The sequence below is a fragment of the Pleurodeles waltl genome, chromosome 1_1 (genome assembly GCF_031143425.1).
Source record: "Pleurodeles waltl isolate 20211129_DDA chromosome 1_1, aPleWal1.hap1.20221129, whole genome shotgun sequence".
Taxonomy (NCBI): domain Eukaryota; kingdom Metazoa; phylum Chordata; class Amphibia; order Caudata; family Salamandridae; genus Pleurodeles; species Pleurodeles waltl.
This window is the reverse complement of record NC_090436.1, coordinates 241,581,903-242,735,335: the sequence shown is the minus strand read 5'-3', so window position 1 is coordinate 242,735,335 and position 1,153,433 is coordinate 241,581,903. Positions and strand designations below refer to the sequence as shown.

General features: G+C 45.6%; 1 protein-coding gene across 1 annotated transcript; it reads left to right on the top strand.

Moving 5' to 3' along the window:
• Positions 1-373,971: 373,971 nt before the first annotated feature.
• On the top strand, positions 373,972-1,036,885 carry LOC138283501 (complement component C6-like). Its single transcript, XM_069221442.1, has 18 exons — positions 373,972-374,173; positions 433,790-433,949; positions 518,623-518,779; positions 559,371-559,515; positions 596,052-596,193; positions 636,502-636,640; positions 732,926-733,126; positions 791,722-791,962; positions 819,922-820,044; positions 826,166-826,332; positions 837,219-837,444; positions 861,406-861,577; positions 865,172-865,283; positions 928,100-928,232; positions 956,604-956,795; positions 992,158-992,248; positions 1,016,218-1,016,453; positions 1,036,161-1,036,885. Exons 2-18 carry the CDS (start codon positions 433,807-433,809, stop codon positions 1,036,334-1,036,336), a joined length of 2,796 nt encoding a protein of 931 aa, XP_069077543.1. The 5' UTR covers positions 373,972-374,173; positions 433,790-433,806; the 3' UTR covers positions 1,036,337-1,036,885.
• The last annotated feature ends 116,548 nt before the right edge of the window (positions 1,036,886-1,153,433 follow it).

The window sequence follows — 1,153,433 nt, the reverse complement described above, 5'->3', positions numbered from 1 at the left end:
ACCAGGTGAGGCATTGGGCTCTTCTGCCGGCGAACAGAGCACTGATGGATAGGCCACTCACACCGTTTGAAAAATGGCTGTTGACAAAGAAGGATGACAGGCGAGTCCTTTCAGAATTATATAGACTCTTACAAGGAGGGGAACGCCTGGTTAAGTCTAAGGGGCAACTTAGATGGGAGAGGGAGCTGGAGCGGGAGCTCTCTGACGAGGAATGGGACAATATATACTATAGAGCACATCATACAGCTTTCAATGCGGCGGGGAAGGAGAGGGCGTATAAAGTGGCTTCCTATTGGTATTACACCCCAGCCAGGATACATTCATGGGACTCCACCAAGTCCAGTAGGTGCTGGATGGGGTGTGGTAATACAGGTACGCTGGTACATCTACTCTGGCATTGCCCCAAACTTCAGAGATATTGGACGAGCATCTTAGACGATATTGATAAAGTGTTCCAGACCAAGCTCCCTAGGTTTCCATTGTATATACTTCTAGGCCTGCCCAACCCCCTCACCTTCCCGCTACGATCCCTAAAAGGGCGACAGATGGCGCTGGCACTTAATGCGGCTGTCCAGTCAATACTAGCCTTATGGGGGACGGACAGGGTACCGACGTATGCGACCTGGCTTCAGAAGCTGTGGTTTATTCTTGCAATGGAGAAGCTTACTCTGGTTGCTCAGCAGAGAGTGGGTGACATAGCTATGTTATGGAAGCCGTTTCTCAAGATCCTATCAACAGAGTTCACAGAGCTGACATGCCCTGCTTATTTGAGGGTTCTGGGGCTGACAGATGCTTCTTAGAAGATGCTTGGTCTGTTGGATGGGGGTGACCTGTGGGGGAGGAGTGAAATATCGGACGGGGGAGGCACAGTTTTTCTGTTGTTAATTTTTTACATGTTTTGTTTGACTATGTACGAAGCTCTGAGGTCATTAGATCATTGTCTCTACCTACCTTGTTCTTCTAAATGTATGGAAGTGGGCGAAAAGCAAGATTTCTTTTGGCAATAAGACAGTAATCATGTGCATACTTTCTTGGATATCAGATTGAAACGCTGTAACTAGGTGGTTGACTTTCTGGTGACTCAAACAAAGTGCTTCGTACTTTTATATGTTAAAACCAATAAAAAGATTTGATCCATAAAGGGGATGCTGGGCCGAGGGAGAGGGTAGACAGATCGTGGCAAAGTATTCGTAAGGGATTTTTAGGATGCACCTATGATTAGAGAGATTATAGAGTGATGAGGTATTGCTTAAGTGTTTGAGAATCTTTCTGACGTTCAGGAGGAATGATCCCTGGTAGATGTTGCTGGGGATGGACTTGCAAAACAGGTCCTGGCCTCTAGTCTTATACTCCTTGCACTTTCTGGATTCCAGTTTGGCATTGCTGCTGCACTGTGCCTTGCAAAGCTTGATTTATATTGCCAGGTATGGTAGAGTGCTGTTGTTGATTGGCTTCTGGAGGATGCAGCAGGTACTAAAGGTGATTTATGGGGTAGATAGAAGCTATGGCATCCTCAGGTGCAGGTGGGATCATGTAACCACTGATTATGTCTGCCTCTGTTTGGCAAATGCTCTTCATAAATCTGAGGTAGGTCTCAGAGATGCTCGCAGTGGAGCCTTGCTGCCATCATGATGGGCTATGACCAGCACCTAGATGTCTATTCTGAATTCCTCACCTGGCTAGAATGGTTTCACTCTGCAAAGCAGGTTAAGGTCATGTCAGGTGATCGTAGTCTTTTGTATAACAAGCTTTATGAAGCTGAGGTTGGTATCAACCTAACAATTACTCATTGGTGATGTGTAATGGTTCAAAGTCATCCAGATGTATTCCATTAGAAAATGTTTGAACTTGATGTTGCTTGATGGAATTGGAGAGGAGAATACATTCTGGCTTTGCTGGATTCCACTTCAGATAGATTTAGATACTGCTGAGCAAAGGTAGCATTAGGAGTGACCCTCAGGAATGGGTGGGTATCATCGCATATTGAGGGATGCTGTGTGGATGCCATTGCATGGGACTACCAAGTCCTTTGGTCATCCTGGATCTGGTCTTATGACCCTTGTCACCACAGTCCTGGTGCTCTTGATAGTGGACCTCTGGGTCTCACTTCCTTGTATTTGTTACCTTGGCCCTCTTAGTTGTCATAGTGTGGCCTACGTAAATCCTTAAAATCCTGGTATAGAGTCATTCTGAGTCTGACCCTCTTGGACCGTTTAATTCAGAAGTGTCAGGGGACAGTTTTCACTATCTGGTCCGCCCTGACTTTTTTGGGGGGATCACCTGGTTTTTCACCTTTTACTGTGAGGGAGCCTCATAGATTGAGACTCACCCACAGTAAACTCATGGTAAAATGGACTGCACATGTTTACCACCTGTGCCACCTGGTCAAGCAAATGCTGCTGTGATGCAGCAAAGGTACGATGCCCACGGCTGGTTACACGTGATCACATGTGCACACATGTGCTTAGGTAACCTGGTGCAGAAGGGACCATGCGGAGTGGGTGTTGACCTGGAATAGGCCTTATGAGATGGTTGCACACATGTGAGGGGAGTCAGTGTGCTTTACTGTCTTGAATGTAATGACACTCCATTCTGTGTCAATGGGAAAGGATGGCCTAGGGTGCAACCAATGTCCACTGTAACCTATATGAAAAGAATAATGCAGTAGGTTGCAAAAGCATAATTGTGCAGCTAATGTGTCACCCAGGAATGTCATATTTCTCTGACTCAGCTCAGGATTAAGGCCAATTACTGCTCTGTCCAGCTGCAGGAACAGGGCCTTGCATCAATCAGTCAGCTGTCATTTCATGCCAGAAACCGGGCTGAGCTCAGGCCTTTCAGTGAGAAAGGGCTCCTTAGAGGAATTTCTGGTAGAGACTCTGGCAGGAATGTTGAGTCTCTCAGAGCACATGTGGCAAATGACTCCTGGACAACGCCATCTTTGAGCTATCCCTGAAGAATGCAGGAAGGTTAGGACAGGGACGAAGAAGTGATGTAGCACATCAGGATAGTCCAGAGGCGTAGCCCTGCTGGAAACTTCAACCTCCACTTAAAACGTCTTGCACATGGGAGGATTTTCTCTCCTGGCTGTGCTTTCAGCAGAACATGGGGACTGACGTCATGGACAACTGAAAAGAAAACCCCCTGAATGCTCACTGGGGCAATGACATTGCCCCTGAATGACCTGAGACTCAGTGGGGCACACTCCAGGACAATGTAAGCTGGTCTCCTTACACCCCTGAGGCCCAGGTGAGGGAAAGACTGGGCCTGGAACAAGGAGAGTGCACTGTAAAGAAGAAAAGAAGGCACCCAGAAGAAAGACTGGTGCAGGGAGTCAGTGGGACTGGCTTCAAATGGGGAACCTTTTAGGCCACAAAGCCTAAATAAAGTATTCCAGGTAGAAAGGGCTTGCCACCAAGAGCACAATGAGCCAAAGATCATCGAAAATGGGCCACTGGGGCCCTAAGATATGCTCTGGAGAAGCTGGGCAGTCTTTGGCTGGTCTGACAGTGAAGAGAATGGGCCTCCGCCGCTGTTTTCATTGAGGCCCTCAGGGTGGGCCAGGGCCCAGGTGACTCCCCCAATGAATAATGGAGGCGGCGAGCACTGTCATGCATCCCTACAGAAGAGGCTAAGTGGAAGGAGTGCTGTTGTGCTCCCATAAGTGTGAGGGGCCCAGGAACCCATCCCTGGGCCTCGGAACACATACGTTAAGGGAAAGTCAGAGAACACCATTGCACTCCCTGCAAATGTGAAGTAAGGGGCACAGGACCCTATTGATGGGCCCCAATGGTACTAAGGAGTTGGGGGGGGGGTGAGGACGCACTCCACCCTGCAGCCATCCCAGCCGCGCCTCCAGACACATCTGCCGACTGGAGCAGGCATACTCATCTGCAGGAGCCAGCTCTCGCTGCAGCACGGAAAGGTGCTGGCCATGCAGGGAGCAGGCGGGAGTGCCCAGGGATGGGTTCCCTGCAATGCACCCCAAAAAGGGACTCACCTGGATTGGGGCTGTCCATGTGGGAATGGACACCCCTGGATGCAGTGATCCCTACCCAGCAGCAACACAGCTCTTCCCAGCACAGCAGGTAGCTGCTAAACAAACATGCACACTCTGGTGAAGAACGCCCCATAATTTCTACTTCTCAGCTTGTGGTGGCCCCAGGAAGATGGGGACACCACCAATGGAAAGTAAATGGATAGGAGGAGCTGCAGGAGCATCTCAGCCTCCCCCCAACAGGAAATTTTGTGTCCCACCTTAGGTTGGGTAGGACTTGAAAATGATATCCCTCCAGGGTTCCAATGAGATTCTGAGCAAGTCCAAGCTGGAACTTTAGTTTCAGGGTGGTGAAACTGCACCCTCTAGGGGCAAGGATCATGCCTGCAGTTATTGTGGAGCCAGCTCTCGCTGCAGCACAGTAAGGTGCTGGCCGTGCAGGGAGCAGGTGGGAGTGGCCAGGGGTGGGCTCCCTGCTCCCCACCCTAATAAAGGATTCACCTGGAGTGGGGCTGTCTGGGTGGGACTGGACAGCTCTGAGGCAGTGATCCCTACCCAGCAGCAACGTGGCTCTCCCCAGCGCAGTGGGACAGCTGCTAATAAAATATGCACACTTCGGCAAGGAGCGCCCCATAATGCCTCTTTCTCAGCTTGTGGTGGCCCCAGGAAGATGGGGGCACCACCAATGTGAAGCAAATGAAACGTCTGTTACATCCACTTTGATCACTAGTAGCTGTCAGTCTCATTACTCAAATAAGCATCAACAATGAACATGTCTGGGCAGGTTGGAGTGGTTTGTGTTGCTAGGATTACTCTCAGCAGGATCTACCAGTCTACCCTCCTAAAGGGTGTGAGCAAAGTGTCACCATATTCCACATTCAAGCAGTCAACATAAAAATAATGCACAGTTGACACAGGTCCCTGAAGGACATCACTTAGGTGTTAGTCATGATGTAATACTATAGTTCACCCCTAGAGGATGCCTTTTCATATGACCCTACACAAGTCATATCATTAGCCACAACCCTGCAGCCATGCATGTTATAACACAATAAGCATAACACGCTACCATTTGAACCATAGTCCCTATAGGACTTCATTACTGTAAAAACACATGTACCTATAGCTTTTCACCATTATAACAATCCTGTTGTCAGGCCACAAGAACTGCAGAGGGAACAGTTCCACCACCCTGAAAAAAGTTTCAGCTGAAACTTGCTCAGAAGCATATCGGAACCCTGGAAGGGTTATCATTTTGAAGTCCTACCCGAACTTCCTGAAAGTTAGGCGGGTAACAAAAAGTACACACCTTTTCTCCTATTTGGCCACACAAGCCTGGAACCAAATCCTTGCTAAGCTTTACATCCTTAGATTTGAAATGCTATTTTGGAGAAGGTTGAAAACCTGATTGTTTCCCTCTGCTGGATGTAATGATAGCTTTTAGTTTCACTATTTTTGAGTGTCTGTATGCTCTTGGAGCAGCTGTGTGCTCATTCATTCATTCATAAGACATAATTGCCTTAAGCTAGCCCATAATTTACTTTGTTTACATTTATACCAACACCTCTGTGTGGTTTCCCCTCTTCCTGTTCCTTTATAAAATCATACTCTGCCCCCCCCCTTCCTGTTTTTTTCTCTCTTGGCCCAAGATGATTGCCTTTTTTTGGGTCAAATGTAAGTGCCTTCCGGCTTTCTGACTAGCTTTGCAGTTGTGCTCCAGCCATTGCAGGGTGTCCTTGACTTTCGGTTATCCTGCTTTGGCCATAGGTCCTGCCTTAGTGCACCTCTCTATCCTCCCTAGGACCATGCACACTAACATACCTGATTTAGATGAAAGACTGCAGATTTTTACAGCTAAAATGCCTTTACTTTAGTAGTCTGCCTAAAATGATGTCTGCCCTAATATAAAGCAATAGGGAAAATACTTTCCACCGATTTTGTTCAAAATCTCCCCATTTTATGTTCTAAAGTCTAGCATATATGCCTAGGACCCCTAGTTGTCTTTCAGTTACTCTGGATGTTCATAGCATGGGACTCAGGTAATAGTCTGATAGGGCATTGAAAACATGGGAGCAGAGGTCCACTGGAGCATCTTGTGAAGTTTCATTTGCAGGACCCTTCTGCGGAGCAGTGTTACATTGTGCAGTCTAATAAGGGCATGGACCCAGAAATAAGGGATGCACCTGGAGAGATGTTACTGTGACTTTATTGCATCTGCACAATAACTAAAACCCCTTCAATTGCACCTGTGCCCCAATGTATAGGCTCTGACCTCAGAAGAGGCTACACAATCAGTCCAGTAACTGCAGGGGGTACATACTGCTGTCCTTCGAAAATGTAGCCAACATTCCTCCAAAAACAAATCTTAACAATACAGTAGGTGGTGCAACTGGTGAATCAGAACGTAACAAAGTCTTGGTATCAGAACGATGTTCAAAGGTGCTTTCCCAGATTGTGGCAGAAGTTTACCCAACCTTTGGTCTCCCCGCTTTGGGCATTCAAGCTAGTCTCTGGGCTACTGTCTTCTGCCTGGGCTGTAATCACATGGTCATCCCCATTCACCGTCCGAGGTACAGAGCCCCCTTCTGAAGACAGACTTCCTGCTCGATCATCAGCATCAATCGCTGGCCTCCTCAGTGCGGGATCAAATGACCATTATTCCCGCAAATGTTTGAAAACGGCTCACATTCTGAGTCACCATGTCCTCTTTACAAATAGCAGTGACAATGGTGCCCTTGAACTGTACGATCCTCCATGGTTCGGACTCAAGAGGAAGCCTAACCTTGTTAAGAGGGTTGTGGTTTCTGACAATCACAGGGTCTCACACTCGAATGGCAACCACTCTGGCTTGATCTTTGGGACTGACTGCATCATTTTTTTGTCATTATTTCTCCATGACAGCTCTTTCATTCAGGGGCTCTGGTGCCCATGTTGGATGATGAAGCTCTGCATGATCCACCCAGAACACAATTGGGTCAGCGATCTCTTGAGGCATGAGTACTCACAGATGAATGAGTAAAGGAAGCATTCTAATTGATGGTGTTGAGTGTGAGCAATTCGGATAGTCTTGAGAAGATGCACATGGACCTCCCTGCCTCCCTGTTTAACCGAGGGCAATGACGGGTCATTCTGAAGCAGTGGACCCCAAAGGATTTCAAAAATCCCTGGAACATGGGTCCATTGCCGGTGCACAGTTCCTTGATAAACCCATAGTGTAGGAGGTTGACTCTTTATATACTATTTCAAAGTAAGAAATAGTGTGCAGAGAGTCCAAGGGTTCCCCTTAGAAGTAAGATAGTGGCAAAAGTAGATAATTCTAATGCTCTATTTTGTGGTAGCGTGGTTGAGCAGTAGGCTTATCAGAGGGTAGTGTTAAGCATTTGCTGTACACACACAGGCAATAAATGAGGAACACACACTCAAAGACTTACTCCAGGCCAATAGGTTTTTATATTGAAAAATATATTTTCTTAGTTTATTTTAAGAACCACAGGTTCAAGATTTACATTAAACACTTTAAATGTAAGGTACTTCACTTAGATACTTTAGGAACTTTGAATAAAAACAATACCATATACAGTCTTTGTAAAAATGGCAATAAGCTATTTTCAAAGTGTACACAGTGCAAAAATCAACAGTTCCTGGGGGAGGTAAGTAAAGGTTAGATTAGGAGGTAAGTAAAACACTAAGGGGGTTATTACAACTTTGGAGGAAGTGTTAATCCATCCCAAAAGTGACGGTAAAGTAACAGATTTACCACCAGCCGTATTACGAGTCCATTATATCCTATGGAACTCGTAATACGGCTGGTGGTATATCCGTCACATTTGGGACGGATTAACACCTCCTCCAAAGTTGTAATAACCCCCTAAGTCTCTGTTCTGGGGCATAGGCAGCCCACCGTTGGGGTTTCAAGGCAACCCCAAAGTTACCACACCAGCAGCTCAGGGCCGGTCAGGTGCAGAGGTCAAAGAGGTGCCCAAAACACATAGGCGCCTATGGAGAACAGGGGTGCTCCGGGTCCAGTCTGCCAGCAGATACGTACCCGTGTCCTCGGGGGCAGACCAGGGGAGTTTTGTAGAGCACTGGGGGGGAAACAAGTAACACAAAACACACCCTCAGCAGCACAGGGGCGGCCGGGTGCGGTGTGCAAAGCAGGCGTCGGGTTTCAGGTAGGAAACAATGGAGGGACCCGGGGGTCACTCTAGCGGTGCAGGCAGGTACAAGGGGGGCTTCTCGGGACAACCACCACCTGGGCAAGGCAGAGGGTCGCCTGGGGGTCACTCCTGCGCTGAGGTTCAGTTCTTCAGGTCCTGGGGGCTGCAGGTGCAGTGTTGGTCCCAGGCTTTGGGTCCCTTATAACAGGCAGTCGCGGTCAGGGGGAGCCTCTGGATTCTCTCTGCAGGCATCACTGTCGGGGCTCAGGGGGGTCATCTCTGGTTACTCACGGACTTGCAGTCACCGGAGAGTCCTTCCTGAGGTGTTTGTTCTCTGGATCTTGAGCCAGGGGCGTCGGGTGCAGAGTGTGAAGTCTCACGCTTCCGGCGGGAAACGTGCAGTCTTTGAAAGTTGCTTCTTTATTGCAAAGAAACTGGTCAGCCTACACTAGATGTCGGATTGGTATTCAGGGGGCATCTCTAAGATGCCCTCTGGGTATATGTTACAATAAATTGCACACTGGCATCAGTGTGCATTTATTGTGCTGAGTAGTTTGATACCAAACTTCCCAGTTTTCAGTTTAGCCATTATGGAACTGTGGAGTTCATGTTTGGCAAACTCCCAGACCATATACTCTTAGGGCTACCCAGCACTTACAATGTCTAAGGTTTTGCTTAGACACTGTAGGAGCATAGTTCTCATGCACATATGACCTCGCCTGTGGTATAGTGCACCCTGCCTTAGGGCTGTAAGGCCTGCTAGAGAGGTGACTTACCTATGCCACAGGCAGTGTGAGGTTGGCATGGCACTCTGAGGGGAGTGCCATGTCGACTTAGTCATTTTCTCCCGACCAGCACATATAGGCTGTGAGGCAGTGTGCAGGTGCTCTGTGAGGGGTCCCCAGGGTGTCATAAGACATGCTGCAGCCCTTAGAGACCTTCCCTGGCACCAGGGCCCTTGGTACCAGGGGTACCTGTTACAAGGGACTTACCTGAGTGCTAGGGTTGTGCCAATTGTGGAGACAAAGGTACAGTTTAGGGAAATAACACTGGTGTTGGGGCCTGGTTAGCAGGGTCCCAGCACACTTTCAAATCATAACTTAGCATCAGCAAAGGCAAAAAGTTAGAGGGTTACCATGCCAAGGAGGCATGTCCTTACACATGGACATACATAAGCTTTGCCAGCTTTGGCATGACATTGTCTGAAGCCATGCTATTCACAATCTTCATCTCAGGATGTTTGGAGAAAATGTCAATGACTGTAAACAGTTGCCAACCATGAGGAAGGCTGCCAAAACCGGTGCTTGCTTGGTCCCAGGGCTCCCAGTGAATGTCTTGGGTGATTACCGGTGGGGGCAGGTCAGCACCTCCAGCTGCTTGGAACATTAGACAGCCTCTTACAACATTCTCCATCCCTTCATCTAGTAGGGGGAACTACATTAGACAGTCTCTTACAACATTTTCCAACCCTTCATCTATTAACCGGTTCTGTGCCGAGGACGTAGTGGTTACGTCCTTCGGCACAGTGCTGCTGTGCTGAGGACGTAACCACTACGTCCTCGGCACACAGCCCAGAGGGAGCGCTCTCGCTCCCTCTGTGTGCTTCCCCCCAACCCCCAAGTCAGGGATGGAAGGCGAAGCCCTTCCCCTTCCACCCCGAACCCCCACCCCCACTGTGACGTCAGCCTGCGAGCGCATGCTGATTTGTCACAGGGTCTCCCCCATCGCGCTGGATTGAAAGAGAAATGCTCAGCATTTCTCTTTCAATCACGTGGGGGAGGCCCGGAGAGGCTTCAAAGGGAAGGAAATGTATTTCCTTCCCTTTGAAGTTTCTCCCAGGGTTTCAAAAGCCGGATTGCTTGCAATCCGGCTTTTGAAACCCCACTAGACACCAGGGATTTTTTTTTTGGGGGGGGGAAATTGACATAAGGGAGCGACCCCTTGGGCAAGGATCGCTCCCAGGGGGGGCATTTTTGGGGAAGGCCTTTTCTGCCCCCTTTGGGGCAGAAACCTCTAGGCACCAGGGATCATTTTTTTTGTTTTCTTTTTTTTTTTTTTTGGTTCTTTTTTAGGTGGGGTGCAACCCTTTAGGCAAGGGTCGTTCCCCTAGGGGGCAAATTATATTTAGGCCATTTCTGCCCCCCTTGGGGGCAGATTGGCCTATTTTGATGAGGCCAATCTGCCCCCAAGGGGGGCAGAAATCACTAGACACCAGGGATTTATTTAGTTTTTTGAAATGGACATAAGGAACGACCCCTTGGGCAAGGGTCGCTCCGAGGGGGGGCATTTTTTTGGAAGGCCTTTTCTGCCCCCCCTGGGGCAGATCGGCCTATTATTAGGCCGATCTGCCCCCATGGGGGGCAGAAAGGAGGGCAGCCAGAGGGGCCCCAGGGACATATATATTTTTTTCTTTTGTTTTTGTTTATGTTTTTGATTTAGGTGTGGGGAGTGACCCCTTAGGAAAGGGTCACTCCCCTAGGGGGCAAATTATATTTAGGCCATTTCTGCCCCCCTTGGGGGCAGATTGGCCTATTTTTATGAGGCCAATCTGCCCCCAAGGGGGACAGAAACCACTAGACACCAGGGAGTTTTTTTTTTTACGTGAATGTCACTCCCTGGGGGGGGGGGGAATTATTTTAGGCCATTTCTGCCCCCCTGGGGGGGTAGATCAGCCTATTTTGATTAGGCTGATCTGCCCACAAGGGGGGGAAAACCACTAGGCACCAGGGAAGTTTTGTTTTTTTTGTTTCACAGATGGGGAGCGAGCCCTTGGACAAGGGTCGCTCCCCTGGAGGGGAAAATTGTATTTAGGCCTTTGGGGGCAGTTCAGCCGTTTTTTGCTATACCAATCTGCCCCCAAGGGGGGCAGAAACCACTAGGCACCGGGGATTTTTTTTAGGGCGCCAATGTCACGCAGGGGGAGCGACCCCGTAGTCAAGGGTCGCTACCGGGGGGGTTGGGGTGTGATTTACTTTAGGCATTTCTGCCCCCCCTGGGGGCAGATCAGCCTATTATTTTTAGGCCGATCTGCCCCCAGTAACCTCTAGGCGCCAGGGCAATTGTTTTTTTTTGTGTTTTTTTTTTTGTTGCTTTTTCAGAGATGGGGAGCGACCCATTAGAATAGGGTCGCTCCCTCTGTGGGGCAAATTGTATTTAGACCATTTCTGCCCCCCTTGGGGGCAGATTGGCCGATTTTAGGTCAATCTGCCCCCAAGGGGGCAGAAACCACTAGGCACCGGGGATTTTTTTTTTTGGCGCCAATGTCACGCAGGGGGAGCGACCCCATAGGCAAGGGTCGCTCCCAGGGGTGTGGGGGGATTTACTTTAGGCCATTTCTGCCCCCCGGCGGCAGATCGGCCTATTGTTATTAGACCGATCTGACCCCAGGGGGGGCAGAAACCTCTAGGCGTCAGGGCAAATTTTTTGGGGGTGTTTTTTTTTTGTTTGTTTGTTTTTTCAGAGATGGGGAGCGACCCATTAGGCAAGGGTCGCTCCCCTGGGGGGCAAATTGTATTTAGACCATTTCTGCCCCCCTTGCCTACCCACACAAGTGAGGTATCATTTTTATCGGGAGACTTGGGGGAACGCTGGGTGGAAGGAAATTTGTGGCTCCTCTCAGATTCCTGAACTTTCTGTCACCGGAATGTGAGGAAAATGTGTTTTTTTGCCACATTTTGAGGTTTGCAAAGGATTCTGGGTAACAGAACCTGGTCAGAGCCCCACAAGTCACCCCATCTTGGATTCCCCTGGGTTTCTAGTTTTCAAAAATGCGCTGGTTTGCTAGGTTTCCCCAGGTGCCGGCTGAGCTAGAGGCCAAAATCCACAGGTAGGCACTGTTTTCTATGAAAAAATGTGAAGTGTCCACGTTGTGTTTTGGGCCATTTCCTGTGGCGGGCGCTAGGCCTAACCACACAAGTGAGGTATCATTTTTATCAGGAGACTTGGGGGAACGCTGGGTGGAAGGGAATTTGTGGCTCCTCTCAGATTCCAGAACTTTCTGTCACCGAAATGTGAGGAAAATATGTTTTTTTAGCCAAATTTTGAGGTTTGCAAAGGATTCTGGGTAACAGAACCTGGTCAGAGACCCACAAGTCACCACATCTTGGATTCCCCTACGTCTCTAGTTTTCAAAAATGCACAGGTTTGGTAGGTTTCCCTAGGTGCCGGCTGAGCTAGAGGCCAAAATCTACAGGTAGGCACTTTGCAAAAAACACCTCTGTTTTCTTTCAAAAAATGTGATGTGTCCACATTGCGTTTTGGGGCATTTCCTGTGGCGGGCGCTAGGCCTACCCACACAAGTGAGGTATCATTTTTATCGGGAGACTTGGGGGAACGCAGGGTGGAAGGAAATGTGTGGCTACTCTCTGATTCCAGAACTTTCTGTCACCAAAATGTGAGAAAAACATGTTTTTATAGCCAAATTTTGAGGTTTGCAAAGGATTCTGGGTAACAGAACCTGGTCAGAGCCCCACAAGTCACTCCATCTTGGATTCCCCTAGGTCTCTAGTTTTAAAAAATGCACAGGTTTGGTAGGTTTCCCTAGGTGCCGGCTGAGCTAGAGGCCAAAATCTACAGGTAGGCACTTTGCAAAAAACACCTCTGTTTTCTTTCAAAAAATGTGATGTGTTCACGTTGCGTTTTGGGGCATTTCCTGTCGCGGGCGCTAGGCCTACCCACACAAGTGAGGTATCATTTTTATCAGGAGACTTGGGGGAACGCTGGGTGGAAGGAAATTTGTGGCTCCTCTCTGATTCCAGAACTTTCTGTCACCAAAATTTGAGGAAAATGTTTTTTTTTAGCCAACGTTTGAGGTTTGCAAAGGATTCTGGGTAACAGAACCCCACAAGTCACCCCATCTTGGATTCCCCTAGGTCTCTAGTTTTCAAAAATGCACAGGTTTGGTAGGTTTCCCTAGGTGCCGGCTGAGCTAGAAGCCAACATCTACAGGTAGGCACTTTGCAAAAAACACCTCTGTTTTCTTTAAAAAAATGTGATGTGTCCACGTTGCGTTTTGGGGCATTTCCTGTCGCGGGCGCTAGGCTTACCCACACAAGTGAGGTATCATTTTTATCGGGAGACTTGGGGGAACACAGATTAGCAATACAAGTGTTATTGCTCCTTGTCTTTCTCTACATTGTTTCCTTCCAAATATAAGAGAGTGTGTAAAAAAGACATCTATTTGAGAAATGACCTGTAAATCACATGCTAGTATGGTCACCCTGGAATTCAGAGATGTGCAAATAACCACTGCTCCTCAACACCTTATCTTGTGCCCTTTTTAGTAATACAAAGGTTTTCTTGAGAGCTATTTTTCACTCTTTATATTTCAGCAAATGAATTGCTGTATACCCGGAGTGAAAACGCACTGCAGGGTGCAGCTCATTTATTGGCTCTGGGTACCTAGGGTTCTTGATGAACCTACAAGCCCTATATATCCCCGCAACCAGAGGAGTCCAGCAGAAGTAACGGTATATTGCTTTCGAAAATCTGACATTGCAGGAAAAAGTAACAGAGTAAAACGTAGAGAAAAAGTGATGTTTTTTTCACCTCAATTTCAATATTTTTCTTTTTCAGTTGTTATTGTCTGTAGGAAACCCTTGTAGGAGCTACACAAATGACTCCTTGCTGAATTCGGAATTTTGTCTACTTTTCATAAATGTTTAGGTTTCTGGGATCCAGCATTGGTTTCATGCCCATTTCTGTCACTGACTGGAAGGAGGCTGAACGCACAATAAATTGTAAAAATGGGGTATGTCCCAGTAAAATGCCAAATTTGTGTTGAAAAATTGGGTTTTCTGATTCAGGTCTGCCTGTTCCTGAAAGCTGGGAAGCTGGTGATGTTAGCACCGCAAACCCTTTGTTGATGCCATTTTCAGGGAAAAAACCACAAGCCTTCTTCTGCAGCCACTTTTTCCCATTTTAAAAAAAAAAACGAAATTTTCACTGTATTTTGGCTAATTTCTTGGCCTCCTTCAAGGGAACCCACAAAGTCTGGGTACCTCTAGAATCCCTAGGATGTTGGAAAAAAAAGGACGCAAATTTGGCTTGGCTAGCTTATGTGGACAAAACGTTATGAGGGCCTAAGCGCGAACTGCCCCAAATAGCCAAAAAAAGGCTCGGCACAGGTGGGGGAAAAGGCCTGGCAGCGAATGGTTTAAGGGGAACCATAGCTTGTTTTGAAGGTGGCTCTTTATGCTTACCATCCTTTGATGTCCTCCACGGGCCAGCTGAATGACTTTGCCAATGCTCGCTCAGCGAACAGCCATCACCTGACACATCTAGTTCTTCTTGCACATTCAGGATCTGTTGGGCCTCTGGGATCCTCGTGGAGAGGTTCAGTTTCAAACTATCCCATTTACCTGACTGGACAGCCTTGAGGGACATTGGAGACAGTTATCCTGCATCCACCATCTCTTCTAGGGACACTGACATGGGCTGTGACCTCTTGATTATCGGCTGTATGCATTGCATAATGTCTTGGGCTTCTCACTCATCAGTCAGAGTGGTGTCATGTGAATCATGGGAGATATTAGTCTGTGTGTTGAGGACCCCAGGCCAGTTGATAATATGGAACGGATACTTGTGTAGTTGCAGGGCACACTTCTAGATGAGAGAGGGATTTTGGGTGCAGATGCCTTTAATAGCGATATATGAGGCTTGTAGTCAGTGTGGAAGGTGAAAAGGTTGCCCTACACATATATGTGGAAGTGTTTACAATCCAAGTGCACTTCCAGGGCTTCTCCTTCAATTTATGAGCATCGCTGTTCAACATCAGTGAGCACTACACTGGCATAGGTGATTGGGGCCCACTCACCTTCCTTCTGTTGATGCAACAAAACATTCCCCAGTTCAGTCAGGCTGCCATCCTCAGAAATCTCAGTCCCTTTGGCTGGAAAAAAATAAGTGAGTGTTGTGTCTGCAGATAGTGACTCTTTGATTTGCTAGAAAGCCTCTTCCTGAGCTCCATGAGTTGGTAGACTTTAGTAGCTATCTTAGTGGGGTATTGAATATTGTGAGATTTTTCGATGAATCTTCTACAGTAATTAACCAACCCATAAAACTGCTTAAATCAGTGACAGAGGAAGGAGTCATCGTTGCTTTAATGTCTTGTACTTTTGCAGGCTCAGGAACAACTCTGTTAATGGAGAACTGGAAACTGAAAAAATTGATGGAAGTTTTCAAAAACTCACTGTAGAAATTTGGAATATTACGTCCACAATTTTCCCTTACGGGGAACCAAGCACATCACCGTAACACTTGACTTTCCAATGGTAGAGAAGCAGAGCAGTCCAAGACCTACTCAAGAGATGTGGTGTGGGCTAGTAATCACTACTCTCTGGCTTGCAATAATAATACTCAATAAGTGATTATCCAGTCAGTTACTTTTCTTTGAAAGAAAAATGTACATTTATTATGCACACACTACGTTACCACCCCCTACTAAAGTCTATGTATTAATATACAGATCAGGCAGTCTGAAAATACTTTTGATGACCTTTTGAAATCACATCTGACCCCTAAGGGGTCATGACCCCACAATCACTATTGGGCTTTCTCGAGTCACCACATCAATACATAAGGCAAGCCTTTTGGCTTTGTCAAAGGGACATCACAACACTAATATCTGGCAAGCCTACTGGCTTTGTCAAGGGATCACACCCAATAAAAGACAAATAACCACATGTTAAAAACAAGCATTTGCAATGCAATAGGTCTTGCATTAGCAAGAGTTAGAGTTGTTGGCGTTGTAAATGACAATCTCGCCTTTGGGATCCTAAAAGCAGCACCTGAAAACTGTATCAGAAATAAACTGTGTTTGTGCATTCTTTCATACACGTGGCATTAGACTGTAATGGTCAGAACATCCCCTAGAGAGCACCAGAATAAAAATAGCATTTGGAAGAAACATGGTCATGTAATTATTGCCAAAGGGCGTACATTTTAAAAAACATGCACACATTTCACAGCCTGTACAATGGTCTATGCACAATGTTCAAGGAAAGTCTTCTTGGATAAAGCGAGCAGGAATCGACAATGAAGGAAAGAAGGAGATCGAGGTCACATTGTTAGCTTGTAACAGAGGCTTGAGCACAGTATGGGAAGACCATGGTTAGTGCAACGGGTGTGCTGCCAGGTGAGCAGTACAGAGTGAGAAGTGCAGCTGGAGTGCTTTAGTGTAACTTTGTGATATGATCTAATATCAAAGCCAGTGTCCTGCAAATGATAACAACTACTCACAAATATTCCAAATTCACTTACTTTTGTTCACCATGATGTTTCCGCACATAGAGATGCTATAGTTTGTGGAATGCCAGTAGGAATCTTTAACCTAATGTAAATAGAATGTTTACGGCGTATTTAAAGTGTATATCTCCTAGTTCATATATATGTTATTGATGCCTTAAGCTATAATTAGGCATAAAAAAGAAAATAATTAACATAACTTCACCTTTTGAGTCACAGAACCAGGAGTGGTGGGATTCTATGTATGATATATTTACTAATGTGGCTGTTCATGTGCTGTGGTTTTTGGGTGACCCACACACACTCCCAGGTCTGTCAGTCGTGCCAATAGATTTGGAAATACATGCTGGATTACTCTTGTCTTTATAAGGTGGGAATGGGGAGGGGATGGATTACTCTTGTCTTTATAAGGTGGGAATGGGGAGGGAACATTCCCCTATTTATTTTGCGTGCAAAGGCAAGTGGATTCACCACAAAAAACAGGATTTTCCCTCTTTAGGTAATAATGCCCAGCGTTCAATGCATATTAACGCATCATTTTATGTTCAGATTTTTATCATGTGTGTAATTGTTTTGCAACATAGTATGGGAGGCCCAACTGTCCCGAATTTCAAAGAGAACTCGAGGGATCCCCGTTGGGTACTGTTCCAAAATAGGAGTAAGCCAATAGTCAATGGTAAAACGAATATGTTTTAATTATGCACTTGGATTTTTGTAAATCGGACCTTCCCCATTCTTAAGACAAAAATTATCTCCATTTCTCCGACCCTCTAGCCACACACAAGGTTGTGTTTTTAATTATATTTTGTTTTCATTGCAAGCGATCCAGTTACTAAAAATCGCCCTGGAGCCCAAGGCCATGTCTCAGTTCCCGTTCACTGCCGCTGCTTTTGTAACGCATTGAATATAATAATTACCCCTAAGTGGGTATTTGCTGTAAAGTACAGAAGACGGATATGGCACGTGATTGAATCTGCAGCAAAAAGTGAGGATGTCATTTTATTCAAAGTCAAATTTAATTACCATGGGAGGAAAAAAGATGAGCGTGACTCTGAAAGTTGTCCCTTGCTGCAGATGAAGCACGAGATTCCTGGTAATTCCTGGAGATTCCTGGTAACCACACCGCACATCGCCCAAATAGGATTAGAGTAAACATTGTGAAATATTCTCGGAAAAAACGCAGGTAATCTTCCCCGAGATGCTAATAGTTCTACGCACTCATTAAAACCGTAACATAAGAAAGGAAGAAGGTCAGATGGAGATTTTAGCTACTACTTTCCTACCTATATGAACTAATCTGCGGAGTGAAGTAAACTAACTGTAAAACTATCGATTCCGAGTTGAAGGAAGGGCCATAATTGTGTTCTATCCGCATTATTAGAACATTCTAAAAGCAAGAGGGGGCGAGTTTCCCAGTGAATTTTGCAGTATCAGCTCTCTCGCTGTGCAGGGAGAGCCACTTGAATTGATAAGGTTCATTCACAGGATGCGAACCTTTGTGGAAAAAGGAAAACCCCAAAAGCATTATGGGGTGAATTATCCAGTGAATATTGTAGTATCGGCTCTCCTGCTTTGCAGTGGAAAAAGGAATTTCCCACAATGCAATATGGGGTGAATTATCCAGTGACTATTGTAGTATCGGCTCTCCCGCTTTCAGGGAGAGCTGCAGTTAGGATTTAATAACTTCCAGTTATTTCACGCTACGAAAGCCATGAAAAAAGAAAATGAATTAAAAAAAACACACAAATAAGACACAACTATGCGGATTTTCTGATTGTGTATAGTAATGAACAAGAAAACGCAAACTCAGAAAACGAACCACGCGTGCGAACTTAGGGCCGGATGTAGCAACCCGTTTGCGAGTCGCAAACGGCGAAAATCGCCGTTTGCGAGTCGCAAACGTGGGTTTGCCATGCAGAAATGCATATTGCGAGTCGTTACCGACTCGCAATATGCATTTCCGACTCGCAAATAGGAAGGGGTGTTCCCTTCCTATTTGCGAGTCGCTGTGGGATGCAATACCATTTGCGACCGCGTATGCGGTCGCAAATGGCATCGCAGTTACCATCCACTTCAAGTGGATGGTAACCCACTCGCAAATTGGAAGGGGTCCCCATGGGACCCCTTCCAGTTTGTGACTGGACCCCAAATTATTTTTTCAGGGCAGGGAGTGGTCCAAGGGACCACTCCCTGCCCTGAAAAAAAACGAAACTAAAGGTTTCAGTTTTTTTGAAGTGCAGCTCGTTTTCCTGTTAGGAAAACGGGCTACACTTCAAAAAAAAAAAAACTGCTTTATTTAAAAGCAGGTCGCGAACATGGAGGTCTGCTGACGTCAGCAGGCCTCCATGTTAGCGAGTGCCTATACTCGCTATGGGGCCGCAATTTGCGACCCACCTCATGAATATTCATGAGGTGGGTCATTGCGACCCCATAGCGAGTTGCAGTCGGTGTCTGAGACACCGTACTGCATAGCACTTTGCGACTTGCAAATTGCGAGTCGCAGGGACTCGCAATTTGCAAGTCGCAAATTGCCGACTTGCTACATCTGGCCTTTACTCACAGAGCCCAGGCAGGAAACAATTAACAAAAAGAGTTCCCCCAAACAGCAGAAAAACATTCCAGGCGTCATTAAACTGTACTTGGCCTGGTGCTCCTAAGCCAAGTACAGGAAGTGAACGCTAGCGCAGGTCTTTTAATAAAGAATATTAATGCATGTTTATGTATTTTGAATAATAAGATCATGTAGAAAATGAAATAACGTAGAAAAATAATGCACGCATTTGTAAATGTAATCACAAATAATAGCCACCAATGTTAACGAAATGTACTAATCAATGATTAATACTTATGAAATATTGAATATATGTTTGACTAATGCAGTAATACGTTGTATCAAGAATTATGAAATAAGCTTTAGTTTTATTAATTGTAGGCCTTAACTTAGCGAGTGTCTTGGCCTATTTTGCCAGGCCTCATGTAGGGCTGTATTTCTTAGGGTTTAATAAAAATGCTGACCAAGTGAATTAACCCCTTAGCTGCTGGGCCTAGTAGTTCATTTGCTGTAATATAAAGAGTGAAAAATAGGTATCAGGAAAACCTTTGTATTTCCAAAATTGGCCCAAGATAAGGTTTTGAGAAGCAGTGGTTGTGTGCACATCTCTGAATTCCGGGGTGCCCATACTAGCATGTGAATTACAGGGCATTTCTCAAATAGACATCTTTTTTACACACTGGCTTACAATTGGAAGGACAAAATGTAGAGAAAGACAAGGGGCAATAACACTTGTTCTGCTATTCTCTGTTCTTCCAAGTCTCCCAATAAAAATGGTACCTCACTTGCGTGGGTAGGCCTAATGCCCGCGACAGGGAACGCAACATAGACACATAACATTTTTACATTGAACCCTGACGTGTTTTTTGCAAAGTGCATAGCTGTGGATTTTGGCCTCTAGCTCAGCCGGCACCTAAGGAAACCTACCAAACCTGTGCATTTTTGAAAACTTGACACCTAGGGGAATCCAAGATGGAGTGACTTGTGGGGCTCTCACCAGGTTCTGTTACACAGAATCCTTTGCAAACCTCAAAATTTGGCCAAAAAAACACTTTTTCCTACATTTCGATGACAGAAAGTTCTGGAATCTGAGAGGAGCCACAAATTTCCTTCCGCCCAGTATTCCTCCAAGTCTCCCGATAAACATGGTACCTCACTTGTGTGGGTAGGCATAGTGCCCACGAGAGGAAATGCCTCAAAACAAAATGTGGACACATAAAATTTTCCCAAAGAAAACAGAGCTGTTTTTTTCCAAAGTGCCTAGCTGTGGATTTTGACCTCTAGCTCAGCAGGCACCTAGGGAAACCTACCAAACCTGTGCATTTTTGAAAACTAGACACCTAGGGGAATCCAAGATGGGGTGACTTTTGGGGCTCTCATCAGGTTTTGTTACCCAGAATCCTTTGCAAACCTCAATATTTGGCAAAAAAACCAAACTTTTTCCTCTCATTTCGGTGATAGAAAGTTCTGGAATTTGAGAGGAGCCATAAATGTCCTTCCAACCATCATTCCTCCTAGTCTCCCGATAAAAATGGTACCTCACTTGTGTGGGTAGGCCTAGTGCCCGCAACAGGAATAGATCAAACAACGGTCAATGTTGGTCCTTACATGAGGGTAACTGTTGACCCTGGGATGATCCACTAGCCTACGTAGACAGTCACAAAATTGCTGGTGGGTGTGTGTGATACGTGCAACAGTAGTGGTCACCTTACCTTCGCTTCTTCCCTCAATCAGCACATTCTTTCAAGACACTCAAAAAAAGACACACTATTACTTCACCTTGTCACATACCAATCGTCACAGTCTTTAGCACCTCTAGTGCCCAGTTTAACAGTCATTATTGGTGCTCCCACTCTCATGACCTCCTCCTCGGATTCCCTCAACACCACCCAGCAAAAGGGCCCTTCATCTCTCCACAGCCACCCCGCACATACATTTAATTTGTATTATAGCACAGGTAATGGCTGACTTTACTAATGTACTCAGCTATTTACATAAAATACAGATTTGATCTTTGCAGTAGGCATATAAACCTTCTGCGCTACATTATGTCATCAAAACTCCCACTAGACAAAAGTCTGATCCTTTTGTAGCAGAAACATAATCACAAGACTTACTTGACTTTTTTATTGCTGTCTAAAAGCTACAGTTGAAACGCGTCAGTTGAAGTATGTGCATTGCTTTGAAGACGCAAGCTCCAACTGCAGGACAACTGATGGAGAATATATATGTATATATATATATATATATATATATATATATATATACATGTATATATCTACATACATGTATATATATATATATATATATATATATACACACACATACATATATCACTTATATATGTGGGTCCGCTTTTCCTGGGGGCTGATCGCAGCCCCCAGGGAAACTACACACGTATTGACAAATGTGATCTATATATACATATTTATCTATATAGATATATCTAGCTATACAGATATATCTATCTATCTATCTATCTATCTATCTATCTATCTATCTATCTATCTATCTATCTATATATATATTTATATATATATAGATCTATATATTTTTTTAGTAGCTGTATGGTTTCCTTGGGGGCCATAGTGCCCCCCAGGGAAACCATACAACTACTAAAAACAAATTATTGACCCCCTGTCAATGTAAAAAAAAAAACAATTGCCCCCTGGGGGGCGCTATCGGGCGCAATTGCATCCCCCCCCCCAAGGGACAACTACCTTTTAAAAAAAAAAAATGACCCCAGGGCAAGGCCGGCCAGTTTGTCGAGTGGGCCGACCCCCCAAGTGAAATCCCTGGGGGCATATTTATACTCCGTTTGCGCCGAATGTGCGTAAAACTTTTTGACGCACTTTCAGCGCAAACGTTGCCCCATATTTAAACCCTGACGCCCGATCCGGCGCACAAGGAAAATGGCGCTATGTGTGCCAGTTTTTGGAAGCGGCACCCCGCCCTGCGTTAATGACATGCAGGGTAGGCGTTCCCGTCCAAAAACCGACTCACACAGCGGTGCGTCGTATTTATGCTTCCAGGTAAAAATCACTCCCGCGCGGCAGGCGGCGCAAAAAAATCACGCAATGCACGAATATCGTGAAATTTTAACGCCTGGGTCAGGGCAGGCGTTAAAATGGTGCAAACACACCTGTACTTAATCAGAACACACAGAACAAACAACAGAGCAGCAGAGCAGCAGAGCAGCAACAGGGAGACATGGAGGTGCTTTTTCTTCAGCGTGCACGTAGACGCAGAGCCCTGCAGCAACAACAGCAGCTACAACAACAACAGCAGGGACCCCAAAGACAGCGCAGAAGGCAGGAGAGGATATTCCGCCCAAGAACAACCCTGCATGGCCTCAGGGAGCGAGACATCATCCAGAGGTACCGGTTGAACTGGCAGGCCATTCAGCAGCTGCTGACAAATATTGAACAGCAATTGGCCCCCACTTTAGTGACTCCACGTACTATCCCAACAGAAACAAAGCTGCTTGCCGTACTTCACATGCTGGCAAGTGGCTCCTGTCAGACAACTGGTGCCCTGGTTGGTGGAATATCACAACCATCTTTCTCCGCATTCCTGCCTAAAGTACTGGATGCCATCATTGGACTGAAACCCCGCCACATCTGCTTCCCTAACACACTGCAGAAGCAGCAGGAAACCAAACAGGGGTTCTACGCTATCAGTGGCTTCCCGCACGTCCTTGGTGCAATCGACTGCACACACGTACGCCTTGTGCCACCTGCTGCGACTGAACACCTCTACCGCAACAGGAAGCACACACATTCCATCAACGTGCAGGCCATAGTCGATCACCAAGGACTGATCAACAACATTGTGGCTAAATATCCTGGGAGTGTACATGACGCATTCATCTTCCGTCACTGCACTATCCTCCAACACTTCCAGGATGGACGGTATGGCAATGGACTACTTGTTGGTAAGGACAAAAATCTACTTATATACTCACTGCACAGAAACCCTCTAGGATAAACAACCCATACACCACAATAGCAATACCTAGACAGGAACACACTGAGGTACTCACATCACTAGCCATGTTTCACAAGTCACCATTGAACCTCTCACACATTGGAATTTACTCTACAGCTTAGTGTGAAGACATTAATGACTGTGGTTGCCTAAATGTCACCTTGCAAATTTGAAGGCTCACAATAACCTGTACAGTAATACAATGCATAAGTTTTAAGGGATGGGATGGCCTGGGTATGTTCATATGAACGTTTCTAATACACTTTCATGTTTCAACTCTGCATGGAACTATCATCACACCCCCAGTGAGGACACACGGACACCTGTGTCACAAGTCACAATGCAAGGGGGGGCACACTGTACTTGAGAAACCAATACATCCTGCTGACAAACAGTTAGCCAACAAACACTTGCTCAGCCAAGGAAAAAAAACAATGCCAAAGTTTTCACCAACAACCATAGGTTGTCACATTAGTACACAAAATAGTCACAGACAACACAACACAACTAGTGCCATCAAAGATACGTACAACAGTGCCTCCTACATCTAATTGATACCATTCTGTGTTTCTCTTTCAGCTGATCAGGGGTATGGCATCCAGCCTTGGATAATGACACCATATGGGAACCCAAATACTGCTGCTGAGCGGGCATACAATGACGCCCACAAGAGGACACGCAGCATTGTGGAGCGGACCTTTGGGATCCTAAAGTCAAGGTTCCGCTGCCTTGACATCACTGGCGGTAGCCTACTCTATTCCCCAGAGATGGTCTGTAAGATCATACTCACTTGTGCCATATTACACAATATTTGTGTGAAAAGGAACATTCCCCTCCTTGAACCGGACCCAGACATGCCTGAGGATGATGATGAGGAGGATGCTGGCCTGCAACAGGAGGGGGAACAACCTAACACGGCAGCAGGAGTGCGTAGGCGCCAACAGCTTGTCAACAATTTTTTTACTTAAGTTATTATAATCACTTGTATTCCACACTTGTAAATAAACACAGATAACAAACACCACATCATGCTTTGGCCTATTCATTTCTGACCACCTTTAGTTTGAAATTGCTGAAGATGAATGTCGTCTCATTGAGCAAGAATGCTATAACATTCATCACACCAAAAATAAACATCACAAATGTATGCACAGAGGGTAGGATGTGACATGATACATTACCATACACAGAGCCCAACAAGAGTACAAATGTGACAATTACAGATGCCGGATCCAAACAACTGAAACAGTCTCTCATCCAGCCCAAAATTGGAGATCATTTGAAAGTCACATCACACGTGTTCAGAGACAGGGTGGGACCATCCATGTGTACGTGACCATGTCATCAATGGCTTCTCTCAAGTGTGTGATATGAGCAATACACAATTGGTACAACATCAGCTGCCACTAACTCAGGAGGAGACCTTGAAGTTACAGTGACAACATACACCCAGACAGGTGATAGTGGATCCACATTCCCACACACATGTACACATATGTCATACAATCAACATAATATTTGAAAGTAGACCATCACAGTTGTGTCCCAGTTTGAACCTAGCAGGAAGATTGTAACATGACACTAAACCAGTTTATGCAGAAAGTGACACAGACAACCAAAACATTATTCTCATTATCACATCGGGAACGCTGAGAGTCTTGCAAACATAGTCATAGGAAAATGGTATGCAAGTTAGCTCCAATTCATCATTACTGCAAACGTCAAATGGGCTAATGAGATGAATGAATGGTCAACAGTCATTCATACCATATGGCCTTACATTAGCCTGCTGCTGCAGGTCTGCCATGATATAATAAATATACTCCATGGATACAGTAGCTATTCTGGATGGTCAAATCCTAGGGTGCTGGGGGCCTAAGTCCACCTCTACCGCCCCCAAAACATACAAGAATCATGTACTTGTGAACTAAACACATGCATAAGGCACATGTGTGGCCTCCATGTCATAAGTCCAACACAAATCTGAAACACAAAATCATAATGGGACATGGTTAGCCCCATTAAAACTGTAAGTGACTCTTCCACTCCCTGTTAGGACTACAGATAAAAGCATCACCATCATAAATGTGGACACATTTTGGAGACGGAATACATAATGGTATCCCATCCATCATTTCAAAATAGCCATCAGCAATTACACCAAATATGTCGTCAAATATGGTCAATACATTAGTTAACGTATCCCAAACATTACAGTGTGAATGCCTTCTATACATAAAACAACGGACATGTGTCATATCCAAACACAAATGTGTATCACATCGCACCGTTTGACCATGACAAATCACCTTTCCAAAGGTAAAAACATGAAGACATAAGGATAAATTTGCTCCATATTCTACGCATACAGCATGGGCGTCATAATTTGTTCACGTACATGAGTGCACACAATGCAGAGTCAAATACAAATGTATCCAAAAGTGTCTTAATATTTCGCCTTCAAAGTATAATTTACATCCACAATATTTTTGACTCTGCATCATGTGCACTACTGTACGTGTAAAAAAATTGACGCCCATGATGTATACGTGGTAAAATTGACGCTACATGGACAATATGTTGGTCATCTCATGTACATAAAAAATTATTAATATTCATATCATATTTTTTCACTCCGCATCATGTGCACTACTGTACGTGTAAAAAAATTGACGCCCATGATGTATGCGTGGTAAAATTGACGCTACATGGACAATATGTTGGTCATCTCATGTACATAAAAAATTATTAATATTCATATCATATTTTTTCACTCCGCATCATGTGCACTACTGTACGTGTAAAAAAATTGACGCCCATGATGTATGCGTGGTAAAATTGACGCTACATGGACAATATGTTGGTCATCTCATGTACATAAAAAATTATTAATATTCATATCATATTTTTTCACTCCGCATCATGTGCACTACTGTACGTGTAAAAAATTTGACGCCCATGATGTATGCGTGGTAAAATTGACGCTACATGGACAATATGTTGGTCATCTCATGTACATAAAAAATTATTAATATTCATATCATATTTTTCACTCCGCATCATGTGCACTACTGTACGTGTAAAAAAATTGACGCCCATGATGTATGCGTGGTAAAATTGACGCTACATGGACAATATGTTGGTCATCTCATGTACATAAAAAATTATTAATATTCATATCATATTTTTTCACTCCGCATCATGTGCACTACTGTACGTGTAAAAAAATTGACGCCCATGATGTATGCGTGGTAAAATTGACGCTACATGGACAATATGTTGGTCATCTCATGTACATAAAAAATTATTAATATTCATATCATATTTCTTCACTCCGCATATTTGTGCACTGTAATGCGTCAAAAAAAATGACGCACAACTGTGTATGCGTGAAAATATGACGCATAACGGGAAAATAAAAACGGCGGCCACTTTATGCAGGAAGTGATGTAATAGGATATCCTGTTTACCAAATCTGTACTGGGAGTTAACTTTCACTTTCACTTTGCAGTCTCAGATTTATCTAGACTGTGTGGTTGTGTGAAAGGTGTTGTCCTGTGTTTTACTGCTTTAGTGTCCTGTGTGCCTTGTATTTAGTCTTAGTGTCAATCTATTATTGTTGTATAACATTGTCTCAGTCTGTTTAGTCTTGTTTTGTCTACTGTATACCTGTGATAGTTTGTATTGTCTGTGGGAGTCTGTTGTGGGTAGCATAGTTTGGGGGGTTAGTTGGGCTATTTTTCTCCTTCTTCTTTTTCTTTCACACCTCTACCTTTCCCCATTTCCCACTTTTACTTTCATATTTCATTTGTCCATTTTTAGACCTCTCAATATGTCAGGTAGGCCGCGCCTGTCCAGGATGGGTGAAGACGAATTGGGGGGGTTCATATGTCTAGTAAGCCATTTCCTCCCACTGATGCTGGAGGCTGGGGGCCGTGTGATATAGGGGTATCACACGGAGGCGAGGAAAATCCGGTGGGAGAAGGTGCGCCATCACCTGGTCCGGGTCTACGGGAGTCTGCAAAATGTCCATCAACTCAAGCACCGCTGGGCAGATCTGATCACCAGGGAACAGGACCTGCTGGACCACCTGGGACTCCGGATTGGTGGCCATGTTGGTGAGTACAAATCAATTACATGGGAATAATAGAAATCTGTGTGTGAACATGTGATGATTGTTAGCCAATCTGCAAAATAAGTAGCTGACTGTGTGTAATGCTCGGGAAACCTTGGCCCATGGTTATACACATAAATCCCAATTTTTGCAACACATGTACACGCAATAACAGCAGTAAAATCCAACATCTATTTGTATTTTGCTAAGTAGCCCCCTCTCTGCGTCACAAAATGATGCAAGTGCTGCGCTACAAAGGTATACATATGTGTCCTAATGTGTATTTGTTGCAGAATGTGTATGAAGACCTATGCTACCAGTCCGATGGCTCATTTTTGCAACACATACCAGATGCCTGTAGCTGCATGTAATGTAGTGTTGCATTTGTGTCAGAAAAGCAACACGTGAACTGCTCTATTTGTACTCTACTGGTCATAATGGCCAGTGAGTACGTCATGTAGAAACAACATACCTACATATGTAGACGCCATAGCTAGACAGAAAATTGGAAACACGTGATGATGCTATACATGTGTGTTGCCTTCACGTCACATGAAGTTAGTCATGTTGTCCACACATATGTCACATGTGTGTCTGGTTGCTGTGTGTTGAACCTGTCCACATAGCCTGTTTGATTGTGAGTGGTCATGCAGTCCTCATGGAACCAGTTTTGGAATGTCTCTCTGGGATGCACATGCTGAGATGTATGGATAACATTATTGTTGGGGCATACTAATGGAGGATTGACTTGGACGACACATGACTGTCCTGGCCACTGCATGAGTGTAGTAGGGTGTGTCACTGGAGCAGGAGACTCATCCAATGATAATGTTGAATACAAAGTCATCCATGCAGGATGAGCATGTGTGAAAGTGTATCATTACCGTGTCATATTCACACAGTGTCGTTGTAACAGAAATTATTTGTCCGTTCATCCAGTCTGAGTATATTCTTCCTTTCATGCTTTACAGTTGGACCAGCCCCGTACACCGTGGGAGAGGTGGCCCATTTTGACGACCCCGATACCTACAGTGAGTGTTGCCTGAGTGCTATTTTCATTGTTTGGTAATGAAGCATGATGGATTACTGTGTGTTCAAGAGAATTCATGATTTGATGTGCTGGCCGTTCATTGGCTTTGTTGTTTTAGTGTGATATCAAATTGGAATAATGTTTCTGTAAAGCAATACCTAGTCATCTCTCAGATTGAGGGGCTGTAGGTCATTCAATTAGGGCGGCAATTGGGAATGGTATGACTCATTTGGAATACACTGGTCAATGTTAGACTTGGTCAGGGACTTGCCATTAACTGAGTCTGCATATCAGACTGACAGTCTCCCAGATAGCTTAGTGTTGTGGCTGCTTAAGAATGTTGGGTACAGTCTGGAATCTCTGTCATTGAGATTCTAACTGAGTGGTCTCGAGGACGGTCTGCGGAGTGGAGAGATACTGGACGGTTGAGGAAATGGGAGCTGACGCTGCTGTTGGGTTGGTGGTTTTTGAATAAAGCTCTTTACACTAAACTACCGTGTCAGAGCTTAACACTGGCGACGAGGACCACCAACCCAGAACCCACGGATTTCTACTCTTCTGTCGCGACGCTATTTCCCCAGGGACTTGCTGCGCTTTTCCTACCTGATCGAACGAAAGTGCCTGTTTTCCTGGTTGAACGGATGGTCTTCTCCGTGTTGTTGGCAGAGTAAGCGTCTCCGGTGACCTCCATCAAATTTTCCCTGTGTCAGCGGCAGCATGGACGTTTTTCGCGGTCTCCACTAGGTGGGGGTGAGAACACGTTCCAGGAACAATTTCTGTCTGCTCTAGACAGTGGATTTGTTTGTGTTTTTATCCTTTCTTGCCGGCTACAGTTTTTTTTCAGTTCAGCGCGAGCCTCCAACGGACCCAGCGCGCTCGAGTGGGCACGCACATTTGTTGCTACAGGAGCCTAGCAACGCGGCCCTGGCAACGAGAAGTATACGGAAGGCCTAATAACGCGAGCCTGCATTGCGTGCGCAGCCATAGCAACGCTGCCTAGCAACGCGCTTGCGTCTCAATCGTCCAAGCCAGATTTATATATATATTTTTTTCTTCTTTTTCTCCTCTTCGTTGTGCAGTGCTACATTGTGGAACAGTTTAAAGGGATTTTCTTCTACAGTGGACTTAAGACGCGTTACAAGTTATGGCTACTCCTGCAATGTCTCAGCCTCCTCCTTTTCTAACGGATAAAGGCGACCCGATTCTTCTGTGGAAGCGTTGGAAGAATCTTTTTGATTCCTATTTAATAGCGATAGGTGGGGAAAAGTTCTCTCCTGCAAGGAAACAAGCAGTCTTGTTGCACAATTTAGGAATTGAGGGCAGGAATATCTATGATAGTCTAGAGACCTTGTCCTTTGGAGGGGCAGAAGGTGAACCCAGAGACTGTTATGAGATGTCTGTGGCCATTTTAGCAGCACACTTTGAATCCAAACTCAATGTTGTTCTTGAGAGACACAAGTTTTTTGCACGCTCACAAGGGAAGTCTGAAAGTGTGGGTAATTACATTGCTGTTTTGCGCACGCTAGCACGCACTTGTGATTTTGGTGACATCACGGATTCCTTAATCCGTGACCAACTCGTCCGATGTACTAACAACAAGAGAGTTCAGGAGAAGCTACTGACGAAAAACCCAGGCTTAAGAGAGGCCATTGCAATTGTTGAAGGGATGGAGAGCACCAATAGTTGGATTAAGGAGATGAGTGGAGACAATGATTTGTGCACGGTTCAAGCACCGCATTTTCGCGAGGAGGTCTTGAGGGTTAGCTGTGACAGTGACAGTAAAACCCCAGGATTTACCCAAGAGAGGAAGAGAGAGCCTAGACTTCAGCGTTGTTTCCGTTGTGGTAATACAGGACATGCTGCGAACAGTCCTAATTGTTTCGCACGGAATTCTCAGTGTAGGAAGTGTGGGAAAAAAGGGCACTATGCTAGAGTCTGCAATAGTGACAAGAACAATATAGATGCTGTCACTGAGAATGTTAACAAGATGATCCTATGCATTGATTCGGATTCCGGCAACATTGTGAATGAGTCTGGAATGGTAGATGTAGGACCTGTAACCATGCCTGAGTGTGCTATTGAGCTTGATGGAAAAATAGTAACAGTATTAGCTGATTCGGGTTCTCCTTATACTATGGTGGGTGACAAGAATTACCGGGCAATTTTTGGGGAGGATTTCCATTCGTTAACAGCACCTGATATCAACCCTGTCAGTTATGGGGGGTCTAAAATAGAAGTGATAGGCTATAAGATCATGCGTATTCAATTCCAAAGTAAGGCCACTGTAGGGAAAGTTTATGTAGCAAAACGTGGGAACAATCTACTAGGTTGGCATCACCAACGTGATATGGGGATTAAATTGGACCCCAATGCCAAGAGTCAGGTTATGGTAGTGAATGATAGCAACTTGGATCTTGATATTCTGAAGGATTTCCCTACTGTGTTCAGAGAAGAATTAGGTTGTCTGTCCAATTTTGAACACAGAATTATTCTTAAGAAGAATGCCACTCCTTCTGTGCATAAAGTGAGAGGAGTTCCAAAATTAATGTTAGAACCTCTCAAAGTGGAGCTTAACAAGCTTTTGGATGCTGGTGTGATTGAGGAGATAGAGTCCTCTGAATGGTTGGCTCCCATTGTTCTAGCGCCGAAGGACAATGGGAGACGAATTTGCATGTGTGTGCACCTCAGAGACCTTAATAAGCATATTTGGGTTGATCGCCAACCCCTGCCCAATATTTCTGAGGAATTGTCAGGGCTTGGTGGTTCAAAAGTATTTAGTGTACTAGATTTGTCGTCAGCATATCACCAGGTTGTTTTACACCCAGACTCTAGACACCTCACGTCATTTGTAACTCCGCTAGGAGCTTATCAATTTCGTAGAATGCCTTTCGGGCTAGCCTCCGCTGCTGCCTGTTTTCAACGTATTATGAGGAAAGTTCTGGAGGGGGTTTTGGGTGTCCTAATCTTTCAAGACGACATTTTGGTTCATGGCAAAACGTTAGAGGAACATGATGAAATCCTTAGAGAAGTATTGTGTAGACTGGTTGGTTCTGGCCTCACGGTTAAGAAGGAAAAATGCAAGTTTAGAGTTTCTTCTGTGACCTACCTTGGTCATACTATTTCCAGTGAAGGGATTAAACCCAAGCTTGAGTTGGTTGATTCTATTGTCAGCGCCCCTGAACCCAAAGACAAGGAGGGTGTGAGATCCTTTTTAGGGCTGGCAGAGTATTATTCTAAATTTGTTGCCAACTTTGCGAGCGTGACACAACCTTTGAGATCCCTGTTGAAAAAGGGAAACACATTTGCATGGTCTAGAGACTGTGCAGCTGCTTTCACTTTTGTGAAAGACTGTATTGGGAAAATGCCCACATTAGGCCATTTCGACACACACGCTAAAACCTTCTTGTACACTGATGCTAGTGTAACTGGATTGGGGGCAGTGTTGATCCAAAGAGAAAATCAAGAGGAGAATGTCATTGCCTTTGCTTCCCGTTCCCTGAGGGGGTCAGAGCAACAGTATTCCGTTATTGAGAGGGAGGCTCTTGCGTGCTCATGGGCAGTCAAGCATTTCAGATTCTATCTGTGGGGTTTACCCTTTGTTGTGAGAACTGATCACAGACCCCTCGTACAAATTTTTTCTTCAAAGAAAAGTGAGGGATTGACACCTAGAATAAAGAGGTGGGTTGAAGGGTTAATGGAGTATAATTTTTCTGTTGAGTATGTGCCCGGGCCGAAGAATACGGTAGCTGATTTCTTGTCTAGGAGTTCGATTGATAGTCATGACGAAAGCGAGGATGAGGGTGTCATTAGTTGGGTGAATGAGTTGGCTATAAGTGAAGATGAGTGGAAGACTGCTGTGGATCAAGATTCCATTAGACATGATCTTGCTGGTTACATTGTAAGAGGGTGGCCGGATTATAAGGACATTCCTGAACCTTTGAAGAGTTACTGGAACATTAGGGATGAACTGTCTTTAAGTGGTCGTGAGGTATTAAGGGGTACTAAATGCATACCTCCCACTGGTTTAAGAAATAAGATCATCAATTTGGCTCATGAGGGTCATTTGGGCAGGAATCTCACCAAATCAAGGTTGAGATTGATATATTGGTGGCCAGGGTTGGATCGTGAGGTCGAAGCGACCGTTAAAGATTGTGTGACATGTGCACGAAGTGACAAGAGTAAAGTGGTATCGAAACCCCCACTTTCCCCAGTTGCTGTGCCAGAAAGGCCCTGGGTGAAGCTAGGTCTAGATTTCATGGGCCCTTTCCATCTTCTCCCTGCTAGTGAACGGTATGTCATTCTCATGGTGGACTATACTTCAAGATGGGTAGTGACCAAGTGTGTTAACTCCCTAGATACCAGGACGGTGATTGAGTTTTTAATGGAGGAGTTCTCACGAGAGGGTGTACCCAGCCATTTGGTTACAGATAACGGGGTACAGTTGACATCCGTGGAGATGAAGTCCTTCTTGGACTCTTTAGCTATTGTGCATTTGAGAACTGCCTTGTACTTACCCCAGGCCAATGGTCTTGCAGAACGTATGAATAGGATGGTGAAGTACTGTGTCCAGGAAGCAGTTGAGACGCGAGTTTCTCTTGGGAGTCTCCTGAGAGACCAATGGTGGGCATATCGTAATACTCCCAATAGCGTTACGGGAATCGCCCCTTTTGAGTACATGAGGGGAAGATTGGGTTGTAACAAGATGTTCCCAGCATGGTTCAGAGATAAGTTGGGATCATGTATTTCAGAGAAACTTGACCAGGAGAAACTTGGTAAAGCGTCCATGCGTAGGAGCGATCATCAACAAAAGTACAAATTGCGGTATGATTTCAAATCTTGTGTGTCCGATGTTGCATGGAAGGTTGATGACTTGGTATGGTTGAAAGACCCTAATTACAAAACTAAAGGGAGGTCAAGTTTCAAAGGCCCTTTCCGTATTAAGGAGGTGAGGGAAAATGTGGTTGTGCTGGATAATGGTGAAGTGTGGAGTATGTCCAGAATTGCAAAATGGAACTGTCCCAGGATTGATTCCGATAATCTGTCTAACCGAGGAGCGAACCACACCGCAAGGACAGAGTCCAAGGTAACACCATGCAAGACAACTCCTGTCAGACTCCGTTCTAAACCAGTGTGGTGGAAGGACTATGGTGGTCATTCTGACCCTGGCGGTCTTTGACTGCCAGGGCGGAGGACCGCGGGAGCACCGCCGACAGGCCGGCGGTGCTCCAATGGGGATTCCGACCGCGGCGGTAAATCCGCGGTCGGACCGGCACCACTGGCGGGGTCCCGCCAGTGTACCGCGGCCCCATTGAATCCTCCGCGGCGGCGCAGCTTGCTGCACCGCCGCGGGGATTCCGACCCCCCCTACCGCCATCCAGATCCCGGCGGTCGGACCGCCGAGATCCGGATGGCGGTAGGGGGGGGTCGCGGGGCCCCTGGGGGCCCCTGCAGTGCCCATGCCACTGGCATGGGCATTGCAGGGGCCCCCGTAAGAGGGCCCCTACATGTATTTCACTGTCTGCTGCGCAGACAGTGAAATACGCGACGGGTGCAACTGCACCCGTCGCACAGCTTCCACTCCGCCGGCTCGATTCCGAGCCGGCTTCATCGTGGAAGCCTCTTTCCCGCTGGGCTGGCTGGCGGTCTGAAGGCGACCGCCCGCCAGCCCAGCGGGAAAGTCAGAATTACCGCCGCGGTCTTTCGACCGCGGAACGGTAACCTGACGGCGGGACTTTGGCGGGCGGCCTCCGCCGCCCGCCAAGGTCAGAATGAGGGCCTATGTTTCTTGAATTCCGATGTTTTTCCTGCATACTTCTGTGCAATTTAAATATTCTGTATTATCCTGTTATTCCGGCCATTACATTGTCATATTGTTGCTTATTTGTTTTATCCACACACATATGTTATATTTTCTTTTTTTTTCCTTTTTTGTTGTTGTTCCTTTTATGTATTCCATCTCTAGTGTAATAAGGGGGATGTGTTGTGGCTGCTTAAGAATGTTGGGTACAGTCTGGAATCTCTGTCATTGAGATTCTAACTGAGTGGTCTCGAGGACGGTCTGCGGAGTGGAGAGATACTGGACGGTTGAGGAAATGGGAGCTGACGCTGCTGTTGGGTTGGTGGTTTTTGAATAAAGCTCTTTACACTAAACTACCGTGTCAGAGCTTAACACTTAGGCACATGGCTTTGATGACAAGTGCTTCTTCCTAGTTGAGGATGGACTGTATACACTGTAGGTCGGATCTTCCAGGGGCATGTACTTCCACAAGGTGAACTCGAAGTGTGTGTGACTTGAGTGCAGTGGCCTAGGTGTTCTGTTGAATCATGTGAATGGGTGTTCTACCTCCTCTGTGTGTGTTGTAAAACATGCCTCACTAATAGTATGTTATGTTGGGCTAAGTCATATCATTTTGACATGTGTGGACCTGGGATGTGACAAGGTTGGGCTGACTACAACGTGTTGCTAGCCCTTCATAGGTGTTGTGTGTGAAGGCACATACTTGTTGAACTTTCTGTACACTCCTGGGTGTGCATTGAACATGGGATTGTTGGTTGTTCTTCCCACACCACCCACAAAGACTGGGATGTTACTGTGAAACAGGGTACCTAGGACTGTAGCAACCAGTATGTTACACGTACTTAACACCTTTTGTGACTTGAGTTAGTACCTAGGGCCAGATGTAGCAAAATGTCTACACGTTGCAAATGGCATACATTTCTGTTTGTGAGTTGCAAACGTCTGTTTCCTATTCCAAAATGTATTTGGTGGTCATGTACATATTAGCAAAATGCTTTTCAAAATGCAAATAATAAAGGGGTTTACCAGACCTACTTGCAACTCACAGTGGGAGGCAATCCCATTTGCAACCGAGTACGTGGTTGCAAAGTGAGTAGCTGTTATCATCCCCTTGAAGTGGATGGTAACCAACTTGCTGACTGGAAGGGGTCCTCATTGTAAACCTTCACCTTTGTGAGTGGACCAAAATAATCCTGCGCAAAACAGCCAGTGGTCTAAGGGACCAATAATTACCGTGAAAATTTCCAAGTTGAATTGTTGTGATTTTTAACTAATTGCAGCTTATTTTCCTTTCAGGTAAACGGCCTACACTTGGGGAAAAATAACTTGCTTTATTTAAAAGCAGTCACGTCTATGGAGTTCTGCTATTCCCAGCAGGCCTCCATCCCTGTGAGTGCCCATAGTTGCTAAGGTGGGGCAACTTGGAACCCACATCATTGATGTTCATGAGGTGGGTTTTAGGGACACCATAGCGACTCACAGACGATGTCAGAGACACCGTTCTGCTTTGCAAATTGCTAGTTGATTTTTCAAAATTCCTACATCTGGCCCCTAGTGTGGACATATGATTCTGGGCCAGGGGTTCAATCTTAGCACACAACTAATTCCAAATGCCATTGAGTGAGGAGTGTGATTGTTATCACATAGAATGACATATGTAGTGAAGTCAGTATGCGGAAGAGCTGGTGCCATAATGTATAATGCCTTAGGTATGATTTGGATGAGTAGTTTAGGGTGATGTCATCCATCATGTTATGACATGGATATGCTATGTGTGATATGCCCTTATGTATGCATGATTCACATGTACTTCCTCTGAGCCTTTCCGTGAACTATGTTGTAACAATTGCTGCAACCAATACATTTCTAGTAATGGACAAATGACCCATTGTGGTATTCAACCCACTGTAAATTCAATGCTCAATATTTCCCTTTTCTCTTCACAGCTGCAAACCTGAGTGCCGCAGATCGCAACCATTTTGAGCGCCGTGCGATGAGGTACAGGCACATCCTGCAGGTGCAGTGTGGGTATCGGAGGATGGCCCGCAGATGTAATTCGGATCGGGCCTCCGGGGCGTGGTATGCCACACCACAGGCTCCCCCAACGGTGCCACCAACAACCACCGCCACTATATCCACCAGGTCTGCCCAAGTGGACCCAGCAACGGACCAGGCATCTTCCTCCAGACCTGGACCCAGCCGTGTGGTGGGAGCAGGGCTGTCCCGTGGCCACACAACTCCAGCAACAACATCCACCTCCACCGGCACGCAAACCAGCACTGACCCTCCTATCGACCCTGCGGCCTTCCAGGCATTGTCCCGAAAATTGGACAGGTTGATTTGAAAGGTTGACAACCTGACGGAGGACATGAATGAGGTCAAGAAGAAGGTGCGCTCCATCCGGCGCACACTACGGAGGGTAAATCTGTAGTCATTTTGCCCTCCTGAACTTTTACCCCTCCCCTCTCACCTCTTTCCTATTTCATACTGTTAGTTGGGTTTGGGGGGTTAGTTATAGGATAAGTATAGGAAATTAGCTTAGTTAGTGTTAGGTAAGAGGGTGGGGGGTCCTTATTCTTTCTATCTTATATTTTTGTGTGGGTGGGTGGGTGGGGGGCAATGTTGGGATTCCTGTTTAAAAAAAAAAAATATATATATATGTTTGTTTAGGATAGTATAGTATGTGTGTAGGTTAGTAAGTGTTGTCCTGCATGTGTCTTGTCTCATAATGGTGGGTGGGGGGTTGATGTTTAGATCGTTTAGTTACATGTGTAGAGTAAGTTTAGTTTAGGTTAGTTAGGGACAGTTGTGGGTTAGTAGTAGTCAGGTTAGATTAGTGTAGGTTTACCTTTCCCTTAGTTGCCTCTTTTATTACTACTTTGAAATAAAAAATTTGTTAACCCTTTACATGATGCGTTAGGTGCTACCTTTTCATGGCCTTGACATCAGTGTAGCAGAAAGTTTTAGTATGACATTTGTGTCCTATGCTCGCTATCCCCAGGCTATTGAGGTTTAACATGCCAGCTACCCGTGTGCTAACTTGGTAAGTATCCACCATGTGGGAGAGCCACCATTGGTAGTGTGCAGTGATCATCAAGGTTTGGGGTTGGTATGTATCCTACTTCACAAAGAGTGCTTCCAGACTTGTTATTGTAGGTAAATGGATAGGTCGGACAGCAGTGTGAAGTTCAGGGAGATCTTTGTAGATGAGGATTTGTTCTCACTCTTGTCTTGTTGCTGTCATTGCTGACCTACATCATGTGTGTACTGATTCAGCATGACATTCCTTCATGGAAGTATACGCCGTAAGGGTGATTGATGCAGTGTAATTTGTTTATCATTCCTTTCATTTTACAGCATAATTTCTAATTTTAGTATTGCATGGTGCCTACATTTCTCAGTCACCATTAGTTGTCTAGAATAGCTATAGATGGTGCATCATTCTGTCCAACACAGCATGATTGTGTGTGCTTAGTCCCTTCATCAGTTATTTTCCTCAGAATAGTAAAGCTATGATGCAATCCTGGCCACTGCACAGATGTTTCAGTATACATGAAATCAGGACAGTAGTATAGAGAATCGACATGGTTGCCACACAGCCACTTTGGAGTTATGTACTGCACAGTTGAAGTGTGAAATAACACAGAGACACAATAGGTGTGCAAGTGATATTTATTTTTAGGTGGTGTAGTGCAAAATGTCCATTCACAATGTTAGCTGAGTCCGTTCTGGTGCATTCTTACATGGTGATCCTACAGACGGGGTGTGGATGATGCTCCTGGCATGCTGGGGTGATGTCACAGACAGTGCAGAGGAACAGGAATTGCCAAATAGTAGGAGAGAAACATTCACTGCCAATGGGGACAAGTCATACAGTGGATTGCCGAACAGTCATTGAGGGTAGTGGTAGTGAGACTGGCATGTGTCAAAACGTAGGAGCTTGGTCAGAGTAGGCCATGGTGCAGGGACTAGGGCTTCTGGGTACTCTTGCGTGGGAATGTTATCTGTTCCATGTCTTCTTCTTCTGATGTGTGTGTTGCCTGGTGTATCCTTGTTGTTGTTGGTTGTGAAGGGACAACACACACCTCAGTGTTAGAAGACATGGAGGCAGACATCCCGGTGGCTGATCCCTGTCGAGTAATGAAGGGCAGTACTGCAGCAAGGAGGGCCTGCTGGTTTTTCAGAATGGCAGCCACATTCCGATGGTAGGCAGCCAGGTCGGCCCTGAGGGGTTCTATGTTGCATTCGTGCACACGTTGACTGGCTTGCAGTTGGAGTTGTTGTGTCAACTGGATGACAGCTGTGCAGATTTCCTTCGGTGTTTTTAAAAGTTCCTCCAAGAGCGATGTTCTGGCTTGCATTGCAGCTGCCTGATCAGCAGTTGACAACATGCACGAACGCACCCCCTCAAGGCTGGCTGCCATAGTTTGCATCCCCACCCGCACCTCCTTGGCCAGCTCCCGCTGGACCCCAACGACTGTTCTTTCGAAGCTGGTGCCAGTGTCGTCAGAGTCCTCAGCTGTGTTGGAGCTGGCAGGTCTTACAATTGGGGTGGCGGGTGGTTCTACTGTGGTGGCTGCTTCTTCTGTGCTCCTCCTTGTGACTGAAGGTGGGGTTTGGAGGCTTTCAAGGACCATGTCAATGGTCTCTTGTGGGAGGTTGATGGTCTCGTCATCCATGTCATCAGGGAACTCATGGACAGGCATATCGGCAGGAGATCCGTGTTCCTCTGCAATGAAACAGGGTACAATTAGTGTGTCTGTGTTGTGACAATTTTGCACTAAGATACAAGCCTTTGGATGCCTTAACTTTGTACTCTGTGTTTGTCTTGGTATCTGCTGTCCGTCATAGGGCATTGTTGTAGGCCTATGGCCCACCTGTGTGTCACATGTATGATATGGAGCTATCAGACATGTCTGCCAGGTCGCCTCTAGGTGTTGCTTTGTAATTATTTAGGAATAGGCGTGTTTTTGTCCTACTCCTCCCTCGGTGTTTCACTATTGTTTTGGAGGGACATTTTGTTGGGTGGGCTCTCATTATCCTACATGTGATTCTTGGCTTTCTAGGCAGCAGGATAGCTAATGGTGTGGGGGACTAAGTTTGACCCACTTGTAAATAACTCTGTCACCCAGATATTCAATTTAGCTCAGACAGACTAGCAGTGCCTCTGGTCTCCCACATCAAAGGAATGTTTAGACATCCGAGCGCATGACATCTTTGGAACTTCTCAGGGAAGTGGTGGTCACTCAGATCTTACACAATTCTATCTTTTCCGGTATGTTCCCATACACAAATGACAAAGACAGTATTTGTTTAATATGAAGTTTCATTGTACAACTGACTTGTAGAAATTTAGGTGTGAGTCCCAATAACCCAAACATTACACACTGTTAGAATTGAAATAGTCCGCAGGAGAGTAATACATTAGTACAAAGCTATCATGGTGCCTAACAGTTTCTACTCTCCCTCTGCTTGTTCTATGTATAGCACAGCATCTTAAGTTTGGAGCTTGCCTGTCTGAATCACAGGGGAGACATCATCCATCATATCAGAGGAATGGGCTGGGATCTGGTTGTGCATCAGCAGCAAGGCAGGCAGCATCTAGTTGTGATTTTCTGTTTGGAAACTCCCCCATGCGTGTCTTGGGACGAGGAAGTGAATTTAAAAGACATATGTCATGGTGATGACAAAGTTTCCCTACGCAGGAATGCCAAACCTTAACCCCTACCACATCTATCAGCAACGTACCAGACGGTATCCTTGACTGGGGCACAGAGTGAATATGTTCTGGCAAACTCCAGTGCAGAAGTAGGCAAAACAGTGTGATTTGACTAATTGACAACACCTTAGGACTGACTATTTGATACATTAACTGATAGGAAGGGCAATGAGATTGATTTAGTGCAAAGTGCTCTGAGGCTCTTAGATGTGAGCAAATGAGTATAAGTACAATCAGGGTAAGATGCACAAAGGCCTCCAGCCTGAGGCTAATGCGCAAAGTATACGTTTCACTTGCCACACTACACTTTGACTGACTGTGGGTGTTGTGACTGCCCTGCCAGCACACTTGCCTCTCAGGCCCTGCCCCATACACTTTTTATTCACATTGCATGATCTGTACATGTTACGTGGCATTACCTATGCATGTCAATGTTAGGATGTGGTATGGATGTAAACATTGTTGATGTTTGAATATGATGGGGTATCATGTGTGTCTTACTGGATTGGCCTGTTTATCGTATGAATGTCCTATTTGTTTGTCAGACTGTGCAGACGTGTTTCAGTGACCAGTTGCCTGTGTCCCCTCCTCAATGTTGTTGTCTGAGCAGTATGACATTAGTGATGTAGCCTTGTTAGCCAGGCACGTGAGGGACCCTGACGTATGCAGCATGTGTGTGTCGTTAGTGCTGTGCGGCTCCTATTGCTGTTTACTTAGGCTTATGTATGTGTCAGTTATGGACATTCGGCATTTGAGTGTACTGGTACCTTTGTCTTATTTCTAGGAGTAGTTGCAGATGTCATCCTCACCCCCTAATTTAGGTATGTATGTTCCAGGGTGGGGTTCCTGCCATTTGGTACTATAGCTGCACAGAGATGAGAGGTGTTATTGTCAACTGTTGTGGCAGTTAAGTTGCAGTTGTTGTATTTGCTACTGCATTACAGGTAGGGACCTAGTTGATGTAGAATAGATTTTGCAATACAAGTGCCTGGATGTGGATTTGAGGTAGTGTCCTTTCCACCTGTCACTGCTTTCCCTTGGCTCTCTTGTTGTAATTACAGGATGTCCCCGTGGGACTGTTGTTGTTGCTGTATTTTGTCGTGCCCCAGCTTCGGTCAGTACTGGGCATGCCCCCCTGCCGTGCCCCTTTCCCCATGCCACTTCATATATGTGCTAAGTTACATGCATTGTGTAGTGGGTATCCCCCCCCTGCTTACAGTCCCCATTATTGCATTTGAATTCCCCATGCGACTTACCCTGCATGTGCGTTGTGTCGTGGTAGTCTGCGCTGTCCAGTCCTTGAATCCCTGTGACGATCTCCTCCGGGATGACAGCTGCGACCATCTCCTCCATGTGGTCCAGGGCCTCCTGTTGTGCTGGACTACCCCCTCCAGTCTGCATTGCTGCCTTCCTGTTCCTGGCCATTTTCTCTTTGGTCCTACGTTTGCAGTCATGCCAGCGTTTCTTACACTTGTGACTGTCCGGCGTTCTTCAGCCACACTGTTAATCTTGTCCACAATTTGTTTCCAGATGGCCTCTCTCCTACTGAGTGGCAATTTTGAGGAGATGAAAAGTTGGTGCTGGTGTTCCGTCACCTCTTTCACCAGGATTTCCTGCTCCTCTGCACTGAAGCGACACTGTCTTTTTTTTTTTTTAAATGTCCTGGTTCCTGTATGGATCCTCCTGGCTGGTTCCTGGTCTGCTCTCATCCTCCTGGGGTCTGTTGGGGCATCTAGGATCCATTTTGGCTCTCCTCTGCTGAAAGGGCAGTTTTCGCGCAAAAATGTAACGCAATAGCGTGAAAAAAAACTGAGTTTTCACGATTGCGCTGTCGTAAATCGACCCACAGTGATGTGCGTCGCATTTACGTTGGTTTCCTTTACGACAGACCGACGCTGTGTGCGCCACGAAATAATGACTCCCACCTGTTGGTTGCGCCGCCGTACGTCAAAGTATACATTTGACGCCCGCATGGCGCTTCAAAATGGCGTTAGACGGCGCAATTTTTTTTGACGCAAAACTGCGTTAGCGCAGTTTTGCGTCAAAAAGTATAAATATGGCCCCTGGTGTCTAGTGGGGTTTCCTGGCCCTCGAGGGCCAGGAACCCAGTTCAGGAAGGCATCGTTTGCAAGGGGAGAGTCTCCCCTTTCAAACGTGGCCTTCCTGAACATCAGAAGGTCCTTTGGGGCTGTTTTCCCCATAGGAGCAGGGAGCGGCCGCAAGGCCGCTTACTTCTCCGAGGAAGAAAACAAAACAGTGACTTCAGCGTGCCTCGCAGCGCACTGACATCACAAAAAGGTGGGTGGGGGGCAGGGGGAGACACGGAGGGGAGACATGGAATTTCTTCAGTGTCTCCCGGGGTATTTTCAAATAAAAACAAATCCTTGAGTGCGATGCACCCGAGGATTTTTTAACGCACTCCCTGGTGTCGGCCACTGGTCGTGACCCGCACTAAACTGTGAAATGTCTATTGTATTGTTTAAATGTGCTAATAACTGAAGCTTTTCGTGTGAACCAACTACTAGGAGATGATGTTCTTGCTAATGCAACATTTTATGTGTAATGTGTGTGAGACTGACTTTCCCAGGACAATAACAATTAAGATACTGACTAGAGTAGAAGCTGCAACAATATTATTGCCTGACAAGCCGGATGATGAGGACATCGCAAGATGAACCAATCAACAATATGAGAACGGAGAAATATTAGAATTCATAGATTTGGGATAGTAGTTTTATTGGACAGAGTGTGAACATACGATTAACTGACCAATAGGGAATTAGAGGATAGTTTAGGTAACTTTAATATAACGACGCTGCAGAGAGAGAAGACAGTCCATTTGCCCATTTTCTTCCTGACCGAGAGGTTACTATTTTCTTGTGCATCTTTACCAGAGACGTACCTAACTTTAATGCTTAAATTACTCTCCCCTTTTAATTTCTGATGCTGAAGACTGATGCCTTGCTGATCAAGCTGATGTCCTGAGGAAGAAGACTGACTCTGCTTTGCTGTTCCATATCGAGGATAGGTTTATTCTAAAATGTGATTATTATGCATATTTGCTTTTTATTTCTAGGTACCAACTGCGTTGTTTTGATAGGGCCATAGTTAGATGTTTTCCAAATTTGTGTTACTAAATTGTTTTGCAAGCAACCCAACATGCTGATGCTAATCTGACGTTAGTTAAGGATCCTGATTTATGAAAACGGGGACTAATGCTTGATGAATTTCTCTGCTCAGCTTCATGTACTTTATTTCATTGATGCAGCTGACTTTGCCATTGATTTGCACCGTAACTCTAGAATGTGTTGTAGTTCAAGCTTTGATTAGATTGCGTTTCTTCCGCCGCTTCGGACAACCAGTGTTGTTTCTGTATGTGTTTCATTTGATTTTGAGATTAATTTATATGACCTTAGCATTGTTAATCTAGGGAAATAAACATTGTAAACCTTTACTAAAAGTGTGGCTATTTATGACTGAAAGGTCATGGTGCGTGACAATTACTGACTTGATTAATTATTGATGTCATTGATTACTAATTATTATTCATTATTGTATATTGATTATTCATTATGTACTGGAGCTATGGTAAGAACATCTTAAATGCAAGTCAAAATGTTCATCGACCTATTTGAGTCCCCTTTTCAGTTTATTTATTAAGGTCAGGCCCGCTAACAACGTATGGGCTGCCAAACCAGTTAGGAGGCAGCAAAACAAGAGCGACACTGCCTTCAACCTGTGGTGAGCGGCAGGCAGTGGCAGGCAGGAGCAAAGTCCTATACTCATCTTAACAGGTTTTGCAGACGGGCGCAGGCGCGCTGTCGAGGCTCGACCTACTTACCATTATGTTAATGAAACCAATAACCTTGCGTTTAAATGCAGATTTATTGTCAATTTTGGCAATAAAGCATTGCAGTATTTATCACAAATAAGTGTCAATAAAACATTTAAAATTAACATAATATGTGCCTGAGTCATTCTTATACAACTATAGGCCACATACACTGCAACTATAGAATCATCTTTGAGCGATCCCTGAACCCGTTGATGATAGAAAATAATGAAAAAATCTGTCCAGGCCATGCTTCCTTTGACCTGGGGCAAATAGGGTTCATTCTGATAGCGCCCCCCCAGAGACATTCTTAGCTCGTTGACAGTCCCCTGCCCTCCTGTGACCACACAAGAAGGAGAAACCTATGAAAATGAAGCCTGCAGGGCATTATAGGGTCTCCACCTGTAGAAAAATTAATATGCAATGAGCGTATTTCCTGCTACTGTTGAGGGAGCCTCATGTCTTTTATATTACCTTACTTTTTAATCTTTAGGATGGTCATGGTTGGTGGGGGCTGACGGGAGATCCCCAAGACCCACATGACCCCAGCCTGCTCCCTGCACTTATGCACATATCTCTGGTGTGATGTGTAGTGGCACACGTCTGAATCACAACATACAATGTAAAAATATATACATCAAGTATAGTCCAACATAATTTGTTCAATAAATCGAAGAAACGTTTATTCCATAAGGAAAGATTCCATCTCAAATGTTTTAAACAGAGTCAGTGTTCCAAACACAATCACATATCAAATTCCTAAAGCGTATTTTCATAGTTTGATAGATCCTCAAATGATAATCACAATTTTGTTTTCTGAGCCTACTGATTCGTCAACACGTGTTTCGTCAGGGGATTGCCCCTCGACATCCTCAGGACATCCTACAAAGATATTCCCATAATTAATACATCAATATAATACAATCCAACTATATTAACACCCTTCCTGGTGAAATAAGGTATATGTACATTAAAGTGGAAACCGCACTCAAATACATGATGTGTCCTAAACTGATAAAAGTGCCTGAATTACCCAATTGTGATATTATTCACCAAAAAAGTAAATAAATAATAGTAAAATTGAAATAATAGATAATAAAATAGGAGTAATAAAAGATTTATGCTCCCATGTGCATTAGTAATTCCTCACTAACGTGAGAGTCCTTTGTTTGTTTTACGGCAACCGCAGCCTTTTAAATATGGCGCAGCAGGAATATTCACGGTTTGACAGAGTCGGGCGTGTTGGACTTTTGACCTTACACAGGGTCATCCCCAGTCTTTTTGCCTCCTTCCTCTTGGTTTTTCTGACCTCTCACTGTTGGCTCTAGGACTCTGAGCACTTTATCACTGCTGACCAGTGCTAAAGTGCAGGTGCTCTCCCATCTAAAGTTGGTATGATTGGCTTATACCTAATTGGCATATTTAATTTACCTATAAGTCCCTTGTACAGTGGTATCTCTATACCCAGGGCCTGTAAATTAAATACTACTAATGGGCCTGCAGTGCTGCTTGCGCCACCCACTGAAGTAGACTTTCAAACCTGTCTCAGGCCTGCTAGCGCAGGGCCTGTGTGTGCAGTTTTCTGCCACAGGGACCTGGCATCTGAACTTACTTGCCAGGCCCAGAACTCCCCTTTTACTACATGTAAGTCACCCCTAAGGTACACCCTAACTAGTCCTTTGGGCAGGGTGCCATGTATGTAGAAAGGCAGGACATGTGCCATATTGCATGGCCTGTCCTGGTAGTGACAAACAGCCTAACTTGGTGTCTCACTGCTGTGAGTGCTGCCTTCTCATAGGATTGCATTAGAAATGCCCTGCCTTATGTGTAAAGGGTACTGTCTGATTTATGAGGGGTAGAGTAGGCGTGTTTGGTATGGTTGTGATGGTGATAAATACTGCTTACTGGTGTGGGTGTATTTTTTATTACTATCACAGAAATGCCACTTCTAGAAAGTGCGCATTTATCTGTACTTATGACTCTGGTGTTTTGCAGCTTGACTCCAATCCACATCTGGGCAGAGTGACAGTTGAGGCTTTGTGCATACTTTTCAGTCAGCCTATACACAGGGAGGGTGGAGGTGTCACAGAGGTGCATCTGCATAATGAATAGTATTCTTGGGCTGAGAGAAGGGAGAGGCGGGGCACACCTGCATTTGTAAAGACTGTGCCCTGGCCTCACACAATAGGGTCGTTAACCCCCCACTGATGTTTGGAGCCTATGCTGAAAGGAGAGAGGGGGCACTCCCAGAACCAGTTGTAACTGGCTGGAACCTCCTCTCCCTACCATTGTAAAACACTGTAAGAACTGACTATAAGTACAGGGGAATTTTCCCCACAATTTGGAGACTCTTGGAATCATCCTGGAACTGGACACCAAAGGCTGAAAGGACTCACAAGGAACCGCCATGGACTGCTGCTGCTGTACTGACCTGTGACCTGCCTGGTCACTGTGAAGGACTTGCCACTTGCTGCCTTTCCCTTGTGCTGGCCTGTAGCTGGGCCCTCCACCTGAGGACCTTGTCTTAAGATTCTGCTCCCCAGGGGCAGGGTGCTGTGGCCCCTGACCCCTGCATCCATTTCTTCACGAGGGGTGCTTCTCCGTGGTTGCGGCTGCCATTGCGCTGATTGCAGCGCGCTTATGGAGCCTTGGGAGCTCATAGGCTCCTTGCTGCATTGTGCCCCTTTAAATAAGATCAACGCAGCAGCCCGGGAAGCTGGAAGAACACTCGCGCACCGCATCGGGTGCAGGCGAGTGTCTGCTTGGGCCCCAGGAGGGTCTGATCTTCTTGTGGCTTCACGGCAGGACCAGGGGAAGGCGCGGGGAGTGCCCACTTCCCCCTGGCCTCTGAGTTAGGAGCAGGATGCTACTTTTCTGCTGTTAGGTAAAACGGGCATTATTGTGCCCCCCCAGCTTGGTGGAAGGGCCAGTGGAGGCCCGGGGGGGCCCCCAGAGATTGCGGGTCCCAGGAGGGGCCTGTCATTAAAACTGGAGGGGGTGCGTGGTGCCCCCCTCCTGCCCTAAGTTGTTTTTGCTGGCTTTGGCCCCCTCGTTAGGGCTGGTTGAGGCCCTGGGGGGCCCCCAGCAATCACGGTCCCCAGAGGGGCCTGTCTATAAAAGAGAGGAGTGCATGTTGCCCTCCTCTGACCCCAGAGTATAAGGGAGGCCCCCGTTTTGCGCATAGGAACGCCGGGGGCCCCATTGTTCGCCTCCTAGGCACTGGAGGTGTCTTCATCCAACCAGGTACTGTTTAAAGGACCAATATAGTTGCAATCCAAAGTTCTTTCTAACGACTTTTGTTTGATTCATATATTACCTACCTGCGTTTGATGTTTTTACATATGTGTATGCAAATGTTCCTTTTATGGACATTCTTGCTAATATGTTTTTCTAACTTGCCATATGTTTTCTAATGTTCCTACTATGGGCATTTTATGATATTCTTATGACAAGTGCTGTGATGTAATAACGTGTTTTCCTGACTACTGCTTATGTTGCAGAATACTGAGTAACCTGTGTGTTATGTGTGAAAACTGCTAGGTTGCAGAGTAACTAATGTGTAACGTTCTGACACCTGCTAAGGTAGCAGGATAGTACTGATATGTGATGTTGGGTCTGATAATTGCGTTGTGTACAATACAGTATATTTTCATATAATCTGGTGTTGTGTTTCTTTGGTGGTGGGGATATTGTGTCACATGTGTTGTGTGTGTTGTGCAAACGCTTTACACATTGCCTCCGGGTTAAGCCTGACTGCTCGTGCCAAGCTACCAAGGGGGGTGAGCAGGGGTTATCTTGGACGTGTAACTCCCTTGCCTCGACTAGAGTAGGTAAGTTCTCCCTGGCTGAGGTGCATACCCTAGCCAACCAGAAACCCCATTTCTAACAGGGCGTACTCGCTCTACTAGTGCTATTGTACTCAGACGAGATTGGAGAGAAGAGGTACAGGTACAGTGTATGAGAACTACTGGATTTTGGACTTTAAAGGGGGGAAGAAGGCACCTCTGAGATTGATTATTGTTGTTTCATGACTTTAGGAAACGTCGGTTAACTCGGGAATACAAGATATTTGAGGAGTTGAGTATTATTATGGTCAGGTGAGCGCTACGTATCGTGTCAATTACTGTTTCAAATACAAAACTCATGAGGCAACAAACAAATAAATTCTTGTTCTTTTTATACAGATATATGTTTCGACTAATAGGTGTGGGAATTTAACCTAACAATTGTAAGATATGTTGTCTTTCTATTTATTAGGGATATAAGGGTTGTCTAGCTTTGGGCTAGTACTTTGGTTGTGCACAAGGTCTGATGCACGTTAGTGGGGAATTACTAATACACATGGGAGTATAAATCTTTTATTACTCCTATTTTATTATCTATTATTTCAATTTTACTATTATTTATTTATTTATTTGGTGAATAATATCACAATTGGGTAATTCAGGCACTTTTATCAGTTTAGGACACATCATTTATTTGAGTGCGGTTTCCACTTTAAAGTACATATACCTTATTTCACCAGGAAGGGTGTTAATATAGTTGGATTGTATTATATTGATGTATTAATTATGGGAATATCTTTGTAGGATGTCCTGAGGAAGTCGAAGGGCAATCCCCTGACGAAACACGTGTTGACGAATCAGTAGGATCATAAAAGCGAAATTGTGATTATCATTTGAGGATCTATCAAACTATGAAAATACGCTTTAGGAATTTGATATGTGATTGTGTTTGGAACACTGACTCTGTTTAAAACATTCGAGATGGAATCTTTCCTTATGGAATAAACGTTTCTTCGATTTATTGAACAAATTATATTGGACTATACTTGATGTATATATTTTTACATTGTATGTTGTGATTCATACGTGTGCCACTACACATTGTTAGATTTGGATAACCCTTGGAAGTTATCAGTTGGGGCTCAGCGGGGGTGAAGCCCCCGTAAGTAGGCACCGTATATTACATTGGTCAGGAAAGATCTGTGAGGAAGAGTGCCTCTTTTACCTATTGCCATCACCCTCTGTTTGTTCTACCTACCATCTTCGTTTATGTGCTCCGGCCTGTAGTGGGAGCAGCAATCTGTGACTGGGCCTGCCCCACTTCCATCAGGCATGGGGCGCAGGGAGGTGCTCCTGTGTTCTGGGTCCCGGGACACTGCCTTTGTCTTTGGGGCCCTGGGATGGGGTCCCAGGTCCCATGGAAGTTACACCGGCTGGGAGAAGGGGTCCTCAGATGCAACAGAAGTCTGGGAGGGAGCAGTAGCTCTGTGGTGGGCCTCAGTCATTTCCCCTAGTCATGGGGAGTGGGTAGGAGCTCATGTGTTCTGGATCCCAGAAATGGGGTCCTGAGACCTTCTTTGTTCTCAGGGATAGGGCAGCATGGAGGTTGCATAGGCCCAGGGGATGGCCTCCTCAGGCGCAAAAGAAGTCTGGGGAGGAAGCCCCAGGCACGCCCCCTCACTGGGCAATAGAAATACATTATTCTTGCCATAGCCCCTGGGCGGACTGTACAGGTGGCTGATTTTATTGATTCCTGTGCCAGAATTCTCCTGTGCCTGTTTCCTAGTGCCCCTTTGCTCCTGCTGGGGCAGAGAAGTCCAAGCCTTCCCCCAACTAGTCCTCGGGAGGGTGTAAGTGGGAAAGCATAACTGGCCCTGAAGAGATCCACAAGTCCTGGGGTCAGCTGCAGGCAGTCCTTAATCCATCAGGGGGCTTATCCTTCCTGCTGTCTATAGTGTTGCCACTGTCGCAGTCCAGGTCCATAGTCTTGCTCTCTTTCATGTTCTGGGGTGCCACTTTTATGCTGAGTCCAAGTCATGGAAAGGGGATTACCCTTTGTCTAACCTATTCCCTTTCCTGGGTTTGTTTCTGATCCATCTGGTGATTCAAAATGCTGGTGTCAGGCCTTTTTGTGTGTGCTGCTGAAAGCTGCTTTGAATTGTAATCAGGGCATGGCCCAACACCTCCCAGCCATCCTCTCAATAAGACCCACTCCCTATATGTCCTCTATGCTGAGGCCCCTTTGCGCACTGTCCAGCTCCAATACACATTTCCCAGTGGGAAGGCCATCACCAGCACAGACAGCTGGAAACTCACAGAAACTTCACACAGAAAACTGCCAACTTTCTAAAATATTAATTTAAAATCTGACATCACCATTAAAGAGGATTTTAAATTACAAATTAACATAGTGCAAGAAATATTTTTCTTGCTGCTAACAATCCAATTTTAGCATTTAATAAATGTAACCATGTAGCCCAAAGATTCTCCATGACAGCAGCCAGACGTACTACAGTGAAAATCCGTTTTTGGAGATACTTCATTGTAAAGACTTTTAACATTAATTCCTACATGTCCTACCTTTAAATATCTGCACCCTGCCTTTATGTGCAATAAGACCTATCTATGGGTGATTTAATAATATTTAAAAGGCAGCTTTGGGCCTATCAAAAGGGGTATTTTGACAGGTCAAATTTGCAGTTTAAAACTGACACAGGCTGGTTACTTGTGTGCAGCTACCAGGCTGTGCACGACTGTAGTTTGTCACATGCCACCTGTACCCAGGCACACACGCATGTGCACATGTTCACATGTAACCAGCCCTAACCCAGTGCCCCTAAGCCTTGCAGCATCCTTATCTTAAAAGGTGGACACTGGCAGTAAACCTGGGCAGTCCAATTTACTATAAAATGACTGGGAGGAGAGTCATCCACAGTAAAGGTTCATAACTGGGTGATCAAAAACCAAAATAATATGGGCATACTAACTGGGTGGAACCCATTTACAACACTCACACTTATCTTTGTGCAGGGACCACCCTATGTTGATCTAGAAAGTGATGATGTGCCTTGACTCTGGGGCTAGGAGTATTTGATGGTAACCTGAGAAAGCTCTGGGAAGTTCTCTTATGATGCTCGCTACTGTCGGACTTAGGTGTCACTCTTTCTTAATACCAATGTTTGGCAACCTCATATAGACTTATTTATTGCAAAATAAAACAAGATTAAAAGTCCTAGACTTCAAAGAAAAGCATGCAGCTGAGCCCCTTCTCCTGTGCGGACGAGTCTCGTCAGTAAGAGTTACTTTTATTTTTCTGTATGAGGCTGCATTGGTATGTTATGTTTGTCAGCCTGTAAATGAATGCTCAGATTTTTGACTGCTGTGTTCATGTGGCTTTGATGCATAAAGTGCATGCCTAGTAAATACGTGATCTTCATATCAGATTTCAGGAGTGCCTCAGTTTTACTGCAGTTCTAATTCAAATATTTCCTTTAGTAGATCAAGGACTTTTGGGTGAGATAACAGGGAGCACAGCAGCAGCGAGTTCATTCGTCTTTTAGGAATTAGGTTTTGGGGTGCAGTAGACGGGAGGGAAGTCTATTACCCAAGAGCTTTGGGGTAACAAGGTGCAGTCTAGTTGACTTGGCTTTGTGAGCTACATCTATTAAAGCATGTTGCCCAAGAGTATTTAAGTAGTCATTTTAGGTCTGCCACCAACATTTTGTGGTTGGTGTACCTGGTGGCAGCTCTTATCATCAGGGAAAAGGTTCAAGTCAAGCAGTTAGCTGAACAAGTTCAGATATTTAGTGCCCCGTAGCGTTAAAAGCAAACATTTCAATCTTACCTTCACAGTATAATTGTTGCGTGGTGTAGGCTGTTGCTCGAGAGGGTTGACGATGGCAGATGCTAGGGTACACCAGACACTCAAACTTCTGGAAGAAGCTTAGTGCCTGGATCTGCTGATAGAAGGCGGTGCACTCACCCTGCTGCCTCGCCCGGTGAGGCAAGCATCTTGCAGAGTGCCTGCTGCGTGTTGGCGTGCTCCCTGCCCCGTCCAAGTGAGTCAGGCACAGGGAAGGCCCACATAGGTTCTCGGGCTGCCCTGAGTGTGCAGAACTCCTCTAATAAAATCGGGCCGGTATGGGTCAAGGGAGGGGCTGCTGGGCATAAGCAGCATCAACAACTTAGGCAGGGCATCACAGGGACTGCATCCTGCAAGCCCTTTATTGAGGGGAAGCAGGCAGAGCGCAGGAGGGTGAGGCGTCAAGATGGGAGTATCCAGCAAAGTGATGTGGTCCAGCTGGGACTGGGAGGGGCTTCCTGATTGCAAAGACTCATGCAGGGATTATGAGGATAAATAGGATGCAGTGGGTTCTCAGGCTCAAGAGCCTTTTATTGACTACAGCCAGATAGATGAGGACCTTACAGGTATCTCCAGACCCCTTGTGCATGGGTCTGACATACAGAAAAAGGGGTTGGCACAGCCATGACATAGTGAGGGGGGCCAGGGCCCACATATGCAAGTAAGACAGGCTTGGATATAACTACTAGCAGTGAGGCCAGCGGGGCTGGTTCTACATCCTGTGTGAGGCTGGGAGAGTGGGACTGGCTGGAGAGGGTGCCCAAGGGTATACAAGAGAGGTGGAAGACAGGAGTTCCTTGGAGTGGACAGGAGTATCAGAGTGAGGGAGGGCCCTAGAGAGGGCATAATAATTGTGTGACCTGCAAAATAACACCTGCACCTAAGATGGGCCAGGCATCAACGCTTGTTTCTACCATACTAGAATGGAGCAATGACAAGAGTCCGGGAGGGAATTTGAGGCTGAGATGGGCAAACCACAAAGGGTATATTCACAGGGATCAGGATTAGTGCAAGGTCAGACCCCCAAAAAATCCTTTAGAGCATAGGAAGCATTCCTTGACACGCCACAGTAACGATGAATTTATGGGTCAGGTTCAGATAGTAGGGGTTTCAGGGCACTGCACACCGGACCCCTCTTCTTCTATGCAGCTGTCAAGCCTATGGCAGGAAGCGGACTTGGGAGAGCACAGTGCAGCTCATCCACCCCAAGGTGAGGTCATGGTGCAGAACAGCCAGCCGGGCCGTGTTATGGTACCCGGCCCCAGTTGCCACAAGAAGGTCCAGTGAGGCTTCACCAGGGAGAATGGTGGATTGGCGCAGCACATTATTGGAAGGGAGAACATACGGGTCACAGGATAAGGTTGACGGTTGCCATGTGGTGGGGTGTCACATGCCTATGGATGTGGCTGGTCTGCTGTGACATGGGGCGCGGAAGTCGCTGCATGGCCTGATTATGTGCAACTGGATTATGAGGAGGACAGTCTCAAGGAGGGCGAGATTGTGAACTTTGAGGTGCCTAGTCTAATGGACCAGAGGCAGTGACACATGGATATGGGGCAAACGAGCAATGGGGTCAACTTAATCAGTTTTCCAGTAATGTCTTGCAGGCTACACGTGCAGCACCAGCAACTCCCATTGACATCCAGGTGACAGAGAGGAAACTTCATCTGGCAAGGTGGCCAGCTTCAAAGCCGGCATTGACTATAACACCAGGTAAGAGCAAAATGAAGTCCACAAGGGTGGGCCCAGTGATGGTGTGAATGGGAGTGGGTGCTGGGTGCATGCGGGAGCAGGATGAGGCAAGGTCACAAAGGGGCAAATATGTAAGGGGCACAGGGGTGGGGACAGAAGATGGGGGGGGTGTCAGACATCAGTCACAGCACAAAAGAAGGAGGTGAAGTGAGCAGATGGTGAGAAACGTACAGTGTCAGCTCCGGGGAGCGGTCGGGTGAATAGGGCACATCCCATGGTGCGCTTGACGAGGACACTACTGGAGAGAAGAGAAAGTCAGATGAGCCGGAGGGTAAAGAAAGTAAAGAGTTAAAGATACAGAAACTCCCTGACATGGGAGTAAATAAGCTGCTGGGGCACATCTTATGTTGTCCACTGAAGAGAAAATTTGGAAAGGGGAGTATGTAGAAATGTTTAAGCTCCTGCATAGAGATTTGAGGGCCAAGAAGGGTTCCAAGGAAGAGGAATACGAGTTGTCAAAACGACCAAGGGTGCCAATGACCATAGAAAACTGACGGCAGCATTTTTTATTTACACTATTGTACAGTGTGAAAAATATCCTGAGCAGAGTGAAATTTTATACAAATATATGTATGTCATACGTAATGCCTAAATTTAATTTGGTGGAAATACTTGGGCTCATTAAGATGACAAATTCCAGGCACAAATGGCCCTGGATCCAGAGGCAAAATGGGAGGAAATAGATCCTAACCTATGGCAAGATATGATGGGCCAGGCAAAATTTCGAAAGAGAACCTTCACAGTTATTGGCTTGTCCATAGTTTACTGACCCTTTATGGCCCATCCCACCCAGGGATTAGTGGGTACCGCAGCCAAAAGCCAAGGTGGAACCCACGGGGCTTATTGGAACTACAAGGGAATATTGCAAATTTAGGTACAAATGCTCAAAGTGCTCAGGGAAGCACGCCGTCACTGGGCAGAAAATCTAAAGTCACCTTGCCACCTTGACTTGGCATTTACAACTCCTTGCCAAGCCTTAAACTCCCCTTTTTCTACATATACATCACCCCTAAGGTAGGCCCTAGGTAACCTATCGGGCAGTGTGCTATGTAAGTTAAACACAGTACATGTACATATGTGTTTTGCAAGTCCTGGTGGTGACAAAGTCACACATTCGTTTTCCACTACTGTGAGGCATGCTCTTTTCATAGACTAGCCTTAAAACTGCCATCATATGCTTTTGGGTGGTAGATTCTGATCTGGAAGGAGTAGCCCTGTCATGTTTAGTATGGCCAGAATGGTAACAGAAAATCCTGCTTCCTTAATATTACTATTTTAGAAATGCCACTTTTAGAAGGTGGGCATTTCTCTGCACTTACTGGCATCTGTGCCTTACAGCCTGTCTCCAATCCATCTCTGGTCTGTACTGGCTGACAGCGCCTCTTGTGCATTCCACCCAGACAGCTATAAACACAGGACACTCAGGCCCATATTCATACTTTTTTAGCTCTGCATTTGTGTCATTTTTTGACGCAAAAGCAGGGCAAACTTTCAAACTACAATTGTATTTTATAAGTTTGTACGATGTTTGCATCAAAAAGCTGCTAAAATGCAGCGCTAAAAAAGTATAAATATGGGCCTCAGTCACATTTGCATTCATCTGCATACTGAATGGGTCCCTCTGGGCAGGAAGGTGATCTCTCTTACACTTCAAAGGCCAGTGGCCCGCCCTCACACAAAGGACTATTAACATCCCACAGGGATCCTGGCAGACAGGACTGGGCTAAAGTGGAACTTGTGCACTTTAGAACCACTTTTTGAAGATTCCGCCACTTCAAATGCACATTTCAGTATATATATACTGGGTCTCTGACCACACCAAATCAGACACTTCTGGATCTACACCTGAACTCTGTCAAAGGAACTGCCTGGCTGCCCAAAGTACTCATCTGGACTGCTTTGCTTAGATGGACTGCTCCCTGCTTGTTGCCCTGCTGCCTGCTGGCCTCTGAGTGCTCTCCAAGGGTTGGATTGAGCTTACCTCCTGTTCTGAAGTCTCAGAACCAACAGGCTTCAGCTTGAAGATTCTAGCTTCTAGTTAGTTCACCGGCTTCAGAAACTCCAGTACCGACTTCAACACTACCGCAGCTGCCCAACGCCACACCATTGCCTGCTCCGTGGTTCTCGCTGCACACAACAACCATAGCCTGCAACACAAGTCAGATGTTGCCACAATGCCGCTGACGTCCTGCAGTGCGACCGCGACACTGTGAAGTCAACACATCACATCTTGACTGACTGGTTCCATCAACCTGCCGGGTCACAAGGAGCCAACGCCTCGCCACAGACACCGCACCAGCTCCCACTGCAACCAGATGGAACCGATGCCTCGCCTCCCCTGCCTCACCTTGTGGAAGCGACGCCTCACCTCCCCAGACGCTGTAAGGGACTGCCACCGCACCAGCTCCAGCGACTCATATCCTCCACGACTCCATGCAACATCTTTATTTCTTCGTTTTCAAAGGTAGTCTGTCTTGGGATCCGTGACCAGTGTCTGTGGTGTCCGATTATTGGGAATGACTCCGTCAACAATGCCATGATAGCCCCATAACTTTGCCTTTGTAAATTGGATTTTTGTTGTTTTGACCTTATTTTATTCAGATAAATATTATCTATTTTTCTAAACCTGTGTGGTGTATTTTAGTCGTGTCTTCACTGTGTTACTGTATGAGTTATCGCACAAATACTTCACACATTGCCTTTTAAGTAAAGCCAGCCTGCTCTGCACCAAGCTACCAGAGAGTGAGCACAGAATAATTTGTGTTGTGTTGTGACTTTCCCTGACTAGGATTGTGGTCCCTACTTGGACTAGGGTGTATACCTCTGCCAACTAGAAACCCCAATCATGGCACCACAGGAGATTGACTGTGAGGTTCAGATTTACTCAGATGCTTCAAGGGGTGTATGTTTTAGCTTATACTGGCAGGGACATCGTGCAGAGAGAAAAGGTCAGACAGTTGGAAACAGGGAGGATGAAGCATCACTTTTCTCAAACTGTGTCCCCTGATGGTAGCGGTCACCTTGTGAGGAGATTTGTTGAAGCACAGGAAGGTGCTGTTTTTAGCAGACAATATTGCTGTGGTAAAGGTGATCAATAGGCAATCAGCAAAGGACACTCAGGTGCTAAAGTTGCTGTGGGTATTTGTGCTAGACTGCTTGGGGCATGATATTCTGATTAAGGTGAGGCATGTACCAGGTGTGAACAATGACATTTTGTATATTTTGTCTTGTACAGTGTGGCAGAGGTTCCATGGACTGGCCATGGAGGCGGACAGGGACAAGACTCTCATGCCATCAGAATTATGGATAGTAGGAGGCAGAGGATGTTCCAGGTAGTGGTATGGTCCCTGGCTGTGTCCATTCATAAGGCATACTCTCAGGCCTGGGCAAAATATCTAAGTACACGGGCTTGCCTGAGATTGGGGGACTAAAAGAGAGTGGAAGATGTGGTGCAGATTATTTTGTGGTAGACAGAGAAAGGCCTATCTCAGGTCACAATCACGGGGAAACTGGCGCACATTGCCTTTATGGGAAAGTTGTTCTGGGCTTACACACTGTCAGCTAGGGGGTTGGGCAAAAGGATGTTGGAAAGTTGGGTCAGGGACCAAGGTCATGCAGGACCGAAGAGGAGGCCCCTTACTTGGCAGGTTTGTTACAGAGTTGTAAGTGTTTCATGTAAAGTTTGTTCACCAGCAAGAGAAACCACTCTGTTTTCCACACTGATTATGTGGATTTTTTTGGTGCCTTTCAAGTGTCACAATTGTTGGGGGAATGGGGTAACAAGGGGCTGTTACGGGAGGATGTAAGTTTTAGTCCAGCTGGGGTGGAAAATTGTATGCATAGAACGAAGGCTAACCAGTTTTCGATGGGGAGAACAGTCCTGTTACCAGCATATCAACTAGAAGATTGTTGCCCAGTAACATGGGGTCAAAAACATAGGGATCACCTACCTAAGCCAAGGGGGGCAGTTTTCATTCATGTGCGGGGGGGATCCCGTCACTGATTTCAATTTTTGGCAGTTCTGAAAAATGCTCCTCCAGGGCAGGATTTAGTTGGTACAGACTTCGGCACACATTCTCTATGCATCGGGGTGGTGACAGAGGCAGGTATATAGGGTTGATCAAGGGAGTAAATCATGGTTCTGGGTAAATGGTTATCGGATCTCTTTTAGAGTTATGTCAGGTCCTGTGAAAGGGTATCATTGGACGTCTAATTTGTCACAATTATGCTGACCCCCTTTTCTCTTTCCAGGTTTGGTTCCAAACCCATTGACCACTGCCTTGGTGGTTTGGATCATTCGCCATTCCTTTGTGAAATGGGCAGTGGCAGTTCCTGCCTTAGGGCGCTAGGGCATTGCCCCCTGATATTTCAGCTGCGTACCCCGACTACCTCATGTGAAGATATTGTTGGAAATAAAAAAAGTTGAGAAAGCTCTCATGGCAGTCACCTTCAACAACAGGCGATTTCTATTTATTGGCACTTTGAAGGGGGTGGGGCTTCAAAATTGATAGACAGCCTGCCTGCCTAAGCCCATAATAATGCAGGCAGAAAGAGGCCTTAGCGCGCATGTCGGGCTGGCTGGAGAAAGGCAGCCGTCCAACCTGACATGCGTACTAAGGTCTCTCTCCGCCTGCGGGGGCTGATCAAAGCTGCAACCCCGTCTCCTGAATGATCGGCAAGTTGTCCTTCTCAAGCTAATCCTGGCGCTGCTCTGCACAGCATTTGGAGTGGCTGAGTCAGGGGTTGCTAGGCCTAGGTCAGGCCTCTGGTGCTGTGTGTGAGGTACTTCTCAAGCATGACCAATCACTGTAATGGCTTATTGAGAAGCCATGTAGTGATTGGCCATTTGTAGTTGCTGGGCTGGTAAGCCAGCTTGTCTCACCCCCCTCTTCTTGCATGGGTGTTGTCGTTTGCAGAAGGGAGCGGGGAAGAGACGGAGAGCACACCTAACCTCGTGCTGTGTGGCCACTGGCCTGGCCAGGCTTGAGTCATTTTTCCTGAGCGCTGTGTGTAATAATCAAATTATGATATCCCCTTATCTAATGGAGTCGAGTGGAGGAGTAATTTGTCACTAGTATACAGACACGTCTTTAAACCCTGAGAAGTAAAATGTAGGTGAGAAGGTGACTGTGTCTGGCACGCACAAACAATATAATGAAACTGCGGCATTTGAGAAGGTGCGGGTGGGTGGTTTTGGGGTGCCAGCGGGCAGTCTTGAATTGTTGATGTGGAATTGGAAATATATCCGGCAGGAGAGTCGACTCGTCACAGTGACAGTTGTTTTGCTCAGCTCTCTAATAATTCAATTTATATTGTCCAGTGCCTAATTTGTAACTAAAAACGAGCCGGTGCCCTAAGCCCTCATGTTAAACATGCGGCTGCTGCAATTAAATATGCGAACACGGAATACTGAGGCAGTGTAATCCTGAAGCCATCTCGGGCCACTTTAATCCATTTACAGCCACTCCGTATCTCTTCAATTTACTCTTGCAGTAGTTCCTTTGCTGATGGGAATGGGCATTAATGCAGGCTGGAGCTTCTGGTAACATCAAACAATATCTATGTGTGGCATTTTGCATTGTCAAGAGCAATGTGTAGTGATCAGGTTGGTGAGCTTAACCCCTTCCCCGCCACGGATGTCATGGTTACGTCCATGGCAGCGCCCGTGTGGCGCCATGGACGTAACCATTACGTCCGCAATGCTGCCCTCGGGAGAAGCGCTAGCGCTCCTCCCGAGGGCCGCCCCCCCACCCCCCTAGGTCAGGGCTGACCGGGGAATCCCTTCCCCTTCAACCCCCGACCCCCCCCACCCCCCCTGTGACGTCAGCGCGCGAGCGCGCGCTGACAATCACACAACCTCCCCCATCGCGCTGGAAGCAGAGCTTCCAGCGCGATCGAAAGAGAAATGCTCAGCATTTCTCTTTCGATCACGTGGGGGAGGCCCGGAGGGGCTTCAAAGGGAAGGAAATGTATTTCCTTCCCTTTGAAGTCTCTCCGAGCGTTTCAAAAGCCGGATTGCTTGCAATCCGGCTTTTGAAACCCCACTAGACACCAGGGATTTTTTTTTTTTTAGATGAAATTGACAGAAGGGAGCGACCCCTTGGGCAAGGGTCGCTCCCAGGGGGTCATTTTTTTTTAAGGCCTTTTCTGCCCCCCCTGGGAGCAGATTGGCCTAATAATAGGCCGATCTGCCCCCAGGGGGGGCAGAAACCTCTAGACACCAGGGATACTTTTTTTTTTTTTTTTTTTTAATTTGTTTTCTTTTGTGTTTTAGGTGTGGGATGCGACCCCTTAGGCAAGGGTCGCTCCCATAGGGGGGAAATTATATTTAGGCCATTTCTGCCCCCTTTGGGGGCAGATTGGCTTATTTTTATGAGGCCAATCTGCCCCCAAGGGGGGCAGAAACCACTAGACACCAGGGAGTTTTTTTTGTTTGTTTGTTTTTCACGTAAGGGGAGCGACCCCTTAGGCAAGGGTCGTTCCCATGGGGGGCAAATTTATTTTAGGCCATTTCTGCCCCCCATGGGGGCAGATCAGCCTATTTTTATTAGGCCCATCTGCCCCCACGGGGGGCAGAAACCACTAGGCACCAGGGATTTTTGTTGTTGTTGTGTTTTACAGATGGTGAGCGTCCCCTTAGGCAAGGGTCGCTCCCCTGGAGGGGCAAATTGTATTTAGGCCATTTCTTCCCGCTTTGGGGGCAGATCGGCCGATTTTAGGTCAATCTGCCCCCAAGGGGGGCAGAAACCACTAGGCACCAGGGATCTTTTTTTTGCGCCGTCACGCAAGGGGAGCGACCTTGTAGGCAAGGGTCGCTCCCCGGGGGGGGGGGGTGAGGGGGGCAAATTTATTTTAGGCCATTTCTGCCCCCCCTGGGGGCAGATCGGCCTATTGGTATTAGGCCGATCTGCCCACAGGGGCGCAGAAACCTCTAGGCGCCTGGGCAAATAGTTTTTTTGTGGTTTTTTTTTTGTTTGTTTGTTTTTTTAGAGATGGGGAGCGACGCATTAGGCAAGGGTCGCTCCCCTGGGGGGCAAATTGTATTTAGACCATTTCTGCCCCCTTTGGGGGCAGATTGGCCGATTGTAGGTCAATCTGCCCCCAATGGGGGCAGAAACCACTAGGCACCAGGGATCTTTTTTTTGCGCCGTCACGCAAGGGGAGCGACCTTGCAGGCAAGGGTCGCTCCCCGGGGGGGGTGGGGGGGCAAATTTATTTGAGGCCATTTCTGCCCCCCTGGGGGCAGATCGGCCTATTGGTATTAGGCCGATCTGCCCCCGGGGGGGGCAGAAACCTTTAGGCGCCAGGGCGAATTTTTTTTTGTGTGGGTTTTGTTTTTGTTTGTTTGTTTTTTTAGAGATGGGGAGCGACGCATTAGGCAAGGGTCGCTCCCCTGGGGGGCAAATTGTATTTAGACCATTTCTGCCCCCCTTGGAGGCAGATTGGCCGATTGTAGGTCAATCTGCCCCCAAGGGGGGCAGAAACCACTAGGCACCGGGGATTTTTTTTTTGGCACCAATGTCACGCAAGGGGGGGGGCGACCCCATAGGCAAGGGTCGCTCCCGGGGGGGCAGGGGGGTTGGGGGGTGGGGGACAAATTTATTTTAGGCCATTTCTGCCCCCCCTGGGCCCGGCTGAGCTAGAGGCCAAAATCCACAGGTAGGCACTGTTTTCTATGAAAAAATGTGATGTGTCCACGTTGTGTTTTGGGCCATTTCCTGTCGCGGGCGCTAGGCCTACCCACACCAGTGAGGTATCATTTTTATCGGGAGACTTGGGGGAACGCTAGGTGGAAGGAAATTTGTGGCTCCTCTCAGATTCCAGAACTTTCTGTCACTGAAATGTGAGGAAAACATGTTTTTTTAGCCAAAATTTGAGGTTTGCAAAGGATTCTGGGTAACAGAACCTGGTCAGAGCCCCACAATTCACCCCATCTTGGATTCCCCTGGGTTTCTAGTTTTCAAAAATGCGCTGGTTTGCTAGGTTTCCCCAGGTGCCGGCTGAGCTAGAGGCCAAAATCCACAGGTAGGCCCTGTTTTCTATTAAAAAATGTGATGTGTCCAGGTTGTGTTTTGGGCCATTTCCTGTCGCGGGCGCTAGGCCTACCCACACAAGTGAGGTATCATTTTTATCGGGAGACTTGGGGGAACGCTGGGTGGAAGGAAATTTGTGGCTCCTCTTAGATTCCAGAACTTTCTGTCACCGAAATGTGAGGAACATGTGTTTTATTAGCCAAATTTTGAGGTTTGCAAAGGATTCTGGGTAACAGAACCTGGTCTGAGCCCCGCAAGTCACCCCTCCTTGGATTCCCCTAGGTCTCTAGTTTTCAGAAATGCACAGGTTTGGTAGGTTTCCCTAGGTGCCGGCTGAGCTAGAGGCCAAAATCTACAGGTAGGCACTTCGCAAAAAACACCTCTGTTTTTTTCCAAAATTTAGGATGTGTCCACGCTGCGCTTTGGGGTGTTTCCTGTCGCCGGCGCTAGGCCTACCCACGCAAGTGAGGTATCATTTTTATCGGGAGACTTGGGGGAACGCTGGGTGGAAGGAAATTTGTAGCTCCTCTCAGATTCCAGAACTTTCTGCCACAGAAATGTGAGGAACATGTGTTTTTTTAGCCAAATTTTGAGGTTTGCAAAGGATTCTGGGGAACAGAACCTGGTCCGAGCCCCGCAAGTCACCCCTCCTTGGATTCCCCTAGGTCTCTAGTTTTCAGAAATGCACAGGTTTGGTAGGTTTCCCTAGGTGCCGGCTGAGCTAGAGGCCAAAATCTACAGGTAGGCACTTCGCAAAAAACACCTCTGTTTTTTTCCAAAATTTAGGATGTGTCCACGTTGCGCTTTGTAGTGTTTCCTGTCGCCGGCGCTAGGCCTACCCACGCAAGTGAGGTATCATTTTTATCGGGAGACTTGGGGGAACGCTGGGTGGAAGGAAATTTGTAGCTCCTCTCAGATTCCAGAACTTTCTGCCACAGAAATGTGAGGAACATGTGTTTTTTTAGCCAAATTTTGAGGTTTGCAAAGCATTCTGGGTAACAGAACCTGGTCCGAGCCCCGCAAGTCACCCCTCCTTGGATTCCCCTAGGTCTCTAGTTTTCAGAAATGCACAGGTTTGGTAGGTTTCCCTAGGTGCCGGCTGAGCTAGAGGCCAAAATCTACAGGTAGGCACTTCGCAAAAAACACCTCTGTTTTTTTCCAAAATTTAGGATGTGTCCACGTTGCGCTTTGGGGTGTTTCCTGTCGCCGGCGCTAGGCCTACCCACGCAAGTGAGGTATCATTTTTATCGGGAGACTTGGGGGAATGCTGGGTGGAAGGAAATTTGTAGCTCCTCTCAGATTCCAGAACTTTCTGCCACAGAAATGTGAGGAACATGTGTTTTTTTAGCCAAATTTTGAGGTTTGCAAAGGATTCTGGGTAACAGAACCTGGTCCGAGCCCCGCAAGTCACCCCTCCTTGGATTCCCCTAGGTCTCTAGTTTTCAGAAATGCACAGGTTTGGTAGGTTTCCCTAGGTGCCGGCTGAGCTAGAGGCCAAAATCTACAGGTAGGCACTTCGCAAAAAACACCTCTGTTTTTTTCCAAAATTTAGGATGTGTCCACGTTGCGCTTTGGGGTGTTTCCTGTCGCCGGCGCTAGGCCTACCCACGCAAGTGAGGTATCATTTTTATCGGGAGACTTGGGGGAACGCTGGGTGGAAGGAAATTTGTAGCTCCTCTCAGATTCCAGAACTTTCTGCCACAGAAATGTGAGGAACATGTGTTTTTTTAGCCAAATTTTGAGGTTTGCAAAGGATTCTGGGTAACAGAACCTGGTCCGAGCCCCGCAAGTCACCCCTCCTTGGATTCCCCTAGGTCTCTAGTTTTCAGAAATGCACAGGTTTGGTAGGTTTCCCTAGGTGCCGGCTGAGCTAGAGGCCAAAATCTACAGGTAGGCACTTCGCAAAAAACACCTCTGTTGTCTTCCAAAAATTTGGATGTGTCCACGTTGCGCTTTGGGGCGTTTCCTGTCGCGGGCGCTAGGCCTACCCACACAAGTGAGGTATCATTTTTATCGGGAGACTTGGGGGAACATAGATTAGCAAAACAAGTGTTATTGCCCCTTGTCTTTCTCTACATTTTTTCCTTCCAAATATAGGAGAGTGTTTAAAAAAGACATCTATTTGAGAAAAGCCCTGTAATTCACATGCTAGTATGGTCACCCCGGAATTCAGAGATGTGCAAATAACCACTGCTCCTCAACACCTTATCTTGTGCCCTTTTTGGAAATACAAAGGTTTTCTTGATAGCAATTTTTTACTCTTTATATTTCAGCAAATGAATGGCTGTATACCCGTTATAGAATGAAAACGCACGTCAGGGTGCAGCTCATTTATTGGCTCTGGGTTCCTCGGGTTCTTGATGAACCTACAAGCCCTATATATCCCCGCAACCAGAGGAGTCCAGCAGACGTAACGGTATATTGCTTTCGATAATCTGACATTGCAGGGAAAAGTTACAGAGTAAAACGTAGAGAAACATTTATGTTTTTTTCACCTAAATTTCAATATTTTTCTTTTTCAGTTGTTATTTTCTGAAGGAAACCCTTGTAGGATCTACACAAATGACCCCTTGCTGAATTCAGAATTTTGTCTAGGTTTCAGAAATGTTTAGGTTTCTGGGATCCAGCATTGGTTTCATGCCCATTTCTGTCACTGACTGGAAGGAGGCTGAAAGCACAAAAAATTGCAAAAATGGGGTATGTCCCAGAAAAATGCCAAAATTGTGTTGAAAAATTGGGTTTTCTGATTCAAGTCTGCCTGTTCCTGAAAGCTGGGAAGCTGCTGAGTTTAGCACTGCAAACCCTTTGTTGATGCCATTTTCAGGGGAAAAACCACAAGCCTTCTTCTGCAGCCACTTTTTCCAATTTTTTTGAAAAAAACAAAATTTTCCCTGTATTTTGGCCAATTTCTTGGCCTCTTACAGGGGAACCCACAAAGTCTGGGTACCTCCAGAATCCCTAGGATGTTGGAAAAAAAGGACGCAAATTTGGCTTGGTTAGCTTATGTGGACAAAAAGTTATGCGGGCCTAAGCGCGAACTGCCCCAAATAGGCAAAAAAAGGCCTGGCACAGGAGGGGGAAAAGGCCTGGCAGCGAAGTGGTTAAAAGAGTGTAGTTGCTTCAACATGTGGTACCGTATTTTGTTTGGGGCACACTGTTTGTTTTTCCCTGAAATCGTTTAGCAGGCACGCACTACCTGAGGCTGAATTTACTCTTCACTCACCAACGATCAAACACGGAGCTTTCGAGTCGAGACAGGCCGGAAGGCAAACACCTCATCTGAATATTCATTCCTGCATGGGCTTTCCTGACTATTCAGAAGAGGTGTTTGTCTTTCCTCTGAGATAGAGATGTTGCTCTTTAATAAAGACACATTAAAAACCCTTATGTGAGCACTGTGGCCCATATTTATCCTTTTTTTAGCGCCGCATTTGCGTCATTTTTGACACAAAAGCGGCACAAACTTACAAAATACAATTGTATTTTGTACGTTTGGGCCGCTTTTGCATTAAAAAGCGGCGCAAATGCAGCGCTAAAAAAGTATAAATAATGGCCTGTGTGTTTATTGCCTGACAAATGGCTAGAGGCCTACCAGCAGCCACCATAGGCACACTTTGAAATGCAAGTGTTAACATTCTCCAAAGACCAATAAACATTTACATGCATATTTAGTAACAAAAAAACAATTCTGTGATACCTATGTAATATATTCCATAAACTCAACATATTTATGTAATATGTTCACATAGAATAACATTCTAATGTCAGTGAACTTTATTGAAATTGTGATTAACGGAGAACTTTTGCGGGCATAATATTCTGAGGGGTGTTGTAGGAAGGTAGCCTCTTTCAAGCCTTGTTACCCCCACTTTTGGCCTGTTTGTGAGTATATGTCAGGATGTTTTTACTCTCACTGGGATCCTGCTAGCCAGGGCCCCAGTGCTCATAGTGGAAACCCTATGTTGTCAGTATGTTTGATATGTGTCACTGGGATCCTGCTAGCCAGGACCCCAGTGCTCATAAGTTTGTGGCCTATATGTGTTCCCCGTGTGGTGCCTAACTGTATGACTGAGGCTCTGCTAACCGGAAACTCAAGTGTTTATGCTCTTGCTACTTTTAAAATTGTCACTGCAGGCTAGTGACTAATTTTACAAATTCTGATTGGCACACTGGAACAACCTTATAATTCCCTTGTATATGGTACCTAGGTACCCAGGGTATTGGGGTTCCAGGAGATCCCTATGGGCTGCAGCATTTCTTTTGCCACGCATAGGGAGCTCAGACAATTTTTACACAGGACTGCCACTGCATCCAGAGTGAAATAACATCCACGTTATTTCACAGCCATTTTACACTGCCCTTAAGTAACTTATAAGTCATCTATGTGTCTAACCCTCACTTGGTGAAGGTTAGGTGCAAAGTTACTTAGTGTGTGGGCACCCTGGCACTAGCCAGGGTGCCCCCACATCGTTCAGGGCAAATTCCCTGGACTTTGTGAGTGCAGAGACACCATTAAACGCGTGCACTACATATAGGTCAACACCTATATGTAGCGTCACAATGGTAACTCCGAACTTGGCCATGTAACATGTCTAGGATCGCGGAACTGTCACCCCAATACCATTCTGATATTGGGGTGCTAATTCCATGCATCTCCGGGTCTCCAGCATAGAGCCCAGGTACTGCCAAACTAACTTTCTGGGGTCTCCTCTGCAGCTACCGCTGCTGCCAACCCCTCAGACAGGTTTCTGCCCCCCTGGGGCCTGGGCACCCTAGTCTCTGAGAGAGGGTGTTACTCCCTTTGGAAATAGGTGTGAAGGGCCTGGGAGGAATAGCCTCTCCTGACCTCTGGAAATGCTTTGAAGGGCACAGATGGTGCCATCCTTGCATAAGCCAGTGTACACCGGTTCAGGGATCCCCCCAGCCCTGCTCTGGCACGAAACTGGACAAAGAAAAGGGGAGTGACCACTCCCCTGACCAGCATCTCCCAGGGGAGGTGCTCAGAGCTCCTCTAGTGTGTCCCAGACCTCTGCCATATAGGATGCAGAGGCGTGAGGGCACAATGGACAGCTCTGAGTGTCCAGTGCCAGCAGGTAACGTCAGAGACCCCTCCTGATAGGTGCTTACCTTTCTCTGTAGCCAATCCTCCTCTGTGGGCTATTTAGGGTCTCTCCTGTGGGTATCTCACCAGATAATGAATGCAAGAGCTCACCAGAGTTCCTCTACACTTCCCTCTTCGACTTCTGCCACGGATCGACAGCTGACTGCTCCAGGACGCCTGCATAACCGTAACAAAGTAGCAAGAAGACCACCAGCAACATTGTAGAGCCTCATCCTGCCGGCTTTCTCGACTGTTTCCTGGTGGTGCATGTTCTGAGGACTGTCTGCCTACACCCTGCACTGGAAGCCAAGAAGAAATCTCCAGTGGGTCGACAGAATCTTCCCCCTGCCAATGCAGGGAATCTTCCCTCTGCATCACCGGTCCTCTGGGTCCCCTCTCATCCTGACGAGCGTGGCCCCTGGAATACAGGATCTGGGTCCAAGAGTCTTCGACAGTCCAGTGGCCCTTCTGTCCAAATATGGTGGAGGTAAGTCCTTGCCTCCCCACGCCAGACAGTAATCCTGTGTACTGTGTGAACTGCAGCTGCTCGGGCTTTGGTGCACTTTTGCAAGACTTCCTTTGTGCACAGCCTAGCCCAGATCCCCAGGACTCCATCCTGCATTGCCCAACTCGCTGAGTTGGACTCGGACATCGTGGGACCCTCTTTTGTGACTCTGAGTTGACCGCTGTCCTCAGATCTTCTAAGTGCCTGTTCAGGTGCTTCCGCGGGTGCTGCATATTTCTGCGTGGGCTCTCTTTGTTGCTGAACGCCCCCTCTGACTCCTCCTCCAAGTGGCAACCTCCTGGCCCTTCCTGGGCCCTGGCAGCACCCAAAATCCTCAACCATGACTCTTGCAGCTAGCAAGGCTTGTTTGCGGTCTTTCTTCATGGAAACAACTCTGCTTCCTCCAGCTCGCCGTGGGACATCTTCTAACCAAAGGAGAAGTTCCTGGCGCTTTCTGTTGTTGCAGAATCCTTGGCTTCTTCCACCCAGAGGCAGCCACTTTTCACCTTTATCCGTGGTTTAGTGGGCTCCTGCCCCCCTAGACACTTGCGTGACTCTTGGACTTAGTCCCCTTCCTTTACAGGTCCTCAGGTCCAGGAATCCATCTTCAATGTTTTGCAGTCAGTTGTTGTCCTTGCAGAATCCCTTATCTCGACTTTACTATCTTTCTGGGGTAATAGGGTAACTTTACTCCTACTTTTCAGGGTCTTGGTGTGGGGTATCTTGGACACCCTTAGTGTTTTCTTACACTCCCAGCAACCCGCTACACACTACACTAGGCCTGGGGTCCATTCGTGGTTCGCATTCCACTTTTGGAGTATATGGTTTGTGTTGCCCCTAGGCCTATTTCTCCCTACTGCATTCTATTGTGTTCTACATTGTTTGCACTGCGTTTATAACTGTTACTTACCTGATTTTGGATTGTGTCTATATATTTTGTGTATATTATTTACCTCCTAAGGGAGTATATCCTCTGAGATACTTTTGACATATTGTCACTAAAATAAATTACCTTTATTTTTAGTAACTCTGAGTATTGTGTTTTCTTATGATATAGTGCTATATGATATAAGTGGTATAGTAGGAGCTTTGCATGTCTCCTAGTTCAGCCTAAGCTGCTCTGCTATAGCTACCTCTATCAGCCTAAGCTGCTTGAACACATCTAATCTACTAATAAGGGATAACTGGACTTGGCACTAGGTGTAAGTACCACAAGGTACCCACTATAAGACAGGCCAGCCTCCTACAGGTGTATAATATTCTGAGGGGTGTAAGAAATTCTGCCTGTTACAGTGTTACCTCGCAAATCTAGCACAGTTCCACGAGCAGACCTTCTATTGTCAACAAAGCCCCTGGATGGTTTCCGTGCCTTGATCAGATAGCAGAAGGCTTCTGCTCCTCTTAAGTGGTATTACCTGGTTACAGTTAAACTCAATCCATAAGTGACACTATGGAGGCTCGAGCTGCAAGTTATTCATCTGCCCGAGACATTTTGTAATAAAATCCATAATACAGAAATCTCACTCCCAAAATCTCATGAAAAGCATGAGAGTAATGTCCTGCATTTCAGAGTCATTCTTACAAGAATACAATACATATTGAAAAGTAATGTAAAACCCAACCCCTTCCCAAAGCCTAAATGCTCACTTATTTCCTGCATGCAGGAACATCTCCTGCACACTACGATTTTGTGTAATAAATCAAATAATGCACCAAGTTGCCTTGAATTTGGAGATTGTGATTCTGCTGCAGGAGTAGTATAACATACTGTGCTGCTCACTTGTTGGGAGCCAAATTACCAGAAGGCATTTCAAAAACGAGAGAAGGAACGAATGTCTAAGACTGCACAAGTGCCTTGGACTTACAGGGACACCAGATCTCGGTGCCTGCCCCCGCCACCCAAGTCCCGAGACTTTGGTCTGGACAGTGCATGCATGCATTGTAGGGGTGAATTCTATATTCAAATAGGCAATGTAAGTTTGGTGAACTCCACAAAGAATTAGCACATGGTTGATTGTTACCAAAGGTCTCAATCTGCTTTGCTACAACTCTCTATCTGTTCAGCGCCTGGCAAGCAACCACCCTTGGTCTGAAAGGGCTTCGGGGCTTTCCCAACTATTCAAAATATTAAGATGAGGCAGTTCCACCCCGTAATGTATTTTCTGGTGGATAGTTGGGTATAGGTGCTTTCAGTCGGGCATGGTGAAGTGTGTGCCGGACTTCATCAAGAATTTTGATTTAAACACAGACCAAAAAACACACTTTCTTCCTCTGTTCTGAAAGTCGTCATAAATGTTGGTTATTTTACAAAATATTGTGTTTTGGCATACTTAGTACCCCAGCCAATCTCATTACGCTCCCTTTCCACTGCCCCTTGGGCCTCTCTCATGTGCTCTTTTGTTGGAAAATCTGAAGCTCACATCCCCCAATCTTACTAAGTGAGATACGCCTGTGAGAGAAGGTGTTGGCTTTCCGGTCTTTCTTTCCAAAGAGATACTCAATAAAATCCCAAACCCATTGCTGTGCTCGCTCTCAGTGACTTTATGGCATAACAAAGGGCTAGCAGCCTACACGCAGGTGTGCTTTGGTCGCAGGTATGTATACAGTCACAGCAGCTGTGAGTGTGCAGTGCAGCTACTATCCTAGTAGCTGCACTGCACATTCACAGCTGCTGTGACACAGCATACAGTACTAGCTAGTTTGAGTTGAAACACACAGTGACACTGACTGTAATGTGACAGAATACATACATTGCTGTCTGTATTACAAGGTATATCAATATAAGAATCTTATAATAAGATTGTTATGGTGAGGTGGTTGCCGCTACTAAATTATGTTTTATTTTTATTTTCAGCATCTAGGAAAGCTGGACAAACTTTACTTAATTTTTTGGCAAAGAAAAAGGGGGTAAACAACCCAACCTCCTTTGCTGCACTTGCATCCCCACAACACAGCAACCCTAGTGTTTAAGGTAAGGAAGCTGATGCTATATTATTTTTATGTTTGTAGTTAAGGGCTTTGGATGTGGTGTACATGGTGGGTACACATCAGTATCAATTTGAGGCATGAAACTGTCGTCCAATATTAAAAGATGGATTGGGATATTGGGAGTTCCATTGAAGACAATGAATTGGCTCAGGGACTATAATGGATGGTGTAAGTCTTCTGCTCCAACATTCCAATGTTTGTCTTTCTGTTTCTCTCTTTTTAATTTAGAGCATCCTATCTTCAGTGGATGCCATGAAATGTAATAATAGCTCTATGTCCCAGCTGCCTCTGGCTATACATGTTGTTAAAGGCCCTATCCTTTGCCTAGTTAAAGGCCCTCACCTGTAGCTCGAGATATATGTCTGCTTCAGGGCCTTCATCAACCAGTATGGCACACAGAGGCAGCAGGCCTTAAGGCTATATTTGTAACAGTCATGTTGTGCAAAGGGGAGCTCTTGGAGATGTATTGCGATAATGAACAAGATATGTTTTTATACAGAAATATGAGTGTCTGCACCAAACCTTAAACATTGTATTTGATTATTGACAGGTAACTTTAATATTGGTGTGACACCATGAATACAGTAGAACATCTACTTGTAAAGCCATTCTTTGGACTGAGACATGAAGACAAACTAATTGTAAAGCAATTAGGACCTGAAAGACCAGATCTAAAACTACAACAAAGTGCCCGAGACAGGGGGAAGACATACAGACGTACATTCTCAAACTCCTCGTATACAAAAGTTGATTGGCTGTTTTGCTTCCACTAATGACCGAGCTGACAAACATCTCTGGAATGCACTTCTCAGTTCAAAGAAGACATTTATTATTATTTCACAACAAGGTTCCTAAAAGGAGGATAGCATGTTGAAAGCACACGTTTAAAAACAGTCACAGCAATGAAAGGAAAACATACCAAAATTATGAAACTACAAGTGTGGAGTCTGTCAATTGATTGAACTATGTATTCGTTAAACAAGCTGTAAACATTGCAATTCAACTGTACAGTAATGCATACATTGGTATGACCTGTAGTTGGCTGCAGTCAGCACACCAGGAGCCAGAGTTGGGCACAGATATATGCAAATAGAGATCCCAAAGGGTTCAGTAATTGGCCATATTAGTGTGAAAAACAGCCTGCCATGTACAATGTCCAACACAAAACTGTCAATGGAAGGTGAAGTTACAGTGTCCTACTTGTGTGTCACTGGAAGTACTGTTGAATGATTGTTGTTCTGTTGTCCTCATCCTCTGCCTCCTCCTCATCACTGTCCACAGGGTCCACTGCTGCCACACCCCCATCTCCAGCCTCATCCTCCTGCAGAAAAGGCACCTGGCGTCTCAAGGCCAGGTTGTGCAACATACAGCATGCCACGATGATCTGGCACACCTTCTTGGGTGAGTAGTACAGGGATCAACCTGTTATATGGAGGCACCGAAACCTGGCCTTCAGGAGGCCGAATATCCTCTCGATTCTTCTTCTTGTTCGCCCATGTGCCTCATTGTAACGTTCCTCTACCCTTGTCCTGGGATTCCTCACAGGGGTCAGTAGCCATGAGAGGTTGGGGTAACCAGAGTCACCTGCAAATATCGAGGGATACCTGTTATCCAAACACTAACCCTTAGGGCCCACACCATACCCATACACCAACATATACTAGGTGGGAACCATGGGCTCACCTATTAGCCACACATGGTGCCTCTGGAGTTGAGCCATCACATATGGGATGCTGCTATTTCTCAGGATAAAGGCATCATGCACAGACCCAGGATACTTTGCATTGACATGGGAGATGTACTGGTCCGCCAGGCACACTATCTGCACATTCATCGAGTGAAAACTCTTTAGATTTCTGTACACCTGTTCATTTCTCTGGGGGGAGGGGGGACAAATGCAATATGTGTACAATCAATAGCCTCAATAATGTTGGGGATATGTCCCATAGCATAGAAGTCAGCTTTCACCTGGGGCAAATCCTCAACCTGGTGGAAAACAATGTAGCTGCACATTTGTTTAATCAGGGCAGACAACACTCTGGTCAGCACTATTGAGAACATTGGCTGTGACATTCCTGCTGCCAAGCCCACTGTCACTTGGAAAGAACCAGTTGCTAAGAAATGTAGCACAGATAGGACTTGCACAAGAGGGGGGATCCCAGTGGGGTGATGGATAGAAGATATCAGGTCTGGCTCCAACTGGGCACACAGCTCCGTGATTGTGGCCCTGACAAGTCTGTAGGTGAGGATAATGTGCCTGTCCTCCATTGTTGCCAAGTCCACCAGGGGCCTGTTCACGGGGGGATGTCTCCATCTCCTATTCATCCTCAGCGATTGTAATCTAGGGGGCAAAACGGGGAGCGGCTGGTCAGTATTCCACATTACCAAACTGTACACTGCATTGCATGTTGTGACTGAAACAGTATGTTGTTGGATAGGCCCAAATGGTGCCTGTGTGTACTGTGACATAATTAGGTGCCATGGCCTGCCCTCCACTAAAATGGCGTCCGTCTGTCCTGTGTGGATGGACAGGTGGAAATTAGATAATTCCGCTGACGTTGTGCGCCGTTGCGGGAGGTGGTCGAGTACGGCCGTGCAACTCCTCATTGGTCGTGATTGGGCCCTATGGGTTACAGTGGCCAATGGTGATGTATGCCAGCGGTGACAGTACACTGCAAGTTCTGCTGTGTCCTGTGTCTGGAACCGACCATGGCTCGAGTCACTGGGAAAAGGGCCCCTGCCTTCACCGCTGCAGAGTTGGAGAGATTGGTGGATGGGGTTCTACCCCAGTACTGAATGCTGTATGGGCCTCCAGACCAACAGGTGAGTACACTGTGAGCACGATGCATGGGGAATGAATGCATGGAGTGCAGTGTGTGAGGGCCTCCTGTAAGGGGGGGGTGGAAGGGTCCTGAGCAGCCGCAGACAATGACCCCGTTCAACTGCGAGAAAGAGATCTCCACCCTCACGGGACAGATACCAGGCATTCAACGTCTAAAACCCTGACTGAGATCACTCACCCTCTCACTGTTGCACTGGGTCTTTTTATATCTTAAAGAGAGGGAGAAGGGGCTTTCTGGAAAAAACCCTCCCATCAAGAAGAAATATAAAAAAATGCTGGCTAGTTTAGGTAAGCTTTGAAAGAAACACATTGGGAATTGGCAAAAATCCCAAGGCGTCCCTCCCAAAGTCAAACCATTTCCTGCTGTACTTATCATGCTGACTGACTAACTCCTCTATATTATGTACTAGCTCTTTAGTGATAATATGCCCTAGCTCTTCGGTGAGAAAGAGCACGTAAACAAGACAGTGACAATGTGGAAAATTGCAAGCAGCTTTAACATGGCAGTGTCTAATGCTACAATAAAGTCAATAGGCAGCTAAACTGAATACAAAATGTAGTCTGCAACTGGTGAACACTAGACAGCTAATCCAGGTGCAAAGTGGTACATCACAAAGTCAGTGGTCAAAAACACATATTTCACTACATTTGCTTACAGTGAGTACTTCAAAAAAATCTCTGTTCTGCTTCCCCTGCTTGCTGTTTGGTGGTGACATTCCTCAGACAAAAAAAGGAGTAACATACTTGAAGCACTTGTCAGATAAAATAAAAAGCATGCATACTCAATGTGACCATACTAGAAATGTTGGGAGTCACACCAATTCAGACCCACATAAGCGATGCATACCGCAAAACAATACAGAAACACAATGAAGCAGTTGATAGGAATAGACACATAGGGCTTGATTTATACTTTTTCAGCGCTGCATTTGCGTAATTTTTTTACTCAAAAGCGGCACAAACTTACAAAATTCATTTATATGTTGTAAGTTTGTGTCGCTTTTGCGTCAAAAAATGACGCAAATGCGGCGCTCCACAAGTATGTCAGGCCCATACTGTCAAAAATAATTGATTGTATTAATTTCTGTGGTGCTTTCGAACTGGCCTTACGAGGGCATGATGAATCTGAAAGTTTCTCTAATCCAGGCATATTTAGAGGCGTGGTAGATTTAATAGCAAATGTAGACACTGAAATGGAAGCACATTTAGCAAGTGCTAAGGTCTTTAAGGGCAGCTCTAAAACGATACAAAATGAACTCCTTGAGTGTATGCTTGAGATTATTAGAGGCTATATTGTCCAACAGTTGAAAGACACAGACTTTGTGGCTATTCAGGCTAATGATACCCCGATGTGGCCACTAAAACACAGTCCATATTATTATTTCAGTACTTTGATGATGACAGTCAAGTTGTGGAGAGGTTCTACTGTTTCACATGTCTAAGAGACTCTAGTGCAGAAACCATTACTTCAGCTATACTACGTTTTCCAGAGTATCTCAAAAACAAAAACGTATTGCACAAAGCTATGATGGTATTAAAGTAATGAGTGAAATTATTGGTGGAGCACAAAAAAGCATTAGAGATGTGTACCCTAATGCCCATTACGTACACTGTTATGCCCACCAGCTTAATGTTATAATGCAACAAGAAGTAGCAAAGATCTCTGAGGCACAAATTCTTTTTTTGGATGTAGGTGGCATGGCAGCATTCTTCTCACGTTCCCCCAAAAGAACGGAAGTACTTCACAAAATTGTGGCCAGAAGGCTTCCAAAGGGATCCCCAACTCGCTGGAACTTTCACATACGTGCAATCAACCTAATATTCCAGTATAAGGTTGATCTTGAGAAATGTTTTGACACCATAGAAGCAAATCCTGATTTTAAATCCAACAGTTTGAATGAGGCCCGTGGCTTTGCTAGAACACTAAAAGACAGAGAGTTTCCATTTTTTATGTTTTTATTTCATGAAATAATGCCTCATGTGGACATACTCTACAATCAGTTACAAAAACATGAAATAGATACTGTCTTTGTGCAAAGAGCTACTAGTCAGTTTGTCACTAGCATGAACAAAGTCAGAGAAGGGATTGGCAGTTTAGATAGCAGGTCGCCAAACGATTCTACTTTCTCAAACCGCAGTAGAAACATCGGCAGTCTGGTCCCAAGTACAAAGGAGATATGTGACACTATGGTTGTGCATGCAAAGGAACGTTTTTCTTTTACAAAGCATTTAGTGAGTGCCACATTACTACAAAGGGATCATTTTTCAAACTATGATAGTTCCTTCCCTGAGCAAGAAGTGAATGAGACTGTGGAAGCTTATCCTATGCTCAACAAAGAGGATCTAAGCACTGTGTTAGCTGTGCTGTACTCAATGCATGTGTATCTGGATGCCACCGGTGCCATTTCTTTGCTCAACTTAATTCAGAAACTTAATTTTGACAAAATATTTATAGAGATTGTGGTTTTACTAAAAATTGTCATTACTACTCCTATGACAACAGCATAGTCAGAATGATGTTTTTCAACTTTAGACCAAATCAAGACATTCCTCAGGGACACCATGATTGAGGAAAGACTGAATGCTTTAGCAATGCTCTCTTTAGAGAGAGACCTTGTTAAGAGAATCCCAGACTTTAATATTCAAGTCAGTGAGAAGTTTGCAGCTATTAAAGACAGGCCTGAATTTGTCTACAAAAAGTAAACTATATGTACTGTTAATCCTAACAGTTCTTGAATGCTGGTGGTGTGTGACCTGATCAGTTGCTCCTCATATACTGTACACATATCTGAGTCACTGAAATCACTGGTCTATGCTTGAACTCAATATGTCTAACATTTACATTTTATGTTTTAGCTGCACCACTCTCAATAAGTTGTGTGGGTTCATACAACCTTCATTTCAATTGCTATTGTTTCCAAAGTACAGCTTAATTTTTGAAAACATTGTTCTGTCTGTCAACTGCAGCAGGTCATGATGGCTTTGCTGGGCGACCACCACTACGTCATGAAACACAGCTGCATCATTTGCAATGTTTGTAAGTGGTGTAGCTGTTTTTGATGGTGTGGTGGACAAGCAAGAGGAGCTAATGGAGTTCCAGAATCAGGATGGGGGTGATGTGATCAGATTTCTTCACCCCCCCCAATGAGACGTACAGGGCATTGTAGGGTGCCCTATTGACTATCAATGTTTATTCCTTGTTGTCTCATTGTGTTCTGTCTAATAAATCACAGTAACTTGTGTTTCCTCAGTAGATTTCACTGTAAAGAAAAAATATAACAATAAATATTGAAATCTGTGTGGCACTCTGCATTGTTATCTGAAAGACTGTTCTGTGGTTTGGTTATAGTGAATAAACAGCTACCTACATCATTATCATATGAAATCTCTCTGTTGATGACAGAATTACACTTTCACAGTTGTCTTTTTAACCTTCTTGCGTTTTCAGATTTACTTAAAAATGCACCATTTGCCCACTCTTTTTTTCAAAATGTTCACGGGGGTGAACCCCCCTTCTGACAGTCAGGCTCGATTGCTACGCTCGCTCACGACAGATCACTTATGATTAACTTTTACACCTCACCACTTTCAAATCTCACCAGCCGCCAGTGGAAATGGGCGGACTGGGAAGCAGGGAAGAGTGCTGGGGCTGAAACCTCGGTTTTGGCACTAACACTTTTTCACTAGTGTGACATGGTAAAGGGGGTATGAGGTGTAAGGAGCTTTTGCCCAAATTGTATAAGTTAATACACAGAAAGGTTTGCCTGCATTTTGGAAGAAATTGACATGGTGGTGGAGAAAGGTTTGGCGCTACTGTGAGCTATGAAACAGGACTTGAAGGAACACAAAGCTCAGTGGTCAGGGTGTTTTGTGGCTTGGAATGAGTTTATTCTAAGGAGGTGTTGGAGATGCCCTAGCAAGCCAGTAGCTATAGATATGGCAAAGAGAAACGTGAGTAGAGAAATGAGCCATTTTTGCAAGATATTTGCGGGGCAGGAATTTAGGGGTGGAGATAGGAATTGTAAGTGACTAAATTGTACAGTGAGGTTTTAGTTTTGTAAGGCGGTATGCCTAGAGTAATTTTGTGATGCGCACCTGTAAGCAGCATTTTTTGCACATGTAAAATAGTCAGTGATCTGTACTGCGCCCAGCTTAATTCATGGTTTAAGTCTGGCCGTTACTGTTGTATTGTAGTAGAATGTGGCAACAAGTCGTTGCCTTGTGATGTGATGAAGGGGCCAGAACGTTGGGAGCGGTCGGTGGGCAGTTGGTGGAAGAGCCTGCCAGGGTTGGATGTATAACTTGAACTTGGAAATAAAAGTATATCTTGTTTGTACGAGCAACGACACCGGAGTGTCTTTTCAGTGGCGACGAGGATAAACCAACCCTGGTGGTGCAGATAAGCTTGCCGCAGAAGCGTCGTAGTGAAGAGGACCTTGTGTATGTGTACGACCAACTTGGACTCTGTTTGGGCAGTGGGCCAATGCGAACCGGTCGTGTTAAAGGACAGAATAAAAAATAAAAAAAACATTTTAATCGTCCCAAACGCCTTCTTAAAGCGTAAAACTCGGTCCTCTGAAGGTATGGTGAGGAGGATGTGGCTCGTTTACAAAAGAGAGCAGAGCAGTTTGGACAAACGGAGAAATGCCTAATCGCTGACAAGTACAGAGTACAGAAACGTGCAGGTAGAGAATAAGATTATATTTGTCTACCTTTTGTAATTCCGTTAAACTTTTGAATGACCGTTGGTTGGGTCGCACGGCTACGCTGTGCTGGTTGCGACCCCCACGAGAGTGTGCGCGGATGTTGTTGTTTTCACGTGCGTTGGGGTAGGCTCTGAGCGTACTCGTCCAGCGTCTCCTAGGGCAACGGAAGTACAAGATTGGCGTAGGCACGTGAGCGTACCGCGTCCAGCGTCTCCAAGGGCAACGGGAGTACAAGACGGCAAAGACACTTGCGTAGTCACACGCAAGCGGATTACGGGTCATGGAAAGAAGGAAGTAAACATCGTTCGGCACATCAAGTAATTACTTTCATACCAGCCCGTCAATGGACAAACCGACGGGTTGGGGGAAAGGGAAACTGTTGAACTAAAAAAAAAAATCTGAAGTGAGTGACTTTTAAATGCCTTTGGACATTGTTTTCCTGAGAGGGGGCAGAAGAAGGAAGGATTGGTGTATAACCATATACTATATATAGTCATATATTAGAGACAATGAACAGTATGTAACAAGAACAGAAACTTTGTTTTTTTTTCTCTCAGGAAAAAAGGTGTGGACTCATTTTAAACGTGTTAAAAAAGTAAATAAGGACTAATTTTAAACGTGTTAAAAAAGTAAATAAGTTAAAGAAGTGAGGTGAGAAACATGTAGTCGATAGTGCCACCCCCAACATTTTTTAGTATGCCGGGTGAGCCTAGTGTACCTTGGAAGGATTGGCGTGAGGCATTCGAAACATACTTGGAAGCGCTGGGTGGGGCCAATTTTTACTGCTAAAAGAAAATTAGCTTTACTTAAACATAATTTAAGTGTTTAGGGGAGAAAGGTATTGAAAGTACTACCCAGTAACGAGGTGTTGGAGGTAACTGGTGATGGCTCAGATGAAGAGGATGAGAATAATGACATTTATGTAAGAACCATGACGGCATTAGAAGAGCATTATTGCAGAAAATGGAGTATAGTTGTAGAACGTCATAGATTTTTTTCGAGAACCCAATCGCCAAGTGAAACAATTGATCAGTATGTATGTGCACTACGATCACTGGCCAACACGTGTAGATTTAAGGATTTGCACGAAGAGATAATACGTGATCAGTTAATAAGCCATACTAAGGATAGGAAAAAACAGGAAAAGTTATTATCACTAAGGGACCCATCGTTAGATGAGGCGTTGTCTGCAGCAAGACGTATAGAAGCAACGTCTAAATACATCAGGGAATTGGAGAAAAAAAATAGTGTGGATGAAAACAGCATAACTGTCCTGGAAGTAGACAAAATCAAGTGTGGAAGCAATAGTGCGAAGGCTGGAAAAAGAAAATGTTACAGATGTGGTAGCATAAAACATTTAGCATTTGCGACGAACTGTCCAGCCAGGAACACCAAGGCCCGTATTTATACTTTTTTAGCGCCGCATTTGCGTCCATACCATTGTATTTTGTAGGTTTGCGCCGTTTTGCGTCAAAAAGCGGCGCAAATGCGGCGCTAAAAAAAGTATAAATACGGGCCCAAATGTTTCAAATGTAACAAAATAGGACATTTTTCCAAAGTTTGTAGTCAAAAGAAAGAAGGTGATAAGAAGACTGTAAACTGTTTGTGTGACGGAACTTTGTTGTGGGGGTGGGGAGAGATGAACGAGTGGAGGTGCTGATGCTGCAAGGTGTAGCCTTAGATAGTACAGCTGAAGATGGTGATGTGTTGATGCTGGGAAACAATGACTACAGACCACCAAAATGTGTGGTGAGATTGAATGGAATACCGGTGAGTATGTGGGCGGATTCATGTTCCCTGCATACGTTAATTGATAAAGGGACATGGACAAGAATAGGTGAAGTGAAATTGGCTGAAGCTAAAGTGAATCTGATGGGTTATGGAGGAAACAAAATACCTGTAATTGGTTACTTCCGAGGAGAGATAGAATTCAAACGGAAAAGGATCTCAAGTGATATTTATGTGGTTGAAAGTGGAAAGTGTTTATTAGGTTGGGACGAACAGAAAACTTTGGGAGTCATACTAAATCTGAATGCGGAACAGCAAGTGTTAGCTGTGGAGGGTGAAGATGAGAAGTCAGACAAGTGGAAGCTGGAATTCCCTATGTTGTTTGGTGAGAAATTAGGGTGCTTGAGAAGATTCCAACCTAAAATCATACTGAAGAAAGGACCCAAGGTGCATAAAGTGAGGTGCGTTCCTGTAGTGTTAAACGAAGCTTTGAGAAGTGAGTTGAAAATGTTGTTGGAAATGGGAGTAATAGAAGAAGTAGAATCTTCGGAATGGCTGAGTCCTGTGGTTTTGGCACGCAAACCAAATGGCAAAATTCGTATGTGTGTGGACTTAAGGGATCTTAATGAAAACATTTGGATAAATAGGCACCCGATACCAAACATAAACGAATTGCTGGCTAGTATCGAGGGTGGCAAGATTTTTTCTACCCTTGACCTATCAAATGCATACCACCAAATCATGCTACATCCAGATTCAAGACATCTAACATCTTTCATAACTCCGGAAGGGGCATTCAGATTTATATGCATGCCGTTTGGATTGGCATCAGCTTCGGCGGTGTTCCAGAGAATTATGCAAAGTTTGTTAGGAGAAATTGTAAATGTAAAATTCTTCCAAGATGATGTGTTGGTGTGGGCAGGAAACGTGGAGGAACATAATGTGGTAATGAGGAAGGTGTGTTCCGTATTAGAGGAGGCAGGATTAACGGTAGAAATTAAGAAGTGTAAATTTGAATGCAGAAGTGTTGAGTATTTGGGTCATACGGTATCGGGGATGGTATAACACCAAAAACGAACTTACTGGAAGCGATTGAAAAAGCACCGAACCCTTCGAACAAAGAACAGCTAAGATCCTTTTTAGGTTTAGCAGAATATTATGCAAAATTTGTGAAGAATGTTGCTGATGTTGCTCAACTATTGCATTCCATGATGAAAAAAATATAAAATTTGAATGGTCTAAGGAGTGCCAACAAACGTATTCTGCTTTAAAGCAGTGTACCATCAATGCAGTAGAACTGAAACCTTTTGTAGCTGGTGATCATACTATTGTATCTACTGATGCGAGTATGCATGGTCTGGGAGCAGTGCTGATACAGTCACACAAAGGAAAGGAACGTGTAGTAGCATTTGCTTCAAGGACATTGAAGAGAGCAGAAGCGACATACTCCGCTATTGAAAAAGAAGCCCTTGCCTGTTGGTGGGGTGTTAAGTACTTTAGGAACTATGTATGGGGAAGGAAATTTGAACTGAGGACAGACCATAAACCGTTAATCGATATGTTTGCAACGAAGGGTGCATGTTGAGCATCTTCCAGAATAGCGAGAAGGGTATACAATCTGCAGGAATATGATTTTGTGATGAGTTATGTGCCGGGGGTGAAGAACGTGAACGCGGATTGCTTATCCAGGCTGCCAATTGAGAGTCATGTGGACGAAAATTAAGAAGAATGGATGGTCGTGAGCATCCAAGATGTAGGGACTATTGTGATTAATGAGGAACTGTGGCGAGAGTCAATGGGTGAGGATGCGGAGTTGCAAGCGTTGAAGGAAAATTTGGGAATGCATTGGTCCAAGTTGGAAGATCATACTAATCAGGCAGCGAACTTCAAGAGTGTATGGTCAGAATTGTCTAATCTGAATGGTTTGTTGAGGCGTGGTAACAGGTTGATTGTTCCGCACAAGTTGAGAGGGAGATTACTGGGAATATTGCATGAGGGTCACGGTGGCTTGTCGGGAATGAAAAGGAAGATGAGGGAAGATTTTTGGTGGCCGGGGATGGACCGAGATGTAGAGAGGTTTGTCAGGAACTGTGTGGAGTGTGCATGCAGTGATAAATCCCATGTGGGGGAAAAGACACCAGTGGTTCCATTTCCATTCCTGGACAAACCTTGGCAGAAGGTGGGGATGGACATATGTGTTCCTTTTTTTGTTAGGCACGGAGGGCAAGGTTTTTGTCGTAGTAATGGTAGATTATCATTGCAAGTGGCCTGAGGTAAGTGTTGTGAAGGACGTAAGGTCAAGTGTGATAATAGAGTTTTGCGAACAGGTGTGGAGGAGAGAGGGTTATCCAGAGGTGGTTGTGACGGACAATGGTCCACAGTTTACATCTAGTGAGTTTGGTGATTACGTGGAAGGGTGTGGGGTAAGACACATTAGAACAGCTGTAGCACATCCCAGGGAGAATGGATTGGTAGAAAGATTCAACAGGGTGCTGAGTGAGAATACACAATTGTCTGTGCAAAATGGTCTGAACTGGAGGAAGGAAATAAAGAATATTTTGTGGAGTTACCGCACTACCCCGCATTCCCTCACATTGAAGACCCCATTTATTTTGTTAAAAGGTAGGAAGCCATGTACCAAAGCAGTGCCAGGGTGGATGGGCAAAGCAGGAAGAGGTAAGGTGGATGAGAAAGAAGTGTTGAGGCGAGTGAGGGAAAAACAGGAAGCGTACGATTAGAGGAACAAGGAAGGTTGGAGGAGAGAAAAGTTGGAAATCGGTGATTGGGTGAGGACTAGGGTGTGGGAAAAAACAAAAAAAGGGTTTGTCTAAATGGTCGACACCTAAGCATGTGGTGAAGGTGAATGACTATAGTGTGGAGCTGGAGGATGGAAGAAGGTGGAATGCGAGTAAGATAACGAAATGCAATGAAGCAGAGTTGCGGAAATGGAGTGTTATGAGGAATGGTGGTAAGTGTGGAGAAGTGAACAAAGAGGAAGGTGGGGAAAGAAGATTGGTGAGAGGACCTGTGCGTTTGAATGACTATGTAACATGAGAAGTCTTATACAAAATAAAAATAAGGGGTGTATGTATTAGGGGATACATGTAGAGGATGATACATAATCATAATTAAGTAGGGTTAGTTTATTTATTTGTAGGTTATTAGTTTGTTAAGTTGTATTTTTTTTTTATTTCTCTTCCTTTTAAATGTGTATTGTAGTGTAATTCATTTAGGCACAGATGTAGGCTATATGTTATTTTGTTTTATGGGTAAAGGGGGAGATGTGTTGTATTGTAGTAGAATGTGGCAACAAGTCGTTGCCTAGTGATGTGATGAAGGGGCCAGAACGTTGGGAGCGGTCGGTGGGCAGTTGGTGGAAGAGCCTGCCAGGGTTGGATGTATAACTTGAACTTGGAAATAAAAGTATATCTTGTTTGTACGAGCAACAACACCGGAGTGTCTTTTCAGTTACCACTTGTAGACTATAAAGTAAAGTAAAAAAAAAAATGCTAGTTATTTTGACTATCCCTAAACACCTAGGGTTCAAGGGCCATGACTTTTCTAGGCATGAGTATATCTTTAAAATCCTTCTCCCCTCAGTTGATGGCTTTTAAAAATCAGAAAATGCAGTGGTCTCTGCGGGATCAAATTGTATAAACAGACAATTATGCAAAGAAGGAATAGTTTTATTTATTTATGTATTTATTTTTTTACCACTGCTGTTTTTGAGTGGTTTCCTCTCATCCACAGAACTCAGAGGAGCTGTAACCGAAATCATCCTTGTTAGAAATGAGGTTTCTGGTTGGCTAGGGTTGCACCTCAGCCAGGCAGAACTTACCTACTCTAGTCAGGGCTAGGGAGTTACACGTACAAGATAACCCCTGCTCACCCCCTTGGTAACTTGGCACGAGCAGTCAGGCTTAACCTGGAGGCAATGTGTAAAGCGTTTGTACAACACACACAACACACGTGACGCAAAATGTACACCACAAAGTAAACACAACACTGAGCTATGTAAAAGTAATCTGTATTGCACAAAACATAATTAGACCAACATTACACATGAATAATACCCTGCTACCTTAGCAGTTGTCAGAATGTTACACAAGTTACTAATACTCTGCAGGAATATGCTGTTGTCACATTAGAACATGTAAGTACTCAGGATTCTGCAACATAAGCAGTAGTAAGGAATTATAGTAAAAGATGTATGCACTTGTCATTAACAATTCCTAAATACCCCTAAAAGGAACATTAGAGAATATACCACAAGTCATATAAATACATATCAGCTAGACATGCCCATAAAAGAAACATTAGCACATATATGTAGAACCAATAAACAGGTAGGAAATAACAACATCCACAAGTCTGTATTAAGTTCCTAGAGCCTAGCTTTCCTAAAGAGTACCTGCTTGCTGGGGGAAGAGGCACTTCCAGTGCCTAGAAACGAGCACGAGCCCCCGGCGCTCCTGTGTGCAAAACGGGGGGCCTCCCTCGTGGTGGGGGCCTGCCTCGGCCTCCTCACACCCTGTCCGTGGGTTGGGGTCCGGGCGTGGCCAAGCAACAATTGCAGGTTGAAAATGGGAAGGGACCTCTGGCGAGGTCTTCCTTCCCGAAGTCGGCGTGGAGAAAAAGGAACGTCCTGCTCCTGGGGCAGAGACTGGAGAAGGGGTGCTCCCCGCGCCTACCCTGTGTCCTGCTGGTCGAGTCTGGTGAGCTTGGACCCCTCCGGGGGCCCGATGAGACACTCGCTCACACCGAAGCGGTGCACGAGTGCTGGAAGCTGTTCCAGGCCGCCGGGACGCTTCCACAGAAGGAGGAGGCGGCTGGTGCCCCGGGGACGCTCCTAGGAGCGGACCGTGCCCCGGGGGTGCCGTTAGGAGCACGCCTGCTCCAGTTAAGGTATCTTCGTGCACCGGGGGCACTTGGATTAGCGCGGATCTCGCGCTAAGTGGAGCCCAGCAATCCGGGCTGCGGCGGTGATTTAAAAAACGGCCGAGAAGTGTTCCTCCAAAGCACGAGGGCACTTCAGTAAGTCCGGGCTGCGGCGGTGATTTCTGGGGGCAGAAATAAAGCATTTTGAAAGCGCTAAGGCCAATCTGAGGCCCGGGCTGCGGTGATGATCTTCTGCAGCAATTTTTAGGGGTGAGCACTTTTACAAAGAGCTAAGAAAAAGCTGGAGAGATCGGTGCAGGGGTCAGGGGCACAGCACCCTGCCCCTGGGAGCAATCAGGAGCCAAAGGAGCACAGGGCTGGTGGGCCCCACTACAGACTAGCACAAGGGGTGCAGATGGTGGCAGTTCCTCCTAGTGACCAGGCAGGTCACAGGTCAGCACAACATCAGCAGTCCAAGGTGGTTTCCTGGTGAGTCCATTCATCAGCGTTCTGTGTCCAGTTTCCAGTTTCCAGTTCCAAGAATGTTCAAGTTGTGGGGAAAATTCCCCTGTACTTATAGTCAGTTCTTACAGTGTTTTACAATGGTAGGGAGAGGAGTTTCCAGCCAGTTACAACTGGTTCTGGGAGTGCCCCCTCTCTCCTTTCAGCACAGGCTCCAAACATCAGTGGGGGATTAACTACCCTATTGTGTGAGGCCAGGGCACAGTCTTTACAAAAGCAGGTGTGCCCCGCCTCTCCCTTCTCTCAGACCAGGAAGGCTTTACAATATGTAGATGCACCTCTGTGTCACCTCCACCCTCCCTGTGTTCAGGCTGTCTGAGAAGTATGCACAAAGCCCCAAATGTCAGTCTGCCCAGACGTTGATTTGAGACAAGCTGCAAAACACCAAAGTCATAACCACAGATAAATGCGCACTTTCTAGAAGTGGCATTTCTGTGATAGTAATAAAAAAATACACCTACCCCAGTAAGCAGCATTTCTCACCACTATCATGCCAAACATGCCTACGCTACCCCTCATAAATCAGACAATAACCCTTACACATAAGGCAGGGCATCTCCAATGCAATCCTATGAGGAGGCAGCACTCACAGCAGTGAGACACCAAGTTAGGCTGTTTGTCACTACCAGGACAGGCTACGCAACATGGCACATGTCCTTCCTTCTACATACATGGCACCCTGCCCAAAGGGCTAGCTAGGGCGTACCTTAGGGGTGACTTACATGTAGTAAAAGGGGAGTTCTGGGCATGGCAAGTAAATTTAGATGCCAGGTCCCTGTGGCAGGAAACTGCGCACACAGGCCCTGCGCTAGCAGGCCTTAGATAGGTTTGACAGGCTGCTTCAGTGGGTTGCGCAAGCAGCGCGGCAGGCCCCTTAGTAGCATTTAATTTACAGGCCCTGAGCATAGGGATATCACTTTACAAGGGACTTATAGATAAATTAAATATGCCAATCAGGTATAATCCAATCATACCAAATTTGTAAGAGATAGCACAAGCACTTTAGCACTGGTTAGCAGTAAAAAGTGCTCAGAGTCAAAACGTCAGCCAACAAAGGTCAGAAAAATAAGGAGGCAAAAAGCAAAAAGTCTGGGGAATGACCCTGTAAAAGGGCCAGGTCCAACAATCTTCGAGATCGATTTGATGTAAATTGGGTATCAATCACATAATTGCACCCAGAACTGAGTACTGTGTTTAACATCATGGACACAAATTTGAGTTCCAGCACATCTGTTTACTGTGTCATCCTTCATTCAGTCCAAGTTTTTGCAGAATAATTAAAGCACCTGGCTTCAGGGAGACCACTTTTCCATTCAGAGTAAGGAGTATTCCTTAGCAACTGAGCAGGTACAAGGTCATCTAATTGAGGTACAGTCATTCTGCATCATGAAATAAACCACCCTACATACCAGATAAGGTCATCAGTGGGTCCCCAGTAAGTGTGTCGCTTGTACCTTGGACTCTTGGATTACAAGGATAGTTTTTGATCTGCTAAGTGTATGTGCAGCAGTGGTCCTGATATGACAAGTCTTTTGTGGGTATATATCTATCGGTATACTGACACTTATATGCACTGTTAGAAATGTGGTCTCTATTTGGCAGTCAGTTTACACCCTATCCAAGTAGGGACCCTCACTCTAGTCAAAGTAAGGGAGATACACAGCTCAGATAAACTCTGCTCACCCCCTTGGTAGCTTGGCACAAGCAGTCAGGCTCATCTCAGAGGCAATGTGTAAAGTATTTGTACAAACACACACAGTAACACAGTGAAACCACCACAAAAGGACTCCATGCTGGTTTAGAAAAATAGCTAATATTTATCTAAATCAAACAAGACCAAAACGATAAAAATTCAACATACACAAGCAAAGATATACATTTTTAAAGTAAAAAGAGTCATAATCCATGGAAATCAATGGATGCATTGTTTTAGCACAAAGTACCTGGCATACGTCAAAAATAAAGCTGCACGGGTGAGCGTGCATTGGAAAAGCAAGCAATTTGTTGAGTCCTCACTCGCAAGTGAGGCTGTGCGTGGATTCTTTCTCTACCGGGTAAGCTATGCATTGATTCTTTCCTCGCAGGGAAGGGATGCATTGACTTTCGGAAATGCAGCCTCAGGTCCGTGCAGTGATGTTGAAGATTTTGAGGCCCAGGGTCGATGCATGGAAAATTCTGACACGCTGTGTGAAGGGTCTACATTGAGAACAGGGGCGGTGTTGATTCTCCAGCTGCGAGGCAGGCGCTGCGTCCAATTTTCAGCCATGGGACAGGCACTGCGTTGATTTTCTGACGCGCACATAGCGGTGCATGAATTTTCCCCTGCATGTTACCAACGTCCACTTCTAAGGGCCCAGTGACTGCGTTTGACACCACTTGGCAAGTCAGGACTCTCAGCGGAAGAGCCCAGGCACTGGAAGAGGAAGTCTTTGATGTCCCTGAGACTTCAGAACAGGAGGCAAGCTCAGCCCAAGCCCTGGGAGAAACTTCACAAGCAGGTTTTCAGAAAGCAAAGTCCAGTCCTTGCCCTCTTCAGGCAGAAGCAGCAGCAGCAGGCCAGCACAGCAAAGCAACAGGCAGAGTGGCAGGCTCCCCTCAAGCATCAAGCTCTTCTCCTGGCAGAGGTTCCTCTTGATCCAGAAGTAATCTAAAATTGTGTGGTCAGCAGTCCAATATTGATATGCATTTCTGCCTTTGAAGTAGGCAAACTTCAAAGGCAAGACCCTGCCTCTTCCTTGGCCTGCCCCAGACATACCCTAGCGGGTTAGAGTCTGTATTGTGTGAGGGCAGGCACAGCCCTTTCAAGTGCAGGTGACAGCTCCTCCCTCCTACTGTAGCCCAGGAAGAATCATCAGGATATGCAGCCTGCCCATGGAGCTACCTAGGGCCTATCTTACGGATGACTTGCATGTAGCAAAAGGGATGGTTTGGGCCTGGCAGGTGGGTACCCTTGCCAGGTCAAAATGGCAGTTTACAACTGCACACACAGGCACTGCAGTGGCAGGTCTGAGACATGTTTACAGGGCTACTGATGTGAGTGGCACAATCAGTGCTGCAGGCTCAATTGTAGCATTAGATTTACAGGCCCTGGGCACACATGGTGCACTATACTAGGGACTTACCAGTAAATCAAATGAGTCAATCATGGAAAACCAATTACCAATATCTTTTAGACAGAGAGCACTTGCACGTTAGCACTGGTTAGCAGTGGTAAAGTGTCCAAAGTATCAAAACCAGCAAAAATGAATTACAGCACAGGATCCAAAAAGAGGAGGTCAGAAGCAAAAAAAGTACAGGGAAACCACACCAAGAGCTGCCAGGTCCAACATAAACATACTGGTTGTTTGGTTCAGTCATTTAGTTTATGATTTAACCATGACAAACAGCAAGTTTGAAGTTTTCTCCAAGGCCCTAAACATGAACCAAAAGATTTTTTTTATAGTTCATAAGTATTTTTCAGTGACATCAAACTTTAATGAACTGTGAAATTAATGGTATCTCTCTCAATGGATGGGTCCCTTGTTTACCTATTACCAAGCAGAGCAGCTTCCTTCAGTCTTCAGTACAGGGGCCCTGGCGGCGATTCCTAGAACAAGTGTGCCACCTGCTTATAGAGATCTCCAAATCCCAACTTGAAGATGAAGGGGGCGCAAATTCTTTCAGGGATGGAGCCATTTGCAAGGTTGTGGTTCTTATTCTGCAAGATTCCTCTCGTATATCAACCAGCTGAATAAGAAAATCTTTCAAAGAAAATTATTTTAATTTACAAAGAATTTACAACAATTGGTAATTCTATACTCATTTTTTGCTTTAGCCACACAAGTTAGAGTTTCTCCAACCGGTCAGTCTTTCCTTCCACCAATACTACTCTTGGAGATTCAGTGGTGGCTCACAAACTGGGTCCAGCAGTCATTTATGTATATCATCCTTTCAAAGTGGATATAGCAAACTCCAATCTTGACAGGGTGATATGAATGTGTATATGGTATATTAACCATGAAACACTTTGTTTCAAAATGTCTCACAATTAATAAAATCTATTTTCTTTCTCACTAATCTTCCCCAAAATTCACATGACAGGGGTGGCAACTGGTGGCAAATTTGTCTCTTCTATGGCATTAACTTGTGGTCTAATGGTTGGGTTTTGACCCAGAGACTGAGGATTATGGGCCTGATTTAGATCTTGAGGCAGGACTACTCTGTCACAGACGTGACGGATATCCTGCCCACCGTATCACGATCCCATAATATGCTATGGAGATCATAATAAGGCCGCCGTGTTAATAATAAGGCCTCCTTGAGTTTTTGCAGTTTGTGAGCTAAGTACTTACACTTTTGTTCGGTTTTTACCGCCTCCATAACATTTGGGATAATGATTACTTGTTTAATTCCTCTTGCTGGACTCCTATCAGTTGAGTCAGTTGAGTACTCAGACTTGCTGCAAATGAGTTTGAGCCACTGGGTTATTATTTTTAGAATAGTTTTTATGCATTCATTCACCTACTGATCTGTAGAGTGATCCAGTCTAGAAATGTTTTAACTCCATCTTTTTGGGGCTCTACGATTAATGTTAATTAGCTTTCAATTTGTAGTTTATGTGCTCTTTCATCTGCAATGGGCATGCATTAAATTTCGAAGACAGCTTAGGCATTATCTTTAAAACATAGTGCTTGTGAGTGCTCTCACATGTGACGTACATTTGTTAACTTGTTAAGCCAGGTTAGCAATAACTTACTCTAGCATTACTTGAATTCGCTTTGCATTACACTACATTACTTGTCATTTCTGCGATGCACATGTTAATAAGACAGTGGTTCTAATATACCACAATAGTTAGGGCCTCATTGCAAGGCTACAAGTCCACAGACTGCTCATCTTGCAGTTGGACCGCCGCAACTGTGGTGGTCCGACTGCCACATTACAACCCTAGTGGGTGGACCTGCCAGGGGACCGCTGTCTCTGGTTGCTGACGTGGTTGCTGACGGTCTGACGACAGTCTGAGTTGTACTCAGCCAGGGCGGCGCTGAGTTCAGAGCCGGCCTGGCTTTTTACAACTCATCTTTCCACCAGCTTTCTCATGGTGGGGTCCCCTTGCCCAGCACCATCGGAATGAAGGCAGCGCACATTCTGAGGGTGCTGTGTGCTATGGTATTGGCCTCTGCTTCCTTAAGGGAACTGAGACCAATGTCATGTTCCCGCTGGGCAGCCAGGCAGAAACCATGTACTACGATATTCCTGCCAGTCAGCCTGGCGAGAACATTGTAATACGTTCGGGGGGACCACCAAGCTCATAGTAATTTCTGCAGTACACACAGATCAGCATTACCGAATGAAGGTATTAAACCGAGGTGCCTTATTTATGACTTTTATCTGGGAGTACACAATGTCTGCAATGCACACACATTAGTTTTCATGAATTCTCTGAAGTAGACATTGACATTATTGGCTTCACATTCTTATTTTCTGAATTTTGAATCGTACTCTATTATTTCTCACATTTCTATAGCTATGTAGGTTAAAGCCCCCCGAAACTACTTGCAGCATAAAAGTAACTTAACTTTTCCTTCGAAGAGATAGAAACATACATTTTTACCTTACCCTTTTGCCTTGGATACAGATAAGGTGCCCATGGAGTGCATGCAATATATTTGCCACATTGGGTCTGTCAAAATCCTTTTTTTGTTCTTTAACCTAAGCTGCTCCTGCAGAGGGTGAAGGGACTAAAGCGATCTACCTTGTGGAGATTTTAGCCATATTGGAGAAGTGCTTCGAGCCATGTATGAGTGCAGCCTGAGAAGAAACCATTTATATACCATGAACAAAAACATGAGAGTTTGATGAGGTTTTGATAGAACTGTGGCGCCTAGCAACTTGCAATTTTGGGGGCAGCCTCAGATGACCTGCTCAGAGATCAACTCGTGGTTAACACAAATAGTAAGTGAATCAAAGAATGTCTTTGGGTGATGGGTAATCCGCCCCTAGAAGAAACTATTGTATCAGCAATGGCTATTGAGCGCTCTGATTTATGGGTACTTGCTAGCAAAGACCTGAGTCAGTAGGTGAAATGCGCAGTGCAAGTAGTGAAAAAAGCAAACCAGATCCTGCCAGAAACAGTAAGCATAATTATAAAAATAAATTGCTACATTTTGCCAGTTTACTTCATTCAGCCTCCTTCAGGGGTCATATAAAGGCATGCAAGGCCTGTGTTAGGAAGGAAATGTCACTTCGCCATAGTGTTTCAGGCTGGTAAGCAGAGCCCTAAGTTCGAAGTGACTCAACTTACTGATTCCACAGCCAGTGAGTTGATTCCACAACCAGTGAGGTGAAGACAGCAATGCTAACATGAAGGGTAAAGTTCTAGTCATTCACAGTGTTAACAAATTAACTGACAGCGAGAAAGTGAATCCCCCTATGTGTTCATTACATATATTTGACTCTGGTTCACTACATTTTATTTTCACTTAAGAAGGGTTTGATGTTATTGCTGTTTTAATCCTAGGTCAACATCACAACATAGAGTTTGCCACAGGAGCCAAATTCAAGAGCAGATCAGCATGGTTTAAAGTTTATGTAGCGCACAGGAGATACATGATCTTTGCTGGTGTTGCGAAGTAATATCCTACATTGTCCCCCACCTCCATAGCTTCCCCAGGAAGGCAGAAAATCCACCAGACCACACAATATTTTTGCATTACAGTTTCGAGGCAGTATTCCCCTGGGCATAGGTCTGTGCTCACCCCCTCCCCAGGCACAAAAATCTTTCAGTGTCACCTGGGAGATGAATAAGGGAGTTTACCCCCAATTTACCCCCTCAGGAGCAGAAAGCTAGACAATACGGAAAAAAAGGGTGAAAGAAAGGGTAATAGCTGTCTACCCAGGCATCAGACTGTGCCATCACCCCAGAACAGGCCCAAAAGTATTTCTGTCTCCTGGGGATTGATTGGGGTGTTTGCCACAATTCTTCCCTCTGAGCTGGGTGGGCGAGCATGCAGAAAGCCAACTAGACATCATAGATCCATGGATGTATATATTTTTTGTTTTAGAAAATAAAAATATGGGGTGTGGGTGGGCTGCACGAGTGTTAAGCTTATGTCCACCCCTAAAGCTCCAACAATAGTACTGCCTGTCTGGGGTGCAGAGCACCCCCACAGCAATCAAGAGGAGAATTTGATTCTTTTTGGTGTAGTTTTGCATATGGATTAGCTGAGTGGGTGTGAAACGAGCAACTTTCTTCACATGTCCGTGAAAGAAAATTCCATAATCTGCACCGATACTAACATTTTTGTTTACCAATCAGCCTTTTGACACTTTTCATAATAAAAATACTTCCACTCTTGTGTAGCTATGCCTGATGCACGGAGTTTGTTTGTGACGATCCGCTGCTACCCTATTAAAATCCACGCTCTCCTCAAAGAACAATTGCTTGCCTCACTCCATACCTTCTCTTGCTTTTATTGCGCATTTGATTATCTTATCTGTTTGTATTCTTAAATATTGTATTGGTTGGCAAATGTGGTTTTACTGAATAGATACATGTCTTAGGGAATGAAGCAGTGAAACGACACAGAAGTACGGTATTTACATGGTTTTCGATGTCCTGCCCAATTTCAAAAGTAGTATTCACACTGATTCGTAAGCCCATCTATGTTAACATAGAAAATAATTAACAGCAACAATCTATATATCATACAAGTTGTCATCATTGCACTGGTCTCCATTCCTACTTGTCACAGGTATGTTCCTACCATCCAAGCTTCAGTTGTATTTTACACAGAATTCTAGATTAAACTTGGTGGGTTCGTGGAGCAAATTTTACCTTTATGTGTTTCCCCAACCCGAATGAGGGAACCAAAAGGAATTACTTGCAGGGGACAGACTCTTTTTTAAATACATTCACTATAGGAGGCAGCATCGGGTTGGGCAAAATATTGTGGTGAATTGTGGTGAATTTTGAGTCAAGCACCATTTGCTACAGAGCAGAACTGAGGTTGATTTTCTGATTAGTGGACCAAAAAAATACACAAAACCAAAAAAATGTTACTTTTAGAAGCATTATGAGGGGTCAGTCACCAATGCCCGATCCTCAGACGGTGCTCATCTAAGCAACTTTACCAGCAGGGAAGTGTGTGCACCGTGCTCGTCTGCAGGGTACTTCGCACACCCTAGCAGAACACCATCACACACAAGTTCTCTTGCTGAGAAAAATATGATTTAAATAGCACCATCGGGTGTCAGCTAGTGTAATTAACTTTAAGGAACTTTCGGTCCTGCATTTTGGTCAGCACCAGAATTCCTCATTCAGTGCATGGCTCACTGCACAGAACTAGGAATTTTTGTACAGCAGGGCAGTGCGTCTTTTTTAACCCGGGCAGGTGCATGTGAAACCAATGCAAATGGTGCAATTCCCCGCAGTTTTGCATTTACGTACTGTGAATTAAATATAAAGGATATCCTCCACCCATGTCAACTAGGTAATTATCTTAGGGGCGTAGGCCAACCTCATAGAATATTAAAAGGGAAGACTAGGACTCAAAGCTTGTAGCCTCTATTGAGAATATCAACATTGTGTGTTACCAATGTAACAAACAGAAATGGCACATGAGAACTGTCTAAAAAAATATCAGCACTGCATGTTCGCTCCTTTCTATAAATCCTCATACGCCTCTCAACTCACACACATTTGCTTTATGTCACCTCCTTTTACAGGTATTCACCCACCTAACAAATAAATGCCTCCAGGGGGGAAAGATCCGGAACAACACGTCTGGAACCACACCTGTGTTATTCACGCAAGTGGAACAACGCTTACCTGAACAACGCAGACCTTTATCTCTGCCTTAACCACGCGTGTGCTGAACAACGCACATGCGTGGTTAAGGCAGAGAATAAGGAAGATCCATCGGGAGAGGACGCAGTCAGGTAAGTGGGGCTGGGGCAGGGTTGGGGGTAGTTTTTAGGGGTGGGGCGGGGGGTTGAAGGGGTTGGGGTGGTTAGTTTATTTAATTTTTTTAAGGGGGGGGTTGGTACTATGGTTTTTAGGGCAGGGGTGGGTAGTCGGGTTATTTTGTTTTTAGGGGTGGAGGGTCGGAGTAATTTTGTATTTAGGACGGGTGGGTCAGGTTTTTGGGGGCAGGGTAATTTTGTATTTAGGGCAGGTGGGGGTCAGGTTTTTACGGGCAGGTTGGGGAGGTCAGAGTAATTTTGTATTCGGGGGCTTGGGTAATTATGTTTTGAGGGTGGGTTGGAGCTGGTTTTTAAGGGTGGAGGTTGGGGTAATTTTGTATTTAGGGCGGGTGGGGGGTCAGGTTTTTAGGGATAGGGGTGGGGGGTTGCGGAATTTTGTATTTAGGGTGGGGGTGGGTTTTTAGGAGTGGGAGTTGGAGGTAATTTTGTATTTAGGGCAGGTGGGGGGTCGTGTTTTTAGGGGCGGGTGGGGGGTTGGGGTAATTTTGTATTCAGGGAAGGTGGGGGGGTCGGTTTTTAGGGGTGGGTGTGGGGGGTAGGGGTAATTTTGTATTTAGAGGTAATTAGGATTGGGGTGGGGGGTCGGGGTAATGTATTTAGGGCAGGGGCAGGTATTTAGGAGTGGGGGTCTTAGTAATTGTGTGTTTAGGGTGGGTAGGGGGTCAGGTTTTTAGGGGCGGGTGGAGGTGTCGGTGTAATTTAGTTTTTATTTAATGGGTAGTTTTATTTTTTAGGGGTCGGGGTTGGTTTTAGGGCTTAGGGTGGGTGGGGGGTATCAGGGTAGTTTTTAAAGGTGGGGGGTCGGGTACTTGTGTTTTTAGGGGCAGGTTGACAGGGTTGGGGTAGTTTTGTTTTTAGGGGTTGGGTTGTTTTATTTTTGGGGGTGGGGGTCAGTTTTAGGGCTCAGGGTGGGTGGGGGTTATTGGAGTAGTTTTTAAGGGTGGGGGTCAGGGTACTTCTGTTTTCATGGTGGAGGTGGCATGCTACAAACATGCATTACATTTCCACACATGCCTTTACTAGGCATGCCTTTACAACGAAAAATGTCACTTTAATCTTTGGATTTTCTTCAATTTTCTGTGTTTTTTTTATCACATTCAAAGTTTAGCATACGCCCAAGACCTTTGGGAAGCCTGCGCCCAAACAACAGAGGAGCAGCCTACCTCTGCTATGTATGCCCAGCTCCCAGGAATGTCCAACCCCTGCTGTGCAGGGCCTTCAGCATGCCAGAACACCACCCAAACCCTCTTGTGCACAGCCTTCAGCAATGGGGTGACCATGCTCCCAACCTACCACAGGTGGCCAACCACCACTGTGCACATCCTATGGCCTCTACTATGTTATTTGGTGTCAGAGGGCAGCTTGTGACCAGGTCCCTGTCATTTTCTGAAAAAGTTTATGGTACTGCGATACCACAGGAGGTTTCACACTGAGACCACTGTAACGGGTGCTGGTATCTCAATACCAGCAACCCAGGCTATATATATTTTTTAATTAACTTTGAGATGCCCCCCAACCTCCAACAAGGCCCTTGTGGTTGGGGTGTGCCCACCCTGCCCCGATAAGTGGCCTTTCATTTTTTAAGCTCTTCATGTCCAACCCAAGCTCCTCTTTTAACACTAATTCTGTGAATGCTTGAACTGAATAACACCAAATTACAAAAAACACATTTCTGAGTAAAGTTTTAACTTTTTTACAAATTTGGTATAATTCCTTGCAGCCATTTTTTCTATATTGGAGGGCACATTTTCCAATGGGAAATAACATTAGAAGTCACACTTTTGAGGCCACCCCCTTTTGTCTGCCCCCCTCCTTGATGGATCAGTGCAGAATTTTCCATGACAAAGCCATGGTGGATGAAGTTTTTTTTTGGAAAGTTTCATTTACATTTGTAAAATGGTGCCAAAGTTATTAAGAAAATAAAAAATGCTCTTCCTGAGGAAACTCTGACTTAACTATATCTATGCAGCGGCAGTCGCCACTGTGTTATATGGATAGAGATTTATAGAAATAGATATAGATATATAGATATGTATATACGCCAATTAGCAACTGTAACAGTTAAGCAATTCAGTTTTGCTGAATGCTCCCACCAATGGTAAACACAATGGCTCAAAACACTTGGCTGCTGTTGGATCCCTGAAGAACACAATGTTCTTTAATTATGTCCTAGAAAGCAAAACAAAGCTGTGGGGCCAGATTTAAGAAAAGTGGCGCTGTACACAATTCAGCACCACTTTTCTTGCCACTTTTCTTGGCCCTCTAGCGCCCTCTCTAACCCCACCATATGTGTGACGTATCTAAGATAGGGCGCACCATGTCTGTAGTTAGAGTAGTGGCAAAACCTTTTACGCTAGTTTGGAGCTTTGCAGGATTAGTGTAAAAAATGTTGATGCTAATCCTGCAAAGCCCATTGAGGCCCATTATGAGTAATGGCGTGCCTCTTGTTAACGCCTGCTCTGAGCAGGCGCTAAAAGTCCCTAAAAAAATTACGCAAAGAAATCTTTTAGATTTCTTTGCGCCATTTGTTCGACCCCCCCCTAATGGGGTTACGCCCCCTTTGCATACATTATGCATGGCGCATGCATGCTATAGCGTTAAGGGTTTGAAGTGGTGCAATGCATGCTTTGTAAATCTTGTGCAGCGTTTTTCGCCATCTAATGCCACATTATTGTACAAAAAAATGACCTAATGTGTTGTTAGATGTTACAAGGGCCTCTTAAATCTGCCCTGTGGTTTGTCATGGTTGCTCGGTAGGCTTGCTCATGCCTGTAATGATTGCCCCCAAAACCCATCCAAATGGATACCAATATCAAAGATTTGTGAAATAGTGGTTCTGACACATGCAATGGGCATTTCACAGGTTCAGTTCAAAGCCTAATTGGGTACCGTAGATCTTCCAGGTTCAGATAAGCAATAATAGGAATGGGATAGAGAACACATATATTTTGCCTGGCACTGACCAGTGGTAATTCTGAGCTGACACGCCCCAAAGTGTATATGCTGGGACTTGTGCCTCACAGTTAGCAGTGAAAGATACACGTTAATTCACTAGCCCATATGTGTCAAGGAGGTTTAAATGACAGAAGGTATCTTTGCATATAGAGGAACACAATGTTTAGGGCCTGGAAGGCACTCAATCTTGAATGGACATTAACTTTGGAATTAAATTTCATAGGGACTTGGTTCCAATGAAACTGGATTCAAAGTAAACATGATGAGCATACGATATCCGTAGGCCTTAGCTGAGGGGTGACCTTGAGTTTTGAGTTTTATTGGACCACCTTTAGTCACTTATTGGATGCCAGGCATTTATCAGGGTTGTTCTCATCAACTAAGGAAGGGCGAGTTGTACCCCTCTCTCATGCTTCCACCTCAACGAGGGCCACCGTTTCAAGAGCAAAGCCATAGTGGGCAGAGCACTTTGGCCAAGGCCAGTGCAGAAGAGTAAACTCACCAGGCTCTGCAGGTACCACTGAGCCTCACCTGCATGCCCCATGCCCTTGTTGCAGTCCTTTGGTCCTGCTCAGCTGGATTGTGCTTGTTTTTAGATCTTGTAGTGCCTCTCCCATTGGGCTAGCATACACATTATCTTGGTCATGAAAGGTCAGCTCTTGGTTTCGCTGAGCTGGTGTCATTTTTGTGCATGGCCAGCTCCATTCTCTCAAAACATTCCATCTTCAATCAAGACACTGCAACCTCAGACAGTCTCCAGTATCACAATTTTTTTACTCATTTAGTGTGAGCACAGTGACATCGTATGTTCCTGGCCACCCTAGACAGTTACCCTATTGCGTAGGAAATAGCTTATTCTAGAGACTAGAGACCTTGTTCACTTTTTGGGGATGGCCTGGGAGAGGATGCCTTTGAGTTGGAAGCTACCAAACAACCAAGCCAGAGAATCTGATTTGCACGCTGCTTCTTCGTAGGATAGAACTTCAGTGATGGACCGCCCTTCTAGGGAGCAAAGAAAACATACAAAAGGTTCACCTTTGCTTAGGAGGATGGAAGGCCACTTAAAAGCTACACAGAGGGTGACTCAGACACATAACAAAAGAGGGTGCATGTTAACACTTATTGCACAAAAGCGACGCAAATTTGTTTACAACCATAATGCCTGCAGAGATAAAAAGGACACATTTCTTATTGCACATAAAATGTCAACTATTGATTGCATGCACGTCCTTCTCGAGCCCTCCATTTATTTCAGAATAAGGGTTTACAAAGCTTTATCCTCAGTATCAACTGTGATAACTTAATAAAACAGGTCCATCTGCGTACATAAATCCTGTTCCTATTTAAACAAAAAAAAAATTCAATCAGAAAAGCTGGCGTGCTTTAAATGAAATGCCAGTCCCCGGGCGTGCCACCGCTGCTCAAATAATTTCCCTACAGACTTCTCTACACATCTTGGATACAACATAATAACTTTACAAAAAGAAATTATCTTCCAACGTGAAGATAAATCAATACTTCGTCTCCTGGTCTAGACAGTAAAGAAGTCACTTAATACATCCTCTAACACATCCATCGAGTTGAATTGAGTCGTAAGTAATTATTAAACAACTTATAAAAAACATACAATTGTGGTAAAGCTGCTTCTCTTTTATTTTATCCTTAAAAGGAAATAGATTCCCTGAATAGGAGGAAGAATACTGTATATTGTGAACAAGCATTAACAAATCAAATATGCCAGATCTTTTAACAGGTGAAAATGATTTTTCATTGTTTGACAAGTGTATTTAGTGCTATTAAAAGGTGAGTGGGTCACTGTGACACTTGGACAACCGTTGAATGGATGGTTGCATGGAGGAATTAATAAGTAAACAACAGCCGGCATAGATGCATATAAAGAACGTGAGTTAGTAGACAAAAGAATGTTGAATGTGTGAGTACCTTGATGGGTGACTAGATTCAATTGTGATTGCTTGAAATGATTAATGTGTGAGTGCATAGATAGATGCACGCAGGGTTCAATGAACTTACTGACTTAAGTCTCAGAAGGCAGTAGAAATAGTGTTATAAAAATGTTAAGAGTTGCCAGTAATATAAACGTTAATCAAGAGTGGCCTTTGTCATGCTTAGGGAAACGCTTGCAACTCCACCATGAGCTAAGCCATCTCTTACTGTCTCACCCTTACAGTGAACATCCTTGTCTTGAGTAGTGAAGCATGATTTTCACTGAAGTCCCGCACCCAACTGCCCACAACTAATGAACCCCTACTTTACAATGTCTTTAGCCATAGTATTGGCTTTTGACTGTAAAACATGGCCACACACCCAGCCCTCCACAGGAGGGTAATCCTTGGCTCATGCAACCTTAAGCTTTATTCAGAGGTGGCTGGCTACAGCAGTATCATGGGCGATTTCAGCAGTGAAATTGTCAGTGATGTTGTATGAGATGGCATCAGTGTTGTCATCATTGTTGTCATTTAAGATGGCATAAGTGATGTAATATGTATGGTCATAAGCGTGTAGTCCTTTGCCAAAAGCTAATCAGCACTATGCACTTTCTTCCACTGTACTTGATGGGTGTAGATCACAGGCCCTCGCAGGCCAGGCCCTGAGCACCAACTGTGTTGAGCAGGCAGTAAAGAGCAGTGGGGGGACTCTTGCCAGTACATGCAACTTATCCTTCATAGGCATATAACATCCACAGTGTAAAGCTTTTGATTGTTTACACTGTGGGTGAGACCAATGGTCTCAATGTTGTACACTGCATGGGCGAAGTGCAGGAGCTCACCCTGCACACCAACCTCAGTGACCATTTCACTCCCACTGCAGACATCCTTTGGCCACAGACAGGAGGGGTAGACTTCAGGGCCTGGCATCTTGTATGGCCCTGAACCCCACCTTGGTAGGCATCCAATATCTTCATTTGCAGCCTTCAACCACATACAGCAAGGATCAGCAAGGATCAGCTGCAGGGCCATGTACAGTGAAATAAATACCCTTCAGTCCATAAAGGATATTCCCTCATGCTTGGTGGTGTACTTGTCAAGAAGTACTACCTGCTCTGTAGGAGGGTCCTTTGAGCCTCTGAAGCTTGCACTTGGTGGTGGTGTACCAACTGGGTGGTAGTAGTGCATCAACAGCTGGGCCTCTTTAGTTCATGGAGTTTGCACCCAGTGGTGGTGTGCTGGCTGGGTGGTATTGGTGCCTCCGCAGCCTGGCACCTTGAGCCCTTGAAGCTTTCATGCACCGGTGGTGCACAAGGCAGTACTAGCCCATTCACAGCAGGGCTCCTTGAGCCTGTGAAGCTTGACTGGTGATGTATCGGGCGGGTGCTACTATCACCTTTGCAACCAGGCCACATGAAGCTTGCACTCCATAGAGATGTACTTTGTCTGTGGTACTAATACCATCAAAGCTAGGCCACTTGAACCTGTGAAGTTTTTATCCCTCGGTTATGTACTTGGAAGGAAGTACTAACTCCTCTAAATCCAGCCCCTTGAGCCCATGTAGCTTACACCCCTTGGTGGTGTATCAGCAGGCAGTACTAGCACTTCCACATCCACGTCCCGGAGACCATGAAACTTGCCATCTTTGGTAGCGTACCAGGCAAGCACTTCTAACTCCTACTCAGGTGAGCCCTTTGAGCCAGTGAAACTTGTGCCCAGTAATGTACTTGGAGGGTGGGAGTAGCCTGTGGTAGTTTACCAGTCTGGTGATGCTAGCACCTCCATAGTAATGCTCCTTCAACTTTAATTTCTCAAAAACGACTGGATGGATGGATTTACACCAATAAAAACACAACCCCTGAGCAAAGTTTTAGCTTTGTGTCCGGTTTGGTGTAATTCCATTCAGCCAGTTATCTGTATCGTAGTGCAAAATGACTTTTGGGAAATAAGAAGGGAATTTACAGAGTTTGACCTCCCCACCTTTTTGTTTTGTGCTAATCCACAATACAGCACCAAAGTTATTAAGAAAACATCAAAATAATTCGGTCTGTTGGCATGTATGTATGAGCTCAGGTAACTTTGTCATGACCACAACTACTCAGGGGTTATCACTAACAGTCTAATAGAGGGAACGATAATATTACCAGCATTATCCAGTGCAAAAATTACACCAACGGTGGGTGCCATTTTTACAAGCGTGCATTCAGTTTGTAAATGCCAGTAATGCCCACCATATGCCAAGGGTGACTTTTACCACCACTTTGCATGTTGAGATTTACCACATAAATTAGCCTTTATTGCATGATCAGATTTTCAGCATCACTTTTTCTGCTAGGTTGCATGTTTAGATGTACTCCATTAATCAATAATTAGTGGTTATTTACATTTGCGGAAGTGCTTAGTAATCCTTATTGCATGTTTATGTTTGCACAATGACCTATTCATCTAGAAGGCTTGTTCAGATTTCTACTCCGAAATAGTGAGTATCACTCCAGATTTGCTAACTGTAAAAGTCTCAACATGCACAAATAACCAGCGTGCAAATCTGAGCGTGCATTTAGAATAAAGTTTGATAATTTAAATGTGCCCATTCATCCAAGTTTTCTATGTAATGGTGTACATCGGCCCCGATACTCTAGAGTTTCAGGGTGCAAATGTAAATGCATATTTAGATGTTCACTGTCACCTCAGAAGGCATTTGTGTATCGTTAACCTTTTAATGTCACTCAGTAATCTGGAGCCCATAGCCATATTTGTACCATCGCTCAGTAATACTGCCACATTTTATTTGTACATGGAGCAGCAAACGTCAAATTTTCTAATATTACAATCAGTTATTGTCACATGTTAACAACGTAGGGCCTCATTTTCAAGGTTTTAGCACATGGCAGCATTGCAAGAATTCATGCTGCTCTGCCCGCCGTCAAAAGATAAAAGGGCAGGAATGTGCCTATAAGATGTGGCACATTCCTGTCTTTTCTCACTGCGTTGGCGCACAGTTGGCTGCCATGCACCAACACAGGCAACCTTGCACCATGGATTGCATTGCAGGAATGATTGTATTTGTGCAGGAAGGGACACCTCCCGGAACAAAAACAATGACTGGAGGCAATTTCCTCTTACTACGTGTGCTGCAGAATGCAGCACACAGAAAGAGGAAAAATGAAGAGAAATAAGGATATTTCTCCTCTTTGCACCTCCCTTACGCCTCCCTTGCGGAGGCGTAGGCTTTTGACGCTTTCCCAGGTTTCCAAAATCTTGTAAATCTGGTAATGCTTCAAAATCCATGGGTGTTGCATGGGAACACCCATTGCAACACCCATGGACTGCCTTTTTGACGCAAAGTAAGGTAATGCAGTGACTTGCACTGTGTAGCCTTACTCCATATCTACAAGGCCATGAAAAGCCATGCAGAGTGGCTTTGTGAAGCCTTGTACATATGGGCCTGCAGCCTGTGCCACCAGAGCATCACAAAAAGTGACACAGTAGCAGTGCAAGCTGCTTGTAAATAAACCCCATGGAGTTTATGTTGATGATAATAGACCACTGCATATCCTTTCCTGACAGTGATTTGTTTATCTGCTCTATCCTATTTCTGCTGCCAAAGGCCATTTATTTGGGTCCCTCTAAAATGAGCAGAAAGGGTGCTGCACTTGAGGTCATTGCAAGAGGTCAGGGGCATAGCTTGGTTAGTAAGATTGAAGGGGTGAGAGCTTCAGATTTCCCCAAAATACATTATATGAGAAGCAGGGCATGACGGGGGCTTAAGGAGCAGTAGAAACGGAGAGGAATATGTGGATTGTGAGGGGTACTGAAAATGCAAGGGCAAATTTACAAGGAGTTTGTGCTACTGTAGTATCATGTTTTTGATGCATCTGCGGTGTGTGCCCTGCTATATGTTGCCCCATATTTACAAAACGACACATTGGACCCAATGCGTCAGCTTTTGATGGCATGCTTCAAAAAATGCTTGTGCTGGAATCGGCTGCCCCATGCAGTTTACAATGGATTCAGGATACGTGTTCCTTTGTAAAAGCTCACTTAGGACTGATGCAGTGATATTTACAAGTTTTCCAATGTGTGGTGCATCTTTGAGATGCATCACTTTCAGGCTGGAATGCATAAAAATTCCTACGCCTCTTTAACCCAGGCGTGAGAAATGGCGCAGTGACTTTTTGATAGCAGTCTCACCAGTCACTTTACACACAGTAGTAACTTAAAAAATGCATCCCCTCAACTAGTAGTAGGCCTATACATCTAACAATCATGTTGAAGGACCGCGTGACCAACCTGGCACCATGGCACCTGCAATATCAACATCCACTGCAGCAAATGCAATGTGACAATATGTACTCCATGGAAGATACAGGCCAGGTTTGTCACATCTCCTTATAGGAATGGGTCCCCAAGTCCAGTCAAGCGTATTCCAAAGCACAACAGGCAATTGCACCCATAAGATAGGTAACACATTAATTTCCACTTTACATTACTGTGCATACTTGCATCCACTCACATGACAGTGTCACTTAATATATCACACATACTTTACATTAGGAACCAATGTAATAGAGTAAAAGGTGAGTTTTCCACCATTTCATACTCTATGACATTGGTATCCACACATAAAGCTACTTGCGTCAAGTTAGAACTGACACATTGGCTATGTGTTTTTGATGCATTGCTGAAGTTGCGCTAGTTCTAAGCCCAACTTCAGCAATGCATCGCTTTTTTGGGAGGATGCGTTGCAGCATCCTTCCCTCTGATGTGTCAGTATTTCTAACACATCCTGGGACCTTGAGCCATGGTCAGCTATATTTTAAATATGGCGCATCCATGGTGTCGCAAGCTGTCTTCACGCAGCGCAAGTAATTTTGACTCACAGCTGCCACAACACAGCGATGCGTCAATCCTTGTAAATGAGGCCCTCAATATTTTGTAAAATACCATTTTGTGAGACCTTTAAACAGAGACCTGAGTGTGCTTGTATGTAAAAATCCCAATTAAAATCCGACATACACATCACTGTACCGGACTTAACCTTTGGGTGTCAAGGACGTAATGGTAACGTCCTAGGCTGCACAGCTCGGGTTCCAGCATAACCCAAATGTCCTGGACCAGGCCCACTCCCTTGGGCAGAGATCTAAGGGGAATCACTTCCCTTTCCACCCCCACACCCGTGCCCCTACCCCAGTGAGGTCTGATGACATCAGCGTGGAATTTCCCATCCAAGGAGAAACAGATTAGTTTCTCAGATTAGTTTCTCCTCGGTACAGGGGCGGGGAGGTCAGAGAAACATGAAAAGGAAAGGAAAGGCTTTTCCTTTCCTTTTCATATCTCTCTGAGCATTCCTGCAGCACAATCGCATAGCGAGTGTGCTGCAGGAACGCCACTAGACATCCAGGAGTTTTTTTTTTTTTAATTTGTATAAGGGGAGTGACCCCTTTGGCAATGGTTGCTCCGCAAGGGGGGGGGGATTTTTTATGAGGCCATTTCTGCCACTCCTGGGGCAGATCAGCCTATATCAATTAGGATGATCTGCCCCCGGGGGGGCAGAAACCATTAGACACCAGGGATGTTTTTTTGTTTGTTTATGTTTATAAGGGGATCAACCCCTTAGGCAAGGGTCACTCCCCAGGGGGCAATTTATTATTAGGCCTTTTCTGCCTCCCGGGGGCAGATCGGCCTATATTAATTAGGCCGATCTGCTCCCCAAGGGGGGCAGAAACCACCCAGCATTTGTTTTTGTTTTTTACAGATGAGGAGTGACCCCATAGGCAAGGGTCGCTCCTCTGGGGCGCAATTTTATATTTAGGCCATTTTGGGGGTAGATTGACCTATTTTCTTTTTTTGTGCCAATTTCACACAAGGAAGTGACACCTTAGGCAAGGGCCACTCCTCTGGGGGGTTATTTTTGTAAGGCCCATCAGCCCCCAAGGGGGGAAGAAAGCCCACCAGAGACCAGGGAAGTGGCCACTAGTGGGCAGATGGGGCAATTACCCCGATCCACTCCCTGGGGGCGGGAGGTGGGGCAGAAAGCCTGTTAGATGCCAGGGCATTAAAAAACAAATAGTGGAGTGGTGGCTACCAACCAGTATGGACATGGTTATGGCCCTGTCCTAACTGAAGGGGGTAACAGTCTTTCAGCTCTGTCCCGCACACTAAAACATCTTATCCCATGGAAAGCAAGAGGACATTTGATTAGTTTGGGTTTTGGTTTTACATGTGGGCCATGAGAGCTTGTCTAACTTTCAAAATCAACCCACTTGGAATGGTGAAGGCTGCACTTTTTGGACTTTGGAAAGTTATTATCTAAAAAAATCAACAAGACCTAGACACATCTGAAAACTAAACATCTGGGTGAGTCCAGGGTGGTGTGCTTCACATGCACCTGCATCATTTTCTTACCCACAATGCCCTGCAAACCTCCAACTTTGCTTGAAATCACACATTTTTCCCACATTTTTCTGATTAAATTTTCCGGAATCTGCAGGAATCCACAAAATTCCTACCACCCAGCACTATTGCATCTATACCAATAAAAATTATGTCCAACTTGTCAGCCTAAAAACGTTTTTTTTCAAACTGCACTTTTGGGCCCGTTTTGGTCCCTCCTCATTTTCGTCATGTTTTTGGCACTTCCCTGTCACAGGCACTTAGCCCACCTACACAAGTGAGGTCTAATTGTTACCGAGAGACTGAGGGGAACATTGGGTGGTAGGAAATTTGTGCTGATGTGGTGATCCCACACAGAAATGTGGGAAAAATTTGATTTTTAGCTAAATTGGAAGTTTGCTGAGGATTCTGAATAATAAAACACTGGGGGATCCACACAAGTCACACCTCCCTGGACTCCCTCGGGTGTCTAGTTTTCAGAAATGTTTGGGTTTGGTAGGTGTTGTGTCATTTTGTAGTGTTTTCATTAAGTTACTGTATGTGTTGGTACAAATACTTTACACCTAGCGCTCTGAAGTTAAGCCTACTGCTCTGCCAAGCTACCAAGGGGGTAAGCAGGGGTTAGCTGAGGGTGATTCTCTTTTACCCTGACTAGATTGAGGGTCCTTGCTTGAACAGGGGGTAACCTGACTGTCAACCAAAGACCCCATTTCTAACATTGGTGGCAGCGGTGGGATTCGGACTTGCATTTGTACTTGACATGCAGTGATTAAGTGTACACTACTATTTTGAGTGCAGACCACTACGTGACCACATACTACTTGTTTGGTGATCTTTTGCTTTTTCTCTTAAGAACTCCTTTTTGTTCTAATTCCATGATTTTGCTGATCACTTGACTGATTCTTTTTAATTCATTGGGAACTTATTTTCTGCCTTTGGAACTTTGTACTTGTGACCATCATGTCTCAATCTGGAGATGCAACAGCTGGAGCTGTGTTTTAAATAGAGAAACTGAAGGAGTACTCAGTTTCTCAATTGAAACAGTTCCTTAAAGATCTTGACTGTCCCACGGAGAGCTCCACCAGGGAGGGGGAGCTGCAAAAGGCACAGAGTGCCTGGGTGACAGTCAAGAAGGCTGGAGGGCACACAGAGGAGGAGAATGTGGTTGGGGAAGTGCAAAGGAAACACAGTGGTGTAGTGGAGGTACCTGTTACGCCTGGGGGGAGGGTCCCCAGAAGGGGTAGCAGGGTGTCATCCAAGGGTCTGACTCCTGAAGAGTTACAGGACAGACAGGCAGAGACGGCTCACTGGTTGAGGTTCAAGGAGTTGAGGATGCAAAGGGAGAAGGAGTTGGAAGAAAGGAGGAGGGACTTAGAGATCAAAAAGAGTATTTAGGCCTATAAGCTCAAAACGAAGGAGCTGGAAGTCATGAGGGCTGAGTCCAGCTGGAATGGTGGCAGCAACAATGTTATATTCAGTGCTGCTGAAGAAGTGCACATGCCCAGAGATGTGGTTCCCTACTTGAAGGTGGGAGTTAACACACACCTGGAGGTTCAGGGGTATGAGGTAGCTCCAGTAATGCACAGGGTCCCTAAGGTGGATTGGGGAACTGGCATGGGGAGTCAAGTTCCTACTGGTGGGAGGGACACTCTACTGACTTTAGGTGAGAGTGACAGGGAGAGGGGTTCCCCCCAGGGAGAAATCCTGGTTATGGAGTGTGAAGACATCCCAGAAGAGTGGGAGTTGAGTGTCAGGAACAGTCAGGTACTGTCTCACCAGTCTCAAGAGGGTGATGTGGGGTGCTTTTTCAAACCAGAGTCACTGGATGGTTGGGTGAAGGGTATTTTGGTTAATTCATGTGAGGGGCTGTGTGATGTAATTGCTGGAGAGCATATATCTAATCCTTATTTTCCAGAGCTACGCCAACACCAGTTGGAGTGTGAGTTCTCTGACCTAAGGGCGCTTACAATGGAGGCAGACTTCTGGGTGAGTATCAGAGAGTCTGGAGAGGCATTTGGGGGTGCTCCAGAGAGAAGTGGTCTAGGTATTTCCCAACCATGTGAGGTAGGGAAGGATTGTAGTGTCCCAGGTAGGTCCCAGTGTAGTGGGATGGGTGAGGGACCCCATGTCCAGTGTCAGGGGAGAGGGAATGGGGAATGGGGATGGGTTGAGGCCCAAGGTGCCCAAGATCTGGTCCCAGGTCCTGGAGGGTTCCATGAGGGACCACCAGGAGGGGAGCCTAGCCTGTACCATAGGGCCATCTGTTGAGGGAGACCCCACAGTGTCAAGAGAACTTGGGGGGGGGGGTGGCTGTAGCCAGCATCCCACCAGTTCTGGTGTCTGGCAGTACCACTCCTAGTGAGGGGGGGCAGAAGTCCAGACAGAGGGTTGAGAGGGGGTTGCGTATCCCAGTGGAGAACCTGGATGGTCAGGGGTCAGCTCTGAGAGCAGAGCCCCCAGGAATGACCTTGGTGAGACCATTTCTGGGTTGGGGGGAATCCAGGCTCTGTCAGATGGGCAGAGGTCAGGAGACCTGCGCCAGCCAGACTCTTGCATGGCCGTTGGGGATGGTGTGTCCCTTGAGGGGGGTAAGTGTGCCCCCCTGGAAGTCCTGGTGCGCCAGGCAATGGTTCAAACGCAGGGTGGTGACTCTGCGTTGAATGGTCAGGTTCAGGGGGGTAAACTCTGACCTGATGAGGGGTAGGTGTCCTCCCAAGGACGTCCTGGTGCGCCAGGCAGTGGTTCAACCGCAGGGTGGTGACTCTGGGTTGGATGACCAGGTTCAGAGGGTACACCCTGACCTGTTCGGGGGTAGGTATGCCCCCCAGGAAGTCCTGGGTTGCCAGGCAGTGGTCCAGTCTGAAGGTACAGGCCAGGGACTGGAGGATCAGGTGCAGGGGGTAAACCCTGACCTAAAGGGGTGGGCGGTTTGCCCAATCACCACCCCCTGGTGTGATTTCAAGGGGTACTCTCCCTGACGGGGGGGTGCAGAACCCTGAGAGTAGGGGCAGGGGAGAGAGAGACTCACCCCTTACCCCACTGCAATCTAAAGGTACAGACCCTGGATTGGAAGGCCAGGTTCAGGGTGTCCCCCCTGACCTGGAGGAAGGGGCTACTGCTAACATTGTCCCTACCATGTTGTCTTCTGGGGGAGCACTCCTAGTTGGGGGGTACAGGACCCCAGAAGGGAGGGCAGGGGGAGGGAAGCCTCACCCCTGGCCCTAATCCAACCTGAAGGTACAGACCCCAGGTTGGAGGACCAGTTGCAGGTTAACATCCCTGCACTGGTGAGAGAATTGTGCAGGACTGCTTCTACAACCACCCTGACAATTTTGGACTCTGGGGGTGCCGCTCCTGCAGGGAGGGTACAGAGCCCCAGAAGGGAGGACCAGGGTCAGGTTGTTATCCCTGACCTGGTGAAAGGGACAGTGGTCAAAGGGTGCCAAGCACCTGGGGCTACCGCCCCCCACTCTCCACAGTCACAGTTGTTGGAGAAGCCTGAGGTCGGGCTCTCATCCCTGACAGTTGTCATGGGTCACTGTGGCTTGCTGTCCTGGTCGACAGAGTTGCCCCTGGGAGGGGGACCGGAGTCACACCCCAGGGGTGGAGTGGGCAACACCACTGTGTTGGCCCTGGTGGTACTATCTGCCCATTGGGATACATCTGTGAGCAAAGTAAAGTTACGTGCTGCACAGATGGTATCTGCAGATGTGGAGAATGGTTCCCCATGGGTTAGCTTAGTGGGCCATGAGAGTATGGACAGCGGGATCTAACTGGAGTCAGGAAGGCGTAGAACTGGAACATGCCCCTGCCGTTGTGGGCCTGGGTCCTTGTTCTAGCGCCCCAATCAGGGAAGTACATCAAGGTATTGATTGTTCTTCCCTGGCTTTAGGCTGGTAGGGGGTTGTGTGGGACTTTTTTGCTCATGCAGGGTCATCCCCAGTCTTTTTGCCTCCTGTCTCCTATTTATTCTGACCTGTTGCTGTTGACTTTTGAACTCTGAACACTTTACCACTGCTAACCAGTGCTAAAGTGCATATGCTCTCTGTGTAAATTATATGTGATTGGTTTAACCATGATTGGCATATTTGATTTAGTAGTAAGTCCCTGGCAAAGTACACTAGAGGTGCCAGGGCCTGTAAATAAAATGCTACTGATGGGCTTGCAGCACTGGTTGTGCCACCCACATAAGTAGCTCTGTAATCTTGTCTCAAACCTGCCACTGCAGTGTCTGTGTGTGCAGTTTTAACTGTAAATTCGACTTGGCAAGTGTACCCACTTGCCAGGCCTAAACCTTCCCTTTTCTTACATGTAAGGCACCCCTAAGGTAGGCCCTAGGTAGCCCCAAGAGCAGGGTGCAGTGTATGGTTGTGGTAGGACATATAGGGGGTCATTCTGACCCCCGCGGGCGGCGGAAGCCGCCCGCTTAGCGGGAACCGCCAGAAGACCGTACCGCGGTGGCGGTCATTCTGACTTTCCCGCTGGGCTGGCGGGCGACCGCCAAAAGCCCGCCCGCCCAGCGGGAAAGCCCCAGCAACGAGGAAGCCGGCTCCGAATGGAGCCGGCGGAGTTGCTGGTGTGCGACGGGTGCAGATGCACCCGTCGCGATTTTCAGTGTCTGCCAAGCAGACACTGAAAATCTTAATGGGGCCCTGTTAGGGGGCCCCTGCAGTGCCCATGCCAGTGGCATGGGCACTGCAGGGGCCCCCAGGGGCCCCAGGACACCCGTTCCCGCCATCCTGTTTCTGGCGGTGAAAACCGCCAGAAACAGGATGTCGGGAAGGGGGTCGGAATCCCCATGGCGGCGCTGCTTGCAGCGCCGCCGTGGAGGATTCCCTGGGGCAGCGGGAAACCGGCGGGAAACCGGCGGGAAACCGCTGGTTTCCCTTTTCTGACCGTGGCTTTACCGCCGCGGTCAGAATGGCCCCAGAAGCACCGCCAGCCTGTTGGCGGTGCTTCCTCCGTCCCCTGCCCTGGCGGTCTATGACCGCCAGGGTAGGAATCACCCCCATAGTAATGTGTTTTATATGTCCTGATAGTGAAATATTGCTAAATTCCTTTTTCACTGTTGCAAGGCCTGTCCCTCTCATAGGTTAACATGGGGGCTACCTTTAAATCTGATTAAAGTGTAGATTCCCTTTAGGAGTGATGGACATGTGGAATTTGGGGTCTCTGAGCTTACAATTTAAAAATACATCTTTTAGTAAAGTTGATTTTAAGATTGTGTGTTTGAAAATGCCACTTTTAGAAAGTGAGCATTTTCTTGCTAATACCATTTCCGGGCCTCTGCCTGTTTGTGGATTCCCTGTCTCGGTCTGTTTGACAGTTGAGCTGGTTGCACCTCACACTAGACAGTGACACAAAAGGAGTTGGGGTGTATTCTGCATTTCCTGATGAGCAATCTGTGCTAGGAGGGAGGGGAGGGATGGTCACTTACACCTGAAAGGGCTGTGCCTGTCCTCACACAATACAGTCTCCGACCCCCTGGTGAGTGTCTGGGACCTGGCCTGGGCAAGGCAGGATTTCACATTCAAAAGAGACTTTACTTTGAAGTAGGCCTACTTCAAAGGGGAAATTGGGTATAAGAAGGGCACTCAAAACCACAGACTTTAGATCACTTCTGGACATCAAGAGGAACCTCTACCTGGTGAAGAGCTGATGAAGAAGAGCTGCCCCACCTGTGACTGTGCTTTGTGGAGCTATCCTGCAGTTGCTGCTTCTGCCAGAGTAAGAGGGCAAAGACTGGACTTTGTGTGCCTTCCATCTTGTGAAGAATTCTTCAAGGGCTTGATTTAGAGCTTGCCTCCTGTTGTTTGAAGTCTCAGGTACAGCAAAGACTTCTCTCTGCCAGCACTTGGAGTCTCTGGAGAGACTCCTGCTCTGACAAGTGATGCCCTATCCAGTCCCTGGGCCCTTGAAAGGAAAGCTGGTGGAAAACTAAGGAAATCGACTTCGGACGACTTCGGACCGACGCCGCTGCTGAATCCAGTGACGCCGCCTGCAACGGACTCCGTGATCTTCGCTGGAATGTGACGACCTTCGCAGGCCCAACGCCGCTGCAACCCCGTTAAAGTCCGTGACTCCGTGGAAGTTGCTGCACCACGTCGTGACCGTCGCCGCTCAAAGTGCACGTATTCAACGTTTCGCACAGACGCCACCATCCCTACTGCGCGCATCAGCTTGTTTTCACTCTTCACCAAAGGTACTGTACTTGGGGATCTACGCGACTCCGTATCCGGCGCCGCAGCTGTCGGATTGTTGGGAACGACTCCGTCATGATGCCGTGCTAACACCTCATCGAAGCATTTTGTGCTTCTAAGCGCTATTTTTTAGTTTAACCCCTTCGCTGCCAGGCCTTTTCCCCCTCCTGTGCCAGGCCTTCTTTTGGCTATTTGGGGCAGTTCGCGCTAAGGCCCTCATAACTTTTTGTCCACATAAGCTAGCCAAGCCAAATTTGCGTCCTTTTTTTCCAACATCCTAGGAATTCTAGAGGTACCCAGACTTTGCGGTTTGCCCTGAAGGAGGCCAAGAAATTAGCCAAAATACAGTGAAAATTTTGTTTTTTTCAAAAAAATGGGAAAAAGTGGCTGCAGAAGAAGGCTTGTGATTTTTGCCCTGAAAATGGCATCAACAAAGGGCTTATGGTGCTAAAATCACCAGCTTCCCAGCTTTCAGGAACAGGCAGACTTGAATCAGAAAACCCAATTTTTCAACACAAATTTGTCATTTTAATGGGACATTCCCCATTTTTACGATTTTTTGTGCTTTCAGCCTCCTTCCAGTCAGTGACAGAAATGGGCATGAAACCAAAGCTGGATCCCAGAAACCTAAACAGTTCTGAAAAGTAGACAAAATTCTGAATTCAGCAAGGGGTAATTTGTGTAGATCCTACAAGGGTTTCTTACAGAAAATAACAACTGAAAAAGAAAAATATTGAAATTTAGGTAAAAAAACAGCAATTTTTCTCTACGTTTTACTCTGTAACTTTTTTTCTGCAATGTCAGATTTTTTAAAGCAATATACCGTTACATCTGCTGGACTCTCCTGGTTGCGTGGATATATAGGGCTTGTAGGTTCATCAAGAACCCTAGGTACCCAGAGCAAATAAATGAGCTGCACCCTGCAGTGAGTTTTCATTCTATACCGGGTATGCAGCAATTCATTTGCTGAAATATAAAGAGTGAAAAATAGCTATCAAGAAAAACTTTGTATTTCCAAAATGGGCACAAGATAAGGTGATGAGGAGCAGTGGTTATTTGCACATCTCTGAATTCCGGGGTGACCATACTAGCATGTGAATTACAGGGCATTCCTTAAGGCTTTTTTACACACTCTCTTATATTTGGAAGGAAAAAATGTAGAGAAAGACAACTTGTTTTGCTATTCTATATTCCCCCAAGTCTCCCGATAAAAATGATACCTCACTTGTGTGGGTAGGCCTAGCGCCCGCGACAGGAAATGCCCCAAAACACAACGTGGACACATCACATTTTTTGACAGAAAACAGAGGTGTTTTTTGCAAAGTGCCTACCTGTAGATTTTGGCCTCTAGCTCAGAAACCTACCAAACCTGTGCATTTTTTAAAACTAGAGACCTAGGGGAATCCAAGATGGGGTGACTTGTGGGGCTCTGACCAGGTTCTGTTACCCAGAATCCTTTGCAAACCTCAAAATTTGGCTAAAAAAACACATTTTCCTCTCATTTCGGTGACAGAAAGTTCTGCAATCTGAGAGGAGCTACAAATTTCCTTCCACCAGGCGTTCCCCCAAGTCTCCAGATAAAAATGATACCTCACTTGTGTGGGTAGGCCTGGCGCCCGCGATAGGAAATGCCCCAAAACACAACGTGGACACATCACAATTTTTGACAGAAAACAAAGGTGTTTTTTGCAAAGTGCCTACCTGTAGATTTTGGCCTCTAGCTCAGCCGGCACCTAGGGAAACCTACCAAACCTGTGCATTTTCTAAAACTAGAGACCTAGGGGAATCACAGATGGGGTGACTTGTGGGGCTCTGACCAGGTTCTGATACCCAGAAACCTTTGCAAACCTCAAAATTTGGCTAAAAAAACAAGTTTTCCTCACATTTCGGTGACAGAAAGTTCTGGAATCTGAGAGGAGCCACAAATTTCCTTCCACCCAGCATTCCCCAAGTCTCCTAATAAAAATGATACCTCACTTGTGTGGATAGGCCTAGCGCTCGTGACAGGAAATGCCCCAAAACACAACATGGACACATCACATTTTCTTTAAAGAAAACAGAGGTGTTTTTTGCAAAGTGCCTACCTATAGATTTTGGCCTCTAGCTCAGCCGGCACCTAGGGAAACCTACCAAACCTGTGCATTTTTAAAAACTAGAGACCTAGGGGAATCGAAGATGGGTTGACTTGTGGGGCTCTGACCAGGTTCTGTTACCCAGAATCCTTTGCAAACCTCAAACTTTGGCTAAAAAAACTCGTTTTCCTCACATTCCGGTGACAGAAAGTTCTGGAATCTCAGAGGAGCCACAAATTTCCTTCTACCGAGCGTTCCCCCAAGTCTCCCGATAAAAATGATACCTCACTTGTGTGGGTAGGCCTAGCGCCCATGACAGGAAATGCCCCAAAACACAACGTGGACACATCACATTTTTTGAAAGAAAACAGAGGTGTTTTTTGCAAACGTGCCTACCTGTAGATTTTGGCTTCTAACTCAGCCGACACCTAGGGAAACCTACCAAACCTGTGCATTGTTGAAAACTAGAGACCTAGGGGAATCCAAGATGGGGTGACTTGTTGGATTCTGACCAGGTTCTGTTACCCAGAATCCTTTGCAAACCTCAAAATGTGGCTAAAAAAACACGTTTTCCTCACATTTCGGTGACAGAAAGTTCTGGAATCTCAGAGGAGCCACAAATTTCCTTCCACCCAGCTTTCCCCCAAGTCTCCCGATAAAAATGGTACCTCACTTGTGTGGGTAGGCCTAGCACCCACGAAAGGAAATGGCCCAAAACACAACGTGGACACAGCACATTTTTTCACAGAAAACAGTGCCTGTCTGTGGATTTTGGCCTCTACCTCAGCCGGCACCTGGGGAAACCTAGCAAACCAGCATATTTTTGAAAACTAGAGACCTAGGGGAATCCAAGATGGGGTGACTTGTGGGGCTCTGACCAGGTTCTGTTACCCAGAATCCTTTGCAAACCTCAAAATTTGGCCAAAAAATCACTTTTTCCTCTCATTTCGGTGACAGAAAGTTCTGGAATCTGAGAGCAGCCACAAATTTCCTTCCACCCAGTGTTCCCCCAAGTCTCCCGATAAAAATGGTACCTCACTTGTGTGGGTAGGCCTAGTGCCAATGAAAGGAAATGGCCTAAAACACAACGTGGACACATCACATTTTTTCACAGAAAACGGAGGTGTTTTTTGCAAAGTGCCTACCTGTGGATTTTGGCCTCTAGCTCAGCCGGCCCCAGGGGGGCAGAAATGGCCTAAAATAAATTTGCCCCCCCACCCCCTCCCTGGGAGCGACCCTTGCCTACGGAGTCGCTCCCCTTGCGTGACATTGGCGCAAAAAAAAATCCTCGGTGCCTAGTGGTTTCTGCCTCCTTGGGGGCAGATTGACCTAAAATCGGCTGATCTGCCCCCAAGGGGGCAGAAATGGTCTAAATACAATTTGCCCCTCCAGGGGAGCGACCCTTGCCTAATGGGTCGCTCCCCATCTCTAAAAAAACGAAACAAAAAAAAAAACACCCAAAAAAACATTTGCGCTAGTGCCTAGAGGTTTCTGCCCCCCCTGGGGGCAGATCGGCCTAATAACAATGGGCCGATCTGCGCCCAGGGGGGGCAGAAATGGCCTAAAATAAATTTGCCCCCCCAACCCTCCCCAGGAGCGACCCTTGCCTACGGGGTCGCTCCCCCTGCGTGACATTGGCGCAAAAGAAAAAAAAAATCCCCGGTGCCTAGTGGTTTCTGCCCCCTTTGGGGCAGATTGACCTAAAATCGGCCGATCTGCCCTCAAGGGGGGCAGAAACGGTCTAAATACAATTTGCCCCTCAGGGGAGCGACCCTTGTCCAAGGGGTTGCTCCCCATCTGTAAAACAAAAAAAACAAAAAATCCCCAGTGCCTAGTGGTTTCTGCCCCCCTTGGGGGCAGATTGGCCTAATCAAAATAGGTTGATCTGCCCCCCAGGGGGGCAGAATTGGCCTAAAATAAATGTGCCCCCCAGGAGAACGACCCTTGCCTAAGGGGTCGCTCCCCTTGCGTGAAATTCACTTAAAAAAAAAAAAACTCCCTGGTGTCTGGTGGTTTCTGTCCCCCTTGGGGGCAGATTGGCCTCATAAAAATAGGCCAATCTGCCCCCAGGGGGGGCAGAAATGGCCTAAATATAATTAGCTCCCCACCTCCTAAAAAACAAAACAAAACAAAAAGGGAAAAAAAATGATCCCTGGTGCCTGGATGTTTCTGCCCCCCCTGGGGGCAGATCGGCCTAATAATAGGCCGATCTGCCCCTAGGGGGGCAGAAAAGGCCTTCCAAAAAAATGCCCCCCCTGGGAGCGACCCTTGCCCAAGGGGTCGCTCCCTTATGCCACTTTCAGAAATAAAAAACAAAACCCCTGGTGTCTAGTGGGCGTTTTTGTCAGCCGGATTGCTTGCCTTTGAAGCCTCTCTCGGCCTCCCCCACGTGATCAGAAGAGAAAAGCAAAGCATTTCTCCAGCACGATGGGAGGAGGCCCTGTGACAAATCAGCGCATGCTCGAGTGCTGACGTCACAGGGGGGTGGTGGGGGTTGGGGGTGGAAGGGAAAGGGCTTCCCCTTCCATAACTGCCTTGGGGGATGGGTGGGGTGCACATGGGGGGAGCGCTCCCCACAGTTCCCGGGTGTAGGACGAGGTGACCTCGTCCAAGGCACCCTAGGGGTTAATCTTTAAAAATTCATAACTTGTCTTGTGTATGTCAGATTTTTTGTTGTTTTGGTCTTGTTTTGTTTAGATAAACATTTCCTATTTTTTAAACTGATGTTGTATAATTTTGTAGTGTTTTCATTAAGTTACTGTGTGTGTTGGTACAAATACTTTACACCTAGCACTCTGAAGTTAAGCCTACTGCTCTGCCAAGCTACCAAGGGGGTAAGCAGGGGTTAGCTGAGGGTGATTCTCTTTTACCATGACTAGAATGAGGGCCCTTGCTTGAACAGGGGGTAACCTGACTGTCAACCAAAGACCGTATTTCTAACATTTCCCTAGATGGCTGCTGAGCCCAGGACCAAAAACGCAGGTGCACCCTCCCCCCCAGCAAAAACAGGTAGTTTTGTCATTGATAATTTTGATCCACATAGTGTTTTGGGGCATTTCCTGTCGCGGGCACTAGGCCTACCCACACAAGTGAGGTACCATTTTTATCGGAAGACCGGGGAGAATGCTGGGTAGAGGCTTATGGCTCCCCTCAGATTCCAGAACTTTTCAGCACCGAAATTTGAAGAAAAAGTGTTTTTTTGCCAAATTTTGAGGTTTGTCTAGGATTCTGGGAAACAGATCCTGGTGAGACCAACACAAGTTAACCCATCCTGGGTTCCTCTAGGTGTCTAGTTTTCAGAAATTTCTAGGTATGATAGGTTTTCCTAGGTGCCACATGAGCTAGATGCCAAACTCCACTGCTAAGCACTTTGCAAAAAACAGGTCAGTTTTCTTTGGGAAAATGTGATGTGCCCACGTTGTGTTTTGGGGCATTTCCTGTCGCAGGCACTAGGCTTACCCATACAATTGAGGTACCATTTTTATTGGGAGACTTCGGGGAATGCTGGGTGGAAGAAAATTTGTGGTTCTTCTCAGATTCCAGAACAGTCTATCGTGAAATGTGAGGAAAAAGTGTTTTTTTTGCCAGATTTTGAGGTTTGCAAAGGATTCTGGGTAACAGAACGTGGTGAGAGCCCCACAAGTCACCCCATCCTGGATTCTCCTAGTTGTTTAGTTTTAAAAAATGCACAGATTTGGTAGATTTCTCTATGTGCTGGCTGAGCTAGAGGCCAAAATCCACAGCTAGACACTTTCCAAAAAAACCATCAGATTTCAATGTAAAAATGTGATGTGTCCATGTTGCGTTTCCTGTCACGGGCATTAGGCCTACCCACGCAAGTGAGGTACCATTTTTATCGGGAGACTTGGGGGAACACAGACTAGAAGAACAAAAGTTATTGCCCCTTCTCTACATTTTTCCTTCCAAATGTAATACAGTGTATGAAAAAGACATCTATTTGAGAAATGCCCTGTAATTCACATGCTAGTATGGGGACCGCGAATTCAGATATGTGCAAATAACCACTGCTTCCCAACACCTTATCTTGTGCCCATTTTGGAAATACAAAGGCTTCCTTGTTACCTATTTTTCACTCTTTATATTTAAGCAAATGAATTGCTGTACACCCGGTATACAATGAAAACCCATTGCAAGGTGCAGCTCATTTATTGGCTCTGGGTACCTAGGGTTCTTGATGAACCTACAAGCCCTATATATCCACAGACCCAGAAGAGTACAGCAAATGTATTCTGCTTTCAAAAATCTGCCATAGCTGGAAAAAGTTATAGAAGAAAATGTAGACAGAAATGGCTGTTTTTTTCAACTCAATTTCAATTTTATTTTTATTTCAGCTGTTAAATTCTGTAGGAAACCCTTGAAGGATATACACAAATGACCCCTTGCTGAATTCAGAATTTTGTCTACTTTTCAGAAATGTTTATCTGTCTGGGATCCAGCATTGATTTTACATCCATTTATGTCACTAACTGGAAGGAGGCTGAAAGCACAAATAATAGTAAAAATGGTGTATGTCCCAATAAAATGCCAAAAGTGTGTTGAAAAATGTGGTTTTCTGATTCAAGTCTGCATGTTCCTGAAAGCTGGGAATATGCTTATTTTAGCACTGCAAACCCTTTGGTGGTGCCATTTCAGGGGAATAAACCACATGATTTCTTCTGCAGCACCCTTTTCTCATTCTTTCCAAAAAAACAAAAACTTAAAAATCCACAACTCCGGTTGTGCAAAAGCTACAAAGTTCATTTTGATGTCTAAATTAAGAATAAAATCTAATCTGTTTTTCTAAATTGATGTCAGATTCCTGTCATGTCATTAGCGTTTATGTTGGTAATGTGAAATGCTTTACACATGTTCCTCTTTGTAGCCCGACTACTCTTTGCCCCACTACCAGGACTGAGCTAGGGTTTGCTGAGAGTGAATCTAAGGTCCGCTACTGGGTATTGTGTCAGTATTCCACTGTAAGACTACCTAGTCATAACATGTAACACCTTCACCTTGCTACACACCCTTTCACTGTTGGTCACTACTCCAGGTCATTGTAAGTGCCCTTTGTTGATGCTATTTTCAGGGAAAAACCCACAAGCTTTCTTCTGCAGCCCTTTTTTCCCAATTTAAGAAACCCTAAATTTGAGCTGTATTTTTGCTAATTTCTTGGTCTCCTCCAGGGGAACTCTGGGTATCTCTAGAATCCCTAGGATGTTGGAAAAAAAGGATGCAAATTTGGTGTGGGTAGCTTACGTAGAAAACAAGTTGTGAAGGCCTAAGCGCAACCTGCCCCAAATAGCAAAAACATGACCTGGCACCTGAGGTGGAAAAGGCCTGGCAGTGAAAGGGTTAAAGCATCTGTACCCAATTAGTTACTACAGAATATATTTATTAGTTGGGTGGAACACCCTAAACACCCCCTTGAAGCTGCGTCCTCGCAAGAAGTTTCTCTAAAGACGAGGAGCATTACCCCCTCATGGGGTTCTTCTTGTCCCAGTCCTAACAATTGAGGCTTGTTCTCCACCCGACAGTAGTAACACTGAAGTCCTTCTTCTATTTTCTTTATCCTCCCCACCTACCTCGTCCTGTATGTTACCAAGCAGAGTCAGACAAGGTGCAATAGGGAGGACTGGGATGGAGAGGACTCCTAATCGGGGTAATGAAGATTACTGGTAAGTAACAGAATAGTACTATCGCTCCCTCTATTGATCCCTCTGTTTGGAAATGAAGGGTGCAGTACTACAGGTTATTGCTAGAACTCCCTTTAAAAGCAGTAGAAACATGATTTTAATAAAGTCAGACATTTATACCCTGTTAGGTTAAATAATCAAGACATTTGAAAACATGTTTCAACAAATATGCTGTTTTTTTAAGGCATTTAAAAGCATTTCTAAATTAATACAATTTTCGCTGTGAGTGAAACAGGGCCTTTCATGAATTAATGTAGATTTTCTGTGTGTTACCCAAAATGCAAAACACACAACTAAGTAATGCAAAGGGTCACAGGATGGTGTACAGTGGTTGAAATTGACTCAAATAAGCCAATGATTGTACCGGGCTCCACCAAAGCCCACTTTTGGTTTATTTGTGCTTGTCGATAATAAGTTTAGAACAGGAATGTGGGAGGTATTGTCAAAATAATAGGAAGAATGCATTTTCCCTATTGATTTCTACTGAAGCAGAGGCAATTTCAGGTGGGAGACAGCTAAAATAAAGCTATTCTTGGCTTACAGAATCGTGAGTCTCTCGCCTGAATCGGGTTTGTTGGGATGCATGTATGAGATAAGCTTCGGCTGATGTCTGTAGTCAGACATAAAAATGTATCATGCTGTGCAGTAAGGGTTGGTCTTGAACATTTAGCATTAATGAATGTTGCATAGGAGATAGTTTCACTGAAACTCCAACTGATAAAATACAGCTATACCAATCAATTAAGGTTTTTGAATGGCTCATGTGAGGCAGGAATTACCAATCACTGGCAATGCCAATATGCCTAGGTTAATGTGCTGTATCCTACACTCATAGTAGTATACACAAAAGTGATTGATGGAATGCTTGAATTAAATCAGCTACAGATATTGACTTAGGGACTGCTTTTTAGTCTATTGTTAGTTTGCACACAATGCCACCTCAGATTGGGCCCACCCATATGCAAATCAGTTGTGGCTCTGCTCAAATAGGAACAGTTCAGCCCAGACTGCCAGGCAAGTTCCTATCTAAACCGGAGCACAAGCAACCCAAGGGCTCATCAGTTAAGTATGCTTGTATTCCCTTCTGGAGGGGGCCTCACCTGGCACATTGAGACACACTGTTCCCATGAGGAGCAGTATGTACTGATTTGCATGAGGCACGATGGGTGACAAATGATGGACTGGGTTGTGGCACGAACAATTACCAGTGGCTGAGATTATTTTAAGCATTCCATCAGCATTCCATCCATCAATTTGTTTTTGTTGCAGTTCATGCCCGAAGTATGATGGATATTCCCAGATGTGGTTCCCTTGCTCACTGTGCTGTTGGACTCAAACTGTACCTTACTGATGAGACCTAAGTTTGTCACAACCAAACTGTGTTGATTGTAGTCCCATCTGGAGGGTCTCTCTCCTGACTCTTCTGGACAGACTATTGCTCTTCGACCTTGCATTCTTGGCTTGGTATCACCAAACCTTTTGCCTTCAGACTTCCTGTTTCTGCTCACTTTGTTTTTGCTGGCCAAAGGATTATGCACACCTTACCACTGCTGACCAGTGCTAAAGTGCTTATGCTCTTTCCCTAAGAACATGGTAACAGCATATACCAAATTGGCATATTAAATGTACTTGTAAGTCCCTAGTAAAGTGCACTCCCTCTGCCAAGGGCCTGCAAATTAAATGCTACTACTGGGCCTGCAGCACTGATTATGCTATCCACTTATGTAGCTCTTTAAACATGTCTCAAGCCTGCCATTTCAGAGTCTGTGTGAGCAGTTTTGATCTGCCATTTCACCCTATCAAAATAAACCTTTTGCCAGGCCCAAACTTTAACTTTTAATACAAACAAATCACCCTTAGGATAGGCCCGTGACAGCTCAGAAGCTAGGGTGTAATGTATTTAGAGAGCAGGACATATACTTTTTAGTTTTACTTGATCTGTTGGTGAAAAACACTTACATTTGTTTTTCACCACTGCAAGACATATCTCTCCCATAGTTTCACATTGGAATTACCTTATTACACTTTATAGGCATAGTTTCCAAATGGGAAGAGATACCCTTTCAAGTTTGATGTCTTTGATCAACATTTAAAATCCTAACTTATGTTGAAGTTTGATTTAAAATTACAATTCCAAAAATGCCACTTTTAGAAAACTGCCACTGGTCACATGATTGGATGTAGTTGACAAGTGGGCTTTATGTTTTCCTCCTAGATAGCCACACACAATGGGAGCTTTGGTATGTTTTGATGGGCAATCGGTTACTTTATGGGCCACCCTGAGCTGGATGGGAGGGAGGAGCTGGACACTGCCTCACTTACATCTGAATAGTTTGTGCCCAGTCCCCACACAAAGGGCTGCATACCTCCTGTAGTTATTCTGGACCCAAGGCAGGGATGGCAGGATGGCTGTGCACTTCAAAGGCATTTCTTTGAAGTCTTCCCCACATTAAAGGCACCACTGGGTATAAGAACTAGACCTCAGACGCCACCTCTTCAGTACACTTCTAGACCTTGGATACTCTACCGGGGAGAAGGACTGCTGTGCTGCTGCAGGACTGCCACTCTGCGGGACCTCACTCTGCTGGACCGCTGCTTTGCTGTGCTGACCAACTGTCTGCTGTCCTCTTGCCTTGGAATGAGAAGTTCTGGACCTGCATCACTCCAACCCAGAACTCAGAGTGACTCCAAGGGCTGGTGGGCTGGCCTCCTGATTTGAAATCTAAGGGACATAACAGACACCCTCCTTACCTACCTTTCCTTACTTTCACTCTCTCAAGTATTACTCATCCAACTATGTTGAATACCCCTTAATCATGGGTGGATCCCCATCCTTAGCGATAGATCATCTTATTATCAACATTCTAATGCATACCGCAAATCGTCTCCCCACACATTAGAATAGCACAACACGAATATCTTCGATCAACTTTCCTTCAATGGAAATCACTCACATTTATTATCTCCATATCAGTACCCATTGAGTCTTTCTCACCCTCCCCGTAAAACTGCCCCCCTTGTGAATCCCTGAACTCATTAACGAAGGGCTACTACTAGAGATAGACACAAATAACCACACAATTACCCATCTCTGTTAGAGATTTAGACCATGTTACGGAGAGATTACTATACTAAACATTCGCTAATGGCACCCATTAACATACTAGTACTGTAATACAGTTAATCTATGACATAGGTATATTCAACACCTATGGCTGTATACCCTCTATTGATGAAGTTCAAGCACTCTCCGGGTTGATATATTTTGATTGTTATGTGACATGAGACCACTATGCTAATAATACTGGTTCTCAAATGTGAATATTAACGCTGGTACAAGGCACGTTTTTGTTTGATATATTTGCATACAACGATTGAAGACTGTAAAGATAGTGTATCCCCAAAAAAGGGAGGAATTTTGTTTATTTACTTTCTGTACATGACCTGTGCTACGAAATAATAATAATAATAATAATAATAATAATAAAAAAAAATTACAACACAAAAAAAAAGTGGGGTAAAAAAGTGGCGTGAGGCAATCTCATAGATTTCCTTACGCCATTTCTTCTGGCTCCCCTAACTGGGGAACGCCCCTTTTGCCTACATTATGCGTGCGTCACTCTGTAACCCTCTGTGCCACATTATGCATTATGCATTGCGCCACCCTGTAAATGAGGTGTGGGGATTTCAGCCTTGTTTGGCCACATTAACATAAAAAACAATGGCGTTAAAAGAAGAACAGATAGAAAGACTATGGCCCTCATTATGATATTGGTGGTCAGGTGACCGGCTAGTCGGCGATGGTGGTAGTACCGTCGCCAGGGTGGTGGTAATGACCGCCAAATTATGACCATGTCGATGATCCCTCCCATACACAGCCAATGTACCACCCCAACTGCCAGTGCAGTATGGCCCCTGACCACGGCGGTAGCCACCTACTGGCTGGCAGAAGACAAGGATCCACTTAACATATTATGACAAAGCAGACTGCCAAGATTTCCGGGGCATTTGCATCACCACCAAAAGCCTGGCGAAAACGCATCATATAAAAGGAGACATTCACCTCCAGGGACACAGAGGAGTCCGCGGCCATCATGGAACCCAAACTGGAAGTCTTTCCGATGCTGTACCACGTGATGGCTGTCCAGGAGCACCAACACCGACAAAGACGACGACGGTGAGTACAGCTGCCTAGCACACAAGGGAGAGAGGGGAGAGTGACACACACACACAAAGCACACACAAAGCACACCAAACACAAATGCCACACACCCAGAACAATCTGCAGAGTAAATCAACAGCAACATAACCCAGGAGCAAAGAAAGCCAGGACACATGCCTGTTGTCCAACCACTGTAATGAGGTGGGAACAGTGACCTCAATTGTAAAAAGAGATACATATAAATATATATATATATGTACAAAAAGGACCTCGGGGCAGGGGAGGTGAGGGGGTTTCTTCGGAGGGGGGTTGGGGCTAGGAGGGGGCAGGTCCTTGCCCTTCTGCGTAGGGGGTGGAGGTGTGGACTTGGGAGGGGGGGATCAGAGTGCCACTCTTGTTCCCCTTAGTGGCCTTCAGGATGCAGTATTGCCAAGACATTCTCCACCCATGCTGTTAACTGTGGGGGAGGAGATGGGAGTCCACCGCCAGTCCTCCTGATGGCGAGCTGATGCCTTGCTGCAATTGAATGCACCTCACTCTCGTAGGTTGTTCCACCTCTTCCTAATATCGTCCCTTGTGCGTGGATATTGTCCCATGGAGTTCACACTGTTCACGATCCTCCGCATTAGCTCCATCTTCCTGGCAATGGAGATGTGCTGTACTTGTGCTCCAAACAGCTGTTGCTCTACCTAGATTATTTCCTCCACCATCGCCCGCAACTCCTCATCAGTGAACTGGGGGTGCCTTTGTGTGGACATGGGTGTTGTGTGTTTGTGTGTTGTGCAGAGGGTGTTGTGTGATGTGGTGGGGTATGTGACATATGAATGGGTGGTTGTGGTGTGTGTGCAGTTATCTCTGGGATTGGCCAGGCAAGGTGTAGCTGTCTTCTTGTGTTTGCAAAGGATTGTGGGTGATGTGGGGGTGTTTTATAATGTTATTGGTGGGTGTGTGTATTTGTATCAGATGTGGGTTTTTTGGACTGGCCAATATTGGCTTGTTTTGGTTTTAGGTGGCCATTTTCGCCGCAGCGGTGTGCACCGCCATTGGTTTATCACCGTTGAATGTCTGCAGTGGTGATTCTTGGGTCATTATTATATCGGGGTGTTGTTTTGCTGGCGTAACAGTATGGGCACTCGTTTTTTGCGTTTGTTGGGTCTGGCGGATTTGTGGTTGTGGCTGGTTTCTGTTGCTTTTGTGTGTGTGTGTCATAATCTGGTAGGCGGATGTTCACCTCCACGGTGGTATGTTGGCGGCTGTCACCCCGGAAAATATTGCCAACGTCGTAATGAGGACCTATGTTTATCATTTGGAGGAAATGGATGACTGTATATATGTTTTGGTCTGAAGGAGTGGCAGGTGATTTGAGGAAGAGAACTGCAGGGAAAGTAGGCAGAGAAGGAAAGTGAGGGGTACGAGGGGTCAGAGCAGCTGGCCGAAAGAAGCAGCTGTAGGGGCAAGGGTAATATAGGACTTTATCACTGGAGCATGCTGTAGGATGAGCTTGGCTTGGATGATTGTCTCAGAAAGTAGGCCGTAGAGCTATGGTGTTGAAAGAAACCTCTAAGCTCTTCTGGAGCATTTCTTCCTTTGCATGTGTCAATGCCCGAAGAGGTCAACTGATCTTTGGACCCAGCATAGGTGTGTGGAGAACAAGACAACAAATTTCAACACAAGCAAATTCAATTACACAGTATGACCAATGTGGCCATAAAAGGAAAACTCCAGTCGAGAATAAAGTTTTATTACAAGCTAAGACTCAAAGTCATGTAGACAATCCTCAAGACAAAGTTATAAAGATACAGGGGCTTATTTATAAGCCCATGTGCAGTACCAGAATGTCAATTTTAGAGACAATTCAGTGGCAGACACTGCAGGGCCATATCTACAAGGCCACGTAAAGTCACCTTGCAGGATTTTTCATGGCCTTAAGATATGGACTGAGGCAACGAAGTGAAAGTCGCTGATTTGCCTCATCCTGCGATAGGGAGGCATGCCATGGGCATTACAGTGGGTGTTCCTACGTAACACCCATGGCTTTTGACAGATTCCCAGATTCATGACATTTTGTAAACCTGGGAATGTGTCAAAAGCCTATGCCTCCCCAGTGGAGGCGTAAGGGAGTCTCAGCGAGGAGAAACCTTTACTTCTGCATTCATCAGCACACAAAGAAAGAGGAAAATGCATCTCATGATTATTTATGTGCAGGAAGGTGTCTCTTGCTACACAAAACAATAATCCCTGCAACACAGACACATTTGCAGCATGGTGCAAGGTTGCCTGCTTTGGAGCATGGCAGCCCATTGTGCGCCAGCACATGGGAAAAGGACAGGAATGTGTTGCATCTTATAGATATGGCGCATTCCTGCCCTTTTCTTTTCACACAGGGCAGCGCAGAAAGAATCCTTGCGGCATTGCCCTGTGCCAAAACCTCATCAATGAGGCCCACAGTATCACCAAGGGTTGACCAAGGTGACGAAACAAGTTCAGGCAAAATAATATTAGCAGAACTAGGCATGCTACAAATACAATAGGAACATCAGCATAATTACCTGATGTACTCAAAACAAGCATTGCTCAGTTTTAATAAGCTGAAGGCATTTCAGATCATCAAGGTTCAGCTTAGTTTGGGCAAGCAAAACCCCCAGTTAAGCAATCAGGGATTAGCATGCAGGCAAAAGTCAAAAAGGATAAAAAAGATTTGGAAAAAATGTAATCTCGGGCAACAAGTCACTAACTAAAATGGGCAAAAAGTAAATGAAAAGGGAATGCATCAGCATTTCCGAAGCACCATTCAGAAGTCTTCTTCTTTGGGTCAGGAGAAATATCCCTAAGTCTCAGCAAGGGATTTCAAAAGGGGCAATACCTCTCAGAGAGAACAATACCTATCAGAGTCCAAGGGGTTCAGCAAGAAGAATGAGATGGGGCAGAGAGCTGGGAAAGGGCAGCTCCTCTACTGCATCTACTGTTCTTCTTCTGACAAAAGTCCAGCTGGTGATCAGTATATTGAGGCTCATAGGGCAGATAATTAGCCAGTCCAACAGTCCACAGGGGTAACATCCAATATAAAATAGATATTGCAACTCCGATTCGAAACATTGGTGTGGTATGTCAGGTTTCTCATGAGGACAGTGTCCATCTGTACTCTTCCTTCAACACTGCAACATTTGTATATGTCAGTCCAAAGTCCTAAATGTTCCATTCTCAAGTACGACTTCCAAGACTATGGGGGTCATATTGACCCTGGCGGTCCGAGACCGCCAGGGCTAAAATGCCGGAAGCACCGCCAACAGGCTGGAGGTGCTTCCTGGCCTATTCCGCTTCTGCCATGGTCGCACCGCCGGGGCCGGTGGTATTACGCCACTTTTGCCCCGGCGGTGATAATCTGCCTGGGGATTACGAGTCCCCGACCGCCAGCCTTTTTCTGACCGTATGAACCGCCAGGAAAAGGCTGGCAGTACAGGGAGTCGTGGGGCCCCCTGACAGGGCCCCATGTGGCTTTTCTCTGTCTGCTATGCAGACAGTGAAAAGCGCGACGGGTGCAACTGCGGGGACATCCCAGCGGGGATGTCCAAATGGGCACCACGGGAGTGCGGCTGCATTGGCGGCCGCCCGGCGGTTACGGCCGCCCGCCAAAGTTGTAATGACCCCCTATGTGTAAAACAACAGACAACTATTACCAAACTAGATTCTCATGGGAACGAAATCTGGAAGAAAGGTTCACATTAACAAGATGACTAGGCATTTTCTGCACAGTCATGAATACAGGGCCTAGCAAGCCTCACTTGCTAATGGAAGTGAATTAAGTGAATTAAAGCAGCACATTAATACATTCAAATAAAACACATTTTTACTATGCAAACTGTAAATTTAGCATCAATAAACTTTTGTTAGCATTCATGTTATAGTAATTTTATACATAATAATACATTGCCATTAATGTGGTGCAGAACTACATTTCACTAATTTAGCATACAAATGTAAAACACTTTTCATCAGAAATCTGATATCATTTTAATGCAGCCTATTATTTTGTTCTCTAAAATATAACATAATGACAGATTAATTCTTCAAACATGTAATTTAATCTTTATAATACATAGGTTTAGATAACTAGTCTAAGGTGAATGCACATTAATACGGCTTCTCAGTGTATCACCTTACAATGAAACTATTAGTACTTTGATTAACATAATGCATAAAATGTCATGCATAGATGATCACCGTGGCATGAGGGACAGTACTGAAATTTCTGTTGCATCACCTCTGGCAGCTATTGTGTGTTGCTATAGCCAAAAAGTCCTCATCTTGTGATTAAGCTGATGGCTCCTCTGCAGCTCAGGAGGTGCTTGGGCACCAGCCTGTTTAGGGGCAGTACAGAGAGTTGGCAGCATACTTCAATAGGTTCTCTTGAGGCCCTTTTTCCCACAGGCCAGAGAGGAGCAGTACTCAGATGTGCAGCCTTTGATCCAGTGTACCCCCCACTGGCTTCAGCCTGTGTATACCCTGGCCACAGCCCACCTTGAGCTCATTTAGGATATCACATTCCACCATCAAGGGAAGACAGATACACCATATATCTACCATAATGTGACCTTTTGCTCTTGTATGTAATCCAAGGCTTAGCCAAGGGCCAAACAGAAATAAAACAGGATTTCCTAGTGTGTCCTACAAAGACCTCGCGACCTCAAATTGTCTGCTACGGAGCCATAAACCTGGCAAGAAGGAATTTTAGAGGTAATCCTGCAGTGTACATAGGGGACCATTGAAAGTAATGGCATGCCTCCTTTCAATGCCTGCTCTATGCAGAAGTTAAAAATAGCCATGAAAAATGTTGCAGTGGAATCTGTAGCATTCCACTGTGCCATTTTTTAGGTCCCCCTAACGGGGGACACCCCCCCCTTGCAAACAGTATGCCTGGTGCAAGCATAATGCAGTGAAAGGGGTTACAATGTGGCACAATGCACGCATTGAGCAACTTTGCAAACATGGTGCAGTGAATTTGGCCTTGTTAGGCCACATTAGTGTCATAAACAATTACACAAATGTGGTGTGAGGAGGTGCTAGGCCCTCTTAAATCTGGGCCTTAACATGTTCCACAGACAGATGTAATTTGATCTTTCATGGAGAGAGTGTCATCAGTGACGATATCCAGATTCTTGGCAGCTTTCATCTCACTGTGGGCATTGCTAAATTGCCTGCCCACCAGTTGTTAGACAAGATGGAAGTAGCTTTACCAAAAGGAGAATGTATTTTCCTCATTTAACTTGAGACAGTTCTTCCTCATCTTAGTGGCAACATATTCAAACAGTCCACAAACCTCCATCTAGTTGTTTTTCCATTATCTGCAGTTTGAATTATCAGTTGCCATATACATAAGATACAATTTCAAAACCCTTTTCTCTGGCAATTCCTGCAAGAGGAGCCATGTAGATGTCAAATAAAGATGGACTAAGAGAGGAAATCTCAAAGACACTACAGGGGACAGCCACAGAGGTAAATTTAAATGGGGGAAGAATGACTGACTGAGTTCTGTCTGTGTGAAAGGGCTTTAGAGGCAAGGCCTAACTGGTACAAACTTTTGATCATAATAACATGAAAAATCATATCAAACACCGCTAATAAGTCAGTTAATATATCTTTCTTCAGTTTATCATAAACCATAAAAGAGTTATTAATAAAAACAATACTAATACTTATTATACATTATGTTCAGCTCTTTAGAATATTTAAAAGTCAATAAAATATACGTAATCGCTAATAAACTTTAAAATCTTAATGGATAATCAACATTTTCCTTATCCTTACTGGCTGCCATAAAAAGCTTGAAACAAGTAGAGTCCTCCACTGGGTGCAACTTTTCTAACAATAACTATGTAGTATATATTATTACTATACTATTACTTATTTACAATGATATAATAATATAGGCCCTCATTACTGCTGGCGGTATATCTGGCTCCCTATTTTGACTTTTCCGCTGGGCCAACGGACTGCAACAGTGTTTCCGTTTGCTGGCCCAGCGGAAAAGTCACATGAACATTGCAGCCGGCTCGTAAAAGAGCTGGCGGCAATGTGATGTGCAGCGGTTGCATGCTTTCCATGGCGGCTGGGGACTCATAATCCCCAGGGCAGCAGTGCTTGCACCGCTGCCTTGGGGATTATGACCACCAGGTGGAAGCCTGGCGGTATGTTGGAGGGGCCGGCAGTATGGCCGTGGCTAATGCGCCACGGTCATAATAGCTGGTGGAACACCGCCAGCCTGTTGGCGGTGTTACAGTCAGCTTACCGCCGGCCGACAGGGCCGTAATGAGGCCCATTGTATGGCTAAGCCCTTTTTGGATATTTGGGGTAGTTGTGCTTCAGCCTCCATAATGTTTCATCCACATAAGCTATACATGCCAAATTTGTGTGCTTTTTTCCAATGTCCTTGGGATTCGAAAGGTGCCCAGGTTTGTGGATTCTGTTGGAGAGGACATAGAAATTAGCCAAAATATGGATACATTTTGGTTTGTTTTGGGAAAAATGTGAAAAAAGTGCGGCAGAAGAAATTGTCTGCTTTTGTTGCGGAAATTTATCATCTTCCAAACTTTCAGGACGAGGCAGATGATTCAGAAAACCAAAATGTTTAACTTTTGCATTTTACTGGGTGATAGCCTGTTTTTCCTATTTTTTGTGCTTTCAACCTCCTTTCAGTTTGTGGTGTAAAAAGGTGTAAAAACCATTGTGGATCATGGAAAGCTATACATTTCTGAAAACTAGATAGAACTCTGAATCCCCCCAAGAGGGGCAGAAAGATTGTGTCACTTTTTGGGTGTGGCGGGGGCATGGTCATGGCCGTGCCCATGCTGAGCAGCTCCCATCCCTACAAATGAAAAAAAAAGTAATCTCTGGTGTCTAATGGTATTCTGCCCCCCAGGGTCAGATTGCCCTAACAATTAGGCCAATCTGCCCCCGGAGGCAGACAACAGCCAAAATAATCACCCCATAATGGGGAGAAGCCCTTGCCTCGGGCCACTCCCCAAAATATATTTTTTTAAATCCCTGGTGTCTAGGGGCATTTTTCCCTCCCTCCCAGGGGGACAGTTTGGTCTAAAAATAAGTCCAATATGCCCTCCAAGGGGACAGAAAAAGGCCAAAATAGTCACCCCACACGTGGGAGCAGCCCTTGCCTAAGGGACTGCTAACCGCTACACAATGAAATCCCTTGTGTCTAGTGGAGTAGATCCCGGCTTGAGGATCGCCCTTCTTGGGTGATTCCTAAGCATGGATCCATTTGGCAAAGGTACCATTGAAAAGGCACAGATCGGCATATAAATATGGCTGGTTTGTCTCCGTGGGGGGCAGAAAATGAGCACAATAATTCCCCCATAATGGGCAGCGTCTCTTGCCCCCAACTGCCCCACGGAGGGGCAGAAAGACTATTTCCCTTTTTGGCTGGGGGCGGGGGCATAGCTATGCTCATGCTGCGCAGTTCCCACCCCTACAAATAAAAGTAAGTAATCTGTGATGCCAAATGGTATTCTGCACCCTCAGGGGCAGATTGACCTACAAATAAGGCCACTCTGCCTGGGGGGGGGGGCAGAAAACAGTTAAAATAATCACCCCATAACGGGGAGCTGCCCTTGCCTCAGGGACTGCTCCCCGCTCCACAAAGAAATCTCTGGTGTCTAGTGAAGCGAATCTCTGCTTTGGGATCACCCTCCAAGCAGGGATCCACTTGGAAAAAGTACCATTGGAAAGGGGAGATTCTTCCTTTTCCAACAATACCTCTCCTGTGTGCTTTGGTGCTCGGGGGAGCTGAGATAGCCCTGCAAAATCGTCTCATTTCACTTTCAATGTTATGACATCAGCGTGACATGCACACAATTGTCATTACATTGAATAAAAAAATGCCTTGGGCAGCTGGGGAAGCTTTTCCACAGCTCCTGAGGCTGAAAAACAAAAAGGAAACTCCCATGCTGTATGTATGTATGTATGTATGTAAATATATTTATAAAGCGCATTCAGGCTCACAAAGAGCATCAAAGCTCTAACATAGGTAAAAACGTCACTACACTCATAAGAAAGCCCCAACCCAGAGAAGGACAAAAAAGAAAAGATTAGTTAGGAAAGAGCCAAGTTTTAATCAACTTCCTAAACCGTAAATAACAGGTTTCAGCCCTGATATTGAGAGGGAGGGAATTCCAGCACTTGGCTGCCGCAACAGTAAAGGCTGACAATGATTTAAGATGCCTCTTAGGTTTATACCAGCCTAATTTAGCGGACAGATATTTAGAACCTTGACAATGCACAGCTTTGAAAGACAAGCGAAGGGATTGAAAAATAATCGGCTGAGCCACCGGAAGCCAGTGCAGTTGTCTGAGACTACTTCTAACAGAGGTCCAACGTGAAAGATTAAGAACTGCTCTGGCGGCTGAATTCTGAATCAGCTGTAGCCTATTAAGAAGGCCTTTATCTAAATTGAGAAACAGAGCATTGCAATAATCCATTTTAGATATTACCAAAGCTAAAGTGGCGGCAACTCTCCATTTATGCCTGAGAAAAGGAAAAACTTTCCTTAACATTTTAATAAACCATAAACCACTTTTGACCATGTGGTTTACCTGATATTTGAAGGACAGTTGATTGTCAAACATAACACCCAGATTTTTGCTAACATTAGAAGGGGTAGGAAGAGAACCACAGTTTGATGGCCACCAACGTGGATTCCAGTATTTAACACCAGATCCAAAACAGAGAATTTCAGTCTTAGAAGCATTCAATTTCAACCAGCTAGACCCCATCCAGTTGCTAACCTCCTTCATACAAAGGTTAAAACGGTCTGCTACCTCCTCCCAGTTTTGATTAACTGGGATAATAAGCTGTGTGTCATCTGCATATGAAGAGGGGATAAAGCCAAAAGAACGAATCAAGTTGGCCAGCGGGGCAAAATAGATATTGAGCAAAGTAGGGCTCAATGAGGAACCCTGTGGAGTCCCACAAGGAAGGAGGTAAGGTGTGGAATCCAAGTTACCACATCTTACCGTAGTCCATCTGTTAGTTAAAAAAGATTCTAACAATTTCAAGGCCCTATCTCTGACGCCTACTTGATAGAGACGGGCTGTCAAAATCTGGGAAGAAATAGTATCAAAGACTGCAGATAAATCTAGTAAAACTAGAATGGCACCTTGTCCCTCATCCACAAGTCTACAAATAGAATCGGTGGAGGAGATCAGGGCCGTTTCAGTACTATGAGCTTTCCTGAAGCCATGCTGTGACGGATCTAAAGCTTCCACTTCCCCAAGAAAATCCGCTAGTGCCTTGTTCATGATTTTCACCAAGATCTTGGCAAAGAACTGAAGGAGCGACATTGGCCATAAATTCTCAAGGTCCTGCACGTCTCCAAGTGGTTTCTTCTTTACAGGAACTACTATGGTCTCCTTACATCTAGAAGGATAACATCCAGATTTAAGAATTTCCTGAAAAATCGGAATTAGAATCCGAGCTATATGGTCAGGGACCATCTGAATCACTGAAGGAGGACATGGATCTAAAGGGGAGCCAGACTTCATATTCAAGATTTGTTTGCTAAGATCATCAAGAGACGGACAAGGAAAATCAGACAGAGTTAATTCACTAGCTAACGGATCAGGAGAGGTGCAGGGAATTAACTCCCAACTGTCATCAAGAGGGGGAAAGTTAGCATAAGAGCAAAGGATCTTGTTCTCAAAAATGCTTTGCTACCTTGTCACAGTACTCTTGTGTATTTACTAGATCAGGTGGCTTAGAGGGAGTAGATAATTCCCTGATCACCTTAAATATCTCTCTCTGAACATTCAAAGCCTCCTGAACCTTAACCGTATAAAAGGCAGACTTGGCCTTAAAACGGGCCGCTCTATAAATTTTAAAGGTAGACTTGAGTAGCTCCCTTTCCTCTGGGCCAGGATTTAGTTTCCACCGTCCCTCCAATTGACAGCATTTCCTTTGGAGAGCCTTCAATTCACTAGTGAACCATGGTTGGTTCAACTTATTCCTACTAATGGGCCTAAGAATCTTGGGAGGTGCCAACTGAGACATAACAGTCTCCATGTGAACTATGCACCATATTGAGTGCCATAATAAAAGTAGTTAGTCTAATCAAATCCTTCAGGTAGGTTATACCTAGTTCACTGTGGCAAACCAGGATTGAGCAACTGTGAGGGACAGCTAGCCCTTAAATTTTGATATTTCCATTGAAGGCAGAGCACTTTGCAAACTCCACATATTCAATCACCCTCCTGGGAAGAACCAATCATTCACTGAGCAAATTATGAAAACAATTGCAATACACTCCTCTCAACACTCAAATTACATTTTCTTAGAAGACTTCAACCTGCACTGGAATGATCCTAACAACCCCCAGCTTAACTCTTAAAATGTTCCTATCCGATCTCAACCTCATAGAATCCTGCGATAGTCTCACACACAACAAAAGTACCATTCTAGAACTGATAATGGCAAGAGAGAAAGCATGAGTTTTAGATTCTACCAATCCACGTGACTAGCCCGACCACCACTACATCATCTTATACATATATAAATCACATCTTAAAAGGTAAGGCCAACTTGTGAAACCAAGACAACTGATCAGGGACTTCCCTCACATAAAGTGTGTGGCTCTATGAGAACTGTGAAAAATAGACCTCCCGCAGCCAACAGGTATGGTCAATGTACATGATCTCACAGAACACTACAATAGTGTGTCAGGCATTATTGACTCAATAGCAACTTAACAACTAAATAGAGTCACCTGCAAAAATGATAGACCTTGGTTCAATGAGCACCTGAATGATAAGAGGAGAAGACTGACAACAGCTGAAAGGATCTGGAGGCATGATCAGTCCTCTTTTCACCTCAAGCAACTGAGATTACTAAGGAGCTACTTGTGGTATCCTGGCTGTATAGAATATGACAGCCTGCCTCTTTAAATAGTAATGTTGGAAATATATAGTTCTTAGAACTATGAGACAGATGCTAGAAAAATGTAGAACTTAGTTACTCATTTGATGTTTTGCAGTTGACATGGATGGGACGTTTCTACTGCATTGAAGACCTAAAAAAACTCTGTTATTCAAACATCTCGGGAATTGTACCTTTTCACACTGGCGACAATTGTGGAAAAGAATCAGGGGGTTCCTGTACCATTGCTTATTTTATCTAGAAAGATTGATAGCTCACAACCCCTTCACTGGAAGAAATGTCTCAACATGGATTTAACCTCTGACTACTAGAACAGTCTGAATTTTTAATTACTAGCATATGGTGGGCTGTAATCCTTTTGCAAGGTATTGCAATCTTTATTTTTTTATTGTATCATTTTACAGTTGTGAGTGGCCGTTACCTGGCCTCGCTCTTGCCCGCTTATGACTTTATAAGTGGCCAGCCTTCCTCCTTATTCCCTTTGGATACCTCATGCTGCCTCTCAGTGACAGTTGCCAGCTCAAGTTCCCAACCTCACATCTCCTTGGTAAACCAGGCCACATTACATGAAATGCTTTGAGAACACTGCTGAAGCTATGGTGCCCAACCTGCCTCAAGACTTCTCCTTGTGCCTATCAGCCTCACATCTCCTTGGTAACGCAGTGCGCATTACGCGGGGCGCTCGGAAATCACTGCCTCAAGGTTTACGTCTCATTAGCAACTCATAATGCTTTATGCCACTTAACACTAAAAAGTCAAAGACTCCTTGGTTTAAACACTGGCACGATTGCAGTGACACGCACACCTCTCACTGTGTGTTTACTGCTCCACTATGGTGATGCGCACACCTTATATTAAATCGCATCAAACTAACACTCTGCAATGCTGCAACTTCGAGTAAATTATTACGGTGAAGCGCACACCTTAAATTGAAAGACTACTATTTAATTATAGATTCTGCAAAACGTTAAGCACTCCCATGATGATGCTGACACCTAAAATTGATGCGCTGCAACTTCAACTAAATAATTAAGGTGAAGCGCACATCTTATAATGAAGCACCACCTACTAGTTGTTTACTGCTATGGTGATGCGCACACCTAAAATTGAAGTGCATCACTCTTTTCACTTGTAAAACTTTGGGGAAAAAGAAACTTTTTCCTCAAATGTTTGAAGTCATTTTTATGCACAACAATACTACACAGGCTGTATGTCTTTTTCTTGGTGATGTGCACACTTTCAAAATTTTACAGTGTTTCCTGTTTTAACGACATACATCAAGTTAAATAGACTTTGTGTATGAATTTCTCTTCTATGTATACATATATATTTGGGTGTCAAAGTGAAAAGACAACACATTGCAATACACTTTTAGAGTTAGTTTGCTCACTTATGTTTCACCTTCTTCAAAACATGCAAACTGTTACGTCCCCACCTTTCTTTTTGTGAAATCCAGGAGACCTACCCATTAGGTGGGCTTAATGGAAAAAGGTATTTCTACATTATGCATGTGTGTGTGGTGTTTCACTGAATGCTAGGAGGAAAACATCTTTATTTCTTCATTATTTAGGATCGGAAGGCCAAGAAGTTTTTTAACACTTGCCAGACTTGAGTAACTGTGAGGGCGATAATTTAATTGATTTTGAAGTGTGTCTGGCCAGTTAGACAAACCTTATCTACTAAACGTGAGTACCATTTTGGAGCGCTATCACTTTGGTAGACGTATGCAAAGATCACGAGATTTGGTTGAATCTTACATCACAGACTTGCATAAGTGAGTTGTTACTTGTAAATTCAAGGGATTGCTAGAAGAGCAAATTAAGCTAGAAGATCAATTAATGTTACGGTGCAATATAGAGAAGATCAAAGATGATCTTTGGCAAAAAGACAACCTCACATTAAATGAAGTGCTTATGGTGGTAAAGCACATTGCACACTCTCTCGCCTCTGTAGAGGTGCTTAAAAAAGAAAATGGTGTAGATGCTTCAGACAAAGTACAAGATGTAACAGAAAACTCTACTAAAAGTTTGGGGAGCTATTTTATCAAATCAAACACTTCTACGCTTGTTGGAAAAAAAGAAGGGTGTCAGAGGGAAATGGTTAATCTTTAAGATGAAGATTAGAAAGATTTAAAAGGAATTAAAGACTTCTTCAGAGCTCTTGATCAGTTCAGATCACCTTCTTCCATCAGTTAATTCCATGGCTATTGCCTATAACTCTCTTAGCAAACCCAAAAATTAAGCCTGGGGTATGAATTCAAGATCCTTGATGAAGTTGACAGCATATTAACTCTATCTTCCTTAAAACCTTCCGTCCATTGCAGTGACCCTCTCCACTGTAGACTTCCCAAAGAAGTGATTCAATTCACACCTCTCCCTGTGGACCAAGATAGTGAACGCCTCGCTAACGCAAAGCTCCATTCCACACTGCCTAAAATCTGCTTAAGTTACTCCTAACCAAATGTTGATCATACCAACCCCAAAAACTTTCAACCGATTTCTAATACTTCCTTACTTACAAAGCTCTTTGAGAAATGTGTTCACATTAAAATAAGCCAACAAATCGAACAGTTCTACCTTCTTGATAATTATCAATCTGGGTTCAGACAAGGCCACAGTCTGAAAACAGCTATAGTCCACATTTTGGATGAAGACCTACAGACTCTAGACTAAAAATAAGTCCAATATGCCCTCCAAGGGGACAGAAAAAGGACAAAATAGTCACCCCACATGTGGGAGCAGCCCTTGCCTAAGGGACTGCTAACCGCTACACAATGAAATCCCTTGTGTCTAGTGGAGTAGATCCCGGCTTGAGGATCGCCCTTCTTGGGTGATTCCTAAGCATGGATCCATTTGGCAAAGGTACCATTGAAAAGGCACAGATCGGCATATAAATATGGCTGGTTTGTCTCCGTGGGGGGCAGAAAATGAGCACAATAATTCCCCCATAATGGGCAGCGTCTCTTGCCCCCAACTGCCCCACGGAGGGGCAGAAAGACTATTTCCCATTTTGGCTGGGGGCGGGGGCATAGCTATGCTCATGCTGCGCAGTTCCCACCCCTACAAATAAAAGTAAGTAATCTGTGATGCCAAATGGTATTCTGCACCCTCAGGGGCAGATTGACCTACAAATAAGGCCACTCTGCCTGGGGGGGGGGCAGAAAACAGTTAAAATAATCACCCCATAATGGGGAGCTGCCCTTGCCTCAGGGACTGCTCCCCGCTCCACAAAGAAATCTCTGGTGTCTAGTGAAGCGGATCTCTGCTTTGGGATCACCCTCCAAGCAGGGATCCACTTGGAAAAAGTACCATTGGAAAGGGGAGATTCTTCCTTTTCCAACAATACCTCCCCTGTGTGCTTTGGTGCTCGGGGGAGCAGAGATAGCCCTGCAAAATCGTCTCATTTCACTTTCAATGTTATGACATCAGCGTGACATGCACGCAATTGTCATTACATTGAATAAAAAAATGCCTTGGGCAGCTGGGGAAGCTTTTCCACAGCTCCTGAGGCTGAAAAACAAAAAGGAAACTCCCATGCTGTATGTATGTATGTATGTATGTAAATATATTTATAAAGCGCATTCAGGCTCACAAAGAGCATCAAAGCTCTAACATAGGTAAAAACGTCACTACACTCATAAGAAAGCCCCAACCCAGAGAAGGACAAAAAAGAAAAGATTAGTTAGGAAAGAGCCAAGTTTTAATCAACTTCCTAAACCGTAAATAACAGGTTTCAGCCCTGATATTGAGAGGGAGGGAATTCCAGCACTTGGCTGCCGCAACAGTAAAGGCTGACAATGATTTAAGATGCCTCTTAGGTTTATACCAGCCTAATTTAGCGGACAGATATTTAGAACCTTGACCATGCACAGCTTTGAAAGACAAGCGAAGGGATTTAAAAATAATCGGCTGAGCCACCGGAAGCCAGTGCAGTTGTCTGAGACTACTTCTAACAGAGGTCCAACGTGAAAGATTAAGAACTGCTCTGGCGGCTGAATTCTGAATCAGCTGTAGCCTATTAAGAAGGCCTTTATCTAAATTGAGAAACAGAGCATTGCAATAATCCATTTTAGATATTACCAAAGCTAAAGTGGCGGCAACTCTCCATTTATGCCTGAGAAAAGGAAAAACTTTCCTTAACATTTTAATAAACCATAAACCACTTTTGACCATGTGGTTTACCTGATATTTGAAGGACAGTTGATTGTCAAACATAACACCCAGATTTTTGCTAACATTAGAAGGGGTAGGAAGAGAACCACAGTTTGATGGCCACCAACGTGGATTCCAGTATTTAACACCAGATCCAAAACAGAGAATTTCAGTCTTAGAAGCATTCAATTTCAACCAGCTAGACCCCATCCAGTTGCTAACCTCCTTCATACAAAGGTTAAAACGGTCTGCTACCTCCTCCCAGTTTTGATTAACTGGGATAATAAGCTGTGTGTCATCTGCATATGAAGAGGGGATAAAGCCAAAAGAACGAATCAAGTTGGCCAGCGGGGCAAAATAGATATTGAGCAAAGTAGGGCTCAATGAGGAACCCTGTGGAGTCCCACAAGGAAGGAGGTAAGGTGTGGAATCCAAGTTACCACATCTTACCGTAGTCCATCTGTTAGTTAAAAAAGATTCTAACAATTTCAAGGCCCTATCTCTGACGCCTACTTGATAGAGACGGGCTGTCAAAATCTGGGAAGAAATAGTATCAAAGACTGCAGATAAATCTAGTAAAACTAGAGTGGCACCTTGTCCCTCATCCACAAGTCTACGAATAGAATCGGTGGAGGAGATCAGGGCCGTTTCAGTACTATGAGCTTTCCTGAAGCCATGCTGTGACGGATCTAAAGCTTCCACTTCCCCAAGAAAATCCGCTAGTGCCTTGTTCATGATTTTCACCAAGATCTTGGCAAAGAACTGAAGGAGCGACATTGGCCATAAATTCTCAAGGTCCTGCACGTCTCCAAGTGGTTTCTTCTTTACAGGAACTACTATGGTCTCCTTACATCTAGAAGGATAACATCCAGATTTAAGAATTTCCTGAAAAATCGGAATTAGAATCCGAGCTATATGGTCAGGGACCATCTGAATCACTGAAGGAGGACATGGATCTAAAGGGGAGCCAGACTTCATATTCAAGATTTGTTTGCTAAGATCATCAAGAGACGGACAAGGAAAATCAGACAGAGTTAATTCACTAGCTAACGGATCAGGAGAGGTGCAGGGAATTAACTCCCAACTGTCATCAAGAGGGGGAAAGTTAGCATAAGAGCAAAGGATCTTGTTCTCAAAAATGCTTTGCTACCTTGTCACAGTACTCTTGTGTATTTACTAGATCAGGTGGCCTAGAGGGAGTAGATAATTCCCTGATCACCTTAAATATCTCTCTCTGAACATTCAAAGCCTCCTGAACCTTAACCGTATAAAAGGCAGACTTGGCCTTAAAACGGGCCGCTCTATAAATTTTAAAGGTAGACTTGAGTAGCTCCCTTTCCTCTGGGCCAGGATTTAGTTTCCACCGTCCCTCCAATTGACAGCATTTCCTTTGGAGAGCCTTCAATTCACTAGTGAACCATGGTTGGTTCAACTTATTCCTACTAATGGGCCTAAGAATCTTGGGAGGTGCCAACTGAGACATAACAGTCTCCATGTGAACTATGCACCATATTGAGTGCCATAATAAAAGTAGTTAGTCTAATCAAATCCTTCAGGTAGGTTATACCTAGTTCACTGTGGCAAACCAGGATTGAGCAACTGTGAGGGACAGCTAGCCCTTAAATTTTTATATTTCCATTGAAGGCAGAGCACTTTGCAAACTCCACATATTCAATCACCCTCCTGGGAAGAACCAATCATTCACTGAGCAAATTATGAAAACAATTGCAATACACTCCTCTCAACACTCAAATTACATTTTCTTAGGAGACTTCAACCTGCACTGGAATGATCCTAACAACCCCCAGCTTAACTCTTAAAATGTTCCTATCCGATCTCAACCTCATAGAATCCTGCGATAGTCTCACACACAACAAAAGTACCATTCTAGAACTGATAATGGCAAGAGAGAAAGCATGAGTTTTAGATTCTACCAATCCACGTGACTAGCCCGACCACCACTACATCATCTTATACATATATAAATCACATCTTAAAAGGTAAGGCCAGCTTGTGAAACCAAGACAACTGATCAGGGACTTCCCTCACATAAAGTGTGTGGCTCTATGAGAACTGTGAAAAATAGACCTCCCGCAGCCAACAGGTATGGTCAATGTACATGATCTCACAGAACACTACAATAGTGTGTCAGGCATTATTGACTCAATAGCAACTTAACAACTAAATAGAGTCACCTGCAAAAATGATAGACCTTGGTTCAATGAGCACCTGAATGATAAGAGGAGAAGACTGACAACAGCTGAAAGGATCTGGAGGCATGATCAGTCCTCTTTTCACCTCAAGCAACTGAGATTACTAAGGAGCTACTTGTGGTATCCTGGCTGTATAGAATATGACAGCCTGCCTCTTTAAATAGTAATGTTGGAAATATATAGTTCTTAGAACTATGAGACAGATGCTAGAAAAATTTAGAACTTAGTTACTCATTTGATGTTTTGCAGTTGACATGGATGGGACGTTTCTACTGCATTGAAGACCTCAAAAAACTCTGTTATTCAAACATCTCGGGAATTGTACCTTTTCACACTGGCGACAATTGTGGAAAAGAATCAGGGGGTTCCTGTACCATTGCTTATTTTATCTAGAAAGATTGATAGCTCACAACCCCTTCACTGGAAGAAATGTCTCAACATGGATTTAACCTCTGACTACTAGAACAGTCTGAATTTTTAATTACTAGCATATGGTGGGCTGTAATCCTTTTGCAATGTATTGCAATCTTTATTTTTTTATTGTATCATTTTACAGTTGTGAGTGGCCGTTACCTGGCCTCGCTCTTGCCCGCTTATGACTTTATAAGTGGCCAGCCTTCCTCCTTATTCCCTTTGGATACCTCATGCTGCCTCTCAGTGACAGTTGCCAGCTCAAGTTCCCAACCTCACATCTCCTTGGTAAACCAGGCCACATTACATGAAATGCTTTGAGAACACTGCTGAAGCTATGGTGCCCAACCTGCCTCAAGACTTCTCCTTGTGCCTATCAGCCTCACATCTCCTTGGTAACGCAGTGCGCATTACGCGGGGCGCTCGGAAATCACTGCCTCAAGGTTTACGTCTCATTAGCAACTCATAATGCTTTATGCCACTTAACACTAAAAAGTCAAAGACTCCTTGGTTTAAACACTGGCACGATTGCGGTGACACGCACACCTCTCACTGTGTGTTTACTGCTCCACTATGGTGATGCGCACACCTTATATTAAATCGCATCAAACTAACACTCTGCAATGCTGCAACTTCGAGTAAATTATTACGGTGAAGCGCACACCTTAAATTGAAAGACTACTATTTAATTATAGATTCTGCAAAACGTTAAGCACTCCCATGATGATGCTGACACCTAAAATTGATGCGCTGCAACTTCAACTAAATAATTAAGGTGAAGCACACATCTTATAATGAAGCACCACCTACTAGTTGTTTACTGCTATGGTGATGCGCACACCTAAAATTGAAGTGCATCACTCTTTTCACTTGTAAAACTTTGGGAAAAAAGAAACTTTTTCCTCAAATGTTTGAAGTCATTTTTATGCACAACAATACTACACAGGCTGTATGTCTTTTTCTTGGTGATGTGCACACTTTCAAAATTTTACAGTGTTTCCTGTTTTAACGACATACATCAAGTTAAATAGACTTTGTGTATGAATTTCTCTTCTATGTATACATATATATTTGGGTGTCAAAGTGAAAAGACAACACATTGCAATACACTTTTAGAGTTAGTTTGCTCACTTATGTTTCACTTTCTTCCAAACATGCAAACTGTTACGTCCCCACCTTTCTTTTTGTGAAATCCAGGAGACCTACCCATTAGGTGGGCTTAATGGAAAAAGGTATTTCTACATTATGCATGTGTGTGTGGTGTTTCACTGAATGCTAGGAGGAAAACATCTTTATTTCTTCATTATTTAGGATCGGAAGGCCAAGAAGTTTTTTAACACTTGCCAGACTTGAGTAACTGTGAGGGCGATAATTTAATTGATTTTGAAGTGTGTCTGGCCAGTTAGACAAACCTTATCTACTAAACGTGAGTACCGTTTTGGAGCGCTATCACTTTGGTAGACGTATGCAAAGATCACGAGATTTGGTTGAATCTTACATCACAGACTTGCATAAGTGAGTTGTTACTTGTAAATTCAAGGGATTGCTAGAAGAGCAAATTAAGCTAGAAGATCAATTAATGTTACGGTGCAATATAGAGAAGATCAAAGATGATCTTTGGCAAAAAGACAACCTCACATTAAATGAAGTGCTTATGGTGGTAAAGCACATTGCACACTCTCTCGCCTCTGTAGAGGTGCTTAAAAAAGAAAATGGTGTAGATGCTTCAGACAAAGTACAAGATGTAACAGAAAACTCTACTAAAAGTTTGGGGAGCTATTTTATCAAATCAAACACTTCTACGCTTGTTGGAAAAAAAGAAGGGTGTCAGAGGGAAATGGTTAATCTTTAAGATGAAGATTAGAAAGATTTAAAAGGAATTAAAGACTTCTTCAGAGCTCTTGATCAGTTCAGATCACCTTCTTCCATCAGTTAATTCCATGGCTATTGCCTATAACTCTCTTAGCAAACCCAAAAATTAAGCCTGGGGTATGAATTCAAGATCCTTGATGAAGTTGACAGCATATTAACTCTATCTTCCTTAAAACCTTCCGTCCATTGCAGTGACCCTCTCCACTGTAGACTTCCCAAAGAAGTGATTCAATTCACACCTCTCCCTGTGGACCAAGATAGTGAACGCCTCGCTAACGCAAAGCTCCATTCCACACTGCCTAAAATCTGCTTAAGTTACTCCTAACCAAATGTTGATCATACCAACCCCAAAAACTTTCAACCGATTTCTAATACTTCCTTACTTACAAAGCTCTTTGAGAAATGTGTTCACATTAAAATAAGCCAACAAATCGAACAGTTCTACCTTCTTGATAATTATCAATCTGGGTTCAGACAAGGCCACAGTCTGAAAACAGCTATAGTCCACATTTTGGATGAAGACCTACAGACTCTAGACCGTAATTACTTGTGCCTGCTGATACCTCTTGATATCTCATCAGCATTTTCCCAGTGTGAACCACAGCCACCTGCTTGTTCTATTAGAAAGCCTGATGGGTCTTTGAGGAACACTGTTTAATTGGTTCTCTTCCTCTCTGCACAACAGAACACAAAGAATCAAAGTAAACCAGAACCTATCCAATTCAACCCCAGTTGCAATTTGGGTCCTGAAGTCTCCACTCTTTCTCTCACTTTATCCAATCTGTACATGGAACCACTGTCCGAAATCCTTAAGCTCTCTAACATCTCATATTACACATATGCTGATGATACTCAACTCCAAATGGAATTATCCTCTCTAGATGTCAAACACTCAGTGACGCTTTGTTGAAAACTCAGTACTGGCTGACCTTAAACCATCTCAAACTGAATGCACAGAAAAATTAATTTCTACTTATCTCTCCTCCTAAGTGTACCACTGTGGATACAGATTGGCTCAAACACCTGACCGCGTTAATCTAAACGTTCTTGGTCATTAACTACAAAATTCCTTGGGATCACCTTAGAAAAAATCAAAACATGCTGGCCCACATCAACGATATGACTAGAGGGAATCTCTTCCATAATAACTCCCTAAGAAAGGTAAAGCCTTTCCTCCATCTTGCTGACTTCAACATGACTTTTCAAGCCCTGGTGATCTCTAGACTGGAATATGGGAGTGCAAGCCTCACAGGGTTAGTTAAAATCAGGACCACTCCACTCAGGGCCTCTCTTAATGCTGCGGCTTGTCTCATCACAGGATCTAGGAAAAGGCACCATAGCACTTCCTCCTTTAAATATTTAGGCCCATATTGTAAGAGGCTTGCCTGGCTTATGGTGGGTACCTGATGGTACTTACACCTTCTGCCAGGTCCAGTTATCCCTTATTAGTAGACTAGTAGTGTTCTAGTAGCTTAGGCCGATAGAGGTAGCTATAGCAGAGCAGCTTAGGCTGAACTAGGAAACATGCAAAGCTCCTACTATACCACTTATATCATATTGTACTATATCACAAGAAACACAATACTCAGAGTTACTAAAAATAAAGGTACTTTATTTTAGTGACAATGTGCCAAAAATATCTCAGAGGATATACTCCCTTAGGAGGTAAGTAAAATACACAAAATATACACACAAACCAAAATCAGGTAAGAAAAACAGTCAGCAATGAGTGCAAACACTGTTGAATACAATAGGATGCAATAGGCCTAGGGGCAACACAAACCATACACTAAGAAAGTGGAATGCGAACCATGAATGGACCCCTAGACTAGTGTAGTGTGTAGAGGGTCACTGGGGGTGTAAGAAAACACTAAGGGTGTCCAAGATACCCCACCCCAAGACCCTGAAAAGTAGGAGTAAATTCTACTACTTCCCCAGAAACACACTAAACTCGTGATAGAGGATGCTGCAAAGACCACAGCAGACTGCAAAGCACTGCAGATGGATTCCTGGACCTGAGGACCTGAAAAGGAAGGGGACCAAGTCCAAGAGTCGTGAAAGTGTCCTGGGGGGGGCAGGAGTCCAATAAATCCCGGATGAAGGTGCAAAATGGCTGCCTCTGGGTGGAAGAAGCTGCAGATTCTGCAACAACAAAAGGTGCTAGGAACTTCTCCTTCATGCAGAAGATGTCCCATGGAGTGCTGGAGGAAGCAGAGTTGCTTCCTTGGAGAATGTCCGCAAACAAGCCTTGCTAGCTGCAAAGATTGCAGTGGAAGAAAAAGGGTGCTGCCCAGGCCCAGGAAAGACCAGGAGGTCACCAATTGGGAGAAGAGACAGAGGGGGCCCTCAGCAATACAGAGACCCCATGCACAAGAAGGTAACACCCACAGAAGTCCTTGAACACGGGTTCAAGAATACTGAACATGGTGGTCATCTCAACACTACAAAAGATGGTCCCACAAAGCCGGAGGTCAACTCAGAGAGTTGAGCAATGCAGGACGGAGTGCTGGGGACCTGGGCTTGGCTGTGCATAAAGGATTCCTTGCAAAAGTGCATAGAAGCCCTAGCAGCTGCAGTTCACGAGGTGCACAGGATTACTGTCCGGAGAGGGGAGGCAAGGACTTACCTCCTCCACATTTGGACAGATGGACCACTGGACAGTCTAGGTCACTTGGGTCCACCAGATGTGTCCCAGGGGCCATGCTCGTCAGGATGAGAGGAGTCCCAGAGTACCAGTGACGCTGAAGTTTGGTGCCTGCTGGAGCAGGGGGAAGATTCCGCCAACCCACAGTAGATTTCTTCATGGCTTCCAGTGCAGGGTGAAGGCAGACAGCCCTCAGAGCATGCACCACCAGGAAACAGTCAAGAAAGCCACCAGGATTAGGCACTACAATGTCCCTGGTAGTCTTCTTGATACTTTGTTGCAGTTTTACAGGCGTCCTTGAGCAGTCAGCGGTCGATCCTTGGCAGAAATTGAAGAGAGAGGTGCAGAGGAACTCTGGTGGATTCTTGCAAGTCATAATCTGAGGAAAAGCCCACAGGAGCGACCCTAAATAGCCCTCAGAGGAGGATTGGACACCTAGTGAGGTAAGCACCTACTATGAGGAGTCTCTGACGTCACCTGCTGGCACTGGCCACTCAGAGGCCTCCATTGTGCCCTCACACCTCTGGATTCAAGATGGCAGAGGCCTGGGACACACTGGAGGAGCTCTGGGCACCACCCCTGGGGTGGTGATGGACAGGGGACATGGACAGGGGAGTGGTCACTCCCCTTTCCTTTGTCCAGTTTCGCACCAGAGCAGGAACTGGGGGTTCCCTGAACCGGTGTAGACTGGCTTATTCAAGGAGGGCACCATCTGTGCCCTTCAAAGCATTTCCAGAGGCTGGGAGAGGCTACTCCTCCCCAGCCCTTAACACCTATTTCCAAAGGGAGAGGGTGTAACACCCTCTCTCAGAGGAAATCCTTTGTTCTGCCTTCCTGGGACTGGTCTGCCCAGACCCCAGGAGGGCAGAACCCTATCTATGGGGTGGCAGCAGCGGTAGCGGCAGAGAAAACCCCAGCAAGCTGGTTTGGCAGTACCCTGGGTCCATAGTGGAGCCCCAGGGATGCATGGGATTGGCATCCCAATACCAGATGTGGCATGGGGTGGAGAATTCCATGATCTTAGACACCTTACATGGGCATATTCGGAGTTACTATTGTGAAGCTACATATAGGTATTGACCTATATGTACTGCAAGCGTGTAATGGTGTTGCCCCGAACTATGTGGGGGCACCTTGGCTAGTGCCAGGGTGCCCTCATACTTAATAACTTTGCACCTAAACTTCACTTAGTGAAGGTTAGATATATAGGTGACTAATAAGTTACTTAAGTGCAGTGTAAAATGGCTGTGAAATAACATGTGCGTTATTTCACTCAAGCTGCAGCGGCAGTCCTGTGTAAGATTTGTCTGAGCTCCCTATGGGTGGCAAAGGAAATGCTGCAGCCCATAGTGATCTCCTGGAACCCCAACACCCTGGGTACCTAGGTACCATATACTAGGGAATTATAAGGGTGTTCTAGTGTGCCAATTAGAATTGGTGAAAATGATTAGTAGCCTATAGTGACAATTTTAAGGGCAGAGAGAGCATAAGCACTGAGGTTCTGGTTAGCAGAGCCTCAGTGACACAGTTAGTCACTACACAGATACACACATTCAGGCCACAAACTATGAGCACTGGAGTCCTGGCTAGCAGGATCCCAGTAAGACAGGCAAAAACAAACTTACATACATGTGAAAAATGGGGGTAACATGCCAGGAAAGATTGTACTTTCCTACACATATTTATACTTGGATTGAATTAGCGTCAATGTTTTTACGCTAATTCAGCGCAAACCTAACTCCATATTTATACTTAGGCATTAGACACGCCTAGCACCAAAGTAATGGAGTTTACGTTGTTTTCTGGAGTGGAATACCTACCTTGCGTCAATGACATGCAAGGTAGGCGTTCCGTCCAGAAAAGGACGATATGGCCTTTGCTCCATAGTTATTCCGTGCTAAAACCCAGCACGGGAGGATGGGGGCCTTAAATAATGGCATTAAGCTTGCTTAGTGCCATTATTTAATGCCTGGGTCTGGGCAGGCATAAGGGGACCTGTGGGCAGATTTCCATGGTCAGAGACCATGGAAATCTGCCCACAGGTACCCTTACATGTTCCCAGGGACACCCCCACCCACCCCTACCCACCGCAGGAGGTCACCTATGGATGGGGGACCCATCCGAAGGTAAGTACAGGGGAGTATTTTCTTTTTTTGGTCCAGTGCTGCTCGGGGGCCCTGACTTTGAGCCCCCTGCACGGCGCTGGCCACATTGGCCATGACCAGGGGACATTTGTCCCCTGGCATGGCCATTGGGGAGGTGGACATGGCTCCAGTCTTTACTAAGGCAGGAGCCATGTCCCTGGGGCTTGGGCACCAGAAAATGGCGCTACACTGCCTAGAGGCAACTTTTTTCCTCTAAACAGTGCAGCACCATAATTTGGCGCACAAGCCCCGGTTCCCCCTACGCCTCCCAGGTCCTGTTAGTGTCCTTTCAAAGGATGCTAACAGGGCCTTAGCACCAGCTAGTGCCATTTCTTGAATAGCGCTAGCTGGCGCTATACTAATAGCCGCAAACCTGCGCTAACGCAGGTTTGCGGACAAAAGTATAAATCTGCACCTTAAATTGGCTACTGCATGAGGATCGTATTCTGCTTAAAGTAGTCTGTATGACACACAAATCACTTCACCACAATACCCCTGCCTACCTCTCCCAGAAACTTCAGGTTTTGCTGGCAGTAGATCATCTCATAGTTCTCGTTCTCTGCTACTGAAGCCACTGAAATTCAAAAAGAAGCCTGCAAAAATCAAAAAGAAGAAAACCTACAACCACTCATTCACTGACACAGCTCAGTAAATTTGGAACTCTCTTCCTCCAGAGATCAGGCTAAGCCCCTCTATTGCCTCTTTCAAGAAAGAGGTGAAAGCCCTACTATAAAACACTTTTCTTTCTTAACTCACCCTTCAATATAATTTGCAGCTTTGCCCTCTTGACTTTTATTAGGCTTTTGTTCTCTGTTTCTTTTTGTATTTGTATACTTAAAATGCTTGTACAGCACTCAAATACCATTGGTTCATGTTTGTGCTTTAGAAATATCTCTAAAGAAGCAAAGTAAATAAATAAAATTAAACTAGAAACATTTCTTAATCATTAAGATATAAAATAAACAAGAAAGGAGCAATGATGCATCGCTTTCCCACCATTGTCCATATCCTAAATGAATCTGATAATTTGCCATTCAAGCCAGAATGCACGTTTGCCGAGGCATGCATGTATACTTTTCTTAAAAAGTGTACTAAGGTAGCTTCTACCCCCATTGTTAGCATAATGGAAAACTTAGAAAGATTAACTCAATCTAAAGTACGGCTAAGGTCCACAAACACAAAGTGCATGGCCCCAGCCTAGGCCATGGTATATTTAATATTTAGTAAATGCAAATATAAAAAATGATCCTATGTGCCCAGTCCTATCCAGAAGTCAAATTGCACATCAAATAGAATAGCATTATTATCTGTCCATGTCTGTAGTCTTGAAAGTTGGACTCTGCCTATCATCTTAATTAAAGAGTCTTGTAGGGAGAGATATTGAGAGATACATTTTGGGTCTAACCTACCTCCTTTTTAAGATGTCCGAATGATAATAGAGTCAGACCATGTTTTTAGTAAGTTATTCCCAACAGCCACAACAGCCACCATCAGAACGTTTGTTAGGATTGGCACCTAAACATCAATATTTATCTATATCGATATACAGTATATATTATATACAACGGTATCCCATTGCCTCCTCTCTGATGGCATCTTTCCTGGTTAAGATAACTCTTTTATAATTCCACCTATGTCTTTTTTTTGCAAGTGCCACCCTTGTGTTTTTATGTTTATGTGGACACACCTGATTGAAGCAGCCATTTTAATTGCCCCTTTTTATATGCATTGTGCATGATAACACCATTCTGATAGTTCTATGTATTCCATCAAATGCCTGTTTAATTACACTGCCATTTGCCATATCATCTAGGCAGATCATAACATCCTTCTGATTCTGTGATAATAAAGTCCCATTAAAAACTGGTTAGGAATTACTGTAGACCATCTGATGGTTGGTCCATTGGTTCTCTCAACCTCAGTGTCCCCAGTTGTGTCATATGATCTTTTCTTTAGTCATTTGCTCAATCAAATAGTATGTAGTAATGTATTATGATTGCTTGTGCAATTAGGACTTATACAGAAATTGAGAGCTAATGAATGCAAATTTTCAGTAAACAATCAAATATCAATACTGTTATATCTTTCCCTGTCCATAAATGTGGGTTTGGCGAGGGCTATCAGCTGTCCGTGCTGCTGATGGGAAAGTGTGCCCCCGCAAGCTGCCTGACTACCTTATCCCACCTTATCCCACCTGTCTCTCAGGAGACATTCTCCATCCTGGTGGCCATCTTGGATTTGGAAACATCTCATATTTCTGTTCCATCCATCTGGCCCAATGAATATGGCTTCAGCTACTGCACCTCCTGTGACACATCTACTTATCTAGCAAACCTCCTCCTTGTACAGCCACCTGGCAACTCCCGCTCTACTTACTCCCTTTTTTGTGGGAAGGAGGCCCATTCACTGTACCAGTTGCCATTTTGGATTTGGCTAGGCGTCCCTGTTTACTGCCTCTCACTGTTTGGCCCTTTCACAGCACTGCCCGCACTCCACAGACCTGTAGCTTACCATTTAATATACAGAGGTGGCCCTCTCACATTGACATAGCCCTCTTTAGCACAGGGAGGGTAGCAAAGCCCACTACAAAAGCTCTTCGACAACTTCTCTTTTTGAAGGCAGTAGCAAAACAACCACCAGTTCCTTTTTCAGCAATGGAATCAACTACCCTGAAGGAACTAAAATCCATCAAGACAGCTGTGAAGACTGTAGAGCAGACCATGAGAATGGTAGCCATGGAGCTCAAAAGTCTTCACTCAAATTTTACCTCTTTCCAGTTGAAACTAATTCATACTGATGCAAGGGTAACTGACTTGGAGGTAATGAAGCATTTTATGTGCTCTAATTCGAGGCCAATGACCTTGCAGTCTGTGCAAAGGGGGTAGCTAGGGAATCAAAACAAAATCAATCAATATTTAATTGACAGTGCAACCTATTTGACCACACACAGAAAACCCAAATCGGAAATAAAGTGAAAGGGTTGTGTTACAAATTAACACTTTGGTTAATGTAAACAATTCTCAAGAATACACAAAGACACAAAATTACTATAGGATAGTCAAATCTTCTGAAGAAATTTAGTTGAGTTAACATGAGACAAACCTCAGTAACCACAATACAAAATGTCAATCATAAGATCTGATGTTCTGAAAATGGAAGCTGGTCAATTCTCTTACACATTAGTGCAAGTGAAATCATCTGACTAAAATAGACTAAGTGCATTTGAATACGTTTTCTAAAACCTAAACTATCAAAAATGAGAACTTAACCAAAAAACAAAAGGGCAAAAGTGAGGAGCAAATCTGGACAAAACGAATTTGGAAAAATGAAAATGTAATTAGGAAAGGGGAACAAATGGAAAGGGGCAGCATTTCAGAAACTCGGTCAAGAGTATTCTTAGAGATTTAAGTGTAAGGTTAGGCCACACTCAACACAACATTGGAAATTAAAGGGGAAAGTCAGAGGTCTGTACCTCTCAAAGTCCAAAAGAATCTGCCCTACTAATAATTGGTGAAAGTCCTAGTTAATACTGCACATCTTGATCAGGTAACACCTTTTGGATCATGCCATCACATTCTTTATTCTTCTCCCATCACACTGTGTAACTTGCAACACAGGGTTTAGGTCCCACAGAAACTCTGGGAAGTATGCTGTCCTTGGTCTCCTGAACATTATTTACAACATGTGTAATTAAGGGACAGTCTTCAGATTCCTGATCTCTCCACGTAGCTTCTCCAAAGTTGTTTTCCCAGACTCTCTATGAATGAGAAAATAGCACATGGCATAATAACTGAAAGGCACTTAGGTGGCTCATATCTGCATGACAAAAAAGCAACTTCCCTCTCCAACCCTCCAAATTGCTAAACCTGTGCCCTGTAGTAGAGATATACCACGATCACAAGCCTACAACATTCCCATAGCATCTGTGCTAACATTTCCACAGGTAAGGGTCCCCCTGCTCTTCTTGTTAGTTGCACATTTTGCCTGATCTAACAGAATTCATCTGCCTAATACACTTGCAGAGGACTCACAGCCACAGAAGAACTTTCTATAACATGCAATACTAGTCAATTTCCCTGTTATCCTCACGCTGACATCTTGTCATCAATCAATCCCATTATAAATGTAACAATGTCTTACGTCCTAGCTTCAAGTTTGCACTTCAATGAATCCCTCTGAACAGCCTCTCTGTCTATAAAATCTGTCCACACTTGTCTGTAATCCTTTATTGCTGATGCAGTTAAATAATTCTCTACCAGCTATAAGAATCTCTCTCTCCCAGGGCCTAAACCTAGTTGTACTGTGTATCTGCTAAGGACCACAAACGTGCAAAAAGTAACAGGACTCATCCTAGGGGCAGCAGCCGGCCTAACAGCTCTCCACCCAGAACATTCTAGGGAAGAGGGGCCCTTGGGCCAAGCAGCAAACTATACATCAGGCGAACCGTACACGGAGCAGACCCGCGCACACCTGCAGCCCCAAACAGTACTTTATGCCATACAAAGCCGGTTAGTCATTGTCACTTAGGGTGGCGTCCCCCGCACCCGGCCCCCCAGATCCCGCAGCCCCCAACTGTCTTGGTAATCGTCTGGCAAACTTGGCCGCCTGCTTTGGGTCCGCGGAATACAGCACCTTGCCCTCGTGCACCCTCAGTCTGGCCGGATATAGCAGGGCAAACCCAACTCCAGCCTGGCTCAGCAAACGTTTAGACGGCAGAAAGGCCCGCCTCTGGGCCTGCACACCAGTGTATAATCAGGAAAAAAGTTTATTTCAAAATTCTTGTATACTAGAGGCCTTCTCTCCCTTGCCAGTCGAAGGACAGCATCCCGATCTCTATAGTTCAATAGACTCGCAATAATTGGACGCAGAGGTGTTCCCGGCGGGGGCCGAGGCCCCAAGGAACAATGCGCCCTCTCAACCACCAGCATCCGTGAGAGCTCGCCAGCAAACAGCTCCTGCAACATACTCTCCACAAAGTCTTCCATACGACCCATATCGGTTGCCTCCGGCAGCCCCACGATGCATATGTTATTACGGCGGGACTGCGCCTCCAAGTCCTCATTTTTATTCCGTATCACCTCTAGGAGACGTTCCATTTGTGCAATCTGTTCTCTGTCACCCCTGCGCGCATCTTCCATTTCTGACGTGCGTGACTCCAGAACCTCAAACCTGGTGTCATGGTTATCAACCCGGGCTCTAATGCGGTCAAGCCGCTCTGTCACATGGTCCAGCTTGGCATCAATGCCAGCCAAGCTGGTCTTAAGCTCTAAGAACATGGACCGCACAGTCATCTCTGGATTTCTCTTCTCCAATCTCGGCATCTCCAGGCTGGGAGGCGGGAACAGCACTCCTCTTTTTCCCCCCCTCGAAGGTGAGTTTTGCTTGCCGTTGGTCTGCCTTGCCCATCGTTCAATATAACACGTGCAGTCTCAGCTTGCGCCGACGCTGGGATAAAGACCAAAGACAGCGGGCCCCCATCTCCGATAATCACTCTACTAGCAGCCCGGCTCACCCTGTAGGGCCACCAGACAGCTTCCAGGTGACCCGGCCCACCTCACAGCACCTCTCAGATCAGGCCAGACTACGCCACAGGGTACTCCGCCGGCACCACCAACATCATGGGGATACGCGCAGCATGGGGGGGCCAGGCCCCCAGTCAAACCCTGCGTCCCAAGAAACAGGGTATTCCACTGCCCCAAACCTCCAGGAGACCTCCACAATCATGATCCGCAGCACCAACCCCGGGCCTTCTTCCTCCCTGTCCAGCCACCTGCACTAGAGTCCAATCAGGCCTTCCAGACGGTGTAGTTCAGGACTTCCAATATAGTATGGCGGTCTCCCCAGGAGCAACCTCAGGGGAGCACCGCAAATCCGAGCCGCAGTCTTCTCCAGCCGTCCACTCACCAAAACTGGGTGCCCCAGGTCGTCACCCTCCTCCAGCTAATCTCCTCCTCACAGGGCTGGGCAGCTCTCCACAGCAGGTATGCTCTCCGCGCGCCTCCAGGCCGTCCAGGCCCAGTCCCCGCCAGCTGCACAGGCCAGCCGGAAGTCCTGAGGGCCGCGAGGCCCAGCCAAGTCCCTCAGCCACAGGGCAACAGGAGCCCAGGGGGGCCCAGGGAGCAGGAGCCGTGATATCCACCGGGGGGGGGCCCGCAGCCCGATATAGCCGCCGAACAGGCCCCCAGTCACTCTCTCGCTCCCGGCACTGCACTCTTGCCTGGAGCGGCCTCAGCTCTCCCCCTCTCCTCGCACGCAAGCAGCGCGCGCGGGCAAAAGTCGGCGTCGGGCCTGCCCGCGCGGCCCCAGTCTTCCACGTCAGCCTCAGCCGCTCCCCGGCGGCCAGGCCACGCCCCCACCAATGAGAGAGATTCTAGGGGGGAATTGTGTTCATGTCCCATGGAGCAGAAGTGACATTCTGTCATTTACAAATGATTATCCAAAATTGAATGAAAAGCCAGTAGAGTGGTATCAGCAGACAGACTATGGGAGGACTTAAACACATTACTAGAGTTCCAACTGATCTATGGATCGAGTGTAAGAGGAGTGTAGATTGGCCAACAAATGAACCGGACAGAGACAAGAATACAGGTGCACCATCTCCTGAGGAAATGAAATATTACTATTAGGTGATTGAGTTTTTGAAAACAAGAATTTCGGCCAAGCATATTGATTGGCAGAGGATTGACAAGACAGCTCAGGAAGCAAAGGAGTCGATACATGTGTATTATGAGAGATTGTTGCAGGCATTCAAACATTACAGTGGTACAGAGACAATTGAAGAGAAAGACATGCTCCAATTTGTGTTCAGATTTGTAGAGGGATTGAGACCTGAAATTAGCCAGTTGATTAAGAGCCATTTGATTTGTTGGCAAGCAAAGCAGATTGATGAGGTGTTGCAGTATGCAAAATACTGTAGTGATGAGACTAAGTTGAAGCAGAAAAAGCTGAAAGAGAAGGCAATGGTGATGCAGATTAAAGCAGCTCAAACAGGAGTGCAAGGGAATTTTCCACAGCAGTTCCCGCAGCAGCAGGAAAACATGATGTTTCAGCCCCAGATAAGAGGTAGAGGTCATGGAGAAAATATGAATCGTGGCCCAGACTTAAGTCCTGTAGTGGTTCAGAATGATGTGCAGGGAATTAAGAAGTTATTGGAATGTCATATTTGCGGAGCCATTGGACATTGGAAACAGGAGTGTCCCATGATGGTGCAGGAAGGTGTCGTTCAGCAGAGTAATGACATCAATTCATTCCAGAATGTGAGAGGACCGAGAGTGAGAGGTCCTAATCCAAATTTTCAGAACAATGTGAATCAAGTGCAAAATATTCAGCCCATGCAGCAGGTGCAAATGCCACGTGCACAAATGTCGCAGTTGCACCTGATGCAACAGCAGGTTCCCATGGTACCTAGACAGCAAATCCAAATACCTCAAGCGCCGATGGAACAGTAACAGATGATGCTTTTTCAACAGGTCGCAGGTCAGAGGCATAAACAAAGTAGTGACACAGTGCACCAATTCCCATTACACAGTGAGAATGGAATAAATGATGAGTGGACGAGAGACAATTCAGATGAGGAGCTGTGTGCGCTTGCAACTTCCTTAGAAGTAGATCAAATAAGTCCCTAATTGAAGGGAAAGGTTATGGGTCACAGAGTCTCATTCTTGGTTGACATGGGAGCTACACGCTCTACAGTGAGAAGTGCCAAAGTTCCAAATTTTCCCCTTTCAGGTAGAACAGTTTAGGTTGTGGGTGTAGCAAACCAGTATATGACAAACCCGATTACAGATCCAGTTCAAGTTGAGATTGGCAACTTTCAGAGATTGCACAAATTTGTAGTCTGTGATTCAAGTCCGGTATCCCTACTGGGAAGAGACTTGCTGTGTAAAACGAGGTGTTTGATAACTTTGATAACTTGTTCAAATGAGGGAATTGAGATCCAGACGAACAGTGATTATGAAGATGGCCAAACCCCAGAGATAGAGTGTGAAACTACAAATGAGGAATACCCTCTGACTGAATTTTTCCCGAGCCTCATCCTGATTTGCAGGGAACGGTTAAGGAGAAAGTGTGGGATGAGTAGGTCTAATAAAGGAAGTTAAGCCAGTTAAAGTTACTGTGAAGCCGAATGCAGTTTTTCCTCAACTTATACAGTATTACATGCTACAAGATGTCCTTATGAAAGTAGCCCAGATAATTTCAGACTTTGCAAAGCAAGGGGTTCTGAAGGAAGTATTGAGCAGTCCATGTTATTCACCGATAATGGGTTTGAAAAAGCCCTGTGGGAAAGTTTGAATTGTTCAGGATTTGAGAAAAATAAATGAGATTGTGGTCAAATGCTGCCCCATGGTGCCAAATCCAGCTGTGATAATGTTTCAGATTCCATGTGATGCCGAATGGTTCACTGTCATCGATTTGTCACAAGCCTTCTTTTCTGTGCCTCCTTGTGAGAATAGTCAATTTCTCTTTTGTTTCAAATTCCTGGACCGAGCTTATTGCTGGTGCAGAATTCATCAAGGGTTTTCAGAGTCACCTTCCATATTCAATCAGATCTTGAAAAAGAATTTGGAGTCGTTGGAATTGCCTTCCCAATTGACCTTGATGCAGTACATTGATGACTTGCTGATTGCGTCCAAAACAAGGGACAAGTGCAAGTATGATGCAATTGCCCTGTTAAACCATTTGGGAAAGAATGGTCACAAAGTGTCTCCACTTAAATTGCAATATTGTCAGAAGGTAGTGAAATATTTGGGTTATCAGATTGAGAAAGGTTCAAGAAAGATATCCAGAGAAAGGATTACAACAATATTGCAGATAAATTCCCATACCACACAGAGAGATGTCAAGATGATTTTAGGGGTGGTAGGCTATTGTCGCCAATGGATTCTAAATTTTTAAGTCATTTTGAGACCATTGCAGAAGCTGACTCATAAAGAAGTCATGGATCCCATAGTGTTAGACCACGCTGAAATGAAAACGTTCACCATATTGAGAGAGAGTCTGTGCAGGGCTTCAGTTTTGGGTATGCCTGACTACACGAAACCTTTCACATTGTTCTGTCATGAGCATGATGCATGTTCTTTATCTGTCTTGACACAGGTCCATGGAGGTGTAAACCGCCCAGTAGCATATTTTTCAGCTACTTTGGACCCAGTTGCAGCAGCCTTGCCAGGTTGTTTGCGCGCAGTTGCAGCAGTTGGTCAAAGCCTTACAGAGTGTGAAGGCATTGTGATGGGACAGCCCCTGATTATAATGGTCCCTCACTCTATTGAGATTCTACTTACAAAAATGAATACCCAATATTTGACTGATGCAAAGTTGACCAGATATGAAACAAGTATTCTAGAGTCACCAAATGTGTCATTGAAAGATGTACAGTGCTGAACCCGGCAACCATACTTACAAATGAAAATGTCAAAATTGAAAAGATGGAAGATGTTGAGCATGATTGTCTTGCTGTAACTGACTTGTGCACAAAACTGAGACCTGACATTAGAGATACCCGACTGTAAGAAAATTAACAAATTATCTTTGTTGATGGTTCTTGCATGAGAGACAATACAGGGACACTGACAGCAGGATATGCTGTGTGCACAATTACTGGTACTTTGGAAGCTTCTTTGACTTTGAGGAGTGTATTCTGCCCAAGTAGCGAAACTGGTAGCCCTTACTAGAGCGTGCCATGTTTCTGCTCAGATGAAAGTAATAATCTATATGAATAGCCGGTTTGGATTTGGAATAGTGCATGATTTGGCCAGTTGTGGTCACAGAGAGGTTTCATGACCTCTTCTGGTTCACTAGTGAGAAAAAGTAAGCAAATTAAAGAATTGTTACATGCTATTCAAATGCCTGAAAAGATTCCTGTGGTGCAATGCAGTGCACATCTGAAATTGCAGGACTTTGTGCCATTGGGAAATGATGATGTGTATCAAGTCGCAAGGTTTTGCGCATTGAACTGTATATCGTTAAAAGACAAGTGGGAACTGTTATCTGAAGAAGATGAAACTTGTACAAGCTATGTATTGAAAATAATTGACACTTTAGAAGAATTCAAAACATTGCAGAATAATGTTGACAGGGAGGAAAAGCGTTCATGGAGCAAAATGAAATGTGTGCAAAGACAAGATGAATTGTGGGTTTCAGAAGAGGGTCAATTGGTTTTTCCAAATAGTCTGTTGTCTCAAATGGCGAGGTACTATCATGGTCAAGCACATATTGGGAGGGATGCAATGATTAGTTTGTTGAAACATGATTGGTTCAACCCAATTTTAGACAAGTTGCTGAAGCAGTGTGCCTTCGATGTGTCATTTGCCAACAACTAAACGCAGGGAAAGGGACAATGGTTAACTTGAGCCACACTGGAAGAGCGGGAGGTCCATTCAGCAGAATGCAGATAGATTTTATTGAGATGCCTGTGTGTGGAGGTTTGAGATATGTTTTGGTGATTGTTTGCATCTTTAGTAACTGGATTGAAGCTTACCCTACAAGGAGAAACAATAGTCTCACAGTAGTGAACTACTGCTTAGGGAACTGATACTGCATTTCCAATTTCCGATCTCTTTAGAATCAGATAGGGGAAGTCAGTTCAACAATTAAGTAATTAAATTACTGTGTGCAGCATTAAACATTGAGCAGAAGTTGCATTGTAGTTACCGCCCGGAAGCATCAGGACTAGTGGAACAGATGAATGGTACATTGAAGTGAAGAGTTTAAAAGATGTGTGCATCCACAAATTTGAAATGGCCTGATGCATTGCCTTTAGTGTTGATGTCAATGAGAAACACAGCCGACAGGAAAACAGGATTGTTGCCGCATGAGATATTCATGGGCAGAGCAATGAGTTTGCTAGCGGTGCCTGCAAATGCACTTGTCAACATTACAGATGATATGGTGTTGGATTACTACAAAGGTCTGGCTGATGTGGTTCGCTCTTTCTCTCACCATGTGGAAGCCACCAAACTGCCACTGATCAATTACTCAGGGCACAACCTGAGAGCTGGAGACTGGGGTGTGTCCAGAAACAGGAAAATGTGTTTGTAGCCTCGTTGGAAGGGATCTTATCAGGTAGTTCTGAAAACTACCACAGCTGTGAAGTGTGCTGGAATTCCGAACTTGATTCATGCAAGTCACACGAAGAAAGTGGCATGTCCACTGGATCATAAAGAAGAGTTGTTGAGAGTACCAACAACAGCGAGACAAGTCTCAGAACCGGAAAGAGAACAAAGGGGAACTGAGACCGGATCTGAGCCAGTTGAGGATGGTTCAGTCACTCCTGTAAGAGATGAAGGAGAAGACCTCTAGGAGGGTGATGTAGAGCCTATCTCAATTGAGGCAACAGGAGACCCTAGTCAGAGGAGGGCTTTCCCAGAAGCAGACGATCTTGAGAGACAAACAGAGCAATTGCTAGACCCAGAGGGGAATGGAGTTGAGGTGGATCAAAGTCATTGTGTTCTGACTTCTCCTGAACTGACTGCAGGCCCGTCAAGAGAGAACACCACAGAACAAGGAGAAGGTTCAAGTTCGACTCTGAAGAGAACACTGACAAAGGGTCCACTGAAGGGAGATAAGTGGCTGGAGTCGCAAGTTGAAAGAAGAAAATATGTGGTTGCTGAGACAACCATAGAAGAGGAAGTAGATACCACAAGGAGAGAAGATCTAAGTGAGGGAGAACTGAATGGTGATCAAAAATTGAAAAGAAAGAGAATAGCAAGTCGAAGTTACGCAGGTCCTGAATGGGTGTGTGCAACTACGAATGAATGGCAGCAAGATTTTTTGTCTTTTTGTTTTGATAGAGACATTCCGGGTCAGTATTTTGGCACTTGAAGGAAGCTGATGAACTGAACTGTTGAAACAATCTGAGAGAATCATTTTTGAGAAAGACATTTTGAAAGTAACCAGAAGAGAAATTGATAACCTGATTTGAATTTTGTTTGTGGTGTTGGTTGTGGGTATCTCTGTTCTTGATAAGAGTGAAGCCAACCATACTACTTTTGAGGTGACTACTGCACTAACGGTAATACAAAAGTTTAGGTTAGATGAGAAATATTTGCATAGCGATACTAATGCGCAAGGAGAACTTTCTTCTAACACTTGTTGAGTGAGTACATTGAAACGATGGATGTGAAAAATTGTTATGTGTGTACGCAGATTCCTTCATCAGTCGAGGAAGGAATTTCCTACCTTAGCTTGCCATTAACTTATGTAATAAGTTGTAGTCTGCTACTAACAAGATTTTATAACCAGGAGTACATTCAGTACTTTTACTCAAATTATGATGTTGTGTTTTTGTTTCTTCCTACAATTAGGTATTGGAGTAGAGTAGCTAGGAATAATGACATAGTAATAGTTAGAGGTTTCTCTTTACCTACATTGACGTTTGGCACAACTTTTGCACGGCAATAATCTGACATGCTTGCTTACACCTTTAGAGAAAAGCTTCTTAGATCACACAGATGACAGGAGAAAGGCAATAAAGGAGAAACTAGAAAAAGGCTTAGAGAAAAGGACTTACATGAATGATTATGCTTATAGTGCTATTAAAAGGCAAGGAAAATTTGCATTAGATGCGCAACACATAGGGAAACTTTGTATAAATAGGCCTAAATCGTGCACTGATAGTTTATTTGTGGGAACGAGTGAATGTAGGCATGTGTTTTTATTTCAGAGGAAATGGACGTTTATGTTGAATGGACAGGACACTGCAATTCCCGGGATTTACTATTTTTGTGGTCTTAATGCTTATTACCGTTTCCAGGAGGATGGTATGGGACATGTTATTTGGGGATAGTTTTCACAAAGATTTATCAAATGGAGGTTTTGAAAAAGTTTCAGAAAGTGACTGAATTGCATCATATGAGACAGAGGAGGGAGTCCTCTTCTGGTGTAGTGGGAGATGTATTTGGAGCAGTGATTCCTTCAGTCGGAGTAATTCTGAATTTGATAAAGATTCAAGAGTTGTCTACTATTGTGGATAACATGCTGACAAATGTTTCAGGGGCCATAGTCCTGAGAGAAATTGAGTTAGCTGCTGAAAGAGCTATGACTCTTCAAAATCGTCTTGCTTTAGACATTCTTTTAGCGAAGGTTGGTGGAGTCTGTAGAATGATTAATTCTAGGCATTGTTGTTTGTATATTCCTGATAACAGTAGAGAGATAAGGGACAAAGGGCCAGATGTAGGAACAAAAAGGTTAGCGAGTCGGAAATAGCAACTCTTTGCGAATCGATATTTCCGACTCACAAAATGAGATGAACGTAAAAATCGCTAAACCAAATAGCGATTCGGTGCGGAGTCGTACCGCAATTTGCGACCTCGCAATTTGGGAAGTCACTATTTGCGACTTCGCAATTTGCGAGGTTGCAAATTGCACAAGGGTGTGGTCCAGAGTCGCAAATTGCGACTGACTCGCAAATTGCACGCAGGTGCAAATAAAATGTTGAACAACCCACTTCCTGGTTCTGAGTGATGACATCAGAACCAGGAAGTACCCCCATGGGACAGGGAGGAGCCTACCCAGCCAAAACCCAGGTGAGAGGAGCTACTGCAAGAATGGCATCTCAGGACGAGGAGACACCCAGTGCTGGCAGGAAAAGAAAACTAAAGTTTTCAGAGAAGGAGTTGGAGGTGCCAACTGAGGAGTGCTGCCTGCACCATGATGTGTTGTTTGGAAAGGCAGCAATGAGTGTCCCTGACAGCCAAAAGAAAAAAATATGGCAAGACATCCTCACCAAAATTAATGCAATTGGAGTCAGCCACCGCACAATAGATGAGGTGCGCAAAAAGGTGGTACAACCTCCGCTCCAGGACCAAGGAAAGGGTGGCTGAGCGTATGAGGGAGATGAATGGCACTGGAGGAGGCCCATCTACAGTACCACCCCCTACAGCCATCGAAACCATGGTGGAGACCACTCTGGAGCCGAAGGCAGTACTTCGCATTGGAGACCTTGACAGTTCAGCTCCAGGAACATCCAAAAGTAAGTACCAAAATTAACGTATTTACACCATGCACACAACCACAGTACACATGAACATGCACCTTCAGATTAGCTCCATTCCAATTTTGCAACCTATAGAACAGTGGATTATGTAGTACAGTAGTCCAAATATACAGACATTTTTATTCTGAGGCATCAAACATATGTGAGGCACTGACAGAGTTTCCCCTGTGTCCCACAGGTCTCCCACAAGAAGCCACCAACAGCGCCACTGTGCAGGGAGATGAACCAGCCACACACACACAAGAGGAGGCTGCCACAGAAACTGCTGGGGAGTGCATGATAACACCACCCGTCCAACATGCACCAGAGGAAATGGATGATCCTGATCTGGGTTTAGAGGCAGCCAACGTGACACCGGGGCCAATGAATAGGAAGAGTCGACCACATAGGTCAGCTGGCTCTGTACGTAGACGGCAACGCCCAATGCAGTCAGCGAGTGAGGAGGATGTCACCAACGAACAATTGTTGGGACTGGAGGCATCCTTACTGCAAAGTCACCGGCTGCAAAACATGCGGTTGATGAATCGTAACCTGACCAGACTGCAGAACACACTCTCCCAGGGTTTTGCTCATGTGGACAACCAGTTCACTGCTACGAATGCAAACATGGCAAACCTCACCTCTTCCATAGACAACTTGGTCAGGGAAATGGTGGCATACAGGGCACATGCAAGGCGCAGGGAGTGCAACACTGCAGCCCATTTAGACAGACCAAGACGGTCATTACAACATTGGCGGTAAAAGCCGCTTACCGCCGTGCAGAAGACCGCCAACACACCGCTGCAGCAGCGGAAATCCGCCACAGCTATTATGACCCACAGCACGGAATCCGCCAAAATTCAGACACCCACACAAGTCCGCCACACCAAAGGTCAGTGATAAATTGGCGAAAAAAAACCTCCACCGTCACGCCAACAGAAATACGCCCACACTATCACAACCCACGAATCCATGTGGCGGTCTTTCAACCGCGGTATTCCATTGGCGGTATACACCGCTGCGCTCAAAATACAAACACATAAACAAAACACTACCACATTGGACAAGTCGAAATACACACACCTGATACACATACACACACCACTCCCACACACCCATTACAATATAAAACACACACCCACATCACCCATAAACCCCTACGACAACAATTACTGAGAGAAGGCCAGAGAGAGACACCACCATCAACAATACCAGCATCCACAGGCACACAACACCATCACCCACATAACATTTAAGCACCTCACACTACACACCAATACATATCAGCACACTTATCACCCCACACACCACCCCACACATCACCTACACCACCCCATGGCACGGCAAAGACACCCCAGGTTCTCGGAGGAGGAGCTCAGGGTCATGGTGGAGGAAATCGTCCGGGTAGAGCCACAGCTACTCGGAGCACAGGTGCAGTACACCTCCATAGCTAGGAAGATGGAGCTATGGTGAAGAATAGTGGACAGGGTCAACACAGTGGGACAGCACCCAAGAAATCGGGAGGACATCAGGAAGAGGTGGAACGACCTACAGGGGAAGGTGCGTTCCGTGGTCTCAAGACACCGCATGGCAGTTCAGCGGACTGGCGGCGGACACCCACCTCCTCCCCCACAACTAACAACATGGGAGGAGCAGGTCTTGGCGATTCTGTAGCCTGAGGGCCTCGCAGGAGTAGGTGGAGGAATGGACTCTGGTAAGTCAAATCTTAACTATTACATCCCCCACCCTACCTGCATGCCAGCACATACCCCCACCCTCACCCTCACCCTCATCCCCATCACTCTAACTCCTCACAAATGTTCCGACATCACAAACCACACATCCTAACACCAAGCCCTGCATGCAACAACAAAGCATGGACACCCATCACTAAAGCATGCCCACTGCACATACCCATACACCCCCCTAAACCACCATCACACAAGGTCCCACACAGGAATGCAAGCACGGGGGTACACGGTCACCCACCCATTGCACACCATGCCACACACAGATGTAACCCACCAGGATAACCCACCACCCCAACAACAACAGGGACCTGGGGGCAGTGGTAGTGGGCACACGGTCCAGGGGACGGAGGCCCAGGAACACAGGGGAACTGGGAGGGCTGCTGTGCAACAGGGTGCAGACAGGCCCAGGGAACCCACTCTCCATGAGACTCTCTCCAACATCATGGGAGCCTACCACCACTGCTAGGAGACGATGGCAGCGGTACTGGCCAAGTTTCAGGAGACGGGGTAGGTGTGACTGCTGGATCGAAGGAAGATGTCAATGAACTCTTCTTTGGTTTGAGGTTTACGTGTCCCTAGGATGCCCTTTCACCACGTGGGATGGGCGACTTACCGACCAACTGACAGTGACGAATAGTCTACGTCCAGTAAGTGACCTTTTTAGCACTTACTATTTGTTATTAATAGGAGAAGTTATAGTTCTTGGTCCTGATGAAGCGCCATAGGATCAATTTCTGACCACAGAGGCACGAAACATGTTGACCACGCTGTATTAGGATAGGGTACTCCACCTTTCCTTTTACTTTTTAGGAGTTGAGTGGGACATTATTCAGCTTTAATAACTCCTTCATTTGTTGTTAAATCTTGGCCTGATCTTCATTTTGAGTGATTAAATTATGATGCCGGGGGCTCAGAGCCAATTTTAACCTATCTTCCACTCTCCTCCCCTTTTTGTCAGTACGTACTGCAGACCCAATTGGATCTGCCATACCATCTCCGGTTGAGTGCCACCACTATGTGTGGGGTGGTCCGCCAGACATTGCAGTGCCGGTCTGACAAGGAGACAGCCCAATGATGATGCCTAGCATCCTAGTAGATGCTTGAGGGCTCTCCTGCTAAGTACTGACTCCTCTTGCCCCTGAGTGTAGATCTTTTGGAACAGTGTACTCAGTTTATCTAGAGGTTCATGTTCAGGGAGATCGTACACTGGACCACAATTCTCCCAGTCCCTCTCTTGTTTTCACAAGTTTCAGGAGACCCAGTGCCTGCAGGAGGAACAGTATTCGGGCTTCAGGGAGGAACTCAGAGCCATCATATCCACCCTGAGCACCATCGTAGGGGTGCTGAAGGAAGTACTCAACACCAGGAGGGACACTGTGGCACTACAAGGGGCCCCTGACACTAGCATGGACGATGAACTGCCCACCACCTCCGCCGGTGCTAGTGGACAGGAGGCACCGCCACAGGACCACCACACCAGCACTCCACCCCCTGCAGAGGGAGAACCACCTTGCAAACGGTCCCTGAGATCCAGGACAAAGACAGAGAACGATGCCCCCCGCCAAGAAATTAGACCACCCTGATTTGTCATCCTACTGTCCCACTTTGTCACCCTGTCCATCCTTAAACTGCCCCAGCTCCACTTCATATGCCCATTAGGGCAATGCACCTGTGTGACTAATAGACTGGACTCTGCCATGGACATTCCTCCACCATCAACCCTCACCATTTTGCTACCCCCTCCAATATTGAGCACTTAAATAAACACCCTTAAAGCACAAAACAATCTGGAGTCAGTCTGTGATTTTGGAATACTGTATTAGCAGTCACTGTGGCAAAAAGCTCTTTCATTTGTAATGTCAACATACCTATGTCACACAGCTCTAGTCCATGACGAATCAAAGCAGATGTCACACTATGGGACCCACATCTGTGAAATCGTAAGGGAAAGTGACAACTCAGTGACCATACATTGGGTGAAAACGACAGACAGTAGAGAGGTAGTAGTGTTTAAGTACATGTAGTAGGCAGGTTTGTATTCTTACCTGTGTTTCACTGGAAATATTGCTGAATCACTGAGTCCCTGTTGTCCATGTCTTCTTCTTCTGCTTCCTCGCCTTCACTGTCCACAGGCTCCACAGCTGCAACAACACCACCATCTGGACCATCCTCCTGCAAAAAAGGCACCTGTTGTCGCAAAGCCAAGTTGTGAAGCATACAGCAGGCCACGATCATCTGGCACACCTTCTTTAGTGAGTAGAATAGGGATCCACCTATCATATGGAGGCACCTGAACGTGTCCTTCAGGAGGCCGAAGGTCCGCTCAATAACCCTCCTAGTTCGCCCAGGGCCCTCATTGTAGTGTTCCTCTGCCCTTGTCCTGGGATTCCTCACTGGCGTCAGTAGCCATGACAGGTTGGGGTAACCAGAGTCACCTGCAAATGGCGAGGGACAACTGTTAGACACACACTAACCTGTAGGGATATCCCCAGACCCACACAACCATTCCCACTGACTTGCTTCCAGGTGCTCACCTAATAGCCACACACGGTGCCTCTGGAGTTGACCCATCACATAAGGGGTGCTGCTATTCCGCAGGATGTAGGCATCATGCACTGAGCCAGGGAACTTGGCATTCACATGGGAGATGTACTGGTCTGCCAAACATTCCATCTGTACATTCATCGAATGATAACTCTTTCGGTTTCTGTACACCTGTTCACTCCTGTGGTGGGGTACCAAAGCCACATGTGTCCCATCAATGGCACCTATGATGTTGAGGATATGTCCCAGGGCATAGAAATCACCTTTCACTGTAGGCAAATCCTCCACCTGAGGGAAAACGATGTAGCTCCACATGTGTTTCAGCAGGGCAGACAACACTCTGGACAACACGTTGGAAAACATAGGCTGGGACATCCCTGATGCTATGGCTACTGTTGTTTGAAATGGAGCACTGAGAGCACCTGCACTTGAGGGGGGATTCCTGTGGGATGGCGGATAGCTGACATCAGGTCTGGCTCCAACTGGGTACACAGTTCCTGGATTGTGTCACGGTCAAGCCTGTATGTGATTATCACATGTCTTTCCTCCATTGTCGACAGGTCCACCAATGGTGGGTACACCGGAGGATGCCACCATCTCCTCACATGTCCCAGCGGACGGTGCCTATGAAGGACAACAGCGAGCACAGAGTCAAACAACTCAGTGGTACGTACACACAGAACACCATTCATAATCTCAAAAGTGGCCTGTATGTGTGTTTAGTCTAGGCCTAGGTATGTGTGACGCAGTTGAAAATGAAGCCATGTGGGCCCCTGAAATGGCGGCTGCCTTACCTGTAAAGTGGGACAATGGGATGTGAGGTAACTGCGCTGGCTTTGTACACCGTTGCGGTAGGCGGTCGAAGACCGCAGTGCAATGCTGCATTGGTTAACATTGGACCCTATGGGTCCCAGGAGCCAATGACGATATACGCCGGCGGTGACTGTATGCACCGCCGCGGACATGACCACCATTTTCTATCTGTTCAATCACTCGATTCCTGATCTTCGACAGGAGAGGACTTAAACTGCAAGTGCTGCTGTCACCTCGGTCTGGAAGAGACAATGGCTCGAGTGTCTGGGGAAAGGGCCCCCGCCTTCACATCGGAGTAGTTGGAGAAAATCGTGGATGGGGTCCTCCCCCAGTACACGCTACTCTACGGTCCTCCAGACAAAAAGGTAAGTACACTGGGAGCATCCTGTATCGGCTATGCCTGTTGGAGAGGTGTGGATGTAAGAAAGAAGGGGAGATAGTGCAGCATGCATGAAACAACAGTGAGTGCATGTGCCACATGGCAAGGATAGGGATGGGGGCCAATCACTTTGACGGTGCAGTTGGTAATAACTTTCTCTTCCCCCTGTACAAATCATGTAGGTCAGCGCCCACCAGAAAAAAGATATTTGGCGTGCCATCGCCAAGGACGTCCGGACCCTGGGGGTCTACCACAGACGGAGCACCCACATGGGAGGACATTCACCGCTGGAGCAAGAAGACGGCAGAGGCTCAGCTGGGGATGACTTCCCTGATGTTCAGGATCCTGGCGGTGGCGTACCCGGAGTTGGATGGGCGCTTGAGGGCATCACAGCAGCCACAAGGGGGTGAGTACACTCTCATTCTGCTGATTTTGCGTGCAGTGGAGGTGTCTGGGTGGGGGAGGTGGGCTCTGGGTTTCCCTCGGCCAGGGCGAGTTCCGTAGGCAAGGTCCCTCCGTAAGGCAGGCCATGTGGCACCCCACAATACCTCTGTAGAGTGCCAAGTACACCTAGTCATGCCGCCACTGTTTCATCCATGTGTGCAGATGTCATCCATAGCCTAGTAGGTCATTTCCCAGGAATTGAACAGTGGAGCCCAAGAGCGCGGCGTAGTGCAGGGGGCTTGTGTGTCTGTCGTGACCGCCAACGGTAGCGGTAATGCATGCACTGAACATGTCTTTCTTCTGTCGTCGTCCCCTTTTTGTGGTCTCCCTGTTCTTGTGTGCACACAGGTCTCCCACAAGAAGCCACCAACAGCGCCACTGTGCAGGGAGATGAACCAGCCACACACACACAAGAGGAGGCTGCCACAGAAACTGCTGGGGAGTGCATGATAACACCACCCGTCCAACATGCACCAGAGGAAATGGATGATCCTGATCTGGGTTTAGAGGCAGCCAACGTGACACCGGGGCCAATGAATAGGAAGAGTCGACCACATAGGTCAGCTGGCTCTGTACGTAGACGGCAACGCCCAATGCAGTCAGCGAGTGAGGAGGATGTCACCAACGAACAATTGTTGGGACTGGAGGCATCCTTACTGCAAAGTCACCGGCTGCAAAACATGCGGTTGATGAATCGTAACCTGACCAGACTGCAGAACACACTCTCCCAGGGTTTTGCTCATGTGGACAACCAGTTCACTGCTACGAATGCAAACATGGCAAACCTCACCTCTTCCATAGACAACTTGGTCAGGGAAATGGTGGCATACAGGGCACATGCAAGGCGAGGGAGTGCAACACTGCAGCCCATTTAGACAGACTAAGACGGTCATTACAACATTGGCGGTAAAAGCCGCTTACCGCCGTGCAGAAGACCGCCAACACACCGCTGCCGCAGTGAAAATCCGCCACAGCTATTATGACCCACAGCACGGAATCCGCAAAAATTCAGACACCCACACAAGTCCGCCACACCAAAGGTCAGTGATAAATTGGCGAAAAAAAACCTCCACCGTCACGCCAACAGAAATACGCCCACACTATCACAACCCACGAATCCATGTGGCGGTCTTTCAACCGCGGTATTCCATTGGCGGTATACACCGCTGCGCTCAAAATACAAACACATAAACAAAACACTACCACATTGGACAAGTCGAAATACACACACCTGATACACATACACACACCACTCCCACACACCCATTACAATATAAAACACACACCCACATCACCCATAAACCCCTACGACAACAATTACTGAGAGAAGGCCAGAGAGAGACACCACCATCAACAATACCAGCATCCACAGGCACACAACACCATCACCCACATAACATTTAAGCACCTCACACTACACACCAATACATATCAGCACACTTATCACCCCACACACCACCCCACACATCACCTACACCACCCCATGGCACGGCAAAGACACCCCAGGTTCTCGGAGGAGGAGCTCAGGGTCATGGTGGAGGAAATCGTCCGGGTAGAGCCACAGCTACTCGGAGCACAGGTGCAGTACACCTCCATAGCTAGGAAGATGGAGCTATGGTGAAGAATAGTGGACAGGGTCAACACAGTGGGACAGCACCCAAGAAATCGGGAGGACATCAGGAAGAGGTGGAACGACCTACAGGGGAAGGTGCGTTCCGTGGTCTCAAGACACCGCATGGCAGTTCAGCGGACTGGCGGCGGACACCCACCTCCTCCCCCACAACTAACAACATGGGAGGAGCAGGTCTTGGCGATTCTGTAGCCTGAGGGCCTCGCAGGAGTAGGTGGAGGAATGGACTCTGGTAAGTCAAATCTTAACTATTACATCCCCCACCCTACCTGCATGCCAGCACATACCCCCACCCTCACCCTCACCCTCATCCCCATCACTCTAACTCCTCACAAATGTTCCGACATCACAAACCACACATCCTAACACCAAGCCCTGCATGCAACAACAAAGCATGGACACCCATCACTAAAGCATGCCCACTGCACATACCCATACACCCCCCTAAACCACCATCACACAAGGTCCCACACAGGAATGCAAGCACGGGGGTACACGGTCACCCACCCATTGCACACCATGCCACACACAGATGTAACCCACCAGGATAACCCACCACCCCAACAACAACAGGGACCTGGGGGCAGTGGTAGTGGGCACACGGTCCAGGGGACGGAGGCCCAGGAACACAGGGGAACTGGGAGGGCTGCTGTGCAACAGGGTGCAGACAGGCCCAGGGAACCCACTCTCCATGAGACTCTCTCCAACATCATGGGAGCCTACCACCACTGCTAGGAGACGATGGCAGCGGTACTGGCCAAGTTTCAGGAGACGGGGTAGGTGTGACTGCTGGATCGAAGGAAGATGTCAATGAACTCTTCTTTGGTTTGAGGTTTACGTGTCCCTAGGATGCCCTTTCACCACGTGGGATGGGCGACTTACCGACCAACTGACAGTGACGAATAGTCTACGTCCAGTAAGTGACCTTTTTAGCACTTACTATTTGTTATTAATAGGAGAAGTTATAGTTCTTGGTCCTGATGAAGCGCCATAGGATCAATTTCTGACCACAGAGGCACGAAACATGTTGACCACGCTGTATTAGGATAGGGTACTCCACCTTTCCTTTTACTTTTTAGGAGTTGAGTGGGACATTATTCAGCTTTAATAACTCCTTCATTTGTTGTTAAATCTTGGCCTGATCTTCATTTTGAGTGATTAAATTATGATGCCGGGGGCTCAGAGCCAATTTTAACCTATCTTCCACTCTCCTCCCCTTTTTGTCAGTACGTACTGCAGACCCAATTGGATCTGCCATACCATCTCCGGTTGAGTGCCACCACTATATGTGGGGTGGTCCGCCAGACATTGCAGTGCCGGTCTGACAAGGAGACAGCCCAATGATGATGCCTAGCATCCTAGTAGATGCTTGAGGGCTCTCCTGCTAAGTACTGACTCCTCTTGCCCCTGAGTGTAGATCTTTTGGAACAGTGTACCCAGTTTATCTAGAGGTTCATGTTCAGGGAGATCGTACACTGGACCACAATTCTCCCAGTCCCTCTCTTGTTTTCACAAGTTTCAGGAGACCCAGTGCCTGCAGGAGGAACAGTATTTGGGCTTCAGGGAGGAACTCAGAGCCATCATATCCACCCTGAGCACCATCGTAGGGGTGCTGAAGGAAGTACTCAACACCAGGAGGGACACTGTGGCACTACAAGGGGCCCCTGACACTAGCATGGACGATGAACTGCCCACCACCTCCGCCGGTGCTAGTGGACAGGAGGCACCGCCACAGGACCACCACACCAGCACTCCACCCCCTGCAGAGGGAGAACCACCTTGCAAACGGTCCCTGAGATCCAGGACAAAGACAGAGAACGATGCCCCCCGCCAAGAAATTAGACCACCCTGATTTGTCATCCTACTGTCCCACTTTGTCACCCTGTCCATCCTTAAACTGCCCCAGCTCCACTTCATATGCCCATTAGGGCAATGCACCTGTGTGACTAATAGACTGGACTCTGCCATGGACATTCCTCCACCATCAACCCTCACCATTTTGCTACCCCCTCCAATATTGAGCACTTAAATAAACACCCTTAAAGCACAAAACAATCTGGAGTCAGTCTGTGATTTTGGAATACTGTATTAGCAGTCACTGTGGCAAAAAGCTCTTTCATTTGTAATGTCAACATACCTATGTCACACAGCTCTAGTCCATGACGAATCAAAGCAGATGTCACACTATGGGACCCACATCTGTGAAATCGTAAGGGAAAGTGACAACTCAGTGACCATACATTGGGTGAAAACGACAGACAGTAGAGAGGTAGTAGTGTTTAAGTACATGTAGTAGGCAGGTTTGTATTCTTACCTGTGTTTCACTGGAAATATTGCTGAATCACTGAGTCCCTGTTGTCCATGTCTTCTTCTTCTGCTTCCTCGTCTTCACTGTCCACAGGCTCCACAGCTGCAACAACACCACCATCTGGACCATCCTCCTGCAAAAAAGGCACCTGTTGTCGCAAAGCCAAGTTGTGAAGCATACAGCAGGCCACGATCATCTGGCACACCTTCTTTAGTGAGTAGAATAGGGATCCACCTATCATATGGAGGCACCTGAACGTGTCCTTCAGGAGGCCGAAGGTCCGCTCAATAACCCTCCTAGTTCGCCCAGGGCCCTCATTGTAGTGTTCCTCTGCCCTTGTCCTGGGATTCCTCACTGGCGTCAGTAGCCATGACAGGTTGGGGTAACCAGAGTCACCTGCAAATGGCGAGGGACAACTGTTAGACACACACTAACCTGTAGGGATATCCCCAGACCCACACAACCATTCCCACTGACTTGCTTCCAGGTGCTCACCTAATAGCCACACACGGTGCCTCTGGAGTTGACCCATCACATAAGGGGTGCTGCTATTCCGCAGGATGTAGGCATCATGCACTGAGCCAGGGAACTTGGCATTCACATGGGAGATGTACTGGTCTGCCAAACATTCCATCTGTACATTCATCGAATGATAACTCTTTCGGTTTCTGTACACCTGTTCACTCCTGTGGTGGGGTACCAAAGCCACATGTGTCCCATCAATGGCACCTATGATGTTGAGGATATGTCCCAGGGCATAGAAATCACCTTTCACTGTAGGCAAATCCTCCACCTGAGGGAAAACGATGTAGCTCCACATGTGTTTCAGCGGGGCAGACAACACTCTGGACAACACGTTGGAAAACATAGGCTGGGACATCCCTGATGCTATGGCTACTGTTGTTTGAAATGGAGCACTGAGAGCACCTGCACTTGAGGGGGGATTCCTGTGGGATGGCGGATAGCTGACATCAGGTCTGGCTCCAACTGGGTACACAGTTCCTGGATTGTGTCACGGTCAAGCCTGTATGTGATTATCACATGTCTTTCCTCCATTGTCGACAGGTCCACCAATGGTGGGTACACCGGAGGATGCCACCATCTCCTCACATGTCCCAGCGGACGGTGCCTATGAAGGACAACAGCGAGCACAGAGTCAAACAACTCAGTGGTACGTACACACAGAACACCATTCATAATCTCAAAAGTGGCCTGTATGTGTGTTTAGTCTAGGCCTAGGTATGTGTGACGCAGTTGAAAATGAAGCCATGTGGGCCCCTGAAATGGCGGCTGCCTTACCTGTAAAGTGGGACAATGGGATGTGAGGTAACTGCGCTGGCTTTGTACACCGTTGCGGTAGGCGGTCGAAGACCGCAGTGCAATGCTGCATTGGTTAACATTGGACCCTATGGGTCCCAGGAGCCAATGACGATATACGCCGGCGGTGACTGTATGCACCGCCGCGGACATGACCACCATTTTCTATCTGTTCAATCACTCGATTCCTGATCTTCGACAGGAGAGGACTTAAACTGCAAGTGCTGCTGTCACCTCGGTCTGGAAGAGACAATGGCTCGAGTGTCTGGGGAAAGGGCCCCTGCCTTCACATCGGAGGAGTTGGAGAAAATCGTGGATGGGGTCCTCCCCCAGTACACGCTACTCTACGGTCCTCCAGACAAAAAGGTAAGTACACTGGGAGCATCCTGTATCGGCTATGCCTGTTGGAGAGGTGTGGATGTAAGAAAGAAGGGGAGATAGTGCAGCATGCATGAAACAACAGTGAGTGCATGTGCCACATGGCAAGGATAGGGATGGGGGCCAATCACTTTGACGGTGGAGTTGGTAATAACTTTCTCTTCCCCCTGTACAAATCATGTAGGTCAGCGCCCACCAGAAAAAAGATATTTGGCGTGCCATCGCCAAGGACGTCCGGACCCTGGGGGTCTACCACAGACGGAGCACCCACATGGGAGGACATTCACCGCTGGAGCAAGAAGACGGCAGAGGCTCAGCTGGGGATGACTTCCCTGATGTTCAGGATCCTGGCGGTGGCGTACCCGGAGTTGGATGGGCGCTTGAGGGCATCACAGCAGCCACAAGGGGGTGAGTACACTCTCATTCTGCTGATTTTGCGTGCAGTGGAGGTGTCTGGGTGGGGGAGGTGGGCTCTGGGTTTCCCTCGGCCAGGGCGAGTTCCGTAGGCAAGGTCCCTCCGTAAGGCAGGCCATGTGGCACCCCACAATACCTCTGTAGAGTGCCAAGTACACCTAGTCATGCCGCCACTGTTTCATCCATGTGTGCAGATGTCATCCATAGCCTAGTAGGTCATTTCCCAGGAATTGAACAGTGGAGCCCAAGAGCGCGGCGTAGTGCAGGGGGCTTGTGTGTCTGTCGTGACCGCCAACGGTAGCGGTAATGCATGCACTGAACATGTCTTTCTTCTGTCGTCGTCCCCTTTTTGTGGTCTCCCTGTTCTTGTGTGCATTAGCATCATCAGGCGGAGGAGCAGTGGCACCAGAGCACGAGGGGGCTGCATCCCACATGGCCATGGAGGGCCACACTACGGAATCGAACTTCACCAGTGGGACGGAGGGCAAGGGGAGCTCCACGGTGGGGACAGGAGCTGAGACCAGCGACACGGACTCGTCCTCTGATGGGAGCTCCCTTGTGGTGGCGGCAACATCTGTGCACCCCCCATCTACAGGTACAACCGCCACCCCCCCTTCTAGCACCGCCCTCCCAGCAGCCCCTCAGCCTTTGCCCTGTGCCCGTTCACCTGGGAGGGTGGGCATCAGCTTCGCCCCAGGCACCTCAGGCCCTGCCCCTCTCACCCCTGCTGCCCTCAGTGAGGAGACCATTGACCTCCTCAGGTCCCTCACTGTTGGGCAGTCTACCATTCTGAATGCCATCCAGGGTGTGGAAAGGCAATTGCAACAAACAAATGCATTCCTGGAGGGCATTCATTCTGGTCAGGCGGCCCTTCAGCAAACTTTTCAGACTCTGGCCTCAGCACTGATGGCAGCCATTGTCCCTGTGTCTAGCCTCCCCCCTCCAACTTCCTCCACCCAGACCCAATCCCCTGTACCCCAGCCTCTCCCAAGCACACCTCTAGACCAGCATGCACACACCTCTAGACCAGCATGCACACACGCTGGACACAGATAGGACCTCCAGCACAAGCCCCGCTGGGCTAGAGAGGACCGCCAGCACAAGCCCCGCTGGGCCAGAGAAGACCGCCAGCACAAGCCCCGCTGGGCTAGAGAGGACCGCCAGCACAAGCCCCGCAGGGACACAGAGGACCACCAGCAGCTGAGTCACTGCAAAGGAGCTCGCCGCTCCAAGCACCACTGAACAGGGCACCGCCGTCTCAAGCACAGCTGAACAGGGCACAGCCGTCTCATGCACCGCTGAACAGGGCACCGCCGTCTCAAGCACCGCTGAATAGGGCACCGCCGCCTCAAGCACCGCTGAACAGGGCACCGCCGTCTCAAGCACTGCTGAACAGGGCACCGCCGTCTCATGCACCGCTGAACAGGGCACCACCGTCTCAAGCACCGCTGAACAGGGCACCGCCGTCTCAAGCACCGCTGAACAGGGCACCGCCGTTTCAAGCAACACTGGCCCATGAGCACTAAGGGCATCGATGCTACTGAGTCCGTCACAGGCAGAATGAAGCACTCTGGGCACCATGCCCCCTCCAGAACCAGTGAAGATATCCATCCACTACCTCTGTCCTTAGCAGGATGAAGCACTCTGGGCACAATGCCCCCTCCAGAACCAGTGGAGAGATCCATCCACTACCTCTGTCCTTAGCAGGATGAAGCACTCTGGGCACAATGCCCCCTCCAGAACCAGTGGAGAGATCCATCCACTACCTCAGTCCTTAGCAGGATTAAGAACTCTGGGCACAATGCCCCCTCCAGAACCAGTGGAGACTGTTATCCACTTGAGAGACTGTGGCTTTGCACTCCCCAGGATTGAACAGTGGGCAAACCATCCACTGGAGAGACTTGTGAGACTGTGGCTTTGCACTCCCCAGGATTAAACAGTGGGCAACCCACCCACTGTATAGACTTGAAAGACTGTGGCTTTGCACTCCCCAGGATTGAACAGTGGGCAAACCACCCACTGTATAGACTTGAGAGACTGTGGCTTTGCACTCCCCAGGATGGAACAGTGGGCAACCAACCCACTGTATAGACTTGAAAGACTGTGGCTTTGCACTCCCCAGGATTGAACAGTGGACAAACCACCCAGTGTATAGACTTGAGAGACTGTGGCTTTGCACTCCCCAGGATGGAGCAGTGGGCAACCCACCCACTGTAGAGGCTTGAGAGACTGTGGCTTTGCATTCCCCAGGATGTAACAGTGGGCATGTGGCCCTCTTGTGGATTTGGCGTCGTTCACTCAACCAGCTGAGGTGCCCCCCCTTTCCCTCCCTCTGAGGTGCCTGTTTTCGTGCTCTCTGATGCCCCTGCAGTGTTCTCTCCGTCATGGTCGGGGATCTTGTGTGGGCCTCGCCCATACCGTGTGGGCCCAGTGTTCCACGGACTTAATTGGAGCACTCCCTGGACTACTATGCTTGGTGTATATTTTGTTAATGGTGTATATATATATATTTTTGCCTACTTGCTTTTATTATATTACAATGGTTACACTAATTTTCTTTTGTCTTTGCATTCTTCCGGGGGGGGGTTTGTGGGGCACGTAACTATAATGTATCATGATGTATTATTAGTGTGTGTGTTGTCTTGGGTGAGGGTGGGGGTGTTGCGTGTGTGTGTCCCTGTTTTTTCCCTCCCCCCTCCCCTCTGTTGTAGTGAGTGCTCCTGGTAGAGGAGCAGGAAGACTATTGCAGGGAGAATTTGCAGTTCCGGCTTCATGGTGTCCTGGTTCCTCGTGGGGTGTGTAGAGGTGAGCGTTTTCCCTTCGGAATCCTGTTTCCGCCGTGTTTTTATCCTCGGTGAATCCACCCCGGAAAAGGTGGCGGATTGGTATGTTGTGATACTGTGGGCGGTACTTTGTCCTCCGCCTGTCTGTTGGCGGTGACCGCCGCGCTGTTTGTTTGACCTGCCGTGGCGGTCAGAGTGTTAAAGTGGCTGTCTTTGTTGGCGGTTTCCGCCACGGTCGTAATTGCAAAATTTTTACCACCGGCCTGTTGGCGGTATTACCGCCTCTTTAACACCGACCGCCAGGGTTGTAATGACCACCTAAGTGTTTCAATTGGGCGCCTTGCTAGCAGAACAACCTGCCTGTCAAGGCTCACAGTGAAGCTGCAGGTCAAACTTGGCCATTTTGCAGGTGATGTGGCAAGAGGACTTGGGCGCAACAGCCATGCAGTGGGCCTGCTAGCGACCAGCTAGGCAGCAAGGGCCATTGGCGATAACCCTCAGGATAACGAGGAGACCTCCAGTGTCAGCAGTGTGTCTGCCACTGATGCACGAATCCTGCGGAGTAGCAGTGCCCCCCAAGGATCAGGGGACCAACCAGGATTGAGCCATGGTGGCCGTAGTCGCAGGAGGCTGTGAGCTACCACTATGTGTTGTGACAGAGGCACATGAACTAAATGTGTCAGACTATACCTTTTGCTTTCTTCATGCAGTTTAGTTGACTATAGTTTCCCCATTATATTCCTGAAATTAAAGGGATAATTTGTTGAACTACACAAATGGGCTATGTGTGTCTTACATTAGTGAGTGTTGTCACCGTTGCCACATACCTGCCAAAGTAGTGGGTTGCAATGTGATTCCGTCTCCGTCTGCCCTCCATTGTGATGCTTCCATCCCCAGGCTGTCGATGTGGTAGCTCTTGCTCCTCATCCTCCGAATCTGTATCATCAGGGGTGAGATATAGCCCACGTCTGGTGGCAATGTTGTGTAGGATGGCACAAGTAGCAATGATCTTGCATGCAATTTCCGGGGCATACTGGAGTGCCCCTCCACTTTTGTGCAGGCATCGGAATCGTGACTTCAACAAGCCGAACGTCCTCTCTATGACAGATCTGATCCGCCGATGTCCAATGTTGTATCGCCTCGCATTCTGATTGCCAGGTGTTAGGTATGGGGTGAGTTTCCATGGTCTTAGGACATATGCATTATCACCTGTGTGACAAAAGAGGCAAAACTTAGCAGGGCATCACAGGGTTACGCTGTAACATATATTTTAGGCAGCAGAGTGTACTCGCCAGTACCTAATAAATATCCTTCGACAAACTCCCCACGTTCTAGGTGTTGGTGTATCCCACTGTGCCTGAATATGTATACATCATGTGTACTCCCTGGATATTTAGCCACAATGTCAGTTATGACATTATGGGTGTCACATACCACCTGGATGTTTAGTGAGTGGGTACATTTCCTATTGCGGAACACATATTCCAAATTTGCAGGTGGGCAACTTGGTGTATGTGTCCCGTCCACACACCCTATTACATGGGGGAAGTTGGCAATTCTTTAGAAGTCCAACTTGGTGCTGTTAATTTCTGCCTCATTCCTGGGAATGTATATATATCTGGACATGTGTGTGAGTATGGTATCTAGGAAACGTCTGAAGAATCTTGAAAGGGCACTTTGGGATATCCCACCTGCCACTGCAATCACCCCCTGATAGCTACCCGAGGCCAAGAGGTGCAGTGAGCATAGCACTTGCACATGTGTGGGGATGGCGCAGCCGCGCATTGCCTGGTGTTCTAAATGAGGTTTCAGCAGTTCAATGATCTCTAGGATAACTGCGCTGCTCAGTCTGTATTTATCATATAGCTCATCCTCAGTTTGTTGAAATAGTGTCTGCTGGTTCGGTATATCCTCTCCTGTCTCTGCCTCCTCCTCCTCTGCTGGGCAGCCTGGACTCTCCTCCTCCATGCAATCACGTATAGTGCAGCCATTTTGAGAGATCCAGATGCCTTCTGGGTCTCCTTTTATACTTTAGTTCTGGTTACCACCTGTTCGGAATCAGTGCTAATCTGGGTGTGCAAAACGGGCTTTTTGTGATTAGTCACAATTTGCGACTGGCTTGTACATTTGGTTTGCGACTCGCAATTTGCGACTTCGTAATTGCGAGACGCAAAATCAGGTCGCAATTTGTGGGAGTTGGTAATAAGTTGCATCACTATTTGGTACTTCGAAATGGGATTTGTACATCCCATTTCGATTTTTGCAAGGTCACAAATAGTACTGCGACCCATTTGCAATTCACAAAAGTTTCCTACATCTGGCCCTTACTTACTAATCTGACTAATGCAAGTGCTGATTTGAAAGAATTCAAAGAACCAGGGCCCGTATTTATACTTTATACTTTTTTAGTGCTGCATTTGTGCCGCTTTTTGACGCAAAAGCGCAGCAAACTTACAAAATACAATTGCATTTTGTACGTTTGCGCCTCTTTTGTGTCAAGAAATGATGCAAATGAGGCGCTAAAAAAGTATAAATATGGGCCCAGGTGTTTGGGAAAAGGTTGGCAAAGGTTTTGCTTCAGTGGAAAATTGGCTTAGCAGCTTTTGGAATGGGATTTTACCAAAAATCGTGCAAGGGATATTCATTTTTGTTGTTTGTCTAATTGGAATATATCGATTGTGTAAATTATGAAAAAGAATTAAATTGAAAAAGTCAAAAAATAATCAGAGGAGGGAAGAAAAGAAAAGGGAAACGTTGTACAGAGAAAATTCTAAGAGGAAACAAAAGTATGAAGGGATTGAATTGACAGAATTTTTGCTGATGCAAAAATTTGTGGATATTAGTTAGTTTGATGACACATTTAGTCATCAGAGGAAGGATTGCTAGCGCGGGTGTTTTAATAAACATTATTAACGAGTATTCATTTATTCAGAATAAGGGATTTGTGTAGAAAATTTAATAATGTAGAAGATAATGCACACAGTTGAAAATGTGATCACGAAGAATGGCCACTAATGTTAACCAAATGTACTAATTAATGATTTAATAACAAGAAATATTGAGCATTTGTTAGACTAATGTAGTAATATGTCATATTGAGTGTTATGCTGTATGCTTTAGATTTATAAATTGTAGGCCTTAACTTAGCGAATGTCTTTACCTAGTTTGCCAGACTTATGTCAAAGTTGTACTTCTTAACGTTTAGTAAAATGGCGGTCCTAGAGAGTTAAACTGTGATTTCTATTGTATTGTTTAAATGTGCTCATAACAGAAGTTTCTCATGAGAACCGACTGCTAGAAGATACTATTCCTGCTAATGTAACATTTTGTGTGTAATGTGTGTGAGACTGACTTTCTCAGGAGGAGAACAATGGAGATACTGAATGGAGTGGAGGTTGCAACGATATTCTAACCTGACAAGCTGGATGATGAGGACATTGCAGGACAAACCAATCAATGACATATGAACGGAGTAAGAGTAGAATTCATAGATTTAGAGCTTTAGTTTTATTGGACAAACTGACCAATAGGGATTTGGGAAGTAGTTTTGGTAGTTTTGACTTAAAGGGACTGCACAGAGAGAAGAGAGGCCCATTCTTGTTCTTGTGCGTCTTGACAAGAGACGTGCTGAACTTAAATACTTAGGCCCATATTTATACTTGTTTAGCACCGCATTTTGATGCAAAAACGGCACAAACTCACAAAATACAATTGTATTCTGCAAGTTTGCGCCGCTTTTGCGTAAAAAAATTACACAAATGAGGCGCTAAAAAAGTATAAATATGGGCCTTAGAGACTTTGCATTTTCTGAACTTTGATGCTGAATCCTGATGCCTTGCTGGTCGACTGATGTCCTGAGGACAAAAACTGACTCTGCTTGCTGATCCACACTGAGTATAGGTATAACGCAATAGATTATTGATTATTATGCATTATTATGCATATTTGTTTTTTTCTTTCTAGGTACCAACTGCATTGTTTTGATAGAGCCATCGTTAGATGTTTTTCCAAATTTGTGTTACTAAATCTCTTTGCATGAAGCCCAACATGCTGATGCTAATTTGGTGTTAGCTAAGGATCCTCACTCATGAAATCATGCTAATAGGGATTAATGCTTGATGAATTTCTCTGCTAAACTTAATGTACGTAATTACTTTGACACAGTTGACTTTGTTACTGATTTGCACCATTACCTTGGAATGTGTTGTAGTTAAAGCTTTGATTAGATTATGTTTCTTCCGCCGCTTTTGACAGCCAGTGTTGTTTCTGTATGTGTTTGATTTGATTTTGAGATTAATCTACATGACCTTAGTATTGTTAATATAGGGAAATAAATATTCTAACTTTTACTAAAAGGTGTGGTTATTCATGACCGAAAGGTCATGGTGCGTGACAATTACTGACTCCATTGATTATTACTGTTATTGATTGCTATTATTTTGTATTGGTTATTGATTATGTACTGGAGCTATTGTAAGAACATCTTAATTGCACGTCAAAAGGTTTGTCAAACTATTTGCGTCCCCTTGTAAGTTTACTTATTAAGGTCAGACGTGCTAACACATGCTGGTAAGAACAATTACGCTTTCAAATCTTGCCAATAGCCCCAAAGTATTGAAAAATAATAATAACAGTACCTCAATGATGGCCCTGGGACGTTTCTGTAGGGATTCACCTCGCACACCACACCTGTCCCTTTCTTGCAGATATAATCTAAATTGTTCCTGTAACCTCTCTAATATTTCTGATTTACAATGTCCAATATAGGTGAAGGAACGTAGGTGAAAGAATCCAAGGTCACGTCCAGGTTCAAATCATCAGTCTCTACATTCTAATCTCAGTGTACATTCTACATTCTAATCTCACTAAACACATTTTATTCATAAAGCATTGCCATTATTAAGTAACCTTTATATACAAGAATACTACAATAGTCCTTTTAACACCTAAAGCCATCATGTCTTTTCCTAAGCATCAGTCATTTGAATGAATACGTGAGCATGTGAACAAGAAACCTATAATCAGAACATGCACTAAATGTAATACACATTGCTGCATGATAACAAAAATAAGTGCATCAGCTATTGTGAATGAATAATAAACTAGGGGCCTGAAGTTTCATTAAGCAACTAAGCAAATACAATGGATCCTACTAGAGAGAAAAAGGCATAATATATAAAACCATCTGCCATAAAGCCATTAAGAAAGAAGGCCCTACTTTTCATTAAAAACCTTCTCCGTCTAAGTAAACATTCCAGGCACCTACTGCAAAACATATACTACCTCTTAAAATGTATGCCATGTAAGTTGTTCATTGTCTGACTTAAGGAAAAAATTGTGGAATTCTCAACACCTTATATTCCACAAACCTCTGAACACCTAGATGTTTACCTAATGTCTTTCTTCCAGTATCCAGAGCCTGTAGAGCCAGGATGCTTCATAGGGAATTCCAAGCTTTGCAAACAGTACACATAAGTAACTTGTGAAGTATCCTTAACATTGAGATATGTAGGGCATGTTCACAATAAACAGAGGTCACGTTTCATACATAACTAACATTAGCGATAATATGCAATCGTCTCTCTTTTTCTAAAGATATAAACATTATTTTATGTCTCCCTTGAGCCTCCAACCTCTGATTTCATAGCATGGTCTCAATTATTGCTTGTGGCACGCTAGTCAATCGCTATATGAATTTAAGAATATCCTTCATCTCTCACATCCCCTTCTGTCTTCTTAGTCCTGCTGTACATCCAAAACTGAGTACAGGCAATAACTGTGCCTGATTGTCTTTTTTTAGTATTTGTTGCATGCAAATTGAGCTTGTATAGGGGGTGGTGGGTTCTTTGTGATGCAAATTCCTCCAGCTATCAAAGTAGAGGGACATGCAATTCTACTGGTCGGTAATACCAAAAGTGCAATTTTCCTATTCTGAAGTTAGAAAACTTGAAATAAGGTTGAAAACCCACTCTGCATAATACCATGATCTTGTGGTAATGGCACATCTCACAGCAATTTTACCGCCTAATTTTTAGGAGTGGGTGAAGAGTTCCGCTCCGCCAGCAGAGTTCATTGAGTTTTTCCCATTCTGCGCTTTGCGCAGAGCGTGGAGTTCTGAAAAACTAGGTGATACGCAGCAGAGTTTTTTCTCTTGAGCGGCTCAACTACGTTAAGTTGGCGAGCAAAAGAAATTAGCTCCCTTGGCGAGCGTGAGCTTTCAGGTAGGTACAGCTCACGTTGAGAAAGCTGCTGCTTGTGTTGAGAAAACCTACCTGAGTGCAGAAAGAAGTTAGCGCCCTCTTCTGCACCGCATGATGCCATTCTGCATACCAGAAACCTACGATGTCCGTCCAGTCCTACTAATTATTCAGGCTAATTTGGAATGATGGCTTTAGGGGCATACTTAATAAAAGTGACGCTGCACACAGGTTAGACGCTAATCCTGGAAAGCTCATTGAGGCCCAATGTAATCAATGGTGTGCCTCCTTTTAGCGCCTGATCTGAGCAAGGGTTAAAAGTGCAGAAAAAAAGATGCAAAGAAATCTGATATATTTCTTTGCGCCATTGTTTCAGCTCCCCCTAACAGGGGAATGCCCCCTTTGCATACATTATACTTGGAGCAGACATAATGTAGTACAAATGGCTATAAAGTGGTACAATGCATAGTTTTGCGCCACTTTGTAAATATGGCGTGGGGATTTTGGCCTTGTTGGGCCACACTAGCGTAAAAACAATGAGGCTAATGTGGCGCAAGGAGGCGCTAGGGGCTCCTAAATGTGTCCCATAGTGTTTTGAGGTTCTTTTCAAATGACTTATGGTTGTCCTTAAACATTTCGAAGGGAAATCACCATATTACTTTTGAACTACCTCTATGCTGCTGTGGAAAGAGATGTACGTGACACATATAATGCATAAGGTAAACTCTAATGAAAATATCCAGTATTAACACGACCTTTCAATTTATATTCTCTTCTGCCATGTATCTTTTTTTGACTGATGGTTCTTTCGCATTGTATAGCCATATAAAAGTCACCTCTTTATCTGCTTTTGGCCCTCATAACGTGTACTGTCCACTAGTATGTCTAGGCTCAGAATTATTGGCCTCTCTTTAACGCCTCCCTGGCCATAATTCTGTTTTTCTTTCATTAGGTCAACCTTACTAAAGAGCCTTGATTAACATATAAATAGGAATACCTTACCTCTGACTAAGAACTGCCTGAGCACTCAGCAGCTGTTACTTAACCAGTGCTATGATGTAAATAAAGCTCCATACGACCACAAAGACGGAAAGGAAGCTTTATTGAAGTTCAACTCCGACGCGGTGCTCTCTCTCTCCCAAGGTCAGCAAGTAACTGCCTCGGAAAGAACACCGCAAAGCACATACGTATTTAACATTCTATTCTGTTGTCTCGAGGCCTGCATCACGGAGGATCCTCGAGACAGATTACAACACATCTCTTCCCGTTAATATTACAAAGAGGAATAAAACATGAAAAAACATAAGCATTAAAAAAAATGAAACCAACAAACCAATTACAGTTATAATTGTAATGAACAAAAGAAAAAGAAACTCAAGACACAAAATCATTAAGAAAAACAGGTGGTCTCCTAGACTGAGTAGGCCTAAGACTGACCGGCCTTGTACTCACACCCCTGGAGTGTGCATTCCTAGTATCATCGTTCATAACGCCACTATCAGGCACAGAAAAACCATCACCACCACCATCATCCAAGACTTGATCTTCAAACTGATCTTTCACAACCTCTCCATCCCCCATCAACATGTAACCAGTACCACTTTCTCCATTCTCTCCATCGCCCCAATTCGATGAAAACTTAGCCACCCTCCTCTTATTCCATTGTTGGCCATTAGAGAGAACAACATGCCATTTATGCACTTCAAGAACCTTGAATGGCCCTAAAAATTTAGACATACCTCCCCTTACTCTTCCTGATTTAATCTTTACCCAATCACCTGGTTTGACTCTGACATCAACTCGCTCAGAATTGTCTTTACAATCAAACGTGTTTATAAGCTTGCCATGATGACATTGACACCTCAAAATGAACTCTTGCATCCACGATGGCTTAATCCTACCCACCGGTTTCCTGCCCCTCATGACCTCGAAAGGAATCCTTCCAGTACTCACATGTTCAGTGGTGCGATATGCCCAAATCAGTTCAGAAATGACACGCCCTACATCCACATTTTTTACTTTAGCTAATTGTATCCCTCCTTTAATCATACGATTGGCGCGCTCCACAATACCATTAGCACGAGGATTGTACAAAGCAGTGCGCGCATGTCTGATCCCAAGTATTCTCTCATTTCCCTGGAAGTCAACTGAGTACCATTGTCTGTGATTAACACCTTCGGAAAACCTTCCTCTGTGAAAATGTCACGCAATACACTAATGGCAGCTAAGGTGGTAACTTCAGCCATGAATTTTACAATCAACCATTTCGAATTAAACATCAACCAACACAAGCGCAAAACGTTTGCTCCTACCGACCCCTGACAAAGGTCCGATAAAGTCCAAACAGACCCTGCCATGGCCTTCCCGGATCACTTATACTACCACCCTGCAACTGTGCCCCAACTTTAAGGCGTTTTTCACTCTGAATACACTCGCTACACCTTTCTACCCAGCTTACCACATCACTGTCCATGCCTGGCCACCAAAACTCCATCCTGAGCCTTTTTTTTTGTAAAAGTCTGCCCCAGATGCCCTTCATGAGCTATATCAAAAAAAAAAATTCTGACACCCATGGGTAGAACTATCTTGTCTCCACGTAGAACCATTTTACCATTCACCTCTGAAAGTTCATCTAACACTTTGCCATATGGTCGCACCAAGGGAGGAACAGTACTTTCTCTTCTACCTCCTTTTCTAATAAGGTCAATTACACACAACAGCACATTGTCCTCGTCCATTACTGAATGCCACTCTTGCTCACTCACGATTCCGCCACTCCAATGAGTAACTTCACATACAGAGGCAACTGCACCTTCGCGCTCACTCTTCAAAACCTCATGCTCATCAACTATACGCCAATCAAGTGCCAGACGTGACAAGCAATCAGCCTGAGCATTCTTCCAACCAGGAATATACTCAATTTTATAGTTATATTCCTGCAGACGTGAAGCCAGTCTGGCTAATCTCGCTGAACCTTTACCAGTACCACCAGGCAACAAAATCTTCAGCAAAGGTTTATGATCTGTGCGTAGAGTGATCCTACTACCCCAAATGTATGTGCGAAAGTACTCCACACCCTACGCTGCAGCCAATGCCTCACGTTCAATAACCGCATAATGTCTTTCCGTGGTCGTCAAAGTTGGTGAAGCAAAAGCAATTGTCTTTTCAATTGAATCAAGCATTTGGGACATGACAGCGCCTATTCCTGTGGCACTGGCATCAACAGTAATGATGGTATCTTTCTTAGTATCGAACGGTGTCAAAATACAAGCACCACACACAGCTTGTTTTATAGAAAGAAAAGATTGTTGTTGTGCCTTGTCCCACACAAAACTCACTCCTTTGCGTAGTAAAGTCTTCAGATTTTCAGTTTTGCTTGCAAAACTTTTCACAAATTTAGAACAGTATTCCACTAAGCCTAAAAAAGATCTGAGCTGATCCTTATCTTTAGGTGCTGGTGCAGATCTAATGGCCTCCAAGAGATCTTTCTTAGGCTTGACTCCAAGTTCGGATAGAATGTGGCCCAAGTACTCAACTTCCTTCACAAGAATTTGACATTTCTCTTTCCGCAATGTCAAGCCACACTCTGACAGTCTGTCCAACAACATTTTCAGAGTGACATTATGGTTAGCAATGGAATCCCCGAAAACAAGTATATCATCTTGGAAGAATAAAACATTCCGCAATCCCTTGAAGACATTGCTCATCATCCTTTGAAAAACACTTGCAACCGATGCTAAACCAAAAGGCATCCGGGTAAATTGAAATGTCCCCTCCATGGTAACAAAAGCTGTGAGAGCTTTGGATGCTGGATGAAGTTTTATCTGATGATAAGCATGTTTTAGATCTAACTTAGAAAAATATCTAGCTCCTTTGCATAGCAAAACAAATTCACTAATATTGGGCAAAGGAAAGTTATCTGTCACAATATTTTGATTCAAACCCCTCAAGTCCTCACAAAATCTTAACTTTCCATCCTTTTTTTTTTAAATAACAATAGGCGAAAGCCATTCAGAGACCTCCACGGGTTCTATGACCCCACTGTCCAGCATTTCACTTAAAAGTGCTTCGACTTCACCTCTGACTGATACTGGCACCTTCCTGACTTTGTACTGCACAGGGACAGCTCCCTGCTTTAATATGATCTCATGAACATAACCTTTTAGTACTCCCATTTCTTCTTTGAACACATTCTTTGCACCAGACAAAATATTGTCCAGTGTAGTGTCACCAATAACCATAACTTGTCTGGGAGCACATGGATTAATCGTAATGCACAGATCAAACTGATGTTGCCAACCCAAAATAGGAGGACCTGAATCCGATATGTACACTTTGCCCATGACCATCCTCCCTTTAAAGGCTATTTCTGCAAGCATGTATCCTATAATATCAATTTGTTCTCCTTGGTACCCCCCCAGGTTAATGTCTTTGGGTAATAATCTAGTCGACGGCCACTTGAGAAGAAACAATTCCTTCGGAATAATGGTGTATAAAGAGCCAGAGTCCACCATTAATTCAACAGGCACATTCCTAATAATGAATGTAGCTTTGGGCCTTTGCATTCTTCTTACCCCTACTAGACTAGTGTCAGACCCAAATACGCATAGTATCCTGTCAACCACATCACACGCATACGGGTTTTCTCCCTCATCAACCACAACAGCTACTTTCCCTTTGGATATGTCCTTTCCCTTGCATACTCTGGCAAAATGCCTTTTACGTCCACATCATCTACACTCTTTCCCAATGGCGAAACAATTCTTAAAATCAGAAGAGTGATATCTACTAACACATTTAGAACACAATTTATTGCCAAAAGCACTACCACCTGTACTACCGCCTGGCATCCCTTTACCCGACTTTCCTCCCCACATTCTGGAGGTAACTGTAACCTCACTCTCCACACATGTCACATCATCAGAATATTTAACCTCCCTCTTATCCATCAACTTCATACCTGACTCAGACTCTTCAACCACTTTAGCGATCTCAATAGCATCTTTCAACTTTGGATCTCTTGCAGCCCACATCCTTTCTTGCATTTTCCTATTTCTACATTGCACTATAAGTTGATCCCTAATTAACTCTTCCGTCATGGGGCCAAACTTGCACTTAATAGACAACTCCCTCAAACGAGTAACAAACTTGTCTACAGATTCTCCCTCTTTTTGAGACTGCGTGTAGAATTTAAATCTACGCATAACCGCATTTTTCAGCCTTAGCAAATCTCAGTTCCAATCTATTTCTTGCCTCAACAAACACATCATCTATAGGTTGCCCAAATTGATCACATGCCTTAGGTAAATATTTAAACACTCGGTGACCCTCATTGCCCAAAAAACTGAGCAAAATCGCCTTTTTTCTGTTAGGAGAAAACCCTGACCCATCCAGCGCTTCCAGATAATTGTCAAATATTTCCACCCACTCCTCCCATTCAATTGGCGTCATCAAAAGTAGTGGAGGAGAGTTGATTGCTGCAGCTGAATTCTCCAGGTTTATAAGTAAGTATAAAGTACGTCAATCACCGTTGAAGACCAGATTCAATATGTGAAACAGCACGAAATTCCCATTGTTCAATTGAATGAATCAGTCTGTGTACAATATATACCCAGTATGACCAACAGGGGTATAGTGTAGTAAAGCTGGTATTGACTTCACTGGCCTTGCATCACCAAAGATGGCCGCCACGCAGGGACGTTGATGAAATACGTGCAGAATACTGAGGTTACAACGTAACCAGCGCATAAATAAGCTACGCATGTTGTAAGGAAAAGAGCACGCTCAGCGTTTGAGAGAAAAAAAACCATTCACAGCGTTCCCACGTTGCTAGGTAACACAGCTAGCACGTATGGGACGCAAACAGCCTCAGAAAAATCGAAGAAGATATCAATACCGGAGAGTACAAGGAAATGCTTTCTTGACATCAGGATCGTCGAATTGAAGTCGGACACACCTCCGATCTGGACTTGGAAGTCGCGACTCCGTGGTGCGTGAGTCCTGAGCATCCACAACGGGTTGTAACCAGGTGAGTAATCTTGCTGGCCAACTCCTCGCCAAAAATGATGTAAATAAAGCTCCGTACGACCACAAAGATGGAAAGGAAGCTTTGTTGAAGTACAACTCCGACGCGGTGCTCTCTCGCTCCCAAGGTCAGCAAGTAACTGCCTCGGAGAGAACACCGCAAAGCACATACGTATTTAACATTCTATTCTGTTGTGTCGAGGCCTGCATCACGTAGGATCCTCGAGACAGATTACAACATGCTACCACAGTCCCAAGGCTTCTCAACAAGGCATGAGTTTGCTTGATGTATTAGTATTCAGTCATGAGTTGACGTTCATTTACTTGACATCCACTAGTCAACCTCTCGTATCCAATTTCATTTTTATTTCAATGGTGTACATATTTTAGATAGCTTTCACTTTAAAGCAGCTGGGAGAAATCGTGCAAGCAATCTGCAATATAACATAATCAATACATCTAATTTTAAATTGCATAAATACATCTATTAATAATGTTGTTGGGCAACTTGGATCATGGATCATGTTCTATAGTTTCATCAAACAACCCATTACCAAACCATCAAGTTGTAGATGCCACATTGCAACAATACTTATAAGACCTAACCCCTTTCATTAATAATTTTAGTCTTTGTGTTAGAAATATTTGTTAACCCTACGACCCCTCAATACCAGCTATTGCAACACTATTTGTGACGTGGCCTCTACTATTAGGCACAAAACACCCAGGGAAGTCTTATCAACGACCTATTAAACTGTGGGTCCCTCTTAGACAGGTCAGACTTCTGTTTTGATGAAGTCACACCATTGTTTTCGCACATCCGCAACCCAACAAGCATAGATGAGAAGAACAAACACTCTTACAGCTAGCTTGAAGCGTTCCCCTTGAATCATGAAGGTAAACAAACAGCATCAGGTGGAGTGCTGCAATGTAACCAAGACTACAACTAGAGAACAAATGGCTGCTTCATTAGACCACGTTTGCAGCTAGAATTAAAACCTTACCATCAAAACAAACCTCACCTCACCTCACTCTTACATTACAATTATTATCCCCCACCCTTGAAATTCTCCCTAGCTATTAATTCACTCATAAAAACCCAAAATCTAAAACCATCCAACATCCTCTTCAACCACTGTCCTCTCAGCCCTACCCAAACTTTGCTTTCCAAGGGCCATATTAATAATTGTCCCCTGGTGACCTCACTAAACCCTTCACTCTAAATGTCTCAGACCTGTGGTTTCCTGCTATATGTCCTGATTGAATAAATAAATCCCAGTCCTATGTATTCTATCCCAATAAAGTGATCTCAGACCAACAACAAAAAGCAAATACTGAACCGTCCCCCAAGAACAACCAGAGCCAGGGCAAGGAAGGGGTGGAGAGTCACCAGGAAATACTATGCCCAGCACCACATCACTACAGGCAGGACCACAGCAGTAGAGGGAAGAAGCCAAATTGTCCTTGATCCCAGACCCTCACTGTGACCTAATTCCAGTCTCCCTAGAACCTCCTTTAGCTAAGCACCCTGCCCTAGCATGGACCATGGACTCTCCTCTGCCGCAGGTCTCCTATCAGGTAGGATGGCACAGAAGAACCATGGCTACGTATAAGAAAAGAAGTGTCTACTTTATTAGTACAGGTTTGCAGTTAGATTTCAAACATTACATTAAAAGCAACCCCCATCCCATGAATAAATTAAAAAACCTATGCCCCATCCTTAAACCTCTCTTCCCAATATGAGGTCACACAAATAATCTCATCATCCAATACCATCAACCCACCATCTTCTTAACCTGACACAAAATTGCCTTCCATGTGTGACATTTTCAACCCTTACAACCCTCCACCCGGAGACCTACCTACCCTTCCATCTTCGTGTCAGCAGCCCTGTGCTATCCTGTCAATCAGGATCAGGAATTTTTTCCATTAGCCACCCCCCCAACAAAACCGATTCACAAGGCTGGCGCTACAACAGCCTATTTCCAATATTGGCTGCAGCTGTACCAGCTGTTCCTTTCCATCATTTCGACTCTATAAACGAACCGTATGCCCTGTAACTCTAGCAAATAATATTCCTTACCTAACATAGGAAGATTTACCCGGTAAAAAGTAGCTGTTATGCTGAAACAAATCTATATATTTGCCAACATAAAGACATTGTCTCTCCTATCCACCCTTCTTCCGGTCTTTTCAACTATGTTACACCTTAACCCTGTGCCAAACTCTCTTCTGCACTAGTTCTGTTCAAATCATACAAATCCCCAACCATACACTAACCATCTTGCTCAAACCGCCTTATATTGCTTTTAGCAATCCTAACCCCAAGAGTTGAACTAGGTCATTCTCTTCCAAGTAGATCAGCAGCACATCTGAAGCAAACCAAAAATATGATTACTTCTGCCAACCGGGCAAAAACTGACCCCACTACATACCACTATTACCCCACCATTCGACCAGCCAGGTATCTGTTATGCTACTTAATTATTTCCCAAAAGGTCTCTTCTCTGACTGCTTCACTGACAATTAGACAAAAGAATAATAAATAATCTATTGTAAACACTGCTGTTAATGGTCCTAGTACACATCCTATAAAAAAAAAAAACATTAGCATTCCTTACTTAAATGTGTTACTCCATCTGTTGAATACATTGCATGCAGCAGTTCAATCAATCAATAATAACTTTATTTCGGCTGAAAGCCATAAAAGTATGCAATAAAACACCATATCATAGTTATACAGTGAATCAATTATAAAAGGAAATAAACGAGAAGTGCCACATTATACATTAAGAAGCCCTGAATGAGTTATAAAATCACATAATTGTTAAAACAGTACAAAACAGACATTGATCTTAAAATCTTAAAATCCTAGAGTATTAAATATTAGGATATAAAAATATAATGGACCATTATATCTTAACTCCAATCAATTATCAGCTGCTACATTAAATAATTCAAATCTAAAATCAATTTGTTAAAATACACAATTATAACAATTCTTTGGTTCTTCCAGCCCATGCACTTTGCAGATATCTCGCAACTGAAAAAACTATCTTGTCAGTTGTGTTAGTTGTCAAAAGGCGTAATGATGTGTTACATTCCCTTATCCCCATTGACCTGCATAACGGGACAATCCACTTCTTCCTAGGGGCCAGATATCTAGGACAAAAAAACATAAAATGTGCGAGTGACTCTGGTATCTCTTGACAATGATGACAAGAAGACATATTACAGTCCTCCACTCTCCACCTCGTGGGAAATGTCTTGAGCGGAAGGATCCCTAATCTGAACTTAATAAAAAGGGGTTTGGTGTAGGGAGGATTTACATTGTCCATATAGGCCTCAAATTTGGGGCTACGTTTGTGGTCCAAAAACTGTAGGGTCCGGCTACCTTGGTTTTTAGACCAAATCTGAACCCGAATATTCTCCCAATAGCACCTGTTTATGCGCTCTTTTACTTCCTTAGTCAAGTTATGAGGGTCTCGCCACACCTCCTCCATTTTAAGGAGTTTACACATGTCTCTAATGTGTCTGAACCAGGGGATTTTTAATGCACAGTCACCCACAAGAAACTCATCTATTGCTATTTGGAAGGTGGACAGATACTCAGAAGTCCAGGGGTGGACCCAGTACATGAGTGGTCTTAAAGCAATTTCATTATGGATCTCATTTAAGGCTAGATCAAATCTAAGAGGTGTGAGGGGGGTACTCATCGGCAGCCGTAAAAAATTACATAGAAAATGATTTTCTACCTTGAATTAGTGTGCCCCCAAAGCTCAGCACCATAAGTTGAAGCTGCCGCTGCTTTATAGACAGTAATGGCGGGTGAGATCTCCCCTTCCGAAATATTAGCAATTTACCTCCCTATCACTGTTGACCTCTGTCTAAGAACTGACAAACTCTTCCCAATCTGTGCCGACCACTGTTGATCATCTCTTAGCCTAAGCCCCAGATAATCGAATTGACTAACTCTCTCTACCGGATGGCCTGCTATGGTCATTGTCCCCCTGAACAATTTATGTAGATTAAAAGCCGTGAACTTTGATTTGGTTGGATTTATTTCAAGTCCTCTACTGGAGCAAAAATTATAGAAAGCATCCAGTTCATTTTGTAGGCCGATTGGCGTTCTCGAAATTAATAAAGTATCATAGGCGAACATTAAAATGGGGACAGAGGCTCCAGCTAACTTTGGAGCATCATGGTTGCAATGTAACCGCTGGTCTGCCGCACCATTGATGAAGAGATTAAACAATGTTGGGGCCAGAACACACCCCTGCCTGACCCCCCTATTGACAGGTATAGCTTCTGTTAGATCACCACTTTGAGACCAACGTACCTGAGCGTAAGTCCCCTCATGTAAGTACCCAATCAGTCTTAATAATTCTCCGTCAAGTTGGTAGCTCTCCAAAACATTCCACAATAAATCCCGTGGTACCATGTCAAAGGCATCTTTTAGATCAATAAAAGCTATGTACAAGTGGCTCTTGTTAAATGACAGGTATTTCCAGCAAAGAAGATTGAACCTGAACGCCTGATCTATTGTGCTCATTCCTTTCCTAAATCCTGCCTGGAAGTCGGAAAGGATGTACGAATCCTCTATCCATGCCTGTAATCTATTCAGTACCTGCTTGAAGAATATTTTTTTGGCTGACATCAATTAGGCTTATTGGCCTATAGTTAGTAGGTTCTTTCCTTGACCCTTTCTTAAAGATAGGGACTATAATTGCTCCTTGCCACGTGGGGGGAAGTCCTCCACCCCTCAGTATCTCATTGCTGAGCGCATTTAAATATAGGGACCAAGTTGTCGGTCGGGACAGATATAGATCGCCTGGGATACCATCTAACACAGGGGCCTTCCCTTTACGTACTGATTGGAGAGCCAAAGTTGATTCTTTTAGAGAAAAAAGATCCAGGGCAAATTTAGGTAGTGTAACTGTCCCAACAGTTGATATATTGGCAATAAAAGGCCCATTAGATTTTAATAAAGGGGCAGTAATGCTACTAATTTGAGGCTCTCTAAATAAAATTTTTAAAATGTGACACCCAAGTTTCTTGCTGGATTACGGGATAGTTCTCCACGGTTTGGGAGCTGCCTTTGCCTGACACTAGTTTCCAAAACAGTTTAAGATCCTTCTCATGGAGTGCATCTACCAGCCCATTCCAATATTTGGTTTCCCACTCTTTTTTAGCATTTTTTAGTACTGATTTGTACGCAGCCCTGGATTCTCTTATCTCTCGACAGTTCCCTGCCTTCAGTGCTCCCAATAGCTGTGTTTTGGCCTGATGACAGGAGTTAGAAAACCACCTCAATGTTCTAGCCCCAATCTCTGCCCGCCTCCTTATTACCTGGAAGTGTCATTTTAACCGATTGGTCAAAATACTATGCAGATTAATCCGATCCACCGATGCAAAATCAGTGTGTTTCAAGGGTAAAAGCGTTGATGTAACTATTCTATAAATTAATAACTGGAAATTTACATCATCTTTCACCAGTTCCCATTTCACATTTTTGTAATCATTCGTCATAGCTATGGCATTGCCTTTGACCCACTTTGTCAGTGTTTTACAACTAAATAGAGTAGTAGAAAAGGAGGTACTCAGAGCTTGGTTGTCACTATCATTACGAGGAAGAACAACCATATCGATAAGAGATTTCCAGAGGATGTAGTCTACTAAAACATAATCTAAACAACTTGAATATGGACCTCTCCTATATGTAGGCAACGCCAGGGTGTCTGACTTCGTGTTCCCATTTACTATTCTTAGCCCCTTTGTTTTTATTAGATCTTCTAATAGATCTAGTGCTCCCCCTGCTTTCTTAGTTGTGACTCGGACCGGCCCAGATCTGACCCATGGATCTGCAAACTGGGTTCCTTCTTGCTGATTGTCGTCTCTGCAATTCGGTTGCATATTAAGATCTCCTGCAGCGATTAAACCCTGTCCCCCCGGTAAACAGTTCAAGAGATCTGTTAGCATACTTATAAGAACGATCTGAGACCTTTGGGTGCCAGGTCTAACATATATGTTTGCAATTACTATACGAACGGGCCCTCTTAGGCTGCTGAGTTTGACCTCGGGGGCTAGTACATCCCTTGTAGGGGTTGTTAGCTCCTTCACCTTTGAGAACAAGTCATGTTTTAGCCAGATTATCAAACCCCCTGATGCCCTGCCAGATGGTGATGGAAGCGCAATCTTCTGAAAGGTCCAATAGCCTACTCTATTAATCGCAGAAGAGGCCCATGTCTCCTGCAATAAGATAATATGGTGTTGATCTATGAGACTGCACCAATCATGGTTAGCTATTTTCTGACGCAGACCTGCCACATTCCAAGATAGAAGCTTGATCAGTGAGTCAGATCCATCCCCCATATCTTGCAGCTTCTCTCTGTACTAATTCAATTGAGGCGTTACTCCACGATCCATCTCCTCTGCTAGGTCACTACAATGTGCTCTTGTCTCCACCCCCAGGGTGCACAATATCTGGTTGCTTGGTATAAAGGGGTCCAAAGCCATTTTACTGGGTATGCCGTTCCTCCCAACCTTCACTATGGGGGCTTCACATCAATCTATGATTGAAGTTGGGCTGCTCCTATGATCCCTTCTTAAAATACATGTGTTCAGGGGCGTTGGCATGTTATATCTCTCTTTAAAAAAACAGATTTGCCAATGATTGAGGTTTTTTTTGGGCAAGTGACACTTGGGATGAAGTACCGGGTCTCAATCTTAAATCAAGTGCCAAAAGGCCCTTTACTAGGCTCTGGCTGCTCAGTTTCAGCCCTATAAGGTCTGTAAGCAGTTAGATGACCAGAAGCACACAAGTCTATATCAGTTTTAATGGAGTGAGTCCCAAAATTGCCCAGATTACTGCTCTGCATCAGCACCACCTTACACAGCTCTAGCAGTTGGAAAACCAATTAGTGCCTGCCATTTGCATGACAGGATAACAAACCCCCTTTCCTTCACCCTCTTTAAGAAACGTACACCATGTCTCCACAGGGCACAACCCACCGTCAATTGTTTTCAGCATTACCTATGTGCCTTTCCCTGCTGATCTGTTTTTTGACTGACGCAACCAAAAACACAGTTCTCCACTCTGCAACCGTACCTTTCCCTTATGAATACCTTCAACCCTCTTGTTCACCAATATGTCTGATATTCTGTAAGGCTCACGAATCAACATGCAAATTCTAAGGAGTCAAAGTTCAAACAAACCTTTTACCAGTAATTCAACTGTCAAAACTCTTTCTTTCACTTATCTTTACAATATTCGCCTACCCAGTTCTTCCGTCAAGGTTTAATATTCCCTGACAAACGTCCACAGAGCATGATTCCCAACAGCTTAACTGTCATTGTGATCACAGATATGACCGTGTAAGTCACAGACATTATGAATGTGACCGTATTCTCCCTTCTAGCCATCACCTCTGCTACAGTCTGCCGTCTATATTTGACCCTGCTGGCCAAGAAATCCCCATGCCTGTCTGTACTTTCATCTGGTGGAAGTGGCCAACACATTCTCCAGCTGCAAAACTTTCAATCTCCCAAAGCCCAGACCTCTTGTTTAATCATCATCTTCTGTGCATCTGCTCCAGGTGCCAGTCTATGAAATCTCTGCCACTGTGAACAAGACAAAGCATCAACAATATTGTTGTTCACATTTGGCACATGTCTGACTCTGGCATAAAGTGCTGCTGTAGTTTTCACAATCATGACTTTTGCTTTCTTGCCATTGTGGTAACAAAACAACCATCTGGTTATTACATTAAATATGACCTTTTTATTTGCCAGCTCTTCACCCCACAAAGCCATCAGCAAATGGAAGAACTTGTAGTGCCACCCCTGGGGTTAACGCCCTGTACCATCCTCCAAGCCAGAAAAAGCCAAATCTGAATTTGCCAAAGTAATTCATTGTCCATTGACCACATAATTGGAATTCCATTGAATTTCATTATGAAACCCAACCATACCTTTAAATACGTCAGATTTTCCACTGAAATGATAACCCTATGGTGAGAATGGTCACTCCTGACATAGTAAAACCAAGACATCTTCAAAAGGATTTACTGACTCCTACCACTCTGCAGGCAAAGCTCAGATGGCCCAGTAACTTCTGAACCTTCTTCAAATCCAACTTCCTGACCATCACTTCTTCCAGCAATCCCACCAACTCTGCCACTTTTCTGTCCAAAAGCCTTGCTTCTATAGTCACTGTATCCAACTCAATCCCTCCAAAAACAAAGTGCTATTTATGAACTACCATAATTGTTTGTGTTACCGAAACAATGAATGATCCCGTAGAAAGATTATCATTAGTATTGAGTCTACAGTCTGGAGATCTATGCCTCCACAGTTTGGCTTTTCCCATAAAAATCAAGTTTGTGAGACTGACCATTGTAGTTGGAATGGACTTTGAATGCCAGACACCACTATCAGTTTACATAAAGCTGTGAACAAGGGCAAAGAACACTTGAGTCTCCGCTTTATATGTCGTTAAAGTAAATGCTTGGTCCAGAGACGTCCTGGTTTACTGTTTCCTGCAAAACACACTTTTTAGTTTTGGATTATATTGCCTTTTGTTTCACTTGCAGTTTATGTGACAATTGAATATCTGCCATTTTTACAGAAATGGCAGTCAGTAACACATTTATTTTACCTGGACAGCTATATCATTATTTTGTGAACTGATATTTGTGAATGACCGACCAGGGAAATGTTTTCTTTTTTTAAATTTTATTTAGAGGATATATGTCTCCATTTAAAAGGTAGTAACAGGACTTTTGCCAACTATCATATTTATTTATTTTTTGAAGTTAGACGCTGTAGCCCATTTTCAAAGCACTTTTGAAGGGCAAGTGGTCTAGAACAAAGCGAATATACACTGGAAGACAATTCCACAAAAGGGAAGCGGCTACAGAGACTGATCCTCTAGGGAAAGAGGAAGAAGAAACATAGGGAACTTGAAAGAAAGTTAAGCAGCTCATGTCTGCCTTTCTTGGAATGGCTTACAATTGTTCCTGGTATAGAGGGAGAAATGTATGCTTGTACTCTTGGTAACAGCAATTTATCCCCATTTTGGGAGCGCATTTTCAGTAGCTGTTAGTAATTGTGGCAATTCCTCTATGCTGTATTGGCATTGTAGATGTCCCATGTCAGGCTATCTTTCCATGAGATAACTCTTACCATGGTGGGGGAAGGTGCAAGGAGTAAAAACCATCTGGCATCATGATGTCAATATTGGAATTCTGTGGATGTTCTTCTGTTAATGTGACAAAGGTGGTACTTCCATCACACCTACAGATGAAATGCCGCCCGAATAAAATCACCAGAGGAGACTTAGGCCCATATTTATACTTTTTTTGCGCCGCATCTGCGCCGTTTTTTGGCACAAAAGCGGTGCAAACTTACAAAATACAATTGTATTTTGTAAGTTTGCGCCGCTTATGCGTCAAGCACCGCTGAACAGGGCACCGGCACTACAAGCACCGCTGAACAGGGCACCACCACTCCACTCACCGCGGAACAGGGCACCGCCGCTACAAGCACAGCTGAACAGGGCACCGCCGCCTGAAGCACCGCTGAACAGGGCACCGCCGCTCCAAGCACCGCTGAACAGGGCACCGCCGCTACAAGCACCGCTAAACAGGGCACCGCCGCCTGAGGCACCGCTGGCCCATGAGCGCCAAGGGCACTGACACTACTGAGTTCGTCATGAGCAGGATGAAGCACTCTGGGCACAATGCCCCCTCCAGAACCAGTGGAGAGATACATCCACTACCTCTGTCCTTAGCAAGATGAAGCACTCTGGGCACAATGCCCCATCCAGAACCAGTGGAGAGATACATCCACTACCTCTGTCCGTAGCAGGATGAAGCACTCTGGGCACAATGCCCCTGTAGTAATTTGGACTCTTGCTCTGAGCAAGACTGCTGGTCTCAGGATGACAGTACTTTTGTTTGTAGGTGACTAAGTTCCTTCCTACAACTAGTTGTAACTGTTGTCCAAACCTTACCGGTTTACTAGCAGTACCTCACCAGAAACACAATAGAAAAAGGTGATTTGTAGCAGTCGCTTACACATGGACTCAAAGTAAGATCTCTCAGGGTTGTCGTGGTTGAACGGAAATTACCCTTTTCTCACAGAGTTATTATGTCTCATACAAACAAAGGCAATAACACAGATGCAGTGAAGTTATAATATTTTTTATTCAACATAACTGCAATTTGCGATAAGTTGCATGAACTGCAATGATTAGGATAATGAATATACCAAGCAACAGTATTGTGAAGAGGAGAGTCATTGTTATAAAGACCCCCACCATTATGCAATATATGAAAGAAATATATGTATATTCAAAAGAAATGGAATAAGCCCTAATACCCTAAGGAGAGTAAGTCTAACCTCCTACCTATAAAAGGAGAGCTGGGTTCTTCAAACCTAATCTGCCAAAGCCGTGTCCATGAGAGGAGCCCCCAACCCTCGTTACCTTGGAATGAGGTCTCTATCTCAGACTCCGCAGGGACACGAAGACTGGGTCAGCGTCAAGATGACTATCATCGGTATCAGCGATGGTGGCGATGCCCTCTGGTCGGAATCCCTCTGATTATCTGTCTAAAAGTGTGTTGTATTTATACAGATTTACAAGGTCCCCTGACATAAGTGTTATTCATAACAATAGATAACAGGCATGCTTGGGACGGCAATTAATATCAACAATCCCTCGAAAGTATAGAGAGGGAAAATCCCTAAGTGTGAAATGCCTACTGTATGTTTGTCTTACGTGCTTGATCTTGACGCCTTGGCGCAGTGACACTGATAATAGAACCCATAACAAGTGGCCTAACTATAAACAAGCCTGCCATTTTAAAGGAAATAAATAATTAAATGGACTAAGACAGAGCAAGCTAAGTAGGTTAAAAGTCACTGGGTGACGGGGGCACGAGTTTACAAGCCTACGGCTAAGCTAACTCCTGTTATCCCGCTAAAACAAACTAGGATTCACCACACCCTCCCATTGCCGTATCAGGTATGATGAAGGGAAAGAAATCCAAAATGCTAAAAAAGCTGCTACTGAACTAAAAAAGCCAACTAACAAACAGATATTTTAATATCAACCATGACAAGGAAATCAAACGTTTAATATAATCGCAAATTTTGGAACCGGGAACTGGTAAGCAAATTTGATCAAATTATGTGCTATACGCAGGATCTTGAAGAATGTCATCGAAGTCACCACTGAACGATCTTAAAAAAGAGTCAACATCGTCTGATGTGAAATTGAGAACTGGACGGACAAACGGATCCACAGAGCAAAAGTGAGCCATATTCATCGGTGTATCGACACTTGCTGCAGTGTCCTCATCCATGTTAGATTGTATAACAGATGGCTCATAGGTGGCCTCGCAGAGCAACCGTAACTCAAGGGGCATGACCGTGTATGAACCCTCATCGGGGACATCAGCAGTTCTTGGTCCACAGGAGATGTAGGTGCAACAGCAAGACAGACCATAGGCAGATGTTCAAAGAGACACCATATGCAGCGGAACACCGGTTGTACACACCATAGTAGAGGCCGAAATGACAATGACCAGTCAAATTCTAGTTCCACCAGCAAAGGTGTACCGAAGATCCGAACCATTCGTTCACGGCACAGCGGTGTTGACGGGAGTGGCTCCATTGCTCTGTGTCGCTGGAAAAAAACAACCACCGCAAATAAGAAAAAATAGCAGTAGTAGTCCGCCAATTAAAGCCAAAATAATTGGAAAGCCACCAAACACACTGGAAAAGAGAGAATGGATGGCTGATGTGATGACTCCGAAGACAGTCCGGAAGATGGACACAAAACCAGACCCGACAGCCTTAAAGAAATGAACAATCCCAGTAGTGCTCGAAGCATTGAATATTCTGGATACCAACTCTCCAAAGTGTTTGGGGAAACCGGTATTTAAAAGGGATTGTATCTCGGCTGATGATCTCGCAATCTGGAGAGCATATGTCTCTTTTGCGGATGTCAAGGCGACCTGTTTTTGAAACAATAGCGCCTTCAGTCTGCTCAACTTGTCATAGTTCACATTAATAGTATCAATGTGGGGCCACATTTCTGATACTTGTATCTCTCGTGTGGGGGGAAACAAAACATGGCCACAACACGTAACGGCCTTCGTGACTGAGATTGCGTAGGCAATTCCAGGTCGCAAGCCGCAACAGCTGTCATCACTCAGTAGAACATAACTTCCATTGGAAAGTACATGAAACACTGAACGAATCAAGGGGACGGGAGTACCCTTCAGAAAACAGGCCAAATTCGCGACCCCCGCATTGCAAAGACCGTGAAGAGACACCTATTTGCATATCATGGAATGACGAACAGTAGTCTCACATTCACTTCCGCTAAGAAAGACCTCTTGTTCACCGTTCAGACATCGATACTCAAAGGGCAACTCCCACTCTTCCTTAATAAAGCTATCTCCTAGCCGTTCATACCGTCCCACTGCAAGATGTTTTAGGCAGCTTGTGAAACGAAAGGTCGAAAACGGTAAATTAATTATGCCGTGTAAGAGCCAAATAGTTGAAGGACTTTCCGCAACCGTGAAGGGCAACTTATCTAATTTCTCCACTTGAAGCAAGGTGAAACGAGCCTCCCTTTTAGCCATCGTCTCTTGTTCCCTGGAAAAATTAAAAGCAGCGAACAGTTCACTTCCATTAATATATTTCCATGGAATGTGGCCACTTCTCAGTGTCTGTAATGCCCAACCCAGCTGCATGATGGAACGTAGCTGTGTTTGCCCATGATATAACCAAGATAAATCAGTCTGAGTGATATCAATAGCAGATGACACTATATTCGACAGTGAATAAATCCGATTCGATAGCGTGTTCATGCCATTGTCGACAACAGCCAATGTTTTTTCCAAATTTTCCTTATCAAGTTGCCTTAAACGTGCAGCAGCCTCAATTTGAGAAAGCTTCCAAATTTCATTATACATAGCATATAAAACCAAAAACCATTTTGAACGTTGTTTCTTAGGACCTAATAGGAAATCTTGTAGATCTATGCTGTCAGAAAGAGTGTTCAAGTGTTGTTTTACCGCTGTTAAAGTGTTTGTCTGCACCCATTGCTGGCACAGCTTACCCACACTGTATGTTGTTATTATACCACTATGTTGACCCGATAGAAAGCGAGGGTCAGGCCTATGAATGGAAAAAACCCCCAACGAGTTAAAAAAACGCTTCTGACATTCATCAGTGTCGGTGGGCCATACCAACCATCCCCCGGGACGGGAAAGTGAAGAATTATAAGCACCAGCCTTAACCAATGCATCTAGCCTATCCTCTGAAATATTAAGAAATTGTTGCCAATCTCTAAATTTTGTCGGAGTAGCGATATTGGGCGTGTTTAGATCTTTAATTTTTGCTAACCCCAGACATGATGTCTGCTCTACAGTATCATTTAAAAAAATCATTTGCACAGAAATTAAGCAAGCACGAAACAAAGCCTCCCTACCCCGTATTTGCCAATCTTGTGTTCCCCATACACTCTTCAAATCGACAGTGTTCTTCCAATATTCGTAACCCTCAATCGACAGTCGGGAAACAAAGGGATCTGAATAAATCAATTTTGTATCTGTTAGCAAAAGTTTCCTAAATTGTGCTGGAGGTAATTTAAAATAATACGATTCAGCATTCTTTGTATCATGCCCAGAAAAGTATGTGAATTTGTCACTGTAAAACTTTGGACTCCCCACCTGCGGTGTAGAACAGTGTTCCCATTGGGTGTAGTTAAATAGAGTCCTATATCTAGTTGCACGGTGTAGGTAGTGATGTCCCCAATTGTTAAAGCAGAACATTTCCCCATAATTCATTGAGAAATCATATACATCATTACTTCCAAAAGCGGAGTAGTCCTTCATTTCAGTCAGCATTGAATCAACTGTTTGGACATCCCAATCATCAGAAACAACATTAGGTGTAATACCATCAGACATAGAAATCTTGAACACGTATGGTATTTGAATTATCTCTGTGGGCCCGTATATATCGAACGGAACTTTGTCCCATACAATTCCATCAGGAATTGGAATAGCTGTAATATTGACAGGGGACAAATCACGTTGGACCTTATGTGATGAATGGTGTGGTGTCAAAATTACATCAACAGGCTCCACAGAGGAGCGGTCAGCGATATAGTGACCATTAATAAGTAAAAATAAAATAGTCACAAAACCAATCCAAAAAAATAATGCAATAAATGTCAAACAGAACCAGAGATAGTTCCAAGGATATTTCAAATAGTTCTTTTGAAGCCATCGATAGAATTTGCTACCTCTCGAAAGTGTGTCAGTCACAGTTGAGGATGAATCTGAAGAAAAATCATCAATGTCTACAAAATAGCCAGAGGAAGTCTCCGCAAATACAGGACCCATCGAATTCCCATCCACTGTTGTTGGAAGTTCTTGATAGACAACGTTATTAGTGGTGGAAGTGTTCGTGTAAAATACAGCCAAATCCTGAATCGCGGAGTTCTCAGAAGTTGTTACTAGAACCAACAAAAGTTCATTTTCTGCCCTCCCCATGGTCGTGGAAGAGTCCGGAACAGCAGCTGACATAGTTGCATAGTCAGTAGTAGCGATAGTCATCCTATCATGTAGAGTGATGTCCTGTTGGGTAGTGAGAGGGGATCGGGAACTACCCAAGGGACCTCCTGGTCTACTGTGAAGAATTGGCCACATGGTGTAATTTGATGTCATCAATGGAGATGAACCTGTTTGATTTAGAACCAGACAATGGTGGAAGGATGACAGTCCTGGTGCCTTTTATTCCCAAGACCGGTACAGGTGCTCTGTATGATGGACCAAACTCTTTTTTCACAGCGATCTTCTCACGAACCAGATCTTCAACGTTAGGAATCCAGCCAGTTGAAGTTTTCGCCAAGTCCCTTATTTCCAAGGTGGCAGCACTTGCAGATGATTTATCATCACGGAATTGTTGAAGCTCCTGTAAAACAGCGAGACGTTCTTTTATGTCAAATGGCGTTTCTGCTGCCACCATACCAGGGGCATCAAGATTGGGGCCATACATAGGTGTCCCAAAGAGAACCTCATATGGAGACTTACCCCCCAAGGACCGTCTTGGCAGATTATTCAGTGCTCTCTGGACCCCATATAGGTGATGTAATCAACTGTGGCCTGAACCTAAAACTCGAGCTGTTAAGGACTGCTTTAGATCACGATTCCGCCTCTCCACGACCGAATTTCCCTCGGGATGGTATGGTGAGGAGTAATGGAGTTCAACACCCATCGTCCTCATGGTGTCCCTGAAAGCCTTAGAGGCAAATGCAGGGCCCTGGTCCGAATGGAATGCTGCAACCGCATATGTACCGATAAAGATCAGCAAATCTTTTATAACAGTCCGGGCGTCAGCCGACCGCTGTGGCCATACCCACAGGAATCTAGAACAGGAATCAACAGCCACTAAAATGTATTTGTATGCACCATCACGTTGTAAGGGACCACAATGATCCAGGTACACACAATGAAATGGCTTGTCTGACACTAAGAGAGATGTCTGCGGAGGGCGTTTGATATGTGAACCCTTAATTTGCTGACAAATGTCACAGCAAAGGACATACTGTTTAGTCCGTCTGCATAGACCAGGCCACCAGTATCGTTGTTGTAAAATGGTGATAGTGGCCTGTATACCAGCATGTGCAGAAGCGACACCCTCATGTGCAGCTGTAATCAGCTCCAATCTTTGGTCTTCATTTGGGATCACTCGATCACCAACATCAGGAATTGTTGCAAAAGCAACATTCTGTACACTGATATGATAGGTATAGTTTGTAGGGTATCCTTTCGGAAGGGTCTTGCCTGCAGCCGATGCTTTAACGGCAAGAAATATTTCATTATCCAACCTCGTCCGAGAACGAGTCACTGCAGCTACAGAAGCCGTAGCCACTGTTGCTTTGGCCGCCTCATTAGCCAATGTATAACCGGCAACATGTATTCCTACACGCTGGTGCCCCAATGTATGAACTACATGGACACATGGCAGCTTATCCTTAAGATCAGCCACCCTTCCCCACAACATTTTGTGTTTAATGGTGTTCCCTTTAGAATCTCTAAACTCGTTCAGTTTCCAATGATTTGAGGTATTCATTGTACGACTGGACGCAGTAATATGAATCACAGACAATTAATGTCAGTGTTCCTGGCTCTGAATGTTCGAGCGCTAGAAGTAGAGCCTTAAGTTCGGCCAATTGGGCTGTGCAGTCCCCTAAGGTCTGAGTGTAGGTATTATGAGGATGGAAAACGCCGTCTTCCATTGTTCCGCACACAGCCGCGCAAGCTGCTGAGTATTGATGTTTAGTACCCACAGCCGGTTGTGCCGAACCGTCAGTATAAATGATCGTATCATAACTGTCAATTGGCAATATGTGTATGGGAGCGGGGTACTCCTGTTCATACTGGAGAAATTCTTGTGTCTGAAGTCTTGGATCAAACACATAATCAACATCAGTGGCGGTCAGAGACGTTGCCCATTGAATCCAACGCGGATGTAATGCTTTAGCGTTTGGAACGCTTGCTTTTGTGACAGCCTCTAAGGCTGGCACTGGGGAGACAACAATAATGCGTTTCCCCTGGGCAAGCGGTCTCTCCTTTATGACGGCCATCTGAACTGCTGTCAGAATTTTTTCAGTGGGAGCAAAACGTTTCTCTGCATTGGAGTATAAATGTGATTTGTATGCTATAGGCACTGTGTCACCCTCATTAAAGGTGACATATGTAAACCCAAGGGCACCAGCTATTATTCTGATGACCAAGTTCGTTTTGTTATCACGTGTGTATAAGTGCCTAGCTTCCAGCATGTCACGTTGAATATCCCTAAGGATGTGTGTGTGTTCAATTGTCCATCGCCTGCTAGAAAAATTTGGTTGTATTAGGTCATATAGTGGTTTGATGCGTTCAGCATAATCTGGAATGTAGGTTCTGCCAAAATTAAAGAAATCCAGTAATGACTGCAATTTCTTAAGCGTGTTTGGAGGCTGTAGCTGAGCAAATTTTTCTAGAAAGTGCGGGGCCAGGCTCTTTCCCTCATTTGATAGTTCATATCCCAGGAACAATACACTAAGATAAGCTATCTTGCTTTTCCTAAAATTAAATTTATATCCGAAGGCAGCAAATCCCACAATTATCCGATCGACCCTTGCAAGATGAATGTCAAGGGTATCATCTGTGAGATAGATATCGTCTACATACGACAATGCCTCGGGATCTAGCTCCTGTAATATTGATGTTACACAGGCCGAAAACAGCCCTGGGCTGTTTTTATAGCCTTATGGTAAATGACAAAAACGTTTCTGGGAGCCAAAGGAGAATGCACTTAAGTCCCTACTTTCATGTGCTAAATTCTGGCAGAAAAATCCATTAGAGATATCTAAAGTAGTTTTGTATTTTTTACGCACTATATTATTAATCAGCGCTGTGCTGTGCGAATTTTGTATAGCAAATGTACGTGTATGACTATTCAAGTGTCTGTAATCCACCACTATTCTATATGAATGATCAGGTTTCGCAACGGGAAATAGCGGATTATTCATTGCCGATGTACAGGGCTCTATTACTCCCTGGTATTCAAGTTGTGACAGTATCTCCGTCACCGGAGCTTTCGCTTCATGTTTAACAGGGTATTGCGGCTGTGGGTGAGGTGTAGATCGGACGGGAATAACATGGCAAGGAGAGTCCTTGTCCCAACCCACATGATTGCGGTATAATGCAGGTGCCTGCGCTAAAGCCCATTCAGCAACATAAACTTTTTTGTCAGCCTCTGGAACAAGATCGGAGAAAGAAGGCAAAATGACATCTTCCCCATGCGGGAGCTTGCGGACATGTTCAGGTGGCCAATCTCTCTCGGCCAACAGGATATCACTTGTTAGTTCATCCCAGAATATTACACTAATAATTAGTTCCACGTCTCCCTCTATCTGAATTGTTAAATCATAAACCCGATCGGGCGGGAGAACGCGGCCATCCGCCGTTTCAACTGCGATGTAATCGCTAGTTGCTGTCGCATCCAGATGATCTTTCAGACTCTGGCAACATATCGTGACCTCTGCCGCGCTGTCCAACAGAGTCACTGCCCACCTCTTGTTCTTCAACAGCGTTCTCAATATTACTGGCATTTTTAATAGTCAATGCTGCCACTTTCTTCTTTTTAAATTGTGGCTTTTACTGAGCAGTCTTTTCCTCTTTCTTAGTGGTAGACTGCGGTGAGTCTTTCTTTTCTTTCACGTATTCCGGACGTCGATCTTGACGGCCCCCTCTCTCGCTACGTCTATCCGGTGCGTCCTGAAAGGAACGAGAAGGACCTGAATCAGTATATCTGTCTGGAGTTCTAATGTTATCCCTATTTCTGAGATTATACCTCCTGTCGGAGTACTCCGGATGTGGAGAATCAGCTCTTTTATTTCTCCTGTCTTTGAAATCTTTTTGTTTGTCCCAGCGCTTCTTAGAGCCCTCTTGTGCTTGCTTTGTACCTTCCTTATGGGTAGTACTTGGTATGTCCAATTTTTTAGGCTTGGCCCCCAATCCATCCCGTCCTATACTAGTATAGGTATCTGATATTATTTTCGGAAGCTGCCTCTCCTGTTCCACATGTGGAGTTTCTCGGAGACGTTGGCGTATTGCCAGTGCTACTGCTTCCCCTTTAATATTACTCAATATTATCGAGGAGACAGCGTCAAAGTTACGCATTAATTTCATCCCCAGATCCAGGGCCGGTGCAGCCCCATGCTCATTTTGTATTTGTTTTAACACTTCCGGTAAATTGGCAAGTGTAGGGGTCCCATGTGTGGTGGTATAAACGGCAGCGAAGACTGTACCCCAAGTGGCACAATCATCCACTGAGGGAACCATCCCAAATGGCAAGCACATAGTGAGCAATCTATGTTTGTCCTGTGGCCCCGTATGGGGGAACACAGCTTCGAGCTGATTTGTTTTCTGAGCAATCCAGAACGGTATTTTTTCCCGTTCCAAGGGCACTTTACCCATGATGGTATGTACTGTTTGTGGATTAATCCCGGTAGCCAATTGATATCCTCCAGCAACTGGCGGTGCCGGACGCGCTGGTGTAGTGTTCAATGTTCGCATTACGAACTGAACTAGTCGTCTATATAATGCCACTAATTCATTATATAATATTCTTAAATCCGCAACCGGCATATTCTGTATGCCCGGGTGAGGTGTATATGTGGCAAACATGGGCCATGTAGGCCCTTCATTACTTAAAGGACCTAGCCTCACTCGTCGTAGTACATGTGGTAGGGCGCCTTCAAACCAGTTCTGATGCTCTTGATATGTGAGATATATTTCATGATACTGGTATGCTTCATATCGTACTGGAACGTCCGCAATGTCATATGTGTGAAATGTGTGCGTTCTTTGGTCAACCTCAGGAAAGGTGACCCAACAGTGAAATGTTTCTGTTTGGTATGCTTCAGTTGCTTCTATAATCAAAGTAACCTTCCCGCCCTCTTCTGTAAGGCCATGCGCTAATAAGTGCATGTCTAGCATTTGCAGGAATGTCTATGGTATTAGCCATGGTTATTTAGAGAAACAGAACACCAAAAACAGGGGAAGTTTTTCCTTTTTTATGAGTTCGAGCTCGAACAACCTTCAGCCTAATTAGGTGTTACCCGTTCGGCTGAGGAGGATTCTCCCAAAGACCACGGACGTCTCCGTATAATGGTACTGAGGGTACCTGTTGTTTGTGAGACAGTGAAAGTCAGGGTATCCGTAAATTAGTGCCTAAACGCCATCGTTGGTGGCGCCATGTAGTAGTTTGGACTCTTGCTCTGAGCAAGACTGCTGGTCTCAGGATGACAGTACTTTGATTTGTAGGTGACTATGGGCCTCATTATGACCCTGGCGGGCGGCGGAAGCCGCCCGCCAGGATCCCGCCCTCCAAATTACCGCGCCGCGGTCAAAAGACCGCGGCGGGTATTACGAGTTTTCCCCTGGGCTGGCGGGCGGTTCCAGTTAAACCGCCCGCCAGCCCAGGGGAAAACGACCTTCCCACGAGGATGCCGGCTCGTAATCGAGCCGGCGGAGTGGGAAGGTGCGACGGGTGCTACTGCACCCGTCGCGTATTTCACTGTCTGCAAGGCAGACAGTGAAATACATTTTGGGGCCCTCTTACGGGGGCCCCTGCCGTGCCCATGCCATTGGCATGGGCACGGCAGGGGCCCCCAGGGGCCCCGCGACCCCCCCTACCGCCATCCTGTTCATGGCGGCTTTCCCGCCATGAACTGGATGGCGGTAGGGGGGGTCAGAATCCTCATGGCTGCGGAGCGCGCTCCGCAGCCATGGAGGATTCCAATGAGCAGCGGAAAGTCAGCGGGAGACCGCTGACTTTCCGCTTCTGACCGCGGCTGAACCGCCGCGGTCAGAATGCTCATTGGAGCACCGCCAGCCTGTCGGCGGTGCTCCCGTGGTCGGTGGCCCTGGCGGCCACCGGCCGCCAGGGTCAGAATGACCCTCTAAGTTCCTTCCTACAACTAGTTGTAACTGTTGTCCAAACCTTACCGGTTTACTAGCAGTACCTCACCAGAAACACAATAGAAAAAGGTGATTTGTAGCAGTCGCTTACACATGGACTCAAAGTAAGATCTCTCAGGGTTGTCGTGGTTGAACGGAAATTACCCTTTTCTCACAGAGTTATTATGTCTCATACAAACAAAGGCAATAACACAGATGCAGTGAAGTTATAATATTTTTTATTCAACATAACTGCAATTTGCGATAAGTTGCATGAACTGCAATGATTAGGATAATGAATATACCAAGCAACAGTATTGTGAAGAGGAGAGTCATTGTTATAAAGACCCCCACCATTATGCAATATATGAAAGAAATATATGTATATTCAAAAGAAATGGAATAAGCCCTAATACCCTAAGGAGAGTAAGTCTAACCTCCTACCTATAAAAGGAGAGCTGGGTTCTTCAAACCTAATCTGCCAAAGCTGTGTCCATGAGAGGAGCCCCCCAACCCTCGTTACCTTGGAATGAGGTCTCTATCTCAGACTCCGCAGGGACACGAAGACTGGGTCAGCGTCAAGATGACTTTATCATCGGTATCAGCGATGGTGGCGATGCCCTCTGGTCGGAATCCCTCTGATTATCTGTCTAAAAGTGTGTTGTATTTATACAGATTTACAAGGTCCCCTGACATAAGTGTTATTCATAACAATAGATAACAGGCATGCTTGGGACGGCAATTAATATCAACAATCCCTCGAAAGTATAGAGAGGGAAAATCCCTAAGTGTGAAATGCCTACTGTATGTTTGTCTTACGTGCTTGATCTTGACGCCTTGGCGCAGTGACACTGATAATAGAACCCATAACAAGTGGCCTAACTATAAACAAGCCCGCCATTTTAAAGGAAATAAATAATTAAATGGACTAAGACAGAGCAAGCTAAGTAGGTTAAAAGTCACTGGGTGACGGGGGCACGAGTTTACAAGCCTACGGCTAAGCTAACTCCAGTTATCCCGCTAAAACAAACTAGGATTCACCACACCCCCTCCAGAACCAGTGGAGACTGTTATCCACTTGAGAGACGGTGGCTTTGCACTCCCCAGGATTGAACAGTGGGCAACCCACCCACTTGTGAGACTTGAGAGACTGTGGCTTTGCACTCCCCAGGATGGAACAGTGGGCAATCCACCCACTTGTGAGACTTGAGAGACTGTGCCTTTACACTCCCCAGGATGGAACAGTGGGCAACTCACCCACTGTAGAGACATGAGAGACTGTGGCTTTGCACTCCCCAGGATGGAACAGTGGGCAACCCACCCACTGTAGAGACTTGAGAGACTGTGGCTTTGCACTCCCCAGGATTGAGCAGTGGGCAACCTATCCACTGTAGAGACTTGAGAGACTGTGGCTTTGCACTCCCCAGGATGGAACAGTGGGCAACCCATCCACTGTATAGACTTGAGAGACTGTGGCTTTGCACTCCCCTGGATTGAACAGTGGGCAACCCACCCACTTGTTAGACTTGAGAGACTGTGGCTTTGCACTCCCTAGGATGGAACAGTGGGCAACCCACCCACTGTAGAGGCTTGAGAGGCTGTGGCTTTGCACTCCCCAGGATGGAACAGTGGGCAACCCACCCACAGTAGAGACTTGAGAGACTGTGGCTTTGCACTACGCAGGATTGAACAGTGGGCATGTGGCCCCCTTGTGTATTTGGCGTCGTGCACTCAACAGGCTGAGGTGCCCCCCCTTTCTCTCCCCCTGAGGTGCCTGTTTTCCTGCTCTCTGATGCCCCTGCAGTGTTCTCTCCGTCATGGTCGGGGATCATGTGTGGGCCTCGCCCATACCGTGTGGGCCAGTGTTCCACAGACTTAATTGGAGCACTATCTGGACTACTATGCTTGGTGTATATTTTGTTTATGGTGTATATATATATTTTTGCCTACTTGATTTTAATATATTACATTGGTTACACTCATTTTCTTTTGTCTTTGCATTCTTCTAGGGGGTTGGGTGGTGTAACTATCATTTATAAATATGTATTAGTGTGTGTGTTGGCGTGGGTGAGGGTGGGGGTGTTGCGTGTGTGTGTCCCTGTTTTTTCCCTCCCCCCTCCCCTGTGTCGTAGGTGCAGTACTCACCTGGTCTTCGCTGCCGGCGTTCGTGCTCCTCGTAGAGGAGCATGAAGTCTATCGCAGGGAGAATTTGGAGTTCCGGCTCCATGGTGTCCTGGTTCCTCGTGGGGTGTGTAGAGGTGAGCGTTTTCCCTTCGAAATCCTGTTTCCGCTGTGATTTTATCTGGGTGAATCCGCCCCGGAAAAGGTGGCGGATTGGTAGGTTGTGATACTGTGGGCATTACTTTGTCCTCCGCCTATCTGTTGGCGGTGACCGCCAAGCTGTTTGTTTGTACCGCCGTGGCGGTCGGAGTGTTAAAGTGGCTGTCTTTGTTGGCGGTTTCCGCCACGGTCGTAATTGCAAATTTTTTACCGCCGGCCTGTTGCCGCTCTTACCGCCGCTTTAACACCGACCGCCAGGGTTGTAATGACCACCTATGTCTTTTGATGAAATTGAACGATTAACTCAAATGGTGATTAACTCTTTATCTGCAACTCAACGTACCCAGAAAAGTGATGAATAAACAGATACCTGTAAAGCGAATAGAGTGAAAGGTATAAAGGGGTCCAAAGCCATTTTACTGGGTATGCCCAGTAAAATGGAAGGAATTCCACTGTTGAGAGTTATGACCTGCTCATCAAATATGTTGTGCAACACTATGGCCAGCAGCACTACCTGATTTCATACTTTTTTTAATTTGGGTAAATGTAGGGCCAGTGCTTAATTTGTAAATCAGTAAGGCCCTCATTCTGATTCTGGCGGGCGGCGGAGGCCGCCCGCCAGAATTCAGCCCTCCATAATACCGCTCCGCGGTCAAAAGACCGCGGAGGGTATTATGAGTTTTTCCCTGGGCTGGCGGGCGGTCTCCAAAAGACCGCCCGCCAGCCCAGGGAAAAACTCCCTTCCCACGAGGATGCCGGCTCGTAATCGAGCCGGCGGAGTGGGAAGGTGCGACGGGTGCTACTGCACCCGTCGCGTATTTCACTGTCTGCTACGCAGACAGTGAAATACTAGCGGGGCCCTCTTACGGGGGCCCCTGCAGTGCCCATGCCATTGGCATGGGCACTGCAGGGGCCCCCAGGGGCCCCACGACAATCCTTACCGCCATCCTGTTCCTGGCGGGCGAGCCGCCAGGAACAGGATGGTGGTAAGGATTGTCAGAATCCCCTCGGCGGCGCAGGAGGATTCTTAGGGGCAGTGGAAAACCGGCGGGAGACCGCCGGTTTTCCCTTTCTGACCGCGGCCAAAGCGCCGCGGTCAGAATGCCCAAGGGAGCACCGCCGGCCTGTCGGCGGTGCTCCCGCCCCCATTGGCCCTGGCGGTTCTCTACCGCCAGGGTCATAATGAGGCCCTAAGTGTTGGGCCCCCAATGTATGCTCCGAAGTCGGTGGCCGGCACATAAAGTTTTGGAGATGTTGAATACCAAGTGTTAGAAATTGAGTTTCTGGTTGCCAGAGGTATGCACTCTGAGCAAGCAGGGACCACAATCCTAGTCAGAGTAAGCCACAAACACACCCTAAATTAACCTGTGCTCACCCTCTGTTAGTTTGGCACAGAGCAGGCAGGCTTAATTTAAGAGGCAATGTTTAAAGTATTTTTGCAGCACTTCAAACAGTCATACAGTGAAAACACCACACATAAAAATTCCACACCAGGCTAGAAAAAATGAACTTAATTTATCTAATAACACAAGAGCAAAATGAAGACAATCCAATACGTAAAACTTGAGTTATGAATTTTTTAAGATTAAATTGTAAAAAAGCATTAGAAGCAAAAAGCACCATCCAGGACTATCTGGTTGTGCTGGACTAGGACAAAGTCAAAAGTTCAGGTCGACCACAATGGAGCATGGGTCAGGTAGAGAGACCCAGTAAGGGCCGCTAAACCAAAGTACCTTAAATCCTAGTGAGGGAGTGCTGAGATGGTTCCGAACCATGCCGTCAAGAAGCTGTGTTGATTTTCCCCCTCACAGTCGAGGAGATGCGTTGAAGTTCCCCATGCAGCAGTGGTTAGGCGTCAGAGCTGAGGTACAATGGAATTCTGGTGCAGGTGCAGGCTGCATCGATGTGGAGGTGATGCAGTGGTCCTGATTGTTGCAGTGGTTGCAATGCAGACTTTTGAGTCATCGTCAAGGCTGTTGTGATGGGGAAGCAGGAGTCTTGAACTAAAGAAAGTGTTGCAGTGCTGGTTCCAAAAGCGATGTGCCAGGTTTATCCATGCTGTGGAAACAGTGGAAATGCTCTATTTCTGTCTGTCCATGAAACAGCAGAGATGCAGTGGTTTTGCTGGAGCAGCACCTGAAGATCTACTTCCAAGGGCCCAGAACTGGGGAAGCACCACTTGGCAGATCAGGCTCACAGCTGGCAGAGTCCAGTTGGGTTGGTTGGACGTCTTCTATGTCCCTGAGACTTCAGATCAGGAGACCAGTCAGATGACCCTTGGAGTCACTCTGGGTTCTGGGTTGGGGAGATGCAGGTCCTATCCTTCTCACCCAGCCATGAAGGGCAGCTGGTCAGCACAGACAGGCAGCAGTTCTTCCAGAGCATCAGTCCACCAGAGTGGCAGTCCTTGTAGCAGCACAGCAGTCATTCTTCCTGGGAGGGTATCCACAGGTCCAGAAGTGTACTGAAGTACTAAGTTCTGAGAATTCAAAGAAGGCTTTGAAGTGCACAGAGGTCCTCCCTTCTTGCCCTGACTCCAGACTCACTACAGGGAGGTATGCAGCCCTTTGAGTGGGGACAAGACACAGCCTATTCAGGTGTAAAGTGAAGTTGTGGCCAGTGCCTCCCTCCCCTCTTGTCAGGATAGCCTATCAGGGCCCATCAAGTCATACCTATGTTCCCATTGTGTGTGGCTGTTCAGAGGGAATACACAAAGCCCAGCTGCCACCCTCCCCAGGCAAGTGATCAGAAACAGGCTGTAGGCACACAGGACTAAAAGCAGAAAAATGCCAAATTTCTAAAAGTGGCATTTTCAAAATGGTAACAATAAAACTGACTTTGTCATTGAAGAGGATTTGTCATTACAATTCTATAGGTTCTAAGCATGACACATCTACCTCCTCTCAATTAGGAATTACAGCTAATTAAGTGTAATGAGGAATCCCCAATGTTATCCTATTGGAGGGGTAGGTCTCACAGTAGTGAAAAACGAATTTGGGAATTGTTCACTATCAGGGCATGTGAAACTGAACATGTCCTACCATTTACATCTATTGCACCTTGACACCTGGGCTCTCCAGGGCCTACCCTAGTGGTGACTTGCATGTATGAAAAAGAATGGTTTAGGCCTGGCAAAAGTTTTATTTTGCCAGGTCGCCATGGCACCTAAAACTGCATATAAATGCAGGCCTGAACTATGGTTAGGGAGTTTCTTAAGTGAGTGGCACAATCAGTGCTGCCGGTCCACTAGTAGCATTTATTTACAGGCCTGGGCACATGCAGTGCACTCTACTAGGGACTTATAAATAAATTAAATTTGCAAATGGGGCTAAACCAATTTGACCATGTTTTAGGGAGAGAGCACAAGCACTTTAACCTTGGTTAGCAGTGGTAAAGAGTCCATAGGCCAACAAAAAAGAATTCGAAAAAGCAGGAGGAGGGAGGTAAAACATTTGGGGGTGACCTTGCAGAGAGGGCTATTTCCAACACTAACGCTGAATTGAATTGATTCCAGTTCATAGCTCTTTCATCTACCACAAGACACTCGTTGCTCATCCTGCTTTCTCTCTTTGTCATTGTCTCACAGCCTTTCTCTTGACTTTCCCTTTTGTGTTTACCTCTCTCGTGATCTGGGCAAAAGTCTGATGAGGAACAATAAGTGCTGGCCCACATAAATAAATGCTGGTGCATGACTGTGAGCCCTACCTCTCACGGGCTTTTAATAAAAACTGCATATGGCATGTCATCAAACCACAAATGCTGCATAGATTGCATATGACCCTTTCAATCAATAGCATACAATATTATGGCTTTGTTTATAAAGGCTTTTATATCATAGCTAAACTTTTACGCCTCAAACCACACATCCCAAGAGAATCATTGTTTAGAGTGGCCTTAGCATCCTTCATGCATATGTAACCTCAGGTTGGGAAAACAGGGTAACACAATAACACCAGAAACATATCAGCATGTGTGCAGCAGTAACACAGTGACTAAACTTTTGAGCACCACTGATCATGTATGGCTGACTAAAAATCCAGTGATTTACTCCCCAGCACAAAAAGCAATTGTTAGTCATTATAGAGGCTAATGATCAATTTGGCAATCTGCATTCAAGGTTATACTCCTCTGGTATTCCTTAAATGTCACCTATCAAGTAAATAGAAGGGTGTGTGTAGGGGGTGGTTTATGACAATCATTATCAAAAAGTGGAATATTAATGTGACAGCAATACACACCTAGCTTAATAGATGGTTAGGTCATGATTCAGTTTCATGTAAATCTCTAAAACCCTAGTAGTGATGACACAAGCACTAGGCAGTTCTCCTTAGAAATGTGTGATGCATTGAATCACTGACAAACAGAAGTTAAGTTAGGAATACAACACAATGCAATCCAATGCATTTCTCACACCAATTTAGAGGAGCAACAATAAATTAATAAGTAAAATGTCCCACAAATAGTTATGATCAGGTGATGTGACAGGAGATAAAGATTTTATTTTAATTGTTAACGTAAAAAGCACCAAGGAATAAAGTGCCACTGAATGTCAGTTCCTAGTAGACCGGGACATAGCATTTTCCTTGCTACTTTGTTACTTTTCTAGTTCCTAAAATCCTCTTGCATGGCAAGGCAGGATGCTGAAACTAGTGAGGTAAAATACATCCTTGTCAGCTGCAGCTGAATCATTCAGCTTTTTCTCAAAAAGGGTAGAGTGCAACACATCAGGTTTTTCATCCATCGAGGCAGCTTTGTCACTGGAGTAACTATGATGTCTCACCCCTGTCCCAAGCTTTATGTAGTCGGTGTTCTGATTCTCAAAATCCTCCAGCATGAAAAGCCTTTACTAAGAGGTCCTGTTGAATCCTTCTTCAGGGCTTTATATTTCTAGAGGAAGAAACATTGGAGTCTTGTCTGCTGAGGGTGCACCATCCCTTGGGGGCTTCAGCACTTTGTCCAAATCCTCTGGAGTTTTAGAAGAATGACTAAGACACAAAAGTTTATTGATGCTGGAAAAGTCACTCTCGGACTTTCCAGGCCCCTGGCTCCAGGTCCTCAGGACGGACGTTTAGGCATCAGGTCTCCTTCTAGACAGGGCTCTCTCTGGGTCCAATACCAAATGATTATGTAGGCCTTGTTCAAAACATAGAGCTCTTCTAACTTTTGCATCCCTCAAGGAGGAAACCAATTGACCCTTGGAGAACAGTTTCACCCCAGGGTGTAAGCAGGAGTCAGGGACCCTTCAACTTCTTTCTGAATCAGACAGGCAGAATTTTTTCTTCTTCTTAATGCTCTTTCAGGCCCAGCTATGTTTTGATGAGATGGTGGTGAGGTTCTGTCTTACTGTGTGAACTAGCCATTGAATAAAGAAAACCTTACACCAAAGCCTGGTACTTTTCCCATGGAAAAGCCAAACTCTTTTACAGAACTTATTTTCCTAATCTATTACCAACCTTCCCAGGGTACCTTATTCAAAACAGGCCTAGCCTTCTTTTTTAGGCACATTTCTATTGAAATGAAGGTACATTCTCTCTCAGTGTTTTTGGACCAGTTTTTAATCCATCTGGGAGCATAGAAGAAGTGCTGAGGAGAAAGTTTTCAGGTGATTAGTATCAGCTCCTTGGGCCTCCATTTGAGGTAATTAGTTTCAGGTCCTGGAACCTCCATTTGAGATTTACTCTTAAAAGCAGGACCTTTTGTGCAAACATTTGTGTTGCCTGCCCTCCTCTCAGTTGACACATACCTGTTATGTGGCCACTGTCATCACCACTTCTACGTTCCTGCTCCCAGAAGCAGCTTCATTGTCCACCAGAGAGCCAGTTGCTAACACCTGTTCTGGAATGTTGATTAGTATCTGGAGTGTGTCTACCAAACAAACTAGTTTTGATTCCATTTGTTCCCATGCAGCACAATCTAGACATTTTAGAAATTGCTTTCCTACTACACATATAAAGCTAGTTCATTGAAGAAGGAAGATTGTTAATAAAAACAAATAAAAAAATGAAATCATTTTCCTACTCTTTTCCCAGACTAAGGTATGAGATTCATTTTTTTATTTAAAATTAGGCAAGTTCATGGTAAATGCAGTTTGGTATGCTCTGTGTTACACAACTTCTGCTGCATGGTCAATGTGGAGGGGTATACATTTCCTTTTTACTAAGTGTGTCCTACTTTAAATTTTTAATATCCTGTCATGTGGGATTAGAGCATACGTAAAGGTGACCTAGCTAATATATAAAAATGGGTTTCTTTTATGGTAACACACTTTAGCAGAGGTTTTATAACTACAGCCCAGCCAGTTAAACACTTTAGTCAATGTCATATATATGTACATATACATGTGGAATTTGTAGAGTGCAAACTTAGCCAAATGTCATCATGGCACTTTACAGACAGATTAAGCATACAGTCAACAAAAGATAGGAGGGGAGGAGAAGTGTACTGTTGCAACATTGTGGAGTAGTTGTCTTTAATGATGTGCCCCTCAATTATTTCCTAAATTGGAGCTTTGTTCTGGCAGCCCTGATAAACATAGGGATGTTGTTCATATCCTGGATGTAAAGTTGGAAAAAGGCCTTCTGCCATATGTTTCCCTTTTTTACACTTAGGTTCTCATTATAACGATGGCAGTACAAAACGCCTACCGCTGCGGTGACAGCCGCCAAAATACAGTCACCGTGGCTACCATCCGTCCGCCATATTATGATCACTGCCAGACTTCCGCCACATGAAGGGCAGAAATCCGGCAGTGATCATACTGGCGTACGGTGGTAAACTGGCGCTGCTACCACCAGCACCGCCACACCAGTTGAACACCGCCAACCGTATCATGACCTGTGATACGGCCTGGCGGTGTTCTGTTGGCAGGGCGCTGCCCCTTCCCATTCCCTGCCAGAAGACCTCCTCTACCAAGGTAAGTCAGGCTTCGGGCAGGGGAGTGGGGGTGTTGTGTGTCAGGTTGTGTCCATGAATGTGTGAGTGTGTGTGTGAATGCGTCTGGGTGTGTTGTGTTGTTTGAATGGTTGTATGCGTGTGAGTGAATTTGTGTAAGAATGGTGAAGTGAGTGTGTGTCTGCATGTCAGTGTGATTGTGTGTAAGAATGTGTGCGAGCATGTCTGGAAGTATGTGTGTATGAATGCGTGTATGCCAGTGTGAGTGATTGGGTGTATGCGTGGTGCGTGTCTGCATGTATCAGGGGTCGGGGGAGTGTGAGGATCGGAGGGGTGGAGGGGGAGTTTGGATGGAGGGAGGGTGTCAGGTGTGTGTTGGGGCTTGGGGGAGCCGCCTACCGGTGACAGGGAAGGAATTCCCTGTCACCAGTTGGGCTTACCACCATGGTTTTCGTGGCGTTGCTAATGCCAGATAGGTGCTAGACATCTAGATCTGGATAAGGCGCCGGCAGTGTTTAATATGTAGAATGTCTGGAGAAAAGGAGACCTTCAAGTAGAGTTATGTATTGTTTGTATATCTCCGAATTGCGATACTGTTGTCTGTGAATTAAGCGCCAACGGGTGTGTGTATAAACACTGCAGGCCACTTATTATATATAACTTACATGCCACTGATGCACATCCAGGTCAAAATACCATGACCTTATAGGAAAGTTGAATAAGACAATTGGATGCTAATATAAATGTACATGTTTAGGGGAAAAGCACACATTTAGACACACTGATTTGAAGGATCACAGCACACACACACACACACACCGAGATATGAAGCTAACAAAACCAATCAGGAAAATGTATGTGTGTGTGTGTGGGGGGGGCACTAACATATGATAAAACTATGCTCATAATAGCTTAATTCTACCATGAGAAGGCCACTGATTTACCATCCTCTCATAGGCTCAAGCGGGATTCAAAAGTTGTAGGAGGCTGGCCTGGCTTGTAGTGGGTACCAAGGGGTACTTACACTCTGTGCCAGGTCCAGTTATCCCTTATTAGTGTAGAAGAGGTGTTTCTAGCAGCTTAGGCTGATAGAAGGTAGGTATAGCAGAGCAGCTTAGGCTGAACTAGGAGACATGCAAAGCTCCTACTATACCACTGGTGGCATATGCACAATATCATCAGAAAACACAATACACAGATATACTAAAAATAAAGGTACTTTATTTTTATGACAATATGCCAAAAGTATCTCAGTGAGTACCCATAGTATGAGGATGCCAAATATACACAAGATATATGTATACAATACCAAAAATATGCAGTAATAGCAAAAGGAAATAATGCAAGCAATGTAAGCAGTAGATTGCAATAGGAGCACATAGGTATCGGGGCAACACAAACCATATACTCCAAAAGTGGAATGCAAACCACGAATGGACCCCAAACGTATGTGAGCGTGTAGAGGGTCGCTGGGACTGTAAGAAAACAGTGAGGGTTAGAAAAATAGCCCACCCCAAGACCCTGAAAAGTAGGTGTAAAGTGCACCTATATTCCCCAGAGAGCACAGAAGTCGTGGTAGGGGAATTCTGCAAGGAAGACCAACACCAGCAATGCAACCAAAGTGGATTTCCAGACCTGAGTACCTGTGGAACAAGGGGACCAAGTCCAAGAGTCGCGACAATGTCGAGAGAGGGCAGATGCCCAGGAAATGCCAGCTGAGGGTGCAAAGAAGCTGCTATCGGATGGAAGAAGCTGTGGATTCTGCAAGTACGAAGAGGACTAGGAACTTCCCCTTTGGAGGATGGATGTCCCACGTCGTGAAGAAGCTTGCAGAGGTGTTCCTATGCAGAAAGACCGCAAACAAGCCTTGCTAGCTGCAAGGGTTGCGGTTAGGGTTTTTGGATGCTGCTGTGGCCCAGGAGGGACCAGGATCTCGCCACTTGGATGAGGAGACAGAGGGGGCGCCCACCAAGTCAGGGAGCCCTCACAGAAGCAGGCAGCACCCAAAGAAGTACCGGAACAGGCACTTAGAAGAGGAGTGAACCAGAGTCCATGCGAAGTCACAAAAGGGAGTCCCACAACGCCAGAGGACAACTCAGAAGGTTGTGCACTGCAGGTTAGAGTGTCGGGGACCCAGGCTTGGCTGTGCACAAAGGAAATCCTGGAAGAGTGCACAGGAGCCGGAGCAGCTGCAAATCACGCAGTACCCAGCAATGCAATCTAGCGTGGGGAGGCAAGGACTTACCTCCACCAAGCTTGGACTGAAGAGTCACTGGACTGTGGGAGTCACTTGGACAGAGTTTCTGAGTTCCAGGGACCACGCTCATCGTGCTGAGAGGGGACCCAGAGGACCAGTGATTCAGTCTTTTGTTGCCTGCGGTTGCAGGGGGAGGGTTCCGTCGTCCCACGGGAGATTTCTTCGGAGCTCCTGGTGCAGAAAGGAGGCAGGCTACCCCCAGAGCATGCACCACCAGGAAATAGGCGAGAAAGCGGCAGGATCAGCGATACAAGGTTGCAGTAGTCGTCTTTGCTACTTTGTTGCAGTTTTGCAGGCGTCCTGAGCAGTCAGCGGTCGATCTTTTGGCAGAAGGTGAAGAGAGAGATGCAGAGGAACTCTGGTGAGCTCTTGCATTCGGTATCGGAAGAATTCCCCAAAGCAGAGACCCTAAATAGCCAGAAAAAGAGGTTTGGCCAGCTAAGAAGGAGGATAGGCTAGTAACACAGGTAAGAGCCTATCAGAAAGAGTCTCTGACGTTACCTTCTGGCACTGGCCACTCAGAGCAGTCCAGTGTGCCAGCACACCTCTGAATCCAAGATGGCAGAGGTCTGGGGCACGCTGGAGGAGCTCTGGGCACCTCCCCTGGGAGGTGCAGGTCAGGAGAGTAGTCACTCCCCTTTCCTTTGTCCAGTTTCACGCCAGAGCAGGGCTGGGAGATCCCTGAACTGGTGTAGACTGGCTTATGCAGAGATGGGCACCATCTGTGCCCATCAAAGCATTTCCAGAGGCTGGGGGAGGCTACTCCTCCACAGCCCTGACACTTTTTCCAAAGGGAGAGGGTGTAACACCCTCTCTCTGAGGAAGTTCTTTGTTCTGCCTTCCTGGGCCAGGCCTGGCTGGACCCCAGGGGGGCATAAACCTGTCTGAGGGGTTGGCAGCAGCAGCAGCTGCAGTGAAACCCCGGGAAAGGTAGTTTGGCAGTACCCGGGTCTGTGCTAGAGACTCGGGGGATCATGGAATTGTCTCTCCAATGCCAGAATGGCATTGGGGTGACAATTCCATGATCTTAGACATGTTACATGGCCATGTTCGGAGTTACCATTGTGACCTATGTATAGTGCACGCGTGTAATGGTAGCCCCGCACTCACAAAGTCCGGGGAATTTGCCCTGAACAATGTGGGGGCACCTTGGCTAGTGCCAGGGTGCCCCACACACTAAGGGCAAGATGTAGCAAAGGGTTTGCGCCTCGCAATTGGCGAAAAACGCTGTTTGCGAGGCGCAAAAGCCTCTCTGCTATGCAGTAATGCATTTTGCGAGTCGGATCCGACTCGCAAAATGCATTTCCGACTCGCAAATAGGAAGGGGTGTTCCCTTCCTATTTGCGACTCGCAATGCTATGCAATTTCATTTGCGCCCGCGAAAGCGGTCGCAAATGAAATCGCTGTTACCATCCACTTGAAGTGGATGGTAACCCATTCGCAAACGGGACCCCTTCCTCTTTGTGAATGATCACAAAAACACATTTTCAGAGCAGGTGGTGGTCCTATGGACCACTGCCTGCTCTGAAAAATACCGAAACAAAAGGTTTCGGGTTTTTTTCTAAGTGCAGCTCGTTTTCCTTTAAGGAAAACGGGCTGCAGATAGAAAAAAAAAAAACTGCTTTATTAAAAAGCAGTCACGGACATGGTGGTCTGCTGTCTCCAGCAGGCCACCATCCCCGTGAGTGCCCATACTCGCAATGGGGTCGCAAACTGCGACCCACCTCATAAATATTTATGAGGTGGGTCTTTGCGACCCCATTGCGAGTTGCAGAAGGTGTCTGAGACACCTTTCTGCATAGCAAATTGCGATTTGCAATTTGCGAGTCGCACGGACTCGCAAATTGCAAGTCGCAATTTGCTTTATTCCTACATCTGGCCCTAAGTAACTTAGCACCCAACCTTCACCAGGTGAAGGTTAGACATATAGGTGACTTATAAGTTACTTAAGTGCAGTGGTAAATGGCTGTGAAAGAACGTGGATGTTATTTCACTCAGGCTGCAGTGGCAGGCCTGTGTAAGAATTGTCAGAGCTCCCTATGGGTGGCAAAAGAAATGCTGCAGCCCATAGGGATCTCCTGGAACCCCAATACCCTGGGTACCTCAGTACCATATACTAGGGAATTATAAGAGTGTTCCAGTATGCCAATGTGAATTGGTGAAATTGGTCACTAGCCTGTTAGTGACAATTTAGAAAGCAGAGAGAGCATAACCACTGAGGTTCTGGTTAGCAGAGCCTCAGTGAGACAGTTAGTCATCACACAGGGAACACATACAGGGCACACTTATGAGCACTGGGGCCCTGGCTGGCAGGGTAACAGTGACACATACACTAAAACAACATATATACAGTGAAATATGGGGGTAACATGCCAGGCAAGATGGTACTTTCCTACAAAGGTTGAATGCAGGTTTTATATTAATTTCTTTATTTTGCTCAGTAGATCCAGGAAAGGGGCCAACCTCTTTTGGAAGTGTCCATTATCCCACCGGGTAAAACACCTCGCTACAGATTCTGGGTGTTTGTGGACTTTGAGGAACGGGAGGTTTGGGGGTTTTAGGACCGCTTCCTACCCAAAATCAAATTTGTGGTTAGCCCTACCCAACTCAGTCCAACACAGAGCAAAGTCCCTTTTACTTGCCAAACAGGCATGACCCAGGGCTTTTTAAGGAAAGTTCTGGCATAGTAAATGTCGCCTCCTACATGCTTGATACTAGTAGTGTAGACTACTCCTAACAACTCCTGCAAGGACTGGGACAGATCTTCTAGCTCCAGATCAACCAGATTTACGAGTGACTAAGGCTTACACTTTTGAGGGTACCCAACATTCAATTCAGTTTCCCACTTGCACATCATTCACCAGCTATCCTGAAATGACAGCAGAGAGACATTTAGCACTCTACAAAACCTCACAATTAAATGATTAAATAGAACCTGGAAGCTCTTTAGCTGACCTGGAGAATTGACAGAGGCCATTGAACCACCTTTGTTTCCTAAAAACCTTGCTACTTCACTCAGGATGAGTGTGCACTTTCCTCTCTTCCAGATACTTCTCAATCTTCTTTCATCAAGCTGCTCCTGGTTTACTCACTTCACAGCAGGTCACGATCCTCCCTATTCTCACATCTCCTTTTTCACCAGTTCTGACAACTTCCCAATTGTTCTGCAACCTCCCCATTCTGTAACTGTCAAAGACTTTCCCATCTTATACTGTCTTCACTCAGTGATACACCCTTAGCTGCCTCCTTTTTGCTCCTATTGCCACTGCCGTTTACTGGGTTGTTTGGCATTGTGCCTTACACTCAGAGCTTAATTTGAGCTGTTGGTTGCCGATGGAGGCCACAGACACATTTTTGGGGGGACCAGCTGTTAGAAATGGGGTTTCTGGGTGGCAAGGGTAGGTACCTATGCCAGGCAGTAACCACCACTCTAGTTAGGGTAACGGAGTTACACACCCAAGATAACCCCTAGTTTCCCCCTTGTTAGCTTTGGCCAGAGCAGTCAGGCTTATCCCAGAGGCAATGTGTAAAGCCTTTGCACAACACACTCAACCCAGGGACACAATAAGTACACCCCAAAACAAGACCTTATAACCAGTTATATAAAAATAATCTGAATTGCACATAAAGCATTAGTCTGTAGACCAAAACTACATAAATTAGTAATACTTCTGCCAAACCAGCAGTTGTCAGATCATCATCAAGGAGAAGCATTCTCCTATTGCGTATGTTACATAAAACATTACCCACCCTCTCAGTGTATATAAGGCAGATCCTGCAAATATGTATGTCACCCCAACATGGCAGCACAACATATAAACTCATCCTGGTCTGAAAATAGAGTGTAAACACGTACAGTGAAAAGGAACACAGGGATGAAGAACAGCTTAGAGGGTTATCACAACAACGCACTCTATACGACGCCCATTGCGCCCCTGCGCTTCTTCTATATGATGGGTGGTAAACAGAGACACGCCCTGTCCAATCCAGGAGCTCTCATGCTCCTATTACTGCAAATGTGGTACTCTATGGAGAGACAACCCCGCCCCTCTTAAGGGAGCTTCCCCTGCGAACACAGGCCCCAGCAGGAGATGAATCATCCTCAGCAGGACGGGGCTTCCGTTGAGGTGCCCTTCCTGCCCTGCGAGGGATAGGACAACCAAGGGAAACTTCATTATAAGGAGGTGGGGGGAAACCCATGTGGCTTCCACAATGGCAGGCAACCTCTCAGGCCCCTCATGTATACAAACAATTGACCAGGCAGCCACCCACCACATAGTGCACACTGGTGAGCAGATTGCAGCCCAGCCGCCTTCGTGTGCAGTGTGGCTCTTACTGGGCACACAGGACCTCTACTGGGTCTAGATGCCACGTGCAGAGGTCCCTAATGCTGCCAGTTTGCGGCCGACGAGGTCTCCTTTCCTCTTGGAGCAGCCTAGAATCCCAGCCCAGAGCTCCCGCAGGGCATGCTGGAGAAAGCATGGCACTTCTCTCCCGGTGCCACGGCGGTGAACAGATTTCTCTTCCTCTTGTGGCTCGGGCCATGGTGGTGGTTGTTCTAGAGTAGGTGCCTGCTTGTGCTCGGGAGCCACCAATGACCATGAGTCTCGTTCGTGCTTGTCAGGGACTGTCTGCAGCACTGCCGTGCTTTTCTCCTCCTCAAGGTCCCCTTAAGGGAACGAGCCTGCAACGGGGAGCCCACAGCCATGGTGATCGCAGGGGCGCTCACCACGTGCTCCCTGTAGAAAATAGAGCTTCCACACAAAGGAGAAAGAAGAATGCAGCGCTCACCACCAAGCAGAAGGGATAACGGCAAGACACTGACTTTGCCCTGAAACTGTCCCAAGTGAAGTCACCAACCCAGCACCCTCCACACGCTGAGGGTCAACGAGTGCTGTGGTGGTAGGGCCAGAGGCAGCAATCCACACACTTTATGTGCTGGGCCTCCTCGAGAACACTTGTAGGGGAGCACAAAGCAGCAGTAGTAGTTAGGCAGACCAGCAACTCAGAGCTAACAGTCCTAATGGCAATCTATCCTTACAACACCCAGTGCCCTGGCAGAACAAAGTCAGGAAGCAGCTGGCATCATAGCAACACAGAAAATCATTCCAGATGAGTCCTTGGTGCCACCCAGCAGATACTAGGCAGCAGGACAACAAAAGAAAAGCAGTCCAGATGAGTCATTTTTACAGTCCAGCAGTCCTTCTGTTAGAGGTCAGTCCAAGTTCCAAAAGTGCTGTCTCTATCAGGGGGCTACAGCCCCTCTACGTATGCTCAGAAATGCCTTTGTTCAGGTGGTAAGTTCAAAAGAGCCCTCTCAAGTGAAGCACAACACTCTTTCAACCTAGTCCTGCCTCCAAACGTCAGTAGGGAGTAATCAGTCCATTATGTGAGGGCAGGACACAGCCTATACACATGTAAGGTGTAAACGACCCTCCCTCTCCCCATTTCAGGCACACTATCAATATGAGGATGCCGCTTCTGTCACACCCAGCTCTTCCTGTGTTATGGCTGTGTGGAAAGAATGCACCAGGCACTAGAGTTATACCCACAGACAAATGCCCACTTTCTAAAAGTGGCATTTCTAAAATAGTAATAAAAAATCCACCTACACCAGTAAGCAAGATTACTCACTACCATTCCAAACATACTAAACATGCCCATGCTACTCCACATAGATCACTCACAGTAGTGAAGAACTAAATAGGCTGTTTGTCACTACCAGGACATGTAGTACATAAAGACATATGTCCTACCTTTTATATACACGGCACCCTGACTACACGGCTATATAGGGCCTACCTTAGGGTGACTTAGATGTAGTAAAAAGGGTGTTTAGGCCTTGACAAGTAGTTTGACTTGCCAAGCCAATGTGGCAGTAAACTGCGCATGCAGGTCCTGCAGTGGCATGCCTGAGACATGTTCGAAAGGCTACTTCTATGGGTGGCCAATCTGCGTGGCAGGCCCACATATATCATTACATTTACATGCCCTGGGCATTGGTTATACCACTTTACAATGGACTTACATGTAAATTAAATAAGCCAAACAGGTAAGCCAATCATACCAAGTTTTAGAGGAGAGAGCACATACACTTTACCACTGGTTAGCAGTGGTATAGTGCCCAGAGTCCTTAAGCAAACAAAAAGAGGTTCAGACTATTAGGAGGAGAAAGGAAAAAAGTTTGGGGATAACCCTGAAGAAGGGGCCATTTCCAACACTGGTGTTTATATGTCAGTACTGAGAGCAAGAGAAGGAAAAACACACTATTTGGAAAGACTGAGGAAAAAAAAGATGGATAAACCTTCACAGTGGCAGAAAGCAGGAACCTGCTAGAGCGGGCTAAGGGGTCAGACCAGCTTTAGGGTGGCATGACTGAGGTAGCCGCACCTGGCTCTGACAGCGGGGAGCGCTGGGTTTAGTATTTACAGATACCTTTTGGGTTTAAAAGCACGTGTTGCAGAGTTCCTTGCATGTCCAGCAGTTTTAAGGTAACAATAAAAATGTTAAGATAACTGTAGTGATTTTTGTTACTGCTGGAGGGAGATTGAAGTTTTGTCTAGTGTTAGTTTTGACTCATAATAAATTAGCGCAGAGTGTTAATAAACCAACTACAAAGAACGTGTACCATTTAGATTACAGAAATGTATTTTATGTGAATAGCTCAGAGGGTTACCGTTTTTGTTACTTGCAGTTCCTTACAGTCCTAATATAGTGCAGTGAATATGAATTGTCAAAAAGCTGCATGCATACTGTCTAGGTTAGGAGTTATTTTTTCCCAGTCTTTCACTATCCTAATGTTGCTAAAAAATAGAGGTTGATTGGTTAGAAATAAATTCTTATTACTAAAGTCAACCATTGTGGTATGTTTTAAATCCTGGATTTGTGCTTCTCCAGACCAAACACACATAACATATGCTGTCTACTGGGAATGGATGCCATGTGATTCCTACACTTTGTAATCCTCATTGTTTTATGTAACATTTAGTATAGATTGATTTACACACGTACTATTTATTGTCTTTATAATGTGTGTGTGATTACCAATTTAGAAATACACCGTCACTCACGGAGTGATCATTCCCAGCTTTGTTACACTTGATCTTCATCCAACTATAAGGTGGGGGGCAAAAGTTTAAAGCCATGATATAAGATCTGACTCAGATCATGCTTACGTTTGTACGTTGTAACAGGTTTCGAAAAATACCATATCGAACTGGTTGAAGTATGGGTTAGAGGTTATGCCAACGACACTAATGTTACTGCTTGTGAAGTCATTTTACCCTCATTATGGGACACCTTTGCAATGAGTCTAAAGTCCCTATGGTATGGTTTTGAAGCAGTTATATAATTCCCAGTTACCTCGAGTTTCTAAATACTCTAAGTCGGAACAGAAATACCAAAAATACTCTAGAGGCAAAGCTTTGGTTCGATTTCTGAGTGCAGCAGGCATCAACTTTCTCTGACCTTCTTTGTCCAAGATAACTATTTTCTAATAAAGAATCTAGTTCTCCAGAATTTCCTGTGGGTGAAATTGCTTGTGTCATTTTATAATTAAATAATAGTTGAGCTCAGGGACTGGATGGAATATCCGCCTGTCTCGTTAAAGCTGATCCACATTTATGGGCAGGTATCCTAAAGCTGCTTTTTGATTATTGTTTAAAGGCCGACACAGTCCCCATGTCTTGGCAAGGTAGTAATATTATACCCTTTTATAAACAAGGGGATCGCAATCTTCCAAACAATATCATCCAATTACACTCTTAGACGTTACAGAGAATATTTTTGCCAGATGTTTATTAAATTATTTAGGGCCAGATCTATGTCAAAAGAGGTTTGCGATTCTCTGATAGCTAATCTTTGTGATGCGCTATTAGGAAATCGCAAACTGGGATGTAGTACAGTGTGTTTGACACTGTTTGCGATTCCCAAATGGGCCACAGGAGGCCTGCCTCATTAATATTCATAAGGAAGGTTGCAATTTGTGACGTATTTTGGAATGGCCACCATAACAGTGATGGTGGCATGCTGGGCTCAGCAGACCACCATGTCTGTGACTGTTTTTAAATAAAGCAGTCTTTTTAGGGTCGAGCCTGCGAGTGCATGCTCTTTAAATGCGTCTCACATGCAAGACGCTGTTGTAGTCAGTAAAGGGCTTGGAGCCCGTCTGTCGCTCACTATTTGCTAATTTGCATGGCACTCTGCTTTACAGCCTCGTAATTTGTCAAGGCATGTCTGGCATCATTTCCACTCTTTGCTGTGGAGCAGGGATCAAGCACTAATTGATTCAGCTTAATTAGTGACCGTCCGCTACTCCCGATGTGATCGAGGTACTATTTGTTTGTTTTAACTTGTAGCTCCCCATAAACAGAAAGCTTGTGACTAGTGATAACGCGTCCAGCCCTTATAAATTACCTGCATCTGGACACGTTGGAGGTCGGTGAATCTTTTAACCGAGTCGGGCTCTCCTCATTCGAGAATAGTCGAGTCGTTCAAATCAATAATCAATAACTATAGTAATCAGTAATCAATACTCAATATTAGATCGATATAGCACATCAGAAATCAATAACAGTTGGTATTTCGGCGCACCATGACCTTTCAGTCATGAATAACCACACCAGTTTATTAAAAGTTAGTGAATTTATTTCTCTATATTAACAAAGCCAACACGATATATATTTGTCTCAAAACCAAATGATACATGTATATGAACATTACTAGCTGTCCATTACGGTGGAAGAAACGCAATCTACGCAAGATCTGAACAATAATACATTCAGTTATAGCAATGCAAATCACTAATAAGACTAGTTGTATTTGACTGATTTCATACATTTGGTCAGCATAACAAGATTTCAATTTAACATGGTGCATCGAATGAAACCCTCAACTAACCTCTAATTAGCATTGGCATGTGGGACTTCATGCAAAACAAATTTAATCAACACCAATTTGGAAAACTCCTAGCTTGGGCTCTATCAAAATAGCAGTTGGTACCTAAAAGGAAAAACACAATGCATAATACATTTATCCTTTCATATTTACCAAATACAAACAGCATTCAAGAATGTCTTCGTCCTTCAGGTATCGGTTCGATCAGCATGGGCAAGTTAAAAGGGGCAAAGTTAAGGGCAAGTTTCCTTGCAGCGGCAAGGAGAATGGGGCAAAGTTATTGCATGGGCAAGAAGGGGCAAATCAAAGTTAAAGTCTCTAGGGTGAGAATTATCAAAGTCTCTTTCTCTCAGATAGAGAAGAGGGCATCAGGGTGTCGACCAAAATGGAGTCTGGCATCAGGCTTCAAGCTGGCATCGAGGAAAATGGCTGAATTCTCTTTGTTCAGTAGGTTTAAGTAAGAAACATTCCAAATTCTGCAGGTTCCTCCATTGGAGGGTTCATAGGTTGGCTTCAAATTGACCAATCAAAAATGTCTTTTTACTAGCTCTCATTTATGCATAGACTGTCCATGGAGCCTTGGAACACAAATCGTTACATGGTTTGCCAATTATTTAACTATCTGTACCTCCATTGTCCGCACCTGCTGAGACTGACCTTGTATCAAAGGGGAAGAAACCGGCCTGGTACAGAACCTTGAAGATAAGTGCATTACTCGTCTCTACTGGAAAAATACAACTTCAAGCAAGAATACATGTTTCATTAGTTCAGTGAAAACCACGCAGTTAGAATTTGAGGCCAGGCAACTAGGCCAAAGCCTCTACTAAATTTAAGCTAAGCCAAACAGTTTTAAACACGAAATCATGGCATACAGTTGCAATTATAACAGATTACTACGTTTTCAATACTTCGTGATTAATAAAGCTCGATTACAATGATGGCGAACTACTCCGAGGTCACATTTTCCCTCGTACATTATTTCATTTACTAACATCACACTAGGTTATATAGTTCGATTATGCAACACACGCGTGAATATATATAGGACCCTCTTTTTCTGCGTCATCAATCCCTTCTCTGATGACTAATTATGTCATCACATCAAATTTTCCCACAAATTTTATTCCATTAAAATTTTGTATATTAATTTGGCACGTCAGTCAATTCCCTTTTTCTTTTAGTCCCTTTTGATTTCTCCCTATATATCGCTACCATTTTAGCCAATTCTTTTTCTTCTCTTTTTCTTTCTCTTCTTGCTTTTAATAATTTTATAATTTTCCATATTCCCCATGGGCCTAATATACAAATTATTACTATCAATATTCCCTTTATTATTTTTAATAATAGTCCGCTCCAAACGTTGCTGAGCCAATTTCCCACTGAAGCAAATCCTTTTCCAACTTTCTCCCAAACTCCGGGTTCTTTCAGTTCCTTTAAATCTACGCTTTCCTTGGTTAAGTTTGTAAGCATTGTTCTAATCTTTCCACTACTGTCTGGTATATAGGTACAACAGTGACGCGTACCAAGCATTTTGCAAACGCCGCCATCCTTTGCTAAAAGGATGTCTAAGGCAAGCCGATTTTGAAGAGTCATAGCTCTTTCCGCAGCAAGTTCAGCATCCATCAGGATTATAGCTCCTGAAAATTTTGTCAGCATGTTATCCACAATAGTAGACAACTTTCGTATTTTGATTGAATTCAATATGACTCCCACTGAAGGAATCAATGCTCCAAATATATCTCCTACAACACCAGAAGCTGTCTCTCTTTTCTGAGCATGATGTGATTGTGACAGCTTAGGAAAGTTCTTTAAGTCGTCTAGTTGGTAAACTTTTGGGAACACTATTCCCAAATAACATCTCCCATACCATCCTCTAGGAAGACGATAATAGGCATTGAGTCCACAAATGTAATATATTCCAGGAATAACTGGGTCTTGTCCGTTCAGCATGAATGTCCATTTAGATTTAAATGCGTAAGTATGTTTGCATTCACTCGTTCCCACAAAAACTGTGTCATAATATGATTGAGCTCTATATATACAAAATTTCCCTACGTGCATTGTGTCTAAAGCTATTTTCCCTTGTGTCTTTATTGCAGCAAAAGCATAATTATCTACAGATGTTCTTTGGTGTAATTCCCTTTCTAATTTCTCTTTCATTTCACTTCTCCTATCATCAGTACGATCTAAGAAACTAACTTCTACTGGTGAAAGCAAGCATGTAAGATTTTCCCTATGAGCGTGAGCTGTGTGAAAAGGCGCCATTGGTTCGAAAAATTCTCTCATTAATTTAGCATTCCAATCTTTGGATATTTTACTCAGATGCAAAATTATGGGGACATACGCAAAAGTGACATCATAATTTGTGTAAAAATAGTGAATGTTCGTTTGATCATAAAATCTAGACGCTATAATACTACATGTAATTCCATATGTAAGCGGCATGCTGTGACACGTTACCCCTTCCACTACCGAGGTAGGTATCTGTGTACACACACAACAGTCTTTCGCATCCATGGTCTCAACATACTCACTCAGCAAGCGATAGAAAACGTTAGATGAAAGTTCTTTCTTATCATGCAAGTGTCTCTCGTCTTGTTCGAGTCTCTTTAAAGCTGTTAGTTCAGTGACAATAATAGGTTTAGAAGTAGGCGTAGCATTAGTCTCATTCTCACTGTTACCATGCATTCCCAGAATTACCACTACAATTATTAGTACACATGCAATTAATAGACCTATAAACATATATTTACAACACCTCATTCTATGGCCCTGTATAATGTAGCTAGTCATGATCGGTATAGAATCAGAAAGTTGAGGACACTCTATCAAAGCGTATTTGCAAATTTTTACAAAGCTGAACGAGTTCAATGTTCACGCAGTTTTCTTTAGCAGTTTAGTCTCTTATCGGTTAGCAGCGTTGTCTCAAAATCGGTTTCAAAGTCAATCAAGTTAACAATGTCTTAGCCGGGTTGAAAAGTCAATAATCAGGTTATCAATTGCCTCAATCGACAGAGTCCATGAAGTTTTTTACTTCCAAACTGAAGTTCTGTTTCTTCGTTTTCGAGACTGAGGGATACGAACTCGTCTGACCAATCGTTAGTGGCCAAATACGCCCACTCCGGACCAGAATACCTTTTGCTTGGTATTCTCCTTCGCTTAAATTTTGCATCTCTTTTCGACTCTCTTTCACTGGTACTTTCTTCTTTGGTCAAATCTCCCTCCTCACTTGGTGCTGGTACTTCGATAGACACTTCCTTCCTTTTCTCTTTCACCTTAGGTCCTTCACTGTCGGTCTGTGCTTCTCTGATCCTCAATTTTACTGGTGATACGCTCTGTCTTTTTTTCGCACTGAGTCCGCTTGAGGGACCTGCGAGTTCTTCCGAAGGAGTTTGAACAGCTTCGTTCTGACCTGTCTTATCTTCTCCCTCAGGTCAATCAGATTCTCCTTTTCTTTTCTTGTATCGTCTGCTTCTGGGAAAGCCCTCCTCTGATCAGGCTCTCCTGCTTCTTCACTTGTCTCGAGCCCTTCGTTACCGTTACCTGCTTCAGGCTCTTTGTTGCCTTCAGCATTTTCAGGCTCTTTGTCACCTTCAGGACCTTCGTCACTCTCCGAAGCTCCTCCTTGGTCTTCCCCAAGTGAATCGGCTGCTTCGTTTTCAGAAAATATTCCTTCTTCCTCTATTTCTATTTGCTCCCTTCTTGTTCCCTTTTGTTTTTCTTCAGCACTTGTTGCTTTGTCACCAGACACTGGTAATTTCAACGCTTCAACTTCCTCTTCTGTAGGGCACGACACCCTCTTTGTGTGACTGGCGTGAATCCAGTTGGGAACTCCCGCACACTTCACTGCGGTGGTAGTTGTCAGAATCACTTGAAAAGGTCCTTTCCAACGGGGTTCCAGACACGACTTCCTCACGTGCTTCTTTATCACGACCCAGTCACCTGCTTTCAGGGCGTGTCCCGGACCTTGGATCGGTGGCAAGATGGTTGCCTCCACCTGGTGAGAGAAAGAGCGAACCACGTCAGCTAGACCTTTGCAGTAGTCTAACACCATATCATCTGTAATATTCAAAAGAGCATTCGCAGGAACTGCAGGGAGTCTCATGGCTCTGCCCATTAGAATCTCGTGCGGGGACAATCCAGTCTTTCTGTCAGGGGTGTTTCTCATTGACATTAACACCAAAGGCAATGCGTCAGGCCATTTTAAATTTGTTGATGCACATATTTTCGCCATTCTTGATTTCAGTGTGCCATTCATCTGTTCCACTAGACCTGAGGCTTCAGGACGATAGCTACAATGTAACTTTTGCTCAATGTTCAGCGCTGCACAAAGTAATTTTATTACTTCGTTATTGAAGTGACTTCCCCTATCTGATTCTAAAGAGATCGGGAATCCGAATCGTGGTATTAGCTCTCTCAAGAGTAATTTTGCAACTGTGAGACTGTCATTTCTGCGTGTAGGGTATGCTTCAATCCAGTGACTAAAAATGCACACAACCACCAACACATACTTCAAGCCTCCATGCACAGGCATCTCAATGAAGTCCATTTGCATCCTGCTGAAGGGACCCCCTGCCCTTCCAATGTGGCTCAAATTTACTACTGTTCCCTTCCCTGCGTTCATCTGCTGGCAAATGACGCAACAATGGCAAACTGCTTCAGCAACTTGGCGAAATTTGGGGTTAAACCAATCAGTTTTGAACAGTCTAATCATGGCATCCCTCCCAAGATGAGCTTGTCCATGGTAAAATCTGGCTATCTGAGTCAAAAGGCTGTTAGGAAGAACAAATTTTCCCTCATTTGAAACCCACAAGTCATCTAGTCTCTTTACGCATTGTGATTTGGTCCATGAGAGTTTTTCGTCCTCACTGACACCATTCTGTAAGGCTTTCAATTCATCCATTGTATCTATGACTTTTAAGGCAAAAACTTCACTTTGCTCAAGTTCTGGCTCACTTATCAAGCTCCACTCATCCCTGAGCAATATACAGTTCAATGCGCAAAACCTTGCGACTTGATCCGCATATCCATTTCCCAGGGAAACATAGTCTTTTCCCTTCGAGTGTGCACTGCATTTTACCACTGCTACTTCTCCTGGTAATTGAATGGCATGTAACAATTCTTTTATTCTTTCACCATTTTTGACTGGTGATCCTGAAGAAGTGAGGTAGCCTCTCTGTGACCACAATTGCCCAAAATCATGTACTATTCCAAATCCATACTGACTGTCAGTGTAAATGGTGACTTTCATTAAGGCAGAGAGTTGGCAAGCTCTAGTAAGAGCTACCAATTCTGCCACTTGTGCAGAGTAAACTCCCTGAAGCCATGACGCTTCTAGAACACCTGTTACAGTACATACAGCATATCCTGCTTTCAGTATTCCCAGTGCATCTCTTAAACATGAACCATCAACAAAGATAACTTGATCATTTTGTTCCAATGGAGTGTCTTTGATATCAGGCCTTGGTTTGGTGCAAAATTCAGTCACCTGAAGACAGTCGTGCTCGATGTCTTCAGCGTTCTCAATTTCGGCATTTTCACTGGGAAACAATGTTGCTGGATTCAACGTAGTGCACCTCTTTAGCTGCACATTAGGTGATCCCAGAATTATTGTCTCGTACCTTGTGAGTCTAGCACCAGTCATGTGCTGTGTTCGGGAACGTGTCAAAAGTATTTCAACTGAGTGAGGGACCATGACTGTTAAAGGGTGTCCCATCACTATTCCTTCACTCTGAGTGAGGCTGATACCAACTGCGGCTACGGCGCGCAAGCACCCAGGTAGTGCTGCTGCGACCGGATCCAAAGTAGCTGAAAAATATGCTACTGGTCTGTTTACGCCACCATGGGCTTGGGTCAAGACGGACAAAGAACATGCATCACGTTCATGACAAAACAATGTGAAAGGCTTTGTGTAATCAGGCATACCTAAAGCTGGAGCCCTGCACATGCATTCCTTCAATTCAATGAAAGCATCCATTTCATCCCCTTTCAGCTCAATTTCATCCAGCGCCTCTTTCTGGGTCAGTTTCAGTAAAGGTTTCGCTAGAGTTGAGAAATTGGGAATCCACTGGCGACAGTAGCTCACCATTCCCAAGAATTTTCTCACTTCCCTTCTCGTCTTTGGTGGACTCATTTGAAGTACACTTGTTATTCTTTCCTTCATAATTCTTCGTGAGCCTTTCTCTATTTGGTGACCCAAATATTTCACCTTCTTCTGGCAGAACTGTAACTTTGAAGGGGACACCTTGTGTCCATTCCTTCCCAAATGGTTCAATAAAGCAATAGTGTCAGCTGTACAGTCACTTTCTGTCTTGGATGCAATCAGTAAATCATCAATGTACTGCACTAGGGTTGACTCAAATGGCAACTCTAACGCTTCCAAATCTTTCTTTAGGATCTGATTGAATATTGATGGTGACTCCGAAAATCCTTGAGGAATTCGACACCAACTATAGACCCTGTCCAGGAATTTGAAACAAAATAGAAATTGACTGTCCTCATGAAGAGGCACAGAAAAGAATGCTTGTGACAAGTCGACGACTGAGAACCACTCAGCATCACAAGGAACCTGAAACATTATCACAGCTGGATTCGGTACTACGGGGCAACATTTTATTATTATGTCATTTATTTTTCTCAAATCCTGAACAATTCGGACCTTTCCACTTGGCTTTATCAGTCCCATGATTGGTGAGTTACATGGACTGCTCAACACTTCTTTCAGTACTCCCTGTTTCACAAACTCATCAATGAGTTGTGCGACTTTCATGAGAGTGTCTTGTGCCATATGGTATTGTGGGGTCTGGGGAAAGGTTACATTCTGTTTTACAGTCACTTTCACAGGTTCCACCCCTTTCACCAATCCCACCTCTTTCCCTGTCATGTCCCACACTTCTTTCCCGACTGTTTCCCGTAACTCAGCAGGAATATCTGCTTCTGTGATCATTGGATAAAGAGTAATCAGGGGATACTCTTCATCGACAGTTTTCACTTCGTCTCCTCCTACACTGTCCTCTTCTTCCCCATCACTGCTTGTCTGAATTTTAATTCCGGTATTTGAACACATAATTGAACACCCCAATTTGCGTAATAGGTCTCTCCCTAACAGTGATATTGGACTTGAATCACAAATCACAAATTTGTGTGTCCCTTGATAATTGCCAATTTGGACTTGGACTGGATCTGTAATCGGGTTTGTCAGGTACCTATTTGCTACTCCCACCACTTGAACTGTTCTCCCTGAAAGTGGCAAATTTGGTACTTCAATGCTCCTGACAGTGGAACGTGTAGCTCCTGTGTCAACCAAGAATGAAACACGATGACCCATAACTCTTCCCTCCACATACGGACCCTTTTGATCAACTTCCAAAGATGCTGCAAGCACACAATTTCCCTCCTCATCTAAACTTTCACTCTCCCATATATCGTTTATTCCATTCTCACTGTGTAATGGGAATTGGTGTACTGTGTCACTTTGACTCATTCCTTGACCCGTGACCTGTTGAGGAAGCATTACTTGCTGCTGATTCATTGGTGCTAAGGGTATTTGCATTTGCTGATTAGGTACCATAGGAAACTGCTGTTGCATTGGTTGCAACTGTGTCATTTGTACACGGGGCATTTGCATCTGTTGCGGTTGCATGGGTTGTAAACCCTGCATCTGATTCATATTATTTTGAAAATTTGGGTTCGGACCTCTCATTTCGGGTTTTCTCATGGTCTGAAATGCATTGACATCATTGTTTTGCTGACCTACACCTTCCTGCAGCATCATTGGGCACTCCTGTTTCCAATGCCCGACGATGCTGCACGTGTGACATGGCATCACCTTCTTCATTGCCTGTATACCATTTGGAACCATAACAGTATTTAGATCGGGACCATTATTCACAAAACCTCCTCGGCCTTTGCCTCTCATCTGCGGCTGAAACATAGCATTTCCCTGCTGCTGTGGCATCTGTTGTTGAAACCCTTGCAAACCTTGCAAACCTTGCAAACCCGTCTGAGCTGCTCTAAGCTGCATCACCATCACCTTTTCTTTCAATCTTTTCTGCTTTGTCTCAATCTCATCACTGCAGTATTTTGCATAGTTCAACACTTCATCGATCGACTTTGACTGCCAACAAATCAAATGTGACTTAATCATCTGGCTGATTTCGGGTCTCAATCCTTCCACAAATCTGAACACAAAATGGAGCATGTCCTTTGGCTCAATCGTTTCCGTGCCACTGTAATTCTTGAACGCTTTCAACAACCTTTCATAGTACGCATGTATAGATTCTTTCACCTCTTGAGCCGTTCTATCAATCCTCTGCCAATCCACATTTTTCGACGCAACCTTTGTTTTCAAGTGCTCAATCACCTTATGGTATAAACTCATTACCGTGGGTGATGGTGCACCTGTGTCCCTATCCCTCTCTGGTTCACTCGTCGGCCAACCTACAGCTCTCTTACAGTCTTCCCACAAATCTGCCGGAACCACAATCTCAAATAATGTATTCAGGTCTTCCCAGAGACACTTCGCGAGTTTCACAAATCTATCTGTCTGCTGATACCATTCAATTGGCTTCTCCCTCAATTTGGGAAAGTCATCTGTGAAAGACTGAATATCGCATCTATGCCACGGTACATGTACAAGTTTTCCCCCTGCTGTCTCTCTCATTGGTAGCATAGTTATCAGATCGTCGTTCTGTTGCGCTTTCTCATTCCGTTCTGGGGTACTTTCTTTCCTTTTATCCTTCTTCTTGACCCACCTGCTTTCCCACTTGTCTAAACATCTCCATATTTGTGCACCCTGCAGTATCTCTTTAAGGTGTGTCTTCATCCCTGCGGATCTCATGTGTTCGAAGTCCTTCGCCACAAAATTTAACCTGTAACTTCTGCTCAGGTGTTTAGTCTTACTTAAGTCGATCTCATTCCTGTCTGCAATTTCTTGTAACTTCTTATGTATGGTGCTTACTTCTTTTGTAATTCTAGGGCATAGATATCTCAACTCTTCTTCCGTGTATGACTCTAATCTATTCAGTCCCATTGTTCCCTCTATCAATTCATCTGCCTCCATACCCAATCTTATTTTGTTCAGGTATTCTTCTCCCTTTCCACTGGAGGTACTCTGTGGGGAATTCAAACTGTTGAACCATTGAGTCAGCTGTTGCGCGTTCAGTCCCATCAACGTAGCAGTTACATCAACCGCTACTGATGGTTTCTGTAATGTTTCAGTTTGGGATGTTAACAGTACTAATAGTGGTGGCTGTGACCTTACCACGGTTGACGGAGCACAAATTGGAATTGGACTAAATTCCGACAAGGACCCAGATCCATTTGGCAGTGCCGCTATTGGAGTTGTTTCTAGAGTGTTTTCTATGCATCTTCTCCCTGTCCCACTCTGTACCATTAACCCTTGGTCGCATGTGCTTGAATTTGCCTGTATGTACAGTGGTACTGGTGGACCTACAGTAATAGGCAGAGATATCGCGTCTGGATTCTGCCCATTCCCTGAACTCTGTGGCATGTTAATCCCTACATTATGCTTCATCATTGCTGGTATACCTAACTGGTTCTCTGTTGCTCTAGTATACTTCGGTCCTTCTTGTGCCTGCTTTTGGGGCATCAAGAACTGCGTTGATTCTCCTTGAATCAACATTGGTCTCTGATAACTCTGTCCTCCCTGCGCCATTGAATCAGAGGTCATGTTGTGCTCATCGCAACAGCGCCTTTGAACCTGTGGCTGATAATTTTCAGCAGGCTTCAAGGTAGGCACGTCAGGATACATTCTCTGAATCTGTGGTATGTGTGGTGAGAAAGGCATATCGGAAGTACCTGGCCTCTGAGATGTTCTCAAATTTGGTGTTACATTACCCTGCACTGGTTCTGAAGGGGCAGTACTAATGCTCGAGCCTTTTTCACTTTCCACGTATGGTGGCGGGCGATCATTCAGTAATTGTATAATGAAATCCTCATCGTCTGACTCTTCTCCCCTTTTCGAGTTCTTATTATTCTCTCTTTCGCTGGACTGACCCCTGTTTGTCTTATGGGTAGCTTTACTTCCTTCTGTCTCCTCTTCTTCAACAATTGCCGGAAATAATTTAATCCCCTGCAATACATCTGATCTCCAAACCTTTTGTGTGCTATCCCACCTAGCATCCGCTAGTGTCTTTTCTACTTTTCTTATTCTGGTCTCGAACTTCTTTTGTTGTTGGTTTCTAGCCATCAGCTCCCAGATTGCTAGTGCCTCAAACTGCGCTGGTCTTGGAGGTACTTTCATATCGTATAGCGCAAATCTCAGATTTTCCAAAATCCTTAGGTTAAATGTTCCATGTATCGGGAACGCTACACTTCCATGCTTCTCTGTTAATTTGCACCATTGTTTTAACCAAAGACATGGTGCTACTCCCTTTACTTCAATGACAATGTAGGCTGGTGAACCCTCAGGTGGTGTTTCTTCTCCTACATTTGCCTTAATGTAAGCATCTCCCCTCATGGCACTCTTAAATGCCTTGAAAAATTTCATCTTTCCGTCTCTTATTTTCTTAAAAATGTGTAATCAATAGGTGACTTAAATTCCCGGAATACTCTTCGCTTGCCTTTCCCCTACCAGTTGCGCCTTCTTGGACTGCGTCCAATCCGTGCGCGACCCTTCTCACTGACCAACCTATCCCAGCGCGGCTCCTAGTTACGTCACACTCACACACTGCAGCTGACAAAGTCCTACGGCTTGTCCTCCTTTCATTCAACTTCACTCATAAACTAACTTTTGCAATATCGCGAGCACTAACCAAAAAGAAGAAAACAGATCTGTCGGTTTACTACAGGAAGGGTAATACAATCGCTTCAGAAACCTTAGGGATTTTTCACTGGCCTCGGCAGTTATTCCATCTTTCTCGGTTTCCCACTTTCGCAAGCAAAATTTGACCCGCAAACTTTACTCTCGACTGATCAATGAACTATTCTAGTGCACTTTAGAATTCGTCAAATCTCGAAGTCGAAATTTTCTCTCATTCCTCAATATTCATACCGACTCGTTGACCACGCCCGATCAACCTATTAAACCGATCAGATCACAACATCAAACAAGTGTCTCATACACTTTTCAACATACTCCGGAGTCTCTTGACCTCGCAGGGCCCATCTCAACATCAACAACCACGTGGACAATTTTTTTTGCACAAAGCGCTACACGCACATGAAGTTCGACGACTTCCCTACTCTCACACTTTGGAGTCACACTCCCCTAAACTTAATCCTCACAAACTTCTCAATTAATCTGCGGCAATAAGCTGTGCAAGCGCAAAACCCTAACTTCACTCATACCATCACTAGAAACGCCGAAACCATTCTCACACCTCCATGTCCTCCATTCGCAAGCTCCGAGATCCCGGGAATGTCATTGGGGACTTAGGGCATCATCATCTCTCCAACTTGTTTTATCAAAGAAAATTCTAACTTGAATCTGTCTATTGTTCGAATGAGGTCCCAAAGGGCTAAACCATCAATCTCTGCTACCATCTACTGATAACGCGTCCAGCCCTTATAAATTACCTGCATCTGGACACGTTGGAGGTCGGTGAATCTTTTAACCGAGTCGGGCTCTCCTCATTCGAGAATAGTCGAGTCGTTCAAATCAATAATCAATAACTATAGTAATCAGTAATCAATACTCAATATTAGATCGATATAGCACATCAGAAATCAATAACAGTTGGTATTTCGGCGCACCATGACCTTTCAGTCATGAATAACCACACCAGTTTATTAAAAGTTAGTGAATTTATTTCTCTATATTAACAAAGCCAACACGATATATATTTGTCTCAAAACCAAATGATACATGTATATGAACATTACTAGCTGTCCATTACGGTGGAAGAAACGCAATCTACGCAAGATCTGAACAATAATACATTCAGTTATAGCAATGCAAATCACTAATAAGACTAGTTGTATTTGACTGATTTCATACATTTGGTCAGCATAACAAGATTTCAATTTAACATGGTGCATCGAATGAAACCCTCAACTAACCTCTAATTAGCATTGGCATGTGGGACTTCATGCAAAACTAATTTAATCAACACCAATTTGGAAAACTCCTAGCTTGGGCTCTATCAAAATAGCAGTTGGTACCTAAAAGGAAAAACACAATGCATAATACATTTATCCTTTCATATTTACCAAATACAAACAGCATTCAAGAATGTCTTCGTCCTTCAGGTATCGGTTCGATCAGCATGGGCAAGTTAAAAGGGGCAAAGTTAAGGGCAAGTTTCCTTGCAGCGGCAAGGAGAATGGGGCAAAGTTATCGCATGGGCAAGAAGGGGCAAATCAAAGTTAAAGTCTATAGGGTGAGAATTCTCAAAGTCTCTTTCTCTCAGATAGAGAAGAGGGCATCAGGGTGTCGACCAAAATGGAGTCTGGCATCAGGCTTCAAGCTGGCATCGAGGAAAATGGCTGACTTCTCTTTGTTCAGTAGGTTTAAGTAAGAAACATTCCAAATTCTGCAGGTTCCTCCATTGGAGGGTTCATAGGTTGGCTTCAAATTGACCAATCAAAAATGTCTTTTTACTAGCTCTCATTTATGCATAGACTGTCCTTGGAGCCTTGGAACACAAATCGTTACATGGTTTGCCAATTATTTAACTATCTGTACCTCCATTGTCCGCACCTGCTGAGACTGACCTTGTATCAAAGGGGAAGAAACCGGCCTGGTACAGAACCTTGAAGATAAGTGCATTACTCGTCTCTACTGGAAAAATACAACTTCAAGCAAGAATACATGTTTCATTAGTTCAGTGAAAACCACGCAGTTAGAATTTGAGACCAGGCAACTAGGCCAAAGCCTCTACTAAATTTAAGCTAAGCCAAACAGTTTTAAACACGAAATCATGGCATACAGTCGCAATTATAACAGATTACTACGTTTTCAATACTTCGTGATTAATAAAGCTCGATTACAATGATGGCGAACTACTCCGAGGGCACATTTTCCCTCGTACATTATTTCATTTACTAACATCACACTAGGTTATATAGTTCGATTATGCAACACACGCGTGAATATATATAGGACACTCTTTTTCTGCGTCATCACTAGCAAAAATGTGCCCAGCAGGACAAACAAAACTGCAAAGTTTTATTTTGTATAGCTAACTTTATTTTATTTTGTTAAGTCATCTTTTCTCAGTTTTGCCTCCTGCTTTTTTTTGTTTTTTGTTTTTGTCCATGGTTGCTGTTAAAAGATGACAATTAACTTGTTCAAAATATGCGAGACCCATTGCATTGCAAATGCTTGTTTTGTAATGCAGCCCACTTTCCTTAAAGGAAAACACGATACCTCACAAAAAGAAAACTGGGACCACTGCCTGCTCTTTAAAAATGTTTGCACCCCCATTTCCAAAGAGAAAGGGGTCGCTCAGGGAACCTTCCTCTTTGCGAATGGGTTACCACCAACTTGAAGCTGGTGGTAATAGAATGTTTTGCAACTACATTCCCGGCGGCAAAACATTCTCCCTGTGACTCACTATTAGGAAGGGATGCCCTTGGAACGCCCCTTCCTAATAGCACTCGCAATCCCTAGTTTGCGAAACGGTAACAAGTACATGGTCAGAAGCCGTTTACCAGTTGCAAAGACCGGCAAAGCTGCTTCATACATCTGATCCTTAGTTTCTTGGGTGGAAGCTTATCAGTTATTGCCTGCAGTCAGGCTTCCGGAAGGCTGGTTCCACAACTGACAATACTGTGGGTTTTCATATAAGTGAAAAGTATGTGAGGTTGTGTAAAATAAAAGTAGATATGGCATTTATTGAATTCAGCAGTGCTTTCGATTCTGTTGGTTGTTCAACACTTTGGCATAAACTTATGAGACTGGGCATTCCGTATGATGTGTTATTCCCTCTGATATCCCTTCATTCTGACAGTTGTTTGGGAGTGCTTCTGGGAACTGGCAATGAATACTCAGATACATTTCCAGTAAATAATGGTCTTAAACAAGGATGTATTTCGGCTCCTCATTTTCTCTTTATCTAATTTTCCTACTTTTTTAAGTGAGAGTGTTATAGATCCTCCTAAATTTGGTTCAGGAGAGCTTTCCATCTGGATGTATGTAGACAATTAAGTTTTAATGTGCCCCACCGGAAACAACAAGCACAAATTAAGCACTGACTGAGTTACACAAATTATGCCCGTGGTGTGATCCTCTGTACATGCTGGTTGGTCGATCACTGCCTAGCGGGATCATGAAAGTGAAAGGTTTTTAAGTGTTAAATTGTTAACTCGACAACACAACATACTGCACGTCCTGCACTTTGTCATTTCATTCTGGCAGAAGTCACTCATTATTTGGGGAACCCCACACTGCCAAGAAAAGTCCATCACTTCCGTGTCTTTCGTTATGTGCTTTATGTTGTCACCCTCTGAATACAAACTTGAGCGGTAATATCTGCCAAGGGCTTGCCCCACAAAAATTCACACAAAGCGAAAGGCGAAGGCACTTAATTAACGGAGAGGTCAGTTCACATTAATTAACCCCTTCTGTGCCCAGGACGTAATGGTTACGTCCTGAGGCACAGTGCTGCTGTGCCCAGGACGTAACCATTACGTCCTGTGCACAGAGCCCAGAGGGAGCGCTCTCGCTCCCTCTGTGGGGTTCCCCCCCACCCCCCCAAGTCAGGGATGGAAGGGGAAGCCCTTCCCCTCCCACCCCCGACCCCCCCAACCCCCCCTGTGACGTCAGCGCGCGAGCGCGCGCTGATTAGTCACAGGGTCTCCCCCATCGCGCTGGAAGCAGAGCTTCCAGCGCGATTGAAAAAGAAATGCTTTTGCATTTCTTTTTCAATCCCATGGGGGAGGCCCCAAGAGGCTTCAAAGGGAAGGAAATGTATTTCCTTCCCTTTGAAGTCTCTCACAGGTTTCAAAAGCCGGATTGCTTGCAATCCGGCTTTTGAAACCCCACTAGACACCAGGGATTTTTTTTCTTTTTCCTTGAAATTGGCAAAAGGGAGCGACCCCTTGGGCAAGGGTCGCTCCCAGGGGGGCATTTTTTTAGGAAGGCCTTTTCTGCCCCCCCTGGGGGCAGATTGGCCTATTATTAGGCCGATCTGCCCCCAGGGGGGGCAGAAACCTTTAGGCACCAGGGACCATTTTTTTTTGTTTTTTTTTTTGTGATGATTTCTTTTTTTTTAGGTGGGGAGCGATCCCTTAGGCAAGGGTCGCTCCCCTACGGGGCAATATATATTTAGGCCATTTCTGCCCCCCTTGGGGGCAGATTGGCCTATTTTGATAAGGCCAATCTGCCCCCAAGGGGGGCAGAAACCATTAGACACCAGGGAGTTTGTTTTTGCGCGCGAATGTCACGCAACAAAGCGACCCCTTTGGCAAGGGTCGCTCCCAGGGGGGGCAATTTTTTGGGAAGGCCTTTTCTGCCCCCCCTGGGGACAGATCGGCCTATTATTAGGCCGATCTGCCCCCAGGGGGGGCAGAAACCTCTAGGCACCAGGGATCTTTTTTTTTTTTTTTTCTTTTTGTTATGTTTTCTTTTTTTTTTAGGTGGGGAGCGACCCCTTAGGCAAGGGTCGCTCCCCTAGGGGGCAAATTATATTTAGGCCATTTCTGCCCCCCTTGGGGGCAGATTGGCCTATTTTGATGAGGCCAATCTGCCCCCAAGGGGGGCAGAAACCATTAGACACCAGGGAGTTTTTTTTTTTTGCGTGAATTTCACGCAAGGGGAGCGACCCCTTAGGCAAGGGTCGCTCCCTGGGGGGGGGGGGTGGGGGGGGATTATTTTAGGCCATTTCTGCCCCCCTGGTTTTTTTTTGAGATGGGGAGCGACCCATCAGGCAAGGGTCGCTCCCCTGGGGGGCAAATTGTGTTTAAACCATTTATGCCCCCCTTGGGGGCAGATTGGTAGATTTTAGGTCAATCTGCCCCAAGGGGGCAGAAACCACTAGGCACCGGGGATTTGTTTTTTGGCGCCAATGTCACGCAGGGGGAGCGACCCCGTAGGCAAGGGTCGCTCCGGGGGGGGTGGGTTGTTCGGGGGGCAAATTTATTTTAGGCCATTTCTGCCCCCCCTGGAGGCAGATCGGCCTAATATTAGGCCGATCTGCCCCCAGGGGGGGCAGAAACCTCTTGTTGCCAGGGCAAATTTTTTTTGTGTGTTTTTTTTTTTGTTTGTTTGGTTTTTTTTAGAGATGGGGAGCGACCCATCAGGCAAGGGTCGCTCCCCTGGGGGGCAAATTGTGTTTAGACCATTTCTGCCCCCCTTGGGGGCAGATTGGTAGATTTTAGGTCAATCTGCCCCAAGGGGGCAGAAACCACTAGGCACCGGGGATTTGTTTTTTGGCGCCAATGTCACGCAGGGGGAGCGACCCCGTAGGCAAGGGTCCCTCCGGGGGGGGGGGGAGTGGGTGTTCGGGGGGCAAATTTATTTTAGGCCATTTCTGCCCCCCCTGGGGGCAGATCGGCCTATTATTAAGCCGATCTGCCCCCAGGGGGGGCAGAAACCTCTTGTTGCCAGGGCAAATTTTTTTTGTGTGTTTTTTTTTTGTTTGTTTGTTTTTTTTTAGAGATGGGGAGCGACCCATCAGGCAAGGGTCGCTCCCCTGGGAGGCAAATTGTGTTTAGACCATTTCTGCCCCCCGTGGGGGCAGATTGGTAGATTTTAGGTCAATCTGCCCCAAGGGGGCAGAAACCACTAGGCACCGGGGATTTGTTTTTTGGCGCCAATGTCACGCAGGGGGAGCGACCCCATAGGCAAGGGTCGCTCCGGGGGCGGGGGGTGGATGTTCGGGGGGCAAATTTATTTTAGGCCATTTCTGCCCCCCCTGGGGGCAGATCGGCCTATTATTAGGCCGATCTGCCTCCAGGGGGGGGCAGAAACCTCTAGGCGCCAGGGCAAATTTTTTTTGTGTGTTTTTTTTTTTTGTATGTTTGTTTTTTTAGAGATGGGGAGCGACCCATCAGGCAAGGGTCGCTCCCCTGGGGGGCAAACTGTGTTTAGACCATTTCTGCCCCCCTTGGGGGCAGATTGGTCGATTTTAGGTCAATCTGCCCCCAAGGGGGCAGAAACCACTAGGCACCGGGAATTTGTTTTTTGGCGCCAATGTCACGCAGGGGTAGCGACCCCGTAGGCAAGGGTCGCACCTGGGCAGGGGGGGTTTGGGGGGGTGGGGGGTCAAATTTATTTTAGGGCATTCCCCCCCCCCCCGGGGCCGGCTGAGCTAGAGGCCAAAATCAACAGGTAGGCACTTTGCAAAAAACACCTCTGTTTTCTGTGAAAAAATATGTTGTGTTTTGGGCCATTTCCTTTTGTGGGCGCTAGGCCCACCCACACAAGTGAGGTACCATTTTTATGGAGAGACTTAGGGGAACGCTGGGTGGAAGGAAATTTGTGGCTCCTCTCAGATTCCAGAACTTTCTGTCACCGAAATGAGAGGAAAAAGTGTTTTTTAGCCAGATTTTGATGTTTGCAAAGAATTCTGGGTAACAGAACCTGGTCAGAGCCCCGCAAATCACCCCATCTTGGATTCCCCTAGGTCTCTAGTTTTCAAAAATGCGTTGGTTTGCTAGGTTTCCCCAGGTGCCGGCTGACCTAGAGGCCAAAATCCACACGTAGGCACTGTTTTCTATGAAAAAATGTGATGTGTCCACGTTGTGTTTTGGGCCATTTCCTGTCGCGAGCGCTAGGCCTACCCACACAAGTGAGGTATCATTTTTATCGGGAGACGTGGGGGAACGCTGGGTGGAAGGAAATTTGTGGCTCCTCTCAGATTGTAGAACTTTCTGCCACAGAAATGTGAGGAACATGTGTTTTTTTAGCCAAATTTTGAGGTTTGCAAAGGTTTCTGGGTAACAGAACCTGGTCCGAGCCACACAAGTCACCCCATCTTGGATTCCCCTAGGTCTCTAGTGTTCAGAAATGCACAGGTTTGGTAGGTTTCCCTAGGTGGCGGCTGAGCTACAGGCCAAAATCTACAGGTAGGCACTTTGCTAAAAACAGGTCGGTTTTCTGTGATGTGTCCACGTTGCGCTTTGGGGTGTTTCCTGTTGCGGGCGCTAGGCCTACCCACACAAGTGAGGTATCATTTTTATCGGGAGACGTGGGGGAACGCTGTGTGGAAGGAAATTTGTAGCTCCTCTCAGATTCCAGAACTTTCTGCCACAAAAATGTGAGGGACATGTGTTTTTTTAGCCAAATTTTGAGGTTTGCAAAGGATTCTGGGTAACAGAACCTGGTCCGAGCCCCGCAAGTCACCCCTCCTTGGATTCCCCTAGGTCTCTAGTTTACAGAAATGCACAGGTTTGGTAGGTTTCCCTAGGTGCCGGCTGAGCTAGAGGCCAAAATCTACAGGTAGGCACTTCTCAAAAAACACCTCTGTTTTTTTCCAAAATTTAGGATGTGTCCACGTTGCGCTTTGTGGTGTTTCATGTCGCCGGCGCTAGGCCTACCCACGCAAGTGAGGTATCATTTTTATCGGGAGACTTGGGGGAACGCTGGGTGGAAGGAAATTTGTAGCTCCTCTCAGATTCCAGAACTTTCTGCCACAGAAATGTGAGGGACATGTGTTTTTTTAGCCAAATTTTGAGGTTTGCAAAGGATTCTGGGTAACAGAACCTGGTCCGAGCCCCGCAAGTCACCCCTCCTTGGATTCCCCTAGGTCTCTAGTTTTCAGAAATGCACAGGTTTGGTAGGTTTCCCTAGGTGCCGGCTGAGCTAGAGGCCAAAATCTACAGGTAGGCACTTCGCAAAAAACACCTCTGTTTTTTTCCAAAATTTAGGATGTGTCCACGTTGCGCTTTGGGGTGTTTCCTGTCGCCGGCGCAAGCCTACCCACGCAAGTGAGGTGTCATTTTTATCGGGAGACTTGGGGGAACGCTGGGTGGAAGGAAATTTGTAGCTCCTCTCAGATTCCAGAACTTTCTGCCACAGAAATGTGAGGGACATGTGTTTTTTTAGCCAAATTTTGAGGTTTGCAAAGGATTCTGGGTAACAGAACCTGGTCCGAGCCCCGCAAGTCACCCCTCCTTGGATTCCCCTAGGTCTCTAGTTTTCAGAAATGCACAGGTTTGGTAGGTTTCCCTAGGTGCCGGCTGAGCTAGAGGCCAAAATCTACAGGTAGGCACTTCGCAAAAAACACCTCTGTTTTTTTCCAAAATTTAGGATGTGTCCACGTTGCGCTTTGGGGTGTTTCCTGTCTCCGGCGCTAGGCCTACCCACGCAAGTGAGGTATCATTTTTATCGGGAGACTTGGGGGAACGCTGGGTGGAAGGAAATTTGTAGCTCCTCTCAGATTCCAGAACTTTCTGCCACAAAAATGTGAGGGACATGTGTTTTTTTAGCCAAATTTTAAGGTTTGCAAAGGATTCTGGGTAATAGAACCTGGTCCGAGCCCCGCAAGTCACCCCTCCTTGGATTCCCCTAGGTCTCTAGTTTTCAGAAATGCACAGGTTTGGTAGGTTTCCCTAGGTGCCGGCTGAGCTAGAGGCCAAAATCTACAGGTAGGCACTTCGCAAAAACACCTCTGTTTTTTTCCAAAATTTAGGATGTGTCCACGTTGCGCTTTGGGGTGTTTCCTGTCGTCGGCGCTAGGCCTACCCACGCAAGTGAGGTATCATTTTTATCGGGAGACTTGGGGGAACGCTGGGTGGAAGGAAATTTGTAGCTCCTCTCAGATTCCAGAACTTTCTGCCACAGAAATGTGAGGGACATGTGTTTTTTTAGCCAAATTTTGAGGTTTGCAAAGGATTCTGGGTAACAGAACCTGGTCCGAGCCCCGCAAGTCACCCCTCCTTGGATTCCCCTAGGTCTCTAGTTTTCAGAAATGCACAGGTTTGGTAGGTTTCCCTAGGTGCCGGCTGAACTAGAGGCCAAAATCTACAGGTAGGCACTTCGCAAAAAACACCTCTGTTTTTTTCCAAAATTTAGGATGTGTCCACGTTGCGCTTTGGGGTGTTTCCTGTCGCCGGCGCTAGGCCTACCCACGCAAGTGAGGTGTCATTTTTATCGGGAGACTTGGGGGAACGCTGGGTGGAAGGAAATTTGTAGCTCCTCTCAGATTCCAGAACTTTCTGCCACAGAAATGTGAGGGACATGTGTTTTTTTAGCCAAATTTTGAGGTTTGCAAAGGATTCTGGGTAACAGAACCTGGTCCGAGCCCCGCAAGTCACCCCTCCTTGGATTCCCCTAGGTCTCTAGTTTTCAGAAATGCACAGGTTTGGTAGGTTTCCCTAGGTGCCGGCTGAGCTAGAGGCCAAAATCTACAGGTAGGCACTTCGCAAAAAACACCTCTGTTTTTTTCCAAAATTTAGGATGTGTCCACGTTGCGCTTTGGGGTGTTTCCTGTCGCCGGCGCAAGCCTACCCACGCAAGTGAGGTGTCATTTTTATCGGGAGACTTGGGGGAACGCTGGGTGGAAGGAAATTTGTAGCTCCTCTCAGATTCCAGAACTTTCTGCCACAGAAATGTGAGGGACATGTGTTTTTTTAGCCAAATTTTGAGGTTTGCAAAGGATTCTGGGTAACAGAACCTGGTCCGAGCCCCGCAAGTCACCCCTCCTTGGATTCCCCTAGGTCTCTAGTTTTCAGAAATGCACAGGTTTGGTAGGTTTCCCTAGGTGCCGGCTGAGCTAGAGGCCAAAATCTACAGGTAGGCACTTCGCAAAAAACACCTCTGTTTTTTTCCAAAATTTAGGATGTGTCCACGTTGCGCTTTGGGGTGTTTCCTGTCTCCGGCGCTAGGCCTACCCACACAAGTGAGGTATCATTTTTATCGGGAGACTTGGGGGAACGCTGGGTGGAAGGAAATTTGTAGCTCCTCTCAGATTCCAGAACTTTCTGCCACAAAAATGTGAGGGACATGTGTTTTTTTAGCCAAATTTTAAGGTTTGCAAAGGATTCTGGGTAATAGAACCTGGTCCGAGCCCCGCAAGTCACCCCTCCTTGGATTCCCCTAGGTCTCTAGTTTTCAGAAATGCACAGGTTTGGTAGGTTTCCCTAGGTGCCGGCTGAGCTAGAGGCCAAAATCTACAGGTAGGCACTTCGCAAAAACACCTCTGTTTTTTTCCAAAATTTAGGATGTGTCCACGTTGCGCTTTGGGGTGTTTCCTGTCGTCGGCGCTAGGCCTACCCACGCAAGTGAGGTATCATTTTTATCGGGAGACTTGGGGGAACGCTGGGTGGAAGGAAATTTGTAGCTCCTCTCAGATTCCAGAACTTTCTGCCACAGAAATGTGAGGGACATGTGTTTTTTTAGCCAAATTTTGAGGTTTGCAAAGGATTCTGGGTAACAGAACCTGGTCCGAGCCCCGCAAGTCACCCCTCCTTGGATTCCCCTAGGTCTCTAGTTTTTAGAAATGCACAGGTTTGGTAGGTTTCCCTAGGTGCCGGCTGAACTAGAGGCCAAAATCTACAGGTAGGCACTTCGCAAAAAACACCTCTGTTTTTTTCCAAAATTTAGGATGTGTCCACGTTGCGCTTTGGGGTGTTTCCTGTCGCCGGCGCTAGGCCTACCCACGCAAGTGAGGTGTCATTTTTATCGGGAGACTTGGGGGAACGCTGGGTGGAAGGAAATTTGTAGCTCCTCTCAGATTCCAGAACTTTCTGCCACAGAAATGTGAGGGACATGTGTTTTTTTAGCCAAATTTTGAGGTTTGCAAAGGATTCTGGGTAACAGAACCTGGTCCGAGCCCTGCAAGTCACCCCTCCTTGGATTCCCCTAGGTCTCTAGTTTTCAGAAATGCACAGGTTTGGTAGGTTTCCCTAGGTGCCGACTGAGCTAGAGGCCAAAATCTACAGGTAGGCACTTCGCAAAAAACACCTCTGTTTTTTTCCAAAATTTAGGATGTGTCCACGTTGCGCTTTGGGGTGTTTCCTGTCGCCGGCGCTAGGCCTACCCACGCAAGTGAGGTATCATTTTTATCGGGAGACTTGGGGGAACGCTGGGTGGAAGGAAATTTGTAGCTCCTCTCAGATTCCAGAACTTTCTGCCACAAAAATGTGAGGGACATGTGTTTTTTTAGCCAAATTTTGAGGTTTGCAAAGGATTCTGGGTAACAGAACCTGGTCCGAGCCCCGCAAGTCACCCCTCCTTGGATTCCCCTAGGTCTCTAGTTTTCAGAAATGCACAGGTTTGGTAGGTTTCCCTAGGTGCCGGCTGAGCTAGAGGCCAAAATCTACAGGTAGGCACTTCGCAAAAAACACCTCTGTTTTTTTCCAAAATTTAGGATGTGTCCACGTTGCGCTTTGGGGTGTTTCCTGTCGCCTGCACTAGGCCTACCCCCGCAAGTGAGGTATCATTTCTATCGGGAGACTTGGGGGAACGCTGGGTGGAAGGAAATTTGTAGCTCCTCTCAGATTCCAGAACTTTCTGCCACAGAAATGTGAGGAACATGTGTTTTTTTAGCCAAATTTTGAGGTTTGCAAAGGATTCTGGGTAACAGAACCTGGTCTGAGCCCCGCAAGTCACCCCTCCTTGGATTCCCCTAGGTCTCTAGTTTTCAGAAATGCACAGGTTTGGTAGGTTTCCATAGGTGCCGGCTGAGCTAGAGGCCAAAATCTACAGGTAGGCACTTCGCAAAAAACACCTCTGTTCTCTTCCAAAAATTTGGATGTGTCCACGTTGCGCTTTGGGGCGTTTCCTGTCGCGGGCGCTAGGCCTACCCACACAAGTGAGGTATCTTTTTTATCGGGAGACTTGGGGGAACATAGATTAGCAAAACAAGTGTTATTGCCCCTTGTCTTTCTCTACATTTTTTCCTTCCAAATATAGTAGAGTGTGTAAAAAAGACATCTATTTGAGAAATGCCCTGTAATTCAAATGCTAGTTTGGTCACCCCGGAATTCAGATATGTGCAAATAACCACTGCTCCTCAACACCTTATCTTGTGCCCTTTTTGGAAATACAAAGGTTTTCTTGATAGCAATTTTTTACTCTTTATATTTCAGCAAATGAATTGCTTTATAGATTGAAAACGCACGTCAGGGTGCAGCTCATTTATTGGCTCTGGGTTCCTTGGGTTCTTGATGAACCTACAAGCCCTATATATCCCCGCAACCAGAGGAGTCCAGCAGACGTAACGGTATATTGCTTTCGATAATCTGACATTGCAGGGAAAAGTTACAGAGTAAAACGTAGAGAAACATTTATGTTTTTTTCACCTCAATTTCAATATTTTTCTTTTTCAGTTGTTATTTTCTGTAGGAAACCCTTGTAGGATCTACACAAATGACCCCTTGCTGAATTCAGAATTTTGTCTACTTTTCAGAAATGTTTAGGTTTCTGGGATCCAGCATTGGTTTCATGCCCATTTCTGTCACTGACTGGAAGGAGGCTGAAAGCACAAAAAACTGCAAAAATGGGGTATGCCCCAGTAAAATGCCAAAATTGTGTTGAAAAATTGGGTTTTCTGATTCAAGTCTTCCTGTTCCTGAAAGCTGGGAAGCTGCTGAGTTTAGCACCGCAAACCCTTTGTTGATGCCATTTTCAGGGGAAAAACCACAAGCCTTTTTCTGCAGCCACTTTTTCCAATTTTTTTGAAAAAAACTAAATTTTCACTGTATTTTGGCCAATTTCTTGGCCTCCTTCAAGGGAACCCACAAAGTCTGGGTACCTCTAGAATCCCTAGGATGTTGGAAAAAAAGGACGCAAATTTGGCTTGGTTAGCTTATGTGGACAAAAAGTTATGAGGGCCTAAGCGCGAACTGTCCCAAATAGGCAAAAAAAGGCCCGGCACAGGAGGGGGAAAAGGCCTGGCAGCGAAGGGGTTAAGGTGTGGCAGCATGTGTGCTAAAGGCTCCTAGAAACCTTCCCCCAATATCTACCACTCACACCTGCGTATTTGTAGCGCACGTTCACCCAAATGTTGGGTGCCTTGACGCTGCAATGACAGGTATTGCCTATATCACGAGCGTTCTGGTGAGGTGACCAGTCGCAGCAGCCCACGGGGTGCACCGACAATAGTTAAAGACATCTTGTCGATACAATAATGACATTTAATGAGAAATAGTCGGGATTTTAACTGATTGGCTTTTCACAAATACATTTAGGTTTGAATATGATATGTATACAGAGAAGGAATTAGGTTAAGCACTACGTTTGAAACCAAGCGATTCGTTTAAAAATGTAATTCTGACGTGTGTTAGTTGCTTAACCACTCAAGTTAGCTGCACATTCGCGTGCGCTTGTGTCTCCATAAAGGCATGTATCTAACGTATTCTCTCGTGGGCCTCGTGCCGGTAACAGATGATGAAAAAATGCAGGAATTCACGTAAAACCACAAAAGATATCGCTAAACTGCAAATTGTTGTTCATTAATAATAATGGGGAATAAGTAATACAGCCGCCTTTAGGCTGCCAGCACAACAAGTCCCAAACATGCAAGGACATTAATTATAAATAAGCACAGGGTTTGAAATCCTATCCTAGGAAAAGATCAGAAGAGATTAGGATTTGGTAAAAACATGCACGCATTTATTCAGAGTGTGTAAACAGTGTTCTTGTAGCTCTGTGTAATGTCTCTATAGAAATGTATTCACATTTCAAAATATACACAACATAATCTGTTTTTAATAATGCAGTCTTCCTCCATTATCTTCTGCCCTGTGCCTGACCTCTCCAACAATCACTGCTTCTCCACAGTCGGCCACAAAGTAATGCCATGTTTGTACAGAGTGCCCTGTTAGTCTATGTCAGGACTGGAGGCTTGGATTATGATTCCCTCTCTCTTTACTGCAAATTAACAGCAGACAATCAAATCACTTAATAACAAAAAACGACTTTTCGAATTAACCCCAGTAGTCCATATCATCCACCAATCACAGGTAAAGAGAGAGAAGGATAATCCTTGCCTCCCTGTCCTTAATAGAATTGAAAATTCTTGATGCATAAGCTATAATTTTTTTTACTCTTCATGCACACAACCCATTATAAAAAGGGTCAACGTTCTAGCAGTGACTCTGTAATACCCCTCCAGTGAATTACAGGTTCTCCCTCACATCCCCTCGCCAGTTGTCCCTCCTCAATATCATCAGAAATTCTGCATTATACCTGGGTCTGGTAGCTCAGTGAACAACTGCATCAATTTCATGGATCTGTTGTTGACCTCCTCATGGTCACAGAACTTAATATCAGTGAGTATACTCAGCCTTTCACCCTCTTGAGGTCAATAAAATGAGTACTATCGAACTGGATAACAATAAACACACTATCCAGTGAGATGCACAAGGCTGAACAAGTGCTTTACAGATATTCACATTATGAGGTGCTATGTTACATTGCATCTGTGATTATCCTCACTTAATTGCTCCAGTTTATCATGGTCATTTCTTCATTATCTATACTCATATTCACAGCAGCCATTTTCCCTCTTTCTGGTACTTTTGACATCCCTCTCAAAAACTCTCACTACTCTGCATGTCCCCATTGATGTCTGTCATTATCGCAATCCTCCACTAAATTGTGTAAAAGAAAATCTGTGGAACATTATTTGTTCCTGTACTTTAAAGATACATAATATTCCAATGTTTAAAGCTTGCATTAAGAGTTAACAACAGTTACTGGAAAATTGTAACTTTGATTTTCACATATCTGCTGGTAATAACCCAATTTTAAGGGCACCTTCATACTTCTGAAGCTGATACATCAAAACGTTTGCCACCTCTCAATAATTACAAATCCATGTACAATTTGCACTGGGGAGGCATCCAAAATGGTAAGATTAATGGGCCACTTCTGCTGAGTGAGTAACATTTTTAAATACAGATGTGGCCAATTTTTCATCTTAAAATTATTTTTGTTACAGGAGACATTGGCCAAGTTGGTGAGGATCAGCTTTCCATTAGCCATGCCTTGAACAATAGAGAAAATCTGGAAAGAGAGAACTATCAAGAACTACCTCTTCAACACCTGCATTAAAAATAAAACTCGGCACATTGGGAAGCTGGACTCCAAATAACATTTAAAGTAAAGTAGCAAGCAGCACAGCAAAATAATTAAAAGACAATTGTTTCCACAGCTGATCAAGGCTCTTGCAAGGAAAAAGTCAGTTGGAGGATGCCCTTTGGGCATGGCCTCAACTTGGAAAGGAAACACACACAAGGTGATGGGAGGAATGCTTGAAATTTGTCTAATCACTGGCGATCGCTCTAGGTAGCATCCCAAATCATAATAATTTTGCTCACCATGCCACCTCAGTTTGGACCCAGCCATATGCAAATCACCCTTGACCCTGTTCCTCATTGGAACAGTCCAGCCAAAACTTCCAGGACAGATCCTCCCTGAACCAGCACACAAGCAACTCAGGATTGCTTTCGCCTTAGTATGGGCTCATCAGACGGGAGCAGCTTGGTTCCAGTAAGTAATTGCCACTGGCTAAAATTAATTTGAACATTCCTTCCATCACTTTTTGTATACTTTAGTATGCCACCCTAAGTGGGACAGGTATGCCCAAACCTGGGTCACGGGCACACTGTGTCACTGAAACCAAGCTATATGCAGCTGATGAGCCCATAACAAAGGTAGAATGGGTCCTGTGTTGCTTTTGGTCCAGTTGAGGGAGGACCTGGCTTGCAGTTTGGGCTGGATCAATATTGATTTGGATATATATGGGTCCGAGCTAAGTGGCATGGTGTGCAAAATAACGATGGATTGAGATGCGGCTCCAGTAATTACCAGTGGCTGCATTAATTCAAGCATTCCATCTGTCACGTTTTGTATACTTTAATATGTCGTCCTAAGTGGGACAGGTGTACCCAGACATGGGTCCTGGGCATACGTGTCACTAGAGCCAAGCTATATGCAGCGGATGAGCCCATAACAAGTGCAAAATCGGTCCTGTGTTGCTTGTGTTCTGGGTCAGGGAGGACCTTGCTTGGCAGTTTAGGCAGGAATATTCCGAATGGAGTAGGGTCAAGACATTTGCATATAGGTGGGTCCAAACTGAGATGGCATGGTATGCAATATAACAACGGATTGGGATGCAGCCCGAGTAATTACAGTGGGTGAGGCTAATTCAAGCTTTCCATCTGTCACTTTTTGTATACCTTAGCATGTCTCCCTAAGTGGGATGTGTATGCCCAGGTGTGGGTCCCAGGCACTCTGTGTTACTGGAACTAAGCTACATGCAGCTGATGAGACCATAACAGGGTGAAATCAGTTATGCGTTGCTTGTGTTCCGGTTCAGGGAGGACATGGCTTGGCAGTTCGGGCTGGAATGTTTCAGCTGGAGCAGGGTCAATCCTGATTTGCATATAGATGGTTCCAAGCTAACATGGCATGGTGTGGGAAATAATGATGGATTGGCATACATTGCTAAATAATTACCAGTGGGTGATATCAATTCAAGCATTACATGTATCACTTATTGTATACTTTAGTATGTCTCCCTAAGTGAGACGAATATTCCCAGATGTGGGTCCCAGGCACACCATGTCACTGTAACTAAGCTATATGTAGCTGATGAGACCATAACAAGGGCAAAATAGGTCCTGCATTGCTTCTGTTCTGGTTCAAGGAGGACCAGGCTTGGCAGTTCAGCTGCACATTCCAATTGGAGCAGGGACAAGACTAAATTGCATATAGCTGGGTCAAAAATGGCATGGCCTGGTGTCATGTATTATTTAAGATTGTTTGTTCCTCAGGAGCAATACCTCCAAGAAGCCCACCTTCCGGCAGTTCCAACTCTGTTTAATTCAGAGGATCAGAGTGGCCAGACGGGAGAAGGGAATTAGGGAGGGTACTGCGGGGAGGGAGATCTGGAAACAGGTTGCAAGAAAAATTAAGTCAATTGTATTGAGTTCGTACTCTGCTTTCATAGCATGCTTTCAAAATATTTAAAATCATTATTACCTGTGGGAAAGAAATAGAATTGTGCTTCCTGTGCATACAAATTTTCATATCAAATAAAACTGCAGATATCTAGTTTCACAAGCTCATAGAACTTCTGATACTTTTCTCAGGAAACATGGCTTTAAATCATAATGCACTTAAAACATGTACTGAACTGTTAAATGTTTTCTCCTTCAGTTCCTTTCACGTTACATTGAGCCGCCTTTATAAATCATGTTGTGCTCCCTCACACAGATTATCATCTCTTCAGTGATGTGTTATTCATTGTGGATTTCTTTAAACATTGCTTCCATTAATATTATGACTTCATTGCGTAATACAATCTCTAGAAGTCTTTTTATGGCAATACCTAGGACGTTTCAGTTTTATCATCTATGAGCATTTTACATTGTTGAGTACAGTGTACAGTAACTGCAACGTATTTGCATGGGGTGTATCAATTTTGTACAAATACTCATTTAATGGAAAGTGTTTGATGTTATACTTGTATTTGGGGGGTTTAGAATTTTGGTAATAGCATCAGTTTAGCAATATTTATTGGGAAGTGTTTTGGTTGGTTACTAAAGATTATTTAAAAAAAAAAAAAAAAAAAAAAGAATAATGCAGAATGTAACACCCCCTCCTTTCTTCTTAAGTAGTCCAGGAGATCCTACATATCCGTGGACTAAGTGGAAGAAAATGTTTGTTCATTATGCTAGGGTGTGTGGACCAACACTCAGCGCAGAGAGGAAACATGCACTTTTGATGCACTGTTTGGGGGGTGAGGGTCAAGAGGTACTGGAAAACTTACCAGATTTAAGTATTGAAGAGTCTAGAAATCTAAATGAATATGAACTCTGCATTAAGAAATTAGACAAACATTATATTCCGAGAGTCAGTACGATAATGGAAAGATACTATTTTGGCAGAAGAGAACAAGGAAAAGATGAATCGGTGGAGGAGTACATTACAAGTTTGAGGAAACTAGCTGCATCCTGTAAATTTGGAACGCTAGTGGATGAAAGAATAAGAGATCAATTTGTACTAAGGTGCAGTAGCGACAAAATAAGGGAGGAATTGTGGTTAAAAGATGAACCACCTTTGGAAGAAGTAATGTTAGTGGCAAAAGGAGTTGAGCACATGCTTAAGTGTGTTAAAGAGTTAAATTGTAACAAGGGCATGATTGGAGAAATTCCAAAGGTGGATGAGGTAGTATGTGAAGTGAAAAGCAAAGAACTTAGTGTATTGAAGAAAAAAGAGGATGAGTATAAGTTTAAAGGAGAATGTTTTCGTTGTGGGAGGAGTGGTCACAAAGCTAATGCTAGCAATTGCCCAGCATTGAATGTGGTGTGCAATGGGTGTGGGAGGAAAGGTCATTATTATAAATGTTGCCGTAATAAGAAGAAAAGGAATGGAAGTAGCAGCATGTCGAGAGAGATTAAAGAGGTGTCTCAGGATGTGGTTTTTCAAGTTAAAACACGTGGTAAGAATGAGGAACATCCGAGTGAGGTAGTGAATGTAGAGGGTGTTGGTTTGTTGATGAAGTTTGATTCCTGTTCACAGTTGACAATTATTTCAAAGAAAAGTTTTGATTTATTAACAAATAAGGATTGTGTGTTAAAAAAAAATGGATGTACGTCCAGGAGGGTATGGTGGACAACCTATAAAAATGTTAGGATATTTTGAGGGTCATCTTGAATTAAAAGGGAGACATTTGGTTGGAAAGGTTTATGTGTCCAACCAGGGGGACAACCTTTTAAGTTGGACACATCAGAGATTGCTAGGGGTTGTGTTGAATCCAAATGCACAACCACAAGTGCAAGTGCAGTGTATTAATGGTAGTGAAGGGGAGTTAGTCTCTGAATTTCCTGAAGTGTTTGAGGAGAAGTTAGGGTGTTTAAAAGGATACAAACATAGAATTAAACTGAAGAAGGGTGCCATTCCGGTAGTATCCAAAGTGAGGAAAATTCCTTTGGCGTTACAAGATTTAGTGGTGTTGGAACTCAAAAAACTGCAGGATTTGGGTATTATTGAAGAGGTGGAAGCAACAGAATGGTTGGCGCCCATAGTTGTAGCAAGGAAGGGAGATGGAGACATCAGATTATGTGTGGACCTTAGAGCTTTGAACAGAGAGGTTGTTGTTGACAAATTTCCCCTTCCTAATATTGAAGAAATTGTGTCCACAGTTGGGGGAGCAAAATATTTCTCGACACTAGATTTAACATCGGCGTATCATCAGGTAGAGTTGGAGGAACGTTCGCAAGAGTTGACGGCATTTATTACACCTTTTGGTGCCTTTAAATTTAAGAGGATGCCTTTTGGACTTGTATCGGCAGCCTCTGTGTTCCAACGCATTATGCATAAGATTTTAGGAAATGTAGGTGGAGTGAAGTGTTATCAGGATGACATTTTGGTTTTTGCAGATACAGCGACAGAACATTGGGAGCGTGTGAGGATGGTGTTGAGTAGACTAAGTCATTCAGGGTTCTCTCTTAAAAGGAAGAAATGTAGGTTTGGTCTAACAGAAGTGGAGTACTTGGGACATTTGATCACAGGAGAAGGTGTAAAACCCAAACCTGAGTTGGTTATGACAATAAAAAGATTATCAAGTCCTCAAACCAAGGATGAAGTGAGTTCTTTTTTGGGGATGGTAGAGTACTATGGAAGATACATCAGGAATTTGTCAGAGAAGACAGAGAACATGAGAGGACTATTAAAGAAGGGAAAGGAGTTCATTTGGGACACTGAATGTGAAAATGAATTTGTAAAAATTAAGGAAGAACTGAATAATGCTCCGTGTCTTCAGGCTTTTAAACCTGGCAGACCTACTATTATTGTCACTGATGCCAGTGCCAAAGGGTTGGGTGCGATTTTGATGCAAGATGACAAGGGAAAGAAGTGTTTGATTGCATGTGCATCTAAAGCTTTGAGTGGTTCAGAGTATAATTATTCAGTAATCGAAAGAGAGTCATTGGCCATACACTGGGCACTAAAGAAATTCAGACATTTTGTTTGGGGTATGGAGTTTTTAGTGTTTTCTGATCACAAACCTTTAGTGGAGGTGTTTAGCAGCAAAGGTTTGAATTGTATATCTGCAAGGATCAGAAGGTGGATCATTTCTTTACAGGAATTCAAATTTAAGGTAGAATATCTTCCGGGCACTTTAAATTTTAGTGCGGATTGTTTGTCCAGATTAGTTGTGAAAGATGAGAAAGAGGGTGAATGTAAAGTATTACCTGGGCAGGAGGATGATGTTTGTGATTCATTCTGTGATGTATGTGAAATTTCATGTGGGGTGATAACTGAGAGTGAGTGGAAAAAAGCCGTGAAGGATGATGTTGAACTAACTGAGGTGTGTAAAGCATTAGAAAATGGAAGATTTAGATCACTGGATAGAGTATGGAATTTGATAAGACATGAATTAGCAGTGGATAATGGAATGCTGTTGAGAGGCACAAGACTAGTGCCACCGGAAGTGTTAAGAGCTAGGATCATGAACCAAGCACATGAAGGCCATCTAGGTATTGTTAAAACAAAAGAAAATGTGAGGGAAAATTTCTGGTGGCCAGGAATGGATTTGCAGGTGGAACGAATAGTCAGAGAGTGTATTCAATGCTCACGGAGTGATAAAATATTAAAAACTCACAATGTACCGATGTGTTGTAGGAAGTTGCCATGCAAACCTTGGGATGAGATCGCTATAGACATTGTTGGCCCATTATCAGGGGAACATGTTAACTCACATCTGATTGTGTTAATTGACTTATATTCCAGATGGGTAGAAGTCAAAAATGTCGGTGATGTTTCCTCTTCCAGTGTTATAAGTTTTTTAGAAGACATATTTAGGAAAGAAGGTTTTCCAAAATCTTTGTTATCAGACAATGGTCCACAATTTTGTTCTACGATGTTTGAGAAATATATGAGTGAGTGCGGTATCAAGCACATGAAATCAGCAATATATCATCCCGAGACAAATGGTGCAGTAGAGAGATTTAATAAATTTCTCAAAGAAAGTATCCAACTGGCAAAGGCAAACTTTTTGAATTGGAGAGTAGAGTTGATGAAGAGGATTACAACTTATCGGTTCTCTCCGCATGCTACCACTGGAAAATCACCTTTTGTACTGTTCAAGAAAAGGTTACCTAATACCAAGTTATGTCCCGGTTGGATGGAGTGGAAGAAAAATGGTTTCAATTTAGAAAATTCTGATTGGCGAGATAGAGAACTAAGACTCATAGAGAAGAGGAAACAAGAATTTGATGCGAGGAAAAAGGTTTCAAATGTGAACATATCTGTGGGTGATATAGTGAAGATAAGGGCACCTATAGGGTGTGTAAAAGGATCAAAATTCACAAGACCCTACGTAGTTATCAAACTTTTTAAGAATGCTATAAAAACTTCAGATGGGAGAATTTGGAACATGAACCGAGTTGTTCATGTTAAGGATGTGGTTCAACCAGAATCGTATATGGAAGATAAAAATACAGGAAGATGTTGGTCAAGAACACATAATGACAGCTCTGATGGTGTGACAAAATGTGATGGGATGAGGAGAAGTAGTCGGAGGAAAGTCTCTCCTGAGCATCTTAAAGACTATGTTTTAAATTAATTGTAATTGTACTATTGTAATGAGTGAATAGTTTACTCTCCATTTTTTAGTGATAGTAGTACATCCTCTAATTTATGGTGTGTCAACATTTTTTTGTATGTTCGTAATGCAGTTCTTAATGTGAATTTGTTTGTTATTATAAAGGGGGAGATATGTGGTATATTGCCGCCGCTCCCGCGTGCAGCCGGTCTCCATGGAGACGCCGAGTGTGTTGATCTCGAAGGGTCTCCACGGAGAGCGGTGATCGGAGAACGACGGTTGAAGGAGGTCGGATGGCTGGGGTATCTTTAAGGAGAATAAAGAAACCTTACTTTACCTGCTTGGAGATCGTTCTGTTTGTTGGATGACATTTCACAGTTTTCTCCTTCAGTTCCTTTCACGTTACATTGAGCCGCCTTTATAAATCATGTTGTGCTCCCTCACACAGATTATCATCTCTTCAGTGATGTGTTATTCATTGTGGATTTCTTTAAACATTGCTTCCATTAATATTATGACTTCATTGCGTAATACAATCTCTAGAAGTCTTTTTATGGCAATACCTAGGACGTTTCAGTTTCATTTTTCGTAGTTGAAAATAATCACCAAATATCCTACCTTTTTAAAAGAGTCAATATTCTCACCTCGCTATTGAAACAGCCTACCATTTACATCCAAGGGGCCTTTTCTGAAGTAACTTTTACTCCGCAAACTTGCAGTGCAAGAGAACTTGAATCTCCAGCTGGAATAATCTGCACATGCAGGTTGTGTTGAGTCATTTATATAGGACTGTTAAGGCCTTGTGAGCGTCAACCTACTGAAACTAAAAAAAGACCACGTTATTAACAGATTTACTGTACGCAATAGTCTTGGCAAATGCAACCTCTTTTATAAACAATAGTCTTGGCAAATGCAACCTCTACTATAAACAGCAGTCTTGGCAAATGCAACCTTGTTTTTTCTTCATTCCCTTATTTTTTCTTTGACATTATGAACCATGCCTTTTGTAGTCTAGCATATCAATAATGACAATCAGCCCACTGGTGAGGGACATGATACCTGGGCTCATTTTTATACTTTTTTAGTGCCGCATTTGTGCCATTTTTTGACGCAAAATCGGCGCAAACTAGCATAATACAATTGTATTTTGTAAGTTTGCGCCGATTGTGCATCAAAAAACGAAGCAAATGCAGCACTAAAATAGTATAATTATGGGCCCTGGTGTGCAAAACAACAACGGATTGGGATGCCCCGAGTAATTACCAGTGGTTGATATTACTTCACGTATTCCGTCTGTCACTTTTTGTATACTTAGCTTAGAAAAGGACTTGAAGGTTTTCCCCCTCTTGACTTGAGGTTTTCCCCCACGTATTCCGTCTGTCACTTTTTGTATACTTAGCTTAGAAAAGGACTTGAAGGTTTTCCCCCTCTTGACGAGGGAGCGAGTCACTGAAAGGCTTGCCCTTGGACACTTCAGTTTTAAGACCTGAAGTGCCCAAAGGTGAGTGCCCTTCAGTGACACCTCTGCCCAGAGTGGGGTGGAATCAGCAACTCTCACTGACCCCATCCCTCTCGTGGGTCACCCAATGACAGAAGGTGGAAGTCCCTACTCTCCAGGAACCACAGAGGTAGATCACAATTGCAGTCCAATAAGGTTTTTATTTTTAAATCTTTGGCACATGCATGTTTGTATTTATGAATGTATGTGTATTACTGCATGTGTGCCGTGAATGTGTGTGTGTGTGTGTGCTTGTAAATGGTGAGTGGATTTGCGACTGCTTGTGAATGTATGGATGTGAATGAGTATGCACGCAGAAGGGTCAGTGTATGTGTGTGCATGTGTGACCCACTCACCCCACCGCATGCTTAAACTACTGGCTGCCACTGATGTTAAAACCCATGAAATTTAGGGCAGTATATATTTTTCTATCAATACAAATCTATGGAATGTAATTAGGTGAAGAAAACCTGTTACTTTTAGCCAAACCTCAGCTAATAACCAAGTGGCAGCACTATTTCCCTTAAGAAGCACAAGTTGATGAGGAGGAGAAATCATTCATCAAGACAATAATGGACAAATGTTTCCTCTAAAATCTCATTTCTAGTAGCCAGGTTTGAAAGTGAGGTTGAACTTCTCAGAAATATGCAAATGCACGGTCTTGAATGACACGGCTTCTAGGCCTAGTAGAAGCATGAACATTAGCAAACTTACTAAAAGCAACTGGATGATTCAAAGCAATGCAAACACCATAAATATATGATTATAAAATATTGATACATTCTTTTTCATAGATGTTAAAGAATACTTTTATTTTTAGGAATATATGAGTATAACATAATAAGAACACATGATGGTTTTCACAACTGCAACAACAACCAGTGCATACATAGAAAACAGATGTCCAGTCAGTTGTGTGGCTGCAGCAGAAAGGAAATGAGTGAGAGGCAAGTATCCTTACAGGACACAATGAACCAATTGGCCCAGAATCAGCTTGCCTATACAATGGAAATACAGTCACTCAGCCATGTGATTGAACGATTGAAAATCCATTTGATACTTGTTGAACTACCCACTCCTCAGGACACTGCAGCAAAACACCTTCCCCTCTTATGTTATTTTCCTCCCCTTATTAAACTTAACATACTATGGCCCTCATTACGACCCTGGCGGGCAGGGGAGAAGTGGCGGTAATACCGCCAACAGGCCGGCTCAACAAAAATGGAATTATGACCATGGCAGTTACCGCAATGGTCATCCGCCACTTCTCCAGTCCGACCGCACCCGACCGCCGGTGGTATCAGGACCCTGTATACCGCCATGGATTTTGGGTGGTTTGGAACCACCACAAAATCCATGGCGGTAGGCACTATCAGTGCCAGGGAATTCCTTCCCTGGCACTGATAGGGGTCTCCCCAACCCCCTCCCCCACCCCGAGTCCTCCCCCACACCCCCAACCCCCCTACCACCCTCCAAAGGTGGCATGACCCCTCTCCCCACCCCCAACATACACACACCCCCTCCACACCCCCACCCCCAACATCAACATACACACCCCCATACATGCACACATTCACTACAACAACACATATCCGCACACATACAAACAGACATGCACACAGACCGACCCGCACACATTTCCCATACATACAACACACCCCCATGCATTCCTGCACTAACACACCCCCTCTACATACTCACACGCACACCCCCATGCACGCACACAACACACTACACCCCCACCAGCCCCCCTCCCCTAACGGACGATTACCTTACCTTGTCCGGTGATCCTCCAGGAGAGGACGGGATCCATGTGGGCAGCTCCGCCGTCAGGTCCCCATCACCAGAACACCGCCACACAGAGTCCTGGGTTGGGATTCGGTGGGCAGTGTTCTGATGAAGGGGCGGTGGAGGTGGAGCAGCCTCCACTTCCCCAATGACCGCCAGTATGGCTGCTGGCGGCTCTCAGTCCGAAAAAGGACGGAGGGCTGCCAGCAGTCATGATTTGCTGGGTGGAAAACCGCCTGCACTGGCAGTCTTCAGCACAGCGATATCTCAGCTGTCTTGGAAAAAGACTGCCGAGGTTGAAATGAGGGCCTATGTCTCCACCAAGAACACCTTGTAGATCTGCCAGCGGTGCAGATCACTGGGCCTATCCTCCTGCACAGAAAACAATAGAATTAGATGCACTTTCAAGCTTATCAGTTTGTCCCACAACTTGGATAGGCCAGCAGAGTTTGTTGATGTGGTAGTTTTTGGATGGAAGATTAATTTAGTGTAAGAGAGTTCTTTGCATTTATTGGGTTAGCATAGGTTAGGTACTGCTTATAAGTAATTGCACTGTTAAAAATACATAGATCAATAAAGGGGAAAAATTAGGAACATTTTATAGGTGCCCAATGCATTTAATGGTATACATGCATAACACTTTTGTGACTTTTAAATATGTTATAAGGTCTTCTCTTATGGCATCAGCTTTTGCATCAATGCAGCAGTAGCTGTCTTAATCTACTGCCTGTTCATTGCAGCCAAAATTTACATCAGCATCATCAGGCAAGGGGATTAGTTATCTTTGTGCATTTTATGTCGAACATAGTAAACCAAGGTAATAATATACACAACAGGAGTCAAAATGACAGGTATAAATTTGTGAGAAAGACACATATAAATGTTACTCATTCATCTCAAATGATGTCACCTGAGAAGTCATCAATGATTTCATTGAACATGGCATAAGAGATGTAATATGTGAGGTCATAAGCAGTGCATGGAGGGGGTACTAGTTATAGTTATAATTAGGTTGGCAAAGAAAAGAAAAGAAAAGGGGCAGGGTAGAGATAGCCTGAACCCCTAGCCATGGTGCTGGGGTCTCCTTGAGGGACCCTGCCAATGTAAAAAAGCATTAAAAAAAAATGTTGCCCATTAATTTGCAGACTTCTTGTTTAAAAAACAAGCGTGGGCTTCCATGCTTATTTTTCAGAATGCCCCGGGTGGGCCAGGTCTTGGGGGCATGCCAATATATATAAAACAGTAAAGAAGGGGGGCATATGGGGCCCCCCTCCTGGGGCACTTATGAGCCCAGGGGACCACCACTTCTCCAGGGCTTTATTGTTATTAAGCAGGGTGACTGCACGGACCCCCCTCCAATGGACTCCTTGACCCCGGGGACCACCACCTCCCATGGCGTTAAATATACCAGAGGATGAGGGCCTCGTGGACCCACTCCTGGGGCTTACATATTTCCCAGGGACCACCACCTCCCTCGGGTGCACTAAAAACTCATGCAGTGGCCACGTGGACCACCCCTCCGGGCCACAGGGAACCAGCATGGCTCCTGCACACAGGGAGGTGCTAGAAATGCAGCTCCCTACATGCAGGAACAATTGTTTCACTGTTTCGTTGCCCGCTTGTAGCAGGCATGGAAATAGATGAAAACTCTACTTCCAGCATGCAGGAGCAGTTTGACAGTTCCAGCTTGCTGGAAGCAGAGTTAGTGTTTGCTCTTCCCTGGCGGGAGCTATTAGCTTCCACCAAATGAAAGCACACATCTATCTCCTGAGGGTAGGTAGCACGCAAAATAGCATGAGCCTGCCAGGGGGGATGCCGGTACCATTGTAAAAATTATTTTGAGACCCCGGGATGTGGTGGTCCCCAGAGACTGGGGGTCAATGCAGCCACCTACATAATTATTTAGTTAGCCCCGGGGAGATGGTGGTCCCTGGGAATGTTTAAGTCTCAGGAAGGGGTCTGTGTCGCCCCCTCCCATTGTTTAGTTTATGGGAGGTGGTGATTTCCGGGGCTCCAGGAGTCCATTGAAGGTGGGTCCGCACAGCCCCCCTCCCTAATAACAAAAAAGCTTCGGGGAGGTGGTGGTCCCCTGGGCTCATAAGAGTCTCAGAAGGGGGAGGCCTGTGCGCCACCCTCTTCTATTTTGTTGTATTTATGGGCATACCCCCGGGACCTGGCACACCCAGGGCAGGTGTGCAAAATAACAATAGATTTTTAAAACAAGTGCCAGAGACTGTGTTTTTTTTTTTTTGCTGCAAATTTCTGGCCAAATGTTTTAAAAAATGCCTTTTGCCTTGGCCTCTTTTCTTTTTTTTAAATCTTTTTAATCTTTTTGTTTGGGACTTGGCTGAGTCTGAGTACCAAAATGGCTGCCAACACTTCAACCAATCAGATCTTTGCACGAGATCATGAGAATTCATAAATTATTAGCGCACCCAGATATACATATTCGTTTTTCCTTTATTATCTGAAAACTACTGAACAGATTTACACCAAATAACAAAAAGGGCACTTTTGGGACCAGGGGCTTCCTTTCTGCCAATTTTGGTGTAATTCCATCCAGCGGTTCGGGCTGTAGTTGTGTCTAAAATCTCTTAGGAAATTAAAATGGAAACTGCTCTTTTTTGACTCCCTGTTTTCTCAGTCCCTGCTTCACAGACCACCACAGACCACCCCAAAACTTTCCACTTACAACAAGAAACCCGTATTGGGTCAGCATACAGATTCAGTCTTCGTCCTCAGGACATAAGTTGATTCGCCATCAGACAGGGAATTCAGCAAGACAGGAAAGAAGGGACACTTCCCTCATAAGGAGGAAAAGTATAGAACGGGCAAGATAAGGACAAGGATAGTTTGAAGAACCAAACAGCAAAGTCTCTAATCAGAGTGACAAAGGTCTGGGTCATAGCAAAAGTTTGCAACGGCATCTCCTAATGCTCCTTGGGTCAAAGGTTTTTATCCCTTTTCTGTTTTACAGTCTCCTAATTTCCCATTGGATGGGGTTGACACCCCACTATCTCTATCCAATGAGTTTCCAATGATTTCATCAAAATTGTCACCCCATAACAGTTCTTACGTAGTTTATTGGCTCTTATGGTTGACGTCTCCAGCGGGCAGAATGTCCGGTATGATTTCATACTCTTGGGGTCCTCTTCGCATCTTCAGTCAGTAAGTCCATTGTTTGTACCGGTTTAGGCGACCTTGTACCTGTTTTAGTCTACAGTGTTGCATTCGGCAAAAATGTTTCACTGAGCAAGTCAAATTTCATGGGAACGGATCTACTACGGTTACATTCAGCTTCTAGTTTTTGGAAAAGTACGAGTAAATGTCCTTCAGCAAGTCAGCACACTGTAGAAAAACACATTTAATATGAAAAGCTAAGCCTTGACTCATGCTAACTAAAGCCTAATGATTTATTAGCAAAACCTTAACATGTAATTCTTAATATTAGTGTCAAACCATACATTAACATATCATCTTTTCATTATTAGTCAGTTTAATTAGTAATTGTATATATTGGCAGCCACTCCCCGTGGGCACATTTCAAGTGCACATTTAGCAAAAACACATTAATACATTTTCTATGCAGCATTATTATGCATTCTTTCATATACATTTTCATGTTAATTTTGAGTATAAGTGCTACGCTCCCTCACTCCCACAGTTAACAAAGCAAGCCTTCTGGCTATCGACTGGAACTAACTCTCCACAACCTTGATAGGTGCTGTAGGGGTGAACAAACCAGCTCTTACTGTCACCCATCCTGCAAAACACATCTATGAGCTGGACCACAACAACTGCTAAGGCGCAAGAAGCTATCCTTCGGCCTACCTGATATAAACAATACTCTCACCTAAAGCACAGGAGAGGAAGTGGCAATGCTATGTTGTCAGAATGGAACCCCAGTGAACCACATATGGTCCTGTCAAGGTGAGCCGCACCACCCAGCCAAAAAGACTGGAGGAAGCGGACAGGTTCTCGTTCCCTCTCCCCCACGGAATAATATAATTTCTGGCTATTATGTGGAGGGGTCATGTGTTGGAGTTTAATCTGTGTACTGTTTTAGCTTTATTAGAAAAACATAACTGTTACCGGTGAAGTTCTAAGTTGTAAGTTCTAAGAAGCAATATCTGTGGATGAGACAGACTGACCATGGACTTCGATTAAGTCAGACGTGATGCTGTGAAAAGATGAATCTGTTACACCCTCCATTTATGAAGTTGTATATTCTCAACGCCGTGTAATAATCTAGTACTTAAAGATAGATGCCTCTCCAAATTAAGCGATGAAACCGTGTACATCCCAAATATTGCACTGTATAGATAGAACTCTAACGAATAACGGTTCGACCAAGACAGATCTATCGTTGTCAAATCCAAGACACTCACTTTTTTTCAAGGCTGCGCATCGAATCGCAGTATACAATTCAAAGCATCATACTGAGAGCTTTATGGGACGTATCAGAGAAAATAAATCGAACGGAGCACCGTCTATTTGCCTTCCTTTTGCTGTGGGCGTGGCCAGCCGGCAGCACAGCAGCTTTACCGCATGGACTGCTTCCCTGCGTCCATGTCTCAAATACGTTTTCCTTGGAGATGTCACCTGCATTTGAAGTGAAAGGTGTCACATCTGCAGCACCGGCTGATTTCAGCTGCTGCTTTGACGTAATAGACAGTTTAAAGATATGCTATCAACAAGATGCTCCGCAGGGCTGTGTAGGTGACAGCAATATCTGCGTGACAGGAAAATTAAAGTTCATCTTAGATAAGCGTAGAAACAGTGGTCCGAAGGTGCCTTAATACGTTCACTTCATGCAAGAACTGTCCCTGTGCTATTGCCTGCTTTTCACCCATACATTTATGATTTAATGTTCAAAAACGCTACAGAGATCACTTATTCCTTTGAATTGACTTTAGAGTTGGTTTGCATTAGCTGAGCATCGCCAGTCATGTGTTGCTAGGGTCAGTCCAGGCTGTCTAGCCAGCAGTGTCTGGTTGCTAGGACAAATGCATGAGAAGACTCTTAATGACATTGCCCTGTTCCCCGCCAAAGGTACAAGTGTTGTAAGCTGGTGCACTGCCATTGAAATGCATAATAATAGTAATCATTTTTGTTCCTACCTCTCCTGAGAGCTTGAGAAATGGTATTTCTATTGACACAAATAATAATCCCGTAAGCATGATGCTCGACTCCATGTAAGGGGTCACAGTTTTTCCAAATAGTGTCAGAAATTTATGGGGGCAACAGGAATAACAATTTGTAGATGTTTATTTTTAATTTTTATGAGAAAGCATGGCTGTACCACAATTTTCCTGCACTTAGAATACCCTGTTGCAATACATTTTAATGTAAGACGTCTGATTTCAGCTTAATCTGTAACACGCATTAAATGAGGCACTAACTTGATCTAATGGTCCTGTCTCTTGGTCTGGCTGTCTGCATATCAATTCATGCATCTCATTGTCTACTTGTCTGTCTAGATATGTCTAATCAATTTGTATGTCTAACTATCTGCCTTCAGATTTCTCTGTCGGTCTTGTTGGAGTGTGACCTTTAAAATTAATATTAACATGAAAATCTTGCAACATAATGTAAATGAAGCTGCCTAGAAAATGCGTCAACGTAGAAAATAATATACACGTTTGAAATGTGCCCACGGGGAGTGGCCATCAATGTATACGAAGACTGATGAAACTTATTAATAATGTACTAATGTATGAATTTGTATTAGCATATCATAATTAGAGCTATGTATTTGGGTTTGTTAGCTAAATTACTAGGCCTTAGTTAGCGAGGGTCTGGGCCTAGCTGCCTGGTCTCATATTAAACTGTGTTTTTTCTAACGTGCAATGTGCTGCTTTCCTGAAGGACACGAAGCTGTACTTTTCAAGAAGCTAGATGTGGGTGTAGCCGTAGTAAATTCTTTCTCATGGGACCCGACTTGCTCAAGGAGACATTCTTGCCGAATGCAACAGTGTAATTCGTAACAGGTGCAAGGCTGCCTAGACTAGGAGAAAACAATGGGACTACTGACTGGAGCGTAAAGTGTAACTTTTCTTACCTGACATTCCACCCGATGAAGACGTCAATTACAGAAGCCAATCAACTGCATGAGAACTGTGTTTTGTGGAAAATTCTGGTGAGGTGCGTGGAGAATTATTGGACAGTGATAATGATGCACCAAAATTGATCTAATAAGGAATTAAGGGCTAGTTCGACTGTTTTGATATAACCGCAGGACCTGAGAAGGAATCTGCAATTATTAGCCATACTCAGCCATTATTGGGACACTTTTGCCATTCTTCTGATATTCTGCCTTAAGCCATACTTTGTTTTTGCCCTTTGAGACTTTGCTGTTATTCTTCTAATACTTTAAACCATCCTCTATTCATTCTTACCTGATACTTACTTCTCCTCCTTATGAGGGAAGAGCCTCATTCTTAGCTATGCCATACTGAGACTTGCCCTGTCCTTTCCTTGCTGATGGTAAATCGACTGATGTCCTGAGGGCGAAGTCTGACACTGTTTGCTGATTCGTTGGAGGGGTAACTATCTTATGAAATTGAAATTGTCTGTGTGCCTTTCCTTTCTAGTACCAACTGCTTCTTTTGACAGAGACCATAGTTAGATGTTTTCCAAATTAGTGTTACCAAATTATTTTGCATGAAGCCCAACAATCCAATGCTAATTCGAGGTTAGTTAAGGGGTTCATTTAACAGACGCAAATAGACAAATGACTGATCCAATGTTTTGTTGAATAATGCCCTAATGATACTCTGCTAAGGTTAACCTATGTTGACGTTGTGCTATGTTATAATATTTGTGATCTTGGCTTTGATGAAATCTTATTAGAGTTGCCATATTATGACAATGCTGATGTGTTTCATGGTTATGAGACTAATACACTTGCTAGTAGAATTGTAATCAATTGGGAATAAATATCACAAAATCTTACTAAATTTGTGTGGTTATTCATGACTGAAAGGTCATGTGGTTTCTGAATCTTATTGATGACGTTATTGACTTATTAATTGACATGTTGATCAGTTATCTCGTCCTAAGGTGTCTTCAATTAGGGTCAAAAGATTCATTGGCCTAAAACGAGTCCCAGAGTGAATAAATGAACTAGAAAGGGACGCGTTAGCAGGAGCAATTGTGCCCTTGAGAGGTTGGCATGCACACTTACCAGTGGTTGATAGATCGGTGGTGCATATTGCTCCTCGGAAGATGGTGCCCAAACACAATTTTTGTCTTATAGGAGTGTTAGAAATGAGGTCTTTAGTTGACAGTCAGGTTACCCCCTGTTCAAGCAAGGGCCCTCACTCTAGTCAGGGTAAAAGAGAATCACCCTCAGCTAACCCCTGCTTACCCCCTTGGTAGCTTGGCAGAGCAGTAGGCTTAACTGCAGAGTGCTAGGTGTAAAGTATGTGTACCAACACACACAGTAACTTAATGAAAACACTACAGAATAACACCACACCAGTTTAGAACAACTGGAAATATTTATCTTAACAAAACAAGACCAAAATGATAAGAATCTGACACACAAGTCAAGTTATGAATTTTTAAAGATTAAACTAAAAAATAGCACTTAGAAACACAAAATGCTTCGATGAGGTGTTAATACGGCATCGTGACGGAGTCATTCCCAACAAGCCGACACCAGCGGTGCCAGACACGGAGTCGTGTAGACGCCCAAGTACAGTACCTTTGGTGAAGAGTGAAAAGAAGTCGATAAGCGAAGTCGGGGATCGTGCAAAACGTTGAGGGCCTTATTTATACTTTTTGGTGCAAAACTGCACTAAGGCAGTTTTGCTCCAAAAAGTTTTGCACCGGCTTGCACCATTTTTTAGCACCAGCTGGGCACCATATTTATGGAATGGTGCAAGCCGGTGCAAAGGGTAGGCTAGCTTTAAAAAAAATGACGTTAGGCAGTTTTGAGTCAAAATAAATGATTCTGACCAGATTAGCATCATTTTTTGACGCTAAGGGGCATATTTATACTCTGTTTGTACTGAATTAGCGTCATTTTTTTATAACTTTAATTCAGTGCAAAACTAACTCCATATTTATACTTTGATGCTAGACCCGTCTAGCACCAAATTTATGGAGTTAAAGTCATTTTTTGGAAGTGGAAACCTACCTTGCCTTAATGAGTTGCAAGGTAGGCGTTCCCGTGCAAAAAAATGACTCTATGGCCTTAACACCATATTTATACTCCCATGTAAAAATGGTGCAAGGGAGGGAGGAGGGGTCAAAAAATGGGGCAAAGCTTGCTTTGCCCCATTTTTTAAGACCTGGGTCAGGGCAGGTGTTAGGGGACCTGTGGCCCTATTTCCATGGTGGAACACCATGGAATAAGCCCAGAGGTGCCCTCCCTAGGCCCTAGGGGCACCCCCACCCACACTAGAGGGACTGCGAGGATGGGGGACCACATCCCAGGTAAGTACAGGTAAGTGCATTTTATTTTTGAAAGTGCTATAGGGGGCCCTGAAATGGGCCCCCATACATGGCACTGGGTGCAATGGCCATGCCCAGGGGACCCCTGTCCTCTGTGCTGGCCACTGGGGTGGTGGGCATGACTCCTGCCTTTTCTAAGGCAGGAGTCATGTGGCATGGTAGGTTTAGCACCATAAAATGACGCTAATCTGGTTAGAGTAATTTTTTTTTACTCTAACCTGCCTAAAGCCATTTTTGGGTGCTAAACCCTCTTCTTCTATACTGCCAGCCCCACCCGACTAAAGTCATTTTTTAAAACTCTAGCCTACCCTTTGCACCGGCTTGCACCATTCCATAAATATGGTGCCCGGCTGGTGCACAGAAATGGTGCAAGACGGTGCTAAACTTTTTGGTGCAAAACTGAGTTAGTGCAGTTTTGCAGCAAAAAGTATAAATAAGGGCCAATATTTTGTAAGTTTGCGCCACTTTTGTGTCATAAAATGACGTTAATGCGGTGCAAAAAAAGTTTAAATCAGGGCCTTGGTGCTAGATGGGTATAGCACCAAAGTATAAATATGGAGTTAGTTTTGCACCGATTTAGAGTAAAAAAAAATGACACTAATTTGGTGCAAACAGAGTATAAATATGCCGCAGAGTATAAATATGCCCCTAAATATGGCGTTAAGGCCATAGAGTCATTTTTTGCACGGGAACGCCTACCTTGCATCTCATTAAGGCAAAGTAGGTCTCCACTTTCAAAAAATGACTTTATCTCCATAAATTTGGTGCTAGAGGGGTCTAGCACCAAAGTATAAATATGGAGTTAGTTTTGCACCGAATTAGAGTAAAAAAAAATGACACTTATTCGGTGCAAACAGAGTATAAATATGCCCCTGAATCCGTACACTTGTAGAGGCACCGGTCACGATGTGGTGCAGCAACTTCCACGGAGTCGCAGACTTCAGTCGTGCCTGCGAAGGTCATCGCGCTCCAGTGAAGATCATGGATTCGGTTGTAGGCGGCATCACCGGATTCAGCAGCGGCGTCAGCCCGAAGTCGTCCGAAGTCGATTTCCTGGGATTTCCACCAGCTTTCCTTTCAAGGGCCCGGGGACTGGATAGGGCACCACTTGTCAGAGCAGGAGTCTGTCCAGAGACTCCAGGTGCTGGCAGAGAGAAGTCTTTGCTGTCCCTGAGACTTCAAAAAACAGGAGGCAAGCTCTAAATCAAGCCCTTGGAGATTTCTTCACAAGATGGAAGGCACACAAAGCCCAGTCATTGCCCTCTTACTCTGGCAGAAGCAGCAACTGCAGGATAGCTCCACAAAGCACAGGCAAGGCAGCACTTCTCCTCAGCTCTTCAGCTCTTCTCCAGGCAGAGGTTCCTCTTGTTTCCAGAAGTGTTCTAAAGTCTGTGGTTTTGGGTGCCCTTCTTATACCCAATTTCTCCTTTGAAGTAGGCCTACTTCAAAGTAAAGTCTCTTCTGAATGTGAAATCCTGCCTTGCCCAGGCCAGGCCCCAGTCACTCACCAGGGGTCAGAGACTGCATTGTGTGAGGACCAGGCACAGCCCTTTCAGGTGTAAATGACCACTCCTCCCCTCCCTCCTAGCACGGATGACTCATCAGGAAATGCAGACTACACCCCACCTCCTTTTGTGTCACTGTCTAGTGTGAGGTGCAACCAGCCCAACTGTCAAACTGACCCAGTCAGGGAATCCACAAACAGGAAGAGTCACAGAAATGGTATAAGCAAGAAAATGCTCACTTTCTAAAAGTGCCATTTTCAAACACACAATCTTAAAATCAACTTTACTAAACAATGTATTTTTAAATTGTGAGCTCAGGGACCTCAAACTCCACATGTCCATCCGCTCCCAAAGGGAATCTACGCTTTAATCTTATTTAAAGGCAGCCCCCATGTTAACCTATGAGAGGGATAGGCCTTGCAACAGTGAAAACCGAATTTGGCAGTACTTCACTGTTAGGACATATAAAACACATTAGTATATGCCCTACCTTAAACATACACATCACCCTGCTCACGGGGCTACATAAGGCTACCTTAGGGGTGTCTTTCATGTAAGAAAAGGGAAGGTATAGGCCTGGCAAGTGGGTACACTTGCCAAGTCGAATTGGCAGTTTAAAATCTGCACACACAAACACTGCAGTGGCATGTCTAAGCCATGTTTACAGGGCTACTAATGTTACACAACCAGTGCTGCAGGCCCACTAGTAGCATTTGATGTACAGGCCCTGGGCACCTCTAGTGCACTTTACTAGGGACTTACTAGTAATCCAAATATGACAATCATGGATAAACCAATTACATTCAATTTGCTCAGAGAGCATATGCACTTTAGCACTGGTTAGCAGTGGCGAAGTACTCAGAGTTCAAAAGCCAACAGCAACAGGTCAGAAACAATAGGAGGCAGGAGGCAAAAAGATTGGGGATGACCCTGCATAAGCAAAAAAGTCCAACAAGGAGCAATAAAGAGGGAGAGATTGAGCTGAGAATTGAGGGAATAAGGTCCGGGGAACCTCGATCTTAGGGTGTCAGCGGCTGAAATTCTTTTAGAAGGACGTTTAAAGGAAGTATAGCTGCAATGGAATCTTTATTAATGGAAAGAAGGATTTGGAAGCAGGTAAGAAAGGAAAGTGTGAGTTTGTTGTGGAGGGAATATTATTGCTTTAGATTACATATGACATCTATGGGGAGTGATTAAGTTTTCATAATGCTAGTTAAATTTAGGGATTTCAGAGAAGGTTGGTGGTGACAGTGGGCCAGTTCGGCAAGAGTATTTTAGGGGTAAAGACTGTAGTGCGAGGGAAGTAGGTGGGCTAGTATGCTCTTTTGTCCATAAGTCTTTTGTAGCTTTGGGGAGTTCTTGATTCTTAAGGTTGGCTGAGATGGGGCAATGTACTCTATCAGTTCGGCAAAAGTATTGTGGCTCCAGCTCAGGGATCCAGTTCCCTGAAAAAAGAGCTAAGTCAGACACATCTAGCACTGCGGATGTGGCCCTGGAAGGACGAGGTATGCTGACGGGTCTAGTGCCACTTTGGGGAAGCCTGCAGCTGGATTTTCAACTACAGTATGCTGTAGCATGGCAGCTGATCATGAAATATCATTTACCGATGGGGAGGATACTAAAATTTGTTGATGAAGGAACTGATGAGTCAGGGATCAATGAAATGCTTATGATGAAGAATAAGACTGTGTAATAGAAGGGTGAGATTGCAGCAGGAGGTTTCACTGAGAGTTCAAAAGGTTAGGCCAGAGGGTTGAATGGAGCTGTGGAAGCATGAAAGATCTTAAGGTGGGGGAGTGCTAGAAAATCTACAAAAAGGCACTCATGCCCAGATTCCTCTCAACTACATTCCTCATAACTTCGCTAAATCTTGATGAAATTACATCAGATTTCTACTAAAAGGCTGAGGATGAAAAAATAAATGACCTCATGCCTGGGAAGCGCAGCTCTTTGACTATGCAAGAGAGGTTAAGGCAGTAAATTTAATCAAGAAAAAGAGATGATAAAGTGGGACATAGTCAAATTTTTGTTTACTGACAGTCCATACAGGTGATTTTCAGCATTTTGGGATATGGTTTAAACAGCAGATGTTTGTGGACAATACATTGCCAATGTCAGGTTAACGTCTTGTTCTTGGCTTGAGAAGTTCAGTTTGTTCTTGCAGTGACAGCTTTCTTCAGTTATAACCAGTGACACACTATTTGAAAGATCGTTGCTGTAGAGATTAGGGCCCATATTTATGCTTATACAATTGTATTTTGTAAGTTTGTGCCGCATTTGCGACAAAATACAATTGTATTTTGTAAGTTTGAGCTGCATTTCCGTAAAAAAATGACCAAAATGCGGCGCTAAAAAAGTATAAATACGGCCCTAGGTTTATGGGTGAGCGTGAGGAGGCTTTGGCTAGTTTTGAGGGCTGTGTGTGAGAGCTGGGTTTGCTACTAGCACTTCAGAAGACATTTCTCGGAGTGGAACTAGACATGGTGAGAATGGCAGCAGGACTGCCAGTGGACACGCTCCAAAAGACATTTTAGTTTTTACAGTGAATATTGAGGTAAGAAAAAGTTGAAAATGTTGACGATTCAGGTTTTGTAGAGGAACCTGAACCTGAACTTTGTCTGTAGGTTGTGAGAGGTATTTTAGGCACAAGGATTTTACCTTATCAGAGGATTCATTTCTGTAACATCAGGAGAGGTTAAAGGCTGTGTTTCAGGCAGATATGAGAGTTTGGGGTGCGTTCTTGAAAGGTTTCGATATGGTGAAATTGTGGGATTTAGGTGATGAGGTAAATTAGGGAACAATAGGTAAATCAAAGACACAAGCTATGAAATTCACATCACTCTTCCCATTCACATTTTGCTCACACTCTTTCGCATCAAAACTTATTCTAGACTCATCCCAAAAAGCACCCTGATGTGAAGCAATACCAGATGTTACACTAAGGCGAGGTAGTTTCAGCCAGCAGTGTCTTGTTACACATCTGCCAGTCCTCTGACTCCTGAACATTGGACATAAACATTTAATTAATTCAGAGTACCAGATTAAAACATTTTGGACCGGCTAGGAGACAGTTAGGGCCTGATTTAGAGTTTGGCAGAGTGGGGGTACCCTGTCACAAACGTGACTGATATCCAGTCTGCTGTATTACGATCCCATTATAGCCAATGAGAACCATAATATGGCAGATGGGATATCCTTCACCATTGTGACAGAGTAACCCGTCCGCCAAGTTCTAAATCAGGACCTTAGTCTTGTATATTCTCTGCAGGAACCCTCCATGTTAACATATGCCAATATCTACTGATATAGTACTGCAGGCCTTTGAGTGAGAGTCTGTGATTTATATTATGTCTTGTCTGTTCTCTTTTCTATTCTTGCCTTTTCTTTCACTTTCACTTTCATTTTTTTATTTTAATGTATTGTGTCATGTGAGAAGGTGGAAATAATTCTTGTTTTGTAGTACTTCCAGTTTCATCATGAATAGTATTTATTATCTAAAAAAATGTGCATCCCTTCATCCAAAGGCCATTAACATCCATCTAAGAGACGTAAGTTAACTAAAGGGAATTAGGTGTGACAAAAAATTATTGTAAATAATTGTTATCTACTGTATATGAAATTCATGATGCCCTACTATTGTCACTGCATCAGCACAAGATAGCAGAATGGTGCTGGTCCCCTTTTCATAAATCATTAAAGGTGCATTTTCTTAAGTTTGATGAAGACGGAAGGGTGATATCGGTAGTGGTTAAGATCGGTAGTTTACAATTACATAATGTAACTGCTGTTAAATGCTTGGAAGAATTTGATAATTATGGGGGTAGATATTGGTAATTAAGGGCCAGATGTAGCAAGCAGGTTTGCCCATTCTGTGTCTATGGGAAAATGTGTTTGTACATATGGCCCTAAGTTCTCATGAGAGGTGATTTTGCCATGGATTGATGCACTTGTTTTCGATAGACTCAAAGCTCCACAACTCAAACACATGTGATTGTTCAAGTTTTGAATCATAGGTTCAAATGTATTTTTTGCAAGATGGCAGGAGGGTTGATTGTGAGCCCAGAGCAGCATTGCAGCTCTGGGACATATTCCTTTGGTTGTTGTATTTGTACTTTGCGGCAGGAAGTTTCCTAATAAAGAAGGTTATCTTTTAGTGTGAATAATGCAGTTGTGTCGGTAGTAAAAAGGCAGTTAGGGGTGGATGGGTTTTGTGGTTGTTACTGATCTGTGCTTTGGGTCATATGACCAACAACATAGTTTTCAGAGCAAGGAATGTTCCGAGAACAGAAAATGATGATGCAGATGCTTCAACGTTTGCAGAGCTCCAGGGGCTGGCATTGACTCTGAACAGGACCGAGTCTCTGTTTCCTTCAGGAGTTGTGGGAGCTGGGTAGGTGTGGAAGTTGCAACTGATTCAAAATGTTTTTGCACCTTTTTTTCAAAAGAACAGACAAGGTACGAATTTCTGGACATTGTTGTGGTTAAACAGGAATTTTTTGAAGGAATCTGGAGCATTAGAGGAAAGATGTGATTCATTTCATCTTGGTAAAGACTGATAAGTGCATGTCTTCAGTGATCACTGTGGTGGTAGATATTGATATTCATTAATTTCTTATGAGAGGTGGTTTAAAAAGCATATTGATGCACCTTTAGATAGAAATGAGATTACTACAACTCAAAAGTCATGAGGTTTTACAAGATTTGACTCGTAGTCAATTTAAATGAATCGAGCAATTCAATTTCTTTTCAAGAGTTCATACAATCCAGTCACTCACTGATTATGTATTGCATTCCTGACAAAAAATATCCCAATTCTACTTTCAATTTGAATTGAGATATAGCTTTACAAGGGAATAATAACGAAATTATTCATACCGCCATTTTAAATGATCTTTCCCATGGCATGAACTGAGATGCTTCTTAAACAGGGATACACAGAATCACAAGATCCCTTACAACTAATAATAACAATAATAATAATAATAATAACAGTATAATTATCATTAGAATTTATACACTTGAGAAAGAAATCACAAAGACTAAAAGCTGTTACATTTTATCTACACACAACGGGAAATTGGTCTTTATTCAGACTAGAAGATTTAAATATAGTTCTCTTTTCATTGTAACATCTAGCTGTTTTACCTTTTCTAACACGTCTCAATAACTACTGTAAGGAATTCCATACTTTTGTATGTCTGCCGAGCACCACTGGGCTCTAGCAAGGCTACTGTTCAAAGGCACTACAGTAAAACAGGGCAAAGAAAAGTTGCATCATGTTGGAAAACCTACTTGTGTACTAACAAGTCACCCTTAAAATGTACCTCTTAACCCCACAAGGCAGGATGCTAATATACAAAAAGTTACTCACTATGTATTGACAGTGGTTGAAGGTCTAAAAGCTATTTCACTGTGTAGAGTCAGCTGCATTTTGCATCTACCTATTGGATGTGTCACCTTTCAATGTTATCCTTCATATAAGGCCAAGCATGACCAATGAAATAGTCATGCAGGAAACCCAAGATAGTCATGTGGTCCCTTAAGTTTGTCATTTTGTTGCTTTGTTCACATAAACCTTTTTTTCACTTGTTTATTTACAATACATGGCCTATAGTCAATCTATCAATCATAGATTTTTAGAGTGCACTACTCACCCACAGGTTCTCAACGAGCTAAGGGGGAGGTCCTCAGATTTCAATCGAAGAGCCAGGTCTTGAGGTCCTTCCTGAATTGAGGTAGCAATGGCGACTGCCTGAGGTGAAGAGGGAAGGTGTTACAACCATTTGCTGCCAGGTAAGTGAAAGATCTTCCTCTAGCCGAGGACTTCTTTATGTGGGGTACGTTGGCGAGTGACTGCCGGGAGGAGCGGAGAGGTCTGAAAGGGGAGTATCAGGTAATGCGTGGTTGAGGTAGCTGGGTCCGATGTTGTGGAGGGCTCTGTAGGTGTGTACGAGGAGTTTGAAGTTGATCCTCTTCTCGATGCTGAGCCAGTGGAGGTCTTTCAGGTGTCCTGTGATGTGTTCTCGGCAGGGGATGTTCAGGATGAGTCTGGCAGTGGCATTCTGAATTTGTTGCAGTTTGCTCAGGTTCTTCCTGGAGGTTCTGGCATAGAGAACATTGTCGTAGTCAAGTCTGCTCATGATTATGGCGTGTGTCATGGTTTTTCAGCAGTGGGTTGGTATCCATCTGAAAATCTTCTGTAGGAGTTGGGGGTGTGGCAGCAGGTGGATGCGACAAAGTTAACCTGTCTGGTCATGGTAAGCGCTGAGTCAAGCTCAGGTTTCGCACGTGGTCCCTGGGGGTGGGGTGCCCTCTGATTGTTGAGGGTCACGAGGAGTAGTCTCAGGCTAAGGAGGAAGGTCCCAGGGTCTTGTCAGAGTTCAGCTTAAGGTAGCTTTCTTTCATGCATGTGGCGACTGCTTCTGCCCCATCTCTGAAATTCTTCTTGGCTGTTGATGGGTTTACAGTCAAGGAGATAATCAGCGGAGTGTCATCAGCATAGGAGAGGATGTTCATGCCTTAGTTCCTGGCTACAGGGGCGATAGGGGCAAGCGATTTCATGGAGATGTTGAACAGCATGGGGCTCAACAAGGATCCTTGGGATACTCCACAGCTGATATCTGTAGGTTCTGACAGGTGTGATGGGAGCCTGACTTTCTGTGTTCTGCCTGTCAGGAAGGACTGTGTCCAATGAAGGGCCTCGCTTCATATGCCTCCTGTGTACAGTCTGGCGCATAGGTGTGTTGGGACACTGTATCGAAGGTGGCTGAAAGATCTAGTACGTTGAAGTCTGCTGTTTGGCCACAGTCGAGGAGGGAGTGGATGTCATCTGTGGTGGCGAGCAGGGTGGTTTTGGTGCTGTTGTTTCTGAATCCTGATTGGAAGATGTCCAGGATGTTGTTGTCCTCAATGTGTTGGGGCAGCTGAATGTTGATTGCTTTCTTGGCGACCTTAGCTGGGAAGGGCAGCAGTGAGATGGGGCGGTAGTTCTTGAGATCCGTTGGGTCAGCTGTGGGTTTCATCAGAAGTGGGCGGATCTCAGCGTGCTTCCAGTCCAGTTCGCACAAGACCATCAACAGCTCTAGGGAGCAGTTTCTGGTCTTGCAGAGTTCAGGCGCGATCGAGGAACTGGTCTTGTTGAAGATGTTGTGGGGCCAATGGTCGGTAGGGGCTCCGGAGTGGATGCTGCTCATGATGGAGTAAGTCTCATCCGTCGTGAGGGAGGTCGAGACATGCAGGAGGCGTGGGGGTTCAGTAGATCCTGGTAGGGGCATTTTTGGTGAGTTCAGAGATTCTTGGGTTCTGAAGCTGTCATAGATGTCTTTGATTTTCCAATGGAAGAAGGTGGCTAGTCTGTCGCAGAGATCCTGTTGTAGTGACTCATGACTGCATCATTTGGAGCAATAGATCAATTACATTGGCCATACATTTTCTGATTAACTTTACTTATACTTTTGGAGAAATAGATAAATTACAATGGCCATACATTTTCTGATTAACTTTACTTATGCATTTTACACATATAGCTATAATTACTGTTGCCTGGTTAGCAAGCTGAAAAGAGTGTTTCTGGAGGTGTACTACTTATAATAATTTGACGGTGGTGGATAAATTGTAAGTGAAAGTTATAACTATAAGTTTAGAATTGCTAAGGTGTATGTAGTTTAACTTTGGTTTGTATGGGGAAAACTTTTTTTTAACTCTGAGCTTTAATAGTTGTTTTTTTTCAATGAAGTCACATTTAAAAAAAATATTTTTTATAAAAATATGTTGTAAATCATAGCATCAAGTGTTGTTGGGTGGAGTTTTGTTAGGTGGAGTGTCATACAGTACAGTGAAGGAGAGTATTGTAAATTGGGGTATTGTCAAGTGGAATAGACTAGAGTGGAGTGTCATATCGTAGAGTGGAGTGAAGTGTCATAAAGTGCAGTGCCATGGAGTCTCATATAGTGGTGTCACATATTGTAGAGTGGAATGGCAAGTTGTACAGTGGACTGGTGTGTAGTACAGTGGAGTATGGTGTCATAGACTGTCCTGGAGTGGAGTAGGATGAAGTAGTGGAGTGAAATATTGAAGTAGTGGAGTATCATTGAGTGGAGTGTCGTAGAGTACTGCGAAGGAGAGTGTCAAAGAGTGGACTGCTGTGTCATAAAGTGGATTAGCGTATTGTAGAGAGGAGTGGAAAGGTATGTTGTTGAGTGTCATACAGTTTAGCACAGTGATGCAGAGTAGAGTTGCATATAGTGGAGTACAGTGTTAGACAGTGGAGCGGCGTAGAGTGGAGTAACGGACAGTGGTGTAGAGTGGGATAAAGTGTAGCAGAGTGGAGTACACATGAGTAAAGTGTTAGAATGCAGCGCACTATTGTAGACTTCAGCGGCATGGAGTGCAATTGAATGAAGTGCGGTAACATACAATTTAGTGATGTGGAATAAATTGGAGTACTGTGTTGTTCTGTAGAGTGTAGTGATATGTGGTACAGTTTTGGAAATTGATGTAGACTACAGCAGAGTAGAGTGGCATCCAGCCAAGGAGAGTTTTGTAGAGTGAAGTCGTGTGCAGTACAGTTTTGTAAAGTGTGGTACAGTAGATTGGAATACAGTGTTAGATAGAGTACAATGGCATAGAGTGGCTTGCAGTGGAGTAGTGGAGTAGACTGGAGTACTGTGTCAAAGAGCGGACTGGAGTAAAGTATGGTATAGTAGCATACTAAGGGTTGCAAACAGTGTCGTATAGTGGGCTAGAGTAGCATAGAGCTGCATAGAGTAGAGTAGAGTGTTGTACAGTGGTATATAGTGAAGTAGAGTGTACAGTGGAATACAAAGGTATAGACAAGAGAAAAGTGTTAAAGACTGGCGTACAGTATAGCAGAGTGTTGTAGAGTGGAGCTGCAGAGAGAGTACAGCAGTGTGTCAAACAGTGGAGCTGGGCAGAGTAGATTGTTGTATAGTAGTGTAGAGTGGGGTAAAGTCTCATACAGTGGAGAAGAGCAAAGTGGCATGGTGTAACATAATGTGGAGTCAAGTGTAATAGAGTGTATTGGCATGATGTAGAGTGGAGTTGCCTGGAATGAAGTGTAATGATGTAGCATAGTTAGGAAACTGTTATAAATTGGAGTGGAGTCCTGTAAGGAAGAGTGGAGTGCTGTGCATAGAGTATAGAAAAGTGTTGTATAGTGGAATAGAATGTTGCGCAATGGAGTGTATGGGGAGAGAGTGGAGTAAAGCATCATAGAGTGGCACACATATAGTGTAGTGCATTATCAGCTTGCTTGCAGTATAACATTGCGGAAAGCCACTCTATTGCTATATGTGATGAGGACATGACACGGATGTGCTCACTCCAAGGCTTCCCTGCTACTGCTGCCCCGCTCACTTATTGTAAGATTATCTTCCTAACACCCATATCTTCAGCATTCCTGGCATAAAGTGTATGGGTCTTCCTTTTCCCTAATCAGCTGCTGTTAATAATTGTCAATTCATATGCTGCATATCTGAACAGATTTGAACAGACTTTTGGCACCTTTCTAGCTGTTACAGTAAGAAGGTAAGTGGTCTCAAGTGGTCTCCGGAAGCCCCATGAGAAGAGTCAATGCAACAACAGATCCCTGAGCCTACTGCTCAGATTCATTTTCTTCAGCTACTGGGATGACAATACATTTTAAGGAAACAAAGGTAATGGTAGTTGGCAGTAAGAATACGAAAAAACAGAAATGGTTCCTACAAAATGAACAACTGCAACAGGTGAGAACCTATTATTACTCAGGGGGACTCTTTGATGACAGGGGTTCCTTCCAACAGCATAAGAATTACCTGCTCAAGAAAGGCAATGCCTTAGTGCTGGCTTTCCGTACCCTACAAACTGCCCTGGCAGGTCCAAGAATTTTACCCCTTCTGAAAGCAATCGGGGCAAAACTTATTCCTACCATCTCCCATGGAAGTGAAGCTCTTCATGGGGGAGATGGTTCAGTTTTAAACCTAATCTTAAGTAAAACTTTTAGATCACTCTTTTATTTTCCCCCAAATGCCTCACCTACATAGATAAGGCTTTAATCTGGCTTATTGAACCAACCAATTGCAAGGAAGGGAGCCTACATGAAAACATGGAAAAGAATCAGGGGTGCCACGGAAAGCCAACTCTGCCAAGCTCTCTGGCAGGAAATTCAAACAAGTGAAACAGCGCCAGCCCACCTTTACCTGGAGTCAGCGATAAGGGCCTTAGGCATTTTTTACATCTGTGAAACCTTCTCATCGCATTACGCTTTAAAAAAACTGGCTTAGAGCATGATGAAAAAATCATCCCTTCTAACAGACAAAGCAGTTCTGTCCTCAAGGTCACTTGCTGCCTGGATGATTATAAATGGCTACAAGTTAAAACCTCAACTGTACTTGGAGACAGAGTGGTCCAGTCACTAGGGGCCAGATGTAGGTAGGAAAAAATTAGTGAGTCGGAAATTGCGAGTCATTGCGACTCGTAATTTCCGACTCGCTAAATGGTATCCAAGAAGAAAAAGCGACTTCAATTTGCGACTCGCAAATGAAGTTGCACCGCAGATTGCGAGTACGCTGTTTGCGAGGTCGCTTTTTGCGACCGCGCTAAAAACGAACACGCAAATTGCGAGTGGGTGTCGCAAACTGCGGCTGTGCTGCAAATTGAATGCAGGTGCAGCAGAACACTGTGGAAAACACTTCCTGGCTCCTGATGATGACATCACAGCCAGGAAGTTTACAAATACACCTGGGAGGAGGGAGGACCACACCCATTTTAAACTGCTGAACTGCAAACAGGAGGAACAGCAGCTACCATGGCAGAGACACCTAGAAAGCGCAAATTGAAATTTGCAGGATAAGAGCTGGAGGTGCTGACTAAGGAATGCTGCCAGCACCACGAACAACTTTTTGGGAGGGCAGCCCTCAGTGTGCCAGAGGTGGAGAAACTCAATGGATGTCAGCCACCGGAGTATAGAAGAGAAAAGATGGTATGACCTGCGCTCCCGGACCAAGGAGAGGGTGGCAGAGCGGCTCCGGGAGATGAGGGGCACTGGAGGGGGACCATCCACACCCACACCCCTGGAGGAAAGAGTGGAGGAGACCTTGGAGCCAGAGGCAGTGTGCGGGATGGGAGAGCTGGACACTTCAGAGCCAGGACCATCAACCGATGAGTACCATGAGACATGCATGTACACCCATATATGCCATACCCCCACCCATCTTGTACACAGCAGCATGCACAACCAAAATAGCTCTATTTCAGAGTAGCAACCACCTGCATGGTGTATTATGGGCAATGTAGTCAAGTAGGCAGTTGATAGGCAACAGTTTATTAGGAAGCAGATAACAGATGGTAGATACTGACAGTGTGTTCCCTATGTCCCACAGGTCTCCCACACGACACCAGCTCCAGCCAAAGCGTCCAGGGGCCACAGGTCAGCCACCAGCCTGCAGAGGACTCAGGACCAGCCACCACAGGGACCTGAACCACCCAAACACAGTCCCCTCATGATGTACCAGTTGCCACACTGGTGAGTGAGCCAGCTCCCGGTCCCAGCCACAGTGCCGGTGTAGAGGACACGGAGCCTCCACTGCGTCGCAGGCGACGTCTAAATGTCCATCCAGTGCCGCAGGCTGAGTCAGGGGACGCCTCCATGTCTGCCACCGAGGCTGCACTCCTACGTGGTCAGCGCCTGCAGACACGGGAGATAAGGAAAATATCAGGGGCCATGCGGCGCATGGAACAAAACCAGAACAGTGGGCTGCAACTGGTACACACAGAGCTGCAACAACTTAATACCCATGTAGGCGACCTTGCACTCTCAATGAGACAACTGGTGGCAGAACTCATCACTGAGAGAGAGGGTGCAAGGCGCAGTGACAGGCAGCTAATGCACCGGCTGGACCGCATGTCTGCCTCCATCGTCAGGTTGTCAGTGAATACCACTGGCCTGTCACGGCACACGGTCAGCCTCCAGGTAGACATGGGCCACTTTGCCAGTGATGTGGCACGTGGACTGGGCCGTCTCAGCCACGCCGTAGATCTCATGGAGGCACGACAGGTGGCTAGGGGCGCGGCAGACACGCCGCAGGACAGCGAGGAAGGCTCCACCGTTAGCAGTGTCTCTGCCAGTGACACCAGGGTGTTGCGCAGTGGTAGCGCAAGGCAGGGCACTGCTGACACACCAGGGACCAGCCATGCTGGGCGAGACGGCGTAGAGTGTGAGCTCCGCACTGTCCTGGAGTAGAGGCTCACGAGGTTAATGTGTCCTCATGCCAGGTGGACTATTATAGCCCCTGAACTGTAGTTTATGTAAATAGTTTTTTGGGTGCACATTATTAAATTCCTTGTTTGTTACATTTCACACCCGGACTCTTTGTGTGTGACATTAGTGAGTGTGGTGACAGTTAGCACGTACCTTCCAAAGTATTGGTTTGCAATGTGGTCCCGTCTCAGTCTGCCTTGATTTGCAATGCTTCTATCCCCATGATGGCGATGTGGTTACTCTTGCTCGTCATCCTCCGAATCTGGGTCTTCTGGGGTGAGAGGTAGCCCACGTCTGGTGGCAATGTTGTGCAGGATGGCGCATGCGCCAACGATCTTGAAAGCTGTTATTGGGGCATACTGGAGGGCACCTCCACTTCTGTGGAGGCATATGAATCTTGCCTTCAGCAGTCCAAAGGTCCTCTCTATGATATTTCGGGTCCTCCTATGGGCATTGTTGTATCGCCTCTCTATCTCATTGCTGGGTGTTAAGTACGGGGTCAGTATCTATGGTCGTAGCGCATATGCACTGTCACCTGTTTGGCACAAAATGTACAATGTTAGATGGGCATAGATGGGTTCCACATTGACCTGTGTGTATGTCTTCAAGGTGTATTCAGCTATACCTAGGAGGTATCCGTCTCCAAACTCCCCACGTTCTAGGCGTTGGTGTATCCCACTGTGCCTGAAAATGTAGGAGTCATGTGTGCTCCCTGGAAATTTGGCAACCATATCAGTGATGACATAATGTGTGTCACATACCACCTGGATGTTCAGTGAGTGAGTACACTTTCTGTTGCGGAACAGATATTCCAGATTTGCAGGAGGGTATATTTGTATATGTGTCCCGTCTACACACCCTATGGCATGGGGGAAGTTGGCACTCCTGTAGAATTCCAACTTGGTGCTGTTGATTTCTGCCTCATTCCTGGGTAGGTATATGTATCTGGACATGTGTGTGAGTAAGGACTCTAGGAATGCTCTGAAGAACCGTGAGAGTGCACTTTGGGATACCCCACCCGCCACGGCAATGACCCCCTGATAGCTACCCGAGGCCAAGAGGTGCAGTGAGCATAGCACTTGCACATGTGTAGGGATGGCGCAGCCGCGCACAGTCTGGCGTTGCAGCTGAGGATTGAGTAGCTCTATTAAATCTAGTATTGCTGCACTGCTAAGTCTGTATTTATCATAGATCTCCTCCTCAGTTTGTTGGAAAAGTGTCTGGGGGTTATTACGACATTGGCGGGCGGCTATTGCCGCCCGCCAATCGGTAACCGCCGTGCGGCTGCCAATGCGGCCGCACTCCTGTGGCCCCCATTACGACATTCCCGCTGGGTCAAGTTTGCGCCCGCAGGCCCAGCGGGGATGAGGCCACAACATATGAGCCGGCTCCTAATGGAGCCGGCGGTGTTGCGGCTGTGCGACAGGTGCAGTTGCACCTGTCGCGTTTTTCACTGTCTGCTATGCAGACAGTGAAAAGCTGGCCGGGGCCCTGTTAGGGGGTCCCTGCACTGCCCATGCCAATGGCATGGGCAGTGTAGGGGCCCCCAGGGGCCCCAGGTCACCCCTTACCGCCAGCCTCTTCCTGGCGGTGCAAACCACCAGAAACAGGCTGGCGGTAGGGGTGTCATAATCCCCAGGGAAGCGCTGCTTGCAGCGCTGCCCTGGCGGATTATCACCGCCGGGGCTAAAACGGTGGGAAAACGCCGGCCCCGGCGGTGCGACCGCAGCACTACCGCCGCGGTCAAAATACGCCGGGAGGCACCGCCAGCCTGTTGGCGGTGCTCCCGTCATTTTTGCCCTGCGGTTGTAAGACCGCCAGGGTCATAATGACCACCTCTGTCTGGTTCTGTATATCTTCTCCTGTCTCTGGCTCCTCCTCCTCCTCTGCTGTACGGCGTGGGCTCTCCTCCTCATTGCTATCACATATATCTCCGCCATCTTGAGTAACCCATGTGCCTTCTGGGTCTCCTTTTATACTTTGGTTCTGGTTACCATCTGCTCCGAGTTAGTGGTAAATTGGAAGTGCAAAATGGGCTTTTTGCAACTAGTCGCAATTTGCGAGTGGCTATTGCATTTGGTTTGCGACTCGCAAATTGCCACTTCCTATTTGCGGGTCGCAAAATGGGGTCGCTATTTTTGCGAGTTGGTAATGGCTTGCGTCGCATTTTGCGAGTCGGAAATGGGATTTTTGCATCCCATTTCCGATTTTGCGGGGTCGCATATTGCGATTCGGGCCATTTGCGACTCGCAAAAGTTTGCTACATCTGGCCCTTAATAACTTACTTTATGCACTACCGTTTTGGCCTTCTTCCAGGGGCATTTGATGGATTGTCACAGAAAATGTCTGACCCTAAGGGATGTTGCAGATTGTGTTGCTCTGGTTGAGAAAGAGCTGTACATTTCACCTGTATCTGCCCTGGTTTACTCCAAGAAAGAAAACAACTGTTGAAAACCCTACTTAATCAATGAAGTGTTCGAACTTGTAGGAAGGCAGTAAATGTAAGCTTAAAGGGCATGCACCCTGTCTTAAACTGCTGTTACACAAAGACCCAGATTTGAGAGAGCCAAGCGCCTCCTTGTGCCACATTAGCATAATTTCTTTTTCACACTAATAATGTGGCCCAACTAGGCCAAAATTGCAGCGTCAGATTTACAAAGTAGCACAATGCATGCATTGCGCCACTTTTTAACCCCTTTTGCCACATTATGCCTGTGCCAGGCATAATGTATGCAAGGGGGGCGTTGCTCCATTTGAGGGGGGTGAAAAAATGGTGCAAAGAAATCTAAAAGATTTCTTCACGCCATTTTATGCAGCAATTTTAACACCTGCTCAGAGCAGGCGTTAAAAGGGGGCCCACCATTTGCTACAATGGGCACCTACGTACTGTTCAGGGCTAGCTCCAAAATGTTTGCGCTAACCCTGAACAGTACATCAATAGCGTCAACAATGTTGATGCTATTGCCCCCTATCCTGTGCCATGGTGCTGCGTATTTTAGATATGGCGCACACATCATGGCAGTAAGGGGCGCTAAGGGGTGCAAGAAAAGTGGCACTGCACTGAGTGCAGCACTACGTTTCCTAAATCTACCCCCAAATTTTTAAGACTTGCGGGGAAAAAGCTGTCTGATACTACTGCCCCACAGTGATTAAAACTGCTACTACCTACTCAGCATGTTTTTGCACTTTGCACATCATGATAATATGTACTCTGTTTAAAGAGTCTTTGTGTCTGTGGATGATCAGTCTGAATGAAAATTAAATGTGCTCTTTTCCATTTTTCTTTCTTTCATTTAAGTTTCAAATTATATGTTTTGCACTGCGCACTTTATGATAAGCATGGATATGGTTGTAAGCATGATTTTGCCCTTAACGTTTTAGAGGTATTGGAAATAACTTTGAGTGCATTGATGATTGATTTTAGACTACGCTCTTCTAAAACGTCTTTTTATGAATTATTGCTAAAGTTGTAATTAACTGCGCTATATAACTATATTTGTACTGCTCAGTTTCAAGCATGATGCAGGCCACTCTCAGCAAAAGATTGTCAAGGAACACACTGATAGGTGGAGTCATTGGCATAATCGATAGCAATTAGGCACTAAAACAGCTGGTGTTGTGCTCAGCAAAACACAACCAATACTACAGACTCATTGTCACATCTTTGTCGCAGACATCACCAGAATGAGGCCAGGCTAACATAGGCCCTGATGTAAGCCAAAAAGGAGCACCGGGGTGTGCCTCTTTTGAAACACAGGGATGTGCCGTATTTACAGACATATGGTGCAGCCCTGCGTTTCTCCCTGCACTGACGCTAAATTAAGTTTCCTGCACCAACGCAGGCATCCTTGCACCATAGTGCAAGGGTGTCTGAGTTGAGGGATAGATTGTTTATGTGCAGTAAGGCGCCCCTTCCTGCACATAAACAATCTATTATGGCGATATGGCACTTCTATGTGTGCTGCAACATGCAGCACACATAGAAGTACCAAAGCGTCATTTTGGAATGATTGTTTATGTAGAAGAAGGGACACCTTCCTGCACATAAACAATCATCAATGGCATTTTGCTTCTTCTATGTGTGCTCCACAAATGCAGCACACATAGAAAAGGTGAAAAACGAGGAAGAATAAAAACATTCCTCCTTATTTTGCCATGCTAACACCACCCCTTGGATGGCGTTAGTTTTGGGTGCTGTCTCAGGTTTAAAACAACTCATAAATCCGAGGCAGCATCAAAAGCAATTGGTGTTGCTGTGGAACACCCACCACAACACCCATTGCATGCACCTCTGACACAGAAAACTTTGTCGGAGGTGCCCATATTTACAAGGAGGCATCATGGCACAAAAAGTAGCATTATACCTCCTTATAAATATGGACCAGTGGTTAGCGCCATGAGGGTCATGAAAACTGACGCTCCGGTGGCTCTGGGGGCTGTTCAATCTGCCCCTTAGTGGAGAGTTTACGATCCCCAAAAGTGCTCTCCAAGGGCTTGGATTGAGCATGTCTCCTGTTTTCTGATGTCTCAGGGCCAAAAATACTTCATCTTTTCAGGAAGCTCCTTGTGCGTTGATAATCAATGCCTCACCTGCTGGAATTGACACAAAGCCTGCATTGCGACCAAGAAATTGATGCACAGTCGACCGGAAAAATGCAGCACCGACTTCCCGACCGGAAATTCAACACAGTGCCTGCCTTGTGACGGAAAATTTGATGCGTCACCTACCGGATCGATGCAGTACACGTGTCTACTACCAGCGTGTCAAGGATTTTCCCTGCATCGTCCCTGGGCGTCAAAAGATCCCCACATTGTAGTGAGGAACCAAGACTGTGTGCCAAAAAAAGATGCAAACACTTTGAAGTGTGGAAAAAAAAGATGCATCATCTGTGCTGTGTCAGAAAATCTGATGCAACACCTTATTTTTCCACGCATATCCTCCTCTGCTGTCTCCGAGCTTGATATTTTTGTCGCATACCAGGTACTGTGTGTAACAAAGAGACAATTCTTCATTTCTAAGGATTAAGACACTTCTTAAACTTTTAAAAGTGATATTTCAACTTTTGATTATTGGATCTTTTACCCAATTTTATTCAGATAAACATTATCTATTTTTCTAAACCTGTCTGGTGTATTTTTGTGGTGTTTTCACTGTGTTACTGTATGATGTATTGCAGAAATACTTTACACATTGCCTTCTAAGTTAAGCCTGACTGCTCAGTGCCAAGCTACCGTAGGGTGGGCACAGGATAATTTGGATTGTGTGTGACTTACCCTGACTAGGACTGGGGTCCCTACTTGAACAAGGGTGTATAACTCTGCCAACTAGAGACTCCATTTCTAACCCTATATATATATATATATATATATATATATATATATATATATATATATATATATATATATAAATCACTGAAAAAACTAAAGTTGCAGTACCATTATAGTTAGGATATAATTAAAAAAACATTGGAATTGACTTAAAACAACAAAGATTACAGGGACATTATAGTTAGGCTCACATTTTAAATGCACAAATCCATAGAAATAGAGCAGTTAGAGTTATTTTAAGTAACTGTAACTCGTGCCCTAATGTAACTGTAACTCGCCATGCACTGCTTATTACCCCCATATTGCAACACTTATGACATCTTTGATAACTTAATTGATAATATCACTGCAATATTTGCAATAAATGTTTCAGGAAAAAACTGTGCATGGCAGTGTGTGAGTTATAATTACCTTAGGGCACGAGTTATAGTTGCTTGAAATACCTATAGCTATTACTTCTGAATTTCAATGGTTTTGTAATTTAAAATGTGAGCCTAACTATAACAAGCCTATAACTTTTGTTTTTTTCTGTGTATATATATATATATATATATATATATATATATACATATATATATACATTTAACATTACTTGTGCCCCGGGGAGGTGGCAGTTCCCGGGGTGGAGGGGCACCGCTCAATCCCCCACATATGTTTAGGACATAGCCCCAGGGAGGTGGCGATCTCAGGGGCTTCTATAAGCCCTAGGAGGGGCGCCCCAGGTGCACCCCTCCTATTTTGCCCACAATGCCCCAGGGACCTGGCCCACCGAGTCACAATTAAAAGTAAGCTGTGATTTATAAAAATGCTTTTTAGATCTGGAGAGGTCCTTGGAGTACCATGGACTAAGGCTAGGGGGTTAGAGTAATGATATGCTGCCCCCTTTTCTGTTTTGTTTTGTTTTTGGAGACAGTTGAAACAGAGTCTCAAAATGGCTGCCAATACTGCCTGGTTGAAGTGTTGGCAGACAATCAGATCTCTGGACTAGATCAACAGTATTCACAAATTTGTAGCAAATGTTGGAAGGTGACAAGGCCACAAATCCAATGTTAGGTCCAGTCAAAACATCAGCCCCTGCTCAACCCCTGGAATCTTGGCAACGAGCAGGCAGGCTTAACTTGGGAGTCCGGTATGTAAAGCATTTAAATACACCAATACAGTAAATAATTAAGACACAATACACAATAAAAATCCCACACCAATTTATGAAAATAGGAAATATTTTTATCTTTAAAATGACACCAAAATGTTAAAAATGCCATATAGGGAACCGGAGATATGAATGCCTAAAGATTAAATAAAAAAATGTGCTTTCTAGTGCTTAGAAAATCAATAGCGCCAACCAAGGACATCTGATCGCACCAAGTCACCTGGACCAAGTCATAATTTGAGGCCTGCTCGGATACACTGACCGGGAGGCCTCGATCAAAGTTTTACCTTCTGACTTGGTTGTTTTTCTGGAGTTTCTTCTCTTGTAGTTGGGAGATGTTCCTCATCAGGCCAGGAGCCGATGGCACTTCATCGGCTTGAGTTTCTGCGAAGCCCTGGTCAACTCCTGGAAGTCTCATCAATGGGGAAAAACTCCAAAGCTTTAGGGGGACGAACCGGAAATTCAGGCTGGGTTACAGTGCAGTGGCTTGACTCGCATTGTCAGGACGGTCACAAAAGTTCTCCAAACGTCTTCAAACTTCTGGAACTTTCTTCCTAACGTTCCTCTTGAGGGTTTAAAGTGTCCCAAGCACACATCCAAGGGTCTAAAAGCTCTGAGGTGGTCCTTGGAAGATGAGACCACAATTCCTACAATATACCTGGCCAAACCCTTAGAAGTACACTGGACGCACTCTAGGCTATGGACTTTTGTGACAGTTGGTGCAGGCAAGCTCTGTTAACATATTGCTTTCAGGGAGTAAACTCCTTAGTCATTTTTTGAAGCAAGGCAAAGTTCTTAGGGCTTGTGTTCCAGTGTGCAACAGGAGCAGTCCTTCAGGGTGCAGTCCTTTGGGCAGGGTTCCAGCAGGGCAGCCCTTCTTCTCTTGGTGGTTTCAGGCAGCATATCTGAATTGCAATGCAGTTCCAAGATATTTATTCAATCATCTTGGGGGGCAAACAGGGGGGCACCCCTGTCCAAAGAGATGCAAGGTGGCACCCAAAAGCATGACAGCTTCCCCAAAGTGTGGCGTTTTCTTGTCCCACAAAACACTGTACTTTAAAATCCAAGATGGATTATTTTTCTCCAGAGGAGCAGGACCTGACTAAATCAACCTACTGGCTCATTTCCATTATCACACTCCCCCTCCAGACCATCTATAAATTACATTCCTGGGCCTGCTATCTGTCTGTGGGGAATAGGGTGAGAGGGTAGGCTGCTCTCTTTCCTTTCTGTCCTGCTGTCTTTGAAGTCCAGTTTGCTGTACCCAGCCCCCTTTCTGGTCTGGTCTCTGCAGCTGCAGTGCTCCCTCCATTACATAACCTTTGCTCAGTGCAGGCTACTTATCACCTAATCAAAGGAGCCTGGCTAATCCTGTTAAGGCTCACCAGTCAAGAGAGCCCACTAGCTGGTGGGATGTTGGCTTATGGATAGGAAAGTCTTATAACTTATTTTCCAGATTTGTTGTGATAAATGCAGCAGTGGCAAGCTTTTGGATGTATCATTACCAATCTTTTGAGTCTTTGAATGACACATTTAGCTCCTTCCTAGCAATATTTATGCTTATATGAAACATTCCAATGTTATCCCATAGAGCTAAGTGTCTACAGTGGGGAATTTTTCCCCTCATCCTAGCAGATAAAACACCTTTTATAAAGTCCCTGCTTATAGTTACATGGACCGCACCCCAGGGGCACATGTGGGAGGCCTTAGGGGTGACATATATGTTAAAAATAACAGATTAGCAGTTTGGAAGTATCTTTAATTCCAAAGTTGAATTTGCACACATTTTACTTTTTAATGACAGTCTGCAAGGCAGGGCTGCCTTTAAAAATGACAGCAGGCAACACAGCAGTGCACACTCCAGTGCAAGAAATCTACTGGGCCTCTAAACTACCATGCCCTATTTTCTACTAGGGACTTATAGGTGGTTTGAATCCCCCTTGCCCTAATACATATTAGGGACTTGAAGGAGCCTGGCGATTGCCACTTGTAATTGTACAACATTACCATACACATTTTGATCAGAGCACTGGCCCTGGGCCTGGTTAGCAGAGCCCAGGGCACAGGCAGGGTCAGTTATCACCAGTATCAGTCATAAAAAAAGGGGGTGAACATGCCAAAAACATTACTTTCTCACACAGCCCCCTCCCAAATGAAAGGTGATGGGTAACTAGCCTACACCATGGTAGTTCTCATCAGCTAAGTGGAAAAACCTAGACAGTCCATCCGTATTGGTATGGTCCACCCCTGGTCTGTGTTACACCATCATCTGTAAGGTAATGGACCACCTCAACAATTTAAGTTTCTCCCCCTCATTTGCATGAGCCATCCGAGAGGTCTGTGGTCAGTTTGTCCTGTATTGTACGCAGGCATCAAAATCTTCATACCAGAGCTTCATGAGCTCTTGGCTGGCCTGCAGGTTCCTGCTTACTTTGTACATGTACTCTGCCATGTGAGGTCTCAGGCCTAGAACACAGTCCAGCACATTGTTCTTGGCTTCCTAGAGAGGTTTTTCCCAAGACTCTTTCACCAGGCACAATGGACCTCTTACAGAGTACCCAAACAACAATTCAAAGGTACTAAAGCCAATCCCTTTTTGTGGGACCTCCCTGTAGGCAAACACTAAGCATGGTAGGAGAAAACCCATCTCCTCCTGAGTTTGTTATACAACCCATTTATCATGCCCTACAGGGACATATTGAACCTTTCAACCGGACCATTAGTCTGGGAGTTATCTGTGGTGGTGAACTTGTAGGTAACAGCACATTCTTCCTACATCACCTCCAGACATGAAATTTGTGCCCTATCTGAAACAACCTCCTATGGGAATCCCACTCTGTTGAACACACCAGGTAGTGCCCTAGCCACTGCAGGAGTAGTGACTGTTCTGAGGGGAAATGCCTCAGGGTACCTTGTGGCATGGTTCACAACCACTAAGATATACCTGTTCCCTGATGCAGCTGGTGGGTCTAGGGAACAATGTCTACTCGCACCATCTCAAAGGGAGTCCCAATCACTGGCAGTGGTATCAAGGGAGCCTTTGGTTTGCCTCCTGTCTTGCCACTGGCCTGACAAGTTGCTCAGGAGCTACAGAACTCCTTCACTTTGGCAGACGTGTTGGACCAATTGAAATGGTTATCTGACCTGTTCCAAGTCTTATTCTGACCCAAATGACCTGTCTATGTCATTACTTAGAGTGAGGAAAAATTCTCTGTCTTTTTGGTGGGCCACCAGCCTCCTGGTGGCTTCCTCTTTGAGGTTTCCGACCTCAGTATATAGAACTCCCTCATCCCAGTAGAGTTTGTAGGATCCACTGACATAACCTTTTCTTGCCTGGAGGCTCCCTGCCTCAGGCCCTCAACAGTGGGACACTCTCTTTGTCCCTGAAAAAACTCCTCTCTGGTGGGTGCACAAGCTCCTGTCAATTCTGCCAAATCAGACAGATTGTGCAGGGGGTGAATTCCACCCTTGGAGATCAGATCCTCCCTTTCAGGGATAGATTCATCCTGCACCGCTGGAGTTCTCTCGGTTGGCTCACAAGATGCAGTGCCCTTTTTCTTGTCATTGGATGCTTGGCCCTTTATTCCAGAGTCCAAGTGTCCAGCCTTTTCCTACTGAGCAGCCTGTGACTTGGTCACACCACATACCCCATTCAGGGAGATCCATCATCCTTGCATGGACCATTCCCTCCACCCCTGACCAGTCAGATGTTTCAAGATCATTTCCCAGTAGACACTCCAGTGGAAGTGTAGGAGACACAGCCACCTTCTTAGAGCCTGTCACACTTCCCCATTCCAAACTCACCATTGCCATGGGATGGTGTTTGGTTCTGCTGTCTGCAAAGTTTCCCTGGTGGTATACACCAGATATTATCTGCTCTGGAGGAACCCGCTTCTCTGTGGCCATAGTCACACTGGCTCCTGTATTGCTCAGACCCTCAACTTCAGTTCCTTTGGTTTTAGGCCTCTGCTTGTACCTCTCCAAGCTGGGATGCAAGGGGGCCAGAATTACAGTTTTCACCACACCCAGGGACACTAAGGTTGCCTCTATTAATCCATTCTCCATCTCTGGGACAATCTACACCCCACACCTACAATAGTAATCCATGTGGACTTCCCATCAGTGGGGGGGCTTTTTTTACAGGCATCATTTAATCTCATATGTCCAAGCAGATAACAGTCAAAACACTGACCTGCCTTCATTAGGTCACGTAAATTCCCTGCCTTTGTAAGATCAAAGATCTTCCCCAAATACCCCCTTTTCTTGAAAGTGGCATGGCTCAGGGTCCCTCCCTCCTGTGCAGGTTTTTGTGGGCCTTGCAAGAACTCTTCTGTTTTTGACCTTCCTTTCCCTGTGCTTTCCCTCGGGAGGGGACTTGTACTCCTTTCTCTGGTCAGCTCCATGGTGTTGAATAGAAACCTAGGTTCTCACCCACACATCAGCTGTCTCCCCCTGTTCTCTGTGACTGGATAGCTTTGAGTCCACGAGATATTGGTGTAACGTATCGTGTACACAATAAGTCAGGATCTGCTCCTTATAGGTAGTCACTTGGTTACTCTTAATCCAGCCCTCTAGCGCCTTCACTGAGACATCCACAGTTCCACCCAGGACTGTGTGCTTACCTTCTGGGTGTCCCCGAACTTCACCCTGTAATGTTCTGGGGTGAGACCAAATTTCTTGACTAAACACTGCTTCAAGTGGGATTAAGATTTTGCCTCATCCCGCTGTAGGGTCATGAGCCTATCTCTCCTAGCTCTGGGATCAGTTCCACAGGAGTGAAGCTGCCCAATACTTAGAGTGGACCTCTTTCATCTCAAGGACTCTTTCAAACGCAGTCAACCATTTGTCAATATCACCCCCTCAGTGTACATAAGAACCTTTCCCTTGGCAACCTGGAATTAAACATACCCACCTTGGGCATCTCAGCACCTTCTTCATTGTCGCTGCCACCATTTCTTCTCTCTTCTTCTCTTGCCCACTTCTTCTCCTTTTCTATAACTGGGCTTCCAACTGAGCCCGAAGCTTTCTCTCTTTAAAGGACATTTTTGACTCCCCCCTGGGGGAGCCCTCCCTCTCTCTCTCTCCTAGCTGGGAGAGCAATTCTAGTGCTGGAAGTGATGGGCAGAGTGTCATCTCCGTCCTCCTGGTGGAGGTTGTTGGAGGGGTTACCTCCCCATTCCCCTTCATTCTCTGGACCTGTCTGTGCCCAGGCCTTAATGGACCTAATCAACTCTGCCTTCCTGATCCTGCTGCTATTGGGTAGCTCCCTGGACCTATACTGAACCCAAGCTCAGCCACTTTAAGTTTGTTCCGTTTAGCCAGATTCAGGTCCATTGTATCTCTAGTTTTGTGTCACACAACTTTACAATCAGAAATACAAAACATTTAGAAAAACCAAAAAGATGAGTTAAAAAGTCAATTTAGTGGATTTTTACTGATCTTAATTTACTTTACTGTATGATATAATACAAGTCCACACCCACACGGCTGAACACCAAATGTTGGAAGGCAGATAATTAGTAGGGGTAAGTACACACCTACCATTAGCAACAAGGGCACCAATCCAATATTTGGTCCAATCAAGGTCTCAAAACATCAGCTCCTGGCTCAATCCCTGGTAGTTTGGCAACGAGCAGACAGGCTTAACTACTACAGTATGTAGAGCATTTATATACACCAATTCAGTAAATAAGTAAGACACAACACACAATGAAAACCCCACACTAATTTATACAAATAGAAAATACTGTTATCTTTAAAATGACAGCAAAATGACAAAAATGCCAAATAGGGAACCGGAGATATGAGTTTTTAAAGATTAAATCAAAAAATGTGCTTGCTAGTGCTTAGAAATTAATAGCGGCAGCGACATCTGAACGCACTAGAATGGGACCAAGTCACAATTTGAGGCTGACCACGATGGAGCCCTGCTCGGATACAGTGAGCGGGAGTCCTCAGTTAAAGACTTACCTTCTGACTTAATAGTTTTTCTAGAGCTTTTTCTCTCGTTGTCGGGCGAGGCTCCTCATCAGGCTGGGATCAGATGCAACATCATCGGCCAGAGTTTCTGCGAAGCCCCAGTCAACTCCTGGAAGTCTCATCGACAGGCAAAGCTCCATAGCTTCAGCGGGACAAATATGAAATTTAGGCCAGGTCGTAGTTTGATGGCAGCGGCTTGACTCTTGTCAACAGGTTGGTCCCCTTATGGAGCTTTTTCACAAAAGTTATCCAACCTTCTCCCAACTTCTGGAACTTCTTGAAGTTCCTCTTGAGGGTTCAAAGTGTCCCAAACCCAAATCCAAGGGTCCAGAAGCTCTTAGATGATCCTTGGAAGTTGGGACCACAATTCCCACAATGCACCTGGACAAATCCTTAAAAGTCCACTAGACGGTCTCTAGGCTAGAGATGTTTGTGACAGTTAGTGCAGGCAAGCTCTGTTAACATGTTACTTTCAGAGAGCCCACTCCTTAGTCATTTTTGAGGTAAGTCAAAGTCCTTAGGACTGTTGTTCCAGTGTGCAACATGAGCGGTACTTCAAGGTGCAGCCCTTTGGGTTGCAGACCAGTGTTCGAGCAGGGCAGTCCTTCTTCTAATGGCGGTTTCAGGCAGCAGATCTGACTTGCAATGCACTTCCCAGATATTTATTCAACTATCTTGGGGGACAAGCAAGGGAACTCCCCTGTCCAATGAGATGCAGGGTGCCACACAAAAGCATGACAGCTTCCTGCAAAGTGTGGCATTTCCTTGTCCCACAAGCACTGCACTTTAAAATCCAAGATGGACGATTTCTCTCCAGCAGAGCAATCCTGGCTAAATCAACTTACTGGTGTGGCTCATTTCCAATACCACTCCCCCCTCCAGACATCTGCAAAATAAGGCAGAATATCACCATCAAAATACCGATAGTTTCAAAGTCGAATTTGAACATAGTTTACTTTTTAAACACCATCTGCAAGGCAGGGCTGCCTTTTGAAAATAACAGCAGGTAACACAGCAATGCACACTCCAGTTCAGGAAATCTACTGGGTCTCTAAACCCCCCTTCCCAATTATACACTAGGGACTTGCAGGTGGTTTGAATCCCCCTTGCCCTATTATATACTAGGGACTTACAGTAGGCTTATGTTGCCAATTGTAATTGTATCACATTACCATATGCCTTTTAATCAGAGCACTGGCCCTGGACATAGTTAGCAGAGCCCAAGGCACAATCAGGGCAAGTTATCATCAGTATCAGTCAAAAATACATGGGGGTGAACATGCTGAAAGGATGACTTTCTCACAGCAACCCTATAGATACAAATGTGGATTTCTTTCTATTTTCCCTAAACTACTGAGCGGATTGCCACAAAATAAACCAAGACCCATCTGTGGACCAAAAGCTACCTTTCTGCCAAATCTGGTGTACTTCTGTACAGTGGTTTGGGCTGCAGCTATGTCTAAAGAGTCTATGAGTATTAATGTAGGAAATGCACTTTTTTGAGCCCCCACCCCCTTTTCTCTGCTCCTGCTTGATGGATCATCCTGAAACTTCCCATGTACAATTAGACCCTGGAGGGCACTTTTTAAAAGTTTTGTGAAGTTTCGTCAAACGGTGTCAAACATATAAACAAGTCAGAAAATGTTTTTTTAATGGAAACTAAACCCTAACTATAACTACCTACTGGTGACTATTCACTGAAAAAAAAAGGTTACAGGGATGTTATAGTGCCCTAAGGTAACTATAACTTGTGCTCTTGCCATGCACAATTTCTTTCTTCAATACTTTGAGTGGTAATATTTAATTTACATTTTTAATGATGTTATAGAAGTTGTCATGAGTGTTCTAATCTCTAGGGTAATTAGCAGTGCATGGTGAGTTATATTTACCTTAGGGCACGAGTTATAGTTACTTGAAATAACTCTAACTATAACTGCTGAATTTCTATGATTTTGTATGAGAAAATTCAGATCCTAACAATAACTGTAATTGTTATGTATTTCTGTGAATTTCTATGTTTTTTAAAATTCTATTTCCTAACTATAACGTCCCTGTAACCTTTGGTTTTTTTAGTGACTTTCTATGTTTTTTTAACATAAAGTAATTTTTATTACTATAAATTAATCCAACCACCACTGAACATGGCCCCTGTGGCCAGGCCCTGCAGCCATCCCCTACAACAACCCATTCCCAAACGGCCTGCTCCCAAGGCCAATCTCGTCCCCGGGGACCTCATCCCAGGGGCGTGGCTTAATTTTGTTTTGGAGGAGGGGCACCACTTGGCCCTGCCATGACGTTAGAGACCATGGGGGGAACCTGAAGACCCTCACTGTCCCAGCTGGCTCCCCACCTCCTGTGGGAGCCAGCATTGCTGTCACAGAGAGGGAGCAGCTACATCAGCTCCCTCTCTGTGAGAGCAATTTCCTCTGCCTGCCTGCCTGTATCTCAGTGGGCAGGCAGATAGAGGAAACCTGAGCTCTGATGAAGCGAGAGCTGATTTACAGCTCTCCCTTCATCGGAGCACAGTGTTTGCTGTGACTTGGCTGCAGCTTCAAAACTGCCACCAAGTGACAGCAAACAGCTATGTCCCAGGGGTGGGCACCACAGGACATAGCAAGAGCTGGCCCTGGGGTGGTGGCAGTCCCCAGGGCCAGCAGTGGCTCCTTGAGTGGGGCCGCATGGCCCCCCTCCACCATACATTGCCCTGGGGAGGTGGTGGTCCTCAGGGCTGCACGAGGTTTGAAACAGACCCCCGATCTCTTTTTTTTTCCATCTGCCCTGGGGAGGTGGTAGACTGGTGGGGGGGGGGGGGCGGAGGCAGCTGATAAAAAGAAAAGGGCAGGAGACTGCCCTTTAAAAAAAAAAATATCTACACAATCCACAAATGCGGATCTGTGGATTTTTCCAATATATATATATATATATATATATATATATATATATATATATATATATTCTGTAATGCTTTTAAGCCCTGGAGGGGTCACTTGGGGACCCCAGCACCAGAGCTTCCTTTTTTTCTGGGACTTAGCTGAAGCCGAGTGCCAAGGTGACTGCCAACACTTCCCTGTAGAAGTGTTGCCAGCCAATCACATATCAGCATGGGGAAAGTTGGATCCGTGGAGGATCTGCGTCCCTATATATCTATAATGTTTGGCCTTAAATTTCTCCAAAACTACTGAATTAATTTTTCTCAAAACACATAAAGTGTGATCTGTGCAACAGGATCTATCTTCCTGCCAAATGTGGTGTAATTCCGTTCAGTGGTTTTGGCCGTAGGAGTGTCTCAAGGTCCTATGGAAAAATGAATGGGGAAAACACATTTTGGGATCCCCTGCTTGACAGATCACCACAAAACTTTCAATACAGCAGCTGCACTGACCAAAGTATAGGTTTTGAAATTTTTTTGAAGATTCACAAAGTGGCACCAAAGTTATAGGCAAAACAATAAATGCTCTGTCTATGTAAACTAGTTCCTAACTATAATCACCTAGTGGCCTCTGCCATATACATATATATGAAAAACACAAAGGTTAAAGCTTAGTTATAGTTGGGAAAACTTCATTTATTTCTATACAAAACTAACTTAAACTACATACAGTAAATCTTAGAAATTCTGAAGTTATAGTTATACATTTGTTATAATTTACACTACTATATTAACTATAACTCAGCACTCTACCATGTGCAGTGTTATCATAAATCATGTAATTTCAGATGGCATGAATGCTCCTATGAATGCTCTAATTAAAACATGCTAAAACCGATGTATATGATAGGGTACAAGCAGTGCATGGGGAAGGCACGAGTTATACCTAATAAAGTACGTCTAGTGAGTTGACAAGACTCTTTACAGAGGTACACAAGTTATAGTAATTTTAGGGTGGTGAGTAAATTATACGTTTAATTTATAACTATAAAGCTTCAGAATTTCTAAAAACAGTAATTACTCAATTATATACTGGCTTGTCATTGCGATGTACCATGGTATACCACAAAGTTCCTGTATTATACAATGACCCACAATATAACTAAGGCATAGCTGTATTTTTGTATGCATCCATTAGTCACTCTACTCCACTCTTTGCTGCTCTACAATACTCTGGTCCACTATCCAACACTGAACGCAACTCTTTGTATGTCACTGCACTCAACTTTACTCTACTCTATGATACAGTACTCTTCTCGAATCCATTACTCCACTGTATGCCACTCAGTGCCACTGTACTCTGTAACACAGGTCAGCATAATATCAAAATTAATTAAACTGGTGATATTTAACTTTCAGGCTCTTGGTACATTTTGTACCACATACTAGGGAATTATAGATAATTAAATATACCAATTAGGAATATATGCCTATTTGGCCATGTTTCCATTGGAGCACAGTCACTTTACCACTGATTAGGAAACATAAAGTACACAGAAGTCCAACACCAGCAAAAATATAAGCTCCAGCAAAAGGCTATACCTACGGGGTGATCACACAGAAAAGGTGGATTGCTACTGAACTCGAATAACAATTGTGAATGATATGTATCCGAACTGGAAGGAGTTTTGCAAGACAGCTCTCACAAATAATTCGCAGTGGCATGAAGTGACTTAGTGTACACTTTCCCAATAAACAAACATTTCTTGCTATGAACATAAAGCTCATATTGTTGGAATGTCTCTTTGTGTCCTGATATTAGCAATAATTGAACCAATTAACTGCCTTCAATGAGCCCAATGCACTTTGTGTAACAGTTGTCAACTACTCCATTTGATTTATTTGCATTGAAGACAAATTCATTTTGATGACATCCCTGGAATAATGGCATTCTTCCTTGATATGTTTTGGGCTTTCATACTTGTGACTACCTGTTGCAAAATGGTCAACCTGGCTCAATTGTGCCCATCCTTGATACATTGACAGTAGTAAGTGTGATTCCTTGGGAAGCACCTGTTCAGTAGAAAATGTCTGTATTTTTAGAAATCATCATGGTAATGATTCAGGCATAATGATCCCAATAAAATAAATAAATCTTAAAGACTGTATTTAAGGAATAATTAATTTTGAGTTCTGGAGGCTTATTGCTGATTTTGGTTGCTTTTTACTAGATTGCACTTGTGCTAGGCTGTTATTTATTGGTTTGTGAGCAAGCATTTCAATTACACATATAAAGCGTTTCATAATATTATCCTCACTGCTGTCTAATGATTGAGCATATACAGTTGATGCAAGTTTTATTATCCTATAGGTTTTATAGAGCAGTAAAATTGCAGTTTGAGCTTCTAGAATTGCTGTTTGAACCTGTACAGTTTTCCTAGCTCTGATGTGTTAGGCCTGCGACTGTGAGATTGCTATTATTTTTTTATTTTTTCACTCAGTCCATTCCTATTTGAAACTCACCGCTGAGAATGTATGAGGCAGTTTGAAAATTGAAGTGACATATGATGCAATAGGCATGTTGAGAAATGATGCTCCATGTGATATTGCATAACATGATTAGTTTAAATTGCCTGCAGTCAGGCTTCTTAGCCAAGTTATAAGGAAATTGTTTTGAAAAATCTGCTATTTTGTCAGCATTTTTACAAAGTTTTCTTGAGAAACGCAACTCCACTAGTGTACGTGACACTTAACTGGTACTTCTCAAAAGTATACGTTCAGTCAGAACCTCTGTACTTTTAACCATTTTATGTGAAACATGGTGCAAAATGTAACATTTATCTCTGTCTATTCCAAAAATTTGAATCACCTGACCCACCAAATCCCCTTAGAAGGAATGTTGCTTCAGTTGCTTGACTGATTCTATTTCAGTTAGGCATTATGCCCCACAATCTTCAGTGCTCACCAGCCATCACAATGTTCTAGTTTTTTCATTGTAACCACACGACTGACCATAATTCTGATAATGCTAGAAAACGAACATTCTGCAGCTGCTGAGCGATCTACATGCCTTGAAATTCGGAAACTTTAAACCAGAATGTGAATCTGTCACATCTGGGCTCTTGCAAGTTCATTTAGCTACACAAAATACTCTGTTGATCAAATCCTCAGATATGTGCAAGTGTAACTACTTTCCATTACGGACTCACCCTTAGACTAAAGTAACAATGCTTATAGGAGTCCCATCTACTCTCTACAGTAAACTGTGGTTTCAAAGTTTACTCTTTAATGCTGGTGAGGTTTTGTATGTTCCTGATTTTTTTCCTTAGACAAATTCGCGCATTTTCACAGATTACCTTACACCAAGCAGTGATTTTCTGCTTGCAAAATAATATTTACTTTAAACAAACCTAGCAAAGCAGGAAATATATACACATATTTATTGTGCCAGTTTCCTTTTTGTAAAGTGTACCTACGTTCATATGCATGTGTACTTAAAATGTGTCTTTGCAAGCTTTTCTCCGAATAATGGAATTGTCGGGAAGAATAAGTGCAGTGTTCTGTATCATTTATCTTATGAAGAACAATTTTGTTAGAGTAAAATAAGACAAAGTGTAACGTACATTGTTTCCAAATCATGATTTTCACAAGTAGCAAAGCAAAAACGTTTGCAAATATTCAAACTTTTAGTAGGCCTTCACGAAGGCTGCAAAACAAATACCTTGGCAATCAAGCAGTGGTTAATTGCTTGCCTGTACCCCACTCATCAACTGAGGGTTGATTCTTAAATTCAAGTAGAACAAATGGTGCGATGCTTTAAGAGTTACATTAACTACATTATTTTCCAGCACAACCACAACTCCTATGTTGTTAAACTATAGCACACAGAAAGCATGAGTCCAGACATTTCCCTCTTTACAGTCCCCATCACTTAGGCGTTTATGTGTTTTACACGAAATATATTTAATTCATGCAAATGCATGATTTGCAATTGTTTGTGTGCTTCCAACATGCGTACACATTAAGGCTGAGAACCAACCAACAGACATAAACTGCACATTCCCTGGCACATCCGACGTCAAGTCCTTGTGAGTCTCCAAGAGGTACAAGCAAAGAAGGACAGAGTACATTTTCCTGCAAGACTTACTATAGACACGATGGTATGAGACATCAGGAGTAGAGGTTTCTTTCTATAATGGTACATTGTGCACCACCTCCTTAAAGCACTTTGAAGACTGAACAGAGTTGCACTACAATATTGTGGAAAATATCACATTACAAAAATATTACAGCAAACAATATCGACTACCAAAATATCACCAAGGTGAGGATATATAAATAAGTATATATTTACTATATTTAGATTCAAATATATATATACCATGACAATATGTTTAATTCAAGATAGATACATGCACATTTAAAAATAGTAAATCTATGCATACCTGCATATTCTTACCTTGATGATTGATTTGTAGGTGATGTTTGGGTACAAAATGTATGTAGCACGATATTTATGCCCACGATAATGAACACCTTGTAATAACACCTTGCTAAGAGGCCATGTAGAGGCTGAGGAGAACCAAGGTCTGTACAGTTCTATCTCCTGTTAGGGCGCATTGGGAAATTCGCCAAGGGAAAGACCATTTGATTTCTAAAAGGTCGGTGTTGTGAAATGCCCCAGACCTGGGAATTAGAAGGGTTTTGCCACAGTTGAGAATATCTGTTATTGTATATTTTTTTGTAAAAGAAAGCTGTCCTTGTGGCATGAGCAACACCAGTCTTTGATTTCTAGTTCCCTCTGCCGGCGGAGGAGGAAGCAATGATAAATTAGAATGTAGGCATGTTGCAAGCCTTCTCCCAAGCCGCTCTGTGCAGCTACTAGGATGTGATTTGGGAAAACTGAGTACCTACAGAGATATTGAACTGTTTTTATTAGGTCTTTTTTCACTGATTGAGACCACAAGAGGTTATGTTTTATTATAGTTATTTGTGTAACTCGCTAATCACCTGGTCAGGTTTTCAGCTTCTTGTGAAAATTGAGAAGCGAAGAGGATGTCGTAGTTGGACTCTTGCTCTAGGCAAGACTGCTGGTTTAAGGATGACAGTACTTATGTTTGTAGGTGACTATGCCAGTCCTACAACAAATCGAAACTGTCGTCCCAAGCTCAGACTCCATAGGGACACGAAGAGTGGGTCAGCTTCAAGATGACGTGCAGCATCGATAGCAGCGATGGCATCTGGTCGGAATCCCTCTGACTATCTGTTTAAGTGAGGAATATTTATACAGATCTACTTGGACCCCTGACGTAGGTTTGTTCCCAAACAATAGATATCAAGGCATGCTTGGGACGGTAATTAATATAAACAATTCCCTCAAAAGCCTGAAGAGGGAAAGTACCTAAATTGAGCACCTACAGTTTGTTTATCTTTGTTGCCTGATATTGACACCTTAGCGTGGTGGCACTGATAATACAAACTAAAACATGGGCCTAACTAAAAACAAGGCAGCCATCTTAAAAGATTTAATTAAATAAATGCGCTAAAACAGAGCAAGCTAAGTAGGGTAAAAGTCACTGGGTGACGGGGACACGAGTCGCAAGCCAAAGGCTAAGTTAACTCCTGTATCCTATTAAAACAAACTAGGCTTCACTACAAAGAGGTTCTGATTTGGTGAGGGAGGTTGAATGCTTTCAGGGAGAGATAAAAGAAGGCATGACATCTCGCTTTGCATATTTTAATGCGCGGTATGCTTGCCAGTGAGAATCTGGCTGAGAGCAGGTGTCTTTGAGGTGTGTAGAAGTTTGTGCGGCTGTTCAGGTGTGCAGGGACAGTTTTATGCAGTGCTTTGTACGGTTGTGTGTGAGCAATTTAAATTGGGTGTGTTTGTGGATTGGGAGCATGTATAATTCCCTGAGGATTGGGATTAAGTGGGTGTGGTGAGGGACGTTGAGTATGAGTCTTGCTGCAGTGTTCTGAATGGTCTGGGTCCAGTTCACTAGCTTCTTAGTAATTCCTACACATTATGTTGCCTTAGTCGAGTCTGCGGGTGATCAACGCCTGAATGACTGTTTTCCTGATGTTTTCCAGAAGCCATTTGATGATCGTTTGTAGTGTCTTGAGGATGTGGAAGAAGGTGTCATGACTTCTAGAGTGCAGCAAAGTGGCTGTTCACTGTGCCATGAACAAGCCATTTCATATCAGGAAGATGTGAAATGAAAAAACAGAGTTTTTTGCTTAGCCTGTTCAACAGGTCTCCTCTAAAGAAAAATGCCATCGATTCACAACATTATTATTCAGTCAAATAGAACTCACTTTTAACCATGTAGGCATTCATAATGGCTTTATCTCTTTAGTAGAACAAAATAAAAATTGCACAACTGACTATTAAAAGTGTACTTGAGATTCCAGTTTCCAACATTCAAAAATAACAAGTTGAAGAAGTAAATAAAAAAGCCAAGATTACCCTTAAAGCCTTGTTTTCGATTCTAGCCAATGCACAGAGTATATCCATGGGAGTGTCAGTAACTTCAAGCTTGTGCCCAGAGTAATCTTGTTTAATGTGTGGTTTCGCTTCTGAGTTTAGCCCACGTATTGAGTACAAACTTGAGAGTGTCACTATCTTCAAACTTGTACCAATTATAGTATTGTTTTGAGTTTACTTAATCCGAGTATAATCCATTTCCGAGAGTAACCTGGTCACATTCATACATTGAGAGTTTGTGTAACTTCCAAACTATGTGCCTAGAGCAACCTGTTTTCCTATTTCTTAGTGAGTGTGACCAATTCCAATCTATGTACCACTTGCCATTGTAGAAGTGTCATTAACTCCAGTCTATGTTCTGAGTTTACCCATGGAGTGCATTAAACTCTACCCAGTACTTCAAGTTCTTCTTCAAGCATTCTGGAGCATTCCAAGCAAGTACATGGTTGATCTGCTCTCATATTATGACTATTAAGAAATCTGAAAGTGAGAAATATAGAAGCATTGTATTGTAAACTGTTGTAGAGGATTTGATACATTGATGGCAATTGCCTCTTCTTTTTTATTTCCAGTGTGTTGTATTTCATGATAACCAGAAGCTCAGTCTTGCAATCATCCACCTTCTTCTAAACCAGAAGGTCCCAGAAGTGATGATTCTGTTAAACAGAGTAGCACAGTCCCTCTCCTCCCCCCACCTCTCACCACCCCCCTTTGGAAGCTGGCTTGTAACTCGGAGTACTGTCTCTGGTTCCAGCTTCTTCCTGATTGAGAGTGGGGGTCCTGCATCGGCTCCAGTGTTGTGCCCATGGTTTGGAACCAGGTGAGTGCATGATAACATGGAAGGCTGGGATTCAAAGGGTTACAAACCCTGTGCAAAAGGATGGAATGACAAAGGGGCGTATTTACTAGTGGGCTGGTGTATTCAGATGTGCTAATAAATGTGGGATCAACTTGTGTCCAGCAGCTGAACTTGAAAGGAGATTTTCAAACATGTTGAAAAAAAAACATTGTGCATTTGTTTTACCAATCCAAGAATGTGTGTTATTGACAATCATACAAATGGCCAAGGAGAATATTCCATGCAGGAGCCATATTATATGTACATCTTCTGCTACAGAAAATGGAGTGGTTTCTATTTGTTCTATCAATAAAAGATTATACACTGTCTCGTTCTTAAAGATCATTATCTGTTTTGATGTCAAATTATATAGAAAAACAAGGCTGATTTGTTAATGATCACTCACATTTTCAGAGATTATAATGCGCAGTTCAATTGAGTTATTGCTAACTTAACTGTCTGTCATTGTTGCAAGAAATCTTCTTTTAAAAGATTGAAAGCTGTAGTTGGTTGACATTGTATATAGAAGTTTTGGAAGTGTTTGAAAACTTTTATCAATAATTTTAAATGTGCTCTGTGTTATACTTTTGTCAGTTCCTTAATTCTGTCTGCAGCTTCCCTTTCAGAACTTGCCTGCTTTTCTTTTATAGCAGTCTATATCAATCAATATCTAAGAAAATGCCCCTTTTTGCTTGGTTACCCCCGCTTTTTGCTAGAGTTTATTGCTGGTTTTAAGACACGGCACACTAGGACACAGCTCTCCAGTATCCATGAATGTGCTCTGACTCTGAAATTGGCTATACTTTTAATTGGCATAAGTGACTTACCTATAAGTCCCTAGCACATAGTACAATGTGTACCCTGGACCTGTATGTTAAATGTCTCTAGTAGACTGCAGCACACAATTGTGCCATTAGTAGAGTGATAGTACAAAACACGACTGCAGGCATACTAATGTAGTTTGTCTATGCAGTTTTAAAACTACAAATTTGACCTTTCAAAATAACCTCTTTTGACAGGTCTAACCCCGCCTTTTAAGGAGTAATTAGTCACCCATAAGTAGGCCTTAATGTCCAAGTTAAGCAGGGTGCATAGTATTTAAAAGTAGCACATGTAGAGATTTAATATAAAACATGTCCTTACAGTGACAAGGCTCTTAAAGCCATTTTCAGTATAGTGGGGTTAACTGCTCCATAGGAAAGCATTAAGAGCTAATATTAACATTAAATAATATCATTTCCATCTTGGAACCAGCTAAAAAAGTTGATTCTTAAACTTTTCAAAATATTTTTTACAAACCCAATTCAATGGTAAAGTCAGATATGTACTAAATAGTTTACAAAAGGTACTTTAAAAAGTCACCTTTTCCCTGCCTAAAAGCCTCTAAAAGCCCATTTGCATGAGATTCTGACATGAAGGAGCTGACTAGCTCCTTGATGAGGTGTGAACTTGCTCCTAGAGCTAAGAGAAGGGCCTTGGGTGTAGAGAGGTGTTTTGTTCCACTGGGAGGATGTCCATCTGCGCAATGCCCAGGAACTTAATTATCTTCAACGAGGCCTACCCTATCACAAGCGGATGTACCTAACACCAGCGCCTGCCTCCTCCTTTGTCCTTTTAGCCAGCAAGGCACCAATCCCAGTGGGAGAGGAGCTGCACCAGAACCTGTTTTGAGTGACCACAGAGGAGAGGTTGCTCATTTACCAGGCTACACCTGTAGGGTGGGCACAGGTACTCTGCACAAGGGAAGAAAGTTTCTATCATCTTGGTGCTAGATGGAGGTAGTTCACAGTAGGATTGTTTGCAGTAGGACACACAGGAACTGCTGTAAAAGTGGAAAGATTGGGAACATTTTCCCTATTGGTCAAGGAGAGGCCAGGAGCTCCCCCTCTCCCACCACAAGCTAGTGCCAGGCATAAATTTGGCATCCCTGGGCACCTTTTTCCAAACACTGCCGGGCATCTGGAAGACAGAAAAGGACTGCGCCTGTTGTTATGAGATCTGTGGAAGACAGATGAAGAATTGCACCTGCTGTTGAGACGTAGGAGGAGAACTCTAAGGGCTAGACCTGCTATCACTTTTACCAAAGACAAAGTTGTGGACTTCATGGGTTATTTGTCTAACCTCCTGTTATGCTGCAGGAATACCAAAGCTACTAAAAGTCCACTTTCCTGAATGAGTCCAGCAAAGAAATTTTATCTGGACCTGCTCTGGACCCTACAGGTGGCTTCTGTGCTTCTATTAGAGTGAGTCCAGACCCCTAGGTGCTGTTCCCTATGTCCTGGAACCCTTGGCAGGTGTCACAGCATACTCCCCCTAGCTAACTCTAAAACATGGGGCTTAGAAACAATTTCAAGTATTTTTGCCTGAACAGACTCCATTGGGCGAAATCTGTACTTAGGAGGTTAAGTAAATATATTATACATATTATTTTAGTAAAATCAAAGGTCTTGGCTAATGCCAGACCTAAAAAATACTTTAACCAAATCATGTAGTAAAAATGTCTGTAGTTGGTAGGTTTCAGTGGGTAGTGGCTGAGCACAGTCCCAAATCCCACAGCTATCCCTACCGCTTACCTCTCTATGTAGTGCTTTGGGCCTTTTGTGCCAATGGCTCTTAACCTGCTCCTTTATTGGGGGACATGTGCAAACTTAGGGTGGTAGGACATTTCTGGCTCCCTGCAGATTCCAGAACTTTCTGGCTCAGAAATATCAGGAAAGTGTGTGTTTTTGTACCAAACTTTGACATTTGTAAGGGCTTCTGGCTAAAATTACCTATGGAGAGCCAAGCAAGTCATGAACGCCTGCTGCCCATTTTAGAAATACATGGGTTGCCTTGATGCCCGTTTTTCACTCTACATATTTCACCATATGAATTAATTTTTACTCTGCACACAATGAAAAACCATGGTTTGATGCAGATCAGTTGTTGGCTCTGGGTACCTTGAGTTCTTGGAGACCCTACAAACCCTATACATCCCCACAACCAGAAGATGTAATGGTATATTGCTTAGTAAATCAGCCATTGAGACAAAAAGTTACAGATGACAACGTTGTCACAATTAGCCATTTGTCCTACTTATTTTCAATATTTATTTATTTCAACAGTTAGTTTCTTTAGGAAAACCTTGAGATATCTATTCATATGACCCTTGCTGAATTCAGAAATGTGACTACTTTTCAGAAATATGTATCCTTCCTGAATCACCCATGGATTTCACATTGATTTCCACCCGAAACTGGAAGTAGGTTGGAAGCAGAAAAAGATAGGAAAATTAGGCTACCTCTTTGGAAAATGCCAAAACTGTGGTAAACATAATAGTTTTTGCGATTCAGCTATGCAGTTTCCTGAAAGCTGGGAAGATGGTGATTTTAGCACAGCAAACCTTTAGTTAATGCCATTTTGTGGAAAAAATGCACACTTTTTTGCAGTGCACCGTTTTCCTATTTTGCCCCAAAAACTCAACATGTGGCTACATTTTAGCCATTTTCTGGGTCCCCTCCAGTAGATTCCACAAACTCTGGGTACCTTTTGTATACCCAGTAATTTGAAAAGAAGGACGCAAATTTGGAGTGGATAGCTTATGTGGAAAAAAGGTTTTGTAGCCCTAAGCATGAACTACACGAAATAGCCAAATAAGGGCTCAGAACAACAGGGGTGGGGGGGCTGGTGGAGGGGGGTTGTCATGGGAGGGGGCACAGGCTGGAGCAAGCCTCAGCAAATGAGAGTTTAAAGGAGCTTTCAGCCACCTCTCTTGACCATTGATCTTTTGTTCTGTCACTCCAATTTTGCTTCCGCCATGCTGGACAGCTTACAGCATGGGGCAATAGTTCAGAATAGTTAAGCCTCTGGTTAATATCACTTTGAGTGACTGCATTTTGCTCTTCCACAAGGTACACATACTCACACAAGGAGTTCCCTTAAGTGACAGTATTGCCTGTTGTGATACTGGGATACACTTGATTTGAGCACAGGATGCATTTCAGCCTTCCTTCTTTCCTTTCTTCTTTTTTACCTTCTTTCCTTCTTTTGTTCTTTTTCTTTCTTGTTTGCCTTGTTTCCTTTCTTTCTTTCCTTTCTTTCCTTCATTCCTTCTTTCATTTTTTCTTCTTTCATTTTATCTTCTTTATTTTTCCTTCTGTCTTCCTCTTTTCCCTTCTTTGATTTTTCTTTCCTTTTTATTTTTCCTTCTTACTTTCTGTTTGCCTTCCTATTTCCTTCTCTTTATGTTTTCTTTACTTCTTTCTTTCTTTCTTTTTTTTCTCTCCTTTCTTTATTGCATTTCCTTTTTCTTTTCTTCTTCCTTTTTTCCATTTTTCCTTTCTTCTTTCTTATTGTCTTCTTTCCTTTCCTTCTTTTCTATTTTCTATCTGTTTTACCATCTTTCTTTCATTCTTTCCCTCTTTATTTTTTCCTTTTTTCCTTTTTCTTCCATTCTTTATTTTTTCCCTTCTTTTTTCTTACCTTCTTTGTTTCTTTTTGCCTTTTTTCTTTTATTACCGCCTTGTCAATTTTTTTGCCTTCTTTCTTTATTTTTTGCCCTTGTTCCTCCATTCCTTTTTGCATTCTTTGTTTCTCTCTTTCTTGCCTCCCTTATTTTTTCTTTCTTTTTTTCTTCTTTTTGTCTTCCTTCCTTTTTTGCCCTTCTTCCTTTCTTTTTCTTCCTTCCTTTTTTCTCAGGTTTCCTTCTTTTTTGTCTGCCTTCCTTTCTTCCTTTCTTTCTTGCCTTCCTTCTCAAAGGTGAGGCTAGCAGCTAATGCCAAATCATTGGCTTTTTGAGATCTTTGTTAGCAGAGGTGTTTTAATTTTACTGAAAGTGTGTTTAAAATTGTTGGAAATTGCTCTTTGTGGCAGGGTTACTCCACAACTTTTTAGCTTCCTCTTCCTATTTTGTGACCCTGTTTTTGTTGGCCTTGGGACTCTTAGCACTTTATCACTGCTGACAAGTGCTAAAGTACTCATGCTTCTCCCCTAAACATGATAACATTGGTGTATCTACAATTGGCATTTAATTTACTTGTAAGTTCCTTTTAAAGTGGTATACCGTATACCCAGGGCCTGTAAATGATATGCTACTATTGGGCATAAGCATTGATTTTGCCACCCACACAAGAAGATTTTTAAACTTGTCCCAGGCCTGCCATTGCAGAGCCTGTGTGAGCAGTTTCACTGCTACTTTGACTTAGTATATAAAACATCTTGCCAAGCCTTAAACTCCCCTTTTATTACATGCAAGTTACCTCTAATGTAGGCCTTAGGCAGCCAATCGGGAAGGGTGCTATGACAGAAAAGGGTAGGACTAGGGCAGGCCTTAGGGCTGGCTGTACCCTGTGCAACAATTATTTTTTGCACCCCCAATGACCACCTCTGTCATGGATTCCCTCCCTACCAGCCTTTAACAGTACCCCTGAAGTCTCCATAACCACTCTCTCGTAGACGCATTTAATGAGTTTTATAGCGCTACTCATTCCACTGTAGGGTGTCAGATCACTTTACATCACACACACATCATACGCAGTCAATCATAAGAGTGTAAATCAGTGCATAAGAAATGTCAAATAAAACAGAGCACTACAATTTGTAGCAGTCACATGTCATCTATACTGGTAGGCTGTGTAGTTTAAGAGTGTTTGGTCTGGAGAAACACCATGGTTAGGAGTTCTCTTTAATAATAAGAATTGATGTATACCCAACTGATCCCTTTTTACAACATTTGGATAATGAAAGACTGGGGGAAAAATAATAACGCTCTTATCTATACCTTGAGGAATGAATGCAGTTTTTGATGACAGTTAATAGTTTACTGTTCTATATTAGTATTTTAACTTATAAACTGTAAGTAACAAAAGGACCTCTCTAACAAAACCAGTACCCCACTGACCTATTTGCTTTATATGCACTTTGTGAATTGTGATTTGCATAGTACATGTTGTTTGCAGGAGGCATATTAAACTCCTTTGCTATCTTAAAGCTTCCACTGGAGAAATCTCCGTACTCTCTCCAGGCAGAACATTAATCACAGGGGTATTCTTGACATTTATATTGTTGTCTAGGATTGCTGAAGGCAAGAAACTCTTCAGTAGGGGCTTTTAAAACTATAATATACTTGCGATCGCGGCACCCCCTCCAACAGGAGGCACCAAGTACGGTGGCACTGGTTGCACCGCCCTACAGCCAGCCCTCAGTAGGACATGTACTTTTAAGTTTTGCACTACTGTGAGACCTACTTTTCTCACAGGCTAGCACTGGGAATTCCTTAATATACTTATAAACTATAATTCCTGATCAGAAATGAGTAGCTTTGTCATGTTTCATATCCTAAGAATGAATTCATTAATAATAAATCCTCTTAACTGATAAAGCTGGATTTGACATTACTATTTTAGAAATGCAACATTTAGAATGTGGGCATTTCTCTGCTCTTCCTGCTCTGTGTGCCTTGCAGCCTGTCTCAAATACATATCCAGGATAGGTGACAGCTAAACTTTGTGCATTGCCTCAAGACAGCCACAGACACAGGAAGGGTGGGTGGGACAGAGAACTCATCTGCATTCTGATGGGCCTTCCCGGGCAGGAAGGGTAGAGTGGAGCTGACACTTATACTCGAATAGGAAAGTGTTGGTCCCAACTCAAAGGGCTGGTTATCCTCTACTGGTTGTCTAGAGCCAGGGCTAGGAAGAAAGGATCTCTGCACTTCAAAGACCCTTCTTTGAAGTCACTCACACTTCAAAGGCACACTTGAGTATAAGAACATGGTTTCAGATCCCTCCAAATCAGTACACTAGTTGACCTGTGCTGAAGTAAAGAAGGGATACCTTCCTGCACAAAAGCAATCTTCAATGGCGATTTGCTCTTTCGATGTGTGCTGCAAGGAGAAAATGTCCGCCTACACGGACGTACCTCGCGGAGCTCCTGAGGGACGGGATCACGTTTTGTGAAAATCTAGGTCTTTTTCCCTCTGTCGCCCCCTCTGACGGTTGCCACGCTGACTCTGCCGACTTAGCTGAGGATCAGCTGTTTCCCAGGACTCTGCCGACGTTCGATGTTGACTGCTTCTCCGGTCCCACAGGCAGGCTGCCTTCGCTGCCTGCACGAGACTGCCACGGACCCAGGTCTCCCTTCGAGGAGATCAGCTGCATCCCCCGTCCCGCCGGCAGGCTGCCTCTCTCTGCCGGTTTGGGACTGACACAGGCCCAGGTCTCCGCTTCGCCAGAGCCACGACTCTGGCTCCAGCTCGAGAAGAGCCGCCCGCCATCCCTGGCTCCAGCTCGGGAAGAGCCGCTGCAAAGACCCTATCTCACAAGATCGTTCGGTGTCCGCCTCTCACCCAGCACAGGCACTCTAATCTGGATTTCCCTAGTTCCTAACCCTATCGCAATCTGTAGGACTCCTTTACCCCTTTTTGAGCTACTTTTCCTAGGTAGGATGAACAATCTACTGATGACCCCCTTCTCCCCGTCTAGTGCTCCAACCCCAGTCCCCTTACCTTACCCTTATCTCCACCTTCCACCCCATCTAGCGTCCTTTTAACCCCATTACGAGCATTGGCCTTCTCACTAGCACCCGATGTCGATCCCCACAGGATCAACTATCTCCCCCATCTCCTCCTTCCTTAAACCCCACGGGCCCAACTCCTTCTCCATATCCCCCCCTAACCACCTCTCCTCCACTGCGTTGAAAAACTTTAAGCGCAAACTTATCAGGCAACATCCGGAGCTACTTATTGCCGACACCTATTACAATGCCCATAAAGGCCCGAAAAAGACAGATCTTATCTTCTTCACTAAACGCACTGCTAGATGGAACACCCTCCTCACTAGCCACCTCCTCCCCACCAAAACTACTAGTATCTCATACGGCTGCAAACTCTCTATCTTCAGCTCTCTTGCGTTCCAGAGAAACGTCATCATCTCCATTTTCAGAAACGGAACCATCATGATTCAAGCTAATGACACTAACCTCCGTGCTTTCGAATCCTTATTCCCTTCCTTAAAGTCAGCCCTCCCACAAACCCAATCCTCCCTTATACCCTCGACACTCCACTCTACCCCCACTATCCCCCAACACCATCCTCTGCTCCCCCTCAGCTCAAAAAATCGCCAGCCACATCCTGTTTGACCCACCTATCCCCATCAACCCCTCGACCCCTAGCCAAGCCCCGTACTCCCCTAACCCCCAAAACCCTCAATCACAACATCTGTTCTGTCTCCCCATCCCAAGCCTCCTCTACCCTCTCTCATAATACCTTTCCACCCCAAACCTCTCCTTGACTCCCCCTACACTGTCTCCCCTCCAGTCCCCCTTCTCCCTCTGCTCTCCAACAGACTAGACTCACTGAACTGTAGAGATACTCATATTCAGCCCTCCCCCCCACCACCTCTAACCCACTCCCTGACTCCAATCCTATTCACTCCACAACTGCCTCCTATAACCTACTGTTGGACTTTTGCTTATGCAGGGTCATCCCCAGTCTTTTTGCCTCCTGCCTCCTATTTTCTTCTGACCTCTTGCTGTTGGCTTTTCAACTCTGAGCACTTTACCACTGCTAACCAGTGCTAAAGTGCCTATGCTCTCCACGTGCAAAATGTGTACGTAATTGGTTATCCATGATTGGCATATTTGTTTTACTGTTAAGTCCCTAGTAAAGTGCACTAGAGGTGCCCAGGGCCTGTAAATCAAATGTTACTAGTGGGCCTGCAGCACTGGTTGTGCCACCCACACAAGTAACCCTGTAATCATGTCTCAGACCTGCCACTGCAGTGTCTGTAAGTGTATTTTTACACTGTAAATTCGACTTGGCAAGTGTACCCACTTGCGAGGCCTAAACCTTCCCTTTTCTTACATGTAAGGCACCCCTAAGGTAGGCCCTAGGTAGCCCCAAGGGCAGGGTGCAGTGTATGGATAAGGTGGGACATATAGGCCCTCATTCCGACCCTGACGGTTTCAAACCGCCAGGGTGGAGGGCAGAGGAAGCACCGCCAACAGGCTGGCGGTGCTTCCCGGGCCATTCTGACCGCGGCGGTAAAGCTGCGGTCAGAAAAGGGGAACCGGCGGTTTCCCGCTGGTTTTCCCCTGGCCCAGGGAATCCTCCATGGCGGCGCTGCTTGCAGCGCCGCCATGGGGATTCTGACCCCCTTCCCGCCAGCCTGTTCCTGGCGGTTTACACCACCAGGAAGAGGCTGGCGGGAACGGGTGTCGTGGGGCCCCTGGGGGCCCCTGCACTGCCCATGCCACTGGCATGGGCAGTGCAGGGGCCCCCTAACAGGGCCCCACAAAGATTTTCAGTGTCTGCTTTGCAGACACTGAAAATCGCGACAGGTGCCACTGCACCCGTCGCACCCCTGCGAATCCGCCGGCTCCATTCGGAGCCGGCTTCCTCTTTGCAGGGGCTTTCCCGCTGGGCCGGCGGCCAATCTTTTGGAGATCGCCCGCCGGCCCAGCGGGAAAGTCGGAATGACCCTCGCGGTCTTGTGACCGCGGAGCGGTCTTCCGACGGGGGAACTTTGGCGGGCGGCCTCCGCCGCCCGCCAAAGTCGGAATGACCCCCATAGTAATGTGGTTTATATGTCCTGACAGTGAAATACTGACAATTTCGTTTTTCACTGTTGCAAGGCCTGTCTCTCTCATAGGATAACATGGGGGCTACCTTTAAATATGATTAAAGTGTAGATTCCCCTAGAGAGTAGATGGGCATGTGGAGCTTAGGGTCCCTGAACTCACAATTTAAAAATACATCTTTTAGTAAAGTTGATTTTAAGATTGTGCATTTGAAAATGCCACTTTTAGAAAGTGAGCATTTTCTTGCTTAAACCATTCTGTGACTCTGCCTTGTTTGTGGATTCCCTGTCTGGGTCAGTTTGACAGTTTGGTTGTTTTTCACCTCGCACTAGACAGTGACACAAAGGGGGCTGGGGTGTAACCTGCATTTCCTGATTAGCCATCTCTGCTAGGAGGGAGGGGTGGAGTGGTCACTCTCATCTGAAAGGACTGTGCCTGCCTCTGACAATGCCGGCTCCAACCCACTGCTGTGTGTCTGATGCCTTGCCTGGGCAAGGCAGGATTTCACAAGTAGGTGTGAGTCCTCTTTGAAGAAAGGTGACTTCAAAGACTAAAATGGGTATAAGAAGGGCACCCAAATCTACAGACTTTAGAAACACTTCTGGAACCAAGAGGAACCTCTGCCTGGAGAAGAGCTGATAGCTGAGGAAGAAGTGCTGCCCTGCTTGTGACTGTGCTTTGTGGAGCTTTCCTACAGTGCTGCTTCTGCCAGAGTAAGAGGGCAAAGACTAGACTTTGTGTGCCTTCCATCTTGTGAAGAAATCTCCAAGGGCTTGAGATAGAGCTTGCCTCCTGTTGTTTGAAGTCTCAGGGACAGCAAAGACTTCTCTCTGCCAGCACCTGGAGTCTCTGGAGAGACTCCTGCCCCGACAAGTGGTGCCCTATCCAGTCCCTGGGCCCTTGAAAGGAAAGCTGGTGGAATCCAAGGAAATCGACTTCGGACGACTTCGGACCGACGCCGCTGCTGAATTTGTAACGCCGCCTGCACCTGACGCCGTGACCTTCGCTGGAACGCAACGCTCTTCGCAGGCCCGACACCGCAGTAGCCCCGCTGAAGTCCGCGACTCCGTGGAAGTCGCCGCACCACGACGTGACCGACGCCGCTTGAAGTGCGCGGATTCAACGTTTCGCACAGACGCCGCGATTCCCGACTTCGCGCATCGGCTTGTTTTCACTCTTCACCAAAGGTACTGTACTTGGGGGTCTACACGACTCCGTGTCCGGCACCGCTGGTGTCGGCTTGTTGGGAACGACTCCGTCACGACGCCGTGTTAACATCTCATCGAAGCATTTTTGTTTCTAAGCGCTATTTTTGAGTTTAATCTTTAAAAATTCATAACTTGACTTGTGTATGTCGGATTTTTGTCGTTTTGGTCTTGTTTTGTTTAGAAAAATATTCCCTATTTTTCTAAACCGGTGTTGTGTCATTTTGTAGTGTTTTCATGAAGTTACTGTGTGTGTTGGTACAAATACTTTACACCTAGCGCTCTGAAGTTAAGCCTACTGCTCTGCCAAGCTACCAAGGGGGTAAGCAGGGGTTAGCTGAGGGCGATTCTCTTTTACCCTGACTAGAGTGAGGGTCCTTGCTTGAACAGGGGGTAACCTGACTGTCAACCAAAGACCCCATTTCTAACACCTACTATCCAGGGATCTTAAAACCCATCTGAAACAGTTGCCTCAGTCCCCAGCTAAGAGGAACTTTATCTCCCACTCCCCCACCCCTAAACCACTTCCTCCTCAAAAATCAATGAACTACTCTCCATTCTCGAATCTCAACTCGAACTCATCATACAGGGCATCAACATGATAGCGAGAAGCCTCAACCCGCTGATACACCCCGCGCCGACCCGGACACACACACCTTCGCCGGACAAGACCTCCCCTCAGAGTCTCCTCTGGCCCTCCAGACCCTTCCACCTAAACACCTCGAGACCAAGAAGAACAATCTCTCCTTTATCTCACAATGAAGCTATTAAACTCGCTCACCCTCACAAGCCGCTCCTCCCCATCCTGAATCCACCGTCAAACACACAGGTCATCACTGGCCTCGGGAGACATCATTTACAGCCTTCCTCACCCATACCCCCTGTTCACCTTGTTAATATCCCCTCAATCCCTTCTAGGCCAGACCCCAAGATCTATCCGCACACTAACTTCATGCTCATAAACTGCAGATCAGCAGTCAAACATGCTACGGATCTTGCTGATGCCATCCTCAATCATAACATTGACATTGCCTTCATCACAGAAACCTGGCTGACAGGACTCTCGCAACCGATCATGGACATCCTCGTCCCTCCTGGCTACTCTATTTCTAACAAAGAGAGAAAAGACCGCCTGGGGGGGAGGCATTGCCATCATCCACAAAAATACCATAGAAATAGAGTTGAAAGACTCATTCAATTTCACCTCCTGCGAACACCTGAATGCCTCCATAAAGACTAGTGACAATTCCAAGGTGACCTTCCACCTTCTCTACCAACCCCCTGGTAACACCCAACCTTATGCCGACCACCTAGCTGACCTAATAACGCATTGCTCCCTCTCCTGCCCCAACTTCATTATCTTGGGTGACCTCAACCTCCGCTGGAATGACGAGAACAATGCGCTCATCCAAACCCTAAATGACACAGCAACAACCTTTCCCAACATTGCAAGGGCCAAACCCACATCAAAGGTGCTACACTAGATGCGATAATAGCACATAAGACTCACTCACGGTCGATCATATCCTTCCTGTCGACTGGTCAGATCATCACATCATCCTTTTCCATCTCAACTATACCCCCCTACTCACTACCCATTCCCAAAAGTCACTTAGTTGGAAAAGGAATATCAGCCAAATCCCTCTATCTACTCTGGAAGTAAAAATCACCTCCCTTCTACCTCCCCCTTCGTCCAGCCTCTCCACGACGGAGTTAACCACCCAATACAACTCGACTATAACTACCATACTTGATCAGTTAGCCCCTCTAAAACTAAAAAGGTTGAGAAACACCCCCTTGAGATCCTGGTTCAACAATGATCTCAATTTAGAGAGAAGACAACTAAGAGCTGCTGAAAGACTCTGGAGATCCGACCCCTCCTCCACCCACTTGGAGCAACTCAGAAGAGCACAAAGAAGTTACAAAAAACACATACACAACAAAAAAAAATCCTTCTTCCGCAGTGCTCTAGACAGAACCATAAACCGCCCAAAGCAGCTCTTTAACATCATCAAACAACAAACTACCAAATCTACTCCCAATCCCCTACCTACTACCACAGACACTTGTGTCAACTTTGCCAATTTCTTCAATTATAAAATCATCGAGATCGAGCTTTCCCTAGCACTGGTTTAACCCCCAGCAAAGAGCCCCCCCCCTTCCTTCCACTAACAATTTTATCCCTGCTCCATACCTCTCCGACAACCCGCCTCTCAAAACTGAAACCAATCTCCCCAATTGGACGCAGCTGTCGACTCCCGCCAGCTGGAGATCCTTAAAACCCCTCCTGGTATCGGACATCTCCAAACTTATGTCCACCTCCAAAACATCCTGCCACCTAGCCAACCCCCTCCCTTCTTCCCTGGCAAAAAAACTCCATCAGTCCCTCTCTCCGACATGGACTAAAATCATCAATAACTCCCTTCAAACCAGTGTGATTTCTGACTGCTAAAAAAAGACCAAATCACGCCGATTCTAAAGAAACCAGGAGCCGACCCCAACAACCTCCATAACTACAGACCAGTCTCCAACCTTCCCTTCCTTGCCAAAACTCTAGAGAAATGTGTTCTCCAACTACTAACCAATCATATCGATCACAACAACCTCCTCAACCCTCTTCAATCAGGCTTCCGTAAAGGCTGTAGTACTGAATCAGCCATCCTCAGCATAGTAGATGACCTCCACAACTCCCTTGACTCTGACTGACCCTGCCTACTGATTCTCCTTGATCTAACAGCAGCCTTTGACACTGTTGACCACAAACTCCTTCTGGACTCCCTCCAGAAGAGACTCGGCATTGAAGGTACTGTCCTCCGCTGGTTTTCCTCCTTCCTACAAAACTGAACGCAACAAGTAAAACTTCTCAACTCGACCTCACCCACCTCATTAATTACCAGAGGAGTCCCTCAAAGATCTGTCCTCTCTTCTACTCTCTTCAACATCTACATGGACCCTCATACCATCATTTTTGCTCGAGCCAATATCCCCTCCCATCTCTATGCTGATGACACGCAACTCTATATCGAATTATCCTCTTTAGAAGATATTCACCGTCTGAACAACACCCTTAAAGAAGCCCTCTGTTGGCTTTCTCATAACCATCTCAAACTAAATCAAGATAAGATGGAAATACTCCTCCTCTCGAAATCAAACTGCAAGAATGGCTAAAATCTATTGATGCTATCAAATGTACCCTCACCCCGTCTAGCACGGTCAAATCTCTGGGAACCTCTCTGGACTCCAACTTGACTACATCAAGAAGAGCGCGAACAATGCTTTCCTCAGCCTTAAACTTCTACACAAAATCAAATCCTTCATTCCCCAGGATGACCTCAAACAGGCCACTCAAGCACTGGTACTCTCAAGACTAGACTATGGGATCTCCATCCTTACTGGCATGGCCAAATCCCAACTCGCCCCTATGAGGTCCACTCTTCATGCAGCTGCCAGACTAGTGACGGGTAATAAAAAATATGACCACATCTCCCCATCCTTCAAGAGTCCTAAATGGCTCCCGATCGAGGCCCGTTGCTCGTTCCGCACTGCTTGCCTAACACACAAAGCCCTTCACATTGGGAAAACAGAATACCTCGCAAAAAACTCTTGAAAGCTGGTCAAACTAGATCTCTTAGAAGCACAAACTCCCTCCTCCTCCTCCTGCCAAAATCCACCAAGCAAAAAACTCAGTCATGCTCCTTCTCAAACAACGCGCCGAGAATATGGAACTCCATAGCCACTCACATCAGATCTAACCCTTCCCATCAGGTCTTCAAGAAGTTACTTAAAGAATACCTCCTAAACCAACCTCCACAACAAAAATAATCTCTCACCCCCCACCCCACCACTACTGGATCACTAGCCTTTTGTTCATGACAACCCCTCTGTATAATTGGTCTGTAATGTGATTCTTATACTTTTCATGTGTCTTTCTTATGTTTATTATCTTGTCTGTTGTAAAGCGCTCTGATACCCTCTTGGTCTTGCCAGTGCTATTTTTTGCCACTGACTCCGATTTACAAAATCTCGTAAACCTGGGGCAGTGTCAACATGCAATGGGTGTTGCTGTGGAAGCCCAGAGCATCACCCATTGCACGACCCTTCCAGGCAAAGTGCTGTGTGTTAAGGGTCAGTTATTTACAAGATGGTGTTAAGCCACAAAAAGTAGCTTAGCGTTGCATTGTAGATACAGTGCAGTGCACCGTGCCACCGGAGCATCACAAAAAGTGACTCTCTAGTGGTGCTAGGTTCTTGTGACTATGAGCCTCAGTTACTTTTAGGGGATTTCAGCCAGATTTAATCAATTAGTGCCTTTCACATTTTTCTACCACCCGCTCCAGCAAGCATCAAGGGGCAATGTTAGCCCATTTCAGACACTGACTAACTTTACTATGAGTTATGGCATGCTACCCTTCCACAAGGAGTACATCCACACACAAAGTAATTCCCTTCAGTGACGGGTGAAACATGGTAATGTTTACAAACCTCAAGATGCAAAGGACAAGGAAGATGGAGGCAGTCATGAAGGACTGGGTAAAGAGAACTTTTTTTATATGGTGGATTACCCCTTTTAATTTAACTGCAAGTTTTTTTTCCTTGAAAGACCAGGTTCCAGAGGCATCCTCGGGAGTTGAAATTAAATTCCGAGATGTACAAATCCATTTTTCAAGCATTAGTAAATAAAATCAGGAACCAACCACAACTAGAGGATAATGCTACGAAGAAAGAATTACATTAAGTTTTAGAGCAGCGCGTTTACCTCGCAGTGCAACTGTCAGAAGTCTCCAGGTGACGGCTACGTGCAATGCTTCATAATTTCACAGCGATAACAGCGTTTAACTCTACATGCTTCGGAGCATTTATTATTTCACATGCTGTTAAAAAGATGAAACACTCTGGACGTACAATCCCTCTCTTATGTTTTATCCAAGGACTGAGAATAATCAAGTCAGATGCGTCAATTGTTTAATAAAAATAGACTGACGCGTTAATAATGATGCTAATTTATTTTAGCCCAAGGTGTCGAGCTGCAGCTTTTGTCTCGTCGCTTTGTAATATAAAGAAGATCTGCATTTAATCAATACATAGAGGACCAGAGGCCTGTTTGTAGCCCTCTATGGTGTTAAAAATGCTTCAAGGCACTCTCATCATTATATCAAAAGAGATGAAGCTTAATTACCGAGGTGTGGCGTGAACTTTGAAATGCAGATCACACTCGATTACTTTTGGAGAATCACAGTCTTTAACAATTAGGAAAAGTAAACTGATGGACCGTATTCATGAGGAAGTACAGAAACTGTAATCCTTGGCACTGAAAGGGGGTGTGGAGAAATTCTCCTAATTACGTTTTCAATTGCACTTGCTAAGAAATATGCGTTTTAGTGCTTCATAACCAGGTTTTTATGTCAAATGAGGATTCCTTTTAGGAGACTTTGGACGTTATTTACCAAGATTTTGCACCATCGCTTAGATTGTGTGAAGTGATGGAAAATGTTATGTTGATTTACTAGCCACTAATAAATCCGCAGACACAGTTCTAAATAGTGCATTTGCATACTTTATAATGGCTGCCACATTACGTGAAGGACTGTGGTGGCCATCTTGAAAGTATGAAACTATTACTGTCCTTCATTTTAATATGACTGCTATGTTGCGTTACGCCACATTGAATAACACAATGTCACTGCTATCTTGAAAGTATAACGTACACAGGGGTGGTTTCTCCATTGTAGCGGAGGAGTGTCGCCCCATTGTTAAAAATGCCTCCAGACACTGCCCAGAAACGAAGAATAAAATTGTGATAAAGTTAATTTATCACTATTTTATTTTTCATCCTCCGTTCTGAACCGAGCGTCGGGATTGGGCAGGGCTAGCTGAGTGACAGCAGCAGGGAGGAGGGTGGGCTGCATATGCACTTGTTTAAAGTGCGCATGTCCCTTTGACCGGCCATCTTGCAATGGCCAGCCAGACATGCGCACTTATAGACAGCTGGGTTGAGAGCAGAGCAAGCAAAGGCCTCCTGTGCCCTCGGAAGTGCCGTTAGAGGCCACTCCCTCCAATCCTGGCACTTCTACAAAGCTTGGTGCTTTAACAGCATGAGAGAAGCACCAGGATTGGTTAAGGGAGTTCGAACCTGGACAAAAAACGGAAACCGAGTGACGAGGAGGTCACCTTGCAAGCAAGGTAAGTTATTTTTATTTTGCTTATGATAGAGCGTTCCAGCCTAATAAATTACCGGTATTTGGACGCTCTTGGGTCGATGAATCTTTTGACCAAGTGGGACTCTCTTCACCCGAGAGTAACCAATCAAATCAACAATCAATAATCAATAACGAACATAAGCAATACCCTGATCAACATAACACTTCACAATTAATCCAGAAAACATTTCGGCGAACCATGACCTTTCGGTCATGAATAACCACACCAGTTTATTCAAAGTTAATGCATTTATTTCCCTATATTAACAAAGCTAGCACGATATAAATGTGTCTCAACACCAAATGATATATGTAAATGAACATTAATAGCTGTCCATAACGGCGAAACAGATGCAATCTATGCAGCATTTGAATAACAATGCATTCGATAATAGCAACGCAAACCACTAAAACTATAATCTGTAATGAGCTAATTGCATACATTGGTCAGCATAACAAGGTCTCAAATTGCATCGTGCATCAAATGAATCCTCATCTAACCTCAAATTAGCATCAGCATGTGGGTCTTCATGCGAAAACAATTTAGCAACGTTAATTTGGAAAACTCCTAACTAGGGCTCTTATCAAAAATCAGCAGTTGGTTACCTAAAAAGAAAACACAATGCAATTGTACATTTTCCTTTCATATTTACCAAGTTCGATCAGCATTCACGGAAGTCTTCGTCTCACAGGTACCGATTTCGATCAGCATGGGACGGGGCAAAGGGGCAGGGTGGACGGGGCAACTGCCTCACAGCGGCAAGATAAAAGACAACTACTACTTCATGCAAAGGGGCAAATCAAAGTTAAAGTCTCTAGGGCGAGAATTACTTAAAGTCTCTAGAAGATGGCAAAATGACGATGTCTGCAAGATGGGCCATAATGGCTGCAATGTCCTGCAAATGGCGGGCAACGGCCAATGTCCGGGAAATGGCCAATGTCAAAATGGCTGGTAATGGCTGCAATGGCTAAAATGTCCTGGTAATGGCTGTAATGGCTAAAAATGGCTAATGGCTAAAAATGGCTAATGGCTGCTTTCTTCTTGTACACCGGGTTTAAATAACCAACAGTTCAAATCCAGTAGGGTCTTCCATTGGAGGGTTCATAGGTTGGCTTCAAATTGTCCAATCAAAAACAACAGTTCTCAAGCTTCTACCTAGGCATACATTATCCTTGGAGTCGGGAACGTAAGTTGCAACATATTTTACCAATTAACTCACTTTCAGAGCTTCCATTGTCCGCACCTGCAGATTGACCTTGGAGCAAAGAAGAAGATGCCAGGCTGGCACGAAACCTTAAAGATAAGCATGTGAACCGATCTCACTGGAAAAGTACAGCTTCAAGCAAGAATACACGTTTATTAGCACATTGGAAAAATACGAGCATCTAAACCGTGAGACAAGGCAACTAGGCCAAAGCCTCCACTAAAGTTAAGCTAAGCTAGAACATTTCAAACAAGCAAATCATGGCACACGTTTACGATTATGTCGGATTAGTGCAATTCTAATACATCACGTTATATAAAGCACGCTTATAAATGTTGGCGAACTACTCTGAGGGCACATTTGTCCCCGTACAATCTTTACTAGTTCGATCAAGTCACACTTGATTATTGCAGCACTACGTTTATGCGCTAATAAATGTAAAACCTTCATTTCTGCGTCATCAATCCCTCCTCTGATGACTACTTGTCATCACACAAAACTAATCCCACAAATTTTATTCCATTAAAATTCTGTCAGTTCTCTTTGCCTTTTAGTTCCCCTTGTTCTTGCTTTGTATTCTTCTGCCATTCTTTTCATCATTTTCTCTTCCTTCCTTCTTTTAATTCTTGCCATGATCATTAATATTCCTCTTTTTATTCCCCAAATCCCAAAGATGCAAATCAGTACTATTAATATTCCCTGTATTATTTTTAATAATATTCCATTCCAAATGCCACCAAGCCAATTTCCCACTGAAGCAATTCCCTTTCCAACCTTCTCCCAAACTCCTGGTTCTTTCAATTCCTTCAAGTCTGTACTTTCTTTCGTTAAATTTGCAAGCATTGTTTTAATCTTCACACTATTGTCTGGTATGTACGTGCAACAGTGGCGCGCACCAAGCATTTTGCAAACGCCGCCATCCTTTGCTAAAAGAATGTCTAGGGCAAGCCTGTTTTGAAGAGCTCTTTCCGCTGCAAGTTCAGCATCCATCAGGATTATAGCACCTGAAAACTTTGTCAACATGTTATCCACTATAGTAGACAACTTTCTTATTTTGATGGAATTCAACACAACTCCCAATGAAGGAATCATGGCTCCAAATATATCTCCTACCACAGCAGCTGCGGTCTCTCTTTTCTGGATACGATGGGATCCAGACGTCTTTGGAATCATCGATAGGTCATCCAGTTGATAAACCTTTGGGAACACTATACCCAAATAACATCTCCCCCACCATCCTTTTGGAAGACGATAATAGGCATTATGCCCACAAATGTAATATACACCAGGTATGACAGGATCAAGTCCGTTCAGCATGAATGTCCATTTGGCCTTAAAGATAAACGTATGTTTACATTCACTCGCTCCGACGAAAATGTTATCATAATAAGATTCACCACGATATAAACAAAATTTCCCTACATGCCAAGCATCTAAAGCTATTCTCCCTGGTGTTCTTATTGCAGCAAAAGCATAATTATCTACTGAAGTCCTCTTACTTAGCTCTTTTTCTAATTTCGCATTCATTTGTGCCCTTCTATCATCTGTGCGATCCAAAAAGCTTATTTCTACTGCAGAGAGCGAGCAGGTAAGATTTTCCCTATGTGCGTGAGCCGTTTCAAAAGGTTGCATTGGCTCAAAAAATTCCCTCATTATTTTAGCATCCCAATCTTTAGCAATCTGGCTTAGCTGCGTGATTATAGGAACATATGCAAAGGTAACATCATAATTTGAGTAAAAATACTGTATGTTGGTTTGACCATAAAATCTAGAAGTTACTATACTACATGTAATCCCATATGTAAGAGGCATGTGATGATAAGTCACCCCTTCCGTTACAGATGTCGGTATCTGTGTACACACATAACAATCTTTCGCATCCATAGTCTCAACATATTCTGTTAGCAAGCGATAGAAAACATTATACGAAAGTTCTTTCTTATCTAGCAAGTGTCTCTCATCTAATTCTAGTCTTTTCAATGCGGTTAGTTCAGTGACAGTAACAGGAGCAGAAGTAGAAGCATCAACTTTCTCACTCTCACCCTTAGCACGTGTTGCAAGCACTATTACCACTATTATTAGTACACATGCAGTTATCAAGCCTATACACACATATTTACAATATTTCATCCTACTGTTTTGTGTAGCGTACCTAGTCATGATCTGTATAGAATCAGAGAGCTAGAAGCACCTGTAAAAAGAAACGATTTAGCAATTTGTTACAAAGCTTAACGAGCGCAATGTTCACACAGTTTTCTTCAGGAGCCCAGTCACTTATCGGTTAGCAGCATTTGTCTCAATTCGGCAATAACTCAATTCGGCAATAACTCAGACTCTCTTTTTTTTTTTTTCAGTTAGCAATGTTGTCTCAGATCGGGTTTAAGAGTCAATCATGTTATCAAAGTCTTATCAGGTTAGCAAATGTCTCATCCGGTTTAGCAATGTCTCAGCTGGTTGTATCACGTTAGATTATAGCAAGCAATGTAGCAAGCAATGTCATTTATCAGTTCTTTTTTTTTTTTTTTTTTTTTTTTTCAATCAACAGCGTCCATAAAACTTTTCTTTTCTATTGGTATCTCTTTTTCTTCGTTCTCGAGGCTAAGAGATACAAATTCGTCAGTCCAATCGTCATTGACTACATATGCCCATTCTGGACCGGAATATCTCCTGTTTGGTATCCTTTTCCTTTTCAATTTTGCATCTCTCTTTGATTCTGTCTCACTGGTACTTTCCTCTTTGGCCAAGTCTTTTTCTTCACTTGAGGTTGGTACCACGACAGACACTTCCTTTCTTTTCTCTTTCACTCTTGGCCCTTCACTGTCATTCAACTTTTCTCTAGTTCTTAGTTTTACTGGTGATATACTTTGTCTTCTCTTTGCACTGTGTCCACTTGATGGACCTGCGATCTCTTCTGAAGAAGTTTGAACAGTTTCGTTCTGTTCTGCCTTGTCCCCTTGTTCTGGGGAGTCAATCACGTTTTCCTTTTCTTTTTCTGTACCGTCTGCTTCTGGGAAAGCCCTCCTCTGATCAGGCTCTCCTGCCTTTTCACCTCTTTCGAGCCCTTTGTCACCGTTACTTTCTTCAGGCTCTTTGTCACTTTCAGCTGCTTCAGGCTCTTTGTTACCTTCAGCTGCTTCGTCGCTGTCTGAGGTTTCTCCTTGGTCTTCCCCAAGTGAGTCGGTTGTTTCGTCCTCAGAGAATATTTCTCTCTCCTCTATTCCTGCCTGTTCGCTTCTCGTTCTGTTTTGCTCTGTCTCAGCGCTCAGCACTTTGTTATCAGGTACTGGCAGTTTCAGCGCTTCAACTTCCTCATCTGTGGGACACAACACTTTCTTTGTATGACTGGCGTGAATCCAGTTGGGAACTCCCGCACACTTCACAGCGGTAGTTGTCGTCAGGATCACTTGGAAAGGGCCTTTCCAACGGGGTTCCAGACACGACTTCCTCACGTGCTTCTTTATCACGACCCAGTCACCTGCTTTCAGTGTGTGTCCTGGACCTTGGATCGGTGGCAAGGTGGTTGCTTCCACCTGGTGAGAGAAAGAGCGAACCACGTCAGCCAGACCTTTGCAGTAGTCTAACACCATATCATCTGTAATATTCAAAAGCGCGTTTGCGGGAACTGCAGGAAGTCTCATGGCCCTGCCCATGAGAATTTCGTGCGGGGACAGTCCAGTCTTTCTGTCAGGGGTGTTTCTCATTGACATTAACACCAAGGGCAATGCGTCAGGCCATTTCAAATTTGTCGATGCACATATTTTCGCCATTCTTGATTTCAGTGTACCATTCATCTGCTCCACCAGTCCTGAGGCTTCTGGGCGATAGCTACAATGCAGTTTTTGCTCAATGTTCAGCGCTGCGCAAAGTAACTTTATCACCTCGTTATTGAAGTGACTTCCCCTATCTGATTCTAAAGAGATCGGGAATCCGAAACGTGGTATCAACTCCCTCAACAATAGTTTTGCAACTGTAAGGCTGTCATTTCTACGTGTAGGGTATGCTTCAATCCAGTGACTAAAAATGCACACAATCACCAACACATACTTCAGACCTCCATGCACAGGCATCTCAATAAAGTCCATCTGCATTCTGCTGAACGGGCCACTCGCCCTGCCAATGTGACTCGCGTTCACAACCGTTCCCTTTCCTGGGTTCATCTGCTGGCAAATGACACAACGATGGCAAACTGCTTCTGCAGCTTGACGAAATCTGGGGTTAAACCAATCAGTTTTGAACAATCTTATCATGGCATCTCTCCCTAGGTGAGCCTGCCCATGATAGAACCGCGCTAGCTGCGATAAGAGACAATTTGGCAAAACAAATGTTCCTTCATTTGAAACCCATAACTCATCTGGTCTCTTGGTGCATTGTGACTTAATCCAGGAAACCCTTTCATCCTCCCTGACGCTATTCTGTAATGCTTTTAGTTCATCCATTGTATCCACGACCTTTAAGGCAAATGCTTCAGCTGGTTCGAGCTCTGGCTCACTTATCGAATTCCATTCATCCCTGAGCAATATACAGTTCAAGGCACAAAATCTTGCGACTTGATCCGCATATGCGTTTCCCAAGGAAACATAGTCCTGTCCTTTTGTATGAGCACTACACTTTACCACTGCAATTTCGGCTGGCATCTGAATGGCGTGTAACAATTCCCTTATTCTCTCCCCGTTTTTCACTGGGGACCCTGAAGAGGTCAGGAAACCTCTCTGTGACCATAACTGCCCAAAGTCGTGCACAATTCCAAACCCGTACTGACTATCAGTGTAAATGGTAACCTTCATCAATGTAGACAGTTGGCATGCTCTTGTAAGGGCTACAAGCTCTGCTACTTGTGCAGAATAGACTCCTTGGAGCCAGGACGCTTTCAAGACACCTGTTACAGTACATACAGCATATCCTGCTTTCAAAATTCCCAATGCATCTCTTAAACATGACCCATCAACAAAAACAATTTGGTCATTTTCATCAAGCTTAGTATCCTTAATATCAGGTCGGGGTTTTGTGCAAAATTCAGTCACCTGAAGGCAGTCATGCTCGACGTCTTCAGCGTTCTCAATTTCAGCATTTTCTCCGGGAAGCAATGTTGCTGGATTCAACGTAGTGCACCTTTTCAGCTGCACATTCGGCGAGCCCAGAATTATTGTTTCATACCTTGTGAGTCTTGCTCCAGTCATGTGTTGCGTTCGGGAGCGGGTCAAAAGTATCTCAACTGAGTGAGGGACCATGACTGTTAATGGGTGTCCCATCACTATTCCTTCACTCTGAGTGAGGCTGATACCAACTGCTGCTACGGCGCGCAAACACCCTGGAAGTGCTGCTGCGACCGGATCCAAAGTAGCTGAAAAATACGCTACTGGTCTGTTTACGCCACCATGGGCTTGGGTCAAGACAGACAAAGAACATGCATCACGTTCATGACAAAACAATGTGAAAGGCTTCGTGTAATCAGGCATACCTAAAGCTGGAGCCCTGCACATGCATTCTTTCAATTCAATAAAAGCATCCATCTCATCTCCTTTCAGCTCAATTTCATCCAAGGCATCCTTCTGGGTCAGTTTCAGTAAAGGCTTTGCTAGAGTCGAGAAGTTGGGAATCCACTGGCGACAGTAGCTCACCATTCCCAAAAACTTCCTCACCTCCCTCCTTGTCTTTGGTGGACTCATTTGCAGTACACTTGTTATTCTTTCCTTCATTATTCTCCGTGACCCTTTCTCTATTTGATGACCCAAGTATTTCACCTTCTTCTGACAGAACTGCAACTTTGAAGGAGACACCTTGTGTCCATTCCTTCCCAAATGGTTCAGTAGAGCAATGGTGTCGGCTGTGCAGCCACTTTCTGTCTTGGATGCAATCAGTAAGTCATCAATGTACTGCACTAGGGTTGATTCGAATGGCAACTCTAACGCTTCCAAGTCTTTCTTTAGAATCTGATTGAAAATTGACGGTGACTCAGAAAACCCTTGAGGAATTCGACACCAACTGTAAACTCTGTCTAAGTATTTGAAACAAAAGAGAAATTGGCTGTCCTCATGAAGAGGCACCGAAAAGAATGCTTGTGACAAGTCGATGACTGAAAACCACTCGGCATCGCAAGGAATTTGAAACATTATCACAGCTGGATTCGGTACTACAGGGCAGCATTTAACTATGATGTCGTTTATTTTCCTCAAGTCCTGCACTAGTCGGACCTTTCCACTCGGCTTTATTAGTCCCATGATTGGTGAATTACATGTACTGCTTAACACTTCTTTCAGTACTCCCTGTTTTACAAACTCGTCAATGAGTTGGGCGACTTTCATGAGGGTGTCTTGTGCCATGTGGTATTGTGGGGTCTGGGGAAAGGTTACATTGTGTTTTACGGTCACTTTCACTGGTTCCACTCCTTTCACCAATCCCACTTCCTTTCCTGTCATATCCCACACTTCTTTTCCGACCGTTTCCCGTAATTCAGCTGGAATCTCTTCTTCAGTTATCATCGGGAAAAGGTTAATCAGAGGATATTCTTCGTCGACAGTTTCCATCTCATCCCCTTCTACACTGTCCTCTTCTTCCCCATCACTGTTCGTCTGAATTCTAATTCCATCGTCCGAACACATAATCGAACATCCCAATTTGCACAATAGGTCTCTCCCTAACAGTGCTATCGGGCTTGAGTCACATACCACAAAATTATGTAACCCTTGATAGTTACCAATACTGACTGGTACTGGATCTGTGATTGGGTTCGTCAGGTGCCTGTTTGCTACTCCCACTACTTGAACTGTCCTCCCTGAGAGTGGCAAATTTGGTACTTCAATGCTCCTAACAGTTGAACGTGTGGCTCCTGTGTCAACCAAGAATGAAACACGATGACCCATGACTCTTCCCTCTACATACGGACCCTATTGATCAACTTCCAAGGATGCTGCAAGCACACAATCTCCCTCCTCTCCTGAACTTTCACTCTCCCATGCATCGTTTATTCCATTCTCACTGTGTAATGGGAACTGTTGTACTGTGCCATTTGTATTCATCACCTGACCCGAGACCTGTGGAGGAACCATCACCTGCTGCTGACTCACTGGTGCCAAAGGTATTTGCATTTGCTTATTAGGTACCATGGGAAACTGCTGTTGCATTGGCTGCATTTGCGTCATCTGCATACGGGGCATCTGCATCTGCTGCGGCTGCATGGGCTGTAATCCCTGCAGCTGACTTATGGTCTGAAAATTTGGGTTTGGACCTCTCATTTTCGGTCCCCTCATTGTCTGGAATGCATTGACATCATTGTTTTGCTGACCAACACCTGCACCTTCCTGCACCACCATCGGGCACTCGCGTTTCCAATGTCCGACGATTCCGCACACGTGACACGGCATCACCCTTTTCATTGCCTGCACACCATTCGGAATCGCAACAGTGTTCAAATCCGGACCATTACTCCCAAAACCTCCTCTGCCTCTGCCTCTCGCCTGTGGCTGAAACACCATATTTCCCTGCGGCTGCGGCTGCGGTACCTGCTGTTGGAACCCTTGCAACCCTTGCAAACCTGTCTGAGCTGCTTTAAGCTGCATCATCATCACCTTCTCTTTCAACCTTTTCTGTTTCACTTCAATTTCGTCGCTACAGTATTTCGCATAATTCCACACCTCATCAATAGGTTTCGACTGCCAACAAATCAAATGCGTCTTTATCATCTGACTTATCTCTGGTCTCAGCCCTTCCACAAATCTAAACACAAAATGAAGCATGTCCTTCGCCTCTATTGTTTCCGTGCCACTGTAGTTCTTGAACGCCTTCAACAACCTCTCATAGTAACCATGAATCGACTCTTTAGCCTCTTGGGCGGTTCGATCAATCTTCTGCCAATCCACATTTTTCGCGGCAACCTTCGTCTTCAAATGCTCAATCACCTTATAGTACAAGCTCATTACCATAGGTGATGGTGCACCCGTATCCCTGTCTCTCTCTGGTTCACTTGTCGGCCAACCTACAGCCCTTTTACAGTCTTCCCACAAATCTGCCGGAACCACAATCTCAAAGAGGGTGTTCAGGTCTTCCCAAAGACATTTTGCAAGCTTCACAAACCTATCAGTCTGTTGATACCATTCAATCGGTTTCTCTCTCAGTTTGGGAAAATCATCCGTAAAAGACTGAATGTCGCTTCTGTGCCACGGTACATGTATTAATTTTCCCCCTGCTGTCTCCCTCATTGGTAACATGGTTATTGCATCACTACTCTGTGGTCTTTTCTCCTTATGCTCTGGGACACTGTCTTTCTTCTTTTCCTTTTTCTTTGCCCATCTGCTCTCCCATTTGTCTAAGCACCCCCACACTTGTGCACTCTGCAGCAATTCTCTAAGGTGCGTTTTCATGCCTGCTGACCTCATGTGTTCAAAGTCTGTGGTCCTGAAATCCAATCTATAGCTCCTGCTCAAGTGTTTTGTCTTGTCTATCTCAATCCCGTTTTTGTCAGCTATTTCTTGCAACCTTCTATGTACCTTGTTCACCTCTCTCGTAATCCTGACACATAGATACCTCAGCTCTTCTTCCGAGTAGGACTCTAACCTGTTCAAACCCATAGTCCCTTCCACCAATTCTTCTGCTTCCATGTTCAACCTGACTCTATTCAGATAGTCTTCTCCCTTTCCACTGGCTGAGCTTTGTGTGGAATTCAGACTGTTGAACCACTGTGTCAGCTGTTGCGCATTCAACCCCATCAGTGTAGCATTTGCATCGACTGCCATTGATGGTTGCGGCAACTTTTCAGTGTTCGATGTTAGCGGTATCATCAGTGGGGGACTCGACCTCACCACTGTTGACTGAGCACATATGGGACTAAACTCCATCAAGGACCCAGATCCAGTTGGCAGAGCCGCTATCGGAGTAGTCTCTGGTGTGTTTTCTATGCACCTCCTCTCCGTCCCACTCTGCACCATTGATCCTTGACCGCTCATACCTAAGTTAGGCTGAGTGTACAAAGGTACCGGTGGACCTACAGTAATGGGTAGGGTTATCGCATCTGGGTTCTGTCCATTCCCCATGTTCTGAGGCATGTTCATTCCCACACTATGGGTCATCATTGCCGGCATGCCCGTCTGACTCCCCGTCATCTGAGCATGTGCGGTTCCCCCCTGCATCTGCTTTTGATGCATCAAAAGCTGGGTTGACTCAGCTTGTGCCAATGTTGGGTTGCGACCATTCTGTACTCCCATTACGGTTGGATCTAGAATCATTCCCGTACTGTTGTCACTGCTGTAGTACCTTGGGACCTGCGGCTGATAACTTTCTGCTGGTTTCAATATAGGCACATCTGGATATATTCTCCTAACCTGCGGTATCTGCGGGGTGAACGGTAAACTCGGGTCCTTAGGTCCCGATGGCGTTTCTGAATTCGGAGTTTCATTATTCTGTACCGGTGCCGGAGGGGCAGAACTAGTACTTTGACCTTGTTCACTCGCTGCATAAGGTGGTGGACGGTCGTTCAGCAATTGGATGATGAACTCCTCATCCTCTGACTCGTCTTCTCTATCTTTGGAACACCTCCTGTTTGTCTTACAGGTAGCTTTCTTGCCTGTCTCCTCTTCTTCCTTAGCAATTGCGGGAAACAATTTTATCCCCTGCAATATATCTGACCTCCACACCTTCTGTGCATTGTCCCACCTAGCGTCCGCTAGTGTCGTTTCTACCTTTCTTATCCTGGTCTCGAACTTCTTTTGCTGTTGCTGTCTAGCCATTAGTTCCCAAATCGCTAGAGCCTCAAACTGTGCTGGCCTTGGAGGTACCTTCATGTCGTACATCGCGAATCTCAAATTCTCTAGGATCCTTATATTGAATGTCCCATGGATCGGGAACGCTACGCTCCCATGTTTCTCTGTCAGCTTGTGCCATTGCTTTAGCCAAAGGCACGGAGCTACCCCTTTTTCCTCCATTACAATGTAAGCTGGTGTACCTTCGGGTGGCGTCTCCTCTCCTACGCTCACTTTAATGTAAGACTCTCCCTTCATCGCACTCTTTAACGCTTTAAAAATTTTCATTTTCTCGTCTTTTATTTCACAAAGTTTGTAATCAATAGGTGACTTTAATTCCCGGAATACTCTTCGCTTGCCTTTCCCCTTCCAATCGAGCCCCACGGACTGCGTCCAATCCGTGCGCGACCCTTCTCTGCAACCAATCTATCCCAGCGCGGCTCCTAGTGACGTCACACTCACACACACTGCGGCTGACAAAGCCTCGTGGCTTGTCCTCCTTCACTCAGCTCCTCTCGTAACAACTTCTAGCATGTATCGCGAGCAACCAAATAATAATAAAACAGATCTGTCGGTTTACTACAGGAAGGGTAACACAATCGCTTCAGGACCTTAGGGATTTTTCACTAGCCTCGGCAGTTATTCCATCTTTCTCGGTCCCCACTTTCGCAAGCAAATCTGACCCGCAGACTCTGCTCTCAACTTGTCAATGATCTATTCTAGTGCACTTAGAATTTGTCAAAGCCCGAAGTCGAAGTTTTCTTTCACTCCCTTAACACACGTACCGACTCGTTGACCACGCCCGGTCAACCTATTAAACCGATCAGACCACAACATAAAACAAGTGTCTCATACACTTTTCAACATACTCCGGAGTCTCTTGACCTCGCAGGGCCCGTCTCAACAACAACAACCACGTGGACCTTTTTCTGCACAAAGCGCCACATGCACATGAAGTTCGACGACTTCCCTACTCTCACACTCGGAGTCGCACCTCCGCTATTTTCTATGAAGTTCGACGACTTCCCTACTCTTACACTCGGAGTCGCACCTGCGCTATTCTCTAAAATCCTCGCAACCTTTTCAAACAATCAGCGGCAATAAGCTGTGCAAGCGCAAAATCCTAACTTCACTCATACCGTCACTAGTACCGCCAACGCCGATCTCACACCTCCATTCTCTCCATTCGCAAGCTCCGAGATCCCGGGAAAGTCGCCGGGGACTTAGCCCATCATCATTCTCTCAATCTGTTTTACCCAAGAAAAATCTAATTCAACACCATATACTTCTCGAGCGGGGTCCCAAAAGTCGAAACCGTTAATTCAACACCATGTATGTCTCGAGTGGGGTCCCAAAAGTCGAAACCCTCCTCTGCTACCATCTACTGATAGAGCGTTCCAGCCTAATAAATTACCGGTATTTGGACGCTCTTGGGTCGATGAATCTTTTGACCAAGTGGGACTCTCTTCACCCGAGAGTAACCAATCAAATCAACAATCAATAATCAATAACGAACATAAGCAATACCCTGATCAACATAACACTTCACAATTAATCCAGAAAACATTTCGGCGAACCATGACCTTTCGGTCATGAATAACCACACCAGTTTATTCAAAGTTAATGCATTTATTTCCCTATATTAACAAAGCTAGCACGATATAAATGTGTCTCAACACCAAATGATATATGTAAATGAACATTAATAGCTGTCCATAACGGCGAAACAGATGCAATCTATGCAGCATTTGAATAACAATGCATTCAATAATAGCAACGCAAACCACTAAAACTATAATCTGTAATGAGCTAATTGCATACATTGGTCAGCATAACAAGGTCTCAAATTGCATCGTGCATCAAATGAATCCTCATCTAACCTCAAATTAGCATCAGCATGTGGGTCTTCATGCGAAAACAATTTAGCAACGTTAATTTGGAAAACTCCTAACTAGGGCTCTTATCAAAAATCAGCAGTTGGTTACCTAAAAAGAAAACACAATGCAATTGTACATTTTCCTTTCATATTTACCAAGTTCGATCAGCATTCAAGGAAGTCTTCGTCTCACAGGTACCGATTTCGATCAGCATGGGACGGGGCAAAGGGGCAGGGTGGACGGGGCAATTGCCTCACAGCGGCAAGATAAAAGACAACTACTACTTCATGCAAAGGGGCAAATCAAAGTTAAAGTCTCTAGGGCGAGAATTACTTAAAGTCTCTAGAAGATGGCAAAATGACGATGTCTGCAAGATGGGCCATAATGGCTGCAATGTCCTGCAAATGGCGGGCAACGGCCAATGTCCGGGAAATGGCCAATGTCAAAATGGCTGGTAATGGCTGCAATGGCTAAAATGTCCGGGTAATGGCTGTAATGGCTAAAAATGGCTAATGGCTGCTTTCTTCTTGTACACCGGGTTTAAATAACCAACAGTTCAAATCCAGTAGGGTCTTCCATTGGAGGGTTCATAGGTTGGCTTCAAATTGTCCAATCAAAAACAACAGTTCTCAAGCTTCTACCTAGGCATACATTATCCTTGGAGTCGGGAACGTAAGTTGCAACATATTTTACCAATTAACTAACTTTCAGAGCTTCCATTGTCCGCACCTGCAGATTGACCTTGGAGCAAAGAAGAAGATGCCAGGCTGGCACGAAACCTTAAAGATAAGCATGTGAACCGATCTCACTGGTAAAGTACAGCTTCAAGCAAGAATACACGTTTATTAGCACATTGGAAAAATACGAGCATCTAAACCGTGAGACAAGGCAACTAGGCCAAAGCCTCCACTAAAGTTAAGCTAAGCTAGAACATTTCAAACAAGCAAATCATGGCACACGTTTACGATTATGTCGGATTAGTGCAATTCTAATACATCACGTTATATAAAGCACGCTTATAAATGTTGGCGAACTACTCTGAGGGCACATTTGTCCCCGTACAATCTTTACTAGTTCGATCAAGTCACACTTGATTTTTGCAGCACTACGTTTATGCGCTAATAAATGTAAAACCTTCATTTCTGCATCATCACTTATTTTATTTGTTTTAGTTACCCCCTCTTTGCACCCACCCTCACTCATTTGCCCGCCCCACCACTCTCAGTAGTTGTCGGCCGCCCGTGAATGAACACACTTTCAAGATGCCCTGTCACGGCTATTGACTTTGCCAGTGCCTGTGCATTTTAAAACCATCTAGCACTGGTAAAGCCAATAATGACAAGCAAATATTTTTGGCAAAGTAAGATTAGCAATTCTTGTTTGTTTTTACATCCAGAGCTTCATTCATCATTTTTTCACATCCAGCTGTGATGGTACGTTTTGAATGTATCCTTCATAGGGGTGACCCCTATACAAATTGCAGTAACAATCCCATATTTGCCAGCCTCTGTTGAAGAATCTGCTGAGGCTGAAATGTATGGCCAAGCCAACAAAGTTTATGATCCCCAATATAATGTGAAGTATCTTTCACGTTTTACTGCAAGACACAGCAATGTAGTAGAAAGATATGTTTCACGTACTTTGATTATTGCATATTAAAACCTATGCCCCTTTATTATGAATGACAATAATACTCCAGTCATACAGCTGCTTTTAATGTATATGATTAAATTAATAGTTTTTATGCATTGCAACAGGTCTATAGTACTGACAGTATAGTCTTCCTGTGACAGTGGTACCACAGTTGTAGAACTGCTTTCACAAGTAAGTAAATTAAAGCTAGAACTGTAAGCTTCGAAAAATGCTTGTATATAATCTTTATCAGTTACTAAATTTAGTAGGCAGCCATAATATATGTGACTGAAGGTGTGAGACTCCTACCTGTTTGCAGGGGTGAAATGGGTATAACGATAGAACCCTGTCTCCCAAATAACCAACCTCACTCCATAGAAATATGGAAGTCAGCTTGATTCCCCGGGATGAAGGGATGATTTTGTAGATCACCAGGCTACCTCTAGTCAACTCAGTCGTGGTGGATCTATCTGCATAGATAGAATAAGAAATCGCCATTAATACTTTCGTATTCAATGATATAGTTATCCAGCACTAGACTCACAGGTAACATTGATTTACTTTAATATCCCGCCTCCCTATCTTTGTGTTAAGGTTGCCTTGTAGGATCTGATTCATGAATCTACAAATGATACTCAAAAGGTAAGTATCACTTCTATTACAATTCTCTGAGAAGATATATATAAAATTATGAAAATATGAATACCTATTGTATTTCACAGGACTCATCGAACAAAGATCTAACTCTTAGGAACAAATGAGTCCTCAAAACAGTAAGAGAACAGATAGTTCTGACTGTAACAATAAACTGCATTAGAAAATTACTACGTAATCCATTGCATTATACTTCATCAGGGGTATTACTTCATATCATTGTATAATACTAAAGGAAAGTTTCTCAGTTTCATGAAAAGAAAATAGCAAGGTCACAACCACATCCATCTTTTGTTCACATAGCTTTCATATACATATGCAGTGAAACACAGGTCCAAGTAATAGGACTCTGTTTGTTTAGAAACAAACTCATCCGATAACAAACACTTGTGAAGACGAGCAATTCTGCAGAATCCAAAGAGTGTCAAAAGGGAGAATGTTTTTAGGCTCTAAGATGAAGAATTAAAGGTTCAAACAAGTTAGGCTACAAGCGCTTTACCCAACGAAGAAAAAATTTTCTTCTGGCCCAGTCCAGCCGCCAGTAGAATCCAGCAGAGACAACAGAAGAGCAGGAAGTTGGAAGTAGTCAACAGATCGAAGGAGAAAGACGCAACAGCACATCTCATCGGAATTACCAGAAGCAAGTACAGACGATGAGCAGTGTTCCGAGGTGCGGCGCAATTTATAGCCTAGGTGCTCTGTTTCCTTAAAGGTGCCGTGCCTCAGAGGCACCGAAGAGACTGAGGGTCTGACAGGAGGCTCGAATCACTACTGGTTTTGCACAGAAGTATAAACATGTGTTTTTAAAGTAATATAAATCTCGGCGTGCTTGAACGTGTGTTCAAGCACGCCGAGATTTATATTACTTAAAAACACGTTTTTACTTCTGTGCAAAACCAGTAGTATAAGTCATTGGTTAGTTAAAAACATGCCAAAAAGTGCATGATACACTGGCCAGCAGGTTTCAAAAATATAAATACGTTAGTAATGCATTGGCATATGTAATGCATTGTAAAAAATTGGCATACATTCTTAAGACTGTATTTAATTACACAATTACACCATTAATTTACATATTGATGGGCATCCAATTCTTCCGAATTCCAAGGATCAGTTAACCTAGTACGCAGAATATATACTCAAACAGGATGGTGCATCCAAGAACCACTGACCTCTATTTGAGTCTACCTGTGTGGTGCTGCTGGTGGTAGCAGGGCCCCCTTAACACCATCTGCCAGTATAACCACAGCCGGATTTCTACCCTTCTTGTGGCAGAAATCCGGCTGTGGTCATAAGTTGGTGGACGGATGTTAGCCGCAGCAACGGTCTTTTGGCGTCCATCGCTGTGCCGGTAGGCAGCATTTACCACCATTGTCTTAATGATGGCCTATATCTATAACTACAGACCTATTGAATGATGTTCACTGAAGTCCTTGAAAGTAAAAAATGCATGCTGTGTTCATTTATTCATAGCGTAGAGTATTTTACCTCACCTTATACTGGTCAGGGCTCCATGGAGGAGTTAACTGGGAAACCCTTATAGCCACACTCTGTAAACCAGAGAACATATACCAGATAATGTATTAGGTTTAATTAATGCCTGCTTTTGATGGGTCAAACAGAACTTATCCAGCCCCCCCAACTCCTGGGGAGGCCCATACACTTAGTTGGTCAAGGTTGATTCTCAGTGTAACCTATGCAGCATGGCAGACCCACTAGATGTTAATGGTTTGCCTGGAAGAAACCACTTAAAATGGGTCTTAGAGATCTCAGCTTCGGGAGTGCCTGTCATGTAACGTTGTGCAAGACACGTCCTAGTGTCATTACGTAAGCAGGGTAGCTGAGAAATATAGTTTCCCTGCTCATATACTGTTTTTCCTTGTGTTAGTAAGGAGAGTAAAGGGCATATTTACAAGCCCCTAGAGCTACCGGAGAGTCACTTTTGTGACGTTCCAGTGACACTGTGCCATACATACAAAGGCGGCGTTGAGCCACTTTTTGCGTCTTTATGGCACCTTGTAAATATGGGCCCAATGCAGTTTTCTGTGGCAGAGGGGCATGCAGTGGGTGTTGCTGTGGGCTTACCAATGCAACACTCATTGCTTTTTGACATTGCCTCAGATGTACAAGCAAAAGTAAATCTGAGGGAGTGCCGAAAACTAACTCTACCCCAGTGAGAAGAAATACTTCTATTTCTCCTTGTTTTTGCTTTTTATATGTGTGCTGCATTTTGCAGCACACATAAAAAGATCAAAAGGCCTTTAGCGATTGTTTATGTGCAGAAAGGCACACCTTCCTGCTTATAGACAATCATTCCCTGCAATACAGGGTGTTGGTGCTAGGCAGCTAAATTTAGCGCTAGGGGAAACACAGGGGTGTGCTGTATTTTTGTTTCTGAACTGGCACAGTGCGATGCTGCCAATTTTGGCACAGCGCTGAGCCACTTTCTTGTAATTATGCCCCTAACTTCTTTATACCAGTAACGTGGTGGGGGCATTAGGATTTCTAATAGAGGCAGCACTCATATTATGAGGTTGATGCAAAACTCCTTGTGTGAGTTTTTGTTTCATTTTACCTTTGGGGCTCAATTACACTATTGTATTGTGCTTTTCTGGTAATATTTTTTTTTTTAATAAAAAATGCAACACAATGGCACACAAAAACATGTTATTTTTCTAAATTATGTACAGGCACAGCGTTTCTTAAATATACGTGCTGGGAGGGGGGCCTTGCTTATATTGTCAGATGCTGTGGGTTAAATATTAATATGGTATTTGTCTAATCATTTCACAACTAAAGTGCTTTCATTTTGAAAAAACAGAGATGCCTACTGCTCTCTAGAAAACTCCGGCAGTTCAATCGGACTGATGCAGTTCGAAAAATCAAAGCATAGGGGCAGAAGTATATCATGTCAGGTACCAAATGTCATGACAAGTAACCCTGTCATCTTAGCGTCACTTGTAGCTAGGATATGTCATTGTTGGGACACCCAGTGATGTTCTTTGTTCAGTAGAGTTTGTAAGGTGTTACTGTGTTGAGTTATGGTCACTGTTGGACTTGGCACTTTCTGCAGGGTCATGCCCAAACTTTTTTGCCTTCACCCTCCTGTTTTCTGAACCTGCTTTTTCTGGCATTAGGAATCTGTGCATTTTACAACTGCTAACCAGTGGTAACGTGTGTGTACTCTCTACTTAAAACATGGTAGAATTGGTTTATACCTAATTGACAAATTTAATTTATTTAAAGTCCAGAGTAAAGTTTCACTACCTGTGCCTATGGCCTGTACCTTAAATGCTATTAGTGGGCCTGCAGCACTGGTTGTGCCACCCATTTAAGTAGCACTTTGAACATGTCTCAGGCCTGCCAATGAAGCGTATGTGTGTGCAGTTTTTAAACCTGGCCTGGCAAAAGAAACCTATTGCCAGTGCCCACACCTTCATTTTTAATACATATGTCACTCCGAAGGTAGACCCTGGACAGCCCAGAGGGCAGGCCGTAATATTTGTAAAAGTAGGCCATGTACGTTTTAAGTTTTGCATGTCCTGTTCGTGAAAAACTCTTAAATTCATGTTTTTCTACTGGAAGGCCTACCTCATCCATAGGCTAACATTGGAATTACCTTATTATAAGTGTAATTTCCAAATCGGAGCAGGTAATTTTATCATGTTTGGTGTCCCTAGAATCACAATTTAAAATCCTAACTTATGGTGAAGTCGGATTTTAAACTGCAATTCTGAAAATGCCACTTTTAGAAATTTGGCATTTTCTTGCCTTAGTCACTTGGTACCTGTAGGATGTCTCTGGGTCACTTGACTGGGTGTAGCTGACAGTTGAGCTTTGTGAATTCCTCTAAGACAGGCACACGCAATGGGAAGTTTAGGTGTGACTGGATTGGCTATCACTGGCAGGATGGGAAGGAGGAGCTGGGCACAACCCTACTTACACCTGAATAGGCTGTGTCCTGCCTCCATACAAAAGGCTGTCCATCCCGTGTAGTTAGCCTGGAGACAGGAAAGGGGAGGCAGGGCACATGTGCACTTTAAAAGCATGCCTTTAAAAGCTTCTTCTCCTTCAAAGGCACAACTGTGTATAAATACTGGATCTCAGACATCAACTCTCTTCTGTATCTGTGGTGGCTTTGTCAGGAAGAATGATGACTGTGCTGCTCCAAAGTCTGCCACTCTGCTGGGCCACTTCTCTAAAGAAACTGCTGTCCTGCTGTGCCAACCTGCTTCCCACTCACCTGGGGAAGAACAAATGATCCTGCAACCTCATCTTTAACCCAGGACTCTAGAGTGACTCCAACGGCTAGTCTGCTAGCCTCCTGAACTGAGCCTCAGGGACATAAAAATCTCGCCAACCAGCTTCTGGAACCAGAAACTTTCTGACCCCCTAGTGGTGCCCATCAGGTCCTAGAGCCTTGGTCTGGCCCAGCAAGCTTAAATCAACCTTTTGGGATTTTCTGAAACTGAACAGACCCCTTTGCACTGTGACTCTGCTGCTGGCACCAAAAATCAGCAGATAATGCTGCTGCCCTGTCTCTTCACTCTGAAGCATTGACTGCTCGCAGGGAACTGCAAACACAAAGCTCTGTCCGCCTGTCCACCACACCGGGCCTGCTCTTTGAGTCATATGTGTTTTGAGAACCAATAGTCTCTTTGTGGCAATATTGATCTCTTTGGTAGTTTCTGTGAACAGACACCCTGAGCATCTGCACACACATAGTGGCTTACCATTTGTGGTAGCCCTCATAATGTATTGCTAGTTTCACTTAAAGGGGTAGTATTTCTGGTTTCCTCTAACCTAGCCCTGATACTTCTGCCATGATTAAAAGAGAAAAGTGAGACACCCCAGCACAGCCGAGAATGCTTCAATGTTTTTTTGATGAACCTTGTGACGTAGTTGGACATTGGTGAAAAAGTGGTCACACGTGTTAGCGTACCCTTCTGTTCCTTTTGTTGGGTTTCCAAAACTAAACCTCTGGGTTTGTTGTTGAGGGCCTGTCTTCACGCTTTCTTGGTTGTTTTCTTTGGGTATAGGTGGGCTGTAAGTTTGCTGATTAATGCATCAGCTTCTTTCTTCAGTGTTTCAATGCTATGACACTTACATTGAATATGTAAGTACAGGTAAAAAGGCAGGATTTCACTTAAGGTTGTAGGATGGGAACTATAAATCAAAGAAGCCCGTTTTGGTCAGTGGGATTTTCAAAACCTTTGTTTAGAAGTAACCCTCTTTGATCTCAAGTTCAACAGCCAGAAAGACAATTCTGTTATGGTCTATAGTATGAATACATTTCAGAAATGGATCACAGTTTTTGACTGTTGGACTTGGTCATCTCTGCACTTATTCCAGAGTTTTTGCCTTCACCCTCCTGTTTTCTGGACATGTTTGTGTAGGCTCGTAGTACTACTGCTGACCACTGCTAAAGTGCCTGTGCTCTCTCATCTAAACATGATGAAATTGGTTTACCCCCAAATTGGCACATATAATTTACTTATGAATCCCTAATGAAGTGGTACTACATGTACCCAGGGCCTGCAAATCAAACGTTACTAGTTGGCCTGCTGCACTTATTGTTCCACCCACTTAAGTTGCCAGTAACTGCCGTTTGACCTGGCAAAATAAACATTTAGCCAGGCCAGAACTTTCCTTTTTCATGCATATAAGTCACACCTTAGGTAGGTCCCAGACAGCCCATAGGGAAGGGTACAGTGTGTTTAAACAGTTGTACATGTTATTTTAGGTTTTATATGTCCTAGTAGTGAAAATCTCTTAAATTCATTTTTCTCTACTGCAAGGCCGATCTTGCTCGTAGAATAACAGTGGGTGACCTGAAAATATTTAATAAGTGATAACTTTCAATTGGGAGCAGGTAGGAATATTGAGTTTGCTGTCTAAAGCATTGTATTTAAACCCCTTTTAAATGGAAAGTCAGAGTTTAAGTCACAATTCTGAAAATGCCACTTTTAGAAAGTTTACATTTTTTTGTCCTGAACAATTGGTGCCTGCAGCGGTATCCTGGGTCACATGACTAGGTGTAGCTGGCAGTTGGTCTTTGTGTATTGCTCCCAGACAGAGAGAAAAAGGGGGATTAATGTCTTGGCAGCATGAGCCTTCTCTGACTTGGCAGGTGGCAGAGCTGTCACCTACCACACATGCACAGCACCAAGGCTCTGCCTGAGCTCACTCATAATGAGTTTGACATTAGTCTTTTGTGACCCCAGACAAGCTGGGTCTAGGGCACGGAATCAGGAAATTCAAAGCACCTCTGAGGTGGAAGCCTCTGGAAACGTCTACTACTTCAAAGTTGGTACCAGGTATAAATAGTGGGCCCTCAGGCCCAACTCTTCAGTACACCGTTGGACCTGTGAAAGACTCAGAAGGACCGCTGTCCTGCTCTGCAAGAAGGAATGCCACTCTGCTGCCCTGCTGCCTGAGTAAGAAGGACTGGACCTGCATCCCGAACCAATGACTACCATAGTGACTTTAAGGGCTAGTTGGCTGGCCTCTTGATCAGAGCTTCAGGGTCAGAAAAGTCTCCAACTACTTTGAACCTATCTCCTGGAATCTGAATGCTGTGAGGTTTGCCCCATAAGTGGTGCCAGCACTGTCCTGGACCACTGGAAGCAGAACGGATGCAACTTGCCTCAGAAACTTGCATCGGAAATACCAGAGAGAGACATACAACCTGGTACAGGACTCCTCAGAACCGCAATTGTGTGATGCATCCTCAACACAGGACCTCACATGCAGGCCCTCAGAACAGCTGCTAATCAATGCATCCTCAATGCAGGACCTTGCAGCTGCAGCTGCCTCCACATCCTCGATGCCGAACCATGCTACGTAACTGGGTTTAAAGTACTTTGTTCAGTGGGCCTAACTTGGTCCCTGTATCTGTCCCATGCTCCATCGCAGTCAGCCTGAACTTGGGACTTTGTCACAGCCCAGTGTGACCAGACAACCATAGCTGTAAAATATTTAAAATTGCATATATCTAGCTCTACCAACTAGATTTTTGTCATTTTGGTCTCAACTATTTTTTGTAGTTTTACTCTATTGTTCTATATTGGTGTGGGAGTTGTCTCGTGCTGTATTGTCACTTTATTACTGTTTGTGTGCTGCATAAATACTTTTCATATTACCTCTAAGTTAAGCCTGACAGCTCTATGGCAACCTACCAGGGAGTTGATCTTAGGTTAATTTGTGGTTTTGCCATTTTCACTGTGACAAGAATTGTGGTTGCTGTCCTACATTGACCCATTTAACGAACATCAGGGCCTCAGTAAGGTCAACATGCCAAACTATCAGTACATCATCGATTTACCTGCACCATAATTTTATGTACTCTTTAGAAGGTTTGTCTCATTGAATAGGTTATCACATTCAAATTAGTGGACAGATTGAGAGGCCAAGCTCGGGGCAAAGGTGCTGCCCATTGCTGTTCCCTGGACATGATGACAGAGTGTGTTCTCATATGTAAATAAGTTCTCTGTTAGAGCTTTTCTGGCACAACCCATGACAACATGCAGGAGTAATAGTGTCCTGTTTGAGATCCAGAAAATCCCTCCTACTACGTCTAATGTCCGTTCCTGAGGTATGCTTTTGTATAGAGCATCTATGTCCATGTTGATGAGCAGGACACTAGTCTCATCAACATTAATGTATTGTAAGAGGCACTGGACATCCTTCGTTTCCTTCCAATAGGACAACATTTTTGTTACCAGGGGTCTTACTAACAATCATAAAACTGTTAGAGGGATTCCAATATGGCGCTAATGCCCGATACCATGGGTCTCCCTGGTGAAGGGAATCTTCACCAGGGAGGAAGTATGCTGAACTGTGCTATTCCTGGTTCATTTGCTATGAGGAATTCAGCCCCATGTTCAGTGATCTAGCCTACTGCCAGTGCCTCTTCCGTAATGTTTTTAATGGTGGCCCTCATTCAGAGGGAGGATCAGTTTACAATATCTCATAGCTGCTGGTGTGTGAAAGTAGGCATCTGTATTCTATATCATACAGTTCCCTAGACTTTACAACACTAGCCCTGCCTATGTCAGCTAGATTTATGACCAAGTCACGTTATTTTCAAGTGATCTTCCATTGTTCTGAATGGGAGACATTATGCAACAACTGAGTCTAAGGTTTGTCAGGTCCTCCAAGAAGGTGGCCATGTTGGGGTCGATGAGTTCCACCAAGCGGCAATTGAGGTTGCCAATGAGGATGAAGGTGTTGGAGTAGAGTATCTCGGAGTGACAAAATCTGCAACAGTTCTTCTGAACTGGCTTGTGGTCCACGGGATCGGTAGACTAGCGTGTCACTCAGATTGTAGTGGATGGTGATGTAGAGTTTGAAGATCAGGTGTTCCATGTTGCTTTTGTACTTCACAAGGAGGTGGAGCATTGGAAGATGATGAGTCCTCCTCATGGTCTGTTATTTCTGTCCTCTCTTATGATCTTATATGCATGGCAGGTAACCATGGCGATGTCAGGAGCTGACATGGATATGAGCCAGGTTTCAGACAGAAAGAGCATGTCTAGTGAGCGGTAATGAAGCAGGTCAGGATTTCAGTTGCATTTTTGGTGTGGGAGCAGGTGTGGAGGAGGAGGCAGGGTGGGGACTAGGGTGCTAGGTTGTGTGTGGTCATGAATGTTGTGTGTTGTCTGTTGCGTGTGATAGGTGTGTGGGGTGCATGAAATGTATGTGGTGAGGTACAGGAGACGCAACAAGTGGCTTGCGAGAATACACCTTTGTTCTCTGCTGGTACGCTCAGCAGCAGTGGTGGGTAGTGCATTCAATGTGAAGGGTGAGTAGTGTGTTGGTAGAGTAGCATAAGGTGTGCAGTGGGTGAGAGGAGGAAGGGCACAGAACACAAATGTGCTTGCCTTTTGCACAACAGTGGTGACCTGCTGTGCAGCCACGATGTAGCTCCCTACTTTAGTCCCTAAAGTAGGGAGGAAGTTAGGGACTTGGGGTAGGGCTTAGCTAAAGAGTCCATGCAGGAAAAGAATGAGTGGCAAATTTAATAAAAAAGCAGCAAAGAATGACTGTGGAATGCCACAAAAAGCTGCAAAGAATGACTGTGAAAGGCAAACAAAAGCCCTGAAAGATGGATGTGAAAAGCAAAGAAAAATGATAATCAAGAGATTATCATTATATGCTTTGCTCTGCATATGTACAGGTTCCATTGCATTAGAATTTAAAACACTGTTGATATCCTTATGGTGCCACCACCAGAGAAGATCCGAGCCCTCCTTTGTTATGTACACCCTTCCTTGAACTTCACTGTTCTTGAATGCAATGTTCATCCATTTCATCCCCACTATTTCTATCCTTTTCCCACTATATCCAACTGCCTTCATGTCAGACACTTGTAGTTCTTCCATGCTTTGTTTAAACTGATTCTGATAAGTATTCATTCCAAGAAGTGCAAATAGGCTTCCTGAATCTACTAAAACTCAAACCTTCCTTCCATCAAAAGTCACATCACAATGGGGCTTCTCCAATTTGCAATTGCTTTCCATCATTACCTTCCCACTTTGTTCTCCTGCATGCCGACTAAAACATCCGTCTTGCATAAAATCTTCGACTTTATCCAATGAGAGTACCACTTCATTTATATTTTCACATTTATCATCTACCGTTTTGAATCCTTATATTTTACCTTTCATTCTGCACACTTTAGCTAAATGCCCCTTTTGCCAGAACTCCTACAAATAACATTCCTGGCTCCACACCTCGTGCTAGAGCTAATTTGTCCTGGACTACCACAGCTATAAAAAACAATATTTCTCTTTTCATTTCCTAATACTTTGTTTGCTACGTATTCTTCTAAGCTAGCCGTTCCATTTCTCGTTTCATTACCAGTTGAACCTATTTTAACTTGTTTTTTTCCCATCTATTTCATTCACTTCACCTACCTCTTCTTCTTTTACTTCCTTTATTTCTTTTTTCCATTGTCCATTTCCATAATCAATATTGCAGCATCTTCCATGCTTCTCACAATTTGGATCGTCTCTTCCAAATCTAAATCTTTTGCCAATAGGGTTTCCTCTACTCGTTAATTGTTTGTACAATGTACAATTTGACCCCTAATCAAACTTTCAGTCAAATCCTGGAACTGGCAAGAAACAGCTAACCCTCCTAGTTCCGCTACATAAGTCAGAATGTCTTCATCCTCTCTTTGGGCATGTGAAAAAACATCAGCCTTGATTTATTCAAAAGTGGCGCAGAGCGGTGCTGTGCCAAAAGTAGCAGTGCCGTGCTGCTCCACTTTTGAAATGCAGGGATGTGCAGAATTTACAGGAATACGGCACACCCCTGCACTTCCCCCTGCGCCTGCACTGAATTAAACTGTCTGCGCCAATGCAGGCATCCTTGCACAATAGTGCAAGGGCGTCTACGCTGAGGAGATAGATTGTTTATGTGCAGGAAGGTGTCCCTTCTTGCACATAAACAATCTATATTGGCGACTTGGTACTTCTAAGTGTGCTGAAAAAATGCACCACACATAGAAGTACCAAAGCGTCATTTTGGAATGATTGTTTATGTGCAGGAAGGGACACCTTCTTGCACATAAACAATCACCCATGGCATTTTGCTCCTTCTATATGTGCTGCAGAATGCGCACACATGGAAAAACCAAAAAACGAGGAAAAATAAAAGCATTCCTCCTCGTTTTGCCATGCTAACGCAACGCCTAGGGTGGCTTTAGTTTTTGGCGCAGCCACAGGTTTATGATTACTTGTAAATCTGGGGCAGCATCAAAAGCAATGGGTGTTGCTGTGGAACACCCACTGCAACACCAATTGCACACCCCTTTGATGCAGAATACTGCGTCACAGGGGCCCATCTTTACAGCTCGGTGTGTAGTCTGGAAGAACCAGTGGATACTATTCTAGCCAAGCATAATGAGCTATTTCACGAACAGGTGGGCACTATAAAAGGTTTTGTTCATCATATCAGTTAAAGTCTCATGCACAACCTTTTGTACATAAAGTATGTCAAGTTCCCTTGTCAGTCAGAGAAGAACTCAAACAAATGCCAAGGCATCATTGAACCTGTAGAGTCATCCCAATAGGTTGCACCCATTGTTGTTGCACACAAAACATCAGAGGACATCAGGTTTTGTGCTGACATACGCTCCTTGAATGCCAATATTTTGGATGACTGCCACCCTTTACCCAGGATACACAAGATGTTGGCTAACCTGGGCAATGCTAAATGGTTTTCCTTCATTGATTTGAGGTCCACATACACTCAAATCACTCTGGACAAGGAATAACAAGAACTGATGGCTTTTGTCACCTCTTCAGTGCTTACAAATATTTGAGACTAACTTTTGGGTTGGCATCAGCTGCCAGCATCTTCCAGAAGCTTATGGTTCTCCAGTTTGCCACTTATGGATCTTTGGTTTGCCAATCTCAAAGGAGTACAAGCTTACCAGGATGATATACTTGTTTTTGCAGATTCTTTGAAATAACACAGTTGCATACTTGATAAAGTCCTGTCCATTCTCACACACAGAGGTATAACCATTAGAAAAGGTAAATGTACATTTGCCACCAAAGAATTGGATTACCTAGCTCATACCATCACAGACTCAGGCATCAAACCCGAGTTCTCACTGGTAAAAGCCATCAAAGAAGCTAGTGCACCTACTGACTGTGATGCTCTGTGTTCCTTTCGTATTATGTTTGGTGCAGTAGCAGTAGAGCTACTCAGATCCCTATTGTGTAAAGGACAGAAGTTTATTTGGGGGGAGGAAGTATAGACTGCTTGTGAAAAGGTGAGAGACTTGATTGTAAAAGCACTGGCTCTTTCTGCTTTCAAGGATGATTGTACCTCTGTAGTTACTGTAGATGCCAGCCTCCATGGTCTAGGGGCGGTCCTGAGTCAAAAAGTCAGGGCCAGAGAGCAAACCATAGCATTTTCCTCCAGGTCAGTCAGGACGTTTGAACAACAATATAGCATGGTTGAGCGTGAAGCCCTAGCTTGTATTTGGGCAGTTCTAAAATTTTAAATGCATTCCTGGGGATGATGCTTTGAATTACACATACACATCACAAGCCCCTGCTTTACATTTTTGAAAGGGGGGATTCATAACAATGTGTCTACAAGACTAACAAGATAGGTTTCAAAGATGCACAAATATACTTTTAATATTAGTCATGTGGCAAGAGGGAAAACCTTTCGAGGAGATTGCCTGTCTCACGTGACTCTGCCAGAAATAGATGAGGAGTTTGACATGGATGATGTTGTGGCTTTTGCTTCCATTGATCTGGTACAGGACCTTCAAGATGGTAATTCCACATTACCTCCCATCCCTCTCTCACCTTCCTTCTTAACCAATGAGGGCCCTTGCCTCTAAAAGACCCCTCTCTCTTCTAAATAAAAATTCCCTCGGCCCCCTCCTCATCCTGTTCTTTTCTGTCTCCATGTGGACTTACCTTCTCTGTCTTCTCCCTTCAAGGTATGGCCTGGGTAGCTTCGTTGTTGGCTTCCCCACCGGGAGCGATGCTCTGGGCAGTGATTTCATGGCTGGGTGGCGTTTTCTCTCTTCATCGTGGCTGCGGTCAGAGCGCTGCATGCAGAAGCCGTGACTGAGTCCGCCGAACTAAGTCCGGCGATTCTGCTGTAGCTGGGGCAGCGCTTCTAGGTCGCGCCTTGGAGGATCTCGGCTCATATCAGAAGCATGGTCAATGGGCATAGGACGGGGTTGTTCTCTTTTTAGGGGCGAGCGCAATTCTCTTCGTCCCCTGCAGTAATCTCTCTTTGGGCTTCTAACCATGCCCATGTCACATCAGTCACTTTCATTGGTTTGTGGGCTTGCCTTTTAAAATCTGCTTACTTTCATTTGTGAAAGGCATGCATTCATCATGCCTTTTCCAGTGTTTAGCCCACCTACACAGCACTGGTAAACTACTGAAAATATACGAGGCCCCATGTATTCAGCACGTTTTCTGGACTATATCCTTTTGTTTTCAACGTTGCGCAATAGTCCCGGTGTTTACTTAGCACGATCGCACTGTTTTTCCGTTTTCAATTTCAGCACTATTGCGCTGCATTTTACATAGCACAATCGCGCTTTGTTTTTTTCTTTTAAGTTCTGTGCCAAGAAACGTCCGGTTAGGAGTTTACAATGCTAACAGCTCTAACTCGAGCAAATGCGAGACAAGTTGCATTGCAAATGCTTGTCTTTCTTTTTTGTGATGTGTGCTGGCTTCCTGGTTACCTGTGCAGGGTTCCTGGTCACCTGCAGGTCCTGCTCCTTGTCTTGCTGAGGTCACCTATAGCCTAATGTATAGCTGCCACAATTTCAGAGTGCTATGGGTGACTTTTTCATTATTTCAGTATACTTCTGCATGTCACTTTATAGCAGGCGCAGTCTGGCGATGCAGACAAGGGTCCTATGGTGTTCTCATCATTTATCGAGATTCCTCTACCTCACGTTGTTCCCCAGCGCCGCGTTGTGGCACTACTTGGGCTTACTTTGCTGAGTTTTGCCCTGGTACAATGTTTTTTCCTCAATTTTGGGACACTGTTCATTTGCGTGTCTCTCTCTGGCATTGTGGTGATGTGGACTGATGACCGGATATGCATTATTCTACCACGAGATGTGTGTCTTTTAGCAGAGCTGCCCATGTTTGAGGTCTCTGTACCTCACACTGCCAGTTATGGTTTTTGGCCCAGGGGTGTCTGATGTCCTTTCCCTGCTGTGCTGTCTTTCGAACACATGGCTGTTTTCTTCTTCCTTTGTGTGGGACTGTGTTTGAGTTCCTTTCTTTCGTTTCTCTGCAGTCCTTCCCACAGTTTCAGCCTTGCGTCTACTGGGATGCCTGTTTCATGGTATTGGATTAGTGGTTGGCAGTTGCCTTCCTGGTGGCTGGGTTAGTTTTGTGGCCTTCGGATGGGGCAGTGGAGGGCTCATTTGTGGCCTGGGGGTTCAGGTCCCCGACTCTGGTGCCCTGGTGGTGGAACCTGTATGTTCCTGTCTCCCTTCACACTGCGTGTTGTGGGTGTTCTTACTAGGGTCATTGTGGTCCTTTCTCTTCTTTGTGGTGTGTCGGTTGTCTGTTTCCTTCTTTTCAGTAGCGTGTAGTGTCGCTGGCTTCCGGCTCGTTGGATGTTCCTATCCCCATGTCAACAGCTTGTCCCTCTCTGTGGTTTGGTTAGGTGCACCTCTTCTGTGGGAGAGGTGTTACGGATCCTGATCTTGGTACCTGGTGCCTATTGGGCACTGCCTGATGGGCCTGTTGCAGAGGCCCTGTCTAGGACGGTGTGCGTGTCCCTGCTTCTTCGTCTGCCGTTTTGGGGCACCCTCTTCTTCTTGAGCCTGAAATTTGTTTCCCGTGTGTTGTGGTGGCATTTTCTGGCATCTGTGCGGGTCTACTTGTGGATGTTCCGTCCTTTCTGGTGGTGTAGTTTGGGGGACTCTGTTTTCCCACTATTCTCCGCTTGCTGGTTTACCATGCCCTTGGGATTGCTTTTGGGTTCTGGTTCTGTTGGTGGATCAGGTTGTTACTCTGCTTTCACCACTTTCTGCGGGTGTTATGCCCCTCTTTGGGAAGCGGTTGCTCCTCTGGCCTCTATTTTTGTCTCCCCTCATCAGCTTGGCTGCCTTTGCTCTGGTATGCAGTGCTCTCTCTGCTGCCTCCTTTGTACCGTTTACCTCTGGTTTCTGGGCTGGTGCTGTTGGGATGCTGGTTTTGTCTGCTTGTCTTTATCAGCTGCTTTTACGATCTACTTGGTACTGGGCTTCATTTCACTGCCTGTGGCCTTTGGGGTGGCTGCTGTGTGCTTTGCCCTGTTGTCTGCTATGGTACTTTGTGCGGGGTTGTTGCAGCTGTTTACTTGGCTGGCTTCCTTCTTTCCTGGGGCTCTGGCTGGTGCTAGGGAAAGCTTTTTTTGGCTTCATTATCGGCAGTCCTGTGGGTTGCTGCCTTGCTATTTCTTCTGTTGTGGGTCGGGCGCTGTTGGTGGGCGATTCCCTGCCCTGTTCTCCGGGGCCTTTCCTGCGTGTTTGTTTGCCGTGCCCTTCCGACTTTTGTCTGGTCCTTGGGTCTGGGTCATTGTGGGCCGTGGCTATGTTGTGTGCTTTGGTCCTGTTCCCCCTTCTCTTGGAAGTCTACCAGCCTCCAGTCCTGGTGGCCATGGTGGTCTGGTTGGCCCTTCAGTAAGCATTTGGGGGCTTTGGGGTATTTTGGGGCTTATGTGTGATGCCTCTTTCTGGTCTCGAGGTCAGAACTTCTTTCCTCACGTTTCTGTGTCTGTTGGTGTCGGGACATTTTTGCTAGCCTGGGTTGGCGCTTGAGTCGGTCCATGTGGGGTTCTGTGCTATTCCGCACCTTGTCTGGGATTGTGTGTATTATACCCTTACAACATACATTTATGTCTGGGTGTTGTTTGCATCCGTGGGTCTCTGGCCTCTCTGCCCCTGCCTTTCACTGTTCCCTTTCTGTAAGATCTCCGGTTTGCCTTGGGGGAGCATGCCTTTCCGGATTTGGGGTTCTTCTCTGTGGCCTTGACTCACCATCATCGTATTTGTGTCGGGTCTGGCTTTTCTTTCCGTGATGGGGATGTTCATTTCTCCCTTTATCTATGATCTGTTAGGGAATTTCCCTTTTTGTGCCCCTGTTGGGGGTGCCTGTAGTGGGGCCCTGCAGAGTCATGGTTGTTTGTTGTCTTGAAGCTCTGTCTTCTTGGTTGGTCCATTCCAGCGGGCGGCTCCGGTTTGTGGGGTTCTGGTGTGTCGCTATTGTGGGTTGTTGTTGTGGCTGCTCTTTCTCCTCCACCTCGGGTGGTGGTGTCGCTGGATGCCTCTTTGTCTGTGATGGTGACTTGTTTTGAGTCGGTGCCTGTCCTGGTGTTGTGGGTTCCTTGGGCAGCTCAGAGGTCTTTGGCCCTCTTGGTGTTTGTGTCTATTCTCCAGGCTCTAGTTCATTTGTGAATTGGCCTGTGGGGTCCGATGGTGCTGGTTCCAACGGATGGTCTGGTGCCACGTTCTTTCATCCATGTGTGTGGCGGGGCTCATTCCACCTCCCTGGATGTGCTTGCTCTAGGCTTTTGGCACCTGACCTCTGGGCTCAGTTCTGTCTCAGATTGCTGTTCACCTTCGGAGGTTGGACCTGTCTGGGTGGGTTTTTTGGGCAGTGCCTCTCCACTCTCTTATATATTTCTCCCTGCGCCCCGGCCTGTTTGTTACGTTAGTCGGCGGCAGGGTGTTCTGGTGTTGGCCTGCTTGTTTCTATTGTGTTTGACACATGGCTTATGTTTGTTCCAGGGGCTGTTTGACTCAGGCTTGGGCTTGATCTGTTTTGACATTTTCGTCTTCCCTGTTGGTCTGGCCATTTCTGTTGCAGGGCTGTGTGTGGGGTTTGGTGTTTTTGTTTTGCCCCAGGGTGGACCCGGCGTGACTTTCTTTCAATTCTGGCATGTTGGGGGGTGGTCTGGTATGGGTTTTTCCCTTCTCCAGTCTCCCCTCTTCTTTCTTGCTCTTCCTCTATATGGTTTGGATGTTTGACTTTATTACTGGTTTGGGGCGCCCTTTCTCTGGTTAGGCTTTACAGTTAGTGTTGGTGGCATTTTGTTCCGGTTGCTTGGTTGCCTTTGGCTCTTCATCCTTGGTTTCGATTGGCCTCTATGCTCATTGCGATAAAGGGGACCTCTGTGGTTCGGGTTTGTTGAGCTGTGCCTTGGGCTTCCGCATCTATATTTGGTTTCCCTTTTCAGATTACTGAGTGGGACCATCTGGATTTTCTGTTGGGTCTGCTGTTTCAGGTCTCTCTCTTTCCTTTGTTTTATTTCTGCCTCAGTTGTCCGTTTCTTTTTCGCTTGCTACATCTCATTTGTTAAGAAGGAAGACAAGGGAGGGACGGAAGGTAATGCGCCCATTACATACCGATAATGGCATTATTCCTGGTCCTACTCCCTCACCTTCCTTCTAGTTCCCTCCCACCCTCCCGGTACGGACCAACCGAGAGTATGGGTTGGCTTTTTTATGTACAGGAGGGGGCAGAGGGAATTTTTATTTAGACGAAGGAGGGGTCTATTGGAGGCAAGGGGCCTCATTGGTTAAGGAGGAAGGCGAGTGTTAGACCTGACAGCCTTAGGGTGGTCACCCCTAACTTTTTGCCTGCCTCCCTCCACTTTTTGGACACTGTTTTTGCTGGCTTTTAGACTCTGAGCACTTTATCACTGCTAACCAGTGCTAAAGTGCATATGCTCTCCCCTTTAAACATGGTAACCTTGATACCTGATTGGACTATTTAATTTACTTATAAGTCCCTAGTAATGTGCACTATATGTGCCTAGGGCCTGTAGATTAAATGCTACTAGTGGGCCTGCAGCACTGGTTGTGCCACCCACTTAAGTAGCCCCTTTACCTTGTCTCAGGCCTGCCATTGCAAGGCCTGTGGGTGCAGTTTCACTGTCACCTCGAAAAGTACTCGCCAAGCCTAAACCTCCCCTTTCTCCAGATATAAGTCACCTCTAATGTGTGCCCTAGGTAACCCCTAGAGCAGGGTGCTGTGTTGGTGAAAGGCAGGACATGTACCTGTGTAGTTTACATGTCCTGGTAGTGTAAAACTCCTAAATTCGTTTTTTTACTACTGTGAGGCCTGCTCCCTTCATAGGCTAACATTGGGGCTGCCCTCATACAGTATTGGAGTGGTAGCTGCTGATCTGAAAGGAGTAGGAAGGTCATATTTAATATGGCCAGATTGGTAATATCAAATCCTGCTGACTGGTGAAGTTGAATTTAATATTATTATTCTAGAAATGCCACTTTTAGAAAGTGAGCATTTCTTTGCACTTAAATCTTTCTGTGCCTTACAATCCACGTCTGGCTGGGCTTAGTTGACAGCTCCTTGTGCATTCACTCAGACACACCCCAAACACAGGGTACTCAGCCTCACTTGCATACATCTGCATTTTGAATGGGTCTTCCTGGGCTGGGAGGGCGGGAGCCTGCTCTCACACAAAGGACTGCCACACCCCCTACTGGGACCCTGGCAGACAGGATTGAACTGAAAGGGGACCTGGTGCACTTCTTAGCCACTCTTTGAAGTCTCCCCCACTTCAAAGACACATTTGGGTATAAAACAGGGCCTCTGCCCTACCTCATCAGACACTTGCTGGAGAAGAAACCTGAACCAGAAACGACATCCTGCCAAGAACTGCCTGGCTGCTCAAAGGACTCACCTGTCTGCTTTCTACAAAGGACTGCTGCCTTGCTGTTGGCCTGCTGCCTTGCTGAACTCTTGTCTGGCTGTGAAAGTGCTCTCCAAGGGCTTGGATAGAGCTTGCCTCCTATTCCCTGAAGTCTCAGGACCAAAAAGACTTCTCTTTTTCACTTGGACGGTCCGTGCGCCAAAATTTTCGACGCACAGCTTGTTCCACGGCGAGACAAACGCTGCACACCGAGGCTGATCGACGCGACGCCTTCGGGACAACCGGAACTTTGACGCACAGCCTCGCAAGGACAACGCCGCGCGACCTCCAGAGGAGAAATCGACGCGACGCCTGCCGTGAGAGCGAAACTTCGGCGCGCAGCCCCGGAGAACGACGTGCAGCCGGAAAACAAGCAGGAAAATCCACGCACAGACCCGGGACATCTGGTAATCCCCGCGATCCACAGAAAGAGACTGTCCGCGCGCCGGAAAACGACGCACGACTTCCCCGCGTGAAAAATAACGACGCAAGTCCGTGTGTGCTGGGGAGAAATTGATGCACACACCATTTTTCCATGTATCTCTTCTTCTGTGGCCCTCTGAGGAGATTTTCCACTCCAAACCAGGTACTTTGTGCTTGAAAGAGACTTTGGGGGTGATTACAACATTGGCGGTATAAGGCGCTTACCGCCGTGCAGAAGACCACCAACACACCGCCGCGGCCGCGGAATTCCACCACAGCTATTATGACCCACATCACGGAATCCGCCGAAATTCAGACACCCACACAAGTCTGCCACACCAAAGTTCAGCGATAAACATACGGAAACAAATCCTCCACCTCCACGCCAACAGAAACACGCCCATGCTATTACGACCCACGAATCCACGCGGCGGTCTTTCAAACACGGTATTCCATTGGCGGTACACACAGCAGCGCTCAAAATACACACACATCTCCAAAACACCGCCACATTGGACAATTACAAATACACACACCTGATACACATACAAACAACACTCCCACACACCCAACACAATATAAAACACACACCCACATCACCCACAAACCCCTACGACCAGAATTTCTGAGAGAAGGCCAGAGAGAGACAGCACAGAATAGAGAACCCCATCACACAGAGGCACACTACACCATCACCCACACAACATCCACGCACAAAACACCACATACCATTACACTCACCACACTCATCAACACATACACCACCTCACACATCACACACACCACCCTATGGCACGCCAAAGACACCCCCGCTTCTCCGAGGAGGAGCTCAGTGTCATGGTGGAGGAAATCATCCAGGTAGAGCCACATCTATTTGGCTCACAGGTACAGCACACATCCATAGCCAGGAAGATGGAGCTATGGCAAAGAATAGTCGACAGGGTCAACGCAGTGGGACAGCACCCAAGAAATAGGGAGGACATCAGGAAGAGGTGGGATGACCTACAGGGGAAGGTGCGTTCCACGGTATCCAGGCACCACATCGCGGTACAGCGGACTGGCGGCGGACCCCCACCTCCTCCCCCACAACTAACAACATAGGAGGAGAAAGTCTTGTCCATCTTGCATCCTGAGGGCCTCGCAGGAGTCGTTGGAGGAACGGACACTGGTAAGTCAAATCTTAACTATCAGATCCCCCACCATACCGGCATGCTATCACACACCCCCACCCTCACACCCTCACCTATCACCCCAAATCCTCACTAATCTACCCATGACACCAACCACCCATCCCAACACCAAGACCTGCATGACATAACTAAGCATGGATACCCATCACTAAAGTATGCCCACTGCACAGACCCAGAACACCCCCCAACCATCAGCACACAAGCCCCCACACAGGAATGCCTGCACTGGTGTACACGCACACCCAACCATTGCACACCATGAAACACACACATGCAATAATCATGTACTCATACCCCCGCAGGAACCCGAAGGAACGTCACCACACCAGAGGGCCAGACAACACCACTCCACCCCCAGAAGAGGCCCACAGTGACGACAGCAGCTCTGCCCCACTGGATCTTGATGACCAGCCCGGACCATCGTGAACCTCAGGACAGTCGGTTCCCCTTGCCCAGCCACAGCCCAACACCGAACTTCCACCCTCTGGGAACACCAGCACAGCACCCACCCATACCTCCCTACCCAGGACAGGTCAATCAGCGGTGTGTCCACCACTACAGGGAACCCAGGCTAACCCAACACCCCAACAACAACAGGGACCTGGGGGCAGTGGTAGTGGGCACACGGTCCAGGGGACGGAGGCACAGGAACACAGGGGAACTGGGAGGGCTGCTGTGCGACAGGGGGAGGACAGGCCAAGGGAACCTACTCTCCACGAGGCCCTCTCCTCCATCATGGAAGCATACCACCACTCCCAGGAGACGATGGCAACGGTACTGGGCAAGTTGCAGGAGACCCTGCGTCTGCAGGAGGAGCAGTATTTGGGGTTCAGGGAGGAGCTCAGGACCATCGGCTCCGCCCTGGGCACCATTGTAGGCGTGCTGACGGACATTCAAAAGACCTTGAGGGACACCGTGGCACTCCAAGGGGCCCCTGACACTAGCCAGGACGATGAAATGCCCACCACCTCCGCCGGGGCTAGTGGACAGGACGCCCCACCACAGGACCAACACACCAGCACCCCACCCCCTGCAGACGGACAACCGCCACGAAAGCGGTCCTGAGATCCAGGAACAGGACAGAGCAAGATACCAAGACCCCCGCCAGGAAATAAGACCACCCTGATTGTCCCCCCACTGTACCACTTTGTTACCCTGTCCAAATCGGAACTGCCCCAGCTCCACTTCCAATGGGCAGATGTGCAATGTACTTGTGAGACTAATAGACTGGACTCTGCCATGGACATTCTTCCACCATAACCCATCCCCATTTCACAACCCCCCTTCATTGTTATGCACTTAAATAAACACCCTTGAAACACTAATAAAACTTGAGTCAGTCAATGATTTTGAACTTTGTATTGTCAATTACAGTGTCAAAAATGGTTACCCATTGGAAGGCCAACATACCAATGTCACACATCACAAGCCTTTCAAGGGTGCAAGCTGTTGACACGTAGGTTACCACATTAGTGAAACTGAAATGGAAGGGGACAACTCAGTTAACAAATAGTCAGTGAAATGTAGGTACAGGATAGAGGTAGACGTGTGAAAGTTAATATTATGTTCAACATGAAAATGTACTCACCTGTGTCTCACTGGAAATATTGCTGTATGACTGACTCCCTGTTGTCGTTTTTTTCTTCAGCAGCTTCATCCTCATCACTGTCCACAGGCTCCACAGGCTCCATAGCTGCTACAAAACCGTCATCTGGATCATCCTCCTGCAGAAAAGGCACCTGCCGTCGCAATGCCAAATTATGGAGCATGGAGCAGGCGATGATGATGTCGCACACCTTTCTTGGTGAGTAGAATAGGGACCCACCTGTCATATGGAGGCACCTGAACCTCGCCTTCAGGAGGCCGAAGGTGCGTTCGATCACCCTCCTAGTCCACCCATGGGCCTCATTGTACCGTTCCTCTGCCCTGGTCCTGGGATTCCTCACTGGGGTCAATAGCCAGGACAGGTTGGGGTAACCAGAGTCCCCCAATAGCCATACACGGTGCCTCTGGAGTTGACCCATCATATCAGGGATGCTGCTATTCCGCAGGATGTAGGCGTCATGCACTGAGCCAGGGAACATAGCATTTACCTGCGAGATGTACTGGTCTGCCAAACAGACCATCTGGACATTCATGGAATGATAACTCTTCCTGTTCCTGTACACCTGTTCACTCCTGAGGGGGGGCCAGAGCTACATGGGTCCCATCAATGACACCTATGACGTTGGGGATATGTCCAAGGGGCCCCTGACACTAGCCAGGACGATGAAATGCCCACCACCTCCGCCAGCGCTAGTGGACAGGACGCCCCGCCACAGGACCAACACACCAGCACCCCACCCCCTGCAGACGGACAACCACCACGAAAGCGGTCCCTGAGATCCAGGAACAGGACAGAGCAAGATGGCAAGACCCCCGCCAGGAAATAAGACCACCCTGATTGTCCCCCCACTGTACCACTTTGTTACCCTGTCCAAATCGGAACTGCCCCTGCTCCACTTCCAATGGGCAGATGTGCAATGTACTTGTGAGACTAATAGACTGGACTCTGCCATGGACATTCTTCCACCATAACCCATCCCCATTTCACAACCCCCCTTCATTGTTATGTACTTAAATAAACACCCTTGAAACACTAATAAAACTTGAGTCAGTCAATGATTTTGAACTTTGTATTGTCAATTACAGTGTCAAATATGGTTACCCATTGGAAGGCCAACATACCAATGTCACACATCACAAGCCTTTCAAGGGTGCAAGCTGTTGACACGTAGGTTACCACATTAGTGAAACTGAAATGGAAGGGGACAACTCAGTTAACAAATAGTCAGTGAAATGTAGGTACAGGATAGAGGTAGACGTGTGAAAGTTAATATTATGTTCAAAATGAAAATGTACTCACCTGTGTCTCACTGGAAATATTGCTGTATGACTGACTCCCTGTTGTCGTTTTCTTCTGCAGCAGCTTCATCCTCATCACTGTCCACAGGCTCCAGAGCTGCTACAACACCGTCATCTGGATCATCCTCCTTCAGAAAAGGCACCTGCCGTCGCAATGCCAAATTATGGAGCATGGAGCAGGTGATGATGATGTCGCACACCTTCCTTGGTGAGTAGAATAGGGACCCACCTGTCATATGGAGGCACCTGAACCTCGCCTTCAGGAGGCCGAAGGTGCGTTCGATCACCCTCCTAGTCCGCCCATGGGCCTCATTGTACCGTTCCTCTGCCCTGGTCCTGGGATTCCTCACTGGGGTCAATAGCCAGGACAGGTTGGGGTAACCAGAGTCCCCCAGTAGCCATACACGGTGCCTCTGGAGTTGACCCATCACATCAGGGATGCTGCTATTCCGCAGGATGTAGGCGTCATGCACTGAGCCAGGGAACATAGCATTTACCTGCGAGATGTACTGGTCTGCCAAACAGACCATCTGGACATTCATGGAATGATAACTCTTCCTGTTCCTGTACACCTGTTCACTCCTGCAGGGGGGACCAGAGCTACATGGGTCCCATAAATGACACCTATGACGTTGGGGATATGTCCAAGGGGCCCCTGACACTAGCCAGGACGACGAAATGCCCACCACCTCCGCCGGCGCTAGTGGACAGGGCGCCCCGCCACCGGACCAACACACAAGCACCCCACCCCCTGCAGACGGACAACCACCACGAAAGCGGTCCCTGAGATCCAGGAACAGGACAGAGCAAGATGGCAAGACCCCCGCCAGGAAATAAGACCACCCTGATTGTCCCCCCACTGTACCACTTTGTTACCCTGTCCAAATCGGAACTGCCCCAGCTCCACTTCCAATGGGCAGATGTGCAATGTACCTGTGAGACTAATAGACTGGACTCTGCCATGGACATTCTTCCACCATAACCCATCCCCATTTCACAACCCCCCTTCATTGTTATGCACTTAAATAAACACCCTTGAAACACTAATAAAACTTGAGTCAGTCAATGATTTTGAACGTTGTATTGTCAATTACAGTGTCAAAAATGGTTACCCATTGGAAGGCCAACATACCAATGTCACACATCACAAGCCTTTCAAGGGTGCAAGCTGTTGACACGTAGGATACCACATTAGTGAAACTGAAATGGAAGGGGACAACTCAGTTAACAAATAGTCAGTGAAATGTAGGTACAGGATAGAGGTAGACGTGTGAAAGTTAATATTATGTTCAACATGAAAATGTACTCACCTGTGTCTCACTGGAAATATTGCTGTATGACTGACTCCCTGTTGTCGTTTTCTTCTTCAGCAGCTTCCTCCTCATCACTGTCCACATGCTCCACAGGCTCCAGAGCTGCTACAACACTGTCATCTGGATCATCCTCCTGCAGAAAAGGCACCTGCCGTCGCAATGCCAAATTATGGAGCATGGAGCAGGCGATTATGATGTCGCACACCTTCCTTGGTGAGTAGAATAGGGACCCACCTGTCATATGGAGGCACCTGAACCTCGCCTTCAGGAGGCCGAAGGTGCGTTCGATCACCCTCCTAGCCCGCCCATGGGCCTCATTGTACCGTTCCTCTGCCCTGGTCCTGGGATTCCTCACTGGGGTCAATAGCCAGGACAGGTTGGGGTAACCAGAGTCCCCCAATAGCCATACACGGTGCCTCTGGAGTTGACCCATCATATCAGGGATGCTGCTATTCCGCAGGATGTAGGCGTCATGCACTGAGCCAGGGAACATAGCATTTACCTGCGAGATGTACTGGTCTGCCAAACAGACCATCTGGACATTCATGGAATGATAACTCTTCCTGTTCCTGTACACCTGTTCACTCCTGCGGGAGGGGGCCAGAGCTACATGGGTCCCATCAATGACACCTATGACGTTGGGGATATGTCCAAGGGCATAGAAGTCACCTTTCACTGTAGGCAAATCCTCCACCTGAGGGAATATGATGTATCTCCTTACGTGTTAAAGCAGGGCAGACAACACTCTGGACAACACATTGGAAAACATAGGCTGGGACATCCCTGATGCCATGGTCACTGTTGTCTGAAAAGAGCCACTTGCAAGGAAATGAAGCACTGACAGCACCTGCACGTCAGGGGGGATTGCAGTCGGATGGCGGATTGGTGACATCAGGTCTAGCTCCAACTGGGTACATAGTTCCTGGATTGTGGCACGGTCGAACCGGTAGGTCACGATCAAATGTCTCTCTTCCATTGTCAACAGGTCCACCAGCGGTCGGTACACCGGCGGATTCCGCCATCTTCCAAGATGTCCCAACTGTCGGTGCCTAAGAAGGACAACAGCAAAGAAACTGTCAGCATTCCTCCAGGTATGTACCCACAGTCACACACAAGACTACAACAGACAATTAACCCATCCGGGAACTGTTTGGAGTGTAGGCCTCGGTATGTGTGACGCAGTAGTAAATGAAGCCATGTGGGCCCCTGAAATGGCGGCTGCCTGACCTCTAAACTGGGACAATGGAATTGTGGGGTAACTGCGCTGGCGTTGGACACCGTCGCGGTAGGCGGTCGTAGACCGCGGCGCAATGTTGCATTGGTTAACATTGGACCCTATGGGTCCCAGGAGCCAATGAACAGGTGCGCTGGCGGTGATGATGCGCCCCGCCGCGGACGTCACCGCCGCGGACGTCACCACCATTTTCTATCTGTTCAATCACTAGATACCTGACCTTCGACAGGAGAGGACCTACACTGCTAGTGCTGATGTGACCTCGGTCTGGAAGCGACGATGGCTGCTGCGTCTGGGGAAAGGGCCCCTGCCTTCACTGCACAGGAGTTGGAGAAACTTGTGGATGGGGTCCTCCCCCAGTACACGCTACTCTACGGTCCTCCAGACCAACAGGTTAGTACTGAGGTAGCACGTTGTATGGGCTAGGCCTGGGTGGAGAGGGCTGGGTGGAAGAGGGAAGGGGGCAGAGTACATAGAACAGTTATGCATGGGGATGAATGGGCCACATGGACAGAGTTGGGAGGGGGCCACTCACATTGACGGTGCAGTAGGTAATGACTGTTCCTCTTTCCTTGTGCATGTCATGTAGGTCAGTGCCCACCAGACGAGGGACATTTGGCGTGCCATTGCCAAGGAAGTCCGGACCCTGGGGGCCCACCAGAGACGGGGCACCCACTGCCGTAAGAGATGGGAGGACATTCGCCGCTGCAGCAAGAAGACGGCGGAGGCTCAGCTGGGGATGGCCTCCCAACGTGGGAGGGGTGCCCGTCGCACCATGACCCCCCTGATGTTCCGGATCCTGGCGGTGGCCTACCCGGAGTTGGATGGGCGCTTAAGGACATCACAGCAGACACAAGGGGGTGAGTACAACCTCATTCTGTGGACTTTGCGTGCAGTGGAGGTGTCTGGGTGGGGGAGGTGGGCTGTGGGTGTCCCTAGGCCAGGGCGAGTTAGGTAGGCAAGGCCCCTCCGTAATGTAGGCCATGTGGGACTCTACCACAGATCAGAACAGAGGCAAGTTGATGTATAGTTGCCCCTTTGCCATCCATGTGCGCAGATTTCGACCATTACCATGTAGGCCATATCCCAGAAATTGCATGTGCAGAGGGCAGGAGCACGGCGTAATGCATGGGGCTGCTGCGTCTGTCTTGTCCGCCAACGGTAGCGGTATGCCATGCACTAAAACTCTCTTTCTTCTCTCTCCTCCCCTTTTCCTGCTCTCCCTGTCCTTTTGTACATCAGCATCATCAGGCGGAGGTACAGTGGCACCGGCGCACGAGGGAGCTGCATCCCACATGGCCATGGAGGGCCACACCACAGACTCTGAATGCACCAGTGGGACGGAGGGCGAGGGGAGCTTCACGTCGGCCACAGGATCACCAACCAGCGACACGGACTCGTCCGCCGATGGGAGCTCCCCTGTGGTGGCGGCACCATCTGTGCGCCCCACTTCTACAGGTACAGCCGCCACCTCCCCTACCAGCACCGCCCTCCCAGCAGCCCCTCAACGTTCGTCCCGTGCCCGCTCACCCAGGAGGGTGGGCATCACCTTCGCCCCAGGCACCTCAGGCCTTGCCCCTGTCACCCCTGCTGCCCTCAGTGAGGAGGCCATTGACCTCCTCAGGTCACTCACTGTTGGGCAGTCTACCATTGTGAATGCCATCCAGGGTGTAGAAAGTGCGTTGCAACATGGTAATGCATTCCTGGAAGGCATTCATTCTGGTCAGGCTGTCCTTCAGCGAACCCTGCAATCTCTGGCCTCAGCACTGATGGCAGCCATTGTCCCTGTGTCCAGCCTAACCCCTCCAACTTCCTCCACCCAGACCCAATCCCCTGTACCCCAGCCCATCCCAAGCACACCTACAGACCACCAGGCACACAAGTCAACACCCAAAAGTAGCTCAAGCAAACATAGGCACCACACACACCACAGGCACTCACACAAGCATCACACCCATACAGACACAGCAACATCCACTATCTCCACTGTGTCCCCCTCCTCCTCTTCTCCCTCCTCCCTCCCAGTGTCGTCTACACACACACCTGCATGCACCACATCTACAGGCACTAGTACTCGCACCAGGACACCCAGCACCACAAGCCGCACTCACCACCTCCACTGCCATTTACACGTCCCCTGTGTCCTCTCCCTGTGTGTCTGTGACGCCCCCTCCCAAAGTACCCAAACGCCGGCAATCACTCACCCAACATCCATCCACCTCACGACAGCCTCCAGTACCTGCACCTGCACCCAAAACAGCTAAAGTGACACCTCCTACAACCACCTCCTCTACCTCCACTCCCAGACCCCCTCCAGCTACCCATCCCAGTGTCTGTCAGAAACTGCCGCTCTGTCAAATTGACCTGTTTGCCCCCCCCCCCCCAGTTCAGTAAAGGCTCCGAAATTGGAGAGTGGACGACCGGACCGTGTCAAGACTCCTGGTGGTACAACAACTGAAATGGGATCGAAGGCGATTGGTGAGTCAGCTATAACTCCAAAGAAGGTGGGTAAGGTCCCGAGGAAGTCTGCCCAGCCTGTTGTGAGTGTCACGGCGGAGAAGTGCGCCATCATTTCCGGCGGTCCAGACACAACCACCAGCACCGTTGTTACTGGTCCGGAGACCACAGCCGGAGTCATTGCCCAGGAGGGCCCAAGTATCGTTACTGGTCAGGAGACCACCGCCAGAGTCATTGCCCAGGAGGGCCCAAGTATCGTTACTGCTCAGGAGACCACCGCCAGAGTCAGTGCCCAGGAGGGCCCAAGTATCGTTACTGGTCAGGAGACCACCGCCAGAGTCATTGCCCAGGAGGGCCCAAGTATCGTTACTGGTCAGGAGACCACCGCAAGAGTCATTGCCCAGGAGGGCCCAAGTATCGTTACTGGTCAGGAGACCACCGCCAGAGTCAGTGCCCAGGAGGGACCAGGATCCCACAGCCCCGCTGGGCGATGATGGAACGTCATGCCACACACCAATGTCCAGTGTGGAGTTCGTCATGCCACACACCAATGTCCAGTGTGGAGTTCGTCATGCCACACACCAATGTCCAGTGTGGAGTTCGTCATGCCACACACCAATGTCAGTATCCGAACCGCCATGTAAGAGCACCGCTGAACAGTCCATAGACCGCCATGTCAAAGCACCGCTGAACAAGGCCAAGACCGCCATGGTCAAGACCGCTGAACAGGGCAAAGACCGCCATTGTGAAGACCGCTGAACAGGGCAAAGACTGCCATGGCTAAGCACCGCTGAACAGGGCAAAGACCGCCAAGATGAAGACCGCTGAACAGGGCAAAGACTGCCATGGTGAAGATCGCTGAACAAGGCCAAGACCGCCATGGTCAAGACCGCTGAACAAAGCCAAGACTGCCATGGTCAAGACCGCTGAACAGGGCAAAGACCGCCATGGTGAAGACCGCTGAACAGGGCAAAGACCGCCAAGGTCAAGACCGCTGAACAGGGCAAAGACCGCCATGGTGAAGACCGCTGAACAGGGCAAACACCGTGTGGGTATGAATAGGCCGCCACATCAGGCATCCTTATCCCATGTGCAGCTGGGACAGTGACAGGACAGGAACTTTCACGGGGAGACTCATCCAGTCTGGGCACCAGTCCCACCCAGTACCAGTTGAGAACTGCATCTACTTGCGATAATGTGGCTTTGCACTCCCCAGGATGGTACAGTGGGCAAACCACCCACTGTAAAGACTTTTGAGACTGTGGCTTTGCACTCCCCAGGATGGTACAGTGGGCAAACCACCCACTGTAAAGACTTTTGAGACTGTGGCTTTGCACTCCCCAGGATGGTACAGTGGGCAACCCACCCACTGTAAAGACTTGTGAGACTGTGGCTTTGCACTCCCCAGGATACATCAATGGGCATGGAGCCCCGTCGTGGATCTGGCTTTGCATTCATCTGGCTGAGGTGCCCCCCCTTCCCTTCCCCCTGAGGTGCCTGTAGTGTTTCTATCTGATGCCCTGGGAGTGTTCTCTCGGATTTTGGTCAGGTATCTATTGTGGGCCTCGCCCATGCATTTTTGGACTGTTGGTGCACAGACATTGTTGTGTACATATCTGCACTACTTCTTGTATTGTATATATAATTATGACAGATTTCGAGATATTATTCTGTATATTTTTATATGACATGTATATTGGCACATTACAATGTTTGACCGCAATTCGCTTTGTCTTTGCATTCTTCCGGGGGAATAGTGGGTTGTTAATGTGATATTTTTGACTGCATTGGTGTGTATGTTGTGATATGCGAGGGTGGGGGTGTTTAGTGGGTGTCCCCCTAACTTTTGCCTTCCCCCTCCCCGTGTCGTAGATGCAGTACTCACCGGTATGTTCTGCGCTTACGTCGCTGTTGGTTCTAGAGGAGCAGAAAGACAAGGGCAGGTAGGATTTGGAGTTCCGGCTCCATGGAGTCGTCGTTCCTCGTGGAGTGTGTTCAGGAGAGCGTTTTCCCATAGCAAAAGCTGTTTCCGCCATGTTTTTATCCATGGAGAATCTGCCCCGGAAAAGGTGGCGGATTAGTAGGTTGTGATACTGTGGGTGGTACATTGTCTTCCGCCTGTCTGTTGGCGGTGACCGCCAGGCTGTTTGTCTGTACCGCCGTGGCGGGTGGTGTGTTAAAGTGGCTGTCTTTGTTGGCGGTTACCGCCAGGGTCGTAATTCCATTTTTTTTTTCGCCGGCCTGTTTGCGGTATTTCCGCAGCATTAACACCGTCCGCCAGGGTTGTAATGACCCCCTTTGTTTGCTTTTTAAAGACTTAAGACACTTTGGGGATTATTACAACTTTGGAGGAGGTGTTAATCCGTCCCAAAAGTGACGGTAAAGTGACGGATATACCACCAGCCGTATTACGAGTTCCATAGGATATAATGGACTCGTAATACGGCTGGTGGTATATCCGTCACTTTACCGTCACTTTTGGGACGGATTAACACCTCCTCCAAAGTTGTAATAACCCCCTTTATATCACTTTTCAGTGATATCTCTACAAATTCACATTGCAACTTTATTCGTTTTGACCTACAATTATCCTGATAAATATCATATATTTTTCTAAACACTGTCTGGTGTATTTTTGTGGTGCTATATGGTGGTATCGTATGATTTATTGCACAAATACTTTACACATTGCCTTCTAAGTTAAGCCTCACTGCTCGTGCCAAGCTACCAGAGGGTGGGCACAGGCTCATTTTGGAATGTTGTGTGACTTACCCTGACTAGAGTGAGGGTTCTTGCTTGGACAGAGGGTAACCTGACTGCCAACCAAAAACCCCATTTCTAACAGCGAGGGAGTAGGACTAGGAGTAATGCCATTATCGGTAAGTATTGGAGGAATTTGGAGTTGATGATTGGTTCAATGCTTTCCAAGAAGATGAGATTCTTAAGCAGGTCAGTTCGTACATAATCCATGGTTGGCCAGAAAGTCAGGGGATTTTCCTCGAAATAAACATTTGAACTTACCTGCTGCCTTCGGCCTAGTTCATTACTTCACTCCTTCCTCCCATCAGTACTGAACTGCAAGCAGCATATCTAGGCATCAGGCTCCTATTTTCTGGCCTGAGACTACAATTGCCCTCCATATCATTTAAGTTTGTTGATATTTTGATAATTTACACCAGCTTTAGACAACTAAGGGCCATATTTATACTTTTTGACGCAAAACTGCACTAACGCAGTTTTGCGTCAAAAAAATTAGCGCCGGCTAACGCCATTCTGAAGCGCCATGCGGGCGCCGTATTTAATCAATGACGTTAGCCGGCGTTAGCCGACGGCGCTGCCTGGTGTGCGTGGAAAAAAACGACGTACACCAGGCAGCGTCGGCTTAGGGGGATATGGAGCTTGGGCGTCAAAAAATGGGGCAAGTCAGGCTGAGGCAAATTTTTCGCCTCAACCCGATTTGCGCCATTTTTTTCGACTCCCAACCCCCATAGAAATGACTCCTGTCTTAGCAAAGACAGGAGTCATGCCCCTTTGCCCAATGGCCATGCCCAGGGGACATATGTCCCCTGGGCATGGTCATTGGGCATAGTGGCATGTAGGGGGGCACAAATCAGGCCCCCCTATGCCACAAAAAAAAATTAAAAAAAATACTTACCTGAACTTACCTTAATGTCCCTGGGATGGGTCCCTCCAGCCTTGGGTGTCCTCCTGGGGTGGGCAAGGGTGACAGGGGGTTTCCCTGGGGGCATGGGAGGGCACCTCTGGGCTCCTTCCGAGCCCACATGTCCCTTAATGCCTGCCTTTTCCAGGCGCTAAAAAACGGCGCAAAAGCGGCCGTATGTCATTTTTTTTGACCCGCCCACTCCCGGGCGTGAATTTTGCCCGGGAGTGTAAATACGGCGCACAGGCCTTGGAGTCAATTTTATAGACGGGAACGCCTACCTTGCATATCATTAACACAAAGTAGGTGTCCACGCTAAAAAATGACGCAAACTCCATGGACTTTGGCGCTAGACGCGTCTAACACCAAAGTATAAATATGGAGTTAGTTTTGCGTCGGAATTGCATAAAAAAAAAACGACGCAATTCCGGCGCAAACGGAGTATAAATATGCCCCTAGATATCCTGAATGTTTTTGTGACAATGCTCTAACTTGATCAATAATTTCTAAAGATCTGATTCACAAATGTAAACTTACACTTTTGTGTAAGTTTACTATTTTGTGGTATTAACAAACTACGAATTGAGTTTTGCTAATAGTAATTTTATGACTGCAGATACTCTAAAGTCGGAGTGGGCAACTCCGCACATAAAAAATAGGCCAGACCTATACTTTTGTGTTGAGTCTCCGCCCCAAGTGAGGAGTCTCCAAAGTCGTAAAAGTTCTAATAGCAAAATTAAACTTGTTGTTTGTGAACACCATATAATAGCAAACCTACACAAAAGTGTACATTTACTTTTGGGAATCAGACCCTAGAGAGTTTTAGGGGAAGTCACACATTGAGCCACAGGTAAAACTGGTGACACCATCTGAGAAGTCTATATATGCATGCTTACTTAAACTCTTTAAATCTGAATGTGTGTGTATATCTACATATGTAGATTCATATACACACCTACAAAATCAGATTTGAACATTTTAAGCAAACACTGCTGTGCCAGGAAAGGTAGTTGAACAAATTAATGTGTCTGCCAAGGTGCAGTGCCTGTCTGTTTTTCTGTGCAACTTCCTAGCGCATTCAGCAGCTGTGGTGGTGGGCACAAGAGGGGCCCAGGACAAATACCTCTGCCTCCGCTTTCAACATGACAGCGACTGGCAAGAAAACGATTGGGGGGAACAGTGAACCGTCAATAGAGGTTATTTGCGTTTTGAGTGAGGATTATTTTATGCAAACGTTTAACCAGAACAAACTGTGGACATTGTGTAAGATGTTTACAGATCGTGTTGAAATGTTACCGTAAGCAGAGGTCCAGAACAGAGGCCGGTCTGCGCGCGTGAATGCGAACCTGCCGGCTGGGATCGCTCTATACAAACAAAACAGCAGTACTTACAGAGAGCTCATTTACGGGGAACAGAGTGAGACAACAGGACTGAGCCCCCAGTCTCCTGCTGCCATTTGTGCGTGAAACAAGGAGGTAAGTTACTTCTTAACATCCGTTTTCACAAACAGCGCGTGAATTATTAAGGCAATACATAATAAGATCAATTTATTTGAGTGATGTTACCAGGGGCTAATACATAACGCTTTTGAAGACAATTTCGGAATACCCAAATTGGTATCCTTTGTTCAGATGCTCGCATCCAAGTGTTCTCATCTGTCAATCTTTAGACAATTTTATAGCAGAACCTCGGTAGATTGTTTGAAGATGTGTGCGGTATTGTTCCTATTACTGTCATTTGATTAAGATGTCTATGCAACTGAAAGCTCAAGCTAATGCTTTGGAGGTACATTACAGCTGCAGTTCACGCCTGGAAATCATAGCAGTGGTAAAGTTAGTCTGAAAATGTAAAAGTCTTCAGGATTCTCAGTCCTGGCTCAGTGTGTGTACAGAGTAATGCGCTTGGGCCGGGCTCAGTGGCACAAGTACAGAAGTTATAGAAGAGCTTGCATTTCTGCCTGCACGTACTGCGAGTAATCGGTGCATGCACTGAAGCGACCTGCCATTGCAACGTTTAGAAGCCAGTAAATGAGTATGAATGAGGTCAGTACAAGCGTAGCTTCCACAGCTGAGAGAGGGTCGTCGCCATTTACTTTCGGGCAATGCATCTGTCATTTGTCATAAACGCTTAAGTTTCTACATCTGCAACTCCGACACTTTTTTAGGGCAATTACGCATTCTGGACTGCACTATGGGTCTAATTAAGTGTTTGGGGAAAAGTAGGGTTACGAATGCAATGGAATAGAGAGACTGACTGAACACATGGCATTGATGCGGACCTGGACACTAGGCATAGTCAGTGGTCAAAGGCTATGTCATGTTTTAGTGCCCAGCGGGCGCTGTGGAGAAGGTACATTGCCAACTGCCTCCGATATCCAGTTCTCACTAGGGACAACTGGAGGCATCCCAGCCATGTGCCAGGGCAGTGTTACTGGGAAAGCCATGGCCGAAGGTCGATGGGTTCATGGGGACTGGGGACAGTGCACGGCTGAAGACCAACCCATGCCAAGCAGGCCTGACTTGTAGGTGCTCTAGGCAGCATACCGGTAGAAAATCTATGAAATGTACTGGAAACAACCTTCCAATATGTTTTTATGGTTCTCTGCGAAGAGTTACACATTTATTTAAAAAATATCAGAGATAATGTCACTGATATAATAGTGAGATGTCATCAGTGAGGTCATTAATTGCACCATTTGTGATGCCACCTGAGGTGCCAATTTATTTTAAATTCTGGGACGTGGTGGGAACTGGGGATTAAGGCTGCTCATCCTCGTAACAGGCAAATTTCAAATGTGTTTAGGTTCTGTGCTGTGTTGACCAATTCACAGAGGAATTCAAGCTCGTAACACAGTTGCACAAGAACAAATGTCAAGGTTTATAACTCATATCATTTCGCCAAAGGTCACCTAGCAGCTGCAAAACAATTTGTTCCCACGGCGACAGAACAAAGTTATGAAGGATTATATCCTGCTCAAGAGCTGGGCATTCAAGGCTCGTTCAGCCTTAAAAATGTGTCCATGCCCACAAACGTGCATTTTTTGGCATTTACTAGATTTTTTCTGACCCTTTCCCACTCTGGCAATGGTCAGTGACTTACTCCTGGCAGGGCTGCAGTAAGTTACTTTCTCGGGTTGCAAGGGGAGTGAAACATCCCCAAATACTCGGTAGTTTAGGAGAAGCCGTTTTTTGTGTGGAAAATGTTTCCTCCCCAGTGGAGAAAAACACTGAAAAATAAAGCATACGATTGCATGACCTCACTGACATTTCAACAAGCGTAATTGTACACTATGTACAAGAAGTGAGGTCTTGCCGAACAACAGTACACTTTGTACAGTTACCGTAGTGACAAAAAACTTGCAAATATGATGCAACTTTCCAAGCATACTTCGGAAAGTTATGTGAACTGAAAATCAAAAAAGACTATAAGGCTCTTATTTATACTTTTTGGTGCAAAACTGCACTAACACAGTTTTGCACCAAAAGCTTTAGCACCGGCATGCACCATTTCTGAGCACCAGTCGGGCACCATATTTATGGAATGGTGCGAGCCGGTGCAAAGGGTAGTGTTAGACCTGACAGCCTTCGGGTGGTCACCCCTAACTTTTTGCCTGCCTGCCTCCACTTTTTGGACACTGTTTTTGCTGGTTTTTAGACTCTGCGCACTTTACCACTGCTAACCAGTGCTAAAGTGCATATGCTCTCTCCCTTTGAACATGGTAACCTTGGATCACACCAAATTGGACTATTTGATTGACTTATAAGTCCATAGTAGAGTGCACTATATGTGCCCAGGGCATGTTGATTAAATGCTACTAGTGGGACTGCAGCACTGGTTCTGCCACCCACTTTAGTAGCCCCTTTAACTTGTCTCAGGCCTGCCATTGCAAGGCCTGTGTGTGCAGTTTCACTGTCACTTCGACTTAGCATTTAAAAGTACTTGCCAAGCCTAAAACTCCCCTTTTTCTACATATAAGTCACCCCTAATGTGTGCCCTAGGTAACCTCTAGAGCAGGGTGCTGTGTGGGTAAAAGGCAAGACATGTACCTGTGTAGTTTACATGTCCTGGTTGTGTAAAACTCCTAAATTCGTTTTTACACTACTGTGAGGCCTGCTCTCTTCATAGGCTAGCATTGGGGCTGCCCTCATACATTGTTGAAGTGGTAGCTGATGATCTGAATGGAGCAGGAAGGTCATATTTAGTATGGCCAGAATGGTAATACAAAATCCTGCTGACTGGTGAAGTTGGATTTAATATTTCTATTTTAGAAATGCCACTTCTAGAAAGTGAGCAGTTCTCTGCACTTAAATCTTTCCATGCCTTACAATCCACGTCTGGCTGGGTTTAGTTGACAGCTCCTTGTGCACTCACTCAGACGCACCCCAAACACAGGGTACTCAGCCTCACTTGCATACATCTGCATTTTGAATGGGTCTTTCTGGGCTGGGAGGGTGGAGGGCCTGCTCTCACACAAAGGACTGCCACACCCCATACTGGGACCCTGGCAGACAGGATTGAACTGAAAGGGGACCTGGTGCACTTCTAAGCCACTCTTTGAGGTCTCCCCCACTTCAAAGGCACATTTGGGTATAAAACAGGACCTCTGACCTACCTCCTCAGACACTTCCTGGAGAAGAAACCTGAACCAGAATCTGCACCCTGACAAGAAGAACTGCCTGGCTGCCTAAAGGACTTACCTGACTGCTTTCTACAGAGGACTGCTGCCTTGCTGTTGCCCTGCTGCCTTGCTGCTCTCTTGCTTTGCCGCAGAAGTGCTCTCCAAGGGCTTGGCTAGAGCTTGCCTCCTGTTACCTGAAGTCTCAGGACCAAAAAGACTTCTTTCTTGCAACTGGACTCCTTGTGAGATGAAAAATTCGACGCATAGCTTGTGCCGCTGTGAAAAATTCACTGCCCACCGAACCGGAACGACTTTGTGAGAAAAAGATCGACGCGGCGCCTGCGGTGTGACCGGAACTTGGACGCATGGCTCACCTGGGACAGCGCCGCCCGACTTCCAGAGGGTTAATCGACGCAGCGCCTGCCGTGAGGGAGAAATTTCCCTGCATCGCCCACCGGAACGACGCACAGCTGGTCAACAAGCCCAGGCTTCCACGCACAGACCCCGGGGCGTCCGAAAACCCTGCGACCCGAAGAGGAGACCCATCCACGCGCCAGAAATCGATGCAGCGTCTTCCCCGCGTGGAAAATAACGACGCACGTCCGTGTGTGAAGGGGCGAAACCGATGCAGGAGGACTTTCAAGTGGCGCTGAGGGCCTGGGCAGAAGCCTATTTAGAGGAGGATGCTGAGGAAGAGGAGCCAGAAGATGGCCCCTAGGAGGATTTTTTGCCATCAGTGGGTGATGTTACCACTGCAATTGTGCCCCCTTCCAGACCAGGGAGCAGTGTCTCTGATCAAGGCCTGACCGCAGAGGAAAGGAGAGAGGAGAGGGAGTTCCAATTGCAAATGGCAAGAATGAAAATTGAGGCCCAACAGGGGGAAAGATGGGCAGAGAGAGCCTTGGCTGAAAATAAACTTTTGTTGGCTCATGAACTGAGTCTCAAGGAGCTGGATCTCAAGGCAAAGCAGTCTGAATCCAGCAGTAATGGTGGCAGCATACAGACAGGACCTGCTGGAGAAAAGAAGGTTCGTATACCCAAAGATGTGGTGCCCAGCTTTGTGGTGGGAGATGACATAGATACATGGCTAGCTGCTTATGAAGTTGCACTAACGGCTCATGAGGTTCCTGAAGGGCAATGGGGTAGAGCTATGTGCAGTCATGTGCCACCATTGGGGAGGGACACACTTCTCACATTGGACAAAAAGGATCAAAACACATACCCACTCAAGAAAGCCATTTTACTTGCCAAGTTTAGGCTGACCCCTGAGAAATACCGTCAGAGGTTCAGGGACAGCATCAAACTGTCCACGCAAACATGGGTAGATTTCCTTGACTTTCCAGTAAGGCACTGAATGAATGGGTGCGGGGCTACAAAGTAGATGATTACACAGGATTGTATAGTTTGATTCTGAGAGAGCATATGCTCAGTATTTGTTTTACAGAGTTGCGCCAGCACCCAGTAGACAGTAAGCTGACTGATCCCAGGAAGCTTGCTGAGGAGGCGGACCTCTGGACTAGTACCAGAGTGTCCAGAAAGGTATCTGGGGGGGACACCCACAAAGGTGGTCAGGGTTCCCATCAGAAGAAAGAGGGGGGAGAAAAACTTAAAAGCAAGGAGTTCTCAAAAGGCCCCCAAAATAGTTCCCAAGGGAGTAGTGGTAACCAGTCCCGGTCTGATTCTCAACGGAGAGGTTTTACTGACCATAAGACAGGGAGGTTTGTACCCCACTGTGCAGAGTGCAATAAGTATGGGCACCCTGAGGGCGACTCCAAGTGTCCCAAGAGGGCACAGCCCCCTAAAGGAGGGCAGACACCTGGGTTGGCTAGCGTAGCGCTCGGGGAGGAGATGGTTCCAGTCAGCTTTGGGGAGCAGACAGGGGTAACCCTAGTATCCCTGGGGGATGCGGAAATGGTGCCAAAAATCCACATGCCTGCCAATACTTCCAAGTATAGGCAGTGGGTCACCATCAATGGGCAAAGGGTGGAGGCTCTGCGTGACACAGGAGCCAGCATGACTACTGTCAAGGGTAAGCTTGTGTCAGCAGAGCAGGTCATCCCAAATATATTCCACCAAGTCATAGTCGCCGACAATCGTGAGAGCCACCTAACGGTAGCTCTGGTTCCCTTTGAGTGTGGGAGGGTCTCTGATACTCTAAAAGTAGATATGAGTCCTGCCATGCCTGTAGATTGTCTGTTAGGCAAGGACCTTGAGCACACTACCTGGAAGGAGGTAGAGCTAAGGTCTCACTTGGAGATGTTAGGATTGCCTGAGTGGGTCTGCATGACCACATGGTCCATGGCTACCTGAGAGGGAAGTCAAGGGCGTCTGGAGCTTGGAACAATGGCCCAGACAACTGCCAAGAGGAGGGGCAAGGGGCGCGGGAAACCGCTCTCCCAGAAGTTCCCGCAGTGGTTGATGGGGTTCCTGAGGAGGAGGCCCCCGAGCCAACTGGAAAAGACATTGCCGCCCTAGCTGACCTACCTGAGCTTGCTGGCTGGCAATTTGAAGGTGGGCACACTAGTGGGAATTCTGCAAGGCGCAGAAAGAACGTACCACTTTAGAGGGCATGAGGAAGCAAGCCTCAGCCCAGGCAGCAGGTGAAGCCTCTGGCAAGCACCACATATATTGGGAGAATGATCTCCTCTAGAGTGAGCCTAAGGTTCCGGCCATTGGGGCAGCACGTGCTGTGGTGGTCCCCCAGTGTTACCGGACCTTCCTACTGGGACTGGCTCACGACATTCCCCTAGCAGGACATTTGGGGCAAGACAAGACCTTTGCCAAGCTTGTCACCCACTTCTATTGGCCCAGAATGAGGACAAACTCACATACGTTCTGAGGGCCTGTCCTACCTGCCAGGCCAGTGGTAAAACATGAAAAAGGGTTAAGGCCCCCCTGATTCCACTTCCTGTCATTGGCACCCCCTTTGAAAGGGTGGGCATCAACATTGTTGGTCCATTGGACCCCAAAACCGCCCTAGGCAACAGGTTCATCCTGGTTTTGGTGGACCATGCCACCCGTTACCCAGAGGCAATCCCTCTGAGGACCGTAACTGCACCGGTGGTGACCAGAACTCTGATGGGGATATTTACCCGTGTGGGATTCCCAAAGGAGATAGTGTCTGACAGAGGCACTAACTTCATGTCTGCATACATGAAGTCAATGTGGGATGCGTGTGGTGTAACCTACAAGTTCACCACACCCTATCACCCCCAATCTAATGGTCTTGTGGAGAGATTCAACAAGACCTTGAAAGGCATGATCACATGCCTCCCTGAGGCCCTGAGGTGCAAGTGGGACGTCCTCTTACCATGCCTTCTCTTTACTTACAGAGAGGTACCCCAGAAGGGGGTAGGGTTCAGTCCCTTTGAGCTCCTCTATGGGTACCCTGTCAGGGGACCCTTAAGCATTGTCAAAGAGGGGTTGGAGAAAGCTCCAAAGGCACCCACTCAGGATGTGGTCAGCTACATGCTGGCCCTCCGCAACCAAATCACCGCTTCTGGAAAGTGGCCAAAAGTAACCTTGAGGCCAGTCAAGAGGTAATGAAACGCTGGTATGACCAGAAGGCCACCCTGGTAGAGTTTCAACCTGGAGACAAAGTGTGGGTAATGGAGCCAGTAGAGCCTAGAGCTCTCCAGGACCGCTGGTCTGGCCCATTTGAAGTGAAGGAGCGGAAAGGGGAGGCCACTTACCTAGTGGACCTCCAACCCCTAGGAATCTCCTAAGGGTGCTCCTTGTCAACCTACTGAAGCCTCATTTTGAGAGGTCTGAAGTCAACATGCTTCTGGTGACAGATGTGGGGGTGGAGGAGGAGAGTGAACCTCTCCCCGACCTCCTCGCTGCCAAGGAAGGTGATGGGTCAGTAGAGGGTGTCATTCTCTCTGACTCCCTGACCCTAGACCAGAGAGGGGGCTGCTTCCAGTTACTGGAACAGTACTCCTCCCTGTTCTCTCTCATCCCTGGACGCACACACTTATGTGTCCATGATATTGACACAGGAGACAGTCCCCCTGTAAAAAACAAAATTTACAGGTTGTCAGACAAGGTGAAGGCCAGCATCAAAGAGGAAGTCTCCAAGATGTTGGCTCTAGGGGTTATTGAGAAGTCTAGCAGTCCCTGGGCCAGCCCTGTGGTGCTGGTACCCAAGGCTGCTGCCCCCGGTGCCAAGCCAGATCTTAGGTTCTTCATGGACTACCGGGGTCTCAATTCAGTCACACAGACTGACGCTCACCCCATCCCCCAAGCTGATGAGCTCGTAGACAGGCTAGGCGCTGCCAAATTCCTCGGTACTTTTGATCTCACATCAGGGTACTGGCAGATCACCTTGACTGAGGGGGCTAAAGAGAGATCAGCATTTTCCACACCTTAGGGCCATTACCAATTCCGGGTGATGCCCTTTGGGTTGAAAAATGCCCCCGCTACCTTCCAACGGTTGGTTAACGGGATCCTAGCTGGCAAGGATGCCTTCTGTGCAGCCTACCTGGACGACATTGCCGTCTACAGTGACAGCTGGGAGGAACACCTGCTCCACCTCAAGGAGGTGCTTCAGGACCTGCAACAGGCAGGCCTGACCATCAAAGCCAGTAAGTGCCAGATTGGGCAGGGTTCCGTGGTGTACTTGGGACACCTAGTAGGTGGTGGCAAGGTGCAGCCACTCCAGGCCAAGATTGAAACTATCAAGGCCTGGCAACCACCTAGAACCCAAACAGAGGTGAGAGCCTTCTTAGGCCTAACCGGGTATTACCGCAGATTTGTCAAGGGCTATGGAACCATGGTGACACGCTTGACAGAACTCACATCCAAAAAGCAACCTAGGTTGGTGACTTGAACAGAGGCTTGTCAGAAAGCCTTTGACTCCCTGAAGGAAGCCATGTGCACGGCCCCGTGCTCAAGGCCCCTGACTACTCCAAGGAATTTATCGTGCAGACAGACGCTTCAGAGCATGGCATAGCGGCGGTCCTAGCACAGCTAAACGAAGAGGGCCTACACCAACCAGTAGTCTCTATTAGCAGAAGACTATTACCACGGGAACAGAAGTGGAGTGCTATTGAAAGAGAAGCCTTTGCTGTGGTCTAGGCACTGAAGAAGCTGAGACCATACCTGTTTGGGACTCACTTCCGGGTTCAGACAGACCACAGGCCCCTCAGATGGCTCATGCAGATGAGGGGTGAGAATCCAAAACTCTTGAGGTGGTCCATTTCCCTACAGGGGATGGACTTTACGGTGGAGCATCGCCCAGGTGTTGTCAAAGCCCAGCTCACCTGAGTTCTTGTTCAGTTCTGATGGAGGTTGAAGACAATCCGACCCCACCCTGAAACTGCTTGTTCCAGCACACTAGTTTTTAAAACAGTGCACTAAGAACAGAAGCTCAAGGGAAGGGGGGAAGTGGATAAAATAAAAAAGAGAGACATCACGTTCTTGCGTTTCCACTCTTGAAGTGCTGCACAAATCTGCGGCCCTTTCTGACTTCTGTAGAAACTGGTGCCTAATGAAACATAAACAAAGAACAGATAAGTGCAACCTATTCCTAAATGGGTTCCTGACTATCCCTTTATTTATTAGAAATTCTCTTCTAAAAGTACCTCTTGGATCCTGGTCTCTAGTTTCCAGGTTTTGGAATGTGTTACTGCTCTGGGATGTGTTTTCTATTACTGTAAAGCTTCTAAAACATTAAACAAATACCGTTATCAGAATTACCAATATCAAACATTCATCATAATATAACTAAAGCCTAAATTCCCAATAGCAGACTCACTTTTCCCATATTTCCAGAATCTTTTATAAAACAAATACTGTACTTTTACATCAAAATACAGCATGTAATTTGTGCAAGTCCTTGATTTACTGTTTGCCTTGCTGTTAATGGTTTCCACTGTTCGATTCTTAAAAGTTCCATGAGAAAAAACAATGTCTGCTTCACAAAGTTCCGCAAAATATTCCTGCAACAAAGAGCCCGAATCACAATGTTCGTGGAAGGCACTTCGCCTCAAATTGTCTATACACAAATCCAGAAACCGTTGTCAAAGTTCCCTCAGGTAACAAAAAGTTTTGCACTTACTTGTTGCTGGCAAGAGATACTGATCAGTCTAACCTTGTCTTCTTTCTCTTTTGCAGGTTACTCATAGGAGAGAGGCTGAAGCAAGGAGGAACCGGAAACCGGAAGAAGGAAGAGCCAGAAGCTGCGCCCATTGAAGTCAATGAAAGTCTGTAAAGAGCAGGAGTGCCAGCGCCGAGGTATCTGCTCTCAGGTAAGCGGGAGGTAGACGAGCACAAGCACTGGGTGAGGCTCGGGGGATGCCTTTTATAGACAGGGCTGGGTGTGGTTTGAAGGGCTGGGTGTGGTCCTCACATGCTGCACATGTTCTTGGAAGGTGTGCAGAGCTGGGTGAGGTTTGAAGAGCTGGGTGTGGTCCTCACATGCTGCACATGTTCTTGAAAGGTGTGCAGAGTTTCAGTTATTATGCAAATGAGTTGGATTAACACATGGCCTAGGGAGGAGTGTTTTAAAGAAGCCTTGGTAAAAGCAAGGCCCAATGTGTAAACAAAACAGCACATTAAACAACATACACAGAAGCCTGGGGGGGGGGAGGTGAGATAACAAGAAAGGCTTTCAATAGTAAGTTTAAAAGGGAGCTATTACAGAACCCACTAGTGCAGTGAGAGGGGACATGCTCTTTGCTGTGTACAAACCCTAACAGTTGCCCCCCTCAAAGGCCCTCCTACAGGACGGGGTTTTCCTGGATTTTTTAAATAAAACCGTCTAATCAGCTGTGGGGCATGTACATATGATGCTGGTTCCCATGAATTCTCAGATTCATCATATCCTTTCCATTCTACTAAATAAAACAGACGTCCACTAATTCTTTTTGAGTCTTTTATGCTTTTCACTTCATATTCCAGATTTCCCTTAATTGGTATGGGTGGAGGTGGTGGTTCAGGTCGGGTTTTTGAGTTGTACGGCTTAAGCAAGGACACATGGAATGTAGTATGTACTGGATATTCTTTTGGTAAATCTAATTTTACTGTTACCAGGTTTACTATGGCAGTTATACTAAAGGGTCCAATGAAACGTAGTTGCAGCTTTCGGGATCCCTCTATGTTTAGGTTCTTTGTGGAGAGCCATACCTTGTCACCAATATTATACATTGGGGCCTCAGACCTGTGTTTGTCTGCTTGTCTTTTCATGCTTTCCTTGTACTTTAATAAATGTTTCCTGGCTTTGTCTTGTATGTCACCTAACCTCGTTAGTCTATCCGTTACTGTAGGCAACAGGGAATCTTCTAACAAAATGGGTATAGCTCTTGGATGATACCCCTGCAAGAAATAGAATGGTGAGCAAAGTAGAGCTGAATGCTCAGTATTATTATAAACAAACTCTGCTACAGGGAGAGCTTCCAACCATTCACTAGAATAATCAGCCAATAAACAACGTAGCGTTTGAAGTAAGGTTTGGTTCAGTCGTTCAGTCTGTCCATCTGTCTCTGGGTGGAAAGCAGTGGATAAGGCCACATCTATTTTCAGTTTTTCACATAATTTTTTCCAAAATCTGGAGTTGAACTGGCTCCCTCGGTCTGACACCACTTTGCTTGGCAAACCATGTAAACGCACAATTTCCCTTATAAAAATATCGGCAAATTCTGCCGCCGTGGGTAATTTCCGTAATGGTACAAAATGTGCCATTTTAGATAAAAAATCCACTATAACCAACACTGTTGTGAAGGATTTTACAGGTGGTAAACCTACAATAAAGTCTACGCTCACAGTGTGCCAAGGTTGTTTGGGTGTTGGCATTGGTATTAACAAGCCGTCAGGAGCCTTATGAGAAGATTTATGTCTTGCACAAATTGGACAGGTAGTGACAAATTGCTTAATGTCCTTTCTTATAGTGTCCCACCAAAAGTGTTTTTGCACATTTTCCAGGGTTTTTACCCAACCAGGATGACCTGCCAACGGTGAGGCGTGATGCCAAATTATCACCTGTGTTTGTAATTCAGAGGTGGGCACTAACAGCATGTTGTCGTGATACAATAAACCTCGTTGTATTGTGTTATGGGAATCCTTTAACCAATCCTGAGGTGCTATTTGCATGTGTGTATTATATAGATCTGTGATGAAATCCTTCTGTTGTACTGGTGCCAACAACTTTTGGGGAGGAATAATGGGTTCTCCTATTTTATCTTGTTTCATGTCTGAGGTATGTCCGTATCTAGATAACACATCAGATTGAATTTGTTGTGCACCTGGTCTATAGGTTATAACAAAGTCAAATGTGCTAAAAAAATTTAACCAGCGCATCTGACGTGGTGTTAGTGCTTTAAGTGATCCAAAAAACTGTAGGTTCTTATGGTCAGAAAAGATTGTAACTGGGTACTTGGCTCCCATTAAATGGTGCCTCCATTCTGAAAAGGCTACTTTGATAGCTAGTAGTTCCCTTTCAGCCACAGTGTAATTTTGTTCAGCTGGCAATAACTTTTTGGAATAGAAGGCTATAGGATGTAACTGGCCATCTACTGCATCTTGTTGAGAGAGAACTCCTCCTAAAGCTACTTGTGAAGCATCCGCTTCCACAAAAAAGGGCAAGTCAGGATCAGGATGTTTCAGAATTGGGGCTGAAGTGAACTTTTGTTTTAGGAGTTGAAAGGCGTGTGCCGCCTCATCAGTCCAAAGAAATCGTTGCCCTTTCCGCAACAAGGTAGTTATTGGGGCCGCAATGTCTGCAAAATGTGCACTAAACCTCCTATAAAAATTGGCGAAACCCAGAAATTTCTGAATATCTTTTACAGAGGATGGTTCTGGCCAATCAGCAATAGCACTGATTTTCTTTACATCCATAGTTATTCCTTGAGGTGACAGGCAGTATCCTAAAAAGTCCACCTTGTTGACATTAAAAGTACACTTTTCTAACTTAGCAAAAAGATGATTTTCTTTTAACTTTGATAATACTGCACGAACATGTTGGGTATGTTCTTCTGAGTTCTTAGAGTAAATGAGGATGTCATCTATGTATACTATGACACAAACGTCCAGGAATTCATGTAGGACCTCATTTATAAAGAACTGAAAGGCCGCAGGGGCATTACATAACCCAAAGGTCATTACTGTGTACTCAAATAAACCAAACTTTGTCTTGAAAGCTGTCTTCCACTCATCCCCCTCTTTTACTCGGACCAGGTGGTAAGCTCCCCGCAGATCTAGTTTAGTATATACAGTAGAATGTCTTAATTGATCCAACAACACAGGTATTAGAGGAAGAGGATATTTATTCTTTATTGTAGCCTTATTTAGTCCTCTATAATCGATACACGCGCGCAGGGATTTATCCGGCTTCGGGATAAAAAAGAGTGGAGATGACACCGGAGATGTGGAATGACGGATGAACCCAGACTGTAGTAGGTCATCTAGGTAGGTTCTTAAGTATTTGGTTTCTTCGTCAGTCAAAGCATATACTCTGTTATTAGGTAAAGGGGCCCCTGGGATAAGATCTATATGGCAGTCATAAGACCGATGTGGGGGCAGCACACTAGCCTTTACTGGATCAAAGACGTCTTTAAAGTCAGAATATTCAGGAGGGAGACTTGGTTCATCTTGTGTAACACTAGCACAGTGTAATACTGTGCTCTGTTCTGTACCTGCTTCTTGATAGCAATTGGTTCTACAGAAAGAGGAATCCAAAGTAACAGTTCTATTCACCCAATCAATTTTTGGGTTATGAGTTGTTAACCAGGGTACCCCGAGAATCAAACCAAAATTAGGAGTATCTATCAGATCAAAGCTAATCACCTCTGTGTGCCCGTTCTGACAGACCATAACAAGTGGACTTGTTTGTTTTGTGATTAATCCAGAGGTCAATTCTGACCCATCCACTGCACATACTGCTTCTGGACAAGGCTTTAGGCACATAGGAAGTCCTAAGATTTCAGCTAACTTATTATCCACAAAATTTCCTGTCGCGCCTGAGTCCAGTAGGACAGGGAGAGAATGCCTCACTTGGGTAGTAACAATTAAAACGACCTGAATTATGAAATGTCTAGGTATGTGTGGTACCCTGAAGGCTGCAGCATTAGAGGTTTGATTAAGATGTTTTCTCGAACAAGTAACCTCTCCCCTTGTCGAGCTTAATCGTTTCCCGATTCAGTTGAGGAGGTGGAGGAAACAGCACCCTTTCGTGGAGTTTTAGGCTTTACTGGACATTCTCTGGCAAAGTGACCTGCCCTGCCACAATATAAACATAATTGAAATTTTCTCCTTCTTTCTTTTTCCTCTGATGTGAGTGGACCTCTGAGTGTCCCTATTTGCATAGGCTCTGGTTCAGGGAGTTTATTATCTGTGTCTTTCTTCTCGTGTCTAATAAAAGTTAACCGTGATTCCAGTTTGTATTTATCTCCCTTTCTTTCTCCTAGTCTATGTTCTAATTTCACAACTAAATCTACAAAGTCCGAATAGTCTTTTGGCAAATCAACGATATGAGCCAGCGCGTCTTTTAACTCGTCTCTCAAACCTTTATAAAAAAGGGAGACACGCTTTTCTTCTGGCCACTGTGTCTCGGTGAGTAAACGATTAAAACTAGTGAGATAGGTCAATAAATCCTTGTTACCTTGTTTAAGATTTAAAAGCTCATTATCACTTGCCTGCATGAAAGTGTGTTTTGCAAAAAGGCTGGTCATGGTACGTTTAAATTGATTCCAATTATGGAGGATGGGATCATCTCTATCCACGAAAGGAATTGACCAATTGGCTGCTGTGCCACCCAAATAAGACAAGACAAATGCCACTTTCGTATCATCAGTAGGGAACTGTTGTGGCTTACAAATGAAGTGTAATTGACATTGATTGATAAAAACATGGAATTTGTTACTATCTCCATGAAAACGTTCAGGAGCTGCTAAGGGCACAACATTAGGAACATTAACAGTAACCTCAACTGGGGAAGGCAAAGTTGTATGTTTTGATGGCGCCCCTGTCTCTGAGGAGGTTTTAAACAAAGGCGTAGAAGCTGTGTTCCACTGAGATCCCCTAAATTTATACCTGCTTAAATCCTGTTTTAAAGAGGTATTCTCCATCTTTAATCTCTCTATTTCCTCTTGCATATGTTGCAAGATGCCAGACACTGATTCATTATGAGCCAAGTCCTCATTTAGGGCCTGCGCCATATCCGTGACGTCAATGCCCTCTATTTCTTCCCCGGTATTCATCGTCCACCAGAACTGAAATTTTTTAAGGCTTGTGCTTCTGTCAAAGCCCAGCTCACCTGAGTTCTTGTTCAGTTCTGATGGAGGTTGAAGACAATCCGACCCCACCCTGAAACTGCTTGTTCCAGCACACTAGTTTTTAAAACAGTGCACTAAGAACAGAAGCTCAAGGGAAGGGGGAAGTGGATAAAATAAAAAAGAGAGACAACACCGTTCTTGCGTTTCCACTGTTGAAGTGCTGCACAAATCTGCGGCCCTTTCTGACTTCTGTAGAAACTGGTGCCTAATGAAACATAAACAAAGAACAGATAAGTGCAACCTATTCCTAAATGGGTTCCTGACTATCCCTTTATTTATTAGAAATTCTCTTCTAAAAGTACCTCTTGGATCCTGGTCTCTAGTTTCCAGGTTTTGGAATGTGTTACTGCTCTGGGATGTGTTTTCTATTACTGTAAAGCTTCTAAAACATTAAACAAATACCGTTATCAGAATTACCAATATCAAACATTCATCATAATATAACTAAAGCCTAAATTCCCAATAGCAGACTCACTTTTCCCATATTTCCAGAATCTTTTATAAAACAAATACTGTACTTTTACATCAAAATACAGCATGTAATTTGTGCAAGTCCTTGATTTACTGTTTGCCTTGCTGTTAATGGTTTCCACTGTTCGATTCTTAAAAGTTCCATGAGAAAAAACAATGTCTGCTTCACAAAGTTCCGCAAAATATTCCTGCAACAAAGAGCCCGAATCACAATGTTCGTGGAAGGCACTTCGCCTCAAATTGTCTATACACGAATCCAGAAACCGTTGTCAAAGTTCCCTCAGGTAACAAAAAGTTTTGCACTTACTTGTTGCTGGCAAGAGATACTGATCAGTCTAACCTTGTCTTCTTTCTCTTTTGCAGGTTACTCATAGGAGAGAGGCTGAAGCAAGGAGGAACCGGAAACCGGAAGAAGGAAGAGCCAGAAGCTGCGCCCATTGAAGTCAATGAAAGTCTGTAAAGAGCAGGAGTGCCAGCGCCGAGGGATCTGCTCTCAGGTAAGCGGGAGGTAGACGAGCACAAGCACTGGGTGAGGCTCGGGGGATGCCTTTTATAGACAGGGCTGGGTGTGGTTTGAAGGGGTGGGTGTGGTCCTCACATGCTGCACATGATCTTGGAAGGTGTGCAGAGCTGGGTGTGGTTTGAAGAGCTGGGTGTGGTCCTCACATGTTCTTGAAAGGTGTGCAGAGTTTCAGTTATTATGCAAATGAGTTGGATTAACACATGGCCTAGGGAGGAGTGTTTTAAAGAAGCCTTGGTAAAGGCAAGGCCCAATGTGTAAACAAAACAGCACATTAAACAACATACACAGAAGCCTAGGGGGGGGGGAAGGTGAGATAACAAGAAAGGCTTTCAATAGTAAGTTTAAAAGGGAGCTATTACAGAACCCACTAGTGCAGTGAGAGGGGACATGCTCTTTGCTGTGTATAAACCCTAACAGGTGTTGACCACGCCAATGCTGACGGTCTCTCCAGATACTTCCGCCTTAGCGATGAGAGTTCCCAGGAGGTTGGGTAGCTCTCCCCATTTTCAGCTGGGGGGGACACATGTTAGACCTGACAGCCTTAGGGTGGTCACCCCTAACTTTTTGCTTGCCTCTCTCCACTTTTTGGACACTGCTTTTGCTGTTTTTTAGACTCTGCACACTTTACCACTGCAAACCAGTGCTTAAGTGCTTATGCTTTCTCCCTTTGAACATGGTAACCTTGGATCACACCAAATTGGACTACTTGATTTACTTATACGTCCCTAGTAGAGTGCACTATATGTGCCCAGGGCCTGTAGATTAAATGCTACTAGTGGGCCTGCATCACTGGTTGTGCCACCCACTTTAGTAGCCCCTTTACCTTGTCTCAGGCCTGCCATTGCAAGGCCTGTGTGTGCAGTTTCACTGTCACTTCAACTTGGCATTTAAAAGTACTTGCCAAGCCTAAAACTCCTCTTTTTCTTCATATAAGTCACCCCTAATGTGCGCCCTAGGTAACCCCTAGAGCAGGGTGCTGTGTGGGTAAAAGGCAGGACATGTACCTGTGTAGTTTACATGTCCTGGTAGTGTAAAACTCCTAAATTTGTTTTTACACTACTGTGAGGCCTGCTCCCTTCATAGGCTAGCATTGAGGCTGCCCTCATATCTTGTTGAAGTGGTAGCTGCTGATCTGAAAGGAGTAGAAAGGTCATATTTAGTATGGCCAGAATGGTAATACAAAATCCTGCTGACCGGTGAAGTTGGATTTAATATTACTATTTTAGAAATGCCACTTCTAGAAAGTGGGCATTTCTCTGCTCTTAAATCTTTCTGTGCCTTACAATCCACGTCTGTCTGGATTTAGTTGACAGCTCCTTGTGCATTCACTCAGGCACACCCCAAACACAGGGTACTCAGCCTCACTTGCATACATCTGCATTTTGAATGGGTCTTCCTGGGCTGGGAGGGTGCTCTCACACAAAGGACTGCCACACACCCTACTGGGGCCCTGGCAGACAGGATTGAACTGAAAGGGGACCTGGTGCACTTCTATGCCACTCTTTGAAGTCTCCCCCACTTCAAAGACACAGTTGGGTATAAAACAGGGCCTCTGCCCTACCACCTCAGACACTTCCTGGAGAAGAAACCTGAACCAGAACCTGCACCCTGACAAGAAGAACTGCCTGGCTGCCTAAAGGACTCACCTGACTGCTTTCTACAGAGGACTGCTGCCTTGCTGTTGCCCTGCTGCCTTGCTGTTCTCTTGCTTTGCTGCAGAAGTGCTCTCCAAGGGCTTGGATAGAGCTTGCCTCCTGTTCCCTGAAGTCTCAGGACCAAAAAGACTTCTCTCTTGCAACTGGACTCCTTGTGCAGTGAAAAATTCGACGCACAGCTTGTGCAGCAGTGAAAAATTCACCGCCTGCCGAACCGGAACGACGCCGCTCGACTTCGCGAGAAAAAGATCGCTGCAGCGCCTTCCGTGTGACCGGAACTTCGACCCACGGCTCACCTGGGACAACCCCGCCCGACTTCCAGAGGGGAAATCGACGCAGCACCTGCTGTGAGGGAGAAGTTTCCCTGCATCGCCCACCGGAACGACGCACAGCTGGTCAACAAGCCCAGGATTCCACGCACAGACCCCGGGGCGTCTGAAAACCCGTGACCCGAAGAGGAGACCCGTCCGCGCGCAGGAAATTGACGCAACGTCTTCCCCTCGTGGAAAATAACGACGCAAGTCCATGTGTGAAGGGGCAAAACCAATGCACACACCATTTTCCACGCATCTCCACCTCTGCGGCCCTTTGCAGAGATTTTTCACTCAAACCAGGTACTTTGTGCTTGAAAGAGACTTTGTTTGCTTTTAAAAGACTTAAGACACTTTGGGCCTCATTATGACCCTGGCGGTAGAGAACCGCCAGGGCCAACGGGGGCGGGAGCACCGCCGACAGGCCGGTGGTGCTCCCTTGGGCATTCTGACCGCGGCGCTTTGGCCGCGGTCAGAACGGGAAAACCGGCGGTCTCCCGACGGTTTTCCACTGCCCCTAAGAATCCTCCAAGGTGGCGCAGCTCGCTGCACCACCGAGGGGATTCTGACAATCCTTACCGCCATCCTGTTCCTGGCGGCTCGCCCGCCAGGAACAGGATGGCGGTAAGGATTGACGTGGGGCCCCTGGGGGCCCCTGCAGTGCCCATGCCAATGGCATGGGCACTGCAGGGGCCCCCGTAAGAGGGCCCGCTAGTATGTAACTGTCTGCGTAGCAGACAGTGAAATACACGACGGGTGCAGTAGCACCCGTCGCACCTTCCCACTCCGCCGGCTCGATTACGAGCCGGCATCCTCGTGGGAAGGGAGTTTTTCCCTGGGCTGGCGGGCGGTCTTTTGGAGACCGCCCGCCAGCCCAGGGAAAAACTCATAATACCCTCCGCGGTCTTATGGAGGGCGGCATCCTGGCGGGCGGCCTCCGCCGCCCTCCAGGGTCATAATGAGGCCCTTTATATCACTTTCCAGTGATACCTTTACATTTTCTTATTGCACCTTTTATCGTTTTGACCTGCAAATATCCAGATAAATATTATATATTTTTCTAAACACTGTGTGGTGTATTTTTGTGTTGCTATATTGTGTTATTTTATGATTTATTGCACAAATACTTTACACATTGCCTTCTAAGTTAAGCCTGACTGTTCAGTGCCAAGCTACCAGAGGGTGGGCACAGGATAATTTGGATTGCGTGTGACTTACCCTGACTAGACTGAGGGTCCTTGCTTGGACAGGGGGTATCCTGACTGCCAACCAAAGACCCCATTTCTAACAGGTAGGCCAGCGTAAAAAAGAAAAAAAATGATGTTAGCCGGGTGGGGCTGGTGGTATGGAAGAAGGGGGTTTTGCACCAAAAAATGACATTAGGCAGGTTAGAGTAAAAAAGCTTTGCACCATTATTTGACACCTCCTCCCGTGCCTGATTTTAGCATGGGGGGATAAATATGGCGCTAAGGCTATAGAGTCAAGCTTGCTTTACCCCATTATTCAACACCTGGGTCAAAGCAGGCGTTAGGGAACCTGGGGGCCTATTCCATGGTTAAACACCATGGAATAAGCTCACAGGTGCCCTCCCCAGGGACACCCCGACCACACCCGAGGGACAGTGGAGGATGGGGGACCCCCTCCCAGGTAATTGTAGGTAAGTACAGGTAAGTATTTTATTTTATTTTTTTAAAGTGCCATTGGGGGCCCTGAAATGGGCTCCTCTACATGGCACTGGGTGCAATAGCCATGCCCAGGGGACACTGGTCCCCTATGCTGGCCATTGGGGTGGTGGGCATGATTCCTGTCTTTTCTAAGACAGGAGTCATGTGGTATGGATGGTTGTGCATCAGAAAATGAAGCTAGGCTGGTTAGAGTAATTTTTTGTTACTCTAACCTGCCTTATGTCATTTGTTGGTGTAAAACCCCCCCTTCTCCCATACCGCCACCCACACCCGGCTAATGTCATTTTTTTTTACATTAGCCCATTCTATAACAATGGTGCCCGGCTGGTGCTCAGGAATGGTGCAAGCCAGTGCAAAACCTTTTGGGGCAAACTGCAACAGTGCAGTTTTGTACCAAAAAGTACAAATATGTCCCTAGGTTTCCACGTCCAAATAATTACTTTAACTCCATAAATTTGGTGCTAGACCCATATGGAGTTAGTTTTGCACCAAATGTGCGTTAAAAAAATGATGCAAATTCGGCACAAAACAAGTATAAATATGCCCCTAAATTTGAATCCAACACTTTCAGCTCAGATCTGTGACCTATTTTTAGTGAATTAAACACCGTCTTCAAATAACTCTGTGCTTCCAACTCAACTTCAGTTTGTTCTTAACTAAGATTTTTGCAGTGAATTTCAAAATTATTTTTGTATGTCATATCCGTTCGCATTACTTACGCCAGTGATGATAGATTTGGAGAAATGAAAGCAGCACATGTCCTAGTAAAGGGCCTGATTTAGGCTCTTGAGGATGGTCTGATTAGTCCCTAACAATGGCTGTTAGTACAAGTCGTGGTGAGTCATCCATCTTTAATGTGAATGTCACTAGGAACCAGAAGGCTTATCTGATCTGTGATCTTTTTTTATTATTTTGGTCTACTTGAAAGGCGTTTCTCAGAAACGTTTTATTCTCCCTGACCACCAAATTATTTTCATTTTTTATTTGTCTTACCATTTAAGAAACTATAACAAACCATAAGAACCTAGCACCTTCCTAAGTATTTTTAATTGTTTTGTGGTGCATTTTTATGTCACAATCTGCAATAGGTGAAGTCTAGCAGAACAATTTTACCCACTTGCAGAACCAATGAGTAAGCAATATTAATGATAACTACTACCAAGGCAGCAATAACAGTTGATGGCCCTTGACGGTAACGCAAATCAATAAAGTTAGGCAGTAATGTATGTCAGTGACAACAGTGTTGAATTTCAATAGCCCCAGGAAGTAATGATTAATGCAGGCAGGGTCGTGATTTGGACAGACCTCAGATCTGAGCTTTGAAAGATGAGCGAGGCAGTTCCTAGTGGTGGAGACTGTTAGTTTGTCCAATCACTGGGAGCCTTGATGACGAGGAGACCCAGAGTATCCCAGGGGCTAGGATACAGTTGTGTGGGCTTCCTGTTGCCTTTGTGCTGCTCATCCGCAATGCTTGGAGAGAGAATACATGCTGGATGAGCCGCCAGTGGTGCTCATCTGAAATTTATTGTGCCGCTATGCAAAGTAATGCTTCTGCATAAGGGGAGGTTTAGGAGTATGGAAGGCAGTAGACACATATATAGTGGCATAGGCTGTAAGGCTGCAGGTATATATATAATGTTATATATATATATAACCTTTTGGCATTCACCACTAGGTAGTTATAGTTAGGACCATGTTTCCATAGAAAAAGCATTTTTTTGACTTGCCTAAATCTTTGGCACCGTTTAACGAACCTTCCCAAAATTTTCCCAAAAAAGTGTTGCACTGCTTCTTGCTATGCATGGAAAGTTTCAGGGTGATCCGTGAAGCCAGGGCCAAAAAAATGGGGGTGTCAAAAAAGTTGCATTTCCCATGTTAATTGTCATAGGACCTTCAGCCATGTCTACAGCCCGAACCACTGTATGGAATTACACCGAATTTGGCAGAAAGCTAGCTTTTGGTACGCAGATTGATCTTTTGCTTATTTGCTGTGAATCCGTTCAGTAGTTTTTGAGAAATTTAGGGAACTCTAAATTTGCATCTCTCTGATCACGGCGACTTCGCGATTATTTAGTGAATACATTTTGCACATTTTTGCGACTATGCATGCAAAAAGAAGCACTGTAATAGGCTGATCGCAACCTGACTAGAAAGTTGCAGCTGCCATTTTATTTCATTGGACACAGACCCCGGGGATGGAATTCCAAATTGAAAGTGGCACAGGGGGTCAGGGTAAAGACATGCTGCCCCCAGGGGTGTGATATAGGTGTGTTTTATGGGCAAGTTATGAGTTTAAAATCGTTTTTCAATTCTATGTGCGATATTCACAAAAATTCACGAATTTTCATGAATTTCATGAAATATTCACAAATATGAAAAACAAATTGAAAGAAAAACCCCAAACTCATTCATATACTAATGAATTCACTCATACATGCTCTCAGAGACTCAGGTGCCTGTTCACTCACCCACTCAGACACTCATGCACCCAGTCATACCCACTCATAGACTCACACACCCACTTTCAGACCCACTCAGACATTCATGCACCCACTCACAGATCCACTGACAAAGACAAGCCCTGTGGCCAACCTATGCTGCGCATGGCCAAAGGCTGAGCGTGATGCGGGATTGGGTGGGTATAAGGACTTGGCTGCAAGGCCTGGCTGCAGGCAGGGCCTTGTGACCAACCCCTGCTGTGCATGGACTTCAGCCGTGCATTGTGGGGGGTGGAATAATGTATAGTAATTAAAATTACTTTACGTTAAAAAAACATAGAAATTCACTGACAAAAACAAAGGTCACAGGGAGGTTATAGTTAGCTTCTAAATTTACTCGTACAAAACCACACAGGAATTCAGCAGTTATAGTTAGAGTTCTTTCAAGTAACTAAAACTACCCCCCCCCCCAAGGTAACTATAACTCCCTCCTCACCATGCACAGTTAATTACTCCATTTATTATATCATTGATGAGATCTTGTATGGCATCTTTGATATTGTCACTGCAACATTTGCAATAAAATTATTGATAAGAAACCTATGCATGGCAAGGGCACAAGTTATAGTTACCTTAGGGCCGAGTTATATTTACTTGAAAGAACTCTAACTATAACTGCTTAATTTCTATGGTTTTGTATGAGTAAATTCAGAACCTAACCGTAACCTCCTTGTAACCTTTGTTTTTTTAGTAGATACATATATGTGTGTGTAATATATATAAATATATATATATATATATATATATATATATATGTGTATATATATATGTATATGTACTGTACATATATATATATATATATATATATATATATATATATATATCGCACCTGACCTTCGTGTAGCGGAAGCAATGTTTGGTGAAGGGGCATGTAAACCATCAGATTGCTCCTGGCCTAGCCAGTTGCATGGGGACAGTTTTATGGGACATAATACTAGAGGGCTTCCTCAACATCCACCAAACCAGGTTGTGAGGGGAGAATGGGCACTTATTTTATCTGCTTGCTGAACACACCAAAAGGACATGAGCAGCCATCGCCGAGAAGAATGACACCGGACATAGTCATACTCAGTGCCCATTGTGGATGGCTGACAGCAATGAGCACCATGTGTCCCAAGATCTCACCTTGCAACCAGGTCCCACACTGTATGGTGAAGGCTATGTGCAGCAACTGAGAAGAGGGCACTGGCAAAGTGCTGAGTAGCTACTTAGCATGGCAGTAGTGAGGGGAACTCAATAAGGACATGTCCACACTCAAGCGTTTATAAGGATTTTTAACCCATCAGATTTACATTTTTATTTGTGAAATGTTTTTGTAGTCTGGTTTATGAACTTCATAGCACAGATAGCAACAAAATCACCCTTTGTAATCTGTTTTATCAATAGTTGCATTTTAAATTTCATGGAAATCAGTGCAAGAGATGCAGCAAATACCAAAAACACTTATTTAGCAATACAAGGTACCTAAGCACCTTTTAGAAAGGGTTGTGCAGATTCGCAAAACATGAACTGTTATACTTCCAATGACAGCAAGCATAGACAAGTCCAGTAGGACTGGGTTTCATGAGCTAATGCATGGCAACAGCATTTGCTTATGCCTTTATTTAATGTGCTAATTCTTTAACCCCTTCGCTGCCAGGCCTTTCCCCCCTCAGGTGCCAGACCTTTTTTGACTATTTGGGGCAGTTCACGCTTAGGCCCTCATAACTTTTTGTTGACATACATTTAGTTTTTAAAAATATAATGGGAAAAAAGGGCTGCAGAACAAGGCTTGTGTTTTTTTCCCTGAAAATGGCATCAACAAAGGGTTTGCAGTGCTGAAATCACCATCTTCCCAGCATTCGGGAACAGGCAGACTTGAATCGGAAAACCACATTTTGCAGCACAATTTTGGCATTTTTCTGGGCCATGCCCCATTTTTACTATTTTCTGTGCTTTCACCCTCATTCCAGTTAGTGACAGAAATGGCTGAATTTACCAAAGAGTCATTTGTGTAGATCCTACAAGGTTTTACTACAGAAAATAACAGCTGAAATAAAAAACAAATTAAATTTAGGTGAAAAAAACAGACATTTTTCTCCACCTTTCACTCTGTAACTTTTTCCTGTGATGTCAGATTTTTGAAAGCAATATACTGTTAAGTCTGCTGTACTCTTCTGGCTGCAAGGATATATAGAGCTTGTAGGTTCATCAAGAACCCTAGGTACCCATGGCCAATAAATGAGCTGCACCTTGTAATGAGTTTTCATTCTATACCAGGAATACAGCAATTCATTTGCTGAAATATAAAGAGTGAAAAATAGGTATGAAGAAAACCTTTGTATTTCCAAATGGTCAAAAGATAAGGTGTTGAAAAGAAGTGGTTATTTGCACATCTCTGAATTCCGGGTTCCCATATTAGCATGTGAATTCCAATGTATTTTTCAAATAGCCGTCTTTTTCATACACTGTCTTACTTTTGGAAGGAAAAAATGTTGAGAAAGACAAGGGGCAATAACACTTGTTTTTCATCTGTGTTTTCCCTCAAGTTTCCTTATAAAAATGGTACCTCACTTGTGTGGTTAGGCCTTGTGCCTGTGACAGGAATCACAATATGGACACATCACATTTTTATATTAAAATCTAACGTGTTTTTTTGCAAAGTGCCAAGCTGTGGATTTTGGCCTCTAGATCAGCCGGCACCTAGGGAAACCTACCAAACCTGTGCATTTTCTAAAACTAGACACCCAGGGAAATCCAGGATGGGGTGACTTATGAGGCTCTCACCAGGTTATGTTACCCAGAATCCTTTTCAAACCTCAGAATTTGCCCAGAAAAACACTTTTCCTCACATTTCGGTGACAGAAAGTTCCAGAATCTGAGAGGAGCCACAAATTTCCTTCCACTCAGCATTCCTCCAGGTCTCCTGATAAAAATGGTGCCTCACTTGTGTGGATAGTCCTAGTGCCTGCAGCAGGAAATGCCCCCAAAACACAACGTGGACACATCACATTTTCCCAAAGAAATCAGAGCTGTTTTTTGCAAAGTGCCTAGCTGTGGATTTTGGCCTCTAACGCAGCCGGCACCTAGTGAACCTATCAAACCTGTACATTTTTTAAAACTAGACACCTAGGAATAACCAAGATGGGGTAACTTTTGGTGCTCTCACCAGGTTCTGTTACCCAGAATCCTTATCAAACCTCAAAATATGCCCAGAAAAACACTTTTCCTCACATTTCGGTACTGCAAAGGTCTGGAATCTGAGGGGAGCCACCAATTTCCTTTTACCCTGTTTTCCCTCAGGTCTCCTGATAAAAATGGTACCTCACTTGTGTGGGTAGGCGTAGTGGCCGCGACAGGAAATGCTCCAAAACATTATGTGGATACATCAAAATTATCAAATGCAAAACTACCTGTTTTTGCAGGGGGAGAGGACACCTGCGTTTTTGGTCCTCCCCCCAGCAGCCATCTAGGTAAACCTACTAAATCCAAACATTTCTGAAAACTAGACACCCGAGGGAATCCAGGGAGGTGTGACTTGCGTGGATCCCCTGTGTTTTCTTTCCCAGAATCCTCAGCAAACCTCAAATTTTGCAAAAACATTACATTTTTCCCACATTTCTGTGTGGGATAACCACACCGACACAAATTTCCTACCACCCAACATTCCCCCAAGTCCCCCAGTGAAAAATGATACCTCACTTGTGTAGGTGAGCCAAGTGCCTGTGAAAGGGAAGAGCCACAAACATTAAAAAAATGAGGGGGAACCAAAGCGGGTCCAAAAGGGCAGTTTGCAAAAAAAACAACTTTTAGGCTGACAATTGTGGCAGATATTTTATTGGTATAGATGCGACAATGCTGGGTGGTAGGAATTGTGTGGATTACTGCAGATTCCAGAAGGTTCCTTCACAAAAATGTGGGAAAAATATGTGATTTCCAGCAAAGTTGGAGGTTAGCAGGGCATTGCGGGTAGGAAAATGGTGTGGGGTGCAGGTGAAGCACACCACCCTGGACTCACCCAGATCTTTAGTTTTCAAATGTGTCTAGGTCTTGTGGATGTTTCTACATGGCAACGTCCCAAAGTCCAAAAAGTGCAGCCCTCACCTTTCCAAGTGGGACGATTTTGAGAGATAGACAAGCTCTCATGGCCCAAATGTAAAACCAGAAATAATCAAATGTCCTCTTGCTTGCCATGGGATAAGATGTTTTAGTGTGTGGGGAAGAGCTGAAAGACTGTTACCACATTCAATTGGGGTGGGGGCATCAACATGCCCATACTTTTTGGTAGCCACCACACCACTATTGTTTTTAATCCCCTGGCATCTAGCAGGCTTTCTGCCCCCCTCAGGGAGTGGATTGGAGGTAATAGCCCCATCTACCTACCAGTGGGCAGGACAACTTTGGCCCATTTATTTAGAGTGGGTGTATGGCCATACCCCCACCCTCTTTTTTTGTAAAAAAAAAATCTTCCCTGGTGGGCTTTCTGTCCCCCTTGGGGGCAGACAGGCCTTCCAAAAATAGACCAATCTGCCCTCAAGGGGGGCAGATATGGCCAACAGTAATGTGTCCCCATGGGGAGCGACCCTTGCCCTAGGGGCTGCCCCCCCAAACAAAACACACACATACACACACACCAATCCCTGGTGCCTTAGTGGTTGCTGCCCCATCTGGGGCAGATCGGCCTAATAGAAATAGGCCGATCTGCCCCCAAGGGAAATGGCCTAAAATAAATTTGGCCCCCCGCCCCAGAGGAGTGACCCTTGCCTCAGGGGTCACTCCTTGTGTGAAATTGGTGCAAAAAAATTTCCCTGGTGCCTACGGGTTTCTGCCCCCTTGGGGGCAGATTGGTTTAATAAAACTAGGCTGATCTGCCCCCAAGGGGGCAGAAATGGCCTAAAATAAATTTGCCCCCAGGGGAACGACCCTTGCCTAAGGGGTTGCTCCCCTTGCGTGAAATTGACACAAACAAATAAAATCCCTGGTGTCTAGTGGTTACTGCCCCCCTTGGGGGCAGATTGGCCTAATAAAAATAGGCCAATCTGCCCCCAAGGGAGGCAGAAATGTCCTAAAAAATTTCGCCCCAGGGTAGCGACCCTTGCATAAGGGGTCCCTCTCCATGTCTAAAAAAATTGGAAAAAAAAGGATCCCTGGTGCCTATAGTTTTCTGCCCCCACTGGGGGCAGGTTGGCCTAATTACAATAGGACGATCTGCCCCCAAGGGGGGCAGAAATGGCCTAAAACAAATTTTCCCCCCCAGGGGAGGGACCCTTGCCTAAGAAGTCACTCGCCTCGTGTGAATTTGACCTAAGAAAAACAAATTATATATATATATAATGTAATTTTTGTTTTTTCTTTTTTTTTCTTTTTCAAGGCTACGCAAAAAAAACAGGACAGGACAGATATGGAACTAAGACTAAAGGTTTTAGTCCTACTTTTATTTCTGGCATGTCCGGGTTTTTAATTCTCATAATCTGGTCACCCTAAAATGTCAAAGAAGACTAAGGCAGTGAGGATGGGCAGAGAGAGGTGGGAGAGACATTGAGACAGACAGGCGCAAGAAGGTGGAAAAGATCACATACTCTTATTGAGCACTACAGCTCAAATGCCAGAGACATATGCAAAAAGAAAAATGGTTATCTGAAATATAAAAGGGTGTAATTAACAAGCAGGTGAAACCAAAATTCTCCAAGGCAGGACAAACACAAGATATTAAAGATTAACCAGATTGCTCTCCATTGTATGTCTGGTTGTGGCTTCCTGTACTGCTTTTTCGCTTTTGGCGGGCACAGCTTGTCTTGGTGGCTTAGAGCCAAGCTGGACCCCTGACTTGGCTCTGGCTCAGCTTTTCCCAGGAATTGTCCGGCTCACCCACCTCTAATCCTGGTTGCTAGTGCCATTCTTGAGTGTGTTAGTCATTAACAAAAGAGGTTTTGGAGTTCCAATGTGTCTTTGAAGTCTTCTTGAAGGACTGATTGTTACCAGGAAACACTTCCTCCACGGTTTTACTCAGTGGGTTGTGCATGGGTTGTAGTCCAACTGGATTTCTAATCTGTACTGGCACAAGTAGTCCTTGCACTAGGGGTGGCTATACATATGACGCCTATGATTGTGGGAGAAGAGGGGATACCCCTAGAGGACATATCACAGTGAAATAGAATATAGGACCATTATGTTAATGATAGGACATTTAGCTTAACTCCTGCTCCAGCACATGTGCTCTTTCAGAAAGCACAAGCTTGTGTTTGGCTCTGCCATCTTCCAGTCTTCACATGAGGATATGAAGAAGGATGCAAAGCAGAGCAAAGTCTTTTCTTTGATATCTGAAGCAGGATGAGTGCATGAAGTCACACACACACATAACATAATCGTTTCAAGGTCTTGAAATGTTTGGTTGCCATGTTAGATTTTGCATTTGGGGAAATAAATAACAAAGGACTACATTAGCATTGGTAATAGGAGTGACTTCAAGGGTCAGGTGGCTGACTTCCTGTTCCATACTACAGGGACACAAGCTCCAGAGGCTTCCCTGCAACTGTACAGCTGACCTGCTGTAGTGGACCTATGTGGACCTGCAACTGGACCTGCCTGAGACCTGCTGGCCTCTGCTGGAGTGAGTTCCTGATCAACAAGAGGTGACTCCCCTGGTCCTGGGCCCTTGGCTAGCATCTGTTGAGATCCTTCTGTGAAGAAAAGTAATAATCCTGAGGTTTTGTGCTGTTCGCGATTACGAACATGGCCATTCTTGCTGAGATCTTGCTGCCTGAGACAATGCAAACCTCCAGTGGATGCAACTCTTCATTCTATAGCAAGGGCCAGCGATGATCAACAACATGAGATCTGCACTTCACGCTACAGCATCAACAGCCTGCAGTGACCACCAACATGAAGCTCCAGCAACGACCAACCACAAAGCACAACAATATCTTCATCCGACCATCTGAGACACTTGCAGTGCTCTTCCAGCCCCAACAATGACCATTCCCAACACTCTCTCTGCTCCTCGCAACCCCCTCCACTGCAAACTTTGTGCCAAGCTACCAGAGGGTTAAGCACAGGTTAATTTAGTGACTTGAGTGGCTCATCATAACAAGATTGTGGTTGTAGCATGAGAAGGGCATCCACCCTTCTCAAGCAAAAAAACAATTTCTCACAGTGTGTAATATTTGGAACAGTGCCAGATTTTGGATGAGGACATCCTGGGTTGGGAGGTCTTTTGGGGCTTCAGGATATTGGAACCAGAAGGTCTGGAGAGGAAAGCATTTAGCATACATAACCCATTTGATAGGAAGCAGGGGGTTTGATGAATGAGATATGGTATTTTGGTTTGGAATACAAGATGTCCTTGACTGCCAAGACTTGCCAGGCCAGGAAAAGGTTGGTTGACGGTTCACATTTGAGGCATTTACCAGTCTTCAGTGATTGGAAGTTGAATCCTACATTAGCCAAGAAAGTTCTGGAAGTGAATTTAAAAAAGTGATTTTATTTGCATACAGCTTGATCTTTCAAATTCAAATTCATTCAGTTGGAGGCAAGAGTGGTGGAGTCTTGCCAATAAGAATATAGAATGGAGCAATCTTTGAAACCTGCTTCTGCAGGCAGGTCGCTTCCCGCTCCGCCATCCGCGCCACCTCCACTCCGTATTTTTCTCTCCTTTTCCCCACCGCTGCGTCCCCTGCGGCCCCTCCCATCTCCCCCCTCCTCCTCACGGTCCTTGTTTTCCTGTATCTCCCCGCCGCTGCATCCACTGCGGCCCCTCCCGCCTCCCCCTCCTCCTCACCATCTTTGTTTTCCTGTTTCTCCCCGCCGCTGCATCCCCTGCGGCCCCTCCTGCCTCCCCCCTCCTCCTCACTGTCCTTGTTTCCCTGTTTTCCCGCCGCTGCGTCTCTTGCGGCCCCACCCTCCCAGCCCTCTCATTTGTCAAGCCCTCCCTTCTCCCAGCTGCCACCCCCACCCTCCCCTCCTCTTATGGCAGCCACGGTGCGGCCGCGCAGCGGGCGTGCCCCTGGGGTGCTGAAGGCGCGCCAAAGGCAAGCCCGTCTGCACCCGTCCGCGCCAAGACCGCGCCCAGTGCCAGTCCCTCTGGCCCTCTCAGACACACCTACTCCCCCCTCACCCTCCACTCTCTCAACCCAGGCCCCCGCCCCACGTGCACCCCATCTAGCCCCACACACACTCATGGCCCCTTCACCTGCCACACCTGTCATTTCTCCTGCTCCTCTTCCCTCACACCACACACCAACCATAGCGACCCCTCCTTCAACAAACACAACACCCCCAACGCAAGACTCACCCGCTCTGCCCCCACCAACCAACCCCGCCACACACCAGCCCACAACCAGAACACACCCCGCAACAACACCCTCACGCACCACACCATCACCACCCACCACAACCACCTCAACTGCCTGCTCCTCAACACCCGCTCCCTTCACAAACCTGCCATAGAACTCTGGGACCTCATCACATCACACTCACCTGACATCGCCTTCCTCACGGAAACCTGGACCAACCCCTCCTAAGAACCCGACATAGCCATCGTCACCCCCAAGGGATACAAACTCCAACGCAAAGACCGCCTCAACAGGCCAGGTGGTGGCATCGCCATCCTACACAGAGACACCATCAAAGTCACCACCAGCTCCCAAGACACTATCGACAACACAGAACACATGCACTTCCTAATCCACATCAACAACAACTCCACCCTCAGAGGTACACTAACCTACAGACCACCAGGACCATGCCCCGCCTTCTGCGACACCATCACCAACAGCTTCAGCTTGCACGCCCTCACTTCCACAGACTACATCCTCCTCTGTGATTTCGACTTTCACTTAGAAAACCTACAAGACCACAACTCTACCTCCCTCACAGACAACCTCACCAACCTCGGACTCAAACAACTGGTCACCGCACCCACCCACTCAGCAGGACACACGCTCAACGCAATTTTCACCGCAAGCCAACACATAGCCTACACCCACACCACCAAACTCCTCTGGACTGACCACCACTGCGTCCACTTCTCCTTCATCAAACCCCCCACACTTTACCATCAACACACCACACCCTACCGCATGTGGGACAAGATCCTCACAGAACGACTAAACTCCCAACTGGCCCATAACCCCCCCCCACACAGCAACAACCCCAACACAGGAGCACACAACCTCTCCAAATGGATCACCACCTGCGCAGACACACTAGCCCCCCCTCAGAAAGCACATCGCCACCCACAACATCAAGAACGCCCCATGGTTCACCCCTGAACTCCAAGACTCCAAGTGCAAATGCCGCCAAGCTGAGGAAATATGGAGACTAGAACCTTCCACAACCAACTTATACACCCTCAAAACCACCATTCGCACCAACTCGCACCGCCAAAAAAGATCACTACAAGACACGCCTTAACAACAACTCTCAAAACAGCAAAGAACTCTTCACCATCATTAATGAACTTGCCAAACCCAAAGCCAGCAACATAGACCCCGCACACACACAGCCCCTATGTGACGCCGTTTCCAACCACTTCCTCCACAAAATCCTGGACATCCACAACAGCTTCATACCACACACACCCACCACACACACCCCTCACTCACCAAATCCAACCCCCACTCTTGACCCCCCCACCACACTGTCCACTTGGACCCCCACCACACACGAAGAAACCGAAAAAAAACATGAACTCCATCCACTCCGGATCCCCCTCCGATCCATGCCCACATTGCATCTACAACAAAGCCAGCCCAACCATTGCCCCCATACTCTACAACATAATCAACTCCTCTTTCGACTCCGCCGCCTACCCAGACCCCTGGAAGCACGTGGAAATCACTGCTCTCCTAAAAAAAAAACAAGCTGACCCGGAGATCCTCTCCAACTACCGCCCCATCTCCCGCCTCCCCTTCCCCGCCAAGGTTGCAGAGAAATTAGTCAACGCCCGCCTATCCCACTTCCTCGAAGCAAACAACACTCTTGACCCCTCACAATCTGGGTTCTGCAAGAACCATAGCACGGAAACCACCCTCATCGCATGCACTGACAACATCAGGACCAAAGTCGGCAAAGGCGAGACCGTCGCACTCATCCTCCTAGACCTCTCCGCAGCCTTTGACACGGTCTGCCACCACACACTCCACATAGGAATTCGCCACAAAGCCTTAGACTGGCTCACCTCCTTCCTCACCGACCGTACCCAGAGAGTCCGCCTTCCACCCTTCCACTCCAACACTACCAAGATCACCTGCGAAGTCCCCCAAGCGTCCTCCCTCAGCCCCACACTCTTCAACATCAACATGATCCCCCTAGCCAACATCCTCCGAGCACACGGAATCACTATCCTCTCCTATGCAGATGACACCCATCTCATCCTCTCCGACACCCGAAACCTCACCACCAACAAAACCAACCTACACACTGCTCTCCTCGACACCGCCAACTGGATGACCACTAACCACCTCAAGCTCAACTCAAACAAAACCGAGATCATCATCTTTGGCCCCAACAAAACCACATGGGACCACTCCTGGTGGCCCACCGCCTTAGGCCCGCACCCACCCCCACAAACCACGCACGCAAGCTCGGCATCATCCTGGACCTCTCCCTCTCCATGACACAGCAAATCAATGCTCTAACCTCCTCCTGCTTCCACACACTCCGCACTCTAAAAAAATCCTTCAAATGGATTCCCCCAGAAACCAGGAAGACAGTCAAATACGCACTCATCAGCAGCAGACAGGACTACGGTAACGCCCTCTACACCGGCACCACACTCAAACTGAAACGCAAACTCCAGAGAATACAGAACACAGCCGCACACCTCGTCCTCGGCCTCCCCCGCCACGAACGAATCTCACCACTCCTCAAATCCCTTCACTGGCTCCCCATAGACAAGAGAATCACATTCAAGATCCTCATCCACGCACACAAATCCCTCCACAACACCGGCCCAACCTACCTCAAAAGAGTGAACTTCCACACTCCCACACGCAACCTCCGATCAGCCGACCTCGCCCTAGCCACAGTTCCCTGCATCCAACGCACCACCACAGGAGGCAGGTCCTTCTCCTACCTCGCCCCCAAAACTTGGAACTCCCTCCCCACCAACCTTTGCAAAACCAAAGACCCCTGCTCTTCAGAAAGAACCTCAAGACATAGTTGTTCGATCAGTGACCCTCCCTGCCCCCCTCTTGATTCCCCCCCTCCCAGTGCCTTGAGACCCTCACAGGTGAGTAGCGCGCTCTACAAATTTTTTGATTGATTGAATGTTGGGGATTATGCTATTCCACCTTTTTGATGATTAAAAGAGTGCTGTTGAAGATGTGGATGCAGATGTGTTAAGTGTTGCTAGTAACTCAATTTTACGTGTGGCTTCCTGGGATGTTAGAATTAGCTATATTAGAGTGTTATTTAATAATAGCAGGGGAAGGTATTCTTCTAGGTAGGGCAGGGGAAGATCACTGTTTAGTAATCTCAGGGGTCCTCAGCCTTCTTATTCAGAGGATATCAGGAGATCAAGATAATTTGAGGGTCTTCTGATAGATGCTGCAGAGTTGCTTGAGGATTGCTCAGCTCAGCTCTGGGTGACAAAAAAGGAGGTATAAAGATGTTTGGAAGTTCTGGTTTTGCTGATGCATGTAAAGGGATTTGAATCCATTGAACTCTCCTGAAGTTATGGCAGCTAATTTCTAGGAAGACTTGAGAAAGGTATTTGTTTCAGAATTGTGAATTGTAGGTCTGCAATCTTTCCAGGTCAGTTTTTACATGAAGGGAGAGTAAAAGGCAGTGGTGACTTGATTTATAAAGTTACAAAGGACATTCAGATTGAGACCACTTAAGGCTAGGTATTTATTTTTGTTGTTTTATCTAGCACAACCTCGACCCTAAGGTATTGGAGCACCAGTTACATTACACAAGGTTACATTCATTTTTTAAGCACTGGGAGAGTAAGTGATTTGCCCAAAATTACAGGATATTGAACAACCCCACGCTGACATTTGAACCTGGTTCCCCGTTTCCAAAGTTGGCAACTCTGGCCCTAATGCCACAACCTCTATTTTCAGGTTTGGAAAAGTGTTGGAAATGGGATCTTTGGTTGGCAGTCAGTTTACTCCCCGTCCAAGCAAGGACCCTCACTCTAGTCAGGGTAAGTCACACACAATCCAAATTATCCTGTGCCCACACTCTGGTAGCTTGGCACTGCGCAATCAGGCTTAAGTTAGAAGGCAATGGTTAAAGTATTTGTGCAAAAAATCACAATAACACCATATAGCACCACAAAAATACACCACACAATGTTTAGAAAAATATATAATATTTATCTGATAAGATACAGGTCAAAATGATTAAGATGCAATAAGTAGATGTAGAGCTATCACTATAAAAGTGATATATAGGCCCTCAGTACGACCTTGGCGGGCGGCTGAAGCCGCCCGCCAAGCTCGGACCGCCGGGCGGCCGCCAATGCAGCCGCACCCCCGCCTCAGCCATTTGGAGTTCCCTCTGGGCCGGTTGGCGGAAACCTAGTTTCCGCCCGGCGGCCCAGCGGGGAACTCGGCCGCAACACAGGAGCCGGCTCCAAATGGAACCGGCGGTGTTGCGGCCGTGCGACGGGTGCAGTTGCACCCGTCACACTTTTCACTGTCTGCTATGCAGACAGTGAAAAGCTGCACGGGGCCTTGTCAGGGGGCCCCTGCACTGCCGATGCCAGTGGCATGGGCAGTGCAGGGGCCCTCAGGGGCCCCGCGGCTCCCCATATCACCAGCCTTTTCCTGGTGGTAGCAGCGCTGTCCTGGCGGATTGCTACCGCCAGGGCCATTGTGGCGGGACACCGCCGGCCCCGGCGGTGCGACCGCGGCGCTTCTGCCACTTTCGTAATGACCAGGGAAGCACCACAAGCCTGTTGGCGGTGCTTCCGTCATTTCAGCCCTGGCGGTATTGTACCGCCAGGGTTGTAATGACCCTCAAAGTGTCTTAAGTCATTGCAAAACAAGTAAATGTCTCTTAAAAACAATAAAGGTCTCTTGCAAGCACAAAGTACCTGGTTTGTGTTCAAAATCTCTGCAAGGGACCACAGAGGAGGCGATGAGTGGAAAACGGGGAGGTTTCACCCCTTCGCACACTGACTTGTGTTGTTATTTTCCACGCAGGGGAAGGCTTTGCGTCGATTTCCAGTGTGCTGACTTGGTTCCTCTTCGGGTTGCGGGCGTTTCTATCACCCCGGGGACTGTGCGTGGAATCCTGGGCTTGCGGAGCGAAGTCACAAGCGCTGCGTCAATTCAGTGGGCGCTGCGTGGAAATTTCTCCCGCACAGAAGGCGCTGCGTTGATTCCTCTCTGGAAGTTGGGCTGGGTCGTTCCGGGTCGGGAAAGTTCTGGTCACAGCGGGGTGCTGCGTCGATCTTCTCCTTGCGAAGTCACGCTGCATCGTTCTGGTTCAGCGTGCGGTGAATTTCTCACCGCGGGCAGGTTGTGCGTCATTTTCAGCAGGCTGTGCATTTAATTTTTACTGCACAAGGAGTCCAGTTGCAGGAGTGAAGTCTTTTTGGTCCTGAGACTTCAGGGAAGAGGAGGCAAGCTCTATCTCAGCCCTTGGAGAGCACTTCTCAGCACAGCCAGGGAGCAGCAGGGCAGCAGGGCAACAGCAAGGCAGCAGTCCTTGTCAGAAAAGCAGTCCCAGTGAGTCCTTTGGGTAGCCAGGCAGTTCCTCTTCGCAGGTCTGGTTCAGGGATACTTCACCAGCAGATTTCTTGACCAGAAGTGTCTGTGAGGTAGAGTGTCTACCCCAAGAAGTGTCTAAGGTCTGTGGGTTTGGGTCCTCTTCTTATATCCATTTTGGCCTTTGAAGTACGCCTACTTCAAAGGAAAGTCTCACTTGTTTGTGAAATCCTGCTTTGCCCAGGCAAGACCTCAGACACACACCAGGGGGTTGGAGTCTGCGTTGTGTGAGGGCAGACACAGCCCATTCAGGTGCGAGTGCCCACTCCTCCCCCCCTCCTAGCACAGATGGCTCATCAGAATATGCAGGCTACACCCCACCCCTTTGTGTCACTGTCTGGAGAGAGGTACAAACAGCCCATCTGTCAAACTAACCCAGACAGGGAATGCACAAACAGGCAGAGTCACATAAATGGTTCAAGCAAGAAAATGCCCACTTTCTAAAAGTGGCGTTTTCAAACACACAATCTTAAAACCAACTTTACTAAAATATGTATTTATAAATTGTGAGTTCAGAGGTCCCAAACTCCACATGTCTATCTGCTCCCAAAGGGTAGCTATGTTTTAATCATGTTTAAAGGCAGCCCCCAGATTAGCCTATGAGACAGATAGGCCTTGCAACAGTAAAAAACTAATTTAGCAGCATTTCACTGTCAGGACATATAAAACACATTACCTTGACCATACACTGCACCCTGCCCATGGGGCTACCTAGGGCCTACCTTAGGGGTGTCTTATGTGTAGGAAAAGGGAAGGGTTAGGCCTGGCAAGTGGGTACACTTGCAAAGTCGAATTTACAATTTAGAACTGCACACACAGACACTGCAGTGGCAGGTCTGAGACATGATTACAGGTCTGCTCATGTGGGTGGCACAACCAGTGCTGCCGGCCCACTAGTAGCATTTGATTTACAGGCCCTGGGCACCTCTAGTGCACTTTACTAGGGACTTACTAGTAAATCAAATATGCCAACCATGGATAAAACAATTAATAGTACAATTTACACAGTGAGCATCTGCACTTTATCACTGGTTAGCAGAAAATGTTTGGGGATGACACTGCAAAAAGAACCAGGTCCAACAAAAAGCATTAACACCGTTTCAACTTTGTGTTACAAAACAAAGCAGAAAATAAGCCTCAATTGTTTATTTTGCATATTAGAATGTATATAGCACTGTCTACAACAACTATCATAAAATGTGTTAAATTGATAATAAGACAGAATGGCTAGATTGAAGGCACAGGCAATGTAGTTTTGTTTCAGGGGGAGATTGGATGACATATGGAAAGTAGCTGAATGGTCAAATGCAAACCTGTTTGAAAAGTTTTTTTTTTGCGGTCTGTGATGCAAATGTCAATTGTTGCTATAAGAGACTTTGAGCATACCAAATGCTAGCCTGTGTTCCTCACATAAAATGATATTTCTCTAAATGACAAGGATAGACAATCTAAATCTTATTGAAGGCACAGAGGCTACCATTACTCCTCCTTCCTTGCCCGCACAGGGATTGTTGGTAAAGGAAAGGAAGAAAGGTCAACATGTCAGAATAGAGGGCAAAGTTACACAGTACTTAAAAGTTTATTTCTGGTCAGGATTTAGTAGACTGCAGAAGGTGGTAGAAGTTTGGAAATAATTTTCTATTGTTGTGCTTCCGATATTCAACAATGAAAATGCTCTGCTGAGGAAACATAATAGACAAGAAAGAAATGAAAAGGAGAATGTATCAGAATGGAGGGGGGTATCGAAAGAGGAAGAACATTCAAGTGATAGGTTTATAATTATATGGCTTTATAATTATATGGCCTCTGATAAAACAGTTTAATGAATAATGTTAGCCTCTGTATTTTTAATAAAACCTATATTTGCTCTTTAGCTTCTTGGATAATTGTAATTTCTGGGGGAACACCTGTAAAGAAATGGTTCAGGATTCTCTGTATCCTAATGTTTGATATTTCAAAGTATTATGATTTTAGCTGGACAGCATTTGGGATCATCCCGACCTTACCAGTTTGTTCCCCATCTAGATATTGGAATGTATAGTAGAGTACTGCTTTGAAACATACACACAGTCATGGCCCACATCCCTTACTAATTTTGCACACTAGACCTTCTTTAGTTACAGATCAGTTCAGACAATGTCTGACTGATTCCTTTCTAGCACAAGGATTATGTGAGTGAGATTCAAACTTGATTTTAATCTATGACCCTCCTCTTCTACTCAATTTAATCTATTGGGAACAAAAGATGAGTATCAGCAAATGGATTATCTGGGGTCCGTAGATGTACCAAGTGGCTATTACGGACAGATAGTTCTGTGTGTATGATAGAAATAGTGTTACCTGCTTCTTCAAAATCAAACAAAAACAAAGGATAGACGTGGGAGGGGTATGCCCAGACGTGGTTCTCTTGCTCCTCATGCCACTGGAGTCAAGCTAGCCTGGCTGATGAAGGGTGATACCTTGAAACTGGTCCTAGGATACTTGTTTCTACTTGAGGGTGGACCTGGCTTGGCAGTTCGGGCTGGACTGTTCAAGACTGACTTGCATATGGCTGGGTCCAAACCGGAATGGCATTGGTGGCAAAAAAAATGGATTTAGGCCCAGATCTCTGTTCTGGGGGTGAATGTTTGACATTTTTCAGCATTCTGTCCATCACGTGTTCTTTATGCTTCTTCATCATAGCGTCATCCTATGAAGTGACCCCATCAACCTTCCAAAACCACAATGCCACATTGGCCACATGAACTCCACAAGTTCGTAATGTCAAAGAAGCCTGAATTACTTCATTGTTGCAATATTTCCTTTGAAAAAATACCATTGAAGTGCTGAGTGTTATACCTGGCATCCTTGGCATGGTTCCTCCTGACTTTTTCCCTTAGGAATTCCTGTTTTTGCTGAGTTTGTTTTCAATAGGGCTAGGATTCTGCACACTTTACCACTGCTGACCGGTGCCAAACAGCTTGTTCTCTTTCCCTAAAGCATGGTAACAGTGGTCATTAATTTGCCCATAAAACCCTAGTAAAGTGTACTACGTGTGCCCAGGGCCTGTATATTGAATGCTACTAGTGGGCATGCAGCACTGATTTTACCACCCACTTAAGTGGCCCTTTAAAAATGTCTTATGTCTGCCATTGCAGAACCTGTGTGTGCAGTTTACACTGACAAGTCGACCTGGCAAAGTAAACTTTTTGCCAGACTCAGACCTTCTTTTTTAATACATATTTGACCCCTAAGGTAGGCCCTAGACAGGTGCAAGGGCAGGGTTCAGTGTGTTTAAAAAGTTGAACATGTACATTTACGTGTCCTGGTAGGGAAAAACTCTTACATTTTCTTTTCACTACTGCAAGGCCTTTCTCTCCCATATGAGAACACTAGAGTTGCGTTATAACATTTTAAACATTATTTTTATTGTTTTTCAAATATGACAATAACAAAGAAATGCATGGATATCATATTGACAGTGTTATCATTCTATGCGGACAGTTCTTTCATAACACGTATCATTCCTCCCTCCTATCCCCATCACCTAGAATTGATTATGTCTCTCTCCCCTGTAGTGTCTCTCAATGACCCATCTTATGTGTTCATCCTCACAATTAATCCACCTGTCCAGATCTCACCTTCTTCAATCTTTTGTGCCACCTCCTATATCGTGACCCCATTCACATCAGTCCTATCAGCCTATTTCCCCTGGATCCTCAGGCCCCAAGATGTTCTCAAATTGTTTCTCACAGCCACTGCCTTTGTATACTTCTCGTTTCATGATTTTGCTGCATGCCATACCCTCTTACCAGTTTCTGAATGTTGGGGGGAACTAAGTGCCCCATTTCTGAGCTATGTCCTTCTTTGCCACCACATGGCTAAAGTTCACCAGAATTGCCTGATAGCGCGTGAGGTCTGAGAATTCCCATATGCCCAGTAGAGCCACTTTGGGGATTATATCAATATTAATCCCAACCACTGCTCCAAGGGATGCTGTCACCAGTTCCCAGAATTGTACTATGATGGGGCAGTGCCACCATGTGTGTAGGAATGTTCCCTGCATTCCACATTTCTGGAGACACAAAGCGTCCCCGTCCTTTCAATGCTTTGAAGCAGTGATCTAGTATAGTATGTCCTATCTAAGATTTTAAATTGGATTAGCCTGTAACTGGACTTGATTGCCCCCTCTGTTGGGTATCTCAATACCTCCTCTTTATCATCATCATCTAGTTCCCCAATATCCTGCTCCCATCTATCTCTTAGGGGTGTCAGTGGCCCGTGTGTGTTCTGCATTAGTGTCACATATGTCAGGGATATTATTTGATGTCACACTTGTCCATCCATCAGCCTGCCTTCCAGCGGAGAGTCCTCCTGCATCTCTTTGTTAGCATCTATAGTTTGGGTAAGTGCATGACAACTATCTGTATTTGAGCCATTGGGTAGGAGGCATTTGATATTCCCCTTGCAAGTGGGAAAACCATTTGTAACCCACACTTTTGCCAATGTGGATATGACAATCCATGGAAGCCCATCAGAGCGGCTAATTGTCACAGTCATATGCCTTCCCAAAGTGGTGTGCATGGTGTAAGTTTTGTGTCCCATTTAATTTCCATGATTAAACTTTTCCAGATACTACATACCGTCACTGTTGCTGGACATGCCTCTTTGTTAACATGACCCACGTGTGGGGCGTGCATGCAGATATGTCTTCCCATTCCCCACCTATCTGCTCAGTAAGTTAAATCATCCCTATCAACGTATATTGAATCGTTCACCACGGTGATCTGTGCTGCTTCATATTATTTCTTTATGTTGGGGGACTCAACCCTTCCTTTAAATCTGGAGCATTGGAGAGTCCGCATTGCTATACAGGGCTACCCCCCCGCCCAGATTAATGTCTGTATAAGGGCTTTCAGTTGTTTTAAAAATGCCTTTTGGAGCTCATAGGGGTCATTTTGCAGAACATACCCAAGTCAAGAGAGGGTAATCATTCGAAACATTGCCGCTTTGTCCAGCAGCAATAGTGGTAATGTACTCCAGTACTGCACATTCATTTTCAGACTGTGAAGCATTGGAGCAAGGTTGGCCTGAGCAAATGAGACAGCATTTCTGGTAACCCAGATGCCTAGATATTTAAATCTGTGTGGCTCTTTTTGTAGTGACAGTGAGGCCTCTTGTCCCCATTTTGTTAGTTAGATAAAGCAGAATGTTGTCTGCATATTATTAAATTCTTTCCTCCCAGCCTGAGGCTCCTGTCCAGCCCCAGGTCCTAGCATCCCCCGTCACGATGATCGCCAGGGGTTATACGGACAACTCAAGAGCATTGGTGATAGAAGACATCCTTGCCTCGTTCCTCTCCCCACTTTGAATTCTTTGGAGGTGCATCCATTAACTACTATGCTGGCACTAGGGTTTTGGTATAGTAGCTTGATTCATCTGATATATTGGGGTCCAAACCCTAAATTTGCTTCAAGAGCAAAAACAAAAAGGGCCACTCCACCGAGTCAAACGCCTTGTCGGCGTCTGAAGACACAATGGCTCAGGGTTCCCATGTTGGGCTGTGTCATATTATTATGAAGTCAGGACAGGTTCAGTCTAGTTGAGCGGCAGGGCATAAAGCTTGTCTGGTCTGCATGAACAGGATCATCCACCACTGTGTGGAGTCTACGCCAGTGCTTTCGCCAGTATTTTGACATCTATGTACAGTAAGGAGATCGGTCTATAAAAGTCACAGGCTTCCCTTCCTCAGGTATGAGAACAATTGTCGCCACACCGAGGTCAGCCTGTAATAACCCCACATGAAAAGCTTCTCTGTACATTGAGCAGTGGTTTTGCTACTCTTCTGGCCATCTTACAAAAGAATTGAACTGACAGGCAATTTGGGCCTCTAGTTTTTCCTGCCTGCATCTGGGACAAGACCTTTGTAATTTTGGCCTCCATGTGGTCTACTTCTAGAGCTTTCTGTTGTTCAGGGTTTCGTTCTCTGGGGCCTCGTTCTCTGGGGCCTTAGTCTGAGGGGCATAAAAGGCTGCCACATATGCTGTGAAAAGTTCTGCGATTTGAGTATTACCTCGCACCATTTCTCTCAAGTCTAGTTGGAGTTGCCTTATCTGGTTGGATTCCTGATCTCTGTTTCCTATCCAGGCCAATAGCTTACCGGCCTTATCTCCGGCTTCATAGATACATTTCTGTTTTGCTAGATAGGATATCTTCACCTCATGACGTGCTGACTCTCTATATCCCATGCGCTTGTGCTCCACATTTTGTCGGAGAAGCACTGTGGGTTGAGCTGTGTGTTCCCTTTTTAATGCCTCAATCTTGTGCTCTAGTGGCACTAGTTGTTGCAGTCATTCTTTCTTGTCTTTTGCTCCCCCCCACTAATACTCCTGTTATTGTGGCCTCTTACTATTTCCAGACAGTACATGCACTATCTACTGTGCCTTTGTTTTTCTTGAAAGTAGAGTTTAGTAGCCATGTCAATTGCTTTTACTACCTGTTTCTTGGATAATCCCCAGGTAGCCCTTTGCCCTTTGATCTTCAGTAGTGGATAGATTTAACTGCAGAGCAGAGTGATCAGATATCCCTCTTGCTAGATGTTTTGCCTCCATGAATATCTCCACTGTGTTGTTAGGTGTGAACATTTAATCCAGTCTAGAGGACCTGTCATATGGGTGCAAGTAGAAGGAAAACCCATGTTCCCATCTGTATAAAACCCTTCAAACATCCACCTCCTTTGAACCTTTTATAAGTATAACTTCCAATTGGGAGGAGATAGATCTTCCAAGTTTGGTCTCTCTGGAATTCTAATTTAAAATTAAAACTTATGTTAAAATTATATTTTATATTCTATATCTGAAAATGCCACTTTTAGAAAGATGGCATTTCCTTACTTTATCCATTTGGTGCCTGCTACCTGCCCAGGCTCACGTTTGAGGTGGGGTGACAGCTGGGCTTTGTGTATTCCTTCTAGGCAGCCGCACACAATGGGGGCTTAGGTGAGACCTGATAGGCCTTCATGGGCCGTCCTGGGCAGGATGGGAGGGAGGAGCTGGACATATCCTCACTTACACTTGAATAGGCTGGGTCCTGTCCACACACAAAGAGCTGCATAATTCCTTTGGTGGGTCTAGAGCCAAGGAATGAAGGGTAGGGACTCTGTGCACTTCAAAGCTATGTATTTGAAGTCTCCCCCACTTCAAAGGCCTAACTGGGTGTAAGCACTGGACATCTGACACCAAGACTTCAGTACACTTCTAGACCTGTGGATACTTTGCTAGGAAGATGGATTGCTGTGCTGCTGAAGGACTGCCCTTCTGCTGGCCTGCCACTCTGCTGGACTCCCGCTTTACTGTGCTGACCTACAGACTGCTGCCCTCCTGCCTGGGAGTGAGAAGGACCTGCATCTCTCCAACTCAGAACCAGAGTGACTTCAAGGGCTAGTTCGCTGGCCTCCTAATCTGAAGTTTCAGGGACATAAAATACTTCCAAACACCCTGCTTCTGCACCTGGACTCTGCCATCTGTGAGTCTGCCCTGCCAACCCAGTCCTGGGCCCTTGGAAGTGGGCCTAAGGTGTTTGCTCATCACTCATCAGAATTGACGCATCACCTCAGTTGTGCAACGCATCCATGACACCTGCCTTCGCATTGCAATCCCCGTCGGCGGTATCCTCAACGATGATGCAACAGGACCTTGCACCGCAGTCCCACCACATCTCAGAATCGGCTGTGAAACCATCTTTGTCTCAGATCCATCATTGCTCTGCAACCAGGATTTAAGATACTTTGGTTCAGAGGGCCTAACTGGGTCCCTGTGCTCCATCGCAGTAGGCCTGAACTTTGGACTTTGCCCTTGGTCGGCACAGCCAGATATCCCTGGTTGCTGCCTTTTGCTTCTAAAGTCTATTCTGCAGTTTATTCTTTGAAAATTCATAACTCAAGTTCTACTTTTTTGGATTTTTGTTATTTTGATCTTGTTTTTTTTAGATTCAATTCTAATTTTCTAACCTGGTGTGGGGTTGTGTTTATGTGGTGTTTTAATTGTTTTACTGTTTGAAGCGTTGCACAAATATGTTAAATGTACACATTGCATTCAAGTTCAGCCTGACTGCTCTATTCCAAACTACCATGGGATGAGCACAGGTTAATTTGGCACTTTCTTGTACCTTACCCTGACAAGAATTGTGGTCGCTGCTTGACCAGGGCCCACACCCCAGTCAACCAATAACCTACTGTGAGTACACAATATAATTCTCAACCATGGCATTGATTTAATGTTACTTACAATGACGTAGATTCATAAGGACGGTATGTATTGACAGTATTAGCTGATATGATGCCTGCCATGTAACTGACTTCTAAAATATCATGTTACCATGATTATTACAGGAAGGCCAGTTATTACACAGAAAAATCTCTAGAGGAAAGAACCATCCATTCTTATGGCACACCATTAGTTTACTACTCTAACAGTCAACTCTAGTCAATGACACTTTGTTATTAATTTCATGAGCTATGGAAGCTGACCATCCTAAAGGTGATGGAGATATTTATATATGGGTAACTGCAGTGATTTTACTGTCTTTAAAATTGTGATCTTGAACTTGAATGGCCTCTTGTTTTCTCAGCTTGTGACAGAAACCCCACCAATAAAGCCGGCCACAGACTTGGTTTAACTTTCCACAAAGAATGACAGCATTTTAGTGTGATTCCACTAGACCTACTACACTGGAAAGACCACATGACATTATAGTTTTTTTTTATTGCTGTCTATTGCCAATGCTAAATAAAGTACCATGAAATTTCAAAACACACTGAAAGAAACATGACAAAATATTTGTCCCATCAAACCTTTGAAAACATCTCTTTGGCCATTACAACTGGCTAATTTGCTATTAGACTGGAGCCTAACACCATAACTTCAAATTTTAAAACATCAATAAAGTCTTTACCAATATACTGAGAAGCAATATGTTGCTCAGGAGCTAGAGTTCCAGATTAGTGACTGTAAACTTGAAAGACTGTGGCACCATCAACATGACTTGAAAACAGAGTATATCTAGAATACTGCTATAGACATACAATGTATGCCAATAGTAACAAAGTGACTTTCAGCTGTGCACTGAAAACACCATTTCACAACAGAAAGAATTTTGGCAGATCAGCATCAGGTTGGTTATGTTGATCAACTTCTAAATCAAGTTATTTATGGAAATTTGCCAACCCCATTTCTTAGTCCTAACTGAGAACACGTATAACATATCTCTGAAACACGAATGCTTTATCAATAGTTGAACTTCTCAAACTATTAAGTTCAGCAAAAATCGCTAACTTGCTGCTTTGCCAGACTAGCTCCCCTAGGGATCTATTAAGGAACTGCCACTTTCTTCAGCAATTGCACCCACACTTATGAGTAGGCTTACCTCACCATGTTAGCACATTTCTGACACATTCTGAACCTCATTTGTCCAGTCAAATAGCCTGAATATGATTCTATCAACATTTGCCAACTTCCATTGAGTACAAGACTCTTCTTCATAGGCCTTCAAATAGCACATGGCTCTAAGGGCCAGATGTAGCAAAGAGATTGCGCCTCGCAAATAGAGAAAATCGCCGTTTGCGAGGCGCAAATGCCTCTTTGCTATGTAGAAATGCATTTTGCAAGTCGGATCCGACTCGCAAAATGCATTTCCGACTCGCAAATAGGAAGGGGTGTTCCCTTCCTATTTGCGACTCGCAATGCTATGCAAATGGAATCGCAGTTACCATCCATTTGAAGTGGATGGTAACCCAGTCGCAAACGGGAAGGGGTCCCTATGGGACCCCTTCCCCTTTGTGACTGGACAAAAAAAATTTTTTGCAGAGCAGTAGTGGTCCAAGGGACCACTACTTGCCCTGAAAAAATCTGAAACTAAAGGTTTCGGGTTTTTTTTCAAAGTGCAGCTCGTTTTCCTTTAAGGAAAACGGGCTGCACATAGAAAAAAAAAACTGCTTTATTAAAAAGCAGTCACGGACATGGTGGTCTGCTGTCTCCAGCAGGCCACCATCCCCGTGAGTGCCCCTACTCGCAATGGGGTCGCAAACTGCGACCCACCTCATTAATATTAATGAGGTGGGTCTTTGCGACCCCATTGCGAGTTGCAGAAGGTGTCTGAGACACCTTTCTGCATTCCAAATTGCGACTTGCAATTTGCGAGTCACAGGGACTCGCAAATTGCAAGTCGCAATTTGGAGTTTTGGTACATCTGGCCCTAAATGTATTATAATGTTTCTCCTTAGATGTCTGGGGCTTATGGTGGACAGCAGCAGTGTCAGGTTCTGATATTGTCAGACACTCAACATATTCAACCCTGAAAATCACTCCTGCTTTGCTGGACACACTGCAGCCCATCCTGGGCACTGACAGGGTATGATACTTCCTGAAGAACTTTAGTAGTTGTCCTCTTGCTTCTCAACATTCAACTACAACTGATGTTGTTTGTTTTTCTCCCAATCTCAGCAGTATTATTGTTAATTCTCTTGTCATGCTCTAGCCAGTAGTTTAGCTTATCCATCTTGCTAAGGTTTGGTTCAAAGAAGAAGCTGAAGATTCTTAACTTTCATTTAAAATCTTGCTGGCTAGTCTGGAAGACAAATTGTGTTTTGCCAGATGTTTCCTATCCATCGATGGATTTGTATTCCAGAACAGGCATCAACAGAAACACACTAATATGAGATAATGGTAATGGATAGCACTGCATCAAGATGGCCAAAGGTTAAATGGACTACAGTTAGAGGTATTTTACCAGGGTGAGTGATGAAAGTTGAGAACCTAATAATGATTCTTGATGCACAACTAACACTGCCACCCAGATTTCTGAGACTGTTAAAGTACTGTCCTGTTATTTTAATAAAATAAAGAACCTATTCAAGTTCCTGTCCCTTCTGCACAAGTAACAAGGCATTAATGGTTTAGTATTCTAAACATTAACTATCTCAACATTGTGTACCCAAGCTTAATCATTCATTATCTGAGACATCACCAAATTCTAGCAGACAGGATATTCTAAAATAGAAACCGAATGATCTTGGGACTCTGGCTCACCTAACCCTGCAGTGGCTCTCCATTGGAAATCCCTCCAAGTTTAAGACAATGTTTAAAGTAGATAGTGTTCTCCTTAATAATGTTCCACCTTTATCTGTATTAACACTGTACAATTATGCAAGAATAATTAGTTCACCTTCTTGCTCTTAGTGATCCCAACAATCAGAATAAACATAGTGGGAGGGTTTGTCTAATCAGTGACAGCATCAACTCTTTGGACTCTCCTCTCATGAATTTGAGATCCAAAAATTATAATTTCACTTTTAAGCAGTATCTCTTAATTTTACTACTCATTATGAGATTATCAAGAGTATGGGCATTTTAGCACAAATAGGTAACGATCAGTGTTAAAAGATGTGTTTTAGAAACAGTTCATAACATAACATCAAGTACAGTGCAAGAAACAGAAAGACTCAGCTTAAATAGAATGTCTGGAAAGTGAATGCATGATTTAGAATATGCATTTTATGCTTGTATCGTACGCCAGTTACAGGTTGATTTGTGTATCTCTTGCTGCTTCATGTCACGTCATGTAATGTTATGTAGATTTGTAAAGCACTGCTAATCACCCATGAGTGTATTTAGGGGCCGAGCATGGATTCAAATTCTATTTGGTATTGTTTAAGTGGTGGCTGTTTCTTTTATTTTGAGATTTGAAATGAAAGAATATTAGGAGGAGGGAATAAAATGAATACACATTTTGAAAGCATCCCTCTGGACCTCCGTCAACGTTTGGAAGAAGCTTCCGCTGTGCCCTCTGGGACAAGTGGGCAGTCCAAAATGGTGACTTTACCACACCTACTGTACCTATTTGCCAATATACCTACTGATATTGCATCGTCCGATGTTTTGTGAACTTAACAGCTGGCTCACTAAGCTCATATGGGTTTCGGAAAGATGCAGGGTAGCTCTAGACAAATTGCTTCTCCCTCTCGAAGCTGGTGGTCTGGGCACAATGTATTATCATGTAAGTCATAGTGATTGGCAGTGCACCTCCCTTGGATCATGACTTGGATTGCTCCAACTTCATCCCCAGAGATACAGTACCTTTGTTGATGCGTGACTAAGTTATCCATCCTACAGCACATCCTAGATAGCAGTTCCTGAACAGCGCAAACATCTCTCCTTGCTCAGGTTGCTTGCCAATTATGGCAGCGGCACCATCACCGGGCGTGAGACAGGACTGCTTTACCGGATCTTCTGATCTGGTGTTTGCCCGGCTTTGTGAAGCCAGGGTTGACAGATAATAGGTCACATTAGATGAATGCCTCCATCACCACTATAAAGCAAATATTCAAATTGAGATCTTTTCTGAAATTCGGAAACTGCATGACTTTTATGACCTCCCTGTGGGGCAATTTTGGTGCCCTTTGCACTCTGGAGAGCTATTGGCAACACTTGTGGAGATCCTGACACTGAGATGGACAGAGCATTGCATATGGCTGACAAGGACCTCTACATGCTGAGGGTTACAAATATATATCACATGCTTATATGGGTCAGACAAGTCCTCTGACAGACTTTATGGTTAAATGTGGCCAAGACCTCCAGATCGAACTGTCTAAGTTAACCACTTTACTCGAGAAGTGTGTGCCTTGAGTTATCACAGTTGAACTACTTGCACGAAAGGGACCTGACTCCTGCCAGGCTACACTGACTATTTGATACTGCTTCTCTCTGATGCTCTATTTGTGACAAAGATCTTGAAGACTTCTTCCATATGACAAGGAAGTGTGTTGCGCTCCGACCCTTCTGGTACGAGGTTTGCAAGCTCAGGGCCGGCTTTAAGGCACTGTGGCTGGTGCAGCCACAATGGGTGCTGACCTGGGGCGCTGTCTTTGGTGGTGGGGGGGGTGGCTGTGTTTAGCAATATTAAAAACACCTGCATGTCAAGTTTCTTGTGCGTCCAGCTTTCAGGCCGCAATAAATCTGTTAAGACAACTCTTATAGTTAATGTTCCTGCTAGAGAGAGATGGAGTTTTGTATATTGGCAGTTTTGACTCGCCATAGTGTAGCACAGAAGGTTAAAATGCCTGCTGCCAAGATCACAGATCTGTATTTTATGTGGACTGCTGACCAGATTACTGCTTTTGTCACATACATTATTTTGTTGCTGCAGTTCATAAGATACAACCCTGATATAGAACACTGACTGTTACAAACTGTCAAGCGCTGCATGCAAACTGCAAAAAATAGATCAGGGCGTTATGTTTTTTCCCCACAGTCTTTCATTATCTATTCCCAATCTTGCAAAAAAGGGTTTGTTTGGATATTTATACATTTTCATTAGTAAAGCCAGACATTATCAGTGTTTTAAAACAAATGAAATGTATGTGAGAGATGGGTTACGGAGACATGAAGGGCACCTTTGTGTGGGGGCAGCGGGGGAATCCCAGGAGGAGATCGTGAAGGGGGCAAACATGACTGTCACAATGGGCGCCACCAGCGCTAAAGCTGGCCCCGTGCAAGCTGGTCACGAGGGTAACAAGTAGCTACCCCATTCATACTCTGAAAACCAGCTTCTGGGTCTGATGTCCCGTCCCAAAAAAAACAAAGCAAGTAAGCAGTTTATTGATCCTGCCTTTGTGCTTGCAAAACGTGCAGTCGCAATGAGCTGGAAGTCCTGCTTCGCCCGACCCTTGATCAGTTTGAAATCTGACCCTAGGAAATAGGCTCACGCAGAGGCTCTTCCTCCTGCCGAAGCACGGTGTGTTTGCGCTCCCCCTTCAACTAAACTCCTCTGTGCACTACAGCACGCTCACAACATGGACTCCAATGTTATTTTATGCCGACTTGATCCCTGGAGTTGTATTGCTCGGTGTCCCCTTTGTGCACTGAAAAGAAGATAATGGTCATCCTATTATATGTGTTTATGATAAAAAGTTAAAAAAATAGCATTTTTCTTACAAAAAGGAGGCTGAATATTACTACGAATGAAAAAAAATTCTAAAATTCAAACTCCTCGGTTCTCTTAAACATGATTTATACGTTATTTATTTCTTATTCCCCGAGACCAGTTTTTGCTCTTCCCGAAGTTATGAAATATACAATTGCGCAATTCACATTCCCATTTTTAACCTATTTTACGGTTGTGAAATTACCTGGGATTTGATAATAATACCCCAATGAAATCTGGTTATTGCCCTGGACAGGACTGCTAATATTACCCCTGCTCGCTGTTACAATTATAATGGATTGTAATTAACACTGAGTATATATACAATAATTGTTATTCAATAGATGGTGAATGGTAAAAGCTGCTCTGATGTAGGCATCCCATAATTTCCCCCAAAACAGATGCCAAGAAATTACAAGCATGTTTATTTATCCGTAGAGCATCTGTCTACAGGGTGATGTTCACAGAACTATTTCCAGTACGTTGCCTGATACTGCCCCAAATATCATCGAATGGCTCTTGATAATGCTGTTCACATTTTTTGTCCAGATCGTCTAGGTTGCATGACAGGCACAAGCTCAGACAATAACAAACCAGGATATTGCACGTTTTCATTTGCATTCATCTCATGTGAAGAATCTAAAGAATATTTTCTCATAATTCCCCGACTTGACATGCGTGAATGCTTCTTGCGGATCCCTGATGCAATCCTGCAAGAGACTGCTCGCAAATATACTGGAAGAGTTGTGCTTTTATTGCCTGCAGCTCTTCCGGCATTCCATGTCTGGTGGGATTACAATGTTGTAAAGCTCCTTAATGACCTTGCCCAAGTTTTTGCCCCTCCCTTCACAACCCCACTTGCTACCAGTAGAAAACAATTTGGACAGATTGTTCAATAGCTAGCGATCCCTGACTCTTCTAAGAAACAATGTCCTAAAAAGTGGTTCTACCACTGCCGCACCTCCTACAAAAATAACCCTAGTCTGAGTAGTGGGTATTTCTTAGCAGGATAGTGCATGTTGGAGCTGGTACGTTCTGGTTGGCTGAGGTGAGGCCCCATCCAGGAAGAACCTACCACTCCTGTCAGGTGTGGGTGATTACACATACCCACACTTCACCTTGGGTAGGTTGGCCAGAGCAGTCAGGCTCATCACAGAGGCAATATGTGAAGCATTGGCACAGCACGTTCACACAATAAGTACACTGAGCGTCACAAACAAGTCTTCACATGAGGTGTTTGTAAATAAAGTTTATATTCAACACACACATGAATTAACACCACATGAACAGCATTTAAATCAGGGCATGACTCACACTCAGAAACATCAATAATAGTACTAGGCCCAACAGTCTGAATAGGAAATCAGTAGTATGTACACATGAGAAAAATAATACTTCCCCTCCCTGCACCCACATGCAATACTAACACAGTGGCAGCACGAGACCCACCCCAACGATCACCCCAATTCAATTTAAAACAGCTGTAGGATGCATCCTGGTTCCGAACAATAGCAGCAACATAAACATACAAAGAACTATAGCACTTTTAAATATATCTTCAGCCGAGGTCGCACCAGTATATGTCTGTGTCAACCATGATATTAAACAACATGCACGTTAATGCTGCCGCACAGTGAAATCAAGCCCAGACACTCACACCCACACACTTACTCCACACCACTACGCGGTGCGATTGATGTCCACCATGTTCGCATACACGCACTTCCACACAAATGCTTCCAGCACTGTATTGCGGTGCTCTGACAACTGGTAGGTGGGGTGTAAATAAGTTCATAGACCCCTCTTGGACTCAAACCTTCCTCCACCTTCCAACCAATTCTCGATCCCCTCAGAGTTAGCAATGAAGCAACCTTTCCTCTTATACTAGGCCTCTCGCAGCCAGTGGTGACACTTTGTCAAGATCCTGCGGTAAAGACACAGGGGAAGAAGGAGAGAATGGCTGATTAGGCAACAGTCGGCAAATTAAGGTTTGGTCCCCACTCGGAAAGTTCACTGAGGGGTCTCTACATGGGTCTTCCCATGTGGACCCCTGTCTGCAAAGAAAAGGGGGAAGGTAGACTTTTTACCAGAGCCTGTTGTAAGGAAAATTTATTTATTTTTTTGGCCACATTATGAGGTTTGCAAAGGATTCTGGGTAACAGAACCTGATGAGAGCCCCACAAGTCACCCCATCTTGGATTCCTCTAGGTGTCTAGTTTTCCAAAATGCGCAGGTTTCGTAAGTTTCCCGAGGTGCCGGCTGAGCTAGAGGCCAAAATCCCCAACTTAGCACTTTGCAAAAAACAGCTCTGTTTTCTTTGGGAAAATGTGATGTGTCCACGTTGTGGTTTAGGGCATTTCCTGTCACGGGCGCTAGACTTACCCACACAAGTGAAGTACCATTTTTGTTGGGAGACTTGGGGGAATGCTGGGTGGAAGGAAATTTGTGGCTTCTTTCAGATTCCAGAACTTTCTATCACTGAAATGTGAGGAAAAGTGTTTTTTGCCTCATTTTGAAGTTTGCAAAGGATTCTGGGTAACAGAACCTGGCGAGAGCCCCACAAGTCATCCCATCTTGGATTCCCCTATGTGCCTAGTTTTAAACATGCACAGGTTTGGTAGGTTTCACTAGGTGCCAGCTGAGCTAGAGGCCAAAATCCACAGCTTAACACTTTGCAAAAAAACAGCTCTGTTTTCTTTGGGAAAAAGTGATGTGTCCATGTTGTGTTTTGGGGCATTTCCTGTCACGGGCGCTTGGCCTTCCCACACAAGTGAGGTACCATTTTTATTGGGAGACTATAGGGAACGCTGGGTGGAAGGAAATTAGTGATTCCTCTCAAATTACAGAACTTGCTGTCACCGACATGTGAGGAAAAAGTGTTTTTTGGGCCAAATTTTGAGGTTTGCAAAGGATTCTGGGTAACAGAACCTGGTGAGAGCCCCACAAGTCACACCATCCTGGATTCCCCTAGGTGTCTAGTTTTAAAAAATGTGCAGGTCTGGTAGGTTTCCCTAGATTCAGGCTGAGCTAGAGGCCAAAATCCACAGCTCAGCACTTTGAAAAAAACAGGTCTGTTTTCTTTGGGAAAATGTGATGTGACCACGTTTTGTTTTGGGGCATTTCCTGTCACGGGCACTAGGCTTACCCACACAAGTGAGGTACAATTTTTATCGGGAGACTTGAGGGAATGCTGGGTAGAAGGAAATTCGTGGCTCCTCTCAGATTCTAGAACTTTCTGTCACCACAATGTGAGGAAAAAGTTTCTTTAGCCAGATTTTGAGGTTTGCAAATAATTCTGGGTAACAGAACATGGTGAGAGACCCACAAGTCTAGTTTTTAAAAATGCACAGGTTTGGTTGGTTTCCCTAGAAAGGAGCTAGAGGCCAAAATCTACCGCTAGGCACTTTGCAAAAAAAGTCAGATTTCAATGTAAAAATGTGATGTGTCCATGTTGCGTTTCCTGTCGTGAGCGTTAGGCCTACCCACGTAAGTGAGGTACCATTTTTATCGGGAGACGTGGGGGAACACAGAATTGTAAAACAAGTGTTATTGCCCCTAGTCTTTCTCTACATTGTTTCCTTCCAAATGTAAGACAGTGTGTAAAAAATTACATTGAGAAATGCCCTATAATTCACATGCTAATATGGGCACACCGGAATTTGGAGATGTGCAAGTAACCAGTGCTTCTCAACACCTTATCTTGTGTTCAGTTTGGAAATACAAAGGTTTTCTTGATACCTATTTTTCACTCTTCATATTTCAGCAAATAAATTGCTGTATATCCAATATAGAATGAAAAACAATTGCAAGGTGCAGCTCATTTATTGGCTCTGGGTACCTTGGGTTCTTGATGAACCTACACGCCCTACATATTCCTGCAACCAGAAGAATCCACCAGAAGTAACGGTATACTACTTTTAAAAATGTGACATCGCAGGAAAAAGTTATAGAGTAAAATGTTGAGGAAAATGGCTGTTTTTTTTACCTCAATTTCAATATTGTTTTATTTCAGTTGTTATTTTCTGTAGGAAAACCTTGTAGGATCTAGACAAGTTACTCCTTGCTGAATTAAGAATTTTGTCAACTTTTCAGAAATGATTAGCCTTCTGGGATCCAGCGTTGGTTTCACACCCATTTCTGTCACTAACTGGAAGGAAGATGAAAGCACAACAAATAGTTAAAAAACTGGTATGTCCCAGTAAAATGCCAAAATTGTGTTGAAAAATTGGGTTTTCTGATTCAAGTCTGCCTGTTCCTGAAAGCTGTGAAGCTGGTGATTTTAGCACCACAAACCCTTTGTTGATGCCATTTTCAGGGAAAAAACCACAAGCCTTCTTCTGCAGCCCTATGGCCCATTTTTTTTTAAAACTTATTTTTTGCTGTATTTTGGCTAATTTCTTGGTCTCCTTCAGGAGAACCCACAAAGTCTGGGTACCTCTAAAATCCCTAGGATGTTTGAATAAAAGGACATACATTTGGCGTGGGTAGTGTTAACGCGTCCCTTTATGTTAATTTATACGCATTAGGACTCGTTTTAGGCCGATGAATCTTTGGACCCAGTGGTGAGACACCTTAAAACGAGATAACTGATTAATATACCAATCAGTACATTGATAACATTTTCAACATATATCACCACAGTATATTTCACTTTACACATTAGTTAAACCTTTTCGACGCAACCATGACCTTTCAGCCATGAATAACCACACCTTATTGAAGTTTTGTGAGTTTTATTCCCTATTGATTACAATCTAGTAGCAAATGAACTAATCAAGAAACAAAGGCATAATCATAATGCGATAATAATGCAAAGATCTCCAACAAAGAATAGTAACATGAAGGATTTAACAAATCTAACGCGCAAGACCTCGTAAGTATTTAGTTCAGCATAACATCAAGTCAGTCTCGTCAGTTCTGTCAGTCAAGATGAATGCCTCATCTACCCACTAATTAGCATCGGCATGTTGGGCTTCATGCAAAACAATTTAGAACACCAATTTGGAAAACATCTAGCTAAGGTCTCTAATCAAAAATTATACAGCAGTTGGTACCTAGAAAGAAAAGGCAAATAAGTGAATTACAATAGCACATTATAATTACCCTCCAGGATAGGTCAGCATACAGGATCAGTCTTCGTCTTCAGGACATCAGTTAGATCGCCGTCAATCTATCTAGTCTAAGGACAGGAACACTTCCCTCATAAGGAAGAAAGTAAATGGGGCAACTAAGGGCGAGGATGGTTCATTAAGTCTCAAGTCACCGAACAGAGTGACAGAGTTTCTGGATGCAATCGATATCATTCCCTACCTAGGTCTCTCGAGTCGCCCGTGTCATGGGTTTTTATCCCTTTTTGAGGATACCTTCCCCCAAATGTCTATTGGACAGTCAATTCACCCCACTATCTGTAACCTATCAAATTATACATTAAGTAATGCACTTGTCATTCTACAATAATTTACTACACTTCGATTGGTTTTCATAATTGACGTTTTTCGTAGGTGGCACATCCGGGGTTACTTCATTTTCTGGCACCTTCTTCGGGTCAAGAGTTCTCTTCTCCGCGTTTCGATGTCCTTGGAAGTATCTATGTTTGTTACAAAGCCTACATTTTTTATATACTAAAGCTGCTAGTATGCGGATGAGAAAATCAAGCAATGTTACACAAAATGGAGAAAAGAACAATTGCTGGTTCATGGCCTTTTGCGAGTCAGCACACTGAAGAAACAGAAAAATACGCTTTAATATGAGAGTTACACAGCTAGTTTTCGACTCACGCTAACTTAAGGCTTATGGATTCTAGTAAATGCAATCTTTATATGTTTCAACATCTTTCGAGGTTAGTCATACTACAAGCAATTATTTCTTACAGTCGACATTAATTTATGCATGAAAATTCTCCCCGTTATAAAGTACGTTTCAACAAATAATATTAATGCAGCATCGTTAAATATAGGCATTTCACATCTAGAATATGTAATGTATAAACTACGCTCTCTCAGTAGCTTATATGGACAAAAGGTTATGTGGGCCTTAGTGCGAACAGCCCCAAATAGCCTGAAAAAGGCTTGGCACCTGAGGGGGAAAAGGCCTTGCAGCGAAGTGGTTAAATCACACACACGTACTCATTAATCACCCAATAACCAGCCAGGGTGGTAAGCCTCAGACCATCTACAGCTATTTCCAAATATCAATTGAACACACTGAATCTGATGTAAGAAAGTGTAAACACCTGGGCCCATATTTATACTTTTTTTAGCGCCGCGTTTGCGCCGCTTTTTGACGCAAAACGGCGCAAACCTACAAAATACAATAGCATTTTGCAAGTTTGCGCCGTTTTTGCGTCAAAAAACGACGCAAATGCGGCGCAAAAAAAGTATAAATACGGGCCCTGATGTTTAGCTAGTAACAAAGGGAGATTATGGATTACTCTGTCTAAAATGTTGCGTGATATTCTCTGTCCAATTTAAAACCTAGATCTACTGTATGTAATCTTTCAATGCACAAGGTCTGTTTTAAACGCAATCGCTGTGTTCTATCACCACCTCTGTGGTGTGCCTTTATTAATTCTATACCAATCACTGAAATTGTACCATGAATTTCAATATAGGATTGTTTTTGAAAATGGCGAATTGTGTGAAAAGCTAGAGGAACTGGCCCACTGCTTATTTCAAAACACAACCGGTTGGAAGAAAGAGGAGAAAAGTGCAACACCAAAAGGTCTTAAAAACCTATTTTGGAAATTAGAAATGCTAATGAGCAGTCGCAGAAATGGTGGGAGGCTTCCACACTTAGGCAGTTCTTAGATGTTAATAGGACTCCGAAAGGATTACTATAAACATCTTTCCATCAGTTGAAAACTTAGACTTTATACAAGCAGAATGGTGAGATCAAACGCTGTCCCAACCAATCCGAGATTTGATGCTCATGCTGATCGAGCAGGCCAAAATAAATGATTAGTCCCCAACAAGAGACTGGGAAAACTAAATTAGAAATTTCAAATATGGACCTTGCGTAAGGCCCTCTTAAAATGTACGAGATTTTGGAAGGAGTGCTGGATAAATACCAGGAAGAAATTAAAGAAAGAAAGAAATCCAAAATACAGAGGGATGAAAGGGAATGTAAGTGTGGCAGGGTTTATTACCAAGCCAGAAAATATGATCTTACTCTCAGGAATCACAAGGCTTTATAAAGAACATCACCCATAGCAAGTGATCTTCCATCTTCCATCTTCCAATGCTTTTATCTTTGGATCTAGGGATTGAATTAACAATGACAACACTAATGAGGCCAACAAATCAAGTTCTTTTTTTTTTAGATGAATTCAAAAAATGTGCTTGGCAGAAAAAGGCACAGAAGAGAGAATACAGAATTCAATTATTAGAGGAAGGACAAGTAGTAAAACAGGGGGAGTCAAACACAACACGAGAAGAGCAATCAGGGGCCAGAACAATATCCAAAGTGAAGGGATTCAAAACTTAACATAATAATTTATAATGAATGATTCTGGTGGGATTGCTACAGAACAAGACAGGAGAATTTTCATCAAAGGTTTATTGTTCACACCAACCAGACAATGTGATATATTTGTGCTTAAAACAACTGATATATACAAATTCACTAGGATACTTAGGGCATATTTATACTCTGCTTGCGCCAAATGTGCATGTCAAACTTTTTGATGCACATTCGGCGCAAACCCTGCCCCATATTTGTACTTTGATGCCTGACCCCGCGGACGTCAAAATCCCACCATGTGCGTAATTTTTTGGAAGGGGGAACCTGCCTTGCGTTAAGTATATGCAAGGTAGGCGTTCCCTTCCAAAAAATGACTTTAAGGCCTGTGCGCCTTATTTATACTCCCGCGTCATTTTGACGCACAGGAGGGGGCGGGCCTTAAAAAACGGCACCCAGCCTGATGAGCGCCATTTTTTAACGCCTGGGTCAGGGCAGGCGTTAAGGGACCTGTGGGCTCAGAAGGAGCCCAGAGGTGCCCTCCCATGCCCCCAGGGACCTCCTCTGCCACCCTTGCCCACCCCAGGAGGACACCCAAGGATGGAAGGACCCATCCCAGGGAAGGAAAGGTAAGTTCTGGTAATTATGGGCCATATTTATACATTTTGACGCATAACTGCGCCAACGCAGTTGTGCGTCAAAAATTTTACCGCAGGCTAACGCCATTCCAACGCGCCATGCGGGCGCCTTATTTATGGAATGACGTTAGCCGGCGCTGCGGACTGGTACGCGTAAAAAAAATGACTCACACCAGGCAGCGCCGGCGTATGGGAAAATGGGGGTTGTGCGTCAAAAAATGGTGCAAGTCAGGTCTGAGGCAAAAATCTGGCCTCACACCGGACTTGCGCCATTTTTTTGACGCACAATCCCCATTGACATGGCTCCTGTCATAGCAAAGACAGGAGTCATGCCCCCTTGCCCAATGGCCATGCCCAGGGGACTTATGTCCCCTGGGCATGGCCATTGGGCATAGTGGCATGTAGGGGGGCCCAAATCAGGACCCCCTATGCCACTTAAAAATTTTTTAAAAATATACTTACCAGAACTTACCTTTCCTTCTCTGGGATGGGTCCCTCCTTCCTTGGGTGTCCTCCTGGGGTGGGCAAGGGTGGCAGGGGGTGTCCCTGGGGGCATGGAAGGGCACCTCTGGGCTCCTTCTGAGCCCACAGGTCCCTTAACGCCTGCCCTGACCCAGGCGTTAAAAAATGGCGCCCATCAGGCTGGGCGCCGTTTTTTAAGGCCTGCCCCCTCCTGTGCGTCAAAATGAAGCGGGAGTATAAATAAGGCGCACAGGCCTTAAAGTCATTTTTTGGAAGGGAATGCCTAACTTGCATATAATTAACGCAAGGCAGGTTCCCCCTTCCAAAAAATGACGCACATGGTGAGATTTTGACGTCCGCGGGGTCGGGCATCAAAGTATAAATATGGGGCAGGGTTTGCGCCGAATGTGCGTCAAAATTTTTTATGCACATTTGGCGCAAGCAGAGTATAAATATGCCCCTATATTTTTTTATTTTTTTAAAGTGGCATAGGGGGGCCAGATTTGGGCCCCCCTGCATGCCACTATGCCCAATGACCATGCCCAGGGGACATAAGTCCCCTGGGCATGGCCATTGGGCAAGGGGGCATGACTCCTGTCTTTGCTATGACAGGAGTCATGTCAATGGGGATTGTGCGTCAAAAGAAAAGGCGCAAGTCCGGTGTGAGGCCTGATTTTTGCCTCAGACCTCACTTGCACCATTTTTTGACGCACAACCCCCATTTTCCCATACACCGGTGCTGCATGGTGTGAGTCTTTTTTTTTTTACGCGTACCAGTCCGCACAGCGGCTAACGTCATTCCATAAATAAGGCGCCTGCATGGCACGTTGGAATGGCGTCAGACAGCGGTAAAGTTTTTGATGCACAACTGCGTTGGCGCAGTTGTGCGTCAAAAAGTATAAATATGGCCCTTAAACTTTAAAAAATATTTTACTCAGAAACCAAGAACAACTATTTGTATCTTAGAACAAATTGATATTTCTACTATGACAAACAGAGATTTCAAAGATAGTTAAACATTTATCAGTTTAAGTGAAAATGTCCCTGTCATTGAAGATCTCATACAGATGATTGGTAGAGAGGAGAGTGTGATCCATGAAAGCAGTCTGACCAGTAAATCTCACTTTGTCCCTCTGTTGCAGAAAGAAAATGTGATAGATTTATTCTTTAATCTTGTTTGTAAAGATATCTGTCATATGCCATAGTATTCTAGTGCAAACAATTTAACAATAAAAGAAAGACATGCATTTTATTATTTGAAGAATCATTAAAGTATCATCATAAGACAGGAAGGCAAAGTGGGCAATGTTGTCATCTTAAATGTTAATATTTATGACAAGGAAGCTATTGAAACACAAAATGTCCCACAATTAACTGATATTGCAGAAATGTTTACAAGCATACCTAAGAAACCAATCTGTCTTCACATAACTTGTGTATGGTGATTTGTATTTATTACATATTGATATCATTGATGAATATGTGTAAGGAATCTCAACATGTAAGCTTAATTTATGTACAATTTAAAATTTATAGTTATTGTACTCTCCAATGAGTCAATAAACTTCCCTTCACCGTAATTTACAGATAGATGCAAATAACAATACCTTTGTACAGTGATGTGGGTAGTAGTTTCACACACTTTACACTTATCTGTAAATGAGCATTGAGTAACTTGCACAGACAACAACTGTACCCAGAGTCCAGTATTTGATCATCTCCTAAATCCTCCCATAGATTTTTATCCGTTTTACTAAAGTGATGTACAAAATTATTTTTCATGATCTGTGTTGCTAACTTAGATTGTATTTTCCATAATCTATTCAGCATTAACTCTAATCTTTTTATTTAGTTTAAACCATTTCGTCCATGGATCGTCTCACCTTTACATGTTTTTTTCTGCTCTGTGCCCTGGCTGGAAAATCCCTTTCTTGCTTCTGTGAACATTATCCTTGGGCTTCTTGGTCCAGTTGTTCTAAAACCTGCAATTATGGGACACAGACAAGACAGAGGTATGTCTATTCTTTATATTCTTATCATCAGATTATTGTTATTTATACTTTAAAAAGAAACAACTTTAAGCATTACCAGAGAAGTCCTGAAATCTGTGCAGCTGTGCGACCCAGACATTTTTCATCTGTCATCTAACATTCTCCTATCTTTTTTATTTTTGACAACATTTTAGTTGACTCATGATCCTATGAGACGGACTGTAGAATGAAGCTGCCCTACATGCTGTTTTCTTGTACCCTCAGAGGGGAGAACATCCATTGGTATTTGCACATAGTCTCAAAAAGTAGTCCCCTGCTCTGTACAGGCTGGCTTGTCGTGGTGTATTATTGGTTAAGGGTGTTGTGGCTGAATCTACGTGAAATGCCTTCCTCACTAGGACATGTATGTGTTTAGGATATTTGTCAATTCTATGAGCACAATGTCTGGCAATATTGATCTCGAGCATCGGAACTGTGGACTACTAGCTCAACTGTTCCTAGATTTATTCATAGCTATTCACGAAAAGGTGAATCTAATCTGCCCCACTCCAATCCAAAACAATCTGCCCCACTCCAATCTGCTTGACTCTAATCCAAATTAATCGGCCCCACTCCATTCTGTCCCACCTCAATCCAAAACAATCTGCCCCACTCAATCCAATACAAAATGCCCCACTCCAATGCGCCCCACTTCAATCCAAAACAATCTGCCCCACTCCAATCCAAAACAATCTGCACCACTCCTATCCAAAACAATCTGCCCCACTCCTGCCCAACTCCAATCTGCCCGACTCTAATAAAAAACAATCTGTCCCACTCCAATCTGCTTTATTCCAATCCAAACGAACTTGCCCCACCCCAATATGCTCCACTCCATCCAAAAGAATCTGCCCCACTCAAATCCAAAACAATCTGTCCCACTCCAATCTAAAACAATCTGTCCCACTGCAATCTGTCCCACTGCAATCTAAAACAATCTTCCCACAGCAATCCAAAACATTCTGCTCTACTCCAATCACAAAACAATCAGGCCTACTCCAATCTGTCCCACTGCAATCCAAAACAATCTGCCCCACTCAAATCTGCCCTATGCCAATCCAAAACAAACTGCCCCACTACAGTCTGCCCCACTCCAATATGCCCCACTCCAATCCAGAAACAATATACCCCACTCCAAACTGCCCCATTCCAATATAAAAAAATCAGCCCCACTCCAATCTGCCCCACTCCATCCAAAACAATCTGTCCAACTCCAGTCCAAAACAATCTGCCCGCTCCAATTCAAAACAATCTGCCCCATTCCAATCTGCCCCACTCGAATCTAAAGCAAGTTGCCCCACTCCAATCTGCCTCACTCCAATCCAAAACAATCTGCCCCAGTTCAGTCTGCCACACTCTAGTTTGTCTCATTCCAGTCCAAAACAATGTGCCCCACTCCAGTCTGAAACAATCTGCTCCACTGCAGTCCGAAACAATCTGCCCCATTCCAATCTGCCTGCTAATCCAAAACAATCTGCCCTGCTCCAATCTAAAACAATCTGCCCCACTCTAATTTAAAAAATCTACCTCACTCCAATCTGCCACGCTCCAACCCAAAACAATCTGCCCCACTCCAATCCAAAACAATCTGTGGTACTCGAGTCAGCCCCACTCAAGTCCAAAACAATCTCACCCCTCTCCAGACTCCCCCACTCCAATCCAAAACACTCTGCCCCACTCCCATCTGCCCCACTCCAACCCAAAACAGTAGGCCTCACTCCAATCTTCCCCACTCCTATTTGTCCCAGCCCAATCCGAAACATTCAGCCCCATTCCAATCTGCCCACCAATCCAAAACAATCAGGTCTGCTCCAATCTAAAACAATCTGCCCCACTCCAATCTAAAAAGTCTACCTCACTCCAATCCACCACACTGTAGCCCGAAACAATGTGCCCCACTCCAATCTAAAATAATCTGCCCCACCCCAACCCAAAACAATAGGCCTCATTCCAATCTGCCCCACTCCAATTTGTCCCACTCCAATTCAAAACAATCTGCAACACTCCAATCTGCCCCACTCCATTCTGTACCACTCCAATCCAAAATAATCTGCCCACTCCAATCCATCCCATTCCAATCTGCCCCACTCCAGTCTTCTCCCCTCATGTCCAAAACTATGTACCCCACTCAAAACCAAAACAATCTGTCCAACCCAAATCCACTCCACTCCAATCTGACCCACTTGAATCCAGAACAATCTGTCACGCTCCAATCTGCCCCACTGCAGCCCACCCTACTCCAATCCACCATAATCCAATTCAATCCACTTCACACTAATCCAATCCATGCCACTCCAATGCAATCCACCCAACTCCAGTTCAAAACAGTCGGCCCCACTCCAATCTGTCCTACTCCAATCCAAAACAATCTGCCACACTCAATCCCAAAAAAATCTGCCCCACTCCAATCTGTCTCACTTTAATCCCAAAAATTCCACCCCACTCCAACCTGCCCCATTCTAATCCAAAACAGTCTGTCCCACTCCAGTCTGCCCCACTCCAATCCAAACTAATCTGTCCCACTCCAATCTGCCCTTCTCCAATCTGCCCCACTGCAATCCAAACAAATTGCCTCACTCCAATTTGCCCACTCCAAACAAAACAATCTGCCCCACTCCAACCTGCCCCTTCCCAATCTGCCCTACGTCAATCCTCCCACTCCAATCCAACCCCCCCACTCTATCCCATTTCACCTCTCTCCAATCCACCACAATCCACCCCATTACAATCCATCACACACCAATCCAATACAGCCAAAACCAATTTACCCCACTCCAATCCATAACCAATTCAGTCTGCCCCACCCCACTCCACCCAAGTGTATCCCAATCCAATCCACCACAATCCACCCACCTCGAATCCAGTCCACCCACTTCAGTTCAATCCACCCAGCTCCTGTCAAACCCAAGCTAATCCTTTCCAATCCACCCCACACCAATCCAACCCAATCCACCCACTCAAATCCATTCCACCCCATTCCAATCCAATCCACCACAACCCAATCCACCCCACTCCAATCCATCCCACTCTAATTCACCTTACTCCACCCAACTCCAGTCCAATCCAGTCCACATTAACCCACCCCAATCCACCCCACTCCAAACCACCTTAATCCACCCTACTCCAGTCCAATCCACCTGACTCCAATCCACCCCACACCAATCCAATCCACCCTATTCCAATCCACCCCACTCCAGTCCAATCCACCATCAAACCTGTCCACTCTACCCCCAAAATTCACCCAACCCCAATCTAATCCAACCCACCACACCCTCATCCACCCCACCCCACCCCAATCTAATCTACCCTAATCCAATCCACCCAAATCCAATCCATGCCACTGCAATTCAATCATCAACTTCAATCCACTCCCCTCCACCCCACACCATTCCCATCCATCACACTCCATTCCACCCCACTCCTGTGCACCAGACTCAATCCATTCACCCCACGTCATCTAATCCACCCCACTCAATCCAATTCAACCCACTCCAATCCAGTTGAACCCACCCCGGTGCAGTCCACCCAGTTCCAATCCACCTACTCCAACCAACCCCATCCAATTCAGTCCACCCCAATCAAACCCATAACAATCCAATCCAATCCACCCCACCCTATTCCAATCAATCCACCCCACTCCAGACCATCCCCCACCCCAGTACACCCCACCCACCCATCTGCCCACCCTGTTTCAATCTACCCTGTTCCAATCCATCCCACCACAGTCCACCCCACCCCACCCCAATCCTACCCCATTTTAATCCACCCCTCCCTATTTAAATCCACTCAACCCACTCCACCTTATTCCACCCCACCCCACCCCACTCTTCAACACTGCACTCTATGTCACTCTCAGCCACTGAACCGCTGAACTCTCCCCTCTACTCGACTCTACAACACTCTACTCCCCCTACTCCACTCTATAACACTACTCTAACAAATCCACTCTACATCACTACTCCCCTCTCCACTCTGACACTCCACGCCACTAACTTTTAGCCATACCGAACAGCAGCCACACTGGTGTACAACATGGTAAAAACACATTGCCTAGCCAATAGCTCTTGTATAGGCGAGTCATATTAGCTTTGCCAATAGCTCTTGTATAGGCGAGCCATATTAGCTTTGCCAATGCTTGTTTGTCCTTGGATTAATTGGCCACTGCTGCCTTGCCGCAAACAGGTCTTGTCTAGCCCCTCGCATGTGCGAGTAAGAGAGTGTTGACTTTTGTGTTGATATTTTTTGCTTAAAGCACTATGGCCCTCATTACAACTTTGGCGGGCGGCAACCGCCGCCCGCCAAGTTGTAACCGCCGTGCGTCCGCCAATGCAGCCGCACTCCCGTGGTGGCCATTATGACATCCCCGCTGGGCCGGCGGGCGGAAACCGAGTTTCTGCCCGCCGGCCCAGCGGGTATGTCGGCCGCAACATGGGAGCCAGCTCCAAATGGAGCCGGTGGAGTTGCGGCCGTGCGACGGGTGCAGTTGCACCTGTCGCGCTTAAGCTCTATGGGGCTGTGCCAGGGGGCCCCTGTACTGCCCATGCCAAAGGCTGTGCCAGGGGCCCCGCGACTCCCCTTTCTGCCAGCCTTTCCATGGTGGTTCCTACCGCCATGAAAAGGCTGGCGGGAAGGGGACTCGTAATCCCCTGGGATAAAATCTGCGGGAACAACATGGCCTCTTTACAGCTATTTGGTGTCTTGCTACCATGGAACGCGCCTTCCCCCGTAGGTCGTTCCACCTCTTGCTGATGTCATCCCTTGCTCTTTGGTGCTGTCCCACGGCGTTGACCCTGTCCTCGATCCTCCGCCATAGCTCCATCTTCCTAGCAATGGATGTCTGCTGCACTTGTGATCCGAATAGCTGTGGCTCTACCCGGATGATTTCCTCCCCCATGACCCTTAGCTCCTCCTCAGAGAACCTGGGGTATCTTTGTGGTGCCATGGGTGTTGTCTTAGTGGTGTGTGTGAGAGTGTGTGGGGTGATGTTTTGGGGTGTGTGCTGGGAGGTGCGTGGATGGTGTATGGGTGATGATGTTCTGTGGCTCTTGTTCTGTGGGTGCTCTTGGTGTCTCTCTCTCTCAGTTGTAAATTATTTTGTAGTTGTAAAGGGATGTGGGTGTGTGTGTGTGTGTGTTTTATAGTGGTGTGGGTGTGTGGGAGTGGTGTGTGTATGAGTTTCAGGTGTGTGTAGTTTGCATTGTCCAATGTGGGGTAGTTTTGTATGTGTGTGTGTGTATTGTGAGCGCAGTGCTATGTACCGCCAATGGTTTACCATGGTTGAATGTCTGCCGCGGTGATTCCTCGGTCATAATGCTGTGGGCGTAGTTCTGGTGGCGTAATGGTGTGGGTTTTGCTACTGCCATTTTATCACTGACCTTTGGGCTGGCGGACTTGTGTGTGTGTCTGTATAGTGACGAATTTCTATATGTGGGTCATAATATGGGTAGCGGTATACCGCTGCGGTCGCGGTATGTTGGCGGCAGTTGGCATGGCGGTAAGCAGGACTTACTGCCAATGTCATAATGAGGGCCTTAGTTTTCAAAATTCCCTGTAGAGTTTTATCTCTAAAGAAATTAACATGTATTATTTATCTTCTGAGAGGATACTTGTTGAACTGCATCCAAGTTTACTAGAGCCTATAATACATCTCACAAAGAAGTAAGAACACTCTACGCTGGTATTTAAGTGATCTATTAATTAACAAATATAAGCACTGGAGTACCTTACTGAAATGACAGCTGTTCTCAGTAAGAGGTGAACTAATGGAAAAAATAATGGCCTGTGATGTAGCCCTGAGACAATTCAATCATTCCACCCATTCACCTTTTGTTTTGCTATTTCGGATAGACTAAGCTAAGCCATTAGATGGGTACCGTGTTCACTGTGCTGAAGGGCTAAAGCTGCACTTCACAGATGAGGGCCCACTAGGCTGAAAATGGTCATTTGTTGGTTCTTATCCAGAGGGATCGAGGCTAGGCAGTTCAAGCTCGACTATTTCTACTGGAGCAGGAACAATCTAATATGCATGTTTGGACTCTGGATTGACACAGCTGGCGTGAGGTCCCGAGTAATTATCACTGATTGATATTTAGGCAAGCATTCTACAAATCATGTGTTGCAGCACTCGTTTTCGGAGAGCATTGTTAAGAAGACAGAGGGGGTTATTCCAGCTTTGGAGGAGTGTTAATCCGTCCCAAAAGTGATGGTAAAGTGACGGATATACCACCAGCCGTATTACGAGTTCCATAGGATATAATGGACTCGTAATACGGCTGGTGGTAAATCCGTCACTTTTCCGTCACTTTTGGGACGGATTAACACCTCCTCCAAAGTTGGAATAACCCCCAGAGTTCCTTGGATGTTTGCATCAGCCATAGTGCCTCATTTATAGACGTATTTTAGGTGAGAAATTTCTCTGATGTCCCCATTAATCTTTGAGGACAGTTCACTTTCTATAATCATCCCAGTCTCACAACAAGATGGTAGTGGCGTGGGGAACATCCTGTGCATCTTCAAGGCTCCCCCCTCTCTCAGTGCAAGGCAATGAGGGAAGGGAACTTCCACAGCATCCCAGGGCCTAGGGCAATAAGAAATGTATCTCTGACCTGAAAAAAGAAACTCATAACTGATAACAATGTGCATGTCCCTAACAAATGAAGCATATCACAATGACATAAATTAATATGACTCTAACATACCAAAAAATACCATTCCATAACACAAAAAAAATCGGTCAGCAAAAAATGTATTAGAAACTTTCCCCTAACAAACATAGGCCCTCATTACAACCCTGACGGTCAAAGACCGCCAGGGCTGTTTTGGAGATTGCACCGCCAACAGGCTGGTGGTGCAAACTTGCATATTACGACCTCCGGGACTGGCGGTTTTCCACCCCCACCTCCTCCCCCACAACTAACAACATGGGAGGAGCAAGCCTTGAGAATAGTGCATCCTGAGGGCCTGGCAGGAGTAGCTGGAGGACTGGACCCTGGTAAGTCAAATCTTTACTACTTTCACCCCCCTACCTGCATGCCATCACATACCCCCACCCTCACCCCATCACTCCACCACTACCCACACACCTCACCAACACAACCCACTTATCCCAATGTCAAGCCCTGCATGATATACCAATGCATGAACACCACTCACAGACCTACATGGACAACCATCACCACTGCATGCGCACAAGAGACAATCACCTAGCCCACCAAATAATAACTCTCACTAAGGCCAATCTGCCATGGCAATATCAACCATAGAGGGCAACATACCCATGCACAAGATGACACACGCAGAAACTCTAACACTGCATTTACAACCCCACAGGTCCCCCACACAACGTCACCGGAGAGGAGGTGCCATCAACATCCAGTCCCCCCACAGAAGAGGCCCACAGTGATGACAGCAGCTCTGCACACCTGGATCAGGATGACCTACCTGGCCCATCAGGGACCTCCGGACAGTCGGTTACCCAGCCACAGAGCCTCCCCCCTCATGAAACAACAGCACAGCACCCACTCAGCGGGCTCATACCTCTGTCCCCAGGACACATCAATCAGCAGTGTGTCCACCACTACAGGGACCCCAGGCAACCCCACAAACACAGGACGATCAGGGTCCTGGGGTTAGTGGCAGTGGGCACACGGTTCAGGGGACAGAGGCACAGGACAACGGGGAAGCTGGGAGGACTGCTGTGCGACAGAGGGAGGACAGGCCCAGGGACCCGACCCTCCACGAGGCACTCACCAACATCCTGGGAGCATACCACCATTCCCAGGACACGATGGGCCAGATACTGGCCAATTTGCAGGAGACCCTGTGGCTGCAGCAGAGACAGTACTTGGGGATCAGGGAAGACCTGAGGGACATCCACACCATCCTGGTCACCATTGCAGGGGTTCTGGCTGACATGGACAACACCATGAGGGAGGCAGTGGCACACAAACGGGCCCCAGCCACTAGCCACACCAATGAACAGCTCTCCACCTCCGCTGATGCTCTGCAGAAGTAGAACCACCATGCAAACGGTCCCTGCGATCCAGGCAGAAGCCTGAGAACATTGCCAAGACCGCCGCCAGGAAATAGGACTGTCCTGATTGTCACCCTTGTGTCCCACTCTGTCACCCTGTCCACCTTGAACTGTCATTGCTCCACTTCCTATGCTCCCTTGGACAATGCACCTGTGATACAAATAGACTGAACTCTATCCTGGACTTTCCTCCATCATCACCCAAGCCCATTGCACATCCCCATTTACTTCTCAGCACTGAAATAAACACCCTCTTAAAAAATACAAGTATGGAGTTTGTCAAATAATTTAGGGCCAGATGTAGGAAGGAAGCAATTTGCGAGTTGCAAATTGCGAGTCCTTCCGACTCGCAATTTGCAACTCGCAAATTGCTATGCAGTACGGTGTCTCAGACACCGACTGCAACTCGCTATGGGGTCGCAATGACCCACCTCATGAATATTCATGAGGTGGGTCGCAAATTGCGGCCCCATAGCGAGTATAGGCACTCGCTAACATGGAGGCCTGCTGTAGTCAGCAGGCCTCCATGTTAGCGACCTGCTTTTCAATAAAGCAGTTTTTTTTTTTTTTTTAAATGTAGCCCGTTTTCCCTAAGGGAAAATGAGCTGCATTTCAAAAAATCCGAAACCTTTTGTTTCGGTTATTTCAGGGCAGGGAGTGGTCCCTTGGACCACTCCCTGCCCTGAAAAAATATTTTGGGGTCCATTCACAAAGGGGAAGGGGTCCCATGGGGACCCCTTCCCGTTTGCGAATGGGTTACCATCCACTTCAAGTGGATGGTAACTGCGACTCCATTTGCGACCGCATAAGCGGTCACAAATGGAATTGCATACCATTGCTAATCGCAAATACGAAGGGAACACCCCTTCCTATTTGCGATTCGGAAATGCATTTTGCGAGTCGGTAATGACTCGCAAAATGCATTTCTGCATAGGAAACACGCATTTGCGAGTCGCAAACGGCAAATTTTGCCGTTTGCGACTCGCAAAGTGCTTCCTACATCTGGCCCTTAATGATGTATTCGTTTAACAATCTGTAGACATTACAATTGGACTGTACAGTTACGTATACATAGGTATGACCTGTAATGGGCTGCAGTCAATACACCAGGAGCCAGAGTAGGGCAAAAAGACCTTTGAATAGACATGTCAAAGGGTACAGTAAGTGGCCAGATTAGTGTGAACAGCAGCCTGCCTATAGAAAATTAACTACACAAAACTGCAATGGAAGATGAAGTTACAGTGTCTTACATGTGTGTCACTGGAAGTGCTGTCGTATGATAGTTGTTCTGTTGTCCACATCCTCATCCTTTGCCTCCTCTTCATCACTGTCTACAAGCTCCACAGCTGCCACATGCCTGTCTCCAGCCCCACTGTAGGAGGCTGGACTGGCTTGTAGTGAGTACCAAGGGGTACTTGCACCTTGCACCAGGCCCAGTTATCCCTTATTAGTGTATAGGGTGTCTAGCAGCTTAGGCTGATAGATAATGGTAGATTAGCAGAGCAGCTTAGGCTGAACTAGGAGACGTGTGAAGCTACTACAGTACCACTTAGTGTCATATGCACAATATCATAAGAAACACAATACACAGTTATACTAAAAATAAAGGTACTTTATTTTTATGACAATATGCCAAAGTATCTTAGAGTGTACCCTCAGTGAGAGGATAGGAAATATACACAAGATATATATACACAATAGCAAAAATATGCAGTATAGTCTTAGAAAACAGTGCAAACAATGTATAGTTACAATAGGATGCAATGGGGAAACATAGGGATAGGGGCAACACAAACCATATACTCCAAAAGTGGAATGCGAACCACGAATGGACCCCAAACCTATGTGACCTTGTAGAGGGTCGCTGGGACTATTAGAAAATAGTGAGAGTTAGAAAAATAACCCTCCCCAAGACCCTGAAAAGTGAGTGCAAAGTGCACTAAAGTTCCCCTAAGGACAAAGTAGTCGTGTTAGAGGAATAATGCAGGAAAGACACAAACCAGCAATGCAACAACTGTGGATTTCCAATCTAGGGTACCTGTGGAACAAGGGGACCAAGTCCAAAAGTCACAAGCAAGTCGGAGATGGGCAGATGCCCAGGAAATGCCAGCTGTGGGTGCAAAGAAGCTTCTACTGGACAGAAGAAGCTGAGGTTTCTGCAGGAACGAAAAGGGCTAGAGACTTTCCCTTTGGTGGACGGATCCCTCTCGCCGTGGAGAGTCGTGCAGAAGTGTTTTCCCGCCGAAAAAATGCCAACAAGCCTTGCTAGCTGCAAATCGTGCGGTTAATGTTTTTGGACGCTGCTGAGGCCCAGGAGGGACCAGGAGGTCGCAAATTGGACCAGCAGAGAGAAGGGACGTCGAGCAAGACAAGGAGTCCTCTCTGAAGCCAGTAGCACCCGGAGAAGTGCCAGAAACAGGCACTACAAGGATGCATGAAACGGTGCTCGCCGAAGGTGCACAAAGGAGTCCCACGTCGCCGGAGACCAACTTAGAAAGTCGTGCAATGCAGGTTAGAGTGCCGTGGACCCAGGCTTGGCTGTGCACAAAGGATTTCCACCGGAAGTGCACAGGGGCCGGAGTAGCTGCAAAGTCGCGGTACACAGCAATGCAGCCCAGCGAGGTGAGGCAAGGACTTACTTCCACCAAACTTGGACTGAAGAGTCACTGGACTGTGGGGGTCACTTGGACAGAGTCGCTGAATTCGAGGGACCTCGCTCGTCGTGCTGAGAGGAGACCCAAGGGACCGGTAATGCAGCTTTTTGGTGCCTGCGGTTGCAGGGGGAAGATTCCGTCGACCCACGGGAGAATTCTTCGGAGCTTCTGGTGCAGAGAGGAGGCAGACTACCCCCACAGCATGCACAAGCAGGAAAACAGTTGAGAAGGCGGCAGGATCAGCGTTACAGAGTTGCAGTAGTCGTCTTTGCTACTATGTTGCAGGTTTGCAGGCTTCCAGCGCGGTCAGCAGTCGATTCCTTATCAGAAGGTGAAGAGAGAGATGCAGAGGAACTCGGATGAGCTCTTGCATTCGTTATCTGAAGTTTCCCCAGAGACAGAGACCCTAAATAGCCAGAAAAGAGGGTTTGGCTACCTAGGAGAGAGGATAGGCTAGCAACACCTGAAGGAGCCTATCACAAGGAGTCTCTGACGTCACCTGGTGGCACTGGCCACTCAGAGCAGTCCAGTGTGCCAGCAGCACCTCTGTTTCCAAGATGGCAGAGGTCTGGAGCACACTGGAGGAGCTCTGGACACCTCCCAGGGGAGGTGCAGGTCAGGGGAGTGGTCACTCCCCTTTCCTTTGTCCAGTTTCGCGCCAGAGCAGGGGCTAAGGGGTCCCTGAACCGGTGTAGACTGGCTTATGCAGAATTGGGCACATCTGTGCCCAACAAAGCATTTCCAGAGGCTGGGGGAGGCTACTCCTCCCCTGCCTTCACACCATTTTCCAAAGGGAGAGGGTGTCACACCCTCTCTCAGAGGAAGTTCTTTGTTCTGCCATCCTGGGCCAGGCCTGGCTGGACCCCAGGAGGGCAGATGCCTGTCTGAGGGGTTGGCAGCAGCAGCAGCTGCAGTGAAACCCCAGGAAGGGCAGTTTGGCAGTACCAGGGTCTGTGCTACAGACCACTGGGATCATGGAATTGTACCAACAATGCCAGGATGGCATAGAGGGGGCAATTCCATGATCTTAGACATGTTACATGGCCATATTCGGAGTTACCATTGTGAAGCTACATATAGGTAGTGACCTATATGTAGTGCACGCGTGTAATGGTGTCCCCGCACTCACAAAGTTCAGGGAATTGGCTCTGAACAATGTGGGGGCACCTTGGCTAGTGCCAGGGTGCCCTCACACTAAGTAACTTTGCACCTAACCTTTACCAGGTAAAGGTTAGACATATAGGTGACTTATAAGTTACTTAAGTGCAGTGTAAAATGGCTGTGAAATAACGTGGACGTTATTTCACTCAGGCTGCAGTGGCAGGCCTGTGTAAGAATTGTTAGAGCTCCCTATGGGTGGCAAAAGAAATGCTGCAGCCCATAGGGATCTCCTGGAACCCCAATACCCTGGGTACCTCAGTACCATATACTAGGGAATTATAAGTGTGTTCCAGTAAGCCAATGTAAATTGGTAAAAATTGGTCACTAGCCTGTTAGTGACAATTTGAAAGAAATGAGAGAGCATAACCACTGAGGTTCTGGTTAGCAGAGCCTCAGTGAGACAGTTAGGCACCACACAGGGAACACATACATATAGGCCACAAACTTATGAGCACTGGGGTCCTGACTAGCAGGGACCCAGTGACACATAACAAACATACTGAAAACATAGGGTTTTCACTATGAGCACTGGGCCCTGGCAAGCAGGATACCAGTGAGACAGTGAAAACACCCTGACATACACTCACAAACAGGCCCAAAGTGGGGGTAACAAGGCTAGAAAGAGGCTACTTTCTCACACCCACCCTCCTGCAGAAAAGGCACCTGGCGTCTCAAGGCAAGGTTGTTCAACATGCAACATGCCACGATGATCTGGCACACCTTCTTGGGTGAGTAGCACAGGGATCCACCTGTCAGATGGAGGCACCTGAACCTGGCCTTCAGGAGGCCAAAGGTGCGCTCAATAATTCTTCTTGTAGTCCCATGTGCCTCATTGTAACATTCCTCTTCCCTTGTCCTAGCACTCCTCACTGGGGTAAGTAGCCATGAGAGGTTGGGGTAACCAGGGTCACCTGCAAATATCGAGGGATACCTGTTAGGCCTTAGGGCTAACCCCACACCCATGTACCAACAGACACTGGGTGGGGACCATGGGCTCACCTATTAGCCACACCCGGTGCACCTGGAGTTGAGCCATCACATATGGGATGCTGCTATTCCTCAGGATAAAGGCATCACGCACAGACCCAGGATACTTTGCATTCACATGGGAGATGTACTGGTCCGCAAGGCACACTATCTGCACAGTCATAGAATGAAAGTTCTTTCAATTTCTGAACACCTGTTCATTTCACCAGGGGGGACAAAGGCAATATGTGCACCATCAATTGCCCCAAAGATGTTGGTGATATGTCCCATTGCATAGAAGTCAGCCTTCACTGTGGCCAAATCCTCCACCTGGAGGAAAACAATGTAGCTTTGCATGTGTTTCCTCAGGGCAGACAACACTCTGGTCAGCACATTTGAGAACATTGGCTGTGACATCCCTGCTGCAATGGCCAGAGTCGCTTGGAAGAAGCCACTTGCCAGGAAATGTAGCACTGATAGGACTTGCACAAAAGGGGGGATCCCAGTGGGCTGATGGATAGCTGAGATCAGGTGTGGCTCCAATTGGGCACACAGCTCTTGGATTGTGGCCCTATCAAGTCTGTAGGTGAGGATAATGTGCCTGTCCTCCATTGTTGTCAAGTCCACCAGGGGCCTGTACATGGGGTACATGTTCATCCTCAGCGGTTGTACTCTAGGGGGAAAAACGATGAGCATCTGATCAGTTTTCAACATTTCCTCATTGTACAATGCATTGCATGTTGTGACAGAAATAGTATGTTTATGTTTATTCCCAAAATGTGCTTATGTTGGCTGTGACGCAGTTAGGTGCCATGGCCCGCCCCCCCCCCCCCCTGAAATGGTGGATGCCTGTCCTGTGTGGAGAGACAGGTGGAAATCAGGTAATTCTGCTGACGTTGTGCACCGTTGCTGAAGGCGGTCAAGAACCTCCATGCAACTTCTCATTGGTTATCATTGGGCCCTATGGGATCCAGTAGCCAATGGTGATGTACGCCGGTGGTGACGGTAAGCACCACTGCGGACGTGACCGCCATTTTCTATCTGTTCACTCACTTGCTACCTGACAAAGCAACAGGAGAGGACCTACACTGCAAGTGCTGCTGTGACCTGTGTCTGGAAGCGACCATGGCTCGAGTCTCTGGGGAAAGGGCCCCAGCCTTCACTTCGGAGGAGTTGGAGAGACTTGTGGATGGGGTCCTACCCCAGTACTAATTGCTTTATGGGCCTCCAGACTAACAGGTGAGTACACTGTGTGCACGATGCATGGGGCATTAATGCATGGAGTGCTGTTTGTGAAAGCCTCATGTAAGGGGTGGGTGGTTGAGGGGTGCTGGGCAGCGTGCTGCATGTATAGTGGGCAATATATGTGTGTAAGGGGATGGGAGGGATATTGAGGGCCATCAGTGTAACTGGCCAGACGGTTTGACTGATAGCATTATTCTATGTTTATTTGTCTGCAGGTCAGGGCCCATCAGAAAAAGGGTATATGGCGTGCCATTGCCAAGGATGTGCGGACCCTGGGGGTCTACGACAGACGGAGCACCCAACTGTCGCAGACGGTTGGAGGACCTGAGACACTGGGCAAGGAAGACGGTGGAGGCCCAGCTGGGGATGGCCTCCCAACGAGGAAGGGGTGCCGTCGAACCCTGACCCACCTGATGTTCCGCGAACTGGCGGTGGCCTATCCGTAGTTGAATAGGTGCTTGAGGGCATCACAGAAGCCACAAGGGAGTGAGTACAGTTTCCAAAACTGCAAATTGCGCGTGGTGGGGTGTTATCTGGGTGGGGGATGTGGACCTGTGGGTGCCCCTAGGCCAGGCCAAATATTGCACGGTAGGTTCCATGTTCGACAGGGTCTGTTGCACTACACCCCCAAACATGCTAGTAGGCATCTACTACTGGGCAGGGTTCTGTGGGTCTCAGGTATGCTGCTATTGGTGTTAGGCATTATTCTCCATGGCCTGGTAAATAGCATTGCGACTGGTAGTGCATTGCCTAGTGCATAGGGCAGTCTCCTGTGTGTTGTGTACGCCAATGGTGTTGTTGTTGCTGTCATTGACCAAGTGTATCCTCTGTCTCTCCCCCCTTTTTGTTTTTTCACCCTGCCTTTATGTGCATTAGCATCATCTGGTAGAGGAGCAGAGGCAACAGCAACGGAGGAAGCTGAATCCCACAGGGGCCTGGAGGCCGAATCCACTGACCGTGAGGGTACCAGTGGGACGGAGGGCGAGGGGAGCACCACAGAGGAGTCTGGAGGGGACAGTTTGGACAGTGATACGTCCTCCGATGGAAGCGCCCTGGTGATGGCGGAGACCTCTGTGTACACCCCAACTACAGGTACAGGTGCCACCCCCGTACCAGCACCGCCCTCCCAGCAGCCACTCAGCGTGTTTCCTGTGCCCGCTCACCCAGGTGGGTGGGCATCTCCTTCACCCCAGACACCTCAGGCCCTGCCCCAGTCAGCCCTGCTGCCCTAAGTGATGAGTCTATTGACCTCCTGCGATCCATCTCTGTTGGGCAGTCACCCATTGTGAATGTCATCCAGGGGCTGGCAGGGCATTTGCAACAAACAAATGCATTCCTGGAGGGCATTCAATCTGGCGTGGGGCCCAACAGAGATCATTCCAGGCTCTGGCCTCCTCCCTGATGGCAGCCATTGTCCCTGTCTCTAGCCTCCCCCTCCAACTTCCTCTACCCAGTCCCATTACCCTCTACCCCAGCCTATCCCAAGCACACCATCAGACCAGCATGCCCCCAAGACAACACACAGGAGTGGCTCGGGCAAACACAAGCACCACACATCATCCCACAGGCACTCACACAAACACAATCCAGGATCAGACATGCCAACATCCACTGCCTCCATTGTGTCCCCCTCCTCCTCCTTGTTCACCACCCTCCCAGTAGCGTCTCCACTCACACCTGCATGCACTACATCCTCATCCACTACCTCCATCACCATCACTCTATCACTACACGCCCCTCACTGGTAGTCACCACCCCAACATTTATTCACACGTCCCCTGTGTCCTCTCCCACTGTGTCTGTGCCCCCTCCTCCCAAAGTACACAAACACAAGCACTCAGACACCCAACAGCCATCCACTTCACAACAGCATCCAGCCCATGCACCTGCACCTAAACACTGCAGACAGACACCTCCACACTCCCTCTTCCTCCACTCCCAAACCTTCACCCTCTTCCCACCCCAGTGTCCCTAAAAAGCTTTTCCTCTGCACCCTTGACCTCTTCCCTGCCCCTCTCCCCCATCCTTCTCTTCGGGCCAGGGTAGGCAGAACCCAGGCCTGCACCTCAGCCACCCAGTCCACGGCCACTGTAGTTTCGGCAGCTACTGTAGGTGTGAGAGGCTCCAAGGAGACACCCTTCAGCACTGCCAGTGTGCCTGCACCAGCTGGCAAGGGCAAGAAAGGACCACCAGCTACCAAGGGCAAGGAGGCACCACCAGCTGGCAAGGGCAAGGAGGTACCACCAGCTGGAAAGGGCAAGAAGGGACCACCAGCTACCATGGGCAAGGAGGCACCACCAGCTGGAAAGGGCAAGAAGGAAGCACCAGCTGCCAAGGGCAAAGACAAAGGTCCGGCCACTGCAGGCTGGATGGATATGGGGCCTGGTGCTGGAGCTGGATCTGAGCACACAACACCATCCATGGCACTTCAGCCATTCGAGGCTGCAGGGGAAAGGCTGGAGCCTCCCCCACCACTTCCAGCACCGCCAGCTGCACCACCACATGCAGCGTCACCTGCACCATTGTCAGCACCGCTGCCAGCAGCAGCAGCCCCATTTGGCAACCATCCGTGGCTACAGGGGAAGGGCTCGAGCCTCCCCCCACCACTGCCAGCACCGCCACCAGCACCAGCACTACCTCCACTGTGCAGCCGCCACCGCCGGGGAATGGACTGTAGTCCTGCCTCCATGGAGTGTCATGCATCCTGACCACTGCAAATCAAGTGGGCCTGACACCCAGGTGACGGACTGTGACCTGGCATTCCCCAAGTGCTGCATCACTGGGCACAAAGCCCCCTCGAGAACCAGTGGAAGAAGGCATCCACTCACCCCCCTCATTGCCAGGATGAAGCACACTGGGCACAAAGCCCCCTCCAGAACCAGTGGAAGAAGACATCTACTCAGCCCCTCCTTGCCAGGATGAAGCACACTGGGCACAAAGCCCCCTCCAGAACCAGTGGAAGAAGGCATCCACTCACCCCCTCCTTGCCAGTATGAAGCACACTGTGATCAAAGCCCCCTCCAGAACCAATGGAAGAAGCCACCCAGGTGAGAGACTGTGGCTTTGCACTCCATAGGACCAAGCAGTGGGCAAACCACCCACTTGAGAGACTGTGGCCTTGCACTCCCCAGGACCAAGCAGTGGGCAAACCACCCACTAGAGAGACTGTGGCTTTGCACTCCCCAGCACCAAGCAGTGGGCAAACCACACACTTGAGAGACTGTGGCCTTGAACTCCCCAGGACCAAGCAGTGGGCAAACCACTCACTTGAGAGACTGTGGCTTTACACTCCTCAGGACCAAGCAGTGGGCAAACTACCCACTTGAGAGACTGTGGCCTTGCACTCCCCAGGAACAAGCAGTGGGTAAAACCACCCACTTGAGAGACTGTGGCTTTGCACTCCCCAGGACCAAGCAGTGGGCATGTAGCCCCCTCCAGGACCAGTGGCATTGTACCATCTTCCAACTGAGGTGCCCCCCCTTCCCTCTGAGGTGCCAGTGTATTTTCGACCTGGTGCCGCAGTGTTCTCTCCGTATTGAGGCAGGAGTCAAGTGGGGCCTTGGCCTATGTGATATGGCCCTGTGGCCCACGGACATTATGGACTGGGCAGTGTCCCTCCATTTGTATTGTTATTTTACTCACTTTAATCAATTCCTTTTGTCCTTGCAATATTCCTGAGGGGTACGGGGTGTATATGCAATGTTACTGCATCTGTTTGTGTGTTTGGTGTTGGGGGTGGGAGTGTTGCATGTTGCGTGTGTGTGTCACTCTCTTTTTCCTCCCCCCTCTCCTGTGTGCTAGGGGCGGTACTCACCGTGGTCGTCTTCGCAAGCGTTGGTATTCCTGGTGTAAGAGAAGGTAGACCAGCATGGGTAACACCTGTAGTTCGGGCTCCATGGCATCGTGGTTGTTTCCTGATTGTCCAAAGGTGAGTCATTTCCCTTCTGTTTACTGTTTCCGCCGTGCTTTTGATGGCGTTGTTACCGCCCCAGAAAAGGTGCCGAATTGGTCTGTTGTAATAGGTTGGGCGGTACATTGTCTTCCGCCTGGCTGTTGGCGGTTACCGCCACAGTGCTTTTTGCTACCGGCGTGGCGGTCGGTGTGTTAAAGTGGCTGTCTGTGTTGGCGATTTACGCCATGGTCATAATTCAATTTTTTTACTGATGGCCTGTTGGCGGTATTACCGCCGCTTTATCACAAACCGCCAGGGTTGTAATGAGGGCCTAAATCTGAATTCAACTGCGTTCATTTTTTTCAACAAACTCAGAATGAAAGAATGAGTTGTACCATTAAAAAATACAATTTGTGAACTGTCACTCTTACTTAGATTCCATGATGTACTTTCTTGGTGGCTTATCAGTGTCTCTAGTAGGGGTGGACGGCGAGCTTTGCTCCACAGGCGTAGCTAACAGAGTTTTTGGCACTGTGCTTGGAGTGCGGAGCCCGACCAAAAACTCAGCTAGCCCGGCCAGTGGAGTGGAGCTCAATGCATGCGCACTGCAACCCAGTTATGGGCCACACAGTGCAAGTGCAGACAGTCTGTGCTTGCGCTATGTGGCCCATAACTGGGCTGCAGTGCTCACTCACTCACCCAACATCGGCGGAGCTGCTCGCTGGCAGCTCCAGAATGGATTCCAGGCCTCCATCCCTCCAACGGTGACCACCAGTGCTAGTCCTGGTGCAGGGGGCAGAAGGAGCAGAGAGCCAGGCCGCTGGCTATGAGGACCCCCTGGGAGAACCCAGGGAAGTCCTTGTTTGTTTTCTTTAATGTGCACACTGGTGCACAAGAGGCCTGAAACTGCAGCTTTCACTGCCTTCGGCCCTGGCCTAAAATCACGCCTCTTGTGCACAAGCCTGCCTAGGCCTCTTGCGCCAGCGTGCCCCCGCACACAGGGCAGGTCGCTGCAAAAGATGCCTGAAAGTTTCAGGCCTCTTGTGCACTGGCCTGCCCCATGTGCACTGACTGCACACCGGGCAGGCCTTGCAGAAGAGGCCTGAAAACGTCAGCTTTCGCTGCTGCCTGCCCTGGCCTGAATGCACTTGACCTTGGAAGCGCTAAGCAGGGCCGACCCTGCTTAGCTCTTTCAAGATTGGGCACATTCAGGCCAGGGCAGGCGGCACTCTGTCGCGTGCTGAAGTCTGCAGAATTCCACGAGGTTGTTTACCAACTCTGTGTAATTCTGCAAAGTAGAGCTCCGTGAGCTCCTCCCACCCCTAGTCTCTAGTTGGTTGGAACACTGTTGCCTGCAGGAGGACTTCTTTTAGTGCATACACTGGGGAAACATACTGATGCAAATAATACATTTTCTAACTACATTACATCCCTCTTCGACAAATGGTGAGTACCTGCATGTGCCCCAGCTTCTAGTCTCATATTCTCTGCAACATATCATCCTTAACTTATTGCTTGCAGCACCATGATTATATCACTTATTCAGACCTCACGCACCTCCCCAAATATTTACCACATGGGCCAAACTACAGACATCACCCTTTCAGCCATGTGCCCAAGAATTGAATGCATATCATAGCACTTCACAACCATATCAAGTGCATGAAGTGCTGTGTAAATGATGCATAAGGAGTAGCTTGTTATTCAACTACCCAGAAAATGCTGTGGGCCTGGGAAGTGGTGGCAAAGAGCCATACAAATGGCAATAATGTATAATACAATCGTGTGGAGTGTTACCTCACCACACCACAAAAGAAATGTTTCAGTACCCCAGGCATGAGGAGATTCCCATTGTAATTTTATATTCACCAGACTCTGCCTGCTTTTGATTGGCTCACTTTCAACACTGTCTCCACCTCTACCTGTCTTAACTAACTCTAGTGGCAGTATCAACCAACTGAATAGAAAGCAGATACATTAAAGTGGTAAGTTACTTAAATATGGTACATTAGCATTTATATAGCTCTAAATCAAACCTTGAGAATGGAGTTGGAACCACCTGCCCAAAAAGCTCCCTAAGTTAGTGAATTCTATATATATAAAAAGAACGGACAACAGATCAGAAAAAACATCCGAGAAAAAACTGTTGTGTCATTTACATTTTTTAAATTTTTTGATAGTTTGTAAATTATGAGTCCTGGAAAAAATGCCTTTGTGTAATCAAGACTTGATAGCATGAGCACTCTCATAAGGGCTGTTCATTGTGGAGGGTCTAAGGACAGACCTTATAATTCATTATATTAGTAGAGCTACAAAGTAAACTTATAAGCTTCAACTCCATGTTTGGACACTACTGCTCAGAATCTGTGTTCTGGACTACTGTCTTGTCTTGCTTAAGAAAATGCGTTGTATTGGGTAAGTGAAGGTGGGTTTTAAGTTGGTCAGTTTCAGTCAAAGTTGCTGATGCTTACCATCATTATCTGTCTACTCCACTACTTGGTCAGACTGTGGATTAGGGACATTTTTGCACTGATGTAGTGTGTGTTAAAGGGGACTTCCTACCTGGTCACTGGAGAGAAGTGAACAAAATGGATTTTAAAAAGGCTGGCTCTCAAATAATTTCTCAAGGATAGAGAAGTAGGCTTTCAGGTGTTGTGTGGGCTTGCGTTCTTTGGTACCAGTCCTAACATTTCACATAATTAGAGATACCATGCTTGGGCATGATTCACAGAGGTAAACTTACACATTTATGTAAGTTTACTGTTTTTTGGTATCCACAAACTATAAGTCAATACTATAGTGGTCATTACAACCCTGGTGGTCGGTGTTAAAGCGGCGGTAAAACCTTCAACAGGCCGGCGGTAAAAAAAATGGAATCACGACCGTGGTGGAAACCACCAACATAGACAGCCACTTTAACACTCCGACCGCCACGGCGGTACAAACAAACACCGCGGCGGGAACCGCCAACAGACAGGCGGAACACAATGTACCGCCCACAGTATTACAACAGTCCAATCCGCCATCTTTTCTGGGGCGTATTCACAGCGAACAAAAACACAGCAGAAACAGGACTTGGAAGGGAAAACGCTCACCTCTACACACCCCACGAGGAACCAGGACGCCATGGAACCGGAACTCCAGATACTCCCTGCCTTTGTCTTCCTGCTCCTCTACCAGGAGCACGAACACCGGCGGCGAAGATCACGGTGAGTACTGAACCTACGACACAGGGGAGGGGTGAGGGAAAAGAGAGTGACACACACATGCAACAAGCAACACCCGCACCCCCACCCTCACCCACGACAATACACACACTAATACATCATGATGCATTACAGTTACACCCCCAACCCCCACAGAAGAATGCAAAGACAAAAGGAAATGATTTGAACATTTGTAATCTATTAAAATCCAGTACTCAAAAATACATATATGCACTACAAACATATATATACATCAAGAATACAAGTCCAAGGTATTCCATCATTAAAGTCCGTGGACCACTGGGCCCAAAATGCATGGGCGAAGCCCACACAAGAGGCACCTCAGGGGGAAGGGAAGTGGAGTCACCTCAGCCGATGAGTGCACGATGCCAGATCCACGAGGGGGCTCCATGCCCATTGATGTATCCTGGGTAGTGCAAAGCCACAGTCTCTCAAGCCTCTCAAGTGGGTGGGTTGCACACTGCTTTATCCTGGGGAGTGCAAAGACACAGTCTCACAAGTCTCTCAAGTGGGTGGGTTGCCCGCTGCTTTATCCTGGGGAGTGCAAAGCCACAGTCTCACAAGTCTCTCAAGTGGGTGGGTTGCCCACTGCTTTAGTGGATAACAGTCTCCACTGGTTCTGGAGGGGGCTTAGTGCCCAGAGTGCTTCATCCTGCCAAGGACTGAGGTAGTGGATGTGTCTCTCCACTGGTTCTAGAGGGGGCTTGGTGCCCAGAGTGCTTCATCCTGCTCGTGGCGGCCCCAGAAGCGTCGGAGCTTTTGGTGCTCATTAGCCTGCGGTGCTGGTGGCGGCGGTGTCCTTGGCAGCAGTGCTTGTGGCGGCGGTGTCCTTGGCAGCGGTGCTTGTGGTGGCGGTGTCCTTGGCAGCGGTGCTTGTGGCGCCGGTGTCCTTGGCAGCGGTGCTAGTGGCGGTGGCGGTGTCCTTGGCAGCGGTGCTTGTGGCGGTGGTGTCCTTGGCAGCGGGGCTGGTGGCGGTCTTGTCCGCTGTGCAGGTTTTCAGCGACTTGCCTGTCTTTCTGTCCCCCTTACCCACATTGGATGGTGGTGCAGCTGTCTTCCCACTCCCAACTGTACTTCTGGGAGAGGTTTTGGTGGTAGATGTTTTGCCTTTCTCCCGCCGGGCACTGGCCAACTTTATATGCTTTTGAGGTGGTGGACTGTCTGTGGTCTGGCTCCTTGGCACACTGGCTGCCCTGCTGCTTGGCGCACTCCAGAAGCCGGTTACTGCTGGCACCACTGATCCCGCTAATGTTATGGCTGAGGTGCTGGGTTGGGACCTGGAAAGGCGGGCCCTAGGAGACTGAAGTGGTGGGGGAGGTGAGAGGAAGATGTCAAGGTTGGACAGGAAAAGTTTTTGGGACACACTGGGACGGGTAGATGGAGGGGGTTTGGGAGTGGAGGAACAGGTAGTGGTTGTAGGAGGTGTACGTTTGCTGACTTTGGGCAAAGGTGCATGGGCTGGAGGCTGTCGTGAGGTGGATGGCTGTTGGGTGGGTGTGTGGCTGCGTTTGTGTACCTTGGGAGGTGGGCTCACAGACACACTGGGAGAGGACACAGGGATGTGCGAATGGTAGTGGGGGTGGTGAGTGCTTGTGAGCGGGGTGTGGTGATGGGTGTGCTGGTGATGGACGTAGTGGATGAAGATGTAGTGCATGCAGGTGTGAGTGGAGATGAGACAGGGTGGGAGGAGGGAGACGTGGAGGAGTGGGACACAGTGGAGGCAGTGGATGTTGGTATGTCTGCATGGGTTTGATGCTTGTGTGAGTGCCTGTGGGATGTGTGGTGCTTATGTTTGCCAGAGCTTCCCTTGTGTGTTGAGATGTGTGCATGCTGGTCTGATGGTGTGCTTGGGATAGGCTGAGGTACAGGGGTTTGGGCCTGGGTAGAGGAAGTTGGAGGGGGGAGGCTGGACACAGGGCCAATGGCTGCCATCAGCGCTGAGGTCAGAGTCTGAAAAGCTTGCTGTTGGGCTGCCTGACCAGAATGTATGCCCTCCAGGTATGCATTGGTCTGTTGCAACTGCCTCTCTACACCCTGGGTGGCATTCAAAATGGAAGACTGCCCAACAGTGAGGGACCTGAGGAGGTCAATGGCCTCCTCACTGAGGGCAGCAGGGCTGACTGGGGCAGAGGCTGAGGTGCCTGGGGCGAAGGAGATGCCCATCCTCCTGGGTGAGCGGCCATGGGGCACACGCGGAGGGGCTGCTGGGAGGGTGGTGCTGGTAGGGGGGTGGCAGCTGTACCTGTAGATGCGGGGGGCCCATAGGGGCCCTCCACGACAAGGGAGCTCCCATCAGAGGAGGAGTCGCTGGTCTCAGCTCCTGTCCCCGCGTGGACCTCCCCTCGCCCTCCGTCCCACTGGTGGCTTCAGACTCCGTACTGTCGCCCTCCAGGGCCATGTGGGATGCAGCTTCCTTCTGCTTCGGTGCCACTGCTCCTCCGCCTGATGATGCTAATGCACACAAGAACAGGGAGACCACAAAAAGGGGGGGAAGACAGAAGAAAGTCATGTTGAGTGCATGCAATACTGCTACCATTGGCGGACACTACAGACACAGAAGCCCCCTGCACTATGCCGTGCACTTTGAGTTCCCTAATTAATCACAGGGACACGGGTTACAAGGCCTATACCCGATTGCTGCACACATGGAAGTCACAGGAGCCTGACTAGGTTAGTTGGCTCTGAACACAGGTGGGGTGGGGTGCCACATGGCCTGCCTTACGACGGGACCTTGCCTACTAAACTCACCCTGGCCTAGGGGAACTCACAGCCCACCTCCCCCACCCAGACACCTCCACTTCGCGCAGAATCAGCTGAATGAGAGTGTACTCACCCCCTTGTGGCTGCTGTGATGCCCTCAAGTGCCCATCCAACTCCGGATACGCCACCGCCAGGATCCAGAACATCAGGGGGGTCATGGTGCGACGGGCACCCCTCCCACGTTGGGAGGCCATCCCCAGCTGGGCCTTCCCCGTCTTCTGGCTCCAGCGGCGAATGTCGTCCCATCTTTTCCGGCAGTGGGTGCTCCATCTGTGGTGGACCCCCAGGGCCCGGACTTCCTTGGCGATGGCATGCCAAATATCCTCTTCTGGTGGGTGCTGACCTACAAGAATAGTACAGGGGAAAAGGAGAAGATATAACCGTCCGCATCGTCACAGTCATTGGCCCGCATCCCTACCCTTGCCATGACGCACATGCACTCACCGTCGTTTCATTCACGCCTCATTCTCCCCCCCCCTATCTTCCATCCACACCACTCCACACAGGCATTGCCCATTCGGCATGCTCACAGTGTACTTACCTGTTTGTCTGGAGGGCCATAGAGTAGCGTGTACTGGGGGAGGACCCCATCCCCTAGTTTCTCCAACTCCTCCGTGGTGAAGGCAGGGGCCCTTTTCCCAGACACATGAGCCATTGTCTCTTCCAGACTGAGGTCACAGCAGCACTTGCAGTGTAGGTCCTCTCCTGTCAAAGATCACGTATCAAGTGATTGAACAGAGAGAAAATGGCGGTCACGTCCGCGGCGGTGCATACCGTCACCGCCGGCGTACATCGTCATTGGCTCCTCGGACCTATAGGGTCCAATGTTAACCAATGCAGGATTGCGGTGCGGTCTTTGACCGCCTACCGCGATGGTGTACAACGCCAGCACAATTACCTCATATCCCCTTGTCCCACATTACAGGTCAGGCAGACGCCATTTCAGGGGGCCACATGGCATTAATTTTAAATGCGTCACACATATCTAGGCCTTGCATACACACTAATACAGGCACATAGCGGTGTTAAAAAATTAAGGAATAAAGTTGTGTTAACATACCTCAGTGTTGGTTGACTCTATGCTCGCTGTTCTCCTTCATAGAGCACGTCCGCTGGGGCAGGTGAGGAGGTGGCGGCATCCTCCGATGTACAAACCCCTGGTGGACCTGTCGACAATGGAGGAGCGACATGTAATTGTCACCTACAGACTTGATCGTGCCACAATCCTGGAACTGTGTGCCCAGTTGGAGCCAGTCCTGATGTCAGCTATCCGCCATCCCACAGGAATCCACCCTCTAGTGCTGGTGCTGTCAGTACTCCATTTCCTGGCAAGTGGGCCTTTTCAAACAATAGTGGCCATAGCATCAGGGATGTCCCAGCCTATGTTCTCCAACGTGTTGTCCAGAGTGTTGTCTGCCCTGCTGAAACACATGCGTAGCTACATCGTTTTCCCTCAGGAGGAGGATTTGCCAACAGTGAAAGGTGACTTCTATGCCCTGGGACATATCCCCCACATCATTGGTGCCATTGATGGGACACATGTGGTCTTGGTCCCCCCGCAGGAGTGAACAGGTGTACAGAAACCAGAAGAGTTACCATTCAATTAATATGCAGATGGTGTGTTTGGCCGACCAGTACATCTCCCATGTGAACACCAAGTTTCCTGGCTCAGTGCATGACGCTTACATTTTGAGGAATAGCAGCATCCCTTATGTGATGGGGCAATTCCAGAGGCACAGTGTGTGGCTATTTGGTGAGGACATGGAGCCTATATAGTGTGACTAGGTGTCTGGGTCTGGGGATGTCCCTAAGAGTTAGTGTGTGTCTAACAGATTTCCCTTGACATTTGCAGGTGACTCTGGCTACCCCAACCTGTCATGGCTATTGACCCCAGTGAGTAATCCCAGGACAAGGGCAGAGGAACGCTACAATGAGGCCCAGGGGCAAACTAGGAGGGTTATAGAGAGGACCTTCGGCCTCCTGAAGGCCATGGTCAGGTGCCTCCATCTGACAGGTGGTTCCCTATTCTACTCACCAAAGAAGGTGTGGCAGATCATCGTGGCCTGCTGTATGCTTCACAACTTGGCTTTGCAAAGACAGGTGCCTTTTCTGCAGGAGGATGGTCCAGATGGAGGTGTTGTGGCAGCTGTGGAGCCTGTGGACAGTGAAGAAGAGGAAGCAGAAGAAGAGGACATTGACAACTGAAACACGGTGATCCAACAATATGTCCAGTGAGACACAGGTAAGAAGACATCACTGCCTGCTACATCTGATATAATTGTTCTACCTCTCATCTGTCTGTCACTTTCACCCAGTGTATGGACCCTGAGTTGTCACTTTCCCTTTCAGTTTCACAGATGTGGGTCCCACTGTGTGACATCTGCTTTGTTTCCGCATGGACTAGAGCTGTGTGACATAGGTATGTTGACAATACAATAGATATAGCATTTTTACACAGTTATTGCAAATACACATTTTCGAAAGAACAGACTGACTCCAGATTGTTTTGTGCTTTAATGGTGTTTATTTAAGTGCTAAATATTGGAGGGTGTTGTAAAATGGTCAGGGGTGATGGTAGAGGAATGTCCATGGCAGAGTCCAGTCTGTTAGTCTCACAGGTGCATTGTCCAAAGGGGCATGGGAATTGGAGCTGGGCAGTTTAAGGATGGACAGGGTGACAAAGTGGGACAGAAGGATGACAATCAGGGTGGTCTCATTTCTTGGCGGGGGTCTTGGCATTGTTCTCTGTCTTTGTCCTGGATCTCAGGGACCGCTTGCGGGGTGGTTCTCCATCTGCAGGGGGTGGGGTACTGGTGTTGTGGTCCTGTGGCGGTGCCTCCTGTCCACTAGCGCCGGCTGAGGTGGTGGACAGTTCATCATCGAGGCTAGTGTCAGGGGCCCCTTGTTGTGCCACAGTGTCCCTCCTGGTGTTGACGAGTTCCTTCAGCACCCCTACAATGGTTCCCAGGGTGGAATTGATGGATTTGAGTTCCTCCCTGAACCCCAAATACTGTTCCTCCTACAGCCGCTGGGTCTCCTGAAACTTGGCTAGTACCTTTGCCATCGTCTCCTGGGAATGGTGGTAGGCTCCCATGATGTTGGAGAGGGCCTCGTGGAGAGTGGGTTCCCTGGGCCTGTCCTCCTCTGTCGCACAGTAGCCCTCCCAGTTCCCCTGTGTTCCTGGGCCTCTGTTCCCTGAACCGTGTGCCCACTACCACTGCCCCCAGGTCCCTGGTGTTGTTGGGGTGGTGGGTTAGCCTGGGTTCCCTGTAGTGGTGGACACACTGATGCTTGACATGTCCTGGGGACAGAGGTATGGGCTCTCTGGGTGGGTGCTGTTCTGGTGTTTCCAGAGGGGGGAGGCTCTGTGGTGGCTTGTGCCAGTGTGAAGGGAACCAACTGTCCCGAGGTCCCAGATGGGCCAGGCTGGTCATCTAGATCCAGTTGGACAGAGCTGCTGTCATCACTGCGGGCCTCTTCTGTGGGTGGAGTGGACATGTCTGGACCCTCCTGTCCAGTGATGTTGGGTAGGGGTCCTGAAGAGGTGTAAAGGCATGATTATTGCATCTGTGTGTGCCATGGTGTGCAATGGGTGGATGACCCTGTCCCCAGTGCTTGCATTCTTGTGTGGGACCTTGTGTGATAATTGGTTAGGGGTGTGTGTGGGTATGTGCAGTGGCCATGCATTGGTGATGGGTGTCCATGCTTTGGTGTTGCATGCAGGGCTTAGTGTTATGTGAGGAGTTGGAGTGATGGGGGTGAGGGCGAGGGTGGGGGTATGGATAGCATGCAGGTAGGGTGGGGGATGTGATAGTTAAGATTTGACTTACCAGAGTCCATTCCTCCAGCTACTCCTGCGAGGCCCTCAGGATGCAGTATAGCCAAGACCTGCTCCTCCCATGTTGTTAGTTGTGGGGGAGGAGGTGGGGGTCCCCCGCCAGTCCTCTGAACTGCAATGTGGTGTCTTGAGACCAAAGAATGCACCTTCCCCCGTAGATCATTCCACCTCTTCCTGATGTCATCCTGTGTTCTTGGGTGCTGTCCCACTGCGTTGACCCTGTCCACGATTCTGCGCCATAGCTCCATCTTCCTAGCTATGGTGGTGCGCTGCACCTGTGATCCGAATAGCTGTGGCTCTACCCGGATGATTTCCTCCACCATGACCCTGAGCTTCTCCTCAGAGAACCTGGGGTGTCTTTGCAGTGCCATGGTGTGGTGTGGGTGATGTGTGGAGTGGTGTGTGTTGTGATGTGTGGGGTGATGTTTAGGGGTGTGTGGTGTTTTGTGCATGGATGTTGTATGAGTGATGGTGTTGAGTGCCCGTGGATGCTAGTTTGTAGATGGTGGTGTCTCTCTCTGGCATTCAGTCGCAATTGTGGTCGTAAGGGTTTGTGGGTAATGTGGGTGTGTGTTTTATATTGTATTGGGTGTGTGGGTTTTGTGTGTGTATGTGTATCAGGTGTGTGTATTTCGAATTGTCCAATGTGGTTGTGTTTTGTAAATGTGTGTGTATTTTGAGCGCGGTGGTGTGTACCGCCAATGAAATACCGCGGGTGAAAGACCGCCACGTGGATTTGTGGGTCGTGATAGTGTGGGCGTATTCCTGTTGGCCTGATGGTGGAGGTTTTGTTATCGCCAGTTTATCACTGAGCTTTGGTGTGGCGGACTTGTGTGGGTGTCTAAATTTTGGTGGATTCCGAGCTATGGGTCATAATAGCTGTGGCGGAATTCCGCGGCCGCAGCGGTGTGTTAGCAGTCTTCTGCACGGCGGTAAGCGTCATTTACCGCCAATGTTGTAATGACCCTCTATGTTTACAACTGTGGAGATCAGCACATAAATGGATATGCCTGCCCTATCCTTTTCTGTGTGGAGTTCTCTGCCCGATTGGCCTTCATCATTATACACCACAAGATGATCACTAACATTGACATAGACCTGGAAATTAACTCACAATATCACAACAACATATACACAGAATCATTGGATAGGTTAAGTAATGTTTGTGTCACAATGAAAGGGGTACCGGACTGGAGTCTGACCTGCATAAAAGGGTGAAAGTCCACAAGCACAAAAGGTCTACTTTAGAATGCTTAGCCTCCCTCAGTACACCTACCAAGCAATCTAACCAGGTGCTGGACCACCAGAGCAGCAGAATCAAACTGTAGGAAACTGGCTTACCGGTTGAAGAGGGTGAATTCCGACTCAAGAAGCAACCACTGTTCTTTTCAGGGTGAAACACAAGCAAACCCCAAATTAACGTATACTTAACCATTTGGCAGTTTAGCACAAAAGCAGTCAGGCTTAACTCAGAGGCAATATGTAAAGGATTCATGGAGCACACAAACAGAAAAAAGTGAAAACTTAACATAATAATAATATCACACCAATTTAGAAAAATAGGGCAAAATATATTAAATTATTTAAAACCAAAATGACAAAAAACCCAATTAGCAGAACTGGAAATATACAGTTTCAAAGATTTAGGTAATAAATTGCCAAAAAGCACCAACTGTGGTTATTTTATCTCACCAGACCGGTATAAGGTCACCAGTACAAGGTCACAGGTTCAGGCCAACCACATTAGAGCATGGGCCGGATACAGTGATTAAGTTAGGTTTGCTGAACAAAGTACCTTAAATTCTGGTGCTCAGTCTGCCTGGCATTCCTTTGTGAGGCTTCGTGTCATCTGGTGTAGGTTCTGATATAGCTGTATGGCTTAGCTTTGTGAGGTAATGCATCACTTTACGCCAGTTCTGGTGAGCTGTGTTGTGCAGCTTGGTGGAGCTTTGCTTCAGTGCTGATGAGTCTGGAAGCTTTGCATCGGGTCTGATGGGGACCGGAGCTGAGCTGGCAGACCACTTTCAGACCCACTTTCAAGTGTCCAGGATTATGATACCACCACTTGGGAGGAGAGGATTCACACCTGGCAGAGTCCAGGTACTGTGTTGACGATGGAGGAAGCTTGTTGTGTCCTTTAGACATCTGTTCAGGAGGCCAGTCAGCTAGCTGGGTTCAAGATGTAGGTCCAGTCATTCTCACACAGGCAGAAGGGCAGCAGGGCAGTAGGACAGCAAAACGGGATAGCCCTTCTTGCAGCAAACAGCACAGCAGCCCTTCTTCTGAGTCTTACAGAGTTCCAGATGTGTACTGAAGAGTTGGTTTGTGAGGTCTAATATTTATACCTGGTGCCCAGTTTGGAGTAGGAGAGGCTTCTAGAGATTTACACCCACCAGAGATGCTTCAACTTTATGCTTCCCTGCCCTGCCCCAGATTGTCTGGTGTCATAATAAACTGGTACCAAATCTCTTTGTGAGAGTTCGAATAGCAGGGCCTTTGCGATGTCTAAGTGTGATTTGTGACAGCTCCTCCCTCTTGCTATCTCAGAATGTCGCATCCTGCCAAAACCTAGCTTGTCTTTGTCTCATTGTCTGGGAGCAATACACAAAGACCAATGCAAACTACACCCAGAACACAAGCAGCAGACACTAAATGGTTGGAACAACAAAATGCCAACTTTCTAAAAGTGGTATTTTCAGAATTGTGATGAAAAATCCGAATTCACTATTCAAGATGGGTTTTGATTTTAGGCCCCAAACTTGACCTGTCTACCTGCTCACAACATAAAATTATTATTTAATAAATATAATAAGGTACCTCAATGTTATCTTACAGGAAAGGTATGCCTTGCAGTTTTCACCACCAGGACATATAAAACTTAACATTACCTCTCCAGCTTATTTAAAGTAGGTCTTTGCGGAGTTGTTGAACTCTGTGAAGTGACCAAAAAATTCCACCGCACTATGGGGAGTTCTGCAAGCGGTGGAATGCATTAGGTCACGCCGTTCACGCTGATTTTTAGCACTAGGTGTTTGTCCTGTGCTGAAACATCAGTGTGAAAGGCACCACGTGCAGCGCAAGAGGGTGCTGCTTCTTCTCTGCCACTCGAGTAAATTTTCTACTCAAGCGGCACCTTCCTTAATGCAAACAAAAGGTTTCGCAACACGAATGGTAGAAATCTTGCTGGGAGGTGGTCTGAGTGAGAATTTCCTTGCTCATGCTGCCAAATTAACATTGGCGAAAGCGAATGAGGAAAAAACTCCACTCCACTGAGTTTTTCAGAACTCTGCGCTCTAAGCGGAGCGCGGAGAGGGAAAAACTCCACAAACTCCACAAGCAGAGTGGTGTTCATCGCCCACCCCTAATTTAAATACACCGCACACTGCCCTCTGGGCTGTGTAGGCCCTCCCTTAGGGGTGACTTATATGTATTAAAAAAAGGCTTAGGCCAGCAAAAGGTTTAATTTGCCACGTTGAAATGGCAGCTTACAAATACACATACATGTTGCAATAGCAGGTCTGAGGTATGCTTTAAGGGCTACTTAAGTGGGTGACACAATCAGTATTTCTTACTTTTATTTCATTAGTTACTTAAAACACTTGTTGGTTGTCTCCACTCCTCCTCAACATCTTAATGATGTATGTTGCTTTGGGACCCTAACCAAAACTATTTGTATTTCACTTTGGATACTTGCACTAATCTAACTATCCTTGGGGATTTTAATATTCACTTTGACAACTTAGATTGTCTCTCGGCGAAATCTCTGTCAGCCTCTTATACCGCGTTAGATTTGGCCCAATTTGTCACTGCCCCACTCACTTGAAGGGTCACACTTTAGATCTTATTTTTAGTAACATTTCTGATCTCACTATTTCATCCTCTTTGCCTTTGCTCTGGACTGATCATTTTCTCTTATCATTCTTTTTTCCTTATGATGTCTCCAGAGATCTACAACCCAGGCTTACTACCTCTGGGCGTACTTGGTCGAAGTTGGTGCCAAGTATATGGCATACTGCACTTCATTCCTCTTCTACGATTACTGACTATTCCTCCCCAAATGACGTATATCTATTTGATAGCTGGATCTCTACCTCCCTGAATTCAGTTTTGCCCATTAAATTGAGAATAAAAAAATCTTCCCATAAGTCCAACCCATGGTTCTCTCCTTCTCTACTAGAACTTAGAAAGAATTGCAAAAAACTAGAGAGAATCTGTAGAAAAAATTATAGTTCCTCTGCCAAAGAAGCCTATAGGCAAGCTATTAGATCTTATCATCATAATATTAAGGCAGCTCAAACTGCTTATTATAGCAACAGAACAGAGAATTCGTCCAACTCCCAGAAAGAAATCTTTCAGATTTTTAAAGAGCTTACTATAACTCCTATGCCTGCTTCTTTGATAGAAGCTTCTACTACACATAGTAATTTACTAGCAGCTCATTTTCAGGATAAGATTACTAAGATATACTCTGGGTTTCCTCCTTCTCCCTCTCAGGAGCTGTCAGATGAGCAAGCCACGAACCCCCCTCTTGCTGGGACTTCGTTAACTACTTTTTTACCCCTCACAGATGCTCTAATTCTTAAACTACTCTCTAATATTAAATCTGGCTCCCGCCTGGATCCTGCCCCTCCTTCTATTCTTTTGAGGGCTGCAGACATTATTGTCTCACCACTGACTAAAATACTCAATAATTCTTTGTCTACAGGCATTCTCCCTCAGTCCCTCAAACATGCTATTATAAAACCCCTTTTGAAAAAGCCAAAGCTCGATCCCTCCTTTTTGGAGAACTACAGACCTATCGCTCTTCTTCCTATTTTTGCTAAGATCTTGGAGAAACATGTAAACCTGCAACTGACCAGCTATCTTGATAGCCATGAGCTCTTACTTCCCACTCAAATGGGCTTCAGAGCTCAACACAACACGGAGTCGGCGCTCCTTACTGTGACTGAGTCTGCTCGTCAACTTTTGGATCAAGGGGGTCATGCTGCTATCATCCTTCTTGATCTCAGTGCAGCCTTCGATACTGTTGATCACAGTCTCCTCTGTGACAGACTCTCTAAGATAGGGTTAGGAGGCATGGCTCTTCCTGGCTCTCCCCTTTCCTCATAGGAAGATCTTTCCAAGTTTTGGATCGTTTATTTTTGTCTGTTACTGTCCCTCTGACTTGCGGAGTCCCTCAGGGCTCCCCCCTGAGCCCAACTCTTTTTAATATTTATTTATCATCTTTGGCTAAAGTGGTCACTCCCCATAATCTTTCAATGGTCACCTATGCTTATGACACCGAGCTAGTGGTATCCCTTTCTAGTACTGGGGACTCTTCTTCCACTAATCTGGCCTGTTGTGTGAAGGATATCGGTGACTGGATGACCCAATCTAAGCTTAAATTTAATGATGGTAAATCTGAAGTACTGATTGTAGGCAACAGCCCTCCTGCCTCTCCTTTGGCACTGCATTCGGAGGCCTTTAATAGTCTGCCTCCTCCAAAGGCGCAGGTAAAAAGCCTAGGTTTCTTGCTTGACCCTCGTTTGACGATGGAATTGCAAGTAAAAAGAATCTGTCTGTTTCGGCCTTATCAGAACTCTTAGGAAGATTTTTAATCTTCTACCTTTTACAGATAGAAGAAGTCTTATCCAAGCGTTGATTCTTTCCCGCCTGGACTATGGGAACTCTCTTTATCTTAGTTCCCCAGCGTATGTAATAAAGAGGCTGCAGATTGTGCAGAATGCGGCAGCTAGACTTCTTACTAACTCCCCCAGGCACCTCTCTGCCAAACCGGCTCCTGTAGCACTTCATTGGCTTCTGATCAAACAGTGTATTCATTTTAATTCTATGTGTATTATTCATAGAGCCTTACATAATAGGGGCCCTCTTTTCCTTAGAAGGCGGATCTTTATTTATGTCCCCTCTAGACGCTTGAGATCAATCTCTACTCAGCATATTTATATACCTCGTGTCAAGAGATCATGGGGAGGTAACTCTTTTACTATCAAGGCTGCCCGTCTCTGGCATGCCCTGCCCTCTGAACTTCACCACAAACCATCAGAACTTCTTTTTAGGAAGAAGCTGAAAACTATCCTTTTTTGTAGTTAATCTGTTCTCTTTGGTCTTCTCGAGAGTCGTTGTGTACCTTTAGCGCTGGGATGCCATAGGGTAGCTACGCGCTTTATAAGCCCATAAAACTAAACTAAACTAAACTAAACTAAAAGGCTTGGAGAAAACTAGATTAAACTTTTGGTAAGAGTGAACAAATTGAAACTGAATTTCACCTTGATAGACAAGGAAAACATATGGGAAGTGACGCCAAATGCTCTTCAAAACTCACATCCCTACTTCTCATATTCACACGTAGGATACTTTAACAGGTTAGGAACACCTGCCTGACCTGAATAGTATGTTTAGCATCAAGTTTTTAATTGCATTTTTAAAGCAGTATCAGAAATTAACTGCAATGTTTAAATAAGTCTAGACACATTTAAACATTGCCAATTTAATTTAAAAAACTTGTGTAAAATTTGGAATGGGGAGGCCCCAATTATTGTTTCTTCACTTGAGGGTGGCATTAAAATGTTTGAAGACACCTGCTCTAGAGTCATGCAGCAGGATAGCATTGAATACATGGACTGATAATGCTGGCTGCCATTGGATGTCTGCTAGCATTCACTGTTTATCTTGAGGAGTTCAGGACATAAACACTGATTCAGAGAAGTTCGGGCCCTACTGGCAGACTACTGGATAAAATCATGCCCATAGTCTGGATTTGGTCTACTCTGCTGATGCGCAGGATGATGTGTTGGTGGCATTACATTACAAAACAGGGAGTGTCAGGAGCGTTGTTAGAGTCCATCACGAAGCTTTCATTGGTGGTCTTGCTTGACTCATTGAATTCAGTCTTGCTGCACTGCAACCTGTTGAGGTATCTGTTCAGAGGCCCTTCTACATCCTGGAATCTGTGCTGATGCTCAGGATGGTGTGTGGTTGGCATCAGCAATTCAAAATAGAGTGTTTCAGGAGTGTTGTGAGAGTCCTTCATGAAGCTTGAGTTGGTGGTGTTGTTTGACTCCTTGAAGACAGTCTTGGAGACATATTTACAGGACCCCTGTGGCACAATAACGCCACCAGAGTGTCACTTTTGTGACACGCTGGTGGATCAGTGTGTTCGCACATATTTACAAGGTCACATAAAGCCATTTTGCAAGGCTTTTCATGCCTTGTAAATATGTCCCCCTTTCATGCATAACTGAGTGAAAGGGGCATTGCTGTGGGTGGTCTCACGCAACTCCCATGGAATCTGATGCATTCTCAAATTTACAAGGTTTGGTAAACCTGGGAATGCTTCAGATTTCTATGCCACCCGAGGGGTGGCATAAAAGTGGCACACAAGGAGAAATACCTTTATTTCTCCTCATTTTTTTAATCTTTCTATGTGTGCTGCATTCCAGATAAGGTGGATGGATAGAAAGTGGACAATGCCATTAATCACTGTTTATGTACAGGAAGGTGTCCCTTTCTGCACATAAACAATCATCCCTGCAACGCGGGCACCCTTGCACAATAGACAAAGGGTGCCTGCTTTGGTGCTAGGCAGCCGATTGTGTCCACCACAGAGGAAAGTACAGAGAAACATCATATTGCTATAAATACGATGCATCCCTGCACTTTCCTAATGGCGTGGCACTGCAAGCTGACTTGCAGTGCCACGCTGCATCATCTTCATGGAAATATGGGCCTTGGTGTGCTGCAACCTGTTGAAGTTTCCACTCTGAAGGCCTACTATCTCCTTGGAATACATCAGTGGAGCAAAGTCAGGCCCATCTCTCACTTGTGGAGGCTTCTTGGATGGATCACCACAGGACTGCATGTGGCCTGGACTAGAGAAGCATCTGTGTTGAGTCTGGGCCTTGCAAACCTTTGAGGAGCCCCTGTCTAGTCTCTTGTGCAACATCATGTTCAAGGTGTGCTATGATCAGCTGGGATCAGGATGCAGGCAGTGTGAGCAGGTAATTGCTGGTTGACTAGTATCAGCATCATTGGTGCTTCTTACATAATGATTTAATGTTGATTTGGACTCCCTTCTGGTTGTGTAGTACTTCAGGGGTGGTAGTGGTGAAGCACTCAACAGTAACTGGCATGATGAAGTCACCAGCCATGTGGTGAAACTGTGCGTTAGATGGCGATGACTTGCCTTGGTGGTCTCAGGCCTTCGTTCTTGGGTTGCCAACAACTTGGAGTGATAGTGGCTGAGAGAAGTTGGGTTGTTGGTCAACTCTGGTGGGAAACCTAATTAAGCCTGGTTAAACAACAGCCACAATCCCAGGCAGGGTGAACACCACAAAGTCACTAAATGAACCTGTGCTTGGCACAAAAATAAGTCACGCAAGACCTGGTTGAACTAAAAAAATATAGCCGAACCCGGTTAGGATACACAAAGTGGATTGGGCCCAGGCAGCACTTACCTTCAGACTTGGAAGAATTTTTAAGAAAAATGTTCTGGGAAGATAAAGTTCAGCAGGGTAAGGCTGTAGGCGGTGTCCGAGGAAGAAGTGTTGTCATCAGTGAGCCTCTTGATGGAGTTGCAGTAAAGATTTCTAAATTCGGACTTAGTCACTGTTTTGAAAGCCAACAATCTCTAACAGTACTAGGCAGAAGACTGTAGCCAAAGACAGTTCCTGGAGGACGGACACCCCTTTGGCGAAGGACTGCTGAAACTGAATTGCTGTTGTGGAGAAGAAAGTAGCAGGAGCAGCCACAAAGTCAGACTGATGGAGAGGCACCTTGGGCGGATCAACAAACAGGTAGGTCCCAGTCTTCCCTTGGCACTCAGAGCAGTTTTTCACCAAAAATATTCAAAGTACCAAGTTTTGGATCTGGCTCTCTGGTCACCTTTAGCACCATAACAAAGGGCCCAAGACTAGTGGGACAACACTTGAGTCTACACAACTCTCTCAGGCTCAGTCAAGGTCTCTGTTCATGACAGTAGGAGCCTTTTATGTCCCTGGGGGTCTGATTAGGAAGCAAGCAAACTAGCCCTTTGAGTAATTCTGGTAGTCCTGGGTTCAGGTGACGATGTAGGGCTCAAACAGCAGGCCTGGCCTCTGAGGGTTTTCAGCAGGCTACAGGCAGCAAAGAAGTCCTTCCTTTTCAGGGACAGTCTTTCAGAGTACACAGCAGGTGACAGCAGCAGGCAGCCCTCAGAGTCCTTGCACAGGACCAGAAAGTCAACTGAAGAGTGGGTTTGAGGGCACTAATTTTATATCTGGTATTTACTAAAGACTTCTCTTTGAAGTGCTTGGAATTTCCTTACTCCTTTGCCCTGGATCCAAGCTGGCTGCAGTGACAGGGTGAAGGTGCTAGGCCCATTGTGTGAAGTCAGAGCACAGCCTATTCAGTTGCAATTGGGGCTGTGCTCAGCCCCCCCCCCCCATCCCATCCTGTCAGCAGGTGTCCCATTCAGGCACACCTAATCCCTCTTTTGTGTGATGTGATTGTTTGGGTAGAATTTACAAAGTCTAGCTGTCAGTCATGTGACTCAGGTGAGACTGCAGGCACCAAATGGCTAAGTGCAGGAAAATGCCCACTTTTTAAAAGTGACCTTTACAAACTTGTAATGTAAAGTTTTTGACTTTAGCATTAAAGAGGATTTTTCATTACAATTTCATAGATACCAAACATAAAATGCACACCTGGTCTCAATCAAAAGTAAGCACTTGTACAACTATTTAATTAGAGTGTACCCTGTCCTATGGGCTACTTAGGGCCTATGTTAGCTGTGATTTATATGCAACAAAAGGGGATTTTAAGGCTTGGCAAGGGGGTTTTAGTGCCAAGTAGAATTGGCAGTTTAAAACTGCTTTCAGGCTGCAATGGCAGGTCTAAGACATGTTTGAACAGGCTACATAAGTGGGTGGCACAAAATGTGCTCCATGCCCACTAGTAGTATTTAATTTACAGGCCCTGGGTATATGGTATACCACTCTGCAAGGTTCTTATAGGTAAGTTAAATATGCAGATCAGGTGTAAACTGGCTGTACCAGGTTTGAGAGCAGAATAACTTTACCAGTGTTTAGCAGTGGCCTTAGGCTAATAGAATAGAAACAAATTCAGCAAAAAGTGGATGGTAAAGGCAAAATATTTGGGGGTGACCCTGAAGAGAGGGCCATGTCCAATACTGGCCATGTTTTTTATATCCTTTCTTGGAAGCAGCATCTACGCCCTTTAGCCTGGATGCTATGGGTCACTGAACCACCGGTGATTGTGCCTGAACAGTTGCGCTTGGAAGAATGGGGCAAACTCAGTTCAGCAGACTTGTAGCTTATTCGCTTTTCTTTCGGTATGTCACCAGGTCGTCTTTGTTTTCCCTTGTTTGTGTTGATAGATGCGCTCGGTCAGTGACTCTAGGCCTCTTGAGCATCCTTTCAGGCCTATCCACTCTTTATTTTCCCTCCGAATCTTGGTCGGCCATCAGGTTTCTCAATATAAGCAGGAAGGTCACACATTTCGTCTCTTCTTCCTTCATGGTGCTTCACCATGCCCCTTCTTGCTAATTAGGATGCTGAAATGTTACAGTGATTGAATCTCTTCTCCTTCTGGGTGCACCTTCTTCGGAGTGGTGAGCTCTGGCTTGGTGATGATCAGGGCAGTCTCTGATCTCATTTTTCTTTTCTTCTCTCATGCTATGTGGCTTGGTGCCATGTATCACTTTCTCCTTCTTCTGGGACTTTCTTGGAGCTCCAACTCCATGGGCAGAAGTGAGTTGTGGTTCTGCTTCCTTTTCTCTTTGTGGTGCAAGACTTGGGACTTGAGGCTTTTCTGCCATCAAGTATGGATGGTTGGATATGGTCCTAGTGTTTGGACCACAGTTGCAGTGCTGTGTGTTTCTGTCCACCTGCTGCGGGCTTGCATTCCTCAGACTTGCCCCTGCGTGGCGTTGTATTATCTAACAGGCATAGGCAACCAGTGTGGCATCTCGGAGGTTCTGAAGACTCATTCTCCATAGTTGTTGACACTCAGTGGGTTGCACTTTGTGATCCAGGTGTCCTCCTGTCATACTCTCAGTTCTCTATCATGAGGGAACAGTCGGAGTGCTCTTCTCCCTTTCACAGCTTGACTTCTCTGAATCTCTGTTCATCTCAGGCGACACTGAGCTTTGGGCAGGTTTATGGTAGGGCCAATTAGGACCATCTGGTACTGTCGTATTTCAATGCCCTCTCACAGCACTCTAGGTGCCCCCCATACTGAATTGTACCTGTTATGGCTGTGACCTAGCTGGGCCTTGCCTCTATCGCTTCCCTTACTCACCAAGGGTCTCTGTTGGTTGCTAGTTAGGCCTTTCATCTTGAAAAATTTGACTGATCTTCTGCAGAGCTTTTCCCATCTATGCCACAGGCTATGTGTTGGTGTGGAGCCTTCTCCAGTGAAGGGCTTTTACTTGGTTGTGTTCTGCTTCTCTCTGTCTGGCTGTGTCCATCCCTCCCCATTGTCAGTTTGTGAGCTCTGTGTGTGGTGGAGCTCCGGCTGCAGTGTTGTACAGGAACTCTCTTTCTGGGGTGTCAGACCATACCTAGTGGTTTATGGGTCTGGCTGCTGCAGTCTGTTTTGGCCAGGCGGCATTGCAAGCTTTGTCTCTAGATGCCTGGCACATTTGGCACTGTTTTAGAATAGAATTTAGGCAGGTGCTGGCCTTCTTGCCTGGAGAACAAAGCCAGTTTCTATACTTTTTTTGCATGAATGCGGACATGGTTTTCTTCTTGTCCAGGTTATTGCACTTGTCTGCACCCATGACCTTCTCTGCTAGTGTAGGTTTCTTCAGGTCCTGGTTTCCTTCCTTCACACCATGAACATAAAAAATTAGCAGGAAGGGATAAATACAATTATTAATTTAAAGAAATCAGTGATGAATCCTGATCTCTGGGGACAATTCCTTTCCCCTATTTATTTAAATAATTTTGTTAGTAAAGGTAAGCAATGGTAATTCGATAAACATTCAATAAATATTAACACGAAAAAAGACAAAAAAACCTTTTTACATCACATTACAAACAATATTAACAAAAAACCAACTCATTGAGTTATGGCGGTTACACAAAAGAGGGTTGTGCCCCTCGTTCATTCTTTATCTTGTGGTCACTATCAAGAAAATCAAGTTGTGATCCACTGAAACACAATGGCTGAGGACCTAAGCTGCACCCAGCTGTCAAATACCTGTCTATTTATTGCAAACGGTATTATATGGTGCATATCTCATTTCTTAATACATTGACTTGTAAACAGTAAGGTTGCCTCGTCCCCAATGTGATGTTGTGAGTCCTGGGTTCACCTACTAAAAGAATAATGACACAGACACCACTACTGTGTGGGTATAACTGGCCACAAGACACATGCACCTGGCCCCTTTTACTAGCAGGGTCACCTGACTGGTGATGCCTTCGTTGAATGGGTATGGAGTGGATTGAAGCACAGCCCCTAGGCAGTGGCGGCAATCTGCCAGGAATGCCTGGAGGGGCAGTACATAGAGCGGGGAGGTGGCAGGGGGATGATAAGGGGGAAACAACACTCACCTGTGCTACCAGATGCCACCTCAGTGCTTCTCTGCTCCCCTCCCCACCCAATCCAGATGCTAGAGAAGCACCAGACGTGGCCTGAGTGGGCTGAAATGCCGCTCAGGAAGGAAGTGGGAGCCTGCGCTTGGTATCTACTCAACTGTGAAATACAGCTCAGGTGGAGAGTTCTAAGTGTGCATGTCAGGTTAACCGGCCTGAGACGGCCGCTCAAACTGACATGCACACTTAGGGGCATATTTAAGTGCAGCGCCACTTTTGTTTCACCCTTTACCTCCCCCTTACCCCCACCATGTGTGCGCTGTATTTAAAATACGGAGCACCATGGTGCAAGGTAGGGGTCAATACCGTCATTTTTTTTTACGCTATTGATGTACTCTGAAGGAGTAGCACCAGAATTTCAGTATACTCCTGCAGAGTACATAGGGTCCCATTATAAACAATGGTGTGCCCCCTTTTAACACCTGCTCTGAGCAGGCGGTAAAAGTGCCAAAAAAAATTATGCAAGGAAATCTGTTAGAATTCCTTGCGCCATTTTTTTGACCCCCCTAACGGGGGAACAACCCCTCTGCATACATTATGGGGGTCATTCTGACCCCCGCGGGCAGCGGAAGCCGCCCGCCTGGCGGGAACCGCCAGAAGACCGTACCGCGGTCAAAAGACCGCAGCGGTCATTCTGACTTTCCCGCTGGGCTGGCGGGCGACCGCCAAAAGGCCGCCCGCCCGCCCAGCGGGAAAGCCTCAGCAACGAGGAAGCCGGCTCCGAATGGAGCCGGCGGAGTTGCTGGTGTGCGACGGGTGCAGTTGCACCCGTCGCGATTTTCAGTGTCTGCCAAGCAGACACTGAAAATCTTAATGGGGCCCTGTTAGGGGGCCCCTGCAGTGCCCATGCCAGTGACATGGGCACTGCAGGGGCCCCCAGGGGCCCCACGACACCCGTTCCCGCCATCCTGTTTCTGGCGGTGAAAAAAAAAGGGGGTCGGAATCCCCATGGCCGTGGAGGATTCCCTGGGGCAGCGGGAAGGTAAAGCCGCGGTCAGAATGGCCCCAGAAGCACCGCCAGCCTGTTAGCGGTGCTTCCGCGGTCGTTGGCCCTGGCGGTCCATGACAGCCAGGGTCAGAATGACCCCCTATGTCTGGTGCAGGCACAATGTAGTGCAAAAGGTTACAAAGTGGCGCAATGCATGCATTGCACCACTTTGTAAATATGGCACAGGGATTTTGGCCTCAATGGGCCACATTAGCATAAAAACAATTACACTAATGTGGCACAAGGAAGCGATAGGGGCTCTTAAATATGCCCCTTAGAGCGCTTCTGGCACTCCGCCACCATGGTGACATGGAGGATACTGGGCCCGCCTCATCCTGCAGTCAACGAAAAAATAAAATGTTAATAAAATACTTCTATTATTGTTTTATTTTTATTATTATTTTTTCTGCCTTTTAAAGGTGGAGGGATGCTTCTCCTCCATAGAGAAGGGACTACCCCTACCTGTCGAGAGGGACTGCTACTTGAAGTGTCCAGCAGGAAACTACAGTACTTATTCAGCCTGCAACTGAAATGAATAGACTTTGAATTTGAATCTATTTGACATCAAATCATGCATATGCATGGGAGGGCTTGGCCCGGTGCCTAAGTTGGCAGATTCGAGCTAGATAAGATCTGCTTAATGCCACTATTATCCTGCTCTTCCATAAATAGTGAAAGTGGGACCGGATTGCATGATTGAGCTGGGAGTGCCTCCGAGAGGCGACTTGAGGAATTTTGGATTCCACCAGTGGCAGAACAGAGTTGTGCAGCATGGACCGAAGTACATTGATACAGATTCAGACACAGAAGTCTTGCACTGCACAGGGCAAAGCCAACCCCGAGTGACATACAGTCCGTGGGGTGACATTGCTGGGACCAGGAGGGGCTCTGGAAATGCAGACTTGAGAGGCTCTGGGACTTTTGAGTGTCCCTTTGAGACTGTGAGCAGGTACTGGAACTGGAACAGGATGCTGGTGGCGTCCCACTGTGCCCACTTTTATTTTGATACCCGAAGGAAGGACAGAGCCTGCTTTAAGGCACATCTCAGCAAAGGACTAAGAATAGCAACACTAAGGTGGTCATTACAACCTCGACGGTCTTTTAAGAAGACCGCCGAGGGACCGCTGTGCGGAATACCGCCAGTAGTGGCGGTTTGCCGCTCGGCGTATCATGACGTTGGCTGCCCTCTGTCGTTTTTCCGACGGAGAGCCGCCAACAGCCATACTTGCGGACGGCGGGGAAGTGGAGGTTGCTCTACCTCCACCGCCACGCCAACAGAACACCGCCGAGCTAATCACGTCATGTGATTCTGCGCAGCGGTGTTCTGTTGGCGGTGTGGTGTTGGCGGAGCTGCCCCCATGGCTCCCGTCCCCTCCCGGCGGATCAACGGAACAGGTAAGTCGATCGTCCATTAGGTGAGGGGGGTGGGGAGGTGTTGTGTGGGTGCATGGGGGTGTGCATCTGTGTATGTAGGGGGTGGTGTGAGTGCGTGTATGCTTGCGGGGGTGTTGCGTGTTTCGGAAATGTGTGCGTGTCTGTCTGTATGTATGTCTGTATGGATGTGTGCGTGAATGTGTGAATGTGGGTGTACGTGTCTGAGTGTGTGTGTGGATGTTGGCATGTATGTCGGTGTGTGTGCGTGTATGTGTGTTGGTGGTGCCTGCGTGCGTGTCGGGTGTGTATGTGTAAGGTAATGTCGGGGGTCGGGGTGTGGAGGGGGGCCCTGCCACCTTTGGGGGGGTGGCAGGGGTGGTGGGGGGTATAGGGGAGAGAGTCGGGTGGGGGGGTAGGGGAGACCCCTATCAGTGCTAGGGAAGGAATTCCCTGGCACTGATAGTGCTTACAGCCATGGATTTCAGGGCGGTTCCTACCGCTGGAATTCCACGGCGGTAAGCCGGGCCACAATACCGGCTGCGGTATTGTCACGGCCGCCGGGCTGGAGACCCAGGTCTCCAGCCCAGCAGTCGTCTCCGCCCTGGCGGGCGGAACGGGGAAGCGGCGGATGACCATGGCGGTAACCGCCATGGTCATAATACTAAAAAAAAGACCGCCAGCCTGTTGGCGGTCTTACCGCCGCTTTAACACCGTCCGCCAGGGTTGTAATGACCCCCTAAATGCTGCAAAGTGCTTCAACTGCCAGCATCATCATTCAGTGCCCTCAGCCACTACAGTGAGAGGGGCAAATGGTTTTACCCCTTCTTTTTGTCACATGCTCTTCAGTAGGGCTACTGTTGGGGTGCGTTAGGAGGTCATAAGTGACCTTCACCCTTCTCTCCCGAGGGAACAAATTCCACAATTGTTCCTGGTCAGGAGTGTCCATGTGTTGGGGACAGCCACTGAGGTTTAGATGTATAAAAATATTAACTGTCTCAAGCCTGGCATCCTGCTATTAAAATACCCACATATAAATGTACGGTCTATTGTAGCTGAATAGATTATCTTAAATGGGGTGCTTAACTGATTTCTTAAAAATAGAGCCCAAACTCTCAACTCACTGACAGGTCAGAGACAAATAGCTATCCAAACATTGTGAGGAAAAGTAACAAAACAGATTCAAATAGCTTAGAAAGAAATATGATTGTCATGGTGTGGTATAACAGGAAATAACCAGGAAGAACTCCCACATACACCAGTGAACACTGATTTGTCCCCCGAGACAGGACAAATGAATTTAATGTATATGAGCAAGGCCAAGGGGCACCTAGGCTGGTTGAACATCATACTGAATCAGTATTATCAAGATTTCTAGGTAAAGGCAAGAGACCAGGCAGGTGAGGCTTTGTCAGCTCATCGACATAAAGGTCCTGATTTAGAGTGCATAGTATGGTATTTACTCCGTTCAGTGTCATACGGTTTTCCCACACAACTGTACCATATGATCCAACAATTCCACTGAAGGACTCCCAACACTTATAAGAAAGAATAGTCTCCACTCACAACTTTACTTGATGAGAGGAAATTATAATTTCACACATAGATGATCTCTTTTGAGAGGAGAAGTTGGCTAGCTTTTCTCTACTCGCTGAATACACAGGTATGTCATCAGACTAATTCTTATACCACTCTAGAGTTGTGAAGACCCTACAATCCCATTCGGGAAGTCAACAAGAAGAACAGTCGCACATTTTGTAATACATTCCCTGCATAAAAAAGGCGAGGGGTGCAGATATATCAGCTGGCTTTAAAAAGCCTTTTTTGAACAGGGATAAATGGGAATCTGTTATTATTAGGGTATTCAATAGCAAGGAGTTGAGAAAGATATTTCATTACCATCAGAAGTGGAATGCCCATTTAAAGGTCAAACAGTACTTTATTTTGTATTGGGCATACCTAACCCTAATTAATATCACTGAGATCTATTCTACCTCATCTGCAGTATGTCCCAGATGCTACAATGAGGAAGCCTTCATTTAAACATGTAATGGGGCTCCTTCTGAGTTGAAATAACAAATATCTTAACCTTGCCTACTGTTGTAGCAGATTAAGCACATTTGGAGTGCTACTTGTTTGAACTGTTTATAATAACTAAGGGTCTGATTTAGATCTTGAAAGTGTTCCTGCCAAGCTGCGTTGGCGGCGGACTAAAAAACACTGGCAAGTCAGATGTGTTCCACCCACCGTATATGGATGTATTGTGGCTGAGCCGCAGACAGCCACGATGGAGCGCTCTGACTAGCCATCAGGCAGGTGAGTTCAAGCTGGCCGTATGTAGATGTTTTAGCCTTGCAGGTGGTGTACTACCAGTGGATTGCTGATGGAGGGAGCCTGTTGCTGGACCCAATGGACAATGGCAATATAATACATGTAAGTCACACACACAAACTCTATCTTAGCCATATGTGTCCCTCTGCGCAGCACACGACACACCATATACACACCGTCATCCTTTGCCATTTCAACACCACGCAACCCATACATACCGAACACGTCTATTGCCATACATCCATGACACTACATACATGCACTATTGACACTGTACCCACACACTGCACAAGCAAAACAACCAAAACAACTGCATACCTAGCTACACAAATAAACTCTCACAAAGCACAACTATGCACATCACAACAATGTCTGCCACACAACAACACTCATCTGAATGTTGCACACAGCAACACAACATTAACAACAACATTGATCCCACATGCAAGTGACACACATACACACACATCCACATCACTCACTCCAGCTCCCTCCACCTCAACCAGCCAATTCAATCTCACACACACATGCGTGTACTGACTCACATAAGCAATTGGCAGCACAACCTTACCAGTACAGGTCCCCTTGCAATGTGCACACATGGATAACATTGACAAGCCTGAATGTGACGTCATTGTGGTGCCGTCATTCATTTGGCAATGACATGTGTGCATGTGTGCAACATGCCTGTTGTGCCAGTGTGCCCCATCCATGTCTGACACAATGGTGTGCAAGACATATGCATTTCAAAGTAATTCAAATAAATTACTGTGACATGTATATGCCTGCAGTGGTCCCTACCTCATGTGCAGTGCCTATCCAACGTACCCTGGCAATACAGTGTCCCTACCTTCGAGTCCGGTGTCAGGCGGGCTCATGTTTTCTTTGTGGGTCTGTGACAGCAGCGACAGCACATCTTGTCCAGTCGTGTCCATTCAAAAACAGAAGTGGAATCAAGGGACGAGGTAAGTTTTTACCTCATTTCCCCTGAATCTGCCAACTCAAGTATGGAGGTCGGGCTGCCACTTTTTGCTTGGTGGAAAGGCACATCCAAATCTGCACAGCAGGAAAGGTGACTGGAGTCCCACCACCAGACACTTTTCCGCATGGCACTGTCAATGCTGGCGGTGTTTCTTAGCGGAGACGTTGGGACGAATGCAGGTGCTCGTCTACGGGACCACCAAGATCTAAATCTGGCTGGTGCACTGTCAAGGTGGCACACAGATTTTCAGTCAAAAAATCAACAGCTAGACCGTTACCGCCAATATCTAAATCAGGCTCTAGAACACAGTATCCCCCAACTGCATAAGCCATGCACTTTTAATGGCCAAAAAGGAAACAACATCTGTTTGGTAGGCCCTTAAGGCCCCCATCTGCACAAAGAGGGAGAAACATGTAATTTACTGTGGTACACTGAGTACGGGTCTGCATAAATACCCAACTGCCAGGCAATGGGATGACCTTCTTTTAACCTTCAAAGAACTTAGTTAAACAGTAACAAACCCCACTGAAATAATATGCTGCCTGAGGTCAGTTAAAGCCCAGTTTAGTTTATCTAGGTCATAAGCACCATGGACGTATCCTAAAGTAGCCTACAATGAAGACTGACACCATGGGGCTGTCCAGTAAAGGATAATTTATGAATGTTTGTTACTGATATATATATATATATATATATATATATATATATATATATATATATATATATATATATATATATATATATATGTATATATATATATGTGTGTGTATATATATATGTGTGTAGATATATATATATATATATATATATATATGTTTTAAGTTCTTGGTGGTATGATACAACCATATCTAAATCTGAAGTAATCTAACAACAAAACATGGTTCAATCCCTTAGGAACAGATAACAAGGCAAAATGATTCACATATAATCTTACGTGTACCGAGGAGGGACTACACAGCGTTTGCTACGTCTACATTCACTGCGAGTAGATTCATCCACATGGACATTTTCTCTCTTTGGATATGGATAAACCACCACAACTTTGATAAAATTCCAAATATGATTGCCATTAAGTTTAGCAAAATTAATAAATAACTTTATAACACAAAAAGGTGAAGAAAATTTTGAAACCTCACTTTTCCGTGGAAGTTTAACTTTCATCCAGTCTTCAACTTTTACTTCAGTTTTGCATCAGCTTTGTTTGTCAAAGTCCTCTTTCCTTTTCCATACCTTATCATGTTGCAACTTCCGCCATTCACCTGTGTCAGATAGCACATCTGGTGAAAGGTTGCACAACATGCACGCTGGTTTCACCGTAGTGTTGTGTGTCCTACCTCAAAACAACTTAAAGGGCACCATATGTATGATGGAGTGAGGAGTCAAGTGGTATACTTCAACCCTCTCTAACAAACTTTTTTTCCTATCCTTGTTTTGTGTTTTGGAAATCTGTATAGACTCTTTTAACACTTAGTTGAATCTCTCTACCATTCCATTAGCCTCAGGATGATAGAGAGAACATGTTTTGTGCTTAATACCCCTGAGGGATAAAACCTCCTCCATTTCTCTATACACCAGTTGGACCCCATTGTTTGTCAAAATACACTCCCGAAGGGCTTCTCTGCTGAATACTTTTTTAGGATGTCAATTACTTTTCCAGTCTCTACACTTTGTGTGATACAGACTTAAGACCAGCGTGAGAACATATCCATTAAAACCAGGATATAAGATTGACCTGCCTTACCCATGACTGGTCCCTGTATGTCTAAAGCTACTTCCTTGTAAAGACTGGCCCTTGGATTGTCTGCACTCTGAGTTGAACATTCAATAAAATGCAAAATACCATCCTGAAGGCTATTTGGGAACACTGAGTTGCATCTGGTGCATCAGCAGGAGTTACCTTAATCTCATAAAAACAATGAACAATGATGTGCAGAGCACTGTTTTTTTACATTTGTGCTACCTGCACATACAACCTTTCTTTCTTTTTATCATGTTTATTTCTGTTCACAATTAATATTGCTTGATGCTATATTTGACAAGTTTTATTATTATTTTTACAGCTTAATTTTGGTTATATAGTTTTCATGTAGAAATATGATGAGTATGTTTTGAAGCTGTGGTTAATGTATTTCCTTTATGCCTTTGATGATTTCATGTATTGTGGTTAAACTACATGGGATGTTCAAATAGGAAGGGTTTCACCTGTGGTGGTCACAATGGTTTTACTAATGGCCAGTTCTTTTTTAGCACATTTTTGTTGGTGTCATGGATGTGAAGTGAAGAAGTTATGCTCTGTCAAAGCATTGAGAGATGGAGACACAGATTAGACATATGTATCACTGTGAATTTTCTGTTCTGTTTGAGTTTATATAAATGGTTTGTGCACATTGATCGGTATATAGCATAGGGCACATTTTATTTATGGTGCACTCATACACACATTGCGCATTAACATGTTTTTGTTTTGTTTTCTGCATTTATCTTTGGCTAAAATTAAGCACACGTTTTTCCGGTGTAATCAGTTGTAGCGTGATTAGTTGGTATTTTTTTGGGTATTCACTTAATGTATGGCATGTTACACTCATTGTACTGTTTATGTTTTAAGAGATGTTTTCTGGTTACTGATGGGCCTTTTTTACAATACAGCTACCCCTGATGAAGGGCTTTTAGCCTGAAATGGATTGGTGAATATATGTATGGTTACCTAGGATGAGATGTGTATTCTAACGTGCCACAGCAAAAAGCCTAGATGGACATTTCTTTAGCATTTAAAGTTGAGAATCACTCTGCCTTTGTGAATTTGGAAATCATGGATGAAGATTGGAGTAAACAGATTACTATGATTTACATGTCTGGGAATCAGACTCTTGTTTGTGTCTACATGGCTGTGCTGTTGGAGACTGGTTCATGACGGTGCACCAGCTAGTTGTGCCACTCAGTTTATGTGCTACTGGGGCAGAGCATGAGTCGAACTAGCATGCCAAAATCTTGCCACTTTCTTAAAATTGTTGATCATGAGTAAAGTGTGCATTCTATCACTTGTTTGAGATAAAGCTCCTTCCTGCCACACTCTCTCAGGGGTGTCCCTCACCATCATGGGTTGCATTTCAACAACACTCAATACATACCTTGATACATATCGCAGTTTGTGTGTCCATGCCTGGTCACCAAAAATGCAAACAGATCCTCTCTTTGGTTTTAGAAATTTTGAAATGACCATGCTGGCTCAACTGTACAAGCTTTTCATGAAGTGCACTAGGTGGAACTAGTCTTGTACCACTCCATAGAATTCTACCAGATTCAGATAGTTCATCCTTCACGTTCCAAAATTACAATGTGTCTTCCCTCAGACCATTTTTCTACCTCCATCCCTTCCTGACTAAATCTAAAACTTATTTCAAAGTCTCATCCTTCTAAGAAACAATTTCCATTATGACTCACCAACAACACCATCAGTGACTTCACAAACCTTGCAATCTAAATATAAACTAAACTGGGCTTTAACTGACTTCAGGCAGCATATTATTTCAGTGGGGTTTGGCACACCTTCTTCGGTGAGTAGAATAGGGAACCACCTGTCATATGGAGGCACCTGAACCTTGCCTTCAGGAGGCCGAAGGTGCGTTCGATCACCCTCCTAGTCCGCCCATGGGCCTCATTGTAGCGTTCCTCTGCCCTGGTCCTGGGATTCCTCACTGGGGTCAATAGCCAGGACAGGTTGGGGTAACTAGAGTCCCCTAATAGCCACACACGGTGCCTCTGGAGTTGACCCATCACATACAGGATACTGCTATTCCGCAGGATGTAGGCGTCATGCACAGAGCCAGGGAACATAGCATTTACCTGGGAAATGTACTGGTCTGCCAAATATACCATCTGTACATTCATAGAATGATAACTCTTCCGGTTCCTGTACACCTGTTCACTCCTGTGGGGGGGACCAGAGCTACATGGGTGCCATCAATAGCACCTATGATGTTGGGGATATGTCCAAGGGCATAGAAGTCACCTTTAACTGTAGCCAAATCCTCCACCTGAGGGAAAACGATGTAGCTCCTTACGTGTTTCAGCAGGGCAGACAACACTCTGGACAACACGTTGGAAAACATAGGCTGGGACATCCCTGATGCCATGGCCACTGTTGTCTGAAAAGACCCACTTGCAAGGAAATGGAGCACTGACAGCACCTGCACGTCAGGGGGGATTCCAGTGGGATGGCGGATTGGTGACATCAGGTCTGGCTCCAACTGGGTACATAGTTCCTGGATAGTGGCACGGTCAAACCTGTAGGTGGTGATTAAATGTCGCTCCTCCATTGTGAACAGGTCCACCAGCGGTCGGTACACCAGTGGATTCCGCCATCTCCTCAAATGTCCAAGCTGACGGTGCCTAGGAAGGACAACAGCGACCACAGAGTCAACAAATGTCCAGGTATGTACCCACAGATACGCAGAACACAACACCAAACACAAAACTCTTCCTGTATGTGTGTTGAGTGTAGGCCTAGGTATGTGTGACGCAGTAGTAAATGAAGCCATGTGGGGCCCTGAAATGGCGGCTGCCTGACCTCTAAACTGGGACAATGGGATGTGAGGTAACTGCGCTGGCCTTGTACACCGTCGCGGTACCTGATCTTGGACAGGAGAGGACCTACACTGCAAGTGCTGCTGTGACCTCGGTCTGGAAGAGACAATGGCTCATGCGTCTGGGGAAAGGGCCTCTGACTTCACTGCTCAGGAGTTGGAGAAGCTCGTGGACGGGGTCCTCCCCAGTACACGCTACTCTACGGTCCTCCAGACCAACAGGTAAGTACACAGGGAGGACGTTGCATGAGCTATGCCTGGGTGGAGAGGGCTGGTTGTAAGAAGTAAGGGTGCAGAGTTCAGGGAACATGAAGGACTGTAAATGCATGTGCCACATGGCAAGGGTAGGGATGGGGGCCACTCACATTGACGGTGCAGTTGGTAATGACTTTTCTTCTTCCCCTGTGCATGTCATGTAGGTCAGCGCCCACCAGAAGAAGGACATTTGGCATGCCATTGCCAAGGACGTCCGGACCCTGGGGGTCCACCAGAGACGGGGCACCCACTGCTGCAAAAGATGGGAGGACATTCGCCGCTGGAGCAAGAAGACGGCGGAGGCTCAGCTGGGGACACAAGGGGGTGAGTACACTCTCATTCTGGGGATTTTGCGCGCAGTGGAGGGGTCTGGGTGGGGGAGGAGGGATGTGGGTTTCCCTAGGCCAGGGCGACTTACATAGGCTAGGCCCCTCCGTAATGCAGGCCATGTGCCACTCCACCCCACCTCAGTAGAGGGCCAAGTACAGGTATACATGCCCCTGTGGCATCCATGTGTGCAGATGTCCACCATAGCCATGTAGGCCAGATCCCAGGAATTGCATCTGTAGTGGCCAAGAGCACGGCGTAGTGCAGGGGGCTGCTGCGTCTGTATTGTCCGCCAACGGTAGTGGTAAGCCATGCACTCAACCTGTCTTTCTTCTGTTCCCCCCCCCCTTTTGTGCTCTCCCTGTTCTTTTGTGCATCAGCATCATCAGGCGGAGGTACAGTGGCACCGGAGCACGAGAGAGCTGCATCCCACATGGCCATGGAGGGCCACACCACGGACTCTGAATACACCAGTGGGACGGAGGGCGAGGGGAGCTTCACGCCGGGCACCGGATCACCAACCAGCGACACGGACTCATCCGCCGATGGGAGCTCCCTTGTGGTGGCGGCACCATCTGTGTCCCCCACTTCTACAGGTACAGCCGCCACCTCCCCTACCAGCACCGCCCTCCCAGCAGCCCCTCAGCCTTCGCCCCGTGCCCGCTCACCCAGGAGGGTGGGCATCACCTTCGCCCCAGGCATCTCAGCCCCTGCCCCTGTCACCCCTGCTGCCCTCAGTGAGGAGGCCATTGACCTCCTCAGGTCACTCACTGTTGGGCAGTCTACCATTGTGAATGCCATCCAGGGTGTAGAAAGGGAGTTGCAACACAGTAATGCATTCCTGGAGGGCATTCATTCTGGTCAGGCGGCCCTTCATCAAACCCTGCAATCTCTGGCCTCAGCACTGATGGCAGCCATTGTCCCTGTGTCTAGCCTCCCCCCTCCAACTTCCTCCACCCAGAGCCAATCCCCTGTACCCCAGCCTATCCCAAGCACACAATCAAACAAGCATGCATACACCTCAACACACACAAGTAGCTCAGGCAAACATAGGCACCACACAACCCACAGGCACTCGCACAAGCATCACCCACATACAGAAACAGCAACATCCACTGCCTCCACTGTGTCCCCCTCCTCGTCGTCTCCCTCCTCCCTCCCAGTGTCGTCTACACTCTCACCTGCATGCACTACATCTACAGGCACTAGGACTCGCACCAGAACAACCAGCATCACACCCCGCTCACCTGCACTCACCACCCCCACTACCATTTACACGTCCCCTGTGTCCACTGCCAGTGTGTCTGTGACGCCCCCTCCCAATGTACACAAACGCGGGCACCCACACACCCAACATCCATCCACCTCACGACAGCCTCCAGTACCTGCACCTGCACCCAAAACACCTAAAGTTACACCTCCTACAACCACCTCCTCTTCCTCCACTCCCAGACCCTCTCCAGCTACGCATCCCAGTCTTCGTCAGCAACTCTTCCTCAGCAACGTGGACCTCTTTGCCCCCACCCCTCCAATTCATAAGTCCCGTAGGAGTACCTCAGCCAAAAAAACTCCAGGACCTGTGGTGCGTGTTCAAGGTGTGTGGAGTGCACCGGCCACCAGGGAAGCCAATGTGACACGGAGCCAAAGCACTGCCAGTCCACCCCCTGTAAAGCACCTCAAGTTGGAAAGTGGCCGACGGGACAGGGTGAAGACTCCTGGTGGCAAAACTGCTCACAAGGGTCCAAGGGGGATTGCAGAGTCAGCTGTGACTCCTCCAAAGGTGGTGAGGGGGCAGAAGAAGTCTGCACAGTCTGGTAGGAGCAGCACGGCGGAGAAGGGCGCCATCCTCCCCGGCGGCCGGGACGCCACCGCCAGCACAATCGTCACTGGTCAGGAGACCACCGCCGGAGTCAGTGCCCAGGAGGGCAGCAGTATCGTCACTGGTCAGGAGACCACCGCCGGAGTCAGTGCCCAGGAGGGCCCTGGCAGCCACAGCCCCGCTGGGCAATGAGGGACCATCATGCCACACACCAATGCACAGGTAGAGACCGCCATGGCAAAGCACCGCTGAACAAGTCAGAGACCGCCATGGCAAAGCACCGCTGAACAGGTCAGAGACCGCCATGGCAAAGCACTGCTGAACAGGGCAAAGCACCGCTGAACAGGTCAGAGTCCGCCATGGCAAAGCACCGCTGAACAGGGCAAAGCACCGCTGAACAGGTCAGAGACCGCCATGGTAAAACACCGCTGAACAGGTCAGAGACTGCCATGGCAAAGCACCGCTGAACAGGGCAAAGCACCGCTGAACAAGGCAGAGACCGCCATGGCAAAGCACCGCTGAACAGGTCAGAGACTGCCATGGCAAAGCACCGCTGAACAGGGCAAAGCACCGCTGAACAAGGAAAACACCGCCACATCAAGCATCGTTATCCCATGTGCAGCTGGGACAGTGACGGAACAGGAACCGTCACAGGGAGCCTGATGCAGTCTGGGCACCATTCCCCCTCCAGAACCAGTGGAGACATGCATCCACTCCGTCTGTCCTTAACAGGATGAAGCACTCTGGGCACCATTCCCCCTCCAGAACCAGTGGAGAACAGCATCCACTCCGTCTGTCCTTAACAGGATGAAGCACTCTGGGCACCAGTCCCCCTCCAGAACCAGTGGAGACTGTTATCCACCTGAGAGACTGTGGCTTTGCACTCCCCAGGATGGTACAGTGGGCACGCCACCCACTGTAGAGACTTGAGAGACTGTGGCTTTGCACTCCCCAGGATGGTACAGTGGGCAACCCACCCACTGTAGAGACTTGAGAGACTGTGGCTTTGCACTCCCCAGGATGGTACAGTGGGCAACCCACCCACTGTAGAGACTTGAGAGACTGTGGCTTTGCACTCCCCAGGATAGTACAGTGGGCAACCCACCCACTTGTTAGACTTGAGAGACTGTGGCTTTGCACTCCCCAGGATGGTACAGTGGGCAACCCACCCACTGTAGAGACTTGAGAGACTGTGGCTTTGCACTCCCCAGGATGGTACAGTGGGCAACCCACCCACTCGTTAGACTTGAGAGACTGTGGCTTTGCACTCCCCAGAATGGTACAGTGGGCAAACCACCCACTTGTGAGACTTGAGAGACTGTGGCTTTGCACTCCCCAGGATACATCAATGGACATTGAGCCCTGTCGTGGATCTGGTGTGGTGCTGTAATCCGGCTAAGGTGCCCCCCCTCCCTTCCCCCTGAGGTGCCTGTTGTATTTCTATCTGATGCCCTTGCAGTGTTCTCTGCGTTTGTGGACAGGTATCTAGTGTGTGCCTCGCCCATGCATTTTTGGACCAGTGGTGCACGGACATTGATATGTGCATACCTGCACTACTTCTCGTAATGCATATAATTTTGAATGTGCATATGTATATCTGTATATATATGGAACTGTATTTTGATACATTACAAAGTTTGAACTGATTTTGTTTTGTCTTTGCATTCTTCCGGGGGGGTTGTGGGTTGTTACTGTGATGTTTGGAAATTCATTGGTGTGTGTGTTGTAGTGTGCGAGGGTGGAGGTGGGGGTGTTGCGTGTGTGTCCCCCTGACTTTTGCCTCCCCCCTCCCCGTATGTGCAGTACTCACCATTGTCTTCGGCGCCGCCGTTGCTGGTGTTCATAGATGAGCAGGAAGACAAAGGCAGGGAGTATTTGTAATTCCGGCTCCATGGTGTCCTCCTTCCTCGTGGAGTGTGTTGAGGGGAGCGTTTTCCCATTGCAAAAGCTGGTTCCGCCGTGTTTTTATCCACGGTGAATCTGCCCCGGAAAAGGTGGCGGATTGGCTGGTTATGATACTGTGGGCGGTACATTGTCTTCCGCCTGTCTGTTGGCGGTGACCGCCGCACTGCTTGTCTGTACCGCCGTGGCGGGCGGTGTGTTAAAGTGGCTGTCTATGTTGGCGGTTTCCGCCACGGTCATAATTCCCTTTTTTGTCCGCCGGCCTGTTTGCGGTATTACCGCACCTTTAACACCGTCCGCCAGGGTTGTAATGACCACCTTAATTCTTTCTGATGAAACCAGCTAATAATGCTGTCTCCTCCTCATAACACATATATCTTCCCAGCAGTAAAATGTTATTTGTACTTTAGGTCACCTACAAAATAGCCCAGTAATTTTATAGGTTGACCACTGTAAGCTAAGGGTCTGATATCGTGTTTGAAGGGTATAGTATAGTATAGAAATCTTTGGGTAATAGTGTGATCTTCGCACCAGAATCAAACAACATATTTATGCATTGTCCATTGACACACACATTAGCAATCGGACCTTCAACACCAACTTGACTATGGTGTTCAACTTGAAGTACCATCTACCCACAATGTAACTCATGATAATTTATCTCATTGTCATCTTACTAAACTGAGAATTCTTTTATTATTTCAACTTTACTCTTGTTTTGAGAAGACCTGCAATTTTTTGCAAAGTGCCATACATTGCCATAATTACAACACTTAGCCAATGGCACAGGGCAATTCTTGTAATTTGCTAAATGATCAGAAGCACCTCTTCTAAAACAGTTTTTATTAAAGGGTTTTCTTGGAGTAAGAGCCACAGTATGATTTGAAAACATTTTGTTGACTACTTGGAGTTTTGCTTGTGTGGCAGTATTGTGTTCTTTTTTAATAACATCAACACAGGCAAGCAAATGTTCAATCTTTTTAACAATTAATATCACTTTGTCAAGTTTAGGTCATCCTTTTGCCACAATTCATCCTGCCCTTCTCAATATTGCATCATAATATAAATTGGTCACAAATGTGTTCTTCTTAATTACGCTCAAATTTGCAATTAGCAGCTAACTTTTGTAAACTTTTACCATAACACTCTACAGCGCTCAAGAATTGTAGTTGTTTTAGGGAGGTAATGTCTATCTATTATTTTGATACATAAATCGAATTAATTCAGTTCTTAAGCTTCATTACCTGTAATTTTCTGGAAGGTGTTTGAAAAGATCTTCACCCTCTCGCCCTAAACAATGCAGAAGTAAAGATGTTTTCCTCTCAGCACTTAAAGCAGGGCCATATACCCAAGCTTAAGGAAAAAATACTTTTCTCTGTTTAGACCACCTGTTGACAGGTTCCCTAGGACAAGAAAGGAAAAAAGGAGGAGGTGTATTGTTTTGCATACTTAAGAAATAAAAAGTAATTACCACCTTAAAAAAAAACAAAATAAAATAAAATCCAGGTATATAAATGCACAGCAAGAGCCTATACAATATCAGACTTACATCATAACTACTAAAGAGTAGTCTAAAATGTACAAAAAGCTCCAACTTACACCAATGAATAAACTTTACATAAAATGGCAAATAATCACACGTTTAATTTAAATAAGTTATGCTGTCTCATCTGTCATGCTGTTGTCTGAAAAGACACCCAAATTCTTTCACACCCGTAAAAGGATACTATTAGATAGTCTAACTACAGCCTTGAGCATGCTGAGATCAATCTAAAGTCACATTAAAATATAACTTATAAGTATGTGTGTCACCGGTAAATACTGCATGCTGCAGAGAAGCCCTCTTGACACCAAAATTTAATTAGTGGGTATGCGTGTCACTGGTAAAAGGAGCACTCTGCTGAGAAGCCTTTACTTTACATTTGCTCTGACAACATTCCCTTTGAAAATTGAAGGCTTCCCCTTTAAGGGATGTGTATGTCGTAAGACTCCCATCATGAGGATGAGACTGCTGGTTTCAGGTGGAAGCACCGTGTGTAAGGGACTGTGTCAACACCAACACCATTTAACAGCTATCAGCCTAAGCCTTTTGGCTAACTAGCTGCACCTCACCCAAACCTAGAAAGTAAAGAGGATTTGTGGCAGCCTGACACCTGACACTTAGACTCCTCAGGGAGTCGTGGTGGAACAGATCTTACCCCTTTCTCTCTGTTACACAAGACTCATACATACAAAGACAGACTGAAGCAGGACTTGGTTCAATATGTTTCATTGAAGCAACCGTGTTTTATGTAAAAAGGCACGAATTGCGATTATTAGGAAGATGAAACATAACACAATTATTATTGTGACCAGGATCATGAAACAAATAAAAAGTCCTAATACAAACAATAATAGTGGAGCACTCAAAATTACCTTTAAAATCATTAGTGTGGTACTCAATGGAACCATCGGGAGAAGTGTATTAAGTCAATACATAAAAAGGTGAGAATGAAAACCAAGCATTAAGAAATTAAATACAAACCCATATGGGTGTCCACATTCTCTTGGTCATTACCACCTTTAATAATAATACATTGCTATATATTAAAAAAGCAGTATATAACTCATCAAATCCATGATTCATAGGATCACATACAAAACCAACAACAAACTTGTCATCTTTTGCAAATAAAACAAAAACTAATGTGCATTCATATGAAGCTCAGTTTGTCAATGGAACTCAAATGTCCAGTCTTTATAAAACATCGACAAATAAGGGTAAGATTCAGCTCATATGATGTTACATTTTAAATGCATCCAACACAGCTGGGACATATGTATTGACTTAAAACACTTCTCCCGATGGTTCCATTGAGTACCACACTAATGATTTAAAAAAAAATCTGAGTGTTCCACTATTATTGTTTGTATTTGGCATTAACTGGTATCTTTCCAGTTCACACATGGTGGCAACGGATGTGTTATAGTGTTTTTGAGCACCACTAATTGATATTTTGAAAATAGTTTTTTGGATGTGCGGCTAATCTACAGTCATTGTTGCCATGTTGTTCTCTTCAAAAAGTCCTAATATCCTGTTACACTAGTAAATCTAAAGTCCCTGCCTGCACTACCAAAAATCTACATGAGAGCGATAGCAGTGTTAACTCTAATCTGCCCATACTAGTCTTTGTAAGAAAGGCCCATCCTCATACTGAATAATAAGCATGGGTTTGCCTGTGGTCTGCTGGCAGTCCTCCCAAGTGGATGGAGTAAAGAGGCCAAGTTCAGCAGAGCTGCGGCGACATGGTATAGTGTGAAATGGACGCCTGGAATGTACCCTCTCACCTGGTTTGTGGCAGCATGTTGCTTTATAACAAAACATGTTGCTGTTTTGAGAACTATCCTGACATGATAATGCTTCTTTTCTGTGTGAGGTAGACATTGTACTCTTGGACAAGCAATACTCGGTAAATTGTCATGTAGAGCCTTGGGCAGAGCACAAGATGAAATGTTGTGCAAAATAACTAATAAATTCTTCGTGGTAGGGCAGCTGTTAAAAATAATAAAACATCTCAGCTAAAATGAAGCCATGCTGAAGTAGTAAAAGGACAAATGAAATTAATCAAATAAATGGCACAGGCATCAGGCCCAGAACTAAAATAAGTGTGCCCAAACAAAAAGCACTAAAATAACTCCACTATACCCTCCCCATTGTTGGTACAAGAGTGCAGAGATCAATTCTAAAAATCCTAAGCTAAAACCAGTACTCCAAACTACTGTTTAAAAGCAGGCTAAAATGTATATAAAAATAAATAAAATGTCCACATTGACAAGCAGAGCAGATTGAAGTCAAGCCAAATAAAAATAGTCAATTTAGAATTGGGCCAAAATTAACTCAAAGTAAGGCCAAATGTCAAGGTTCAGCAATAGACTTAATCCTGCAAAAAGTCACCAAGATCGTCAATTGTGATGGAATCCAGGAAAGATCATACTGCAGCAGGCGATAAGTTAACCATCTCATCAGTAAGAAAAGCGTGAGATCACTCATGTTCTGGTGCCTCAGCCATAGCTCCAGCTGATGAGGCAGCATCTTTTGCAGTGCCAGATGTTAGAGCACCAGGAGCCACTAGATCCATTAAGGATAGCTCATAAGAAGCATCCCAGAGCAACCACAATTTCAATGGGCATGTCTGGCAATGAATCCTCATTGAGAGCACAATCAGAATGGCTGAAAGTATAACTTCAAGGACAGTTTGAAAAGTGCTAACAAAACCAGAACCGACAGCCTTCCAAAGTGTACAATCCCAGCGGTGTTGGATGCATTAAAAATGTGACAAATCAATGTACAGAAATGTTTTGGGAAGTTGGTGTTTAAAAGTGACTGTATCTCCGTGGAAGACCTTGCTACTTGAAGATCATAGGTCTCACAGGCAGATATAAGTGCCACATGCTTTTGAAACAAAAGAGCGTTCACTCTGGTCTGCTTGTCAAAATTTACATTAGTGGTATCAATATGAGGTCTTATGTCTGGTACTTTTATCTCTCGCGTGGGGAGAAAAAGCCACATTTCCGCAACAAGTCACAATGTAGGAGACTGAAACCATGTAGTCTATGCCTGTCTTGACACCACAGCAGCCTTCATCACTCAGCATCACATAACTCCCATTTGAAAGCACCTGAAAAGCTGGGCCAATCAAAGGGACAGGAACACGCTTAAGATAGCAAGCTAAGTTCACTACTGAAGCATTACAAGCTCGTGCAAGGACAGCTGTTTACAAATCATCAAATTGCTCACAGAAGTATCGCATTCACTGCCGCTAAAAAAGACCTCTTTCATATCATTGAAACATTTGGACGTAAAGGGTAGCTCCCGCACTCATGAATGTAACTATTTCCTAGTGGCTCAAATCTATCTGCCAGAAAGTGTTTTAGGCATGAAGTAACCTAGAATATTGAAATGGGCAGATTAATTACTCTGTGTTTTAAGCCCACTGCAGATGGAATATCTTCCACATTAAAAGGGAACTTTTCTAACTTGTCGATGCTAAGCATGATGTAAGTTGTTTCTTTCTCAGCCAATATCTGCTCTTTCCATGTCAAATTGAATGTGGCAAAGGACCTCTTGTACTTAACATATTGCCGGGGCATGCAGCCGCTTTTTTTTTTTCTTTCTTTCAATTCTTTATTAACACTGCAAGATAATACAGAACCAAGTAGGACCGAGGTCCCTTCATGAACAAGAAATGGCACGCAGTAGTTCGCTTAGAAAATAAATTGAGTAAGACACAGCCATCTACATATCAAATTGCAATAAAGGGACAATTGCAATAAAACAGAAGATAAAAGAAAAATCAAAATCTCAAAAATAATAGAACAGGAGAGAGGGAGTTCAAAGAGGGAGAAAAAAAGAAGGGGGGAAAGTAATAGGGCGAGGGTGGTACATGGTAGCCTTATGACATAGTGTCAAAAATGTTTGGTCTTGGTAGGATGAGACACGGGATTGCATCTTACTGTACCTTCTGCTCAACCCATGTCGCCAAAGTAAATCGTAGTCCATCATACCAAAGGACAGAATATCTGAACATCAGAATGTTGGAATAATATAATGTCATAGTATCAAAATTACAAAGGAACTGGAATCCTTTGCATCGAGACATTCATCCGTTATATATGATAGCTGGTGCCTAATACAATAGCTGTGGTTCAGTAAAAGGCAACTATCAAGGGGTCTTATAGGGAGAGAAGTGGGGGTCCAAGGACCAATCTCCTAAACTAAGACCGATGATAAGGCCTGTGGCATGCAGAAGCTTTTAAGAACTTGTAATGACCAACCCAACTGCATAATGGACCTAAGTTGACTCTGTCCATGATGTAAAAATGACATGTTGTTTCGAATTATGTCAATTTTAGATGACACAATGTTGTTTAGTGTATAAATGCAGTTGGACAATGTGTTCATACCATTATCGACAACGGCTAAAGCTTTCTGCAAATTTTTCTGATCTATTTGCCTTAACCAGGCAGGAGCTTCCTTTTGGAAAAGCTTCCAAATTTAATTATATATTGCATATAAGAAACATTTTGTGTGTGGTTTCCTGGAACCTAACAAGAAGTCTTGTAAGTCTATATCTTCTGTCAGGAGACTAAGGTGTTTTCAAACAACTGTTAGTGTGGCAGTTTTTAACCATTGTTGACATAGTTTGACACTCTATATGTGCTGACAATATCAGAATTTTGTGTGGTGATGTAACAAGGGTCGGGTCAGCTCACTCTAAAACCCCATGTGGAGTTAACAAAATGTGCTTGACAACCATTTGTGCCCATTATCCACAATAGTCACCCATTGTGACCTGAAAGTGTTGAATTAAAGATGCCATTCTGAATCCACCCATTAAGCTGTTCTTCAGTGACATTTAAATTCTTTGGCCATTGTTCAAATTTAGCTAGTGAAGCAATACGGGGTGCATTCAATTCTTTAATTGTTGCCAAGCCTAAGCAACTTGTTTGTTGTATGTTCTCATTGAGAAATGTAATTTGTAATGGAATAAGGCATGCTCTAAATAAGGCTTTCCTACCCTGTTGTTGCCAATCTCTAGTTCCCCACACAGTTTTTAAGTCAATTGACTTTAACCAATATTCATAGCCTTCTATAGCTGTTGAAGGCAGCATGTTCTGGTTGGCTAAAGGAGGGCCCAAGCCAGGCAGAACCCGCCACTCCGTCAAGTGCAAATGATTACACTTCTGGTATAACCTGTGCACACCCTTGGGTAGCTTGGCAAAGAGCAGTCAGGCTTATTGTTGTGGCAATGTGTAAAGCAAAAACACAGTACTTCCCCACCACAACCACACTGTGTGGCACAAAGGATACTTCACATACAGTGTATGTATAAAAAGATTGTATTCAACTCACACTTTGTCAACATAGTAGGGTAATAATGTAACACTGGACATATGTCCCTATTTGCAGTGGAGGCCATAATATGAGGCCCAGCTGTGTTAGACACTACTACTGTATGTACACATGAGGAAAACAGTACATTCCCTCCCCACACCCACATAAAGTGCCAAACGTTATCAGCACAAGACCCAACCGAGAATTCCCCACAATCAGTGTAATACATATATTCAGGGTGCAACCAGTTCCTAACATTAGCAGCAAAATGTACATACAACATTTACAACACTTTCGCGTAGCACTGCGGCCAAACCGCACTAGTAAGATGTAACTGCAGGAACTCCCTGATAGGGTAAACCTGACCAGCAGCACCATGGTACTGCCTTCGCATTCACCTACACTTACTCCTGCACATACACTCTGCACCCGTGTGCGGTGCCATGGGTATTGGTTGGTGCAAACACACACTTGCTCGTATGCACTCACTCCTGGCACCCTAATGTGGCCCTGATATCTGGATAGAGGATGCCACTGTGTTCGCAAGCATCCTGGGTCCCCCAACCATCCTTCACCCACCAACCATCTTCAGCTATCCCGCCCCTCCACGAACCAAAGATTCCATCAACCTTTCCCTGGCTACTAGGCCGCTCGCAGCTAAGTCACCAGTATCAGGGTTCCAGGGCCAAGGTGGGGGAAAGGAAAGACAACAGCTGGTAAACAATTAAGTAGGAAACATTCGGACTCCCTACAGGAAGTTCACTTAGAGGTCTGCAAAACACAGGTGGAGGATCACTTGGGACGCCCCCTAGCCCAGCCAGACAGTTCAGTGTTACCAAATGGTTACCAATTTCCACACCTCCACAACAGAGAGGTGCCATCGGGGCTTATAGACGCAAGTCATCCTCAACACTTCCAATTACACACAGTTCGTTACTGGGACCACATCTCCTGCACCAGGAGATGCCACATCTGGGACACGAAGACTCAAGTAACCCCAGATGGATTTGATTCCATGTGAAAAGTGCTCAGTGCTGTACCTCCACAAAAAGGAGGCCCACTGATCTGAGTTGCCCTGACCGTACGATCATTCACAAGCCAATTCAAAAAATGGTACCTCCTTGGATAGAGGCACGAGTCTGAAGTGTGATGACTTGAGCTGCATCAGACCCTCCCTGACTCTCCTACAAAGGATGTAAATCCTGCACTCATCTGGGAGGCATAACGGTCACACTCAGAACTTTAGTACATACTTCTCTGGAATAAGGCACACTTGTAGTCACAACAGACTCTCCAGTCACACACTTTACGCAAGTTCAGTCATGCCATATGAGACCAAGTACAGTGTAACTCAGGTTGCCCCTAACCTTCGAGGGTTATAACCGGTGAATAAGGCACCGCACAGAATGAGCATGCAGCCAAGGGTCACATGAGAGAAATTCAACACACTTGACAATAGGGGGCCCCACAGGGTACCGCACCGGGTGATCCTGTTCACACCAACAAGAAGCTTCGGCATGCAGTAGCCCCCATGATGAAGGGCCACTCACCTGAAGTTCAAGCAGTCCTTGGCTGTTAGGGTTTGTGCACAGCAAAGAGCATGTCCCCTCTCACTGCACTAGTGGGTCCTGTAATAGCTCCCTTTTAAACTTACTATTGAAAGCCTTTCTTGTTATCTCACCTTTCCCCCTCCCCCCTAGGCTTCTGTGTATGTTGTTTAATGTGCTGTTTTGTTTACACATTGGGCCTTGCTTTTACCAAGGCTTCTTTAAAACACTCCTCTTTAGGCCATGTGTCAATTCAACTCATTTGCATAATAACTGAAACTCTGCACACCTTTCAAGAACATGTGCAGCATGTGAGGACCACACCCAGCTCTTCAAACCACACCCAGCTCTGCACACCTTTCAAAAACATGTGCAGCATGTGAGGACCACACCCAGCCCTGTCTATAAAAGGCAGCCCCCGAGCCTCACCCAGTGCTTGTGCTCGTCTACCTCCCGCTTACCTGAGAACAGATCCCTCGGCGCTGGCACTCCTGCTCTCTACAGACTTCCATTGGCTTCAATGGGCGCAGCTGCTGGCTCTTCCTTCTTCCGGTTTCCGGTTCCTCCTAGCCTCAGCCTCTCTCCTACAAGCAACCTGCAAAAGAGAAAGAAGACAAGGTTAGACTGATCAGTATCTCTTGCCAGCAACAAGTAAGTGCAAAACTTTTTATTACCTGAAAGAACTTTGACAGCAATTTCTGGATTCGTGTATAGACGATTTGAAACAAGATACCTTCCACGAACATTGTGATTCAAACTCTTTGTTAGAAGAATACTTTGCGGAACTGTGTGAAGCAAACATATTTTTTTATGGAACTTTTAAGAATCGAACAGTGGAAACCATTAACAGCAAGACAAACAGTAAATCAAGGACTTGCACAAATTACATGCTGTATTTTGATGTAAAAGTACAGTATTTGTTTTATAAAAGATTCTGGAAATATGGGAAAAGTGAGTCTGCTATTGGGAATTTAGGCTTTAGTTATATTAAGATGAATGTTTGATATTGGTAATTCTGATAACGGTATTTGTTTAATGTTTTAGAAGCTTTAGAGTAATAGAAAGCACATCCCAGAGCAGTAACACATTCCAAACCTGGAAGCTAGAGACCAGGATCCAAGAGGTACTTTTAGAAGAGAATTTTTAATAAATAAAGGGATAGTCAGGAACCCAGTTAGGAATAGTTGTACTTATCTGTTCTTTGTTTATGTTTCATTAGGCACCAGTTTCTACAGAAGTCAGAAAGGGCCGCAGATTTGTGCAGCACTTCAACAGTGGAAACGCAAGAACGGTGTTGTCTCTTTATTTTATTTTATCCACTTCCCCCCTTCCCTTGAGCTTCTGTTCTTAGTGCACTGTTTTAAAAACTAGTGAGCTGGAACAAGCAGTTTCAGGGTGGGGTCGGATTGTCTTCAACCTCCATCAGAACTGAACAAGGACTCAGGTGAGCTGGGCTTTGACATTGGCAAGCTCCCCACCAGGCGATTCCGGTCTCCAGACATAATGCTCAGGCTACGCTAATGCCGCTGCTGGCAAGTGAAGTCCAGCATCTGATATAGACACAGCAGAGGGCACCGCTCTCCAGATATTACCGGTCATCGATGTAAGTCCCTCTCAGGATGTCTTTGATGTCCCTGAGACCTCCTTAGAGAAAAGGGAGCAATCCAACCTACCCTTGGAGAGTTACCCTTCGGGATGCTACACAGCAGCAGGCAATTAGCCTCTGTCCAGTCTCTAAACAGGAAGGGTCAGCGCAGATCTCCTAATCGGACAGTTATCCACCAGGGCACAACAGATTCCTCTGGCAATGTGCCCACGGGGTCCAGCAGTGCCGGCCCCATGTCACCGTAAAGGTTACTCTCCCTTGCAGACCTTAAGTAACCCTAGTTATACTAGATGGTTTCTTTAAAGTTGGGGGAGGTTCAAGGGGTTTTCCTTTGAACCACAGATGTCTCCCCTAAATTCCCCTCCTGTCCTCTCTGAGGGTCTGGAATGCAGATCTTTATCTTTAGTGGGACCATGCCCTGGCTTTAAGAGGCTAAGTGTCAAAAACATCTCCACTAACCTATGTATCCAGTCTCCAAATGGCAGGGATCTGTCATTCTGGATGGCCATGTTTTATAAAAGTCACCTGGGGAATGCACATATGTGCTCTACCCCCATGACCCGTAGAATAAAGCCAGATTTATAAGATACCAGAACCACTTTGGAACCTAGAAATACCCAATTCCCAGAAGTGGCATTTCTAGGGCACCGATAAAAAACTACCTGTATCATCAGAAGAGGTTTGTCTTCCTGAGTCCAACAATGCTAAACATCATGAGGCTGCTCTCCTGCAATCCACTATTGCAGCCTGACTTAATAAGACTCATTCTTTCATGTTATCTTATGGGTAGAGCAGCACTTATCGGTAGTGCGAACAGGCATGTGTGTTAGGCACTCCCGGGGCACAAAGATGCACATGCGCCAATACTGGCCTGCTCTATCAGGCTCAATTTCTATATTAAGTTACCTGTGAACAAATGTGTGCACCCTGGCAAGTGATGCCGGCTCCCATACCTACATAGGAAAACCACCAGGGTGCAATTTGCACACCCAGGCGAGTGTTACTAGTCGCCAGTCACACATGGCAACACCCATGTGCAACTCTGCACACAATGGCAATTTGTGCCAGTCTCATTTAAGCTTATGTCACTCTGGTACAGGTAGGATCCTCGAGGCCAGCTCTGCCAAGCTCCTCATATATATGAACTTCCACAAGCACATGGGCATGGAGAGGCCCCCTGGACCTGTCTCACTATATGATCTGGCACCCCTTGACAAGGGTGCCCATATTGGCAAGCTGTGCTAGGTGCAAAATACCTGAAATCCCCCATTGTGTAAGTGTGCACCCACTGGCCTGGTATGCCAGGCTCAGTATCTCTGAAGGTCCCATGTCCTCTGTGTACACCTTGGGCCCTGCCATGGCAGGACCCACACACACATTGATCATCACCACTACCCCTCCAGGGAAGGACTTGCATCCGCACTTCTGCCTGCTCAAACAGCGGGACAGTGCTCATAGCCCACGGCCACTAGTAGAGGATTGGCCCACCCTTGTGGACGTGGCTGACATTGGGTGCTCCCCTGCCCAGACAGGATACACCTTTGTATCCCCACCCAGCCCTCTGCCTACCACCAGCCCCACCATCGGGGCCCTCCGGGGAAGGCATAAGGCAGCTTAGAGTTGGCCCCTGCATCGTGACTGCCACTCTGAGTGCAGTTGTGCTGGTGCCCCTGCAGGCCTCTTCCATAGGGCCTAGAACATGGTTAACAGGGTCTTCTAGGGAGCGGCACACTCAATGCATAGCCCCCTAGTAACCAGGGCTGTACCCACCCCGGGTATATGGTTTCACACTAGCATGGGCAGCAGCAACCCCCTTATGCTCTGCTTTGATGAGATTTAATCTCTGGTCCTGGTTTGAGATCACACGATCACCCACCCCGGGTATTGTTGCAAATGTAATATACCTTTTATAAAGGCTTGCTGTGAGATGAAGGCTTCACAGAAGCCAGTTCTATCATCCAATCTTGTATGAGAACGAGCAATCACAGCAACAGAAACCATAGCTACTGCAGATTTGGCTTCCTCATTGGCCAAAGTATTTCCAGCAACATGTACTCCAACACGTTGATGACCTAATGTAGGAACTACATGAGCCTTTGGTATCTCGTTTTTAAGATCTGCCACCTTCCCCCACAAGAATTTGTGTTTTATGGTGTTCCATGGTGTGAATCTTTGAACCCATTTCGGCACCTATAGTGTAAATATTCATTGGGGACCTGGACACAGTATTACGAATCACACACAATCAAAATTGAAAGTTCTGGATCCGTGTGTTCCAGTGCCAACATTAGATGCTTAGGCTCCGCAAGTTGTGCAGTTCAGTCCCCTAGGGTCTGCATGTAGGTATATTGTGGGAGAAATTTACCATCCCTCATTACCTTGCTCATGGCTGCGTAAAAGGCGAAGTATTGGTATTTGGCCCCTAAAGTTGGTTGAGCTCAACCAGCAGTCTAAATGATGATTCGGTATTGTTCAAGAGGCAACAGGTATTCAAGTTCATATTGAGGGAATTCTTGGGTCTGAAGGTTTGGATCAACAACATAATCAACTTCAGTGGCTGTCAGAGATGTTGCCCATTGGATCCAACATGGATGTAATGCTTTTGCGCTTGGAATGCTTGCCTTAGTAATAGCCTCAAGAGCTGGTATCGGGGTAACGACAATAATGTGTTTCCCCTTGGCAAGAGGTCTCTCTTTTATAACAGCCTTCTGGACAGTAGTCAGAATTAGTTCTGTGGGTGCAAAACCCTGTTCATCATTGGAATATAAATGTGATTTGTATGCTATGAGTACTGTTTCACCTTCATTGAATGTTATATAGCTGAACCCGACTCCGCCAGGAATTACCCTGATGACTAAGTTTGTTCTGTTGTCACATGTGTGTAAGTGTTTAGCTTCAAGCATGTCTTGTTGCAATGCTCTAAGAATGCATGTATGTTCAAGTGTCCAATGTTTGCTTGAAAAGTCTGGACGTATTAAGTCATAGAGTGGTTTTATGCATTGTGCTTAGTCTGGAATGTAAATTCTGCCAAAGTTGAAAAAGCCCAACTATGACTGTATCTTTTTCATGGTGTTACGAGGTTGTACCTGTGCGCACTTTTTTAGAAAGTGGGGTACCAAACTCTTTTCCTCATCTGATAACTCATATGCCAAAAATAGAACACAGAGACTTTTTTGTTGTTGTCTTGAAATTAAATTAGTAGTCCAAGTCGGCAAATCCCACAACAATATGGTTCACCCATTTTAGGTGTGTTCTGAGGTCATCATCTGTGAGGTAGATATAATCTACATAGGACAATGCCTCGGGGACAATATCATGTAATAGTGATGTTACATGGGCTGAGAACAATCCTGGACTGTTCTTATATCCTTGAGGGAGTCGGCAAAATTTCCTTTAAGAGGCAAGTGCACTGAAGGCTCTCAAATCCTAACTTTCAGGAGCTAGGTTTTGGCACAAAAAACCATTGGAGATATCCAAGGTTGCTTTGTATTTTTTGCATGCTAAGGCCTTCATTATGAATTCAGCGGTCTATTTCCCAGACAGCCGAAGTCACGTCCGTCACTTGACTGCCAGTCTTGGTAATAGCCTCAAGAGCTGGTATCGGGGTAACGACAATAATGTGTTTCCCCTTGGCAAGAGGTCTCTCTTTTATAACAGCCATCTGGACAGTAGTCAGAATTAGTTCTGTGGGTGCAAAACCCTGTTCATCGTTGGAATATAAATGTGATTTGTATGCTATGAGTACTGTTTCACCTTCATTGAATGTTATATAGCTGAACCCGACTCCGCCAGGAATTACCCTGATGACTAAGTTTGTTCTGTTGTCACATGTGTGTAAGTGTTTAGCTTCAAGCATGTCTTGTTGCAATGCTCTAAGAATGCATGTATGTTCAAGTGTCCAATGTTTGCTTGAAAAGTCTGGACGTATTAAGTCATAGAGTGGTTTTATGCATTGTGCTTAGTCTGGAATGTAAATTCTGCCAAAGTTGAAAAAGCCCAACTATGACTGTATCTTTTTCATGGTGTTACGAGGTTGTACCTGTGCGCACTTTTTTAGAAAGTGGGGTACCAAACTCTTTTCCTCATCTGATAACTCATATGCCAAAAATAGAACACAGAGACTTTTTTGTTGTTGTCTTGAAATTAAATTTGTAGTCCAAGTCGGCAAATCCCACAACAATATGGTTCACCCATTTTAGGTGTGTTCTGAGGTCATCATCTGTGTGGTAGATATAATCTACATAGGACAATGCCTCGGGGACAATATCATGTAATAGTGATGTTACACGGGCTGAGAACAATCCTGGACTGTTCTTATATCCTTGAGGGAGTCGGCAAAATTTCCTTTAAGAGGCAAGTGCACTGAAGGCTCTCAAATCCTAACTTTCAGGAGCTAGGTTTTGGCACAAAAAACCATTGGAGATATCCAAGGTTGCTTTGTATTTTTTGCATGCTAAGGCCTTCATTATGAATTCAGCGGTCTATTTCCCAGACAGCCGAAGTCACGTCCGTCACTTGACCGCCAGTCTTGGCGGTCTTTAGACCGCCATGTTATAGTTGCTGCCCGCTCTCCGCCGATATGTGGCGGGAAAGCAGCCAACAGCCATAATGGTGCTCGGCAGTCTAGCGGAGCCTGCTCCGTCACCACCGCCATGTCTCCACAACACTGCCTGCCGTATTAGAACATTGTAGACAGGTGGCGGTGTTGCGTTGGCGGGGCCCTGGCGGCGGAGCAGGCTCCATGGACCCCGTTCTTTCCCAGACAACCACCAGGTAAGGTGATCGACTGACAGGGGAGGAGGGGGATGTTGAGTGTTGTGTGTCTGAATGGGGGAGTGTGTTTGTGAATGGAGGGGGGAGCAGGGGGTGTTGTGGGTGTTTGTGTGCGTGTGTGTACAAGTGTCTATGTGCCTGTGTGAATGCGTGTATGCAGGGGGTGGGGGGCGCGTCCTGGTCATGTGTGCATTTGTGTGTGAATGAGTGAGTGTGGATGTGTGCGTGGATGTATGTATGTGTGGTGTGTGCATGCGTGGATGGGGATGGGGGTACAGTACGGGGATGGGGAGGGGGCATCGCTGCTTGGGGGGTTGGTGGCTTCTGATGGGGTCAGGGTGGGGGGGTTCTGACATGGAGAGGGGGGAGTTGGGAATCCCGTAGTGGCGATAGGAATGAGTATTCCTGTCACCAGAATCCTTACCGTCAGTGATTTCGTGGCAGGGCTGCCGCCACGGAATCCCTGACAGTAAGGATATTCAAAATACCACATACGATGTTAGATGGACCACCGGGTTGAAGGTGGACAACCTTCAGCCAAGCTGTTCTACCCCCTTGACGGTACAGGTGGTGAACTGGCTGAAATGCAGCCAGTTCACTACCCTTGTCATAAACTGGCGGTCCGGCCCCGCCACTCTGTCAGGGGCCTGGCCGCCACTGCATGCGTCGCAGACTAGGACCACCAGGGCCATAATGACCCCCTAAATTATGAATAAGTGCTGTACTGTGTGCATTTGTGTTGCAAATGTGCGTGTATGACTGTTAAGGTGTCTGTAGTCTAAGACTATTCTGTATGGATGGTGTGGCTTAGCTACCAGAAACAAAGGGTTACTCATTGGTGATACGCAGGATTCAACTAATCCCTGGTATTCGATTTGTGAGAGCATTTCTCTCACTGGTGCTTTAACTTCATGTTTAATGGGATGGGAAATTGTGGTTGGACCGGTTGTGTTGACTTAATTGGTATAACATGGTGGAGAGAATCTCTATCCCACCCTATGTGGTTGCAGTACAGCACCGGAGCCTGCGATAATGCCCAATCTACATCATAAGCTTCTTTTAGCACATCTGGAATGAGGACTGAGAAAAATGGCAAAAAGACATCTTCCCCTTGAGGGAGATTACAGACAAATTCAGGTGGCCAATCTTTTTCTGCAAGGAGGGTATCATAACTAAGGCCCTCATAACAACCCTGGCGGTCGGTGTTAAAGTGGCGGTAATTCCGCCAACAGGACAGCAGTAAAAAAAATGGGATCACAACCATGGCGGAAACCGCCAACACATACAGACACTTTAATACTCCAATCGCCACGGCAGTAGCAACAAACACTGTGGCGGTAACCGCCAACAGACAGGCGGAAGTCAATCTACCGCCCACCCCATCACAACCCGCCCATCCGCCAGCTTTCTGGGGCGGTACCAACGCCATAAAAAGCACGACGGAAACAGTACCCAGAAGGGGAACCACTCATCTCACAACACTCAACGAAGAACTATGACGCCATGGAGCCCGAGGTGCAGGTCCTCCCCATGCTGGTCTACCTCCTCATCTACCAGGAGTACGAACAGCGGTGGTGACGACCACAGTGAGTACTACATCTAGTACACAGGGGAGGAGGGGAGGAAAAAAGAGAGTGACACCCACAATCAACACGCAACACCCCCACCCTCACCCAAAACACCATACACACAAACACATGCAACATTACATATACACCCCATAACCCCCTGGAAGAACGCAAGGACAAAAGGAATCGAGTCAAATCAGTGATATTTTAGAAATAGTCAGATATAAGTAAGAATTTTAAAAACAGTGGGCCTTATTTATACTTTTTGGTGCAAAACTGCACTAAGGCAGTTTTACCCCAAAAAGTTTTGCACCGGCTTGCACCATTTTTTTGCACCAGCTGGGCACCATATTTATGGAATGGTGCAAGCCGGTGCAAAGGGTAGGCTAGCTTAAAAAAAAATGGCGTTAGGCAGTTTTGAGTCAAAATAAATGATTATGACCAGATTAGCATCATTTTTTGACGCTAAGGGACATATTTATACTCTGTTTACACTGAATTAGCGTAATTTTGTTTTTACTCTAATTCAGTGCAAAACTAACTCCATATTTATACTTTGGTGCTAGACCCGTCTAGCACCAAATTTATGGAGTTAAAGTCATTTTTTGGAAGTGGAAACCTACCTTGCCTTAATGAGATGCAAGGTAGGCGTTCCCGTGCAAAAAAATGACTCTATGGCCTTAACACCATATTTATACTCCCATGTAAAAATGGTGCAAGGGAGGGAGGAGGGGTCAAAAAATGGTGCAAAGCTTGCTTTGCCCCATTTTTTAAGACCAGGGTCAGGGCAGGCGTTAGGGGACCTGTGGCCCTATTTCCATGGTGGAACACCATAGAATAAGCCCAGAGGGGCCCTCCCTAGGCCCTAGGGGCACCCCCACCCACACTAGAGGGACTGCGAGGATGGGGGACCCCATCCCAGGTAAGTACAGGTAAGTGCATTTTATTTTTTTAAGTGCCATAAGGGGCCCTGAAATGGGCCCCCATACATGGCACAGGGTGCAATGGCCATGCCCAGGGGACCCCTGTCCTCTGTGCTGGCCACTGGGGTAGTAGGCATGACTCCTGCCTTTTCTAAGGCAAGAGTCATGTGGCATGGTAGGTTTAGCACCATAAAATGACGCTAATCTGGTTAGAGTCATTTTTTTTTACTCTAACCTGCCTAAAGCCATTTTTTGGTGCTAAACCCTCTTCTTCTATACTGCCAGCCCCACCCGACTAAAGTCATTTTTTTAAACTCTAGCCTACCCTGTGCACCGACTTGCACCATTCCATAAATATGGTGCCCGGCTGGTGCACAGAAATGGTGCAAGCCGGTGCTAAACTTTTTGGTGCAAAACTGAGTTAGTGCAGTTTTGCAGCAAAAAGTATAAATAAGGGCCAATATTTTGTAAGTTTGCGCCACTTTTGCGTCATAAAATGACGTTAATGCGGTGCAAAAAAAGTTTAAATCAGGGCCATGGTGCTAGATGGGTCTAGCACCAAAGTATAAATATGGAGTTAGTTTTGCACCGAATTAGAGTAAAAAAAAAATGACACTAATTCGGTGCAAACAGAGTATAAATATGTTGCAGAGTATAAATATGCCCCTAAATATGGCGTTAAGGCCATAGAGTCATTTTTTGCACGGGAACGCCTACCTTGCATTTCATTAAGGCAAAGTAGGTCTCCACTTTCAAAAAATGACTTTAACTCCATAAATTTGGTGCTAGAGGGGTCTAGCACCAAAGTATAAATATGGAGTTAGTTTTGCACCGAATTAGAGTTAAAAAAAATGACACTAATTCAGTGCAAACAGAGTATAAATATGCCCCAGTATTTACAAAAATATACAATATGTACATAAGGCGGGGGCACCTCAGCCGGAAGATGGAATAACGCCACTGCTCCTGGAGGGGGCTCCATGCCCACAGCAATGTCCTGGGGAGTGCAAAGCCACAGTCTCTCTAGTGGGTGGTTTGCCCACTGCTTGGTCCTGGGGAGTGCAAGGCCACAGTCTCTTAAGTGGGTGGTTTGCCCACTGCTTGGTCCTGGGGAGTGCAAGGCCACAGTCTCTCAAATGGGTGGTTTGTCCTCTGCTTAGTCCTGGGGAGTGCAAAGCCACAGTCTCTCAAGTGGGTGGTTTGATCACTGCTTGGTCCTGGGGAGTGCAAGGCCACAGTCTCTCTAGTGGGTGGTTTTCCCACTGCTTGGTCCTGGGGAGCACAAAGCCACAGCCTCTCAAGTGGTTGGCTTGCCCACTGCTTGGTCCTGGGGAGTGCAAAGCCACAGTCTCTCAAGTGAGTGGCTTCTTCCACTAATTCTGGAGGGGGCTTTGTGTCCAGTGTGCCTCATCCTGCCAAGGATAGGGTAAATGGTTGCTTTGATCCACTGGTTCTGGAGGGGGCTTTGTGCCCAGTGTGCTTCATCCTTCTGAGGATAGGGTGAGTGGATGCCTTTCTCCACTGGTTCTGCAGGGGGCTTTGTGCCCAGTGTGCTTCATCCTTCCAAAGATAGGGTGAGTGGATGCCTTTCTCCACTGGTTCTGGAGGGGACTTTGTGCCCAGTGTTGCAACACTGGCGGCGTGGCTGTTCACAGTAGCTCACCTGGGTGTCTGAGGCATGAGATTTGCAGGGACCAGGTTACATGATAGTCCATGGAGGTAGGGCTAGACTTCATCTGGCGGTGGCTACGGCTGCAAACTGGTGGTAGTACCGGTGCTGGTGGGGGTGCTGCAAAGTGGTGGACGGAGGCTCAAGCCCTTCTCCTGCAGCCTCGGACTGCTGCCCACTGGGGCTGCTGCTGCTGGTAGTGGTGCTACTGTCAGCGGTGCAGGTGGTGGTGCTTGCGGCAGTGCTAGCAGCGGTGCTGGCCGTGGTGCAGGTGCCAGTGCTGCCAGTGGTGGAAGGAGGCTACAGCCCTTCTCCTGCAGCCTCGGACGGCTGCCCACTGGGGCTGCTGCTGGCAGCAGTGGTGCTTGTGGCGGTGCAGGTGGTGGTGCTTGTGGCAGTGCTAGCGGCAGGGCTGCTGGCGGTGCTGGCCGCGGTGTAGGTGGCAGTCCTGGTGGTTGTGCTGGTAGCCACCAGGCCTTCACCTGCAGCCTCGGATGGCTGGAGTGCCTTGCCTGGTGTTTTCTGCCCCTTCCTCACCTTGGCAGATGGTGGTGTGACCTTGGGTCTGGCAGCTGGAGTATTTGAGGTGGCCTTGCTGGGTGTGTTGAGGCTCCTTCCCCTTGCTGGATGCTGTCCCCCTCTTCACCTTGCCAGGTTGGCTTTGGCCTTGGTAGGGATTGGTGGCACACTGGCTGGCCCAACGGGTGACTCCTTTGAGCCTCCGATAGCTGCAGGAGCCACAGCGGACGTCGACTTGGTGGCTGAGGTGTTGGGCTGGGTTCTGGCCATCCAAGCCCGAGGGGAAGGACGGGGGGAGGGGTAGGGAAGAGGTCAATGTTTGCCAGGAAAAGCTTCTTACGAACACTGGGGGGGGAAGAGGGAGAGGGTTTGGGAGTAGAAGAAGAGGGAGTGGTTGTAGGAGGTGTCTGTCTGCTGAGTTTGGGTGCAGGTGCATGGTCTGGATGCTGTTGGGAGGTGGATGGCTGTTGGGTGGGTAGGTGCTTGGGGTGCTTGCATTTGTGTACTTTGGGAAGAGGGGTCACAGACACACTGGGAGAGGACACAGGACATGTGCATGGATGTGGGGGTGGTGACTGTCAGTGAGGGGTGTGTTGTGATGGGCGTGCTGGTGATGGAGGTAGTGGATGAGGATGTAGTGCATGCAGGTGTGAGTGGAGATGCTACTGGGAGGGAGGTGGATGACGAGGAGTAGGGGACACAGTGGAGGCAGTAGATGTTGGTGTGTCTGCAAGGGGATGGTGGTTGTGTGAGTGCGTGTGAGATGAAGTGTGGTGCTAGTGTTTGCCTGAGCCACTTTTGTGTGTTGATTTGTGTGAATGCTGGTCTGAAGGTGTGCTTTAGATAGGGTGGGATTGAGGGGATTGGGACTGGGTAGAGGAAGTTGGAGGGGGGAGGCTAGAGACAAGGACAATGGCTGCCATCAGTGCGGAGGCCGGAGCCTGAAATGCTCTCTGTTGGGCCACCACACCAGAGTGAATGCTTTCCAGGTATGCATTTGTTTGTTGCAAATGCCTCTCGACACCCTGAATGGCATTCAGAATGGTTGACTGCCCAACAGTGAGGGATCTCAGGAGGTCAATAGCCTCCTCGCTGAGGGCAGCAGGGGTGACTGGGGCAGGGCCTGAGGTGCCTGGGGCGAAGGAGATGCCCACCCTCCTGTGTGAGCAGGCACGGGAAACATACTGTGGGGCTGCTGGGAGGGCAGTGCTGGTAGGGGGGTTGGTGGCTGTACCTGTTGTTGGGGTGGGCACAGAGGTTTCTGCCACCGCCAGGGAGCTTCCATCGGAGGTGGAGTCGCTGTCTGTGGTGTCTCCTTCTGTCCTCTTCGTAGTGCTCCCCTTGCCCACCGTTGCACTGGTGCCCTCAGCATCGGTGGATTCAGCCTCCTGGCCCATGTGGGATGCAGCTCCCTCCATCGCTGGTGCCTCTGCTCCTCCGCTAGGTGATGCTAATGCACACAAGGACAGGGTGACAAAACAAAAAGGGGGGGAGACAGGATACACTTTGTCAATGCCAGCAACACCACTACAGTTGGCGTACACAACACACAGGGAGCAGCCCTATGTACTAGGCCATGCATTACCAGTTACTAAGATAGTCACCAGCCCATGGGGTACAATGCCTAACGCCATTAGCTGCACACCTGAAACCCACAGGACCCTGCCCAGTAGTAGATTCCCACTAATACTATTGGGGTTGGAGTGCTTCAGAGCCTGCCTAACAAGGGACCTACCTTGCCATGTTCGCCCTGGCCTAGGGGCACCCACAGCCCACATCCCCCACCCAGGTAACCCTTAACGTGCACACAGTCATGATTCTAAATCTGTACTCACCCCCTTGTGGCTGCTGTGATGCCTTCAAGCACCCATCCAACTCCGGATAGGACACCACCAGGATGCGGAACATCAGGGGGCTCAGGGTACGAAAGGGCACCCCTTCCTCGTTGGGAGGCCAGCCCCAGCTGGGCCTCTGCCATCTTCTTTGCCCAGCAGCGCAGGTCCTCCCACCGTTTGCGGCAGTGGGTGCTCCACCTGTCAAAGACCCCCTTGGCGATGGCACGCCAAATACCCTTTTTCTGATGGGCTTTGACCTGCATGGAAAAGACAGCAGAAAAGGGAATTAGTTAACCTTCCAGACCTTCACACTCATGGCCCACCAGATCCCTCCCATCCCCTGACGCACATACATTGACCACCATACATGCAGCACTCTGGCCAGGTCACCTCAGCCCCCTCTTCATGTGGTTTACACACACAGCAATCTATACATTCATGGCCCACGCATCATGCCCACAGTGTACTCACCTGTTTGTCTGGAGGACCGTATAGTAACATGTACTGGGGAAGAACCCCATCCACCAGTTTCTCCAAATCCTCCGCAGTGAAGGCAGGGGCCATTTCCCCAGACACATGAGCCATTGTCGCTTCCAGACACAGGTCACAGTAGCACTTGCAGTGTAGGTCCTCTCCTATTGAAGGTCAGGTAGAAAGAAAGTGAATAGCTAGAAAATGGTGGTCACGTCCACGGCGATGCATACCGTCACCGCTGGCGTACATCGCCATTGGCTCCTGGAACCCATAGGGCCAATGATAACCAATGGGAGGTCGACGACTGCCTACCGCAACGGCGCACAACGCCAGCAGAATTACCTCATTTCCACTTGTCCCTCCTCACAGGTCAGGCAGCCGCCATTTCCGGGGGGCACAGGCCATGGCACCTGCGTCACAGCAGACATTGGCACAGCAACTGACTCTCGGATTCACATACAGGTTCAGTAAAGGAAAAGATGCATCATTATTTCAATTGATGTGTGAATACGACCCTCTCCTCACCGTTTTCCTCCATAGGCTTCAACCGCTGAGGATGAATATGAAATGGCGACATCCTCCGGTGTACAGACCCCTGGTGGACCTTGCGACAATGGAGGACAGACATATTATACTAACATACAGACTTGATCGGGCCACAATCCAAGAACTGTGTGCCCAATTGGAGCCAGACCTGATTTCAGCTATCCGCCAGCCCACAGGTATCCCCCCTCTAGTGCAGGTCCTGTCAGTGCTCCATTTCCTGGCAAGTGGTTCCTTCCAAACAACAGTGGCCATGGCATCAGGGATGTCTCAGCCAGTGTTCTCTAACGTGTTGACCAGAGTGTTGTCTGCCCTGCTGAAACACATGCGCAGCTACATCGTATTCCCCCAGGTGGAGGATTTGGCCACAGTGAAAGCTGACTTTTATGCCCTGGGACATATCCCCAACATCATTGGTGCCGTTGATGGTACACATGTCGCATTTGTCTCCCCCCCCCCGGAGAAATTACCAAGTGTTCAGGAATAGAAAAAGCTATCACTCTATGAATGTGCAGATGGTGTGTTTGGCGGACCAGTACATCTCCCATGTGAATGCCAAGTATCCTGGCTCTGTGCATGATGCCTTCATCTTGAGGAATAGCAGCATCCCATAGGTGATGGGCCAACTCCAGAGGCACCGGGTGTGGTTAATAGGTGAGCCCAATGTCCCTACCCTGTATAAGTTGGTGTGTGGGTATGGGGTTGTCCCTAAGGGTTAGTGTGTGTATAACAGGTATCCCTCAATATTTGCAGGTGACTCTGGTTACCCCAACCTCTCATGGCTACTGACCCCAGTGAGTAATGCCAGGACAAGGGCAGAGGAACGTTACAATGAGGCACATGGGTGAACAAGGAGGATAATTGAAAGAACCTTCGGCCTCCTGAAGGCCAGGTTCCGGTTCCTCCATCTGACAGGTGGATTCCTGTACTACTCACCCAAGAAGGTGTGCCAGATCATTGTTGCATGTTTCATGTTGCACAACCTGGCCTTGAGACGCCAAGTGCCTTTTCTGCAGCAGGATGAGCCTGGAGATGGTCTTGTGGCAGCGGTGGAGCCTATGGACAGTGAGGAATCGGAGGCAGAAGAAGAAGATGTGGACAACGGAAGTAATATAATACAGCAGTACTTTCAGTGAGACACAGGTAAGACACTGTAACTTCTCTTTACATTTCAGTTTTCTGTTAGATATTGTACATAGCAGCCTGATTTCCCTATGTCTATGGCCACTTACTGCACCCTTTGGCATCTCTATTTTCAGATATCTGTGCCCCACTCTGGCTCCTGGTATGCTTACTGCTGCCCACTAAAGGTCATACCAATGTAATATTACTGTACATATGACTTGCAATGTTCTCAGAATGTTGTACTAATACATATTTAAATCATTTGACAGACTCAACATTTGTATTTGTTCCAAGGGTGTTGTTTATTTAAGTGCTCATACGTAGAGGGGGATGTGCAGTGGGCTGGGGTGATGGTGGTGGAATGTCCAGTTATAGTCCAGTCTCTTGGTATCACAGGTGCATTGTCCAATGGGGCTTAGGAAGGCGAGCAATGGCAGTTCAAGGTGGACAGAGTGACAAAGTGGGACAGAAGGGTGACAATCAGAAGAGTCCTATTTCCTGGCGGGGGTCTTGGCAATGTTTTCTGGCTTCTGCCTGGATCACAGGGACTGTTTGCAGGGTGGTTCTCCTTCTGCTGGGGGTGGGGTGCTGGTGGCCTGTGGTCCTGTGGCAGGACCTCCTGTCCACTAGCGCCGGCAGAGGTGGAGGGCTGTTCCTCGGTGTGGCTAGTGTCAGGGGCCCATTGTTGTGCCACTGCCTCCCTCATGGTCTTGCCCATGTCAGCCAGCACCCCTGCAATGGTGACCAGGAATGTGTAGATGTTTTTGAGGTCCTCTCTGATCCCCAGGTACTGTTCTTCCTGCAGCAGCTGAGTCTCCTGCAACTTGTACAGTATCTGGCCCATGGCCTCCTGGGAATGGTGGTATGCTCCCAGGATGTTGGTGAGTGCCTTCTGGATAGTCGGTTCCCTGGGCCTGTCCTCCCCCTGTCGCACAGCAGTCCTCCCAGTTTCCTTGTATCCTGGGCTTCTGTCCCCTGAACCGTGTGCCCACTGCCACTGACCCTAGGTCCCTGATCGTCCTTGTTTGTGGGGTTGTCTGTGGCCCATGTAGTGGTGGACACACTGCTTATTGATGTGTCCTGGGGACAGTGGCATGGGCCCGCTGGGTGGGTGCTGTGCTGGTGTTTCCTGAGGGGGCAGGGTCTGTGGTGGGTTGGGACTGTGGCAGGGTAACTGACTGTCCAGAGGTCCCTGATGGGTCAGGTTGGTCATCATGATCCTGGCATGCAGAGCTGCTGTAATCACTGTGGGCCTCATCTGGCGGGGGGATTGGATGTTGCTGGCAACTACTCTCCGGTGACGTTGAGTAGGGGTGCTGTGGGGATGAAAATGCAGTGTTCTGGTATCTGGTGTTCTATCTTGTGCATGGTTGTGTTTCTCTGTATGGTTGGGATTACCCTGTCAGCTTTGCCTTGTGTGCTTGGTGATTTTGTGGGCTAGGTGATTCTCTCTAATGGGCATGCTGTGGTGATGGGTGTCCATGCAGGTCTGTGATGGGCGTTCATAGATTGGTGTTACATGCAGGGCTTGGTTTTGTGATGGGTGGGTTGTGATAGAGGGGTACATGTGAGGTGGTGGATGGATGGGGGTGTGGGTACGGGTAGGAGTTTGTGATGGCATAAAGGTAGGTTGGGCGATATAGTAGTAAAGATTTTACTTAACAGAGTACGAGGCCCTCAGGATGCATTATTGCCAACACTTGCTCCTTCCATGTTGTTAGTTGTGGGGGAGGAGGTGGGGTTCCACCGCCAGTCCTCTGTACAGCTGTACCTGGTGTCTTGCAACCACAGAACGCACCTTCCCCCGTAGGTCATTCCACTTCTTCCTGATGTCGTCACTTGTTCTACGGTGCTGTCCCACGACGTTGACCCTGTCCACGATTCTCCACCATAGCTCCATCTTCCTAGCAATGGAAGTCTGCTGCACCTATGATCCGAATAGCTGTGGCTCTACCCGGATGATTTCCTCCGCCATGACCCTTAACTCCTCCTCTGAAAACATGGGGTGCCATGGATGTGGTTTGAGTGATATGTGTGAGGATGTGTGGGGTGATGTGTTGTGGTGTGTGCTGTGAGGTGCGTGGATGGTGTGGGGGTGATGGTGTTCCGTGGCTCAGATTGAGTGGGTGCTCCTGGCTTGTGTCTCTCTGTGTTGGCAATCTTTTGTTTCACTGAAAAGGTTGTGGGTAATGTGGGTGTGTGTTTTATATTGGATTGGGTGTGTGGGTCTGGTGTGTGTATGTGTGTCAGGTGTGTGTAGTTTGAATTGTCCAATGTGGGGTAGTTTTGTAAGTGTGTGTGTATTTTGAGCGCGGCGGTGTGTACCGCCAGTGGTTTACCGCGGTTGAAAGACCACTGCGGTGATTCGTGGGTCCTGATATTGTGGACGTATTCCTGTTGGCGTAACAGTGTGGATTTTGGTTCCGTCAATTTATCATTGACCTTTGGTCTGGCGGTCTTGTGTGGGTGTCTGTATAGTGGCGGATTTCTCAGTGTGGGTCATAATACCCGTAGCAGAATACCGTCGCAGTCACGGTATGTTGGCGGCCGTCAGCATGGTGGTAGGCGGCATTTACCGCCAGGGTTGTAATGAGGGCCTAAGTTTTAATCTTCCCCAAAATATAATTTTAACTCTGCACTCTATTTGTATTATCACTTTTTAAACCCTGTTGAGTGGGAAGACATACCTTTCCACAGTTTTGACTTCAAGAAGGTATCAAGTTGGTGTCACATCCAGAAGCTCTTCAAGATTCCAGCAAACTATTGTGACCTTTGATCAGTATCTAGCAGAGTCACTGCCTACATCCTGTTCTTTAGTAAAGTTCTCAACATGTGTGGCATTTTTTGCCGAATAGCTGCAACCTTTTTCTTTTAATAATGGGGATTCTGTTGAGGAAGTTTCTATTGCTTTTTTATGGAAACTTCAGATGAGCGTTGTGACTCCTTTCTCAATTTCACATACTTGTTTGGGTGTTCTGACCTCTTTCCTCTCGTACTGTGTTTGACAAGTGAGTCCTGACAGGAATGAGATTGGCGGGTGTCAGTATATTGGTATGTATTGGGAGTTTTTAAAGTGTCCTTATTTTTAAGAATATAGCATTTCTCAAAGGTCTCACACCGTGGAGATTCTCCTCTTTGTTTTTGATGATCTTTATTTTGTTTTTGTTTATCTCAGCGTTTTTTTTAATCTCCTTGTGCTTGTTTGGTAGAATCCTTATTAGATTTACCTTGTAATTGTGGTTTACCCATTCTGGCTCCCAGACTATCCCTACCTATACTAGTTTAGGCTTGGGCGATAATCTTAGGCAGCTCATTTTCTTATTCTTGTTGAGCAATGTCCCGGAGCCCCTGACATACTGCCAATGCTACCTGTTAAGCAGCTACCTTTTAAGTGTGGCAAAATTGTTCATCAGTTGCATCCCCAAGCCCAGGGCTGCCCTGTATTTGTCATGAATCTGTTTTAACACTGCCGGACGATTCAGAAGTGTTGGTGTACTGTGTGCAGTAGTGTAAAGTGCAGCAAACGTTGCACTCCAAGTGGCCCAGTTGCCCAGTTAGGGAACTATCATAAAGGGTAAGCACATTGTGAGAATTATATGTTTGTCTTGATGTCCTGTATGGGGAAACACTGCCTCCAGTGTGCTTATTTTTTGGGCTAACCAAAATGGAATTTCTTCACGTTTGGTGGGTACCTTACCCATTATTGAATGCACAGTCACAGGCCTTATCCCTCCTGTAGCCAAATATGGTCATGCTGGGGCAGTGTCTAAAGCCTGCATTATGAATTGTATTAAGCGTCTATATATTTCTACTAAATAATTTTATAAGGGGCTTACGTCCACTACTTGTAAGTTTCCCATATTAGGGTGCGGTGTATATATGGCCTATTCTGGCCATGTTAAACCATCATCACTAAAAGGACCTAGTCTAACATTTGATGGAACATGTGGTAGGGGGCCATCAAGCCAATTTTGGTGTTTTTTAAAAGATAGTGGTATTTCTAAATATACATATGGTCTATTTCGTGCAGGTGTATTGCTGTTGTGTAATTGTGAAATGTATGTGTGTGTTCCATCTACTGCTGGAAAGACGACCCAGGAATAGAAAATGTCAGTTCTGTATGTATTGTGTGCCTCAACCACAAACTTAACTTCCCCACCATCAGCACTGATTTATTCAGAGTTGTGTGAGAGGTTGTCTCATGTTTGCTACAATTTCTACCATTTGAGGGTCCACTATATTTAAAAACTCTTAGTTCAGGAATAGAAACACCAATATGGGGAAATCCTTTTTTAAGGTTCAGGCCTAAACAACCTACATCCTAAAATAGGTACTACATATTTAACTGAGGAGGATATTCCGTAATACCACATACATCTCCCTATAAGGTGATTAGATTGCCTTTAGCATATAAAGAGATAGAGATACTTGGGAGAGCTGCAAAGATAGTGTCTAACAGACGGTGGTGACATGTCATATGACACTCATCATGGGAATGAGACTGCTGGTTTTGGGTGGCAGCACCACCATGTGGGGGGGCACTGAATGAAAACCCTCACCATTGGGCAGCAGTCAGCATAACCATTTCAGCTAGCTAGCAGCGTCTGTCCCAAACTTAGAAAGTAAAGGTGATTTGTTGCAGGCTGGCGCATGACACTCAGACTCCTCAGAGAAGTTGTGGTGGAACAGATCTTACCCCTTTCTCTCAGTTACACAAGTCTCATACATGCAAAGACAAATAGAAGCAGGACTTGGTTTGATGTTTTAATGAAGCAACTGCTTTCTATGTAAAAAGGCATGAAATGTGATTTTTAGAAAGATGAAACACAACACAAATATTATTGTGACCAGAAACGTAAAACAGATTAAAAGTTCCAACATCCTGTCCCACTAGTGATTCTAATATCCCTACCTGTGCTACTAAAAATCTACGTGGGAGCGATAGCAGTGTTAGCCGTAGTCTGCCTATACTAGTCTCTTCAAGAAAGCCCCATGCCCATACCTGAATAATAAGCAGGGGTTTGCCTGTGGTCTGCTGGCAGTGCTCCCAAGTGGATGGAGCGAAGAGGTCAAGTTCAGCAGAGCTGTGACAACATGGCTGGAATGTCCCCTCTAACCTGGTTTGTGGCAGCGTGTTGCTTCATAACAAACTGTGTTGTTGTTCTAAGAACTGCCATAATGAGATAATGTGTCTTTTCTGAGCAAGGTAGACATACTCTTGGACAGACAATACTTGGTAAAGTCTGATGTACAGCCTTGGGCAGAGCACAAGATGAAATGTTGTGCAAAAGAATTAATAAAATTCTGCATGGAAGGGCAGCTGATAAAATAATAAAACAACTCAACTAAAATGAAGCCATGCTGAAATAATGAAAGGATTAAAAGAAATGAACTAAATAAATGGCCATGGGCCGCAGGCCTAGAGCTAAAATGAGGTGTGCCAGAACAAAAGTGCTAAAATAACCTCAGGACATGGCTTTCCATTGCATTGTGTTTACATACCCCTCCGCAAAACTCTAAATCAGGCCCTTTGGCTGGAAGCCAGTGTCTTAAATAACATCTCAGTGGAATTGAACCCTTGCGAATTACTTAATGTCTGTTCAGCTTCATATGCCATACTAGATGTAAGATAATGTCCACGCTTTTACTGTCATCCAGTCACGCAGGAGAGTCTGCATTTGAAAGAACCACTTAACATAAAGGCAGCGAGCAATTTGTAGCGGAGGGAAAATTGAAGGGCAGAGGACAGGCAGGAAAAAATGCAGACCCGCTTCCGACCTGCCTGCTAGTGCCAGCAGTAAATATATTTCTCCTCAATGCAAACTCATTGTGTATGGAGAATGCGTCGAGTTGAAGTTTCTTGGAAAGATAAAAACTCTCGGTTGCCTACGCTCCAGGTACGTACGCTTTGTTCCGATAATTGCACACACATAATAAGCGGCTCATTTCCTGACATCCTTAGGCACAGTTCTTAAAGAAGTCACGATTGCTATACCATTTGTAACCTAAATCTTTCTTGTGCAGGTGTAAACGTGTGGGCATTTAAGCAACACAGTGAAGAATTATTAAGCCAAATCTTTAGTTATATATCAAAGAGACGTGATGATAAATCTAACCCAGTAGTGTTTTCCTTATCCAAGAATGATTTTAATGGCTTGCAGTTAAATATTGCAGATCTATTTTACCAAATGATTATTTCCCATTCATTCTGTACAGCTGAAATTGTGAAAATGTCTCGTGTTTCTCATCGGTGTTATTTTTCCTATTCAGGCAAATCCGATTTGACGATTATTACCGGAAGAACTTCTGTGATCAGTTGTGCGTCAAGCAAGAGTGGCGGGCATGCAACGAGCAATCGTGCCCCATCAACTGTCTTCTTGGAGACTTTGGGGTGTGGTCAGGGTGCGACCCCTGTGTAAAAAAACAAGTAAGATTCTTAGGAACGCATGATTATAGGAAGTTGATGAGCAATGCGGTTACCTGGTTTCATGACCATGATATCTACAAATCAAATCATTTAATTAATTTCTAATTCATAGAAAGTAAAAATGTTCTTGAATTTTCAAATACGTTTTATGGGTTATTGTTGAACTTTTGCTTATGCAGGGTCATCCCCAGTCCTTTTGCCTCCTGCCTCCTATTTTTTTCTGACCTGTTGCTGTTGGCTTTTGAACTCTGAGCACTTTACCACTGCTAACCAGTGCCAAAGTGCATATGCTCTCTGTGTAAATTGTATGTAATTGGTTTATCCATGATTGGCATATTTGTTTTACTGTTAAGTCCCTAGTAAAGTGCACTAGAGGTGCCTAGGGCCTGTAAATCAAATGTTACTAGTGGGCCTGCAGCACTGGTTGTGCCACCCACATAAGTAACCCTGCAATCATGTCTCAGACCTGCCACTGCAGTGTCTGTGTGTGTATTTTTACACTGTAAATTCGACTTGGCAAGTGTACCCACTTGCCAGGCCTAATCCTTCCCCTTTCTTACATGTAAGGCACCCCTAAGGTAGGCCCTAGGTAGCCCCAAGGGCAGGGTGCAGTGTTTGGTTAAGGTAGGACATATAGTAATGTGGTTTATATGTCTTGACAGTGAAATATTGTTAAATTTGTTTTTCACTGTTGCAAGGACTGTCTCTCTCATAGGATAATATGGGGGCTACCTTTAAATATGATTAAAGCGTAGATTCCCCTAGAGAGTAGATGGACATGTGGAGTTTGGGGTCCCTGAACTCACAATTTAAAAATACATCTTTTAGTAAAGTTGATTTTAAGATTGTGCGTTTCAAAATGCCACTTTTAGAAAGTGAGCATTTTCTTGCTTAAACCATTCTGTGACTCTGCCGTGTTTGTGGATTCCCTGTCTGGGTCAGTTTGACAGTTGGGTTGTTTTTCACCTCACACCAGACAGTGACACAAAGGGGGCTGGGGTGTAACCTGCATTTCCTGATTAGCCATCTCTGCTAGGAGGGAGGGGTGGAGTGGTCACTCTCATCTGAAAGGACTGTGCCTGCCTCTGACAATGCCGGCTCCAACCCCCTGCTGTGTGTCTGATGACTTGCCTGGGCAAGGCAGGATTTCCCAAGTAGGTGTGAGTCCCCTTTGAAGAAAGGTGACTTCAAAGACTAAAATGGGTATAAGAAGGGCACCCAAATCTACAGACTTGAGAAACACTTCTGGAACCAAGAGGAACCTCTGCCTGGAGAAGAGCTGATAGCTGAGGAAGACGTGCTGCCCTGCCTGTGACTGTGCTTTGTGGAGCTTTCCTGCAGTGCTGCTTCTGCCAGAGTAAGAGGGCAAAGACTGGACTTTGTGTGCCTTCCATCTTGTGAAGAAATCTCCAAGGGCTTGAGTTAGAGCTTGCCTCCTGTTGTTTGAAGTCTCAGGGACAGCAAAGACTTCTCTCTGCCAGCACCTGGAGTCTCTGGAGAGACTCCTGCTCTGACAAGTGGTGCCCTATCCAGTCCCTGGGCCCTTGAAAGGAAAGCTGGTGGAAATCCAAGGAAATCGACTTCGGACGACTCCGGACCAACGCCGCTGCTGAATCCGGTAACGCCGCCTGCACCTGATGCCGTGACCTTCGCTGGAACGCGACACTCTTCGCAGGCCCGTCGCCGCAGCAGCCCCACTGAAGTCCGCGACTCCGTGGAAGTCGCCGCACCACGTCGTGACCGACGCCGCTCGAAGTGCACGGATTCAACGTTTCGCACAGACGCCGTGATCCCCGACTTCGCGCATCGGCTTGTTTTAACTCTTCACCAAAGGTACTGTACTTGGGGGTCTACACGACTCCGTGTCCGGCGCCGCTGGTGTCGGCTTGTTGGGAACCACTCCGTCACGACGCCGTGTTAACATCTCTTTGAAGCATTTTTGTTTCTAAGCGCTATTTTTGAGTTTAATCTTTAAAAATTCATAACTTGACTTGTGTATGTCGGATTTTTGTCGTTTTGGTCTTGTTTTGTTTAGATAAATATTTCCTATTTTTCTAAACTGGTGTTGTGTCATTTTGTAGTGTTTTCATGAAGTTACTGTGTGTGTTGGTACAAATACTTTACACCTAGCTCTCTGAAGTTAAGCCTACTGCTCTGCCAAGCTACCAAGGGGGTAAGCAGGGGTTAGCTGAGGGTGATTCTCTTTTACCCTGACTAGAGTGAGGGTCCTTGCTTGAACAGGGGGTAACCTGACTGTCAACCAAAGACCCCATTTCTAACATTGGTGATCAGCGGTTGGGATTTGGACTTGTGTTTGTACTTGACATACAGTAATTAAGTGTACACTACTGTTTGAGTTCAGACCACTACGTGACCACATACTACTTGTTTGGTGATCTTGTGCTTTTTCTTTTAAGGACTCTTTTTATTCTACTTCCATGATTTTGCTGATCCCTTGACTGATTCTTTTTACTTCATTGGGAACTTACTTTCTGCCTTTGGAACTTTGCACTTGTGACCATCATGTCTCAATCTGGAGATGCAACAGCTGGAGCTGTGTTTGAAATGGAGAAACTGAAGGAGTACTCAGTTGCTCAATTGAAACAGTTCCTTAAAGATCTTGACTGTCCCACTGAGAGCTCCACCAGGGAGGGGGAGCTGCAAAAGGCACAGAGGGCCTGGGTGACAATCAAGAAGGCTGGTGGGCACACAGAGGAGGAGAATGTGGGTGGGGAAGTGCAGAGGATACACAGTGGTGTAGTGGAGGTACTTGTTACGCCTGGGGGGAGGGTCCCCGGGAGAGGTAGCAGGATGTCATCCAAGGGTCTGACTCCTGAAGAGTTACAGGACAGACAGGCAGAGAGGGCTCGCCGGTTCAAGGAGTTGAGGATGCAAAGGGAGAAGGAGTTGGAAGAAAGGAGGAGGGACTTAGAGATCAAAAAGAGGATTTGGGCTTATGAGCTCAAAATGAAGGAGCTGGAAGTCATGAGGGCTGAATCCAGCTGGAATGGTGGCAGCAACAATTTTTTATCTAGTGCTGCTGAAGAAGTGCACATGCCCAGAGATGTGGTGCCCTACTTGAAGGAGGGAGTTAACACACACCAGGATGTTCAGGGATATGAGGTAGCTCCAGTGATGCACAGGGTCCCTGAGGTGGATTGGGGAACTGGCATGGGGAGTCATATTCCTACTGGTGGGAGGGACACTCTACTGACTCTAGGTGAGAGTGACAGGGAGAGGGGTTCCCCCCAGGTAGAGGTCCTGGTTATGGAGTGTGAAGACATCCCAGAAGAGTGTGGGTTGAGTGTCAGGGACAGTCAGGTACTGTCTCACCAGTCTCAGGAGGGTGATGTGGAGTGGTTGTTCAAAGCAGAGTCACTGGATGGTTGGGTGAAGGGTACTTTGGTTAATTCATGTGAGGGGCTGAGTGATGTAATTGCTGGAGAGCATATGTCTAGTCCTTATTTTCCAGAGCTATGCCAACACCAGGTGGAGTGTGAGTTCTCTGACCCCAGGGAGCTTGCAATGGAGGCAGACTTCTGGGTGAGTACCAGAGAGTCTGAAGAGGCATTTGGGGGTGCTCCTGAGAGGAGTGGTCTAGGTAGTTCCCAACCAGGTGAGGTAGGGAAGGATTGTAGTGTCCCAGGTAGGTCCCAGTGTAGTGGGATGGGTGAGGGACCCCATGTCCAGTCTCAGAGGAGAGGGGATGGGTTGAGGCCCAAGGTGCCCGAGATCCGGTCCCAGGTCCTGGAGGGTTCCATGAGGGAACACCAGGAGGGGAGCCTAGCCTGTACCATAGGGCCATCTGTTGAGGGAGACCCCACAGTGTCAGGAGAACTTGGGGGGGCGGCTGTAGCCAGCGTCCCACCAGTTCTGGTGTCTGGCAGTACCACTCCTAGTGTGGGGGTGCAGAAGTCCAGACAGAGGGTTGAGAGGAGGTTGCGGACCCCAGTGGAGAACCTGGAGGGTCAGGGGTCAGCTCTGAGAGCAGAGCCCCCCAGGAATGACCTTGGTAAGACCATTTCTGGGTTGGGGGGAATCCAGACTCTGTCAGATGGGCAGAGGTCAGGAGACCTGCGCCAGCCAGACTCTTGTGTGGCCCTTGGGGACAGTGTGTCCCTTGAGGGGGGTAAGTGTTCCCCCCTGGAAGTACTGGTGTGCCAGGCAATGGTTCAACCGCAGGGTGGTGACTCTGGGTTGAATGATCAGGTTCAGGGGGTAAACTCTGACCTGATGTGGGGTAAGTGTGCTCCCAAGGAAGTCCTGGTGCGCCAGGCAGTGGTTCAACCGCAGGGTGGTGACCCTGGGTTGGATGACCAGGTTCAGAGGGTAAACTCTGACCTGGTGGGGGGTAGGTATGCCCCCCAGGAAGTCCTGGGTTGCCAGGCAGTGGTCCAGTCTGTGGGTACAGACCCTGGACTAGAGGATCAGGTGCAGGGGGTAAACCCTGACCTGAAGGGGTGGGCGGTTTGCCCAATCACCCCCCCTGGTGTGATTTCAAGGGGTACTCTCCCTGAGGGGGGGGTGCAGAACCCTGAGAGTAGGGACAGGGGAGAAAGAGCCTCACCCCTGGCCCCAGTGCAATCTAAGGGTACAGACCCTGGATTGGAAGGCCAGGTTCAGGGTGTCCCCCCTGACCTGGAGGAAGGGTCTACTGCTAACAGTGCCCATCCCATGTTGTCTTCTGAGGGGGCCTCTCCTAGTTGGGGGGTGCAGGACCCCAGAAGGGAGGGCAGGGGGAGGGAAGCCTCACCCCTGGCCCTGGTCCAACCTGAAGGTACAGACCTCAGGTTGGCGGACCAGTTGCAGGTTAACAGCCCTGCACTGGTGGAAGAATTGTGCAGGACTGCTTCTAAAAGCACCCTGACAGTTTTTGACTCTGGGGGTGCCGCTTCTGCAGGGAGGGTACAGAGCCCCAGAGGGGAGGACCAGGGTCAGGTTGTCATCCCTGACCTGGTGGAAGAGAGAGTTGTCAAAGTGTGCCAGGCACCTGGGGCTACCGCCCCCCACTCTCCGCAGTCACAGTGGTTGGAGAGGCCTGAGGTCGGGCTCTCATCCCTGACAGTTGTCTGGGACCACCGTGGCATGCTGTCCTGGTGGACAGAGCTGCCCCTGGGGGGGGAACGAGAGTCACACCCCAGGGGTGGAGTGGGCAACACCACTGTGTTGGCCCTGGTGGTACTATCTGCCCATTGCAATACATCTGTGAGCAAAGTAAAGTTAGGTGCTGCACAGATGGTGTCTGTAGATGTGGAGAAGGGTTCCCCATGGGTTAGCTTAGTGGGCCCTGAGAGTATGGACAGAGGGATCCAACTGGAGTCAGGAAGGCGTAGAACTGGAACATGCCCCTGCTGTTGTGGGCCTGGGTCCTTGTTCTATCGCCCCAATCAGGGAAGTACATCAAGGTATTGATTGTTCTCCCCTGGTTTTAGGCTGGTAGGGGGTCGTGTTGGACTTTTGCTTATGCAGGGTCACCCCCAGTCTTTTTGCCTCCTGCCTCCTATTTTTTTCTGACCTGTTGCTGTTGGCTTTTGAACTCTGAGCACTTTACCACTGCTAACCAGTGCCAAAGTGCATATGCTCTCTGTGTAAATTGTATGTAATTGGTTTATCCATGATTGGCATATTTGTTTTACTGTTAAGTCCCTAGTAAAGTGCACTAGAGGTGCCTAGGGCCTGTAAATCAAATGTTACTAGTGGGCCTGCAGCACTGGTTGTGCCACCCACATAAGTAACCCTGTAATCATGTCTCAGACCTGCCACTGCAGTGTCTGTGTGTGTATTTTTACACTGTAAATTCGACTTGGCAAGTGTACCCACTTGCCAGGCCTAATCCTTCCCTTTTCTTACATGTAAGGCACCCCTAAGGTAGGCCCTAGGTAGCCCCAAGGGCAGGGTGCAGTGTATGGTTAAGGTAGGACATATAGTAATGTGGTTTATATGTCCTGACAGTGAAATATTGTTAAATTCGTTTTTCACTGTTGCAAGGACTGTCTCTCTCATAGGATAATATGGGGGCTACCTTTAAATATGATTAAAGCATAGATTCCCCTAGAGAGTAGATGGACATGTGGAGTTTGGGGTCCCTGAACTCACAATTTAAAAATACATCTTTTAGTAAAGTTGATTTTAAGATTGTGCGTTTGAAAATGCCACTTTTAGAAAGTGAGCATTTTCTTGCTTAAACCATTCTGTGACTCTGCCGTGTTTGTGGATTCCCTGTCTGGGTCAGTTTGACAGTTGGGTTGTTTTTCACCTCACACCAGACAGTGACACAAAGGGGGCTGGGGTGTAACCTGCATTTCCTGATTAGCCATCTCTGCTAGGAGGGAGGGGTGGAGTGGTCACTCTCATCTGAAAGGACTGTGCCTGCCTCTGACAATGCCGGCTCCAACCCCCTGCTGTGTGTCTGAGGCCTTGCCTGGGCAAGGCAGGATTTCCCAAGTAGGTGTGAGTCCCCTTTGAAGAAAGGTGACTTCAAAGACTAAAATGGGTATAAGAAGGGCACCCAAATCTACAGACTTGAGAAACACTTCTGGAACCAAGAGGAACCTCTGCCTGGAGAAGAGCTGATAGCTGAGGAAGACGTTCTGCCCTGCCTGTGACTGTGCTTTGTGGAGCTTTCCTGCAGTGCTGCTTCTGCCAGAGTAAGAGGGCAAAGACTGGACTTTGTGTGCCTTCCATCTTGTGAAGAAATCTCCAAGGGCTTGAGTTAGAGCTTGCCTCCTGTTGTTTGAAGTCTCAGGGACAGCAAAGACTTCTCTCTGCCAGCACCTGGAGTCTCTGGAGAGACTCCTGCTCTGACAAGTGGTGCCCTATCCAGTCCCTGGGCCCTTGAAAGGAAAGCTGGTGGAAATCCAAGGAAATCGACTTCGGACGACTCCGGACCAACGCCGCTGCTGAATCCGGTAACGCCGCCTGCACCTGATGCCGTGACCTTCGCTGGAACGCGACACTCTTCGCAGGCCCGTCGCCGCAGCAGCCCCACTGAAGTCCGCGACTCCGTGGAAGTCGCCGCACCACGTCGTGACCGACGCCGCTCGAAGTGCACGGATTCAACGTTTCGCACAGACGCCGTGATCCCCGACTTCGCGCATCGGCTTGTTTTAACTCTTCACCAAAGGTACTGTACTTGGGGGTCTACACGACTCCGTGTCCGGCGCCGCTGGTGTCGGCTTGTTGGGAACCACTCCGTCACGACGCCGTGTTAACATCTCTTTGAAGCATTTTTGTTTCTAAGCGCTATTTTTGAGTTTAATCTTTAAAAATTCATAACTTGACTTGTGTATGTCGGATTTTTGTCGTTTTGGTCTTGTTTTGTTTAGATAAATATTTCCTATTTTTCTAAACTGGTGTTGTGTCATTTTGTAGTGTTTTCATGAAGTTACTGTGTGTGTTGGTACAAATACTTTACACCTAGCTCTCTGAAGTTAAGCCTACTGCTCTGCCAAGCTACCAAGGGGGTAAGCAGGGGTTAGCTGAGGGTGATTCTCTTTTACCCTGACTAGAGTGAGGGTCCTTGCTTGAACAGGGGGTAACCTGACTGTCAACCAAAGACCCCATTTCTAACATTGGTGATCAGCGGTTGGGATTTGGACTTGTGTTTGTACTTGACATACAGTAATTAAGTGTACACTACTGTTTGAGTTCAGACCACTACGTGACCACATACTACTTGTTTGGTGATCTTGTGCTTTTTCTTTTAAGGACTCTTTTTATTCTACTTCCATGATTTTGCTGATCCCTTGACTGATTCTTTTTACTTCATTGGGAACTTACTTTCTGCCTTTGGAACTTTGCACTTGTGACCATCATGTCTCAATCTGGAGATGCAACAGCTGGAGCTGTGTTTGAAATGGAGAAACTGAAGGAGTACTCAGTTGCTCAATTGAAACAGTTCCTTAAAGATCTTGACTGTCCCACTGAGAGCTCCACCAGGGAGGGGGAGCTGCAAAAGGCACAGAGGGCCTGGGTGACAATCAAGAAGGCTGGTGGGCACACAGAGGAGGAGAATGTGGGTGGGGAAGTGCAGAGGATACACAGTGGTGTAGTGGAGGTACTTGTTACGCCTGGGGGGAGGGTCCCCGGGAGAGGTAGCAGGATGTCATCCAAGGGTCTGACTCCTGAAGAGTTACAGGACAGACAGGCAGAGAGGGCTCGCCGGTTCAAGGAGTTGAGGATGCAAAGGGAGAAGGAGTTGGAAGAAAGGAGGAGGGACTTAGAGATCAAAAAGAGGATTTGGGCTTATGAGCTCAAAATGAAGGAGCTGGAAGTCATGAGGGCTGAATCCAGCTGGAATGGTGGCAGCAACAATTTTTTATCTAGTGCTGCTGAAGAAGTGCACATGCCCAGAGATGTGGTGCCCTACTTGAAGGAGGGAGTTAACACACACCAGGAGGTTCAGGGATATGAGGTAGCTCCAGTGATGCACAGGGTCCCTGAGGTGGATTGGGGAACTGGCATGGGGAGTCATATTCCTACTGGTGGGAGGGACACTCTACTGACTCTAGGTGAGAGTGACAGGGAGAGGGGTTCCCCCCAGGTAGAAGTCCTGGTTATGGAGTGTGAAGACATCCCAGAAGAGTGTGGGTTGAGTGTCAGGGACAGTCAGGTACTGTCTCACCAGTCTCAGGAGGGTGATGTGGAGTGGTTGTTCAAAGCAGAGTCACTGGATGGTTGGGTGAAGGGTACTTTGGTTAATTCATGTGAGGGGCTGAGTGATGTAATTGCTGGAGAGCATATGTCTAGTCCTTATTTTCCAGAGCTATGCCAACACCAGGTGGAGTGTGAGTTCTCTGACCCCAGGGAGCTTGCAATGGAGGCAGACTTCTGGGTGAGTACCAGAGAGTCTGAAGAGGCATTTGGGGGTGCTCCTGAGAGGAGTGGTCTAGGTAGTTCCCAACCAGGTGAGGTAGGGAAGGATTGTAGTGTCCCAGGTAGGTCCCAGTGTAGTGGGATGGGTGAGGGACCCCATGTCCAGTCTCAGAGGAGAGGGGATGGGTTGAGGCCCAAGGTGCCCGAGATCCGGTCCCAGGTCCTGGAGGGTTCCATGAGGGAACACCAGGAGGGGAGCCTAGCCTGTACCATAGGGCCATCTGTTGAGGGAGACCCCACAGTGTCAGGAGAACTTGGGGGGGCGGCTGTAGCCAGCGTCCCACCAGTTCTGGTGTCTGGCAGTACCACTCCTAGTGTGGGGGTGCAGAAGTCCAGACAGAGGGTTGAGAGGAGGTTGCGGACCGCAGTGGAGAACCTGGAGGGTCAGGGGTCAGCTCTGAGAGCAGAGCCCCCCAGGAATGACCTTGGTAAGACCATTTCTGGGTTGGGGGGAATCCAGACTCTGTCAGATGGGCAGAGGTCAGGAGACCTGCGCCAGCCAGACTCTTGTGTGGCCCTTGGTGACAGTGAGTCCCTTGAGGGGGGTAAGTGTTCCCCCCTGGAAGTACTGGTGTGCCAGGCAATGGTTCAACCGCAGGGTGGTGACTCTGGGTTGAATGATCAGGTTCAGGGGGTAAACTCTGACCTGATGTGGGGTAAGTGTGCTCCCAAGGAAGTCCTGGTGCGCCAGGCAGTGGTTCAACCGCAGGGTGGTGACCCTGGGTTGGATGACCAGGTTCAGAGGGTAAACTCTGACCTGGTGGGGGGTAGGTATGCCCCCCAGGAAGTCCTGGGTTGCCAGGCAGTGGTCCAGTCTGTGGGTACAGACCCTGGACTGGAGGATCAGGTGCAGGGGGTAAACCCTGACCTGAAGGGGTGGGCGGTTTGCCCAATCACCCCCCCTGGTGTGATTTCAAGGGGTACTCTCCCTGAGGGGGGGGTGCAGAACCCTGAGAGTAGGGACAGGGGAGAAAGAGCCTCACCCCTGGCCCCAGTGCAATCTAAGGGTACAGACCCTGGATTGGAAGGCCAGGTTCAGGGTGTCCCCCCTGACCTGGAGGAAGGGGCTACTGCTAACAGTGCCCATCCCATGTTGTCTTCTGAGGGGGCCTCTCCTAGTTGGGGGGTGCAGGACCCCAGAAGGGAGGGCAGGGGGAGGGAAGCCTCACCCCTGGCCCTGGTCCAACCTGAAGGTACAGACCTCAGGTTGGCGGACCAGTTGCAGGTTAACAGCCCTGCACTGGTGGAAGAATTGTGCAGGACTGCTTCTAAAAGCACCCTGACAGTTTTTGACTCTGGGGGTGCCGCTTCTGCAGGGAGGGTACAGAGCCCCAGAGGGGAGGACCAGGGTCAGGTTGTCATCCCTGACCTGGTGGAAGAGAGAGTTGTCAAAGTGTGCCAGGCACCTGGGGCTACCGCCCCCCACTCTCCGCAGTCACAGTGGTTGGAGAGGCCTGAGGTCGGGCTCTCATCCCTGACAGTTGTCTGGGACCACCGTGGCATGCTGTCCTGGTGGACAGAGCTGCCCCTGGGGGGGGAACGAGAGTCACACCCCAGGGGTGGAGTGGGCAACACCACTGTGTTGGCCCTGGTGGTACTATCTGCCCATTGCAATACATCTGTGAGCAAAGTAAAGTTAGGTGCTGCACAGATGGTGTCTGTAGATGTGGAGAAGGGTTCCCCATGGGTTAGCTTAGTGGGCCCTGAGAGTATGGACAGAGGGATCCAACTGGAGTCAGGAAGGCGTAGAACTGGAACATGCCCCTGCTGTTGTGGGCCTGGGTCCTTGTTCTATCGCCCCAATCAGGGAAGTACATCAAGGTATTGATTGTTCTCCCCTGGTTTTAGGCTGGTAGGGGGTCGTGTTGGACTTTTGCTTATGCAGGGTCATCCCCAGTCTTTTTGCCTCCTGCCTCCTATTTTTTTCTGACCTGTTGCTGTTGGCTTTTGAACTCTGAGCACTTTACCACTGCTAACCAGTGCCAAAGTGCATATGCTCTCTGTGTAAATTGTATGTAATTGGTTTATCCATGATTGGCATATTTGTTTTACTGTTAAGTCCCTAGTAAAGTGCACTAGAGGTGCCTAGGGCCTGTAAATCAAATGTTACTAGTGGGCCTGCAGCACTGGTTGTGCCACCCACATAAGTAACCCTGTAATCATGTCTCAGACCTGCCACTGCAGTGTCTGTGTGTGTATTTTTACACTGTAAATTCGACTTGGCAAGTGTACCCACTTGCCAGGCCTAATCCTTCCCTTTTCTTACATGTAAGGCACCCCTAAGGTAGGCCCTAGGTAGCCCCAAGGGCAGGGTGCAGTGTATGGTTAAGGTAGGACATATAGTAATGTGGTTTATATGTCCTGACAGTGAAATATTGTTAAATTCGTTTTTCACTGTTGCAAGGACTGTCTCTCTCATAGGATAATATGGGGGCTACCTTTAAATATGATTAAAGCATAGATTCCCCTAGAGAGTAGATGGACATGTGGAGTTTGGGGTCCCTGAACTCACAATTTAAAAATACATCTTTTAGTAAAGTTGATTTTAAGATTGTGCGTTTGAAAATGCCACTTTTAGAAAGTGAGCATTTTCTTGCTTAAACCATTCTGTGACTCTGCCGTGTTTGTGGATTCCCTGTCTGGGTCAGTTTGACAGTTGGGTTGTTTTTCACCTCACACCAGACAGTGACACAAAGGGGACTGGGGTGTAACGTGCATTTCCTGATTAGCCATCTCTGCTAGGAGGGAGGGGTGGAGTGGTCACTCTCATCTGAAAGGACTGTGCCTGCCTCTGACAATGCCGGCTCCAACCCCCTGCTGTGTGTCTGAGGCCTTGCCTGGGCAAGGCAGGATTTCACAAGTAGGTGTGAGTCCCCTTTGAAGAAAGGTGACTTCAAAGACTAAAATGGGTATAAGAAGGGCACCCAAATCTACAGACTTGAGAAACACTTCTGGAACCAAGAGGAACCTCTGCCTGGAGAAGAGCTGATAGCTGAGGAAGACGTGCTGCCCTGCCTGTGACTGTGCTTTGTGGAGCTTTCCTGCAGTGCTGCTTCTGCCAGAGTAAGAGGGCAAAGACTGGACTTTGTGTGCCTTCCATCTTGTGAAGAAATCTCCAAGGGCTTGAGTTAGAGCTTGCCTCCTGTTGTTTGAAGTCTCAGGGACAGCAAAGACTTCTCTCTGCCAGCACCTGGAGTCTCTGGAGAGACTCCTGCTCTGACAAGTGGTGCCCTATCCAGTCCCTGGGCCCTTGAAAGGAAAGCTGGTGGAAATCCAAGGAAATCGACTTCGGACGACTCCGGACCAACGCCGCTGCTGAATCCGGTAACGCCGCCTGCACTTGACGCCGTGACCTTCGCTGGAACGCGACACTCTTCGCAGGCCCGTCGCCGCAGCAGCCCCGCTGAAGTCCGCGACTCCGTGGAAGTCGCTGCACCACGTCGTGACCGACGCCGCTCGACGTGCACGGATTCAACGTTTCGCACAGACGCCGTGATCCCCGACTTCGCGCATCGGCTTGTTTTAACTCTTCACCAAAGGTACTGTACTTGGGGGTCTACACGACTCCGTGTCCGGCGCCGCTGGTGTCGGCTTGTTGGGAACCACTCCGTCACGACGCTGTGTTAACATCTCTTTGAAGCATTTTTGTTTCTAAGCGCTATTTTTGAGTTTAATCTTTAAAAATTCATAACTTGACTTGTGTATGTCGGATTTTTGTCGTTTTGGTCTTGTTTTGTTTAGATAAATATTTCCTATTTTTCTAAACTGGTGTTGTGTCATTTTGTAGTGTTTACATGAAGTTACTGTGTGTGTTGGTACAAATACTTTACACCTAGCTCTCTGAGGTTAAGCCTACTGCTCTGCCAAGCTACCAAGGGGGTAAGCAGGGGTTAGCTGAGGGTGATTCTCTTTTACCCTGACTAGAGTGAGGGTCCTTGCTTGAACAGGGGGTAACCTGACTGTCAACCAAAGACCCCATTTCTAACAGTTATATTCTTAGGCCTCATTAGGCGTGACTGTTTTTTCTAGATCCCTGCATAAATAATTGTTTCTACAGGGATTCCCTCCATTTTCTCCAGGGGAATTTCGGCATGTGAAGCTTGTAAAAAAATATTTGGGGAAAATGCACAGTAACTACTGGTATATGTGTGTTTTGGGACCAAAATCGCAAAAATATGTATAATATGTCCCATTTTAATGGGCACAACTTGTAATAGGTAATTTGATCGCACCTTTTGGAGTCTGATCCTGGGGTATTGAATTGTAAAAGATGCAATAATTATTGCATCCCAAACCAGGCTACTGATAATCAGAGTCTTAGTAGAGGATTTGGAACTAAGGATTGGGGCCGTATCAGGATGAGGGTTTCTGTTGCAGAATAGAGTCGGACACCTGCTTTATACGCCTGCCAGTGCTTAATTTGTGCTTTTTGTTTCCGGTGCTGAGCACCAGCACTTATTTTTGAGGGCCGGGGCTTATTCTTCTGTCGCAAGGATTTGCTGCGAGCAGAAGACACACGAGAAATACGGAGGAAGGGAAAAAAGAAAAAACGTAACAATGGGAGAAAGCAGAAAGCTGCAAGAGTGAGCTGAAGGTGGAGGAAGTGTCTTTAAATGGATTGAAGAGGCCCGCGATGGCTTCAGGATTAGCTGCCTCAGGATTCCGTGCTCGCACATTTAAATGTAGCAACCCCGTGTTTAAGGGGAGGGCTTGGGCACCAGCACCTTTTTATTTACAAATTAAGCACTGAAGCCTGCAGTAGGTAAAGTAAATTAATGTAACCCAATATTTCTCTCAGTTTGTGCTTTCTTTTCAAACAGCACAACTCAGAAACAAAAAAAGGCAAACCTAGTTCACTATTTCAGAGATTCGCTGTCTGAAAATAAAGCACTAGCTCTACGCAGGCGCATATAACCAGAGGTCGGCTCTTCCCTGAGCCTGCAGACCTCTTGCTTTAATAAAGGGTTTAGACAAATCTTCCCCAGGAAATAGTTGCAAGTTATACTGACATAAGGCACTATGGCGGTCATTCTGACCGCGGCGGGCGGCGGTCACCGCCCGCCATGCGGTCACCGGCAAATGGCCGCTCTGCGGTCATAAGACCGCGGATGCCATTCTGGCATTCCCGCTGGGCCGGCGGGCGCCCGCCAAAGGAGCGCCCGCCGGCCCAGCGTGAAAGGCCCTGCAACAATGAAGCCGGCTCCGAATGGAGCCGGCGGAGTTGCAGGGGTGCGACGGGTGCAGTTGCACCCGTCGCGATTTTCACTGTCTGCTAAGCAGACAGTGAAAATCATGGTGGGGCCCTGTTAGGGGGCCCCTGCACTGCCCATGCCAGTGGCATGGGTTCTGCAGGGTCCCCCAGGGGCCCCACGACACCCGTTCCCGCCATCCTGTTCCTGGCGGTAAAAACCGCCAGAAACAGGATGGCGGGAAGGGGGTCGGAATCTCCATGGCGGCGCTGCAAGCAGCGCCGCCATGGAGATTCAGCCCAGCCAGGGGTAATCCGGCGGGAAACCGCCGGATCCCCTTTTCTGACCGCGGCTTTACCGCCGCGGTCAGAATGGGCACTGAAGCACCGCCAGCCTGTTGGCGGTGCTTCCGTGTCCCTCCACCCTGGCGGTCATAGACCGCCAGGGTTGGAATGAGGGCCTATGTATTTGGGAAAGTCCAAGAAAGGGAGTAAATCAGTGATATAAAATTCTGCAACCAAGACCCTTATTCACTTGTCAGTTGTCACTTCAGTTTCTATTAAAGGTGGAAGAACACCTATTCATGTGTAAAACGGTGTGTGCTTAGAAGCATGTATAAGTACATTTTCCATATCTTTCTTAACACTTAAGTTACAACTCAGCGGTCGAAATGTGCCTGCAGCAGAAAGTGCATAAAGGACATTAAAGGAGCACAAGTACAGTAACAAGGTGGTAAGATCAGGAACAAAGAACACAATTTTAACTATGACAAGAAAGAATTTCTGATGGTAATTAAAAAAAAATCATATCTTGTAAATATATAGGGCCTGTTTCGCAATCTGCACTTTTAAAATACATATGTCAAAAATTACATCTGTATTATTACATTTTAATGTATTTAATAACCTATAATTTAATAATAAATATGCAAACATGTTATATATTTTTTACTTTAATTTATGTTTATTTATTTTTTAACTATTTTAAATCAGTTAATTTAATTTAAATCCATATTTTCATTCTTTTCTATGGGAGGTAGTTGCAGTATCTGTGGTTTGCCACATGTAGTGCTGGACTTGATACAAAAGTGTAAGTTACTTCAAAAGTGCAGTTTGTGAATACTGAAAAGCAGTAATCTTACCCAAAAGTGTAAACGTACATTTGTGAATCAGGCTCAGAGTGTCATATTTTACGTAATATATGAAACATGCAAATCTTGGGCTACAAAAACAGGTTTGTATATTTTTAATAAATTACCATACACCTAGGACTGTTCCTTACTTGCAGTAGTAAGGTAGATAGATTGGGAAACAAATGTTTCGTATATACAAACAGACATAAGTTATGAATAGAAATAGGTGCAACGTACGACTGTCATAATTTATGAATGCTTTAGTTTTTCAAGCCCTAAACATATGGTGTACTTTTAAGAGTTTCTCTTAGGATAATAAGTCTTAAATCTTGGTGAAAGAGAAGGTACATAATCTGAATTGTATTGCATTCCTTCATGAACTAGCTATAGTTATATTAGTAATTAATTAAATTTTTATTTTCTGCTGTGGTGATGATGCTGCAGAATGATTGTGTGATTGAAACTTTCATGTAGCCTGGATTACAAGTTAAATTTACCAACTCTAATGCAATCTAGTAATGTGTGCTCAAACTTTTTCCTACTATAATAAGACAAACTACAGGTCAACTCGTAGACCCAGTTGAGACCTCGGTCTTACTTAAAAGTAGCAGCTCAGTAGAATGTCTAGTTTGTAATAAACGTGCACATCAAAACTGTCTTCTTGAGAACAATCAATGTAGCCTTCTACGGTGGGGAGAGATGACGAGAATACTGGTCAGACCTCCTTCAACCTATTGTCACTTAGCCAACTATTTTAAAAATATAGTACCAAAGGCCTGTAAATATTATGAGTTTTTACAAGGTAATCTGATCTTGAGTTGAAATCCATGCCACCCTCTTCATAACTAAAGAAAACAGGTACATTTTCAAGACATATTGCTCAGCTGTAAATAGTTATGATGCACTTTAACCCCCAAATTCAATCCAATTTCATCACACAGAACTATAGGTGTGGGAAATTTTGTTTTCACTAACAAAATTTGCAACAGTGCAAAACCTCGCAAGTTCAGCAAATTGTGAAGGCGGTCACCTTTACAAAACTTGACTTGCAGGCAACATTTCCTTTAAAGGTATTTTTGTGATAGAACTTGTAGAAGAATTGTTTCATTAAAAAGCCTCCCTTCTATTTTCAAACTTCACAAGTTTTTTAGGACCGCATGTACAAAAATCATGTTTTGCGACTCGTGTCTATGACAGTGTTTGCGATTCCCAATGGAGTCGCAAATGACCAACCTCATGAATATTCAAGGGATAGGTTGCAATTTGCGACCCCATTGGGAATGGCTGCCAACACAGGGATGGTGGCCTGCTGGAGACAGAAGACCACCATGTCGGTGACTGCTTTTAAATAAAGCAGTTTTGTTTTTGTTTTTAAATGCAGCCCGTTTTCCTGAAAGGAAAACGAGATGCATTTCAAAATCAAAAATGAAAAGCTTTCTTTTCATTTTTTTAGAGCAGGCAATGGTCCGTGGGATCACTGCCTGCTCTGAAAAAAATATTTTCGCTACCATTCGGAAAGGGGAAGGGGTCCCATTGGGACCCCTTCCTGTTTGCGAATGGGTTAGCACCAGTTTGAAACTGGTGTATTGCGATTGTTTTGTAACCCCATTCACTGTCACAAAACAATCATACATACCATCTGGATTCGGTATTAGGAAGGGACGCCATTGTCACGTCCCTTCCTAATACCGAATCGCAAAACCCAAACTGTGATTCGGTAACAAGTTACCAAATCGCAGTTTGGGCTTTGTACATCCCAAATAGCATATTTCAAGTCGCAAACGGGCCAATTCACCCTTTGCGACTTGAAAACTGCTTCGTACATCTGGCCATGAATGTTTTAAAAAAAGCAAACACCCATACCAAGACTTAAGTAATTTGAGCCTCCAGGTATAACTGCCTTCATTTCTTTTAAAATCAGCTCTACAAAAACATTACAGAGAGGCATTGCAAGTAGGGCATGTTCATAGATTGGATGCTGACTGAACCGTCATGGCTGCTGCTAGGACTGCCTCTTCTGGTCATGTGTTTCCTGTTACTACAGTGTACAAGCAATCTAAAATATATTTGCTAATTTCAGGATTTCCTTCTTTAACTTTGTATCTCATATCAGTGAAAAGTCATTCTTTTGGGCATTTTGTCCTCAGCTCTGTGATACGCCACTTTTCTGAGGATTTACTTCTGCATTTTTATTTTCAACTAGAAGGTATGGTGTAGCTTCCTAAAGGGCTCACCTATACTGGAAAAATACTCTTAAAGAAAGGGGGAAATAAATTAGTCCCTGTGCTCAGCACATAACAGGTTGCAGCACTAAGAATTTCTTGTTATCCTTTGTCAATTTGCCATATTTTACTGATACACATGCTTGTCGTTCCATTTTACCAGTCTTTCAAATTCAGTGTAAATATTTATCAACCTTATTCTTAACACAGTACATTCTTTAATTCCATGCTGTTTTTCTGTTTTCAGTGCTGTACCTAAAAATATTTTTGTGTTGTGCGAATATTCTGTATTATTTAGCTACTTTTATTACTCTCTTTCCTAAATTAATTTGGTCACTTCTTTAGAGATTGTAATTGGTCTGAGAAATGGTCTAGCTCATAGGCTATTTTGCTACAAATTAAGTTATCTATTTCTTCATTTTTTTCCAACCATGTCCACTGTGTCCTTTATTCTTATAATTTTAATTAGTAGCTTGAGTGTTGTCTGAAAAGTGCTCTTCAACTCATCTACACATTGTGCTCTGAAGCATTTTACGTTCATTGGATTTTTCTAGGTGGGAAGTTAGGGAAACATAAAAGGCATTTTGTTAAACCAATAGGTCTTCAGCTAGTCTTATGAAGAACGTCATACTAAAGCATGGCTGCCATGACACATAACATAATATGAGTCCCTATGTTTGCTTTTCTTTCAAACAAAACACAATGTAGATAACTGTTTAAATTTGGGTTTGATTTGCGTGGATGACATTTATGTTTAAATCTCAAAATCTCTGGACATTTTGTATTTCCCCATTGGGTTAAAGAATTTTACATCCTAATTTGATTATGAAAAGAAGAGACCTACATTTTCAGCTCTCGGCTTGGTTATCCCTCTGTTACTGATCAGTTGGTTTGCCTCATATTACTGGTTGAAATGCTCTACTTTATATCACCCCTTTGAATGCAAAATGACTGGGCATCTCTTTGTGCCCTGCAGGCACATACCTGTTTTCCAGGAGTGTCATAAACCATATAGGTAAAAAAAATATGATTAATATTACATGTTACCACTTGTGGGTACTTCTCAATGGTCTATTTGCTGAGTGCTGAGGGTTGCACAAGAATGTATCTGCAATCCTTCACAGTTGATTGGTTTGATGGGGCAGATATCAGAAATTATGTTTTTATTGGTCAGGTGATACTGACGTAGACAAGGAGTGGCCTAACATTTATCATTTTTGGATTGACACTACCCTTACATTTTGAGGTCTGTCAATGCCTTATTTCAAAGATTTAGCAAGGCTTGTTAGTAGTCAGGTCCCACTGTTGATCATGGAATCCTGTACAAGTTTGCTATCAGAGACCTGTTGTTCAGACCATGCAGGTCCCATTTCATTTAATGATTAGTTGCATATTGTGGATTTATAGATTCAGCACATCTAAAACATTCTCCTCATCTTCAATCACTGTGTTGTTAGTTAATCCAAAGGAAAGAAATGAGCAGTAACCTTGCTCGTACATTTTACTGATTGAAAATCCAGTGTCATCCCTTGCTCCTGATTGATCTCTTTCTATAAATATATCTGCCAAGCCTCTAATTCTTTCAGAATCTCTGTGACTGGAAGTTCTTCAGTGGAATGAAACATAGATGTTTATAGGTGTTATCTTGGCGAGATCATGTATGATCACACTTGTTGGTCTCTTGAACATAAATTAAGAAATAATTGACATTTTATAGATTTACTTTGTAATTCGTATTCTTCCATTTGATGCAGAGACTTACGTTGCAATGGAGAAGCCTGATTTAATCTGAGTACATGGCATCTGATTTCCATAAGGATTACTATACTGCCTTTAGTTCTCTTTTGTCACTTGTTTCCAGATGACACTCAGATGTTCCTCTGTTTTGAATCAAGTCATAGTCTGGGGGTGGTGATTGCCACTCAATATTTTGAGGGATTATCTTGTGTTTCTATGTGTTTGATCCTCCTACAAGCAACTGAAACTGCCCACAGCCATACCACTGTCATGTGAGGCATAGCTCAGGTCTGATCTGGGCATGGTTCATGCTTCCAGGGCGAGGTAGCCTTCCCTACATGATGGCCACTGCTGTGGCGATTCACACTGCCTCCTCCCTCTCCTTGATAAGCTGTATTTGTCTGTCCCTCGCCTGCCTCCAAAGGCAGTAGGATCACCCCACCCACCTACACCCTCTTTGGGAACATTCCCTTTCTCCCCACACATTTGTACTTATACTTACAACTGCACACCTCAGTTTCTTTGATTTTATAGTTGTTGGTTTTTCACTTTTTGAATAGTTGGCTAGACTGTGCAAGACAATGGGACATGAATATTGACTAGTACACAGGTTGCCACAGGGGGGACTCTGCACCTCCATTAGCAAAGATGGGTGAAGGTGGTTGCTCTGCCATGCCATGATTTGTACAGATGCATGCAAGCTTTGATATTGATATGATGTCTGTATGTGACTAAGTTGTTACTAATGCAAATAAAAAATTATAAAAAAAAAAAAAGAAAAAACAGAAACTGCTACTTCCTGTCCATTTCTACTGCTCATTTGAACATTAAATAAATCCATTCCTCTTCTGAGGAAACCACAAATGCATATGACAGCACTAATTAAAGGATATTCCAGATCTATTTGGTTTCAGTAGTATACTGAGGTTGTGTATACTGAATTACTGCATGGGGCCTTTAATGTTTACAATGTGGCCACTGTCATGTCAAGTGCAAATCATCTGCTTGCGAGCAGAGGCTTCTGGTATGAGTGTTCAGTTTTTTAAACGCCCGGGTATTTAGTTGAGAAAACCGTGAATGTGGTATGTGCGTCTCCTGAAATTTGAATCCTGTACTTTTGTCAACCATTATTTTAACGTAATTACTTCAAACTATACCATTGAATTACATTGCACAGATATGCCATTACTTTGACCATGTCATCTGGACTGTCAATTTAAATAGAAGCAAATAAATAGTTTTAATTAAAAATATGAAAATAAGTTAAATATACAAAATAAATAATATAACATATGAATGTATTCACTTAATTCAAATCATATCACTTGCAAGAATTTTGGGTTAGGTGACTATTTAAATAAAATATTGTTAGTTAAATCACAAGTAAACTATTCCATTTATTTACTTATAGAAACAATTTAAGTCAAAGATTAGGGTTACCCTTATAGTTCTCTTTGTGTTTGACATAATCAGTGTTAATATTTTGAAATATTTACGGTACCCAATTTTTAAAATTCTATTTAATGTAATGTACTATTAATAGAAATAAATGTAATACTTAACACATGTTTGGGTTAGGGTTCACTTTGAACTGTGATTAAGTTTTCATATCATTACATATTTACTATTTGCTAGGAAAAAGGAATGGGGTTAATATTGCAGTGACATGCTTGAAGTAATGAACATTTTAATATTGGAGGTTAGGGATAGAAATTGATGGTAGGTAGAAGTGATGGGGTGAATTAGAATTGTAATATTTGGGATAAGGCTTTGAAGTAATGATAGGTCCAAATGATGAGGTTGAAGTGATGGTATGTTAAACCAATGGCACTTGCAATAATTTTTGTATATATGCTAGTGTTGTGGTATGAGCAGAACTGAGTCAGATCTATGAAGAAAATTAAAGTACATGGAGATACTGTAGGATATCGCCACACAGAAATGAGATGGTGGGTGAGACAGTCCAAGCTACTGGTCTACTGTGAGGTTTTCCTGAATATCAAACAAAGGCCCTGATTTTAACATTGGCGGCACATACTGCCTACGGCCGCGGTGACTGCCGCCAGCATACTGCCACCGCGGCTACCATCCGTCCGCCATATTATGAGCACCGCCTGACTTCTGCCACAACAAGGGTGGAAATCCGGCAGTGCTCATGGTGGTGGACAGTGGTAAGCTGGCACTGCTACCACCAGCAGCACCACACCGGTTGAACACCGGCAGTCATATTATGTCCAGTTATACAGCCTGGTGATGTGTTGCTGGTGGGGTGCTGCTGGCGGTAGCAGCGCCGCTTCCCGTTCCCTGCCGGAAGACCTCCTCGACCAAAGTAAGTCAGGCTTCCAACAAGCGAGGTGTGTGGGGTTGGGTTGCGTGTGTGTCTGAGTGTGTGTGTGAATGCGTCTGTGTGTTGTGTTGTTTGCGTAGGTGTATGTGTGTGAGTGAATGCGTGTAAGAATGGTAAAGTGAGTGCGTGTCTTCATGTCAATGTGATTGTGTGTTAGAATGTGTGTGAGTATATCTGGAAGTATGCATGAATGAATGTGTATATGTTAGTGTGTGAATGAATGCGTGTATGTCTAAGTGAATGGGTGTATGCCTGGTGCATGTGGGTGTCTGTGTGCACGTATGTGGGGAGGGGGTATGATATGAGGGGCGCTGTGACTGTAGTGAGGTGGACGGTGATGTGTGTGTGTGTGTATGTGGGGCTGTGGGGGTTAGAGTCAGTTGTGTGGTGTGTGCGTGTATGGGGGGTGAGTGGATCGGAAGGGGGTGGGGGTGAGTCTGGATGGAAGGGGTGTGGGGGTGTCAGGTGAGTTTTGGTGGGGTGGGGGAGCCTCCTACTGGTGGCAGGGAAGGAATTCCCTGTACCAGTAGGGCCTACCACCATGGTTTTCGGGGCGTTGCCATGGGCGGTACTATGTCAGCCGCCGGGCTGGAGATAGATATCTCCGGCCCGGTGGATCATACTGCCATGGCGGTATGAGTGGATAAGTGGCCAAACTTCTTCATTATCGTGATCGCGATCTACTGCTGCAGAGGGCCCGCAAGGATGGACCCTTCCAGGTGGAGGGGGGCCAGTCGAGTCTGTTCCTGGACATTACGCCAGCTGTGCAGGCCAGGAGGAACACCTTTTTGGTGGTGAAGAGGGCACTCAGAGAGGAAGGAATATCCTATGCCCTATTTTTTCCGTCCCAGCTGAAACTAAAAGTGGACGGAACTGCGCACTTCTGCCAAGACCCTAAGAAAGCATGGACATGGCTGGAACACTACAGATCGGGCACGGCTGGGTCCCAAAAAGAGGAGGCTACGACTGCCCAGCGCGGTAAGAGAAGGAGAAGATCCCTGAGCCGGGCCCGCCAACCAAGGCTCATCAAGCCCTCACCAATCCAGTCATCGGAGGGAAAGAAGCTGAGTCTTCGAGCTGTTGCCTCATTAACAGAGACTGAACTTTCAGACGAGGTAAAGGCAAAAAAACACCAGGATCATGATACAGACACCCACTTGTCAGACTTTGACTCTCGGACAAGCACGCCTGAAGATCTCCCTCATGTGACGCCATAATTGTCTAAAGTCTAAATGGACTTTGCTGCATCGTTTGAAGCTGCCACCGATTCTACATGATGTTCTTTGTCCTGGAAGGCTGGGCCGGACTAAGAGATGATGTCTCAACTACTGCCTCGCCCATCCCCCTATTCCTGCCTCTTCGCCTTCGTTGAGGCGGTATCGTATGTCACCTATTATGGCTATTATGTACTGTTTGGGCGGGCGGCCGTTGCTGGACTGTCCTTGGGAGGGGAGTTGGGATTTTGTTTATTTGTTATGTCCTCAGTGATCTCTGGTGGGAATGTGCCTGTTGATCTGCAGAGCGTGACAGAGGTGGTAGAACGGCTGGGGGTTTTAGCTGCCAGCGACATACGAGTAATGATATACAATGCCCGTACAGTTGTCTGCACTTAATGTGATCACCTGGAATGTCCGGGGCTCGGATCCATGGCTAAAAGGTATAAAATTCTGTCATATAAAATGCCGCTGAGTACATATTGTAATGCTGCAAGAGACCCATTTCACACAGATGGAGGCTGAGCGTCTCCACCGGCGTTAGAGAGGGCAATTGTTTGGGGATGCCTATGGTGCGTATACCCAGGGTACATTGATATGGGTTAGGGCGGGGTGCCCTTGGAAGCAACAAGGGTGGTAGTGGACGACGCTGGGCGGTTTGTCTTTGTAAAAGGTTGCCTACATGGTGAACCCATCTTATTGAGGTTGGTGTACGCTCCTGTTCAAGACCAGGTGGCTTATCTTCACACCCTATCCTCACACATGGCTGACTTCCCAGGCGGGATCGTACCTCATTGGGGGCTACTTTAATGGGTTCCTGGATACAGATCTCAATCGTTCCTCTACGTCAGTGCAAGAGGATCTCTCTATTAGAATGGCTACAGGGTTGGCCACATGGCTGTCTAGCTGAGCCTTGGAGTATGTGTGGCATGCGCATCACCCGCTGCATCAGGATTATTCCTATTACTCCCATATCCACGAGGTTCACACTAGAATAAACAGGTTTGTATGCAATGGGTCAATCTGTGGGCAGATAAGGCACTCAGGGTACCTAGGCCGTACATTCTCGGACCACAGCCCACTACTGACACATCTGCACATGGCAGAGCCCTGCCCCCTATCCTGACATGGCGCCTCCAACCTGTGGCGCTGGAAGATGCCAGTTTTTAAGACACGTTATCCACGACAGTGGCAGAGTACTGTTCTTGTAATGATCGGCATCACAGCGGGGGTGGAATGGGAGGCCCTCAAGGTGTTGGTACGAGGCCACTGTATGGGCTGGGCAATAGGCACTAAGTGAGCACTGGAAGGAGACCTCCAGTGTCTCGAAGATCGACTGCATGCTTTGGACAATGAGCAGGGTCATGACCCTGAGTCCCTATGCTGTTTATCTGATGTTCGTGAGGAATACGCAGTAGCCCTTGAGAAACTTAGATGTCATGACCATGCAGGGTATATGCACAGGGTGCACAAGGAGGAAGGTAGGACTGGACGGTTATTGGCTTGGGTGGTTCACCCTCACTCAGCAGGAACCCCGATTACAGGGATCACGCTGCCTGATGGCTCACTGATAAATGCACCCCTAAGTATAAATGTAGTATTTCGTGGCTATTACCTGGCACTGTATGGCCCCCCAGAGACTCCAGTGCAGGATACGCTGGGTAAATTGTTGGCCGGGTTGCAACTGAGGGTCCTCACTGAAGAGGCCCGTGCCCTACTGGCGCAGAAGTGATGGAGGGAAAAGTGAAGCTGGCAATTAAAGACTTGGCGACTGCCAAGACTCCCGGAACGGACGGTCTTCCCCCAAAATTTTATAAATTGACGGTAGACATTTTGGTTCCAAGGTTGGTGACAATGTATGTAGAAGCATATGAGCGGGCCTTCTCCCTGGAAATTAGGAAGGCTCTGGTGGTCCCCCCTCCCTAAGACTACTGATCGGTATGCAGAGGTGAAAGACTTCCGGCCCCTCTCCATGCTTAATACACATTTTAAAATTCTGTGTAAGGTCTTGGCTAATAGAATCTTGCCATATATGCAGAAATAATCCATGATGACAAATGCGGGTTCATACCTACCCAGAACACCTCACAAAATCTCTGCTGTACACTGTATTGTATGGCTATCCCCACCCGACGGATTCAAACGGCGTAGTAGTATTGGTGGACCTCGAGAAGGCTTTCGACACAGTGAGGTGGGACTACTTAGAAGTTACGATGCGGCGGTTGGGATTAGGAGAAGCATGGCTTAAATGAAAATAGTTCCGGTTGCTTTATGCTTCCCCAGCCGCAAGAGTCAAGACTGGGCAGCAGATTTCTGACGTGTACGACATATACATGGTAACCAGGCAGGGGTGTACGCTCTCCCCATTGCTCTTTGCCATGGCTATGGAGCCTCTGGCAGAGTGGTTCAGGAAGGAGGGACATGTCAGGGGGATATCTAGCGGAGGAGTGGAACATATCATATTGTTGTACGCTGGCAACCTGTTGATCTATTTATGAGATGGGGAAAGGGACCTGCCCTGGCGCTTGAGGTGCTAGAAGATTTCAGAAAGTACTCACGGTATGTCTTAACAGGAGGAAGACGTACGTGTTCTTGGTGGCTGCGGGTAGTATCCCCCCCCCCCACCGTCAGGCAAATGTTAAATGGGCTCCTAGTACATTTTGATGTCTTGGGATTCAAATTTACCACAACGTAGTTGACCTTAGGGAGGGCAACCTGGTTCAAATCCTCAGATACCCTTCTCAAAGAATTATTATGGAACGATGGGTGCCGTAGGGTTGCACTGGCCACTCTCCGCTTATGTCCAGAGGTGGGGTAACTGGGGGTCCTAGAATTTGAGCTCTATTATATGCCGGCACAACTGCAATGGCTAGCGCGGTGGCTGAATAATCATGGGTTGAAAGAATTGAACTTGGATGGTGCCGGATAGCACACGGACAAGTTGGTGGCTGGACAGTTTTTACCGAGACTCCTGTTCACACTGGATGGGGTTCTCATGGGTGCGGCCTACATGGCCAAGTGTAGAGCACTTAGGCACACCGGGATCCTGACCCTCCATGCCCCTGAGATACCACTGGTGGGACTCCCACTTGGTGAACTCCCTCACTGCTTTACATAGAGACAAATGCTTCCCTGGATGGAGGTGGGGTTGACTTCCGTAGGCAGCTGTTATGCCCAGGGAGAGTGGTCCTCTTTTGCAGAGCTCTCAGACCGGACTGACCTCCCACAGGGTCCATTTTTGAGGTACGAAGCTGAGCTGTGCGAGACCTGTTTAGGGAGGGAACGGAGGAACCTTCCACCCATGCTGTGCTCAAGACAATGCTCCAGACGGTTGGAGGATCCCACTTAGTGACATGGTTGTACAAGGCATTGAATGGAATGACGGGTAAGCCACTACATTCCCTAAAGGCTCATTGGGAGGCAGACATGGGCAGGGAGATGACGGAGATTGAATGGGAATGGGTAGTTGCACATGCATCCTGTGTCTCTCGGAAACACACGCTTTAAACTGATTTGTTTAATCTCATACACAGGACATATCTTAACCCCCATAGACTTCAGTCCATATACGGAGGAGAACCCCAGGCCTTCCCTAGATGCCAAGCCCAAGATGCAGATTTTGGACACATGGTTTGGGGATGCCCTACCATGGGAGTCTACTGGGCTTCAGTAATTGCGTGCCTTAACCTCACCTTAGATAGGTCTCTACCCGTGGCTCTAGAGGTCTGCTTACTAGGCCTGTTGGTCAGAACACCCCCTAAAAAAGTAGGGAGCAGATTTATAGATTTGGCTCTTGTATTGGCGCAGCGTAGGAAAGCAATGTCCTGGAAAACACATGAGGGACCACGGCTAACTACATGGGTACAAGACGTCACACGTTGGGCACTGGTGGAGGAGAGGAATTAAGGGAGAGAAGAATCCCAGGGGCTCCGACGCCAGCCTATAGCACATCTCTGGGCTGAAATCACGGATGAGTGGGACTCTGGTGATTTCCCTGGCGACGCCCATACAGAGACCATAGTTGAAGAGGGACCTGGTTAGGACTCTATCCTTATGGCTGGGGAACTCCCCCGAAAGACACTTGTGCTTGCATGATAGAACTTATGTCTGCCAGATCCGCAGAGACACTAGAGATTACAAACTACAAGGACATGGTTAATCAGTTTGAAGAGGTGTACCTTAGTATTATAGACACTATTTTCCCCAGTATGGTTAGAAATGGCAATGTTATGCTCTGGATAGCAGATGGCCCCCACTCGAGGGCATGACACCAAGTACGTAGGAACCATAGTAGAGGTTTCACATATTACTGTAGAACATAATAGCCAGGGTCTATTCATATGAGTCATATGTGTTTGCAAAGAGCAGAGTTTGGCTGTTGAAGTGACTTTCAAGGAAATTAGGGGAACAGTTTTTGTGTGGTGACAGGAAGGATCATCTTCCTATGGCTACTGATATGGATGACACAGTGGATTAACAGATACTGATTACTTGATTAGTATGAGCAGAAAGATGGATTTGCAGATTCACCGTTTTTAGATCTGGTAATAACCAGGCCTTTCGGGGACGAAATGGCCATAGCTGAGCTGGATTATATATATAATTGCTTCCAGCACCTCCTTTATTCTGCAGTTCAGTATAAAAGCTACCTGCCCATTTGGCCCATTCCTAGACAGAGGATAACTTCTGAAAGACTGTGTCAACATTGAATTTCCACATTATTTAAACAAGAGGGGCAAGACTTCTGGCCCCTTCAATGTATTTGAGGGAAGGAGAAAGTCAAAGTGTACTAATAAATGACCTGCCCAAGGTAAAGGCCTAATTCCTTCAATGGAGGCAGCACATTCTGGTTTTAGCACTGTAATGCCATAGTACGTTCATTGGCATTGCAGATGCTGGCATCAAAGTTTTGCTAAAGGTGCATAGTTGTTTATTTAAATATTTTTCATGGGCATAGAAAATTCATGACACCTGCCATTTCTGACATTCTCTACATTAAGAAGTCAGCTCTGAGATGGAGTGCAGTGTTTGCTCTGATGTTGTTTATCTCACTGTTATTGCTGAGGTCATTAAAGCAACTAGTGTGTGATGTGTTTTTTAGACCAGCAGACATTACAGATGTGATGTGCCTGTTTTAAGGTGTGCTCAGAGTTTCCTACCCAGGTCGAAGAGTGTGCCTTATTTGCTCTGGTGATAGTTTACTTGAGCATCAGTAAGGCTTTTCTATGTTCTGATGCTCTTTGGGTTGGTTCTTTCTTCTTTTTAATAGCTCTCTCCTTAAACCCTATTTACATTTCTGTTGTGGGTTGAGATTTTGTGATATTTTAAGGGGGTTCATTGATAAAAGTCTAACACTTCCTTCTTGTCCAGCTCACTAAAGATATCCCTTGTGGTAGTCAAAAAAGGATGAATACTGACCAAAAGTGGTTGCATGCAGTCTAAGTAGATAGCAATACATGATGCATTGCCACACTGAGAAAGCTGTTAAAAGTCTGCAATCTTAGGTAAGGGGATTGTGGTGAAAAGTTGAGGTGGCCCTTTTATCCGTTCAATACCCAACCAACTGAGTACAGTTCACAATGTCTGCAATTATTCCCTTGCTAAAGGTATTGATAGGATCATCTTGCAATCCATGTTTTTGTTTTAACTATTTTTTCAGATATAAAGATATTCATTGCAAACACATTATTTTAGAAAAAATTATACCACAATGCACATGCAGAATAATTTCCATTAAACTAATAAAAAATAAGAAACGTGACTACTAGGTTATATATAGAGTTTGAATTAAACTCAAACATAAGATTTAGAAGTGATAATGTAGAAAAGCAACAAATACCACTAAAAGTGCAATTAACAAGTATCCAAATGGTTACTCTTAGACATCAAGATATCTGGACTTAATTGAAATGAAGGTCGGTTCATCATTCCTCAGTGTGTAGGTGACTATCTACATTTTGTTTGTGTGGTCAAGTCAGCAACCCCATTATTTATATACATTTCTTTGACATTTTCAAGCAATCAAGGAGCATTCTTTTAGCAATCACTAGACCTTGGCAATCCAGAGAGTGCAAAACGTACATGGTATGTCAGCAGAGGAAGGTAATTCAATAATAACACATAAGGAGATAGCTGGAGAGCTACATTTGTCATCAACTTAATCTTGGTTATTAACTTCTTTGACCATTAAAGAATTCAGTTGTAGTTTATGAAGATATGCAAGTAGTATGTAAAATGATCATTGTATCAGTAATACTTCACATTTTAGGTTTATTTTTTAAAGTTTCAAAGGAGCCAAACACACTTTTAAGATGGTTTTTGCTGCATTATCTGCAGCAGCCTAAGTTTTTTTTATATCAGGTTAGTACGTTTTATTAGGAGTAGAAGCATATTGACATAGTGTTTTTCCCAGTCTTCAAAGTTTTTTTCAAGGCATGTTTTTTGCCTTTCTAAAGTAAGAAGTGGTAAATAATGGAGGCCTTATTCGTTTACAAGGAACTATTGAACAAAAATGGACAAATTCAGGTGACTTATGATATGGGTTATTAAGCTGAGTCATAGCCTCCATGAGGGCAATTGTTAGATGGAGATAATTCAATTTTTCATCCTATAGCAAGACTGTTGTCCTTTTTCAATCTAGTGAAGTGTAACATCTTGCCATGACACCAAACTTAGATAATGTAAAATACTCTCAGGTTGTTCTGTTAACTCCAGTATGTTAGAAATGGGGTCTTTGGTTGGCAGTCATGTTACCCCCTGTTCAAGCAAGGACCCTCAATCTAGTCAGGGTAAAAGAGAATCACCCTCAGCTAACCCGTGCTTACCCCCTTGGTAGCTTGGCACAAGCAGTAGGCTTAACTTCAGAGTCCTAGGTGTAAAGTATTTGTACCAACACACACAGTAACGTAATGAAAACACTACAAAATGACACAACACTGGTTTAGAAAAATAGGAAATATTTATCTAAACAAAACAAGACCAAAACGACAAATATCCACCATCCACAAGTCAAGTTATCAATTAAAAAGCAAAAAGAGTCTTTATGTAGTTTAAAACACACACTCTTAGTGTGAAAATGTACCTTGGGTGTGTCAAAAATAACCCTGCATGGGCGATTGTGCGTCAAAAAGGGCTTGCGATGCATCGATTTCACTCACAAGTGAGACCTTGCGTTGTTTCTCCTTTCGTCGGGTCGGGCATGTAGTTTCTTCTCTCTGCAGGAGAGCGATGCATCAATCTGGTCAGCACTCTTGGGCCCAGGCAGGTCTTGTGTTTTTTTACACGCCCAGCGGTACATGCATTGGAAATCCAGCCACACGATGATCCGAAAACCATGCAGAGCGGGTTGCGATCTCACCACCCTCCGTCAGCGATACTGCTCGTGGTTTCTCCAGCTCCGTGCGTCGATTCTTCAGTTGCATTACAGGCGAGCATCAATTTTCAGCCACGAAGCCGGCGATGCGTCGATTTCCCAGCCGCATATCAGAGTTGCATCAATCTTTTTCCCACACGGCGTTCTGTGCGTGGATTTCTACCTCTTAGGCTGCCAGCTTCTCCTTTCAGGGTCCCAGGAACTGGATGGGCACCACAGGGCAGAGTAGGAGTCTCTCCAGGGACTCCAGTTGCTGGCAGAGAGAAGTCTTTGCTGTCCCTGAGACTTCAAACAACAGGAGGCAAGCTCTAAATCAAGCCCTTGGAGATCTTTTCAAGATGGAAGGCACACAAAGTCCAGCCTGTGCCCTCTTACTCTGACAGAAGCAGCAACTGCAGGATAGCTCCACAAAGCCCAGTCACAGGCAGGGCAGCTCTTCTTCTTCAGCTATTCAGCTCTTCTCCAGGCAGAGGTTCCTCTTGGTTTCCAGAAGTGTTCTAAAGTCTGTGGTTTTGGGTGCCCTTCTTATACCCAATTTCTCCTTTGAAGTAGGCCTACTACATAGCAAAGTCTCTTTTGAATGTGAAATCCTGCCTTGCCCAGGCCAGGCCCCAAACACTCACCAGGGGGTCGGAGACTGCATTCTGTGAGGACAGGCACAGCCCTTTCAGGTGTGAGTGACCACTCCTCCCCACCCTTCTAGCGCAGGTGGCTTTGAAAATAGTGCAAGCTGATTGGGCGACAACACATTATAGCACAAAATATATTTTTCTGTTCTAATATTTGTATTTGTTGTCTTAATGGTATTCAAGAGAATACCCTCCAGGGATGAGCTACACTATTGTCTTAATAAAAAATAACTATGTTTAAATTGTAGTCCATAACAAATCTGTGTCTCCTTGCTCTTCGAATCATTAGCTTTAATCTATGGAGAAATAGGATTTGTATATTCAGTGTTTTATTTGAGCTAGAAACTGTCTGCACTATTTGGGAATTTTCTTTCATAGCAAAATTGAGAATTGCATTTCATGTAACATAAATTCAGTACTTGTCACAACAAAAGATGAAGTTGCTAGATGGTGTAAAATTTAAAAATGACAAGGGGCAAAAATAAACACCATTTCTTTACAGGCATTAAATTCACCTAGAAATAAAATGTGCTTGGAGATAGTGAGAATGTTTATGGAGAGATCAAAAAGTCCCTCTGATCCCCTGAGTATATGTTTAGATTATCCTTAGGAACATGTTATGTTTGGGAGTCACTAAAGTGAGACAAGCTCTGGCTTTTTGATGCACCTGCAGCGGACTGCATAGTAGATGAATGATTTGTGACACTATAATTATTAGGTAGGTGACTTACTGTAGTGGGTAAGAATGGGAGGGGAGTGCAATGTTGAGGACATGTGTGTTGGGGGATTATGACAATGGATGTGGCATTAAGAAGGAATTAAAGGCTATATTAAGACACTTGGGGCTGATGATAGTGCTAATAGTGTCTTTAAGAAAGGTACGGGAGTTCAGTGAGCATCAGGAGCATGGAGGCAGTTCATATTTGATAATTACCTATGATCCCAAAGTAATGAAGGTTGCTTAGAGCATTGGCTAGCTTCAGAACAATTTCTGTCAACAGAGCTGCCCCACTATCAAGCATGGCTCCAGAATTTGGCATCTGAGTAGGTCATGAAGAAGAATGGGTAAGCCATAAAAAAGTGAGGTTGTTCAGATACCCCGAGGTGTTTGAGAGCTGGGTCTGTGCATGCTAGGTGTTCTTGTACGAGTGTGAGCTGTATATTGCTGTGTTTTGACTACTAGTTTTAATTTTGTATTTCTAGTGGTTGAAACGTATAGGTTTGATCTCTTTCGCTCTCTCCAATTCACCCTCCTTTCTTTCTATGTCACCCTCCTCTCTACGGACCTCACCCTCCTTTCTCTCCACTTCACCTTCTCACTGTCAGTCAACTTACTCTCACTACACTTCGCCCTTCCATTTCCACCTTACTCTTCTCTCTCCACCCCACTCTTATTTCTCCACCTCACCCATCTATCTCCTCCTCACCCCTGTCTCTGTTCCTCACCCTCCTCTTATTCTTGTTCACCCTCCTCTGTCTTTCTGACCTGCTCTTCTTCTCTTCCTATCACCATCCTCTTTGTGTTCTCACTGTCCTCTCACTATCCTCCCTCCTGCCCCAGCCTCCTCCCTATTGTCTTTCGGTCCCTCTGCTTCACCTTTCCCTCTCTCCACCTTAACTTTATCTCCATATTATCAGTTTAGGGCCCGTAGATAACCAGGGCCTCTGGAATTATTTGTAATTTTTGCACATATTAACACTGCGTGGAGGACGCGGGTTGCGCTATTGGTTTGACTCTCCTCACCTGGGGGCTGACATCGGAGCTATTGGTTTGACTCTCCTCACCTGGGGGCTGACATCGGAGCACCAGAGCTCAAGGGCAGGAGCCCTTTAAATTCTTCCTTTGCGCTCCCGCTCGCGGGGACGCGGGTTGCGCTATTGGTTTGACTCTCCTCACCTGGGGGCTGACATCGGAGCACCAGAGCTCAAGGGCAGGAGCCCTTTAAATTCTTCCTTTGCGCTCCCGCTCGCGGGGACGCAGGTTGCGCTATTGGTTTGACTCTCCTCACCTGGGGGCTGACATCGGAGCACCAGAGCTCAAGGGCAGGAGCCCTTTAAATTCTTCCTTTGCGCTCCTGCTCGCGGGGACGCGGGTTGCGCTATTGGTTTGACTCTCCTCACCTGGGGGCTGACATCGGAGCACCAGAGCTCAAGGGCAGGAGCCCTTTAAATTCTTCCTTTGCGCTCCCGCTCGCGGGGACGCGGGTTGCGCTATTGGTTTGACTCTCCTCACCTGGGGGCTGACATCGGAGCACCAGAGCTCAAGGGCAGGAGCCCTTTAAATTCTTCCTTTGCGCTCCCGCTCGCGGGACGCGCGCGGGCGTGCCCGGGCGAAGCCCGGGCCAAGGGCGGGCCCGTCCGTGCCCGTCAGAGGCCGAAGGAGGCCGGGCTGGGCCACCTCTCTTGGTCCTAAGGCACGGCAATTGTCCCTCCTGCATAGGGAAGTACTCCAATCTCTCCTCTACATTGTGACATAGTACCATTCGCCAATGGGGAAGCGTAAGGCCAAAGACAGCCCGACTTTAGGCTCTGGCAAATCCAAAATACTCAAAATCAATAAGACTATGTTACCCCACACTAGCCATGTTGCCAAGGAAATAGATGATTTAATAGAAGAGGTAGAACAGATTCTAAACAACAAGGAGAAGCCTAGTCGAAAGGGCTCAAAATCTGGCACGCTTATTCCATTTCTAACATCTAGTTCACATACTGTTGTTAACTCTCATTCTGTCGCCTCATCTCACCAACCACTCCAACAGTCGTTGCCTTGTCAAGATCCTATTGCCCTTCCTACACCCTATTCTGATGTAGATGCTCTTAGAGCTTGCACACCTCACCCTTCAATTTTATGCTCTAATCGTTTTTCTCCGCTGGCATCCATTGATTCGGACAATCAGCAACCAGTCGTCTCAGCTCTGCCATGTATAGTGAGTCCTCCTCTACAAAATGATTTGTTCACATTGGTGTGTAGCCTTAAGACTGAAGTTAGCGAGTTGAGAGCATTATTGCTTGAAATCACCACCCTTCTTAAAAGCAAATATCCTTCCCCTACTAGCGAGCCTAACTCAAACCTTTTGCCTACCAAGCATCCACCTGCAAAAGGCGTTTTTCCAAACGGGCCTCTTCTGCCACTAGCTTGTGCTGCAGGTCCCATAGACGATCAGTGTCCTGCAAAACAGCTTACGTCCTCTTTTGGAAGAACTACCCCTCTCCTTCCTAATGTTCCCTTCAAATGGGATATTACCAAAGCTTTATACCACAATCATAAATTAATTAGCAACAACTACATATACATGTGCAATGTTCCACCTTTGCCTCCAAACGTGAGAGAAGACAAAGCCTCACTAACAAACAAGGTCTTGCACTGGGTGAGACATACCAGGGGTTGTGGCTCAATCATCCATGATGACATTGTATCTGTCGAGCGATCTAATGGTTCCCCTGGTCTCTCTGGTCCTAGTGACTTTATAACACTTAGTCTTAAAAGCCCACATTTGGCAGCAGGCCTCATGGAAATGGAAGCACGGTCTATACGCAGGAAGTCCTCAGCAATTACTCTTTCAGCTAGCTGTCCTATTGCTAGCTATATGCGTGTGAATCCTTCCACTAGATCAGCCAATTTGGCCCCGAACAGTTTTACAACTACTCAAGACATAAGACCAACAGGCCATCAGGTCCAGAGAGATCCACTCCCTGATTTGGCCCCTAAGTTCTGTCTTGGCCCTGCTTCAAGGGCCCAACTAACCCATGATCCTGGGGCTACCTCGGATATTGACTGACTATGTTTCACCAACCTTTGCACAGCCACAGCAGCCATGAACTTTCCATCTAATTCACCTTGCCCAGCCTCTCTTCTTTTATCGGACTCACAACCTGGAACTATTAATAATACCACAAGTTTATTTAAGGCGAACCCCGTTGCCAGTTACGTCCAAGTTGATACTACCACGAACTCAAACATTTCTTGTGTCCAGCACACAGCAAAACTTTTATCCTGGAATGTGGCTGGCATTAACAGCAAACTTATTGACACTGAGTGGGGGGCACTCGTTGGAAATTTTAACGTCTGCATGTTCCAGGAAACATGGGCAACGCATTGTACATACAAACAAGGGTATAGTTCCTTTTTCAAGCCTGCTAAGCCATCTTTAGCTGGCAGGGCGGCAGGGGGTTTAATCACATGGGTAAAATCTATAGAGGGGAGTGGTACAAAGGAGATATATGTGGATTCCCATGATATTTTGGCCGTTGCTTTCTACCCAGCCTCAGGCACTCCTGTCCTTTGTCTAAATATTTATAGCAGACCGGGACCCTCAAATCATCGATCTCCCATTGTCGAGCTACTGAATATCTTAATCTCAGACCTTCGCCTCAAATATCATATCATAATAGCTGGTGACTTTAACGTTCTACTTGAACTTAATGCAGATCACATAGAGGTCATACAGTCTGAAGATAGTGTATGGAATATCCCTCCTCCTGTGACTTTTCATTCTACCCAGCAAAATTCACATAAACCAAGCGTTAGGGCCTCACAGATAGTGGACCTCATGATATCCCATGGCCTTCGTTTGGGTAATGGCCGCTTTCCAGCGGACATTCCGGCCAGACCAACCTTCTTCAGGGGCTCATATAGTAACAAATTGGATTATATCCTCTTTGATTTAAGACTATGGCACCATATTCTAGACTTAGAGGTGGGTCTTCCCCATACTAGTGATCATGCTCCCCTCCAGATCACATACAAGAGTTCTCTCCTAGTAGGGGTCGCACTTCCCCCTGTCTCCTCTACTTCTATGGAGCTGTCCAGTAATAGGCGTACAGTCAGGTGGGACTCCTTTGTGCAATCAAACAAGCTTCAAGGAAAATTGCGTGCCCTAACCTCTTCTCACCAGTTATTTGATACCAACCTTATTCTGGCTCCATTAGAAATATTGCCTCTTCATTTGGACCTTTTTTCTACTTTGAAAGAGCTGTTTACTAAACGTCCAAGGCCACTGACTATTTCCTGTATTCGACCACATACTAAATGGTTCAACAAGAGGTGTAGGGAGGCCAAAAATACTTTGGCCATCGCGCTAAAGACCAAGGACAGATCAGGCATCATCATTGCTAGACATCATTATGCTTCTACTTGCAACAAAAGTAAATTCGAGTACGAAGAGGGGCTATGGAGCAATTTACTTGAGGCAGCTACCGTCCATGATTCAAAACGGTTCTGGCTCCTAGTTTCCTGTGGTGATCAGAACCGCGCATCTCACCTGGAGTCTTATATCTCTCCTGACATCTGGCTCTCCTACTTCAAGGAATTGTATGGACCATTGTTGGCAAGTCATATTTCTGACATAATTTCGGAGGAGCCAACAACTTTTGACGAGTCTATGTCTTTCTTGCCCCCTTTTACACTGAACGAAACTGTGTCGGCCATTGCAGCTCAGAAAGCAGCAAAAGCCCCTGGGATGGACGGGATCCCCTCTGATATGTTTAAAGTGGACCAGAACACCTGGGGCCCATATATTAACAGACTTTCTAATGCCATCTTGACTAGCAGAATTTATCCTGACTCATGGAAAGAGGCGATTATAGTGCCCATCCATAAGAAAGGAGAGAGGAACAACCCGGGTAATTATAGACCCATCAGCCTCCTCGACAACCTTCAAAAAAATTTCTGTTATCAGTTGTTGAGCAGGCTGAACAAGTGGCTAGTTGAAAATCAAATCTTAAATCATCTACAAGCGGGCTTCAGAGAAAAAATTAGCACATTAGATCAGATATTTCGTTTTACTTCTATTAAATGGAAAGTTGTCGATGTTGACTTAGGCCACCTATATGTAGCATTTGTAGATCTAAAATCGGCCTTTGATCTAGTACCCCGCCACAAACTGTGGGAAGTTCTGTCTAAAATAGGAGTCCCGTGCTCTATTTTAAATATTATCAGGGATCTTTACACTGGCAACTATGGTAGAATTAGATGGGGCCCACAAGGTGAATTAACAGAAAAATTCCTTACTGCCCGAGGTGTAAGACAAGGTTGTGTTCTTGCCCCTACCTTATTCCTTCTCTTCATAAACGCATGCATCCCTTATCTTATGGAGTGCTCTAACGACTCGCCTAAAATAGGAGGGCAGAAGATCCCCTGCCTTCTTTTTGCCGATGACACCCTGCTGGTTTCTCAAACAGCCACAGGCCTTTCAACCCTGCTTTCAAGATTCATTGACTATTGCAATGATTATGGGCTCGAAATCAACCGATTAAAAACCAAGTGCATGGTGTTTGGCGATAGGAAAGGCAGAATGAGACGACCTATCTATTTAGAGGGTGCCGCGCTGGAAAGAGTCAGCGATTTTGATTATTTAGGCCTGAAACTAGAAGACTCGCACAAGTGGCAGCGCCACATCCAGAAGGCAACTTTACGATTGCAACAGCGAGCGAGTGGCATTGCAAGATTTGCAGCTAGATCTCCTAGCTTTGCCATGACGCCCGCAGTAGAAATTTATAAACTACAAGCAAGAGGGGGAGCAATCTATGGAGCTGAACTGTGGGGCCACTGTTGCCTGGATGATTTGATAAAAGTGGAGAACTCTTTCTTAAGGTCATTGCTAAGAGTTCCTTCCAGTACCCCACTGCTCCCAATACGCATGGACCTAAATCTCCCTTCTATCAGCCAGATCGTTGCACTCAAGCCCCTGTTGTACTGGATTCGCTTATGGTCATCAGATTCTCTTGTCCATTATAGATGTGCGCTAGCTAACTTGATGGCCAACAACACTAGCTCCAAAATCAAGTGGTGTGCATATGTAGAAAGGACCCTCTCGCTTCTTGGTTTGGGGTCCTATTGGAAGGAACCATTATCTATCCCTAAGAACGCAACCCAGACACTAAAGGATGCTTTCTGGCTCCACGTTCAACTTTCCCAATTGTCCGCTGTCTCGTCATCATCCATGACGGGAAACTTTTTATATTTTAAATGCCATTATGAATTTGCACAATATATGGATATAGTATCTTCTCCGTTTGCTCGTTCATTATACATTAGATTCAGGGTGGGCTCTCTTCCTTTGCGTTCCCTCACTTATAAATGGTCTAATTCTAGTTGTTCTTCTAAGATGTGTCCGATGGGCTGTGCCAGAGAAGAATCAGTAACTCATATTCTCTTCCAATGCCCCGCATACTCCAAACAAAGAGCCCGTTGGATTATTCCTCTGTGCAGAAGTAAGGGTTTTAAAAACTGCTTGCTAGCTTTGAGAATTTTTAAATCTGATCCATCGGTTTTAGTGGTTTGTTGTTTGTCAAAATATTTAGATTCAATCTGGCGTATCAGACTGAACACGCTTAAAAAAGCAGAGGGAAATTTAACAATGAATGTGGTAAACAACAATTGATGGATTTATCATTGTATGCACATATCACTTTTATTGGTTCAGACGCATTCCCTACCTGCTGTTTTTATTTTGTTTTGTTCTTAGATATTTTTTAAATAGAAATGTCCTTTTTATCTGATATGGTTTGCCAGGCTTGTATTTTATTCTTTTACCTATAATGTGTTTTTACATAACTATAAGGTACGATTTTCCATGAGGGAACTGCTTATGTGTAAATATTTCTCTTTTCTTTTTTCTCTCCTTTTCAATCTTTTATGACTTAAATTGTTTATCATGTAGTTTGCCGTTCCTTTTTTGTGTGATGTGCTTTTATGGTATTTATATTTACCGAAATAAAGCTAAATGAATGAATGAACACTGCGTGGATAAAGATTCACCTCATTAGTGACAATTAAAACTGTGCAGCAACACATCACTGCATTTTCAGTAACATTTGATCATTTTATGATGGTTTTTGTTAACATATGCAAATTATGCTGCAGCTGATGGATTTTGTGCCAAATGTGTCAAATCCATAATTATGCATAAAAAGCTGTGGCTGCAGCATCTCGTAATGCCATTGTCCCTGACTACAATCCATGTCTGTGTGTTCATGTGTCAAAGTGAGATAATTTGTTGACAGAATAATTGCACAGTCACCAGTACCTAAAAGTGGGGTGTGGGTTAAGTTTCTTCTATTTATATTAGAGAGCTCTCGGGAGAATGACAGTAGGCTGAACAGCGGCAGCACAAGTTGCCATGGCTTTTCTTTTTATAATAGACTTGAACTGCTCCTACCTATTCTGTAGCTGTGTTGTATTAGTAAAATTTGGCAAGTCTTTCCACTAAAGAAGACTCAAAATGTTGCCTTTGTCAGTGTTTTTATTTGCTTATTATAGTCCCATAAGCAGGGCCATTAGAAGTGTGTGGTCACGTGGCTACAGAGTATAATAATATGATTATCGATTTCCCACATTTGTCACATCATCCATCATTTACTGCATAATACAGTCCTTAAAAGAAAAAAAATGTTTCTGGCTCAAATGCCTCAAACGTTACTACAGACTCAGTGACCTGTTGCTGCGCAGTGGCGATTCTTCGCAAAGGTTGACTGGTCACCTTTCAGTTGCCAACTACTGCATTTAGTATTAAATTGGTACTGACGAGGTGTAATCTTTGCTAAGACAGCGTTAAGGTATACAACTGTAAAATTAATTAGCTAATACTATCACAAAAAGTGGCCCATCACACTGTGTAATTTGCTTTTTCTTGCCACATTATTTAGTCAACCCTGTCGCAAAATGTGGTGTTCCCCAGCCGCATAATTCCAGTGACCTCAGCCATAAGTAAGGAATAGCAATACAGAAGAAATAAAATAAAACAAAACACTACTAAAATGTTTATCCTGATTGTATTGGTATTTTCACTTCCTTTTCTTGCAATGGCAATATCATTCACACTGTTTCTGACATAAAACTGTTTTCATATTTTAACTTATGTGTGCTTGGAGCTTGCAGTCTCGATAGAGTGGGGATGTCTCAAGCAACTCTTCCTTTTATACACACACAGTAATAGCAGTCTTCCACTGTGATCTCACCCCTGCCCCAGGGACTTAAAATAGCCCAAGGTATCAGGGTTATACATAAAAGTTACAGAATTAGGCTTTGATAGCAAGGCCGCGGGCGCGTGTGATTGTTTCATCAAGAAAAATGAAAAACTGGTTTTTTGCTTGTGAGTGGGTCTTGGGTGGCCCATGGAACTATCTTGGGCAGGGGGGCAGTCGTACCCATACTGGAAGGCGCCTCCTCAGCCCTTTTCATGTGAGTGTGGTGGCTCCTTTAGCATATCTTGCAAGGGGTCCCCCTCACGTTTTGTTACACCACTGATCTTGAGAGGGTCTGGCCCACAAGGCCCACCCTATAGAACCGTCCAAAATAAGTTGTTTTCAGCAAGCAAAAGTTCTTCCATATGACTAATTTCAATGGATAATGAGCGTGAATCCCTACTCATGGCAGGTGCCTTTATTCTTCAATAATTTAATTTGGTAGACTAATTCCAACTATAGCCCAGGTGAAGAAGGAATCCTTATGTTATGCTTTGGGGACCAGATGCCCCCCTTGCACACATTATGTTTGGCACAGGCATAATGTGGCAAAAGGGGTTACAAAGTGGCGCAATGCAAGTATTGCGCCACTTTGTATATATGGTGTGGTGTTTTTGGCCTTCCAACGCCAAAATAATGATGCTAATATGGCACTGGAATGGCGCTAGGCCCTCTTAAATCTGGGACTAATTGTTTTGCTTGTGTTTGCAGTTCTGGGCAGAAAGTAAATACACACTTTCCTAGGTCTCCTAAGGATGAAGGCATCCTTCGGAGTGAGCTCTTAGTTTTTGCACAACATTTGGGATGGCGAACTCAATGAGTGTGTAGACTTCTCAAAAATCCAGTTCATTTAATTGAGTATCATTTAGTGTAGCTGACTCACTGAAATGTTTCCTTGATGCCTCTTTCAGTTCAGAACCCGTTCACTTCGGATTCCGTCTCAGTTCGGAGGTCGAAGCTGTACTGAATCGTTGGTGGATTCTCGGCCTTGCATTCCATCTGAACTTTGCAAAATAGAGGAGGTGGACTGTAAGAATAAATTTAAGTGTGACAGTGGTGAGTATACCTGTTACTTTCCGTGTCCTTACACACGCTTCATAAATAACATGGTCAGATGCATAGGTATTGAATTTATTGTCCTCATAATGCAAAATTAAAAAGTTCATCACACGTTTTCCGCACGAAAGAAACTAGCTAGAATAAATATCTGGTTTGTTCATGAAGCTCCGAGGACAGAGATTAACACAAAGTATCATGTGCATAGGTTTTTCTGCGGTCCACCTGCTTCGGTATTACCGGAAGAGCTGCAGATATCCATCTAAATGAGCCAGTGCACACCATGGCCTGACTAATCAGAGATAAGATGTTCCCTGGTTTTCACAGGGAAAGGGCCTCAGGGCGCGGGAAGTGGGTGTTCGGTTTTTCTGCACACCCGCAAAACCTTGAATAGTTTAGGAGGCAGAACCAGCCACATAGTGGCCCTCTGTCGCAGCTTCTAAAACGTGCTTGTTTCTGGTAGCGTTACTGTATACCGCCAAGGGTCAGAGTGTCTTTTTGAAGCACAACTGCTAATTAGCTTAACATAGAGATCGCAAATTCAGGACATTTTGTACCTCTAGCCTAGTGGGCTGTCAATATTGTGAAAGGAAAAGGCTTCAGAACAACACATATTTTCTTCACACGGTTAAAAAAAAAACAAAAAAAAAAACATTTGTTTGATTTACGAACTAAACTTTGCAAGAATGACCAAATATTCGCTCAGTCTACTAAACAGTGACTCAATCCAGACTTTTTATGGGAACAAACATTTTAGTAAGGTGAGAACCAAACATTAAGGGCCATATTTATACTTTTCGACGCACAACTGCGCCAACGCAGTTGTGCGTCAAAAAATCTAACGCCGGCTAACGCCATTCTGAAGCGCCATGCGGGCGCCGTATTTATTCAATGATGTTAGCCGGCGTTAGCCGGCGGCGCAGCGTGGTGTGCGTCAAAAAAATGACGTACACCAGGCAGCGCCGGCGTAGGGGAATATGGAGCTTGGGCGCCAAAAAATGGGGCAAGTCAGGCTGAGGCAAAATTATCGCCTCAACCCGATTTGTGCAATTTTTTCCGACTCCCAACCCCCATTGAAATGACTCCTGTCTTAGCAAAGACAGGAGTCATGCCCCCATGCCCAATGGCCATGCCCAGGGGACTTCTGTCCCCTGGGCATGGTCATTGGGCATAGTGGCATGTAGGGGGGCACAAATCAGGCCCCCCTATGCCACAAAAAAAAAAAAAAAATACTTACCTGAACTTACCTTATGTTCCCTGGGATGGGTCCCTCCATCCTTAGGCGTCCTCCTGGGGTGGGCAAGGCTGACAGGGGGGGTCTCTGGGGGCATGGGAGGGCACCTCTGGGCTCCTTCCGAACCCCACAGGTCCCTTAACGCCTGCCCTGACCAGGTGCTAAAAAACGACGCAAAAGCATCTGGACGTCATTTTTTTTGCCCCGCCCACTCCCGTGCGTGATTTTTGCCCGGGAGTGTAAATACGGCGCACATGCCTCGGAGTCACTTTTTTAGACGGGAACGCCTACCTTGCATATCATTAACGCAAAGTAGGTGTCCACGCAAAAAAATTACGCAAACTCCATGGACTTTGGCGCTAGACGCGTCTAACACCAAAGTATAAATATGGAGTTAGTTTTGCGTTGGAATTGCGTAAAAAAAAACAACGCAATTCCGGCGCAAACAGAGTATAAATATGCCCCTAAGTGCTATTTAGTATACGCACCCATATGGTTAAAATCGCTGTGCTTTATTCACTTTCTATGGTAATTATGTCATGCTTAAGTAATAAATTGAACTTAATTGCAGATCCAAAATGTACTGTATTTTTGACATGGCAGGCAAGTGCAGCCCTGGCATTTCCATTCACCTTCCATCACACATATTGGTTCTCATACCCGCACAATATTGGAGAGGCCTGGTGTCTGTACAAACTACTATTTGCACCCTGTATTAGCCTAATGGTAAAAACAACATATGATGCATTTATAACGACACCAGTGAAAAAATAAAACTGAGTCGCAGCCCACAAATGTGCCCCTCCCATCACCACTTGCAAATATGAATAGCAAATGAGAAGGTGGAAATGTGTGATAATATTTTATCATGCGTCATGCTTAATTTTTACCAACTAAAATTGTAAATTGAAAGTTAAAGCCCATATGAACTGTTACTACCTCTATCAGGTTTTATCACCTGGTTCAGTATTTTCCTCCTTGAGCAGTATTACGTGTTTTTTTAACTTTGTGTTCCATATTATCATTGTATATCGCTTGTTCTGTGCCCTCTTTTTGAGGTAGTGTACATTCTGTGCAGAAGGTGCCTTACCCCCCTGAACTACTGCTCCATTCATTGGCCCTCAGTTGCTGGGTGACGGTCTTCTCCAGGTCTTTCAGTCCTACATTTAGTTTTCCTTAATTCTTTGTTCTAAGTAGTGTCAGAAACACAGTAGTTAAGCAACTGTACCCAATGTTTTATTAAATTGTCATCCCTATAATTGATGTTGGTAATGTAAAGAAATACTTCTATTGATCAGTCATACTCTTTCATGCTTGGCACGACAGTAGACAAAATCGATGACTACAAGTTACTTTTTGTATGATGAATAAATACATACTACAGAGCAGAACCGCAAGTACATATAATACTACCCCTAGCACTACTTTTATCACACCTCGCATGAGAGAGAACAGCTCAGTAAGGTAGTAAGTGGCAGGCTGGGTTCAGCTCACTCAGCAGCACAGGAGTTTGCACCGTCCTGTATACACACACTGACATTGGCAGGTGCCATCTCTCATTAGTGTGCGGTAGGGGCAATGTAATGAATAATGTTGGTGATACACTGCAAGGGTTCTGTCTGACAATAGCTTTCCCCATGTTTGGCAGCTTTGGCATCAGGGTTGCCAGATCAGTTTATGTCAGCAAGATGTTTTTTTGAAGCTCTATACTTTCTTCTAACAAAGCAGTGTTCTCTGTGAGGAGTATTTACAAATGTAACCAGTAGGACTGACAAACACAACAAGAATGATTTATGAAAGGAATGGACTGTAAACACTGTGCCATTGTGACATGACGCACTATGGCAATCCTAAATAGTGAACTTAGCATGGCATGGACAGAGTGTCTGTTATGCTTGGCCTTGGCTCATATGCAGGAGATAGCAAACTGGGTAATAAAGTTACAAATATACAAGTGTTCTACAAGGATCTAAATTTTTTACCAACAAAAATATTTTTTTGTCATGGGTTTCAAAACCTATACAAGAATGCATCAAACGTTTGCAAAATGCAAGGAATATGTACACCCAAGAATGTAAATGTTTCAGTTGTATTTTGCAACAGAAAGTTTCAAGAGACTGATCAAATAAACAGAAGGTGCTCCAAGTGACGGCTCAATGAGAAGTGAAAATCAGTGAGCCATAACAAATAAATGAAAAAAGTACAAAGGTGAATAAGTATTTACAGTATGTACAAAGGGGTCAATATCCAAAGATGAAACAATTACAAGCACAATGTGAACAATGTGAAGAACATTTGAGTTTGAGTATCCAGCAATGAATGATCTGGGTAGACCCACAAACAGTCGAAGTTTCGACCCCTAAGGAGACAAATCATTTGGTGTGTTCATCAGGACAGAGATATGATAGTCACCAATCCCGATAAATTTGTGTCCAGTTCAAAATAATAATCCTATAAATCTTCCAATCTGATCCAAAGTAAGACTGACCACCCACTGAGTACTTTTAATGCTTATCATGTTGTAAAACTGTTGTCTTTGCTGCTGAAGAACAAAAAAAAAAAAATCCAGTAAAAAATTGAGAACCTTGTAGAGCACTTTTTTTATTTGTAATTATATTCACGAGAAGCATACATTCATGGCATCCTGTTGAGTTGTGCTGTCTATTTGCATGGCAGCATAAGGGTACATTTTTATTAAACAGTCTGGTAATCCTGATTTGCTCTAGAAATTAATGAGTATGCCGGGGTACTACAGGAGTACGTTTCACCTACTCATACAGCAATCTTTTCAAATGATACATTATGGGGGTCATTCTGAGCCGCCCGCCTGGAGGGAACCGCCAGAATACCGCTGCGCGGTCAAAAGACCGCCGCGGGTATTCTGGGTTTCCCACTGGGCTGGCGGGCGACCGCGAAAAGGCCGCCCGCCAGCCCAGTGGGAAACACCCCTCCATGAGGATGCCGGCTCCGAATGGAGCCGGCGGAGTGGAGGATGTGCGACGGGTGCAGTGGCACCCGTCGCGTATTTCAGTGTCTGCAAAGCAGACACTGAAATAGAAAGTGGGGCCCTCTTACGGGGGCCCCTGCAGTGCCCATGCCATTGGCATGGGCACTGCAGGGGCCCCCAGGGGCCCCACGACACCCCTCACCGCCATCCTGTTCGGGCGCCGCCAGGAACAGGATGGCGGTGAGGGGGTCGGGATCCCCATGACGGCGCGATTCCCATGGGCAGCGGAAAGTCGGCGGTACACCGCCGACTTTCTGTTTCTGGCCGCAGCTGTACCGCCGCGGTCAGAATGCCCGGCGGTGCACCGCCAGCCTGTTGGCGGTGCTACCGCCGACACCGGACCCGGCGGTCCATGACCACCGGGGTCAGAATGACCCCCTATATGTTTCTAATGGAAATATAAACGTTTTGTAACCTCAGAGGAATAATGCAAATTGCACTTTATTGAAATTACAACCTATTTGATAATTTCATGAAGTTACCACCAGTTCAATTTTTTGCCAACTTTTTGGGAGGTTTGTATTTGGACAAACCTGGATAGAGAGAACTGAGAACTGCTAGATCGTTATCAATATAGTTAAGTAATTATTTTTCCACAATCACAGAAGCAATAGCAAGTGACACTCCTCACTTCATTTTGTGGATACATCTTCTCGGGTTGAACACTTGGAACTGGAAGGAACTGAGAGATTTAAGATTTATTGGTTTGTTTTCTAGCAGAAGTGGCTTTCACACAAGAATGTCTAAAGTTTCATACACAAATATGATGTTTTGAAGGAAACAGCTTATAAAAGCTCATGCTGGATCACTTTCCTTTAAGGGTTAACTGCTGCTACTTAAAATATCAGGTCAATGGCCTATTTTCTTGAGTATTTCCCCTTATGTCTAGCTTTTGACCAAATGTTTGCCCACAAGTCATGTTGTGACTTGAGTGATTTCACTGAGCAGGTAAAATGAGATCTTACCATTAGTCTTTAGCTGTTCTTTCTGAAGGATGTGGTTGATTGAGTTACCACTGATCATTTTGTAGTATGGATAAATCAGCAAGAAATGGGGCCGATCATTTATCTTTCCACAGGTGCAAACTCCTGAGGCTACTTGATTTTGTTTCTAGAGAAGTGGTCTCATTAGGTGTGCTCCACTACGAGCCATGGCAAACAGTGTACTCACCCCTGTGGTTGTAAAGACTGAGGGGGTCATTACAACATTGGCGGTAAAAGGCGCTTACCGCCGTGCAGAAGACCGCCAATACACCGCCGCTGCGGCGGTAGTCCGCCACAGTTATTATGACACACATCTTTGAATCCGCCGAAATTCAGACACCCACACAACACCGCCACACCAAAGGTCAGTGATAAACAGGCGTAAACCAATCCTCCACCTCCACGCCAACGGAAACACGCCCATGCTATTACGACACACGAATGCACGCAGCGGTCATTCAACCGCGGTATTCCATTGGCGGTACACACCGCCGCGCTCAAAATACACACACATCTCCAAAACACCGCCACATTGGACAATTACAAATACACACACCTGATATACATACACACACCACTCCCACACACCCAACACAATATAAAACACACACCCACATCACCCACAAACCCCTACGACAAAAAAATCACGAACGAAGGCCAGAGAGAGAGCACAGAATAGACAACCCCATCACACAGAGGCACACAACACCATCACCCACACAACATCCACGCACAAAACACCACACACCACTACACTCACCACACTCATCACCACATACACCACCCCACACATCACACACACCACCCCATGTCACGCCAAAGACACCCCCACTTCTCCGAGGAGGAGCTCAGGGTCATGGAGGAGGAAATCCTATGGGTAGAGCCACAGCTATTTGGCTCACAGGTACAGCACACATCAATAGCCAGGAAGATGGAGTTATGGCGCAGAATAGTGGACAGGGTCAACGCCGTGGGACAGCACCCAAGAAATAGGGAGGACATCAGGAAGAGGTGGAACGACCTTCGGGGGAAGGTGCGTTCAACGGTCTCCAGGCACAACATCGCGGTACAGCGGACTGGCGGCGGACCCCCACCTCCTCCCCCACAACTAACAACATGGGAGGAGCAAGTCTAGACCATCATGCATCCAGAGGGCCTCGGAGGAGTCGGTGGAGGATGGGACACTGGTAAGTCAATTCGTAACTATCATATCCCACACCCTACCTGCATGATATCACACACCCCCACCCTCACCCCCTCCCCTAACACTCCAACTCCTCACTAATCTACCCATAACACAAACCACCCATCCCAACACCAAGCCCTGCATGACACAACTAAGCATGGACACCCCTCACTAAAGCATGCCCACTGCACATACCCAGAACACACCTTCAACCATCATCACACAAACCCACACACAGGAATGCTTGCACTGGGGTACACAGACACCCACCCATTGCACACCATCACACACACACATGCCATTGCACACCATCACACACACACATGCAATAATCATGCTCTTATGCCCCTGCAGGAACACGAAGGACCGTCACCACACCAGAGGGTCCAGACAACACCACTCCACCCCCAGAAGAGGCCCACATTGACGAGAGCAGCTCTGCCCTACTGGATCCTGATGACCAGCCTGGACCATCGTGGGCCTCGGGACAGTCGGTTCCCCTTGCACAGGCACAGCCCAACACCGACCTTCCACCCTCCGGTAACACCAGCACAGCACCCACCCAGCGGGCCCAAACCTTCCTACTCAGGACAGGTCAATCAGCGGTGTGTCCACCACTACAGGGAACCCAGGATAACCCGCCACCCCAACAACAACAGGGACCTGGGGCAGTGGTAGTGGGCACACGGTCCAGGGGATGGAGGCACAGGAACACAGGGGAACTGGGAGGGCTGCTGTGCGACAGGGGGCGGACAGGCCAAGGGAACCCACTCTCCACGAGGCCCTCACCTCCATCATGGGAGCATACCACCACTCCCAGGCGACGATGGCCACGGTCCTGGACAAGTTGCAGGAGACCCTGCGCCTGCAGGACGAACTGTATTTGGGGTTCAGGGAGGAGCTCAGGACCATCAGCTCCGCCCTGGCCAGCATCGTAGGGGTGCTGAAGGACATACAGCAGACCTTGAGGGACACCATGGCACTCCAAAGGGCTCCTGACACTAGCCAGGACGATGAACTGCCCACCACCTTGGCCGGCATTAGCGGACAGCACGCCCCGCCACAGGACCAACACACCAGCACCCCACCCCCTGCAGACGGACAACCACCACGCAAGCGGGCCCTGAGATCCAGGAACAGGACAGAGCAAGATGGCAAGACCCCGCCAGGAAATGAGACCACCCTGATTCTCACCCCACCGTCCCACTTTGTTACCCTGTCCATACTTGAACTGCACCAGCTCCACTTCCTATGCCCAGATGGGCAGTGCACCTGTGAGACTAATAGACTGGACTCTGCCATGGACATTCCTCCACCATCTACCATCCTCATTTTACAAACCCCTCACATTTCAGAGCACTTCAATAAACACCCTTGAAACACAAAACAATCTGTAGTCAGTCTGTGATTTTCTAAATATGTATTATCAATGACAGTGTCATAATGGGTTTACCATTGTAAGGCTAACATACCTATGCCACACATCACAAGCACTTGAAGGATGCAAGCAGTTGACACGTAGGTAACCACACCTGTGAAACCGTAATGGAAGGGTACAACTCAGTTACCAAATAGTGATTTAAAACGAGAAACAGGATAGAGGTAGACGTGTGAAAGTTAATGTAAGGCAAAAAATGAAAATTTTCTCACCTGTGTCTCACTGGAAATATTGCTGTATGACTGACTCCCTGTTGTCGTTGTCTTCTTCCTCAGCATCATCCTCATCACTGTCCACAGGCTCCACAGACTCCACAGCTGCTACAACCCCGTCATCTGGATCATCCTCCTGCAGAAAAGGCACCTGGCGTCCCAGTGCCAAATTATGGAGCATGGAGCAGGCGATGATGATCTCGCACACCTTCTTCGGTGAGTAGAATAGGGATCCACCTGTCATCTGGAGGCACCTGAACCTGGCCTTCAGGAGGCCGAAGGTGCGTTCTAGCACCCTCCTAATCCGCCCATGGGCCTCATTGTACCGTTCCTCTGCCCTGGTCCTGGGATTCCTCACTGGGGTCAGTAGCCATTACAGGTTGGGGTAACCAGAGTCCCCTAATAGCCATACACGGTGCCTGTGGAGTTGACCCATCATATCAGGGATGCTGCTATTCCGCAGGATGTAGGCGTCATGCACTGAGCCAGGGAACATAGCATTTACCTGCGAGATGTACTGGTCTGCCAAACATACCATCTGGACATTCATTGAATGATAACTCTTCCTGTTCCTGTACACCTGTTCACTCCTGTGGGGTGGGGGGGGACCAGAGCTACATGGGTCCCATCCATGGCACCGATGACGTTGGGGATATGTCCAAGGGCATAGAAGTCACCTTTCACTGTAGGCAAATCCTCCACCTGAGGGAAAATGATGTATCTCCTTACGTGTTTCAGCAGGGCAAACAACACTCTGGACAACACGTTGGAAAACATAGGCTGGGACATCCCTGATGCCATGGCCACTGTTGTCTGAAAAGACCCACTTGCAAGGAAATGGAGCACTGACAGCACCTGCACGTCAGGGGGGATTCCAGTCGGATGGCGGATTGGTGACATCAGGTCTGGCTCCAACTGGGTACATAGTTCCTGGATTGTGGCACGGTCAAACCGGTAGGTGACGATGACATGTCTTTCTTCCATTGTCAACAGGTCCACCAGCGGTCGGTACACTGGAGGATTCCGCCATCTTCTCATATGTCCCAGCTGACGGTGCTTACGAAGGACAACAGCGAAGAACCAGTCAGAATTCCTCCAGGTATGTACCCACAGTTACACACAAGACTACACCACTCACAAAACCCTTCCTGTATGTGTGTAGAGTGTAGGCCTAGCTATGTGTGACGCAGTAGCAATTGAAGCCATGTGGGCCCCTGAAATGGCGGCTGCCTGACCTCTAAACTGGGACAATTGGATTGTGGGGTAACAGCGCTGGCATTGCACACCGTTGCGGTAGGCGGTCGTAGACCGCGGCGCAATGCTGCATTGGTTAACATTGGACCCTATGGGTCCCAGGAGCCAATGAACAGGTGCGCCGGCGGTGATGATGCGCACCGCCGCGGACGTCACCGCCGTGGATGTGACTGCCATTTTCTATCTGTTCAATCACTAGATACCTGACCTTCGACAGGAGAGGACCTACACTGCAAGTGCTGCTGTGACCTCAGTCTGGAAGCGACGATGGCTGCTGCGTCTGGGGAAAGGGCCCCTGCCTTCACTGCACAGGAGTTCGAGAAACTGGTAGACGGGGTCCTCTCCCAGTACACGCTACTCTACGGTCCTCAAGACCAACAGGTTAGTACACAGGGAGCACGTTGTATGGGCTAGGCCTGGGTGGAGAGGGCCGGTTGGAAGAGGGAAGGGGGCAGAGTTCAGGGAACATTAATGCATGTGCCAAATGGCAAGGGTAGGGAGGGGGGACACTTACATCTACGGCGCAGTTGGTAATGGCTTTTCTTCTTCCCTTGTGCATGTCATGTAGGTCAGCGCCCACCAGAAGAGGGACATTTGGCGTGCCATCGCCAAGGAGGTCCGGACCCTGGGGGCCCACCAGAGACGGGGCACCCACTGCCGTAAGAGATGGGAGGACATTCGCCGCTGCAGCAAGAAGACGGCGGATGCTCAGCTGGGGATGGCCTCCCAACGTGGGAGGGGTGCCCGTCGCACCATGACCCCCCTGATGTTCCGGATCCTGGCGGTGGCCTACCCGGAGTTGGATGGGCGCTTGAGGGCATCACAGCAGACACAAGGGGGTGAGTACAACCTCGTTCTGCTGACTTTGCGCGTAGTGGAGGTGTCTGAGTGGGGAAGGTGGGCTGTGGGTGTCCCTAGGCCAGGGCGAGTTAGGTAGGCAAGGCCCCTCCATAATGTAGGCCATGTGGCACTCTACCCCACCTCAGCAGAGTGCCAAGTCGAGGTACAGTTGTCCCTGTGGCATCCATGTGCGCAGATGTCCACCATTGCCAAGTAGGCCATATCCCAGAACTTGCATGTGCAGAGGGCAGGAGCACGGCGTAATGCAGGGGTCTGCTGCGTCTGTCTTGTCCGCCAACAGTAGCGGTAATCCATGCACTAAAACTCTCTTTCTTCTGTCTCCCCCCCTTTTTCTGCTCTCCCTGTCCTTTTGTACATCAGCATCAACAGGCAGAGGTACAGTGGCACCGGAGCATGAGGGAGCTGCATCCCACATGGCCATGGAGGGCCACACCACAGACTCTGAATGCACCAGTGGGACGGAGGGCGAGGGGAGCTTCACGTCGGCCACCGGATCACCAAGCAGCGACACAGACTCGTCCGCCGATGGGGGCTCCCTTGTGGTGGCGGCACCATCTGTGCCCCCCACCTCTACAGGTACAGCCGCCACCTCCCCTACCAGCACCTCCCTCCCAGCAGCCCCTCAGCGTTCGCCCCGTGCCCGCTCACCCAGGAGGGTGGGCATCACCTTCGCCCCAGGCACCTCAGGCCCTGCCCCAGTCACCCCTGCTGCCCTCAGTGAGGAGGCCATTGACCTCCTCAGGTCACTCACTGTTGGGCAGTCTACCATTGTGAATGACATCCAGGGTGTAGAATAAGAGTTGCAACACGGTAATGCATTCCTGGAGGGCATTCATTCTGGTCAGGCTGTCCTTCAGCGAACCCTGCAATCTCTGGCCTCAGCACTGATGGCAGCCATTGTCCCTGTCTCTAGCCTCCCCCTCCAACTTCCTCCACCCAGACCCAATCTCCTGTACCCCAGCCCATCCCAAGCACACCTACAGACCAGCATGCACACAAGTCAACACACCCAAGTAGCTCAAGCAAACATAAGCACCACACACACCACAGGCACTCACGCAAGCCTCACCCACGTACAGACACAGCAACATCCACTGCCTCCACTGTGTCCCCCTCCTCCTCTTCTCCCTCCTCCCTCCCAGTCTCGTCTACACACACACCTGCATGCACCACATCTACAGGCACCAGGAATCGCACAAGGACACCCAGCACCACAAGCCGCTCACCTGCACTCACCACCTCCACTGCCATTTACACGTCCCCTGTGTCCTCTCCCAGTGTGTCTGTGACGCCCCCTCCCAAAGTACCCAAACGCCGGCAATCACTCACCCAACATCCATCCACCTCACGACAACCACCTCCTCTTCCTCCACTCCCAGACCCCCTCCAACTACCCATCCCAGTGTTCGTCAGAAACTGTCCCTCTGTAAAGTTGACCTTTTTGCCCCCACCCCACCCCCTCCAATTCATCAGTCCCGTCTTAGCGCCTCAGCCAAAAAGCCTCTAATACCAGTGGTGCCTCTTCAAGGTTTGTGGAGTTCACCGGCCACCAGGGCAGGCAGTAGGACCCGGAGCCAAGGCACTGGCAGCCCACCCCCTGTAAAGGCTCTAAAATTGGAGAGTGGACGACGGGACCGTGTAAAGACTCCTGGTGGGAAAACAACTGACATGGGTTCCAAGGGGATTGGAGAGTCACCTGTGACTCCACCAAAGTTGTGGAATGGCCAGAGGAAGTCTGCCCAGCCTGTTGTGAGTGTCACGGCGGAGAAGTGCGCCATCATTTCCGACGGTCGACACACAACCGCCAGCACCGTCGTCACTGGTCAGGAGACCACCGCCAGAGTCACAGCCCAGGAGAGCCCAAGTATCGTCACTGGTCAGGAGACCACCGTCAGAGTCAGTGCCCAGGAGGGCCCAAGTATCGTCACTGGTCAGGAGACCACCACCAGAGTCACAGCCCAGGAGGGCCCAAGTATCGTCACTGGTCAGGAGACCACCGCCAGAGTCACAGCCCAGGAGGGCACAAGTATTGTCACTGGTCAGGAGACCACCGCCGGAGTCAGTGCCCTGGAGGGCCCCGGCTGCCACAGCCCCGCTGGGCAATGATGGAACGTCATGCCACACAGCAATGCCCAGTGTAGAGAACGTCATGCCACACACCAATGTCCGTAGCAGAACCGCCATGGCAAAGCACCGCTGAACAGGGCAAAGACCGCCATGGCAAAGCACCGCTGAACAGGGCAAAGACCGCCATGGCAAAGCACCGCTGGACAGGGCAAAGACCGCCATGGCAAAGCACCGCTGAACAGGGCAAAGACCGCCATGGCAAAGCACCGCTGAACAGGGCGAAGACCGCCATGGCAAAGCACTGCTGAACAGGGCAAAGACCGCCATGGCAAAGCACCGCTGAACAGGGCGAAGACCGCCATGGCAAAGCACCGCTGAACAGGGCAAAGACCGCCATGGCAAAGCACAGTTGAACAGGGCGAAGACCGGGTAGGAATGAATGGGCCGCCACATCAGGCATCCTTATCCCTTGTGCAGCTGGGACAGTGACAGGACAGGGACTTTCACGGGGAGACACATCCAGTCTGGGCACCAGTCCCCCCAGTACCACTAGAGACCTGCATCTACTTGAGAGACTGTGGCTTTGCACTCCCCAGGATGGAACAGTGGGCAACCCACCCACTGTAGAGACTTGAGAGACTGTGGCTTTGCACTCCCCAGGATGGAACAGTGGGCACCCCACCCACTTTAGAGACTTGAGAGACTGTGGCTTTGCACTCCCCAGGATACATCAATGGGCATGGAGCCCCGTCGTGGATCTGGCTTTGCAGTCATCCGGCTGAGGTGCCCCGCCTTCCCTTCCCCCTGAGGTGCCTGTAGTATTTCTATCTGATGCCCCGGCAGTGTTCTCTCCGATTGTGGTCAGGTATCCTTTGTGGGCCTCGCCCATGCATTTTTGGACTGTTGGTGCACGGACATTGTTGTGTACATATCTGCACTACTTCTCGTATTGAATATGATTCTGAATGATTTTCAAATATATATCTGTATATTTTTGTATGACATGTATATTGCCACATTACAATGTTTGACCGAATTTCGCATTGTCTTTTCATTCTTCCGGGGGGATTGTGGGTTGTTACTGTGATTTCTGTGTATGCATTGGTGTGTATGTTGTAATATGCGAGGGTGGGGGTGGGGGTGTTTGGTGGGTGTCCCCCTAACTTTTGCCTCCCCCCTCCCCTATGTCGTAGGTGCAGTACTCACCGTTGTCTTCGGCGCCTACGTAGCTGTTGGTCGTAGAGGAGCAGAAACACAAGGGCAGGTAGTATTTGGAGTTCCGGCTCCATGGAGTCCTCGTTCCTCGTGGGATGTGTTCAGGTGAGCGTTTTCCCATTGCAAAAGCTGTTCCCGCCGTGTTTTTATCCACGAAGTATCCGCCCCGGAAAAGGTGGCGGATTGGCGGGTTGTAATACTGTGGGCGGTACATTGTCTCCCGCCTGTCTGTTGGCGGTGACCGCTGCGCTGCTTGTTTGCACCGCCGTGGCAGGCGGTGTGTTAAAGTGGCTGTCTTTGTTGGCGGTTTCCGCCAGGGTCATAATTCCCTTTTTTGGTCCGCCGGCCTGTTTGCGGTGTTTCCGCAGCTTTAACACCGTCCGCCAGGGTTGTAATGACCACCTGAGTGTTGAGAATTCTGTGATACATCAAGGATGATGGATTGGGAAGCTTGATGAAAGTTCTCCAAAACTGAATACTTGGATTCTAGGTGATGATTTAGAAAGACCCGATTAAAGTTGTCCAAAGCTCCATGCCTGCATTACAGATGATTTAGAAAGACCTTTGAACCTGTTGAATTGATTCTTGTTGTTGGTATGAAACTCAGAATTGAGGCAGCAAACATGATGAGGACAAGATATTGGGCTTTGCTGCCCCTAGATTCTCCAATGCCAGTGCCTAATTAGATTTGACATACAGAAGTAAGCAAGTAAATAAGTAAGAAGCAAGTAAATGTACTTTATTGATTTCCACAAAATCACAAAACTGTGCATGATACATGATAAAAGACTCAGAGCATCACTCTGAGTCACGTCCACATCAAATTACAGATAGCATAAGTGAATAAAAATAGATAATACAATATGAAAACAAGCTAAGAACAAATTAAAATCACAGTGTGTAAGCTAATAATAATGTCGAGAATACACCAAAATGCATGCTAAAATGTATTGCCCATGCAACATCCCAGATAAAAAACAACTCACAAAATTACCAGATAGTGGGTGATTTTAGCAGCTGGAGAAAAAAGAATGCAGACCTCACTTTAAAATTCATAGGTAACAGGAGCAGGTGAATAAACTTATGCCAAAGATAGTTCAATCTTGGGTATGTCATGAAGATGTGGAAAATGTCAGGGAGAGAAACATCATTACAAGGACATTGTGAAGGGTCCTCAACTTTAAACCAAGACCCCTTAGGCAACAAGAGTCAATAAAACAGGTTAAATCTAAAATAAGTTAGCAACCTACAATGAAAGTTGGAAATATCAAGGGTCAAGTAGAGCTCCATTCCAGTTTTCACCATAATAAAGTGGCGCATAGTACGCTTATGAAGGACCATGGCCTCTCATTCCGCAGCTGTGCTGGTAAAAAAGGCCTTCTTTACCCATGAAATAGCCCTCCTTACTATGCACCCCGTTTCTTCAAAAAGCTTGGGAAGTCCCCAAAAAGTTAAGGTACCCTTAATATATGAAAGCCTCAGAATACAAGACATACCATCAAGGGACAAGCAGTCACGTAAGATGAGCCTGAAAAGAGACAGAACCTCCTTCTGCCAGACGGACAGCCAGAGTAACAGGGGGTACAATTCGATCAGGTAAGAAATGTAACCCAGACTCACTTCCTCATGAAGCATCTCAGAGGGTGTATTCTGAGGGACATTGAGAAGGTGTCTCAAGAAGGAATTCTCAATGACCTGGAGCTGAGGAGAGGACACATAGCCCTAGATATCACATCCATAACAGGGCATCTTGACCCACTTAGCCTTGAAAACTCTTAACATTGCCTCCACATGACTATGTCCCAAGCGCATAGACAAGATGCTAACCCCATTAGTAGCAGATTTAAACCTGACTATTTTTTCTTTAACAAAGGTTGCCAGGAGAGTCTAGAGTCTAATAGGATCCCTAAATATGAGAAATGGTCCACCATTAAAATTGTCTGGTCCTTAATCGAGAAGATTTTGGATCTAGTATTCCTTGGGCCCACCACCATAATATGGAATTTAAAATATTGGTGGTGAGATCAAGCCTATCCAGGAAGGTGACAAAACAATCAAGGAGACACTGTAGGCCCTTGGCCATACCTGATAAAAATACAGGGTCATCTGCACATAGAAGAACAGGTAGACGGTGACCAACTGCAATCAGTATGTGAACTCCAGAATCTAGTAGACGGTGACCAACTGCAATTGGTACATCCACTCCTGAATCAAATAGGGCTGTCTCTTGTCTGTTAATGTGGAGAGTGAGGAGAAAAGGAGCCAGGATGAATCCCTGCCACACCCTCCTTCTCATCTTCAGGGGCTGGGTACATTCCCCATCTGGTCCATATCTAACAGAGGTAGGCAAGCCCTCATGCAATGTGTGCAAAAAGGAAAGCAGGGCCGGTTCGACCCCATAGCCCCAAATGCAGCCCATAGCTTAGCTCGATTTAATCTTTCGAAGGCTGAGCTTTGGTCCATGAAGCTCCTCCCTTCACCCTGGTATACTTCATGACCAGCATGTAGAGATTCAGGGTCAGGTCAACATTGCCCCATCCAACCCGAAAACCATATTGGACTTCTAAAAGGACATTGTTATCTTTAGCCTAGGTCGAGAGGCGATCCAGCAAAACCCTTCCCTACACCTTAATCCCATTATTCACCAGTGTAATAGGACAAAAGCAAGCAGGGTCAGCCCTGTCACGATAATGGAATTCTCCCAGCTGGATGGAAGCCCCCTCCCCCTGGCAGCCGCATTAAAATGTTGTGTTAAAATAGGGGCCCATATGTCAACCTCCGATTTAAATAAATGCCCGAGCCACCATCTGGGCCCAGAGTCTTGCCCTCAGGGAAGAACATAATAGCTTTCCAAACCTCCTCCTATTGGAAACGAAGATCAGGTGACACCCGCTCAACAGGCTTAGAATCTTCACTAGACTTGGGTATAAATGGCCCCAAAATGGCCCAGCCATGGCTGAGGGGAAATGGTCACTTGATCAGTGGAAAAGAAAGGATGGTTTATAACTCTCCAAAACTCTGTGTTATTGTGCAGGTCACAAGCTCCCAACAACTTATACCATAGCTCCCTCTTAAGAGTTGTCTTCCCCTTCGAGTGAGCCATGTGATAGCTCATTCCGGCATTCCTCACTTCCTCCATGTCCCGGGGCTGCCTGTGCAGAGCTGCCATCAGCACCCTGTGAGCTGTGGAGCATCCCTTATCAAACCATCCAATAGGCGTGCAGCATGAGCTGCACTGATGGCAGTAAGGGCCAACTTAATATTAGCAGCGATAATAGAGAAAGCAAGGAAGATGTTGGAATCAGAGGCTCCATCATCTAGACACATGCTAAAGTCCTGTGGGCTGCACAAGGAGAGAGGAATGAAACTCTGCTGGGACCATTTTGGCCCCCTTAAGTCTTTGCCCCTGGGCTATATTAAGGCTCAGTTCCAAAACAATTGCATCAGGCCCAACCGTACATACAGACCACTTAAAAGAAGCCAGAAGAGGATTGTGATCGCTCATCAGGTGCCAAAGTACCTTAAAGTCGATTAATGATGCAAATACACAATTGGAAGCATAAATGTAATCAATAATGGAGCAGTGTCTGTCCCTATAGAGGTAGGTATTTGCAACTTGTTATTAGTGTCCCACTGTTAGAAATGGGGTTTCTGGTTTGCTAAAGTATGCACCTAAGCCAGGCAGAACCGACCCACTCAAGTGAGGGCAAGGGAGTTACACGTCCAAGATAACCCCTGCTCACCCCATTGGTAGCTTGGCATGAGCAGTGAGGCCTAACCTGGAGGCAATGTGTAAAGCGTTTGAACAACACACACATGACGCAAGATGTACACAACAAAGTAAACACAACACTGAGCTATGTAAAAATTAACTGTATTGCACAAAACATAATTAGACCAAACATTACACGTCAGTAATACCCTGCTACCTTAGCGGTTGTCAGAATGTTACACAAATTACTAATACTCTGCAAGAATAAGCAGTTGTCACAATGGAACACGTAAGTACTCAGGATTCTGCAACATAAACAGTAGTCAGGAATTACAATAACGAAATATGTGTACTTGTCATAAATACCTCATACTTGCCCATAAAAGAACATTGTTACATATGGAAAGACATGAAATATATATATATAACCTTAGGAAAATAACCCTGGAGCATACCACCCTCCCAGTGTCCCCAAAAGTACCTTTTTTTGTAGAACAAGGCACTCCTAGTGCCTGGAAGGTCGAGGTAGGGGCCCCCGGCGCTCCTATGCCCTCAACGGGGGCCACACATGGCTCCTAGGGGAGAGGGGCGGTCGGCACCCTCTCCGATTTCCTAACGGGTCCCTTCTTGGGTCTGCGATCTCTGGGGGCCCCCCGGGCCTCCACTGGCCCTACCACCCAAAAGGGGGGGGCCACAAAACAATACCAGATAAGTTACAGGGCGATCGTGCCCCTAAGGCAGTGGCCAGGGGGAAAGGAACTTCCTTTCCGCTCCCCGTGCCCTTTGTTGGATAGACAGTCGCCCGCGTCCTCGGGGCGGCTGTCAGAGTGAAGATATGTTGGAGCAGGGGCCTCAGGTGAGGCTTTCCTCCTGCTCTGGAGGGCGGCTGCACCCGGCACAGTGCGCAAGCTGCTCTCCCAGCTTTCTCAACGTGTCTGGTGAGCAGGCACCGAGGGCGGTGCCTGCTGGTGCCCCAGGGGCGCATCTGTAAGCGCGCTTTGCCCAGGGGCACGGCTAGTGCATGCTCGCTCCTCTTCTCCTCCTTCTAGTGCCCTGGGGGCACTGGACAGAGCGCAACGCGCTCCAACAATTAAACGTGCACTTGGGCTGCAGCGGTGATTTCTCGGCACCCGGGCTGCGGCGGTGATTCGGGCAGCACAGGAAGTGCTGCACAAAGCGCGAGAGGCACCATGTGGCTCCCAGGCTGCGGCATGATATGGGCAGCACAGGAAGCACTTTAAAAAGTGCGCGAGGCAACACTTGGATCCCGGGCTGCGGCGGTGATTCTTTTTCCCGGGCAACTGTGCGCAGGATGCACAAGGGGGCACAAGGAAGCACTCTTCTAGGTGCTTTCCTGTTACAAACAGCACTCCTTGGCCATGGCACCCTGCCCCTGGGGACAGAAATGAAAAAGGAGCACAGGGCTGGCGAACTCAGCTACAGTCCAGCACAAGGGTTGCAGATGGTGGCAGTTCCTTCTAGTTACCAGGCAGGTCACAGGTCAGCACAGCAGCAGCAGTCCAAGGTGGGTCCTGGTGAGTCTTCTCAGCAGCGTTGTGTCCAGTTTCAAGAATGTTCCAATTGTGGGGAAAATTCCCCTGTACTTATACTAGGTTTGCAGTGTCTCTTACAATGAGGAGGAGAGGAGGTTCCAACCAGTTACAACTGGTTCTGGGAGTTCCCCTTCTCTCCTCCATCACAGGCTCCAAACATCAGTGTGGGTAAACGACCCTATTGTGCGAGGCCAGGACACAGCCTTTACAAATGCAGGTGTGCCCCGCCTCTCCCTTCTCTCAGCCCAGAAAGGCCATACAATATGTAGATGCACCTCTGTGACACCTCCACCCTCCCTGTGTACAGGCTGTCTGAAAAGTATGCACAAAGCCCCAACTGTCAGTCTGCCCAGATGTGGATTGGAGTCAAGCTGCAAAAAACACCAGAGTCAGAAGCACAGAGAAAGGCACACTTTCTAGAAGTGACATTTCTGTAATAGTAATAAAAAATACACCTACACCAGTAAGCAGCATTTCTTATCACTATTACAACCATACCGAGCATGCCTACACTACCCCTCATAAATCAGACAATACCCCTTACACATAAGGCAGGGCATTTCTAATGCAATCCTATGCGAAGGTAGCACTCACAGCAGTGAGACACCAAGTTAGGCTGTTAGTCACTATCAGGCCAGGCCACGCAACCTGGCACATGGCCTGCCTTCTACATACATGGCACCCTGCCCATAGGACTAGCTAGGGCGTATCTTAGGGGTGACTTACATGTAGTAAAAGGGGGGTTCTGGGCCTGGCAAGTAAATTTAGATGTCAGGTCCCTGTGGCAGAAAATTGTGCACACAGGCCCTGCGCTAGCAGGCCTGAGGTAGGTTTGAAAGGCTACTTCAGTGTAAATGTAAATGTAAATTAGCACTTGTATAGCGCACTACTCACCCGTTAGGGTCTCAAGGCGCTGTACTCATACCGCTATGGAACCCCTCCTGGCTTTTCCCTGTGAGGCACCCACTCCTGAGCACCCCCAGGGTGAAGCCAGGCATCCAAGCGCTGTTGGGGCCGTTGTGGAGATTAAGCAAGCTATTGCCCAGAGTTGCAGAGTGGGACCCATGAATTAGATTAGGCACCGAGGCGAGAATTATCTGGTCAAGGGGAATTGAGCCCAAGACCTGCTGAAGCGGGACTTGAACCCTGGTCTTGAGCCAGATCTCTGCTTCAGGGTCTGCCGCTCTAACCATTGAGCCACACTTCTCCAGTGGGTGGCGCAAGCAGCGCTGCAGGTCCACTAGTAGCATTTAATTTACAGGCCCTGGGCATAAAGATACCACTTTACAAGGGACTTATAGGTAAAATAAATATGCCAATTAGGTATAAGCCAATCATACCAATTTTTACAAGGGAGAGCACATGCACTTTAGCACTTTTTAGCAGTGAAAAAGTGCTCAGAGTCATAACGTCAGCCCACAAAGGTCAGAAAAATAAGGAGATAAAAGGCAAAAAGTATGGTGAATGACCCTGTGAAAGGGCCAGATCCAACACCCACCAATTAAAAAGATTCACAAGAGAATGATCTACAAACAAGGGAATGTTTCAGCTGTGCCTGATCCCACACCTCCGAGTCACCATCTAGGGGGGAACCCTTATACAAATAAAAATCAGGATAGGGGTGTAAGTTTAGGTCTCCCATCATAAGGAACACTGTAAACCTGGGTGAGCTGGCTATGGTGTTGCTAAAAAGCTGACCCAGCCTACTCACATTGGCATGCTGCTCTCTGGATGGGTGATAAACGTTAACAACTGAAACCCTCAGGCACTGGGAAATATGGGGCAAAGAATCATGTGGTCCAGGACCAAGTCAATCCTGTGCATTCAGATCGGTCAAAGGCTCAAAACGATTACTCAGAGTTAAACTGAAAGCCTGGACGATCAGGAATGAGCATTGGGCCCCAGGTCCTTCAGCCATAGGCCTGGACAGCCCCCTCCTGCCATACGTTCACCCACTAAGGAGGGGAGAGGGTTTATAGAAATAATTCATGGGGAACAAGAGGATGTTCCCATCCTTCGTAGGCCTACGTGAAAGTTGTTTTAAGATGTCACCTGCCCACCAGCTATTGGAAAAGTTAATTTAATGTAATTTAATTTAATAGTCACCTGGGAGGGTTTTGGGGGGGTGTCCCAGCCAACCTAATCTCCTGACCATAATTATTTCCCCTGGCATAAAATGATCAAGCTTAATCTTTTTAGAGAACCAATGCAGTGCTTTATTTTGTAATTGTGGAAAACTTTCTGGTGCTGTTTCCTTAATAGGGGAACATTGCTCATAACAGGGAAATAGTGGCAACCGCTTGGGGAAGTTGTATGATGACATATCTAGGGGTAGTTCCCACTGGAAAAATAAAATGATCCAGCTATCCCCTCTCCACCTGGGAATAGTGCAGAGATGAGAGGAGAGTGGGGGGCTTATTACATTGTCAGGACCAGCAACTGAACAAGAGGAGGGAAGATAGGGAGGTAAAAGGGAGGGAATATTAGCTGTCTGCGCAGTAGGTTTACAGCCCTGGCCCCGTCCCAGTCTGGAAGAATGGGAGTCAGGCTTGTTAAGGCTTGCACACTGGGAGATGCCAGCCACACCCTCCCATTCGCACCCACCTCCTCAGGACAGGGAGGACTGAAAGTTGCCAAAATAGTGCAAATTGTCCTCAAGGATTCCCCAAGATGGCTAGTGTGGTTTTCCACTTTGACTATATATGAGCAGCCAAATTGTTGAATGCCCTAGTGAGGAATGTTTCCATTTAGCAAAGTGATCTAGGAAAGGGCCTGTATCAGATGCAGGTGGGAGTATCTGTCTCAACCCCCATGCAGGGTTTTTCTTCTTAGTAATTCCCATTCGCTTCCTGCACCTAAATCTAGGACTGATTTCAGGGCTAGGCTGGGGAATATCCCCCTTAGGATCCTCCTCTGCAATACACCCCCTTGACAGTGAAGAAGCAACTTCGGGGAATCCAACCTGCACATTTCCATCTTCACCAACTACTATGGTGCTATGGGGCTAGGCAGAACCCGTAAGACTGCTAGGGGTGGCTGATAGGAGAGAGACAATGCCATCCTTAGATAAGGATAGCCTTTGTTCCGCTAACTCGATCTTTTTAGGTGTTAAATCTTTTTATTAAGGTGATAGCAATATTCAACAGCACCACTTACAACCACTGGCCGGTGGAGGTAAATATGACAGTAGAAATAGAAAACTTGCAGAACAAGACAAACATAGCTACATCTCTAGTAGTTTATTATCGCATAATCAGATCATCATTATTATCCCTAGCAAACCCCTGTATTCTATGTAGTGGATTTCGTTACAATCAAGTGTGTGTCTGAGTGAGTCAAGCGTAGGACGCATAAGTAGCGTAGGCATGTCAATTCTCTAAATTCATCTGCGAGGTAGGTGGCACAGGGCCCCCATGTTTTATCAAAAGTGGGCTGGGAGCATGTAGCTACAGCTGTAAGTTTCTCCATTCCCAAGATATCCCACAGTTTGTGTAGACAGTCAGTGTGAGTGGGGATTGCCTCAGTACCCCAGGAAACCAAAAGGAGCTGTTTAGCTGCTCCGAGCGCTAATGTGATAGTTCCGCCTTTCGAAGTTCTGAGGGGGTATGTCTGCGGATTAGGAAGCCCCAGCAGCACATAGCTAGGGAGTCGTGGTAGTGTACTATCATAGACCTCATCAATAACCTGTAATATGATGTCCCAAAAGGAGGCTATTGGGGGGCAGTGACACAGAAGATGCGTCAACATGCCCAACTGCCGACAGTTCTACTATCATCGATCTGTGGCACCCCTCCACTACACAGCCATCCAAGCCGGTGTAAAGTACCAATAGTGTGCTATTTTCTAGAATAGATCTTTAGTGTTCATGTTGCGTGCTGTCACTTGCGCATGGTGTAACACATCCCACCATTCCCTGTCTGAGAAGGAGCACTCGCATTCTGTTTCCCATCTGCGCATTCGCAGGTGCCTGGGGCAAAAAGCCATAAATATCAGATATGAGTTTCTTATCATTGGTGCACATTAGCAACCACTTTTCAAAGGGGAGGAGAGGTCTACTAGCGTGTGGTCTAATCTCTGGAGAGGATACCCAGTGTCAGATTGGTAGGTACTGCCAGTAAGCTTTTTGCGGGAGGCCATACGCCGCCTATAATTGTTTAAAATCCATAATGCCTTGGGTGTCAAAGAGGTCTCCAATCCTTTTACAATTGGAGTTCTGCCAGTCTTGAAATGAGGCTCCAGTGAGAGCTAGGAGGAAGTCAGGATTGACGATAATCGGTGTTTGCAGGGATATGGGAGAGGACAGGCCCTTTCGTGTCTATACCCTGTCCCAGGCTTCCACCGTAGCACGTAGGACAGGAGCATTGTAGACGCCTGGCAGTTGATGCACCCGGGGGAGCCATGGGATCTTCCAGATATGCTGTCCAGCCACTGCCTGGTCGTTCCCATGACCATTCCAGTAAGTATCGTAATTGGGAAGCCTGGTAATACCTAGCCAAATGAGGAAACCCCAGTCCTCCCTCTGCCTGTGAGAAATAAGTCTTTGTCTATGCCATTCTTGCCCTTTTCCTGGCCCAAATATATTCCCAAATCAACTTCTACATAGGGTTGAGCACCCTGCTCGGAGGCGGTAGTGGCAGGCTTTGCAGAAAGAACAGCCCTTTAGGTAAGAGCGTCATCTTTATGGCGGCTATTCGACCCAGCCATGAGAGTCCATAGCCCCTCCACTTGGCCAAGGCATCCCTTGCTTCACTCAGTAAGGTGGTGTGATTATGTTGGGCTGTAGTGGTCGGGTGGTGCAGATCTGGAGGCCCAAATAACTCACTGCCTGCTTGGCCCACAAAAAGGCAGAGTGGGCCACAGAGCCTCTACTTCTGATTCAGATACCGTTAAATTGAGGATGGAGAATTTAGACAAGTTGGCCTTAAAGCCAGCCACATCTCCAAAGACGCTCAGTTCCTTCAGCACCGCTATGAGTGACGTTTCCGGCTGTGACAGAACATCATCCACATATAGCGCAATTTTGTGAGTTCGTCTTTCAATTGGGATGCCATGAATTGTCTGATTTAACTGTATGCACTCCGCAAAGGGCTCCATATAGAAGGCAAACAGCAAGCAAGGGCGAAAGCAGACAGCCCTGTCTGGTCCCTCTGGCTATAGAGAAGATGACGGATAAACCGCCGTTGACGCTCACTCTGGCCTGCAGGGAAGTATAATTACACTGCACCCACTTGCAGAATCTCGAGCCTAGACCATAGCGGGGAAGACCGTGAATAGAAAGTCCCAGTGAACCCCGTCAAAGGCCTTCTCTGCGTCAAGCGATAGCAATAACGATGGTATGTGGGCTCGCTGCACTTTATTTAAAAGGTGGCACAGGCTCTTAGTGTTATCGGCACAGGTCCTCTCTGGGATAAACCTGGTCTGATCGGAATCTGTCAACCCTTGCATGTAGGGGTTTAGCCTGCTTGCTAGGTCACTGGTAAAGAGTTTGGCATCCACATTCAGTAACGTGATAGGCCTATAGGAGGAACAGAGAACTGGATCTTGTCCAGCCTTTGGAATAACCGTGATCGTTCCTACTTTCATCAAGGGGGTAAGCGGTACGGTATTCGCAAAATGGTTAAAAAGCCTTGCCAATATGGGTGCCAGAAGGTCCCCAAATATTTTGTAGAATTCTGACCCAAACCCATCCTATCCTGGAGCCTTCCCCACAGACAGGCGGTGTATAGCCAGTAAGACTTCAGTGGGGATGATGTCTTTGTCCAGTGCGTCAGCTGTCGTCCTTGAGAGCTGGGGCAAGGGCATTGTATCCAAATAACCTGTGATTGCCTCAGTGTCCCGTCCCTCTTGTGTATAAATTCCTGCAGAATTAACGCGTCTGTCGTGAGGGTAGCACCATTTTGGGATTTTGGGTTCCGATCTCGTTCACTGGACGTTGCATGGCGATGTGCCAATAGCCGTCCTGCTTTGTACCCCACCCTCAGAAAGTACATTTGCTTCGTACGCAACATGGCATTCTCTGCTACGTCCAATCCTAAGGCCCTTAGCTCTTTACGTGCCACTTCGAGCTAACGTTTTGCTTCCCCAGAGCCCACCCCCATATGCCTCGATTCTGGTTCTTTTACCCATACGTCTAACTGATGGCACTTATCTTTTCCGGAGAGCAGTAGCGTGTGCAGCAATAGCTATAAATTGGCCCCTCACCACCACCTTCAGGGCTTCCCATATCCCAACCACTGAGGTCTCTGATATATCATTAATGACTAAATAGGACTTGTTCCTTAGTTCTGTGCATACCTCCACATACGTAAGAAGCTAGTGTGAGTCTCCATAACCTGAGTCCCTGTTTTGGAGCCGCTACAGTGAATTGCAGTGTAATTGGGGCGTGATCGCACAGGGCCGCGACTCCAATCTTTGGCTGTGTAATTGTATGTAGAAAACCCGAGGAAGCCAAGAAAAGGTCAAGTCTTGCATATGTCTGGTGTGCAGCTGAGAAAAATGTGTACTCTCTAAGCGTCGGGTTATTAGTGCACCATACATCCGTTAGCCCCCCCTCCTGTAACCGAAATTGAAAGCCCACAGAGTATGCTCCTGCCTGCCCATAACGTTGTGCTGATCTGTCCATGAGGCTATCAGGGACCACATTAAAGTCACCTCCTATAAGGATGTCAGTGTCCTTTGTAGTGAGTACCTGTCCAATGGAATCCCAGAGAAACCCTTCCTGCTGCACATTAAGGCTGTATATACATATATAAACATATATAAACATATATTTGGTACCCACGTATGTCTATGTGTAAGGAGATAAGCATACCATTCTTCTCTGCCTGGGTACCCAACACTTTCCCGGGGAAATGTGTAGCCGGTCATATCACTACCCCTCCCTGCTTCACCAGCCCCGAACAGTGAAACTGACGGTCAAACCAGCGGGATTTCAGCCTCTTCCAGTCCGCTCGTAGCAAATGTGTCTCTTGTAGCAAGCAAATGTCACATTTAGATTCCCTGAGATATGAGAGGAGGGTTTGCCTCTTCACTGGAGCATTAAGGCTTCTAACATTGAGACTGATTACCTCAAAAGATATATATGTATGTGGGGTGGTTTAGCATGGTGGTGCCCCTGGATGTGTGGGCTGCAGTGAATTGAAGTAGTGATCAGCGGTATTCTTATCAGAATCCCACAATAAGATGCAGCTTGACTAACTAACATAACAACAAACAATAAAAACCAAAGAACGAAAACCAAATTAGCTCCTGGCCTGGGAACTACATGTCAATTGGGGGGGTACATCTTCTTGTACCAGTTCTGTCTCCTCATCCTCCACTTGTGGAGGCTCCCCCGTCATCTCATCTGCCCTCCTGCGTCATTCATAAGTGTTGGCGTGTGTTTGTCAAGGAATCTGGTTTTTCATTTTGTCGGGCACAAGTGGAAAGAAACAGTGAAGAGGTGGGAAGGGGCAGTCTCGCAGTCTATACACCCCCCTTCCATGTATGTCCACTCCATCATGCATTACGGTTCTGCTTCGGGGTCCAAGATACATTCCTGATTCCGTAGGCTGCGCAGCAAGTCCGCTCTCTCCTTCCTGCTCTCGTTGTCGGTTGGTTTATGAGTTCTACCTTTACGTTGTCGAGTCTTATGTCCCTGCCCTCCAGCTTCCTCCTGTAGTGCTCAGTCTAGGTCACCGGAGGGGGGTTTGGCGCAGGTCCACATTCATGTCCAGGAAAGATTCTGCCTCTTCCAGTGTTTTAGCAATGCGCATTTCATTTTGCCAGACGAATTGCAGTCTAAAGGGGTGGCCCCGTTTGTAATGAATTCCCTTCTCTTGGAGCAGGCTTGTGATAGGTTGCAGCGCTCATCGGCATTGTAGCGTTAATGGTGAGAAATCATCATACAAGTATATTTTGTGGCCCTCAAAGTTTATTGCATTCAAATCACGGACTGCCGTCAGGATTTGTTCTCTTTGTTTGTAGTAATGAAGACACGTAAGTATGTCCTGTGCCTGTCCGGAAGCCCGAGACAGTCGACCTACTTTATGCATGTGATCCAGAATTATCTCTTGGTCTTTAAGTGCCGGTGTAACGTGCCGGAACAAGCATATCACAAAGTCCTCCAGTGACCCCAGTGTTGCCCGTATTGGGACCCCCCTAATACGTATGTTAGTGAGCCGCGATCTGTTCTTGAGATCTTTTAGACGGTATTGCAGTTTGCGATTGCTCTCTTGGAGTGTGAGAAGTTCCTGTCTGTGGTGATCCAGTTCTTCCGCTTGCGCATCATCATTGCGTTCCACCGTATCCACTCTTTGTTCCAGTTCTACTACCTCTCTCTTGAGTTCTTTGGCTGTGGTGGCAATCTCCTAAGATTAGCAATGTCTCCTCTGAGTCCCCGAACAAGGATTCCAGAAACGACTTCGTTATCGGGGTGGTATCTTCCTCCACCTCCTCACTGTCGCTGGGTCCTTTGCCTTCTGATGCCACACTCGGAGTTTGCTTCTGTTTCTTCATTGGGGTCTTCGCGAAGAGCTCCTTCAAGTTGCCCTCCCTTACTTTTTCTTTGCATCGCCATAGCTTTTTTTGTGAAAGATAAGCCACCTTTCACCAGCCTGCACCGCTCCCACCAGTCACTGTACTCCAGGTGTCCCACTTCACTTACGATCGCGCACAGGGTATCCCCTCCTTCTTCCCTCTGGGTCTCTTCCCGGGGCATGGGCTTCAGTCGATAGGGAGGTGGCCTTCCAATGCTAGAAGTGGCCACCTCAGTGTATCACAGTTTGTGCAGGCATTTTCCTGTGTGGCTCTACCGGCGTCCATATGCTCTCCAAGAGGGCCCACTTGCCTTTCTATCAGTTCCCTCTCAGATGGGCTCTCCTCTGGCCCTATATCAATTGCTAGGTTTCCCCCAGGTGCTCAGTCGGGTTCCCCTCTTAGCAGACCAGTGCTCACGTGATGCAGAGCGTTGCGCCGTTCCGTGTGTACTGCTGTGCAGGTCCTCAGGTGTTTCATGCTTCAACATCAGGCAACACTTCCCTCTATTTGCCTCCACACCACCCCATGCCACCAGAACCGGGGCAGGGGGCCCAGCAAGTCCTGATGCTCCCTCCTCCAGGCCTCCTCGCGGTCACCACGGTTTTCTGTGACTCACGTGGTTGCCATCCTCCCAGGGGCGACCCGTCACCAGGTCGCTCTGCAGTAGTGGTCCTCCTGTCAGCCGCTCAACCACCGACACCTCTCCGCAGCCCCGCCCAGGCCACGTCCTTCAAGTTGCACGCTCTGCCTCTCCTCCTCTCTGTGAGTGGCCTGGCCTACTGGCAGTTCCAGACCCAGGGCCACCCCACAGGTCCGTCACCAGCAGTTCCTTCTCCTTACCGCTGCCACATGGGAAACGAGCACATCGAAGCTTCAGCTGCCACAAGTGGGGGGGCACAGCGAGGGTCCAGTCACCCCCACCTCAGCCACCCCACTCCCTAGTGTTTCACGCAGCCACCATCTTGGTTGGGGCTGCTTCCTCCAGCTCGCCGCTCTGCTGCTCCATGGGCTCTCTGGGTCTCCAAAGAATGCCCCTCAGCTGCCGGAGCCCCGGACGTTGCTCCGGTGGCGCAGGGAATGCTCTATGCAGCTCAAGCCGCTCCTGGCCTAATAGTGACGACGGAGCTCCACAACGGCGCTCCTACCTCGCCGCCATCTTGGCTCCGCTCCAACTTGATCTTTTTAGAAACCACACCCACTGCTAGTGTTCAAAACCCCTCTATAGTGGATATCAATGGGGTTCCCTGAGGAGACCTTGGGAAGGACCCTGTTGTTTTCTTTTTCCCATCCCAAGGTTTCTAGCAAGTAGAGAAATTAGCTGAAAAAAGAACTAACGCCCCCACCTAATAAATAACACCCCACAAAATAAAAAACAGAAAATACAACTGTGACCAAATGATACACTATGAAAACAAAATACTACTCCCTTTAGGCCCGATAAGACAATAGCTGTATCAAAATCAAGTGAAGCAACCATTAAAAAAAGGACTGTTGAAAAATATTAGCCAGTGTAAAAAACACAGCCCCTCTGATTAGCAACTGGACTTACAGTGGCAGCCAGACAAGAGAGGGCAGAGTTAGAAAGTTAGAAGTCTCAATAACTTCCTAAACAGGGCAGGCAGTCAACTGGATGATTCTCGCCACCTCATTATTTATGATGAAGCAAGTGCAATAAAGGCACTTGCTTCATCACTTCTGCGTCAATGTGTCTTCACAAAATGATGATGAGCGCTAACCCACAGATGGCAGAAACTTGTGTGTGTTGCTGGGCAGGGACACTTTTGTTCACAGGATGTGGTTCTTTGTAATGTAATGGCCTTCTTTAAAGGATTGAACATATTTTACCCTCAGATAGTATTCAATTCTCATGTACACAGTTACTCCTGTTTACTGTGACTTTGTCAAGATGTCAATAATGGTAGCAAGATTTTAGTGCAGAGGTAACATCATTTGATTGAAGCTTCACATGAGTATAGCACAACAGATCCGTGACATAAATTCTAGGCAGTCAATGCAATCTCCAGTCAGCCTGATGCTCCTGCTGACTCAGCATTTCAGGCACCATGACGTTTTGAGACTCCAAAGCAGCTGCCTAGGAACTGATGAAACAATTTCACCAGCAGGAGGTACCTGCAGCAAGCATGACATAGTTAATAACTGTTAGACCCGACAGACTTGGGGTCATCTTCCCTCCAACTTTTTGAATCCCTCTCTCCAATTTCTGACCTCGTTTTTGCTGGTTTTAGGACTCTGTGCACCTTACCACTGCTAACCAGTGCTAAAGTGCTTGTGCTCTCTCCCCTAAATCATGGTAACATTGGCATAACCCCAATTGGCATATTTGGTTTACTTATAAGTCCCCAGTAAAGTGTTCTACTTGTGCCCGACGTTTGCAGATTAAATGCTACTAGTGGATGTGCAGCACTCATTGTGCCACCCACTTCAGTATCCCCTCAACCATGGCTCAAGCCTGCCTTTGCAGAGCCTGTGTGTGCAGTTTTACTACCACCTCGACGTGATATTTGAAACCCTTTGCCAAGCCTTTACCCCCCCCTTTTATTACACATAAGTCACCCTTAAGGTAGGCCATAGGTAGTCCATAAGGCAGGATGCTGTGTATGTGAAAGATAGGGCATGTGCTTTTAAGTTTTGCATGTCCTGACAGTGTATTTGTTTTACACTACTATGAGGCCTACCCCTCTCATAGGTTAACATTGGGAACTCCTTACTGACATTTACAACTGAATAAGCAATGCCTGTCCTCACACAATGAGCTGATTGCTCCGTACTGAAAGTCTGGAACCAGGGCTGAGAAGAAAGGACCCTTCTTTGAAGTCCCTCCCACTTCCAAGGCACAACTGGGTATAAGTACTGGGTCTCTAACCCCACCACTTCTGGACCTGTGAAGACTCTTCCAGGAAGAAGGACTGCTGTGTTGCTGAAAGTACTGCTACTCTGCATGATCCCTGTCTTTCTGGACTCTTGCCTTGGTGAGCTACCTTGGTGCCTGCTCTTCCCCTGCCTGGGTGAAAAGGACTGGAACTACATCACTTGAACCCAGAGTGACTCCAAGGGCTTGCTAGCTTGCCTCCTGTTTTCTGAATTCTCAGGGACACAAAAAACTTCCAACAATGCTGCTACCTCCTGTGGAATCTACCAACTGCCAAGTGGTACCACCTCAGTCCTGAGCCCTTGGAAATGTTTTTTATTCTGGATGCTTCTGCAAAGAACCTCACATCAGCCCCATTGCGCCAATCAGAGCCGATGCAACACCTTCTCCATTGACGCTTCACTATTGCATCACTGCTTTTGCAAGGATTGAGGACATCGTATTGCTGTCGACGACAGCGTGACACTGCTGCAAGAATCAGAGCACCGCGTTCCCAGCTGCATGACACATCGTCCCCTCTGTGTGACCCAGAGTCGGCAATCCGCCTTCATCCCTTGGATCAGCAGCTTTTGCTCAGCAGGCCCTTCATGGGTCTTGTATCCGGCCTGCATTCCATTGCGGTTGGCTTGAACTTTTGACTTTGGCTCGACTAGCGCAAACAGATAGCTCCGGGTGGTGCTTTCTGCATCTAAGCACTAAAGTTTCAGTCATTCTTTAAAAAATAATATCTCAACTTCTACTTACTAGATTTTTGTTGTTTTGGTCTTGTTTCGTTCATAAAAGTATACTTCATTTTTCTATCCTATAGTGGAATGCTTTTGTGGTGTCTTCACTGTGTTGCTGCTTGTGTGTTGCAGAAATAGTTTACACATTGCTTCAATCAATCAGGAATTTGTAAAGCGGACTGCTCACCCATGAGGGTCTCAAGGCTCTGAGGAGGGGAGGGGGTAGATGAGGGGGAAGGTGTTGCTACCGCTTGAACAGCCAGATCTTGAGAAGTTTCCTGAAGGTAAGGAGGTCTTTGTTCCGGCGCAGGTAGGTGGGAAGAGTGTTCCACGTTTTGGCGGCGAGGTGCAAGAATGATCTACCGCCCGTTTTAGTTCTGCGGACGTGTGGGATGGTTGCGAGGGCGAGGTCGGTGAAGCAGAGATGCTGGGTCGGGGTGTAGAAGCAGAGTCGTCTGTTGAGGTATTCTGGTCCGGTGTTGTGCAGGGCTTTGTGAGCGTGGGAGAGGAGTTTGAAGGTGATTGTCTTGTTGACTGGGAGCCAGTGCAGGTTTTTCAGGTGGTCTGTGATGTGGCAGTGGCGGGGGATGTCCAGGATGAGGCGTGTGGAGGCGTTCTGGATGCGTTGCAGCCTCTTCTGGAGTTTGGCCGTGGAACCTGCGTAGAGGGCATTGCCGTAGTCCAGCTTGCTGCGTGCAAGGGCTTGGGTGACTGTTCTTCTGGTTTTGGTGGGTATCCATTTGTAGATCTGTTGGAACATGCGGAGAGGAGGAGATGGAGTTGACTTGCTGGGTCATGGATAGTGAGGGGTTCAAGATGAATCCTAGGTTGGGTGTGTGGTTGGTGGGAGTCAGAGTGGTTCTGAGAGTGGCAGGCTGCCAGGAGTCATCCCATCCGGAGGGGGTGGAGTCGAAGATGAGGACTTCCATCTTGTCGGAATTGAGTTTGAGGCAGCTGCTCTTCATCCATTTGGTGATGGCCTTCATTCCTTTGTGCTTCTTAAGTTAAGCCTGACTGCTCGGTGCCAAGCCACAGGAGGGTGAGCACAGAATATTGTAGGGTGTGTTGAGACTTACTCTAAGTAGGATTGTTGTCCCTACCTGTACAGAGTGCATACTTCTGCCAACTAGAGACACAATTTCTAACAGTAAGACATGTACATACATTGTCTACTTGAAGCTCTGAGGCCAATTTCTTGATTGTCAATTCAACAAATTATGGGGGAACAATTCTTCTGAATTTGCAGTGTGTAAGTGTTCATCATGCACACCAATTGATTTGTTACATTCCAAGGCAACTTTTTAAACGATCTGTGACATGTTAATTTTCTGACAGCACAATTTTTCATCACAGAACAAGGTATAGTTAAATGTGTGGAATCGTTGTAGGGTGTTTTAACAAAGTGACTCAGCAAAAAAACGTTCTTAAAAAAATAGAGTAAATTGATGCAGACAATAGCATAGACTCTTCACTGGAAGAAGCAAAACTTCTTTAAAAAACACATGGAGACTCCTTCCACGATATCAAAACTAGTCACACCAGTGTTAAAAAAAAAAATGTTAACTTCAAGTTTTCCTATCAGAATTTCATTAGTTGTTACAGGTGTGGATGTAATTGATATCTCACCTCTATAAAGACATGTCCTGCGGCTTAAACAGTAGAGTTGGATTGTGATCTACAAAGCAACTTTTAAAGTTTAGGCTTGAGTGTCTATTGTTTGAGGACTCATTTTAGTAAAGAACCTGTTGCAAGTGTAGTGTTTGGGATGTACATCAGATCTAGTTATGGAATCAGTAGCACAAATCACAATTATTTCACGATACAGATGTTACCATTGAAACAATTGACATATTGCAGGTACCCTATGATAAAAATAAGATTTACCATGGAACCAAAATATATTTATTTTTGATTTTTGAGACAGGTGTCAATTGTAATGGTACAGGCATTTTGGGAAGGTTTGAATAGCATTCAAGGGTAAAAATATTATTGGTTGGACACATCAAGGTATGCTGAATATTGTACTTTTGTCACACAGGAAACAAAACGTGTTGAATTTTCAGGTGTTTACAAATGGGGTATTTACAAATATTTGTGCCACCTGTCAGAAGAAGAGCAGTTACGTGTGTTTGGTGATTTTTCTCTAGGAGATGGGAAATCCTCTCTCTTTCGCTACGTTTCTGTGAATGTGCAGCAGGATTTGCTTCTTAAAAATCAACCTGCGTGGTTGAAGGATTTTGCTTGATATTCCTCCATATCCCATCATTCACCTTAGTTGTTTCAGATTTGATATTACCTGGTGTCACAAGTTACAGTATGCAGGTTTTAGTGGATTACAGATGTTACGTATTTTGTGTATTGTAATTTTTGCTGTGGCCCAGTCTCATTTGAGGCTTGGCTGTCCTCCTAGTTCTTTCTCTTTGTGACATTTTAATACAATGGGTCTCGTGTTTACTTGAGTTAAAGCTATTAGCGTTGTAAACTTCTAACTGGACTTTTCTTGCTACATAAATTGAAAAGTAAAACAGTTTCACATAAGCGAGCCGACTGCTGCCATGAGCGGAAAGCAAACACACAAAAGGAACAGAAGTTCGCTCGCAGTGAAACATATCGGCAAAAGTGCATGTATCTATGTAACCGGAAAAAGTGCATATATCTATGTCACAGTGTTGATCTTATGCAAAGTGCTCTACTACTGCCCAGCGAGATTGCGCTGCCTACCAAATAAAGAGAAAAAGTAGTGCAGAAACCATACAGAAAACATGGAGCCTCGTATGTTTTCAGTAGTTAGCCGGTGCGCTCGAGGCGGGCTAAACACCGGAAAAGGCATGACGTATGCATGCCTTTCACTAATTAAATCAAGCTAATTTTAAAAGGCAAGCCCACGAACCAACCAAACTGATGGGTTTGACATGGCCGTGGTTAAAAGCTCAACGCTAAAAAGGAGAGATTTGTGTTGTAAGTGTGTTAGAAATCTGTCTCTCAAACTTCTAAGCACGTATTTAGTTCATGCATTTGTTTGGATTTTCTCATTTAAAATAAAAGCATATATGTTGCTATAAGGAGGAATAATGAACTGGATGGTTATTTACATGTAGATAGTCCAGTTTGTAACCCTGAACCTTACTAAATGAGGAGGCCAGAACTGCATAACCTACCTGTGGATGACCAAACTGGGATCTGTCATGAGCTCGTTCACCACATAACTAGAGGCTAACAAGGAATCCATGCACCTAATCTTGCACAAATCATGCTACCTGGATTGAGTGTACTAACACAGTTAGCACACCCACACTGGATATAAATTCCAGGAATCAATGAACCTGCAAGCACCTTTTTGCGTTTCCGAACTTTGCTGTCTGCTGTTTTTGTGCAAGTTCATGAATTATTGAGTAAGTGCATGTACTGTATGCCACAGAAAAAAAACTGGATCACGTCTCCTTTTTCCAAAGTATTGCAGGGTTGTTAACTAGGGGTGTGCACATTTTCAATCTGCGGTAAACAGATGCGAAACTGCAGGCAGTCCTTCTGTTCCTGCAGTTTTTGCAACCACCTGTCCAGAATTGAGATAGAGGAACGGAGGCAGAACCCAGCATACTCTGCTAAACAACAATTCTTGTTCTGTGATTTAAGGGAAGCTCAACATGATAATTGTTGGACCTGGCTTTTTGACGGGGACATCCCCAAACTTTTTGCCTCCTTCCTCCTATTTTTTCTGACCTGTTGTTGTTGGCTTTTGACCTCTGGGCACTTTACCACTGCTAACCAGTGCTAAAGTGCATATGCTCTCTGTGTAAATTGTACTATTGATTGGTTTATCCATGATTGGCTATTTAATGTACTTATAAGTCCCTAGTAGAGTGCACTATATGTGCCTAGGGCCTGTAGATTAAATGCTGCTAGTGGGCCTGCAGCACTGGTTGTGCCACCCACTTCAGTAGCCCCTTAACCTTGTCTCAGGCCTGCCATTGCAAGGCCTGTGTGTGCTGTTTCACTTCGACTTGGCATTTAAAAGTACTTGCCAAGCCTAGAACTCCCCTTTTTCTACATATAAGTCACCCCTAATGTGTGCCCTAGGTAACCCCTAAAGCTGGGTGCTATGTGGGTAAAAGGCAGGACATGTACCTGTGTAGTTATATGTCCTGGTAGTGTAAAACTCCTAAATTCGTTTTTACACTACTGTGAGGCCTGCTCCCTTCATAGGCTAACATTGGGGCTGCCTTCATACATTGTTGAAGTGGCAGCTGCTGATCTGAAAGGAGCAGGAAGGTCATATTTAGTATGGCCAGAATGGTAATATAAAGTCCTGCTGACTGGTGAAGTCGGATTTAATATTACTATTCTAGAAATGCCACTTTTAGAAAGTGAGCATTTCCTTGCACTTAAATCTTGTTGTGCCCTTCAATCCACGTCTGGCTAGGTTTAGTTGACAGCTCCTTGTGCATTCACTCAGACACACCCCAAACACAGGGTACTCAGCCTCACTTGCATACATCTGCATTTTGAATGGGTCTTCCTGGGCTGGGAGGGTGGAGGGCCTGCCCTCACACAAAGGACTGCCACACCCACTACTGGGACTCTGGCAGACAGGATTGAACTGAAAGGGGGCCTGGTGCATTTCTTAGACACTCTTTGAAGTCACCCCCACTTCAAAGGCACAACTTAGTATAAAACAGGGCCTCTGCCCTACCTAATCAGACACTTGCTGGAGAAGAAACCTGAACCAGAAACCAGGTACTTTGTGCTTGAAAGAGACTTTGTTTGCTTTTTAAAGACTTAAGACACTTTATATCACTCCTTAGTGATATCTTTACAAATTCATATTGCAACTTTGATCGTTTTGACCTGCAAATACCCAGATAAATATTATATATTTTTCTAAACACTGTCTGGTGTATTTTTGTGGTGTTATATTATGGTATTGTATGATTTATTGCACAAATGCTTTACACATTGCCTTCTAAGTTAAACCTGACTGCTCGTGCCAAGCTACCAGAGGGTGGCACAGGCTGATTTTGGATTGTGTGTGACTTACCCTGACTAGAGTGAGGGTTCTTGCTTGGACAGAGGGCAACCTGACTGCCAACCAAAAACCCAATTTCTAACAATAATGTATTGTGCTCTCTGGCACTGTGAGGGGTGGGCAATGTAGCTACCTTAATGGTAGTTACATTGAGTTAAATGTACCGGCTGGACCGTGTTAATGCTCCTCAAGCGCCTCTCCCAGCAGTAGAGCTTGTGTGCTGCTCCTGCCTTCTAGACGCCAGGAGGACCCTGAATGCAGGCAACATGGCACACAGACTTTGATGTACACTGTCAGGGGTCCAGCCAACCTATTGGCATTATGTTGAATACATTACCCAACCCTTCAAAGTTCTTCAAAAAACACCTTTTTGTTGTGTTTTTTAATAGCCACAGAACAGCGGATCAACTCAAATTCTACGACTTGGTCAGCAAACAAATACCCAATATAATGCAGCACCATTATGTCTATGTCAAAGGTGGAACACCATACCTTCAGACTTAGAGGGCCTCTTCAGTAGGATGTCCAGATGTGAGATAGTGAGCCTTTCAGTAACTTTGAACCTTACGCATTTTCGTCCTTTTACAACTTCTCCAACATAAATCCCAGCATTTAAATACTACAATATAACGATTTTCTCTTCCCTTTCACTGAAACAGGTCGCTGCATTGCCAATGGCTTGGAGTGCAATGGAGAGAATGACTGTGGAGACAATTCTGACGAAAGAGACTGCAGGCGGAAAAAGACACTGTGCGCCAGGAAATACGAGAGCATCCCCAGCGTGCAGTTGATGGGCAATGGGTATGCGACTATTATCTGCCTCTTCCCTGGATGTGATGCTATTGTCTCCTTATGTCTGCTAATAATGTGCTGGCTATTACCCAAAGACAACATTATTAAGTCTGCGTGTTCCAAGTGGCCTGCTCCTTTGCGTAAGTGCCTTGGAAATAGCAAACCTAGAATGAAAGGTACGTGCGTGTGTTTCTGCACAGTTCATACAGACGCCATGTACGCAGGTTCGGCGCCCTCTGGCAGCAACGCGCAAATCCTCGTGCATTAGGAAAATATATATTTCACGCGAATTTCATAAAATTATATTGATTCAATCCATTTGAAATTTACATGTAATGAGAGCTGAAGATAGGGAATTGTTTTGTGCACGATTTTTTTTATGAACATAGGTGCAAAGGATAGTAAAACGGGTTGCCCAGAACCATGTTTTTATTGGTAAATTATTTAAAATCAAATTGGATTCAAAAGATTGGAAATTATGAAGCTGAGGAACGCCTTCTTTTATTGGAGACGCCCATATAATATCTACTAACTTCCACATCATGTTTGATTATTCGTAAAAGGGGAAATGAAAGATTTAAGATCAATATCTAGTCATAGGGCATCGCCTGCTGCATTAATTCTTGCTGAGAGACAGAGGCTGGAAAGGACCTGTTACTCCCAGTATTACAGCAAGTTAAACATCACACCAATGCCACTGTTCACCTAAATAGTTCAACCATAACAGAGACATGAAATAGTGGACATCACAGCGCACCAAAGCACATTTCAGAGCATGGGCACATTTTGTAGGCAAATATGAAAGGCTGGATGATGGGCAGCCTGGCAGGGTCATCATGCCCATTTCAAGAGCCTGAGACAAGCTCAAGATTAATGTCATTTCAGGCGTTATAGTCCAGCCATAAATTACAGGACTACTATCTCTCGTCAAAGGGAGAAAAAGTGGAATCCGCAATGTATTTCTTTCTGCTGAATTCTTGTGGGGGGAGGGTCTTCGTTTGCAAATACAAAGTAATTATGCATCTGGAAATCAAAATGGCAACACCCCATCATTGTCTTGCTGCTTTTACTGCTATCCCAGTATGCCTAGAGCCACCCAATACGATTGCGACTGCATCTGGTGTTATGTGAATGGCTGAACAATTACAGAAGTCTTCCTGAACTTTATCTCAAAACAGATTTATGCAGTTACAATTCCGAATGATTTGAATCCAGGTTCCTTTTTTTGTTACACCTTGGGCACGTTAGTGAAATGTCTGGGTTTTGGTTGTGCAGGTAAACCAAAGAAGTATAATCAGGACCCCTGGCGTGTGTGATTTTGTGATCGCAATGTTTCTGCATAGTCATGGATTTGATGCATTTGTCACATAATCCACCATCTACCGCATAATCTGCAGCTTTAATTAAAAAAAATAATAATAATCTTGCTCAGACAGTTCAAAAGTTACTAAAACGTGGCAATATAGGTTAGGGTGTCGAAGTGGTACTAATGACGTGAAACCTTTGCCCAGAAAGTGTTAAGATGTGTTTAAAAATGTCAAAAATAATGAGGTAATACTAAGTCAGAATGTGCCACATTATGCAGCATAATTTGTCTTTTCTTGTCGCTTTATTTAGTCAATCCTGATGTATAATTGTGTCCTCCCCTGCCGCATAATTTTAGTGGCCCTGAGTATAATACATAAGCCCTTGGGCATGCAACTGCATTGCCTCTATAGGTAGCCCCCGTAGTGCAGTTAATTCACACCCTTGCATACTTCTTCCCAAATTGTGGGATAGATCTCCATGGGGGTTCCCTTCTTTAATTTATTGTCGGGGAGATTCTGTAATTCACTTTGCTTGAAGAGAAGAAATCCAATGCTGAATCTTGAGGGTAATCGTGAGTTTTTTTTTTTTTAAATATGGTCTGCTATCGCTCTGGTTCTTTCACCGATTTCGACAGTCTGCTTGAAGCACTGGTTAATGAAACACGAATTGATATCAGCCTCTATTTGGGATAGTTTTCTGCTGAACGTATTCCTTGAAATTATATTGCCGTTTTAAATCCTATCCCCTGTTTTGCCTAGCCCTAAGTGTCTTCCAGCGTTTTAATTCAGCTTTGGAAAACTCCGAGAGGGTTGTGGTAAGGGAAGTGTGTGCATGTTCTTTGGGAATAGCCACATATCGAAAGAATCGTTCGTGTCACATATATCCACGGTACTGAACCATTTTGGGATTGCCTGTTGGCTGTGTTTTTTGGTCAGTGGGTAGGTGAATCGATCATGAAATTGACAAGTAAAACATAACTATCAAAAACCAAGTTATATAAATGAGACAAGATAGAAAGGTAAAAATATTAATTTCGAAAAATCAGCAAGGGCAAGCCCCCCTTCTCCTCTTGAAGTCAAATATTTTCAATGCTATTCACGGGGAATTATTGGAATTTATAGAAAGCTACCAAGAAGCCTGCTTTCAATTTTATTGACAGTTTGCTCAAATAATAGACATGGCGCTGTTGAAAATTGAAAAGTTAATGAAGGAAGGATACTAATTTTAACAATAGCGGTTCTGCCAATTAATATAGAGATAGGATTGTCCTCCATCATTCTAATAGCACTTGTATTGTATCTATTAGAAGTTCAAATTTGATTTGTACTACTCTTGAAACTCCTCAAATTCTAAACTTGAGGTACTTCTTTGGAGACTTGTTATAATTAGATGTTAAAAAGTCTGGAAGCATTTAAACAGTGGGGTTAAATAGAAGAACTTGTTTTTTCTGTCTTTTTAAACCTATAGCCCACTAACATTGGAAAATTAGAGATACAATGAAACAGAACTTCTGTAGAATGTTTATCTGGAACTGTACATACCACTAAGTCATCTGCATATAGTTTAAGTTTCGGGAAGCCATAAGCAATGATTTTGATCTCTGAGATTGCTTTTATTGCTGCCTCTGACGGTTCGATATATAGAGAAAATAAAATTGGTGAGAGAGAGCAACTCTGCCTGGTACTGCATGAATATGTATATATTTTTAGTGACTGTCCTAGTCAATATTAAGTAGGTTGTTGATTCTTTACATAATGCAGGTAGAATTGTAATCATATCATGGTATTAAGCAAACAAAAGTGAGTTTACCATCGTACCCAAACAAAAGCTTTTTCTGTGTCTAAGAAAATACCTAATTCACAAGAGTTAATGGCGGTCACATGGGTATTTCTATAAAGTTGATGACCTGTGTGTCATGATCAACTTTTGGAATATACTGCCCTTGTGTTCTACTCTGTAATGTTCTAAGGTTACCATGAGGGCTGGGTGGAATGTTGGGAGATGGAGTGAACCGCTGAGGGGAGAAGGAGCAGGAGGACTGTACTAAGGCTGTGTCTGCTGCTGGTGGAATAAAGGTCTTGAACATACGCTTGCCTAGCGCATTCATCTTAACATTGGCGATGATGATCTGCGAGAAGCAGAGAGCTTTCTACCTGCACCCTTCTGAATTCTGAGAAACCAACGTGAAGCTGAACCCAACCCATGGCCAGTAGAGACATCAAGACTTGTTTTGGAGTAAAGCATAGGCCACCAATTCTACGTAAGTGAGCCAGCAGCCTAGAGTGGTATACCATTTTAATAGATTGCTGGCTTCAGATTATCACTGTAAACCTACTCATGAAAATCCCTTGGTTCACCTTCCTCCTTGCCTGTTGTGATTTAATCCAAACTCTCATAGATATTTCATCCCTCTATTCCAAAAGTATGCAAAAGTACACCGTTTCCTTGCTGCGAAAAACGTTTCTCCCCCAATTGCAAGAAAGTAGGTGTTATAAAGTTTGGCAAATATTTACATGGAAGATTTATCAATCTTTTTTAAACTAAAAACATTGTCTGGCAATCCGCTCTTCACAAACGATGTGAATGGCTATGTTGTATTGTTAACAGATCCCTACGGATCAATTAGCCCTAGCTCAAATCTAAAAATGTGGAAAGCTCACACAGCACAGGTTTTTCTTTGTGTCGTCCCAGGTTTTAAATGGCAAGTGTGACAGATTGCAAAAATGTAATAGAGCTGTCCTTATTTCATACAGAGGTTCTGGATTGTCTTCCAGGGGGCCATTGTAAGACACACTTGTCAAATTTAGGTTTTATTTTATTTCAATTGCTACAACTGCCCATCTAGCAGCTTTATTCTGCATGGTTTTAAAAATAGATCATTGAAGACGTATTTTAAGCAAAAGTTGTCAGTCCTCTATGTGGGCAGAGGCTGATGAAGTAGCTAAACTTTTGAAGAAATGACCATCATTGTTTTTTACTAAGAGGAACATTTACGAAATGTGTCTCCTGTAGCAACATAATGGAAACATGCTGATTATGAACAGATGTTAATATAGCTTTTCTTTTTTGTAAAATATTCATCTTATTTACATTTATTGGTAATATCTTAGCCTACTATATAAAAAAGAAAACGATTGACTAAACTAAGACCTTTTTTAATCTGTGTTCTGGACCTATGTTTTTTAAAAACATTCCCTACTTCACTTCCAGACACCACCTACCCACCACCCGCTTCCCTCCTCTTTCCACACCTACCTATGAAATTCTGCTCCGTAGCACTGGAACTTCCAACCTTTCTACACATGGTGTAGTCACAAGCACCTGTTTTAAGGATGTGTGGGTACTGTGTCCCAATTCCCTCCTTTGTCAATAATACCATGAATCAGCCATAACATGTAATCATTAGAGATTTTTTAGGTAACTTGCGCCAATAAAATATTGTGAGAGAATAAGCTAGATATAGGGGTACACAAAACAACAAAAAGATTGCTTAAATTATGTATATCTTCAAGTATTTATTTCTTACATTTTTAATCTTTTGCCCTTGTTCCTTTTGCACATCACTGAAGCCTTTCTACGCTATGCTACATTGGAAAAAATGACATATGAGCCATCCATCAAAACCTTACGCCTATCTGGTTGGCTATGCATTACCTGTCTGCCCTCATTTTTAAAAAGTGAGAATATTTCTCTCTAAATTCCTTTCACCATCTAGAGATTTCCAAATACATATGTAAATAAGTTTGGAAGCTACATTCATTGGCAATTTTAAATACATTTTGTCTGATATCCATGGCTCGTATTATCTCCTTAATCAGAAAGTCTCCTTAATCAACAAGAGCATTTCTCACATACTAATTATTTGGGTGAGCAAAAAAAAGAGCACAGGGAGCTATTGTGATGGTCAAACCTTCTTTAAAATGTGGCATACCATGAGTTTGAATCATAGTGTGAACCAGTCACAGGACTGAGGAGTTATGCTCTTTCTTCTCAGGTATTCTTACAAACCTCAGTTTCAATCTCCTTATTTTATTTGCTTGTCCTTAATTTGCATTTTTAGAGTAGAGATATGTTTGGATAATATTGTTAATTGTTTCTGAAGAGAGGCCTTGACAGTCTTCACAGTCTACTGATAAACTCTACTGTTGCTCCTCTATTTGTATAAACAATCCAGTTTTTATCCAGTTCTAAAATCTGAGCATGAAGAAAGGACTCGGTCGCTTTCTGTGCTGTTTTTAAAGATTTTGTTTCAGAAAGAATAGATTGAATTAAGTGTTGAATAGTATGATTTGAAACATCATGGAAATAAATTTCTACCTTTCCACTGGTGATTGAATTGAATTGATTTGGACTTGCAGGGGAGTCTTTACTAAACTTGACTCTGCCTAATTCCTGTGTTTTTCACTTGATCTTTGAGCGATGCATTTATTGTAGAAGTAGAAGGCACCTCTTTCATAAATGGCACTCCACCTACTTCAACACAACTGGGTTGAGCCTCTAAGAGAGCGGGACCTATTTTCTGTTTCAGTTTTGCCCCTGTCTGTTATAAAAAAAGAGGGTCAGTATGAGAAGACAGAGCAAGTTTTAGTTGATATGAGCAAACATTTATCCACCACAAGTTCTGCCTGTTCTTGAACTACAGGATTATTTGACTTCCCATTTAGGACATTTTGTTGATACTGCTGCTGTATCAAATTTAATTTTGAATCCTTTCCTAGCTCTGATGCTTCTGCAAATAAGCTTACCACCAAGTTATTCAGTTTTGGACAAAACTGTAGCACTGCCTTAGTCTACCTGATCAGTACCATTGACTTGAGAGGAGGGAGGAGGAGTACCAGAATGGGCCTCTCTGAAAGGTTCCTGTTTTAAAGTACTTGACATTTGTTCCTTTTATTTTTGATGGACAACCTAGGCCTTTCTTAAGTGGAAAAGTACAACCTTTAACTTAGACATAAAGACCCAGTTCACAGGTCCCAGTCCTCAATAAGACAATGGCTTCTTAAACATTATAATATCCTGGGTCTTGAATCATAATTTAAAGAGTCTTTTCCAGCAAAGAAAGTTGGTAAATCCTCAGCTAGCCCACAATTAATTAAGTGCAGACTATCTAGGGCCAAGTGCTGATCTAGCATTGCAGAGCTTTCAAAAGGCATGGCTACTGAATTTGCTAAAATGTTCAGCTAAATGCTTAAAGTTGATGGCTGATAACAGCTGCCTCCTTCAAGAACCACCTCCAACTCCTTTCCCCCCCGTGCCGCGTGGCCCAGCATCCCTTTGTTCGATCGACTGTGCCTCACATGCATTCTAGAACTTTGTTCCATGTACACCAGACCGAACCATCTGTCAAGCTGCAACCTTCAGCACCTCGAGGAAATAACTCCACTCTACAGAATCAAAGACTTACCATTTCTTTGTTATGATGTTCAACTTCGTGTAGAACATGAGCTAGACGTCTAAGGTTCTTCCGGGTATTCCGAGCTAGTATGAACTTACACTGGTCTTCATAAACCAGTTGTGTCATGTGGGCTGCCAGTATTCCTCCCTTGGCTTAAGGAGCATACATATCTCCCCCTCCTGCATGGTCGGTGGCAGTATTCTGACTTCACGCACTTCTAGAAAGACCTCCAGGAGCACCTGTATGATCGTTGCTCTTACTAGGTATAGTTAAGATGATGAAACACTCTGGAATATTTATGGTGGGGCTCAGTCTCTCCTTGTATGAGTTCGTCTGACATTAATGACTAGTCTTGAATATCACTGAGGACTTTTTCACCCGTTTGTACCATTTTAATCCATATTTCCTCTACCAACAGCCACTCTTCAGCATCTTTATAACACAACTCTACCACAGGACATCTTGGTTGTATCCAGTCTATCATTATTCTACATTTTGGTAATAACAGCATCAGTAATGCAAGCCTATGTCATATTTTACTCTTTTTTGGTTTGGGATGTCGGTCCAGTATACAGTGTTTCAAAGAGCATCCAACTTACAGTCAAGGCCCCTGTGACCAGGCCTCAACATTTGCTAATTACTGGGCAAGTCCATGTCATCTTGAGGAAGTATGCCACAGCCTGGCTGCATCAAGAACAATTCCCCACTTGTGTCAGGTATATCTTACTAAGGGTGTATGGGCGAAGGTAATTTTAAATTGTAGCATATGAAATCTATTATTAATTGACACCCCCTTGTAGTAGACCGGCACCCTGCCCCATTCTAAGTTTGTGAATGGGTTTGTTAATGTTGTGATCCCATCTTGTACAAATTGCGAGGGATTGTGTAACCTATCTCACAACATTGCGTGTAAATCAAGGAAACAGGTCTATCCTTATCTTGTAATCCCACACTAACTTTCACTCTATGTGGTTCCGAGGTTCATACGAGAACGAGTCCTGAATGCAGCAGCCAGACTCATCCTGGACATCCCACGACACAGCCGAATCTACTCCCACCTCAGAGACCTACACTGCCTCCCAGTCAACAAGCGCATCACATACAAACTCCTGATCCACACCTTCAAAGCACTGCACAATATAGGACCAGCATACCTCAACCACCGCCTCCCCTTCTACGTACCCAACAGACAACTCCATTCCTCCTAGCTCGCTCTTGCAGCCGTCCCCAAGATCCGGAAAGTAGAACAGGAGGAAGATCCTTCTTCTCCCTAGCAGCTCGGACATGGAACACACTTCGCCTCAAGCTCAGACAGACCACATCACTGAAGCAGTTCAGGAAGGATCTAAACTGAAAGGCTCTTTGACTGAGCAGCACGCCTACATTCAGTGCCTTGAGACCCTATGGATGATTAGCCATGCTTTACAAGTCCTTGATTGATTGTTTGATCCTGGAAAGTCAGTCCAGCATTTATGTTCCGGCTGCAGTCAATTTGGCAAATGTAAAGAATGGTCCTGGACCAATTATGTATTTATTTCTGGCCTCTTCAAATATGAAGAATGGTTTCTCTTTTTACAGATCTCCCAGCTCCTAACAACCAAGTTTTACATGTCCCGGTAGTGAAAAGCACCCAAAGTTGTTTTTCACTTCAGCAAGGCCTATCCCTCCCATCAGATAACACTGGGATTACCATATCACATCTTATGAGTGTAATTCATGATCTGGAAGAGATACATTTATTAAGTTTGGTGTTTTTGGACTCACACTTCAAAATCACAACCTATGGTGAAGTTGGATTTTACATAGCAGTTCTGAAAATGGCACTTTTAGAAAGTTTCTTTCTTTAGCCATTGGGTGCCTCCTGCCTGTCTCCAATACAAGTCTGGTGTGGGAAGACAGCTGTACTTTCTGTATTCCCTCTAGACAGCCACACACAAAGGGGGCTTAAGTGTGACTGACGGTCCATCAACTTCCTGATGGGGCATCCTGGCAGGGTGGGAGGGAGGAGCTGACATACCTAAATAGGCAGTGTCAGTCCCCACACAATGAGCTGCATACCCTCCTGTTGTGAGTCTGGAGCAGGGCAGGAAGGGAGGACCTTTGTGCACTTCAAAGACCTTTCTCTGAAGTCTTCCTCACTTCAAAGGCACATGTGGGTATAAGTACTAGACCACTGACACCACCAACTCTGGACACTTCTAGACCTGTGGATACTCTGCCAGGAAGAAGGACTGCTGTGCTGCTACAAGGACTGCCACTATACGGAGCTGGTACTCTGCTGGTCTCCTGCTTTGCTGTGCTGACCTGCTGTTGTCTTGTCTGGTAGTGAGAGTCACTGGACCTGTATATCTACAACCTAGAATACAGAGTGACTCCAAGGACGAGATGACTGGCCTCCTCCTTTCTGAAATTTTAGGGGCACATAAGACTTCAACTCACTCTGCTACAGCACCTGGACTTTGCTAGGTGCAAGTCTTGCCCAGCCAAATGGTGCCAACACATTCCTGGGCCCTTGGAAATGGGTATAAAGTGCTGCTTTACCAGAACTCATGCATCCTCATCAGAACCGGCACATCTTTGCCTTTGCATGAGTTGGAACCAGCGCATCATCATCGTTGTGTGGAGGGGATCCAGCGCATTGCCTTCAGAACCAACGCATGAGCTTCAGAATTGATGTATCCCCTACTGTGGCAGCAGAAGCCCTGCATTGCATTCGGAACCAATGCATTGCACTCAGAAAAAAGTATTGCCACAGTTGCGTGGAGAAAATTGATGCATCCCGTCCAATCTTTGGCTCAACACCGATGCATAGCTTCAGCTGCACCTTGCATCTTCTTCAATGGCGAAGCATCACAGATCATGGTACTTTTTTCAGCATGCTCTAGCGGGTCCCTGTATCTCTCCCATGCTCCAAATGTAGTCGGCCTGAACTTTTTTCGTTGCCCCAATCCAACATGACCAGATACCCCATTGAAGTGCTTATTACGTCTAAGCATTATTTTGCATTTATTCTTTGAAAATTCATATCTCGACTTCTTCTTTCTGGATTTGTGTTGTTTTGGTATTGTTTTATTTATTAAATTACTTTTTATTTTTCTAACCAGGTGTGGTATCTTTTTGTGTGGTGTTTTCACCGTTTTACTGTTTGAAGTGTTGCACAAATACTTTACACATTGCCTCTGACTGCTCTGTGCCAAGCTACCAGAGAATGAGCATAGGCTAACTTAGGGTGTGTTTGTGACCTACCCTGACTAGGATTGTGGTTTCTGCTTGGACAGGGTGCATATCTCCACCAACCAGAAACTAATACTGGTCCTACAACTAATTTCCCGTAAGATGTAAAACATGTGATCCCACCCAACAGGTTCAAAAGCTTTTTCTAGGTCAAGTGAGACCACAACATATTGACTCATGTCCATACACAGGTGATATTCCACATGCGCAGGTCTAAGCAGATTGAAGATTGTGCTTCTATAAGGGATACATCCAATCTGATCTTCATTTACAAGTAGTCACTTGACGGGCCTAAGTCTATGAACCAGCAGTTTGCAGGTAATTTTAGTGTCTAAGATGATCATTGTTTGTCCACTTCTAATGTTGCTGAGGTCCAAAACGCAGCCACGTGTCTAACAGTGAGTGAGTGGGAAGTCTGTGCACTGGTTCCGACAAGTCAGTTGAGTGCAGTGCGGGCCACAGCCCGACACCCCCCGCAGGCTTGGGTTCCATAGCATGGGGCGCATAGCTCAGCCTGATGTGCGTGCCAGGCAGCTGTATGAATAGCCCTGCGACATCAGTCTATATCAGGTGATCATACTATATGCCATTATTTGATAAACAATGCATGTAGTATAATAGAATACTACCCAGGTCCCTAGTGATGTAGAAATGTAATGGAGCTCATGAGGCATAGGGAAAACACCTCTATACCTGATTTGCAACCATATGTAAAATAATTGACTTGAGTTATTCAGGACCTGGTGTAAGTATACTGACTTCTGTCTCATTTATTATAAAGCAACTGACTTGCAAAATAATACTTATTTTTAAAAGGTACAGTCCATAGTGATTTTGTTTATCTGTTAAATGTGGAATCGTTTATCATTCACAAAGCATATTGGTTCTAAACTGTATGCACACAGGGAGGCACATACCTGCACATAAATCACTACTACACATCCCAAATCAAATCAAATCAAATCATTAACATTTATAAAGCGCGCTACTCACCCGTGCGGGTCCCAAGGGGGAAGGGGGTTACTGCTGCTCGAAGAGCCAGGTCTGGAGGAGTCTTCGGAATGCGGAGTGGTCCTGGGTGGTCCTGAGGCTGGTGGGGAGGGTGTTCCAGGTCTTGGCTGCCAGGTAGGAGAAAGACCTCTCACCCACCGTGGTGCGGCGGATGTGAGGAACGGCAGCGAGCGCGAGGCCGGTGGAACGGAGGAGACGGGTGGGGGCGTAGAAGCTGAGGCGTCGGTTGAGGTATTCAGGTCCCTTGTCGTGGAGGGCTTTGTGTGCGTGGGTGAGAAGTCGGAAGGTGATCCTTTTGCTGACTGGGAGCCAATGCAGGTGTCTCAGGTGTGCGAAGATGTGGCTGGTGCGGGGTACGTCGAGGATGAGGCGGGCGGAGGCGTTTTGGATACGTTGCAGACGTTTTTGGAGTTTTGCGGTGGTCCCAGCATAAAGGGTGTTGCCGTAGTCCAGGCGGCTAGTGACTAGGGCGTGGGTCACGGTTTTTCTGGTGTCGTTGGGGATCCAGCGGAAGATCTTGCGGAGCATGCGGAGGGTGAGGAAGCAGGAGGAGGACACGGCGTTGACTTGTTTGGTCATGGTGAGAAGAGGGTCCAAGATGAAGCCAAGGTTGCGGGCGTGGTCTAAGGGGGTCGGTGCAGTGCCAAGGGCCGTGGGCCACCAGGAGTCGTCCCATGCGGTCAGGGTGTTGCCGAGGATGAGGACTTCCGTTTTGTCTGAGTTCAGTTTTAGACGGCTGAGCCTCATCCAATCTGCGACGTCCTTCATGCCGTCTTGTAGGTTGGTCTTAGCGCTGGCGGGGTCCTTGGTGAGAGAAAGTATAAGTTGAGTGTCATCGGCGTAGGAGGTGATGATGATGTTGTGCTTGCGTACGATGTCGGCGAGGGGGCTCATGTAGACATTGAAGAGTGTCGGGCTGAGCGAGGAGCCTTGAGGGACGCCGCAGATGATCTCGGTGGGGTCTGAGCGAAAAGGTGGAGGTAGACTCTTTGAGAGCGGTTGGAGATGAAGGAGGCGATCCAGTCCAGGGCCTGGCCTTGGATCCCGGTGGAGCGGAGGCGGGTTATTAGGGTGCGGTGACAGACGGTGTCGAAGGCAGCCGAGAGGTCGAGGAGGATGAGGGCGACTGTTTCACCGTTGTCCATCAGGGTTCTGATGTCGTCTGTGACTGAGATGAGGGCGGTTTCAGTGCTGTGGTTGGTTCGGAATCCGGATTGTGAAGGGTCGAGAAGGTTGTTGTCTTCCAGGAAGTTGGTAAGCTGTTTGTTGACGGTCTTCTCTATTACCTTGGCAGGAAAGGGGAGGAGCGAGATGGGGTGGAAGTTCTTCAGGTCGCTTGGGTCACTTCCCAAAGAAGTGTACTGTGAATACTGATTCTATGCTTTACCCCTTTGGTATAATCACAGACATGTAGCAGGGCACATCGTCATCCTCTTGCTATTATTAATATATAACAACGTATACCTTATTTAAAAATTGATAGATACAGCACTGAAAATGGGCATAACCTCTTTTTTCACCATAGCACTGATTTTGATTTGAGCACAAGTACATCTCACTTGAATTTTGTCTTATAGCACCAACGTTTATCCGGATGCAATCCAAATCACACAAGTTACAAAATGCATAAACAAAGTGCAAAAATAGAGTGTGCTACATTCTATTCCTTACTAGGTTAAAATAGAACATTTAAACACAAGTGTGGTTTTGCACCTGCTTTTTACACTTATCGATAAGTGAGAGGAACAGGCCATGCCATGAGGTTGCCAAAGCCGAAAGCATAATTACCTTTATGCAAGAAACAAACTAGGACCTTAGTTCCACAGCAGTCATGCCTTAAAACAAAGCATTCGGTGTTGATAATATTGTCAGTCTTGATTATTTATTTTTACTGCATTCTAACTCATTACATGTTATATAGTATTTTGCAATAGAAAAGCAAGCTCTCTACATGCATGTTTAATTATTTCACTCTGATGGTTTATCAAATGTTTCCATAAGCCTACCTTTTCATTTCCCTAAAACAGAGAGCCTAGTTATAAATTCCTTAGATGCAGATGCAGAGATACTAGAGGGCCAGAATCTCTGATTCATATTATTACACCAATAGGTCAGCATAGCAGATTGTTTATAAAGTGATTCTGAGATATTGTCAACACGCCACCCTTAAAAACGTAAGGATGGTAGATAGGCAGGACCCTGAATTTTGAAAGTCATTTAAGAACATTAAGAAATCCTGCACAACAAGGATTGCTAGTTCTCTGTATTTGTAGATATATTTGAATAATAGTGTCATCGCAGAAAGAAACATTTATTAGAGATAAGGGAATTAACATGAAACAAAAATCTGATCAGAGGGAGTGGTCAGAGAATGGAAATCTAATCTCTGATAATCAATATGGCTTAGGCCTGATAGCGGGACGAAGAGCAAAATCTTAATCTTTATCTAATAGTTTCTAAGTACACAAAGGTGATGAAGGAGGTGATACACCTGGCCTTCATGGACCTCATCACAGCCTTTGATACAGTGGATAGAGTGAAGTTATGGGTTGTCCTGAGGTCCACAGGGGTAGAGAGGCCTCTCATTAATTTTCTGATTGACATGCATGAGTGGCTGGGAGCCTCAGTACGATTCGGGACTTAAGGCAAATGCATGCTGCACTTTCAGTTATGGAGAGGAGTTCATCAGGGCTGTATTTTAGCTCCAATGCTCTTTATGTTATATATTAGTCAGTTGGAGCAGTTTTTAGTGGCACAAAGCAGGGATATTTTTCTGGTGGGTAATAGAAGGGTACAAGCCTTGTTATATACAGATAACATTGTGCTTGAAGTGCATACAGCCAATGGTTTGCAGCTTTTAATTGACTGTTTTTATGATTTTATGTGCAGTTTAGGTCTGAAAATTAATTCAACAAAACCTATATTATGGTGATAGGGCGAAAGAAAGTGAAAACTAAAACCCATGTGATTAGTGGTCAGCATGTCAGTAAGATGGGCATTTTTTTCTATTAGGCATCTGGACAGACACACAACTAAATGGGGAACCTCTAGTTAGAGCTCAGGTGCAATTCTTTTGCAGAGTGGCCTATTACATTGATGCTTTTGCAAGAAGATTGAGACGCCCACATGTTAAATCAGTCTTGGGTTTCTTTAGAGCCAAGTGTGTCCCCACAATATCTTTTGGCTCAGAGGTATGGGGCTATAAGACTTGCCACCCCATTCAGGTGACACAGAACACATTTTGAAGGAAGATTTTAAGGTTACTTCAGTCTGTGCCTGCAGAAGTTGTCCTTGAAGAACTGGGAGTGGGTTTTAACTCAGACTATATTCACATCTGCCCCGTCCTATCATGGTTGTCTGTTAGGCTTAAAAAAGATTAATTTTCAAAGACTGTTTGGGGCTGGAACACGGCCACCTAATAGCTTGGATACTGTACATGAAAGATATGTTAGGAGTTCTAGGCAGGCCAGAGTTGTTTTTTCACCTTGGAGATAATTTCAAAATCTGATGTGTGTTGGACCAAAAAGATGTATCACTTGCATGTTCAGGAAAAAAGGGTCTCTATCCAAAAAGGCATGTAGGCATTATGAGATAGTTACATTTTCAAGTGATTGTGAACTATAGATAACACTTGACATGCCGGTCTTCCATAGGCAACTTTTGTCTTATTCACAGTTGCTGGTTGGCTGCCATAGACCCTTGTTGCCTGTTATTTGTACTTGTGAGAATGTTACTGCACTCGAAAATTTACACTTCGTTTTTATTTTTCACAACTTCGGAAATATCCGATCTAAGGGCCAGATGTAGCAAAGGTTTTTCCCCATTCAATGTCTATGGGAAAAAGTGTTTGTGCATATGGCCCTAAGTACATTCGCCCATTACTGCAGCCATTGGGATTTATGCAATTAGGCCAACTTTACCTACAATTTTTAGAGAGTCATACAGTTTGTTTTTATGTATCATGGTTTCTAGTGGGAGTTTTATGTTTTTCCCCTTTGAGCGGTCACAGTGATTTTTGCTGTTTTTATTGATCTATTTATTGTATGTGCTTTTCTGATTTATTAAGGTAAATCGAATAAAGTGATTTGAACTGAACTAATAAAACAAAAATCTCAATAAATGAAATAACGCAGTGTGTCTTTAAGAAATTAAATCATCACAGACACCGGTGCTCTGACAAAGCATCCTATTAAAATGGTACATACGTTTAAATACAGAAAGACCCACAAGCATCTAACCCTCTGTAAGCCACAAGCAGAATAGAATTCAAAATAGAATCTTAAATAGAATCTATCGCTTTCCTAAAACGCATGAAATGGGTAGCACAAAAATATTACATGCAGAGCACCATCACATTACTATTTCATACTAACATGTACTTGCACATTATTCTCATTGGCTGTTCAATACATACATAGTTACACAGACAAAATCATAAGTTCTAAAAGAGCTGCTTCCCCACGTTCAGACGTTTAGCTGATAGCCTTGAAATGTTGCAATATAAACAAATTCCTTCCCATGGAACCCAAATGTAAGTTACATCTCCAAGGACAGAGACCATGGCTCACAGCTGAATTTCAATGATTTTATGAAAGCAGAATAAATACAGGAACCAGTGTAGCTCACACACAACAAAAAACAAGAACTTTTCTGCATTGTGACAAGCACTCTTGTTAATCAGACCTAGTTATGCTAACTAAACAAAACCTATGTAAGGCTACAATGTGTGCTTCAAAACAATTAGCTCATGGACTAGTGCTTCAGGTTTAAAAAAGAGCAAAGTAGCAATTTCTTTCATCTAACCACTGCCAGAATAAATTGTATTTTATGGAGCTTGCTATGGGCCTATAAATATGTCCAGGGAACACCTTCAAGGGCGAAATATCATTACAATGCTCAGACTAGCTATTATCGACATTGTAAGTGAAGTGCTGGGATTGGGGCCCAGCAACATTCACAAATGTTAAAAGCTACTATATTTGAAAGCATCCAGTTTCAGAGAAGAGTAGAAGTAATTATAATAGACTTCGTTGATAATAGCAGACGGAGAGCCACAATCACGAGCCACAATCAGGCTCATTGCCCCTATTCACAGTGTTTATTTTCTATGAATAGATGTGCCTTACTTCCTGTAGCAAGTGCAAATCACTTCTGCATTTCCTTACCTTATTCCCAAAGCTTTTTCTATCAGTAGCTGTATCTTAAATCAGACTTTCTTGCAACATACTTTTCAAGAGTAAGGTACACTTGAACATGGTCTCATTCACAAATCGTTTTCCATGAATAAGCATATCTTACTCCTTAAATGTGTCCCCCATGTCAGGAGGATGACATACTTACAGAAAAAAACTTTGGGAAGCTTTGTGAAATTCATGAACAACTCACCAAGTGTAAAATGCAACTACTCAAAGAAGACTGTGTTAAATCTGGTAAATTGTGTTCAGAATAGTGGCTTTGTGATGCCATAATCTAGTTTTTAATAACAGAGGGCCTGATTTAGATATTGGCTGATGAGTTACTCCATCACAACGATGACGGATATCCTGTGCGCCTTAATCTAATTCCAATACGATATATTGGGATGTAGAATTTGGCAGAGTGGATATATGCCTCAAGGTGTCTGCCAATACCTAAATCAGGCCCAGAGTCTTTACAACAAGATTAGGGGCATATTTATACTCTGTTTGTGCTCCCTTCACCTCCATAACAGCAACCCCAAATACCACCATGGCACCCACAAAGGCAACGCAGAAGGCAGGAGAGGATATTTTGGCAGAGGACAACTCTCCTTGTCCTCAGGGAGCAAGACATCATCAGGACTTACCGTCTCAACCGAGAGTCCATTCTACGCCTGTTGAACCAGATTGCACCAGACATTACAGCAAGGCTGCAAACTCCCTACAACATACCACCCATCACAAAGCTCCTCACTGTTTTGCGTATGCTGGCTTCTGGATCCTTCCAGACAAATAGGGCAATAGTGGCTGGTGTCTCCCAGCTATCAATATCTGTTTACCTGCCTAAGGTCCTAGATGCCATCATCCACCTCAGGCCCCACCACATCTGCTTCCAAACACCCAGCAACTGCAGCAGGAGACCAAGCAAGGATTCTATCTGAATGCTGGGTTTCCGCATTTGCTGGGTGCAGTGGACTGCACCCATTTACGACTGGTGCCACCTGCAGCTACAGAACACCTATACAGGAACCACAAGCACACACATTTGATAAATGTGCAGCCATTGTGGACCACCGTGGACTCTTCACCAACATCTCAGACAAGTACCCCGGCATCGTCCATGATGCTTACATATTATGGCACTCCACCATCATCAAGTAGTTCCAGGATGGACAATGTGGCAATGGCCTACTTGTCGATAAGTCAACCAACCAATCAATACACACACAACACATCAACCCTGTAGGACAAGCAACATATACACTACAACAAAGACGCATGGGCCTGGGACCATAGATGTACTGGCAACAACACATATGCAACATGCTGCAGTACACCACAGTGATTGGACGTCACAAACGGAGGCACCCACAAGTACCTAACACAGCCACAAACTAACAGCTACACCACATGAAGGACAGAAAGAGCTATGTTCTGTTGGCATACAGAATAATACCACAAACCACTACAGGTGTCCACTGGTTGACTACTAAGCATACTTCCCACACATTAGAAACCAACAATAGCTCCACCATGTCAATGGCCTATGGCATGAGCATGTAAAGAAAGTCACACCTAGGCACATCACCACCTCATTCATGGTGTGCAAGACTCAGGCACAATCCACATCAAATGCCACCCAATTGGTGCCAATTACAACTACATCCCATGTTCACATGTCTGACATACCTGGGACATACATCAGTACCAAATGTGATCATCATGCTAATATGTACTACACACCCTTGGACACCTGGACACTCATCTTGAGTTTGTTGTTCGGCAGAGGCCGCTTGGTAAACCTTCACCACAGTTAGACCGCCATTGTGGTCTAAACCCTGCTGGCCCAATTAGGAGTTCACTGCTGGGCCTGTGGGAGGAAGCATTATTTTCCACACGCCGGCCCAGCTGGGAAGAGGGCCAAAACATTGCAGCCGGGTCATAAGTGATCCAACTACAATGTGGCGTTGGGGCGGGTGCAGCAGCATCGGTAGCGGCTATTACTGCATGTAATTCGTGCATTGGAAAGCCCTACAGGTCTGTCCATGTGGGCTCTGGCACTGCCCATGTCAAGAGCATTGCCAGTGCAGCGGCCTCCAGAGGGCACCTGACACCCTCATTCCGCCAGCCCTTGCATGGCGGTGGAACCGCCATGCAAAGGCTGGCAGATTTGGGACTCCAAATTCGGAGGGCTGCGCTGCTTGCAGCACTGCCCTGGCAGATTAAGACCGCTGGGACTGCCAGGCAGCTGGCTGATGGCAACCTGGCAATGTTGGTGGTCCAACCCTGGTGGGTCCACCACGGTCATAATGTGGGGGTCATAATACCATGACTGCAGCGGTCCAACTGCCACTGTGCGTCTGGCATTCTTGAAACCACCAGATTTGTAATGAGGATCAAGATGGTAGACACAACTAAGTGTTACACTGCATGTGTAATGCCACATGTCTATATCAACAGAATAGGCTGGCTTTGTAGGGCAACTATGCTGGCCACACATCTGACACCATTGTGCTGCAAGGAGGTGTAGCCTCCATCTAATATGAGGACCCCACTACTAAAATGGACTACACAAAACATGTTACATGTATGATGAACATACGTATTGGAATCCAGATGGTCACATACAGGTCTTTGAGTCAGTACCCAAGAATGACATGTACATCAACCCAGTAAAATTGAACCATATTACAAGACCTGGAACATACACAACACCACAAACACCTCTGATTTGCCACGCACACTGCAACCAACTAGTGCCATGGAATATCCCAGGTCCCTCTCAACTCTTCACTAAATTTCTCCCTCTTATCTTTGCAGCTGACCAAGGTTATGGCATACAGTCGTGGGTCATTACCCCATTTGCAAATCCAACTACCAATGAACAGCATGCCTACAATGAAGCACACTGGAAAACACTCAATGTGGTGGAGAGGAACTTTGGCCTTCTCAAATCCCGGTTCAGGTGCCTGGGCATGACAGAAGGAAGCCTGCTGCATGCTCCCCCACTGGTATGCAAGATCATAGTGGTATGTGCTATCCTGCACAACATGTGTGTTAGAAACAATATCCCCTGGGATGGATAAGTAGATATCCACAATGAGGAGGAGGATGATGAGGCTGAGGACCTTGAGCGGGACCAACCAAACACAGCAGCAGAGGTCCAAAGGAGACTGACAATTGTTGACAACTTTTATATATAGTAAACCAAAAAAGTACTTTGCAAATACCTCAAATACATTTTGTTTAACATCATAATCCTTGCTCTACTCATTGCCCAATACATATACCTTTGGAATGTGAATCTAACCTCAGGGAATGCGTTAGAAACACAAAAACAACAAGTATGGTACACACATCTTTGCTGATGTTGGGGGTCCTACAGACTCCATCTCACATATTAGTGACATCCAAATCCCTAGCATGTGACTTCTGAAGGGCAAGATTCATTCATGCACCACTACATATATTGTTATATCATGTGGGCAATGTGCAATTTCATGGGCCATTCATCAACATAATACCAATCCTAACATGTAACATGCAAGGGGGCCACACATAAGGTACGGACTGTCAGGAAGTGGAGGTTAAGTAATGCCAGAACTGAACACTGTCACAACTCTGTGTGAGAGTAGCTTGGCCTGCACTGTACATGTGTGTCAAGGGGGGACATCATAGGTAACATTGCTTGTTCAGTAATTGCCCATGGTATTTAGTCAATGTTGGAAGATGAGCCTGCATAGTGTGTCAATGGGAGTATGTACTGGCACTGCAATAGACAACATCCATGAAACCTGGAGGACTGTAAATCATGTATGGCACATACACATTGGCTCAGGAACGGTCAATGGCTTGGAATCCATGTACAAACACATTACAGATTGTATGGTCTATGATTTTCAATGGGAGAATGCATCTGCCAAATGATAGTTTGGCTGGAATGTAGGCAGAGTGTGTGACACACCCATCTACATGGGATGCACACATGTCACACAAATAGGCTTGATTCACACATGGCCACTGCTAATAATGAGAAATACATGTAGACTAATGTATGGGTGCCCATCCTAGGTAGCAACGGGTATGCCATTATCCACAATGATTGACCTGTGTCTGCATGTCTGCACAGTATGACCCATATAACAACATTACGCAGCACGTAGCAATACAGATCACTCATTGTCACTTACATGACTGATCCATTGCATGGTACCAAATGTAACTAAATAGCTCATACATGTGCTGGTCTCCAATATCACAATCATGTGTGGCATGCATGGACATGTGCAGCATTCTCCTATACAGTCAGGCACCCACATCACACTGAGTTGGAGTAGGTACAGCCATATCGTTAGCATCTGGCAAAGGATAAATACAGCCCTAAGAAGATTATACACCTCAACATCAGTCAGTCATGGTAAGAGTCAGCTAGGTTGTGGCAGGCTGGGATAATTGCACTGTTCAATGGTGGATGTGGATGTACAGCTCTGAGATACCCACAAATTCTTGCTGATACAACATGCCATATCACGTGGAGAACACTCAAGTGCTGTGGCATGTGCAATGTCAGGTGTGTCTGGCACTCATTACATCTCATTAATATCACCAATGGGACATTGAGTACTGAGTTGACAGTTGTAGGAGAAGGGAATATTTCCACATTACACAAGCCACATGTGGTATCCTGTCCCAATATCACCTGACAATGTTGATGTAGAAGATGCGTACAAGGTGCTAGCAGACAAAAGACTGGGAGCAATGGAGGACACAAACATATCTCACCAATCATGGCAGATAGAAGGGATAATGACCAGACAAACACCAGAACAGACTCTGTAAGACACCAATGTCTACATGTCAAACTTTAACTGATGCACAGAGAGGGTGGGCACGTTAGTACATGACCCAGACATGTTTGTCACCAACATACCATGGTAATTGCCTTTCGCATGGTACCAGAACAGGAGACAGTCATATACAACTCTATCTCAACTATTTCATTTGTCCAACCTTAACGTCACAACAGTTATGCAACCCCTAAGCAGATTGAACATGGACACAACTTTGGACTCAAAAACATCCATACATGTCCTTCATGTGTAAGCACACGACCTCTGAACCTGAGAGGGGAAGGATGACATCTCGTAGTGCATTGGAATTAATCACAACCAGGTCTGGATGTCCACATTTGTGCATCTTTTCATCTACTAGAGAGTGTGCATAGGCTGGAAATTAGCTATCATAAATGGTAGAGATATCACCTCAATAAACCCACGCACCACTGATATGACAACATCAATGTATGATAATGTAAAATGCTTGATGCATGTGCACAGGGGGCAGAGTGACGTGGACCACCATTAAACTGCACCTTCACATGCAACCAAGGGTTTGTGTTGCCACACAACATCACATAATGATGTAGATGGGTAGGCCTGCCATCTATTCTACACTGCAACACTGCAACACTGTGGTACGCCATTGTATATGACAGTCCTGACTAACATGATGTTGACAGATCAGAAAGTACATATGGAGGCAGGCAGTCATATCCCAAAGATCTCTGCATACATGTACCACCATAATGGCCAGCCATTGTAATGTGAATGGATTCAGTACAAAAGCTAACCTATCAGCAACATGATGGCATAGGTGTCACAAAACCTGTGAAAGTATAAATGAACCCAATTGTTTACTGACATACAGAACAAATGTGCCAGTGATGTGACTATACAGGCAATAGTTAAAAGGACACCTTCTGTCTATGCAGGAAGAGTTCAATGTGAGCTTGCACATCCCCTTGACACAGCAATGTCATGATGTATGACACAAACACCACAACACATGTCCATACAGACACATGGCATATAGCATTCTTCACCAACACACGTGTCCAAAATATCTGCAGCAACTAAGATGCATAGGAAAATAAATGGCACATGTGTATCTGTCCTATAACTGGTTAATTACGAGAAGTAACCAGTGAGTAGACACATGTGCACACTCAACTTGACAGCAGATACGTGATGTCATTGCAGTCCCAGTCCACTGCATACTCTGAGTACAAAATGTAATGGTTGACACATGCCTTACTCCACCTGCTACTCACTAGTCATACACATATGTCAACACATAGCACAGATGTGCCAACATAAATGTGGACACAGTGTAGGACACATGTACATATGCACAAAGTATGAGTGAATGCCTACAGCTGAGTCATGAATGCGTGCATTGGCTGCACATACCAATGACAGCGCAATGACATTCATGCATAGACTTGCACATGTAGCCAAAAAACATACCACATAGTAGACCAGCCCATGTAACATGTGAAGTGAATCAGGGTGCATTCAAGGGCTGCAATGGAAAAAATGACGCTATTCTGATACGTGTAAAAAAATCACGCTAATGCATCAACACCACACCGCAACATTACGAAAATGACGCCTGGGCCCTGAAAGGCGATTCAGCGTTACCACTACTCTCAGTGCACCATGAAGAAAAATCAACACATGACTCTCATGCATCAAAAAACAAAAGAAGCATGACGCTAAAAGCGTGACACACACACCTAGGAAGTGATGTACAAGGATATCCTGCCTCCGAGCATGGTACAGTAAGTGTAGTTTCACTTTCACTTCATGTTCTGTTCCCCTGTGTGGTTGTGTTTTGGAGGTGCTGGTGGATTTGTGGGGTGTTTGGAGGTCTTGTTGTGTTTCTTGTGCTGTGTCCTGTGTTTTTGGTGTATACATTGTCTATGTACTTATTATTTGTATTATAAGTGTACTGTTTTTGTCATTGTATTGTGGGGTGTCTCTCTGGGCTATTTTAGTTGTTGGGGTAGTTTGGGGAGTTTGGGGTAGGTGTTGGGTTTAAGTTTCCTTTATTACTTATTTTGGGTGAGGTCCTGTACCCTTTTGTAATGTCTAGGAAGGGTAGGATGGGGAGAATGTCACCTGATGAACTGGGGGGGTTCATATGGTTGGTGGCCCATTACCTGCCCCTCGTGCTTTAAATGGGTGGCTGGGTGATCCTGGGCTACCCTACCGAGGCAAGGCGGCTGCAGCGGCTGCAGCGGGCAAGGTCATTTACCATCTGGGGAGGATATTCAAGACTGGACGCAATGAGCACCAGCACAAGCATCAGCGGGCAGATCTGGTGGCAAGGGAGCAGGACCTGCTGGATCATTTAGGAATAGAAATCAGCGGAACTGTTGGTAAGTCTCCCATTGCCATACAATCGGCTGCATTTAGCATTTGACTGACAGTTCCAGATAAGTCTGATTGCTGCTTGTAATGGTTGTGAACATGTCGTATGCAACCTGTATGAGTAATCTCTGCCCCGCTTGAGGCCTGCATATCAAATGTCGTACAATTTAGTCAATGCAGGACAAAGGCATGATGAACCCTGCATAACCATCACAAAGGGGCATATGTAAGTGCCCCTAGCGCAATCTTGGTGCTGCCATAGTGTCATATGATTGACGGTAAGGCGGCTCTAACCTGCCATTTACCCCACGTAGTCTTTACAAAGTGGCGCAATACATGCATTGCTCCACTTTGGCAAGGCTTGACATACTTCATGGATGTGCCAGCCACAATGTATTCAAGGGGGCTGTTCTGACGCAAAGGGGTCCTCCATATTAGCACAAAGAAGTCAATGAGACTGCTGCACCCCACTTGTGGTGGATTTCCTAACGCCTGCTCTTTGCAGGCGTTAAAAATAAGCTCTCACCATGATCAATAGGACCCTGGGTGCTTAGCAAGTCTCACAGAAAAAATTATGATGGTAATCCTGCAAAGCGCCAGACTACTGCCAAACAATTTTGACCCTGCTCCCCCTAAATACGAGCATGGTGCGCAGTCAATTGGAGATGGCGCACACATGGTGGTATCAGGAGTGCGCTAGGGCCTGCACTTCAACAGGACCAGCACTCCATATATATGGCCCCAAGTATAGTGATGCATGCACAGTTTAACTTTCTAATTATACAGCTAGGAATGACGCCTGCACCATGAAACAGGCATGAAAGGGTTTGTAAAAAAGAGTTAGAGAGGGCAAAATACAGACCTCAGAGTCACAAAAAATGTTCCAAATTATGAATTCCAAACACTCTGTAGGGCTGCTGAGTGAAGGTGTGAAATTTGTGCATAGAAATGCTTGAGAAAGGCCCCTATGTACTCAGTATAAGTTTTCGTGATCTGTAGCATCTCCTGCTGAGTGCATCATTCGCCTTCACATGTATACATGATGTTGGTCCATACTGCCATCATGCTGTGACGTAATAATGACGACGCACACACATGGATGTGAGTAAGGGGTGCACTAAGGCCCACAAGGACAGTATAGATGCAATAGGTGCTGCAATACTGTAGTCTTATCAGCCTCTTGGTGTCATTATGCAAGGCAATGTTAGGGAGCCTGACCATGCACTGGGTCCAGACTACTGGCAGTTCCATTTGACCTGTACATTATGTATCAGAGCCAGCCTAATACACTGAACTATGTTGTCCATTTCCATTAACAAGGATATACACTAAGCAATGTTCTACATTCATGTCTTACAGGTGGACCTGCCCCTTATACCATCAGAGAGGTGGCGAAATGTGAAGACCCTGATGCATCCAGTAAGTGCCATATTGTGGCTCCTGTTAGCTACTTCAGAGTTTGGTGTAAATCAGTCAGAAGAGTGGAATGCAATGACTGATGCAGATTTCTGGACCAATGATCAAAAATCTTAGGCGGATGGACGGTGACATCATGGGACATGTGTAAGAGGCCCAAGCACCTCCGGAGCTTCTATATTTGAGAGGCTCCCGGGACGCTATGCCCTGCACCGTGTATACATGGTGGGCTTAGGACACATTTTGTGGCCTCACATTAACTTGTCAATACAGCCCCTTCACATGCAGTACTTTACGTGGAAGGAGCATTCAATTGGTGTTTCAGTGGCTGTACCATAACAACACCCATAGCAATTAGACGGTGTCCTATATCTACACATTTCCTTACACTAGAGGTTGTAGCAAATCCTGAAAACACACCAAGGTGTGGCTTTAGCAGGCCACAATGAGCTAACATATATGTTGCTGTGCCTTCCATACTTTGCTCTTTCAAGGGTTGCTGCATTTGGCAGCATACATCGAAAGTGCAAAGTCCCTTTGAACATTTTGTTTGTGTAGGATTGTGTCCCTCCATGCACAATGACTATCTCCCCCTCAACGCAGCCAGCTAAGCACCATGGGGTAAGGGTGGCTGGGTCAAGTCCTGGAAGCTAGATTAGCACCGGCGTAGGTGACAACACAGTGATGTGCCCTCTCCTATTCAATACAGCGCATTCCTGCAGTGTGAATTTGGTGGAGTGCTGCACTGCCAATTGTCTGTCAGCATGGCTCCTCGTCACATTCCCGTCATGAATGTTGTAGGGTTGTGCAATGAAACTGCCTTGCATGTAGTTTTAGGGGCAATGTGTGCTGGCATGGAACTGTGTGTAAAAGAATTAGTTATGGCTGATCACATATTTATGGATGTCTGCCATCATAGGTTACAGGCCAACTGTATATGTACATGGCATGCCTGCTGTAAACAACCTTGTCACAGCACCATAATCCGCAATGTGTGCCACACATAGCTCACACTTGATGACAAGATGGCACAGAGGTTGGGTTCCAATTGCATAAATCTCTAGGGGGATTCTGTAGGAGACATACACACACAACAGGTGACACAGTACCCTCCAGAGATGATGAGGTATTGGTACAGCAAGGAGCCATAATGTCCTGAACTGCAGTAATCAGTGTACACAATGTGTGGACAACTCCACTCAAGATGTTTCAGGTCAAAGTCTATTAATCTCCTAACACCAGATGTCAGCAGTGTAACTAATATGGTGCAGCCACCATGTAAATTGTGACTGATGTAAGTCACATCACAGATGCATAGGAAGGCAATGCTGTGTGTGTAGCTGGTGCTGTGAGGATATTTAACATGCATCTGCTGATGATGTGAGACCCTCCTGGATACAGATGCAGCACACAAAGCTGTGACACAATTGCTGTGGCCTTCACGGCATCCATACAGCCACCATGTGTGCGCTATTGGACACGTAGCACTACATGGCACAGGGTAGGGGGCTCCGGTGCTGTAATGTCTTGACAACAGTGATTGTGCAGGTCAGGGTTTGCCCAACCTTTCTCATATCAAGGTAGCATCAGTTGTACATGTGGCCACAGCATGGGGAATGCAGCTGGGCCCCAGTTGTGTAGGCTCAGGTCAGGTTTTACACCTGGACACATGAATGTAGATGTACTACAACATAGAATACCAGCTTTGTAGTTGGCACCCCCCTTAACAATTGGCCCACTACTACACTCCATAATGAGTGCTCAGGCCTTTGGGCATCACCAGGGGTGTTGAGCTGATGGATTGCATGCCCAACCCCTCTTCTGCTCAGGGAGACAGGAAATTGTTGAGACATGTGATGCTCAAAGTGTAGATGTGAGTGATGTTGAGCGACCCATTGTTAGTTCCTATCAGCTGTGGCCCCTCTTGATTTACAATGGATTGACGTCATCCCACCGATATCTACAAGATACTGGTCACGTATGGTTGGATATAGAAGCAGAAGAGGTGCAACTCAATTTCTTTGAGGCATGTGTGTAGGACTGTATGTGTAATCATCTGTACATACTCCACCAAATGCTGATAATGATGGTTGCTTGTCCTTATTTTGCAGCTGCCAACATGACCATTGATGAAAGGTGTCAGTTCAACCAGAGGTCCGAACGCTACCACCACATCCTGGAGGTGCACGCAGGTTACCACTGTATAGCACGCTGTTGCTGTTCCTAAAAAGCATCTGGGGAATGGTGTGCATTCCCACACTGGAGATCCACTCACCCACCAAAGACACAGGATGGAGCAGGAACATCAACGATGCAGGGGCTCCCAGCTGCGCCCACTCATCCACATCTGCAGCACCAGTTGCCACAGCCGCACTAGTTTTGCCACCACCAGCCGCTGGGCCATCACAATTGGAACAGGACTTATGTCGGGACATCAACCTGATACTCCAGCGTTTCAACAAGTTGGAGGATGCTCTGGCAGAGGACCGCAAACTCCTCAAGTATATTAAAAAGAAGGTTAAGAAGTCCCTGAAATGAACTTGGACTGTGATGGACTACCTCCCAGTTCTTTCCGCTCCCTTTTAAAGTTGCACCATATTTTAGTTTGGGTTTTATGTAGTTAGTGGTAGGTTAGTGTAATGAGTCATTAGTTAGGATAAGTGTATTTAGGGGGAAGGTTCCTATTCTTATTTTTTTATTGGTGTGTTGTTGGGTGAGGGGTCATGTTGGGGTTTATATGTGTTTCTATGAAAAAATAATATAAAAAATACAACAAAATATATATTTGTTTAAGGCATATGATTAGTTAGTACATGTGTAGTTATAGTAATTGTTGTCCTACTTGTTTCTTGTTTCTCAAGAGGGTGGAGGGCCAATGTTTAGAGTGTGGTGTTTTATGTGTAAGCTAGGTTTAGCATAGGTTAGATAGATTTAGTTGTATGAAAAATTTAGTTAGTATAGGTTAGTTTAGGATAGGGTAGGTTTTAGTTGTTCTTGAGTAGATCATGTTTATAATAAATATCCTGTTATCATTGCAAACAGTTTGTGTAATTAGTGTGAGTCTCAGGATTATCCCCACGAGTGTACTGGCCAAATTGGGGAAATGGCCTAGGTAATCCATCCTGTCTACAAAAGCCTCATTTACTTCGTGTTATCACTATTGAGAACAGAGCTGTCACATTGACTGCAATATCGAATCTACTAGTCCACGTATCTGCCATCCAGTGTACCCACCACTCATGATGACTATGCATACTTTGTATTGGACAGGTAGGTCTGGTACTTCAGCTGTCAGTGTTGGGGTCCTGTAGTAGGAATGTTGGGAACTGTGACACATCTGACAACAGCCGCAATTGAAACTCTATCCTGCAAGACTGACCGGTGGCCATCACTAATGAGGTTAGCTACCTCTGTACCACACCAATGAGTTCTTCTGGTACTTCCAGCTGATGATATTGCCCTAGACTTGCTTTTCAGCCATACCTGCTATATATGGTGAGGGAACCATATATGTGTCCTTCATTTGTGAAATACTCAGTGAATTGCTTGTAGGTGATGAGCCCAGCATACACATTTGTCATGTTAGGATCCTTGTGTGTAGCTTTGTGCCCCCACAGTCCTGCATTCATGTACTGATATTCTGTGACCAATGACATGGATTCACACATTACAATCATTTAGCTGAGTCAATGGATCACAATAGACGTAGACATGCTAAATGTGTACCAGATGTTTATTTACAAGTGGTGTAGTGAGATATTTACAATATCCAGGTCAGTGACCCATTTGTGAAATCCAGATATTTGTGACACAATACAAGTCCAGGGTTGAGGGACTATTCATGGGACATACTTCAGAGTAGTGTTGATGAGTGTGGAGGATCAATAATTGCCAATTGGTAAGTGAGTGACAATGACAGTCCATAGTAGACAGGTCAACACTGTGTGGGTGAAGAGTGCACATATCCTAATGTGACAAAACGTGCATGATCTTTAGCACAGAACTAAGGAGAACACTGCCCATGTGGCATAGACTGGTGCTACAGGGTATTCTTCTGAGTAAAGGAGATTTGTTCCACATCTTCATCCTCCGATGTGTGTGGTGTCTCCTATACCATTGGTGGTGGTGATGGGGAGATGGGGGGGCACACACACTTCAGTGGTTGAAGATGTGGAGTCCCCATTCCCGGAAGCTGCCATTTGTGGTATAACATATGCCATCACTGCAGCAAGGAGGAACTGCTGATTTTTCAGGATAGCAGCAACATTCCGGTGGTAGGCAGCCATGTCTGCCCTGAGGGAGGCCACTTCGCACTGAATGGAGTCCAGCTTGTTCTCTTTCATGCTGTTGCCAGTTTGAGAGGGCAGTTGTTGTAGCACCTGCCTCGTGGCAGCAGCTATATCCTTCAGACACTGATGAACTCCACACAGTGGGGAGTGTGTGCCTTTGGTTAGCAGATGTGTGTTCTTTAGCTGTCATGAGGCACGTGTGCATTGCCTCTAGGCTGACTGCCACGGTCTCCAACCCCATCCACACATGCTTGGTCCGCTCCCACTGGACTCCTACCACTGTTCTCTGGAAGCTTGTCCCTGGGTCCTCGGAGTCCTGTGCTGTGTCTGTACTGGCAGGTTGTAAATTTTGGGGGTTGGGTGGGTCATCTAGGATGGCTGCTACATTGGTTGTCCTCCTTGCAACTGGAGGTGGTGTCTGGAGGGATACCAGGAAATCCTCGAGAGTCTGTTGGCTGATGGTTGTCATCTGGTCATCCAGGTCATAGGAGAACTCCAGGACTGGCAGATCAGCAGGAGAGCCATTATCCTCTGCAATGAGATGGTGCAAAATCAATCTTTCTATGTTATGGCAGTTGACATGTCACGTCATTGATTTGCTATCGGAGTCTCAGTGACAACTTACACCTCAGACATTGTTCTTGTACATTATGGGTGCAATTTATCAGCCCTTTGCCCCATCTGAGTGTCATGTGAAGGGAAGCTCAGGTGGCACAATAGGCTGTGCCATATTTACAAGGAGTGATGTATTTCCTTGGTGGCTTGATACCATCATGTTATTGTGGCCCCTTCCTATGATATCAATTTGCATGGTAGGGAGTTGCTATGGGTGTTGCAGTGGTGAAGCCACACCAACACACATTGCAATTTGCCTCTGCACCAGTTTTACGTGTTTTTCATACACCAGGGCCTCACCAAAAACGTACACCACCCCAGGGATGGCGTTACCAAGGTGCAGTATTGTAGTTTCCTTTGATTGCTCCTCATGTTGATGTATGTGTATGTGTGCTACATTCAACAGAACACATGGACCTAGAGGATTGCCATTTCAGTTTCTGGATGTGCTGGAAGGTGCTCCTCCCAAATTACTAATGTCTCCCCCTCAATGCAGCCAAATTTGCACTATGGTGCAAGGGATGCAGCATTGTAGCAGTGCAGCAAAGTGGACCCAGGGATGGCCAGCATAGGTATCATTTGTTGATCTGAACATAATTTTCTACATGACAGTGCCTAATGCCACCAAATTATGGATAAAGGCAGTTGACTCATTTTCAACTTTGATCAGGACCTGGAGCTAGATTGATGGAGATTTTGCAGCTAGTTGTACTGGTGCATACATGGACCCTCATTACAAGTCTGGCAGTCCTATGACCACTAGACTGCCATTGGCAATATGACCACCGCCAACAGCGCAAGTGGAAGTGGCCCATGTTGACCATGGGGAATGCCCAATGGCCTGGCACTGGCAGGTTGCCAGCAGCTTACAGACTGGCAAGGCCACCTGTCCTGTGACACCGGCTCAGCATTACAATCAGCGCTACCCTCCAGGTATGTGACCGCTTTACCACCCGTCTGTATGGTGGCCCAACCTCATGCAGAGGTTGGAGGTAATGTGGTGTGGTGTGCTCCTGGGTGCCCCTGCACATCCCATGCACCTGACATGGGCAGTGCAGGGGGCCCCAGGTCCAAACCCTTTGCGCTTTCCACTGCCTGATTTGCAGTGTCAAGTGCAACGTGTGCTGTCACACCCAATGCACCCCAAGATTGGCGCTGGCTCTATTTGATCCTGCAACAATGTTGTGGTAACTGCCCCACAGAGCTGACATGATGAGACAGATTTCCACCTACCATCCCAGTGTGTAGTTCATACTGCCAACTGCAGAGGGTAAACTGCATTAGCAGTCTTACCAACATCAGACTTGCCCATGCGCAATCACCCGCCTATCAATGTGATATTGTGCACAGTGGTGTTCACAGACATATACCATATGTAGTGTTTGTGTGATTGTTTCCACATTCCTATGTGGCTCACATGGTTGTGTCAGAGTTGTTGTGGGCTCGGCCTGTATGTGTTGTGTTCTACAGATTGCAATCTGTAGTGCATATGTTCTCTAGTGGCACAGTTCTGATCAGCATCAATATGTATGGCTCCACACTGCACCAGGTCAGTTACACAGGGTAGTGCCATGTTTCCTGTGATACAGGACCACCCTGCAATTCCCCGAGCAGCTGCACAGATTAGTTTTCCCTGCACCCAGACTGGCATTGTTGCAGCATGATGTAGAAGTGTCTGCCCTATGAGGATGTGTTCTTTATGTGTGGGGTGGTGTTGGTTCCTGCGCATGTGCCATTTTAATGTGTGCTGTAAGATGCAGCACACATGTGTTTTGGCAATGGGACATGGCAGTTGCGAAATGTTTCTGCAAGAGGCACCACCATGATGTTACCCCAGGAATGGTATTGACTGACTTCCTAGTTTCTGATGTCTCAGTTGTGTGGGAAGCGTAGGTTTGACTGTCTGCAAGAGGTGTTGTGATGCCACAGGCACAGTAATTAGACATCTTATCTGCTGCATATGTACATGTTGGTATATAGCCATGGTGATTGACGTATGTCCAGGTTGTGTATGTATTGCGATGCATGGCACGACCAAGGCGTGTGTACGTGTGTTGCTTATGTTTGAATGGTGCAACTTGATTCATGGGCAATGTGCCCCGCTGCACTCCTTTCACATGCATCGAGTGTGTCCTATGTGCCTCCCCTTCCTAGCATTTTAAAAATTGGCAGTTATTTCCCCCAAGCAACTTACCCTGCATTTGTGGTGGTTTTTGGAAGTCTGCGCTGTCCTGTCCTTGTATTCCTGTGACCAGCTCTTCCAGGATGACCGCTGCAACCATCTCATCCATCTCATCCAGGTCCTCCTGTGGTGCAGGACTTCCACCTCCAGTTTGCAGTGCTGCCTTTCTGTTCCTGGCCATTTTCTCCTTAGTTCTTCGCTTACAATCATGCCAGCGTTTCATGCACTCGGTGACAGTTCACTTCACCTCTGCCTCACTGTTGATTTTGTCCACTATTTGCTGCCATATTGCCTCTCTCTTGCCAATTGGCAATTTGGAGCTGACGAGTAGCCGGTGTTGGTGCTCCATCACCTCTCTCACAAGGATCTCATGCTCCTCCTCACTAAACCGACACTTGTGCTTTATCTTTTCCTTCCCTTGGGACTTCTGTGTCTCCTCCTGGCTGATTCCTGGGTATATGGGGTCACCCTGGGGTCTCTCTTGGCCTGCTGCTTCCATCTTCCCTCTACTTTCCCACCTTTCCTGCTTTAGAGTCTAAAGTTGACGCAAATGTGGGGTTAAATGGTGCATATCCGTTTGCGACAGGTTTAGGTGCTGCAAAATGAGTCAGAGTCAGTTTTGAAGTATTACCATCGATTTGCATTACGACAGGGCACAAGAGTTTACTTCAAAATGTTTGACTCTAACCATTTTTTAGTTCCATCATGTGTCATAGTATAAATATGACACCCGGATGACGCTAAAAAATGGTGCAAGCCAGCACTAAACCTTTTGACGCAAAACTGTGTTTGCGCAGTTTTGCGGCAACAAGTATAAATATGGGCCTTAGTTTTGTATGTGAGGAAGAGATGGACATCACAGCAGACTGTCACCAAAGTCACTGATCCTTTTAATTCCTGTTGTGGAGATATGGCTGTTTGTCTTGATTTACTATAGGAAAGAAGCAGCCTTTATCTCCCTCCATGGACACTGAATCCACTGCACCCAACACAGTATCTCCTTGTCTTTCATAGTAGCTTATTCTGTGTTGATGCAAATGAAATGACAGCTGGCCTTCATATGTAGCACTTTACAATCCAGTAAGAGAAAAAAGAAGCTGAATGCTGGCTAGTCAGGAAATCAGAGATCTATCAGAAAAGCTTTGATGTTAGTTTTTTCTGGATCATTCACAGGGGTTGTAATAGGCAAGTGTAGGGAATTGTAGAGTGAGCACCTTAATTTGAGTTTTGTAAGGCTATGGATTCTAAATATTTATAAAAATAAAACTGGGATGTTGGGAGTGCCACTGAAGACATTAGAATTGGCAGAAGACTGACATTGGTCTGCATGGAACTTCCAATGCTTGGAATCCTGTTGCTCCCTCTTTAAATTGGAACAATCCACACTCACTTGTTCAGACGTTCAAAGAGACTTATAGCCTCTCTGCCTTGTAGTATAGCTGCCATTAAAGACCCTCTCCTTCATTATTGGCTGTTTGCATATGGTTCAGGCCTGATTATTCAAGGGGGCCTTTGATGACCATTAGGTCCTCAGTAATGGACTATAGTTCTATAGTATGGTATTCTTAAGACAGCCCATTTGCCATTCTCATGTGATGTGTGTACTTTGGTCAACCACCTTCAAGTATTAAAAATAAGGAAAACGGCAATTAAATATAATGATATTAAAAATAACTTAGAAATGAATATCATAAGATGGTAAGAGGTCTGCCTTTTAATATTGTTAGTAAAATGTTTTTTTCTAGCACTTCCACCCAGAATCAGCGGAGATAGCACTGTAATTGGCAACAGTGCTTGAGACAGGCCCTTTTTGGACATTTCTAATTATAAACCAAACACAAAACCACAGAATTATGAGGCAGAACTAAAATATTCCTGCAGATTTCCTTGAAGCTGATTCAAGTGCACTAAGGCCCTCATTACAACCGTCCAGTCCGAGACCGCCAGGGCTATTTTGGCTGAAGCACCGCCAACAGGCTGGCGGTGCTTCAGAGGGGATTACGACCGCGGTGGTAGCGCCGCGGTCGCACCGCCGGGGTCGGCGGTTTCCTGCCACATTTGCCCCGGCGGTGATAATCTGCTTGCAGCGCTGCCCAGGGGATTACGAGTCCCCCTACCGCCAGCCTTTTCCTGGCAGTACGGGGACTCGCGGGGCCCCTGGTGGCCCCTGCACTGCCCATGCCACTGGCATGGGCAGTGCAGGGGCCCCCTGACAGGGCCCCGTGCAGCTTTTCACTGTCTGCATAGCAGACAGTGAAAAGCGCGACGGGTGCAACTGCACCCGTCGCACGGCCGCAACACCACCGGCTCCATTTGGAGCCGGCTCCCATGTTGCGGCCCACATCCCCGCTGAGCCGGCGGGCGGAAATGTCATAATGGGCACCGCGGGAGTGCGGCCGCATTGGCGGCCGCACTGCGGTTACAACTTGGCGGGCGGCGGTTCTCGTCCGCCAATGTTGTAATGACCCCCTAAATCTTTTCAAAGAATGAACATGTTTCACTTCTGGAAATGCATTAGTAAATCACATTAAAACCCCAAGTAAAACACAACTCAAAAATTTGCTTCGTGATTTGAGCCCTGTGTATTGATGTAGAATTCAGTTATGAAAGATGGGGCTTCAGACTCAGAAAATGTATGAATGCATGTATTTTTGTAGCACAAATCTAGTCAAAAAGCAGGGGAACACTGTACAGGGCCGAAGACAACCATAAAGTCAACAAGTGATGGAACAGGTTAACTGTTTTGTGGACTGTTAATTCATTGTAATGTGATGTTCCTTAATGAGGTGCATCCTCAGCTTTTTCTCAAATTAGAGCAGTGTCCAGGCAGTCCTGATAGTGATATTTTTCTAGATCCTGGGTGCCTCGATGGGAAAGGCCTGTTGTTTTGTTTTTTTCTTTTTACTCTAATTACTTTTCAGTTTGATGGTCTCCTGGCTGTTGCTAAGAACAACTAGAAATGGTGAGCTTGTCTGCGGGGTTGGGGTTGCTTTTTGTGATATCTAAAATGATGCTGCTAGTTTTGAGGATTGTGCGAACAGGCAGGGGGAGCCAATGTAATTCCATCAGAATGGGGCTAATGTGATCATATTTCTTCAGTCCCTGGATGAGGCATGCTACAGCTTCTAGGATGCCCTGAAGGGGTGCCAATGTGGAATCTGGGAGGTGTTAGAGAAGGGTATTACCACCATCCTAATGTGAGAGTACAAGGGATTGCACAGCAGTTGTGAAGTCGCTTTCTGGGTTAAACGGTTTCACTTTCTTTGAAGAGAGAGCTAGTGCCAGACGTTCTTTGTGCTTTTTGGCAATGTTTTGAGAGTGGGGTTGGTGTCCAGGGTGAATCCAAGTGTCATGTCATTCACTGAAAGTTGGGATTCAAAGTGGTCAAATTTCTTCTCAATGTGCCAGCTTTGTACTGCTTCTTGTTGTTGTACTTGGCAAACAACAGAAATGTTATCTCTGTTGGGTTGAGCTTCAGTTTGGGTCTGGACATCCACGCCTGGATGATGGGCAGGAAGTGTTTGAGGCATTGAATTTCTGAAGTAGAGGAGACTTTCAAGCAGATTTGTGCATCAACAGCATATTGATGAATCTTGATGGTATTTACTGTGAGAATTCTAAGACGCTGCCTGTTGAGGCTGACGATGACTTGGAACACTATGAAAACCTTGGGAACTCCACAGGTGACAGGGATCTTTTGGTACCTGGAGGCACCTATATGAACAAATAAGAGTTGTTTGGAAATATAGGAGAACCAGCTAATGACATTGCTGGTGAAGCTCTTTCAAGACACAAGGGTGCATGTGGGGTGAAATGTTTGACTGTGTTGGTAGCAGCTGTAAGGACTAGCAATATCAGGACAGGGGTCATCTTCATCTGCACTCAGAATGGCATTGTCTATGATGAGTAATTTAGCTGTCTATGTGCTGCAGTGTCATCTGAAGCCAGACTAGTAGTCATGCAGGAGATGTTTAGAATTAATGTAGTCTTGGAGTCGATCATAGATTGTTTTTTTCAATAATAATGCTTAATTCAAAAAGAAGTTTTAAACACCTCAAACAAGGGAATTAGTTCATTGAATGAACTCTTATTCTGGGCAGGTTTGTAGCTGACATTCCGTGATTTTTAGTAATTCTGTCCACGCTATGTTCACTGACACCTCACAAGCTGCAGAATTCAAGCATAGGTAGGTAACACACATGACTGCAATGCAAAGTGTGCTCACCATTGACTCTCATCAGAGAGGAGGCAATCAATGGGCGATTGCATCTGCAAACAAATTGTTCAGATTGCATTCGGAAATTAAAAGTCATTAACATATTTTAGCAATTTAAAAGCATGCTTCGCTCTCATATTGCATGAGAAAGAATTGACAAATCAAACGTCTGCATAATGATTTCCATCTCTTAGGTTAGTCCATTTACCCAACTTATACATTTATAATAACTGTATGATGGTTCTATTGTGTGAAATACATTTGCTTCTTCCTGTCTAATTTGTAAAAATTAAATTGCCTGGCTTTAAAATCCTACATAATAACACAAATGTATAAACAAAATGATATGCTTTCTTGTGTTGTGATGCAAGTGGGTTCCTCAACTGATTCATGCTGATTCATGCTGACTTTAGGAACAGTCATTGGTAAAGACACTAGGTCTGACTTTTATATACTTAATGCATAGAACGGCAAAATAGATAAGCATGTGTGTGCATAGAACATATGTATATTCACATGCACACCCAAAACAACCTGACCCACACCCAGCATGCACACATACAATGCACAGACACATAACCAAGCAAGTACATATGTGCTTGCTTGTATGTGCTTAGGCATCTGACTGCTCTTTGTTGTTGATCTGTGTGGCGGTTAGTGGTATGTGCATGTATGAATATACATGCTGCCTGTTTGTATCTTCTCTCTGCACTCATAACTGACTTTTGTGTTGTTGCTTTATGCACACACTAGGGGAAAGCTATAATTCCACATTCATTGATGCACCCATCCGTATGACCACAAGCAAATAGACACATAAGTGTGCAAAGCAATTACCAAGAACTTACCCAAATAAAAGGCAAGTTTTAATGGCCTGGCACTATCTATTCCACTTTTGTTCCATTTCTGTGAGCCTCAGGACAGGGAAGGAATAAGCAGCAGTGAAGAATTAGCAATCATGAGTACTAGACAGAACTTATAGAGTTGGAGGTATGGAAAGGGCTTTCCTATGGCCTCCACACCTGGGAGAGTTGAGGGTCAGGGGAGATGAGAAAAGGGGTTGTGGATGTTTGGATTAAGATAAGTGCTCAGGAAGGTTCGAACATAAAGGATGATGAGTATTATGCAAAATTAAACACAGACATGGTGGTCCTTGTTTACTGCCACGGAAAGCATTGTGCAGAAAGGCCAAATGATGGTCAGGATATGTGGTTACTAAACGACACTGTCAAAGAGTTCGCAGACCTGAGGATATATGTTATCAGCAGCTTCTAGAGAGATATAGACAGTGTTTTCAGTGGATGTCTCTGAAGGAAGTGTGATGAAATGTGCTTCTATAATACATTTGCACTCTTAGAAAACTTCAAAGTGCTGCTTGGAACAGGACATTAGACAGGGGACAAAGCAAAACTTTGAGGGCAATAAAATGAAAAAAGAGATAGGTGTTTTGCACTAAGGAAAAGTCTGATAACTAGTATATGAGAGTAGGTTGTTGAAAGTAATGGGACCTAATACTGTATAGTGGTTAAAAACCCAACTGTGCCCCAGCAGTTTTATCATCAAACTTTCCTTCTAGAAGTACTTTGGACCAGTAGGCTGGGACAACTGGTTCGTGCCACAGATGTAGGGATTGCTTCTGATCCCCCGGTCCTGGCACTACTATGCATATCTTGCAGAGACATAAATATCCCATAAGCGATTACCCTCCACTTAGTGTGCGTCTTGTCCCATAGCAAATGCAGAAAAGTTTATCCTAACTTGCAGGTGAATGATATTCCAGAGGACGTCTGTAACAATTTGAAGAATTAGTTAAAGGGGATGAGAACACTCTTCAAATAATAATCACACTCCTTGTCTGGGTGAACAGCTTAAGTCACTAAATAAACCTGTTCTTATCTCTCTTGTAACTTTGTGTGAAGCAGTCACGCTTAACTTAGAGGCAATTTGTAAAGTATTTTTGCAGTTCCCCAAGAGTAGTGAAAACACAATTCAAGAAATATCCAAAAGCAGTTTAGGAAAATATAACATTTTTAATAAATAAATAAAATTACACAGAACAACAAATATCCAATTAGTAGTCATGGAGATATGAATTAAAAAAAGTTGAACTAAAAATAGTGCCAAAAAGTACAAAGCACCAAACGTGTTTATCTGGTTGCACTAGACCAGGTCAATGTCAAAAGATAAGGCACACCGTGGATGGCCGGTTGTATACAGGGTCTAGGTTCATTCCGGTGAAAAGTTTACTTTTGGACTTAAAGAATTTTAGGGTGAAAAAGTGGTCTTTGTCAAGTCGTCAGTAAGGCAAGCTTCAAACTGGAACGGAACCGAGGATCAATTATGGGGTGCTGCAGAGGAGTGGGGTCTTGGTACGATAATTGACAAAAGTGGGAAAGCTCTGAGGAGGCAAAGTCAGGTGCCCAGAAAGGCCTCAGCATTGATTGGATGCTGCTCAGGTGTCATCCTGATGAAGCCCTCTACATTCAGACTTGGACACTTTTCTGGAAGTCAAATCTCCTTCTGCGGGGCAAACCATCAAGCTGAGGCTGACTATCCCGGTCTCCATCTGTTCTCCAGTCAGAAAGTTGACACAAAGTTTCTAAGTCCCACTGCTTGCAGTTTGAAGACAGGAGTTTTACACTCTAACACTAGCCAAGGCACCAGGTCCTGGGGGGGAGGAACACATTTAGCCATCAGAACGCACTCCAATAGAGGCCAGCAGAAGGGCCCTGGACAGGTCTAGTTGGTGCTGGCCAGCTGGGCAATTGCAGAGAAAGGCCTCTTGAAGTTTGCTGTGTCCCTGTAGCAAACTGACAACTGGATTTTCTTCTGGGGTCCTGCGTTCAAGGCAACAGGGCCAGTCTTCCTTTAGGTTTCAGACAGTAGGGCACTCATTTTCTGATCTTCCCAAGTCCTGTAGTGTTCTGAGATGAGGTCTCTGTGGCCCACTTATATGCCCAGTACCAACTGTGGATTGAGGGCAAGCCTTTATCCATTCCCTAAACCAGTTCTGGTCAGCTCTTTTATCCTCCCTTGGTTTGGTGCCAACCTGTCTGGAGAGACAAAGGGGAGGCATGCTTAGGTGTGAACTTTCTCTGCCAGTGACAAGGCAGATGTCTTTTGAAACTCAGGAAGGGTCTGAGCACATTTCCCTGGCCACCCTGTTGGGGGGGCAGGAGCCCCCTCCCAACTCCCAGAGGCTTTTGTCGACTGTCTGGGAATAATACACATCACAACACATGGGAGCCATCGGGGGTCAGCCATTTGGTTTAAGGCAGGGAAACAATAACTTTCTAAAAATGTAATTTCCAAAATTGTAATATAAAATTCAACTTGCCCATTAAGTTGGATTTTAAGTAACTATTAAAATGAGTCCTTGAACCATTTTGCTAGTTCCTTCCAATTTGAATTTAGCACTTATTTAAGGTACTAGTATAAACCAGTGTTAACCTATGGGAGAGCCAGCCTTGCCCGAGTGAAAAAGGACTTTGTAGTTTTTTCACTGCCAGGGCACGTAAAACATAAACTTTTAATGTCCTACTTTTTAAATACCATGCACCCTGCCCTATGGGCCTTTCGGGCCTACCTTACAGGAGAATTACAAACATAAGAAGGGAAGGTTTACGCCCAACAAAAGGTTTGTTTTGACAGGTAAAAATGGCAGTTTTAAAACTGCACATCTAGGCTGCAATAGTAAGCCAGGGGACATGTATTTATAGTGCTACGTTACTGGGTGGTGCAATTAGTGCTGCATGCCACTAGTAGTATGTAATTTACAGACCCTGGGTACAAGTAGATCCATATTCCCGGGACATATAATGTTTGCCCATGCTGATTGATGCCAAAGAGCTAAAGAGACACTAGTTTAGACTGGGTTCAGGAGATGGTTCTCTTGCCCAGTTTCTTGGGCATTAGCAATTGATGGGAAGTTTTCTCGAGGCCTGCCATATGGGACTCCTTGTAAATTTCTGAGACCCAGAAAGGTGGACCGAGATGGCTATGGTCAGCTCTGACTTGGTTGTTCCCATGGCCAAGCTTTCACCACTCCTGCATTTTGGCGTGATTTCAACCCTAATTTGGAAGGATCTGCTCCACTAAAATAGACAGCTGAGAGGAGTTTGGAGGAAGTCTTACCCTATTAAACCTTTAATACATCACTAAATGGCCACCTTCATAAACAGTTGCATTTACATTAAAGTTTGTATGAAACTAAATCATGTCTCTAAAAGATGTTCGTTACACCCTGATTGTATTTTTTTACAGGTTCAATCTTCTAGCAGGAGAAAGTCGAGGTGAAGTCCTAGATAACACTTTCACGGGTGGAAAGTGCAGAACCGTGAAAAGTAACGACACCAGAAAAACTTTTCGTGTTCCTGGAAACATTGACAATATCAATTTTCAGGTAGGAGTAGAGATATGTATGAGATCAGTCCCTCTAATGTACACTAGCTAATAAACACTGACACTACATGTACCATTGAAGGAGACAAAGACACCACAACATGTGTAAAAAAATTAACAAACTATCCAAGGTAAAGAAAATAAATGCTAACCTAGAGAATTAACAAACTTGTTTTGAAATATTAAAATAGAACAAAGCGTAGGATTAGTAATTCACTGTGGAAGATGTGAATGGTCATAGGAAATTACTGATTTCCTTTGTACCGAATGTGGACGTCCACAAATCTTACAATCTCCATATATGTAAAGTGATAGTACCTTTTCACACCTTCACTGACTTAAGGATGAATACACTTCTTCCCTCTAAAATAAATTTCTTCCGTCTGACAGCTCCCACCATTTAGCAGACCTACCAATTCTAACAATGCCACCATGTGACACACTATATTGACTCCTTTCACATAGTCACCTGGTGAGGAACTGATATTACATGGTGGCAGGGAAAACGAGCTGAAAATCACTTTGAACCGCTGACTGACATCCAATAATGGGTGTGAAAACACCCCAGTATATCGGCAATAGTCTCAGTAAGCATATGTTTTTTTTTTTAATTTTAGGAGAGGGTTTGTGGGTGAAGTGGGGGCACAAATACCTCTTAGTTGCTGCTCAGCATGACGCCCCACCCCCTACAAGGCCCGATCCCCTTCTCACATTGTGAGAAGGAGATCGGGCCTTGTGGGGTAGGGGTGCTTTTCTGACGTGTTGGTATGTATCTGGGCTTTTAACCACACCCACCACACGCCCATCACTATCACTCATTCATGGGCTTGCCGTTCAAAAATCCTTTGTTATCGTTGGTAAATGCTTTACGTTTCTCACTCTTTGGGGCGGTTTGGTTACCGCCTTGCCCATCGACCCTGTTACATGGATAATTGCACTTTTGCCAATATCTTAGACTGCAGCGAACTTCTTTTTCCTTTTGTGTCTCTCCTTCGCACTCACGCTCATGGTGACGATGGCACTTTGAATCGGCTCACTTATGTCAACTATTTGACTTTTTATTTTCAGTTTGTATGGCAAGAAAAGTCCAGTTAGGAATTTACAATGCTAATAGCTCTAACTTGAGCAAATGTAAGACCCATTGCATTGCAAATGCTTGTTCTATTTAGTTGGCAGGTGTGATTTAAATATATCTTTCTTTTTCTGAGCTGCGTTTTTCTTTGACCGAAAATGTCACATTTAATGCCGCACTGCTCTAGAATAGAAGGCTACTGTCAGCTTCTGCAGCAGCAAGTGATGCAAATGAGTGTGCTGTCTCTGCTAAGTATCTGCATACACATCAGTGCCACATTGTGTATTGATTCTGTGGTCTATTATTGTGGTGGGAGGTGCTGCTGAGAGTGAACGATAATGGGGAGAGCTTCATTTCAACAGCATGTTTGTTACTGGTAGAGTCGTTTTACTTACCATACGTATGCTAATGCACCTTTAATCCTAAAAACATCCATTAAACCGGACCGATTAACCAGACAAAAATATGGTAATCAAGGTGGTTGGGAAGTGCCGTCCCTGCGTATTGTCCATTGCAATTATTGTATTTGACATCATTTCATTGCTGATCAGCGACTGTGTTGGGTGATAAACTGTTTAGCTAAAGAGTAGATCATAGATGTGAGGTCCACAGCAAAATCATAGCCTCAAAATGCTATGTGACCCTTAGGGGCATATTTATACTCTGTTTGCGACAGATTTGCATAATTTTTTTCACGCAAATCCGGCGCAAACTTAACTCCATATTTATATTTTGGCGCTAGACATGTCTAGTGCCAAAATATTGGAGTTAAAGTCATTTTTTGCCTTTGGAAAACTACCTTGCATAAATGAGATGCAAGGTAGGCGTTCCCGGGCAAAAAATGATTCTAAGTCCCTAGCACCTTATTTATCCTCCCATGCAAAAATCACACACAGGGGGAGGAGGGGTAAAAAAATGGCGCAAAACTTGCATCAGGGCAGCTGTTAGGGGATCTGTGGGCCTATTTACATGGTGGAACACCATGGAATAAGCCCACAAGTGCCCTCCCCAGGGCCCATGCCCCAGGGACACCCCCACCCACAGCAGAGGGACAGCAGAGGATGGGGGACCCCATCCCAGGTAAGTATTTCATAGATTTTTTTAAAAGGCCATTGGAGGCCCCCTGCATGGAACCTGGTCCCCTGTGCTGGCCATTGGGGTGGTGGGTATGACCCTAAGCTGCCTAACGTCATTTTTTGGTGCAAAACCCCCTTCTTCCATTCCACCAGCCTCACCCGACTAATGTCATTTTTTTTACGCTAGCCTTCCCTTTGCACCGGCTTGCACCATTCCATAAATATGGTGCCCGACTGGTGCACAGAAATGGTGCAAGCCGGGGCTAAACGTTTTGGTGCAAAACTGCGTTAGTGCACCAAAAAGTATAAATCAGGGCCTTAGTACGAGTGGCCAGTTAATTCTGTTGGACCTAGTAACAACACTTACCAGGATGATCAGAACAATCAGCTGAAACACCCCTGATCAGTGGTAAATACCCCCTTAAGTTTCATGTGGTTCAGGCGGGCAAAATCTCTGGGTGGAATACTACAGAAAACATGCAGAAATCAGCCTGGCAAGTCCAATTAATGCATCTTATTTCTCAAAACCTCATGATGTTCTTTATTTCCCCCTCCAAAATATCCTGAACCCCCATAAATGGTAAATCCAGGAATGTGGAAAAAGCAGGGATTTTTGCATGTCACCCAAATGAGAACCTCTGTGGTTTAGCAGGGTGCCAATGCAAGCAATAAAATGGGGGAACTGTCCCGCTCTAGTTAAGCTGTAAAATAAAACAAACTCAGCAAAACTCGAGGAATGAGGTTATCATAGAGTACTGCACAACAGGCTATTACCTGTCCAGTATACTGCTTACCTTTTAAGAACAAAACAGTCTTCATTCCCTAAGCCTTTTGCTAATGAAAACACATGCAACATGACATAAGACAGGACAAATGGCTACATCATTGTGTTTAATAATACCACTGTTGCACAATCCTGATATATTTATGATTTTGAAAAACAAAATATCTGTAATGGATCCTGATTGAGAGAACTTGCAAAATAATGGTCTATCAGTGCCAATGAGCCAATTATTTTTATAAAGATTTTTAAGCCTTGTACATGCTATGGGCATACCATTCCATTACAATATTAATACGGTTTATTAATTTTACATGTTCTGGTGGTTAAAAGGCACTTTGAGGTACCTTACGTCTTCTAGCAAAGTTGCCTTTTCTACATGATCACATGATTTTTTATGTTTTTCTGGAGATTATTTTTGTTAGTATTAGGACTCCTAACACCATAAAACTACTATTCAGTACCAGAGTGCATGGGCTCTGCCCCCAAAGTGCAATTGTTAAAACTGGTGTGAAGAACTGGTTTTCTGGGCGAAGCTTACAGAATCTCCTTTGTGCTGAGATAAGGCCCTTTACTTTCAGAGGCAGAGCAGATGCCAGATTGGGACATGTAGACCAGAACTGCTACCGAAAATAGGAGAAAAACTGCAGACTATAAAATATATCCCTTTGACCAAGACAAGCAACAATGTGGCAAGCAAAGAATAGAATCAGGAACTGGAGAGACATGGAGTCCAAGGGTTCCAGTCAGCGAGCAATGATACAGGAACAAGTGCGACACTGCATATTAGAGTTCCTTGTATAAGCACAAAATAATCACAAAATAGGAAGTAACCATTTTAAAAAAGGACAAAGAAACATTAATAGTAAGAAACTATTAGACATGGGATAGATTTAGGCCCATATTTATACTCGGTTTGTGCCGAATTAGCGTAATTTTTGTTAACGCTAATTCAGCGCAAACAAACCTCCATATTTATACTTTGGCACTAGAGACGTCTAGCGTCAAAAGTTATGGAGTTAAAGTCATTTTCTGGACGTGAAAACCTACCTTGCGTCAATGAGGTGCAAGGTAGGCATTCCCATCCAGAAAATTACAATATGGCTATATCGCAATATTTATCCCCGTGCTAAAATCTAGCACGGGGATGGAGGCCTTAAATAATGGTGCTAAGATTTCTTAGCGTCATTATTTAACGACTGGGCCAGGGCAGGCGTTAGGGTACCTGTGGGCCTTTTTCCATGGTCAGAGACCATGGAAAGAGCCCACAGGTGCCCTTCCCTGGGCTCAGGGACACCCCCACCCACATCAGAGGAACACCACAGGATAGGGGACCCATCCCAGTTAAGTCTGGGTAAGTATACATTTTTTTTTCACCCACTCGGGCCCTGATTTGGGGCCCCCTGCTTGGCACTGGCCCCAGTGGCTATGCCCAGGGAACATTCATCCACTGGGCATGGCCATTGGGGTGGTGGACATAGCTCCTGTCTTTACTAAGACAGGTGCCATTTCCATGGGGGGTTTGCGCCAGGAAATGGCGTTACACTGTTTAGAGGCATTTTTTTGTCTCTAAACAGTGTAGCGCCATTATTCAGCGCACAAGCTCCGGTTTCCCCTACACCTCCTCCACCCAGTTTGTGTCCTTTACAAGAACGCTCACAGGGCATTAGCTCGGGCTAGCACAATTCCATAAATTTAGCGCCCGGCCGGTGTCCAGGAATGGCGCTAGCCGGCACTATACTTTTACACACAAAATTGCGCTAACGCAGTTCTGCGTGTAAAAGTATACATATGGGCCTTAGTCTGATGCTATTCAGAAGCCAGAAGTTAATGCCCTTTGAATGACTGGCTTTTTACAGAGACTTCTGGATCTTGCAGGCATATTGAGGCTACCGATCAGAAATTATAATGAAGGGCAATCCATGAAGTTTGAATATGTCAAAATAAAGAATCCCATCCATTTTGGACGCAGTTGCATTTTGATGAGGGCAGAGAAATAGCCCATTTTGGTAAAGGAATCTGTGATAGTCATCATTTGGTGTCGTTTTCAGATAGCTCAACAATAAACTCAGTATAAATTATTTTCCAGGGATTGAAAGGTATTTGAGGGGATAATATTAATTCTGCTTTGCTTTGTGTTTCGGATTTATTTCAGCAACACAAAAGAATGATGGATGGTGTGTGAAACTTTTCAAACACTCTCCCCCAGTCACAGATCTGGGTATAATCCATCGCTCTTTTGCTCACCATGCCACCCCAGTTTGGACCCGGCCATATGCAAATCAGTCTTGACCCTGTTCCCCATTCGAATAGTCCAGCCCAAACTGCTAGGACTGGTCCTCTGTAGACCGGAAACAAGCATCCTAGGACCAGTTTCAGGGTATCACCCTTCATCAGCCAGGCTAGTTTGAATCCTGTAGCACAGTGGGCAAGGGACCCTCGTCTGGGCATACCCTTCCCACTTAGGGCAACTTTAACAACACAAAAGGACGATGGACGGAGTGTTGAAGCTTTTCAAACACTCATCCCCAGTCACAGATCTGGGTTTAATCCATTGATTTTTTGCTCACCATGCCACCCCAGCTTAGACCCAGCAATATGCAAATCAGTCTTGATCCTGTTCCCCCTCGGAACAGTCCATCCCGAACTGCCAGGCCAGGTCCTCCCTGGACTGGAAACAAGCATCCAAGGACCGGTTCAGGGTATCACCCTTTAGCAGCCAGGCTAGCTTGAACTCAGTGGCACAGTGAGCAAGGGACCCACGTCTAGGCATACCCTTCCCACTTAAGGCAACTTTAGCAACACAAAAGGATGATGAATGGACTGTTGAAACTTTTCAAACACTCATCCCCAGTCACAGATCTGGGTTTAATCCATCGATTTTTTGCTCACCATGCCACCCCAGCTTAGACCCAGCCTATGCAAATCAGTCTTGATCCTGTTCCCCCTCGGAACAGTCCATCCCGAACTGCCAGGCCAGGTCTTCCCTGGACTGAAAACGAGCATCCTAGGACCAGTTTTAGGGTATCACCCATTGTCAGCCAAGCTGGCTTCAAAGCATTGGCACAGTGAACATGGGACCCACGTCTGAGCATACCCTTCCCACTTAGGGCAACTTTAGCAACACAAAAGGATGATGGATGGAGTGTTGAAACATTTCAAACACTCACCCCCAGTCATGGATCTGGGTTTAATCTATTGTTCTCTTGCTCACCATGGGACCCCAGCTTGGACCCAGATATATAAAAATCAGTCTTGACCCTGTTCCCAATGGGAACAGTCCAGTCCGAACTACCAGGCCAGGTCCTCCCTGGACCGGATTTATTTTGGGCACAAACCTCATAGGTCTTAACACATTTTGAGAAATCTTGGTTAAGGAACAGGCACCAAAACATTCTTTTAACTAGATCTTCAGTTATCAACTCTCTATGTCCAGAAATCAGTGCATCATTGCGGAATTGTCTAGTGGGAATGAAAAGCTTCACTTGAGCAAAAATCAAACTGACATTTTTTATCTGCAAACGGGGATGCAGTTGTCTTCGTTTTTGCTGATTGATGCATCTTGACTCCAAACAAATTGATTAGAGAAATGTTGAAGTCATGTTAGTGGAAAAAGCTGTAGGTGCAATAATCATCTCCATTGTTTTAAAGTTACTTGATTCTGGATAACGTCTTGACAATGAATCCGCTACTTGAGTTTTGGGTCCAGGATTGTAAGTGAGAAGAAAATCAAACTGTTGCACGAAATAAGCCAGCTGGCGTGTCCACTCAGCTTGATGTAGTACTTGGAGATTTCTGTGATCTGTACAAACGCAACCACCTGATGTTGTGCTCCAATTGGGAAATGCCTCCATTCTATAAAGTCTGTCTTGATGGCTAAAAGTTCAGTTTCCGAGACCGAATAATTTCTTTCAAAAAATGTCTTTGAAAAAAACGTAACAGGGTGATCTTCACCTTCCTGATCAGCTGAACCAAGACTGTTCCCAAAGCCTGGTCCGAAGCATCCGTTTCAACAATGAAGGGCCTGGCGGTGTCAGATTGTTGCAGTTTGGGAGATTGAACAATCTCAGATTTCAGCTTTGTAAAAACTGAGGTGGCATCCTCACGCCATTGAAAGGGCTTGTTCTTTTTAAACAGTGCTGGGATTGCTGTAACATGTCTAGAAAAACCCTTGAGGAACTTATGATAGTAGTTCAGTAGACCAAGAAAACCTAGTGAGGAAGGGATGGGCTAGTCAAGGATTGCTTGAACCTTCTGGTTATACATTCCAATACCCTAGATGACAAGATGTAACATAAAGTGTAAACTGAATCCTTTTCAAACAAGGGTAGGTGGTCTGGCAATGCTTGCAAGTTCATCTTTTATTGAATATTTTAGATAAATCTGAAGTAGAGTGAAAAGATTAGAGTTTCTCCAGTCAGTTTCTCTGGCCAAGCCTTTGAAACTCAGATATAAGAGTGGAGATTCATAGAATCTTAGGAAAGCTCCAAGACCTCTTTTTGAGCAAAGAAGTTATGATCTTGATGAATAAAACCTTACTCAAATTCAGCAAAGAGAGCTGAAAAGTTATCCTGGAGTGGACTAGCATATGAAACCAGAGGCCTCAACCAGGGCATTTCCCACAATGTTTATTATTATAAAACCCACCTTCGATCTGCCAGAAGCATAAATGTTGGATCTGAAAGTGAAGTGAACCTGACAGGTGTCAAGAAAGACTTTTAATTTCATGATATTCCAAACGGATGTAATCTCCGCCGAACTAGCCAAGAGAGGATCCAGAAAGCCTTGTTGCAAAATGTCTATTCACTGGTGAAGTGAAGCATTTTCTTAACATGTAGCATAAAGGTATTTATAATGGCCAATAGCTCTTGTACCTGGAGTATTTCATGAGTTGTGCAAAGATAAAGCTGTTTAATTCCACAGGCAGTAATGGACACTAGGTTGGATCAGGTAGTCTGTAACTGCACCAGAAAAAAAACAGCAGGAAGGAGCACACCAGAAAGGAGTACACCAGAAAAACCTTCCTGCTGACCAGGACAAGCAATAGAGAGATAAGCAATGAAAATTAGCAGGAACTGGAGAGACTCGGACCCCGATTTATACTTTTTTTGCTCTGCATTTTTAGACTCAAAAGCGGCATAAACTTACAAAATACAATTGTATTTTGTAAATTTAAGCCATTTTTGCGCCAAGAAATGACCCAAATGCAGTGCAAAAAAGTATAAATCAGGGCCTTGGTGTATAAAGAGTTCAGTGAGCAAGAAATGAAACAGGAACAATTCCAATACAACTGGACTACAAAGTGTAGCTCCTTATACAGGAAAAAAAGAAGTGACCCATTTCGAAAAATGATTTCAGCTATCTTGGATTGAGAAGAACGGAGATAGAAACATAATTAATAAGAAATTATTAAACATAGGATATATTTAGTTTTACAAATATATTTCTGATGTTCTAAAAAAAAGAAAAGCCCAGAATTCAAATTCTTACTTTTTCCTGCATGTGGTGTGTCCCAGGAGCTGGTTATGACCTCAAAGGAGGTCCTAACTGATTTGCAAAGGGGAAGGTGTCCCAAACAGAGCCAATTACAGGGGGTCTCAAGTAGAGACCGGCCTAATTAATTCATTAGGCAGCTGGTCATGCAGTGCCCCTTAAATGGAAATTTTCCAGTGTTCTTTGCTATGTAGGTAGCACCACAAAATGAGAGACAGGTCACAAAATATGAGTGCACAGTTTGCGACCACTTTTTATGACTTATCTCTTTGCACATCAGGACATTTAAGATATGGCAACCTGCAAATAAGGCAGGTAATAGTGGGTGCCTTACACTTATAAGCACAGTAAATTACTGCACAAGTGCTGCAGTTAAACACACCATGACCTGAGTTAAGGGCACCTGTCTAGCTACTTTGCAAGTTTGTGAGCACACCTGGCAAGCTAACATTGCCTGGGCTAAAAGATTCCCAGTAAAACTTGCTCAGATTATTACAATTTATCTGCTGAATGTCTGATTTTAGACCTCAGTTTGAGTGCCAGCAGTTACTAGTTGACCACGCATCTCCTTTGCCTGAAACTAGAGACTCCTCAGCAACAAAAATATATACGTTTTTATGTGCATCTCTACTTTTTAAAATTTGACTCAGATGATTGGTTGGCTGTAACATTTCTATTTACAAAAACGATAGCAATGTTTGGAGATGTAATGAGCAATGTTGAAATATCTGCTGCACGGGATGAGCGGCTCCTCATGTTATCCACATATGTGAACTGGTGTACTGCCTGCATTGGGAAGCTATCTCCTCACATTGTAGGTGAAGACGATAATTGTGCTGAATGGTCAGTTGTCATATTAACCTATTAGGCAATACAAATAAGTCTATGAGTTTTTAATTGGGGTATAAGTTAAAAACAAAACATGTCAATAATGTAGAAACAGTTTTTCAAATCCAGTCCACACTTTGGGCCTCATTTACAACAAACTGGTACATCGATCATGAGGCACCTCTTTGCTTGCGCTACCCTGAACCCCCCCTAACGACACCATGGCAGTGCTGTATTTACACTACAGTGCACCAGGGTGCTTGTTAGCACAGCTGCATTAGAATTTCTGACCCAGTTGTGGCGCTTTGCTGGACTAGCTTAAAAAATGTTGACGCTAGTCGAGCAAAGCTTGGGAGGCCCATTTTAAAAAGCCTAGCATCATTTCAACACCTGCCCTTGTAGATTTCTCTGCGCCATTCCTGCGGGCCTCCAAATAGGGGAACACCTACCTTGCCTACATTATGCCTGGTGCAGGTATAATGTGGATCAAGGATTTACAAACTGGCACAATGGTCCCATTGCGCCAATATGTGTATATGCATGGGGGACTGGTCTGGGCTGCTGTAGTGTCAAAAACAATTACACCACAGCGGTGCAAGGGGCTTGTAAATGGGCCCCACACTCTCTAATACATACCAGATTGTTAAATACAAAAGAAAATACAAATTTGATTGTTCAACACAAAAGAAAATATGCATATGGTCATTTGACCACCATGCAAGTTTGGCAGGCTGTTGATTTATCTTTATTTGACTAAAGTAGCCATAAAAACACAAAATACATAAATACAATTATAACATGTACATAAAACTATTTTAAGGCATTATAAAATTCATCATGAGCGAACTACCCCAGATAAAGTGCTAAAACATTTACATGCAAATGGATGCTCAGTACCTCTTCCTTGTAGGCAATGAGAATCTAACCAATTGATTACTGTGTTCCATGTTCACAGTGAGCCTATTGGTTCTAGAAGGATTAGAGCTAATTCGTATTGTCTAATATCTACTTCCCGGTGAATTGAGGCTAAAAAGCGATTCCGATAAAAGGTAAAGTAAGTGCAGTAAAGCATTACTGTGCTTTTCTTCTAGACACCGTCTAGGGGGCAACTAGGAAGATTTAAAAACTAAGGCCCAGATTAAAGAGGGCCTAGCTCCTCCTTATGCCACATTAGCGTACTTTTTTATGACGCTAATGTGGCCCAACGAGGCCAAATTCGCCGCATCATGTTTACAAAGTGGGCCCCCATGTACTCTTCAGGATTAGTGCCCAAAATTTGGCACTAATCCCGCACAGTACATCAATAGCATCACATTTTGTAAGCTATTGTCCCTACACTGCACCATTTGTGTGCCATGTTTTAAATACGGTACACACATGGTGGTGGTAGGGGGGGGCGCTAAGGGTTGAATGCAACACTACTTTTCCACCACCCCAGTGGTGGCATTAGTATGGCACCTTGCAGCACACATAGAAGTTGACAAATCGCCAATGTAGATTGTTTATGTGCAGGAAGGGGCACCTTCCTACACATAAACAATCTATCCCCTCAACGCAGACACCCTTGCACTATGGTGCAAGGATACCTGTGTTGGAGTTTGCAGCTTAATTCAGCACCGGCACAGGGGGAAACACAAGGGTGTACCGTATTCCTGTAAATACAGTGCATCCCTGTGTTTTAAAAGTGGTGCGGCGCTGCTATTTTTGGACCAGCGCTGTGCTGCACCACTTTGTCGTAAATCTGGGCTAAGGTTGATTTCTTTATAGTACTCTTTGGATCAGAGAACAACTTCGGGAAGCTTGTTTCACGTATGCCAGCTGTGAAATGGCAGTCGCATTGTCTAAAGATAAGCACTCAGCAATAATTGCCCTCATAAGACTCGCTTCTTCAATCCCTCACATTCTCACCCATTACAGCAAGGTACCCAATTTGATGATACTTTCCAAATAGCCCAGGCTCACTTCAGAGCAGCCACATGAGAAAAGACGAGGATTGTGAGACTGCTAATAGCTTAAGTATAAGCTATTTTCAATCTTTTGCAGCCGTTCCTAATTTGCATACCCCCATACTCCAGCATCATAACTTCCCATTGCAATACATTTACTATTGTAAATGTGGATTTTCTATTACGAGTTTCAGTGGTTGATATTTATTTAAGACAAGATACTTTTGTCAGACGCTATTTAGGCCATAATTGTTTTTGGTACCATATGGTCCTAAAATTCCAGTCTCTAGGTTATGTATTTTTTAATGTCAATTTTATACCATATATCTTACATTTTAGGAGCTACGGCCCACATGCATCAAGCCTTTTTGCATTCGCAAATGGTGCGAATGCCCGTTTGCGAATGCAAAAATGCCTTTCAGTATTTATGAAAGGCAATTGCAACTCAAATTTAAGGAATCGCTAAAATAGCGATTCCTTAAATTTGCGAGCCTGTTTTGAGAATCGCAAATTGCGATTCTCTAAATAAGAAATCGCAAATAAGGAATCCTTAATTGCGATTTCTAAACCACATGTAACAAGCAATTCCTTAATGCAAACTGGGCATTAAGGAATCGCTATTACCACCAAGTTGAACTTGGTGGTAAACATGTGCAAATAAAAAAAATGCATTAAAAAGGCATTTTTTAAATTGACATGTAATGCACACATGCCCCTTAGGCCCCCAGCACCCTGGGGTTTTGCATTTCCTAAATTGCGAATTCCAGTTAGGAATTTGCAATTTGGGAAATGCAAATATTCGCAAATATGGGCCTACAGGCCCAAAGGTGCGAATGAGGTCTGTATCGCAATTTGCGATTCGGTAATAGCATTCGCGATTTTTAAGAAATCGATATTACCGGATCGCAAATATGATACATTGCATTTTGCGAATCAGAAATAGCGATTTCTTAAAAATTGCTATTTCTGAATCGCAAATGCCTTTTTTGTTACATCTGGCCCCAGGTCTTTATCTCAAAGACTTATTTCGAATTACTTTAAAACTAGAATGCACCTTCAAATCGTTTTTTCAAAAAAATGCATGCATTTCAATAGTAATTGCTGTAAATAAGGATTTTTCTAGGCAGCACAGACAAAATTTTAAATAAGGAGGCATATAATATGTACGTTTTTCTTCCAAGCGGTCTTCTCAGCTGTTAACTACAAACAACTATTTTACAAAAGATAATTTAAGATGTAATACCTGTGAATTGATTGTATTTAAAAGGCACAAACTTCGGAAACTCCACAGTGAGAAACCTCTTTCTTTTAGAGCACTAACTATAAAGCATAAAGGGCCGGATGTAGGAAAATCCAATTTTGAGACTTGCAAATTACGAGTCTGACCGACTCGCAATTTGCAAGTCGCAAAATCGGATGCAGAATGGTGTCTCAGACACCTTCTGCAACTCGCTATGGGGTCGCAAAGACTCACCTCATCAATATTTATGAGGTGGGTCGCATTTTGCGACCCCATGGCGAGTCCCTGCACTGACAGACCTCCACGTCTGTGACTGCTTTATAAATAAAGCAGGTTTTTTTTTTTTCATTTTGCAGCCCGTTTTCCTTAAAGGAAAACGAGTTGCAAAATGAAAAATAAACCAAAACCATTTGGTTTCGTTTTTCTTTTTTCAGAGCAGGCAGTGGTCCATAGGACCACTGCCTGCTCTGAAAAAATATTTTTGCCTACATTCACAAAGGGGAAGGGGTCCCATGGGGACCCCTTCCCTTTTGCGAATGAGTTACCACCAGTGTGACACTGGTGGTAACTGCGAGTTGGTTTGCGACCGCATTCGCGGTCACAAAGCAACTCTGAATTGCGATGCGAGTCGCAAATAGGAAGGGAACATCCCTTCCTATTTGCGAGTCGCATTCCCAAATTGCGAGTCGGTACCGACTCGCAATTTGTGAATGAGCATCGCGTTCGGCAGTTTGCATGCCGCAAACTGCGATTTTTGCAGTTTGCGACATGCAAACGGCTTACTACATCTGGCCCTAAGTCTCTTCCCAGTAGGGAAACTGGACTTAAATCACAAACTACAAATTTATGCAATCCCTGAAAGTTGCCAATTTTAACCTGGACTGGTTCTGTAATCGGGTTAGTCAAATACTGATTCGCCACTCCTACAATCTGAACTTTTTTACCTGAAAGGGGCAAGTTTGGAACTTCTGCACTTCTCACTGTAGAGCGTGTAGCTCCAGTGTCAACCAAGAATGGAACTCTGTGACCCATGACTTTTCCCAACACATAGGGACCTCTTTGATCTACTTCCAGGACACATGGCTTCTGATCTGAACTTTCGCTCATCCAGTCATCGTTTATTCCATTCTCACTGTGTAACGGGAATTGGTGCACTGTGTTATTACTTTGGTTAAGCCTCTGACCTGTGACTTGTTGAGAAAGCATAATTTGCTGCTGTTCCATTGGGGCTTGAGGTATTTGAATTTGCTGTCTATGTACCATGGGAACCTGCTGCTGCATTGGCTGCAACTGTGTCATTTGTACACGTGGCACCTGCACCTCCTGCATGGGTTGAAAATTCTCCACTTGATTCAAATTATTTTGAAAATGTGGGTTAGGACCTATCACTCTCGGTCCTCTCATGTTCTCGAACGAATTGATGTCATTACTTTGCTGAACAACACATCCTGCACCATCATCGTACACTCCCGTTTCCAATGTACAACGTCTCCACATAAAATGTGAAATGGCAATAATCTCTTCATTCCCTGCACATCATTCTGAGCCACTGCAGTACCTAAGTCTGGACCACGATTCATATTACCTCCGCAACCTGTACCTCTCATCTGTGGCTGAAATACCATGTTACCCTGCTGCTGCTCTGGTAGCTGTTGTGGAAAACTTCCTTGCATGCCTGTCTGAGCAGCTTTAATCTGCTTCTGCATTGCCTTCTCTTTCAGCTTAGTTTGCTTCAACTCAATTTCATTACTAGAGTACTTTGCATACTGCAACACCTCATCAATTGGCTTTGCTTGCCAGCAAATCAAATGACTCTTAATCATCTGGATAATTTCAGGTCTCAATCCTTCCACAAATCTGAACACAAAATGAATCATGTCCTTCGCCTCAATTGTCTCTGTACCACTGTAATGCTTGAACGCCTGTAACAGTTTCTCATAATATGCATGTATCGACTCATTTCCTATTAATCCTCTGCCAATCAATTTTCTTGGGCAAAGTTCTCATTTTCAAAAATTCAATCACCTTATAGTAATATTTCATTACCTCTGGTTCGCTTGTTGGCCAATCTATACTCCTCTTGCATTCTATCCACAGATCAGCTGGAACCACTATCTCTAGTAATGTGTTCAAGTCTTCCCAAAGGCACTTTGTAAGTTTCGCAAACCTGTCTGTCTGCTGATACCACTCTACTGGCTTCTCCCTCAATTTTGGAAAATTATTTGTAAATGATAGATAGAATATCACTTCTACTCCAAGGCACATGAATAACATTCCCTCCTGGAATCTCTCTCATTGGTAAAATCTTCACTGGATCTTGACCCTGCTGCACATTTGCAGTCAGCTCCACAGAATCACTTTTCCTTTTGTCTCTTTTCTTTACCCATTTGCCTTCCCATTTAACTAATGCTCCTCACAGCTGGGCGCTTTGAAGCAATTCCTTAAGGTGCGCCTTCATTCCGGCAGATCTCATGTGTTCAAAATCTTTAGACTCAAAATCTAATCTGTAACTCCTTTTAAAATGCTTTGTTTTCTCTATTTCTGTGCCTTACTTCCCTGCCAGGTCTGCTAGCTTCAGATGCACCTTGCTCACCTCCCTTGTAATCTTTGGGCACAAATATCTCAACTCTGCTTCTGTGTAGGTTTCTAACCTTTTCATACCCATAGTTCCCTCAATGAGCTCACCAGCTTCCATGCTTAGCCTAGCATAGTTCAAACACTCCTCTCCCTTGGGAGCACTCGGCAGGGTATTCAGCTTGTCTAACCATTTAGTTAACTGCTGAGCTGTCAACCCTTGCAATGAGATGTTACTGACTTGCACTGGTTGCACCTGCTGTGCAACTGCATTCAGGGTCTGTGGTGTCATCAGTTTCAAACTCGGGCTAATGTTTGACCCTACGATAGTATCTGGAAGTACTCCAAATGGACTAAGGTCCAAGAGTGATCTTGATCCGCCAAAAGTCTGTCCCACAGGAGAGACTGCTCAAGTATTTTCATTATGTCCTCCTCACATTACATTCTGTATCGTGACACCCTGTTCACTTACACTAGGTTTCTTATGTGCAAATAAGGGTACGGCTGGACCAACAGTAATAGGTAAAAATATAGCATTTGGGGTTGATATGGTACTTAACCTCTGTGGGAGAGTAACTCCTATGTTCTGATTCATCCTTGAAGACATATCTGACTGTGTCCCTGTTATTGGAGTGAATCTCAGCATGGGCAGTAAAAGTGGGGTTGGTACTGTCTGAACCAACATCGGTCTTGGGAAAACCTGTTCCGGAGGCACCATTAAGTTCGAAGTTGTTTCCATAATGGGCACATCAGGGTAAATTCTCTGAACCTGTTGTGGTTGCATCTGATTTCGCATTACAGGAGTAGTGGGCACATTAAGACTACCCTGCATCGTATTCTGTGTCATGCTAGTATTAACCTGCATCAGACTCGCTATCTCATTAACCTGTGTTGGAGCTGTAGGATCAGCACTGGTGCTCGGATAATGCTCATGTACTGCATATGGTGGTGGACGATTTCTCAATAACTGTAAAATGAACTCATCATCATCTGATTCTTCCTCCACTGTTGAAGACTTTCTAGCCTCCCTACTTTCAGATGGGCTTCTGTTAGTCTTTCTTGTAGCTTTCCTTCCTTCCTTTTCATTGTCCTGCATAATCGCTGGAAACAACTTAATTCCATGCAAAGTCTCCATCCTCCAAACTCTCTGAGCACTATCCCACCTAGCCTCTGTTAAAATCTTTTCTGCCTTTCTCATTCTCCTCTTGAATTTCTTTTGCTGTTGCTGTCTGGCTACTAGCTCCCAGATCACTAATGCCTCGAACTGTGCTGGTCTCGGAAGGGGCTTCGATTCATATAGCACCATCCTTAGATGCTCTAAAATCCTCAAATTGAACATACCCATCCGTAGGAAATGCTAAGTTCCCATCTTTATCTGTCACTTTGCACCATTGCTTTAGCCAAAGACATGGTGCGACACCCTTCTCTTCCATTACAATATAAGCTGGTGTACTTCTGGCAGTGTAGCGTCGCCTATACTCGCTGTAATGTACGTATTTCCCCTTAAACTACTCTTCAAAGTTTTGAAAAATGTCTTCTTTTCGACCTTTTGTTCTTTGAAATCAAATCAGGAAGTGACTTTCAATCCCAGAATTCTCTTCACCCACTTTCTTGACCAATTGCCTCTCACCAACGGCTGCCAATCCGTGCGCGACCCTTCTCACTAACAGACCAGAGACAAAGCGTTAACCGACTTATCCCAGCGCGGCTCCAATGACGTCACACTCACACGTACTGCAGCTGACAAAAAATTGCGAGCACTAATCACAACCAAAAATCAAATCTGCTGGTTTACCACAGGAAAGGTAACACCATTGCTGTCAGAAACGTTATGGATTTTTCACAGACGGCTCTCGCTCTAACAGCTTCTCCTTCTTTCTCAGTTTCCCTAATTTGCAAGCAAAATTCGACCCGCAAATTTTACTCTCAACTGACTGGTGGGTCTGTCCTGGTGCACATAGGACTCACCAGATTTCATTTGAAAATTCTTTCACTCACTTTGGCTCACACTCTGACTTGTCGACTACACCCGATCGACCTACTAAACCAGACAAATGACAACATAAAACCAAGTGTCTCATACACTTTTCAATATACTCCTGAGTCTTAGACGACGCAGGGTCTGAACATCAACAACCACGTGGACAATTTTGAGCACAAAGCGCCACACACATGTGAAGTTCGACGACTTCCCTACTCACACACTGTGGAGTACGCACACTCCTTCTACAACCTCATTTGGATTATGCAAACTCCCTAGACCCTCACAATGCACCTGTGATTTGCATAAGCTGTGCACATTCACACTTTCACTATAATGCCGAGAACATCCTCAAACAACCATTATCAAGATCCGAGATTCTGGTAAAGTCATTTTGGACTTAAGGAAACATTTTCTCTCTAATTAATATCATTGAAAAGTAAGTCCAAATCTCAGTAATAATGAACTCTCAGAGGACCAAATCATCAAGCTACTACCATCTCTGGGAACACCTATGATGGGATCTTAAGGAGACGAACCATCAGTCTCTGCTATTGTGTCTGTTAGTACCTGTTACTCTGTACCGGACGTCTATGATGGGCCCTTAAGGAGACTAACCATCCACCTCTGCTACCATCGCTGTTAGTGCCTGTTACTCTGTTCCGGATGTCTATGATGGGCTCTTAAAGAGACTAACCATCCTCTGCTACAATCTCTTTTAGCATGTCTAACCTTAATAAGTAAACTTACAAGGGGACGTGACTAGATCGATGGACCTTTTGACTCACAATTAAGATGTTCCCACCATAGCTCCAGAACATGCAGATCAATAATCAATAATTAAGTCAATATCATCAACAATCAATAACATTAGTAATCAATAGAGTCAGTAATTGTCACACACCATGACTGAAAGGTCATGAATAACCACACATTTTGGTAAAAGTTAGAATATTTATTTCCCTACATTAACAATGCTAATGTCACATAAATTAATCTCAGAATCAAATAATAAATATACAGAAACAACACTGGCTGTCCAAACCTGCAAAACAAACGCAATCTAATCAAAGTTTGAACTACTACACATCTAAGGTTACAGTGCAAATTAATAATAAGAGCAATTGCGCAAATGATATCACATACATTTAGATTCAGCAAAGAAAAGACATCAAACGTTATTCCCTAAAACAGACTTTCATTAGTGAGAATCCTTAACTAACACCAGATTAGCATCAACATGTTGGGCTTCATGCAAAACAATTTAGCAAACACAAATTTGGAAAACATCTAGCTATGGCTCTATCAAAACAGTGCGGTTGGCACCTAGAAAGAAAAAGCAAATGGGCATAACAAACATATATGTGCAGGAATACCTCTCCTCAATTGGATCGGCAAGCTAAAATAGTCTTCGTCATCAGGACATCAGTTCAGTCAGCAAGGCATCAGGATTCAACATCAACGTTCAGAAAACGCAAAGTCTTTAAGCAACTCAAAAGAATAGAGGTAAACGCTCAAGAAGAATGGAGAGAATGGCTTGTCTTCTCTTGGTACAGTCCTGTCAAGTTAAATTTCCTAAAACTAATTCCCAAGTCCCTATTGGTGAAGGGATTACATGTTCATACTTTGTCCAATACAACTAAAACTTCTAATCTATGAACCCTACCACTAGTCCGTTCACATGTCACTAACTGGCTTCTCTTGTAATGTTCTCATCATCCAGCTTGTCAGGTAACAATATTGTTGCCGCTTATTCTCCAGTCAGTGTCTCCATTGTTCTCCTCCTTAGAAAGTCAGTCTCACACACATTAGACTCATAATGTTACATTTAGCAAGAACAGCATCTTCTAGCAATCGGTTCTCATGAGAAAGACTTTTAGCTACGTGCACATTTGGACAGTACAGTGGAAAATCACAGTTTAATTTTCTAAGATAGCCATTTCATTAAACGTTAAAAAAATACAGCTTGACATGAGGCCGGGCAACTAGGCCAAGACCTCCGCTAAGTTAAGGCCTACAATTAATAAAGCTAATACATGATGCTTAACTCTTAATATGACATATTACTACATTAATCTAACATATAATCAACATTTCATATTAATAAACCATTAATAGGTATACTTCGTAAACATTGGCGGCCACTCATCGTGATTACTTTTTCAAATGCATGCGTTATTTTTCTACGTTATTACATTTTCTACACAAATTCGTTACTCATAGTACATGAACTCTCATTAGAAAATGTCTATTAAAACACCTGCGCTAGCATGTGCCTATGGGGAAAGTGTGTGCCCATCCGCTATCTATGTACTCTGGTTGGATAAACTGAGATTCACTCAGCTCATCAAGCCTTAAAAGGCTGGAGTATGTGTCCAATAGGATGATATATAAAAATAAGGTAATAGTGAAGTGGGTGGTTCTTTGAGGGATATTGTTTGCACGTCCCTGAAAGCCACAGAGAGCTCAGTGTCTATCCACTGTGCAGTGATAGCGACCCTCCTTAAGACCCACAAGATATGAAGTCTACTATGCTGATGTTGATTGCTGATCTTATAATGATGCAACCCTGCACTTACTTGGCATCTGAGTCACAATGTAGCAGTGCTGCGGCAAGTAAGGCTCATCTTCAAGAAAGTAACACTTGGGCCCAGATTTACTAGAAAGTGATGGAGCGCAGACCTGCACCAAATTTGGCAGCGCCGCGCTCCATCATTTTCAAAACGCAGAGATGCGCTGTATTTAATAGAATACGGTGCATCCGTGTGTTTCATCTTAGGCTAAATTTGCTGCAGAGCGCCAACACAGCCACCCTGGAGCTGTGGTGCAAGGATGGCTGCGTTGAGGGTGAGGTTGTTTTTGTGCAGGAAGGGACACCTTCCTACACAAAAAACATTTGTAAATGGCGATTTGCTCTTAATATGTGTGCTGCAGAATGCAGCACACATAGAAAGAGCAAAAAACAAGGACAAATTAAAGCATTTCTTCTTGTTGCGCCACTCTAATGCCACCACTTGGGTGGCGTTAGATTTTGGCTCTGCCTCAGGTTTATGAAATATTGCAAATCTGAAGCAATGTCAAAATGCGATGAGTGTTGCTGTGGCATGCCCACAGCAACACCCATTGCATGTCCCTTCCACGCAAAGTGCTGTGTGTGAAGGGGCCGTATTTACAAGGTGGTGTTAACCCACAAAAAGTGGCCACCTCGTAAACACGGAACTCCGGTGATAGGGCCTTGAAAATATGGTCCTTGGTATGCCACAGGAGTCTTCCTATTTGCTTTGATTTTTTAATTCTTATGTACATCCCTTCACAGCTGGCGTGTCCCTTTTTAAAACTGCATCAGCTGTCTGGAGATCTGCAGTCTGGGTCCTCTTTCGATAGGGTGGGGCAGGGTGGCACAACCTCCAGGACCACAACTGTCATCCTTAAAAAGTTGAGATACTTTTTTTATGATTCAGCAGAATTATTGAAAATGACATTGGAACTGAGTTCGTGAACTTTGGCTAATATATACTTTCTGACTTTACTTTGTATCTAGCTATAGTTGACCTTACATTTGTTGGTGAGCTATATTAACGTCAGCAGACTACATATGTAACTGCACAAGTCACAAGTTCACCACTGTGCCTTTACTTAATATTATACGTAAATGATTTACCACGCCTTACATCTGTCTTTCATTCTGCTTCATTCACTCACGAACAGACTGTTGCAACATCACGATAGGACAGCGCCTATATAGACTTGAATGGTAATACTGCAAAATAAATCACACCAGGAAAATCAATGAATGAAGCTTTGGAAACACAGAAAAGCCTTGCTACAGCTGCATTGACTCTCTGCAGCAAGCGTACAGGTAGAAACATCATGCATTATTGGCCTGGCAGCAGAGACGTTTTGATGCATGGGTAAAGTGGGCTCTGGCCCAGGGCCCCAGCCTTTCAGGGGGACCCTGATACAGCCAGCTCTGTTCTGCTGTCTTTCCCTGAGGACCTTTAATAACTCTTAGACTGTTTTAAATACCCTTTTCCTTTTATTTATTTTTAATGTGAGTGATCTGTGAAAGTCTTGCAGATATTTTGAAGAGAAATGTTGTGTTCATATTTCATGCAACATCTATAAAAAAGTATATTTTAGATCAAAACAGGCCCTAACGTATGAGTAATAATGGGAGAGTGTTACAGATTTTTTGCAGTGATATCAGTGAGCGGTTGCTGTGGTACAGTACTGAAAACACAGTCACTATTCCTGAATATTAGATATAAACACAGTTAGAATTTCGACAAGTATGGCTCAGTGACCTGCCCAAAGATGGCATGAAAGAACTGAAATTGGATCACAAATTTAAATCTGTTCCGAACAGGGGCCCCAAAAATACATTTGCCCAGAGTCCCCAAAATCCTTAAGATGTCACTGCCTGTGAGGTCTCTAATGTCCTCAGATACCGTCAGCACCCGGGGGTAAACTATGGTGGTTCCTGGGTACTAAAACAAGCACTGACAGCCTACTTCATTGCCTCTACAACTCTAGTTAATCAAAAATCCTATGACATTCCACGAGAATCTAAAAACTCCTTTAATTGTTATCTCCCTCCCTCTAGTCAAATATTGTGAAGCACTGGAGCGGCGAGTGCCATGAAGCCGCGTTGAGCTCTGTGATACTCTGTATAATAGTGAGTTATCGCATTAACAGTAAATAGTTCTTGTGCAAGGGCATTCGAACCCCTTTGAGTGCAAATAATAGACATTCCAGTAGTGTTGCATTTTGTGAAATACCGTCATTCCCTCTTTGAAATCGTCACATTTTCCTCAGTGGCTTCTATCCGAACTTCAAGATGGGGTCATATAATACCAAAGGCCAGCAAACAAGGTTGCAAAGTCCTTTGCGGAATCAATAGTAGCGATGTTTAAATATTAACTTTAAAATTGTTCATAAGACATTTGAGAAATGTGGGCACTTTAAGCCAGGCGGTGATGGGATACGTGTGATTCTGTTATGGTGCTGCAGTCTTGAACTCCCTGGCACAATGACTGGCATCGCATTTCAGGGGAAAGAGTAGATTGATCCAGGCGACTTCGGTGCTGCCATTATTGACGTTTGCGCTGACGCTGCTGGGAGAATCAATGTGACATTGGAGAGAAGATTGTTAATGACATCCTCAGAATAAAACTTTGATGCGCGGTTAACTATTACTTGAAAGGGAGCGTTCATTTTCAGAAAGCGTTGATTCACGTGTAGCTATTTTTATGCATTTATTTATTTCCCTACATGGGTACTGCTGCTGCCTTAATAGGGATGCCCTTGCCGGCAAGCTGCAGCTTGACAGCGCCGCCATTAAGCTGCTGCAGACGAACTTTACAATATGATATACAGTCTATTGGCGTACACATTATTCATGTTTCCTTATCAATGTCACAGATTGTGGACCTCAGTTAGACTTTGGTGGATAGGCTGCATAACTTCTAGGATGACAAAGGCTTCTCCCCTTCTACTAAAAGTACTTCCACTGGCACAGAGAGACCAATGCTGGCAAAATGTAACCAGCCAGTTCAAACTAGGGGTTTGTTTTCGTGAAACATTAATTTTAGTGGTAAGCTGAGAGTTCTTTCCCTACTGTGGAGCGCCATGCCTTGCCTAACGGTTGAAGGCCAGAAAAGAAAGAACCTTCTGATGCTATTCAGCTTGCCATGGGATGAACCACTAAGAAGGGGTTTCTGACTACAGAGCCAGAATACGCTCTGTCGATGGAAGCTCCAGGACCTATTTGCAAACTCCATTTTGTAGAATGTTTATGTTGGAAAATGGCCTCTCTAAGGTGTCACCCCAAACGTTTTGCCTTCCTTCTCTTCTTTTTCTGACCTTATGTTTGCAGGCTTTAGGACTCTGGACACCTTACCACCGCTAACCAGTGCTAATGTGCATGTGCTCTCTCCCTAAAACATGGAAACATTGGCTCATACCCAATTGGCATATTTAATTTACTTGTAAGTCCCTAGTAAAGTGCACTACATGTGCCCAGGGCTTGTAAATTAAATGCTACCAGTGTGCTTGCAGCACTGATTGTGCCACCTACATAAGTAGCCCCATAACCATGTCTCAGGCCTGTCATTGCAAGGCTTATGTGTGCAGTTTCACTGCCACTTTGACTTGGCATCTAGAACTACTTGCCAAGCCTTAAACTCCCCTTTTTCTACATATGTCACTCCTAAGGTAAACCCTGTGTAACCCATAGGACAGACTGCTATGTAGCTAAATGGCAGGACACGTACATATGTGTTTTATATGTCCTGGTAGTTAAAAACTCCTAAATTTATTTTCCACTACTGTGTTGCCTGCTCCTTTCATAAACTAGCATTAGGACTACCCTCATAAACTTTGTGAGTGGTAGGCTCTGATCTGAAAGGGGTAACCAGGTCATATTTAGTATGGTCAGAATGGTAATAGGAAATCCTGCTTATTGGTGAGGTTGGATTTAGCATTACTATTTTAGAAATGGCACTTTTAGTGCATTTCTCTGCACTTAAAACCATCTGTGCCTTACAGCCTGTCTCCAATCAATGCCCGATCTGTGCTGGTTGACAGCTCCCTTGTGCATTTCACCCAGAGACCCATAAACACAGGACACTCAGTCACATCTGCATCCATTCAGATGCATACTGAATGGGTGTTCCTGAGCTGGAAGGGCCTGACGCTTACATTTCAAAGGCCAGCGGCCTGCCCTCACATGATGGATTAATAACCCCCCACTGGGACACTGGCAGACAGGACTGTGCTTAAAGGGGAACTTTTGCACTTCAAAAACACTCTTTGAAGTCTCCCCCCACTTCAAAGGTATTTCTGGGTATATAAACTCTGTCTCTGACCCCACCAACTCAGACACTTCTGGACCTACACTTGCACCCTGTCAGAGGAACTGCCTGGCTGCCCAAAGGGCTCATCAGGACTGCTCGGCTGGAAAGGACTGCTGCCCTGCTGTTGCCCTGCTGCCTTGCTGGCCTCTGACTTTGATGGAAGGACTCTGCCTTCTCCAAAAGTGTTCTCCAAGGGCTTGGATTGAGCTTGCCTCCTGTTTTCTGAAGTCTCAGGGCCAACAAAGACTACACCTCTTCAAGAAATTCCTTGTGCATCAAAAAGCGATGCAATGCCTGCAGAAATCGAAGCAAAGCCTGTATTGTGGCCAAGAAATTGCCACACAGCCAACTGGAACAATGCAGCCCGACTTCCCAACAGGAAATTCGACACAGCGCCTACCTTGCAATGGAAAATTCGACACATCACCTACCGGATCGATGCAGCGCCTCTTCCTTCTTCCAGTGCATCAGAGATTTTCAACGCATCATACCTGGGTGTCAAAAAATCCCCACTTCGCAGTGAGAAACCAAGACTACGCACTGAAAAATGACACAAACCCCTTGCAGCGTGGAGAGAAACAACGCATCGTCTGTGCCGTGTCAGAAAATCCAACGCAACACCTTATTTTTCCATGCATCTTCTCCTCTGTGGTCTCCGTGCGTTGTTATATTTGACGCATACCAGGTACTGTGTGTAACAAAGAGACAACTGTTTATTTCTGATTGAGACTCTTTTAAACCTTTTAAAAGTGATATTTCAACTTATGCTTATTGGATCTTTGCCATTTTGACCTTATTTTATTTAGACAAATATTATCTACTTGTGTTACTGTATGAGTTATTGCACAAATACTTCACACATTGCCGTCTAAGTTAAGCCTGACTGCTCAGTGCCAAGTTACGAGAGGGTGGGCACAGGATAATGTGGATTGTGTTGTGACTTACCCTGACTAGGATTGTTGTCCCTACTTGGACAAGGGTGTATACCTCTTCCAACTAGAGACCCCATTTCTAACAGCTTAGTACTGCAACAGTACAACTCTTGTAATTGAAATTGGTATTTACAAACCTACAAGCAGATATTGGATCAGATATCTCCCTTAAACATGGTAAAATTGGCCTACGCCTAGTTGGTACATTTAACTTACTTATAACCCCGTAGCAAATGGTACTATATGTACCCAGGGCCTGCAAATTAAATGCTACTAAAACATGTCTCAGGCCTGTGACTGCAGCCTGTGGAGCAGTTTTAAACTGCCATTTTGACCTGGCAAAATAAACCTTTTGCCAGGCCTAAATGTTGGTTGTTAATACTTATAATAACACCTAAAGTAGAACCTAACCACTCATAGGGCAGGGTGCATGGTATTTAGAAAGTAGAGCTTGAGTTCTTAGGTTTTACATGTCCTGACAGCAAAACACTCCTACAGTAATTTTTCACTGTTATTTCATTATGTTAAGGCCATCGCTCTCATTGATTAACACTGGGTGACCTTATTACATTTAATAAGTGATAACGTTTGGGAATATACTTCTTCCACTCAAATAATTGTGATGTAAAATCCTGTTTAATGGTAAAGTCAGATTTTAAGTTACTATTCTGAAAATGGCACTTGTAAAAAGTTGCGATATTTTGGTCTAATCTTAATGTGCCTTTTACCAGTGTCCAGCGACACATGACTTTGAATGCCTCTCCTGTGATGTTTTGCTTATTCTTTCCAGATAAGAGAACAAAAGATTTTTGGGTATGGGGCGGGGTGTTGCACTCCTGAGCAAGATGTGCTGGAGGGGTTTCTCAGGACTTTCTGAGCTTTACAATGTAGCCGCAGTATTTGCCCACCAGCCTCCTTGACTTCTAATGGCTGCCTGCCTTGCCAATGACCAATCTAGCTCATGCCTTTGCATGCCTGCCCCTTGTTACCCTACACAGTTTGGAGCCAAAGCCAAGAAAGTGGGAAGGTTTAGAAAAAAGGGGGCATCACCCACCACAGGCTGGCACTGGGGATAAAAGTGATACACTCAGAACCCATCATCAGAACACTCCTCAACGTGTCGAATACAATCCTACTTGCTGTCTGAAGAAGGAAGATTGGACCTCCTTGCCTTGAACCGGGATCCTCTGAATTTACTCCAAAGGTCAGAGCCTCCTTGCAGCCGCCCAGCTGACCAGCACCACCTGGACCTGCCTGAGCCCAGCAGGTGGCCACTGCTAGAGTCCTTATCCCCAAGAGGTGTCCACTAAGTCCCAGACTCTTGACAGACATTAGAGTTTACTCCTCCTTAGTCAAAACCATAAGTCCTGAGCTCCAGGTGAAGATCCGGAAGTTTTGCATTTTTCAAAACCACAAAAGGTGACCCCCACTGACATGAGTTTCCAGCAAAGACCTGCTCTTCATGCCCAATTTGAGATCCAGCACCAACTGAGACGGTCTTCAATGATCACCAATACAAAGCTCCAGCAACAACCAACTCTACACCAAACAGTGACTGCCTACGGCATACAGCTTGCTCCTTGCAACAACAAAGCTTTCCCTACTTTGAATGACAACACAAAGCTACACTGCAGCTACCCGCATAGATTTGGAATCAGAGAAGGTAAGATATTCAGCTGGATGACCAACACACACACGATTGTGGTAAGCCTGAACTTCTGACTTTACCCAATTCAGCATGGCCAGATAACCACAAATCCCTCTTTGTGCTTTTTTGCACTATTTTCACTAGAAATTTCAAAACTCAAGCCAATTTCTGCTAATTACCTCAGATAATACATCAGTCATGACATTTTCTGTGACATCATTGATTAATATCACCGCAACAGTTGAAATAAAATTATTGATGAGAAAACTGTGCATGGAGGCGATGCAAGTTATAGTTACCTTAGGACACAAGTTATTACATATATTCATTATATACTGCTGACTTTCTATGGTTTTGGGTGTGTAAAATCTGAACCTTAGTATAACGTCCCTTTAACCTTTGTTTTCTTATTGAATGTTGAACATTTTTTTATTCTATTTCCTAACTTTTTGTTTTTTTAGTGAATGTCGAAGATTTTTAATTTTATTTCCTAACTATAATGTCCCTGTAACCTTTGTTTTTTTCAGTGATTATGTAGCTAGATAGATAGATGAATAGATAGATATATAGATAGATAGATAGATAGATAGATAGATAGATAGATAGATAGATAGACAGATTGATAGGTAGATAGAAATGATTTAATTATTTGTTTTAAAATATTTTAATACCCTTTTTAAGTGAAAAATAAATGTAACTATTTTTTAAGTAACTGCATTCACTTAAATACGTTTCTATATATAACTTTTATTAAATTTTACTACATGAACAAATAAATATGTGCATTTTATTTTAGGTGAAGTTTTTTTTAATAACTGTTAAAAATAATTTTCATCTAATTCCAAATACATACATACAGTAGTGCATTCTAAAGAAAATAATTTGATAGTGCTGTAGCATTTTTATTATGCACTACATTTAAAATAAATATATAAAATTAATTAAAAATATTTTTAACACACAAATATTTTTACTATTCTTTTAAGTTTAATCAGCTTTTAAAAATGTCCCTATACTATACCTTAAGAAAACCTCCACCCTTGTGTGCAGCAAATTAACATATGTAAATGGTAAATTGCTCAAATTAGTAAATTTACAGCAATGCGCAAGAGTAAATTTACAAATGTATATTTAGTCATCAGTAACTGTACCTTTGTGAATAGGCTCTTCAGTTTCTTCCCACCTCTAAAGAAGGCAGGGAAGCAAAGAGTGGAGCAATAAGCAGGTTGGAAGATTGTGGGGAATATTCTTACTCTAAGTGAAGTCCTACGTGGCTAAAGAAAATGTTCAATTTACCAGGTGTATTCTGGCTTACCCCATGGAAAAAAAGAATCTCTCCTTTTTTCTGGCCTTACTTCCAAGAAATGAAAAATCATTCTAGTCTGGCAGTATATCTTTAAGCATTTCAAGACATTAAGGAGGAAACAATTGTAATGATGTGGGTACTAGCTCCTCCTTTCAGCATTCATCTACCTCTTATTGACATTATGGAGTATCATCAAACATTCCATTACCACCACAGATTGCTAAGAATAGAAATGTTTATGGGAGTACATCAAAAGGGCACTCTGAGGAAATACCAGACAAGAGATCAGAGAGGCTTCACATTCACCAACTTCAAGTGGGATAAACCCCTTTCTGAATTATAGCATTCATGAAAAATTATGGCCACCATCACTGATCAACCCACTTGGAATTGAATGGCACTTTAAAAACTTGCCTTTAGCAATGTCATGGTTCAGAAAATGGGACTGATGACAATGACATTGTGAGGCATCGGTTCTGATCCATTTAGCCCTTCTGCCCCAGATTAGGTTTGCTAGACCACTTGATCTTTGGATTTCTGCTGTGAATGAGATGTATTCACTTTAAATTCTGATAAAGGGGATTTAGGTGCTAAATGCTAGTGTCTGCCTTTTAAAATAAAGTCCTTGACTGAGCAGCTGTGGATAGAGGCTCTGGGCGCTTGCAAGTGTGCACATGGGTGCGGGCCGAGCAATTTGCCCCACTCTTTCAGTTCCCACACATGTGCCTGCACACAGATAGCCTGTCACAGATGGAAGCTTTTTTTCATTTTGTTTATTTTTTACTGAGGCAGGCAAATGCATACCAGGGAAGTAGACTTGAGCAGTTAAACATCATAGATAATACAGCATACATGCCAGGCAATCAAATATGCATAAGCTCATCAGAGCCAAACTGGAAAAGACAATTAAAAACCATAAATCAAACATTTATAAGCAACATTCCCTTGGAAAGGACTTGTGATAGAGAAAAGCATCAGCTCAACTCCCCAAATTGAGAAATGTGGCACAAAGTCATGCCCCTCATTCAGCAGCAAGAATACGCAGGTATGTCTGTCACGGTTCCCAGAAGTCTCTGGGTCCTGAAGCGCTGGAAAGAGTAGCAGAGTAAGCTTCCAACCATTCTTCACATAGAGTCATATCCTTAAGCCAGTCCTGAAGTCTTGGGGTCCTCTGCCCCACCCATACCATGGCAACTGTATGTTTACCCAATACAATTGCAGTTGAGATGGGCTTGTAAAAGGTCTTAAGCATGTTTTTAATGTGACCTAATAGAACAGTGTTAACAGAGAACCGGATTCCAAGTTGAGTCATAGGGGGTCATTACGACCTTGGCGGGCGGCTACTGCCGCCCGCCAAGCGGTAACTGCCATGCCGCACTCCCGCGGCCCCCATTACGACATCCCCGCTGGGCCGGCGGGGATGAGGCCGCAACATAGGAGCCGGCTCCTAATGGAGCCGGCGGTGTTGCGGCCGTGCAACGGGTGCAGTTGCACCCGTCACGCTTTTCACTGTCTGCTATGCAGACAGTGAAAAGCTGGCCGGGGCCCTGTTAGGGGGCCCCTGCACTGCCCATGCCAGTGGCCAGGGGCCCCAGGACACCCCTCACCGCCAGCCTCTTCCTGGGGGTGCAAACCGCCAGAAACAGGCTGGCGGTAGGGGTGTCATAATCCCCAGGGCAGCGCTGCTTGCAGCGCTGCCCTTGTGGATTATCACCACCGGGGCTAAAACGGCGGGAAACCGCCGGCCCCGGCGGTGCGACCGCGGCGCTACCGCCGCGGTCGTAATAAGTGCCTCCGTACCGCCAGCCTATTGGCGGTACGGACGCTACATTACCCCTGGCGGTCTCCGACCGCCAGGGTCGGAATGACCTCCATAGTCTCTACAGCTTGCAGGACTTGGTCCCAGAATATAGCAATGCCCGGACAGTTCCATGCTAAATGAAGGAAAGCAGCAACCTATACACCAGAACTTTTCCACCTATATCCTCAGTATCTATGCACTTAGGGGGTAAGATATGCCCGCTGCAGGAATTTATAGTGGATTAACCTCTCCTGTCTGCGTACAGCAATGTTTCCATATCACATCCGTGACCTCAATGCCTAAGTCCCCAGCCAAAGCAGTTGTGCTCAGGTTGATTCCTCATCTATAAGGGACATAACCGTAGAGTACACGTTTGAGATAAAATAAATGAGGTGTAGAGTCGACAGAAGGAGGGACATTACTGACCATTCCAGTGTTTTCATAGGAAATGTGTGATAAAGGCTAGGAGTAGCATGATAAAGCGTGACATAAGTAATGTTGTCCATGAGTGCGTTCTCTTTGTCACCCAAGTATCCCTCATATTGTTTAAATTCATGACTCTGGAAGAGGTCGCCCAATGTAGTGATATGTTTATTCCAGAGTTGAGTTGTCATAGAAAATGAGCAGTCTACACGTAGAGGGCCATAGAGTTTGATAGGAATGAATAGGAAGTATATCACATTAACGCCACATGGTGTAGCCAGTCTATACAAAGCCCATGTCGATCGCCTAAGATGGTCTAACAAACCAAGAATAGGGGGCCACCTGCATAGGAAGTGGGTGTATTTGCCCCTGTTCTAGAGCAAGCTGTGAAGCATGTGTCGGCAATTGTGTATCCACTGGTGCATACATTGATCATGGGCTATCAAGTAATATACCTGGAAATGAGGCTCTGCAAAACTTCCCCTATCATATGGCGACATAACTGACTTCAGCCCTTACGAGGCTGCTTGCCCGTCCAGGTCAATCTGAATCATAAGCGAGTTCAACTGTTTAAAAAATGCCTTGTTCAATGGAACAGGTATATTTTGAAACATATAGAGTAACTTCAGCAGTATTATCATTTACATCAGGGCTATTCTGCCCGCCAAAGACAGAGGGAGTGAAATCCAACATTCACTTGTGCGCATAGCCCCTCAACAGATGTCCCACAGTTTTCTGGGAGGATCCTCTGTGGATCAACATTATATATGATGCTTAAGTAGCAGACCGGTCCCTTCTGCCATTGTAGCAGGTACGACAGGGAGGGCTGTGTGGTAGCACTTATGAGCGGAACTGGAATAGACTTCGACCAGTTAACTTGAAAGCCCACCCAGAGACCTAATTGTATTATGTCACCTGTAATAGAGCTCAGAGTAATGTCAGGGCCCAGAATCCCCAAAGTAAGGGCCATTCTACACACCTTTGCTGCATCAAGAAATATGGCTGCAACTTTGAGACTAGGGCCCAATTGATTTTTGAGAGCAAACAATGATCTAAGGGTATCAGCAGTTGCGCACCCGGGTATAAAACCAGATTGATCTGATCATACTAGTGGAGGCATAAGAGGCAGCAATCTGTTCACCAGTATTTTAGCTAAAATCGTACTGTCCACATCTATAGGGGATAGAGGGCAATACGAATTGCATAGCTCTTGGGGATGTCAGGCTCATGGACTGTGGGAGTGCTCCTGCCTCACATGCCTCATCGTAGACCACCAGAAGCAAAGGAGCAAGGGCCAGATGTAGCAAAGGTTTTTACCCATTCTGTGTCTATGGGAAAAAGTGTTCGTACATATGGCCCCAAGTTCCTCAGCATATTCTTTAAAAAATTCAGCAGGGAGGCCATCCCTCCCAGGGGCACACCCATTCTTAAGCTGCCAAATAACAGACTTGGGGCCAGATGTAGCAAACGTTTTGCGACTCGCAAACGGCAAAATTAGCCGTTTGCGAGTCGCAAAACGCGTATCCCAATGCAGAAATGCATTTTGCGAGTCGTTACCGACTCGCAAAATGCATTTCAGACTCGCAAATAGGAAGGGGTGTTCCCTTCCTATTTGCGAGTCGCATTGGGATGCAATACCATTTGCGACCGCATATGCGGTCGCAAATGGCATCGCAGTTACCATCCACTTCAAGTGGATGGTAACCCAATCGCAAATTGGAAGGGGTCCCCATGGGACCACTTCCAGTTTGTGACTGGAGCCCAAAATATTTTTTCAGGGCAGGGAGTGGTCCAAGGGACCACTCCCTGCCCTGAAAAAACCCGAAACTAAAGGTTTCGTTTTTTTTTTAAGTGCAGCTCGTTTTCCCTTAGGGAAAACGGGCTACACTTCAAAAAAAAAAAACTGCTTCATTTAAAAGCAGGTCGCTAACATGGAGGTCTGCTGACGTCAGCAGGCCTCCATGTTAGCGAGTGCCTATACTCGCAATGGGGCCGCAATTTGCGACCCACCTCATGAATATTCATGAGGTGGGTCATTGCGACCCCATTGCGAGTTGCAGTCGGTGTCTGAGACACCGTACTGCATAGCAATTTGCGACTTGCAAATTGTGAGTCGCAGGGACTCGCAATTTGCAAGTCGCAAATTGCTTTTTTCCTACATCTGGCCCTTGATCTCTTCCTCAGTGATTGGTTGGTTTAGTATAGTGTGTTCCTCGTGCTCCTACTATGCCACAGTTGCCATCTCTAGATAAGCGTGAGTAGCAATGATGTCGACCTATAATTTGGTGGTGTAAAAATCTCTATAGAATGCAATACATGTGTCTACAATGGCATCAGGTGTGTGCAGGTTAATGCCTTCAGACGTCTGTATGTGAGCAATATGGCAAGCAGCCCAGTTAGGTCTGAGGAGCTGTGCTAGTGTGAGCCCCAATGTAGCTCCCTCCCACATCATCAAGCTAATGCATATTTGCCCAGCAATTTTAACTCTCTCTCTGCCGCCTCCTTAAACTACATCAATTTTGATTGCACAGGGGCTAAGAGGACCTGTCCCTGAAGAGAATCATGTTGTTGCTCTAGGCTATCTAATTCACTCTCCAGTCTATTAAGGCTGGCTCTAATTGAATTTAATATCCCATTACCTTTTGCTATTGATTTCCGTGGATGATAGTCTTGTGGATTTCTCATAGGGTAGCCACTGAGTCAACTGAGCCCCTATTTAACACTAGATAGTTTCCAATGGCCTGCCGAATTTCCTCTCTAAATATAGGATCTAATAGATTTTTAGGTGAGAGATGCCATAAATACGTCTATGTCTAACCACAGGGCAAATCAAGGACTAACATCAGGGGGGAGTGATCTGACAGGGTCTTGGGAAGATGGACTATCTCCCCAAGCCAACCTAACACATCTCGCAAGCCCAGCCAGAAGTCTCTGCGGGAAGAGGAATTGTGCACCAATGAATGACAAGTGTGTTCTAGGTTTGCCAGGCATTGTGACTTCCAAAGATGAACCAGATCAAAGTGCTCCATGACCTCCAGAAGTGCTTCCTAAGCCTCAGCATATTACCGAGGCCCCAGATCTGAGCAGCCTAAAGCTGTATCCAATATAATGTTCTGATCACCTCTATAGATAATGGTGCGCAGGTCCGACTCAGCACAGTGCTTCATTACAGTAAGGAAAGAATCCACAGCTGTCTGTATTCGGACCATACTTGTCAATAAGGGTGACATGAGTGTAATTTTCCAGGCTTTGCAAAATAACAAATCTGCCTTCCGGGTCCAAGATACTTATTATATGCTAAAAATGAACTGATTTACGAATAAGAATGACTATCCCCCTGGCATAAGTGGAATATGAGGAAAAATATTTATGAGTACCTCATGTGGAGGCAAAAGTGTGCTGTTGTCTAGGTGGTACGTGAGTTTCTTTAAGAAAGTAACATTCACCTCTTGCCTGTTTAAAGAATCAATGACCTGTCTTCATTTCCTCAGGTTATTGAGCCCTCTTACATTTCTTGTGATCATTTTTATTGTGTTTTGGCATTTATCCCTGCCATCAGTCATAATGATCATTCACCCATAATGCCTGCCAGGTACAAAGCATGGCAGTCCATTGCCTTTGAACAGAGTGTACTAAATATAGCACTCACTCATTTGATGAACTTCCCAGTTCCTCATCCCCCCACATCAGGACCCAACTTCCCAGTGGATACCCCGAACATTGCACCCTCTAAATCGCAAATTTTCTCCAATTGAGGTGTCTTGGTAACCAAAGCTAATCCCACAACGGCTAATTACGGGGGCAGCCAGAGCAACATATAGTAAAATTGAGTATCAAATATTTGGCATGCACATACATTAGCACAGGAAGAGTACATCAGTGACCAACATCTTGGGATGGGCAATATGCCACCATGCAGAACCGAGTGCACAGCCAGGTAAGACATATCTACAAATCAATATAAGTGAGCAACAGAGCGTAATATAAATTGATCTATCCCCATCAGACAGGGGATGATAGGCCAGTGGGAGAACGTCTTATTGGACCTCTTCTATGGGTGATCCAATGTCCCAGGTGTGGTATGACGATGAAGCTCGAGATTGTGCATTGCACTGAAGAAAAGAGAGAGTGTCCACAGGGTCAGTAAATACCTTTGTTTTTCCCTTCCAAGCAAACTTGAGTTGCAAGATAAAGCATGGTACAGGGAATAACTCTTTACCGGGAGAACATTTTCCCATTATCCTGCACCGCTTCCATAAAGTCTGGGTAAAATGAGAGATGCACACTCATCTTCCATTTCCTTGGGCTCTTGAGCCATGCGCAGCAGTAGGTCTCAATCCCGGTAGTTGAGGAACTTGGCGATTATAGGACGCTGTGGTGCATCCAGAAATGGTCTATGGGCAAGGATTGATGTGCTCTCTCAACCATAAAAGACTTAGAGAAGTTGTTGGTGCAGAAAAGTGAAATTAACAGGTTCTCAATATAGCCCTCAGTGCAGCCCATGGCACTGGTTTCTGAAATTCACAGAATGTGCATTTTTTTTTTCCACCATGATCTAGCTTCCATACCTTCATTTTTAAGACGTATGCAGCAAGGTTTTTCTTGTATATCATTAACCAATTTGGATTGTTGTGCATAATTATCCTTAATGTCAGAAATCTGTTACTCAGCAGACGAGATACAGGTATACTGTTTAACAAGTTGATCCTGCATGTCAACCATTCTTTGCGTCAGCGAGTCTATCTTGAGATCTATAGCTGTGAGGCTTGACTTCATGCAAAGTTACTTAATGTCCACTGGCAAGAGAGATTCACCCTCAGCTATGTCATCTCTGTCAGAGCCATAAGAGTCATCAGGAGTTGAGAGCTTAGCTTGTTTCTTTGATTTAAACACCAAACAAGACTGTCTGGTGACTGTCTCACCCATGATGATCGGATCAATGTAGCTGATCAACCCCAAAGACCGTGTTCTCCGGGGCCAATCAGCCCACAGGCGCTCCCGCCTTCACATGCTGGTCAGATAGGTGAAGCAGCCAGTGATTGCATAGGCAGTTATCGAGGCCGGCTTATATCCACTGCCATAAAAAATAGTGACTTTACTCGGATCTGTCCACCCTTGGTATGATTTAGTGGGTTCCAGGAGTGAATACCTCCCAATTGGTCTAAATGCTGAGAAGTTGGGTTACCAAGCATCACACTGAAGAAGGCCACAGAGGGGCAAGGATCACCAGGGGTCCAGGCAGTCAATGAGACCAGTCATTGATGTGAAGAAAATCACTGGTACCTGATCTCATCTGAAGGGTGCCACCAAAATCTTTTGGCTCAGCTCTATGTGTGGCGTTGCTGCTTGCCACCAGAGCATTGTCTCCTGTAGGTCTGTGCTGCCTGTTCCCAATAGGCCGCATGAGGCCCCGCTGTTTCGTTGGACAGTCAGTGGCCCTAACCGATGGTCCCCGTCAGCTGCCTCTGACCTTCCCGACCACCGGGGAACCCCAAAGTAAAAAATAAAAACAGCTCATCAGCTGTCCACCCTCGCACCCAGATCACACCTTTATCGCCAGGTGCCAAGGGTGTTGAGCCATTGCCTCATTGTACTGGAGGCAAGCAATTGCTGTTATTGAGGAAGCAGCATGCTGAGATGTTCATTCTGGCCATGGAGCTCATCTAGTGTGCCGCCATCTTGTTGCGCTGCTTGGCCATGCCCACCAAACAGATGGAACCTTTATTGTGGCTTGTACAGGCCTTATAATGTGATGGCCATTAACAACAAAAAAAATCCCATTTCTTTTTGGCGACAGTGCAAGTCTGTACCGCTTCACTGAAAGTGTATAGTGCTTCATTGTATTTACATTGTATTGTCAGACAGCTTTTCCAAAGTGTGTGTCACCAGCTAGTTTCTGGAGGGTCACAAAGATGCCTTTATGTTTTGTATTTATCTTGTCACATTTGCTGTGCTTCAAAGACCACGGTCAAATGTTTTCTGATAAATTGCTGCTTATACTTTTAACTTGGGGATTCATGTTTACTTTTCTTTCTCTGACTGCAAAGGAAGCTGAGTTTCCAAAATGAAATGTGACAATCTTGCTGGGGTACAGAGAGTGTGAAAGGAACGGGTTTAAGATGTCTTTTTTTGCAACCCAAAAATGTAAATACCTATAAATGAACTGTACACATGTTTCAGAATATACCAGCAGCTAGGGAAAAAATGAAGCACATTTCTTTTAAATCAAGGCACTTTTACTCAGTGGTGGGCAAATGTTAAATATCCATGGGCACCCAATTATAATACATTATCATTTGTTTGCTATGTAGTTTTATCTTTAAAACTATGGCCCTCATTCTGACCTTGGCGGTCGGCGGAGAGGCGGCGGTCGGACCGCGAACAGACCGGCGGTCAGAAAAATGGCATTCTGACCGCGGCGGTCACCGCCGCGATCGACCGCCACTTCCCCACTCCGACCGCCACGGCGGTCATGACCGCCGGGCTGGAGTTTGCGCACTCCGGCCCGGCGGTCGTCCCAAGACCGCCAACGGTATCATGACCCTGCCTACCGCCGCGGTTTCTGGCGGTCGGGAACCGCCATGCGAACCATGGCGGTAAGCACTATCGGGGCCAGGGAATTCCTTCCCTGGCACTGATAGGGGTCTCCCCCACCCCCCACTACCCACCCGAGTCCTCCCCCCACACCCTCCACCCCCCTGCCACCCCCCAGAGGTGGTACGAACCCCCTCCCCACCCCACCCCGACATGCACATACATGCACCCCGACATGCACACACCCCCAACATGCACATATACACACCCCCTACACACACATACACAACGGGGACACATACCCGCACACATACATGCAGACATGCGCACCTGCCGAACAGCACACATTACCCATAGACACAGCAGCACCCCCCGCCCGCATACACGCACTCACACACCCCCTCTACACACTCACACGCACACCCCCATGCACGCCCACATCACACAACACCCCCCCTCCCCCTCCCCTCACGGATGGTCAACTTACCTTGTGCGTTGGTCCTCCGGGAGGCGACGGGAGCCATGGGGAGGTGACCGCCAACAGAACACCGCCAACAGAAGACCGCCACACAGATATGTGGGTCGTAATTCTGTGGGCGGTGTTCTGCTGGCGTGGCGGTGGAGGTTGACCAGTCTCCACTTTTCCGCCGACCGCCAGTGTGGCTGCTGGCGGTTTCCCGGCGGAACGCTCCCAGCGGTCGGAATGCGCACAGCGGCATACCGCCGCGGTCGGCGGTCTTCACCGCGGCGGTAACTCGGCGGTCTCGCGAAAAGACCGCCAAGGTCAGAATGAGGGCCTATATGTCTGTACTAATTTAGTGGTCGTTTAAATAGAAAACGTGCTGTCTGTAAATAACTGTGTGCTACCGTTTGTTGGTTTAGTAATATATTTTTGACAGTGTGCTCCAGAATGCCCCACCAGCTACATACTACACCCTAACCTGCTGAATACATTTGCCATATTTTGTATGGCGCTTGGATTTTTCACAAGCCATATGACTTCAGTGATGTAACATTGGTATCAGCATAGCACCCCCACTCTGAAAACTGTTCTAGCACCACAGTTGCAATGGTGCTGAACTATGCCCCTAAGTCTGGAAAAGAAACACTTTCAAGCATGCTGAAGCAAGAATCCATGTTAACCTTTCAGTATTTTTTTCTGCTTCTTGTTTACTTTAAGAAACGATTTTAATAGAGAATGTGCTCACTATACATGGTCATACACAACCATCCAACTTGTCCATGATGTTCACACATAAATTGAAAACTATGGATATGGCCTAATGACCAGGGCTGCCACCTTTGGCTCTTGGGAACAAGGTTCAAACCCTAGGGTTGGTTCTGGGCAAATCACTTAATCTGTGCTTAAAATAAAATGAATCTGACCTTATGTAATGTAATATGGTGCTCATGGGAAGTTCCTTAATGTTTTAGGCATTGTTTGTGCTATATAAAAATGCACCACTGAACTTCTTTTTAACACAAAAATAGATGTGGGGCCTTACCCCCATACTCTACAGCTGAAGGGGTTTTTCAGATTTACTACAATCACCAGTATTAACATCAAGATTTTTCAGAAGCCTTGTGATTTTAGAAAATGTATTACACAGGCCAACACTCTATTCCTAAAAATGTTCAAGCTCCAGTGTAGTTCATCATCTACCACTTTTATGGCAGATTGATATCTTGGCCTCGGTGTGATGAAGACATATCGAAGCGTGTGGTCAAAGTCATGACATTTAGAGACAATTGCGGTTAGAGAAGAACACAAACAATTGTAAGGAGTATGTTGTATTGGTAATTCACAGAATTTTGAAAGCATGTCAGCTGTTAACAATAAAAAAATACCCCCACCTCATGTCCGTTAATGCTTTGTGGGTTGTGAAGGTTTGTTGTTCTAAAAGCTGGGTTGTGGTTCTAAAAGGTTTGGGAAGCAACGTTGTAGGACAAAGCTGCTCAGAAGAATAACCTGCATAAGCTGAGCCTAGAAAGAAGTTTAATGTATGCTACCCTTAGGCAAAGAAGCCCCCATATGCAAATTTATAATTATTTTGTTAACATTTGCACTCCTTAGTGTACTTTAAGTTTTGTCATATGTCTCTCAGCCAGCCTTTAACTAGATTTGCCTAGACATGCCCTTTACAGAGAAACAATAGGGGAGAAGCCAAACTTCTGTACAGACCAACAGGAGGGCCCAAGGAAGGAAACATTTTGGCAGCAGTAGTTATGGGTGGGGGTTAGAGATCTGTAAGAACCCTGACTAGTCACCACTTGAATTTGCCATCTGAAAAATCCCCAAGATGCTGTGTGAGAGGAATGGGACTTGGGTGGAGTGACAATGTGTCCTGTTTGGATTGGGGAGAGATACCTACTTTCTTGAACTTTTCACCCCCACTTGCACAACAGAAGGACCTTGAAAAACACTCAATCCTGCAAGACACCAAGCAAGCACAGGTGGACCTCTCATGGATAAACCTTGTCTGGAGTGGTGGACCACCCTACTCTCGTACTGACTTGGACTCTGTGGCTGTGAGTCCAGGGCCAGTGGCACTGGCCTCCCCACTTCATTTGGGGGACAGAGAAGGGATGGACTTGCAGGGGGACCCTAGATAAGAAGGTTTTCCTTTAATTTTGTGGACTAGTCCTTTAGATAGGTGTTGCTCAAAGAGGGACCCCCTGCTCATGCTGGACACACTGGTGTCTGTCAAGTGGCCATCAAGACGAAGTCTGGGGAGTGGATGCAGGGAGGGTAATCTGCCTTGAGGACTTCAGAGTGCTACTGAGAAAGACCCCAGGCCATAGAGAGTTGCCAGTAGCCCAGGCAAACAGGTCCTGCATGTGCAGAGCTAAAGCGTGGAAAGACAGGCCCTGAGCTCCCCCTCTTCAGGGAGATAGTTGCCACAAACAAGCTCCTTAGAAGAGTCTGGAAGGCCAAAAATGTGCATTTCTGGTGGATGGATTGGTATTCAGAGAAAATATCAGGAACAAATTGTGTGGACAAAATATTGCATCAGGAATGAATTGGGCAAAAATATTGTGTAGGTAAGATTCTATTCTATAGATAAGCAAAGTTTTGCTGCATATACCTCCGCATATATGACCCTTGATGATAAATATATACCTTCTGTCAGAGTCACCAGATCCTCGGGTCTATGCACGTTCCCAACACGTCCACCACAAGAGAGCTCTAATACTCTGATTAGAATGTCACAGAGACTAAGAGAGTCCAAGTGGGGAAAAGGGGATTAGGAAGGGAACTGCTGGGAAGGAGACCTGTAGGAAGCAAAAAGGTTAAAACACACAATATCAAGATTATATTGTATTAATCATTACTAGGCTATGACTCTAAGCATTGTCATACTGGAAACATGGATAACTTAAACATGGACCTTAATAACTAGGCCTCAAGATGTCTGGATACCTGTGAGGGAATCAAGAAAGATTAGTACCACTTTCTAATGAACCACTCAATGAAATGTTACACATGGATTAGAAACATCAGAACCTTCTAGCATTACACTTTCAAATTCAAGAATAGTCTTTTGCATGAGGACCAGGAAATAATCTGAAAGATTTCTATAACACCATACGAATTGTACTTGAGGGACTTATTATGCACATACAATACAACATCTAGAATTCTAACACTTTAGTTTTCTTAAAATGCAGGAACATGAATTGCGCACATTGCAGATTTCCACTAAGGTTTATAAATGCCATGAAATGATTGTGCACAATGAATAACATGAGTTAGGCACGAGAAATGAATTGCGCGTCTTGCCGATTCGAAGGTCACCAAGTAAATGCCATGAAGTGGTAACACACAATGAATATCATGAATTAAACGCAAGAAACGAACCGCGCGTCTTGCCGATTCGAAGGCCATCATGTGAATGCCAAGAAATGAAAGCGCACACTGGATATCATGAATTAAGCACAGGAAATGAATTGCGCGTCTTGCCGATTCGAATACCACCATGTGAATGCCATGAGATGGTAACGCACAATGACTATCATGAATTCGACACAAGAAATGAATCGCGCTTCTTGCCGTTTCGAAGGCCCCCATGTGAATGCCAAGAAATGGTAGCTCGCACTGAATATCATGAACTAAACACAAGAAATGAATCACGCGTCTTGCCGATTCGAAAGCCACCATATGAATGCCAAGAAATGATAGCGTACAATGAATAACATGAATTAAGCACAGGAAATGAATCGCACGTCTTGCCGATTCGGATACCACCATGTGAATGACAAGAAATGGTAGCGTACAATGAACAACATGAATTAAGCACAAGAAAATGAATCGCGCGTCTTGCCGATTCGAATGCTACCTTGTAAGTGCCATAAAATGGTAGCGCACAATGAATATCAAGATTTGTACACGAGAAAAGAATTGCGCGTCTAGCCGATTTGAATGCCAGCATGTAAATGCCATTAAACATCAAGCGCACATTCACACGCACGAGAGCAAGATAGCTTTATCATGCTAATTAGGCCCAATAACTCAAAATCCTTCGAGAACGGAATCAGGGGCCCAGCCCTGATCAAGAATCACCGAACAAAGTGAAAGGGCGAGGCCTGGAAGATCAAAGTAGGCCTCCGGAACAGGAGCTCAGGAAGTTGCTGCTGCTCTGCACCGGGACCTCTGAATAGTGAGCACATGGAGGTGGGCTGGCTCCCTTATATAGAGTCTTGACCCAGCCCAGAAACCACACCCAGGCATGCTGCAGGGAAAGCTTCTAGAAGGCACTGGAAAGGATCCACACCCTGACACACTCTGAAAGCCTGCAGCAGTACATTGCAAATGAACAGTATTTATATGCACCTTGAACAAAAGTCTCAGGATTAAACTCTGCAATGCAAAAGGTTAAACAATAGCATATCAGCACAATGCATAAATTACATTATCTTGAGAGTGCTGGGTTTTTGCATTCTAGTCGCCCCTAGAGCACGCACTGACCTGATGTTGACACCTTCAAGGTAAGTAGATGTGGAGTTAAGAATAGTTAATCTATGCTTATATATTTGCACTTACCTTCTCAGTATTTTGATCCTTGATATTTTGCCTCGATATTCTGTGCGCACAATATTCTGGTTACCAATAGTCTGTCAGTAATCAAGCTGGAGCACATCACCTGGGACAAAATGAGACAAATCCCATTGCTATCCACCTAGTGCAGCCAGAGGAAACAGCTTTTGTTGTCTCTCCTCATGGATGGGAAATCCTCTAGTGTTGCTGGGCTCATGAACATCTCCTCAGTGCTTCATAGATCTCAAAATTAGACCCCAGAGAGGGCTATCTCCCCAGTAGAATTGCTGCTGGGAAGGCACATGCAACACTCCCCTCTGTGCACTCTATGCCCTTGGAGAAGACATGGGTGGATGCAATAGAGTGCATGGTTCTCCTGCACACTGCACCCGTTTCTGTGGGGACAGGATGTGGCTAGGTGAAGGTCTAGGGCACCATGATGCTCTCTACAGCCAGGTTCCATGGAAGGGTCAGGGCCCCTGGAGTGGAACTAGTTACATTCCCCTCTTCTTGTGCTCGTATCTAAGGAAAGTGGAAAGCACATGGTACAAGAATTCCTGATTGCAAGTGGAAGCAAAGGTTGCCAGGCCCTATGCTGACTCATGAAGATGAGCTGGCTGAGTGGAGAGCTGGCCAGGTCATGCAGATCTGAGCTTCCGTGTAACCCTCTACCTTCCATACATTGAGTGCTCTATTAAAGTGGCAGCAGCATCTGAGTAAAGACCAAAAGACTGCACCAGCTAACACCTGTGAGCTACAAAAAAAAACATGCATTGGCGAAGTCAGTAGGTCTTGCCTGTGAAGCATATTGGCTTTGCCAATAATTTTAGCAATATGTTACTGTACATATATTGCATATTTTACATAAATAAAGATTTTGAATTTGTCAACATTTGTAACTTCTCTTTGCTTTAGTGCAGTGTTGTATTGTGATTGTAATTTTATTAACTAGGTATTGGCAAAGCTGGAAGGTATTGGTTCTAAAAAGACTAAGGCCCTCTTTTTAGCTTTGGCGGCAACAACCGCCTACCGCCGCGGCGACCCCCACCAAAAGACCATTGCCGTGGCTACCAGACGTCAACCATATTATGACCACAGCCAGATTTCCGCCACAAGAATGGCGGAAATCCGGCTGTGGCCATGCCGGCAGATGGTGGTAGGGTGGCGCTGCTGTCACCAGCAGTGCCACGCCGGTAGACTGCTGCCAGCCGTATTATGACCACTAATACGGCCTGGCGGTGTTTTGCTGGCTGGCTCTGCTGGCAGTAGCAGTGCCCTGCCCCGTCTCCTGTCGGAGGACCCCCTGGATCCAGGTAAGTTGGGTCTCCGACAGGGGAGGGGGTGGTGGGTGCTGTGTGTTTGTGTGGGTGTGTGTGAATGTTTGTGTGTGCATGGATGTGGGTGGGTGTTGCGTGATGAATGCGTGTGTGCATGTATTGAGGTGTGATCGTGTGTATGTTGTGTTATGTGAATGCATGTCTGTGTGTATGTTTGAAAGTGTGTGCGGGTATGTGTGAATGGATGTATGCATGCGTGTAAGCATGTGGGAATGGATGTGTGTATGCGTGTGTGTGTGTGTGTGAAGGGGGCATTAATGTAAGGGGGTGGGCGGTTTGGAGAGGTAGAGGGGGTGGGGGGAAACTGGAGAGGAAGGGGAGTAGACCCCTATCAGTGACAGCTAATGAATTTCCTCTCACTCATATGGCCTACTGCCATGGTTTTCGTGGCATTACGAACGCCACGGAAACCATGGCGATAGGCGGGGTCATAATCCCGCAGGCGGAACAATGGCGCTGCGGTAGTCGGAGTTGTATATAGGCGGGTTGGCTGAAGCCAATCCGCCAATGTCATAATATGGCAGTAAGTACCACCAGACAGTTGGCGGTACTTACCGCCACATTAACGCAGACCGCCGGGGTCGTAATGACCCCTAAGCTATTGGATTTTCCAATGCTTGTATGGTACATGTGACGGGAGTCTCATTTAGTTGTCTGGGAGAGTTCTAGATGTGGGAGGGTGTTCATAATGGGCACAATTGAGAGCTCTTGAACTGAGGCTGAAGGCAGTGTGAATCAGTAGGTAGTAACTTTATTTTGATTACATGCTCATCTAATCTTTGGTCCCTCTCCACTATGTACATAATGATAGTCACATATGTACCATTTGTAAATAGCAATTCTTATTATTTGAAACCAGAATCATTGCTGTTACTCATTTATATCAAATTGCTAACAAGCACTCTCAAAGCCAATAGACATGGCTTCTTTTATACCTAATGATCTTGGCTTCTTTCAGACATAATTATGTTGTTGTGTGATATGTCTGGATGCAACAACAGAAAACGCTCCAAGGGGAAGCTAAATGCTGGCCAGGCAGCATCCTTTCTAAAGCACAGGACTGTAGTTCACATGTTCTATACCACACCATTAATTGCTTAGGTCACATTCCTTATAAATTCCCTGCCACTTTTTCATCTCACTTAAAACACTGCGGTCCACAGTAAGCTATTTCCTACAGACAGGTAAAAGCTGTCTCATAGGTGAGGTCTAAAAATTGAGATGTAAAACTGTGAAATCAAATCAAAAACTTTTTTATCAGAAAGGAGTGACCTCCCTTCTCCTCTGTGGTACTGAAGTGCCTCTGGTATTGCACGAGCACAGTTGCTGTAAGGGGAGGAGAAATGCACTTCAGTCAAAGTTAGCAAAGGTCCTGTCTTTTCCATTGTGGCACCTCATGCCATGATTATAGGTCCTGGGGTTCTTGGTGCCACTGTTCACCTTTAGAAGTGGAGCAGCACTATTTGTTCCCCAGCAAAAGTGTTCCAAAATTCATACAGGTCATCTGCTCCCTGGCAAAGCAAATCCAATATCTCTAGTTTCTCTGGGAATTAAGTGCAAAGGGAGAAACACGGGTCAGGGACAGCAATGCAGGGGGGATTGAGGACGAAGGAGGAATCATGGAGGATGGAGAAGCAACAAGAGGGCAGTTGGAATCAACCAAGAGGACAGGGCAGAAGCAGCTTTGGGTGTGGGTGGGGAGAAGCAATATGGGGGATGTAGGGAGGATAGCAAACTAACAGGCAGAGACAACTTAGTGGAGGGAGGAAAAGTAAACTGGCATAAAGCAACGGGAGTGGGCAGGGGAGAAGCACATGAGCAAAAGAGGGAGTGCAACAAATTGGCCACTCTAATGATGTATGTGAATCACACACACACACACACACACACACACACACACACGCATATATATACATACATACACACATATAATGTGATTTATAATATATATAATCTTGGAAAATAGAATAGGATTGTTCACAAGTTTAAAAAGAAGATAACCATGCTGGATACACATTCAGATGCTAGCCACTGCTCACAAAATTGTTGACTCCCACTTGAGTTGTAGTGGAACAACTTGCCAAGCATGGCTTTGGAGCCGATGATACAAATGTTCTCCTGAACGATGAAACACCAACAATTGAAATGAGTGATTGATATCAGACTTAATTCAAAAGATACTGACATAGATGAATGTAAGTCATTCAGCCACAAATGAAGACCTCTTTGAAAATTATAAGGTGCTCAATCTCAGATAAGCACAAAGAGGAAGCACGTGATTGAAGTTGCACATCAGAATCACGCTGGTGTTCTCCCCAAAATCAGTGACTTAGTTGATGTGTACTTGCACACAGCATTTGACCAACAGCAGTTTGGCAATATATGAACTAATTATACTTGTTGCTGAGAACCTCACCCTTAGGGGATGTGCTATTTTGAATCCTAGTACCTTAAAGCCTCTCTCTGAGAATTAAAATGATGAGGGGGAGGTTGAGCATGATTGTTTCTATGTCACTGAGCTATGGACCAAGCTGAGACCAGATATATGAGATGAGCTACTGGTAGAATCTGATTAAATACTGTTTGTGAGTGGAGTATGTTTGAGAGACAATGAAGGAAACCTGCAAGCTGCTTATGTGGTCTGTACAGTCTCAGGGTTAGTTGAAGCCTGCTGGCTTTGAGGTGTGTTCCCTGCACAAGCGGTTGAAGTGATAGCTCTTACTAGGGCTTGCTCTGCTTCTGACCAGCTGAGAGTGACTATATTTACAGATAGTCAGTATAGCTTTGGTGTCATTCATGACTTTGGACAGTTATGGGCACAAAGGGGATTCATGACATCATCTGGATACCATATCCACAACGGGGAACAGTTCATGATATTGCTTGTAGCACTACAGCCGCCTTGAAAGATTGCAGTTGTGAAGTTCTCCGCTCACCTCACTGGTGGTGATATGTAACAGTAGGTAACTGTTATGATAATGAGGTTGCCTAATACTGTGCTCATGGGTCATGAACATCCATTGGTGAATATGTAAATTAATCTGAAGGTGAAACCAACTATAACCTTTTGTTGTCAACAACTTATACCTGGGAGGAAGTGAAGAGATTGCGGAAGGAAGTGTCAGAAGCAGAACAGCATGGTTGGATCTGAGCTGGAAGTGTGACGAGAGATGATGATTTATGGGTTTCTGTAGATGGCAGACCAGTGTTGCCCGACAGCATGCTATCCCCAATAGCAAGACATTTTCATGAACCAGCACTTATTGGGAGGGACACCATGGTCAGGTTATTCAAACAACATTAGCTTCACCTACGATGTAGACTGGTAACTGAAGAACTGTGCCACAGATGTGTTGTGTGTCAACAGATGAACATAGGGAAAATAACTCCAGTGACATTGAGTCATATAGGAAGAACAGGAGGGCCATTCAACAGTATGCAGATGGACTTCATCCAAATGACTCTGTGCAACAGGCTGAGATATTTTAGGTGGAGGTCTACCCAACCAGGAGAAATGACAATCTCACAGTAGCCAAATTGTTGTTGAGGGAGTTGATTCCTAGATTTGGTTTGCAGCAGGACCTATTTCAATAATGAAGGCTTGAGGATGTTGTGTGCAACATTACAAGAGGAACAGGAACTACATTGCAGTTATTGGCCAGAGGCTTGTGCTATCGTGGAACAGGTACATTGATAGTTGGAAGTCAGATTGGCGAAAGTGTGTGCATTAACATCTCTGAAGTGGCCAGATGCTTTGCCTTCTGTGCTAATGAGTGTTCACAGTGCTCCTGACAGAAAAACAGTATTATCCCTTCATGAAATATTAATGGGTAGAGCCTTGAGACTGGCTTCAGTGCCTGCAAATGTCCTTGTGAACATTATGGAGCACATGGTTCTTGACTACTGCAAGGGAATAGCTGATGTGGTCCGTTATGTATCCCACCAGGTTGAAGCTGTTGCCGCCCCTCCATGCCTCAAGCAGTGCCAAGATCTCAGTCCTGGTGACGGTGGCTTGGTGAAGAAACAGGTTCAGAAGATGTGTCTACAGCCTAGTTGGCATGGACTGTACCAGGTTATCCTAGTGACAAATGCAGCTGTTAAGTGTGGGAGTATTCCTAACTGGATTCATACAGCCCACATTTGTTTAATTGAGTGTCCTCTTGATGATGTGACAGTACCTCTTCCAGAAATGCAAACCACAACTGAGAGGCAGAAAGAAAAGGTTGAACAGAGTACAGAGACTCGGCAAAAGCCTGTGGTAGCACATCTTCAGCCTGAGGTGGGGTCTTGATAATCTGACATTTGAGGAGTCTTGGCCTGAACTGCTACTTGAGCCAGAGAGTGACCCTGCCAAAGGGCCTAGTGAAGTGTCATGCCAAGTAGAATCTGAGGACCATTGGCCAAGAAGACAAGAAAGAGAGAAATTAAGATTGCCAATGGAATGAGACTGAGTACTGTCCGGGAAGATACTGAGGATTCTGACCTCAGTGACAGTGAAAATGAACAACCTTTTATTCAGGAGATCAAAAAGAGCTAGAGTGCCATGTCAGAGATACATTTTGCTGATACCGATTACGAAAGGGAAACCAGTGATTTGAAAGACAAGAGTGAGAGCCTCTGTATACTTGAATTGCAACTTGAACTGAGGTGGAACTTGCACTCTCATTGAAAGAACTGATTTGAAGGACAAGTGGCATGATCATTTGAACTAAACTTTGATTTGTAAATAATAAAAAAAAGAGATTGTGTAAAAAGAATTAAGAAGATTCCGCAGATCAGAGGCACAAGAAGGAGCATAAGAGTGTCATTTAGAAGAAGATGGAGTAGGGCTAGGGCAGACTCATTAAGACTTTGTACATAATTTCATTGCACATCATTCAACTTTGTTTTGTCATTGGCACAAGTAGAAACATACAGAGAAGACTCTGGTTGCTGCTAATTTCTACTAAATGGTCTGATTCTAGAGAAGTCATGGAAATTAGTGACACAAATAGACATAGACATATATGAGATGGGGGTATTGTTTTCTATTGTTGCAGTATTAATTGTTCTCCTTGTAGGATTATCTTTACCTACATTTTCCACAATAGCTGAGCTATGCCTATTGTTGACCTAAAACCCTGAGTCCTACAGATAATAATTTTCACACACAAGATTATAAAGCTTTGCATGTAGATGCAGCTAGGTGAGATTATTCCTCATACATTTATTTTAAATTGCTTTAAAAATATGCTGATACCATGGATGAAAAGGATTGTTATGTTGTATGAAGTTACTTGCAGAGGGAATTACCTATCACCATATTCCCCTTATGTATTGTGTTATGTGTAGCCTTCTCTTAAGTCTGTTTTATGGAAAGGGACATGTCCAATATTATTACTCAAATTATGATTTGTTTTTTTCTGAAGTTCCATTGTTGAAAAATTTGAATCGCCATTCCCATGCTAAGACAATGGAGACAGTTGGCACTTTCCTTAGACCGATTATGATACTGGACACAGCTTATGCTCATAGAAACAATTTGACATGTTCTTTAACTGAGGTTGAAAATAAATATTTTGATTCAATAGAAGACAGGAAAACAGCAATGGATAAGAGAGGAAAAACAACATGGGACAGTGGAATGAGGAACAAGCGAAACATTGAGACTTAGCAGTCATGCCTGCACTATTTTAGATTTGCAACAAGCAGAAAGGTCTGTACCTATTAAAGTCTAAGGGAATCTGCCTTTACTTCTAACAGCATGAACATTAATTAAACCAAACAGAAGCTTTAACATCAATCTTGTCTCTTCCCACCCCACCAGGAACCAATCATATCTTTGTCTGTGGTGTGCATTTGCAACATCATCTGAATTTCTCATCCCACGGAAATTGGACAGTTACTGCAACCTTGCGAAACCCCTCTTTCTGATACGCAATGAGTGTGAGACTTCAGCTGCTCATTAGGTCTCCACATCTCTTGCCAAGATTTCTCTGCTCTGGCCTTTATATCAGCAAACCTAATACATATAACAATACCCCTTTTCTCTAGCTAATGTAACCTTGAAGTGCACCAGCAAAAGAAAGAACACGCTAACAAAGCAACATACATTTAAAAATTAAGACATTTAGGCCCTCATTACAACCCTGGCGGTCGGTGTTAAAGCGGCGGTAATACCGCCAACAGGCCGGCGAAAAAAAAAAATGGAATCACAACCGTGGCGGAAACCACCAACATAGACAGTCACTTTAACACTCAGACCGCCACGACGGTACAAACAAACAGCGCGGCGGTCACCGCCAACAGACAGGTGGAAGACAATGTACCGCCCACACTATTATGAGAGGCCAATCCACCACCTTTTCCGGGGTGGAACCAACGTGAACAAAAACATGGCGGAAACAGGACTTGGAAGGGAAAACACCCACCTCGCCACACCCCACGAGTAACCAGGACGCCATGGAGCCAGAACTCCAAATACTCCCTGCGATGGTATTCCTGCTCCTCTATCAGGAGCAACAAAGACGGCAGCGACGACCACGTTGAGTACTGCACCTACAACACAGGGGAGGGGGGAGGGAAAAGAGAGTGACACACACACACGCAACACGCAACACCCCCACCCGCACCCTCACCCACAACAACATACACACAAATACATGCTGCAACATTACATTTACAAACCCCCACCCCCGTTTCAAGAACGCAAGGACAAAAGGAAATGAGGAACGATTATAATCATGAAAAAAACAGTAGTCAAAACTCGAAATACAGTATATACAATTATGTACACCAACTACACAAGTCCGGATAGTGCACCAATAATTGTCCGTGGACCACTGGGCCCAAAATGCATGGGCGAGGCCCACACTCGATACCAGACTTCAAACGGAGAGAACACTGCAGGGGCATCAGATCGAAATGAACCAGGCACCTCAGGGGGAAGGGAAGGAGGGCACCTCAGCCAGATGAGTGCACGACGCCACTGCTCCACGAGGGGGCTCCATGCCCACTGCTTTATCTTGGGGAGTGCAAAGCCACAGTCTCTCAAGTCTCTCCAGTGGGTGGGTTGCCCACTGCTTTATCCTGGGGAGTGCAAAGCCACAGTCTCTCAAGTCTCTCTAATGGGTGGGTTGCCCACTGCTTTATCCTGGGGAGTGCAAAGCCACAGTCTCTCAAGTCTCACCAGTGGGTGGGTTGCCCACTGCTTTATCCTGGGGAGTGCAAAGCCACAGTCACTAAGGTGGATGCCTTTCTCCACTGGTTCTGGAGGCGGCTTTGTGCCCAGAGTGCTTCATGCTGCCAAGGACAGAGGTAGTGGATGCCGTTCTCCACTGGTTCTGGAGGGGGCTTTGTGCCCAGAGTGCATCTTCCTGCCAAGGACAGAGGTAGTGGAAGTGATACTCCACTGGTTCTGGAGGGGGCTTTGTGCCCAGAGTACTTCATCCTGCCAAGGACAGAGGTAGTGGATGCCTTTCTCCACTGGTTCTGGAGGGGGCTTTGTGCTCAGAGCGCTTCATCCTGCCAAGGACTGAGGTAGTGGATGCCTTTCTCCACTGAAGGTGTTGCATCATGGAAGCTGCCCAGGCTCCTGGAACTGACCACCAGGGTCAGTCAACTGACCACTGGGGATGGCAGCCATGTCTGCGGTGGTGCCACTGGCTCAGGTTGTCGCGGGGCCGCTGGCGGTGCTTGCAGCGGTGTCAGTGGCGGCGGTGCTGGCGGCGGCCTCTGTGGCATCGGTGCCGGCGGCGGCCTCTGTGGCATCGGTGCTGGCTGCGGACTCTGTGGCATCGGTGCTGGCGGCGGACTCTGTAGCAGCGGTGCTTGCGTCGGCCTCTGTGGCATCGGTGCTGGCGGCGGACTCTGTGGTGGCGGACTTTGTGGCGGCGGTGCTGGTGGCGGGCTCTGTGGTGGCGGTGCTGGTGGAGGGCCCTGTGGTGGCGGTGCTGGTGGCGGGCTCAGTGACTGTGGTCCTGGTGGCGGTGCATGTGGCGGTGCAGGTGGCGGTCTTCTCCGCCGTACCGGTTGGCGTCGAAGTGGACAGAAGGTGTGACACTGGTCGGTGCCACCATGCCCTCTACTGACCTGCCCTTGATTTTCTGGCCCTTCCCCACCTTGGATTGTGGCACAGCTGTCTAGCCACTATCCCCTTTTGTTTTCCCTGACGCCTTCTCCTTCCGGGTTGTGGGCTACTTTTTTACTTTTGCAGGTGGCGGAATGTCCTTTCCCTCGCTCCGTGGCACACTGGCTGCCCTGATGCTTGGCGCACTCCAAAAGCCCGCTGTTGCTGGGACCACTGTGCCCGTGATGTGGTGGCTGAAGTGCTGGGTTGGGACCTGGAAAGCCTGGCCCTAGGCGACGGACGGGGGGAGGTGTAGGGAAGAGGTCAATGATAGCCAGGAAATTTTCTTTACACACACTGGGATGGGTAGATGGGGGGTCATTACAACCTCACCGGTCTTTTAACAAGGCCGCCGAGGGACCGCCGTGCGGAAGACCGCCAGTAGTGGCGGTTTGCCGCTCGGCGTATTATGACTGTTGGCTGCTCTCCGTCCTTTTTACGACGGACAGCCGCCAACAGCCATACTGGCGGGCGGCGGGGAAGTGGAGGTTGCTCCACCTCCACCGCCACGCCAACAGAACACCGCCCAGCGAATCACGTCCTGTGATTCGGCGCGGCGGTGTTCTGTTGGCGGTGTGGTGTCGGCGGAGCAGCCCCCATGGCTCCCGTTCCCTCCCGGAGGATCGACGGACAAGGTAAGTCGATCGTCCGTTAGGGGAGGGGGGGTGTTGTGTGTTGTGTGGGTGCATGGGGGTGTGCGTCTGTGTATGTAGAGGGGGGGTGTGAGTGCGTGTATGCTTGCGGGTGTGTTGCGTGTGTTGGGAATGTGTGGTTGTGTGTCTGTATATGGGTGTGCGTGTCTGACTGTGTGTGTGGAGGTAGACATGTATGTTGGTGTGTGTGCGTGTATGTGTGTTGGTGGTGCCTGCGTGCGTGTCGTGTGTGTATGAGTTATGTGATGTTGGGGGTCGGGGTGGGAAGGGGGGCCCTGCCACCTTTGGGGGGTGGCAGGGGTGGTGGGGGGTGTAAGGGAGGGTGTCGGGTGGGGGTGGGGGAGACCCCTATCAGTGCCAGGGAAGGAATTCCCTGGCACTGATAGGGCTTACCACCATGGATTTCATGGCGGTTCCTACCGCTGGAAATCCACTGCGGTAAGCCGGGTCGAAATACCGGCGGCGGTATTGTGACGGCCGCCGGGCTGGAGACCCAGGTCTCCAGCCCAGCGGTCGTCTCCGCCCTGGCAGGCGGAACGGTGAAGCGGCGGATGACCATGGATAACCGCCATGGTCATAATACTAAAAAAAAGACCGCCAGCCTGCTGGCGGTCTTACCGCCGTTTTAACACCGTCCGCCAGGGTTGTAATGACCCCCATGGAGTGGGTTTGGGAGTGGAGGAAGAGGTAGTGGTTGTAGGAGGTGTTCGTTTGCTGAATTGGGGTAAAGGTGCATGGGCTGGAGGCTGTTGTGAGGTGGATGGCTTTTGGGTGGGTGTGTGCCTGTGTTTGTGTACTTTGGGAGGAGGGCTCACAGACACACTGGTAGAGGACACAGGGGATGTGTGAATGGTAGTGGGGGTGGTGAGTGCAGTGAGCGGTGTGTGGTGATGAGCGTGCTGGTGATGGAGGTAGTAGCTGAAGATGTAGTGGAGACGAGACAGGGAGGGAGGAGGAGGACGTGGAGGACACAGTGGAGGCAGTGGATGTTGGTATGTCTGCATGGGAATGATGCTTGAGTGAGTGCCTGTGGGATGTGTGGTGCTTATGCTTGCCTGAGCCACCCTTGTGTGATGAGGTGTGTGCATGCTGGTCTGATGGTGTGCTTGGGATAGGCTGAGGTACAGGGGATTGGGTCTGGGTGGAGGAAGTTGGAGGGGGGGAGGCTGGACACAGGGACAGTGGCTGCCATAAGTGCTGAGGCCAGAGCCTGAAATGCTCGCTGTTGGGCTGCCTGGCCAGAATGAATTCCCTCCAGGTATGCATTTGTTTGTTGCAAATGCCTCTCGACACCCTGGATGGCATTCAGAATGGTAGATTTCCCAACAGTGAGGGATCTCAGGAGGTCAATAGCCTCCTCACTGAGGGCAGCAGGGCTGACTGGGGCAGGGCCTGAGGTGCCTGGGGCGAAGGAGATGCCCACCCTCCTGGGTGAACGGCCACGGGACACACGCTGAGGGGCTGCTGGGAGGGTGGTGCTGGTAGGGGGGGTGGCGGCTGTACCTGTTGATGCGGGGAGCACAGAGGGGCCCACCACCACAAGGGAGCTCCCATCAGAGGAGGACTCTCTGTCGCTGCTGTCACCTCCTGTCCTCGCCGTGGAGCTCCCTTCGCCCTCCGTCCCACTGGTGGCTTCAGACTCCGTTGTCTCGCCCTCCAGGGCCAAGTGGGATGCAGCTCCCTCCTGCTCCGGTGCCACTGCTCCTCCGCCTGATGATGCTATTGCACACAAGAACAGGGAGACCACAAAAAGGGTGGGGGAAAGACAAAAGAAAGACATGTTCAGTGCATGCAATACCACTACCGTTGGTGGACACTACAGACACAGCAGCCCTCTGCACTACACCATGCACTTAGAGTTCCTAGATTAATCACATGCCCATGGGGTACAAGGCCTATGCCCGATTGCTGCACACACGGAAGTCACAGGAGCCTGACTAGGTGTAGATGGCTCTTACCGCTGGTGGGGTTGAGGTGCCACATAGACTGCCTCACAAAGGGTCGTTGCCTACAAAGCTCGCCCTGGTCTACAGTAACCCACTGCCCTCCTCCCCCACCCAGACACCTCGTATTGCACGCAGAGTCAGATGGATGTGACGGTACTCACCCCCTTGGGCCTCCGCTGTCTTCTTGCTCCAGTGGCGAATGTCCTCCCATCTTTTCCGGCAGTGGGTGCTCCGTCTGTGGTGGACCCCCAGGGTCCGGATGTCCTTGGCGATGGCACGCCAAATATCCTTCTTCTGGTGGGCGCTGACCTAGAGGAATAGTACAGGGGAAACGGAAAAACTTTAACCGTCCGGACCGCCACAGTCATTGGCCCACGTTCCCACCCTTGCCCTGTCGCACATACACTCACCATCCGCACATGCAGGCCTCAGTCCCCCCCATGTATCTTCCATCCACACCACTCCAAACAGGCATTGCCCATGCAGCATGCTCACAGTGTACTCACCTGTTTGTCTGGAAGACCGTAGAGTAGCATGTACTGGGGGAGGACCCCATCCATTAACTTCTCCAACTCCTCCAAAGTGAAGGCAGGGGCCCTTTCCCCAGACACATGAGCCATCATCGCTTCCAGACTGAGGTCACAGCAGCACTTGCAGTGTAGGTCCTCTCCTCTCGAAGGTCACGTATCAAGTGAATGAACAGACAGAAAATGGCGGTCACGTCCGAAGCGGTGCGTACCGTCACCGCTGGCGTACATCGTCATTGGCTCCTGGGACCCATAGGGTCCAATGTTAACCAATGCAGGATTGCGCTGCGGTCTTCAACCGCCTACCACGACGGTGTAGAACGCCAGCGCAGTTACCTCATATCCCCTTGTCCCACCTTACAGGTCAGGCAGCTGCCATTTCAGGGGGCCACATGGCATTAATATTAACTGCGTCACACCTATCTAGGCCTTGCATACACACAGTAACAGGCAAACTGCGGTTTTACAAATGTTTGCAAATGACATTTAGTAATACCTCAGTGTTGGCTGACTCCCTGCTCGCTGTTCTCCTCCATAGGGCACGTCCACTGGGGCAGGTGGTGAGATGGCGGCATCCTCCGGTGTACAGACTGCTGGTGGACCTGTCGACAATGGAAGAGAGACACGTAATAGTCACCTACAGACTTGATCGTCCAACAATCCTGTAACTGTGTGCCCAGTTGGAGCCAGACCTGATGTCAGCAATCCATCATCCCACAGGAATCCCCCCTCTAGTGCAGGTCCTGTGAGTACTCCATTTCCTGGCAAGTGGGTCTTTTCAAACAACAGTGGCCTTTGCATCAGGGATGTCCCAGCCTATGTTCTCAAATGTGTTGTCCAGACTGTTGTCTGCCCTGCTTAAACACATGCGCAGCTACATCGTTTTCCCTCAGGTGGAGGATTTGCCTACAGTGAAAGGTGACTTCTATGCACTGGGACATATCCCCAACATCATAGGTGCCATTGATGGGACACATGTGGCCTTGGTATCCCCCCGCAGGAGTGATCAGGTGTACAGAAACCGGAAGAGCTACCATTCAATGAATGTGCAGATGGTGTGTTTGGCCGACCAGTACATCTCCCATGTGAATGCCAAATTTCCTGGCTCTGTGCATGATGCTTACATTCTGAGGAATAGCAGCATCCCTTATGTGATGGGGCAACTCCAGAGGCACCGTGTGTGGCTAATAGGTGAGGACAAGGACCCTATACCATCTGAATAATTGTCTGGGTCTGGGGTTGTCCCTAAGGGTTAGTATGTGTCTAACAGTTGTCCCTCGACATTTGCAGGTGACTCTGATTACCCCAACCTGTCATGGCTACTGACCCCAGTGAGAAATCCCAGGACAAGGGCAGAGGAACGCCACAATGAGGCACATGGGCGAACTAGATGAGTGATCGAAAGGACCTTCGGCCTCCTGAAGGACAGGTTCTGGTGCCTCCGTATGACAGGTGGTTCTCTCTACTACTCACCAAAGAAGGTGTGCCAGATAATCGTGGCCTGCTGTATGCTGCACAACCTGGCTTTGCGACGACAGGTGCCTTTTCTGCAGGAGGATGGTCCAGAAGGAGGTCTTGTGGCAGCTGTGGAGCCTGTGGACAGTGAAGAAGAGGAGGCAAAAGAAGAGCATATCGACAACAGAAACAACGTTATCCAGCAATACTTCCAGTGAGGCACAGGTGAGAAGATGTCACTGCCTCACACCTCTCATACAATTGTTAGACCTATCATATGTCTGTCACTTTCACTCAGTGTATGGACCTTGAGTTGTCACTTTGCCTTTCCATTTCACAGATGTGGGTCCTACTGTGTGACCTCTGCTATATTACCTCATGGACTAGAGCATTGCTATATTGCATAGTTATTGCAAATACACATTTGTGAAAAGCACAGACTGACTCCAGCTTATTGTGTGATTCAAGGGTGTTTATTTCAGTGCAAAATAGTGGAGGGGGTTGTAAAATGGGCAGGGGTGATGGCGGAGGATTGTCCATGGCAGAGTCCAGTCTATTTGTTTCACAGGTGCATTGTCCAAAGGGGCATAGGAAGTGGAGCTAGGGCAGTTGATGGATGGACAGGGTGACGAAGTGGGACAGAAGGATGACATTCAGGGGGGTCTCATTTCCTGGCGGGGTCTTGGCATTGTTCTCTGTCTTTGTCCTGGATCTCAGGGACCGTTTGCGGGGTGGTTCTCCTTCTGCAGGAGGTGGGGTGCTGGTGTCGTGGTCCTGTGGCGGTGCCTCCTGTCCACTAGCGCCGGCGGGAGTGGTGGGATGTTCATCATCCAGGCTAGTGTCAGGGGCCCCTTGTTGTGCCACAGTGTCCCTCCTGGTGTTCACAAGGTCCTTCAGCACCCCTACAATAGTGACCAGTGTGGTGTTGATGGACTTAAGTTCCTCCCTGATCCCCAGATACTGTACCTCCTGCAGCCGCTGGGTCTCCTGAAACTTGGCCAATACCGTTGCCATTGTTTCCTGGGAATGATGGTACGCTCCCATGATGTTGGAGAGGGCCTCGTGGAGAGTGGGTTCCCTGGGCCTGTCCTCCCCCTGTCGCACAGCAGTCCTCCCAGTTCCCCTGTTTTACTGAGCCTCTGTCCCCTGAACCGTGTGCCCACTGCCACTGCCCCCAGGTCCCTGATTTTCTTGGGTTGGTGGGTTTGCATGGGTTCCCTGTAGTGGTGGACACACTGCTGCTTGACGTGTCCTGGGGACAGAGGTATGGGCCCGCTGGGTGGGTGCTGTGCTGGTGTTTCCTGAGGGGGGAGGCTCTGTGGTGGCTTGTGCCAGTGTCAGGGGAACCGACTGTCCCGAGGTCCCAGATGGGCCGGGCTGGTCATCTTGATCCAGTTGGACAGATCTGCTGTCATCACTGTGGGCCTCTTTTGTGGGGGGAGTGGACAGGTCTGGAACCTCCTGTCCGGTGACGTTGGGTAGGGGTCCTGCAGGGGTGTAAAGGCATGATTATTGCATCTGTGTGTGCCATCGTGTGCAATGGGTGGGTGACTCTGTACTCCAGTGCTTTCATTTTTCTGTAAGACCTTGTGTGATCATTGGTTTGGGGTCTGTGCGGGTATCTGTAGTGGACATGCTTTGGTGATGGGTGTCCATGCTTTGGTGTTACATGCAGGGCTTGGTGTTGGGATGTGTGGGTTGTGATAGTGGGACATTTGTGAGGTGTTGGAGTGATGGGGGTGAGGGTGGGGTATGTGATAGCATGCAGGTAGGGTGTGGGATGTAATAGTTAAGATTTGACTTACCAGAGTCCATTCCTCCTGCTACTCCTGCGAGGCCCTCAGGATGCAGTATACCCAAGACCTGCTCCTCCCATGTTGTAAGTTGTGGGGGAGGAGGTGGGGGTCCGCCGCCAGTCCTCTGAACTGCAATCTGGTGTCTTGAGACCACGGAACACACCTTCCCCCGTAGGTCGTTCCACCTCTTCCTGATGTCATCCCTAGTTCTTGGATGCTGTCCCACTGCGTTGACCCTGTCCACGATTCTGCGCCATAGCTCCATCTTCCTAGCTATGGAGGTGTGCTTCACCTGTGATCCGAATAGCTGTGGCTCTACCCGGACGATTTCCTCCACCATGACCCTGAGCTCCTCCTCAGAGAACCTGGGGTGTCTTTGCGGTGCCATGGTGTGGTATGGGTGATGTGTGAGGTGGTGTGTGTTGTGATGTGTGAGGGGATGTGTTTGTGTGTGTTGTCTGAGGTGCGTGGATGTTGTGTGAGTGATGGTGTTGTGTGCCTGTGGATGCTAGTGTTGTTCATGGTGGTATCTCTCTCTGGGCTTCTTTCTCAATTTTTGTCGTAGGGGTTTGTGGGTGATGTGGGTGTGAGTTTTATATTGTATTGAGTGTGTGGGAGTGGTGTGTGTATGTGTATCAGGTGTGTGTATTTTGAATTGTCCAATGTGGTTGTGTTTTGTAAGTGTGTGTGTATTTTGAGCGCGGCGGTGTGTACCGCCAATGGAATACTGCGGTTGAATGACCGCCGCGTGGATTCGTGTGTCGTGATAGTGTGGGCATATTCCTGTTGGCGTGATGGTGGAGGTGTTGTTATTGCCAGTTTATCATTGACCATTTGGTGTGGCGGACTTGTGTGGGTGTCTGTATTGTGGCGGATTCCGGGCTCTGGGTCGTAATAGGTGTAGCGGAATTCCGCCGCTGCAGCGGTGTGTTGGCGGTCTTCTGCCCGGCGGTAAGCGCCTTTTACCGCCTATATCTGTTGTGTGCCTTAAATAATATTAACATGTGTGAACTGTAGGAAGTTGGCTCTGTATGCACTATTTCAAAGTAAGGAATAGTATGCACAGAGTCCATGGGTTCCCCTTAGAGGTAAGATAGTGGCAAAAAGAGATAATTCTAATGCTCTATTTTGTGGTAGTGTGGTCGAGCAGTAGGCTTATCAAAGGAGTAGTGTTAAGCATTTGTTGTACATACCAAAGCAATAAATGAGGAACACACACTCAGTGACAATTCCAGGCCAATAGGTTTTTGTATAGAAAAATATATTTTCTTAGTTTATTTTAAGAACAACAGGTTCAAGATTTACATGTAATACTTCAAATGAAAGGTATTGTAGGTAGGTACTTTAGGAACTTTGAATTAGCAAAATAGCATATACAGTTTTCACATAAATCACATATAGCTATTTTAAAACTAGACAGTGCAATTTTCAATAGTTCCTGGGGGAGGTAAGTGTTTGTTAGTTTTTGCAGGTAAGTAAACCACCTACGGGGTTCAAGTTTGGGTCCAAGGTAGCCCACCGTTGGGGGTTCAGAGCAACCCCAAAGTTACCACACCAGCAGCTCAGGGCCGGTCAGGTGCAGAGGTCAAAGTGGTGCCCAAAACGCATAGGCTTCAATGGAGAAGGGGGTGCCCCGGTTCCAGTCTGCCAGCAGGTAAGTACCCGCTTCTTCGGAGGGCAGACCAGGGGGGTTTTGTAGGGCACCGGGGGGGACACAAGTCCACACAGAAAGTACACCCTCAGCGGCACGGGGGCAGCCGGGTGCAGTGTGCAAACAAGCGTCGGGTTTGTAATAGAAAGCAATGGGAGACCAAGGGGTCTCTTCAGCGATGCAGGCAGGCAAGGGGGGGGCTCCTCGGGGTTGCCACCACCTGGGCAAGGGAGAGGGCCTCCTGGGGGTCACTCCTGCACTGGAGTTCGGATCCTTCAGGTCCTGGGGGCTGCGGGTGCAGAGTCTTTACCAGGAGTCGGGATCTGAGGAGCAGGCAGTCGCGGTCAGGGGGAGCCTCGGGATTCCCTCTGCAGGCGTCGCTGTGGGGGCTCAGGGGGGGCAACTCTGGCTACTCACGGTCTCGCAGTCACCGGGGAGTCCTCCCTGAAGTGTTTGTTCTCCACAAGTCGAGCCGGGTGCGTCGGGTGCAGAGTAGCAAGTCTAATGCTTCCGGCGGGAAACCCCTCCCAAGATACACAAATGCAGACACACACCCACCCAACAGCCATCCACCTCACAACAGCCTCCAGCTCATGCACCTTCACCCAAAGTCACCAAACGAACACCTCCTACTACCACCACCTCTTCCTCCACTCCCAAACCCCCTCCAGCTACCCGTCCCAGTGTGTCCCAAAAACTTTTCCTGTCCAGCCTTGACCTTTTTCCCACACCTCCCCCACCCCGTCCATCTCATAGGTCCCGAAGTAGCACCTCAGCCAAAACATCTCCGGCACCAGTGGTGCCTGTAGTCACCGGTATTTGGAGTGCTCCGGCCACCAGGACAGCCATTGTGGCACGGAGCCACAGCACAGACAGTCCCCCACCTGTGAAGCATCAGAAGTTGGCCAGTGCCCGGCGGGAGAGGGGGAAGACTCCAGCCACCAAAGCCGCTCCCAGGGGTCCTGGTGGGAGTGTGGAGTCAGCTGTGACACCTTCCAAGGTGGGGAAGGGCCACAAGAAACCCGGCAAGTCTGGGAAGAGCTGCACGGCGGAGAAGACCGCCATCATACCCGCTGGCCAGGAGGCCACCGCCAGCCCAGCTGCCCAGGAGGCCACCGCCAGCCCCAGCCCAGCTGCCCAGGAGGCCACCGCCAGCCCCAGCCCAGTTGCCCAGGAGGCCACCGCTAGCACCAGCCCCGCTGGGCCATGAAGGACCGCCAGCAAAAGCCCCGCTGGGCCATGAAGGACCGCCAGCAAAAGCCCCACTGGGCCATGAAGGACCGCCAGCAAAAGCCCCGCTGAACAGGGCACTGCCAACTCAAGCACCGCTGAACAGGGCACCGCCAACTCAAGCACCGCTGAACAGGGCACCGCCAACTCAAGCACCGCTGAACAGGGCACCGCCAACTCAAGCCCCGCTGAACAGGGCACCGCCAACTCAAGCACCGCTGAACAGGGCACCGCCAACTCAAGCACCACTGAACAGGGCACTGCCAACTCAAGCCCCGCTGAACAGGGCACCGCCAACTCAAGCACCGCTGAACAGGGCACCGCCAACTCAAGCACCGCTGAACAGGGCACCGCCAACTCAAGCACCGCTAGCCCATGAGCGGCAGGGGCACTGACGCAACTGGGTCCGTCACGGGGTGAGTGATGCACTCTGGGCACCAGTCCCCCTCCAGAATCAGTGGGGAGATCCATCCACTACCTCTGTCCTTCATAGGATGAAGCACTCTGGGCACCAGTCCCCCTCCAGAACCAGTGGGGAGATCCATCCACTACCTCTGTCCTTCACAGGATAAAGTACTCTGGGCACCAGTCCCCCTCCAGAACCAGTGGAGAGATCCATTGACTACCTCTGTCCTTAACAGGAATGTTGTACCTGGCTTTTTGACAGGGACATCCCCAAACGTTTTGCCTCCTTCCTCCTATTTTTTCTGACCTGTTGTTGTTGGCTTTTGACCTCTGGGCACTTTACCACTGCTATCCAGTGCTAAAGTGCATATGCTCTCTGTGTAAATTGTACTATTGATTGGTTTATCCATGATTGGCTATTTAATTTACTTATAAGTCCCTAGTAGAGTGCACTATATGTGCCTAGGGTCTGTAGATTAAATGCTACTAGTGGGCCTGCAGCACTGGCTGTGCCACCCACTTCAGTAGCCCCTTAACCTTGTCTCAGGCCTGCCATTGCAAGGCCTGTGTGTGCAGTTTCACTGCCACTTCGACTTGGCATTTAAAAGTACTTGCCAAGCCTAGAACTCCCCTTTTTATACATATAAGTCACCCCTAATGTGTGCCCTAAGTAACCCCTAGAGCAGGGTGCTGTGTGGGTAAAAGGCAGGACATGTACCGGTGTAGTTATATGTCCTGGTAGTGTAAAACTCCTAAATTCGTTTTTGCACTACTGTGAGGCCTGCTCCCTTCATAGGCTAACATTGGGGCTGCCCTCATACACTGTTGAAGTGGCAGCTGCTGATCTGAAAGGAGCAGGAAGGTCATATTTAGAATGGCCAGAATAGTAATATAAAATCCTGCTGACTGGTGAAGTCAGATTTAATATTACTATTCTAGAAATGCCACTTTTAGAAAGTGAGCATTTCTTTGCACTTAAATCTTTCTGTGCCCTTCAATCCACATCTGGCTAGGTTTAGTTGACAGCTCCTTGTGCATTCACTCAGACACACCCCAAACACAGGGTACTCAGCCTCACTTGCATACATCTGCATTTTGAATGGGTCTTCCTGGGCTGGGAGGGTGGAGGGCCTGCCCTCACACAAAGGACTGCCACACCCCCTACTGGGACTCTGGCAGACAGGATTGAACTGAAAGGGGGCTTGGTGCATTTCTTAGACTCTCTTTGAAGTCACCCCCACTTCAAAGGCACAGCTTAGTATAAAACAGGGCCTCTGCCCTACCTCATCAGACACTTGCTGGAGAAGAAACCTGAACCAGAAACTACATCCTGCGAAGAAGAACTGCCTGGCCGCTCAAAGGACTCACCTGTCTGCTTTTCTACAAAGGACTGCTGCCCTGCTGTTGGTCTGCTGCCTTAATGAACTCTTGTCTGGCTGTAAAAGTGCTCTCCAAGGGCTTGGATAGAGCTTGCCTCCTGTTCCCTGAAGTCTCAGGACCAAAAAGACTTCTCTTTTTCACTTGGACGCTTCGTGCGCCGCAATTTTCGACGCACAGCTTGTTCCGCGGCGAGGAAAACGGCGCACACCGACCCTGATCGTCGCGACGCCTTCGGGATGACCGGAACTTCGACGCACGGCCTCGCAAGGACAACGCCGCCCGACTTCCGAGGAGAAATCGACGCAGTGCCTGTCGTGAGAGCGAAATTTCGACACACAGCCCCATGGAACGACGCGCAGCCGGAAAACAAGCAGGAGAATCCACGCACAGACCCGGGACATCTGGTAATCCCCGCGATCCATAGAAAGACTGGTAATCCCCGCGATCCATAGAAAGAGACTGTCCACGCCGGAAAACGACGCACGACTTCCCCGCATGAAAAATAACGTCGCAAGTCCGTGTGTGCTGGGGAGAAATCGACGCACACACCATTTTTCCACGTATCTCTTCTTCTGCGGCCCTTTGCGGAGATTTTCCACCAGAAACCAGGTACTTTGTGCTTGAAAGAGACTTTGTTTGCTTTTTAAAGACTTAAGACACTTTATATCACTTTTCAGTGATATCTTTACAAATTCATATTGCATCTTCGATCGTTTGGACCTGCAAGTACCCAGATAAATATTATATATTTTTCTAAACACTGTGTGGTGTATTTTTGTGGTGTTATATTATGTTATTGTATGATTTATTGCACAAATGCTTTACACATTGCCTTCTAAGTTAAGCCTGACTGCTCGTGCCAAGCTACCAGATGGTGGGCACAGGCTCATTTTGGATTGTGTGTGACTTACCCTGACTAGAGTGAGGGTTCTTGCTTGGACAGAGGGCAACCTGACTGCCAACCAAAAACCCAATTTCTAACATTGGTGATCAGCGGTGAGGATAGGACTTGTGTTTGTGCAGTGACATACAGTAGCTAAGTATTTCACTACCTACCCACAGTTGAAGGTCAACTTGATTTTTCATCTTTTTGCTTTTGGTTCTCTGATGTCCTCCTGGATATACTATTGATATTTTGGACTTTGGATTTTGGTTCTTGCCGGTAAGATCTTATCAGAATGGGATTGTTTACCTACTCATTCTTTGTACCTACTGACCACCTCACTAAGGCTGACCTAAGGAAGCTTTGCAGAAAATGGGGCCTTCCTGTAGCAAGGAGATCTACTAAGATGGAAATGCTACATAACTATAAAGTCTGGGGGAAAGAAAGATGGGCAGAGAGAGAGGCAGCAAGAAACCAAATGATTAAGTACCCCTCAGATGAGGAGGAGGACTACTCACATGAGGAGGAAGACTGCTCACATGAGGAGGAAGACTACTCAGATGAGGAAAAAGACCCAGAGAGAGATGAATGGCTCCGAGGTCAAAGGCGGCAGGAGCAACAGTTAGAGGAGTATCCTGAAAGGGTTGAGGCAAAAAGACTCTTAGCCCTGGAAAAAGAAAGGATTGCAGCTTGTTGGACTTTTGCTTTTGCAGGGTCATCCCCAGACTTTTTTGCCTCCTGCCTCCTATATTTTTCTGACATGTTGCTGTTGGCTTTTCAACTCTGAGCACTTTACCACTGCTAACCAGTGCTAAAGTGCATATGCTCTCCTGTTTAAATTGTATGTAAGTGGTTTATCCATGATTGGCATATTTGATTTACTAGTAAGTCCCTAGTAAGGTGCACTAGAGGTGCCAGGGCCTGTAAATCAAATGCTACTAGTGGGCCTGCAGCACTGGTTGTGCCACCCACATAAGTAGCTCTGTAATCATGTCTCAGACCTGCCACTGCAGTGTCTGTATGTGTATTCTTACACTGTAAATTCGACTTGGCAAGTGTACCCACTTGCCAGGCCTAAACCTTCCCTTTTCTTACATGTAAGGCACCCCTAAGGTAGGCCCTAGGTAGCCCCAAGGGCAGGGTGCAATGTATGGATAAGGTAGGACATATAGTAATGTGGTTTATATGTCCTGACAGTGAAATACTGCCAATTTCGTTTTCACTGTTGCAAGGTCTGTCTCTCTCTCATAGGATAATATGGGGGCTACCTTTAAATATGATTAAAGTGTAGATTCCCCTAGAGAGTAGATGGACATGTGGAGTTTGGGATCCCTGAACTCACAATTTAAAAATACATCTTTTAGTAAAGTTGATTTTAAGATTGTGCGTTTGGAAATGCCACTTTTAGAAAGTGAGCATTTTCTTGCTTAAACCATTCTGTGACTCTGCCTTGTTTGTGGATTCCCTGTCTGGGTCAGTTGACAGTTGGGTTGTTTTTCACCTCACACCAGACAGTGACACAAAGGGAGCTGGGGTGTGATCTGCATTCCTGATTAGCCATCTCTGCTAGGAGGGAGGGGTGGAGTGGTCACTCTCATCTGAAAGGACTGTGCCTGCCTCTGACAATGCTGTCTCCAGCCCCCTGGTGTGTGTCTGAGGCCTTGCCTGGGCAAGGCAGGATTTCGCAAGAAGGTGTGAGTCCCCTTTGAAGGAAGGTGACTTCAAAGACTAAAATGGGTATAAGAAGGGCACCCAAACTTACAAACTTCAGAAACACTTCTGGAATCAAGGGGAACCTCTGCCTGGAGAAGAGCTGATCGCTGAGGAACAAATGCTGCCCTGCCTGTGACTGTGCTTTGTGGAGCTTTCCTGCAGTGCTGCTTCTGCCAGAGTAAGAGGGCAAAGACTGGACTTTGTGTGCCTTCCATCTTGAAGAAGAAATCTCCAAGGGCTTGATGTAGAGCTTGCCTCCTGTTATTGAAGTCTCAGGGATAGCAAAGACTTCTTCCTGCCAGCACCTGGAGTCTCTGGAGAGACCCCTACTCTGCTCTGTGGTGCCCTTCCAGTTCCTGGGACCCTGAAAGGAGAGGCTGGCAGCCTAAGGACAAAAATACACGCACCGCGCACCGTGCGGAGAAAAGATCGACGCGAATCCGATCGCGGCTGAGAAAACGACGCGACGCCGGCTCCGCAGCTGAGAAACGACGCCGCAGGAAACGCGACCGGAGAATCGACGCCCGGAGCAGGAGAAACGACGCGCAGCATCGCTGACGAAGGCTGAGAGATCGCAACCAGCGCCGCGGGACTTCGGACCGTCGCGTGGCTGGCTTTTTCGACGCGCCTCGCCGAGCCGAGCTGTTTTCGACGCATATACCCGTGCCGGGTTATTTTCGACGCACACCGCCCGTGCGGGGTTATTTTTGACGCAAACCAGGTACATTTACACGCTAGCAGCGCTAGTGTGTTGTTACAACTACCTAAAGACTCTTTTTATTTTAAACCTTTAAAAAATCATAACTTGACTTGTGTATGTTGGATTTTTGTCGTTTTGGTCTTGTTTTGTCTAGATAAATATTTCCTATTTTTCTAAACTGGTGTTGTGTCATTTTGTAGTGTTTTCATTAGGTTACTGTGTGTGTTGGTACAAATACTTTACGCCCAGCACTCTGAGGTTAAGCCTACTGCTCTGCCAAGCTACCAAGGGGGTAAGCAGGGGTTAGCTGAGGGTGATTCTCTTTTATCCTAACTAGAGTGAGGGTCCTTGCTTGAACAGGGGGTAACCTGACTGTCAACCAAAGACCCCATTTCTAACATTGGTGACCAGCGGTCGGGATTTGGACTTGTATTTGTGCTTGACATACAGTAATTAAGTGTACACTACTGTTTTGATCTCAGACCACTACGTGACCACATACTACTTGTCTTGTGATTCTGCTTTTTGTTCTCTGATGTCCTCCTGGAAGTATTGATAATATTTTTGGACTTTGTTTTTTGGTTGTGAAGCCTTTGCAGAATGGAAGTCAATTTCTGGCACCTATTTATGTATAAAAAGTGGCAGCTTAAAGCATTTTGCATGGAAAGGGGACTGGCTGTGAACAAGAAATCCAGAAGGGAGGATCTTGAGTCAGCCCTGTTTCAGTATGAATTGAAACGTTGTCAGGCAACACCACCAAATGAGTCTGAGGAGGATGACTACTCCGAAGAGGAGGGAACAGAAAGAGATGAGTGGCTCCTAGCTCGAATCCGGAGTCTGGAAGAGCTAGATGCAGAGCTTGAGAGGGCTGAGGCAAAAAGACTTTTAGCCCTGGAAGAAGAAAAGATTGCAGCTCAAGAGCTGAGCGGTAAAGAGCTGAAACTGGAGGCCATGAGGGCTGAGTCCAGTTCAGATGGTGGCAGCAAAAATCTTGTATCCAGTACTGCTGAAGAAGTGCACATGCCCAGAGAGGTGGTGCCCTACTTGAAGGAGGGAGTTAACACACGCCAGGAGGTTCAGGGGTATGAGGTAGCTCCAGTGATGCACAGGGTCCCTGAGGTGGATTGGGGAACTGGCACGGGGAGTCATATTCCTACTGGTGGGAGGGACACTCTACTGACTCTAGGTGAGAGTGACAGGGAGAGGGGTTCCCCCCAGGTAGAAGTCCTGGTTATGGAGTGTGAAAACATCCCAGAAGAGTGTGGGTTGAGTGTCAGGGACAGTCAGGTACTGTCTCACCAGTCTCAGGAGGGTGATGTGGGGTGCTTTTTCAAGGCAGAGTCACTGGATGGTTGGGTGAAGGGTACTTTGGTTAATTCATGTGAGGGGCTGAGTGATGTAATTGCTGGAGAGCATATGTCTAGTCCTTATTTTCCAGAGCTATGCCAACACCAGGTGGAGTGTGAGTTCTCTGACCCCAGGGAGCTTACAATGGAGGCAGACTTCTGGGTGAGTACCAGAGAGTCTGAAGAGGCATTTGGGGGTACTCCTGAGAGGAGTGGTCTAGGTAGTTCCCAACCAGGTGAGGTAGGGAAGGATTGTAGTGTCCCAGGTAGGTCCCAGTGTAGTGGGATGGGTGAGGGACCCCATGTCCAGTCTCAGAGGAGAGGGAATGGGGATGGGTTGAGGCCCAAGGTGCCCGAGATCCGGTCCCAGGTCCTGGAGGGTTCCCTGCGGGAACACCAGGAGGGGAGCCTAGCCTGTACCATAGGGCCATCTGTTGAGGGAGACCCCACAGTGTCAGGAGAACTTGGGGGGGCGGCTGTAGCCAGCGTCCCACCAGTTCTGGTGTCTGGCAGTACCACTCCTAGTGAGGGGGTGCAGAAGTCCAGACAGAGGGTTGAGAGGGGGTTGCGGACCCCAGTGGAGAACCTGGAGGGTCAGGGGTCAGCTCTGAGAGCAGAGCCCCCCATGAATGACCTTGGTGAGACCATTTCTGGGCTGGGGGGAATCCAGACTCTGTCAGATGGGCAGAGGTCAGGAGACCTGCGCCAGCCAGACTCTTGTGTGGCCCTTCGGGACAGTGTGTCCCTTGAGGGGGATAAGTGTGCCCCCCTGGAAGTCCTGGTGTGCCAGGCAATGGTTCAACCGCAGGGTGGTGACTCTGGGTTGAATGATCAGGTTCAGGGGGTAAACTCTGACCTGATGGGGGGTAAGTGTGCTCCCAAAGAAGTCCTGGTGTGCCAGGCAATGGTTCAACCGCAGGGTGGTGACTCTGGGTTGAATAATCAGGTTCAGGGGGTAAACTCTGACCTGATGGGGGGTAAGTGTGCTCCCAAGGAAGTCCTGGTGTGCCAGGCAGTGGTTCAACCGCAGGGTGGTGACCCTAGGTTGGATGACCAGGTTCAGAGGGTAAACTCTGACCTGGTAGGGGGTAGGTATGCCCCCCAGGAAGTCCTGGGTTGCCAGGCAGTGATCCAGTCTGTGGGTACAGACCCTGGATTGGGAGGCCAGGTTAAGGGTGTCCCCCCTGACCTGGAGGAAGGGGCTACTGCTAACAGTACCCCTACCATGTTGTCTTCTGGGGGGGCCGCTCCTAGTTGGGTGGTTCAGGACCCCAGAAGAGAGGGCAGGGGGAGGGAAGCCTCACCCCTAGCCCTGGTCCAACCTGAAGGTACAGACCCCAGGTTGGAGGATCAGTTGCAGGTTAACATCCCTGCACTGATGGAAGAATTGTGCAGGACTGCTTCTACAAGCACCCTGACAGTTTTTGACTCTGGGGGTGCCGCTTCTGCAGGGAGGGTACAGAGCCCCAGAGGGGAGGACCAGGGTCAGGTTGTCATCCCTGACCTGGTGGAAGAGAGAGTGGTCAAAGGGTGCCAGGCACCTGGGGCTACCACCCCCCACTCTCCACAGTCACAGTGGTTAGAGAGGCCTGAGGTCGGGCTCTCATCCCTGACAGTTGTCTGGGGCCACTGTGGCTTGCTGTCCTGGTGGACAGAGTTGCCCCTGGGGGGGGGAGGACGAGAGTCCCACCCCGGGGGTGGAGTGGGCAACACCACTGTGTTGGCCCTGGTGGTACTATCTGCCCATTGCAATACATCTGTGAGCAAAGTAAAGTTAGGTGTTGCACAGATGGTGTCTGTAGATGTGGAGAAGGATTCCCCATGGGTTAGCTTAGTGGGCCCTGAGAGTATGGACAGAGGGATCCAACTGGAGTCAGGAAGGCGTAGAACTGGAACATGCCCCTGCTGTTGTGGGCCTGGGTCCCTGTTCTATCGCCCCAATCAGGGAAGTACATCAAGGTATTGATTATTCTCCCCTGGCTTTAGGCTGGTAGGGGGTCGTGTTGGACTTTTGCTTTTGCAGGGTCATCCCCAGACTTTTTTGCCTCCTGCCTCCTATATTTTTCTGACATGTTGCTGTTGGCTTTTCAACTCTGAGCACTTTACCACTGCTAACCAGTGCTAAAGTGCATATGCTCTCCTGTTTAAATTGTATGTAAGTGGTTTATCCATGATTGGCATATTTGATTTACTAGTAAGTCCCTAGTAAGGTGCACTAGAGGTGCCAGGGCCTGTAAATCAAATGCTACTAGTGGGCCTGCAGCACTGGTTGTGCCACCCACATAAGTAGCTCTGTAATCATGTCTCAGACCTGCCACTGCAGTGTCTGTATGTGTATTCTTACACTGTAAATTCGACTTGGCAAGTGTACCCACTTGCCAGGCCTAAACCTTCCCTTTTCTTACATGTAAGGCACCCCTAAGGTAGGCCCTAGGTAGCCCCAAGGGCAGGGTGCAGTGTATGGATAAGGTAGGACATATAGTAATGTGGTTTATATGTCCTGACAGTGAAATACTGCCAATTTCGTTTTCACTGTTGCAAGGTCTGTCTCTCTCTCATAGGATAATATGGGGGCTACCTTTAAATATGATTAAAGTGTAGATTCCCCTAGAGAGTAGATGGACATGTGGAGTTTGGGATCCCTGAACTCACAATTTAAAAATACATCTTTTAGTAAAGTTGATTTTAAGATTGTGCGTTTGGAAATGCCACTTTTAGAAAGTGAGCATTTTCTTGCTTAAACCATTCTGTGACTCTGCCTTGTTTGTGGATTCCCTGTCTGGGTCAGTTGACAGTTGGGTTGTTTTTCACCTCACACCAGACAGTGACACAAAGGGAGCTGGGGTGTGATCTGCATTCCTGATTAGCCATCTCTGCTAGGAGGGAGGGGTGGAGTGGTCACTCTCATCTGAAAGGACTGTGCCTGCCTCTGACAATGCTGTCTCCAGCCCCCTGGTGTGTGTCTGAGGCCTTGCCTGGGCAAGGCAGGATTTCGCAAGAAGGTGTGAGTCCCCTTTGAAGGAAGGTGACTTCAAAGACTAAAATGGGTATAAGAAGGGCACCCAAACTTACAAACTTCAGAAACACTTCTGGAATCAAGGGGAACCTCTGCCTGGAGAAGAGCTGATCGCTGAGGAACAAATGCTGCCCTGCCTGTGACTGTGCTTTGTGGAGCTTTCCTGCAGTGCTGCTTCTGCCAGAGTAAGAGGGCAAAGACTGGACTTTGTGTGCCTTCCATCTTGAAGAAGAAATCTCCAAGGGCTTGATGTAGAGCTTGCCTCCTGTTATTGAAGTCTCAGGGATAGCAAAGACTTCTTCCTGCCAGCACCTGGAGTCTCTGGAGAGACCCCTACTCTGCTCTGTGGTGCCCTTCCAGTTCCTGGGACCCTGAAAGGAGAGGCTGGCAGCCTAAGGACAAAAATACACGCACCGCGCACCGTGCGGAGAAAAGATCGACGCGAATCCGATCGCGGCTGAGAAAACGACGCGACGCCGGCTCCGCAGCTGAGAAACGACGCCGCAGGAAACGCGACCGGAGAATCGACGCCCGGAGCAGGAGAAACAACGCGCAGCATCGCTGACGAAGGCTGAGAGATCGCAACCAGCGCCGCGGGACTTCGGACCGTCGCGTGGCTGGCTTTTTCGACGCGCCTCGCCGAGCCGAGCTGTTTTCGACGCATATACCCGTGCCGGGTTATTTTCGACGCACACCGCCCGTGCGGGGTTATTTTTGACGCAAACCAGGTACATTTACACGCTAGCAGCGCTAGTGTGTTGTTACAACTACCTAAAGACTCTTTTTATTTTAAACCTTTAAAAAATCATAACTTGACTTGTGTATGTTGGATTTTTGTCGTTTTGGTCTTGTTTTGTCTAGATAAATATTTCCTATTTTTCTAAACTGGTGTTGTGTCATTTTGTAGTGTTTTCATTAGGTTACTGTGTGTGTTGGTACAAATACTTTACGCCCAGCACTCTGAGGTTAAGCCTACTGCTCTGCCAAGCTACCAAGGGGGTAAGCAGGGGTTAGCTGAGGGTGATTCTCTTTTATCCTAACTAGAGTGAGGGTCCTTGCTTGAACAGGGGGTAACCTGACTGTCAACCAAAGACCCCATTTCTAACACAGCTCAAGAGCTGAGCTGTGAAGAGCTGAAACTGGAGGCCGGAAGAGCTGAATCCAGTTCAGATGGTGGCAGCAAAAATCTTGTATCCAGTACTGCTGAAGAAGGGCACAAGCCCAGAGATGTGGTGCCCAACTTGAAGAAGGGAGTTGACACACCCCAGGTGGTTCAAGGGTATGAGGTAGTTCCCGTTATGCACAGGGTCCCTGAGAAGGATTGGGGAACTGGCACAGGGAGTCATATTCCTACTGGGGGGAGGGACACTTTACTGGCTCTAGCAGAGAGTGACAGAGAAAAGGGTTCCCCCCTGGTGGACATCCTGGATATAGAGTGTAGAGACATCCCAGAAGAGTATGGGTTGAGTGTCAGGGACAGTCAGATACTGTCTCACCAGTCTCAGGAGGGTGATGTAGAGTGCTTTTCCAAGGCTGAGTTACTGGATGGTTGGGTGAAGGATACTGTGGTTAATACATGAGTGATGTAATTGCTGGAGAGCATATGTCTGGTCCTTATTTTCCAGAGCTACGCCAACACCAGGTGGAGTGTGAGTTCTCTGACCCCAGGGAACGTACAATGGAGGCAGACTTCTGGGTGAGTACCAGAGAGTCTGAAGAGGCATTTGGGGGTGCTCCTGAAGGGAGTGGTCTAGGTGGTTCCCAACCAAGTGAGGTGGGAGAGGATTGAAGTGTCCGAGGTAGGTCCCAGGTCCTGGAGGGTTCCATGAGGGAACACCAGGAGGGAAGCCTAGCCTGTACCGTAGGGCCACCTGTTGAGGGAAGCCCCGCAGGGTCAGAAGAACTTGGGGGGGTGACTGTAGCCAGCATCCCAACAGTTCTGGTGTCTGGCAGTACCACTCCTAGTGAGGGGGTGCAGAAGTCCAGACATAGGGTTGAGAGGGGGTTGCAGACCCCAGTGGAGGACCTGGAGAGTCAGGGGTCAGCTCTGAGAGCAGAGCCCCCCAGGAATGACCCAGGTGAAACCGTTTCTGGTTTGGGGGAGACCCAGACTCTGCCGGATGGGCAGAGGTCAGGAGACCTGCGCCAACCAGACTCTTGTGTGGCCCTTGGGGACGCTGTGTCCCTTGTGGGGGGTGAGAGTGCCCCCCAGGAAGTCCTGGCCTGCCAGGTAATGGTTCAACCTCAGGGTGGTGACTCTGGGTTGGATACCCAGGTTCAGAGGTTAAACTCTGACCTGGTGGGAGGTAGGTGTGCCTCCCAGGAAGACCTGCTGTGCCAGGCAATTGTCCAATCTCAGGGTGTTGACTCTGGGTTGGATGGCCAGGTTCAGAGGTTAAACTCTGAACTGGTGGGGGGTAGGTGTGCCCCCCAGAAAGCCCTGGGGTGCCAGGCAGTTGTCCAACCTCAGGGTGTTGACTCTGGGTTGGATGGCCAGGTTCAGAGGTTAAACTCTGACCTGGTGGGGGGTAGGTGTGCCTCCCAGAAAGTCCTGGTGTGCCAGGCAATTGCCCAACCTCATTGTGGTGACCCTGGGTTGGATAACCGGGTTCAGAGGTTAAACTCTGACCCGGTGGGGGGTAGGTGTGCCCCCCAGAAAGTCCTGGCATGCCAGGCAATTGTTCAACTTCAGGGTGGTGACTCTGAGTTGGATGGTCAGGTGCAGAGGTTAAACTCTGAACTGGTGGGGGGTAGGTGTGCCCCCCAGAAAGTCCTGGTTTGCCAGGCAGTGATGCAGTCTCAGGGTACAGACCCTGGGCTGGAAGGCCAGGTTCAGGTTGTCCCCCCGGACCTGTAGGGAGGGGCCACTGATAACAGTGCCCCTACCATGTTGTCTTCTGAGGAAGCCACTCCTAGTTGGAGGGTGCTGGACCCCAGAAGGGAGGGCAGGGGGAGGGAAGCCTCACCCCGGGCCCTAGTCCAACCTGAAGGTACAGACCCCAGGTTGGAGGGCCAGTTGCAGGTTAACAGGCCTGCACTGGGGGAGGAATGGTACAGGGTGACTTCTATAAGCACCCTGACCACCATGTTGGACTCTGGGGGTACCGTTCCAGGAGGGAGGGTACAGAGCCCCAGAGGGGAGGACCAGGTTCAGGCTGTCATCCCTGACCTGGTGGAGGGGAGAGTGGTTAAAGGGTGCCCAGCACCTGGGGCTACTGCCCCCCCACTCTCCACAGCCACAGTGGTGGGAGAGCTTTGAGAGGCCTGGGGCCTGGCTCTCATCCCTGGCAGCTGTCAGTAACCACTGTGGCTTGCTGTCCGGGTGGACAGAGTTATCCCTGGGGAAGGGACAGGTGTCACACCCCGGGGGTAGAGTGGGCAACACCACTGTGTTGGTCCTGGTGGTACTATCCTGCTCCTGGGATACATCTGTGAGCAAAGTAAGGTTAGGTGCTGCACAGATGGGATCCGCAGGTAAGGAGAAAGGTTCCCCATGGGTTGGCTTAGTGGGCCCTGAGAGTATGGACAGAGGGATCCAATTGGAGTCAGGAAGGCGAAGAACTGGAGCATGCCCCTGCTGTTGTGGGCCTGGGTCCTTGTTCTGTCGCCTCAAACAGGGATGTACATCAGGATAGTGATTGTTCTCCCCTGGCTTTAGGCTGGTAGGGGGTCATGTTGTTCCTGGCTTTTTGACAGGGACATCCCCAAACTTTTTGCCTCCTTCCTCCTATTTTGACCTGTTGTTGTTGGCTTTTGACCTCTGGGCACTTTATCACTGCTAACCAGTGCTAAAGTGCATATGCTCTCTGTGTAAATTGTACTATTGATTGGTTTATCCATGATTGGCTATTTAATTTACTTATAAGTCCATAGTAGAGTGCACTATATGTGCCTAGGGTCTGTAGATTAAATGCTACTAATGGGCCTGCAGCACTGGTTGTGCCACCCACTTCAGTAGCCCCTTAACCTTGTCTCAGGCCTGCCATTGCAAGGCCTGTGTGTGCAGTTTCACTGCCACTTCGACTTGGCATTTAAAAGTACTTGCCAAGCCTAGAACTCCCCTTTTTCTACATATAAGTCACCCCTAATGTGTGCCCTAGGTAACGCCTAGAGCAGGGTGCTGTGTGGGTAAAAGGCAGGACATGTACCGGTGTAGTTATATGTCCTGGTAGTGTAAAACTACTAAATTCGTTTTTGCACTACTGTGAGGCCTGCTCCCTTCATAGGCTAACATTGGGGCTGCCCTCATACACTGTTGAAGTGGCAGCTGCTAATCTGAAAGGAGCAGGAAGGTCATATTTAGTATGGCCAGAATGGTAATATAAAGTCCTGCTGACTGGTGAAGTCGGATTTAATATTACTATTCTAGAAATGCCACTTTTAGAAAGTGAGCATTTCTTTGCACTTAAATCTTTCTGTGCCCTTCAATCCACGTCTGGCTAGGTTTAGTTGACAGCTCCTTGTGCATTCACTCAGACACACCCCAAACACAGGGTACTCAGCCTCACTTGCATACATCTGCATTTTGAATGGGTCTTCCTGGGCTGGGAGGGTGGAGGGCCTGCCCTCACACAAAGGACTGCCACACCCCCTACTGGGACTCTGGCAGACAGGATTGAACTGAAAGGGGGCTTGGTGCATTTCTTAGACACTCTTTGAAGTCACCCCCACTTCAAAGGCACAACTTAGTATAAAACAGGGCCTCTGCCCTACCTCATCAGACACTTGCTGGAGAAGAAACCTGAACCAGAAACTACATCCTGCCAAGAAGAACTGCCTGGCTGCTCAAAGGACTCAACTGTCTGCTTTTCTACAAAGGACTGCTGCCTTGCTGTTGGCCTGCTGCCTTGCTGAACTCTTGTCTGGCTGTAAAAGTGCTCTCCAAGGGCTTGGATAGAGCTTGCCTCCTGTTCCCTGAAGTCTCAGGACCAAAAAGACTTCTCTTTTTCACTTGGACGTTTCGTGCGCCGAAATTTTCAACGCACAGCTTGTTCTGCGGCGAGAAAAACGCCGCATACTGACGCTGATCGATGCGACGCCTTCGGGACGACCGGAACTTCAACGCACGGCCTCGCAAGGACAACGCCGCCCGACTTCCAAGGAGAAATCGACGCGACGCCTGCCGTGAGAGCGAAATTTTGACTCACAGCCCCGCGGAACGACGCGCAGCCGGAAAACAAGTAGAAGAATCCACGCACAGACCCGGGACATCTGGTAATCCCCGCGATCCATAGAAAGAGACTGTCCGCGCGCCGGAAAACGACTCACGACTTCCCTGCGTGAAAAATAACGACGCAAGTACGTGTGTGCTGGGGAGAAATCGACGCACACACCATTTTTCCACGTATCTCTTCTTCTGCGGCCCTTTACGGAGATTTTCCAACAGAAACCAGGTACTTTGTGCTTGAAAGAGTCTTTGTTTGCTTTTTAAAGACTTAAGACACTTTATATCACTTTTCAGTGATATCTTTACAAATTCATATTGCATCTTTGATCGTTTTGACCTGCAAGTACCCAGATAAATATTATATCTTTTTCTAAACACTGTGTGGTGTATTTTTGTGGTGTTATATTATGGTATTGTATGATTTATTGCACAAATGCTTTACACATTGCCTTCTAAGTTAAGCCTGACTGCTCGTGCCAAGCTACCAGAGGGTGGGCACAGGCTGATTTTGGACTGTGTGTGACTTACCCTGACTAGAGTGAGGGTTCTTGCTTGGACAGGGGGCAACCTGACTGCCATCCAAAAACCCAATTTCTAACAAGGATGAAGCACTCTGGGCACCAGTCCCCCTCCAGAACCAGTGGAGAGATCCATCCACTACCTCTGTCCTTAACAGGATGAAGCACTCTGGGCACCAGTCCCCCTCCAGAACCAGTGGAGAGATCCATCCACTACCTCTGTCCTTCACAGGAGGAAGCACTCTGGGCACCATGCCCCCTCCAGAACCAGTGGAGACTGTTATCCACTTGAGAGACTGTGGCTTTGCACTCCCCAGGATTGAACAGTGGGCAAACCACCCACTGTATAGACTTGAGAGACTGTGGCTTTGCACTCCCCAGGATTGAACAGTGGGCAACCCACCCACTGTAGAGACTTGAGAGACTGTGGCTTTGCACTCCCCAGGATGAAGCAGTGGGCAAACCACCCACTGTAGAGACTTGAGAGACTGTGGCTTTGCACTCCCCAGGATTGAACAGTGGGCAAACCACCCACTGTAGAGACTTGAGAGACTGTGGCTTTGCACTCCCCAGGATTGAACAGTGGGCAAACCACCCACTGTATAGACTTGAGAGACTGTGGCTTTGCACTCCCCAGGATTGAACAGTGGGCAAACCACCCACTGTATAGACTTGAGAGACTGTGGCTTTGCATTCCCCAGTATTGAACAGTGGGCAAACCACCCACTGTAGAGACTTGAGAGACTGTGGCTTTGCAATCTCCTGGATTGAACAGTGGGCAAGCCACCCACTTGTGAGACTTGAGAGACTGTGGCTTTTCACTCCCCAGGATTGAACAGTGGGCATGTGGCTCCCTTGTGGATTTGGCGTCGTGCACTCAAGCGGCTGAGGTGCTCCCCCTTTCCCTCCCCCTGAGGTGCCTGTTTTCTTGGTATCTGATGCCCCTGCAGTGTTCTCTCCGTCATGGTCGGGGATCTTGTGTGGGCCTCGCCCATACCGTGTGGTCCCAGTGTTCCACGGACTTTCTTTGTGCAGTACCGGAACTACTATGCCTGGTATTTATTTTGTACATGGTGTATATATATATGTTTCTGCCTACTTGTTTTTAATATATTCCGATGGTTACACTCATTTTCTTTGGTCTTTGCATTCTTCAGGGGGGGTTGGGGGAGTGTAACTGTGATGTATTGATTCTGCATTAGTGTGTGTGTTGTAGTGGGTGGGGGGGTTGGGTTGGGTGTGTTGCGTGTGTGTCCCTGTTTTTTCCCTCCCCCCTCCCCTGTGTCGCAGGTGCAGTACTCTCCGTGGTCTTTGCCGCCGGCGTTCGTGCTCCTGGTAGAGGAGCAGGAAGACTATCGCAGGTAGGATTTGGAGTTCCAGTTCCATGGTGTCCTCGTTCCTCGTGGAGTGTGTAGAGGTGAGCGTTTTCCCTTCGAAATTCCTGTTTCGTCCGTGTTTTTATCCGCGGTGAATCCGCCACGGAAAAGGTGGCGGATTGGCCTGTCATAATAGTGTGGGCGGTACAATGTCTCCCGCCTGTCTGTTGGCGGTGACCGCCGCGCTGTTTGTTTGTACCTCCGTGGCGGTCGGAGTGTTAAAGTGGCTGTCTTTGTTGGCTGTTTCCGCCACGGTCGTAATTGCATTTTTGTTTACCGCCGGCCTGTTGGTGGTCTTACTGCCGCTTTAACACCATCCGCCAGGGTTGTAATGACCACCATAATGTTAAATATAAGTATGTATTTGTGCAATGATGAAATGTAAAGGATGCAGTCTAAATTGCACTGCTCCAATAACTATATTTACACAGGTCCCAAGAGTCCCCTTCGTGTTAGAAAAGGCTTCTTTTTGACATGGTTAGCCCCCACATTTTGCCTGGTATGTGATGTAGCCTAGAAGTTGTAAGTACCCAGGACCCCTGCTAACCAGGTTAGTGTGATGCTTTGGCATGATTTACAACACCTTTAGCTGCCACTATAAGTCCCTAGTAAATGGTACCTAGGTACCCAGAGCATAGAGTACTAAGGGTAGGCCCCTGAGGCAACAGCACTGATTGTGCCACCCTCTAGGGCCATGCATCTAGATGCATCCAGTCCTACCATTGTAGACTGAGTGCTCTGGTGCAAACCAAAAGCACACACTTGACATGGCACACAGCCTGTGTGCCCTGTCCACTAAACACTGCATGCACTATGGGTAAGACACCCCTCCAGCAGGCCTTCCAGCCCTAAAGCAGGGTGCACCATACTGTATGTGAGGGCATAACTGCATGAGCAATATGCCCCCACTGTGTCCTTGCCAAACCTGGGACATAGTGAGTGAACAGAGCAACCTTAATACATGTCTGGACAATGGTCAATATGAGTTTCACACAACCCAGAATGATAATTCCAAACTGGTACCAGTGTTGGATTTATTATAGAAATGTACCCAGGGTTCACCCCAGAGGTGTCCCCTGCAAAGTCTAACTATCCTGGCGTGGTTGCTGACTGGTTCTGACCAACTTGCCTCTGCCAGACACAAATTTGCGCCCCTGGTTTGAAGGCCTCTGGGATGCCGGACAAATCCCTTTCTGGGAGGAGGTGCTAACATCCCTCCTCAGGAATGTGCACCGCCCTGTTGGTGAGCTTCAAGGAGCTTACCACCTTTGAAACTCGACCTCCAGGCCTGCTGCTCGCAGTAGATGGGTGTCCCCATTTCAAATCCCACTTTTGGCAGGAGCAACGGCGGGAAACCCAGACAAAGAACAGGAGGAGAGGCCCTACCTAGCATGCACTACGCCTAAGGTGTTAAATGCAAGGTGGACTCTCCATTTCATTTTCCTCCATCTTGGATGGAAGGAAAGTCACCAATCAGGTGTAGGGGATTGACCTTTGCTCACAGGAAGTGATCACTTAGTGGGTGTAGCCACCCTAAGGTAGATGGCCCATTGGTCACTACCAGTTCCCCCCCTAAAACACTAACTAAATACAATATTTATTGGGCATCCCTAGACCAAGAGCTCAGATTCAATTGACAGAAGAAGACCAGCACCAAGAAGATCCAATGCACAAGAACTGTGGACCTGCTGCACCAAGTAAAGGTGCTGAGACCTCCCTGCTGCACCCAAGACCTAACAATCGCCGCTGAGGAGCTGCTGGACAACTGGAAAAACTCTAAGGAACCCCAGAGGTTCTCCAGGCTTCGCACATTGCCAAAGAACTCCCTCCAGAATGGAGGTACCACTCTAAATCAACAAGGAACCAACAAGCCGGTGAGGTCCCCTTCACTGACCGGATGCTAACTCTTGAACCGGACACAACAACCAGACCAAACTTCCCACCAATAACCACAAGGACAGTTGTTGGTGGGAAGTTTGGTGCCAAGTTTGGTGGCACTGCACCGTCTAGCTGCTGAACCACACCAATACCCTGGGTATTTGTCACCTAGCTTCGGACATCCTGAAAAACAGTCCATCTGGGACGGAAAAATGATCAGGAGGAAGCCCCAATTGAGAGACTTCAGAAATAACCAGGACCTCCTTCCAGAGTGCCCCAGTTCTTCTGCAATCGACCCTTGAGCCGACTTACCTCCTGCATCTGATGACATCCTTGCGCACAGCTCCTGGATCACCGATTTGCTCTGCACTGGCCGCCTTGTACCCTGCATCGAAGAACCAGCTGTGCCCTCAGGGTCCCCCACCCCTTGACACTGCAAAGGGACCCCAGGATTCACCTTTAAACTTACCTGTGCAGGAATCGGGAGCCACCCACCTTCTTTAGCTGGCACAGTGTGCCCACTAATGACCTCCACCAACCTGCTAAAGAAGAACTTGGTAAACCTATTGTGTGATTTTATATGTATTTTTAAAGTTATCCTCTATTGATTCCTATGGTGCGTAATTAAGCACAAAAAGACAATTTTTATTAAACTTCATAAATTCATATCTCGAAAGGTACTTAACCAATTCTGATGATCTTGGTCTTATAATGTATATAAAAATCTGAATTAGTTTTGTAAATTGGTCTCAAGTTATTCCTTTGAGTGTGTGAGTTGCAAGATTGATGCTGTGAGCACAGCAAATGCTTTGAACTTCTCCAAGATTGGCCCAACTGCTTGAACACACTACCATAAAAAGTAGAGCATTAGGTGGTGTAATGTTTACCCCTGTAAACCAATGTGTGGTTGCCTGGACTTCCTGCGCAGTGTGCCTAGCTTTGCACACTACATAGAGAGCCAGCCTCCTACACTTCAGAGTTATAATAATTTGTAGATAAGTACATTAGCTGTAGAAAAGCATCACAGATAAATGGCAAGTTTTTGGTGAGTCTCTTATCGGGATCAAGGCAGGACTCTTCAGGAAGGAAAACATCTCATTTAACTTCTTGGCCTTGTGGAAAAGTAATAGGCATCCTCATATACCATGCTAGCCACAAATCATGTACAATTTTGTCATCAGGATGATGACAGAACTTGTTTCTCACCTTACTGCTCAACAAACAACCCTATAGGTTCTTCCAACCATGCATTGTTCCGTAGCCCATATACTGCAATTTATACTTACTGCCTTCTTGAACTTGTCAAAGCAGTCTAGCGATACAACACTTACATCAGTCCTTGCCCAGGTTCTCTAGAAACACTGCTCTATCTTGTCAAAGAGGCATTAAGGATTCGTAGGTATGTAAACCTCCCATGTCTTTCTATCCATCTAGTGAATTTTTTTTTTTATCCTGCTCTGATTCACTCGGGGGGAAGAGAATTACATGGCTGATGGTAACTACATGTTCCTCTAGGCTCTTATAGAAAACATGACAGCTGGACACTGTAATGTCCTATCGAGCTGTCTGCAGTTGTGGCTGAGACTAGGTATCCTACAGCTTGCTAAGGAATCTGCTCCTCAGATACTGGAGTTAGACATTGATTACAAATTGTCTTTTCCGGATTGTGTCAGCCTGGTTCTAGAACGGTCCAGTGTGTATCTTTGAGTCCAAGCTCCAGGGCACTTTTGCCTCCTCTGAAGAATCTTCTCTGGCATGCGTACTATCTTCGGACTCTTTCACATGATGTTCCTCCTGCTCGGTTCCTGCATTAGCTGCGACAGAGGTCCTTCTTCCACCCTCTGCATTGGTGGGCTAGTGGTTGGCTTGTCATCTGTACATTATTGCCCTTGGGTGCCTCTGGTGACTTGGGCCCTCATTACAACCCTGGCGGACGGTGTTAAAGCGGCGGTAAGACCCCCAACAGGCCGGCGGAAAAATGTAGCACTTACGACCGTGGCGGAAACCGCCAACAAAGACAGCCACTTTAACACTCCGACTGCCACGGCAGTACAAACAAACAGCGCGGCGGTCACTGCCAACAGACAGGCGGAACACAATGTACCGCCCACACTATTATGACAGGCCAATCCGCCACCTATTCCGGGGCGGATTCACCGCGGATAAAAACATGGCAGAAACAGGAATTTTGAAGGGAAAACGCTCATCTCTACACACTCCACGAGGAACGAGGACACCATGGACCCGGAACTCCAAATTCTACCTGCAATAGTCTTCCTGCTCCTCTACCAGGAGCACGAACGCCGGCGGCAAAGACCACGGTGAGTACTGCACCTACGACACAGGGGAGGGGGAGGCAAAATACAGGGACACACACACGCAACACCCCCACCCCCACCCACTACAACACACACACTAATACATATCTATACATTATAGTTACACCCCCCAAACCCCCCGGAAGAATGCAAAGACAAAAGGAAATGAGTGTAACCATTGTAATATATAAAAATGCAGTACGCAAAAATATACATATATACACTATTAACAAAATATACACCAAGAATAGTAGTCCAGGTATTCCACCATTTATAGTCTGTGGACCACTGGGCCCAAAATGCATGGGCGAGGCCCACACTCGATACCAGATCAAAACAGAGAGAACACTGCAGGGGCATCAGATAGAAAGACAACAGGCACCTCAGGGGGAAGGGTAGGGGGGGCACCTCAGCCGGATGAGTGCACGATGCCAGATCCACGAGGGGGCTCAATGCCCACTGTTCAATCCTGGGGAGTGCAAAGCCACAGTCTCTCAAGTCTCTACAGTGGGTGGTTTGCCAACTGTTCAATCCTGGGGAGTACAAAGCCACAGTCTCTCAAGTCTCTACAGTGGGTGGTTTGCCCACTGTTCAATCCTGGGGAGTGCAAAGCCACAGTCTCTCAAGTCTCTACAGTGGGTGGCTTGCCCACTGTTCAATCCTGGGGAGTGCAAAGCCACAGTCTCTCAAGTCACTACAGTGGGTGGCTTGCCTACTGTTCAATCCTGGGGAGTGCAAAGCCACAGTCTCTCAAGTCTCTACAGTGGGTGGTTTGCCCACTGCCATATCCTGGGGAGTGCAAAGCCACAGTCTCTCAAGTGGATAACAGTCTCCACTGGTTCTGGAGGGGGACTGGTGCCCAGAGTGCTTCATCCTGTGAAGGACAGAGGTAGTGGATGCATGTCTCCACTGGTTCTGGAGGGGGACTGGTGCCCAGAGTGCATCACTCACCCCGTGACGGACCCAGTTGCGTTAGTGCCCCTGCCGCTCATGGGCTAGCAGTGCTTGATTTGGCGGTGCCCTGTTCAGCGGTGCTTGAGTTGGCGGTGCCCTGTTCAGCGGTGCTTGCCCTGTTCAGCGGTGCTTGAGTTGGCGGTGCCCTGTTCAGCGGTGCTTGCCCTGTTCAGCGATGCTTTATTTGGCGGTGCCCTGTTCAGCGGTGCTTGAGTTGCCGGTGCCCTGTTCAGCGGTGCTTGATTTGGCGGTGCCCTGTTCAGCGGTGCTTGCCCTGTTCAGCGGTGCTTGAGTTGGCGGTCCTTCATGGCCCAGCGGGTCTTGTGCTGGCTGTCCTTCATGGCCCAGCTGGGCTGGGGCTGGCAGGGCCCCCCTGGGCAGCTGGGCTGGGGCTGGCGGGGCCCTCCTGGGCAGCTGGGCTGGGGCTGGGCGGGCCCTCCTGGGCAGCTGGGCTGGGGCTGGCGGGGCCCTCCTCCGCAGCTGGGCTGGGGCTGGCGGGGCCCTCCTGGGCAGCTGGGCTGGGGTTGGCGTTGGCCTCCTGGGCTGCGGGGATGATAGAGGTCTTCTCCGGCGTGCTGCTCTTCCCAGACTTGCCGGGTTTCTTGTGGCCCTTCCCCACCTTGGGAGGTGTCACAGCTGAGTCCACACTCCCACCGGGACCCCTGGGAGCGGCTTTGGTGGCTGGAATCTTCCCCCTCTCCCGCCGGGCACTGGCCAACTTCTGATTCTTCACAGGGGGATGGCTGTGCTGTGGCTCCGTGCCACACTGGCTGTCCTGGTGGCCGGTGCACTCCACATACCTGTGACTACAGGCACCACTGTCCCGGAGATGTTGTGGCTGAGGTGCTAGTTCGGGACCTATGAGATGGATGGGGTGGGGGAGGTGTGGGAAAAAGGTCAAGGCTGGACAGGAAAAGTTTTTGGGACACACCGAGACGGGTAGCTGGAGGGGAGTGGAGGAAGAGGTGGTGGTAGAAGGAGGTGTACGTTTGGTGACTTTGGGTGGAGGTGCATGCGCTGAAGGCTGTCGTGAGGTGGATGGCTGTTGGGTGGGTGTGTGCCGGCGTTTGTGTATCTTGGAAGGGGGCGTCACAGACACACTGGGGGAGGACACAGGGGATGTGTGAATGGTAGTGGAGTGGTGACTGCACGTGAGCGGGGTGTGCTGGTGGGTGTGCTGGTGAGGGACGTAGTGGCTGTAGAGGTAGTGCATGCAGGTGTGTGTGTAGACGAGACTGGGAGGGAGGAGGGAGACGACGAGGAGGGGGACACAGTGGAGGCAGTGGATGTTGGTGTGTCTGCATGTGTGTGATGCTTGCGTGAGTGCCTGTGGGATGTGTGGTGCTTATGTTTGCCTGAGCTTCCCTTGTGTGGTGAGGTGTGTGCAGGCTGGTCTGATGGTGTGCTTGGGATGGGCAGAGGTACAGGGGATTGGGTCTGGGTGGAGGAAGTTGGAGGGGGGAGGCTAGACACAGGGACAATGGCTGCCATCAGTGCTGAGGCCAGAGTTTGAAAGGCTTGGTGAAGGGCGGCCTGACCAGAATGAATGCCCTCCGGGAATGCATTAGTTTGTTGCAACTGCCTTTCTACACCCTGGATGGCATTCAAAATATTCAAAATGGTAGAATGCCCAACAGTGAGGGACCTGAGGAGGTCAATGGCCTCCTCACTGAGGGCAGCAGGGGTGACTGGGGCAGGGCCTGAGGTGCCTGGGGCAAAGGTGATGCCCACCCTCCTGGGTGAGCGGGCACGGGGCGAAGGCTGAGGGGCTGCTGGGAGGGCGGTGCTGGTAGGGGGGGTGGCGGCTGTACCTGTAGATGCGGGGGGCACAGATGTTGCCACCACCACATTGGAGCTCCCATCAGAGGACGAGTCCTGTCCCCGCCGTGGAGCTCCCCTTGCCCTCCGTCCCACTGGTGAATTCAGAGTCCGTAGTGTGGCCCTCCATGGCCATGTGGGATGCAGCTCCATCGTGCTCTGGTGCCACTGCTCCTCCGCCTGATGATGCTAATGCACACAAGAACAAGGAAACCACAAAAAGGGGGGGGGGGAAACAGAATAAAGACATGTTGAGTGCATGGATTACCGCTACCGTTGGCGGACAAGACAGACACAGAAGCCCCCTGCACTACGCCGCGCTCTTGGGCTCTACAGTGCAATTCCTGGGAAATGGCCTACAAGGCTATGGATGACATCTGCACACATAGATGACACAGGGGCATGACTAGGTGTAGCTGGCACTCTACAGAGGTGGAGTGGGGGGCCACAGGGCCATGCCTTACAGAGGGGCCTAGCCTACGGAACTCGCCCTGGCCTAGGGAAACCCACAGCCCTCCTCCCCCACCCAGACAACTCCACTGCGCGCAAAGTCAGCTGAATGAGAGTGTACTCACCCCCTTGTGCCTGCTGTGATGTCCTCAAGCGCCCATCCAACTCCGGGTAGGCCACCGCCAGGATCCGGAACACCAGGGGGGTCATGGTTCGACGGGCACCCCTCCCACGTTGGGAGGCCATCCCCAGCTGAGCCTCCGCCGTCTTCTTGCTCCAGCGGCGAATGTCCTCCCATCTTTTCCGGCAGTGGGTGCTCCGTCTGTGGTAGACCCCCAGGGTCCGGACGTCCTTGGAGATGGCACGCCAAATATCTTTCTTCTGGTGGGCGTTGACCTACATGAAATGTACAGGGGAAGAAGAGAAGTCATTACCAACTGCACCGTCAAAGTGAGTGGCCCCCATCCCTACCCTTGCCATGTGGCACATGAGCCCACCGTCTTTCATGCACGCAGAACTCTGCCCCCTTCCTTCTTACATCCAGCCCTCTCCACAGAGGCATAGCCCATACAACATGCTCCCTGTGTACTTACCTGTTTGTCTGGAGGACCGTAGAGTAGCGTGTACTGGGGGAGGACCCCATCAACAAGCTCCTCCAACTCCTCCGATGTGAAGGCAGGGGCCCTTTCCCCAGACGCACGAGCCATTGCCTCTTCCAGACCGAGGTCACAGCAGCACTTGCAGTGTAGGTCCTCTCCTGTCGAAGATCAGGTATCGAGGGATTGAACAGATAGAAAATGGCGGTCACGTTCGCGGCGGTCACGTCCGCGGCGGTGCGTACCATCACCGCCGGCGTACATCGTCATTGGCTCCTGGGACCCATAGGGTCCAATGTTAACCAATGCAGCATTGCGCATCGGTCTCCGACCGCCTACTGCGATGGTGTACAACGCCAGCGCAGTTACCTCACATCCCATTGTCCCACTTTAGAGGTCAGGCAGCCGCCATTTCAGGGGCCCACATGGCCTAATTTCCAACTGCGTCACCCATATCTAGGCCTATTCTCAACACACATACAGGCCACCTTTTGTGTATGATTGGTGTTCTGGGTAAACTGTGGGTACGTACCTCTGAGTTGTTTGACTCTGTGGTCTCTGTTGTCCTTCATAGGCACCGTCCGCTGGGACATGTGAGGAGATGGCGAAATCCTCCAGTGTAACGACTGCTGGTGGACCCGTCGACAATGGAGGAGCGACATTTGATAATCACCTACAGGTTTGACCGTGCCACAATCCAGGAACTGTGTACCCAGTTGGAGCCAGACCTGATATCAGCAATCCGCCATCCCACAGGAATCCCCCCTCAAGTGCAGGTGCTATCAGTGCTCCATTTCCTTGCAAGTGGGTCATTTCAAACAACTGTGGCCATGGCATCAGGGATGTCCTAGCCTATGTTTTCAAACGTATTGTCCAGAGTGTTGTCTGCCCTGCTGAAACACATGCGGAGCTACATCGTTTTCCCTCAGGTGGAGGATTTGCCTACAGTGAAAGGTGACTTCTATGCCCTTGGACATATCCCCAACATCATAGGTGCCATTGATGGGACCCATGTGGCTTTGGTCCCCCCCCCCACAGGAGTGAACAGGTGTACAGAAACCGGAAGAATTATCATTCTATGAATGTACAGATGGTATGTTTGGCAGACCAGTACATCTCCCATGTAAATGCCATGTTCCCTGGCTCAGTGCATGACACCTACATCCTGCGGAATAGCAGCATCCCTTATGTGATGTGTCAACTCCAGAGGCACCGTGTGTGGCTATTAGGTGAGCCCCTGGAAGCAAGACAGTGGGAATGGTTGTCTGGGGTTATCCCTACAGGTTAGTGTGTGTCTAACAGTTGTCCCTCGCCATTTGCAGGTGACTCTGGGTACCCCAACCTGTCATGGCTACTGACCCCAGTGAGGAATCCCAGGACCAGGGCAGAGGAACGCTACAATGAGGCCCATGGGCGAACTAAGAGGGTGATCGAGCGGACCTTCGGCCTCCTGAAGGCCAGGTTCAGGTGCCTCCACATGACAGGTGGATACCTATTCTACTCACCAAAGAAGGTGTGCCAGATCATCGTGGCCTGCTGTGTGCTTCACAACTTGGCTTTGCGACGACAGGTGCCTTTTCTGCAGGAGGATGGTCCAGATGGCGGTGTTGTGGCAGCTGTGGAGCCTGTGGACAGTGATGAGGATGAAGCAGAGGAAGAAGACATGCAGAACAGGGACTCAGTGATCCAGCAATATTTCCAGTGAAACACAGGTGAGAATACATTCCTGCCTACTACATGTACTTTTACACTACTATCTCTCTACTGTCTAGTTTTTACCCAGTGTATGGTCACTGAGTTGTCACTTTCCCTTACGGTTTCACAGATGTGGGTCCCAACGTGTGTCATCTGCTTAGATTCCTCATGGACTAGAGCTGTGTGACATAGGTATGTTGACATTACTATTTCAAGAACATTTTGTCACTGTAATTGCAAATACACTATTTCGAAATCACAGACAGACTCCAGATCATTTTGTGCTTTAGGTGTGTTTATTTAAATGCAAAATATTGGAGGGGGAAGTTAAATGGTGAGGGGTGATGGCGGAGGAGTGTCCATGGCAGAGTCCAGTCTATTAGTCTCACAGGTGCATTGCCCGTATGGGCATAGGAAGTGAAGCTGGGGAAGTTTAATTATGGACAGGGTGACAAAGTGGGACAGTGGGATGACAATCAGGGTGGTCTCATTTCTTGGCGGGAGTCTTGACATCGTGCTCTGTCTTGTTCCTGGATCTCAGGGACCGTTTGCGGGCTGGTTCTCCCTCTGCAGGGGGTGGGGTGCTGGTGTGGTGGTCCTGTGGCGGGGCGTCCTGTCCACTAGCTCCGGCAGAGGTGGTGGGCAGTTCATCGTCCATGCTGGTGTCAGGGGCCCCTTGGAGTGCTACAGTGTCCCTCCTGGTGTTAAGTATTTCCTTCAGCACCCCTACGATGGTGCCCAGGGTGGAGCTGATGGTTCTGAGTTCCTCCCTGAAGCCCATATACTGTTCCTCCTGCATGCGCTGGGTCTCCTGAAACTTGGCCAGTACCGTTGCCATCGTCTCCTGGGAGTGGTGGTTTGCTCCCATGATGGAGGAGAGGGCCTCGTGGAGAGTGGGTTCCCTTGGCCTGTCCACCCCCTGTCGCACAGCAGCCCTCCCAGTTCTCCTGTGTTCCTGGGCCTCCGTCCCCTGGACCGTGTGCCCACTGCCACTGCCCCCAGGTCCCTGGTGTTGTTGGGGTGGTGGGTTATCCTGGGTTCCCTGTAGTGGTGGACACACAGCTGATTGACGTGTCCTGGGGACGGAGGTATGGGCCCGCTGAGTGGGTGCTGTGCTGTGCTGGTGTTTCCAGAGAGGGGAAGGTCTGTGGTGGCCTGTGCCTGTGTGAGGGGAACCGACTGTCCCGAGGCCCCCGATGGTCCGGGCTGGTCATCTAGATCCAGTTGGACAGAGGTGCTGTCATCACTGTAGGCCTCTTCTGTGGGTGGAGTGGACGTGTCTGGACCCTCCTGTCTGGTGACGTTGGGTAGGGGTCCTGCAGGGGTGGAAAGGCATGATTATTGCATCTGTGTGTGGCATGGTGTGCAATGGGTGAGTGACCGTGTACCCCAGTGCTGGCATTCCTGTGTGGGAGCTTGTGTGATGATGGTTTAGGGGGTTGTATGGGTATGTGCAGTGGGCATACTTTAGTGATGGGTGTCCATGCTTTGTTGTTGCATGCAGGGCTTGGTGTTGGGATGTGTGGTTTGTGAAATTGGTACATTTGTGAGGAGTTGGAGTGAAAGGGGCGAGGGTGGGGGTATGTGATAGCATGCAGGTAGGGTGGGGGATGTAATAGTTAAGATTTGACTTACCAGAGTCCATTCCCCCACCAACTCCTGCGAGGCCCTCAGGATGCAGAATCGCCAAGACCTGCTCCTCCCATGTTGTTAGTTGTGGGTGAGGAGGTGGGGGTCCGCCGCCAGTCCCCTGAACCGCCAGGTGGTGTCTTGAGACCATGGAGCGCACCTTCCCCCGTAGGTCGTTCCACCTTTTCCTGATGTCCTCCCGATTTCTTGGGTGTTGTCCCACTGCGTTGACCCTGTCGACTATTCTTCACCATAGCTCCATCTTCCTTGCAATTGAGGTGTGCTGCACCTGTGATCCAAATAGCTGTGGCTCTACCCGGACGATTTCCTCCACCATGACCCTGAGCTCCTCCTCCGAGAACCTGGGCTGTCTTTGCAGTGCCATGGGGTGGTGTAGGTGATGTGTGGGGTGGTGTGTGTGGTGATAAGTGTGGTGATATGTAGTGGTGTGTTGTGTGAGGTGTGTGGAAGTTGTGTGGGTGATGGTGTTTTGTGCCTGTGGATGCTGTTGTACTTGCTGGTGGTGTCTCTCTCTGTGCTTCATTCTCAATTTTTGGTAGTAGGGGTTTGTGGGTGATGTGGGTGTGTGTTTTATATTGTATTGGGTGTGTGGGAGTGGTGTGTGTATGTGTATCAGGTGTGTGTATTTTGAATTGTCCAATGTGGCTGTGTTTTGTAAGAGTGTGTGTATTTTGAGCGCGGCGGTGTGTACCGCCAATGGAATACCGCGGTTGAAAGACCGCCGCGTGGATTCGTGTGTCGTGATAGTGTGGGCGTATTTCTGTTGGCGTGACGGTGTCGGTTTTGTTTTCGCCAGTTTATCACTGACCTTTGGTGTGGCGGACTTGTGTGGGTGTCTGAATTTTGGCGGGTTCCGAGATGCGGGTCATAATAGCTGTGGCGGAATTCCACAGCTGCGGCAGTGAATTGGCGGTCTTCTGCACAGCGGTAAGCGGCTTTTACCGCCAATGTTGTAATGACCGCCTTGGTGTCTTGCTTTGGTGTAGCATTTTTATATTTTTTCCTACCTCCTGCTCAACCCCTCCTAATAATAACATTGAACATACATGCCTTGTAGCATGTTTATTTATTTGGTATTTGGTTATTTCTGCTTAGTTTTATTCATATTCATTTTGAGGCTCTCTTTAACTGTTTGTACCATTAGAGATTTAGGGCCATATGTAGGAAAGCATTTTCCCATTGACACAGAATGGGTAAAATCCTTTGGTACATCTGGCCCTTACTGTCATCACAAGTCAAATTGCTTTTGACATACATGTCATTCAGTATTAAACATGCTTGTAGTCCTTTTTCACTTTCAGTATTCATAATGTTTGCAGTTCTTAATCACAGTCAGTATGTCATGTTAGCAATCTTTAATATGTTGGCTGTTTGTTTGCAGATGAGGGTTGATAAAGAAAAAGCACTTTGGCACAATTTAGATGTCTAAATGTTCAAGGGTGAGGAGGTTAAGGCAAAACATGTTGGTGGTTGCTGGGTATTACTGATGGTTGAAGATAGCACTTATTAACCCCTTCGCTGCCAGGCCTTTTCCCCTCCTGTGCCGAGCCTTTTTTTGGCTATTTGGAGCAGTTTGTGCTTAGGCCCTCATAACTTTTTGTTCACATAAGCTACCCACGCCAAATTTGCGTCCTTTTTTTCCAACATCCTAGGGATTCTAGAGGTACCCAGACTTTGTGGGTTCCCCTGAAGGAGATCAAGAAATTAGCCAAAATACAGTGAAAATTTCATTTTTTAAAACAAAATGGGAAAAAGGGCTGCAGAAGAAGGCTCGTGTTTTTTCCCCTGAAAATGGCATCAACAAAGGGTTTGCAGTGGTAAGATCACTATCTCCCCAGCTTTCAGTAACAGGCAGACTTGAATTAGAAAACCCCATTTTTCAACACAATTTTGACATTTTGCTGGGATATACCCCATTTTTACAATTTTTGTGCTTTCAGCCTCCTTCCAGTTAGTGACCAAAATGGGTAAGAAACCAATGCTGGATCCCAGACACCTAAAAGATTTCTGTAAAGTAGACAAAATTCTGAATTCAGCAAGGGGTCACTTGTGTAGATCCTACAAGTGTTTCCTACAGAAAATAACAGCTGAAATAAAAGAATATTGAAATTGAGGTGAAAAAAACAGCCATTTGTCTCCAGGTTTTACTCTGTAACTTTTTCCTGCGATATCAGATTTTTTAAAGCAATATACCATTATATCAGCTGGTCTCTTCTGGTTGCAGGGATATATAGGGCTTGTAGGTTCATGAAGACCCCTAGGTACTCAGAGCCAATAAATGAGCTGCACCTTACAATGGGTTTTCATTCTATACCGGGTATACAGCAATTAATTTGCTGAAATATAAAAAGTGAAAAATAGGTATCAAGAAAACCTTTGTATTTCCGAAATGGCCACAAGATAAGGTGTTGAGAAGCAGTGGTTATTTGCACATCCCTGAAATCCGGGGTGCCCATACTAGCATGTGAATTACAGGGCATTTCTCAAATAGACGTCTTTTTTACACACTGTCTTACATTTGGAAGGAAAAAATGCAGAGAAAGACAAGGGGCAGTAACACTTGTTTTGCTATTCGGTGTTCCCCCAAGTCTCCCGATAAAAATGGTACCTCATTTGTGGGGGTAGGCCTAGCGCCCGCGACAGGAAATGCCCCAAAATACAACGTGGACACATCACATTTTCACAAAGAAAACAGAGCTGTTTTTTGCAAAGTGCCTATCTGTGGATTTTGGCCTCTAGCTCAGGGAAACCTAGGGAAACCTAGCAAACTTGTGCAGTTTTGAAAACTAGACACCTCGGGGAATCCAAGATGGGGTGACTTGTGGGGCCCTGACCAGGTTCTGTTACCCAGAATCCTTTGCATACCTCAAAATTTGGCCAAAAAATAACACTTTTTTTCTCTCATTTCAGTGACAGAAAGTTCTGGAATCAGAGAGGAGCCACAAATTTCCTCCCACCCAGCGTACCCCCAAGTCTCCCGATAAAAATGCTACCTCACTTTTGTGAGTAGGCCTACTGCCCGCGAAAGGAAATGCTCCAAAACACTATCTGGACACTTCAAAATGATCAAATAGAAAACTACCTGTTTTTGCGGGGGAGGGCACCTGCGTTTTTGGTTCTGGGCTCAGCAGCCATCAAGGGAAACCTACCAAACCCAGACATTTCTGAAAACTAGACACTTGAGGGAGTCCATGGAGGTGTGACTTGTGTGGATCCCCTAATGTTTTCTTACCCAGAATCCTCAGCAAACCTAAAATTTAGCTAAAAAATCAAATTTTTCCAACATTTCTGTGTGGGATCACCGCACTGGGGCAAATTTCATACCACCCAACGTTCCCCTTAGTCTCCCGGTAAAAATGATACCTCATTTGTATAGGTGGGCCAAGTGCTTGTGAAAGGGAAGAGCCAAAAACATGTCGATATTGAGGGGGAACCAAAAGGGGTCCAAAAGGCAGTTTGCAAAAACACATTTTTAGGCTGACAAGTGCAGCAGAATGTTTATCGGTATAGTTGAGACAATGCTGGTGGTTGGAATTTTGTGGATTCCTGCAGATTACGGAAAGTTACATCACAAAAACGTGGGAAAAATGTGTGATTTCCAGCCAAGTTGGAGGTTTGCAGGGCATTGTGAGTACGAAAATGGTGCGGGGTGCCTGTGAAACACACCACCCTGGAATCAGCCAAATGTTTAGTTTTCAGATGTGTCTAGGTCTTTTGGATTTTTCTACATGGCAGCATCCCAAAGTCCATAAAGTGCAGCCCTCCCCATTCCAAGTGGGACGATTTTGAGAGTTAGCCAAGCTCTCATGGCCCAAATGTAAAACCAAAACCCAAAATAATCAAATGTCTTCTTGCTTGCTGTGGTATAAGATGTTTTAGAGTGCGGGGGAGAGCTGAAAGACTGTTACCCCCTTCAGTTGGGGTGGGGGCATAACCTGGCCCATACTAGTTGGTAGCCACCACCGCAATATATATATATTTTTTAATTCCCTGGCATCTATTAGACTTTCTGCCCCCCCCGGTGTGGATCAGGGGTAATTGCCCCATCTGCCCACTGGTGGGCAGAACAACTTTGGTCCCATTTATTTGGGGTGGGGGTATGGCCATACCCCCACCCTCTTATTTTGGAGAAAAAAAACTTCTCTGGTCTCTGGTGGGCTTTCTGCCCCCCCTTGGGGGCAGATGGGCCTTCCAAAAATAGGCCCATCTGCCAGTAATGTGCCCCCATGGGGAGTGACCCTTACCCAAGGGGCAGCCCTCCTAAAGAAAACACACACATATACACACACCAATCCCTGGTGCCTAAGTGGTTTCTCCCCCCCCGGGGGCAGATTGGCCTAATAGAAATACGTTGATCTGCCCCCAATGGGAGCAGAAATGGCCACAAAAAAAAAATCCCCCCCGGGGGAGCGACTCTTGCCTAAGTGGTCGCTCCCCTTGCGTGAAATTGGAGCAAAAAAAAAGATCCCCGGTGCCTAGTGGTTTCTGCCCGATTGGCCTAACAAAAATCGGCTGATCTGCCCCCAAGGGGGGCAGAAATGGCCTAAAAATAATTTGCCGCCTAGGGAGCGACCCTTGCCTAGGGGGTCGCTCCCCAACTCTAAAAAATAAATAAAAAATGATCCTTGATGCCTAGTGGTTTCTGCACCCCCTGGGGGCAGATCGGCCTAATAACAATAGGCCGATAATTTGCCCACCCCCGGGGAGCGACCCTTGCCTAAGGGGTCGCTCCCCTTGCGTGAAATTGACACAAAAAAAAGATCCCCGATGCCTACTGGGTTTTGTCCCCTTTGGGGGCAGATTGGCCTAAAAAAAATCGGCTGATCTGCCCCCAAGGGGGACAGAAATGGCCTAAATATAATTTGCCCCCTAGGGAGTGACCCTTGCCTAAGGGGTCGCACCCCAACTCTAAAAAAAAATAAAAACAAAAAAAAATTATCCTTGATGCCTAGTGGTTTCTGCCCCCCCTGGGGGCAGATCGGCCTATTAACAATAGGCCAATAATTTGCCCACCCCCGGGGTGACCCTTGCCTAAGGGGTCGCTCCCCTTGCGTGAAATTGACACAAAAAAAAAGATCCCTGGTGCCTAGTGGTTTCTTCCCCCCTAGGGGGCAGATTGGCCTAACAAAAATCAGACGCTCTGCCCCCAAGGGGGACAGAAATGGCCTAAACATAATTTGCCCCCTAGGGAGCGACCCTTGCCTAAGGGGCCGATCCCCAACTCTAAAAAAACAAAAAAAAATTATCCCTGGCGCCTAGCAGTTTCTGCCCCCCTAATAACAATAGGCCGATCTGCCCCTGGGGGCAGAAATGGCCTAAAATAAATGTGCCCCCCCCCGGGAGCGACCTTTGCCTAAGAGGTCGCTCCCCTTCTGTGAATTCACCATTAAAAAAAAATCCCTGATGTCTAGTGGTTTCTGCCCCCCTTGGGGCCCCCTAGGGAGCGACCCTTGCCTAAGGGGTCGCTCCCTAAATCTAAAAAAAAACAACAACAAAAAAAAATACTTGGCGCCTAGTGGTTCCTGCCCCCAATCAGCCTAAGAACAGTAGGCCAATCTGCCCCGAGGGGGGCAGAAAAGGCCTTGAAAAAAATTGCCCCCCTGGGGAGTGACCCTTGCTCAAGGGGTCGCTCCCCTCATGCCAGTTTCTTTTCAAAAAAGAAATCCCTGGTATCTAGTGGGCATTTCAAAACCCAGATCGCTTTACAATCCGGCTTTTGAAATGCTCTGAGAGACTTCAAAGGGAAGGAAATTCCTTTTCTTCCCTTTGAAGCCTCTCAGGGCCCCCATCACATGATCGGAAGAGAAATGCAAAGCACGTCCTCAGATGTCACTGGGGGGGCCAGGGGGGGTCAGGGTGGAAGGGGAAGGGTTTCCCCTTCCTTCCCTGCCTTGGGGGGGTGGTAGGGAAGCCCACAGAGGGAGTGCTAGCGCTCCCTCTGAGCACTGTGCCGGTGGACGTAACCATTACGTCCCTGGCACAGAAGCGGTTAAAGAAAGAAATACCAGCAACTGGTGAAGTTAACACTGTTGAGAAACCGCCAGGGGTAAAATTGACATTTGGTAAATGCATTATAGACAGAAATCTGCAGTGCACCAAAATGCTTCAAAAGTATGTAATTTACCATCCAAAATAAGATCAGATTTGAGCTTTTTCAAAGGAAAAAATAAGAAACCCAAAAAGGAATAGTTTCTTACCTGTGACTCCAGTTTTCTAGTAGGGGTATTTCCATGATAGTCATAAGCACTGAATAGTTCCACCCGCCTGCGGGGACCCTGGCGCTCTTTTCCCAAAATGTCTTCTTAATTGTTGATGTTCACCTTTCTTCAGGAAGGCCTGCAAAGTCACTTAAGAATGTCATTTTGCAGCCTAAAGGAGAGGTTACAAAGGCCAAAATTCTTCATCATGTTTGGTTGAAAAAGGGCCTGCAAGGTAGATATGCATTCAAATGCATGAATACTTTGAAGATTTCACAAAAAAAATCTTTCACAAGCCTTTTTGTAATGTTACATAAGGACGAAGGAACAGAGGGCAGTGTAGCCAATAGGCTGCCATTATACAGAAATAAAATGAGACTATGCCTTTAAGAGCAGTTGGTCCTTCCATATCCCATGGTGCTTAGCAACAGGCAGTTACCTCAGTTCTTTTTTCTGGCTTCTGCTGACAGGACCCTAAATCATTAAGCGCCACCTATTTATAGGTTTTTTCACAAAAATCTCTAGTCAAATACCATTGACAACGCTTTCACTCAACGTTTTTCATCTTGCCTTATTATTATCTGTCATTTTTTATAAAATATTAGTTAGCTTCTCAATGCACCGGAATATGTGTTACAATCCAGCACTGGGTGCCTACAATTATATTTCCATATCAAGGTAATTCTATACCACCAGCATTATTGCATCAATGACAATTCTTCCAGTTGTTTTCTGGTTCATATTGTTACTCCCATCAAAGCTGTAATTTACCAAGGGCAAGAACGCTTATGTGATAGAGGCTTTGGGCTTCATGTAGAGATTGGCAGACTGGAAGTTCCACTACAAATGGGTAACCTATCCTCCAAAGGGTACCAGGCCAGAATAGCATTGGCATCTTATTTAAGGTGGGACTGCCATCACTGATCTTCTCTTACTCAGACCCGGAAAAAAAGAAACAGTAGAGAAAACAAATTTTGTTTGTTTCTTTGTTTTGTTTTTTGGCTGTTGTTTTGCTGAAACAAATCCATCTTTAGGAGTTTGCTTCAGTAAAACAAAACAATAATGCTGATTGAGCCAAAATAACATTTCTTGCGCCCCCCCTTCACCTCTCTAACAAAACCATGTGTGTGCCGTATTTACAATACAGTGCACCATAGCGCTCATTTCCACAATAGTGTCATAATTTATTATGCTATTGTGGGACTTTGCTGCATTACCACCATAAATTATGACTCTAGTGCAGCAAAACACTAGGGAGGCCCATAGGCTAATATGGGCCCGTCACTTTAATGCCTTCTCGGAGCAGGCGTTAAAAATTATGGAAAAAATGTCCCAGTGAAATCTTTTCATTTTCACTGTGCCATTTTTGCAACCTCCCTGTGTGGCAACGCCTCCCTTTCATACAATATACCTGGAACAGGTATTATGCGGCGCAAGAGGTTACAAAGGGACACAATGCTAGCATTGTGCCACTTTGTAAATATTTGGCGAAGGAGAATGGCCTCCCTAACCGCACATTAGCGTAAAAATGATGACACTAGTGTGGCACTAAGAGGCGCTAGGGCCTTGTAAATAAGGCCCAAAGTAACTGAAACTGTGCATTTGAAAAATGTAGGGCCATATTTAAGAGCCTCTTGCGCCATTCTAACGCCACATTGGCATCATTTTTTTACGCCAATGTGGCATTAGAAGGCAAAAAAATGCTGCACCATATTTACAAAGTGGCGCAATGCATCCATTGGTTACAATGGGCCTCTGGGAGGTTTGCAGGATTAGAGTCAAATTTGATGCTAATCCTGCAAAGTGCCAGACTAGGGTAAAAAATTCTGTTGCTAGTCCTCCTACTACTGCCATGGAGCAGCATATTTTTAAATACAGTGCACACATGGTGCCGTTAGGGGACCCTAAGGGGTGTAACAAAAGTGGCACTTTTCTTAAATATGCCCCTTAAATTATTTGAAACTATATACCTGTCTAATTCTGGTATTCTTTTTCTCGAGGTGGAAAATGATGAAGATGAGGTGGAGACGGATTTCTATTCCAATCTAGTTAATATGGATGATGCAACTTCTCGCCAGGGTTCACACAGCGGGTCTTCAAGGAGTTCTGGTGGAATCCCATTACTGTTTTCAAGAAAAACAAAGACGAAAGTCACATCATCCTCATCATTCAAGGAAGCTGTTCAAGCCTCTTACAAAAAGGTACATGAGAAAGTAATATAATTCTGCTATTTGTGTGACGAAATGTGTGTTATGCAGAAGGTAGACAGCTTCCAATAATATAAAATAATGAAATAACTCACTCGGTTAACTATGAAACTGATCATATAAAAAAAGTTACGTGCAAGAAATAAAGATTGGAAACTGTAGCCTACTATCCCACTCAGAATTTTCCTTCTCCCGTTTCATTATTTTGTTAGCATGATTAATATTTCATTTTACTTTGGAAAGGTATATGATGAGCCTCATTTTCAAAGAATCGATATCATAAGTACAATAACAACATTTTGCGAGATCCTGATTGCCACTTTTTGCGACTCGCAATTAGGAACTCGCACAAATACAGTGTACTACAGTGTGTTTAACACTGTTAGTGATTCACAAATGGGTTGCAAGGGACCTGCCTCATCAATAGTCATGAGGCAGGTCACAATTTGCTACCCATTGGGAATGGCCAGCACTCACAGGAATGGTGGCCTGCTGGGGTCAGCAGACCACCATGTCTGTAATTGCTTTTTAAATAAAGCAATTGTGTTTTTTTGTAATGCAGCCCGTTTTCCTTAAAGGAAAATAGGATGCATTACAAAAATAAAACGTTTTATTTTAATTTTTTTAAATTAGGCAGTAGTCCACGGAACCACTGCCTGCCCTTACAAAATGTTGGCATTCACAAAAGGGAAGGGGTCTCTTGGGACCCCTTCCCCTTTGCAAATGTGTTACCATCTCCTTCACGGTGTCGGTAAATGATAAATGTTTTACGACTGCATTCCGATCGCAAAACATTCATACATGGCCGTGCAACTCGTTATTAGGAAGGGACATCCTTAACATGCCCCTTCCTAATATCGACTCACAAACCCCATTTTGCAATCCGATAATTGGTTTCCAAATCGCAAAATAGGGTTGGTACATGTCAAAAGGCCATTTAGCGTTCGCGAACAGCCCAATTCACCATTTGCAAATATTAAATACCTTTGTACATGTGGCCCCAAGAAAAGTATTTAGATATGGACAGCCCAACAACTAAACTAAATATCAACTAAAATGCCACTCCCACACCCGCTACAGCCAGCTTAACTCATTTAAAGATTTCAGCCTTTGCTGCACAAAGAAGCTCTTCAGGTGGAAAAATGTTGAGTGCTGGCAGGTGCAGCATCACTGAAGTCATCTAAGTTATTCCTAGAGTCAGACCAAGAAGGTGGGGGTCTAGATCCAAGAATAAAATAAATGTACCCCCACGTGCTGGTAGTTTTCCTCCCAGCATTTGAGGGATATTTAAAGTCTGCAGTCAGGAATTGCCATGGTTTGATGTCAATTTGAGCTAGAAGGAAAGTTGAGGAGATTGCACCACAGGAACCGCCTTTAATTGGGAAGTCCATCCAATGCAATTTTCATCATTTTCAGCCTGCTGCCAAGTTTTCCCTATTGGCGGATCCAGTAGTCATCTGAAATGTCTGTTTCTCTTGTGTTTTAACTGAAGTGGGCTATGAGCTCAACAGTGGCATTAACTATTTTAAATGAAGTATGGACTGTTACTACCAGCCTTTGGAGGAGGCTTTAAGTAACTTAACAATTTAGAGGCATGCACCTACGATTTACAAATAGTTGCACATTTTTGTGGACCCACAAAATCTCACAACATATTATATAGAAATTATGGAAATTAATTGATGTACATGTATATTCCTAAATTAGGAGACCAGCGTCATTTTATGGTCAGACTTAAGGTGGCAATACCTCTTTGTGTAGGAATCCCTTTTCCTAAGCATACATATATGATTGTTTGAGTATTTTTTGCTTGTAATTTGCACACCTTTATGCTGCCTTTTTAGCTCAAAATGTTTAGTGAATAGTTTGACTCTCAAAATGCACTTTGGGGAGGATTTTGAATAATCATAAATGTATAACACTTAGAGTCTTTACACCATTCTCTATGGCCACTGGCCTCAAGAAAATGTAGGAACAGCAATATTCATGGTCCTAACCCTTACCATATTGTTTTGGAAAATCCAAAATACTTGTAGATTTTTCACAACTGTACATGTCATTTCTGATTGTAAATGTCACTAGGGGCCAGATGTACGACCATTTCATTTTGCATGTCTCTAATTACGATTCATTGCAAATCACAATTAGGGACTCGCAAAATGAAATATAAAAATGTGTCTCAGATACATTTAGCGATTCTCAATGGGGTCACAAATGACCTACCACAATAATATTCATGAAGTAGGTCACAATTTGTCACCCCATTGGGAATGACCACACTGACAGGGATAGTGGCCTGCTGGGGACAGTACACCACCTTGTCTGTGACTGCTTTTTAAATAAAGCAGTTTTTTTTTTAATGTATCCCATTTTCCTAGATGAAAAATGGGATGCATTACAAAGAAAAAAATGAGAAGTCTCCTTTTCATTTTTTCAGAGTAAGCACTGGTCTGTGGTACAACTGCCTGCTCTGAAAAAATGTTGGCGCCCCATTCACAAAGGGGAAGAGGTCCCCTGGGGACCCTTTCCTGGTCATGTTCCTGTTCATTGGTGGTAACTGCGATTATTTTGCAACCGCATTCACAGTTGGAAAACAAACATACATGCCATTGCGACTCACTATTTGGAAGGGATGCCCTCAGCACGACCCTTTCAAATAGCGAATTGAAGACCTATTTTGCGATTCGGTAAATAAATCACCCAATCACAAAATACCATTGGTACAACCAAAATGTTATTTTCTGGTTGCAAACAACTGGATTCAGTGAATTGAGCCATTTGCAAGCAGAAAATATCTACCTATATCTGGTCCTAGATCTTTTTATGAGTTAGGATCTGCTGTCTGTGTTTGCAGATGACACTCTTTCCACACATAAGTGAAACATAGTTGCCCAAAATGTTAAGTCAATTTTGTTATAAATATAGCATTGTTAGAAATGCGTTCTTTGGTTGACAGTCAGGTTACCCCCTGTTCAAGTAAGGACCCTCACTCTAGTCAGGGTAAAAGAGAATCACCCTCAGCTAACCCCTGCTTACCCCCTTGGTAGCTTGGCAGAGCAGTAGGCTTAACTTCAGAGTGCTAGGTGTAACGTATTTGTACCAACACACACAGTAACTTAATGAAAACACTACAAAATGACACAACACCAGTTTAGAAAAATAGGAAATATTTATCTAAACAAAACAAGACCAAAACGACAAAAATCCACCATACACAAGTCAAGTTATTAATAAAAATGCAAAAAAAGTCTTTAAGTAGTATTAAACACATTCTAGCGCTGCTAGCGTGAAATTGTACCTGGTGTGTGTTAAAAATAACTCCGCACGGGCGGGTGTGCGTCAAAAATAACTCCGCACGGCGGTACGTGAGTCAGAAATCCAGTAGCACGATGATCCGAAATCCCCGCAGCGCAGGTTGTGATCTCCAAGCCTCCGTCAGCGAAGCTGCGGGTCATTTCTCCTGCTCTGCGCATCGACTCTTCGGTCGCGTTTCCTGCGAGCGTCGGTTTCTCAGCTGCGGAGCCTGAGGCACGTTGTTTTTTCAGCCGCAGATCGGAATTGTGTCAATCTTTTCCCCGCACGGCGCTCTGTGCGTGGATTTCCTTGTCTTTAGGCTGCCAGCTTCTCCTTTCAGGGTCCCAGGAACTGGATGGGCACCAAAGGGCAGAGTAGGAGTCTCTCCAGAGACTCCTGGTGCTGGCAGAGAGAAGTCTTTGCTGTCCCTGAGACTTCAAACAACAGGAGGCAGGCTCTAGATCAAGCCCTTGTAGATTTCTTCTCAAGATGGAAGGCACACAAAGTCCAGTCTTTGCCCTCTTACTCTGGCAGAAGCAGCAACTGCAGGATAGCTCCACAAAGCACAGTCACAGGCAGCACAGCTATTCAGCTCTTCTCCAGGCAGAGGAGTGTTTCTAAAGTCTGTGGTTTTGGGTGCCCTTCTTATACCCAATTTCTCCTTTGAAGTAGGCCTACTTCAAAGTAAAGTCTCTTTGGAATGTGAAATCCTGCCTTGCCCAGGCCAGGCCCCAGACACTCACCAAGGGGTTGGAGACTGCATTGTGTGAGGACAGGCACAGCCCTTTCAGGTGTAAGTGACCACTCCTCCCCTCCCTCCTAGCACAGATGGCTCATCAGGAAATGCAGACTACACCCCAGCTCCTTTTGTGTCACTGTCTAGTGTGAGGTGCAACCAGCCCAACTGTCAAACTGACCCAGACAGGGAATCCACAAACAGGCAGAGTCACAGAAATGGTATAAGCAAGAAAATGCTCACTTTCTAAAAGTGGCATTTTCAAACACACAATCTTAAAATCAACTTTACTAAAAGATGTATTTTTAAATTGTGAGCTCAGAGACCCCAAACTTCACATGTTCATCCGCTCCCAAAGGGAATCTACACTTTAATCACATTTAAAGGTAGCCCCCATGTTAACCTATGAGAGGGACAGGCCTTGCAACAGTGAAAAACTAATTTAGCAATATTTCACTGTCAGGACATATAAAACACATTACTATATGTCCTACCTTATCCATACACTGCACCCTGCCCTTGGGGCTACCTAGGGCCTACCTTATGGGTGCCTTACATGTAAGAAAAGGGAAGGTTTAGGCCTGGCAAGAGGGTACACTTGCCAAGTCGAATTTACAGTTAAAACTGCACACACAGACACTGCAGTGGCAGCTCTGAGACATGATTACAGAGCTACTTATGTGGGTGGCACAACCAGTGCTGCAGGCCCACTAGTAGCATTTGATTTAGAGGCCCTGGGACCTCTAGTGCACTTTACTAGTGACTTACTAGTAAATCAAATATGCCAATCATGGATAAACCAATCACATACAATTTACACAGAGAGCATATGCACTTTAGCACGGGTTAGCAGTGGTAAAGTGCTCAGAGTTCAAAAGCCAACAGCAACAGGTCAGAAACAATAGGAGGCAGGAGGCGAAAAGATTGGGGATGACCCTGCATAAGCAAAAAAGTCCAACACAACCCCCTACCAGCCTAAAGCCAGGGGAGAACAATCAATACCTTGATGTACTTCCCTGATTGGGGCGATAGAAAAAGGACCCAGGCCCGCAACAGCAGGGGCATGTTCCATTTCTACGCCTTCCTGACTCCAGTTGGATCCCACTGTCCATACTCTCAGGGCCCACTAAGCTAACCCATGGGGAACCCTTCTCCACATCTGCAGACACCATCTGTGCAGCACCTAACTTTACTTTGCTCATAGAGGTATCCCAACGGGCAGATAGTACCACCAGGCCCAACACAGTGGTGTTGCCCACTCCACCCTCGGGGTGTGACACTCGTCCCCCCCACCAGGGGCAACTCTGTCCACCAGGACAGCAAGACACAGTGACCCCTGACAACTGTCAGGGATGAGAGCCTGACCTCAGGCTCTCCAACCACTGTGACTGAGGAGAGTGGGGGGCGGTAGCCCCAGGTGCCTGGCACCCTTTGACCACTCTTTCTTCCACCAGGTCAGGGATGACAACCTGACCCTGGTCCTCCCCTCTGGGGCTCTGTACCCTCCCTGCAGGAGCGGCACCCCCAGAGTCCAACTTTGTCAGGGTGCTTGTATAAGCAGTCCTGCACAATTCTTCCACCAGTACAGGGATGTAAACCTGCAACTGGTCCTCCAACCTGGGGTCTGTACCTTCAGGTTGGACCAGGGCCAGGGGTGAGCCTTCCCTCTCCCTTCCCTCCCTTCTGTGGTTCTGCCCCCCCCAACTAGGAGTGTCCCCCCTGAAGACAACATGGTAGTGACACTGCTAGCAGTAGCCCCTTCCTCCAGGTGAGTGGGGACACCCTGAACCTGGCCTTCCAATCCAGGGTCTGTACCCTTAGATTGCACTGGGGTCAGGAGTGAGCCTCTCTCTCCCCTTCCCCTATTCTCAGGGTTCTGCACCCCCTCCCCTCAGGGAGAGTACCCCTTGAAATCACACCAGGGGGGGGTGATTGGGCAAACCGGCCCCCCTTCAGGTCAGGGTTTACCCCCTGCACCTGATCCTCCAGTCCAGGGTTTGTACCAACAGACTGGACAACCGCCTGGCAACCCAGGACTTCCTGGGGGCATACCTACCCCCCACCAGGTCAGAGTTTACCCTCTGAACCTGGTCATCCAACCCAGAGTCACCACCCTGCGGTTGAACCACTGCCTGGCGCACCAGGACTTCCTTGGGAGCACACTTACCCCCCCATCAGGTCAGAGTTTACCCCCTGAACCTGATCATTCAACCCAGAATCACCACCCTGCGGTTGAACCAATGCCTGGCGCACCAGGTCTTCCAGGGGGGCACACTTACTCCCCTCAAGGGACATACCGTCCCCAGGGCCACACAAGAGTCGGGCTTGTGCAGGTCTCCTGACCTCTGCCCATCTGACAGAGTCTGGATTCCCCCCAACCCAGAAATAGTCTCACCAAGGTCATTCCTGGGAGTCTCTGCTCTCAGAGCTGACCCCTGACTCTCCAGGTTCTCCACTGGGGTCCCCAACCCCCTCTCAACCCTCTGTCTGGACTTCTGCACCCCCTCACTAGGAGTGGTACTGCCAGACACCAGAACGGGTGGGACGCTGGCTACAGCCCCCCCCCCCCAAGTTCTCCTGACACTGTGGGATCTCCCTCAACAGATGGCCCTATCGTACAGGCTAGGCTCCCCTCCTGGTATTCCCTCATGGAACCCTCCAGGACCTGGGACCGGATCACGGGCACCTTGGACCTCAGCCCATCCCCATTCCCTCTCCTCTGAGACTGGAAATGGAGTCCCTCACCCATCCACTACACTGGGACCTACCTGGGACACTACAATCCTTCCCTACCTCACCTGGTTGGGAAATACCTAGACCACTCCCTTCAGGAGCACCCCCAAATGCCTCTTCAGACTCTCTGGTACTCACCCAGAAGTCTGCCTCCATTGTAAGCTCCCTGGGGTCAGAGAACTCACACTCCACCTGGTGTTGGCATGGCTCTGGAAAATAAGGACTAGACATATGCTCTCCAGAAATTACATCACTCAGCCCCTTACATGAATTAACCAAAGTACCCTTCACCCAACCATCCAGTGACTCTGCTTGGAAAAAGCACCCCACATTACCCTCCTGAGACTGGTGAGACAGTACCTGACTGTCCCTGACACTCAACCCACACTCTTCTGGGATGTCTTCACACTCCATAACCAGGACTTCTACCTGGGGGGAACCCCTCTCCCTGTCACTCTCACCTAGAGTCAGTAGAGTGTCCCTCCCACCAGTAGGAATATGACTCCCCATGCCAGTTCCCTAATCCACTCAGGGACCCTGTGCATCACTGGAGCTACCTCATACCCCTGAACCTCCTGGCGTGTGTTTTCTCCCTCCTTCAAGTAGGGCACCACATCTCTGGGCATGTGCACTTCTTCAGCAACACCAGATATAAAATTGTTGATGCCACCATTCCAGCTGGACTCAGCCCTCATGACTTCCAGCTCTTTCAATTTAAGCTCATAAGCCCAAATCCTTTTTTTGATCTCTAAGTCCCTCCTTCTTTCTTCCAACTCCTTCTCCCTTTGCATCCTCAACTCCTTGAACTTCAACCGGCGAGCCCTCTCTGCCTGTCTGTCCTGTAACTCTTCAGGAGTCAGACCCTTGGGTGACACCCTGCTACCCCTCCCCCAGGCGTAACAGGTACCTCCATTACACCACTGTGTATCCTCTGCACTTCCCCACCCACATCCTCCTCCTCTGTGTGCCCTCCAGCCTCCTTGACTGTCACCCTCTGTGCCTTTTGCAGCTCCCCCTTCCTGGTGGAGCTCTCAGTGGGACAGTCAAGATCTTTAAGGAACTGCTTCAATTGAGCAACTGAGTACTCCTTCAGTTTCTCTATTTCAAACACAGCTCCATCTGTTGCATCTCCAGATTGAGACATGATGGTCACAAGTGCAAAGTTCCGAAGGCAGAAAATAAGTTCCCAATGAAGTAAAAAGAATCAGTCAAGGGATCAGCAAAATCATGGAAGTAGAACAAAAAGAAGTCCTTAAGAGAAAAAGCAAAAGATCACCAGACAAGTAGTATGTGGTCACGTAGTGGTCTGCACTCAAAATAGTAGTGTACACTTAATCACTGTATGTCAAGTACAAATACAAGTCCAAATCCCAACCGCTGATCACCAATGTTAGAAATGGGGCTTAACTTCAGAGTGCTAGGTGTAAAGTATTTGTACCAACACACACAGTAACTTAATGAAAACACTACAAAATGACACAACACCAGTTTAGAAAAATAGGAAATATTTATCTAAACAAAACAAGACCAAAATGACAAAAATCCACCATACACAAGTCAAGTTATCAATGAAAATGCAAAAAGAGTTTTTAAGTAGTATTAAACACACACTAGCGCTGCTAGTGTGAAATTGTACCTGGTGTGCGTCAAAAATAACTCTGCACGGCGGGGGTGCGTCAAAAATAACTCCACACCGCAGTACGTGAGTCGGAAATCCAGCCGCACGATGATCCGAAATCCCCACAGCGCAGGTTGTGATCTCTCAGCCTCCGTCAGCGATGCTGCGCGTCGTTTTCCTGCTCCGTGCGTCGATTCTTCGGTCGCGTTTCCTGTGAGCGTCATTTTCTCAGCTGCAGAGCCGCCGGCGTGTTGTTTTTTCAGCCGCAGATTGGAGTCGCGTCAATCTTTTCCCCGCACGGCGCTCTGTGCGTGGATTTCCTTGTCTTTAGGCTGCCAGCTTCTCCTTTCAGGGTCCCAGGAACTGGATGGGCACCACAGGGCAGAGTAGGAGTCTCTCCAGAGACTCCAGGTGCTGGCAGAGAGAAGTCTTTGCTGTCCCTGAGACTTCAAACAATAGGAGGCAAGCTCCAGATCAAGCCCTTGGAGATTTCTTCTCAAGATGGAAGGCACACAAAGTCCAGTCTTTGCCTTCTTACTCTGGCAGAAGCAGCAACTGCAGGATAGCTTCACAAAGCACAGTCACAGGCAGGGCAGCTCTTCTTCCTCAGCTATTCAGCTCTTCTCCAGGCAGAGGTTCCTCTTGGTTCCAGAAGTGTTTTTTAAGTCTGTGGTTTTGGGTGCCCTTCTTATACCCAATTTCTCCTTTGAAGTAGGCCTACTTCAAAGTAAAGTCTCTTTGGAATGTGAAATCCTGCCTTGCCCAGGCCAGGCCCCAGACACTCACCAGGGGGTTGGAGACTGCATTGTGTGAGGACAGGCACAGCCCTTTCAGGTGTAAGTGACCACTCCTCCTCTCCATCCTAACACAGATGGCTCATCAGGAAACGCGGACTACACCCCAGCTCCTTTTGTGTCACTGTCTAGTGTGAGGTGCAACCAGCCCAACTGTCAGACTGACCCAGACAGGCAATCCACAAACAGGCAGAGTCACAGAAATGGTATACGCAAGAAAATGCTCACTTCCTAAAAGTGGCATTGTCAAACACACAATCTTAAAATCAACTTTACTAAAAGATGTGTTTTTAAATTGTGAGCTCAGAGACCCCAAACTCCACATGTCCATCCGCTCCCAAAGGGAATCTACACTTTAATCACATTTAAAGGTAGCCCCCATATTAACCTATGAGAGAGACAGGCCTTGCAACAGTGAAAAACGAATTTAGCAATATTTCACTGTCAGGACATATAAAACACATTACTATATGTCCTACCTTAACCATACACTGCACCCTGCCCTTGGGGCTACCTAGGGCCTACCTTAGGGGTGCCTTACATGTAAGAAAAGGGAAGGTTTAGGCCTGGCAAGAGGGTACACTTGCCAAGTCGATTTTACAGTTAAAACTGCACACACAGACACCTCAGTGGCAGGTCTGAGACATGATTACAGAGCTACTTATGTGGGTGGTACAACCAGTGCTGTAGGCCCACTAGTAGCATTTGATTTACAGGCCCTGGGCACCTCTAGTGCACTTTACTAGGGCCTTACTAGTAAATCAAATATGCCAATCATGGATAAACCAATCACATACAATTTACACAGAGAGCAAATGCACTTTAGCACTGGTTAGCAGTGGTAAAGTGTTCAGAGTTCAAAAGCCAACAGCAACAGGTCAGAAAAAATAGGAGGCAGGAGGCAAAAAGATTGGGGATGACCCTGCATAAGCAAAAAAGTCCAACAAGCATATATTCTCTTAACTAGTCTCTGAAAAGAGTTTTAATTTTTTTATTTTAATACTAGAGAGGATACAAAGAAGACTCGAAAGCCTTATTTTGAGTTTTGTGGATGTGATACTATGTCAAAATGTGATAGATATCCTGTCCAAAGTATGGCAAGTGCTAAAGACTAATTTACTTGCAATACGTCGGACAGCATATCCACCACATTTGTAACAGAGTATCCTGGCCACCCAACTCCAAAAAAGGCCCTATATATTTTGCATTAACTACCCTGTGAGTGTTGAGTTGAGGCCTGTCTTCATAGTGCCCAATCAATACATCTGCTTTTACCAGCTGCACAATCCCAGAGTGCCCTTTGTTTCTTATTTCTGATCAACTTTGCTATTGTGTGGAAAGCTGTCATCTAATTAGGCAAAAGGCAGATTGCCATCATGGACCCAGTCTAGACTTCTGTGAATGAGTTTAAAATCCCTTGCATCTAGAAGGGGTCTCTGCTTGCCCATAATATTTGTAATAATAACTTTTTTGTATAATGCTTCATATCTCACTTGTGCTGTTTCTAAGTGTTCTCAATAACAGTTGTTATTGTTATCCAGTAGACCTGCATTCCATCTACTAAATTTTGCAGTAGTTATCAAACCTGCAGGTTTTGCCTGGATCGATTTCAGCCAGGTAAAACCTGGCGGAGTTTCAGCAGGAGGAAGGTTCCTTCTGAGTAAGCGTACCTCACAATGGGAGAAAAATACATGACCCAATTTGCAAAGAAAGTAGCAGATGTGCATTTAAAAAATGCACATGTGCATGAGAGTGTAGCGTTACGACTTTCTAGAATTCACAAACATTCCAAGGAATACGCACATAAAGCTGCACTAGTCACAGGTTTCCATGTGTAATTTGGGGGCGGTAGTGTGACATTCTCAATGGGATCTTCTACCCCCTCCCCACGTAGAGTTCTGCAAAGCAGTGGAATTCACATGGAGCGAATAGGACCCCTTGTGCAAATGCCAATTTTATGTCTTTTCCCCCCTCCGCTGGGAAAATAGTTTTCTGCATACAGAAACCACTTCCCTTACACCCCCACCAACAATCCAGTCTCCTTCCCCTGAAAAATAATTAACCCCAGCCCTTGTCTGGAGTAAAATCCCACCATTTACAGGTTGGAAAAGGGTATAAGAGGAGATTATGAATGCTGGAAAACAGTAATGTATATGGACATTCACAAACTTCAAAGGCCTGCCACGCCTTGGAATGTACACTTTCCTACCCATTGACTTTGATTTACATGGATGGAGGTTCTCAAACTCATGTTACTCCAGCTACAAATTCTTTTGTGAATTCATGGGAGGCAAAAAAGAGAAAAATTCTGCCTTAAACCTAAGATTAACTACCAAATTTACCTTTGTGAATAAGGCCTATGGTATTACTATCTTAATCCCTATTCAAAGGTGCCGAAAACTGAATAATGCAGTACTACTGCACTCTGTAAAAATCACACCCTGGGGGTAGCAGTATATCTCAGGTGCAGTATTATCATGTGAAATAATGTGGAAAAAGTATTAAGGTCCCTAATGTTAATCAGTGTGCTGATATTAGAAGAAAGGTAGGCTGACCTAACCGTGTCCTTTATTCATATGTGTGATTGGCAGATCCGTAAAAATCAGGGGTGAATGTTTAAGTAACAGAGATCTTGCCAGTTAGGAAACGCAAAATATGTTACAATGAGTGACTTCACAGGCCTCTGCAATATGGACACTTCCTGTTTGATTATACAAATATTTTATCCTGCCTTACTCTAAAGGAACAAGCAATTAAAGGGTACGTGAACTGGCGCCAAACATAGCCAAACAGCAGGGGCAGCTGGTCTTCAAGGGCTAAGGGGTTGTGCCCCAAGCCTTTTCTGGCCTCTCTAGTGAAGCATATATTTAAATACATTATTAAAGTAAAACATTTACTGCACAACATTTTCCAAGTGAAAGTTGTGCACTTTGAAAAGCCCCACTGCGCCTGTGTGAGTATGTGGCTGAAAGCTGCACAGTAGGGCTGACATGACTTGCCCACGCAAAGCCCTTATGTTTTCTCAGACGAGGAGCGCTGATAGTAAACAGCCTGGAGCATTTTTCTGTCCAGCCCGGTTTCTAAAAACGTAACCCCACTCAGATGTTATTACTCCATCTTTTCCTATATATTCAAATGGTGGGGTGTGATTAGAAGGCCTTACTGACCACACCCTACTCTATGAGGAAATGGTAAAGGTTTGGTTGAGAAGCACTTACCAGAGGTCACATTTTATTGAGAATGTGGCATGGCTCAAAAGAAATCCCATTTTCCTGCATTACAAGGAGACTGTGGCAGAGGAATGGAATAAATACAATAAATAACTTCATCCAGGGCTCTCTGGGAGACAGGAATGTGACCTGAAGACCTCAAGTCATAAATATGCCAAAGACAACCTTGCAAACAAGTAAGTTGGAGCTCTATCTTTTTTACAGAAAATAAGAAAAAAATCTGTTCTCTCAGCTCTCCCCTTCCTTCCCTTCACTGCCTCTGTAGGTGATTTTGTCTCTCAAAGGCAGTAATGGTTCCAGTAATTTATCATGGCTAGTTATGCTTGTTTTATTTCTTCTGAAGACTAATGACATATGATATGTCATATTAAACATGTAATCTGCAGCTCAAATAGAAGCGTAGCTTGTATCACTGAAACTGCTGGATACTGAATGGGTGAGGCTTTGGGTGTTTGTTTGAATAAGTGTTTGCAGGGCTTGACTGTGTGGCTGAGAAAATGTAGGTGTCTGTGTATGAGAGTTGTGTTTTTTGGCAGTGGGTGACTTAATGTGGATGAGTGAATGGGTAGGTGACCAAAGGCAGTGGGTGAGTAGGTGAATGGAAATAAGTGGGTAGTGAGGCTCACTCACAAGGTGCAATTCCGTCTATATTTGTGCCCCACCACTGCTTTCAGTCACCAGCCACCACTGCATTATTTCACTTTATTTTTGTGTGGTTAGTGGTTGGGTCAGCCAGGTGAGTACCCTTTACTACCCTGTACAATGTTCTCCCCAAACACAGGACTCTGGTCACCTCATTATTCAAGAACAATACACTAATTCCCATTCAACTCTTTACTAAATAAATGTATTGTTGTGCATTTTTTTCTTAAAAAATGATGTTTATTATTCAAAATTGAGTAAAAATGCAAAGGTTTTCAATGTTCCATTTCAAATTCATCCTGCAAAGTTAAAAAAACATTGCAATACTCATAACCTACCCCAAGGGATTTTTAACCGTAAGGGTTCTTTGTCACGAAAAACTTGACCAATCATTTAAAACATTTTCAAATTACTGATTTTATTACAAGAAAAAGAAAACCAACATTAATTAATCTGAACCCTTCTCTTTCACAATACTGTTTGATATAGCGTTCACGTCCAAGGACATATAGGCCCTCATTACGACCCTGGCGGTGGATGATAAAGCGGCAACAGGCTGGCGATAAGTACTGCCAAATAATGACCATGGCGGTGATATCTCCCATAGACAGCCAATGTACAACATCAACCACCAGGGCAGAAACAACAGCCACCACGGTGGTAGCAGCCAACAGCCAGGTGGAAGACAAAGTACCGTTCACCATATTTTGACACAGGAAACCGCCACCTTTTCTGGGGCGGTAGCAACGCCAACAAAACCCTGGCGGAAACAGAGCTCAGAAGTGAAAGGACTCACCATTGGAGAAACCGGGATTAACTATGCCACCATGGAACCCGAACTGCAAGTGTTCCCGATGACCTCTACGTTATGCTCCACCTGGAACACCACACCAATGCCGATACAGACGACGACGGTGAGTACAGCCGCCTAGCACACAAGGGAGGGAGGGAGGAAAACGAGAGTGACACACACACGCACAACACACACCCAACACACACACACAATACACACAACCAGTTGCAGACGGAAAAAAAATTGGCCCCAAAAATAGGCAGAATAATGCAAGGACAACAGGAATTGACTAAAGTGATTTTAATCAGATCAACATCAAAATTAATAATTTGATTTGGCAATGAAACAGATATGTACAAATGTACAAAAAAGGGACATTGCCCAGTCCACAGTTCAAAGGCCCCACATTGCCACAGGGCACGGTCTAAGGTCCAACTTGAATCCTGAGCACATCCGGATAGAAAACTGCAGGGAATCAGTTTGTAAACAGGCAGGCACCTCAGAACAAGCCCACTGGTTCTGGAGGGGGCAAGATGCCCATTGCTTTGTCCTGGGGAGTGCAAGGCAACAGCCTCTCAAGTGGGTGACTTGCCCACTAGTTCTGGAGGGGGCAACATGCCCATTGCTATGTCCTGGGGATTGCAAGGCCACAGTCTCTAGAGTGGGTGACTTGCCCACTGGATCTGGAGGGGACAACATGCCCATTGCTTTGTCCTGGGGAGTGAAAGGCCACAGGCTCTCAAGTGGGCATGTTCCCCACTGGTTCTGGAGGGGGCAACATGCCCATTGCTTTGTCCTGGGGAGTACAAGGCCACAGTCTCTCAAGTGGGTGAGTTGCCCACTGGTTCTGGAGGGGGCAGCCCGCACATCAGCCCTGAAGGGTGGACAACATGGCGTCCACCGGCGGTGATGACTGCATGGTGGTGGTGGTTGGGGGAGGCCCCTGGGCAGCCTCTGCACTCACTGATGGCTGCATTGTGGTGGTGGTTGGGGGAGGCTCCCGGGCAGACCCTGCACTCACTGATGGCTGCACATCCACAGCTGGTGGTGGGGGCCCCTTGACAGCTTGTGGTGGTGTTAGCCTGACACCTTCCACTGGCGTAGAGTGCCTCTTCTCCTCCTGTTCATGGGTCAGGGATCCCTTATTCTTCCTGGCAGGGGTGGATGGGCTCTTCCCCTCTCTGGCTGGTGGTGCAGGCTCCTTCCCCTTCCTCACAGCTGGTGCTGGCTCCTTCCTCTTCCTCACAGCTGGTGCAGCCTCTTGCCCTTCCTCACAGCTGGTGCAGGACTCTTCCCTTTCATCATTGGTAGTGCTGGCTCCTTCCCCTTCAGTGTTGTAGGTCTTGTATCCTTACCACCAAGAATAGATGGTGCTACCACTGTCCCCGTGGACTGTTTGGCTGAGGTGCTGGGCTGTGTCCTTGGTACCCTGCCCATACGTGCAGGATGGTGGGGTAGGGAAGAGGTCAAGTTGGGCAAGGAAAAGCCTTTTAGGTACGTTGGGGCGGGAGGAGGGACGAGTAATTGGAGTGGAGGATGAGGGAGTGGTTGTTGGAGGTGTATGTCTGCTGGATTTGGGTGCAGGTGCATGGGAGGTACGCTGATATGAGGTGGATGGATGTTGGGTGTCTGAGTGCTTGTGTTTGTGTCCTTTAGGAGGGGGACAGACATGGTGGGAGAGGACACAGGGGACGTGTGCATGGATGTTGTGGAGGTGTCTGCCATTGTGGTGTGTGTTCTTCTTGGTGTGGTGATGCTGGCAGTGGATGTTGATGTAGTTCATGCAGGTGTGAGTGTGGACGTAACTGGGAGGGAGGCGGAGAAGGAGGAGGAGGTGGAGACAGTGGAAGCTGGGATGTTGTGTCTGTGGCATGAAGTGTGGTGCTTGTGTTTGCCTGTGGCACTCTTGGGTGTTGTCTTGTGTGCATGCTCGTCTGTTTGTGTGCTTGGGATGGGTTGGGGTTGAGGAGAATGGGACTGGGAAGTGGGAGTTGGAGGGGGAATGGTAGAAACAGGGACAATGGCTGCCATCAGAGAGGAGGCCAGAGCCAGAATAGATCTCTGTTGGACCACCAAACCACCATGAATGCCCTCCAGGAATGCATTCCATTGCTGCATCTGGGATGTCAGTCCCTGAGTGGCATTAAAAATGGTTGACTGCCCTACACAGATGGATCACAGGAGGTCAATAGTCTCCTCACTCAGGGCAGCAGGGCTCACTGGGGCAGGGCCTGAGGTGCTTGCGGCGAAGGAGGTGCCCACCCTCCTGGGTGAGCGGGCACGGGCAACTCGCTGAGTAGCTACTGGGAGGGCGGTGTTGGTATGTGGGGTGGCGGCTGTACCTGCATCTGGAGTGGTCACAGTGGTGTCCACCACCGCCAGAGAGCTCCCATCGGAAGAGGTATCTGAGTCTGTGTTTTCCCCTCCAGTCTCCACTGTGGTGCTCCCCTTACCCTCCATACCACTGGTTCCCTGAGCGTAGGTGGACTCTGACTCCAGGGTCCTGTGGGATGCAGCTCCCTCTGTCATTGGTGCCTCTGCTCTTCTGCCAGATTATGCTAATGCACGTAAGGACAGGATGACAAAACAAGGAAGGGGGGAGAGACAAAGAATACACTGGGTCAATGACTGCACCAACACCACCGCTGACGTACACAGCACCCTCACACACAGGGAACAGCACAGACTATGCATTACACTACCAGTGATATGACTAGTCGCCAAGGCATGAGGAGGAGCACCCACCACCAACAGCAGCACAACGTGGACCCACGCAGCCCGGCCTAGAAGTGAATACTAACAAGTTAGGTTACCTGTATTTGCATGCAACTCTTACCCTTCAGAGGACCTACGCTTTAGGGGCACCCACTAATACACAACCGCCACCCAGATACCACCAGCCATAAGTTGTAACTATACCCACTGTACTCACCCCCTTATGGCTGCTGTGATGCCCCCAAGCACCCATCCAGCTCAGGGTAGGCCACTGCCAGTATGCGGGCCATCAGTTTTGTCAGGGTCCCACAGCACCCCTTCCTCTTTGGGAGGCCATCCCCAGCTGGACCTCTGTGTTCTTCCGTGCCCAGCGTCTCAGGTCCTCCCATCATTTGCGACAGTGGGTGCTCCGCCTGTCATAGACCCCCAGGGTCCGCACGTCCTTGGTGATGGTACGCCATAATCCCTTCTTTTGATGGGCACTGACTTGGAGAGGTAATAGATACAGGAGAACTCCATTAAACAAACAGTCTAGCCTGTCACAAACATCGCCCACCATACCCGATCCCATCAACATTGCAAAACACATAGGCCAGCTCACAACATATCATCATCAAGAGAAAATCCCCCCACCCACCCTTACACGATGCCTTCACGCACATCTCCATGCATTCATGGCCCGTGCATCGTGTCCACAGTGTACTCACCTGTTGGTCTGGAGGCCCATTTAGCAGTCCGTACTGGGGTAGGACCCCATCCACCAGTCGCTCCAACTCCTCAGAAGTGAAGGTTGGAGCCCTTTCCCTGGTCACACAGGCCATGGTAGGTTCCAGACACAGGTCACAGCAGCACATGCAGTGTAGGTCTTCTCCTGTGGAAGGTCAAGAAGCAAGTGATGATTGAGAAATAAAATGATGGTCACGTCCGCGGTGGTGTATACCGTCACCACCGGCGTACCTCCCCATTGGCCACTGTACCCCATAGGGCCCAATATTATCTAATGAAGAATTGCACGGCAGTTCTCGACTGCCTACCACCATGGCGCACAACATCGGCAGAATTACCTCACTTCCACCTGTCCCTCCACACAGGACAGGCGGTCACCATTTCAGAGTGGGGGAACAGGCCTATCGATAATTGCTGCATCACAGGATAAAAAGCACATACTTTTAAATTCCGCTGTCCCAAAACATGATTGCACGAAGTGGAATGCTATTGTCATATAGCTGTTCAAATTGTGACAACCTACTCACTCTTGTGTCCCTTAGATACCTACCACTGAGGATAAATAGGAAATGGAGACATACCCACGTGTAAAGACTCATGGTGGACTGAGCTGCACTGGAGCACATAATACTCACCTATAGACTGGACAGGGTCACAATCAAGAGCTGTGCGCCCAGTTGGAGCCTTACCTGACATCAGCTATCCGTCATCCCACTGGGATTCCCCCCTCACGTGCAAGTTCTATCAGTGCTCCATTTCCTGGCAACTGGTTCTTTCCAAGTGACAGTGGGTTTGGCAGCAGGAATGTCACAGCCAATGTTCTCAATAGTGCTGGCAAGAGTCTTGTCCGCCCTGATAAAGCACACATGCAGCTACATTGCTTTCCCCCAGGTAGAAGATTTGGCCACTATGAAGGCCGGGTTTTATGCAATGGGACATATCACCAATATAATTGGGGTGATTGACGGTACACATATTGCGTTTGTCCCCCCCCACAGCAAAATGGACAGGTGTACAGGAATCGTAAGAGTTTCCACTCCATGAATGTGCAGATGGTGTGCCTGGTGGACCAGTACATCTCCCACATCAATTGTAAGTATCCTGGGTCGGTGCATGATGCCTTTGTCCTGAGGAATAGCAGCATCCCACGGAGTTGACCCTGTCCACGATTCTCTGCCATAGCTCCATCTTCCTTGCTATAGATATCTGCTGTACCTGTGCTACAAAGAGTTGTGACTCCACCCTGACGATTTCCTCCACCATGTTAAGTCCTCCTCAGTGAAACGGGGGTGCCTTTGTGGTGCCATGGGTGTTGTGTGATGTGTGTTGGTGAGGGTGTGTTGGGTAATGTGGTGGGGTGTGTGATGTGGAGTGCGTGAGGGGTGTATGGGTGTAAGTGGTGTGTGTCTAGCTGTCTCTGTGCTCTTCTTCTCAGTCTCCTGGAGGCAATTGTTGTTTGTAAGGGGTGTGTGTTTTATAGTGCTATGGGTGTGTGGGTGTGGTGTGTATGAGTGTCAAGTGTATGTATTTGGTACTGGCCAATGTGGTGTTGTTTTGTCTGTGGGTTCCCATTCTGAGCGCGGCAGTATGTACTGCCAATGGCTTACCGCCGTTGAATGTCCACCTTGGTGATTCGTGGGTCATAATGTGTTGGCTGTTGTTTTGTTGGCGTAATGGTATGGGTTTTGGGACCGCCACTTTTGCACTGACCTTTGCGCTGGCGAATTTGTGTATGTGACTGTATTCTGTCGGATTGGTGTGTGTGTGTGTCATAATATGGTGAACGGATATCCACCACCCCAGCGGTAAGTTTGCGGCTGTCACCGTGGCGGTAAGCGGGATTTACTGCCAATGTCATAATGAGGGCCATAATGTTGTGAGTTCTTTTTAGAACCAAGATTGGGCACCCTTATTTTAGCTTTAGCCCCACAGCCTGTGCCTTTAAATACACATTTATTTGTTTTTATTCATTTTGTTATATTTTTGACACAGCTTGCTTTTCAGCTTGTTGTTTTTATTTCATCAGCTGCCTTTCTGAGACGACATATCTGTCCTTTGTACCTATTTCACTCTGTGCCCCACTCAAGGCTGTCATATTTGTACATAATAGGTTACCCAGTATTGCTTCTCAAAGAGCTACAGAGTTATCATGGAAAACATGGACATATCATCACGTCAGGCCTGTTCTTAGAACACAACATTTTTTGTTATGCAAACACTGCATAGGGCTAAGGAGGGTAGAGGGCATTCCAGCCATAGCCATTGGATGCTGTGCACCATTTTGTGGACAGCTTTGCTGATTCTGGCATTGTCATTTCAGCCAACTAAGAGGATTGCTGATAGACTCTTGCTGTCTTTCAGGGGTTTCTTCCATAGACAGGGACTGACAGAAGAGCTGACACTGCTGTGCTCTCAAATTCAGACATTAGGGTCTAGGTTGGAATCACTAGATTTATGATTATGTCAGGATGTTGGTACTGTTTTAATCTAATGGTCATAATCATCACTATATTATGTTCATCTGCCTAATAATCACAGCTCATGCTTTTTATCATCAGATACAATCACTTCAATACATTTATTGAAACGTATTCTACATCTCTTTGTCTGCCTTATCATGTGTGAGACTTAGTGTAATTCAGAGAAAGGGGTATGATCTGTTCCATCACGACTTCCCTGGGTGAGGTGCTGCTAGCTAGCCACCGAGGCCAGGCTGACAGTGTCTAGTCGGTGTGGGGCTGGCTCAGTCACCCACATGCCATGGCCCTTTCGCCCTAAACCAAGCAATCTTACCCCCATGATAAGAGTCCTATAACATTGATATCACTTTTAAACCGGGAAATACAAGATTGTGGCTCTTATTACAAGCGGCCAATTAAATGGCTTGGTAAATCCAGTTCCTGAGCTTATTGTGACCTGCTGAAATGATACCTCTGAGTGTAAGAAATGCATTACTGGTTGAAAAGGATGGAAACCACAATCAGGCAACAACCATAATCCTTGAAGAGTGAATAACAAAAGTCACTAAATTAACCTGTGCTTAACCCTTTTGTAGTTTGTCACAAAAGCAGTCAGTCTTAACTTAGAGGCAGTGTGTAAAGTACTTATGCAGCACACATACATTAATAAAGTGAAAACACAATACAGAAAAAATCCCAAACCACATTAGAAAAAAAGTACATTTTAATAAATAAATTGGCACCAAAATGGCAAAAATCTAATCAGAAGAACAGGAGATAGTCAAATTAAACATTTCTAGTGAAAATAGCTCCTAAAAGTAAAAAGCACTACTTGCGGTCATCTGGTCCTGCTAGACTGGGGGGAAGTCACAAATTAATGTAAACTGCTAAAGAGGGGGGTTGGATACAGGGGCCAAGTTAGCCACTGAATATTTACTTCTTGAGTCCGGCGCAACAGTTACCTTCTGAGTCTGGTGGAAAGAGTTCCATTTTCTGCAGAAGAGGCCACGAGGAGCAGTGAGAGTGTGCAGATGGTCATTGATTTAGCACGAATAGCAGGCCAGGCATCATGAGCTGTCATTGCTCTAATGCGAAGAGCCGGTAAGGCGTTGTGGACTGTCAATGCTAGAGCTTCATGATGGCAGCCACTGTAGGCTGTAGTGCAGAGTTCAACATTAAAAAGGATTGTAAATTACAATTGATTTGTGTTGAGACAGCAATTATATACCTGCTCCCAATCCAGAGTTAGCACTTTTACGTGGAATAATGTAACCTTGTGTTAGCCAATGGGAGAGATAGGCCTTACAGTAATGAAAAAGACTGGGGTGGCCTGATGAGCATAAAACAATGGATAAAAATCCAGATATGTGACTTAGGGTGAATGTGTAATTTGGTCAGTGTTCCGCCCATTATCTGTTCTTTTTGCTTGTGTCTCTCTAAGTGGGAGAGGTATGCCCAGACATTGCTTGCGTGCTCACTGTGCCACTGAATTCAAGCTAGCCTGCCTGGTGAGGGGGTGATATCCTGAACCCGGTCCCAGGATGCTTGTTTCCAGACCAAGGTGGACCTGGCCTGGCAGTTTGGGCTGGATTGTTCCCATGGGGAGCAGGGTCAAGACTGATTTGTATATGGCTGGGTCCAAACTGGGGTGGCACAGTGAGCAAAAGAACAATGGATTAAACCCAGATCTGTGGCTGGGGGTGAAGGTTTGATTTGTTCAGCATTCTGTCTATCATCTGTTCTTTATGTTTATGTCACCCTAAGTGGAAGGGTATGCCAAGACGTTGGTCCCGTGCTCACTGTGCCACTGGATTCAAACTAGCCTGGCTGATGAGGGGTGATACCCTGAAATTGGCCGCAGGATGCATGTTTCCGGTCCAGGGAGGACCTGGCCTGGCAGATCGAAGTTGACGATACCCATGTGGAGGAGGGTCATGACTGATTTGCATATAGCTAGGTCCAAACTGGGGTGGTGTTGTGAGTAAAGAAAGATGCATTAAACCCAGATCTGTGACTGGGGGTGAATGTTTGATTTGGTCAGGGTTCTGTCCATCTGTTCTTTTTGCCCAGTCAAGAGTTAGCACTTATTAAATGTAATAAGATAACCCAGTTTTAGCCAATTAGAAAGATAGGCTTTACAGCAGTGAAACAAACCTTGTGTAATGTCCTATGTTTTAAGTACCATGCACCTTGCTCTTTGGGCTCTTAAGACCTATCTTATAGGTGACTTATATGTATGAAAAAATAAAGATTTATGCCTGGCAAAGGGCCAAGTTTGCCAGGTTGAAACAGCGTTTTAAAACTAAACTCACAGGCTGTAGTAGCAGGCCAGAGAAATGTTTTAATGTGCTACTTAAGTTGGTAGCACAATGAGAGCTGCAGGCCCACTAGTAGTATTTAGTTTACAGGCCCTAGGTGCATGTAGTCCATTATACCAAGGACTTACAATGAAATTAATTGTGACAATCAGCTGTAGGTCAATTGTACCATGTTTTAGGGAGAGAGCACAAGCATTGTAACGCTGGCTAACAGTGGTACAGTGCATAGATCCTGTGTACTTGAGAAAACACGAGGGGGGAAGGTAACACATTTGGGAGAATACCACACCAAGGATGTTAGGTCTAACATGAGAGTCTGTAAAACTGGCCTATCATGAATTGGACTCTGAGGGTCAGAAGGCGAATGGGGAATAACATGGTGAATCAGATTGAACATATCTAGTTCCCAAAGATAATCCTCTTACCTATTTGGTTTATCACTTGGTGATTTTGATTTTGATGGTGATGATGAAGGCAATTTATAGCGCTCACTGCTACTCCCTGGATTTTGTCTGTTTTGAAAGTGGAACTTGTGCATGCCTTCAGTGTTTCTACATTACTTGAGCTCCGCATGGTCCTGAAAACACTCATTAATAAAGCCCATAATAGATTACGAGTAGCTCGTAATGCGAGCCTATGCGGTGAGAAAGTCAACACTAGTGAATGAGGAAACCAGAAATCCTGTCACTCAGAGGCACATAAAGAATGATATGTAAATTGTAATAAATATTGAAATTCAATGAGATCTCAAACCTTAAATGTTGAATGTGAAATACTGTCCAAATAATATAGAGACTCTGCAAATACACATTAACAATTTAGGATATCATAATTCAAATGTCTAGTAAAAATATAATCTCTGGGGATTTCTGGGTAAAAAGAGTTGTTGGGAAAAGCCATTATGATCAAATTAGTGTTGAATGTTTGTTAAACTATGAAGAAGTGTGTTGAACTGTGCCTTGTAGCCATCAATTATGAATAAAAGCCTCCTTCTCAGTTAAGTACCAAAACTGTAAGCACAGCTGAAAAACACATTTGTGAGAAAACAGGGCTGATTGCAGAGGCCCCATAACTTTTTGCCCCCATTTTCCACTTTTTGCTGGTGTTTTCCTGACTTTAAAGGTGCCCTGGGTACTGCTAACCAGTCCCAGGGCCTGTGCTCTGTGTAAAATGGATATGCAAATTAGGCTAATTATAAGTGGCTAAGTTAACCTACCTATAAGTCCCTAGTATATGGTAGGGCATGTAGGTTTAGGGACCACAGCATAGGTGGTGCACACCTAGGTGCATTGCTGAGGTGCCCAGTGTCATTTTAAAAGCAAGCCTGCCTTGCTGGCTGCTTTTAAATTAAAGTTATATGCAAATTCGACTTTGGAATTAAAGGTACTTCCAAAGTCTTAAACTACCTTATTTTTACATATAAGTCACCCCTAAGGTGTGCCCTATGTGCCCCTAGGGCTGGGTGCCATGTAACTATAAGCAGGGACTTTATAAAAATAGATTTATAAGCCCTGGTGAGGTAAAAACAGCCAAATTCGTTTTTCCCTCATTGAAGTAAATGGCCTTCATAGGCTAGAATGGGCAGACTTTATTTTAAATTTTAAAGTCTCCTTAAATGTTGCATACCAAGAATTTGGTATCAAATTAATTGTTGTAATAAATCCTACAACTTCCAGTTGTTGGATTTAATATAACTAGTTCAGGTAAAAAGTTTAGACTTTACCTAAAAAGTTGCCAATTTCAGCTCTGCATTGTTTTTGCTGGTGTGCTCTGATTGGCCAGCCTGCAGCAGCTTCTGCCAGGCTGCTTTGATGAGGTGTGAAGTGGCCAGGCTTCACACAAAGGAATGTGCTTGGGGGAGAGAATCTCCCCTCAGCAGATGGTGAGGCAGGAAGGGGAGGGCTGCCAAACTGGTCTTCAAAGGCAGAGAAGGACATTTGGAGCAACCAGCAACACCCCCACATCCTGCAACCCCAGACAACTAGGTGCCCCCTTGATTAGATTAGGAGAGGGCAGGAGAGGGGTGTGTTTATGATTTTTAGCCACACCAGTGGGTGGGCTCAGCCAGATGTAACCTCCAAAAATCAGATTCAGCCATGTTGGATTTTTAGAGAATGTTGCCTTTTGGGATGGATTTTTGCCACACTTCCCAGGAAGTAGTCATCACAGGGGGACGACCCTGTACCTGATTGGAGAACCAGGACCCCCCTGCTTTTCACCCAGGAGCAAGGATAAAACTGGCAGACCTGCCCCCACACCTCAGATCCCTACCAGATTTCAACAAGAAAGGAACTAAAGGAGAAGAAGGACTGCCCTTCTGGACCCCTGGCCTGCACCTGGAACCTGCACTCAGAAGGACTGCACCAGCTGCACACTTGGGCTTCACCACAAGAAGGACTTTGCCTGGCTTCAACTGGTTCAGGGAGGGACTCCCTGTTTGCTACAGGTGAAAAATTGCTAATCAGAGTCCCCTGCACCAACTCCTGAAGAAAGCGACCAGCTGACCACTGTCCAGTGGCCAAAAAGGAGTTTGCGCCAGGTGCATTCTGGGAGTTGAAGTCCGCACCCCCCAAGGACCATCACAGAACTTCTGGACCCTTGGGGTGAGCTGTGGACCCCAAAAGAACCTTAAAAGAACATCTGGGTGAAGCCCCAGAAGTTTGGAAAAGATTTGAGAATTTTTGGAAAAAAGCTCCAGAAAGGGACCGACCCGCCGCGGAAATTCTAGCCGGCTTGCCTCAACCGCGACCCGGCCTGACTTCGTGGTTCGTCCCGGTAAAGAAAAACATCCAAAAAAGAGACTAAGTCCGAACGTAAAAAGTTGACCGGGACCTCCCAGCCATCGTATCCGAGAAGGGCTCCATGGACGTCGGATCAAGATCCAGGTTTACCCCGGTCGAAGGATTTTCATCTCGAAAAAACGACTAAGTCCGAAGGTAAAAGTCTCCACCGAGGAAACCCACATCGCGTATCCGGACATGGGCTCTAGGAGGTCGGATTCAACTGGCAGGTTCGTCCCGGTGAAGAAAAACTTCAAAATAAAGACTAAGTCAGAAGGTAACTTTTTAACCGAGGCCTCCCGCGACCTGTAGCCGAGCAGGGCTCCATCGCGGTTGGCCTGAAAGTTTGACTTTGCCCCGGTCGAGGTGCAACCAGATGACCCGATTGGCGCTTTTTGTTTCTAAGCGCTAGAAAAGTAATAATTCTTTAAAAATTCATATCTCCGGTTCCCCTGAACCGATTTTAATCGTTTTTGTGTCATTTTAAAGATAAAAATATAAACTATTTTTATAAATTGGTTTTGGATTTTTAAACTGTTTCCTGTGTTTTATTTAATTACTGTTTTGTGATATTTGAATGCTTTACACTTTGTCTCCTAAGTTAAGCCTTGACGCTCGTTGCCAAGCTACCAAGGGTTGAGCTGGGATTAATTTACTGAGACCTAACTGTACCTAGGTGGAGGTTAGTGGCTTGTTGCTAGGTGTAGGTACCTACCTGCCCTACCAATAACCCATTTTCCAACATAATTGGAAGCAGCGACGGGATCCTGTACTTGTGTTCAATATCACGTTACAGTTTTAGGTAAAACAAATTAAAAATCCTTTAAATTGTCCTAGTGCAAAAATTGTTTTTAATTTTTAATTTGGATTCATTTCAATTATTGAATTTTTGTAATTTTTCTAAATTCTTGCTTCCAAATTTTGCAAAAAGTTTTTGTTGACACAAAACTAGGGAACCATGGAGCTTGATCTGGCTAGCCTACCCACACTGACAGTAGTCCAGCTTAGGGGGTTGTGTATTGAAAGAGGGTTGCCTGCAACCACTGATCTCAGGAAGCAAATCCTGATCACATCCCTGACAGCATGGGCTGAGGCCCAAGAGGTAGAGTCAGAAGAAGCTCCAGAGGAGGGAGAAAGAAGGGAGGATGCAAGCTCTAACCACTCAGGGGAGGGAAGGCATCTGACCCTAAGTGAGGACGAGGAAGAACGGTCCTCAGTAAATACAGTCACTAGGGGCAGATCCAAAGCTAGTGGTGGGAAGGGGGTCCTTTCAGGAGGAGAGAACCCATCCATCAGAGAAAGAGAGCTGGAGGCCCAGCTAGCATACATAGCTTTGGAAGCAGAGAAGCTGGCCCTAGAAAAGAAAAAGTGGGCATACAAAGAGAAAAGAGATGGAAGCAGCGATAAAGAAGCTGAGGTGTCCATGGGTGGGGGAGTTTGCCCCAGATTACCCAAGGGGGTAGTTCCTGCTTATGTAGAGGGGGATGACATAGATAAGTGGCTGGGGGCCTTTGAGAGGGCACTCCAAATGAGAAGGGTTAGGCCTCAATACTGGGGTTCCCTTTTGTGGGAGTTGGTCCCCAACTCAGGGAGGGATAGGCTTCTGACCTTAAGGGGGGAGGAGGCAGATTCATACCCTAGTATGAAGAGGTGCTTAGCCAAGAAGTTTGGTCTGACCCCAGAGCAATATAGAATGAAGTTCAGGGACACCAAGAAGGTCAGTACCCAGTCTTGGGTTGACTTTGTGGACATTTCACTAAAGGCACTAGAGGGCTGGATTATTGGTAACAAAGTAGATACTTATGAGGGATTATACAATCTGATCATGAGAGAGCACATCTTGACCAATTGTACCCAAGAAAGGTGACGCCAGCATCTAGTGGACTCTAAGCAGACCAACCCTAGAGAGCTAGGGGAGGCAGCTGATGAGTGGTTGAGAACCAGGGTGGTTGTCAAGTCCCAGGGGGGAGACTCCAAGAAGGGGGGGACAGGTCCCCAAAAACCTAAGGAGGGAGGTGGTAAGCCCACCACAGAGACTCCCTCTGTACCCCAGAACCCTAAGAAGGAGGAGAGTAAATCCCACTCCCACTCTGACCAGCAGAGACAGTTAGACCCGGGGTTAAAAAAACTCTTGGACAGTAGGGCTTGCTTTGACTGTCAGCCGACAGGTCACTTCAGAGGAGATGCAGCCTGTCCAAGGAAGGTGGTTAGCACTGGGCTGTCCAGTGTAGCCATAGAGGAGGATTCCTCAGATGATGAAGTCCTCCTAGCATTGTGCTGGGAGACAGGACCAGATGGTAAGCTGGTGATCCCTGAGGGTGGGAGTAGGCACTTCCACCACATTCAAGTGAATGGGATCCCTACCACTGGCCTGAGGGACACCTGTGCCAGTCACACTATAGTGAGTGACCGGTTAGTGACGCCAGACATGTATGTCCCAGGAAAGACAAAGAAAGTCAGGATAGCCACAGGGGAGGTCACCTCCAAACCTGTAGCCATAGTGCCCCTAGAGAGGGAGGGTATCCTTGACTGGATTAGGGTGGTAGTCAGTGCTGACCTCCCCCTAGATTGTATCCTGGGCAATGACCTCCCAGAGGTGAGTCTGGTCACAGATGGGGTGGTCGCCCAGGGCGCCCCCCCAACCCAAAGTCCTGGGGAGTCAGTCCCTACAGTTAGGAGACAGGGGTCCCCCAGAAAAGGAAAGAAGAAAAGGAAGGGTAGGCCACTCTTAAAGAGAGTTCCAGGGAGCCAAGGGCCTTCTGCCCCAGTAAGGGGGGAGCCCAGAGTTGGCACTGGTGAGGCCTCACCTGACCCCAAGGAAGTCCTGAGTAGTCAGGCAGCTGTCCAGATGCAAGGTGTTGCCCCTGCACTGACAGAAGGGAGAGTGGAAGGAGGGTGTCTGCCACAGGCGGTGGTAGCCCCCCACTCTAGACAGCAAGAGGGGTGCCAGGACCCCAAAGATGCCCCTAAAGCAGCTCAGCCACCTGTCAGTGGAGAGCTTAGGGTGTGGTTCTGGGTACTGACAGCTGTCAGTAGCCTCTGCTGGGTGCTAGCCTTCCTGGCAGCACTGTACTTGGCCTGGGAGGCAGACCCCAGGGCCAATAGCAAAGTAGGCCCCCTGACCCTATTGGTCATGGTGGGGTTGCTCAAGTGTTGGGTGACCTCTTTGGGTAAGCTAGGTGTTGCCCTAGCAAAGTTTGGAGTAGGGGAGGTGGGCACCTCACTACCCAAGTTGGCAGAGAGAAAGGAGGAAGACCCCCCTAGAGGAAAGTTTCAGTTTGTGTTGGGTCCTTTTACTGTTGGGATGGCTTCACTACCCATAGGGAGTGACCCTGACAGGAGGATATAAGGCAGAGTAGGCCCTGCAAAGGGACAGCCAGTTTTCTTCACTGTCTTCCTCGCCTAACAAGCCAGGAAGACTCTCCCAGGGTCGGGCTGAGTCTCCTGGGCGTGTGGGCTGGGGGGGGGTTGTGTGAGAAAACAGGGCTGATTGCAGAGGCCCCATAACTTTTTGCCCCCATTTTCCACTTTTTGCTGGTGTTTTCCTGACTTTAAAGGTGCCCTGGGTGCTGCTAACCAGTCCCAGGGCCTGTGCTCTGTGTAAAATGGATATGCAAATTAGGCTAATTATAAGTGGCTAAGTTAACCTACCTATAAGTCCCTAGTATATGGTAGGGCATGTAGGTTTAGGGACCACAGCATAGGTGGTGCACACCTAGGTGCATTGCTGAGGTGCCCAGTGTCATTTTAAAAGAAAGCCTGCCTTGCTGGCTGCTTTTAAATTAAAGTTATATGCAAATTCGACTTTGGAATTAAAGGTACTTCCAAAGTCTTAAACTACCTTATTTTTACATATAAGTCACCCCTAAGGTGTGCCCTATGTGCCCCTAGGGCTGGGTGCCATGTAACTATAAGCAGGGACTTTATAAAAATAGATTTATAAGCCCTGGTGAGGTAAAAACAGCCAAATTCGTTTTTCCCTCATTGAAGTAAATGGCCTTCATAGGCTAGAATGGGCAGACTTTATTTTAAATTTTAAAGTCTCCTTAAATGTTGCATACCAAGAATTTGGTATCAAATTAATTGTTGTAATAAATCCTACAACTTCCAGTTGTTGGATTTAATATAACTAGTTCCTGTAAAAAGTTTAGACTTTACCTAAAAAGTTGCCAATTTCAGCTCTGCATTGTTTTTGCTGCTCTGCTCTGATTGGCCAGCCTGCAGCAGCTTCTGCCAGGCTGCCTTGATGAGGTGTGAAGTGGCCAGGCTTCACACAAAGGAATGTGCTTGGGGGAGAGAATCTCCCCTCAGCAGATGGTGAGGCAGGAAGGGGGAGGGCTGCCAAACTGGTCTTCAAAGGCAGAGAAGGACATTTGGAGCAACCAGCAACACCCCCACATCCTGCAACCCCAGACAACTAGGTGCCCCCTTGATTAGATTAGGAGAGGGCAGGAGAGGGGTGTGTTTATGATTTTTAGCCACACCAGTGGGTAGGCTCAGCCAGATGTAACCTCCAAAAATCAGATTCAGCCATGTTGGATTTTTAGAGAATGTTGCCTTTTGGGATGGATTTTTGCCACACTTCCCAGGAAGTAGTCATCACAGGGGGACGACCCTGTACCTGATTGGAGAACCAGGACCCCCCTGCTTTTCACCCAGGAGCAAGGATAAAACTGGCAGACCTGCCCCCACACCTCAGATCCCTACCAGATTTCAACAAGAAAGGAACTAAAGGAGAAGAAGGACTGCCCTGCTGGACCCCTGGCCTGCACCTGGAACCTGCACTCAGAAGGACTGCACCAGCTGCACACTTGGGCTTCACCACAAGAAGGACTTTGCCTGGCTTCAACTGGTTCAAGGAGGGACTCCCTGTTTGCTACAGGTGAAAAATTGCTAACCAGAGTCCCCTGCACCAACTCCTGAAGAAAGCGACCAGCTGACCACTGTCCAGTGGCCAAAAAGGAGTTTGCGCCAGGTGCATTCTGGGAGTTGAAGTCCGCACCCCCCAAGGACCATCACAGAACTTCTGGACCCTTGGGGTGAGCTGTGGACCCCAAAAGAACCTTAAAAGAACATCTGGGTGAAGCCCCAGAAGTTTGGAAAAGATTTGAGAATTTTTGGAAAAAAGCTCCAGAGAGGGACCGACCCACCGCGGAAATTCTAGCCGGCTTGCCTCAACCGCGACCCGGCCTGACTTCGTGGTTCGTCCCGGTAAAGAAAAACATCCAAAAAAGAGACTAAGTCCGAACGTAAAAAGTTGACCGGGACCTCCCAGCCATCGTATCCGAGAAGGGCTCCATGGACGTCGGATCAAGATCCAGGTTTACCCCGGTCGAAGGATTTTCATCTCGAAAAAACGACTAAGTCTGAAGGTAAAAGTCTCCACCGAGGAAACCCACATCGCGTATCCGGACATGGGCTTCAGGAGGTCGGATTCAACTGGCAGGTTCGTCCCGGTGAAGAAAAACTTCAAAATAAAGACTAAGTCAGAAGGTAACTTTTTAACCGAGGCCTCCCGCGACCTGTAGCCGAGCAGGGCTCCATCGCGGTCGGCCTGAAAGTTTGACTTTGCCCCGGTCGAGGTGCAACCAGATGACCCGATTGGCGCTTTTTGTTTCTAAGCGCTAGAAAAGTAATACTTCTTTAAAAATTCATATCTCCGGTTCCCCTGAACCAATTTTAATCGTTTTTGTGTCATTTTAAACTATTTTTATAAATTGGTTTTGGATTTTTAAACTGTTTCCTGTGTTTTATTTAATTACTGTTTTGTGATATTTGAATGCTTTACACTTTGTCTCCTAAGTTAAGCCTTGACGCTCGTTGCCAAGCTACCAAGGGTTGAGCTGGGATTAATTTACTGAGACCTAACTGTACCTAGGTGGAGGTTAGTGGCTTGTTGCTAGGTGTAGGTACCTACCTGCCCTACCAATAACCCATTTTCCAACAACATTGTTTTGTGCGCGACAGCCGGAGCTTTGGGACAGACTCATTCTTCTCTTAATGCAGTGATGAAAAAGCATGCTTTTCACTTACAGAAAGAGAGTTGCTTTCACCAAGTGCAAGACAAGATAGCTTCTGAATGTCATGATGAAAGGTAATCCGTGTATCCATTAATTAACCCCTTGCCCACCATGGACGGAATGGTTACGTCCGTGGCTGCGCCTCTCGGGCGCCACGGACGTAATCATTATTTTCAGGTACCGGCCCTCGGGGGAGGCGCTAGCGCTCCCCCTGAGGGTGCCCCCCCACCCATCCAGGTCAGGCCTGGAAGGGGAATCGCTTCACCTTCCACCCCCGACCCCTGCAGTGACGTCTGCTGACATCAGCACCTGATCGCGTGCTGACCTCATCAGAGGTCACCTCCCATCACGCTGGAAGCATGAGGTTTCTCTTCCGCTCGGGAGGAGGGGGCCGCCAAAGGCATGAAAGGAAAGAGCTTTCCTTTTCTTTCATGTCTCTGCAAGCATATCAGGCAGCAGAAATGCCCCCTAGACACCAGGGAATAATTTTTGCAGGTATTTGTCAAGAGGGGAGCAGCCCCTCGGGCAAGGGCCACTCCCCAGGGGGGCAAATCATTTTTAGGCCATTTCTGCAACCCCTAGACACCAAGGCTAAAAAATGTGTTTATTTTTTATTTTTATGTATGGGGAGCGACCCCTTAAGCAAGGGTCTCTCCCCGGGGGGCCAAATTATTTTCAGGCCATTTCTGCCCCCCGGGGACAGATCTGCCTAATATAATTAGGCCAGAAAACCCCTAGACACCAGGGATAAAAAAAAAAATTATATGTGGGGCGTGACCCCTTAGGCAAGGGTCGCTCCCCGGGGGGCAAAATTATCTTTAGCCCATTTCTGCCCCCAGAGGGGCCAGAAGCCGCTAAACACCAGGGAATTTTTACTTTTTTTTATACTTACGCATAAGGGGAGCCACTCCCCAGGAGTAGCAAAATATTTTTAGGCTGTTTCTATATATGTGGGGAGCGACCCCTTAGGCAAGGGTCACTCCCCGGGGGCCAAATTATTTTTATGCCATTTCTTCCCCCGGGGGCAGAAACCACTAGACACCAGGGAATTGTGTTTTTTTGTACTTATGCATAAGGGGAGCAGCCCCATGGGCATGGCCCACCCCCCGGGGGGGCAAGATATTTTTAGCTCTTTTCTACCCCCCGGAGGCAGATCGGCCTAATATAATTAGGCCGATCTGCCTCCGGGGTTGGGGGCAGAAATCTCTAGACACCAGGGATATATATTTATTTTTATTTATGTTATGTTTTTATGTATGGGGAGCGACCCCTTAGGCAAGGGTCACTCCCCTGGGGGGCAAATTGTATTTAGGCCATTTCTGCCTCCCTTGGGGGTAGATAGGCCTATTTTTGTTAAGCCAATCTGCCCCTACTAGACACCAGGATTTGGTGTGTATGTATGTGTGTATTTTGCTTGGGGGGCCAGCCCCTTTGGCACTGTTCACTCCGCATGGGGGAACATTACTGTTGGCCATATCTGCCCCCCTTGGCGGTAGATCAGCCTATTTTGGGAAGGCCCATCTGCCCCCAAGGGGGGCAGAAAGCCCACCGCAGACCAGGGAAGATTTTTTCAAAATAAGAGTGTGGGGGTATGGCCATACCCCCACCCCAAATAAATTGGGCCAAAGTTGTTCGGCCCACCAGTGGGCGGATTGGGCAATTACCACTGATCCACACCCCAGGGGGCAAAAAGTCTACTAGATGCCAGGGAATAAAAAAAACAAAAAATAGTGGGTTGGTGGCTACCAACCAGTATGGGCCTGGTTATGCCCTCACCCCAACCGAAGGGGGTACCAGTCTTTCAGCTCTCCCCCGCGCACTAAAACATCTTATCCCACGGCAAGCAAGAGGACATTTGATTATGTTGGGTTTTGGTTTTACATTTGGGCCATGAGAGCTTGGTAACTCTCAAAAGTGTCCCACTTGTACTTTTTTGACTTTGGGACGCTGCCATGTAGACAAATCCACAAGACCTAAACACATCTGAAAACTAAACATCTGGTTGATTCCAGGGTAGTGTGTTTCACATGCATCTGCACCTTTTTCTTACCCACAATGCCCTGCAAACCTCCAACTTTGTTGGAAATCACACATTTTTGTGATGGAACCTTCCGGAATCTGCAGGAATCCACAAATTTTCTACCACCCAACATTGTCTCATCTATACCGATAAACATTCTGCTGCACTTGTCAGCTAAAAACGTTTTTTTGTTTCAAACTGCCCTTTTGGACCCTCTTTGGTTCCCCCTCAATTCAACATCTTTTTGGCTCTTCCCTGTCACAGGCATTTGGCCCACCTACACAAGTGAGGTATCATTTTTACCGGGAGACTGAAGGGAACGTTGGGCGATGATCCCACACAGAAATGTGGGAAAATTTGATTTTTTTTAGCTAAATTTGAGGTTTGCTGAGGATTCTGGGTAAGAAAACACTGAAGGTTCCACGCAAGTCACATCTCCCTGGACTCCCTCTGGTGTCTAGTTTTCAGAAATGTCTGGGTTTGGTAGGTTTCCGTAGATGGCTTCTGATCCCAGGACCAACAACGCAGGTGCCCCCTGCAAAAACAGGTAGTTTTGTATTTGATAATTTTGATGTGTCCAGATAGTGTTTTGGGGCATTTCCTGTCGTAAGCACTAGGCCTACCCTCACAAGTGAGGTACCATTTTTATCGGGAGACTTGAGGGATCTCTGGTTGGAAGGAAATTTGTGGCTCCTCTCAGATTCCAGAACTTTCTGTTGCCAAAATGTGAGGAAAAAGTGTATTTTGGTCAAATTTTGAGGTTTGCAAAGGATTCTGGGTAACAGAACCTTGTGGAAGCCCCACAAGTCACCCCATCTTGGATTCCCCAAGGTGTCTAGTTTTAAAACATTTGCAAGTTTGCTAGGTTTCCCTAGGTGCCGGCTGAGCTAGAAGCCAAAATTCACAGCTAGGCACTTTGCAAAAAACAGCTCTGTTTTCTTTGGGAAAATGTGATGTGTCCATATTGTGTTTTGGGACATTTCCTGTTGCGGGCACTAGGCCTACCCACACAAGTGAGGTACCATTTTTATCGGGAGACTTGGGTAACACTGGGTGGAAGGAAATGTGTGGTTTCTCTCAGATTCCAGAATTTTCTATCACCGAAATGTGAGGAAAAAGTGTTTTTTTGGCCAAATTTTGAGGTTTGCAAAGGATTCTGGGTAACAGAACCTTGTGGAAGCCCCACAAGTCACCCCATCTTGGATTCCCCAAGGTGTCTAGTTTTAAAAAATTTGCAAGTTTGCTAGGTTTCCCTAGGTGCCGGCTGAGCTAGAAGCCAAAATTCACAGCTAGGCACTTTGCAAAAAACAGCTCTGTTTTCTTTGGGAAAATGTGATGTGTCCATATTGTGTTTTGGGACATTTCCTGTCGCGGGCACTAGGCCTACCCACACAAGTGAGGTACCATTTTTATCGGGAGACTTGGGTAACACTGGGTGGAAGGAAATGTGTGGTTTCTCTCAGATTCCAGAACTTTCTGTCACCGAAATATGAGGAAAAAGTGTTTTTTTTTGGCCAAATTTTGAGGTTTGCAAAGGATTCTGGGTAGCAGAACCGGGTGAGAGCACCACAAGTCACCCCATCTTGGATTTCACTAGGTGTCTAGTTCTCACAAATGCACAGGTTTGGTGGGTGTCCCTGGGTGCTGGCTGAGCTAGAGTGCAAAACCCATGGCTAGGCACTTAGCAAAAAACAGCTCTGTTTTCTTTGGGACAATGTGATGTGTCCATGTTGTGTTTTGGGACATTTCCTGTCGCGGGCGCTAGGCCTACCCACACAAGTGAGGTAACATTTTTATCGAAAGACTTGGGGGAACACTGGGTGGAAGGAAATTTGTGGCTCCTCTCAGGTTCCAGAACTTTCTGTCTTCAAAATGTGAGGAAAAAGTGTTTTGTTTGGCCAAATGTTGAGGTTTGCAAAGGATTCTGGGTAACAGAACCCGGTCAGAGCCCCACAAGTCACCCCATTTTCGATTCCCCTAGGTGTCTAGTTTTAGAAAATGTGCAGGTTTTGTAGGTTTCTCTAGGTGACGGCTGAGCTAGAAGGCAAAACCTACTGCTATGCACTTTGCAAAACAACACAACAGATTTCAATGTAAAAATGTGATATGTCCATGTTGCGTTTCCTGTCACGAGCATTAGGCCTATCCACGCAAGTGAGGTACCATTTTTATCGGGAGACTTGGGGGAACACAGAATAGCAAAACAGGTGTTATTGCCTCTTGTCTTTCTCTACATTTTTGCCTTCCAAATGTAAGACAGTGTGTAAAAAAGATGTCTATTTGAGAAATGCTCTGTAATTCACATGCTAGTATGGCACCCCGGAATTCAGAGATGTGCAAATGACCAGTGCTTCTCAGCACCTTATCTTGTGCCCATTTTGGAAATACAAAGGTTTTCTTTATACCTGTTTTTCACTTTTTATATTTCAGCAAATTAATTGCTGTATACCCAGTACAGAATGAAAACCCATTGCAAGCTACTGCTCATGTATTGGCTCTGGGTACCTAGGGTTCTTGATATACCTACAATCCCTATATGTCCCCACAACCATAACAGTCAAGCAGACATAACGGTATATTGCTTTAAAAAATCTGACATCGAAGGAAAAAGTTACAGAGTAAACCGTGGAGAAAAATGGCTGTTTTTTTCACCTCAATGTCAATGTTTTTCATTTCAGCTGTTATTTCCTGTAGAAAAAACATTTCAGAAATGTTTAGCTTTCCAGGATCCAGCATTGGTTTCACACCCATTTCTGTCACTAACTGGAAGGAGGCTGAAAGCACAAAAAATAGTAAAAATGGGGAATGTCCCAGTAAAATGCCAAAATTGTGTTGAAAATTGTTTTATTTTATTCAAGTCTGCCTGTTCCTGAAGGCTGGGAAGATGGTAATTTTAGCACTGCAAACCATTTGTTGATGCCTGTTAGAAATGGGGTCTTTGGTTGCCAGTCAGGTTACCCCCTGTCCAAGCAAGGACCCTCACTCTAGTCAGGGTAAAAGAGAATCACCCTCTGCTAACCCCTGCTTACCCCCTTGGTAGCTTGGGACGAGCAATAGGCTTAACTTCAGAGTGCTAGGTGTAAAGTATTTGTACCAACACACACAGTAACTTAATGAAAACACTACACAACACAGGTTTAGGAAAATAGGAAATATTTATCTAAACATAACAAGACCAAAATGACAAAAATCCACAATACACAAGTCAAGTTATCAATTAAAAAGTAAAAGGAGTCTTCATGTAGTTTTAAACACACACTAACACTGTTAGCATGAAAATGTACCTTGAGTGCGTCAAAAATAACCCCGCACGGGCGAGTGTGGGTCAAAAAGGAATTGGGATGTGTCAATTTCACTCACGAACAAGACCAGGAGAGCGAAGCGTCGATCCAGTCAGCTCTCTCGGGTCCGGGCAGGTCTTGTGTTGTTTTTACACGCCCAGCGGTGCGGTTTCAAAAGCCTCCATCAGCGATGCTGCACATCGTTTCCCCAGCTCCGTGTGCCGTTTCTTTGGTCGCATTACAGGCAAGCATTGATTTTCAGCCGCTAAGCCGGCGGGGCGGCAACTTCCCAGCCGCAGATCGGAGTCACGTTGATCTTTTCCCCGCACTGTGTTCTGTGTGTAGATTTCTTCCTCTTAGGCTGCCAGCTTCTCCTTTAAGGGTCCCAGGAACTGGATGGGCACCACAGGGCAGAGTAGGAGTCTCTCCAGAGACTCCAGGAGCTGGCAGAGAGAAGTCTTTGCTGTCCCTGAGACTTCAAACAACAGGAGGTAAGCTCTAAATCAAGCCCTTGGAGATCTTCACACAATGGAAGGCACACAAAGTCCAGTCTTTGCCCTCTTACTCTGGCAGAAGCAGCAACTGCAGGATAGCTCCACAAAGCACAGTCACAGGCAGCGCAGCTCTTCTCCAGGCAGAGGTTCCTCTTGGTTTCCTGAAGTGTTCTAAAGTCTGTGGTTTTGGGTGCCCTTCTTATACCCATTTTGCCCTTTGAAGTAGGCCTACTTCAAAGTAAAGTCTCTCTTGATTGTGAAATCCTGCCTTGCCCAGGCCTGGCCCCAGACACACACCATTGTGTGAGGGCAGGCACAGCCCTTTCAGGTGTGAGTGACCACTCCTCCCCTCCCTCCTAGCACAGATGACTCTTCAGGAAATGCAGACTACACCCCTGCTCCCTTTGTGTCACTGTCTATTGGGAGGTGCAACTAGCTCAACTGTCAAACTGACCCAGACAGGGAATCCACAAACAGGCAGAGTCACAGAAATGGTTTAAGCAAGAAAATGACACAATCTTAAAATCAACTTTACTAAAAGATGTATTTTTAAATTGTGATCTCAGAGACCCCAAACTCCACATGTCTATCCGCTCCCAAATGGAATCTACACTTTAATCATATTTAAAGGTAGCCCCCATGTTAACCTATGAGGGGGACAGGCCTTGCAACAGTGAAAAATGAATTTAGCAATATTTCACTGTCAGGACATATAAAACACATTACTATATGTCCTACCTTAACCATACATTGCACCCTGCCCTGGCTAGGGCCTACCTTAGGGGTGTCTTATATGTAAGAAAAGGGAAGGTTTATGCCTGGCAAGTGGGTACACTTGCCAAGTCTAATTTACATTTTAAAACTGCACACACAGACACTGCAGTGGCAGGTTTGAGACTTGGGTGGTACAACCAGTGCTGCAGGCCCACTTGTAGCATTTGATTTACAGGCCCTGGGCTCCTCTAGTGCACTTTACTAGAGATGTACTAGTAAATCAAATATTCCAATTATGGATAAACCAATTACATACAAATTACACAGAGAGCATATGCACTTTAGCACCGGTTAGTAGTGGTAAAGTGCTCAGAGTTAAAAAAAGCCAACAGAACCAGGTCAGAAAAAATAGGAGGCAGGAGGCAAAAAGATTGGGGATGACCCTGCAAAAGGGCAAATTCCAACAATGCCATTTTCAGAGAAAAAAACACAAGCCTTCTTCTGCAGCCCTTTTTTTCCCTTCTTAAAAAAAATCAAAATTCTCGCTGTATTTTGGCTAGTTTCTTGGTCTCTTTCAGGGGAATCCACAAACTCTGGGTACCTCTAAAATCCCTAGGATGTTGAAAAACAAGGACACAAATTTGGCGTGGGTAGCCTATGTGGACAAAAAGTTATGAGGGCCTAAGCACGAACTGAACTGCCCCAAACAGCCAAAAAAAGTCTTGGCACCTGAGGGGGAAAAGGCCTGGCAGTGAACACAGATGAACATCAGGCTGTAGATGTAGCGCACATCTGCAGTGAATGCGTAGGCGTCACCAAAATGCTAGGAATCGTGGAAGTGACATCAGACACCCTCTGATTTCATGACACCAAAGGAAATTACCACAAATTATCATTAGCCACAAAGCTTCTCAAGAAGGTTGTCACATTACCTTACGTGATAACATTAGTGTTGAAATCGCTGAAGTTCCACAATAACTGCATGATTAATGTAACAACATAGCACAGATAGGTGTCAATTTCAGATGACACCTATTTTTAATTAGGGTGCAGAAATGATATGCCTGGGGAACTTTACTAATTTCTCTCTGTATTACTTGACAAAATATGTGTTTGTTTGAAGAGAGGGATATAGTACCACAAAACACAGGCTAGCACTGGGCACCTAAAGTATTTATGCTTTAAATTACCATTATTTCATGATTTTCTTACTGTACACGTGTGCCTCCCTCCACTTTAATTTAACATTGGCCTCTGGGGATTGGGTCCCCAGGGCCTATTGAGGCTTTGGGAGGGGAGTTGTGCACCTAAATAATGTTTTGCATCACTGCCCATGTCCTGGCCCACCCCATTTCGGGTTTGTAGTAGCGCAGGAGCCAGAACTTTCAAAAGTAAATGTTGCCAAGGATTTGTGGATCCATGAGGCCTAGGACTTCAGGGCATCCCTACCCTATCTCCTCATGTCTTTTTTTTAACCTTTTTTGTAGGACTTGAAACTGAGTCCCGAAGTGTTGATGTAGTGTTAGCCAATCAGAACTCAGCAAGAGATCTATCTGGTCCGGGTAGCCTACGCGGTGTGATATATACACTTTTTTTTTAGCCTTAATTACTCAAAAACAACTGAACAGATTTACATCAAATCACAAAAAGCACTCCTTTTGGACATAGATCTAGATTCCTGCCAAATTTGGTTTCAGTCTGTTCAGACATTTGGCCTGTAGCTGGGTCTAAATTCCCTATGGAAAAAATGGGGAAAACATGTTTTGGGCCTCCCCTTGTACTCGCCCCACAAAGATTACAAGCACCGGTGGATGGTGTCCCTGGGGCCAGTATAGGCTAGGGGAGAAGGGCCTTGAGCATGGCAGGAGATTTAAACATGCTCTCGCCTGCTGCGTCAGAGTTCTGTTCTGTTTACCTGCCCACACTCCTGCAGGCAGACAAACAAAACACATATTTCTTCTGCCTGGAGGGAGCAAGCAGAAAACAGCTGCTCCTTGTAGAAGGGTGTAATGCCAGCTCCCACATCATGTGGGGAGCCCAATGGGACTGCAGGGCCTGGGTGCCCCCTCTTGCAGCCCTCAGCATGGTGGCTGAAGGCCATGCGCTGCAGGTGCTTGGCTTTATGTATGGTAATAAAATATTTCTTTATGTTAAAAAAACCTAGGTCAGCGAAAAATCCAAAGGTCAAAGTAACGTTACAGTTAGATGAAATGTTCAGTAACAAGGTAACGTTTTAAATTCTATAAACCACGGAAATTCACCAGTTATATTTCTATCTCAAGTAACTATAACTTGTGCCCTAAGGTAACCATAACTCGTGCCCTCGCCGTACACTGTTAATTACCCCATACATTACATCACACATGACATCTTCTCAGATATCATTGATAATATCACTGCAACATTTGCAGTGGAATTATTATTGATGAGAAAACTGTGCGTGGCGGGACACAAGTTTTAGTTCAAGTTAAATATATTTGAATCTGGTACTATCTCACTTGGGGAAACATATATCTGAGACAAGCAGCCCCACTCCCTTTTCAGTTTGAAGGACACAAAATACAAATGGGTTATTGGTAGGGCAGGTAGGTACCTACACCTAGCAACAAGCCACAAACCTCCACATAAGTACAGTTAGGTCTCAGTAAATTAATCCCAGCTCTACCCTTGGTAGCTTGGCATCGAGCGTCAAGGCTTAACTTAGGAGACAAAGTGTAAAGCATTCAATTATCACAAAACAGTAATTAAATAAAACACAGGAAACAGTTTAAAAATCCAAAACCAATTTATAAAAATAGCTTATATTTTTATCTTTAAAATGACACAAAAACGATTAAAATCGGTTCAGGGGAACCGGAGATATGAATTTTTAAAGTATTATTATTTTCTAGCGCTTAGAAACAAAAAGCGCCAATCGGGTCATCTGGTTGCACCAGGACCGGGGCAAAGTCAAACTTTCAGGCCGACCGCGATGGAGCCCTGCTCGGCTACAAGTCGCGGGAGGCCTCGGTTAAAAAGTTACCTTCTGACTTAGTCTCTTTTTTTATGTTTTTCTTCCCCGGGACGAACCTGCCAGTTGGATCCGACCTCCTGGAGCCCTTGTCCGGATACGCGAAGTCGGTTTCCTCGGTGGTGATTTCTACCTTCAGACTTAGTCGTTTTTTCGAGATGAAAATCCTTCGACCGGGGTAAACCTGGATCTTGATCCGACGTCCGTGGAGCCCTTCTCGGATACGATGGCTGGAAGGTCCCGGTCAACTTTTTACGTTCGGACTTAGTCTCTTTTTTGGATGTTTTTCTTTACCGGGACGAACCACGAAGTCAGGCCGGGTCGCGGTTGAGGCAAGCCGGCTAGAATTTCTGCGTCGGGTCGGTCACTTTATGGAGCTTTTTTAAAAAAATTCTCCAATCTTTTCCAAACTTCTGGGGCTTCACCCAGATGTTCTTTTAAGGTTCTTTTGGGGTCCAAAGCTCACCCCAAGGGTCCAGAAGTTCTGTGATGGTCCTTGGGAAGTGCGGACTTCAACTCCCAGAATGCACCTGGCGCAAACTCCTTTTTGGCCACTGGACAGTGGCCAGCTGGTCACTTTTTCAGGAGTTGGTGCAGGGGACTCTGGATAGCAATTTTTCACCTGTAGCAAACAGGGAGTCCCTCCTTGAACCAGTTGAAGCCAGGCAAAGTCCTTCTTGTGGTGAAGCCCAAGTGTGCAGCTGGTGCAGCTGGTGCAGTCCTTCTGAGTGCAGGGTCCAGGTGCAGGCCAGGGGTCCAGCAGGGCAGTCCTTCTTCTTCTTTAGTTCCTTTCTTGTTGAATTCTGGAGGGGATCTGAGGCGTGGGTGCAGGTCTGCCAGTTTTATCCTTGCTCCTGGGTGAAAAGCAGGGGGGCCCTGGTTCTCCAATCAGAGACAGGGTCGTCCCCCTGTGATGACCACTTCCTGGGAAGTGTGGCAAAAATCCATCCCAGAAGGCAACAGTCTCTAAAAATCCAAAATGGATGAATCTGATTTTTGGATGAGAGATCTGGCTGAGCCCACCCACTGGTGTGGCTAAAAATCATAAACACACCCCTCTCCTGCCCTCTCCTAATCTAATCAAGGGGGCACCTAGCTGTCTGGGTTTGCAGGATGTGGGGTGTTGCTGGGTGCTCCAGATGTCCTTCTCTGCCTTTGAAGACCAGTTTGGCAGCCCTCCCCCTTCCTGCCTCACCATCTGCTGAGGGGAGATTCTCTCCCCCAAGCACATTCCTTTGTGTGAAGCCAGGCCACTTCACACCTCATTAAAGTAGCCTGGCAGAAGCTGCTGCAGGCTGGCCAATCAGAGCACAGCAGCAAAAACAATGCAGAGCTGAAATTGGCAACTTTTTAGGTAAAGTCTAAACTTTTTACCTGGACAAGTTATATTAAATCCAACAACTGGAAGTTGTGGGATTTATTACAACAATCAATTTGATACCAAATTCTTGGTATGTAACATTTAAGGAGACTTTAAAATTTAAAATAAAGTCTGCCCATTCTAGCCTATGAAGGCCATTTACTTCAATGAGGGAAAAACGAATTTGGCTGTTTTTACCTCACCAGGGCTTATAAATCTATTTTTATAAAGTCCCTGCTTATAGTTACATGGCACCCAGCCCTAGGGGCACATAGGGCACACCTTAGGGGTGACTTATATGTAAAAATAAGGTAGTTTAAGACTTTGGAAGTACCTTTAATTCCAAAGTCGAATTTGCATATAACTTTAATTTAAAAGCAGCCAGCAAGGCAGGCTTGCTTTTAAAATGACACTGGGCACCTCAGCAATGCACCTAGGTGTGCACCACCTATGCTGTGGTCCCTAAACCTACATGCCCTACCATATACTAGGGACTTATAGGTAGGTTAACTTAGCCAATTATAATTAGCCTAATTTGCATATCCATTTTACACAGAGCACAGGCCCTGGGACTGGTTAGCAGTACCCAGGGCACCACCAGAGTCAGGAAAACACCAGCATAAAGTGGAAAATGGGGGCAAAAAGTTATGGGGCCTCTGCAATCAGCCCCAGTTTCTCACACAACCCCCCCCCAGCCCACACGCCCAGGAGACTCAGCCCAACCCTGGGAGAGTCTTCCTGGCTTGTTAGGCGAGGAAGACAGTGAAGAAAACTGGCTGTCCCTTTGCAGGGCCTACTCTGCCTTATATCCTCCTGTCAGGGTCACTCCCTCTGGGTAGTGAAGCCATCCCAACAGTCAAAGGACCAAACTCAAACTGAAACTTCCCTCTAGGGGGGTCTTCCTCCTCTCTCTCTGCCAACTTGGGTAGTGAGGTGCCCACCTCCCCTACTCCTAACTTTGCTAGGGCAACACCTAGCTTACCCAAAGAGGTCACCCAACACTTGAGCAACCCCACCATGACCAACAGGGTCAGGGGGCCTACTTTGCTATTGGCCCTGGGGTCTGCCTCCCAGGCCAAGTACAGTGCTGCCAGGAAGGCTAGCACCCAGCAGAGGCTACTGACAGCTGTCAGTACCCAGAACCACACCCTAAGCTCTCCACTGACAGGTGGCTGAGCTGCTTTAGGGGCATCTTTGGGGTCCTGGCACCCCTCTTGCTGTCTAGAGTGGGGGGCTACCACCTCCTGTGGCAGACACCCTCCTTCCACTCTCCCTTCTGTCAATGCAGGGGCAACACCTTGCATCTGGACAGCTGCCTGACTACTCAGGACTTCCTTGGGGTCAGGTGAGGCCTCACCAGTGCCAACTCTGGGCTCCCCCCTTACTGGGGCAGAAGGCCCTTGGCTCCCTGGAACTCTCTTTAAGAGTGGCCTACCCTTCCTTTTCTTCTTTCCTTTTCTTGGGGACCCCTGTCTCCTAACTGGAGGGACTGACTCCCCAGGATTTTGGGTTGGGGGGGCGCCCTGGGCGACCACCCCATCTGTGACCAGACTCACCTCTGGGAGGTCATTGCCCAGGATACAATCTAGGGGAAGGTCAGCACTGACTACCACCCTAATCCAGTCAAGGATACTGTTGGACCTGGCTTTTTGACAGGGACATCCCCAAACTTTTTGCCTCCTTCCTCCTATTTTTTCTGACCTGTTGTTGTTGGCTTTTGACCTCTGAGCACTTTACCACTGCTAACCAGTGCTAAAGTGCATATGCTCTCTGTGTAAATTGTACTATTGATTGGTTTATCCATGATTGACTATTTAATTTACCTGTAAGTCCCTATTAGAGTGCACTACATGTGCCTAGGGCATGTAGATTAAATGCTACTAGTGGGCCTGCAGCACTGGTTGTGCCACCCACCTCAGTAGCCCCTTAACCTTGTCTCAGGCCTGCCATTGCCAGGCCTGTGTGTGCAGTTTCACTGCCACTCCGACTTGGCATTTAAAAGTACTTGCCAAGCCTAGAACTCCCCTTTTTCTACATATAAGTCATCCCTAATGTGTGCCCTAGGTAACCCCTAGAGCAGGGTGCTGTGTAGGTAAAAGGCAAGACATGTACCTGTGTAGTTATATGTCCTGGTAGTGTAAAACTCCTAAATTCGTTTTTACACTACTGTGAGGCCTGCTCCCTTCATAGGCTAACATTGGGGCTGCCCTCATACACTGTTGAAGTGGCAGCTGCTGATCTGAAAGGAGCAGGAAGGTCATATTTGGTATGGCCAGAATGGTAATATAAAATCCTGCTGACTGGTGAAGTCGGATTTAATATTACTATTCTAGAAATGCCACTTTTAGAAAGTGAGCATTTCTTTGCACTAAAAACTTGTTGTGCCCTTCAATCCACGTCTGGCTAGGTTTAGTTGACAGCTCCTTGTGCATTCACTCAGACACACCCCAAACACAGGGTACTCAGCCTCACTTGCATACATCTGCATTTTGAATGGGTCTTCCTGGGCTGGGAGGGTGGAGGGCCTGCCCTCACACAAAGGACTGCCACACCCCCTACTGGGACTCTGGCAGACAGGATTGAACTGAAAGGGAACTTGGTGCATTTCTTAGAGACTCTTTGAAGTCACCCCCACTTCAAAGGCACAACTTAGTATAAAACAGGGCCTCTGCCCCACCTCATCAGACACTTGCTGGAGAAGAAACCGGAACCAGAAACTACATCCTGCCAAGAAGAACTGCCTGGCTGCTCAAAGGACTCACCTGTCTGCTTTCTCCAAAGGACTGCTGTCTTGCTGTTGCCCTGCTGCCTTGCTGAACTCTTGTCTGGCTGTGAAAGTGCTCTCCAAGGGCTTGGATAGAGCTTGCCTCCTGTTCCTTGAAGTCTCAGGACCAAAAAGACTTCTACCTTTCACGTGGACGCTTCGTGCGCCGAAAATTTCGACGCACAGCTTGTTTCGCGGCGAGAAAAACGCCGCACACCGACGCTGATCAACGCGACGCCCTCGGGACGATCGAGACTTCGACGCACAACCTCGCAAGGACAAAGCCGCCCGACTTCCAAGGAGAAATCGACGCGACGCCTACCGTGAGTGCGAAACTTTGACGCACGGCCTCGCAAGGACAACGCCGCCCGACTTCCAAGGAGAAATCGACGCGACGCCTGCCGTGAGACCAAAATTTCGACGCACGGCCTCGCAAGGACAACGCCGCCCGACTTCCAAGGAGAAATCGACGCGACGCCTACCGTGAGATCGAAACTTCGACGCGCAGCCCCGCAGAACGACGCGCAGCCGGAAAACAAGCAGGAGAATCCACGCACAGACCCGGGACATCTGGTAATCCCCGCGATCCACAAAAAGAGACTGTCTGCGCGCCGGAAAACGACGCCCGACTTCCCCGCGTGGAAAAGAACGACGCAAGTCTGTGTGTGCTGAGGAGAAATCGACGCACACACCCCTTTTTCCACGCATCTCTTCTCCTGTGGCCCTCTGAGGAGATTTCCCACCAGAAACCAGGTACTCTGTGCTTGAAAGACACTTTATTGCTTTTTAAAGACCTAAAGACTCTTAATATCACTTTTCAGTGATATCTTTACAAATTCCTATTGCAACTTTGATCGTTTTGACCTACAATTATCCAGATAAATATTCTATATTTTTCTAAACACTGTGTGGTGTATTTTTGTGGTGTTATACTATGGTGTTGTATGATTTATTGCACAAATGCTTTACACATTGCCTTCTAAGTTAAGCCTGACTGCTCGTGCCAAGCTACCGGAGGGTGAGCACAGGCTGATTTTGGATTGTGTGTGACTTACCCTGACTAGAGTGAGGGTTCTTGCTTGGACAGAGGGCAACCTATCTGCCAACCAAAAACCCCATTTCTAACATTGGTGATCAGCGGTGAGGATAGGACTTGTGTTTGTGCAGTGACATACAGTAGCTAAGTATTTCACTACCTACCCACAGTTGAAGGTCAACTTGATTTGTTATCTCTTTTTTGACTTTTGGTCTCTGATGTCCTCCTGGATATACTATTGATATTTTGGACTTTGGATTTTGGTTTTTGCTGGTAAGATCCTATCAGAATGGGATCGCTTACCTACTTATTCTTTTTGCCTACTGACCACCTCACTAAGGCTGACCTAAGGAAGATTTGCAGAGAATGTGGCCTTCCTGTAGCAAAGAGATCTACTAAAGCAGAGATGCTACATGCCTACATAGTCTGGGAGGAAGACAGATGGGCAGAGAGAGAGGCAGCAAGAAACCAAATGACTAAGTACCCCTCAGAGGAGGAGGAGGACGACTCAGATGAGGAAAGAGACCCAGTGAAAAAAGAATGGCTCATGGCTCTAGAGCGGTGTTTTGAAGAGCTAGATGAGCAGCTTGAAAGGGCTGAGGCAGCAAGTCTCTTAGCCCTGGAAGAAGAAAAGATTGCAGCTCAAGAGCTGAGCTGTAAAGAGCTGAAACTGGAGGCCGGAAGGGCTGAGTCCAGTTCAGATGGTGGCAGCAAAAATCTTGCATCTAGTACTGCTGAAGAAGGGCACAAGCCCAGAGATGTGGTACCCAACTTGAAGAAGAGAGTTGACACACCCCAGGCGGTTCAAGGGTATGAGGTAGTTCCCGTTATGCACAGGGTCCCTGAGAAGGATTGGGGAACTGGCACAGGGAGTCATATTCCTACTGGGGGGAGGGACACTTTACTGACTCTAGCAGAGAGTGACAGAGAAAAGGGTTCCCCCCTGGTGGACGTCCTGGATATAGAGTGTCGAGACATCCCAGAAGAGTTTGGGTTGAGTGTCAGGGACAGACAGAAACTGTCTCACCAGTCTCAAGAGGGTGATATAGAGTGCTTTTCCAAGGCTGAGTTACTAGGTGGTTGGGTGAAGGGTACTGTGGTTAATACATGTGAAGGGCAGAGTGATGTAATTGCTGGAGAGCATATGTCTGGTCCTTATTTTCCAGAGCTACGCCAACACCAGGTGGAGTGTGAGTTCTCTGACCCCAGGGAACTTACAGTGGAGGCAGACTTTTGGGTGAGTACCAGAGAGTCTGAAGAGGCATTTGGGGGTGCTCCTGAAGGGAGTGGTCTAGGTGATTCCCGACCAAGTGAGGTGGGAGAGGATTGTAGTGTCCCAGGTAGGTCTCAGAGCCTAACCTGTACCGTAGGGCCACCTTTTGAGGGAAGCCCCGCAGTGTCAGAAGAACTTGGGGGGATGACTGTAGACAGCATCCCAACAGTTCTGGTGTCTGGCAGTACCACTCCTAGTGGGGGGGTGCAGAAGTCCAGACATAGGGTTGAGAGGGGGTGGCAGACCCCAGTGGAGGATCTTGAAAGTCAGGGGTCAGCTCTGAGAGCAGAGCCCCCCAGGAATGACCCAGGTGAGACCGTTTCTGGTTTGGGGGAAACCCAGACTCTGCCGGATGGGCAGAGGTCGGGAGACCTGCGCCAACCAGACTCTTGTGTGGCCCTTGGGGACGGCGTGTCCCTTGTGGGGGGTGAGAGTGCCCCCCAGGAAGTCCTGGCATGCCAGGCAAAGATTCAACCTCAGGGTGGTGACTCTGGGTTGGATAACCGGGTTCAGAGGTTAAACTTTGACCTGGTGGGGGGTAGATGTGCCCCCCAGAAAGTCCTGGGATGCCAGGCAATGGCTCAACCTCAGGGTGGTGACTCTGGGTTGGCTTACCAGGTGAAGAGGTCAAACTCTGACCTGGTGGGGGGTAGGTGTGCCCCCCAGAAAGTCCTGGCGTGCCAGGCAGTTGTCCAACCTCAGGGTGTCGACTCTGGGTTGGATGGCCAGGTTCAGAGGTTAAACTCTGACCTGGTGGGAGGTAGGTGTGCCTCCCAGAAAGTCCTGGGGTGCCAGGCAATTGCCCAACCTCAGGGTGGTGACTCTGGGTTGGCTAACCCGGTTCAGAGGTCAAACTCTGACCTGGTGGGGGGTAGGTGTGCCCCCCAGAAAGTCCTGGTATACCAGGCAATGGTTCAACCTCAGGGTGGTGACCTTGGGTTGGAGAACCAGGCTCAGAGGTTAAACTCTGACCTGGTGGGAGGTAGGTGTGCCTCCCTGAAAGTCCTGGCCTGCCAGGCAATGGTTCAACCTCAGGGTGGTGACTCTGGGTTGGATATCCAGGTTCAGAGGTTAACCTCTGACCTGGTGGGGGGTAGGTGTGCCCCCCAGAAAGCCCTGGTGTGCCAGGCAGTTGTCCAACCTCAGGATGGTGACCCTAGGTTGGAGAACCAGGTTCCGAGGTTAAACTCTGACCTGGTGGAGGGTCAGTGTGCCCTCCAGGAAGTCCTGGCGTGCCAGGCGATTGTTCTACTTCAGGGTGGTAACTCTGAGTTGAATGGCCCAGTTCAGAGGTTAAACTCTGACCTGGTGGAGGGTCAGTGTGCCCTCCAGAAAGTCCTGGCGTGCCAGGCAATTGTTCAACCTCAGAGTGCTGACTCTGGGTTGGATACCCAGGTTCAGAGGTTAAACTCTGACCTGGTGGGAGGTAGGTGTGCCTCCCAAGAAGCCCTGCTGTGCCAGGCAATTGTCCAACCTCAGGGTGTTGACTCTGGGTTGGATGACCAGGTTCAGAGGTTAAACTCTGACCTGGTGAGGGGTAGGTGTGCCCCCCAGAAAGTCCTGGCGTGCCAGGCAATTGCCCAACCTCAGGGTGGTGACCCTGGGTTGGGGAACCAGGCGCAGAGGTTAAACTCTGACCTGGTGGGAGGTAGGTGTGCCTCCCAGAAAGTCCTGGTGCGCCAGGCAATTGTCCAACCTCAGGGTGTTGACTCTGGGTTGGATGACCAGGTTCAGAGGTTAAACTCTGACCTGGTGAGGGGTAGGTGTGCCCCCCAGAAAGTCCTGGCGTGCCAGGCAATTGCCCAACCTCAGGGTGGTGACCCTGGGTTGGGGAACCAGGCGCAGAGGTTAAACTCTGACCTGGTGGGAGGTAGGTGTGCCTCCCAGAAAGTCCTGGTGCGCCAGGCCATTGTTCAACTTCAGGGTGGTGACTCTGAGTTGAATGGTCAGGTGCAGAGGTTAAACTCTGACCTGGTGGAGGGTCAGTGTGCCCTCCAGGAAGTCCTGGTGTGCCAGGCAATTGTTCAACTTCAGGGTGGTGACTCTGAGTTGAACGGTCAGGTGCAGAGGCTAAGCTCTGACCTGGTGGAGGGTCAGTGTGCCCTCCAGGAAGTCCTGGCGTGCCAGGCAATTGTTCAACTTCAGGGTGGTGACTCTGAGTTGAATGGGCAGGTGCAGAGGTTAAACTCTGACCTGGTGGGGGGTAGGTGTGCCTCCCAGGAAGTCCTGGTTTGCCAGGCGGTGATCCAGTCTGAGGGTACAGACCCTGGGCTGGAAGACCAGGTTCAGGGTGTCCCCCCGGACCTGGAGGGAGGGGCTACTGACAACAGTGCCCCTACCATGTTGTCTTCTGAGGAGGCCACTCCTAGTTGGAGGGTGCTGGACCCCAGAAGGGAGGGCAGGGGGAGGGAAGCCTCACCCCGGGCCCTAGTCCAACCTGAAGGTACAGACCCCAGGTTGGAGGGCCAGTGGCAGGTTAACAGCCCTGCACTGGTGGAGGAATGGGACAGGGCGACTTCTGTAAGCCCCCTGGCCATGTTGGACTCTGGGGGTACCGCTCCAGGAGGGAGGGTACAAAGCCCCAGAGGGGAGGACCAGGTTCAGGCTGTCATCCCTGACCTGGTGGAAGGGAGAGTGGTTAAAGGGTGCCCAGCACCTGGGGCTACCGCCCCCCACTCTCCACAGCCACAGTGGTTGGAGAGCTTTGAGAGGCCTGGGGCCTGGCTCTCATCCCTGGCAGCTGTCAGTAATCACTGTGGCTTACTGTCCGGGTGGACAGAGTTATCCCTGGGGAGGGGACAAGTGTCACACCCCAGGGGTAGAGTGGGCAACACCACTATGTTGGTCATGGGGGTACTATCCTGCTCCTGGGATACATCTGTGAGCAAAGTAAGGTTAGGTGCTGCACAGATGGGATCCGCAGGAAAGGAGAAAGGTTCCCCATGGATGGGCTTAGTGGGCCCTGAGAGTATGGACAGAGGGATCCAATGGGAGTCAGGAAGGCGAAGAACTGGAGCATGCCCCTGCTGTTGTGGGCCTGGGTCCTTGTTCTGTCGCCTCAAACAGGGAAGTACATCAGGATAGTGATTGTTCTCCCCTGGCTTTAGGCTGGTGGGGGGTCATGTTGGACCTGGCTTTTTGACAGGGACATCCCCAAACTTTTTGCCTCCTTCCTCCTATTTTTTCTGACCTGTTGTTGTTGGCTTTTGACCTCTGAGCACTTTACCACTGCTAACCAGTGCTAAAGTGCATATGCTCTCTGTGTAAATTGTACTATTGATTGGTTTATCCATGATTGACTATTTAATTTACCTGTAAGTCCCTATTAGAGTGCACTACATGTGCCTAGGGCATGTAGATTAAATGCTACTAGTGGGCCTGCAGCACTGGTTGTGCCACCCACCTCAGTAGCCCCTTAACCTTGTCTCAGGCCTGCCATTGCCAGGCCTGTGTGTGCAGTTTCACTGCCACTCCGACTTGGCATTTAAAAGTACTTGCCAAGCCTAGAACTCCCCTTTTTCTACATATAAGTCATCCCTAATGTGTGCCCTAGGTAACCCCTAGAGCAGGGTGCTGTGTAGGTAAAAGGCAAGACATGTACCTGTGTAGTTATATGTCCTGGTAGTGTAAAACTCCTAAATTCGTTTTTACACTACTGTGAGGCCTGCTCCCTTCATAGGCTAACATTGGGGCTGCCCTCATACACTGTTGAAGTGGCAGCTGCTGATCTGAAAGGAGCAGGAAGGTCATATTTGGTATGGCCAGAATGGTAATATAAAATCCTGCTGACTGGTGAAGTCGGATTTAATATTACTATTCTAGAAATGCCACTTTTAGAAAGTGAGCATTTCTTTGCACTAAAAACTTGTTGTGCCCTTCAATCCACGTCTGGCTAGGTTTAGTTGACAGCTCCTTGTGCATTCACTCAGACACACCCCAAACACAGGGTACTCAGCCTCACTTGCATACATCTGCATTTTGAATGGGTCTTCCTGGGCTGGGAGGGTGGAGGGCCTGCCCTCACACAAAGGACTGCCACACCCCCTACTGGGACTCTGGCAGACAGGATTGAACTGAAAGGGAACTTGGTGCATTTCTTAGAGACTCTTTGAAGTCACCCCCACTTCAAAGGCACAACTTAGTATAAAACAGGGCCTCTGCCCTACCTCATCAGACACTTGCTGGAGAAGAAACCGGAACCAGAAACTACATCCTGCCAAGAAGAACTGCCTGGCTGCTCAAAGGACTCACCTGTCTGCTTTCTCCAAAGGACTGCTGTCTTGCTGTTGCCCTGCTGCCTTGCTGAACTCTTGTCTGGCTGTGAAAGTGCTCTCCAAGGGCTTGGATAGAGCTTGCCTCCTGTTCCTTGAAGTCTCAGGACCAAAAAGACTTCTACCTTTCACGTGGACGCTTCGTGCGCCGAAAATTTCGACGCACAGCTTGTTTCGCGGCGAGAAAAACGCCGCACACCGACGCTGATCAACGCGACGCCCTCGGGACGATCGAGACTTCGACGCACAACCTCGCAAGGACAAAGCCGCCCGACTTCCAAGGAGAAATCGACGCGACGCCTACCGTGAGTGCGAAACTTTGACGCACGGCCTCGCAAGGACAACGCCGCCCGACTTCCAAGGAGAAATCGACGCGACGCCTGCCGTGAGACCAAAATTTCGACGCACGGCCTCGCAAGGACAACGCCGCCCGACTTCCAAGGAGAAATCGACGCGACGCCTACCGTGAGATCGAAACTTCGACGCGCAGCCCCGCAGAACGACGCGCAGCCGGAAAACAAGCAGGAGAATCCACGCACAGACCCGGGACATCTGGTAATCCCCGCGATCCACAAAAAGAGACTGTCTGCGCGCCGGAAAACGACGCCCGACTTCCCCGCGTGGAAAAGAACGACGCAAGTCTGTGTGTGCTGAGGAGAAATCGACGCACACACCCCTTTTTCCACGCATCTCTTCTCCTGTGGCCCTCTGAGGAGATTTCCCACCAGAAACCAGGTACTCTGTGCTTGAAAGACACTTTATTGCTTTTTAAAGACCTAAAGACTCTTAATATCACTTTTCAGTGATATCTTTACAAATTCGTATTGCAACTTTGATCGTTTTGACCTACAATTATCCAGATAAATATTCTATATTTTTCTAAACACTGTGTGGTGTATTTTTGTGGTGTTATACTATGGTGTTGTATGATTTATTGCACAAATGCTTTACACATTGCCTTCTAAGTTAAGCCTGACTGCTCGTGCCAAGCTACCGGAGGGTGAGCACAGGCTGATTTTGGATTGTGTGTGACTTACCCTGACTAGAGTGAGGGTTCTTGCTTGGACAGAGGGCAACCTATCTGCCAACCAAAAACCCCATTTCTAACAGATACCCTCCCTCTCTAGGGGCACTATGGCTACAGGTTTGGAGGTGACCTCCCCTGTGGCTATCCTGACTTTCTTTGTCTTTCCTGGGACATACATGTCTGGGGTCACTAACCGGTCACTCACTATAGTGTGACTGGCACAGGTGTCTCTCAGGCCAGTGGTAGGGATCCCATTTACTTGAATGTGGTGGAAGTGCCTACTCCCACCCTCAGGGATCACCAGCTTACCATCTGGTCCTGTCTCCCAGCACAATGCTAGGAGGACTTCATCATCTGAGGAATCCTCCTCTATGGCTACACTGGACAGCCCAGTGCTAAACACCTTCTTTGGACAGGCTGCATCTCCTCTGAAGTGACCTGTCTGCTGACAGTCAAAGCAATCCCTACTGTCCAAGAGCTTTTTTAACCCTGGGTCTCCCTGTCTCTGCTTGTCAGAGTGGGAGTGGGATTTACTCTCCTCCTTCTTAGGGTTCTGGGGTACAGAGGGAGTCTCTGTGGTGGGCTTACCACCTCCCTCCATAGGTTTTTGGGGACCTGTCCCCCCCTTCTTGGAGTCTCCCCCCTGGGACTTGACAACCACCCTGGTTCTCAACCACTCATCAGCTGCCTCCCCTAGCACTCTAGGGTTGGTCTCCTTAGAGTCCACTAGATGCTGGCGTAACCTTTCTTGGATACAATTGGTCAAGATGTGCTCTCTCATGATCAGATTGTATAACCCCTCATAAGTATCTACTTTGTTACCAATAATCCAGCCCTCTAGTGCCTTTAGTGAAATGTCCACAAAGTCAACCCAAGACTGGGTACTGACCTTCTGGGTGTCCCTGAACTTCATTCTATATTGCTCTGGGGTCAGACCAAACTTCTTGGCTAAGCACCTCTTCATACTAGGGTATGAATCTGCCTCCTCCCCCCTTAAGGTCAGAAGCCTATCCCTCCCTGAGTTGGGGACCAACTCCCACAAAAGGGAACCCCAGTATTGAGGCCTAACCCTTCTCATTTGGAGTGCCCTCTCAAAGGCCCCTAGCCACTTATCTATGTCATCCCCCTCTACATAAGCAGGAACTACCCCCTTGGGTAATCTGGGGCAAACTCCCCCACCCATGGACACCTCAGCTTCTTTATCGCTGCTTCCATCTCTTTTCTTTTTGTATGCCCACTTTTTCTTTTCTAGGGCCAGCTTCTCTGCTTCCAAAGCTATGTATGCTAGCTGGGCCTCCAGCTCTCTTTCTCTGATGGATGGGTTCTCTCCTCCTGAAAGGACCCCCTTCCCACCACTAGCTTTGGATCTGCCCCTAGTGACTGTATTTACTGAGGACCGTTCTTCCTCGTCCTCACTTAGGGTCAGATGCCTTCCCTCCCCTGAGTGGTTAGAGCTTGCATCCTCCCTTCTTTCTCCCTCCTCTGGAGCTTCTTCTGACTCTACCTCTTGGGCCTCAGCCCATGCTGTCAGGGATGTGATCAGGATTTGCTTCCTGAGATCAGTGGTTGCAGGCAACCCTCTTTCAATACACAACCCCCTAAGCTGGACTACTGTCAGTGTGGGTAGGCTAGCCAGATCAAGCTCCATAGTTCCCTAGTTTTGTGTCAACAAAAACTTTTTGCAAAAATTGGAAACAAGAATTTAGAAAAATGACAAAAATTCAATAATTGAAATTAATCCAAATTAAAAATTAAAAACAATTTTTGCACTAGGACAATTTAAAGGATTTTTAATTTGTTTTACCTAAAAGTGTAATGTGATATTGAACACAAGTACAGGATCCCGTCGCTGCTTCCAATTATGTTGGAAAATGGGTTATTGGTAGGGCAGGTAGGTACCTACACCTAGCAACAAGCCACAAACCTCCACATAAGTACAGTTAGGTCTCAGTAAATTAATCCCAGCTCTACCCTTGGTAGCTTGGCATCGAGCGTCAAGGCTTAACTTAGGAGACAAAGTGTAAAGCATTCAATTATCACAAAACAGTAATTAAATAAAACACAGGAAACAGTTTAAAAATCCAAAACCAATTTATAAAAATAGCTTATATTTTTATCTTTAAAATGACACAAAAACGATTAAAATCGGTTCAGGGGAACCGGAGATATGAATTTTTAAAGTATTATTATTTTCTAGCGCTTAGAAACAAAAAGCGCCAATCGGGTCATCTGGTTGCACCAGGACCGGGGCAAAGTCAAACTTTCAGGCCGACCGCGATGGAGCCCTGCTCGGCTACAAGTCGCGGGAGGCCTCGGTTAAAAAGTTACCTTCTGACTTAGTCTCTTTTTTGATGTTTTTCTTCCCCGGGACGAACCTGCCAGTTGGATCCGACCTCCTGGAGCCCTTGTCCGGATACGCGAAGTCGGTTTCCTCGGTGGTGATTTCTACCTTCGGACTTAGTCGTTTTTTCGAGATGAAAATCCTTCGACCGGGGTAAACCTGGATCTTGATCCGACGTCCGTGGAGCCCTTCTCGGATACGATGGCTGGAAGGTCCCGGTCAACTTTTTACGTTCAGACTTAGTCTCTTTTTTGGATGTTTTTCTTTACCGGGACGAACCACGAAGTCAGGCCGGGTCGCGGTTGAGGCAAGCCGGCTAGAATTTCCGCGTCGGGTCGGTCACTTTATGGAGCTTTTTTAAAAAAATTCTCCAATCTTTTCCAAACTTCTGGGGCTTCACCCAGATGTTCTTTTAAGGTTCTTTTGGGGTCCAAAGCTCACCCCAAGGGTCCAGAAGTTCTGTGATGGTCCTTGGGAAGTGCGGACTTCAACTCCCAGAATGCACCTGGCGCAAACTCCTTTTTGGCCACTGGACAGTGGTCAGCTGGTCACTTTTTCAGGAGTTGGTGCAGGGGACTCTGGATAGCAATTTTTCACCTGTAGTAAACAGGGAGTCCCTCCTTGAACCAGTTGAAGCCAGGCAAAGTCCTTCTTGTGGTGAAGCCCAAGTGTGCAGCTGGTGCAGTCCTTCTGAGTGCAGGGTCCAGGTGCAGGCCAGGTGTCCAGCAGGGCAGTCCTTCTTCTTCTTTAGTTCCTTTCTTGTTGAATTCTGGAGGGGATCTGAGGCGTGGGTGCAGGTCTGCCAGTTTTATCCTTGCTCCTGGGTGAAAAGCAGGGGGGCCCTGGTTCTCCAATCAGGGACAGGGTCGTCCCCCTGTGATGACCACTTCCTGGGAAGTGTGGCAAAAATCCATCCCAGAAGGCAACAGTCTCTAAAAATCCAAAATGGATGAATCTGATTTTTGGAGGAGAGATCTGGCTGAGCCCACCCACTGGTGTGGCTAAAAATCATAAACACACCCCTCTCCTGCCCTCTCCTAATCTAATCAAGGGGGCACCTAGCTGTCTGGGTTTGCAGGATGTGGGGGTGTTGCTGGGTGCTCCAGATGTCCTTCTCTGCCTTTGAAGACCAGTTTGGCAGCCCTCCCCCTTCCTGCCTCACCATCTGCTGAGGGGAGATTCTCTCCCCCAAGCACATTCCTTTGTGTGAAGCCAGGCCACTTCACACCTCATTAAAGTAGCCTGGCAGAAGCTGCTGCAGGCTGGCCAATCAGAGCACAGCAGCAAAAACAATGCAGAGCTGAAATTGGCAACTTTTTAGGTAAAGTCTAAACTTTTTACCTGGACAAGTTATATTAAATCCCACAACTGGAAGTTGTGGGATTTATTACAACAATCAATTTGATACCAAATTCTTGGTATGTAACATTTAAGGAGACTTTAAAATTTAAAATAAAGTCTGCCCATTCTAGCCTATGAAGGCCATTTACTTCAATGAGGGAAAAACGAATTTGGCTGTTTTTACCTCACCAGGGCTTATAAATCTAATTTTATAAAGTCCCTGCTTATAGTTACATGGCACCCAGCCCTAGGGGCACATAGGGCACACCTTAGGGGTAACTTATATGTAAAAATAAGGTAGTTTAAGACTTTGGAAGTACCTTTAATTCCAAAGTCGAATTTGCATATAACTTTAATTTAAAAGCAGCCAGCAAGGCAGGCTTGCTTTTAAAATGACACTGGGCACCTCAGCAATGCACCTAGGTGTGCACCACCTATGCTGTGGTCCCTAAACCTACATGCCCTACCATATACTAGGGACTTATAGGTAGGTTAACTTAGCCAATTATAATTAGCCTAATTTGCATATCCATTTTACACAGAGCACAGGCCCTGGGACTGGTTAGCAGTACCCAGGGCACCACCAGAGTCAGGAAAACACCAGCATAAAGTGGAAAATGGGGGCAAAAAGTTATGGGGCCTCTGCAATCAGCCCCAGTTTCTCACACAAATGTTAGCTAACATAAAACACAAAGAAAGCATTCAGGTGTCATGTTCTTTAGAGGCCTCTCAGTCAGCCTAACATGAACCTACTAACAAATTATATTGGCATTGGAGGAATCAGACAACTTTTATTTTTCTGATTGTGGCAGTCCCGGAAGTGTGTCTGTGTAACGTAACATACTTGTGGGTCCCAAAAAAAGAACCCTCAGAGAGAGTGATTAAACCACTGAGCTACCAGAATAAGTTTGTATAGCTCAGTCTCTTTGCCAACCTACGCATATTTACTAATGCTGTCAAGTTCCCTTTTCTTAAAAAACTATTTTTCATTTCTGAAACTAACACAAGAATATTTATTTTTCTGAAAACAAATCGCTATATTGCTCTTTGAACATTTGGAGTTTAAGAGATTCATATCTATGTATTAATCAATGGAATTCTCTGGTTGAATTGTTAAAATGGGTGCATTCAATAAAAAAAGGAAATATTTTTGTATTTGCAATGTGTCACCATAAAAGTTATTTATTATGTGATTGTGTGGTTTGTGCAGTTCTCATTCTGACAAACAGAGATTTTCAAAGCATATATGTTACAATTCCTCCTAAATGCAGATGTTCAAATTGAATGCCTCACATTAAATTGAGGTATGGCCCCATATGTCGGATTAGGGGCCAGATGTAGGAAAGCTTTAGCGACTCGCAAACGGCGAAAAACGCAGTTTGCGAGTCGCTAAAGCCCATCTGGAATGTAGAAATGCATTTTGCGAGTCGGAACCGACTCGCAAAATGCATTTCCAAGTCGCAAATAGGAAGGGGTGTTCCCTTCTTATTTGCGAGTCGCATTGGTATGGAATTCCATTTGCGACCGCGAAAGCGGTCGCAAATGGACTCGCAGTTACCATCCACTTGAAGTGGATGGTAACCCAGTCGCAAACGGGAAGAGGTCCGCATGGGACGCCTTCCCCTTTGTGTCTGGCCTAAAAAATAATTTTTCAGAGCAGGCAGTGGTCCATTGGACCACTACCTGCCCTGAAAAATACCGAAACAAAAGGTTTCGGTTTATTTTTCAAAGTGCAGCTCGTTTTCCTTTAAGGAAAACGGGTTGCACTTTGAAAAAAAAACAACTGCTTTATTTAAAAGCAGTCACGGACATGGAGGTCTGCTGTTCCCAGCAGGCCTCCATGTCCGTGAGTGCCCTGAATTGCTATGGGGTCGCAAATTGCGACCCACCTCATTAACATTAATGAGGTGGGTCTTTGCGACCCCATAGCGACTCGCAGAAGGTGTCTGAGACACCTTTCTGCATCCCAAATTGCGACTTGCAATTTGCGAGTCGCAGGGACTCTCAAATTGCAAGTCACAATTTGGGACTTTGCTACATCTGGACCTTAGTGCCTCTGTGCTTATAAAAATGCATCTTAAAATGTGTATGCTATTAGATAACAACTTTTATTGACTGCATGTGAAATAAATGCATAATAATGGGATGTCAAACCAGTTTTGCCATAATAGTTTGTTCCGAAGAGATGCAGACTTTGTTGATAGGTTCTCTATGACACCTAAAAGAGGACAAAAAATCTCACATCCTGCGTTTTTATGAATCCATAGGTTCAATACCCTCCACAACAATACCTTATAAGTGAATCCATAGAGTTGCTTGGCTCATCTGCTTCATTGTTGCATTGTAGAACCTATTGCAATGAATATTACTTTCTAATTGCAAGTTTGCCATAATTACCTGCCTTGGAGCTTCTCCTGTGTGAAATACTGATTCTACAGTATTCAGTATATCCCACTGCAACATTTCCATTGTTCCATTCTTCGTATTGAGGTATAACCAAAGAATTCAGTGTTTGCGTACTTATTTTTGTGGGATTTTCACTCATTACAATGACTTTTTTCCAGGATGTATTTCATTGGATTTTCACTGGTGAAATGTGTCCTGAAAAATAAATTAAGGTGCAAGAGTCGTATTCCTGATCTGAGGGGGAAAACAATCTATCCCTCTGAATTAGAATTTCTCCACATTTGTAAAGAGAGCTTATGAGTACACAAGTGTTTATAGCCTGATATGACAATTATAGTCAATTACATGTATGTCATTTTTTGCACCACTTTTTTCTTCTTGTTTTTTATCTAGAATTCCAACTTCATCAGGGTCCACAAAGTGATCTCGGTTTCAAATTTCACATTGAAACAAAATGACCTTTGGATTTCGGATGTCTTTTTGAAATCCCTTCAACATTTGCCTTTGGAGTACAATTATGCTTTGTACAGTAGAATATTTGAAGACTTTGGGACTCATTATTTTATTTCTGGGTCAATGGGCGGAACCTATGATCTCCTGTATCAGTACAGCGCTGAAGAACTGAAAAGCTCAGGTACGCCCCTATTAGCATATTGCATTGGAAAACAAGTGTGTTTGTGTCTTCTAAATGTTTTCAAAAAATTTCTTAGTTTGCCAATGTGGACTAGAGACTTGGGGCTTGATTTCGAGGATGGTGGACTGATATTCCTCTGTTAGTATGGCTGAGGTCAATACCTTTGTCATTCCAAGGGTTCTCTATTGACACAGTTTAGTCATGGCTGTTCCTGTCAATGTAGGAAAATTTTGATGGACAGTAACATCCACCATGACTACTTCCCGCCAAACTTTTAAAACGTTTTTTGGTTTTCGAGTACAAACTCCCATAGTTGTGGTCTGTTATAGAAAAATAAACGAATGGTCTCTGTAGTATTGAGACCATGGGGCGTATTTACAAGCCCCTTGTACCCCTGGTGCTCCACATTTTCCCATATCAAAGGTGACTCATGGGTGCAATGGGATTGTAAATAAGTCCCTGTGACTTGGACCCTCACTTTTCAAGGCAGACTAAATAGAGGAAATACGTAGCTTTCTGGGAGGTGATAAGGTGTGGTTAAGAATGGTTCTGACCTAATCAGAATGCAGTGTGTGTTCGTATGCTGAGGAATAAAGATGCCTGCTACAGAGAGCTGTATGTGGTGTGTTACTTTTCATGCTCCCGAGCTCGGGAGGATGCTACAACTGTTGATGAGTAAGGGATCTGTGCCCCCAAAGAAATGGGACTGCCCTCCATGAGAGTTTGCAATGATACATCAAACTGCTCGTACCCTATGGGATGCCAATATTCATAATACTCACAGTCTGATGAACATGTGTGTCTTAATTGGTATGATAGTCGCCTCCCATGGCCAACACAGACCTTTATCATAATGATGACCTTGCCACAAGGGCCATTTATTTTAAGGGTATTCTTAATTTTAGTTTTTCATCCATTACCTTTACTTATTTATGAAGAGACTCTTGCGTCAAGAGATCATGTGAGTTTTACTTGTAGAAGCATCTCAGATTAATTATTTATTCACTTTCCAAATGGAAGTCCTACCTTTCTTCCACAAGGCTGTGCTGATAATTGACTGCCTCCTCCCCGCGTCCTATGGGGCACTAGCATTCCCCATCAAAGGTATACTTGTTATTTATTTACTTGTTGTTTATTCATTATTTTCTCAGGATTTCGTAGCCTATTCACACAATGCAATAATCACTACAGAGTGGGTCAAACCCGGCTGTTTGCATGGGGCACTACCTCTATCTTGTCCTCATTTGCTCTTGAACCCTCTGTAATTTTGAGTGATTAACTTATTTTTAAAAGCTTTACACCATTAGCGCTTTTAGAGACACAGCTGTGTTCTAAATAATTCTTTATCTGGGTATATATACGGTAACTTGTCTTAATGTATTCACTATTCTGACAACCCAACTTGTGTTACCACACTATGTAGATCACTGTTATTTTTTACGAAAATGACTACTTTTATCAGTATCCATCCGAAGACACCGTGATATCTCATAGCTGGGCAAGATATACTCATAAGGATGCACTGTCTACTTTGTTTTTGCTTCATAGGGCATATACCAAATTCTGAATTTATGATGGGAATTCATTAAATGATAAATCACTGACTTTTTGTATAAGTCCATGGGTTTGTTTTCATTTTTTTCTTTTATTTTTCAGAGAATAGCAATTAACTTCCCAGACTAATTAAGTCATTGAACTTACATCTTAAGTCCCAGTGAGGACTGACCTCTCTGGTACCATCGGGGATCTGACATATTACAATCCTGAAGAAAGCTGAGACCTTTCTAGGCACAAGGAGGCTGAAACATATCGATCATATTAGTAGATGGGAAGGGAATATAAATCATCCCCAACATATCTCACAGTTTTTTGTAATCTTACCCCGGACTGGGTTTAATAAATAGCATATCTCTGTGGTAGGAGGTAATTTTTCTTCTCTGCCCACTTTCACATGTCCCACCATGTCTCTACATCTAGAGACTCTTCCTCCTGGTGGAGGTAAAACCCTATGATGAAGCTACAGGCTGCTAGTACATCTGTGGAAATAACATACCTCTGATGGAAAATAGTTGTTGATTGTCTCTGTATACTTTTTGTAAAGAGACTCCGGTTCCGAGAATGGTGTGGTTTCACTCCCCTTGGTCTCTTTCATATTTCTGATAAGGCCAAGTGACATTCCCAGTAGGATCCTATTCCCAATACGCAAAACTCTCCATAGTGGAGAACTCTACACTTGGAATAGGATCCCTTGTGAAAATACACGTTGCGTATATATTTTTTTTCCTCAGGGATTTTTCCCTGTGGAGAAGATTCCTCCCTAAATCTTCAAAAAATCTAGGGGTACTTAATTTGCTTTCTCACCCTAGAAAGTGATTTACACCAGCCACTGGCTGGATTTAAAATTCTAATTTTCACAGATTGGAAAAGGGAAGTTTGTGAATGGCCACAACAATATTTGTAACTGTTGCCAAATTTTCAAGGCTACGAACTCCTAGGAAGTCCCATTTTCCTACACTTTAGTGGGATTCACGAGTGCAGAGTCCTCCACACTCTTGGTGGAGATCTCCGCACATCAAAATAGGTTTAGCCTGTGCAGGCGTGCCTGGTCCTTAGTAAGTAGACTTACAAGGGGACACATATAGGCTGATGAACCTTTTGGATTGCATGAAGTATCATAGCTATGTAGTAATTGATGAAGCTATGTAGTAATTGATGAACATCAATTATCAATGTAATCAATCAACAACCACTAAGAGAATCATTAAGCATGAGACAATAAATCAACATTTCATGAATAACCACAACTCAATTATACATTTTAGAAATTTTATTTCCCTGTTAGTTACAATACTAAGGGGGTTATTCTAACTTTGGAGGAGGTGTTAATCCGTCCCAAAAGTGACGGAAAAGTGACGGATTTACCACCAGCCGTATTACGAGTCCATTATATCCTATGGAACTCGTAATACGGCTGGTGGTATATCCGTCACTTTACTGTCACTTTTGGGACGGATTAACACTCCTCCAAAGTTAGAATAACCCCCTAAGTCACCAGGTTAGATCAAACTTCATTTAATCAACTCAGAATTAGTTCATTAATGACCACTGTTAGAAATGGGGTCTTTGGTTGACAGTCAGGTACCCCCTGTTCAAGCAAGGACCCTCATTTTAGTCAGGGTAAAAGAGAATCACCCTCCGCTAACCCCTGCTTACCCCCTTGGTAGCTTGGCAGAGCAGTAGGCTTAACTTCAGAGTGCTAGGTGTAAAGTATTTGTACCAACACACACAGTAACTTAATGAAAACACTACAAAATGACACAACACCGGTTTAGGAAAATAGGAAATATTTATCTAAACAAAACAAGACCAAAACGACAAAAATCCGACATACACAAGTCAAGTTATGAATTTTTTAGAGATTAAACTCAAAAATAGCGCTTAGAAACAAAATTGCTTCAATGAGATGTTAACACGGCGTCGTGACGGAGTCGTTCCCAACAAGCCGACACCAGCGGCGCCGGACACGGAGTCGTGTAGACCCCCAAGTACAGTACCTTTGGTGAAGAGTGAAAACAAGCCGATGCGCGAAGTCGGGAATCGCGGCGTCTGTGCGAAACGTTGAATCCGTGCACTTCGAGTGGCGTCGGTCACGACGTGGTGCGGCGACTTCCACGGAGTCGCGGACTTCAGTGGGGCTGCTGCGGCGTCGGGCCTGCGAAGAGCGTCGCGTTCCAGCGAAGGTCACGGCGTCAGGTGCAGGCGGCGTTACCGGATTCAGCAGCGGTGTCGGTCCGAAGTCGTCCAAAGTCGATTTCCTTGGATTCCACCAGCTTTCCTTTCAAGGGCCCAGGGACTGGATAGGGCACTACTTGTCAGAGCAGGAGTCTCTCCAGAGACTCCAGGTGCTGGCATAGAGAAGTCTTTGCTGTCCCTGAGACTTCAAACAACAGGAGGCAAGCTCTAAATCAAGCCCTTGGAGATTTCTTCACAAGATGGAAGGCACACAAAGCCCAGTCTTTGCCCTCTTACTCTGGCAGAAGCAGCACTGCAGGAAAGCTCCACAAAGCACAGTCACAGGCAGGGCTGCACTTCTTCCTCAGCTATCAGCTCTTCTCCAGGCAGAGGTTCCTCTTGGTTCCAGAAGTGTTTCTAAAGTCTGTAGATTTGGATGCCCTTCTTATACCCATTTTAGTCTTTGAAGTCACCTTTCTTCAAAGGGGACTCACACCTACTTGTGAAATACTGCCTTGCCCAGGCAAGGCATCAGACGCACAGCAGGGGGTTGGAGCCGGCATTGTCAGAGACAGGCACAGTCCTTTCAGATGAGAGTGACCACTCCACCCCTCCCTCTTAGCAGAGATGGCTAATCAGGAAATGCAGGTTAAACCCCAGCCCCCTTTGTGTCACTGTCTAATGCGAGGTGAAAAACCACCCAACTGTCAAACTGACCCAGACAGGGAATCCACAAACAAGGCAGAGTCACAGAATGGTTTAAGCAAGAAAATGCTCACTTTCTAAAAGTGGCATTTTCAAACGCACAATCCTTAAATCAACTTTACTAAAAGATGTATTTTTAAATTGTGAGTTCAGGGACCCCAAACTCCACATGTCCATCTACTCTCTAGGGGAATCTACACTTTAATCATATTTAAAGGTAGCCCCCATGTTATCCTATGAGAGAGACAGGCCTTGCAACAGTGAAAAACGAAATTGGCAGTATTTCACTGTCAGGACATATAAACCACATTACTATATGTCCCACCTTATCCATACACTGCACCCTGCCCTTGGGGCTACCTAGGGCCTACCTTAGGGGTGCCTTACATGTAAGAAAAGGGAAGGTTTAGGCCTGGCAAGTGGGTACACTTGCCAAGTCGAATTTACAGTGTAAAAATACACTTACAGACACTGCAGTGACAGGTCTGAGACATGATTACAGGTTTACTTGTGTGGGTGGCACAACCAGTGCTGCAGGCCCACTAGTAACATTTGATTTAAAGGCCCTGGGCACCTCTAGTGCACTTTGCTAGGGACTTAACAGTAAAACAAATATGCCAATCATGGAGAACCAATTACGTACACATTTTACACTGAGAGCATAGGCACTTTAGCACTGGTTAGCAGTGGTAAAGTGCTCAGAGTTGAAAAGCCAACAGCGACAGGTCAGAAAAAAATAGGAGGCAGGAGGCAAAAAGATTCAGGATGACCCTGCATAAGCAAAAGTCCAACAACCACCAATAACATAATCTAATCAGAACTTGAGAAAACATATGCTCAAATGCTTTAGCATAAGCCAACAAAGATGAATATAACGGTATTGATAGCAGAGTTCAGCAATCAATCAGTCAATCATTTGTCACTGTCAACGTCACTCAAAGGACCCTTACCTAACTCAGATTAGCATTAAGGATGGGGGACTTCATGCAAAACAATTTGGAAAACGTGAATTTGGAAAATATCTAGCTAAGAGAAAATCTATAAAAACAGCTCAGTTGGTACCTAGAAAGAAAGGCACAAAAGTTAATCAGTCTTATTGTCATAGCTACCTATCCACAAAATGGATCAGCAACAAAGTCAGTCTTCGTCCTCAGGTCATCAATCGATCAGCAACGCATCAGGCTCTCAAAAGCATGAGCCCAATACCTGAATCTCGAACCGCGTCTCTTGACGTCATCAATTCTCCCCTCGCATCTGAAGTTTTTGCCCCTTGTCATGACTTTTTATTAGAGTTTTCCTGTCCATCCCCATAATTCTCATTGGTCAGTCAATCAGCAGATATGACTCTAACCTATAATATAAATTTTACAAATCTCTGAGTTCTAATGTTTCTCCATCCCCCACTAGTTGATTGGTTCGCTGTACGAGGCCCTCATCATTTGGCTCATCAGGTATCGAAAATGCTGCATCTTCTGCTCCAGTCAGAGCTTCTATTGTTCAAGTCCTAGGAAAGTACATCACATCTACTCTTCAAATAACTGTTTCAATTTGATTCCATCATCCCCTGTCCTTCGGTACATTGCAGAAAATTCGAGCTAAGCAAACTTTAACACTCGGTGGTTCAAGGTGAGTCTATTCTCTCATCTTCTCTCCAGTATGCTCTAATAATTCAGCTTCTGCATGAGGCCTGGTGAAAGTAAGCCATGACTTTGGCTGAGTTAATTCTACAATATAATGCAAAACATAGGTTATACATTTCAATATGACATATTACTACATTATTATTACACATTTTCATTATTTCACACGTTTTTAGTTCTTTTAGTACAAGTTTGTATAAGTGGCTGACATACCTCGTGGTCACATTTACCAAAACATGCACATTAATTTTTCTCTACGATTAATTTCTCTATGAACTTTTATAAACCATAACATATAAGCATTTATTAATAATTTCTAATTAGCATATCTGCGTCAACAGTCCCTCCGCTGATGACTAAATAAGTCATCACACCTTTCTTTCCCCATCATTTGATAGTTCCGTTTCAGCTGTATTTTGTCTCCTTCTCAAATCTTCCCTATAAATGCTTTCCCTGTTTTGTCTTCCCTCATCTGATTATTTATAGATCTTTTCAATTTTATCTTTTGACAAAATTTACATGCACTCCATAATCCTAATATACAAGTAATCACAATTAATATTCCTTGTATGATTTTTAGTAATACCCCATTCCAAATTTGACTAAGCCAATTTCCCACTGAAGCATATCCTTTTCCAACCTTTTTCCAAACACCTGGTTCTTTCAATTTTTTAAAATCCTTACTTGAGTTAGTCAGATTAGTGAGCAAGTCTCTTATCTCCTTTTCATTATTTGGAATGAATGAGCAACAATGCCTAGCATTAATCATCTTATAGTCTCCGCCGTCTTTCGTTAAAAGAATGTCTAAAGCAAGCCTATTTTGAAGCGTCATAGTTCTATCCGCGGCCAATTTAGTATCTATCAGGATTATTGCCCCTATAAAATTCGTCAGCATGTTATCCACAGTAGTAGACAACTTTTGTGATCGAATTGAGACTAACTCCCACTGAAGGAATCACTGCACCAAAGATATCTACCACAATTGGAGAAGAGGTTTCCCTTCTCTGTCGCTTATGATGTAATTCAGTCATTTTCAGAATCTTCTTTAAGTCATCTATCTGGTAAATTTGAGGGAAAACTATACCCAAATAACATGCCCCATACCATCCTCTTGGAAGACGGTAATAAGCATTATGTCCACAAATATAGAGGATCCCAGGAATAGCAGGGTCCTGACCATTCAGCATAAACGTCCACTTACTCTGGAACAAAAACACATGCCTACATTCACTCGTTCCCTCAAATAAAGTATCAGTGGGTGAGTTTGGCCTGTATATACAAAGCTTCCCTACATGTAATGCATCTAATGCTAATATCCCTTGAGTTTTAATTGCAGTGTAAGCATAATCATTTTAATAAGTCTTTCTCTCTAAACCTTTTTCTAATTTTTCTTTTAATGCTTTTCTCCTATCATCGGTATGCCCTATGAAGCTCTTTTCTAAAGGTGTAAGCAAACATGTGAGGTTATTATGAAGGGCATATGGGGTCCCAAATGTTAGTGTTGGCTCAAAGAATCCTCTAACTAATACAATATCCTGTTCTTTAGCTACTTTACTCAGATATCTAATAATAGGAACAAACGAAAACACCTGGTCATAGTTGGAATAAAAATACTGTATATACTCTTGGTTATAAAATCTTGTTAGTAGCAAGCTACAGCTTATTCCATATGTTAGCAGAAGACTATAGTACGTGACCCCTTCTTCTAATGATGAAGGAGTTTGCAACAACACAAGACTATTCCTTGCATCCATTGTACCAACATACTCACTCAACAAGCTCTAGAATACGTTAGAAGAAAGCTCTCCTTGTGCATTAGTATAATCATGCAAATATTTCTTATCTAGCTTGAACCTCTCTAAAGCTGTTAGTGTAGTAGTTTGAAGAGCAGGAGTAATAGTAGCTTTTTTCATATCATGAACAAACATATCCACAATCATTATTATAAACATTATTCCACACATAACTGCCAATCCAACACTCATGTATCTACAGCGCCTAGTAATTCTATCTTTATTGTTTAGCTCAGCCATGATATGTTAAGAAGCAGAAAGCAGAAGCAACTCTTATATGAAATGCAGTAAAAAAAAATATATATGTTCTTTCATAGTTCAGTTTCACAACCAGGAACCCTTTTCCTTTGTAAAAATCGATTAGCAGCTTGTCACATCCAGGTTTATGTCAGATCTGGTTATCAATGTCTCTTCCAGTATTATTTTCAACAGTCTCTTTTAGGTTTGTCAGATTAGCTCAAGAATTCAGCTTCCTTGATTACCTTCAGGTTATATCAAAATACTGACTTGAAACTTCTCTATCAAAACAAAAAGACATAAACTTGTGTTGCCTTTCATTGGTAGTTCCATATGCCCATTCAGGACCTGCGTACTGTCAACATGCTATTCTCTTTCTTTTCAACCTTCGATCACCACTTAATTCTCCTTCAGTCAATTATTTTCTCGTAGTATCCACTTCTTCCTCTATTGTTTCATTTATGACCAGTTCCTTTTTCTTCCCTATCTGCGATTCAGGCCAATTATCTCCTTTTCTTGTTCCTTCTGTTAATATTCTTCTCAGGATTGGATTTTTCTCCTTCTCTTTTTCTATGGTGTTTTCTCTTGATGGACCTGCAATGGGCTCAGGAGGCTCCACTCCCTTGATTAAGCCCTCTTGTTTACCTGTCAGGTCCCACACATTTTCCTGTACTGTTCCCTGCATGTCTGCATGCACCTCTTTCACAGTAAACATAGAGAAAAACTCAAACAACAGGTACTCTTCGTTATCACTTTCAATCTCAGTTTCAGGTGCCCGTTCTTCCTAATCATCACTATTTGTCTGAACCTCTATTCCAGAATCGAACAACTAATTGAACATTTAGGGGGTCATTCTGACCCTGGCAGTCATCGACCGCCAGGGTTGACGACCACGGAAGTACTGCCAACAGGCTGTTGGTGCTTCCTTTTGTATTCACAGCCGCGGTCGCCCTGCCGGGTCCGGCGCCATGGGGATACCGACCCCCTTCCCGCCAGCCTGTTTCTGGCGGTTTTCACCGCCAGAACCAGGATGGCGGGAACGGGTGTCATGGGGCCCCTGGGGCCTGGGGCCTGCATTGCAGACAGTGAAAATCGCGACGGGTGCAACTGCACCCGTCGCACCCCTGCAACTCCGCCGGCTCCATTCGGAGCCGGCTTCATTGTTGCAGGGCCTTTCCCGCTGGGCCGGCGGGCGCTCCTTTGGCGGGCGCCCGCCGGCCCAGCGGGAAAGCCAGAATGGCCTCCGCGGTCTTTTGACCGCGGAGCTGCCAAGTGGCGGTTCCCGTTTGGCTGGCGGCTACCGCCGCCAGCCAAACTCAGAATGAGGGCCTTAGTCTTACACAGTAAGTCCCTTCCCAGTAGGGATACTCGACTTGTGTCACAGACTACAAACTTATGCAGTCCCTGGAAGTTGCTAATCTCAACCTGTACTGGATCTGTGATTGGATTTGTCAGTTGTCTGTTTGCTACTCCCACAACCTGAACTGTTTTACCTGAAAGAGGTAAGTTCGGAACTTCTGCACTTCTCACTGTAGAGCGTATAGCTCCTGTGTCCCCTAAGAATGAGACTCTGTGACCCATCACCTTTCCTTTCACAATAGGTCCTCTCTGATCTACCTCTAAGGGCACTGCAAGCATACATGGCTCTTCATCCAAACTAATACTCATCCATTCATTGTTTATTGCATTCTCACTATGTAATGGGAATTGGTGCACTGTGCCATTACTATTTTGTCTCTGACCTGTGACCTGCATAGTAAGCATCATCTGTTGCTGTTCCATCGGGGCTTGAGGTATCTGCATTTGCTGTCTAGGTACCATAGGAACCTGCTGCTGCATTGGTTGTAACTGTGTCACTTGTGCACAAGGCATTTGCACCTGCTGCTTGGGTTGGAAATTCTGCACTTAGTTCGGCACATTCAGATTTAGTCCTCTCATCCTAGGGACTTTCACAGTTTGAAATGTATTGACATCACCACCTTGCTGAACAACACCATCCTGCGCCATTAATGGACACTCCCGTTTCCAGTGTCCCACGTTTCCGCACAGATGACACAGTAACTTCTTTTTCATCCCTTGCACATCATTCTGAACCACTACAGTACTCAAATCCGAACCACGAGTCATATTAACTCCACGACCTCTACCTCTCATCTGAGGTTGGAACATGACAGTTCCCTGCTGCTGTTGTATCTGTCGCACTAAAGCTCCCTGTACTGCTGTTTTAGCTGCCTTAATTTGCATCACCATCGCTTTCTGCTTCAGCTTTTTCTGCTTTAACTCAATCTCATCACTACAATATTTTGCATACTGCAGCACCTCATCAATCAGCTTAGCTTGCCAGCAAATCAAATGACTTTTAATCATCTGCCCTATTTCTGGTCTCAATCATTCGATGAACCTGAACACAAAGTGCAACATGTCTTTTGGCTCAATTGCTTCTTTACCACTGTACTCCTTGAACGCTTTCAACAATCTCTCATAATAGGTATGTATTGACTCTTTCGTCTCCTGCACTGTCCTGTCAATCAGCTGCCAGTCAATATTTTTAGGCGAGATTCTCGTCTTCAGGAACTCAATCACCTTATAGTAATGTTTCATCACTTCAGGTGATGGTGCACCTGTAACTCTATCCCTTTCCGGGTCAGTCATCGGCCAATCCACTGCTCTCTTACATTCAACCCACAAATCCGCTGGAACCACTATTTCCAACAAGGTATTCAGGTCTTCCCACAAACATTTAGAAAGCTTCACAAATCTATCTGTCTGCTGATACCACTCAACCGGTTTGTCTCTCAGTTTTGGATAATCATTTGTGAATGAAATAATATCACTCCTGTGCCATGGAACATGAACAAACTGCACTCCAGGAATTTCCCTCATCGGTAAAGATTTTACTGGATCCTTTTCTTTCTGAGCATCTTCAGACCCTTCTTGTGAATCTCGTTTCTGTTTATCCTTCTTCTTTGCCCATCTGCCTTCCCACTTCTGTAATGCTCCCCAAATCTAATCACTCTGCAATAATTCTTTAAGTTGCACCTTCATTCCTGCTGACCTCATATGCTCAAAATCCTTTGCCTCGAAGTATAACCTGTAGCTTAGTTTCAAATGCTTTGTTTTCTCATTTTCTATGTCGTGCTTACCTGCCAGGTCTGCCAGTTTCTGGTGTATCTTGCCCACTTCTCTTGTAATTCTCGGACACAAGTATCTCAGCTCTTCTTCTGTATAGGCTTCTAACCTATTCACTCCCATCGTCCCTTCAACTAGCTCAGTTAATTATGTAGCCAGCCTTACACGGTTTATCTGCTCTTCACCCTTGGAAGTGTTTCGAGGAGTATTCAACTATCCAACCACTCATTCAATTGTTGTGCCGTCAATCACTGTAATGAGATCTTACTCACATTCGGCATTGGCACCTGTTGTACCACTGCACCTGGAGTCTGCAGCGTCAAAAGTTTCAGGCTCTGACTTGCACTTGGGCCATTTACCGCATCTGGAAGCGCAACAAGTGGACTAAGATCCATTCATTACAAGGGATATAGGTGATCCCAAGGACAGACCATGACAACACCATTGGGAGATTTCTGACAAAATTATGACTATGATTATTAAAATTGGGAAAATTGGGAAAAAACAATAAAAAGTAAATAAAATCCCTTAAATTGGATGCTTGTACTTCAAATATAGGGTTCACCTCCGCCGGGTTGAGTTGACGATTGAAGATAATGGAGGAGTCTTTGCAGAAGTCAGAAGATTACCTAAAAAGGGAAATACTCAGAACTATTATTTACAGGTTACGTATTAGGGAGAAGGAAATTCACAGTGCCCTTCTTTTTCTCAGTATTCAGTGCTGGGATTGTGGTCGTGGAGCAGAACTCCACTGCCAGAGTCCTATGCCATTCATGGAATTAATCCAAGAAGAAGCCCTGGGAAATGAGCCGAACTTTTAAAAAATGACTACTGCAGGCACAGGTGAGGTATCGAGATAACAATGAAGACAGAAAAAATCTATCAGGTAAAAAGTGAAAAAATAAGGGAAATCGATTCCAGAATTATGCTCAAACTGTACAGAAAGTAAAATCGAAAAAACGAAAATGAGGAACGGCTCACAAGTCTTGTTATTGCTAATCCTAATTGCCAATGCATAGTGGACATTGGGGGCGCATTTACTGATGGGCCAAACAGATGATGCTACAAATATTAATGTAAACGAGAAGGCTGACACAAAGTTATGGTAAGTCTTTGAAGGGGAATACATTACACAAATCGACCTAGACGTCATTTAGTGGGTCGAAGGGGTCACAGTTGCTCCCTGGGCTCTCCTTACATTGCCTTTGCAACCCTCGGCCTCAGAGCGGGAAAAATCAGTGCCAAGATTACATGGTAATTTTGCCCTTATGGGCCTAGTGGGTCTGCCTTCCTTGTTTACTGCCCATTTTTAGGACAGGCTTAACAGTGCAGTTCTTGCCGGATGTTGACTGATCAAACTAAAAAAAGGGTTTTCAGAAGCACTACCAGGAGAGGGGCTTGTTCCCCACCCACATGTTGGTAGCCAGGAGTACATGTTTTGAATGGGCAGAAGTTGTGTACTTTGATAAACAAAGTGCTCAATATGAAGTGCTATGACAAAGGTACCAGTCCTGATATATTTATTGTGAAAAGAATGTGTTAAAGTTGACAGGCGTTAATGTGTGAATTGTTATTACTCTATAATAAAACCTACAGCTAGATATTCTATTACATGGTGATAGACCTGTCAGCCTTTGGGTAGTCTTCCCCCAAATGTTTAGCCTTACTCCTCCATTTTGTCTGCCCTCATTTTTGCTGGTCTTAGGACTTAGGACTCTGCGCACTTTATCACTGCTAACCAGTGCTAAAGTGATTGTGCTTTCTCCTCTAAACATGATAATATTGGCCTATACCCAATTGGTGTATTTAATATACTTATAAGTACCTAGTAAAGGGGCACTGCATGTGCCCAGGGCCTGTAAATTAAATGCTAATAGTGGGCCTGCAGCACCGATCGTGCCACCCTTATAGGTAGCCCTTTAAACATGTCTCAGGCCTGCCATTACAGAGCCTGTGTGTGCAATTGTAAACTGGCATTTTGACCTGGTGAAATAAACATTTTACCAGGCCCAAACAGGAAACGCCCTAAACAACTCACCCTCAACAACGTGAACATTTCCCACACATGCGTAACAATGCTTGCCTGAACAACAACTGCTTTTTGCTCTGCCTTAACCACTCATGTGCCAAACTACACATATGCGTGGTAAAGGCAGAGAGAAAGGCACAGAGCAATCTAGTGGATTTGGAGAGGAGGCGGTGACGTAAATGGGACTGGGTCAGGGTTGGGGGTAGTATTTAGGGGTGGATCAAGGGCTTAGGGTGGGGGGCTGTGTCCTATCAACAAATAAAGGGTGACCCACCCACTTGAGCTAGGCCCAGGAAGACAGGGCACAGAAACAGTTGTGATGCACTCATTAGTAATTACTTATAAGACAATCACATGAAACCTTCTTAATATAATTTGACAAGAAGTAGTATCATCAATCTGGAATTCATCACAGATCACTAGCTGAAGATGCGAACTTCCTTTTCCCAGGTGCTAGGCCGCACACGGCCGGAGTCACACTTGCTCAGGCACTAGGGACAATATGGGGGGAAGAAAGAGAAGCCAGCAGAGCAGATAATAGTAAACGAAGGGTCATTTGGCCACTACTCTGGAAGTTCACTGAGAGGTCTCTGCACTGTGCCTTCCAATGTGGATCCAGGTATGCAAAGCATGGGGTAGGATCATTGGGGGACATATGCTGGTCACAGTGGAGCCCAGCCGAGCCAGGCACTATAATACAGAATAGTTACCACATCCCACACCTGCTTGGGAGGAGGTGCAACATCTGGGACGTGATGATGTGAGAAGATGGTCCTGGTTGACACAAAGAGATACCAATCTACACCTCCCTGAATGGAGGCGTTACATCAAGTGCATGATGACGAGTCGCACTGGATGATTCCGATCAAAAACACAAAGTGCTCAATGCCATACTTCCCTGAAATAAGGAACAACATCTGGTGCGCAATGACTTGAGTCGCACCAGACAGTTTCCGATTGCATACACAAAGTGCTAAATGTTGTACCTCCCTGGAATGAGGCACAACGTCTCATGCACGATGACTTGAGCCGCAACAGACAATCCAGCTAAACACACAAAGAAAATTCCATGTGTGTACCTCCCTGAAATGAGGCACAGTATCTGGTGTGCGACGACTTGAGTCACACCAGACACTTCAGATTGCCAACACATGTTAAATGTTGTGCGTTCCTGGAATGAGGTGCAATGTCTGGTGCGTGATGGCTTGAGTCACATCAGACTGTCTGGCTACAAACGCAAAAGGTGCAATTTCAGTGGGTCCGCATGAGGTAGAACACAACACTGCTCCTGGGACTCCCACACCTCTGAGGGTCACACAATGACATGGACACCACACACAATGAGCATGCAATCAGCAGTGGCATGAGAGAAATGTGGCTTACTCAACGAAGGCAGGGCATGCGGGGCCCTGCACAGGTGAATCCTCTCACAACAAACCAGCCTCTTATGTGTGTCATGGCCCCGCGATGAAGGGCCACACTCCTTGAAATGCTGGCAATACTTAGAAGGCAGCACACTAAGTGAAAACCAGACTCCAGAAAGTATACTTGCTTCAGCGCTCGCACCGCTGCTGCCAGATAAAGTCCAGCCAACAATGCAAGTACTTACGAGTGCACCGCTCTCCAGATGATGCCGGTAGAAGGTGTAGGTCCGATACGGGAGGTCTTTGATGTCCCTGAGACCTCCACGAGAGAACAGGGGCACACCGTCATATCCTTGGAAAGCACACTTCAGAGTGCTACACTGCAGAGACCAGTTTGCTAGGCCAACCCCAATGTCGGAAAGGTGTGCGGTACCTTCCTGGGGACAGTAAATACTCCTCTGGCAGTGTGCACCACACAGTCCAGCGTATCCGTCCCTCATTCCTGCAAATGTAGCTCTAAGTTGCTAAAGTGTGGTACCATTGGATATGCTGAAGTGTGCCTTTGAAGTTGGGGGTGGTTCAAAGGTAATAGGTAGGAAGGTGCACATGCTTTCACACTGTATTTACAGTCCGAAAGCACCTAGCACCTCGAAGCCACTCAAAGAGAATCAGCATAACCATGTAAAAAAAGCAAAATGTTTGGGGGAACAATACCTCAGTGTGTCAGGTCTAACATGGGGCAATTTTACATCACAGTAAGATTGCATGAAATTGTACAGTTTCTGTGCATTAAAACCACCCAATTCTCTGTAATTGCAAGTAAAACCACATGGAATGGAAAATTATTGTGTGGGGCCCATTGACCTTCTTGGAAAACACACTGATCCCCTAGTCCATGCGGGGGTCAGTGCATGGGGTGGGTGGGCTGAGGGATAGCAGGGAAGCTTCATGTAGCAGTGGAATGCATTGTATGCATCCCCCTATTAAAAAAACGTGGCATGCAACTTGACTGCCTATGCAGCCCAAGTCTAAAGCCAATTTTCCAACAGTTTTTTCTGGCTAGAAAAATCAGATCAGATTCTTCCAAAAATTTTAATCTGGGTGCAGAAAAGCCTAAACCCTAATAATCATGCTGAGTGAAATTAACAAATGGATGCGTGTGCTAATTTCATTCTGCCTGATTAGTAACCATGCCAAATGTGGTTGGTGGGGTGCTTGTTTAGATTAAAACCAATGCACCTTTGATGCTGCTGTAAGACACTCAGGGCCAGAAATACAAAAGCCTTTTGCATTTCTCAACAGGCCGAATCACAATTTCGGCCCATTATGAAATGCAAAACACCCTTTTCCAATGCCTTTAGGGAATCGCAAAATGCCCTGTAACCTGTAGAAATCGTATTTTGAGATTCCCTAAATAGGAAATCGCAAATAGGGATTTCCTATTTGAAAGCAATTCCTAACTGCAAAATGAGTATTAGTAAATGCAATTACCATTGACTTCAAGTCGATTGTAACCATGTACAGTTTTTAAAAAAGCACCCAAAAATGCTTTTTTTTAGAGTGCAATAGAGCACACACATGCCCCTGGGCCATATGTGTGCTCTACATGTGCACCACTATTTTTGGGGTGCATTTCGGGGCACCTTTTGCCCATAGCCATCCTTGGTTTTGAATTTCCCAATTAGCAATTTCCAAATAGAAAATCTCTATTTGGGAAATGTAAAACTGGCCCATTGTGACAAATGGCATGGGATTCCTTATTTGCGATTTTCTAGTAGCGATTCCTACTTTGAAGGAATCGCTATTAGGAAATTGGTATCTTGGTACATAGCATTTTGCATTTCCTAAATAGCCATTTCTATGAAGTCGCTATTTAGGAAATGCAAAATTGCATCTACATATATCTGGCCATTAGTCCTAGCTCCTCCATCATAAATAATGCATTGTTATAGTAATGCAATATGAATGTTTCTATCCTGCCATCATTTTGCTGGTAACGTGTATTACTGCCAAGTGTTAGAAAATGCTATAACATAGACAGACAGCCCACTCTAGGAAATAGATGATGCAGGTTTGGAAAATAACACAATGGCACAAGTAGCTTAACCCCGAGTCCTGAGGGATCAGAAGAATGTGTATGAATCTGCCTTACAAGCTAGTCTGCTTTAGATTCGGTTTGTTTTTCTCATACGTTGAGCCGCCTTGCAGTCACCGAATAAGAAGAGGTCTGACATGGTCCTTGGAGCCCATTCATATGTTGTGCACTGGTCTTTCTGGCCATTCATCACTTCCTTATCACTTTTTCTAAGTAGTACTTCAAGCATAAGCTGTGTATGTGACCTTTGCCCTTTCCATCTGTCCTGATTTAAACTCACCTACACTAGTGTTACCTAGTTCATTGCTCAAGTGTTTCTTCTAGTGGCTGGATGCCAGGGCAATAAAACAAATTTAAATCTCATGCACCTATATGTATGAACAAACCATACATTAACAAATATTTTTTCTAAATGTTGTTTCACACCCCATCTGCTTGCTTAGCTACAGAAGTATCAGGCTACTCCTTTTACATCAAGATCACAAACGGCCAGATGTATCAAACATTTTTGCGATTGCAAATGGCCCAACAGGACGTTTGTGATCGCAAAAATGCATTTTGGTATGTAGCAAGTCCAATTTGTGATTCGGTAACCTGCTACCGAATCGCAAATTGGATTTACGACTACATACCGATTCGGTATTAGGAAGGGGTGTGTCAGGGCTCCTGAATACTGCAGACACATAGGGCATATTTACGAAAAGTGGCGCTGCTCCCCTTACCACCCCGCTCTAACGCCACCATGTGTGCGCCGAATTTCTAATATGGTGCACCATGTCGGTAGTTAGAGTGACTAGCGTCACAATTTGTGATGCTAGTCCGGCGCTTTGCAGGACTAGCGTCACAAATTATGATGCTAATCCTGCAAAACATCCATAGCCCTATTCTAATCATTGGGAGCTTTAACATAGTGCAGCACCAATTTTCTTGCTCCCCTTAGCACCCCTCTAACGCCACCATATGTGCGCCGAATTTATAATATGCTGCACCATGTCCATAGTTAGAGTGACTAGCATCATAATTTGTGATGCTAGTCCAGCACTTTGCAGGACTAGCATCACAAATTATGATGCTAATCCTGTAAACCATCCAGAGGCCAATTCTAATCAATAGGAGCTTCTTTTTAATGTCTGCACTTAGCAGGTGTTAAAAAATGGCGATAAAAATGGCGCAAAGGAATCCCATAGATTCCTTTGCACCATTTTCACTGTCTCCCCAGTGCCGGAACGCCCTCTTGCATACATTATGCCTGTCAGAGGCATAATGTGGCACAAGGGGTTACAAAGTGGCGCAATGCAAACTCCACCGCTTGCGGAACTCCACATAGCGTGGCTGGGTTTTTTCAGCACTTTACAGAGTTCCACATAGCAGAACTCTGCGAACTCTGCCTAGGCCTATTAGGGACCTGATGATTTGGGCCCAGATGGCACACAAAACATTGGATGCCAAATTATAAGAGAAGTTACTTTTAGTGGATGAGTTATCGTTAGATAAGTCTATTGATATTAGTCACCAATATGAGGAGATGAAGCGAGGTATGAAACAGCTATCTTTTAATAATGTGAATACGGCACAGGTAGTAAGAAAGAAAATAAACCCTGCAAGAAATCAACAGATTTTAGTGTTGGGGAATGGGTGTGCATGATGCAAGGTAGATTGGTAAGATCTGGAGGTTTTATGTTCTCAGAGCCTATGAAATTGTAAGGATTGGCAATCTGTTGATAGAGTTAACGGATGCAAATGTTTGGGGTATGAGCAAAGTGGTTAAGGTTCCAGAGTGTCTTAAAGAAGGTAACACAAAAACTACTAAATACAGGGTACTTGACAGAAGTAATACAGGTGGTACACCATCTACTGTTCCAGAGAGTCTTGAAGAGGGAAATATTGCACTAGACAAGGGATCACCCCACCTTCTTCTAAAGTTGTTTATCCAGCAAAGCAACAACAGCCTAAATGTAATAAACAAACACCACAATGGTTTCAAGACTATCATTTGTAGTAGGAGAATATATACTAGATGTATTATTAATATTATATTCAATAATGTTTCATGTATAAATAGTTTGTATTATTGGATATATACTGTCTGCGTACTATCGCTTCTTATTAACAAAGGGGAATGTGTGGTATCTCAGTTGGAATCTTGGTGTCAAGCCTAGATTCAGAACGGGCACCAATATTCCAGCTGGGACAGTTGGCCCGGGCTTCCTCCTATTAAGACCAATTTTTTTTGCTTTCCAAAATAGAGCACAAACAACCTGCATGTGTGGAAACCTCATTCCTGGACAAGTGGAATGCAATAAAGGTCTTGATACGAATGGGTCTATTCACGGTTGTGAAGGGCCCAAAAGCTTGAATACAACTCCCTTGCAGCACACCACAGTTTCAGGACCTTAGATGCACCACTTGGGGGTCAGGAACCCACTGCAGCTGACTCCAGGGACTGGTGCAGGATGTTGGGGAGCCTTTTATGTCCTTGAAGCTCAAATCAGAAGGCCAGCCGAGTCCCTCTGGTGTATTGGGTCCAAAGCTGAAGTTGCAGGTCCAGTTCTCTGTTCACCCAGGCAAGAGGCAGCAGGGCACAGGTCAGCACAGCAGGGCAGCAGTTCCTAGAGAGCAGCAATCCATCAGGGTTGCACTCCTCTCAGCAGCACAGCAGTCCTTCTTCCTGGCAGAGTATCCACAGGTCCAGAAGTGTACTGAAGAGTTGATGTTTGAGGTCCAGTATTTATACCAAGTTGTCCCTTTGAAATGGAGAGAAGCTTCTAGAGGCATGCCTTTGAAATGCATGGGTACCCTGCCATTCTGGCCCTGGCTATAGACTAACTACATGGAGTATGCAGCTCTTTGTGTGGAGACAGGATGCAGCCTATTCAAGTGTAAGTAGGGCTGAGCCCAGTTCCTCCAACTCATTCTGCCAATGGTGAACCATCCAGTGACACTGAAGCTCACCATTGTTTGTGACTGTCTAGGAGGGAGACACAAAGCCCAAATGTCATGTGACCCAGAGACAGGTTGCAGGCACAAATTAGGTAAGGCAAGAAAATGCCAACTGTCTAAAATTGTAATTTAAAATCCAACTTCACTATAAATTAGGATTTTGAGTTTCAGTTCCATACACCCAAAACTTGAACTGGTTATCTCTTCACATTTAGAAACTACACTTATAAAATGTAATAAGGTAACTCCTATGTTATCCGATGGGAGAAGTAGGCGTTGCAGTAGTGAAACATGAACTTAAGAGTTTGTCACCACCAGGAAATGTAAAACTTAAATGTACATGTCCTACTTTCTGAATACATTGCACCCTACCCTTTGGACTGTCCAGAGACTGCCCTAGGGTGACCTATTTGTATTAAAAAGGAAGGTTTGGGCCTGGGAAAAGAATATGTTGCCAGGTCGAAATGAGTATTTAAAACTGCATACACAAAGCCTGCAATGGCAGGCCTGAACGTGCTTAAGGTGCTACTTAAGTGGGTAGGCCAATCGGTGCTGCAGGCCCACTAGTAGCATTTAATTTACAGGACATTGACACAGGTAGCACTTTACTATGGACTAACATGTAAATTAAATACGCCATTTGGGTATAAGCCAAACTAACATGTTTTAAGAAGAGAGCACAAGTACTGGTTAGCAGTGGTATAGTGCATAGAGTTCTAATGTCAGCAAAATCAAAGTCAGCAAAAACAGGAAGTCATAAGGCAAAAAGTTAGAGGATGAGCCTGCAGAAAGGGCCAAGTCCAACAAAGTGCATCAAACACAATACAGTATACAGGTGGATGACCTCAACTCAATTTAGAGATGCTCTAAGCTTCTTATTAAAATCACAATTTTTTTTATATTTGTTTGTGAATTAAATAAAATATTTAGTAATTTGTGTATTTGTTTGATGAATATTTGCTTCTGTATTGTTTGTGTATAGTTTTGCAATTTAGATCATCAAAAATGCTTAGGCTGGGGTCCCCAGCTTCCAGGAATGATTAATGGAGGGTCCAAAGAAATCAAAAGGTTATGAACAACTTCACTAGAGAACAAGGGAAATGTGAAACTATAGTGTTATCCATCATTCCGAGGTCTACTACTTAGACTAGGGTGTTAATTGCACATCTGCCAAATATCATTCCATGCAGTAGCAGTAATTTGTAGGTTTGCAGTTTGAGCTAGCGATTGAGCATTTCTCATGAAGGGGCCTTGGCACTTGTATTCAACTTCTTTAAACTATTTACCTCTTTTGGTATCTGGGCTCCTGTGATGACTTTAGAATGTTTAGCTACCACAATGATCCTTGGTCGCTGATTTGAAGAACTGTCAATCACACAAAATCAAGGATTATAGAGCACTAGATGAAAACAAGCATTGACAAAGCTAATATGTATGCTGTTGGCCACCAGAGTTTTGGCTTTGTGAAGGCTTGTCATATGTATCACAGCTTTTTCAAAACTGTGAAGCTGCTGAATCCTCATCAATCTTAAATATAAATTGCCTAAAGTAAAACATGTTGTGGTCTCCAAAAACACACATTGACATAGTCCCTGGCATCTTGTGAAAAGGCAGAATGCCTCCACCCAGACTGAGGTTAGCCAGTGGCTGAAGTGGGCTGACCCACTGCCCTATGCTGTTTGCTGTAGTGGGTGTATGATATAATAACAGACTAATTGATGAAGTGGGCTTTTTGAAAACCCCTGTAAGTATATTATGGATATTTTTTGTGAAAACAAAAATTATTTGCCTCAGTCCAGACCAAAAAACTTTGGGCCTCATTACGAGTTCAGCAGCGACTCGGAGGACAAAGTGCACTGACATTTACCATCTGCTGGTAGCAGATTGTAAGTGTTGCATGTGGACCACACCAATGCCCATATTTATACTTTTTTAGCGCCGCATTTGTGTCATTTTTTGACGCAAAATCGGCGCAAACTTACAAGATACAATTGTGGCCCTTTTTTATACTTTTTGATGCAAACCAGTGCTGGCGCAGGTTTGCGTCAAAAATTTACTGCCGGCTAACGCAATTCCAATGGGCCAGACGGACACCTTATTTATGGATTGACGTTAGCCGGCGCTGCGGCCTGGTTAGAGTAAACAATAATGACTCTAACTGGGCAGCGCAGGCGTGGGGAAGAATGGGGGTTATGCGTAAAAAAATGGTGCAAGTCCTGTTAGAGTAAAAAATCATGGCTCTAACCGGACTTGTCGTATCACCCGCGTTTTATCACGTAGGAAAGATCAGCGTATCACAAGATGGAGGGGCTATTAGATTTGAAAGCTATGTGAAGGAGGCCTTGAGACATCCTTATTATACAAATTATCTTGGTGCTTTTTGTGAACGGACGGTGGAATCAGAGAATCAAGTCCCCTTTTCCATCGTGTTTTTGGAAGTTTACCCACACCTGTATATGGATGTATATCAACGGGAGAGACAATTGAATTGATGAATCTTATGGCATTATATATATTAAATTTCAAAAAGGAACTGCCCTGATGAAGGCGGCCTCATAAATTGGAGGGATACCACCGAAACGCGCGTAGGCTTGGTTCCTACTGTTTTTTTAGATGAACTATCAATTCTTGGTGCCAAAATCTTTTTTCTATGGACATTATAATGACATCATTGTGACCATCAAAAAAGTTTCAAGAAAAAGAGAATTTGTATATATTCAGTCTGTATTTAGATATATTTATGAAATTTAGAGTGTTATTACTTTTTCTTTTTTATTGTTTTCACTATTTCTATTGTCTTGTCCCGTGTGACACTTTGTTTTTGTGTGTTTTTTATATGTTGTGGTATATGTATATGCATTTCTTGAGTTTGTTTCATATCAGTAATTGTTTTCTTTTTTCTCCCGTGTAAATATCTGTATTATTGCATACATTTATCTAGCTGTGTTTGTCTTCGGATGTAGATACATTGGTGATAAATATAATTTTTTGAATCTATGGTATTGTGCTGGGTCGAGCTCTATTGTTTTTGGTTGGATTTTACATTGGTTGTAGCCCATTTTTTCAATTTTCTTGTACTCAAGTATTTCTCCCTGGATGGGCTACTTATCTTACCAGGGACCCTCAATAGTTTATTTCTAATCAGACTTGTGCCATTTTTTGACTCACAACCCCCATTGAAATGACTCTTGTCTTAGGAAAGACAGGAGTCATGCCCCCCCTGCCCAATGGCCATGCCCAGGGTACTTCTGTCCCCTGGGCATGGTCATTGGGCACAGTGGCATGCAGGGGGCCCCAAGTTAGGTCCCCCTATGCCACTTAAAAAAAAAATTAAAAATTACTTACCACAACTTACCTGTACTTACCTGGGATGGGTCCCCCCATCCATGGGTGTCCTCCAGGGGTGGGCGAGGGTGGCAGGGGGTGTCCCTGGGGGAAGGGAAGGGTACCTGTGGACTGCTTCCATGGTCAGAGACCATGGAAATGAGCCCACAGGTCCCTTAACGCCTGCCCTCACCCAGGCGTTAAAAAAATGGCGCAAATCAGGCTGTGCTGCATTTTTTAAGGCCCACCCCCTCCTGTGCGTCAAAATGACGCGGGAGTATAAATAAGGCGCTCATGCCTTAAAGTAATTTTTGGGACGGGAAAGCCTACCTTGCATGTCATTATCGCAAGGTGGTTTCCCGCAACCAGAAAATGATGCACACTGCTGAATTTTGACGTTCGCGAGGTCGAGAGGCAAAGTATAAATATGGTGTTCGTTTTGCGCCAAAAGTTTGACGCATATTCGCGCAAACGGAGTATAAATATGCCCCTGTATTTTGTAAGTTTGTGCCTCTTTTGCTTAAAAAAGCGGCGCAAATGTGGCACTAAAAAAGTATAAATATGGGCCCAAGTGTTGGAGAAAAATGGTGGTTGTGAAAGTGCAGGAGGGCACAGCAGTGTGTGGCCTGCCTGGGGATATGTTCCATGCTCCCTTCACAGTGTAGGAGGGGGCAGTAGGAACTGGGCTGGACTACTTTCCGCCATTAAAATTGGCCCAGTGTTACTTTCACGCTAACCTAGGTTTTGAGAAGTTTCATGGAAGTCAGTTCAGTTCAGTTGAGTGTTTCTTTAATTTCGTGGGATAGCGTTATTGATAATAGTTAATTATACTGCCCTTAAATTTACTACAGCATTCCATTACACCAGCCCCGCAAGTGCGTGGACAGGCCAGCGTCATCTTTGTTGCGCTAAGGGAGATGACTTATCAATCCTCAACAAAGTGCGATATTTTATTCTGAGCGTTACTGATTGCTGTTAAGGTGAGCAAAACAGTCACCTCAGACCAGTGCTTATTTTGTGCTTGTTTCCGGTGCTGAGCACTGGCACTTATTTTTGAGGGCCGGAGCTTATTCTTCTGCCCCAAGCATTTGCTGTGAGCAAAAGACACATATGGGAAAGAGACAGAGGAAGAGAAAAACAAAAAGGCACAAAAATGGGAGAAAGCGGAAAGCTGCAAAAGTGAGCTAAAGGGGCAGGGAGTGGCTTTAAATGGATTGAAGAGGACCGAGATGGCTTCAGAAATATGCTGCCTCAGTATTCCGTGTTCCCACATTTAAGTGCAGCAGCTCCATGTTTAAGAGGAGGGCTTTGAGCACAGGCACGTTTTTATTTACAAATTAAGCACTGCCTGATACCAACAAAAAGTATGTCATTATAATAATGTGTACGAAGCAGTGTCGAAGTTAAAAGAACAATGCAGGTTTTTCCCTGTCCTTCACATCCTGTCATTAGAGGCGCAGTTTGTAGTCTGTAAAAACAAATACCACAAATAACGCTGTAAGGACTATAGCGTCCTCGAGTCTGCCACATATTCAGGTGCGATCTTTCAAGACCAAAGAGATTCATTCCTTCCTGCCTGAAATTCGTCATGAAAGGATGGCATTTGGAGGGACTTTCTCACTCGTCATTTAGATGGCAGTGGGAAACCAAGGGCATTGCCATGTTTCTGACTACAGAATTAAAATGTTACATTTGCAACGACATGGGCTAGTTATTAATGTAATCTAAGCATGACTCATCTGCCTGCCTCTTTGTGTCTGTGCAGGGCAAAGATCAGAAGCCTTCAAGGCCGCCTAAGCGTGGTCTTGACCAACACGCAGAACAAATTTGGACTTTTGTATAGTATTAGCATTTAATTATTTGCAAATTGATAGGGAATATGAAGAATGTATAAATAAGTACATATAGGAAAACCGTTTTCTTCTGTATCAGTAGACATGCATCACTGGACGGCATGGTTTAGCGCTGTTGTCAGGGATGTGGAGGACTGACTTCTGGAAATTAATGCGGATACTGATAACGCATCAGAACCTTGATAAGTAAACTTACAAGGAGACACGTCTAGGCTAATGAACCTTTTGACCACGTTTGGAGACTTCCCAGAACGAGATATCCTTTGGCATCACAATCAATATATCAAGAACCCCATCAACATTCACAATCACTAATCAATTAAGTTAAACAATAATATTTAATATAGATCAATACAACAAACGCACCATGACCTTTCAGCCATGAATAACCACACAAATCTAGTAAGTGTTAGGATATTTATTCCCTATTAGTTACAATCTAATATCTTATTTATTAGCTTCAATATCAACAAGCACATCAAAACCACTATGACTTGGCAATCAGAGCAATACTTTATCAAAGAACATGAACATTTAGAATAAACACAATGGTATTATGAGTCAACTTCAACAGAGTAACATTAGTACATTATTCAACAAAGCAAGATCTTAGTCGTTTGTCTATTTGCATCCGGTAATAGTGAACTCCTTAACTAACCTCAAATTAGCATCAGCATGTTGGGCTTCATGCAAAACAATTTAGCAACACAAATTTGGAAAACATCTAACTATGGCCTCTATCAAAAGAGCAGTTGATACCTAGAAAGAAAAGGCAAACAGACAATTACAATTATCATCAGATAGTTACCCATCCGAATGAGTCAGCGAACAGCGTCAGTCTTCATCCTCAGGACATCAGTCGGCTCGCCATCAGCAAGGATAGAACAGGGCAAAGTCTCAGTATGGCATAGCTAAGAATAGGTCCTTCCCTCATAAGGAGGAGAAGTCAGTATTGGGTAAGGATTCAAAAGAGGATGGTTAAGATATCAGAACAGCAAAGTCTCAAAGTATAATAATTTCTCGGTAGAATGGCAAGGGGCAGTGAAGAATGGCGAAGAATGTCCCAAATAATGGCTGGCTTCTCCTTGAGTCATGCGATTATATTAAAACAGTTGAACTAGCCTATAATTCCCCATTGGATCAATTTTGGTGCATCATTATCTCTGTCCAATAATTCTCCACGCACCTTACTAGAATTTTCACCTAACACAGTTCTCATGCAGTTTATTGTTCCTGTGATTGACGTCTTCATCGGGTGGAATGTCAGGTAAGAAAGTTACACTTTACGCTCCAGTCAGTAGTTACATTGTCTTGTCCTAATCCAGGCGACCTTGCACCTGTTGCGAATTACACTGTTGCATTCCACAAGAATGTCTCCTTGAGCAAGTCGAGTCCAATGAGAAAGAATTTACTGTGGCTACACACACATCTCTAGCTTCTGGAAAAGTACAGCTTCGTGTCCTTCAGGAAAGCAGCACATTGCATGTTAGAAAAACACAGTTAATATGAGACCAGGCAGCTAGGCCCAGACCTTTGCTAACTAAGGCCTAGTGATTAATTTTACAAAACCTAATACATGATTCTTAATGCTAATACTAAGTCATACATTAGTACATTGTTAATTCATCATTAGTCAGTTTCATTAATCATCGTATACATTGGTGGCCACTCCCCGTGGGCACATTTCAAACGTGTACATTATTTTCTAGGTTAACACATTTTCTATGCAGTTTCACTACACATTATATTGGAAGCTTCTGATGTTAATATTAATTTTAAAAGTCAAGCTCAGTTCAGTTGAGTGTTTCTTTAATTTCGTGGAATAGCGTTATTGATAATAGTTAATTATACTGCCCTTAAATTTACTACAGCATTCCATTACACCGGCCCCGCGAGTGGGTGGACAGGTCAGCGTCATCTTTGTTGCGCTAAGGGAGATGACTTATCATTCCTCAACAAAGAGCGATATTTTAAATCCAACAATATTGAACTTTCAATTCTGAGCGTTACTAATTGCTGTTAAGGTGAGCAAAACAGTCAGCTGAGACCAGTGCTTAATTTGTGCTTGTTTCCGGTGCTGAGCACCAGCACTTATTTTTGAGGGCTGGCGCTTATTCTTGTGCCCCAAGCTTTTGCTGCAAGCAAAAGACACATATAGGAAAGAGACAGAGGAAGAGAAAAACTAAAAGGTGCCACAATGGGAGAAAGCTGCAAAAGTGAGCTAAAGGGGCAGGGAGTGGCTTTAAATGGATTGAAGAGGACCGAGATGGCTTCAGGATTACGCTGCCTCAATATTCCGTGTTTCCACATTTAATTGCAGCAGCTCCGTGTTTAAGAGGAGGGCCTTGAGCACCACGTTTTTATTTACAAATTAAGCACTGCCTGATACCCACAAAAAGTATGTCATTATATTAATGTGTACGGAGCAGTGTCGAAGTTAAAAAAACAATGCAGGTTTTTCCCTGTCCTTCACATCCTGTCATTAGAGGCGCAGTTTGTAGTCTGTAAAAACAAATACCACAAATAACGCTGTAAGGACTATAGCGTCCTCGAGTCTGCCACATATTCAGGTGCGATCTTTCAAGACCAAAGAGATTCATTCCTTCCTGCCTGAAATTCGTCATGAAAGGATGGCATTTGGAGGGACTTTCTCACTCGTCATTTAGATGGCAGTGGGAAACCAAGGGCATTGGCATGTTTCTGACTACAGAATTAAAATGTTACATTTGCAACGACATGGGCTAGTTATTAATGTAATCTAAGCATGGCTCATCAGCCTGCCTCTTTGTGTCTGTGCAGGGCAAAGATCAGAAGCCTTCAAGGCCGCCCAAGCGTGGTCTTGACCAACAGGCAGAACAAATTTTGACTTTTGTATAGTATCAGCGTTTAATTATTTGCAAATTGATAGGGAATACGAAGAACGTATAAAATAAGTACATATAGGAAAACCGTTTTCTTCTGTATCAGTAGACATGCCTCACTGGACAACATGGTTTAGCGCTGTTGTCAGGGATGTGGAGGACTGACTTCTGGAAATTAATGTGGATACTTACAAGCACTCTTCTCTTTGCTATTCTGTGATTCGGTTATTCTTGCTTTATTTTCTCGCATTTGATAGGTTTAACAGAACAAGAGTCAAATGAGTGCGTCCGGACTGAGACGACCAGACGTGTGTTTTTCAGGAAGAAAAAAACCGTGCGAGAGAGGTGCGTCACAAACAAAATGTCTGAACGCTCTGAAGGTAAGATGAATCCAACTGTAAATAAAATTGATGTATAATAATTAATTATATTTGAATTTCTAGAAACATGTTTGAGAAACGAAAGTTTTGACATTTCTTTTATAGCTGTAGCCCTGTTTTCTCATTTCGGACAGCTTCTCAGAATGTGGTGCTGTCACATGAACGGGCACACACACAAATCAAATCAAATCATTAGCATTTATAAAGCGCACTACTCACCCGTGCGGGTCTCAAGGCGCTAGGGACAAAGGGGGTGGTTATCGCTGCTCGAACAGCCAGGTCTTTAGGAGTCTCCGGAAAGCGGAGTGGTCCTGGGTGGTCCTGAGGCTGGTGGGGAGGGAGTTCCAGGTCTTGGCCGCCAGGAAGGAGAAAGATCTCCCACCCGCTGTGGAGCGTCGGATGCGAGGGACGGCGGCGAGTGCGAGGCCAGAGGAGCGGAGGGGGCGGGTGGGGACGTAGAAGTTGAGGCGTCTGTTGAGGTATTCCGGTCTCTTGTCGTGGAGGGCTTTGTGTGCGTGGGTGAGAAGTCGGAAGGTGATCCTTTTGCTGACTGGGAGCCAATGCAGGTGTCTCAGGTGTGCGGAGATGTGGCTGTTGCGGGGTACGTCGAGGATGAGGCGGGCTGAGGCGTTTTGAATGCGTTGCAGGCGATTTTGGAGTTTGGCGGTGGTCCCAGCGTAGAGGGTGTTGCCGTAGACCAGGCGGCTCGTGACGAGGGCGTGGGTCACGGTTTTTCTGGTGTCGGCGGGGATCCAGCGGAAGATCTTGCGGAGCATGCGGAGGGTGAGGAAGCAGGCGGAGGACACGGCGTTGACTTGCTTGGTCATGGTGAGAAGGGGGTCCAAGATGAAGCCGAGGTTGCGGGCGTGGTCTGCGGGGGTCGGTGCGGTGCCGAGGGCCGTGGGCCACCAGGAGTCGTCCCAGGCGGACGGGGTGTTGCCGAGGATGAGGACTTCAGTTTTTTCAGAGTTCAGCTTTAGGCGGCTGAGCCTCATCCAATCTGCGACGTCCTTCATACCCTCTTGTAGGTTGGTCTTGGCGCTGGCGGGGTCCTTGGTGAGGGAGAGTATAAGTTGGGTGTCGTCGGCGTAGGAGGTGATGATGATGTCGTGCTTGCGTACGATGTTAGCGAGGGGGCTCATGTAGACATTGAAGAGTGTCGGGCTGAGTGATGAGCCTTGAGGTACGCCGCAGATGATCTCAGTGGGTTCTGAGCGAAACGGAGGGAGGTAGACTCTTTGGGAGCGGTTTACGAGGAAGGAGGCGATCCAGTCCAGGGCCTGGTCTTGGATCCCGGTGGAGCGGAGGCGGGTGATTAGGGTGCGGTGACAGACGGTGTCAAAGGCAGCCAAGAGGTCGAGAAGAATGAGGGCGACTGTTTCACCGTTGTCCATCAGGGTTCTGATGTCGTCTGTGACTGAGATGAGGGCGGTTTCAGTGCTGTGGTTGGTTCGGAATCCGGTCTGTGAGGGGTCGAGCAGGTTGTTGTCTTCCAGGAAGGTGGTCAGCTGTTTGTTGACGGTCTTCTCTATTACTTTGGCTGGGAAAGGCAGAAGGGAGATGGGGCGGAAGTTTTTCAGGTCGCTCGGGTCAGCCGTAGGTTTCTTTAGTAGGGCGTTGACTTCGGCGTGTTTCCAGCATTCGGGGAAGGTAGCAGAAGAAAAAGAAGAGTTGATGACGGTCTGGAGGTGCGGGGCGATGATGTTGTCGGCTTTGTTAAAGATGAAGTGCGGGCAGGGGTCCGAAGGGGCGCCGGAGTGGATAGAGTTCATGATGGATTTGGTTTCTTCCGTGCTGATGTGGGTCCAGTTGTTGAGGGTGATGGTCGGGATGTGGCTTCGGTTGTGTTAGGTTGGGTCTGGTGTCCGAAGCTGTCGTGGAGGTCGCTGATCTTGCGATGGAAGAAAGTGGCGAGGGATTCGCATAGATCCTGTGAGGGCGTGACGGCGTTGGCGTTGGCGCTGGGGTTGGAGAACTCCTTGACGATGCTGAAGAGTTCTCTGCTGTTGTGGCTGTTTTTGTCCAGTCTGTCGGTGAAAAAATTCCTTTTGGCAGTGCGGATCAGGTGGTGGTGTTTGCGGGTAGCGTTCTTGAGGGCGGTCATGTTGTCAGCGGTGCGGTCCTTGCGCCAGGCTTTCTCAAGTGCGCGACAAGTTTTCTTTGATTCTTTGAGGGTGTCAGAGAACCAGAGGGGTTTCTTGGTGTTGTTCTGTCGCTGCGAGCGTTTGAGGGGAGCAAGGTTGTCTGCGCAGTTGGAATTCCAGTTTGTGAGGTTGAGGGCTGCGACGTTGGGGTCGGTGGTGAGGGTGGGTTGGTTGGCGGCGAGTGCGGCGAAGAGTTGCTCTTCAGGGATCTTGTTCCACTGTCGGCGAGGGATGGGTTGAGTGCGGAGGTGGCGGGTCTCGCGTCGGAATGTGAAGTGGACGCAGCTGTGGTCGGTCCAATGAAGGGCGGAGGCTTGGCTGAAGAAGACGTGTTTGCTGGCGGAGAAGATAGGGTCGAGTGTGTGTCCGGCGATGTGGGTGGCAGTGTTCACCAGTTGTTTGAGGCCGAGGTTGGCGAGGTTGTCGAGCAGGGTGGTGGTGTTGGGGTCGTTGTTTTGTTCCAGATGGAAGTTGAGGTCGCCTAGGAGGATGTAGTCCGGTGAGGCGAGGGCGTGCGGGGAGATGAAGTCGGCGATGGTGTCGCTGAAAGGGGCGCGAGGTCCGGGAGGACGGTAGACGAGGGATCCTCTGAGGGTGGTCCTCGGGTCGGTGCGAATCTGAAAATGCAGGTGTTCTGCGGCAAGAGGGGAGTCTTGAGTGGAGGTGGTGACGCTGATGGAGTCTTTGAAGACGATGGCGATACCTCCTCCTACTTGGTTGGTGCGGTCTTTCCTGGAGATCTTGTAGCCTTCGGGGATGGCGGTGGCGATGTCTGGAGCAGAGGAGGCGTTCATCCAGGTCTCCGTGATGAAGGCGACGTCCGGTGCTGTGGAGTCTAGGAGGTCCCAGAGTTCAACGGCGTGTTTGTGAACGGAGCGAGCGTTGACTAGGATGCACTTGAGGTGGTTGATGGCGGGTGGGCTTGTGGTCGTAGTTGTTGCGTGGTGGAAGATGCATTGCAGGAGTTGCAGGCGAAGGGTCCATGGGTGCGTTTGGGGTGAGCTTGGAAGCAGGTGTTGGAGCGTCCTGGGTTGAGGGCATGGAGGGTGGTGGGGTCATAGCGGATCATCGGGGCTTGGGAGCGCTGGGGACCAGGGGTCATGGTGCTGGGCGCGGACCAGGCACGGACGGGCGCAGACGGGCTCGCCTCTGGTGCGCCTCCGGCGCGCCAGCGGCGCACCCGCTGCGCGCGGTCGCGTAGCGGCCGCCATATGAGGTAGGAGGGGGGGGAGGGTTCAGCTGGGGGCGAATGGGAGCTGGGGGGCGGGGGCGTGCAGGAGGTCACGGCGGGAAAGCGCGAGGGAGGGGGGGGACAGGTAGAGTGAGAAGAGCTGGGGGAGGGGGGTTTAAGGGTGGAGGGGGGAGAGGTTTAGGAGATTAGGGAGAAAGATAGGTGTAGGGTTGTGAAGATAGGGGAGGGGGGGTTGTAGAGGTGGGTGAGGGTGAGAGGTAGAGTGAGGGGATAGGAAGATAGGTAATAGAGGGGGTGGCGGGAGGGGGGGAGAGATAGAGAAATAGGTAGAGAGAAAAGGTAGATAGAGAAATTGATAGATAGGGAAAAAGATAGAGAGATAGGAAGATAGGAGGAGGTGGAGAGTGAGGGAGTTGGATAGTGGGATAGAGAGATGGAGAGATAGGTAGATAGGAGGAGTGAGGGAGGTAGAAAGTGAACGGGTTAGATAGGGGAGATAGAGGGGGGGATGCGAGTGGGGGAGGGGGATGAGGCAGGAGCAGGAGGGCAGGCGCGGGGAGAAGAGGACGGAGGAGGCAGAAGAGCCGAAGGCAGAAGACAAGAAGACAAGAAGAAAAGAAGAACAGAAGAAAAGAAGAACAGAAGAGCAGAAGACCGGAAGGACTGAAGACCGGAAGAGCAGAAGACCGGAAGAGCAGAAGACACACAGAAGAACACAGAAGAACACAGAAGAACAGAGAGGAGTACAGAAGAACAGAGAAGAATACAGAAGAACACAGAGGAAGACAGAAGAAGACAGAGGAAGACAGAAGAACAGAGAAGAATACAGAAGAACACAGAGGGAGACAGAAGAACACCGAGGAAGACAGAAAAACACAGAGGAAGACAGAAGAAGACAGAGGAAGACAGAAGAAGACAGAGGAACACAGAAGAACACAGAAGAACACGGAGGGAGATACAAAAAACGAAGAAACAGAGTGCAGAATACCACAGCAGAAGATGAGGAAGAAGAGAAGAGGAGAGAAGACGGGGAGAAGAGGAGTACAGAAGAAGAATACAGACGAGGAGCGAGGAGGAAGAACAGAGAAGAAGGAAAGAGGAAAAGAAGCAGGAGAGAGGGTGAGTAGCGCGGGGCAGAACGAGGGGCTGGGAGGTGGGGGGTACTTACTGTGGGGTGGGTCTCAGGAACTCAGGAACCTGGAGGAGCTGCAGCGGCAGGGGGAGCGACCTACCCTTGGTCTGGTTCACAGTGTAACCTGGTAGGGTGGCAAGGAGTTGAACCCTGGCCTCTGGTGGATGCAGTTAGGGCCTCCGCTAGGCATGCGCAGTGTAGGCGGCTGTCCAGAGCCCTGCACTCAGCCCACCCGCCTGGGACCACAAACCAGTGCAACACAGCCATGCCACGGCAGTGGTCCTCTTGTGCCCTCTGCCTTTCCAACTGAAAGAAAGGTGTCTCTTTGAAATTGGGGCCATGAGAGGGGGATCCCCCCCCCTGACCTCGCTGCCATGGTGCAGCGAGGTGAGGCCCCAGGCTTGATTGGGGGGCTGTTTGAGTTGCAAGGATACACATTCTGCAGGGTTGTTTGGCCATTAGGCCTCCTGTCCCCCCTTGCGCTTCCCACACATCTATTGAGATACAAACAGCCCGAAAATGTCAAGGGGCCTTGTGCATTCCGTTTCTTCCTTGGCCCCCAAAAATCCTATTACCAGCCCTGGATGCAGTATTCTGGAAGTCATGAGTCTGAATGCCACCAAGGCAGACTTGGGGTCTGATTTGGAGTTTGACAGAGCAGTTACTCCGTCACAAACGTGACAGATAGTCCGTCCCCCATATTACAAGTTCAATAGGCTATAATGGAATTGTAATATGGCAGACGGAATACCTGTCATGTTTGTGAGGAGTATCTCCCTCTGCCAAACTCTAAATCAAGCCCCTAGACTTCATCCTCTCCATGTTGGTAATAGTAACATCTTTCATTAACAGTAATAGTAATAGTAACATCTTTCATTAACAGGACTTAGAAACATCGAGGAACTAAATAAAAACGTAAGTATTGCTGTACTTGAAAATAAGTATTTCAAGGCAACCCTCTTGAATGTGCATTAATGTAATACTTATATCACCCAGCCCACCATTACTCGTGCCTCCACCTGGTTATCCGAGCCTAGTAACCCAACCTGTGTACACCTTTCACCAGTACTCAGACTAGCCATCCTGGATTCCCTGATCGAGTTGTTATTCTAAAGAAGTGAAGTGGAAAGGGGTTGTCTGATAGTGAGGGTTCATTTATGAGTGTGGGAATTAATCCTACAGGAATGCTGTTGAAATGCTATTATGTGCCCTTGTGAATCTGCCCCACAAATAAACAGCTCATTAGTAAATGTGCAAAAAGAGAAGAACCTTTCTATTTGTAATAAATTAATACTCCTGTAATATTTCCATTTTCACATCATTTTAGATGTTTTGTTGCCAGTTTACAAAGACGTATGATTATGCAATAGAGCACTAGAGAAATACTTTTTTATGCTTTCCAAAATGCCTTTGTGAATAAGCTCCATCGTGTTTACCTAATGATGTCTGCGAATCATTTTGTTTTCTATGACAACTCTTTACACAACGAGCCAAGGCATGGGCTCATCGCTTTTGAGGTCAGCACCAAACCAACTATGTAGTCTTTGGTGTTGGATGCTGTGGAACTGTGGAACGAGAGCCACACCCTCCACATCTTAAGAAGTTTGCCTGTAAGATTTCTCATCTCATGTCATCACTTTCCTTCATGTGCAGGTTCATTTTTGCAGTCTTCTGAAAAGTCTATTTCATTGGTAAAAGGTGGAAGAGCAGAATATGCTGCAGCATTGGCCTGGAAGAGACAAGGGTCGTTCCCAGAAAATAATATATTCAATGAATGGCTGGAATCTATCAAGGACAATCCTGTTATTGTTGATTTTGAGGTAAAAGAAAATGTCAAAGTAACATGTTAACTAAGTGATTAACAGTGACCATTGTTTCAATTGATGACGCTAATTTTTAGGATTTACTGTGCAATGGTGAAAAGCCTGGCTGGAACCACCATTATTGAATGGTTTGCTCATTTCGCTACTCTCCTACCTTCAATCATGAACGTCATTTAGGGGTCGCCAGGGATCACAGCTGCGACCCTCGCTTGACCCTAGCGACTCCTGGCGCTGCCTCTGAGAACCCTGGCCTCAGAGGTCGCAAAATCAGTTTCAGGAACACAGGGGCAGCTCCTCCTTATGGACGTTGCTTGGGGCCCCACTCCCTTGCTTTCATACAGTTTTCTATCGCAGGAATAGTGAATATGTATTATTCACTATTAGTGTAGTAAAAATAGAGTACAGTTAGCAAGAATATGAACCATCATGGTAGCTGAGGTAAGTAAAAATACGTTTAAATGTATGTTTTGTGCATGCTTGAGGGTGAGAGTGTGTTATGTGAGAGAAAGCGTGTGTATGAGTGAATGTGTGTGTATGTGTAAACATGTGTGTGTGAGTGAAAGGAAGGATGGAATGTTGTGTGATGTCACTTCCCCTACCCCTGGCATTCTGGTGAATTGACTTCCATGCCTTTAATTGCAACATTTCATCTTACAGAGTTGTGCGCTAGATGTCAATCAAATCTTTGTATTAATTATAGCAGGCTCCCAAAGTTGTTACAGCAAGCAATGTGTGATTTTGGTTGCTGTCTTGGCCCAGTCGTATCATTATTCACATTTAAAGTATTTCACAATAGCTCCATTTTTCCCATATTTTATGAATGATACAAGTGGACATGAAAATCCCAAACTCATAAAAAAAAAGGTTCGGGATATTCAGATTCAGGAGCCACACAAAGCATGCAGCCCTCACATACTGATATTTGGGCAGGACGTGGGTTGAACAAATATCCAAAGAGCAGATTGTAATGCATAGGTGCACACATGATGCCATTCCTTCACCACTGTTGTACCGCAAACTGTTTTCCCACACAAGCCAACATCTACTCGTAAATATGCATCTTAAATGAATATAAATCTTTGAAACCATTCAACAAAAAGTGCCTCTTCTTAGAAAGCTTTGCACTGATCTGCCAGGCGGGGGCCAAGAGAAAAGAGAGTCTCAAAGCATTGATTTTCCATGTTACTTCTCATAGGAAACTTTGCTCTTTGATTTGAAAAAATGGCTGAACGGAATTACAGTACATTTTGCAACAAATTACAGCTTTACCAAGAAAGTGTATGTTTTGTGATTTGGTGTAAATGTGCTCAGCCGTTTTTGAGAAATTCACATTTAAAAAGGTGCTCAGGTTGGGCATGAAGGGGTTAAAATATAGGTATATGAGGAAGGTCGGTCCTGTGGCAGTTCAGTGGGAGTTTTGCAGCACAGAAAGAATATGGCTTGCTCATTGGCAGAGGGTGCTTCTCATTGGCCATTTCAATAACTTATGTTAACATGCTTCTGACTATGTCAAAATTCTGTAGATAACATGATCACACCTATTCCTTCACAATACATGCTGCAACAGACCCTCTGCCTTATGTAATATTTAGAGATATAACAAAAGCCTACGGACCATATTTCAAAAAATGTCTCTCACCTGATCACACAATAGGACAACATATCCCACCACCCTCTTGTACATTGGGACATGAATGACATCATTACTAATGTATGACGGATACATGCTCCCTTCTTAATGGCAGAGCCTGTGGCGAGTGTCTTCTATGCCACTCAGACAGCACTGCGCCTGATGGTGTGGAAATACAAGGGAGGCCTTACATCACCTTTAGTTTAGAAACCATCATTGGCCCTTCTCAGGCCCTCATTGTTACTACTAGTGACAGACAGACAGGCAGTTACTCCATTTTTCACACTTCTAATTCTGAGCAGCTCTCAGAAAATGAAATATTGTGAGCCCGCCGTTACTTACTGACTTAGGTTGCATGTGACACACAGTGCTAGTGATTAAAAGAAAGTGCCACACTAGTAGTGATTAAAAGAAAGTAGTTTAGCTGTCATCTAGCCCTATCCCCTGTTCGCATTAAAGTCACAAGTCATAGGCTAAGGCACTGCATGAATATGATCACCACCAGCCAATCAGAGTGACCCTGGAGCTTGATCCACATGATCCCAGGTGGTGAAATTGTTCTTGAAGCGTCACTTCACGGGCCTCCTGAATTGCTTGCAGGACAGAAAAGGCTGAACAATTTTCCATTCTGTGTGTGGCAGTATCGATGCCCAGATTGGAGTGGATATCATTGAATTGTGTGAGTAACCTGGTTGGTGAGAGAGGTGTATCCTAGGAAACTTCTATGAAAGCCTGGGATATGTAGGATAGTCCAGAATTGCCTCTAGAGTATTAGGCAGGGTTATAGCTTGGTCAGTAAGATTGGGGAGGTGTGAGCTTTAGATTTTCCAACAATCATGCAGGCACATAATGTTAAAATACATTATACAAGAAGCAGGGCACATGAGTGGGGGCTTAAGGGACAGTGGAGAGGGAGAGGAATGTGGTCTGACACGAGTACTCAGTAAGAGAAAACACAATGGTTTGTAAAATAACCAACATTTTTGAAGACTTTGAAAACAGAGGGAGGTAGAGTGTGTGTTGGAGAAGGGATTATGATAGGGATAAGCATGCACCTACCACTAGTAATAAGGCCACCACCCCAACATAAGATCCAGTCAAGGACACAATACATTAGCCCCTAGTTCAATCCTTGGTAGCTAGCTGCGAGCAGGCAGGCTTAACTTAGGAGACAGATATGTAAAGCATTTAAATACACCAATATATAACATAAGTAAGACACCACACACAATAAAAATCCCAAACCAATGTATAAAAATAGGAAATATTTGTATCTTTAAAATGACACCAAAACCACAAAAATCCAATATAGGGAACTGGCAATATGTATTTTTAAACGTTAAATAAAAAAATGTGCTTTCTAGTGCTTAAAAGTCAACAGCGCCCACTGGGGACATCTGGTCACGCTAGACCAGGTCCAAGTCACAACTTGAGGCTGACAGCGATGAAGCCCTGCTTGGATACACTGAGCGGAAGGCCTCAGCCAAAGTTTTACCTTCAGACGGGATCCGAGGCAACATCATTGGCTTGGCTCACCGCACCCTCCCGGTGAGCTCCTGGAAGTCTCATAGACAGGAAAAAGCTTTGGAGCTTCAGCGGGACGAACCTGAAAGTCAGGCCGGGTCAAGGTTCAGCGGTGGCGGCTTGACTCTCGTCAACGGGTTGGTTACCAAATGGAGAATTTTCCAAAAGTTGCTCCTAACTTCTCCAAACTTCTGGAACTGTTTCCTGAAGTTCTCCTTGAGGGTTCAAAGTGTCCCATACACAAATCCAAGGGTTTTTCAAGCTCTGATATGTTCCTTGGAAGTTTGGGCCACAAGTCCCACAATGCACCTGGCTAAATCCTTAAACGTCCACTGGACACACTTCAGGCTGAGGACTTCTTGATGAAGATGGTGCAAGGAAGCTCTGTTAACCTGTTGCTTTCTGTGAGTCCAGTCCTTAATCCTTCTAGAAGCAAGGCAAGTCCTTAGGGTTCCCAGTGTGTAGCTGGAGCAGTCCTTCAGAGAGCAGTCCTTTGGGCTGCAGACCAGGGTTCCAGCAGGGTAGTCCTTTGTTTCCTTGTTGTTTCAAGCAGCAGATCTGAGTTGCTATGCAGCTCTCATACATTTATGCAATGGTCTGGGGGGACAAGCAAGGGGCAACCCTCCCATTGAAATTCAGGGTGCCACCCCAAAGATTGACAGTGTCCTCCAAAGTGTGGCATATTCTTGTCCCACGAAGCACTGCACTGTAAAAATTCAAGATGATGGAGTTATCTCCAGCAGAGTAGGACCTGGCTAAACCAACCTACTGGTGTGGCTCATGTCCATTAACACTCCCCCTCTAGACCATCTGCAAATTTCATTCCTTGGCCTGCCATCTGACTGTGGGGCACAGAAAGAGGGGGTAGGCCTGGCTAGCATTCCTTTCTATCCTATTCTCTTTGAAGCCCAGTTTGATTTACCCAGCCCACCTTCTGGCCTGTGATCTGCAGCTGCAGAGCTCCCCCTACCAGATAACCTCTGTTCAATGCAGACTACTTATTACTTCATCAAAGCAGGAAGTCCTGGTAATCCAGTTCAGGCTTGAGGAAAGGTTGCTAGAAGACTGAATTTTGGCTTACAGAAAAGAAAGTCTTCTAACTTCTTTTCTGTAATAGTTATGATACATTCAACAGTGGCAACTTGCTGAATGTATCACTGCCAATCTTTTGCATTCTTGAATGACAATTCTAGCTACCTCCTTGCAATATTAGCCTATGGAGCTAGGGTTCTACAATGGGGAAAACGAAATGGGCAGTTTTCCCTCACCAGGGCATATAAAACATCTTTTATAATGCCCCAGCTTATAGTTACATAGCACCCCACCCCTATGGAACTTAGGGGTGACTTACATGTAAAAATAAGGTAGATTACCACATTGGAAGTACCTTTAATGCCAAAGTCGAATTTGAATATATTTTACTTTTAAAGAGAGTCTGCAGAACAGGGTTGCCTTTAAATGTGACAGTAGGCCCCACAGCAGTGCGCATTCCAGTGCAAGAAATCTACTAGGCCTCTAAACCTCTCTTCTCTGTTACATACCAGGGACTTATAGGTAGTTTGAATGCCCCATGCCTTATTATATACTAGGAGTTACAGAGGTCTGTCATTGGCAATTGTAATTATACCTAATTAACATATACATTTTTCATCAGAGCACTGACCCTGGGCCTGGTTAGCAGTGCCCATGGCACCGGCAGTGTCAGTTACCACCAGTATTAATCAGAAAAAAATTGGGGTGAACAAGACCAAAAGGATGACCTTTTCGCAGTGTGTGTGAGTTTTTTGTGAACATTTGTGGTGAAATCCGACAGACACTTCACTAGACCCAACTGAAAGCATTTGTATCTATTTATCTGAAAATACTTTTCAACAGGATTGCTGGTCTGGATCTGCTTTGCAATGTTTTCCATAGAAGTTCAAAGCTATTGCTAAAGGGAACTGTTTGACTGTGGAGCCCTCATTTATTATTGCCTCCTGCCTTGCCACAGTGAATATTTCTGAGAACAAAAAAACACAGACCACGCCCAAACAAAGGACTTGATACGAAGATAAGCTGTTAAAAATACCTGCGCAAAACAGCTGCAGTAGTTATAAGATTCACCTTTGACTCTTTTGGATGTTTTAGCACCAAAACCCAGGAATTCATTGCCAACTCAAAAACCATTGTATCTGACCTTTAGGGACACTAACTACCTTTATTATCCTGAAATTCCCTGCAATAGAAGTTAGACAGAAAAAGATAAAAGCCTATGGTAAAACATTTGACTGGAGTGACTTACAAAGCTTACTTGCAAAGCTTACCCCCCACTCTATTGCCTGCAATCATGCTTAGGTCCTGATCTAATGCAACCATCAGCACTGCTATGCGCTTTGTGTTTTCATGGCAATTTGTGCCTTAAAATTAAAAAATCCATATCTCCTTTTCCCATAACCTTTTTCATGTTTTTTGTACCTCATTATTTTTGACTGCTCTACAGTAGGCCTAGGCGGAGTTTGCAGAGTAAGTGCCGAAAGAACTTTGCTGCGCTACGTGGAGTTCCGCAAGTGGCGGAGTTTGGGTAAGTTGGGGTGTTCGCACTGATTTTCAGCACCAGGAGTTTCTCCCACGCTGTAAAATTAGCACCAGAGGGCACTAACTTCTTTCTGTTGCTTGAATAGATTTTCTACTCGAGTGGCAGCTTCTTCAATGTAAGTGGCAGCTTTCTCAATGTGAGCAGTCACGACCTGCTGTGACCACCCGCATTCAGAAATCTCGCCAGCATTGCTCGCCAATGTAGCGATTTCTCTGGCTTGCGCTCGCCAACTGAACATTGGCGAGCTGCACAAGAGAAAAAAACTCCACTCTGCATCAATTTGCAGCGTTTTTCGGAACTCTGTGCAGAGTGTGGAGTGGGTAAAACTCTGCGATCCCCGTCGGCGTAGTGGAATCCTTCCCCCACCACTACTCTAAAGTAGTTTGGGAATTACAATGTGTTATTTTCTTGACTTTAATATTGATTGCGCCTGCTTGAAGATATGGTCATTATGGTGGACTGCTGCTCATGCCTTAGCCACAAGGGGTTACATGAGTTTTGCCAGTGAATGATGAGGAAATTTAACAAGATTGTCATTGAAGTTGTAGGGTGACCCCTTCCAAACTAATAATCCATTTCATACATTGTACTGCAAGTTTTAGGATTGCTTTGCCTTTCACAGCAATCTGTTCCATTTCATGCAGAAAATGTACAGTGTAGGTCTTTAAAACTGTAAGTACCATGCATTGTCTGGAGTTTTATTGTTGCACCATTCTAATATGGTATGCTGTCCATTAATTGGCTAAAAGAATGCATGTCCTGACCAAAGCCATGTCTTAATTTGATCAGTTAACTGTGCACAACATAAATTACTGAGTGAAAGATGTGGACTGTCATTTTTACATTGCCAAAGTGGATCGTCAGAGGACGCTTTTTCTCAAAATCATGTCATTAATTTTAAAATGGGTCAGTGTTACCTTTCAGTTTATTGTCACAGAACTTAATACTGGAAGCTCTTAAAATAAACCTTAGACATATTTTGTTCAGAATGGATGTCACTGATCTTTTGGAGAATACTTCAACTGTGTTTCCGTACACGTTTGCACTACTCAGTACATTGAAATCAGCAAAAGAAATCCAAGGCACATTGTTAACATTATAAAGCCTGTTAACACGTCAGAACCTTGACAATTTAGCTTACAAGGAGACACGTTTTAGGCCAATGAATCTTTTGACCACGTTTGGAGACTTCCCAGGACAAGATATCCGTTTAGCATTTCAATCAGTAAGACAATAACCTCATCAATATTCACAATAACTAATCAATTGAGCTAATCAATATCCTATAATAGGACTCGAACACCCCTTGACCTTGCGGTCATGAATAACCACACAAATCTAATAAAAGTTAGGATATTTATTCCCTATTAGTTACAATCTAATAGCATATTTATTAGTCTCAATATCAGAAAGCACATCAAAACCTCTATAATATGGCAACTCGTGTAGGACTTTAGCAGAGCAAAGATCATGAACATTAGCACAAAGCATGACGTTAGCATGAATTAACTTTAGCAGAGTATCATTTGCACGTTATTCAACAAAGCAAGAATTCAGTCATTTGTCTATTTGCATCCAGTATTAGTGAACTCCTTAACTACCCTCGAATTAGCATCAGCATGTTGGGCTTCATGCAAAATAATTTAGCAACACGAATTTGGAAAACATCTAACTATGGCCTCTATCAAAGAGCAGTTGGTACCTAGAAATAAAAGGCAAACAGACAATTACAATAGATCATCAGATAGTTACCCATCCAAATGGGTCAGCATACAGCATCAGTCTTCGTCCTCAGGACATCAGTCGACTCGCCATCAGCCAGGATAGACCAGGCAAGTTTTAGTAGGGCATAGCTAAGAATAGGACTCTTCCTTCATAAAGAGGAGAAGTAAACATTAGGCAGGGAATAAGACAAGGGTGGTTTAAAGTAGTATGAAACAGCTAAAGTCTCTCAAAGTAGCAAGGAATGGATGAGAAGAATAATGGCTTTAAAAGTGGCAAAGTAAAGGCGATAATGGCTAGGAATGGCTGAGAATGAACAATTTCTCTTCGGGTCACGTTGTTATATCAAATCTGTCGAACAAGTCTATAATTTCCCATTGGGCAATATTTGGTGCATCGTTATCTCTGTCCAATGATCCATCACACACCTTACTAGAATTTTCACCTAACACAGTTCTCATGTAGTCTATTGGCTCCGATGATTGACGTCTTCATCAGGTGGAATGTCAGGTAAGAAAAGTTACACTTGTTGCTCCAGTCAGTAGTTCCATTGTCTTCTCCTGGTCCAGGCGACCTTACACCTGTCGCAAATTACACTGTTGCATTCGGCAAGAATGTCTCCTTGAGCAAGTCGAGTCCCATGAGAAAGAATTTACTACGGCTACACACATCTCTAGCTTCTGGAAAAGTACAGCTTCGTGTCCTTCAGGAAAGCAGCACATTGCACGTTAGAAAAACACAGTTAATATGAGACCAGGCAGCTAGGCCCAGACTCTTGCTAACTAAGGCCTAATGATGAATTTAGCCAAACCTTAACACATAATTCCAAATTGCTAATACAAAGTCCTACATTAGTACATTGTTAATTCATCGTTAGTTTCATTAAACATAGTATACATTGGTGGCCACTCCCCGTGGGCAAATTTCAAACGCATTCATTATTTCTATATTAAAACATTTCTACGCGGTTTCATTACACATTATATTGCAAGCTTTTCATATTAGTGATTAATTCTAAAAGTCACACTCCAACAAGCCCCAATATATGTTGTTTGTCATCTATGCATCCATGTGGTTTGTATCTATATGTGTTTCTCATGCGGGAAGTGGGTGGTCTTTGTATGTGCAAGTTTGCTGACAGTCTGACTGAATGCTTACATCTATGTTACTGAATGTGGACAGGTTTTCTTAGTGTGCCAGGTTGTATGGACTGATTTTGCCAGTGCTATGTGAAGGACTGGAATTGCTTTTCCAAATGAGTGTTGCTGTGTGAATGCCTGTCCTTCTGAGTGTTGGCTATGAGTGTGTTTGTTGCATGTAGGTGTTTATCTTTCTATGTCTGTATGTTGTGGGTATCCATGCATTCATCATACAAAATTAATACCTATTAATTTGTCAACGGGTGTTTTTGTCAGAAAGCATATGTGGAGCATGAGCCGAGTTAGATGAGTGAGACTAGAATAAGGCAGTAAGAGACTTGTATCAGAGGCCCTGTCTCCTATGTGCTTTGGTGAAATATTACCAAATAGGTTTTTCTGTTTTTTGTAAAGTATATATCTCACGCATGTGCCATAGCGGAAATGCACTACTACGAATGTCTTTCTATATGTTCTTGACAAAATTGTCCTATTGGGGACGAAATGTGTTTTGCACATTACAAGAGAGCCACCAAATATTGAATTAAAGAAATAATTTTGAAGAATATTTTTCATGTGTCTTCATAGCAAGTTATTTATGGACATTAAATGAATGCAAGTTATTGAAGCCTCTAAAATGGGTGGAAACCAAAATGATCACATAACATCTTGATGGAAGTTAGAAAAAGGTGCATTTTTTGGGAAAGCTGGATATAAATGGGGTTTGTGAAACTTAAATATGATCTCAAAGTTTAGTACTACCTATGTAAATATAAAGGCTTTGCAGATTGTTAAAAGAGAAGGAGTTGATTAACTGAGAGATATTTTAATGGCTCCTTCACCTAGGACTGCAGTCCTCGATATATTCGAAGGCATGTTATATGAAGTTCACTTGTTCTAAATGGGCACTACGCATTTTTGAAGAATATAAGGATTTTGAAGAATATAAGGATAGTCTATGCTTCAATTGAAGATATATTTGAGTGAAGGCAATAAATATTAGATATTGATAAAATTTGGACTGAGATTAATAGAGCTGAATTTTTTTCTGGGATCTCATTCTAACGTCAGTGCAATATCTTAAAAAACATAAGAGCATAATAAGTATGTACTTGACTTTAGAGGAAATATGCGAAGCATGAATTAAATGTGATGACATTTGATGGAGTTGTAAGAATGGCACTAACCATTTGAGACATTTACCATAGAATGTTGATTATGTTAGAAAGTTTTGAGTGAATGTCATTCAAGAATTAGACCTATTGCTCCAGTCTTTTGCTCTGTAGTACTACACATTAATTGCAGGAAACATCTTGAAAGCCTTTGAACTTTCTCTAGGGCGATTAGCACTAGCGCTGCATTGTATTACAATTACTAAAATAATCATCCCAGAAAAATTGGTGACTCAATTAATGAATGGTTTGAGTAGCTTGAAGAGCAAACAAATCTCGAGGATACGAAATATTCAACTCAATTTAAGAAGATTTGGCATCCTTTCCTAGAGATGTATGCCTAATATCTACAAAACAAGGTTGGCAATTGTTTTGTGTGCATTGTATAGTGTGTATTTTGTTGAGATTCAATCTGGGGACCTGGTATCGCATTAAATGTCGGCAGTGACCTCTTATCTCACTGGGCTCTCTTGCATACTGGCCGAAGCATTGATTTATCTCACTGCCCCACATGGAAATCTTGCTCTTGACTCATTGGCTGCAAAAACAAAATGTATAGTGCAAATTAATTGACAAGAGTAGTAAACTGTCCTTTTAATACACAACGGCGGTATGATCAGTATAGATGAATATACAACGGCAGATAATGAGCTGACTTTACTTATATGACTCTAATATATGGTGGTGTCTTGTGGTGTGTTATATACTGTCTTTTCAAGTCTCAGTCCCAGAAAGTGCTAGGGACTGCTGAATTTTCCTTTGCATTGTTACACTTTTTACAGCTCTTTTCCTCCCTGTTTTAAATAAAGGCCTATTCCTCTTACAAGGTGGAGCTCTGCTAGTATCATTTATTTTGTTATCCATATCCAAACTACAACTCCCTCTAAGAGGAAAGATGGCTGCTCAACTACATCTACTCCCTGAAAGTCATGAGTAGTCCAAACGCACCTGGTATGCTGCGGTCCGGGGAGAAAAAACAGAAATCAGAACTTTGCAGTAAATACCCTGAGTTACACAATTATTTATGTAGTCCCATATGTTTCATTTTGTACGGGAGGAATAGATCAGACAAATGATACAGGGTGGCATACAAATTGTTTTGTTTAATCTCCTTCATTTTACAGCTTGCCCCCATATTGGATATTGTGAAAGGATTTCCATGTGCTGTGACGAAGCGAAGGAATCTCATGAGGGCTGTAATTGAATATTCTGAGGTGTTCGATCCGTGCCGATGTGCACCTTGTCCTAACAATGGCAGACCCGTGTTATCAGGCACAGAGTGCGTATGTGTGTGCCAGTCTGGAACATATGGTGAAAACTGCGAGAGAAAAGCTCCAGATTACAAATCAGGTTTGTATTAACCACAAAGCCAGTGAATAAGCGTGATTGCCTGATTCCAACATGAAAGCACATATGAGGCCTAAGAGGCATTAGCTAGCATTTTTGCGTATCTAAAGTTCAGTCAATACTTCTGTCACCACAGGAAAGTGCCTAATTTGCTACCCACTCCTAATTCCGATTGTTCTTTGTTGCTTGATGGCTTGTTCTGAAGGCTTTTTATCACTAGTTGCTGAAAGATTCCAAGCAATCGCATTGGTTAACTTGCTCTTAGAATCCCAAAAAACTGTGCTTCAGTATTTACACAATGGTTTATATTTAATATATCACAACCCATTTTAAGGAATAAGAAACAATTCATACTGAAATAAACTGTAGCTAAAATGTCAAATGTGATCCATCTATATTTATTTAAGACCTGGACTGAAACATAGTGAGTCTAATTAATGATAACATTATAATAGTAGTGGTGGAGATCTCCATTTCCTTTTGAACATACTTTTACTTTTTTCAAATCATAAGCACACTGACTAGTACACGTGAAAAGTGTGAGGCACAGATTTCCAGGCATACTGATGGGAATGCCATATGACATCTGACGGGCTCCTATTCCCCCTGAGTGGAAATTTACATAGCACATGTTTACAACCAAAATTACCCCTATGAAGAGGTTTGTCTCAGTTCATCATATTGGACACCGTCCTTTCTGCATGGTCATCTCTGATTATTCCCTTCTTTTGCCAAATCTGCTTTAGGACTCTGTGTACCTTACCCCTGCTAACTAGTGGTAAAATAAGCATGGTAAAATTGGTGTACATCGGATTGTCACATTTAATTTGCTTATAAGTCCCTAACATATGGTACAACATGCATCCAGGGCCAGTACATTCAAGGCTACAAGTGGGCTGCAGCACTCATTGTGCCACCTGCTAAAGTAGCACTGTAAAACATATTTCTATTAGGCCAATCTGCCCCCAGGGGTGGCAGAAACCACTTAGGCACCAGGGATTGGTGCTTGTGTATGTGTGTGTTTTGTTTGTGGGGGCAGCCCCTTGGGCAAGGGTCTCTCCCCATGGAGGCACATTACTGTTGGCCATACCTTCTCCCCTTGGGGGCAGGTCAGCCTATTTTTGGAAGGTCCATCTACCCCCAACGGGGGCAGAAAGCCCACTAGAGACCAGGGAAGATTTCTTTTTCATAAAGAGGGTAGGGGTATGGCTGTACCCTGACCCCAAATAAATGGGGCCACAATTGTTCTGCCCACAAGTTGGCGGATGGGGCAATTACCCCCGATCCACTCCCTGGGTGGGCAGAAAGCCTACTAGATACCAGGGAATAAAAAAAAAATAGTGGGCTGGTGGCTACCAACCAGTATGGGCATGCTTATGCCCCCAACCCCAACTGAAGGGGGTAACAGTCTTTCAGCTCTGCCCTGCATGTCAAACCATCTTATCCCACGGCAAGCATGAGGCAAGCAAGAGGATATTTTATTATTTTGACTTTGGCTTTCATATTTGGGCCATGAGAGCTTGTCTAACTCTCAAAATTGTCCCACTTGGAATGGTGAGGGCTTCACTTTTTGGACTTTGGGATGCTGCCGTGTGGAAAAATCCACAAAACCTAGACACATCTGAAAACTAAACATCTGGGTGGGTCCAGGGTGGTGTGCTTCACATGCACCTGCACCATTTTCTTACCCACAATGCCCTGCAAACATCCAACTTTGCTGGACATCACACATTTTTCCCACATTTTTGTGATGGAACCTTCCGTAATCTGCAGGAATCCACAACATTCCTACCGCTCAGCATTGTTGTATCAATACTGATAAAAATTCTGCCCCACTTGTCAGCCTAAAAGTTTTTTTTTTCAAACTGCCCTCTTGGAGCCGCTTTGGTTCCTAGTCAATTCCGACATGTTTTTGGCTCTTCCCTGTCACAGGCACTTGATCCACCTAACCAAGTGAGGTATCGTTTTTATCGGGAGAAGGAGGGGAACGTTGGGTGGTAGGAAATATGTCCTGGTCAGTGATCCCATACAGAAATGTGGGAAAAATTTGATTTATTTAGCTAAATTTGAGGTTTGCTGAGGATTATGGATAAGAAAACACTGGGGGATCCACGCAATTCACATCTCCCTTCACTCCCTCGGGTGTCTAGTTTTCAGAAATGTTCGGGTTTGGTAGGTTGCCATGTATGGTTGCTGTGCCCAAGACCAAAAACGCAGGTGCCCCCCCTCAAAAACAGGTAGTTTTGTATTTGATCATTTTGATGTGTCCACATAGTGTTTTTGGGGCATTTCCTTTCACAGGCACTAGGCCTACCCATACAAGTGAGGTATCATTTATATTGGGAGACTTGGGGGAACGCTGGGTGGAAATTTGTGGCTCCTCTCAGGTTCCAGAACTTTCTGTCAACGAAATGTGAGGAAAATTTGTTTTTTTTGGCCAAATTTTGAGGTTGCAAAGGATTCTGGGTAACAAAACCTAGTTAGAGCCCCACAAGTCACCCCATCTTAGATTCCCCCACGTGTCTAGTTTAAAAAATTGCAGACGTTTGGTAAGTTTCCTTAGGTGCCGGCTGAGCTAGAGGCCAAAATCCACAGCTAGGCACTTTGCAAAAAATAGCTCTGTCTTCTTTGGGAAAATGTGATGTGTCCACGTTGTGTTTTGGGGCATTTCCTGTCACGGACACTAGTTCTACCCACATAAGTGAGGTACCATTTTTATCGGGAGACTTGGGAAAATGCTGTGTGGAAGGAAATTTGTGTCTCCTCTCAGATTCCAGAACTTTTTGTCACCGAAATGTGAGGAAAAAGGTTTTTTGGGGGCAAATTTTGAGGTTTATAAAGGATTCTGGGTAACAAAACCTAGTGAGAGCCCTACAAGTCACCCCATCTTGGATTCCCATAGGTGTCTAGTTTTAAGACATGCAGAGGTTTGGTAGGTTTCCCTAGGTGCCGGCTGCGCTAGAGGCCAAAATCCACAGCTAGGCACTTTGCAAAAAAATAACTCAGTTTTCTTTGGGAAAATGTGATCTGTCCACGTTGTGTTTTGGGGCACTTACTGTTGTTGGCACTAGGTCAACCCACACAAGTGAGGTACAATTGTTATCGGGATACTTGTGGGAACGCTGGGTGGAAGGAAATTTGTGGGTCCTCTCAGATTTCAGATCTTTTGTCACCGAAATGTGACGAAAAAGTATTTTTTGGGCCAAATTTTGAGGATTCCGGGTAACAGAACCTGGTGAGAGCCCCACAAGTCACCCCATCCTGGATTCCCCTAGGTGTCTAGTTTTATAAAATGCACAGGTTTGGTAGGTTTCCCTAGGTGCTAGGTCACCTAGAGGCCAAAATTCACAGCTAGGCACTTTGCAAAAATCAGTCATATTTCTGTGTAAAAAGGTGATGTGTCCTTGTTGCGTTTCTTGTCGTGGGCATTAGGCCTACCCACGAAAGTGGGGTACCATTTTTAACTGGAGACTTGGGGGAACACAGAATAGCAGAACAAGTGTTATTGTCCCTTGTCTTTCTCTACATTTTCTCCTTCTAAATGTAAGACAGTTTGTAAAAAAGACGTCTATTTGAGAAATGCCCTGTAATTCACATGCTAGTATAGGGACCCCGGGCTTCAGATATGTGCAAATAACCACTGCTTCTTAACACCTTATCTTGCGCACATTTTGGAAATAAAAAGGTTTCCTTGATACCTATTTTTCAGTCTTTATATTTCACCAAATTAATTGCTTTATACCCGGTATACAATGAAAACCTGTTGCAAGGTGCAGCTTATTTACTGGCTCTCGGTACCTAAGGTTCTTGATGAACCTACAAGCCCTATATATCCCCGCAACCAGACGAGTCCATCAGACGTAACGGTATATTGCTTTCAAAAATCTGACATAGCAGCAAAAAGTTGCAGAGTAAAACATGGAGAAAAATGGCTGTTTTATTCAGCTCAATTTCAATATTATTTTATTTCAGCTGTTATTTTCTGTAGGAAAACCTTGTAGGATCTACACAAATGACCCCTTGCTGAATTCAATCAATCAATCAATCAATCATTTGTTAAGCGTGATACTCACCCGTTAGGGTCTCAAGGCGCTGGGGTGGGGGGAAGGTTGCTACTGCTCGAATAGCCTTGTCTTGAGTCTTTTCCTGAAGGTCAGGAGGTCCTGGGTCAGACGTAGGTCAACGGGGAGGGAGTTCCAGGTTTTGGTGGGGAGGTGGGAGAAGGATTTGTCGCCGGCTGGTGATATGGGGTGCGTGAGGGGCAGAGGGGACAGGCGCTGGGTGCGGTCCAGGAGGAGTCCAGACGGGCGCAGACGGGCTTGCCATTAAGAAGGGGAGGTGGGAGGGAGGAGCAGCTGGGAGGTGGGAGGTAAGGGCGAACGGGGGCGCGAGGGGGGCAGGGCCACAGGAACGCAGCGGCGGGGAACAGACGGCTCAGAAGAGCCGAAAACGGGCGGGAAGGGGAGCGCAAAGCAGCACGAAGGAGAGAAGGCTAAAAGCACAGAAAATTCAGAAAAAAGCACAGACATGGCAATAAATACAAAAAAGGATACGAACGGTAACACAACACACTCACAGTACTTACGGACCCCACTAGACACCAGGGATGAGGCGCAGGCGGGTGCCTGCGAGTGGTGGGGGGCCTCGAATTCGCTGCAGCAGCGAGGGCGCGGTGGAAGGCACGAGCACAGACTGGAGGAGCTGCGCAGCATGAGTGGTGAGCCCAGACCTTAAAAGCAGGTCAGGGGTCACTCCGAGCACTGCACAATGGCTGCCATTAAGAAGGAGAGGTGGGAGGGAGGAGCAGCTGGGATGCGGGAGGTGAGGGCGAATGGGGGAACAAGGGGGGCGGGGCCGCAGGGACGCAGCGGCGGGGAACAGACGGCTCAGAAGAGCTGAAAATGGGCAGGAAGGGGAGCGCAAAGCAGCACGGCGGAGAGAAAGCTAAAAGCACAGAAAAGTATAAAAAAAGCACAGAAATGGCAATAAATATAAAAAAGGATACGAACTGTAACACTACACACTCACAGTACTTACGGACCGCACTAGACACCAGAGATGAGGCGCAGGCGGGTGCCTGCAGGTGGTGGAGGGCCTCGAACTCGCTGCAGAAGCGAGGGTGGGGTGGCAGGCATGGGCACAGACTGGAGGAGCTGCGCGGCGTGAGAGGCAAGCCCAGACATTAAAAGCAGGTCAGGGGTCACTCCGAGAACCGCGCAGCAGCCGCCATTAAGAAGGGGAGGTGAGAGGGAGGAGCAGCTAGGAGGCCGAAGGTGATGGCGAATGGGGGTGTGAGGGGCCACAGGGATGCAGCGGCGGGGAACGGACGGCTCAGAAGAGCCAAAAACGGGCGGGAAGGGGAGCGCAAAGCAGTGCAGTGCAGAGAAGGCTAAAAGTACAGAAAATTATGAAAAAAGCACAGAAATTGCAATAAATACAAAAAAGGATACGAATGGTAACACAACACACTCACAGTACTTACGGACCCCACTAGACACCAGGGATGAGGCGCAGGCGGGTCCCTGTGGGTGGTAGAGGTCCTCGAACTCGCGGCAGCAGCAAGGGTGGGGTGGAGGAGCTGCCAATTTCTTCTACTTTTCAGAAATGTTTAGCTTTCTGGGATCCACTATTGGTTTCACACCCATTTCTGTCACTAACTGGAAGGAGGCTAAAAATACAAAAAATAGTGAAAATGGGCGATGTCCCAGTAAAATGCCCAAATTGTGTTAAAAAATGTGGTTTTCTGATTCACGTCTGCCTGTTCCTGAAAGTTAGGAAGATGGTGATTTTAGCAACGCAAACCCTTTGTTAATACCATTTTCAGGGAACAAAAACACAAGCCTTCTTCTGTAGCCCTTTTTTCCCATGTGCCCCTACTGTAATAACAAAGTGCTCTGGGGCACACAAAGCAGAGGCACATGCCTGTTGCACCCCTGGGGCACTTTCTGTAATACAGCCCCTGGAGTCATTGTTTTTATGATGGAGTCATCTGGATGCTAAAACATCAACACAGTCATATTTATATGGACAACCAATATTATCAAATAGCTAGCATGTAAATATTTCTTCTTCCAGTTCCTAGCTGCCTTTATTTCCCTGAAATTCTTTTTTTAAACATTCCCAGCTGGAGGTACAGTACTTTTGAATCTGACCTGCTTTCCATAAAAGCAATATGCTTAATTAAAGATTAAATTCAATTTTGCATTGGTAGATGGCAGAACATCACTTTCCAAGAAGTATTGTCTTCTTCAAGTTAAAGAAAAGCTTTTCCTTATCAGACTTTCGTGAATACTATAATTTGGGACTACCTTGAGAAGACTACCTCTGAGGTGATGGTGACAAAGAATCAACCTTGCACATGAAGAAACATTTAAAGCTACATAAGAAAATGACTAGTAATAATATACAAGTATCTTCCAGTCCTCTCTGAAAATGGTCAGTCTGGAATTATATTCATGTGAAAGTGGACATGTTTTTCCCCACCCCATTGACTGTACCTGGGTCTCTCCTCTACTATTTCCTGAGACTGAAACTGTAAGAAATTGGGTTACTAGTTGACTGGGGTGTGAGCCCTGGTGAAGCAACAACCACAATCCTTGTCAGGAGGAGGAACAAGGCAACCCTAAATTAACCTGTGTTCAACCCTCTGGCAGTTTGCCACAGAGAAGTCAGGCTTTATTTGGAGGCAGTGTATAAAGTATTTATGAAACACCTCAAACAGTAATAAAGTGAAAGACACCACACAAAAAGGATCCCACAACAAGTTAGAACAATAGAATGATTTTTAAAACAAGACCGAATTGACAACAATCCCAGTAGAACCGGAGATATACAGTTTTAAAGATTTCAGTAAAAATAATACCAAAAAGCACAAACCACCAACTGTGAATATGGAGCGTAGGCCGGCTACAGAAACCCAGTTAGGTCCGCTGAGCACAGAACCTTAAATCCTGGTTTACAAAGTGTTGGAGGGTCCTCGTCGACTATGTGTTGCACAGCTGAAGTGATGCACCGGTTCCAAGATGCAGCTATGCTGCGAGGCTGCGATGGGAGGTCCTGCATCATCTTCGAGGATCCTGTTGAGGGCTTGTGATGTGAAGTCCGGCATGAAGTATGTGTCATGCAGTCGGGACAATGTGTCAGTTCCAAGGAGCTGCAAAGCATAGCCTGACTTTGTCATCGACCCTGCCATCGATGAGGGATGCGAGGGCCTGCACTGAGGATTCGTCGCACAGTGATAGTTCCAAAGAAGCAGTGGGCTTGCAGACGATGCAGGTCTTTGCAAGGGGGAAGATCCATGAAGCAGGGAAGATGGGTCAGTTCTGCTCCAGATTGTGCTGCACAGCAGAAAAGATGCATCAGGTCAGATAGCAGAACACCTTCATCTTACTTCCAAGGGTTCAGGACGGGATAGCACCACTTGGCAGGGTAGACTGACAGATGGCAGTGTCGAGGTGATGGGTCAATGTTGTTGAAGCCTTCTGTCCCTGAGGCTCAGGTCAGGAGGCCAACTTGCCCTTGGAGTCACCCTGGGGTCCTTGTTTGAACAGCTACAGGTCCAGTCCTTCTTACCCAGGCAAGAAGGCAGATGGTCAGCGCAACAGGGCAGCAGACCTTCAGCGCAGCAGTCCACCATATTGGCAGTCCTTTCAGCAGCACAGCAGTCCTTCTTCCTGGCAGAGAATCCACAGGTCCAAAATAGTACTGAAGAGTTGGAGCCTAAGGTCCAATATTTATACCCAGGTCCACCTTTGAAGTAAGAGAAGCTTTTAGTGGCATGCCTTTGAAGTGCACAGGTGCCCTGCTTTCCTTGCTTTGGCTCCAGACTAATTACGGGAGGTATTCTGTCCTTTGTGTGGAAGCAGGACACATCCTATTCAAGTGTAAGTGGCTGTCTGGGAACACACAAATCCCAACTACACACAGTCATGTGACCCAGAGACAAGCTGCAGGCACCAAGGGGCATTTTCAAATTTGTAATTTTAATTGTGAGTGGTAGACCTTGCAGTATTGAAGTACAAATTTGAGAATGTTTCACTACCAGGACATGTAAAACTTAAAAGTACATTAATGGATTGGATGTTTATTCAGTGACAGGCAGTAGTGATTAATTTCATTATTGCGAATTCATTAGCTCATAATTGATCCATATACAGCACCTCATATCTATATATTTGTTTACTGCTCCTAGTGACATATTGGGCTATTCGGGTAATCCCTGTTTTGAAACTCTTTCAGCTTATATTGTCATGCACAGCTGCCATGTCCCCATACCTGACAAGACTCCTATTATTAAATTACATGAACAAATTACTCAAAAGAAGGCTTGTTGAGCTCCTAGCAAAAACCCTTGAGGGTAAGGGTAGTGAACTAGATCTGAGATTAAAGGACAGACATAATTATATAAATGGATATAGGGAATAATCAAAGGGCAGCATGAAGCCCCACCTGGTTTCTAGTGCATTATTTTTACAGCGCACTGTTAACATAGTAGGTTTAGACATCTGTGGTAGAGATCCATGTGCAAATATTGTCACACACTAAACTCAAAAGCCTAAACTTAGACTTCCTTCAAAGTATTTTATTATATATTTTATTTTTAATTTTCAGAGTAGGTAAAAGCATTGTTGACTAATAGTACAAACAGTTATCTGTTGCACAACAAAGTTGCAAGACTCAGGAAGTAGAGACTGCTTAGAAAAATGTTATCACACCAATGCCAGAAATATTCCCTGAATTTCTAGTAGTCCTATTTAGCTTGCACTAACTCACAAATCAATTGGAATCTGTTGGGTAGGATCTTAGTATGGATGACTCTATTACTCTTTCAAGCTGCTCATAGTAATGATTGCCCCAGCACTCCTCAGCATACTCAACTACCAACCACGTTCATGGTATCACTGGATATCACCCCAGAATGGATGTACAGAAGGCCCCAATCAAGCAAACACATGCAAACTATCACCCTAGTGAAGCCTTCTTTCAGTAACATTGCTACTACAGTACAGATGAGAACCCATATTTTAGAATTAGGGCTTCTGGTTGTCAGAGCATGCACCCTGTACAAGCAGGAACCACCACTCTAGTCAGGATAAGCTAGATACACACTTAGAGATAACCTGTGCTCACCCTCCGGTAGCTTGGCACAAAACAGTCAGGCTTATCTAAGAGCAATGTGTAACGTATTTGTGCAACACACACGCAATTACATATTGAAACCACCTCACAAATACTCCACACGGGGTGAGTAAAATAGACTGTATATGTATGAGTAACACAAGACTAAAGTGACACAAATCTAATAAGTAGAAGTAGAGTTATGAATTTTTAGAAGAATAAACAAAAAAAGCGCTTAGAAGTCAATACCGCTTACTCGAGGTCACAATGGAATGGGGTAGATCCAAAGTTCAGGCCAACCGGAGTGAATGGCAGTCAGGCAACAGGACCCATGCAGTGCCCTTTGAAAAAGTACCTCCGATGGAGGGTAATGGCGACGTCGAGGAGTGATGCACAGCCAATGTGTTAGTTCCGATCCGCGCAGCAAGGGATGTGCCATCATCAAGCCACGTAGTTGTTGATGCAATGTCCTTGAGGTGTGGCAATTAGTGAGATCCCCTCTTTCCACTGATGCCTTTGCCCATTCATTTTTCCTCTCCTCTTTCTCAGGGCCACTGCCCTATTGGGCCTTTGTTTTGGGATCCTCCAGGTAGTAGCAGGACTTTGTATTCTCTGGAATTCCAAAGGGGCGCAGTTAAGGCACAGTCTGCTCAGCCCAGTATTTCACAATGAGACTAATGCGGCCCCAAATTCCCCTTGATTACTATCAAACCATTGAAGTGAGATGGTGGGCTGACCCAACAGTCCTTCACTTACAATCGTAGTGACAGGCACAGATCTCTGCCATCGTCCTCCTGTCCTCTTCCAAGCCCTATGCAGCCAGGCTACTTTCAGCCCTAGTCTTTCACTTTATTCTATAATTCACTTCCCCCCTTTCCCTTCGAAAGGTGCAATTTCTACTCCACAGGCCCTCTTAGAGGTATCATTGCTGATATAGTAGGGTCATGAGACCCAGATACTGAGCCAGCTCAGAGGAAGAGTCTTTCATGTACCTGCAAAGCTGTACATTTTGTTAGCAGTGCTCTTAAGTTATACATTTGGTTTCAGGCTATTGCTTGGTAATCATTTTGGCATTCACACGCATTTTGGAATGTGCTATTGGAGCCTTTTTACAAAGGATTAATACTTATTCTGATCATTGTCTCATTATGCATTTTATTGATTAATTGAAAGGCTCGGCGGGCCCTCACCTATTGCCTTCCAACAACTCGTAGAAAGGCTAGATCAAAAAAGTGAAACTTGAGCAGCATACAGGGAAAATATGACAACCAGGGCCATTATAAGCAGAATGGGACATAGAATTCCAAAGAATAGGGAGCCATTACCCAATAGTCATTACCCCACATGACCTTTACCCCACAGTCTTTGCCATTCTAGAAATTATCACACATGATAGTAGGAGGAAAGGGAGGAAGGTATGGGTGGTTTTAGGGTGTAGGGGTGGGAAAAGGTTCATAGATTGTAAAGGGAGGTAAAGAACTTTTAAAAAAGGGGAGCTTGGGGATTACCCATCAAAACAGAAAAAAGGGAGTCACGCAGGTAAAGAACTGTATAGTTATAGATGTGTAATAAAAACTGTATACTTATAAATGTGTGATATACATATATATATATATATATATATATATATATATATGTGTATATATATATATATGTATATATGTATATATATATATATATATATATATATATATATATATATATATATATTTATATACTGTATATGTAAAAACCAAACAGAAATGTATAAAAATGCGCACTCAGGAATTCAAAAAGTAAAGCAAAGGCTTTTAATCACAACGCGTTTCGGCTGTCGACACAGCCTTGATCACTTGAATTTCACCACCAATTGGACAACAGTTAAATATATTGCATTCAGTTGCATAAAAACAGGACTGGAAGAGGAAAAATATAACTTAAAGAAAGGGCACACAAACGATTACTCATAATGAAATCTCGTACATATTTAACACTAAAGAGACATTCTTCAACAATTCATCGATATAAAATCAATAATGTAATTTATCAAGAAGATTCTCTCAAACACTATATCCAGTTGACATTCACAGAAGAATATAAAATAATTTTTTGTTTTGTTTTTGAATGTTTTATCATATGTTGCCCGCAAATCTGGGGAAGGGAAAAATATGTTGAAATCCACTAAATTCAGTATATGCAGCATTTATATAAATATAGATAAATTATCAATATCTAAAAGCCAATAAATACCAAATACAATACTACATATATATAAAAATATAATACCCCCATTCCAGATTTCATCAATTATTTATAAGATATCAAAAACAAAATTATACTTCCTCAAAAGTAATTACATGAACCTGTTAAGAATAAAACAACACAATTGCAATATAATCTAGTTATTCAATCGACATTAAACAAAACAAAGAAATTGAAATATGGGCTCAAATAAGTATACAAAACATCCTTATCTGCGTATCCATCACCCAAAAACACCATGTGAAGATCTAAATAGGTGAAAACAAGGGAAGGTAAATGGGATCCATTATCATCCATCCGACCCCCAATTTCCTGTAAAAATATGAAATAAGCTAATTACACACTTTAAAATACAGTGAAAATCTAAAACCTCATTAGCAAAGAAATATAGACAGATATTGACTTCAAATTTAAAGAATAAAAAATATATATAATACAGTATACACTTATAAATATTTGTTAGGCATCAACCGATCATCTAATCTTCATATAGTCTTCATATAGGTGAGTAATCAGTTCCTCACCAGAATTCAACCCTTTTGGCATCTTGGTTTCCAAGTCCAAAATATATCTAGATTTCTTTTTATGTAATAATTGTACTATATTACTACCTCTGCGATATAATGGCACATGTTCAAAAGTAAAATATGCCAGTAGAGAACAATCAGAGTTATGTTCTTGTTCAAAATGTCTAGCTACAGGGTAGTGTGCATCTTTAGATGTATTAGCTTTCATATTTTGCAAGACACGCTTCTTAGCACTATGTTTTGTACTACCCACATACCACCTTTGACACAGACATTCTAATATATAGATTGCAAAAGGAGTACTGCAAGTAAAAAATTGAGTAATCTGCTGCATATTTCCTGGTTTGCATGTATGATATTCTTTGCGCATCGTGCTGTTGCGACTGGCCTTACAATGTCCACAGGGAAAAAATCACTGAAGGTTATGTTCTCTGATTTGGGGAATAGTGGTGATATCATTAGATCTTAAAATATTGTGAAAACTCCGTGCTCTTCTATATGTAATCTTAGGTCTTTTCTGAATTAAGTTCCCAATAATAGGATCACTTCTCAAAATGTTAAAAAATTTTGAAACAATTTTCTTAATCTGAGTAGTGTCTTCATTATAGGTCATAATCAATCTAATACTGTCCGTATCATCATTCTTTATTTTAGATGTATTTTTTAAATAAAGTCTGTATTCTCTTTACCCCTTTCAATCTTTCAGTTTTTCAGTTGCCTTCTTGATCACCCCATTGGGGTATCCTCGTTGTTTAAACCTCAAAATCATATCTTCAAACCCGGAATGAGCACTGAAGATGAATTATATATATATATATATATATATATATATATATATATATATATAACCTACTGGCGGTTGCCCGTAGGAAGTTATAGTTAGGTCCTAGTTTCCATAGAAAAAGCGCTTTTGTTTTGCCAATAACTTTGGTGCTGTTTCACGATTCTTCATGAAATTTTCAAAACTAGTATGATAGGCAATTCAGCTGCTGTGCTGAAAGTTTAAGGGTGATCCATCTAGTGGTGGCCAAAAAATAGGGGGGTCCCTAAACTCTTTTTCCCCCATGCAATTTCTCATGGGGATTTTGAACATGACAACATCTCGTACCACTGGACAGAATTACACCCTCTGCACATTTGGCAAAAAGGTAGCTCTTGGTCGAGAAAGAGCTCTTTTTATTATTTGGTGTGCTTTAGAATAATTAAAGAAAAAACTAAATTGTATTTTTGGATGCAGATACTCTGCAGAACTCAGAGATTTCATGCTGAGATCTGATAGACCTCTAAAAGCCAGTAAGTATTGCCAGCCATTTTAGGACTCAGTCAAGACCCAAAAGAAAGTGAAAAAGAAGGAAAAGGGGGCAGGGTAGGAATACTCTGACTCCCTAGACCTAGTGCAGGTGTCCCCCAGGGACCCAAAAACATTGTTTCTTAATTTTCACAGCAAAATTCATGGAGGATGAATTTTGGTGAAATGTTTTTAAAAACGAGCGCAGTTTCCCATGCCTGTTTTTTCAGCCCCTAGGTGGACGAAGTTTCAAGAGCATATTATAATATTAAAAGGTGGAGGGGTGCAAATGTGGCCCCCTTCACCAAGGGCATATTGGGCTTCCGGGACCATCGCCTCCTGGAGCATAGCCAAATGAAAAGTAGGAGGGGGGCCGCGAGGCTCCCTTCCAGGGCAGATTTTGGACCCAAAGGACTACCATCTTCCCAGGTCTGGCCCTCTGCACAATCAAGAGGCACCCCTCGTGGAGCCATTAATGGCCTTAGGGACTGTCACTCCCCCCAGGGCTGGCTCCCTATCTCCTGAGGTACCAACCCTCAGGAGATAGCAGTTTGGTTTTGCACAGTGGAACTTTGACAGCTCCAGCCAAGCAAAAGCAAAATCTAGGTCCACTGTCTGGAAGCAAACTGGTCAAGTGGGTAAGAAAAGATTAAATTAATGCTACCTCACAGAGGGAGTTGCATTTTTAGCCTCTCTTTGCATGTAGGAGCAATGGAGGTACCCCGGGGCCCTTGAGGCTCCCTCGCGATCCCCAGGAGAGTTTTTGCATTTTGCAGAGGCAAAGCTAATGTGTTTTTTTTGCTCTTGATTGGTGTGTTTGCATTTCGAGTGCAATATGTTATGTAGTGATTTCATGAGTGGGGTCCTTCTTGACATCCCCTGCTGAGAACAGAGCTTGTTGTTTAACCACTACAAGTATGCGAAATGACCTAGAAGTCCCAACCGTTTGCCCTTGCCTCATATATGTTAGTGATATGCAACTTCTTTCTACCTTTTTCCAGAATGTTGGACAGCTTACCAAAAGATCCCCTCAATGCATTTCCTGTCAAATGTGGAGTGCGTTCTTTATGCAGATGAACACTGGCCCTTCTCCACCAAACAAAGAAGCACTTACTACATATAATTAGGAGGATGTACCCTTGTTTGGTGGAGATTCAACTCTTTGTAGTCTTGTAATGCTCTCTACAAGAGGATCCATGTTATTGCAGATTTGTGTGTGAAGATGCTCCAGGAACAATCACATGGCCAAAATTATAGACACACAAGGACACTGGAGACATTACCTCATGGTCCTTTACACAGCTGTAATATAGGAGATGCACTATACATTTACCCAATAATGTGTCACTTACTAATTAGCCAGTAGAAAGTACTCCAGTTGGGTAGATGTTTTATCTCAAAACAGTGGACTCTTCTTGAATAACTAAGCAGGTCAGAATGCATGCTGGCACCATACAGGATGCTCCTTTCACAGAAATAAACCTTAATGCGAAGCACTTACAAATATAAACAAGGCAGGTGCCTCAGTTGAAACTCCACTTCCGTAAAGTACACATCATACTAACTTCAAAGCAAAGCAAGTTTGTTTTGTGGGTAGTTCCAAATTGAAAAATTATCTGGAATCCTTGATGGAGGTAAATGTATTGTTGGTCATTTGGAGCACAATATGCTCTGTAGTGAATGATACAAATGTTTTTTTTTTCCTGTCATCTCCTGTTGAGAACAGAGCATATCAGTCTCCCTTTCAACTACTATGAGTATGCAAAATTACTAGAAGCCCCGTCCATTTGGCCAAAGGCCCTGTGTGGCACAGGGTTGGATGCCTATGGGGGGTTAGCTATAGGGCCTGGCAGCTGGTTGTGGCCAACTCCTGCAGTGTGCGGCCAAAGGCCATGCGCGACAAGGGTTGGATAAACATAAGGTAAATTAATATTACTTAACATTAAAAAAAACAAAAGTTACAGGAATTTTATAGTTAGGTTCTGTATTTAAAGTCACAAAACCATAGAAATTCTATAACTTGCGCACTCACAGCTAATTACCCCCCCATATTACATCATTCATATCATCTTCTGTGGCATCTTTGATAATACTCACTGCAACATTTGCAAATACTTTTTGATAAGAAGACTGTGGGGGTCATTCTGACCCTGGCGGTCCGAGACCGCCAGGGCCACGGATGACTGAAGCACCGCCAACAGGCTGGCGGTGCTTCATTGCCCATTCCGACCGCGGCTGTAAAGCTGCGGTCGGAAAACCGGGTCCGGCGGTTTCCCGACGGATTTCCCCCGGCTGGGCGAATCCTCCATGGCGGCGCTGCAAGCAGCGCCGCCATGGGGATTCTGACCCCCTTCCCGCCAGCTTGTTTCTGGCGGTTTTTACCGCCAGGAACAGGCTGGCGGGAGCGGGTGTCCTGGGGCCCCTGGGGACCCCTGCACTGCCCATGCCACTGGCATGGGCAGTGCAGGGCCCCCGTAACAGGGCCCCAGCCTGCTTTTCACTGTCTGCCTAACAGACAGTGAAAAGCGCGACGGGTGCAACTGCACCCGTCGCACACCTGCAACACCGCCGGCTCCATTCGGAGCCGGCTTCTGTGTTGCAGACCCCTTTCCCGCTGGGCCGGTGGGTGCTACCTTAGGTAGCGCCCGCCGGCCCAGCGGGAAAGTTAGAATGGCCCCAGCGGTCTTTTGATCGCGGGGTGGCCGAATGGCGGTTCCCTCCAGGCGGGCGGCGACCGCCACCCGCCGGGGTCAGAATGACCTCCTGTGTATGGCTGGGGCCTGAGTTATAGTTATCTTAGGGGATGAGTTATAGTTATTTGTAAAAACAGCTACATTTCTATGGTTTTGTGTGTGTAAATTCAGAACCTAACTAATCTAACGCCCTTTTAACCTTTGTTTTTTCAGTGAATATATGTATATATTATTATGTGTATATATATATATATATATATTTGCATATGCACATTTCTGTGCTAGTGTGTGTGTATATATATATTTCTATCAATATATTTATAATTGTGTCTATAGATGGATACATAGATCTATAGATATATAGATTTATATAGATATAGAAATAGATATGTGTGTGTGCATATATCTAATTATATGTGTTAAAAATTGGGTCTCTAGTTGGCAGAGGTATTCAGCCTTTTCCAAGCAGGGACCACAATCCTAGTCAGGGTAAGTCACAATACACCCCAAACTATCCTGTGCTCACCCTCTGATAGCTTGGCATAGAGCAGGTAGGCTTAACTTAGAAGGCAATGTGCAGTATTTGTGCAATAACTCATACAGTAACACAGTAAAAACACCACAAAATACACCACAGAGGTTTAGAAACATTGATTATATTTATCTGAATGAAATAAGGTAAAAAATATGAAAATCCAATGTACACAAGCAAAGTTATGAATTTTTCAAAGATTAAATCCCACTAATGTGCTTAGACACACAATAGCCCCAACTGAGGCTATCACAGCGTCATTGACGGAGTTGTTCCCAATAATCCAATGCCACAGGCACCGGTCAGGGGGGTCACACGGACCCCCAGGCACAGTACCTTTGGAAACAAAGAAGCAAAGATATTGCACGGAGTTGTGGAGATGCGGCGTCGCTGGAGCCGGGGCGATGTCAGTCTCTTACAGCATCCAGCGAGGTGTGGCATTGGTTACGTTCTGTGAGGCAGGGGAGGTGAGATGTTGGTTCAGTCCGGCTGCAGGGGGAGCTGGTGCGGCATCGGGCAGTGGGTGTCAGTTCCCGGTGACCCGGTAGAGTCCATGGATACAGTTGGTCAAGATGTGATGTGTTCACATTGCAGTGTTGCGCTCACACTGCAGGAGGTCAGCAGCATCACAGCGATGTCAGACTTGCTTTGCAGGCCACGGTCTTGTGTGCAGTGAGGACCATGGAGCCGGAGCAGGCAGAGGTGTGGCATCAGGCAGCAGCGTTGGTGCTGGAGTCGCTGATATCGGTACTGGACTCGCTGAAGTCAGTGAACTAGCTAGACGGTAGTAGGTGAAGTCTTTGTTGGCCCTGATAATTCAGAACGGGAAGCAAGCTCATTCCAAGCCATTGGAGGGCATTTTTAGGGAAGACAGAGTCCTTCCAGCAAAGTCAGAGGCCAGGAGGGCAACAAGCAGGGCAGCAGTCCTTCTCAACAAAGCAGTACAGATGAGTCCTTTGGGCAGCCAGGCAGTTTCTCTAACAGAGTGCAGGTGTCAATCCAGAAGTGTCTGATTTGGTGGGGACAGAGACTCAGTTTATATATCCCAAAATGTTTTTGAAGTGGGTTCGAAGAGTGGTTTTGAAGTGCACAAGTTCCCCTTTTAGCCCAGTCCTGTCTGCCAGGATATGGGTGGGGGTTAATAATATGATTTGGTACACTGTTCCGAAATTGAAAGAGAAGGAAAGAGAAAGAGTCCTGATAATCAGGAGCAATAGTCCTCACACACCATATTTGGTGTCATGCTTCATCATCGGACAGCTCCTCGTCAGACTGGCGCTGCAATGTCTGACGGGCACCCCCCGAGGGGGGGCTCTTTGCCGGAGATCTTTTTGAATATACTCGATGATGCCGCGGAGCCAAATATGGGTCAGAGAGAGGAAAAAATGTACAGAAAAAGAATAGTAAAATTGGCTCAGATCCCTCACTTAATAGTTTATTATTCGCTGTTGGGAAATGGTAAAGATTAAAAAGAAGTCAAGGGAGTGAAAACTGGAGACAATGCCCGGACACTCACACAAGAACAATCAAAATAATTAGGGAGGATGGAAGGGATCCAACACTCCTTAATATGCGGTCGACATGTTTCGCGTCGTTGTTGGTCCAACAGGATCCCGTGACGCTTCTTCAGGACCTACTAAATCATGAATTTTCTCCAAAAGAAAAAACAAAATACCTACACTCCTGTTGACTAACACTCACAGTCAGGGTGTCATCAGTCGCTTACTAGGACTAAACCGGACTGGCTTTCCTTTCCTATCAGTCGCCCATATCCATTTAGACAATAGGCTCCATGGGATATCGCTGGCCCATCGCCCGGTACACAGAAAATTTTCTTGGTTACCGGTGTTAGATGCAGCACCTACCCGGGGGTCGCGTTCCTCCTCTCTTACCCCCCTCTTTTTTCGAAGTATGGGTGGGGGTTATCAGTCCTTTGTGTGAGGGCAGGCCACTGGCCTTTGAAATGTAAAAGAGAGCTCCTCCACCATTCCTTCCCAGGGACACCCATCCAGTATGCAGATGAATGCAGATATTACTGAGTGTCCTGCCTTTTTGACTGTCTGGGTGGAATGCAAAAGGGGAGTTGACAACCAGCACAAATGTGTATTGGAGACAGGCTGTAACGCACAGTTGGAAGTGCTGAGAAATGCCTACTTTGTAAAACTGGCATTTCTAAAATAATAATATTAAATCCAACTTCACCAGTAAGCAAATTTTAATATTTTCATCCTTGCCATACTAAATATGACATGGCTACTCCTTCCAGATCAGAATCTACCACTCAAAAGCATACAAGGTCAGTTCTAATGCTAGTCTATGAGAGGAGCAGGCCTCATAGTAGTGGAAAACAAATGTGCGAGTTTTTCACTACCAGCACATGTAAAACACATAAGTGCATGTCCTGCCGTTTACTTACATAGCACCCTGCCCTATTGGTTACCTAGGGCCTACCTTAGGGGTGACATATATGTAGAAAAAGGGGAGTTTAATGTTTGGCAAGTAGTTTTAAATGCCAAGTAGAAGTGGCAGTGAAAACTGCACAAACAGGACTTGCGATGGCAGGCCTGAGACATGGTTAAGGGGCTACTTATGTGGGTGGCATGATCAGTGCTGCAGGCCCACTAGTAGCATTACATTTACAGGCCCTGGGCACATGTAGTGCACTTTACTAGGGACTTAAGGTAAATAAAATATGTCAATTTAGTAGGAAGCAATGTTACCATGTTTAGGGGAGAGAGCATATGTACTTTACCACTGGTCAGCAATAGAAAAGTATGCAGAGTCCTAAAACCAGCAAACACAGGGTCATACAAATTGAGGGAAGCAGGCAAAAAGTTGGGGATGACCACCCTAAGGCTGTCAGGTCTAACACTATATTTTTAATTAGTTGAAGAATGGAGAATGACTATTAGACATTGGCTCTCTCGGCGGCAGAGGTTTGCACTCTGTCCAAGTAGGGACCACAGTCCTAGTCAGGGTAAGTAATAAACACACTAAATTTTACCTGTGCTGACCGCTGGATAGCTTGGCACAGAGAAGTCAGGCTAAACATAAGAGACATTTGTGCACACCTTCAGTAGCACAGTAAAAACACCACAAAATGACACCACACCAGTTTAGGAAAAAAGTCAATATTTATCTAAGTCAAACAAGATCAAAACTACAACAATCCAATATACAAACGTCAAGTTATGAATTTTCAAAGATTAAATCAAACTGCAGTGCTTAGAAGACAATAGCTCCAACAGGGGCTATCTGGTCACGCTGGACCAGGGCAAATCCAAAAGTTCAGTCCAACTGCGATTGGAGCACAGGCTGGGCACAGGAGTCATGCAGACCCACTGACAGTACCTGTGTTGCGTTGAAGCTCGGTGACAATGCATTGATCCAAAGGAGGGGATGCATTGGACTTTTAGGCAAAACATTGTTTCTTGATCAGGCAACGTTGTTGATGCGCCGATGTCCAGAAGCGATGAGTATCAATTCCAATACGTTGGTGCTGCATCAGCCAAGTTGGGGCTGTGTTGTAAGTTGGGGTTGTTGCGTTGTGCAGTCGGTGTCCACAGCTTCAGTGCTGGCAGAGGCAAAGTGGTGTTTCTGCAGCTGGATGCATCAGTTTCAAGTGATGCACAGGTGTCTATGCAGGCAGTGCTTGTGTTGTAGCACCACACTCACCTCCAAGGGCCCAGGACTGGATTTGGTACCACTTGGCAAAGCAAGACTCACAGCAGAGGAGCCTAGGTGCTGGTAGCAAGATGCAGGTGAAGACTTTGATATTCCTGAGACTTCAGAAACAGGAGGCAAGCTCAGTCAGGCTGGATGAGAAACTTTAGATTGGGGGATATAGAGATCCAGTCCGCTTACTCCCAGACAAGAAGCAGCAGGCAGCAGGACAACACAGCAGAGCAAACAGCAAAGTGGCAGTCCCTCCTGACAGCACAGCAGTCACTCTTCCTGGTAGAATGTACTTTTCTTGAACCATTAGTGTTCTGAGTATATGGTGTCAGAGGCCCAGTATGTATACCCAAAATGACCTTTGATGTAGGGATGACTTCAAAGGAATTCTCTGAAAGTGCACAAGGGTCCTTTTTAACCCAGTTCTGGCTCCTGACTACCAGTAAGGGGTAATCCGTCCTTTGTGTGAGGGTAGGCTACAGCCTATTTAGATGTAATTGTGAAGTGCCTCTCTCTCTCCCTGACCAGGACGATTATCAGTATGTAGATGAAGGCAGATGTATCTCTTGTCACACCCAGCCCTTCCTGTTTGTAGCTGTCTGGAGAGAATGCACAAATGTAGCTGTCTTCTAAACCCAGATGTGTATTCAGAGACAGGCTAAGGCATAGAATTGTTTAAGTGAGAAAATGCCAACTTTCTCAAAGTCACATTTACAGACCTGCAAATTGAAAACCACATTCACCAAAATATGTTGTTTTAAATTGCAAGTCCAAAGACACCACAATCCATATTTCTATCTTTTCCTACTTGGGTAATTACACTTAAAAGATGTTTAAGGCAACCCCAGTGCTAGCTAATGGGAGAGATAGTACTTGCAATAGTAAAAAACGAACTTAAATGATTTTCACTGTCTGGGCATGTTAAACTTAAAGTACGTGTACATCTTTTTAAATACACTAAACCCTGGCCTTGAAGCTAACTAGGGCCTACCATAGGGGTGAGACATGTAATAAAAACAACGGTTTGGGCCTGGAAAGTGGGTTCACTTGAGGTTTGAAAGGCTCCGGTAGTGGGTGGCACAATCAGTGGTGCGGGCCACTAATAGCATTTGATTTACAGGCCCTGGGCACACCTAGTGCACTTTACTGGGGATGTATGAGTACATCAAAAATGCCAATCATTGAGAAGCCAATGTTACCATGTTTTAAACACAGAGGACGTGAACTTTGGCATTGGTCAGCAGTGAAAAAAGTGCACAGAGTCCTAAAGTCAACAACGAAGTTCCACACACAATCAAAAGCAAAAAAGTCAGGGGAAACCGTGCCAAACGATACCATGTCTAACGGAGACCTTCTGGATTTGCTGCCCAGCCTACATCAACTACAGCAAAGGTTTTCCTGTAGCTTTACACCCAGCAAAAGATACATACTTGCCAACATTCTATTACCAAAAAGAGATTGCATAGTTCAGGTTTCAAACAATCTACTCAGCATACTGATGACATCACAAAAATGACATCACATGACATTCAAGCTGACAATGACACCACAGGACATTACATTATATGATGCAACCTACATCAGATCACAGGTAATGAGTGGGAACTTTGACACAGAGGACTTCACCACCAGGGACTCTAGGTTAAAATTATTGCAATACCTTACTTAACAGTGTAGGAATCTGACACCAGATGAGGACTAGAGGCTCTATTTTGTCTTACCAAATGTACCCATCACTTTCTAATAAACCATATGTTTATGATCTCAAGCTTTACCCTTAACTTATTCCATTGCTATTTGTACTATGTGTCTAGGTTCATCCACCGTGTCTAGTTGAAAACTTCATTTTACTCAGATGCAATATGGCCTCCAGCTTCACCTTTCCTCACTCTCACTTAAGGGCAGCACACGTAAGCAACAACACTGTTTTCTTGTGCCTTTGTAAAGAGGAGGGATACAATAAATGCTATGTTACAAGGGAGATAAGAGAGAAAGTAAGAGAGGTAAACATGATGATTTGTAGGGAGAAACTGAAGAAAGGAGCAAGAGAGGAGATGGTAGGAAGTGAGGAAGCTTCATTTATATGGGAAGAAGGAAGTGAGAAAAAGAGGGATGTGATATTAATAAATGTACAATATTAAGGAATAAGCATAAAAGTCAGTTGAAAAAGGAGGAAGTGTGAATAAGATAAGCCTAGCGGGGCAACTAAGGACAGAAGAACCAAACTTTAAAGAAAGAGGTAAAGATACTCATAAGGAAAACAAGTGCAAACTGGAACTTGGAGTCAAGAGTATTTTCTGCACCTGTTATGTTAGATGACCCAGCTTCAAATGCTTTGGATTTTTGCACTGGGGCAAGTAATGCAGACAAAACAATAAAGCAGGATGTGTTGCTATTGGTGGTGCAGTAGGTTCAGTAATAATGGAACCAAAGGATGTTAGGGGCCCAATGCACACCAAACATGGCTGTCTACAACTACCCACCCAGAAACAGGCAAATGCATTGTCCTTGATGGCATCAGGGCCTTGGCACCCTTTCAACACGACTGCACTGTGGACAAATACTTTACAAATGATGTGACGTTTACAGAGAAAATGTCACCTGCAATTTTATTACTTGCTATTCCCTCAGTAAAATAAAAAAACATGTAAAATTGTTTTCCCAGGGCATTTTGCAGAATCCTCTGGGTACTTGAAAAATATACCTAATGGTCCTTGTGCTGCCGCAGGAGTGCGCAGCCATCAGAGGTTTGGGGGCGCATTGTTGGGTGGGAGGCTGAAGGAAATTCAGCAGCCTCCAAAAGAATGTTCCCGAAGGGTGGCCCTAAGACTCCCAGGAATTTAAATCTGTGATCTTGGGAGAGGTGTTTGATGATTTCAAATGCTCCTGGAGTCTGTACCCCTGTTTGTTGGTCTGAAAGCTACAGTATCAGCATAGGAGAGGTAGGAATAAGACTCTGAGACATATGATACTCAACACAATGCTTGACAGTGATGATGGTCAACAATGCACGGTTCTATATTATAGCGAATAGTATTAAAAGGTGATACTATATTGATTAATTTCAATAGTGATTTATGTCAAGTTTTCTGATTTTTCTAATGTGGTGACACCCACACAAAGCAGGTAGCCCTGCATTTTTCATAATGACACCCTCTTATATTGCATCGAGTATAGGTAAGGTGGAGATTATGATTGTTGTTTCAGTGGGTGTGAACTGTCCAAATGATGTCACCAAACGTATTTCAATGTACCTAAATCTATCTATTTCTAATAAATGTGTAGCATTTAGTAGTGTGTGCGTATTAAAGTAATTCTGTTTTTTATGAGAAGACTCACTGACTGAACAATGATTTATTGAGTGCTGTTTGTTGGTTACCAGCTAGCTGGACTCCTAACACACCATCTCCCCTAACTAGGCTGTGTATTGCTTTTCTTTGCTGCCCTGAGAGAGTCAGGTGCTACGATTGGGTACTTGGTTTCTAGCAAAGGGGGAGTTGCAGACTTGTTACCTGTGAAGCATTCACAACCTTCACAACTAATAAACCACTTTCTTACACATCATACCCCATTAAAGGTAATGGACATTTTCAATATAAAAGAGAATGCATAAATAAATAATACCGAGCTAATGTGCATCCACACCACAACTCAGCACACCATAGTATTTACACCCACCAGTGCAATTTACATAATTCTGCCTCGGATGGCAATAACCACTAAGGGACACCATTAACCTATTTGTATGTTTTGTCTGAAAAGTTAGTTTGCATACAGAATCACGTCTGGTATTGCCCTCATATAGCTGTATGAATTTAAATAATAAAGCTAACTATCTACACTAATGGGTGAGTTGAAGTAATTACTACTGTATTTGTTTACATATTAAAGTTGCCGTTGATGGGTATTGGAGTTGTTGGTCTGCGTGGGGCCCATGCAATCCTTCCTTTAAGAGAAAAAGGACAAGACAATGCAATAATCCCTCACCGCTGAATGGAGGCAAGCCCTGCAAAGGGGAGAGTGAACAAGAAGAAGACTGTCACTTTTCAATATTCTTAGATGGGTAAGAACGATCTCGAACATGCACCTAATTATTGTGTAACAATGAAGGGCGAGATTATATTCTACTATGATAAATGGTAGAATTACTTTTCACTTTGATGAATGTTAAAGCATGCTTGTTGGGTGCAAACTATTGGAAGTTTTGAGAATGAGCTGAGTTGTGTTTTGGAGAAGAAACTATGAATGTGCAACCATTTGTGAATGAGTGAAGACACTTAGTACTTTCATTTTGTTTATGACCAAAGATAGTGATGATTTTCTAAGCAGACAGTGATGATCCATATATCCTTGGTTGCTTCTTTGCGTGGAGCATAGATCAGCACGCATTCTATTGAAATGGCAGGTGGACCAATTCACAACTCTCTTGGTTTCAGTAGGAAGTAAAGAGATTTAATAGAACCCATAAATCAAGGTCCAGATTTATTAAGGGCTTGCAATTCCCTTGCTTCACCCAAGGCAACACAAGGTCAATCCAAGCCCTTACGTAAGATTTACTGTGCCTCGCAGAGTCACATTGCATGGCTATGTGTGGCATAATAAATCTGAAGTAAAACAAGGCAGTGCACTCCCTGGGAAGGCGTGGTGGTCACATGCATCCACCAATGTTTTTTAGTACATACCCACATAATAGGCCTGGGAATACATCAAAATTGTATGCATTTCTAGGGGAGGCATAGCAAGGAGAAATACGTTTATTTCTCCTCATTTTGTCCCCTTTCTATGTGTGCTGCAGAATGCAGCACACATAAAAGAAGAAAGAGCCTCAGAGGATTGTTTTTGTGCAGGAGAGTGTCCCTTCCTTCTCAAAAACAATCCTGGATCTAACACAGGCCCTCTTGCACCATAGTGTAGTCGGTATCAACTTGAAAGCTTGGCTGATGAGCCCATAACTAGGACAAACCCGGCAGTTCAGGCTGGACCCTTCCCATGAGGAGCAGCGTAAAGGCTGAGTTGTATTTCACTGGGTTCAAACTGAGGTGGCACAGTGAGAAAAATAATTATGGATTGAGATGCTACCCAGAGCGATTGCCCATGGTTATACAAATTGCAGGCATTCCTCTTGTTACCTTTTGTGTGTTTCACTCATGAAATAATGCAAATGAATCAAAGAATGCCTGCAGAGGCTTCCCTCCATAATGTGTTGAAAAGCCCCAATCTTTGATAATCTTCTAAAGCATGTGGCCAAATAGTGAATCGTACAGCACACTTTTCAATGCATTTCCCACATGAACCACAGGTTTTGCAGAAAGCTTTGTGAAATTTCTGAATACTTTTATGATATTTTGAACAAGCCTCTTTTTCCCATGTATATTGGAGGGACCTAGCAAAAAAAAAACTCATAAAAATTTGTCAAAACGGAACATTTTTCAGTCCAGTGTCTCTAATATTTAGATGAAACCCATAGATGGGTATTCACAAATGTAACTTTACACAAGATTATATCTACATTTTCAAAGTTAAACTTTTATTATGTTTTATACCTTTGACTATTCACTGTTTTCGAAAGTAAAGTTACTCAGTATTGTACGCATAAATGTTCTGATCATCTCAAATATTGTTCCCCATTTTGCAGCCACTTCTCCATGTTCCTACAGTATTTACTACTAAAATGTATACCTACTTGTGTGAACATCTCCGCAGTTGGGGGGAGATGGAGGTCACATTTTAGTAGTATTTTGTAGTAATTCTAAACATACAACAAAATGCAGTTTGTGATTAGTCCCTACATTTGATATTGCATGCTGTCATTTCTTCAAGACGTATACACAATTGTTATTCACTTTCATTGTAATTCCCTTTTTTATTTCTATCCTGTCCCTTCCAAGTAGATTTGTAATGATAAATGAGGATTTGCTTGAAGGGCGTGGAAGTAGTAAGTTCAAATGAATTCAGAATCTTAGGCCCTAGTTATAAACTATGCAGAATAGGGTAGGGCATTAATCTCTCCTAGTAAATACCAATACTTTTTGTTAAAAGTATTAGTGTGGCAAATGCTACCTGTCCAAATGGTCAGCTTGGAAACTAGGCATAATGCTCAGAATCCATATTTAACTCTTGAAAATATGCATGTATTCCTTTTTTTCAAGCATTTTGGCCAAACAAATTTCATAAAGTTTGGCCTTCCAGAATCTATTAAGAGGAAACTGTGTGTGTTATTAACATTCATTAGGTAGGTCAATTGCCATCCCATTCGGGATCGCTCAATGGGTTTCATATATTAGGAATTGAGATTTCCTAATTCTGAATCACAAAGAATCACAATTAAGAAATCGCAATCCCTAAATTCTATACATATGGCCCCAAATTTCCTTACAGAGCTGTGTGCATTTTTCAAATATCTTTCTGAGACTAACATACCAGCATTTCTTTTAATAATCAACCAGTTGTGTCACCAAATACCGGCAAGTACTCACATATACTACTGCCACACGTGGACAAAACCTGACTTCCATGCTGATGTATCATATGAATGTTTATGTATCATAAGCACATGCGTGGGTACCCATCACACACTAGCTAGTCATAGCCATCAAACACCATAGATGTTTATTTGATGTGAAAAAGCTATGGGCAGCTATGAGCAGCCACCTTATTGTTGGGGGGGGGACACACAGAAATAGCCTAGATCCTGACCATGTGTACACTACTGCCCACCATGTGCAAGGAATGGGCATCATGGTTTCTGGAATTCATACAGCAGCCAATTGCCTTCATATTCCAGAAATGGCCATCACAATGAGTGTGGCCAGTCCTGGAATATACAGGCAATAGTCAATGAAAACTACCTTATGCGCAGGCCACCTTGCCATAATGACTAGATTTAAATTGAGAGAAAAATTTAGTGCAAGAGTGTGCATAAGAATGGATGATTGCACATAAGCAAGAATGATTGATTAAGAGTGACTGAATGAGAATGAGTCACAGTCACCAAAATACTGGCACAGGCATTCTAGAGGTAATACTTGGCAGAGGGGACAACCATGACAAATAATGTCGTACTGGAGATAATTCTTGGTGGCAATTTTTGGTGTAATGGGCACCAGCTGTGAAATACTGGTAATGGCACACTCAAGGTAATTCTTGGCTTATGGGGCAGCTGTGGAATAATATTGGCATTGGCATACATGAGGAAATTCTTCGCATGGGGCACCCATGGCAAAATGCTGCCACTGGTGCATTTGAGGTGATTCTTGCTTTGTTCTCTAATAGAGCTAAACACACTGATGGATTGGTAGGATTTTCAAATTGTCTGCCTGTGTAGTAGTAACAAGAGTACCCCCTCCTTATCAATGACATCAGGTGGCTGTCAGTTGGTAGTGACTTATTTGACTAATGTTTTTAGCTGCAGCCTTTATTCTGGCCCTGTGTCAAGAACGCCTGGACACATGGTTGATTTAAAATCAAACAGGACTCAAAAGGGAAACTTCGCAGCCAGCTGAATAGAGTAGTGCATTATAGGTACACCAATACACCATATCTGATGTGAAATTGTGCATTTGGATAGCTCTGTGTGTTACCTATAGCATGCTGCATTGAGGTGTGAACCCTGAATATATTTATCCTCAAGTGTTTTCAATTGGCTTGTGTGTTACAGGGGAGCCTTGTGTATTAGTGATGACGAAGAAAGAAAGGAAACAGATGAATTAGATCGTGAACCTACCAATGGATGTGCCAAACCAGTATCACCTGAAAATTCATTCCTTAGAGTGAGTTGCTGCAAACAAACAGATACAAAATGAAGAAAAATGTAGAAGCCATTTCCAGGCTCACTTGTCTCGACTTTGAAAATGTGTTGCATATTTTACCAAAACACCCCTATATGTTCTAAAATGTGTGTAGGAAGTGTCCAGGATGAAAGACATTAACATTAAATGTATTTTGTAGTTATGTTTGATTGCTTCTAGTTCCTAGTATTTGTTGCTCTAAAAATATATTACTGAATAATAACTGTGGTGCTACAAGTAGCTTAGAATTTATGAGTGTTCAATAATTTTGCTAGCAATTTTTCTTCAATATGTGGCTCCCCATAGATTGATTTTGGTATCTTCTGTACACATTAGAGCAGTCTCGGTTCTGTCTCGGCTCTGTCCTCTTTGAGGAGTGATCCATAAAGCCCTTCTACTTGTTTGTAGTATGCACTCTTAACCAGGAAGTTAAATATGATCCTAATGCACGCATCTTCCTAAACTAAGTATACACATTATGACCACCCACCTGTGGGTTTTTTTTTAAAGCCAACAAGAACACTCTCTTTCAGATAAATGTTTATTAATAGTGACCCATATTATCTGTCAAATATACTTCAATAAATGGGTTGAATAGCCTCATCTATTTAAATTCCCCTAATCGTCTGTGGACTTGAAGTGAGCCACAAAGAATCCATCCTAAGCAATAAATGCTTAGAGATGTGCTGTCAGACACTAGTAGCTAAATATATTTAGTTTACAATAAACCAAACATTCTCTCCTTAGCGTGGATATTAAATGCTAAACACCCTCCCCTGATGGCAGAGACCGGACCACAAAGATGTTGATGGTCATTAAATGGCCCTCAGCATCCTTTAAGATGTACAATTGCCTAGACACCAATTCTGATTCATTCTCTCTCAGGTCCAAGATGTATCAACCAAGTAGACACTTTTGCTATTCACTGTAACCTTCCTTCTGTCCTTGAGGGATCACTCCATGAACCTACTCTCAACAGCCTTGTTCTCCATTATGAAATTAATTAATCCAAATGCTCCCAAACTAGAAAGAGAGGTAAGGAAGGTTTCAACAGTAGAGGGATGGGGTTGACTAAGAAAAAGAGAGAACATTCACTATGATTCTGTTTCCCTGTGAAAACTGCAGATATCATTTCTCCTGACAGCTGAAGTCGTATCTTTAGTCCACCCAGATCACTACTGTGTAGGATGCTCTTTTTGTGCTTTCTAAAGTTGAACACCATTCGCTCTACTGATTGCTATTGGTGATGGTCGCTGAAGGTATCATTACCACTACAACTGGTGTCATAAATAGAACTCGTACACAAGACCTGTTACTGCATCCAAGCCATACAGAGAACTACACTGGTTTACACTGAGAGGCATTCATTTATAAACCGAACCATCTAAGAACACCAAACTAAAATCCAGATGGCAAAAATAGAACATTATTCTTTACTATCTTTGAAAAGACGGTTACCCAGTCAAGATAGCTTAAATAACAAAGGGACTATAACTGTCTAACTGTTGTTTTCCACCAAGCTACAAAATGTCTCCCAAGCCATCAATTCTGTTGGACTCAGCATGTACTTGGAAAATAAGAAGGTCATGCTCAAATGCACTGAGCTTCTCTCATAGGAGTGAGAAGTTTATTTTATTTTTCCACATTAAAAGTGTGTGATGAATACAACCATGAACCCAAACAATGGCATCCTGGAATCCAGCTATGCACAACCATTTCTAAAATTGTTCTATCAATGTTCTATCAACACTATCTACAAATCTACAAATCTATAGTCAAACAAAATCAAAAGCAGTCAATAAGGCTCACGAAAGGGCTATCATAACCCACTGTGCCACAGTAATTAAGAAGGGTTTCATACCATGAATTCAAGCATCACTTTAACAAATGACAGCTCCTATTCAGAAAAACTAGTTGAAGACCTACCAACAGAACCCATATTCCTTTTAAATTGTTCCTTATTGTTTTTCATTTTTTTGTGCATATTCATAACATGTTACGTAGCAGATCATATTGCAAATTCACAAGCACCCATCAGAATAGCTTAATGACACCATGGCCACAGTACTCAATGAGTATATCAAACAGTAAAGTCAACATTATTCAAAGTAACCCCTCTGCCCTCACACAGAGCATTAGTATCCAAATGTTAACACATCTATTTAATAGCAGTCAAGAAAAAGAAAATGTCCATGTTCAAAATGCAGAATGTTACCCACTTTAGTTATACAACTTTTTTATTCAAGAGGGTGAAAGCATTCCACCTGTGAGGCCATTCAGCAGACACTTAATATATCTTACCACCTAAGTCACAGGGGTCAAGCAGTAATACCAATTATGAACTGTTGTATTTTTATCTCCTCCCTCTATGGCGGGAGAGTATCTGACTTTGCTTTAATGCCAGTAGGAAACCCTCCCACCTGCTCAATGACTCACCTCTCACACCCACTCTTTGATGAGGAGCTCAATTCTGGCAATGTTCACTTGCCAACAGAGACCTTTTACCTAAACTCCACCTTATTTGCAGTGGTCCACCATGATCAAAGCATTCTATGGTGCCTTGCAGAAGCCTGTTAGGTCACCGATGAAAACATTTGATATGAACAGCTACTTGCTTTCCTTTGACAGGGAGCACAAATTAGGCATCTAAATGTCTAATTAAAACTATCCACATATCCCAGTGTTATGATCACTTGTATTGAGTACGGTCTCTCACAGGTTACCATATGGTCTTGGAAAAATATCAAGCCAAGCCTCTGGCGAAAGCTGACTCCAAACTATGGCCCATTCTCTAGGTTACTATATAGAGGGCCTGATTGCAACTTTCGCGGTCCCACCATGGGACCACCAATGCCGCAGAGAGGATCCCCATGCATATTATAATGTTCCCACCGGGCTGACCGGCGGGAACATTGCAATACACATTCCTGCCGAGTTGACCGGTGGGAACACGTCTAGGATATTGCCTCGTTTAAGGGAGCCAAGGTCAATATCCTAGCACTCCAGCACCCTCAGAATGCGCACTGTCTGTGCCCTGAAAAGGCTGGTGGAAAGTAGGGTTGTAATCAGCCAGGTGGTGCTGAGTTCAGTGCTGCCATGGCTGGTTACAATCCCGACTGCCATCATCCTGCTGAGATCCGTGATCCTGCCCACAGTGTGGAAGTCCAACCATCAATGCAAGTATGACAGACCTTGGACTGCCACACTCACAATGAGGCCCCTTAGTTCTTGGGACAATTTTGCTTTACAACCAATGTAACTGTTCTTGGTTTCCCAAATCAGCTCATACATAGAAGAACCATGGTGGCTAAAGCACAGTTTGCTAAGGAAATATCTGAGGATGTTCAACCCCATTTATAACAGAAGATGTCAATGACTAAAGATTGACCTAAAAAACTTACTTTGGCCAACAGTGATGAGTGAGTTCAAGCCCCGAGTATTTCAACAGGTATTTGGAGACTGAAAAAAAATCTTAAACTGCTAAGTGTTTTTCCCCTGAGCTAAACCCAGAGGAAGGAAAACTCCAAACTCCCCATTCCTTTAAGAAAATTGTCTAATTCAGAAAATGTACCAAAATACCAAAGGAACTGGGCAGGAATGGTAGCAGATCTGGGTATCTCAATGTTGATATATTGCTCTTGACATGGTCCATGACACTCTTCCCTGGGGATTCCCTGGATCTAGCAAAAAAGATGAATAATGAACTATTTGTGATCCTCTATTTACAACTACATACAACTGTCGCGTAGGCTCTCATTATTGTAATGAGACTACTGGATTTCGAGTGGCAGAATCGCCTGTTGTGTGGGAGACTGAGGGGGTCATTCCTACATTGGCGGGCGGCGGTCGCCGCCCGCCAAGCGGGAACCGCCGAATGACCGCACTGCAGTCAAAAGACCGCGGCGACCATTCTGGCTTTCCCGCTGGGCCGGCGGGCGACTGCCAGAAGGCCGCCCGCCGGCCCAGCGGGAAACCCCCTTCTACGAGGATGCCGGCTCCGAATGGAGCCGGCGGAGTCGAAGGGGTGCGACGGGTGCAGACACTGAAAATCTTAGTGGGGCCCTGTTAGTGGGCCCACGACACCCGTTACCGCATCCTGTTCCTGGCGGTGAAAACCGCCAGGAACAGGATGGCGGTAAGAGGGTCGGAATCCCCGCCATGGAGGATTCCCTGGGCCAGGGGTAAACCGGCGGGAACCCGCCGGTTGCCCTTTTCTGACCACGGCTTTACCGCCGTGGTCAGAATGGCCAAGGAAGCACCGCCAGCCTGTTGGCGGTGCTTCCGTCATTTTAGCCCTGGCGGTCGCCGACCGCCAGGGTTAGAATGACCCCCTGAGTCTAACCCACTACAGGTGACACCTGTCACTCCAATACGGGTTCTGCTCTGGCTAACTAGCAGTGCCTCATCTCTACCCAAGGGCAGGTATGATTGGGCAGCCGAGCGCATGACATAACTGGTTTCTCAGGGAAGCCGTGGTCACTCAGGTCTCATCCGTTTCTCTCAGTTACATTAGTCTCACATACACAATGACAAACAGAGGCAGTATATGTGTCAATAATGCTTTAATAAAGTGACTGCATCTTAGATAGCAAAGCATGGACTGCAATAACCAGGATGATACAACATGACAAGATTAAAATTGTGACAAGGAGAGTAAAACATACAAATAATGCTACCATATCATCACCAGAGTCAACAGACTAATTCCTACCCAGGCTACGATAGAGCACAGCGTGTTAAGCTCTAATTCTGCAATTCATGTTCCCCTGGGAAGACATCATCCCCAATACCTGAGCAAAGGTCTGAAGTCTGCAAAACAGCTGTAGCGAAGCATTCGGCAATCAGCATACAGTTGTGGTTCTCTAGCTGGAATCTCCCTCTAACGTGCAAGGGAAAGGGAAGTGTTTATATAATAAAACAGTTGGTGTTCAAAGAAAATGTTCCTAGGTAAGGATGTGTATTTTCTATGCATTTCAGAGACTAAACTTATACCACGTTCACCGGAAACCTATCCTGCTGTAGCCTTGAAGAAGCACAGAGTGAGCACGAATGTCTTGTTTGAGAACAGAGTGCTGGCCTAAGCTAAAACAGTCAGATAGAGAGAAAATAAAACAAGTGGCTACTGTAACAATAATAAAGCAAAACCGAATAAAATACATCTATGTTAAAGTGCACAGCGGCAGGCCTACTATGTTAAAATAATGTGCATGGAGCTATAACTAAAATGGCTATACAACACTACAACATAGACAACCTGTCATTTGTCCACAAACAAATGTACTACATACAGCCCTCCAAATGTTTCCTTCTCTGAATGGACAATGCCAAAAGCTAGCAATAATCTGATTGGACCAGTGCAACTCCAAGGATGAGTGGAAAATATCACCTGTTATGTTGAACTACGAAGCTAGTTATTTCATACTATTAGGGACAAATGAAACCATCTTCAATGCAAGTATTTTTGTCTGGCTCTGATTCCTATTACAATTACAGTCACAATTTCACAAACCAAGGAACACTGTTAATTTACCAGGTCATGAAAAAAGTCAAATTGCTGTTCAGCATGAAAGTTATTCATTCCAGCCTCTATCTTAATAAATCTGATGGGCTTATTTGTCACTTAAATTAGCTGGAAAGTCAATGCTAAAAAACGGAGACCCAAAAAGAAAATCATTGGAAGGTATTATTTTGCGGCATGTTCACAATTCAGCAAGCTCCCCAAAGCCTCTAAAGGCTTCATTCATTCCCTTCAAAATTATATCTTAGTCACAACCCAAAGACACTTTGGACTATGGAAAAGAAAAGTGGGTAGAGCAGGGTAAGCCCTAGGACTTTGTTCCCTCCACATTCAGTCCAAATGTGCACCTCCAGTCAAAATGAAGGCATTGGTACATGAAAACATATTGTTACGTAAAGCATGCCAAAATAGGTTTTATGATACAGAATTGAACGTAAGAAAGCTGAGAACACATTGGCAATCTTTGCAACATCCTTTAACATAATATTTTTGTATGTGGCCTTGTGTAGTTTTGGACATACTCCATGTCTGTGCTGGAGTACATTGCTACTGTAATAGGAAATTTGTAGCTGCAGTAGATTTAGGAGTGCAGTTTTTGAGTAGCAATGAGCTTAGTCCTTGGTTGGTGAGTGTCTGTCCCTCCCTAAACCTCGCCTTATCCTTCCCTTTACCCCTCCTTTCTTCTCCCTAAATTACACCCATTTTGTAGTATTTTAGCAGTACTATTGTAGTACTACTAAATTACTACAAAATGCAGTTTGTGAATATGGTCCTCTGTCTGTGACATCTAAAATGTAGTTTGCAGAATAATTTTATATTGTACTGAGTCCTTCACAAAAAATATTCAGCACGTTTGCATCTTTATTACTGATATATCTTCCAAGCCTTTATCCATACATCACTTGTGCTCAGTTTATTCTTCGCCCTCAAGCATCATTAATTTTATTAGAACTTTGGGTTGTTGGGAGCTCCAAAGGAGAGAATGTGGTTGCTCAAGGTCAATAATAGCTAATATAGAACTACAGCTCCAACGTTTCAATTCTTGTCTTTCACTTCAGGTAGTGGAATGTTCTGATACAATTATAGCCTTTCTGTCTCAGGCCATACTAAAGGCATTTCACCTGGTTATTTGCCCTTGCCTGAAGTGCAGGCCTATAACTCAGGAAGAGGGCTTTAACAGGTTATCTGCAAAAACAACAGATGATGGACAGAATGCAGAGCAAATCAAACATTCACCCCCAGTCACAGATCTGATTGATTGATTTGCATATGGCTGGGTCCAAACTGGAATGGCATGGTGAGCAAAACAACTGATGGATGAAACCCAGATCTGTGACTGGGGGTGAATATTTGATTTGTTCTGCATTCCGTCCATCAACTGTTCCTTTTGCATTTGTCGCCCCAAGTGGGAAGGGTATGCCCAGATGTGGGTCCCAAGCTCACTATGCCACCAGGTTCAATCAAGCCTGGCTGAAGAGGGGTAATATCCTGAAACCTGTCTCAGGATGCTTGTTTCTGGTCCAGGGAGGACTTCGTCTGGCAGTTCGGGCTTGACTGTTCCCATGGGGAACAGGGTCAAGACTGATCTTCATATGACTGGGTCCAAACTGGATTAGCATGGTGAGGAAAAAAAATGATGGATTAAATCCAGATCTGTGACTGGGGGTGAATGTTTGATTTGTTCCACATTCCGTCCTGTTCAACTGTTCTTTTTGCATTTAACAAGTTATCAGCATTAGCAGTGAGCTATAATGCAGTATTTGAATATTGGAATTTTAGAAGCTCCACTGAAGAAAGTGAAGCAGCTTAAACGATAACGGACCTTGTGCTCAAATATTCCAGCTCTTGCCTTTCTGACTCTCCCTGTTTAATTTAGAACATTCTATCCTCAGTGGGTAGAATGCTTTCATAGGTTAATATCCATTTTCGTTGTAGGTGTTCCCCTGCTTCTCATGCCTATACCTTTAAAAACTGCTTTAGACCTCGGCAGTGAGCTACAATTCCTAAATGTTTGGCCACCATAATCTGTTTTCCAACTTTTCAATTTTCTACGTTATAATGTTGGCCTCTGTTAATTTTTTGGTTTTACTTGTGTTCCAGTGAGGCATTTGTGCCACTGGTTGCAATCTCTCCTTTATTTCTTCCAGTCTACAATTTACCCGACCCATAAAGAGACTCAGGTGGTCATTTCGAGTTTGGCAGTCTTTACCAAAGACTTCCGTGCAAGCGGCCGCCGAAAGACCACCAGTGATGGCGGTGTGAAGACTGCCACATTACGAATCACCCACACAACACCACCAACAATACACTGAAAAATGACACCGTTAGCCGAAATGACGGCGTGAAGGAGGCGGCAACAGCACCATGCCGAGAACATCCCGCCTGGCAAATAACGATTCACAAATCAGCACTGCGGTCCCAACATGATGCAATCCATTGGCAGTCCGAACCATCGTGGGAAAAAATGCATCACCACCAGAACACTGCACCACATTGGACAATACCATTATCCAACACCTGTGACACATACACACACAACTGTCCACAGTACTACAAAACACCCCCACACATAACCAGAACCCTTTGCAACCAGAAACTTTAACAGAGCGAAGCAAAAGCAGCACTACACCTAGATATCACAGGCACCATCACGCTGAACACGCATCACACAACACACCACTGCACACAAGCACCACAGAACTCACGCACATACCACTACCCAAACTCACACCAACAGACAGCACACCCAGCATCCCTGCACAACATACACCCCCAACCACTACCCAACCAGCATGGCACCACAAACAAATCCACGATTCTCAGACTAGGAGCTGAGGGTAATGGTTGACAAAATCATCAGAGTGTAGCCGTGAATGTTTGGAGCACAGGTCCAGCAGACATCCATAGCCTGGAAGAACGACTTATGGCAGAGGATAGTCATCAGGGTAAATGCAGTGGGGAACCACCCACGCACAAGGGAGGACAATAGGAAGAGGTAGAACGACCTACGGGGGAAGATACGGGCCATGGCTTCCAGGCTCCAAATCGCCGTCACGAGGATTGGTGGTGAGCCCTCACTGTCTCCCCTAGAATTTTCATTGTGGGAGGATAAAGTCCTGGCCATTCTACATCCAGAAGGGCTGACTGGAAATCCTAGGAGACTGGACACTGGTAAGTCAACTGCACTCCCCGACCAACATGTCACTGTGCACAGCATGTACCGTGGCTACCCTCCTACCCCCTCCCACCACCCTAACGTGCACAAGCCCACCATGGACCCAATATCCACCCTTGCATGCCACAGCCCCTACTGACACCATTTCCTCACAGGCCCACCTAGTGCATGAATATCCCCACACTGCAGCAAGTACCACAACTACCACATTGCAACACTCCCTACCCTTGCATGACTGCTACATCCACTTCACATCTCTGCAAATGCACGTGAAACCATGTCACTCCTCATCACTAATAAGTATAAGGAATGCACATCTGTACATGGCAATGACAGTAGCAAGACATACATTAACTGCTCTCCAAAATAGGGCCATTGCAACATTCCAATGATGGTAACAAAAGCAGTGGACTAGTAACTGTCAATGCCATCACTGCCCTGCAAATCCAGTCAATGATGGCATACAACAAGGGGTGTCACTGCTACAATACCATCATCTGACACAATACCTCTCATTCCACAGGTCTCCCAAGTACCCCCACACAGCAGAGGAGGCCAGTGACAGAAAGCCCTGCCTGGAAGCAGGTCCAATAGGGGAGGGCTCCCCAGGAAGTCTGGATATGGACGACGAACCTGGCCCACCAGTGATGAGTGGTCAGTCCACCACCACCAGCCTCACCCTGCCCACAACTGAAACCACCTCCCCAGTGGCAGCCAGTGCACAGCAGAGCCCACCTTCCCATACCAGTGTCCCAAGGTCACATCAAACATCAGTGTTTCCCACAGGACAGGGGCAGGAGTCAACGGTGCAAATCAAAGACAATGACTGTCCTGGTGTCAGTGGGAGGGGGCACACTGCACCAGAGGCACAGGCACAGGGGGCAAGGGCCAGTGGGAGGGCAATCGTGGCCAAGGGATGAGGCAAATACAGGACACGACTGTCCAAGAGGCTGTCTCTAGAGTCCGGGGAGCCTACCAGCAAACCAAGGACATAATGGGCCAGATACTCACCACCTTGCAGTACACCCAAAGGTTGCAGGAGGAATGCCACCAGGAGGCCATGCAGCAGTGGCAGGCACTCAGTGCCACTATGGTGTCCATATTAGGGGAGAACAAGGAACTGAACAATATCCTGTGGACATCCTCCACCGAACAGCAGGCCCCATCCAGTAGTCAGGCAAAACCACTGCCATCAACATCAGCACCTGCTACTGGAATGGAGGGCTAGCAGGAGGACCCACAGGCAACCAGCACCCCTACTCCTCCAGCTGAGGGACCTGAGGCCAATACCAGGTCCCCCCACCAGGAAGTGATCCCTCATCTGAACTGGGTGTGCCACTGTTGCACCCTTAATAAACACAAAATAAAACAAGTCATTGTGCAAGTCTCTTCATTGTATGTAGTGGCAATCCTGTTTCCAAGCAGCAAATATATACACATGTTGGCACCACAATAATGTTGAAAAGACAGATGTACCTAACACTCCAGCAGGTGTGTAAGTACATCCAAATTGTAATGATATCCAGTGTCTACGATGGCAACAGACAAAACAGTAATCAGCTTGCAGACAGAGATGTGACCTTAAGAGGGAAAATAAAATGGAATCAGGCACAATGTTGTAAGGCATGTGAACTACAATCAGACATCCACAGCATTTGAACACATACACAGGATGACTGGCCCAGCAGCTATGATACCACATAGGTGTCAGGGCCTGCAAAGGCACTCACACACATGCGGACTTGAAAGATGTAACATAGGTAACATCCTCTATTGTTCAACTCCTTGAGTAGTCATGAACAGGTACTTGCCACACAGCAGCTGACAATGCAGCATAACATGCCTACGCAGCAGGACAAGACTGATAAGCCCCCCTTACATTTACCCAAACAGGCAGACTGAGGACTCTAAACCTTTGGTAGAACTATAAGGCTGTACCACAATGGTACCAGCATTCCACACATGTCCTTAGCAGCAGTGCATTTCCACAACCCCTCATGGTAAGTCAGCTGCCTTTCAGGGTCGGAAACCAAGATGGAATGCTGTAGTCCCCACACACACCTTGATGCATGCAAATACTGGCTACAGACTGGCTTCAATAATACATCTTACATGTGCAGATGACATGCAAATCACACATACCTGTACATCATTCAAAGTAGTGACAGATCAGGTCAGTCCTGTTATCATGTGCCTCATTCTCGTCTGCCTCTCCCTCAGCATCAGAGTCACCGGCCACAAGCACTTCTCCAGCATCAATTTCTCCCTCCTACAACAGTGGGATGGGCCTTCTGTGGTCCAGATTATGGAGCATGCCGCATACAACAATGATCTTGCATACTTCCCCTGGTCAGTAGTGTAGGGCACCACCGGACACATGGAGGCAACGAAATCTAGCTTTCAAAAGACCGAAAGTCCACTCAATCACTTGCCTCGTCTGGCCATGAGCCTCATTGTACCTGTTCTCCCCTCCTGTAGTTGGATGTCTCACAGGTGTCAGGAGCCAGGGCAGGTTGGGGTATCCAGAGTCACCTGTGTGGAAAAGGAAATATGACTATAGGTAACAGTGCTAGGCAGAGTGCTGACTGTGTTTAGAGGGGTACAAACGTCTGACATGGAGAGCAGTACACATACCTATGAGCCAGGCCCTTTCTCCCTGTAGCTGTGACATCATTGCATGGACACTGCTGTTCCTCAGGATGTAGGAATCATGTACTGATCCTGCAAATTTTGCATTTACATGTGTTATGTACTCGTCTGCAAGACACACCACTTGTACATTGAGCGAATATGTAGTCTTCCGGTTTCTGTAGACCTGTTCATTGGTCCTCGGAGATACCTGTACTCGTCTGCAAGACACACCACTTGTACATTGAGCGAATATGTAGTCTTCCGGTTTCTGTAGACCTGTTCATTTGTCCTCAGAGATACCAAGGCGATGTGAATCCCATCAATTACATGTGGGACATTTGATATGTTGTAGAAGGCTGCTTTTACAGTGGGCAATTCAGGACATTGTGAGAACCTAAGGTACCTATGCAAAAGCTTGAGTAGGGCATCCAGCACACCCTGCAACACCTTCCTGAACTGGGGCTGTGACAACACTGCAGCCAGTCCCACTGTAACCTGAAAAGAGCCACTCACCAGAATATGCAGGACTGACAACACCTGGACTGTTGGAGGAATGGCATGGGGATTTCTCAAACCCAGCAGGAGGTCTGGCTTCAACTGGGCGACCGGTTCCTTGATGCACAAACGGTTCAGTCGATAGGTCAGGATGATGTGATGCTCTTCCATGGTATCATGATCTATGAGTGGCCGGTAAACTGGTGCATTCATCGTCACTCGATTGTGGCGATATCCGGGCGGGGCACAAACAACAATCTGGGACCCTCTCACAATGTAGTGCACCAAGTATGACATATGACAGTCACAAAGTTTTGTTCATGCAAGTTGATTGTCATGCTGTGGGAAGACACATTACTCCACACTCCATTTCTAACCAGGCGATGGCACATAATCCCTGTGACAGTGGAAGTATCCAGGACATGTAAACATACACCTTCCATGTGTTCAACTTTACGGATCATATATACTGACACCTGTAGTGACACTCACTACTTATGTCATAATCCACAATGTGTGACCTAATGTATCAGTTTATGATGACATGCAGGTAATTACGCAGTGTGAACCCAGGACAGTCATGTTACAGACTAATATGGCATCCGCCTGTCTGGCATGCATTGGACAGCTGTAAGTGTCCTCGTTCCGCCAGCAGAAGTCATCATGGCGGAAGGCGGTCTGAACCGCTGTGCAACTCCTCATTGGTTAACATTGACATCTGTGGGAGACCGGGGCCAATGACGATCACTGCCGGCGGTGACGGTCATGACTACTCCAGTTGAAATCACCATTTTGTATGTGCCAGCTCACTTGACTCCTGGCATTCGGGCAAGAAAGACCTCCACTTTGTGTGCTGCTGTGTCCTGTATCTTGGAGCAACGATGGCACGCACTGCAGGGGATAGGGCCCCATCCTTCACTACAAAGAAACTGGTGAAACTGGTGGAAGGGGTCCTCCCCCTGTATGGGCGGTTGTACGGTGCTCCAGGGCAACAGGTCAGTACAACGTCCTTTGTCCCATGTGTCGGGTGGTGTTTGACGATGTATGTGTGTGCACATTGACATGTCATGACTGATCAAGTGTTTTTCATGCGCATGATATGTGTGGTATGTTGGCACTGTGCATGGTCCATGTTTGTTGTGTGTCTCCAAAGGTTTCAGCTGTATTGGTATTAATGACATCATGTCCCCCATTTTCTGAATGTTTCCCATGCAGGTCAGCGCCCACCAGAAAAAAGGGTTATGGAGAGCCATCGCCAAGGAAATGCGGACCCTGGGGGTCCATAGCCGGCGGACCACCCACTGTAGGAGGCAGAGAAAGGCCCTGAGATGCTGGGCCCGGAAGACTGCAGAGGCCCAGCTGGGGATGGCCTCCCAATGTGGGATGAGTGCCCATCGGATCCTGACCCCCCTAATGGCCCGCATACTGGTGGTGGCCTACCCAGAGATGGATGAGCACTTGAGGGCAGCACAGCAGCCACAAGGGGGTAAGTGTTGACTGTTAGGTAACTTCTGCATGGTTGTGTATTGTGGCCCTCACTGGACTTGGGATTTACGTGGTCAGATGAGATTTAGGGAATGTACAGTCCTGGTTGTCATACCAATCATGTAGGAGTGTGACACGTTAGCTATATTGAGCCATGCAGGAAAATAATTGGTGGTACTATTGTTAACGCTGATTTATTAATGAAGTTATTAATGAATATTCATGTATTTTGAGTGCTGAATTTGCATAGAAAATGTAATAACTTAGAGGAAAGTAACGCATGCATTTGAAGGTGCGACTACCTGAGTGGCCACCAATATTCACAAAGTGTACTTGTTAATGGCTTATAAATATGAAATGTTGAGCTTATGTTTGATTAATGTAGTAATATGTCATATTAAGGGTTATGCATTATGTATTAGCTTTATTAATTGTAGGCCTTAACTTAGAGAGGTCTTGGCCTAGTTGTACGGCCTCATGTCAAGCTGCATTTCTTAGGCGTTTAATAAAATGTCTGCATAGAGAAGTAAATTATGATTTTTCACTGTACTGTCCGTGTGCTCATAGCTGAAGTTAGTTCTCATGAGAAACTGCTTGCTAGAGATGCTGGATGCTGTACTGGCTAATGCAACAATATATAATGTAATGTGTGCAAGACTGACTTTCCCAGGAGAATACAATGGAGTCTCTGACTGGAGTATAACCTGCAACAATATTGTTACCTTACGAGCCGAATGACGGGAGCGGAACAAGAGGAGCCAATCATTGACATGTGACCCATCTACTAATAGAAATGTAGATTTTAAGTTTTAGTTTCATTGGACAAAGTGTGAACATGCGATTTGTAAACCAATTAGGATGTGGGAAGTAGTTTTATGAAATGTAACTTAGCCAGACTGCAGTGGGAGAAGACAGGCCATTTTTGATTATTTTCCATCTTGAGAAGAGACATGCTTAACTTTACTGCTTAGAGACTTTAACTTTTCTGAACTTTGATGCTGTATCCTGATGCTTTGCTGACCAGGCTGATGTCCTGATGAGGAAGACTGTCACAGTTTGCTGATCCTTACTGAGGAGAGGTATAATGACTATGATATTGACTGCCATGTCTATTCGCTTTTGTTTCTAGGTACCAACCGCTATATTTTAATAGAGCCATAGTTAGATGTTTTTCCAAATTTGTGTGACTAAATTGTTTTGCATGAAGTATAAACATTCTAATTCTGATCTGGTGTTAGTTAGGGTTCTCACTGATGAAGATCGCTAAATGTAATAACAACTGATGTATTTTCTTTGCTCAATCTAAATTTATGTGATATTGTTTGCACAGTTATTCTTGATATTAATTTGTACTATAACACTGGAATGTGTAGTAGCTCAAGCTTTTATTAGATTGCGATTCTTTCGCTGCTTTGGACGGCCAGTACTGCTTTGGAATGTTTATCATTTGATCTTGAGACTAACCTACGTTACATTAGTATTGTTAATATAGGGAAATAAATATTCTAACTTTTACATAAAGGTGTGGTTATCAATGACTGTATGGTCATGGTGTGTGACAATTACTCACTCCTATTGATTACCAATGTTATTGATTATTATTGATTATTGGTCTACATGCATGGGATATATGGTGGGAAAACCTTGAAATGAGTCAAAAGATTCATCGACATACTTGCGTCTCCCTTGTAAGTTTACTTAATAAGGTCTAACGCGCTAACACTGTGACACACGTTCACCTGAACGTATGGGTCACTAAAGTACGCTATCATGTCACTGGCTGCATCCTCCACTCTGCGTGTACTGTAGTAGTACAAGGTGATCATATTGGCACTGTATTTGGGTAATGACAGGCATATTTCGTGAACATTGCAATTGCTTCACTTGCCACATCAATAGACCTCTGCACCACATGTACTCCACACATTCCTGTCAGTTAGTTTGTGTGCTCACTTCCTCTGAGCTCAGATTTGTCTCATCCCATAATGGATGACATGTGGTTTGGTATGTTCCTGGGCTGGATTGTTGGATCTGTCATTTAGCCAGTTGATAGGCATGTAGTGGTCTTCATTCAGGTGAATAAGCTGCAGGGTTGAGGTGATCCCTGATGAGTTTGGGTATCACTTGCATGACTCAATTGTAATTGATTGCAAAATGGTCTCTTGTTTACCCGGCAGGGGTTGAATTATGTATTGTTTGTATGTGAAGTGAATGTGTGTGTTATCACCATTTCCTCCCTTTATGTTTCTCCCACTCTCCTTCTCTCTCTCCACCTCTGTCTATGTGTGCATTAGCATCATCTGGCGAAGGCGGAAGGGCACTGGCGAGTGGCGAAGCAGCAGCCCACATGACTCAGGAGGCTGGCACCAGCGAAGCCGAGGGGACCAGTGGGATGGAGGGCGAGGGGAGCACCACGGGGAGCAGCCACCACATCTGATACAGATTCCTCCTCTGATGGCGGCTCCCTGGCAGAGGGCGGATCCATCTTGGACCACCCCAGCACCATCCTTGTCTGTCACCTCCCTTACCAGCAGCGCCCTCCCTGTGGCATCCCACCCAGTTGCCCTTGCCCCAACACCCAGGAGGGTGGGCATCTCCTTTGCCGCAGGCACCTCTGCCCCAGCCCCAGTCAGTCCTGCTGCCCTCAATGAGGAGGCTATTGACCTCCTGAGGTCCATCTCTGTGAGGCTGACAGCTATTGTGAATGCCATCCAGGGACTGACATCCCAGATGCAGCAGTCCAATGTGTTCCTGGAAGACATTCACGGTGCCTTGTCTGACCCACAGAGATTGTTTCAGGCTCTGGCCTCATCACTGATGGCAGTCAGTGTCCCTTCATCTTCCTTCCCCCCTCCAGCTACCTGTTCCCAATCCACAACCCCTCTCCCTTCACCTGTACGAAGCACACTTACAGACCAGCATACACCACTACAACAGACACAGGCATCAGACACGTTCCCACAGGCATGCACACACACAACACACATCTGCATACACAACTGACGCTTCCCACTCCACCTCCTCCCTTACAGTCACATCTCCACTAACACCTGCCAGCACTGCATCATCACACACTGGTCCTGCTAGCATTCCTGTCATTACCTCAATCACCTCAACAGCAGGCTCACAGACAAACACCCCACACACCACATCCGTGCTCACAATGACTACCGTCTCTGCCACCTGCAGCACATCCACCTCACTTGCACACATCACCGCAACATTCACTCACATATCTCCCATTCCCTCTCCCTGCATTTCTAACCCCTCCCAATGAATGAACACGCACCCACTCACCCACCCAACATTCACCCACCACACACATGCACACATTACACACCAGCATCCATGTACCGCACACCAACACGTCAGACGAGCACTCCCTCTACCTCTACTCCCAACCCTCAATCATATGACCACCCCTGTACCTAAGAAAGTTTTCCTGACCTCTTCCCTACTTCTCTCCCACCCCGTGTTCCCCATAAGCATTTTGTCCCGCCAGCCCAAAGGTCAGTGATAAAATGGCAGTACCAAAACCCACACCATTACGCCAACAGAAATACGCCCACAGCATTATGACGCACGAATCACCGCAGCGGACATTCACCCGCAGTAAACCATTGGCGGTACATACCGGCGTGCTCAAAATACACACACACTAACAAAACAACACCACATCAGACAATTCAAACTACACACACCTGACACATACACACACCACACCCACATCCACAAACCACTATAAAACACACACCCTTATTACCCACAACCCTTTACCACTACAAACAATTTACAACAGAGACAGAGACACGCCAGGAGCACCCACAGAACCAGAGCCACAGAAAACCATCACCCATACACCATCCACGCACCTCACAGCACACACCCGAACACATCACCCCACACACCCTCACACACACCACTCACACTACACCCATGGCACCACAAAGACATCCCAGGTTCTCAGAGGAGGAGCTAAGGGTCCTGGTGGAGGAAATCATCTGGGTAGAGCCACAGCTATTTGGAGCACAGGTGCAGCAGATATCCACTGATAGGAAGATGGAAGTATGGCAGAGAGTCATGGACAGGGTCAACGCCATGGGCCAGCACCCCAGAACAAGGGATGACATCAGGAAGTGGTGGAACGACCTATGGGGGAGGGTGCGTTCCGTGGTTGCAAGACACCAGATAGCTGTACAGAGGACTGGGGGTGGACCCCCACCTCTCCCCCACAACTAACAACGTGGGAGGAGCAAGTCTTGGAAATCATGCATCCTGAGAGCCTGGCAGGAGTAGCAGAAAGACTGAATGCTGGTAAGTCAAATCTTTACTACTTTCACCCCCCTACCTACATGCCTTCACATACCCTCAACCCTGCCCTCACACCCATCACCCCACCACCTCACATATACCCCACCATCACAACCCACCCATCCCAGTAACCAGCACTGCATGCACCACGAATGCATGGACACCACTCACAGCCCTGCATGGAAACCCATCACCACAGCATGCACACTAGTGAAAATCACTTAGCCAACCAAATCACAACTCTAACAAGCCAAAGCTGCCTTGGTAATAGCAACCATAGGGGGGAACAGACCCATGCAAGATGTCACACGCAGTTACAATAACACTGCTTTCACATACCCACAGGATCCCCACACAACGTCACCGGAGAGGGGGTGCCAGCAACATCCAGTCCCTCCCCAGAAGAGGCCCACAGTGATGACAGCAGCTCTGCACGCCTGGATCTGGATGTCTAACCTTGCCCATCAGGGACCTCTGGACAGTCGGTGACCCAGGCACAGTCCCATACCACCACAGAGCCTCCCACCTCATGAAACACCACCACAGCACCCACCCAGCAGGCCCATCCCTCTGTACCACACATCAATCAGCAGTGTGTCCACCACTACAGGGACCCCAGGCAACCCCACAAACACAGGACGATCAGGGACCTGGGGTCAGTGGGCACACGGTACAGGGGACAGAGGCACAGGACAACAGGGAAGCTGGGAGGACTGCTGTGCGACAGGGGGCGGACAGGCCCAGGGGCCGACTCTCCACTAGGCACTCACCAACATCCTGGGAGCATTCCACCGTTCCCTGGAGACCATGGGCCAGATACTGGCCAAGTTGCAGGAGACCCAGCGGCTGCAGGGGGACAGTACCTAGGGATCAGGGAGGATCTGAGGGACATCCACACCACCCTGGTCACCATTGCAGGGATGCTGGCAGACATGGCCAACACCATGTGGGAGGCAGGGGCACACCACCGGGCCCCTGACACTTGCCACACCGATGAACAGCCCTCCACCTCCGCTGACGCTAGTGGACAGGAGGTCCCACCACAGACATAAAAGGCCACCAGCACCTCTCCCCCTGCAGAAGGAGAACCACCCTGCAAAAATTCCCTGTGATCCAGGCAGAAGCCAGAGAACATTGGCAAGACCCCCGCCAGGAAATAAGACTTCCCTTGGAACAAATACAAGTATGGAGTCTGTCAATTGATTGAAATATGTATTTGTTTAACAAGCTATAAACATTGCAAATCAACTGTACAGTTATGTATACATAGGTATGACCTGTAGTGAGCAGCAGTAAACACACCAGGAGCCAGAGTGGGGCAGATATCTGAAAACAGAGATGCCAAAGGGTACAGTAAGTGGCCATAGAATTTGGAAAATCAGGCTGACATGTACAGTGTCCAACACAAAACTGCAATGGAAGGTGAAGTTACAGTGTCTTACCTGTGTGTCACTGGAAGTACTATTGAATTGTAGTTGTTCTGTTGTCCACAATCTCATCCTCTGCCTCCTCTTCATCACTGTCCACAGGCTCCACCGCTGCCAGACGACCATCTCCAGCCTCATCCTCCTGCAGAAAAGGCACAGGTTGTGCAACATGCAACATGCAACGATGATCTGGTGCACATTCTTGGGTGAGTAGCACAGGGACCCACCTATCAGATGGAAGCACCGGAATCTGGCCTTCAGGAGGCCAAAGGTGTGCTCAGTGATCCTCCTTGTTCACCCATGTGCCTCACTGTAACGTTCCTCTGCCCTCGTCCTGGCATTCCTCACTGGGGTCAGTAGTCATGAGAGGTTGGGGTAACCAGAGTCACCTGTAAATATCGAGGGATACCTGTTAGCCAGACACTCACCCTTAGGGCCAACCCCACACCCATATACCAACAGACACTGGGTGGGGACCATGGGCTCACCTATTAACCACACCCCGTGCCTCTGGAGTTGAGACATCACATATGGAATGCTGCTATTCCTCAAGATAAAGGCATTATGCACAGACCCAGGATACTTTGCTTTGACATGGGAGATGTACTGGTCCACTAGGCACACTATCTGCACATTCAGAGAGTGAAAGCACTTTCGATTTCTGAGCACCTGTTCATTTCTCTGGGGGGGGGGACAAAGGCAATATGTGTACCATCAATAGCACCAATGATGTTGGGGATATGTCCCAGTGCATAGAAGTCAGCCTTCACTGTGGCCAAATCCTCCAAATGGGGGAATATGATGTAGCTGTGCATGTGTTTCATCAGGGCTGACAACACTCTGGTCAGTACATTTGAGAACATAGGCTGTGACATCCCTGCTGCCATGGCCACTGTCGCTTGGAAGGACCCCCTTGCCCAGAAATGGGGCAATGACAGGACCTGCACAAGAGGGGGGATACCAGTGGAGTGGCGGATAGCTGAGATCAGGTCTGGCTCCAATTGGGCACACAGCTCTTGGATTGTGGCCCTATCAAGACTGTAGGTAAGGATAATGTGCCTTTCCTACATTGTCGCCAGGTCCACCAGTGGTCTGTACACGGGGGCATGTCTCCATCTTCTATTCATCCTCAGCAGTTGAACTCCAGGGTGAAAAACAGTGAGCAGATGGTCATATTCAAAGATATCCTCAGAGTAAAATGTCTTGCATTTTGTTGCAGAAACAGTATGTGAACATGCAGGTCCGTTGATGTGCCTATGTCTGCTGTGACGCAGTTAGGTAACATTGCCTGTTCCCCCCTGACAAGTGGAAATGAGGTAATTCCGCTGACATTGTACGCCGTTGCGGGAGGTGGTCGGCGACCACCATGCAACACCTCATTGGTTATCATTGGGGCCTACAGGTTCCAGGAGCCAATGGTGATGTATGCCGGCGGTGGCCGCACGCACCGCAGTGGACGTGACTGTCATTTTCTATCTGTACACTCACTTGCTACCTGACCTTCAACAGAAGAGGACCTACACTGCAAGTGCTGCTGTGGCCAGTGACTGGAAGCGACCATGGCTCGAGTGTGTGGGGAAAGGGCCCCTGCCTTCACTTCCGAGGAGTTGGAGAGACTAGTGGATGGGGTCCTACCCCAGTACGTTTACTTTATGGTCCTCCAGACCAACAGGTGTGTACACTGTGAGCACGATGCATGGGGCATGAATAAATGGAGTGCTGTGTGTGTAAGCCTCATGTGGGGGGGAGTGGCTCAGGGGTCCTTGGCAGAGTGCTGCATGTTTGGTGGGCAATGTCTGTGCATAAGGGGATGGGAGGGATATGTGGGCCATGAGTGTAACAGGCCGGACAGTATGACTAATACCTTTACTTATGTATCTTTTTCTGCAAGTCAGTGCCCATGAGAAAAAAGGGTATTTGGCGTGCCATCGTCAAGGAGGTGCGGACCCAGGGGGTCTTTGACAGGCAGAGCACCCACTGTTGCAAACGGTGGGAGGACCCGTGCCAATGGGCAAGGAAGATGGTGGAGGCCCAGCTGGGGATGGCTTCCCAACGAGGAAGGGGTGTCTGTCATACCCTGACCCCCCTGATGTTCCCCATCCTGGCGGCGGCCTATCCGGACTTGAATGGGAGCTTAAAGGCATCACAGCAGCCACAAGGGGTGAGTACAGTTTCAGAATCATGAAATTGTGCGTGTTGAGGTGTTATCTGGGTGGGGGATGTGGGTCTGAGGGTGCCCCTAGGCCAGGACGAACATCGCAGGGTAGGTTCCATGATGGGCGGCTCAGATGCACTCCAACCCCACAAATGCTAGTGGGCATCTACTACTGGGCAGAGTCCTGTGGGTTTTAGCTGTGCTGCTATTGGCGTTAGGCATTGTACCCCATAGCCTGGTGACAAGCATTGTAACTGGTAGTGCATGGCCTAGTGCATAGGGCTGTTCCCTGTGTGTTGTGTACGCTAACGGTGGTGTTGTTGCTGGCATTGACCAAGTGTATCCTCTGACTCTCCCCCCCCTTTTTGTTTTGTCACCCTGTCCTTGTGTGCATTAGCATAATCTGGTGGAGGAGTAGAGGAACCGGCGACAGAGGGAGCTGCATCCCACATGGCCCATGAGGCCAAATCCACCGATGGTGAGGGCACCAGTGGGACGGAGGGCGAGGGGAGCACCACGGCGGAGACTGGAGGGGACAGTTCAGACAGCCACACCTCCTCCAATGGAAGCTCCCTGGTGGTGATGTACACCTCTATGCCCACCCCAACTACAGGGACAGCCGCCACCCCAGTACCAGCACCGCCCTCCCAGCAGCCCCTCAGGATGTTTCCCATGCCCACTCACCCAGGAGGGTGGGCATCTCCTTCGCCCCAGGCACCTCAGGCCCAGCCCCAGTCAGCCCTGCTGCCCTCAGTGAGGAGGCTATTGACCTCCTGAGATCCATCTCTGTTGGGCAGCCAACCATACTGAATGCCATCCAGGGGCTGGCAGGGCATTTGCAACAAACAAATGCATTCCTGGAGGGCATTCACTCTGGTGTGGCGGCCCAACAGAGATCATTCCAGGCTCTGGCCAACTCCCTGATGGCAGCCATTGTCCCTGTCTCTATCCTCCCCCCTCCAACTTCCTCTACCCAGTCCCAATCACCTCAACCCCAGCCTATCCCAAGCACACTTTCAGACCAGCATGCACCCAAATCAACACACAGAAGTGGCTCAGGCAAACACAAGCACCACACTTCATCCCACAGGTACTCACACAAGCACCATCCTGATGCAGACACAGCAAAATCTACTTCCTCCACTGTGTCCCCCTCCTCCTCCTCATCCACCTCCCTCCCAGTAGTGTCTCCACTTACACCTGCGTGCACTACATCCTCATCCACTACCTCCATCATCATCACGCCTATCACTACACGCCCCTCACTGGCAGTCACCATCCCCACATCCATGCACACGTCCCCTGCGTCCTCTCCCACTGTGTCTGTGCCCTCTCCTCCCAAAGTACACAAACACAAGAAAGAACTCAAACACCCATCTGCCATCCACCTCACAACAGCATCCAGCCCATGCACCTGCACCCAAACACAGCAGACAGACACCTCCTACAACCACTCCCTCTTCCTCCACTCCAAAACATTCACCCTCTTCCAGCCCCAGTGTCCCTAAAAGGCTTTTCCTCTCCACCCTTGACCTATTCCCTGCCCCCCCCCCATCCTTCACTTCGGGCCACGGTGGGCAGAACCCAGGCCAGCACCTCAGCCACCCAGACAACGGCCACTGTAGTTTCTGCAGCTACTGCAGGTGAAAGAGGCTCCAAGGAGACACCCGTCAGCACTGCCAATGTGCCTGCACCAGCTAGCAAGGGCAAGAAGGGTCCACTAGCTAGCAAGGGCAAGGAGGCACCACCAGCTAGCAAGGGCAAAAAGGGACCACCAGCTGGCAGAAGCAAGTAGGCACCACCAGCTGCCAAGGGCAGGAAGGGAACACCAGCTGCCAAGGGCAAGGAAAAAGGTACAGACACCGCAGGCAGGATGGATCTGGTGCCTGGTGCCTGAGCAGCATCTGGGCAAACAACACCAGCCATGGCACTTCAGCCATTCGAGGCTGGGGGGGAAGGGCTGGAGCCTCCTCCCACCACTGACAGCACCGCCACCTGCACCACCGCCAGCACCGCCACCTGCACCACTGCCAGCAGCAGCAGCCCAGTGGGCAGCTGTACGAGGCTGCAGGGGAAGGGCTGGAGTCTCCCCCCACCACTGGCAGCACTGCCACCAGCCCCACAACTGCCACCACTGGGCAGCCGTCACCGCTGTCGGGCAGTGTGTAGTCGTACCTACATGGGCTGTAGTGCGTCCTGGCCCCTGCAACAACTGTAGGTGTGACACCCAGTTGAGAGACTGTGACCTTGCACCATCCAGGATCTACATCGCTGGGCACAAAGCCCCCTCCGGAACCAGTGGAAGAAGGCATCCACTCACCCTCTCCTTGCCAGGATGAAGCACACTGGGCACAAAGCCCACTCCAGAACCAGTGGAAGAAGGCATCCACTCACCCCCCCTTGCCAGGATGAAGCACACTGGGCACAAATCCCCCTCCAGAGCCAGTGGAAGAAGGCATCCACTTGAGAGACTGTGGCTTTGCACTCCCCAGAACCAAGAAGTGGGCAAACCACCCACTAGGGAGACTGGCCTTTCACTCCCCAGGATCAAGCAGTGGGCAAACCACCCACTAGAGAGACTGTGGCCTTGCAATCCCCAGGACCAAGCAGAGGGCAAACCACCCACTAGAGAGACTGTGGCTTTGCACTCCCCAGGACCAAACAGTGGGAAAACCACCCACTAGAGAGACTTTGGCTTTGCACTCCCCAGGACATCGCAGAGGGAATAAAAACCCCTCTAGGAGCAGTGCCATTTTACCATCTTCTGGCTGAGGTGCCCCCCCATCCCCCTGAGGTGCCTGTGTATCTTCAATCTGATGCCCCAGAAGTCTTCTCTCCGTATTGAGGCAGGAGTCAAGTGTGGCCTTTGCCTATGTGTTATGGTCCTGTGGGCCACGGACATTTTGGACTAGGCATTGTCCCTCCATTTGCATATATTTCAGATACTGTTTGGTGCTTTAAGGACGTATTTCTCGAAATGTATATTATTACACTGGCTTTACTCACTTCCTTTTGGCCTTGCTTTATTCCTGAGGGGTACGGGGTGGATATGTAATGTTGTTGCATCTGTTTGTGTATATGGTGTTGGGGGTGTTGCGTGTGTGTGTCACTCTCTTTTTCCATTCCCCCCCCCCTTGTGTGCTAGGTGCGGTACTCACCGTGGTCGCCTTTGCCATGTTCCTGGTGTAGGAGGAGGTATACCAGCGTGGGAAAGATCTGCAGTTCGGGCTCCATGGTGTCATGGTTCTTCCTTGAGTGTTGAGAGGGGAGTCGTTTCCCTTCTTTGTACTGTTTCTGCCGTGCTTTTGATGGTGTTGGTACCGCCCCGGAAAAGGTGGAGGATTTGTGTCTCGTAATACAGTGGGCGGTACATTCTCTTCCGCCTGGCTGTTGGCAGTTACCGCCGCGGTGCTTGTTTCTACCGCCGTCGTGGTCGGTGTGTTAAAGTGGTTGTCTGTGTTGGCGATTTCTGCCGTGGTCAAAATTCCATTTTTTTACCACCAGCCTTTTGGCGGTATTACCACCACTTTATCACCGACCGCCAGGGTTGTAATGAGGGCCTAAATCTCCAAAGTGATATAGTAAATGAAGAATACAGTAATCGGTGTTCTCGCACGTCATTAATACATTTGTGGTACTACTAATAACCAGATTAAATTTTTCTGTATTAGGGTGATATTGCAGCAGCGTGCATTTTCAGGCATGTAGCTTATGAATAAGGAGCATGTTGTGCAGGCACCGATCCACAATCATGTTTGAAATGGCCATTATCCTTCCCACTTACTAGAAACACTTTTCTCTAATAGAAAGCACCACATTAGTAATCATTTTCCTGAGAACGTGCATCTTTTAAACGTGTGAGTTTTGCAGGTTATGGGTCACTTTACAAAAAAATACTTTTTCATTCTGAGTCCCTAAAACAAAGCTTTTATGGTTTCTTTTGACCAACTAAGGGCATTGGCATGCAGATTAGTTTAAGTTTATTATATGAAATGCATAGTCCCTCTCAGAATTAAGCAGTAGTCTCACAATAAGAATGTGGGTCTCTGTCAAATCTAGTATTTAATAAGTCACCATTACCTAGAAAAAAAGGTTATGATGGGGAGAAATTCTGTTTTGTGTTTGACAACAACAAAAGGGCAAACATTCTAGAAATATGTTTTGAAAGTGATTTTTTTTTAGAAAAATAATTTATTAGCAAAAGCGAAATCCAGACAGTCAATTAGGTTACTACATATAACTAGTAAAAATCAGTGCATAAAAAAACCATATGTGTCACAAGTATGTTTCACTTGTTCCTTCTATACATTGACCGGAAATTGGATTATTGGTTGAGATGGATGAGAACCCTATTCACACTCAAGTAACACTCACAATCCTCATCCGGGAGAACCACAAAAGTCACAAAATAAAACTCTGCTCACCCGACCCATATCTTCCTGCAAAGGGGTCAGGCTTAACTTGGAGGCAATGTATAAAATAGTTATATCGGACTCAAAAAGTAATAAAGTGATAATCCAATGCATTAACAGTCCCAAACCAATTTAGAAGCATATACAATAGTTTAATAAATCAAATGTCTCTATAAACAGACTTCAATCAGTAGAACCAAAGATGTGAATTTTAAAAATTAAGATGAAAATTGTGCCAACTGCAGGTATCTGGTTGCGCCAGACTGGGATTAAGTCAAAAGTTCAAGCCTACGCATTGGAGCGTCAGTCGGGTATGGGGCAAAATGGGGGCTGACAGGAGTTGTACCTTTTGGTCTTGGTGCAGGGACTGCAATACAATGCTCTGCCTTTTGCTGCATCTGGTCCATCGAGCCATCAGTTAGGATTTTTGTGGCACTGCAATGCGAAGGTCTTCATCGCTCTGCAATGGAACCGGTGAAGCCACTGATCAGAAGCTGCATGGTGCTGTTATGCAAAGCTATGAGTTCGTCTATGTTGGATCTGATGAATGGATTCAGTGAAGCTATTAATCAGAGGCTGCATGCTGCTTTGATCTGAGGTCCTGTGTCATCTGGTGCCATTTTGTGGTGGATCTGGTGAAATCTTGAAATGAGCGGGGGGTTACACTCTGACTCCAACCAATGGTCCAGGACCTTAAGGAAAGCACTTGGTGGGTCAGGACTAACTCCCATGTAACCCTAAAACTGGTTCTGGTCAGTTCTTCCATTTACCCCGAATTTGGCACCATTCTGTTTAGTGAAACTAAGCACAGACAGGCCCAGGTGTGAGCTGCATTTGCTAGTAACATGGCGTCTTTTGAAGTTAGAAAGGGGTGGGTACAGTCCCCACTGTACCCTATAAAGCTCAGGTAGGGACTGTGTACCATTTCCTCCCTCCCCCCGGGGCCATCCTCCTCGAGAGAGGAATACCATTCCCCACACCCAAAGGCCTTTTTTCCACTGCCTGGAAGGGATACACATAACACCACAGGAGATTAAAAATCATGTGATCCTGGACACAGGTGGATAGGCACATTTGGTTTAGGTAGAAAATAGCCAACCTTCTAAAAGTGTAATTTTCAATATAATAATTTAAAACCCAATGTTAGCATTAAAGAGGTTTACAAATTACAATGAGTGAAAGCAGTATTGTCCAAGCATCTTTCATGTCGAATTAATGAGTATTTAAATATGATAATTTAAACCAGTGTTAGTCTAGGGGGGGATAGCCGTGACACAATGAAGAAAGACTTTGGGTTGTTTTTACTGCCAGAACAAATTTAAGTACACATGTCCTAATTTGCTGTGCACATGTACTAACTTTTAAATATCATGCATCCTGCCCGATGATCCTTTAGGGCCTACCTTAGCATTGGCTTCTAAGTATTAAATGGAAAAAACTGAATTTTTTGGTCTGGCAAAAGATTTATCTTGCCAATTTTAAATGGTTTAAAACCACCACACAAGGTGCAATATCAGGGTTGATATATGTTTTACTCAGTACTCAATTTGTAAATAAAAACGTGCCGGTGCTCAAAGTCCTCTTAAACAAGTGGCTGCTGCAATTAAATCTTTGAACACGGAATACTGAGGCAGAGTAATCCTGAAGTCATCTCGTGCCTCTTCAATCCATTTACACTCACACCCTCCCTGCCCCTCCAGCTCACTCCTGCAGCTGTCTTCTTTCTCCGATTGTGACGCTTTTTAGTTTTTCTCCTCCTCCGTCTTTCCCATATGTGCCTTTTGCTCGCAGCAAGTGCTGGGGGCAGAAGAATAAGCCCTGGCCCTCAAAAATAAGTGCTGATGCTCAGCACCAGAACCATCAAGCACAAATTAAGCACTGGTTTTACAGTGTTTCATTAGAGGGTGGCACAATGAGTACTGCAGCCCACTAATAGCATTTCATTTACAAGCCCTGGTATCATGGAGTACCATATACTAGGCTCTTATAAGTAAATTAAATGCATCACTCAGGGGTATCCCGATTTTACTATGTTTGTTAGGGAGAGCGTGGTCACTTTATCACTGGTTAGCAGGGGTAAAGTGTGCAGAGTCCGAAAGCCAACTAAAAATGTGTTAAGTAAAAACAGGGTAGCGGAGGCAAAACATCTGGAGGAATAAAACTCGTCACCATCCAAAACTTTTTCTTAAAATGTCTTAAAGTAGGAAGTCTACAAATTAACTTCCTTCTATATCTAGAACCGTGATAGTACAACCAACATTAAATAAAACTTGTTAGTTTGTGATCACCTCTGGGCCATTTGTGTGATGATTTTTTGGGTACTCACTACCTGTATACATTGCATCAAATTAAATAGGGCAAAATAAAACAGTAGTAGCATAAGTAATTCGGAGATTTTTTAAAACAATTTTACAGTTCTTCCATTTACCGACCGTGCAAAAGAGTGCTAATATATTGCCCTGTAATCATTAGAGAAATGTCATCAACGCTAGGGGAATTGATAGAAGATTTTTGCTCTCCTTAGACCATGCCTATAGAATGATAACGGTGTGTTAAAAGGGTGTTTTCTCTCAGAGCATGCCTGTAGAATTATGCAGTCGTATTTACTCTGACTCGCTGGTTCATTCACTCTGTCGGTGGGAAAAACCTGCATAAAACTTTCCCAGTGTTCGCTCGGATTAGCGATGTTTTGCCCTTCATTAAACGTCTTTCTTACGGATGTTTTGTAATATGTCGCGCGGCATGAGCTGCTTTGGAAATATGTCTCACGGTGAGATGGGGAGAGTAGTACAGATTAATGTCCTGCTGCGGGTAATTAGAAATGCTATATTTGGAAATACCCAGGCCTCCCAGAGGTAGTGCAGTGCAGTTCTAGTTAGCATGCATGCATTCTAAGTAAGGCCGACAGCGGGAGGCAGGGCTGCATATGAATGCGGCGTCAAGAACCTAGTCTGAAGCAGCAGTGAACGCAAGGAAGCTTTCAAAAATTCCTTTCACACTGAAAAATGCATACAGGATAATATATCTACTAGTCTTTCTCTTCTGTTTTTGCTCCTCAAAGCAAATTTATTGAAGATATTGGCTTGGCTATACCCGAAACTGGAGGAAAAGCGTTACATCATATTTTAAAGGAGGGTTTAGGACCATATTCATACTTTTTTAGCGCCGCATTTGCCATCATTTTTTGACGTCAAAGTGGCGCAAAATTACAATATGCAATTATATTTTGTAAGTTACCGCCGCTTTTGGGTCAAAAAAGGACCCAAATGCTGCGCTAAAAATGTATAAATATGGGCCTTATTGTGCTGCCTGGAATTCTTTGTTTTTATTATTCCTAATTTCTTGCCTGAACCGCGCACAGCGATTGCTGTGGGCCCTGAACAACTTTGGCAGTTGTCAAAAGGAAATATAACAAAATGAAATCATTACACATAATATTGATAATTTAGTAGAAACAATTTCATTTGGTAAAATTGTACATGGCTTCTTTAATAATTTCTTTTTATTAAAACTTTTGTAATTCCAGAGTATCACTTAGCATAGGTAACAGAATCTCTTGCCAAATGGACACCTTTATGGGGCTATCACTGCCGTTCTTGCACCAGTGTTCCTAGTAGCGTAACAAAACTTGAGTGGGGCCTTCATGCAAAGTACATGGAGGGCCCCACCACCCCACCCAGACGCAGTAAGGCACTTGCAGGTCAGGGACCTGCCTCCCGTGCACAGTGTGGGCCAGTGCGCTGGGGCTGCGGAGGCTAATGTTACACCTCTGAGTGTGCCTTATCAAACAAGCACTTAAACCTCACTATCTTGCAATCAGTGAAAATAAAATCGATGATATGGCCAGCACAGTGTGCAGGCCCTTGTACAATTTGCAGTATTTTAAGGGCGGTGCAGGACCTGACCATGTTGGACAGAGGAGTCGTCTATATGATGAAAGTTTCCTAGACGATTTTGTTTATCTGTCTCTAAACAGATAGTTGAGATTGATTTAACGAATAAGGACCCGATTCACAAAGGGATGTACAACTCATAAATTTAAAAGTACAGAGCCCCACAGTCCCGAGCACTGCAGTGTGGAGATTTCGCCATGAGTGCAGAGTCTCCTCACTTGTAACTTTATAAGCCATAAGTCTGTTTGTGAATCGGACCCATAGTGTATAAAGGAGCAGTAAGAGCCAGATTGTCTATAAATTAAAATTATTTACTATTATTCCTAGGGTTCATTATAATGTTTAGAGGTGGGATTCAGGACCCTCAATATATCCAAAAGAGAAAGTGGAAGTAGTAAGACCTTTTTTGCTAATTACAGAAATGGGGTCTTTGGCTGATAGTCAGGTTACCCCCTGTCCATGCAAGGACCCTCACTCTAGTCAGGGTAATACAGAATCACTCTCAGCTAAGCCCTGCTTACACCCTTGGTAGCTTGGCACGAGCAGTAGGTCTAACTTCAGAGTCCTAGGTGTAAAGTATTTGTACCAACCCACACAGTAACTTAATGAAAACACTACAAAATGACACAACACAGGTTTAGAAAAATAGAGAATATTTATCTAAACAAAACAAGACCAAAACGACAAAAATCCACAATACACAAGTCAAGTTATCATTTAATAAGCAAAAAAGAGTCTTCATGTAGTTTTAAACACACACTAACACTGTTAGCATGAAAATGTACCTTAGGTGCATCAAAAATAACCCGCACGGGTGAGTGTGTTACAAAAATGGCTTGCGATGTGTTGATTTCACTCACGAGTGAGACCCGTCATTTCTCCTTTTGTCGGGTCGGGGTGCGTTGTTTCTTCTCTCCGCTGTAGAGCGATGCATCGATCCAGTCAGCACACTCGGGTCCGGGCAGGCCTTGCGTTGTTTTTACATGCCCAGCTGTGTTTGCGTCGGAAATCCAGCTGCACGATGATCCAAAAACCACGCAACGCGGGTTGCAATCTCACCATCCTCCGTCAGCGATGGTGCGCATCATTTCTCCAGCTCTGTGCGTTGATTCTTCGGTTGCGTTGCAGGCAAGCGTTGATTTTCAGCCGCGAAGCCGGCGGTGTGTCGATTTTCCAGCCACAGATCAAAGTTTTGTTGATCTTTTCCCCGCACGGCGTTCTGTGCATGGATTTCTTCCTCTGAGGCTGCCAGCTTCTCCTTTCAGGGTCCCAGGAACTGGATGGGCTCCACAGGGCAGAATAGGAGCCTCTCCAGAGACTCCAGGTGCTGGCAGAGAGAAGTCTTTGCTGTCCCTGAGGCTTCAAACAACAGGTGGCAAGCTCAAAATCAAGCCCTTGGAGAGTTCTTCTCAAGATGGAAGGAACACAAAGTCCAGTCTTTGCCTTCTTACTCTGGTAGAAGCAGCAACTACAGGATAGCTCCACAAAGCACAGTCACAGGCAGGGCAGCTCTTCTTCCTCAGCTCTTCAGCTCTTCTCCAGGCAGAGGTTCCTCTTGTTTCCAGAAGTGTTCTAAAGTCTGTGGTTTTGGGTGCCCTTCTTATACCCATTTTGCCCTTTGAAGTAGGCTTATTTCAAAGGACAGTCTCTCTTGATTGTGAAATCCTGACTTGCCCAGGCAAGACCCCAGACACTCACCAGGGGGATGGAGACTGCATTGTGTGAGGGCGGGCACAGCCCTTTCAGGTGTGAGTGACCACTCCTCCCCTCCCTCCTACCACAGACGACATGTGTGAGGTGCAACCAGCCCAACTGTCAAACTGACCCAAACAGGGAATCCACAAACAGGCAGTGTCAGAAATGGTATAAGCAAGAAAATGCTCACTTTCTTAACGTGGCATTTTCAAACACACAATCTTAAAACCAACTTTATTAAAAGATGTATTTTTAAAATTTGAGCTCAGAGACTCCAAACTCCACATCTCCATCTGCTCCCAAAGGGAATCTACACTTCAATCATATTTAAAGGTAGCCCCCATGTTAACCTATAAGAGGGACAGGCCTTGCAACAGTGAAAAACGAATTTAGCTATATTTCACTGTCAGGACATATAAACCACATTACTATGGGGGTCATTCCGACCCCGGCGGGCGGCGGGCGCTGCCCGCCGCCCGGAAACCGCCCAAACACCGTCCCGCAGTCAGATGACCGTGGGGGGCATTCCGACTTTCCCGCTGGGCCGGCTGCCGATCTGCAAAAGATCCCAGCGGGAAAGCCCCAGCAAAGATGAAGCCGGCTCCAAATGGAGCCGGCGGATTTGCTGGTGTGCGACGGGTGCTTTGCAGACACTGAAAATCTTAATGGGGCCCTGTTAGGGGGCCCCTGCAGTGCCCATGCCAGTGGCATGGGCACTGCAGGGGCCCCCAGGGGCCCTACGACACCCGTTCCCGCCAGCCTCTTCCTGGCAGTGTAAACCGCCAGGAACAGGCTGGCGGGAAGGGGGTCGGAATACCCATGGCGGCGCTGCTTGCAGCGCTGCCGTGGAGGATTCCCTGGGGCAGGAGAAAACCAGCGGAAACCGCCGGTTTCCCTTTTCTGACCGCGGCTTTACCGCCGCGGTCAGAATTGCCCCAGAAGCACCGCCAGCCTGTTGGCGGTGCTTCCTCCGTCCCCAGCCCTGGCGGTCGGAATGAGGCCCTATATGTCCTGCCTTAACCATACACTGTGGCCTGCCCCTGTGGCTACCTAGGGCCTACCTTAGGGGTGTCTTATATGCAAGAAAAGGGAAGGTTTAGGCCTGGCAAGTAGGTACACTTGCCAAGTTCAATTTACAGTTAAAACTGCAGACACAGACACTGCAATGGCAGGTATGAGACATGATTACAAAGCTGCTTATGTGGGTGGCACAACCAGTGCTGCAGGCCCACTAGTGGCGTTTGAATTCCAGGCCCTGGCACCTCTAGTGCCCTTTACTAGTAAATCAAATATGCCAATCATGGATAAACCAATCACATACAATTTACACAGAGAGCAAATGCACTTTAGCACTGGTTAGCAGTGGTAAAGTTCTCAGAGTTCAAAAGCCAACAGCAACAGGTCAGAAAAAATAGGAGGCAGAAGGCAAAATGATTGGGGATGACCCTGTAAAAGGGCAAAAGTCTAACACCATCCATTCCTCCTCCTGGGCAAGAAAGACAATCTAGCTATCAAAGATAATTATATGTCTCTATCACCAGTGTCATATCAGAGCATGAGCGCTCTTTCAACCAAATTTCTGTGATGAACAATAGATTGAAATCATGCTCTGTGACAACGTTGTGAACCTGAATTATATTTTTTGTCATCAAGCTAGTATTTAATAGTGCAAGATAAAGTAGACCCATAAGTTGAACTAGCAGCGGGCCTTATGATATTGTGTGGTACAGATAGGAACAGCTAAAGGAGCAAGAACAGAGAGGTTTGGGGCAATGAAATGTCTCCAAAATTCCCAAATAGGTAGGAGGTCAATCTGACATGTAGGGATATTTGTAGTAGGCATCAAGTAACAAAAACAAAGGTTCAAGACTCATCTGTGGGATGGCTGCAGAGCAACCAGCGCCGCCCAGTATAGGGGATCCTGGGCTAAACTCAATGCCCAGCATTTTCTAACATTCTTAATTCGCCATCACCTAATTTGAGTGCCAATATTAATATTAATGTTGAATATGACAGCTGTTGGATCTTATATGCAGTGGACGCCTCAAGGCAGTGAAGGCTTTGAAACTTACTGTCAGACTCCTCCTGACTCATGAGTTGGCTAGAGACTCACTGAAGATTTTGTTGTGTCTAGGGGATGTTGCATAAAGGCTTTGTGTAACTCACTGTTACTCACATACTGTGACAACCACACACTACACAAGTGAGATTTTCTTCATTTTCATTAGTCTGACAGATCTATCTGCAGGTAAATCTACAGTCATTCCCAGGTTTGACACTGAAACTGTTTAATATCAATGATTAACAGTGATTAGTTGATATTCAGTGCCAGTTGACAAGCAGCCATGATTCTCTAAGACCACTTTACTGCGTTTGACATGTTTTTCCTTGACACCCTGTTGCATCACCTGGCAAGCATTAGTGTTCCAGGCATTACCATGAATTGCTTTTCCTCCTTTTTTTAATTTACAAGATTGTGGCTAAAACTCTATAGCACACCACACTTATCACTCTTGTTACCAGCAGTAAATATCAATTCACAATTCCATCATTGGTAGATAGGGATGAGCCACTGACATCACCTACATAGAGACAACAAAAGATGTCCTATAGCTGAATTTAGAGAGAACCTCAGCACTCATAAAGTGATAAACTATCTGTCCAAAACACTGTTCAGATAATTCATGTAACATATATGGACATTAGTCTGTCCAAGTTGAACATCCGATGTAGAAATTAAACAAATCTTTATCTATGATCCATCTTCAAACCAAATTAATTGTAGAATAAACGAACATTTCATTTGTTGTAGCTGACACATTTTGTTATTTTTTTAAATTTCTTCAGGGCCTTATAATACCTGTTCTCCACCTTGATGGAATCAAAGCTGTAAAACTTAAAGCATTTCCTTACTAAATGAGGGTGTTCTATTTACCGTAGAAGTTATGGCTTATGATCTATAAAGTTAAAATGAGGACACATTTTCTATGACTTTCTGTCTTTCTCATCCATGTCATAAAAACATTCTGAAATGCAGAGATAAACGTAAATCCAATGCCAGCAGCAGCCTATCAGTTAATTCCTTAGTTGTAAACTGCAATTTCCTCACAGAATTCTAATGAACAGCTAGAGCACTAACATTCTGAAATTATGACAAAGATGTGGTACACCTGATCACAATCTTGATGGACTCAAAGCTGGAATAGTCATAGGAATTTCCCACAGAGTATACTGCAGTAAATGAACACAATTAGGGTTTTCTGTTTTGTAACATAAATTATGGTTAGTGCTCTAGAAAGATAAATTGAGGACATGTTTTCTATGTCAAATATCTCCTTCATCCATTTCAGTAAAAAATTCTCACATGCAGAGCGAAACATGTACTTCCAGCACAAGCAGAAATCTGTTTAGTTAACTCCTCAGTAATTGTAGGAAGTTGGCTCTGTATATGCTATCTCAAAGTGAGAGATAGTGTGCACAGAGTCCAAGGGTTCCCCATAGAGGTTGATAGTGGCAATAATAGATAATACTCATGCTCTGTATGGCAACGCATTTCGATCTCCCTGAGATCTTCCTCACAGCCAATGAAAATAAAGTGCACTAACTCCCTTAAAAAGATACAGCAGACATTAGACCTAGTAAAAAAGACTATAGGCCTTTCACAGAAGAAAAAGAACGAAAAAACAATACATTTAAAAAAATTACCAATTCATCAATCTCTAATTATATCCATAATATTTGGTCAGATTCCATCTCCTAAAAGTACTCAACAACCATGTGTTAAAACTAGTGTAATAAAATACTTTTATATAAATACATCTCTTCTACATACTTTCTTTGTAAATCATACATTCTAGACAAGTCAAAACAAATCCTAGAGACATGTCTCATCAATATCAGAAATATGTATGTATAAAAGTACTTACTGGCCAAGTGACCATATGATATTACAAAAATGTATTTTCACACATGCTTAATCTTTTCAAAACTATTTATAATCACTCCCTCTAGCCTATATCTTTTGTATCCAAGTAACATAATATTATTGTATTTCCTATACTTTATTCTTTCATATCAATTTTCTACATAAAAAAGGGCAACAACTCATACACCACCAAAAATAAGTGTGTTGAAAATATTTGTGAAATAAGAAAAGTGCTGAGCGACATTCCTGTCCCAAAATAGATGCCCCACCCCCTGTCTCCCTAGATATACATTCATAAAACCAAAATCAGACAAAAATACACTCCATTGCCAATCATCTCATATTCCAGCAGCTAACAGCCTATATGAACCGAAAGCTCCTCATCCAAATTCAGGCCCATCGGAGCCTTGCTATTAAGACACACAATATATTCAGACTCCAAAATCCAGAGTTTCCTTTCCTTGTCACCTCTTCTCACTGGAACCTCCACCCTGAAGATGGTTTCGAAACAAGCCAGTTGGCTGTCTGAACAGAAGGGTTTTTTCAAATGTGACAACTGCAATGCTTGCAAGAATAGTGCCAATGTTAAGACGTACACAATGCCGAATGGACAAGAAAAGAAAATTAACCAGATCATCACTTGCAATAGTGATTTTTGTGTATATGTCTTAGAATGCCCATGTGGCTTACGTTATATTGGGAGTACCATTTTTCCAGTAAAGAAACAGATTTTGGAGCATTTGAGAGCGATCAAAAACTGTGATCATAATTATCCAGTAGCTTGACAATGGGAAAAAGAACATGGCAAGAATTCTGACAAACCCCGGATTTTGGAGTCTGACTATATTGTGTATATATATATATATATATATATATATATATATATATATATATATATATATATATATATATATATAACCTTAGACACTCCTTCCAATATCAGGAGAACCAGGACACCTCCAATATGAAAATTCAGTTTATTTCAGCACAAAATCCAACGCGTTTCGGCAACAGCCTTACTCATGGACACCACATAAATAAAGTGCTTCACATATATACAGCCCAAGTTGGTCATAGAAATAAAAATAAGAGTGAAAATAAAAATAAAAATAAAAATAAAAAACAGACAAATCCTAATACACCCACAGAAGAACACGTATTTGTGGTGGCCATCTTTAAAGTGCACATTCAATCTTAATACACTGTAATAAATGTTAAATAGTTTTTAAATAGTTTTTAAATCACACTGATATCCCTCATAAGATTTACATTATCAAAAGACTTATTCAAAGTTACTTCTCATGATGTTACTCTTCAAACAATTGGTAGAAAATATAATAAATACATATTTGATACACTATTGCAAATTTATAAAATAATTCAATTATTAAATATCTCAATTAAATATTACAATTAAATATTTCATTTCCATGACGTTTGAGTAAAAATATCTATATATATTTTATCAAGTTAAAATCCAATATATTTTATAAAATATTTCATATAAGTATTTAATACTCAAACCCATATCTCAATTACTACCATTGTATCTTGTACTGCCCAAGTGGGCATATACATTCGCAAGTAACTGTCCTGGAGGATAACATATCATTTCTGATGTTATACATAAACGACCTCGTTCTACTAGTGCATCATGACTTCTTAACCCAAATGGGTGGACATACAAATTTCATTCATAATAAAAAACTAACACCTCTCCATATCTTAATATACATTGAAATAACACCAACACTACAAAATACTATTGTAGTAAAAAATGCTCATTGTACTACAAATCTCCACATATCCTCAAAATATATTAATTACTCTAGATGGATACTCAGTTCCTCACTCGAATTCAGCCCTACAGGTTGCAATGTCTCAAACTCAATTATGTATTTAGACTGTCCATGTGACAAATTGTACGTGGGGAGAACGATACATAGTGCAAAGAAAAGAGTTCTGGAACACAGACGAGCTATCAAGAATTATGATAAAAACTATCCGGTAGCGAGGCACTTCTTAAGCAACATTTTGGTAATGAGAATTTATTGAAATTTGTGGTCATTGATCAAGTCAAGATCAACAAAAGGGGCGGTAATAGAGTAAGGACGTTACGTACTTTGGAGTCTAAATACATAATTGAGTTTGAGACATTGGAACCTGTAGGGCTGAATTCGAGTGAGGAACTGAGTATCCATCTAGAGTAATTAATATATTTTGAGGATATGTGGAGATTTGTAGTACAATGAGCATTTTTTACTACAATAGTATGTTGTAGTGTTGGTGTTATTTCAATGTATATTAAGATATGGAGAGGTGTTTTTTATTATGAATGAAATTTGTATGTCCACCTATTTGGGTTAAGAAGTCATGATGCACTAGTAGAACGAGGTCGTTTATGTATAACATCAGAAATTATATGTTATCCTCCAGGACAGTTACTTGCGAATGTATATGCCCACTTGGGCAGTACAAGATACAATGGTAGTAATTGAGATATGGGTTTGAGTATTAAATACTTATATGAAATATTTTATAAAATATATTGGATTTTAACTTGATAAAATATATATAGATATTTTTACTCAAACGTCATGGAAATGAAATATTTAATTGTAATATTTAATTGAGATATTTAATAATTGAATTATTTTATAAATTTGCAATAGTGTATCAAATATTTATTTATTATATTTTCTACCAATTGTTTGAAGAGTAACATCATGAGAAGTAACTTTGAATAAGTCTTTTGATTATGTAAATCTTATGAGGGATATCAGTGTGATTTAAAAACTATTTAACATTTATTACAGTGTATTAAGATCGAATGTGCACTTTAAAGATGGCCACCACAAATACGTGTTCTTCTGTGGGTGTATTAGGATTTGTCTGTTTTTTATTTTTATTTTTATTTTTATTTTCACTCTTATTTTTATTTCTATGACCAACTTGGGCTGTATATATGTGAAGCACTTTATTTATGTGGTGTCCATGAGTAAGGCTGTTGCCGAAACGCGTTGGATTTTGTGCTGAAATAAACTGAATTTTCATATTGGAGGTGTCCTGGTTCTCCTGATATTGGAAGGAGTGTCTAAGGTTATATTAGGGTCTCTCGGAACCCATCCAGGACCGCTGTGTGGAGCACCTGCATTCCGGGACTTGGTTACGAATATATATATATATATATATATATATATATATATATATATATATATATATTTATTTATTACCTAGCGGCAATTGCCACTAGGTAGGTATAAAAAGGACCTAAGGCCTCATTTCGAGTTTGGTAGGCGGCGGAGGCCACCCACCAAACTCTTTTGGACGGATGCCACTCTGGTTTTCCACCCGCTGACCCTTATATGAGCTATTCGCTGGGCCACCGGCAGAAACACCATTTCCACCCGCTGGCCCAGTGGAATACACAACACAACATTGACGCCGGCTCGTCAGCAGCACCCTTCTGCAGCAGCACCCGTTGCGATTTTCACTGCCCATAATTTAGGCAGTGAAAAGCGCGATGGGGCTGTCCATGGAGGCACGCAACATCTCCTTTCCGCCAGCCTTGGCATGGCTGTGGAACACCATGCAAAGGCTGGCGGAAACACCGGTTGTAATCTGGAGGGCAGTGCTGCTTGAAACCACTGGCACCGCCAGGCCGTCGGCTGGTGACAACCTGGAGGTGCCGGCGGTCGGACTGTAGTGGCTCTACCACGGTCATAATATGGTTTTTGGACCACCCATGTCAGCAGCAGTCCAAGTGCCACTGTGAGTCTGGTGGTCCATGGGCCGCCAGACTCATAATGAGCCCTCTAGTTTCTATAGAAAAGGTGTTTTTTACTTGCCTATATCATCGGTTGATGAATCTTCATGAAATTTCCAAACAACTTTGACTCTCACATCAGCATCTGTCTGGAAAGTTTATGGGTGATCCATCAAGCAGGGGCAGAGAAACAGGGGGAGGGATCCCTAACCGCTTTTTCCCCATGCATTTTTCCATAGGTATTTTGAACAGGAATAGCTCTGAATAATTACACCAAATTTTGCAAAAAGGTAGCTCTTGGTCCAGAAAGCAGCCTTTTTGTTATTTGGTGTAAATCAGTTCAACAGTTTTTAAGTAATTAAAGAAAAAACAAATATGTATATATGAGGACGCAAATGCTTTGTGAACCCTCTCGATCTTGTGCTGATATCTGATTGACTGACAAGCCGAGTCCCAGACAAAAATGTACAAAATAAGAAAAAGGGCCAGGGAAGGGACCCTGACCTTTTAGATCTGGTGCTGGGGTCCAAGAGCATTTAAAAAAAAAATTGGCAGGAGGTGCGGCAGATCTGCAGATCTGCTGACATTTTTTTTAAATGAAAGCAAAGGCTCCGGTGTTTGTTTCACTAAAGCCCCCGGGTAGGTCATGTTCCGGTAGCATTGCCATGTGGGAGGGGGCACTTTCACCCCCCCTGCAGTCCCACGGATCACCATCTACCAAAGCACTTCTGTTTAGGTAATGTGGGGGGCACTTGTACCCCTGCAGCCCCGGGATCTCCATCTCCTCAGGGCAAATACATAAAATCAATGTGGGGGACACCACGCCATGCCGCATCCCCAGAGACTGCCACCTCCCTAGGGCTAATTTAGGAACTGATATGGGGTCTGTTGCAGATCCCCTGGGCTATTACATTGCAGGGGGGCCACATGTACCCCCCTCACAGATCCACAGATGGCCCTGGGGACCGCCACTCCCCAGGGCCGGCTCCTGCTATATCTAGGGGTGCCCACCCTCAGAACATAGTTGTTTGCTGTGGCTTGTTGGGAACTGACATCTCTCCTTCACTGTAAGCAGAGCTTTCCTCTGTTTACATGCCTGTGGAGATGCAGACAGGGAAACAGAGGAAACATTGCTCTCACAGAGAGGGAGCTGCAATAGCAATGCTAAAGCAATGCTGGCTCCCACAAGAGGTGGGGAGCCAGCTGGGCTCAGGGGGACCTTCAGGCTCTCCCCACGGTCCCCAACATTGTGACTGTGTGCCCTGGTGGGGGGAACAAGGTCACATGGCTGGGACCTGGGGAATGGGGTCGGTGGAACCGAGATCGGCCCTAGGGGGCATGCAGCACCCCTCCCCCCAAAAAATAATTAGGCCGGGCCTCGGGGATGTGTTTCCAGGGGCCGAAATCAGCCGGGCGAGGAAAGTGTGCAGATCTGCAGCCAACTCCTGCTGTGCACGGCCGAAGGTTGTGCACTGCACAGGGTTGGTTGGCTATAAGGGTTGCCCACAATTTATATGATTTTGTATGTTTAAAATGTGAGCCTAACTATCACGTTCCTGTAACGTTTATTTTTTTAAGTGAATTTCTATAGTTTTAAAATTCTATTTCCTAACTATAATGTCCCTGTAACCTTTGTTTTTTTTTTCAATGACCATATATATCAAACCATGTACATGGTTTGATAAATATGCTCACTGAAAAAACCCAAAGGTTACAATGAGGTCATATTTAGGAATATATATATATATATATATATATATATATATATATATATATATATATATATATGTGTGTATATATATATATACATGGTTCGATTAGCATAAACATGATTGCCATATTTCTTTACTTGGTATATCATATACATAGTAGGGCCTGCAGCACCTATTGTGACATTCACCTAAGTAGCTCTCTAAAACTGCCATTTCAGCCTGAATGCAGTGTCATACTGCCATGTCAACTTGACATTTGAACCCCCTGGGCTAGCCTTAAACACCTCTTTTGTTAAAAGGTAAGATATGTACTTTTATGTTTTACATTTCCTGGTAGGGTAGTAAAAACTCCCAAATTCTTTTTTTACTGCTGTGAGGCCTACCCCTCCTATAGGATAACAAAGGGGATTCTTTGTTACATTTAATAAGCTGTAATTTCTAACTAAGAGGAGGCAGATATGCAATGTTTGGTACCTATGGAACTGTAATGATAAAACCTACTTAATGATAAAGTCAGATTTTTCATTACAATTTTGAAAATACCACTTTTAGACAATTGGCATTTTCCAGTACTTATCCCTTATCCCTTTCTGTCTGCAGCCTGTCTTTGGTCACATTATTAGGGGCAGCTAGCAGTTAGACTTTGTGAATTCCTCCCAGACGTTCTTCTTTACAGCAGCAAATCCGTTTCGGGGGTCCTTCGCCAAAAAGGGTATCTGAGCTCATGGAACTACTTCATCCTGCTGGAGATTTTTGATTTACATTTCAGTGACTCAGGTGGTTTTTCATGAGTCTGGCATCTTCAGACTGCGAGACTCGCTGTGGTGCTCAGACAGCCACACGCCAGGCAGTCCGACCAGCACATTACGACCCTGGTGGTTGGACTGCCAGAGGACCGCTGCCGCTACGAGGAGCAAGGTTCCCGATGGTGTGGCGTCAGTCAGAGTCGTGACCAGCTATGATGGAGCTGAGTTCAGCACCAACGTGCAGATCACAAATCCAGCTTCCACCAGCCTTTTCATGGCGGGTACTCCGCCATGAAAAGGCTTGCAAAATCCAGTGCGGGGGGCCAAGGAGGGTCCCTGCACTGCCCATGGCCATCGATGGGCAGTGCAGGCCCCCCACCCCGCACCCTCAGAATGCTCAATGTCTGCTGCTGCAGACAGTGTGCCTTCCGAGGGTGCTGGGTGCACCCTCCGTGCGACGCCATTGGCTTTGGCTCAAAGAGGAGCTGAGACCAATGCCACTGCATGTTTTTTTACTGGTCAGCCCTGTGGAAATCTTGTAATTGGCCTGGGAGGGAGACCACCAGCTCTGCAGCGGCCTCCTCTCCATGGGACTGGCGGGCTGACGGTCAGCCCACCAACTTCGTACTGAGGCCCTAAGTCTGCAGCCCCATTCAGGAGGACCTTGCTCCCCGGCCATCTAGTGATGATGCTCCCTCCTCAGACACTCCTGCAGGCTTGCTCTTCTAAACTTCTACCCTCTCAGACATTAGTCCAAAGGTAAGTGCTGAACCAGGCCCAATCTCATTATTGTATCCAAACCAAACTCCATCACAGTCAGCCTTAACATTCGGCTTTGACCTAGTCTTGCACGACCAGTTGTCCGCGCTTGGCTAAAATTCCAAACTCCAGTTCTACTGATTGGATTTTTGCCATTTTGCCATTTTGCTGTCAAATAACATAGTAAAATTGATTGTATTTGTCTAAATTAAGCACAGGTTAATTTAGTGACTTTTTGTGGTTCACCCTGCAAGGGATTGTGGCTGTTGCTTTGCTTGACCAGGGCTCACACCTCAGTGAACCAACAATCGAATTTCTCAAATACATCTAGATATAAAAAAATACAAGGTGACCTTATATCAGGCTTAGGTGCTAATATTTTAACTTATGTAAGGGTAAAAAACAGAAATTCACTGATAAAAAGAGTTAAAGTGACATTATAGTTAGGTTTTGGATTGAAACACAAGCTAATGTTTAAAGCACCCAAAAACTACTGAAATACAACAGGCATAGTTTAGTGAACTAACTATAGTTTTTGCCCCCATCCTGAACATACAAGCCTTCAAAAGCTATCATCACTGTGAGGGCTGTAGCTGTTTCTATGGTTAGACAGCTAATGCACAGGTACAGGGTTTATCCCGTATCCTGGGTTTGGAATCAGCTACATAGACAGTTAAATTACTGTTATTTAATTTATTACAATTCCAAATCAATTGTGAAGTTGTTTTTTGATAAAGTTATAGGTAAAAGAAACTTCTAAAAAGTTAAGAGATTTCCTGCCTTAAGCCCCGTAAGGCTCATTAGCATTGGCTCCCCTGCAGCTGGCCTCTCAGTACTACTTTAATGAGGTGTGCAATACTGCTCTCATAGCAGAAACAATAGCTTGGCCTGGCAAAGTGGCTTAGGGGACAAATGTGGCCAAGGTTAACCCAAGCAAGGAAGTGTAGGAGTGCCCAGGAACTTCACTAACTCAAAGGGTACGGTAGAGACATGTGGCCTTGCAGTTTAGTAATAAGAAAAGCCTGAAGAAGAGGGCCCTTGTATTCTCAAAACACACTATAAACTCCTGACTTTTGTCTCATGGAGGAGGGAGCTGGCCTCAAAGCCAGTTTAGAGTGGTTGTGTTAAAAGAGACTGCTCATTACCTTATACACATTCCTAAGTTTGCCACAGGCTCCCTCTAGGGGCACAACGTTTTGGCTTTTACTGAAAATTATGTGTTTTGGGATAGCTTTCAGTGAGGCAAGCAGGATGTAGTGCAAAAGTGAGAAGATTTACTCTTCAGACCTTTTTACTCATTGGTCAGGGGGTGTCATAGAAAATTGAACAAAAGTTACACCTCACCTCCAGCTCCTTATAACACGTGCCAAAACCGAAGAGAACTGGACTTGCTGTACTTAATCTGTATGGAGGAACCCTGGACTACAAAGTGGACTCCAAGGGCAAGTTGGCTGACTTCCTCTATGGTTAGAGGGACATGACAAGTTGGAAAGTGGCTTTATTCCAGGAGTAACCAATGGGCCAGTTACACCTAAACCTAGACTGCACCTTGCTGATGCCCTGTGCTGGAGTTTGTCCTATTCCCTAAGTGCCATTCAGGATGGTCTGGGACCCTATAGGTGGCTAAGATGAACAACCGAAGAAAGTCTCAAAAGTAGGGACTTAGAAGAATTTTGAACTTCCAAGACCTTCACCGCTTCAGCACGACCTCAAGTCAAGGGTGTTTCAGTGTGGAATGGCTTATTGTGCAAAACGTCAGGCTTGCCATGCTAGAAGATTTTGAATTCCAAAATGAGAAATCTTGACCAGATGAAGGCATGAAAAGTGTCTACCCTATGAGCCTGCTATGGTGGTTGTGAAAATTCAGTTTCCAGATCAGAACTTTTCCCTCTATAATCAACAGCTTCATTAGACCTCATCTGGTGGATCTCCAGATTTGAAGAGAACAGCCTTCAACCATGCCTTGCTGGAGGATTTCAAATTCCATATAAAAGACAAAGTCAGAAAGTAAAAAATAATTGACTAGGATGGCCGGCTTGGTGTGTTCAACCTGTGCTCTATCGCGGTTGACCTGAAATTGAGCTTTGGTACATTCATTCACAAACAGTCACTTTTGAGTGGTGCTTTATGTTTCCTTGGTGCTTTTTGCCCTAAACATGTTAACAATCATTTCTTGGGTACCCCTTATTGGATTTGAGTAGATTTTATGTCATTTTTTTACATGTATTTAATTGTTAGAATTTGGTTTAGTGGTTTTCATTGTGTGCTATCTGACTTGTTTACTGTTTTACTGTTGCTAACTACTTTGCACAGCTTCTTGAGTTAAGCCTGGTGGCTCTGTGCCACACCTACTGAAGGTTGATCACAAGTTTAAAATATTGAAGCTTTGTGTTTGACCTGAGAGCATTTTGGGTCTTAATACTTGAATGGGACTTGCATCCTCCCCAACTAACAACCCATTTTTTATACCAAACAAATCACTTTACCTCTGTGTGCCTTATTTTCCTCAACAGACCACATTGAAAAGATTTCTATTTACAATAATTGCACACCCAACAGAAGCAAATGGACTTCCTAATGTTGGTCTTTCCACAACAAAAACAAACCAAATAGGCTTGTGGCTCATTCGGAAAAATACCACTTGTGGGTTTATTGATCCAGATCAGATGTAGCTGCTTTTTGATAGATTTCCATTAGTAGTATAAAACACATATAATTGATCCATTGTGTTTCTATATTATACACAAAAAAGTTACCTTACCCAGAGTACCCATAGATGATCCTGCTCTTTTTTTTAAGTAAGGCTTGTGGCATTTTTTCCTTAAGTGTATGGCTTTGTGTTTCAGAGTGGATGAATTGCAGCAATTTAGCAAGAAAAGAGAATTACAAGAATCGAGACGGACTAAGACATGATTTGTGACCTTTAGAAGAGTGCTGCGATTTGCCAAGCCACTTTCTAAAGCTTTATGGACATTTAGGTGCTCGCAATCAGTTCACATCAAGTTTGAAAATGATACAAAAACATGCTTTTAATCTTCAAAACACTTCCAGGCCTCTTGGCTAACTGCGTTACAACAGCCAGCTCTAGAAAGTAGAAAGGTCAATCTCTGTGTTATAAGTAAAATGGCATAATGGGGAACTGACTGAGAACAGAAAAGCGGTATAGGTTGAAATAAAGAAATGAAATAACACGTGCTGCCCTAGTACACGCCGGTGGAAACAGTACGGTGCACAAATGTTTACACGCACACACGCTTCTTTGATTTATAATTTAGGATCCTAGTCGTAAATGCATTTTGGATCATATGAGGTGTACGACTGTTTTAGGCACTCTTATATGCCTTTGAGAGTTGGCCTCAAAACATCTAACATTATACAATGTGTGCATTCATGGAAATATTCATAAACACAAGTAGAAAATATTCTGCCTGCTTTGCACCTTTAGCAACAAGGAGTTGGGCATTTTCAGCTAATTAGGAAAGGAATGTAAAAGTACATTAAAGAGAATTCCTGTAGAAACGCCTAGAAATTTGCTTGTGTTTTGCTCTCTTATATTATTTTCATTTGTTTTACAACTCTTTTTGGCACATGGCATTTATAGAAGTCACCTTTTCTTTGAGAGTTGTGTGTCCCATACACCAGATGTTTAGTGTGATCCAAACAAAACCATCCAACCAGCAGAGCAGTGCAGATTAGTATCACCCCGTATATATATGCACTATGACTATCTTGATGAATGTACTCACAAAAGGAAGTGTGAGAAACCCAGTGCTTAATTTGTAAATAAAAATGTGCCGGTGACCAAAGCCCTCCTCTGAAACACGTGGCTGCTGCAATTAAATGTGCGAACACGGAATACTGAGGCACCTAATCCTAAAGCCACCACGAGCCTCTTCATTCCATTTACAGCCACTCTCTGCCCCTTCAGCTCACTCTTGCAGCCTTCTGCTTTCTCCCATTGTGACGCTTTTTTTGTTTTCTCTTCCTCCATCTTTCCTAAATGTGTCTTTTGCTCGCAGTGAATGCTTGAAGCAGAAAAATAAGTGCCGGCCCTCAAAAATGAGTGCTGGTGCCCCACACCGGAAACCACAACCACAAATTAAGCATTGGAGGAACTGTTACCAGCAGTAGCAGCATATGTGCACAGATGCGTCTCCTTAGTCCACTCGCACATTGAGAAATACACTCCTGTCTAACTCACCAAATGTTCAACCACCTGATCACTTAAAATGCGTGCAGCAATAAAAAAAAAATATTTATATTCATCTGTTAAAAATAAAAATGCACATGCAATATCATTAAATTTGCGAGTGTGGTAAACATGAGTAAAGATTACAAAAAGAATACAGTGTAAATGAGTCTACCAGAGTCAATAGACACACAGGGCATAGTTCACAAACTGTATTTTGTATTATGTAAAGTAGTACTGCTCACAGGCTACAAATGCAGTTCTGAAACCTATGGCCTGAGACCTCCATCCCCCCTTTTCTGTGTGGAGATCTCCTCCACATGGAAGGAGAGCTCTGTCATGGTAATGGAGATCACTGCACAGGTAAGTATACTACTTTGTAGTAAATTTGGGAGAGACCAGGGGACGTGGGATGGGAATGGGGAGTAATCACTCAAAATGGGTGAGGTTTATGGATATTTAAGGAAAATGAGGGGGCGAAATGCTAATGAGAAATACACACCCTCAAAAGAGTGAGACCACTGCAATTCACAACACACACTTCTATTTACTACAGGCTCCAAAAGTGTTAAAACAGGCCAAAATGTACTCCTATTCAACCTTGGATTATATTCAGCACCATACATGGCCATCCAGTGGTACTGCAACACACTCCCATAAAAGAGTGGATGCAGGTAATTAAAATTACACTCAACAGGAGCTAGTCAATGTAGTTATACAATAAATTACTTGTGTGTGTGTGTGTCTCCAAAAATATATACAGATGATAACAAATTGACATTGATGTTTTATTTTTCAAAACGTTGCTAATAATTTTATAACAAAATACATTAATTTTCTCAAAAATATTAAAAAGTATTTAAATAAACCAGATACATAATCTTTAACCAGATTTATAAAAAATAAACAGAAATAAAATGTTAGGGTTGGCATGTTAGTGTTATTTACTTATTATTATATAATTAAATTATTAGATTTTTTTAAATACCTATTTAATCTGATAAATTACTGCAACATTTAAATTTTAATTTATCATCAGGTTAATCATAACCATTTAAAATTATTTTCCATTTATATTATATGTTACTACACTTTTTTTTTAAAATAATGTTTATTAAATTTCCCTACACTTTCCCCTCGGAACTTCATTACATTGGCGTGGAGGTCTTCACCAACAGGTGAAAATGTACTAGTAACTACTTTAAACTCATAAATTCTATTGTAGGAGGCTCAACCCCTTTAATTGATGGAGTGAAAACATGTAAATCTATAACTAAGGTATTTAATGTACTGTAACATTTTATTTTAGTAGTTCATGTTAATGATAACAGTTTTAAAGTATTTACCTTTATAACATACATCAAAATCGTTTTTAAATAAGTTTTTGTTATATTTCCCTATAATTGTTAATATGGAGATCACCGCCCTGTTGTGGAGTTATATTTTATTTTATTAAGTTCATTCGGTCTAGAAATCTAGTCCATTTAAGATAGTAATAACAATCATACTTAAAAAAGGAATGTGATAAAAACATAGTAACAATATAAAACCAATAGACGTCAAAACATTGTAACAATAAGAACAACAGGACAAGCATTTCATCATATATATAAATACAATAAGATAAAACATAAATAGATATAATAAAAAAGGGGACAGAGCTAAAAACTAAAATGTAGAACTTTTTGTCTGGAGGACCAGTGTGCACAACCAGAAGACAAAAACGACTGAAAATAGTCTAATTGGACTAAAAGGAAACATTATCAGAGTACCAATCAAAAAAAAAAACAACAGGAAAACTATATGGGAAGGCTATAAAAGCTTGTGCAGTCTTGGTAGTCATAAAAAAGGCAACAAATTCGTAATGGAAATTTCCTACTAAAAGCAATACAAAAAGGATAAAAAGAGAAGATTAAAATCCTTCTAAAGACTAGTATAGAAATGACTCAGGAGCCTTTGGGTGCAATGAACTTGCGACGGATGTACCAGGCCTCCGATAAGTATTTGGTAACTGGAATGGCAACCCTGGGAGAAAAATCATGTATACAGATTCTAATGGCAGTTACTCTATCCTGAAATGACATGTTTTTACAGAGGGGGATAATCCACCTCTTTCTTGGTGTCTTGTACAAAGGGCAGAAGAATAATACATGCTCTGATGTTTCTTTACAATGTTGACAGAAAATACACCTATCGTTTGTAGCGATGTTAGAAGGCCAATGGGCCGTGAAACCATTGGTAGGCAATGTACCATATCTTAACTGCAGGTATAGAGTGCGTGCATACGGAGGGATAGGGAGGTTCAGGAAATTCTCAGCCCAGGGTTCATGCTTAATTTGAAGAAAATCCATTGTTAACCTACCCGCCCTCTTTTGGTGCAGGGAATCTTCGTTAACTTTCTCCCAATATCTGCTCGCAACAAATCTCCTAGCCTTATCAGGGATTTGATCCGGGTGGTTCCAATAATGGGAAAGACCCATTTTGTCCCAGGCAATTTTCATCTCTTTCAGCCAAGGGATTCTCTCCAATGCCTTGGGAGCGGCTATCAACTCTCTTATAGCCAGCCTATATGGTTCTAGTTCAGCAGATTTCCATAGACGAATCCAGTAGGTAAGGGGTCTTAAGGCCGCTATGGTTTTAATGCCATTTAAGCCAAGGTCAAGCCTTAAAGGGGTCATTGGAGTGCCCGTACCTAGCCTGGACACCTGCCTGAGGAAAATATTTTCCTTAGTTTGCAGAATGTCCAGGTTTTTATGGGACCCCCAAAGTTCCGCTCCATATAGGGCTGCTGCTCTGATTTGAACATTATAAATCTCCGCAAGAATGTTCAGAGGGGGGCTCGGAGCCTTTCTAGATCTGCGGACTAAGGCCCCACCTCTTTGGCTTATCATCAGAGCCCCTTTGTCAATTGCTGCCTTCCATTTGCCTGATGTAGATAATCTGAAACCCAAGTAATCAAACTCTTCAACTTTCTCCAATGGGATCGAATTCATCTTAATATTAGTACGCAATCGTTTTTTAGAGGTAGTGAATATCATAAATTTGGTTTTCTTAATGTTTACATCTAAACCATAATCACTACAATAAGCACAGAACTGGTTAATCAGGTGTTGAATTCCCATTGGCGATTTTGATAGTAGGATCGTATCATCTGCATATAGCAGGCAGGGGATTTTTTTCCCACCTAGTTTCGGAGAATCATTTATGCAGTTCTCTAGGTAGTGGATGCAATTATTAATGTAGAGCAGAAAAAGAGTAGGTGCCAAAACACAACCTTGTCTAACTCCTTTTTTGATAGCTACAGGGTCAGTCAGCTCGCCCCCCTGTCCACACCTGATTTGGGCAAAGGTATTTTGGTGCAACTGAGCTATGAGTTTCAGGAGGCCAAATGGCACTCCCATGTTTAATAATGTTGACCACAGCAGATTCCTGGGGATCAGGTCAAATGCGGCTCTTAAGTCTATAAAGACCACGTAAAGGTTACCCCCCCCCAGGTCAACATTCTTCAATTTTATTGACATAAATCTTAGAGCTTGGTCAACTGTACTCACTGCGGGTCTGAAACCCGCTTGTAAATCAGAAAGGGCTTCAGACTCTATAATCCATTCCTCAAGGTGGGACAGAAGATGTTTCGCATAAATTTTTGGGAAGTTATCGAGGAGACTAATTGGACGGTAGTTAGCCGGAATGTTTGGATTTCCTTTTTTGAAGATCGGTACAATTTCAGCCCCTTTCCAAGTAGATGGAACTGGTGCGCCTGCTGCAATAGCATTGCAGATAAAATTGAGGTAGGGAGCCCATATATCAGGTCTAGATTTATATAAATCACCTGGAATTTTATCTGGGCCAGGAGCCTTCCCCCATTTCAGGGAGTCTATTGCAGCTCTAGTTTCGGAAAGAGAAAAAGAAATTGGAGTGATCTCTTGGTTTGTTGAATCATTGGGGGGCCACAGAGAAGCTTCTGGTGGACCTCCATAAAGTTGCCCAAAATGCTCTACCCAAGTTGCTGAAAGGATTGTAGAGCCAGGCGCGGCTGGGGAGTCACTGTCATTATCAGCTATTAGATTCCAAAACTTGGAAGTATTATTAGATAAGGCTGAAACCAGAATAGTGGCCCATCTGGCCTCCTCCCAACTTCTGCGTGCCTTTGAGCATTCCTTCTTGTAAGCGCCCCTGGCTATTCTCAACGTCGCAGCATGGCCTTCTTTGATTGCATCCAGGAGAGCTAGTTGTGCTGTTCTGCAAGAATTGTTGAACCAAGGGGCATTGTATTTTTTATTGGAGTTGTTAACAGTCTCTTTAGTGAAAAATTGTTTTAAAGATTGGAACAGGTCAGTGTGGGCTGTAAGAAGGCTATCGCCCTCCTCAGACTCATCTAACCGGATCATACACTCCATATGATTCGCAAGCAAGCTGTAAATGGATGCTAGATGTTTAGGGGAGGAGGTAACAGATTCCCATTTTAAATTGCATCTATTATTGGTTAGGGCCAGTTGGGACACATTGGACCTAGAGTGAGGCACTATGAACGAAGGAAAAAGACCTCTGGTTGATAGAATCAGAGGATCGTGGTCGCTCACGGGCTGCTCATCTACCCTCATATCTACCATGTAACGCCAAAGACGGATATCAAGAAGTATGTAGTCGATGCGACTGCTATGTTTTCCGCGCCTAAAAGTAGGTCGCAAAGTAGCATCCGAGTGTGAGCGGCCATTACAGGCTCGGAGGCCATGAGCTAGTGCAATGTCAGCCAAAAAGCGTGCAAATTTGTTCAATCTTGGTTTTTTGTTGGAGACTAACTGGGGATGCCCCAATGGGCATCCTCTTCTTTACAAATTCCTTGGACTAAAGGATTAGGTTCGAAGGTAACATTAAAATCTCCTCCAATGAAAACAAAAGAGGAGGGATTACTTTTAAGAACATAGTCCAAATTCGACAGAACGTCAGACTCAAAGTGGGGACTCACATTCCTGTTATAGATATTAATTAAAAGGAGGGGTTTTTCTTCAGAAATCATTAACGATAGGGCTTGCAGGTCCGGGCAACCAGTGTCTAATTCTTCTATCTTGCACCTGAGAGAAGTATTTAGCCACACGAGCAACCCTCCCGAAGGTCTCCCAGAAGATGACTTACGGGCCGGAACCCAAAAACGTTTGAAACCGAGTCTATATTTGGGTTCTAATGCCCATGTTTCTTGAAAAAGGCAAATCAAGTGATCATCAATAAGGTTACCCCAACCTGGGCTATGTAATTTGCTTTCCAATCCAGCTATATTCCAGCTGAGCACCTTATCGAGATCCTCTGAGCATGAGGACCCAACTTTATTCTGGGCATATAGAATACTGGGGGGGGGGACTGTTAAGGACCATGGTGCTTCCCTCGGGTGGATTAAGATCAGAAGATTTCTTACTCTGTGTCTTTAGAACCTCGCTGGATATAACCCCAATAGTGTTTGGATTTGGTGAGTTGACCATGCAGGTGTGACCCAAGGTATAGGGAGCGTTTGACTGATTAGAAATGCATTCCTCAGTTGCTTGACATGTTAAACTTTTGGGTGAACCCGGGACAACAAAATCGGCTGAGATGTTAAGACCAATAGGGCAAATGGACTCAGCTTCGCAGTTAGACAATACCACATCCTGAAAGGCATCTCCTAGTCAATCTGCCTCAGAGAGAGAGGATAGAGGACGTCTAGGACGTCTAGGACCAATTACGGGGGTGGGCAGTGTGTGAGAAATCGAGCCGGCCCCGTATAATGGTGGTGATTGAGTACTCCAGGACGACATAGAAGGTGGATAAAACACTTGTAACCTGCAAAGAGAAGTTTTGCCAGTTGTAGGATCAAATCTGTTAGCATTTAGAGAAAGTCGATGGACAAGATCGGGGGAATTAAAATTAATGACAATACAATCCCCAACACCGATCTTCGCTAGAGGGCCCACCCACCCTACCCTTCTCACCATCAATATTGAAGATGACATGGAAAAAGCAAACCCCGCATTCACATGCAACCAGTGGATAACCTTATTTTTGAGTTCGATGAAGGATTCGGAAAAATGAGGTTTGAGTTCAGGAACATTTGAAATAATAAGAACATAAGGGCATGATTCAGGTGGTAAATGAAGCACTTTAGGTTCTTGAGAGACACTACTCTTATCCATCTTCTGGTATGCTGGTTGTGAGGATTCCCTAATAGGGGGGCCGTCTCCCGAGTTAGTTGCTGGATTGTTCCATGTGGCGGTTCCTTTTAATAAGGGAGCTAAGGCCATATGGGGCTTGTTCGTCGGGATACTGGGGGTTTTAGCAGAACTAGACCAGTCATGATTTAGAATAGGAGGAAAAGTTTTGGGTATTTGGTCAGTGTGACTAATGGCAACAATAGGGTCATGATTAGGATGAATTTCTACAGGTAAAGAAATTGTTGGTAGCTGACTGCTCGAAAGACTATCAAGTTTGTCCTCAATTATTTGAAGACGGTTGGAGATAGGAAGAAGTAATTTAGAGAGCTCATCTCTTATGAGATCCCTGATGAACTCATTTGCATGGGAGTTATTGGTATTGTGTAAGGAGATTGGAGCCATATCATTGATAGAAGGTTGGGCCAGATTAGAGGGACTCAAGGTTCTAGATCGTTTATTTTTGAGGACAGGTTCCCTACGCTTCCTTTTCCCTTTGGTATTAGATTCAGTTAAAGTAAGGGAACCTTCTATTGGGGGACACTGGACCAATGGAGTTGGTGCGGCACAAATGGCAGGTGCAATTGGAGTGTCGTCTTGGGTCTCTTGGGGGATTTTGGATGGAGAAGGGGAATGGATAATCGGGACAGACTGGAGCTCTAGTCGCGGGTGGGGCTGTGAGACTGGGCTATCATGGGGTGAACTAATGGATGCAGAAGGAGGGGCAGCAAGACGACGTTGCACTAATTCTATTTCTCTTTCAAGTTCCCCAACGGCCTTTTGTAAAAAGCCGTCCAGGGTTTTGTTAGAGTGCAATTTCCCGTCCAAACCCCCCCCACGTCGTCGGCCCATTTTACTAAAAACCAAGGGCCTTGTATTTGGTGGGAGATTCAAGTAAGATCACAGCGGGGCGAGCAAAGGCAGGTTAATATTGGTAATTGACCAATAGCTAGGTAGAGGCCTGGAGCTTTGGGGGAAAGCTACTCCTCCGTAGTGTAAATAGGCTTGAGTTTGACCTTCGGGCAGACAAATGGAAAGGGTTTATCTGGGACCACAGTTTAAGGTAAATGACAGGGGGGTGGCCCTGCCCTGCCTCTTCCTGGCAATGACGGGCAAGGACGGGCCCGCCCTTGGCCCGGGCTTTGCCCGGGCGCCGCCCAGGCGCGTCCCGCGGAGCAGGAGCGCTTACGTGCTTTAAAAGGGCTCCTCCCCTGATTGATGGCAGCACACAGCTGCTGCCCACCTCCTCCTTGATTCCCGGCAAAGTTTTCGGCGCGTCCCGTGGAGCGGGAGCGCTTACGTGCTTTTAAAGGGCTCCTGCCCTGATTGATGGCAGCACACAGCTGCTGCCCACCTCCTCCTTGATTCCCGGCAAAGTTTTCGGCGCGTCCCGCGGAGCGGGAGCGCTTACGTGCTTTTAAAGGGCTCCTGCCCTGATTGATGGCAGCACACAGCTGCTGCCCACCTCCTCCTTGATTCCCGGCAAAGTTTTCGGCGCGTCCCGCGGAGCGGGAGCGCTTACGTGCTTTTAAAGGGCTCCTGCCCTGATTGATGGCAGCACACAGCTGCTGCCCACCTCCTCCTTGATTCCCGGCAAAGTTTTCGGCGCGTCCCGCGGAGCGGGAGCGCTTACGTGCTTTTAAAGGGCTCCTGCCCTGATTGATGGCAGCACACAGCTGCTGCCCACCTCCTCCTTGATTCCCGGCAAAGTTATCGGCGCGTCCCGCGGAGCGGGAGCGCTTACGTGCTTTTAAAGGGCTCCTGCCCTGATTGATGGCAGCACACAGCTGCTGCCCACCTCCTCCTTGATTCCCGGCAAAGTTTTCGGCGCGTCCCGCGGAGCGGGAGCGCTTACGTGCTCTTAAAGGGCTCCTGCCCTGATTGATGGCAGCACACAGCTGCTGCCCACCTCCTCCTTGATTCCCGGCAAAGTTATCGGCGCGTCAGTTCTTCAGGTGATAATATACTAATAGTTACTTTGCACTCATAAATTTTATTGTTGTATGTTCAACCACCTCATTTGAGGTGGGTAGGAGCAAGTCCACACCTTGGTGAGTTAATGCGCTGTAACATTTTATTTTATTAGTTCTGGTTAATAATATGTGTTTAAATTGTTTACCTTTATATCATACACTGAAATATGTTTAAGTAATAATCTTTATTACATTTCCTTATACTTTGTCACAGGGAGGTCACCACCCCGGTATGAAGATTGTCACCAAAGGGTGTAAATTTACTGATAGCTACTTTAGATGCAAAAATGCTATTGTAGGTGCTCAAACCCCATCTTTGAGGGGTTATAGACAGACAAGTCTACACCTAGGTGTAAGTCACTGGATACATGTACGTCTACATTTAGATGTCATTCTTCACTTGGCAAATGTGAATAGCAAAAAAAGTGGGCACTTACATTTAATTGTAGGCATAGTTCTAAATGGGTAAATACATATGTACTTTTATGTTTACGTTTGCAAATTGGGCCCAAGCAATACATGCAAGTCTTAGAACTATTACAGTAAAGTATTTACCAGATCACACACCTTTGGGCAAATGTGAGTGGAAAAAGTGGCACTTCTAAAGAAATACATCTGACTACTCTTTGCCATAGTAGCCTGCTTTACAAATGTGAATGTTTACACCAGTCATTTATAAAAATCTGACATTTTAGGGCTGTGTTCTTAATCAATTACATAAGTACTACTTTGGAAGTGCAAGCAATGCCCAAATAACCACAGTTTACAAGTGACATAGAACTTGCACTGACCTGAGTACCAATTCCAGTACCAGGGCTCACAAGTGGGGATCATTCTTACAACGCCCTTCCTTAACACCTTAACACCATTAGCCGGATATTGCATAGTTCAGAAATCACTAAACTGCAACATAAGCAACATAAGCACATGGGCAATCTCATACTGTGCATGATAAGCTATCCCATTGTCCTGACTGAAGCACATGGAACACTTCATTGGTTATGAATGGTCAACATGAGCACTCTAACTGCACTTTACTGATTTAAACTTTTCTGCATAACTTGTCAGTGTTTCTTGATCATGGTTTTGTCTGCCAGGTAACCTGGTTCATCCCACAGCTGATATTCTTTCTACAATGTCAAGGTAATATTTCAGTCTTCAAATAACCCTTTCCACATTAAGGGTCATATTTATGGCAAAGTCCAGCAGCGCAGTAAGTCACCTTGCTGCTCAGCACTGTGTGACAGGGAAAGGACAATAATGCACCACATTGAAAGGAATACAGCACATTCCTTCCTTTGTCCCTTTGCTGGCACCATTTTGGCTGCCTAGCACCAACATACGCACCCTTGCACCTAGGTGCAAAAATGTGTGCATTGTAAGGAGGGTTGTTTTTGTGCAGAAAAGGGTACTTTCCTGCACAAAAACAATCCCCCAAGGCATTTTCCTCTTTCTATGGGGGCTGCAGTAATGAGGAGAAAAAAAGATATTTCTCCAAGTTGTGACTCACATGGGAAGACATTGCATTTTGGTGCATTCCCAAGTCTACCAATTTTAGTAAATCTGAGAATGCATCAAACTCCAGGGGTGTTGAGTGGGAGTAATGCAATCCAGCAATTTGTCCAGCATTGTGTTACTCCAGATGTTTTAAGCCACTCGGGGCCACATATGGTGGTGTTGCTTAGCTTGATAAATCACATTTTGGGCTTGTGTCACACATGCACCACATTGCTTGCTGCAAGAGTGACGAATTTCCAGTCATAAACAGCACTTAAATACCTAAATGTATGCTGACGATTGCATTTCTACTGATTCCTATTTTCATTAAAGCCATGTATTTATTGCCATTCACATTTACCATTTTTTTATGTGAACATTTCTTGTCATTCACTATTTGATGTCACAAACATCCAAATTGCTAATTAATTCATAAAGATGAATTATAATATGATATATTCATTGATGCTGAGGTTACAAAATGGTATACAGTACCCTGATTCCATCTAAAACATTGCATCATATATCATATGTTGAGCAATGGATTGTTGAGGCAGTTAAGTGATAAGGCCAGGAAAATGTTGGGAAAACCTGCATCACTTCCTTACTTCGATCTAATTATTAAAACAGAACTAACGAAGAGTCTCATCAAAAATGCAACACAAAACAACCTCAACGCAAATGCCACATATGTTATTCAGATATTTAGTATTAATTATTTTATTTACCCTTTTTGTTTCACTCATTAAGAAAGCCATTATTTAAAGACATGCCTCCATGGAGTAATGGAAAGTATGACCTTATAACACAAAGCTTATGGGTCTAGCGATATTTCACTTGGATTTCTTTGTTTTTCACTCCACTGAAGTGAAAGTAGAGTGTGATTGGCTTTTTGGGTTGAAGAACAAAAGGGTGGTTCTGATCTACAGGTATTGGTGTTCCCCGAGTTTGATTTGGAAAACTTTTATCTTCACCTGGATATGATTTAAGATGATGAAAAGCTTAGTAGGGTTGGCAGATGAGACGTATCTATTTGGGACCAACAAATGTAAAGTGGTATGCTTCCTCTAGTTACATATATATGAGGCAGATTGTTTTGAGATTTAATCTGACCATTTGGGATCCATTGCCACTGTCCTAAATGTTTCTTACATGAAGAAATGGAAAAGGCTTTACCAGACGGGCATTCTTTAAATAGAAATGGAACATTATACACATAAAAAAAGATAGTACAAATACATCGTAGTGAATATAAAAAGGCAAAAATATTGTGCAGACTGCATATTTTTTATGTGTTGAAAAATGTTCAAATATTTACAAATTATACAAAAAGTAATTATTTTGCCAAAAAATCAATTTGAATTGAATGTTAAATTAAATGACCTTCCTCCACTAATTGAATCTTCCTGGATCCATGCCCCTTATTCAGCATTCTATTGTTCTTAAGGTAGGATTATGCACTACAAATACCAATACATACAAACATATACAGACTTGGTAACAAATCACCAATTTATTATATATTTGTTCAAATAAATGTTTACAAAATAATCAGTTTCAACTTTTTTTTTCAATGTGATCTCCAAATCTTCATATAAAATAAACTTTCTAACAATAATAAACTAGCTGCCTAAAACCCAAAACGAGAACAGCCTATTTCTATATTCCAAAATTAAACACACACAGATCAATAGAACCCTATGTTTTAGTCTATAATTTAAACATATTTGAATTACCATATAAAATAATAATTGAAGTTAATAATGTCATCAAACAAATAATAATTTACAAAATTAAAATATCTTTAAATAAAACATACGTTTGGCTCTTTGTTGCTGTAATTTTTGCAAGAATTCTTTAACAGTCAATACCTGAGGTTTTATAAGCAGTTTGGATGAAAAGGCTCTTGACTTGAATCCTTGCAAGTACCTTTGTAGCACTGAGGGGAGTATCACTGTTGGAAAACTCTGCATTTGTTATACTGGAATCCCGTCACTCTAAGTAGCATTGCAAAAACTGAATAATTACTGTACTAACAGTAGTTGACATATTCTTTCTGACGCTTAGATTGGGGATGGTAACTGGAGGTTAAGGCATAATTTATGTTTAACAAGTTACAGAAAACCTGTTCCTTATGATGGGATAGAGTAACCCATAGAGACACAAAATACCAGTCAATGAACAATTGCAGGGCTCTCATTTGTGAAACATTTTTAGAGAAAGTGTCCATAGTGATGGTCACTTAATGCCCTTCCAAAGTGGGTTGTCCTGTAAAAAAAGCTATTTGGCTATGGTATGCCTGTATGACTAAAGGATTTAAAATCCAAATGGTTTTGAATCAAAGGATTTTGCTTGGGCACAACTAGAAGGGTTAATTACATATTGTTAAACATCCCTTCACACCAAATGCCACCAAAACAAATTAAATAACTAAAATTTGGGTAGTCTTAATTCCCCTATTTCCAGCAGTGGTCACATCATGATACAGTTGCAATACTTCAATTTAAATATCTTTACTCAGAATATAAAAGGCTTGCTGCCTAAAGTAAATATATTTATAGTGAATCAAGTTTGTCTTGAGGATCTATAGGTCTTTTGAACCTATTTGCATGTGAGCCTTTCATACCATTCCCAAAAAGGTTTGAACAAATCTGATGATCTGATGAGATAGAAAGTGTTTGACTATGCAAGATCAGAACTTCTGAATATCATTGTTTAAAAGCCTCCGCTAAGAGATTATTAGATGCAGGAATGTTGGTTTTAAGAAATCACATTTGAAAAATATATCTGCCTTTCTAGCTGCAATTTCTGCATGACTTGTTGAGGAAACAATGTAGGTTTCGGTGGCCCAAATGAATCTCACTTGATTCCTATGTTCTAATTAAGAGATGCCTCCACTCAGAAAAGGACATCTTTGTAGCAAGAAATTCTCTCTCTCTCTCTTGCCAGTGAAGACTACTTGCATTCACAATTCTTTATTATGTGAGAGAAATATAATATATGGGGTGTTTACGCTGATTAGCATCCTGATGTATGAGAAACGCACCCACAGCTGTATCTGAGCCAACCTCCTCCTTTATAAATTCTGTTGAGGGATCAGTGTGACACAAAATAAGAACCTTCAGTGGAAGAATATTTATGTTTATAAAAGCTTTGTTCAGCTTGCTAATTCCAGCGGAAGGCTTGTTGCCTATTTTTGTTTTATTATGACTTGAGTGCTGTCACTAGTTACATGATCGAAATTCTCAATAAAATGACAATAACCATTCACAAAGAAAAATAAGCACTTCTCCACACAGGTCTAATTTTGTACAGATCTTTGCTTCTCTTATAGAATTTTGAAGAGCCTTGTTCCGTGATAACGGCAATATGTCTTTTACTAACTGTCATCTTATTTCAACAACAAAAATAAAATGATAACGACAGATACTGAGTCTTTTAGAATTAAAATATGGAACAAATGAAATAAGGTAATTCTATTGATTTTCCAGTTAATGTGGTCCTATGTTCCCTCTCTTTAGTCACTGTGCATGTCATATGCTTCACAGTCCAATAATGTAGAGGCATATAACACCACTTAATTTCCAATTTTTATGCAAACATGTCTAAGGAATAAGTGGGAGTCAGAAGTAGGAGTTATTCATGAGGAAATGGCTAAGGGAAGCTGGTGTTTAACCTTCCCTTCTTGTCTTATTAGAGACATGCTCTGGAATTTACCAAGGTTGTTTGAGTTCTTACAGGGCAAACTCAAACTTTATTACCCGACTCACCACAATAAAGGCATAACCGTGACTTACAACTTATTTTTTTTCTCCAATTAATCATTCCATGGTTCAGCCAATCTGCATGGGGTTTTCTTGAGAAGGAATGGCATTCTTAAGGACAGGTTCAGACATTCAAGATGCATATCATCTATGTAAACCACCTAAAGAAGAGACCACAGTCATCATTTTCTGAGCTCTAAGTTCTTGAATAGGATGTTCTACCAGTAGAAGCATATCAAGTAGTTCAGTTGTAGGACAATGGGTATGCAGAAACTTCTTATTAATTTCTCTCTTAAGGCCTATTTGAAATAATGCCATCTTGGTTTTTGTTCCCCATGTTGTCTCAGCTCCGAATTACTTGGGTGAAAATCACATTGTTGCTCTTCATCCAAGAATGTAATATCAGGTAATTGAGGCATTGCTTTAAAAGTTGTCAAAAAACAGAGTATGTTAATAGTTGTGTAGCTTAAGCTGATGCTGGGTAATGTAGAGTGCTTATTAAATAACCTACTTTCAACTGTCAGGGCAAAAAGCAAGATTTAGTAGGATCACCAGTAGTGTGGTGCATTTGCGATTTGTACATGTACAGGAATATCTAAAGTTCATGAGACAAGTACCTGCAAAAAAGTGGCATCCTCATTACACTTTTTGCAATTTCTGAGACTGTTGTACAGTGAGCTAAACTCTGAGATCAATCCATAACAACACGTTAAGAATGATCCCTCTAGAGACTGCGAGTCATTCATTCTGCAACCTTTCAAGGAAAGGGGACAATGGTCTCACCTTCTCCTTGTGTGTTGATGGCCAGAAGTAAGGATTACTCCTTGCTATCATTACGATGTTGTTAACACCTAACTTTGAATTTGTTTCACAGTAGTTGTTTCCAAAGGAAAGCCACAAAATCAAGCTGAAGATCTGAAGTGAAGTGAGGGCAGACATTGAGCTTCAATGATTACAGGGCAGGACAGGATTTGGACAGAACAATGAAGAATTTGCTAGAGAAAAGCCATAAGAAAGACAATAAAATGTGAGGGGAGTGGCAAGAAAGTGACCAAATACATTCTTTATTATAAATGAACCCCACCATCGCACATCTTTTTTGGTTTGTGGCAAGTATGGATGAGAGGATGTTACTACCACTGGATTCAGTTAATAATGATTTCCAAAGCCAAAAAGGGTCAAAGAGCCAGATTTTCAAAGCCATTTAGGCCCGTATTTATACTTTTTTTAGCGCCACATTTGCGCCGCTTTTTGACGCAAAACGGCGCAAACCTACAAAATACAATGGTATTTTGCAAGTTTGCGCCGTTTTTGCGTCAAAAAACAATGCAAATGCGGCGCAAAAAAAGTATAAATACGAGCCTTAGTTATTGAAAAGCCTGCAATTCACTAAACCACTAAATGGCTTTTACAAATGTACTAAACCCATTTGCGATTTAGTAAGTGGTTACCAAATTGTAAAATGAGTTTAGAAATGCATTATGAATTGCACATTAGGGCATTCCTTCCAAATTCCAATTTGCAATGCTATGTATAAATTGTTCCTGGCCGCAGTTTTCGTTCAAACTATTGATAGGTTACTGACTCCTCAAAAGAGGTGGTATCCCATTAACAAAGAGGCACCATTGCGAATGCAGCCATTTTTTGTGAATCAATTCTTAGTACATCTGGCCCTAAATACCCAGAAACAGCTGGCAGAACATGTGGGCTCCCAGGTGAGATACACCCTGCAGTATGACATTCCTGCTGCATCCATGCTCCCAAGCACAACAAGATTCAGTTACGTCGGCAATTACCTCCATCCTCTCACACAACCCCTTCATCAATATGGTGGCAGATTGTTCATTCATGACAATTTCACCCCATTCTTCATGGGTCTAATGAAGCAGGCGGTCATCCATCAACTTCCATTAGTTCATCCTTATCTATGCTTCCATGATGTATGCCTGTAAACTTTCCAAAGGACACCATGAGGTACAATAAATATTTTAACACTTCTTCACTCCATTTGGAGACGTGGCTTTGCAGGATTGTCCTACATAAGCCCCAAAAGTAAATAAATGAAGATTACTTTTTGTCTGGGGCACATGATGCTTTCAAAGCATAGTACCTAATGTCAGCATGTGTGTATAATAATGACTAAAGTGGGTCCGTACCAATATAAGTATGCGTATTGATGGTTAAGGTGGGGACTGGTATCCTACCCAGACCAGATTGTTTCTAACTTCATGAAGTTATGCCTATACATTTTACTTAAAGATATCCTTTAATCTTATCGCAATTTCTATGCACACCTAGGGATTCATGCTAAGTATGTATGCTTCTGTTCCTGCATGGGAATAAGGGATTGCTAATCTTGTCCTTTTTTCCATTCTCCCATATCGCTAAAATGTTTAATCTGACCACCCGGAATTTGGGAACTTGGAGAGGATGCTTCTAGATTCCCCCTCAAAACTAGCACCCCAGCACTTCTTCCTTTTTTATTTTTGTCTAAAATTATCTCTTGCCCGGATAAAGTAGAATCTAAAACATTAAGTCTAAGAGTTAGGAATGCTCTCTAGTGACACAACCTAATATGTACTACATACTATGAGTCCATCTTTCTAACCACAGTGTTTTTTTCATTCCGTTTTTCTAACCACAGTGTTTTTTTCATTCACCTCTCTTCTCTCTTTTTCTTATTTGTTCACATGTTGAGGGATTCACTCAATTTTTGATCAAAGCTATGTCACCCACTAAACTATTTGTCATCTACTTTGAGAAAGCCCCAGGATTTCAGCTGTGTAAGGGGCAAAACATGTGCTTGCTGTATCTTTAAGGAAACATTTGCACGGACGCATAATTGGATTAATTGTTTGATGTTAACTTGGAAGAATCAAAGAATAACTCTACAATTCTTACTTTTGGGTGGATTCACGTATTTGTTTGTGCAAGATAAGGAGCCCGAGGTATAGGAGGTCCAAACCTTAACTAGTGATCCACCCACTTTTCACAAACACGGGTATCACCAACAGGTGGATAGTGTTGGACATAGGAATGTCTCAGTCTAACCCCATTATACAGTCATTCATGTATGCACATTGGTTATTTTCAGGTGGAGAAAAAGCTGTATTCAATTGGGGAAGAAGTTGAAATTGTCTGTCATGCTGGATATGAGCTGGTGGGTTATCAGTTTTTCAGATGCCTACCTGACGGAAGTTGGTATCAGCAAAATGTTGAGTGCAAAGGTGAGAGAATCATTGTTTTTAAAGTAAGAAAACATCTCCAAATGCATGATGTCAGCTAACACAGGGACCAGTGTGTATAATGACCACTGAACAAAAAATAAGCCTTTGCCTTACAGAAGAATAAGAAGTTAAAAGCATTTTAAAGGAAATTTGAAGGCACATTAACAGCCTAAGGGCATAGATAACAAAATGTATGTCACATATTTATGGAGGACACTTGGGGAGTTTACCCTAACTTGCCTAATTAATGAGTGACTTAAGATGGGATAGTAAAGTTCCTGACCTTATTCCTGCAAATATGTATTTCTTTAATCAGTATTGGTCTTACAAACAGATTCATGAAAAAGTCAATACAAATACTTCAGCATCGCCTCTACTGAGTCATGTTAGCAGGTCAACATTCAGACAGGTTGCGACATGTCCCACCTTAGAGATATTTGGGGCCTATTCACAAAGGTAAATTTACATGTGAGCAAATCTACACATGTAAATGTATACTTATACTTTGTAGTAAATTTACTACTTTCGAATATTCACCATTTCTGAGTGTAAATTTACTACAAAGTTTTGACCTATGTGTCTCCACCTCTTGAAACAAGTGCCAGATTTACACATGTAAAGTTGCTACAACCAAAAAGGAGTAGATCCAGCACCACACATGGCTAACAACTAGTACTGCAGTACTCTCCCATAGAACTTAATGTAGGCAGGGACTTACAATATAACCTCTTAACAAACAATGTTATATAGGTAAGGTTAAATGGGCATTAAAAAGGTAAGTAGCAGAGCAAACTAGGCCACCCAGCATTTCCCCAATGGACTAGAGATCCTAGAGGCCAGTTTTGAAAGCCCATGGCTGCTTCTCTTGTCTCTGTCACTTTCCCTAGTTCCCCAAGGATAATTGCAGCAAGCACAGAGAGGCTTTAAGAGACAAAAAGATAGGAAGGGAGAGGAAGGCAGAGAGAAAGTGGTAAGAGTGGAAGAAGAGAGAGGAGAGAAGAATGGAGGGGCAGAAAGAGAGATATTGCGGGAGGAGCTGAAGGAAGCGGGGCTAGTTTGAGCGTTCATTTCTGCCAGGGCTACTTTTGGGTCCCCAGTAAGACCCGGTCGTTCGTGTCACTTTACTTAGTAAAAATTCTGTTTTTGAACGATCTGTGACATGTTAAAACCATAAAGATAGTTTGACACGCATAACTATAGATTAATGAGGCTGTTGTCAACAGGGGTATTTTTGAATAGCCAGTCACACTTTTCACGTTTGTTCAGTCAGCAAAACTAGTTTTTATTCCACAATATTGAAGTAATTCCGATAGTTTATCAGTTATTAGAAAAGCAAATACTGCATTGTACAAGACAGAATGTCTATGCAGATGTGCCCACATATATTTACACGTGTTGGGCTCCCATCAGACTTGCATTTTTAGGCCACTTTTCAGCAGGTTATTCGTTGAAAGATAGCTGACTGGGGGAGAAAAGATAAACATTTCTGATGTGGGAAGTTCATTGAGGTATTGGTGGTTTGGTGAGGCACATCATAATGCCCCAGCATGTGTACGTGACTTGCACTTTTATAGAGTATCTACATAGGTTTAGGGTTATTCAGTGGAGCATTTCAAATTTCATATAGAATGTTATAGATCTGTTTTTTGGGCACTTCAATACAAGGAACAAACATAGCAGAACTTATCTTCTCTAAAATAATAGTGTTTTTAGGGAGATAAGTTAGTTTTAAGTATCCTATCAGAAGTGAACTGGCCCTTTATGATTCAAGCCCGGGAACACCTCTTCACAAAGCAACCATCTGTTAAAAAAAGGCCCATTTCATGGAACAGCTGATGTGGTATACAGGGTGACCAGTGCTAAATTTGTAAAAGAATAAGTGCCAGAGCCCAAAGCTGTGCTCAGAAGCCTGCAGCTGACTATATTAAATGTCAGTGCGCCAATTACCAAGGCTGCACAGTCTACAATCCACCTTGTGCCTCTCTAATTCTCTACCTGCCCCTTTATCTCACTGTTGCAGGTTCCTGCTTTCTCCCTTTGTCACCTTTCTGTCCTTCTCTTTATCCTCCTTTCCCCTCTGTGTTTTTCCCTTTCATGCTGTTGGGAAACATCTGATGAGTTCTAATAAATGCCAGTCCCCAAAAATGAGTGCTGGTGGCCCTCACCGGCAACCATTTGCTCACATTAAGCACTGAGTGTGACTTAGGCAAAACCACTTTCTGTGCTGTAAGTCAGAGAAGAGAACAAAGACAACATGCATATTTTACCATCTTTAGCTAGCAGTTCTTGCATAGCTTACACACTGCCGATGATGAAGTAGGTGTTTCAGAAAACCCAGAAAGAGGAGTCAATTCAACAGATTGACAAAATTCAGGGACTTTATGAGGTATTTCCTTTGTGGAGGAATCTGATACAATGGATTAGGTTAGAAAAGTATTTTTAGTGTATCTAACATCTGTGTTTCCTTTGATAGTCCGTTCCCCTTTAGGAATCCAATATTTTTATCTCTCAGGCCAGCCAGGAGAAAAGACCCATAGTAATATCAATTAATCATGTTTACATTCAGCTAATTAAAACCATATAATCATGTACTTAAATTTATGATGTGAGGCAGAAATTTGCAAATCAGTAAAAAAAAGAAATTGCGGCAAAATGGGCAGCTAGACTAATACAGTTCGTACCATTTCAAGTGATGGTAAATTGTGAGTCATAACAACGCATTGTGCATTGATGATTGGAAGGGGTTGCACAGGGCAAGCAATGCAGAGTTTCATAGGGCTGTCCATTTTCCTGAGAGATCATTCAGATTGTGAGGGAAAGTGCTTTGCCCAGTTTTATTACAATTCCAACACAATACAACCTATACATGCTGAAAACACACATTGACATTGTTAGAAATGGGGTCTTTGGTTGACAGTCAGATTACCCCCTGTTCAAGCAAGGACCCCCACTCTAGTCAGGGTAAAAGAGAATCACCCTCAGCTAACCCCTGCTTACCCCCTTGGTAGCTTGGCAAAGCAGTAGGCTTAACCTCAGAGTGCTAGGTGTAAAGTATTTGTACCAACACACACAGTAACTTAATGAAAACACTACAAAATGACACAACACCAGTTTAGAAAAATAGGAAATATTTATCTAAACAAAACAAGACCAAAACGACAAAAATCCAACATACACAAGTCAAGTTATGAATTTTTAAAGATTAAACTCAAAAATAGCGTTTAGAAACAAAAATGCTTCGATGAGATGTTAACACGGCGTCGTGACGGAGTCGTTCCCAACAAGCCGACACCAGCGGCGGCGAACACGGAGTCGTGTAGACCCCCAAGTACAGTACCTTTGGTGAAGAGTGAACACAAGCCGATGCGCGAAGTCGGGGATCGCGGCGTCTGTGCGAAACGTTGAATCCACGCGCTTCGAGCGGCGTCGGTCACGACGTGGTGCGGCGACTTCCACGGAGTCGCGGACTTCAGCGGGACTGCAGCGGCATCGGGCCTGCGAAGAGCATCACGTTCCAGCAAAGGTCACGGCGTCGGGTGCAGGCGGCGTTACCGGATTCAGCAGCGGCGTCGGTCCGGAGTCGAACGAAGTTGATTTTCTTGGATTTCCACCAGCTTTCCTTTCAAGGGCCCAGGGACTGGATAGGGCACCACATGTCAGAGCAGGAGTCTCTCCAGAGACTCCAGGTGCTGACAGAGAGAAGTCTTTGCTGTCCCTGAGACTTCAAACAACAGGAGGCAAGCTCTAAATCAAGCCCTTGTAGATTTCTTCACAAGATGGAAGGCACACAAAGTCCAGTCTTTGCCCTCTTACTCTGGCAGAAGCAGCACTGCAGGAAAGCTCCACAAAGCACAGTCACAGGCAGGGAAGCACTTCTTCTTCAGCTATCAGCTCTTCTCCAGGCAGAGGTTCCTCTTGGTTCCAGAAGTGTTTCTGAAGTCTGTAGATTTGGGTGCCCTTCTTATACCCATTTTAGTCTTTGAATTCACCTTTCTTCAAAGGGGACTCACACCTACTTGTGAAATCCTGCCTTGCCCAGGCAAGGCATCAGACAAACAGCAGGGGGTTGGAGCCGGCATTGTCAGAGGCAGGCACAGTCCTTTCAGATGAGAGTGACCACTCCACCCCTCCCTCCTAGCAGAGATGGCTAATCAGGAAATGCAGATTACACCCCAGCCCCCTTTGTGTCCCTGTCTAGTGTGAGGTGAAAAACAACCCAACTGTCAAACTGACCCAGACAGGGAATCCACAAACAAGGCCGAGTCACAAAATGGTTTAAGCAAGAAAATGCTCACTTTCTAAAAGTGGCATTTTCAAACGCACAAACTCAAAATCAACTTTACTAAAACATGTATTTTTAAATTGTGAGTTCAGGGACCCCAAACTCCACATGTCCATCTACTCTCTAGGGGAATCTACACTTTAATCATATTTAAAGGTAGCCCCCATGTTATCCTATGAGAGAGACAGGCCTTGCAACAGTGAAAAACGAAATTGGCAGTATTTCACTGTCAGGACATATAAACCACATTACTATATGTCCTACCTTATCCATACACTGCACCTTGCCCTTGGGGCTACCTAGGGCCTACCTTAGGGGTGCCTTACATGTAAGAAAAGGGAAGGTTTAGGCCTGGCAAGTGGGTACACTTGCCAAGTCGAATTTACAGTGTAAAAATACACTTACAGACACTGCAGTGGCAGGTCTGAGACATGATTACAGGGTTACTTGTGTGGGTGGCACAACCAGTGCTGCAGGCCCACTAGTAACATTTGATTTACAGGCCCTGGGCACCTCTAGTGCACTTTACTAGGGACTTAACAGTAAAACAAATATGCCAATCATGGAGAACCAATTACGTACACATTTTAAACAGGAGCACTTGCACTTTAGCACTGGTTAGCAGTGGTAAAGTGCCCAGAGTAACAAAAACAGTAAAATCAGAGTCCAGCACACATCAACAACCTGGGGAACAGAGGCAAAAAGTTAAGGGAGACCACGCCAAGGATGAAAAGTCTAACATACATACATCCATGTGCAACTACACAGCCATCTACACAAACAAACTCACACAAGCACAAGTGCACACAGAATGACAATGTCCACCACACAACAACAACACTTACCTGAATGTATCACATGGCATCACAACATACAGAACAACATTGATCTTACATGCAAGTGACACACATTCGGACACAACCACACCACCCACTCCAGCACCCTCCACCTCAACCAGTGAATCCACACACAAACACACACACACACACTGCCCCACAGACACAAAAGATGGGAGAAACCTACCAGTACAGATCCCCTTGCAAGGCGCACTTATGGACAAAGTTAACAAGTGTGACTGTACCGTCATGGTTATCCCAGCATTCATTTGGCAATGAATACTGATACAACGACATGTGTATATGTATGCGATAGACATGTTGTGCCAGTATATCTCCAGCCATGTGTGACACAACTGTCTCCGCGACATATGCATGTCACAGTAGTTAAAAAAATTACTGTGACATGTATTTACCTGCAGTGGTCCGCACCTCCTGTGTAGTGTCCACCCAACATACCCTGGGAACGTGGCGTCCCTAACTTTGAGTCCGGCGATGGGGTGGGGGTTGTGTTTTCTCTATGGGTCAGTGGCAGCAGCACTGGAAGGTATTGTTCAGTCATGTCCATTGGAAAACAGAAGCGAAATCAAGAAAAAAGGTGCTTTTACCCCTTTTCACTCTCCATCCACCAATTCAGAAGTGACAGTCAGACTGCCACCTTTTGTTGGTGGTAAGGCACATCCAAATCTGCATGACAGTAAAGGTGGCTGGGGTCCCACTGGCATCCACTTTTCCCTCTCCAACCATTGACTTGGGTGGTGTTTCTTGGCAGAGACAGCGGTTCGAATGCGGGCTTTCAGCTATGGGACCACCAACATCTAAATACGGCAGGCGCACCATCACGGCGGCAGACACGTCTTCAGTCGAAAACTCATCTGCAGGACCATTACCGCCAACATCTAAATCAGGCCCTTAGTTTGTAGTAGTCCTAATAGCATTCTGCTAAATAGTTTTGTGACTGAAGTTGCTTGTAGCTGTTAATGATAGTCCAGGAATGTCTTCTACTTCTAAGTGCTAATTATAAGCAGACTTTATGAGGCTGTTTAGATAAACATAATTCCCTATATCTTCCAAATGCTTTTACAACTAATATGGATGTGCTATTTATAGATGAGTAGAATCTGGCCAATTGACCTGTGAACATAGTAGTGCAATTTAAAGAGTAAGTATCACCCATGCCTGTAGTTTAAGCTACACATGAGCAACATTAACCCATTTAAAATTACTAAAAAACATCAGGTATATCTGGCCAAGGTGAGGGTTGCAAATGATGATCTGCACTCATGAAAGAGGAAATTCAAAAAACTGGATGATTTTCAAAACTCAATCACCACATTTTCTTCTGTTTTGTCAGATAGAGGCTCATCTTTCTATTTAGCATTTTTAATTGAAAAATGTGAGGAAAGAATTGTGATTTGTATATTTGTTCATCATATTCATTACTATACCATAGTAAAATGATTGTGACCAGTAATATATTATCTCATAGAGACCTCATTAGCCACTGTTTTTCTATACTAAATTTTGCCAAAACCTCAAGAACTTACTACATGAGTCTGTCCTTAATACATAACGTTTGTCTTATCCTTCATTCTAAGCATTTTTAATCTCCCCTGGTCAACTGTGGGTATTAATTTTGTTTACTTGTTCTGCAAAATTATAGACCTAGTTATCAATGTGTCAAAAACTAATTGTTTCTTATGACAAATGCTAAATCCAGCATCTGAAAAATAGCCCTGTGATATTAATGGTACATTATCCAGAAACTCAATGTTAACTATATTCTGGCAATAGATCCATGTGGAAGTCAAATATTCCATCAACATTGGGCATTCCCAAATCATGTGTGACCATTTACCTTCGACTTCCATTGAGCATCTGAAAAACTTCTCAGGTACTTGGGGATCAATTTTATTCAATAATCTGGGTAACTTATACAGCAACCATTTGGTTTAAAATTGCATATGCCATAGATTTGCTCCTTTCAAAAAAATCCTTTGAGAAAATAGATTGTGTTATCTTTCTCCAGGATTCCTCTGTAAAGAGTAATTTCTCAATCGATTGCCATTTCTGATTGATTCTGGTAATAGAATCTATTTTGTTACATTCTGAAAGTCAAATTTTTGAGTATTTTCCCAATGTACATATACTCATCTCTATCAGATCCTCCACTAGATCTAATCTCGTCCATATATCTTTGGGACCTAAGCCTTTAGAAAATGTATATTTTACAGAAAGGAACATTGGATAGATATTTTCAAAAATCTAAAACCTGGCTCAACATCAGCACACTTTTTCCATGTTTCGTAGTTTAAAAAATCTCTAATATATCTGTATCAATTAACTCCCCATCTATGCACTGTCCTTTTATCCAAAAGTGTCTGATGCCCTTTTGAAATATCTTCCAATCTAGAGGATCCTTTAAGAACTGGGATAGCATAATATCTAACCATCTGCTCTACTTTCTTTAACATCCACTTATATAAAACTTTTTTCGATGACTTGGTCAGGTGTAGGAAGTTATGGATTTTATGCTCTTTCAGTATTAGTTCTAAAAAAATAGCCCCTCAACTCCAAGGGTATTAGAAAACTGATAGAATGAGTGTGGAACATACAAAATATTATTTTTTCACAGTAGACAAAGCAAGGCATCTATCCTTACCTGATTTATATAATACTGAATTATATAATATACTTAGTGCCGATATAGTTACTTTATTTGCCCAGATGAAGCTGAAAAAAGACCCTCGATTTCTTTAATAGTTTCATCTGTAAAGCATAGGGCAATGCACCATATACAAGATTTATTAGCGACAACTAGACATACAAATCAATGCCATTTTTCCCACTGCAGATAATGGCAGGAAAAAAGGTAATCTACATCTACCATTGTGAATATATACCAAGGTTTCTCTTAGGTCTTTGGTTTACAAGAGGCTGAAGTTCTAAACGTTAAGGGCCTGTAGTGCAATACATAGTAAACGTTCTGATTTCAACCTGTTGAACTTATACCACCCCACTAAATGAAATGGATGGAAAAAACTAAACATCCTTTATTGAATTTCCAGACCTGGTTTAATAAAAAATTCCACATTATCTGCATACAGCTTACCTTTGGTAGGTGTTTCAATAGTCCTATCGTCTCTTACCTCTATTGTTCTAACTCTAAGTGGTTCAATGAAAATGGCAAATAAGAAAGGGAAAAGTGGGCAGCTCTGTCTTGTCCCCCGATAAACCTTGCATACACTGATATCAATTGAATTCACAATTAATCATGCTCATGTTCATTGATATATCTTTAATATAGAGTTTGTGAATTTTGTAGGGAAATCTAAATTCATCTAAGATTCATAAAAGTAAAAGGCCTGAACACTGACCTGTCTTCTCCCATAAAATCCCAAAACTTGGTATTAGAAGACAATTGTCTGCTAGCTATAAAACCACACTGATCTTTAATGATAATTGATTAATCGTCCCACCACTTTGTTCATTCTGTTTGCAAACTATTTCATTATTATTTTATAATCAGTGTTTAGGAGGCTGATTGGTGTACATGAATTTAGATTTTCAGGATTATTCTCTTTTTTAAGAAAACATACCACTTAACCTTCATTAAACAAAGATGGGATATTTCCTTCTTCCAATATGTAATTGGCAAGTTTCAAAATTTAATGATTTAAAATATGTGAAAACTGTTTAAAAATGTTGATAGGAATACCATCTTCCCCTCACACTTTCCCACTTGCTAATGACCTTACCACTCAATCTACGTCTTGTAGAGTAAGAGATGTTTGTGGGCTTGACGATATCTCTAGTCTAATTAGGAGGGGGAACATTACATATAAACTCTTCTTCTGCGAACCTGCCAGGCTAAAGTTCTGCTGGCATATCCACTTCCCTCATAAACTTTTTGCAGGTAGGCATTATTAGAGAGGTAGAGCTGCTCATAAAAGTAATCCTGCATCTGCTGTTTTTGCATTTTCATGTGCCTGTTTATTGATGTGCTTTTTACTATTCAAAAATCTTTAAGTGAAGGAATGTGCTAGATCCTGTCTTTTCTCTGTGTAGCCCCTTCTCACTACTATATTTCTCAAAGTTATGTGGGGGAATATGGCTGCTTTAAAGGTGTCCCATGCCATGTCAGGCTCGTAGTTCCTTAATTAAACTCAATATTGCAAACTATTTCTTTTCGATTTCTGATGCTCAAAGCTCAGCTTTTAATTTGACTTTATTATCCCACCAACATGCATCTCAATTAACAAATGGTCTGATAAGCCATTTACTATGTGACAATACTTATGAAGACTAAGGTTGCAAGATAATAAAAAATAGTCCAGCCATGCAGCATAATTATATATCTCTCTGATATGCAAGTAAGGTCTCACTGGGTTGGATGTTAATCTCTCCATAGATCAATTAAATTCAAAACTTTCACAAACTCTGCTTGTATCTTAGCCATTCTGGGCTTATTCTCCCTCCGAGTAGGTGTTGAGGATTCTAAACCAGTTTACTGGAGTAAGTTAAAATCACCCCTTAGAATCAGTTTACTGGAACAACCACCCATCATTGATTGAAGAAATTCTCTATGGGGTACTGGATTGTCTGTAATAGATGGTGTTTATTGTTGCTATTGTGATTTTTCTCGCCCTCTATTTGTCCATTGACTCATACTCATCTGCTCTCTTTATCCATCTGAAAAGTGCCAATGTTGTATTTAAAATATTTATTATTATATATTGCCACACCCGTATGTGCCACCTTTGCACTAGAAGCACATTCAAACCCTGCTCGGCTTTTGAATTTTACAAAATTTGGCTGTAATCCTTTTTAAATCAACTTTGGGCCTAATTATGAGTTTGTTGGTCCCAACATAGAACCCCTAAACTTGTGGGGAAGACGCCTCTGACATGGGAGTGCCATCTGCCCGAGTATATTACAATATTTCCGCAAGGCTGACCAGTGAGAACATTGTAATAGGTGTTCCTATTGGGCTGACAGGTGGAAACAGTGCTACAATATTGGCCTTGGCTCTCTTAAAGGAGCTGAGGCCAATCTCGTAGCACTCCAGCACCCTCAGCGCATTCTGAGGGTGCTGGGCAGGGGGGCCCCAGCACATCCTTACTGCCAGCCTTTCCATTGTAGGGTGAGGGACAAGAAAGGGCTGGCGGTAAGGTTAATTGTAATCAATCAGGCGGCACTGAGTTCAGCATCGCCCAGCCTGAGTACAACTCGGACCACGTCACCCCATCGGGAACAATGGTCCTGGGGGGAACAAAAGTCTCCTGACAGGTCCTCCAACTAGGGTGATAATGTGGTGGTCACAGTTGTGATGGTCTGACCATCACTGTGAGGCTGGCGGTCCTAGGAACGCCAGCCTCGTAATGAGGCACTATATCTGGGAAGTGACCTTTTGTCCAATCTTCAATAGCCTTGGCTTTCCGTTTGTTGCCCAGACCAATAACATTGAATGAAATAACTTTCATTTTTTAAGTTTCTATCACCATCTCTCATTGTCTCTTTTGTGACTTTCAGCATCACACCACCATGATCTCTTTGGCCAAAACCACTTAGCCTTTGAAAGTAATGTTGAATTCTTAAATATCTAGCTATCCTGAATACACAAATTAAATAGCAAGTCTATAAAGCGACTACAGAGCATAACATTCCTTAAAGTGCTGATAGCGAACATATACAGAAGTAATAAACTACATAAAATAATATAGTAGTGTATAATATTAACCTAAAGTGCTAAAAGCTAAAGTGTGATGTTCTTTTCACATCTGAAAACCATCTAAAAACCAGCATATCTGAATGTATAGTGATTTGTGAGATACTTGGGGCCATATTTATACTTTTTGACGCAAAGCTGCGCCGGTGCAGTTTTGCGTAAAAATTTTTACTGCCGGCTAACGCCATTTCGATGCGCCGTGCGGGCGTCAAATTTATACTTTGACGCACGGCGGCGCAACCAACAGGTGGGAGTCATTTTTTTTTACGCACATCGCGGCGTCAAGTCGTAAAGAAAAACGACGTTAACGCGACGTAAATGACTGTGGGTCGATTTACGACAGCGCAACCCGGAAAGCGCCGTTTTGTTTGACGCAATAGCGTCAAAAATACCCGCGAACACTGCCCTTTCAGCAGAGGAGAGCCAAAATGGATCCCAGATGCCACTACAGACCCCAGGAAGATGACAGCAGACCAGGAAATCCTGGTAAAAGAGGTGATGGAACACCAGCACCAACTGTTCATCACCTCTACGTTGCCAATCAGCAGGAGAGAGGCCATATGGCAACAAATTGTTGACAAGATCAACAGTGTGGCTGAAGTACGCAGAACAGTCACCGAGTGTAAGAAACGCTGGCATGACTGCAAACGTAGGACAAAGGAAAAAATGGCCAGGAACAGGAAGGCAGCACTGCAGACTGGAGGGGGGAGTCCAGCACACCAGGAGGCCCTTGACCACATGGAGGAGATGGTCGCAGCCGTCATCCCTGAGGAGATCGTCACAGGGATTCAAGGACAGGATGGCGCAGACTACCACGAGACAACGCACATGCAGGGTAAGTCGCATGGGGAATTATAATGCAATAATGTTGACTGTAAGCAGGGGGGGAAATACCACAACACATTGCATGTAAGTCAGCATATACATGGAGTGGCATGGGGAAAGGGGCACGGCAGGGGGGCATGCCCTGCACATACAGAAGCTGGGGCACGACATTACACAACACCAACAACAGTCCCATGGGGGCATCCTGTCATGACAACAATGGAGCTAAGGGAAAGCCTCGACAGGTGGGAAGGCCACTACCTCAAACTTACATCCTGGCACTCGTCAGCCAAAATATCTCCTACATCAACTAGGTCCCTATCAGTAATCCAGTAGCCAAAACAACAACTGCAATGTAACTGCGACAACAGTTGACACTACCACCTCTGATCTCTGTGCAGCACAAGTAGCCAATGGCAGTAACCTCCCCATGGAACATACATACCTAAATTAGGGGGTGAGGATGACATCTGCAACAATCTCCTGAAACAAGACAAAGGCCCCAGTACACTCATATGTCAATGCCCATAGTTGTCACATACATCAGCCGAAGTAAACAGCAATAGGAGCCACTGAGCACTAAGGACACACACATGCTGCATATGTCAGGGTCCTTCACGTGCGTGGCTAACAAGGCAACATCACAAATGTCATACCGCTCAGACAACAGCATTGAGGAGGGGACACATACAACTGGTCACTGAAATACACCTGCACAGTCAGAGGAGGAAATAGGACATTGATACGATAAACAGGGCAATCCAATTAAACACACATTACCCAACATCAGCTGGACACATGAACAATGTCTACATCCATATCACATCATAACATTGCCATGCATAGGATATGCCACATGTCAATTACAATTAAGTCAATGTGAACAATCAGGGATTGGGGCAGGTCCTGAGAGGCAAGTGTGCTGCCAGGGCAATCACAACACCCACAGCCAGTGAAAGGTCTCACCATAAGAATAGATATACACGGAGGGTCAAGTAGGACAAAAAGATGGCTATTCCCTAATTGGTACAAAGCAACACCTAGAGGCGATTAGGCAGACAAGTCTAATAACTCTATATCATACATGTGACACACAGGTGGGCCATAGGCCTATAACAATGCCCATATGAAGGACAGCAGATACCAATACCAAACAAGATCACAAAGTAAATACATCAAAAGGCTTGCATGTTACGGCAAAATTGTCACAACACAGACACACTAATTGTACCCTGTTTCATTGCAGAGGAACATGGATCTCCTGCTGATATGCCTGTCCCTGATTTCCCTGATGACATGGATGACGAGCCCATAAACATTCCCCAGGAGACCATCCAAAAGGTCCTTGAAACCCTCCAGACCCCACCTTCAGTCACAAGGAGGAGCACAGAACAAGCAGCCATCACAGAAGAACCACCCACCACCCCAATTGCAAGACCTGCCAGCTCCTACACAGCTGAGGACTCTGACGACACTGGCACCAGCTTTGAAAGAACTGTAGTAGGAGTACAGCGGGAGCTGGCCAAGGAGGTGCGGGTGGGGATGCAAAATATGGCAGCCAGCCTTGAGGGGGTGCGCTCGTGCATGATGTCATCTGCAGATCAGGCAGCAGCTATGCAAGCCCTATCATCCATACTGCATGGACTACAAGAAACTATAAAGGAATTCACCACTGCAGTAAGGGAGTTGCCACAATACCTCGCACTCCAAACTTTCCACTGCATGCACGAATGCAATTATGACTCCCTCAGGGCCGACCTGGCTGCCTACCATCGTGATGTAGCTGCTATTCTCAAAAACCAGCAGGCCCTCCTTGCTGCAGTACTGCCCTTAAGACCTTCACAGGGAGCAGCCACCGGGATGTCTGACTCCACGTCTTCTAACACTGAGGTGTGTGTTGCCCCTTCACAACCAACAACAACAAGGACAAAGCAGGCAACACACACATCCGAAGAAGAAGACATGGAACAGATCACATTCACATGGAAGAGTACCCGGAAGCACTAGTCCCTACACCATGGCCTACTTTGACCAAGGTCCTACGTTTTATCAATTGCCAGTCTCACTACAACTATACTCAATGACTGTTCTGCTAACCACTGTATGACTTGTCAGCATTGCCAGTGAATGTCTCTCTCCTACTAATCGGGAAATCCTGTCCCTCTGCACTGTCTGTAACATCACCCCAACATGTCAGGAGCATCATCCACACCCCTTCTGTAGGATCACCATGTAAGAATGCACCAGAACGGACTCAGCAAACATGGACAATGTACATTTTGCACTACAGCACCTATCAATAAATAGCACTTGCACACCTAATATATCTCTGTGTTATTTGACACATCAACTGTGCAGTAGATAACTCTAAAGTGCCTGTGTGACAACCATGTAGCTTGTCAATACAACTGTCCTGACATCATGTAGTCAGATACATCTGTGCAGTGGCCAGGATTGCATCATAGCCTGACCATCCTGAGGAGAATAACTGATGAAGGGACAAACCACACACAATCATGGTGTGTTGGACAGAATAATGCTCCATCTATAGCAATCCAAGTCAACTAATGGTGGCTGATAAATGTAGGCACCATGCAATACTAAAACATGAAATTTGGCAGTATAATCTAAGCAAACACAACTAAACACAGCATCAATCACCCTTTCTGAGTATACTTCCATGAAGGGAAGTCATGCTGAATTTTTGCACACATGATCTATGTCAGCAATGAAGACAACAAGACAAGAGTGTTAACAACACCTCATCTACAAAGATGTCCCTGAACATCACACTGCAGTCCGACCTAATAAATTACCCACAATACCAAGTCTAGAAGCACACTTTGTGATGTAGAATACATACTCATCAACACAAATCCTTGGTGATCCATGTAAACTACTAATGGTGGTTCTATCAAATGGTGGATACTTACCAAGTTAGCACAGGGGTAGCTGCCATTTTAAACCTCTATTTTCTTCGGTGTGTAGCATAGGACCCAAATGTCATTGAAAAAAATTCACCTACACTGATGTCAAGGCCATGATCAAGTAGCAGTTAACACATAATGGAAAGGGTTAACTATATATTTATTCATATGTATTCACACCAGAGGCAACTAAGGGAAAAGTCATACCTACACTAATCTAACCTGACTACTCCTAACCCACAACTGTCCCTAACTAACCTAATCTAAACTTACTCTACACATATAACGAATCGATCTAAACATCAACCTCCCACCCACAATTATGAGACAGGACACATGCAGGACAACACATACTAACCTACACACATACTATACTATCCTAAACAATCATATATTTTTTTGTATTTTTTTTTTATAATTTTTTTTTTTATAAAATTGTTTTTATCTAAACAGACAGGAATCCCAACATTGACCCCCACCCACCCACCCACACACTCAAATATCAAAAATAGAAAGAATAAGGACCCCCCACCCTCCTCCCTAACACTAACTAAGCTAACAACCTATACTAACCTAACACTAATCCCCAAAACCCACCTATCATGATAAAAAGGAAAGAGGAGAGAGGGGAGGGATACATTTAAATGAATCAAATAAGTCCTAGAGGTTGGCCCTCCGTAGGGTCCACCTGATGGACCTAACGCGCTTCTTAATGTACGCCACATCCTGGCTCAGCTTGTCCACCTTACGAATGAACTTGTCCATTTTCCTGTCTAAAGCCTGGAATGCCGCAGGGTCAATAGGAGGGGCTGCTGCTGTCTGTGTGCTGGCAGAGGTGCTCGGTGTGGGAGTTGTTGGTAGCCCACTGGACTGTCCTGCAGCTCTGAAATTGCTGGGTCCAGGTCGTGCTGCAGAGGCAGGGACGACTGTTCCCGCCGTTGCTGGGGCAACTTGTGGAGAACTGGTGGATGTGGTGGTGGCAGCTGTAGTGGGCAACGTTGGGCCACCCTGTGGTGAGGCCCACCATGCTCCGGAGGCCCGATCCGGCTGGTATTTTCGGGCCATCCGTCGGAACCCCGACTGCACCTGCAGGATGTGCCGGTATCTCATTGCCCGCCTTTCAAAATCATGCCTCTGTGCGGCACTCATGTTTGCAGCTGTGAAGAGAAAGGGCAACTATTTACCATAGGAAATGCATTGGGTGGGATAGCACAATGGGTCAATTGGACATTACTTTTACTGTAGTTGTAACAGCTAATTTCACCACATAGATCATTGAAAGTCTCAGAGGAAGTACATGGGAAGCCTGCATACAAAAGGGCATCTCACACCTAGCATATCCATGTCTCTACATGACGGGTGACATCAGCCTAAACTTCTCATCCAAATAATTGGTAATGCAGCTGACGTTATGGCTGCAACTCCTCCGCCTACTGCCTTCACTACATATGTCAGTCTATGTGATAACAATCACAACCCTCAATATCTGCCATTTGTAATTGTTTTGCTAGTATAGAAGTCATGTGCCATAACCAAGTGTGTACACTAGGTTCAAAACAAAGTAGCAAATGGTCACAAGTATGTGTAACATACTGGTTGCTACAGTCCTAGGTACCCTATTCCCAAACACATGGCAGTCTTTGAGGGTGGGGGGGGAAGAACAACCAACAATCCCATATTCAATGCACACCCAGGAGTGTATAGAAAGGTCAACAAGATTTTGCCTCCACACACACAACACCAGTGAAGGCCTAGCAACAAATTGGAGTCAGCTAAACCTTGTCCTATCCAAGGTCCACACATGTCAAAATGTACTGACTTAGGCCAACATCACATACTACCAGTGAGGCATATTTTACCACACACACAGAGGAGCAAGAACACCCATGATCATGAGTAGAATGTACACCTAGGCCATTGCACTCTAGTCCCACACACTTCTAGTTCAACTTGTGGAAGTACATGCCCCCGGAAGATCCAACCTACAGTGTACTCAGTCCATTGTTAACTAGGGAAGCAGCATATTTCAGAAAATCCTTTTGCAGAAGCTATCTGGGAGAATGTCAGTCTGAAATGCAGACTCAGTCCGAGACAAGTCCCAGAGCAACTCTTACATTAACCAGTGTATTCCACATGACTCACCCCATTCCCCATAGCGGGCCCTACTGGAATGGCCTACAGACCCAAATTCTGAGAAATGGATAAGCATAGGTCTACTCAAACTGAAGTGATATTTGAAATCCCACTAATGAAACAATACTAATGAATGGGCAGCGCATCAAACCTTGAATTCTGTTGAACTCACAGTAGTCCATCATGCATCACCAGCAAACATTAAAAATAGCACACATGCAACACTCACTGTAGGTGTCGGGGTCCGCAAAATGAGCCACCTCTCCCACAGTGTACGGTGCAGGTCCACCTGCAAAGCATGGAAGGAATAATATACTCAGAATCCATGCACTGACAAACAATTGCAATTACAAAGACAATGTGAGAATATGACATGCGTAATGAAACACTTTCACACATGCTCATACTGCATGGAATAATTCTTGAGCAACATTTACATTGGATGAGTCTCCTGCTACAGATACACACCCTACTACACACATGCAGTGGCCTGGACAGTCATGTGCTGTGAAAGATGCACCTCCATTAGTATGCCCGAACAATATGGGGGTGCATTCACCTCATCATGTGCATCCAAGAGAGACATCCAATAGCTGGTTACTTGAGGACTGCATGACCTCTCAAACTCAAACAGCCTATGTAGTCATTTTCTCCACACACCAACCAGACACACATGTGACATATGTGTGGACAACATAGCTAACTTCAATTGACTTGAAGGCAGCACTCATTTATAGCATCATATTGGGTTTACAAATGTCAGTCTAGCTATGGCGTCTACATATGTAGGTATGATGTTTCAACATCCATTTTTCAATGGCTATTGTGACCTGTAGAGTTCAAATTGAGTCATTAACGTGTTGCTTGTCTGACACAAAGGCAGCACTACATTACATACTGCTACAGGCAACCAGTTTGTGTAGAAAACATGAGCTACTTGACTGCTAGCATTTGTCTTCCTTCACATTGTGCACCAATTACCCAGTAGGTTTCCCTAGCATTATACACAGTCAGCTACTTATCTGGCAGATTGGGTAACAATCATCACATGTCGCCACACAGCTTTAAATTGTGCACATGTATTTGATGTGTACTCACCAACATGGCCACCAATCTTGATTCCCAGGTGGTCCAGCAGATCTTGCTCCCTGGATATCAGATCAGCCCAGCGGTGCTTAAGTTGATGTTCATTCCTCAGGCTACCATAGACACGGACCATGTGATGGCGCACCTTCCCCCACCGGACTTTACGGGCCTCCGTGTGATACCCCTGTATCACCCTACCCCCAGCCTCCAGCATGAGTGGGAGGAAATGGCAAATAAGCCATATAAATCCCCCCAATTCCTCCTCACCCATCCTGGCAAGCCGTGGCCTACCAGACATGTCAGCACTGACAAAGTGGAAAAAGTTGGAGAAAAAGGAAAAGGGGGAAATGGGGAAAGGTAGAGTAGTGAAAAACAAAGAAAACTTAAGAAGAAGAGCCCAACTAACCCCTAAATTACACTACCCACAACAGACTCCCACAGACAATAAAAGAAACACTGGACTTGACAAAATAATACAACACAGACTCAGACAGTATTCAACAACAAGACAATGATGACAAAAGCACAATTGAGAAGGTACACTGGACACAAAAGCACTAAAACACAGGACAACACTTTCCACACAGCCACACAGTCTAGAATAATCTGAGACTGCAAAGTGAAAGTGAAAGTACACCCACAGTACAGATTCTGTAAACAGGATATCCTATTACATCACTTCCTGCATAAAATGGCCGCCGTTTTTTCCCCGCTATGCGTCATTTTTTCACGCATACAGATTGTGCGTCATATTTTTTGACGCCTAGGAGTGCATATAATGCAGAGTCAAAAAAAAAATCAGCATTGGTCCCTTATATTTGATTGAGGCTTTTTTTACAGTTCTAGAGTTGAAAATTAAGCCGCTGGCAAATATGATATCTAAATCTGAAAATTAATTTTGACTCTGCATTATCTGCACTCCTGTGCGTCAAAAATTATGACGCACAAGCTGTATGTGTGGAAATATGACGCATTATAGAAAAAAATGGAGGACATGTAATGCTGGATAGTAATCTATTTATTTTTATTTTATTTTTTTGACTCAGCATTATCTGCACTCCTGTATGTCAAAAATTATGACGCACAAGCTGTATGCGTGGAAATATGACGCATTATAGAAAAAAATGGAGGTCATGTAATGCTGGATAGTAATATATTTGTTTTAATTTTATTTTTTTGACTCAGCATTATCTGCACTCCTATGCGTCAAAAATTATGACACACAAGCTGTTTGCGTGGAAATATGACGCATTATGACAAATATGTCTTTAATTTGTCAAATTGTGAAAAGAATTTTGTCATGACCAAACGGTGCTAAGTGATACACATTTGGGGTTAGCTATGGCAAATGTCCCTTATAGGATGTATCGAAGGTATTCACAGTGCAATAGTAATGATTGCTCAGAATGGTTATTACTCATAATTATACACATATGTGGGTAATTGCTGATGGCTAATTTCAAAATATAAATGGGATACCAGGATGTATTCCTTAGCAAAAATGTGTCCACATTTATCACGGTAATCAAAATTATATATAGGCCAAATAGGTAGTGTAATTGTCGCCTACACTTTTTAAGGGGGTAACCATGTCCTAATTACGAGTTTATGTATCTTAAATGTGTTTTACTTTTGACATGTAGGCCACACATGCGCCTTCCAGACTTGCAAATTTATCCAAGGGTTTCCCAAATTCAGTAATGCTAAACCTGCAGCAGCAGGCTCATGGAAGCAAATAGGGTATGATTCACTGTTTGCCATTCTGTAATCCCATTTGCCCATTTGACGTTTGCCCTATTGATTCTTTGGAGAAATCTGACATACCATTTTGCATTGATATTTTTAGCTAAATCTCAACGTTCCTCATGTCCTGAATACAAATAGGTTGTTGATGTATGTGGCCCTTTATGCATTACCTGGTTTAGTGGCATGTTTCATTCTTCCTGCTAGGTTACAACTGGGACACTACTGTGATCGGCTGCTTGCAAATATTTTGTTGATTGGATGGTACATGTTTATGTGTGTGGTCCAATATTGATCCACTATCAACTGTCAGGGTGTATGTTGTCACTGTAACTTCCAGGTCTCCTCATGAGTTAGTGGCAGCTAATCTTGTTTATATTGGGTATTGTTTGTAGCAAAAATGGAGAGAAGCCATTGAGGACATGGTCACCTACACATGGATGGTCCCACCCTGTCACTGAACACGTGTAATGTGACTTTCGAATGGGCAACCTTGGTGTACTGAGTGAGAGAATCTCTCAGGTGTCTGGATCTGGCATGTGTCATTGCAACATTTCTACTCCAGTTGGCCTCTGTGGATGGTTATGTATCATGAAACATCATAGCCTCTGTGCAGAAGTAAATGGCTGGTATTCAACACACGACTCATCTTTATCATTTGAAAAAGTGTTACTCAGCGTTTGAACAGTCAGGGTCCTCATATGTGTTACCTTTTCATGGACATTATCTGAGTTTGCTGGCTTTGATGGAGGCCATTTACACCATCATACACTATGGTCCTGGTCCACTGTCACACTTTGTAGTTTAGGCATTAATGAGGGCCAGACAACGGAAGGGCCAAGATTTGGCTATTCAATGGCACTGTCACAAATCGGATGCATATGACAGTCAGATGATGCACTACTATGTATTTGAGCATACATTGATGAGGCTAATGACAAATTAGTGTCTGAGGTACAAAAGGTTTTGGACAGCACGTGTGGTCCATAGGTGGACCCCAGGTATCTGTAGAGTGACCCACGGACAGGTGCCAGTCAGGCTGACAGGATGCTGGGTCAATCAGGAGCAAGTTCTTTCAGTAATTACATGATCACGTGTTCTGACTAGGACTGGTCAGAGGGAGCATTAGACAGTTGAGATGTCACACTGTTTATGTCCTGTGTTGTTTTGAAGGTGACACATGAACCCTAATAAAGTTTTCAACGGCAACATGTGTGTCAAAGCTTAATGATGTAATAGCTCAAATTCAAACATGTATGCAGTAGGAGGCATCTGCAGGGACGGGGCATGTACATTTGGGTGGTGTGCATGGAGGGGATCACAGGTGTGGCCTCCATCCGTGTCTCACTAGTCCTGTCAGATGGAATTTGCTGATAAATAGCCTACAGTACCTTTCACAGAAGAATCAATCTACAAGTGATACCAGGCCTTATTAACTCCAAGGCAGTGTATTGTATGAGCTGAGTTCCATGCAGTGAGATGGTAGTATGACAATGGTAGGCATAGTAAAGGGTGTGGCACACTGGATGACTCTTGTGAGTGTGTGTGTGTAGATGAGGGAATCTCAGTGTACACAAATCGGCATTCCAGGGACCTCTTCAGACAGGTGGGGTGTGAGCAGCTGCAAGTGTGTGTAATGTTTTTAGAAAAGGGCTAACATGTAGATGGGATGTGATGTGCTGGATGCTTGTCATAGGTGTAGCACTTGTGCTGTGTATGTTCTGCTTATGTGTAACTCTAGTGACAGATAGTCATTGCAATGATAGTAAGTAGTTGGAATTACTGTTGGCAAGAGTCCAGTACTACATTCCTGTTCCTGAAGCATTAGCATGTGAACAGCCTGATGTATGAGGCCTGTTTTCCCCTAGTTGAGTGATGGTGTTTTAGTTGTGTGCCATCTGCTGCGATGATCCATGTTTCCTACATGTATGTGAGTCATATGTGTGGTCCTCAGCTATTGCCCTTCAAAGGTGAACTGTACAGGACGTCTGTCATTTACATGGTGTGTGTATTTGACCATTGTATGGTGGCCATTACATTTGTGGTGTATTTTTTTGTGTCATGATTGTTATATCATTATTGCTCATTGAGAGGACATTCTTCTTCAGATATTTCAAACTAAAGGTGGGCAGAAATGAATAGGCCAAACCATGATGTGGTGTTTGTTATCAGTGTTTATTTACAATAGTGCATTAAGTGGTGATGGTGATAATTATGAAAATAAATTATTTACAATGTGTTGGCGCCTACGCATTCCAGCAGCCGTGTTTGGTTGTTCCCCCTCCTGTTGCAGGCCAGCATCCTCCTCTTCGTCGTCTTCAGGCATGTATGGGTCTGGTTCGAGGAGGGGAAAGTTCCTTTTTACACAAATGTTGTTCAATATGGCACATGTGAGTATGATCCTACAGACCATCTCGGGGGAATATAGTAGGCTACCGCCAGTGATGTCAAGGCAGCGGAACCTTGACTTTAGGATCCCAAAGGTGCGCTCGACAATGCTGCGTGTCCTCTTATGGCCGTCGTTGTATGCCCGCTCTGCAGCAGTAGTCGGGTTCCCAAATGGTGTCATTAGCCATGGCTGGATGCCATACCCCTGATCAGCTGAAAGAAAAACACAAAATGGGATCATGTAGATGTAGCTGGCACTATTGAAAAGACCTTTCATGGCAGTAGTTGTCTTGTGTTGTCTGTGACTCTTTTGTGTACTAATGTGACATCCTATACTTGTAGGCTATACCATCTGCATTGTGTTGTTTCCATGGCTGAGCAAATGTTTGTCTGCTAACCGTTTGTCAGCAGTATGTTTTGGGATTTGCAGTAGAGTGTGCCCTCCCTAGCATTGTGACTTGTGATACAGGTGTCCGTGTGTCTTCACTGAGGGTGACATGATAGTTCCATGCACATTTAAATTTGGAAGTGTTGTTAACACGTTCATATCAAAGTACCCTGTACATCCTATACCTTGAAACTTATGCAATGTATTAATGTAAATGTCAATGTGACACTTACAATTTGCAAGGTGACATTTAGGCAATCACACTCATTAATGTCTTCACATTAGACTGTACAGTAAATTCCAATGTGTGACAGGTTCAATGGTGAGTTAAGAAACATGGCTAGTGATGTCAGGACCTCAGTGTGTTCGTGTCTAGATGTTGCTGTTGTGGTGTATGTGTTGTGTGTCCTAGAGGGTTGCTGTGCAGTGTGTATATAAGTAGGTTTCTGTACTTACCAACAAGTAGTCCATTGCCATACCGTCCATCCTGGAAGTGTTGGTTGATGGTGCTGTGACGGAAGATGAATGAGTCATGTACACTCCCAGGATATTTAGCCACGATGTTGCTGATCAATCCCCGGTGATCGACTATGGCCTGCACGTTGATTGAATGTGTGTGCTTCCTGTTGCGGTAGAGGTGTTCTGTTGCAGCAGGTGGCACAAGGCGTACGTGTGTGCAGTTGATTGCACCAAGGACGTGTGGGAAGCCACTGATGGCATAGAACCCCTGTTTTGTTTCCTGCTGCTTCTGCAGTGTGTTAGGGAAGCAGATGTGGAGGGGTGTCAGTCGAATGATGGCATCCAGTACTTTTGGCAGAAATGCAGAGAATGATGGTTGTGATATTCCGTCAACCAGGGCACCAGTTGTTTGAAACGAGCCACTTGCCAGCAGGTGAAGTACGGCAAGCAGCTTTGTTTCTGTTGGGATAGTGCGGGCTGTCACTAAAGTGGGGGCCAACTGCGGTTCAATGTTTCGCAGCAGCTGCTGAATGGCCTGCCAGTTCAACCGGGACCTCTGGATGATGTCCTGTTCCCTGAGGCCATGCAGGGTTGTTCTTGGGCGGAATATCCTCTCCTGCCTTCTGCGCTGCCTTTGGGGTCCCTGCTGGTGTTGTTGTAGCTGCTGTTGTTGCTGCTGGGCTCTGCGTCTACGTGCACGCTGGATAAAGATCACCTCCATGTCTCCCTGTTGCTGCTCTGCTGCTCTGCTGCTCTGCTGCTCTGCTGCTCTGCTGTTTGTTCTGTGTGTTCTGATTAAATGCAGGTGTGTTTGCCCCATTTTAACGCCTGCCCTGACACAGGCGTTAAATTTTGACGCAAATCGGGCTTTGTGTCATTTTTTTGCTCCGCCTCCCGGCCGAGAGTCATTTTTGCCCAGAAGCATAAATACGACGCACGGCCGTTTGAGTCGTTTTTTGGACGGGAACGCCTGCCCTGCATATCATTAACGCAGGGCGGGTTGCCGCATCCAAGAAAGGACGCACACGGCGGATTTTTGTCGTCCGCGGGCGTCAGTGTTTAAATATGGGGCAACGTTTGCGCTGATTGTGCGACAAATTTTTTTACGCACAATCGGCGCAAACTGAGTATAAATATGCCCCTTTGTATGGTAGATGCCCTTGTATGGCATCTGGTATAAGTTCATTCTAATGGATTGATGGGCAGAATTTCCTCACATACTCTATTCCCTGGCCACATTCTGTTAACATTGTAAAATCTTCCATTTTAAAAACTGCACTCTCCCACCTGAACCCTCTCTTCCTCTTTAACCCAACCCTCAAGGGCCTCGTCCGCTGTGACCCCAGAACGACCAATCTTAACTGGTCAACCATCACCATGTTTTTCTGTCGCACTTTCCCTGCTCCTCCCACCCGCATCTCCTTCCCCACACCTGCCGCCAAAGGGAGTTTATGTCTTAGACCCTTCACTGCCTAGCAATATTGCCTTTAAAAAGCTTTGTGCCTCCTCCATAGTCGCAAACACATTAAACCAACCTCTATATAAAACTTTAAGATTTGCAGGCTGAACAATAGTTGCCTGGTCTTCGGTCAAATGAAAAGGAGACAAGGAAGACTTAAATTCCCTATGTTGGCAGGCTGAGTTAATCGGCATATCAGAGAAGATTCTGATTGAAAATTCCTTGTGGTTATCAAAATATTTTCCTGCATTGCTTTACTCTGTAAGTTTTCTTACTTACCAAGAGTTGTACGAGGAAAGTTAGCATTTGTGAAAGCATGAAAAGGAACAGCAATGTGCCTAGACAATGGTCAATCCTGTGTATGCTCTGATAGGACATTGTTTTATTAAATAATATGGCTCCCAGTGTATTTTTTTATGTTTGGGAATTCCTGTGGTCCTTAAATTGGACCTTTGGGAGTGATTTTACAACTCTTCCTGTTTGTTTCACAGAGCTCTTGTCTCTTTTTCACATTTGTCAACCAGTCCAGAAATCTCAGAAAGTCTAGACTAACAATTTGAGATCCGTTGCTCCATTTCCTCCACTATGTCCAGCAATTCGGTGATTTTCTTATATAGTTGAATTAGACAGTCTACGATCTGTTTTGCTATATCTTGTACCAATTTGCAATAACATTAGCACTTGAGAGAGAGAAGAAGTGACATTCTTCATATCCAGAGCCAGGGTTTACAGAGATCCCCTGGGTTCCTTAGTCATCTCTTCAGCAGGCTTTTCACATCTCTGTGAAGGGGTAAGCTCAGTTGCCACACTATTTTTGATGTTTCCCTCTGTTCCAAGTTCCAAGGTTGTATTATTCCCCCCCCCTGCATGTCCTTGTGTTTCTAGCTAGGGAATTATGTGTGCTTTTGAGCCTAACATTGTCTCTTTCACACTCTCCAAAGTTTTCTTGGTCAAATAGGCTTCAAATCTGACTCTGCTCTCTCCTGAATAGGTCCCAGAAATACAACCTTTTTCTAGACCACCTTTGCTAATTTTAGTTCCTTCTCTGAGCAGCTTAGAACACACAGTTCATGTCTGTTCATCTCACTTGTTACCATGTACTCCAATTGTTTTCAAAAGTCAGAAACCCCATAGAGTATGAACACCCGTGATAATGATAGTAACTTACACACCCTTGGTCCCCTTTGTACTTCTGGTGTGGGGTGGCCACTTTGAGAACTTCTAGGGATTCCCCCTTATGGTAATCACCACTGCGACCTAGTGCAGCAGGGATATTCCTCAAGGGTGGCTGGCACTGCCTTGAACATTTCTTCTAGCCACTCCAGCGTCAGTGCTATTCTCAGCATCCTTGTGGCATGCTTACAGGAGGTTGGAAATGAGAAGACAAGGCTAATCTGGAAAGTCAAGGGCGGCGGATCCCGGGTAGCTTCTATCAGATCTTGTATATTAGTATTCCTTATTAGAACATTGGAATGTTGGCAGCTCCCTTGTAAACAATGGAGTGCTCCGGGCTTTTACTGGCCGGTAAAAGCCCGGAGCGCCAACATTCCAATCTTCTTTGTTCACAGCAACATCTGTGAACAAAGCCTCGCGGAGCCTGAGGGGATTTTAATCCCCTCCGGTTCTGTGAAGCCTTTGTTTTATTTATGACAACATTCTGCCCTCTAATGGCAGAATGTTCTAATAGCCTTAGAACCTGCTGTAGTGGGCTCTACCGGCTATTAAAGGCCCTCTCCCTTGTTAAAGGCCCTCGCCTTCGGCTTGGGCCTTTAATGCAGGAGTGGGCCTTTAATATCCGGTAGAGCCCGCTGCAGCAGGTTCTAAGGCTATATTAGAACGTTGAAATGTTGGGGGCTCCTTTGCAGACAATGGAGTGCTCTGGGCTTTTACTGGCTGGTAAAAGCTCTGAGTGGCAACATTCCAATTTTCTCTTTGTTCACAGCAACAGCTATGAACAAAGCATCATGGAGCCTGATGGGATTTTAATCCCCTCGAGCGACATGAGGAATTTGTTTTATTTGATAGAACCTTCTGCCCTCTAGTGGCAGAATGTTGTAATAGCCTAAGAACCCGCCATAGCGGGCTCTACCGGCCATTAAAGGCCCTCTTCCTAATGGCTGGTAGAGCCCACTACGGCGGGTTCTAAGGCGATAATAGCATCCTGAAGTGATGGAGGCATGTAACCAGCTTGCAGTGGACTAATTAAGGTAAAGTAGTATACAGATAAGTACAGGTCAACAGAGCCCAGAAGTTCACTTAAACTGTCAAACATCCAAGCCTTCACGCTCCAGCATTCTAATCTGAAATGTTAAATTGAGCAATGGAAGGGACACATACACTGGATTACTATAGAATGTCCTGACCATCAATGCTTAAGCAAAATTTTAAAACTATAAGGACAGTGACATAATCACAACTACAAGTGTATACTACAGATGTTTATTCTACAGCTGTCTAAATACAAGAGAAAGTAACACACTTTCACATTTGTACTTTGACATGAACTGATTTCATGGTCAGGATTAGCAGCAGGGTTGATGGCTAAAGTGTTTTTGTTTTCATAGACATTTCAGTGAGCAATTCATGTTATGTGTATCTTAAACATGAACAAATCAGAATGTAACTAGTCATGAAAAGATATAGACACAAATGTGAAATAACCAATGTGTGAAGTAAGTTATTAATATTTTCCTTAATTGTTAAGCCTGTCATATCTCTAAAATCCCTTAACTACGTATCCAAAGCATAGAAAATGGCAGTGATGCATGAAGTTATGTTCCAAATCCACAGCGCTTTAAGCGGACTGCATTTGAAGGACTTTCTGGTGGTTGTGTATTTTGGTGCAACATAAGATATGTAGGATGAGTTGGGTAAAATGTCTGAAAATCCTTGATGAGCACTTGAGTGGGTGGTTTATGCAAGCGTATCTTAAATATGCGACACATAAAAATGTATATAATAACCAAAACTTGTAAATGAAGCACAGGTGTTAAAATAACCTTTGTGTGAAGGTCCTCAAATGTTTCTTTATTGGTGTGTACATAACATCACTATGGGGCCTTAACCAGCTATCACAAGCAAAAATGTAAGTCACACTAACAAAATTCGAAGTTATGTTATGTCTCATTTCTATAGTGTGTTAACTGCTACAATTGTTGCATCATGATGCTATGTCTGTAGCACATTTGTGTGGTTCTGTATGTTTGAATGGAGAGTTGTGTGGTGTAATGTGACTGGTGAATCCCTGACCGAGCTTCATCCAAAAGTGAAATAGGCGCAGCCCAAAGAAGACCATAAACACCTCTGTAACAGTTCTATCGGGTCAACCCAGAAGCAGTGAAAGAGCAATCCATGAAAATCCACAGACAGCTCAGTAAAGGACCTTTAGCGGTGTACCAGCAACATTTTTCACCATTCCCTCACTACATATCTAAATTATTCCAATTACCAATGTTTTTACTATATTTATAATAATTTATGGTGATGTCACTTAAGTGGGATACACACATCAAGATGAATACATGTATGCACATGCAAAGAAAAAAGGTTTAAGTTGTTTGAGTCTAGTTTATTCAAATGCTAGTTCACTTACTAATGAATGTGAAAAGGTGTGAAGAGGTGAGAGTACAAGGCATGTAACCAAAAACAAAGAGTGTCACAGAAGTGGTCAATGACATGCCAGGCAAGTTTTGAAAACACTCACCAAGTACTGGACTTCATATTCTTCACAAAATGTCAAATGCCTTTGCTCCAGTGTTGGTACTAATCTGCAGTTAGCATTGTAATGTGTAGTGCAGTAAAGAAGTAATACTTCAGAAGCCATGTGTAGGTAGGGAATAGGTAACACAGAAACAATGTTAAGGTGTATTTTTTTCTATCACTATTCCTATATGAGTAGCACAATGGGAAAATTATTCGAGAGTAAGAGTAAATCTGCTGTTTATGTTTGAATACAGAAATGTTTATGATTTTCTAATGCATAAACTGCACATGCTTAATTTAGGTGACAACAAATATGCTTATGAACTAGGATAAAGCCATCACTCATTAAAACTATGCAGAAATTAAGGATTGAATAACTTCAGACTGATAAGTGTGTGTTTTTGTTTTCTTTCAGTAACCGTATGCAGTAGACCGTCAGTGTCAGAAGCTGTGTCAATCTCACCTTACAAGACAAATTACAAGATTGGTGAAAGTATCCAGTTGACATGCCCATCTGGTTTTATTTTGACTGGTCAAAGAACATACAGTTGTGGGAGTGACCTATCATGGCGGCCTCCAATCATCAGAGATCTTACCTGTCAGAAAGGTGAAACTTTAATGGCTCATGCATAAATCATGATAGTGAAATTTTGTTGGTGATGTGAGTACTTTGATGGTAAACACATTGAAGTGTGATGTCCAATTACATCAGGCCAATTTTTGTCCCTAGCAAGACAATTAAGAAATTAGTCCTGACCTTACCTACTAGTTGTGGCATACTTCATAATTGACAACCTCATCCAACCCTAGTGAGAGGGTACTACCAGTGCAGACTCAACCTTATTCAAAGAGAGTTCTTGATAAAAACTAACTAGATAAGATGGGATCCAGACAAACTTAAAATACCAAAAGGTAACATATTTCTACCCAGGTACATCCTCAGACAATCTGATTAGCAGTCTAGAATCAAAATATATCCCTTTGTGATTTCAAGTGGGAGTTTTGTCAGGACTTAGGCCCTGATTACGAGCTTGGCAGATGGGAATACCCGTCCACAAAACTACCAACAAGTTGGCCACAAACTGTAGTGGCGACCTCCCCGCCAGCCCATCAGCCCAGCGGGAAAGTGGTGACAGCATTGTTGCCGACTCCTAATCAAGCCTGCGGCGATGCTCATGGAATTCTGCTGAGATACATAAAAACTTTGGGAGATTCAGCAGAGTTCCGCAAGCAGGCAGAAATCGGCACATCACGCTGGCCATGCTGATGTCTAGCGCCGGGAACTTATTATGCACCGAGAAATCACGAACGGCGCGGTGTGCCAGAGTGCATTGCTGCTCAAGTTGGTTTTGCTGCCACTCGAGTAGATTTTCTACTCAAGCTGCAGCATTCTCAAAGCAAAAGGTCCGATGTCTCACGACTGCCTAAGTTGGGAAAATCTCACCAGGTGCCCTCCTAACAGCTGAAAATCTTGCTAAGGGACACTAAATCTTACTTGCGTTCACCAATTTACCGTTGATGAGCTGTGTGCAAGACTAAACTAAATCAAGTGTAAGTCGGAGGAAATTCACTAGAATTCTGTGTTACATACAAAACCCAGACTGGCCAAAACTCTGCAAACTCAGCCAGCAGAGTGGAATTTATTGCCCACCCCTATTATACTTGCTGTACCTATGGCACTGAAATATCACTGTATTCATGAATGCTAGAGCCCTATAAACCTACAATACAGCTCAAGTTATTGTACTAGTATATTTGTATTTTAGCTCTTAAAACAGTTGTTCCCTGACCTTAATTCAGACTTTACTCTTAGGCCGTTACATGTGTATGTTCTATGCACCAACATTCTGCAACATGCTTCTCTGTTGTACGCCAATATTCAACTTCATGCAAGTATCCTGTACACCAGCATTCAACTACACAATTTAGTTGCCTATATGGCATACTATTACATTGTTCCTACCTTATACCATCATTCAACTGCACTCTTCTCTGCTCTACCCAATCATTAAATTATATATTTCACTGCTCTACACCAACATATACCATGACTACATGTTTCATTGCTCTACATCATCATTCCACTGACATTTCCCTGCTGTACGCCAACATTTCACTATGTGCTTTACTTCTGTACACCAACAATTGACCACATGCTTCTTGACATTACATGAGCCTTAATTCAGCCTTAGCAGCTACTCAGTTGTACACTAATCCTTGACATAAGGTCATTATTTGCCTCTGACGACTGTGCATCAGCATTGCCTGATAATTAAGTGTATTGTGCCATATTTCTACTCTCATACATCTTCTCCAATGGCAATCACTCGGGGTAACAGCCTGGATCTGCTCCTCCTGGGAACAGTCCTGTGGTTAGAAGAATGGCAATAATTCCTCCTATCACCTTTGTGTGTTTGATGTACTACCCTAAGTGGCAAGGGTATGCACAGAAGTGGAGCCTGTGCTCACTGTGCCACTGGAATCAAGCTATACCTGGCTCATGAGCCCTTATCAGGGTGAAACCAGTCCTAGGTTGCTTGTATTCCATTTCGATGAGGACCTGGCCTACATTTCATGCTGGACTATTTCCATGAGGAGCAGGTTCAAGGCTGATTTGCATATGGTTAAGTCCGAACTCAGGTGGCATGATGAGCAAAAGAATGATGGGCTGGGATGCTACCCCGAGCGATTGCCAGTGGTTCAACGAATTGCAAGCAATCCTCACATCTCCTTTTGTGTTTTTGATCTAGTATTTCATCATTCCAATTCAAGATCGCTATTCCTATTACGACTTATCATTTGAAATCTCTGTATTTCCAACTTTCTCTCATTGAAACTCTGTGACTTCTTAGAGTTGAAATGCAAATAAACCCCCATAATATGTGCAATAATAATCTTATCAATAAATATATATTAGTTGACGGCAAATTACCTTCAGTGTTTTGTTAATAAAGTCAGTGAGCTAAATGATTCTCAAGGTTCCAAGTTCAAAAGCTGTAACTGTAGGAACCACACGGTAATCCAGGTTTGTTTTCTTCATCTTTATTTCCATGTTGATAGTATAACAGCATACATAACCCCCAGCAACGTATCAAGCCTCCATCTCTCCTCAACTGCTTACTCCTTCTGCCCCTCACCACTACTGGAATCCTGGGATCCTAAGATTCCACCTTCTCAACATTCCCTCACTATGAGGCATAATCCTACACATCTTCCCCCTTTTGAATTACAACATTAATTAAATACAATTAAATGAATTAAAATGGAAAGAAATACAGACAAGAATAATCACCTAGTATATTCTTAAGTAATATTTTTTATTTTATTTTTTAAACATGCAACAGTGTATAATTTCTATTACATATAATTCCCACTGCCGGCACATCGCAAGATAACATCATTATAGTCAGTGCAAATTAGATGGAATAGAGCGTATAACCATTACTTCTGTTTGACTATGCACAGATTCCCCATACTCCATTCTCTTCCATCTTCCAATTTGACTACAGAATTCTTTACAGAAATTACTTTTTGTGGCATGTGAAATTTGCTTTCCCCCTTCCTTACCATTCCTACCTTCTTAACCGCTACAAGATCCCCACACTTCACCTCAGTAAATTTAACCCCTTTTCTTCCGTCGTAACACATTTTATTCTTTTCCTGAGAACACCTAACTCTTGTCTGCAATTTCTCTTGATCAACACACACTTGCCGTTTCTCACTGATCCACCAAGGAGATTTCTTAGTACCCGGCTCCCTCCCTTTAAGAACAATGAAAGGTGACACACCTGTCACAGAATGAGGTGTAACCCTGTGCGCCCATAACATATTGTTCAACTCATGTCTCCAGTTCAATCCATTAGCTAAGGACAATTGAATATTCTCCATTATGATTCTGTTCACCCTTTCTACTAAACCATTTGCCTGGGGCCGACCCAACGCAACTTTCTCATGTTTTATCCTCAACCCATCTAGAAACGTGGTCATGGCAACAGAAACTAATTGTACACCGTTGTCTGTTACCAAAATTTTCGGAACCCCTTCCTCCAAAAATGAATCTCTAAGAAATTCAATTACTTTATCCGTAGTAATTTTCTCAGTGCACTTAATACAGAACCATTTACTGTAATAATCCACAAGGACCATGAGAAAGCGATTATTTTTTCCTAATTTTTCAATTGGCCCCACAAAATCAAATGCTAGCTTCTCCCATGGCGCCTTGGGAAATTGCAATTCGCCTAAAGGAGGTTCCCTCACAATCTTTGACTTGTCACTATTCCAACACGCCTGGCACTCTTCAACCACCTTCTCCACATCCCTGTCCATCCCAGGCCACCAGTAGAATTGCCGCAATCTTCTTTTAGTTGCACTCTTACCCAAATGTCCCTCATGCACAATTGTTACTAATCTTTTCCTCAATTTCAGCAGTGGTACTATTCTATCCCTTCTCAAAATCTTTTCTCTTTGTAGACTTAACTCATCCTTTACTGCCAAAAAACTCTTCAAATCTTCCTCCACCCGAAAATTTTGATTCACCACCAGCTCCTTTAACTTATTATATTCTGAGTCATCTTTCACAGCTTCATCCCATTCCTCCTTACTTAAAGCCAATTCTCCATCAATCAAGAAGGCCTCCAATTGCACACTGCACATTTCATCACTTCCATCTCCACACTCCTCAATGGGTAGTCTAGACAGGCAATCTGCAACCACATTCTTCTTTCCCTTTACATATTCTATGTTAAAATTGAACTCAATAACAGACAATACCCACCTAGAAATCCTTGGAGTTAAACTACCTTCTAATCCTCGCCCACACTTGAAAATTTGCAATAGGGGTTTATGATCAGTTCTTAAAGTGAAAGGTAGCCCCCATAAATAATACCTAAAATGGTTAATTCTCCAACAACAAGCCAAAGTTTCTTTTTCTATGGCAGAATATGTCCGTTCTGCCCCGTGCAATCTCCGCGAGGCGAAACCAATGATTTTTTCATCATTATCTTCAATCTGAATTAAAACTGCCCCCAATCCCACATTACTGGCATCGGTAAATATAATTGTCTTCCTCATCACATTAAAATGACCTAAAGTTGGAGATCCCGCGATGGACACCTTAATCTGTTCAAATGCCTTTGCACAATTTTCATTCCACTCAGACACTGCTCCTTTTTTCAGTAAGATCCTCAAGGGCTCTACACGTTCCGCAAGATTGTATACAAATTTCGAGCAATATTCTGCTAGCCCTAAAAATGACTTCAACTGGTCTTTATTAGTAGGAAATGTAGCATTTTTAATTGCCTCCACTATACTTCTCTTTGGTTTGATGCCATCAGCTGAAATCTCATGTCCCAAGTAATTCACACTACTTTTCCTTAGTTGGCATTTCTCTTTTTTTACCGTCAAACCATAATCTTCAATCCTCTTCAACACTACCATCAGTAACTCATCATGATGCTCCAATGACCTTCCTATCACAATTATATCATCTTGGAAACATAAGACATTATCGAGGTTTTTTAGAATATTCTGCATTATCCGTTGAAAGACAGCAGAAGCTGATGCCAAACCGAAAGGCATCCTACAATACCTATATGCTCCAAGAGGGGTTACAAAAGAAGTCAGAGGTCTAGATTCTGGATGTAAGTTGACTTGGTGATATGCAGCTGACATGTCTAATACACTAAATACCCTTCCACTACTCATTACGCTCAACATCTCGTTAATATTCGGAAGGGGTTGTCTATCTACCCATATATTCTTGTTGAGGTCCCTCAAATCGATTCACAACAGCACCTTGTTCCCATCCTTGGGTGCCAAAACTATTGGTGCCAACCATTCGGACGACTCAATTGGCTCTATTATTTTCTGTTGAAGAAGTTTATCTAATTCATGTTGTAATGGTTCTCTCATCAAAAAGGGAACTGGTCTTACTTTATGCACTATTGGGATCGCATGGTTTTTCAAAATTATACGATGTGTAAATCCCTTCAATTTTCCGAGTTTGTCAGTGAAAACTCCTGAAAACTTAGACATTAAATCTTCAGACCATTGTTCATTTGAAACTAAATTATCCACATTGGCCGCTTGTTCCATAATCATAACCGGATTAGGGGCATTCGGGTCGAGCACTATATTTAAATCTTTTTGATGTCTCCATCCCAAAAGATCTGATCCTTCATTTGTCACATAAACTTTACCATAAACTCCATTCCCTTCAAACACAATATCCATCCATTCCATTCCTATGATTTCTATTCTCCTGCCTCCATAGCCAACCGCCTTCACATCAGTTTTAAACAAATCATCAACTTTTTTTTTAATGTGCCCTCAAAAGTCTCCCTAGAGATCAATGTGAAAAGACTACCCGAATCCACTAATACTTTCACTATTACAGAATCCATAAGCACATGGCAATGTGGTTTTTCTAATTTGTAAGAACTTTCATTCTTCCACCTTCCCACACCTTTAGGTTCTGATAGAGATTGCTTTGTTTCAGTAATTTCATAGATGGGTAATATGATTTCTTGGTGATTCTCATCTAAATTGTCAATAGATTTCACACTACTCATCACCTTCCCTTTGGACCTGCAAACTTTAGCCAAGTGTCCCTTCCTCCCACAGGACCTACATTCTAAGTTATGTGCAGTACACTTAGAACTGGATGCAATGTGACCTGAACACCCACATCTAAAACATATTATGTTGAATTTCTTCTTATCACCCATTTTCCTTTCTGTATTGTCAACCGAAAATCCCTGTTTTTTCAATTTTACTTCCTTCACTTCTATTGTTGATTTATCATCGATATCCCTCAATTGGGTGTTGGACTTTTCTATCTCCTTGATCCAAGTAGCTGTGTGTTACATACTTCTGGCCACTTGAATACTTTCCTCCAACGTAGGATCCATTGAAAACAACTTTTCCTTTACCTTCTTATTATTAGTACAACATACTATTTGGTCCCTAATCAAAGAGTCAGATAAATCATGACAGTCACACGTAACTGCCAACCCTCTAAGAGTTGCCACAAATGACATAATGGCCCTCATTATGACCCTGGCGGTGTTGCACCGCCAGGGCCAACGGGGGCGGGAGCACCGCCGACAGGCCGGCGGTGCTCCCTTGGGCATTCTGACCGCGGCGCTTTGGCCGCGGTCAGAAATGGAAAACCGGCGGTCTCCCGCCGGTTTTCCGTTGCCCATTTGAATCCCCCATGGCGGCGCAGCTCGCTGCGCCGCCATGGGGGATTCTGACACCCCCTACCGCCATCCTGTTCCTGGCGGTTCGCCCGCCAGGAACAGGATGGCGGTAGGGGGTGTTGCGGGGCCCCTGGGGGCCCCTGCAGTGCCCATGCCAATGGCATGGGCACTGCAGGGGCCCCCGTAAGAGGGCCCCGCAAGTATTTCACTGTCTGCATAGCAGACAGTGAAATACGCGACGGGTGCAGTAGCACCCGTCGCACCTTCCCACTCCGCCGGCTCGATTACGAGCCGGCTTCATGGTGGGAAGGTCGTTTTCCCCTGGGCTGGCGGGCGGCCTTTCGGCGGCCGCCCGCCAGCCCAGGGGAAAAGTCAAAATACCCGCCGCGGTCTTGCGACCGCGGTACGGTATTTTGACGGCGGGACTTTGGCGGGCGGCCTCCGCCGCCCGCCAAGGTCCGAATGAGGGCCAATGTCTTCATCCTGGCCTTGAACACGGGAGAAGAATTTATGACGCTCAAACACTGTGCTCAATTTTGGAGTGAAATGTTTCTCTAGCATCAAGAAAGACATTTCATAAACATTAGTAGGATTACCATCTCCAGTGCCTAGAGGTATTTCAGGCAGGTCATCATAAATTCTTCTCCCTTCCGCTCCAAGATGGTGAAGCAGTATTGCTTGTTTCCTAACAGGGGTATATCTATCCCCCGCAATAGCCAACAAATAGGTGGAAAACATATTTCGCCACCGTTTCCATGAAATTGAAGGTTCACCAGGTACAGGTAGAAAACATGGTGGTGAAGACATATTTTGTTCTGCCATCCTGAAGGAGAAAAAAACAATAAACTACAATAATATACTAAAATAATAAATTAAAGTAATAAGTTAAAATAATAATCTAAAATAATAATTTAACATAACAACACTTCAAACAGTTCAAATGTTCATAATATAATCCTTCTCCAGCACTGTGTGCAAATAACAGTCCACTTTTTGTTTCTATTCTTGTTTCTTCTGTCCAATAGTCCTTCCACAGTGTTTATTATTCTATTCCACCCAATCAGTCTAAGCACGACTCCAATAGATAAGTTGAACTCCATCAAAGAGGAAGCTGGCCGACATAACTGTAATAAGGTAAGTCTTCTCTTATTTTTCTTTTTCCTCAATAATTCGCGTTAGTCCCGATTTATTCCTTGTAGCACGCGCGTCTGTCTGTGCTCAGTGCAGTGCGCGTGCACTCAACACGCGCACTGTTGATGTTTGAATTGATCTATTTCGCACACGCGCATGTAGCACGCGCGTGTGTCAAGCGTTTTGCTCGATCTTGAGCACACGCGCACTGTTGATGTTTGAATCGATCGGTTTCTCATGTGCGTCTATACACGCACGCGAAGGTACTTAGCTGAAAAACGATCTTTGACACAAACCAAAATCTACTTAGCCACACCACACCAAATCTTCTCTTCTTTTGTTCACAATTATACCAATCGTATTAAACTCCAATGTTCCCGATTCAGATCGAAGTTCGTTCAAACATACCAGTTCTTTCAAATAACATTAACACCCATAGAAAGTCTTTCCTTTGGATTACTGTGCTGCATAAAAATGAAAAGGAGAATTTACTTAGGAAGTAGATACTTGTTTATATTCATTAATTAAAGTCTTGAAGTCTTGAGGATATCCAGGGGTTGGGGGTTATAAGTAATTTCTGCCCCCTGCGCAGAACAACCCTCATCGCCAAATTATGTAGGAACCACGCAGTAATCCAGGTTCGTTTTCTTCATCTTTATTTCCATGTTGATAGTATAACAGCATACATAACCCCCAGCAACGTATCAAGCCTCCATCTCTCCTCAACTGCTTACTCCTTCTGCCCCTCACCACTACTGGAATCCTAGGATCCTAAGATTCCACCTTCTCAACATTCCCTCACTATGAGGCATAATCCTACAGTAACATAATGGATCAGCACTGGTACGGAAGGTTTCCTACTCACAGTGAGCAATCAGACCAGTATCAACACCTTAATACCCCACATATCTCAAAGGAAAATATTCAAAACGTACGTAAAACTGAGGATTCTTATCCCTCCTCTACTGGAAGAATAAGTGCAGAGTTGAGAGCTCAAAATCCTTGGAAAGATGACTCTAAAATTTGTGGGCAATATTGAAGTCTAATTTTTTTTTATCTAATGTAGAGTACCAGAATAGTCCTCTTAGCCAGAAAGTAATTGATAGTTTGCAGCAACAAAACATGTTGCCTAGCAAGGAGCATTGTGAAAACTGAAAAGCCGACACCATCATTACAAGTGTAGGGAGAGTCTAGTGGCACTCCTTGATCACAGCACTGATCACCGCATCTCATTTTGTAATCAGATTTTACTGGTTTTCTCTCCACTTAGACAAAGCCAAAGGCATCCACATGCCCCTCCTAAAATCCTTCATATTGGAAAATATTGTATAACCTTGCACCTCCCTTCCCGCAATGAGGGCTCCTATACCCTGGTCCTGAGTTTTATAAAGAAACACCACATATAAATCTCTAACAATCTGAAACTGCATTGATGATACCACTTCTTGGTTTATGATCAAATCTAGTCCTCAACCAGTGACAACAATCTTTGGCAACTCCAGTAGGTTTGGCTTTAATGTGTTAATGCTTGCCATGTTTCAGTGCAGCATATCTCTTTCTGTTGCTCCTTTATTCCATATTCTTTATTCCCCACGTTTATCGGGCAGCTAGTTTTGTATTTTCCAAAACTGTGGTTCTAGTGCCATGCAGCACCATGGTCCTTTTGTGCAACGGCTACAGCTTTGTTAGTGCAACCCCAGAGCTGAACGTTATGCTTATAGATATGCAGGCTACAAACTATGCATGGAGATGCCTAAACTGTTGACACTCTGGGCTACAGGGTCAATGAGGGGTATTCGTTCTTTCATAAACTGAATGCAAGAGTCTGTGTAGGGAATGCAGTGGCATGACATTTAGAATTGTATATGACAGAAGGCATAGAAATGAAAGTTCTTTCACACCATGTGTCTGGCTAGACACAATTCCAGACGGAAGCCAAAATGATGTTACACGATTCAGCAGTCGATTTTGAAGGGATTATTTTCAGATGAAACAAGAGAATAACATGAAGCCTATTATGGAAGATTAGCATGTGAGGATAACATGTAATCCCGTGTCATTTATGGGATTACTACATCATCACATCCCTTTATTTTCAAGTGCTAAGATTATCTATATTGTCCCTAATAAGTGTAACTCTTTAGACTGCAGTCCAGCATGCTGTCTGAGTGGCTATTATGAGCCAGTGAAAGGCTGTGAAGAAAGCGCGGGAAAGGCAATGGTTTAAGAGAGCGAGATGATTCCTGCGCTATAGAGTCCCTTTCACACTTCCCTAAATCCAGCCAGCCACAGACAAAGATATGTCAAAGGTTGTCCCAAGCTCTCTTAGGTCCTTTTATTATCATGCTGCTGCACGTCTGAACACGGAAAGAGGTGCAAGTAATAGACAAGCACAATAATGAAGTCAAACGTTATTAAAACTTTGAGTGAGCACACGTTGAAGTTTTAAAGTGTGCATGGATGAACTATTAGCTCCATTGAGCAGGAAAAGCATTATTTGTGGAGCTGTAATATGCGACAAAAGAGAGGTGTTAAACTGTTTGAAAAAATAACTTTTTGAGACTTGGACAAATGCATACATTGCGTAACTCGTTTGTATTCTTCAAAAACACTCTATATTGATTGGGGCGGTGCAAAAAAAGCTTTTTGATGAGTATGTGGCAGGTGACAGAGACATTGGGAGAAAAGAGAGGTAGTTGCCACAATAGTGTCCAGACCATCTGTAGAAGCAGCAGAAAACAGCTCAATTACACCACAGACCCGCCAAAATTACCTTTGGCATTCTACCTGATCTTGATCAACAACCGGGGAACAAAAGGGAAGAAGGCTTTTGGCCATTCGAGGTGCAAAGTGTCTGACCCACAAGCCCCCGATCTGGGAAGTGAGCGCAAAAACCTCCTGTCTCAGGACGAACAGTCTGTGGCCATCTTGTACAAGGAGAAAATCAGTTCTGTCAGTAGCTCTAATCAAGTATCCCTTTGTCTTTTTAAAGAATCTTAATTACATCACCGTCTGTGTTTAATGTGTCAAGAAAATTCCCTCAGTGACTGGATCACTTCCCTCTACTATAGGAAAGACATTTCCTTCTTCAATGAGGGGAATTTCCAAATGTCCTTCTCCGTCCCTGTCTGCAGGGAGCCATCGTGACTTGTACAAGTACGCCAAGAGGCAATGCTCTTGAAGGTGCTTGGAGTCTAACTGTCACTACAAAGCACTTATGAGCTTAGGAACCAAAGTGCTTGAAGACTAGTGCAAGCATATGCATTGTGGCAAATAGTACTACAAAAATGTGGGCTACCATGTAATCCTGCACCCACACCAAGTGGTGCATCAGCTTTGATGTGCCACTTTTCTTGCACCCCCCTGTGTCTCTTAGCTTCACCATAGTAGCAATGCATTTACAGTACGAAGCACCATGGTGCATGTTAGCACAATAGCCTCAACATTGTTTATGCTATTGTGGCGCATTGGGCGACTAGCGGCAAAAATTATGCTGCTAGTCCAGCAATGCTTGGGGCGACTCATTTAAAACAATGGGAGCGTCACTTTAATGCCTGCCTTGGGCAGGCATTAAAAAGGACAGGAAAAATGGAGCAGTGAAATCTTGTAATTTTCACTGTACCATTTTTCTGGGCCTTCTAACAAGGAAAGCCCCCCTTGCATACACTATGCCTGGCACATGCATAATGTGGCATAAGGGGTTACAAAGTGGTGCAATGCTTACATTGCACCACTTTGAAACTCTGGCACGGGGAAAAGGCTTCCTTGATGCCGCCTTAGCATTAAAATGACGCTAGGGCAGCCCAAAGAGGCGCTAAGGGCTTGTAGATATGCCCCAATGTTTCATAAAGTTGCATGTTGAATTGTCTTGCTTGAGGATTCAACCTTTTGAGGGTTCCTGCACATTGTTCACATTTCCATGTTCTCTTTCTGGTAAATAAGCCTTGGGGTGTCAGTCATTCAGATGTATGGAAACAGAAGAGCCCTTTTGGAGGATTGATACCAGTGGAGAAGCACCTTCGTAAACACTAGAGGTGTGTGAAATTCGAGTAATTTTCTTTGCCTACCTATGAGAAATTCGAGAAGAATATGTGAAATTATGGGAAATGCAAAACCTACATTTACTTCTATATTTCAGTGCTAACTATGTGGACATGAGGATGCACTCCATGCAAAAAAGCACAAAAACACATGTGCTGTGAAGACCAGTGACTTGAGTTCCGGTCTTTGTCATTGGTCTTGTGTTCCTGCACTGAAAGTTTCCGGCGTGAGCTATGGTGTAATTTAAGGAATTTTGCATAACAAGCATAACACAAAATTCACAAAATTAGGTCAATGTAATGGAACTTTCACTCACGCCTAGTAAATAACAAAAACATTGTCTTCTCACTGAAGAACAGGACTGAAATCTGGTAGCCCTTGTTCAAAACTATGAATCATAGGAACTTTTCAAGATGTTGGTGAAATTACAATGCTGACATATGCATCTTTGAGCTTCACTCAGGCAAGGTCATTCCCTGAAGCAGTCTCACAGACCTGTACTGCTTCTTGGGACCTATCAGTAACAAATGACAATGGCTTGGTAAAGTTTTAAATAAAGTATCAGAATATGTGTACGTCATTTGATTTACCCCCAATTCGCATAAAGTAAAATTGTTAACATTTGCCCAGTGTCCGCAGCCCAATTTCAAATCCATCATAGATAGGGCATCAAGCTTTGGGGATTTGTTTTGGATTTGTTGTTGGAGAATAGATCCTCTCTATTCTCCAACTCTAGAAGCTACAGGCTATAACTAACGGGAATTTGGGGGGAAATGGCACAGCTGAGCAGTTTGATTGCATTTCCTCGCTGTCCTGCTTCCCAACATTTCCAGTTGGGATTTCCATGATTGAGGATCAGAGTACCACCACAAAACAGGGTAATTGTTTGTCACTCCCACCCCGTGCAGTATTGGTAAAAATCACACTGCAGTGCAGGGTAATTTTTTTCATTTGTCATTTTTTAAATAGTGTCAGTTTCACAATTAATAAATCTGGTGAACATCTGAAACACATTGAGGGTCATTCTGACCCTGGCGGCCGGTGGCCGCCAGGGCCACCGACCACGGGAGCACCGCCAACAGGCTGGCGGTGCTCCAATGAGCATTCTGACCGCGGCGGTTCAGCCGCGGTCAGAAGCGGAAAGTCAGCGGTCTCCCGCTGACTTTCCGCTGCTCTTTGGAATCCTCCATGGCTGCGGAGCGCGCTCCGCAGCCATGAGGATTCTGACCCCCCCTACCGCCATCCAGTTCATGGCGGGAAAGCCGCCATGAACAGGATGGCGGTAGGGGGGGTCGCGGGGCCCCTGGGGGCCCCTGCCGTGCCCATGCCAATGGCATGGGCACGGCAGGGGCCCCCGTAAGAGGGCCCCGAAAAGTATTTCAGTGTCTGCCTTGCAGACACTGAAATACGCGACGGGTGCCACTGCACCCGTCGCACCTTCCCACTCCGCCGGCTCGATTACGAGCCGGCATCCTCGTGGGAAGGTCGTTTTCCCCTGGGCTGGCGGGCGGTTTTACTGGAACCGCCCGCCAGCCCAGGGGAAAACTCGTAATACCCGCCGCGGTCTTTTGACCGCGGCGCGGTAATTTGGAGGGCGGGATCCTGGCGGGCGGCCTCCGCCGCCCGCCAGGGTCATAATGAGGCCCATTGTGTTTTGTTGTCAGTCACCAGGTTTCCAAACTTTAAACAGCATTGCCTGTACATTCTGGACTGAAATGATTGAGGGGAGCATTCCCCGGCTTCTGTCTTCCTCCTGCATAGGAAGCACCACATGCTTGTGCACCAGGCTGTAGATATCTTGTGAGAGGGCCTTCTTTTACTGCGGGCATTTTTGTCATGGGGCATTCTTCCTGATGCTTAAATTGGAGATGTTGGAATGGCGTGTTTTTTTCTCATTGAAAACTTTCTCTTCCAATTGGTTTCCTGATAATTTAAAATTTTGGAAAGGGATTGTCTGTGCATTCTCTTTTGATCAGCATGTGCATGTGTTATGTATTACGGAGCTGTGAGTGTTTGTGAACCCTGAATCTTTGCAGACCCAACTCAGTTCCCATGAGTAATGGAATCCATGGATCCTGCATGCTTCAATGAAACACTGTTAAGAAACTCAGCACTTTGGGGAAAAGAGGTAGTCTTACTTGCAGGCGATATTCCTGCTTCTTGAGGGCACACTCCTTTGACCAATGGAAACTGCAACTGATGTATTTACAATTTCTGGGACGTCTAGTCTGAAGAGCAAAGTCACCATCACAAGCAGAACTTGTAAAAAAACTTGAGACTTTCTCAAAAACGTGCTCTCGAACTCTCAGGGCAGCCTGCCGTTTCTTTCTGAAAGGAACACAGCCATAGTGGAACCAACTTTGAATTGTCTGAGTGTTTTGGCAGGGCGTTTGAGATTACAGCAGGGCTGCCTAGTCACTATATCTGATCTTTCGTTGCCCGGGGCCGTAAAGAAGCACGGGTGGGCCATGGAGATGAATGGGTACTGGCCAAAAAACAACAAAGTATTTAAAGATCTGATATTTCAGGTAGTGGCATCTGTCCGCTTTTGACATTTTTAACACAATAATCAGCACCCAAGGAGCTACATAGTTTGCTTTCTCTGATGTGCTTTGGCTTTGTGGAAGGGAAGGGAAGCTGCTTGTCAGATCTTTAAGATGCAGAACTTTGAAGCATGCTCCTCCTGGTAATGTGCAGCAGCAGAAACGTTTCTGCTGCCATACAGGACCAGATTACAGCTTTTCATGCTTTTAAAAAACAGTGCCAGCTTTTTACTTTGCAAAACATTGAAGTTTAAAAATATGATGCAATAAGCTGAGAATCTTAATTCAGTTTTCAGGATATCCGCGCTGGTGATTGGTGTATCGTGGTAGCAGGCATTAAACCCTGCTGACTTCACACCTCTCCCCAGGCCTGAAAGTGTCCTATGTCAATGGTGCTAATCATTAAAATAAACGATAAGGGGAGCCCATGGGGATGCAAGCCCATTTGAAACATTAAGGTGAAAAACCTTTGTTTTTCAGTTCTGAATGGCCTTGGGTGGGCCAGGGTAATCCTTGACTGAGCCTGGCCCAGCTGGCTCACCCTCTAGAACTGGGCCTGGTTAGCGTCATTTAAGATATTCTTCTCCCAGAATTGTTTTTTGAAAAGGTGAAAACTTTCAGTGGCACCAGGGAGCTACTTGTGTTTCACTGCTTACACTAGCAGGTGAGCCACAGAGATCACTAAAATCCTGGTTTCTACATTTAGGACACCTAGGCATGTTTTGAATTTCTTATAGAATAAAATTAAATGCATTAGGCTCGTCCTTTCTAATTAAATGTTGTTTGATGTATTTATAAAATTTGATCCATGCATCATTTTATCTTACTTTTTGGATCGGATTCTAATAAAGTGCGCATCTGTTTTTTTCTCTTATGTGTTTATACGTATGACATATTAGTTATAGAACAAAAGGGGGCGTGGCTTGCCAGCCTAGATGGCGGGCGCCAGTTAAAAGCACTCTGCGGTGACACCCCACTTATCCTTAATTTTATCAGGATTGGGGAGCGACCAGAGACTGCAGCAGCACCTGCCCGACTGCTGATCCCTCTAGCACTGAGGGGGCCGATTGGGGGTGTGCCGGACCTGCTTGTTCGGCGATGTGAACTCCCTACGCAAAGTCCGGGGGGTGCGGCCTAACCTACAGAAGCCACAAGGGCCAGTCAGGAGACGACTGGCCCCTTGTGGAGGTTCCCTCAAGCGAGGGGGTGACAGTACCCTTAGCAAGGCTGTGGGAGGTGCCTGATTCGGTGCCGACTGCTCGACTGGGCTGCGTGAGGACACGCCGGATCTTACCTGAACATAAGGTAGGTGGCGGCCCGCCTGGCGGCCCGCTAGAGAGGGTTTCCCCCTTTTCTTTACCCCACAATTTACTATTGGGCGTGTTGTTGGCCCCCAGTTGTTTTTGACATGTTTTGTATGGAGCCTATGTCCACCTTGTCTGCTCCCTCCTTGGGACCCCGCTGTCGTGCAGTTGACTCTCCCTATCCCTCGGGTTGGGCCACCGTCCTTCTGTTTACTTACTGATCCACCATGAACCCATTTAAATTTCTTACATGGAATGTGCGTAGCATACATTCTCCAGGACGCAGATATTCCATCTATTCATATCTCAAAAGGCATTCAATACACATAGTGTTCCTGCAGGAGACTCATCTGGCGCAACCTGAAGTGACTAGGGGCCAGATGTAGCAAAGGTTTTTACCCATTCTGTGTCTATGGGAAAAAGTGTTCGTACATATGGCCCTAGATTACAGTTGCGTTGGCGTGGGCAGCTTTATGCGACAGCTTTCTCCTCTTACGCCAGGGGGGCGCTTATCTGGGTTAGACTGGGCACCCCATTTGTAGTTGAAGATTATATTGTAGATGACCAGGGACGTTACATACTGTTGCGCGGACGCCTTGCTGGCCGTGCTGTCCTGTTAGGATCTATATATGCCCCGAACACCGACCAAGCCTCTTTCTTTCATGCACTCTCTCCTCTCCTGGCACGTTGGAGCGACCTCCCCTGGTTGTTGGGGGCGACTTTAATTGTGTTCTGGACCCCTCACTGGATCGCTCCTTCCCACCACTGCCCACTGCTCCCACAGTTACGGCTGCACTGGCATTGCACAACTGTCTTCACCACTGCCTGATGGTGGATGTGTGGCGTCAACGTCATCCCAGTACCAGGATATACTCGTTCTATTCTTCACCACATCGATTGCATGTCCGCCTTGACAGGTTGGTGTGCACTGCTAACTTATATTCTGCTGTACAATGGTCTGACTATCTGGGCCGTACCCATTCGGACCATAATCCACAACTACTGCATCTGGGATGGGACTCACTCTGCCCCAACATCCCCACTTGGAGATTCCGTCCGGAACTCCTGGAGGATGTGCCATTTAGGACCTCGCTGGACAAGGCCATCCCGGAATACTTTAATCACAATATAGGCACAGCGTCCTCTGAATTAGTTGAATGGGAGGCATTTAAGGCGTTTATCAGGGGCCACTGCATGGGTACGCAGTGGAACTTACGGAAGTTTATTGAGAGTGACTTGACTAGAGTGGAAAGGTCCCTGATGGGATATGAATGTAGGCAATCTCATTCTGCACCCGACTTGCAGCAATTAACTGAGGCCAGAGCAGAACGCATCTCCCTATTAGAGAGACTGCGCTGCCTAAATTACGCAGCTCACTCGGCTCGCACACATGCTCTGGCGGACCATTCGGGCAAATTGCTGGCCTGGCCTATCTGCCAAGACCACGATCGAAGCCCCATTATGGCGATCCGTTCGATAACTGGGGACATGCTGCATACCCTCTGGGAGATTCACTCTGAATTCACTGAGAACTATCAGTCACTTTATCGGTCAGCGGTGGTAGATGACCTGGAAATGAGAGCTGATTTTTTTTCAGCACTCACCCTACCCCGATTGTCAGATGATCAGTGGGCAGAACTAGAGACACCCTGACATTGGAAGAGGTGTGCGAGGGAATACGGGCCCTATCAGCCGGCAAACCTCCTGGCCCGGACGGACTCCCATCTGAGTTCTGTAAGTCTTTCTCTGCGCCCCGTCTTCAATCTCTTTATAAGCGGGTGCTGTGGGGGGGCAATATTGCCGGCTTAGCAGCGCAAGACACTGTTGCTGTCACTCCCTAAGCCCAGCAGGGATCCATCTGAGCTGGGCTCTTATAGGCCGTTGGTGATGCTTAATACGGACTATAAAATTCTGGGCAAGATTCTAGCAACTTGTTTGGCGCCCTTAGTCGCACAGCTGGTGCACTCAGACCAAAACGGTTTTGTACCTGCACAGGACACCTCGAGCAATATCCGGCACCTCTTTAGAGTCATTGTAGGAGGCTGGACTGGCTTGTAGTGAGTACCAAGGGGTACTTACACCTTGCACCAGGCCCAGGTATCCCTTATTAGTGTATAGGGGTGTCTAGCAGCTTAGGCTGATAGAAAAGGTAGCTTAGCAGAGCAGCTTAGGCTGAACTAGGAGACGAGTGAAGCTCCTACAGTACCACTAGTGTCATATGCACAATATCATAAGAAAACACAATACACAGATATACTAAAAATAAAGGTACTTTATTTTTATGACAATATGCCAAAGTATCTCAGTGAGTACCCTCAGTATGAGGATAGCAAATATACACAAGATATATGTACACAATACCAAAATATGCAGTAATAGAAATAGAAAACAGTGCAAACAATGTATAGTCACAATAGAATGCAATGGGGGCACATAGGGATAGGGGCAACACAAACCATATACTCTAGAAGTGGAATGCGAACCACAAATGGACCCCAAACCTATGTGACCTTGTAGAGGGTCGCTGGGACTGTAAGAAAACAGTGAGGGTTAGAAAAATAGCCCACCCCAAGACCCTGAAAAGTGGGTGCAAAGTGCACCTAAGTTCCCCAAAGAGCACAGAAGTCGTGATAGGGGAATTCTGCAGGAAAGACCAACACCAGAAATGCAACAACGATGGATTTCCAGACGAGGGTACCTGTGGAACAAGGGGACCAAGTCCAAAAGTCACGATCAAGTCGGGAGTGGGCAGATGCCCAGGAAATGCCAGCTGTGGATGCAAAGAAGCTGCCACTGGATGGTAGAAGCTGAGGATTCTGCATGAACGACAAGGGCTAGAAACTTCCCCTTTGGAGGATGGATGTCCCATGTCGTGAAGAGTCGTACAGAAGTATTTTCCTGCAGAAAGACTACAAACAAGCCTTCCTAGCTGCAAGGGTCGCGGTTAGGGTTTTTGGATGCTGCTGTGGCCCAGGAGGGACCAGGATGTCGACAATTGTGTGAGGAGACAGAGGGGGCACCCAGCAAGAGATGGAGCCCACTCAGAAGCAAGCAGCACCCGCAGAAGTGCCAGAACAGGCACTACGAAGTGGAGTGAATCAGTGCTCACCCGAAGTTGCACAAGAGAGTCCCACGCCGCCGGAGGACAACTCAGGAGGTCGTGCAATGCAGGTTAGAGTGCCGGGGACCCAGGCTTGGCTGTGCACGAAGGAAATCCTCGGTGAGTGCACAGGAGCCAGAGTAGCTGCAAAATACGCGGTTCCCAGCAATGCAGTCTAGCGTGGGGAGGCAAGGACTTACCTCCACCAAACTTGGACTGAAGAGTCACTGGACTGTGGGAGTCACTTGGACAGAGTTGCTGAGTTCAAGGGACCTCGCTCGTTGTGCTGAGAGGAGACCCAGAGGACCAGTGATGCAGTTCTTTGGTGCCTGCGGTTGCAGGGGGAAGATTCCGTCAACCCACAGGAGATTTCTTTGGAGCTTCTAGTGCAGAGAGGAGGCAGACTACCCCCACAGCGTGCACCACCAGGAAAACAGTCGAGAAGGCGGCAGGATCAGCGTTACAGTGTTGCAGTAGTCGTCTTTGCTACTTTGTTGCAGTTTTGCAGGCTTCCAGCGCGGTCAGCAGTCGATTCCTTGGCAGAAGGTGAAGAGAGAGATGCAGAGGAACTTTGATGAGCTCTTGCATTCGTTATCTAAGGAATTCCCCAAAGCAGAGACCCTAAATAGCCAGAAAAGGAGGTTTGGCTACCTAGGAGAGAGGATAGGCTAGCAACACCTGAAGGAGCCTATCAGAAGGAGTCTCTGACGTCACCTGCTGGCCCTGGCCACTCAGAGCAGTCCAGTGTGCCAGCAGCACCTCTGTTTCCAAGATGGCAGAGGTCTGGAGCACACTGGAGGAGCTCTGGGCACCTCCTAGGGGATGTGCAGGTCAGGGGAGTGGTCACTCCCCTTTCCTTTGTCCAGTTTCGCGCCAGAGCAGGGCTGAGGGATCCCTGAACCGGTGTAGACTGGCTTATGCAGAGATGGGCACCATCTGTGCCCATCAAAGCATTTCCAGAGGCTGGGGGAGGCTACTCCTCCCCAGCCCTGACACCTTATTCCAAAGGGAGAGGGTGTAACACCCTCTCTCTGAGTAAGTCCTTTGTTCTGCCTTCCTGGGCCAAGCCTGGCTGGACCCCAGGAGGGCAGAAACCTGTCTGAGGGGTTGGCAGCAGAAGCAGCTGCAGTGAAACCCCGGGAAAGGCAGTTTGGCAGTACCCGGGTCTGTGCTAGAGACCCGGGGAATCATGGGATTGTCTCCCCAATACCAGGATGGCATTGGGGGGCAATTCCATGATCTTAGACATGTTACATGGCCATATTCGGAGTTACCATTGTGAAGCTATACATAGGTAGTGACCTATGTATAGTGCATGCGTGTAATGGTGTCCCCGCACTCACAAAGTCCGGGGAATTGGCCCTGAACATTGTGGGGGCACCTGGGCTAGTGCCAGGGTGCCCACACACTAAGTAACTTAGCACCCAACCTTTACCAGGTAAAGGTTAGACATATAGGTGACTTATAAGTTACTTAAGTGCAGTGTAAAATGGCTGTGAAATAACGTGGATGTTATTTCACTCAGGCTGCAGTGGCAGGCCTGTGTAAGAATTGTCAGAGCTCCCTATGGGTGGCAAAAGAAATGCTGCAGCCCATAGGCATCTCCTGGAACCCCAATACCCTGGGTACCTCAGTACCATATACTAGGGAATTATAAGGGTGTTCCAGTATGCCAATGTAAATTGGTAAAATTGGTCACTAGCCTGTTAGTGACAATTTGGAAAGAAATGAGAGAGCATAACCACTGAGGTTCTGATTAGTAGAGCCTCAGTGAGACAGTTAGTCATAACACAGGTAACACTTACAGGGCACACTTATGAGCACTGGGGCCCTGGCTGGCAGGGTCCCAGTGACACATACAACTAAAACAACATATATACAGTGAAATATGGGGGTAACATGCCAGGCAAGATGGTACTTTCCTACACAACCCCCCCCAAACGAAGGACAATAAGACTAGCCATGACCTGATGAGTCTTCATTGTCTAAGTGGAAATATCTGGAGAGTCCATCTGCATTGGAGTGGGTACTCCCAGGTCTATGTTCCACTGTATAATCCATTCCCTGTAGGGATATGGACCACCTCAATAATTTAGGGTTTTCACCTTTCATTTGTTTTAGCCAAAGTAGAGGTTTGTGGTCTGTCTGAACAATTAAGTGAGTGCCAAACAGGTATGGCCTCAACTTCTTCAGTGCCCAGACCACAGCAAAGGCCTCCCTCTCTATGGCAGACCAACGCTTTTCACTAGGGGTCAACCTCCTGCTGATAAAAGCAACAGGTTGATCCTGGCACTCCGAATTAAGTTGTGATAAGACTGCCCCTACCCCTAATTCAGATGCATCAGTTTGGACAATGAATTTTTTGGAGTAACAGGAGCTTTTCAGGACAGGTGCAGAGCACATGGCCTGCTTCAGCTCCTCAAAAGCTTTCTGACAGCTAGCTGTCCACAATACCTTTTTAGGCATTTTCTTAGATGTGAGGTCATTAAGAGGGGCTGCAATGGAGCCATAGTTCTTTATGAACCTCCTGTAATACCCAGTGAGGCCTAAGAAGGCTCTCACCTGGGTCGGAGTTGTAGGGGGAACCCAATCTATAATAGTTTGGATTTTCCCCTGAAGTGGTGCAATCTGTTCTCCACCTACCAGGTGTCCCAGATAAACCACTTTCCCCTGCCCTATCTGGCACTTTGAAGCCTTGATAGTGAGGCCTGCTTTTTGCAGGGCCTCCAAAACTTTCCAGAGGTGGACCAGGTGATCATCCCAGCTGGAGCTAAAGACAGCTATATCATCTAGATATGCTGCACTAAACGCTTCCAGCCCTTGCAGGACTGTATTCACCAACCTCTGAAAAGTGGCAAGTGCATTTTTCAATCCGAAAGGCATTACTGTGAATTGGTAATGGCCTCCAATGGTTGAAAATGCAGTTTTTGCTTTTGCATCTTCTGATAACTTGATCTGCCAATACCCTGCAGTCAAATCAAAAGTGCTTAGATACTTGGCAGATGCCAGTGTATCTATTAGCTTATCTGCTCTCGGTATAGGGTGAGCATCAGTTTTGGTTACCTGGTTGAGACCTCTATAGTCTACACAAAACCGCATTTCCTTCTTTCCATCCTTGGAATGAGGTTTTGGTACAAGTACCACAGGAGAGGCCCATGGACTTTCAGAGTGCTCAACCACTCCCAGTTCAAGCATTTTCTGTACTTCTTGCTTTATGCAGTCTCTGACATGGTCAGGCTGCCTTTTGACAGGCAAGCTGTCTCCAGTATCTATAGTGTGCTTACACCAAGAAGTGGTGCCTGGCACAGTAGAGAAGAGTTCAGAAAACTGACCCAGGAGATTTATGCAGTGGTATTTCTACTCAGCAGTAAGACAATCTGCCAAAACTACACCTTCCACTAGAGCATCTTGTTCTGTGGAAGAGAAGAGATCAGGGAGAGGGTCACTCTCTTCTTCCTGTCCCTCATCTGTTGCCATGAGCAGGGTGAGATCAGCCTTGTCATAGTAGGGTTTCAGGCGATTGACATGGAGCACCCTAAGGGGACTCCTGGCAGTGCCTAAGTCAACTAAGTAGGTGACTTCTCCCTTCTTTTCAACAATTATGTGGGGTCCATTCCATTTGTCTTGGAGTGCTCTTGGGGCCACAGGCTCCAAGACCCACACTTTCTGCCCTGGTTGGTACTGAACCAAAACAGCCTTCTGGTTATGCCATTGCTTTTGGAGCTCTTGGCTGGCCTGAAGGTTTTTACTGGCCTTTTTCATGTACTCAGCCATCCTAGATCTGAGGCCAAGTACATAGTCCACTATGTCTTGCTTTGGAGCTTTTAAAGGTTGTTCCCAGCCCTCCTTAACAAGTGTTAGAGGACCTCTCACAGGGTGTCCAAATAGGAGTTCAAAGGGGCTGAAGCCCACTCCTTTTTGGGGTACCTCCCTGTAAGCAAAAAGGAGGCAAGGTAACAGGATATCCCATCTCCTGCAGAGTTTTTCAGGGAGTCCCATAATCATGCCTTTGACAGTTTTGTTAAATTTCTCCACCAGTCCATTTGTTTGTGGATAATAGGGTGTGGTGAACTTGTATGTCACACCACATTCCTTCCACATGGCCTTTAAGTAAGCAGACATGAAATTGCTTCCCCTGTCTGATACCACCTCTTTTGGGAAGCCCACCCTGGAAAAGATTCCCAGGAGGGCCTTTGCCACTGCAGGAGCTGTAGTGGTCCTTAGAGGGATTGCTTCAGGATATCTGGTGGCATGGTCCACTACCACCAAGATAAACCTATTGCCTGAAGCAGTAGGAGGGTCAAGGGGGCCAACTATGTCAACCCCTACCCTTTCAAAGGGAACCCCAACCACAGGCAGTGGGATAAGGGGTGCCTTTGGAGTGCCACCTGTCTTGCCACTGGCTTGACAGGTTTCACAGGACTTACAAAATTCCTTTGTGTCCTCTGACATTGTAGGCCAATGAAACAAGGGGACAAGCCTGTCCCAAGTTTTCATTTGCCCCAAATGTCCAGCTAAGGGAATGTCGTGGGCTAGAGTTAGGAGGAACTTTCTGTCCTCCTGAGGAATCACCAATCTCCTGGCAGCTCCAGGTTTTGGATCCCTTGCTTCAGTGTACAAGAGGTTGTCCTCCCAGTAAACTCTGTGAGAGTCACTGACATCCCCATTTGCTTGTATGACAGCTTGCTGCCTTAGACCCTCTAGTGTGGGACAGGTATGCTGTGCCACACTCAGCTCCTCCCTGGCAGGCCCCCCTTCACCCAAAAGCTCAGCAGTGTCTGCTTCCAGCTCCTCTGGTGTAGGTTCTGCACAGGGTGGAAATTCTTCTTCCTCAGAAGTAGAATCCACTGTAGAGGGAGGGATAGTAGGTAGTGATTTACCTTTACTAACCCTAGCTTTAGGGAGCACTTGGTCCATTCTTCCAGGATCCAATTCACCCTGTCCTTTTTGCTTTTTGGCCTGAGCCCTGGTTAAAGCAAAAATATGCCCTGGAATGCCCAGCATTGCTGCATGAGCCTCCAACTCCACATCTGACCAAGCTGATGTCTCTAAATCATTTCCTAGTAGACAGTCTACAGGTAAATCTGAGGCAACCACAACTTTCTTTGGACCAGTAACCCCCCCCCCCCAGTTGAGATTTACAACAGCCATGGGGTGGCTAAGTGTGTTGTTATGAGCATCGGTTACTTGGTACTGGTGACCAAGTAGGTGTTGTTCAGGGTGGACCAGTTTCTCTATTACCATGGTAACACTGGCACCTGTATCCCTGTAGGCCTGAACCTCAACACCATTTATTAGGGGTAGTTGCTTGTACTTATCCATGTTAAGGGGACAAGCAACTAAGGTGGCTAAATCAATAGCCCCCTCAGAGACTAACACAGCCTCTGTGGTCTCCCTAACAAGACCAACCCCAACTAAGTTACCAAAAGTGAGCCCAGCTACTCCCTTGGATTGGCTATTAGTAGGTTTGCTCCCACCACCACTGCTATTACTAGGGGCACTAGGTGTAGCAGCAGGGGTTGTAGTGGTAGGAGGCTTGGTGCTTTTCTTTGGACTACTGGGATCTGTTGTCCAATGGCCTTTTATTTTACATAAATAGCACCATGGTTTCTTTTCTTTGTTTTGATTTGAAGAGGATTTGGGCCCACCACCCCCACCAGAGTGTTTTTGTGGGCCTGATGAAGACTCATTTTTAGATTTGTCCCCACCCTTGTCAGAAGACTTACCATCCTTCTTCTTGCCATCTTTGTCACCCCCTGTATGAACTTTTCTGTTCACACTTGTTCTGACCCATTTGTCTGCCTTCTTTCCCAATTCTTGGGGAGAGGTCAGATCAGAGTCCACCAGGTACTGGTGTAACAAATCAGACACACAATTATTAAGAATATGCTCTCTCAGGATTAAGTTATACAGGCTTTCATAGTCAGCAACTTTACTGCCAAGTAACCACCCCTCCAAGGCCTTCACTGAATGGTCAACAAAGTCTACCCAGTCTTGTGAAGACTCCTTTTTGGTTTCTCTGAACTTCATCCTGTACTGTTCAGTGGTTAAGCCATAACCATCTAGGAGTGCATTCTTAAGAACTTTGAAATGATTGGCCTCACTTTCTTTTACAGTAAGGAGCCTATCCCTACCCTTTCCACTAAAAGATAGCCATAGGATAGCAGCCCACTGCCTTTGAGGGACCTCCTGTACAACACAGGCCCTCTCAAGTGCAGCAAACCACTTGTTAATGTCATCCCCCTCCTTGTAAGGGGGAACTATCTTGTGCAGATTCCTAGAATCATGCTCTTTTGCAGGATGACTATTTGGAATACTGCTGCTGCCACCATGGGTTTCTAAACCCAATTTCTGTCTTTCTCTTTCTATTTCCAAGGACTGCCTATCTAAATCCAGCTGTTGCTTCTTGAGCTTCAGCCTGGATTGTTCCACTCTCAATCTATTGAGCTCCCTTTCTAACACTCTGTCATCAAGGTGGGTGGGTAGGGCATGTCTTGAAACAGAGGAATGGTGAGAATGAACAGAAGGAGACCTGGCCCTAACAGATGGCACACTAACATTCTGGCCTACAGAAGTGACACTTCTACTGTGATGAGAAACAACACTATTACTGTGATGTGAAGCAACACTCTTACTGTGATGCGAATTCACATCAGTACCAGCTATGCTAGGTGGCCTGCTAAGGGGCAGGTTGGAAAGATTCCCTCCCAACTCTTTTGCTAGGGGTGCCCCAGAATCAGAGTGGGAACCATCAGCTAATTTCTCACCAGAAGTGCCAACAAAAGTCTTGTCTTGTTCAACTAGCATGTTAACTAATAGTTCTCTAGAGGGATTCTTCCCTACCCCTAAACCTCTTTCTACACAGAGACTCCTTGCTGTCTTCCAGCTAAGGTGATCATAAGCAGTCTTGGACAGATCCAGAGTTTGACCTGTACCAGACATAATAGAAAAGGTTTAAAGGACAGAAAAAGAAAGAAAAAGTTTTCAGAACTTTTTAAAGGACAGAAAAAAAACTTTAAAAACTTTTAAAGAACTTTTTGAAAGTTTTAGAGGTACTTTTCAGCACTTTAGAAAAGAAGTGAGAGAAGAAAGCAAAACTTTTTGGTTAGGTGTACATACACTGAACTTGTTTTGTATATTTTTCTCTTATGAAAAGTACAATGACAAAAGTGGTAAGTAGTTGCAAAGTACTTATCCCACCGCTGCACAACCAATGTAGGAGGCTGGACTGGCTTGTAGTGAGTACCAAGGGGTACTTACACCTTGCACCAGGCCCAGGTATCCCTTATTAGTGTATAGGGGTGTCTAGCAGCTTAGGCTGATAGAAAAGGTAGCTTAGCAGAGCAGCTTAGGCTGAACTAGGAGACGAGTGAAGCTCCTACAGTACCACTAGTGTCATATGCACAATATCATAAGAAAACACAATACACAGATATACTAAAAATAAAGGTACTTTATTTTTATGACAATATGCCAAAGTATCTCAGTGAGTACCCTCAGTATGAGGATAGCAAATATACACAAGATATATGTACACAATACCAAAATATGCAGTAATAGCAATAGAAAACAGTGCAAACAATGTATAGTCACAATAGAATGCAATGGGGGCACATAGGGATAGGGGCAACACAAACCATATACTCTAGAAGTGGAATGCGAACCACGAATAGACCCCAAACCTATGTGACCTTGTAGAGGGTCGCTGGGACTGTAAGAAAACAGTGAGGGTTAGAAAAATAGCCCACCCCAAGACCCTGAAAAGTGGGTGCAAAGTGCACCTAAGTTCCCCAAAGAGCACAGAAGTCGTGATAGGGGAATTCTGCAGGAAAGACCAACACCAGCAATGCAACAACGATGGATTTCCAGACGAGGGTACCTGTGGAACAAGGGGACCAAGTCCAAAAGTCACGATCAAGTCGGGAGTGGGCAGATGCCCAGGAAATGCCAGCTGTCGATGCAAAGAAGCTGCCACTGGATGGTAGAAGCTGAGGATTCTGCATGAACGACAAGGGCTAGAAACTTCCCCTTTGGAGAATGGATGTCCCATGTCGTGAAGAGTCGTACAGAAGTATTTTCCCTGCAGAAAGACTACAAACAAGCCTTGCTAGCTGCAAGGGTTGCGGTTAGGGTTTTTGGATGCTGCTGTGACCCAGGAGGGACCAGGTTGTCGCCAATTGCGTGAGGAGACAGAGGGGGCGCCCAGCAAGAGATGGAGCCCACTCAGAAGCAAGCAGCACCCGAAGAAGTGCCAGAACAGGCACTACAAAATGGAGTGAATCGGTGCTCACCCGAAGTTGCACAAGAGAGTCCCACGCCGCCGGAGGACAACTCAGGAGGTCGTGCAATGCAGGTTAGAGTGCCGGGGACCCAGGCTTGGCTGTGCACGAAGGAAATCCTTGGTGAGTGCACAGGAGCCAGAGTAGCTGCAAAACACACGGTTCCCAGCAATGCAGTCTAGCGTGGGGAGGCAAGGACTTACCTCCACCAAACTTGGACTGAAGAGTCACTGGACTGTGGCAGTCACTTGGACAGAGTTGCTGAGTTCAAGGGACCTCGCTCGTCATGCTGAGAGGAGACCCAGAGGACCGGTGATGCAGTTCTTTGGTGCCTGCGGTTGCAGGGGGAAGATTCCGTCGACCCACAGGAGATTTCTTTGGAGCTTCTAGTGCAGAGAGGAGGCAGACTACCCCCACAGCGTGCACCACCAGGAAAACAGTCGAGAAGGCGGCAGGATCAGCGTTACAGTGTTGCAGTAGTCGTCTTTGCTACTTTGTTGCAGTTTTGCAGGCTTCCAGCGCGGTCAGCAGTCGATTCCTTGGCAGGAGGTGAAGAGAGAGATGCAGAGGAACTCTGATGAGCTCTTGCATTCGTTATCTAAGGAATTCCCCAAAGCAGGAGACTGGACTGCCACCGGGACAATTTATTTTGTACAATTTGTTGCTGTGGGCACTATCACACGGATGGAGAGATATGTCCTCTGAGCCCCATATGCACCTGTTAGTGCAATACTTACAAGTTATGGCACAAGGTAGACATTTGATTCGATGGTTCACCGATGCCCTTAGAGCACTTACAGCGGGGACGCTCACTGCCTTGCAAACCACTTGGGAGGGTGATCTAGAGGGACCCTTCACTGAGGCTACTTGGTCGGGGGCACTGTCCAGCCATAATAATGTCCCCTGTAATGCCAGATTCCATCTCATTCAATTTTACATACTCCACAGAGCTTACCTCACACCAGCCCTTATTAACAGGTATTTTAATCAAATGGACTCCGCTTGCCCTCGCTGCAGGGAAATTGGGGCAGACTTCATCCTCATGTTCTGGGCTTGTCCCTCCTTAAACGCTTATTGGCATGGAGTTACAGCATCCCTATCCAAGTTTACATCGCGCCCACTGCTGTTGGATGGTGGCTCCTGCCTCTTAGGTCTTAGCATAAAGCGTCTAAAGATTCCTGGACTTGGGTCTTTTGACAGCTAAGCATCTCATTACTAAAAGATGGAAGGCCACCGAGCCCCCATCAGTACTAGCTTTGAGGCGCTCCTTTATGGTATGGGCGGAGGCAGAGGGGCTGCACTGCAACGTGAAGATGCTATGGGCCTGCGAACGTATCCCCTTTCGACTAGTTGGGATGAGATGTTGACTCAGTTGCGGGGGGAGGATCAAGTCATAATCAATGGTGATCCAATGGCACCCAACAACGAGCCAGCGCCCGCTTAGCTGCACTGTGACACGCGTCTATTGCCAGGTCATCTACTTGTATGTTCTCTCCTCTAAGTTTCTGCTGCTCCAGCATGTTCCTTATTTAACTGATGTTCATGTATTGTTCTACCGCGAGTGTGGCTGTGGGAATGCTATTATGCTTTGGGTCCCCTGGCCTCTGGAGGCATGGGGGGTTGTGGATGGGCTCCAACGTTTTGTTACCAGTTCTGTTTGTATTATGCAATCTTTTTTCTCTCACCATTGTTGCTCCTGTATAAGTATTAAGATCTGCTTGCATGTAGGGCCTCATTTATATTAGAGTTGAGCCGACTCTAGCTTTGCTGGAGAGGGATTCTGATGCGTAGGATACCACCTCTTGCCTATCAGGATTATCCGGTGCATTCTTGGTTTCTGGTCACCTCATGGCGCCTATGTGTGTCAATCTTGTTATTATCACTCTATGGCGCTGAAAGCATTTTATTGGTCCATCCACATGGAATTTGTACATGCAAATTGTAAGACCGTGATATGTGTCTGACTGGTGGCAATGCTACTGCAAAACTGTGCGGTAAAAACTGGAGCTCTGTTAAATGGATAAAATCAATAAAGAGATTTGCCAAAAAAAAAGTAGTTATAGCACAAAACATGGGAAATGTTCGCAAAAACCTGAACTCACGTTACATCTTTAGACGTATCAATGCCAGCTGCAACGATCATTTAATTATATATGAGGATTTACACTAGTATCACTTTCAGTGCCCATACATTTAGGGTGCAGAACTCCTGGAATGCTTCGGAAATGATGTGGTGACCTGGGGTTCTAAGAAAATGTAGAAGCCTAAAATATTTTTTGTTTGTTTAATCATTGGACATTACCTTTGTGTTAAATATGTGTTTTGGATGTTATATGTATGTATTTATATATGTAATCCAATGCATATAAAATTAAGCCTGAATGAAATTTAATTACACTGATGTAATCTGTGTCATTTCAAGACTTTCACGTTATGCTTGTTATACGAAATTCCTGAAACTATGCAGTTATGTCACTTTGCATGATTACAGCAATTTTTTAAAATAAAGATTAGCAGTGAATGCATCATTCGTAGTACAAATTTACCACTAACGTATGGAAACAACACAATATGAGGGACGTTTTGTTTTTTTGTGCTTTTTTGTGCTTTCTCATGTGTGAAATGTGTTCTTGCTTCAAAAAGTTATCAGTGTGCATTTTGTACTAAAATATAGCACAAAATGACAGACGTGTATTTTGCATAATTAAGCAGAACAGATAATTTTGCTGAAATTTTGCATAATTACGCCAAATCAAAATATGTGAATTTCGTGCACCCTATATCAAATAGGTTCCTAGCACATATGATACAGAGTGATGTACATAATAGCAGGGCACAAAGACCCAGCAAATGCATGGCGTATGATTACAGACCATGTTTAACTTTAAGGAATGGGATAGGAGAGACTTCCATGGTGGACTATAGGCTGCAAGAGCTGAAAAATGCCTTATAGTGTGTTTTTGTGATGAGCTAAGTCTTTGGTTCCTGTAGATGTATGGAGGGGTGATGGTGTAAATCAGCTATGAAAAGGGATGTTGTTTACAAGAAGAATGAGGTCTGATATCTGTTTTTCTCCTTTTTTCACTTCTCAATTTTCAGCCTGGATGGATATCTCACGGCTCCTAATGCGACATTAACCAGCTTAGGCACTAATATTTTTTGTTGTATAAGCTTGTGTGTCAGTGCCTGTTTTTTCCTATGAGATGCAGGCCTGATGCAACCGATACAAGTCTGGTAGGGTGTGGGTAATGTTATGTTGCTTTCATTCTATAATCACACCGGGCCTCGTGTAAATGTGTCTAAAGCTGTGGAACTCAGCCAGGAAAACCAAGCCATTTACCAAAACAATGATGTTGGTGACAAACCAAAGTGCCTTTGTGGAATGAAAAGTAATTCTAAAATATGTGTCAATTGAATTAATTTAGGTCACATATGACACAGATATGACAATTCCTCGAAGCAATAGGGAGATGTAATGTGATGTAACATGGATTTTTAGAGTGCAAAGCTTGTCACCTGTGAGGGTATCCAGACGCTGAGATTCAGAGACCATTTTAGAGACAGCATAACTATCATATTTACACATAATTTTCACATGGGCAGGTGCAACATAAACATATACTTCACAGGTGAAAGTACTTCCAAAATTAAAGGGTACCCCAACAGATATCGTAGTAACAAAGACAGTGACTAAATGTTGATATGTGAGACAGACACAGATTAAAATTACAATATACAACAAAAAGAAGGGTAGTAGGGGTCACATCGACAGCACATCCTGTGCGTGTCGTACAGTAACATGGATAATATGATAGTTGTATTCAAACAAACACAATAGGGGTGGTGCAGAATGATTACCTATATCCTACCACCCCAAGGCATAAACCGTGTACTCAATAGAATACAACTGATACACTCCAAAAGGGTGGAACCACAGCACTCAATAAAAGCCCAGTTCTAATATGTTTGCTAGAAAAGAAATCACAAGGATTCAAGTCTGGTTGAATCTTTTAATTGACTGTTGCCATGCTTTCATGTGACGTCATGAGACATAGCTCCATATAACAATTGCGTACATCAACAGCCAACACGTGTTTCATCACGTCATGTGACTTTTTCAAGGGAGCAAGTTTTAAAGCAGCAAAATTATTCTAATGGTATCCCAACATCAGAGTAACTGTTCAGATCACCTAAGGTCCTCTGTATGGAGCGATGTCTGTGGATGTCTTTTCTTGCAAAGATATTAAAACTGGACTTCTATTGAGTGCTGTGGTTCCAACCTTTTAGACAGATTAAAATTAGTAAGGTGAGAGTAGGCAAAACTGACAAACAAGTAGAGTTTGTGGTTTCAATATTGGGTAGTGAGATGGGAAGACTGAGAATGAATTGTTTGCAGAGCACTCAATGAAAAGACTGCAGAATGATTACACAACTACGTTTATGTTGATTTTTGTAATATTAATGTTTGTGTATCATTTAGACATTAATATACTCCCACAGACTGTCACCTGACCTAGATGCTGTGGACCCTACCCACACAATTTGCTTGAAAGACAGGGATAGGAAATGGCAACATTCTATGGTATTTTAGGGAAATGGCAAAGATCATCAGACCCTAATGTATTCTATTTACTATTTTAGTTTTTAGTTTTAAAGGTTTTTTGTAGTGTGCTGTAAACCATCTAGATAGCCTTTAGCACAGTTGGTTTCGGTACAGGTGATGATAGTTCTAAACTGAGATCTCTTAACTATTGTTAGTGGATGGTTAAGATAAGGGGAATGTAAAACAATTACGCATTGAGGAGGTGAGGTTGAGTGTAAGTTTCAGAAACAAGTCGTGGTAACAGAGTTTCTATGTGAATATTTGAATAGATATATTTGTAGTAGCTTTGTGAATTTAGTGATGTCAGGTTCAAGTCATTTTAGGCTCCTGGATTGGAGATTGGGGAGGAATATGTTAGACACATAGGCGGTCATTCTGACCGCGGCGGGCGGCGGTCGCCGCCCGCCATGCGATCACCGCCAAATGGCCGCTCCGCGGTCAGAAGACCGCGGATGCCATTCTGGCTTTCCCGCTGGGCCGGCGGGCGACTGCCAAAAGGGCGCCCGCCGGCCCAGCGGGAAAGCCCCTGCAACATAGAAGCCGGCTCCGAATGGAGCCGGCGGTGTTGCAGGGGTGCGACGGATGCAGTAGCACCCGTCGCGATTTTCACTGTCTGCTAAGCAGACAGTGAAAATCATGGTGGGCCCCCAGGGGCCCCACGACACCCGTTCCTGCCATCCTGTTCCTGGCGGTAAAAGCCGCCAGAAACAGGATGGCGGGAAGGGGGTCGGAATCCCCATGGCGGCGATGGAGGATTCCCTGGGCCAGGGGAAAACCGGCGGGAAACCGCCGGATCCCCTTTTCTGACCGCGGCTTTACCGCCGCGGTCAGAATGGCCCTGGAAGCACCGCCAGCCTGTTGGCGGTGCTTCCGTGGTCCCCGGCCCTGGCGGTCATGGACCGCCAGGGTCAGAATGACCCCCATAGTCTGGCGATCAGCTATTCAGTGCTTTGCGAATAAAGCAGAGCAATTTGAAATTGACTTGTTCCTTCACAGGATGCCACTGGAGGGGCAGTGGTGCAGTAGAAATGTAGTTGCACCAGTTCAGAAACAAAAGGAGATGAACAGCATAGTTATAAATATGTTGAATCTCAGACATCGATTTATTAAGGAGTCCAGTATAGAAACTATTGTAGTAGTCAATGTGAGCTATCACCACTAGAAGTAAGACTATCATTTTCCGGGTGAGGTGAAGGAGAGGAAGGACTATTCTAAGTAGGCGCACATGGCAGAAGGTAGCTTTTGTCATGTTGTTTGTTGAGGACTGAAAGAGGGCCTGCTGTTAAACAGCACACCGAGTTTTGCCTTTTTCCATTGGTTGAAGGTGGGTCCCCCGGGACTCTGGCCACTGTATCTATCCATGAAACTGATATAAGCTGTGTGAGACTTTCAGGAAGCTTCTGGACGTGTTGTCTAGATTTATGTAAATGAGTAACATCAGCAGACATAGGATATCCTATGACTATCCTAGTTCATAGGATTCGAGGATCCTAGTGAGCAGGACCATGTAACTGTTGACTAGCATTCATGATGGAGTTGAACCTTCTGGACTCCACCGATGATTTTGGTACATCTGGAGAGAAATGGGCCAATTTCACCTGATGAGTGCAGTTCAGGAGGAAGAAGGAGAACTAGGATAGTGCAGGTCCATTGATGCCAACTAAATATTTCAAGATTTCAAGGAATAACTAATGGACAATGGTATTGACTATATTGGTAATTACACAGAGTGGTCCAGAATGACAAGGGCACAGGGTATGCCTTGGACAAAACAGGTGAGAAGTTCCTCTTTGATTTTAGAAACATAGATTCTGTTCCCCTGTGTGCGACTAAAGCCTGATTGAGAAGTCACTGAGGAGACTGACCTTCCAGACAAGCTGAGGGTTGGTGTCCGACCACAGTTTTAAGTGCTTTGGCAATGCAGGGTGGACCACAAAATCGGTCTATAGTTGGAGAGATTGCCAGGAAGTGAGGGAGGTTTCTACATGATGGGTGCATTGACAGCCTTTTTAGCAGTTGAGAGATGAAACTGATGGAGAGGGACGTATATTGATTAGTTTGGTGCTAAGTGGGAAGGCCAAAGTTGATGATCTTGGAACTGTAGACATCCCAATGTGGGGAAGGTATTTTTTTATCCTTGGTGGCAAGGATAAAATGCATTAAAGTGGTGGAGGCAGGGGCTGACAGCAGGGGTTATTTAGGTTGCATGGCAGAGGTGATGCACCCTCAAACAGAGATGTTTTAAGGCATGGGCAAAGTGGGCCCCAACCTTCCAAGGAGCTGCCTGGGAAAGTGAACCTTCTTGATATTTAACTTTTGTCTCACTACCCAGTGTCAACTAAGGATTTTTAGGGATCTGGACAATAACTATTTCAACTGTTTTTGTGAATTTGTTAAACTGTAATATGTAATTTAGTATCGTTTGGCATCATGTAGGCTTGAATTAGCAGGAAATGGTTAATCAAATTCATATTTGTTCTCTACAGTGGTCCTCAAAATTAGTATTTGCCAATAGCCCCCAAAATCCTTAAGATGACACTGCCCTCAAAGCATATCAATTCTGTTAATGAAGGACAGGAGATTATCATAAAGATCCGTTGGTGGCCTGAGAGGGCTTGACTGTTGGCTTGTGACGCCATTTTCCTGCAGATACTGAAAAAGCTACTTTGTTGAATAGACTGCCTCTGAGATGCGACCTTGGAAGTACTTTTTTTAACCCTAGTGAATGCTGATTTGTAACCTCTTGAATGTATTCTACTGGCAGCCAGATCAGTAGTTAATGTTGATTGGTGCCACAACTTTCAGTTACTCTGCCCTGACATATTAGGAAGAACAGTTCATTGGTAAACCATTGGTTCATCTCTTGTGTGGCAAGGGGAGCACGTGTATCCAGTAATGTAGTTTTCTTCTTTAGTTGGGGAAAAGGTCATTGGTGGTAAGTGAATGGGATTCATGGCAGTGCTTAATTTGTAAGTAAAAACGTTCTGGTTCTCAAAGCCCTCCTCTTAAACACACGGCTGCAGCACCGGAAAAAAAAAGCACAAATTAAGCACTGATTCATGGACGTCCACATACTACTGGGACAACTCCTCAAGCCGTTGGTTATTTAGGTTTCTCCAGGCGGTACCCTCCTCTTTGTCCTATAACACTCGACTCATATGTATTGTCATTCTCTTCTTACCATTTTTGAAGTAAGTGGATTTATTATTAGACTAGAGTCTTTCTTCTAATGAATTTCTCCCTTTTCTGTGTTTTTCACTCGGATGTGTATTCTGATATCTTCCTTTTATAAAAATCAAATATGCATACAGTAAATTATGTTCCTTTAATTAAATCCTAGCTTTAATAACTGGAGACACGTATTGAACTTTACAAAAGCTCTTACTAAATTAGATTCTTAGGTACTTTGATGAGTTAGTATATCTATTAGAAGAGACAAGAAAGTTTGTTGTTTGAACTTACAAATCTTATCTCCCAGTCTGTACAAGAACTGCCAGTGTTTATGCCCAACGAGAACATACACATGCTACTGCTACAGTTCAAGGTGCTGTGTTTGCCTCGCAGCAAATGACTAATATGTTTTGGACAGATTAGAAGACTTCTTATTTTTGCATTCCTTCCATATTACTCAGCAATGTGATTGTGTTGATGTCCTGGCAGGTAAGTAGTACCTGGCCGGTATGTCGCTGAAACCCATCTTTTCTGTCGCCAGAATTAGTGTGTAACTTCTTTTGGAGGCTGTACTTAAATGTATTTGTTTCCTTTACAGAAGTGCCAAAGGGCACTGGAGACACCTGCAGCCCAGGGCAGAAGAACGTTGGCTCTCAGTGTGTTTGTATGTCTCCTGAAACGGATTGCGGGTAATTTATTTTCCTGCTTTTAATCATGCTAATGTTTACCAATGTTTTTCCAAGACCATTTGGGTAACCTGGGCTTTTTTACCTAAATTGTATCTTCTCATTATTTTTAATTCCGAGCATAAAATTGTTAATGAAGATTCAGGGCATCAATAGTAGTGTTAGGTTTCAAATGCCAGAGAAAAAACGAGTACAGTAAATGTGTTCTGTGTGTTCCAGTCAACATTAGATTGAGTGGCTGCAATCACATTTTGGACGCCGGATCACAAAACATTGAGGCATATTTAAGAGCCCCTAACACCACCTTAGTGTCGCCACAGCGTAATATTTGGGATGCTAAGGCGGCGCTGAAGTGACATTTTCCCACGTCATATTTACAAAGTTGGGCAATGCATACATTGCACCACGTTGTGAACCATTGCGCCACATTATGGCTGCGCCAGACATAATGTATGCAAGGGATGCAAGGAAATCTAAGAGATTTCCTTGTGCCATTTCTTACAGCACTTTTAACGTCTGCTCAGAGGCACATTTAAAAGGGGACATACCATTATCTATAAAATGGGCTCCTATTTTCGGCGCTACTCCTGCAGAGTTTATTAATGTAGTCGTAAAACAATTACGCTATTGCCCCCTAACCTGCACCATTGTGTGCCGTACTTTAAATACAGCGCACACATGGTGGTGGTGGGGGGTGGCGCTAAGGGGTACAAAAAAAACGTTTCTTAAATCTGCCCCATTGTTGACTTGTGCTTTTACATTTTCTCAGTATCAGGTTAGGCTAGTGCTTGGAGCAAACACCATTTACCACTTTATTATGAAAGCACTGTATTCCGAAAGTGTTGTAGGATGTACTGCTATGTTGTGGTTGTGTGTTGATGTCTTCTTTTCTGGTGTTGCATTATGTTGTGTCAGTGGTTTATTTTTCTTCTGTTTTGTCTTTTTGTGTGGTATTATTGTATTGTCTTGTTTCGACTTGTAGTACGGTTTCTATGTTGCTGCATTTAGGTTAGTTGTTATTTTGAGTTGTATTTTGTTATTTTTTATTTGTGTTATGATATTGTGTTGGATCTACATTTCCAGCCAAACGCTAAACGTTCTTTAAAAGTTCTCGTGTCAAAAAATATTACCTCTGATTCTGAGTGTCCTGGAGATTGCTGTAGTATTTATCACACCCAATAAAATCCGATACTCCTGGAATGGAATTTACTGGGTGTAATCACTAGTTATCGATATTTTACGCACCAAAATCTGTATATCCCAGTATTTACTGCATCTTTTTAAACCTGGTTAATGTTGGTGATATTGTGCTGCAGAAATGCAATGAGAGGTGTTAGACTTTTCATCCTTGGTGTGGTCTCCCTTAACTTTTTGCCTCTGTTCCCCAGGTGGTGGATGTGTGCTAGACTCTGATTTTGCTGTTTGTGTTACTCTGGGCACTTTGCTAACCAGTGCTAAAGTGCAAGTGCACCTTCACAAAATGTGTATGTAATTGGTTTATCCATGATTGGCATGTTTGATTTATTAGTAAGTCCCTAGTAAAGTCCACTAGAGGTGCCAGGGTCTGTAAATCAAATGCTACTAGTGGGCCTGCAGCACTGGTTGTGCCACCCACATAAGTAGCTCTGTAATCATGTCTCAGACCTGCCACTATGGTGTCTGTGTGTGCAGTTGTAACTGTAAATTCGAGTTGGCAAGTGTACCCACTTGCCAGGCTTAAACCTTCCCTTTTCTTACATGTCAGGCACCCCTAAGGTAGGCCATAGGTAGCCCCAAGGGCAGGGTTCAGTGCATGTTTAAGGTAGGACATATAATAATGTGTTTTATATGTCCTGACAGGGAAATATTGCTAAATTTGTTTTTTACTGTTGTAAGGCCTGTCCCTCTCTTAGTGTAACATGGGGGCTACCTTTAAATATGATTAAAGTGTAGATTCCGTTTGGGAGTGGATGGACATGTGGAGTTGGGGTCTCTGAGGTCACAATTTAAAAATACACTTTAGTGAATTTGATTTTAAGATTGTGTGTTTGAAAATGCCACTTTTAAAGAGTGAGCATTTTCTTGCTTATGCCATTTCTGTGACTCTGCCTGTTTGTGGATTCCTTGTTTGGGGCAGTTTGACAGTTGGGCTGGTTGCACCTCACACTAGACAGTGACACAAAGGGAGCTGGGGTGTAGTCTGCATTTCCTGATGAGCCATCTGTGCTAGGAGGGAGGGGAGGAGTGGACACAATGCAGTCTCCAACCCCTTGGTGAGTGTCTGGGGCCTGGCCTGGGCAAGGCAGGATTTCACATTCAAGAGAGACTTTGCTTTGAAGTAGGCCTACTTTAAATGAAAAAATGGGTATGAGCAGGGCACCCAAACCACAGACTTTGGAACACTTCTGGAAACCAAGAGGAACCTCTGCCTGGAGAAGAGCCGAGGAAGAAGAGCTTCCCTGCCTGTGACTGTGCTTTGTGGAGCTATCCTGCAGTTGCTGTTTCTGCTAGAGAGGCAGCATATTTTGGTATTTTATTTCCATTCAAGCCTTATTTGTGCGAAGCCCAAGGGCCTTGCAGCTCTATTAATTGCACCTACAGCTTTTCGATGAATGTAAAATGTAAAATTTCTGTTTTGTTAACTTGTTTGATGTCCACTTACAGCTCTGAAAACATGTCTGAAAATGATATATGGCAATCTTGGGGTATCAACATATTTGTATGCTAGGCCCTAAGTCTGACACACACTCCAAGGAGTGCTCTCATGCTGGCAGGGCTTTTTTGTATGTAAAACATATGTATTAGCAGGAAGGCCCTGCCACTTACAACAGTGGTGAGGATGATTGAAGGAATGTAACAGTCATTTGGCTGTCTTTGGTTGGCTGTCATTGAGTGGTTCAAAGAGATGTGTGGTGAATGGGATGGTTACATTTATGTAAATTCCATCTGTGTTGGAGTGAAACAATTAAGAGAAGTTATGAGGAGGATGGGAGAGCTGCCAAACGTTTATGTAGGTCTTGTGGCATATTGCTTATTGAGGATTTTGTGTAAGAGGTAAACATGTTTGGATTGCACACCCTTGATGGTGGGATGTCCTGCAAGTCTGAGATCCAACAGTGGTGTAGTCAATCAGTCAATTTCTGGTGAGGTCAGTTGTTTTCTTATAAAAGATGCTGATGTATTTAGATCAAGTTGAAGGTCTTTAATTGAGAAGCAGAAATGGGAAAGTGGAGTGGAATTATTCCACTGAAGTGAGTTTAGAGAGCCAATCTACATTCTAGCTGACATCCTTCATATTTGTGGTTTAAATCAATATGTTTTATACTTCTGCTTTCATCGTTGACATACAGATATACTTTATGGAGTTAGAATGAATTGGGATGGGTTATGCCTATGTTTGTTGAATTGAATTTGGGAATTAGGCAGGCTTAACGAGAATTAAGCAACATGATAGCAAAATAACTGAGGTATGAAAGGCAGAAGTTCTTCCTCTCGTACTTTTCCAGGCAAGTGATGCCCAGGACGAGAATGCCTTACTGATGTAACAGGAAAAATAAGGATGGAGGGAAATTCCTTCTTTGCCCTAAGTAGCTGATGTTGTGAGAAGGGGATGGCCTGGTCCTAAGAACTGTGCCTGAACCTGCTGGATTGTGAAGGTGTTGGTGTTGACTTTCGTTTTATAAGGCTTCTTGTGGAGGAAATTTACTTCTGTGTCCTGTTGAGTAGAAATAAGTAAAAATTTGGAACCAAAGCTGCATATATATTTCTCTATCTTTTGTTTGGCTGATGGGAAATTGGACTCTTCATCTGTTTCTTGACTGACTTGTGATTTGGGAAAAGGAAGGTCAACTCATCATGTTACCTGGCTCTGACCGTACTTGCTTTGAACTGGTGGGTGTGGAGAGGTTGCATTTCTTTTTTTGTAATAATTGTTGTATTGAGTATTCTATAAAAGCCCTGACTGCAGGCATGCGCGCGAATTTTCCTGTCTGCACTCAGTGGCGTCCGAGTATTTGGAATTTCCTTAAATATTCTGTTGAGAGATGTGTATTTGCTTCTATACTGTGGATGACTGGTGTGAATTGAAAACTTCTTTCTTCATTCTGATTGGCTGTAGTGGGGGGAATGGGAGTCTAAGCTCAAATAACCCCATGAACTGGCTCAGACAGTGCTGTCTCTGGATTGAGGTGTATAATATGTAGATGTGTTGCAGATATGACTTGTTTAATGATTACATTCATAACTGGAATTATCAGTTGCTAAAGTCATGAACTTAAGTGTATGTGTCTTCAATATGTTGTGGTTGTGTCTCAGTTTTTTACTCAAACTACATTAACAGAGTCTCTGCATTGTACAATGCTTGTGCAATGTTCGTAAACAATTGAAATGATACAAATATCATAATTCTTTTTTTCCTTTTCATGAAGAATATGTTCACATGAAATTGTTGTAAGCACTATTACTTCAGGCTCTGCTATTTCTTTCATACTATATGTTTGAGCTCTTCTGTTTCCTTCATAAAATGTGGGAAAAGCTGAACATGCGCAGAAATGTTTTTATAACTACTGTATGTATTTTTAAAATAAATCAAATATATGTGATAATCATGCTGACTCATTTACTTCCATTGTTTTGTCTTCTTGCTATGCTAATCATAACAGTAGTCTGCCAGCTTTAGCAGTAGTTTTATTTTACAAAGGGAAATACTAACAAAGATAAGGACTTTTTCAAAAATCTCTTCATCAGATTCTATAAGATCCCAGGTATTAGACTATAGGTTAGAGAGAAGCTTCACCAGGGATATCACAATCGATGTCATGTCAGATTGCAGCACACCCTTTAATCAAAAGGGACATTGATCACAGGCTGCTGTTTGCGTCCCAGAGAAGCACAAAAGTGATACTGTTAGAAATGGGTTTTTTGGTTGGCAGTCAGGTTACCCTCTGTCCAAGCAAGAACCCTCACTCTAGTCAGGGTAAGTTACACACAATCCAAATTATCCTGTGCCCACCCTCTGGTAGCTTGGCACAAGCAGTCAGGCTTAACTTAGAAGGCAATGTGTAAAGTATTTGTGCAATAAATCATACAATAACACCATATAGTACCACAAAAATACACCACACAGCGTTTAGAAAAATATAGAATATTTATCTGGATATTTGTAGATCAACACAATAAAAGATGCAATAAGAATTTGTAGAAATATCACTGAAAAGTGATAGAAAGTCTTAAGTCTTTAAAAAGCAAACAAAGTCTCTTTCAAGCACAAAGTACCTGGTTTGGAGTGGAAAATGTCCACAGAGGGCCGCAGAGGAGGAGATGCGTGGAAAAATGGTGTGTGCGTCGGTTTCGCCCCTTCACACACGGACTTGCGTCTTTATTTTTCACGCGGGGAGACGTACGTCGTTCTGTGGGAAGAAAAATGGTGTGTGCGTTGGTTTCGCCCCTTCACACACGGACTTGCGTCGTTATTTTTCACTCGGGGAAGACGTGCGTCGTTTTCCGGCACGTGGGCCGACTCCTTCTACAGTATGGTTCGCGGGATTACCAGATGTCCCAGGGTCTGTGCGTGGATTCCTCGGCTTGTTATCCGGCTTCGCGTCGTTCTGGGAAGCTGTGCATGGAATTTTCTTTCTCACAGCAGGCGTCGCGTCGATTTCCTCTCTGGAAGTTGGGCGGCGTTGTCCATGTGAGGCCGTGCGTTGAACTTCCGGTCGCACCGTAGGCGTTGCGTCGAGCAGCGTCGGTGTGCGGCGATTTTCTCACCGTGGAGCAAGTTGTGCGTCAAATGTTTCGGTGCACGAGGAGTCCAAATGAAAAAGAGAAGTCTTTTTGGTCCTGAGACTTCAGGGAACAGGAGGCAAGCTCTATCCAAGCCCTTGGAGAGCACTTTTGCAGCCAGACAAGAGGTTAGCAAGGCAGCAGGCCAACAGCAAGGCAGCAGTCCTTTGTAGAAAGCAGACAGGTGAGTCCTTTGAGCAGCCAGGCAGTTCTTCTTGGCAGGATGCAGGTTATGGTTCAGGTTTCTTCTCCAGCAAGTGTCTGAGGTGGTAGGGCAGAGGCCCTGTTTTATTCCCAAATGTGCCTTTGAAGTGGGGGAGACTTCAAAGAGTGGCTTAGAAGTGCACCAGGTCCCTTTTCAGTTCAATCCTGTCTGCCAGGGTCCCAGTAGGGGGTGGGGCAGCCCTGCAAAAACAGAGTCCAAAAAGTGGAGGGAGGCAGGCAAAAAGTTAGGGGTGACCACCCTATGGCATGTCAGGTCTAACAGATAGGAAATATTTATTTTGCTATTTCAGAATGCCACAGTAGCTCTTTGCTGTTTTGAAAACTGGTATGCTGCACGCATAATTTCTGAAACTCAGAAATAGGCTTAGCATTTACTGATTCAGCTGAATGTAGCATAGCACCTATAAATAGGGTGTTTGGACTATAGGTTTCAATGAACATGAATTATTTCTGTTATTCTATTTATTCATAACCTGCTTCACTGTTTTACTGTTTGTATTCTGTGTGGTTACCATTCACATTTTATGCATTAGATTAGGATATTGTGAGAGGGCGGGTCTGCTCTGCCTAGATTTTTTGCTTTTGGATCACTGGGTTTTTGATCTTTTACTGTGAGAGAGCCTCATAGATTGTGACTCACCCACAGCAAACTCATGGTAAAATGGACTGCACGTTTATTGCTGGTGCCGCCTTGTTAAGCTAAGACTGCTGTGACACAGCCAGTGTAGGAAGCCGAGGGCTGGTTACACGTGATCCTGAGTGCCACGTGTGTGCACCCATGTGAAGGCTGTGTGGGGAGGATTACTGTTGTGCCCAGCCCACGAACTGCACCTAAGTAGCCTGGCGCAGAAGGGACCATGCAGAGTGGGTGGTGACCTGGAGTAGGCCTTATGAGATGGGTGCACACATGTGAGGGATAGTCAGTGTGCTTCATTGCAGTGACACTTTATTATATACCAATGAGAAAGGCTGCCCTAGGATGCAATCCGGTTTCCTAGGGTCCACATACTCCAGAGCCACACCAATATACACTGTAACGCATATGAATAGAACAATGCAGTAAGTTACAAAAGCATATCTGTACAGCTTATGGGTCATCCAGGAATTACAGCTTTCTCTGACTCAGCTCATGATCAGGGCCAATTATTGGTTTCTCCAGTTGCAGGAGACGGGCCATGCATCATTCAGACAGCTGTCATTCCGTGGCAGGAACCGGGCCTGTCCCAGGCCCCTCAACAAGGAGGGGATCCTTGGAGGAATTTCTGGGAGAGGCCCTGGTAGGAATGTCGAGGGGCTAAGTCTCTCAAGGCACATGTGGCAACTGACTCCTCGGGGCCAGAGATATCCCCAAAGGAAGGTATGTGACCTTTTACCCCCATGGAGGACCGGCAAAGAAGCACATGGGGCTTCACCATCAATTTCAATGTTGCCCTCAGGCTGGGCCAGAGCCTGGGGGCTGCCTCCAAGACAATGGAAGGGCAGGGGAGAGCGCCATTGTGCATCCCTGGTGAAAATGTCCATTGCGAGGGAATGCTGTTGCACTCCCTTGATGGTGGAGGGTAGGGGCCCAGGACCCTATCCCTGGGCCTCAAAAAAGAAAATGAAGTTGGGGAGTGCCGTAGTGCTGTGAATATGCCCCCACGGCTGAAGCCAAAGTCGGGGAGGGGCATTGCACTTCCCGTGAAGAGGAGAGAAGGACCCAAGTCCCCATCCCTGGGCCCCATGGCTGAAGACAAAGCCAGGAAGCGTAACCACACTCCCCACGAAGATGCAGCTAAGGGGCCCAGGAGCCCATCCCTGGGCCCTGTCGAGGAAGGTGGAGTGCCATTGCATTCCCCCGTCAGCTGAGAGGGCTTCTGCCAGCACCATGTCTGCCCACAGGAGTGGGCAGACACAAAAGAAGAGTCAGGGGAACACCGGTACGCCTCTCCCACACTGCCTGCTTCCAGGCCGCCTCACCAGCATTGAACCACCAGAGAAGGCTGACCTCCAAAAAGCCAATAGACGAGTGACGGCTCCTGTGGCTGCACTCGAGTGTGCAGGCCAGGCAGGGAGCCGGCAGGAGTTGTGGGAGGTGGGCTCCCGACGCCGCTCCCTAAAGAAACTCACCAAACATTGGGGTGTCTGATCAAGACACCCCAAAGCTGGAACATGACTGCAGCACAAGGCCGCCAATGAGGGGAAACGTCAAGTGGCTCTACTCAGGGCATCAGGAGAGCCGCTTATTGTATATGCATGCTCCCAAGGGAGCACCCCATAATGTCCTGTGAGGCAGATCCAAAAATGGCCCAGAGGTTTCTTGTTTTTGGCAGTGGTGACCCCAGGAGAGCAAGGTCACCACCAAATTGATCCTAAAGTGAGGGGGGGAGCTCCAAGAGGAGTGCAGCCTCCCCCCAAGGAATGTCCAAATGTCCTCACTCTCAGTTTCAGGGGACTTGAAAAGGATCACCACTCAAGGGTCTCAATGTGTCTGCAAGTACAGTCCCAGATGGAACTTTAGTTCATGGTGGTGGAACTGCGCCCTCTAGCGGTGATGATCATGGCTGCAGTCCTTGTGGCCTGAATGTGATTAGCAACAGATTGCCATGATGCTGAACACACTCTAGGGGTAAATGTCTGTAATTACATGTGTTGTTAAAGAAATTAAGTCCCTTAGGGGCTATGGTAAAATGGTAACATTATTATTATAATAGATGTGATTAACAATGTATGGCTGCAGTATTGTGGCCAATGATGTGTCAAGTGTATGGTTATATGAAAAGGCATCCTCTAGGGGTAAAAGATTTAATTACACAACTGAGAACAACCAGAGATGTCCTTTAGGGACTTAGTTAACTGTGCATCGTTTTTATGTTGAATGCTTCTATGTGGAATAAGATGGACCTTTGCCCAAACCCTTTAGTGGTGTGGTTGGACTGCGTGGATCATGCTGGGAGTAATTGTAGCAGCACAAATCATTCCAACATTCCTAAACATGTTTCCTGTTAATGCTTTATTTGAGTAATGAGACTGACAGGCACTAGTGATGAAAGTAGATGAACTTTATTGCCAGTATTAGGTGCTCTCACTCCAAGTTACAGCCAGATATTGCAAGGAATACAAGAGAATGTTTTGCCATGTGCGTTATTTGTTTACATCTCCCTTTGGGAGAGGCAAGAATGATTAAGCAATGCCATCTAAAATTAATTCTATCAGCTTGTGCATACTTGTAAATTGTTGCACAGTATTGATTGGTGTGTGTGTAATACATGTTTTTTCCTTTATCAAAAGAAAAGCACAGACTGGACAATCATTTCTTGAGTGTTATTATTTTGTGCTTGTCAATGGTGATTACTAGCCCACACTACCTACCTTGTGTAAGCGCTACCCTTTGAGAGTCAAGTGCTACAGTAGGATGTTTGGTTTCCAGTGGTGGTTGAGTGCAGACCAATTAATTGTGCAGGCCACAAAACTAATTGACTGCCCTCCAATAACTATTAAGAGTATAAAAATACAATCCTGCTGCTTAGTGCTACTTGCAGTATGTTACTATTTTACAAAAGAAGGTTTTGAGTTTCCATGGTTGTCCATGACTTTATCATAATGGACTGATTGTTACCATTAAAAACACTGCTGCTCAATATTGCTCAGTGGGTTGTGTATTGGTTTCAGTCCAGCTGGGTTTATGAAATGGGGTGGCACAAAATCCTTGGTGCCAGGGGATTAGAAAGCCAAACACGGTGACTCTAGTGAGGTACTAATCCTAGAGAATGAATCATTTTGGCACCCTTCGCAGGGAACGAAATATTTGAGCCTTTGAGGAGTTTTCAGTGATGTACACAAAAACTATGATTAGTTTAATGGAGACATCTATTGTAATATTGGTTATATTACCTCCTTTAGAATAAACTGGTTCCCTCTATTTACTGTAGGTTTGTCAGACCTGGCTTATAAAAGGTACTCCCCATGCTTTGGATTCCAGATTTTAAGTCTCATGTTTATTGAATATGTTTGTTAAATATGTTTCAATCTGTTGCAATAGGTATAACTTACATGACACCAATTCCACAACATTTCCTTAACAGAGGTGTTATAATAGAGGAGGTGCAGTATCATTTGCTGTGAAGACACATGCTGCATATGCCTTTGAAATATTGTACTCATATGGTGGAATATAATGCTGTAGATCCCAAAACTGGGAATTTTTATACATATAGACTTGAACCGGTATCAAACTTACCACAATTTGGAAGTCCCTTTGACTTACCAGGAATACCAGAATTGGTTCAGCTTTGATTTACTGCGGGTACCACAGAACGTTTGAATGGGTCCCCTAAGTGAGGAAGGGGCCACCTGGCTTGTATTAGTTGGGTATTCACCCTATCCTGATGCAGCAATTTTAATAGTCCCAGAAGTAGTTTGACTATTGAATCAAATAGTTTTATTAGGCCACTTTGGCAATATCTATTACAGACAACTTTTGCCATAGCAGTTCCTATAGGATCTGCACCACAAGCACAGGTTATCATACAAACAATCAGTCTACAGACAATGGGGGTCATTCCGACCCTGGCGGTCAAAGACCGCCAGGGCCGCGGATGACGGAAGCACCGCCAACAGGCTGGCGGTGCTTCCCTGCCCATTCTGACCGCGGCGGTAAAGCCGCGGTCAGAAAACCGGGTCCGGCGGTTTCCCACCAGATTTCCCCCAGCTGGGCTAATCCTCCATGGCTGCGCTGCAAGCAGCGCCGCCATGGGGATTCCGACCCCCTTCCCGCCAGCCTGTTTCTGGCGGTTTTCACCGCCAGGAAGAGGATGGCGGGAACGGGTGTCCTGGGGCCCCTAGGGGCCCCTGCACTGCCCATGCCACTGGCATGGGCAGTGCAGTGGCCCCCTAACAGGGCCACAGCATGCTTTTCACTGTCTGCCTAGCAGACAGTGAAAAGCGCGACGGGTGCAACTGCACCCGTCGCAACGCCTGCAACACCGCCGGCTCCATTCGGAGCCGGCTTCAGTGTTGCAGGCCTCTTTCCCGCTGGGCCGGCGGGCGCTACCTCGGGTAGCGCCCGCCGGCCCAGCGGGAAAGTTGTAATTGCACCAGCGGTCTTTTGACCGCGGTGCGGCCAATTGGCGGTTCCCGCCAGGCGGGCGGCAACCGCCGCCCGCCGGGGTCAGAATGACCCCCAATATATGCTATTCTGGGGAAGATGCCCATAAAACAAGATGAAATTCCATTCTGGGTTGCTTGTAAGGCTCGTAAGGCCAAACAGCTGGAAGCATCCATCCTCACACAACACCCAAGACATGCATAGGATATCTTCTTCACTATTTTAAGTAGCATTTGCAGAGAAGCTGCTGCTTTGGCAGTAGACCAGTAGATGGCAGTGGTTCCTGATTAAGATCAGGAGCTGGAGCTACCAAAGATTAATTCGTAATTATACACATTTGTAGGGTGAGACACCTTAGAATCATGAGCTGTTAACCCACATCTTAAAACAAAAAGTCATACCAAGAGTTCCAGCAACAAAAGAACCACACTGGAAGTTCAAATAAAGGTGGGTGGAACTTGTGCAATTTGCTGTAGTGTAATTACGTGAAATTACACCAAAACTAGGGGAGAGCATGTGGATTTACACAAGGAGTGTAACCAGCCATTTAACACTATTTTTGTAGTCCAAAATGTACTCTTGTGTCCAAAACGGACACCAGGATGCATTTTGCACAAGTAAATAGTGCAAAATGCAGCAGAAAGTGAACAGCAGCAGCCAACTGCTGCTCAGACTCGCTAAGTGTGTTGTTCCTGTGTTACTGCAGTAGGATTTGTGTGCCAAATTGCTCAAAATTATGCTTATGGGTATAATTATGTCATTTTCGGTCATTTCAAAGACTAAAGTGAAAATACCAACATTACTCAAAATGTTCCAGCATAATTAACATTTTGCCCATGCCTAAAAAAAGAAACAAAGAGTGAGACAGAGAACAAAGACTGGATCACTGTAAACTCAGGAGTCCTGCTAGGGCGGTTATAATGTATGGGTCCATGATAAAAATAAAAAGACTGGTAACAGAATACTGATAGGCATGTTTCCCATTCTTTTCAGTATCCTAACAATAAAGTGGTTGACAGAAGTGACAGACCGAGTACCACAGAAAAAACAATCATGTTAAGCAGAAAAGTGAATGAGAATGTGAAGCTGAAGTTAGGGTAAAGAAGGAAGAGAAAGGTCCCACCTTCAAGATTCACATTAAAAAGGACAAAGTGGCAGGACAGACTGAAAACATGCCCTGCAAACTACAGATACATCTGCAGAAAGGGACTTGAGTGATAGTGCAGCAGAAGTGACGATAGTTCACTATACTCTCCAAGAGTTTCTAGTGGTGAATTAAACTGAAAAATATATACAAGATGGAATATCAGATGGCCATGATAGAGAATATGATATAAAAATATAAATTGAAGGGGCCAGACAACATAAACTAAAAAACAATATTCTGGCCATGTTTATGTGATGTTTATGATATTAATCTTTCATAGGATGACTTGCCTCTAGGCCTCATAAGGGATGCATCTTGATGTGAGGAAGTGATAATGCAAGCATTCTCAGGGAACAATATGCAAACAAGTGGACTTCAAAACAGGCTCCAGTCTTGTTCAGAAACTAAACATGTTACAAAAAATACTCAGATAAATCTTGCATTCTCCTAAGGAGTAGTCCCCTAGTGTAAGGTCATTATACTCTGAAGCCAAAAGCAAAACGCGACATAAAAGCTACTTCAGATCACTTACAATATCACAGCATAATAGTGCTTTGTAGTTACCGACCTTGGTATGGTTTTAAAACATGATGGATCATATAGAATAGTTTTTAGATTTTAGACTAGTTACAATTGTTTTGCAGAAAAAATACAAAACAACCTTGAATATTTCGAATGGATTTTTAGCAAAAATATAGCTGCCTAAAATCAGTATTTAACCTCTCTCTTAGTGGGTTTCAATAGAAATATTCAGGATTGCCCACAGGCTATAAGAATAGGTTTAGTTTGTTTACAACAAAGATTATGGAGATCTTATAGGAAGATCCTGATGCGTTATTTTACATTGATGATATTTATATCACAGACATGACTTGAATGAACATCTGACTAAGGTGGACGGGATAGTGACTGTATTGAGAAAACAGAGATACAAAATTAATGAGCCCTGTTGAAATTTCTTACCCTTGGAAGAGTGCACTTGCCACATTACAGTGAGTAGATGAAGCCCTTGTATGATTTGAGTTTTCCTGTGTTTGCTGGAAAATATTGAATGGAAACACACAGTTGTCTTACATGGAATGCAAGCAGACATGTTAGAGACTATGGGCCTGATTTGAGATCAGCGGAGAGGGTGCCCATCCCAACTGTGATTAAATACTCTGTTTACCAAAACCTCAGTCTACTTGCCTGATTTATAGGTGGACAGACCTTCAGTATCGCCAGCTCAATTCTTGAGACGGTGCTCCAACAGCCCAGGGGAGTGAGGGCCATCAGAGTTTTAGTGATTCAACCTCCTGCCCAATTTAGAGTGGGCTGCTGAAGAACTAGTTTTTGCTTTCTTTCACCCCCAGGTAAAATCTGGCAGTAAGGGACAGTGCAAAGGTTTAAATGGCCCCCCACACTATGGAAGAAAACTCTATGGGGGTCACTCTAAATCAGATGCTATATATTTACAGACTAGGAACAATAAAACAAACATAGTGATTATAATAATTCCTAGTGCTTCGGGCTACACATACGTAGTTTTCAGTGAAGTATAATTTACACCCACAGACAGCCATATTGAAAGAACAATCTTTGACAATCTTTGGTGCAGTAGAATTAATCTTTATAGCCTTTCCTAGATATACACTGGAAGCAACAACAAAGGCAAGTACACGTAAAACTCACACTGCTTTGGGTGCTGTGGGCTACTATATGAAGTGCAGTTGATGTAAAGTTTCAATATGACCCTACCCTCTGCAGGCAATAATTGCTACAATATGCTCAAAATATTGCACAACTCCTAATGTGTTACCACTACGAACAGTCAAGAGTATGTCGCTACTATGCACAAATACTCTTCAGCTTGTGCTGCAGTGCAGAGGATTTTTGAAGGTGAAAACTTCAAGCCACTACAAACACATTCTAAAGTTTTGGGTCACTCCAGTGCACAGCCTGTAGAAGTGCATGCCTTATTAAGTTAATTACAAAAGGCTGATCCTGACCCAGACTAATATTGTCAGATTCAGCCTTCTGTGTGAAAGACTACAATAGAAATGTAACACATTGGTGCTTGAAAGGGTTTAAAGATTCAAAAGGTTGCTATCCTTCAGAATAATCTTCTGTGGTCCATATGTATTTTACTGTGCCCCATGAAAGTGAAGGAATTCACAGCAAAGGTAACTGTGCAGAGGATCCCCATACGTTAGCTGTGGTAACCAGGCCTCAAATCAAGATCAACACAGATATTTTGTCAGCCACACAAGCAACATCAAAAGAAGAAAAGCCTCCTGAGAGCTTTCCCTGTATATACTCCTGCACCTTTGATTTAGATAATATTTCAATGTTGTTCATTCCCAAAGAGGAAGATAGGAATAGTCCTAATGAGCAAGCTAGATTAGACATAATTAAGACAGTTCATGTGGGGATACCATCTGCCCATGCTGGCATAAAGTCTACTGTATTAGTGCTACAGCAACAATACTGGTGGCCCTTTTTACCAAACCAACTAAAACTATCTATGGAACAATAACATTAGCCAATCTATAAAACACTCCAATGTTCCAAGACCAGCACAGACTCCCCTTACTATCTTAAGTCATCCATTTAGACTAACTTTCCTAGATCGGAGAGGGTCAATTATAGCAATAAACCAACAAAGATCTATACTGGTTGCTGTTGACTTATGCTTCAGATTCCTCTGGGTTTGGCCACATAGAAATGCTGATGTTTGAGTGGTCATAAAGACTAGCAGTGCGTGGCAGCAATGGGAGCAGTTCACACCTTTCGTTCAGACAATGGTCCTGTGTTTGCTACTAATATGTTCAGGGATGCTATGTTTGCTCTGGAAATATGACTGCTACACTGCACCTGTTACACCCAGAATCAAGCAGTGACATAGACTGCACCAGTGGTATGTTTAAACAAGCCTTCACCATTAAGGTATCGGGTGGAGGATTGCGTTTGCTTCTTAATATGCATGGAGTTCAAAGAACATTGAATAATCTGCCTAAATGATTATTAGGTGATTGTACATCATATAATATGCTCTTTGGAGTTTCTATAGATGTTCATGATATTGGTATCCCTGCAATGGTATCAGAAGCAAGACAGTTTCACCTGAACACTTTCTTACATTTTTTTGCAGAATGTCCAAGAGGTCATATCCAAATTATTAAATATGAAACATTCTGACTCTGCCATCAGTGAAGATAAGGTTTCTGAAGCTACCAACAGGTGGCTCTCCAATGTAGAAGAGCTAATTCGAGAGAAGATCCCTAATAAACACATTTTTGGGCCATCTCCCAGATAGGGGTAGAAGGTATCCAGACAGTAATTCTGCCTCCATTACCATGCTCAAAGAAAGACAGAAAGCTGTCCATCAATCTCATAAAAAACCATGATGTGGTCGAGTACATTCAGCAGCTCCTCCCCCATTGACACTGAAGTTCCTTTGAAGTAGAATCAGATATCCTCTCCCAATTCTGAAGAAACTACCCCTAAAAGAATATAGCCATGCTGAAATCCATTCTGGGGATAGCAGAGCCTGCTGTTTCTCCATGATCACCGAGTACCAGATTCTATAGAGGCACCTGATGCTGCAATATAAACAATCTCAACAATTTAAACTACTGTTGAAAATTCAACATAATCTGTGATGATACCACTACCATTCTATTGTATGTGAATGATTCTAATGCAGATTGTTATTTAGACATCAAATCAACAAAATCCACAATTGCTCAAAGTCACGAGTAGATTCATGTATGCAGCTTGTTTTGAGACCCATGACTTATTCCACTGTAGTTCTACTTTTGGATTGTTCCTGGAATATTTTTCCTTATGATCTGAATCATTATGTTGATCTGAATCATCATGTTGACTACTGTTGTGCTGTGGATAAATGGACCTTACATTGCTGATAAAACTGTGCCATATACTGTGGTTCAGAAATTTCAAATGCATTTTGCTTCTCACAGAGCATGTTGGGATCATAATGCTGTGAAAATCATTACGTATCCTATGCTGAGTGGCACAGTTTTGGAACCTATCAGGTTATAGGGCCCACTGAACTTCTATAGTTGCCATGCATTTTAAAAGTATCACTAGTTGATGTAATAATCCCTGGTTATTTTTTCAGATCAATTGGTCATTGATGCTGTTAAACAAATAATTTATAATTTGCATGCCTATGCTACACTTAATAATAAATATCCTTACTTAAATGCTAATAATCACAAAGAAATGTGTAGTTTCCATCATTTTGGTGATCACTATATTCACAGAACCAGATGTCCCCGCAACATTTACAACTATATACAATGGGCAATGGGAACACTGCAGAGTCCCACCCATAAATAGTCATAAAGACTTCCTTATTTCAGCAGTGCTGACAGATTTGACCTGTGAGAAACTGAGTTGTTGGTTGACTGGGGTATGAGCCTTGGTCAAGCAATAACCACAATCCCTCACTTTGGTGTTCAGGAGTATGGATCAGCACTTGTGTTTGTGCAGTACCATACAGTGATTTGGTTACACAAAGTTCCAGATAAGTAATTTGGTACCAGACTGAACATTTATGTTTTTTAATTCTCCCCAGTTTTCATTGGCTGTTATATTTTACTAAATGTAAGTAACCCTAACTTCCTCTACTATAATGGAGATGGAGCTGCTGAATTTTGACAACTTCACTAAGATTGAGCTGCAAACACTCTGCAAAGAGGGGGCTGAATGGGGACAGGAAAGCTTTCAAAGTGGACCAACAGATAGCCCTCTGAGCCTATGGGAAGATCAAGAGGCTGCAAGCAGAAACAAATGAGGATGATCCTGAGGGGGGCCGGGGACTAAATGAAGATGAGAACTAGGACCCAGATGAAAACCCAGAGCTGCATGGAAAACACCTCTGCCCAAGAGTAAAATGAGGATAGCCAGGTTGGGGGAAGGATCAGTGTGCCTTCCAAAAGCCTGTCACAATTGGAGTTGGAGGGCAGGAGGGAGGAAAGGAAGCACAAACTGGAGCTGTCAAAGCTAAAGATGGAGAATAAAATAAAACTTAAGGAGCTGGGCATTAAAGCCAAGCAGATAGAGTCCAGCAGCAATGGTGGCAGCAAATCAACAGTGCCTACTGGACAGGTGAGAGTCCACATACCCAAAGACCTGGTGCCCAGTTATGTGGTGGGAGATGATATAGATAAATGGTTTTCAGGCTATGAGGTTAGTCTGGAGGGTACACAGGATCCCAGAAGAGTACTGGAGGATAGCTTGTGAAGGTACATGCCCATGGTGGGGAGGGACACATTCCTGGCACTAGAGGTGGAAGACCAGACCAAGTATGCCCCCATGAAGATTATTCTTGATTCCAGATTTGGGTTGACCCCTGAGAAATACAGGAAGGGACAGACACAAACCCCCAAACCAGTCTTGGGTGGAATTCAAAGATTTTGCCAGCAAGGCACAGAAGGGCTCGTTGAGGGGTAGCAAGATAGATGATTTTAATGGGCTACACAAACTGATTCTCAAGGAACACATGCACAATACCTGTTTTACAGAGTGGCATCAACACTGGTAGATAGCAAGCTTGGTAGAAAGAAAGCTTTCAGAGAAGGCAGACTTCTGGGCCAGCACAAGAGTGTCAAAAAAGGTATCTGGGGGACTCCCAAATGGGTGGTCAGGGTTCCCACCGAAGAAAGAAGGGGGAGATAAAAAGAAGTCATCTCAATGCCCTCAAAATAGTGCTCAAGTGAAAGGGTCCCAGTCCCAATCTGACCACTGGAAGAAAAGCTTCTCTGACAAGAATCACAACAAATTTAACTCCAAGTGCTATGAGTGTTAAGAATGTGGGCACTACAAGGGTGATTCCAAATGCCCCAAGAAGGCACACCCTCCAACTGGAGGCAAACCCCCAGGATTGGCTAGTGTAGTGCTTGGGGTGGAGATGGCCCCAGTTAGTGCGGGGGGGGGGGTAATTGAGCGTATCCTAGGTTCCCTGGGTGATGGGGAGATGGTACCCAAAGCCCAAATGCCTTTTAATACTGCAAAAGTATAGGCAGTGAGTCACCAACAATGGACAGAGGGAGGAGGGTCTGAGGGACACAGGAGCCAGTATGACTCAGTTAAGGTGTCATCTGGTGCTCCAGAGTGAGTTATTCCCAATACATTCCACCAAGTTGTGCTAGCAGACAACCCTGTGGCTGTAGTTCTCTTTGCATGGGGATGGGAGGGCGGACTTTTGTAAGTTACTGTGAGCCCTGCTATGCCTGTGGACTGGTAGGGAGTGGAGCTTAGGTCACACCTAGGAATGTTGGGGGTTGCCTGAGTGGCTTTGTGTGACTATCAGGTTCATGGCTGCCCAGAAAGAGAGTTTAGGAGGCCTAGAGCCTGGAATAATGGAATAAGGGAATAACAGCTGCCAGCTGCCAAGAGAGGGAAGAGCAAGGGGCATGCAAAACCAGCCCCTGTTTGTCTCTCAGAAGAGATGGATGAGGCACCGGAAGAGGCTGCCCAATGCCCCACTGAGGAGGACATTGCCTCCCACGGAGACCTGCCTGAGCTTGCTGGATGGCAAGTAGATAGGGGCCCCACCAGAGAGAAGTTCTGTAAGCCACAAAAAGAGTTCCCAGCACTGAAGGGCACGAGGCAGCAAGCTGAAGCCTCTGGAGATCATCTCATCTATTGGGAGACTGTACAGTGAGTCTAAGGCATCTTTGCATAGGGCAGCAAGGGCACTAGTTATTCCCCAGTGCTACATGGATTTCCTACTGGGGTTGGCTCATGAGATTCCCCTGGTAGGACATTTTGGACAGGACCAGACCTGTGCTAGACGTCTTCCCCACTTTTATTTGTCCATGATGAAAGTGTCCTCTGGTACGTACTGTAGGACTTGCTTGACCTGCCAAGCCAGTCGGAAGACAGGTAAAAAGCTGAAAGCTCCTCTGCAATCCTTACCTGTCATTGACATGCCCTATGAAAAGGCGGGTATTGACATTATTAGGCCCATGGACCCCAAGACAGCCTCTTGCAATAGTTTTATCCTGGTCTTGGTGGACCACTCTTCAAGATATCCAAAGGCACTACCGCTGAGAACTGCAACTGCAGCTGCACCTGCAGTAACTAGGGCTCTAATGGGGATTTTTACCAGAGAAAGTTTCCCCAAAGAAGTGCTGTCTGAAAGGGGCTCCAACATTATGGGGTTCATTATGACCCCGGTGGTCGGCGGTAATATGGCGGAAAGTACTGCCAACAGGACTGCCAAGTCCTCCAAATTATGACATTGGCAGTTTGGCTGAAGCCAAACTGCCAATATTCCACACCGACTGCCACGGTGGTATCGGCTGCCGGGCTGGAGACATCAATCTCCAGCCCGGCGGCGGTCATTTGTTTAGCTGCACGATTATTGCCCCGCCTACCGCCATGGTTTTCGTGGCCTCCTTACTGCAGAGAAAACCATGGCGGTAGGCACTATCAGTGACAAGGAATCCCTTCCCTATCACTGATAGGGGTCTTCACCACCATCCTCCCCCTCCACAGGTTACCCCCAACCCCCTTCCACTCCAGACCTCTCTTCATACACGCCCCTCCCTTCACACCCGCATACACACACCCATTCCCACATTCATCCACGTATGCATACATCCATTCACACACACATCCGCACACACCTTCATACATATACGCACACATGCAGTCACACAACTCAACATACATGCACTGACACCCCAGACATGCACACACAACACACACCCACATACACGCATGCACAGACATACACACACCCCCACACACACACATAGCACCCCCCACCCTCCTGCCCCCTCCCCTGTCAGAGCACCCACTTACCTGTGTCCAGGGGGTCCTCCGGCAGGAGACGGGACAGGGCACTGCTGCCAGCAGCAGCGTCGCCAGCAGAACACTGCCAGGCCATATTATTTCTCATAATACGGCCGGTGGCGGTCTACTGGCGTGGCACTGCTGCTGGCAGCAGAGCCAACTCACCACCATCCGCCGGTATGGTCACAGCTGGATTTGCACCATTCTTGCGGCGGAAATCCAGCTGTGGTCATATTATGATGTATGGCTGGTAGCCGCATCAACGGTCTTCTGGTGGCCGTCGCCGCGTCTGTAGTTGTTTTTTGAACTTGGAACGATAAACCCTCTTTTATTGTAAAGTTGACTTTCTCATTTCAAGTTTGGAAATGACACTTTTAGGAATTTTTCATTTTCTCGCCCTTATCCCTCTGCGTCTGCATCCTGCCTTAGGTCACATGACTGGGTGCAACTGACAGTTCAGACTTTGTGAATTCAGCCGAGACAGTCACACAATAGTGGGATTAGCAGAGTTAGAATGGCCTTTCCACTGGCAGGATGGAAGTGGAGGGGCGGAGCTGAGCCAGCCCCACTACACCTGAATAGGTTGTGCTCTGTCACCACACAAGAGGCTTAACAACTCTGTGTTATCAGTGCAGCCAGCTAGGAGCCAGGGCAGGGCAGGCAGGAAACTCCTTGAACTTCAAAGAACCTTTCTGGAAATGTCTCCCTTCTTCTAGGAGCAGAGCACCAGGGAATAAAAATAGGGCTCTCAGACCCGCTCTTCAGTACACTACTGGAACAGTGGAAGGACTATCAGACGACTGCCTGCTGCTGTGACCTGCTGTGTACTCTGCCAGACTGCTGCTATATCTACAAGGACTGCTTTGATACTTGGAGTCTACCTTGAACCCTCAGAGGCCAGCCCTGCTGTTGAGTCCAGCATCTTCACCTGCACCCAGAACTTTCCAGAAGTGACTCCAATGGCTAGTTTGCTGGCCTCCTCTTAAGAAACACAGGGACATAACAGACTCCCACCATCTTAAACCCGTACCTGGACCTAGCCTGAGTGAGTCCTGAATGCCCAAGAGGTCTACAGCCTCTACTGGACCCTTGTTTGTGGTGCTAAAAGTGCTCTGATGGCCAATTTCCAAAACTGAGGACTTTTTCTGATCTTGTTCGGGCGTTAGTTCCTCCATCTGTATAGGAATGTTACCAATGATGATAAAGTCAGCAATTTGCTGAGAACCTGACAATGTCACAATTCACCTTTTCCTTCCTGCCTCTGTCAGATGTAGGTGGAGTACGGCTTCGGATCTTGTACGTCCTGGTCTGACCAAAGTAAGGTCGACCCCTTCCGGTAGCCACAATGCTGCTGGCAAGATGAAAGCCCCAGCAGTCCATGCCCTCCAGAAGGAGCTCTAGAGGGAAAAACCACCAGGGAAAAACCTCCAGTAAGAAGCTCCAGAAAATCAGAAAAGGCACAGTAGAACTCAGGACGCCAAGAACTGGAACATCAGGAAGCAATCCACAGCTGAAACAAACTGGAGCAAGGACCACCAAACCAGAGTGTTGCAATGCAAAGAAAAAAGAAACTCAAGCCCCTTATATACCGATAAAACAGTAAGTGAACAAACAGGAAAAGGAAAAACACCATATTAACTTAGGAGAGTATCATAGGACAAATAGGAGAAACACCATCTTGGAAAGGTACTAGTAAAAGGAAAGAGCAGTGCATGGTAGGATAGACAAGCACTCTGGGACCAAGAAAGCATGGCCCCCATGACCAAAAGGGCGGACAGCTAAAAGCCAAGAAAACAGATAAGTATTATATATGCGTCATAGTGGTCACCCGCGACGCAAAGGCAAAGCACACTGCAACCACAGCAAGATCTGCGGCCTGACCTCAGGCTGTCCGACCCTGCCTCTGTGCAAGAGTTGGACAATGCTGGTGAACAAATATTCCACGGCAGGCCTAACACACCAAAAAGATAACCAACCTGCGGCGTAACAGACAATTGCACAATGGTGGTTTCTTACCTGAGGCACTTTCTATACTTTTTTATTTATATCTTGTTGTTAAAAATGTATTTTCCAAATGATGTCCCTATGGCACAGGACCTGCCTTTTTGCAATTGCACTCACACACTGGTGATGTTCTTATATAAATACTAGAACTGTCACTGACTAGGATATTAGTAGGGGTTCCCCATAAAGATAGAAATAGAGTGGTTTGAGATATACCAAGGGCTTTTTGTTGGATAACTGTTTTGAGTGGAGGACACCCATGTAGTATTTCTCTCTGTAGCTCCCCTTTTTGCAGATACAGCCAACTCTCATCCCAATAATATTTGTGCTTCGTGACTGTTTCTTCCAAGGGTCTCATGTGTTAAGGCAATGTTCAATGTATTGGTCCTTGAAGATTTGTATTTATTTGGGAAACTGACCAGTTTTAAAAATATATAAATAGCGCAAACTCATCCTGAAGGTATTCAAGCATTTTACATCAGCACCAGTTACGTTCCACAAGAACACTTTCATTCTGTATTTTGGCAAGGAAAGATTAAGGCTCTCATTACGAGGCTGGCGGTCTTGAGACTGCCAACCCTGCCGTGATGATTGGACCGCCGCACTCCAAGAGGTCCAACTGCCACATTAAGACCGGACTGCTGTCAACACCAGGAACAAGGCTCCCGACAGGCTGATGGCTGGCAGATTCGTGGTCAGCCACGGCAGCACTGAACTCGGCACCACCATGCTGATCACAACTCCTGTTTCCACCAGCCTTTCCATGAGGGGTACCCTGACATAGAAAGCCTGGTAGAAACACAGTGCAGAGGGCCAAAGGGGGGACCTGCACTGTCCATGCCCATGGCATGGGCAGTACAGGGACCCCCTGTCCCCTACCCTCGGAATGCACACTGTCTGCTTTGCTTTGCAGACAGTGGGCATTCCAAGGGTGCTGGTGAGCTACAGTATTGGCCTCGGCTCCCATAAAGGAGCCAAGGCCAATACCTTAGCACTGTTCTCACCGGTCTAACCGGCGGAAACATTGAAATACGACTGGATGAAAGGCAGCCGATATGACGGATGCCCCCTCCCCGCAGCTTTGGCGGTCAGAGTATTCCAACCGCCAAAGTCGTAAAGAGGCCCTAAGTTATTTGCCCAGAATCACAGGATCTTGAGATGATGCAAAGATTCAAACCTGGTTCCCCCTTTCCAAAGTCAGCAGCTGTGGCCTTAACGTCTTCCTAACAGCACTTCGCCTCTTAGGTTATTCATTTCTTTAGAGTGCTCTGATACATGGTCCTGTCTTCAAATGTGATAGTACAACATGAAGGTATGAAATATGTGTGCTCCATAGATATTTTGCCCATTTATCCCCTTATAAATTTCACACTCACACAATCTCACACTTTCTCACATGAAACAGAGCAACAAGAAAATATATGGAACTTGTGTGATTACCTTCTAAGGAATTCAGGTCGACTCTAGTAAAGTTGCATATCTATATGTGTATGATTTCCATAAGGGCAAGCAATGGAGCTTTTATCTGCATTGAATTGTAAGGTTATTAAACATATGTAATAACACCTATTTCAGCACAATGGCACCTCAATTATTGCCTTGATTTGCATTTGCATATTAAATAATTGTTCAAAAAATTTCCACAAATCATACTGTTACAAGAAATGGCAGTGCTTTTAGTCTGAATGTATCTTCTTTTGAAATATTGCTGTCTATATTAAAATGTTCATACTTAAGGTAGTTGAAATATGTGGAAAGTACACTGTGTCTAAGATCACCTGGCGGGTTAAAAAGAAAACAAAATTAATTGATAGCAGCCATTGAAAAGCACCAGTTTTACCTGGAGTTTTGGTGGCTGTGGAATGCTTTTAGCAGGCTCTTGAAGCTGCGAACCATTTTCAGTGGAAAAAAATTGTTTTTGTTTCTTTTGTTTTTTTGCAGTTCATATTCTGAAGAAGTGTGCGTGTTTGATGCCGGCTCTGAAAATTACTTTACTACCTCAAGCTGTGCATATTTAGCTGACAAATGTATGGAACTGAAAATTCACTTTCTGCATTCCGGCCCCTGCAAAGACATAAACTTGGCCTGGGCCATTGACAGAGCCGCCCTGTCTGCAAGCAGCACAAAGAAAGAACCTTGTGGCTATGATGAGTGCCATGACTGGGAAAAATGCTCAGGTGTGTCTTCAAATTAACTTGACAACTCACAGTAAGCATTTAGTACACAGCCTCGGAAAGGATTCCTGTCCCTGGCACAACATCTTAAAAACAATATCCAGAACCGTAAACGCAATATCCATCTCAGTTTTGTTTTGTATCTTCATGTTGAACTGGTGCTGTGTCACAGACTGATACACCTTGGCCGCAGAGATTAACATGGAACTACAATCAATCAGTTAGTCATCACAATTCCAATTATTGGTTTTCAGTCATTAACAAGAGTTGGTGTGTGTTCAAAAGCTTTATTTACAAATATTTTTAGTTGATTAATATTTATTGTATCAGCATGAGAAGTCATCAGTCTCAAACCAGTAATTTATAAATCATAATATCAATTGATATCAGAACAAATGCATTCAGCAGGTTGCATAAAGGAAAAATTCCCTAGTATAAATCTCAGGATGGAATTGGGAAGGGAGAGAAAAAGGTGTCAGTCAGAACCCATAAAGAGCTGCACATAGAGAGGTTAAAGCATAAAGCTTCAGAATCAAATCTCATATATCAATCAAAGCAGAACTTCTCATAAAGAAAAGTTCATGAAACTCAGTAGTCTCAGAGCAGCAAAGATTCAATCAGCTGACAGAATGTGCACAGAGAATAACTCCTGTAGCGGGCTTGGGAAAGAATGATCAAGCAAGAGTCTCACAGAATGTTTGAGAAACGTGTCCTAACATAAAAACATTACTTCTATACTTTTGCAACATGTATCATCTTCTTCTTCATGTCAGCCAATCAGCAAACAGTGTCTTCATCAGCGGCAGCTCCTCCGCTATGGCAGAGGAGTGCCGCCCCCTCGCCAGCAGCAACCACCGCAAATCCTTTAACAACTAAAGGATAATAAACTGGGTTTATTATCCTTTCGTTGTCAAAGGGGCGGGGCACCGGGGATGACAAGCACTGAGGAGAGTGCACTGTGCACTCTCCTCAGTGCACATGTGTGTTTGGCCGGTCATCTCGAGCCGGCCAAACACACATGCGCACTGTACACTCTCCAGCCCGGCACTGTGTTGCCTGGCTGGAGAGAGCAGGCACAGGTTCCCAGTCTGCTCTGAGCAGCGTCAGGATTGGCCACAGGGCAGGCTGGAAGCCTGTGCCTGCCTGCTGCTGAGGAGATGGATGATCGGTGGTGCAGCGTGCAGGTAAGTTTAAAATATATATATATTTTATTAATATTCCCCTCACCCCGCACGCTGCCCCGCCCCCTGTAGCCCTTGCGAGCTGCGACTGGTCTTAATGGGCACAGGAAAAGTTTGTTGTCATCTCACTGTATAAACAATAGTCCATAGACAACAACATTTAAACAGATCATTTTTATCAATATTTTATATTCTTTAGTGAGGTGTCGTACCAGTGACTCTGCTTGAGGAATACTTCAGTCCATGGTTAGGCTTTTACATCATTTTATTAAATCACAGGCAACCTATTGATTCTTAGACTTAACCATTCTATCCTTTGGAACATTTTGACGAAATTAACTAAAATATTTTAATATGTTAGTATAGTCTTAGGAAAATATGCTGATGGGAAGGTTAAAACTAACTTTTTTTGTATTACATTATCATTTTCACAGTATGTTAGCTTTATCGAAAGTTTAACATTTCACATTTCTAACCTAGGTCAACGTTGCAAACTGCAGTATTAGCGTTTCATACGTATAAATGTGTCTGCCTACTGCTCTTCACTTGTCTCAAAAGTCATTGTATTTTCGTCTAAGGCATAAATGTTAATTCTGTGCATTAATTTGCATTATTTTAAAACGCTCCTTCACCCCCTAAACATTTCCAGTGCTCATAAGCATAATGTTTATGTGAGATTCCATCTGCGAAGGGTTGGCAGTAGAGAGCTTTTCTCTGAAAAACTAAATGAAGTAACTTTTTACAGAAAGCACATCTATTACCATACATTTGTTCCGCTCCTACTCTAGCAAGCTCAGCACAAATCCTGAACCTTATTACACTAAACAATTACATCAATAAACAAGTTCCTACTGCAATAAATTTGAATGCACCTCTTGACTAATCAGTCAAACTCCAATTCTGACTTTCTGGGCACCCTAGCACTGTTGAGGTATTATGAATACTTTTCGCTCCAAATGGTTTCGGATATGTCTAATTATTATTGTTTTTCCCATGTTCTTTATTCCTAAAATGGGTTTGAGTTAAATTTATCTTCAAATTGTGTACATTCTTTTTGCGCATTTAACCATGAGCTTGCAGAAGCTCTCCTACAGCGAACCAGGAATACTATTGGAAAATAGTGGGACATTTTGTCTATTAATAGGTTAGTGCAGATGTTGCAGGAACATGGGGACAACACATTGCATCCTTGGTCTACTTCATATTTACCTTGCTAGTGGACTTTCTTGCAGAAGTGGGAACGTCAAAGGCCTTAATCGCCTTTTACATGTCATATAAACACAAATGTAAGTGATCTTAAGGGTGTTAAAACATATGATTCTTAGTGACCTGACATTGTGAGTCCATTTGGACTAGTAGAAGGGAAAGAGTCAGTATGTTCTGGAACAAAATGTCATTTCAGAGCTTTGGAAGGAACTTTAAAAAGATAAAAAGATCCACTTCCAAAAGGGTTAAGGCTACTGTTGGTCCCTATATCTGCCTCCCTGTACATGCATTGTTACAGGCTTACTGGTCCTTCCTAAGATTTATAGCTCCCTGTTGATGAGGGAGAGAATTGATTTGCCATCTCTGTGGTCGGTTATACCTGAGTGACCCAATAATGGCTAAAGTAGCAACAAAGTTATGTGGTAGCACTGCAGTCTCCACACCGTAAGCAAAGTACCGTAGAGCCATGTTATTGTTCTGCACTTTAAACGTTAGCCAGTCTGCAGATTTCCTCTTTTCAACTCACTATATATAGGCGTTGACTGTAAGACTGAAAGTACTTTAATTGTTCTTTAAACATTCTCTGTCATAGGACCCCTAATTGACTGAACACCCATAATTGACTGAACAGTTTGATTTCTGGATAGTTTAAAGATAAAATAGCACTTTCCTGCAGATCAGTAACTTGGCCTTTATTACAAATTGGCCATAGGGTGAGGTAGTATTTACCCAAGGTTTTAAATGCCTTCTGTTAGAAATGGGGTTTGTGGTTTGCTGGTGTAGACACCTAAGCCAGGCAGAACTCACCACTGTAGTGAAGGCAAGTCATTTACACACCAAAGATAACCTGTGCTCACCCCCGGTAGCTTGGCACAGAGCAGCCAGGCTTATCTGCAGAGGCAATGTGTAAAGCATTTGTGCAACACAATTACACCTGTGACACAATAAATACACTACAAAAGAGACTCCACACAATACTATAGAACAAACATGACATAAGTTATACATATGGTGCATTTTAGGTAGTGCTGTTTAACCTGACATTGTCGGTACTCAGAACAATACAGAACAAGTCATCATGGCATGAAATGCAGATGTTAGGTTAGTTAGAATCTACACATATGACACGTTTACTCTAGCATGTCCATTTGCCACCAGGTACTATTATGAATCCATAAACCATGAATATTTTCCACAGTAGGCATGAGTCATAACTCCCCTGTGCATGATGGCAGTCAGGAGAGGAACACCAAATGCCTCACCACCATATAATGGGGTCACAAAAGCACTGCGGCTCCTATTATGCTGGTTATGGTAATTTTTGTGGGTTCCCTTAGAACATGCCCAATGCATAGAGCGCAAAAGCCTAGACGCCCTTAGTACTGTCTTTATGGTAATGCTTAAACCGTCAACCCCAGAACTATGCCGCTGGTGGTGGGAACTCCATGGCCACACAAAGCAAGGAGTAGGCACTGATGTGAGGTAAGTGTATTTTCTCCAGGCTTGAGCCCAGGCATGTGAGACGTCCTCCTGGCCTGCTCAGTACAAGGAGAGCGATCAAGCATGCAGAGATAAGCAGACCTCAGCCGGCATGCACCACAGGTCCCTCTGAGGCCGGAAAGCTCACAACCTATGAAGGGAATGTAAAAATAAATGGCGATAGGTGAAAAAAATCAAGCCAACTCCTGAACCCAGCTGCCCGCGATTGTGCGGTGCAGCTGCAGGGAATCAGTACCTTTCCTGTGGTGGCTCCTACCTGGCGCCATTCTTGAATTCAGCTATGCGGGTGCCCTTCACCAGATCACCGTTAACCAGGTGGCAAAAATAATCCCTGTGGTGGTGAGGCATAACTGCGGGGAGGGGGAATTGGGATCGCAGAGGGTCGTTGGGGCAATCCGAGTTGGCAGCCTCGTGATCAGGGGCTCATTGAGTCTCTGCTGCAATACTGGAGGTGGCCCAGATGGGCATGTCAGGGATGTTTGGGCCGCTCCTGGGGGAATCAGCACTGCCCTTCGGGAGAAGGCGAGGTGCTGTGGAATGCCAGGACCTCTGTAGGCACAGCAAACATGGGATGCCTTTGGAGAGAGCGTTGGCTTCCAAGTGAGGTCTCCTCTTCCTTCAGAATCAAGCAGGTGCGGCATGGAGTTGTCCCGGTGATCCAGAAGTGGTAGTTGACAGAGGCACGCTTTTGGGGCTTGGGCTGCGCCTAGCAGTGAAGAACACAAGTCCTTTGTGGCGACCAGAACAGAGAGCTCTGGGAGTGTATAGGAGCACTAAACCGTAGTGCAAGAGCAGTAAAGCAAGCTTAGTAGGGGAGATGGAGGACTCCTCACATTCTCTGGGACCATAAAGCGCCCAGCACACTCTAGCAATGAAAGTATGGGACCATAAACTGCGCTTCCCAAGTGCTGATATGAGATGCACAGGGCAGGCCACCAAGCCCGGAGAGAACACTTAGGTGGGCATATCAGGCTAGCACATCAGGGCAAACAATGGCAGTTCCTTCTAGAAGTCCAATAGTCCCTGGAAACCCCCACAGTGAAAGAGCAGATGCCAGCAGGACAACAAGCAGAAAAGCAATCCAGTGAATCCTTTGTTCCACCCAACAAACAGCAGGCAGCAGGGCAACAACAGAAGAGCAAGAGCAGTCCAGATGAGTCATTTTGTTCAGCGCAGCAGTCCTTCTGACAGAGTCTCAGTCCCATTTCCAAAAGTACTCTCCAGTAGAGACCTTGTACTTATACTAAAAAATGTTGTTGTTCAGAGGGTGACTTCAAAGGATCCCTTTCAAGTGTAACCCAACCTCTTTTGCCCAAGCCCTGGCTCCGGACATCAGCAGAGAGTAAATCAGCCCATTGTTTGAGGCAGGGACAAAGCCTGTACAAATGTAAGTGTGCTCTGCCTCCCTCTCTCCCAGGCCAGAAAGATTATCAGTATGCAGATGGATGCAGATTTCTCTCCTGTCACACCTAGCCCCTCCTGTGTTGTGGCTATCTGGAAAGTATGCACAAAGGGTAGCTGTCACTCTGCCCGAGATGGGGATTTGAGTCAGGCTGCAAAACCCTAGAGTTATTAGTACAGAGAAATGCCCTCTTTCTAAAAGTGGCACTTCTAAAATAGTAATGTAAAATCCAACCAAACAAGTAAGCAGAATTTCTCACTACCATTCCAAATATACCAAACATGCCCATGCTACTCCTTCCAGATCAGAAATTACCATTTAAACATATATAAGGTGTTAGAAATGGGGTCTTTGGTTGACAGTCAGGTTACCCCTTGTTTAAGCAAGGACCCTAACTCTAGTCAGGGTAAAAGAGAATCACCCTCAGCTAACCCCTGCTTACCCCCTTGGTAGCTTGGAAGAGCAGTAGGTTTGCAACGATGGTTTGCGTCAGATATCCAGCTGCACAATCATTTAAAAAACACGCAGCGTGGGTTGTGCGTCAAAAAGGGCTTGTGATACGTCGATATCACTCACGAGCGAAACCTTGCGTCGTTTCCCCCTTCTGTCGAGTCAGTGTTTGTCGGTTCTTCTCTCCGCAGGAGAGCGATGCGTCGATTCAGTCCCCACACGGGTTCAGGCAGGCCTTGCATTGTTTTTGCACGAACAATGATGCTTTGCGTCAGAATTTCAGCCGCACGATGATTCAAAAACAACGCAGCATGGTTTGCGATCTCCCAGCCTCTGTCAGCAATGCTATACGTAGTTTTTTCTGTTCCGTGCATCGATTCTTCGGTCGCATTTTCGGCGAGTGGCGATTTTCAGCCGCAGAGCTGGCAGCGCGTTGTTTCCTCAGCTTCAGATCGGAGTTGCGTTGATCTTTTCCCCGCATGGTGCTCTGTGCATGGATTTCTTCCTCTTAGGCTGCCAGCTTCTCCTTTCAGGGTTCTTTGCTGTCCCTGAGACTTCAAACAACAGGATTCAAGCTCTCAATCAAGCCCTTGGAGATTTCTTCTCAAGATGGAAGGCACACTAAGTCCAGTCTTTGCCCTCTTACTCTGGCAGAAGCTTGCAACTGCAGGATAGCTCCACAAAGCACAGCCACAAGCAGGGCAGCTCTTCTTCCTCAGTTCTTCAGCTCTTCTCCAGGCAGAGGTTCCTCTTGTTTCCAGAAGTGGTTCTAAAGTCTGTGGTTTTGGGTGCCTTTCTTATACCCAATTTCTCCTTTGAAGTAGGCCTACTTCAAAGTAAAGTCTCTTTTGAATGTGAAATCCTGCCTTGCCCAGGCCAGGCCCCAGACACTCACCAGGGGGTCGGAGACTGCATTGTGTGAGGGCAGGCACAGCCATTTCAGGTGTGAGTGACCACTCCTCCCCTCCCTCATAGCACAAATGGGTCATAAGGATATGCAGGCTACACCCCAGCTCCCTTTGTGTCTAGTGTGAGGTGCAACCAGCCCAAATGTCAAACTGACCCAGACAGGGAATCCACAAACAAGCAGTCACAGAAATGGTATAAGCAAGAAAATGTTCACTTTCTAAAAGTGGCATTTTCTAACACACAATCTCAAATCAACTTTACTAAAAGATGTATTTTAAAATTGTGAGCTCAGAGACACCAAACTCCACATGTCCATCCGCTCCCAAAGGGAATCTACACTTTAATCAGATTTAAAGGTAGCCCCCATGTTAACCTATGAGAGGGACAGGCCTTGCAACAGTGAAAAACGAATTTAGCAATATTTCACTGTCAGGGCATATAAAACACATTACTGTATGTCCTACCTTAACCATACACTGCACCCTGCCCTTTGGGCTACCTAGAGCCTACCTTAGGGGTGTCTGACATGTAAGAAAAGGGAAGGTTTAGGCCTGGCAAGTGGGTACACTTGTCAAGTCGAATTTACAGTTAAAACTGCACACACAAACACTGCAGTGGCAGGTCTGAGACATGATTACAGAGCTACTTATGTGGGTGGCACAACCAGTGCTGCAGGCCCACTAGTAGCATTTGATTTACAGGCCCTGGCACCTCTAGTGCACTTTACTATGGACTTACTAGTAAACCAAATATGCCAATCATGGATAAACCAATTACATACACATTTTGTAAAGGAGTACTTGCACTTTAGCACTGGTTAGCAGTGGTAAAGTGCCCAGAGTAACAAAAACAGCAAAATCAGAGTCCAGCACACATCAACAACATGGGGAACAAAGTCAAAAAGTTAAGGGAGACCACGCCAAGGATGAAAAGTCTAACATAAGGAAATTCCTAGTTCTAACCTATGAGAGGAGCAACCTTCACAGTAGTGAGAAACGAAGTAGGCTGTTTGACACTACCAGGACATGTAAAACATAAAAATATATGTCCTACCGTTTAGATACAGAGCACCCCACTCAAAAGGCTACCAAGGGCTTACCTTAGGGGTGTCTTAGGTGCAGTAAAAAGGGAGTTTAGGCTTTTGCCAGTAGTTTTAACGACCAAGTCAATGCAGCAGTAAACTGTGGTCCGGGCACTGCAGTGGCACGCCTGAAGCAAGTCTGAAAGGCTACTTATGTGGGTGGCACAATCAAAGCTGCAGATTAGCAGTGGTAAAGTGCCCAGAGTCCTAGAGCCAACAAAAATAGAAGAGAAAGGCAAAATGTTTGTGGATAACCCTGCAGTAAGGGATATTTCCAACACCTCCTATTCAGAGTTTCCAACACTGAAATGAAGCATTGTATGCATAATCTGTTTAAACATAACAAATTCCCAATTTTGCCCTTTTTATGGGCATTTTCCCTTGATCCCTTTCAGCAGGTTAGACCTGCTGAAATTTATCAGTGTTGTTATAATTATCATACGACTAATAATTCCAGGTCCTGTGCAAACTCTTGTTTTACACTAAGATCAAATGTAGCCCTTTATTTGTAATGGGTTACATTTTGTAATGTAATGTTAAGGGCCTTAGAGTCTGAGTGCAGCCAAGTCTCTTACTAACCACTCATGGGCCTCTATGAAAATTAGCTTAGATTTTCAGGAGAAATTAATTAAGAATTAATTAAGTTGTTGATATGAAAACCTGAATGATGTTTATGAGTAATCAGCAGTATGCTTCCGTGTATTTGGTATATATTTCTGTTCAATTAAATGCAATTTAAAAGGAACACATTAATTGATATTGCAAGCAGATCAGGCGTCTCTAACAGGTAGCTCAGGAGATACTGGTAGGTCACCACTACCAGGAGGTAGCTCCCTGTCCATACATATATGTACAGCACATAATTATGTGGTACATGGGTGTAAAGTGTAGAATGGTAAATCTATACTTACCTATACCTATGCACTGGCATTATATTGTATGAGTCAATATTCTTGTTATGGTATTTTGTAATCACCCAATATTGTGACATAGACTTGGGTGGTCACTGTTCGTAATTGCGCGGTCACCCCTATTTTTATTTTTGGGATTTTTGAATCTCTGCACACTGGAACACTGCTGCTGATTCCCTGCTGTTTATGCTAAAACATGTTAAAATTGGCTAATCCTTATTTAACTTTCCAATACAATAGTTTATGGTGCCAAAAAATGAACAAATGGCACAAAAAAATAAATGCCATTTCTTGACTATCTGTGCAGCCTTAACTCTTCTAAACCTGCAGACAAACCAGTAAAAATATCTATTTTTGAAATGAAAGAACCCTCCTTCTAAATAGGAAGTGAATCACCCCTACTTAGGCCTTGTGGCGAACAAGGTAGGTACCTAGTATTTAAAAGTTGTGCATGCAAGAATGTAGTGTTTGTGAGGTACCTACAGTGACTAGCCCCCAAAATCTATTTTCACTATAAAAAGACATTAGCTGTCCTATGAGAAAAACTAAAGTTCATAATAAAATCATTCCTCTGCCATCTCTGGTTTGGAACAAGCTACTTGGATAATTCAAACACTATTTTTCAGTGATGATGTTCAATTTTAAATATATATCTAGGAAATGTGACCTTTTAAAACTTCCAGTACACTAATTAGCAGTAGCTTGCCAGCAGCTAGTCCCTATCAGTGTTTCCCTTTAATGTGGTGTGAAACCTGGTTCCAGAGAAGAAAAATTGGCATACGCGTTTTGGCAGGAAGACTCTGGTATGAGGAATATGACTCTTTTCAGCCCAGGAAGGACAGCTGGGAAGGGCACAGGAATTTTATTAACTTGAAAAGTACCACAGTGACGCTTGTACATACATAGCAAAGAGAAAAAGGAGACCTTGAAAAGAAAAGTAAGCTTGGGCGAACTTTAAATTACGCCAGAATAATTCTCATAATTTCAGGTATTTTATATTACACATATTCTGCAAAATTCCTGAAATTACGCCATTATGCATCTTCACATAATTACATACTATTTGTGGTAACAATTTACCTCAAACAGAGGGGAACAACAGAACAACAAAAAGGAAAGTGAGCGGTTGTCGTTTGCAGTGCTTTTGTTTCAATGCATCCTTGCAACAAAATTTAATGCAGGGACACAGTTTGCGCTAAAGGACAGCTCGAAATGATGAATTTCCATTTTGTGTAAGTAGGCGTAATGTCCCAGCATCACGCAAACACAAAATACCCTAATTTCAGGCACTCCTGACAAAATACTTTTGCCTGATTTTGGATAGTTAGCTAGATCTCTCCTCCATCATGTTCAACGCCTTTTTTAATAAAAAATATTTTGATTAGAAACCTGGTTAGAATACATGATAAATGTCAAATATTGCACGGCACAGAGCAGCACAAACAAGACAAAACTGTGCACTTCACGCTCCCATCATTCAATAGGGGTTGCATACCCGGTTTTAGTTCCAATAAGGTTTGATTCGTGGGCATATTGTCCCTACCAGGCAGAGGCATGGTAGAATTGTGTGGGGGTGGTGTGCATACGCCGTCACTATATTCACTCCATCTCCCTCACACTTTTGTCCATTTCTTTGGGCACCCCGACCTACATATGTTACCTTCTCTGCCAGCATACACCAGTCCATGTACCGCTTCCAGTCTCTCAACACTGGTGCTTCCAGAGATCCTCATAAACTGGCAATATTTCTCTCAGCAACCACTATGCCCAATGTTATCAACAGAATCTCAGATCTTTTAAGATACATAGGTTCCCATATATTTAATAGACACTATTTAATTGATGGAGACAGTTCCTCCTCAAAGAGGTTATTTAAGCATATAATAACCAAGGACCAGTATTGTCCTATTTCCAGGCATTCTCAGAGAATGTGTATAAAGGACCCCTCCAGCCCGCATCCCATGAGGCACAAGCTGTCTGGTGACTTGCCCATTTTGGACCTAAGTGTACATGATAGGTATGTTCTGTGAAGAACTTTCAGTTGTACCAAATGAAACCTGAAGTGGATTCCCACCTCCCTTGGGAAGCCAGTGCTTTCTACACCTCGTCTACCAGGCTGCCCACATCCCTCTCCCACTGGAGTTTAAGGTGTTTGTGTGTCCCGGGAGTTATTCAATATTGTTTTATACGTGAGGGAGATGACGATTTTATGTAAGCATTCTTCTAATAGTGCTGAGTGTAATGCGTGCTGCACCTGGAGGTATTGGTAATACTCTGAGGGAGCTACTCCTCTCCTACTCGTACTCCTCTTGCAGGGTGCTAGAGGTCTTGATATCATTGTGTGGCCAAAGGTCCCCGATTTTTGATATCCCAATGAGGTCCCACTTTGTGAATCCGGGTAATACCTTGGAATCCCAGGGGGGTGGCTTAAGTTAGTCTTCCCTACCAACCCAGTGCTCTAAGTGTAGCGTGCTAATAGCCGATGGTTACCGACATGGGGCCGAGATTGTGAGTTGATCTGGGGGGGATAAAAGAGGGCTCTCAAGTACCCTTCCGGATGTAGTAGTTGTCTGTCTATCCAATATGCTGGGTCGTCTTGGGGCGTGTGCATCCAGTAATTTATTGTTGTCGACTGTGCAGCCCAATGGTATTTCTTTAGGTCAGGAAGTGCGATCCGTCTGTCATACCACCCCATGGTCAACTTGGTCAAGGCAATTCGAACCTGTCCTCCACTTCATAGGAGGGTCCGCAGCTCACTGTCTATTGCATTGTAAGAGGGTGGAGGGACCTGATATGGTGTGTTGTGTAGGAATTATAAGAACCGAGACAAGGTCATAATTTTGAATAGGACAGCTCTGCTCAATAATTACTGTGGCAGTGTTCTCCAATGCAGAATGTCTAGTTTAGGCCGAGTAAGGAGGGGGAGCAAGTTATGTGAGTAGTAACTGGTAGGCTTTGTCGTCACATAGATGCCTAAGTATTTAAAAACGTTAGTTTTTATTTCAGTGGAGCAGTCCCAGGGGAGACGGGGAGTGTCACCCTTAAGGATATAAAAAATGGGCATTGTCCACTTTATTACAGAACCAGAATACTGCCCAAACAGGGACAGAATGTGCAATATAGGAGTGAGGGAGGTGGAGGGGTATTATGACATAAAGCAGTATGTCATCTGGGTACAGTGATATTCTGTCCTCCCAATGCTCCGTTCAGTTTATCCCTTTGATCTGGGGGTCCGTGCTCATCCACACTGCCAGCGGCTCCAGAGCCAATGCAAACAGCAGGGGGAAGAGCAGGCATCCCTGTCTTGTGGCCCGTCGAAGTGTAAATATCCTCGACCGTGTACCATTCACCACCACTTGAGCAAGTGAAGAGGAGTAAACGAGCAGATTCAACACCCTAAATTGGGGGCTAAAGCCCAGTCTCTCTAGTACTACAACTAGTACTAGAAATAAGTATATGGCACTCAACAGAGTCAAAGGCCATATGGGCATTGAGTGACAGGATCGCTGCATCATCTTGCAGGGACTCAGCTTGATGAGCACTCCAAGCATTCTCCTGAAGTTCAGTGCTGTGTTTTGATGTGGCATATAAGTCCCAGTTGGTCAGGGTCTATCAGTCTGAATATTATCAGTGTGGGTGAGAAGCCACATTTTGGCTGATATCTTGACCTCCGCCTTAAGTAAGAAGATTGGGTGATATGAGCTGCATTCGTCGTCTGGTTTCCCTTCCTTTCGTATAACGACTATGGAGGCCAAGAGTTGGTCTGGGGGAAGTTCCCCTTTCATCAAGCTTTCCTCATACATCCTTTTAAGGTGGAGGGCAAGGGTATTAGCTGTCAGTTTATACAGTTTAATGGCCTTACCCGATAGCAGGTTTCTATTGGCTCCCACTATCACATCCGTAGTGAACTCTCTGTCTAGGGTCTCTTTGTTATCAGCTGTTAGAGAGGGGAGAGGGATTTCTGCTAAAAACTCACGAGTCGTCCTCTGTGGTTGTCACTCCCGGGGTGTAATGTTCAGCATAGTAGCTCGCAAAGGACTCTTCTATCCCTTCACTGTCACTAACTGGTTTACCTGACTCAGCCTGAATAGCTCCCACCCAGCGGCGTCCTGTCTCGCATCTATCTAACCAGGCCAGTAGTTTCCCTGCCTTATCTCCAGCTTCATATAATTGATGTTGGTTCACTCTGTGGTGAGTTTTGGCTGCCTCCTGCGCCACGTCTTGGTACTTACATTGAGTGCTAATATGTATGAGTAGTATCTGTTTCCTGTTTCTAGAGATAATATTTCTCATTCTAGGGCCTTCATCTGTGTCCATTTTTCTTTCTTTTGCCCCACTACCACAGAGAGACCCACCCCTTTAATTACTGATTTAAATGCTTCTCATGTCATTTGTGCTGAATCAACTGAGGTAACATTTTCTTCAAAATAGTGCTTGGTCAATTTTGACAGTGTTGACTTACCATCTGCATCTTGAGATACCATGGGTTTGGGACTATCTGTCGATGGCCCCTGGCCTTGCATGGGCCATAGACCATCCACAGGCAGGAGTGGTCCGATGCCTCATGCAAGCTGGTGGGCTGGCGTGATAAGGTAGTCTATGCGAGAGAGACTGCTATGTGCTGTGGAGTAAAACGTGAATTGCTGTTCAGTGGGTTAGTGGGCTCGCCACACATCCATCAAGCCCTGAGTGGTCAGAAAGTTGATCAGAGGTTGTTTCGGGGGAATCAGCTGTTTGGGGGGTTGTCGATCAGTGGTGCTACAGAGTGTTGTGTTAAGGTCCCCTCCCAATATTAGTTCGCTCGGGGGGAAGACTGAGGAAGAGAGTGTTCAGTTCAGGGAGTATGCTGTTGTGTAATCTTGGGGGAATGTACACTGATAATATATTCATTACTGTTACCTCCCAGCTCCCGGAGTGGGCCATGTATCAACCCAGTTTGTCTGACCAAGTGTGTTTGATGTCTAGGGGAAATGATTTTTTCACAACTATACCCACCCCCCAGAGGTGACAGTGTAGCCAGCAGGTGCTACCATTTTATATCCCCATCTGTCTAGTGCATGGCATCTATTCCCTAGGAGGTGGGTCTCCTGCAGGAGGGCCACATTCGGGGAATGTCTTTTGAAGTAATGTAGGACCATTCCCCTTTTGACTTTGTCCCTGAGTCCGTTGACATTCCAGGAAAGGATGCACAATACTAGCTTATTTATGTGTGTGGGAGTGGTTGAGAATGTGTGGACTTGTGTGGACTGTGGCGACCAGAGGTATGGACTGTGACAGCCATGGAAAGTGTATAGTACCAGTGTCCTGCATCATCACTCTGTGCATAATCATTACCTGCCTTTACCGCAACTACAAAATTAAACAAATAACAATCCCCAACAATTTCTGCCCCCCTCCCTGCAATTTGGGTTTTGCACTATCCATCACCCCAATAATGCAGAGTGCCTATCGCCCATAAGTAACAAAACTGAAGAAGGGGGGAGCTTCTAGTGTCCCATGATCTCCTTCCTGTCCCCAAAACAGTTTTACCAAGGTGCGGTCTTCTTTAGGTGGCACCACTCCATCGGCCGCGGTCAGGGCACAATCATTCCTCTGTTTAAAGAGGGCATTCTGAGCCTGTCACAGGCTGACGTTCTGCTGCAATGTTCCCAGTTAATGAGTGCAGTCTAGTCTGAGTCACGTTCCTGGTGTGCATCAGGTTGAGTTTGCCAGAGTCCAGTGGGGTGAGGCTCTTGCGTTGCTCCATGTCTAACAGATTATGATTACCCGATTAGTGGCCTTCTTTTTGCTGCCTCCCTGATCTTCCCTGTTGTCTCGGTTTGCCGACCCTCTGCCAACCCTTCAGCCAGTCCCATGTTTCTTTCAGTGAGGAGAAATAGTGAGTTTTGTATGGGCTATTACCCAGACCTGTGATGGGAAAAGCATTAAGTGTTTAACTTAATTCTCTCTGAGGGCTTTTTTGACCTCAAGGAAGCTGTGGCGTAGTTTCTGTTCACGGAGTGTAAATTAGGGAAAAACCTCACATATGCATTTTCTATGTGGAGGGGTGGGGTACTCCTTGTGGTTTGAAGTATTACATTACAGTCTCTATATTTGAAGATCCTCGCTATGTTATGGCGAGGTGCTGTGCCAGGTTTTGGGGGTGCACCTGGTATTCGATGCACTCTTTCTACAGAAAAATAGTTCGAGATGCCATGTGGTTGTAACTGTTTCAGGATTAGCTCTTATACGAATAGGTCCACCCCTGGTCCTTCTGTTTTCACAGGTACCCCAATTATTCTAATGTTATTTTAGCGGGATTGCCCTTTGAAGTCTTCAATTTTCACCTTTAGTGTTGCTGTTGTAGCCTTGAGTTTGCATGCTTGTTCCTTGAGTGATGTTGAGTTGTCTTTGAGCACCTTCACAGATACGTCTGTCTCCTTTACTCTGGCACCCAGACTGTGGAAATCTGCCCTCAGTAGCGCTACTTCAGTTGAAACCGAGTCAATCTTGGATTCAAGAGCACCGCGTACTCCCTGCATAGCCGCCATTATGTCCTTTAACGTTAAGGTGTTTTCCTCTGGATTTGTGGTCTCCATTTCTGACCATGGTACCTCTGGCCGTGGGGCCCGACGACGTCTTTGGGCTAGGTGAATTTGTCGAGCTTGAGCTGGTGCCCCATTTTTGCTCCTCCATCATGCTTCAGCAGAGTCTGGGGTCGGCAGCAGAACATGGTCACCGACGGTGGCAACGACGGACAGGCCAAGCTGCGCAGCTTGAGTATAGAGAGCTAGTCCCGTGGGGGCGGGGAGGGCTGCATACGTCACGGTGGCTACTACCCTCTTTCATGCCCACAGCCATGTTCACCATCACCGTGTCCTCCAGTTGTCAATATTTATGTGTTCCTTACCGTGATTTTCGTCTTCACCTTGGAGTGCCCAATGGTGTCAGCGCTTCAGTGGCAGGCATATTATCTCTCTGCAGTATCATAGAGGATTGAGGGACGCAGGTCACAAGCCTAATGCGCTATCTTTCTTTTCTCTTCAGTGATATTGAGGGGGGTTGCTTCCCGGACCTTTGGAGTTACTCTGGTGTCTCACTGGGTCTTGCGATCCCTCGCCGTAGCAGAGAGCTCCCTGGGTACCTTGTTCCACTGGGTTTCCGTTGCTTGGGATGAAACCTGGGCTCTGGTGGTAGGCTGTGTCTGGCTCACCTTTTTCTTGGCACTCCCGCCTCTCCTCTCCTCCAGGCTGTCGGATAGCGTGTATGCTTTCTTTTCAGGGGCAGAGAGCCACAACAGGCACCAAGCGGCCCAGCAACCCGTGCCCCCCCCCCCCAGGGTGTAGAGGATTGTATGTTGGCGCTCCCTCATTGTCCGTGGCCGCCTTTACGGCCTTTTCCCTGTATGTAGGTCTTCGCTCCCGACTGCGTCACATCTGTGGAGGCCCCTGTTATTGCCCTGTGGGGCTGTCATTGTTCCAGCATAGGGAATGGGGGCCGTGGTTTCCGCAGACCACCTATTTTTCTTATTCCCTGCCGCGTCTGTCACTCAACACCACAGCCTCACCAATGAATGCAGGCCCCACCCTCCTCCGTCATCTCTGAGCGGCTTGGAGTCACCAGAACAGCGCCTTGGGTGCCTCTGAGCAGACACCTCTTGGTTGTTATGGCGTGTGCTCCGAGGCTGGATAATTTATTAGATTTGGGGGGGGCTGAAGGCTGGGACCAACAGGAGCGCTACTACCATGCGTCCATTTTGTTAAACACCTATGTACTCTGCACCTCCATGGGCTATCCATGGACTCTGTTGCTGTTCATGGTTCCAGAAAATGTAGTTAAATGGTGTCCATTGGCAGCTGTCTAGAAACAAATTTGAAACCCATGATAGCTGGCAGCTGCAGTAATACCAATATATCTAAAACCAAGTCTGACCAAGTGTGTTTGATGTCTAGAAAAACAAGACATTAACAAATTAGCTTCTTCCTTCTTCACAATCCACTAAATGTTTACCTTCCTTTGCCATATAATTCACACTCTGAGGCGCATCAGAACTTATCACATGATGTTTCAAAAATATAGCTTGTAAAGTCTTCTAACAATAACAGCTTGTTATCATCACATAAGAAAAGATTTTTGTGTCACCTTGACCCCAAATGGCCCTTGTATGTTTGCCTCCTTGTTGTAAGATGCCTACTGACAGCATAGAGTGGACTTTGGGTGAGCCTGTTGCTCATTATTGGATGTCTTTCTTGTATATCTCAAGTTCCTGCAACTTAATGGGGGATTTCTTCTTTACATTGTATCTGATTGGATAAGTTGTATAATTTCACTGTTGACGTGAGGACTGTTTTTCATTTCTCTTTTAGCACTCCATTGAAATGCATTGCTTTCTTCTCTGTCTACCTCCCTACCCCAGCTCTCTCTATCAACTTTCCACTTCTGCACTGGCATCTTCCATCCCACCCGACATCCAATTTTTTTTTTTTTTTGTGAGGACCCAGCAGGTGCATACTGCTTCCAACTACTCGCTTCTGACTGTTTCCATGACATCCTGTGCCATAGCCTGGTTTTCCACCCGCAAGCATGTTGGTAGGCTGTTCCTTAATCAGTTAATAGGTATATTAACTTCTCTTCTTTCTATAGAGCATCTGGAAATTATAATTTCTACTGGAAATACACTGTCTTGTCTCACTAGTCACATTTTGTGCTGTGGTGAATTACTGGTTGTTCTTTTCAGCCCTCTTTATAATTTAAACATTAATATATATGACCAACTATAGTTTGGAATAGTAATAAACATATTGCTTGCCTGGAAATTTGAGGAATGTGGTGTTTTTCCCAACAAAATTTGTCTTTAGTTTCTCATTAATTATTGATGTTTATGTTATCTTACACATTACCGTCTCCTTAGTACATGTGGCTGCTTTAACATAACGTGTATTTATTTTTAAGCACATGTTCACTCATTGGGGAACCTTGGCACTGATTAATAGGTGCTTTGCCTCCATGTTGCAATTGCAATTTGTGCAGATCACACTATAGTTATGCACCCGTGTGGCACAGGAGTGATAATGGTGAGTTCAGAAATTAAATTATACACATAACCTTTTTGTGGGTTATGTTGGACTCATTGTAGGAAGAATACATTGGGAGGAAAGTACAGCCGTCTGCCCCATATTCCATCAGCAAAGATATGGATGGTATTTCTTTATCACTGATGTCACGTCACTAACACCAAAGAATAAGCAGGCCCAGTTCACGTTTAAGTGCATGGTGTGAGTAGTTTGTTTCCTGTTCAGCCTACCTTCTTTGGCAGCACAGTTCCTATTGTTTTCCTTCACATACCATATGCTGAAAGGTCAGTGACACTAAGGAACCACTAAGATTGTCAGAATGAGGCGTGGTGTGTGTAATGTTTAAATAATGTCCTACAAGCTCTGAGATTTGTGGATATTCAAGGATAATAAATACTGGTAAATATATCTAAATGTATCTATCTGCTATCTGCTGTATTTTGATGTTTTGTCAAGTAAATGGATATTTCTTTCTGCTTCCCTTTACTTTGAAAAATTAGTAAAATGTATTCATAATAGCTCTTAAATGTAAAACCTGCCTCTCTCATTGCAATTGATTCTATATTTGTGCTTAGGTCTTATGTTTTCTGCACTCTAATATAATGAAATTAACAGAACAGATATTAGAAAGAAAAAAGTATTCACCCATTTTAAAGGAACACTTTTAATTTGGTGACATGCACCACTCCGACGTAGCCCACGTGTTAAACATTAAGTTGTTGGGCTTTGCGACAGTCATCATTTACCTGAAATGGTTCTTGTCTCCGTCTTGCCATTCTGAAAGGAAGACCTTGTCAACAGGGCTGCCGTACTATGATTGCACGCAGAACTGCATCACAAATGTGAGCCCTGGGGATTATAGTGTCAGGCCATCATCATCATCATCATCATCATCATCATCACGATTCTTTATTTCGAAATCCAAATGATCGATAAAAGAATACAGCATAAAGATAAAACACAAAGCAGCATCAAGATAAAAACAAGCATTAATCAAGTGACAATTCATTTTCCAAAAAAAAAAAAACTTCATGCAAGCAAGGCATCCTCCACAATAGCTCTATACAGGTGTTAAAATCAGCTAACTTTCTAAAAACAAGGGTTCCTCCCTCATACTTCCAAAATAACATAAAAATAAATTCATATTTTATGCACATAGGGTGGATTAGATCAACATAATACTACCCGAAACACAACATAGTACATATGAAGACAGTACATAAGCAACTGGCCGCCCATAATAGTTATATATTATGTCTGTTCTGTCGTTTTCTGATCTTATTAGCTTCCTTTAAAAAACACAAAATGGATAAGCAGGAAAATTCATCCTTTAACAATTGCAAGAGTTAAAGGTGATAGGACCACACATTAAGTGTCTGTGATGCACTTGGAATTTCTCCCAATCTATGGTGGGATTTTCTAAAATTTGCCTATGTGAGTCTACTATGGTTTAAAGGGGGGCCAGACAGGAGAGGAGCTGACAGAAAGAGAGTGCAACAGGCTGCCATAATTTGAGCAGATCCTCCTATGGCATGTACCTTTCTGTTTGGTGCCACAAATAGGCATTTCTGATGATGGAACCCATGATGCTGCTGCCATTTGGAACACCACCTACCATTTCCTTTTTTTAAAGGTCAAAGGTACAGAAAGGAGTGTGAATGGGACACCCTCCGTTTTTCACAGAAGTACAATGCCCATTCTCTTTTAATTTCTTTTTTTTAAATTTGTAATATTTCGAATTCCAGTATCTAGTATTTATATTTCCATTGTTATTGTTATCAGCGATATGTGCTTAGCTTCAATATGATCTGCAGGGGTACATTTCACTATTTATCATAATAATTTTATTTTCATTAGACGTCCAGTGTTTGCGCAATGACAAGTGTCAATTTCCTGGTGTATGATATGGCATCCAAAGATTATTAAATGGAGTTCTTCTAGAATGCCATTTAAGAAACGTATGTTTAATATTAAAGAGTGTACACTGAAAGTAATCGTAATGCCCTTGTATTTTCAGGGACACAGTGTTTCTGCCTCCTTCCGTATCAGTGTCCTAAGGACCAGAACCAACCTTCCTGTATCAAAATGGGATCAAGTGGCAGGAAAATGACGGTCAATTTCTGCATGTTAGGAGCAATGAAGTGTTCGAAAATAAAGGTAGAAATACTGCACAGTGGACAGTGTGTAGATTAACGTTTTGGAGTGGAAAGGTCTTGCAGGGAACACATACAAGTAGTCTGTTGTAAGTAGTGCGTGTTTGTATAGCTACTCAGCTGCACACAGAACGTGTGTCCACAGAGAAGGCTCTCCTTCGTGTCGTCTGCATCTTTACTTCATAAATCATTAAATTCTAAAACATGTGTATTAAAGTTTATGTATTAAAATTACTGTTTCCATGGTATTCCATAATAAACTTTGTGTCCTCTTGAATATTCTTTTTAAATAACTATAATTTTACCTCAATGACAGCTTTGCAAAATGTTCAAAATATTGACTTTTACTCAAATTATACAAAACAATGTCTTTCCAGTTATATTGTGAGGTTGTTTTGACTCCCTTCTCTGACTAAATGGGGTCAGCTAATAAGTAGTGTTCTGCACTTTTATCCCACAGTTTAAAGCACTTTTAAAGTGCTTCGGCCAAAACGACCTCGAGTGCATCAGTAAAACAAAATGAAAACAACCATGACAACCACTGACACAGACAATAGCAATGGCTTTAGATTTTGAGTTGATGGCTTTGTCAGTGCTTGTTTCTTTTGAATGGCTTTTAGTAAAATATACTTTACAATAGACAAATGGGTTAAGAAGGCTGATTAGAAGCCCATGTATATAAATAGACATGTAGTTTTTTGGATTATTTTCTAAAGGGGGCATGGCGTCTAAGCCAATAGGCCTGGCTTTAATGTGCTAACGTGTAAACACAGGAATGTACAAATACATCCAGATAACATGTGCTATGCCATTGTGCACCCTGCCTCTTTCTGTGTGCTCCTTGGCTGTGCCCTGTTTTTTTATTTCCCAAGCTTGTGACTTACTCTCAGAAATTCAGGAGTAAGCTACATTTACTCACAAAACAATCTTTGTGATAAGGCCCATTAAAAATTGAACTTTCATGGAACAACATGCACTTGCGGCAGATATATTTGAAGGTATGTTATTTGCACTTCTTCCTTGAATATTCTAGCAGAAATCAAATCGTATCAATAGCAAACTGAGAAGCTGTAGCATTTCTCTGAGCCCAAGCTAGCAGAGGGTTAAGTGAAGGTGTCAGTTTTACAACTGTAGAACAAAAACACTCAAAAAAACCTATATCTTTCTAAACTTTTGAAAGAAATGTATTTTTCACTTTTAGGGCCAGATGTATCATGTGTTTTGTGATCGCAAACGGCGAATCGCAAAAACTGCATTTTGGTGTGTAACTAATCCAAATTGCGATTCGGTAACTTGTTACTGAATCGCAAATTGGATTTGCGACTACATACCGATTCGGTATTAGGAAGGGGCGTGTCAAGGGCGTCCCTTCCTAATACCGAATCGCAGAGGTATGTATGATTGTTTTGTGACCATGAATGCGGTCGCAAAACAATTGCAGTTACCACCAATTTCAAATTGGTGGTAACCCATTTGCAAACAAGAAGGGGTCTCTATGGGACCCCTTCCCCTTTGTGAATGCATGCAAAAACATTTTTTAAGAGCAGGCAGTGGTCCCACGGACCACTGCCTACTCTTAAAAAATGAAAAGAAAACTTTTTATTTTTCATTTTTAACCGCATCCCATTTTCCTTCAAAGAAAGCGGGCTGAATAAAAATAAAAAAAATGCTTTATTGAAAAGCAATCACAGACATGGTGGTCTGCTGAGCCCAGCAGGCCACCATCCCTGTGACTGTAGCCAATCGCAATGGCTCGCAAATTACTGTTCTGGGTGGAAGAATAATGTGAATTGCCCAACAGACCAAAGGATTCAGAGGCTGTGTACAAACCCCATAAGTAAAATAGCCGTATATTTTTCAGTAAAATCAAAAGGGCTAGGACCAGACCTAGAAAGTAGCCCACATTTCTACACTGTGTCATTGTCCCATTTGGGACACACTGTATAGGTGGAAACACCCACTGTATAAGTGTTTTGCACAGTATAAAACACTGCACGCATGCAGTAATTTGTGCTTGATGCAGGACAATCTTTGAGGAAAACACATGCCCATAAAAGGGGCCTGCCCCCTCTACTTATATAGGAAACCTTTTTTATCTGTATTTTTCCTGGCAGGGGTCATATAGATAGATAACTAGATAGATAGATAGATAGATAGATAGATAGATAGATAGATAGATAGATAGATAGATAGATAGATAGATAGATAGATAGATAGATAGATAGATATGGAAATAGATGTAGCTCTACTATATAATATGGTGTGTTTTCCCCCTGGGGGGCAGAGGACATGAAAACAAGTTTGTTGGGGTTCAACGCATATGTCAGAAGGTGTGACCCCCCCCCTAACAATTTGCTATTTTATATTTCCTCTAGGGGTGAGACCACCCCACAGGGAAAAAACAATACTGACAGATGCCAGCTTCAAAGCGGGTAAATATGTCTTATTCCCCCCTCAAGCCAATTTATCCTCAACAATTAAATTTTTCTTGTCGTTCATCACTGCCTTTTTCTGTATCAGCTGCAGATTCTCAAATGACTGATTCATAGCTATTTCTATCTGTGAAAGCATCTTTCAGAGGTATATGTGTTGGTTTTAAAAAAAGCATTTAGCACTACAGAAAAATATGCATTTGCTAACTTGAGTCATAATACCTTACTGATAACACAAAGCATATGATGTTATCAAGAGCAAGAATTACATTAATTGCTTTATAGAGTTGCTTTGGAAGTAATGACATGGCTTGGAAGGATCCAAATGACAAGCCTTTGCCAGTCAAACAAGATCACTGGGCATTCCTTAAACTAAGAGAGATACCTTTAAAATTCAAATAAATCTCTCCCTCAATTCGCTGTAGGAGTTTGCAGTAAGACTTCAGTGGCAGGACCACTTCTTCTGAATGTTGGTTACACATTGCAAAGCAGGTTGTAGTTAGCCTCTTTTCCTTTACAAGACTTGATGGGAAATGCATCATAATCATCATCACTGTAATGCACCTTCCCACTGAGCACTAAATCATGTGTTTACTTAAAGCAGTTGTCTTAACCACCCTTTCCTGAGACATCTTTGGCCATGATCTTCAGTCTACTCAGGCAGGTTTCCAGAACAGGTTATGGCACCAGAAAAGTCATAGGGCCGTATTATGGCTTCGGAGGACCAAAATGCCCGTTCGCCGAAGTACCCACAGGTAGGTTGCCACCAATCTGGCTGCCTCTCTGCCGGGCCCATTATGAGTTTCCCATTGGCCCAGCAGGTGGGAACTCACTTTCCACCCGCTGGCCTAGCGGGATACGGCCTACAGCATTGTCTTTGGCTCATAATAGAGCCAGCGGCAATGCTGTAGTGCGTAGGGAGCACCAGCACCTGTCACAATGTTCACTGTCTGCAAAGCATACAGTGAACATTACGACGGGGCTGGTCAGGGGGATGCCAAGTGCATGGGCAGTGTAGGGGCAACCCTGGGGGCACCCCGTCTCTGCCAGCCTTTTCATGGTGGGGTTACTAACCAATTAACCACTGGCAGAGAAGGTGGGTCATAATCCACAGGGTGGCGCTGCTTGCAGCGCTGTCCTGGCAGATTAGGACCGCCAGCACTTCCAGACCACTGTGTGGATGAAAAGTGGTGGTGCTGGCAGTCCAACTGCGGTGCTACCGGCGTGGTCGTAATGTCGTGCTCGGACCACTGCATTGGCGGTGGTCTGACCACAACCACAAGGGTAGTAATGAGACCCTTAGTCTCAGTAACTGATGGTCTTAGAATGCTGGAGTATAGTTATGGTTCAAGCATCATAATACTTCAGAATCTATTCACCAGACTCAATAAAAGCAACCACCAAATCTTGACTGCAGTCTCTGATTGGATGAATCAAAACTATTTTAAACTAAGTAATCACTTAGACAATCCCCCATTGGCCCGGTCAACTTGTTTGTCAAATTCCAGTCTCTTCAGTCCATACTTTGGGCATGCATGTGTGTGTGTGTGTGTGTGTCTGTGTGTGAGAGAGAGAGAGAGAGTGTCAGACCATTTCACTGAACTTGAAGCATTGTCAAGTGTTTCCCTATTGACATCTGGATCTTGCTTGTTACCTTGTCTGCCTCTGTTTACAGGCTTCGTCTAATTATCACACTTTGGTGAATTGCTTAGTTTTTGTTATTATTATTATGTGAATTATTTTTGTTCTTTTTTTAAAGCGCTCTATTGCTCTTGGGTTACGTTCACACTATAGTTTAACCTCATGAATAAAAAGAGATTTTTCTAGAGCCTTTTCTAGATTTGTAGATTCACTGATGTAATAACTGAAAGCACGATCCCAACCACTGGGTCTGTCATTTCAATATATGAATAAAACTACACAAGGCAATATTTGTGAAAACAGCCCAAAAAGGCCACTTTTACGACCCCTGAGATAAAAACCCTAAGCACAATACAAGCATAGGAATGCTAGTAAATGCTGGACCAGTCAGGTTTAGGTCTGTTTAAGCACCATAAGGTGTTAACATTGAATTATTTATTACATAATATGTGTGCATATGACAAAATTGTCTCTGCATATATGTTATTTATCATAAGGATGGCAAAAAGGAAGATGATATATTAGAAACCTTAGGTCCCAGAGATTACTGTGTCTCCAAAGGGATGCAGCAAGAATTGAGAACTATCAGTATCTTAACTATGGTTTCAAATGAAAACTAGTAAATATAGACTCATTATTCCTCTATTTATGTGTTTTCACCAAAAAAACTCAAAGAACATTTCTGAGTGGGTTTGCTCAATTTTTGTTCTCCTACTTTATGAAGTATGCCTAAGCACTTTTAACAGTGTTAGTGTAGACAAAGATTTTTTTTGAAAAAGAAAACTCCCTGTTTTTTAATTTTCACCATATTCCGTCCATGTTTTATTCTGACAAAGGAAAGTAGATTATTCACACAATCTAAAATGTGCAAACCTAGATAGCGCTTTCCAGTGGAAAAGAAGAAGAATTTTTTCTAATTTCCACTCACAATTTACTAAGAACAATCATTACGTATATGCTCTACATTACAAACAACAGGTGACACAGCATGGCCAACATCATGGCCCATCTTTACTAATATGAAGGCAGTGCAGTGATACATGAAAACCAGCAATAATGCATTGGGTGAACAGGAAAAAATGTGCAACAACTGATGATGTTAGGTCATCCTATGGTGAAACTGTAGCTTTACAGCTTGTTTTTGAGAATTGTTCACAATAACCTGAGTATAAGTTTTTAATAAAACCTTTTAATCTTATTTCCGCATCAGGTTTTCATTGTGTAGTCAAATGGGTTACACTGTTAATTGATTTCTCTTGATTGTTATGTATTACTAATTCCTACCCCCTGCTAGGATGAAAAGATCTATAGACCTCATTCAGACCATACGGAAAAGCGACATCACATGTGTAGGCTGAGTGAGTGGGACTACCAGTTCAGCCTGGTATCTGTGCATGGGTAGGCTGTCCAGCAAGTGACCTTTCAGGGATTTGTGCTGATTGGTGTAGGTTTTCTAAGGTGAGCAGGCATTCATACTGTAATCCTGAAGTGCTTAACTGAAGAGAATGTGGTCACAGTGGCGGTTGGACCGCCGTGGTCATGGCGGTCTGACTGCCCCATTATGACCATGGCAGAGCCACCCGGGCCGACCGGTCCGACCGCCAAAACTGCCAGGCTGCTGCCAGCCTGAAGCCTGGCAGCCCGGCGGTTGTAATCCGCCAGGGCAGCGCTGCCATGGGGATTACGAGTCCCCATCCACCAGCCTGTCCATGGCGGTTCACACCACCATGGAAAGGTTGGCGGAATGGGGGACTCAAGGGGCCCTTGGCATGGGCAGTGCAGGGGCCCCCAACCACATCCCCGTTGTGCATTCCACTGCCAGTATGCACAATGGGTGCTGCTGCACCCGCTGCACCGCCACATTGCAGCCGGTTCTATTATGAGCCGGCTGAAATGTAAAGTCCCCGTTCCCAGCTGGGCCCGCGGGCAGAAACCCCTGTGGGGTTCAGGCCACCCATGTGGCCTGATAGCAGGATGACTTTGGCTGGCGGCCCCCACTGCCCACCAAAGTCATAATGGGGGCCTGTGTGTTTACTGTATTATGCTTTATTAGCAAAATCTGTACCAAAGTACAGATTCACCTTAGAAAGGCCCAGGAATTAATGCAACTGGTCAGTCTTATGGTACACAAGCATCAGAAAACCAAATATGATATTGGTTACATCATATCTGCATTCCTTCTCGTGCTTCGCATTTTTCACAAATGTCTGAGCCAACTCAAAGTACTGGTTTTCAGTTTCCCTGTTTGGCTATGTTAGTGACTCTGTTGTCCAGCCCCAGGACCAAACTTATTCCCCACATAGATGGGCCACTCATCAGGATTAGGTCTGGGCATGGGAGAAGGTTGAGTGGGATTAGCACTGGAATGTGCTGATTACCCTTTCACAATGAACGAGGGATCATCCCAAATAGAATAAAAAAGGAATGGCAGACCTCTATAGCCAACCACAGGATGCTCCCTCCTTTGAGGTTTGGGAGGGAACAGACCAAGCAGCTGTGGCATTTGGGGTGTGGTTTCAGGCTCCTAGAGATAACTTTTCATAGATTACTTCAAGTTAGCATTTTAGTATGCCATGGACTGATGATGTTTCATCCTAGGATTGGACAGAGGTGCCTACCTTCTGGGGCATTCCACTGCCACTTGAAAACCAGGGAAGAGCAGGGAGAGAGAAAATGAATTTCACAGAACCCTGAAGAAGACCCAGGCCCCTGTCTGAGGTACCAGAGCACCCTGGAGCTAGACTGTGGATTCACCTCTCAAAGGCCAGAAGTACTGGCCCCTTACTTGCTCTGAGGGATAGTATAGAGGGATTAACCTGTACGCTGACCCTGGAAGAAAAGGGTCCCTCTGTAAATTCTGAGGACAGGCCCTGCAAAGGGGTAAGCCTTCTTAGATGGCTACTCCCTGACTTCTGTCATCACACATGTGTCCTGCAAGCAGTCATGCAGGGCAGTAGACAAGTTTTCCTGGGAAGGTGTAAGTGTGTGAGAGCTTAACAGAAAAGCCTTGATCGTTTTGACCTGCATTTAATCAGATAAATATTATACATTTTCTAAAGCTGTGTGGTGTACGTTTAAGGTGTTTATACTGTGGTATTGCATGATTCATTGCACAAATACTTTACACATTGCCTTCTAAGTTAAGCCTGACTGCTCAGTGCCAAGCTACCAGAGGGTGGGTACAGGATAATTTGGATTGTGTGTGTCTTACCCTTACTAAAGCGAGGGTCTTTGCTTGGAAAGGGGTTAACCTGACTGCTAACCAAAGACCCCATGTCTAACACTGATCACATCTCCCACACACAGCAAGGGCTATATCCTGGATTCTATTTTTTCCCAATATCCATATGACAATGGATACCCCATTGCCAGTCTGCTTGTAGGATCACTTCCTAGTCCCTTTTTATATCCCAAAAATGGGAATAAGATTTTCTGCAAAACCAGAAAAAATAACTATCTGGCAGTGGTCCAAAGTAGATCTGACCAGATGGGAAGCAGCCTTACGTAAGTCAGTCTCAGTGTTAGAGGGAGGTGTTTCTACATCATACACAGTTTTCAATAACTGGATAAATATCACCTTAAATACTTTTGTCCCATTAAAGATTAGCCAGAAATCACAGTCCCATGACAGGGTGCAGTGGTTCTCTCCAGGGTTGAGAGACTTAAAGAAAACATGTAAAAGATGTAAAAGTAAATGGAGGGCTAGCTACAGTGATACTTGGAAACAGGTATATAGACAGCCTCGACAAAGCATACCAACATGCAATCCGGAAAGCTTGCATTAATGATTTCACAAATAGGATTCCTCAATCCACAAATTCATCCAAGGAGATCAACACTATTGTTATTTTTTTTTTTACAAAACCTGACACTGCAGGAACAGGTCTCTTCTTTCGGAGGCACGTCGTGAGGCACTTGCCAATCACTTTTTAGGGAAGCTTGATCTATTTATGATTCTCTGGCATAAGCATGCGATGAAGGTAAAAGGGGCTTTGGTAAGTCCTCATCCTTCAAAGCAGAAGCTGAGTTCTTCTCGTTTTCCCAGTTGGGAGATTTTAAATATTGCAAGCTGGGTAAAATCAGGCTCTCCACTAGTACCCACCCCCCTAGACACCCTTCTGAAAGAAGGTAATGTTGAGTCACAGCTTTGACAGACATGTATTACTCTTCCCTGGAAAGCTGACTGTCCCGGATGCCTGGAAGCAGGCCATTATACACCCGTTATTAAAAAAAACCTGCATTAAATCCAGGGCAGATTGAAAACTACAGACCCATCTCACTGCTGCCAGGTGTGAGGAAAATTCTAGAGAAGGTGGTCAATAAGCACCTCTCAAAATCCCTGGAAGCCAACAACGTATTACATCGAACACAAACAGTATTCCGTAAGTGCTGCAGCACAGAAACAGGGCTATTGATGACCACGGAGGATCTAAAAAAAGCCCTGGATCAAGGTGGGGTGACTGCGCTTGTTCTTTTCAAATTAAGCGCAGCTTTTAACACAGTATTACACTCCACTCTTCTTTGTAGAAAGGAAGACTCTGGCATCACACTAAAATGGCTAGCTTCATTTTTAACCAATAAAAGCTTCCAGCTCAGTGAAGGGTCTGTCATATTGAGTATTCATCAGCTAAATTGCTTACTGCCACAGGGCTCCTATTTCAGCTCCACTCTTTTAATATTTATGTTCGACCTTTACCTGATATTATATGCTCACTAGGCTTCACAATGGTACCTTATGCTGACAATACCCACATTACGGTCTCCTGCTCCCCTAATGTCAGTATCACTTCTTAAAACTAAGGGCCAGATGTAGGTAGAACACAAATTGCAAGTTGCAATTTGCGAGTCAAAGCGACTCGCAAATTGCAGCTCGCAATTCGCGATGCAGAAAGGTGTTTCAGACGCCTTCTGCGACTCGCTATGGGGTCGCAAAGACCCACCTCATAAATATTTATGAGGTGGGTCGCAGTTTGCGACCCCATAGCGAGTCTAGGCACTCACGGGGATGGTGGCCTGCTGGAGACAGCAGACCACCATCTCCGTGACTGCTTTTAAATAAAGCAGTTTTTTTTTCTCTTTGCAGCCCGTTTTCCTTAAAGGAAAACGAGCTGCAAATAGAAAAAAATACCGAAACCTTTTGTGTCGGTTTTTTTCAGAGTAGGCAGTGGTCCATAGGACCACTGCCTGCTCTGAAAAAATAATTTTGTGAGCCTTCACAAAGGGGAAGGGGTCCCGTGGGGACCCCTTCCCCTTTGCGAATGAGTTACCATCCACTTCAAGTGGATGGTAACTGCGAGTTGATTTGCGACCGCTTTCGCGGTCACAAATCAACTTAAATCGCGGTGCGAGTCGCAAATAGAAAGGGAACACCCCTTCCTATTTGCGAGTCGGAAACACATTTTGCGAGTCGGTTCCGACTCGCAAAATGTGTTTCTGCATCGCTTGAGGGCTTTTGCACCTCGCAAACGGCGTTTTTCGCCGTTTGCGAGGTGCAAAAGCCTACCTACATCTGGCCCTAAATATCTGTTTAGAGCAAATTCAGAATTGGATCATTGTGATCTGCCTCAAGCTAAATGGGGACAAAACAGAGTTGCTGGTAGTTGGTAACAATTCTTTTTTTTGGGGCCAACTCATCTGGCCTCTGTCCCTGAGTGATTGCCCCCTTCCCAAGATGGAAGTGAAAAGTTTGGGTGTTACTTTGGACTGTCAACTTACTGGATTCACAAGCAAAAAAGGTTGCAGCTAGTTGTTTTGGCATTCTTAGAGTCCTGAGGAAAACTCAAATAGCTCCCCATGCATGCTCGTAGAATGGTGATTCAAGGTCTGATATTGTCCCGCCTTGACTATGACAACTCCTTGTATTTAGGCAGGCCTTTAAACATTATGAACAAGCTTCAAACTATTCAAAATGCAGCCACCCAAATTTTATTGGGCCTTCATAGGACCAATTTGCCCATTCAGCATTGGCTACTTTGCACTGGCTACCAATCAATAAAATAATTCAATTTAAGGCACTTTGTATTGACCGTTGTGCCAAATATAAAGTATGGCTACAAATCCTTCAGCACCTGTTCACCACATATCAGGCAACCAGAGATTTGAGGCCAGCCAAACTAGGTCTTTTTACCATCCCCAGAATTAAGAGAACCAGAGGGGGTGGTCAATCGTTTTCCTATCTTGTCCCCAAATTGTGGAATTCATTACTGATCAACTTCTGACTTAATGATAATCAGACCAGCTTTAGGAAACATCTGAAAACCTATTTGGATGCCTAAGCCTAGTTGGATGCCTAGATGGGCTACCACAGTAATCATTTAAAATGTATCTGTAGGTCAAAATGGTCTCTCTCAATTTTGTCTGACAGCGCTGGAAAGCCCAATTCATGTAGCCATGCACTCAAGACAAACATGATAATAATAATAAAAATAAAAATAAAAATAAAAATAAAAATAATAAAAATAATAATAATAATAATAATAATAATAATAATAATAATAATAAGGATCATTATTATTATTATTATTATTATTATTGCAATTATAATAATAACTATCATTATTATAAAAGAGCAATACAGAATTATCTGGGGCCCTCAGAAATTTATTTTGCTTACTGTCCTTCTGTGGTGCCCCAGGAAAGGCAGGGACAACACCAATGAATTAAAAAATGTGTTTGGGGGCTGTCAGAGATGCAGCAGCCTCTAAGTAGATTTTTCACCCAGTAGTCACCCAAGGTCTTCGAAGAGATTGTATCTTTGACTCTGGAGATGTGTTTTAGATTTTACTGCACTTCTGGAGATGGTGCTTTTGCACCAAAGATTTGTAGTGTAGGAATTCCTGTTTGGGGATGCTATGGTTGATTGTGCATTATGTGAAAAGTAGAATTAAGACTTGTACACTTTTAACTGAATTGGGAGATATTTTTTTTGACAATGACAGGATTGCCAAAGAATAGGTATATGGTTTCACCAAGGTTTTATTGATAAACACAGAGTGAACAGTCAGTCATTGTGTTTTAAATAAAGGTCACTATCATATTTTGAAATGCCTTATTCACAACCCCAAGTTAAAAAGTGATACATTAAAGGTCTTAGTGAATTTCCTCGTCAGATCATCTGCCATCTGAAATGATTGTAATCGTGTTTTATTAGTTTTGTCTGACCTATTAACATTTGTTATTAATGAGGTGACACCTTGACAAAGTCAAAAAGGCCTGCCTTTTAAATAACAGTAAAATCCCTATATTGGGTCTGGCATATGTGATTTGTTTTGTAGTCATAGAGTCCAGAGCATACTTGGGTTTTTCACCTGCCTACTTGTAGACATTTCTAACTAATATGTAGTAGTCAGGTGTGTGTGTGTGTTTGTGTGTATCAAATAAAAGGAGTAATATTCCTTTTCATAAGAAAACACACTTATATAAATGCTACTTGTTTCAGACCAGTCAATAGGGGTATTAGCTCACATCACCTCCTGAGTAGGCCTTGGACTGCTCTGCTTCATTACCCTGAGAGAGTCAAATTCTTGAATGGGGTCCCTGGGGCCCAGTAAACAGAAGGTTGCAGACTTTTTACTTGTGAAGAACTCACATTCTTTGCAACTAATAACTCACTTTCTTACAAAAACCAATTCAAACTTCAATGTGAGACCACAAATTCACATATATGCCAGAACAACGTGTAATATTGTGCAAAGTACATATTGCATTTAAGAATACTCAACATATTTCATGTTTGACTTGCACTGATTCACTACGTATCTTCTTACTACTTCTCCTACCCAGACAATCATACTTCTTAAGTGGGAGTCATGTTATATGTGGTACCACTTCTAAGTTATTTAAGTTATTAAGTGTATACATTCCATCTAAATCATGATTGATTATGTACATTTCATCACATGCCATTTCATCTAAAATGAAACTTTGGCTGGCCATAGTCACAGTTGTCCTTTGTCTAATCTAAGAACAGGCAAATTATATATGCCATTTTAAAGTGTGTAGATTTTCTCTCAGCCATTTTCATATGTCACCTAGGAGTGCTTTTCTGATTATTAGTCTTCTATATCTCTGCAGAAATCTTAACTGGAAAGAAATAAACAGTCTCCAAAACTGTCCTTCTTCCCAAAACTCTTCCAGTATTAATAGGAACACTCCCCCACTACATAGACCATTTTGAGCACAGTTTTCCTTCTCCTAACATCTTTATGCTATCCTATTGACTGAATTTATAAACAATACTTTTTCAGTATTTTCAGTCATTTATTTATTTATAAGTGCATAATTGTCAGTTCCAGGACACTCTTCAGGGCAAAATGTCTACCCAGAATTCCTTACCTAGGGAGTAAAAAGCCAGGTCTTAATTTGCTTCCTGAAATTTAGCAAATTTGTTTCTCACTTAGCATGATAGTCTTAGCTACCTCATAGGCTAATGATGTCCCAGGCCAATAAGCTTTTTTATCTTGTGGATCTGAGTAAATGCAATGAAAAGATCTGTTGAGTAAAAGCCAACCAGCAGCATCTTGAAGCAAATACAATTACTTTTAAAAAGTGTGCGCTTGTCAATAGAAAGCCAATGCTGAGCCCTCAAGTGATTTCAAATTTAAGTATGCCATGACAAATAAAGAAGCAAACATGCCACACTGTTCTGTTGGAGACATTGAATTAAATATGTTGCAAAACCAGCATACCAGAAGACCAGCATAGAAGTTATTGGAGTAGTCAAGCTGTATTCTAACCATAGCTGGTTTGATAGGATAATGTGCTAATGGAAGGAATGGAATACTTTTCTTTAGGGTTTTCAAATGATTAAGAACATAGAAAAGAAATCTCAGCTTGAGGTGGAAAGGATAGCCTTTCATCAAAAATGACCCTACAGTAGGTCATTGTCCAAGAACATCCAGCCACTAGTTATGGATCCAATAAGAAGAACAGCCTCCCAGTATCAATAGCGCTGTTTTATATGAATTCAAGTTTAGGCAGTTAGTAGACCTCCATTTTGAAATGTCCTGAAAGCTCTTGAGAAAGATCACAAAAAGCATTGCCTTTACTGTCCAGTCTCAAAATGATTTGTGTGTCATCCATGTAAACATACTTGACAGCTGGAATCACTTGATCAGATTGGCCAAAGAATGAAAGTCAGAGATGACCCTTGGAGAACCCTACACAACAGAGGTTTGGGTGAAGATCTAAATGGAGGCAAAAACACCAGATTACGACAGATAGGAGAAGAATAAAGTGATTCCAGGGCCTCCCCTTTCAATCTCTACTGCTTTGACACGGCACACACTACCAAAATTTGCAGAGTGATCAAAGTGTCTACACCCTGAGGTCCAACATCATGTGTAGCTGGTTTTGTACTGAAATTCATCCTACCTCTGTGTCATGAAAGAACTGAAACCCTGCCTGAGCAGGATAGAGAAAAGTATTAAAAGGAATACATTCTGACAGTTGCTTATTAACTACCTTCTATGTAGCTTAGGCACAGAAAGAAATACAAGTTTCCCGCTGGTTCAGTGGGTGGAAACAGTATTTCCACCCACTGGCCCAGTGGGGAACAGCCCACAACATTGAAACTGGCTCATAATTGAGCCGGCGGCAATGTTGCAACGCGCAGGGTGCAACAGCGCCCGTTGCGCTTTTCACTGTCTGCATAGCATAGCAGACAGTGAAAAGAGCAACGGGCTGTCCATGGGGGCCCCCGCACTGCCCATGGCAAGTGCAACTGCCATGTAAAAGCTGGCGGAGGGGGGCTCATAATCCCCAGGATGGCGTTGAATGCAGCGCTGCCCTGGCGGATTAGGACTGCCAGCACCGCCAGTCTCTCCAGTGGAGGGAAACTGGTGGTGCTGGCGGTCTGACCATGGCCAAACCGCCACTGTCATAATGTGGCAGTCTGACCGCCGCCAAAGCAGTTGGACCACCACTTTGGCGGCGTCAGACCGCCACCGCAGCCCTGGCTGTCAGAACACCACCTGGGTCGTAATTAGGGCCTAAGTTTGATTTAGCTGAAGATTTTCACCATCTTGAAAATGCCCTGGCACATGGGTTTTTGGGCATGTTTGCAGTAGGGCAAACAGGAACTACAGAAAAAGTGGGTAGAGTTGCCCCTGGAAACATTGGTTAGGAAGTGCCCATGAGTCACCTTCACCCACTAGCTGGAGACAACCATAAATGTGGTACCACCAGGCACCTTCCTCAGAACACTTTCTGGATCTGTGGAAGAATAGAAGAGGGCTTTTTAGGAAAGTTGCCTCTTTCTAGCTTAGATACCCCCACTTTTGGCCTGTTTGTCAGTGTGTTTGACTGTGTTCACTGGGATTCTGCTAACCAGGGCCCCAGTGATTATGCTCTCTCCTTTAAAACTTGGTTGCTGGAACCTATTTCATCCCACAATTGGCACACTGGTGCGGAATTGTAAATTTCTACCTAGTTACCCAGGGCACTGGGGTTCCAGGGGATCCCTATGGACTGCAGCACATATTTTGCCACCCATACGGAGCCTAAGCAAAGAGTTCTGCAGGACTGCCATTGCAGCCTGTATGAAAAGGTGCAAGACCCTTTCACTGCCACTTTTCACAATACCAGGACACTTATAAGTCACCCCATGGCATGCCTTCTAGCCCAGAGGGCAGGGTGCAAAGTACCTGTGTGTGAGGGCACCCCTGCACTAACAGAGGTGCCCCCACAAACTCCAAGCCCATTTTCCCAGACTTCGTGAGTGCGGAGACGCCATTTTACGCGTGTACTGGACATAGGTCAATACCTATGTCCAGCAACATAATAGTAACTCCGAACATAGGCATATTTGGTATCAAACATGTTGGAATCATACCCCAATGCTTTTGCAAGCATTGGTTGTATGATTCCATGCACTCTGGGGGCTCCTTAGAGGACCCCCAGTATTGCCGTTACAGCATTCTGAGGTTTTCCAGGCAGCCCCAGCTGCTCCCACATCACTGACAGGTGTCTGCCCACCAGCTGCTTGACGAGCTCAAGCCCAGGAAGTCAGAACAAAGAATTTCCTATAGGAGAGGGGTGTTACACCCTCTCCCTTTGGAAATAGGTGTTACAGGCTTGGGAGGGGTAGCCTCCCCAGGCCACTGGTAATGCTTTGAAGGGCACATTTGGTGCCCTCCTTGTATAAACCAGTCTACACCAGTTCAGGGACCCCAAGTCTCTACTCTGGCATGAAACTGGACAAAGGACCACCCCAAGCATCTGAGTGGCCAGTGCCAGCAGGTGATGTCAGAGCCCCCTCCTGATGGGTAGTCATCCAGCTGGATGACCATTCCCCCTTTCAAGGCTATTTAGGGTCTCTCTCTTGGGTGGTTCCTCAGATTCAGGTTGAAAGACTCCAGCACGATTCCTGTGCACCCTCCACTTCAACTTCTGACTGAAGAAACTGCATCTGGATGCTCCAGAACCCGAAAATCTGCAACAAAGAAGCAAGATGCCTCCTGCAACATTGTATCCATGGCACCTTCCAGAAACTGCAACATTTTCCCAGTCATGCATCCTCTGAGGACAGCCCATCTTCAGTCTGCACCAGAAAGAAGAAGGAATCTCCCTTGGGGTGAAGGAGTCACTCCCCTGCATCTACAGTCACCAACTGCAACGGTGACCGGCTGCATGGATCCCCTCTCCTGCTGAGCTGCATGGATCCTGCATCATGGGTGGTAGACTGAAGTGGTCCTGATGGTCCTCTCTTCCAGCTGTCCAACTTGAGTGGAGGTAAGGCCTTGCCTGCCCACGCAGGACAGTGCCCCATACATTACATCCTTTCTAGCTACCAAGGCTTGTTGGCACCTTTTCCAGGGGATCTTCAGGCATCTTGAAGCTCTAGCTCCCACCACTCCATCCTGTGACGTACAGTTCCCTGAGTGGTTCTCTGGTGGGGTGGAATCACTTTTCATAGAGCTGCATGGCTCCTTCTTTGACTTTTGTGTCCCTGTCCTGTGGGACTCCTGTGGGTGCTGCCTGTGCTTCTGTGGGATCTCTGTGTTACTGACAGCCCTCTCTGACTCCCCCTTCTGGGTAGAATCCACCTGGTCCTTCATGGTCCCGGGCAGCTCCACTTTCCACTAACCACACGTTTTGCATGTGCCAAGGCTTGTTGGTGGAATATAAAGACTCAAACCTGACTGCAATCCTCCTTCCAGCGTGGGACATCACCTGCATCCTCCAGGAACTCAACTTTGTTTTTTTGGGTGCAGTGCTGACTCTCCTTCATCACGTTGTCTCACCTCTTGCACCTTCAGTCTGGTGGGTAGAGGCTCCTGCCCTTCCTGGACTCTGCTGTGCTTGCTGGACTTGGTCCCCATCTTCCACAGGTCCTCTTGTCCAGGAATCCACTGTTGGTGTCTTGCAGTCTCTTCTGGGTTTTGCATTATTCTTCTTTTCTTCTAAGTGGGTGTCCTGGGGAATGAACAGTGATTTACTCATGCTTTCCTGGTTGCTGGGGGGTGTTGTGGTATTTACTTTTGGGCTTTCCTAGTACTCCTAGCTCCCCGCTACACACTCCACTTACCTAGGTGGAGGACCGGATTCTGCATTCCACTTTTTTAGTATATGGTTTGTGCTCCCCCTTGGGCTATTTCTCTCAATTGAGATTTTCACTGATTGCACTGTTTTCTAACTATTTGTATGCCTATTTCTGCATACTAGTGTATATAATTTGTGTATTACTTACCTCCTAAGGGAGTATAGCCTCTATGGTATTTTTGGTATTTGTATCACCAAAATAAAGTACCTTTATTTTTGTAACACTGAGAGTTCTCTCATGTGAGTAAGCACTGTGTGAATACAGTGGTATTGCATGAATTGTGTGTATCTCCTAGATAAGTTTTGGCTGCTCATCCACAGCTACCTCTAGAGAGCCTGGCTTCTAGACACTGACTACGCTACACTAATAATGGATACTGCGAAGATATTTTATGTAAGTAGCATGTTTAATGGTAGAGGTGAATAGGAATGGAATGAAGTGAGATGGAATGAAAGGAAAGGAAAGAGAAGCTGAAAAGCAGGGAAACTCTGCTGAAGACGTCACACTGAAAACTCATTAGAAAATAAAGAGACAAAAGAAGAGAAGTGAAGGTGTGATCTTTACATTGGCGACAAGGGACTTATCCATGCAGAGGTGGGACTGAAGACATGGTCACCCCTGGAAGCTTGTGTGCCCATTTCTTGCACTGTTACTTCATGACAAGATGAAGATAAATGCTGAGGCAAGTCAAAATTTACATTGTAATAAGGAGTGAGCAAGTTTGGTAAACGTCTTTAAAAATAAAAGAAAAAAAAAAGAAAAATAGGAAAGGTATTTATTTAAATAACATTGATTTATGGCAGTGTAATGTCTGTAGTGTGAGGAACTTTCAGCACGAGGAGAACGCCATTACTGCAAGGAACATGAGGTGCATCACGCAGCACCAGATACAGAAAAGGGGAATAAAAGCATGCTAACTCTAGGCAGACAATCGTGTAGAAAACAACACGATCATTGTTAACAAGGGGCATCTGGGTAACGGTGATACCGTTACTTTCTCACTGCTACTTCTAGAAGTGGTGAAAACAGAATCCCAGCCGGCTAAACAGAAATTACACCACTCTGTCACGGCGGTGAAACTAACATCATTATTGAATATAAAGTGAATATAAATTGAATACAGAAATACAGGAAGGCTTACCTGCGGAGTGGGAGAGAAGCTGCCTGCTGATTAAAGAGTTCTCTTCTCTGCTGGAAACTAAAAGAGGACTAGACATTACAAAGCTACAAAACTAGTAATAGAAATAGGACTTTACAAGAAGGAAGATAAGAAAAGAAAAGAGAAGGATAAATACATTACATTTGTTAATTAATACAGCTTATTGTAAAGGAAGGCAAAGAAGTAAACAAAATGGGAAATCAAAGAATGGCATCACCACCACCTTTTTTGTCTTCACCAAGGGAACCACCATTGGAACCAATGGAAAAAAATATTTTTGACATATACTGTATACTGTCGATTGGTGGTGACCGTTATGGACCACTCATGATACAAGCCATTCTTCTGCATCATCTGTGAATCGAAGGAGGAAGGATTTATGAGGATCTACCGGAAGTATCTTTAGGATTGGGAGCTGGGCAGCCCACAAATGTCTTTGACATGTCTATGCAAATACTAGACATTCAAATTACTCCAAAAACTTATTTAGTTTGGCGCGTCACAAGTTTTTCTCAAGAGCACAAAAGATGGATGAAGATATTGCATCATATGTAGCAGCATTTGAACAACTAACTGATTCATTGATAAGGGACCAAATAGTGAGATGTACATGCAATAAAAAGATAAGGGAAAAATGATTATTGAAAAACCCTATTTTGGAAGAAGCCATACAAATAGCTAAAAGAATGGAGCACACAGAAGTTTGGTTGCAAGAAATTGATAAACCTAATAATGAGACAAACATGCTATTATCAATTATTTTGAAAATAAGAGAGTGTCAGAAATGAGTGTGGAAAAAATTAAAACTTCAAGAGACAATGTGGAGAGAGCTAAAATGAGAATAGAAGGAGGAAAAAAGCAGAGAAAGTTTGGGTGGAGAGAGATTAAGGTGGTCATTACGTACATGGTGGTCTGGACCGCCATGCCGGCGGTGACGGTAATTTCTGTCAACGGTATGGCGGTCCAGATCACCATATAACGAACGTGGCAGAACCGCCATGGATGAAATGCCACCACCGCCAGGCTCCCGCCACCAGGCAGCCAGGTGGTGGCAGCGTTTCAGATCTGACAGAGCAGCGCTGCCCTCCAGATAATGAGTCTGATTCCACCAGCCTTTCCTTAGTGGTTTACACTGGCGTCAATGTGCAGGCCCTGTCTCCAGCTGCCAGCCCAACTAGATGTTCATAATGTGGCCAGCAGGGGGTTTCTGCATGCTGGCGGTCTTCTGATAATGAGGGCCTAAGTGTCATTGTTGTGACGCTCGAGGGCATAATCTGTCTAGTAAAACGCTTGCAGCAAAAAATGCAATTTGCTGAAACTGTAGGAAAAGAGGACATTTTGCAAAAGTGTGCAAATTCTAAATTGAGACTAAAAGCAAAAGAAGAATTCAAGTTATTGATCAAGAGATCCAAGATGTTTGTGAGAACGTGCATGAGGTAGTTTTAGTAGTGGATGAGGGCTTGGAAAATTCAAAGAAGAAATTTCAGTCTCCAACTAAGATAACGATAGAGGAAGAAGTGAAAATGGAAAGTACTGATGAATTAGGGAAGCCGCATGGTCAAATATTCTTGAACAACGTGCCCATTAAAATCATAGTAGACTCAGGAAGTTTATTCATTCTCATATCGAAGGAAACATATGAACCTATGTGGGCATGTGTTCAGGATTGTCAGCTTATCAAACCAGATATAAAAGCGGTTGGTTAAGCAGGAAAAAGAATAGAGATTGTGAGAAGGCAATGGATGACAATTACATTCAAAGAAAGGGCAGTCTATGGAAGAATATATATTACAGACTATGGATTGAATTTACTTGGGTGGCGTCATCAAAGCGATCTAGGAATAGTATTAAATCCTAATGCGAAGGAGCCAGTAGCAGAGAAAGAAGGAATAGAAGAAATAGATGTGGAATCTCAACACGATTTAATTGCAAGTCATCCTGAGGTGTTTTCAACCAAATTAGGTTTGTTGAAGGGTTTCTCCCATAAAATAATATTAAAGAAAAATGTAAAACCAGTGGTTCACAGGGTACGAAACATTCCAAATATGATGAGGGAACCATTGAAACAGGAATTGGACAGGTTACTACAAGAAGACATTATTGAACCCATTGAGGCTTCTGAGTGGCTTGCACCAATTGTTGTAGCGCCTAAAGAAGGAGGAAACATTTGACTGTGCATAGATCTTAGAGATTTAAACAAGAACATATGGGTTGATAGGCAACCACTGCCCAATATTTCTGAAATGTTAACAATGGAAGGAAAGAGGGTTGTATTGAGTGTTCTTGATATGTCATCTGCGTATCATCAGGTAAATTTTCATGAACAATCTAGACATCTGACATCTTTTGTTACACCACTGGGGGCTTTCCATTACAAAAGAATGCCCTTTGGGCTTGCTTCAGCTTCTGCTGGGTTTAAGAGGATAATGAAAAAATATATTTTGCGATATAACTCATGTGTTGTGTTTTCAGGATGACATACTTATTGTTGGAAAAAATGAAAGTGAGCATGATCTTTTGTTTGAAGAGGCAATGCGAAGGTTAATAAATCATGGATTAACCATTAGGAAAGAAAAATGTCAGATCAAGAAGCAGGAGGTAACATATTTGGGACACGTTGTAAATAGCAGAGGGGTCAGGCCAAATAGAAGAATAGTAACAGCAATAGAGAACGCTCCTAAGCCTTGTAACAAGGATGAATTAAAATCATTCCTTGGTCTTACGAAGTATTGTTCAAGGTTTGTAAAAAATTTTACAGAAGTGCTTGAGCCCTTAAGGAAATTTATGAAAAAAGGGATAGAATATGTGTGGGATGATGATTGTAAGCATGTTTTTGAAGAGATAAAGGGGTGTACTACACAAGCACCTACATTGGGACACTTTGAAACCTTTTACTACTGATGCCAGTAATGTAGGCATTGGTGTGATTTTGACACAAGTCAAAGATAATGAAGAGTATGAAGTTGGATTTGCATCAGGGAGATTACAGGGTGCAGAGACATTGTATTCTGTAATTGAGAGGGAAGCCTTAATGTGTTGCTGGGGATTTAATAATTTCAAATGTTATGTGTGTGGTATACTTTCAGGTTGAGGACAGACCATAAACCCTTGATGTATATCTTTAAAGGTGGAAGAGGTTTGGAAGGAAATGTTATACAACGCATCCCTAGATGGTTGTTAACTGTAATAGATTATAATTTTGAGTTAGAATTTGTGAGCAGTAGAAGAAACGTGTTAGCAGATTATTTGTCAAGAATGCCAATTGAAGTGCAGGACATTGAGGAGAATGGAATTGTAGGAAAAGGAGAAATTATTCCAGGAGATGTGGCAATGGATATAAAAGAATGGGAGACTGCGAGAGGAAATGACCTAATTATGAGAAATGTTGAAGAAAGGGTTGTGTGTGGATGAAAGGATGAAGATGGATGGAGTGAAGGTGTAGCTGATTATTTTGAGATTAGAGATCGATTGAGTATACAAGATGGAAGACTGATGAGCAGGAATTAACTAGTACCTCCGGAAGGAGTTTGTAAGCACATAATTAATATCTTGCATGAAGGACACTTAGTTCGGGGAAGATGAAAAGGAAGGTGAGGCAATCATTCTGGTGGCCGGGCATGGATCAGGAGGTGGAGGAGATAGTGACAAATTGTGTAGCGTGTGTGAATAGTGATAAAACTAAAGTGGTAAGACAACCTCCATTGGCACCGATAGGTTTTCCCAGTAAACCTAGGGAAAAGTTAGCTCTAGATTTTATTGGTCCTGTTTCTAGACTCGGTTTGAAAAGTAGATACATAATGGTGCTGGTAGATCATCACACTAAGTGGTTTATGATTAAAACAGTGGAACACGTAAACGCATCAAAAGTGATTGAGTTCTTGGAAGAGGCCTTCATGGAGGAAGAAATACACAAAACAATTGTGTCAGACAATAGTGTGCAATTTGTATTGAGAGAAATGACCAGTTATTTAGCTAGGATGGGAATAATTCATAAAAGGGTAGCTCTATTCTGACCACAAGCTAATGGTCTAGTAGAAATGATAAATCGGGTTATAATGGAAAACATTCAACTATCGTTGGCTAATCATCTTCCATGGATGAGAAGTATGAGAAGAATGATGTGGGCATACAGACCAACTCCTCATTCTGTAACAAGGCTATCTCTATTTGTACCTCTGAAGGGAAGAAAACCAGAAGTGAAGGAGTGTCCCAAGAAAAGTAGTAGTGGATAGGAAACTGATGAAGGAGAAAGTTAAGGAGACGCAGAAGAAGATTATTCAACATTATAACAAAAGAATGGGTGTAAAACAATGTCACATACAAAAGGGTGATGGGGTTGTTATAAAGAATGGAGGTATTGTTCGAAAAGGGGATAGTAAGTACTCTATTCCACATAAAGTAAAGGAAGTTCGATGTAATGTGGTGATTTTGGAAAATGGAACAACGTGGAGCATGGGGAATACATGTAAGGTTATTCGGTCATAAGCATTGACCAGTCAGTGGTAAGCACAAATGTATTATGTGAATTGTTATAAAAGTCTTGAAAATAACCTAATATGAAAATTGTATCTGGAGTGAATATTATGGGATTCAACTAGCATTTATGTTCTCTTATTAGGTATTTTTCAACATTGTTGAAATGTACTGTTTGGTTTGTTAATTCTCTATTTGGATAATATAAGGAGGAGATGTGTGAAGATATTTTATGTAAGTAGCATGTTCAATGGTAGAGGTGAATAGGAATGTAATGTAGTGAGGTAAGCTGTGAGGTGAGATGGAAGGAAAGGAAAGAGGAGCTGAAGAGCAGGGAAGTTCTGCTGAAGAAGTCGCTCTGATAACCTCTGAAAATAAAGCGACAAAAGAAAAGAAGTGAAGGTGTGAGCTTTACAGATACCTGGACCTGGTATAAGAGATAAGTACCTTGGGTACCCACCACACACCAGGCCAGCCTCCTAAAGACTGGATCTGCTGTCTGTCACCTGAGAGGAGACTTGAAGGTCTGGATCTGCTTGACCTTATACCCAGGACAAAGAACTTGACTCCCCAGAGCTGGCTTATCTCCTGTGTGACTACGGAGAAAAAAAGCAGGCTTCCGTACATCTTTTCCCTAAAGTGCCCAGCTGGCCAGTGGCAACAGAACTTAGACTGGACATTTCTAGAAGAGTCTTTTTGTTTCTGTGATTCTGAGAGACTTGGAATTGTACTCCTGTGGTTGACAGGGCACCAGAAGAAAGTATGGAAACTTTTTTGAACTTTTTGACTTCCAAGCTTTTCACCAGGGCCAATCCACGAGTTGTATTTGACCAGGTCTCATCACAGTCAGCCTCAAATCAGGCCATATTCAATGGTGCTTTGCACTTTTTGACTCTTTTTTTACTTACAATTTTAAAAATTCATATCTTTGGTTCCCCTTATGAGATTTTTTGTATCATTTTGTTTATTAAATGTTACTTTATTTTACTAATTCCATTTGTGATTCTCATTCCTTGGTGTGTTGCTTTTATTACTGTTTTAGTATTACATATATTATTTGCACATTGTCCCAAGTTAAGCCTGTCTGCTTTGTGCCATAGCTACCAAGGGAATACGCTCAGGCTCATTTAGTGACTAGGAGGGTTTATCCTGACAAGAATTGTGATCATTCATTGAGTTGCGCAGTTACCTACCCCAAAACATAATCCAATTCCCTACACTAACCACTAGTTTAAAGCTCCTAAAGTGAGAAATTTGGAGGTCGTAAAAATTAAGAGAGAGACATTAGGTTAGCATATTTCAAACACTTTGCAAGCAAAATCCTGCAGAGCATCCAGTAGGGAGGTAAATCAGGGTACCTGAAAATGTCACAGAAGTGGTAGGTAAAAGGAAAAGGCTAGTGTTTCAGCATGGGAGAATCCCTTTTTAATAACTTTAACATTTGAGGACTTCCCTACATATTCTAGCTACTTCTGCACCATCAGGTCAACATATGTTTTTTTATCAGCAGATGGAACTGCAAAATAAAATCAGGGGAAGATGAATCCTTAATCCAAGTTTTGGTTAAGAAGAAAATATCAAAGATTATGATCTTCAATAAACTTGCAATAATGTCTGAATGTTTAATCAATGAACAAAGATTTAAAGAGTAGCCCACAGCTGCCCTCTGTTAGAATAATTAGATTTTGTGTTTCAGGAAATTAGAAATCATGTGTTTCAGCATGCTTTTTTCCTTGGCATGTGGCAGCTGGTAGAACAAGGTTGAAGACAGGATCTCTGGAATAAGCCATCCTATTCAGAAGAAAAATGGCAGAGATAAAGCCCAGGGTCGGCATGGCATCCAGGGTGCAGAGGCAGAAACAGCTGACTTTAGTAGTCTGCTCCTGTCTTGCACATGGGAAAATACATTGAGCCATACCCAAAGAATCCCAAAATGGCTGCCTCAACTGAGAGTAAGCCAGTTATAAATTAACAGGAGATCAAAATATGCATAAAAAAGTGTCTCAATGAAAATATGAATCTCCTTCCAAAATCAAACCTAAATCAAGTCAACAAATGTGAAATACTTAAAAACTATTAAAAGGATAAAAAGTGAACTCTTTAAACTGTATATAAAAATGTCAGTTATCAAATGAAAATCATAAGCTAAAAAGATAGGGGTGTATTCACAAACTGCACTTCGTAGTATGTCCAGTTGTACTACATTTGTACGACTCACGCACTATAAAATGCTACTCACAAACCTACATGTAACTCAGCCACTTCTATCTTTTCCGTGCAGAGGTCTCTGCACATGTACGCATGCATTTTGAAAGTAAATTTGGGAAGAACCAGGGGATTGGCTGTAAATTGGAGAATACTTCTCAGTTTTGAGGGGCTTAAAATGGGTAAGGAAAGGGTTAGGGAGGGAAAAGACCCAACTACAAAAGAATAGGGGCTCGATTTGGAGTTTGGCTAACAGGCACTCTGTCAAAATGTGAAGGATTTCGCCTCAGCCTTATAACAATTACATTTGGATATAATGTAGTTGTAATAAGGCGCAGGAGAGATCTGCTACATTTGTGATGATGTACTCATCCCCAAGGTCCTAAGTTCATTGCTATTCAAAAACTGCATTTTAAAAACTACTACAAGCAAAAGGTCCTAAAGTAGTAGTAAATGTACTCAGCTTTGGAGTAAGTCTAGCACCAAACAATGTCCAACCACTGGTGTTGCAACATACTCTGATATGCTTTTATTTTTATTTTAATAATGTTTAACCAAGGCTTACAACAATTACAGCAAACCTGGTAATAAAAGGACAGATGTCTCTGGACTTCACAAACCACCCCTCTACAGGTTAAATACCCTAAAACACAAACCAATAACATGCAGGCGAACCACATGAAAAAGCAACTCACATACCCATAAACTTTATCTGCCTTCATTAGGTTGGTGACGGTCTTTGTCACATTACCCTCATTCTGAGGAACAAATATGTGAAGAGTAGCAGGTTTACAAACAAACAGATGACATATTTGACATTTTCAGGGAAGCAGTCATTGCCAGATACCACTTGTCATCTGATGTGATAGTTTTAATGTGTTTATAAAGTGTTGCTTTTCAGCCATGTGGTATTTTATTGATTTACGTTTGCCTCTGCCATTACTACAGTTGTTATTGTTAGCCACTGGCAACCCAGGCGGACAGTTTTGAACATGCCGTTCCAGGCAGATCTGCTGAGCAGTATAATAGCATGTGGATCTCACTAGATAAATGCCGTATTTAAGGGAGCGCATAGCACGGATGTGTAGTGGTCACTGAACCAGTTAAGGCTATTTTTGACTCTCACTAAGAAGCAGTGTTTCAGTGACTCGGGACAGGCAACTCTTTAGTTTCTAATGTGTTTTTAAAGCACTGTTTTTCAAGCACATGGTGTTTTCTTGTTTTGCTTTCTCTTCCGTCATTACCGCAGTTGGTATCATTAGCGGCTGGCAACCTAGACGGCCATTTTTCAACATGCTGCGCTGGGGAGATCTTCTGAATGGTTTAGTTGATTGAGGATCTCACTAGGTACATGCCCTATTTAAGGGAGGGCATAGCATGGACATGCAACAAAAACAAGCCCATCTGTGCCCGTCCGAGCACCACTGGTCTTAGGAGCCAGAAACACTGGCCCTACATTCCGAGGTTGGATATCATACTATAGGGAACAATTGTGTTGACCACACCTTGCCATAGCGCCAAGCTGCAGATCTATCATATATCTCCTTAGAAGCAGCTAAAAGTGTCACCATTGTAGGTACTCCTTCACAGAGGCAACAGAGTTTGATGCCTTCCCCCGAATAGGTATCTCGGTCCAGAAGAAGCTATTAACCTACTGGTTCTGTACTTTTAATTGCTGTTCTACTGTGCAGGCTTTCTTAGAGGTTTTTGACTTATTTATGGGCCACAAGACTGAGGTAGCTTTCCTAATGGAAACTTGACTACATAAGCATCCCTCACTTGCCATTACTCTTGCCATTCCTGCTGGCTACAGTACGACCAGACAAGATCATGTTGGGAAAAGAGAAGGTGGGTTAGCTAATGTTTGCAAGTCTGCTTTTTATTTCTGCCAGATCACCAGTCTCCATATCCCAGATTGTGAAATTCTCTCCATAGGCCTATCTAAGAACTTTTCTCTCTCAGAGTCCCTAATTTACTGCTCACCTGGCCCTGCGGGCATTTTGAGCTCCAGGTTGACTAAGGCCCTTTTTCCTTATATTCTTAAATGCTCTAATGTCATTGCCTTAGGCAATTTCTTTATTCACTTTGATAACACTGAGGGGCTCTTTCGCGAGAAACTGGTGCATCGTGATTGATGCACCAGTTGTATTGCGCCACCCTGCGCCCCCCAATTATGCCATTGGAGTGCTATATTTACAATACAGTGTTCCATGGCGCAAAGTGTCGACAACAGCGCCAGAAATTCTGGCACTGTTGTGGCACTAAACCTTAACATTGCTGGACTAGCGTCAACATTTTGATGCTAGTCCAGCAATGTTAAGAGGCCCCATAGATAACAGCACAGCATCACCTTTAATGTCTGCCCTGAGCAGGTGTTAAAAAAATTATGCTTTTCTGGCACAACGTAGCGCAGTGAACTTGTAGCATTCACTGAACTATTTCTGTGTGGCTTTTATTGGGGGAACGCTTACCTTCCATATATTATACCTGGTGCAGGTATAATGTGACGCACAGCTTTACAAACCGGTGCAATGGTGACATTGCGCCAGTTTGTAAATATGGTGTGGGGTGGGGGACTCTTCTGCGCCACCTTAGCGTAAATAAAAATTATGGTAAGGTGGTTCAAAATTCTTGTAAATGAGGCCCTAAGTGTCACATAGCCTCCACCATTATTGGGGACCTCAAAGCGGTGGGGCTTGAACTTCTGGTGAAGGGATCTACTCATTATGTGGAACATCTCCTTGATTCTATTTTCACTAACTTAAACAGCACTGTTGTTGAATGCCTGCTCCCTTTTAGCTGGTTTGACCACTTTGTGGTTCCCTTCTCTGTCAAGGGATACACACCCGAAAAAAGTAACCAGCGTAAGTGAACATCTCCAGTAACTGGGCTAAGTTTGACACATCTAACTTTAGTGTGCGCCTAGAAAACACTGTGCCTATGCTAGGGGGATTAATGGATGAACGCACAAGTTTGGTGGACTCTTGGATGCGATCTAACTTAGATTTGACACTTCCGCTGCAGTTGAGCAATAAAGGCAAACTCCATACAGTGTTATTGATGTGTCTTAGCTTTAAAGAAGTACTGCAATTTCGCTTTTTCCTCTATAGACAAAGATTCTTGAGAAACACATTAACGATCAGCTGTCCTCATTCCTGAAAGATTATAATGCATTACATCCTTCTCAGTCTGGTCTTTGTACAGAGAATAGTACTGAAACTGCATTGCTAGGCATCATGGAACATCTGAGACAGAAGTCAGATATAGAAGGAAATGTCTCTGATTCTCTTGGATTTAAGTGCTGTTTTCAACAATGTCTCACATCGGGTGCTCCTCAAGAAACCTATTGCCGGTGGGGTTCAAAGTCTAGCTCTATCCGGCTTTCAGTCATTTTTGGAAGCACACACATTTCAGTTATTTGACAAACTTTTCTTATCAGCAGTCTATAATCTTCCCAATGAGTCCTCCAAGGCTCCTCTTTGAACCTTACTCTATTCAACATATATGTGCGTCCCCTGGCAGATATAGTGGAAATGGACAGTTTTTCTCTTTACTCTTATGTAGATGACATGCAGATTATAATTTGGGTCTCCTCAATGAACAACGCTACCTCTTCCAGTATGGCTCTCTATCTTAAGGAAGTGGCTGCCTGGATGCCCCTCAACTGCCTACATTAAATGATAGTAAAATAGAGGGGATTATGCTAGGCAATCAATCCCAGGGGAAATCCCATTTTTGGCCAGGTGAGTAGGGCATCTGCCCTACTCCTAATCAGTTGATCAAATATTTGGGTTTCAGGCTGAATGGCAGGCTGTCTATGACTTGGTAAATTACCAAGGTAGAGCCAAGCTATTTTGGATTCCTTAGATGTTTAAGAAAGAACCCATGGTATTTACTTCTCGATAAGCAAAAAACTGCTGTGCAGGCTCTAATAATGTCTAGACTGGATTATGGCACAGACCTATACTTTGTTGTCACCCAGTCAGAGCTAAAGTGGCTGTAGACTGTTCAGAATGATGTGGCTTGTTTTGTATGCCATACCTCTCTCAATGACTCAGTTTCCAACATTTTATATATACTCTTAGATATGCCCTACACCCCGAAGTGGGATCTTTGATCTAGTAAATCTAAACTGGCAAAGCATAGAGTTCGGCCTTTTTCTTTTCTGGGACCGAAATTATGGCTTTGCCTCCCAATCTGCATCAGGTACTGAGAAGCATCAACAGAAGAGTGCACCAGTTTATTGCCATGCCACAATCACTAGTAGAAAGGTCAAGAGTGGCAAGGGAATTGTATGCCTTTTCCCACTTTCCTCATGCGTCCATGTGACACCACAGCCAACTCATCATGTTGCACACCTTTTCTGCAACAGACACTGCTGGCACTCCATCAAAGTGCATGCTCTCTGATATGCCAGAGGCTGCTTCACTGATGCCTACACAGCCTTTCCTGGAAGCACATTGACAGCAACATCTTCCGGTAGTCACCTCTTGCGCATCAGTTGGTTGCTGGGGGTGACATGTGGCTTGAGGTAAGGAAAAGCACCTCACACTAGAGCATGTGCACTTCAGGGTTGATATATCAAATATACTCATTAGTCATTACAAGGACAATAAGTACCCTTCTGTCATTACACATATGTATATATGATGCATGTCATTTAGCCTAGAAACACATTTTATAAAAATCACATTTCTTTGTCGCATGTGATGCCGGGTTTATTCTCTCTCACCGCCTCACACCTTACAGACATCCAGCCACATTACCCGAAAAGAGGTACAATAGGCAGAGCCTCCAGCTTTTAGCAATTTTGCAAATAGCTATTTTCCCACTAAATCATTGAGAGAGCACAATGCCCACAATTTTTGCTACACAGGCCACTAAAAACAGAACTCTGAACAGCTTTCCTTATATTGCTGACCAATGGCCATCTGCAGAACGGAATCTGTAAGGTGCCTATACATCCCTCTCTGGAGTCAGCCAAAAAGAAACTTCATTTTAGCTCCATGCAGGAGCAGGGTGTAACGAGCGATCTCCATGCCTCGTAACACTGCTCGGTTCTTCCTGTAGGCATGTGTGGTAGCCTGACAGTGAGAGGTAAACTCTTCTCCTCCCTACTAAATTTAGTGAAGTGAGGAGGACTCAAACCTGTTTCTTCTCATCTGTGCAGCATAACTTGATATTCTGCACAGATGAAATAAATAGTTTATTTTTCAATCATGTTCTTGGACTTGGGAGCCGTGCAGAAAGTAGATCAAAAGATAATGGCAACTGCTTTGAAGAACAATGGGAGAAGGGGTAGTGAGTGTGGGAACAGGGTCACAGACTTAGCTAAGAAGAATAATATATTGTGTAACTATTTTTGGCCTCTCACATGCAACATGCTGTATATTATTATAATGTGTAATGCCCACACCTTGTGGCAAAGATGCAAGTTATAATATCTGTAGCAATACTTTGTAATGCTTGGAAAGCTCAGGTGGTTAATGCAATCACTTCAGAATTCTGTGTGCATAGCGGGGGGTCAGTCATTTGAACTGCATTAGGGATTAGTGACATATGTTTATAGTGTTATGAAGATCCAGCATGTGACAGAAATTGCTACATGCGTGTAGTCATGAGTTTAAACAGTGTACTACAATCAGTATACAGTCTGCATTCAGTACTACACTCAGTCTATGATAAGCTGCCACATATATGTCTTTACAGTGCATGCCATTACCATGCATGCCTTCACCACACAGATACCTTTAGTAATCATGACTTTACCATGCAAGGTAAGTACAGGTAAGGTAAGTCTATCCAGTTATATATGTGTGTGTGTATAAATATTAATTTTTCAAATGATAAGGAGAAGTTCAGCAGTTATAGTTAGAGTTATTTCAAGTAACTATAACGTGCGGTCTAAGCTAACTATAACTTGCGCCCCCACCATGTACAGTTTTTTCTTTAATAATTTACCTTCTATTGATATTGAGGTTACAAAAGTTGCCATGAGTGCCGTAATATCTGGGGTAATTAGCATTGCATGGTGAGGGCGCGAGTTATAGTTCTCTTAGGCCACAAGTTATAATTACAATGGGACCTTGGGGAGCAGTCTGATGGAGCCTGCTGTACCAGCCGGCTCCCAGCCTCCTGTGGGAGCCGGCATTGCTTTTGCACACAGGGAGCTGCTGAAGATGCAGCTCCCTGTGTGCAAAAGTAATCGTTTCCTCTGTTTCCCTGCCCACATGTCTTTGTGCCGAGTCAGAGAAAACAGCTATGTCCTGGGGTGGGCACCCCTGGACATAGCAGGAGCAGGACCTGAGGCTGTGGTGGTCTCCAGGGCCATCTGTGGCTCCACAAGGGGGGGGCCACGTGGCTCCCCTCCAATGGTGATCTTGCACTGGAAAGTGGTGGTCCCTGGGACTGGGGGTCCACAATGGACCCCTTCATTCTTTTATGCAGACCTTGGGAGGTGGTAGTCCCCGGGGCTGCAGGGGCCCGCAGCCCTCCTCTATTGCACGAGGTTACCCTGGGAAAGTGGTGGTCCTCGGGTCTGTGGGGAGCAGTGGGTCCCCTCTATTGTACTAACTTGCCCTGGAGAGGTGGCAGTCCCCGGTCCTGCGGGAGGCCACACAGGCCACCCGCACAAACTTGTTATTTAGCTACAGGGAGTTGGCGGTCCCGTGGGCTGTGGGAGAGGCCGTACGGGCCTCCCCCATATAAAACAAACATTTTGCCCTGGGGAGGTGGTGGTCCCCGGGGCTAATATATGCCCAAAAAGGGCTGCCCCATGTGTCCCCTCCATTCTTAATGCCCCCAGGACCGGGGTCAAAGAAAAGGGCAGGACACCATCCTTTTAAAAAAAAGAAAATCTCAGAAAAATCTGCAGATCCTGATCTGTGGATTTTCTTGAGATTGAAAAAAATGCTTTTTTAGCCTTGCCATGGTCCATAAGGGACCCCTAGGCCAAGGCTAGGGGCTTCAGCTGACCCTATCCTGGTCCCCTTTCTGTTTTTTACACTTTTTTTCTGGGACTCGCATGAAGCCAAGATGTCTGCCAACACTTCCTTGTTGAAGTGTTGGCAGCCAATCAGATACCAGCACTGGGACAGTTGGATCTGTGGATGTTAATATCTATATTTTTTCACCTTTAATATCTGAAAAACTACTGAAGAGATTTACACCAAGTCACAAAAAGCACTCTTTCTTGACCAAGAGCTAGGTTTCTGGCAAATGTGGTGTACTTTCATCTAGTAGTTCTGGCTGTAGTCATGTTCAATTTTTTTAAAAATCCCATTGACATAGAATGAGGAAAAAGTGTTTTGGGACACCCTTTTTGCTCGGCCCTCACTTGACAGATCACAGCACAGCAGCTGAACCAACTAAAGTATAAGTTTTGAAAATTTCACAAAGATTCGTCAAGCGGCACCAAGTTATTGGCAAAGCAAAAAATGCTCTGTCTAGGTAATATATCGCCAGTAGGTAGTTATAGTTAGACCATGTTTCCATCGAAAAAGCATTTTTGGGCTTGCCTATATCTTTGGTGCCGTTTGACGAATCTTCACGAACCTTTCCCCTAAAAGTTTTCCCGAGAATTGTGTTGTACATGGGAAGTTTCGGGGCAATCCGTCAAGTGAGGGCCAAGAAAAAGGGTGGTCAAAAAAAGTGTTTCCCATTATAATTCCCTTAGGGATTTTAAACACGACAACAGCCTAAACCGCTAGATGGAATTATACCAAATTTGGCAGGAAGGTAGAATTTGGTCCAGAAAGAGTGCTTTTTGTTATTTGGTGTAAACCCATTCAGCTGTTTTTGAGATATTAATAAAAAACAAATACAGATATCTAGAGGCATGAAGGATTCATGGATAATGAGAAGCTTGCGCAAAAATTTGATTGGCTGCCAACTCTTCAACCAGGAAGGAACAAGGGGTGTGAACAAAAGAAATACAAAGAACAGGAAAAGAATCATCCTGCAGCACACATAGAAAGAGGAAAATGCCTCAGGGATTGTTTTTGTACATGCAGGTGCCACTTCCTGCACAAATACAATCCTGCTTACAACTAGGCCCAGGTGTAGAATTCCAGTTTGCTAGTGGCGTTTGCTGAATTTGGGCACTTTGTGCTATGTGGAGTAGTTCCCAAATTCTGCAATCCGGCGCAGAGCAGGGTTCATTTGGGCGTGCAAGGTTGAGTTTCAGTGCTCTTATGGTAGCACCACAATACTCCCAGGTTGTAGCGAGCATATGCAAAACTTTGCATTCAATTGTGCTGTTTCCAGCCTGGTACGCAAGACTTTGCATTTACTTGAGCTGCTTCCGGCCGCGACCGCAGCCAAAACAGTCACCTGGAGTAGATTTTCCTCTCCAGATACATCTAAATCTAGTCAAAAGGTGTTTTTTAGTGCAACTTCAAGTTGTTCTTTAGATTGAGAAGCCTTTTTTTTCAAACTGGAAGGGAGTACCCTAGAGACTCCAACTTACAGTTCCTGTCCAGCAGACTCCTCCCAGTGCTTTGTCCATCTCCTGGTCACTTTTCACTAGTATTTCGATGTGGAAGGATCACTCTGGAGACATCTTTGGATTTTAGGACTTTGCTTTTGTGAAATCACACAATTAAGTTCTAAAACTATTGAATAAGGGAGTTGTTTGTTTGCTTGGGCATGCACCAATATTTTTTTGTACTTTAATTTGATTTTAAAAATGTATAGTGGTAGATGGCCTGGAGTTTAAGTAAGTGCCTAATTATTTATTTCACATTTCATACATGTTTCATCTTTTATAAAGGAAAATTGATGCACAGCTCAGTACCTGTCCTTTTCTACATTTGTAATATTTGCAATATTATTTCACTATGTGGCCTAGATTTCCAAAGGGCCATCTGGCCAGTAGGCCTAGTACTAGTAACCTTCAGTTAATGAAATAAATATTTCAGTAGTATATGTTTTTAAAACTCCATTTAGGGCAGGGATGGCACTGGATTCAATTAAAAATGTTGACTATTTTGGCATTTCGTTTTTTGCAAAAAGTGTATATGTTGTACAGTAATATTTGATGGCATAGGAGGATGTTGTGAATTACTGAATTAATACTTGTGTTTTCTTCAATGTTACTACCATGCCTCCTTTTGGCCAGTGTGTGTGTATGTGTGTGTCATCATCCATCATTGGTCTTTGTTTTCCAAAAAGTGTGACTGGGGCCATTTTGGTTAGTCTATGTCCACAGGCTGGCATGTCTTATTTGTTCTCCATGACTCCTTGTTCGCAGTTGTTGTTTGACCATTTGGCAGTCTGCCATTTTCTGCATCCAGCCAGTGTGTCTTTGCCATAGGCTTGCATGTGTTCTTTCTTTGTTCCCCATGCCTCCTTGCTTCTTCTTCTTTTTGTTTGACCATGTGGTTGGTGGCCATTTTGTGCATGCAGCCAGTGTTCCTTTGCCATAGGCTTGCACGTGTTTTATCTTTGTTCCTCACGCCTCTTTGCTCCTTGTTGTTGTTGTTTGCCCATGTGGCTGGCAGCCATTTTGTGCATGCAGCCAGTGTTCCTTTGCCAAAGGCTTGCTGTGTTCTTTCTTTGTTCCCAGTGCCTCCTTGGTCCTTGTTGTTGTTCTTTGACCATGTGACTGACAGCCATTTTGTGCATGCAGCCAGTGTTCCTTTGCCATAGTCTTGCATGTGTTTTATCTTTGTTCCTCATGCCTCTTTGCTTCTTGTTGTTGTTGTTTGACCATGTGGATGGCAGCCATTTTGTCCTTCCAGCCAGTGTCCCTTTGCCAAAGGCTTGCATGTGTTTTTTGTTTGCCATGCTTCCTTGCACCTTGTTGTTTGACCATGTGCTGACGGCCATTTTTTTCCATCCAGCCAGTGTCCCTTTGCCATAGGCTTTCGTGTGTACTTTGTTTGTCATGCCTCCTTGCTTTTTGTTGTTGTTCATTTTTTGCATCCAGCCAGTGTTCCTTTGCCATAGGGTTTCCTGTGTTCTGTCTTTAGTCCCCATGCCTCCTTGCTCCTTATTGTTGTTGTTTGACTTGTGGCTGGCAGCCATTTTATCCATCTAGCCAGCATCCCTTTGCCATAGGCTTGCATGTGTTCTTTGTTTGCCATGCCTCCTTGCTGTTGTTGTTTGACCATGTGGCTGGTGGCCATTTTGTCTATCCAGCGAGTATCCCTTTGTTATAGGCTTGCATGTGTTCTTTGTTTGCCATGCCTCCTTGTTGTTGTTGTTTGACAATATGGCTGGCGGATAGTTTGTCGATCAACCCAGTGTCTCTTTGCATAGGCTTGCATGTGTTCTTTGCTTGCCATGCCTCCTTGCTCCTTGTAGTTGTTTTACCGTGTGGCAGGCAGCCATTTTGTGCCTCCGGCCTGTGTCTCTTTGCCACAGTCTTAAATATAAATATCATAATTATTTCCTATTTTAATTTTTAATTCTCTTATTTTTTTATTTTAGTTTTTATTTCAATTTTTTATTTTCATTTTGTTAATTTAAATTTTCAATTTTAATTTTTATTTCTAGGTTTTTAATTTTAATTTTAATTTTCGTTTTTTAAATTTGTTTTAGATTTTATGGGGGATTTTTTAATTTCTCTATTTCATTTTATTTAACTCTGCATTTTGCCTCGATCCCTCCATCTATCCACATCCATTCCTGCATCCATCCATCCATCCACCAAAAGCGCACAGCCACACAACAAAAATTGGTTTCTTTACATATATATAATTCCATTTCCTTGAACAACCTGGCTGCGGTGCACTGCAGACAAATCAGCAGCATAATTAATTTTTTATTGAATATTCCATTTCCCCTGAACCACCTTCCCACCATAGGTTTTTTAAGGATGAATCCATTTACCCATGCAACTCTCTGACTACCCCAGGTTTATCTTGTAAAACAGATAAAGATAAAGCAAAGAGCTATATCTGCATGTTGGGCTGCCTGATTTGAAATGAAATGTTATGGTGTGGTGGTAAGGTTTAACTTTACAATGTTTGATTAAATTGGTATATTTTTATAAGTAAGTAATCAACCACACTGAGATTACATTTGTCTGTCCTTTTTCAACCTGCAACAATTCAACATTTCACAAACTACATGTTTTTCCTGATTGGTTGCTTTTAGGTGCACAAGAGAAGGGACCTCACATCACTTGCAGTACTGCCAAAGAGAAGGCCTTACAGTTACCTCAGTTCTCTAAACTGTTCCTCGTGTGCATCTTAGTGCCACTGCCAACTTAGAGTTTAAGATGTCCCCAAATAAAGTTGCTCCCAAGAGAGTAAGCAGTGATAAGAAGCAGCTTTCCACCAGTAACGTGCCAACCGCAATCTTTTTCTGGAGACCTGTGTCTGCCACACCATCCTCTGGGGAGGAAACTGGAAGCAGCATTACTGCATTGACAGACCCACCCCAACCTAAGCCCAGGACCATGTCTGTTAGTGAGGCAGGCAATGCAAAGACAGTGATGCCGACAAACAGTGACACTGAATTAGATTTGGCCCTTTATCAAAGACGTACCCAATTGTTTAAGGGAACAGAGCAAATTGGACAGCAGCTGCAGCCAGCAATAGTAGATCTTCCCAAAGCTTGAGCAGAACAGGAGGTCGAACTTCCTGCCAAGCAAGAACCTCCTCTTTTATAATCAGTGGCTCCCAGATCTCCAGCAAGAAAAAGGAAGGGCACTACTCTACCATCTTCTTCAAGCACCACTTCTGCTGATGATGGTAGGGACATGGAGTGGACCCCAGCAGAGTCTGGGAGACTCCAGTAGAGGCAAAGGAAAATAAAAGTTCCAGAAAGCCTTAGATTCATAGAAGGGGATGCTAATGAGGAGGATGATGAAGAGAAGCCTGTTATTGTGGAAGCTTGCATAGAGGAGCCCGACATTACTATCCAACCTACTGTGATAGATGTGGCACAGGCAACACCGCCAGCTCCCATATTTGTAAGGTCCCAGCAGAGACCTGAACCAACCCACACCTCAGTAGAAGTATGCACTGCAGAGAGGCAATCAACACATCCACCTACCTCTAATTCCTCTTCTGGCATTGGACCTTTTTACTATCAGCAAACAGGAGGAGTACAATGGGATATGTTCAATTTGCCAAACAAATGTTTGTCAAGGTAAGTTTGGTTCACTTTATGGTACTGTAGAACAAACATCACGCAATCCAGTGGGAGGAGCACCTTAATAAATAGCTGAACATTGTGGTGAAGGTGAGGAGAGCCAGGAAAAATCAGCTACAACTGGTCAAATCACAGTGAAAGATGAACAAGAAGAGCGTGACATCCTCATGCAAAGCAGCCCTGTCCTCAGCAGTGCACCAGAGCCACCCACCTGAGCAACCTCATAATGGCACAGGAGGACTGAGAGTCAGATGGAGACACCACAATGCACATTGAGCCTGCCACCACCTGCATCTCAAAAGACGCATGTGTCAGTGGCCCCACAAAAGGAGATAACTCAGGCTACAATTACGGACATCTTTAGGCAGAGGGGCCCTATGACCACAGCCAATTAATGGCACATTTGTACAAAGGGAAGCTAGAAAAAATGGACCTCCTCCCGGTTTCTTTTGTTGATTGAGTGGAATTCTTAGAGTTTGTGGCAGCTATCTGCCCGAAATGGAAGGTTCCTATTCCGACCTATTTTGTCAGAGTTACTGTTCAAGTGCTGCATCACAATGTGCTGCATTTGATTGGACAAGCTTTGTAGCAAAGTTTTGTCCACACTATCCACCTAATGACAGCCATGTGGATCAGTTGTCAGGCGACGGATTACATGTACATCACTGCACACTGGACCTCTTTTGTTGGAATAAAACAAAAGCTACTGGTCAAAACTGGACCCGGAAGAATGGCGTTAGGCCCTCTTGACTTATGGCAAAACCGGTCACTCATCTGCCCCAGAAACTGCAGACTCTTTTGATAAATGGATCTCATCCTCCTTGGATGTTGTTCTACCCATCAGAACCAGAGTGGTTCCCTCACCCCACAAATCTAAACCCTGGTTCTCCCCTTACCTGCTTGAACTCAAAAAGAACTGTAAAAAACTTGAGAGACTGTGGCGTAAAAACTACAGTCTCTCTAACAGAGATATCTACAAGCAATCAGTCAGAAGTTATCACCACAATATTAAAACTGCCCAGTCTACCTTTTATGGTGGAAAAATAGAATGTTCTTCATGTCCTCAGAAAGAAATTTTTCAAATTTTTAGAGACCTTACCTCCCCTCCCATTTCTACCCCTATGACGGAAGCCTCCGTCTCCCACAGTGATCGACTGGCATCCTTTTTTCAGGACAAAGTCATCAGTATATACTCTGGGTTTCCCGTCTATATGAATGATCCCTCTATTTGTAATGACACTGACTCCCTTGCTGTAGGAGTCTCTCTAACCTCCTTCCCCCCTCTCACCGAGGAGGTGACCATTAATTTCCTGTCCAAAATTAAATCCGGCTCCCCTCTGGACCCCGGACCTCCCTCTGCTCTCTTGCAGGAAGCAGGCACCATTGCTCCTCCTCTCACTAAAATTCTTAACAGCTCCTTATCCTCGGGCTCCCTTCCCGAGTCATTTAAACATGCTGTGGTTAAGCCCCTTCTGAAGAAACCCAAACTTGACCCCACTTTATTGGAAAATTTCAGACCTATTGCCCTCCTCCCTATCTCCGCAAAAATCCTTGAGAAACATGTCAACACTGAACTAACCAACTATCTCAAAAGCAATGAACTTCTTCATCCCACCCAAATGGGTTTTAGAGTCTTGCACAGTACTGAGTCAGCTCTCCTTTCAGTAACTGAGACGGCCTGCCAGCTCTTAGACCTAGGGTCTCACGTAGCCATCATCCTGCTTGACCTAAGTGCAGCTTTCGACACTGTCGACCATGATCTTCTCTGTCGGAGACTATCGGATGTAGGAGTCGGAGGTTCCGCCCTCTCTTGGTTTTCCTCCTTCCTTAGAGACAGATCTTTCCAAGTCTTGGACCGGACCTTCTTTTCTGGCCTTTTCCCCTTTGCATGTGGAGTCCCCCAGGGCTCGTCCCTTATCCCCACTCTTTTTAACGTTTACTTGTCACCTTTAGCTAGAGTAGTTGCCCCTCATAATCTGTCCTTGGTCACCTATGCAGATGACACCCAGTTAGTGGTATCCCTCTCCAGCTCTGGAGACTCGCCGGTGACCAATCTCTCCCGCTGTATGAGTGACATCGCCAAATGGATGACCAAGTCCAAACTCAAATTTAACGATGGAAAATCGGAAGTCCTGGTTTTGGGCAACGGTCCCCCCCTCTTCCCCTTCCCTCGCTCCCAGATGCCTTCAGTACTCTTCCTCCCCCCAAATCTCAGGTTAAAACTCTAGGTGTGATGCTTGACCCCAGGCTTACTATGGACTCTCAAGCCAGTAAAGTTTCTTCTACCTGCTTTGGTCTTATGCGCATGTTCAGAAAGATTCTCTCTCTTCTTCCTCCTACAGCCAGAAGAATTCTCATCCAAGCCTTAATTCTTTCCCGTCTGGATTACGGAAACTCTCTGTTCCTTAGCTCCCCTTTTTATGTTATACGGAAGCTGCAAAGAGTGTAAAATGCAGCTGCAGCTGCCAGGCTTCTTACTCACTCCTCAAAATATTCATCTGCCAAATTGGCTATCTCCACCCTCCACTGGCTCCCCATCAAAGAACGGATCCATTTTAAATCTCTCTGCATTGTCCATAGGGCCCTACATGGTAAAGGTCCCATCTCTCTAAGGAAACGGATCTCCCTGCATACTCCTTCTAGGAACTTACGTTCCTCCTCTCTTAGGTATGCACACATTTCTCGATCTAAGAGAGCCTGGGGCAACAATTCTTTTTCCAGTAAGGCCTCCCACCTTTGGAATACCCTTCCTTTGGAGCTCCGTTATGAATCCTCCGAGCACCTCTTTAGGAAAAAGCTCAAAACGTTTTTATTCTGTAATTAGCATTGATCCCCCATCCTATTTGTGCGTTGCTGCTTTTAGCGCTGGGATGCCTTCGGGTCGCCATGCGCTTTACAAATCTTATAAACTAAACTAAACTAAACTACTTACAGGTCTTGGCCCTGCAGAAATTTTTAAGAGCATTCGGTGGAATACAACAGTAGCCACGTTCACCATGGAGAAATCACACTCAGCTGCAAACATCTTGGAGTCTTGGAGGAATTGAATAGCAAGGTGTATGAATGGCTGTGACCCAGAGATCTCCGAATTGTATTTGTTGTCCCGTCAATGGCAGTAACATAGTCAAGGCCATGGCAGATGGTGTCTATTTCAGGGTCCTGTATTTGGCGCACTGCACCAACCTGGTTCTGCAAGACTTTCTAAAAAAAGAAGACAGTCAGCAACATATTGACTAAGTGCAGACTATTCTGGATTCATTTTAGCCATTCTTTTAAAGCCCGGAAACAGTTGTAGATAATTCAGAGTGGTAACAGAGTACCAGGTAAAGCACTGATAGAGGACATGGCAACACGTTGGAACTCAACCTGTTACATGCTGCAATATCTGTTTGAGCAGTACAGACAGATCAATGATTATGTAATTATAAGAGTAGGGGATGCAACTGGGAAAGCTATAGGCCTGGTCAAATGCCTGACACAGAAGCTGCACCCTTTTGAGGTTTTTACATGGGAAGTTAGCAAGGAGGACAATACGATGGGCCAAGATATCCCATTGTTCCATCTGCTACAGATCCAGGTAAAGAAGGTATCTGAAAGGTGCGCACTCGGAGGTGTGAATGAAAATCCAGAAGCACATGCATTGGTTGAGATTCTAAGCTATCACTTGACTTGTAATGCAAGGCTGCAAAATTACATTATCTCATCCAAAGAGTACATCTATGCCACTCTACTTGGTCCACACTACAAGAAAGTATTTCCTCTTTCATTCCTTTGTCTGAAGGGGATGTTTCAAACTACAAGAGTTGGATTGTTGAGCAAGCCAGGGAACTGGAAGAAGAACGGCTGGAACTTAGAATCCCACTCCGCAGTTTTGGGGTACAGCCTTCAACTTCCAGAAAGGACAGTCTTGTCTCACAGCAGCCAACACCAGCTACAAGGACACCAGCAACAACAGCATCAGAAGAATTGGACCCAACCTCTGATTTGGCTTGGTTTCAAGTGGCAGGTCTCAAGTCTAGTGTACAGGCGAAATCAAAAGATGTTGAGCAAGTGGCAGCACCAATGACACTTCAGAGGCTGTTCCAGAAGTATCTGGATGACCCAAAAGAGGTGAATGTGGATCAAGATCCCTAGGTGTACTGGTATGGGAAGATGCACAAATGGCCAGAACTCAGCAGACTGGCAATAAAGTATATGGATTGTCCTATAACAAGTGTGTCTTCTGAACATGTGTTCAGTGAAACTGGTGCAGTTGTTACAGTGAGAAGGACCAGTCTCTTGCCGCAAAACGTGGAGAGATTAACTATAATCAAAATGAGCCAGCATTTTATACCACCTGATTACACTGTTCCAAAATACCACAGGAGAAGGAGGAGGATGATTGGTCTGAATCAAGTGTGTTTGTTGATCAACTTCTGGGTGAACTACCTGAATTTTAGGAGGAACTCTACTTCCCGGACGGAGTATGCCAGTTCTACTATAGAACTTTTTAATTATTGCTTGTTGAACTTCTTTCTTTCTATAGTTCTTTGCATTATGCTTGTATTGGATTTATGCTTCCCCACCATTTTTTATTTAGTCACATATTATTATTATTATTGCATGGCTGGATTGGAGTTGGACCCATGTGCAGTGAAGAAGCTCCCACATTCCCATCAGGATATTTTAGATGCTGCCTGCCTCCCTCACATGTCATTGCCTATCCTTTCATTTTACATCACCTAGCAGTACTGCCCCAGAAGATCATTGATTAAAAGACTGCCAGTGCCAATGCCAAACTCCAGTGTATTGCTATTTGCTACCAACGGAGGAGATAATATTTTCCTTCAACCACATGCTTGGATTTGAAGACATAACTACTAAGTATTGCACCAATGAATGGTGAAGTGATTGATGTAAAGTAAAGTGAGTGAAGTGAGTGATGGATCCAGATCCAGACCAACCCAAACACCTCCCTACATGGCACTCTCATCTAGAGGCCACCCAGACCCGACCCCAGTTCTGTGAAGACATCGCCGACCTTGTCGTCCCTCAAACACTCACCTCCTCCGACTACATCCTACTCAGCAACCTCAATTTCAACCTTGATACCCCAACACCTCAAACCTCCCGCACAACCTCACAACTCTTGGCCTCAAACAACTCGTCAACATCCCCAACCACAGAGCCAGACACATTCTCGACCCTGTCTTCTCAGCAGGGGACAACATCACCAACTCCCACACCTCTGAACACCATTGGACCGGCTACAAGTACATCCACTTTACCTACACAAGAACACCGCACAAATCCACACCTTCCAACCCCCCCAGCAGATGCTGGGGCAAAGTCACAGAAGCACAGCTCACCATCGGTCTCAACCACTCCCTCCCACCAGATGCAACGGATGCTAATGAAGTTGCAAGCAACCTAAACACAAGAAAGAAAACGAGCTACAGCTAATATACACTGTTGTTTACAATATAAAACAACCAAAACCGTCAAGATAAATATAATACAAAAAATTATATTTATTTCATATGCATGTACAACAACAAAACAATAATAGTCCAAATATAATATATAAATATTTACATCTTCAAAGGGAAAGACACACACACTGATATTTAATAGTTAGACAGAGACAAAGAGTTATACAATACAAAACACAAAAGATAATAGAAACATAACATGAGAAACAGAGAAACAGAAAGTCCAAACTGTACAAAATACAACAAAATACAAATTGGATATATACTTTCTTTATGGCAGCACTTTAGAGCCTTAATAACGTTCACAATTGTAACATATGAAAATTTAGAACAGGATCACAACTCCACCAAATACATAGGAGAAAAACTGCTTGGACCCTAGAATTTCATATTCCATTTTAAAAAACTGTAGGAACTAAGCCTACGCGCGTTTCGGCGGAAAAACTCAGGTTTGTAGAACCGCCTTCATCAGGGCAATTCCTTTTTAATATTCGGTGACTGATATCACAGTTCTTCTAAATTCTCGTCTTTCCCATCTGAGTCAAATCTAATGAATATAGAAAGTAACAATAAGGAATACTATAATATTATACTTAATACACTTCCTTGAGATTCTGCTAGCCACCTATTTCATACCACAACCCAATTCTCATCAAACAATTCTAAAGTGCAAATATTTATATATTATATTTGGACTATTATTGTTTTGTTGTTGTACATGCATATGAAATAAATATATTTTTTGTATTATATTTATCTTGACAGTTTTGGTTGTTTTATATTGTAAACAACAGTGTATATTAGCTGTAGCTCATTTTCTTTCTTGTGTTCAAGTATTTCCCTGGATGGGCTACACATTATACCAGGGACCCTTGATAGTTTTCTCTCGTTGCAAGCAACCTACACTGATGGCTCTCAAACTGCGCCGACCTTGTAGCCCCGTAAGGAAATCAACAGGGAATTGACAGAGAAAAACACCCAAGTGGTTTACGCCAGACCTACAGGAATCCAAGCACACCTGCAGAAGACTGGAACGTAAATGGAGGCTCAGCAAATCCACCGAAGACTGCACAGCCTACAAAATAGCAGTCACCATGCACCAACAGAACATCAGAACCACCAAAAAAGCTGCATTTCAAGCACACCTCAACACCAGAACTCACAACAGTCAAGAGCTCTTCGCCATTGTCAAAGAGTTCACAAAACCCGGGGCAGACACCTCATCCATCCCTCCCTTCCAAGACCTCTGCGACGACCCTGCCACCTTCTTTCACTGAAAGATCCATGACATCTACGAAGGTTTTAGGAACCAAGGCCCGCCAACACTGCTCACCATCACAGACCTTGCATCCTACCAGATACTGAACACCTGGACCCCCATCACCATAGAGGACATCCAAAAACTGATGAACTCCATCCACTTTGGAGCACCCTCGGATCCATGCCCTCATCACACCCTCAACCTGGCCAGCACCTGCATAGAACCAGAGCTCTGCTGAACCATCAATCTATCCTTCAAGAATGCCACATTCCCCTCAGACTGGAAACACTCTGAAATCAGCCCGCTACTCAAGAAACCCACTGCCGACCCTAGGGACCTGAAGAACTGCAGACCCATCTCTTTGCTCCCTTTTCTAACCAAGGTAACGGAGAAGGCCGTCAACCAGCAACATACTGAGAATACTGAGTTCCTCAAGACACACCATATCCTGGACCCTTCCCAGTTTGGTTTCAGAAGCAACCACAGCACCGAAACCTCACTCTTAGCAGCCACCAATGACATGCGCATCATACTGAACCAAAGAGGCACTGCTGCACTCATCCTCCTCGACTTCTCCACTGCATTTGACACTCCCACTACACCCTCTGCTACAGACTGCACGACATTGGCGTCCGAGACAAAGCCCTGAACTGAATCAGGTCCTTCCTCACCGAAAGAACACAGAAGGTCAGACCACCACGTTCACATCAGAACCTAAAGACACTTGCTGCTGAGTGCCCCAAGGATCCTCACTCAGCCCAACGCTTTTTAATGTCTACATGGCCCCATTCATCAAGATCACCAGACAACATAAGCTAAACATAGTCTCCTATGCTGACGACAACCAACTGATTCTCTCCCTGTCTGAGGACTCTGCGCAAGGCAAAAAGAATTTCCAGAATGGGATGAGAGCAGTCGCCGCCTGGTTGGAGGCCAGCTGTCTCAAGCTCAACTCGGACAAAAAAGAGATCTTTGTGATCGGCTTCACCCCTTCTGCCTGGAAATACTCCTGGTGGCCCACTGCACTGGGTAATGCCCCTGCCCCACGAACCATGCGCACAACCTGGGAATCATCCTGGACTCCACTCTATTGATGACCCGCCAAGTTAACTCCGTCTCCTCATCAAGATTCCACACTCTCTGTCTCCTGCAGAAGATCTTCAATTGGATTCCCCTCGACATGAGAAAGAAAGTCACCCATGCCCTCATCAGCAGCAAACTGGACTATGGCAATGCACTAAATGCCGGCATTACCAAGAAACTTCATTAGAGACTACAACGAGTCCAAAATGTAGCATCCAGACTCATCCTGGACATCCCCAACACAGCCAAATCTCCTCCCACCTCAGAGACCTACACTGGCTCCTAGTCAACAAGCGTATCACATACAAACTCCTGATCCACACCTTCAAGGCACTGCACAACATAGGACCAGCATACCTCAACCACCGCCTCACCTTCTACGTACACAACAGATGTCTCTGTTCCTCCTAGCTCACCCTTGCAGACGTCAGCAAGATCCAGAAAAGTACACCAGGAGGAAGATCCTTCTCCTACCTAGCAACCAAGACATGGACCACACTTCCCCTCAAGCTCAGACAGACCACATCACTGAAGCAGTTCAGGAAGGACCTCAAGACCTGGCTTTTCGACTGAGCAGCACACCTTCATTCAGTGCCTTGATACCCTATGGGTGATTAGCCGTGCTGTACAAATCAGTGAGTGATTGATTGATTGTGAGTGATAATTGATGATGTATGTGGTGGCTGACAGTCAGGGAGGGAGTTCAACAAATTGGTAAACTTGATTCTGATGATCAGCAATGTTTGGGGGCTGATGGGTGAAGATTTTTTTCCTGAAAGTGATTGGTCTTTCAAACTTAGTGAAATTTACCTGCAGGTTCCACTTTTTTCCTGTTTCCTCAGACCAGACCAGTCACTGTAGTTACTAAACACAAATCCACACAAAATACACCAGTTCTGTCTCTCTATTTGTTCTTCAACAGTAATGCACTTGACTACACAGGCCTACCTCATTCGGTTTGGGACTGGAACAGAGTTCCTCAGAATCAGGAGGAGGAGAATAAAAGGACTCAGAGCAGCTAGAAGGAGAAAGTTATTGACCTCAAAGACAAACCATGTTGATGGTGAAGACTCTGAGGTCTAGTACTCAGCTCTGTGGATTGGAGAGAAGTGCACTGATTTGGGAAATGCTGCTGAGTGTGTGTTTGCTGCATAGCCGGCTCAAATGTGAAACTCTTCCTTATGTTCTTTCTCTGCCTCTAAGTCTTCTTGGTACAGTCCTGAAGCTTACCTTGCTTCCAATCCTTTTATCCTCTTTACTCTATAATACTGTTAGGGCATATTTATACTCTGTGCCATTTTGGCATCATTTTTGTGACGCTAAAACAATGCAAACGTAACTCCATATTTATATTTTGACATTAGTCCTGTGTAGCATCAAAATCTTGGAGTTTAGCGCCATTTATTGGATGCATTAACACACCTTGCATCCCCCAGGAGTAGGTATAGCAAGAAAGAAAAAGGAAAATGACAAATTATAAACCGCGCTCTGTGCAAACAATTTTGAAAAAGTAAAGTGGCACAGTAGCAGTAAATTGCTGGTTCCCTACGGCCATTGAAATTTGATGTGGATGAATAAGACAAGTCTTAGGGCCATTGTTTAGCCCACACATGCCTTGCTGTTGTTGACAAATGTCATAAAAGTTCAATTGAACTGGCATGAATCTGTTATCAAAGCCATGAAATATTAATCAATTTTACATAATTGTGGCGCATGCCAAAAGGCATTTTTCAATTTTTTGGGGTGGCTGGGACAGAACTTTGGAAAGAATAAAGGACTGTAGTACTAGGAGGTGACAGAGTGAGCACTGGGAGGAAAGGGAAAAACACATTTTAAGTTTGCAATGTATTGAAAACTTTGTAAATGCTGCATTAACTGAAGCAGATGTGCATTGCACAGAAAACACTATGGTACTGCTGCATTGAACTACACTGCAGTTATGTCATGGTAGCATTAGAGACTAATGGGGAGGGAGGTATGATGATTGGTGGGAGGATACATATTTGCCTTACTTCAACTGCAGTGACTTAAGGCAGAAGACAGAAAATTAAAATATCCCCACTTCGAAGCAAAGCTTTGATAACCATGAAAAGCGAAGTAGGTGAACAGCAGACATGTCCCTGTCCACAACAGCTCCCTTATTTCTTGATCCAAGCAATTATAATATCATCTTTTCATTCATCTATTCTATTTACCCTTTGATGCCTCCCATTTAAGCTTTACACTCTCGTACAGTCTTTCACTATTCCAATCCAGCTACGCATGTTCATCCACCTCTCCATCCATACACTCACCTATCCAATATCCACCCTTTCAAACACACTGCTTTCACCTATCCATCTATTAACCCACATTTCGTTTGTTACCATCCACCCATTCCTCACTCAAGCATCAGCTTTAACCCATCTACCCTTCACCCACTAAGGCATCCTTTCACCCCTTTCATCCATCCTTTCACCTACAAAGCATCTCCTATCACTTACTTGTGCATCTTTTCCTTTTACCCATCCATCCGTTGTTAGACTTTTCATCCTTGGCATGGTATCCCCTAACTTTTTGCCTCTGTTTCCCAGGTTGTTGATGTGTGCTGGACTCTGTTTTTGCTGTTTTTGTTACTCTGGGCACTTTACCACTGCTATCCAGTGCTAAAGTGCTCCTGTATAAAATGTGTATGTAATTGGCTTTCCATGATTGGCATATTTGATTTACTGGTAAGTCCCTAGTACAGTGCACTAGAGGTGCCCAGGGCCTGTAAATCAAATGCTACTAGTGGGCCTGCAGCACTATGGTGCCACCCACATTAGTAGCTCTGTAATCATGGCTCAAACCTGCCACTGCAGTATGTGTGTGAGTGCAGTTTTAAACTGCCAATTCAACTTGCCTAAACCTTCCCTTCTCTTACATGTAAGACACCCCTAAGGTAGGCCCTAGGTAGCCCCATGGGCAGGGTGCAGTGTATGTTTAAGGTAGGACATATACTAATGTGTTTTATATGACCTGACAGTGAAATACTGCCAAATTCGTTTTCCACTGTTGCAAGGCCAATCTCTCTCATAGCTTAACATGGGGGCTACCTTTAAAAATTATTAAAGTGTAGATTCCCTTTGGAAGCAGATAGACATGTGGAGTTTGGAGACTCTGAGCTCACAATTTAAAAATACATCTTTTAGTAAGGTTGGTTTTTAAATTGTGTGGTTGAAACTGTCACTTTTAGAAAGTGGTAATTTTCTTGCTTAAACCTTTCTGTGACTCTGCCTGTTTGTGGCCTGCATATCCTGATGAGCCATCTGTGCTAGGAGGGAGAGGAGGAGTGCTCACTTACACCTGAAAGGGCTGTGCCTGCTCTCACACAATGCAGTCTCCAACCCCCTGGTTTGAGTCTTGGGCCTGGCTTGGGCAAGGCAGGATTTCACAAACAAGAGAGACTTTCCTTTGAAGTAAGCCTACTTCAAAGGCCAAAATTGGTATAAGAAGACCACAGCCTTTAGATCACTTCTGGACATCAAGAGAAACCTCTGCCTGGAGAAGAGCTGAAGATCTGAGGAGAAGTGCTGCCCTGCCTGAGACTGTGCTTTGTGAAGCATCCTGCAGAGCTGCCTCTGCCTGCGCCAGGGGACAAAGACTGGACTTTGTGTGCCTTCCTGCTTGTAAAGAAATCTCCAAGGGCTTGTCCTGAGCTTGCCTCCTGTTGTTGAAGTCTCAGGGCTTCAAAGACTTCTCCTGCCAGCACCTGGACTCTCTGCTGAGACTCCTGCCCTGCCAAGTGGTGCCTATCTAATTCCTGGGGCCTTGGAAGGTGAAGCTGGCAGACCAAGACTGAAAATCCACACACAGACCGCCGTGCTGGGAAAATATTGATGCACCTTCTGAGATGCGGCTGAAAAACGATGCACCGCTGGCTTTGTGGCAGAAATCGACACTCCACCGGCATTGCGGCTGGAAAATCAATGCACGTAGCTGGAAGAACCACGCGCAACACCACTGATGGACGCTGTTAATGTTGCAACCCACATTGCGCGGTTTTGCTGATACCGTGTGGCAGGATTTTTGACGCAAACCTTGCTGGGCGTGGAAACATGACACAACACCGGCCCGGACCCGAGTGCTGCCCGGATCGACGCCTCGCCCCCCTGCGGGCAGGATAATCGGCGCACGCCGACCCGACCGGAGCAAGAGAAACAACGCACGGTCTCGCTTGCGGGTGAGAAATCGATGCACCACTTACCTTTTTTAACGCACACTCGCCCGTGCATGTTATTTTGACGCTACCCAGGTACTTTTCAACGCTAACAGTGTTTTACCTGTTTTCTCAAGGATTTAAGACTCTTTTTGCTTTTTAATTAATAACCTGACTTGTGTATGTTGGATTTTTGTCGTTTTGGTCTTGTTTTGTTTAGATAAATATTTTCTATTTTTCTAAACCCGTGTTGTGTCATTTTGTAGTGTTTTCGTTAAGTTATTGTGTGTGTTGGTACAATACTTTACCTAGCACTCTAAGTTAACCTGCCTGCTCATGCCAAGCTAACAAGTGGGTGAGCAGAGGTTAGCTGAGGATGATTCTCCTTTACTCTGACTAAGGTGAGGGTCCTTGCTTGAACAGGGGGCAAGCTGACTGCCAACCAAAGACCCCATTTCTAACATCCGTTCACTCATATACCATTTCACCCATTATTTCTTTTAGTTGTCCATCTTTTGTTTGCTTTTCCATCAATCCATCATTTGTAGCAACCATTCGTTATGAGCTTTTGTCTGGTGATTTGCCTAGAGAAAAGGCCATTAAGAAATCAAGTTTGCTGCAGCTGCTAAACCAAGGGCTTCACAAGCAAAGCCCTTGCAGTGAGTATATTAGTAATTGTCAATAAATAAGAGTAATATGACTTAACAGCACCTGGCCCTGCTGCCGCCGGTTCTCTGCCTCAGACTGCTGCCGTGTCTGGTGCTGCCACTGACCCTTGCACTGGTGATCAGTGTGGCTGGAAAAAATGCTACACATTTTAGTTCTAACAAAATACAACCACAGTAGTTCATAACAGTTCTATCTTCTTCTATCATTCACTTAAGGAATTTTGTAGGTTGTTAGAAAAGCCAGGTAGGCAAATCAGCCGTAAATGTTTCGTAATGGAGGGGCAGAGCTAAGTCACTGAAGCACAATAAAGAGGTGGAACACTTGGGTCAACCCAGGGGAACCTATGGTGAGGTCTTTGTTGGCAAATGCAATGGGCTTGAGCAAGGCCAATAAAACATTCACAAAAAGGCTGACCTGAGCATGCAATCTTGTCAGTAGAGTGGCTGTACTTAAAATCTGTCCTGTTAGTACTAAGCACCAGTCTGCACAATATATAAGGGAGAAGGGCAAACTGAGCTTAGTAACAAAGCAGATGAAAGCTAGTACAGACAGGAAAAGTCAGGTGCAGAAAGATGGAAAATAGATAATTGCTGGGATAACAAAATTTCAACAAAGCTTACATAGAATGAAAAAATGTACAAAAAATGTAGACAGGCACAGTAAAACTAAAAGAAAAATTATTCAAAATGAGGCGAGGTTGAAATTAGGCAAATAATAATAATATAACAGGAAGACTTACTGCGGCCAGCAGATGATTCCCCGGTATCAGCACTGGTGGTGGCACCCTCGTCTACTCCTGGACCCACCACCGATGTTGCCCTCTTCTTCCCCTTGAGTGCTGAGGTAAGAAAAACAGAAGATTAAAAAAAGATTAATGATCCAGTTAATCTCCCAAAAACTTTTTTGACAAGCAGAGGCAAACATAGTTAACGTTGTAATTTTCTAAATCAGATTGCCTAGTATCTGATAACTCGAGTTGACCTATTACTTTTACTTTCCTAATTCCTACACCTAAGCCCAATACCAAATTTCCTAAACTACGGGTCATTATTACAAACTTTTGACGCAGGGTAGTTCCTCAAGCCTTCTTGTAGTGCTGCACTGAGAAAAGGGCAGGAATGTGCCATATCTACAACAAATATGATGCATTCCTGTCCCTTTCCCCTGCGTTAGCGCACAATGGGCTGCCATGAGCCAATGCAGGCACCCCTGCACCATACTGCAAGGGTGCCTGCATTGAGGGGATGATTGTTTTCATGCAGGAAGGAACACTTTCCTGCAAAAAAAAAAAATTACAAGATGAGTTTTCCTTTTTCTTTATGTGCTGCAAATTGCAGCACACATAGAAAAAAGTAAAAAACGAGGAGAAATAAAGGTATTTCTCTTCATTGCCTGGGGAGACGTAGGCTTTTGACGTATTCCCAGGTTTACAAAACTATGTAAATCTGGAAATGTGTCAAATGCCATGGGTGTTACTTGGGAACACCCAGCGTAACACCCATAGCCTGCCTCGCTGCATTGACTCAGTTCATATTTACAATTCCATTAAGAGCCACACAGGGTGGCTTTACATGGCCTTGTAAATATGACCATGCAGTTTGCGCTCCGGACCGTCACTAAACGTGACCTCTGGAGGTACAAAGGGCCTTGTAAATAAATATGGTCCTACATTTACAATTACCTACCACTAACAATGCATTCACATTGCAACAAATGATCTTGGCTTCTCAACCACCTTTGATGGGTGACTCAGCCTCCATTTATTTTCAGTACAAAGATTCATACATACTATGATGATATCATACTACACATCACCTGGAGATTGCGATTGGGAGGGACTGCATAAGCTACAGAAAGAAAGACATGGAGAAGGGAATACTGACTCACCGATATTACTTATGAATACTACCACTTTCTTATCCTTGTTGACAGGAGCAGTCTGTCTGCACGGCTTCTGAAATAATCAGGCCAGGTGAGCACCTACGAGTACAATTAGGAAGTACTGACTCGCCTTGCTAGCTCAAACTGGATCACATAATAAATAAACATAACCTTAACTTACCTCTGAGAGTTAACACTGCTTTTTAAAAAATATTAGCATTGTGGAACCCACACAACAAATAAATAACTATTACTCACCGAGCCCCGACAGCTCAATGCCCATCAGGTCGAGCAGGTCCTGTTCACAGTCGATTATGTCCACTTAATGGTGCATTAACTGCTGCTGGGTGAGCTGGACCCCAGTGTGCTGTCGAACAAACCGGCACACCCTTTTCCAACACCCACAAGGTAGGAGACTAGCAGCCGAATCAGCACCGCCACTCCCTCTGCCACCATCTGCCATGGCACTTGGTGGGAAAACGCAAGGGGAAGAAATAGAAAGACAGAAGAAAGAAAAAAATATGAAAAAGAAAACGGAAAAGCAAAAAAAACAATAAAATATTAAAAAGTCACAAAAACACACACAAAAATGACAGAAATGTAAAATACACAAACACAAAGACACTCACTGATGAAATAAATGAAAATGAGGGTTGGATAATTTAGAAAAGGGTGGGATGTTAAAGATTAAGAATAGATTGAAAAGTTAGGCCCAGCACCATGCACAGAGACAGAGAAAACAAAATAGCCGCGCCCAATTATACTGCGTGGTGACGTTCGCATGATATTTGCAACACGAGAATGCAAAATAAGAATGCAGATCATGCTCTGAAGTGTGAAAAACGTAGTGCAAACGAGTGTGCCAAGCAACTGTGCCTGCTAGTGTAAATCCATGAAGCTTGCAGAGTTTTTTAACCACTTAGTGGAATTCTGTGGTGTGAGACTCTGCCCACCCCTAAAGATCACATCAGTTTATGCCTTAGATTGAAGCTGGATGAACAGCTTTGAAGTTGAGGCCCTATTTCTGTAAGGGATGGGGTTTTGGGAGGTTTGGTTTCTCCCAGGATACCAGGGCTCCCCTTTCTAAATGTATTGGTTTCCGTTTGAGTGGTTGCTTCTTTCAATGTTATTTTAAGGTTGGTTTTTAGATGGATTTTGTACACTATCTGGCTTTAAATTGGGGTGAAGATCATGGATCACCCAAAAACTGTGAGTTGATTTTTTTCATTTACAAAATGTTTGCATTTGTAGTGATGCAGGTTAGTATTGTAGTGAGGAGGCTATAATTTATACGTATTCAAAATTCCACCAAATTGTCCCACATTTGCCATGAGCTGTTCTTTATTGTGTTAGTACAGGTGTCTTCAACCAGTAGATCCCGAGCAACCAGTAGCTCAAAGACCCCTTCAGAGTAGCTCACAGCCTAGAGCTCTTTTTAAATAAACACTAGGTCACATTTTCCCTTTTAAAGTTAAAGAAAGGGTATGTTTATTTTACATTAATATCACCAGTCTGCAGATAGCAGGTCCTGATAAGGAGCAGTGCTGCAATCAGATTTATGATGTTTCTCAATGCTTTTCAATCAGAGAAAATGAAAATGAAAAGTTGCCTTATAATTAAGTTAACTTTTCATTTTAATTTTCTCAAAATGTTGCAAACAGCAGACCGCTTGCTTCCAGTGGCCATTAGAACGCTGTAAAATATTTATAACTGAAAAATACATTAATTTTATAAATGTAAGAATTTTAAACATTATGAACATTTTTGCACTTTAAATTTCTCCCATTTAAAAACATAGATGTATGTTTGTGTTATACTTGTGATGGTGCCACATATGGCGAAGGTATGCCCTGTGCCACAAGTACATATGACAACGGCTCTCATTTACCGATACACATATCCCATTCATATTCACACATGTTCATGCATCCCCAAAGACCACACTCTAACTAACACACGTGGCAGCCCTCTCATAGTGCCCCCTAGTCAAAGTATTTTGTTCAAACCATAGCATCTGGCTCTATGAACATTAGGCTTAAAGTCAAGGAAGTTTGCCGTAGGGGTGTCTGGTAATAATGCACGAGTTATTTAGCCTTCCGTAGCTCATGAAGATTTTCACTGATCATAAGTAGCTCTCGCTACAGAAAAGGCTGGAGACCCCTTTGTTAGCATAATTTAATGGAAACTCTGTTCTTTTTTGTTAGAATTTCCAGGGAATTGTAGATAGTAAGGTGAACCCTCTATCGGCCCCCCCTCCGGAGCTGATTGAAGCCCTGGGGTCCACTACCTTCCCAGGGCTTTCTGACAAAAAGAGGAGGGGGTCGCACAGATGCCCTTCCATTGGCCCACCACCATCCAGGGGCCGTTCTTTGCTGGCCCTTGTAGTTGAAAGATTGCAGGCCACGCAGTCCCTTCCTGGAGCCATATATGGCCCTGGGGACCATCACCCCCCTGGGCCGGCTCCAGCTATGTCCTGGGGTGTCCACCCCCAGGACATAGCTGCTTGCTCTGACTTTACAGGAGCTTTGACAGTTCCCATCAAGTCAAAACAAACACGAACTCGCTTCTAGGAAGCGACAGCTGTCAAACCACTTTGCTCTCACACACAGGGAGCTGCATGTTTAGCAGCTTCCTGTGTATGAGAGGGATGCTGGCTCCCGCAGGAGGCAGGGAGCCGGCTGGGGCCGCAGGGGCATTTATGCTCCTCCTGCTGTCTCCAGCCCTACTGACTGGGTGTCCTAGGGGGCATCCAGGAGATATGGTTGGCCCCAGGGTTGTCCCTGGGACCAAAATCAGCCCAGAGAGGAAGCAGCTGCATGCCCCCCTATAGCATGAAGGCCAGGCCCCGGAGATGGAGTTCTGAGGGCCAAAATCGGCCAAGGGAAGGGGTCACATCACTCGCCTCCCCTATTGGATGTAGGTCAGGCCTTGAGAGATGGGTTATAGTTGGGGAGTTATAGTTACTTGAAATTACTCTAACTATAATTGATGAATTTCTATGGTTATGTAAGTGTAAAATGTGAGCCTAACTATAACGCCCCTGTAATCTTTGATTTTTTTAAATAAATGTCTATGTTTTCTTTCATTCCATTTCCTAATTATAATGTCCCTGTAACCTATAAAATATATATATAAACTCACAAAGAAAACCAAAGGTTACAGAAACGTTATAGTTAGATTCAGATTGTACATGCACAAAACAAAGAAATTCAGCTGTTATTTTTAGAGTTATTTCAAGTAATTATAACTTGTGCCTTAGGATAAAGACAAGAACAGGTCTCTCCTCTTCTTTTTCGACCCCTTTGAGCCTGTGACTGTCCTGTGGCTGATCTGAGGGTGACCCCGGTGACCCCAAGCTGGTATTCGTTGCATTTGTGGCACTCGTCGACAGCTATCTATCGCTAATTACCACACTTTGGTGGCCTGCTGTCCTTGATCCAAGGTTTGACTGTGACCTGCCTGTGAGTGGATCCGGTGGTTACTTATTTCAGCCGGGGGACAGCCATAAGCGAACAAGTGGTTAAGTTATTGTCACACTTATTTTTTTTAAATCTTTTTATTCTGTTTAATACAAAGAACAAACATCACAAAACCTCCTCCTCTCAACCCCCGGGAACGCACACATATGTAGGCAGTATCCTTGCAAATCTCATCGACCCAGTTGCCAAACCTTACAAGTAGTGAGAAGGGGCAAACAATGAACGTTTTGAGCTGGACCATTGCAGCGTTACAATCAAAGATACACCTTCCAGATTGGCAATCCTTAATATGTAGGTTCAATATTATCATGCTGCAGGAAAAATTCCTGCTTTAACACACCAGCCATTCCATATTACTCGGGTCGAGCGTCGGGGGGTTTAATTATCTGGATAAATCTAGGTGGTAATACCGAAGCATTAGAGACCACAGGAAGTAATTTCCAGGCTGTGCTGTATAAGGGGAATCCCCGCTGTATTTTATCAATTTTTATAGCAACGGTTTTTCAAATAGGCCAAATCACAATTGTCCAGAATTCCTCAGTTTTAGCAATTCGATTGTGGGGTCTGCATCAGGAGAGGGGTGATCAGCTTACCTGTGATCAGCAGGGTCTTTAATGCTAAATTGGTACTCTTTGCTCGAAGTAACAGGTTGCTGTTCACTGATGGTCCTAACCAGAGGGGTAAACAACTAGAATCCCTTTAGGCATCACTGCACTTATGTGAAGTGCTTGATATGATGGGAGTGGGAGAAGCTGGTCTGCCAACCTTTGGGGCAGGAACTGCCACACTATAATTGATTACATCTTTATATCTGCTTATTTAGCACATGGATTGGTGTGTGGGTCTGTTATTTGAACACATTTTGGTGGCCATAGCCTTATTGGCATTGTTCTGATTACAATGCCTACAGTGGACTCTAAAAGTCGACCAGAACTTTGTAAACTATAGGTGTCCACAGGCAATCTAAAAATGTGTTGTAAACTGCCCAATCCCACAAAAACAATGGCTGAAATCTCCCAGAAGAATTTAGATGTATTCTTGGGGTGTCTGTCTGATGCGGGACAAAAGAAGAAAGGATACATAGTAAGCTCACTTGTGGCCCTTTGTTCAAGTATTAAAAACCATCTACCCAAGCCCATACAGATATCAAAAGGCAGTCACCGAACCCCAAGATGGTTTTTAATCCGTACCAATATGGTTTTATAAACATATCGGAACACAGGAACAGTGCCTGAATCTCAGTCAAATTTTGGGCAAATACATTATGGCGAAAGGTACCCTCCTGTACTTAGCGTTCATGGATCTTACCATGGCATTTGATGGTGTTAATCAGTCAAGGCTATAGCAAATATTATTGGAAATGGGGATGGAGGAGTCACTTGTACATCTTTTGGCATCCATGCACATACATACAGGGGTCAGAGTAAGGATCAGCAAAGGTGGAACTCACAAAGTAAAATCATACTGGGCATCGGATGCAGCAAGGGTGCATACTTGCGCCCTTACTGTTCATTCTGTATATAATTAAACATGACGCTTATTTTACAGCATGTATACCGGACGTTCCCATGGTGCTTGGCACCCAATGCCTTGTTTTAATATATGCAGATGATGCAGTTCTGTTGGCAAGCATGCCTAGAGCTCAGCGAGTAGTGGTACATTCATTTGTGGAGTTCATGGGCGGCCTCAACTTGTTGACTAACTTCTCTAAATCTTTCGTTATGACTTGGGGCCCAAACTGCGTCCAATTAACAAGTGTTTTGGTAGTATCAAACTGCCTCTCTAGTATTAACACATTCTCTTAACTGGAGGTGGTTTTTTAGCTCCTCTGTGTCATGGAAATCTAATATAATTGAGCAGAGAACTAAGCTTTCTGGGACAGTCGGATCATGCTTTGGCCTGCCGCCCCTTCCCCCATGGACCAAACATTTATTCATATGCTTCAACTATGCTCCATGCAATGTGTACGAGTCGCTACTTATGGCTGCGGTAGTTTGGGGCGTTAGGGACTCGCCAGCAATTCAAATAGAGGAAATTTCTTTTGTCGAAAGCTTTTATCTGCCCTCCTCTATAACCCATATTTCATCCGCCATAATGAGTTGGGTCCAAGCTGTATAAATGATTGCATTCAAATATTTCCCCCATTGTTATGGCTATCGGTTTCGAAAAATGAGGCGATGCTTTTGACAAGACATATAATAAATGATTGCTTAGCTTGTGATAAAGACCTTGACACCCCATGGTTAGCATTTGTAAAAAAAAAACTTTAGATTGTATTGGCCTTCTTCAGGCATTTACCAACACTGAAACATGCGCTACGATGGGCAGGAAGCAAGTCAAAATGTCGTTATTGTCTTAAAACTTCCATCTCAACATACCTATTCATGAACCATGGCAACACTCTTAGCAATTATTTATGTGCTTCCGGACAGACACAATACAATCTTTACATTGCATCCCGGCAGGCTTACAGAACAATATAGAATTGCTCATATGCCCATGCAACAATATTTTTAAACACTCATTGTTGCATTTTACTTTTTTCTGTGTTTTTTATCAAACATATTTTAAAATGTTTTAATATAGCCTTAGAACCCGACGTAGTGGGCTTTACCGGCTATTAAAGGCCCGCTCCTGTGTTAAATGCCCGAGCCGAAGGCGAGGGCATTTAACAAGGGAAAGGGCCTTTAATATAGCCTTAGAACCTGCCGTAGCGGGCTCTACCGGCTATTAAAGGCCCGCTCCCGCGTTTAATGCCCGAGCCGAAGGCGAGGGCATTTAACAAGGGAAAGGGCCTTTAATAGCCGGTAGAGCCCACTACAGCGGGTTCTAAGGCTATTAGAACATTCTGCACTCAGGGCAGAATGTTCTATTAGATAAAACAAATTCCTCACAAAGCCCGAGGGGATTAAAGTCCCCTCGGGCTCCGTGAGGCTTTGTTCACAGCTCACGCTGTGAACAAAGCGAACATTGGAATGTTGGCGCTGCGGGCTTTTACCGGCCAGTAAAAGCACGGAGCACTCCATTGTTTTCAATGGAGCTGCCAACGTTCCAATGTTCTAATACCTCTTATTAAGTCTAAAAAATTGACGCATTGCCACCAGGCATTGTTATTTTTGAAGCAACTTCACGATAATGAAACACGCTTTTATTTAAGTTTGTTCCGCTGCACTGCTGTACGTTCAAGACACTTGAAGCTCCCAGTCTAAAATGCTGTATACCAACTGTGTGGGCCCATGACCAGAATAATATACTGAAGCTGTGCCTTAGATGCACATAACCCTTTAGGTAGGATATCTATTTATGTTTTTATTTGTTACCTATTTTTAAATTTGTACATGACTATTGCAATTAATTTGGTGTATGAGAAAGTCTTTTAGACAAAACTATGGTAGTTACATATATCATCGACAATTCTATGCTTTCATTTTTGCTCAGCAACCGAATAAAGTTTTTTTGATTGAATTGAACTTGTGCCCTAAGGTTACTATAACTCATGCACCCGCCATTCACAGTTTTCTCATTAATAATCTTACTGCAAATATTACATTGATATTATAAATTATGTCATAGAAGATGTCATCAGTGGTGTAATATCTAGGGTAATTAGCAGTACCTGGCAAAGGTGTGAGTTATAGTTACCTTAAGGCACAGGTTATAGTTACTTGAAATAACTCTATAACAGCTGAATTTCCATAGTTTTGTGCTTGTAAAATCTGAACCTAATAATAACGTCCGTTACCTTTGATTTTTTGGGGAATTTCAAAGGTTTTTTTTAATTCTATTTCTTAACTATAGTGTCCCTGCAAACTTTTTTTTTTTCAGTGAAATTCTAAGGTTTCTTTTCATGTTAAGTTAAATGGCCATCACAAAGCAATGTGGCGGAGGAGTTGGACGTAGGGTTTGGCTTGGCATTGTGCTGTCCCCACCAGGGCGGCTCTTCCATAAGGGGGGAGGAGCATTGCACGCCCGCCAGTAGCGGCAAAATCTCTCCACAAAAATTATAATAAACTATGTTTATTATAGTTTTTGGTGAAAAGGGGTGGACCACGGGGGTGACGAGCAATGAGTGGGAGTGCTTGGCACTCCCCCTCACAGTGCATGTATATTTGGCCATCCGTCTCGGGCCAGCCAAACACGCATCTGCAGAAGGGTCTTTCCAGCCCAGCAACATGGTTACTGGGCTGGAGAGAGCCTGCGCAGGCTCCCAGTCTGCCTGGCTGGGCGCTCCCAGCCAATCCTGATGCTGCCCTGAGCAGCGTCAGGATTGGCTGCAGGGCAGGCTGGGAGCCTTTGCAGGAGCAAGACGGAAGAGGAGAGGAACGGTGCGGCGCACCGCGTCACAGGAGCGGAGGAAAGTTTTTATTTATATATTTTTTAATGTTGTGTCGTGACCCGTATAGCCCACCCCACGCCGCGCCCTACCCCCTCAGAGACCCATGAGCCACGACTGGTCCCCACCCAAGCTTGCTGCTCCTGCCCCCCTCCTTCTTGCCATACATTGTCCAAACCCATGCTCCTGCTCCCTCATTACAGCCTTGTGTGGCCATTTTTCTGCCACTGCCCTTTCAGCCTGCCCCGAGCAGTTAGCTTGCTGCTCTATCCACCTTCTCCTTACCCTCTGTTTTCCAAGTCCATGAACCAACCCCCCCTCTCTCCTGCCCTGCATGGTTTGATGTGCTGCCATTTAGCTTGATGTCCCTGCCCACTCCTTCTGCTCTCCGTTGCACAATTCTATGACCCATCATTGCCCTCCTGCTTAGCCTCTGTGATTAACTTGCTGCCCCTAGCTTCCTCCTCCCTGCCTTCTGATGTCTGTGTGCCTGCCCCTGCTCCCTCCTTTTTGCTCACCATGTTCCCTAGACCTGCCACTGCCCCTTCTATCTACTCTGAGTTTTCTGTTGAGCTGCTACTTTCCGTCCCACCTGGCTAGCAAGGTCAGATGACTGCCGCCTGTTCCTGTCACCTCTACCCTGCCTGTCTGAGTTCCATGCCTCTATTCCTCCCTCCTGTCCCCCATGGACTATTTTGCTGGCATTCCCTTCTGCCCTCCATGCTCTGTTGTGTTCTCTCCTCCATGGTCTGTGCTCAGCGCCAGCCACTCTGCCTGTTTCATATTATAGCCTGGAGCACCTAGTTTATACTTAAAGGACCAACTACTCAGCATGAACCCTATAGGTGAGCACTGCCCCACTCTATGTCCACTGGCCCTCCAACTCCCTCACTTGCCCTTGATGCAAGCTGCCTTTATCTAATAAAATAATTGAAGATCTAAGGTCCACTAAGACTTGTTATAAGCCATCCAATCATATGTGTGTCTTTTGCTGTACCCTTATTAATGTCCACTCTTTCATCAAGCACATGGTAGAATCCCAGTCACTAGACATTGTCTTCATCACTGAGACCTGGGCTGATGGAGCCTCTGGACCAGAGCTCACTATGGCAGTCCCGGCAGGGTACTCACTCCTCAGACTAGATCGCCTGGGAAAAAGAGGCGGTGGACTAACCATCATCTATTTCAGCCTCTTCACAGCCTCCTTTGTAGGACTCTCAGGTTCCTGGGAGTTCAAAGCAATGTGTTTAAAAATTGAGCTAACCAAGAGTTACTTGTTCAATGGCCTACTTATATTCCTCCACCAGGGCCTGACAATGAAAGTTAATTCAGCTGACTTTACTATTCTTCGCAATTTCCATCTTCATCTAGAGAATGCCCTAAACAACGACTCAGCCCATCTCATTGATCTGATGGATAGCTTGGGATTACCGCAACTTCTCAAGGGACCCACTCACATGGCGGGACATCTTCTTCATGCAATCTTTTCTGGCAATCCTAACCTCCAAACTCTCCCCTCTCTTGCTGTTGTATGGTCAGACCATCTGGCAATCATGTTCAATCTTAAATTTGCTAAGAACTCCTCCGCCGCTACATGGTCCCTGCCCTCAAGGCCTTCTTGGCCCTGGCATGCCATTGACGCTAACCTATTAAAAACCATTTAGACCATATTCTGCCTGTGGCCTCCATTGATCCCGATCTGGCAGCTAGCTCATACCATCAATAGATCGCCTCAGTCTTAAATCAGTTAGAACCACCAAAGATGAACAAAAGCACCAGAAAAACACCCTCTGAACCTTAGTTCACAGAAAGCCTGAGACACCAGAAACAGTCCTGTTGCAAGCTGGAAAGTAACTAGGGGCCAGATGTAGCAAAGGATTTGCGCCTCGCAAACGGCGAAAATCGCCGTTTGCGAGGTGCAAATGCCTCTTTGCTATGCAGAAATGCATATTGCGAGTCGGGACCGACTCGCAATATGCATTTCAGAATCGCAAATAGGAAGGGGTGTTCCCTTCCTATTTGCGATTCCGAGTGGAATGCAATACCATTTGCGACCGCATATGTGGTCGCAAAGGGTATCGCAGTTACCATCCACTTCAAGTGGATGGTAACCCACTCGCAAATTGGAAGGGGTCCCCACGGAACCCCTTCAAGTTTGTGAATGGACCCAAAACATTTTTTTCAGGGCAGGTAGTGGTCCAAGGGACCACTGCCTGCCCTGAAAAAAAAACGAAACTAAAGGTTTCGGTGTTTTTTTTAAGTGCAGCTCGTTTTCCTTTAAGGAAAACGGGCTACACTTAAAAAAAAAAAACTGCTTTATTGAAAGCAGTCACGAACATGGAGGTCTGCTGACAACAGCAGGCCTCCATGTTTGCGAGTGCCTAGACTCGCTATGGGGCCGCAATTAGCGACCCACCTCATGAATATTCATGAGGTGGGTCATTGCGACCCCATAGCGAGTTGCAGACGGTGTCTGAGACACCGTTCTGCATACCAATTTGGGAGTTGCAAATTGCGAGTCGGAATGACTCGCAATTTGCAACTCGCAAATTGGATTTTTCCTACATCTGGCCCCAGGTCCCTATGGAAAGAGAAATCTACAAATGCTCTTTAGCCACATATAAAGGTATGATTTTGATTTTCAAGTAGAAATCCTGTTTCTCCACCCGTAAGATAGAATCCTCAAAAAATTATTCAAAAGAACTTTCTGCCACTGTCACAAAACTGACTAAGCTCTCGGAAAACAAAAATACTAACATCAGCCAATCCTTTTACGACTCACTAGCTTCCTTCTTTCAAGACAAAGTGAAGGCAGTTTTTCACATCTTCTCGATAAACCACGGATCCATCCGGACTGTGGCTGCCTCGTTAGGGGATCCAAGAGCAAATGCCCTGCCTGGGTTATGTGAGCCTTCCACTGGTCTTTGATCAATTTAACAAGTCCCCAGCTCGTTCTGGTGGATGAACCCTTTATTCTGTCTACCTTATCTCCACTTTCCCCAGCTCAACTCATAACATTACTTAGCCAAACTAGATCTGGCTCCCCACTGTCACCCAAACATATTCCCCTTGTACCTAAAATCATCTCAGTTAATGTTACAGATACCTGTAATCAAATGTTCAGCAGAGGCTACTTCCCCAAAATGTGGAAGTGAGCCTCAATCCTTCTCTCCTTCAGAAGCTCAATCTGGATGTCACAGACCCCAATAATTACTGTCCCATTTCATGCCTTCCAATTTGCTGCTAAAATCATTGAGAAAGCCATCAACTCTGAGTTTATATCTTTCATAGAGAATCAGGGTCACCTTGACCCTACCCAGTTTGGCTTCAGAAGTCATCATAGAACAGAACTTGCTCTAATTACAGCTTCAGGGCAAATTAGACAAACCATTGACGCAGGAGGCAATGCTGCCTTGATTCTGTTGAACCTCTCTGCAGCATTCAACATGGTCAACCATGATATTCTCATTGTCTGTCTTTTTTCCATTGGAATCTGGGACAAGCACTTTCTCTTCTTAAATCTTACCTCTTGGATTGTGAAGAATTTATTGCTCTTGATTAATTTATTTCATCCCATTTCACTCTTCCCCCAGGGTTCCTCCTTAAGTCCCACCCTTTTTTATATCTATGTAACTCATCAAATCTTTCAGGTTCTATGTGGAATCCTATGCTGATGTCACCCAAATTGTGGTATTAGTCACCAGTGACCCAACTGACTCAGCTACACACTTCCATAATTGCATGCTCCCTGTGGGAAAAAGGATGTCCCATAATTGTTTGAAGCTAAAAAGAAGGTACTGCTTTTTGGATGAAACAGTTCCTTCTGGTCTCAATTGTGGCGGCCCCAGGAACTCAGCACTCTCCATACACCAGTTACAAAGGTTAAGAACCTTGGTCTTTTGAGAGCTTCTCAGCCTCAGCTAATTTTTTATACTCTGAAGATTCTTAAAAAGATTTTCCCTATATCAAATTGAATCTACAGAAACCGTGATATCAGCCCTCATCCTCTCAAAATGGATTACTGCAATGCTTCATTTGTATAATATCCAGAACAAGTGCCCCAATAAAATTCAGATTCTTCACAATGCGGCTCTTCACCTACTCTTAGGCATTCCTAAGCATGAATCTGCATCCTCTGCGCTCACACAGCTTCATTGGCTCCCAGCCAAGAAGCGCATAGATTTCAATGCCCTTTGCATCGCCTTTAGGGCCCTCCATGGTACCTGCCCCGCCTACCTCAAGCAAAGTTTCCACTGGTACATCCCGCTGAGACTGATCCGATCTGTTGCGACCTACAACCATATTGTCCCAAAATGTTAGAAATCCCAGTGGGGTGGAAGGAGCTTCATGGGTGGCACATCCAGACTTTGGAACTCCCTCCCTCTCCAATTGAAAAGAAAGACTGATCTGTGAACCTTTAGGAGGTCCCTGAAAACCTGGCTTTTTAATTTGTAGTTCCTGTTTTCCCCATTGCCCCTTTACTCCAGTAGGCTACCTTTCTTTGAGCAACAGTAAAATAGTTATTTAAATATATATACTTTTTAAATATGTATGTATGTAAATATATGTATATAGCTATATAAATATATATATATAATTATTTATTATTTTTTTTAATCATTATTTTACTGTTATTTAAAAAAGGTAAAAGTGCAGGTAGAGCTAAAATGAGATTGGGGGGATTTAGGGTTTAGTAGGGTAAAGGGAGATAAGGGGGATTTTATGGATGAAGGGAGGGTAGAGGTAAAGGAAGGGAAGAGTGATTTTAGAGTTTAGTGATGGGTAGAGCTAAAGGGGATAAGGATGACTGTAGGGTTTGGAGGAGGTAGAGGTGATTTTAGGGTTATGGGACGGTTATTGGTAAAGAGAGATAATGGTGATTTAAGGGATTATGGAGATTTAAGGGTTAAGGGGTGCGTGGTGGTAAAGAGAGGCATGACGAAAGGTCATTTTTGCAGAATCACTCCCACTGTTTGCCCCAATTTTTGCTGCATTTAGTGCTGCTGTAATGACTCTGAACACTGGGGCGTCGATGCCCAGGACCCTGTGTATATGCCCCAACCCCTAAAGTGTAGGTGCAATCGGCTAATGCTGATTAACATATTTAACTTACATATAAGCCCCTACTATATGGTGCTCTGTGTAACCAAGCCCAAAAATGTTAATGTCACTAGTGGACTGCAACACTCATTGTGCCACCACTAAACTGACAAGTGAAAACCTGACTGCAGCCTAGCTGTGCAGATTGTTAAGAGCATATTTGACCTGAAAAAAAAAACATTTAGCCAGGCCCAAACCTGAGTTTTTAATACTCATAAGCCACACCTAAGTTAGGCCGTAAATGCCCTACAGACAGGGTGCATAGCATTGAAAAAGGTGGATGTGTGCTCTTAAGTTTTACATGTCCTGGCAGTGAAAAATCTCCAAAGTAATTTTTTACTACAGCAAGGCCTGGGCTCCATTATAACACCCTATATGTATAATTTCAGTTTGGGAAAAGCTATGGTTCAAGTACTCCAATATGATAGTAAAGATGGATTTTAAATTACTATTTTGAAAATGGCACTTTTAGAAAGTTGGCATTTTCCTGCCTAAAGCCTCTAGTAGCTCTTTCTAAGATAATCCCTGATCACCTGGCAGCTCGCTGGGGAGGTGTGACTTGCTCTAAGGAAAGGGAATTAGCCAGAGTGGCCCCAATCCCTTTGGGGGTGGTCTGTCCTAGAACTGTTTTTAAGTTAGAGTTCCTACTTTTCCTAGACACACCTCAGGGTGTGCCTGAAGCTCTGATCATTGGAAGAAACATCCTGATATGTTGGTTTTTGGCAGATTAAAGGCACCATAGGATTGTTTAGGTCCAAACTCAATGAAGGGATGTCAGAGTGGGTAAGGTGCCCTCAGGAACATTTTCCTTATTGGTTATGGAGTCACCCCCACCCACAAGCTAGTATCAAGCATTAAATATGCCACCCCTAGCTACTTTTCTTAGAACACTGCTTGACCTGTGGAAAACAGATGAAGAAACGCCTGCTGAACCAGAGGAATGAAACGTGGACAAAGGATTGAGCCAGCTGCTTTACCTGTGGGGAGACCGGGTCCTGCTCCCACTTGAACCCAGGCCAAAAGAGTGGGTTCCAAGAGCTATTTAACTAGCCTCCTGTTAAGCTCCGGGAAAACAAAAACTAAAAGAAGCCTACATCAAAGAAGAACCCAGCTGACCAGCTCTAACTGGATTTGCCCTGGACCTTGATGATGGCTTCTTGGAGAATAAGTCTTAACTCATCACGTGATGTTCAAACGATGTCCCTTAAGATTGCAAAAGTGGACATTTAGAAACATTTTCTGAACTTTTTCAGAAATGAGCCAGAGGCTACCACTAGACCTCAGCCAAACCACAGCTGCTAACATTGAACCCCTTGTCAGATTTCACTTACTGGTTTGGTCTACTGAAAAACAGCTTAGCTTCTGGAAATGTTTCTGAGTCCCAACATGGAGGATTTCTGTTGGCTGCAACAGGGAGCAGCACCCCACTATCATTGAGCCCTCTGCCAGATCCAGCTAGTGTTGCGCCCTGCTGATGAGAAAATTCCTTTAAAAAAAAAAAGGGCCTGATTTAGATCTTGGTGGCTGGAATACTCTGTCACATATGTGATGGATATCTCATCAACCATATTATGATCTCTATAAGATTTAGTGGAATCGTAATACAGCGGATGGAGTATTCCCTCCACCAAGATTTAAATCAAGTCCTAAGTCAGAAGAAATACATTTCATCAGGACGAACCAGGTCCCGTGTATCTAACCCCCCTACTCCATTGAGATGGATTTTTTTGTTCTGGCATTTATTTGTTTATTAATATTTATACTATTTTTATGAATTGGAGTGTGATTTTTGTTGTGTTGGGGGTTTGGACTCATTAACTGTTTTGGGTACTGATAAATGCTTTACACTTGTTCCTTTGATTTATGCCTGACTGCTCTGTGTCACAGCTACCCAGGTCTGAGCTAAGGTTTAAATTTAAGCAATCTAACTGGACCTGATACAGAATATTGACATTATTACTTGGTGAGGTCTCACAACCATCTCAACTAATAATCCACACAGGTAAGTCTGATTTTAGGGTTTGGAGGTGGTAGAGGTAAGGAGATGTATGGAGGATTTAAATTAATTGAAAAATATGGTTTGGGTGGGTTGCTCCCCACCCTAAAAAAGGTGGGTTGTCACCCCCACACTCTTGTAGGGGATTTCAGGGGGGCAACCGCAACACACATATATGCGTTGTAAAGTTTAAACCGTGGAAAAACATAAGGTTTAAAGGAATGTGGAGTAAAAACCAGCATCATAACGACTGATACTTGCTTGAATCTGCAGAACAAGCTGATCTGGAGGAATGTCATCTGAGGTTTCTACTGGTAAGCACTTTCGTGGATTAATTCTCCTACTTTGAGGAAGGAATTACTTTCTGAAGGATCAAATACATAGTTACCCTTAATCAATGGGTTTGAGTGCGTGTTTCCCGAATTACAAGCCTATCCGCACCTGGACCTATCACATGAGAAAGCATCTATGATAAAATAAGCAAAACAGAGTTTGTTAAACAACTTTAAATGGGCAAATCGATGACTTCCTGATTTATGGTGTTAAGGCAAGTGCATTAACTCTATAACATTCTTATTTTCAAATGTTCTATACCCCTGATATTCAAGTTTTCCGATACAAATAAAATCCCCAACAATCCCAAACTCTTCCTTTCTTGTTGGCTTTGCGCAGCTGGCTGATGCAACGCGGCTGGAGAAACAATGCGCAACACCTGCTAACGGAGGCTGATAACAACGCAAACCCCACGCAGCGCAGTTTTCTGATACCGTGCGACCGGATTTTCAATGCAACATCACTGGGTGCGGAAAATCAACGCAAAGCCTGTCCAGACACGAGGTGCCCATCTGGATCGATGCAGCTCTTTCTTGAGGGAGAGAAGAAACAAGGCATGCCACCTGACCGAAGGAGGAACAATGCACGTTCTTGCTTGCGGATGGGAAATCAACACATCGCTGGCCTTTTTTGATGCACACTCGTGTTTTTTTTTACACTACCCAGGTACTTTTGAGCGCTAAAGCATTCTCACTGTTTTCTAAGGATTAAGGCCACCGCCCGCCAAGGTCTGACCGCCAGGCGGCTGCCAATGCAGCCGCACTCACGCAACGGCCATTATAAGATCCCTGCTGGGCAGGCGGGCGGAAACCTGGTTTCCGTCCGCCGGCCCAGCGGGGATCTCGGCCGCAACACAGGAGTCGGCTCCAAATGGAGCCGGCGGTGTTGCGGCTGTGCGACGGGTGCAGTTGCACCGGTCGCACTTTTCACTGTCTGCATAGCAGACAGTGAAAAGCTGCACGGGGCCGTGGCAGGGGGCCCCGGCACTGCCCATGCCAGTGGCATGGGCAGTGCAGGGGCCCCCACGGGCCCGCGACTCCCCTTTCTGCCAGCCTTTTCATGGTGGTGCAAACCGCCATGAAAAGGCTGGCGGAGGGGGACTAGTAATCCCCTGGGCAGCGCTGCCCGGGCGGATTACTCCCGCCTGGACAAAAGTGTCGGGAAACCGCCGTTCCCGGCGGTGCGACCACGGCACTTCCGCCGCTGTCGGAATCCCCAGGATTTCACCGCCAACCTGTTGGTGGTGAAATGCGCCGAAACAACCCTGGCGGTCAGAGACCGCCAGGGTTGTAATGACCCCCTAAGGCTCTTATTCTTTTGAAAATTCATAACTTGACTTGTGTATGTTGGATTTTTGTTATTTTGGTCTTGTTTTGTTCAGATAAATATTACTTATTTTTTTAAACAGGTGTTGTGTCATTTTAGTGTTTTCACTGAGTTACTGTGTGTGTTAGTACAAATACTTTACATATTGCTTCTGAAGTTAAGCCTGCCTGCTCGTGCCAAGCTACCAAGGGGGTGAGCAGGGATTAGATGTGGATGATTCTCCTTTACCTGACTAGATTGAGGGTCCTTGCTTGGGCAGGGGGTAACCTGACTGCCAGCCAAAGACCCCATTTCTAACATTGATGATCAGCAGTGAGGATTTGAACTTGTATTTGTACTTGACATACAGTGGTTAAGTGCACACTACTGTTTTCAGTGCGGACCATTACGTGACCACGTACAGTTTTTCTTTTTGCTCTATTTTTAGACTTTTTCCTATTTCTATATTTTGGTGATCTTTGATTGGCTTTTCTTTGAACTTCATTGGGAACTCTTTTTTGCCTTTGGAACTTTGCACTTTCTGATAACTCTTAATCATGTCTCAATCTGGAGATGCATCAGTTGCAGCTGCTGTTGACCTAGGGAAATTGGAGAGCTATACAGTGGCTCAGTTGAAGCAGCTCTGTAAAAATCTTGCCTGTCCCATTAAGGGCTCCACCAGGAAGGAGGACCTGCAAAATGCACTGAGGGCCTGGGTGACAGCCAAGACAGCTGAAGAGCACACAGAGGGGGATGAGGAGGATGAGGATGAGCAATCCGTACACAATGGTATTGTGGGTGGGCCTGTTCTGTCCAGGGAGAGGGTCTGCAGGGCAGGTAGCAGAGTGTCATCCAAGGGTCTGACTCCTGAAGAGTTGCAGGACAGATAGGCAGAGAGAGCTCACTAGTTGGAGTTGGAAAGGTTTGAGATGGAAGAGAGGAGGATGGCCATGTAGGAGAAGATGTTAGTGATGGCTCATGAGCTCAGCTTGAGGGAGCTGGATCAGAGGAGCCAGTTTAGTAGAGATGGTGGCAGCAACAGCACAGTGCAGCCTGAGAGAAGGGTACACATTCCAAAAGACCTAGTGAGGGGAGGATGACATATTCTTGTGGTTCAAGGTGTATGAGTCTTCTCTCCATATGAATCTGGTCCCTGAAGCTCACTGGGGGGGGGGGGGGGTGGTCTGTGGAAGCACCTTGAGGTAGAGGGGAGGGACACCTTGACATCCTTAGGGGATCCTCAGGGACTCACCTACACCATAATGAAAGATGCCCTACTCACAAGATATGGTCTGACCCCTGAGTACTATAAGGACAAGTTTAGGTCCTACAAAAAGAAAGAGTCTCAAACCTGGTTGGAGTGTGTGTATTAATTTTGCAGGTCACTGGATGGTTGGGTGAAGGGCAGTAAGGTGACAACGTATAAGGTGCTTTACAATTTAATTGCTTGGGAGCACTTGTACAGTTTATGTTTTCCAGAGCTTTGCCAGCACCTGATTGGCAGCAAGCTGACTGACCCCAGGAAGCTTGCACAGGAAGCGGACCACTGGGAGAGCACTAGGGTCCACAAGAGGTATGGGGGAGACCACGCCAAGCGCAGGCAGGATCCCTCTCAGAAGAAAGGGGGGTAAGGATAAACAGGGGAAGGTCTCTAAAGGACCTTAATCTGATTCCTAGGGCAAGGATTCCCAACTCCCCAGTGAAAAGAAGCCATAGTTCTCCAAAGGGAAACCTGTGGAAGGAGGTCCCCCAGTAAGTGTTATGCATGTGACTAGCTGGGTCATATGAGGGGGACCCAAATGCCCCAAGAGTACACCGGCACCCACTGGTGCGCAGTCCCAGGGTTTGGCTAGTGTAGCGCTTGGGGATGAGTTGGTTCCAGATGGGTGGGAGCCAGCTGAGATGACCCTTGTCTCACTAAGGGACAGTGAGATGGTCCAGAGAACCCTAGTGCCTGAGAACACTAAAAGGAACAGGCAGTGGGTGACCATTAATGGACAGAGGGTGGAGGCTCTGAGAGACACAGGGGCCATTGTGACTACAGTGAGGAGTCACCTGGTGTCTGAAGAGCAGATAGATCCCTGTGTACTTCACCCAGTAGTTGCAGTGGACAACTCAGAGAGCCTGTGCAGAGTGGCACAGGTTCCCTTTGAATGGGGGGGCTCAGGTTCCTTGAAGGCAGCTGTGAGTCCAACCATGCCTGTAGATTGTTTGCTTGGCAATGACCTGGAGGATTTCCCTTGGAAGGAGGTGGACACAGGTCACACTTGAAGATGTTGGGTCTGCCTGGGTGGGTATGCGCATCCACCCGGTCAATGGCAGCCCGTCAGGGTGGTCAAGAGCCCCTTGAGCCTGAAACAGTGGCCCAGGGGAAGGCCAAGAAGAGGAAGGGCAATTGGCGCAGGAAGCCGGCACCAGAAGTTCCCACGTCCGGGAAGACGTGGAGCCTGAGGGTGATGCCCCAGAGCCTACAGGGGAACAGGTGGCTGAACTGGGTGTGGTCCCTGAGCTGTCACAGTGGCAGCAGGAAGGGGGGCCCACCAGGGAAGCATTCTGTGAGGCACAGAAAACATGCTCTACTCTAGTGGATTTGCACCAGCAGGCTGCAGACCACGTGGCTGGCAAGGAGCCAGGACCTCACCTGATCTATTGGGAGGACGGCCTCCTATATAGTGAGCCTATGTGCTGGTGGTACCCCAGTGCTTCAGAGCCTTCCTACTCGGTCTGGCTCATGATGTGCCTTTAGCTGGACATTTGGGGCAGGGCAAGACCTTTGAAAGGCTTGTCACCCACTTTTACTGGCCTCTAAAGCGCAGGCTCTCAGATACTCATTGTAAGTCTTGCCAGACTTGTCAGGCAAGTGGCAAGAATGTGGGGAAATGTAAGGCTCCCCTCCAACCTTTTCCAGTAGTTAGTAGCCCCTTTGAGAGGGTTGGTATTGACATTGTGGGGCCTTTGGATACCAAGACAGCCATGGGCAACAGGTTCATCCTGGTCTTGATGAACCATGCCACCCGGTACCCAGAAGCCATTCCTTTGAGGTCAATCACTTCCCCTGTGGTGGGTCGTGCATTGATCGGGTTTTTACCCGCATGGGGTTGCCCAAGGAAGTTGTATCAGATAATGGTACCAACTGCATATCTACGTATATGTAGTCTCTGTGGCAGGAGTGTGGGGTAACGTATAAGTTCACCACTCCTTACCACCCCCAAAGCAATGGTCTGGTAGAGAGATTCAACCGCACCTTAAAAGGCATGATCATGGGTCTGTCAGAGCCCTTGAGGCGGATGTGGGACGTCCTCTTGCTATGCCTTCTGTGCGCCTACAGGGAGGTGCCTCAAAAAGGGCTTGGATTTAGTCTTTTTGAGTTACTGTATTGCCACCCTGTTAGGGGACCTTTGAGTCTGGTGAAGGAGGGCATAGAGAAAGCCCCCAGTAAACCTCCCCAGGATGTATTTAGCTACATGCTGGCCTTCAGAAACAAGACTGCCTGCTTCAGAGCTCTTGCTCAAGAGAATCTGGCAGCAAGCCAGGAGGACATGAAACAGTATTATGACCAGAATGCCACTCTGGTCGAGTTTCATCCTGGGCACAAAGTGTGGGTAATGGTGCCAGTGGAGCCTATGGTGCTCCAGGACAAGTGGACTGGGCCATTTGAGGTGGTGGAGCACAAGAGTGAAGTCACCTACTTGACGAGCCTGCAGACTCCCAGAAACCCCTTAAGGGTCCTGCATGTGAACCATCTCAAACTACACTTTGAGCGGACTGAATTGTCCCTGCTCTTAGCGATGGATGACGGGGTGGAGGAGGAGAGTGAGCCTCTTCCAGACCTCCTGTCTGAAGGAGAGAAAGATGGGTCTGTAGAGGGAGTGAACCTCTCCCCCCCCCCTGACCGCAGAGCAGCAGAGGGACTGTCGCCAGATGTTGGGACAGTTCGCCTCCCTGTTCTCCTTGATCCCAGGGGTCACACACTTGTGTACACATGATGTGAACACTGGGGACAGTCCTCCCGGTAAACAAAAAGTTTATAGAGTGACTGACAAGGTTGGGGTTAGCATCAAAGATTAGCAGGGTCATTACAACCCTGGCGGTACAAGACCGCCAGGGCTGTTATGATGGAAGCACCGCCAACAGGCTCGCGGTGCTTCCCAGGTCATTACGAGCGTGGCGGAAGCGCCGCGGTCGCATTGCTGCAATGGTCCCGGCGGTAGTAATCAGCGATTGCCCAGGGGATTACGAGTGCCCCTACCGCCAGCCTTTTCCTGGAGGTTTGAACCACCAGGAAAAGGCTGGGGGTACGGGGAGTTGCGGGGCCCCTGGGGGCCCCTGCACTGCCCATGTCACTGGCATTGGCAGTGCAGGGGCCCCCTGACAGGGCCCCGTGCTGCTTTTCACTGTCTGCATAGCATTTTGAGCCGGCTCCTGTGTTGCGGCCGAGATCCCCGCTGGGCCGGCGGGCGGAAACTAGGTTTCCGAACGCCGGCCCAGCGGGGATCTCCAAATGGCCGCGGCGGGCGTGCGGCTGCATTGGCGGCCGCCCGGCGGTCCCATCTTGGCGGGCGGCAGTCGTAATGAGGGCCTTGGTGTCTAAGATGTTATCCCTATAGGTGATTGAGTTCTCTAGCAGTCCCTGGGCCAACCATATGGTCTTGGTCCCAAAGGCTGCTGCTCCTGGTGCCACCCCAGAATCCAGACTACCGGGGTCTCTATGCGGTCACTAAAACTGACGCGCACCCCACCCCCGAGTTGATGAGCTCATAGATCAGTTGGGAGCTGCCAAATACCTCAGCACATTTGATTTGACGTCTGGGTATTGGCAGATTGCCTTGGGGCCAAGGAGAGCTAAGCATTTTCTACCCAGGTGTACACTTCCAGTTTAAAGTGATGCCAATTGGGATGAAAAATGCACCTGTCACATTCCAGAGGTTGGTCAACCAGGTGTTGACTGGGCTGGATGATTTCAGCGCAGCATACCTGGATGACATTGCAGTGTTCAGTTCTACTTGGGAGGAACATCTGCAGCACCTCTGCAGAGTGTTGGAGGCCCTGCAAAAGGCAGGCCTCACTCTTAAGGCAAGCAAGTGCCAAATAGGGCAGGGTTAACTGGTGTATTTGGGACACCAGGTGGGGAGTGGCCAGGAGACACCCCTACAGCCAAAGATAGACACCATTCTGGCTTGGGAGCCTCCCAAGACCCAGACTGAGGTGAGAGCCTTTATAGGCCTCACTCGCTATTACAGGAAGGATTTACAGATGGCGCGGTCCCTTACAGGCCCTCCACGATGACCTTCCTGCTGTTGTGCGTGCCTTCTACCTTCTTTCATGCAGCAGGCTGCACCCTCCATGCCACCCCTGTGGCAAATCCCATCTGCTTGGGGCGAGTGCTAAATGGTGGCTACAATGTACCCATTCCCAGTATAGGCCTACACTTTCGAATGGAACTTCAATTCCCAGCAGCCTTCGCTGGCTGGCGGCCATGTTGGGGTGTGGCTGATCTATAAATACCAGCCACACCCAGGTTCCAGCGCTTACTATTCTGGAACCTCCCTGTGGGTAAGACCTTTCTTGTTTCCTTCTGCTGTTCCTGGGATCTGGGCAAGAGATTCCCTTTGAGCGAGTGGACGGACTGTGTGAGTTCGTTCCAACGGGACCTCCCCCGCTGGCCTTTGCTATTCATTCTAAAAATCAATACATTGTTTCCGCTCCTCCCTTGATTCTCAGAGGCTGAGCGGCTTTGGCTGTTGCTACAGTTACTGGAGTTGCTTGGATTTCTCCAGCATTCATCCTTTTCTGAAACTTGACACAGTATTGAGATTTATGATGCTAGGAGAAACAAACTCATGCATTGTTGAAATGTTATTCATGTGTTACCAGGGAATACGATACCGTTATTATTTCCAAATGAAACTTTTTATTTTACACGTGTTGTGTAGATCGTGAATTGTTTTAAGTCAGAATGTTGTTTGATGAAGGCTTTTGGTTTCTTTATGCTCCGCAAAGGATTGTACTGTTCGTTCTTGAGCCCCTGGCATACGCTCATGTGAAGGTTTTCAATGGTGGTAAATCACAGCGGTTGTTTGGCCTGGAGTTCTTTAAGCTGAGGTTAAGTTGCTTTGGGAGACTTTTGTTTCTACTGCCAGTTCATGAATCACATATTACAAGCAAGTGTTTTTTTTTATTGCATGACATGTTTGACATGTGATTATTTATTGCTGCTGTCTCTTATAACTAACATTTTCCTTTCCAGATCTCCCTCCTGGCTGTTCCTTTTCTGCTTACCTTTCCCCCCGCCTGGCCTCTCCAATCTTCAGCGCCGTAAAGGCTGCCTGGAGGTGGGCCCCTTGATTAGCGACGCGTAGATCCCGAGGAATTGGGCCCTGACACCCCTTGAATGAGTTAACTTCCAAGAGGCAACTAAAGGAGGCGATTTGGGCAGAGGCTTGCCAGACCGCTTTTGATGCCCTAAAGTCTGCCATGTGCACAGCACCTGTGCTGAAGGCACCTGACTATTCCAAGGAATTTGTTGTGCAAATAGATACCTCAGAGCATGGTATTGGAGCAGTACTCTCACAGCTTAATTAAGAGGGCCTAGATCAGCCTGTAGCCTTCCTTAGCAAGAGGTGGAGTGCAATAGAGCGTGAAGCTTTTGCTGTGGTCTGGGCGCTGAATAAGCTAAGACCCCACTTGTTTGGGACTCAGTTCCAGATTCTGACCAACCACAGGCCCCTCAGATGGTTAATGCAGATGAGGGGTGAAAATCCAAAACTGTTGAAGTGGTCCAGTTCTCTACATGGGATGGACTTTATGGTGGAACACTGCCCTGTTACAGAACACGACAATGCCGATGGTCTGTCCAGATTCTTCCGCCTTAGTGATTAGAACTCCCATGAGGTTGGGTAGTTGCTCCCCATTTTCAGCTGGGGGGGACATGTGTTAGACTTGGCATCCTTGGTGTGGTCTCCCCTAACTTTTTGCCTCTGTTTCCCAGGTTGTTGATGTATGTTGGACTCAGTTTTTGCTGTTTTTGTTGTTACTCTGGGCACTTTAGCACTGCTATCCAGTGCTAATGTGCAAGTGCTCCTATGTAAAATGTATGTGTAATTGGCTTATCCATGATTGACATATTTGAATTACTAGCAAGCCCCTAGTAGAGTGCACTAGAGGTGCCCAGGGACTGTAAATCAAATGCTACTAGTGGGCCCGCAGCACTGGTTGTGCCACCCACGTTAGTAGCTGTGTAAACATGGCTCCGACCTGCCACTGCAGTGTCTGTGTGTGCAGTTTTAAACTGCCAATTCGACTTGACAAGTGTACCCACTTGTCAGGCCTAAACATTCCCTTTTCATACATGTAAGGCACCCCTAAGGTAGGCCCTAGGTAGCCCCGTGGGCAGGGAGCAGAGTACGTTAAAGGTGGGACATGTTCTTATGTGTTTTACATGTCCTGATAGAGAAATACTTCAAAATTGGTTTTCACTGTTGCAAGGCCTATCTCTCTCGTAGGTTAACATGGGGACTACCTTTAAATATGATTAAAGCATAGATTCCCTTTGGCGGCAGATAGACATGTGGAGTTTGGGGTCTCTGAACTCACAATTTAAAAATACATCTTTTAGTAAAGTTGATTTTAAGATTGTGTGTTTGAAAATGCCACTTTTAGAAAGTAGGTATTTTCTTGCTTAAACCATTCTGTGACTCTGCCTGTTTGTGGATTCCCTTTCTGGGTCAGTTTGACAGTTGGGCTGTTTGCACCTCTCCCTAGACAATGACACAGGGGAGCCGGGGTGTAGTCTGCATATCCTGATGAGCCATCTGTGCTAGGAGGGAGGGGAGGAGTAGTCACTTACACCTGAAAGGGCTGTGTCTGCCCTCACACAATGCAGTCTACAACCCCCTGGAGTGTGTCTGGAGCCTGGCCTGGGCAAGGCAGGATTTCACATTCAAAAGAGACTTTACTTTGAAGTAGGTCTACTTCAAAGGAGAAAATGGGTATAAGAAGGGCACCCACAACCACAGACTTTAGAACACTTCTGGAAACAAGAGGAACCTCTGCCTGGAGAAGAGCTGAAGAGCTGAGGAGAAGTGTTGCCCTGCCTGTGACTGTGCTTTGTGGAGCTATCCTGCAGTTGCTGCTTCTGCCAGAGTAAGAGGGTAAAGACTGGACTTTGTGTGCCTTCCATCTTGTGAAGAAATCTCCAAGGGCTTGATTTAGAGCTTGCCTCCTGTTGTTTGAAGTCTCAGGGACAGCAAAGACTTCTCTCTGCCAGCACCTGGAGTCTCTGGAGAGACTCCTTCTCTGACAAGTGGTGCCCTATCCAGTCCCTGGGCCCTTGAAAGGAAAGCTGGTGGAAATCCAACGAAATCGACTTCGGACAACTTCGTAACGACGCTGGTGCTGAATCCGGTGACGCCGCCTGCAACCGACTCCGTGATCTTCGCTGGAATGCGACGACCTTTGCAGGCCCGATGACGCTGCAGTCCCGCTGAAGTCCACAACTCCTTGGAAGTCACTGCACCACATCATGACCGACGCCACTCGAAGTGCCTGGATTCAATGTTTTGCACAAACGCCGTGATCCCCGACTTCGTGCATCGACTTGTTTTCACTCTTCACCAAAGGTAATGTACTTGGGGGTCTACGCGACTCTGTGTCCGGCGCTGCTGGTGTCGGCTTGTTGGGAACGACTCCGTCACGACGCCGTGTTAACACCTCATCGAAGCATTTTGTGTTTCTAATTTGCTATTTTTTTAGTTTAATCTTTACAAATTCATAACTTGACTGTGTATGTCGGATTTTTGTCATTTTGTTCTTGTTTTGTTTAGATAAATATTTCCTATTTTTCTAAACTGGTGTTGTGTCATTTTGTAGTGTTTTCATTAAGTTACTGTGTGTGTTGGTACAAATACTTTACACCTAGCACTCTGAAGTTAAGCCTACTGCTCTGCCAAGCTACCAAGGAGGTAAGCAGGGGTTAGCTGAGGGTGATTCTCTTTTACCCTGACTAGAGTGAGGGTCCTTGCTTGAACAGGGGGTAACCTGACTGTCAACCAAAGACCCCATTTCTAACACCACCACCACAGGGACCCCAGGCAACCCCACTAACACAGGAGGATCAGGGACCTGGGGTCAGTGGCAGTGTGCACACGGTTCAGGGGACAGAAGCACAGGACAACAGGGAAGCTGGGAGGAACCCACTCTCTCCAACATCCTGGGAGACGATGGGCCAGATACTGGCGAAGTTGCAGGAGACCCAGCGGCTGCAGGAGGGACAGTACCTGGGGATCAGGGATGACCTAACATAAATATACACCATCCTGGTCACCATTGCAGGGGTGCTGGCTGACATGGGCAAGACCATGAGGGAGGCAGTGGCACAACAACGGGCGCCTGACACTAGCCAAACAGAGGAACAGCCTTCCACCTCATCCAGCGCTAGTGGACAGGAGGCCGCACCACAGGACCAACAGGCCACCGGCACCCCACCCCCTGCAGAAGGAGAACCACCCCGAAAATGGTCCCTGCGATCCAGGCAGAGGCCAGGGAACATTGCCAAGACCCCTGCCAGGAAATAAGACTCTCCTGATTGTCACCCTTCTGTCCCACTCTGTCACCCTGTCCACCTTGAACTGCCATTACTCCCCTTCCTATGCCCCATTGGGCAATGCACCTGTGATACCAAGAGACTGGACTCTACCCTTGACTTTCCTCCACCATCAGCCCAGCCCCTTGCACATCACCCTCTACTTATGAGCACCTAAAAAACACCCTTGGAACAAATAACAATCTGGAGTCTGTCAAATGATTCACAAATGTATTAGTACAACATTATGAAAGCATTGCAACTCAAATGTACAGTGAAATATACTTTAGGATGACCTTTGGTGGCCAGCAGTACACATAGCAGGAGCCAGAGTGGGGCACAGATATCTGAAAATAGAGATTCCAAAGGGTACAGTCCATGGCCATAGACATAGGGAAAGAGGCTGCCTTGTACAATGTCCAATAGATAACTGAAATGTAAAGTGAACTTACAGTGTCTTACCTGTGTGTCACTGGAAGTACTACAGAATTATATTGGTTCTGTTGCCCACATCTTCTTCCTCTGCTTCCTCTTCCTCACTGTCCACAGGCTCCACCACTGCCACCAGACCATCTCCAGGCACATCCTAATGCAGAAAAGGCACCTGGCGTCTCAAGGCCAGGTTGTGCAACATGCAACATGCCATATGATCTGGCACACCTTCTTGGGTGAGTAGTACAGGGATCCACCTGTCAGATGGAGGCACCGGAACCTGGCCTTCAGGAGGCCGAAGGTCCTTTCTATAATCCTCCTTGTACGCCCATGTGCCTCATTGTAATGTTCCTCTGCCCTTGTCCTGGCATTCCTCACTGGGGTCAGTAGCCATGAGAGGTTGGGGTAACCAGAGTCACCTGCAAATATTGAGGGATACCTATTAGCCACACACTCACCCTTGGGGGCAACCCCATACCCATACACCAATTCATACTGAGTGGGGACCTTTGGCTCACCTATGAGCCACACCCAGTGCCTCTGGAGTTGGCCCATCACTTATGGGATGCTGCTATTCCTCAAGATAAAGGCGTCATGCACAGAGCCAGGATATTTGGAATTCACATGGGAGATGTACTGGTCCGCCAAACACACCATCAGCACATTCATTAAGTGATAGCTTTTTCTATTCCTGTAAACCTGTTCATTTCTCGGGGTGGGGGGACAAATGCCACATGTTTACCATCAATGGCACCAATGATGTTGGGGATATATCCCGGGGCATCAACGTCAGCATTCACTGTGGCCAAATCCTCCACTTGGGGGAACACGATGTGGCTGCGCATGTGTTTCAGCAGGGCAGACAACACTCTGGTCAACACATTAGAGAACATTGGCTGAGACACCCCTGATGCCATGGCCACTGTTGTTTGGAAGGAACCACTTGCCAGGAAATGGAGCACTGACAGGACCTGCACTAGAGGGGGTATTCCTGTGGGCTGGCGGATAGCGGACATCAGGTCTGGCTCCAATTGGGCACACATTTCTTGGATTGTGGCACGATCAAGTCTGTAGGCAATGATAATGTTTCTGTCCTCCATTTTCGCAAGGTCCACCAGGGGTCTGTACACCGAAGGATGCCGCCATCTCATGTTCTGCCTCAGCGGTTGAAGCCTATGGAAGAAAACGGTGAGCAGAGGGTCATATTCACACATCTATTGCACTAATGATGATTTGTTTACTTTACAGAAACAGTATGTGAACTCAAGAGTCAGTTGATATGCCAATGTCTGCTGTGCCTGAAATGGCTGCTGCCTGACCTGTGAGGAGGGACAAGTGGAAATGAGGTAATTGCGCTCACATTGTGCGCCGACGTGGTAGGCGGTCGGTGACCGCTGCGCAAAATCACATTGGTTATCATTGGGGCCTATGGGTTCCAGGAGGCAATGGCGATGTACACTGGCGGTGATGGTACGCAACACCTCGGACATCACTGCCATTTTCTATCTAATCTCTCACTTGCTACCTGACCTTCAACAGGAGAGGACCTACACTGCAAATGCTGCTGTGACCTGTGTCTGGAACCAACCATGGCTCATGTGTCTGGGGAAAGGGCCCCTGCCTTCACTGCAGAGGAGTTGGAGAAACTGGTGGATGGGATCCTTCTCCAGTACACGTTACTCTACGGTCCTCCAGGCAAACAGGTGAGTACACTGTGAGCATGATGTGTGGGCCATGAATGTAGGGATTGTTGTGTGTATAAGCCACATGTAAGGGGGGGCAGAGGCATCCTGGCCAGAGTGCAGCATGTAAGGTGGTCAATGTATGTGCGTCAGGGGATGGGTGGGATCTGGTGGGCAATGAGTCTGATGGTCCGGACGGGTGACTAGTCCCCTTTTCTGCTGTCTTTTCCCTCCAAGTCAGTGCCCACCAGAAAAAGGGTATTTGGCGTGCCATCGCCAAGGAGGTGCGGACCCTGGGGGTCTTTGACAGGCGGAGCTCCCACTGCCGCAGGAGATGGGAGGACCTGCGCCGCTGGGCAAAGAGGACGGCGGAGGCCAAGCTGGGGCTGGCCTCCCAATGAGGAAGGGGTGCCCGTCGCACCATGACCCCCCTGATGTTCCACATCCTGGCCGTGGCATATCCGGAGTTGGATGGGCGCTTGAAGGCATCACAGCAGCCACAAGGGGGTGAGTACAGAATCTGAAACCGGACTTTGCGCGCGTTAGGAGGTACCTGGGTGGGGGATGTGGGCTGTGGGTGTCCCTAGGCCAGGGCCAACATGGCAGGGTAGGTCTCTTGTTGGGCAGGCTCTGTAGCACTCCTACCCCAATAGTATAAGTGGGCATCTACTACTGGGCAGGGTCCTCTGGGTTTCTGGTGTGCAGATGATGGCGTTAGGCATTGTACCCCATGGGCTGGTGACTGTCTTAGTAAATGGTTGGGCATGGCCTAGTGCATAGGGCTGCTCCCTGTGTGTTGTGTACGCCAACGGTAGTGGTGTTGCTGGCATTGACCAAGTGTTTCCTCTGTCTCTTCCCCCCCTTTTTGTTTTGTCACCTTGTCCTTATGTGCATTAGCATCATCTGGCGGAGGAGCAGAGGCGACGGAGGGAGCTGCATCCCACATGGGCCCACAAATCACCACACAAAAGTGGCTCAGGCAAATATAAGCACCACACTTCATCTCACAGGCACTCACACAAGCACCATACCCATGCAAACACACAAACATCCACTGCCTCCACTGTGTCCCCATCCTCCTCTTCGTCCACCTCCCTCCCAGTAGCGTCTACACTCACACCTGCATGCACTACATCTTCATCCACTACCTCCATCACCAGCACGCCCATCACAACACACCCCTCATGAGCAGTCACCACCCCCACAACCAGGCACACATCCCCTGTGTCCTCTCCCAGTGTGTCTGTGACCCCTCCTTCCAAAGTACACAAACGCAAGCACCCATCCACCCAACAGCCATCCACCTCACAACAGCATCCAGCCCATACACCTTCACAGAAACTCAGCAGACACCTCCTACAACCACTCCCTCTTTCTCCACTCCCAAACTCTCTCCATCTTCCTGTCCCAGTGTGTCTAAAAAGCTTGTCCTGACAAACATTGACCTGTTCCCTACCCCTCCTCCCTCCCCCGTCCTTCCCTTCAGGCCAGGGTGTCCAGAACCCAGGCCAGCACCTCAGCCACCAAGTTGGCGTCCGCTGTGGTACCTGCAACTCCCAGAGGATCAAAGGGGGCACTTGTTAGGCCAGCCAGTGTGCCACTCACCCCTGCAAAGGACCAAACCATTCCGCCACCTGCCAAAGTGAAGAAGGGGACAGCATGCAGCAAGGGCAAGGAGCACGACCCACCCAGCAAGGCCTCCTCTAAAACTCCAGCTGCAAGTGCCAAGTTCCCACCAGCATCTGCCAAGGTGAGGAAGGGGCAGAAAAGCCAAGCCAAGGCACTTCAGGCGTCAGAGGCTCCAGGTGAGGGCCTGGTGGCCACCATCAGAACCAACAGCCCCGCCACCTGTACCGTGGCCAGCACTGTCAGCATCCCCGCCGCAAGCACCGCCACCTGCACCGCCACTGCCACCACTACTGTCAGCAGCAGCATCCCCAGTGTCCAGCCGTCTGAGGATGCAGGAGATGGGCTGGTTCCTCCCTCCACCACAGACAGCACTGGTCCCTGCACCACGGGCAGCACTGCCCCCATCCCCGCTGCAAGCACTGCCACCTGCACCGCTGACAGTAGGACCACTACCAGCAGCAGCAGCCCCAGTGTGCGTCCGTCCGAGGCTGCAGGAGGTGGGCTGGAGTCTCCCACCAGCACTGGCAGCACCTCCACCAGCACCGGCACTACCACCAGTTTGCAGCCTTAGTCGCCGCAGGATGGAGTCTGGCCCTGCCTCCATGGAGTATCATGCCACCTGGTCCCTGCAAATCTCATGCCTCAGACACCCAGGTAAGGGAATGTGAACTGCCACACCCCAAGTGCTGCATCACTGGGCATAAGGCCCCCTCCAGAACCAGTGGAAGAAGCCATCCACGCACCCTTTCCTTGGCAGGATGCGACACACTGGGCACAAAGCCCCCTCCAGAACCAGTGGAGATATGCATCCACTCCCCCTATCCTTGGCAGGATGAAGCACACTGGGCACAAAGCCCCCTCCAGAACCAGTGGAAGAAGCCAACCACTCACCCTTTCCTTGGCAGGATGAAGCACACTGGGCACAAAGCCCCCTCCAGAACCAGTGGAGATATGCATCCACTCACCCTATCCTTGGCAGGATGAAGCACACTGGGCACAAAGCCCTCTCCAGAACCAGTGAAAGAAGCCATCCACTCACCCTATCCTTGGCAGGATGAAGTACACTGGGCACAAAGCGCCCTCCAGAACCAGTGGAGATATGCATCCACTCACCCTATCCTTGGCAGGATGAAGCACACTGGGCACAAAGCCCCCTCCAGAACCAGTGGAAGAAGCCATCCACTCACCCTTTCCTTGGGAGGATGAAGCACACTGGGCACAAAGTCCTCTCCAGAACCAGTGGAAGAAGCCATCCACTAACCCTATCCTTGGCAGGATGAAGCACACTGGGCACTAAGCCCCCTCCAGAACCAGTGGAGATATGCATCCACTCACCCTATCCTTGGCAGGATGAAGCACACTGGGCACAAAGCCCCCTCCAGAACCAGTGGAAGAAGCCATCCACTCACCCTTTGCTTGGCAGGATGAAGCACACTGGGCACAAAGCCACTCAGTGGAAGAAGCCATCCACTCACCCTATCCTTGGCAGGATGAAGCACACTGGGCACAAAGCCCCCTCCAGAACCAGTGGAAGAAGCCATCCACTCACCCTATCCTTGGCAGGATGATGTACACTGGGCACAAAGCCCCCTCCAGAACCAGTGGAGATATGCATCCACTCACCCTATCCTTGGCAGGATGAAGCACACTGGGCACAAAGCCCCCTTCAGAACTAGTGGAAGAAGCCATCCACTCACCCTTTCCTTGGCAGGATGAAGCACACTGGGCACAAAGCCCCCTCCAGAACCAGTGGAGATATGCATCCACTCACCCTATCCTTGGCAAGATGAAGCACACTGGGCACAAAGCCCCCTTCAGAACCAGTGGAAGAAGCCATCCACTCACCTTTTCCTTGGCAGGATGAAGCACACTGGGCACAAAGCCCTCTCCAGAACCAGTGGAAAAAGCCATCCACTCACCCTATCCTTGGCAGGATGGAGCACACTGGGCACAAAGCCCCCTCCAGAACCAGTGGAGATATGCATCCACTCACCCCATCCTTTTTCAGGATGAAGCACACTGGGCACAAAGCCCCCTCCAGAACCAGTGGAAGAAGCCATCCACTCACCCTTTCCTTGGCAGGATGAAGCACACTGGGTACAAAGCCACTCAGTGGAAGAAGCCATCCACTCACCCTATTCTTGGCAGGATGAAGCACACTGGGCGCAAAGCCCCTTCCAGAACCAGTGGAGAAGATACCCACTTGAGAGACTGTGGCTTTGCACTCCCCAGGACCAGGAAGTGGGCAAACCACCCACTTGAGAGACTGTGGCTTTGCACTCCCCAGGACCAAGCAGTGGGCAAACCATCCACTTGAGAGACTTGAGAGTCTGTGGCTTTGCACTCCCCAGGACCAAGCAGTGGTCAAACCACCCACCTGAGAGACTTGAGAGGCTGTGGCTTTGCACACCCAGGATCAAGCAGTGGGCAACCCACCCACTTGAGAGACTGTGGCTTTGCACTCCCCAGGACCAAGCAGTGGGCACCCCACCCACTTGAGAGACTGTGGCTTTGCACTCCCCAGGACATCGCTGTGGGCATGGAGCCCCCTCCAGGATCAGTGGCGTTATTCTACCGTCCGGCTGAAGTGCACCCCTCCTCCCCCATCCCCCTGAGGTGCCTTTGTGTTTACGACCTGATGCCTCTGCAGTGTTATCTCCGTATTGAGGCAGGAGTCAAGTGTGAGCTTGGCCCATGATTTGTGGCCCAGTGGCCCACGGACATTTGCAAAGGACAATGTACGGCCTTCTGTACAAATTGTAAATATCTGTAAATACTGTTTTTCTATTTGTTACGTACATCTGCCTATTTCTAATATATCACTGATTGGACTCTATTCCTTTTGTCCTTGCGTTCTTCCAGGGGGCTACGGGGTGTAAATGTACTGTTGCTGCATGTGTTTGTGTGTATGGTGTTGTGGGTGAGGGTGGGGGTGTTGCGTGTTGCATGTGCGTGTTACTCTCTTTTTCCTCCCCTGTGTGCTAGGTGCAGTACTCACCCTGGTCGTCACCGCCGCCTTTGATATTCCTGGTGTATAAGGAGGTAGACCAGCATGGGCAGGTCCTGTAACTCGGGCTCCATGGCGTCCTGGTTCTTCGTTGAGTGTAGAGAGGTGAGTGGTTTCCCTTCCAAACACTGTTTCTGCCGTGCTTTTGATGGCGTTTGTAATTCTATCTGGTAAGTTTGCACCAAAAAACTACGCAAATCCAGGGCTAACATAAGTATAAATATGGGCCTGAGTTTCCAAGTAGGTATTCAGGGGCATATTTATACTCTGTTGCGCCGGAATTGCGTCGTTTTTTTTTACGCAATTCCGACGCAAAACTAACTCCATATTTATACTTTGGTGTTAGACGCGTCTAGCGCCAAAGTCCATGGAGTTTGCGTCATTTTTTAGCGTGGACACCTACTTTGCGTTAATGATATGCAAGGTAGGCGTTCCCGTCTAAAAAATTGACTCCGAGGCATGTGCGCCGTATTTACACTCCCGGGCAAAATTCACGCCCTGGAGTGGGCGGGTCAAAAAAATTGACGTACGCCCGCTTTTGTGCCGTTTTTTAGCGCCTGGTCAGGGCAGGCGTTAAGGGACCTGTGGGCTCGGAAGGAGCCCAGAGGTGCCCTCCCATTCCCCCAGGGACCCCCTGTCACCCTTGCCCACCCCAGGAGGACACCCAAGGCTGGAGGGACCCATCCCAGTGACATTAAGGTAAGTTCAGGTAAGTGTTTTTATTTTTTATTTTTTTGTGGCATAGGGGGGCCTGATTTGTGCCCCCCTACATGCCACTATGCCCAATGACCATGCTCAGGGGACAGAAGTCCCCTGGGCATGGCCATTGGGCAAGGGGGCATGACTCCTGTCTTTGCTAAGACAGGAGTCATTTCTATGGGGGTTGGGAGTCGAAAAAAATGGCGCAAATCGGGTTGAGGCAAAAAATTTGCCTCAGCCTGACTTGCCCCATTTTTTGGCGCCCAAGCTCCATATCCCCCTACGCCGGCGCTGCCTGGTGTACGTCGTTTTTTTTCATGCACACCAGGCAGCGCCGGCGGCTAACGCCGGCTAACGTCATTGAATAAATACGGTGCCCGCATGGCGCTTCAGAATGGCGTTAGCCGGCGCTAATTTTTTTGACGCAAAACTGCGTTAGCGCAGTTTTGCGTCAAAAAGTATAAATATGGCCCTCAGTGTTTTGAGCAGCATTGAAAAATTGTGTTTACAGTCCTGGCTAGTGTTAATAGTTCTACAAGCTTTAAAATGTGGCTACACCACAAATTACCCAGACCTGCCAGCTCACAGACCGTATGACACATTATATTGGCTCCCCTCACACGATCTCCTGGTGAGGAGCCAATATTACAGGGCGGGAGAGAAAACGAGCTGGAAACAGCTAGTTTTCGGAGGCTTTTAACTGCCCATGTGAATTAATAGGTGTGAAAACACCCCAGGATATCAGCAGCAGCCTCAGCAAACGCGTTTTTTTTCGGGGAGGGGGCGTGGGGTCCGGATGGTGATGGGGACAAAACGTGTCTGGCAGGTGCTTCTGGGCACAAGACCACACCCCCTCCAAGGCCACGCCCCCCTTCACACTGTTAGGTTTTTGGTGAAGTTGGAGGGTCTGTACTCTCCCCACCCCTAAAATATCTCACGCAATAATATGTGAAAGTTCCTTACTAACAAAGGTGGGCTAATTTTTCGGTTTCAGGCCTATTTTTGGTTCCAGTTCCACCCTGCCTTTATTCATCTTCTCACTGGGTCGGTCGTGGATGGTTGCTAGAGAGGACCAGTGCGCATACCACGACCTGATTTTAAATCATGGCAAATCAATCTTTACTGCTTTTCATGTTGTTTGCCTGTCATTACACGGTTTATCGTGCATTTTATCAGCAGCATCCTCTTTTCTTCAAGCCTTAGTCACTAGACGCCCCGCCTGAGTGGAAAAAGAGTTACTTTTTAACTAATTACGTAGAAAATCGACAGCAGAGACAGTAGGCCACTTTATTTTTCTTCCGACGCAGCAATAATGTGATTAAAAGTCATGAGGGACACGTTATAAGCTTAGTGGATATACTTAAGGAACTGGAAAGTCTAATTGATAAATAACTGAGCAGACAGTTGAGTGAGATAGCAAGAAATTAGATTTAATGTTAGGCGTAATGGAGGTTAAGAGGCATTAAAATGATAATTTCATCAGATGTAAGCAATTAATGAAACAGTGTGGCCCAATGCTCTACAGCAGACACACCTAAACCATTCACAGCAACCCCGATGAAGGAATAAATAAACTGATGCACTTCTCTAGGTGGTGTTATGAAATGTATTCACATACTAGTAAATAAAGCAAGATTACCAGGAGAAGGGAATACAGTGGAAGGGAGGAGGAGGGTATTAAAGCTTGAGATATTTTGTAGTGACAGGAGGGGGTAGGGGAAGTGAATGTGAAGTGAATGATTCCAGGTCACAGTACAAAGGAAACGGGAGGGAAGAGGTCTGTAGTTGCTCAAGCGATTACGGGATGACTTCTCAATCGACGGATTAGTTGATGGCATTGACAAAACTTAAAACAAATAATTGTTTTGGAACACTTTGTATACTTGAGCATGACTCCTCATTCATAATTCCCTTCAGTGCATTCAGTTTCTCGTAGAATAAAATACTTCAACTCCGAAATGTCCAATGCTTTGAGAGCCTAACACACAAATAGGTTTTGTTTGACACTATGAGAGATGCTACTGTAAAATGTTTGTATTTAGCTCATTTGGCAGTGAAGAACATAAATAAAATATGCAAATTGCAAGCTAGAATAGCGCTGAAACAGACAAAGAGGCTGGTGTACTCGAAATACATGCGAGAATGAGTTTATAAGTGGGTGACTGAGAGTGTAAGGGGATGGAAGAAAAATCACGGAGTCAGAGTGAGTGGATCTATGAGTGAGTACACTGATGAATTAATGAGTATGTGAGTGAATGAATGTCTGAGGTCATGACCGAATAAGTGATTAAACTGGTGGTGAGTTACTGTGTTACTGACGACACAGAAGGATGAAAGGATGTGATTGACTATTTGGGTGATTGAGTTTATGGATGAATGGGACACGGGGTGAACAGTCACCGAGTACACAGGTCAAGGGGTCACACGCAGATGAATTGAAAGTGACTGTTGGAAAGTATTCCCTGAAAACAGTTCCGCCCATGGGCCCCAGGTGTGGGCAAATTCAAGCACCGCCAATAAACAAGGTGACTTGGGCACCCAACTCAGCCGTCAATCAGGTATTAGGGGTCGCTACGATACTTAAAACCTGGGGGATATGGGTGTTACCATATGCAGAACTGCCGTATCCCCATATTCTTCCACCAGTTAGGAAGGGCAGCGTGGCCATCACTCATCACACAGGCTCTATCTCTATCTTAAGAAGCGCACATAGTAAATCACCAGTGCTTCCGGCCTCGCAAACTCCTCTGCAGCCAGTGAGTGCCCCCCCCAGGACATCCCCAAACTCACGACTGGAGCTGGATTCAAGGTGTCCTGAATTAATCATGAACTAGCCTTGCATTATCAGCGCCGCCCACCCACACTGGCAAGCCCCAAATGTACTCCTAGGAACATCAATGGCTAGCTAGACAAACTTTTAGACAACGAGACGGTGAATGACTTGTTCACCTTCCACATAGTTATGCTTCAGGAAACATGGGCAGAGAAAGTGCCAACGATCCCAAGATACACCAACTATATAAACCAGGCCTCAAACCAACATGCTAGCAATATACATCCAGGCAGCCCTCCCAGGAAGCCACAACATGAAACCAGCAGTTTGGAGCGTTCTGCAGCTAGTTCTAACCACCATGAAAAAGGGTTCTTTGAGATTCACTCTAGCACTCATAAACATCTGCATATCCCCAAAAGCGAAATTCAAGCATATTGATAAAGAACACCTGATAAGTGAAATCCTTGCCCTGCAGAATAGGCCCTCACCCTTTGAAATAATACTTTCAAGGGATTTTAATATGAGCCTGCTGGGGTCAGCCCAGGACGAGGAGTCACTGATTGCACAGAATGCCTTCTGGCAGATTTCAGACCAAGCGCCAAAACCAATTTTTAATCAAATCAAAAAGGGCAGAGAGCTCATCAGATAATTAGATGTCATGAACATGCAAGCAATCAATGGCAGCTTCCAAAATGATCGTCTGCCATCCTTCTCGTTCCACAACAACAAGGTGTGCACTTTAATACACTTTACAGTGTTCTCTACTCCAGTCATTCACCTGGTCTCCAGCTTCCGAATTAAGCCTAGGGATGAAAGCTACCGCCTGCCACAAGAGTTATCTTTTGCTTTGTCTTTGGACTGCAACAAACCAACAAAGGCATTCCAAGGCAGCTCCACGGGGCAAATAACAAGAAGTTCAAATGGTCACCAGGGACAATTACTGACCTGTTGCCAGAAACTAAGGGCTTATGGACAACACTTCAGGATAATACGAGTACCGTCCACAAAGCCTGAGAGCAATTTTCAACGAAATTTGTAGACAGCCATCCATCCTCTAGTCGAAGCTCCAGAAACACACACGTCGCTCCCCGACTGGCTGCAAACAGGAAAAGTAAGGAGCTCAAACAGAGCCTAAACCAAGCCCCTTGCATGTTCCAAAAGTGATGACACGCTGCAGGTTATCTGGCCAACTCCAGGCTTGTGTGCAGAAAGTATTGGAAAGAGAGGCGACTGTTAAGCTATCAGCCAAACCTTTGTACGACTGTAAGTCCAACTGGCACAAAAAATTCTGGAAGATGGTGAACAACCTAAACAAACTGTCTCAAACAACATTTCTAGTTAATATCTGAGAAGAGACTTGGTACCAAAATCTTACAAAACACTTTGGTCATTCAGGCCCCAAGCTGAGCCCACTGAGGGACACCGGTTCGCAAGCAACAGACCTTCCTGACCCTAGGATCACCTTACCCAGACCTTCGACCTCGAGCTCCAGGCCCATTCCGGCAGCAACAATTGAGTGGCAGATCTCAAACACCAGAAGAGAAGGGGCACCCGGCCTGAACGGTATTCCAACTGCTCTGCTTAATGAAGACAAATCGTACTGGGCAAGGCAACTGGCGAGAGCCTAACTATTTTAAACATCATTCCCTCCTCCTGGAAAGGCTCAGCAATCCCCCAGATTTATAAAGGGGACTCCGACTGACCCAGCGAACTATCGCTCATAGCCCCCTCGCCGCCGAACACCTGCACTTCCAGATCCGCACAGACCCCAGGACCACCCTCAGAGGATCCCTCATCTACCGTCCCCCCGGACCACGCGCCCTCTTCAGCGACTCCATCACCGACTTCATCTCCCCGCACGCCCTCGCCTCGCCAGACTACATCCTCCTCGGCGACCTCAACTTCCATCTAGAACAGAACAACGACCCCAACACCACCGCCCTACTCGACAACCTCGCCAACCTCGGCCCAAGCAACTGGTGAACACCCCCACCCACATCGCCGGACACACGCTCGACCCCATCTTCTCCGCCAGCAAACACGTTTCCTTCAGCCACGCCTCCGCTCTACACTGGACCGACCACAGTTGTGTCCACTTCACCTTCCGATGCGAGACTCGCCACCTCCGCACTCAACCCATCCCTCGTCGACAGTGGAACAAAATCCCAGAAGAACAGCTTTTCTCCACGCTCATCGACAACCAACCCACCTTCTCCGCCGACCCCAATGACGCAGCCCTCAGCCTCACGAACTGGATCACCAACTGCGCAGACAACCTCGCTCCCCTCAGACGCCTTCCAAGACAGTCCAACACCAAAAAACCTCTCTGGTTCTCTGACACCCTTAATGAATCAAAGAAAACTTGTCGTACCCTCGAGAAAGCCTGGCGTAAGGACCACTCCGCAGACAACATGACTGCTCTCAAGAACGCTACCCGCGAACACCACCACCTGATCCGCGCAGCCAAAAGGAATTTCTTCACAGACAGACTGGACAAAAACAGCCACAACAGCAGAGAACTCTTCAACATCGTAAAAGAGCTCTCCAACCCCAACGACAACGACAACGCCATCACGCCCTCACAAGACCTGTGCAACTCCCTCGCCACCTTCTTCCATCGTAAGATCACCGACCTACATGACAGCTTCGGACACCAGACCCAGCCGACCACCACTGAACCCACACCCCCAGCCATCACCCTCAACGCCTGGACCCACATCAACACAGAAGAGACCAAAACCACCATGAACTCAATCCACTCCGGTGCCCCCTCGGACCCCTGCCCACACTTCATCTTCAATAAAGCCGACGACATCATCGCCCCGCACCTCCAGACCATCATCAACTCCTCGTTTTCTTCTGCCACCTTCCCCGAGAGCTGGAAACACACTGAAGTCAACACCCTACTGAAGAAACCTACGGCTGACCCAAGCGACCTGAAGAACTTCCGTCCCATCTCGCTCCTCCCCTTCCCTGCCAAAGTCATAGAGAAGACCGTCAACAAGCAGCTTACCAACTTCCTTGAAGACAACAACCTTCTCGACCTCTCTCAATCCGGATTCCGAGCCAACCACAGCACTGAAACCGCCCTCATCTCAGTCACAGACGACATCAGAACCCTGATGGACAACAGTGAAACAGTCGCCCTCATCCGCCTCGACCTCTCGGCTGCCTTCGACACCGTCTGTCACCGCACCCTAATAACCCGCCTCCGCTCCACCGGGATCCAAGGCCAGGCCCTGGACTGGATCGCCTCCTTCCTCTCCAACCGCTCTCAAAGAGTCTACCTCCCTCCTTTTCGCTCAGACCCCACCAAGATCATTTGTGGCGTCCCACAAGGCTCCTCGCTCAGCCCGACACTCTTCAATGTCTACATGAGCTCCCTCGCCGACATCGTACGCAAACACAGCATCATCATCACCTCCTATGCCGACGACACTCAACTGATACTCTCCCTCACCAAGGACCCTACCAGCGCAAAGACCAACCTGCAAGATGGAATGAAGGACGTCGCAGATTGGATGAAACTCAGCCGTCTGAAACTGAACTCAGACAAAACGGAAGTCCTCATCCTCGGTAACACCCCGACCGCCTGGGACGACTCCTGGTGGCCCAAGGCCCTTGGCACCGCACCGACCCCCTCAGACCACGCACGCAACCTCGGCTTCATCTTGGACCCACTTCTCACCATGACCAAACAAGTCAACGCCGTATCCTCCTCCTGCTTCCTCACCCTCCGCATGCTCCGGAAGATCTTCCGCTGGATCCCCGCTGACACCAGAAAGACCGTGACCCACGCCCTCGTCACGAGCCGCCTGGACTACGGCAACACCCTTTACGCTGGGACCACCGCAAAACTCCAGAAACGTCTGCAACGAATTCAAAACGCCTCCGCCCGCCTCATCCTCGACATACCCCACAACAGCCACATCTACGCCCACCTGAGACACCTGCACTGGCTTCCCATCAGCAAAAGGATCACCTTCCGTCTCCTCACCCACGCACACAAAGCCCTCCACAACAAGGGACCAGAATACCTCAACCGTCGCCTCAGCTTCTACGCTCCCACCCGTCTTCTCCGCTCCACCAGCCTCGCTCTCGCCGCCGTCCCTCGCATCCGCCACTCCACGGTGGGTGGGAGGTCCTTCTCCTACCTGGCGGCCAAGACATGGAACACCCTCCCCACCATCCTCAGGACCACCCAGGACCACTCCGCATTCCGGAGACTCCTCAAGACCTGGCTCTTCGAGCAGCAGTAACCCCTTCCCCCTAGCGCCTTGAGACCCGCACGGGTGAGTAGCGCGCTTTATAAATGTTAATGATTTGATTTGATTTGATAGCTCTATTGGGCGTGGAACCCAAATATTTTCCTGTTTATCTTCTAGAGGAATTAGCAACATGGGCATCTGAAAACAACTTAATTCTCTTCCACCAAACCGAGTTTGCTAAAGGTGTAGGCATAACTCCAAACCTGTTGGCCATATCTTTATTGTTTTATCAAAGTAGAGCATCTAAGCAAACCCTCTACCTATCGTTTATAGACTATTGACAACAACCGTGTAGACAGAGGGAAGCTGTGGAATGACCTGGCCCGCTGGAACATACCCAACCCGCTGGTAAGAGCTATAATTATTTTCCACACTGGCACTTGGGTTAGGATCAATCTCGGTGATGGCATTTACCCATCAAGATGGAATCAAACCCATCAGGTGCTATATCAAGCATATGTGCTAGCTCCCACCCTCTTCAACCATTTCTTAGCTGATTTCCCCCCCTGTCTAGCCCATGTCAGTTCTCACGCTGCAAAACTAAGCAACACTTTGCTCCCGTCTTTGATGTATGCTGACAATCTTGTGCTACTTAGCCAAACCAAAATCGACTTCCAAAGGCTTTTGGGGGTCACATTCCAATACTCCGATGCTAATGACATAGAGATCAACTTTAAAAAGTCCAAAATAATGATCCAGGGAAAACCAATTTGAAGACCTCCCCAGTGGTACATGGGCAAGGACAAAATTGAGCAAGTACAAGAATTTAAGTACCTGGGCATGCGTGTCAACAGCCAGGGCTTCTTCAAATGACCCACTTGGAGCATATGCACCAGAATTCAGTTGCTTTCATTGTTGCCTTCAAGTGAATCAAAGCGGCCACATAATCCTCTACTTTTCTACCACTGCTGAAAATAAATCAGGCTAAACTAATTCCCACTATAGCCTACGGTAGCAACGTTTTAAGGGGCAGAGATGCTGTCCATCTGGATAAATCTGTTATCAAACTTTTCAAGACAGTTTTCCTTTTGCCAGCATATGTGTCTCCAGCTTAGCTTCGCCTTGAATTCGGCTTAGTCAAGCAAATTATTGCAAGGCAGGGAGCACAGGTAAAACTTTGCTACAAACTAAAGGAAGCCAACTGCAAGATGCTAAACTTCCATCTATAGACTGAAATTAAAGGCAGGGTCTACTCCCCGGCTAGAGACCATCTCGCTAACTCCCTGGCATCCGTAGACCCAACAGAATAATGGGAGACTTTTGACAACTACTCACAGACCAAGACCGTAGTCAACAAGCTCACTAAAACCTGTTCTCCGCTTGCATACAAAGCAGAATTTGCTCAGAGATGGCACGCTTGGCTCACATTGGCATCTTACATCAAGCTAGCACCTCAGCCATTTCTGGGCATTGGAATCAGAGCCCAGCTCATTTGGGCCCGTATTTATACTTTTTTATCGACGCATTTGCTCCGCTTTTTTACGCAAAAACGGCGCAAACATACAAAATAAAATTGTATTTTGTAACTTTGAGCCGATTGTGAGTAAAAAAACTACGCAAATGCGGCGCTAAAAAAGTATAAATATGGGCCTTAGTTCTGTATGGGCTGTTTGTCCTCACTTCTACATCTACCCCCATGGAAGCGTACTAGCACGACAGACCTTTGCCAGCTGTGCGGAAAATCTCCTGAGACCTTGGTCCGCCAGATCTGTATTTGCAAAACTAATATACAAGATCAAAGATCATTCCTAAGAACAGCCTTGAACCAAAGGGGGCTACATCGATGTAGGACCACAACTGTAGCTTGCTTTAATGCAATGGACATGCAGCTTAGCTGCAGGCCTACAAAGCATCTGATCAGGTGAAAGCAGAAAATCACTAGCTTATCAGCAGGTCTTACTCTGGCGATACATAATGGCCCTGATTAAGATCCCTTGCATAACCTGTGCAAAAGTGGCATTTTACAACAAATAGGGGTTTGGGGGCAGTAGTCTGGGACAGTAACAGCATTTTATTCAAAGGCTATATTAGTCACAAACAGCGCTGCAGTCTTTTAACATTATTCTTTTATTTTCTTTTTTTTCATGTTCTATCCACTATTATTAAAGTAAGCGCTGTTATAAGCACATAGAGCCAACGTTTTAATTAACTATGCACTTAATAAAATAAACTTGAAACTATATACAACACAACTAAGTGCCCACCCTGCAATGACAAGAAAGGGTTGATGAAATTCACCCTGGAATTATTACAGGCCGGCTATGGCAATATAGCATGGGCCAGGGAGTTTCGCTGGGCTCTCTAGAAAGTACGACATAACAACAGAAGGACATAAACACATGCATGGCCGTGTGCTGGTAGATGCACCAACACACACACACTCATGCACATCCATACACACACACATCACTGACTTAACACACAGTCAGGTACAGCCTCACAACAAGCAATCAGTGTGTGCCTTAGCAGGTACACATACATTACTCCAGAAAAAGCTTACACCGTGCTCACAGAAGATAAAGTTGTTGAAGGTCTTAACAGGAAAACACCATAAGTACACAGACAGAGCACAAACTAAGTTTGCAAGAGCATCACAGACAAAATGAACAACTTTCTAGGTGCAACCGAGCTGGATAGCTTAAGAAGTAAAAGCACTGTGGATAATATGAAGGCGGCAGATAGAGGTGACTCACATACCAACTCACAGTGTGGGGCGCAAAGCTGACGGTCCTGCAGCAGAAGAGGTTACTAGTCATCAAGGGTGGCACATGTTTCAAATGCTGGGACATATTGTAAGCTGGCCATGTCTAGGTGGAGCATATACTAAGCAGAATGTACCATAGGTGAATGCGAATATCTACGCCGGAAGTACTGGATCAGGTACAAATAGACACATCCAGCACTTACTGCTGTGACTTTAGACACATAGGTGGTCTTTAGACACACAGGTAGTTGTATCCACTTTGGATAAAGCACACCTGTCTGTTCAGAGCTGGAGTGTCAGTATTAATCGGAACCTGATTGGAAATAGAATAGAGGTTGGGTGATAAATTTTGCTATGTCAGCGGAGCTGGCAGAATTTTCTCCACTCCCTGTTACGCTTGTAACATGTATTTCCAGCCAATTTCTGCCAACCAATGAGTGGCTTAGTTTCTTCTCGCATGCGGCTTGCCAGCATTGAATTGGTGAGCACAAATGAGATTTGGCATCCTCGAGCACGATTTTCAGTCACCAGGAGGGCACTTGGTTTTAGCGTCCTTCACAGCTTGGGTACTCATAAATGACTACACCACACATGGAGCTTGGTCTTCCACATCTTTATTGCATTTGCTATGCTTGTAACTCCTAACTCAACATTTTAACATGAAATCTATTCACCACATCCAAACAACTATGTCACAGCTTTATGGATTCCATTAGGAACCAAAAGGGTTCCATTATCATTAAAACAGTACATCACCACCCTTGCTAAATAAAAAATTATTTTTTTAAACGGGTATATATATATTATAACTTCTCTATAAGTTGTCACACAGCTCTCACTAAATGCCCAGATCATGTCCTTGCGGCTGTGAAGAGAGAGGAGAAACTTCCAAGACTGGCACCAGTGATATAGGGACAGATGCAGTCAAAGGGCTGTCTACATTCTCAATTGAACCAGTCTCATCTCTGACATCAGGAACCAGCGAATGAGGAGGCAGATGCCTGTAGTGTGAAGAATCTTGCACAATGTACTTTCCCGGGCGGTGAACAGTTGTCGCGTAGGTTCTCATTATGCTAATGAGGCTACTGGATTTTTGAGACAGGATCACATGGACTGTGGGTACTAAGTATGATTCCACACCACATGACACCTGTTGGCCTAATCCGGGTTCTCCAGCTAACTAGCAGCGCCTCATCTCTAGCCGAGATGATTGTGACAACTAGGCGCATGACAAGAAAGACTCCTCAGGGGAATCGTAGTCAATCAGATCCCGTCCCTTTCTCTCAGTTACCAAAAGTCTCATACAGGCAAAGACAACAAAGGCAGAATATGAGAAGGGGTAGTAAGGGTGAGAAATGCTGCACATCCAGGGAGTAAATACAGTAAAGGTTGCAAATGTAAACACAGTCCAGAATTGGTGCCAAATGGTCAGGTGCCTTACTACCCAGTAGGCACAAAATTGAGTGACAATGTACACAATGACAACAAACACAATGCGACCACAGCACACAAATATACAGTCCAATCAAAAGCAAGGATTTGTATCCCTGGTAGAACGCTTGAGGTTGAAGAAAGAATACGTGAAGGTCCCAAGTCCATTGGAGAGAGTGTCTTTAATTGTAGGCACAATTTGCCTCAAAAACAGATAGCGCGTTCTTCAAAATACAGCCAACACGTGTTTCGTCACTCAGGTGACTTCATCAAGGTTAGGCCATCCGGCCAGCTAGAAAAAGTTGGAGATCCTGCAGTAAGGCAAGTAGGTAGAAATCTTAAAAAATGAGTTCTATTTGTGGTAGTGTCTCCAGAACATATGGTGCTTGGTGTCCCAGTAGTGACCAGAAAGAGTGAGAAAGGACCTGATAAGCCTCAAACCAAGATACCGTGTCACAAAGTAGAGCCGGAGCGGTTGTACGGCCGGTACAAAAGGGAGTGTGCAGAATATAGTTCAATAAGGATTTATTGAAGTAACTGCATCTTAGATAATAGGCATGTATGGCAATAACTAGAATGATAAAACGCAAGAATAACAAGCAGGTGTGACTAACAGAGCAAAACACAAGAACGGTCCTACTATACTGTAACTAGGAGTGATATATATATATATATATATATATATATATATATATATATATATATATATATATATATATATATATATGTATATATATATATTTCTCCTACCTACACTATGTTTGAACACAGCATAATAAGCCTAATCTGCCCTTCATGTTTCCCCCTGGGGATACATCAACCCTCATACCTAGAGGAAGAAGCCTGTAGTCTAGAGAGCCACCATCCCCATGTGGATTAGCGGTCTAGCCATCTAAGCAAGTAGCTGCAGTGAAGCAATCAACATACAGTTGTGGTCATCTGGCTGGAATCTCCCTCTAAAGTGTCTAGGACAAAGGGTTGTTTTATAATAAAACAGCTGACATTCTAAGAAATAGTCCCTGCGTATGAGTATGTGTTTTCTGTGAATGTTGGAGACACAGCATACCACGTTTGTCGGCAACCACATCTGACTGTAGCTTTGGAGAAAGCACAAAGTGAAATAAATGTCCTACTAGGAATGTGATGCTTTCCTAGGCGAAAGTACAATGAGATAAAGAAAATAAAACAGCGCCGCAAATGTGGCTATCGCTAGAAAAATAAAGCTGAATAAAATGTAACTGGATAAAAGTGCATGGCGGCAGGACTAGTAAACTAAAACAACATGTCTAAAACATGACTAAAATAGCTATACAACACCCTTCACTTGCTGGGCAAAGTTTGTTTAAAAGCTCAAGGTAAAAGGAATCTAATAAACTCTTACGCTAATAAAAAAACATATATGTCAATAGTGACAAGTTAAGAGACACAGAGGCAGGAAATGGACAATTTGAACAAGTGCTAAAAAAAATCGAAATTCAATAGTCAGTGTCACTTTGGAAATCACCAATTACATCTGAGACAATTGAAGGCAGGTGACGTTCTACTTCAGCAGGTGGTAAAAGATCCAGATCATATCCAAGGAAAGCCACAGATCACTTGTGTTCCAAAGCCCAAGCTACAGCTGAGGCAGCAGCATTTCATGCTGAGGCCCTCGATGGAGTTAAGAGTCACAGAATCCACAAAATACAACTCATAAACGGCTTCCCATAGCAAACGCACCTTCAACGTGCATGTCTGATAATGAGTCCTCATCGAGAACATCAGCAGATTAGCGTCCAATGAAAGTAAGCACTGAGTAGAAAAAACAGACTTTCAGTGCACATTCAAAGAGGCACCAGAGGCATCAAAACAAGGGCTGTACACAATCCAAAACCGGTTGGAATGACAAAGACCAGCCACACTACAGTTGTTCCAGGAGTGGTGCTCCGAAATACTGCATCATACGTTCATGACACAGTTGTGTTTTGGCGATAGCGCTTTTGGTACTCCTTGTGGTGATGGGACAGCCATTGCATAGAAAAAGTAGCAACAGCAAAACACCACCTATTATAGCCAAAATAATTGGAAATCCACCAAAAACACTCAAAAAAATTTAGAGGGTCATTCTGACTTTGACGGGTGGCGGAGGCCGCCCGACAAAGTCCCGCTGGCAGAATACCGCTGCGCGGTCAAAAGACCGCCGCGGTAATTCTGAGTTTCCCGCTGGGCTGGCGGGCGACCGCCAGAAGGCCGCCCGCCAGCCCAGCGGGAAACCCCCTTCCATGAGGATGCCGGCTCCGAATGGAGCCGGCGGAGTGGAAGGGGTGCGACGGGTGCAGTTGCACCCGTCACGATTTTCAGTGTCTGCTTGCAGCGCCGCCATGGAGGATTCCTTTGGGCAGCGGGAAACCGGCGGGACACCGCCGGTTTCCCGTATCTGACCGCGGCTGTACCGCCGCGGTCAGAATGCCCATGGGAGCACCGCCAGCCTGTTGGCGGTGCTCCCGCGGTCGTTGGCCCTGGTGGTCCATGACCGCTAGGGTCAGAATGACCCCCTTAGTGTTTGGCTGATGGTATTAAACCAAATACAGAGGAGAAGGTGTGAACAACACCAGAACCAACAGCCTTAAAAAGTGGGAGATTCCAGTAGTACTGGACGCATTAAATATTCATCCAACAAGTTCACCAAAGAATCTTGGAAAGTTTGTAGTTAGAAGGGACTGAATTTCCGCCGATGACCTCACAACCTGAGGCACATAGGTCTCACGTGCAGATGTAAGTGCCACATGTTTTTGAAACAATAAAGCCTTTAGTCTGCTCAACTTGTCAAAATTCACATCAGAAGTAGCAATATGAGGCCAAACGTCTGCTACTCCTTGAAGCTTCGTAGGGAGAAAAAGGACATTCCCGCAGCACGTAACAATTTGGGAGACCGAAACAACATAAGCTGTTCTGGCTCGCATTCCACAACAGCTCTTACTGTTGAGGAGCACATAGCTGCCATTTGAGAGCACCTGGAATGCTGGTCCAATCAAGGGGTCTGGACTCCCTTCAGATAACAAGCTAAATTTGCCGCGGAGGCAGTACATACCCAGTGCAAGGACAGCTGTTTACAAACCATCGAATGGCTCACAGAAGTTGCGCATTCACTTCCACTAAGAAAGACCTATTTCATGCCATTGAAGCATTGCAAGAGAAAGGAAGCTCCAACACCTCGTGTATGTAACTATATCCCAGCCTTTCATATCTACGCACCGGAATGTGTTTCAAACAGGATGTAAATTGAAGTGTTGAAATTGGGAAGATTCATAACCCCACGCATTAGCCATTCATCAGATGGTATTTCAGCCACAGTAAAAGGCAACTTTTCTAACTTTTCAATATTCAACATGACATATGTTACTTCTTTCTTAGCCATTATTTGTTGTTGTCGTGTTAAATTATATGTGGAAAAAACTCCCTTGTACTCACGTGTTGCCAGGGAACGCAACCTGCTTTCATGTTTGTAGTGTCCAACGTAACTGCATAATGGATCTTAGCTGACTTTGTCTATGTTGCAAAAATTATACATCAGTCTGTACTATATCTATTGCAGAGGATACAATATTATTCAAGGTGTATATTCGGTCAGGCAAGGTGTTAATCCCATTACCTACAACGGCTAATGCTTTCTGTACATTTTCCTGATCTATTTGCCTTAACCAGGCAGCCACTTCTTTGAGGAAAGCTTCCATATTTCATTATGTGCAGCATATAAGAAGCGTTTTCTGCGTTGTCTTCTGGGGCCTAACAGGAAATCCTGTAAATCTGTGTTACTGGACAGGAGCCTTAGATGTTCTTTGACGGCATCCACAGAGGAACCCTTCAACCATTGCTGCCATAGTTTCTCTACGCTATATGTTGTCACTATACCCGATTGTTGTGAGGACACATAGCGAGGGTCTGACCTATTCGCTCTAAAACCTCCAGAGGAGTTAACAAAACGCGTATGGCACCCATTGGTGTCTATAGGCCACAATAACCACCCACCAGGATGTGAAAAGGACGTATTAAATGTACCATTCTGGACTCATTCATTGAGCATTTGTATACTTTTGCCATTTGTAAAATTTTGCAGTGGTGGGAATACTGGGTGCATTCAATTCCTTAATGTTTGCTAAGCTTAAACAGCTTGTTTGTTGTACTATGTCATTCAGAAATATAATTTTAACAGGAATCATACATGCTCTAAATAAAGCTGCTGTTCCTCTTATTTGCCACTTTTGTGTTCCCTATACACTTTTCAAGTCAATTGACTTCAACCAGTAATCATAGCCTTCTATAGCCAATAGGGAGACAAAGGAATAAGAATAAATCAATTTTGTGTCTTTCCATAAAACATGTTGACGTTCCATTTCTGGCAATTTAAAATAATATGACTCAACATTCTTAACATTGTGGCCAGAAAAATATGCACATTTTCCAGTATACGTTTTAGAACTGCCTACTGGTGGAGTCGGGCAGTGTTCCCATTGTGTATATTAAAAAATATAGACTTTGGGTTACTTGCTCTGTGAATGAAATAATGTCCATAATAATTATAACAGAACATATCTCTATAATTTCCTTTAAACTGGTACACATCTTGGGTGTGATTACATCTCTCATAGAGAGTTTGAATACAAACGGTATTTTAATGACCTCAATAGGCCCATATATGTCGAATAATACTCTATCCCAAACGATCCCATCAGGAATTGGTATGGCTCTAAAGTTCACGAGGTACAAGTGTCTGCGAATTTTGTGTCATGAAAAATGTGGTTTTAGGACCTCATCCACCAGTTTAACTGTAGAGCGTTCAGGAAGAAAATGACCATTCATAAGAAGAAAGAAAACAATAACAAACCCAATCCAAAGGAGGAAGACAAGTACAGTCAATAAGAGCCATAGATAAATCCATTGACAAATGAAATAGTTAATTTTAAGCCAATGTATCAGCTTCCGTGCTGTTGACACTTCTGTTGCAGTATAGGCAGATGAGTCACTAAAGGTGTTGTTCTTGTCGACAAAATAACCAGAATGTGCTTGTGCAAAAACTGGAGCTGTGTTTTCAAGGGGAGAACTTGCTGAAGACTCCCTTGGTCGTTCATAGTAAATTACGACATCCATTTGTGTAGAATTTGTAAGAATTTGCTCATTATTTTCATTACTTATTGTAGAAGTAGTTGTAAGTGGAACCAAAGAAAGCTCCTTTTCACCCCCCAAGCTCTGAGAGGTGTCAACATTGCTGTTGAAGATTTGTAGGGGAACATCCTGGTCTGTACTGAGAGGGATTCGGGCACTACCCAAGAGTCCTTAAGGTCTGCTGTGCAGGATCGGCCATATGGTGTAACTTGACATTGTGGATGGAGACAAAGCGATTTTCTTTAGAGCCAGGAAGCGGTGCTCTCTTTTTTTTAACTGAAACTGCTGATGAGCGTTGTGAGTCCTTTCTCAGTTTCATGTACTCAGTTCGCTGTTCTGACCGCCCACCTCTCTCACTGCGTTTTTCCAGTGTGTTAGAAATGGGGTCTGTGGTTGGCAGTCAGGTTGCCCCCTGTCCAAGCATGGACCCTCACTCTAGTCAGGGTAAAAGAGAATCACCCTCAGGTAACCCCCGTTCACCCCCTTGGTAGCTTGGCACGAGCAGTAGGCTTAACTTCAGAGAGCTAGGTGTAAAGTATTTGTACCAACACACACAGGGGGTCATTCCGACCCTGGCGGTCCATGACCGCCAGGGCCGGGGACCACGGAAGCACCGCCAACAGGCTGGCGGTGCTTCCTGGGCTATTCTGACCGCGGCGGTAAAGCCGCGGTCAGAAAAGGGGAACCGGCGATTTCCCGCCGGTTTTCCCCTGGCCCAGGGAATCCTCCATGGCGGCGCTGCTTGCAGCGCCGCCATGCGGATACCGACCCCCTTCCCGCCAGCCTGTTTCTGGTGGTTTTCACCGCCAGAACCAGGATGGCGGGAACGGGTGTCGTGGGGCCCCTGGGGGCCCCTGCACTGCCCATGCCACTGGCATGGGCAGTGCAGGGGCCCCCTCACAGGGCCCCATACAGATTTTCACTGTCTGCTTTGCAGACAGTGAAAATCGCGACGGGTGCCACTGCACCCGTCGCACCCCTGCAACTCCGCCGGCTCCATTCGGAGCCGGCTTCCTCGTTGCAGGGGCTTTCCCGCTGGGCCGGCAGGCGGCCTTTTGGCGGTCGCCCGCCGGCCCTGCGGGAAAGTTGGAATGGCCGCTGCGGTCTTTTGACCGCGGGGCGGTCATTCGGCGGTAACCGCATGGCGGGCGGCGACCGCCGCCCACCGCGGTCAGAATGACCGCCACAGTAACTTAATGAAAACACTACAAAATTACACAACACAGGTTTAGAAAAATAGGGAATATTTATCTAAACAAAACAAGACCAAAACGACAAAAAAATCCACAAGTCAAGTTATCACAAAAAATGCATAAAGAGTCTTTCTGAGAGAACAGGGCTGATTGAAGAGGCCCCCTAACTTTTTGCCCCCCTTTTCCACTTTTTGCTGGTGTTTTCCTGACTCTGATAGTGCCCTGGGTACTGCTAAGTCAACCTACCTATAAGTCCCTAGTATATGGTAGGGCATGTAGGTTTAGGGACCACAGCATAGGTAGTGCACCCATAGGTCCAGTGTCATTTTAAAGGCAGGCCTGCCTTGCTGGCTGCTTTTAAATTAAAGTTATATGCAAATTCGACTTTGGAATTAAAAGTAGTTCCAAAGTCTTAAACTACCTTATTTTTACATACAAGTCACCCCTAAGGTGTGCCCTATGTGCCCCTAGGGCTGAGTGCCATGTGAAAATAGTTTTATAAGCCCTGGTGAGGTAAAAACAGCCAAATTTGTTTTTCCCTCACTATAGTGAATGGCCTCCATAGGCTAGAATGGTGAGACTTTATTTTAATTTTAAAGGTCCAATTAAGTAACAGATACCAGAAGTTTGGTATCAAATTAATTGGTATAATAAATCCCACAACTTCCAGTTGCTGGATTTAATATAGCTTGTTCAGGTAAAGAGTTTTAAACTTTACCTGAAAAGTTGCCAACTTCAGCCCTGCAGTGTTTTTGCTGCTGTGCTCTGATTGGCCAGCCCCTGGCAGCCTGGCCAGGCTGCCTTGATGAGGTGGGAAGTGGCCTGGCTTCACACAAAGAGATGTGCCTGTGGGAGGAGATCTCCCCTCAGCAGATGGTGAGGCAGGAAGGGGGAGGGCTGCCAAACTTGTCTTCAAAGGCAGAGAAGGACATTTGGAGCAACCCAGCAACACCCCCACATCATGCAAACCCAGACAAGTAGGTGCCCCCTTGATTAGATTAGGAGAGGGCAGGAGAGGGGGGTGTTTAGGATTTTTAGCGACGCCAGTGGGTAGGCTCAGCCAGATGTAAGCTCCAAAAATCACTTTCAGCCATTATGGATTTTTGAGGAATGTTGCCCCCTGGGATTGATTTTTGCCGCACTTCCCAGGAAGTGGTCATCACAGGGGGAAGGACCCTGCACCTGATTGGAGAACCAGGACCCCCCTGTTTTTCACCCAGGAGCAGGGATAAAACTGGCAGACCTGAACCCACACCTCAGTTCCCTACCAAATCCCTAATGGGAAGAACTACAGAAGAAGAAGGACTGCCCTGCTGGACCCCTGGCCTGCACCTGGACCCTGCACTCTGAAGGACTGCACCAGCTGCACACTTGGGCTTCACCACAAGAAGGACTTTGCCTGGCTTCAACTGGATCAAGGAGGGACTCCCTGTTTGCTACAGGTGAAAAATTGCTAACCAGAGTTCCCTGCACCAACTCCTGAAGAAACCAACCAGCTGACCACTGTCCAGTGGCTAAAAAGAAGTTTGCGGCAGGTGCATTCTGGGAGTTGTAGTCCACACCCCCAAGGATCACCTCAGAGCTTCTGGAACATTGGGGTGAGCTGTGGACCCCAAAAGAACCTTAAAGGAACATCTGGAAGAAGATCCTGAAGTTTGGAGAAGTTTGGAGAACTTTTGAAAAAAAGCTCCATAGAGGGACCGACCTGCCACGGCAACTCTAGCCGTCTTGCCTCAACCGCGACGCCGCCTGACTTGCAGGTTCGTCCCGATGAGGAAAATCTCCAAAAAAGAGACTAAGGCCCTCATTCTGACCTTGGCGGGCGGCGGAGGCCGCCCGCCAAAGTCCCGCCGTCAGGTTACCGTTCCGCGGTCGAAAGACCGCGGCGGTAATTCTGACTTTCCCGCTGGGCTGGCGGGCGGTCGCCTTCAGACCGCCCGCCAGCCCAGCGGGAAAGAGGCTTCCACGATGAAGCCGGCTCGGAATCGAGCCGGCGGAGTGGAAGCTGTGCGACGGGTGCAGTTGCACCCGTCGCGTATTTCACTGTCTGCGCAGCAGACAGTGAAATACATGTAGGGGCCCTCTTACGGGGGCCCCTGCAATGCCCATGCCAGTGGCATGGGCACTGCAGGGGCCCCCAGGGGCCCCGCGACCCCCCCCTACCGCCATCCGGATCCCGGCGGTCGGACCGCCGGGATCTGGATGGCGGTAGGGGGGGTCGGAATCCCCTCGGCGGCGCAGCAAGCTGCGCCGCCTTGGAGGATTCAATGGGGCGGCGGTACACTGGCGGGAGCCCGCCAGTGGTGCCGGTCCGACCGCGGCTTTACCGCCGCGGTCGGAATCCCCATTGGAGCACCGCCGGCCTGTCGGCGGTGCTCCCGCGGTCCTCCGCCCTGGCGGTCTTTGACCGCCAGGGTCAGAATGACCGCCTAAGTCCGAACGTAGGAAGTTGACCGGGACCTCCTAGCCAGCGTATCCGAAGAGGGCTCCAAGGACGTCGCATCAAGAACCAGGTTTGCCCCGGTCAAAGGATTTTCACCTAAAAAAGACCGACTAAGTCCGAAGGTAAAAATCTCCACCGAGGGCTCCCGCGACGCGTATCCGGAGAAGAGTTCCAGGAGGTCGGATTGGATTGGCAGGTTCGTCCCGCTGAAGAAAATCTTCAGAAACTTTTGAACGACGCCTCCCGCGGGCTGTAGCCGAGCCGGTCTCCATTGCGGTCAACGTTAAACTTTGACTTTGTCCCGGTCAAAATGCGACCAGATGACCAGATTGCCGCTTTTTGCTTCTAGGCGTTAGAAAACAAGAATTCTTTAGAAATTCATATCTCCGGTTCTCCTTCTCCGATTCTATTCATTTTTGTGTCATTTTAAAGATACAAATATAATCTATTTCTATAAATTGGTTTTGGATTTTTAAACTGTTTCCTGTGTTTTATTTAATTACTGTTTTGTGACATTTGAATGCTTTACACTCTGTCTCCTAAGTTAAGCCTTGTCACTCGTTGACAAGCTACCAAGGGTTGAGCTGGGTTTAAATTACTGAGACCTAACTGGACCTAAGTGGAGGTTAGTGGCCTATTGCTAAGTGTAGGTAATTACCTGCCCTTACCAATAACCCATTTTCCAACATTTTTGGTGCGCTTTGGTGGGATCCTGTACTTGTGTTCAGCATCACGTTACAGTTTTAAGTAAAACTAATTAAAAATCCTTTAAATTGTCCTAGTGCAAAAATTGTTTTTCATTTTTAATTTGTATTAATTTCAATTATTGAATTTTTGTGATTTTTCTAAATTCTTGTTTCCAATTTTTGAAAAATGTTTTTGTTGACACAAAACTAGGGAACCATGGAGCTTGATCTGGCTAGCCTACCCTCACTGACAGTAGTTCAGCTTAAGGTGTTGTGCAAGGGGGTTGCCTGCAACCACTGACCTCAGGAAGCATGTCCTGATTAAATCCCTGACAGCATGGGCTTAGGCCCTAGAAGTAGGCTTAGAGGAAGCTCCAGAGGAGGAAGAAATAGGGGAGGATGCTAGCTCCAACCACTCAGGGGAGGGGGGGCATCTGAGCCTAAGTGAGGATGAAGAAGTCCGGTCCTCATTACACACAGTCACTAGGGTCATACCCAAAGCTAGTTGGGAGAATGAGGTCCCTTCAGGAGGAGAGAACTTGTCCCTCAGGGAAAGAGAGCTGGAAGCCCAGCTAGCATTTATAGGTTTGGAGGCAGAGAATCTGGCCCTAGAAAAGAAAAAGTGGGCAAAGAAAGAGAAAAGAGATGGTGGCAGCGACAGAGAAGCTGAGGTGTCCATGGGTGGGGGTTTTTGCCCCAGATTACCCAACGGGGTGGTTCCTGCTTATGTAGAGGGGGATGACATAGACAAGTGGTTGGAGGCCTTTGAGAGGGCACTCCAAATGAGAAGGGTTAGGCCTCAATACTGGGGTTCACTTTTATGGGAGTTGGTCCCCAACTCATGGAGGGATAGGCTTCTGACCTTAGGTGGAGAGGAGGCAGATTCATACCCTAGTATGAAGAGGTGCTTAACCAAGAAGTTTGGTCTGACCCCAGAGCAGTATATGATGAAGTTCAGGGACACCCAGAAGGTCAGTTCCCAGTCTTGGGTTGACTTTGTAGACACCCCACTTAAGGCACTAGAGGGCTGGATTCATGGTAACAAAGTAAATACTTATGAGGGGGTTCTACAATCTAATCATGAGAGAGCACATCTTGACCAATTGTATCCAAGAAAGGTTACGCCAGCATCTAGTGGACTCTAAGCTGACCAACCCTAGAGAGCTAGGGGAGGCAGCTGATGAGTGGTTGAGAACCAGGGTGGTTGTCAAGTCCCAGGGGGGAGACTCCAAGAAGGGGGGGTCAGGTCCCCAAAAACCTAAGGAGGGAGGTGGTAAGCCAACCACAGAGACTCCCTCTGTACCCCAGAACCCTAAGAAGGAGGAGAGTAAATCCCAATCCAACTCTGACCAGCAGAGACAGGGAGACCCAGGGGTTAAAAATGCTCTTGGACAGTAAGGCTTGCTTTGACTGTCAGCAGACAGGTCACTTCAGAGGAGATGCAGCCTGTCCAAAGAAGGTGGTTGGCACTGGGCTGTCCAGTGTAGCCATGGAGGAGGACTCCTCAGATGATGAAGTCCTCCTAGCATTGGGCTGGGAGACAGGACCATATGGTAAGCTGGTGATCCCCGAGGGTGGGAGTAGGCACTTTCACCCCATTCAGATGAATGGGATCCCTATCACTGGCCTGAGAGACACCTGTGCCAGTCACACTATAGTGAGTGACCGGTTAGTGACCCCAGACATGTATGTCCCGGGACAGACCAGGAAAGTCAGGATAGCCACATGGAAGTTCACCTCCAAACCTGTAGCCACAGTGACCCTAGAGAGGGAGGGTATCCTTGGCTGGTTTAGGGTGGTAGTCAGTGCCGACCCCCTGGATTGTATCCTGGGCAATGACCTCCCAGAGGTGAGTCTGGTCCCAGATGGGGCGGTCGCCCAGGGCGACCCCCCCAACCCAATGTCCTGGGGAGTCAGTCCCTACAGTTAGGAGTCACAGGGGTCCCCAAGAAAAGGAAAGAAGAAAAGGAAGGGTGGGCCACTCTTCAAGAGAGTTCCAGGGAGCCAAAGACCTTCTGCCCCAGTAGGGGGATGTTAGAAATGGGGCCTTTGGTTGGCAGTCAGGTTACCCCCTGTCCAAGCAAGGACCCTCACTCTAGTCAGGGTAAGTCACACATAATCCAAATTATCCTGTACCCACCCTCTGGTAGCTTGTCACTGAGCAGTCAGGCTTAACTTAGAAGGCAATGTGTAAAGTATTTGTGTAATAAATCATACAATAACACTATATAGCACTACAAAAATACACCAAACAGTGTTTAGAAAAATATATAATATTTATCTGGATATTTGCAGGTCAAAACGATAAAAGATGCAATAAGAAATTGTAAAGATATCACTGTAAAGTGATATAAAGGGGGTCATTTTGACCACCGTGCTGAAGACCGCCAGTGGTGGCGGTTTTCTGCTCTGCGTATTATGACTGTTGGCAGCTCTCCGTCCTTTTTCAGACAGCGAGCCGCCAACAGCCATACTGTCGGACGGCGAGGAAGTGGAGGTTGCTCCACCTCCACCGCCACGTCAACAGAACACCGCCCACCGAATCACGTCCTGTGATTCGGCGTGGCGGTGTTCTGTTGACGGTGTGGTGTCGGCGGAGCTGCCCCCATGGCTCCCGTCCCCTCCCGGAGGCTCGTCGGACCAGGTAAGTCGATCGTCCGTGAGGGGAGGGGGGTGGGGGGGTGTTGTGTGTTGTGTGCGTGCATGGGGGTGTGCCTGTGTGTATGTAGAGGGGGTGTGTGAGTGCGTGTATGCATGCGGGGGTGTTGTATGTTTGGGAATGAGTGCGTGTATGTCTGTGGGTATGTCTGTATGGATGTGTGCGTGTATGTTTGAATGTGGGTGTGCGTGGCTGAGTGTGTGTGTGGATGTCGGCATGTATGTCAGTGTGTGTGCGTGTATGTGTTGGTGGTGCCTGCGTGCGTGTCGGGTGACTATGTGTGCTGTGATGTAGGGGATCGGGGTGGGGAGGGGGGGTCCTGCCATCTTTAGGTGACCCCTATCAGTGCCAGGGAAGGGATTCCCTGGCACTGATCAATCAATCAATCAATGAATCACAATATTTGTAAAGCGCACTACGTACCCGTTAGGGTTTCAAGGCGCTGAAGGGGGGGGGGGTGCTGCTATTGGTCAAAGAGCCAGGTCTTAAGAAGTCTCCTGAAGGCGAGCAGGTCCTGGGTCTGCCGCAGGGAGGTCGGGAGGGTGTTCCAGGTTTTGGCGGCAAGGTAGGAGAAGGATCTGCCCCCGGAGGACTTGCGCTGGATGCAGGGAATGATGGCGAGGGCGAGGTTGGCGGAGCGGAGTTGGCGGGAGGGGGCTTGGAAGTTGAGTCTGTTGTTCAGGTAGGCAGTTGTGGAGTGCCTTGTGAGCGTGGGTGAGGAGCTTGAAGGTGATCCTCTTGTCTACGGAGAGCCAGTGGAGGTCTTTCAGGTGGTGGGAGATGTGGCAGCGGCGGGGTACGTCTAGGATCAGACGGGCGGAGGCGTTTTGGATGCGTTGGAGGCGTCGGATGTCTTTTGCTGGGATGCCTGTGTAGAGTGTGTTGCCGTAGTCTAGTCTACTGCTGACGAGGGCCTGGGTCACAGTTTTTCTGGTTTCCGTTAGGATCCATTTGTAGATTCTACGGAGCATTCGGAGGGTGTTGTAGCAGGAGGAGGAAACTGCGTTGACCTGCTTGGACATGGTGAGGGCGGAGTCGAGGACGAAACCCAGGTTGCGTGCGTGGTTGGCTGGCGTTGGCGGGGGTCCCAGCGCAGTGGGCCACCAGGAGTCGTCCCAGGCTGAGGGGGTGCGTCCAAGGATGAGGACCTCCGTCTTGTCGGAGTTTAACTTCAGGCTGCTCTTTCTCATCCACTCGGCGATGGACTTCATTCCCTCCTGGAGGTTGGCTTTGGCGGTGTGTGGGTCTTTGGTGAGGGAGAGGATGAGCTGTGTGTCGTCGGCGTAGGAGAGAATGTTGAGGTTATGCTGACAGGCCAGTTGTCCGAGGGGCGCCATGTAGATGTTGAACAGCGTCGGGCTTAGTGAGGAGCCTTTGGTTACGCCGCAGATGATGTTGGTGGTATGGAGCGGAAGGGTGGGAGTCGGACTCTCTGGGTTCTGCCGGAGAGGAATGAGGAGATCCAGTTGAGGGCTTTTTCTTGTCTTCCGGCTTTGTGAAGGCGTGTTAATAGGGTGCGGTGGCAGACTGTGTCGAAGGCTGCGGATAGGTCCAGGAGGATGAGGGCTGATGTTTCGCCATTGTCCATTTGCTGTCAGATGTCATCTGTGGCAGCGAGGAGAGCAGTCTCAGTGCTGTGGTTGCGTCTGAAACCGGACTGGGAGGGGTCCAGGATGGAGTTGTCCTCGAGGTGGTGGGTGAGCTGAGTGTTGACGATCTTCTCGGTGACCTTCGCCGGGAAGGGGAGGAGGGAGATCGGACGGAAGTTTTTGAGGTCGTTGGGGTCTGCCTTGGGTTTCTTGAGGAGGGCGTGAATTTCGGAGTGCTTCCAGCTTTCTGGGAAAGTTGCGGTTTCGAAGGATAAGTTGACGACCTTTCGAAGTTGGGGGGCGATGGTAGAGTCGGCTTTGTTGTAAATGTGGTGGGGGCATGGGTCAGAAGGGGATCCTGAGTGGATGGAGTTCATGATCTTGCGAGTTTCAGAGTCGTCTATGTGGGTCCAGGCGGTCAGGCGGTTGGTGCAGGTGGAGCTGTCGGGGTGGGGTATGGCGGAGGCGTGGTGTTGAGGCTGTTGTGGATGTCGGCGATCTTTTGATAGAAGAAGGTGGACAGGGCGTCTCAGAGTTCTTGGGATGGTGGGATGTCTTTGACGTTGGCGCTGGGGTTGGAGAGCTCTTTCACGATGCAGAAGAGTTCTTTGCTGTCGTGTGCGTTGTTGTTCAGGCGTTCTGTGAAGTGGGAACGTTTGGCGAGTCTGGTTAGCTGGTGGTGCTTTTGGGTGGCCTCCTTGTGGGCTGCAAGGCTGTCGGGTGTGTGTTCGAGGAGCCATTTCTTCTTTAGTTTCTGGCAGGTGCGTTTGGAGGTGAGGAGTTCGTCAGTGAACCAGGCGGCTTTTTTTCTTTCTTGGTTGTTGATGGATCTCTTGAGTGGTGCGAGGGTGTTGGCGCAGTCGTTGATCCACTGATGTAGGTTGAGGGCGGCGGCGTCTTGGTTGGTGGAGTCGGTGGGCGGGTTCTGGGCGAGGGTGCTGGTCAGCTGGTCTTCGGTGACTTTGCTCCAGCGGCGGTGTGGTGGTGGTTGGGTGCGGTGGTGTTCGATGTGCTTCTTGAATGTTAAGTGGATGCAGTGGTGGTCGGTCCAGTGGAGTTCGGTGGTGTGGTTAAAGGTGACGTGGTTGCTTGCGGAGAAGATCGGATCAAGCTTGTGGCCGGCGATGTGGGTGGGGGTGTTGACCAGTTGTCTGAGGCCGAGGTTGGAGAGGTTGTTGATCAGAGATGTGGTGTTGGCGTCGTTGTTGTTCTCCAGGTGGAAATTGAGGTCTCCAAGGAGGATGTAGTCCGTAGAGGTGAGCGCGTGGGTGCTCGTGAGGTCGGCGATGGAGTCGCTGAAGGGTGCTCGTGGTCCAGGGGACAGTAGATGAGCGTTCCCCTGAGAGTGGTGTTGGGGTCAGTGTGGATCCGGAAGTGAAGGTGTTCAGCGGTCTTGAGGGTGTTGTCCGTGTGGGTGTGGATTTTGAGGGTGGATTTGTGGGCGATGACTATTCCTCCTCCGATTCTGTTGGGGAAATCCCTCCTGGTGATCTTGTAGCCGTCAGGGATGGCTATGGCGATGTCAGGTGCTGAGGAGTCGTTCCACCAAGTTTCGGTCAGGAAGGGTATGTCAGGGGCGGTGGTGTTGAGCAGGTCCCAGAGCTCGATGGGATGCTTGCGTGCGGAGCGTGTGTTGAGGAGTATGCAGTGGAGGTGGTTTGTTGCGGTCTCCTTGTTCTGTCGCAGGTGAAGTTGCAGGCGTGGCAGGAGAATGGTCCCTTGGTGTTCTTTGGAGATGACTGGAAGCATGTTGTGGAGCGGCCGGGGTTGAGGGCGATGAGCTGGTTGGCCGAGTAGCGGCGTTTGGTGGTGCAGGGGTCGTGCGGACCGGGGGGTGGCGCTGGGTGCGGGCCAGGTGCGGACGGGCGCAGACGGGCTTGCCTCTGGCGTGCCAGCGGCGCGCCCGCGCAGCACCAGCCATTAAGAAGGGAGGCAGGAGGGAGGAGCAGCTGGGAGGCGGGAGGGAGCGGCGAATGGGGGCGCAAGGGGGGCGGGGCCGCAGGGAGGCAGGGGAAAGCAGCAAGGGGGAGCAACCAAGGGGCGAAAAAAGGCAGATTTAAGGCAAGGTACAGAATATAGACACAAATACAGTGAAAACGGCACAAAGCTTACCAGAAGCCCACTAGACGGGCCTTGAACACGCTAGCAGCAGCGTGGGCGGGGGTCAGGGGCACGGACACAGCAAGGTGGTGCTGCGGACGTGGGGGAGCGAGCTCTTGACCTAAATCAGGTCAGAGGTCGCTCACCCTCGACGCGCAGCGCCAGCCATTAAGAAGGGGGGGGTAGGGAGGAGCAGCTGGGAGGCGGGAGGGAGCGGCGAATGGGGGCGCGGAGGGGGCGGGGCCGCAGGGAGGCAGCAGCAGCGGAAAGCGGCAAGGGGGAGCGCCCAAGGGGCGAAAAAGCAGTTAGAAGGGCACAAATGGAAGCAAAACCAAAAATGGAGCAAAAGGCACAAAAAGCAAGGCACAGAATACAGTCACAAATACGGCGAAAACGGCACAATGCACACGAGTCTAGCGACGTAAAAGGGGCAAAAAAGGCAGATTAAAGCAAGGCACAGAATATAGTCACAAATACAGTGAAATCGTCACAAAGCATACGAGTTCAGCAACGCAAATGGGGCAGAAAGGCAGATTTAAGGCAAGGTACAGAATATAGACACTAATACAGTGAAAACGGCACAAAGCTTACCAGAAGCCCACTAGACGGGCCTCGAACACGCTAGCAGCAGCGTGGGCGGGGGTCAGGGGCACGGACACAGCAAGGTGGTGCTGCGGATGTGGGGGAGCGAGCTCTTGACCGAAATCAGGTCAGAGGTCGCTCACCCTCGACACGCAGCGCCAGCCATTAAGAAGGGAGTGGGGAGGGAGAAGCAGCTGGGAGGCGGGAGGGGGCGGCGAATGGGGGCGAGAGGGGGGTGGGGCCGCAGGGAGGCAGTGGCAGGGGAAAGCAGCAAGAGGGAGCACCCAAGGGGCGAAAAAGCAGTTAGAAGGGCACAAATGGAAGCAAAACCAAAAATGGAGCAAAAGGCACAAAAAGCAAGGCACAGAATACAGGGGGTGATTCTGACCCTGGCGGTCGGTGATAAAGCGGCGGCCAACCCGCCAAGAGGCTGGCGGTCCGAAAAATGGAATTCTGACCCTGGCGGGAACCGCCAACAGAGACCGCCAACTTAACACTCCGACCGCCACGGCGGGACAAACAAACAGCGCGGCGGTCACCGCCAACAGGCAGGCGGCAGACAATGTACCGCCCACCCTATCACAACTCACCAATCCGCCACCTTTTCCGGGGCGGGAGCACCGCCGATAAAAACACGGTGGAAACAGACTACGAACGGGAAAACGCTCACCTCTACGCACTCCACGAGGACGGAGGACAGCATGGAACCCGAATTGAACATCATACCTGCTCTCGTCTACCTGCTCATCTACCACGAGTACGAACTCCGCCGCAGACGTCAACGGTGAGTACTGCACCTACGACACACGGGAGGGCGGGAGGAGGAAAGGTTACGGGCACACACATATGCGACCCCCACCCCCCCCCAAGATGTACACACCAATGCAGAGCAACAAGTCACAGTGACACCACCCAAACACCCGTAAAAAATACAATCACATAACCAAATTGAGAATAAATATTTATGAACAAAATAGTCTCAGAAAAGTATTATCAACCATCAAAATGTTCTTCTGATAAACAAATTATTTACACAGCAGTGGATAACTGAAGCAAGTAGTCCTGCACATCTTACGAATCCATCATGTCCGTGGGCCAAAGTGTAGCAAAACAAGGGCCAAGCCCACACAGGAGACCTGAGTCCTTTGGAGAGAACACTGCAGGGGCATCTGGTGACAAAACTACAGGCACCTCAGGGGGAAGGGAAGGGGGGGGCACCACAGCCACACGAGTCCACGACGCCAGATCCACAATGGGCCCACCATGCCCACTGTGCCATCCTGGGGAGTGCAAAGCCACAGTCTCTCAAGTCTCTACAGTGGGTGGCTTGCCCACTGTGCCATCCTGGGGAGTGCAAAGCCACAGTCTCTCAAGTCTCTACAGTGGGTGGGTTGCCCACTGTGCCATCCTGGGGAGTGCAAAGCCACAGTCTCTCAAGTCTCTACAGTGGGTGGCTTGCCCACTGTGCCATCCTGGGGAGTGCAAAGCCACAGTCTCTCAAGTCTCTACAGTGGGTGGCTTGCCCACTGTGCCATCCTGGGGAGTGCAAAGCCACAGTCTCTCAAGTCTCTACAGTGGGTGGCTTGCCCACTGTGCCATCCTGGGGAGTGCAAAGCCACAGTCCATCAGTTGGATAAATGTCCCCACTGGACAAGAAGGATGCATGGTGGGCACAGTGAACCCTGAACAGTGCCTGACAGGAAGGGCCCAGTGGAGCGGTGCTTGAGACGGCGGGGCCCAGTGGAGCGGTGCTTGACAGGAAGGGCCCAGCGGAGCGATGCTTGAGACGGCGGGGCCCAGCGGAGCGGTGCTTGAGACAGCGGGGCCCAGCGGAGCGGTGCTTGAGACGGCGGGGCCCAGCGGAGCGGTGCTTGACAGGAAGGGCCCAGCGGAGCGGTGCTTGAGACGGCGGGGCCTAGCGCAGCGGTGCTTAAGACGGCGGGGCCCAGCTGAGCGGTGCTTGACGGGAAGGGCCCAGCGGAGCGGTGCTTGAGACGGCGGGGCCCAGCGGAGCGGTGCTTGACAGGAAGGGCCCAGCGGAGCGGTGCTTGAGACGGCGGGGCCCAGCGGAGCGGTGCTTGACAGGAAGGGCCCAGCGGAGCGGTGCTTGAGACGGCGGGGCCCAGCGGAGCGGTGCTTGACAGGAAGGGCCCAGCGGAGCAGTGCTTGAGACGGCGTGGCCCAGCGGAGCGGTGCTTGAGACGGCGGGGCCCAGCGGAGCGGTGCTTGAGACGGTGGGGCCCAGCGGAGCGGTGCTTGAGACGGCGGGGCCCTGTTCAGCGGTGCTCTTCTGCACGGCGGGGCCCTCTTCAGCGGTGCTCTTCTGCACGGCGGGGCCCTGTTCAGCGGTGCTTGTCTTCACGGCGGGGCCCTCTTCAGCGGTGCTCTTCTGCACGGCGGGGCCCTCTTCAGCGGTGCTCTTCTGCACGGCGGGGCCCTGTTCAGCGGTGCTTGTCTTCACGGCGGGGCCCTCTTCAGCGGTGCTCTTCTGCACGGCGGGGCCCTGTTCAGCGGTGCTCTTCCAGTCAGTGTAGGGAGTCAGACCTGGCCTGGACAACCAGCTCACTCGCCCTCCGAACGTGCAGTGTCAGGCCCCTTCGGAGACGGAGTCCTGGGCCCTTTGGTGTCGTCCCTTGCAGCCGGGATGGGGCATGTGGGGCCCTCCTGCTCCGCGCTCCTGCTGGCTGGCCTCTCCGCCCTGCTGCCCTTCCGCTCCTTAGATGGGGCTCTCGGGCCCTTGCCTCCCCTGGCTGTTGTGGCAGGTGAAGTGGCCTGAGTCACCTCCTTGGGGGCAGCCGTCTCAGTCTGCTCACGGCGGCCCTTCACTTTCCGGGTCCTCTTGCCTGGGGGGGGCTGCCAGTCCCCTTGCTGCTCAGTGAAGTGTCACTGCCGCCAAAGGGTGGACTCCATATTCCATGCACCACTTGTACCTTGGAAGCTGGGCTGAGGTGCCTTTGGGACTTTTCCCAGATGGAGGGGGTGGGTCAGGGGAGGGAAAGAGGTCAACATTTGTGAGGTAATATTTCTTTGGACCAGGGTAAAGGGTAGGAGTAGTGGAGATAGAAGTGGAGGAAGAGGATGTGGTTGTAGGAGAGTCAGGTGTGCTGTCCTTGGGTGCAGGTGACTGAGACGTAGGCTGTTGTGAGGTGGTTGGCTGTTGTTTGGGTGTCTGCCTGCGTTTATGTGTCTTGGAAGAGGGGGTGACAGACACAGTGGGAGAGCACACAGGGGACGTGTACATGGCAGTGGGGGTGGTGACTGCACGTGTGAGGACTGTAGTGGAGGGTGTGCTGGAAGAACTGGCTGATGTTGGTGTGCATGTAGGTGTGAGTGTAGACGTCACAGGGAGGGAGGAGGGAGACGAGGAGGAGGGGGACACAGAGGTGGTAGTGACTGTTGGTATGTCTGCAACTGGGTGTTGCTTGGGTGAATGCTTGTGTGTTCTGTGGTGCTTATGTTTGGATGAGCTGGCCTTGGGTGTTGAGGTGTGTGCAGGCTGGTCAGATGGTGTGGATGGGATAGGCTGAGGAACAGGAGACAGAGAAAGGCTGGAGGCAGTTAGAAGAGGGAGACTGGAGACAGGGACAATGGCTGCCGTCAGTGCTGAGGCCAGAGAAGTGAAAGCTCGTTGATGGGCAGCCTGACCCGAATGAATGCCCTCCAGGTAGGCATTGCTCTGTTGCACCTCCCTTTGCACCCCCTGGATGGCATTCAAAAGGGTAGTCTGCCCAACAATGAGCGTCCTCACGAGGTCAATGAGCTCCGCACTGAGGGCAGCAGGGGTAACAGAGGCAGGGGCTGAGGTGCCTGGGGCGAAGGAGACGCGCGCCTTCCTGGGCGAACGGGCACGGAGCGAAGACTGAGGGGCTGCTGAGAGGGCGGTGCTGGTGCGCTGGGTGGTGGCTGTACCAGTTGTTGCTGGGGGCACAGATGTTGCCGCCCCCGCTAGGGAGCTCCCAAACGAGGACGTGTCCGTGTCGCTGGTGTCTCCACCGGCCCCCGTTGTGGTGCTCCCCTCGCCCTCCGGATCACTGGTGCCCTCGGTGTCTGTGTCAGTGCCCACCGAGGCCTGGTGACCTGCAGCTCTCTCGTGCTCCGACGCCAATTCTCCTCCGCCTGATGATGCTAATGCACAAGAAACAAAGAATAAGGGTGAGGGGAGAAAGAAAACAAAGTTGAGTGCATGCCTTGTCAATAGCCTTGGCGGAGAAGACAGACACAGGTGCCTCATGCACTAATCCGCGAACTTGGGGTACACTACTCTGTACTTCTGACTAGGCCAACAGGTCTAGGGACAACAGACGCGCTCATGGGTGATGTTGGACCATGGATAGCTGCACTTGGCACCCTACAGAGGTGGTGGGCGGGGGCACAGGGCCATGTCTAAGGGAGGGGACTACACTGCAGAAAGCGCCCTGGCCTACTGTCACCCACAGCCCTCCTCCCCCACCCAGACGCCTCCACTGCGCTTATAGATAGGAGAATGTGCTGATACTCGCCCCCTTGTGTCTGCTGTGATGTCCTCAAGCGCCCATCCAAATCAGGGTAGGCCACCGCCAGGATCCGGGACATCAGGGGGGTCAGGGTACGACTGGCACCCCTCCTAGGTCGGGAGGCCATCCCCAGCAGTGACTCGGCGGTCTTTCGGGTTCCGCGGCGGATGTCCTCCCACCTCTTCCGACAGTGGGTGCCCCGTCTGGTGTAGACCCCCAGGGCCCGGACTTCCTTGGCGATGGCACGCCAAATATCGATTTTCTGATGGGCGCTCACCTGTTTGACATGTACAGGGTGGGAAAGAGAAAACGTCACATTTCTGCATGTTTGGAGTACATGCCCCCCCTCCCCACCCTTGCCATGTGGCCCATACTCTCATCAGTCGTGCGTTGCATTCCTCATT

Bases quoted from the DNA above. Each gene is read 5' to 3' on its own strand.
- LOC138283501 (XM_069221442.1), top strand. From the start codon at position 433,807: ATGGATCGTCTCACCTTTACATGTTTTTTTCTGCTCTGTGCCCTGGCT. The intron at 861,578-865,171 runs GTAAGAACGATC...TGTGTGTTACAG, and splicing joins TTTTCAATATTCTTAGATGG to GGGAGCCTTGTGTATTAGTG. The intron at 956,796-992,157 runs GTGAAACTTTAA...TTTCCTTTACAG, and splicing joins AGATCTTACCTGTCAGAAAG to AAGTGCCAAAGGGCACTGGA.